General features: G+C 41.3%; 12 protein-coding genes across 32 annotated transcripts in view; 7 read left to right on the top strand and 5 right to left on the bottom strand.

The window, feature by feature from the left end:
- UBN2 (ubinuclein 2) overlaps positions 1-31,013 on the bottom strand; it is a 77,590-nt gene extending 46,577 nt beyond the window's left edge. For both annotated transcript variants that reach the window (XM_042973365.1, XM_042973360.1), the window contains exons 1-4: positions 30,358-31,013; positions 24,140-24,232; positions 3,753-3,854; positions 1-50 (exon numbers count right to left, since the gene is read on the bottom strand). The exon at positions 1-50 is cut by the window's left edge and continues 88 nt beyond it. In XM_042973365.1, coding sequence (XP_042829299.1) covers positions 1-50; positions 3,753-3,854; positions 24,140-24,232; positions 30,358-30,828 — 716 coding nt within the window. In that variant the 5' untranslated portion in view covers positions 30,829-31,013. The remainder of the gene's footprint in view (positions 51-3,752; positions 3,855-24,139; positions 24,233-30,357) is intronic.
- A 19,107-nt stretch (positions 31,014-50,120) lies between these two features.
- Positions 50,121-98,464, bottom strand: TTC26 (tetratricopeptide repeat domain 26). 5 transcript variants are annotated; one of them, XR_006213105.1, is made up of 19 exons: positions 97,081-97,405; positions 96,780-96,917; positions 93,844-93,936; positions 90,221-90,335; positions 87,726-87,775; positions 83,894-84,039; positions 82,817-82,988; positions 75,199-75,273; positions 70,538-70,640; positions 69,234-69,289; positions 67,865-67,918; positions 66,894-66,957; positions 65,094-65,182; positions 64,796-64,879; positions 62,534-62,603; positions 60,760-60,866; positions 55,065-55,198; positions 52,230-52,419; positions 50,121-51,230 (listed from the first exon to the last, which is right to left on the bottom strand). XR_006213105.1 is itself a non-coding variant. In XM_007082632.2 (18 exons), exons 1-18 carry the CDS (start codon positions 97,423-97,425, stop codon positions 52,308-52,310), a joined length of 1,665 nt encoding a protein of 554 aa, XP_007082694.1. In that variant the 5' UTR covers positions 97,426-98,464; the 3' UTR covers positions 50,121-52,307. The 5 variants fall into 5 exon arrangements, 3 of the variants coding, with proteins under 3 accessions (XP_007082694.1, XP_042829265.1, XP_042829279.1); XM_007082632.2 differs by lacking the exon at positions 97,081-97,405 and adding an exon at positions 97,423-98,464 and having other exon boundaries at positions 50,121-52,419; XM_042973331.1 differs by having other exon boundaries at positions 50,121-52,419.
- A 16,603-nt stretch (positions 98,465-115,067) lies between these two features.
- On the top strand, positions 115,068-177,536 carry ZC3HAV1 (zinc finger CCCH-type containing, antiviral 1). 5 transcript variants are annotated; one of them, XM_042973294.1, is made up of 13 exons: positions 115,068-115,470; positions 132,485-132,620; positions 137,650-137,902; positions 141,795-142,931; positions 143,377-143,475; positions 146,797-146,920; positions 149,975-150,149; positions 153,206-153,326; positions 157,969-158,071; positions 160,816-160,897; positions 161,660-161,790; positions 163,066-163,199; positions 173,617-177,536. In XM_042973294.1, exons 1-13 carry the CDS (start codon positions 115,163-115,165, stop codon positions 173,880-173,882), a joined length of 3,069 nt encoding a protein of 1,022 aa, XP_042829228.1. In that variant the 5' UTR covers positions 115,068-115,162; the 3' UTR covers positions 173,883-177,536. The 5 variants fall into 5 exon arrangements, with proteins under 5 accessions (XP_042829228.1, XP_042829233.1, XP_042829234.1 ...); XM_042973299.1 differs by lacking the exon at positions 173,617-177,536 and adding an exon at positions 166,752-166,986; XM_042973300.1 differs by lacking the exon at positions 115,068-115,470 and adding an exon at positions 129,638-130,080.
- Positions 177,537-184,442: 6,906 nt separating this feature from the next.
- ZC3HAV1L (zinc finger CCCH-type containing, antiviral 1 like) lies at positions 184,443-194,119 on the top strand. Its single transcript, XM_042973315.1, has 4 exons — positions 184,443-184,810; positions 185,695-185,830; positions 190,403-190,661; positions 192,426-194,119. The coding sequence occupies exons 1-4, from the start codon at positions 184,443-184,445 to the stop codon at positions 192,557-192,559; spliced, it is 897 nt and encodes a 298-aa protein (XP_042829249.1). The 3' UTR covers positions 192,560-194,119.
- A 33,592-nt stretch (positions 194,120-227,711) lies between these two features.
- On the top strand, positions 227,712-364,095 carry KIAA1549 (KIAA1549 ortholog). Of its 4 annotated transcripts, none has more exons than XM_042973289.1 (21): positions 227,712-227,782; positions 231,819-231,972; positions 270,953-273,637; positions 278,060-278,148; positions 279,247-279,424; positions 280,941-281,071; positions 283,450-283,633; positions 284,868-284,927; positions 286,355-286,503; positions 296,163-296,340; positions 299,319-299,503; positions 306,889-307,085; positions 308,794-308,909; positions 317,289-317,494; positions 319,014-319,237; positions 320,199-320,352; positions 325,704-326,021; positions 336,858-336,904; positions 343,430-343,587; positions 355,525-355,670; positions 358,359-364,095. In XM_042973289.1, exons 2-21 carry the CDS (start codon positions 231,954-231,956, stop codon positions 358,611-358,613), a joined length of 5,679 nt encoding a protein of 1,892 aa, XP_042829223.1. In that variant the 5' UTR covers positions 227,712-227,782; positions 231,819-231,953; the 3' UTR covers positions 358,614-364,095. The 4 variants fall into 4 exon arrangements, 2 of the variants coding, with proteins under 2 accessions (XP_042829223.1, XP_042829219.1); XR_006213053.1 differs by lacking the exon at positions 231,819-231,972 and having other exon boundaries at positions 227,718-227,782; positions 358,359-358,683; positions 359,099-364,095; XR_006213050.1 differs by lacking the exon at positions 231,819-231,972 and having other exon boundaries at positions 227,718-227,782; positions 358,359-358,929; positions 359,099-364,095.
- A 17,593-nt stretch (positions 364,096-381,688) lies between these two features.
- Positions 381,689-388,006, bottom strand: TMEM213 (transmembrane protein 213). Its single transcript, XM_007082634.3, has 3 exons — positions 387,748-388,006; positions 384,127-384,198; positions 381,689-383,278 (listed from the first exon to the last, which is right to left on the bottom strand). Exons 1-3 carry the CDS (start codon positions 387,827-387,829, stop codon positions 383,109-383,111), a joined length of 324 nt encoding a protein of 107 aa, XP_007082696.1. The 5' UTR covers positions 387,830-388,006; the 3' UTR covers positions 381,689-383,108.
- A 2,301-nt stretch (positions 388,007-390,307) lies between these two features.
- On the top strand, positions 390,308-482,509 carry ATP6V0A4 (ATPase H+ transporting V0 subunit a4). The gene is made up of 22 exons (XM_042973280.1): positions 390,308-390,464; positions 409,549-409,643; positions 413,074-413,207; positions 414,300-414,378; positions 414,676-414,770; positions 421,931-422,056; positions 422,510-422,604; positions 423,939-424,065; positions 429,006-429,088; positions 430,242-430,335; positions 432,886-433,098; positions 436,578-436,728; positions 437,575-437,714; positions 439,060-439,217; positions 442,269-442,362; positions 446,635-446,753; positions 448,383-448,599; positions 451,651-451,752; positions 473,379-473,507; positions 477,154-477,271; positions 480,444-480,615; positions 482,110-482,509. Exons 1-22 carry the CDS (start codon positions 390,427-390,429, stop codon positions 482,201-482,203), a joined length of 2,673 nt encoding a protein of 890 aa, XP_042829214.1. The 5' UTR covers positions 390,308-390,426; the 3' UTR covers positions 482,204-482,509.
- Positions 482,510-504,848: 22,339 nt separating this feature from the next.
- SVOPL (SVOP like) lies at positions 504,849-567,648 on the top strand. 3 transcript variants are annotated; one of them, XM_042977426.1, is made up of 14 exons: positions 504,849-504,931; positions 505,095-505,193; positions 513,874-513,945; positions 514,911-515,035; positions 517,839-517,902; positions 520,317-520,442; positions 522,901-523,029; positions 533,529-533,602; positions 543,731-543,936; positions 544,564-544,675; positions 545,406-545,487; positions 553,375-553,464; positions 566,734-566,847; positions 567,308-567,648. In XM_042977426.1, the coding sequence occupies exons 2-14, from the start codon at positions 505,107-505,109 to the stop codon at positions 567,317-567,319; spliced, it is 1,293 nt and encodes a 430-aa protein (XP_042833360.1). In that variant the 5' UTR covers positions 504,849-504,931; positions 505,095-505,106; the 3' UTR covers positions 567,320-567,648. The 3 variants fall into 3 exon arrangements, with proteins under 3 accessions (XP_042833360.1, XP_042833361.1, XP_042833362.1); XM_042977427.1 differs by lacking the exon at positions 504,849-504,931 and having other exon boundaries at positions 504,994-505,193; positions 514,911-514,981; XM_042977428.1 differs by lacking the exons at positions 504,849-504,931; positions 505,095-505,193 and adding an exon at positions 511,616-511,662.
- Positions 567,649-582,494: 14,846 nt separating this feature from the next.
- On the bottom strand, positions 582,495-704,814 carry TRIM24 (tripartite motif containing 24). 2 transcript variants are annotated; one of them, XM_042973254.1, is made up of 19 exons: positions 704,109-704,814; positions 644,589-644,707; positions 636,259-636,406; positions 633,150-633,282; positions 626,898-627,014; positions 623,789-623,903; positions 621,472-621,618; positions 613,248-613,365; positions 610,326-610,594; positions 605,150-605,323; positions 595,643-595,816; positions 593,068-593,203; positions 591,230-591,302; positions 589,976-590,144; positions 587,353-587,681; positions 585,897-586,029; positions 584,581-584,655; positions 583,785-583,934; positions 582,495-583,298 (listed from the first exon to the last, which is right to left on the bottom strand). In XM_042973254.1, the coding sequence occupies exons 1-19, from the start codon at positions 704,470-704,472 to the stop codon at positions 583,089-583,091; spliced, it is 3,153 nt and encodes a 1,050-aa protein (XP_042829188.1). In that variant the 5' UTR covers positions 704,473-704,814; the 3' UTR covers positions 582,495-583,088. The 2 variants fall into 2 exon arrangements, with proteins under 2 accessions (XP_042829188.1, XP_042829195.1); XM_042973261.1 differs by having other exon boundaries at positions 610,428-610,594.
- A 238-nt stretch (positions 704,815-705,052) lies between these two features.
- CREB3L2 (cAMP responsive element binding protein 3 like 2) lies at positions 705,053-1,130,652 on the top strand. 6 transcript variants are annotated; one of them, XM_042973220.1, is made up of 16 exons: positions 705,053-705,260; positions 742,924-742,954; positions 823,318-823,530; positions 904,502-904,603; positions 928,266-928,358; positions 1,084,467-1,084,683; positions 1,099,859-1,100,034; positions 1,101,499-1,101,586; positions 1,106,269-1,106,453; positions 1,108,709-1,108,855; positions 1,110,062-1,110,120; positions 1,111,452-1,111,520; positions 1,123,650-1,123,749; positions 1,124,025-1,124,151; positions 1,125,570-1,125,786; positions 1,127,397-1,130,652. In XM_042973220.1, exons 6-16 carry the CDS (start codon positions 1,084,554-1,084,556, stop codon positions 1,127,470-1,127,472), a joined length of 1,374 nt encoding a protein of 457 aa, XP_042829154.1. In that variant the 5' UTR covers positions 705,053-705,260; positions 742,924-742,954; positions 823,318-823,530; positions 904,502-904,603; positions 928,266-928,358; positions 1,084,467-1,084,553; the 3' UTR covers positions 1,127,473-1,130,652. The 6 variants fall into 6 exon arrangements, with proteins under 6 accessions (XP_042829154.1, XP_042829150.1, XP_007082700.2 ...); XM_042973216.1 differs by lacking the exon at positions 705,053-705,260 and adding an exon at positions 739,105-739,208; XM_007082638.3 differs by lacking the exons at positions 705,053-705,260; positions 742,924-742,954; positions 823,318-823,530; positions 904,502-904,603; positions 928,266-928,358 and adding an exon at positions 1,013,871-1,014,379.
- Positions 920,460-1,011,539, bottom strand: AKR1D1 (aldo-keto reductase family 1 member D1). Its single transcript, XM_015537712.2, has 10 exons — positions 1,011,470-1,011,539; positions 962,389-962,564; positions 951,347-951,514; positions 948,003-948,119; positions 942,271-942,348; positions 937,365-937,487; positions 932,799-932,908; positions 931,436-931,601; positions 922,609-922,691; positions 920,460-920,542 (listed from the first exon to the last, which is right to left on the bottom strand). Exons 2-10 carry the CDS (start codon positions 962,479-962,481, stop codon positions 920,500-920,502), a joined length of 981 nt encoding a protein of 326 aa, XP_015393198.1. The 5' UTR covers positions 962,482-962,564; positions 1,011,470-1,011,539; the 3' UTR covers positions 920,460-920,499.
- On the top strand, positions 960,098-960,432 carry LOC102948911 (probable protein BRICK1). Its single transcript, XM_042973251.1, has one exon. It carries the CDS (start codon positions 960,098-960,100, stop codon positions 960,320-960,322), a length of 225 nt encoding a protein of 74 aa, XP_042829185.1. The 3' UTR covers positions 960,323-960,432.
- Positions 1,130,653-1,152,587: the final 21,935 nt, after the last annotated feature.

The following is a 1,152,587-nucleotide window of genomic DNA, read 5'->3' as shown; positions in this document are numbered from 1 at the left end:
TAAAAGCCTCCATATTTTGTTGTTAGAGAAGCAGGAACTAATTCGTCATACTATATTTAAAATAAAATGTTTCAGATATATCCCATTATTAATTCTACAAATACATCAAACAAATCCAATCACTATGTCAGCATCCTTCCTTACATCCTAACTACAAAACTGACTGCAATGAGGATGTTTGTGGAATAAATTTAGAAAAAGTTAGTATCTAGGATAAAAATGAGCCCAGAGTACTCAGTATATATAAAGAAAGGAAATTCTGGAATAATGAAGCAAATCCTCAGTATATCCATCATCTGCTGAGAAAAATTTAAGGATCACTGCTACTATTCTTAATGACAAATTTTTTTTTCAAACCTTTATTTATTTTTTAGGTGATCTCTATGCCCATCGTGGGGCTCGAACTCGCCCCCAGAGATCAAGAGTCATCTGCTCTACTGACTGAGCCAGGCAGGTGCCCCAAAGACAAATGATTCTGATGAGAAATTGAAACAAGTTAAAACAGATGACTAAACATACAGAAAAGGAATAAATTTCATTTCCTACCATATCAGTATATAATTTTATTCATAAGATTATAAATAACAAAGTTATTTCTTATGTCTTAGCTGTAAGCTTTTAAATGAAGAAAATTGTTTAAAAGTTTAAAACATAAAATAACATACGTGTTTAAAAACGCAACAGAAAAATAACTGCCCAGTTCAGTAAGCATACACTGTAATGAGCCAGGTACTTTGCCTGGATCAAGAGCAAATTGTCTAAGTTAGATAGAAGGTCTGACCTAAAATAACACTTAAGCTGATGTCCTCTAAGCTTGGATTTTTAAAGTTTATCATTTCTCACCTGATGAAAATGGACAAAAGCAAACATTAAATGAGGGTCAATCTTAACCAAATGTTGGGAGTCCATAGTGGCTGAGAAAAAAGGAGCGAGTTACTTATCTAATAGAAGCAAGATACCTGCTACCTGAGGTCCCCAGAACTCTACTTTATAGGTTCTTCATATTTTATATTTTTAAGAAAGGCAGATTTTAAGCAGATCCTTTGCACTGGACAAGGAATATAGGGAATGTACTAGTTACTGTAAGAACATTGAGGCTACATGCAAAAGTTTTTGCTTTTAACCTGTATCCTTTTAAATTAAATGGTAAATAGAAAAAGAATTTCCAGTTTAATCATACTGAGTCAAAAAAAGGAAAGAATCCCTTTCCTGTTGCTGCAGTTGACGGGCTACTATAAAGATCTATGGCTAAGACCTTCGGAAAGGGTCCGGTACTATCTGTAAGCAAAGGAGTGAAGAGAAAGAATTAGAAGTGAAAAGACTTTGTAGTAATTATTTTGGAAATGTGTAACTGTGACAAACATTACTTTTTGCTTACACTGCTTTATAATTTACAATGCTTCTTCATATAAATTATTTCACTTGGCCCCCCTGATACCTTTGTGAGGCAAAAAAGGCATTTTATAAGTGAAAACCAAATTTAGAGAGGATAAGAACCCCCAGAGTAATTTTATAAGCTTATGGTAGAGGCTCTGGCTGTATCCCAAACCATCCACTACATCATGCAGTGGGAAACACATTCATCACCACGTTACATAGCAACATGGGTGTGTTCAACATCGGTCTGCTGCAGTGTTTCCTAAGCTCTCCCTATCGGAACACTCTCCAGGAGAACAAGCTCTTTATGCATATTTAATTTAGCCGTCCAAGTAGAATGTGTTAAGAGGCAATGGAACGCTGAACTTGAGAATCAGAAGGCCTGGATTTAGATCCTTTGCCAATGATTAGCAATTGTGACCCAGAGGAAATCACTTAACATGGATATCTTGGGGTTGTCGAACAGTGACAACATCACTTACTTCACAACGTTCTAGTGAAATTTACAAGAGACAAACTAAATAAAAGTGTTATTCATGCCTGGTATTATTATTTATTAATAAATAAAGAAAAACATTTTCTTTCAGTCTTCACAAAACGTGGCAGCATAAGTGAGACTAAAAATAATCTTTAAAAGCATTTATTTTCAGGTATTTATAAGTGGTACATTATTCTGAAAATTAATTAGAACCAGATTATTTTCACTATCAAATAATTACAAACAGTGAAAGCTTACAATCAATGAAAAGAACAGAAAATCATTTGGTTGGATAATAATTGTCTTATGTCTGAATTATCTCATAAGAACCCAATAAGCTGTAAGAATAACAATACAAAATTATTTTGCGAGTCAATAAACAACCTGTAATCTAGTTCAATTTCCTCTTACTAAACAGGAACCTACCTTGTCCTCTAAATGTCAGCAACTAATAAAATAATTTTTGTTCAACAACTTTTACATACAAAACTTACCCTTATTTATTAAGGCAGTACTTTTCAAATTTTTTTCACCACAACCCAAGTGGGAAATATGTTACACATCAAATCCCAGTGTGTACACACACACATAAAAAAAACTCACATAATCTACTATGATTCACTATGATAGCTCCTATTCTATTCTACTTCACTTTTGTTAAAAATGCTGGCCACACTCTCTAAAGTGATATGTAATCCAATTATGGGTTGCAAAAGTCAGTATGAAAAACACCATATCCAAATATTCTGACTGTAGCAGAGAAAACTGAGCAATGCTAAAAGATTTGTCTAGAAATCTTTAGAAACCGAGTTGAGGCTAGAATCTAGGAATTTTGACTTGTATCTCAAATCAAGGTCAAGACTTTTAAAAACATCCCATGCCCTAATCTACAAAAAGGTTTGTCAACCTTTTTGGTAACAAGAAGGCTTCTCTACTCCAAAGGGCATTGTCAATATTTTACTCCTATAGAACAGGCTGCCTGGTATGGTAAACCAGTTTATGTCAGAACACTGAAACAACTCAGGGTATCCAGTATGCCTCCTGCTGGAAGTTCTATGATTCTCCTACCACTATATGCCTTATCATCATCTATACAACCAAGCACTGTAGTAACAGGAAAAAGAAATACTAATTTGTGGGTAGTACTACAATGTTTACCTTGGTGTCCCTTTCTGTGTATTGTAAGTAATCACTGAACAATGCAGAGGATGCCATAAGTCCAGGGTTTGTTTAGATTTCTCCAGTGCACTGAGAAGAATGTAAGAACATACACCTTACCTACCCCCAAACACAATATGCCTGCATTTGTTTGCTATGTGATCAATGGATTGTTATAGTCCTTAAATGCTCTCCTAAATTCCTCTTCATTTTATAAAAGAAAGAAGATTCCAGGGAAAAAGCTGTAGGGCTTGGAACAAAACAGATAGGGTTTGATAAAGGCTGGCATTCAATCACCACCACTGTACTAAGGCTTGGCAGTAATAAAAAATGAAGCACATTTTAAAGTTGTCTGCCAGATTAACTTCAACCCAGCAGCTCCAATCTTCAAGTTCATATGGGTCTTATCTGGAAGCCATTTGAAATTACACCTGCCCAAGTCTGGGAATATCAATACAAATTCAAGATGTAAATACCCTTAATGAATAAACCCCACTGCTAGAAATTTATCCTGTACATACATTTGCACTAATTATCTTACATAGTTATTCAAGTACACAAAGATAAACGTACACAGATGCTCAGCTGCTCGTAAGCACATAAAAAAGTAGAAACAATTTAGATGGACGTCAATAGGGGATTAGTTAGTAAAAACAAATACTGAACTATTTTAGTAACTTTATCCTTGACTTCTATCCCAAACAAAGAATTGCTGCTATATTAAAGATACATTACTCACAGCCTCTGAGTTATCAATAAATGGGTCTGTCTCATCATAGCCAAAGCCTATATCAATTAAATCTTGTAGCCGATCCTTCCGGTGTTTACGGGGTTTCCCACCCTGCAAAGAACAGATACGTTAGACTGATATCAGTACTCATGCGGTTTCCATAAACTTTAAAAGTACCTATCAGAAGAACTCTAAATAATTTCTGTAGATAATCCCCCCTCCAAGAAGTTGAATTGAAATCCCCCCACCCTTTGAATATAAGTTGTGCTGAAGGACTTGCTCCCAAAGAATAGAGTATGAAAGTGAGGAGACTAATTATAGTGAAAACCTGGCCAACATGACCTCGGCCAGGTGATCAAGTTCAACATCAACACGGTAAGTCATGTTGATAGCATGTACTCTTGATACGATATGATAAAAAATGGCACCTTTGTGGTCTTCTCTCAAAAGCCTATAATCCGAGCTATAGGTTCATCATGAGAAAAACAACAAACAAACTAAACCATGTCCCATTAAGGGATATTCTACAAATAACTAACCAGGATTCCTCAAACTATGAAGATAATTAAAAACAAGGGAAAATCTGAAAAACTGTCAGAGTTTAGATGAGTCTAAAGAGATGTAATGACTAAATGTGATGTAGTATCCTGTATGGGATCCAGGAACTAAAAAAGGGCACTAGGGTAAAACTAGTAAAATCTGAATAAAATGTGGAGTTTAATTAATAGTAATATACCAAAGTAGGTTTGTTAGCTGTAACAAATCTACTGTATAGATATCATCATTCATAATATGTCATAGGAGAGAGTGGGTGAGAAGTATATGGGAAGCCTCTATTATCTCTGCAACTTTTCTGTAAATCCAAACTATTCTTAAAATTATTTTTGTAAACACCACAGGATTATACACATCAGACATACAAGAAAATGAAACATGAGTGCATGCAAAAACCGGTGAGTGTGAATAAGGACTGAAGGCTAGTTAATTGTAGTGTGCCAATGTCAATCTTCTAGTCTTGATAACTCCAGTTATGTAAGATATTACCACTGGGAGAAACTGGGTGATTGGTACAAGGGACCTCTCTGTATTGTGTGTGCAACTTCATGTGAGTCTACAATCTCTTCAAATAAAAAGTATTTTAGGGACACCTGGCTGGCTCAGTCAGCAGAGTGAATGACTCTTGTTTGTTTGGGTTTTTTTGTTGTTGTTTTATTTGAGAGAGTAAGGGACAGAAGATCTGAAGCTAGCTCTGTCCTGACAACAGTGAGCCTGATGTGGGCTTTAACTCAAGAACCACGAGATCATGACCTGAGCCCAAGTCGGTTGCTCAACCAGCTGAGGCACCCAGGAGCCCAGAGCGTACGACTCTTGATCTCTGGATTCTGAGTTCGAGCCCTACGTTAGGTATAGAGATTACTTAAATAAACAAACAAACAAAAAAAGAAAACAAAAAAAAAATTTTTTTCTTAAAAGAAAAAAAATGTTTTTTTAAAGTAAAACAACAATGGGGCGCCTGGGTGGCGCAGTCGGTTAAGCGTCCGACTTCAGCCAGGTCACGATCTCGCGGTCCGTGAGTTCGAGCCCCGCGTCAGGCTCTGGGCTGATGGCTCGGAGCCTGGAGCCTGTTTCCGATTCTGTGTCTCCCTCTCTCTCTGCCCCTCCCCCGTTCATGCTCTGTCTCTCTCTGTCCCAAAAAAAATAAAATAAAATAAAAAAAAAATAAAGTAAAACAACAACAAAATAAAAAGAACCAGTTAGTATACATTCCATTATTCATGTCATACTTTCAGGAGGTTTTAAATGGTTGATTACAGTTATAAAGAAAACATTCTACGTCAGGTATAAATGGTACATGTACGGTAAATGGTATAGATAAGCTCGTTTTAAGGAGTTTAAGTGGACAGGAAACCTAATACTATTGTGGCACTGCTGAAACAAGTGTTTAGTCTCCAAAACTCATTTTAGATATTCAACCATACTCACTCAAATTTAACTACTCTAAGTATCATCCTAACACCTCCATGACCCCTGATTTTTTTACTGAAGTGGGTCATGAGTGAGAAGATGCTCAGAAAGAGGAGAGAAAACACTAAGTGGTAAGGATTCTGCCTAACATGCTACCACTGAGCCAGAGTAAGTCCAGCAGAAAGCATGGGATGCAAGACGTAAATCTCTTATTCGGTTTCAATTCTCAGTGAATAGCTCTCAATGGAAAGTGTGATTCTAACAGTGAAAGATGGATAAGTTTTGTGAAACACTGCCCTTAAACAAAAGCAAACTGCTCTATCTTATTTCCATGCAAAGAAATAATCTATTCCAGTGATTCAGGGAAAAAATGGTTATGCTGGACTTGCTGAGAAGTCACCAACGTGGTGACATCCTTTTCTAAGTAATTTGTAAAAGTAATCCTGATTCAATGTTATATTTTTATTACATCCAGATGTTAAAAAACCTAACCCCCATAAGCTGTAACTTCATTGTATGCTTTTCGGTGACCAAGACAGCCCTGTTACTATACCACTACCGCCAAGAAAGTCATTATAGTGTGAGATAAAGTAGCAGTTCCCGTATTTTTAGATTTTTACAATTAGGTAAATTTTAAAAACAATTTTGGAGACCAACACAAGGTGGCAACCCTTCTCCCCCCCCCCACCCCCAAATAGAGCCATTAAAGGGCATAATCTCAGAACAACAAAAATCCTTCTCAAGAAATACTAGTTCGCAGGGGCGCCTGGGTGGCTCAGTCAGTTCAGCGTCCAACTGCGGCTCAGGTCATGATCTCACAGTTTGTGGGTTCAAGCCCCACATCAGGTTTTGTGCTGACACCTCAGAGCCTGGAGCCTGCTTCAGATTCTGTGTCTCCCTCTCACTCTGCCCCTTCCTTGCTGGCTCTCTCTCTCTCAAAAATAAATAAAACCATTTAAATTTTTTTTAAAAAAGAAAAAAAAAGGAAATACTAGTTGGCAACATTAAACATATACATACATAACACACACACACACACACACATATACACATACACACATATACACAGCATGTGTGTGCTTATATACAACACATGTAATAAATTGTTCTTATTTTTTTCCATTTGTCAGGTCTGCAAACTGGGACCCTTACAACTAGTTTATAGAACTACAGTTAGAAGCAGAAGTTAAAAAAAAAAAAAAAAGACAAACAGAAGGAGGTATTTCTAGGATAGTTACATACATGCAATTAAGCATGAGAGACTATTTTACCCAAAAACCAGACAGAACTCGAAAGAGAATATAAAAACGCACAGATACATGAAAACTAATATAAAAATATAGTATATTTTTATACTATATAAAAAATATAAAAACAAATGAATATTAACCCTGTTACATATTAAATATATTTAAAGTTATGAGAGTTAACAACATAATAAAGGCCATATATGATAAACCTACAGTTAACATCATATTCAGTGGGAAAATATGGAGACCTTTACCCTAAGGTCAGGAACAAGACAAGGAAGTTCACGCTCACCACTTTTACTCAACATAGTACTGGAAGTCCTAGCCACAGCAATCAGAGAAGAAAAAGGAATAAAAAGCATCCAAATCAGTAAGAAGTAAAACTTTCACTATCTGTAGATGGTATGACACCACATATAGAAAACCCCAAAGACTCCACCAAAAAACAACTAGACCTGATAAACGAATTCAGTAAGGTCTCAGGATACAAAATCAACTTATAGAAATACACTGCATTTCTATACACTAATAATGAAGCAGCATAAAGAGAAATTAAGAAAACAATCTCATTTACAATTGCATCAAAAATAATAAAATACCAAAGAATAAACTTAACCAAGGAGGTAAAAGACCCATACTCTGGAAACTATAAAACACTGATGAAAGACACTGAAGATGACACAAATGAAAAGATACGCCTTGCTCATGGACTAGAAGAACAAATATTGTTAAAATGTCCATACTACCCAAAGCAATCTACAGATTTAATACAATTCCTTTCAAAATACCAAAAATATGTTTCACAGAACTACAGTAAACAATCCTAAAATTTGCATGGAACCACAAAAGACTCTGAATGGCCAAAGCAATCTTGAGAAAGAAAAAGCTGGAGGTATCACAATCCCAGATTTCAAGTTATACTACAAAGCTGTACTGATCAAAACAGTATGGTACTGGCACAAAAACAGACACATAGATCACTGGAATAGGATACAAAGCCCAGGAAAAAATCTCACAATTATGTGACCAATAATCTTCAACAAAGGAGGCAAGAATATGCAGTGGGAAAAAGTCTCTTCAACAAATGATACTGGGAAAACTGGACAGCAATATGAAAAGAATAAAGCCAGACCACTTTCTTACACCATACACAAAAATAAACTCTAAATGGATCACAGACCTAAATGTGAGAGCTGAAATCTCAAAATCCTAGAAGACAGCACAGGCAGTAGGTCTCTGACATTTTCCATAGTAGCATTTTTCTAGGTATGTCTTCTGAGACAAGGGCAACAAAAGCAAAGATAAAATACTGGGACTACATCAAAATTAAAAGCTTCTGCACAGCCAAGGAAACAATCAACAAAACAAAACAAAAAAAACAACCTACTGAATGGGAGAAGATATTGGTAAATGAAATTATACAACTCGACACCATAAATAAATAAATAAATAAATAAATAAATAAATAAATAAATAAATAAAACAATAAATAAATAAAACAAATAATCCAATTAAAAAATAGGCAGATGACACAAACAGACATTTCTCCAAAGAAAACATCAAGATGGCCAACAGACACGTGAAAAGATGCTCAACATCACTCATCATCAGGGAAATGCATATCAAAACCACAATGAGATATCACCTCACACCTGTCAGGATGGCTAAAATCAAAAACACAAGAAACAACAAGTGTTGGCGAGGGTGTGGAGAGAAAAGAACCCTTGTGCACTATCGGTGGGAATGCAAACTGGTACAGCCACTGTGGAAAAGAGTATGGGGGCTACTCAAAAAATTAAAAGTAGAATTACCATATGACCCAGCAATTCCACTACTGGGTATTTACCTAAAGAACATGAAAACATTAATTCAAAAAGATTTATGCACCCCTATGCCTACTGCAGCATTATTTACAATAGCCAAATTATGGAAGCAGTCCAAGTGTCCATTGACAGATGAATGGATAAAGAAGATGTAGAGTGTGTGTGTGTGTGTGTGTGTGTGTGTACATACATACATATGCTGGGATATTATTCACCCATAAAAAAGAATGAAATCTTGCCATTTTCAACCACGTGGATGAATCTAGAGAGTATAATGCTAAGTAAAATAAGTCAGAGAAAAACAAATACCATATGATTTCACTCATATGTGGAATTTAAGAAACAAAACAAATGAACAAAGGGAAAAAAAGAGACAAACCAAAAAACAGACTCTTAACTTTACAGAACAAACTGATAGTTACCAGAGGGAAGGAGGGTGGGGGGGATGGGTGAAATAGGTGAAGGGGATTAAGAGTCCACTTATCTTGATGAGCACTGAGTAATATATAGAATTGTTGAATCACTATATTGTACTCCAGAAACTGATATAACACCATATGTTAACTATACTGGAATTAAAATTTAAAAATTAAGTTAAAAATAAAGTTATGGGAGTTAAAATCGACATACCAGGAATGTAAGAATAAACATAAATCAACAACAATGTTCAGAAACCTATCCTAGTAGGTAAGAATTTAACATGAGAAAGGCGGCATTACAACTCAACAGAGAGTAATTAATAAATCAAATAAATGGAATTAAAGATACTACTTTCATCTATCAAATTATAAACTGGCAAAATGGAGAAGAAACAGGACCACTCAAGCACTGCTGGTAACAGTATACCATGAAACTCTTCTGGAAAGCAATCTAAAAGCATCTGCCAAGAATTCTGCCATCCTCTTGTGTTTCTTCTTTTTGTTTCTTTATTTTCCAAACTTTCTATAAAGTATTAATGTCATAATGGAAATACAGTAAAATAATTTTTAAAACTCTTTACCTTATTTGACCTGATAATTCTATGTAAGCTTATTTCAAACCACTACTTAGATTCAAGAATATCTGTTAAGAACTTATGCCATAGAAAGTAACACGCTAGAGTGCCTGGCTGCTCCATAGGAAGGGTATACGGCTCTTGATCTTGAGGTCATGAGTTCGAGCCTCATGCTTTAAGTTGTACAGACTACTTAAAATAAATAAATATTTTTTTTGAAAAAGAAAGTAATATGGTAAATGTCAGAAAGAATTTAAAAAATTTTTTTAATTGTAAAAAATTACATAGTATACTGTTACCAGCGGTGCAGAGCCCAATGCAGGGCTCAAATCCAAGAACCAGGGCTCAAATTCATTAACCAGGAGATCGTTACCTGAGCCAAAATCCACAGTCAGATGCTTAACCAACTGAACCACCCAGGTACCCTCAGAAAGAATTTAAATTAAGTAGTAAAAATCCTGTCCTGAACAATCTTAAAACAAGACAATCTACTCAAAAATTAACTGAGTACCTTCCAAGTGCCAGCCTTCGTGGATTTTATAGTACTGTAGACAGGAGAAAGATTACACAAATTACAGTAATGATACACAGTAGAAAGGAAAATATAGGTGGTACCAGACTTTTCTAACCGCGGTCTTAATCAAGGCTTTCTGTAGATATTTATGCCCGGACAACATGAGTAGAAGGATCAGAACAGGAAGTGACTAGACAAGATTAGTGCTGAACAAAATCACTCCTGTTGTGGTGGGGGATGAGCAAAGATAGGGAGATGGGTTAGGAAGGGAAGAAATGCAGAGATGTGCAAGAAACTCCTAAGTTACTGGGGGCATAAAATATATATTTAAGCAGCAAACATGATGATGACGACGACCAAGATGATGATGGCTACCACCCGCTGAGTGCTAACTTTGCACCAGCGCCTCTTCTAAGTGTAACCATCTATTATTTCACATTTGACAAATGGGAAAAGCTAAAGCTTGGAAAGGGCAAATAACTTGGCTAAGATCACACAGAAAGTAATTGAGCTAATCTTCAAAGTCATGACTATCTGGCTCCAAAGTGCCATTCCATTAAAAGTTCTATAAGAGAAGTTATAGAATCTCTGGGGTCATTTTCCTACTTGGAGACCCCTTAAAACTCAATACCAGAAACTGAAACCAGTGTCCCCACTGTCAGCCACCTCCAAATTAGCTCCTTCCACTTGAACATTCCCATTTTATTCATCCTGTTTTTCTGCCTTAAAACTTCAGTGAGCTAAAATTAAAAAGACTCATGATACCAAATGTTAACAAGGATGTGGGGCTACTAAAACTCTCCTACACGGCTGGTGCGAAATGAAGACCCATTCTGCAAAACAGTTGACAGTTTCTTATAAGCTTAAACGTACACTTCACATATGACCTAACAATCCCACTCTTCGTATTTACTCAAGAAAAATGGAAATGTATGTTCACCCAAAAAGCTGTATGCCAACGTTCAGAACATCTTTATTCATAGCAGCCAAGAACTATGGCTTACTATGCAGCAACACAAGGGAAGGAACCGCTGACAACATGTAACCCATGGATGAATTTCAAAAGCATCATGCTAAGTCAGAGGGGCCAGACACAAAAGACTTTAAGATTCCCAGAAACCACAGAAACGCTAGAAACCACAAAATAAAAACAAATAAAAAACTTATACTGACATGAAGTAGGTCTGAGAATACCAGGGACCAGGAATGAAGGGAGAGGATTATCTATGGAGAGGTAAGAGGGAACTTTCTGGGTTCTGGGGAGAACAATTTAAATGAATGAATTGTAGGTACTTACCTTTCAGAAGTGCTGATTTTTAGAACTCCTCATTATTCTTTCTACTTCAACTCTCTCCCCACAAACCTTTGTTCATGTGGTTTTTCACATCTGCAATTTCCTTTTTATTCCACCTGCCATTGCTATAATCTCGGCCACTATTTTTCACTTAAATGTGGTGAATGCCTTAATTAGCCTCTCTTCCCTCATTTATCTTAGTTTATCCTGCATTATACCATCCAATTAATACTTCTAAAATATCATTTCGTATCATTCCTCTGTTCAAAATGCTTCAGAAGCATCCTATTATAAAATAAATCCAAAACCCTTAATAAGGCATTAAAGGCATTTAAACTACCTTTCCAACTTTTTCTTACAATTTTCCAACTTGAACACTCTGATTCATTCAACCTATCTATCCACTCTCCTCCTAAACACACTGAAGTTCATCTTTCTTCTGCCTTCCCCTTATTGGGAATAATCTCTTACTCCTCTCTGAATTTCCTCACCCTTCCCAGCTAATAAGTTTTAAACCCTTCCTCCTTCATGCTTTCTACTTAAAATCAAAATGATCTTTTTCTACTCTCCTAACATTTTTTATCTAAGGACAGCTAGCTAACTGCCTCTAAGATTTACCTAGGGAAAAACTAAAAAAACAAATAGGTTCTGTTGGAATGGGCATGATTACACATAACTTCTGCATAACTAGCACAAATAACTTCTGCATAACTAGAAAGATCTAGGAACATTTTAGTCTAATCAAGCTGATCAGGAGTTACCACAGGAAGACATAACTGCTATAACTTGTACAAAGGATGTACAGGTGTAAGTTCTTCACCAACCATCCTATCAATCATAGCATCATAACAATAATAAAGGTATAAATTACATATACTGTGACACATCCATTCAATGCTAATGGTCATTTAAAAAATTTTTTTAATGTTTATTTATTTTTGAGAGACAGAGAGCAGGAGCAGGGGAGGGGCAGAGAGACAGGGAGACACAGAATCTGAAGCAGGTTCCAGGCTCTGAGCTGTCAGCACAGAGCCCAACGCGGGGCTCAAACCCACAAACTATAAGATAGTGACCTGAGCCGAAGTTGGACACTTAACTGACTGAGCCATCCAGATGCCCCACTAACAGCCATTTTAAAACCATGTGGTAGAGGAATATTTAATAGTACGGAAGGCTATAAAAGTAGTTTACCAAATGCTATGTATAGTTCAGGCTAGTCATAGAAAAGACAGTATTCACTAAGCATTTGAAAGTGTTCAGCTTAGGGGTGACTGGGTGGCTCAGTCGGTTAAGCGGCCGACTTCGGCTCAGGTCATGATCTTGCGGTCCGTGAGCTCAAGCCCCACGTCGGGCTCTGTGTTGACGGCTCAGAGCCTGGAGCCTGTTTCAGATTCTGTGTCTCCCTCTCTCTGACCCTCCCCCGTTCATGCTCTGTCTCTCTCTGTCTCAAAAATAAATAAACGTTAAAAAAAAAAAAATTAAAAAAGGAAGTGTTCAGCCTAAACTGGTAATTGTGGAGATGACATTAAAATAACAAGATCTTGTTTTCTTGCTTTTTTTAAAAATAAGATCTTTTTTAATTCTCAAACAGTAGGATCTCATTTATGAAAAACACAACAATATATGTCCATAAATATATGTAAAAAGCTCAAAGAATCACAACAAGCAGATAACCATGTTTGCTACAATGGAGAGGGGATACAATTGGAGACAGTCGTGAAGGAAGATTTTGACTTAATATGTAACGTTTGAATTTTTCCCCCTTTGGTAGGAACTAGAAAACCTGCTGGATGAATTCTCAAAGAGTTGTAACACTGTGAATTTGTTCGTAATAACAGGAATGTATTCATATGCTACTTAGACGATTAAAAATAATTTTCTTAAGTGCAAGAGAGTACATCTGTAAGCAGACAAGCATTTTTAAAAGCCCTGAAAGGGCTACACATCCAACTACTAACAGTGGTTATGCTTGGTAGTGGGATTATAGATGATTAAGTGATTTTTACTTTCTTCCCTTTTTTATCTGTATTTATGTATTCTTTTACACTGAACAAAATCTTTTGAAATATGTAAATGCTTACATAAACACATCTCTAGAACAAGAAACTCAAACAGTGATTATCTCGGGCGGGGGGGGCGGGGGGGGAACTGGTTAGCTAGGAGTTAGGAGTAGGAGGGAGATTTACTTTACATCATATTCCCTTCATATCTTTTGAGTTTTTGTCAAGTACATGTACTACCTATTCAAGAATTTCTTCATCTGGCCCACCAAATGTTCAATACCATTTGGGTTTTCACTCCTTACATGGTTCTGCTTCCTAGTCCCACTTCGGGGAAAGAGCTTTGGACAACCTGTATTAGACACCGCGGTGCCCAAGTAGCTCTTTCTCAAATCCCTCCCCGATAGCCAGGATTTTAATAGTCTCTCCTCTACCTATCAATGGCCTTCTGCCAAAGCATTTACAGTCAGGCACATCCCAGCTCCTTCCTTCATCACAGAGGCCACCAGAGTACAGTTTTCTGGCCTCAATTCCCTTTTCCTCATCTCCTGGTCTTCCTGGAAACAATTCTCTCTTGGCTTGCCCTCCGCCTCACCTCCTCTTTTCCATTCTCCACCCTCTAGTTCTCTGGCTCCCCAGTTACGCTCAAGTCCAGTGATATGCAAATGGTATAAACTGGAACCAAATACTAGACAATTCACAAATATTAGAATTTCACCTAATTCTAAGGAAATCAAGATACATTGGCAAAGGATTATATTATAGGGTCTTCCTGAATAGGCCTGTTTTGAACTGGTCTCTTTTCCAGCAGCCTTAGAAAGGATCCTCCCTGCAGTAGAATCAAAGTCTTATTTGATAAATTTTCCAGACCTTAGCCATTGTTAATGTTACACAGTTTACACAATACATGCATCCTATAAAAACACAAAACTTATTTTCCAAATTAAAAAAAATAATCTTGAGTTTTGCTACATCTAAAATGAAGAATCCCCTTTGAATCTATTCCCCTAGATCACTAGTTTACTATGACTCAGAAGAAAATGACTTACTGAATCATTAGTACCTGTTTAACCTGATAATCAGTATTTCAAGCCAATGCTGTCTGATTACACTATAACACTAAGCTGGAAAACAAACAAACAAAATGTTCTTAGTACAGGATCCCACCCCGGTCACCTCCCTGCCAATTAACTCCAGGTAATAAGAAACCTAACTAATAAGCAACATTCATTGATCACCTATGGAAGACAGAGGAAGCATGACAGTGAATGCTAAGACTGCAGTCTTTTTTTAATGTTTATTTATTTATTTATTTTGAGAGAGAAGGGGAGAGAGAATATACCACTGAGTGAGGGGCAGAGAGGGAGGGAGGGGGAGGAAAATGGGGTGGGGGAGAGGGAAAGAGAGAGAAAGAGAGAGCGAGAGAGACAGAAAGAGAGAATCCCAAGCAAGTTTGTACCGCCAGCAGAATCTGACATGGGGCTCAAACTTACAAACTGAGATCACTGAGCTGTGAGAAACTGAGCTGAAATCAAGAGCCAGACACTTAACCAACTGAGCCACCCAGGTGCAATCTTATAACTGAGAAGAATGTAACTCCTGATCACCAAGCTTCTCTATTTGTCCCAGCCTGGTCACAACCTTATCATTCTCCACTTCCACTGATTTCCTTAACCCGCCCATAGAAAAGAGTAGAAATGTAAGTCAGTGGAAAGACACCCAAGAGCTGACTTAACAGCACAGATATAACGTACACAGATTTCTTGAATCGGCACTTAGGATATTGGGCCTTCCTTCCAAATACCCTAAAACTGCTCATTCTCAATTGTTCCTAATGGTTTCAGGAAGCTGAAGAGAATTTGTTTAGCTCAAAGAGGTCAAGGAACTGAAAAGGCATGTCATGACAAGTGATTCCAATTGGTAACTCCAATAAAGAAAACTATTATTTAAGAATTCTTCCTTGCCCCTCAACACGTCTCTGGAGGCAAGGGAAACAAAAGCAAAAATGAACTACTGGGATCTCATCAAAATACAAAGCTTCTGCACAGCGAAGGAAACAATCAGCAAAACTAAAAGGCAACCGACAGAATGGCAGAAGATATTTGCAAATGACATATCAGATAAAGCGTTAGTATCCAACATCTATAAAGAACTTATCAAACTCAACATCCAAAAAACAAATAATCCAGGGAAGAAATGGGCAAAAGACATGAATAGACACTTCTCCAAGGAAGACATCCAGGTGGCCAACCGACACATGAAAAAATGCTCAACATCACTCATCATCAGGGAAATACAAATCAGAACCCCAATGAGACACCACCTCACACCTGTCAGAATGGCTAACATTAACAACTAAGGCAACGACAGATGTTGGCGAGGATGCAGAGAAAGAGGATCTCTTTTGCATTGTTGGTGGGAATGCAAGCTGGTGCAGCCACTCTGGAAAACAGTATGGAAGTTCCTCAAAAAACTAAAAATAGAACTACCCTCCGACCCAGCAATTGCACTACTAGGCATTTATCCACGGGATACAAGCGTGCTGTTTCGAAGGGACACGTGCACCCCCATGTTTATAGCAGCACTATCAACAATAGCCAAAGTATGGAAAGAGCCCAAATGTCCATCGATGGATGAATGGATAAAGAAGATGTGGTTTATATATACAATGGAGTATTACTCGGCAATCAAAAGAATGAAATCATGCCATTTGCAACTACGTGGATGGAACTGGAGGGTATTATGCTAAGTGAAATTAGTCAGAGAAAGACAAAAATCATATGATTTCACTCTTATGAGGACTTTAAGAGACAAAACAGATGAACATAAGGGAAGGGAAACAAAAATAGTATAAAAACAGGGAAGGGGACAAAACAGAAGAGACTCATAGATATGGAGAACAAACTGAGAGTTACTGGAGGGGTTGTGGGAGGGGGGATGGGCTAAATGGGTTAAGGGGCATTAAGGAATCTACTCCTGAAATCATTGTTGCACCAGATGCCAACTAATTTGGATGTAAATTTTAAAAAATGAAAAAAAAAATTTTTTTTAAGAATTCTTTCTTGCCCTATATTTAAGAATCTCCCAACCTCAGTCTGTTTTAAAAGGTTGTTATTTTATGTTTTTATTACATATGTAGTACCATATATTGTTGGTCTATAGAACCTAAATTTCTGGTACTTGTGCTTCACAAAAAGAATTTATTTTGTGGTAGTACAGCAGATTTATCCAAACTGCTTTACCCAACCCTACCATGTTGATCTTTAGGGACCAGACCTAACAGAAGGCCAAAACAGAGGAAAAACAGCCAAGGAAGTTCCCAAGGAAGCTGTAACCCCTCATAAAGTGTCGAAGATTATCAAATAATATGAGTCACTGATAAAATTCTTAAACCTCCCAGAAAGAGTGCATAAATGTTTTCTAACATCCACTTGTGTCCGTCTCATATTTGAGGCCACTTTTTAAGCAATCCATAATTATTTTAAATAATTATGCTTAAAAAAAGCATATTTCCTTTCCACTCAATTGAGTAGTATTTACTAAGAAGTCACTCATTGGAAATTATACAGTTATTCCAAATATTGCCATTCTCTTCTTGCAGCATTATTTATAATAACCAAGTTATGGAAATAACCTAAGTGTCCACTGATACATACATGGATAAAGAAGATATGGTGTGTGTGTGTGTGTGTGTGTGTGTGTGTGTATACACACACACACACACACACACACACACACACACACACACACACAATGGAATATTACTCAGCCATAAAAAATGAAATCTTGCCAGCTGGGACAACATGGATGGAGCTAGAGAGTATAACGCTAAGGGAAGTAAGACAGAGAAAGACATGATTTCACTCAGATGTCGAATTTAAGAAACAAAACAAATGAACAAAGGAAAAAAGAGACAAACCAACAAACAAGCCTCTTAACAACAGAGAACAAATAGATGGTTACCAAAGGGGAGATAGGTAGGGGGATGTGTGAAATAGATGAAGGGGATTAAGAGTACACTTATCATGGGGTGCCTGGGTGGCTCAGTCAGTTGAGCGTTTGACTCTTGATTTTGGCTCAAGTCATGATCCCAGGGTCATGGGATCAAGCCCCACATCGGGCTCTGCCCACAGACCACATGCAGAGCCTGCTTGGGATTCTCCCTCTCGGCCCCTCACCTGCTCACGTTCTCTCTCAAAATAAATAAACTTTAAAAAAAAAAAAAAGAGTACACTTACCACGATGAGCACTGAGGAATATATGTAACTGTTGAATCACTATATTGTACACCTAAAACTAATATAATACTATAAGTTAACTATACTGTAATTAAAATAAAATTTAGAAAAAAAGATGTTGCCATTCTTTAAAACATATCAGGGCAAAATCAATTTTAAAAAGCTTGTATACAAAAAGAAAATCAAGACTTTATAAATATACTTTTTTATTAAAAACAGTATTAACTCCATTTGATCAACTGATTTTATTTTTCAATTGCTTTATTTATAAGATTGCTGAAAACTACTTTCCTACCATCAAATCTACCCTTATCCTCTCTTTTAAAATAAATATGAAGCTATCAGGGCTCCGAGAGTCCAAAATCACACAGAGTTAAATATCAAATGTGGCATTCAAAATCTATATGGTAAAGTAAGTGAATTTTAAAGTCATAATGTGACTTCGGAAATGCTAATAAATGTTTGGCTGAATACATGTCTTCCTATTCAGAGAGTCATTCAGATTCAAAGAGCTGAGCAGCTGAGCCCCTGCAAGGTACCAGATATTATGCTAAGCACTTCCATTTAGATTATTGAAATTATATCCGATTCTAGGATACCATGATCTTTCAAGATGGCTAGGGTAACAGAGTGAGAAAAACCACTAAAAGAAATCTTCCAACCACCGCAGGTTTTCCTATGCCCTCGAAGGCTCAGAGAACAAGTCTATACCCATCAAAGCGAACCTCATTCACTGATGTAGAGTGTATACAGCCTCAGAAAAAGCATACACAATCTAGAAACCATCTAAAAACTGAGTTGGAAATTCAGGATATTCAGGAAACTAGGACATCTAGCCTAAACATTTGGAGCCTTAAAATTGAGAATGAGGAAAGGAACACAAACCTCTTTAAATTGTATCCTGCTTTCTTCCTATAGTAACCAACAAGAAAAATTTGGAACCTATGGAGAAGTATCAAAGGTTGGACTTAGCTATTTAATAAGATTTATATACAACAACCAATTTAGTATGCTCTAAGTAAAATGAAGCACTGAACAGTTACATTCCTCTTTTCCCAAGAAAACATGTAGCAATTAATGCTGAACATTCATTGTTACATTACCTAAAAGGTAACAGGACACAGGCAATAAAAAGAGGACAGAATAGAGGGAAAAAACAAACCATTTGATACAGGGTACTATGTTTACAATTTCATAAGTCCTATAATTTCCATTAGTGCTTTTCAACTACTAAAATTGTCTCCATCCCTTCCCCCAAGCAACTGCTGCAAGACAAAGGACACATCCTGAACTCCACATTCTCCCTCCTTTTCCCTCAAGTGGCAGCCAGCTCCACTTCACACAGCTCCTTTCCAGCACAAGGAACCGCCACACACACGCACTCCAGACCACAAGAAGCCCATAAACTTGCCTCAGCCCTCCACCACACCACTCAATTTGTCACTAACGTTGCTTATAGACCCAGCCACCACTCAATGCATCTTATTATTCCCCCGTATCATGGAAACCCCCAACTGAGTTTAACTTGCTCCGTTCTCTGAAACTTCCTACAAATGCATTCTCCTCCACAACGGAAATGGCAGGCCCTCCCACCTGTATCACCAACCACCCAGCTCACAGAAGACAAGGGGCAGATGTGAAAGTACATGGACTGATAAGTTAAATAAATCAGAAAAAAAGAAAGAGTGAAGCAAGTATACCAAGTCTCCAACTAGGGCCTGAGAGCTGGATACGGCCCACAGATGTATTGTTTAGTCTAGTAGGTGTTTTAACTAGAAGCCAATATTTAAGAAATATTAGAGGAAAATCCAGACTTCAGCCTTCTTTTGAGAAACGTAAAGATGTGACAACCATAAGCCCAAGTCCCCGCAAAGTAAGAAGGGCTACAGCTGACAGGAGCTGTCCCCTATTTCAGACAACCCCCCACCTTTACTGTTCACGTGGCCTGCTTCGCTGGTGGATCAGTGGGCATCTGAATTTGCTACAGGATACTAAAGGAACTATTGGACAGTAAACTACAGTCAATAAAGATCTTCAGTGATTAAGAGTGACCTTTTGCGAGAGCCTAGCACCGTACAACATATCTCCTCCCAGGTCACTTTGGCCCGATGATTTTCTTAAAGGGTTCCAAATACTTTGTTGCGGTCTTTACGAAGACTGTAATAACTAACTGTCTGTAAATGGTGATTGACCGTTTGGAGAATGACCAAAGATAAAGGCCATTTGGAACAGAATGCCTGAGCTAAAAGATCAAAATCAGTGGGGCAGTCAAATAATAGAGGTTAAAAATCCCATGCATGTTTATATCAAAAAGAATTTATGACATGTACAATGAGACGGAGCAGTTCTCCACGAGACTGACATGTTTAAATAGTATTTCCTATTTAGATAGCACCTTAAATATTTCCAACATTAAAAATCTATTTTTTCATCTGACGCTGACAAAACCCCTGTGCTATAAATATAAAGTTGGCTACACAGATCTTGTTTTCCCCTGACAGATACCAAAGCATAAAAAAGCCAAGAGGCTTCACTAAGGTCGGCTAGTTAACATGGTAAAGATAGGATGAGAATCCAGCTGTGTTAACTCACAATCCTGTGCTCCTTCCGCTTCTTACCCACTCGATATCCTACGATGGGCAGAAAAGTTATTCCAGGGATTACAGACAAATGTGGTTTGACAGGAGACTGGAAGAATCCATTCAATGACTCTGCACCAAGGTCTCCAAAATTCCTTCCAGTTGCAAGAGCGGAACTGGCCTTTCTACTCACTTTCAGATCCCCAGAGTCATTCAATTCCACAGGCTCTGCTTGGTACTCGATTTGTGTGTCTATGTCTTGTCTTCCCAATTATTCTGAAAGTTTCTCCAAGAGAAAGCAACTATCATGCCCCTTTGTATGTCCAACGTAAATCCTCAAGTACTTTATCATTTATACACAAAATTTAACAAAAAAAGTGCATCTCTCGTTCTAAAAAGCAGAGAGCTAGAAGTAACCTTAAGTGATTTTCAGAAATAATGACAAGGACATCTAAATTATATGAAGGAAACAAAAGTTAGAAGGTAGCTAGTTTCATGTTTTATAAACCTCCAAATTAAGTCCTCGTTTTATCACCAAAAAAAATTTTTTAAGGAAATTAAAAAAAAAAACAAAGGAAATGTAACCTTGGTGGGTTAACATTTTGCAATATTTTACATATACTATTTAAGGCTTTTTACTTGAAATATAAATATACATATAACATATGCATAAATATAAATATACATACAGACATCCCAATTTGCTACCTCTCAACACCAAAAAAATCTTTGCTGTTTATTTTTTTAAATTTTTTGTTAATGTTTATCTTATTTTTGAGAGAGACAGAACATGAGCAGGGCAGGGACAGAGAAAGAGGGAGACATGGAATCCAAAGCAGGCGCCAGGCTCTGAGCTGTCAGCACAGAGTCCAACTCAGGGCTCAAACCCACAGCCGTGAGATAATGACCTGAGCCAAAATCAGACGCTAAACCGACTGAACCTCCCAGGTGCCCCAAATCTTTGCTGTTTAAAAGTGATCTTTTGTGACAGCCCGGGGCCTAGAGGTGGATAAAGTATCTTCTCCCATCACTTTCAACCTGACGATTTTCTTAATTAAAAGGGTCCAAATAATTTGTTAAAACATACATATTTAATACCCGTAATACTCATGGCACATAAAGGCCTCATAGGGTAGGACATTTTAAATCTCTACTTAGAAAGGAAATACGAGGGGTGCCTAGGTGGTGCAGTTGGTTAAGCATCCAACTCTTGATCTCAGCCCAGGTCGTGATCTCGCAGTTCGTGGGTTCAAGCCCCGCACTGGGCTCTGCGCTAATGGTGTAGATCCTGCTTGCGATTCTGTCTCTCCCTCTCTCTGCCCCTCCCCTGCTTGTGCTCTCTCTCTCTCAAAATAAATAAATAAACTAAAAAAGAAAAAAAAATTTAAAGAAAGGAAATAAGAGAGTAAGTAGCCACAATAAAAATCTAGAGAAGAAATATAACCCATTAATTTGAATTATAACAAGAGTAATATTTTATCCCTGCATAATTACAGCGCCTGGATACAACCCAGTTATTTGGAACTCGATTTTACACATCAACCACCTTCTTCAGAATATTGGTTTTTCCATGGCAAGTACTATCCAAGAGCTCCCCAATAAGATTTAATGCTAACTCTGAGGCAGTACATCATACACTGAGTCACAATACTTATAGGATCATATGCTAGGAATTCTTCCATTTGCAAAGGGCAATTCTAATTCTTAGTTCTATAACCTATGGAAAAAATAGGCACTCCAATGTAGTATTAGAGGAATGGAAACTGGCAACTTAGAAACTGGTAATTTGGTTAATATATACCCAAACTAAATAAATAAATGCATATATCTTTTGACCTAAAAATTCCACTTCTAGGAATCTGCCCAACAGATAAACTTGCAACTCTGTGAAATACCACGCGACTAAGTAATTTACTGTAGCACTATTTACAACAGCAAACTTTTGGAAACAATTTAAATCATTTGGGGACTGGTTAAATAAACTGTGATATGTCCATACAATGGAATACCATGCAACCCTGAAAGAGAGAGAGGGAGGGAGGGAGGGAGGGGGAGGGAGAGAGGGAGAGAGAGAAGAAAGTTCTCTTTGTATTGATATGAATAAATCTCCAAGTTAGAGTAAATGAAAAAAACAAAGAACAGAAGGACCCCCAAAAGCATTATGCGCCTCTGGGAGGTGAGATTATGTGGGTGAACAAAAGAATGAAAGATTTTTCACTCTACACTTTTTGAGTTCTGAACCATGTAAATATATTGTCTGGTTAAAACATTAAATTTAACCAATGTATCAACTTGCATAAAAAAGCCATAGGGGGCGCCTGGGTGGCTCATCAGTAGAGCATCTGACTCCTGATTTTGGTTCAGGTCATGATCCCAGGAAGGTGGGATCAAGCCCAGCAGGGAGCCTGCTTAGGATTCATTCATTCTCCCATTCTCTCTCTCTGTCTCTCTCTCCCCCTATGCCCCTCTCGTGTGCTAGCACGCTCTCTCACAAAAAAAAAAAAAATCGTTGGGGCACCCGGCTGGCTCAGTCAGTAAACCATGGGACTCTTGATCTCAGGGTCATGAATTCAAGTCCCACTTTGGGTACAGAGATTACTTAAAAAATCAAGCCATAGTACGTCAGAATATATAACGAGAACACCATATTTTAATTAAACACTACAGTTTACATAACGACTTTTGCTATTCTTTCCATCAAAACGCCCACCAGTCCATCCCCAAATTATTATATAATTACAGAATATAAAGCCAGAAGGAGCTTCAAAGAGTCTTCAAAAAAAGAAAACTGTGGCCCACAAAGGTTAAATAATCTCACCAAAGGACAATTTGTAGGTGGCAAAGTAGGGCCTACAACCTGATCCACATCCCAAAGCATTCTCATACATTTCCCTCACCCCAAATACATTCTTCATTAGCACAAGGAGCCAACTAGTGTCAACCAAGATCCTAGTTGAATCTGGATAACATGAATGACAGGGCTAGCACCACCTGACCTCCTATCTCTGTGAGACAGTTTTCAGTGCTTACAGGGGAACCCGAAAGGGGTCTTGCTTTTCATGGGTTATGTTTTAGCAAAGTGCCATGAAGTCAAGTCATAGGATAAACATCAGGAGTGAGGAGGGGAGAGGGCTTTCCTACAAACCCAGTTACTAGAAAACTTGAGGAAAATGTTAAGCAACTTCACAATCAGGTCATTAGAATTTATTTTTACATTAAAACCAATACCAATCTATTCATGGCACAGAATTTAAAATGTACATGAATGTTTAAGGTAAACAAGAGACTTTCAAAGAAATTTCATGCTGCTTCTGATTGATTCTGATCCCCAGGGCCTACAAGTACACACATTCATTCTCTTAAAGTCTAAAGAGGCATGAAAACTGGAGACATACTACACCAAGGGAATTAAAGTGGTCTTTTCAATGGCAGTGGAAAGACAAAGGATCAGAGCTGGACACACATGGATATGTAGCTTAGTTCCTGCCACTGTGTGATCTTGAGCTCAGAGCCTCAGTTTCTTCATGTGTAAAACGCACTCAGTATTACTTAGTATGTGGTGTTATTATAAGGATGGGAGAAAATGTAAGTTAAGCAAGGTACCTGGACTCTATAAGGAGTGCAATTTATAAGAGCAAAATAAGGTTTGCAGTGGGTATTATAAGCCCTCCCAACCAGTCACAGGTGGAAAAAAGGCCAACAGGGTAAAATGACCTAGTGAAGAGTATATTGTACTCACATATTTCATTTCAAACTTCTTAGCCAACATTTCCACTTCTTGCCTCTCTTGCTGCTCGTCATTAAATGGGTCTTCTGTGTGAATGGGCTTCTTCTGATTCAAAGAAAATGGGAAAAGAAATAAAAGTATTAGTACTGCTTCAACCAGAGGCAAATACATCCTTAAATTTAATAATGAGAGTCAAAATTTCCAAATATTAACAAATGAGTTAGAAGCATTAAAAGTAACCAGAAAGAGGGGCGCCTGGGTGGCTCAGTCGGTTAAGCGTCCAACTTCGGCTCAGGTCATGATCTCACAGTCCGTGAGTTCGAGCCCTGCGTCGGGCTCTGTGCTGACTGCTCAGAGCCTGGAGCCTGTTTCAGATTCTGTGTCTCCCTCTCTCTCTGCCCCTCCCCTGTTCATGCTCTGTCTCTCTCTGTCTCAAAAATAAATAAACGTTAAAAAAAAAAATGCTAAAAAAGTAACCAGAAAGAAATGTTCATCTGTAGCAAAATAACACTTCAGTTTTAATGGATTCTTACACATTCTCAAGTTTTTCGGTGAACAGCTCAACAATTCAACTTGTCTCCTCCTACAGAATGATCTATGGCCACCATGTCCAAAATAAAAAGGCCAAAAATCCCCCAAGAAAATTAGATAAAAACAAAAATCCCACTTATAACTCTAGTTTGAGATCTTCCCAACAAAGATAACTGCTTTGGTCAGGAAATGCTTCTCAAAGGATCACCTGGTTATTCATCAGTGTCCCCGCTGATTTATCTGCCCTGAGCTGTCACTAGAGTATCTGTAGCTGCTACAGCCTTCTGCTGAGGCCGGGCATCAACACCTCTACCTACATCACCTACTTTTGTTGGTTTAATTTTTTTTAACGTTTATTTATTTTTGAGAGAGACAGAGCGGGAGCATGGGGAGGGGCAGAGAGAGGGGGAGACACAGAATCCAAAGCAGGCTCCAGGCTCTGAGCTGTCAGCACAGAGCCCGACGTGGGGCTCGAACCCACGAACCGCGAGATCATGACCTGAGCCGAAGTCCGACGCTCCACCAACTGAGCCACCCAGGTGCCCCAACATCACCTACTTGTTATCAATGGGTAGTCATTCAGGGAATACATACTACCTTCAAACAAAGCTAGAAAAGTGAAGTAGCTGCGAATAGATTACATTACCATGGCTTCCTTCTAGCAGGGGAGAATCAAAGTTTATTATAATACATGGTTTTTAAAAAACCACACAAACAGCTCGGATCCCTCATTTGCCATCCATTTACCGAAACAAACAAAAACATAAATCACATCCTTTACTCAGGTTTACTATTTTAGCAGGCACATTTCATATATATAGTTTTTCAGCACAAAAAAGGGGAAACAAGGAGCTGCATATGCATCAAAATTCTACTTGTACCCAATTATGAACAACTGACTAGAAAGTTAATTTTTTAAAAAAGGAAGGCTAGGTATTTTTACTGAGGTAGTATTTTCAGGAATTAAAGATAAAGTATATTACAAGTGAAATATTGGATACAGATTCAGCTGAATCTGAAGAAAAAAATTCAGAAGGGACAAAGGTTTGCACACTTTGGAACAGAGATATTTCATCCTGGGTATAAAGGCTGAGGTTTGGTCAGTCTAAAAACATGACAGAAAAATATGAACAGAATTCATACAAAACAATTCATCAGACCTAGGGTATAAGAATAAAAGGATGCTCTTAAAGCTTAAAGAAGTAATCTTAGAATCAACTTGTAAAATTATCTACTGTAATTAAGTAATATATTTACAGAATCCTTTACCCCAGTAGGAGTTACCTGTGCAAAAAATACATATGACCTGAAAGGAATAATTAAACCAGCAGGAAGAGACTGATAATGAAATAAGAAATATGAAGCATGTCCAGGATATAGCCCTAACCTGAGCCTAAGGACAGAGAGCAACCACCATGACTGCCATTATGACCTTATGCTTCAAGTCACTGTGAAGTCTAAACACTAGGTCTTCCTGTTGGTCTGACCCGTTTTATATGTGAAATATAAACACACGGACATATATTTTTAATAAGAATCACCTTATGTGCCATTTTATAAGATTTTGTGTAGACTTCATAGAGACATCAAAAATAAATCTCTTACTCTTGACAGTCTGTAAAAATAAATTTAAGAAAACTGACTCACTCTCCTTTCACAGTTAAGAAATCAACCCCTACCCACAATCAAGGCTCTAAGTAAGCTTTATGGTTTTCCGATGGAAAAAAAGACTTGAAAATCAGTAAATATCAAAATTATGAGCTACCCACAGGCATGAACATTATAATAATTTTGTCCTTTGATGTTAACTCATTAACACCATTTTCGGATCTTTCACGTTACCGAAAATATGCACTATGACAATGGGATACCATAGAATTCTGTAAAAGTATAACCATATTAACACCATAATCATTTTTTTCCTTTTTTAAGTTTATCATTTTGAGAGAGGGAGGGGGAGAGGGGGAGAGAGGGAGAGAGGGAGAGAGAGAGGGAGGGGGGAGAGAGAGAGAGAGAGAGAGAGAGAGAGCGCGCATGGGGTGGGGGGTGGGGCAGAAAGGGGGGGGGAGAGGGAGGGAGGGGGAGGGAGGGAGCCAGAGGGGGAAGGAGGGAGAGGGAGAGAGAGAGAGAGAGAGAGACACCTAAGCAGGCTCCACCTGTCAGCACTGACCCAATGTGGGGCTCGAACCCCACCAACCGTGAGATCATGACCCAACCAGAAATCAAGAGTCGGACGCTTGACCAACTAGCCACCCAGGCACCCCTTTTTCTTTTTATACTATGTGTTCAATTAATCACATTCACAAATGGATGCTCTAGTTAACTGATTCCCTCGTTTACTAAAAGTTAAACAAAAATTACTTGCATAGCAATTACTGCCAGAACTTATATCTAAACTGTACTATTTCCCTTTAGCCAGAAATGGTGAACACATTCATCTCTGAGGATAGAGACAATTGCCATGCCTCAGTCATCATCCCGAACCACCTCAATCAGGGCTTAGCAGTCCACAGAGATAACAAGGTAAGGGTTTAGCTAACCTGCGTCCTTATAACCTAACAAGAAGGGATTTTGTTTTTCATATTTTGCCAACATACACTCATTTAACTGCGCTTTGTCTCATTAATAAAAAATAATATGCAAAAATTCTGTTTGCATTCGGTTAATCAGGGTTTTACTATTCATTTTGTATCTATGAAGGGGAATGATTTATTTATTTATTTATTTTTTTAACGTTTATTTATTTTTGAGACAGAGAGAGACAGAGCATGAACGGGGGAGGGGCAGAGAGAGAGGGAGACACAGAATCGGAAGCAGGCTCCGGGCTCTGAGCCATCAGCCCAGAGCCCGAGGCGGGGCTCGAACTCACGGACCGCAAGATCGTGACCTGAGTTGAAGTCGGACGCTTAACCGACTGAGCCACCCAGGCGCCCCAGAAGGGGAATGATTTAAATGTATCCCGATAAAGATGGTATTCACATGCGACACAGATTTATACCTACACCTATTAACTAAAATCTTATTCAGTGATAGATGGCTATTTCAAAATTTAGAATCTTTTTTCTTTTAATTTTACACAATGTCTTTTCCTTGCCTTTCTACTCAAACTCTGCTACACAGTAAGTTTTTCAATTACAAAAACTCAACATTAAAACTATTTTGAAAAGATTATAACATCCTTAAAAATAACTGGACTCTCCCTGAGGGAAGAAAAACCAAGTTTGGGAATCACTGCTTTGCAGATCAATTCTGTTGGTTTCATTTTGCTTTTTTTGTTGGTTTCTATTGCTAGGATTTCCTTTCATGGAAATATGACAACCTCATTTAAAGAAATGTTTCCTACAATTCCTTTAAAAATATGTTCATTGGGAGTTATCATAGGTAAATCTGGCAAATCTTGGTTGCAAAGGTGCATTGTATAAACCATGGGGGTTTTTTTGTTCCGAATACAACAAATGATACTTGGCTGAATATACAAGAAAAAGTGACCAATATATCCCAAAATTGAGAGCATAAACAGAAAAACTAATCTGAATTATTCATCTTTCTCCTATTACATGAAACTAGTAGTTCTGATATTATCAGGTTAACAAACAAGGTAGGGGGTCAAAATTAACTTTTTTTGGTCGTAATTAAAAGATAAATATCTACTATTACTTTGTCATGGAATGAATATCATAGCATTAAGAGGATCAGAACAAATCCCTATTTCTACTATAACTCTCATTTTAGTTCATTTTGGCAGGATCCTCTAAATTTTTTTAAACTATACAATTTTAAGAAGTTTTGTTTTATTAACAAATGGTACTAGTATGGAAAGAAATACTAATAAAATTACATACAAGCACTTTGCATTTGCGTCCTCATTTGCAAAGTGGGGACAATGGTTCCTACCTCAAGGAGCTCTGCTGGACTGATTCCATAAGCCATACACCTTACTCAGACCTGTGTCTAGCACGCACATAGGAAGAATTCAGTAAATATTAGCTACCATAATGTATTTTTACCCAAATATGATGCTTTTCATCTGTAATGTATGAAGTAGATTAGGGAGTCAAACAGCAAACTTACTTAGATGAGAAGATCAAATACAATTTACTTGAAAAATGCTCCAATCCAGTATTTTCAAAATTATTTTGGAAAAAAGAAACACCAAATTTATAAAAAGGAGGGGTACTAAAGTGAGTCTGAAGGATAAAATGTTATGTGGACATGGCCAATATAATCTCTACCCTTGCCAATTCATTTAGGTTGCAAACATTTAAAATGATTTGACCTAGGGGCACCTGTGTGGCTCAGTCAGTTAAGCGTCTGACTTCAGTTCAGGTCATGATCTCGTGGCTCATGAGTTCAAGCCCCGTGTTGGGCTCTGTGCTGACAGCTCAGAGCCTGGAGCCTGCTTCAGATTCTGTGTCTCCCTCTCTCTGCCCCTTCTTCCCCTGCTCATGCTCTGTTTCTCTTTCTCTCTCAAAAATAAACATGAAAATAATAATAATAAAGTGATTTGACCACACAACAATATTTACAAATAATGATCAAAAGATTCATTGGCCTTAAAATAAACAAAATCAAGTGACATTAATATATTTTTAAACTAAAGAGTCATTCATCTCAACTATAAAGATAGTTGAGAACAAAAACAAAACAAATGACTTCTTGAGTCCATTAGATCTGTACTGAAACAAACCTAATAAAGAGCATAACCTCTAAATGACAGAGGAAATTGTTCTTACTGCTTTTACTCTATCATTTCCCTTTCTAGTTTACTTCTAAAGACCACCAAAACCTGCAATAAAGATTACAATTAGCAACAAACCTCTCTCCTATCTTCGTTGTTCACCAGTTCCATCAAAGGCATACCTATGGATTTTCAACAGTTTCTAAAAATTCAAAGCTAAGATGTTTTTCATTGTTCTCCAAAAATCACCATGGCCAATACACCATCCTCCAACGCGGACCTATAAACTAATGATAAACACTGAAATAAAAGTATGATGGTAGGCGCCAAAGACACCTTCCCATTCAATTACACTAAGAACAAACTATACAGAAAACAAAGCTAAATAGGTTTACCAATAGCAACATGAGAGAGGAAAGTAAGTAACCAAATAACCCACTTCTTCATTCCTAGAGCGGAATCCTTAGTCTGAAATTTTTCAGATTACTTTCAAATCTCCTTCAATTAAGAGAAATACCCAACGTTCGCAAGCACACCTCAGAGCCAAACATAAGAGTGAAGAGGCCGATGTCGAGGGGTTACACTATCTCTGGGCTTCCGACCGGGGGGCGTGTCCCCCAAGGTTTTCTCTTCCTTTCTACCGGAATGACTGCTGGAGCTCCACAAGGAAAACCCAACCACGTAACTTGCAGAGCTCCCAGATTTTGTATGGGGAGCAGAAAGGAACATAAATTCTGAGGTCCCGAAAGCTGCAGAGGAAAACCGGCTCCGAGCGGCATTCGGAGCAGGCGAGCGAGGGGGGGGGTCGGCGGAGCCGGGTGGGAGCCTTGGCCAACCCTGGGGAGCAGGGGAAAGCAGCACCGACCACTCGTCCACCCTCTCGGCCCCTGCCCCCGCCAGCCCACCCTCCCAGGCGACCCGAGACGCGCAAAGTGGGCGTCGGAAGGTGCCAACCACTGGGAGAGGCGGACGCGTCCTGAGACTCCCAGGGTCTGGGGGGTGAGGGAGGAATCTTCTGTACCCGTTGTTCTCCGCACAGCAGCAGCTCCGGGTAACTGAACTCCACGCAGCTCTCGTCGGTGGGATCCTTGAGCACCAGCTCCAGGCGCACCGTCTCCCTCGGCGGCCTCTGCTGCGGCTCGGCCCGGGAAGCCGTCTCCCGCGGCGGGGGCGGCTGCAAGTGCAGCTGAGGGAGCGGCGGCGGCGGCGGCTCGGGCCGCGGGGGCTCGCGCTGCAGCGACATGGGCGGCTCGGCGCGGCTGACCTCGCGCTGGGGGAGCGGCTTCTCCCGCGGCGGGGGCTGCACGTCCGACCGGGGGGCAGCCTCCCGCGGGGTCGGCTGCTCCGCCCGGGCCGGCTCGCGGTATGGCTGCGGCTCCAGCCGGGGGGGCTCGCGAGGGTACTCGGGCTCGCGTTCGGCCCCCGGGTAGTCGGCCTCGCGCCGCCTCACCGGTGACAGGCTAATAAACGCTACTCTGCGTGGCTCCGCCATCCCCACTGTTCTGGCCCTGTGCCTTCGCTCGAGCCGGCGCTCGGTTCTACGCCGAGTTGTTTGCCTGCCCGCCCTTCCTTTTGCTTTCCGTCGCTTTTCTTCCCTCCACCACCCTCAGTCGTCTCTGCCGACGCCACCGTGAGTGCGGACCGTGCCCCCTTCCCAGCCACTATGTTCTGATGGGCTCCACCGCCATCGCCAGGGTCGCCGCAGCCGCCATGTTGGATACCCCACATAAATAGAAGCAGGCCGCTGAGCGGGCGCATGCGCAGATAGGAGACGCTCGCGTCCACCGTCGTGGCTGCGGCTCAGTTTTCCTCTTTTCCTCCCAACAGTCTGGAGTCCAGACAGGTCAGCGGAAGTGACGTAGTGGCAGGGCCGGTTTCCTTGGAAACGGAGACGCCGTCTGCGCCCTTCCTAAAAGGGAGGGGTCTGGGGTTTCCCCAGCTTCCCGTTTGCACCCGGAAACCGGAGGCGCGCGTGGGGCTCAGCAAAGAGCCAGCGTCGGGATGCGCTTGGGACTGACCTAATCATGGCGCTGGGTCCCGTCCGGCCCATTCCTCCGGCACTCGGCTCTAATGAGCTGGGGTTGTCAAGATGGTTACTCGAGGCGGAGACGGAGAAAGGGTTGAGGGACGCGAGGACCAGCTGCGGTGCCTGCCTGCCCGGCGCCCCGCTGCCCGAAATACCGAGGGAAGAAAGGAAACGGCTAACTCCAGCCGGACTCGCCCTGCGGCTTCCCTCCGCAGAGCGCAACACTGACTCCCACAGGCCTACCTCTCCTCGACCGACTGCTGTCGCCCGGCCACGGTGGGGGTTGTGTGTGGCACGGTCGTAAAATGAGCAGTAACGTTTTGCAGTTGGGTAAATGAACAGTTCTGGGCTCGTCCACAAAGTCTAAACTGTTGAAATTAATAGAAAACTTCTCAGGAGGATTTGGTGGTATTTTAGAGAACGTACTCTCTGCAAGTGAAATGCTGAATGACCCATTTCGGGGTGGAGGGGAGCCTTGTTTGGGAACGCCTTGTAGGCACTCGTGTGATGAACTAATTGGAATCCAGATTTAAAAGGAGGAGAGTTACTGTCCATTTTAATCCACGAACCAGAAAGCAAATTTGAGGCCCTCCCCCCTCCAAATCCTGAAGAGAATTCACGCCTTCTGTTAAATCCATTAACCGGATTAACAATGTTACCACGAACTCGCGACCGTTTGATTGAGTCAGTATGACGTCTTAGACACTCAGTTTTTTCCTACAGAGTAAGTTGTATGGTAACTCCTATCCAGTAGCCTCCACAGCTTAGCTCAGACAGCAAACTGGCGGTCTCTGGGCTGAATCGTTCTGCAGGCGTGTGACTCGTCCAACGTAATCTTCCAACTTCTAACGCACTGAGTGTTTTTCTAACTTCTCACAACTCCCAGTGAGAAATAGATTCTACACTGAAACCCAGTATACGCACAGATGCATAGCTGAAATACAGGTTTCACAGAACTTACCTTATCGTGTAAAATAAAGAACAAAATTCATACCGCATAAATATGTTTTATAATACAATGTACAAACCAATCCATATAAATAGCGCAGAAGATTTTATTTAATGCTGTGGAAATCCTTGCCTGTTCATGGGTTTCGGTCCACAATGCATGAGGGTAATGCTGCACGTTTATCTCGTCTACCATTGAGCCTGATCTGTAACTTTATTTTTCAAATGAGTCAAAACTGAATTTCTTAGTTCATATACATAGGCATTGTGAATAGTAATGTGAATCCACTTTCTTTGCGGTAAATTCTTTCATCTTAATCCAACATAATGATTAATTTCATGTATGGCAATCATTTTTCTGTGTAAATGAGGTACTAATCCCCAATAATTTATTCTCATAGACATCAACTTTAATAAAATTATTTAAGGTTTTGAAGACCAATTGAATCTTCTATACATTTGTTTTCATTTAATATTTCAAGTTATCTTCTGTTTTTAGTAGTTTTCAATAATTTTTATATCTTTATGGTTTCCTGATTAATAAACTTTTTTTTTTAACGTTTTTTTATTTTTGAGACAGAGAGAGACAGAGCATGAATGGGGGAGGGGCAGAGAGAGAGGGCAGACACAGAATCCGAAGCAGGCTCCAGGCTCTGAGCCATCAGCCCAGAGCCTGACGTGGGGCTCAAACTCACTGAGCGCGAGATTGTGACCTGAGCTGAAGTCGAACACTTAACCGACTGAGCCACCCAGGCGCCCCTATGGTTTCCTGATTGTATTTGTTGTCCCATCACTTGCAATTCCATTATAAATTGTATAGTTTTTTTTTTTAGTGACTTAAATGCTATTTCCTAGTTGTGAATATATTTTTCTCCATACAGACAATAACTCCTCTATAAAATTGTCTTGCTACACATATCTGGCATAAAAGTATTATATAATTTGCAATATTAGTACTCTCATCTAGTTGGACTGTTACTGCATAAGAATCATTGATTCTTCTCAAGGTTCTGTGATAATTGAGTTGATATTGTGTTATTTCCAGGAAGTATAGCTTTGAACTTATCAGCTTGTTTGCCACCAAAAACATATGCACCAACATATTGGATGAAGCAGCTTTTTAGCACTTAGCACTAAACCATTTTTCTTTTGCCACAGCTAAACACAAAGATTGTGTTCCTCATTAATATTTGTGAAGCAACTGATAATTGTGCCAATAACTTTATGCCCTTTTCCTTAAGAACATCTTTTTGGGGCTTATTGACAAGTTGATCATGCTGTATTTTCAAATGTCCTTTTACTTTTGAAATATTATTAAGCTTTCTTTGCAGGAAATGTATTATCTTTTCTTCTTTGAAATGTAAAGTCTGTTTTCTGATTATTAGAATAACGTATTTTTCTCAATATTGCACATCCAAATCTAACAGCTAAACTTGAACATGGGGGCGCCTGGGTGTCTCCGTCGACTGAGCCTCCGACTCCTGATTTTGGCTTGGGTCTGGATCTCAGGATTCGTCAGATTGAGCCCTGTGTCAACCTCTGTGCTAAGAGCACTGAGCCTGCTTGGAATTCTCTCTCTCCTCTCTCTCTCTCTCCCTCTCTCTCTCTCTCTCTCTGCCCCTCCCCTGCTCTTGCTCACTCTCAAAGCAAATAAATAAGCTTTTTAAATAAATAAATAAATAAATAAATAAATATTTAAAAAAATTTTTAAAATAAACGAACACAATTTTTGTATTTTTCTTTCTTACTTTTTTTTTTCTTTTTTGAGAGAGAGAGGGTGAAAGTGAGCGAGGGGAAGAGAGAGAGAGAGGGAAAGAGAGAGTCCCACAAGGGGCAGAGAGAGAGAGAAAGAGAAGTGGGGCCCACCCGAAGTGGGGCTCGAGCTCATCAACCGTGAGATCACGCCTGAGCCAAGGTCAGATGCTTAACTGACTGGGCCACCCAGGTGCCTCTATATTTCTCACATTATTATTTCTTCTAATAACAAAGAAACTTCTTTGAGAACAACTGATACCAACTCGATTAATAAATAGTACAAATTCACGATATGTATCTCACACACACACACATATACGTGATGACACCCCTTGCTCCAAAAACAGACTTTAAGTTCTTCATTGGCACTCAATTGAAAATTCTGGTTTTTCTATCAGCAAGTAAAATTTCTCCTGTACTTCACTGCATAAATCACAGGCTGTGATAGGTAAAATTAGGCTCTACACTGTTATCTGTACAACAAATTAACCCAGGAATTCCAATGAGGTAACTGTTTATCTACCAGCTTCCCCTCCTGCACTCCAGCCTTGAATAATCCAGGATTAGTGTGGCCACTGGAACTTTCGATTCAATTAAGTGCTGCTGTAGCCTAGTTCATTTTTTAAAAATGCTGCTTGTGACCCTCAAAATTGATTTCACAGTCTTCTAACTGGTTGCGATCACCGGCTTGAAACCGATAGCCACCTTAGCAACCACCTTATTAGAACCTGAATAGATGAGGAAAATTTAATTTTCTTACTTTTGGGGTGTTTTAGGGGCAGAGCATGGGTACCGATGCATTTCCTTGGGAATTTGGGAAATCCTAAATACTCTTGTTCAGTAGTAAGGGCCTTTGAGGAGGCCAGGAAGAGGTCAAAGTCAATTCCTCTTTTTTTTTTTTTTTAATGCTTATTTATTTTTGAGAGAGAGAACTCAAACAGCAGAAGAGCAGAGATAGAGAGGGAGATAAGGAACCCCAAGCAGTCTCCGCAGTTTCAGCACAGAGCCCATCGTGGGGCTCAAACTCAAGAACCGCGAGATCATGACCTGAACTGAAATCAAGAGTCAGATGCTTAACTGACTGAGCCACCCAGGTGCCCCAAATTCAATTCCTCTTGAATGCAAAGTTAGAATACCTTTGTCTAAGATTTTAGATTATCTAAGATATCTAAGATATTAGTGTTATTGAACTGTAATGCTATGAGATCAGGCGTTACGTTTTTGTCGTATATAAAATATCCTGTGAGATCAAGCTAATCATATCCTTTTCATGCAAAATTACTGTCCACCACATCTTTAGCACGGCAATGTAATAATTTTACAAACTCTCAAATCTCGTGTTGAGGATTAAAGTTCAATCCAAGGTGTGGTGTTCTTGCACCTGTGGAGAAGTGTACTTATAGAAAAGGGACACACCAACCCCACTCTTTGGTGCTTCAAATTTAGTGGTATATCCTACAGGCAGAGCGGCAGGACTGTCCCCAAGTTCCTGTCTCCCACCTTCCCCAAAATGAATGAGGTAAGATGGTTGCCTTTTGGTGCTGAACAATAGGAAATACCTTAATTGGCAATAACAGCGACAATCGACAGCAAAAGGTAGAATGGACCATAGTTCAACGTTACGGTAATCCTTCCTGTGTTGGTTCTGCCTGAGGAACACCCATTTGAATCAAGACCAGAATGTTTTGGGAAGATCCAAGTGAAGAATATCACAGAGAAAGAAAAGCAAGTGTAAGTGTATGAAGGGAGTGAACTTGGTGGGTTGGGAGAAAGGTCAGAGTGGCTGAGAGCACAGTGAGCAAGGTGGGGAGAGATGTAAGAGATAAATCTGAGAGCGATTTAAGAGTCAGCTTACACAATGGTGTAAGGAGTTGGGATTTTATTATAAATGAAACAAGAGTCATCGGAAAATTTTAAGTAAAAAAAGTAACATGATCTTAGAAGAAAAGCATTTCTGGGTCCCTGGGTGGCTCAGTCAGTTTAACGTCGGACTCCTGATTCCGGCTCAGGTTGTGATTTTACGGTTCATGAGATCAAACCCCATATCGGGCTCTGTGCTGACAGCGTGGAGCCTGCTTGGGATTCTCTCTCTCTCCCTCTCTCTCTCTCTCTCTCTTCCCCTCTCTGGCTCACTCTCTCTCTCTCTCTCTCTCTCTCTCTCAAATAATAAATAAACATTTTTAAAAGAAGGAGAAAAGCATTTCAAGAAAGTGGGTAGTCAACTCGCTGTTGAATGCTACCAAGTCTAGTAAGATGAGGGCAGGGAGATGATTCCCTGGCTTGACAAAATGGAGATTTTTGGTAACCTCGAGGCTTTGTTTTCTTCAATTCAGACAACGTTGAATTAATCCTACTTGGTTTATGGCACATTATTATCATTGGTCTATTCAAGACCCTTGTCAACCTCTCCTTCCCTCCCTCTCTGAAATTTCACCTTAATATCATTCCTCATCTCCAATGACAGAAATTATGAAGTTTAACTCTTTGTTTGTACGTGACTTTGTAATATGTGATTTTATATGCATATATTTTTAGTAGTAAGTTTATTATGTTACATATCTCATTCTGTTTCTTTTTCACTCAACATATTTTTAAGATCCACCCACGTTGCTGTGTGTAATCATACACCAGTTTATAACTTTTTTTTTAAATGTATACTAATTTTTTGACAGAGAGAGAGAGCACGAGCAGGGGAGGGGCAGAGAGAGAGAGGGACACCCCGAATCTGAAGCAGGCTCCAGGTGCCGAGCTGTCGGCACAGAGCCCGACGCGGGGCTTGAACCCATGAACCACAAGATCATGACCTGAGCTGAAGTTGGACGCTTAACCGACTGAGCCACCCAGGCGCCCCTATAACTTTTGAGTACTCTGCAGTAGCATGTTTCGCCTATTTTCTTAGCGATGAAGCCTCGAATTATCTCCTGCTTCCCCACCACCACCACAGTGCAACTATGAACACACTCATTCATATGCCCTTTGGATGTGTGTGAAAATGTGTTTTGGGGACGTATGCTCGGGTGAGAACCGTTGAGTCCTAGGACACACGTTTGCATTGAGGAACTGCTCTCCAGGATGGTAGCACAAGTGCATGAGGGTTCCCATATCACTTCAGCCCTCCACTCCACCACCACCACCACCGAATCCAGTTTAATTCTTGCCAGTCCTTATTATTCCAACTTGCATTTCTCTGATGACTAAGGGAGATGAGCATTGCTTCAGAGAACCTGTTGGTCTTTTAAGTTTTCTCTTCGGCAGACTGCCTGTTCATAATCATTTTCCACTTTTCCATTTGTGCATTTTCCATTTCCTGTCTTTCTCTTGTTGAATATACAATAATTTCAAATCAGTGAGGAAATAATGGATTATTCAATAAATAGATTAAGACAACTGGATGTAAAAAAAAAAAATTTAAAAGGGGTGCCTGGGTGGCTCAGTCAGTTAAGCATCCGACTTCTGCTCAGGTCATGCATGATCTCACAGTTTGTGGGTTCGAGCCCCACGTTGGGCTCTGTCCTGACAGCTCAGAGCCTGGAGCCTGCTTTGGATTCTGTGTCTCCTATCTCTGCCCCTCCCCCACCCATGCTCTGTCTCTGTCTCTCAAAAATAAATAAATGTAAAAAAAATGTTTGTTTGTTTTTTAAAGACAACTGGGTAGCTGTCCACACAGGAATAAAATTGTATCTTATGCCGTATGAAAGGCTACATTTCTACTGACTCAAATTTTAAATGTAAAAACAGAAATAAAAACTTCAGAAGAAATCAACTGAGATAAAAAAAAATAATCTCACACTGGGGAAGCCCTTTCCAAGTCTGGTTGATAATTTCAACCATTTAAAATAAATTGCTACATGACAAAAAAGCAGGACTAGTCAAAAACAAATGACAAAATTGAAACAATTTTGCAACACATTTCACAAAGCGTGACTGTCTCTAATCTATAAAAAACTCTCACAGATCAAGGAGCACCAACAATAATAAGCAAATAGAAAAGTGAAGAAAGATATGAACAGATAGTTCACAGGAAAGGAAATACAAACAACTTTTCCACAAATGTAGTCTGTTCAACCTGACTCAACTGTAGAATCAAAGAATACGTGCACTTTGAATTTAATAAATTGCCCTCCATAGGAAGTATCCGTTTATATTCCACTAGCAATGCATGAGGGTTTCTATTTCCCAATACCCTTGGCAATATAACTTTTTGATCTTTGCCAAGCTGAGATATTTATTTAAGTGATTTTCGTGTACCTTTCTCTTATGATGACATGATCCATACAATGGAATTTTATGCAATCTTCTAAAAATCTCATCACTAAGGTCTATTCTTAAGTGAAAAAAGCAATAGGCGGAACAACCTTCAATATGCTACCATTTGTGTAAAAAGAGGAAGAACACTGTGTTCTTTCTGGGAGAAATGATGTATTATGTATATATATATAAAATATCTCTGGATGTATATTCACAAAACTAAAAAGCGATCTGGGGAGAGACACTGCACAGCCAGTTGTAGAAACAGAAGAGGTTTATATCGGTTGGAGGCAGTCTAGCTGTGCCTGTTTTGATTTGAAGCCACCTCTGGTAACTAAACATTTGCATCTTTTTTTTTTTTTAATTTAGGAATTCTAAACATACAAGAAAATGCATACTTGCACGTTTTTTTATATTTTATTCATTGAGACAGAGCGAGCACGAGTGGGGGAGGGGCAGGGAGAGAAGGACAGAGAGCAAATCCCAAGCTGGCTCTGCACTCGGAGCTCGAACTCAAGAACTGTGAGATCGTGACCCAAGCCAAAATCAAGAGTAGTTGGACGCTTAACCGGTGGAGCAGCCCAGGCGCCCCAGAGCTTTTCCTTTTGTAGACAGCCCTTTACCCTAGTACTCACTCCAGATAGGTAAGATCTCCTTCACCCCAGAAAGGTCCTTCGTGTCCTTTGCCGCTCAGTATCCTCCCAAAAGTAAGCCCCATTCACATTTCTATCTAGCATATATTACTTTTGTCTGTTCTTGAACATTACACAGAATCACACAGTATGTACTTAATAACACAGTATATACATATATGTGTGTGTGTGTGTGTGTGTGTGTGTGTGTGTTACGCCTGGCTTCTTTCCATCAACATGATGGTTTCGAAATTCATCCGTGGCATATTACCAGTAGTTTATTCTTTTTTCTTGTTGTGTAGCATTTCAGTTATGAATATACCACAATTTGTTTATACAGTGGATGTATTTTTTAATTTTTTTAATGTTTTTATTTTATTCTTGAGAGAGAGAGAGAGAGAGAGAGACGCAGTGAGAGCGGGGGAGGGGCACAGAGAGACGGAGACAGAATCTGAAGCAGGGTCCAGGCTCTGATCTGTCAGCGCAGAGCCCGAGGTGGGGCTTGAACTCACAGACTGCGAGATCATGACCTGAGCCGAAGTCGGATGCCCAACCAACTGAGCCACCCAGGCACCCCAGTATACAGTGTATGTATTAATGGATATTCTGAATGTTTATTCAGCTTTAATGCTTATAAAGTGTAATAATTTCCTGTTTTCTAATTTTAATGGAAAAGTTATGGAATGCACATGGAACAGCTCCCTTGAGCAGAAACTGTTTTGTTGCAAATTGTGCTATGAGTAACGAAATACTAAACTAATAGTAGATTCAGTCTTGAGCAGGTTCATGAGGTTGTACCCATGGGGCAAGGGTATGGGAATTTCACACTGCAGAAGCACGAGGACCGGAAGATTCTGTGTGAAAGTCAGATGCTTGAGTTGGAAAACGCTACGAGTGTTATTTGGCATAGCTGGGCCAACGTTTTTCAGTTCTTCCTCGAATGTGCGGATGGTACATGGACATTCAGACAAGGGAGAAATCAAAAAGTTTGGAATAGTTAGGGAAATGTTATGGAGGAAACGCACTTACGGATGATGAGGTGGTGGATAAATACAATAAGGGAAAGCATGGTGATGGCCTTTGAGATGGACTGCAGTGACCCAGGGGGATGGAATGGGCGGCCATGCCCCACCAAGTGGGCTAATAGTAGATTATTCAGAACCGAATAATATGAGAACTTCTGTTTTCAAGTGTCATAAAGGAAATCAGCATAAGTGGGTTGAACACACAGAGCAGTTTATAAAGCAGATGCAAGAATATCTCCCAGAAGCAAAGGGAAGGAATTGCAATCAGTCCCCAAGAAGATGGAACCAGAATTAGGGATAGAAAACCTGCGGGACGCCAGACAATATTCCTTCTGTCTCCTTTCTGCGTCTCTTTCCGATCTATTTCATTCTGCGTTCCTTTCTCTGTGACTAGCTTTCTCTGCTCCCCAAGTTACAGGATTAAAAATATGGCCTTGTTATACTTCCTCCAGTTTTTCTTTACATCATCTTTGTTGGAGCGACCGGCCCAGACGAAGACAGGAAAATTTTACACTCTACCAAAATTGTGGAGAAGGTTCTCTGACTCGCCTGGGTCAGGTGCTCACCCCCAGATCAAACAACTGTGAAGAAGCATGGCTACCAGGAACTTGGGATCAGGTGGATGGGGATGGGGGTGAGGGACAGGGCACTGTTCCAAGAAAGGGTAAGGGGCCTCTCAGGAATCCACTAGATGTCCACCGCACGAGACGGCAGAAAGTGTGGATGACTCTGTGGTAAAATCATTGTGAATCACGGTGATGATTTATCCTAGAACAGAAAACACATCACGTATAACAAAACTAATTCCAGAGATGACAAAAAATCCAGACCAGTTGCTATGGAAGAAATCAAGAATGTTGCCAAAGAACAAAGAAAGACTAGGACCATCCAGTTTCACAGAAAAATTCCACCAGGCATTTATAGAACAATAGGTTTACTGTTATGTAAAGTGGTACAGTATAGACAATAGGGGAAAAGCCTACAGCTTCTTTTCATGACTCAAGGAAAACACTGATTCCACTTCTGACGAAGACTGAATTCATAAAAGAATAAACATTAAAAACCAATGCAGAGGAGTGCCTGGCTGGCTCAGTCGGTACAGCGTGTGACGCTTGATCTTGGAGTCGTGAGTTCAAGTCCCACGTTGGGGATAGAGTGTACTTAATAACTAAATACATATATCTTAAATATGTTTAAATATGCTGGTGGAGACCGGAATCAGAATAACCTGCGTGCACAGCGATTCAGCACCGTCTGTGAGAATACTTGTGTATGCTCTCTTTAACCAAGTGTTTCCACTTGTATGAATTTATCCAAGAGCTGTAACATTTTGTATGTGTGTGCTCCTCCCCATCCCTCACCTTGATTCATTAGCTAAAGGTTAATCTATTCGTTTTTCAGCCAACCAACCCCTTCACTTACTTATTAGTTGTACCATTTTTCTGGTTTTAAATGAATTAATTTCAGAGTTTACTAGTTTTTCTTGCAGAGTCCTTATGTTATTTCAATGTTCTTTTTATTACTTCATTTAGTTTATTTATTTATTTATTTATTTATTACGTAGGCTCCACACCCAATGGGGGGCTTGAACTCATGACTGGGAGATGAAGAGTCGCATTTCTACTGAGGGAGCCAGCCAGACACCCCCCACTTTTTATTACTTCTTGGTAAGTTGCTTAGGTCACTTGTTTTTATTTTTTTCTGTTTTTATTAATATATTAATATATACTAATTTCTGTTTTCTGTTTTTATTAATATAAAAATCAAAGGCCTTCACCTGTCCTCTGAACTTTATCTCCAATCCAGTTCGAATACAACTTGGCTTTTCTCTTTTACCCTAAAATTAAGAGAGGGTTTTTGTCTAAGTTTTTATTTGCAATTTGTTTGTTTTGTTGTTGGTGGTGGTGGTGGTTTATTTTTATTTATTTTTGATTTTTTAATGTTTATTTTTAAGAGAGAGAGAGAGAGAGCAAGGGAAGGACAGTGAGAGAGGGAGACACAGAATCTGAAGCAGGCTCCAGGCTCTGAGCTGTCAGCGCAGAGCCCCACGCGGGGCTGGAATCCACGAACCATGAAATTATGACCTGAGCCCAAATTGGACACTCAACCGACTGAGCCACCCAGGGGCCTCTGGTTGGTTGTTTAAGTGGCTTTTTATTTTCTTTTTTTGATGTTTAGGTGGCAGAGCTCTTAGTTTTGTAGGTAACTTCTACTTATGACATTGTGATTTGAAAACCTCCGCATTGCTTTTAGTTATTTATTTAAAGGTTTATTTTTGAGAGAGAGAGAGGGAAGGAGAGAACAAGTGGGGGGAAGGGCAGAGGGAGAGGGAGACAGAGGATCCAGGGCGGGCTCTGTGCTGAGAGCAGAGAGCCTGCCACGGGGCTCGAACTCACGAACTGTGAGATCATGTCCTGAGATGAAGTTGGGCACTTAACAGACTGAGCCACCCAGGCGCCCCACATTGGTTTTATTTTTGAGACTCTTGGTTACTAACTAACTTACCTCTGTGACTTTGGCACAAGCAATTTCAGCATTCTGTGCCTTGGTCTGCAAAAGGGGAATAATACACATACTTTAAAAGTTGTGGGGATTAAATTGAGTTAATATGTGTGAAGTGCTTAGATGTGTAGCTGGGGCATAGTAAGCACTTATATAAATGTTTGATGTTGTTTGCTTTGTGGCCTAATTTACTGACAGCTTTATTGAATGTTCTATGGGTTCTTGAAAAGGAAGTCAGTCTCTTTTCAAGGCATAAGCTACATTAACAATATATTCCTTATTAGTTGTCATGCGTAAGTTACCTATAGGCTTTTACTTACATTTGTTTCATTTCAACCATTGTGAACTGTAAGCTTTTATTACTACTGTCCTTATAACTCTTATCATTTTTATTTTTTGATGCCATTTCTTTCGTTTCAGATTCATAACTGTTATATCTTCACTGAGAAATGGGCCTTTTATCATTCAAATTGTGTTTCTTTGACTTGCTTAATGATCTTGACCTGGATTCAACCCTGTTTGGTTGTGACACCTGCTCCCTTTTATTTGCATTTGCCCAATTATACTATTACCCATATTTTTATTACCACTACTTATGTGTAAACAGCAGAGTTAGGTTTTGCTTTGGGATCTAATCTGCCAATCTTCTTCTTGTAATAGGTGAGTGGAGTCCATTAGCATTTTTGACATGAGAGGTATGTTTGTGCATAGATCTGACACATTATTTTATGTCGTGCTTTCTTCTTTAAACCTCTTTAAGAATCCCCCTTGAACTAATCTCTTTGCTTTGTTTTGTGTATGTTACCGCATTGGTAATTTGGAAGGTTTATGTTTTTGTTCTAATAGGATAATGTTATAGCGCACTTAATCCTCAATTTCTTTTGGACATTGTCTGTAATTCCATTCTATGACCAATGATGAAATTTAGGACTTTCTTTTTTTGTTTTTAAGATTGAATTTTTAAGTAATCTCCATACCCAACATGGGGCTCTAACTCACAACCCTGAGATCAAGAGTTGCATAAAGCAGAAGAAGAAAAAAGAATCACACACTGTACCGACTGAGCCAGCCAGATACCTCAGTATTTTCTCTTCTTTTAATTTGGTATTGCAAGATATACTTATATACTATTTGATTTATTACCTTTAATGATACCTTAAAGATGATATCTCTGAACTACCACTATTTTCTACCTTTCTGTAAGAGTGAAATATTTGGTTATGGTTTTCATGTACATATTACCAAATTTTCTGGTGATATTTTTGTTTAGCACTTGACTTCCTTCTTCCTTCCTTTTCTCTTGTATTAATTTTCTATAGACCCTTAGTTGTGTTGTCCATTTGTTTGTGTGAGTTGCTCATCTTTGAGGAAGCTGAGGCTTCCTGGACCAGCCGCTTTGGTGAATATGCATATCCGGGGACCCCACGGCCACGTGCCCACCTGGCAGGTACTAAGCTTATGACTCAGGGGTCTGCATTTACTCTTCTCCACCTCTTTGGTGAGTAGCTGTGGAGCCGTTCACAATGTTGCCTTCTCTGCTACAGGGCAAAGTGCTTCCTGCAAATATGGCTTGTCTCTGCAATTCTTTGGTTTGCCGGCCTCCTCTGTTTATCAGAACTAAATTGAAGACTTTTTTTTTTTTATGTTTATTTTGCGAGAGAGAGAGAGAGAGAGAGAGCACAAGCAGGGAAGGGGCAGAGATAGAGGGAGAGAGAATACCAAGCAAGCTCTGAGCTGTTAACAGAGCCTAGTGTGGGGCTTGATCACGCAATTTGACTTGTGACATCATGACCTGAGCTGAGATCAATAGTCGGATGCCTAACTGCCTGAGCTACCAGGGTGCCCCCCCTGTTTTTCCCTCTCATTTTATTTATTTAAGTAATCTCTACACCCAACGTGGGGCTCGAACTCACGACCCCGAGATCAAGAGTTGCATGCTCTTCAGACTCAGCCGGCCAGCCACCCCTCTTTTTTTTTTCATTTATTGTAGTGCAATGAAATATGAAGACAGGTTTTTCTCACGCACAACCCCATACACAGACACGTTCCAACCCTCCTGCTCCTAATACTGTTGGATCAGATTTTGGTTGAATCAGTGTTCAGTGCTTACAGTTTTATGAGCTATAAACGCTTGTTACAGCTGAACCATGAAGTACATTATGATTACTTTTCCTTTCTTGCACATTTTAATAATCATCTCATTTGCTTGGTTTTCTTTAGAGCTTCTCTAATACTCTCTTCTCATAGGTTAATAAATGAGGCATCCTATTTAATCTTGAATGAGTCTCTCTTGGAGCCTCTGACCCGCTCCAGTCTGTTCTGGTTGATCTCTGGGACTGTGCACAGCTGTCTAGAAGTATGTCCCCCATCATTATCCTGGGCCTTCCCCTCACCCGCTCTTAACTTGGAGCCCCCACTTCTCAGATGGTATGTCACCTTTTTCCTTAGTTTGTTCCCATATTCTTGGTCTAGCACATAATTCAGGAGAAAATTTTATGTTATATACATGTCTGAAAAGATATCTGTTCTATTACATATTTGAGTAACAATTTCTAGGCGGAAATAACTTTTCCTCAGAATTCTTATGGCATTGCAGCATTGTGTTATAGCTTCCAGAGTTGCTGTTGAGAAGTCCAACGCCATTTATCGATCGTATTTTTGATGGATTGTCTGCAACTTGTGTCCACCTTCCCCCACACGAGATGCTTTCGTTCTCTTTGTTGTCATCAATGTCGCTGTAATTTTCCTTTTTTGTTTCTCTGCCACCCTGGACAAATGCCTGGGTCAAATCCCAGCCTCTGAATAGTGGTCGTGACCAAAGAGAGTGAGCATAAACTTAAACCTGGGATTCTCTATGAAAAATAGTTTGTATTGTACAAAAAAAACCCCATCAATCTATCTCTCTGGTGCTTGTTACGTGACCGTATATATTTGCCAAAACTCATAGAACTGTATGAGTTCATATATTTGTATTTCATGATTTTCTCAGTCCTTTCCCAAAAGGGACCTATGGCCTTCTTCTCAGATGACAGGACACTAAGGAATACCCAGCTCTTCTGAGGACTGTGAGACACAGGGTCCTAGAATGTATCACGACCCCGTTGCTGGAGTGCAGACCCCAGCCAATGAATATAGTCCTGGCCAAAGTCTATCTTACTTTGGGTCCACTGGTCCACAGACCCACCTAGTGGTCATTTTCCCTCCTTTAATATATAATTAGGATCCACACACTTGGTAACTACAGAAACTCCAATAACGGGTCCTCAGCCTTTAAGGCACAGTGGAGTGTGAATTATTTTGTGTCAGATCAGGTGGCAAAACATTATGCTTTTTATGTAATGACATGATAGCACTGGCGAGAGAATACAAGTCACATTAGCAGATTACCCAGTCACTGCGGCAATCGCAACTCACAGGAGAGCAAAGGCCAAAAAAATTAGAAAATTTAAAACGGTATTTCATCACAGCAGAATTTCCTCGGCTTCAACCAAGTACGTGTCAGGACATCTGGGTGGCTGAGTCGATTAAAAGGCGGACTCGATTTCGGTTCAGGTCATGATCTCAGGGTCAGTGAGACGGGGCCCCACGTCAGGCTCTGCGCTGACAGCATGGAGCCTGCTTGGGATTCTGTCTCTCCCTCCCTCTCTCTCTGCCCCTCCCCTGCTCGCGCTCTGTCTCTCTCTCTCTCAAAAATAAACATTAATTTAAAAAAACTTTAAAAAAATATAAAGAGGCAGATAATACATATTTTAGGCTTTGCAGACCAAGAGGCCAAATTGAGAATATTATGTAGCTACTTATGTGATAAGAGGGAAAACAAATTTCCTGAAATTTCTTATTGATAAAATTAAAAATATAATAATGGTAACTGACTCCATTTTTTTTTTTTTTGATAGAGGTCTACTAATGAGAAGAATGGATTCTTGGAAAGTGGGAGAACCAGACACTATGGATCTCCTGGCATGGCACAGTAGGAAGTACACAATAGCACCTGCCACCTAAGCAGCGTAAAATGATCCAGCTTGAATCTACTCAGTTGTTAGATCTATCCGTTTAAAGGCACTTCGAGTGATATGGGAACAAGTTCAATAATCCTAGGAGGAGGAAATCAACCAAATTCAGAATGTAGGATGTCCCAGCACACAAATAACCCAATGTTCTCCTGAATCGATGGCTTGGGGAAAATTGGGGAGGGGATGTCTTTTAAACAAATATATGTAAGGGTTTTAACAGCTGCCTGCGATGCTGGATTTAGTTTTTATCCTAATTCTAGAAAACTACTGTGGGGACAATGGGGAATTTGAATAAGGATTGGGTATTAGATGATACAAAGGTATTATTAATTTTGTAGGAATTATTAATTTTGTTAGGTATAAACTGAAGGTCTCTTCATTTTTTCTTCTTTAGTTTAAAATGTTTATTATTCTACTGGCCTTTTTCTTAAAAAAATTTTTTTTAACGTTTATTTATTCTTGAGGGAGAGAGAGACAGAGAGTGAGTGGGGGAGGGGCAGAGAGAGAGGGAGACACAGAATCCGAGCTGTCAGCTCAGAGCCCGACGAGGGGCTTGAACTCTGAACTCATGAGCGCCGTGAGATCATGATCTGAGCTGAAGTCAGACGCTTAACTGACTGAGCCACCGAGGCACCTCATGGCCTTTTTCTGATAATACAAGTAACATGTGCTCCTTGTAGAAAAGAATAGAAAATATAGAAAGACAGTAAGAACATGAAGTACAGTTATCTAATTCCATCATTTGAAAATAATCATTGTTTACATTTAGGAGTATTTGTTTTGTTTTACCTCAGGTACTCAGGATCAGGTTGGTCATATTTTCAGTTCAAGACATACGCTCATTGTTGTTCCTCTTTTATTGAACTATTTCTAATTTGTCTTTAATAGTATATGTATAATTTGTTTTTATAAGTCATAAACTCCTGTGGCTCGCCATCTAACACGAAGACTAGAGCCAGGACAAAAATACGCTGTGTGTGTGGTATCTTCTCTCCCCAGCCCCTGTCTCCCCACCCCTGGTAACCACCATCCTGCCCTCCTTGTTCATCTTTCTCCCGCCTCCCTTTTAATTGTGTATTGATATTTGAGTTGTCTTTACTTTGTAACAAGCCACTTCAGTGTCCCCGTTCTCCGGTCGGAGGGTATTATTGGGCTGTTTCCAGGTGTTTCCCGGGGACAGTGTGCGAGGATCATTCTTGAGCATATCTCCTGTTACACATGTATGGGGGGTATCTCCTGGACAGGTGCCTAGGAGTTTCATGGTGCGAAACTACAAGTTTACAAATAAGGCCGTACTGTTTTTCATAGAACCAATTGTATGAAAATAGACAAACTGAAACAAAGTTGAGACTAACCATCTGTAAGTATTTCTCACGTCTCCTTTTATGCTTCATCTGACACAATTGTTTACTTATTCTCTATTCTTATTCTCATATTCTCATATTCTCTTATTCTCATTTTTACACAAGTTTCAGCTTAAGATTCACTTGCTCCATGTAGCCTTTTCTATTTAACCTGCTCCACAGTGTTTCCCTGTCGAATCTCCTCCTATCATTTCACTGTTTTTACAGTACCTTGTAATTATTCTTTAGGTCACTGTTACCCACATTTCATCCCAACATACACTTGTAATTTTATTTTATTATTATTCTTTTAAATTTTAAGTAGGCTCCATGCCCAACATGGTGCTTCAACTCACAACCACGAGATGAAGAGTCGCATACTCTACTGATTGAGCCAGTCAAGGCACTCCCACTTGTAATTTTAAAAACTTGAATAACATGTCTCAGCTCCACCATATTAATAACCACTCCTCAGTCAAAAACTGGCAAAGGAGAGTATAATTATGTTTATAGAGGAAATTAAAAATAGAAGGGCAAGTGTAATTATTTAATTGTACATAATAGGACTGACTCGTACATGTGTAGGAAAGCAATAAGATTCCCTTGACATTTCATTAAGCAGAGAGTTAATGTGTTAAGTTATAGCACAGAAAACCTAATTCAGGACCCCACGAACGATCAGAAATCACCGAGAACCCGGTTTTTTCTTCCCATTAGGGAGTTCATTCACACAGATGAACCGTGAATTTTGTATCTGATTATATTTCACCCTTTGCTTCGGTTGGTAGGAAGCTTGAAGGTGAACTTCTGGCCCATCTTTCGTAACTCTGGTAGGTACTTTTGTGTTCGAACCTTTACTCTGGGCTTCTTTTACTCTTAAGTGCCTTCTATTTGTATTTTGTCACATGTATTTTGGTAACTTATCCCAATCTTTTCTGGGACACAGCGGGGTAAGGAAGTGACCAAATAAATACACGAATTCACGAATGAAGGTACGAAAACGAGGATGCATAAAATGTATGCACAGTTCATGCAGTGGGGTCACCGAGTTCATGCCCTAGATCCGAGCTCCGTACCGTGTGTGGCCCCGGGAGGCGCGGCCTGAGCGGTGGGCCTGCCGCGGCTGCTGCCTCCCTTCCCTTTCCCCCAACCGCCGACACGGTCCCTAGTTGAACGTGGCATCTAGATTGCACTTAAAGGGTGTCTGATGCAACAGAAAGCACGGATTTGACCGTGTAGCACACACTCCATATGCACCCAGAGGCTGGTTGTGTTCATCTAGTGTTTCGTTGTCCTGCCTCACGTTCTTCACGTGTCCAGAGTGAAGGTAGGTGACAGGCACGGATTCTCTGACAGCGTCTCTAAACAGGCAGAGTACCGTTTGAACATTACCATCAAAAACCTACCGACCTCAGAAGTATTTTGTAGGATGAAGGAGAGACACGACTATTTATCCGAGTCAAATGGAGAGAGTCCTAGGTATAGGAACTAATAAACCGCGAATTCAGTTTTATCACTAGGAAGCAGGCATAACTACTGAGAGAGAGCACTGCCCACTCGCTCTCGACTTTCTGAGTGTGCCAAGCCTTAAGGGAGAGCCGTCCCCCGGCTTCCACGTCCTGGGACGTACGCTGCACGTCTGCACACACGGGAAGCCTGAGCACCGTGCTGGCTGCTGGGTTTCAGGACCCATCCCCAGTGCTTCTCCCAAGTGAGGCAGGAGGTGTCCATTTGCAAGGGATACAAGCGTTCCCATTGCCTCGTTTCCTCTCACACTTTGCTCCTACTGACACCAAAAATCACACGCTATTGTGTTCGGTGCTACATACTTCTGTTAGCCTGGGTTCCGTAAGGGTCAGGACGCCACACTGTTTATCCTTGCCTCCCCAGCCCCGAGTATATGCTCGGCACACAACAAGACAATAATTAGATGGGAACCAGAATTCTATGAGGTCAGGTCTCACAGGTCCTTTGCTCTACCAGCTACGATATGTTTAATTCTCAGTAAACAAGTACTTGAGAGCTTTCTGAGTGTGAAGTGTCGGCCTGTGCACTGGCCGTAACACTTCTGCCATGAGCTGTGATTCAGCAGAGCCAAACCTAAAACGACTAAGCACGAACCACAGCGTTGGTGGACAGGGATTCTTAAAAATATGTACCTTCCTTTCTCGTAAAGAGTTAACTGTGACGCCCCAAACTGTGTTTTTTCCCTCTGCTCTGGGGTCAGGAAAGGAGGGAAGGCACAGGACATACCCAGGACCTGCATTCGCTACACTCGACAGACCACCATAGTAAGACCAAATAACAAACTTTAATTTGAATATATTACAGTAGAATATCATCGTTCTTTTGAAGTACAAAAATAGTTAAAAATGTTTTCCATTTGCAAGTAATATTTGCTACCGACTAGAAAAGGTGCATCGACGCTCTGAACTGTACCCATGACACCACATTCCTAAGCCTGCACCTTCTTCTCTCCTGTATCATCAATCACATGTAAGAAAAGCAGCCATGCAACAGGACTCTGCAATCTTGAGACCCCGCCAAGACATTCCAGAAGGATCCTTAATAACAATTGGATGGTATCTCTCTAAAACTAGCCTTTATGCTTTTTTGGCTCAATTCTATAGATTAAAAACTTTTTTAAAAAACTAGTTTAAAATTCCAGGAATTGCTATTTTTGGAGTATCAGCTTTCCCCCCAAAACAGGAAAATGACAGGGACGAGCTAGAGCGTTAAATTCAACAAAAGCTCATTTAGAAGTAAATCACCACCAGTGGAAAAGCTTACCGAGTACAGGAGATCTGACGATAATGGAAATTAACCGGAAGACAAATTCCATTGCCAAAAGCCATTGAGGAGTTCCGTCTTTTCCCACTATTATGTTTGCTCATATTTCAAGTGAGCTTAAGTAAGAATCACAAGGTAATTCTAAAAATCATATTGGGTTCTGCCCAGATCTGATCCACCTTAGATGCTGAGAACCAACTACTGAAAAAGGACGAACGACAACATGAGAACACAGAAGCTTTGGCATATGAAAAATGATAAAATTTTGTTTTCTAAAATGCAGTTATTCGGGCCACTTTAGTTTGACTTGTGCTCCGAACTGATTAGATCTGGGTGTAAGATCAAAGACAGGAACTGAAAGAACCCCTTGCAAGTGTCCGGATGGCCAAGGCTACCCGCAGTCGCTGGTCTTCTCCTGCCGCGTTCCCGGCTCCATTTTCTAGGACTCCCTCAGCCACCGCCGTGCTGGGGGTGCGGGGACAACGGGCGCAGTGCCTGTGGGACTTCTCTAAGCTGTCTGCACTGCTTCAGGGAGTTAGGACGCTCTTTCAGTTCTCATGCGGGGAGGGGTGGCTCTGCACTTTCTACACCTGTAACGCTGGGTGCCTTAAGCTAACAGAAACAAAATACATGGTGTAGAAACAAAGGTAATCTGCTACATCAAAACATGTATGTGTATTTTCTGAAAATCAGTTGTGAGTCTAAAAGTGCTCAGTGATAGGTTTACGTTGCAAGAGCTCAGAAACCCGGGGCTGGAATAGGACTTAGGACAGAGTCCAGCTATTAGGAAGTCCCTCAAAGGGCTCTGCACAACCTGTGTTTATTATCATTATATTAATAAATGGCCCCACTGCATACATATAGCCTTTGTAGCCCTACATTCAAAACTGATGTCTATTCAGCAAAACATATGAAAAAGATCCTTAACCTGTTTTGTTCCCTAAAATATAATGGAGCAGTGACTAATGAGATTTGCATACTATTTCCTGAATACCTTTAAATGTACCATACAGATTTTTTTCATAGTATGCACCTTTTAAACAGCTGTAATACTCCTGTTTCTTTGATGAAAAATAACATGTTATTTATCATCAAAACTACTGAAAGAGTAATCCCCGAAGTCCATTATCTATTAATGACTGGACAGTTTGATAAAGGATCTTACTGCCACTCTTAGAATCATGTTGCTATTTCTAACCTCTGCTCTCCTAAGACTCAGAAATGCATTACAAAATTCTTTATGGAATGCCCCAGCGACATGGGATGATGTACAGATGACTAAAATGAAGAGGACAGAATGACGGTGGCTCTTGGGCATTAAAGGCATTTGTTATTGGAGCGATGGGAAAATGCCATGGAATGCTAACATTAAAAAAAAATTATGCCATTCTCCTTAAAGTCAGTTATTACATAAGAGTTCTCTGAGTATTTTTGGAAGAAAGGCACCAGACAAATCCAAAGTCTTATTGCTAGTCGGATCACACAGGGGCCGGAGCACGGACTATGGTGCTTAGTTCAGCCAGGAGGCTAGGTCTAAGCGAGTCAAGTCACTGATCTTGAGGCTCAAAGAGCAAGGAAGGAAATGTCAAAAAATAGAGCCCTGCATCTTACATTAAACTTGAGGAATTCTCCTCAATTTCCAATTTTACAGCAAAGCGGTGACCAGTTCCCCAGGACTCTGGAGCTATTTTAGATAGGCACTCTGTTTTCTTTGGCCCATTTCTTCATGATCCGGATGATGTACTCCACTTGGGTATTCCCTGTGCTTCTCAGTAAATGGAGTACTTCTCGAAGGGTCTCTCTGGGGGAAAGATTTGAAGGGACAAAGAGTTTCAATAAGCATGTAAATTAACAGATCTAATCAACTCATACTTGTTCTTCGCTCCTTCCAGTAAGGCATTTTTGGTAACAGACTATTTCACTGTGTATTCACAAACCAGTTATGGACTTCCAAGCCTTCTATTTTTTTTTAATGTCTATTTATTCATTTTGGGGGGAGAGAGAATGAGAGAGAGAGAGAGAGAGAGAGAGAGAGAGAGAGAGAGAGAGAATGTGTGCGAGCAGGGGAGGGGCAGAGAGAAAGGAGAGAGAGAATCCCAAGCAGGCTCTGCACTGTCAGCACAGAAGCCCAACATGGGGCTCGATCCCACAAACCATGAGATCATGACCTGAGCCAAAATCAAGAGCTAGACGCTTACCTGACTGAGCCACCCAGGCGACCCCAAGCCTTCTATTTTTATGGTAGAATACTAAAATGGAAATTCTATGAAATCCTTTTCACCAACCCAAGTTTTCCTGTTTACTTATACTATCCATACACAGGCTATTAATCTTTCTGGCCTAACATGATGTAAGTATTCCTATTTCTATGCCTATTCTGCATGACCAAGTAGAACGAGGGTTGGGTTCAAAGAATTAGGTTCAAATTCTAGCTCCATACTAACAAGTTGCTTCTCTGAGTCCAAGACCTCTCTCTCTCTCTTTTTTAAGACTTTATTTTATTTATTTTAATTCAAGTTAGTTAAAATACAGTGTAGTCTTGGCTTCAGGAGTAGAACCCAGTGATTCATCTCTTACACATGACACCAGTGCTCATCCCAAAGATTTTATTTTTAATGTTTGTTTGTTTGTTTATTTAATTTTGTTAATGTTTTATTCTTGAGAGAGAGACAGCGCAAGCAGGGGAAGAGCAGAGAGAGAGGGAGACACAGAATCCGAAGCAGGCTCCAGGCTCTGAGCTGTCAGCACAGAGCCCGACGCAGGGCTCAAATTCACAAACTGAGAGATCATGACCTGAGCTGAAGTAAGCCACTTAACCCACTGAGCCACCCGGGCGCCCCAATGTTTATTTATTTTTGAGAGAGACAGCGAGAGAGCATGAACAGGGGAGGGGCAGACAGAGAGGGAGACAGAGGATCTGAAATAGGTTCTGTGCTGACAGCTGACAGCAATGCAGGGCTCAAACTCATGAGACAGGAGATCGTGACGTGAGCTGAAGTTAGAAGCTTAACTGACTGAGCCACCCAGGTGCCCCCAAGTTCTCTTTTGTTTGAGGTGGTAATCACCTTAAACTGGGTGTCACCACCATATTTGTAAAATTTTATAAAGCCAGAGTAATGGATGATTTCTTCAAGAAAATTAATATATTAGGGTCGCCTTGGTGGCTCAGTCGGTTAAGTGTCCAACTCTTGCTTTTGACTCAGGTCATCATCTCGCAGTTCATGGGATTGAGCCCCATGTCAGGCTCTGCACTGACAGCACAGAGCCAGCTTGGGATCCTCTCTTTCCCTCTCTCTCTGCCCCTCCCCCTCATGCCTCTTCCTCTCTCTCAAAATAAATAAATAAACTTTAAAAAAAATTTTAAAGAAAATTAATATATTAATAAATATGGAAGAGAAGAAAATTCAGGGCCAAGATTTGGCAAATACCCAGTGTTTATGTTTCAAGTAATTTAATTTTAATTAAAATTAAAACTCATGTTTTATGTAATGCATACTAAAACTTCCCTGTTACCTTATCAAATGTATAGGTGACTCTGCCTATGGATCCTCTTCCCTAAGATTTCACTCATATTTTCTATTTCTGTTTTTTATTTCAGGCATCTTCTTTCACCTAATCAAATTCTTTTTTCTTTTTAAGTTCATTTATTTATTTTGAGACAGAAAGGGAGGGGGGGCAGAGAGAGGAAGAGCCAGAATCTCAATCACATGGGCTTTGAACTCATGAACCGTGATATCATGACCTGAGCTGAAATCAAGAGTCCCATGCTTAATTGACTGAGCCACCCAGGCACCCCATCCTAATAAATTTCTTTAAGCCAGTATTTAGGAATGGAATCAGATACAAGGAAGAAAGTAATTTTTGATATATTATATACTTATAAAATAACCACATCTATTTATACACCAGTAACAAATACATTCCACAAAGTTATTTTTAGAAAACTGAATTTAGTTTTAAGTATTTTAATTTTTGTTATAAATGGAGCTGTATGTTACTTAATTCTATGTAATCTACTGTCTCAGTTATTTCCTGAAATATAGGGAGACAAAAAAAAAAAATTATCAACCATACCCACTCCATTCCTAAATCTTTGAAGCCCAAAGTAAGTGCACAAGAAAAAGCTAACAGCCAAAGAAAAGAGTAGAAGAGATAGAAAGAGACTTTTTTAATGAAAATGACAATTCATTTGGAGCCAAATATATATCTTACTCTTACATTTGAAAGCTATAGTATACTCAATGTCCCCAGTAAAAATGATTTGGAACATAAAAAATTTCTGGAGAGAAAACATCAGATAGACATATAAAACATCTTAATCTTCTATTCATCATTATAAAACATCATTATCGTTTTGGGTTTTCAGAAGATGTAATACAAGAAAATAATTCTTTTCCCTTACAAACACCAAAAGAATAGAGGTAGTGTCTCTTTTGGATTACTTACTTGGGTTCTCGTCCAGCTAAGATCATCTGGAAAATGCCCACACAGGCTCCCCTCTTGCCTTCCCAATATTCAGGGTTAGGATCCAGCCTCTCTAAGACATCAAAAGCTTTGGCTGAATAGTAGAACTGGCCCATCTGATTAAAAGAAAGTATTGTGATAATACTTGTAATCTAAAGATTGCACTGAATGAAACGAAATGTAAAGACAGCGTGAAACAGAACTATATAAAAAATGGTTAGTGATGACATTTTCAGCTAGCAAATTAGATAAATTTCAATTCCTTACTAAAACTAAAGAAGGAAAATCACAATTTGAGTACGTGGTTCAATTTATATCAGTTTTCAAAAACGTAACATTTTTCCTACATATAGTCAAGTTATGCTGTAATCAACACATCTGTCATTTCTTCTAATTATACTGTACTCTTTTTTTCAAGCTTACTTATTTGAGAGACACAGAGATAGCAAAAGTGGGGGAGGGGCAGAGAGAGAGGGAGAGAGAGAGAATCCCAAGCAGGCTCCGCGCTGTCAGGTTTCCTCAACACATTCTGTAGGTGACTACTATCATTCATTTTACGTTAATTTGATCATGTTCAACACAAGAGAACATGACTTTTCCTGACCTTGTTCCTAAATTCTTAAAATGCCGAGATGGATACTGACTACTACTCTAAACATCAAATCTTCTAAACACTTAATTCATTTTGACAGAACTCTTTCCCAAATATACTACACATTTCCTCTGCCATGTAGAGCATTCCAAATACTATTAAACTGTGCTTAGGTGAGTTTTCTTGACTGGCAGCCAAAAACATATAGCATTGCCATTTTGTTGAAGTCTTCAACTTGCTGGGCAATCCTCCTCGTTCAGTGTGGTTTAGTTACCTCTCCACTCCCATAAAGTGCTATTCTAAACCTTTGCTAATTTCCTTAAGATCTCTACTGCAGTCTTAGCATTTGTCTATCCTTCAAGGAAAACACAACCTTCCTCCCTTCAGCTCAAATTATGCTCGTACTCGCATTCATCCTTCCCTCGTTTCTGTACATTTCACAGAAAGAAGTGTTCTTATTCCTTTTCAAGTTTAGTCCTTCTTCCTATGTGCTCTTCAAAAAATTATTTTTGGAGAAATAACATAGATATAGAATGGTGCCTGAAACATTAATGTACAATTTAATGCATAAAACATGAACACAAGAGTAATCCCTGCTCAGGTCAAGAAACAAGACATTGACAGCTATTTAGCCCTGTGTCACTGCCAGACCACAGCCCTCTCCTTCCCTCCAGAAGCAACTGCTATGCCAACTCTTATGGTCATCAGTTCTTTGACTTTTTTTATACTTATGTATATACCTTTAGACAATACAATTAAACTTTTGTCTTTCAAGACTTTATCTTTATGAATATCATAAATATTCTTCTGTGTCTTGCCTATGTTAAGATGCATCTATATGGCTGGATATAGCTCTAGTCGGTTCATCTTTAAAAATTACTTATTTTGAGGGGCGCCTGGGTGGCGCAGTCGGTTAAGCGTCCGACTTCAGCCAGGTCACGATCTCGCGGTCCGTGAGTTCGAGCCCCGCGTCAGGCTCTGGGCTGATGGCTCGGAGCCTGGAGCCTGTTTCCGATTCTGTGTCTCCCTCTCTCTCTGCCCCTCCCCCGCTCATGCTCTGTCTCTCTCTGTCCCAAAAATAAATAAAAAACGTTGAAAAAAAAATTAAAAAAAAAATTACTTATTTTGAAATAATTCTAGATTTATAGGATGTTTTGGAGATAGTACAAAGAGGTCCCATATACCTTTTTCTTTTCTTTTCTTAAAGATTTTATTTTTAAGTAATCTCTACACCCAACATAGGAATCAAACTCACACTCCCAAGATCAAAGAGACATGCTCTAGCAATTGAGCCAGCCAGGTACTCTAAAACTTCGGGGGTTTTTTTGGTTTGTTTTTTTTGTTTTTTGGTCCCAGGTACCTTTCACCCAAATTCCCCAGTTACAGCTTACTATAGTGCAGTATCACAGTATCTAAAACCAGGAAATTGACATTGCTACAATGTGGGTGTATAGTTCTGTCATTTCATCAAATCTGTAGATTCACGTAACTATCAAGATACAGAACGATTCCATCATCACAAATCTGTCCTACCCTTTTATAGACATGCACACTCCTCTCCCTGTTGATCATCCTTAACTCCCAGCAATCACTAATTTGTTCTACATCTCTATACTTTTCATTTCATGCATGTTATGTATATGAAATCAAGCAGTATGGGACTCTTTTGAGATTAGCTTTTTTCACTCAGCATAATGTCGTTCTTATTCCTTATTAATCCAAGTTATTTTGGCACAGTACAGGGAGTATAGTCAATGGTTCATAATAGCATTGTATGGTGGTAGATAGTAGCTACACTTGTGAGCACAGTATAACATGTAGAGTTGTTGAATCACTGTGTTGTACACCTGAAACTAATGTAACATTATATGTCAACTATACTTCAATTAAAAAAAAAATCCAAGTTACTATGTATATCAGTAGTTGGTTCCTATTACATAACCTTGAAAAAGCAGGAGGCACCTCCACCCAAAGTTTGGTTTGGATGTTGAGAGTGATGATGCCATACACACACCAAGAGAGCATGGAAAGATTTCTTACTTAAATAATTGAGATCTCTGGGAGGAGTAGGGCAGGCCTCTTAAGAGAGAGCAAGAGAACAAATCTCTTAAGAGATTTTTATTGTGGTTGGGGCTGGGGCTGGGATGAGGGTTCCTGAGCACCAGCAGGGGCTCATGTGGTCTGAATCACCTGGTGGCACCAGAGAAGGGAGTACCTAGCTTTTCTTATCATTTTGTCCAGATGTGGGGCACAAGGGGAAGAAGGAAGGGTGAAGCTTAAAAGGTGTCAGCAGTCAAACATCAAGAAAGGCAGTCAGGACTGTCATCACCATTCCTGTTTATTAATAAGCAGTAGTCCATGCCAAACCGGTTTGTTTAACCATTCACTACTGAAGCACATTTGGATTATTTCCAGTTTTTGGTTATTATAAATCAAGCTGCTATTGACATTGGGAATAGGTATTTGTATGGATACAGGTTTCATTTCTGAGACAAATGCCCAGGAGTGTGATTGCTGAGTCATATGGTAAGCATGTGTTTGTTAAACAAATTTCTTAATTCACAGTATATATTTTTTCTGTCCTTTTACTTTCAACCTACCTATATCACTATATTTGAAATGAGTTTCTTGTAAAAAGTACATAGTTGGGTCTTGGTTTCTTATCCACTCTGTCAACATCTCTCTTTTAATTGGTATATTTAGACCATTTACATTTAATGTGATTGACATGTTAGAAGACTTAATTCTGCCATTTTTTTCCCCTATTTGCCCTTTCTATTTTTCCTGGACAAGGACATCTCATACATGTCTCTGTAGTTTGCAGCTGGAGAAAGACATGATTGTGCAATTAGCACAGAGGGAGGACAAAACAGCCTGGGCTTAACCTCTCCAGTCTCCTCCTATACGTATCTATTTCTTGCTTTTTCTATATTGTAGTAAATCTTAGCCATGAGTGTAACTTTGAATCCTCTGAACCCTTCCAGTGACTCACCAAACTAGTGGGTGGTCATGGGACCACTGTGACAGTAGGTAAGACTGAACTGGTTTTTAAGGTCCTTCTCTTCTTTTTAAGGTCATTAACTCCATCTTCCTCTCATCTCCGTAGGGCCTTCTTCCATCAGAAATGCCCCCATTCTCTTGAATCTCTAACCTCCCTGTCCAACAGCTCCTCTGCCTAACGATACTTTAACTCCCTACTCTAAAAACGAACAAACAGGGGCGCCTGGGTGGCTCAGTCGGTTAAGTGTCCGACTTCAACTCAGGTCACGATCTTGCGGTCCGTGGGTTCGTGCCCCGCGTCAGGCTCTGGGCTGATGGCTCAGAGCCTGGAGCCTGCTTCTGATTCTGTGTCTCCCTCTCTCTCTGCCCCTCCCCCATTCATGCTCTGTCTCTCTCTGTCTCAAAAATAAATAAACATTAAAAAATAAAAAATAAACAAGCAAACAAACAAAAACAACCTCTCCCTCCACCTGCAAAAATACTCCCCGCCCCACGTCCTTAACCATGGTTTTCCTTTTAAGTTAGCGTCATGTTTCCCCCCCTTATCCTCAGCATCCATTTCTTTGTGGTCTACGCTCACTGTGTCAGCTTTATAATCTCATTCTCTTCTCTACCCACTATTGTTTTCTCAAGTCTCATGCAGTTCCAACAGGTTGCAGATTTGTCATGCTCCTCCCTAGGCTTTCGATAAAACTGAAACAAGAAAAAGAGGAATGAAAAGCCCTCCCCCCCCCCCCCCGGTTCTTTTCTTTCCTTTATATCCATCAGCATCCTCTGTCTCTTACACTGATTCTTCTATTTCTATGCCTTAAACACTGGTGTCCGTGTGGTTCCTCACCCCATTGGCTGGTTAACCTCACTGTCGCCCACACTCTCCTGCTACTGCTGCCGCCGCCACCACCACCACCACCGCCGCCAACTACTGTTAACTTCTACAACTGTATCTCTAATCCCGACCTCTTACAGGAACACCTGAGCTCCAGGCTCGCCATAATAATTTCCCACAGGTAACATCTCTAGCTGGAGCCCCAAACACACTTCAGATTTAACACATCTACAACTGAACTAAATTCCCGTCTGAATGTTTTCTTTCCCTCTGGTTCCCCTAACTCGCTTAATGTCATTGCCATCTACTAAGTCATGTTAAACATTTTCAAGTTTCCTATGTTTTACAACCTTTTCCATTGGTAGTGACTCACTTTATTTTTGTAATGATTCACTTTGAAATGAGCTGTTATTAATTTAACACTAGTCTAGTGTTACCTAAATATTCCCCAATAGGAACCTCCAGAATGTGAGGTTAATTTGTTAAAAAACTTCTAATCTATAGGATAAGGCCCCAAAGTCCTCCCTCCTTCTCCCTGCCTTTCCAGGTACCCCCCCCCCCACCCCCCGCCCACACACACACATAGCTAGTCTTTTATGAAACCTGATTGCTTCTTATTCTCTTTTCTGGTTCCTTTGTCTCTCCAGTCCACTATTTGCCCCTAAGTATTCCCTAAGGTTTGGTTTGCAACTCTCTTCTCACTTTACTTCCTTACCTAGGTAATCCTGTTTATCAGGGCTTCAATTACTATTGAAATGGTGCTGATTTCTCCAAATCTACGTCTCCAGATATCAGAGGACATTTTTCCTGATCTTCAGAATTAACTTTCCAACTCCCACATGATTATCTCTACCTGGATGATATCTAAAGATTCAGAGTCTTTAGAAATCTAAAACAACCTCTCTAAATCATTGTTTCATATACATTTCATATTTCACTTATATGCATACATATTTGATATGTATATAAAATCGTGAAATGCTGTCTATCTCTGAATTCATATGTTCATAAAAGGGATGACATTTCTTTTTTTTTTTAACATTTTATTTTTAAGTCTTCTCTACACCCAATGTGGGGCTTGAACTCACAACCCTGAGATCAAGAGTTGCATGCTCCTCTGACTGAGCCAGCCAGGAGCCCCAGGGATGACATTTCTGACATGGCCATTTAATCTCTAGGACACCCTGCCCTAATATTTGGCCAGTGTAGCACTGTGTGACTGACCTTCAGTTTTCCCTTTAGGTGTCACTGGGACTCACCTTGTAGCAGTCATTAGCAATGAGCTGTAAGAGGCTAAAGGACTCGCCAGAAGTTTCCATCTTGAGATACAGTTCCCAGGCTAGTCTTGGTTTCTTATTCATTATATCTACAAAAAAAAAAAAAAAAGTTGGGGCATTTATTTATTTATTTGTTAGAGAGAGAAAGAGAGAGAGAAAGAGCATGCAAGCAGGGGAGAGAGAGAAAGAGAGAAAAAAAATCCTAAGCAGACTCCACGCTCAACACAGATCCTGACATGGGGCTGATCCCATGACCCTGAGATCATGACCTGAGCCCAAATCAAGAGTTGGACACTCAACTGGCTGAGCCACCCAGGCGCCCCAGAGTTTTGCCTTTTAAATGTGCAGGAAATACAATTCCGCATCTTGCTATTCTTTGGATTTGGTTCTATGTTCCAAACAGACAAAGGAATGGTAAACAGCCCTTATGTAGAAAGCTTGCAAGGTCATCATTAAGCTGGTTCTCCATCAGAACTCTACCATACGTAAGATATTTAAGTTAGGATTCACAGAATTATGTCTTTTTAGATTGGGTTGATTTCCAGTAGTTCCCACTTTGCTCATCTGCTCAAAAGTCACGTATCATTCATTAAATCCTTCTCATACAGTTTCAGCCTCACTGAGAACATGTGATTGCTGAAATTTTTCTGTGACTTCAAAAACTCTGTGAACATTTTAAATCTGAGTGAAAAAAAAGGAGCAAGGAAAGATAATGAATAGGGGATGACAGACAGACAAAGGTTGTAGGCTACATAGTATTTTAAAAAATTATCGTTTGTGGGATTGAGCCCATGCTGTAGGCACGGACCCCGTTTTAGATTCTTTCTCCCTTTCTCTCTGCCCCTCCCCAGCTCATGCACGTATACACTCTCTCAAAATAAATAAACTTTAAAAACAGATTAAAAAATATGTTTCCGACACATTACCACTTTTCAGGCCTTCATCATAATGAAAAGGTAAAATTAGCCTACTTAACACAGAATACTGTAAACTGAGATTCTGGAAACTTGAACAGGGCTGAAGGAAGAACTTGACACCTTTCAGGACTATTCATGGAGGTCAATGTTGTATGGTAGAACCAACTACAGGGTAAATGTACATAATACGTGTACATGGCCACCCTAACTGAGTAGCATTAATGATGCTTAATTTCAGTGTTTACTCATTCTACAAAAAAAATTAGAAATGTTCACTGTAGGGGTGCCTGGGTGGCTGAGTCGGTTGAGCATCCGACTCATGATTTCAGCTCAGGTCATGATCCTGGGGTCGTGGGATTGAGCTCCATGTCAGGCTCTATGCTGGGCATGAAGCCAGCTTGGGATTCTCTCTCTCTCTCTCTCTCTCTCTCTCTCTCTCTCTCTCTCTCTCTCCATTTGCCCCTCTCCCTGGCTTTCTCTCTTTAAAATAAAAAAAATAAAACAAGGGGCACCTGGGTGGCTCAGTCAGTTGAGCGTCCAACTCTTGATTTTGGCTCAGGTCATGATCTCATGGTCATGATCTCACGATCAAGTCCTGCATCCGCCTCTGCACTGACAGCCTGGAGCCTGCCTGGGATTCTCAGTCTCCCCTCTCTCTTTGTCCCTCCCCTGCTTGTGCTCTTTTTCTCTCTCTCTCTCAAAATAAATAAATAAAATGAAAAAAAAAAAAACCTTAAAAATAAATAAATAAATAAATGTTCACTATAATTTCTATCCAGGAGATTATGCAACAGAGAAGAAAAAGAGGATTCCTCTGTAACATTTAAAAGATGACTCACAGCACCGAGCTAACCAACTGAGGTAAATGTAGTCATTTTTCATCTTCTCACTTTGGATTAAAAGGAAAACCTGTAAGAAGAGGAAAGAAAAGGAATAAACATGAAGATATTTTTGCAATAAAAGTACCTATATGGGCTTGCCTTAGGTTAACACTTAGTGGTAGCCTTACAGACGATCAAATGCTATCCAGACTGCTAAGTAAAGGACAAAACAGGGTGATGTTGACATACTTCTCTCAGTTATTGATCTCACAAGCTGGCAAAAGGCTGGTAAGGATATTTAAGATTTGAACAGAATAACTAACAACTGCATAATACACATTTGTTTAAGAACACCTGACCGTATTACTGGGTAGTAAAACAAGTCTCAACAAATTTTGAAGGACTGGTGTCTTACAGACCACATTATATAGCCACAATACAATTAAGTTAGAAATCAAAATAAAAAGCTTGGGAAAGATAATACACGTATTTGAAAATCATGAAACGCATTTTTTTTTTCATTTTTTAAAAATTTACATCCAAATTAGGATATAGTGCAACAATGATTTCAGGAATAGATTCCTTAATGCCCCTTACCCATTTAGCCCATCCCCCCTCCTACAACCCCTCCGGTAACCCTCAGTTTGTTCTCCATATCTATGGGTCTCTTCTGTTTTGTCCCCCTCCCTGTTTTTATATTATTTTTGTTTCCCTTCCCTTATGTTCATCTGTTTTGTCTCTTAAAGTGCTCATATGAGTGAAGTCATATGATTTTTGTCTTTGTCTGACTGACTAATTTCACTTAGCATAATACCCTCCAGTTCCATCCACGTAGTTGCAAATGGCAAGATTTCTTTCTTTTTGATTGCCAAGTAATACTCCATTGTATATATACCACATCTTCTTTATCCATTCATCCATCGATGGACATTTGGGCTCTTTCCATACTTTGGCTATTGTGGATAGTGCTGCTATAAACATGGGGGTGCATGTGTCCCTTCAAAACAGCACACCTGTATCCCATGGATAAGTGCCTAGTAGTGCAATTGCTAGGTCGTAGGGTAGTTATATTTTTAATTTTTTGAGGAACCTCCATACTGTTTTCCAGAGTGGCTGCACCAGCTTGCATTCCCAATGAAACACATTTTAAATAAAATTTCACAAAGAAGGGGCGCCTGGGTGGCTCAGTCGGTTGAGCGTCTGACTTCGGCTCAGGGCACGATCTCATGGTTTGTGAGTTTGAGCCCCGCATCGGGCTCTGTGTTGACAGCTCAGAGCCTGGAGCCTGCTTCGGATCCTGTGTTTCCCTCTCTCTCTGCCCCTCCCCTACTCATGCTCTGTCTCTCTCTCTCTCTCTCTCTCTCTCTCTCTCAAAAATAAGTAAAGACATTAAAAAAAAATTTCACAAAGAAGACATCATAATGGAAGTTAGGAAAGAATTCGAATTTGAATAATAATAAGTGGAACAATTTGCTAAATAATAACAAAACTGAATTGAATAATTCAACTGAATTGCTTTGAATGATTCAGACAAATTAATCTACAGGGTTAGAAGTCAAAATAGTGGTTAGCCTCCGGGGAAAGAGACGGACTCAAACAAGTAGATGAAGGGATTTCTATGGGGCTAGGGTAATAGTGTTTCGTGATCTGAGTACTGATTATCTGGATATGTTCGCTTTAAAAATTCATCAAGCTGTATACTTTGATTTGATCTGTACAATTTTCTCACTGTATGTTATGCTTTCATAAATGCTATCAAAAAAAGGAAAACAGTACATAGTTACAAAATCTATGTCTATTCATATTTTACTTTTTAATATAACCTAAGAACAAAAGAACTTTTCATAATCCTTTGCCCTTGAACATTGTTTCAGTGACAAAAAGATAACAATGTTTTTATTTTTATCATTTATTTTCAAGTTTTTACTTAAATTCCAGATAGCTAACATATTGTGCAATAGTGATTTTGGAAGCAGAATTTAGTGATTCATCACTTCCATCCAACACCCAGTGCTTACCATGTGCCCTCCTTAATAGCCATCAGGCATTTAGCCCATCCCTGCCTACCTCCCCTCCAGCAACCCTCAGTTTGTGGTCTATAGTTAAGAGTCTGTTTTATGGTTTGCTTCTCTCTCTCTCTTTTTTTTTTTTTTTTTTTTTTCCCCTATGTTTATCCGTTTTGTTTCACTCTGGAAAACAGTATGGAGGTTCCTCAAAAAGTTAAAGCAGACAGTGTTTATAAATAGAAATCATTCAAACGCATCAAAAGCAGATACCCACCTCTTCACCCTCGCTGGTATTGCCTGTTGCAGCTTTGGCTTGGGCATAATTAAAGTTAAAGATGTCATCATTGTAGAAGTAACTCTGGAAAACATCCCAAGAATAGGTCACATTGAGTATTAACATACAAAATATAAAAACATCAGTTATACCAGATAAACTCAAAGATCATTTTAAGGCACGGGCTGACACCACCAACATCACCATTGTAAAAGGGCCATCTCTACGAGTATCTTATCTCTGACACATTATATATAGTATTTTGTATACAAACTCATCTAGAAAATTCTATACTGACCTTAAATGAGTTGAGGTAAATCAAGACATCATCAAATTGCTTAAGCAGAAAGAAACAGGAAGCCATGCACTGCCTCCCGGGTATTGTATCTGAAATGGAATGGGAAAAGGAACCAGGTATATTCATGAAACTGCAAGTTCTCTTTAGCTGAGATTTGAGTCACTTTATAATTCAGAGATAGGAATGTATTCCAAGACCTCTTTCTAGATTCTGAGATTGTAGATTCTGTTCAGTGGACAAAACCCCAGCATAATGGAGGTCACACAGTACTTGAGGGTGACCAATGATCTCTCTTGGGCCTAACTCACAGACTCCAGAATGAACACACGCCCTGCAGGCTACGGTATTCCTCGTATGTTTTCCCACGTCTTTGAGTCTCTCACCCGTTCCAACACGTGCACACTCAACTAATGTGGCTTAGTCTTCACCATCACTTGTCTATAAGACAACCTAGCACTTCCAGATCAAATGGAGAAATAATTTGCCATGGAACCAGCTGGTCCTGATCCTGAACAACTTTCTGTCTGATATCAGATTCCTGTTTGAGATAGTAGAGAAGTAGTGTGACCCCCACCCTTGACACTGGGACTCCTATTCATTCTTGCTCTGTTTAATTTTCCCCCCACAGCACTTATCACAGTCAGATACACCATGTGATCTACTTAATTATTGTGTTTATTGTCTGTCCCACTGGACTGTATGCTCCACAAGGATGGAGGACTTGTTGGTTTTATTTCCTGCTACATCCCCAGCACCTCAATAAAGTTTCTTATATAAATGAATGAAATGAGGAAAGGAAATATTATTCAATAAATGGTCGTGGTGAAACATTTGAAAGAAAATGAATATTCAGGGGTGACAAAAATATTTAACAACCAGTTCACTACGAACACTGTCCACCAGAAAAGATGCTGGCCTTAGACAACTGGTGCAAACAGCCGTACCAGCTCCCACTGGCCAACTCACAGCCCTTCTGATAGCCCTTTCTCAAATCTTACACTCAATCTTGACCAATGAAATCAATACTTAAATTAAGAAAATAAAGCAACAAAACTACTAGTGGGAAATATAAGTGAATATTATATAACTATGGGGGTACGGAAGCATTTTCTAACCTACATACCCATGTATAATATCATCATAAAGAGGTAAACTTAATTGAATAAGATTTAAATATTTTTATATGTGAAAAAATACCACAGGCAAAATTGAAAGGCAAATGACCCGCCAGAAAAAATACCTATGACATGATAAAAGTTGAATGCTTAGAAAGCCCTTGAAAAATCCAGAGAAGTTAACATTTCAAATCAAAACCAGAATCAGGGTGCCTGCGTGGCTCGTTGGTTAAGCGTCCCAACTCTTGACTTCAGCTCGGGTAATGATCTGTTTGTGGGTTTGAACCCTGCATCAGGCTCTGTGCTAACAGCATGGAGCCTGCTTGGGATTCTCTCTCCCTCTCTCTCTGCCCCTCCCCTGCTCACACTCTCCCTCTCTGAGTCAAAATAAATAAAAAATAAACATTAAAAAGAAACAGAATCGAATTTTAAGAACTCTTATGAACTAAAGATTACATTTATTCTCCTCTATTTATATATTCTCTCATCCCACTTTAGTTGAGATGTTGAGAAGAGCTAACCCAATACTCCATCCTGTGTCTCTCCCACAGGACTTCCTACTTTATACTTTTCTTTCAAGCCTGACAGACGTATCTCCGGACAGAGACTCAAACTTCACCAGTCAATATATGAACCAACTCCAACAATTACAAATCATGTGAATGAGTACAGATTTCAGACATACCACACTCACTCGCTGACCCTCCCACCAGCTGGAAGAACTGCTGGGCAATTTTCATATGGTCCCTCTGAAAAACAAAGCAGAGCTGAGAGAGCTGATATAAGCCGAAAATATTTCATTTGTATTATACGTTATGCTTTTAAAATATTTGCCAGGATTTAATATATACCCTTCTTTCAAATCCTCTCCCAAACAAACTAATTCTTATTAGCATAAGCAACTAGAGAATCATAACCTGAAACTGAATTGAAACCAACCCAGGGTCAGATAAAAAAGAGAAAAAAATCTAATTCCCAAATTGTATCCTGAAAGTACCTTCATTGAATGAACTCATTCATTTAGTCATTCATTCACACAATGAACAGATATTTATTGCTCCTTTATCATATATCAGCCCTTGTGGTAGGAGCCATAGTTATAACAAGGAGTATTAAATACACTCATTCATTGATTCAGTGACTATTTAATGCCTATTGTAGAGGGAGCCAGAGATAAAAAGATTTATTTATATCTATTTTGTTCCAAAAAGAATGTAATGTGCCATATTCGTATGAATAAGTACTTAATTTTGGGCAGTGCTTATAAAAAGTCTTTGCCAAAGCAACAATTATCCCCATTTTACAGATGCCAAGATTACAGCTCAGAGGTGTGCAAGGTTAATGCAACTCACTGAAAGTAAGAATGAAGATGTGCGATGATTTGCAGTTGTTATTAGGTATAAACACACTGCTTAAAAATGGGGCTTTTAAAAGATGAAGCAACAATTCTTAGGCTGAAAGATTTCTTTTTTTGGTCTTTAAATAACATAGAATTCTTTTTACAATGGATTCTACGTTGGGGGATATGGAGGAACGAAAGGAACTGCAAATGAGCCTAATCGTAAGCTTATTGCTGGCTGAACTTGAACGTTCACTTTGATCTTTTCCACAACAGTGTAACTGCAGACTGTACATTACCAGTGATTTCCTACTTACCGAACCCATTTCCTGGCCAAGAGCTGCATTGACCACTCCTTTGAGGATATACTCCTGGCAACATGGAATAACACTAATTACTGTTAAGAGAATGTGTAACTATGAGATGTCTTCCAAATTAATTTCAACTTAATACTCTCAATATATTATCAAAAGTTACCCAGAGTCACTTTTCTCTTTTCCATCCTTGGCTTGAATGAAAGAATTAGGAGACTTTGATTTGGTTTTCAGGAAAGTGTCCATATAACAGAATTCACCATATTTGTAAATTCTCAATCTTAAGCAGAAAAACTCAGTGGAAACTTTAAGTTTTATTTGAACTCAATGGAAAAAATTAACAATAAAATATTTATGTAATAATTTTTATCACCTTATTAGCCCCTGCCATTGTTCATAACAACAACATACACATTAGTTTCTCTTTTCAATAATACAATAACTTTGTTTTCATAATAATCTTTTTCCTCAAAAAACAAAAAAGTATCCTGTAATTTCCATTTGTAAGGTATTCTCTCTTTTGGAGTCCTGAGACCTCACCTTCATCCCTTTCAGACATGGTTCTTTTCTTTAATAGACACCTTTTTTAGCAGCTTTATCAATTTTTTATGTAGGTACTATTTTTATTTAAGAGGGCTCATAAAAAGAACACAAAAGATGCCAAAGCTTTTATTTTTTTATTTGAGAGAGAGAGAGAGAGAGAGCGAGCATGAGTGGGGTGGAGGGGCAAAGAGAGAGAGAGAATCCTAAGCAGGCTCCACACTCAGCATGGAGCCCAATGTGGGACTCAACACAATGACCTTGGGATCATAACCTGAGTTGAAATAAAGAGTTGGAAGCTCAACCAGCTAAGCCACCCAGGCATCCCAATGCTGAAGCTTTTAATACACTTGAGAACTATACCTGCTTGGATTTCATAGGGTCTAGAAACATTTTCAGTCTTTCATTCAATAAGTACAATGTCTACAACATACTTGTGTACATAGTGTTGGAAATCCAAATAGACAATGGTCCCTGACTGCAAAGAGCTAACAATCTAGTAGGGGAAAGACAAATTACAAACAATTATACTAGTGAGATAAGTTTCTTTCTATACCTTGCTGTTAGTTCCATTGTAATCCTAGATTTAGGTTTTTTCACACCTCAACCCTTTTGAGGAAATGACCACATATAAGGGAGTTTAAAAACATAAAAAATCCAGAATATTCATTCTCATATCAAAAGTCTCACAGGACATTCCTAGATCAATATATATGGTCTTCCCTGAGCTTCTACAAGCAGGGATCTTCTCTAATATGCCTTCTTGCTACCTTTCTGAAATTCTGCTTTCAACAGAAGTTGGTTAGTAAAATGGTAACACATTTTCAATTACCTGAGGAGTAGTAGGTTCCAGATCCTTAATTAAGTTATAAGCTTCTTGAACATCATCTGAAATACAAGAAATAAGTAGCTATACTAGTCTATATTCCAGCAAACTCTTCTGAAATAGTCCCAAAAACATACGGTCCTTCAGTACTCAAACGTTCATGGGAAGTATGAGTTGTTTTATCTGTCTTCTAACTCTCCATCAAGTTCAATGTGGAGTAATTATCTTAAGGATAACCAAAATATCTTAGGAGACCCATAAGCCATGAAGCACCTAAAAAAGGGTTCAAGCTAAGAATATGGACTATTATATACCAATGGCATTGTAATTATACAAGAAAAACAACCGATTTTTTAAAAGAGAATATATATTAAGTTATATTAAGTATGTACGAGTGAAATGACATGAAGTCTGGGATTTGCTGTAGGGGGAGTATGGATGAAAAAATAACGGCAATATCTTGAAGACTGTTGAAGCTGGAATGAATACTTGGCTGTTCGTTTTGGGCATTTATACTATTTACTTTTGCTTAGTTTGAAATTTTTTATAATAAAAATTAATTTATAAAACACATACGATATTTAATTCCTGTCCAAAAGCCTACTTCATTGAGCTTATATATCAGATAGAACTGTTGACACGTTCATGTTCTTATTTTAATAAACACTTACATTTTCCTCGATGAGGAATATGTTGTCTGGTTGGTTTCTACCATGCACCTAAAAAGGCCCACACTGTTAGTCCGAGGTCCTTGACACAGCGCCACCACCAATGCATGGTAGCTCCTATCCTGCACTCATCACTGTTAGGTAAAAGACTGCTTTAGGCATGTGTCTACAATTTTAACCTTACTTAAGGGCAGTCAATGTCCATTCTCTTTGAATCATAATATTTCTCATAAGAAGCTGCAGGTAGAAAGAAACAGAAAGCAGACAACTAGACTAAATAAAAAATAGTTAATGACAAAGACTCAAGAAAACGTGGATGTACACTATACACAGGGGAACACTAGAAAAATAACTGTAAGGAAGAGGAAGGAAAAACGATGGAAAAACTGAAATAGATGGGTAGAGAACAAAAGACAGAAAAATAAAAGGAAGAAAGAAAAACAGAATGAGGGAGAAGGTTGGAGGCAAGAGAAAAGGTACGACAACAAATAAGCACCAATAAATTTGTTCTATCCTATGAACCTGCCGCAAATACATTTTTGGAAGTATTTTGGATTTTAAAAGTTAAGCAACTAGCTCAATCAGAGATTAAATGTTCTACCGTATCTCGTTGTAAGCAAGACCAAGACAAATTTTTCTTACCTTGACGAAGGTAGTAAATCACTAAGTTTAACCGAGCTTCAGGAATGACATCAACCAGGGGAGGCAAAACCTGCAAAGCCCCTTCACCTCCTCGGAAAACAACCTAACGACAGAAAAAGTCCATTATTATGGCAATAAGCATGAATGCACTTACTGGGGAAATGTGTAAGGAGCTGCCACTTATAACTCAGTTATTCTTTGAAAAGATGAATATATTTTTGAAGCTCTCAGTATACACACGACTTTGACCTTTTTGAAAAAAGCCATTATCTAAATTATAATAAGTGTAAGCAACAGAATAAAGGCATACGCCTATTGCATACGTTTCCTTTTCATAAGAACTACAGAAAACTCTTAAAGTATCCAATAGTCAATAATAAAACATTTTCTAGACAAATATTCTATATCAAAAACTCCAGGAAGGAATTTATATAACCTTTTTGAGCCTTTTTCTTCATTATAAGGATTGAATGAGATCAAGAGGGGTAAATGTGTGGTACATAGTAGGTAACATTTAATGAATTGCATAAATAGTAGCGCCTACTGTTTGTCTGGGATTGTAGTAAGCACTGGCGTTGCAGCAAGAACAAGTCACTTCCTTGTCATTATAACACAGCTACACTCAAGTGGGGAGAGAGCCTCAAACAGCAAACACATAAGAATAGTGTCATATGCTAATGACAACGGCTAAAACAAAAATACTATCTGAGAGAGCAGTTTTATGCACTGTAGTTTACCCAGAGCCTAGCACAGTGTCTGGCACATAGCAAGCTGTTTCATAAATAACTACACAGAGATCGAGGCCATCAGGCATGAGCTACCCAATCTCTGCTTTCTACCTCAAAAATATCCATTTGGTTTCTTTCTTGATTCTTCCTTATCTGAGATGTTCCCTTCTTTTGCCAAGATTAATTCTTTCATCTAGTTTCTTGATTTCATGACTTCAAAAAAATTAATTCTAGTACAGTTAACATCAGGTGTACAATATGGTGATTCAACTATTCTATACATTACTCAGTGCTCATCATGACAAGTGTACTCTTAATCCCCTTCACATGTTTCAACCATCCCCCCACTCATCTCCCCTCTGGTAATCAGCTATTTGTTCTCTACAGTCAAGAGTCTGTTTTTTGGTTGGTCTCTTTTTTTCTTTGTTCATTTGTTTTATTTCTTAAATTCCACATATGACTGAAATCATACGGTGTCTTTCTCAGACTTATTTCATTTGACTTCATACACTCTAGCTCCATCCATGTACCCCAAATGGCAAGATTTCACTCTTTTTATGGCTGAGTAATATTCCATTGTGTGTCTGTGGATTTGCTGTAGGGGGAGCAAAAGAATGAAACTGGACCATTTTCTTACACCAAAAGTAAACTCAAATGGATTAAGAACCTAAATATGACACCTGAAACCATAAACATCCTAAAAGAGAGCACAGGAAGTAGTTTCTCACATTGGCCATAGTAGCATTTTTCTAGATATGTCTTCTGTAGTAAGGGCAACAAAAGCACACAAATATATATGTATTCATTCACCTATTGATTGACACTTGGAGTGCTTCCATAATTTGGCTATTATAAATAATTCTGCAATAAATATAGGGGTACATATATAATTTTGAATATTTTCATGTTTTTCGTGTTCTTTGAGTAAACACCCAGTGGAATCCAGTGGAATTCTGGATCACATGGTAAATCTATTTTTAATTTTTCGAGGAATCCCCATACTCTTTTCCACAGTGCACCAATTTCATTCCCATTAACAGTGCACACGGGTTCCTTTTTCTCCACATTCTCACCAACACTTGTTACTTCCTGTGTTTTTTATTTTAGCCATTCTAGCAGGTGTGAGGTGATATCTCATTGTGGTTTTGATTTGCATTTTCCTGATGATGAATGATGTTAAGCATCTTCTCATGTCTGTTGGCAATTTGGATGTCTTCTTTGGAGAAATGTCTGTTCATGTCTTCTGCCCATTTTTTAATTATCGGATTGGTTTTTTTGGTGTTGAGTTGTGTAAGTGGTTTTTTTTTTTGTTTTTTGTTTTGTTTTGTTTTGTTTTTGAGAGAGAGAGAAAGAACACGAGTGGAGTAGGTGCAGAAAGAGACAGAGAAAGAATTCCAAGCAGGCTATGTGCTGTCGAACAGAGCCCCATGTGGGGCTCAAACTCACTAACTGTGACATCATGACCTGAGCCGAGATCAAGAGGCAGATGCTTAACCGAATGAGCCACCCAAACGCCCCAAGTTGTATAAGTTTTTTATACATTTTGGATACTGACCCCTTATCAGATGTCATTTGCAAATATCTTTTCCCACTCTGCAGGTTGTTTTTGTGTTTTGTTGATTGTTTCCTTGGCTGGGCAGAACTTTTAATTTTGATGTTAGTCCTAACTGGTTTTTTTTTTTTTTTTTTTTTTTTTTTTGCTTTTGTTGCCCTTACCACAGAAGACATATCTAGAAAAATGCTACTATGGCCAATGTGAGAAATTACTGCCTGTGCTCTCTTTTAGGATGTTTATGGTTTCAGGTGTCATATTTATGTTCTTAATCCATTTGAGTTTACTTTTGGTGTAAGAAAATGGTCCAGTTTCATTCTTTTGCATGTAGCTGTCTGATTCACCCAACACCATTCGTTGAAAAGACTGTCTTTTTCCCATTTCATATTCCTGCCTCCTTTGTTGAAGACTCATTGATCATATAATTGTGGGTTTATTTCTGGCCCTTCTATTCTGTTCCATTGATCTGTGTCTACTTTTATGCCAATACCATACTATTTTGATTACTACATCTTTGCAGTATATCTTGAAATCTGGGTTTGTGATATCTCCAGTTTTGTTCCTCTTTTTCAAGATTACTTTGGCCATTCAGGATCTCTTACGGTTCCATACAAATTTTAGGATTGTTTGCTCTGGTTCTGTGACAAATGCTGTTGGTATTCTGAAAGGGATTGCATTAAATGTATAGGTTGCTCCGGGTAGTATGGGGCATTTTAACATTTGTTCTCCCAATCCAGGGATCTCAGGATGTTTTAGTCAACCTGGATCTTGTTTCTCTATTAATTATTCTATCTTCATTACTCCTGGTCCTACTTCTCAACTTTAAACATGCACAAGAGTTTTTGCTCTCTTGAAAAATCTTCCTCCCTCTGGATAGTGCCCTATTTTTTTCCTTTCTTTCAGTACCACAGTTCAAAAGTGTGTGGCTTTACTGCTTCAACTTTATTATCCTCTTACTCCTTAACCTCCTGCTTTCAGCACACTAGTAAACTTACTCTCACAAGTCACAAATTAACTCCTTTAACCAAATTCAATGGACTCTTCTGCCCAATGATGCTTCTGCAGTTTGGACTGATGGCCATAGCATGATCACAAAAACATGATTTACTAAATGTGTACTAAGTGCTAGATATTGTGCAAAGCATCTTACACACGTTACGTCATTTGGTCCTCACAAGAAAATACGGTAGGCACTGTAATTTCCCCTGTGGAACACCTGAGAACACTGAGTCTCAACAATGCTAAGTGACTCACCCAAAGGTCCAAAGCTAGTACATGGAATAGGCTGATTTTGACCTCAAGTCTGACCGCAAAAGCCAATGCTCATAACAACCATTTATATTCTGTAGTAATTTTAGACTTTGTTTTAAATTATAAAAGTATTATATGTTCAAAGGGGGAAAACTTATATATTACAAACGGAAAATTTCTGTATTCTCATTTCTCTCTTTAATCCCACTCTCAGAAGAGAGTCCCTATTTACTAGCTGACATAATCCTTCCAGTCATATATACATATGGTGCTTCCTTACTCTGGCTGCACATTATATCCATCTGGGAAGCTTTTAAGAAAAGCTCCTTAAATACAGATGCTTTCAAAATAATATAAAAACAGGGAGGAGGACAAAACATAAGAGACTCCTAAATATGGAGAACAAACAGAGGGTTACTGGAGGGATTGTGGGGGGGATGGGCTAAATGGGTAAGGGGCACTAAGGAATCTATTCCTGAAATCATTGTTGTACTATATGCTAACTAACTTGGATGTAAATTTAAAAAATAAATTAAATTTTGGGCGTCTGGGTGGCTCAGTCGGTTAAGCGTCCGACTTCAGCTCAGGTCATGATCTCACACTCCGTGAGTTTGAGCCTTGCGTCGGGCTCTGTGCTGACAGCTCAGAGCCTGGAGCCTGCTTCAGAGTCTGTGTCTCCCCCTCTCTCTGCCCCTCCCCTGCTCATGCTCTGTCTCTCTCTGTCTCAAAAATAAATTTAAAAACATTAAAAAATTAAAAACAAAAACAAACAAACAAAAAAAAACAAAGATGGACTCGAGTTTGACTTTCGCCAGAAAATCCTTCCAATCATTGTAATCCACAAGGATAGATGTTCCTTGGTCTTGGCCAACAAAATGAACCCTTGGACTTATACTGCCTTGCACTTCTTTCTAAATGTTATATATGTCTTACTGCCCTCCCAGTAAGGGTTTCCTTGAGGAGAGGACCTCATATCTAAAACTTATGTTCTCTCTCCCATAGCAAGGAGGAGTTCACTCGGAGTAGAGAAGTATTTGCTGCAATATCTCCCTTCACGTATCCTTCTAACTGCTTTGATATACCAAAGTAGGATTAAGACTCAATTCAGTCACGATGATAGTGCTATTCACCAGATTGTGCCTGATGAGTTCTTTAGCAAATTCAAAGGAAGAAGAAGCGTTGTCCATCAAGCTTTTGAGTTCTGCCTGAAATTGAAAAAGGAAAGGCTTAGGAAAACGCAAGTATACAGTCCTTACACCACATATTTTTACAACGTTTTATAGTTTACAAGGAATTTAACACACTATTTCATTTGTTTCTCAGGACTCTGAGAGTCAGTGTGATTATTATCCTCATTTTACAGATGAGAACATCAAGGCTTATAAACATTACATGACTTGAACCTTCCAATAAGCAGCAAGTTTGAAACTGGTCAACCCAAGCCTGAAGACTTCTACTTTGCAGAGCCAAAGGTGATAAAGGAGCTAAGTTTTTCACAACTGAGGTTGATTCTTCAATGTGATCATTCCACCTATACCCTGAACTCTCATAGTACCTCCTTCCTGCTGAACTGGCCTTTACTTACATACCATAATTAAAATACCTTCTCCTATTATTTATTAGACCTATCAGATCTCTTCTGTATTCTCTCACCCTTTTAGCTCCCCATAGAACAAATGGTCAACCATTTCTAGCATTCTCACTAACACCCTCGATTCCCTTAGCCCTTCCTCAGCTTTCTGTTGTTCCTGACTTGCCAATCCATAATTTTGAGTAATCTTCCTCTCCTCCTTTTTCTACTTCCATCAGTAGGTAGCTAACCTTTTCAGGATAAAATAATTAAATTTTTAAAAATTTTATTTTAGAGACAGAGAGAGAGCAAGCAGGGGAGAGGGGCAGAGGGCTGAGGAGGGAGAGGGAAGGAGGGAGGGATGGAGAGGGGGAGAGACAGAGAGAGAGAGAGAGAGAGAGAGAGAGAGAGAGAGAGAGAGAGAGAGAATATCTTAAGCAGGCTCCATGCTAAGCGCAGAGCCTGATGTGGGGCTCGATCCCCTGACCCTGGGATCATGATCAGAGCCGAAATCAACAGACGCTCAACCAACCGAGCCACCCAGGCTCCCCACTATTTAAATTCTCGATTGTTCTCACTAACCACTACAAACTTGCTCTACTTGATCTCATATGGGATTGTGCATCTACCTCAGCAACACTTTTATTAATCCCTTCTTTTGTCCATAGCAGCAATTCTAAAGTGTTTGGTAATATTAGGTTAGATCAGCAATTTTCAAGCTTTTTGATCTCAAGATCTTTTTTATAGTCTTAAAAATTATTAAGGATCCTAAAGAGCTTTTGTTTACATGGGTTATAGCCCACATCAATAGCGCACACTACAATATACATTGTATTAGAAATTAAAACAGAAATTTTAAATTATTCAATTAATCAAAAATAATAATAAAACCACTATATATTAACATAAATATATTTCATTAAGAAAACTGCATTTAGGGGCGCCTGGATGGCTCAGTCAGTTGAGCGTCCGACTTTGGCTAAGGTCATGATCTTACGGTTCGTGAGTTTTGAGTCCCACGTAGGGCTCTATGCTGACAGCTCAGAGCCGGAAGCCTCCGTTGGATTCTGTGTCTCTCCCTTTCTCTCCTCATTCATGCTCTTTCTCTCTCAAAAATAAATAAACATTTTTAAAAATCGCATGTAGGGGTGCCTGGGTGGTTCAGCCAGCTTAGTGTCGAATTCTAGGTTTCGGCTCAGGTCATGATCTTGCAATTTTGTGAGTTCAACCCCGATGTGGGGCTCTGTGCTGGCAGCACAGAGCCTTCTTGGAATACTCTCTCTCTGCCCCTTCCCCCACTCACGCTGTCTCTGTCTCTCTCAAAATAAATAAATAAACTTAAAAAAAATCCTTGCATTTACCACTGCAAAAATTTAGTGAGAAGAGTAGTACTGTTCCATAAATTTTTGCAAATCTCTTTCATGTCAGGCTTAAAAGAGGACAGCTAGCTTGGCATGTCTGTATCTGCATTGGATCTATTTTGAAATCACGTCGTCTCTGGAAAACTTCAGTGCACACTTGAGCAAATGAAAGTGAAAAAAGAAAATCTTTTAGTAAGATGAGGATAGTTCTGATTCAGGCAGGACCAGCCAGAACTCAGGGGAAGGCAAGTGAGATGCCTAGGGCACAAGATTTAAAACAGTACTCACTGGGGTGCCTGGGTGACTCAGTTCGTTGAGCATCTGACTTGGGCTCCGGTCATGATCTCACAGCTCTGTGAGTTTGAGCCCCGCATCGGGCTCTGTGCTGACGGCTCGGAGCCTGGAGCCTGCTTCGGATTCTGTGTCTCCCTCTCTCTCTGCCCCTAACCCACTTGCATTCTGTCTCTGTCTCTCTCAAAAATAAATAAACATTTAAAAAATTAAAAAAAAAAATAAAGCAGCACTCACTGCACAAGCAAAGATGTCTAACACCATTAGTCATCAGAGAAATGCCAATCAAAACCACAATGAGATTCCACTTCACATCCAACAGGATGGCTAGCATAAAAAAGGCAGATAATAACTGTTGGCAAGGATATAGAGAAACTGAAACTCCTACATACGGCTGGTGTGAATGTAAACTTGTACAGTTACTTTGTAAAACAGTCTGGCAGTCCCCTTAATTAAATAGAGAGTTCCATATAACCCAGCAATTCCTCTTCTAGGCATGTACCCAAGACAAGTGGAAACAGGTCCAAAACATGTCCAAAAACACGTACACAAATGCTCATAACAGCATTATTCATAATAGGAAGCGGAAACAACCCAAATGTCTATCAGCTGATGAATGGAAAAATAAAATGAAATATATCCACACAATAGAATATTATTTGCTCATAAAAACAAATGAAATAGTAATACATGCTACAGCATGATGAACTTTATAAACGTTATACTAAATAAAAGAAGATAATCATAAAAGTTCACATGTGGGCGCCTAGATGGCTGGTTGGCTGAGCATCCAACTCTTGACTTTGGCTCTGGTCACGATCCCAGGGTCATGGGATCGGGCCCCATGTCAGGCTCTGGGCTGAGTGTGGAGTCTGCTTAAGACTCTCATTCTCTCTCTCCCCTCCCCCGCTCTCTCAAATTAAAAAATTTTTTAAATTTTTAATAAATTAAAAGAGGAAATATTCTGCATGAAATGTATCTTTTTACATTCAAATTTTCTGTGCCCTTATATTTGAAACATATATTAGGGTTTTGTCTTTTAAATCTAATTTGCCAATCTTTGTCTTTTAATTGAGAAATTAAACCTTTTAAATATAACGTATTATAATATAATTAGGGGCGCCTGACTGGTTCAGTCAGTGGGCATGCAACTCTTGGTCTTGGGGTCATGAGTTCGAGCCCCACTTAAAAAACATAGAATCTTTGGGGCACCTGGGTGGCTCAGTCAGTTGAGCATCCGACTTCAGGTTAGGTCAAGATCTCACAGTTCATGGGTTCGAGCCCCATGTTGGGCTCTGCACTGACCACGTGAGGCCTGCTTAGAATTCTCTCTCTGCCTCTCTCTCTGCCCCTCCCCTGCTCATGTTCTCACTCTCTCTCTCAAAATAAATAAATAAACATTAAAAAAAATCTTTAAAAAAATAAAATATATATATATAATTATAGATCATTTAAATTTGAAAAAGGCAAAACAATGAGGTTTTTAGAAGATAATACCAGAGAATATGATCTTGAGCCAGGAAGTCCTCTTAAACAAAATAGAGAAAGCACCAAACATAAAGAAAAAGATAGTTTTGACAATGTTTCTGCCTACAAAATCCTTGATAAATGTTAATATTTACTGAGAGTTTGCCATGTACATCAAGTTAGGGACTTTACGTACATCGTATCGCTTAATCTTCACAGCAGGCTATAATAAGTCAGTCTATTACTTTCCTTACTTTGCAGGAGGTTAAGTAGTTCACCGAAGGCCGCACAGCTGTCACCCGGGAGTAGAATTTGGGTCTATCTGATTTCAAAGCTCCTGTTCTTAACCACTACCCTGGAAGCCTTCCCAGTTTGGGGGGCGGATTTTTTTTAAGTCTTTATCCTCTGAGGGGTGCCTGGGTGGCTCAGTTGGTTGAGCGGCCACCTTTGGCTCGGGTCATGATCTCCTGGTTCGCGGGTTTGAGCCCCTCGTTGGGCTCTGTGCTGACAGCTGAGAGCCTGGAGCCTGCTTCAGATTCTGTGTCTCCCTCTCTCTCTGCCCCTCCCCTGCTCATGTTCTGTCTCTCTCTCTCTCTGTCTCTGTCTCTCTCTCTCTCTCTCAAAAATAAACATTAAAAAAAATTTTTTTAAAGCCTTTATCCTCTGAAACTAGCATTCTCCTTCCTTCCCCCAGCATCTTATATTCACTACTTCTATTGCTTCATCATCTAATTGTCATCCTTCTGTCATATCCTTTATGACAAATTCCAGTCCAAGCAATTACTCACCCACTCCTCAACTCCTTGTTGTCTAGATCCAACCCCCAATGATAATGATATGCTAATCATCAGAGTAGGGAACTGTAGGAAATCCTAGTTATGGTACCCAATGGCTTTTTCTCAATCTTCATCTTTACTGACCTCTTTTGAACCTCCCCCTTCTTTGAACACAATTCTCCCTTAATTTCTAAGTCATACTTTAAGTTTCTCATTCAACCAATATACTGAGTTGACACCAACTTTATGTGTGCTTTGTGCCAGGTACAGGGATGCGAACGTCAAAATAAAGTTTCAAACCTAAATAAACTTGTCTAGATTAAAGACAATTAGGCAACTACCAAATAGTACACATGATATTTTATATATTATATATATACAATCACATAAAAGAGCTAAGAAATTTCATCTAAAATTGCAGTTAACTCTATGGGTTTTAGAGTCAGATAAACAAGGGTTTGAGAGCTGAATTCATCACTTGTTGTAAAATTTTGGGCAAGTTATTCAAAATACTTTCAAAATTAAGTGAGTCATTATAGATTACGTCATGCTTACTAGAGAAGAGCAGAATGCTACTGGTGTTTGTAGAGAGCCTGAGCCATATAAGGTTGAACCCATTATCCAAATTACTAGAGGAATGCCTTATTTTTAAATGGTTTGATAAAATTATAAGTAAACACAAACAGCTAAAGTTCCCCCTGCCAAAGCTTGTCAGGGTACATTTGACATAGTCATCTACTGCTGGAAACATTATAAAATTAGTATGTAAGCTGCACAGACACAATTTCAGATGAAAAAGAATGCCTTTTAGAGACCTGAGATGCAGCTTGGTGCCCTGGCTTGGGTAATGCCAGACCTACAGAATATTGGTTAACCACGCTACCCATACGAGACTACGGAAAGAGCATGGGCAGACAAAATGTAAACATTTAACAGACTGGGAAACATTGGAAAAGTCCCCAAGATTAACTCAAGGTAGAAAAGCGAGAATACATTTTGTTTATTTGTTCTTACTAAAGGCTATAAACCCGAAAGAGATCAAACTGCAAACCAGGTGACTATTAAACTGCTAATGCTGGAAACCAGCCAGTTAGGCAGACTGCAGGGACTATTTGGTTGAAATGAGCATACCCAAGAACGTATTTTACATGACATATAAATGGACTGTTCAGTGGCAAACTAAGCAGATGAAGTGGCGGGCATCTGTGTTGCCACAACAGACCACCCTTCACCAACATAAACCACAAATAGTACTCCTCCCCTCCCCCACGATTACGAAACACTGTTTCACCCATTAGTCGAATCTGCTGTCAGCTAAAGCGTGTCAATAACGTTCCTCGTGGTTGCAGTTTCACTGAATTTTGCTTGGATACAGTCAGTTCGCTGGTTTCAGTTCCTTTCCCTCCTCCCCCAGTGGCACAATGCCAGCTGGAACAGTTTTTTGGGCAAGGGTGGGATTTTGTAATTTTGACACATGCACAAATTTTACATTTGAAATTTGGTGGCTTCTGACATCAACTAAAATAGTGGTTGAGGAAGTAATTTCCAAGCATGGCCTCCGTCATACAGTTAACCTAAAAATAACCTGTATAGGGGCACGTGACTGGCTGTGGAATGTGTGACTCTTGATCTCAGGGTTTTAAGTTCGGGCCCCATGTTGTATGTAGAGATTACTTTAAAAAAAATAAAATCTTAAAAAAAACCCTTATATATTATGTAAATAAATAAATAAATCTCTGTTAATAGATATAGTATAGAATATACCCTCTCCCTCTCTATATGTGTGCATGCATGAGTGTGTGTGTGTGTGTGTGTGTGTGTGTGTGTGTGTAGAGTGTTAAATAAAAGGGAGTCCCATGTATGGCCTCCTATGTACTCTCAGTTTCCTTTACAAAGAAAGCTATAACAGGGGTGCCTGGGTGGCTCAGTCAGTTGAGCATCTGACTTCAGCTCAGGTCATGATCTCACACCTCATGGGTTTGAGCCCTGCATCAGGCTCTGTGCTGACATCTCAGAGCCTGAAGCCTGCTTCAGAGTGTCTCCCTCTCTCTCTCTCTGCCCCTCCCAGCTTACCCTCTGTCTGTCTCTCTCTCAAAAATAAATAAACATTAAAAATTTTGAAAAAAAAAAGATGCTATAACAGATTTTATCCACAGGATAAGGGAAAATAAGTAATATATACCGAGCATTTTGCATAGTGCCTTTAAGTAACTCAATTTCTAAATTTCTTTTTTTTATTAAAAAAATTTTTTTAAATTAATTTATCTATTTTGAGAGAGGCAAAGAGAGTGTGAGTGGCAGAGGGGCAAAGAAAGAGGGAGAATCCCAAGCAGGGTCTGCACTGTCAGTGGAGAGGCCATGCAGCACTCGAACTCATGAAACCGTGAGATCATTACCTAAGCCAAAATTAAGAGGTGGAGGCTCAACCGACTGAGCCACCCAGGAGCCCCTAATGTTTTGTTTTGTTTTGTTTTGTTTTGTTTTGTTTTTAAGTAAGCTTCATTCCCAACGTGGGGCTTGAACTCATGACCCGGAGATTAAGAGTCACATTCTTTACCGACTGAGCCAGCCAGGTGCCCACAATTTCTAAGTATTTATAAAATGCTTACCAGTATTGCCTCTTGGGATGACCCTACAAGAGATGCTGAATTGTACCAAGTAGAATAAGGCATTCCAAGAAATGAGAATGTTATATGCAAAGCTCTGAGAGCAGCAGAGTGTGGTGTATGGAACAATGTCGGTGTCTAAACTGGAGAGGACAAGGCTAGAGGCAGGGAAATTATTGAAAGATGATAAGAGAGATGACGAGTGCCCAGACTAGAGCAGTGGCAGAGGAGAAGAGATAGATCAAAGAGATATCCAGGATGCAGAACTGATAGGGAGTGGTAGACAATTAGATGGGGGAGGAAGAAAAAGACTGATGGAAATCCTAGGTTTGTGATGTGATTTCCATGCTGGCGATAATGAACCACACAGCCACAAATCTATTTTAGAGGAAGAAGCAGAAGTGTTTGGTGTTGACATATTTAAGTTAATGTAAAGCATCTAGGTAAAGATCATCTGCAATATAGTAGACATTCAGAATTCAGAAGTCAACATTTTTTTAGAATACCTAATCAATATAAATACTTATATAATTGGTTCTTATAGAATCACCCTGGCAAAGACAAAGGGATATTAATCACGAGTTAACAGATTATAACAGAGTTTTATGACTGACCCAGAAAGTATAGGGCTAGTCAAACTGGAATTAAGTAAATTAAAAACAAATTTCCATCACTACCTCAGCTGCTTTGCCGTTGTAAAGGCGAAAATGATTACAGGCCTTAAGATTGAGTGCGATGGTGCTTTCAGGGATTTGCTGAAGGTAAACTGCCAGAACTTCCTGAGACACATCATAGTAATCCAGCTTGTAGTAACACAGGGCCACATACACATTGAGGGCAAGGTATTCCCTATTAGGTGAAAGGAATAAGGGTTAACAGTTGAAGTCTACTTCAGAGAAATGTTGTCAAACGACAAAGACTTTTTTAATGGTAAAAAATGGACAGCCAGGCAGAGAAAACCTGAATTTGCCTTTCGAAGAAAGAAACCAAGATACCATCAGTGTGATATTTTTCTTTTGTACTGTAATATTTGGGCGTTTTAAGTAGAATGAAAGATGACAACGAAAGGAGAAAGGGAAACATTCAACTCCTACTCGTTCATGTTAAAAAAAAATGAAACTAACGTACTGGGCAAAAACTAAATGAGCACATGCGGTACAGGGGACTGACACACAAGAAGCAGACTCGATGAGGGAGGGGGAAATGGCTGGGGTGCAGGTAAAACAAAAGGAGAGACGGCAGGTGGGTGAGACATTTGGGAAAGTGAGAGAGAGACCACATGGTCAGTGATCAAAGTTGGAATGTTAATTCTCGGGAATGGTTTATTTCTAATTTTGTCAAAACGTTACCTACGATGTAATACAATGCTGAAATGATACATTTAGACCATGCATTTTCAACAGGAGTTAAGAATTCTTCTGAAAAAATGGAAAATCGTACTCATTTAAGTATAAAGCATAGATATACGTTTGAGATGTAAATGGACACACGGTATATCTGTGGTTTTAATATTTCATGAGAAGGTGGCTGGGGAAAAGAAGTCCAAAAAGGCTCTCTGGAAGGGTGATAACGAAATGAAGGTGGAGAAATCCTGATCTGGAGAATAAGGAGTTCTTAATGTGGCCAGATTATTAGCCAAACACATTTGAACCCATGGTGATAATAGATCGAAACCATACTGGGTCCTCAGCCAAACTGTTTCCAGGAAAAAAAAGAACAAAATGAGATTCTGAGTAGAATAAAAGGGCACAGACCTGTTATCTAGCAGTATTCGCTTATAAATATCAATAGCTTCTTGGTAGTGAGATCGCATATAGTGGATTGAGGCCAAACTGAGTTGATCTTCTGTGATATCCTGAAGATTCTGATGAAAGTTCATCAACTTCTTCTCATCATTAAACTAAAATTGTCAGAGGAAAAAACACATGAAAAGATTCATATTAGAGAACAGTTAATCAATACCTATGGTACAGAGATTTTAACTCCTCCTTCAGCCACCTTGTCTCTCTGTTCTCCCTATTTCTCTTCAGTTCCTTATCTTCTCTTCTGTCTCCTTCAGAGAAAGAATGAAAACAGCCTCTGGAGGCATAGACTTGACAACGGAAAACCTTTAAGTCACAGCTAATAACCACCTTCTTCCTTCTTCTTCCTATTTCTTTCTCCCTTTTCTTTTTTTCTATGTCTTTTTATTGCTTTCATTTGCTGTTTATAAGAGAGACATTTTAAAATATAAAGACACATGGGGAGCCTGAGTCAGGCTCAGTCAGTTAAGCATACAACTTTGGCTTAGGTCATGATCTCTTGGTTTGTGGGTTCGAGCCCCTCATCAGGCTCTGTGCTGACAGCTCAGAGCCTGGAACCTGCTTCAAATTCTGTGTCTCCCCCTTTCTCTGCCCCTCCCCTACTTGCACTCTGTCTCTCTCTCTATCAAAAATAAATAAACATTAAAAATGTTTTTAAAACATAAAGACACAGTAAGATAGAAAGTTTAAAAGTATGTCAAGAGATATAATAGACAAATACTATACAAAAAAGAGCCAGTGTAGATATACAAATATGACAAAGTAGACTTTACGTGAAGAGGAATTTCTAGAGATAAAGAGAGGCATTTCATAATGATGTTTTAATCCACTAGATGGATATAAGAATTCTAAATTTGTATGCACTTAATGATACAGTCTGGAAAACATGTAAAGCAAAAACTGAAAGAACTAAACAGAGAGATAGATAATTACAGTGTGATGTTTTTAAATGCACCAATTATTTTCATATATTGCCCATGGGTGATGTGTAAAATAATTTAGCAATATCAATGAAAATCTTTAAAGTTGTTCAAATTCAATTAACTCAATAAGCTCATTTCTAGGATGTTCAGAATAACATTTTTGTAATTAAAATTAAAACAATCTAAATGGAAAAATAAATAAAACAATCTAAATGGGACTGATTCCTTGATTTCTCTTTGTGCTGCTTCATTTTTGGTGTACAGAAATGCAACAGATTTCTATACATTAATTTTTGTTTCCTGCGACTTAACTGAATTCATGTATCAGTTCTAGCAATTTTTGGGTGGAATCTTTTAGGTTTTTTTTTTTTTAACCAAGTTTTCTATATAGAATATCATGTCATCTGCAAATAGTGAAAGTTTTACTTCTTCTTTGCCAATATGAATGCCTTTTATTGCTTTTTGTTGTCTAATTGCTGAAGCTAGGACTTCCAGTACTATGTTAAATAACAGTGGTAAGAGTGGACATCCCTGTCTTATTCCTGACCTTAGAAGAAAAGCTCTGTTTTTCCTTGTTGAGAATGACATTAGTTGTGGATTTCTCATACATGGCCTTTATTATGTTGTGATATGTTCCTTCTAACCCTACTTTGTTGAGGGTTTTTATCATGAACGGATGATGAACTTTATCAAATGCTTCTACTGTATCTATTGAAATGATCAAAAGGCTCTTATCCTTTGTTTCATTAATGTGGTGTATCACATTGGTTGATTTGCAACTACCGAACCACACTTGCAGCCCAGGAATAAATCCCACTTGATTGTGCTGAGTGATTCTTTAAATGTACTGTTGGATTAGGTTTGCTAGTATTTTTTTTTTTAATTTTTTAATGTTTATTTATTTTTGAAAGACAGAGAGACAGAGCATGAATGGGGGATGGACAGAGAAAGGAGGGCACAGAATCTGAAGCAGGCTCTAGGCTCTGAGCTGTCAGCACAGAGCCCGACGTGGGACTCGAACTCACGAGCCACGAGATCAAGACCCGAGCCGAAGTCAGACACTTAATGGACTAAGCCACCCATGTGCCCCTGTTTGCTAGTATTTTATTCAGAAATCTTATATCCATGTTCATCAGGGATATTGGCCTGTGGTTGCCTTTTGTAGTGGAATCTTTATCTGGCTTTGGTATCAGGGTATGCTGTTCTCATACAATTAACAACACAAGAAACAACAGGTGCTGGTGAGCATATTAACAAAGGGGGACCCTCTTACATTGTTCTTGGGAATGCAAACTGGTGCAGCCACTTTGAATACAGTATGGAAATTCCTCAAAAAGTTAAAAATAGAACTATCCTACAATCCAGCAATTGCACTACTAGGTATTTACCCAAAGAATACAAAAATACTAATTCAAAGGGATACATGCACCTTGATGTGTATAGCAGCACTATCTACAACGGCCAAATTATGGAAAGAACCCAAATGCCCACTGACTAATGAATGGATAAAGAAAATATGGTATATATTTACAATGGAATATTATTTAGCCATAAAAAAGAATGGAATCTTGCCATTTGCAATGATGTGGATGGAGGTAGAGAATATTATCCTGAGCAAAATAAGTCAGTCAAAGAAAGACAAATACCATATGATTTCACTTATATGTGGAACTTCAGAAACAAAACAAACGAGCATAGAAAAGACAGAGAGGGGCAAACAAAGAAACAGATCCTTAATGATGGTTACCAGATGGGAGGTGGATGGGGGAATAGGTTAAATAGGTGATGGGGATTAAGGAGTTCACTTGTGAGGATCATGGGGTATGGAATGTATTAAAAATTTTTAAATAAATAAATACATAAATATGATCTAAAAGTCAAATAACTACGAATTGTTAAAAAAATTATTATGATACATGATACAATGAAATGTTTTTTATAAAAAACATTTTAAAAAGTCACAGTCTTAAAGACTATTTGTGCCTCAAGGATATGCTCATAGTATAAAGATAAGTAGAAAAAAAAGAAGAATATAAAAATATATATTCAACATGAGTCTCACTCTTGCAAAACAAAGAAATGCATATATAAATATGCATACAAAAAATAATTATCTTAAAAGGAGATATAATATACCAAAAGATTGAAATGTAGTTAGCTTTAAATATGGTAGATGTTATTTCCTTTTTCAATTTTTGTTTACTTACATTTTATCTAATGGAATTAATGTGTAACTTCTTTAATATGGAAAATTATTTGAAAAAAAATTTTATGATGATGACCAAAATTATTGCTATAAGGTAATTTTGAAAAGTGTGTATGTATTTCTAGAAATTAAGACAAGGTGTCTTTGAATGTGCTTCCAAGAGACAATAGGAGACAGTAGAAAGAAACTAATCTTGAATGACTGCTACTTAAGAAGAACTAAGATCTAACATCTCTTAATAAATTAGTAGGGTAAAGAACATTAAGGGGAAGAAAATCTTATAAAATTAACACCTATATTCTATTTGTTCTACAAATTCATTAACAAGCATTTCTAGTTAATTATCTTTCATCAGGGGCACCTGGATGGCTCAGTCAGAGGACTTTGGCTCAGGTCACGGTCTCAAGGTTTGTAATTTTGACCCCTGCATCCGGCTTCGTGCTGACAGTGCAGAGCCTGCTTGGGATTCTCTCTCTCTCTCTCTCTCTCTCTCTCTCTGCCACTCTCCACTTGCACACGCTTGCATGCTCTCTCTCTCTCTCTCTCAAAATAAATAAAACTTAAAAAAAATTTTTAAATTATCTTTCACCATTGTTTTTAATAAGAAAGAAAAAATATTTTAAAAACAAAAAGTGTGAAACAAGAACATAAATACCTTATGAGCCAAGTGGAAGAGGAGGCGATTTTGAAGTCGGCTTTTTGGAGCTAGAAAAAAAAGTTCAAGCTACTTATTAATTGTCAATGGCACTTAGTCCCCTGCAAGAATAACATGAGACAGGGGCGTCTGGGTGGCTCAGTCCGTTAAGTGTCCAACTTCAGCTCAGGTCATGATCTCACAGTTTGTGAGTTCGAGCCTCACAGCGGGCTCTGTGCTGACAGCTCGGAGCCTGGAACCTGCATCAGATTCTGTGTCTCCCTCTCTCTCTGCCCCTTCCCTGCTCACACTCTGTCTCTCTCTGCCTCAAAAATAAACGTTAAAAAATTAAAACAAAAAAACAAACCATGAGACAAAGATAAAACTTCCCAAATCCTACACACGTGATCATGATATGTCTCTACTATGATATATATTATTTTAGCCTGTTCTCTACTTACAGTAGCAGGAACAGCATCAAGAACCGGGAAAACAACATTGTAAGGTTCTATTATTCCCCAGCACTTGTTCTACTGGATTCTATGATGGTGACCCACAGCACAGCACACACAATTCTGGTAGCAGCCACCGCCGTGCTGTCCACACACTGATCAAACACTGGAAACAAACAGCTATGTTTATCTCATGTCATGTAGGAATCCACTCTCATTCAGTTGTGCTTCCCAGTATTCATTGTCAAGTCCTTCTGAAATCTCTTTTTCCACAATTATACAGCCATAGTTTCTTAAATACTAGCCCGATCTCTACTCCATAGATCTAGCATGATAATCTGCCACCCTGAAACAGCCAACCAAGAGAAAACGTTAACATCTTTCGAGTTCCAAGTCTCCTCTGCACTGTTGGAGAATTTTCCTAATCCTAGATACCTAACCCCGTATCTCTTTACAGGAAAAAAAATTATACTTCAATGTATTAAAAAAAAAATTTAGGGGCACCTGGGTGGCTCGGTCGGTTAAGTGTCTGACTTCGGCTCAGGTCATGATCTCACCGTCTGTGAGTTCGAGCCCCGGGTCGGGCTCTGTGCTGACAGCTCAGAGCCTGGAGCCTGTTTCAGATTCTGTGTCTCCCTCTCTCTATGCCCCTCCCCTGTTCATGCTTGTCTCTCTCTGTCTCAAAATAAATAAACGTTAAAAAAAAAAAAATTTATACAGAAAGAAGGATAGCTACCTTGATCACTTTCTATGTGTCTAATACTGTTCTCACAGATAAAATCTAGAAACATGAGATAAAATAAGTGACTTAAAGGCCCTATAACAAAATTAAGAAAAACTACATTAGTACACGGGAAACAGTTTGGGTACAAATCAAGAAAGGCTTCAAGTTCCACAGTGTCCATGAATTTGAGCTGGAATTGCTCCTAAATATGTATATATCAGTTAATTCTCTAAGAATTCTACCCTGGGAATTTGTTATTCTTCCCTAACAAATTTCATAACAAATGTTCCTTTCCCCCCTTTCTCTACATTTCTTTGAATTTAATTTGATTCAGGGCACCTGGGTGGCTCAGTCGGTTGAGCATCCGACTTCCGCTCAGGTCATGATCTCACGGTTCGTGAGTTCGAGCCCCACATCAGGCTCTCTGCTCTCAGCGCAGAGCCTGCTTCAGATCCTCTGTCCTCCCCGCTCTCTGCCCCTTCCCCGCTCACGCTCTCTTTCTCAAACATAAAATAATAAAACACTCAATTTAATTTGATTCATACTGTCATTATTCTTCATCTTTCCACCCCTGATTCTCTTTGCCCAATTCTTATTTGCAAGTTGATGCCCAGTTCTTGTTAGACGGCTGTCAGGACAGGTCAAGCAAATGAAAATAAGTCTGGATTCTTTAAGCGGAAATTACTTGGCTTCTCATTGAGAAACAGGGAAAATAGCTATAAAACCCACATCCATAAGGGCTTAAACAACTACACCAATTCCTACAATAACATGAACATCCTACCATAGTGGGGCTTAAGAAAGATAACTTGCTCTTTGCTTCTCTCATCCTTTTTTTTCAGCCTCTGGGGAGGTGGGGGAGAGGAAGCACCACGGAGATTAACTCTCTCTTTAAAAGTAAAATTGCTAAGGTTCAATATTCTTTGAAGAATAAAGCTATTTTTTAGTTTTCTTTTTCTTAATTATTATTTATTTTTTTATTTTAGTTAGTTAGTTTTTAGTTTGATCATGGTACTTGGTTTTTCCTCAGTAAAAAATGAATTGGGGCTCGTGGGTGGCCCAATCCATTAAGCGTCTGACTCTTGATTTCTGCTCAGGTCATGGTCTCACGGTTCATGAGTTTGAGCCCCGTGTTTGCCTCTGCGATGATAGTGCAGAGCCTGCTTGGGATTCTCTCTTTCCCTCTCTCTCTACCCCTCCCCCGCTCACAAGCACATGCTCGCTCTCTCAAAATAAATTAAAAAAAAGAAAAAGAAAAAGGAATTAAATAAGTTTTAAAATCTCCAAAATAACTCTTACCATTAGTGATGAATACTAGATATTAAAAGGGGCCATTTTACCTTTAAATCCAGCTGCTTCAGCTTGTTTATACATTCCAAGAAAAAAGTAGGTACAGGCTAGGTTCACCCAGACTTCAGGATTGCAGTTTTCCTCTTTTGTTGCACTTTCATATTCCTGAAATATACATTAAGCAGGGATCTCATTTCAGCCGTAAAGCAATCGATGAGCCATTCTTTTGTAAGGAATAGGATTTCTTACTGAGACTGGGCAACTTCACATTTAGGGAATCCTATATGCTTCTCAACTGTTCTGTACCTTCAAGGTTACATACTGAAGCTATAGCTCAATCCTACCCACGTGGGCTGTTGTGCACACAATCTTAAACTGGTTTTTCCCCCGTGTTAACACTGATCCATGAGCTAACAAACTGCAAAATTTAAAGTAACTAAAATATTTTATTTTTGCTAACTTAAAAAAAAATGGGTACATGGGTGGCTCAGTTGGTTAAGGGTCCAATTCTTGATTTCAGCTCAGGACATGAGCCCATGGTTCGTGAGTTCAAGCCCTGAGTTGGGCTCTGGGCTGAGAGGGTGGAGCCTGCTTGGGATTCTCTGTTTCCCCCTCTCTCCCCACTTGTCTCTCTCTCTCTCTCTCTCTCTCTCTCTCTCTCTCTCAAAATAAATAAATAAACTTTAAACATAAAAGCTACCTTATAAGAAATATATAGGTTTGGTTAACTTAAAATCTGATAATCTTAATATACTATAAATATTGTTTCGTTCTAATTGTTTTCTGGGTTAGTTTATTTGGCTTTACATTCTATTTCTTTTAAGAGTTTATTTTATTATTATATTTTTAATTTTTTTTTTTAACATTTATTTATTTTTGAGACAGAGAAAGACAGAGCATGAACGGGGGAGGGTCAGAGAGAGGGAGACACAGAATCTGAAACAGGCTCCAGGCTCTGAGCCGTCAGCACAGAGCCCGACGTGGGGCTCGAACCCACGGACAGTGAGATCGTGACCTGAGCCAAAGTCGGACGCTTAGCCGACTGAGCCACCCAGGCGCCCCTTATTATTATTTTTTTTTTTTTTAATTTTTTTTTTCAACATTTTTTATTTATTTTTGGGACAGAGAGAGACAGAGCATGAACGGGGGAGGGGCAGAGAGAGAGGGAGACACAGAATCGGAAACAGGCTCCAGGCTCCGAGCCATCAGCCCAGAGCCTGACGCGGGGCTCGAACTCACGGACCGCGAGATCGTGACCTGGCTGAAGTCGGACGCTTAACCGACTGCGCCACCCAGGCACCCCTATATTTTTAAGTAGACTCCCCGCCTAACACGGGGCTCGAACTCACAACCCTGAGATCCAAGAGTCCTATGCTCTACTGACTGAGCCAGCCAGGTGGCCCCATTTGGCTTTACATTTTATTTTATTTTATTTTTTTTGACATTTATTTATTGATTTTGAGAGAGAGAGAGAGCATGCACACATGCAAGCTCAAACAGGGGAGGAACAGAGAGAGAGAGAGAATCTAAAGCAGGCTCTGAGCTGTTAGCTCAGGGCAGAGCCTGACACAGTGCTTGATCTCACAAGCCTGACATCATGACCTGAGCTGAAATCAAGAGTCAGATGCTTAATCGACTGAGACACCCAGGTGCCCCCTGGCTTTATATTTGAAAAAGGTATTTTTTTCCTGCCAAGTGCACCTTCTGAGATTTACGTTGTCAACCACATTTTCCATATACCCTATTTACCAGTCTTTACCAGATTCCTTTTTTTCTTTTTCTTACTACATATGGGCTACTCTCTTTTCCCTATACCTTTTTTTTTTTTTTAACGTTTATTTATTTTTGAGACAGAGAGAGACACAGCATGAACGTGTCATGAACACAGCATGAACTCTGAGCCGTCAGCCCAGAGCCCGACGCGGGGCTCGAACTCGCGGACCGCGAGATCGTGACCTGAGCTGAAGTCGGACGCTTAACCGACTGAGCCACCCAGGCGCCCCATCTTTTCCCTATACCTTTCAAAAATACCATCAGCCTCTATTGTCTTTTTCATATCTTCCCTTTGCCCTAATTGATTTTGTTGTTGTTGCTGTTTTTAATGTTTATTTTTGAGAGAGACAGACTGTGAGTGGAAGAGGGGCATAGAGAGAGGGAGACACAGAATCTGAAGCAAGCTCCAGGCTCTGAGCTGTGTCAGCACTGAGCCTAATATGAGGCTCAAATTCACAAACTGTGAGATCATGAGCTGAGCCGAAGTAAGACACTTAACCAACGGAGCCACCCAGGCACCCCAGTTTTTGTTGTTTTAAAGTTTATTTATTTATTTTGACAGAGAGAGCATGTGCGAGCAGGGGAGGGACAAAGAAAGAGGGAAGCAGAATACCAAGCAGGCTCCGTCAATGCAGAGCCTGATGTGGGGCTTGAACTCATGAAACGTGACATCATGACCTGAGCCAAAATGGAGTCCTCTGCTCAACTGAATGAGCCACCCAGGCGCCCCTGTTGTTTTTGTTCATCATCTTACCTCATTACCTGACCTTGGACACTTTCATTCTGGTTATGCAGGTTTTAAAATAACCTTAGATTACATTTTGGGGGTAAGAATATGTGGTAAGTATTTAAACAATTTCATTTATGATTTAAAAACTGTTTGACTAATGGCATCTAAAATTTTATCTAGATTCATAATCCTATAGATTGCTCATTAGATAGTACTGTTTAGGGGCGCCTGGGTGGCTCAGTCGGTTAAGCGGCCGACTTCGGCTCAGGTCATGATCTCGCGGTCCGTGAGTTCGAGCCCCACGTCAGGCTCTGTGCTGACAGCTCAGAGCCTGGAGCCTGTTTCGGATTCTGTGTCTCCCTCTCTCTGACCCTCCCCTGTGCATGCTCTGTCTCTCTCTGTCTCAAAAATAAATAAACGTTAAAAAAAAAAAATTTTAGGTAGGTACTGTTTACAATGACAAAGAAAAACAACTTTCAAAACTGCACTTGCAGAAATATAAAGGTAATATAATCTTTCCTATCTAAAATGGACCAAGAAAAATAAAAATGAACTTTTGAGGAAAGCATCATGGAAATTTTATCAAAAGGGTTTTTTCTTCTCCTGAAGCTTTCCTTAAGAAATACTAAGTGAGATTTGAAGAATCTCACTAGTATATATGCAAAATCAAAGAGCAAACAAGATATATATGTGTGTGTATATATATATGTATATAAGTATATACGCTTGAACACATATAAAAGATTTATGAAGCAATACATCAAACAAAAGCCAATAGTTGCCTCTGTTAACAAAGAAATAGAATTGGGAAAGGGAGATAGGATGACTTTTTTCTTTTTCTTTTGTTCCCTTCTGTATTGTTTGGATTTTACTAAGAGCATGAACTATTGTACTACAGAGCTTAATAACTTTTTCAAAACCCTTCTGTTACAATTTTTAAAAATTGTTTTAAGTTTTATTTATTTATTTTGAGAGAGAGAGAGAGAGCATGAGCAGGGGAGGGGCAGAGAGAGGGACAGAGAGAGAATCTGCACTGACAGTGCAGAGCCCGATATGGGGCTTGAACTCACCAACCGTGAGATCATGACCTGAGCTGAAATCAGGAGTCAATGCCCAACTGACTGAGCCACCCAGGCGCTCCATACCTTTTTTTTTTTTTTTTTTACTAACCTCCAAAGCTCTCTTGTAGTCACCCAGGTGAAAAGCACAGTATCCAATCCACAAATTAGTGTCCTCTTCTTGTTCCCCAACATGCCGTTTGAACTTCAGGTTAAAATTTCATTTAAAAAAAAACAGAAAAACAGAACAAACAAACAAGAAACATGAAAAGCTTTGAATAAACCCTCTGTTTAAAAAAACTGCTATGTTAAGCTACGGATGAACAATAGGAAATTGAAAGTAACAGAAGCAAGACAATAACATTTAATTAAGTCTATATACCTAAGGAACTCAGCACAATTACCTTCTAATTGTCACAGAGAATGTATCTGTATATTTCTTAAATGATGTAATAGCTATCAGAATCTAAATTTTATTTATTTTGTGAGGCATCATCAAAAGGCTGGAACAATTATTGTTACATAGCAACTGAAACAGGCTATACTGAAACAACATATATAGCCACATGATCTTCCCAATTCTTTTCAAGGTTAGGAATTAAACGAATTTTAATGTTTGACTTCTATATTATCCAAGAAAACTATAACACAGATAGATTATTTCTTAGATATTCACAAGATGAAAATTTCTCGTTCACTTAATATTTCCAGTTGAAAGAAATGCATAATTTCAAATATTTCACGTTCATTTTTCTTTTTCTTTTTTTAAAATGTTTGTTTGTTTGTTTGTTTGTTTATTTATTTATTTATTTATTTTGGGGAGTGAGAGAGAGAGAGCACATGCAAGGGAAGGGCAGAGAGAGAGGGAGACAGAGAATCCCAAGCAGAATCCCAATATGTCTGGGACATATTAAGGAACACAAGAATTACATGAAGTATCTAACGCCAAATAACTGAAAGTTAGAGATTAAGCAATGAACTCAAGGCTACCAGAGCCAGAGAAGGTAGCAGCAGGGACTGTCACAGCCCACTGACTCCAACGCCTGTGTTCTCACCCTCCGTGCTCTATGCATTCAAACTCACACTTCAAGCCTATCCCATTAGTGCACACATATATCTTTGATAGGTTATGACCTTCTGCTGAGAACGAATCAGTAAATCGTTCTGTAACCCTTGAACAGGTTTACCATGACCTGTGAGAATTAAGGATATTCAGAAGCCTGGCTTCATTTCTGTCCATTGTGAGAAAATATATGTGAATTCCCCAGGCAACAAAGTCCTGTTTTCGAGGAAATGAATGAGGCTTTTGAAGGAGGAATCTGAACTCCTATGGTTAGGTGAGAGTTTTCCATTCTACACGCTGATAAACCAAAAACATGGATAAAAAAAACTAAATAGGGAGCCGACACATATCTGCAGATCACTGCTACAGAATATTGGGTGCCTTGACTGTGACAAGATGAAGACATCCAATGATACTTTCTGGTCTGGGTAAGAACTTACTCCTATAGTTAATTCCATACGTTAGAAATCTTCTTTTCGCAAAATGCTGTGGATTTGAGTACAGTGCCTTAAGTCTGAAGACATTCTTATTTGAAGTCTTCCTGAATTTGCCCCAGGAATTACCGGGAGCCAAAGGAAAGCTCATGAGACTTCCTCACCGCAAACCATGGCAGTTCCCATTCCCATACCTCATGGCACTTGACAGGCCACCTAAGAATGTAAGCACAGAGCAGAGTCTCCCTGACAACCTGAAAGTAGTGCAAGATTACACAGTAAGGGAAATGTGGTTGTTGTCTAAAAAGAGAGAAGAGAAATAGAGACCGACAAAAATTAGACATATACCTACCACTTAGTCCACTGACTTACAGAGCTAGAAGGTCCTTCCAAGTCAACTTCCCCACTTTAATGATGAGAAAGCTGACACCAAAAAAGTCAAACAACATGCTCAATATCAGAGCTAGTAAGAAACATAGAACCACACGTGGAAGATTGAGAAATACATAAAGCTCACTAAAACAATCATTGTTGATAGATTATAAGTAAGATAGCTGGAGTAGTAATTCGGAGAAATGACTGGCAAAACACAACTGGGCTATGCCGTCAAAACTCTTCAACTCTTCACTGTTTGGTGTGCTCCTTCATTCTCCTACAACATGTGATTCCCACAAAGCAGTTTCTCAAGGTGTAGTGTCCTTGGATCATCTACGTCAGAAGCACTTGGGCTACGTGACAAAAATGCAGGTTCCTGAACAGCACCATATTGTAAAGAATCAGAAGCCCTGGGGTGCCTGGGTGGCTTAATCGGTGAAGCATCCGACTCTTGATTCAGCTCATGACCTCACGGTTCATAAGATGGAGCCCCACGATGGGCTCTGTGTGGAGCATGGTGCCTGCTTGGGATTCTCTGTCTCCCCCCCCCCCACCCCCGCTCCTCCTCTGCTCTCTCTCAAAAATAAGTAAATAAACATTAAAAAAAAAAAAGAAAGAACCATAACCCCTAAGGCAGGAGTCGAGGAATGTATGTTTTAATAAGTACCCTAAGTGATTCTGACGCATATTAGAAGCTGAGAAGTACTGCCATAAAGATTTGAAATATTTTCTGAAGATAGGGTATTCTAGGCAACAAGCATGAAGCACCATAGTATTATTCAAATGATTCAAATTTTATAAGATATAAGAGGAGGAACAAATCATAAATTGGTCAGGGGTTGGGATAAACAATGTGTGAACTGATACTGTATCCAATGTCCCTCCAGAGTTTTAGCTGAATTCACCATCAGTGGGACTAGACATAATTAAAAGCGTCCCTCAAGAAGTAAGCCGATCTTGTTAGTTCATCTTTAATCAGGTTTATCATTAACACGGAATCTGGAACCTGTGCCAGACTCGATTTATAGGAAGCCCCCCCCCCAAAAAAGCATCCACCTGTTCCAACAGCACAACGTTGGAATGCAACCAGCGTTCACCCAAGCATTCATCCATATTCTGGTATTCACCTCCTAAGAAGCAATCTTCTTAGGACATTACCTCCAATAGGGACATTACCTCCAATAGGGTAATAGCTCCAGTGAAATCTCTTTGTGAAAGTAGCTCCTCTAGTTTTGGAATCTTCCTACCTTTCTTCTTTCTCTTGTCAGCGTGCGGTAGGTCCCCGCCTACAGCAGGCTTGGCCCTTGAAAGCATCTGTGAAAGAAGCAACAAAGACAGCTGTATGATCCAATTCCGATGGTCAGATTTAAACTCAGAGTAACAGCTCCAGGATTTGCATGTCAAGTCCTTAACAACCAACCCCAGGGAAGCCCATTCAAACTCTTTGTAACAACTATTTTACTAAAAGGGCCATCACCCTGTACTTGGGCTGAACCCAACAGCTACTACATGTTATCTTCTTTATCAATTCATTAGAGCGGGGTAGGAGATGCTTTGGCGCAGCTTCTCTCATCTCAGTCTTCCCTTGGTCTGCTTTCCATCCCACGCGCAGCCTAGACGTGAAGTGGAGAAGCGGGAGGGAAGAAAGCATCGAGGTGTTTACAGTCGCATCCTCGTCTCCCGTGAGAACGTGGGTAGGGCAGGGAGATCATCCTCCGCTGACACTCCTAGACTTAACCCAAAGTGCGTTGAGAACCTCCGATCTCCAGGTCTAGGATCCACTCAAAGTTCTCCTCCCTCATTGTTCAGAGCCACTAACCATCTTGGGAGTTGGTTCGGTGAGCCTCTTCCCCAGACGGACAGAAAAGGCCCAGCCTTAGCGCCTCTCTGCATCCACACCGCTGGCTCCGTCTCCACGGCAACCCCGCGGGGGTGGGGTCTGGTTCGCCGCGCAGAAAAGCTCCCAGGGGAACCCGTGCCCTCCGCGTTTTGGTTCCGCTCCCTGCTGCCGCTGCAGGAGGAGAAGTTCTCCCCTCAGGAGGAGAGGCAGGGTTTGCTGTGCTGGGAGTGAACGTTTGTGTCTCTACTTAGGGCTTGATTTTAAGAACAGGCGGATTAGAATGGTATTCTTTTTCCAATATAAGTTTCCTGGGAAAGTCATTTTCAAGGACCACTTCCGATTTGGACCGTGTTGGGTTCCATAGCAACCCCCGGCGCTGACTGGCACGTGATCTGCGGCCTCCGGTCTCCGGGAAGCTTCGAAAAAAATCGCTGAACCGAGGAAGTTGGCGTTTACAGGCGGGAGTTCACCAAAATAGTTTATTATTTACATAGATAAACATAATCCGTAACTGTAATAAATGTATGTTGGTTGGACGACTTAATTTATCTACTTTACTCCTGACCCGAATTAATCTGGCTGCATGCGTCGGGTGAAATCCCCGCGTTGTGGAATTTAGAGCTGGAAGCAATCTTAAAGGACATCCAGTGCAACCTTTGTAACCAAACCAGACATTTCGTCCGCTCGATGGGCGGCAAGCCAATAACAACCGACACGGAGCTTCCGCAGTCGAAGAAAGGCTATTTATTGCTGTGGCGCCACCCAGAAGCGGGAGCGAATGCTCAAAAGTCCCAAACTCCACCGTGCTTTACAAGCAGGGTTTTAAAAGGGTGAAAATTCAGGGTAAGGATCCCAGGGCCTTGGATCATGCTGATTGATTAGGGATTAGGTCATCTATGACATTTCCTTTCTTGATCATCTTATCCCTTCTGGCGTCTCCGTCTGGTTTCGGTGCGATGGTAGTGAGGTGGTCGTTCTGCCTCAGGGGCCTGGTCGTTCTGCTTCTAGGGGCCTGGAACTGCAAAACGCTCCGGGCAGATTGCATTGGTGAGGTCATCTCTAGAGTACAAAGGCAAAGGTTCTACATTCTGTAACTATCGCTAAGCTAAAAAAAAAAAAAAAAATTCCCTTGGGAACATGACACACTGTGTTTGTTATCTCAGGCAGAACAGCATCCCACAGACTTGGGGCGGCAACTTTCTATTATTTCCTGAGGCATTTTTACAGGTTTCTTTTACAGTAACTAAGGACTACGGGACTCTGGTCAGAGGCAGCTGGGAGCAGTATGTCTAAATTGTAGGGTCTGTGAGGGCTTGCATCCCCAGTTTCCTACTGAGAATTAGCCAACTAAGAAACTAACATCTGGAGTATTCCCAAGTGTGTAGGTAGTTGTGGCATAGTTGAATTACATTACATACAACTGTAGATAACCAGCCCTGTAGAGACTCATGTATACCATAAGATCATAGAGGCAGCTATGGTTTCCTAGATTCTTTTGCATCCTGCTCATGCTCCAGCCCCTGCCTCCCACCACCTGTTACTTGGAGAATAAGTAAATGATCACATACCTTAATTCACGGATACATACACTTTTATGTACACACAAGTATCCTTATATTCAGACACAGGAACATAGACTTAAGAAATGCGAAAATTCACCACCACTATACTTGTAATTCTTTTGGTTCCAAATATTAGAAATATCTCTACTTTTGGTTGAGTTTAAAACAATCATTTTCAGGGGCGCCTGGGTGGCTCAGTTGGTTAAGCATCCGACTTCAGCTCAGGTCATGATCTCACAGTCCATGAGTTTGAGCCCCGTGTTGGGCTCTGTGCTGACTGCTTAGAGCCTGGAGCCTGCTTCGGATTCTGTGTCTCCCTCTCTCTCTGCCCCTCCCCTGCTCATGCTCTGTCTCAAAAACAAATAAAAACATTCAAAAAGAACCAATTATTTTCAGCTCTTCTTTACAGAAGTCTGCATACTTTTGTAATTGTCTTGTAGCAGGATTCTTGCACAGAGAGTCGTGACATCAGGCTTTTCTTTCCAGGAAGCAACTTTATTCCTGCTGGCACAACTTCGTTGAGTTCATACCCAAAGAAGTGAGCCCCGAACACCACGTGGCTTGGTTTTTTATATATTTTTTACTTTTTGTTTCCCATATATGGTAACACACAAACGTGCAGTCTGATTAAGTGGTTTCATGTTACAAGGTCGTGAAGGATGTCACGTATGCGTATATCCAGTTTGCCTTGAGTTTTTTCTTTTTTTTTTTTTTTTTAGGGAGGGGACCCTACCACAGTCTTATTGCAAGAGCATCCAAATATTAAACTCATCCTTTTATTTATTATTTAATTCTTTTTTTTAATTTTAGAGCAAGCAGCACAGGGGAGCATAGAGAGAGAATTTTTAACAGATTCCACTTTTCAGCACAGAACCCAACATGGGGTTCGATCCCATGACCCATGACCTGAGCTGAAATCAAGAGTTGGATGCTCAACTGACTGAGCCACCCACGTGCTCCTAAATTCATACTTTTAAAAAATGTTTGAGACAGAGAGAGACAGAGCATGAGCAGGGGAGGGGCAGAGAGAGAGGGAGACACAGAATCCGAAGCAGGCTCCAGGCTCTGAGCTGTCAGCACAGAGCCCGACGTGGGGCTCCCACTCAGGAACTGCGAGATCATGACCTGAGCAGAAGTCGGAGGCTGAACCGACTGAGCCACCCGGGCGCCCCTGTTCACTGACTTTTAGTACAAGCATCCCCTGCTTTTCAAAAGTTCACGTTTTGCCACTTCACTTTTATGAAAACCCTACATTGGTACCTGTTTTTGCTAACCAAAAGAAATCTGAAGAGGGTTTTCACTTTTATAAAGAAAAGCAAAAAAAGAGCGTGCCACATTTGTTCCACAACAAGCAGGGCAGCATGCACCGGTGCAGCAAAAGTGGCACCACCAAGCTCCTTTACCCGGAACCACGCTCGGCATCTCAGCATCAAGCCACCTGAGCTTCGAATTGTGTCTGTGATCATCTGTGCTTTATCTCAATTTATTTTGTGCTTCTGTTAGCAAGATGTGTCCTAAGGGATCAGAAAAGCCTCAGAGAGGTGATTATTTGGATCTGGGAGCACTCAACAGTTTTCCTGCACACATTAACAGTAGGGGGCGCCTGGCTGGCTCAGTCAGAAGAGCATGCCTGTGACTCTTGACCTCAGGGTCGTGAGTTCAAGCCCCACGTGGGGTGTGAAAATTACTGAAATAAAGAAAACTTAAAAAAATAATTAATTAATTAACAGTAATTGCTTCTTTGCTTTAAGATGTTTTAGCTTCGGAAAAGTTTCATAGGAACACTCTACGTTCAGATGGCAGGGGAAAGCTGTGTTCACAGAATTGTGCATCTATCACCATTATCAAGTTCCAGAATGCTTTCATCATCCCCAAAAGGAACCCCATATCCATCAGCAGTCATTCATCATTGCCCTCCTCACCTTAGCCTCTGGCAACCACTAATATATATATTTTTTTAGCTTTTATTTAAAACATTAAATAAGAGGGGGGAGGGCAAAGAGAGGTGGGGACAGAGGATCTGAAGCAGGCTCTGTGCTGACAGCAAACGTGGGGCTCGAACTCTTGAACCACGAGGTCATGGCCCGAGCGGAAGTCGGAACCTCAAAACAACTGAGCCACCCAGGAGCCCCTATTCTATTTTCTGTCTCTACGGATTAGCCCATTCTGGACATTTCATGTAAATGAAATTGTACAAATAGAGCTCCACACACCATATTTCTAAATATTGAAAAATCTTAAATCAATTTAGCAAACTGTTAGCTAAAATGTTTTATCCTCCTATCTTGACAGATACAGAAGGAAGTCAGATTCCAATTTAGAATTCTCAGACTTCCCAGAATTCTGTTGCCGGAGGGGGCAGTGTGGAGAGAGCCAGCCCCGGGTGCCAGCCCATGCCCTTCTCTCAACCCAGGCTCCATCCTACGCCGAGGGGCTTTGTGCATGTGTGTGGACACCCAGCCCACCAATGCAAACAGTAGTCACCCACTTTCCCGACAGCTGTCACTCCCTGACAGACCTAAAGGCAGGATAGGCTCAGGGAAGAGACCTCTGCAGGTATGGAGACAAGTTTGGGGTTGTATGGGCAGGGAATTCAGAGTCCTGGGCACCACAGCAGGGTGAGGATGGCTGCAAGGAGTCTGAAGAGGGCTCCAGAGCGCCTGGGTAGCTCTGTCAGTTAAGCGTCCGATTCTCGACTTTGACTCTGGTCACGATCTCCCAGTTCGTAGTTTCGAGCCCTACATGGGGCTCTGTGCTGGCTGTGTGGAGCCTGCTTGGGATTCTCTCCGCCCCTACCCCGCTCACATGCTCTGTTTCTCTCTCAAAAAAATAAATAAACTTTTAGAAAAATAAATAAATAAACTTAAACAAAACAAACTTTGGCTCCACGGCCTCCTCACCCCTGGTGCAGTCAGAGCCCAGAGTCCAGAGCAGGGCTTCCCTCAGGAGGGTCTAAGGATAGTGTTGCCAATGGTATAAGCAATCCTGAAGATCTTGCCAAATCTATCGAAATAGCCTCTGATTTCCAGCAGTTTGGGATACTTCTTTAAGCATCTAAATCCCCATAGTGGCTGTTTGGGCTGTAGCTTTAATGATGAAGGGCAGAACATGGCATTCTGGGTGTACTTGAGAAGAAGCTATTATTCCCAACTACAGCTGAATCGAGGGTGTTGTGAAACAGATCGCCACATAAACACACAAAAGCTAGGTGCATGCGTAAGAGGCAAAGCTGGAACTGGCAACTTTATCGTAGTTGCATTAGAACAGCAGTTTCTGAGAGATTAGAAAAAATAATCCACACTGTGATGACGGTTGTATGACTGTGCAAATTTACTAAAAATCACTGAATTGTACACTTAAAACAGGTGAATTTTATGATCTGTAAATTGCATCCTGTTAGATCTGTGTTTTTTGGGTTTTTGGTCTGTTTTTTAAAATAATTCAGACCTGGGGCGCCTGGGTGGCTCAATCAGTTAGCGTCCGACTTCAGCTCAGGTCATGATCTCACGGTTCACGAGTTGGAGCCCCTGGTCGGGCTCTGGAGCCTGCTTCAGGTTCTGTGTCTCCCTCTCTCTTCACCCTCTCCTGCTTGCACTCCATCTCTCTCTCTCTCTGAAAAATAAATAAACATTAAAGAAAAATTGGGGTGCCTGGGTGGCTCAGTTGGTTGAACGTCTGACTTCGGCTCAGGCCACGATCTCAAGGTTTGTGACTTCAAGCCCTACATCAGGCTCTGTGCTGACAGCTGGGAGCCTGGAGCCTGCTTTGGATTCTGTGTCTCCCTCTCTCTCTGCCCCTCCCTCACTCATGCTCTGTCTCTCTGTCTCTAAAAAATAAATGAAAATTTAAAAAAAATTAAAGAAAAATTAAAAAGAGAATGTTTTAAAAACCAAATTTTACACACACATACACCAAAAAAACCCCAAATTCTAGGAGTTCCTGCCTGGCTCAGTCAGTAGAGCATGTGACTCTTAATTTCGGGGTTGTGAGTTTGAGTCCCATGTTGGGTGTTGAGATTACTTTAAGATATTTAAAAAAAATTTTTTTTATTCCACTCCCTGCACTAAATTATACGGGCTCATGGGGAAAGAACCTTTTTTTTGACTGTTCTAAGCAAGAGAAAGTTGACTCCAGGATTATGCATTTGAATACATACTCTTCAAAGAAATATGCTTTTCAATTATTTTAAAATAACTTGATTTTTCTTATTACAAAAATGCTCCCTACTCACCATGGAAATTTTGGAACATATTGAGAATTAAAAAGAAGAAAATTTAAATTAGCTATAAATACATACCCAAGAAATGACACCTATTAACATTTTGTTTTCTTATAAATGATTTAGGGATGCTTGACTGGCTCAGAGGGTACAGTGTGTGAATCTTGATTTCAGGGTCATGAGTTTAAGCCCCGCATTGGACATAGAGCCTACTTTAAAAAAAATGAAAAAAAAAAAGTGATTCAACCAGTACTAAAAGATAATATAGTCATGGCTGAACTACTAATAAATTGAAGAACTAGATGACAGAAAATCTATAGGTAATCATTGTTGAAATTAAGTGATGAGCATGTGTGTATTTACCTTTATATTTTTGTACGGGAAATCTCCATAATCACTCTGCGATAAGCATGAAGACTGCTTGAGATTCTCTCTCTCTCTCTCTCTCTCTCTCTCTCTTTCTCTCTCTGCCCCTTTCCCCAGCTCACACTGTATCCCTCTCTCCCTCTCTAAACTAAAAAAAAAAAAAAAAAAAGCATTTAAAAATAAAAATTAAAAAGAAAATTTCCATAATCTAAATTTTAAAAGAGACATCTATTTGAAAATCCCCAAATTCTTCTGTATGGCCAAATTTTCTTTTTTTGAGAGAGAGAGCTAGAGCATGCGCGCGCGCGCACACACACACACACACACACACACCCAAGTCGGGGCGGGGGGGGAGAGAGAGAGAGAGAGAGAGAGAGAGAGAGAGAGGAGAGAATCTTAAGCAGGTTCCATGCCCAGCGAGGAGCCTGACTCAGGGCTTGATCTCATGACTGTGAGATCATGACCTGAGCCGAAATCGAAAGTCAGATGCTTAACCCACTGAGCCACCCAGGTGCCTCAGTATGGCCAAAGTTTTAACTGGAATGAGTTAAAGACATGGGAGTCAATATTTATTTCAACATACAAGGTAACGTGCATTTATACCTGTTAAAACTAAGAGGCGTTTTCTATGTGAGAAAATAGAGAAACAGATTTCAACCTCCGATTGCTTATGTAATTATTTGGTGGCGAGATAACTGGAAAATTAGAAAGCAACATAAACATAATATAATAATGTAAACAGGAAAGATACCAGGCATTGCAATCCAGTGAGCCCTGAAAGAAGGAACTCCCTATGTCAGCCAGCTGCTGAAATGCAGGATCGTGAACTGAAGTTGACACAAGATTGTGTGCTTTTGACTCAGCAGGGCCTGGATTTAAACTCTATCTCCCCTGCTTCTTACCTGTGTGAACTTGAGCAGGCTACTTAACCTCTATGTATTTTAGTTTTTTCCCCTCTGTAAATAAAGGAAATAAAATCTACCTCACGGATTTGCTTAAGATTTATTGAGATCATTTACAAGCAAGAGGCAGGGTAACATAGTGGGTTAAGTGTGGAGCCTGAGGAGAACTGCCTGGGCTCAGTTCTTGGCTCTCTCACTTGCTTTAGTGTTGTGACCTGGGCAGGTGATTTAACATCTTTTTTTTTTTTTTTAATGTTTATTTACTTTTGAAAGAGAGAGAATGTGGGGGAGGGGCAGAGAGACAGGGAGACACGGAATCTGAAACAGGCTCCAGGCTCTGATCTGTCAGCACAGAGCCCGACGTGGGGCTCGAACTCACGAACCGTGAGATCATGACCTGAGGTGAAGTCAGATGCTTAACCCACTGAGCCACCGGGGCGCCCCTATGATTTAGTGGTTTTTTTATTATATTCCCAAAATTGTACATCACCATTATCTAATTTTAGAACATTTTAGTCACCCCAAAAAGAAATCTGTACCCATTAACAGTCACTCTCCATTCCCCTTTTTCCCCTAGCCCCTGGCAACCACTAATCTATTTTCTATCTGTATGGATTTGCCGAGTCTGAACATTTCATATAAATGGAATCATGCGGTATGTAACCCTTTATGTTTGGCTTCTTTCACTTAGCATGTTTCATATTTTTTAAAATCTGTTTTTATTTTTTTATTTTTATTTGTATTAAACTCTACACCCAATGTGGGACTCGGACTTGAGACCCTGAGATCAAGAGTGGCGGGCTCTATGACTGAGCCAGCCAGGCACCCCTTTCACTTAGCATGATTTCACAGCTCATCTGTGTTGTCGTATGTATTAGTACTTCATCCGTTTTAGTGGCTGAATAATATTTCATTGTATGGACATGCCACATTTGTTTAAGCCTTCATGTTATTTCAAGCACATAACACATCGTAAACGCTTAGAGCCTGGTGGTCTCATCACCCAGTGCCTTGGGGTTCACGGCACAGCCTCAATCATGTTGCAACCCAGGTGGAAACAGTCGTCGAGGAGGAAGCCCAAGCCATGAAAGGCCACCCAGATAATGCCCGGTGCTGGGTTTCTCTCTGCCTGCCATGGCCAGAACTGCCTTGACCTAATGTACACAGGTCTCAGAAATCTCAGGGTCCTTGTTCTCTGTCCAGCCTTACCCAAACCCGATAACCTGCTCTATTTCCCAGTCCCTCTCATCTGCTCTCTTCACTTAATCCATTCTTTCAGTCTTCCTCTGGACTTGATTACCTACCCGATTTCCCTAAACAGTCACATTATTTTGTGTTTTGGACTTTTGTCACTTTGTGTGTGTGGGTATATTATATTAATTATCCATTGCTTCCTAACAACTTACCCCCAAACTTAACAGCTTTACAATAGATACTTTTTTTTTTAATGTTTTCTAAGGTTTATTTATTTTTAAGACACAGAGAGAGAGAGAGAGACGGAGACAGAGACAGAGCATGAGCAGGGGAGGTGCAGAGAGAGAGGGAGACACAGAATCCAAAGCAGGCTCCAGACTCTGATCTGTCAGCACAGAGCCCGATGAAGGGCTTGAACCCACAGACCTCGAACCCACAGACCTCGAGATCATGACCCGAGCCAAACTCAGATGCTTAACTGAATGAGCCACCCAGGCACCCCTACAATCAATATCCTTATCACACGTGGTTTCTGCTGAGCAGCTCAGCTGGGTGGTTCTAGCTCAGAGTTTTTCCTGAGGTTAAATTCAAATTGTCTGCTGGACCGTAGTCGCCTAACATCTTGACGGGAGCTGAAGGATCCCATTCCAAGTGACCCACCCACTGGCCTGGCAAGTTAGTGCTGGTTGTTGGTGGGAGGCCCTTGTCCCCTGCCACAGGGATCTCTCCATAGAGCTGCTCGATTGTCCACACAAAGTCACAGCTGGCTTTCCCAGAGGGAGTGATGGAAGAGAGAGCAAGGAGGAAGTCACACAGTTTTTTTATGATGTACCCTTGGAATTCACAGGCTCATTTCTTTAATATCCTGTTGAGAAACACAGATCTCTCCTATTTGGTGTGGGAGGGGTTGACATACAGGTGCAAACACCAGAAAGCGAGACTCACTGGGAGTCAGCCTGCTACATCACGCCACCGTCACCAAATCAGCCCCACCCTTAGGTCACTCCTACCTGTTGCCTCCGCTTTCAGACTAGTGCTACCAGGTGAAGGTTGGCAGCCTGAAGTTCCTCATTTGAACACCACCAAAGCAAAGTCTGTAAATTCGTCCTCGCGGAGGAGAGTGGCCCTTCTCACTCCACCAATACCTGCAGCCCCATCCTTTCCCAGCTCAGTCAAATGAGGGCAATCCCCTCGGCTTGTTCCCCGCCTTTGCCCTCCCCTGTCTGGCTGCCTGACTCCTCCCCCACCTGACTTCCCACACCTCCTGGGGAACATCTGTTTGCCGTGGACTTTGGACACTCCATCTGACTCACCCCTCTGATGTTTATGGACTTTTAATTTCTATGACTTAGCATAGCTGGCTTGTTGCTGCCCTGGGCTTCCCTCTCTGACTGGTGGTTCAGCTGACTCCTGTAGCCTGCTACCAGGCCAGTTTGCCCCAGCAACTGCAGCTCTGCGCTCTACCCAGATTTATTTCTTCCAAATGTTCACATTTGCCCATCTTCTGCTGGGCACTGCCCATCAGCACATTTGCTGATCTTCTAGTAAAACAGCAGCAATAAATGAGCAAGCAAACAAAAAAATCTCTCTCTGGCTACCTGAACAATTTCTCACGCTTCCCTCCCCCTTTCCCGCCACCTCCCCACTCGTCTCCTCTCGTCCCCTTTCCTTGTTAGTCCTCTAAAATGAGCCATCTGGGGCGCCTGGGTGGCTCACTCGGTTGAGCGTCCGACTTCAGCTCAGGTCATGATCTCACACTCCGTGGGTTCGAGCCCCGCGTCGGGCTCTGTGCTGACAGCTCAGAGCCTGTAGCCTGTTTCGGATTCTGTGTCTCCCTCTGTCTCTGCCCCTCCCCCGCTCATGCTCTGTCTCTCTCTGCCTCAAAAATAAATAAAAACAGTAAAAAAAAAAAAATTTAAAATGAGCCATCTATTCTGATTTCCAACCTTCCCGTTCGGAGAAAACTCTTCTATCAAGCATATGGGAGAATTCATTGACATAGGAGCCGTCTGTGGGATACAAGAGTTAGCATCCTGGCAAGGCCCGAGGGGTAGAGCAACATTGCTTCCAAGTGCCTCCTAGAAGCCTGCGAAGGCGACGGCCCGTGAAGAGTGATATTGAGATGCCGGAATTTTTGTGGCATACAGTAGATGAAAGGATTAAAAGATTCAGAAAAGTGGGCATGGTAGAATAGATACATTATGTTAGGCCAGCAGAAGATCCACCAGAGGACTGGGCTCAGAGAACAGCCCAGCAGAATCCCATTTATCACCGATGAGGCGGGACACTAGCATCACTGAGATAGTTCTGTGGTGCTTTCCCCATAGGACATACCTGATGGGAGGAAAGGCTGTCCTAGGACTTCACTCACCCATAGCAACGGGGACGAGAGGACCCTGATGCCGTAGACCCTGGATGATGGCCCTTAACTGCAAAAGCCAGGGGTTTGTAAGTTCAGAGTGCCAGCCAGCAGCCCCGACCTGTGGAAAGCTTCAGAGATTTTGAACAGAACAGAATTTCCCAACGAGGGAAGTAGATGGGTAGCCAGCAAAGTACTGTTTCCTGTGTATAATCTAAAAAAAGAATAAGGATTAATGAGCAGGACAATGAGAGAGACAGTGACCCCAATAAAAGTGCACAATTCCTTACCTGGTTTCCATTCCTGAACCAGTGTTCTGACACAGAACCCAGTGACTGAAGAGGTGGCCAGGTCCCCAGGGAGAAGGACCTAAACACCCAGGGCACCTGGGTGGCTCAGTTGGTTAAAACGTCCAATTGCAGCTCAGGTCATGATCTTGCCAGTTAGTGAGTTCGAGCCCCGTGTTGAGTTCTGTGCTGACAGCTCAGAGCCTGGAGCCTGCTTCGGATTCTGTGTCTCCCTCTCTGTCTGCCCCTCCCCTGGTCGTTTTCTCTCTCTCTCTCTCTCTCAAAAACATTTAAAAAAAATTTTAAAAACCCACTATGGCGAGAAGGAACTGTAATAGTGGCTCCAATCCTTCCCCAAAGAGATCTACAACATTTATGTGGATGACAGCACTGGGGAAAGGGAATGTGAGAGAGTGGAGGAACCATGCAGTATCCTCCAAATTGAAAAAGCACTTTGAGACCAAAAACCAAAGCAGGTACCTCCATACAGTTTACGCAGAATTTTATTCAGGGTACCTTGCTGACAGGGGGGATCAGGCTGGTGACGATCAGAGGCTGAGCAGCTCTTCTCCACAAAGTTCAGATTTAGTTGATGGATTTTATAAAGAGAGGGATGTGAGGGTGAGCAGAGCAGTAAAATCAAAGTGTATACATTAACGTGACTAATACCTACCAGTAATTATCCTCCTGGCGTCTCCTGTGCTTCAGGAGGGGGCAACTATGTTGTCCGTGTTTATACCTCTATTAGTGAGCTGGGGACCATGACAGATCTCCCAGTGCTCTCCTTGCAGGATATGATCACAGAATATATGCATCATTCTTTAGGGGGGCGGGAACAAGCAGTGCTGGAGAGGCCTTTGAGCTCGCATAGTAAAGATGGTGGGCCAAAGGGGCACCTGGGTGGTTCAGTCGGTTGAGCGTCCGATTTCAGTTCAGGTCATGATCTCCCAATTCATGAGATCGAGCCCTGCACTGGGCTCCGCACTGACGGTGTAAAGCCTGCTTGGGGTTCTCTCTCTCTCCCTCTTTCTCTCTGTCCCTCCCCGGCTCTCTCAAAAATAAACATTAAAAAAAAAAAAAAAAAAAAAAAAGATGGCAAGCCAAAGATAGAGTCACTCTGGCCAACATTCGTACAGGAGATACCCAGACATTTGGGTGACTGTAGTGTAGAAGGTCAGAGGTCAATTGATACCCCGAGATGTGAAGGCCCCCCTGTTAGAATGGGAGCAAATGGATTCCTGAAAAGAGTCCAACTTATGATGAGTCCTCTGGGTCCATGGACTCACTGGTTGTCATTTCCTTCATCCCCAAATGTGCAGTTGGGATTGACATTCTTGGAAGTTGGGCTCACATTACCTCCTTGTCCTGTTGCATGAGAATTATCACAGTAGGGAAGGCCAAGCAGAGCGGCTAAAACCACACCTCACCCACCCCCTTCCCCAGGCCAATATAGTAACCACAAAATAGCATTGCATTCCAGGGGTGACGGGGGGGGGGTGTCAGAGATTAGTGCCACTCTTAAATATTGAAAAGATGAAGAAATGTTGTCGCTGTCATATGTCTGTTTCACTTGTCAGTGTTGGTCCTGCAGCAATGGGATGGACCCTAGAGAATGACTAGGGACTATTGCAAGGAGGTACTCCTGGTCAATACCAGTTGTGCCAGATGTAGTGTCTTAGCTGGAACAGAGCCATGCAGCCTGAGGCGCATGGTTTGTGGCCACTGATTTGGCAAATGCATTCTTTCTATCCCATTCAACAAAAAAGGGTCAGAAATAGTTCGTATCCCCACAGAATGGAGAGCAAGTATTTCCTGTTTTGCCACGAGGTTGTGTTCACTCTTCAGTCCTCCGTTGTGATATCGTCTGAAGAGAACCAGAACGTTTGGACATCCCACAAACATCCCGTTGACCCATTACACGGATGATACCGTACTGCTCAGGCAGGAGGAGGAAAAGGCGGAGACTGTGCTAGAGGTTTGGTATGACGTACCCACTCCAGAGAGTGGGAGATAAGTCCTACAACGATTTGTGACCTGCCACTTCACCAAAGATTCTGGGGGACCGATGATCCAGCAGCATGCTGGGACATCTCCTCCCCCCAGAAAGACGCCTTGCTACATCTCCTATCCCTTCCTGGAAAAAACGAAACGCAAAGCCTGTTAGGAATCTTTGGGTTCTTGAGAAGACACATTTCATACCTAAGAACAGTCCTGCTGCCCACGTACTGGGTTACGTGGAAAGCTGTTGGCTTTGAGTGGGCCCAGAGCAGGAAGGAGCTCTGCAGTAGGTCCAGGCTGTGATACAAACAGCCCTTCTGTTCAGATTATATAATCGAGCAGAGCCTACAGTGTTGGAGGTGTCGGTGATGGAATAAGTGTGGCATTGGCGGCACATCCCAGTAGAATCACAATGTAGACCCCTGGGATTACGGAACAAGTTCCTACCCACTGCGGTGAAGAGTTACACTCCTTCTAAAAAGCAGCTCCTAGCTTGCTACCGGGCCCCGGTAGAGAAAACAAATGATCATGGGTTCAGAATGGGCCATCACAAGCTAGGTCCTATCGGACACATCGACAGGTCAGGCAGGCCTAACATTAGAGCCATCCTAAGATGAAACCGGTCCATCTGATACGGAGCACAACCAAGACCAGAAGGTACAGACAAGCTGCATGAATACACAGCCCACGTCTCCATGTCATTCATTAGGTTACATTGGTGTCCCAGCCCTAGCTTACTCCTAGGACCATACGAGGGGGCCCCACAATAACCAGCTAAAGGAGGAAGGAAAAAGCCCAAGTTGGGGTTGTGAATGAGTCATCCCAGTAGGCAGTACAAGCTGAAAATGGAGGGTGGCTATAGTCTTGAAAAGCAGTGGTGAAGGGAAATCTCTGCAGTGCTCCCATAATAAGTGCAGAGCATTTATTTGAGATGCTCAAATAAATTTTTTTTATATTCATTTTTTTAAGAAAGAGAGAGAGAGAGAGCGCGCGCACACACACATACACACGTTTGAACGGGGGAGAGGCAGAGAGGGAGAGAAAGAGAAAGAGAGAATCCCAAACAGGCTCCATGCTGTCAGTGTGGAGCTGGATGCAGGGCTGGACATGGGGCTCAAACTCAAGAATCGTGAGATCATGAGCTGAGCCAAAATCAAGAGTGGGACAGTTAAGGTACTGAACCACCCCGGGGTCCCTTTGGTGGAGGGCTATGATAAGGGCTAGTTGTGGCCTTGCAACCAACTGCAGTGACAGGGGCTAGAGGTCATTCCATTAATTTTCCTCTTCTAAGTTTCCTTACAGGAAGAAGAGTGGCCCACGAAGCCCTGAAGGAGCCGTCCCCTGAATACGGATGGACAAATAGATCCATGTGGCACACAGGGTGACTGTAGTGGACAAGCGTGTGTCAGTCAGACCCCCTTCAAGGCAGGGCTTGCTGCCCAACAGCTAGAAGATGTGTGGAGCTGATAGCCTCCAGCTTTAGCCCCTTCAGGATCTGCTCCAGTGTTTGAGCCCGAGTCACGTACTTGTCCAGTGGCCCCTGGCCACGACTGAGCAGGGCGGCGGTACAAGGGCTTGGGCTTTTCTGCCCAATGTTAGCATGATAGGGAAAAATAGGATAAAATAGGCAGAGAGGGAAAAATTAGGGCCTGAGTTTCCTGGGGCGGGGGGGGGGGGGACACATATTTTGCAACAATGTTGGGAGTGTCTGACCACAGCAAACCCCTCTGGGCATAAGGTTCCTATTAAGAATGTAACAGATACCACACCTACCCTCCCTGGGGTTTCCCTCAGGAATTTGACAAAAAGACCTGACTAAAAATAAGTAGACCAAAGAGGTATGACCCACAAGGAATGATATGGCCATAGGCCACCCCTCATACAGTGGAAACGAGCCAATCAGGAACGGACAACCCAGCACCTAGAGTTGTCAAGCCAATAAGGGTAAAACCTGAGAAGACACAAGAGGGGAGGGAAAGGGGGGGGGGGGACCAGAACCTTATAAAACAAGGACCCTTGCCTATAGTCCTGGGCATTCACTTTCGAATGTCTCCTCTGTGCAAAGAGAGCTTTCACACTCTTCTTACTGTCTAATCTGATACTCTAATAAACTTCTGCCGGCTGCTCATTTGTGTCCATCTCTTCATTCTCTGAAGCGGCGAGACAATGATTCCCGGGTATTGAGGTAAAACAAAATCCTGCAACATTTCACTCCTGCTCCCCATCGGGCTGGCAAACTTTGTCAGATCCGTATCATTGTCTGACAGCTGCCATAGCCCTAGTCTGCGCCTTCCCTTGACTTTCTCCAGTGCTACACCCCAGGGAATCGTCTGAACATCTCAACTCCTTATCAGGGGAATGCAACCTGTGACAGCACGAATTTCAAAATTTCCCCAAATGTCTGCCTCTTCCCTTCCCACTTTCCCTTATAATTGTTTTTCATGAATTTGAATTTTAGAATGAGAATTTTAGACCTCTATTCCCAACATTTTAGCCAGACTGTACTCTTCCTCCTCCATTCTCCTATATACCCATCGCAGCATTTAGCCACCGATTCCCTTATGTTTTAATATTTTTTTCATGTCTTCTCAAATACAAGCTTCTTGGGGGCAGGGACCAGTTTTTAGTTTTTTGTTTTTTAACTTTTGCATGTTCAGAGCGACTAACTAATGTAAGGGTCACATGGAAAATGCTATGTTGAATTTGACAATGAAAACCCTGTCCTGGGAACCTGTTAGAACACAAATAAGGCCAAGTGGATCGAAGACAATTATGGAAGTGATAGGTAGAGGGAACAAGCCAGATGATCCTGTGTAGGCCCCATGTTTGGCTGCCTTTTATGCCAAAGAACTCTACTCCTGAGAGACATAGTTCATCCACCATGAATTACCAAACTGAGAATTTCTGTTGATCATTTGAAGAATGCCCCCTCTCTCAAAAATAAATATTAAAAAAAATTTTTTTTTTAATGTATAGGATTCAGTTGTAAACTTAAATTCTTCAAAACGGGGGTGTCTACGTGGCTCAGAGGAGCATGTGATTTTGATCTCGGGTCATGAGGTCTATCCCCACCTTGGTTGCAGAGATTACATACATACATACACACAAGTTTTAAAAGAAGAAGAAAGAGTGTGAGTAGGGGAAGGGCAGAGAGAGAGGGAGACACAGAATCCAAAGCAGGGCTTTGGGCAAATCCAGGGCCGTCAGCAGAGCCCGACACAGGGCTCAAACTCGCAAACTGGGAGATCATGACCTGAGCCGAAGTCGGATGCTTCACCGACTGAGCCACCCAGGTGCCCATGAATTCTATAAATTTTTTTAAAAAGGTTTATTTCCTATCTGATCAATGACCCCCCCCTTTTTTTTTTTAACTTGGGAGTGTTGGATGGAAAACCTTTTTCTTCTTCCAACTTGGATAGGGTTGGATATGGTGGTTGGGGGTCTGCAAATTAACTGACAATAGACAGATTAACAGGGGGAAAGACAAGGTTTATTTTCACATTGGGAGGTGGGGGGAGCTCCCAGTAATGGAAAAGTCCTGGAATAGCTGAAGTTTATCTATCTCAATTTAACAAAAGAGTTTATTTAGAGCTTCAATGGGAGAATAAGGAAGGTTCTATTGGGCTTTCTGATGCTAATGGATGGGCAGTCTGTCTTCCCTGGGCGGCTGAATTAGCAGGAAGCTCCCTTGGAAGGGGGTTAATGGCAGCTGTATCTGAAGGAGGCTCTGCTTTGAGATTGAGAATTTCAGGCAAAAATTCCTTCTGCATCTTCTGTAGCCCGAATGTTTTCACTTTAAGACAATCTTTATACCGACTCTGGGGGTCCAAGAGGGTCTCCACAAGGGATAAGGCCTTGTCCAAACGCACAAAGAGAGGAACCCATCTGAAATTTTAGGATATGTCTAAGCATGCCTCTCTGTGACCACTTGCCCTTGAGAATTAAGTGGTACCTGGGACACCCCAGTTACCGATCACAGGCAGGCAAAACAGTGGCAAGAAGGGGGGGGGGGTTCTTCAAAAAGCTCTTGCGAAGACGAAAAAGAGCGAGAGCAATAATCGCTGTTCTTTAAGAGGGCATGGTGTTGGGGGAGAAAGTGCACATCGGTCCTGGCCAGGTGGACCGCGATCTGGGGCGTGGGGCCAGATCTGGAGAACCTCGGGTACATCCAGGTTCCAGCTTAATGGTTGTGTCTACTCAAGTTACTTACTTCCTGAAGTACAGAATTAGGATAATAGCATCTAATCCTTGGAGTTGTTGAGAAGATTCACCAAGAGCGGAGGCCGGGCACCCAGCTTCGGGCGAGCGCTCGCTAGGGTCGGTTCTTTTCCCGGAATGGGTGGGGTGAACAGAGAACTCCTCCAGGGGGCTCCTAAGACTCGCGTCATTCGCCACTCGGGCTGGCTTATAAAAAACTCCACCGGGGCCCCAGATCATTTTTAGTTTCAATTCTTTCGGAAGAAGCCTCGCTGTGCCCAGCTGGGGAACGTCACCCTGGCGGAGCCAAGAACCCAGCGAAGGGGTCCGGCGGTTGCGGAAGTCGCCGGCAGACCCGCACGCGCCGTTCGGTTTCTTTCCCTTCGGCTGCCGTCGCGGTTCACTTTCAGTCCGGCACGGGGATCGGGTCGGGGAGTTCCGGCCTCCCGACCCAGGGCCGAGCGGGAAAACGAAACCGCTGGGCTCAGCTAACGGCGGCGAGGAGCGCGCGCTCGCTGGTCCCGGGCGCGCCCAGCGCAGCACCGCCCGCTCCCGCCCCCGCCCCCGGGGCTCCTATAAGTTTCGATTCTCCCCGGAGCAGCGTCCCGCGCCGCGGCCGGCCAGCGCAGCGCGCCATGGCGGACCCGGAGGTGTGCTGCTTCATCACCAAAATCCTGTGCGCCCACGGGGGCCGCATGGCCCTGGACGCGCTGCTCGAAAAGATCGCGCTCACCGAGGCGCAGCTCCGCGAAGTGCTGGAGGCGGCTGGGCCCGACCGATTCGTGTTGCTGGAGACCGGCGACAGGGCCAGGGTCACCGGCTTCGTGGTGGCCACCACCCGAGCCCGGGTCTGCCGTCGCAAGTACTGCCAGAGACCGTGCGAAGACCTGCACCTCTGCAAACTCAACCTGCTGGGTCGATGCCGCTATTCGCAGTCGGAGAGGTGAGTGCACGGAGAAGGGGCGGCTTCCCCAGGCCCGGGTCTGGGAGCACCGTCGGGGGCCCGCTGCTCCGCCACGGGCGCGGGCGTCGTACCCGACCGCCTCAGCCTCCGGCGTCCCGCCTCTCTGCTCCCCTGGGAGAGCCCCTGCCCCGCCCGTGCTTCTGCTGGTGGCGGTTCTCCTCCGTCCAGCGCCTCCAGATCTTTTCTGGAATTTGGCCAACCCGATATCGCTCCGGGGAAGACTGCGGGGATACAGTATTTTGGGGCGAGCCTGGGTCTAGAACTTTTGGAGGCAGGTTTGAGAACGAAGGAAAACGCCCCCACTGTCTGGAATCTTGAGTCTTTCCCTCGGCGCTGTCTTCCTCCCTAGGCGTGTTGCACCCTCCGCAGCGGGATCCGTCTCCACCGCAGCGAGCTGGCCCTTTCGCTTGGGCGTCCATTCCTTGCCGCCTCCGCGCCCCTCATTATCACTTTTCTGATCTCCGAACCTAGTACGCACCGCCTGCCCTGAAAGGGCCTCCTCAAGGTTCCTCGATGTTGCAGTGTCCTCTCCCAGTGCTCCTGCCCCAACGTCTTCCTGATGGCCCAAACTGGTGACCGCCCATTCTTGGGACCACTTTGAAATAGTGCGGCTTTTCCTTCAGGCAGCTGCTTCTGGGTTTCCCCTTGTTCGTTTTTTTGGCCTCCTAAATCTAGTGTGCCCCGAATTTGGGTTAAGCCTTTTGACCTGTCTTCCCAGTGTCTCCCTAAAAGAGCTCACTCCCTAGGGTTCAGCTGTCACATATCCAAAGATGGCTCCCATTTGTACACGGGCTGACCCTGCCTTCCTGCTTCATCTGGGTTCTTCCTCTCATCTGTACCTGAATATGCTGCCAATCAGTCACTCTCCTCTTCTTTCCTCCAGGAAAGAACTCCCTCTTCACCTTTCTCAATACCTTAATCACCAAGCCTTTCTCTTGGTCCCCTTCCTGCCCAGTTCCATCCCATCCCACTTCTTGTTGACCGTCTGTTCAATTAGTGAACGATTGTCTCCGACCATAGTCTTTCTCCCGGTGTTTTGTCTCCCTGTGCACTTATGCTCAATTTTTCTTGATGTAGTAGTACTTTTCACCCTTGGCTCCTTCTTAAAAACTTTTAAGTGATGTCTTGGTGTGCAAAATGGTGGCCATCAATCTTTTGATCTTGTGATTTTGAGGAAAAAATTTTAGATTACTAACCCCCAATATATGTGTTGTAAAAGCATACAAAATACAGGTGTTTTAAATGGGTGAGGTCAATGAGATAGTTTTTTTTTTTTTAAAGTTTGTTTGGGACAAAATGGTAAACAATTTTAAAAAGTGCTGAATGTGCTCCGTTATTAAAAAAAAAATTATTGAATATGTTGTGAGACACCAATTTGAAAGTATGTTTTTAAGTTGGAGGTACATCATAAATGAGTGTAGAGGGAGTTCTAAGTCACAGTAACCCAGGAAATCTGGGAGGAGGAAAGGAGGGTGGAGGGTAGAAGATAGAAAGGGATAGAATGTTCTAGCACTCTACTGAATAACGCGGAGTTGTAAGGCCTCGTTACCTTTTTATTTTATTTTATTTATTTTTGGTTCTTTCCTGTTCTGTTACTAAAAATTCTTCAATTAGCATTGGCTTTTAGTTTTAAATACGTATTTCTCTTTTAATTGATTACTCTGGATATTTTCAAAATATATATACTAGAGAAAAGAGAATAGTGAACTGCCATGTGCCCATCATTTCAATTCAGCAGTCTTCACAATATGGCCAATCTTATTTCATTTATTTCCTCCTCTCCATCCCTGTCCCCGGCTCCAACATGTTATGTGTTTTGTAAATTCTTTAGTATCTCTAAAGGATAAGGACTCTATTTTATTCACATAACCTCAGTACAACAATTATAATTTTTTACAGTTACAATTTTAATATAATTTAATATCCAGTTGGCATTCAAATTTCCCTGATTATCTTATAATAGGACTTGAATCTTCAGGAAAAAACCTATAAAGACATAATCCATAATTGTTTAAAAATGTTGCATATCCAGTATGTTTAGAAACTTTCAATTTTTTTTTAACGTTTGTTTATTTTTGAGACAGAGTGAGACAGAGCGTGAACGGGGGAGGGTCAGAGAGAGAGGGAGACACAGAATCTGAAACAGGCTCCAGGCTCTGAGCGGTCAGCACAGAGCCCGTCGCGGGGCTCGAACTCACGGACCGTGAGATCGTCACCTGAGCCGAAGTCGGACGCTTAACCTTAACCGACTGAGCCACCCAGGCGCCCCATAGAAACTTTCAATTTCTTACACACAATATGTTTAAAAACTTTAGTGTTTTTTTTTTAAGGAACTTTAGATTTTTGTTTTATGAATATTATTCTGGTATTTGTGTGGGGTGTGTGTGTGTGTGTGTGTGTGTGTGTGTGTGTTGTGTGTGTGGTTTGAAACATCAAAACCATTTTAAACCATAAGTTTAAACTTATTAGTGAAGTGATGAATTTTTACTTTATTGGTAAAGTATTGGTCTAGTTTATTTATTGGTCTAGTTGTATTTTTTTTTTCCTTTTTCATCACTTTTGAATAGGAGAATTACAAATTTTTAATCCATTAAAGTGCATTGTGTCTTCATAATAGGGCTCTTGGGAGTATTTTTTTTTTTTTTTTGACTCAAAACCTCGAAAATATGTTTTTTCCCCCAAGTATGTTTTTTTTTTATATATTTAAAAAAAATTTTTTTTAACGTTTTTTTATTTATTTTTGAGACAGAGAGAGACAGAGCATGAACGGGGGAGAGGCAGAGAGAAAGGGAGACACAGAATCGGAAGCAGGCTCCAGGCTCTGAGCCATCAGCCCAGAGCCCGACGCGGGGCTCGAACTCACAGACCGTGAGATCGTGACCTGAGCTGAAGTCGGACGCTTAACCGACTGAGCCACCCAGGCGCCCCTCCCCAAGTGTGTTTTAAAACTATTCCCCCTTCTTAGAAAATTAATAAAATCATCTAAAACTTGACATGTGGAAGTCTAAAGGATTTTTCCTTGTGGATTACAGGTTAATGGGATCTGTTGACCAATTGATACTCATATTGAACTTAACCATTACCTTTCTCTGCCTGAGGGCAGTTTGCATTTTGCTGGACTTAGTAAATTTCCTTTATATTTCCTTATATAAAAATTCTTTTATATTCATGGATAGGATTTCTCCTATCTATCTTGCAGTTCTAGTCTTTCTCTTATATTGCTTTTAGCAGTACATGTTAGTCAACAAGGGCTTGCTTCACTGTTGGGTGTTTATTTGTTTTGGTGCATCAGTTTAGATATTTCTATTTTGCTTTACTGAAATACATGCCCACACATGGAGCTCTAATCCCAGGTCTGTCGCAAACAATAACTACCATTCATTGAACAAATAGCTATCAAGCATTATGATAAGCACTTTGGAGATGGTATCCAAGAGAGTCTTTGCTATAGCTCTCGAGATAGGTGTTATAAATCCCATCTTAATATAAAGAAACTCAGGCCCAGACCTCTTCAGAAATTTACCGAAGGTCGCATAGCAGGTAGCTGGCAGTTACTGTGGAATCCAGATCACTGCATGGTTTCTTAACTAGCCACTTGTGTTGTGAAGTAGCTGTATGAAGTACGACCTTTCATTAATTCAAGTTTTTTTGTTTTTTGTTTTTCAAGCATGACTGTTTAACTGTGTAAAGCAGGCTGCCTGAGCGTTTTCAACTAGCTTTGTGGTTTTTTGCCAATGTGGGTGTTTCCTCTGGGCTCTTTCCTGTTTGTATGCCTTTCCCGTTTGGTTAATTGTAACTTTGGGTGGGGTGGGTAGATGGGAAGAGGTTTAATTGACTATTTAATAAATTGAAAAAAAACGCCCAAATTGCAAAGAATAATGTGACGAGCATCAGAGTATGTATATACTCTCAATATGTAATATAACAAAAGTTCTATAAAAGAAAGTACTATATAATAAGATTACAACTCATCTCTCAGAATAAATATTTACGTTTTTTCATTTTTGCTTATCTTTTAAAGGAAAATAAAAACCATAACAAGCCTAAAACTACTTTCTATTTCCTAGTCTCATTCCCTCCAATCTTCAGAAGCAACATCAGTTAGGATTATGGTGTGTGTTCTGCCCCCCCATGCTTTTATAATTTCCTCCCGCATACATTTGTGTGTGTGTGTGTGTGTGTGTGTGTATGTGTGTGTGTACATATATGTACACACACACATACACACACACACACACACAAAATGTAGTGTTGTTTTGTATTTTTTTAAAGATTTTATTTTATTTATTAAATTTTTTTAATGTTTATTTTTGTAGGAGAGAGACAGAGCGTGAGCGGGGGAGGGGCAGAGAGAGAGGGAGACACAAGAATTTGAAGCAGGCTCCAGGCTCTGGGCTGTCAGCACAAAGCCTGATGGGGGCTCCAACTCACGGGCCATGAGATCATGACCTGAGCTGAAGTCAGACACTTAACCAACTGAGCTACCCAGGTGCCCCTAAAGATTTTATTTTTAAGTAATCTCTATACCCAACATGGGACTCGAACTTACAACTCCAAGATAGGTTGACTGAGTTAGCCCAGCGCCCCATGTTTTATGTATTTAGAATTTTTACTCTGTGTTACTTTTTTGGGGATCTATTCATGTTGATACATAAGGATCCAATTTATTCATTTTAACAGCTGTATAGTATTTCATATGATTTATAGCACAGTTCAGTGCCTACTGCTCCAATAATGGGCATCTGGGATATTTCCAATTTTTTTTTTTGCTGTAACAAACCATGCTGTCAAGAATATACATGTCTCTGGTGCTTTTCCAGAGTGGGTCATTACGAAGTGGAATTGCTGTGTTGAGTGCTGAATGGTTGCAGTTTCAACTTTTCTAGATTCTGACAAATATTTTCATGTTTGAGAGTCCCAGTGTCCCCATCTTATGGCCAGCTGGCACTTCGTATTATCAGACTTTTTACATTTATGCCAATTAAAAGGGCATAAGTTGTTTACTTTTAAAGTAATTTTCTCTCTGAAGTTTTTATTATGTGGTATTTGAGTCTTATGAAAATATATAAAGCATACAATGAGTTACCTGTGTACCCATGAATCAACTTCAGAAATACAATACTGCTGTTATCCCTCCCCCCGAATTCTCTTTCTTGATCATCTCCCCCATCTTATACGTGATAACTAGAGATAAATAAACTGTTCTTTTTTCCTCCTCAGCTTTATGGAGGTAGCATGGACTAATAAACATTGTTTATATTTAAGATATTACAATGTGGTATTTTGTTTTTGTTTTTGTTTTTTTTTAAGTAATTTGTATACCCAAGTGAGGCTTGAACTCCTGACCCCAAGATCGAGTCTGAGCTAGCTAGGCACCCCACCATGTGATATTTTGATATATGTATACATTATGAAATAATTCCCCTCAGTCAAGCTAATTAAGCTATCTATCTCCTCATCAATTTTCCCTCTTTTTTTTTTTAATGATGAAAACACTTCTGATCAACTTTCTTAGCAAATTTTGAGAATACATTCTTGTTATCTACAGGCACCATGGTGTCCCTTAGAGCTCCAGAATTTGTTCATCTTATAACTGAAAATTTGTATCCTTTGACCGGATCCCCTTACCAACCCCACTCCCCACTCCAGTCCCTGGCAACCACCATTTGACCTTGTGTGGGTGTGACTTTTTAGATTCTACGTATAAGAGATCATACAGTTATTTGTGTTTGGCTTATTTCACTTAGCATACTGTCTTTTAGGTTTATCCATGTGGGATTTCCTTCTTTTGAATCATGCATATTCCTTGGCATATCTGTATATCTGTGTCCGCATCCGTGTGCCATATTTTCTTTATCCATTCATCGGTTGATGGACATTTAAGTTGTTTCCGTATCTTGGCTACTGTGAATAATGCTACACTGAACATGGTAGTGCCGGTATCTCTTTGAGATACTGATTTCATTTTTGGGGGGATATATATATCGAGAAGAGGTAGTTCAATTTTTAGCTTTTTGAGGAGTCTCTGTACTTTCTGTAGTGGCTGTACCAATTTGCAATCATACTGATACAGGTCTGCGTTTGATTTTTATTTTTTCCATACATTTACTGTTTTTTAAATATATGTGTGCATTTCTTTTTTTGAATTAAAAACTTATTTTAGAGAGAGAGAGTGAGAGCGAGTAGGGGAGAGGGGCGTGGAGCCCAATGTGGGGCTCGATCCCACAACCATGAGATGATGACCAGAGCTGAAATGGAAGAGTCGGATACTCAGCCGACTGAGCCACCCAGGCGCCTCTAGTGTGTCTTTCTAAGCAATATTTCGTATCGTTTTGCCTGGTTTCAAGCCTATAAATGATATCAATACTAGGTGTGCAAATACTGGATTTAATTTGCTTTTGTGTGCACAACATGATGATTCTGAGACTCACCCCTAATGTGCAGAGCCCTGTTTATGTTTCTGTACCGTCTGGAGACCTGGACAAGATGGACTTCTGCCCTGGGGCCTCTGCTTTACAACCCTAGTTCTGGCCCTCTTTTAGTTGTGTCCCTGCTCACTCTTTGAGGAGTCCATGAGGCCATCTAGAACCTCTAGTCCCCACTTTCATTCTAGACCATGCTCTGGGTTTCTGGGACCCTGGAATTCCCGAACCCACAGCCACAGCCTGGATGGCTTCTTCCCCAGGTCTTCCTACATGCGGCTGGCATGTCTGTTGCCTCCGATGATGGCTCCAGCAGTGTGGGACACAGCCGGGGGTGAGAAGAGAGAAGTGGTAGGCCAGAGTCGCAAGCCAGGGCCGACTGTCTTCATCCTCCTCTATCCTATTCTATCTATATCCTATATATCCCTTCTATATCCATTCTTCTATATCCTTCTATATCCACCAGAGAACTTGGTGGAGTCTGAGAATTCTCCCTTCGAACTTGGCTTTCCAGCTCATTATGAAAGTATGTTATTGAGACAGGAAGACGGAACGTATTTTATTGAACCACTTCGGAGCTTGATTGTTTACTTTTCAACATTTGGGCACTTGCTGCATGGACCTCCATTTTGCCCCGAGTCCCCTGCTTGAGTTCTTTCAAATGCAGAGCTTTCTTTTGTAGGAAATGTGTGTACTTTATATGTCAATGTTTTCCTATTATCAAAATATAGATTGTCTTTGATTTTTTTGCTGTTACAAACCCTGATGCGTTGAATTTTATGGGATGTCTCTCCGTGTGTACCAAGAGTTCCCTAGATGTCTAGTAGTAGAACTTCCACGTTTATCTTTAGTTCTATGAGATGGTACCAACTTGTCTTCCGAGTGTGTATACAAGGTTTTACTACCACTGGGAGAACATGAGCATTCCCTTGCTTCATATCCTCGCCGTTTGACAATCATCAGCCTTTTTTTGCGGGGCGGGGAACAGATAAAGAGGTACAATAGCTTTTATTGCTTTGCCAGGCAAAGGAGGCGGCAGCAGGCTATGGCCTTCCAAAACCTGCAAGCCTGGCTGGAGGAGACGTCGTCAGCCTTTTAAAATTTGTGCCAATACAAGTAATGTGAAAACTTACCTCATCGTGGTTTTAACTCATTACATATTTCTGGGTCTCCAGCCGCTCTAAGACCTAATGCTCAAATTTACGTTTCCCTTCCTTGGCGCCTAATTCTTAGCAGTTGCTTCTTATTTCCATCTTTCATTTTTCTTTTGCATTTTATTGGTCTTATTTTTTGCTTGTAATGGTCTTTATTTTTTTTACCATTTTCAAGTGTTACAGTTCACACTTACCTTGATGAGCACTGAGTAATGTTAGAATCGCTGAACCGCTATAACATCCACCTGAAACGAATATAACGCTGTGTATTAACTATGCTGGAATTAAAATAAAAAAAAAGAATGACCTTCAAACTGGGGGAAAAAAAGCGTACAGTTCAATGGCAATAAGTACATTCATGATGTTGTACACCCATTACGGCTATCTAGTTCCAGAACATTTTCCTCACCCCAAACAGGAACCCTATACCCATCTGTAGTCACCCTGTCTTCCCCTCTCCCCGGCCCCCGGCAACCTCTAATCTGTCTCTGTGGATTTGCCTGTTCTGGATATTTCTTACAAATGGAATCTTACGGTATTTGTCCCACTGTGTCTGGCTTCTTTCACTTAGCACAATGTTTGTTTCAAAGGTTTGCCTTTTACTTTTGCATGTTACCTGTCATATGTGTGGCGTATTTACCGAGGAGTCTTTCTGGAAGTTCCTTCTGTTACCAGTTGTCCTCAGTCCGTGGAGTCTCGCGGTTAGGCTGATGGCCATAGAGACTGCTGTTTTCTGTGACATCAGGGCCCAGAGGGGTGTGGGGCCCGTAGGAATCATTTGGGAATTTGTATCCTCTTTTCACATTTGTTTCATGTTTATTTTCATTTGGCCGAATCTGACTTTCGATTTCTGCAGCTTTCTGCAGAAATTCAGCTAAGAAACATAACGACATTATAGGCGGCCCTATGAATCTTGGTAAAATGTTGAATAAGTGACAGAGAAGCATCTGATAACAATAGATTTTCTACTTTTTACATAGTATAGAGATAGCAGCATTAAATGGTGAAACTAAATACAGATTTGTTTTCCTCCCATAAAAGGGTTCTCATTTGCTTACTGGTCCTGACCATATTTACCTCCAAACGGGTATCTCTGATCTCTACCTAAAGGCTACTCTGCAATTGGCAAGGCTCCAGGTGGGGGTGGAAAAGGAGTGAAGGAATCCAGAAGGACCTAGGATTTCAGGCCCAGGGAGAAATCATTTCAAACAAGCGGGAACAGAGGAGCTGGACTCAGGTTTCGAGGAGAGAATGGAGACCCGTTTCACTGTCTTTTGGGCTCTGCCACACTTCAGAAAGATGTTCATCCATTTCAGACCAACTCTGAGCATCAGGTTAACAAGTCACCTAGGGGAGTAATTTCCAAACATTTTTTTTTTTAATTTTTTTTTTTTAACGTTGTATTTATTTTTGAGACAGAGAGAGACAGAGCATGAACGGGGGAGGGGCAGAGAGAGAGGGAGACACAGAATCGGAAGCAGGCTCCAGGCTCCGAGCCATCAGCCCAGAGCCTGACGCGGGGCTCGAACTCACGGACTGCGAGATCGTGACCTGAGCCGAAGTCGGCCGCCCAACCGACTGAGCCACCCAGGCGCCCCTCCAAACATTTTGATTCCTGACTCCTGTCAATAGAGAACATTTTGAGCATGGACTCCTATTATAAATATGTTTACTTAAAAAATCACATAACTAACGTGTAACTTCGTAGTTTGTATATTAAATATTTACTCACTTTTTTATCTTTTTAAAAAAATATTTTTTGGGGGGGGTGGGCGGGGCAGAGAGAGTGAGAGAGAGAATCCCAAGAGGCCCTGCCCTGTCAGCACGGAGTCCGGTGCGAGGCTTGATCTCACAAAATAGGAGATCATGACCTGAGCGGAAATCAAGAATCGGACACTTAACCGGCCGAGCCACCCATGTGCCCCTCACTTTTTTATCTTTTAAAAGAACTTTAAAATCAACTTTATTGAGGTGTGATTCACATACAGTAAAATGCACCCATTTAAAGTATCCAGGTTGCGCGGCGCCCGGGTGGCTCAGTCGGTTGAGCGTCCGACTTCCGGCTCAGGTCATGATCTCACGGTTGGTGAGTTTGAGTTTCACGAACCCCGCGTTGGGCTCTGTGCTGACAGCTTGGAGCCTGGAACCTGCTTCGGATTCTGTGTCTCCCAGTCTCTCTGTCTCTCTCTCTCTGTCTCTCTCTGTCCCTCCCCTGCTCATGCTCTGTCTCTCTCTCCCCAAAATAAATAAAAACATTAAAAAAAAAAGTATCCAGGGTGCAGAGTCTTGATAAACGGATATATCCCCGTGTAACCCTCGCCACGATCAAGGTGTAGAAAATTTCTATTAGGCCTAAGGCTATCTTGTGCACCTTCTGAGTTAACTGGTCCATCTTCCCCTACTCCTCCACATCTTATAGCCCAGGCAATATTTTTTTTTACTTTTTTAGGTAAGAAATACATGTAAAGAGTTGTAACATTTTTTTCCTGTACCCTGAGTTTATCAGCCTTGGGTAGCCCCTGGTGGATAGTAGGTACCCAGCTTTGGAGCAGTACTTCTCAGACTTTGATATATATCTGAATCACTTGGGGAGGGCTTACGAAAATGCAGATTTCCCTGTCACACATCAGACATTCTGGTTCAGAGGGGTGGGCTGGGCCCGGGGATCTGCATCTTCCCCAACATCCTACGGATTGTTTTGCAGGGGTCCGTGAATCACAGTTTCAGAAACAGCACCGATCTGCTTCCTGGTAGATTGCAAAAACGAGGTTTCATGTGGCTTCGGCATTTGAGGGCATAAAAGAGAAATGAGATGGATTCTTTAGCGCAGGCTGAACACAAGTTGAAAAAAGTATTGCTTTTCTTCGGGGTTAGGGCGACCCATCTGTTACTTTTCTGTGATAGAACCACACAAGACCTACAGGAAGCCTGGGGCATTCTTGCCCCCTCCATCAGCATATATTTATGGAGCACATGCTTTGTGTGGCAAAGAGTAGGCTATTCTAGAGGCTTCTGCCCCTTCCTCTCTCGCGAAAGGAACCCTCAAACCACCGTTAAATAGTGTATTACTTTTTCCCTCTAGTTTAACATTCCTCTTAATTTCCAAAGGGATTTATGTTGGGAAGTATGGCAGGGGAAGGAGAAGGGGTATGTGTGAGGAGAGGAGTCTTGTGGGTCACTTTCTCTAATTGTGAACATTCTGGTGACACCACCACCACCTCTCAACGCTTTACCCTTCCTATGCTTTTTCTCAGCCCTGATGTGGACTTAGGGTGACGGGTCCCAACCTTTGCAGTACATTGGAATCACTTGAGGAATCTTTAAAAAAAATACTGATGCCCAGGGCGCCTGGGTGGCTGAGTCGTGAAGCATCTGACTTCGGCTCAGGTCATGATCTCACTGTTCCGTGAGCTCGTGTCCCACTTCAGGTGAGCCCTGCCTCTCTCTCTCTCTCTCTCTCTCCCTCCCCCTCCTTCTCTCCCTCCCTTTCTCCCTCTCTGCCCCTCGCTCACTTGCGCCCTCTGTCTCAAAAAAAAAAAAAAAAATACAGATGCCCTGCTCCTACCCCTGCACATCCTGATTTAATTGGTATGGAGTATGGCTTGGGCACTGGCATTTATTAGAAGTCACTAGGTGATTCTAATAGGCAGTGCTAAGGGTGCTGGAGTCTGGGGCATTGTCTGCAATAACAGAGACGATTTGGGGGTGCCTCACCCTTGGTACAATAGACTACACCCAGATCCTCAGCACCCTCCCCAACCCCTCCCATCCTCTGTGGGCCCCCATCCTCCTATCACCCTCCGCTGCCCAGAGTCTTGCAGCCAACCAGGTGCATTCCTGTCCCCAGGCCGAGGCCTGCAGCTGGTACCCCTTGAGCTCACCCTGTGGCAGCAGTCAGTTGACCTTCTCTTCTTTGCACCTTGTGTGTTCCGGGTAGTACAGTTGTGGTTAAGGCCGGTTCTTGTCTTCAGCTCCATGCTTTCTCTTCCCCCACACCGTCCCTTATCCTGTTCCTGCGCTTTCTATTCGTCTGCTCTGATTCTCCCCCGCCATCTTACTAGGGCTTCCAGATTCACTGAGCCATCCCTACCTCTAGTCACATGGCAACTTAACCTTGAACATCAGCTGTACAAACAGAGCGAACAGGAGTCTCATGGCTTTGAAATAGTACTTCATTAGGGCTTTTATGGGTGGGTGACATTTTCTTCTTAAATCAGCGTTCTCTAGATTTTATCTTTCACACATCCTGGTTCCTTTTTCACCTGGTTTACATCACGATGAGCTATTTCCTGTTTTCTGTGCAAATCAACTATATCTTTGTTTTTTATCAGCCCCTCCCCACAAGGTGTTGGGGAGCTGAGGGGGCTAGTGGGAGAAGGGAAGGGGTATTTGGAGACACATCACTGTCAAAAAACAAGACTCCCTTAGGTTGGTATGTTTTTCCCGTTGGTTTGGTTGTTGAGTCCAGGGCCGGCTCTGTGTTTACCAGCTCGCTAAGCGTCAGAGCTTGGAGGTGACCGTCTAATTCAGGAACCTCCCTTAGATTCTGATCTGACTAGTCCGACTAACAATTCTCAGTTGTGACTGCACAGTACCATCACCTGCCACCCCTTGTCAAATTAAATCAGGCTCTGAGGGTTTGGCTTAGGTATTTCTGAACACTCCCTGGTTGATGATTGTGCGTAGCCAGGGATGAGAGGCACTCCGCCGCCCAGACCTCATCTGAGGTGCGGGGGAGGATTTATTGCCAGGGTTAAAATAACATTTTGTTCTGCGGCTGGAAGGGAAAAGTGAAAAAAGGTCATTTGTTTGTAGGCTTTGGCCCGAGATCCCTGAAGCGGAGACCATTCTGCCTCTTTCAAGGCCATCTTTGCCCTTTTTACAAAAAGTTATCATCTCCCACCCCAACTCACGCTGTTTGAAGTTTATCTGCTCCAAGTACAGGCAGAATTGTGCCAACACTTGCTTTCCCTCTGAGCACTTCATAATGGTTTGCGGGAGAGCTCGTCTCTGTGCTGGGAGGTGGGGACTCTCTGAGGCCGTGCCCCCGCCTTCTGCAGGCCCCCCTGTCCTTTGTAGAAGGTAGCTGGAGCCTCTACTGGCAAGTGTCCCCAGCCAGCCAGCAGCAGCAAGCGGCTTTAGTACCTGGGCACTTGTTAGACATGCGCAGACCTATGGAGCACAACCTTGGGGTGGGGCCCAGCAACCTGTGTTCTAACAAACCTTCTAAAAAATTTTTTTTAATGTTTACTTACTTATTTTTGAGAGAGAGAAAGAGAGAGGGAATGTAAGCGAGGGAGGGGCAGAGAGAGAAGGAGACAGAGAATCTGAAGTAGGCTCCAAAGCTCCCAGCTGTCAGTACAGAGCCCGACGTGGGGCTTGAACTTGCGAACCACGAGATCATGACCTGAGCTGAAGTCTGACGCTTAACCGACTGAGCCACCCAGGCTCCCCCTCTAACAAACCATCTAGATGACTGACCAGCGCTAAGAGTTTGAGACTCAACCAGTAGGTCTGGGATGGGACCTGAGAATTTGCATTTCTGACAACCTTCCAGTGACGCTGGTCGAGGGACCTCACTTTGAGAACCACTGGCTTAGAGAACCCGAGGAAGCCATGGCAGATTTTCACTCTTTTTCCCCACTTAAGCCTCCTGGTCAACATTATGGCCCTGGAGCTGGGGCAGAGTGGTCAGCACAAAGTGGGAAGGAAGGTTCTGCCACTTGAAACCTAAAACATGACCTCCATCCGGCTCTAAATGCAACCGGTTTGGCTGAAATTGTCTCCTCAATGCAAGTTGTAAGAAATAGTTTCTATCGTTTCTTGTGTCCTTCCTACATGCAATGTCCTTAATGTGATTTCTGTGCATTCTCTCTCCTTCTACTCCACTCTTGATTTTCCATTTAATAGTGGGGAATAGCAGTTTAAATAAGCCAGAATGACTTTCCTTTCCTTTCCTTTCTTTCTTTTTTTTTTTTTCCCCTTTTGGGTTTGTAAAAGTTTCAATCTGTTTTTGTTTTTACCAGATTAGGTTTTTTGTTTGTTTGTTTGTTTTTTTAGATTGGGGTTCCTTTTTTGGAGTTACCTTTGATTTCCCATTTTATCCAGCCTCAGTCTCCCAAAGTAAAAAGTAAACCACTACCTCATAGGATTATTGCGGTGACTATATTAAATAACAGAGGCAGAGTTGCCGTCCCTCAGTAAACGTGCAATAAACCTTGGGTTTTGTACTCTTGGGCTTAACTCCCAAACAGGTGAGCTTGAACCGCCCCACCCCTGAGGCTGACCCAACAGGCTGAAATTAGGGCAAAGAGAAAGCCCCTGAGGAGTTGGGAGACATCTAGGGAATGTGGGGAAATGGAGTAGGGCCTCCCATGGAGGAGCCTGCAGGTCAGAGAGGCTGGACGTAGATGTTGCAGACTGAAGCTGGGTGGCAGGTGAGTGTCATGAGTCTGGAGGAATGAGCAGTTTGCCTGAGGGTAGAGAGAAATGAGGAGTGAAACTGAGCCTTCCTTCAGGCCCCAGCCAGGACCCGGCCCCGGGCAGCTGGGGCTCTTCAGGCAGGAGTGTCGTGGGTGAGCTCGAAAAAGCCTACTGACTCCGGGTTTCAGGCAGACTCATTGGGCTGCCTGGTGGTCTTGAGTTATTTAGAGGAACTGTTGACTTTGGGGACCTTGGAAGTGCCCCACTCCTCCTCAGCTAGGACAGGTTAGACCAAGGCTGCCTCTCGGAGCTCTGTCCTCTACCATGACCCTTATTTAGCCATACAAAGGGGGACATAGTCTTGGCACGGTGTGCAGGCTATCTGGGTTGGAGCTGAGAGGAAAGTGAAGATTCTAAATTCCTTTCAAGTAACAGTTGTCAGGTATCTCTGAGACAGACCAGCGGAACCTTCTAGCTGTGGGGTGTTTGTTTCAACCGAGGTCATTTTCAGCTCCCTCCCACGAGGGTCGTTAATGAGAATGGCCTGTAGAATGAGAAGCCTTATACTTAATGAGTCTCACATTCATCTGGTAATGGTGGGGCTTTCGGCCTGGGCTGGAGGCTGGGCCCTCCCAGCCACAGATTCCGTTCAGATTCCCCCCCTCCCATGGGGGTGGGAGCAGTGATAAGGTGAAGTCTCAGCCCAGTTGCTGAGGGCTTAGGCTGGCCTTAGCCCAGGTGCTGAGGGCTGGGAGAAGTTATCTGAAACCATAGAGCCCCCAAACAAGCTGAGAGAGCCGATGTCAGCTTTATCAAGAGGCGCCAGAGACCTAGAAGGGCCTGCCTGAGAAAATGGCTAGGATAGAGACTGTCACCAGAGCCTGACGAGCTGCGCTGGACTTCTCGAAGAAGCAAAGTGCGTGGGAGGGCTGGTTGGGTTTTAAGAGCTCAGATGGTAGCAGACACAAATCGTTGATGCCGTGATTTCTGTGATTTTTTTTTTCTTTTTTTTTTAGGAGGTTCCATAGCTAGATCTGAAGGCAGTTCGAGAGAGTTTCAGAAATGCCTTACACACAGACAGCAGCATTTGAATAAGTGACTTTTTAAAGTGATCTCTACACCCAATGTGGGGCTCATTCATACTCACAACCCTGAGATTAAGAGTCGCATGCTCTACTCACCCTGGACTTTTATTCTTTAAGATTTTTTTAAGTTTATTTATTTTTGAGAGGCAGAGAGAGCAGGGTAAGGGCAGAGAGAGAGGGAGAGAGAGAATCCCGAGCACATTCCTTGCTAAGTGAGGAGCCCAATATGGGGCTTGAACCCACAAACCATGAGCTCATGACCTGAGCTAAAATCAAGAGTCAAGTATTAAAATTGTGAAAGGCAGGTTGGAAGGGTCTGATCATAAAACAATTCAGCAACAACCACCTTAAAGTTCTTGGTAAAAAGGGAAAAAATGCAAAGCTATTTGAAATAAACAAGGCTGATAAAGATTAATTTTTAAAAATACAACGATCCATTATAAATCTGTAGGTCAGTAACCATTCTCCACTAGGTAAACAGTTAAAGGAGATGAACAGACAGGGAGGAAGGAAAGAAAGGAGTAAGTAAGGAAATATAAGCATCAAGACAACATTTGGGAATATTCAGCCTTGTTAATAAAGTGCAAATTAAAAGCCTAAGTCTATTTCATGCCTACTGAAGTAGCAAAAGTGATAAAACTCCTTGTTAATGTGCTTGCAGGGAAATAGACAAAGCCACAGATTGCTGGTAGGTTTCCTGGAGAGCAGTAGATCAAAAGGAAACACAAGCTGCCAAGAAAATTATTGTGTCTTTTGAGGCAATACTCCCAAAGGAGTAAATCCCAGGAAAATAACGTAGAAGATGGAAGGTTATTTGTACAAAGGTAATTGTAGCCAGGTAGCTGTTTTTATAGTGAAAACCTGGCCATTACCTAACCGCCTGACAATTTGATAATGGTTGTGCCAACTAGAAAATATTAACCTCCCGTCATATTAGTAACTATCAATACCATAAATCTGAGGGCTTTGGCAACAGTTACTGGTAGTGTATTTAAGTTAAAAGTGGAATGAGTTTGTTATGTGGACACTTGATAACTGTCAAATTATGTTTGTCTAATGAAAACAACATTGCTGTCAGGGTTTTTCAATGCTCTAGATCAGTGCTTCTTGGGCTTTAATGTCATTAAGTCGTTTGGGGACGCCGTTGAAAGGCAGATTTTGATTCATTATAACTGGGGCGGGGCCAGAAATTCTGAATTTCTGACAGGCTCCCAGGCGATGGTGACGCTGATTCTCCCGCTGCACTTCTAACACCGGCGACCTAAGTCTCTGCCATCCATATGGTAGCCACTAGTCACGTGTGGCTGTTCAAATTTAAATTAATTAAAATAAAGTAAAATAGAAAATTTAGTTCCTGAGTCTCACTAGCTATGTTTCAAGTTCTCAGTGGCCGTATTTGGAAAGCTCAGGTTCTAGAACAGTTCCATCATCATGAATGTGTTCTCTTGGGCGGTGTGGACGTAGATCATCAGTGCCTTAGAGTGAAGGGGATTTCTGCCTCTTCTTCTGTAGAGTCGTTTGACACCTACAGCTAAGAGCTTCTTCCATTACTTTGCAGTCACACAAATCACAAAGGTATGCATCGGTATATAAGACATGAGAAGTAAAGCGATGAATAATTGTGTACCATTAAAATATTTGAGAAATGGAACCTTTTTTCCTGTTGACTTTTTTTAAAAGTTTATTTATTTATTTTTGGGAGAGAGGCAGAGAGAGACGAAATCAAGAGTCTGAAGCTTAACTGATGGAGCCACCCAGGTGCCCCATCCATTTATATTTTTAAAGTGTATTCTTTAGGCAGGATTAGTAACCAAGGGATGTGGACATTGATAACTGAAAGTTCCCTGGATGATCTGTTTTTCTTAACTTCTGTGAAGGGGAGACACTAACAATTATTGTTTTCTTTCAGGAATCTGTGCAAATATTCTCACGAGGTTCTCTCGGAAGAGAACTTCAAGGTCCTGAAAAATCATGAGCTCTCTGGACTGAACAAAGAGGAATTAGCAGTGCTCCTCGTCCAAAGTGACCCCTTTTTTATGCCGGAGGTGAGTTATGATTCCTTCGTTTCAGCAGCAGAGAGAATATTGGCAGTGTTGTGTCATGGATGTGTTGAAACACAATGACTCAAAGTTCCCACCAGGCTCTACAGATGGCAGTCAACAGGCGGCTATTGCTGAGTGACCCAAAGATTCCAGAAATTTCCTTCCTATGCGAAGTGATCTGAAGATGCGGTAGTAAGAATAGTTGACGCTTTACATCTAGATAGCTTCCTGGAAGGAGGCGGGCTTTGAATCGAGGTTTTGGAAGATGACAGGGTATATTGGTTGAGGGTACAGGCAGCACTTCTGTACCAGAGACCTCAAAATGTACTGATCCAGATAAAATAGAATTTTTGAAACTTATTTATTTAGAGAGAGAGCAGGGGAGGGGCGGAGAGAAAGGGAGAGAGAGAATCCCAAGCAGGTTCCGAGCTGTCAGCACAGAGCCTGATGCAGGACTCGAATGCAAGAACTGTGAGATCATGACCTGAGCCAAAATCAAATGTAGGACACTCAACAGAACGAGCCACCCAGGCGCCCTACAAATAAAATGTAATTTTATTTCTCTCTCACTTGATAGTCTAGATCCAAGGTTATCAAACTATGGCCCATGGGGTAAATATGGCCTGCTACCTGGTTTTATAAATAAAGTTTTATTGGAAATAGCCACACTCATTCATTTGCATATTGTCCATTCCTGCTTTCTTAACGCAATAGTAAGCTGAGTAGTTGCAACAGAGACCAAATGGCTTGCAAAGCCTAAAACATTTCCCATCCGGTCCTTTACAGAAAAAGTTTGCTGATTTTTCGTCTTGCCTAGATGTAGGTAGGCAGGTAGCCAGTGGAGGGGTCGGGCAGCTGGATTCCACAATGTCATTTAGCGACTCGGGCCGGTAGGTAAACCTCTCTTTTCTTTCAACACGTGGCTTCCATCTCCAGGTACAGTGAGGCTGTTCTTATTGTTACCATTTTCCTACCAGCAGGGATGTAAAGAGGAAATAAGTGGAAGTCAGTTTCCTTTTTAGAAGACCTGGACATTGTATACAGCACATCTGCTCCCATCTTATTGGCCAGAGCTTATCACATGGTCACACTTAGCTGAAAGGAAGGCTGGGAAATGTAGTTTCTGGATAGGTAACCATGTGTGCATCTAAAACTTGGAAGCTTCTGTTACCAGAAGAAAGAGAGGGACAATGGCAGATAGTTAATGGCAGTCTCATCCATGTAGGAATATTGACTTGAAAATTGGAGGATGGTGTTTAATGAATGGTACCTGGCCTGAGAAGAGTCCTCGAGCAGAGATGTTACCCTCACCCCTCACGCTGGAAGAGAAGCACAGAACAATAATGAAAGGACCCATGTAGAGTGGATGGAAGGGGTGGAGATAAGATAAGCAAGATTGGAATGCAGATGTGCTTTTATATAAGACAAGATAGCTATTAGGGTCCTTTGGAAGGTTAAACTTTTTTTTTAAATGTTTATTTATTTTTGAGAGAGAGAGAATACGAGTGCAGGGGAGGGGAAGAGAGAGAGAGGGAGACACAGAATCCGAAGCAGGCTCCAGGCTCTGAGCTGTCAGCATAGAGCCCTACATGGGGCTCGAACTCACAAACTCTGACATCATGACCTGAGTCCAAGTCAGGCACTTAACAACTGAGCCACCCAGGTGCCCCATGAAGGTTAAGCATTTTTGGATTCTAAGTTCATGTGTTTCCCTAAGGGAAGAAAAAGCTTATGACAAGAGGGGTGATTTTGAGTTGACCACTGAGCTCAAGAAAGATAGGAATGCAAAGCACTCTATAAAAATGTTTGGGGAGCGGGATGAGGGGAGGAAAATATTCCCCATTTTCTCTCCCTGCCACATGCATTCTTTCACCCGGATACTTGGATTTGTCTCTCTCTCCGTTTCCAGGAGCCCAAGGTTTAGAGATCTTGTCTTGAGATATCTATGGTCTTTGGCCTACGTGTCAGCCCAGCCCCCCAAGGCTACCAGCGTGGGGAATGTACCTTATACACCAACCTCATTAAAGGTCCCATTGATGAACAGGGGCATCCCTCCCTTTTCCTTTCATGTGATGGAACAATGAATGAAGGCTTGTTAGGATGCTTGAGAAGAGCATTGACTCATGGTCCACCCTTAGTCTCGTGTTAAAGTTGGGGGTTTGGGAAGGTCTCTCAGTAGATCTGATCTCTGCTTCAGTTCTCCCAAAGTCACCAAGGACTTTTTATATCAAGTCCTTGGAGAATAAGGGCAGTGGCACCTCTTCCATTCTCTAGGGAGGAGGCCAACAATTAAGAACCTACTAGAAGGTGGGGTTGCTGAGAGATCCCAGAAGAGCCCATTGACAAAAGCACTATGAAAGTCCTCCTAGAAGAATGCTTTTGTCATCGTTTATCACACAGTCCAGAGAAGGAGGCACGGACACCTTTCCCTTTTAAGAGTTTAGTACCCATGATTAGTGGGCTGGGAGGCTCACGGCTAAGGAAGTTAATTGCCATTTGCCATTCGTCAGGGCTGAGATTGCAGACGGAGAGACTGCCCTGTTTCCGGACTAGATGTCTGAGGGGCTGGGTCCTATAGTGGAAAATCGATGAGAGCCTTGGTAGCATGAGTGTGTATTCGAAAATGTTGGGCAAGAGAGTCCCTACCGGAGTGTTCTAGTGTGGGTGAGTAGGGTGGAATATTGTCATAGGGGTCCAGCAGGAAGGAATCAGCTAGAGTTCAGCTAGTGCAAGGAATAGTTGGTCAACAATGGTCCTTCCATGTCTCTCAAAGTCCTGACTCTGCCACCAACTACTTGTGTGATCTCGGACAAGGCATTTAATCCTCCTGGGTCTTGCTTCATTTGCTGTTTTGCTAACATTTAGGCGCTCCTGCAAGTGGTAGGCACTGAGTTAAATCTTGGAGGCAGCAATGGACAAGACACACTCCTGTCCTAAAAACCTTAAAATATTCACACTTTGTCACTTTGCCTTGACCTGTGAGAACATGAAAGCATCCGGCAAACCTGACTTCCTGATATATAAGCTTGTAAAATTACAATGTACTTATGAAAGGAAGACATGTTGTCATTTGTTCTGGCCTAATAAAGGCAGGAGCATTCTTAACTTACTCATTAGGACCGTCATAGGATTGTTAGCCAAAGTGGCATTTGTGAAGTTGCTGATTGTTTTTCTGCCCAAGCCTCAAGGACACTGGTTCTCAAGCTTTAGTGAGCGTCGGAATTGCCTGGAGGGTTTGTTAAGCCAGAGTGCTGGCCCCACCTCCGGTGACTCTGACCGAAGATATGGGGAAGTGTCTGAGGATTTGCATGTAAGTTTCCAGGTGGAATTAATGCTGCCCATCCAGGGACCACACCTGGAGCACAGATGGTGTAGAGTCTGGAATCTGGATCATAGGCTCTATAGCAGTGATACCTGTTTGAATCAGGTCTCCAAAGTTGTCTGTGTACTTAAATTGTTGGCTAGAGTCTGAATCTCATGTCTCTGTGCCCAGATAAATCAGTCAACCAATGAGGTGGTTTGCTCAGTCTCTTGGAACCATTGATAAATGTTTTCATCTTTAGGGTTCTTTATGTAATGATTCAAACATCTGTAGCCCATTTTATATTTTGCACGGCACATTTGCATATTTGATTATTTAATCTGCTCAACATCTTGGGTTAGGTGGACAGAGCAAGTATTTTCCTCCTTCACAGCAAAGGAAACAGGCTGGGGAGTAAGTAATTCAGGTGAAATCACTTAGCCGGTTGTAGGGCTGCGGACTTTTTTTTTTTTTTAATTTTTTTTTTTTTTTAACATTTATTTATTTTTGAGACAGAGACAGAGACAGAGCATGAACGGGGGAGGGTCAGAGAGAGAGGGAGACACAGAATCGGAAACAGGCTCCAGGCTCCGAGCCATCAGCCCAGAGCCTGACGCGGGGCTCGAACTCACAGACCGCGAGATCGTGACCTGGCTGAAGTCGGACGCTTAACCGACTGCGCCACCCAGGCGCCCCGGGCTGCGGACTTTTAAATCCGTGTCTTGCAGTCCTGCATCATATAGTCTGGCCCCCATGACAGTATTTCAGTAAGAAGCACTTATGCCCTCTTTTCAGTAGGAACTACATGTCTGCAGAGCTAGATGTGCAGATATTTCTACTTACATAGAAATATAGGGGCACCTGGGTGGCTCAGTCGGTTGAGCGCCCAACTTTGGCCCAGGTCGCCATCTTGCTGGTTCACAAATTCAAGCCCCATGTGGGGCTCTGTGCTGGCAGCTCAGAGCCTGGAGCCTGCTTCAGAATCTGTGTCTCCCCCCCTCTCTCTATCTCTTCCCAGCTCATTTCTAACTCTCAAAGAAAAAAAAAAAAGAAATATAAAAATTACCTTCTTTACTTGCCCTTTTGAGGAACTTTGCCACATTCTACCTAGTAGAGACAACAGTTGTAAGACTCACGTGTCTTTTTGATTTTTTAATTTATTTCTTTTGAGAGAGAGAGAGAAAGAGAGCGAGCGTGTACGTGAGTGGGGGAGGGGCAGAGAGAGAGAGGGAGAGAGAGAATCCCAAGCAAGTTCTGAGCTGCCAGCGCAGAGCCCGACATGGGGCACAGAGTCATGGACAGTTGAGATCATGACCTGACCCGAAATCAAGAGTCGGACGCTTAACCAGCTGAACCCCCTAGGTGCCCCAGATCCACGTGTCTTTTTAACTGCAGACAAGACTTGATAGCCTTCCTCTTTGGGGTTCCTTTGTGACGGAGGGCTCCCTTTGGGTCCTGTTTGGTCCTACCTGTGGCCGGCCATCTTATTTTGATTCTTCAAAAAGGTTATTAAATTCATGTTTCTTTTCGTTAGTTTGCAGGCCTCTTCTACCCCAAATAAATCATCAGTAGAATACAACTCATCATAGATTGTGGAAGACGCGTGCATTTTCTCCTTTGTTGTATGCCTGCTTGCTTCCAACATTTTTGCATACTTAGGCTTTTCTTCATGAATGTGTGGCAGATGAGGCAAGGTGTTATCATCTCAGGCTCTTGTTTCTCTCTCTGCAGATATGCAAAAATTATAAGGGAGAGGGTCGAAAAGTTATTTGTGACCAGCATCCATCATGCGAAAGACTCCACATCTGCGAGCACTTTACCCGAGGGATTTGCGGTTATGCCAACTGCCTCAGGTCCCATAACCTGATGGATAGGAGGGTGCTGGCCATCATGAGGGAGCACGGGCTGAGCCCCAGCGTGGTTCAGAACATCCAGGATATCTGCAACAGCAAGCACGGCCGAAAGAAACACCCCAGGGGCAAAGGTAAATGCTTTTCTACTTTGCCATTTGCAGAAGAAACGGAAATAAGCAGAAATCACAAGGAAAGTGTAACCTTACCTATAATCATTTCTATCTCCCCGTGTAAGACTGTTTTCCCTTTCAGGACTTGTCTACATGTATACATAATTTTTGCATAATTATAATCATAGCATATGTGCAATTTTGCAATTTGATTTTCATGCTAACCACTATCCACCTACCACCCCCCCCTCCTGATTTGTTAAAATGTTTATTGTTTTTCTAAAAGCTAATTGGTGGGGCGCCTGGGTGGCTCAGTTGGTGAAGTGTCTGACTCTTGGTTTCAGCTCATGATCTCATGGTACGTGAGTTTGAGCCCTGCATTGGCCTCTGAGGCTTAGGATTCTCTGTCTCTCTTTCTCTCTGCCCCTCCCCTGCTCCCGCTGTCTTTCTCTCTCTCTCTCTCTCTCTCTCTCTCTCTCTCTCTCTCTCTCTCTCACAGAATAAATAAACTTTAAAAAAGGAGTTTTAAAAGCTAATTGATGAAGCTTTTTTTTTAAGGGAGGAAGACAAATTTTTTTGTTAGTTTCACCACTTGTTAACATTTTGTCCCCAAAATATTCCGTGACAATTATTCTATCCCTTTGTCTCGATATATCAACGCTGACACACACATATAACATTTTTGTGGTTAGAGCATTTGAGGTATGCAGTCATCAGGAGCCTTCACACCTAAATATATCAGCACACACTTCCTCAAAACCGGGCCACTCTACTGTCTTCCATAACAACAATACAATTAATGCAGGAAATCTAGCATTAATGCAAAACTATATGCAATTTAATTACAGTCCTCAGTACTATTTCTGGAAAAATGTATTTATTTTTAGTTTTTATTTTTGTTATTTTTTTCTTCAATGTTTATTTATTTGAGAGAGAGAGCGAGCGAGAGCGAGTGGGGGAGCAGCAGAGAGAGGGAGACAGAAAAATCCCAAGCAGGCTCCATGATCTGTGAGCACAGAGCCTGACTTGGGCTCTATCTCACGACTTCGAGACCCTGATCTGAGCCAGTATCAAGAGTCGGATGCTTAAGCAACTGAGCCACCCAGGCGCCTCCCGCCCAGACCATTTTTTTTTTTTTTAATTTTTTTTTAACATTTATTTTATTTTTGAGACAGAGAGACAGAGCATGAACGGGGGAGGGTCAGAGAGAGGGAGACACAGAATCTGAAACAGGCTCCAGGCTCTGAGCTGTCAGCACAGAGCCTGACGCGGGGCTTGAACTCACGGACCGAGAGATCATGACCTGAGCCGAAGTCGGCCGCCCAACCGACTGAGCCACCCAGGCGCCCCCCGCCCAGATCATTTTTAAGTGTTCAGTGGCATTGAGTACATTCGCATTGTTTTGCAGCCGATCTCTAAAACTCCCTTCAGCCTGCTTCCGATTCTGTGTCTCCCTCTCTCTCTGCCCCTCCCCCGTTCATGCTCTGTCTCTCTCTGTCTCAAAAATAAATAAACGTTAAAAAAAAAAATTAAAAAAAAAAAAAAGGGGCGCCTGGGTGGCTCAGTCGGTTAAGCGTCCGACTTCAGCTCAGGTCACGATCTCGCAGTCCGCGAGTTCGAGCCCCGCGTCGGGCTCTGGGCTGATGGCTCAGAGCCTGGAGCCTGCTTCCGATTCTGTGTCTCCCTCTCTCTCTGCCCCTCCCCCGTTCATGCTCTGTCTCTCTCTGTCTCAAAAATAAATAAACGTTAAAAAAAAATTTTTTTTATAAAACTCCCTTCATCTTGCAGAACTGAAACTCTATACCTATGAAACAAACACCTCATTCCCTCTTCCCGCCCCCCAGCCCCTGGCAACCCCCATTCTACTTTCTGTTTCAATGAATAGGACGACTCTGGGTACCAAATATAAGTAGAATCACACAGGAATTGTCTTTTTGTGACACTGGCTTATTTCACTTTGCATAGTAGTCCACCGTATGTATGCCTCAGTTTGTGTATCCGTTCATCCATGGCTGGGTCCTTGAGTTGCTTCCACCGTTAGCTGTTGTGAATAATGCTGCTGTGAAATACGGGTGCACAGATGCCTGCTTGAGACCTGGCTTTCCATTCTTTTGGGTAGGCAGCTGGGTGTGGAGAATTACCATCACGGTAATTCTATGTTTAATTGTGTGAAGAACCGTCATCCCATTTTCCATAGCAGCCGCGCCGATTTTCTCTTGCCAGCAGCAATACACGAGGGGTCCAGTTTCCCTACCTCCTCACCAATACCTGAATACTTGTTATTCTCTGTTTTTAGGTTATTAGCCATTCCGACGGGTGGGAAGTGGTCAGTTCCATTCCTTTCTTTTTTGAGATTTTTAAAATGTTTAATCTTACTTTAAGAGAAAGAGCATGTGCGTGTGAGTGGGAGAGGGGCAGAGAGAGGGAGAGAGAGAATCCCAAGAAGGCTCTGTGCCATCAACGCAGAGCCCAACACAGGGCTTGAACCCGCGAACCTGTGAGATCATGACCTGAGCCAAAATTAAGAGTCGGATGCTTAACCGACTGAGCCAGCCAGGTGCCCCCATCAGTTCTGTTTCTTGAGCATTTTCACATTGTCTGATGATATTAACACTTGCAATTTTTTTATGCCTTGGTGAAATGGCTGTGAAAGACATGAATTTTATAAAACAAATAGAATACATAATTCTAAGATTCTATGATACGTAATAAACAATAACACCTCCTTATTCGAGAAATGCTTTATAATCAACGAGGTATTTTCACCCAAAATATCTCCTTATTGTTCCTGACAGCAAAGCTATAAAGAAAGGCAGGAATATTATTAGCCTTAATTGGTAAGGAGACCGAGGCTCAAACATTTTAGATGACTTTTATTGCAAGCAGTCTTAAATCGTTTTTACTATGAGTAAATAAAAGTGATGCGTTCAAGGCCTCACGCTGCTAGACAGGGGCGCAGAGGTTAGGTGTTCTGGCCCCACATCTGGTGTTTTTTCTCCCACATCACAGCGCTCTCTGAACAGGGGAACGCTTGGAAGGATGTTTCCTGGTGTAGTTTCCCAGTATAAATTCAGTGTGTGCGAGAGAGATCTTTATTATCCGCCCCGGTTAATTTACTTAATTAACTATTTTGTTGGCAGGAGAAGGCTGTTTGCTTTTACTATTCCTGCTGCCCTCTGAAATTTGAAGAAAAGGACCTCTTCCTCCCCTTCCTCCCCCCACAGTAGCTCATATATCACACTCATGCACACACAACACACCATGCACATACGTGCATACCACACACAAGCACACGTACGATCACATCATACACACATACTCCATACGACACCTATCACACATGCACGCCTTCCCGAGGGACACAGCTCACACACCAGTTATTTTCTTTAAATGTTTCTTTTTTTAAAGTTTTTATTTATTTATTTTGAGAGGGAGAGGGAGAGAGAGAATCCCAAGCGGGCAAAAGCTCTGGAAAATTTTGTGAATCCTTAATTTGTTGGGGAACCTTCATCACAATATGGGCAAAATCTAAATGAGTTGAAAATCCTCCCTGACTTGAACTAGTTGGTCTCTCCGTCCGCCATAGCGGTTGACTGTTGGCTTGAACCAGAGCATAGTGGACAGCCCCACCTGTGAGTGTGGGGGCTTAGGGCTCATATCTGAGTCTCAAGAGAGAAGTCGAGAAGAGCCAGGTTCACTCTGACTCTTATCTGAGACCATGGGGTGGTATTTCTTACTAGCACAAGAGCAGATTCCTTCGTCCTCTTGACAAGCTGCTCCAGATTTTTACACACCAGATTGGGACAAGTAATTTGATAGAGCTTGGGTAGCAAACTCGGAAAAGCTGAGGAAGAACCGTAGCAAGAGCCTAATCCTGTTAATGCTAATTTTCCTTGTGTTTTTCTTTTCCTAGCTCCTTGCTCCCATCGTAGAGATGTGGCATACAGAGGGAGAAGCAAGAGCAGAGAACGATCGTTTCAGGGCGGTCCAGAATTTCTCCCACCTGCTTCCGCTTCTACTCAGAAGTCCAGCACCCCCAGTTCAGATCAGATCGGCCACAGGCCTCCCCTGGATGACATGCCCGTAGGGGAGCTGGCCCACAAGTTCATGCATTTGGGAAGTCAAGATTGCCCTCAGCCTTCCCCGGTCTCGCCTAAGGTTGATAATCTTGGAGGATCAGGTCAAATGGAAAGAAGCCAGCGGTTTTCAGAGAATGGCGGTCCAGAGGATCTCTTTTTCGGGAATCAAGGCAGCACTTCCCTCCCTTCTGACCCAATGCCAGCTTCCAACCGGAGGGGCCCTGCGTCCTGGCTGAATGACAAAGGCACCGGGAGAGGGAGTTTGTTTGCCCAGAGTCGGGCTGCCCCTGGCTCCCCTCTGGCTTCTCCACAGACACCTGAAACCACAACCACCAGAAAGAGCGCGGGGATGCTTTCCACAGATGGCACGAATGCCGAGGGCAGAAGCGGGAATCAGAATGTCCAGTATTTCTCGCTTTTCAATAATAATGTTGATGGCGCGGCCCCAGATGGAGCTTCCACAAGTTCTCTAAATTACAAAACCACAACCAGCGGACAGAGAGAAAAATCGTTACCTAGGAATCAGGACACTGGAACTACTCACGGTGGTCTCCAGACCACTGGCAAAATTACAGATGGCGCCGATCCAGCAGCGGCCTCTGTGAACAGTAACCACAGTGAGAAGACAGTTTGGCCTGGTAAATCCATCCACAGCACAGCAAATGGCTCTAGTCAAGTTGCGGACGAAACCACTGATGTAAATAAGACTGGTGCCTCTGGTTTTGGCTTCACATTGACCTGCAGAGGGGATAAAAACGTGTTGTACTTCAGAAGTCTGGGTCTGGGAGCCCAAGGCCTGCCAACTCCTCAGGAGACCCCTGCCCCCACACAAGTCAGCACTCTGCCCAAGGTGCCACCTTCTACATCCTTCTCAAGCAACAGAGCTGCAGCCTATGCAACCCATGGTCCGAACCCTGCCCAGATCTCTGCTGGCCCTGCCGGTGACCTTGTAGGTCCAAGCTGTGATCTGTGTAAGTCACTGAAGGACAAAGGGGGCCCCATGACTTGTGTCTGCAGCAGGCCGGTGGCTTCTCTTTGGATGTTCCCCAGTAGATACTAAGGGACGTAGAGTCGGAAGGTTAGGTGAAGGGGTGTTACTGCTGAGGAGACTGACATGAAGGTTGAAGGACCAACCAGTTGTATCGTGTGGAATAAGCCGCCTCATTTACTGAGAACAGGACTAGGTTGGCCCTGGTTTATTTTTGGTTATTTTTAAGCATCACTCTCACATGACCCAAATGTTCATGTTGGCTTTTATGGAGGGGCTGCCTAGGCTCTCATGAGCAACACGTGAATCTAGAATTTTCTCGAACATGGTCCCAGTTACAGATACTCTTTCCCATTGTGAGGTCAGGTGTCTTGATTTTGGGTTTAAACACTGAGATCGGCATACGTGCATTCTCTTTTGTTTTATAGATTCTGCATCTGACGTTGAGAATACCAGCTCTTCCAGGATGGATGACTGTGGCCCACAGGAAATTTGTCTTGACCATCTGTGTAAAGGTTGTCACCTTGGTGAGTTACTTAAAGACTTTCTAGAAGCAGAAGCTTTATTAGTAGTAATACGGCCAACATTTACTGAGCTTTTAGTGTATGTTAGGTGCATGGTCAACATATACCTGATGATGGTCCATCATCTTTGAACTTCACGTCAGCCCTAATAGTAGGTTCTGTTGTTAACCCATTTTACAGATGTGGCAACTAGAGGCACAGAGAGGTTAAAACCTCACATACGTAACTAGCCAAGTTGGGTTTTGACCCTAAACTGCCCAGCCAGCCTGGGTTCTCCACCCCTGCATGGTAGACTTTTTCCTTTTGTAATTTGGCCTTAGGTAAAATATTCTAGTTAGTCAGACCCATGTTGTCATCTACTAAAAGCAAACAAACAAAAAACAAATCCCCAGAAATAAAGGTCTCCCGGCCGACGCATTTTCACAGCTCATGTCCTGCCATTGAGGCGTTGTCTCTCTTCTGGGCCGTGGGCTCGTCACAGTTGATCCTCACACATGGCCTGAGTCTGCATGCCACAGACTGTGTGCCCTCCAGCCAAGGAGCCATACCCGGTCACTGTGCCCTCCCACCAGGCTTCCCATGGAACAGTGCCTGGGACAATTGGCTGTCCTCTCAGCGTCCTACCACTTTCTCCTTTTCATGGCTCAGCCCCAGATGTGTGCATCACACTGGATCTCCTCTGCTTGACCCCTGAGTGGTCTTAGACTCACTGACCTGTGTCGGAAAAGGAAGATGCTGCCCTGTGTTCTCAAAATCAAGTTTTTAATTTTTTTCTTCATTTTTAATTAATTGCGGAAAAATACACATAACACAGATTTTGCTATCCTAATCATTTTTTTTAAGTTTATTTATTTATTTTGAGAGAGAGAGAGAGAAGGAGAGAGAGAGAGAGAGAGAGAGAGGGAATCCCGAGCAGGTGCCTAGCTGTCATCGCAGAGCCCAACGTGGGGCTTGATCTCGCGAACCATGAAATCATGACCTGAGCCGAGATCAAGAGTCACGTTTAACTCACTGGACCTCCCAGGTGCCCCATCCTAATCATGTTTAAGTGTGCAGTTCAGGAGTGTTAGAGTCACATTGTTATGCCACCAAAATCCAGGACTCTTGTTCCTCTTGCAAAAGTGAACCTTTAATACCGTCTGAACAGCAACGCTTCATTCCCCTGCTGCCTCCAGTCCCTCCAGTCCCTGGCACTTTCGCTCCCTTTCGCTTTTTTGGGGGGGGGTATACACCCAGGAGTGGAATCACTGGATATTATGGTAATTCTGTGTTTCTTTAAAAACTTGTTTTGTCAGGGCGCCTGGGTGACTAAGTCGGTTGAGCATCTGACTCCGGCTCAGGTCATGATCTCAAGGTTCATGAGATAGAGCCCCGCATCGGGCTCCGTGCTTATAGCTCAGAGCCTGGAGCCTGCTTCAGATTCTGTGTCTCCCTCTCTCTCTGCCCCTCCCCTGCTCATACTCCGTCTCTTTCTCTCTCTCTCAAAAATAAATAGACATTAAAAAAATTGTTTGGGCAATTCTGTGTTTGATGTTTAGAGAAACTGCCACACCATTTTCCACAGCAGCTGCACGATTTTACATTTTTACTAGCAGTGTGCGAGGGTTTGAGTTCCTCGTGTCCTCGCCAACGCTTGCTTTTTGTTTTGAGTTGGTTTGGTTTTAGAGCAGCCATTCTAAGGAGTGTGAGTTTCGGACTTGATGAATGGTTATATACTTTTCAATCAGCCAGACCATAGTCATTGCCACTCTGGGTTTTCCTGGGATGTCGAAACCTGCCTCTTTTGGTTTCAAAGTAATCACACATCTTTTGAGCCTTTCAAAATGATGTAAACATGACATACTAAAAACTGAAGGACAGAACTGTTTTTTGTATTCCTGTATTAATGGGCTTATGACGTTAATTAAAAAAAATTTTTTTAATGTTTTTATTTATTTTTGAGACAGAGAGAGACAGAGCATGAGCAGGGGAGGGGCAGAGAGAAAGGGAAACACAGAATCTGAAGCAGGCTCCAGGCTCTGAGCTGTCAGCACAGAGCCCGACGCGGGGCTCGAACTCACGGAGTGTGAGATCATGACCTGAGCTGAAGTCAATCGCTCAACCGACTGAGCCACCCAGGCGCCCCCTTATGATGTTAATTTATCATTCAGTAAACATTCATTTTGTAGCGGTGTATTGAGTGTGTACCCCTATGCCAGTCACGCAAAGGGGGCGTAAGCTAAACAATGATGCACGCTTTTCTTCAGTGAGTTTGTAATTAAGGTGGGCATCCAAACATCCACAAATGAGAAAATGTCATTAAATAAGTACATAAATCATGTAAGTACCAACTGGATACTGAGTACTGGCTAAGGGAATATAAAATACAAATCAGATGAGAATAGAATTGCACGGGGCGCCTGCATGGCTCAGTCAGTTTAGCATCCGACTTCAGCTCAGATCATGATCTTGTGGTTGGTGGGTTCGAGCCCCCATCGGGCTCTGTGCTAACAGTTCAGAGCCTGGAGTCTGCTTTGGATTCTGTGTCTCCGTCTTTGCCCCTCCCCTGCTCGCGCTCTGTCCAGTTATCTCTTTCAAAAATAAATAAGCATTAAAAAAAATTTAAAAGAAAGAATAGAGTTGAGTGAGGGAATTTTTCTGGAAGAGCTGAATCTTAGGCCGGGGCTTCAAGGAAATACAGTTGCTGATGGCTAGAGAGCGATTTGTTTCCACATACCCCTTGGGGGTGCAGAGAGGGTAACAATAAACTTATAATGACCTCAGATTTCCATGTGGATAAAGTGCTCTTTGAGGAGAGGGGAATTTTCCTTTCCTTTCCTTTCCTTTCCTTTCCTTTCCTTTCCTTTCCTTTCCTTTCCTTTCCTATCTTTTTTCTTTTCTTTCTTTTTAACATTTGTTTTTGAGAGAGACAGACAGACAGTGCGATCGGGGGAGGGGCAGAGAGAGAGGGAGACACAGAATCCGAAGCAGGCTCCAAGCTCTGAGCTGTCAGCACAGAGCCTGATGGGGGGTTCAAGTCCATGAACCATGAGATCATGATCTGAGTTGAAGACGGACACTTAACCGACTGAGCCACCCAGGCACCCCGGAAGTTTTGTTTTTTGATGAGTCTCTATTGGTAATAAGGGAACTTGAACAAACGGATATGGGGCAGTGTGGGCCGGAACCGGAATGGGCAAAGGCGTAGCCTGGAAATGTGTTAGCATGCAAGCCTGGCAGGGTGGGAAAGGCAGCCCTCAATGGGGAACGTCAGCAATGAACTTGGTTGAATTGTTAGAACGCCCACTCACCAGATCCTCAGACCCCCTCTCTCTGTCTTTGTAGCAAGCTGCAACAAAGTTCACTTCCACCTGCCTTACCGGTGGCAGATATTACTTGCAAACACCTGGATGGACCTCCAGCCCATGGAGAACATTGAGAAGGCCTATTGTGACCCCCAGATCCGCAGGTAAGTTGGTGGCCAGACTCTGGCCTCTGAGGTCCACAGTGCCATCAAAGGGAAGCATAGTGCTAGGCTTACGGTGAGAAGGAAAAACCATTTTCCTTCAGAATCCCCTTCAAGTTTGAGATAACTCTTGAAATTAAAATGGCAAATGCCTGCCGAGTTCATGAAGAAAAACGCGAGCTGGGTAGATTTAAGGTCACGAAGAGCCTGGCTAATTAATACTAGGGATTCTGGGACTATTTGCAAACTCATGTGATTTAATTTTTTTTTTAACGTTTCTATTTATTTTTGAGAGAGAGAGAGAGAGAGACAGAGCGAAACCCGGGGTGGGGGTGGGGGGCTGGGGGGACGGACAGAGAGAGAGGGAGACCCAGAATTTGAAGGAGACTCCAGGCTCCGAGCTGTCCGCGCAGAGCCTGCTGACATGGGGCTCTAGCTCACAAACCAGGAGATCATGACCTGAGCCGAAGTCAGATGCTTAACTGACCGAACCACCCAGGTGTCCCAACAAATTTATATGATTTAAACAGTGACACAGTTATTATCAGTATGTCCTGCAGAAAAACACAACACAGAGGTCAGCTTGTGTTACTGTCAGCTCATGATAGGACTATGGAAAGTACAGTGATTGTAGCTCAAAATTAGCCTTTGGCTCAATGTCATAGTTGTAGAACGCGATTTGAGTAATTTCATACAGTTCTAGGGCTCATTTTGTTGTCTGCTTTAGCATTTTATACCTTCCTTTGTGTTTGCTAGTTTCTCAATCCTGGAGGTATCTAAGAGGATAACTTACCTGTTTTTGCCAGGGGTGAATTGGGTGATACCATACATGACCGTATTTATAAAGTGCCTCCTAGCTTTCTAAAGGAAATTCTTTTTTTCTTCCCTACTCCCTATGCTGTATTTTTCATCCCTGTGATTTACTTTATAACTGAAAGTTTGTATCTCTTACTTCCCTTTATCCCCCCACTCCCTCCCCTCTGCAATCACCAATTTGTTTTCTGTGTTTATGATTCTGTTAACAACAACTCCTCCTCCTCCTCTGTCCTTCCTGTTATAAGGGAATTCTTTTTTTTTTTTTTTTAGGTTATTTATTTTTGACAGAGAGAGAGACAGACAGAGCATGAGCAGGGGAGGGGCAGAGACAGAGAAGGAGACACAGAATCTGAAACAGGCTCTAGGCTTTGAGCTGTCAGCACAGAGCCCGACGCGGGGCTCGAACTCACAGACCACGAGATCATGACCTGAGCTGAAGTCGGATGCTCAACCGACTGAGCCACCCAGGCGCCCCTATAAGGGAATTCTCTGGGGGGAAATTGCAAACATGTCATCTGTATAGTGAATTTTTGGTGGAGATTCTGTGTTGCTGCATTTTGCCACTAGAGGGTAGCATCAGCTACTTACTTGTTTCTAGGTGTGTTTTTCCCCCCTAGGAAAATCTGCCTCTGGCTTTCTCAACCTTAGCACTCTTGACTTTTGGGGCTAGAAAATTATTTACTTTTGGGGGGCTGTTTAGCAGCATTCTTGGCCTTTATCCACTAGATTTTTATTGTTATAACCAAAAAAGTCTTTCAATATTGCTAAATGTCTCCATTCCTCATTGGGAACCACTGATGTAGGAGGTGTTTCTTAGAGCAGTAATTTTCACACTTGTTGGTCTCGGGTCCCCTCTACAGTCTTAAACTATATTGAGAATCCCACAGAACCTCTCTTTATGTGAATTGTACCTGTCGGTATTTACCATATTAAAAATCAAAACGGAGAAAAATTCAATTTTTATGGATTCATTGAAAAATAATACAAACTCATTACATGGTAACATAAATACCATATTTTTATATAACTATGTTTATATAAGTATATATTATCATATGTAGTAACTATTTATGTATAAATAGTAGGTGTTTTCCAAAACAAAGCAAAAAAATTCATCTAGAAAATGCCATTGTTTTATATTTTTGCAAATCTCTTTAATTTGCTGTAGAATCACACATCGTGTAGCCTCTGGGAAAACTCCACTGTGCACCTGTGAGAATATGAAAGTAAAAAAGGCAAATAATGTCTTAGTATTATTATGAAAATAACTTTGACTTTCCTGGCTTCCTGAAAAGGTCTTGGACCACATTATGTAACTATTTAAATAGTATTACTTGAGGGGCGCCTGGGTGGCTTGGTCAGTTAAGCGTCCGACTTCGGCTCAGGTCATGATCTCACGGTCCGTGAGTTCGAGCCCTGCGTCGGGCTCTGTGCTGACCGCTCAGAGCCTGGAGCCTGCTTCGGATTCTGTGTCTCCCTCTCTCTGACCCTCCCCGGTTCATGCTCTGTCTCTCTCTCTGTCTCAAAAATAAAAAAACGTTAAAAAAAAAAATTTAGAAAAAAAATAGTATTACTTGAAAAAACTGACCTACCATGAGTTGCTAATATTAAGCCAATCAGTAGTTTTGTGGGCACAGTTTTATATTTATTTTTAATTTTCTTCCTTTCAGATTTGTGTTTAAATTCTAGTTAGTTAACGTACAGTGCAATATTGGTTTCAGGAGTAGAATTGAGTGATTTGTCACTTACATACAACACCCCGTGCTCATCATAACAAGTGCCCTCCTTCGTCCCCATTCCCCATCTAGCCCATCCCCCACCCACCTTCCTCCATCAACCTTCAAGTTTGTTCTCTGTCATTAGGAGTCCCTGATGGTTTGTTTCCCCTCTCTTTTTTACCCCCTGATGACCACAGGTGACCATGTGGTCGTCTGTTTTGTTTCTTAAATTTCACATATAAGTAAAATCATATAGTGTTTGTCTTTCTCTGATTGGCTTATTTTGCTTAGCATAATACACTCTGGCACTACCCATGTCGTTGCAAATGGTGAGATTTCATTCGTCTTGAGGGCTGAGTAATATTCCATTGTGTATTTATATATATATGCATAGATATACTATATCCGTATCCACTCATCAGTTGATGGACACCCGGGCTCTTTCCGTAGTTTGGCTGTTGTTGGTAATGCTGCTATAAACATCGGGGTGGTATTTTGTTAACTTTAAACTCCTCCCCTTCAGCTTTTCTATCGGAAATAAAAACATCAACTTCCAGATGATGGTTTGTAATTGTAATCCTATCCGGCGTATCTCCACACCTTCATCTGTCACAGTGCTGACCAATTTTGTCTTTGCCACAAAATGGATTTGGTACTGGAGGAGCAAATCCGACAGATGGGTTCAGTATGGGGAGAAGGTGAGTACCGTTCCTCCTTGTGGAGGCTCTTGTTTAAACTCGGCCACTTCAGGAAAAAATATTAATAAAACGTCTGACACCTACATGGTTACCCATGGCACATGGGTGTAGTTGAACTAGTGCGTTTTCACGTTATACACCACTGTATTGGTGTATTTTGTAGCAAACATATACTCCGGGATTGTGTTTATCAACAGCAACAGCTATTAATTATTTTCTTTTTTTAAAGCTTATTTATTTGAGAGAGAGAGTGAGGCGGAGGGGTAGAGAGAGAGGGAGAGAGAGAGGATCCCAAGCAGGCTCCATGCTGTCAGCGCAGAACCCGACGGGGGGCTGGAATCCACCAACCGTGAGATCACCACCTTGTCCAAAATCAGGAGTCAGACACTTAACAGACGGAGCCACCCAGGTGCCCCTCCTGCAATTGAATTTTTAATATGAGTTGGGGCAACTGCGATTTCTGGGTTAGGAGCCCCCCTAGTAGAAAGGGAGACAACAGCAGCTTTTGTCAACCCAGGGCAGGTGCATATGCTTTGACTGTGAACTCTCCGGAATGTAGACTTGATATCCTTTTAAGGAAGTTCAAGTGCTTAACCAAGACTTGGCCCTACATAGATGGTAGACAGGGAGAGGAAGTGATGTTGGGCAGGATGATGATTGAATGGACGGGCAGCTGGGCAGCAATGGTGCAGGACAGAGTGACAGCTGGAGGGCGGGGCCTGGTTGTCACGGGGTTTGCATCAGGCGGATCCGGACCCAAGGAGATGTTTACCAGCTGGTGTACCTGTGACAGCTGGTGTAGAGGGGCAGGGAGCCTATGGCCCGAGAGAACCACCCGAGGCAAAGACACGCCTTAGCTCTAGATCAAGGCAGTAATGTAGGCACAGGACAAAAGCCAAGACCTGGCTACTGAACATGAGATACACATTCAAGTCTTTTGGGAGAAAAAAAAATAATCAAAGACCCTACCATGCATTCATTCATTCATTCACTTAATCAGAACTGGAGTACAGTGTGAGGGAAGGGCCTGAAGGAGAACCAAGTGTGAAGCTTGAGAGGCTGTCCAAATGCTCAGACACTGAAATTGCCTCGGTGTGTCCAGTAGGACAGCCACTAGCCCCTTGTGGCTGTTTAATTTTAAACTTCAGTTAATTGAATTTGAACAAAACGAATTATTCAATTCCACGGTAACAATAGTCACATTTAAGTGCTCTACGACCACTTGTAGCTAGCAGCTATCACAGGGGAAAACACAGAGAACATGTCCAGTGAAATGTTCCAGAACGTTCCAGTGGACAATGCTGATCTAGACGTGAGAGTCTTGCTGGTTAAAATCAGGTCCACAGACCAACAACATTGGCACCGTGGGAGCTCTTTGAAATGCAGAATTAAAACACAGTTCCCAGAATTTTATTTTGCATTTTATTTTTTTTTTTATTTTTTATTTTTTATTTTTTATTTTTTTAAACGTTTATTTATTTTTGAGACAGAGAGAGACAGAGCATGAACGGGGAGGGTCAGAGAGAGAGGGAGACACAGAATCTGAAACAGGCTCCAGGCTCTGAGCGGTCAGCACAGAGCCCGACGCGGGGTTCGAACCCACATACCGCGAAATCGTGACCTGAGCCGAAGTCAGACGCTCAACTGACTGAGCCACCCAGGCGCCCCTTTATTCTGCATTTTAAAACAATTCCTGGGTGATTCACATACAAATTAGAGTTTGAAAGGCCCTGGCCTAGAGTAAATTCCTTCCAGCCTAGAATGGGGTCCTGCAGAGATATAGGACTTCAGCTGTCAGAATGGGAGATGAGGACAGAGATTCGCATTGGCAAACCAGTGTCCCCAGAGGTGACAGACCTACCTTGCTGCTCCCTGTGTTCACAGGCGTTTGCCCAAGTCACTGCTCTTTGGGGTCGTAGGAAGGCATGTGATTTACCCGGGCCGTCATCTACCTAATCTTGGATACCTCATTTCTTACTGCCCGCCAAGGATGGTAGTCTCTTTTACAATGATCCTGACAGATCATGTCCCAGCAGCTGTTGCAACAAACATCTTCACGGGGTGGCTTAATTGTTGGATGCTGTGGGGCACCTGGGTGGCTCAGTCGGTTGAGCGTCAGACTCCGGCTCAGGTCATGATCTCACGGCTTGTGAGTTCGAGCCCCGCGTCGGGCTCTATGTTGACAACTCGGAGCCTGCTTCGGATTCTGTGTCCCTCTCTCTCTCTGCCCCTCCCTTGCTTATGCTCTGTCTCTCTCTGTCTCTCTCTCTCAAGAATAAATAAAAAACATTTTAAAAAAATTAAAAAAGATTGTTGGATAATGCGGTTGAGAAAGTTCTTCTAAAGTTAGCCTCCTTAGCCTCCTTGTCGCTTCCACCCGTTTGTCCTGGTGCTACCTCCTGAACCACATTCTAGTTTATTCCAGCTTTACACCGTGTACAGGTGTTGGGACCCAGCTTTCCTGCCCTTACCATACTCCTCTCCAGGCTAAAGAGACCTAGTTCAAGACATCTTCCTTGAAGGCTTTCATTGTGGCCCCCTCGCCTTATATCCGGCAGGCATCTTCACTGGGGAAGGAGTAGGGGTATGTGTAGCTGAAAGCCTCAGAATCCAGAGTGTCATTAAAGGGACCAGTAGCCCCTCCCCATCATAGGCTGCCAGCAGGAACTTGCTGTCATTAACTCCTCCAGTTTAGATCATGATGAACAAGTGTCTCCTTGCCATTAAATATTGGGAACCCCTCCTATTCGGGCTTACGTGCAGTCTGCCCTGGTCTGCCAGCCCTGCGTTGGGTGGGGACAGTGGAATGGTGGCCTAGCTTGTCTCCTCACTAGAATCCACACGCTTCCCTTTACCCATCCATTCTGATGTCTAGACCCTTCACGTAGGCCTTGAGACGTGGCCCCAGCCTGGCAACCTTTACAGCCTGGTTTGGGAGGCAAGCTGCATTCCTGTTTAAGTCCCGTGGCTAAAATACAATTGTGTAAGGTACAGTGGCAGAGGTTTCTTAAAAGCCTACCCTCGAGTGTCTTTACCTTTTTTTTTTTTTCAATCAGGTCGACAAACAGCAAGCTGCAAACGTCGACTCTTCGTACCTGGAGTCTTTCTTTCTGTGCTCTCCGAGGGGAATTGTGCCATTTCAGGCGGGTTCACAGAGCTACGAGCTGAGTTTTATGGGTAAGACTCTGCGTTTGGCAGTGACCCCTACTGTTGGAATCTGGCACGCGGTGTGCACGTGGGAATGGGAGCAGAGTGTATATACACGCTGAACACAGCATCAGGGTTCCTTTTTAGCAAGGCACGCGGGATGGTGGTGTGGAAGCCAGTGGAGACCTGTGCTGGAGAGACTTGGCTCTCTGTGTAACCCTGGGAACAGCACCTGGCCTGTCTGGGCCACAGCTCCCTCATCTGTAAAATGCGGGCATTGGACTAAATGGACGGGCTGTTTCCCAGGCCGAGGCAAAAGTTCAGGTGCTGATGACTACAGTAGAGACTTTGGACCCATTGGTGCCTTCAGAATTGTAAAACCTCCCTGTTCCTTCTGGGCTTCATCATCTAGGTTAGTGGCTTTATCCATCACTTTTCCTTTTTCTTATCTTTTCTTTTTTTTTACATTTTTCTTAACGTTTATTCATTTTTGAGAGACAGAGGCAGCGTGAGTAGGGGAGGGGCAAAGAGAGAGGGTGACACGGCATCTGAAGCAGGCTCCAGGCTCTGAGCTGTCAGCACACAGCCCGACGTAAGGCTCGAACCCATGAACCTGAGATCATGACCTGAGCTGAAGTCGGGTTCTTAACCGACTGAGCCACCCAGGTGCCCCTATCCATCCCTTTTTCTAGAGACTTTGCCTTCTGCCATGTTTGTTTGAGCCGCCATGGGAAGGCTTTCAGTTTAGTTTCTACCAATCTGTTGTGTTTAGTAAGAAATCAGGGCAGGAACTGCCCTCCCTCTAAATGTACTGTCCTTTCAGCTGCACCCCTGGGACGCTCCCTGTATATGGTTGGGTAGTTGCCCTTTCAGGATCAGCCCTACAGGTGCTTTGAAAGAGGTAAAGAAGACTTTCTCGCGTCCTTGACATTCCAGGTGGTACCTCACATTTGGGCCCTGTACCAATTGTTGTGTATTAAGCCTCCAAAAAACATTATACCAGCTACTGTATTTTGGAAAGCAATCTGGTTATACATATCAAGAGATATTAAAATACGATTGCCTTTTCATGGTCTCAGGAATCTTTTTAAGGAAATAATTCAGAAGGGGGAAAAAAAAGGCTATGAACATGACGATGTTTATTAAAGCCTATTTGATATGCCATAGTAGAGGAACAGCCTGTAGGGTGGTCGGATAGTGATTAAAACAGGGTATTGAATTTCATTGGAGTATTGGTTAAAATTATGATTATGAAAACCATGCAGTAAAGTCAAAATTTGATATTGTTAAGTGAAAAAGGCAACCTCCCAAGTTTATGTTTGTACTTTTCCTCTTTAGATGTATTTCAAATGTTTATTTATTTTTGAGAGAGAGAGAGAAAGAGAGAGAGAGCGCTATTGTGTGAGTGGGGGAGGGGCAGCGATAGAGGGAGACAGACAGTCCCAAGTAGGCTCTGTGCTGACATGGGGCTCGAACTCAAACCGTCAGATCATGACCTGAGCCAAAATCAAGAGTCAGTTGCTTGACTGATTGAGCCATCCAGGTGCCTCTAGATGTTGTATTTCAAATCAAGGTTTTTTTGTTTTGTTTTGTTTTTAATTTTTTAAAAATTTTATTTGAGGGGCACCTGGGTTGTTCAGTCGATTAAACATCCGACTTCGGCTCAGGTCATGATCTCGCGGTCTGTTCGAGCCCCGCATTGGGCCCTGTGCTGACAGCTCAGAGCCTGGATTCTACTTCAGATTCTGTATCTCCCTCTCTCTTCCCCTCCTCTGGTCGTGCTCTATCTCTGTCTCTCAAAAGTAAATAAACATATAAAAAAATTTTTAAATTTTATTTGAGAGAGAGAAAACAGGAGTTAGGGAGGGGTATAGGAGAAAGAGGGGGAAAGAGAGAGACAGAATTCCAAGCAGGGATCCTGATCCAGGCTCCAAAGATACTCCATCAGAGGCCTCTTTATATTTTGTACTTTTTTTTTTTTTTTTTCTGAGAGAGAGAGCCTGGGAGCAGGGGCTGTGGGGGGAAGGGACAGAGACGGGGAGAGACAGAGAGAGAGAGAGAGAGAGAGACAAAGAGAGAAAATCTTAAGCAGGCTCCATGTGCAGCATAGAGCCCGAGGCGGGTCTCGATCCCATGACCCTGGGATCATGATTTGAGCCAAAATCAAGAGTTGGACGCTTGGGGCTCCTGGGTGGCTTAGTAGGTTGAGCGTCCAATTTCAGCTCAGTTCATGATCTTGCAGTTCGTGAGATTGAGCCCGTGTCAGGCTCTGTGCTGACAGCTCAGAGCCTGGAGCCTGCTTCCAATTCTGTGTCTCCCTCTCTCTCTCTGCCCCTCCCCTACTCACGCTCTGTCTCTGTCTCTCAAACATGAATAAACGTTAAAAAAAATTAAAAAAAAAAAGACAAGAGTTGGATGCTCAACCGACTGAGCCACCCAGGTGCCCCTCAAATCAAAAGTTTTTTTAAAAGAATTAATATGCATGGTAAGTGCAACAGTGTGCACACATGACCAAAACCAGAGGGCAATAGGAAGGAATAGAAATCTCTTCCGTTGGATGGTGAAATTAAGAATGACTTAAATCAAAAAAAATTTTATTCTTTGGGTACTATTCTATTGTTTTGGCAATTTAAATGGGTGTTGGACAGAGAAGAACCAATAATGGACCTGGTTCCCGAATCTGGAGAAAGGTGACCAGCAGTTCTCGTTCACTTGGTTCATAGAAACTAGTTCGGAGCCATTTGCGGTATTCCAGGGTCTTTTTTTTCCTGTTTCTGATATTGTCATTCATGAATCTAGTATTGGAACGCCACCCATGTCGCTAGGCACCGTTCTAGGTGCTGACATACCAGGCAGTTTCTGAAAGTGATACCAGCTCTGGGGAAAAAGAAGCAGTGTGAAGAAGCAGCCAGAGAACTGGAGGAGTCCTAGGAGAGCATCTTGTTTGTATCCCAGGAGGAAATTTTGGAAGGAAGGGAGCACCTGTGCCCATGGGAAGGAGGGCCCCCAAGAGAGGGAGGAGCTGGCGCTAAGACCGTAAATTGCAGATGAGCTGGAGGTTTCAAAGGGCGGCGGGAAGGTTGGGAGCAGGGCTGTGGCATGATCTCATTTGATCTTTTTATCGTTTATGTTTGTTTCACTTTACACCAACTCTACTGAAGCAGAATTGCTACAATGGGGTGCATCCGTGTTAAGCGTGCAGTTGGATGCGTGCTGACCGATGGCGTGCAGCTGCTATCCTGATCAGGATCTAGAGCTTTCCAGTCATCGATCCAAAAAGTGCCCTCATGCTCCTTTGCAGTCACTCTTCCCACCCCCATTTGCTGTCTCTATAGTTCTGTCCATCCTAGAACGTCACAGAAGTAGAATCTTGTGGTGTTTTCTGCACGTGGCTGACTCCCTTCACTCAGAATGTTGTTTCGATTCACCTGTGCGGTTGCACGTGCAGTGGTTCTTCCCTTTTCAGTGCTGAGTAATATTTCATTGTAAGGCTGTACCTTGGTTGGTTTACCCATTCATCTGTTAATGGGCAGTTTGGTTATTTTCACATTTTGGTTATTATAATGATGCTACTAAGAACATTCAAATGCAAGTCTTCGTGTGAGTGTAAGTTTTCATTTCTCTTGGGTGAGTATGAAGGAGTGGGATTGCTAGGTCACATAGGCACCAGGTGTTTAACTTTATAGGAAACTGCCCAACAGTCTTCCAAAGTGGCTGTGCCATTTTATACTTTCACTAGCAATGTAAGTTGATTTACTTTTTTTTTTTCAAGTTTATTTGTTTGTTTTGAGAGAGAGAGCGTGGGAGGGGCAGAGAGAGAGAGGGAGAGAGAGGATCCCAAGCAGTCTTTGCATCAGCAGCGCAGACACCCAATGCGGGGCTCGAACCCATGAAATGGGAGATCACGACCTGAGCTGAAATCAGGAGTTGCACACCACTGATGTGCCCCGGGTGATGATTTACTTACAAAAAAAAAACCAAAAAACCAAAAAACCCTTTCTTTAACATTTGTTAATTTTTGAGAGAAAGAGACAGAGTACAAGCTGAAGAGGGGCAGAGAGAGAGGGAGACGCAGAATCGGTAGCAGGCTCCAGGCTCTGAGCTGTCAGCACAGAGCCCAATGCGGGGCTCAAACCCACGAGCTGTGAGATCATGACGTGAGCTAAGGGCGGACGCTTAACCAGCTGAGCCACCCAGGCGCCCTGATGATTTGCTTTTTAAAGAGCTCACTCTGGCTGCAACTTGGACCTGGGTCTACAACATGCATGAATTAAAAATGACATTTCACACTTGATCTAGAAAAATCCTTCAAGATCTAGCTACCACATTCCACCCCATAATTATTGATGCCTGGTCTAGGGTAGCTTATATGGATGATGTGCTGTTATCTGGCTGCCCATGTCCTCCCCTTTACTGTCTGACTTCAATTTAGAGATTAGATTAATTGCTGACTGCTCATCTCATCACCTCTTTGTTTTCTGGGTCTTACAAGAGGGCAGTGAAGGATACAGCTTTTTAATCACGAGAAACTTCCATCCAAAAGGATTTTCTCTTATACATGTCACAGTTCAGTGGTGAAGATCTGCTGTATTCCTAGCCTATGAAAAATAACAAGAAACGTTTTCTAGAACTAATTCTCGGTTCTTGTTTGTTTTCTTTTTTCTGTCTAAAGGGATGATTCAAACAAACGTAGCTTCCAAGACCCAAAAGAATGTTGTCAGAAGGCCAAAATTCGTGTCTTACGAGGATGTGGAACAGATTAAAAGGGGGTTCAAGTAAGTGTTCAGAAGCACTGCCTGCTGGCGGATGCTGTAGGTGTTCACCCGCCGATCTCCCCAATCTACTCCTGCATCTGTTTTCTTGAAATCTTCCTGCTTGCATAACACTGCAGTTTCCTTTTGCATCCTCTATGCTTGTGAAGCGGTACAGGGTGGCTGAAAGGGTAGGCGAGCAGGAAATCTGTCTCTTCCTCTGACTCACAGGGGACTTGGCGGGAGCCTCAGCTACCCGGGTCTCAGCCTCTTCACTGTGCACGGCAGGATCGAAGGGGTGTGCCTAGAAATAACCAGATGCACCATTAGAGGGGCTTGTGTTCCTGTGGGTTCTTCTGCATATCTTTTGTTTTGTTGAGTGGATTTGTAGAGGGTAGGCAGCTGAGGAAGAAATGGGCAAAGAGAGGGAAGCGTTAGTTGCCTGGGCAAGGAGATTTGGACATGATACAGTTGATTGAAGGGGATTGTTTGGAGGAAATTTTGCTGTGGAGGATCCTGTGTCGCTCTCCTCTGTGTGCTCATGAAACTCCGTAAAATCTACATTGTTCATGAAGGGTTTTGGGGTTGGGGTTTCCCCCCACCCTCCCGGGTGATACGTGGTTATGTGAAACAGATTTCAAGGTGGGTGTCAAATCAAGCATGACTTTTTCACAGTTGATTTATTTCAGTTTTTATCAAAACAAGGTGTGTGTGTTGCATTTTGTTGTTTTTATTAAAAAAATTTTTTTTAATGTTTATTTTTGAAAGAGACAGAGACAGAGTGCAAGTGTGGGAGGGGCGGAGAGAGAGGGAGACAGAGAATCCGAAGCAGGCTCCAGGCTCTGAGCTGTCAGCACAGAGCCTGATGTGGGGCTCGAACCTGTGAACCGCGAGATCATGACCTGATCCGAAGTTGGATGCTCAACCGACTAAACCACCCAGGCGCCCCTTGTTGTTGGTTTTTAAGAAACTAAGCGATTCGTCCTTAGAGAATTTCCCACATTCAGAATGTATCAAATTGAATGCCTGTGGGGTCATCTGATAAGAAATTTCTATGAGCTCATGGCTTGTTCAAGATTTAGAGGCTTGATTAGATCAAGGTTCCATTGTTGGTTAATGGTACAATTTAACTGCTACTTTGTACTTCCTGTCACATCACAGTAGGAGGCACATAATGTCTAGTTGTCCTCCTTAAAATTTGTTTAATGTTTATTTATTTATTTTAAGAGAGAGAGCAAGAGAGCCGCGGGAGAGGCGGAAACAGAGAGGGAGACAGAGAATCCCAAGCAGGTTCTGTGCCGTCAGCACAGAGCCTGACATAGGGCTTGAACTCAGGAACGGTGAGATCGTGACCTGAGCTGAAGTCCGACCGTTAACCGACTGAGCCACTGAGGCACCCGTAGTTGTCCTATTTTTAGTGACGAAGACGAGACAGGGTTGTGTTCATTCCAGTCTGACCTCTCTGTAACAACTTCTCACTGTTCCTCCTCTGTACTCTCCTCTGTTCCTCCTCTGTTCCTCCTCTGTTCTCTCACTCGATGGTTACAGTTGCTCCTGCTGGTCACCGTTTCAATCCTTTATTTCATCAGCAGTTATGAAATGGTGGTTTTCTAATCCTGTCAATTCTGCAATTACTAGCTGTGTACTGTCTGCCAGGAAGAGTTTTCCTCAGTTTCTACAGGAAAGACAGCAGGATTCTTTTCCTGGTGCTTCTCGTCTACTCCAGTGTTTATAGTTTCTCAAAGACACTGTAAGACATCTTAATGTTCGCTCGCATATTAGATCCTTTGAAGGTTGAGCAGGAATATAAAAAGGAAGGAATGCTTTTACATCTTGAATCAGTGGGAAAATAACATTAAATTAATTTACCACATTACGGATAATGACTGCATTTAAAAAGCTTTTTTTTATTATTATTTTTTAATGTTTATTTATTTTTGAGACAGAGAGCATGAATGGAGGAGGGTCAGAGAGAGAAGGAGACACAGAATCTGAAACAGGCTCCAGGCTCTGAGCTGTCAGCACAGAGCCTGATGCGGGGCTCAAACTCACGAACTGCGAGACCATGACCTGAGCCGAAGTCGGCCGCTTAACCAACTAAGCCACCCAGGCGCCCCTAAAACGCGTTTTTTTTTTTTAACATTTATTTATTTTTATTTTTTTTTTAACGTTCTATTTATTTTTGAGACAGAGAGAGACAGAGCATGAACGGGGGAGGGGCAGAGAGAGAGGGAGACACAGAATCGGAAGCAGGCTCCAGGCTCCGAGCCATCCATCAGCCCAGAGCCCGACGCGGGGCTCGAACTCACGGACCGCGAGATCGTGACCTGAGTCGAAGTCGGACGCCCAACTGACTGAGCCACCCAGGCGCCCCAACATTTATTTATTTTTGAGAGAGAGACAGAGACAGAGACAGAGTGTGAGCGGGACAGAGAGAGAAGGAGACACAGAATCTGAAATAGGCTCCAGGCTCCGAGCTGTCAGCACAGAGCTCGATGCGGGGCCTGAACTCATGAACTGTGAGATCATGACCTGAGCTAAAGTCAGATTCTCAACCAACTGAGTCACCCAGGTGCCCTGGATAATAACTGCATTTTAAAAGAGCCTAATTACTAGTACAACTATATCAGGAATGCACAGGAAGGTAATCCAAAATAAAATACAAAGAAAATATTCTCTGGGAAACCTTGGCTTAGTGACTGGAATTTTGGGACAGAACTCGGGCCTATGGAACAGGGAGCCAAGTGAATTCTTTCTCTTACTTGTAGGCATCAGCCGGCGCAGACCCTGTCAGAGCCGTTAACCTCGACATTGTTCCCTCAGCAGGAGTTTGGCTCGAATGGATATGAGGTACTGGTTTTTGCTTTTTGGTGTATCAATTGTTTAGAAATGTGGGAAGGGGCTTAGCTGTAGATCTGTGTGTTTGGATGAGAAAACGGTTGGCTTCTATGAAATTCATGGATCAAGATTCAAAGGCCTCCAAATGGTAATGGTGTTACTTTCCCAGAGAACAGCCACCCCCTCCAGGTCACCTTGCTGCCCTGCCATACCCGATCCCTTTGGGTCGCGTCCTTGCGAGAACCCTCTGACCTATTAGGATCTCTGCTTCATGGATGACAAAAGCGGGAAGTCAGAGAGTGAAAGTGCCTCGTCTGTTAGTGGGACTTAAAAAGCAGGTTTCTGGGGGAGGGTACAAACTGCCTCAGCTCGTCACCTACCCTGGTTGGGGCAGTACTCCTTCTATACCGTTCCGCGTCCACGTCACGCTCCAGATTTGAGTGCAGACCTCTTACACACCTTCAGTGCCTCTGTCCCTGCTCTAGCTTATGGCCCTCCCAGGTCACTGCACCAAGTCCGACACCTCCAGGGGGCGTCCCTTTGCCTTTAAGCATCGTGCGTTGCCAGCCATCAGTCAGCCTGCTCCGATGGGCCCAGTGCCAGCGAGTTCGTGACTAGAATGAACTGCCAGATGTGGAAACCCTAAGCCAGCTTATCCCACCTGCTGCTGGGGGCCTGGCAAGGATACCCCATGGCATCATGGGCCACGTGTGTGGACATATCGTGCTCTAAATGTCTCGTGTTTCACGTTTACATGGTTTTTAATTTTCTCAGCTGTTAGAGATCAATCAGCAGACTCTGGAATATGACACAATAAGCGAGCGTTTTAAAGCTTCCATGAAAAATTTCAAGATTGAAAACATAAAGAAGATCAAGAATACAAAGCTCTTGAATGCTTTTGAAAGGTTGGTGGCCACACGATCAGGGTTTTTCTTTGTTTTTTGTTTTTCTTTTTGTTTCAACGTGAAGTTTGAAAGGATTAGTTACAAGCTGTACTTTAAAACCAGTTCACTGGTTTGTTTTATTTTACTTTATTTATTTATTTTTTTAATATTTATTTATTTCTGACACAGAGACAGAGCATGAGTGGGGGAAGGACAGAGAGAGAGGGAGACACAGAATCAGAAGCAGGCTCCAGGCTCTGAGCCATCAGCACAGAGCTCGATGCGGGGCTTGAGCTCACGAACTGCGAGATTGTGACCTGAGCCGAAGTCGGACGCTCAACCGACTGAGCCACCCAGGCGCCCCATGGTTTATTTTATAGTGAAGAGTGTCTTCAGGGTCTAGTTCGTTTTTTCATTTAAAAAATTTTTGTTTTTTAATGTTTATATTTGAGAGAGAGACAGAGCTAGCAGGGGAGGGGCAGAGAAAGAGGGAGAATCAGAATCTGAAGGAGGCTCCAGGCTCAGAGCTGTCAGCACAGAGCCCGACACGGGGCTCGAGCTCATGTGAAATGGTGACCCGAGCCGAAGTCGGACACTTAACCCACTGAACCAGCCAGGCGCCCCTCATTTTCTTTTTTTTTTTAATGTTTATTCACTTTTGGGAGAGACAGCATGAGCAGGGGAGCAGCAGACACAGAACTCAAAGCAGACTCCATGCTCTAAGCTGCCAGCACAGAGCCCGACGTGGGGCTCAAACTCACCAACCATGAGATCGTGACCTGAGCTCAAGTCGGACGCTTAACTGACTGAGCCACCCAGGCACCCCTGGTTTTTTCATTGTGTAAACTCGAACTTCTCTCTTTCGGCTTCACTTTTATGATTCTTTGATTTCATGGGTCTGTCATTTATTTTTATTTAAAAAAAATTTTTTTTTAACGTTTATTTATTTTTGAGACAGAGAGAGACAGAGCATGAACGGGGGAGGGTCAGAGAGAGAGAGGGAGACACAGAATCCGAAACAGGCTCCAGGCTCTGAGCTGTCAGCACAGAGCCCGACGCGGGGCTCGAACTCACGGACCGCGAGATCATGACCTGAGCCGAAGTCGGACGCTCAACCGATTGAGCCACCCAGGCGCCCCAGATGTGTCTGTCATTTATAAGTTTTCATAAATTTACTTTTTTGTAGCTGGAACAAGAAAATTTTAAGGCAATTCGACTTTGGTTTGGGATTAAAGTCATTAACTGGAGTGGGGAGAGGAATGCTCTGGGCGTTAAGTCTCACATTTCCTTCATTAGGAAGAAAATGAAGATGAACAACAAAAGGGAAAACATCCTGTTTTGTGCCACAAGCCGCGCCCATGTGGAGTCTATCTGTGCGAATAATTTTGACTGGATCTTACATGGGACTGATGAAAACAAATATGGAAGAGGTTTGTGCTAGAATAGAGACGCCTCACTAGTAGAATCGTATCTCAGGCTCTATTATGAGGTATATGCCATGAATTTGTCCTCGCCAGCACGTGTAGGCTTTTGCATGCATGGAGAATTAAGCTCTTGTTAATCTTTTGTTTTTCTTTTTGAGAAAGAGAGAGAGAATGAGTGGTGGAGTGGGGGGAGAGAGAGAGGGAGACACAGAATCCGAAGCAGGTTCCAGGCTCCGAGCTGTCAGCACGGAGCCTGTCGCAGGGCTTGAACTCACAAGCCGTGAGATCATGACCTGAGCTGAAATCAGACACGTAACTGACGGAGCCACCCATGTGCCCCTCATGTTAATCTTAAATGCCCAAATTAGAGTGGTACATTGACCTGGGACGTGATTGCTGTACCATAGTCCTGCTCCTTCCTGTCTTGGGTTTTTTTGCAGGGTGGAAGGACCGAAGAGTTTCAGACATGCTTGCAAAGGATTCTGCCTGTCGGCTACATTGTCTGCCATTACTTCCATTCTAGCTATGGCTCTTCCTGACTTGTGTCCAACCCTGTGAAGCCACTAGAAGTAGCCTTCCATTGCCACTGATAGGTTCTAATCGTGGGAGGAGAGGCCTCTCTCTGTCTCAGGCCATGCTGGGTCACCTGGGGACTAAAGTAGTGTGGGTCTGCCCACACACACAGTGTCTTTTTCAGCTCCTTCTTTCTGTTCCTAAATTCTCCCATATAATCCTTTTCTTTCTTTCTTTCTTTCTTTCTTTCTTTCTTTCTTTCTTTCTTTCTTTCTTTCTTAGAACTTCAGAAGTTCAGGGGCACCTGGATGGCTCTCAGTTAAGCATCCAGCTCTTGATCTCAGTTCAGGTCTTGATCTCAGGGTTGTGAGTTGAAGCCCCACGTTAGGCTCCATACTGAGCATGAAGCCTACTTAAAAAAAAAAAACAAACTCAAAAGTTTAATTTTATTTAAATTATGAGCTACTTTTTAAAAATGTTTATTCATTTATTTTTGAGAGAGAGAGAGCAGGGAAGGGGCACAGAAAGAGGGAGAGAATCCCAAGCAGGCTCCATGCTGTCAGCTCAGAGCCCGATGTGGGGCTTGATCTCGTGAACCGTGAGATCATGACCTGAGCGGAAATCGAGTTGGATACTTAACCAACTGAGCCACCCAGGCGCCCCTGAGCTACTTTTTACTTGACTTAATTTCTCTCTCTCTCTCTCTTTCTTTTTTTTGAATCTAGTTGACACACAATGTTACTTTCAAGTGTAGTACAGCTTGGTGATTTGATACGTTTATTCCTTATGCTATGTTCACAAGTGTAGCTGTCATCTGTCCCGTTATATCCCTGTTACGGTATCATTGACTGTATTCCTTAAGTTGTGCTTTTCATTCTTGTAATTTACTCATTCCATAACTGGAGGCCTGTATCCCTCTCCCCTCCACTCATTTTGCTCAATCAACCCTCCTATCCCCTCCCCTCTGGCAACCATTGGTTTGTTCTCTTTATTTATAGGTCTGATTCTGATTTTTGATTGTTTATTCTTTCTTTTTTTATATTCCATTTATGTGTGGAATCATATGGTCTTTGTCTTTCTCAGTCTGACTTATTTCACTTAACATAATAACCTCTAGATCCATCCATGTTATCTCAGATGGCATGATCTCTTCCTTTTTTATGGCTGTGTAATATCCCATTGTGCGTACATGTATTTAGGTATGGGTATATATGTGTGTATGTATATTTGGCACATTTTCCTTATCCATTCATCTGTTGATGGACACTTAGGTTGCTTCAATATCTTGGCTGTTGTAAATAGTGCTGCAGTAAACATAGGGGTGCATATATCTTTTCAAGTTAGTGTTTTTGTTTTCTCTGGGTAAATACCCAATAGTGGTATTATTGGATCCTGTGGTATTTCTGGTTTTAACTTTTTGAGGAACTTCCATACTGTTTTCCACAGTGGCCGTTCCGGTCTATCTGTACTGGTTTATCCACCAACAGTACACAAGCATACCTTTTTTCCAGATCCTTGTCACTGCTTGTTGTTTCTTATCTTTTTAATTTAGCCATTCTGACAGGGGTGAGGTGATATCTCATTGTGGTTTTGATTTGCATTTGTGCGAATCAAATCTGATTCTCGTTTGCATTTGATTCGCATTAGTGATGTTGAGCATCTTTTCATGCGTCTATTGGCCATGTGTATGTCTTCTTTAGGAAAATGTCTATTCAGGTCCTTTGCCCATTTTTTAATCAGGTTATTTTTTGGTGTTGGGTTGTATCAGCCATGTGATTCTTAAAACAAACAAACACAAAGAATCACTCATCTTAAGGAAACAATTAATAGTGTATCAATTCTCAAAAGGGGCTCAACTCCTACAACTAAGATTAAATTCACACACACTCCAAAAGGTAAGAAGCCAGTCAGTCAGCCAACAATTTTTTTTAAGTTTATTTATTTTGAGAGAGAAAGAGAGAGAGAGAGAGAGAGAGAGGGAGAGTGAGTGCAAGCAGGGGAGGGGCAGAGAGAGGGAGAGAGATTCCCAAGCAGGCTCCACGCTGTCATTGCAGAGCCCGGTGCAAGGCTCCATGTCACGAACTATGAGATCACGACCTGAGCTGCCATCAAGAGTCAGATGTTTAGGGGCGCCTGGGTGACTCAGGTGGTTAGCGTCTGACTTCGGCTCAGGTCATGATCTCACGGCTCGTGGGTTCGAGGCCCGCGTCAGGCTCTGTGCTGACAGCTCAGAGCCTGGAACCTGCTTCAGATTCTGTGTCTCCCTCTCCCTCTGCCCCTCCTCCGTTCATGCTGTGTCTCCCTCTACAATAGATAAACATTAAAAAGAAATGTAAAAAGAGTCAGATGTTCAACTGAGCCATCCAGGCGCTCCAGTCAGCCAGCAAATATTTTTGAGTGCCTTCTGTACACTAGATAGTGGGGACATAGATGTGAACTAACTAGATATGGCCGCCCCCCAAATTACTTCACATAATTAATTAAGTGATTGCAAATGTGCAGCTACTATAGAGGAAGTGAACGGGTCCTATGGACACCTGCCCCGGCTGGAGAAGTGTTCCCAGGGAACGGCCCAGGAGGGTTTACCTGCATTAGAGACTCAGCGTGAAAAGTGAGGGATGAGTGGTGTAAGATACGGCCCCACGGGAAAGAATTGAAACCTGACTCTAAGGGCATGGGAAGCTCACGAAGGGTTTTAAGCCAATGACTGGATGGGAATTTCATGTTTATGAAGTTTAAATGCATCAGTAAAACTTACCTAGAAATGGGATGACTCTCTTGAGATAATGTTTCTCTTATGGGATGACTATCTTGAGCGAGATAATGTTTCTCTTATATTAGAACTCAAAGGAATATATATCCTAGAAAATGGAAATCGAGTATATACGTGTTCTTAGGTTTTTGACCCTGATAGTGACATACATGGGCGTGTAGTCTGGTTTTCCTATTTTGTAAATGGCAGGGCACTGAAACCCTCTGAAGTGCATCTTGATAGTTTGATAGTGTTACTCACGTGCTATCACTTTTCCTTTAACTTGGCAAAAGAGGAGCGTTCTCGAGAGCCAAGAAAAAACCCTGTGGGTGGTGTGGAAGAAAGAGACAAGAATGGGGTCTGCAGTTCTCACAGATGGGCCAGGGGTCCGTCCAGGAGCTGTGCCCATGTTTCCCATGCTACCCTCCGTTGAGAAGGTATTGATGCTTCTACTTGGCCTGCCTCCTGTTACACCGAGTTAGGAGGTGTTTTTGTTTTGCTTGTATCTATCTATCTATCTATCTATCTATCTATCTATCTATCTCTCTTTAAAGTTTATTTATTTATTTTGAGAGAGAGAGAGAGAGAGCACGAGTGGGGGAAGGTAGAGAAAGAGGGAGACAATATCCCAAGTAGCCTCCACACTGTCAGCGCAAAGCCCAGCGCGGGGCTTGAACCCACGAACTGTGAGATCATGACCTGAGCCGAAACCAAAACTCTGAACGCTCAACCAAGTGAGCCGCCCAGGCGCCCCTGTATTTATTTTTAATGTCAACATTCCACTTGCGTCACCTGTGATGGTACCAGTCCTGTCTAGATAGACGGGTTTGAACCACTGGGCCCGTAATCTTAAAAAATTCAGACAGTTGTCCTAAAAGAGGCCCAGTGGTAGATGTCAGAGATGTTGTTCCTCTCTGAGGGAAAGTAAAGCCCCCGCCTTGTGCATGTGTGAAACCACTCCCTTAGGCTGTTATCTGTATGATTTCGTATGTGACTATGTTAAGGGGAGCAGTCTGGACTGAGGATAAGAACAACAGTTAGGTAGGGGCACCTCAGCGGCTCAGTTGGTTCGGTGTCCTACTTTGGCTCAGGTCATGATCTCATGGTTCATGAGTTTGAGCCCCGCGTCAGGCTCTGTGCTGACAGCTCGGAGCCTGGAGCCTGCTTCGGATTCTGTGTCTCCCCCTCTCTCTGCCCCTCCACTGCTCAGGCTCTGCCCCTCTCCCTCAAAAATAAATAAACATTTAAAAATTCAAGAAAAATAAAGAACAATTGTTAGGTAAAAGCCACTCAACTTCACAGTCAGAGGAGATGATTAAAAACTCAGACTTGGATAAAGAAATAGAAGCAACATGAAATTAGAAGAAACGGCACATGTCTGGGGGGTAGCTAAGCAAAGAGGGACGTGTCCTGGTTATAAACTGGATTCAAGAGGCCAGATGGGAGGCCCTTAAGGCCAGGGAACATATTTGGGATCAAGGGTGCTGGGGGCATCAGAACATATCTAAAATCTCCCAGGATTCTGCAACCCAGGTTCCTCCCAGTGCTAAATGGTTGGAAAGAAAGAAACAAAAATGTTATTTTTGAAGGTAATGTGAGTGTCTTTACGTAGAAAACCTGAAAGGGACCCGCAGAGAATTGGGATGTTGGCGTTCTACACAGGAAATGGGACACGGGTCCCTCTGCCACGGGGCTCCTCTCTGTCATCCCTGACAGGCCCCGCCCAGGATCCCTGAATAACCGAGTTGGAGCCAACTTGACCCGTTTTGACTCCCAGCCTAGAAGAGGGTTCCTTTCCCCGGTCTTACTCAGAGTTCTTTCTAGTTAACAGAGTCCATTATTTTTTTGCAGTGCGTATCCAGATCCTATTTTGGTAATCAAAAGCTGACCGTGATTCTTCCTTTCTCCTTATAGATGTCTTCCAAAGATTCTTCTCTCTGAGGCCGAGAACGTGTCTGGCTAAAATAAAAGTGGTTAGATATAAAGAATGGTAAAAAGAAAAACAAAAAAGCACAATATTATCCCATTATATCAGTTACACTGAGAGTGAGAAAAAAAAGATAAAGTAGATTACAGGAAGACAGCATATTGTAAAGTCTAAGTAGGACCTCCAGGATAAACAAAAGCTAGCTAGGCAAAAAACAAGGCAAAACGAAACAAAAAAGTTGGGAGAAGAGTGTTTATGAAGACCAGACATTGACAAAGGCCGGGGAGGCTGTGGGTCCGGTGTGAGTGACAAAAGATGTGGCCGGTGAGGTCGGTGTCTGATCCTGGAAGACCTTGCAAGCCATGCTAAGGGGAGGGATTTGTCTCCGGAGGGCAACCGGAAACCGCTGCTGGCTTTGGGAAGCAAGTGCCAGGGCCTGGCTGCAGTGTAAGAAAGGAAGCGGGTCCAAGTCTAAAGGTGTTGTTAAGAGTCCAGGTCAGGGGCGCCTGGGTGGCTCAGTCGGTCGAGCGTCTGACTTGGGCTCAGGTCATGATCTTGGCGCTTCACGGGTTCCAGGCTCAGAGCCTGGAGCTGCCGATTCCGTGTCTGCCTCTCTTTCTGCCCCTCCCCTGCTCGCACTCTCTCTCCATCTCTCAAAAATAAATAAACATTAAACAATTTAAAAAAAAAAAAGGGTCCAGGGCAAAAGTAGTGTGGCCGAGATCCATTTGGAGGCAGAAGGGATCAAGAGGATGTTGGGGTTCAGGGAATCTATCACGTGTAAGAGGTATTTGCAAGAAGGGTTGGATCACTGAATGAAGCAAAGGTACTTCCAGATTATATAAGTATGATTTTTATTTTTATTTTTCTGTATTTTTAAAATGTGTATTTATTTGGCAGAGAGAGAGAGAGAGAGAGAGAGTGACTGGGGGAGGGGCAGAGAGCGAGGGGGATAGAGGATTTGAAGCAGGGCTCAAACTCACCAACCCGGAGATCATGACCTGAGCCAAAGTCAGATGCGCAACTGACTGAGTCACCCAAGTGCCCCTATAAATGTGATTCTTAAAAACTGATGATTCATTTTATTTTTTAAAAATGTTTATTTATTTTGAGAGAGAATGTGAGCATGCAGGCAAGTGAGCAGGGGAGGGGCAGAGATAGAGGGAGAGAGAGGATCCTAAGGCTCCTTGCTGTCAGCTCAGAGCTTCTCAGTTGGTTGAGTGTCGGACTTCTACTCAGGTCATGATCTCACGGTTCGTGAGTTCGGGCCCCGCGTCGGGATCTGTGCTGACAGCTCAGAGCCTGGAGCTGGCTTCGGATTCTGTGTCTCCGGCTCTTTCTGCCCCTCCTCCACTTACTCTCTCTCTCTCTCTCAAAAATAAACATTAAAAAAAAAAAAAGAAAAATAGCTGAATAATCAAATCAGGACTCAGACTTTATTACAAAATAGACCAAAATTAATTTAACAAGTATAAAAGTAACTCAGTGCCCTTAAAACAGGCACAACTATCTCGGAATGTTGCAAATAATTTCATGGCTTTATCAAGCACTACAGATGCACACTGAAGACAAATACGGATGAAAATTTGGTTTATTGTTTTTATTCCATTTGCTTTAAGTCAAATACATTTTTACCAGTAACTCCGTATTATTTATTTGACTTGACACCTTTTACATGGATAACTTAGAGTTCAGTTATCTGGAAATGTTCGCTTTCTGAAAGAAGGACTTGGAATTGGAAAGAGTGAATAACTGTGTTACGAGCAGCCCAAGTTGTTGTCATAAAATTCCTATAGTGAAGCTTGTGTATGTTTACTCTTGGGAGCTTCTCAGAATCATTTAGTTTTATTTCAAAACAGTGTCTTGTTTTGTCTTTTTTTTTTTTCTCAGCCCAGCAAGCATGGAGTGGGAGTAAAGAGATGTTAGAGGTGGGCAGCGAGAAGAAAGTTAACAGTTTTAAGTGGAGAATGAGAGGGGAAATGATCCACAAGACACAAACACAACTTTAACATTTGTTTTTCATGCTGCGGGTAGACCATTAGTGTCGGGGTAAATGGCTCTGTCCCCCTTAGTAACTCAACAGGGCATCCCTGTGTTGTAACACCCTATATATTGGGATTAATATATTCATCTGACGCATCAAGAAAAGACAGGGCACAATGAGTTGTTCTTTTTTTTTAAATTTTTTTTTTTGTGTGTGTGAAAACGAGCACTTGTGGGGGAGGGAAAGTGAGATTGGGGGAGGGGCAGAGAGAGAGGGAGACATCCGACAGTTGAGAGCTCAATGCAGGGCTCTTGAGCTGACTGCATTGGACACTTACCTGACTGAGCCACCCAGGCACCCCAAGGTGTTCTATTTTTTAAATCCGAGAAACGTGTCTGTTTTAGAGAGATTTCCTTACAAAAAAGCTTAAGTTGTTTAGAAGTTCCAGAAACTGATGTGTGAGGAATGGTTCTTTGCAGACTCATGTATAATGATGCACAGAGATGGGTAGTGTGATACAGAGTTTGCAGTGGGTGTCCATCGAGTCAGAAATAATACAAATAAAGAACGCACAGCCTCTGTATACCCCAGGTTGTTTGCAGAAGGGCTAACTAACACAGTAGTACAGATGCGTACTTGGCCATCTGGGAAAACTAAGGAGCTGGAACTAGCTGGGAAGGTGGGGGAGGGTCGCTGGCAATGACAGAGGTGGAGTGTGTGGCCCAGTAGAATTGTTGGGGGATGATGAGTTTTGTTTGTGTTTTTGGTCATTTTCCAATTACCTACTGGCCTACTTTATGAAATTATTAAAAGATCTGGGTGGACACTGTCTTGAATATAAGCTTGTTTTGGGTATATGTCAGTTAAAAAACAAAGGCAGGGCGCCTGGGTGGCTCGGCCACGTGTCTGACTCTTGATTTTGACTCAGGTCATGATCTCAGGATTTGTGGGATTGAGCCCCGCATCAGGCTCTGCACGATTCTGTCTCCCTACCTCCCGTTGAATACACTTTCTCTCTCTCTCTCTCAAAATAAATAAACTTAAAAAAATGAAAAAAAAAAAAAAAGAAAGGCAAAAATACACCAGGAAACAAAGATATGAAAAAGCAGTTCAGAGAATATGGAATACACCAATAAACATACGGAAAGATGCTTGATGTCACTCGGATTAAGGGAAATGCGTATTAAATTCAGATTTTTTTTTTTGTGTGTGTGTGCTTTGTATTGGCAAAAATTAAAAGGATAATTGATATCCAATGCTGGCAAAGTTGTGGAGAAATCGGACTTTATCCATTGCTATTAAAATTTTTAGGCTGCTTTTGGAGGGCAGTCTGTAATATCTGTCAAAATTTAATATGCTCTATCCTTTGACTCAGCCATTATAGTTTTACAGTCTGTTCTACAGAAAGACTTATACAGGCTACCAAAGGTGTATTTACTAGGATATTTTAAAAGCATTTATTGAGAAGTGTCTTGGTAATAACAAAAAAGTGAAAACAACCTATATTTTAATCAGTACAGAAGTAGTTAAATTATGATACATCCATACAATGGAATTCTGTGCAGTCTCTGAAAAGAATAAGGTAGGGTGAGGTGAAGTGACAACAAAATTTCTAGGGCTAAAGTGGAAAAAAATACAGAGCAGTTCATACTGTATAATCCCATTAATGAGCAAATAAAAGAACATCAAACTGTGCCAGAGTAAATGTGTTATATGTGTATGTAAATACACAGAAACAGATGAGAGAATCCCCTCCAAGCTGGTAACTGTGTTTGGGAAGGAGAGCGGGGCCAGAAATGGTAGGTCAGTGATAGTGTTGAACATCATTTACCCAGAATAGCCAGTATCTGACCTATTCAGGATGAGCAATATTTCTGGAGTTCAAACATCTAAAATTATAAAAAATCAGTAATAAAAAATAAATAGTATAAATGAAAAAGTAGTAAATAGTTGTTACCATAAATACAGTGAATTCATTTTACTTACTAACTTTTGCGTAGAAAATCAGAATTTGCAAATATACACATTTCTGTTAAAAAGAGAAAAGTATTTGGCAATGACAAAAATTAAAATAGGAAATTTTGTTTATTTTTTAAGTTTATTTATTTTGAGAGAGAGAGAGAGCGCGCGCATGCACAAGCAAGGGAGGGGAAAAGAGAAGGAGAGACAATCCCAAGCAGGCTCAGTGCCATCAGCGCAGGGCTCGAACTCACAAACCGGGAGAGCATGAGCATGACCTGAGCCAAGATCAAGCGTAGGACGCTTAACCGACTGCGCCACCCAGACACCCCTAAAAATAGGAAATTTTAAACTTTTATTTTTCTTTAAGAGAGGGAGCACAAGCAGTGGAGAGGGGCAGAGGGAGAGAAACAGAGAGAGAATCTCAAGCAGGCTTCACACCCGGTGCAGAGCCTGATGCAGGGCCTGATCCCACCAGGACCCTGGGATCATGACCTGAGCCAAAGCCAAGAGTTGGACGCTCAACCAACTGAGCACGCAGGCACCCCTAAAATAGGAGATTTTGTCAGGAAATTGCTGTTGGTCTGCTGAGTATAGAAACCTCAGTGGTGTCAAGGTTGTTTTACAGTTGAGGACAATAGATCAACTATTTTGAAAAGCTCTGCCAGGGTTTGTGCTCTACCTTTCCCTTCCACATTTTCTAGGACCTTCCCATCAGTAGTAAATGAGCTTTGTTCCTTAAAATGTATGCAATATGGGGGGCATGCGTCCGGCTGTGCACTGGGTGTGGAATCTGCTTGAGATTCTCTCTTTCCCTCTCTCTCTCTTTCTCTCTCTCTGCTCCCCCCACCCCCACTCTTGGGCTTGCTCTCTCTCTCTAAAAAAAAAAAAAAAATGTACACAATTTAAAAAGGCCTCTGATGGAGTATCTTTGGTTCATCATTTACAGTTCAACTCCTCCTGCATGATTTGCAGGAGTTGGGCTGCTGTGACCTCACCGCTTGGTTACTGTAGCCTGTGGCTCACACCATCACTGGGAGCCCCAGCACAGTGGCAAATGTTTTGGTAATTCCACTAGGGCTATATACGGCACTGAAATTTACTTGCATGATAGACTTTTGTACAAAGGAAGTACAAAGGAAGTTTATAAGTATCTATAACGTGTTGCTGACACGTGGGTAGTTAACACCCATCATCCGATAACACCATGGGATACATAATCTTACAAACTACATGCCTTCTTTTATGATAATTTGTACCCTTTTTCTTTTTCTTTTTCTATTTCTAGGAAATTACTTCAGAAAAGATGCCATCTATTCCCATAAAAATTGCCGGTATGATACCAAAAACATCGTGATGTTTGTAGCTCGAGTCCTGGTTGGAGATTTTACTCAAGGAGCTGTGGGAAGCATAAGCCCTCCTCCACCACCATATGACAGCTATGTGGATTCAAGGTTGAATCCTTCCGTGTTTGTCATCTTCGAGAAAGATCAGATTTACCCAGAATATGTGATTGAATATACTGAACTAGACAAAGCCTGCGTGATTAGTTAGAAATGATGACTACAGCGTCATAAAGGAGGCCATAACCATTCTGTTCACTACAGAGCCAAATTGCCCCAGATAGTAAACTTGTACATTTCCTCATGTAGTTATCAAATTGCCTTAGATCAATGGTTCCCCAATTTTGTTAACACATTTGAATCATCTGGGAAGCCTTCTAGCAATCCCAATGTTCAGACTGCATCCCATTCCAACTAAAACACTGTTTCTGCTGCGAGAGCTGGGCAATGGTACTTCTGTCTCCCAAGGATTCAAATGCGTCCTAAAGTTTGGGAACCACTGTCTTAGACGTAGCTGGGAACGACTGACTCCTAAAACTGCTGTCACTGCTATAAGTTTCTCTCCCGGCTACTCTTCGTTTATTGTACGCAATGGCTTTGTTTTGGTTGAATTGCAAGAAAATTAACTTGGGCAATTTGAGAGGAATCTAAAAACGCCTTTTGATGTAAGGATGTAAGACAGTACTGCCTTTGGATGGAAGACTGGAAAGTTGGAGGGGGAGGCGTATTTTTTGGAAAATGCTGGGGAGGGGGGAAGAAAAGGTAACTTAAATGGTATTACAGCTGTAGCTGCAGTATTGCACCTTCGTAGTAAATCTGAGTTGGGGCATATATTTCTTTATCTCTGCGTTTATTTAGGGGACTCCATCCAGGTTGACTCTCTGGAATGCAATAAAAAGAGCCACAAAGTATGGCTCAGAGAGAAGCAACCAACTGGAGTTTACTGCCCAATTTTGGGCTTTTTATATATATGATTATAGAGAAGGTTTTTCAGGTTGGACTTTCATGAAGTAGTTGTATTTTGGGGGGATATGAGTCACGGTAACCAGATTCACACAAATATTACTGATAAACCTGAGTGCTATTTGTAGTCGTTCGGTGTAGCAGATGAGACTCACCAAGGAATTAGGAGCCGGGCCATCCCTACTGGAGGGTGGGCCCCTTAAGGAGGCGAGATGTGTTTCCTGGTGAGCGCGGAATCAGAACAAAGAAAACAACGCCTCAAACAGGCCTTGCACCTGCAAGGGGCTTCTTTTTTCTACATATAACGGATTGTTTGCAAGTGTAAGTACAGTTTTAAAGCAGTTGAGGGTCCTAGACCAAGAGTTCCTTCCTTATAACGAATCAGGTTTTTCCTTCCAGTTTTCCCTTTCAACATTGTGTAACATTCATTCGCCAAAGTTTCCTGTTACAATTCCTTCTAGCAGACAGGTTATAAAAGTTAATTAACATTAGAGTTGATTTTGTATTAGTCAGATGGTAGATCAGTACAGACATCTGCACAACCCCTTGGTTTCAAGGACTCCACCAGTAACATGTATAGAGATTTTTTTAGGGCAGGGTTATTTTCTGGGAGGCTTGCCACAAATAATTACTCTAATGCACTTTTGGGTTTTTTTCCCTTGAATGGTAGCTCCTGTTTGGAGTTTTCATTTCCTGCTCTTGGTTCTCACATTTTCAGAGATGCAGTTTGTCCAACTCTGATTGCCCAGTAGACCTCTTTGCTTGGATATTTCACAGGCACCTCTAAGGCAGTGTGTCCCAGGTGGAATTCTCTACCTGCCTTCCTCAAACGATCCATTTTCTCCCTCAGTGTTCTATAGTCAGAAGTCATTCTTGACTTCTTCCTCTCCTTCTCCCAAGCTGTTCCCAAGTCCAATTTTACTTCTGAAATATTTCTTTGTCCCCTTCTGAGATACTGTTTACTTAGTAGTAACAATGGCCATATTTAAAAATTTTTTCCTTAATCTTTAAAAACACAGATCCGATCATGCTTTTGGAGTAAAGTTCACAATCCTTATTATGGCCCCACATGATTATGATTTCTCCCTTCCCTGCCCTCTGATATTTATTTTCTTCCACACAAGCCACACTGGCTTCCCTTCTTCTTTGGTTCCCCTTTCCTCCTAGCTCAGTGGTTCTCAATTGGGACTCCTGCCTTTTTCGTTTTTGTTTTTGTTTTTTTATGACAAATACATTGTAACATCTGTTTCATTATCCTCAAAATGCAGTTCAATGGTCATATACTCTACCTACACATAATTGCCGAAATAAATTTAAAATTAGTTAACATTAACATAAAAGGGAAATAAAAAGCACATTACTTGGGCACAACTATGTTAGAAGACCTAGTCAGATGTTTATACCTAATGTGTAAATTTAAAAGAAGGTAGAAAATCAAAACTGATTTTATACAAAGAAGTATAAGAAAATGAAAAAGCAGGGAAAGGAGTGGACCTTAGAATAAAAACTAGTGATGCATAACTTGTTTGCATATGATAGTACTTATAAGAGAAATATCGAAATAGAATGTTAATTGAAATAAACATATTATGCAAGGAAATCTACAGATTGTCGAGATGGAGAAAATGAGGAAATACAGTATTTTTTGCAGACGAGCTGTAGGTTATACAAGAATGTCTAGCGAGACATTCAAAATTCGTATAGGGTGCACTGTAGTAGTTTCTTACTGTGAGGAACTGTCCAGAATATTGTAAGATGTTCCGCCTACTTGGCTCTCATGTACTCGATGCCAATAGCACCCTCTCTTCCCCTCCACTTATGGTGGCAACTATAAACCCTAGCAGATCTTTTCACCCTTTTCAGAGCAATAACATTTTGTCACATCTCCTTTGTTGGCCTGAGAGGAATCGTAGGGAATACAGTCTACTTACACACATGGATTTCTTTAAGAACCAATTTAATGCCCCAACTCTATTATAATGGAGAAATAGAAGGAAAGAAATTTGTAATGACAATAAAATGAGTTTCAATATGTAAATGCTCAGGCACGACTATTCTATACGACATCATGAAGTAGATACTTACCCCTACTTACAATGAATGGGTTGGAGTTTCAGAGTTGTCCAGAGGCTACTTCCTATAAAGAAGTACTGGGAAATGAAAGATTTAGAGGTATGTGTGAGCGTAGGATGAAAACAAGTGTTAGGGTAAGTCGTAACAGACCATATATCTTATCTGTAAGAAACAGAGCGAAATTACCTTAACTGAAATAAGGATAACGGACTGCCTAAGAGGAAAAAATGAATGATATTCTCTCAGGCGCGCTGTAGGTCCTACATAAATGTCCAGTAGGACGTTAAAAAGTCGTATAGGATACCGAATAATTCTTCTTTGTGTGGGACTAACCCATCTACTGCAGACATGCGTTCTCCCTGGCTGCATCTACTCAATGCCAGGAATAGTTCCCAATAATTATGAAACCAACAACCTATCAATTTCTAAAATCCCACCGTGAGAACCACTGACTTAGTTCATGTCTTAGTATCCTCAGATCAGTTTACTATTCCCTCCATAAGGAGTCTTCTACATTAGATGAGATGCTTGCTTCCCAAACCCCCGGGTTTTAAAAGTCTTTGTGCCTTTCTTTGTTCATTTTTAGCATCTGTCCACCTTGCAGTTATCTACTTTCTGTATTAGAATGTAAGCTCCTTGAGGGCCGAGTCAACCCGTCTTATTTACTGTGCCATACCTGATACTTGCCTGAATGCTTGATTGGCTGATACCTCGGATGCCTTTTGTTGAATAAAGTAAGCTCAACTATTTATATTTCAGTAGTTCAGTTGTATTTCTTCTTCTTCAAGCTTAATTCTAGACTATCCAATAAAGAGAAATATTAATTTTGCTCTGCTGCCTGAATTTGCTATATTTATTTCTAGGTATCTCCAAAAATATAATCAGCTGCACACACTAAGTTATTCGATGGAGGATAGATGTTTGTCCCTTCTCGCTTTTTCGTTCCAGGACTTGATGACCAGGGAGCTGTCAGGATAATGCCAAAGAAAGGCAGGTGGTGGTGATGGACAAGCCCACAGTTGGTTGGCACATCTTCTGTCTAGGGGCTTAGAGAAAGAGGCGGAAACTGCGAATATACTTTTCTTGGTCTCAGGGGAGGGAACAGAGCCTGGCTGAACCCAAAAGTTAAAAATATAAATGGTTATTGGCAGAATTGTCTTATCAGTCCCTCCTTTAAAAGCTCTTCTCCACCCATTCTTTTTTTTTTTTTTTTTAAGTTTATTATTTTGAGGGGGGAAGGGGCAGAGAGATAGAATCCCAATCAGGCTGTTAGCACAGACCCTGACGCAGGGCTTGATCTGACGAACCGTGAGATCATGACCTGGGCTGAAATCAAGAGTCAGGTGCTTAACCGACTGAGCCACCCAGGTGCCCCCTCCACTCATTCTTTTTTGATTACAAAGGTTGGATGGAAAGAAAGAGGAAGAAAATCCCTATATGGCAGCAGAAATATTTTATTAAAAAAAATTTTTTTTAATGTTTATTTATTTTTGAGAGAGGGAGAGAGCATGAGCGGGGGAGGGCAGGGGGTGGGGGGAGACACAGACTCTGAAGCAGGCTTCAGGCTCTGAGCTGTCAGCATGGAGCCCAACATGGGGCTTGAACCCATGAACTGTGAGAACCTGAGCTGAAGTCAGACGCCTAACCGACTGAGCCACCAGAAATTTGATTAAAGTGAAGGGAAACCCATTTGATTTGTATCCCAAGGTAAATGAAACAATGTGTAGCCAACCCATTGCTGTCAAAGCACCCACATTCAAATGCACAAAAATACTAGCAAAACCAAGCATGGGCAGATTTGGTCTTTTCTAGTTAGTTATTTATTTGCTTTGTCATAGAAGGCTCCCCGTTTTTCAGAAATGATTATTTGAGAAGATGTTATTTAAAGTCTTAATTTTTGGTCCTGCATTTGGGAAAAGGTGCCGTTATTTGATTTCTGTGGTGGAACTCAGTCCAGCATTTGGTGGGAGGAGAGCTAGGGAGCAAGCAGTTCAGAGTCCTGCCTTGGCTACCGTAAAGATAAATTACCATAAAGGGCCAGCGATGCTCAATGCTAAAGGCGCAGAGAGCCACCGGGACCATGTTGAAGGACGTGGCTGGGAAGGAGCAGGGAATAACAGGCAGTTTTTCATTGAGAAGGTTCTAACAGTGATATTAGTGCATGCCCTTGGAGTGACTTGTTCAAAAATCTGTGCTAGACAAGTGTGCCTGGAGCGGGCAGCCGTTTGAGAACAAGCTTCAGAATCTGGGTTGGAGGACGTATCACCTTACAAGGAACCACCTGAATCCTAGAAAGTTAAATCCTAAAATACCACCTGAATCTCAACCCTCTGTGTTTCTCTTTTCCATTCTCTGGTCAGTCTTCTTGTCCTCTTCAGCCATTTCCTGATGTCTCTCCCTTTGTGCCCCAAAACTCTACATTCCCCAATAGTCTGCTCTGGGATCTTTGTTTTGTTTTTTGTTTTTTTTTTTTTTTCCTTTACACTCTTCCCCATGAATCTCATTTATTCCCATACTTTAGTTATCACACGACTTCTGATTCCAGAATCCATACCTTTGCTGAGGAGTAAAATAACTTACCCAGAGTCTCACAGTTAGTGAGTAACAGACCAGCCTTCCGAACCCCTGGAGTCTAGCTCCAGAACCCACATGTTAACCACTCTGCTAGGCTTCCTCTCTAAGGAACAGTCCCTACCCTTCCCTTTGACGTCCCACCTCTCTCCCCCTTCAACCATTCATTGTGGACAACATAGCCAACACTCCTAGCCTTAGATCCTCATAATCTCTTTTTCTCTAACATCTTCACACTTCAGGCATCAATGTCCATCGCCCTCCTGCCGCTAGTCAGAATTGCTCTTCTGAGATTGTAAACTTTTTAAAAAGTATTTATTTTTGAGAGAGCGAGCAGGGTAAGGCAGAGAGAGAGGGAGTGAGAGAGACTCCCAAGCAGGCATGATCATCGTGGAGTTGAAGTTGGAGCTCGAACTCCCCAACTGTTGAGATCACGACCTGAGCTGAAACCAAGAGTCGGATGCTTAACTGACTGAGCCATCCAGGCGCCCCTGACGTTGTAAACTTGTATAACCTACCTCTGCTATGGCCTTTAGCTCTCTTGCTCTCACGTTCCCTACACACATGCTGCCCCTTCTGGTCTTTACTTCCTTTCTTATCCAGCTCTGAGCCCCTTCAGCACCTGGCCACTCCTTCGGCGAATACATTCAGTCACCTAGAACCTTTGACTTTATGTCCCATCCATTTGGCAAACCTAGCAATGTTCGTCAAATTCTGTTTCTATAAACATTGAGTAGTTTCATTTTTATTTACTTATTTTTAATATTGAGTACTTTTAGAGAGAATTGCAGAGCTGTTTGGATTAACACCACTACGTACACCTGGTATTCAACTTTGGCAAAGCCCTCTCACGGCCCACCTGCCCTCTCGGCCCTCGTTCCCCCAACCCCACAGGACAGCTTTGTTAGACCTTCGCTAGCCTCCTCACGTGACGACTCCCCCCCTCCACACATTCTCAGTCTTATACTTAACAACACAAATGGCTATTAGACTTTTTCTCCTTCATCTTAAGCCTACAAACTTGTCTTTTTATATACTCATCCTTGCTTCTTTTCCTCTTGTTCTATGGTTTTTCTTCTTCCGTCTGAGGTTAATTCTTCCCATGTCCTGTCCTCTCCCACTGCCTTATGAAAATCACCCACTGAATTATTCTTCTCAGCCAAATTTCAACGTTCCCTTCTTATTGGCTCTGTTCACTTGGCATAGAACTACGCTTGCCTCTCCTATAATAAAACGCCTCCCTCCATCTTACGTCTTCCTCTAATTATTATTTTATCACTACCTTATTTTTTCAGATAACTTATTTTAAAAAGTTGGACTTTCCCATGGGGCACCTGGGTGGCTCGGTTGAGTGTCGACTCTTGGTTTCAGCTCAGGTCAAGATCCCAGAGGTGTGGGATAGAGCCCCACTTGGGATTCTCTCTCTCCCTCTGCCCCTCTCCCCCACTCAGGTTCTTTCTCTAAAATAAAAGACAAAAAGTTGGATTTTCTCATTTTTCTTTTTATTCTTAGCCTACAGAATTCTGCCTTTTCTCATTATACCTCTGGAATAAACTTGCCTAGTTTATCAACACTCTCATAGGGAAACTCCCTGCAGCATTTTATAATGCTGACCACCTCCTCCTTGAAACTTTCTCCTCTGTGTCCATGAATGAATCTCATTTTTCTCTAGGCTCCCTTTATCGGTTTCTATCTTAGGCTGGCTTCCTCGGAAGAAAATAGAAAAGGATTGTATGCAAGGAGATTATTTGGGAGGTGATTCCAAGAAACACTGGTAGAGAAGTGGGGAGGTGAGTCAGGGAAAGGAAGGCAATATAGGGCATGTTAATGAGCAGGTTACAGCCGTGGGCAACTGGGGCTCAATGCCACTGACAAACCTTTGGGAAATTATGGAATATACACTTTGAAATTGTTCCACCTGAGGAACAATGCCCTGGGATATTTAGCCACTATCTGGTAGGAAAAACTCTTCCTTTATCCTCTTAGGTTCAATTTCTGGAGTGTGAATTTAACTGACAACAGACAGATTAACAGGAGAGAAAGGCGGGGGGGACGTTCATCACGCGCATATGGAAACAAAGGGACTCCCTAAACCGTTAAAGATTACGGTTTATGTACCTAAATTAATAGGGGAGAGGGAGAGGGGAGAAAAGCCTTTTGTGGGAAGAACGAATGGTTTCCAGAGGAACAAACGAGATATGGAAGTTTGTGATAATGTTTGTTTATGCAGGTGCCAGTGATCTCTGTTTTATTTTATTTTATTTTATTTTATTTTATTTTTCCTCATGGCCATGAAACTTGCCCAGAGAGAGGATCTATGGCAGCCTCACTTCCAGCAGTTTCTGCCTTTGGTGAAATAAGGGAAGCTCCAAGAAGGCTTCTTTCTACATCTGCTGAATCTCAAATTGTCTTTAGTTTAAAATAACCTTCCTACCAACTCTGGGGGTCTGAGTGGGCCCCCACCTCACTCATTCCCTAACATCACCAGTCGAGGGTTCTTCCTGGAGTGTTGATGCCTTGGCAATTCCAGCCTGCCTCAACGGCCGGCAAGCTTGCTCCTTCTGGAGGACAAAGACCTTATGCAGACAGTCCAGGTGCAGATGTAGTCAAAAGACCTAGGCGAGGCAGGAAGGAAAGGCTACTTCCGCTTTCCTTAGGATTTTTCTCTTCCTCCCCTTGCCTCTCTAATGTCGCTATAATAGAAGGCTCTATCCTTCCATGCTTGCTTTACACACTTTCCATTTTGCGGAGAGAGCTTATCGACTCTCGCCGTTTCAATTACCTAATAATCTGATGTCGCTCAAGTCTATATCCCCCGCATCTTTTGGAAACTCTAGACCTGTGCCTACAATACAACTGCCTACTGAGCCGCTTACCTTGGTTTGTCCACTGCAATCCCAACACAATGAAAACTGAAGTTATGGTCCCTCAAATCCTCTTCGGTTATTCCTTATCTTGCCCTGCTCTTCTAGAAATCCATTCTTCTCACGCCTACCAGGGATCTTTCTGAAACACCTCTCCTAAGTATGGCCAGGCCCTGTTTTTTAAGTTTACAGACAGAGCAATGAACAGGACAAAGCCTACTTTGTCCTGTCCAACAGATTGCCTACTTTCGCCTGCTTGAATTCTACAAATACAGAAATAAGAAGAGACACGATCAGTGGTAAGTTCCGCGTGGAGAGGTCAAGAAAGGTCTTGCTGAAGACGTGTCATTTAATCTCAGATGAAAGGCAGAAAGGATACATCTAGAGCAGGAGAAACATTCTGCGCGGAGGGATCCTGCCACTTCCAGCTGAAATTCCTTTAATCGCTTCCCAACGTCTTCAGGATAGAAGTCCAAATTTCTAAGCATGGCAGAGAAGGTCTGGCCTCTTGCCAGTCAGTCACCTTCCTCTTATGTTCTTTACATTACATGCCATCAACTCGTTTAATCCCCACAACCACCCTGTAAGAGAGCTGGTTGAGTTCCTCCGTTAGGTCTTAGGTGTCTCTGTTTTCTGTCACAGCATGAGCGGTGGCTCAAAAGCTGTTCATTAAATGAGCAAGCTGTTGGGCAGAAAGGATAGCTGCTTCCATTTATTCATTTTTAATTTACATCCAAGTTGGTTAGCATATAGTGCGATAATGTTTCCCAGAGTAGATTCCAATGATTCATCCCCTGTGTATAACACCCAGTGCTCATCCCAACAAGTGTCCTCCTTAATGCCCCTTACCCATTTAGCCCATCTCCCCTCCCCCCCCCCCCACAGCCCCTCCAGCAACCCTCAGTTTGTTCTCTGTATTTAAGAGTCTCTTATGTTGGGGCACCTGGGTGGCTCAGTGGGTTGAGCATCCGACTTCAGCTCAGGTCATGATATCGCGATTCGTGAGCCCGAGCCCCGTGTTGGGCTCTGTGCTAACAGCTCCCGGCCTAGAGCCTGTTTCAGATTCTGTGTCTTCCTCTCTCTCTGCGCCTTCCCTGCTTGCACTGTCTCTGTCTCAAAAATAAATAAACATTAAAAAAAAAAAAGTCTTATGTTGTGTCCCCCTCCCTGTTTTTATATTCTTTTTGCTTCCCTTCCCTTATGTTCATCTGTTGTGTATGTTAAATTCCTCATATGAACGCAGTCTTATGATTTGTCTTTCTCTAACTCATTTTGCTTAGCATAATCCCCTCCAGTTCCATCCACATAGTTGCAAATGGCAAGACTTCATTCTTTTTGATTGCCGAGTAATACTCCACTGTATATATAAACCATATCTTCTTTATCCATTCATCTGTCGATGGACATCTGAGCTCTTTCCATACTTTGGCTAATGTTGATAGTGCTGCTATAAACGTTGAGGTGCATGTGCCCCTTTGAAACAGCATACCTGTATCCCTTGCATATACACCTAGTAGTGCAATTGCTGGGTGCTAGGGTAGTTCTCTTTTTAACTTTTTGAGGAACCTCCATACCATTTTCCACAGCGGTTGCACCAGCTAGCATTCCCACCAGCAATGCAAAAGAGATCTTCTCTTTGCGCATCCTCGCCAACAAGGATAGCTGCTTCGTAGACGTACAGGTCTAGACTGGTGTGGTCCAACGACAATAAAGTGAGCCCCACATGTAATTTAAAATTTGCTCGGAGCTACATCAGAAAAGTCAAAGAAACAGATGAAACTGTAAGAACATTTTTATTTCAATATCATCAAGTGAACACGACTGAGAAAGTTCTCAATGAGATATTTTGCATCCCAAAACCTTTGCAATCCAGGGCGTGTATCTCACACTTCCATCACCTCTCGGTTCCAACCGGTCACGTTTCAAGGCCTCGACAGCCACATGCCCACATGTCGCTGGTGGCTCCCTCGGAGTCCTTCCCCCGGCAACCCCCTAAGGGCCCTCGTACCTCATTACCCGTTTTATCTTTGCAGCCCTCATGGGCACCTCGGATCCTCTCATTTGCTCGCGGGTCACGCCTCCCCCCACCACCCACGTCCCTCTAGGCGAGGCCTCCCTTTGACCGGCGCTCGGTGAACGCGGTGGCGCCCGCGGGTGGCCCGCAGGCCCCCGCCCCCGCCTCTGCCGCCGCGGCGCGCCCTGCCCCCCACCCCCCGCCCGGCCCCGGGAGCTCGGGCCCGAGTCGTGGACGTGACTGGGAGGAGTCTGCCCGCCTCGGGTTTCCGTGCTCGGCCGCGGCCATGGCGGAGCCCACGGTGTGCTCCTTCCTCACCAAGGTGCTGTGCGCCAACGGCGGCCGCATGTTCCTGCGGGACCTGCGCGGCCACGTGGAGCTCTCGGAGGCCCGGCTCCGGGACGTGCTGCGCCAGGCCGGGCCCGACCGCTTCCTGCTGCAGGAGGTGGAGATGAGGGAGGGCCTCTGGGACGCCGAGGCCGAGGCGGCGGCCGGCGCGGGCGGCGCGGGCGGCGGCCCCTGCGCCTGGCGGGTGGTGGCCGTGTCCTCCGCGCGCCTCTGCGCCCGCTACCAGCGCGGCGAGTGCCAGGCCTGCGACCAGCTGCACCTCTGCCGCCGCCACATGCTGGGCAAGTGCCCGAACCGCGACTGCTGGTGAGGCGGGCGGCGGGGGAGCGGGGCCCCGGGGGAAGGAGAAAAGGGATCGCTCGTTCGGGGGGTGCACCCCGCCCCGCCGTCGGAGGGCGGAAGGGAAGGCCCGGGAAGGGGCCCCCGCGGCGTCCTCGGGGGTGGGGGAGGGGGCTCCCCTGCGCTTCCAGCTCCGGCGCGGAGCGAGGCCCGAAGTCGTCCCGATCGGTCGGGATTTCTTCACCGCTGCTCGCCCCCCGGAGTCCAGCCCCTGCCCGCGGAAACCGCGGCGCGGCCGCGGGAAACCCGGACTGGGACTTTTGAGTTCGTTTACTCCGGTGGTCCTGCTGGGGGGCTTTTGCGGACCTGTGAGGTCCTCGGACCCTTTATCGAGAGTGCCCTTCCTTTCTTTGCACGTAACCTCAAAGTTTTACCCAAGTGAGTCGGTGCTCACCGGGTTTAGAAAGCCCGATCTAGAATGACCCCCAGGAAACCGAGGGCGGTGTTTTGAGGCCTCTGGTCATCCTTGGTTCACTCAGGCTCCCCAAAGCGGGGTCGGGGGCACACTTCATTCCCAACGTCGGGGGACTGTGGGGGGGTGGTGGGCAGCTGTTCGGGGTGGAGAAGTACGGTCAGTCACCTTCCGGCCAACAACAGAAGGCATCAAGGCAGGTGACTGGGGCAGGGGGTGCCTTTGGCTGGCGTTCAGGCATCCCGATTTAAAATGCAAGTGACCTTGGGAGGAGAGTGGCTTCCACTCGGCTTTTTTATTATTAGCGCTGGCTTTATTAGCTGTGGTATCTTTGGGTTCAGGGAAAATTGTTTAACTTCACACGTGAGTCAAAGGCCAGAACTTTGGCGGACTGGCCCCTTCACCTGGGCCTCTGATCCAGAGCTCTGTGTTCTCCTAGGTCTACCTGTACCCTTTCCCATGATATCCACACACCCGTCAACATCCAAGTTCTGAAAAACCATGGGCTTTTTGGCCTCAATGAGGCCCAGCTTCGGATCCTGCTTTTACAGAATGACCCCTGCCTTTTACCAGAGGTGAGTTACCAAGAATTCACCCTCATACTGAATGCACGATGAAGGAGATCGAGAACATCAAAAGTCACCTTGCAGAGGTCAGGTGTGTGGGTGGAGGTTATGGTGCAGTGCTGACCTTTATGCAGTCTCTGTGATTTTAGGCTTTGATCCACAAGGAGTGATGGACGCGTGTGGTAAAGAAATAATGAAAATGGCTACTAGTTTATTTTATTTTTATTTTTTTGAGAGAGATAGAGAGCAAGTGGGGGAGGGGCAGAGGCAGAGACAGAGACAGAGAGTCCCAAGCAGGCTCTGTGCTGTTTGAGAGATCTCAAACTCACGAACTCAGAGATCATGAAACCAGGAGTTGGAGGCTCCAACTAAGCCACCCAGGCGCTCTTAGCCACTAGTTTTTTGATTGCTTACTGAAGGCTAAGTCATTCACATATCTTAGCTCATTAATAACCTGTCCCGGTTTTACAGGTGAGGAAACTGAGACTCAGCTACATTAACTTGCTCAAGGTCACATAGTACATAGCAGATTTGAATTTACGTCTGTCTCTGAAGCCTGTGTTTTGTGAATTGCCTGTTCATGCTTTTGCCTATTTTTCTGTTGAGGCATCTGTTTTCCCTTTAATTGATAAGGTGTCTTTTTTTTAAAGTTTATTTATTGGGGGGGTTGTATAAGTGGAGGAGAGGCAGAGAGAGAGAGAGGGAGAGAGAGAGGATCCCAAGCAGGCTCCATGCTTTCAGTGCAGAGCCCAACTTGGGGCTCGAACTCCCGAAACTATGAGATCATGACCTGAGCTGAATCACGAGTCAGACATTTAACCGACTGAACCACCCAGGCGCCCCTATTAGATGTCTGTAATGATACAGGTCCCTTTTGTGGTCACGTTTGTTGAAAGTATCCTCCCCCATTTACTTTCTTGGGGCTTTAGATACCAATTTTAATTGCTTGGAGATGATTTAGTTCCAAATGTTTAACCAGTGCCCATTAGAACTGCTGTCATGGTGAAATTAGCGTATTTGTATCTGTTTAGCTATACACAAAGACTTTTTGAAAACAAAACAGTTGGAATCCCCAAAGAAAATATTACAAGAGCCCACCAGTGAAAAGTAGAATTTTCTACTCTAGCACTGATGCTGTCGTAGACATTCAAGTTGCCAGAAGAGGGGTGGGGTGGGAAGAAGGGGGGATGTTGGGAAACCGGAGGGTCGTTTGTGAGTGTGGTGCCCCGTTAATGCTAAGGTAGTTCAGGGTCAAGAAGGGAAGGAAGTCACAGGCTGGAGGTATGAGCTGGAGCCTTTGGTGAGATGGCAAAGGCCGCCCTCAAGGCAGTAGAATCTGTAGGAGTCAGCCTTAGCCACGGGGTTTATCCTTGGCATCCACATCTCCTTTCTCACTTCTTTGGGCTTTGAAGCCAGACTTGATCAGTCATGGTTATAAGCCAGATACATTCCAACGATGTTGCCAAAAGGACCCGGAGCCACAGCTGGAGCAGGTTATTGGCAGGAAGGGAGAAGAGAATGGCAGTAACGGGGGTCCAGTCCAGTCCTTCCTCTCTGACAGAGAAGGGGTGGCGACACTTCTAGTTACCTTTTAGTTAAAAAAAATTTTTTTTTTAATGTTTATTTATTTTTGAGAGAGAGAGAGGGAGACACAGAATCCGAAGCGGGCTCCAGGCTCTGAGCTGTCAGCACAGAGCCCGACGCGGGGCTCGAACCCACGAGCTGTGAGATCATGACCTGAGCTGAAGTCGGATTCTCAACCTACTGAGCCACCCAGGCGCCCCAACCTTTTAGTTTTTACGATATCGTTTGACTTACAGATGTTTAACGTTGTTACATTGTTGAACTTATTGAGCCCGTTTCGTTATGGCTTGCGCCTGCTCTCCTGGGTCCAGCCTCGTCTTGTCATACCCGACTACCGCAGTGTTTTGTGAGCAGCCAGTGGGCTGGCTGCACTTGGGACAGGAGCCCACCCCTGGTCCTGTCACCCAGCACTGGAGGTGTGTATCCTGTGACACGCAGCATGGCGGGGACCACGGAGGAATCAGGAATGGTGCCCCACATCTCTTGTATGGAAATGGCTCTGACCCCTTTCCACCACTCTCCTAAAGACACAGTACACAGGAACAGATACATCACACAATAAAAAGACGATAGGGACAAACATTGTGATCTTATGGTTATAATGATAAATATATTTGGTCTTCATCCCCATTCCCGACATAGAGCTCCTAAAACCCTTGGAATTTCCTACATGATGAGAGCTCTAAAGGTGTCTGTTGTTAAGTGATTTTTGGAAAGCCCTTTGGTAACCTAAGGATGGGAGCTGGTTGTCAGGAGAACAACTTTTTTTTTTTCCCCCAACACTTTTTTTTAACTTTATTTATTTATTTTGAGAGAGAGAGAGAGAGAGAGAGAGAGAGACTGTGTGAACAGAGGAGGAGCAGAGAGGGAGAGGGAGAGAGAGGTTCCCAAGAAGGCTCTGTGCTGTCAGCGCGGAGCTCAACCCCATGAACTGTGACATCATGACCTGAGCCGAGACCAAGAGTCGAACGCTTAACCACCTGAGCCCCCTAGGCGCCCCGAGAGTTGTAACTTTTATCCCCTCCCCCTCACTCTTCCACCCCCTGGGAGGGCAGAGGGGCCTAGGGATGGAGTTCATTTACCAGTGGCCCATGATGTAATCGATCATGCCTGTGTTAGGAAATTTCCATAAAAACCCAAAAGGACAGACCTCCAGACAGCGTGCAGGGTGGTGAGCACACGGAGGTGCTGGGAGAGTGAGGCCCCAGGAGAGGGTATGGAAGCTCCACACCTTTTCTCCCCTCACCTCTCCACATGCGGCTCTTCTACCTGTGTGTTCCCGGGTTATATCATTTTATAATAAAGTGGTCATCTGACTCCTGTGAGCTGTTCTGACACATTAACTGGAGGAGGAGGTGGTGATGACCTTTATAGCAGTTCAGGCAGCAACAGATGGACATTTGAGGTGGGGCAGCCTCGTGGGACTGAGCCCTTAACCTGTGGGATCTGCCGCTACGTCCAGGTAGACAGTATTCGGGTGGAGTTAAAATCTGTGGGACATCTGGTCATTGTCCTCTGAGAATTACTTGGTGGTGTTGAAAGAAACACACATTGGAAATACATACAATGTGATACTAATACATTTGAAAACTTCAATGAAATGGACACATTTCTAGAAAAAAATATGACTCATCAAAATGGTTTCAGGGTGCCTGGGTGGCTCCATCGGTTGAGCGTCTGACTCTTGATTTCCACTCAGGTCATGATCTCACTGTTCGTGGGTTCAAGCCCTGCCTCAGGCTCTGCACTGACAGTGTGGAGCCTGCTTGGGACTCTCTGTCTCTTTCCCTCTCTCTCTCTGCCCCTCTCCTGATCACTTTCTTTCCCTCAAAAATAATAAACAGGGCGCCTGGGCGGCTCAGTTGGTTAAGCGTCCGACTTCAGCTCAGGTCGTGATCTTGTGGTTCATGAGTTCAAGTCCCACGTTGGGCTCTGTGCTGACAGCTCGGAGCCTAGAGCCTGCTTCGAATCCTGTGTCTCCCTCTCTCTCTCACACTCTATCTCCCTCTCAAAAATAAATAAACATTAAACTAATAATAATAAATAAACATTAAAAAAAACTGTTTTAAGAAAATACAGAAAGCCAGAATAGTGTTTATTTTTGAACAACAAAAGCATTAAGATAAAAAATTTAGGGGTGTCTGAGTGGCTCAGTCAGTTAAGTGACTGTTGATTTTGGCTCAGGTCGTGATCTCAGTTTGTGAGATCGAGCTCCGAGTTGGGCCCTGTGCAGCACAGAGCCTACTTGGGATTCATTCTCTCCCTCTCTCTGTGCCCCCCCCCAAATAAATAAATAAATATTTTTAAAGAAAAGAAAAAATTTAAAATCGCACGGAACCACAGTATTAGTTAAAAAGTCTTCTACAAGAAAACATGAGGCTTGGGGCGCCTAGGTGGCTCAGTCAGGCGGCCGACTTCGGCTCAGGTCATGATCTCGCGGTCCGTGAGTTCGAGCCCCGTGTCAGGCTCTGTGCTGACAGCTCAGAGCCTGGAGCCTGTTTCAGATTCTGTGTCTCCCTCTCTCTGACCCTCCCCTGTTCATGCTCTGTCTCTCCCTGTCTCAAAAAGAAATAGAAACGTTAAAAAAATTTTTTTAAGAAAACATGAGGCTCATACAGTTTTATTGTTGAGCTCTATCAAATCTTTAAGGAATGGATTATTTTTCTTTTGAGGCTAGGTGTAGGATCTCTTTTTCTTGATCTCCTCTACATCCCTGAACCAATGTCATACTGTTCAGTTCGTTTATATTTTGACATATGTTGGCCCAAGTCTCTGCTGATCACACTTCTTTTACAGAAATGTTTTCTCAGGGTGCCTGGCTGGCTCAGTCAGTGGAGCGTGTGACTCTTGGTCTCGGGGTTGTGCGTTCGAGCCCCACGTTGGGTGTAGAAATGACTTAAAACTAAAATCGTAAAAATAAATTTTTTTTTCTTTCGTCAATTGCCGTAAATGACAGTGCAAACAAACGTGTCAAGCGTCGCTTCATTTCTGTGCCAGGTGTGTTTGCTGTACAACAAAGGGGAAGCGCTGCATGGCTACTGCAACATGAAGGAGAAGTGCAACAAGTTTCACGTATGCAAGTCCTTTGTCAGAGGGGAGTGCAGACTTCAGAAATGCAAACGGTCCCATCAGCTCATTCATGCCGCAGCCCTGAAGCTGCTGCAGGACCAAGGACTGAGTGTCCCAAGTGTCGTTAATTTTCAGATAATCTCTACCTACAAGCATATGAAGCTGCACAAGGTGCTTGAAAGTCAAGGTGAGAATATCAGAGGGAGAACACTACCGACACATAGTTTTGACCAGAAAGTGAGTCTGGGGGGGATAGCACCTCACATTGTAAGTTTTGCTCTATCCTCGGGGAAACCGGACCACCAATATTTTCTGATGTTTTCTGATGGAGAACTATGGTTCTTCTTTTTTTTTTTTTAAATTTTTTCTTAAACTTTACTTATTTGTTTTGAGAGAGACAGAGAATGCACATGCAGGGGAGAGGCAGAGAGAGAGAATCCCAAGCATGCGCTGTCAGCACAGAGCCCGATGCGGGGCTCGAAGTCACTAAACCTTGAGATCATGACCTGAGCTGAAACCAAGAATTGGACGCTTAACCGTCTGAGCCACCCAGGTGCCCCTAGAACTGTGGTTCTAACTAAAGGAAGGAAGGGATAGAGTTTAGTTTCTGTGCCGCCGGCTAATAACATCTGCCCAAGGGTTCGAGCAGTGTACCTCCTCGCTAAGCTGGGGGCCAGGAAGTAGGTACAACTGTCCTCACAGCTTTGTTAGGAAGAAAGAGGAAGGAGGTGGGCCAGTGGCCTAGAAAGGGAAGGAAAACACAGGAATGGATTTCTTTATTAAATTTGAATTCAAGTGTTTTCTTTTTCTTTCTTTACTTTTACTGAGGTAGTAAACATACAACGTTGTATTAGTTTCAGAGGTACGTATTTCGATATTTGTATACACAGCAGAAATGATCGCAGTTAAGTGTAGGTAACATCTGTCATCATACATAGTTACAAAGTTTGTTTTCCCGTGATGAGAACTTTTAAGAAAGTATGTTCTTTTTTAGTTATTAAGAAATTTTAACCATATTACAGAAAAATTTAGGAAGTAGAGAGTAGAGATATAAATTGCATGATTCCACTCACTCCATCCACAATGATTGTTACCATTTATTTTGCAGGGCTGTCCCTCCTGTTACTATACAAATTCCAGTCTAGTTGTGGTCGAAGTGTGCATTAGTATCTTAAATTTTCACTTTATCAAGAATCATAAATATTTTCCCATGTTGCTGCATAGTCTACCATTAAAAAATGGGTCTACAAAGTGTGGTTTGGTATACTTTTAATTACAATGCATTCAGGTTACTTATTCTATTCGATTTGTTTATAGCTGGAAATCAGTTTCAGTGGGTGGTGGGCTTAGGAGAATTGCTGAATTTGGGAAAACCAAACCAGCAAAGTCAGAGTCTCCAAACTATTGATACAGAGTTCTGTTTTGTCTTCCTTCTTCTTTTGAAATGTTTATTTATTTTTGAGAGAGAGAGGTGGGGGGGGAGGGGCAGAAAGAGAGGGGAACAGAGGATCTGAAATGGGCTCCATGCTGACGGCTGCTTAGCAGACTGGGCCACCCAGGTGCTTCTTGATACGGAGTTTTCTTCTGTTGGGATGGTCGTGGCTGACTTCCTGAGTGGGTGGTTTGAAGGTAGTGTTGGAGGCTGTCTAGGGAAGCCTGAATGATGGCGGGGATCTTCTAGGCCAGGTACAGGGTCTGTCATCACCCTCATCTGGTCTTGTTTAGTGGGTCTCTCCTAACTATGAACTTGTGTGTGTGTGTGTGTGTGTGTGTGTGTGTGTGTGTGTGTGTGTGAAATAAATCTAGAAAACACAAACTCTCCAAATCCAGAGCAGTGTTGGGACTTTTGGCTGGGATCTGATCTGCTGGGCCGATGCTCCCAACACAAAACGAAATGGAGAGCGATAAAAGAGGTGTCCCGGGAAAGCTCATCTCTTCGTCTTCTTTTTAGGGAATTCAGCTTCTGCTGAGTGTTCACAGGGCCTTGAGGAGCCAGGAGTACACGTAGCCAGCGCTCCAGAGGCCAGCCCTCTGGTGCCCGGCCCCGCTCAGTCAGCCAAGAAACCACATGCAGGTAAACCTTAAAGGACGTCAGTGAAAGAAGAAGCGTGTCCAACTAGAAGGTCTGAAAACAAAGCTTCTGTTGAGCTTAATTTGTAAGCTCATTCATTTCATCATTTTCCAGTCACGGTCGTAGTAGTACCTACCTCACAAGTTGTTGTAAAATCAAAGAGGACGGTGGTCGGGGATGTGGTTGGACGCTGAGCAGGCAGAGAGGATAGGACGTGAGTATGGTTGGGGTCGGTCCAGCGTGCACCGTGAAGATGGCCCATCCTGCCCGAAGTCCCCAAGAGCTTTCCCCAGGCCGGCGGGAGCTCCAAAAGGAGTAGGTTCTGCTGACTTGCTCTGTGACCCACCCAGGGTTTTTCCTATGCGCCCATATACACAGTTTACATAGTGGTAGTTCTAGAATACGTACGCTTTGTACTCTTGTTTTTTCTTAAAGTTTCATAGGCACCTTTCCCTATTCGCATTTTATCACGTATAATCATTTGAATGCACGGATACACTAACAGATGATCGCTTACTTCACTATTTCCCTTATTCTGGGATATTTCAATTCTTTCTCACAAATTTTGAATAGGACTCTTAAAATCCTTACCACACTGAATTTTTAAATTTCTTCTTTTGCTTAGGCTTGTAGGTGCTAAAGGATACCGTCTTTTTGGTTTGCGTTTCTTTAAGTGTATGCAAGTGAGTATTTTCCTGTGTGTGTTTTCTGTATGTCTTATATGGTGCATTTCGTGTTTGCCCTTCAGTTCCTGGGGCCCTCCTCTGTGCTGATATGGCATGGCTTTCGATGAGGTTCCTCGATTTTCACGAGAGGATATCACTTGTACCTGCTCATATGATACCCGCCTCTGTGGATCCGTCCTCAGCCAGTACCATAGCTTTATAACTTTTGAGTGCTCACCAAAGATTTCTACCTCACTCTATCCACTCTCCGTTTTTTATTAAATTTCTTTGCCAAAGCTCCATTGCTGCCGTTTAAACAGTATGTTGTTCCTCTGTGCCTCGAAGTCGTATCCATTCTTTCTGTGGATCAGGAGAGACCATCAGAAACCTATATACCTCACCCATTTCACGTTGCCTTTATCTCCCTTCTCCACCCCGCCCAGCTCCCTTCATCCAGTTAAGCTCAGATGTTTGGTTCTTTGTTTTCATTGAGGGGTACGGAGAAGCAGCATCATGAGATCTTTTTCTGGGTTTCCTGTTGTGATATCCCCAAATGTCAGTGTGTAAAGTTTTGTTTGTTTGTTTTTAAGTTTAACTTTCCTGCGATAACACATTTGAGAAATAGGGACAAGGGTAGTGAGTTTTTCGTAAAGCTGCATTAATTTAGTTTAGAAGCATGTTTTATCATGAAATGCTGTCTTCTCTATTGGGGAAGGTGTGCAGAAACATCCTTTTCAGAGTGAGAAATTGCTGTGTTTTCTCCTCATGGACAATGAGAGTCACGCGGTTAATCTTTTCACTTTGGTTGTCCACAGCAGTATTTCTGAAAGCCCTTCTGTTCTGCGTACCTTGTTTCCTTTTTCCTAGTTCTGATTTTTCCTGGTGCTATTTTTTTACAAAATTATTTTTACATTTTATTATTATTATTTACATCTTATCCTTTTACTATGTGTATTTTTGCTATAAGCCATCTAAAATTCTTTTTTAATTTTTCATTAAATTTTTTTAGCCATCTTAAATTCTTAATGGAAAGTGTAGGGTATAAATGTATATCCTGTCTATTAAGAGACTTGGTGGACTTTTACAGTATTGTGTTTTTTTTTTATACATCTTCTAATTATGCTTTTATGTGCAGTTATTAGCCCTCTGTAATCTCTGTTACAATATTTTATGTATAGTGAATACATAGGGAATGTATAATATTCCCTTTAAAGCTTAGTTCTGTTAGTATTCATTCTGTAAAGATATTTTATATAATTATACTTGACCCTCATTTCCAGCTCATGATTCAGCTGTTGGAAAGTTACTACGGGAGAATTGGAGATGATTTTTCTTTGGTCATTTATCAGGGCGTATGAGGGAAGGTGCACATCCATAGACCCCACAAATTCAACATAACCTAGGTTAAATATTAACTTTCCTATAGACTCGTCCATTCTTTGGTTTCTTTATTTTTGGAGTATCAACAGACTACCAACTTAAAGCAAAACCCTACAAATTGTCCTCATACTCGTCTTTCTCCTGGTTCCTTATGTCAGACTGGTTACCCAGTGTTGGAGATTAGTTTCCCTTCAGAGCTCTCAAGTTTTTGTCCTCCTCTGCCCCTTTCTTTCCATCCCCTACACACAGCCTTGTTTCTAATCCTCATCAGCTCTTGCTCTTATGCCACAGATCTAGGACTCCTTGGTTTTCCGGTTCTGTCTTGTGAGAGTATTTTTATAGAAGGTGTGAGGTAGCCCCCTGCTTTCCTTCAGTGATGGCAGCCCCATTTTAATTTTTCATACAATAGGCTTTTGTGGATTTCATTGGTCTCCTTACCACCTTCTACCCACCCCACCATCCCCAAGCCTTCCACCCTGTGCCCAGTTGGGCTTTTGAAATGCAGATCTAATCACATGCTATCTTTTGCCATAACCTTCATTGGTCCCCACAATGCAAGGTAGGAGTCATAAACTCAAATGCCTTCTTGGATGAGACAGATGACCTAAATGGATGATGTGAGCTGGCTGTAAGAGAAATGGGGGGAGAGAGGACGTGTCGTAGCAAGTTGCCCATCTGAGGGGGCACCTGCCTCTCATACCCATGTGGGCGAGCAGACCCAGGCTGTCATGTTGTCCAACTAGTCGAAAGAAGCCAGATCCAGATTTTATGATACATTTTCAGGTTTTTAAATATTGGCCTTTGACTGAGTTTTGAAAATGCAGACCAATATTGTGTGTACTGACCTACTTGTAATTTTTGGAATGTGCCATTTTATTTTATGACTCTCTGTTTGTAAAGGATGTTCCTGTTAAGTGCCAATCCTTCCCTCTTCCTGCCTTGAAACCTGGCAAAACCAGATTCTTTAAAATGCTAGTTAGTCTTTCCTGACCCCAAGAGAGGCCGTTCTCTTAGCATTCTCAAAGTTCTCAGAGTAGTACTTGCTTTGCCAGGCTTTCTGCTTTAACTCCCGAGCTTTGAGCCAAAACAAAACCGTAATTTCTTCTTTTTGGACACTTCGCAGTGAAGAAGTATTTTTTGTCATGTAATGAATCAAACTCTGTGTTTGAATCCATGGAATCAGTATGATACTGGTCTTCATTGTTCTTTTTTGCCCCCACATATATATTTTTAATTTTCAAAAAGTCTTTTTTCCCCTAAGGAATGTGTTATTTAAGGTAAACATCTTTTTGGTGCTTCATTTGGAATCATCAAGGCCTAAAATGAACTGTTTAAGACTTATGCTTATGACACTAATTCCTCCCATCAAGGAATTAAGTCGCTTCCTTACTGATGGGTTCCTTGATTTCTCTCGTGATAATTTGTTCTTGGTTTTATCTAGGCCTTATATATCCCTTATTACATTAATTTTTTCTTGGCTAAATACATCTGTATTGCTACTCAGTATGGGAATCTCTGTCATTAGAATGCTATTAATTTTTTAAATGTTTGTCTTTTGTTGAATTATCTTTGTTCTACCAGTGTTAGGTGGCCTTTTTGTTTCTTCCAAATGTAAAACCATAGCTGCAAAAAAGACATGTTTGTCTTTTCTTGTGTATTTCTGTTTTGCTTTGTGTTAAATAAAATTGTGTTAAAATATAAATTCTGATGTTTCTTCATTACATATGAAGTTTATTGTTGGCTTTAAACAAATGTTCTCTATTTAATAAGGGAAAAAACATTTATTGTTGGAAGCTTTTAGTAAGAATTGGTATCTTTGTATAATCATATAATTTTTATCATTTAACCACCTAACATGATTATGTTACTGGTTTTACTATATTAAAACCTCCTTAAATTCTGAGTAACTCTGTTATGACATATGTTCTTCTAATGTATTTCTTTTCACTATTTGGTAATTTTTGTTATAATTATATACATCTATACATTCATAAATAAAATTGATTTATATTTTATATGTGTATGCAATTTCCTTTTTATTTTTATTGCTATATGCTCAAAGTATGTTTATTCTAAGCACTGTTTTGAGTTTTGTACATTGATTCGGAATGTCATTATTATTTAAAAGAATTTTTTCCCAGCTTTATTGGGATATTATTGACATATAACACTGTATAAGTTTAAGGTGTATGAGATGATGATTTGATACATGTATATAATTGTGAAATGATTACCACACTAAGGTTAGTTAACACATCCATCACCTCCTATTCATTATTATTTGTAAAATAACGTATTACTCTATCATTGAATTTCTCTATTCTTATTTAGGAATATTTTTCCAAGAGATTTATTGGAAAATAAAGTATTATATCATTGTAGAAATTTGGGAGAATACAGGAATGTATTCAGAAGGAAGTAATAATCACTCATAATACCATTGTGTAGTGCTGTTCTAAGTTCTTTAGATATACTACCCTGTTTAATGATCAAAACACAGATGAGTTAAATCAGTACTGCCCTGACCCAGGCAAGAGAGGACCCTGCCTTGGGCCTCTGCTTTAAAAGGTTTTCTCTGCTTATGACTTACACCACCCAGGCCCCACGGAAATGCTTCTCCACATCTCTTATCCTACGTCCTCAACACAAAACATGATTGCTTGTGAACTCTGTGCAGGTCTGTGGGCTGAACCACTGTCATCATTGGAAACAGATACAGTTTCAGACTTTGTGGAGGGTTTCTGTGGTGGAAACGTGTGGGAAGCAAAAACGAATCAACCTGTCAAGGCCTGCCTTTTGGATTGCCTGGATATTATAGGTCCTTGCCTTTTGGATTGCCTGGATACTGTAGATCCTTGCACAATCAGTGGTTTCCAGTATCCATTTCCCTTCCTCTTTGTCTTCTGATCAGTAGCTCTGGGCATACCTGCAGTTGTGTGGTATTTACTGCAAGTACACATGGCAGCTGGGGCACATTTTTGCACTATTAGCCAATTCACATTACTCTTCAATATTTATAGCAGAAGTTTTCCATGTGGCATGCGAGAGGCAGGATTCAATTTCTTCCATTAGCAAGTACATGCACATTGAAGGTGGTAATGAATATATGGTTTTATGTCTTGTTTTTTACAGAAATATTCTTGATTTACTTAAATTTTCAAAAAGTTCGGGGTGCCTGGGTGGCTCAGTTGGTTGAACGTCGAACTCTTGGTTTCGGCTCAGGTCATGATCTGATGGTTTGTGGGATTGCGTAACGCGCTGTTGGGCTCCAGGCTGACAGCGTGGAGCCTGCTTGGGTTTCTCTCTCTCCCCCCTTCTCTCTTTCTCTCCCTCCCTCCTCCACATGTACGCTCTCAAAATAAATAAGTAAGCTTTTAAGAAATTAAAAAAAATATTCTTGATTTACTTAAATTTTCAAAAAATTAAATGTGGAGTTGCACTTCAGTTCAGGATGTGGGAAGTCACAAGAAGAATCAGATAACCTACAAAATCGTAACTTTTCTCAAGCTTGGTCATAAGTCAAGAGTAAGAGACTGGTCATAAGTCTCAGCAAAACTAAAAGGCACCCGACGGAATGGGAGAAGATATTTGAAAGCGACATATCAGATAAAGGGTTAGTATCCAAAATCTATAAAGAACTTATCAAACTCAACACCTAAAAAACAAATAATCCAGGGGCGCCTGGGTGGCTCGGTTGGTTAAGCGGCCGACTTCGGCTCAGGTCATGATCTCACGGCCCGTGAGTTCGAGCCCCGCGTCGGGCTCTGTGCTGACCGCTCAGAGCCCGGAGCTTGTTTCAGATTCTGTGTCTCCCCCTCTCTCTCTGCCCCTCCCCTGTTCATGCTCTGTCTCTCTCTGTCTCAAAAATAAATAAACATTAAAAAAAATTAAAAACAAAAACAAATAATCCAGTGAAGAAATGGGCAAAAGACATGAATAGACACTTCTCCAAAGACGACATCCAGATGGCCAACCGACACATGAAAAAATGCTCAACACCACTCATCATCTGGGAAATACAAATCCAAACCACAATGAGATACGACCTCACACCAGTCAGAACGGCTAAAATTAACAACTCAAGCAACAACAGATGTTGGTGAGGATGTAGAGAAAGAGGATCTCTTTTGCACTGCCGGTAGGAATGCAAACTGGTGCAGCCACTCTGGAAAACAGTATGGAGGGTTCTCAAAAAATTAAAAATAGAACTACCCTATGACCCAGCAATTGCACTGCTAGTTATTTATCCAAGGGACACAGGTATGCTGTTTCCAAGGGGCACACACACCCCCATGTTTTTACCAGCACTATCGACAATAGCCAAAGTATGAAAAGAGCCCAGATGTCCATCGATACATGCGTGGATAAAGAAGATGTGGTATATATATATATATATATATATATATATATAATGGAGTATTACTCGGCAATCAAAAAGCATGAAATCTTGCCATTTGCAACTACGTGGATGGCACTAGAGGGTATTATGCTAAGCGAAATGAGTTGGAGAAAGACATCATATGACTTCACTCTTGAGGACTTTAAGTTACAAAACAGATGAACATAAGGGAAGGGAAGCAAAAATAATATAAAACAGGGAGGGGGACAAAACATAAGAGACTCTTAAATATAGAGAACAAACAGAGGGTTACTGGAGGGGTTGAGGGAGGGGGGATGGGCTAAATGGGTAAGGGGCATTAAGCAATCTATTCCTAAAATCATTGTTGCACCATGTGCTAACCAACTTGGATGTAAATTAAAAAATAAATAAATTATTAATTAAAAAGAGAGTAGTCATAAGTCAAGTTCTGAAATCCAAAGAGTGACAAGGTTGTGTATGGAAAGACATGACATAAAAATGATTTCAGCTTTGACAGAGCATGGGGGAGAGGTGGCATCCTTACACATGGGTAGGATGAAACCAGGTATAATTTTAATGAATTCTTAAAGGCCAAATATGGGCTAACCGGTCAATTTGTAACAGGTAATAGAATAAAACACCAAGAAAGTTATGCAGGGAAAACTAAAACAAATAGACCGCAATGATTACTAGCTGATCTCCTCCCAACACAGACTTTCATAGATGAGACTGTCTCTATAGTATAGCAGTGCTTACGAACATAGCAAAAGATGAAAAGAAATTATAATATCCAGTTGGGCAAGGAGCCTGAGGGCAGAAGTTCTGTACTGCTGGAGGAATGGTATATTGGAGAGCAAGTTGGCAATATTGTAAAAGGTCTTAAAAATACACATGCTTTGAGGTGCCTGGGTGGCTCAGTCGGTTGAGCGTCTGATTTCGGCTCAGGTCATGATCTCGTGGCTCGTGATTTCGAGCCCCGCGTCGGGCTCTGTGCTGACAGCTCGGAGCCTGGGGCCTGCTTCCGATTCTGTGTCTCCCCCTCTCTCTGCCCCTAACCCACTCTCATTCTGTCTCTGTCTCTCTCAAAAATAAATAAAAACATTTAAAAAATTAAAAAAAAATACACATGCTCTTTGATCAAATAATTCCAGTTTGAGAAATATATCATATGATAATAAAAGATGTATACAGGAATTTACTTACAAAGTTGTTTATATTTGTTAGGTTCCTGGCAAGAAGGAGATGGTACACTTAAAATGGATAAATGGAGAGACAATTTAATGAAGGACTCTCTATGAAGAGGTAGGCAGGGTCAAGGGAAACCCACAAAGGTGGGTGGCATAACTTGGGCTAGCAGTGGTGGGGGCACCATACCACCCTAAGCATGAAGGCACAAAGGGAAGGAGCTGTTCCAAGAACCCGGCAGGAGTAGTCATAGGACAGAACCTCTCACCAGATGCATTCTAGTTCTTATGCTTGAGGACACGGCCAACTAGTAGTGTTTTCAGGGTGGGAGCTGGGGGAATAAACACCCTTGGTTCCTTTTCCATGATCAGATTTCTTGCTGGTGTTATCCACCCCCACCCCCTCCCACACTGGCCAGATGCATCGGAAGCCAGAGAGGGAGGAAGCCCAATGAGGCAGTCTTGCAAAGTCTTGCTTCTCGAAGCAAACAGCATGGTGGAGAAGGGTGGAGGGTGGATCGTGGGCCAATAGAAATACCTAGCACGATGTCTGAGGCAGCATTACGTATGAAGGAAACCACCTAATTGTCCAACATTAGGGAGTGTGCTGAACAACTTATGATAGGTTAGTATTTTGGAATACAATGCCTCCATTAAAAATGATGGGAGTTTGGGGAGTATTACCTATTAAGGTAAAAAGACGTTCATAATATAGTGTTTAGTGCAACAAAATTTTGTGTACAGCCCGATCCTAACTTTTTATCAGCATGATAATGTGGGTATGTATGTGCACACATTTATGCATTTAAATGCTTGGGAGAGCATAGAGTCTAATGTTAACAATGCTTCTTCTGGTTAAGTGAGACTATAGATAATTTTAATATTCATAAACTTGATTCCCTGTATCTCCTACCTTTTCTACAATGTGTAATAAAAAATTAAAGTTCTTTTTAGAAAAATGAGAGCTATGTCATGATCCCATTTTAATTCTGTGAGCTAAGTAGGTGCTATTCTTAACACTGACAAGGAAAATTCCTTAAAGATTCCATTAGAAGCCAGTTTCATTTTTTGAATCTAGTTACAAAATTCTTAAAATTCCAGCAAAGTACGGAACAATAATAATTATCATGGTATATTATTACTGCCAATAACACTACTGAGGGACCCAATTTTTTAACTTCTTTTCATACAACACGATGAGGTAGGTATTCTACTAACATTTCCATTTTTAGGTGAGGAAACCAAGGCTCGGAAAAGTCACGGCCAAAGTTACACGGTTATCTAATGAATGGTAAACCAGTATTTAAAATCAGGTCTGTCTTCATCTAAACCCAGTGTTCCAAACTATACCATGGCTAAGTAGAACTTATCTCCAGAAATACAAGACTAGCAGATCATGAAACTCCGAATATATTCATCGTGTCAACAGGATGAATACTGAACATCAGAAGATTACTTTGTGGGTATTGCAAAGTCATTGTATAATATTTTTAAAAACTCTCAGAAGCTGGGAACAGGTACTTCATTAACTTGGTGTCTGTGTCTTTAAAAACAAGAAAAATCACATTAATCAGAAATTGACCAGTCACTATCATAGTTACTTAGCATGCTTTGAGAGATTATTGTCAATGCTTCAACCTGGCAGAAAGGGGTCAGAAGGAAAAAGATCAAAACATTACTATAGTATTAAAAAAAAACAAACAAACAGGGACACCTGGGTGGCTCGGCGGTTAAGTGTCTGACTTTGGCTCAGGTCACGATCTCACAGTTGGTGAGTTCGAGCCCTGAGCCCCGTGTCAGGCTCTGTGCTGACAGCTCGGAGCCTGGAGCCTGCTTTGGATTTTGTGTCTCCCTCTCTCTTTGCCCCTCCCCTGCTCTCTCTCTCTCTCAAAAATAAATATTAAAAAAATGTAAAAACATCACTGTAGTAGTCTGATGGAAATTCATTCATTCATTCATTCATTCATTTACTGAGACCCTATTTTGTGCTGGACCCTGTACCAGGCATTGACCAAATAGTGGCCATGGGTACTACTAACTAACACTAACACTGACGTAAAGCTTGCCAATGTGCTACGCTCTTTTCTAAGAGTTTTATGTATACCGATTCATTTAATCTTCATACAGCTTCGTGAGGGAGTTATTACTATTATTGTTCCATTCTCTAGGTGAGGACACCGAGGCACAAAGGGGCTAATGTGTCATAGCTAACAAGTAGTGGAGATGTAACACAAATACAGAGAGTCCTGGCCCGAGTCTGAGCAATCAGCCATCGTGTAAAAACTCCTCTCTTAACAAGAAGTAATAGTGTCCGTCCTCAGGGAGATTACGGTTTAGCGGCAAAATAGACATGAAACCGAATGCAGAATGAAGTATGCAGTTGCGAGCAGTAGGTGCTCAGGAATAAGAGGCTAAGGGAAATGGCTTCTTAGATGGGAATGGAGCAGTCAGGGAGGGCCGGCATGAGGAGGAGTGCTTCGAATCAATGGTGGGTGAAGGACAAGGGGCTGTGGGAGAGGAGCAGGTGCTGGGGCCACCAGAGGACCGTCCTCCCAGGCTGGACTTCTCGTGCAGGAGTCTGAGAACCTTTGCAGGGCTTGCTGAGCAATGGACTTTGTTTGAAGCGTGAAGGGGAGTTTTCAAAGTTTTGTATCTATATTTATGAAGTGTTTGTCTTCACGATAGCTGTTTTATCGGCAGATGTCTTATTTTTTGCTCACCTGGTGGCAAATCTGTGCTGTACATGGGAGTCCCTCAGACATCTATGGTCACAGGAGATGGTGGCTGCATTCGATTCTGGTCTGAATCTCAGGCAGACAAGCCCATCACACCCAAACCCCGAAGTTCAAGTTGATGCTCAGAAGATTAGAGGGTGCTATGGGGTGGTACGAGGTAGTTATGATTATTCCCATTTTACAAATGAGAAAACTCTGGTGTAGAAAGTTGTGTCTGTGGGGCGCCTGGGTGGCATCTGACCCTTGGTTTCAGCTCAGGTCACCATCTCACAGTTTGTGAGTTCGAGCCCTGCATCAGGCTCTCTGCTGATAGCGTGGAACCTGCTTGGGATTCTCTGTCTCCCTCTCTCTCTCTGCCCCTCCCCTGCTCATGCTCTGTCTGTCTCTGTCCCTCTCAAAAACAAATAAACGTTTAAAAAAAAAATAGTGTGTTGAATCCATGAAGCCATTAAAAAAAATTTTTTTTTAAACATTAAAAATTGAGCTCCTTGGTTACACTAGCCACACTTAAAGGGCTCCAGAGCCATTTGTGGCTAGTGGCTTCTTCACTGGATGGCACAGATTTATGGAACACTTCCAATGTCCCAGAAACTTTCCATCTTGTAGACAGCGCCGGTCTAGAAATTTCTTAACTCGCCTTTTTAAAGGGCAGAGGAGTTCCACACACAGTTGTTCGTGGGCAGATAATTTTACTCAGCTTCTCACAATCCAATGCTCTTCATCCAGAGCCTATAAAATTCAAATTTTGTAAGCATATTTTATTGTTTGGAGATTGTCATTTCCTAAAGGGCAGAGATCGTGTTTTTCCTCTTTTTCTGTGAAGGGTCTTGGTTCACTAAATTTAATAAATGTTTGCTGCAGCCAATGACCATAGCCTACTGAATTCTGTGTACAACCAAGGTAATGTCATATCTGAAGTGACCTTTTATATTTTTCATGCAGTCTCCATTGGTGTTTCATAGTGTAGAGTAGAGGAATCTGGCATTTCTGGACGTCCTTTGAGGTCGGAGAAGTTCTCTGTCAGTGTATCCCTTCTGGCCTGGGCACCAAAGAATTGGGGACACTCATGCTCCCCTTAGGGTAGTTTGCTGAGTTAACCTAATTGATTAATTAGGTGAATTGTTCATTGGAGTGCAGGGAGGCATGAGGTGAGGGAAGAGGCTGGCTTGGAAACTTGTACTTCTACTTATTCATTCAACAAGCATGAGTTGAGCCCTAAAACCTGCCATGCACTGCACTAGACACTAGGGAATAAATAGTTGCGAATGAGAAGGTCTCTGCCCTTGAAGGACTCAGAGACACATGGAGTCTTATCCTGTGTGGTCAGTGCCATGACACGGGCATCACGGGGACTTATGGCAGCCCAGAGGAAGGGCAACAAAGCCAGCTCTGGCAGATCAAGGAAGGCTTTCTGGAGAAGCGATGCTCTGCCCACAATTCCAAGAAGTTCAAGAGCAGAGATCTCTCCTAGCAAGGGTGTCCATTGAGGGCTTTGAGGGAAGAAGGGGTTTTCTAGAGAATCAGGGTCATCAGGACAGATACATAGTTAGTATGGGCTTGGTTTATTTACTCATGTAATTGGTCGAACTCACGACAAGACGGAAGAATAAGAGACTGAGCTAGACGACTATCATTTTTCTCATTCTGAATTTGAGCCAGAGCCCCTGAGTTTGAGAACACAGTCATATGTGAGTTGGAGTTAGTAGAATGCCAGAGAATGAGGGTGATTCTAAAAACAGCTTTCACCAACTGTTGCCGTGATTCTAATGTGGATTTTTGGCATGCCTCAGGGAGCTGCTGGGTGTGGGGCTATAGTGGGAAATGACCATGGAGAGTGTGGGCAGAGGACTTAGCCAGTTGGTCAGTGGCAGCTTGTGTGTTGGGGGGGAAGGATTTTAGGGGAAACTGCAACAGACAGAGAGGCAAGGTCAGGATTGTGCTTCAAGAACATTCTCACTTGCCATGATGGCTACTAAACTGTGCAAGAGGGACAGACATTTCCAGCCCATTCCATCCAGGACAAGGATCCTGGTTTTAAACATTATACTTATGGTCATGGGTGCTTTGACAATGTCACTCCCTCCAAAGGCTTCCTTCCCTTTTGATAGGCAGGAAGTCCTTGTAATGACAAGTATCCTACACTTTCTGCAAGTTCACACTAGGCCATTTCGCTTTTGTAAAAGACTTATATTAGTACCTGTTTTTGCTAATGAAAGAAATCCAAAGAACATTTTCACTTTTATGAAAATAGTTGTTATTGTACTAATGTATGTCTTTCCAACTTTCAGAAAGTGGGATATACTCTCCACTTTGTGCTATTTCTATTTAAGAAAGGTTCCATAGGAGCGCCCTACTTTTGAATAGCGGGGGAAACCTATCTTTAGTTTAGATCATGGCAGGTCTAAACTCTTTGCTTGCTACAAGCTCATCAGATCCTATTTGCTCTTTTGTCCCCAAATTCCTTCTAAATAGCTTTTCTTCCAGATAGGGAAGTGGCCCCTGCCCACATTCTGCTAATTTCTACTGTCTTGCCTTGCCTTTCTACTTTTCTCTCCTCTGTAATCCCCTCTCTCCTGCTCTCTCCCTTTTTAAGATTGATTTATTTATTTTGAGAGAGAGAACACATGGGAGTGGGGAGAGGGCAGAGAGAGAGGAAGAGAGAGAATCCTAAGCAGGCTCCATGCTGTCAAGGTGGAGCCCATCTTAGGGCTCAATCCCATGAACCCTGAGATCATGACCTGAGCCAAAACCAAAAGTTGGATGCTTAACTGACTGAGCCACCCAGGTGCCCCATCTCTCTTTTTTTTTTAAACAAATGTTATCCGTTGTTCCCATCGCTCAAGACCCAACTTAAGCCCCATGCCGTCTGTGACCCCTTTCCTACCTACTGTAGCTCATGCCGATCTTTTCCTTTTTTTTGGATTTTCACATTTATTTACTTATTTATTAAAAAACTTTTTAAAAAAATATTTATTCATTTTTGCGAGAGAGAGAGAGCACAAGAAGAGGAGGGGCAGAGAGAGAGGGAGACACAGAATCCGAAGCAGGCTCCAGGCTCTGAGCTGTCAGCACAGAGCCTGACGTGGGGCTCGAACCCACGAGCTGTAAGATCATGACCTGAGCGAATGTCGGATGCTCAACCGACTGAGCCACCCAGGTGCCCCTGGATTTTCACATTTAAAGTTCAAATTCTGTCACCCAAAATTGCGACTTGTGGTGTTGAAGAGTGAGAAACACTTTAGAGACCACGTAAAGCCTCCATCTTGGCCCATGATCATCTTCTCTTGGAGGAAGACATTCCAAACAGTTTTATCGACAAGACAAATGGAACAACAACATCGAAGGGTAAAATGCTCATAATCCCTCATCTTACTACAGCAATCTTAAGTATTGCACAATTCCTTTCCAGTCATATATATTGTTTTATATTAGCCCATAAACCATTTTATATTTAGGTTTTATTCCCCCATTTAACGTTATAACCCCAACATGCTGTATGTTTTTCTACATTTATTGAGAGAGGAGCATGCATTCCCTCCTTACTGTAATATGATTTCATTAAGCCCTTCTGCTGATACATTGGGCACTGGATCTGCCTTTTCAAAAGAAGTGCGTGTTCCTCTTGGTTCCATCTCCTCTAAGCTCTGAGACTGTACTCGGTGATCCCTCCCTTGCACTTCTTTATTCCCTCACTGTCTTCAGACACCTTCCCTCCTGTCTCCCGGGGATACTCAGTCTTATCTGTCCTAAAATATGTCTCAGCTCTGCTGTGTACCCTTCTCTGTGGCCGCCATTATTTCCCAAGCAGCTCATTCTTTTACCCTAGTTGTTTGCCCCTCTCCCCCACCATTTTAATGGCAAGTCTCTTTTTCATGACCACATCATCAGGTCCAAAGAGATTTTTCTCAGTCCTTGTTGTTTCTGACACGGACCATTCCCTTCTGAAACTTTCCCCCAGGCCTTTCCCTCAGAGTCTTTCTCTGACTTTTTTCATTCCTTTTCAGCTTTTCCATAATGAAGCTCTCTCTCGGGGGCCTGTCCTCGGCCCTCTTCTTTTCTTCTCGCCTGTCTTCCCAGACACAGCCATTCACTCGAACATCTGTAGCTAATAGCTCTGTGCAAATGATTTCCGTATCTGTATTTTGAGCCCTACCTGCCTTATCTCCCAAGCCTCAGCTCACCCTCACTGCCCACTGCTTGTGTTAACGTTGCTCCCTGGGTGTTGGCCGGCCTCCACAGCCAACCGCTCAGCCTCCCATGATCTTTCCCCCTAATCCAGCCTGTCCAACTGACTTCCCTTCATCTCTCCTTACGTATGTAGCCTTAGAGTCTCTGAATCGTCCGTCTTTTATTCTTTTCTTTCTTTATATTTCATCAGTGGATTTAGCATCCAGAATATGTCTCATCTGTTTTCTAATTGCCATTCAAACCCACAAAGTTTTTTTCTTTTAATTTTGAGAGAGAGAGAGCAGGGGAGGGGCAGAGAGACAGAGAGAGAGAGAATCCCAAGCAGGCTCCACACTGTCAGCACAGAGCCCGATGTGGGGTTTGAACCATGAAACTGTGAGATCATGGCCTGAGCCCAAACCAAGAGTCAGGTGCTTAACCAAATGAACCACCCAGGCACCCCTACGTGAAGATTTCTTACATAGGACACAAAAAAAGGAGTAAATAAAAATTGGACTTCATCAAATTTAAAAACTTCTTCTTTTTGACAGATACTGTTAAGAGAATTAAAAGATAGGTTATGGACTAGGAGGAAATATTTTCAAAATACTAATCCACAAAAGGATTTGTATGCAGGATTTATAACAGTACTTACAACTTGGTAATAAGACAAATGTTCCAATTATAAAATGAGTAAAAGATTTGGGGCACCTGGATGGCTCAGTTGGCTGAGCATCTGACTGTTGATTTCAGCTCATGTCATGATCTCTTGGTTCATGGGACCGAGTCTGCCCTTCCCTCCCCTCTTAAAATAAATTAATAGACATTAAAAATTTTTTTTTAAAAATGAGTGACAGATTTGAAGAATTTCTTCACCAAAAAAGAAACATCAATGGCAAATAAGCACATGAAAAGGTGCTCAGGGTTGTTAGTCATTAGGAAAATGCAAATTATGACCACAAGGAGATATCACTCCATACGCTACCACATTAAACGGACTGACCAAAGCCAAGTGCTGACAAGGATCTGCAACGACTGGAACTCTCATACATTGCTGGTGAGAATGTAAACTATACCCACTCTGGAAGACAATTGGGCAGTTTCTTCTAAAGTTAAATATACAATTATTACATAACCTAGGAGTTCAATTCCTAGATATGTGCCCAAGACAAATGAAAACATATGTTCACATGAAGACCTGGAAATAAACACTGATAGCAGCTGAATTCATACAAGCCAAAAACAAACAAACAAACAAACAAACAAGCACCCAAAAACAAACAAAAAACAAAAAAGCAGGGGCTGCCTGGGTGGCTCAGTTGGTTAAGCAACCGACTTGGGCTCCAGTCATGATCTCGCAGTTCATGAGTTCAAGCCCCATGTTAGGCTCTGTGCTGACAGCTCAGAGCCTGGAGCCTGCTTCCGATTCTGTGTCTCCCTCTCTCTCTGCCCCTCCCCTGCTCACGCTCTGTCTCTCTCTCTCTCAAAAATAAATAAACATTAAGAAAACAGTTTAAAAACAAAAACAAACCAAAAAAAAAAAAAAAAAAAAAAACTCCAAGCAAAACAACCCCCTGAAACGATAAACTGAAAACAACCAAAATGTCCATCAAATGGTGAATGGATAAACAAATTGTGGTACAACCATTATGGAATACTCATTAGCAATAGAAAGGAACCAATACATGTAACAAGGTAGATGAATCTCAGAGACGTTATGATAAGTAAAAGAAACCAGACACCAAGTCTACTGTATCATTTCTTGTATATGAAATTCTGGGAAAGGCAAAGCTCTAGAAGCAGAAATTAGATCAATGGTTTTCAGGGATTGGGATAGAGTTGGGGTAAACTGCAAGCAGGCATAAGGGAAAATTTTAGGGTAACAGAAATGTTCTATGTCTTGAACATGGTGGTGGCTATAGGAGTTCACAAATTTTCCAAAACTAATTAAAGTGTAAACTTTAAAAAAGGTGAATTTTACCCGATTAAATTACTGAATTTACCTATCTGAATTAAGCCTAACTAAAAAACGATAACAACAACATCAAAAACTGAAGGAAAATAAAAGGAAAAAGAAAGAAAGAAAGAAAGAAGATAAGAAAGAAATGAAGGAAGGAAGGAAGAAGGAAAGAAAGAAAGAAAGAAAGAAAGAAAGAAAGAAAAAGAAAAAAGGGATAAGCAAAAGTGTATTATATATAGAATTTTCTACACCAGATGGTGAGCTGATTTTAAATTTTGATAGATAAGGCCAAATTGTCCTCCAAAATGGCTCTACCAATTTATACCCCCACCAGTAGAATTTGAGAATGCCTATTTCCCCCACGCTATGGCACAAATGGATATAATCAATTTTTTAAAAGTTCTGTCCATTTGATGGTGAAAAATGTTATGATCCTGAAACTTCAGGCATGCACAGTTAAGACCTTGTCCTAATTGGTCTCTCCACTCTCTCCTCTCTCCAAATCATCTTATATATTGTTAATAGAGTGATTCTTCTTGTGCCTAGTTCTAATAATATCTCACGAAAATTATTAACGATACCCCATGGCCTACAAAATTATGTCCAGACCCTTTAGCCAGATATTTGCGTCCTTGCTCTACCCCAGCTCCTTTCTCTCTTCTCTATTCCTGTCTTCTCATTTTTAGCAGAGAGATTGGTTCAAACCTCTAACTCAATGGTTCTTATTCCCGTTTCCTTCCAGATTTTGGGGGTATCGTTGACACATAACATTGTACAAGTTTAAGGGATACAATGTGATGGTTTGATACACTTATATATTATTAGGCAAGGTAGGCATAATCAAGCCAGGCATCATATAAGAAAGGTTGAGGTTTGAGAGTAGCTTTTCCCTGAGATAAGAAACTTTTATGTGACAGAGCAGAGCTTAGAACTCAGCTGTTCTGATTCCCAGTCCAGGACTTTCAGTGCTATCCCCTACTGCCTTCCAGTCATTTCCAACATTTTGGGTAGTCAGTCTGTCCTCATTTCTATCCTACTCCTAAGAATTAAGGGGCACAGTTTCAAAATACAACTGGAGGCTTACATAGCATTCATTGAAATACCAGTAAGTTATATGCCAAGGAAGCAACCTATTAAATATTACTACCCTCCTCCCTTGATGAACATATCTTCATGATGACCTTGTAGGCTAGATTCAAAGGGAGAATTCCCAGACTCCTGGAGATCCTGAGCAGGAATATGGCAGCCAAGTTGCCATACAAATATGGAACTTGTTCCACCCTCTCTTCCCATTCCTGGTTCTTGGCTTCATTCCCTTAGGTTTCACATGTTCATCTCACCCTACCTGCTGCCTGAACCCTACCCTACCCCTGGCTGCTACTTGGGACTAGACATACCTTGGCCCACCCTTTGAGAATAAGAGGCCATACGGGCCTTGGAAGTGAGCATGGGGCCAAGTAGGAAGGGAATTCTGGGGTCCTAGGTACCCAAGCATGGGGGAAAGTGGGCTCCTTGTCGGGTATTCCTTTGGCTTCTCCGACTTCTTGTCCTATGGGGGAGAGGTGCAGTTGGAGGAGGCCCAGAGTGGGCTTTCTGGAAACTGAGGCCCATTGTGCTTAGGTCTAAGGGTGGTACTGATCCTAACTCTCACCCTCCCCAAACCAGACAGCAAACCTTTTGAGAACCCAGGCTAATTTTCCCTCCTCCCCTAGAGATTATATTTTCCTGGAAAACAGGAGATGAGAATTCCAGTTTGGGCTCAGCCCTAGGTCAGTAAACTCATCTCCCTGGTTTGTTTCTTTATCTATACAATGAGAATTGTAGGAGCCAATCTCTAAAATCACTATTTTTATCATTTATTTAAAATAATGTTTATTTATTTTTGAGAGAGAGAGAGAGAGAGAGAGAGAGAGAGAGAGCACACAAGCGGGTAAGGGGCAGAGAAAGAGACAGGAATACACAGAACCTGAAGCTGACTCCAGGCTCTGAGCCATCAGCACAGAGCCTGACGTGTGGATTGAACCCATGAACCATGAGGTCATGACCTGAGCTGAACTCACGTAACCCACTGAGCCACCCAGGTGCCCCTGTTTTTATCTTTTATTTTTATTTATTTATTTTTTAACGTTTATTTATTTTTGAGACAGAGAGTGACAGAGCATGGACGGGGAGGGTCAGAGAGAGAGGGAGACACAGAACCGGAAGCTGGCTCCAGGCTCCGAGCCATCAGCCCAGAGCCCGACGCGGGGCTCCAACTCACGGACTGCGAGATCGTGACCTGAGCCGAAGTCGGATGCTTAACCGACTGAGCCACCCAGGCACCCCTGTTTTTATCTTTTATATCTCCCTACAGCACTAGTAGTTCATAGTAGGTGCTCAGAAGTGTTTGCTGGATTTATTTTTTGCATAATTTGGTATGAATGCCCTAAGGCCTTAAGGTCTTCTCTTCTCAGACACAAGTGTGTATGGCTGTGTGTGTTTACACGTGTAGGGGCATGTATGTGCTTCTACTGTGTACCAGTCTGTTTTGGACTTCCAAGTCGCACAATCTGCTAGCTGGATGGTTAGAGCCCAGGAGATATTTTCTTAGACACTCAGGCAGAATGCTCTAAATCCTAACAGGGTAACATTCAGTATTATGCCTTCAGAGCGTGGAAACTAGGAGACTTTCTATTGGGACTTGGTGACATTGAGCCATTTCTGTTATCTCAGATTTGCAGTTTTTATTTCCCACTGATGTCAATCCCTTTTTAATGGCTGGGCAAATATTTTATTTTCTTTGAATTGGCTGAGAATGGAGAGGGAGCCTACTTTCCCTGACACCCTGGTTCTAACGTAGGTGGGAGCTGACCGGAGGTTGGGGCCAAGTCCGAAAGGTTGAACTCTTCGCTGGACGGGTGGATATTCTGGCTCAAGTAAAACGGGGGTTTACTGGTGCTCTGGGAATTCTTAAGCAGGATGACACCATCTTCGAACTTCATATTAATTTGGTTCCAGAGGCAAAGCATACATTCATAACAGAAGATAATACGACGGGACAAGACAATTTAATCATCTCAGGGGGCACCTAGTTGGCTCAGTTGGTTAAGTGTCTGACTCTTGATTTCGGCTCAGGTCAGGATCCCAGAGTTGTGGGATCGAGCCCTGCATTGGGCTCTGCACTGACAGCGTGGAACCTGCTTCGGATTCTCCCCTTCTTCTTCTGTCCCTCTCCCCGACTTGTTCTCTCTCTCTCAAAATAAATAGATAAACATTAAATGATATATTTAAAAAAAGATTCTCTCTCTAAAAAAAAAAAATCCTCTCAAGTCAGTGGTTTGTAGTCAAATGACACTTTATACAATGAGTTCAATGGATGAAGACAGGCATGAATAAGAGGTCACAGATCTAGGGCCATCGTATCCAGGCGTCAGACTTGCCTGAACAGGCAATGTTTCTTCTTCTCCTTCTTCTTCTTTAAAAATGTTTATTTATTTTTGAAAGAGAGAGAGAGTGCAAGCAGGGGAGGGGCAGAGAGAGAGGGAGACACAGAATCCGAAGCAGGCTCCAGGCTCTGAGCTGTCAGCACAGAGCCCAACATGAGTTCACCCACGAAATGTGAGATCATGACCTGAGCCGAAGTGGGATTCTTAACCGACTGAGCCGCCTAGGTGCCCTGGCAATGTTTCCACAGAGGTACTCCTGGAGATTATGGGCTGATGGTAAGGTATGGAGCCGGTGGGGAATCAGAGGAGAACATGGGACTGTTTGTGATGGGGTGGCATGGTAAAGTAGAAAACAAATTAGGAACGTCAACAAAAGCGGTCTTTAACCTTTATTCTCAATTATCTTCCTTGAAACTAACACGGAAGGTACTTACAGAAGGGTGCCTCAGACTCATTCAGAGGAAGGGCTATTACTGATTCTCCAGTAATCTCACCAGGGAGCACATTGCCCAGCAGGGTTGGAGCTGGGAACCCGACTGGAGAGCAAGCCGGACCCTTTTGTCAATGGAGATGATTCACATTTTCCACTTAACCATCATAGTTTCCCGGGCAATTAGATAGTGCCCCCAGCTTACACCTTTCATCCCCTGCCTAGTGCAAGCATCCTAACAGGACGCAACGAACCCAAACTGCCAATTCCACGTTCCAAGACCTCTACACCACCAGGTGTGTTCAGTTAGATGCCCGGCACGTAGCAGGTACTCGACAAACGTTAACTCCCTTCCTCGCTTTCCTCGCGTTCCCTCCATCGTCAAACTCTGACTCTCCCGACGTTCATCCCCTGACATCTCTCCATTGCCTAAGAGGGCTGCTTTCCCTAAGAGGGCCTGGACGTGCGCAGTTCTCTCCAGCTCCGCGGCAATTCGGTTCAGCAGGCGCCTTCCGAAGACCTACTACGCGCGGGGTTGGCGAGCCTCCCGGGCCCAGAGCGTCCGGTGGCTCCTTAACGACCCAGACCGGAGGCAGAACCTCTAGAGGGAGAAAGGACGGGTAGAGCTGTGCGTGCGCTCTTCTCACCTCCAATACTGCACGTGGGGCTCTTGCGAAGGGAGCCCGACCTTCCCTCCGCTTTGTCCCCTCTGCAGCCCCGAAGGCTGTCCTACGAACGCCGGCGTCCCACTCACACCTGCTGCCCCGCACTGGACGGAGCAGAGCGAAGCCAGGCGCCAGAGGAGGAGCGAGAGGCCCGCCGCCCTCCGGGCTTGCCAGGTTTTCCGGCCCTGACCCCTCCTCGCCGGCCTGCCTCCCTCCCTCCCGGCGCCCCCGGGGGCGGAACGCGCGGGGCCACCCGGGCCGCGGGCCCCGGTGTTCGGGGCGGGGCGGCCGGGCCCAGGCCTCCCGCGCTCCCCCCGCGCCTCCTCCCGGGAGGCGGGTCCTGGGGGAGACCCGGCACCGGCCCCGCGCGGCGCGGCCCCGGCGCGCCCCAGCCCCGCGCCCGCCGCCCGGCCGCCCCGCAGGCAGGCGCCCGGCCGGCCGGGAGGTGGTGCTCGCCTCCCCGCGCCCGGGCCCGCGCGTTGCCGAGCAGCGGCTCGGAGGCTCCGAAGGGGGCGGAGCGGCGAGGCCGGCGTGCGGCTGGCGGCCCCTGTCCGCGGTTCCGGCCCCCGGCCCGCCCCCGCCTCGCCGGCCTCCCTCCGCGCCGGTGCGCGGCGCCCCGTCCCAGCCGCAGCCGCAGCGGCCGCCCCTCCCGGGCCCGAGAGCGCCGAGCCGCGAGGCCGGGCCGGGGCGCCGGCCGGGACTGCCGGGGGCGCGGCGCCGACGCCGAGGCGCGGCCATGGAGGGGAAGACCCGCGCCGGGGTCGCGCTGGTCCCGGGGCCGAGCGGCCGCGGGCCTTCCGCCCGCCGCGCCCGCCGCCTCCGCCGCCGCCCGGGGCTGCTGCTCCCCGGCCTCTGGCTGCTGCTGCTGGCCCGGCCGGTCTCCTGCGCCCCAGGTAAGCACCGCCGAGACCCTCGGGCCGCGACCCTGCCTTTTTTTATTGCTGTTATTTTCAAAATCGTGCTTTCCCCGCCCACCCTCTTTTATTCTCCACCGCTCCCTAGCCCTCCTTTCTTGAGATGCTTTTTCCATTCTTCTTGGGCCCAGCAAATAAAAGGCACGGCGAAAATAAAAGGAAAAAAGCGAACGGATTCTGGCCAGTCTTGCCAAAGGTCTGCAAAGCTCTCCTGGTATCCACGAAGCCGGAGGCGGGTCTGTGGCTTCTCCAAATGTGCCTTTATTTTCTCTGCAAAATGCAGGCACTGAAATTGTATTTGTGCATGTTTCTATCAGTGTGGTATATCAAATGTTTGGGAATACTTTATTGTAGGGGCGAAGGGGCCCATTCGGGGTGTGTGCTTTGAGACGGCATTGCCTTAGTCCGAGTAGCCCGGCGTCCCCCAGATGCAGGCAGGCTGGCGGTGTCCCCCAGTGCACCAGGACACAAAGAACATTCAAAGAAAATCTCTTGGAAAGCGCCCTGGCCATGGATCTTTCCAGGGAAATAGCTATTGCTCTTACTTCTGCAAATGCATCAGTACAATAGAGTGTGAAAATATTGTGATTCTTAAGTGTCAGGGCATGAAAGGAGTAAGGGTTGTTTTATAATAGATGCAGTTTACTGACTCTTCGGCAGCATGGTATTAAAAGGCGTCATTTATGAAGGAGCATGTGGGCGGGTTTTGTTGTTGAAATGATTTAATTCATATTGCTTGTCTGAAATGTTTATTTGTCCACCCCGAGCACACACACAGGATGGTCTGGAAACCATCTCTGAGCTGACACGCTCCAAGCTGGTGATTGGCCCGGCACACACACTCGACCACTTTGGGGGCAGAAAAGAAAAGGTGGAATGAGCAGCTCTGGGTGGAGGGCTTCTGCACGGTGAGCACAAGCAGAGCCACGGAATCTCCTCCGAATCCTCCCTTCTCATGGGAGCAGGGCCAAAGGACTGCCAAATGGCTTTGGAAGGAAATGGAACACATTTGAAGGTGTCCCTTGGACATCACTGTCGGAATTATAACCAGTGCCACATGAGGGATGGTGCAATAGAAACACAGGCAGGGACTTCAGGGATCATAGAATGGAACCACTCCCCTTACTACAGAGGAGACTGATACAGAGAATTGGCTTGGTCAAGGTCACTGGCTAGTTAGTGCAAACTCATTACTTTTCCATTTCTCCCCTACTGCCCCATGACCTCTAGGCTTATAGACACCTGAGGCCTCCACAAAGGTTCCCCACAGCTGGAGGGGGGGGCGGTAACCCTGCTTCAGGGAGCCACACCAGAGCATGGGCGACAGAACGGGTCTCTTGAAGGCAGTATACAGAGAGTGCAAGCAATTCGCCTACCCTAGCCCGTCAGTTCTCATTAGTGCCTTCTGCCTATTCAGAGGAGAGGAGACTCCGGGCTTTCTGTGGGAAGATAATAATCATGAAGAGTGCCCTTGGCTTTAGTCGGCAAAGAAAGCCCATCTGATACCTGGCACACTAATCGTTTCCATTTACGCAGTGCGTCCTCTGTGCCAGATGCTGCATTTTGTAGACATGATCCAATCATGTCTTGAGTTCGGCACGATTATACCCATTTTACAGATGAGGAAGCTAAGACTTCAGGAGTTTAGGTTTGTTTGATTCCACACTCTCTGCATTTAACTTCTGCACAGCTTCCCTGTGTGAGCGTGGCCATCGGGATGTACTTGTAGATGGGGTGGAGAGTAGAAGTAATTCTTTTGCTAAGTTTAAAGTATCTAGCTGTTTGCATTGTCCCTCTGTAACTTGTCTTTAGAAGTCATTCCTGTTTCCCATCAACCCCCAATGCAAACGTTCAAGTTGGAGATGTGAAATTCATTATATTTCGGTGCTGGAGCCGACTTCACTGAAGTGGAGACTTCATCCTTTCGCTGATTTGTGTACCGGGCTCCTCGGGTTTGCATGGCTGCTTCTAGGCCAGGTGATAGAATCTCAATGCTAGAAGTGGAGGACATGGCGTCTGTCCTCAAGGATCCAGTTGGAAACCCAAAGCGAGTGCAGATCCCTGCGCGGACTTGTTGGCGGGCAGGAAGGCGTGGGCCATCCTTAGAGAAGACCTATCTTAAAGGTGGCCCCTGACCCCCTTGTTGAAGGCTGTGAGAAGCCACAGCGGTGGAGGCCTGGGCATGGCGAGTGCTGGTTGAATCCTGGGAAGAGGTTGCGTTTCACTTGTTTGGCCCACGTCTCCTCTGTGCCACTAGGACCCTCTGGCTCCTCGTCCTGAGTGTTGTCTTTTCACCATCAGAGTGGGGATGGGGGGAGGCTTTGCTGAACCCTGCTGTGGTGGTTCTCTTTCTAAAGAGCGTTGTTCAGAAAGTGGCACGTCTTAATCCTGCGTGGGATTTCCTGGGTTAGGCAGCAGTCTCGCTCGTGTGGCCGGCTGAAAACCATCTCCTTCGGCAGTCTTCTCATTAACCTCTGTTAAATGGAGTCCACCTTTCAGTCTATATTTAAATTCCTGTGTTTTATTGATTTCTTGCCTACTTCGGTTTCATTCAGCATTTTGAGTGTGCCCTTTTTTTTGTTTGTTTAAACATTTATAAGTTTGGTCTTGACTGTTCACTGTTGTGGAAACAACTTGTAGTACTTTGGACTTGCTTTTGAATGTATTTTTTAGGCAATCCCACGTCCACAATATAAAAAGAAAGAATTGTGCTCCATTTCCTCATCTTATTCGGGGATAAGTCCTTAAAATAATAGTTACTGTGAATGTGATAATTTTGCTGAGAATTTGGAAATTACTAGAAGGTACAGAAAACAGATACTCATAATCCCACAACCCATAGATAACACTAAATAGTTTTTTTGTTGCTGTTCACCTTAAAAAAGTGAAATGAAATATTTGCACAAATACATTTACTACTTTTTTCGCTCATTATTTAATTTAAGCATTTTCCTATTCATTAAATATTGTTTGAAAACATGGTGTTCCATCCTAATAATTTCCTTAATTATTCTTTTATATTTCCAGCTTTTTTGGCTGTTATAAATAATGCTATGATGAATAGATATGTAGATAAGGCTTTGTCTGTATGTGTGTGTGTGTGTGTGTGTGTGTGTGTGTGTGTGTGTGTGTGTGTGTTTGGCATACATTTCTAGAAGGGGAGTTAGAATGTGATTTAAATCTAAGACCTACCAGGCTGAATCTTTGCATGTTTTGTTTAGGGTGCTCGGTGCACCTACTAGGTGCTCCATACGTGGTTGTTGAATGAATCAACTATTTCTGTAACGCTGTAACACTGAAATCCTAAAAATTTATGCAGTTGCCTCTCTTCATCATCTCCAGCTTTGGGTATTATTTTTAAAACTTTTTTAAATTTTATTTTTTAAAATTTACATCCAAATTAGTTAGCATACAGTGCAACAATGATTTCAGGAGTAGATTTCTTAATGCCCCTTACCCATTTAGCCCCTCCCCCTCCCCCCACCCACCCCTCCAGCAACCCTCAGTTTGTTCTCCATATTTGAGTCTCTTCTGTTTTGTCCCCCTCCCTGTTTTTATATTATTTTTGTTTCCCTTCCCTTATGTTCATCTTAAAGTCCTCGTATGAGTGAAGTCATAGGATTTTTGTCTTTCTCTGACTAATTTCACTTAGCATAATACCCTCCGGTTCCATCCACGTAGTTGCAAATGGCAAGATTTCATTCTTTTTGATTGCCGAGCAATACTCCACTGTATATATATACCACATCTTCTTTCTTCATTCATCCGTCGATGGGCTTTTGGGCTCTTTCCATACTTTGGCTATTGTTGATAGTGCTGCTATAAACATTGGGTGCACGTGTCCCTCCGAAACAGCACACCTGTATCCCATGGATAAATGCCTAGTAGTGCAATTGCTGGGTCGTAGGGTAGTTCTATTTTTAGTTTTTTGAGGAACCTCCATACTGTTTTCCAGAGTGGCTGCACCAGCTTGCATTCCCATTTTTTTAAAACTTTTGTAAAATAAATTTGTAATTCCTTGCTTAAATTTTTTTATTAGTTCTGGGTTGGGTATTTTTTTGTATATTTTGTATTTGTATTCTGTGAATTTTCTGTGTTTTTGATCACTTATGTGTTGGGTATATTTACATCTTTATGAAGGATAAGGACCACTTTCCTCTCATTTGTTGTACTTTCCCCTTTCTAACGCATTTTCTTTTAAATTTTTCATAATTTAGAAATGCGGAAGTTGTGATTATTTTGATTAGCAAAATCTGATTTTCTTTTTCTAACTTTTTTCATTGCATTTATTCTCATGGCTTGTTAAATTTTTATCTTAATGTACTTATTTTATTAGTCATTTTGAGGCGAGCATTTGTTGTACTTTTTGAGCAATTTAGTATCCTACAAAGACTTTAAATGTTTCACAGGTGTGATCCCTGGCCCTCCCGCATCAACATCGCTAAGGGATGTGGGGCTGCTTGTTAAGAATTTAGATTTCTGGGGCTCACCCTGGACGTATCTATATTAGAATCTTCGGTGGTGGTGCCTGGGAATCTTCATTTTTAACAAGTTTATAGCTGAGTTTTAGGCGCTTTAACTTTGGAACCACTGATCCAGATAATGTAATCCCAGAAGCTTAAAACTAATAGCGTTTGGGGGGTACACCACTTAATATCTTGCAATTGTCTTTTCATGATTAGAACGATTGACTGAAAATTGTGATGTTGAAATTGTTTTTTGTTCAGTCTTGTTCGCTTGGTTTTCTTTGGGATGGGAGTCCAAGGGCATAGAGGACTTCGTTTTAAATTCTCAGTCCTGGCCACTTGGGAACAGCTGCTACCTTCTTTGTCAGGAAATGCCTCGCTTAATCCTGAAAACAGAACCCAGCCAGGGAGTTGTTAAAATTCGCTGGGGACCTGGGAGTCACAGGTTGTCTATCAGTGCCCTGGGTGCTAGAGGCAGCTAGTTACCGCAATTACAATTATGATTAGGTTGATTTTCTCATATAGGAAGATGCTGCCGTAACTGGTCTAATTTGTTTCCAAGTTGCGACCACCCACCTTCCATCAGCGGCTCACGTGATTTCTCTTCCACGTGCTCCGGCAGCATGATTTGTTGGAAGGCACGTTGAACTGTGAGTTAGCAGACCCGAGTGTGGAGTGTGCTCTTTTCTGCTGATAACTTGCTTTGTGACCGTGGACAAGTTACCTCGTCCTGGGTTTCTTCATCATTGTAAGGAGAGGTCACTGAGATTGTCTCTAAATTCCCTTTTAGTTCTTATATTTCAAGTCCACATGTTGGATACCTTGGAATGAGCTGGTTACAGACAGCGACAGTCCTGTGAATGTTTGGTGTCGTGAATGTTGGCGAATGTTTGTGTCACTCTCTCCCTGTCCTGTCGTTCTAGCCCAGTGACTTGCTCAAGGCAGTTCATTCCATTCTTCTTTTTTAAAAAAAATCCTCGGGGCGCCTGGGTGGCTCAGTCAGTTGAGTGTCTGACTTCGGCTCAGGTCATGATCTCGTGGTTCATGGGTTCAAGCCCCACGTTGGGCTCTGTGCTGACAGCTCAGAGCGTGGAGCCTGCTTTGGATTCTGTATCTCTCTCTCTGCCTCTCCCTCGCACGCGCGCTCTCTCTCTCTTTCTCACAAATAAAAATAAAACATTAAAAAAATTTTTTTTTAAAATCCTCTAACCACCTGCATCCCCACCCCTGGGACACATACTTTGCTCTCTCATGGTCTTTTTCTTTGTCTCTTCCTTTTCTCCATCTTCAGTGATAATGCTTCAGGTGTGCTAGTGCTGTGGCTTAGCGCTTTAGGCATCGCTTCTCCTCATTAGTGAAAATCTAACCTTGCCACTCACTGTGAACGTGTGGTCCACAGGCCAGTACCGTCACCATCTGGTAGCTTGTTAGAAATGCAGAATCTTGGGGCGCCTGGGTGGCTCACTTGGTTAAGCATCCAATTCTTGATTTCAGCTCAGGTCATGCTGTCATGGTTCGTGGGTTTGAGCCCCTCATAGGGCTCTGTGCTGACAGAGTGGATGGAGGCTGCTTGGGTTTTCCTCGTACTCCCTCTCTCTCTCTCTGCCCCTCCCATGCGTTCACATGCTCGCTCTCTCTCAAAATAAATAAAATTAAAAAAATAAAAAGAAATGCGGAAAGAATCTCAGGTCCCACCCCAAACCTTCTGAGTCAGAATCTGGATTTTCACAAGATCCTTAGGCGATTTCGTATATACACTTGAAGTTGGGGAAGCTCAGGGCTAAGAGGTAATGCCTCCTGTTCCAACCATCTGGGAGTAAGTGGTGTTAGATCACTGGCGCCTGAGTCAGCCCAGACTGCTCTGGAGCCAATCCAGATTTTCAGAGACCTTGAGATACACCTGCCTTAGGGATTGAATCTATGTGCATAGTGTGTAAGAGCCCTATTGCATTTGACCAGGGAACTTTAGCACAAAACGGTTCACTAGACCTGCCCTGATTTATAACCCATTCGTTTATTACGGACATTTGGCTGGGAGTGAAAATACTGAAATACTACCATACCAGTCCGTAAATAGCTGCTATACTGAGCATCTCCAACCCTTCAAGTGCCTGGGGCCTCCATGCCCTCCCTCAGGCACTCAGGATTTGTAGACATTGAGGGTCAGCGCCGAAGGGCTTTCCAACCCCAGGGTGCACTTTGTGGTGACAGACCAGCAGCCTGCAGAGGACCATCTTCCACTTTGGGGTGGGGAGGGGTTGCTGTGTGCGTTCAAGGAGTGAAATAAGGCGGAAAGTTAGGGGAAGGTAAAAGGGGGGGTGGAAAGGTAGGGGCTTCTTGTGCAGTTAGGAAATAGGAGTAATGAGACACTCTGTGGGGCTAAAGGAGGTGATGGAAAGGGGGCAGTGAGGGCGGGAGGGAGAAATGGGGGGGCTACTCTGGAGACAGACATTGGGGAGGGGATAGCTCTGTGGAGAGAGGTGGACAAGATGATCTTTTGGGAGGATGGCAAGCAGGGGTGGGATTCGGGGGCTTGAGAAAACACAACTGGTTTGTAGAGGAGCCTGGCAAGAGGTGAAGGCACTAATTGCCAGGCAGTGGCGGGGGTCTGGGGAAGTCGGAAGGCCGGTTTTGGTAGCAGGCTGGGTGAGTGCCCTCTGCTTGCTGCTTTAGCAGCCCTGGGTGGCCCAGAGCCTTGGCGACGGTGTCCCAGGGTTGTCTCCTGGCATGTCTTGGCTCGAGGTGGGCCTCAGGAGCCCCCCACCTCCTGGTGATCGGCAGAGTCATTTAGAAGTGGTTTTTGCTTCTTTGTTCTCCTGTCTCCTGTTTGGGCCTGTGGAAGGAACCCTTCATCCCTATCGTTTTGGGTGCTAGGATTAACTTTGGAGCCAGACAGCCTGAAGGGCTGCGTTAAAATGCTGGGTAAATACCTCTGGGGAGCTTTCAAAGGGGGAAAGCCTCAAACACACAAAACAAACCATCTGCTGAAGCCAGCTTTGAGGGGAACTTGGGCAAAGCCCAGGAGACAGGTGTGAACGGGTGGTGAGAAGGTGCTAGGCCTTTGCTGCTCCAGGTGTGGTCCAGAGACAAGCAGCATCAGCAGCCCCTGGGAGCTTGTTAGACAGGAAGTCTCTGGCCCCACCCCAGGTCTACCGAATGTACCTGTTACCAGCATCTCGCAGGGATTTGTACGCACAGTAAGGGCTGAGAAGCTCCGGCCTCAGCCGTTTCTCATTGAGGTTGGGTGCATTTCAGACATTTTTAGTTGTTACCTGATTACTGAGGAGTCTTTAACTTGCAAACAGCCCCGATTTTATTTTATTTTATTTATTTTATTTTATTTTATTTTATTTTATTTTATTTTATTTTATTTTATTTTATTTTATTATTTTACTTTACTTCTTTACTTTACTTTACTTTACTTTACTTTATTTTTATTAAAAAATTTTTTTTAATGTTTTTATTTATTTTTGAAGGAGAGAGACACCGAGCATGAGCAGGGGAGGAGCAGAGAGAGAGAGAGGGAGACCTAGAATTTGAAGCGACTCCAGGCTCTGAGCTGTGAGCACAGAACCCGAAGCGGGGCTCCAACCCACGAACCATGAGATCATGACCTGAACCGAAGTCGGACGCTTAACCGACTGAGCCACCCAGGCGCCCCGAAACAGCCCCGATTTTAAAGTTGCTTGGGAAAACTGAGGCAGGGAGCTGTAGCACGTTCAGAGCTGAGCTGGTGTCTGGCTGGACGTGCACGTCACAGAGCTGGTCCTGCTCCGTGTCTCCCCACGGGCCCTGAGCGTACTCGGAAGCCTTTTGCCTGGCCCTTAATTTCTCTGTGCTGATAGCAAGGGTCAGGGAGGGAGGCTGCCGAGGATTACAAAAGCACGTGGAGGTGGCTGAAGCAAACAGGTGTCAAAGCTGACGTGGAGGTGGCAGCAACCCGAGCGTCTGTCAAGAGGTGAACGGATTAACAAAATATGGCTTATCCTTACAATGGAATTATTCCTTCTTAAAAAAGAAGGGAATTCGGACACATGCTGCAACACGGATGGGCCTTAGGGAGATAACGCCAGTCACAGGAAGACAAAAACTGTAGGGTTCCATTTCCGTGAGGTGCCCAGAGTTGTCAGAGTCGTGGAGACAGAAAGTAGGACGGTGGTTGCCAGGGGCTGAGGGGAGGGGGGCAAAGGGGAGTTAGTGTTTCACGGGCTCCGCGAGATGAAAAGTGTTCTGGAGACCGGTCGCACGACGGTGTGAACATACGTAACATTACCGAATCGTACACTTAGAAGTGGGTGGTTAATGCTTTTTTTTTTTTTTAAACCACAATTATTAAAAAAAGAAAAGACCACCCAAGGTGAGACTGGGTGAGGACTAGCTGGTTGGGTGGGGGGTCTGGGGGCAGGGCAGGAGCACGCAGCAGGTGTTCACCGTGGGGACGGGTGGGCCGAGGTGACAGGCTGGGGTGAAAGGGCTTCTGCAGACCATCAGCGGCCACATCTGGATTGGGGCAGGGGGACGTGTCAGTGTCTGGTGGCCAGGAGAGGGCTCATAGCCCTTGCACTTGGCTTACGGCACCGGCTGGGATCTCAGGCCTCTCTGCCTCAGGCCTGCTTCGCTTCACCCTTTACCTCCCCTCTCACCCTTTATCTCTCCCCTCACCTCACCTGTCCCCTCACCTTTACCTCTCCCCTCACCCCTCATCCCACCCATCACCCCTCACCTCACCCTTTACCTCTCCCCTCACCCATCACCCCACCTCACCCTTTACTTCTCCCCTCACCCCCCCACCTCACCCATCACCCTTCACCTCACCCACCACCCCTCACCTCACCCTTTTCCTCTCCCCTCACCCCTCACCCCACCAATCACCACTCACCTCACCCTTTACCTCTCCCCTCACCTGTCACCCCTCACCTCACCCTTTACCTCTCCCCTCACCCATCACCCCTCACCCCACCTCACCCTTTACTTCTCCCCTCACCCCCCCACCTCACCCATCACCCATCACCTCACCCTTTACCTTCCCCTCACCCGTTGCCCCTCACCTCACCCTTTACCTCTCCCCTCACCCACCACCCCTCACCTCACCCTTTTCCTCTCCCCTCACCCCTCACCCCACCAATCACCACTCACCTCACCCTTTACCTCTCCCCTCACCTGTCACCCCTCACCTCACCCTTTACCTCTCCCCTCTCCCCTCACCCCTCACCCCTCTCCTCACCCTTTACTTCTCCCCTCACCCCCCCACCTCACCCATCACCCTTCACCTCACCCTTTACCTTCCCCTCACCCGTTGCCCCTCACCTCACCCTTTACCTCTCCCCTCACCCACCACCCCTCACCTCACCCTTTTCCTCTCCCCTCACCCCTCACCCCACCAATCACTGCTCACCTCACTCTTTACCTCTCCCCTCACCTGTCACCCCTCACCTCACCCTTTACCTCTCCCCTCACCCATCACCCCTCACCCCACCTCACCCTTTACTTCTCCCCTCACCCCCCCACCTCACCCATCACCCTTCACCTCACCCTTTACCTTCCCCTCACCCGTTGCCCCTCACCTCACCCTTTACCTCTCCCCTCACCCACCACCCCTCACCTCACCCTTTTCCTCTCCCCTCACCCCTCACCCCACCAATCACCACTCACCTCACCCTTTACCTCTCCCCTCACCTGTCACCCCTCACCTCACCCTTTACCTCTCCCCTCTCCCCTCACCCATCACCCCTCTCCTCACCCTTTACTTCTCCCCTCACCCCCCCACCTCACCCATCACCCTTCACCTCACCCTTTACCTTCCCCTCACCCGTTGCCCCTCACCTCACCCTTTACCTCTCCCCTCACCCACCACCCCTCACCTCACCCTTTTCCTCTCCCCTCACCCATCACTCCTCACCTCACCCGTCACTCCTCACCTCACCCACCACCCCTCACCTCACCCTTTACCTTCCCCTCACCTGTTGCCCCTCACCTCACCCTTTACCTCTCCCCTCACCCGTCACCCCTCACCTCACCCTTTTCCTCTCCCCTCACCCGTCACTCCTCACCTCACCCGTCACTCCTCACCTCACCCACCACCCCTCACCTCACCCACCACCCCTCACCTCACCCTTTACCTTCCCCTCACCCGTCACCCCTCACCTCACCCTTTACCTCTCCCCTCACCCATCACCCCTCTCCTCACCCATTGCCCCTTCCCTCACCCATCACCCCTCTCCTCACCCTTTACCTCTCCTCTCACCTCACCCTTTACCTCTCCCCTCACCCATCACCCCTCACCTCACCTCACCTCACCTCACCCTTTACCTCTCCCCTCACCCGTCGCCCCTCACCTCACCCTTTACCTCTCCCCTCACCCATCACCCCTCCCCTCACCCATCACCCCTCACCTCACCTCACCCTTTACCTCTCCCCTCACCCATCACCCCACCTCACCCTTTACCTCTCCCCTCACCCATCACCCCTCTCCTCACCCTTTACCTTCCCCTCACCTGTTGCCCCTCACCTCACCCTTTACCTCTCCCCTCACCCGTCACCCCTCACCTCACCCTTTACCTCTCCCCTCACCCACCACCCCTCACCTCACCCTTTTCCTCTCCCCTCACCCGTCACTCCTCACCTCACCCGTCACTCCTCACCTCACCCGTCACTCCTCACCTCACCCACCACCCCTCACCTCACCCACCACCCCTCACCTCACCCTTTACCTTCCCCTCACCCGTCACCCCTCACCTCACCCTTTACCTCTCCCCTCACCCATCACCCCTCTCCTCACCCATTGCCCCTTCCCTCACCCATCACCCCTCTCCTCACCCTTTACCTCTCCTCTCACCTCTCCCTTTACCTCTCCCCTCACCCATCACCCCTCTCCTCACCCTTTACCTCTCCCCTCACCCATCACCCCTCACCTCACCTCACCTCACCCTTTACCTCTCCCCTCACCCGTCGCCCCTCACCTCACCCTTTACCTCTCCCCTCACCCATCACCCCTCACCTCACCTCACCCTTTACCTCTCCCCTCACCCATCACCCCTCACCTCACCTCACCTCACCCTTTACCTCTCCCCTCACCCATCACCCCACCTCACCCTTTACCTCTCCCCTCACCCATCACCCCTCTCCTCACCCTTTACCTTCCCCTCACCTGTTGCCCCTCACCTCACCCTTTACCTCTCCCCTCACCCGTCACCCCTCACCTCACCCTTTACCTCTCCCCTCACCCACCACCCCTCACCTCACCCTTTTCCTCTCCCCTCACCCGTCACTCCTCACCTCACCCGTCACTCCTCACCTCACCCGTCACTCCTCACCTCACCCACCACCCCTCACCTCACCCACCACCCCTCACCTCACCCTTTACCTTCCCCTCACCCGTTGCCCCTCACCTCACCCTTTACCTCTCCCCTCACCCATCACCCCTCTCCTCACCCTTTACCTCTCCTCTCACCTCTCCCTTTACCTCTCCCTTTACCTCTCCCTTCATCTCATCTCACGGCACCATCTGTGTATTATTGAATGTTTTTCTCCTGGGCAACTGTTTGATGGAGGATGGGTTCGGGGACTGGACTGGGGGTATAGGGTTGGAGTTTTCGACTTGGGCCTAAATAGAGGCTGAATAGAGCCTTAGGACTTTGTAAAATCAGATTCTTCTTCCTAGTCCTTGGAATGAGGCATTTATTTATTTTCAAGTATTTTATTCATTTTTGAGGGAGAGAATTCCAGCAGGGCAGGGGCAGAGAGAGGGGGGTACAGAGGATCCAAAGCAGGCTCTGTGCTGACAGCAGACAGCCCGATGCAGGGCTTGAACTCACGAACCGTGAGATCATGACCTGAGTCGAAGTTGGACGCTCAGCTGACTGAGCCACCCAGGCGCCCCTGGAAATGGGGCTTTTAAATATTTGTATGCATTTTCAGGATTATAGTAGCTTTGTTGGTTTTTTTTCCCGATTATAAAAATATTATGTGTTCATGGCAATAATGTGTATGTACTGTTCCCTCTGCCTAGAACATTCTTATCTCTGATATTATCTGCATGGTTTACTGCATCCCTTCAGGTCTGCTCAGGTCTCATGCGGTCAGGGAGGCTTTCTCTAACTAAGTTTTAAAAATTCAGTAACCTCCTTCATAATTCCTTGCTCCTGATTCTGCTTTATTTTTCTCCGTGGTGCTTATCCACACGTTGCATATGTCTGTTTATTCGCTGTCTCCATCCACTAGACCGCAGGCTTCATCAGGGCAGACTTTACCTGTGTCCCTCTGTGTGGTTTGCTCATTCACTCTTCAACCCTTTCTTGAGTGACTGGCCACTGTGGCGGGTCCTGGGGATACATCGGGTTGACTGTATGCTGTGTGACTCCGTGATAAGCACAGGAAGGAATAGAGAGCAGGGAGAGGGCTTGGGAGTGAGGAATTGAAGTTTTAATCTGGGTGGTTAGGGAGGCCTCATTGAGAAGGTGAGTCTATTAGTTCGCTAGAGTGTGCCGTAACAAAATGCCACCAACTGAGTGGCTTAAACAACAGTTTATTGGCACATGGTTCTCTGAGGGCTACAAGTCCCAGATCTAGGTCGGCAAGACCATGTTCCCTCCGAAGGCGCTCAGGGAGGGCGTTTCCAGGCATGTCCCCTATTCCTTGGCTTGTGGCCGTAAGCCTCTGATCCTCACGTGGCCTTCTCCCTGTGTGCTTGCCTGTGTTCAGATTTCTCCTTTTTACAGGGACAGTTCCATTGGATTAGGGGCCATCCTCCTCTTCCACTATGACCTCATCTTAACTAATCACATAAGGTCACATTCTGAGGTATTGGGGGTGGGGACTTCAACATAGGAATTTGGGGAGGACTCAGTTCACCCACGATGATGACATTTGATCAAAGATTTGAAGGAGGTAAGCGCATGGGCCAAGCAGGTATTTAGGGAAACTGTTCCCAGCAGACGAAGTGGCCAGCGTAAAGGCGGGAGTATGCCTGGTGTTGGGGGATGGGGAGGAGGCCCAGATGCTCAAAGGTGAGTAGGTGGGGGCGGGGATCAGCAGGTGCTCAGGTGGGTGCTGGGGGTAGAGGAAGTGGGCGCTGGGATGGAGCTTCGTGGGCCCTCGCGAGGGCTTGGGCATTACTCCAGGTGAGGTGGGAAGCGGCGGGAGGGTTTTGAGCAGAGGAGCGATATGATGAAGCTTCAGATGTAAAGTCGATTGCACATTAAATGGATTCAGATGGTACAAAAAGATGTACGTTGGAAAGTGAAAATCACTAAGAGATAACCATTATGACATTTTGGTGGTTTTCCTCTCAGACTTCTTTTTCACACGTACAGGCACATACACATACACGCAAAGTAACGGTATCATCCTCGCCATGTTGTTTGCTAACTTGCTATTTTGCACTTCACACTTTATCATCGAATCTTTACGTTGTTAGGAAATGTAGATCCACATTATGATTTTGTTTGACGCTGTGGATGTTCTATACTTTATTTAGCCCGTTCTCCGTTCGTGGGTAATTCCGTGGCTTTCAGCTTTTGCTGTGATAAAAGACACTGCTGTGAGCATCTTTGTATATCTGCCTTTACGTACTTTTCTAATTATTTGCTTATAGGATGGATACATTCCCAGAGATAGAATTGCTGGACCAGGCAGTATTCGTATATTAACATTTGATACATATTGCCAAATTGCTCTCTAGAAAAGTTGAAGCAAGCTACCTTCTCTCTAGCAATGATTCAGAGTACGGGTTTTGCTTCTACGACCTCCATCATACAGGCTATTACGAATCTTTATTATCTTTGCCCGACTCCTTTACAGTTGCATTTCTTTGATTGCTAATTGGCATTGGGGACTGTCAGCTGAGGCCCCCTTTGCACTCCTTTTTCTGCTTCTATCCTGCAGAAATCTCAGCGCTGACCTGGGAATGATGAACAATACCCAACCATTAGAGAGTGCTAGCCATGTGCCAAACATCGTGCTAGGCACAGTGTATCTTTTTTTAATCTAGACACTATCTCCGGGAGGTAGGTGCTGTTATGATCTCCATTTTACAGATGAGAAGGTAAAGATCAGAGAGGTTCACTAATTTGTTCAAGGTCACACAGCTAGTGAGAGCCTTCCTACCCCTGAGGTGGGGATGTGCACCCCAACCAGGGTTTCCTTCGCTCTGGGTCCACGCTAGAGAATGACTCTACCATTAAAACGTCTACTCAGAGGTTTTGCTTGCTTGGTGGAGTGAACTCTTTGGATGGAGCGTTGCAGTCGGGGTCACCTGTGGCCCCTGCCCGTGACAGAAGCCCTAGCTGTGCGGGCATGCCTAAGGCCCCCCACAGTGATAGAAACGAGGCTGGACCCAAAAGTCAAAGGCACAGACAAGGCTTTATTGCGACTACAGCTTCAGCCGAAGGGAGACACAGCGTTAACTTAGAGTAGGGGAGGCGCTGCTTGGATGGAGACCGTTCCCTTCCCCTGATTGGTTGGAAGGGCCTTGTCCTGATTGGTCGATATTAGTAGGCAACGGAGGCAGCTTATTGGTGCTTTTTGGAGCCGGGTCCTCTAGTTCAAGCGCGACGTGTGTGTGAGGTTGGCCTTCTGCTCCGTAAGAGAGGTGTGTTTAACAGCCAGCAGAAAGCGCCCCAGGTGCTTGATGTTTTTGACTCGGGTCTTGTTCCCTTGGTCCCTGACAGCCTCACATAGAAGGTGCTCACCATATTGGTTACTCGGAATGAAGGAAGAGGCTTTTGAAAGTTACAGTGGTGCGTGGAAGTGTCGTTTTGTTTGATCCCAGCAGATTACAAATGAGAAAGTTTAAAAATAAAAAGTTTCAGAAAGTTAATATTATGAGCCTAGCCTGTATTCCCTGACTTCCAGCCCAGAGAATAATATTTTTCTTAACACCAAGTGACATTTTTGTACTCCATTTCCTCTCTCGCGTTCTGGATCGGATCCTTGTGGGTTTGATAATATTTCTACTTTGTTTCGACTACACTTTTTTTCTGTGGTTTGTTTCTGACAGCAGAGCGTGTGGTTGTAATACATTCTCTTTGCTAGTAAATCGGTGTCGACCACTGGTTTAAAATCAATTTCTCATTAACTTTGAAATTTCGGTGGGAGTAAGTTGATGCCTTAAAAGAAATAGCTTGCTCAAAACTCAACCGGTGCACCTCACTGTCCTGCTTCCATTGTTTTATATGCCCAAGGCCTTTCTAGTTCTTCACAAAATACAGCGTATTAAAACCTGGAGTTCTTGCCTGGATCTGGTGTTAAAGTTTAACCTTCTAAATAATATCAAGAAATCTTAGGCCTGAAGCTGTCCTATTTTTTTTTTTTCATCACAGTTTATATTGATTTTACTCATTGACAAGCTTCAAGTTCCTCTTCTCCCTCTTTGCAATTCAGGATTCACTTCTTCCTGAGAGGAAAACCACATGTAGAATATGTATTCTGTCAGGATTAGCTGGTCGTGCTGCGGAAACAACCCCCAAATCTCAGCAGATTTCAACGTGTGGCTTCAGACTCCACCATGCTGTTACTTCCCTTTATCTCTTTCCTGTACCTTTTGCATTTTGTGTAGTTCTGGAAATTTCTCCATTCCATCTTTGTCTTGGAGTTTCCAGTGCCAGAATGCATGCCTGGAGGTAGACCCGGTTATATGGAGGTCCCATTCATCATACATGTGTGCAATTGCCAGCTGACATTTTCTGAGCTCTCACCACCCTGTGCTAGATGTTGGGGTACTAAAATAAATATGGCAGTCAGTCATGACCCTCAAGGAACTCAGTCAAGTAGGAGAGATGGTCCTATACATAAATAACTATACAACAGCATGGTCACTGCTGTAATAGAGGATGCAATGATGATACAAAGGAAGCAATAAGGATCAAGGAACTGTGTGGGATATTTTGTTTTTAAGGTGGGATATAAGATTGGAGCATTCTTTTAGGGCTAAAGAGGAGCATTGTTCAGTCATCTCTTGCTGCGTAACAATCACCCCCAAACTGAATGGCTTGAAACAATAATGATCTATTATTTCTCATGATTCTGTGGGTCAGGAATTTGGACAAGGCTCAGATGGGTGATTCTTCTCCCTGTAGCCATTAATTGGGCTGTTGGTGGTTCGTACCGGGATTGGGCTGCAAGGTTTAAGAGGGTTTCACTCATGTGTCCAGTTTCTTGGTGCTCCATATGCCCTCCCTCTCTCTTCTCATGTGACTGTCTTGGGCTTTCTCAAAGCATAGTGGCCTCAGGGAAGTAGGACTTCATATTTGGCGGCAGCCTTCCAGGAGGGATGAAGCAGAAGCTGCCAGTTCTCTTAAGATCCTCAGCTTGAAAGTTACCCAAAGAAGCCAGACTGTTGACGATAGCCAAAGTCTGGGAAGAGCCCAAAGAAGCCAGGCTGTCGACAATAGCCAAAGTCTGGAAACACCCTGAATGTCCATCAACAGATGAATGGATAAAGATGTGGCATATACATACACTGGAATATCACTCGGTGATCAAAAGGAATGAAATCTTGCCATTTGCTACAACGTGGATGGAGCTAGAATGTATTATGTGAGCAAAATAAGTCAGTTAGAAAGAAATATATGATTTCACTCATATGTGGAATTTGAGAAACTTAACAGATGATCATAGGGGAAGGGAAGAAAAAATAAGATCAAAACAGAGAAGGGGACAAACTATAAGAGACTCTTAAATACAGAGAACAGACTGAAGGTTGCTGGTGGGGTGTTGGGTGGGGGGATGGGCTAAATGGGTGATGGGCATTAAGGAGGGTACTTGTTGGGATGAGCGCTGGGTATTATATGTAAGTGATGAATCACTAAGTTCTATTCCTGAAATGATTATTACACTATATGTTAAATAACTTGGATTTAAATAAAAATAAAAAAATTAAAAAGAAGCAGCCACAGTGTTGACTCTTTTGCATATCGTTGGTCAGAACAACTCACAAGACCAGCCCAGACTCAAGGGGCAGGAGGGAATAGGAACTACGCATTGATGGATGGAATAGCATACACTTATGAATTGATGGTGGTCACCTTTGGAGATTACTACAAGCCCAAAATGGTTGAAAATGAAGAGGAAATGGAAAGGTACCATTACTGGAGCGAGTTCTCAGAGTGGACAGAAATAAATGATAACAATAGGCATGATAACAGCTAAGTAATATTTAATGTACATTTCCCATATGCCGGGCATTCTTGTAGGTGCTCAACATGTATTAATTGTGTTAATTTATTTAATTCTGACAAACAATGATTAACTCCCTTTCACAGATGAAGAAGTCAGCAGCATCCAAGGAGGTAAGTAACTTGCCTCAGGTCACACAGCTAGTAACGGGGTGGGGGGGGTGGGAGGAGGGATTCAGACTCCTTGGGCAGGAAAGATGGCGCCTCTTCTATGGAGGCAGGTGGGAGGGAAAGAGTGGTGGGTGCTGGTGAGGCTGGGAGGATCATGCTGTTGAGGAAGTTAATGCCCGATGGTCTCTTTTTTCTTTTTGATGGTGCTGTGATTATCATTTAAGTGTGACTTAAATGGAGCACACTTTGGGCTCCATGAAAAAGTTGTCTGATTGTAGTATCTGTGCATCACGACAGAAGGAGGAGAGCAGGAAACTCTGAAGGGATTGTTGAGTGGTTAAGGGCCTACGCAGGTGAGGACCACTTGTGTGCCGCAGCACACTCCCTTGGCCCTGTGGGGGTTTCTGTGGCAGGTAGAGAAGGTACACTGTGGGGCTGATCCCAGAGTGGCTCTGTGAACCCATGATAAAAGTCTCCTAGATCCATTTTCTGTCCAGCTGCTGGGACTGCCTCAGTCTCCCGAGAATTCCCCAGTGCTCTCAGCAGCATTTCCATCATAGACTTGAAGAGTGTCACGCGACTCCCTGCGACCTTACAGATGTTCTTTGCTCTTTCATTGGGTGCCTATTCAAAGTCCCCTTCAAGTGCCAAACGTCGAGTCTTGAGCCTGCTCCTAGGACAACTTAGAATGGGATTTTACCTGTGCTCCCGGAGGAGACTCCACTGTGTTTTGGTGGAGGACAGGATGTGGGGATTGATTGCCACCTGGATCAGAGCCAAGGGCAGACGGCTCCTGCTCTTCAGGCTGTACTGCTGGCCTGCGAGGGGCCCGTCTGTCCACAGAACTTCACGGAGAGAGGTTATGATGAACTTCCGGAAGAGACTGCACTTTGTGTCCCATCCACCTTTTTGCCCATATCGTGGGATCTGTAGTGCTCCTGCAATTTCCCAGTGTTTATCATTCACGTTCTTAGAGATTTTGATTCATAAGAGTACATCTTCCGAATAGCTTGATCTCTTTGGAAAATCCAGAAGGCACCTCCACATGTCTGTCGAGTCCTGCTGTGCCTTAGAAAGCGTTTCTTGAGAAAAGCACACTCAATATGGAAGGAACAGCTTTACCCCAGAAGGTTCCAGATAAACTGTGAGGTGCCTGCCATTGCACCTTGGGCTCCAGCCTGGGGTGTCTGGGAGGTTCAGCCCCTTGCTGGTGTTGGAAACATTTTAGTATGTATTTTTTGACATATCACGCTATCTGATAAGCCATAGGGCTCCAGGAGACAAATTCTGTTTCTCCTGGACCCCAGTGGCCCAGTAAGCCTTCGACCAGTTGGAGTGGGGACATCACTCTAATTCCTGCTTTGATTTGTCTCTCTTGGATTAAGTTCTGTGGTGTAAGCTGAATCCTCTAACGCGACCAGATCTTATCCATGTCAGGGGATCAGCAGTCTTCTTGGCCTCTGCCCTGTAGTCCTGAGAACTGACCTGAAACCATGCGGCCATGGCATTTGCTATTGAACATGGGTAGTCCTCAAAGCTAGTGTTTAAAGAAGGGTCATATCTGATTTAGAGGCACGGTTCCCTGCAGTTGCTCTGTGATCATTACAAGTGAGGGTGGCTCATGCCCTTTGACACAGCAGGTCAGCTCCTAGGAATTTAACTGACTTACGACTCTTTGATGGTAAAATTTACATAACTCTGTAAATACATTTGTTAATGGATCCTCTAATCGAGAAAAATTAATGTCTAACAACATAAATTTCAATCTTATTTTGCAACCAAACTTTCAAGACCTATTTCATGCTAAAATAACTGATAGCCAATGTGCAAACAATCATAACAATGATTATATTTTCTCCATTTACAAGATATGGGTTTTAACTGCAGGCTTTTTATGGGAAATAAATGTAAAGACCTTTGACCCTGTGCTTTTTGGGCCTCTCCACCATGATCCCTCCCTTTCCCTTTTCCCCCATAGTGTAAATCCCATTAGAATCATCTTTTTATTCCATGATGCCCAACACAGTGTCTTGTACTAGTAAGTGAGTGAGTGAATGAATGGGTGCATGGTACTTTTTCTAGTTGTTCATGGTCATGATTTGTGGTATTCTTTTAGTTTTTTTTTTTTTTAATTTTTAAATGTTTATTTTTGAGAGAGAGACAGAGTGTGAACAGGGGAGGGGACAGACACACACACACACACACACACACACACACACACACACACACACAGAATCTGAAGCAGGCTCCAGGCTCCGAGTTGTCAGCACAGAGCCCAACACAGGGCTCGAATCCACAAACCGTGAGATCATGACCTGAGCCGAAGTCGGACGCTCAACCAACTGAGCCACCCAGCCACCCCAGAAGTACAGTTTTAAATGACAGTCCCAGGTGAAGTTGTCATCATGGGAAGTATGTGACAGATTGTAAAATACTTCCTGAGTTAGAGAACTTTACAGCTGGGAAGTTATATAAATAATCACATGTATATGTCAATTTCTACTTCTGTGGCCTTGACAAGATGCCCCAGGGCCTGCATCTTCAGGATCCAGACTGTAGGAGTGGTGACTGTTCCTTCAGGGCACAGCCAGCAGGATGAGTTTTAGTCTTTTTATTATTCTGTCAAGATTCAAATCTGGGGGAGAGAGCCCGCGGCTTAGGATTGGTGCCCATTCCTTGGCCAGGAGAGAATGGGCATCTTGGGCAACCGATGTTCCTAGATCATAAACCATGGTGGAGGCAGCGTTCCCCAAGGCAAGACTGGGGGAGGCTGAAACCAACGTCCGCTCCCATGTTCTGCATGTGTGAGGCCTGCAGGTGCCAATGTGCAAAACCATAATCAGAGATAAACATGCATGGATATTCAGAGGAAAACACTCATGCAAAGATGAGAAAAGGCAGAAATATGCATTAATAGACATTTTCACAAATACAAAATATGCAGACACATCAGTATATCAAGAAGCATTGTGTGTACAAGTTTCCAGGTTAATAGCAGTATGTACTGAGATGCACATATAGATATATATACATGGAAAATACATGTATAAGTACAGACACACTTTCATGTAGATGCCCATGGTGAAGTGCATGGGTGCTTGGAGAGAAAGTGAGCAGCAGAAGAAAGACCGAATAGTAGAAGGTGGATAAAGGAGAGAGAGTAGAGGGGCAATGCAAATAAAGAGGAGACGGCAAATGATATGGGGGGTGAGTTGGGTTGAGGGTTATGTGCTTTAACAAAGTAGCTGGTATGGTCAAGGTTTAGAAATTGACTTCGGATTTCTGCAGTATTCTTTGTAAGCCTCTTGGCTCGTGTCCTCGTTAGTGTGTTCACTAAGTTCATTTGATCAGAAGGGCAATGTGATGCCCCAGATGGCAGTCTTCCTGTTCCGTCTTCATTTTCTGCGGTCTGCCTGTGTTAATGGCCTCTTCCCCCTTTCCTGCCTCTCCTCCTACCACACTGTCCTGGCCATATGGTCATTCCCCATAAGGGGAACCATGTTGAGTTCTTTTGTGCATCTGTGCCTTTTTTACATGCTGTTTCTATGCTGTTCCTTCTGCTTGGAGTGCTCTTTCTTGTCCTTTGCCTGATTTTACTCTTCCCTCAAAAATCGCAGGACAGATATCACATCCTCCAGGAAGCCTTCCAGGAATACCAGAATGGTTTAGACACCTTTCCTCTATGTGCATCCCTATTATAGCACTGGCTACTCTGTGCTATAGTTGTTTTTAACTAGATTGGAAACTTCGGGAGGGTAGAGATGTGTGTTTATATCACCATCTAGCACCGTATCTGGCTGTCAATAAACGTGTTAAATCATTAAATGGATGATTGAAATTATGATTCTATGAAAGAATGAACGATTGTGTAAATAATCAAATGAACTAGGATAAATAATGATTTGGTGAGTTTGGTAACCTGAACTTCATAAAGCTGGGCTTCCCCCCCCCCCCTTTTTAAATATAATTTATTGTCAAATTGGCTAACATACAGCGTGTACAATGCGCTCTTGGTTTTGAGGGTAGATTCCCATGATTCATCGCTTATATACAACACCCAGTGCTCATCCCAACAAGTGCCTTCCTCAGTGCCAAGCTGGGCTTTTATTTTTTACTGCCTCTTACCTGTTTCCTCCTTCTGAAACAGAATTCAGAACTCCTTTTCATACCCCCACTACTTTCTGGAAGATCTTAATCAGTCACCTCCATGTGGTTGAACCTCAAAACTACATCTTAACTTGAATCCCTGGAGATGATTGTCATTTAAAACAGTAGGGGCTCCTGCATGACTCAGTCGGTTAAGCATCTGATCTCCGATTAGGTCATGATCTCATGGTTTGTGAGTTTGAGCCCCGCTTGGGGTGAGCTCAAGCCCCCCTTCAGCTCCATGCTGACCAGACGGAGCGTGTGTGGGATTCTTTCTCTCTCCCTCTTTTCCCCACTCTCTCCTCTCTCTCTGCCCCTCACTCACTTGCACCCTCCTAAATCAATCAATCAATCAATCAATCAATCAATCTCAATAGCATCTGAGTCTGAGTTCCTGGCAATGTTGATTCCTTCTGTGCTGGGGTAAGAAAGGTTTGTCTCTGGTGGCAAATAATACTCATTTATATGTACTTTGTAGAGTATGGAAATATATTTAGAAGAAAATAAGCATCTTTATTTCTAGCATCTAACTATTTTGTGAAGAGTTTGTTATGTATTTTTCCAGGCTTCTAGGAAATGTACATACTTGTATATATAATAGATTTGAATTTTTTTTTCATAAAATGGGATCATGCTATCTATATACTTTTGCATCTTATAATTCTTATTTTCTGGCAAACATTTCTCATACTATTACATATATTTTTTTAAATATTTGTTTTGAGAGGCAGAGCATGAGCGGGGGTGGGGAGAGAGAGAGAGAGAGAGAGAGAGAGAGAGAGAGAGAGAAAGAGAAAGAGATACGGAATCTGACGCAGGCTCCAGGCTCTGAGCTGTCAGCACAGAGCCTGATGTGGGGCTCGAACTCATGAACTGCAAGACCATGACCTGAGCTGAAATCGGACGCTCAACCGATTGAGCCACCCAGGCGCCCCACTATTACGTATTCTTTAAAATGTTTTTTTGTGGAATGCATAGTATTCCTTTGTAGGGCAGAATTTTTCAAGTCATCCTTTAATTGTTTGGTATCTATTGCTCCCTATTCTTGCCATTATATATGATGCTATGATGAACCACTTTGTACATAGATGTTTGAACTTCTAGTTATTTCCTTTAGGATGGGTTTATAGAAGGAGAATAACTGGGTCAAAAAGGATAGACTTTAAAACAAAAAAAAACCCTGTGTGTGTGTGTGTAAACCAGAATGCATTCCAGAGTAACTATTTCGAAATAATGCTGTGTTGGGATTTGCAAAATAGATTTATGGTTTGTATAGTTGAGCTGTTTTCCAGAAAGAGAGAATCTGGCCAGGGCTGATGTTTTTCCCAGCCCTGCTGTCTGGTTATGTACTGTTCCATCTCTCCTTCTGGACAGGTGTTTACCCAGAAGGAGGTCTCTACCCTATGCACATCTTTAAAGATTCAGAGCCCAGGAGACAGAGGGTGTGTGGCTTTGGGAATCTCGGCCACACTGCGGATGTGGGGACGTTGTTTCCTGGGCACTGGTGGTATGATCTGGAGGTGAGAGGATGGGGGCTGGAGAACTGGGCTCTTTTCTGGGCCTCCCCTCTGCTGTTACCCAGCGTTGCCCCTCCTTTGTGCTGCAGCCGTTTTCCTTGTTTCTGTACTGCCTGTCGTACCAGTGGCTGATAGATCGATTGGCTGTTGCGGTAAATACACATGACACAAGATTTACCGTTTAAACCATTTTTAAGTGCACCATGGATTGGCGCTAAGTACATTCACGTTGTGCAGCCATCTCCAGAATTGATCATCTTGTACTGCAGCTCCTGTAGGGATTTATTTTTAATTCTGAGCAACTCGGGTCAGGGACAGTGTCTCCAGATCCCAGAAATCGGGTGCCGTCTGTGGCACATAGTAGGAGCCTGTCAGTGTTTATATAAGAGAAGGTAGAGCCACCTGAGGGCACTTCAGAGGAGGCCATGTGTGCAGGGACTTCATCGGAGTCCTGGCTTTACCCCGTTTGGGGTCTTTCCTGTTGATCTGTGTCGCAGCGTAGGCCCCTCTAAAGGCTCTGTGACTGTGCTGTGACAGAATTAAACTGCACAAATGCAGGACACCTGGTTGGCTCAGTCAGTGGAGCATGTGACTCTGGGTCTTAGGGGTGTGAGTTTGAGCTCCAAGTTAGGTGTGTAGAGAGTACTTAAAAAAAAAAATCTTAGGGGTGCCTGAGTGGCTCAGTCCAGCTCTTAGGTCATGATCTTGTGGTTTGTGAGTTCGAGCCGTGCATCCGGCTCTGCACTGACAGACCAGAACCTACTTGGGATTCTCTGTCTCTCTTTCTACCTCTCTCCCTCTCTCCCTCTCCTTCCCTCCTTCTCTCTCTCTCTCTCTCTCTCTGCCCCTCCCTGGCTCACATACTGTCTGTCTCTCTTAGAATAAGTAAATTAACTTTATAAAAAAATTAAATCTTAAGAAAAACCTGTACAAATGCCCTCTGCTTCCTCTTCTTTTAGCACTGTCATTTGCCCGTATTAGTAACTAATTTTTATTATTGTCAGTCTAAGTTTTTGTGTATCCGTCTTGTTTCCCTGCTTCGATTATTAGCTCCTTGCCAGCATAAAGCTTTGACATAGTAATATTACTGCCGATTACTAGTGTGCTATGTCATTGAACCTAAGATGCCATCAACCGTGTGATGATGGACCATTTATTTTTCTTTACCTCTGAGAAAGAAAAATCATGAGTCGAAAGCACTGCCACTTAAGCCAGGAGACACTGTTGGTTGTTAAATGCAACCTAATTTCAGGTATCTTAGAATGTGAAAAAAATGCACCTTTGAATGGACGAATCACAGTAAGTGTGAAATGAGAACTTGTTCCGTTGTTTTGTTTCATTGTGCGTATTTGTATCATGTGGATGATAGATGAGAATGTTTATACCTATTACAGGAAATAGCTTTAAAATTTTATTACGTGAAAATTCGTAATTAAATTTCCATTGACTCTCTTCTGGAGAATATGGATCACATAACTTGCCCTTTTGAATTTAGCTCTATGTTCTTTCCTAGGGTGGCTGCCCTCATTTTGTTTTGCTTGTTTTTCTTTCATATTTTTGTTTTTCACTGTAGATTATTCAGCTTGTTCATTGTGGGTCTTTTTTCCTTTTTTTCTTTGGCAGTGTTTTCCTGTAGGAAGGGTGACACATTTGGTTACCTGGGTGGCACAGTTGGTTGCGTGTCTGACTTTGGCTTGGGTCATGACTTCGGCTTAGGTCATGATGTCACAGTTCGTGAGTTTGAGCCCCGCATTGGGCTTTGCACTGATGGCACAGAATCTGCTTTGGATTCTCTGTCTCCCTCTCTTTCTGCCCCTTCCCCACTCGTGTGCACGTGCTTGCTTGCTTTCTCTTAAAAATAAGCATTAAAAAAAAAAAGGCCTCATAGAACCTTCTAGAATATTTTTTCAGGATCCAAAAAAATCTTAAAAGTATCACAAAGTGACAAAACTGATAAGAGCAAGTGTTAGTGTCTTTAATGCCAAGTGCAGATTTCAGTGGCTGAAAAATAAATTTTTAGATGAGAGTATGAATATTTTGCTAAAGTGGCCCATTAGGTGATTATTATATTAGCAGCTGGTTGGATCTTCAGGTCCTGGAAATTCACATCAACAGTTCATAGTTCCTGCTGCTTAACTATGGGTGACCTTCATGAACACCACTTGATGTATAGAGTCCTTAATTTATTCCTGGGAACTACTTTTTTTTTTTTTTTTTAATTTTACTGCTGAGAAAAGCAGGAACAAGAAAGCATGTTTGTTTTTAATGTGCCCTCAGACCAGTGTTCACTTAAGCTTCTTCTAGATTATTAAAACACCTGCCTTAGCTTGATTTCTTTTATGTGCCTAATCTTGTTTATGCCTAGAACTCTGAATTCTTATTTTTCTAGGCCGTATTATTATTATTAAAAAGATTTTTTTAAATGTTTATTACTGCGAGAGAAAGAGAGAGAGAGAGAGACAGAGACAGAGCACAAGTGGGGGATGGGGAGAGAGAGAAGGAGACAGAGAATCCAAAGCAGGCTCCAGGCTCTGAGCTGTCAGCACAGAGCCCCACGCGGGGCTGGAGCCCACAAACTGCGAGACCATGACCTGAGCCGAAGACAGGATGCTTAACTGATTGAGTCACCCAGGCACCCCTTCTAGGCCATATTATTAATAATTATATGAATAACTGACATGTGGTTTGAAAGCTTGCCACGGTTTTGTTCAGTGGCTCTTGACCTTGTACACATTAAATCACCTGGGAAAATGTAAAATTCCAGCCTATATCCAGACAAGTTAGTTTAGGATCTCAGTGGAGCCCAGGCATCAGTATTGCAGCCATGCATTATCTCCTTTAATCTAACAAACCTGTGAGGCATGTGTTCTTTTCCTCCTTTTATAGATGGAAACACTATAGGTAGGATTGGTGAACTCAGCATTAGTGGAGACTCAAACCTAGTTTGTCTGATTCTAGATACTGTTCTTTCCATATGTATTAGTTATTCATTGGTGCCAAACTGTTTCACTGAAACAAAGCAGTTATATTCTGCAGTATTTATAAAGGTAGCTCACATCACTTCATGAACACTTTCAAAGTCCTGGCCATTGTTCGGGCTTCTAGACTACTCTCTTCTTTGGTAATTTGCTCTTCAGGATGTATTGAATTTACCTTGGTTCCGGAGTATTCACCAAATTGGCATTTTATTAACACAGATGGTCCTGAATGATCCTGGAGGAACGACTTGTTCAGTCGTTGGTGCTTCAGATCAGTTGTTGGAGAAAGCCGTGTTATTGTCTAACAAGTGGATTTACAGCGTGAGCCAGTGCAGTTCTGTTCATTGGGGAGTGGCTCCCAGAACTCCAGGGATGGACATAAACAGTCCCTGGGGCCAGCCACGTGAGTGTAAACCTATCAAAGAGGACATGCAGAGAAGAGATTGCTAACGGTGCATTTCAGGAAATGCCCAAGGAAGGAAAGGGAAAGGAAAAGGAGAAATAGCTGGGGCAGCGACAGGATTAAGGACAAAATGTTCTAGGGACAAAAAGCCTCTGATGTTTGAAAGAGAGAAGATGTTAAGGATGGGGTGAGACGGAGCCATGGGCGGAGGGAAGGTCCCGTGAGTCTGGCTTCTGTGATGCCACATTTGGGTTCAGGTTACTCACGAAGATGTGTTGGTGGGGCAGGGAGAGGCGCATTTGACCTTGGGGAGGAAGGAGTGTTGGGGAGGTAACTGTGGTGACAGAGATGGGCCAGGGTGAGGGTGAAGGTGGTGGAGACATCATATGGTGCTGATAATGTAGCAGAGCAGGGGAGACGATCTGATCAGAGGGTGTGGGTTCAGCCCTGGGGAAGGGTGGAGGGAGGAGGGAGCCCGAGGAGTGGAGAGGGCAGGGATCACAGGGCTGGTGGGTTTGCCTCTGGCTTCAGCATTGCGATAAGGGAAGGTGAGAAGCAAGCACTGGAAAGTAATTTGGAAGTGATTATTCTTGTGCTAAATAGTCTTTAGGTGATAAGAGTCCCCTAAGGTATTTACATATAATTCAGATTCCAGAGCTGGTTTCCATACAGATTTTTAAAGAATTCATCTCATCACACAAATTACAGCTCACAAAGCATATTCTCTTCTGGAAGACTACTAAGGCTAGAAGGAAGATTATAGGCAACCTTTCCCTTTTTGAATAGCTTAGCTAAGTGGCTTAAACTAACTGACCAGCTTAGTTGGGAGTGTTGGATGGATCTGTTAGAAGTGTTTTAAGGGTTTTGCAAATTTGATAGAAATACAATTTTTGAAATTTTCTTTGTCTCTACACCTTTTACTTGTAGCTTAAAGTGTTATATATTGTTTATTATATATTATAGATATATAAAAGTACTCTTAAGTATATAGCTTGATGAATTTGCCCAGACTGAATACAGCTGTATAACAACACTGAGGTCAAGAAATAGAACATTACCTGCCCTTCAGAAGTGCTTCCGCCCCCCAGGCCTCTGCCTCTTCTAGTCTCAGATCCCTCTTTTTTGAAAAAATGTTAATTTTTGTGTGTGAGAGAGAGATATCGAGAGGGGGGAGGGAGGGCAGAGAGAGAGGGAGACAGAGAATACCAAGCAGGCTCTCTGTCAGTACAGAGCCCGATGTGGGGCTTGAGCTCATGAACCGTGAGATCGTAACCTGAGCCGAAACCAATTGTCAGATGCTTAACCGACTGAGTCGCCTCTCAAACCCCTCCTAGCAAGGTTGTCCTCTTCCTGACTTCTAACAGCTAAAGTATTAAATTGATGTGTGTAATTATGTCAGATACCAATTTGAATGCGATGGAGACCACCAAAGTATTAGCCCATGTTGCCGGGTAACTTGTTTTTGTGCTGATCTTAAAGTGGCTTCGGCCATCTTCTTGACAATGTGGCATTATTTAGGAGGATTACGGCTTGGCACAGTCTGTTGACCTCAGATCTGCTCACTGGTCTCTTGAACTTGCACAGGCTGCCCCCATTCCTACGCTGGGGGCTGGCTCAGATGTGTTTGCTTAGTATGTGTGACACATCCGTGGGGCACTGGGAGCCTGGTGTGTTATAGGCAGTTCTGGGGTTTGTCCAGGGTCCTCAGTGCCCCTGGGCCTCATCATTCATTCCAGGGAACACAAGTGATTATTAGGTAACTTTAAGATCTCTCAATATTTTTATCATTTTTAAATTTTTTAAATAAAAAATAATTTTGGTATAGTTAACATACAGTGTTATATTAGTTTCAGGTGTACAATATAATGATTCACCAATCCTATACATTATACAGTGCTCGCCAGGATAAGTAGACTCTTAATCTTTCACCTGTTTCAACCATCCCTACACCCACCTCCCCTTGGGTCGCCATCAGTTTGTTCTCTGTAGTTGAGTCTGTTTTTTGGTTTCTTTTTTTTCTTCATTTGTTTCTTAAATTCCACACATAAGTGGCATCATATGGCATTTGTTTTTCTCTGACTTATTTCACTGAGCATTATAGCCTCTAGATCTGTTCATGTTGTTGCAGATGGCAAGAGTTCTTCCTTTTTTATGACTGAGTAATACTCCCGTGTGTGTGTGTGTGTGTGTGTGTGTGTGTGTGTGTGTGTGCGCGCGCGCACCTATCACTTCTTCTTTATCCCATTCATCTATCAGTGGACGCCTGGGTTGCTTCCATAATTTGGCTATTGGGAACAATGCTGCAGTAAACATAGGGGTGCCTATATCTTTTCAAATTAGTGTTTGCATATTTTTCAGGTAAATACCCAGTAGTGGAGTTTCTGGATCATATGGTAGTTCTATTTTTAATGTTTTGAGGAACCTCCATACTGTTTTCCACAGTGGCTGTCCCAGTTTGCATTTTCACCAACTGTGCACGAGGGAGGAACTCTCCAGTCTTGAGGCCAACATTTCCTGGTATTCCCGTTTTGAATTTTAGCCTGAAGAAGTTGGTTTCATTGGCCTGCAGACTTATTTATTTGTTTATTTTACAGTTTATTTATTTTGAGAATGAGAGTGAGAGTGGGGGAGGGTCAGGGAGAGGGAGAGAGGGAGAGAGAATCCCAAACAGGCTCTGCACTGTCAGCGCAGAGTTGGATGCAGGGCTTGAACTCGTGAATCGTGAAATCATGACCGGAGCCAAAGTTGTATGCTTAACCGACGGAGCCACCCAGGTGCCCCGTATTTATTTTTAAAAGTTGGAAGCATTGCCAACATTATCTTGAGGTAACAGAACCCCCAGCCTCACCAAGCCCACTTTTATGAATGGTGGCACCATGCTGAGAATGTGTCTTTGTGGCTCCTTGTGCTTGATCTCAACACCCCTTATTTTGTGAGATTCACTCCTTGTCTTTCTCCCTGGCTTCCTTCCGTAGCCATTTGTGTTTAAGAGCCTTCTGAGGCTGCAAAGTGAGGAGTTCAGGAAACGTTGCAACGTTTCGTAAGTTTGATTTAGGGTTTTCTCCATACAGAGCAAGTTAATTATTTTTCAGGAAATATGTATTTAAATCACGGATCACAAATTTCCGGCCAGAATCGGCAGGCATGGTATTATTGTATTTTGTTACTTTAAAGTTGTTCTTAATCTTTTATTGAATAGGTCATACTTTCACGTGGTTCGAAATTCAAAAGGCAGAGGTCACAAACTCAGATGTCTGTAGGCAGGAATCAGGCAGGTAATAAATAAATGAAGCAGGCTCATCACAGGACAATAAGGGATGGTGGGGTCTGTGGAGAAGTGCCCCTTTAGGCATTAACATTTGAAAAACTATGTGCAAATGTTGGTAAGAGTCAGAAAGTGATTGCCTGGGAGTTAGGAACTGGGGATGTGGGATTGACTAGAAAGTGCCTGAGAGAACTTTCTGGGCTGATGGAAATGTTCTGTGTCTTGTCTTGGGTGGTGGCAACACGATATGTACTTTCATCGGATAAACTTCATCTAATTAACAAAAGGCACAAACTACAAATAGAAAGTGTCTCTCCTGGCCCCCCTGTTACCTGGCCACCCAGTGCCAGTCCTTGAAGGGTATCAGTATCTTCCGTATTCTTCCAGAGATTAATGCAAATACAAACAAGAGCGTGTGTGTGCTTGTGTGTATCCCTTTCCCCAAACGACTTTCCATGTACACTGTTCTGTCCCTTGCTGTTTTCATTTAATGACACATCTTAGAGATCATTTTATGCTAATATGTAAGGAGCTTCTTCATATTCTGTTGTATATATTGCACTTCTGGAAGAATTTTTAGACTAACTTGAAACTGGATGTTTGAGGTCAGGTGTGCACTTTCTGGGTCACCCAAAGCCCCCCCATCCCCTGAGCGCGCCCCCCCCCCCCCCCCCCCCCCCCCCCCGCTGCTTTGTGATAATATGTTCTCCCTGCTCGGCCCGAAAGACAAATGCCTTTGTTCTGTAAGTTTAGCCGTTTTTCAGTTCTGATCTAAGTCTCGCTTGTGCTACGAAGGCCTTCCTCGAGCGCATCTCACCGTATTTTTGGAAATTCCATTGCTCTTGCAAACACACTTCATCGTCTTGCCACCCCCAGAATTTTCAAGTTCTTCTTGGCTATCTTTTTTTTAATGTTTCTGTGGCACCATTTATTTCATTTATTGGGTATGTAGTAGATACTGAGTAAATACTGACCCAGTGAGACTAGATTATTTGACCTTTATCAACATGGAGTTGGTTGGCCTTCTGAATTGTAGTTAAGACGTTAGGTGAGTCCTACAGGTGTGCATTAGCTTCCTGTGTGATGAGATAGCAGGATGGGCTTGTCTCCAGGTGGGGCAGGAGAAAGGAGGAGAACTTTTACTTATTTTTAAAAACACCTATTTTGTATATAAAAATCAAGAAGAAGTTTTGCAATAGGTAATGTACGGGTTGACCCTGACACCCTCACTCGGTCTGTATGACAGAGGGTTTCATGTCACATATGGAGCATAAAGCATCCTGAGGGACAGACAGGGAGCCTGGGGCATGGGGGCGTTGGCAGTGAGTCTGTTCCGTTTGCCGTCTTTCAGTGGCTTGGGTTGGATGGAGGTGGATGGATGCTCTTGTGAGCAGATTTCCGAATTATATATAAACAAATTTTCGCTAGTAGACAGGTGGCTTCAAATGGTTTTGCTGAGGGGGTAGAGACTCGTGGCATGTAGTCTAACTGTGCAAACAGGTAAGTGGGGACAGCCGAGCCTGTGCTCTTCCTGCTCCTGGGTGTGCCTTTCAGCCTCTTTACTGTTAAGGACAGTGGCAGCATCTGTGTGGTCTCCTGGGGCTGCCGAAACCAAGTACCCCACACTGGCTTCAAACAACAGAAACGTATCATCTCACTGTTTTGGAGGCAGGAAGTCTGTATCAAGGTGTCCGCGGGGCCCTGCGTCCTCCGAAGGATTTTTGTGTGCTTCTTCCAGCTTCTGGCATTTGCCGGCGATTATTGGCCTTCCTGGGCTTGAAGATGCATGACTCCAGCTGCATGACTGTCTTTTCCCTGGTCATCACCTTATTTTTCCATCAGAGCATGTCTGTGTCTCAATTTCCCCTTTCTTTAAGGACACCACTCTCATGACCTCCCTGTAACTTCATTACCTCTGTAAAGAACCTCTTTGCAAAGACGGTCATGTCCTGAGGTAGCGGGGGTGAGAACTTCAACAGATCTTTTTGGGGAGTCACAGTTCCACCCGCAGGAGTATTTTATCAGATGTGGTAAGAAACTGGCCCCTGAATATTGATATTGAATAATGTCATTTATCACATATTTACATCCTTCTTAAATTTTTTTAAAATATATTTTTTTTTAATTTTTGAGAGATAGAGACAGAGCACTAACAGGAGAGAGAGAGGGAGATGCAGAATCCGAAGCAGGCTCCAGGCTCTGAGCTGTCAGCACTGAGCCTGACACAGGGCTCAAACCCATGAACCATGAGATCATGATCTGAACCAAGGTCGGATGCTTAACCAGTTGAGCCACCCAGACATCCCTACATCCTTCTTTTCTTTTCTTTTCTTTTCTTTCTTTTTTATTAAACAAACAAAAAAATTAATGTTTATATTTGAGAGAGAGAGTAAGTGAGAGAGAGAGACAGAGAAAGAGGGAGACACAGGATCCGAAGCAGCCTCCAGGCTCTAAACTGTCAGCACAGAGCTGACGCAGGACTCGAACCCATGAGCCTTGAGATCATGACCTGAGCCGAAGTTGGACGCTTAACCGACCAAGCCACCCAGGCGCTCCTACATCCTTCTTTTAAAATGTAGTTTGCATATGATTTGTAAGACTCCTAATATTAAAACATTAGGCTTTGTGTACAGTTTTTAAAAGAATGAAAGTATGTTAGTGGAGGTGTGCTTGGGAATTTTTTGATGGAGTGTGTGACCCGCCAGTTTGCAGACCACCGCCCGGGCTGTCTGTCCAGAGGGTTCAGGCGCATGAGCACCTGGCAGCCGGCAAACCCGTGTATAGATCCCTGTTCCACATCCTACAAACAGGTGGCCCTTACGGATTCCTTAACCTACCTTTAGTTTCTTCGTTTGCAGAATGGGTTCTTGGGGAAGTTAAGTGATATAATGTCTTAAAGGTGCTTAGCACAAAACTTGGCCTATAGTAGGCAGTCAGTGAATGGTAGCTATCGCTGATGTTAATAAATGGATTTTTGTTGCTTTCGATTTCATCTCAGGGAAATTGGTCAGCACTGCGACCACAAATTACACAAGAAACACAATGGATAAACAATGATTCTGTACTAACAGACTTAAAAACAATGAGATCATGTAGAAGGAAGTGGGAAAGTGTACTTTGATTCCCTCCTACTTGGTGTGAACATGTTGATAAATAAAATCCAAGGGAATGTACTGTTGTGGTTTTCCTATACCAGTTGGCCGAGGGCGGCTTGGGGTTGTTCACCTGTCCTCTTCCGCTCTTCTCCCCAGGCTGCCCCGGTGGAGATTCATACATGTCAGTGGTGCTCAGCTGGGTAGTGTCACCTGCAGGGGCATTTGTCCTTGTCATTGTTAGATTGGTGGGGACATTACAGACAGCGGGTGGGTCAGGGATTCCAAACACCTGGGGACCTCTAGATGCCCCTGCATAAGACTGCTGTAAGTCCTTTATTTTTTTTTAAAGTTCTTTTGGTCTGTGAGAGACTTTTCTTCCTGTCTCTGTAGCCAAGTGAAAGAGGCAGTGATTGTATCATGACAGTAGAGTGGTTTAAAATTCTCACTGAGGAAAAAAAAAATTCTCACTGAGGATGCCCTGTATTCTTTTTTAAATAGTGTCAGTAATCAGGACTCTTTTTTCTCTTAGAGGCCACTGATTCCTCTAGAGAAATCAACCAAGGCTTATATACAAGCAGAAAAAAATTTTTTTTAAAGAACAAATTATTACCAGTGTTTAAAAGCAGAGAATAATGAGCCCCACTCAGTAAATTTAACAATGAATATAATATATTATTTGGTTTCATAGTCTTATGTGAAACCAGCTGAGGAAAGGGAGGAGACAAGAGGCAGATGAGAACACAAGGGCTGGGGAGACGTGGGGGAGGGACAGTGGGGGGAGGGAGGTCGGTAAGAGATGGGGGAACCGGTTTAAAAACTACCAAAACTTGCCAAGCTTGCTGTTGATCCATACTGGAGATACATTTCACAATTGCCACTCGTATAAAAAAATTTACAATTTTATTTAAAAACTGGTTTGTCTTAAAGGATGATTTAAGAAGAAAGAAGAAACCATATTAATAATCAGGTTTTATTTTTTATTTATTAAACACTTCTTTAATGTTTTATTTATTTTTGAGAGAGCATGATTGGGAGGGGGGAGAGGGACAGAGAGAGAGGACAGAAGATCCGAAGCAGGCTTTGTGCTGACGGCCGCAAGCCCCTCGTGGGGCTCGAACCCACAAACTGCGAGCTGACGTCCGACGCTCGCTCGACTGAGCCACCCAGGTGCCCCAAGGATCTGGTTTTAAAGTGAAGGTGGTCAGAAACCAATCACAGTTTTGGGTGAGAAGGCAAATTTAAATACGTAACACCGATAGATGAAGTACAAACATAGAAAACCAAAAAGTCTCTTCAAGCTCAAAAGCAAGATAACCATCTCTGTGGACCACAAGTGGCACAGAACTGCAAATAGTTAGAGGGCCGAGGTCAGCTTCTGCCTGGTGGAGGGGCTTGACTTAGCAAATGCAACTGAGAGCTAACACAGCAGATTCTAGCAGCTCAGAGGGAGTACCCAGACGGCAGCTGTCAGCATGTAGTAAGGAGGTGATTAACACCTTCCTTTTGAGAAGCTCCGGGGAACTGGTGGGAACTGGCAAGAACTGGTGGGAAGGACAGGGGTGGTGGGTGCTAAGGCACTGATTTCCCCAGTCCCATCCTCTTGGAGAGTTTGGGGAAATGCCTGGAAAGCCACATTTTTTAAAATGTTTATTTTTGAGAGAGAGACAGAGAGAGTGGGTGAGTGAGGGAGAAGAGAGAGGGGGACAGAGGATCTGAAGTGGGCTCCGTGCTGACAGCAGGGAGCTTGCTGTGGGGCTTGAACTCACAAACTGCAAGATGGTGCCCTGAGCCGAAGTCGGTACGCTCAACTGACTGAGCCACCCAGGTGCCCTGAAATCCACATTTTATTTAATTAAAAAAAAATTTTTTTTTTAACGTTTATTTATTTTTGAGACAGAGAGAGACAGAGCATGAACGGGGGAGGGTCAGAGAGAGGGAGACACAGAATCTGAAACAGGCTCCAGGCTCTGAGCTGTCAGCACAGAGCCCGACGCAGGGCTCGAACCCACAGACAGTGAGATCGTGACCTGAGCCGAAGTCGGAGGCTTAGCCGACTGAGCCACCCAGGCGCCCCTGAAATCCACATTTTAAAAAGATCTTCAGGTGATTCTGAGAGCAGGATCATTCTGAGAAACACTGAGCTGATAGGAAAGTCAGCTTTAGTATAGCAGGCTTACCAAAGTTAAATTGGCATAAGGATGTTTAATTTGGAGTGTTTGTATTTGAGCCCTTGAATTGATTGCTTTAAAAGATTATAGTAAAATACACGTAACCTAAAATTACCATTTTAATTAAAGCGTGCGATTCAGTGGCATTAAAGATATTCACTGTGTTAGGCAACCCTCACTTCTATTTCCATTGCTCCCCTCCCCCACCCCTGGTAGCCACTAATCTGCTGTTTCTGTGGGTTTGCTGATTCTAAATATCTCATGCAAGTGGAATCATACAATATGTGTGTGTGTGGGGGGGGGGCTGCTTTCACTTAGCATAATGTTTTCAAGGTTCATCTGTGTTGAATGTATGACTACTTCTATTTGTTATTTATGGCTGAATAATACTGCCTTGTATGGATGTACCATATTTTGTCTGTTCATCAGTTGATGGGTATTTGAGTCGTTTCCACTGATTGGCTGTTGTTAACGGTGCTGCTGTGAGCATTCCTGTACAATTTTTTGGGTTTTTTTTGTTGTTTAAAAAAATTTTTTTTTAATGTTTACTCATCTTTGAGAGGGAGAGACAGAGTGTGAGCAGGTAAGGGGCACAGAGAGAGGAAGACACAGAATCCGAAGCAAGCTCCAGGCTCTGAGCTGTCAGCACAGAACTGGATGTGGGGCTCGAACCCACAAACTGTGAGATCATGACCTGAGCTGAAGTCGGACGCTTAACCGACTGAGCCACCCAGGCGCCCCCAAGTTTTTGTTTTTTAAACACCTGTCTTCATTTCTCTTGGGTTTACTTTTTTTTTTAACTTTTTTTTAATGTTTATTTTTGAGAGAGAGAGAGAGAGAGAGAGGAGAGAGAGAGAGACAGAGGATGAGTGGGGAGGGTGGAGAGAGAGGGAGACCCAGAATCCAAAGCAGGCTCCAGGCTCTGAGCTGTCAGTACAGAGCCCAATGCGGGGCTCGAACTCACAGACTGTGAGATCATGACCTGAGTAGAAGTTGGACATTTAACCGACTGAGCCACCCGGGTGCCCCTACCTTTTTTTTTATGTTTATTTTTATTTTTGAGACAGACACAGAGCGTGAGCAGGGGGGAGAGAGAGAGAGAGAGAGAGAGAGAGAGAGACAGACAGACAGAGGGAGGAAGAGGGAGATACAGAATCCGAAGCAGCCTCCAGGCTCTGAGCTGTCAGCACAGAACCCGACTCAGGGCTCAAACTCGCAGACCATGAGATCAAGATCGGACGCTTAACCAGCTGAGCCACCCAGGCGCCCCAGTTCTCCTGGGTTTACCCCTAAGTGTGGAATTATTGGGTCATAGGGTAATTCCGTGTTTAACTTGTTGAGGAACTGCAAAACTGTTTCCACAGCGGATGCCGCAGCAGTGTATGAAGATTCCAATTACTCCACATGCTTTCCAACACTTGTTTTTGGTCTCTTTAGAAAAGTATGGCTCTCCTAATGGGTGTGAATTGGTATCTCGTTGTGGTTTCTCTAATGACTGATGACACTGAACATCTTTTCATGTGCTTCTTGGCAATTACATCGCTTTTAAGTTAAAATTTATTCAGATGGGTGTTGTTTCCTTAATGCAGGGTAGTCATTTTGTATGTTGTGATCGAAGCTGCAGACAGACCAGGGTCCTCGTCCTGACTGTCTTGCCAGGCTTGGGACCAGCTGGAGTTCTGGGCGCCTCCCTTCCTGTACCTTCCAGTAGGGCTTTGTGAGAATTGAGGTTTACAGGCAAGGTATCCAGGAACAGAGGGAGCACTCTGGAGCCATTGTGATCACCGTTTTCATGAAGAATGAGGAGCTCTCTGATTATGTCCCTGCTTTTCTTGTGGGTCTAAAAGCATTCCTTAGCAATTGAAGATAGACAACCTGGAGAACACATTTTAGTTGCCCACCTGCTGTGTGAGACCCCAGGTTGCTGGGGGTCGCAGGTCCTTTGGTCCTTTTATTCCTGCCTGAGTTTTCCTGCTGCGGGCCCCACCTCCCATTTGTCCTTGCAGGTGAGGCAGCGAATGCGTTACTGGCCCAGTGCCCAGGAAAGCTCATCACTGGGAAAGTTCCCAACCCTTTCCCGGATCGCCTCTTTGGGCCTCCTCACGGGCCTAAGCATCCTTTGCCAGGTACACTGTCTTTCCGTGGCAGCACCCACAAGCGGTCCTGATGCACAGTTGGCCCTAGAAGCTAGTTTCATACCCCTCTGGATATAGTGTCCGACATGTTATTCTTACTGTATCACTTGTTTATTTCCTTAGGTATGTATTTATGTATTATGTTTATTTATTAGAGAGTGCGCATGTGAGCAGGAAAGGACAGAGAGGGAGAGAGAGAATCCCAAGCAGGCTCTGCACTGTCAACTCAGAGCCTGATGTGGGGCTCAATTCCGCGATCCTGGGATCACGACCTGAGCTGAAACCGAGAGTTGGATGCTCAACTGATTGAGCCCAAGTTTGATAAGCCTGTGTTGGGATGCAATGAGCATAGTTTTCAACCTGGGAAGCCATTTTTAATATGTAGAATTCTTGTTTGCCATGTAATTAGAAAGATTTTTGTGCATAGCTATTCAAGAATAAAAATGATAATCTAGAAATGTTCCTTGAAAACCCTTAGGTGCAGTTTAAGATCTGCCTCCCCACAGAGGCGATGTGATGCTGTGGAGAGACAAAGGGGTTTAAAAAAAAATTTTTTTTTAACGTTTTATTTATTTTTGAGACAGGGAGAGACAGAGCATGAACAGAGGAGGGTCAGAAAGAGGGAGACACAGAATCTGAAACAGGCTCCAGGCTGTCAGCACAGAGCCCGACGCAGGGTTCGAACTCATGGACCGCGAGATCATGACCAGAGCCGAAGTCGGCCGCTTAACCGACTGAGCCACCCAGGCGCCCCTAGAGCAAGGGGTTTTGACGGCAGAGAGATCACCCAGCATGGAGGGGTGGTTGTCGCGGACATAATCCTGTAGGCTCAGCTGACCATTGCAACTTTTCTTATTGCAATAGAATACACACAACATAAAGTTTACCATTTTAATAACTTTTAAGTATACAGCTCAGTGGCAACCATTGCAACATTTGAAACATTTCTGTATTCAGGGAGTTCAGCCTCCCTCATCACCATCCCTGGAGGTCACACCTGATGGCAGGGCACCCCCACTTCCCTCCCCTACCACTTGGGCCAGGCAGGCATGTTCAGTGAGCTGCAGGCTCCCTGCCCCAGGGGGACATGCAGGGTGGCCTGGGAGGCTTGGCTATTAATAGAGACTTTCTCAGGGTCATTAAATGATTCCGCAGAAGGTATTAACTAATCTCCAGTGTTGGAGGCGGGGAGGATTCTTGCTTTTGTCCACAGAGGTATTAAACTGTTTATTAACTTCTTGACGTATAGGACAGGGAAGAAAAAGATTAAATTCTTTTTTGCTGTTTTCTAGAAGCTCCTGCTAAGGGGTATGGAAAAAAGTGAAATTGAAGCTGTTTGACCATCATGTTTTAAGGTTATTTTAGTACTTTGTTCATGTCTCCTTTGGGAAGGGACTAAAATAAAAGTACCACTTTGGAGATATTCTGACGTTTTATTTCCTCCTCCATATTTCTCTTCATTTCCAAGATTTCCTTTATTTTTTATTCACTACCTTTTAGGAACTTTGAACTTCAGAGAGTGACAGACAGACATAAGGCTTTATTCTTTTATGTGCAGAGTTAGTAATTTATCTGTAATCTTTCTAAAGAACAGTACAGAATTCAACATCTTCGCATTGAATTCTTAATCAGGTGACTTAAGAAATGTTCTCAAACGCACACAAATATGTTGTTATGTAATTATGTTACTGCTTCAGACACCAAATAATTATTATTCTTTCTGCGAATATATCTCGGAAGTGTTAGGAATATCTTTTAATTAACAGAGGCTTGAAAACCTTCCAACCTCCCTAATAGATGTAAGCAATAATCATCTTGACTGTTTAATCATTAGGTGAAAAGTTGATGAAGAGTCTTACCATGGATAGAACAGACTGTCACCACCTAAAAGCCCTGATAAATTTTAGTGTCCCTCATTGTGGGACAGCCAGATATCAGGCACGTCCTGATGTGATGCAATGGGAAATATGAAAGACCACCTAGAAAGTATTCTTGCTAAAAATATTGATCCTGAATGTAATGAAGCCTCTCGATGTAATGACCAGTTTATAGAAAATTTGAGGGTTAGAAGAACATGCTAAATGACACCATGAGACTCTAGTCAGCCAAATATGGACTATGGGCTGGCTACAGGGACAAATGACCTTTTTCTTTAATAAGTAAATTGCGAGAACTTAAAAAAAAAAATAAAAAAGGAGGAGGAAACTAGTATAGAGTAAAAGAGACTTAGGAGACATATCACCCAAAGCAGGGTGTGTACCTGGTTTGGATCTTGATTTGAAAAAGGCAGTTGTACAAAAGTATTTTGAGGCCATCAAGGAAAACTAAGTGTGGAATGGGTAATTAGATGATATTAGGAATTATTTTTAATTTTGTTGGCTGTGATAATGATTATGGTTATGGTTTTTTAAAGTCCTTATCAGAGATACCAAAGTATTTATTGGTGAAATGAGTTGTATCTGGGATTTGCTTTACTGTCACTAAAAAAAGAGTGAGCATGGCCAAAAGTTAGCGTTGAAGCCTGGTAATGGGTTCTAGTCTTTCAGTTTTTTTTGGGTATTTCTGAAAATTTCATCATAAAGAGTTCAAAATGCTGAAATTGGTTTGCTGCTGGCATTTAGACACTTCAAATAGCAAAAACAAATATAGAACGCTGCATACTGGTAAAGCCTCAATTTTGGAAAATTGCCTTTTGGCTTATCTACATATTTGGTCTGGTTAGTTTCTCGGCAAATTAGTATTTACATTAACTTCATGTTATTCCTCATCCTGGAGTCCCACGGAGCCCTCAAATAGACTAAGAGAAGTCGTAATTATAGATACTTAGAGAGTTAATGCTATGGATAATTGCTAATCAGTAAGCTCTTCATACCAATAAGCAGGCAGAAGAGGGGGTTTGGGAAAGATTGTCAGTGACTAGAAATAAATTAAGTAAGGATGAGAATAATTTGTGTGCTTGACTGAATTGCATTGTAGAAAAGTGTATGTAAATAGCGCTCTATTTGGTGTGATTGCTAACGGTGGCCCCTTCTGATTGCTGCCCCTTAAATGAACCAGAGTATGGGAGTTGAACTTTGTTTCTCTCTCTCTTCCTTGATGGGGGTCATTTGACCCCCATGATCATCTTTCCGCCAATAATCACCAAATCTTTATCCTCAGCCCAAATTGCTCTTTGGAGCACTAGAATCACATCTCTGCCCACCTGGGGTTGGCTTTGTGCCTTCTGCGCCAGCCTCGCCCGGAGCCGGGCTCCCCTTGTGCTGTGCGCACCAGCTCTCCTGTGCTCAGCTGTGCACACCGGGCTCTCCTCTGTGCTGTGCACACCGGCTATTTTCACATTTGTCTTTCAATCTTTCCTGCTTCAGGCTTTTGCATGCACCATCCGCTCTGCCTGGAGTGATTTAATCTCCTATGCTTTTTCTCCTGGCTCCTTGTCTTCTAGGTGTTGGCTCAGACACAGCCTCCTCGGAGTCAACTTTCCTGACCTTCGTCCATCATTCTGGGTCACCAGCACTTTGCTTGTTCCTTAGTGGCCTCCTTAGACCTTTCTTTCTTGCTAGGGTGCTAAGCCAGGAAGGTTGAGGACACAGACTCTTATCTTAAGTGGTGGTGATGAGGATGAAGAGATCTGAGAGTTAACCGGAAGACCGGGACTGAGGGTGGGTGTTAACTGGCCCCGATGGCGGATCAGGGTTTTCTTAGGGGCCAGTTTGGTATTCAGGTGGAGTTGTCTATAGTGGGCAGTTGAATCTGTGACTCAGAAATCACCTCGGACTTCTTCTTCTCTCTTCCCTCATGCATCCCGCCAGCTGCCAAGTTTTATCATGTTTTACCTTTGTGCGGTCTCTCTGAGTTGTAACTTCTTTCCATTCCTGTGTGATCATGCTCTGCTTACTGTCACCCCGTTGGCTGTGTACCTGAGCTGTGTACCTGATGGATCACTGGTTCCTGCTTCTTTCCACTCTGCAGTGTGATTTTTCTGCAGTGTAACTGAGAAAAGGGCCACTTTGCTCAAAATACCCACTGGATCCCCATTGTCCACACGGACTTTCTCACATTCCTCAGCCAACTTTTCTAGCATTCTCTCCAACCAGTTGGAGCCACTACTGTTTGTTACGCAAACACATCCCACATTGTCCAGACATGGAGCCTTTGTCTATGTGGCTGCTTCCAGCCGCAATGGCTCCCCTCTGTCTTTTAAACCTCTTGCTCCCCTTATGATATAAAAGCTTAATTTAGAGCTGAATTAAGGAATTGAGCCTGTAGCATAAGAGCATAAGCTCTTTACTGTTCGTTGGAATTGGACCCACCCAGTGAGGCGGGGATGTCTCCTGGTCACTTAGTTATGGGCTTGTGCATTTGTGTGGAAACTAATGTCTGCTGGCCCCTGTGTTTGGGAGGGAAAGTGCCTCCTCATGCTGAGTCATGGATGTCGTGTGCCACTCCAGGCCTGAGTGTAACCAGAGACGGGAGATTATCTTGAGGCTGACGGTGTCCTTTTCCCTGTTGTTATGGGACTGTGTTTTGAATTAAATTATTTTAGAAACAGATGGCTGACTGAGAATTTTTCGCCTTTGTTCTCAGTGAGCTGAGAGAGTTTGGTTCGGTTTGTTTTTGTTACTTCAAGTGCTGACAGTCTTGCTTTTGCAGGTTGGTAAAAGAGGACTGCGTTTCATTTCGGAAAGAATAAGACAAAGCAACACGACATCTTCCAATAAATACTCTGTCCCATGCTTTGAATCAAGCTGACGTTTCAATACCCTTGTCTGCTCAGATGAGAAAATCATGCCAAGAATTAGGGAGTCCCTAAATCCCAACCTGAAGCCTATAGAGTGGCCCCCCCTTATTCACGAGGTATGCGTTCCAAGACCCATTTCTGTGGATGCCTGCAATGGTGGATAGTACCAAACCCTATATATGCTGTGTTTATTCTTATCAGACATACCTTTGGTAAAGCTTAATTTATAAACGAGCACAGTAAGAGATTGACAACAAGGACTAATAACAAAATAGAACAATTTTAACAATATGCTCTAATAGAAGGTGAATCTGCTCTGTCTCTCAAAATATCTTACTATACTGTATTCACTCTGCTTGTGTTGGTATGTGATGACAAAATGCCTACATGACAAGGTGAAGTGAAGTGAATGGTGTCACGTTAGGCCGCTGTTGACCTTCTGACCATATGTCAGAAGGAGAATCATGTGCTTCTGGACTGTAGCTAATGGAAGTTGTGGAGGCAAACTACGGATAAGGGATGGGGCACTAGAACTACTGATGTTTTAGCTGTAATAGTATGAAACTTTTTTTTAATGTTTATTTTTGAGACACAGAGTGGGGGAGGGGCAGAGAGAGAGGGAGGCACAGAATCCGAAGCAGGCTCCAGGCTCTGAGCTGTGAGCAGAGCCCGATGTGGGGCTTGAACCCTTGGACCACGAGATCATGACCTGAGCTGAAGTGGGCTGCTTAACTGACTGAGTTACCCAGCCTCCCCAATAGTATGAATTTTTAAAAAAGCTTTGTGGTACCTTTATTTAGTCTTGCGTGCAGTTGTTGTTTTCTGAAGTTACTCACTAGCTCTCTTCGTGTTTTAGTGAAGTCTTAATTGTTATCTGTGTCCCCATCTCCTAGAGGAGGAAGTGGAAGATATGACTAATTATAGGGGATTTCTCCAGGGAAGTGAGCAAGTTTGAGATAGAATGGGACCCGCTTCTTTCTCTGTGGAATCTTCTGGAGCTTTTGGCCCTATTGTCTCCTTCTCTGACGGGGATCATATTATACCAGTGTTGAAGGGCCGTGCTTTTTATTGGCTAAAACCAACCCCCCCCCCCCACCCCCCACCACTGATGTAGTGGCCATTTATCATTTTGGGAAGCTGCCTTTTCCCTTTTCAGGAAGTCTTTCATTGTGTGAGGGTCAGAGGACTGTAGGGTTGATGGGCAATGTGGCATGTGATTTAGGCATGGACGGTGGGACCCTCCCAGCTAGACTTTGAATTTTGCAGAAGTTTTGCCACGAAGTAGAAGAGTTGGGCAGGGGAGGGTGGTGGCCGTCCATTGGCAGCTGTGCCCGCAGAGTTCCAGCGTGTGTCGTCAGTGGACGCTGTCTGTGGCAGGCTTCTCTGCTGCCCGGTCGCACTTGGCTTTGTGTCTCTTCTGAAATCGAGCCCCTTGTCCATTCTGTGGGCCCTCTGGTATTCTTCCATTGATTTCCCCTCCTGCTTATGTGGCCAGAATTGTTTCCGTTGCAAACAACAGAAAACCCCGACGGAGAAAACCTATAGCGTGAGCACAGGGTCATATTTCAGGCCTGCACATAGAGAGTCAACACTTGAATGCTCGTTTTTCAGGTAGTGATTTTCAGGAACTCTATATCTTATTAGCTGAAGAAGGAACTGAGACCCAGGAATGTGAACTGAGTTACTCAAAGTCGGCAGTTAATTGGAGCACCTGGGTGGTTCAGTTGGCTGAGCTTCCGACTTTGGCTCAGGTCATGATCTCACGGTTCATGAGTTCGAGCCCTGTGTTGGGCTCGCTGCTGTTGGCACAAAGCCCACTTGAGATCCTCTGTCTCCTTCTCTCTGCCACTCCCCCACTTGTGCTCTCTCAAAAATAAATACCAAAAAAAAAAAAAAAGTTGGCAATTAACTGTGGTAGACAAGGGTAGGGCCCAAAGCCTGTAGGCTCCTGTTTCCGGTAATCCCTACTCCATCCTAGTGCCTCTTGTTAGAGTTGGGAATGAAAGGTGTTGTCTTAGTCACTTGGGCTGTTAAAACGAAATGTCACAGACTTCAGGGCATAAACAACAGACCTTTATTTTCTTATGGTTCTGGAGGCCGCAAGTCCAAGATCGAGGTGCCAGCAGGGGTGGTCTCTGGTGAGGCCTCTATCTGCTTCCAGATGGTGCCTTCCTGCTGTGTTCTTACGTGGCCGTTTCTCTGTGCCAGTGCTCCAGGAGAGTGAGCTCTGGTGTCTCCCCCTCTTCTTACGAGGAGGCCCTGTTGGATCAGGGCCCGACTTGTATGACCTCATTTAACCATGTCTCCCTCTGGAAAGGCCCTGTCTCCAAATACAGCCTCACTGGGGGGTTAGACCTTCAACATACGGATTTTTATGGTGGGGTGGGTGATGTAATTTAGTCCACAACAGATGTGCACTATGGGAATATAGGCATTTTAATGTTGCCTGTGACTTAATAAAAGTTGAACAACAAAAGATGTCACAGGAAGATTTCTAAAAGAAATTTTACATAGTCTGAGATCTTCAAACACTGGGGCTATGCCGTTGGGTACTGCATTCACTCTGAGGTTGATACTTTTCTTTGCAGAGTGCTCATCAGCCATTGTTCTTTGGGTAAGGCCCCACATCCAAATGTAGGCTGAAAGGCTGATTTGGGAACAGCATGGGACACGGAGAACCTCCTTTCTGTTTTAGACTGTGGCTCCTTGGTAGAACCTGGCCATGTTGTTTATGTCTGTAGGCAGCCCTACTCCCCGCTCCGTGTCGACTTCACACATTCTCCAGTGTGCTCTGCCCCGTCCTTCCTCTGACCAGAATTCCCTCCTGTTCTCACCAGCATGTGTGCACAGAGGCCCTGTCTCTGCACTCCCCTTCTCAGTCTGTCCTCCAATTGAGGATCAAAGGCCAGTTCCCCTCTGGTTGCCATTTCTTCTTCCTCCTCTCCCACCTGGGTTCCTCACTTATCCACTGCATCTTCCATCTCTTTCTCTCTTCTGGATTGTTCCATTGGTATTGCTCTAGCCCAGTACCTTTCAAAGAAAAGTCCCTGTACTTGCAGTAGAATTACCCATGGCGTTGGTTCAAAACGTTGATTCTGAAATAAGAACAGCAACAGACACAAGCACACCCCAATTCCTAAGCCCCCGCCCCATCTACTGAATGACAACCTGAATTTAGCTTTTATTTTCACACAATCCTAGACATATAACAAAGTTAAAAAATTAATACACAGAGTTCCCATAGACCTTTAATTAGCTTTCCCTAATGTTAGAATCTTAGATCATCTTAGAGTTATCCAAGTGAAGAAATTAACCCTGGTACAATTCTGTTAACTCGACTACAGACTTTACAGGATTTCACCAGTTTTCTCCCTTCTGTTTTGGAATCCAATCCAGAATCCCAAATTGCATTTGGTTGTCACATCTCCTTAGTCTTCTCTAGTCTATGACTGTTCCTCAGTCTTTCCTTGTCTTTTACGACTTCGAGGTCTTTGAAGAGTCAGGTCTTTAATAGAATGCCTTTGGGTTTGTCTGATGCTTTCTCTTGATTGGGTGACATTTTGCATTTTTAGAAGCCTGCATCTTTATTGAGCTCCTCGGTGATTCATACCTATTATCTGAGAACCAGACACCTTTCCCTGGACCCTTCTGGTTGTCGTCTTGTTCCTCTCCTGCCCTGTACAGCTAAACCTCCCCCAAAAGTTGCTGCACATATTCCCCATTACATCACCTGTCAGTCACTTTTCAACCCACGGCAACCTGACTTCTGCCACCACAAGGCTAAAGAGACCTATTGTCACATCTAGGAGGTGCTTCCCAGCTTTCCTTTTCTTGACCTCTCTGGGTCATCCAGACCCCTTCCTGACTCCTAAACTCTTTTTCTGTTTGCTTGTCATCTCATATTCCTGGTTCTCCCTGCTTCTCAGATTTCTCCTTCTTACTTTTGCAGGTTTATCTCTGGGCTCACATATCTGTTTGCAAACTTGATATCTCCATGTGGATTTCTCTAAAAAAAAAAAAAAAAAATCTCAGGCTAGTGCTCTCACACTTTCACGGGCACACGAATCACTTGGAATCTTGTTGAAAGCAGTTTGTGACCTAGTAGTGTCTTGATGGGCCAGAGAGGTTGTATTTCTGAAACACCCCGGCTGATGCTGATGGTCTTCTGGTCCCACTGAGTAGCAGAGTTCTGAAAAGACGACTCTGATGTGAGCCACTGTCTTCTCAAGCTTCAACTGCTGTGACCATATAACCAGTCTCTCCACATCTCCTCTTGCCTCCTTTTAACCTGTTCTTCATACTACAGCAGGAGGGATTTTTAACCACCATTCTGATCATGTCATGCGTCTAAATGCCTTCAGTGCTCCCATTGAAACGCAATCCTCCCATTGTGTTTACTAAATTGTTATCTGCAACATCATGGCTTCCAAGCCTTGAATGTTCTGATCCCCTAACTCCCTTTAACCTTGTCTTTGGGCACTTTTTCCTTCCTTCCTTCCTTCCTTCCTTCCTTCCTTCCTTCCTTCCTTCCTTCCTTCCTTCTCTCCCTCCCTCCCTCCCTCCCTCCTTCCCTCCCTCCCTCTCAGACATACTGGTCTTCTCTGTGTTCTTCAGTGGGCTGCATTACCAGTTCTGTCCCCACCCGCCCCACCCCACTGGACCCTGTACAGATCCCACATCCTCTGCCCAGATGGTACTGTGCAATGAGCTGGCCTGCAAACTCTTGTCTTCCATCCAAGATGAGATAAGGAACTCAGACCAGAGCATAAATTGACCACTTGCAGAACATGCTTTCTGGTTCAGCTGACATATTTTTGTAGCACGACCTACTCTCTGAAGAATCAATGCATTGAGTTGTATCCTGGCTCAAGCACCTTATTTCATCACAGGCCAGTAACGCAAAGTGCAACTGCTTTGAGTGGCATCGGTCTGGGATACTCTTGTCCATGCTCACATTATGTACATGTGTACACACACACACACACACACACACACACACACACACACTCACTTGCATGCACACACTTTACACCTCCAGGCACACGTGGCTTTAAGTGAGAAAGGCAAAACTTTAAAACCTTTGTATGACAATATAAGACTATTGTTATGGCTTTTGATGTAGGGAACAATTTCTAAAACCTTCTGTCTTAAGACCAATGCACGTGAGTCTCAAACAGTAACAGAAAAGATTGGTAAATTTGACCATATTAAAATTGAGAACTTCTGTTCATCAAAAGGTCACATAAAGAGAATCAGTCAACAAGCCACAAACTGGGAGAAGTTATAACTGACAGTATTATGTATTCAGAATGTATTAAAAATGCCTGAGAAGGGGGCACCTGGGTGGCTCTGTTGGTTAAGCATCTGACTTCGGCTCAGGTCATGATCTCATCGTTCGTGGATTCAAGACCTGCTCCAGGCTTTGGATTCTGTGTCTCCCTCTCTCTCTGCCCCTCCCCTGCTTGTGCTCTGTCTCTGTCTTTCGAAAATAAATACAACGTTAAAAAAAAAAAAAAGGAAAAGACAGGCAACCCAATAGCAAAATGGGCAGTAGAATTGAAAAGACACTAGAAGAGGCAACACCAATGTCTGTTGTAATCAGGGAAATGCAAATTAAAACCTTAAAACCTTTCACATCAGCCAGATTAGTAAAAACATGAATGGCCAGGAATGTTTAAGTATGAGTAAGAATTTGCAGGATCAAGAGTGGGATTATAAATTGATTCAACTGCTTTGAAAGATTATTTGGCATCATTTAGTAAAGTTTCAGATGAACATCTCCTCTGACCCAGTAGTTCTATTCTTGTGCGTGCATATGTACACAACACATCAACACCCATACACATACACATGCGTGTGCACATGCATATACATTCTCAAAAGGCAAGTGCACACGTACAAGCATACCTATTCACACACATACATGTACACACACGTACTCACATGAACATCTATACTTTAGGTATACATTTGTGTACCAAACGATGGGTAAGAAAATTCATATCAGAATTGTTTGTAGGGGCGCCTGGGTGGCTCAGTTGGTTGAGCATCTGACTCTTGATTTTTGGCTCAGGTCATGATCTCAAGTTTTATGAGTTCAAGCTCCACACTGAGGTCTGCGCTGACAGCATGGAGCCTGCTTGGGATATTCTCTCTCTCTCTCTCTCTCTCTCTCTCTCTCTCTCTCTCTCTCTCTCTTTCTCTCTTTCTCTCTTTCTCTCTTTCTCTTTCTTTCTCTTTCTCTCAGCCTCCCCCGTGTATACACACACACACACTCTCTCTCTCTCAAATAAACTTAAAAAAAAGTTTGTAATAACAAAATTGACAGTGGTCCAGCTGTACATCAACAATACATGGTTAAATTTTAGTATGTCCGTACAATGGAATTCGTGTTGAAGTGAGAATAATAACTACATGCGAAAAAAGTACACTTGGATGAATCTAAAAAAATATGCAGTGAAAAATAAGTTGTAGCAGAATACATACAATATAACACCATTTTGATAAAGTTTGAAAACGCTCAAAGCTGGAGAATATATTCTATTTACGGATACACACATGTGAAAAGACTAGAAAGAAAAGCAAGGCTGTGAGAAAGGCAGAGTTCAAGAGTGACTCAGTGGAAGGGAAGGGGTTGGGAGGGATCCCTAGGGGATGCCAGAGGGAAAGGGTAATCTTTTTTCTTAAACTAGGTGATGGGATCTCAAGTCTTCTTTGTACTATTACCTGTATACCTGGCAAATATGTTTTTATAAGTAGTATTTCTTATCTACCTGATAATTTGATTAAAAAAAACAAAACAAAACAAAACAGGACCAGTTGGAGGAGAGAGTAATCTGGCAGAAGGTATTCGTGTACCTGAGTACCTGAGAAAGAAAGCGAAGAAAGATCCTGTTTTCTAAACTACGGAGAAGAGTGGGAAGGGGGAAGGATGATTTTAATAATGGCACTAAAATCATCATTAGGACAACCTGGGGACTACAAGAAGAATAAAAGTTGCTAAATATTGACCAAATTGGTTAGTGGTTAGATGATCTGCTTTTCTTGTTAAACTCTTGGAAACTCCAGGGGGCTCTCGTCTGGTAGTAGGCTGAATGTCTACACAGAGTTGAGATGACTCCTCACGTTTTGAAAACTTCCCAGTTTCACACAGAAGCAGAAGTTATCGATCCCAAGTGTTTGGATTAAAGCTCTTCAGAGATTTTTGTCACTGGGTTTCCCAGGCTAGCCCTCAGAGGGTGTTTTGTTTTCGTAACACCCTTGCCTGTACCTGAGAGCTGTCCCCAGGTGGACGGTGGCTCCTCACAGCTCCAAAGGCAGGCCTCTGCATGGGTTTCAGCAGCACAGAATTTAGCCTGTGCTTTCGGCTCCTTTCCAGTATAATAGAAGTTAGCGTGTTTTCCAGTGTCATTTCCTCACTAGTAATTGTAATTAAACGGACTGATTTGACTGAATGTGCTGTGGCAGTTGAGGAGTATTCAGTCACTGAGAATTTATGAACCTGCCTTTCTAGGCTGCCGTACGGCCCGGGTGCTATTTTAAGCAAGTCAGCTTAAACTCTGAGCCTCCTTTGCAACATGATCGGATTGGCTAAGGTCTTAACGATCCATTCAGGTTAGAAAGTCCATGACTTCATGATCGACTATCATATTTGGGAGATGATTTCCAGATAGAACAATGTGATTAAAAAGAAAAAACATGGGGCGCCTGGGTGGCGCAGTCGGTTGAGCATCCGACTTCAGCCAGGTCATGATCTCGCGGTCCGTGAGTTCGAGCCCCGCGTCAGGCTCTGGGCTGATGGCTCGGGGCCTGGAGCCTGTTTCCAATTCTGTGTCTCCCTCTCTCTCTGACCCTCCCCCGTTCATGCTCTGTCTCTCTCTGTCCCAAAAATAAATAAAAAAAAAAACGTTGAAAAAAAAAAAAAAAGAAAAAACAAAAAACCCACCAAATTATCTTGCTTGTGTAAGACCATCAAGTTCCTAGAGATGGGCATCTCCCTCATGGATTTCTACAAAAGTTTTTTAAGAGCTTCATAAATATGTTTTTTCAAAAGATTTTGTATTTTCAAAGAGCAGTTTTAGGTTCACTGAACAGGAAAATTGAGCAGAAGGTGTAATTTCCCATATGTCCCCTGTCCCCACACATGCATAGCCTCCCCCGTTATCAGCGTCCCCACCGAATGACACCTTTGTTACAATTCATGAACCTACATTGACAAATCATTTGTCACAGTCCAGAGTTTACCTTAGGGTTCGCTCTTGCTGTTGTGCATTCTGTGGGTTTGCCTTGTGAATTAAAAGAAAATTTTTTTAATGCTTATTTTTGAGAGAGAGAGCAGGAGAGGGGCAGAGATAGAGGGAGACACAGAATCCGAAGTAGGCTCCAGGCTCCGATCCGTCAGCACAGAGCCCGATGTGGGGCTCGAACCCATGAACTAGGAGATCATGACTTGAGCCGAAGTGAGAGACTTACCTGACTGAGCCATCCAGGCGCCCCTGCCTTGTGAATTTTTAAGCACCATGACTCAGCACTGGCACTAGGGCAGTCCCTACTCTTGTTACCTACAGCACGGTGAGATCCCAGCCCAGGTTGAGTGAGGCACAAGGTAGGCACCTAGTAGGTATGTGTTGTGTGGTCTCCATGGCAGAAGGTGTCTCGACACCGGCTGTTCAGTGTGGTTGCAGACCTGGCACCACCTGAGAGCCACACGGAAGCTCAGCGTCCGCCCCAGCCCGCATCTTAACGCTGGATGGTGCCCGCATCTTAACAAGACCCCCACGTCATTTGGGTGCGTGACGAGTGAGGAGCACTGGTGTCTCCCCAGCCCCTTCCTTTCTCTCTGTCATCACAGAGACAGCCTTGCACTCTGGTGAACTAACGCTTTAGAGCTTGAAAATTGATCTCCGGGGCTTGAAATTCGAGTCTGTGAAGACTTTTCTGCTGGGAGAGCCTCGCTTGGGTTTTCTAACCTCTTCCTGAATTAACCATAGAAGTAATTCCCGTGGCATTTCAGCTGCTGTCTCTTTCAGAGCCGGCTTCTCCTCTCCTGGGGCTTGGCCAAAAAGAAGAGAGCTTGGCACACGTCACATTTCTTAGAAGTGTTTGTTCCTCTTTTTTACTATCTGGTGAATTTTTCATCTTTTTGACCGCTTTGCTTTCCCTCTTCTGTGTCCTTTGTAAGTAGAGTTGATGGAATTCTAATTTACATCGGATACTTGGGCTCATAAATTAGCCACAAAATGTTGTTTTTCTTCACTTTTTTTTTTTTAAAGTTTTTTATTTTGAGAAAGAGGGAGAGAGCACACATACAAGCAGGGGAGGGACAGAAAGAGAAAGGGAGAGAAGGAGAGAATCTCAAGCGGGCTCTGTGCTGAAAGCAAAGAGCCTGACTCAGGGCTCTGTCTCGTGAACTGTGAGATCATGACCTGAACTGAAATCAAGAGTCAGGTGCTCAACTCACCGAGACACGCAGGCACCCCTTTTTGTTACTGTTTTATCCTCGCTAGTGTATTTTCAAACATGTTTCTGATTCATTTTAAAAGGGATCTTGCTGTCTATTCAGATCTTATATTTCAAAATAAATCATAGCAGAGTTTTAAAGCACATAAAATGGTCTGTCCTTAGAAAAACCTTAATATCTATGTGCTTCGTAGTTGGATAGAATGTTGATTTTATTCCTTCTTAGATTTATAACCATTTAACCTTTATTGTGGAAAAGTAACAGCCTCTACTTACTTCAACAGAGTTGTGGGAAGTACCAGGATTACTTTTACCCATGCTTGGAATAGGATAGGTAAATAGTAAAAGTGCATAGACAAGAAATCCTAGAGCCAGGTTGTAACGAAGACAACAAATGCCTAACAGTATTGAAATCTCTAATATTATTTTTTATTGTATGATTTATTATTTTTTATTGTTTATTTATTAAAATTTTTTTTAACATTTATTTTTTGAGAGAGAGCACGAGTGGGGAAGGAGCAGAGAGAGAGGGAGACACAGAATCTGAAGCTCTGAGCCATAAGCACAGAGCCCGACTCGGGGCTTGAATCCATGAACCGTGAGATCATGACCCGAGCTGAAGTCGGACGCTCAACCAGCTGAGCCACCCAGGAGCCCCTAATAAACGATAGTCTCATTTTTTAATTTTATTTTATTTTATTTTATTTTATTTTATTTTATTTTATTTTAATTTAATTTTAATTTTTTTAAATATGAAATTTATTGTCAAACTGGTTTCCATACAACACCCAGTGCTCATCCCAAAAGGTGCCCTCCTCAATACCTATCACCCACCCTCCTCTCCCTCTCACCCCCCATCAACCCTCAGCTTGTTCTCAGTTTTTAAGAGTCTCTTATGCTTTGGCTCTCTCCCTCTCTAACCTCTTTTTTTTGTTTTTCTTCCCCTCCCCCATGGACTTCTGTTAAGTTTCTCAGGATCCACCTAAGAGTGAAAACATATGGTATCTTTCTCTGTATGACTTATTTCGTTTAGCATAACACTCTCCAGTTCCATCCACGTTGCTACAAAGGGCCATATTTCATTCTTTCTCATTGCCACGTAGTACTCCATTGTGTATATAAACCACAATTTCTTTATCCATTTGTCAGTTGATGGACATTTAGGCTCTTTCCATAATTAGGCTATTGTTGAGAGTGCTGAATAGTCACATTTTTAAAAGTCACATTACATAGAAAGGAGTGTGACCCTTTAAGCAGCTTATATCTGGTGTACGTTTGTGACATTCACATGCTGGTGGAGCCAGCTAGAAATATTTTATCTAAATAAATAGATGACTAAATATCATTTACTAATTTTAGTGACTACGCACAAAATCTGTTCACAGAATTTTGTCTTAGTCTTGATTTCCATTTCTGCCGATGAGTCACAGATATCTCTGAATGCCCTCTCTCAGCTTCTGTGTGATTGTAATAAACTATTTTAATTCTGTAGTACATGTTTTTTAACCTCACAAATTACATAGTAGTAGTGTTGTCCATTTATACCACCAGTATTTGTTTAGATTTAGCCATATCTTTATCATTTATTTATCCTCTGTTCTTTCTTCTCAGATCTTCCGTCTGGGATAATTACCTTTCCCCTGGAAGTATATCCTTGTTTAGGGAGGTTCCTCTACTGAAGGTCTTCTGTTGGTATTACCACTTTTGGTTTATCTGAAAATGTCCCTAATTTAACAAATAGAAAGTAGTAGTTATTCAAATCTAAGATGTTGGATATTTTCTCTTTGCACTTTCAAGATTTTCCTCATTATCACTTGGCTCCTAGTTCTCTGAAGGGGTTACCTGATGGTGTAATTGCCAGTATTTTTCTCTGGTTCATTTACAGTTTCTCTCTGTCTTTGGTGTTCTGTGGTGTCATCATGTGTGTAGGTGTGAATTTTTACAAAATTCAGCTGACTTGGAATTTCTTGGTTTTCTTGAATTGAAGGATTCATGTCTCTTGCTAATTTTGGACAGTTTTTAGCACTGTTTTTTCAAATACTGTCTCGACCCATCTCCCTCTATTATTTCTTTTAAAAACTTGGATCAAATGTATGTTGGACTGTGTCATTCTATCTTCCATACTTCTTAACTTCTCTTTTTTATATTTCTCACCTTTCTGTTTCTCTGTACTCCCTTGTGCATAGTTTTCAGATCTATCTTCCAGTTCACTAAATCTCTCTTTAGCTATATCTAAATTGCTATGTAAAAAAAAAAAAAATTAATGTTTATTTACTTTGGAGAGAGAGAGTGTGAGTGGGGAGTGGAAGAGAGAGAGAGTGAAAGAGAGGGAGGGAGGGAGAGAGAGAGAGAGAGAGAGCGAGCCCAAAGCAGGCTCTGTGCTGACAGCACAATGCGGGGCTCAGAATCACAAACTGTGAGATTGTGACCTGAGCCAAAGTCAGATACTCAACCAACTAGGCCACCCAGGGGCCCCTCTAAATTGCTATTTTGTATATTGCATATTGACTTTCAAAATTTTAACTATTAAAATTTTTAAATTTGTTTAATCTCTATACCCAGCGTGGGGCTTGAACTCTCGACCCTGAGATCAGGAGTTGCATGCTCCTCTGACTCAGTCAGCCGGTGTCTCTTTGTTTTTTCATTTCTAAGTATTCTTTTAATTATTTTTCAAATCTTTCTGGCCATTTTTACAGTCTCTTGCTCCTTACTCATGTTTTCAGTCTCCTCTTTACTATTTTAAGTGGATTAAACATACTTTAAAAAACGTATCCCACATTCCAGTATCTAAAGTCTTTACAGCTCCAACACTATTTCTGTGGGCTTCTCTTGACCTTTTTTCATAGTACCTTATTTCTATACATGTTTTGTAATTTTAAATGTAGCACTCATATTTATTGGAACTCTAGCTGCACGAATACTTTGATGCCTGCTCTGTGAGTGTTCTTCTAGAGATGATTTATGTTAACCTCTGATAGGCGTTGGAGAGTCATGATTCTAAACATACAATTTTTAGGACCACGCAAGTAATAAAGATTCCAAAGTTGGGAGGACATTTTATAAAATATCTACATAAAGTCAAGGTTGAGACAGATATTTTTTCTTACTGTTCTCGGAGAGGTGGCTGTTTTTCTTCCTAATTCACTCTTGCCCGGAGAGTATGGTCCTTCTCAGGTCTCACCTTTTTGGAGATGGTCTTCGTTTGTGTTTTTTACCTGTTCAGACCCAACACTCGTCCCTTATTCCCCCGTGTTCTAAGTGTCCCTCTATCTGAGGCTCTCTGGTCCAGTGTCCCTCTCTCCAGTGACTGCAGTGCTTGATGACTACTCCAGCTCCTCCTTTGTTCCTGTGTATGGCACACGTCCCTTATCGCCTTGCAGGCTCATCTAGTCACGTAAAAAGATGTTTTCGGACATTTAGTAAGCATAATTCAGCGTTATGATGTGAGAAGACATCGAGATCTCCAGTCTGCCCTAGTGCCAGGAATAGAACAGAAACAATTTACTTCAAGAAATAAAATAAAAAGGTCAAGTTCAAGATTGTCTCTAAACGATTCACACACTCACGTTCTGATAGACTGTTTGGACAAGCAAGAGGAGGGTCTTGTTATGGGTCATGATAGCTGCTCAGTCCTCAGCCTGTGCTTCAGTGGACATACCATGTGCTCTTGGCCTTCATTAGGGGCCTGGGCCAGTACATATCCTGCCTCTCTGTATCCAAATTATAGGTGGAGACACCTCAGCTACGTCCATGATCAAGACAGCTGTCACAAGGGTAAAGAATACGAAAGTTTTGAGAGGAAGATAGGATGTTGTGGGCACATAACAGAACTTGGTTCTCAGACACCCTTCCTTCCTTCCTTCCTTCCTTCCTTCCTGCCTGCCTGCCTGCCTGCCTGCATTCATTCATTTAGCACACATGTATTGAGCTCTGACTATATGTCAGTCACTGTGCTAGGCACTGGGAAGGCAGATCAACTGTCCTTGTCTTCAGGAAGCTCGCAGTGTAATGAGCAGACCGTTAATTTCATTGAGGCCTGCTAAGGGATACGACAGGTAGGAAGCCTTGGGAGAGGCACTCACTCCACTTTAGAGCATTGAAGGAGGAGGCGGTATCTGTGTTGCATCTGCAGGGCCAGTAGGAATAATCCCGGTGGAGAGCCGGGGAAGGGTATCCCAGGCAGAGGGACAAGAATGTGCAGAATCCCTAAGCCAGAGGGAGTTTGGATGGGCCAGAGCGTAGTCAGGAAGGTGTGAGAGTGGAACAGGGAATGATGGGAGCCGAGCCTGGGGGGAGTCTGGGGCCTTGGTGTGGGTGGCCCTAAACTAGGATCTTTTGAACTCTCTTACCTGTGTAGAGAGTGATGCTTTCAGGGTTCTCGTGTTCATTTCTCTTGAGAGCCGGCTCTTGTGGAAGCGAAGGAATGTGGGCTTGGAATTCAAGGCAGGCTTCTCTTGAGGTTCTCACTCCACCTCTGTCTGGGTGATCATGTAATTGATTTAGTTACTTTCTCTCATCTCTCTTTCTTGTGTGATAAATGAGACAGAATGGACCACACAGCCTCCTAAGACCTCCTCCATTTCCGGTATTCTGTGGTGTCGTTTGAAAGTAAGAGAAAAAATGGCAGGATCTGCTTCCACACAAGCTGAGGTGAAGGTGGTGCTCACATTGATGAATATTTGTGGATATTACCCTGACGGTTGTTCTGGCAATTTCTGGCTCCCAATTAGCTGTTTTACTTCCAACTGTGAATTGCACATATTCGTAGTCGAGTGGATATTTGTTCAATGAATAAATTCTTACATCTGAAACAAAGCGTTAGCAGTATGGCTTTGATTGCAACTAACCCAGCTTTTATTCTCTCTGTAGATGAGCTCTTTCTGGAACAGCACAACCTCTCTCTATCCTCCGTGGAGCTCACGATGAAGAAAAGCACCGTGCACAGCACTGCACATGTGGCCTTAACAGAAACTGCTCCAGGGTCCCAGCAAAGCCCTTCTCTCCAGGTCACGTCATCTCCATCTGCCACTATTTTTGATACAGTCTTTTTAAACCCAGGAACACTGACCCAAAGTATGGCAGATCACAGCATCCTTGTGGCCAATTATGTGTCGATGACGAGCAGTGAGGTGGTCAGAGATGATGATGAAATGGATAACTTTTTGCCGGAAACTCCCTGGGCCACTTCGCGCGTGGTTTCTCCGCTCCAGCATCTCCCGGTCAGCCCGCCAGTGCTGACTCCCTCTTTGCCCATTATTTCTTTCCAGGATGAGCAAATGACGTCAGCCTGGCAAAACACAGTGCCACAGCCAACAACGTATGCCGAAGCCGCCAGTCATTTCAGTGCTTTTTGGTCAGCCTTTTCCACTTCTGAGGGCATACTGCCGCGTCCCAGTAGGAATTTGGTGCTTTATCCTACTGACACTTACGGGCACTCAGCAAGCAGGACTTTGCCGGAGATCGCGGCTTCAGGAACAGAGGATGGAGAAACCCTTCCTTCTGGCTCTCTGGCCGCACAGCCTCCCCTGTCAGGCAGTGGCATCCCTCCACAGGCTTTTCCCTCCTGGGACGAGGTCTCCCCACCTCCGGAGGATGTTCTGGCCACAGGCACGGACAGATACCCCGACATGCCCACGGCTCTGAGTCGCAGTCTAGAAGAAACCATCTTCCCCAGAACAGACCCCGCTGCAAGTCTGGCACAGACAGCCCTTGCCTGTGGCCGCGGCCGTACAAAGTCGGCTTTGTTCTCATCTCTCGCGCTTGTGTCCTTTTCTACTCGGCCAGCGGATGTTTCTCATAACCCCTTTCTTCCCGGCAGCGCCAGGGAAGCGTCAGGGTTGCCTGGCGAGTCAGGGGTCCCGAGGCCCGTGGACGACACTCACGTCCCGAGCCCGGCGGCTTCGTTCAGGCCGTACACGTGGTGCGTGTCCTGCGCCGTGGCGTCTCCTCGGCACGTTGCGTCGCCTCGGCACGTTGCGTCAGCGAGCGTGGTGGAGAAAGACGTCGGATCAGGGGATGGTGCCCTGACGGTGACCACGCTGGGAGTGAGCAGCCTCTCTCCGCCGAGCAGCAGCGTAGCGGACTTCCCTGAATTTGAAGACGATCCCCAGGAATTTAATACGCTTTTCCCCTTGCGACCGGTCATTCCGCTTTCTTCTCTATCCGCGGGCGTCTCAGGAGCCAGCGTCGGTCTTTCGGCCGACGTGGGTACGGGGAGCGTTGGGACCACTCAAGCGGATCCTTCCCGCGGCCGCCTCTCTGTGCCACTGTCACCCGATACTGCCACTCTGGGCTCCTCCTCTGTCCCCGAAAGCCCAGGAACGCCGTCCGGCGTGACAGCCGTGTTTCCCTCGCTCCTCGGCAGCGTGCTCCCTGACTCGGGCACAGCAAACCCAAACACGCCGTCGCCCGCTAGCGCAGACCAAGGTCCTTTTATGTCTTCTACTCTGGGATCGTCAGTAGAGCCTTCACTCTCCCTCGACTGGGAGCCCGGCAGCTCTTCCCAACATGCCACCGGCCTCGGTCTGGATTCCGCATCCAGTTTTTTCTCAACTCCACCCCTGGAACCCAGCAGTTGGGTGTCCCCATCTTCAGAAACACTTGCCTCTCCGTCTTCAGGGACATCGAGTGATGCGTCGGCCTTCATTGCTCAGGCGTTTTCTTCCTTGGTTGAGACACTCCCGTTGTCCGACTCTGTCGATTTGGAGGCCCCTCCGCTTTCCGTTCCTAATCCCACGAGCTCTGAATTTTCGCATCTCTGGCCAAGTTCAGACCTCCTTTCAAATACATTCACTTTTCTTCCTGGTTACTCTGAAATGCCCCTACTCTCCAGCTTCCCTTCGGGTTCTCTCAAGGTCTCTGAGGCGTCCACGGTTTCGCTGACCGGTCCCGAAGCTCATTTTACCTCAGCCCTCACTGAAACTACCTCCTATCTTGAGTGGTCACTCATTGCCCATGAATCGGCGGTCACCACCCTGGCGCCCTCCAGTTCTGAGCCCACCCTCGACATTTTGACTGTTGGGACTCACTCCGCATCACCTCTGACTGCTTCTCGTACAACCCCCGTTGTCGTGGAGTCTTCCCTCTTTCCAACCCCGCTACCTTCCGGCGACGGTGTCAGTGCTTCGGACGGTCACACGTCGGTCTTCCCCTCTTTCTCCAAAGTCATTCCCGGCACTACGCTCCCGGTCACCGATGTGTACCTGTCGTCAGCCTCCTCATTTGTTTCTGAGGCGAGCCCCTCACCTCTTCCAACAGAGCCAGTCCCCGTGGGCCCGTCGTTCACACCCACAGACTTGCCAGTGCTCGCCTCCACTGATCCGAGCACCCCCACCGCCGGTGCTGCCCCTGGGGATACCGTGGACGGCAGCACCCTGAGCAGCAGAACCGCGAGTCGGAATCCCCACGAGAGCAGCTCTGTGCACCCCCCACCATCCCTTCATCCCGTGCCCACCTCCACTTCTGAAGCAGCGGTTCATAGTCCAGCACTGGTCACCACCAAGCCGCCGTATGTGTGTGATATTACGGTTCCCGATGCCTATCTGATCACAACCGGTAAGGCCCTGTTTCAAGTCACTTCTCTTGGTCGGGGCGATCTCTCTTCGGTGCTTGGATGGAATGTTCCAAGACACGGCATCCTGGGAAAGAGCACGGGCTTCGGGCCCGGAGAGCTCTTGGGTAGTAGCCCTCACTCCTTTGCCCTTCTCCTGTGAGTTCTCTGGACACTTAACGAGTCTCTCTACACCTCGGTTTCCTCCACTATTAAACGAGGATGATCATGGCACGTACTGCATTGGGTTATTAAAGATTTAAATGCATCACTGCATATAAAATACTTAACCTAGCGTTTGGCACGTAAGAAACACCCACAGAGTACTGCATGTTCGTTAATAGTAGCAGTAAGAAAAATAAAAGATTTAAACGACCATAGAAACATCTGCTAGGATCTTTGTCTTTGGAACTCATAACCCAGTGCACGCGTAGTTGGTGTCGTGAAAACAAAAACCTTCAGGTGTGGGTCGAACAGTTAGTTGGGCAAATGTGTAAGGGCAGCCGCTGTAATTTCTTCCTCATTTATTATTCTCTTCCTTAAGGGGGCCGCTGTGCTCTTACATGTTCCTGGAAATGTCATTTGGATCCTGAGAATCCAAGAATGAAACAGAGAGTGGCCCCGTGTCCGCTGATCTCGGTCCACAGACTTTTATCTCTGCCCCTTGTCCACAGCCTGAGTGATTAGCTTCAAGCAGACGCTTCCCCCGCATCTGCCCCACTGCTGTAGTCGCACGAAATCGTAGAGAACAGGGAAAGGTGGGGTGAGGAAGGAGGAGATCACGTCAGTGAGGTGAACCATGTATCCTCTGCTCATCATGGCGGAGACCCCATCCTCTGAGATGGTGGGAGCAGCTGAAGCCTGTGCTCTCCTAACTCCCTCCCTCTCCCAAACAAGGAAGTATTTGTGAATTCACGTGACAAATAATTATTGAGCACTCAGCATGCATGAGGTGTCTTTAGAAGGTTTAAGGGTTATCTAGATGAATGACGTGGTTCTGACCTTCAAGGAGCTTAGATTCTAGCAGGGTGAACACGAGCCGTGTTTTCTTGGTGGCTGTGATAAGAATGGTTGAAGCTGTTCAAGAAGAGTTCTAGAAGGGTGGCCCTGGGATGATGAGGGATGGGTTTGGAAGGATGTGAATTGGACTGACATACTCAAGAAGGCTGTCGTCTGGAGATGGAAGAAAGTGTCCTCATGGTGGAGGGTGTGAGCACAGGTGGAGAGGTCAGACAGCCCAAGGAGGTTCAGCTTGGCTGGTAATTAGGCTGTGCAGTGGGAGGAGGAGGTAATTATGCTAGGAAATGAGGTTGGGGCAGGTGATAAACGTTCATCTAGGGGATAACAGTAGTCCTGATGAGAGAGAAGAGTTTCTTATAGACATGATACTTTTTCTGCCTTTCTACAAAACTATTTCATATGGTCCGCTACAAGAAGCTCATTGAAAGAGCTACTGAAAGCTTCTTTATTTCTTGAATTCCATGACATTTATTGATACTTAGAGTTGCAGTGTGTCCTTTCAAATTAAAAAAAAAAAATTGTTTTCAATGTTTATTTTTTGAGAGACAGAGCATGAGGGGAGGAGGGGGAGAGAGAGAGAGGGAGACGTACAGTCCGAAGCAGGCTCCAGGCTCCGAGCTGTCATCACAGAGTCCGGCACAGGGCTCGAACTCATAAACTGTGAGATCGCGACCTGAACCGAAGTCAGACACTTAACTGACTGAGCCACCCAGGCGACCCTCAAATTTTTCTACAAATAATGAGAAATCATTTTAGAAGTATCTCTTAAGGATATCATATATAGCATGGATTAACTTTCATATAGGACATACAGTTAATGGATTTGGCATCCTTTGTTAGGGATTGTATATTTTTTAATAGCCTTTGGGGTAAACTTGACCCACTGTAAATGTACACATCAGCAGTTTTAGTAAATGTGTAGAGTTGTGCATAGGTACCCAGGCTGTTGCATTATGGGTTTTTTGCTATGTTGTATTAAAAAAATTTTTTTTAATGTTTGTTTATTTTTAAGAGAGCACGAGTGGGGAGGGGCAGAGAGAGAAGGAGACACAGAATCGGAAGCAGGCTCCAAGCTCTGAGCTGTCATCACAGAACCAGAGGCGGGGCTCGAACTGGAGGGGCTCGAACTCACGAGTTATGAGCTCATGATCTGAGCCAAAGTCAGACGCTCAATCGACTGAGCCACCCAGGCGCCCCTGCATTGTATTTTTAAATGGAAACAAATGCTATCTTTGACCCATAAGAAGGATCACTTCGTGTAGAATCCTCATTTAGATTTGGCCTTGGTTTCTTTTAGGTAATTACTTAAAAGAGAGAGAGGGTTGGGGTGAGTACTTGTCCTCTCAAAGGGTTCTTTTTATGGAGTTCTGTAGTAAAAGTAAGAACACTCTGTCGATCCTTAGTGGACTCTCGGGAGAGTACTTGACTGGATGTATCTTCTTCTTTTTTATTTTTTTATTTTTTTGAGTTTATTTATTTTGAAAGAGAGAGAAAGCAAGGGAGGGGCAGACAGAGATGGAGAGAGAGAATCCCAAGCAGGCTCTGTGTTGTCAGTACAGATGAGGGGCTTGAGCTCAGGAACTGGGAGATCATGACCTGAGCTGAAACCAAGAGCCTGGGACTTAACCGACTGTGCGACTCAGGTGCCCCCGACGGCATGTATCTTTTAAGGGGTGAGGCTGTGCTTCCCACTCAGGACCTGTCAGACCCTGGCCGCCCCTTTTGCCTCTCTTGGCCTAAATTATATCTTTGGAGAAACTGTGAGATATATGTTGCCAATGATCCTTTTCCCCCAAAGACTCCTACACGTATAACCTGATGTTACAGTTTTAGGTCTTACCCAGATTAACCAGAGAAGGTGGAGTTGATCATGGTGGGCCGTGTGGACTATTCAGAGTAATATTTGGATGGTTCTCCCGAGTGATACCTTTATTTATTTAAAAAAATTTTTTTGTTTAATGTTTTTATTTATTTTTGAGACAGAGAGAGACAGAGCATGAGCAGGGGAGGGGCAAAGAGAGAGGGACACACAGAATCCAAGGCAGGCTTCAGGATCTGAGCTGTCAGCACAGAGCCCGACATGGGGCTCGAACTCACAGACTGTGAGACCATGACCTGGGCTGAAGTCGACTGCTTAACTGACGGAGCCACCCAAGTGTCCCCCCGAGTGATACCTTTAGATGGGGCTATGTACGATGTGTGCTTCCTCGTGTCCTCTTTTGGGTTTATCTGTCACTGATTTTCCATTCTGTCTCTACATTCCCCAAGTTCAGCTTTTCAGATCTTTCCTCCCTCCTTCCCTCTCTCCATTCCTCCGTGCCTCCGTCCCTCCCTTCCTTCCTTCTTCCTTTCATTTGCTTTTTTCCTTCCTACTCATTTTTGTCTTTGCCTTTAAAATCAGTGTTGCAGTCTAGTCCTCCTGGAGCCCATGCAGGCCAGGCCAAGCTGGTCATTGGTGTCACTCAGCAAGGCAGTCAGGGGGTCTGGATTTGTTCTCCTGGTCTCATGAACTCTCCTTTTTCCTATCAAAAGTTACTGATCAGTAGAGAAAACAATCAAATGTAACTTAAACGCTTGGGTTTTTTCAAAGAATGAAAGATACAGCATGATTCTGTCTCTAGTTTTAAAAACTTAGACTAGGGAAGAGGGAAACTGAATCATAATTTCAAATGTATTTAGATTCTGCATTATGAGAAGTTAATGGAAGAGGAAAGAAAAAATGGGGAAGAGAAGGGGGAGCAGGACATGTTTCCAAACCCCGAGAAAGAGGCTTACTTATTACAGATTTTAAAATAGAATTTCTTAGATGTGAAAGGAGAGTTAAATATAGCTAGACTGTGTTATAAGAAATATTTTACTTCCTACATAAAATTTTAATACATGGGAATTGTGAACATCTTTTCCCCCATTACTAGTGAAAGCCCTTCACTTCCCGTGTTGAAAAGCTGGGGTAGGAGACCTCGTTTTATAGTGGAAGAGGTCATCTAGTTTTGTTGAGTAACATCTTAAGGCCTTTTAAAATATTCCTGCTGAGCGTTTTTAAAACTTGGTGTTTTACCATTAGGGACATAGCCAAGAGAAAAACCTACTATTTGCCCAGTCGACAATGAGAACTCTGTGTTCTTTGTTCTCTGGCGGGGCCCCAGCCACTGATCCCTGGTCTCAGCCCCTGGGGCAGAGACAGTCGAGGGTTTTCTTAGTGTGGTGAGCACGGTTTACCTGGTAGCCTCAAGATCCACTGCTGTTCCTCTGTTCTTCCTAGTCTGGGCCTTATTTTAAAAAATGGTTCTGGGCCCTGCTGTCGCAGTTTGGCACAGCATGGGCTCTGCCTTGGGGACCAGAAGTGTGATGCTCACAGTATTCATAATGAAACTGATGTGCATTTGGTGGTCGGCTTTGCCTTGCAGTGCTGGCCCGGAGAGCCGTGCAGGAGTACATCATTACGTCCATCAAAGAGGTGTTGAGGATCCACTTCAACCGTGCTGTGGAGCTCAAGGTGGGTCCCTGTGGCCCTGGAGCCCAGGTTAACGGCACCTCTCCGTCCTAGCACGCGCTTTCCTCTCCCCCCTCCTCCTGTTGGTGAACACTTGCTCCTGCTTTGGCTAGCCATTCAAATGTCACTTTATCGGGGAAGCCGTGATCTCATGTGAGGCCAGGTGTAGTCCACTGGAGAGATGTGTTGGCAGAATTGGAGGAAAAAGTCTCTAAGACCAGAGATGGGGATGATGATGTGATACTTTTGCGCCCCTCGATTTACGTAAAAGGACTTGGATTAGAATTTGAATTAGATGTTAAAATGAGCGCATATGCATATATCTGTACACTCAGTGAGATAGATGTAGATCTCCGTACGTTTTACAGTGGCCCCCGTGCTCATACCTCCTGTCCTGTGGTGAGGTCAGAGAGCCACGCTGCAGACCTGCACCATCCTGAACAGAGCCACGAGCCACACGTGGTTCCCGAGCACGTGACATTTGGGCTTGTCTGAATCGAGATGCGCTGTCAGTCCAAAATTTACACAGGATTTCAAAGACGAGTGAAGAAAGAAACGTAAACTATCTCACCAGTGATTTTTTAGGTTGACCACATGTTGAAATGTCATTTCAGATATATTGGGTGAAGTAAAATTCATTTCACCTGTTCTTTTTATGTTGTTTAATGTGGCTACTAGAAATTTCAAAGCTGAGTTTGTGGCTCATGGATGTCTTTTGGCTAGCACTGCTCAACAGAATAAGGGCTCCTTTATATGTGGATTAAATGCGACAACTTTGAAGTTCACCTTGTAAAATACAACCTGGAATTCTCCATAACTCATTATTCAGTTCATATTGTTGGGTGCTCTTCTTTTTTGCTGTCTTTGCTCTTATAATTAATTTTATGCTGTTTTTGAGAAGGTCGGCGGGTCTGTAAAAGGGAAAACTAAAATAAAATTTTGATGATCTTTGCAGCCCTCCCCCTTCATTTAAAGCTCCCCATTTACTTTTCACCTTACTTACTCTGTTATTTTTCTACTCTGTACAACTTCCTTTAATTTTGAGTTACAGTACTCTCAAATTTGATAATTATTGTCTTTTGTATTTTTAAATTTTCATAGGTTTATGAACTGTTCGCTGACTTCACTTTCCTGGTAACATCTGGGCCTTTTGTTTACACGGCGATATCAGTCATAAATGTACTTATAAACAGTAAACTTGTACGTGACCAAACTCCTTTAATCTTGGCTGTGAAACCTTCCTTCCTTGTGCCAGAGTCCAGGTTCCAAGTGCACACGGGTGAGAAAACTGAGCATAGTTGTTTTGATTTGTCAATAAAATGTCACTGTATTTTTTATGTTTTTCAAATATTGGGGGAGGACTTAAAAAAATTTCTTTAAAATTATGGGGGTGGGAGGGAGGGGGAAGTGGGTGATGGGCATTGAGGAGGGCACCTGTTGGGATGAGCACTGGGTGTTGTATGGAAACCAGTTTGACAATAAATTTCATATTAAAAAAAATAAAATAAAAAAAACACGTTGTAATTATGGAAAATTTCCAGCAGATGTGAAAGTACACAGAATAGTTGAATGAGCCCCCCATGTATTCCTCATATGGCTTCAGCAAATTTCAACTCCTAAGTCAGTCTTGTTACATCTATGTGCCCTCCTCTCACATTATTTTGAAATGGCACCATGTCATCTCCCTCATAAAGCCCATGCTTCTAAGAGACAAAGACCTTTAAAAAAAAAATTCATGGGGCGCCTGGGTCGCTCAGTCAGTTAAGCATCTGACTTCGGCTCAGGTTATGATCTCGTGGTTCATGGGTTCAAGCCCTGCATCGGGCTCTGTACTGACAGCTCAGAGCCTGGAGCCTGCTTCGGATTCTGTGTCTCCCTCTGTCTCTGCTCCTCTCCCACGCACGCTTTGTCTCTCTCTCTCTCTTTCAAAAATAAACATTAAAAAATTAAAAAAAAAATAAAAGTCATTATATTTTTACGTAAGCTCCATGCCCAGTGTGGGGCTTGAACTCACAACCCTGAGATCAAGAGTTGTGTGCTCTACCGACTGAGCCATCCAGGCGCCCTAAGAGATGAGGACTATTAATACACGCCACACACATCTGCACTTGAAAAATTATCGATGTGTTCCCAGTTTTGTTTCATCTATCCCCACAGTGTTTTTTTGGAGGAGTTGAGTGTTTTAAAGTAATACCACATATCCTGTCATTTCACCTGTAACTATGTAAGATTTCACATTTCATATTTGGAATGTTTTGGTCAGTTGAATCTTTTGATGCTGATTGTTTTTCCATTAAAAAAATTTTTTTTTAATGTTTTATTCATTTTTGAGACAGAGAGAGACAGAGCATGAACGGGGGAGGGTCAGAGAGAGAGGGAGACACAGAATCTGAAACAGGCTCCAGGCTCTGAGCTGTCAGCACAGAGCCTGACGCAGGGCTCGAACTCACGGACCGCGAGATCATGACCTGAGCCGAATTTGGATGCTCAACCGACTGAGCCACCCACGCGCCCCTGTTTTTCCATTTTAAAATGATACGAGCCACCTTCACATCGTGTGTGTATATATATATATATATATATATATATATATATATATATATATATATATATGCTTGGTGCAGAGGCAGCCCTCTTAGGTTTCCGTGCTACCATACCCATCAGTGATACCTCTTAGTACTTCATCCCGTGCTATGGATGTGTTAGTTGAGCTAGATAGTATTTTTCCCATCCTCATTCGTCAATACTAAAGCAACGCCTGGTTCGTGGGCCTGTGATTGCTTTCCTTCTCTCAGTACTTCAGTTTGTGCCTCAGAGTGTGGATACTGGCTTGTGCAGCTTCACCCAGCGCATCGAGAAAGGCCTGATGATAGCTCTTTCAGAAGTGAGCAAACACCACCAGGGGACGCATAACCTCACTGTGCAGGTGAGAATAGCGCGGGATGCAGAACAAGGTGCTTTGTCCTTGGAAGACGAACTAGCTTCACATGTTTCGTTTAGGCCATAATGCACTCTTCCTCATTTCCTCTCTTAGAAGAGGTTCTGTTCACATGAATCAAGGTTGATCTCTTTCCAGGGCCCTGAGTTCACATGGCGTGAGTAGGGTAGGCATATTTGAAGATTATAGAGTAACAGGATAACTAGGGAGCTCAAATGTGGCGAGCTAGAGAGAGATGAGCATATGCCAGAAATTCTAGAATGTTCTAAGAAGGAATGGTATCAACCTAAATGCCTAAATACACTAGCATTTCACGTTGTGGAATACCATGAAATGTAGCATTTCACTCTAAAAACAGAGAATATAGCCACGAATTAAAGAACAGGCTTTGGGGACGCCTGGGTGGCTCAGTCAGTTAAGCAGCCGACATCGGCTCAGGTCATGATCTCATGGTCCTTGAGTTTGAGCCGTGTATTGGGCTCTGTGCTGACAGCTCAGAGCCTGGAGCCTGCTTTGGATTCTGTGTCTCCCTCTTTCTCTGCCCCTCACCAGCTCACACTGTCTCTCTCTCTCTCTCTCTCTCAAAAATAAATAAATGTTAAAAAAAAAAACCCAACAAAACAGGCTTTGTATGTATTGTATGGAAACTGCTTATGTTTTTATATTTCTTTGATATTTTTCTCCACATTCTTTTTTCTCTCTTTCTATGGCTTACACATTTTTTACAGGTTATTTATTTATTTTGAGAGAGAGAATGTGTGTAAGAGAGAGAGATTGAAAGAGAGAGGGAATCTCAAGTAGGCTCCACACTGTCAGTGCAGAGCCTGATGCAGGGCTCGAACTCACGAATTGTGAGATCATGACCTGAGCCAAAGTTGGACGCTTAACCGACTGAGCCACCAAAGCCCCTCTACAATTTATATTAAATAGATTTTGGTGTACCTGGATCCACCTTTCATATTTCTTATTTTTTCTTCTATGGTCCATCTCTTTTGAAAATTCCCTATTTTTACAGATTTTCTAAACTTTGTCCCCCGAAGTCATTAATTTCATCTTCAGCTGCATCCATCATGTTTTTCAGTCCCTCTGCTGAATTTTCTTTCAGCTGTCCTTTGTTGTTGTTGTTGTTCTTTGCTCCTTTTTCTTTGTGGCTTCTCCTGCAAAGATGCAGGATTACCTTGAATGAAGATGCCCTATCACCTGGAAAAGTCTCTGAGGAGATTACTGAGAATTTGCTAGAAGTTGCCTTCTGGTTCCCAAGTTGTCTCTGTTTTCTCTGCAGCTGTTGTTCTGTGTTGATCTTGTTCCTTCGCGTTCATGCTCCTAGTTTACTGTAAATATTTGGAGACCGTGGGTTGGTCGCCGTTAGAAGTGAAGAAGCAGGTTGTTGATTTTGGCCGCTCTCCCCTTCAGCTGTGGTGTCTGTGTCTGTATCCGCCCTGTCTCCTGCTGGGAGAATTCGCTGGAGCACCGGGTCGGGCAGAGTATGCCACTGCAGGTGGTGGGACAGACTGGGACCCCCGCCTCCCTGTAGGATAAGGATTCCTGGGGATGGAGTGCTTCGGTGTAATTTTCACCGCAGCTCTGCTGCTTTTTTCCTTTTGTTTCCTTCTCTGTCTCTTGTGTGCATTGGGGTTATCGCAGTCTCGCTCCACCTTCTTGTTAGGGTCCAAACCCACAGTCTTTAAGCTTGCTCTGACGGGAAGATCCTTTCTGCCCAGGGAGCGGTTTTTTGGGCCGGTCAGGGTGAAGATGTGGCTGCCGCCAGCTCCTGTGTGTTGGCCTGTGTGTGGCAGTTAGAAAGGAAAGAAGAGGGAGAAAGTCAACTCGACTTCTTGGCACACGGGCTTTGATTAATTGTCCTGATTGTCTCCTCTGGTGACCGTTGCTGCAGAGCTCTCCCGGGGCAGCCAGCTCTTGGCTCCTGGGCTCCAGGCCTGTGTGTGGTTTGGGTCTCAGTTCCCTCAGTTCTGGCTTCTATCATGATGATCCCATCCTCTCTCCATCTTCCAGGAATTTGACAGAATCTCTGATTTTCTTTCATTCTCAGCCCTGTTGTGGGTTTACTCCCCTTTGTTCAGCTCTATTGTTATTTCACTGGGGATTTGGGGTGGGAGGGAGCGGGAGGGACTATAAATACTTGTGTTCAGTGCACCACTCAATGTAAAAAACATTTTCAGTAAACAGAATTTTAAGTATCGCAGACGGGAACCAGGTGGTGAAGCCAGTTCGTTCCTTTGAAACGTTACCTCCTTCAAAAAAAAAAAAAAAAAAATCAACGAGAGAAATGGTGAGGGAGAAATCACAGGCTTTTAGCTGAATGTTTTGCTTCCTTTTGGAAGCTCATCCCACCTTCCTTCTTTCAGGTCTTGAATGTCACCATGGGTGCTTCCAGGCCCGCTCCTCGGCGGGGCCCGGTGAATATCGTCTTTGCGGTCAGAGGCGCGCAGGGGTTTTTGAATGGGACGGAAGTGAGCCAGCTGCTCAGGAACTTGAGCGTGGTGGAGTTCAGTTTCTACCTGGGATACCCAGTGCTCCAGATTGCTGAACGTGAGTACTGCCGTTGCCTGAATCCCTGGGGAAGTGACCACGGATATTTTCATTGCTGGACCTCTTCTTTTCACTTGAAATACTTGGCTGAAATCCAGACTATAAATCAGCTAAAATTGGAGCTTCTCAGAGTCAAGGCAGGGTCCCCAGAGCCCTCCTCACCCCCAGGCCTGGGTGTAGTATTGTCTTTTGAGAGTAACCTGGGCTGTTAAAGATGAGGACAGTTCTGGAAAAGGTGAAGCCCAGAGGCACAGAGAGCAGACCTATGGTTGCCAGGGGTGATGGGTGGGAGGAAAGCTAGACAGCAAGAGAGTAGCAGAAGGCAGTTTTGGCGGGGGGCGGGGCTGATGTGCCTGTTCTGTTCTTTATGGTGGCGGTGGTTATGCAAGTTTGTGCGTTTGTCCAAAGCCATAAAACTGTATCCTAAAAAAGAGTAAAATTTACTGCGTGTACATGTAAAACTGAAAAAAAAAAAAAAAAAGGAATAATAAGCAACACCAAACAATACCTTTCTTCCTGGCTGAAGCAGTTAGGTTCACGGTGCAAATGGAGTGGGGGTGGGGGTGGGGAAAACGTTTACTTCAAAAAAACAGCAGATTCCAGAGTTGAAGTCAGGCAAAAAAAAAAAAAACCACATCAAATTCTTTTTCAAAATGGAACAGCCAAATGGTCTAAGGACCTTTCTGTGTTTTAGTGTGCTGTTAATTAAATTAGAAAGAGTAACTTATCAAATGCAGGAGCAGGCAGGGAGAGAATTGTTCTTTACAAATAGCACCTTTCAGTTCTGTGCAGTGCAGGTAGGGATAAAATAATAAGTATGTGGGACAGCCGGGGTGCCCTGGGACTATCCCAGGCAAGCCAGGACATAGGGACCCTGAGTCATTGCTGGGAAAGCCTAGGACCCTGGGGAACACAGTGTGAAAAACCATTGCTCTGGAACTATGAGATTTCAAGGGGACCTTGTGGGCGGGCTCTCTCTCTGAAGCACTGTCCACAGGGTCACTCAAACAAGTCTTCTATTTTTTTCTCTGTGTCTTTCTCCTGGAGACTCTCATGCTCAGAAACTGCATATTGTCTGTGCCTTCACACCAGTCTGGGATCTTGTTCTTCCATATTTTGTGCTCGGTAGTATAGGAAAGTGAGTGTGCTGTGACTTACCGGGTACTCCCTAGACTTACCTTTCTGATGGTTGCAAACCTGCTTTTTACAGATTTCCCTCCTTTTCTTTTTATAGCCTTCCAGTACCCACAGCTCAACTTATCCCAGCTGCTGAAGTCCTCTTGGGTGAGAACAGGTATATTTAACTTACATAATGTTTTGGAAACTGTAAGAATAAAAAAGTCTGTGCGGGCGTATTGAGCACGATACTGCCTTTCTTGTTTCCGAGTCCTAAATTCAGGGCATAATGTACCTTAAATTCCTGGCAAAGAATGAATGAGAAAGGAATTCGGATTCAGCTGTGGGAATGCGCCCCACTGAGTTATGGCACAAAAAGAACTGGCTTTCTTTAAAATCCATACGTCAGGTCCGGGGGAACGTCTATCAAGAATTGACTGTCTTCTGATCCAGAACAGGATGAGGTTCCAAAGCAAGGATTTCTTTTTTTCTAAAAAGCCTTATTTATTTGGTTGTAGGAGGATGAAAGCTTGGTGAGCAAGTAAGAAGCTTTTTTGTTTTGTTTTTGGTTTTTTTTGTTTTTTTTTAAGAAGCTTTTTTAAAAGTTGTGTGGGCCTGGGTCAGATATTTATAGCTGTGGCATTGCAGATAAAGGCTTTCTAACTGGGTAATCAAAGTGTAAGAGGTAGTTACACCCTCACTGTGCGCCCAGCATGTGAGCGGCACAGTAAGGAACTGGAAGCATGTACAGTGGTCATGGTCACAACTTACGGGTTCTCGATACCTGCAGACCCTCCTCGCTTCACATACAACAGCCCATGTAAAGCCTCTACCTCTTTGATAGTACAGTGGCACCATTTTCCAGATACTTTCCTTTTTATTTTCCTTTTTTAGAGAGACAGAGAGCAAGAGACACATAGAGTCTGAAGCAGTCTCCAGGCTCTGAGCTGTCGGCACAGAGCCCAACGCAGGGCTCGAACCCACGAACTGTGACATCATGACCTGAGCTGAAGTCAGACATTTAACGGACTGAGCCACCCAGGCGTCCCTCCAGATAATTTTCAAAGCACTTAAGGGACTTGTCTGTGGTCCTGTCTCAGAGCAGATTTGAGCCAGTTCTGGTTGAAAAGCACAAGCCTTTTTCTCCTGTAATACGCCGACCAGCCCGTTATCTGTTCGATAATCTTGTTTATGGCAGATGGTTTAAGGCAGGCACCCTTCTCTCTTGGGTCAGTTTACGAGTCTAAGTCTTGAGTCAAGATAACATATGAACTCAGACCATTTCCAGAAGTTTTGAAATAAGTGCAAATAAAATGTTTGGTCTTGTGTGGGAGTTCTTAGCTCCAAAGCTCTTCCACTGCTGAGTTCCTGGGACTTCTGGCCACCAGTTTGTGTAGCGCTTGGAGCTGTAAATGAGACCTCTGAGCAGCCCTTCCTGGCTCCCCGTGACCCTGTCCACGTTCCCTTTTTCTCCTCTTAGTGTGTCCTCCCTAGGGACTGGCACTCTATAGCAATCCTATGTTAACATCTCCTGCGCACGCACCCATGTTTCCTCCGCTGCTAACTTGTTTTGGCGCCTGCATGTGTTTTGTTTTGTAAATGTAGTTCTCCTGGGCGTGGTGGAGAAGCAGCTCCAGAATGAAGTGTTTCAGGCTGAGATGGAACGCAAACTGGCGCAGCTGCTCAGCGAGGTGTCCACCCGGAGGCGGATGTGGAGAAGGGCCACCATCGCTGCCGGGAACAGCATCGTGCAGGTACTCTGAGAAGGCCAGGGGAGGAGGGGAGGAGGGGAGGAGGGGGGAGGCACTCGTCTAAAAACACGCTGTATTTTCATGCAAATGGAAAGTGCCTGTGAGAAAATTCTCATTTAGACTGGTGGCAGTATCAGGTAGCGGCTGAACGTGGGAGCATTTCAGTTCAACTAGCGTCTAGACAAATAGACCCCGTGGGGAGCAGAGGAAAGGAAGTGTGTCACTGGGTTGCCCTGACATCAGGTGACCTTATTTGCAGAGTAGTTTTTTAATTACCAAAAATGTCCATTTTATGCAGTGGAAGTATTATTAATAGCATCCTCGCTGTAAATCATCCAGTTGGAAGAGACCTTAAGCCATCGGAGAGAGGAGAATTTCGTGCCCTCTCTGCAGGCGCTTCATCCTTCCTGCCTCCTGTCAACCGTGGTTGTTTCGTATTACCCAGTGGTCTTCACTTTTTTTTTTAATTGAAGCAAAATTGATATATACCATTATATTAGTTTCAGGGGTGCAAGATAATGATTGGATATTTGCATACACTCCATCGTGACCGCCACAGTAAGTCTAGGTACCTGCCATCTGTCACCATACGTCTCATTTCGTAAACTAGCAGAAAGGTTATGAATGACAGAACCGAAAAATGATCTGTGAAGAAATTCACATGCTCACAGAGAGTCGGAGGTTCGGGCTGTAATTTATTCCCATCTCAATGTGAATTATGTTATTTTTGGATTTTTTTTTTTTTTTCTTTTTCGACTGCTGACTTACAGAGCTAGCAAACTGGGATATTTAGAGCCGTGGCATTGCAGAGACAGGAAAGTGGGATGAGACCCAGAAGTGCAGGGGCAGAGAGGTGGGTGGTTTGGAGGCAACAGAGAGGAAGGGGCACAGCTGCACCTGGGGTGGGGGATGACGGGGTGGGGGGGTGCCTTGAGCTGACATCATTGTTCTGTCACCCTCTTAGCAAGTTTTGCCCATAAGCACAGTTCTTGATTCCCTTCCCCAGAGTAGTTCCCTTGTCAGGTGCAGTAGAGTATAGAGAAATTTTTAAAAACTAATAAAAAATTGAGAGTAATATTAAATAAGCAGAAAATAAAAAATTAAAATGACATGTAAAAAGCCTTGCCCTATTTAGCAGCCCTGGCTTCATAGAGCTCAAGGTCTTGGTGGAGGTTAATTTATGCACATAAGCAGTTATAGAGCACCGTTGTAGACTCTGGGTCTGAAGTTCTCTCTTGTCCAGCAAGAGAGCCGATGGAGGATTAAAATGCGAGAGAGGCCAATGTCCGGGAGGAGACAAGAGCCCAGAGTAAGGGTCTTTGCTCCGTTTTTATTAGGATCAGAAGGCTTATTAAGCGTGATGGACGTGCACAAAGAGACAATGAAACCGTGAATATTAACTCATGGGTATGAGGGAAAAGGGGTTTTTGAAGATAGGCAGTGTTAGCGGTTTTGGTCAATATAAAACAAAATCCTGGTGCTGGGCAGATGGTTGTTTACTGCGGGCATGAGGCACCAAGGTGTGTTTATCTAGCTAGCCTAGGGGACAAGGGGAACAGAGCATGCCACCTCAGGGTCAACATGGCACCTTTCTTTTGCTAATGGCACCTTTCTTTTGCTACTTAGCTCTGCTCTGGGCAACTTAGCCCTGCTGAGGTCTGTAGCCCCGCTTACCTATTTTGGTCTTTCCTTGCTGTGAAAGCAGCTTTCTGCTGTTGTACTAAGTTGGGGGGCGTTTCCTCCCTGAATACCTAATCTTGTTTACCTGATTTTGGACGCTTTCATCCTGAGGCTTCCTATTCCTATATGCCCTGTTAACCCATAGGTGCAAGCTCAGGGAATTCCTAAGCTTATTCCCCTGCAGAGCACCACAAAGCTGCATAATGAGGTGCTACTTTCATTGTGCAAGTTCCCTAAGGTAGGAATATGAGATTTGTGGGAGCCAAGCCACATGGCCAGTGGTGCCATCTGATGGATTACGTAGAGGCCTGCCCGACATCTCGTCCCCCTTAGAGTGACACAGTGTGAAGATGTGTGGACAAGGGTTCATCTACAGAGGTGCAGGGCTCTTCATCAAAATATAATCTGCAAAAGTGAAAGTATTAAAACTACCTAAATGTCCTGCAGTTGGAGAACGAGTAAATAAATTACAGTGAATCTTCTTATGTTGGAATGTTATGTAGCCAGTGTCATTTTTTAAAAATTATTGAGTGATATAGAGAAATGCTCAAGTGAAGAGAGACTACCAAAGAATGTCTGTACTCTCATCCAAATATTAATATAAAACCTATGCAAAAAAATGGCAATATGCCAGAATGTTGGCAGTGATTTTCTTTGGTTGGTTGAATTTCAGGTGATTTTCATTTTGTTCTTTATACTTTTTGTGTGGTTTTCAAAATTTCACAGTGAGCATATAATTTGTAGAGTAAACATGTGATTTGAATCAGAAAATAATTTAAAAAATGAAATTGAAAATGTTGCCCCAAATGATGGCCACGTTGTACTATGGTTGTATGGATTCCAGATATGAATCTGATAAATCATCTAGAAAGGGTGCTAGAATTAGAGTCTACTGATCATTGCTTTCAGACTGAATAAGCTTGTACAATCTTTAATTATGTACCCAAGTAGATGGGTACCTGGTTTCTGCAAGAAAAACCCATTTCCGAAATGTATCAGAACTTTTCAGTGTAATAAACAGGCATGCAGGTATTGACACAGGTGGATATAATCTCCTTGCTTTTCAGTAGCCCTTTGATAGTCTTCCACTCTAAAGGCTAATAAAAATTAATCACTACAGCCCAGTTCGGGGGAGGAGGTGGTGGTTAGGGAATAGAAGCGGTCAGGGAATTAGCCTCGAAATAGCAAACAAAGGGGAGGATAGATGAGCCCTTCTCAGGATGGAGAGGTATAAAGAACAGATTCTTCAGGGATGAGAGTTTGGACCTGTGTTGTTAAGGAGCTTATAAATAATCTGAAAGAAGGCATTCACAGTGAAATCATGAAATGGTTGATTTGCCAGAAGTTTCCGGTGATGAGGGAGGAGTCTAGCAGCCAAGTCCAGAACACGGGGCAGCATTACAATTCTGCACACGTGGCTGGCCAAGTAGCAGCTGCATTTTGCCAGTTGCAAACGTAGAGACCAAACATTCAAGTTATCTGTCTAAAATAGAGGGCTTGGACTCATTGTTGGCATTTCCCCAGAACATCAGTCGTGCAGTTTGCTGGAGTCTCAAGGGGCAGCGAAATTGTTGCATATTATTAAGAGAAACAGCAACAAAATAGAAAGGTATATTTGTATACAGCTGACATAGGAGGTACACAGATTCCGAAGTCCTAATGTGAAAGGACTACCTTTAACACCTGAGAGATAGCAATTTTGGGACAAAGTACTGTTTGACCTAGGAGATTGTGAATATAAGCATGGCTTTCTAGCTTGATTGAGATATAATTGACATATGACACTGTATAGGTTTAAAGTGTATCACGTCATGACTTCATGTATGTATATACTGCAAAATGATTACCACAGTAAAATTAGTTGACACATTCATTACTCACATAGTTCCCTTTTTTGTGTATCTGGTGAGAATTTTTAAGATCTACACTCTGAGCAACTTTCAAGTATATAATACAGTATTGTTAATTAGGGTCACTATGCTGTGCGTTGGACCCCTGGAACTTATTTATCTTGTCGCTGAAAGTTTGTACCCTTTGTCCACCATCACCCATTTCTCCCACCCCCTGCCCCTGGCAACTACCACCTACTGTCTGTTCTTGTGAATCTGGCTTTTTTAGATTCCACATATAAGTGAGATCATACAGTATTTGTCTTTCTCTGTCTGACTTATTTTGCTTTGCATAATGCCCTCGTGGTCCATCCATGTTGTTGCAAATGACAGGATTTCCTTCTTTCTTATCACTGAATAATGTTCCATTTGTGTGTGTGTGTGTGTGTGTGTGTGACATCACATCTTTATTCATCCAGAGGCGGACACTTAGGTCGCTTCCATGTCTTGGCCATTGTAAATAATGCTGCAGTGAACAGGGGTGTTCAGATATCTTTTCAAGATTTTGTGGATTTCACTTCCTTTGGCTATGTATCTGGAAGTGGGAGACCTGGATCATATGGTAGTTCCATTTTAATTTTTTTGAGGAACCTCCCTACTGTTTTCCACAGTGGCTGCACCATTGTACATTCCCACCAACCATGCATAAGGGTCCCCTTTCCTCTACTTCCTGATCAGCACTCATCTATTATCTTTCCGATAATATTCTAACAGGTGTGAGGTGATACCTCATTGTGGTTATGATTTGCATTTCTCTGATGATTAGTGATGTTTACCTTTTCATATAATTGTTGGCCATATGTATATCTGTTTTGGAAAAATGTCTATTCAGATCTAATGCCCATTTTTTTTAAATTTTATTTTTTACTTTTATTTTTTTGGAATTTACATCCAAATTAGTTAGCATATAGTGCAACAATGATTTCAGGAGTAGATTCCTTAATGCCCCTTACCCATTTAACCCATCCCCCCTCCCACAACCCCTCCAGCAACCCTCAGTTTGTTCTCCATATTCATGAGTCTCTTCTGTTTTGTCCCCCTCCCTGTTTTTATATTATTTTTGTTTCCCTTCCCTTATGTTCATCTGTTTTGTCTCTGAAAGTCCTCATATGAGTGAAGTCATATGATTTTTGTCTTTCTCTGACTAATTTCACTTAGCATAATCCCCTCCAGTTCCATCCTCCAGTTGCAAATGGCAAGATTTCATTCTTTTTGATTGCCGAGTAATACTCCATTGTATGTATGTACATACATACATACATACATACACACACATCTTCTTTTTCCATTCATCCATCGATGGACATTTGGGCTCTTTCCATACTTGACTATTGTTGATAGTGCTGCTATAAACATGGGGGTGCATGTGTCCCTTCGAAACAGCACACCTGTATCCTGTGGATAAATGCCTAGTAGTGCAGTTGCCGGGTCGTAGGGTAGTTCTATTTTTAGTTTTTTGAGGAACCTCCATACTGTTTTCCACAGTGGCAGTACCAGCTTGCTTTCCCACCAACAATGCAAAAGAGATCCTCTTTCTCCGCATCCTTGCCAATGTCTCTTGTTGCCTGAGTTGTTAATGTTAGCCACTCTGACAGGTGTGAGGTGGTATCTCATTGTGGTTCTGATTTGTATGTCCCTGATGATGAGTGACGTTGAGCATTTTTTCATGTGTCAGTTGGTCATCTGGATGTCTTCCTTGGAGAAGTGTCTATTCATGTCTTTTGCCCATTTCTTCACTGGATTATTTGTTTTTTGAGTATTGAGTTTGATAAGTTCATTATAGATTTTGGATACTAACCCTTTATCTGATATGTCATTTGCAAATATCTTCTCCCATTCTGTTGGTTGCCTTTTAGTTTTGCTGATTGTTTCCTCCGCAGTACAGAAGCTTTTTATTTTGATGAGGTCCCAGTAGTTCATTTTTGCTTTTGTTTCCCTTGCCTCTGGAGATGTATTGAGTAAGAAGTTGCTGTGGCCAAGATCAAAGAGGTTTTTGCCTGCTCTCTCCTCGAGGATTTTGATGGCTTCCTGTTTTACATTTAGGTCTTTCATCCACTTTGAGTTAATTTTTGTGTATGGTGTAAGAAAGTGGTCCAGTTTCATTCTTCTGCATGTTGCTATCGAGTTTTCCCAGCACCATTTGCTGAGGAGGCTGTCTTTATTCCATTGGATATTCTTTCCTGCTTTGTCAAAGATTAGTTGGCCATACGTTTGTGTGTCCATTTCTGGGTTCTCTATTCTGTTTCGTTGATCTGAGTGTCTGTTCTTGTGCCATAATGCCCATTTTTAAATCAGAGTTTTTTTGTGTTTTTTGCTACTGAGTTGTTTGAGTTCCTTATATATTTTGGTTTTTAACCCCTTATCAAATATTTGATTTGTGCATAATTTCTTCCATTCTGTAGGTTGCCTTTTCATTTTGTTGAATCTTTTTTTCCTTTTTTGCTGTGCAGAAGTTTTTAAGTTTGATATAGTCTGCTTGTATATTTTTTGCTTTGTAGCTTGTGCTTTCAGCGTTATATCCAGAAAATCATTGCCAAGAACAGTGTCAAGGAGCCTTGCCCTTATGTTTTATTCTAGGAGTTTTGTGGTTTCAGGTCTTACATTTAAATCTTTCCATTGGAGTTAATTTTTGTGAGGGGCCCACTTTCATTCTTTTGGATGTGAATATACAGTTTTCCCAGCACCATTTATTGAAAAGACCATCTCTTCCCCATTGAGTATTCTTGGCTCCTTTGTCACCATGGTCCTCTGTGGTTCCATATGAATTTTAGGATTGTTTTCTGTTTCTAAATGCCGCTGGAATTTTGACGGCAATAGATGGCACCTATAGATGGCTTTGGATAATATGGATGTTTTAACAATGTTAATTATTCCAATCCACGAACACAGGATATCTTTCTATTTATTTGTGTCTTTAGTTTCTTTGATCAGCATCTTATATTTTCAGTGCACAGATCTTTTTTTTTTAATTTTTCAGTGTTTATTTTATTTTTGAAAGAGAGCAAGAGACCACAAGCAGGGGAAGGGCATAGAGAGGGGGACAGAGGAGCCAAAGCAAGCTCTGTGCTGACAGCAGAGGAGCCTGATGTGGGGCTCGAACTTATGAACCATGAGATCGTGATCTGAGCTGAAGTTGGGTGCTTAACTGAGTGAGCCACCCAGGTGCCCCTCAGTGTACAGATTTTCTAATTCCTTGGTTCAGTTTATTCCTTAGTATTTTATTATTTTTGATGCTGTTGTGAATGGGATTGTTTTATTTATTGTTTTTTCGGATACTTTATTGTTGATGCATAAAAACATAACAGATTTTCATGTGTTAATTTTGTATCCTGTAACTTTACTGCATTCATTTATTCTAATAGTTTTTTTTTTTTTTTTGGTGGAGTCTTGAGGGTTTTCTATATATAATATCATGTCATCTGTAAGTAGTGATAGATTTTACTTCTTTCTTTCTGATTTGGATGCCTTTTATTTCTTTTTCTTGCCTAATTGCACTGGCTAGGACTTCCAGTACTGTGTTGAATAGGAATAGTGGGAGTAGGCACTCTTGTTTCTGATCTTATAGGAAAAACTTTCAACCTTATACCACTGAGTATGTTAGCTGTGGGTTTGTCATATATGGCCTGTAGTATGTTGAGGTATTTCCTTCTACACTTAATTTGTTGAGAGTTTTTATCATTAATGGATATTGAGTTTTGTCATATACTTTACTTACATCTTTTGAGATGATCATATGATTTTTATCTTTCATTTTTTTATGTGATATATCACACTTACTGATTTGCATATGTTGAACCATCCTTGTTTCTCAAGGATGAATCCCACTTGATCACAGTACATGATCTTTTAAAAAAAAATTTTTTTTTAATGTTTGTTTATTTTTGAGAGAGAGACAGAGGCAGAGCATGAGCCTGAGCATGAGCAGGGGAGGGGCAGAGAGAGAGAGGGAGACACAGAATCTGAAGCAGACTCCAGGCTCCAAGCTGTCAGCACAGAGCCTGATGTGGGGCTCAAACTCATGAAATGTGAGATAATGACCTGAGCCAAAATCAGTCTCTTAACTGACTGAGCCACCCAGGTGCCCTGGTGCATTATCTTTTTAATGTGCTGTTGCATTTGGTTTGCTAGAAATATATTTTGTTGAGAATTTTTACATCTAATTCATCAGAGATAGTGGCCTGTAGTTTCCTTTCTTTTTCTTTCTTTCTTTCTTTCTTTCTTTCTTTCTTTCTTTCTTTCTTTCTTTCTTTCTTTCTTTCTTTCTTTCGTAGTACCCTTATTGGAGTTTGGTATCAGGGTATTATTGGTCTCATAAAATGAGTTTGGGAATGTTCCCTTCTCTTTATTGTTTTGGAAAATGTTGAGAAGGATTAGCATTAATACTTCAAATGTTTGGTAGGATTCGTCAGTGAAACCATCTGGTCCTGGGCTTTTTTTGTTGGGAAGTTTTTGATTACCGATTCAATCTTCTCAGTCCTTATTGGTCTGTTCACATTTTCTATTTCTTTGTGATTCCGTCTCAGTAGGTCATGTGTGTTTATCCATTGCTTCTGAGTTATCCAATTTGTTGGTGTATAATTTATGGTATTCTCTTATGATCCTTTGTATTTCTATTATCTGTTACAGTGTCTCCTATTTTATTTATAACTTTCATTTAAGTCCTTTTTTTTGTTAGTCTCACTGAAGATTTGTCAATTTTGTCTTTTTAGAGCCAACTCGTAGATTTGTTCATTTTTCCTATTCTCTGTTTTATTTATTTCTGTTCTAAACTTTATTATTTTCTACCTTCTGCTAACCTTGGGCTTAGGTCTTGTCTTTTTCCTTCCTTCCTTCCTTCCCTCCTTCCTTCCAGTTCCTTGAGGTGTAAAGCTAATTTTTATTTGAGATCTTTCTTTTTTCTTGATGTATGCGCTTATAGCTATAAACTTTCCTCTTAAACTGCTTTTGCTGTATCCCATAAGTTTGTGGTATGTTGTGTTTCTTTCATTTGTCTCAAGATACTTTTTAAATTTCCCTTTTGATTTTTTCTTTGGTCTATTGGTGTTTTCAGGAGTGTGCTGTTTAATTTCCCTGTATTTGTGAAATTTCCAGCTTTTCTCCTATTATTGATTAGTTTCATACCATTGGGGTCAGAATAGATGCTTGATATCACTTCTGTCTTCTTGAATTTGTTGAGACTTGTTTTGTGGCCCAACATATGGTATCCTAGAAAATGTTCCATGTGTGCTTGAGAAGAATGTGTATGCACTTCTATTGATACTGGATGGAATGCTCTGTAAATGTCTGTTAGGTTCCTTTAGTCTATAGTGTTGCTCAAATCTGCTGTTTCCTTATGATTCTCTGTCTGGATGATCTATCTATCACTGAGAGTGGGATGTTAAAGAACTTGTGAGATTTATCATCCTGAGAGCAGTGGTTCTCAAGTGAGGGTGATTTTGCTGCCCCTGTCCCCTGCCATGTAGGGTACATTTGGCAATGTCTGGTGACATTTTTGTTTGTCACAACTAGTGTGGGAGGGTATGGTTACTGGTAGTGGCATCTAGTGAGTGGAGGACAGTGATGATGCTGAATATCCTGCAATACTTGGGATAGCCCCCCACTGAACCAAAATGGCAGTAGAGAAGATTGAGAAACCTCGTACCAAAAAAAGAGAGAATCCTGATAAGATTCAAGATGAGATTGGATAGAACCAGTGATAGTTTCTGGGAACCAGGGGTGTACCTAACGGTTACGATTCATGTGGGGAGGACATTAGTGTTCTCTTATGATGTGCTGGAGCTGTTTGGTAGCAATTCTAGACTGCCTGGACTTGGCAGCCTTGTGTTCTCTGTATCCAACTTGCCTATGTGTCTCAGAGCAGACTCTGAGCAAGATGAAGCACATTTGTTATTCCGTACAGAGTAACTTTCGTTTTAACCGTCCACCTTCCCATCAAGACAGCCTCGTGGGGATTGTGGGATCCAGAATGGTGTAACGAGCTCAGTATGAGGACTGGAATGAATCCTGAATACCACAGTCAAGATGGAGTGCCCTGAGAAAGGGCATCTGGAAACATGAGCTTTGAAAATGCTAATGGTTTCTGTTATCTTTCAGATGGTAAACGTGTCAAGGCTAGAGGGAGATGACAATCCCGTGCAGCTCATCTACTTTGTGGAGGATCAAGATGGAGAAAGACTCAGTGCAGTCAAGTCTTCAGATCTGATTAACAAGATAGATATCCAGAGAGCAGCCATTATCTTGGGTTACCGAATTCAAGGTGCTGTTGCCCAACGTAAGTGCATGAGGCATAGACCCTAAGTATTGTCAAGTATTGTCAAGCTGTGCTGTGGTCAAAAGCCAGTCTGTTTTCTGACAACGAAATCTGAATTTAAAGCATTCTTATGTGCACAGAGTAGATTTCTGTCTTAAACCCTTATTACAGGACGCTCGAATAAGATGTCAGTTGTGAAAATTCACTCGACAAGTCCTTCTTTGTTTATTTTGTTGATTTAGCCTTCACTGCTGTTTTTCTTACCTGGCATTTTGTATCCCAAGTGTTAGAGTGAGTTCTCGTAGCTTAAGTTAACTGTAATATTTTTTCCCCTGCTTCTGTACTATTTTTCTTTTGAAAATTTTGTCTTCGGTAAAATAACTTGCTTTCTCTGTATTTATTCCAAAATCTTGTCTGTCGTATTTTGAACGTTGGTGGGGACAGTTAGTCACACAGGAAGCTGGGAGGTGCCCTCTGCATTTACTGGCTTCCTTCTGAGTTTTTTAACACAAAGAAGTCCTTGATCCGTCCCCTTTTCATTGCTATTTCTCTCCCTCCCCATCCTCACAGTACTTCACAATTTAGAAAGAGGTATTTTGATATTTCTGTATTATTGTTGGAAGATACTTGGCCCCCTGGCAGTGATTGCTCTCGGTGCCTTATTTTTCAGCTCCCAGATTTTGGGTATTTAAAATGAAGGAGAAGGAGGGGCGTGGAAGAGCGTATTTCTCTAAATGTTCCCTTATGAATCAGGCTGCTATTTTAATGTGGATGTTCTTGCATTATGAGCCAGAGAGCAATCCTTGTAGGGAGCTTGGTGATATTTTCTCCCAAGAGTAAGGGGATAAGTAAGTGTTGAGAAGTAATTGAGCATCAGAGACTCTTGAAAAGGTCTTTGTAGGGAACACAGAGGAGGCAAAGGCACTTTTGAAAAATGACAGCTTCACGGTTATCCTTGATAATGGAAGATTCTTTGTGAAATCTGTACTTGTCCCTGGAAACTAAGCAGGACGAGGACTCCCGGGCACACTTTGCCTGATTCATAGATGACAGTGGAGAGAGTTTAAGCAAATAGCTGTTGGTGGTTTGTGTTTGTGTATTTCAGATATGGTCGCATGTTAGTATGTTCTGTTTCAGAGCAGTGAGAAAAAAAATAAACAAAGCTCTTAGTTTTCTTCATCTAGGACGTTTTGTATTTTATTTTATTTTATTTTATTTTATTTTATTTTATTTTATTTTATTATTTTATTATTTTATTTATTTTATTTTATTTTATTTTATGAAAAATAATTTAAGTTTATTTATCCATCCTGAGAGAGAGAGAGAGAGAGAGAGAGAGAGAGAGATGCAGGCAGGCAGGCAGAGAGAGAATCTCAAGCAGGCTCTGTGCTCACAGCATTCCAGCTAAGCACTTCACTTTTGAAAAAAGATCGATCGCGATATGGTACGGGCACCTTTCCCACTACTTCCATTTGCTCTTTGCACATCTCTTTCCTCAGTTTCTTGCTAAAATCCACAGGGTAAGGATCCTAGGATTGGAAGCCTCAGCCAACGTCAGGCCCTAGGGCAGCCATAGACCCTGGTATCAGGGCCTCATTTGGTGAATCCGTGCCTCCCCCACGGTGTTACTAGGTGAGATCCAAGGAGAGGATCCACTTGTCCCAGCTCCTCGGTTTGATTCTGTCACTCTTTCCGTATGGTCAGTTGTTTTCATGCAAAATGAGTCACATATATAGACTATATTCAGGTCAAATTCAAAAATAAGATTAACACTTTGTCCTCTTTTTCACTTCTCGCATAGCCTGTGCTCTGTCATTTGTGCTTTCTGCATAGTGCGTGTGCTTCAGAGGGCTCGCTCCCTTCCCTTGTCACCCTCTCAGGGCCTAAACCCACACTTAAGCCGGCACCGGGAATGTTTGTGTTGTTACATCTTTGAGCAGAAACATTCTGATCCCATAGCACATGTTAACCATTATAGGATATGAAAAAAGCGTAAGACTTAGCCCGTGCCTGTGGAGACTGAAATGTATTGCAAGAGACAAGACTTAGAGTCATGACCATATTAATGAGTGGAGTGGCGCCGTATGTCAAGATAACACATTTATGTAATAAAATGCATTTTAAAATATAGTAAGGTACCGTTTGCAAGGCCACAGTAACCAGAGTAAAATAACTTAGAAAGGGAGGAAACTAGTATTGTCATGGAGAGCTCTTTAGGAAGTGATCACAACGGATGAGGAGGTTGGGCAGAGGGGAGGGGGACATTTGGGTTTGGGTTGTCGGGTGATTGGAACCTGAGCTTTGAGTGGAGCTGAGACCTTTGAGAGGATGGGTGCAGAATGAAGAGGTCAAGGGCCCTGGATCAGGAGACAAGGTTAGGGAAAGGAGCTGGTGAAGGAATTGAAGGCAGAGGGGTTGAAGCCTATCCCTCCAAGATCACGTCAGATGGGAGGCTTGGCAGTGGTTGGGGTGGTCAGGAGGGTGGGGAGTGGCAGATTTGGAATAAGTAAGTGGGATTTCACATAATTTAGAAATTGACATCTGGTACCTCAAATCTTGCTTTAGGGGTTTAGAGGGAGAAGCAGGTGAGGAAGTTAACGCGATGCTCACAGATTACTTGTTGGGGTTTCTGGTTTTTAGTATGGAAGCGTTCCTAGAGTGAGGTTACAGTGGAGCTGGTGGGACACACTGGAAGTCAGGAGACCTGGAATTAACCTAGCTCTGCCATCAGATGAGCCATGTTCCTTTAGACACGTCACCTATGTCACCGTGGTCGCTAATGCATTGAGGACGTAACAGTCTGTGTTGTGTTTGTTTACTGAGTCATGTTTCTAGCCATCAGGAGATCACAGCCTCCAACTACTTGTTTTGACCTGAAACGACGAGGACTCTCCAGGTTTCTCACAGAAGAAGGCATGTTCTTCGTGTTCCTCACAGAAGGGCTGTCCAGTAAACGAGTGCAGAAGAATTAGCGAATGACCTGTCTTCTTTGTCTGCAGCCTTGGACAGAGTGAAGAGGCCGTCCCCAGAGTCCCAGAGCAGCAACCTCTGGGTCATTGTCGGTGTGGTCATTCCAGTGCTCGTGGTGACGGTGATCGTCATCATCCTCTACTGGAAACTCTGCCGCACGGACAAGTTGGACTTCCAGCCTGACACGGTGGCCAACATCCAGCAGCGTCAGAAGGTAAGGGGCGTAATTGCCCCGTGTTCACATAGGCCGTCTTATGGGCTAGGGTAGGCTGAGTTCAGGCTCTTGATACTGAAAGACAGGAGAGGGAGCTAGTAGGGACATTTTGTGGCTTTAACGGTGGTATCCCTTTGCCTCATATTTGCTTACTGGAACCCCGTTTCTTCTTAGAATTAAATATGTGCCAAGAAGATGAAGCTGTATCAAGGCTTAGGAATGTTATAAGCTCCCAGGTTGTGTGATTTTATTTATGAGATGATTAAAGATCACATCCATTTTTGTATGAATTCTGATCTATTTTAACCCTGGATAGCTTCAGAGAACAGGAGCTAAGGGAGGGTTTCTCAGATCTGTATCTCAATTTCGTTCATACACGGCCTCACTAGACAGTTTATTTTCCATGCACCATATTGGAAGTCCACTATCCACTTTGATTAAGATCATGTAATCATTAAAAAATGATACTGCATGCCTTAAACATTTTAAATATACAAGTGGGTTCTTATTTGCCAATCTTTTGATATACTCTGAATCTTTTTTTCTTTTATATTTTATTTTTGGGATTGTTGGTTTACTGAGAAGATTCTGTGTGGTTTTTCTTGTAAGAAATAACACCTCTAATGCATCAGCTGCTGTTTCCAGCTTGGGTTTCTTTAGAGAAGAGCAAGCAACCTGAGTGCAGAATTCTCTAGATTATTTTTTTCAACACCCACTCCAAGTCTGCCATCTTTTAGAGTTAATTCACCTACCCCTAATTTGACAGCAGTGTTTTTAAAACATCTTTTTCATGTCATTCCAAAGCACTCAATTTAGTTTTTATAATAATAGCAGTTCTCACATTTATGTTTGAGTGGTTCCTGCAATGTTTGTCACATAGCAGTTTCAGAGCAAAGATATTGACTCTTAGTAAGTGTCTAGTTTTGGTTGATCTTTTCTGAGCAAAAACATGCCAAATACCCAAGAAGAAGTCAGTAGCTGCACACGTCTAGCCCACCGTGCCAATTAGCCATTGCCAAGGGAATGGAAAATGGTAGTCCATCTACTGTGTTTATGAATGTACACCCTCTGTGCGTCTCACACATTTAGAGGGCTCATTTGACTCTAGAAGTTTGATTTAAAAAAGCAAGCAAGAGGCAGAACAAGAAGAAATAAAGGGCTGCCTGTTAGCCTTTGAAATTTATTCTGTTTGGCTGTAAGAAACGCTGCCCATGACAAACCTATACCTATTGAAAGAAAAAAAATAAGTATTTTTTTCTTATGAATTAACTAAAATGCAAAGCCGTGACTAAGTTAGAAGCTTATGATTATCAAATGTATTGGAAGCGTTTTAAATTTTTTTTTTTAACATTTATTTATTTTTGAGACAGAGAGAGAGAGAGCATGAACAGGGTAGGGCCAGAGAAAGAGGGAGACACAGAATCTGAAACAGGCTCCAGGCTCTGAGCTGTCAGCACAGAGCCCGACGCGGGGCTCGAACCCACGGACCGCGAGATCGTGACCTGAGCCGAAGTCGGACGCTTAACCGACTGAGCCACCCAGGCGCACAAATGTATTGGAAGCATTTTATACACTAAGGTTCTATTTATTACCTGTCTTCATTTATTATTTACATAGTGTGCTAAGGTTGTTTTGTTGTTAGGCGAGGTAGTGGCATGGAAAAAACCTGGAAAAAATGCTTGATGTGCTGAATCATTCATTGCGTGAATTTCATTGTACTAAGATCAACAGTAGGTTTGGAAATGTTTTTGTTCCGGTGAAAGAGTAATGTTACAGAGAGATTTACCAAGTATAGATGGTTATGTCGTCAGGTCTTTCATGTTCCATGTTGCCCAACATAAACACTCCCCATGGAAGCCCATCTGTCATCTGTTCCTTCATTCAACTGTCAGAGGACAACATCCCTTGAGTTCAAAACAGGATATTCCCCAAGTTTTCTCCTTCTCCTACTTTTACTTCTGAAATATTTTCGTGCCCCAGATGTTGCTATAAATCAAATGGACAGAGTTTCAAATAGAACCTCCAGCCCTCGGAGTTGCCCTTTACGGCATGTTTGTAGGAAGGTCTCCTGCATGAAGGGGACCCCTGAGGGAGTGTCTTCTGACACTGGAAGGGGGGCCAAAGCCCCGTGACATTTCAGAAGCGTGGTCTTTGTTTTGCTGGCATAGGAACCCACTATATAGGTCTTGTCTCGTGTTTATGATAGGAAAAGGATGATCTGTGTTTAGTTTAGAAACAAATATCTCTACTTTACAACTGTTTCTTCTAAGATTTACGTGGCAGTAGTGAGGGGCCTCTAGCCCATCCCTTGGGACAGTTTGAAAAGATGCCAGCTTCCCCTGTGACGTCAAGAGTTCTTTCTCCTTCTTGTGCTCACCCTGTCCCCCCCCCCCTCCGATGTTGCTGCACTGCTACTCCCCTAGATCCCCCGAGCAAATCTCAGAGCTACAAACATCTGGAAACAATAAATGTGCTGACCAAGAGTCCACACCCACTACCCCTTGTAATGAGCAGGAAACCTCTTCAGATTGGGAGTGGATTCGTTTTGACATATGATAAGTGGGAGAGACCATTCTGTTACATTTGGAGACAGGGTCCTTTTTTATTTCCACTAATTAAAAAAAACAAACCTAACCCATATCTTTCTTTTTTCTGTAGTCTCTTTAATGTGTAGCCCAAAGCCATCACTTTTTACTGGTATCAGAAAAACTGCAGCTTGGACCCACCTCGCCCTGTTTGAGGCTCTATTTAAAGACATGGATGGCATTGGCTAGATGCTGCTGATCCCACGGAAGCTTGTTCCTTCTGATGGGGTAGTCCATACTCTGTTGTTGGCGTGGGACCATGGTTCCTGACCTGTGGGCACTGTGGGCAGCCAGAGGGAGCTGCTTCAGTCACTGCTTATCCGTTCACCCAACACCCAGCCTTTGCTCTGAGCCAAGCAGGGCCAGGCTGGGTCACAAGCCCAGATGACATGCAATCCCTGCCTTCGAGGCCTTTAGTAAGAGAGGACAAGTGACCCAGACACTGACACATTGCAGCCTAAGTCTGTCCAGGCTGCCACGGAAGCAGGGAGGAGGGGCAGCTACCCCATTGGGCAGTGGGCTGCCTCTGCCCTCTGGGAAGGGGTGATGCTGGGGCTGAAGCTCAGAGGTTGAAGAGATGAACCAGATGAAGTGGGCTCAGGTGGAGGGAATGGTCCATCTGTCAGGAACGATGGAGAAAAGGTTTATGGAAGGGCACAGGAAAAACTGAGGGGACGGTAGGCAAGAGCCAGGCTGGGAGGGGTTGTAGGACAGATCAGGGGTTGGCAGTGGTGCTGTAGGTAGTGAGGAGCCAGTGATGGATTTTCAGCAGGGAGAGCAGCTTGAACATATTCATGCCGGGAACGACCACTGTGGAAGGCTGTGTGGACAGCTGATGGAAGAGAGAAGCTTCATGGGCATTTCTTCCATCTCAGCCAAATTCCTCTCATCTCCTGCGGTTGCTCTTTGATTCTCTGCAAGGACCCCGTAGCACCTAGTTTGTGGGGAGTTCAGTTCCCCCGCTGTCACTTGGCTGCTACCTCCAAGACTGCAGGGTGACCAGAGGTCCCAGGGCTGCAGCAGGGACAGACGGTGGTAACGTCTCCTTGTCTTCGCCTTCTGAATGGAATCAGCATGGCGACCGTGGTGACTTTTCACAGATCACATCCACCAAATAAGAAATGCATAGACAGTGCTGCGGTCTGCGAGACTGCAAATTTTTATTCAGGCACGTTTGGGGTTTGCTCTGTGGTTTCTATTGTCATCTTAACTGCTCCTTCCCAGGGGTTCAGGCTAACTGGAGAACTGGGGATTCGCTCCGTCTTGTTCCACCCAGGTCGTATTATATTTATGGCTCATGCATTTTAAAATTCATCAGGCATCTTTCCTATTCTTTGGCTGACCTGCTTTACCAGCCCTCTCTGACTCGTCGGCGACGTATTCCAGTGGGGCACGGACAATGGGGACTGCCCCCTCTGTGACATATTAAAGAGGGATGGAACAAAAGAGAGCCATCTTTCCTCAGAAATAATGGGTCCTTAGAGAAATACTGAAGGCCCTAATTAATTGTGGCTCTTCTTTTATAAAATACTGATTGAAGCTTATTCTGCATGGGGAAGCCGGAGACACAATACAGCCAGACTTAACTCTAGATTTTTTGTTTGTTTGTTTGTTTTTAAGAAATGGAAAAACTAGAAAAAAAGCATTCTGGAAAGTAGGGATAAAACAAAAGGAGCTAATTGCATAAGTGGGCAAGGTTTCCTCTAATTTCTTCCTTTTGTGTGTTCTAAGGTAGCTTTTGTTTTGTGCAGAAGCACAGGTTAGTTGCCAAATTTCTATTGTTGAAGGTGGTGACTCACCCTGCCTGTAAGTAGTGCAAGATCTAATGGATATATTCGAAGACGTTGGTGGGAATCAACAGTGAGCCGGCAGGGCCTTTCCTTGGTTCCCCACAAGATCCAGTAAGTTTGGAGCCCCAAATGACTTTTTAAAATTCATTTAGTGGGCGCCTGGGTGGCTCAGTCGGCTGAGCGTCCGACTTCAGCTCAGGTCATGATCTCGCGGTCTGTGGGTTCGAGCCCCGCGTCGGGCTCTGTGCTGACAGCTCAGAGCCTGGAGCCTGTTTCGGATTCTGTGTCTCCCTCTCTCTCTGACCCTCCCTGTTCATGCTCTGTCTCTCTCTGTCTCAAAAATAAATACACGTTAAAAAAATTAAAAAAAAAAAATAAAAAAAAAATAAAATTCATTTAGTTATCAAATATTTATGGAGGGTCTACCCTGTCATATCTTGGTGCTGAATTAGAAAATTTTGTATCTAACTTTATAGCTTTTATCTGACACCTGAGAACACTTAGCAATTTCTGTTAACTGCTTGACATTTCATCAGCCAATAGCAACAGCGATGTTGTCAATTGCACCTGGATGGTACTTAGACATTTATGAAGCATTTTGACATATACATGTGCTTGTTTCTTGCACGAACTCTGAGAGTTTGTCAGGGTAGGTGACCAGTATTAATCCCTAGACTTGGGGTACACAGACTGGACCACAGAGGCAGTGCCGTTTGTATTTTTTCCTTTATTCACTTTGGAGACCTTTACTTGGAGGAGGCAGTCTGTGGCTCCTTCAGTTTTTCTAAAGCTGACCGTCTACCTTGCAAAAGTGATTGTTTCCTGGTCATTAGAGGCATTTACTTTCTTACTGGGAAGTACACTAAAGAAGATTTTACCAAGATTTACTAAATGGTGTTGATGGGGTTGACTCAGTGACTATTGATTATAGCCGTGATTCTTCCATTTAGAGGCAGTTTGTTTATGGAACTAACAGGAGGTGTGGCAGGGGTAAAAAGCAAGGGAAGGACTCTTACGACAGGAGGTAGGAAAGGGGAACCAGAGTGATGCCCAGACCACAGGCACACTCACGAACAGCCCCCGTCTGTGGTGGAGTAGTCCGCTCTGGTCACACGGGATCATTAATTTAGAAAACAGAGCCTCACCGGGTCTTTGCCTCTTGTTTCCAAGCAACAGCTTTGTAAACTACATTTATAGTAAGTTTTGTCCCCCTCTGCTGGAATAAGTCATTATTACCGACTACTTCCTTTCTAGTCACAGATTGTAGACTTTTAGTGCTAAAAAGACCTTCGAGATCACAGATGTAAGCCTTTGGTGTTGTCACTCGTTTGGCATGAAGTTAGCACAAATATGACAAAACCTTTTGCTCCTACACATAGCCCATTGTCTAAAATAACTCCTTAGGTTGTTTTGGCCTTTGTCTTTGACTGATGGACTCTCTTTAGGAATACAGCCTCGCCAAGGGCTTTGGTGTGCATGTGGCTTTCCTCCCAAGGAGACCCGTGGGGCAATTATTGAAACGCAGTTTAGTTTCCTATACTCTTCAAGTTCCAATTAATGACACATAATGCCTCCCCCCGACCCCCGACACTTTCAGTGTCACCGCAAAGGGTGCCTCACCTTTATTGCCCACATTTCTATATACTTTTGAGCTCTTTTCCTGTGTTAGCGCAGCCCTGGGAGCTGAGGCGTGGACTCCGTCATGGCAGGTCCACGGGGTGTTGGCTGTGGGTTTGGTGTTGCCACCACGTACCTAAGGTAGGACTTCCGCATCCACCAATGTGAGAGCTGGGCTTTTTCAAAGACCTCTTTCTCCTTTCTCTTTGTGCCCGCATTACTTATTTTGGCCACTCCTTTCTAGAACTTCTCTATCCCCTTGCCTTCTATTACATTAGACTTCACAAATTCTTTTATTTCTTTGAAAGTCACCTATTTATTTCCCTCGCCTCTTCCTCTGAGCCCCAAACTATTAGATGTTACCCAGCATTTTGTCCACAGACTCTGTTTCCATCTTTAAAAATATCTCAGGACCCCTTCACGTCATCTTCTGTACAGATGCTCTCCAAGTCCTATCTCCAGCCTGAAATCTCCCCCAAGCTGTCATCGTCCATGTCCAGTGACACCAAGCTCTTCTCCTTTGGAGCGTTGCCTGCTATCCCAATCTGAAGCGTGTCTGAAGTGAAACTTGTCTTTTTATCTCCTCAGGTTAGCATTCTTTCGTGACGAATGTGCCTTCCACTGTTCAGGATGCCTGCCTATAAGTCATTCAAGTTATCACTGGCTGCTTTCCCTCCTTTGCCTCTTGCGTCTATATTTGGCTTCCAGATCCTTCTGCCTCGTCTTTAGAATTGTTCATTACTTCCCAATTGGTCTCTTTGTGTCCTGTCTGCTTGGATTTTGGAAATCTGCCTCTTTAGAAATGCTTAGTGGTTTTCTGCTCTAGAAACTGGCACTTGGTGTTAGGCAGCCTTCTCTCTGTCCCCACATTCTGACCCTTCTAGGGCAGCTGATGTGCTCTCTTCCCAGCTTTCAGGTGTTCTCTGGCCCCTGACACAATCTTAGGACATTCTCTGTGTAGCTGCCCTTTTGCATTTATTTCCAAGTTCTTCCTGTCCTGCGAATCCCGGCCTCAGTCTCCATTTCTCGATAAAGAATATCTCGCCCGTGCCACTGTCTCCATCTAATCCACTGCATAGCACATGATCATGCTACTGTGATGGTGGCCAGGTATTGTCTTGCAGTGTCTTTTGTATTATGGTCTAGATATTTGGTCCCATAATCTTCTTTCATCTTTCGCAAGTATCTGTCTTTTCTGCCAACTCTAGGTATAAACAGCCCTGTGCGCACTGTTGATGTTTTAGAGATGCTTGTTCAGTTAGATTGGTGGGGTGGCAAGCACGATCTCGGGTCGGAAGTTGGCACTCACAGTCTTGCCGGCCCTCACAATCCCCTTTTACAGTCCCCGGACTTCAGATTGACTCTCTCGCTTGGGTGTGTCTGTGTGTTTTAGTTGCAGATCCCTAGCGTGAAGGGCTTTGATTTCGCGAAGCAGCATCTGGGTCAGCACAATAAAGACGACATACTGATTATTCATGAGCCAGCACCACTGCCGGGACCTGTCAAGGATCACACCACACCCTCTGAAAACGGAGATGTGCCCAGCCCCAAGGCAAAGATCGCTTCCAAGAACGTCCGTCACCGAGGAAGGTTCTTATTGGGCTTTCTGTATTGTTCTCTATCTCAGAGCATGTTTCCGTTTTCAGTTTGTCGGTTTCCAGTGTCAAAAGAGCTGATGGTGAGTATTCCCTGGGTCTGGAACCCCAGGAGACTGGCGCCAGCTTGCCCAAAGTTAACGAACCCAAGGGCTCTTGATCCACTCCGGTGGACTGCCATAGGAGGCCAGGCGCTTTTCTCAAGTATTTAGCGTTATAAATCGCTGCCTCTTGTGGTTTAGTGGTCCCCCTGAGACTTGGTGAGGTATTGACTAGCTCAAGTGTGTGTATTCTGGGGTGGGTCATTCTAGGCCCTCAGGACATGATATCAGAAGTCCTAGATAAAACATGCCTGACACATAATACACACTCAGTCCATATTGGTTTTGCCCTTGACATTATGCCAGAGGCTGGCTATGACTTGGTAGCTTTGTCTGCAGGTGACTTTCATCACATCCTCCTTTCTTCGCCTGTCTTTTCGCCAGCCGTCTCTGTTGTCTCTCTCGTTAGCGTGTTTCCATGGGCTCCGCACCACCTCCCCCCTGCCCAGCTCCCCATTCCCAGTGTATTTCCATTCTTCCTATCAAAGCAAAGTGCACGGAGGACTGCCTGTTAACACGCCGCCTGGAAGTCCCCCTTTCACCCTCTGATCCTGTGAGAAGGGCTGGAGCTTGGTCAAAGATCAGGATCAGGTTTTATGCAGTTGACTGTAGAACTCAGCCTGGTCACGCCACGGTATGGAAGCTTCAAATTATCAGCCCTCCTTGAAGCTTTGAACTCCAAATCTTGATCTCCTGCTAAGAGGGGGAGAAAAATGTGTGATCATACCAACACTTGAAACGATGTCACAATTTCTGACTTATCAGAAAACCTACCCCGGGGGTTCTGGCCTAGTTTTAAGAATTTAATGGATGTTACAACGTGATCTTTACAAAAGAAAGCGAATTATGTAGAGAGATGTTACTTGCTTAATTATCTTGCAGGCTAAGAATAAATCAAATCATTAAAGATCGTCAAAAACGTTAGTATAATTTTGCCAAGTTTTTTTTTCCCCCTCCCTTGGTAGTACCATTCTAAACATTAGTCACATTAGACCATTTCAGTGGTCTGTGGTTAAGGTAGTATTTCAGCATCCCTTAGGGACACACAGAGAAGGGCTACTAACTGCTTAAGGGTTTTCATTAGCCTGGTGCAGCCTGGGTTCTCTGACATCCTTGCTCTTTATATGTAGAATCAAATCTCAGGAGTGATTGTTGCTTTTGTGTTATAAGTGTTGGCTTCTGCCGAAGCTGTGGGGTTCTTTGGGGTGTCTTCAGGACCACCCTGGGTTCCTAGGAATTCTGTAGTCTCAGTTGACCTGGAACCGGGCCTTAACCCCAGATCTTCTGATACAGTCTCTGCTGGACCCAGACTGCCAGGCCAGGGCCCTGGTAGCCGAGGGACCATCCTCCAGTGTGGCACTTAGTTTCCTGGTATTTGCTGAAACACAGCCTGCTGAGCCATATAAGCCCTGTTATACTGTCTTCACGAGGGGACTGTGTGCTGTGAGTGTGTGTTCCTTGTAGATGATTTTTTGGACGGTCTCATTTCTGTCTGTTTTGCCTCGAAGGCTGCCTTCCACACCTAAGTTAATGTGACCTTCCCCTCCCCTCCCCTCCCTTTCTTTCTTTTTCCTAATGCTTGTGTTTGTTTTGTGTCTGTAGAGTTTCTCCATCAGATGCTGACTCTACCGTAAGTGAGGAGTCCAGTGAGAGGGATGCAGGAGACAAGACGCCAGGAACGGCGAACGATGGCCAGCCCCACAGAGCCCCACAGAGCGGTCAGTGATTCTTCCCATTCTCCACGTTAACTGTAGTAATTAGGAGATTCCAGTAGAATAAGGTTTTATGCTATTTCACATGCTAAACATTTAACAAAAAAATCTGCAGTGGAATATTTGTTATCCATATGGTGAGTTTCTCAGCATCGACCGTCACTGTCTGATGTGGTACTGGTGTCTGGATGGAGGCGAGGGACTGTGCTAGAGGTTAGGGATTCACTCAAGTACGTTTGGAAGTTCATAGCCATGTTCCATTCTAGTGGAGAGTCCTAGTGGTTTGCCTCCCCCAAGAACAAGGAGGAAATCAAACTACAACCAGACTCGCAAACACTACCTCCAGGATTTAGTGACCTTCTTAGGATCCAGTTCCAGTATTTCCCAGCTGCCACTGCCAGAAAGTCGTTTATGTATCATGGGTCCAAATGCATTATATTTGGTTCTGTTCCTAGATCATTCTTCCTATAGGTCATTCGGTGCAATCGGGTGGCGTAGCATATTTGAATCTGTAGTCTGTGGTTGTTTAGGCCAGGTATGAAATGAACTTCGTGTCCGTCCCAAAGACATGAACGTGGAGCTCTTGCTCCGTGACAAAACTAAGCCCACAGGTCTAACCAGACTTAGGAGCATTTTTTGGTGTGATGGCAAGGTAGCTTGGCTTTAGTTTAAGAGATTCTGTTAAGTAAATGTGCTAGTACAGCTGTTGTATTTGCTGGAGTTTTATTTATATTTCAGGGCCGTTTCAGTAATGCAAAGAAAATTGGGATGCCCCAGGATACTGTTTTTAATAGTAATTTTTATACTTCAACATTTGCTGTCATAAATTTCTTTGTTTCAAAATGCAGTACCGAGTGAACCATATTCTATAAATGAACAGATTCTAGATGGAAGCTAGAGGGCCTGATCTATCATTGTCATGCTGGTGACCTTGCAAGTCCCTTAGCCTTTGGAGCTTCTGTAGGACTAAACTAGCTCATTTTTGAGATTCCTTCCAGCTCTTTTTTGATGTTAAAGAAAACTCCCTTAGAATAAAGGAAGAGTTTTTTCTTTGGATCCAGTTTCACAGAATTGTAAAAGTTATTTAAGCACCATGGTAACAGGTGCCCTGTTTCAGACAGACAGAACTAAAATCTAATTTTGATTCTGGGAAGGAAATGTTTGAGAGGGAAAAAGAAAAAAAAAGAATCAGTTCTGGAGTTTCTCAGTTTCTGTTCATTGCTTATCTGAGAAAATCTTGCTTTTAGTTCCTGCATTTAACTCCTTACTAACAGTATTAAAACCAGTATCTTCTGTGTGGCTAACAAAAATCAAATATCACTATCAACACATACTCAAAATCCAACTAGTAAGCATGTCAGGTGTGGGACTGAGTTGTCCGCGGAAGGAGGCAAGTACACTAGATGTTGTGAGTTCTGGAAGCTAAGATGTCACCATTATGATTTGAAGAGACGCCACAATCTGTACGTTATTTTCATATTTTAGAAAGATGATTTTCTCACTACAAATATCACTTCGCTTGAAAGATCTTGTTTACTTCTTTAAAGCTACCATGAAGGTATTTTTTTGCTTGCATAGAACTTAAATACCCTACAGAAAAGATTGGGAGTTTTAAAAAAAAATTTATTTATTTTTAAATTTACATCCAAGTTAGCATGTAGTGCAACAGTGATTTCAGGAGTAGATTCCTTAATGCCCCTTACCCATTTACCCCATTCCCCCTCCCACAGCCTCTCCAGCAACTGTCAGTTTGTTCTCTGTATTTAAGAGTCTCTTATGTTTTGTCCCCCTCCCTGTTTTTATATTCTTTTTGCTTCCCTTCCCTTATGTTCGTCTGTTTTGTAATTTTTTTTTTTTAACGTTTATTTATTTTTGAGACAGAGAGAGACAGAGCATGAACAGGGGAGGGGCAGAGAGAGAGGGAGACACAGAATCAGAAGCAGGCTCCAGGCTCTGAGCCATCAGCCCAGAGCCCGACGCGGGGCTCGAACTCACGGACCGTGAGATCGTGACCTGAGCTGAAGTCGGACGCTTAACCGACTGAGCCACCCAGGCGCCCCAACGTCTGTTTTGTAGCTTAAATTCCTCATATGAGTGAAGTCATGTGATATCTGTCTTCCTCTGACTAATTTCGCTTCGCATAATGCACTCTAGTTCCATCCATGTTGTGGCAAATGGCAAGATTTCATTCTTTTTGATTGCTGAGTAATACTCCATTGTGTGTGTGTATATACACACCACATCTTCTTTATCCATTCATCCATCGATGGACGTTTGGGCTCTTTCCATACTTTGGCTATTGTTGATAGTGCTGCTATAAACATGGGGGTGCGTGTGCCCCTTGGAAACAGCATACCTGTGTCCCTTGGATAAATAACTAGCAGTGCAATTGCTGGGTTGTAGGGTAGTTCTATTTTTAATTTTTTTGAGGACCCTCCATACTGTTTTCCAGAGTGGCTGCACCAGTTAGCATTCCCAAGGATTGTGAGTTTTTAATCATAGCTTTTGAATTATTTTGTGATTCATGTAAAAGTCCTTCTTTTGTGACAAGTCATAGTTGCCTGAGAACCACTTGGGTCCCTCCTCCATGTTGCCCTGGGACCAGTGTTCTGTCTTAACACAGCAGATGCCCTGGCCTCTAGGTCCTTTCTGACTCGTTGGTAAGACTTGAGATGGATGTCACAAGTCCTCTGACCCACACTGCAATGGTGGCTGAGAAAAGAGCATCATTGATTTTGGTCTATTAGAGGTTGTGCTTTATCCCCTGGCCAGCTGACTATTTTTGGAAGGTGGGTAGACCATGATGCATATATATGACCGTCTATGGACCCTTAGGAGGTTACTTAGATGTCATTGTGTTCAGTTACTGTGGTTTTAGAGTAAGTCACATTGTTACCACGGGTTCCCTTTAGCAGAGCTGTGAAGAGAGAGATGAGCTAGGGAGACGATGTACCTTCCTCGTGTGAAGGCAACGGCATTCAGCCTGGTACTGTGCCACCATTGTGGTATTCTTGCCTAATGTTGTGTCCCTCCTCCTCTGTCATTGGGAATCCACTGAGTAGGTAAGGACTGCGAAACATGTGCGTGCAAGGATGTGATTTAAAAAAAAATTTTTTTTTTAATGTTTATTTCTGAGACAGAGAGAGAGCCTGAGTCAGGGAGGGGCGGAGAGAGAGGGAGACACAGAATCTGAAACAGGCTCCAGGCTCTGAGCTGTCAGCACAGAGCCTGATGCGGGGCTCAAACTCACAGACTGAGAGATCATGACCTGAGCTGAAGTCGGACGCTCAACCGACTGAGCCACCCAGGCGCCCCAAGGATGTGATTTTTAAGTAGTTGGCACTTCGTTCATGAGAATTCCACAAGTTCTGAATTGTAGAATGGACTTCTAGAAGTTTCAGTTGGAGCTAAGCCGATACCTCCTTTGGCGTTGCTACGGAGTTTGCAAAGCAAATGAATAATTTGGGGGAGATTGCAGGGCAACTGTTTTGACTGCCTATCACATCAAAGTTTGTCAAGGAATTGTGGAGCACTCATTCATAGAATGACTAAATTCACAGATTAGAATTCTTTTCATTGAAGCAGATTCCCAGATGCCTTTCTGGGGTAAAATTTTATAAACTTAGTTGAAGTGACTGGTTGGTTAGTCCTGCATTCAGCATATCTGTGCTTAGTGCCTGTGGCGGGTGAGGTGCTAGAATGGGAGGAAGAGGAAGACAGAAATGTGATCCCTGCCTCCCAGGACACTAATGGGGGCCACGGGCCTTAGCGATAGTGTACTTTGTATTCACCTGCAGATAATGAAATTAATATTCTTTAAAAATGTTTTATAGCTTCACCATTTCAGCACTTCCTATAGTCCTTTCCCCTGTCATCCTGCTTTGTCTACATTATCCTATACTCTAATTTCTATCATTACAGTTTTTTTGGTTTTCTATTTGAATATAAATGGATTTTAATCCAAAATCTCCTATTACCTTAAGGTATATTCATGCAGATTAATCTCTGTGTATCCGCTTGTACCTTCCATTGGTCATTATTGTCCATGCAGTTTTTATTTGTACAATATATAGCAAACATAAAAATAACCAAGTTATGGGTGGCTCAGTTGGTTAAACATCTAACTTCGGTTCAGGTCATGATGTCACAGTTCATGAGTCTGAGCCCCACATCGAGCTCAACACTGATGGTTTGGAGCCTCCTTGGGGTTCTCTCTCTTTCCCTCTCTCTCTAACCCTCCCCACCCCTCCCCCAAATAAATACACTTAAAAAAGTATATCCCCGTTACAGATATATACACATACATATATTGTCTGGTTGCAGTTGGTGAATTGTGCCAAACCGTGACCACAGCTGGGGACTGGAAGAGGGCACCGACAGGAGCTAGGCATAGGCTTGCAGCTCGGAGGTACCCAGGCAGGAAGACAGCGCGGAAGTCAGGGAATGGTGATCTTCTTTTGTCATCTGTGTGCCCCGGTCTGTTAACCCTTCTGGAGGAAAGCGTCTCATCTTTAAGTGTCAGTAGCTTAAAGGGTTCCCCTTTATGACATTTGCTGTTACTGTGAAAGTTTGGGTTAGCAAGGCTAGCCTGTCTGGCGGAGCTAATTACCCCCTTTTAGGCTTTGTGCCTGCAATTTGAGTAGCTGCCACAGAATGAATGGTGGTGCCGGCTGTGCTTGTGTTGCACAAATAGGCTCCCTCTGGGCCCAGGGCAGGGAAGGAAAGCCCGAGAATAGCCCGAATCCAGATAACGATGCTCCCTTGCTAGAGAGGCGTCATTCATTCACAGTTCTATAAATCATTTCTAATCGTGTGGGATATAATTCAAATTGAGAGGAAATACAAAGACATACACACCACTGATGTGCGTGCATTAAAACAGATTCCACATGCTCTCGCTCCTTCTTGTGACCTCTTGGTCGTGTATTGTAAAGCACTGTCCAGAGTGTTCAGGGGACAACTGTGGCTTAGCAGAGGGAGTGTATCTAAGTACCTCTATCAAGCTCTTCCCATCTCTTCATCCCTTCTGCATCTCTCTCTTTGCCTTTTGAAAAGTAAAGTTTATTGGGATTATATCTACTACCAAAGTCATATGCATTAGAGAAAATCCCCACTAGAGAAAATGCAAGAAATTGGAGAAAATCACCCATTCTACTAAGATCCGGTCTCTGTTTTCTTTTTAATTTTTTTTAACACTTATTCATTTTTGAGAGACAGAGACAGAGTGTGAGTGAGGGAGGGGCAGAGAGAGAGAGGAAGACACACAATCTGAACCAGGCTCCAGGCTCCGAGCTGTCAGCACAGAGCCAGACACGGGGCTCGAACTCATGAACCATGAGACCATGACCAAGCTTAAGTTGGACACTTAACCGACTGAGCCACCGGGGCACCCCTCTCTTTTGAAGTTCTGGTTACTTTTCTGAAAAGTTCAATGTTGGGGCACCTGGGTGGCTCAGTCCGTTGAGTGTCCCAACTTCAGCTCAGGTCATGATCTCACGGTCCCTGAGTTCGAGCCCCACGTCGGGCTCTGTGCTGTCAGTTCAGAGCCTGGAGCCTGCTTCGGATTCTGTGTCTCCCTCTCTCTCTGCCCCTCCCCCACTCATGCTCTATCAAAAAAAATGAATAAACGTTAAAAAAAATTTTTAAAGTTCAATGTAGTAAGATATGCATGCCATGTAGTGTCCCCCTTTTTTAAGGGTACCACTCCTGTTTTTTTAAGTGGGAAAAATTCCCTCTCGGCAGCAACTTTTTCTTTTTGTGGCTCTTCAACTTCGTTTTCTTTGTGTGTCAGAACTGAAAGACTAGATGTGTTTATTATTTTAATTTTTTTTCTTTTGCCGTGAGAATTCTTTTTTATTTTTATTAAAAATTTTTTTTTAATGTTTTATTTATTTTTGAGATAGAGACAGAGCGTGAGCAGGGGAGGGGCAGAGAGAGAGAGCGAGACACAATCCGAAGCAGGCTCTAGGCTCTGAGCTGTCAGCACAGAGCCCAGCGCGGGGCTTGAACTCACAAACCATGAGATCATGACCTGAGCCGAAGTCGGACACTTAACTGACTGAGCCACCCAGGCGCCCCTTTATTTTTATTTTTTAAAATTTACATCCAAGTTAGCATATATCGTAATAATGATTTCAGGAATAGATTCCAGTGATTCATCCTGTATGTATAAAAGCCAGTGCTCATCCCAACAAGTATCTTCCTTAATGCCCCTTACCCATTTAGCCCATCCCTCCACCCACAATCCCTCCAGCAACCTTCAGTTCTCTATATTTAAGAATCTCTTATGTTTTGTCCCCCTCCCTGTTCTTATATTAGTTTTGCTTCCCTTTTGTTCATTTGTTTTGTATCTTAAATTCCTCATATGAGTGAAGTCATATGATATTTGTCTTTCTGTGACTAATTTGGTTAGCATAATACCCTCTAGTTCATCCACGTAGTTACAAATGGCAAAATTTCATTTTTTTCTTTTGTTTATTGATTTATTTTTGAGAGAGAGACAGAGAGAGTGAGTCGGGGGGTGCAGAGAGAGAGGGAAAGAGAGAATCCCAAGCAGGCTCTGCACTGTCAGCACAGGGCCCATTGTGGGGCTTGAACTCACAAACCATGAGATCATGACCTGAGCCCAAACCAAGAGTCAGATGGCTTAACCAATTGAGCCACCCAGGCACCACAGGATTTCATTCTTTTTGGTTGCCGAGTAATACTCCATTGTGTATGTATACCACATCTTCTTTATCTATTCATCCGTTGATGGACATTTGGGCTCTTTCCATACTTTGGCTGTTGTTGATAGTGCTGCGATAAACATTGGGATGCCTGTGCCCCTTTGAAACAGCCTATCTATCTGTATCCCTTGGATAAATACCTAGTAATGCAATTGCTGGGTCGTAGGGTAGTTCTATTTTTAACATTTTGAGGAACCTCCATACTGTTTTCTAGAGTGGCTGCACCAGCTTGCATTCCCACCAACAATGCAAAAGAGATCCTCTTTCTCCGCATCCTTGCCAACATCTGTTGTTGACTGAGTTGTTAATGTTAGCCGTTCTGACAGGTGTGAGGTGGTATCTCATTGTGGTTCTGACTTGTATTTCCCTGATGATGAGTGATGTTGAGCATTTTTTCATGTGTCGGTTGGATGTCGTCTTTGGAGAAGTGTCTATTCATGTCTTTTGCCCATTTCTTCACTGGATTATTTGTTTTTTGAGTATTGAGTTTGATAAGTTCTTTATAGATTTTGGAAACTAACTCTTTACCTGATGTGTCATTTGCAAATATCTTCTCCCATTCTGTCGGTTGCCTTTTAGTTTTGCTGATTGTTTCCTTCGCAGTGCAGAAGCTTTTTATTTTGATGAGGTCCCAGTAGTTCATTTTTGCTTTTGTTTCCCTTGCCTCTGAGGGAGGGAGTGTTGAGTAAGAAGTTGCTGCCGCCAAGGTCAAAGAGATTTTTGCCTGCTTTCTTCTCTAGGATTTTGATGGCTTCCTTTCTTATGTTTAGGTCTTTCATCCATTTTGAGTTTATTTTTGTGTATGGTGTAAGAAAGTGGTCCAGGTTCATTCTTCTGCATGTCGCTGTCCAGTTTTCCCAGCACCACTTGCTAAAGAGACTGTCTTTATCCCATTGGATATTCTTTCTTGCTTTGTCAAAGATTAGTTGGCCATATGTTTGTGTGTCCATTTCTGGGTTCTCTATTCTGTTCCACTGGGCAGAGTGTCTTTTCTTGTGCCAGTACCATACTGTCTTGATGGTTATAACTTTGTAATGTATTTTGAAGTCCAGGATTGTGATTCCTCCAGCTTTGGTTTTCTTTTGCAGGATTGTTTTGGCTTTTCAGGGTCTTTTCTGGTACCATACAAATTTTAGGATTGTTTGTTCTAGCTCTGTGAAGAATGCTGGTGTTATTTTGATAGGGATTGCACTGAATATGTAGATTGCTTTGTGTAATACCAACATTTTGACAATATTTGTTCTTCCAGTCCAGGAGCATGGAATGTTTTTCCAATTTTTTGTGTGTCGTCTTCAATTTCTTTCATAACTTTTCTGTAATTTTCCAGATGTGTTCATTGTTAACCAGCACATACCTGCATGTCCACTGTTCCCTATTCTCTTGTTTTTCTATCAGTATAATTGCCCTGGTGGCTAAATTTTTATCATTCCAACTGATAGCGGAAGTTCAGAGCTGCTTTCAGTGTTCCTCTAAAAGTTGTGCAAGTTGCTTAGTGACTGACTAAGCAGCTCCTGTCCTCTCTCTTTCCGTCCTGAAGACTTTGAGATGCCGTTAGACGAAACATGGCAAGTTTTGACACCATGCAGCGTCACGATTGATTATTTGCTGTTTCTTTGGGATGGCTTTATTTATGCTTTTGCTTTTCCTTCTGCTCCAGGGCCACCGCCGCCCAGTTCAGGGAACGAGCAGCACTCGTCAGCCTCCATCTTTGAGCACGTGGACAGGCTCTCCCGGTCCTCAGAGGCCAGCCGGCGGGTTCCCAGTAAGATACAGCTGATCGCCATGCAGCCGATACCAGGACCTCCAGTTCAGCACACCGTACTGGCCGACCGGGTGGCAGAAACCAACAAAATTAACAAAGAGGTATTTGCTCATATTGAAAAGTACATTTATATTAAAAAAAAAAAAAAAACAAAAAAAACCACATTCTGATTTGGTCAGTGCTTACCAACAAGTGAAAATTGCAGTGTTGAAGGTCGGAGCTGCTAAGAAGTATGCTTAATTTTAAGTTTTATGCTCCGCTTTTTTAGATCAGATACCATTCAAGGACCCCGTTTCGCACACTGGCCGTTGTGCAGAGAGTTCACGTGGCAAACATGAGACTGCTATCCTTCAAGAGTCCTGTTTTGGCCCTTGGCTGATGTTGAGGAACTTACATGTCAGAAAGGCTCCTGTCATTCCCAGAACAGAGTGGTTCACTGTGCCCAGACCGTTTTTGCAAATGTTATGACTTACTCGAACATCTCTTTTGCTTCTGGGACTCTGGGATTTTGGTACACGCTAGACAGAGGGTGCCTGTTGGACCAGCCCCCAGTACCGATCCTGGGCACTGCATCTCTGATGGGCTTCCTTGGTGGACAGCATCTCACATGTGTTGTCACAACTCATTGCTGGAGGAATTAAGCATATTTAGTGTGACTCCCCTGGGAAAGGCCTCTTAGAAGCTTGTGCTTTATTTCCTCCAGATTTCACCCCACATACCCTGTGCTTATTTTAATTTGCGTCCTTTTGCTGTATTAAATGGGACTAAATGCTAAGTCCTATCGGTTTTCCTAATGAACCTTTGAATTGGGGGGTGATCCCAGATAGATCCGCTCTGATCCCAAGGATCTAGGAAGGCGTAGTAAAATCGTCTTCCAGTGAATCCTGGAAGAGTGAGTTGGTAAGATTTGGGGAAGCAGAAGGCCAGGCCAAGGCACTGTTACCTTGAACTTGAAAGGTTTGACCTGGCCTGAGCCATTTAGGACTGCACATAGCTTCATGCTGTGCATTTCCTGCCTCTAACAAATACCTGCTACTGTTGTGAGTTCTGCCAGGATGAAGTCATAAGCAATTGGTGTGGCGGAAACCCCCTGCCCACTTTAAAGGTGATCCTTGAAGTAGATCATCTTACCGAAGTCCCATCAAGAGTTCCTAGAGTTTTCCCTCTCTAGCCCTCATTGGCTTCTTGCTAAGAATGTGACAAGAACGTGTGTCCCGGGTTTAGGATGGTGTGTGTTGTCTCTTCTCACCGAGTCCTGGCCCTGCTCAGCCCCAGTCCTAACCTAGAGCTGTCTGCACGCCTCTGTACCTGCTACGGGTAAATCCTCCCTAAAGTGGATTTTCCATCTGGTGGAAAGAAAGAAGGGAATGTGCTCACCAGGCCTGTGGCCTCACAACTTGATAGCATACATCTTTTTTTTTTTTTTTTTTTACTCTCTTTTTAAAATGTAGTGCTTGATACATAGGTATGTATGCCCCCATGTGGGAGTGCCTGTCCCTTTGGGCCTGGACACGGGTCTGGGGAAAAGAAAGGCCTTCCCTAAGATGCTGTCTCAGCGTGGGTGGCAGGAACCTTCGGGAACATTCCATGTGACTCATTTCTCTCCCCTCGGCCACGCAGATCCAGACGGCCCTGCGGCACAAGTCCGAGATCGAGCACCATCGGAACAAGATCCGGCTCCGCGCCAAGCGCCGTGGCCACTACGAGTTCCCGGTGGTGGACGACCTGTCCTCGGGCGACACGCGTGAGCGGCACCGTGTATACCGCAGGGCGCAGATGCAGATTGACAAGATCCTGGACCCCACGGCCAGCGTGCCCTCAGTGTTCATAGAGCCCAGGAAGAGGTGGGCGTCCGCAGAGGGGGCAGGGGCACCCCCCAAGGGTTGCCTGTGGAGGCGCCGTCGGCCTTGCTCCTGCTGGGCCTCTTCTCATGCTCCCGCCTGCTCCTCCAGGGGCCTCAGAACCCCGGCCCTGGCTTTATTCTGCCTCCCTGAATTCACCTAGTTGGATATGGCAGGCACCTTCTCTTTCTCAGATGGCTGTGCTCGAGTCTCTCTCACTGGGGAATGTCCCTCCTCTCCCATCCCACCCTCACCTCCAGTACCTTCACCTCCTTCGCGTGGGCACCCGTCCGTGTCAGGTGCAGGTGCATTTCTTTTCCCATAGCTGCCCTCCGAGTCTTGGTCTCTTGGCCTTCCGGACCCCTGCCCCTAAGGCACGTGTGTGTGCTATAATCGCTGCTCTGGTTGGTCTTGCTGTGCCCAACACCTGTAACTGCTTTGGTTCCCTGCCGCATGGAACCTGCCCTGTAACAGGAGGCGCCCTGCCTCCCCATTCCGGCTGCTACTTTCCACCATCCAGCAGTGTAGACAGAACTGTCTCTCCCTTAGATGGGCCTGCTGTTGCCCGCCATACATTCATCTGCTTCGCATTTCTCCCCACATCCCTCCCCTTCTACAGATCCTACTTGCTCTTCAAGACCTAGTTCAGGTGCTGTATAGCCAGCCATGATACTGGTAGCTCACACTGATCTTGCCCTTCTCTGAAAGTCCGGAAAAAGTCACGGTTATATATTACCTTATATTACTCTCTGTTGTTGCGTGCATTTAATATGCTCAGGTAGACTGTGGCTTCCTCATAGCAGAGACTATGTCTTACATATTTGTATCCTATGGGGTGTTCACCACAGTGGCCACCATATCCCAGATGCTTGGAAAATACTTTGTGTTTAGTGGATAAGCTACTGGCAGGAAGGATTATTTCCTATGAAGATAACCTCCTTTCTGCCCCCACCCCCTCCCGCAGCTCCAGGATAAAACGATCTCCTAAACCACGCCGAAAACACCAGGTCAACGGCTGTCCCGGAGATGCTGAGAAGGACAGACTCATCACCACAGACAGCGATGGCACTTACAAGAGGCCCCCCGGTGTCCACAACTCTGCCTACATTGGTTGCCCAGTACGTAACGCTGACTCTAGCTCCTGGAGCCGGGGTGGGGTGGCTCTTCGGAGAGTGACCGCTAGTGGCTGCTGCCCTGTGTGCTGTTGCTGCTGATGACTGACACTCAGGGCCATGAGACAATGTGGAGTGAGGGAACTGGTAGGCTGCTCCTTTGAGAGGAGACTTGAGTCACAGAGCCCAGGAGGCTGCGAAGTGAGCCCTCTGGAAACGTAACCCCGTGTTTGTCCTTTCTGTACACAAGCCCTGTTCTCTTATGCTTCAGGATGGGTACTCCTGGAAGTTAACTGGAAAACAATTTTTTCTTCCTTCCCCCGGTCATAGAATTGTTTGGGTTTCTTGGTGATAGGAGGGGTATTTAGGGTTTTGTCTATCCCTTCTCTTCCTAGAGTGCAAGAAGGTATTGTGTGTGTGTGTGTGTGTGTGTGTGTGTGTGTGTGTGTGTAATTTTAATGGAACAAAGAGCTTAATGGAAATTAAGAAATACGGAATTAAACTTTTTTTTCTTCCAACGGAAAGGGGCACACACAGAATTGCTTGAAGTGTTAAAGGCAGACATTGAGAGCATTAAGGCGCACATACACAGACCTCATTGAGTAGGGAAGAAAGTGCCAGCCTCCCCAAAGGTCTGTGACACAAAGACAACCCAAGACGGAGGGAGAGCCAGATGTGGCTGACTTCCAGCAGTGCGGGAAGGACACCGGTAGCCTTGGGCCGGGGTGCAAACCTGGCTCATTGCACAAGACCCCTTCCTCCTTCCGGAGATGCGCTTACAGAGGCATCCTTGTTTAGAGAGACATTAGCAAAAAAAAAAAAAAAAAGATAATAATAAAAATAAAAAAAACCAAAAAAACCCAAAAAAAACCCCCACATCTTGGAGAAGGGGCTTGTGATGCGCATGATCACTTTGGACAGAATTTATGCAACCAGCCATTGCCTCCTAAATTAGACAAATAACTACCCTGGAAAGATATGAAGACTAATGGAGATAGGGCAAACACCACACTGACGTTAGGGCTAGATAGCATCGAATCATGATCATCCGAAAGAACCAGACTTTTCCTTGGCAACTGACTGTATTTCTGGTGTTTTAAAGACTGGCCGTGCCTGTTTGTGAGGATTGGTGCAATCCCAGGGGGTCTGTGGATGAATTCCTGAGACGGGGGAGCCCGGGCTGGCAATTCATACAGCAGGTGGCGCTCTTGTAGTGTTCTTGTGCTGTGGACAGGTGGCTGTCTGGGCTTCACCTGGAAAAGACTGTCCCCTGGGCTCCCCAGGATGGTCACTTGAACTTTTGCTTTTGTCTCACCGGAGACTTGCAGGCCTGATGGGGACTTGCAGGCCTGATGCGTGAAACCGATAAATAGAAGAGGTGGCGGTGGGGGGGGGGGGGCGCATTCCTTCTTACCCCTTGACTTCCCGAGCCAGCCAGGGCTCATCTTTCAGAGGAAATCCGCAGCCCCATCCCGTCTTTTTTTAAGTAGCCCTGAGTCCCGTCATCTGTTGCCATGAAGTCTTTTGTCGTCTTCTTGCTCTCTCCATTTGTCTTCATCAGTGATCCGAAATCAGGCCTCCTTCAGGGTGACCGGATCATCCTTGTACTTCCTGCTCTTTTTCTTAGTGGAAAGCAGAGACCCCTCCTTCAGCTGGTGGAAAGCAGCCCTTCCCTGGAGAGCTCCGCCTCAGTCAGCCAGCTTCATTTTTTTCAGAGATTCCTTAAAATGAAATTTTTCTTACGTGGGCTTTTCCCATTCCATAAAAATTCTGAAACACACGCTTTCAAAGATAATCCCCCCCCCCACTTTTTTTTTGAACTCATTTTTTCTTAGGTAGTATTTCATCTTGAAGATTATACTACTCATGTGTTTTTTCTTAAATTTTATACTCTACCTTCAAAATGTCTTCTCGTTATGAGCTCTTTTCTCCTAGGGTGAAAGGAATATTCCTAGATTTCTTGGCAACTGGGGTTACCGTTATAATTCAGGCCTCAGCATGGTATGGCCCTCAGGCCAAATCCAGCCAGCCACTTGTTTTTGTAACGTTTTATTGGAACACTGTTGTGCCCTTGCACCATTCATCTGTGTGTTCTCTATGGCTGCTCTTGCTGCAGTGTTAGAGTTAAATAACAGAGCAGCAAAGTCTCTGTGACTCACAGAGCCTAAGATAATTGCTGTCTGGCCCTTTACGGAAAAGGTTTGTCTACCCCTGATACAATTTATCATCCAAGCCTGGCACTTGGGAGAGTGAAAAGAGTCTCTATTAATGATTATACTGGGACAGCAGGCGTACCCTGACATTGTCCTGGGCCAGCCAGGGTGTCTGATCACTCTCTTAGAATTCCTACGGAAGACTGCAAAATGGGCACCAGAGTACATCCTGTCTGATGACTGAAGGTAAAAACTTCCTATGTATTTCTGAGGAATGACGGGCGAATGTGTACCTGTCCGAAGGAAAACACACTGACTAATAACGAAATTATCAGGCTGAGATTCAAGAGAGTGGAATTCAAATTCCAGCAGGGATCCTGGGTAAATCTTCCTTTCCACACACCACGGTTCCCCCTGTATTATTGACTACCACCTCTATGTGAAACACCCTACAGGTGTCGAGATACAGAAAAATGAAGATCTCTTGTTGGCCTGCAAGTTGCTGGCAGTGTAGCCTGCAAAATGAGGAGACCGGAAGAAGAAAGAACGGAAAGCTCTAACGTCATGGCTCCGTAGCTCTTTGCCTTCTTGGCAAGATTCATGAGTCCCTCCTTCACAGCATACTTTTTGCTGTAAAAGTTAAACCGTTGGAATCTCTGTTCAGGCTTGCAGTTTTTTGTGTGGCCACATGCTCGCTTCCTTGCCACACAACGCTATAAAGCAGGATTCACCCGAGTAAGTTTGAAGATCTCATAGACTTTACTCAACAGCTCTTGAATCCCACAGCATCAGACGCGGAGAGTGGAAAGGAGCTCCGAGGAGCTGTACAAAATGGAAGGGGGCAGAAAAGGAAGTTTTCTAACAAAGAGCGAATTGTTTCAGGCAAGGTCACCTTTCTCTGGGGGAAGGGGGGCGGTGGTCTATCACGCCTGTTACCTCACTAGTGCAGATCAGGAATTTCCAGATTGACTGGTTAAAGGTCACATTCCTGGAAGAGGCTGAAAATGCAGTGAAGTCTTGGTTTGCTCCTGGGGGGGCAGCGACTCCATTTTGGGCCTGTTGTTTCTTTCTTGCCTTCTTTCATTTAAACAACAGGTAACTAGTCACTTACTGGAACCACCACCAGGAGCATCACTTCTGTCTTTGGAGAGACCCTTTCACTCGCCAGTGGGATGTGTTTATAGACACCCTTTTCCTTTGTTCCACCATGAACTGTTAGTCTGGTGACGCACTACTGACCACAGTCTTCCCTTTCTGCTCTTCAAGAAATCCAAGAATGGGAGAGGGGCCTGCATGTGGACCTTTTATCCACCTCGTAAGGAAAGGAACACAGAGTTCTTCTAGCGCTCGTCATACGTCAGAGAACCCCTTGGGACCCCGAATCCTTACTTACAATTCCTTGAGGACAGCTCTCACTTACTGGAACCTTTCCTGGGATAGCCCAGTTTTAGAGAAAGACACCGAGGTGTCACGTACACAGCAGTGGGACCAACCCCCTGCTGTTGGGAGGGGAAGGGCCCCGGATCCATCTCAAGAGCCAGCCACTGCTCAACGGCAGTTGTTTCTGTCGGAGGAGTAAGGGCCGGGTGATGCCACAGCTTCAGGTTCTGCCAAGAGAATCCACAAATCTGAGTGTTAATATTAAATCTTCAGGTTTTAAAAAATATTAGCTCTTTATTTTTTTAAGACTGCACAGGCCAAGCAAAACAGGTCTGAGGGCCGTTTGTGGTTTGCCAGTCTGTAGTGTGGTTTTCTGTCTGGAGTTAAGCAGTGACTGCCCTTAAATGTTTGATGCTGGCATGAGTAATAATGGATCATCTGTTGGACAGGACAGAGGCTTTTTTTAAGAAGTTTTTTTTTTTAATAATTATTTTTGAGAGAGAGAGAGAGGGAGAGAGAGAGAGATCCAGCAGGGAAGGGGCAGAGAGAGAGGGAGACACAGAATCTGAAGCAGGCTCCAGGCTCTAGGCTCTGAGCTGTCGGCATAGAGTCTGATGTGGGGCTCAAGCCCACTTACTGCGAGATCATGACCTGAGCTGAAGTCAGACACTCAACCAACTGAGCCACCCAGGTGCCCTTCTTTCCCCCCCCCCCCCTCTTTTTAATATTTATTTTTGAGAGAGCACAACCCTGGGATCATGACCTAAACCAACATCAAGAGTCAGGTGCTTAACTGACTGAGCCAGCCAGGTGCCCCTGTATAGAATAATATTTAAACCTTTCTTGATGACTCACGTTATCCAGAGATAGTTCCATTTAAAGACATGTGGTTTCTGGGGGCACCTGGGTGGCTCAGTCGATTAAGCGTCCGACTCTTAATTTTGGCTCTCGTCGTGATCTCATGGGTTTATGAGTTCAGGCTCCACATCGGGCTCTGCACTGACAGTCAGAGCTTCTTGGGATTCTCTCTCTCTCCCTTTCTCTCTGACCCTCCCTACACCTCTCAAAATAAATAAATACACTTAAAAAAATTAAAAATTAAAACGTGGTTTCTAAATACTCTTTGTTTACTATAACAAGTAGTTATAATAAGTATTAAATTTTTAAGTTTGTTTGAGAGAGTGCACACGTGTATGTGTGTGTGCGTGGGGGAGGGGCAGAGAGAGACTCCCACACGGGCTCCGTGATGAACACAGAGCCCCACGTGGAGCTCTGCCTCAAGACCACGAACGAGATCATGACCTGAGCCGATATCAGGAGGCAGACACTTAACAGACTGAGCTACGCAGGCACCTCAGTGTCAACATTTTTTATACACACAGGTGTAATATGGTGGTGACTTTGAACTCTCTTGAGGGTGTGTAGGGCTACTTTTTCTTATTGTAGTCAATAGACTGCTTTAGACTTCGGTATCTATGAAAAGTTGACTAGGTAGTTTAGTAACTAAGACTCTGAGACATCATTTTTGGCTGCTTAGGGACATTTAATGAAAACACATACTTGCAGGTATTGAAGTGCATTTCAGCTCGTTGGTTGAATTTTGCTGGACAAGTGATTTTTGAATATCTTCACTTTTTCCTTTCATCCTGATTCAGGCTCTGCCTGCCACCACCACCCGTTAGCCGCCATTTAAAAAATTCTTACGGTGACCTTTTCCTCACTGTCAGTGAAAATTGTTAAATCCCATTTTGGCCCTGTGGTTTTCACGTCACCGCATAAGCTCACATCTGATCCTTGTTCCCTTTGCTCTTTGTCTTGCCCTAGTCTGATCCCGATCTCCCGGCCGATGTACAGACGCCGTCCTCTGCTGAGCTGGGGAGGTATCCGGGCCTGCCCTTCCCAGCCTCCCAGTACATCCCGCCTCAGCCGTCCATCGAGGAGGCGCGCCAGACCATGCACTCCCTCCTGGATGACGCTTTTGCCCTCGTGGCCCCCAGCAGCCAGCCTGCCAGTGCTGCAGTCACAGGCCCCGGGGTCCCAGCTGTCCTGCCTGTGAACAGCACCCCTTCCCGGGACGAGAGGCGAGCCACCCAGTGGGGGTCCTTCTACAGCCCTGCTCAGACAGCCAGCAACCCCTGTAGCGTAAGTCCTGGCCTTCTAGAATTCTCGTGTGGGTCATATGTTGGAATTTTGTGGCCTTCCTCCCTCAGTTTCAGAATCACTGCGATGATACTAATTGTATTTGATAAGAATTAAAGCTTGGCTGAGGGGTCTCGGTTTTCGTTTTATTCTCCTAAGTTAATTCTTAAAAAAAAATTTTTTTAATGTTTGTTTATTTTGGAGAGAGAGAGAGAGAGACAGAGTGTGAGCAGGGCAGGGGCAGAGAGAGAGGGAGACACAGAATCTGAAGCAGGCTCCAGGCTCTGAGTTGTCAGCACAGAGCCCGACGTGGGGCTTGAACCCACGAACGGTGAGATCATGACCTGAGCCGAAGCCAGACCGACTGAGCCACCCAGGCGCCCCTCTCCTAAGTTAATTCTTAATGTGGGAAGTATCCTTTTATGTTTTTATGCAACACTGGTATTTTATGGGAGTCTCTTCCTGGGTTCCATTCAGTGTCCTGAAATGGAGGTGGGGTAACTGTCAAAGCATATTCTCGTTGATGTCTTTATAAAAGGTGCATTTTAGAACATACCAGGTAATTAGGCTTCTTGGAGGGCCCCCGGGGACTGGAGTGGTCCTTGAGGCTCTGGGATTGTAGGCAGCTAGCCCACAGGCAGGCAAGGACAACCGTTTCAAATATCAGGTTTCCATCTTGGGGCTTGACATTTCAGCATTTCATCTGCCTTTGTCATCCTTTTTTTTTTTTTTTTTTTTTTTTTTGTATGCCATCAATCCTTTCAAATGTGGCTTCTCAAAATATGGGGAAGAAGTAAAACTGAAAGATGTGACATTAATATTTTTTCCGCTAATTTTAGATCGGGTGATTGGACTAAAGCATTCGACTCTGGAGGGAAGTTAATTAGTCACAATTTGAATTTCTCAAGGAGTGTTTATACTGGGTCCTCTGATTTCATTACCCATATTAAGGTAAAATTGGGTGGTAATGAACATATGTTAAAGGCATCTTTATCTCTGAAATTGGTTTGAATGTTCACAGTACGCCGTTAGTAATAGATTATTTTCTTCAATACCTGCTACCACGCGGCGGGGGGCGGGGCGGAATACCATTCCATCTTGTTATTGTTTTCAATGTTACAACTGTAACTATTAAATACTTCATAATTATAACTAGTAGTTTATAATCTTTCTTTAAGGAAATGGATGATGCACAACAAACTCGCTGATAAAGTGAATGTGGCTTCAGCTGCTGTTTGAGCTTTTTTCATTTGTTTATTCCTTCAGGTAGATTTGTGGAGCACAAATCTGTGCTGTGTTGGGGTGTTCTGCTAGGTGTCGGGATAAAGCAGTTGCACAGCGCACAACTCCAGCTTCTGCATGATGGCAGGGGGTATGTGGGCAGTTGAGGCAGTAATTCTAACACAGCATGGCAGGTCCCTTGGCAGGGGGAGAGTACCTCCAGGGAGCCCTTGCCTGAGCTGTGAGGTGTTCAGAAGGATTTTCCAGATAAAATGTGATCTAAGTAGAAGACTGAAGATTAATTAGTGGTTGTAGTAGGGAAGCATGGCGGAGACAGAAGTAAGTGTCCAGTACAAACTTTTTCTGGACAAGATGAAGGAACAAGGTTGGATTACTTTGCTTCCAGAAACACCTAAAATAATGGAAAAGGAAAGATTTTCACAACCCTGGGCATTAGGCAGCAAAGGAGGGATTGCTGAGAAATGAGCTGAGCTCTACACATGTCCCAGTTTATATCTTTTTTTTTAATGTTTATTTATTTTTGAGAGAGAAAGAGAGAGAGACAGCATGAGTAGGAGAGGGGCAGAGAGAGAGGGAGACACAGAATCCGAAGCAGGCTCCAGGCTCTGAGCTGTCAGCACAACCCATGAACGGTGAGATCATGACCTGAGCTGAAGTCTGGACACTTAGCTGACTGAGCCACCCAGGTGCCCCTGTCCCAATTTATATCTTGAGAGAGTTTCTGGTTGCAGTGCAGGGAGGGAGACCTCAGGCAGAGCACAGTAGTCTCTCTGAGTTGAGAAAGAGTTGGAGGCAGGGGAGGAAAAGGTAGCTACATTTCACAATAGAGAGTACAAGAAAGCAGAGAGAGAATTCTAGAGATCTGCAAAGAGTCTTCATCTGAGTACTCATCAGTTTAAGGGTATGATGAAACTATCTAAGACTAGGGAAAGAACTGCCTAAAAAATTAAAGGGAATAGTCCTCAGAGCTCACACAGATGTAGAAATAAGTTCCTATTATATGATGAATTGTGTGCCCCCAAATCCATATGTTGAAGCCTAAAACCCCACGTGGCTATATTGGAGCTGGGGTCTTTAAAAAGGTGATTAGCTTTAAATGAGGTCATAAGTGGGGGGTGCCTGGGTGGCTCAGTCACTTAAGTGTCCAACTTCGGCTCAGGTCGTGATCTCACGGTACGTGAGTTCGAGCCCCGCGTCAGGCTCTGTGCTGATAGCTTGGAGCCTGGAACCTGCTTCGGATTCCCCTCTCTGCCCCTCCCCCTCTCTGTCCCTCCCCTGCTCCTGCTCTCTTTCTCTCTCTCAAAAATAAACATAAAAAATATATAAACGATGTCAGAAGTTGGAACCCTGATCTGATAGAATTGGTGCTCTCATGAGAAGAGGAAGAAACACCAGAGTGCTCTCTGTCATGTGGGAACACAGCAAGAAGGTGAGCTGTCTGTGAGGCAGAAAGAGAGCTCTCATCATAAACCCTGCTGGAACCTTGATCTTGGACTTTGTAGCCTACAGACCTATGAGAAAATAAATTTCTTTTGTTTAAGCCACCCAATCTGTGGTATTTTCTTGCAACAGCCCAAGCTGTTCCTTTCTTTCTAGAGTGGAAAGCTGCATAATTCATGGAGCACCAGTTAGATTACTCAGAAGGAGCATTGGTTTGCCTCCGTAGTGGGGCAAAATGAACCCCAGATTAAAGCTTCCCTAGTTCTACCTAACAAAGCATAAACACAATACCTGAACCTGAACAGAGCCCCAGAATATTTATAGGGAAACAAAAGTATATAACATCCAACAAGGTAAAATTAATAATGTTTAAAATCCAAAACTAACCAGTTAAGCAAATAGGCAAGAAAATGACACAGAACCAGTAGACAAGGATTTTAAAAGAATAATTATAATGAAGTTCCATGTGTTTAAGAAGCTGGAGGACAGATTGAATGTATTAGAGGCATTGAGGACATGAAAGGATGCACATCAATTTAGAGATGAAAACTATAACGTCTGAGATAAAATATATACTTATGGGATTAGTGGCAGATCAGATATTAAGAAAAGATTAATGATTTTAAATACATAGTAATAAAAAATAAGCCAACATGCAACAGAGTAAGTAGACTGAAAAAATGAATAGAGCATTGATGACCTGAGGACAACTTCAAGTGGACTAATATACATGTAATTGGAGGTCTCAGAAGAAAAGAAGGAGAGTTAGAAAAAATAATTAAATAATGGCCAAAAGTTTTTCAAATTTGATGGAAACTATGAATCTGCAGATCTACAAAAATTGATGACCCCCTGTGCACAAGAAACACAAAGAAAACTGTGCCAAAAAATATAATGAAATTGCTTAAATTAAGTGATAAAGATTTAAAAATCAGAGAAAGAGGACACATTGTATGCAGTGGAACAAAGGTAAGGATGACAACATTATTCTCATTGTCCAGAAGACAGTGAGACAAATCTTTAAAGAACGAAAGGAAAAAACTGTCAACCTAGCACTCTCTATCCACTGAAAATATCTTTCAAAAACCTTTCACACATGTAAAAGCTGAAAGAATGTATCACTGGCAGGCTTGCATTACAAGAAATGTCATAGAAAATTCTTTTTTTTTTTAAATATTTATTATTGAGAGACAGAGCATGAGCATGGGAGGGGCAGAGAGAGAGGAGGCACAGAATCTGAAGCAGGCTCCAGGCTCTGAGCTGCGAGTACAGAGCCCGATGCGGGGCTCAAACTCAAAAACCATGAGATTGTGACTTGAGCTGAAGTTGACGCCTAACCGACTGAGCCACCGAGGTGCCCCTGTCATAGAAACTTCTTTAGGCAGAAGTAATATGATACCAGATAAAGATCTGGATCTACATAGATGAGTGAAAAACACTAGAAGTGTAAATATGTGGGTAATTTAAAAAAATTCTGTATTATTTAAATCTTTTGAAAAGATAATTGGCTGTTGAAAGAACAAGGATAACAGTGTTTTGTAGGGTTTATAACATATATAGAAGTAAAATGTGTGAAAACGCAAAAAGCACAAAGGCTAAAAGAGGAGAAATTGAAGTGCACTGGTTTGATGTTCTTATACCATACACGAAGTGGAATGATAGTATGTGAAGGTAGACTGATAAGTGAAATATATAGAACATAAACTCTATAGCAACCACTAAAAACAAAATAACAAAATAATAGCTAAAAACCAACAAAAGAGTAAAAATGGAATGATAAAAAGTACTCAGTCCTAAAGAAAGCAGGAAGAGAGGAAAAAGGGGAACAAAGAACAGATGGGAAAAACAGAAAACTGATACCAAGATGGTAGATTTAAATCTAGCCCTATCTATAATCACATTAAATGTGAATGGTCTAAATATTCCTGTTATGTGACAGAGATTGTCAGATAGGCTAAAACATAAGAACCAATTGTCTGTTGCCTACAAGATACGTACATCAGATATAAAGCCATAAATAGGTTAAAAATATGGAGAAAGAAAAATGTATGGAGAAAGATATACCATGTTAACACCAATCCCAAGAAACTGGAGTGGCTATATTAATAATCACCAAAATCATATCATAGTGAAGAACATTACACAGAGGATCATTTCAAGATAATACATTGGTCAGTTCATCAAGAAAACCTAAAATCCTAAATGTTTACGTGCCTAGTAATAGAGCATCAAAATACATGAAGCAAAAACTGGGAGAACTGCATGCAGAAATAAAGGAAGCCGCAGTTATAGGCAGAGACTTCAACACTTCTCTTTCAATAATTGATAGAATGAGTATACAGAAAATCATTAAGGTAGAGAAGACTTGAACAATTCTTAAATTAATACTTACTATCAGCTTGAACTAATTGACGTTTATAAAATGCTCTACCCAAGAAGAATAAAAAGAGTATACATTTTCAAGAGTACATGGGTGATGGGGACTTAAAAGTGCACTTATCATTATGAGTACCGAGTAATTTATAGAGTTTTTGAATCACTTTATTGCAGACCTGAAATTAATACAACACTGTATGTTAACTACACTGGAATTGAAATTTAAGAGGAGTACATGGACCATTTACTAAGATTATAGACTGTATCCTGGGCCCTAAGTCTAATCTCAATAAATTGAACGAGATTCATATTATCAAATGATCCCGTAAGAAATGGGAATGTTTTTGAACACAGATGTCACCAAAAAAGAAGTACAGAAAATAAGCAGACAAATACAAAGAATCAGCAGATGGAGAGATGTTCAGTTTCATTAGTCATTAGTGAAATGCAGTAAATCATAATGAGATGCCCCTATACACTTGTTAGGATATGAACAAGTGGAGCTCTTATAAACTATTGTTAGGAATGTAAACCAAGAAAAACCACTTTGAAAAACAGTTTGGCAGTCTCTTAAAAAATTAAACCTATACCTAACTTATGACCCAGGCATTGTATTCTGAAATATTTACTGAAGAGAAATGAAAGCATATGTCCAGGCAAAGACTTGTACGTTGTGACAACTTTATTTGTCATAGACTCAAACTGGAATCAACTCAAATGCACATCAACAGGTGAAGAGATAAACAAATTGTACCATATTTATGTAGTGGAATACTACTCGTTAATAAAAAGGATTGAGTTATTTATATGTATGACAAAATGGTAGGGAAAGAAGCCACCCTCTTGACAACAAGAAAGTGCATATTGTATAATTCCGTTTATATATAATTCTAGAAAATACAAACTGTTGTGACAGCAGGTCAGTGGTTGCCTAAGGAGGGGGTGGGTTTAGGAAAGGGTGTGGGACAGAGGGATTACAGAGGGTCACCAGGAAACTTGGGTGGTGATGGATATGTTCATTATCTTGTTGGGCATGGTTTGCAGGTACAAACAGACGGCAGAATTGATCAATTCATATACATAAATATGTGCAGTTCATTGTATATCAATTATAATGAAATAAACCTGTTTATATTTTTGCCCCCAAATGTTCTTAACAATGAAATCAGTTTTGGGTGACTAATAGCTAGAAGTAAGAGTGGTGAGACATGAGGCAGAAGAGAGAAAGCAAGAAGCTGATGGGATAGAGCCTAGACCTTATCCTGAGGGTAGTGGTGGGCACTGAAGAGTTTTGAGCAGGCTAAAGACATGATTTGGTGTGCCTCTTTGACAGATTGCTCTCATTTTAGACTGGAGAATGGTTTGTTAGAGGGCAAGACCAGAAGCAGGGAAACTTTTTTTTTTTTTTTTTTAACATTTATTTATTTCTGAGAGACAGAAACAGAGCATGAGCGAGGGAGGGACAGAGAGGGAGACAGAAGTCAAAGCAGGCTCCAGGCTGTCAGCACAGGGCTCGACACAGGACTCGAACCCACGAACTAGGAGATCATGACCTGAGCTGAAGTTGGATGCTTAACCAGCTGAGCCACCCAGATGCCCCAGCAGGGAGACATTAAGGGCAAGACGCCGAAGGGCGCGGACAGGGAGTTGGGGTCAGTTAAACATGCTGCATTGTTATAGATTGTTCCTCTCGAGTCCTCTGCCTTACCTTGATTGGAGCCACCATCGTCTCTTACCGTCATTGCAGGAGCTTCCTAATAGTCCCTCTGCCCCTGGTCTTGAATGGAGGATGTCAGGGTGGTGGCTGATATGTAAAATGCCATATACTGGTGTTGAGCAGGCTGGGGAGCTGGGAGGCTGACATAGGAGATGCCTCCTACGGAGGACAGGAGGACCTGGCCAGAGAGGGAAACCTGCGGGAGCTGCTTGACTTAGTCTGGAGTTTTCCAAAGGAAGAGTTCTCATCTCACTTCCTGACATGACCTGGTTCACTGCTGCCATCTATCTGTTACTTCTCTCTCCTCCTAATGCTTTTTGAATTGTTCTGCGAAGAAATTCATGGCCGTCTTAATTTCCCCTTTCCTGATAACAGATGGATGTACCCTACGTGCCAGGAAGCGTAAATAATTCTGGGCACTCAGCCAGTCTTTCTGAATCATTCCCCCTCCCCCCCTCCCCAAATAACCAGTGACCGTTTTATCTTCAGATTCAGTTCTTTCATTCACTTCAGGGAAACTTTCTTTTGTATCTGAAAAATAATTTTCTTACTCTAATTATTGAAGTCAAAGATACCAATTATCTTCGTGTTGGCTCATCTTTGTTTTTTGTACCTATCCTTTTATCTCTAATTGCCTTAGCTACTTTGTCCTGGTTTCTCTGCCTTCATTATAATTATCATGGGCCTTTTCTGTGTGGCATCGATTTGATTTTAAGCCATATCTGTTATTTCCCCTGCTAGTTGATTTCTTAGAGTCATAATGGCTTTGTTTTGGTCCTCAAATCATTTCCACACATAATTTGGTACCAAATTGCTTCAGTTCTTTGGTTCCTCATTTCCATTCGTTCTGTTGTTGTATCATCTCATCTTTGAACTTAAAAAAAAGAATTGAGGGATGCCTGGGTGGCTCAGTCAGTTAAGCACTGGATTCTTTATTTCAGCTCAGGTCATGATCTCACAGTTGTGAGACTGAGCCCCACTTCGGGCTCTGTGCTGGGTGTGGAACCTGTTTGAGATGCTCTCTCCCTCTCTCTGTCTCTGCGCTTTCCCCACTTGCACTCTGGCGCGCTCTTTCTCTCTCTCTCTCTCTCTCTCTCTCTCTCTCTCTCAAAAAGAAAAAAGAAAAGAATTGCTATTCTTACTATATGAGTCATTATTCAGCCATAGTCCTTTTTCTTTCCTGGTCACTACTTTCCTCCATTTATAGCATGAATCTGTTCCTTTCTTTGCTTGTTTGGTTTCTGCTGATGAATTTTAGCAATAATTTTTTTACTGATTTGGGTTATTACTTTTATTATTTGTTCGTTGTTGATAGGTGTTGGAGATGAACAATTCTGTGATAGTGCCTTAATCTACGATCTTAATCAAGATCTCAACTCCATAGTAAGATTTTCGTAAACACTGTTACTGAGTGGTTTTCTCATCATGGACCTTTGATGTTACCCTTATGTATTTTGATGATGATAGCAGTTTGATATAGTAGAAAACCAGAATCACAGCTGTGTCTGTGCATACCTAATATAATTTTATCAAGTTTATAAATTGGTCGTAAATTACTGTTTGTTCCCAGGAGGAACCTGATTACCCCTTATTTCCTTCTGACTGCAGTAAAAACTATAAGAATGTGGATTTCAAAGTGTCTTCAGTTACCACAGGGATGGACCTTTGTTTACCATCTGATGACATTTTTACTCTTTCTGTGTTGCTGGTGGAAGGGTATTAGTTATGCATTGGTGCGGAGGCCACTTGATAGGTGTATTTCTGCTTTCCTGAGTAAAGTTCACCTCCCTGGAACAGTCTTCTAAGGACCGAGTGTGGATGCCTGAACCAGGACATTTTACGACTCATCCCAGATTCCACCAACCATTTAATGTGCCTTCTTGCTCTATTGGCCTGTTTCATACTGAATAGAAAGAAGGGATGCATTAAAATGGGAGTTTTATTTGATGTCGCTTGTTGAAACCATAAAATTCTATTTCATCCCCCAAAGATTTATACAGGTGTGACCCACTTAAACACCTGTCATTATGTCTGTGATTTAAAAAAAAAAGTTAATGTTTGTTTATTTTTGAGAGAGAGAGAGACAGAGCACGAGCACGGGAGGGGCAGAGAGAGAGGGAGACACAGAATCGGAAGCAGGCTCCAGGCTCTGAGCTGTCAGCGCAGAGCCCGATGCAGGTCTTGAACCCACAAACTGTGAGATCGTGACCTGAGCTGAAGTTGGACTCTTAACCAACTGAGCCACTCAGGGGCCCCTGTGATTTTTTTTTGTAAACCTTTCATCGGGGCATGCAGCCTCTGGACAAAGCACTTTCTTTTTCTGATTATAATAGAGTTGAAATGCCTGGTGCCACGATAGCAAAACATGTGAAGAGTGGACAGCTATTTTTTTACTGTTTGTCTTTTAGTTTATTACTTACTGGACCTCCTGAAATGCTGATACATAAACTTCCATCTTTTTTTGTTTTGTTTTATTTTGCATATGAATGTGTTTAAAAAACTCAAACTCTGCTGAGAAGCAGAAGGGCTGCTGGGAATAATCTTTATCTGGTCTCAGATTTCCCTTTAATTATTTGGAGAAGGAACTGAAACTCCTTTTCCTTCTATTCTGGCTATTTTACATCAGTTGGGGAACTCTGCAAGGTTCTAATCCCCCTCCCTCTGCCAAGGGGATGGGAACAGAAAGGTTCAAAAGGTGAAGTAATTTGAGCACAGTTTCGGACGTGATAATCCCATCAAACTGTATGAGGTGTAGGGTTCATTCTATTCTTCTTGGCACCAGGAAATAGGCCCAGGGAAGTCGAGTAGCTTTGTCAGCCTGTTTGACTCCAAAGCCTCTCCTTTTCTTCACAAAGTAGAGATTAATTCAAGGGGGGAAATCTGGTTGGCAACCATGGGCAGTGTAGTGTAGTGGTTAAAAGCATGGTCTTTTATTATTAAGCCTGGACTTACTAGGAGGAAATTACTTAAATTCCTTGTGAGTTGATTTCATCTATAAAATAGAGGTAGTGAGCCCTTCGTTACTGTTACTGGGGTCTGAGTTAGTGCTCATAGCACTTACCACAAAATAATAATTCATGAAATGGCAGATTTAAAAAAAAAAAAAAAAAAAAGATCTAAAGTGGGGACAGGTCCAGAAGCAAGGCTGACTTAGTAACTTGGAACACTAGAACCTGGACAACCAGTTGGTTCAGACTGACTGAACTTGGATGGACTCTGTCCAGAGTTATTGTTCTGCTGAAATATCTGGTTCCAAAATAACAATTCACAGTTGTTGAAAGAACCGTTGGAAGAGGAGTACAACGTATGATAGGGACAGGGTGTGTTGATTTCATGAGGAATGCAACAGATACACGTTTATTTAAATCTGATGCCATATTGACATTGATTTAGCCAAAGAATACTTGGTTAGCGGAGATTAGCTCAAGTAAGAAGAGTTGATTGAAGGCTCTGGGGCCCTGGATGGAACACAAGGACAGAGTATGGCTGGGCTCTTTGGAACAGGAAAACTATCAGAAACTGAAAGTGTGCACCTCATCTTTGAGAGTCTCTCTAATTTCTGGTTCTCTTTGTATTTTTTCTTTTTTCACATTGTTCCACAACATGGTGCAGCATTCACATACTTTACTTTTGTGAGTGTATTTGAATTGCTACTGGACACCCACTGGTTCTGGGAATGATCATGCCCACGTTGATGGGGGCATTTGTACTAAGTGTGGCCATCAAGGCTGACCTTTTTAGAAGATACAGATTTGTAGAGAATGAGCTTGTAGGGAAGAGGAGCTGCAGAAAGGCTATCTGTTATTCTTTTATAAAAGAAAGAAAGGTCTAGAAAATAGTTGTGTGTGTGTGTGTGTGTTTTTTTAAAGCGTGGTAGCCCAGTTCCCCAAGCTGAAACTTCTGGTATTATTTGATGGCAGAATGCCTCAGTGCCATGCCAGCTTTTTATGAGAAAATAATTCTCCTGAAAGTTGATCCCGCAAACCTAAACTTGTAAGTTTGCTGTTGTCACTTTCTAATAAGCGTTGCACGTTAATCTTCATTTCCTTTTGCTTTTCTTCCAGAGATACGAAGACTATGGAATGACTCCCCCATCAGGCCCATTGCCGAGGTAAAGTTTTTGGGAGAAAATACATTAGGACTTCCTCACATCGACTGTTTTTTTTTTACAGATTTTGTAAACTCGTTTCTTTTAGCTCATATGAGCAGATGCAAACCTCTGGGTTGTGTGTTCTCTTGAGTTAACCTGAAGAGGAGAAAAAAGGTGGAATTTTAAGTTCTGCTCCCAGTAAAGACAGGCTAGATTGTTTGTTCAGGGCATCTGGAAAAGCCAGACAAGATTTTAAAATAAAACAAAATAAAACCCAGATAGCTAACAGGGCAATGGGATGGTATGGGGCCAAGATCCAGGGAGTCCAGAGAAAGGAACCCTGCCTTTTGGGTGAACTTTCTCCCTGGGGTGCCTGCTAATCCCGGAGGAGGTGACTGAGAACCTGAGCAAGACTTTGGGCAGACCCCTGGGCCTTGGAGTCTTGAAAATTTGACATAGTGAAAGTTGTGGGATAAAGCCAGGCTTTGCGGGGACTTTGATGCCTTAAATGAATCAAAATACATTTGAAAAGAAAAATGGCTGAATACCAGTGATCTAAGCATCCGTCTCAATGTAAAAAAAAAAAAAAAAAAAAAAAGGTCTAATTAAACCTAAAGGAAGTAGAAGGAAAGAAATAATAAAAATAAGAATAGAAATTAATGAAATAGAAAACAAATACCATAATAGAGAAGATCGACAAGGCTAAAAGTTACTTCTTTGAAAACAAATGAAATTGATAAATCTCTGAAGAGCTTGATCAAGTAAGCTGTGTAACATTATCAATAAGAGGAATGGAAAAGGACATATTAATCCAGATCTTTCAAAAATTAAAAAGATTTTGATAGATTTTTAAAAGACAGATTTTTAAAAGATTTTATAGGAATTAAGAAGATTTTCTGAACCTTTTTGTTAATAAATTTAAAATGGAAAAATTCCTGGAAAGAGAATATCTGAATTGACATATAACTATTAAAGAAATTGAAATCATTACCAAAATCCTGCTCACAAAGAAAACTTTGGCTTTAATGGTGGATTCTACTAAAGATACTGAAGGAAGAAAATGCGCCAGTGTTCTACAAATTCTTTTAAAGAATATAAAAACAGAGAATACTCCCCACCTCATTCTTTTTATTTCATTATTATTTTTAATGTTTATTTAATTTTGAGACAGAGAGACAGAACGTGAGAGATGGAGGAGCAGAGAGAGAAGGAGACACAGAATCCAAAGCAGGCTCCGGGCTCTGAGCTGTCAGCGCAGAGCCCGACGCAGGGCTCAGACTCACGGACTGCGAGATGATGACCTGAGCCAAAGTCAGATGCTTAACTGATTGAGCCACCCAGGTGCCCCCCGCAACCCCCAACCTCATTCTTCCTCTATCAAGGAGGAGACAAGGACAAGGACGTTGTAAGAAAGAAAACATTACGGGCCAATTTTACTTGTGAACATAACACAGGTGCAGAAACTTAAATATTAGCAAAGATATCCAGTATTGTATATGGAAGGATGTCATATCACAGCCAAATTAGATTTATTCCAACAATGAAAGGGTAATTTAACATTTAAAAAACAAAATCAACCAATCTAGGGGTGCCTGGGTGGCTCAGTCGAGCATCTGACTCTTGATCTCTGCTCAGGTCTTGATCTCAGGGGATCTCAGGGTTGTGAATTCAGGCCCCACATTGGGCTCCACACAGGGCATGGGACCTACTTAAAAATAATAATAATAATAATAATAATAATAATAATAATAATAATAATAAAATAAAAAATCAATGTAATTCACTGTTTTGAGAATAAAGGAGGGAAATCTTATTCCACTAAATATAGCATTTGATAAAATTCAACATCCATTCATGGTAAAAATCTTAGCAAACAAAGAATAGAATTGAACTTGTCTAATCTGGTTATAGTTATCTCAGCAAAGATTATATTACCTCTATTCAACTTTGTCTCGGGGTTCTTGATAGTGTAATAAAGCAAAGAAAGAAAGAGAGAGAGAGAGTGAGGGAGGGAAGAAGGGAAGGGAAGGAAGAGATTAAGGAATTCTAGGAAAGAAATAATACTGTTATTATTCTCAAATGATATAATTTTTTTTAGTAGAAATACCTAAAATGTCAACACATAAATTGTTAGAATTAAGAGAATTTAGCAAGATAGATAAATTACAAAGTAGCTGGATATAAGATCAGTATACAAAAAATCTCTTTTATTTCTGTTTATGAGCATCAGACAAAATAAAAACTTTTACACAGACTACATAAAATAGCATTCAGAAACATAAAATATCTCAGTATTCATCTCACCAAAAATAGTCAAGCCCTCTAAAGAAAATGTTCATGGATTGGGTAACTCAGTATATTAAAAATATCAGTCTTCCCTAAGTGATCTACAGATTCATTGTGATCCCATTTAAAATCCTAGTCATTTTTTTTTTTTTAACGTTTATTTATTTTTGAGACAGAGAGAGACAGAGCATGAACAGGGGAGGGTCAGAGAGAGGGAGACACAGAATCTGAAACAGGCTCCAGGCTCTGAGCTGTCAGCGCAGGGCTCGAACTCACGGACCTCGAGATCATGACCTGAGCCGAAGTCGGCCGCTTAACCGACTGAGCCACCCAGGCACCCCTTGTTGTTTTTTTCAAAAAAAAAAAAAAAAAAAAAAAAATGTGGAAACTGACAAGCTGATTTTAAAACTTCTGTAGAAATGTGAAGGGCCAACAATATTCAAGACACTTTGAGGAAAAAGAACAGGGTATGAGGAATAATCTGAAAGTTGTAAATTGCTGTAAGGTAATTCAGACAGTGTTGTATTGCTATAAAGCTAGACAAATAGACCAAAGGAACAGAATAGAGAATCCATAAGCAGACTCACACATGAGTGGACAAATGATTTATTACAAAGCGGGAATTGCAGAAAACCAGAGTTAATTGCAGAAATCATAATCAACTGTTCTTTTTTATTTGGTTTATTTTGTGAGAGAGTGTACACACAGGTGCACGTGAGTCGGGGAGGGGCAGAGAGAGAGAGAGAGAGAGAGAGAGAGAGAGAATTCCAAGTAGTTTCTGTGCTGATAGCATGGAGACTGATGTAGGGCTCAAACTCAGAAACTGTGGGATCATGACCTGAACCAAAAGCAAGAGTCAGATGCTTAACCATCTGAGCCACCCAGGCACCTGTCGACTCTTCTTTCAATCACCAGAAGTCACACAGAAGTAGGAATGTTATCTGGTTTCCTCATTTTTTTCTGTCTTTTGTTTGTCCTCATTTTCAGAGGGGCTTGTTTTATTTTTCCCCAACCCAGGCACTGCTTTGTGGTCCACAAGCAACAGAGATAAAGGGAGCATGTGAAGATTAGGTGACCCAGGGCAGAAGTTAACGATGGGGGCCATGTGATCTGGTTTGCCCAGTTCAGTTCAGTTTACACCTCTTTTTCTGGCATAGATACTAGTAACTTCCACTCTGAAAAGTGTTCTGGTTTGGATGACCAATTTTACAGTTACATTAAAGGGTTCTGGGGGATTTGGATCACACGGAACTATCCGAACACACAATTTAGGATAAAAACGACGTAAACGTAGGCGGGAGGAGGATAATTGGGCAAAGTAGAAATAAGGAAAGGGCAAGAGCTAGTTCTTCGGTGGATGGTCAAGAGGGTCAGGAGATGAGGAGATTATGCGAACTCCAACATCCAGATGTTGAAGGAAAAGTGTGCCTTTTAGATCTGTAAGGTCAGAGATACCAGACATCTCTCTCTCAGGTCAATCTAAAACAGTTGCAGTTATCTAAAGAGAGCAATACATAAATAGCCTTGGGTTTCAATTTATGAGATATGCTCTGGAAATAACGCTACAGAATAGAGGCAAAGTCAGTCTGTGCTCTCATCAAACTAGTTTGATCTGTTAATTCCTGGTTGACTGTCATTTGCAAAGCACCGTAATTAAACTATCATGCTTTTTCATTCTTGAATTTCTTTAGAAGAGTGGTTCTTAAGGTGGGATTCTCAGACCCGTGATGGTCCTTGAGACCCTTTTGTGGGGGGGGGGGGGAGGGCTGCCTGTGAAGTCCAAACCGTGGTTCATAATACTAAAACATTATTTGATCTTTTTAATTGTTGATGATTACACCGAGGCACAAAAGCAGCGGTGGATGAAACTGCATGACCCTTATTATGAATCAGTGGCACCACACGGCCCAAGTGATCATTGTATTCTTCACCACTGTGCAATCACAACGTTTTCAGAACGCCGGTGTTTTGGTTATGCAGTATGTTCTTGATGAAGTAGTAAAAATTATTCTTTTTTTTTTTTTTAAACCTAAACCCTTGAGTCTTTAATCGTCTGTAGGACAAAGGAGGAAAGACTCATAAAGCGCTTTGCAGAGAACGGAATTGTGAAGGAGGAGCACTTGTTCCGTTGTGGGAGTTAAGAACTCATCTGAACTGCTGCCATGTTTTTTGTTTGAGGAGACCATCAGATGACATTGTTATTCAGACTCGGGTTGTTTGGCAGCCACTGTCTTGAAAGTAAAGGAAGAGAGCCTGTCACGTCAAGAAAAATAGCGGGCAGGATTTGTTGCCAGTGATAAAATTGAGCCTTCAAGTGAAAATTTGAATTTTGGAAACTTGTCTGCCACTAGGTGCTTGACAGCTTCCTAGTGCTTAAAGGATTTTTTTCTGATGAGCTCAGTGGTGATACTAATGAATGTGATTTTTGGTACTCTGAAATGAAATGTGTCAATATCTGGAAAGTCTACATAAAGCATGGCACTGATATTTTCCAAATGACTCATGTCAAAATCTCAGGGCGCCTGGGTGGCTCAGTCGGTCAAACATCGGACGTCGGCTCAGGTCATGATCTCATGGTTCGTGGGTTCGAGCTCTGTGTTGGGCCCTGTGCTGACAGCTCAGAGCCTGGAGCCTGCTTCGGATGGTGTCTCCCTCTCTCTGCTCTTCCCCTGCTCATGCTCTGCCTCTGTCTCTCTCTCTGAAAAAACAAACAAACATTGAAAAAATTAAAAAAAGAAAACAAAGAAAGTCATGCATGGGTCCATTCAAAGTGCAAACTAGTAGTGGGTTTGAATATATCTGAGTATGAAAAGTTAATTGATACTCTTCAGATTGTATATTGCCACTAACCCTTGAGGAAACTTTGCTGAGTTCTGGTATGTCAAAGAAGAATATCTGTCTGAAATATTATTTGAATATTATCTGAAAAGCCTATTAAGATCTTCCTTATCCAAAAAAATGAAAATAAAAAAATAAAATCTTCCTATCCAACTATGTATTTATGTGAAGTCAGATCATCTTCTTTAAATAACTTACAGGGACTGTGTTGCTCAGTCAGTTAAGCATCCGACTCTTGATTTTGGCTCAGGACACAATCTCAGTATTCGTGAGATTGAGCCCTGCATCAGGCTCTGCATTGACCACGTAGAGCCTGCTTGGGATTCTCTTTCTCCCTCTCTCTCCACCCCTCACCTGCTCGTGTGCACACACTCTTTCTCTCTCAAAATAAATACATTTAAAAAAATAACTTACAGCAACTGACTGAATACAAGGTATATGAGAATCCAGATATCTTCTATTAAGGAAATTTGAAAAAAAGTAAAACTACTTTTTTGGGGGGAATGGGTTAGAAAATATCATTGACTACTTGAGAAAATGTTAACATGTAAGATGCTTATTAATATTGTTACTTAAAAATTTTTTTAAAGTGTTTTATTTATTTTTGAGACAGAGACAGAGCGTGAGCAGGGGAGAGAGAGGGAGACACAGAATCCAAAGCAGGCTTCAGGCTCCGAGCTGTCAGCACAGAGCCCGACGTGGGGCTCGAACTCACCACGAGATAATGACTTGAGCTGAAGCCGGACGTTCAACCGAATGGGCCACCCAGGCACCTCAATATTGTTATTTTTAAATGAATTTTGAAAATAGTTATTTTAAAAAGTTTTAGTTTTAATTCTGAATGCAATAAATATCTCTCCACATAAACACAAATTCTCAGGAGTCCCTTAATAGTTTTTGAGTGGAAAGGGGTCCGAAGACTAAAAAGTTTGAGAACCCCCGCTTTAGAGCACTGGTTTTCAGCCTTAATGAATAGCAGGGTCATCAGTGGAGCTTTAAAAACTGCTCTGTCTGGGTTTCACCTCTAGAGATTCTGTTTTCATTAGTCTGGGGTGCAGCACGGCCATCGGGGTTTTTGAAAGCTCTCCAGGGGATACTCATGTGCAGCCAAGACTGGGAGCCAGCGCTTTAATCCAAGGCTGGAGACGCGCAGGCCCTGGAACTTGACCTGCACCTGCTTTTGGTCTGTAAACGAGGGCATGTCTTCTTCAGTCATCCGGCATCGGCTCTATTCCAGGCACCGTACTTAGTACCGAAGATATGTCAGGGAGCAAACAGGAAACATTTCTGTGTTGTGGGAGAGGAGATGAGGCTACACCAATAGATAGGCCTTCTTTTTCTGTAGCACGGAAGGTGGAGTTAATAAAATGCCAGAGTCAGGGTCCAGTGCGGTTCTGATGCTTGGGCTTGCTTTGCCTTCAGACCAGGTTTTGGCCCCGGTTTGCTGCCGTCTTCGGAGCTGGTGCCTTCTGAGTCCCAGCAGACACAGGCATCGGCTGACGCCCCGTTCGCTGCCCGAGGGATCTACCCCGAGGAGATGCCATCGGTGGCCCGGCCACGGCCTGTCGGGGGCACCACAGGTACATGTGGCTGTTTAGCTTGCGTTTCTGAACTAGAGAACATCTGCTTTCTGGCTATTCCGGCAGAGTGCCTTTCAGACTTCCCAGGGTACCGCTGTCCCCGTGTCCGTCACCTCCTCCACTAGTCTGTGCTCCCTGGGATCCCGGTAGAGGTGCAGGCAGGGGAGGGGGGAAGAGAGAGTGGCGGAGATCCCAAGACTGATGTCCTCCGATTTGTTCCTGTGTCAGTGTCTCAGAACATCCTTTCACGTGGAGTGCACAGCACATCTCCGCCAGGGAAAGTGTTTCTTAATGCTTACGGTAAACTGAAAGATCTGTTTCTGAGCACTTGGTATGGCTTTAAGACAAGTGTCGTTTTCTAAAAAGGCACTTTTCCAGCCTGTGATAAACAACTCCAAATGTTGCTGGACAGTAACCTAGGGAGATTTTTGTTTCATTTGGTTCTCGTGACGAGGGACACTGCTCATAGGTGACAGTCAAGTCCAACATGGCTGAGCTGAGTCTCACATGTCATGTGGCTGGTTGGCCCTGGCGGTTTACCCAGAATTAAAAATTGCTGTTTCATGTCACGGAACTGCGTCTCATGAATAGTTGATACTACAAATACCATAGTTGTGAATGTTGTTCATTGTTCCTCAAGCGTCTGTGGAGTTTAAGATTTTTTTTTTTTGTACAGCTCAGCATGCTTTGAAAAGTCTTCGAAGTTCGTTATATCCATCAGACTGTTTTACTCAAAGTCACTTTTATTTTCATTCCTTCACCTTCCTGTTTGACGGTTTAATAAGAAATTGAAGCTTTAAAAAGAGGAGCTATTACATGTTTGCTTATCTTTTACAGTTTTCTAACTTTCTGGACAATATATACCTTTATAATGTCAACAAGGGACTAGTTTAAGCCTTTTCGAAACTTGTAATAATTGGTGGATAGTGATCCTTTATGGTTTCCTAGGCATTTATTATAGGTTGCATTGTCTATCAGTCAACAACAAAAATATCTCTGGATATCCCACAGGATTTCCCATACTTTACAGGTGCTGTACTTGCAGTGAGTTTTCTTTCTCCTGTTAATTACTGCTTATTTGAACATGGGTGGATATTACATATCCCAAACAAAATTCAGACAGCTTCATCTTTAATCTAGAAGAATAGAGAAATGGTACATATGAAATATTTGAAGAGGAAGTTATTTTCTAATAATTTCTAATAAGAGATTAAGTTGTAAAAAAATGTATAATAGAAAATATTAAGATATACTGGAAGAGTTACCTTTTGACTATTTAAAATAATCGAATATGTATATGTCTAAAAATTACTAGAAGCAAAGGAAAATAGAATCCAGGGAAGTATTCAGCAGGTATGCCCATGAGGTATTTTTATGAGAGGATGATTCAAAGAAATTGATAAGTGGGCAGACTTCAGAGCCTAAATGGACAAAGGACAGGAAGGATGAATTCACAGAAGGAATATGTGTGTGGGGTGTATATCACAGGAAAGTAAACATGAAAGATGCCCAGTTTTGAACATGACTGAAGAAATGCACTTTAAAACCGTGGGGAGACACCATTTCAGTCGTGAAACTGTTTTCATAATAACGTAGCAGGACAACATTAACGTCCACTTTCTTCTTCTGTACAGTGGAGGTAATGTGGCTGTTGTGTGGATTACAGAAGATAACAGGTGCAAAGTGCTCAAAATAGTGCCTGACGTGTTGCAAACTTTCAGTGAATATCAGCTGCAATTATTATTAGTATATTTCCAGTGGTGGTGTAAATCACTAAACATTGGGAAAGCAGCTGGGCAGTATGACTTACTAAGCTTTGCATTTGCTAATTCTACTTTTGAGAATCTAGGATCTTCCTCCCCAAAGAAATCCAAATATTGGGGAAAAACGAGTGCAAAGGTGTTTATCAGCACATTATTCATAATAGAGAATTGTGAGCCCTCTAAATGCCTAGTAATGAGGGGATCAGTGCATAAATTGTGCAGCTGTTTATTATTAATTAATTTCATTTTAGTTTTTTTTTTTAAATCCCAGTATACTTAGCATGCAGTGTTATATTAGTTTCAGGCATACAATATAGTGATTCAACATTTCTATACGTTACTCAAGTCTTCATCAAGAAAAGTATACTCTTTTTTAAAAATTTTTTTTAAATGTTTATTTATTTTTGACAGAGAGAGAGACAGAGCATGAGTGGGGGAGGGGCAGAGAGAGAGGAAGACAGAATCTGAAGCAGGCTCCAGGCTGTGAATGGTCAGCACAGAGCCCGACGCGGGGCTCAAACTCACAGCCTGCGAGACTGTGACCTGAGTCGAAGTCGGATGCTCAACCGACTGAGCCACCCAGGCGCCCCAGATACTCTTTTTTATTAAGTTTATTTTGAAAGCGTGTGCACATGCATGTGCTCATAAGTGGGGGAGGGGCAGACAGAGAGGGAGAGAGAGAGAATCCCAAGCAGGCTCTGCGCTGTCAGCGCAGAGCCCCCCCCATGTGGGTCTCGAACTCACAAACCGTGAGATTATGACCTGTGCCAAGATCAAGAGTTGGACTCTTAACTGACTGAGCCACCCAGGCGCCCCAAGATAAGTGTCCTCTTAATACCCCTCACCCTTCCCCCCAACCCCCTCCCTTCTGGTAACCATCTGTTCTCTATAGTTAAGAGTCTGTTTTTTTGGTTTATCTCTTTTTTTTTTCTTTGTACGTTTGTTTTGCTTCTTAAATTCCACATGAGTTAAGTGATACGGTATTTGTCTTTATCTGACTGACTTGTTTCACTTAGCAGTGTACCCTCTAGCTCCATCCATGTTGTTGCAGGTGACAAGATTTCATTCTTTTTATGGCTGAGTAATATTCCATTGTATATATACACCACCTCTTCTTCATCCATTCGTCTATTGATGGACACTCGGGTTGTTTTCACAATTTGGCTATTGTAAGTAATGCTGCTATAAACATAGGGGTGCATATATGTTTTCAAAATAGTGTTTTCATGTTGTTTGGGTAAATACTCAGTAGTGTATTTCTCTTTTTAGATCACACGGTAATTCTATTTTTAATTTTTTGAGGAATCTCCATACCGTCTTCCACAGTGGCTGCACTAGTTTACGTTCCCACCAGCAGTGCACAAGAGTTTCTTTTTCTCCACATCCTCACCAACACTTGTTTTTTGTGTTTTTGATTTTAGCCATTCTGACAGATATGAGGTGCTATTTCCTTGTGGTTTTGATTTGCATTTCCCTGATGATGAGATGTCTGTTGGCAATCTGGATGTCTTCTTTGGAGAAATGTCTGTTCATGTCTTCTGCCATTTTTGACCTGCATTATTTGTTTGTTTGTTTTGGTGTGGAGTTGTGTCAGTTCTTTATATATTTTGGATACTAACCCTTTAGTGTTATGTCATTTGCAAATATCTTTCTCCATTCTGTAGGTTGCCTTTTTGTTTTGCTGATTGTTTCCTTTGCTGTGCAAAAACTTTTTATTTTTATTTTATTTTATTTTATTATTTTTTAAGTTTATTTATTTTGAGAGAGGGAGAGACGGGGGTGGGGTGGGAAGGAGCAAAGAGAGAGGGAAAGAGAGGGAATTCCAAGCAGGCTCAGCACTGTCAGCGCAGAGCCTGACATAGGGCTCAAACTCATGAACTGTGAGATCATGACCTAGCCAAAATCAAGAGTGGGATGCTTAACTGACTGAGCCACCCAGGTGCCCCCAAAAGCTTTTTATTTTGATGTAGTCCCATTAGTTTATTTTTGCTTTTTTGCCCTTGCCTCAGGAGACATAGCTGGAAAAATGTTGCTGTGGCCGATGTCAGGGACCTTACTGCCTGTGCTCTCATCTAGGATGTTAAAGGTTTTAGGTCTCACATTTAGGTCTTTAATCCATTTTGAGTTTATTTTTGTGTATAGAAAGTGGTCCAGTTTTATTTTTTCGCATGTAGCTGTCCAGTTTTCCCAACATAATTCGTTGAAGAGACTTTTTCCCATTGCATATCCTTGCTTCCTTTGTTAAAGATTAATTGACCATATAATTGTGGGTTTATTTCTGGGCTCTCTGTTCTGTACCATTGATCTGTGTCTGTTTTTGTGCCAGTACCATACTGTTTTTATTACCACAGCTTTTTAGTATATGTTAAAATCTGGGATTATGATACCTCCAGTTGGTTTTTTTTTTCTTTGTCAAGATTGCTTTGGCTATTTGGGGTCTTGTGTGGTTCCATACCAATTTTAAGATTATTTGTTTTAGTTATGTTGAAAAATGTTTTTGATGTTTGTTTAGTTTTGAGAGAATGCAAGCAGGGGAGGGGCAGAAAGAGAGTGGGACAGAGGATGTCAAGCAGGCTCTGCACTGAGAGCAAGGAGCCTGATGTGGGGCTCAAATCCATGACCTGTGAGATCATGACTTGAGCCAAAGTTGGACACTTAACCAACTGAGCCTCCCAGGCACCCCTATATTGCTGTTGATAGTATGGACATTTTAACAGTATTCTCCTAATCCAGGAGCATGGAATATCTTTCCATTTGTTTGTGTCATCAGTTTCTTCCATCAATGTTTATGGTTTTCAGAATGTAAATCATTCACCACTGTATTAAGTTTATTCCTAGGTGTCTTATTCATTTCGGTGCAGTAGTAAATGGGATTTTTTTCAAACTTCTCTTTCTGTTACTTCATTATTAGTGTATGGAAGTGCACTAGACTTTTGTGTATTGATTTTGTATCCTGTGACCTTACTGAATTCATTTATCAGTTACAGTAGTTTTTTGGTGGAGCCTTTAGAGTTTTCTGTGTTTAGTAGGTGTCTGCAGATAGTCAAAGTTTTACTTCTTTCTAACTGATTTGGATGCCTTTTATTTCTTTTTGTTGTCTGATTGCTGTAGCTAGGACTTCCAGTACAGTGTCGAATAAAAGTGATGAGAGGGGAGCCTGGGTGGCTCAGTTGGTTGAGCGTCCGACTCTTGATTTCAGCTCAGGTCATGATCTCCCCGGTTTGTGGGTTCAAGCCCCCTGTTGGGCTCTGCAGTGACAGCAGGGAGTCTGCTTGGCATTCTTTCTCTCTTTCCCTCTCTCTATCTGTGCCCTGCCTCCATTCCCTCTCCCTGTCTCTCAAAATAAATAAATAAACTAAAAAAAAAAAGTGGTGAAAGTCAGCGTTCTTGTCTTGTTCTTCCTGATCTTAGGGGAAAATCTCTCAGTTTTCCACCATTGAGTGTGATGTTAGCTGTGGGTTTTCAAAATGGCCTTTATTATGTTGAGGTATTTTCCTTCTAGACCTAGTTTGTTGAGGGTTCTTAGCATGAATGGATGTTTTACTTTGTCACATGCTTTTTCTGCATCTGTTGAAATGATCATATTGTTCTTATCCTTTCTCTTGTTGATGTGATATATCACGTTGATTGATTTGGGAATATTGAATTACCTTTGCATCCCAGGAATAAATCCCACTTGACTGTGGCAAATGAGTTTGGTTTTTTTTTTTTTTTTAATTAATTATTTATTTATTTATTTTTGGGACAGAGAGAGACAGAGCATGAACGGGGGAGGGGCAGAGAGAAAGGGAGACACAGAATCAGAAACAGGCTCCAGGCTCTGAGCCATCAGCCCAGAGCCTGACGCGGGGCTCGAACTCACGGACCGCGAGATCGTGACCTGGCTGAAGTCGCACGCTTAACCGACTGCGCCACCCAGGCGCCCCGGCAAATGAGTTTTTTAATGTGTTGTTGGATTTGGTTTGCTAATATTTTGTTGAGGATTTTGTATTTATGTTCATCTGAGATATTGGCCTGTAGTTTTCTCTTTTTGTGTTGTCTTTATCAGGGTAATGCTAACCTCACAGAATGAGTTTGGAAGCTTTCCTTCCTGTTTTTTGGAATACTTTGAGAAGAATAAGTATTCTTTAAATGTTTGGTAGAATTAATCTGTGAAGCCATTTTTTCATAGACTTTTGTTTGTTGGGAGCTTTTTGATTACTGACTTGATTTTATTACTGGTAATCAGTGTGCTCAAATTTTCTATTTCTTCCTGATTCAGTTTTGGGAGGTTATTTGTTTCTAAGAATTTATCCATTTCTCCTAGGTTATCCAATTTGTTGGCATATACTTTTTCGTAATCTCTTAGAATCCTTTGTATTTCTGTGGTGTTGGTGTTATTTCTCCTCTTTTGTGTCTGATTTTGTTTATTTGAGTCCTTTTTTTTCTTTTTGATGAATCTGGTTTAAAGGCTTATCAATTTTGTTTGCGTTTTGAAAGAACCAGCTCCTGTTTTTCATTGATCTGTTCTGTTATCTTCTTAGTTTCTATTTCATTTATTTTTGCTCTAATATTTATTATTTTCTTCCTTTCATTGGTTTTGGGTTCTATTTGTTCTTTTTCTGGCTCCTTTAAGTGTAAGCTTAGGGTATTTATTTGAGATTTTTCTTGCTTCTAGAGGTAGGCCTATATTGCAATAGGCTTCTCTCTTAGATCAGCTTTTGCTGCATCCCAAAGATAATAGGCCATTGTGGTTGTTTTTCTTTTTTTCATTTATCTCCCTGTGTTTTTTGATTTCCTCTTTGATTTCTTGGTTGACCCATTCATTGTTTAGCAACATGTAATTTAACCTCGATGTATTTGTGGTCTTTCCATATTTTTTCTTGTTGTTGATTTCTTGTTTCATGGTATTGTGGTCAGAAAAGATGCATGGTATGACTTAAGTCTTTTTGAATTTGTTGAGACTTGTTGGTTTTGTGGCCTAACCTGTGATCTATTCTGGAGAATGTTCTTTGTGCACTTCAAAAGAATTTAACCTTCGTGTATTTGTGGTCTTTCCATATTTTTTTCTTGTGGTTGATTTCTAGTTTCATGGTATTGTGGTCAGAAAAGATGCATGGTATGGCTTCATTCTTTCTGAGTTTGTTGAGACTTGTTTTGTGGCCTAACCTGTGATCTAGTCTGGAAAATGTTCCTTGTGCACTTGAAAAACATGTGTATTCTGTTTTGGGATAGAATGTTCTGATGTATGTTAAATCCAAGTGGTCTAATGTGTTATTCAAAGCCACTGTGTCCTTGTTGATTTTCTCTTTGGATGATCTATCCAACAATGTAAGTGGTATGTTTAAATTCCCTACTGTTATTGTATTACTATTGATACTTCCTATATGTTTGTTAATAGCTGCTTCCTGTATTTGGGTGCTTCTATGTTGGGTGCATAAATATTTGTAATTGTTATATCTTCTTGTTGGATTGTTCCCTTTATGACTATGTAGTGTCCTTCGTTGTTTCTTGTTACAGTCTTTGTTTTAAAGTCTATTTTGTCTGATATAAGTATTGCTACCCCAGCTTTCTTTTCACTTCCATTTGCATGATAAATATTTTTTCATATCTTCACTTTCAGTCTGCATGTGTCTTTAGGTCTGAAATGAGTCTCTTGTAGGCACCTTATAGATGGGTCTTGCTTTTTTATCCATTCTGTCACCCTGCATCTTTTGATTGGTGTATTTAGTCCATTTACGTTCAAAATAATTATTGATAGCTTTGTACTTACTGTCATTTTGTCACTTGTTTTACAGTATTTTTGTAGTTCTTTTCTGTTTTCGTCTTCTCTTACTCTCTTATCTTGTGGTTTACTGGTTTAATTTAGTGATATGCTTGAATTCCTTTCTCTTTATTTTTTCATATTTATTACTGGTTTTTCCTTGTGGCTACCATTAGGTTTATATAGAATGTCTTATGCATGGGGCGCCTGGGTGGCTCAGTCGGTTAAGCGTCCGACTTCAGCTCAGGTCACAATCTCGCGGTGCGTGGGTTCGAGCCCCGCGTCGGGCTCTGGGCTGATGGCTCGGAGCCTGGAGCCTGCTTCCAATTCTGTGTCTCCCTCTCCCTCTGCCCCTCCCCCGTTCATGCTCTGTCTCTCTCTGTCCCAAAGATGAATAAACCTTAAAAAAAAAAAAAAAATTAAAAAAAAAAAAAAAGAAAAGAATGTCTTATGCATATTGCAGTCTATATTAAGTTGATCGTCACTTGAAGTTGAACCCATTTAGTTGAATGCACTAAATTTTTACTCCTCTCCCTCCCGTGTTTTAGGTATATGGTGTCATATTTTCCATCCTTTTATTTTGTAAATCTCTTCACTGATTTTTATGGTTATGCTTAATTGTAGAGCTTTTGTGCTTCCTATTTTTCTTATTCGTGCTTATGTTCTCTTGTTTCCACTCAAAGATCCCCTTTAACATTTCTTGTAGGGCTAGTTTAGCGGTGGTGAATTTCTTTAACTTTTGTTTGTCTGGGAAACTCTTTGTCTCTCCTTCTATTCTGAATGATAACCTTGCTAGATAGAGTGTTTCTCGGTTGCAGGTTTTGTTTTTGTTTTCCTTTCAGCATTTTGAATATATCATGCCACTCTCTTCTGGCCTGCAAAGTTTCTGTTGAAAAGTCCACTGATAGCCTTATGGGGTTTCCCTTGTATGTAACTGTTTTCCTTTCTCTTGCTGTTTTTAAAACTCTCTTTTTATCACTACTTTGTGCCATTTTAATTACTATGTGTTTTGTTGTGGTCCTCCTTGGGTTGATTTTGTGGAGGGCTTTCCATGCCTCCAGGATCTGGATTTTTATTTCCTTCCTCAGATTTGGGAGGCTTTCAGCTATTATTTCTTCAAATAAATTTCTGGCCCATTTTCTCTCTCTCCTCCTTCTGGGATCCTTCTAGTGCAAATCTTGTTGTACTTGATTGTATTGCTGAGTTCCCTTAATCTATTCTCATTTTTTATCCTGTGGAGTTTTTTGTTCGCTTTTTTTTTTGTTTTTGTTTTTTTTTAAGAAGACCTGGCTAGCTACATGCCAGGAAACCGATTCCCTTTATTAAAATAAAATTAGAAATATTAAGGACTATGCCTTCTGACTTGTATTTTTACAACAAAGATGGTGTAACATATTAAGAGAGATCAATACATCTGCAGAGGCAAAGAAAGCTTTACCAAAACATGAACCACTAAGAAAGAAAAACTAGACATATGTGGCACAGCATGTTGAAAATGGTTAGGATTTAAAAGAAATTAAAAAAAAAAAAAGAGTGGAACCTTTCAGGGTTCCTGGCACACTGCCACACTTAGGGCCCTCTTTGGATGGACTCCTGCCAAGGGCATTTTGGAGGGGGTGTGTCTGCAGGAGAATGCAGGAATAGGGTGCCTGGTATTAGCAAGGTTTCTCAGTTCTGCCCTGGGAGGAACCTGGAGCCACTTTGGAGAGGTGCTAAGGGTGGGTGGGAGGGGGTAGGTCCACAGAAGAGTGCAGGGGTGCAGGGCACTGTTAGCGAGCTCGGTGGAGAGTATTTGTGCTGCACTGGTTCCCGCAGGTGTCACCTATATAGGCTGAGGGGCAGGGCAGGGAAGTGACACCTCTATATCCCAGGCGTTTTTCAAACTGCTGCTTCTATGCTGTATCTAAGTGAAGCTGTTTGTTGTCTTGTCTCTTTAAGGGTGGAGACTCAGTTTCCTCTTGCCCTCTGACTACCAGAATTGAGTCTGCTTGTTTTTAAAGTTTCAGGTGTTCAACCCCACTGATTGTAAGAATTCATGAAGTTAAGCTCCTCTGGTTTTTCAAAGCCAAACGATAAGGGGGTTTGTCTTCCCAGTTCGAGTCCCCTGTGCCTGGGGTGCCTGGGGTGCCTGGTGTGGGGTCTGCTTCTCACCCTTTTCTATACTTGAAGTGACCCTCCCTCCTGAGGACAATCTGGAGGGTCCGTTTGGTTCCTGACCATGCCTCTGCCCTCCCTACCCTTTTGGATATGGCCTCTTCACTATGTTTAGTTGTGGACAGTCTGTTCTGCCAGACTTCAGGTCGTTTTCTGGGTTATTTACACTGATGTGGGTGTTATCTCGGTGTCAGTGTGGGACGAGGTGAGCCTCAGATCCTTCTATTTCGCCACCTTCTCTGGAAGTCCCCAAGTGTGTAGCTATTTAACATGAAGAGCTCAAAAAGGAATCAGAAAAAGAGGATTTAAGATTTCCCAATTGCCTCTTATGTTTATGGTACTTGACCTATTTTATCTCTTTCAATTCTGAAAATAACATCATGAAGTGGGTGTTTTTTCCCCATGTGAGAAAAGAGGCATCAGGGCTCAGTGGGAGTGGTAGCCGGCTGCCCAAGGTCACAGGGCTGTCACTGCCAGGGCTGGAATGCAAACCCAGGCTTCCTGGGCGTGATGCCCCACTTGAATCATGGGGAAAGCCCGTGCCGTATTGTTGAGTAAACAAAGCAAGATACAGAATTGTGTCTGAATTATGATTTTGACTACCATTGCACTTTTAACACAAAGGTATGCTTTTCTGTCTGTGCACTTGTGTGCACCTTGGTAAATGCTGGGGAACAGCGTGCTACATTTTTGTTCTTTGCAGGATTTGCTCAACCAGTATCTGTTGAGCAAACCGTACTGATGGTCCTAATAATTTTATTTTTTTAAGTTTGTTTATTTATTTTGGGAGAGGCAGTGCAAGCGGAGAAGGGGCAGAGAGAGAGGCAGAGACAGAATCCCAAGGAGGCTCTGCACTGGAGTGCAGCGTGGGGCTCGAACTCACAAACTGCAAGATCATGACCTGAGCTGAAGTGGGATACTTAACTGACTGAGCCTACCAGGTGCCCTGGTCCTGATAATTTTAATCAATTTTATGAAACTTCAGTAATTGGCAAGAGCTCTTCTGGGTACATTGCTCTGACAGGAGCCTAGCAGGTTTTTTTCTGACCTTTAGCATTTAGTTATTACACATCCAAATGAAACTGTGGCATTCCTTTGTTTAAAAACATGTATTTGGTTCATGGAGGCTGTTACTTTGACAGCTAGAGTAGGAGAAGGCTGGAAGAAGGAGAGGGCCCCCTTCCCTACCTCTGAAATCTCTGAACCTCGTAGGGCCAGTCTGCACAGCATAGACGGAATTGATGATCCTGGGAGCATTTGGGAACAAGTATTTGATTTCCCAGAGCTTAAAGGTCACTTTTTTTGTCTCCCTTAATCTATGGAGTAGGGATATATCCATATGCCATAAGTTGATGGAGTAGGAAAATATGTCATTTACAGCCTGGCCTTCATAGCTCCCCGAGGCCACAGCTTGTCTACGTGTAGAGAATGAGCTGTAGAGAGACTCCTGGCTTTGCCATCAGCATAGCTCCCTGAAGAGGCTGGGTGGGTGGCTTTAAAATTTTAATTATGACATGCCTAAGTTGTGGAAACAGTGTAAATATAGTGAACATAAATGTACGTAAACATTCTGAAATCAAAGAAATACACACCCTGCCTTTTAAGAACAAATACATACTGGGGCGCCTGGGTGGCGCAGTCGGTTAAGCGTCCGACTTCAGCCAGGTCACGATCTCGCGGTCCGTGAGTTCGAGCCCCGCGTCGGGCTCTGGGCTGATGGCTCAGAGCCTGGAGCCTGTTTCCGATTCTGTGTCTCCCTCTCTCTCTGCCCCTCCCCCGTTCATGCTCTGTCTCTCTCTGTCCCAAAAATAAATAAAAAACGTTGAAAAAAAAAAAAATTAAAGAACAAATACATACTGTATTTTCTCTCCTCGTGAGTCTCAGAAACACGAGCACACAGGAGCCAGGTTTCAGCTTTCTCCAAAACCTTTCCCTTCTTTCTTTGGAATCAATAAGATCATCCTTCTTTATAACCTCTTGGAAATGAGTGGAAAGGCCCTCTGCTATAGCCTTTATTCCCCGTCCTCTGATGTCTATATAGGAACATAAGAACATCACTGTTAGGCACCGTATTAAACGGAAGTAAGAGGAACCAAGAAATCCACAGTCCGTTTTTCCTAGGAAGTATCATCCTCTGGAGATGGAATTGGGGCCCTGTTTGAACAACACTTGTATCCCTTGTCCGTAAGGAAGATCTATAGTCAAAACCCAAGCGTCTTGCCAGGCGACTTCGCTTCTCAACAAGTGTTGACCCAAGTGCCCGCTCTGTTCCTTCAGGCTCCCAGATTCAGCACCTGACACAGGTGGGGATTGCAAGCAGAATTGGAGCCCAGCCAGTGGAAATCCCACCGAGCAGAGGCGGCCAGTATGGGGGACCAGGCTGGCCTTCCTACGGGGAGGATGAAGCGGGCCGAAGAGAGGCTGTGAGTATCTTGTGTGTGGGTCATCACGGAATAATCACTTAATTTAGCTGCTTCTGCCTCTGCTTTGAGGATCACTCTTTAAAACCTACATACATAAAAGTTGTAACTAACTCCCTCACTTTTTTCTCCATAAGTGTATTTTTGCCTGCAGTTTTTAGATCATAAATTCCCACCCACCGAGAGGGGGAGAGTACTGGCATTGAACTTTTCAAAAGTGTATCATCTTTCTTGAGGCAGATTTTAGACTTAAAGTAGTGAATTTTTGAAAATAACCTTGCAGAAAAAGTAATAAAAGTGATGTTCGTTACATTAAAATCTGGGCAGAGACCTATAGGTAACAGCTACTTTGAAAATTTTTCCAATTTTTTTATATTGTGGTAAAACACGCATAATATAAAATTTACCATCTTAACCCTTCCCAGTTCCCAGCTCAGTGGTTTCAAATACATTCATGATGTTGCACAACCATCACCCCCATCCGTCTCCTTGGCATTTTTCATCTTGTAAAATGGGAAGTGTGTGCTCATTAGACACTAAGTGCCCTTTGCCTCTCCCCCAGCTACAGGCAACCACAATTCTGCTTTCTGTCTCACTGATTTTAACTTTCAAGTAGAGAATGTGAACCTGTAGGTGACTAAAATCTGGACTTGATCTTTGGTGTTACTGTTGTATACACGTGTATGATCTCACATGCCTACTTGCTCACCATTTGTGCTTTGTGGTGGGCTAATCAACGTCATATCCATTCTGACCCCCACGAGATGCTTCTGCCGTAGTCTCACAGGTTAGAGCATTCCAAGGCATAGGGTTTCTTTTATTTTTTTTTTTATTTTTTTATTTTTTATTTTTTCAACGTTTTTTATTTATTTTTGGGACAGAGAGAGACAGAGCATGAACGGGGGAGGGGCAGAGAGAGAGGGAGACACAGAATCGGAAGCAGGCTCCAGGCTCCGAGCCATCAGCCCAGAGCCTGACGCGGGGCTCGAACTCACGGACCGCGAGATCGTGACCTGGCTGAAGTCGGACGCTTAACCGACTGCGCCACCCAGGCACCCCGCATAGGGTTTCTTTTAGAGGCTTCTCCTTGCTTTGGTTGCTCCTTTGTAGGAATGGAGTCAATACGGGCACAGGTAATTTCCACAAATGATTTCCTTCATTTTTCTCAAGACTTTTACATGCATTTATGTGTCTTTCCAGCAGATACACTAAATTCTTTTCATGGCCAGATGGTTCTACTATTCAGAGAAAGAAAATTAACTCCAGAATGTAATTTTCCCCTATCAGATATGCTCTTATACTTAGAATCTCAGGTGTCTACTTGACATTTGCTCACACTTTTCTTTTTCTGCCTTCGTTGTGCCCAGCTTATTTTTTTACTGTGCTTTGTGTTTTCCTATCAGATCTAGCGTTCACTTTATACTGCCTCTTTTATCACTATTTGGAAACGTGAAATGTAGGAATATTCTAGAGCTTGAACGCCATGTTTACCATTAGGCTAATTTTTAGCATAAGTGAAACCACAGATTTAGTACTTATATGTACATCCAAAGAGAGATTTTTCACTGAAAAAATATGAAAAAAAATCACTGAAAAGTAATAATTCTGGTCAAATGAATGCCAGATTAATTTATATTATGTAAATATAGGCAAAACTCGTGTGTTACAGTACAGATAACTATTTTAAAATGTTTATTTTTTAGAGAGAGAGAGAGAGAGCGTGTAGGGAGGGGCAGAGAGAGAGGGAAACAGAGAATCCCAAGCAGGCTCTGTGCTCTTAGTGCAAAGCCTGACATGGGGCTTGATCCCATGAATCCTGAGATCATTATCTGAGCCAAAATCAACAGTTGGACGCTCAACCGACTGAGCCACCCAGGTACCCCAGTGCAGATAACTTTTTTTTTTTTAATGTTTATTTATTTTTGAGAGACTGAGAGAACAGAGCATGAGCAGGGGAGGGGCAGAGAGAGAGGGAAACACAGAATCCAAAGCAGGCTCCAGGCTCTGAGCTGTCAGCACAAAGCCCGACGGGGGGCTCGAACTCATAGACCACGAGATCATGACCTGTGCTGAAGTCAGACACTTAAACCGACTGAGCCACCCAGGTACCCCAGTGCAGATAACTTTTTAAAGAAAAAGGTCTGCAGAACAGTCAATAGACACACATGAATAAAATGGAAAACGATTTTGTGATCTTGTGCATGTTCTGTGGTCTCAGCATGTGTCACAGGCACACCCTCCCAAAGCTCCAGGCCCAGAGCGGAGGCAGTTCTTGTCATTTGCTCTGCAGGGACTTGCTCACCTCTTCCAGCTCTCAGATGCCCTCATTTGACCTTTCACCTCCTCAGGGAAGGGACCCCAGCTCTCTAGGTCCCTTCCTGTTCTCCCAGTGGACCACTGACCTCCACACATAGAGGCCCAGAGACTTGGCCAACCTCATCATTCCTTCTGTCTGCTTTTAAGCAAGTATTTATTAGGCATCTGTGAAGTCCAAGGGTTTCTTTATTGTACTGCTCCCCCTCCAGCACTTCTTCCACAGTCTGTCCAGCCCACCTTGAGGCCTTGTTGGAGAGCCAGGGTGGGTGGGCAGTGGTCAGAAGTCGTCCTGGGAGTACACCTACCACCAGCGAATTTGACTTTCCCTGCTGTTCTTACATGGGAAATACAGTAACGTTTGCCATGTTCTTTCAGACGCACATGCTTGGCCATCAGGAGTATTCTTCCTCACCGCTGTTCCAGGTGCCAAGGACTTCAGGCAGGGAGCCCTCCGCTCCTCCTGGGAACCTCCCACACAGGGGGCTGCAGGGCGCGGGGCTGGCTTACGCCACCAGCTCCACAGAAGACCTCCAGCCCGGCCACTCCTCGGCTTCTCTCATCAAAGCGATCCGCGAGGAGCTCCTCCGGCTTTCCCAGAAACAGACCGCCGTGCAGAACTTCCACAGCTGATCGGCCTCGCCTTGCAGATTTGCCAAGTATCTGCTTCCCGTGGAAGCAAGACTAAATGGAAATCAACTGAGTGGGTGTTTGTAAGAGGATGTGCATCTCCTGGGCTAGGCGCCCATGTAAGGGAGCAAGTTGCAATTTTAGAAGATGCCATAAGTCACATGACAGCTCATGATGCTTTTAATCGGTTGGCAATTTTTTGACCACTTGGGTTGCAGTCGAAATTTACGTACTTTTGGCCAAAAGCCAGCAGCACTTCATGAAGACAAACCATAAGACTAAGCTAACAAAAATCACTAAATTAGTCTCCTTTTTAAAGGTAAAGGATGAAAATTGTGTAGATGGTTTAGGGATTATTGGAATCCAGCGTTTCTGTGGGAAGATGTGATTCAGACTGGTTTGTATGATGAACTTGCTGCTTTGTTTTTTGAGAAAAGAGATTTGAAGACATTTTATTAACAGCTTGATTTTCCTCTTTTTCTCCATAGGAACTTATTTTAATAGTCGTATTAACAACAAAAATACTAAGACTGTTGGGGAATTTACAAAGCTACTAGTGAGAAACCAAATGATAGATTGTAGAGCCTGATGATTCCAAAAGAAGCCATCATCTGCATTTTTCCTTCTACTTCTGGTGCTACAGCTCCGAGGGCCCCCTTCACCTTTATGTCTGTGAAATGCAAACTTTGGCTTTTTCAGTGGAAGAGTATGTTGAGGATTTCATTTTGTCCTAGGGAGGAGAAAACAAACAAACAAACCTCCCAGCGCGGGGAGGGGAAACGTTACTATTTATTTGGTTATTCAAAATACATATCGAAGTTTAGATTTACATTCTTAAGTGTATTTGCTGTTTAATCAATTGGGCGCATGTGACTGTCAATAGCATCCCATCTCAGCGCATGCCATCAGTAAGGCCAGTGCTAGAGGAGGCGGCTTTCAGGAGGTCATAACTAATCCTTGCACTTAGCTGATGAGTTGCTCGCAAATCACATTTGAATGAGAAATCTCCCACGAGCAAAAATTGTCTATGAAAACTCCTAGGGCCAACAGATTGTTATGCACGAGTGCATTTCTAGTAATCACGTTCTCTGTGTTCAAGACCTGGAAATGAAATGGAGTTCGGTCCAGCCTCTCTGTAATAAATCAAGAAATGTAAAGAGGAGCTTTGAGGACCACAAGGGAAAGGAGGGAGTTGCTCCCAGTTTCTGATTTTATTGTGCACGACCGCTGAGTGACTGTTAAAACCATCTTACGTCCTTGGGGCCTGACAGAGGGTATCGCCTCTCTTGAGATTCACTCTTGAAGTAAACATTTCCCTACTTCCCAGATTAGAGGAAGGATCATAATAATAAGGGCCGTTCTGCTTTCTGGTACTTGAGTGAAGTTCAGAAGAAAAACAGATAACTGATTTCCACTCTGAATCCTTTTTTATTAGATCAACTATTACTTGTAACTAACCACAAATCAACAGGCAGAATTCAGGACTCTGAGGAATCGAAATCTGCATCAAGTCTTAAGAACCCTGCAACAGCTGAAATAGGTTTCCAAAATGTAATCACTGGGGGCCAGAATCATGTTTCAGCGCTTCCTCATTGAAGTCTGTCAGATGGTCTTAACGATACAGGGCATCTCGCTTCTGGGAAGTTAAATGTAGCCATTTCATCCCTGCCCCTCTGGAAGAGAAGGGGCGCAGGAGAGGAAGTCTCTCGAGGATGTTAAAGGAACGGAGACCCCTTTTCAGGCAGCCCTCAAAGGCTCCAAGGAGTGTGGGAGAGAAGACCCCCCTCTGGGCTTGATTTCTTACCTCTCAGTCTTGGTCACATACCAGACTCTCCCCAAAATGGAGGAGTACTTTGCATGTCATTCAGAAATACCAGGTTTCCTGATACCCAAGCAGAATTTTATTTGGGACACCTTACAGTGAGTTCAGACTGTGTGACAGCAAGTGGAATAAACACAGGCTCCCTTCTGTTCTGCTCAGTGTTGTGTTTGTACCCAGTGTACTAAGAATCGTTACCTCCTGCGTCCATCACAGAACCAGATGTCTGTTCTCCAGGGAGCTGCAGTAGGGGATCTTGATGCCTTTCAGATGAGCATGAAAGGATTCTACCTGTATTGTTGTGCTTAGAATTGATACACTTTTAAGCAAATGTCAAGACCAAAGATAACATGTGATAACCGGCAGGGTGTGGTGTGGTGTGAGCAGGCCTGTGGGATCACAACGTTCGTGAGTTGGTCGTAAACCACACTTGGTCTGCACTTGTGTTCTCTGAACACCTGCAGCAGTCTACCTGTCACAGAACTCAGGACAGACTAACTGTTGTGGGGAGCACCACACCCAAATGGATCTCCGGACGCTCAGTTAACGTGATCTACTTAAAAGAAAGGTCCTCATGTCGATCGTGGGTGGCCTTGGAGTTCTAAAACGAAAAGTTAAATTTTGTGTCTCTTCTTCCTTAGTTTGAAAGTTCTAGTGGTAATAATGCAAGCTATGAAGTTGAGTTACAGTTTTAGAGAGAGTTGGAGAAATGATCGTTTTCAGAGACTACTCTGTCACCAACTTGCTGTGTCAGGTCCATTCCTGAGCCTCATTCTCCTCATCAGCTGAACGAGAACAGACCTCCCCTGCCCACCTCCCAGAATTTCTTGTTTTGAGATTCACATGTGCTCCTATGTGCAAACAGCCTTTGAGGAGGGAGCACAAAGCTTGGTGAAATGTAAGATGTTATCTGTATGATTGCACTGGAATTGGACAGTCTGATACACTGTCATCTACCAGTGAATGAATTCACGTGGAGGTAACCAGAGCAAAACTAAGGTCTCCGTGTGTCTCTTCTGCTCTCCCGATTTGCTTTAAATTCGCTTCAGTTGCCATTAATTTCAAAACAGTGTTTATCAAACATCTTTCTGCTCATGATTTTTTGCTGTTTGTAGCACCAAAAAAGTCACCATGAGCCCTGTGTTCTGAGATCTTAGAGTCTAAGGCAGATAGCACAGATGGGTATAAAAGACAGAAGAAGATACAGATACATAATGTGGTGTGAACGTCAGAAAGATTCATTGAAAATACACCGGTGCGTTGGGTACTCACTCAGGAGAAGGGAAGTTGCACTTTGGAAACCACGGGGTTCTGGGGAGAAGCCCACTTGAGAAGCTACTGTAATGAAGACGGGGGAGCTGGTGAGATGGCAAGGAAAGAGCTGGGAGTAGGCCTGAGGAAGGACGTAGAAAGTGGGCGAAGCTGTCATTGAACATGAACTTGATCTGCTGCAGTATGAGGACAGGATCCCTAACCGCACTCTGTAAGGAGTTTTAATAAAACAAGAGGAGGAAATGGGACTGTGAGAACGGGTTTGCAGTAGTACAGCAAGAAAATGGCCAGGTCCGCGAAGAAGGTCTGCTCAGCAAGAGATCCAGTCTGGAGGAGGGAAGAGAAAGGTACCAAGAACTGCTGGAGGAACCAATTATAAAGTATGAAAATATTGCAAGAATTCCACCAAGGTTTATGGCGTAGAGCCGATCTCAGTGGTCAGCCCTAACACCACATTAAATCCTTTGTGGAGCAGAGTAGGTTATAAATAAATCCATTCCACTTCTTTGTAGCTACCTACACAATTTTTCTCCAGATTTTATTTAATTTCAGAATATGGTTTGATTTTGGTGGCATATGACTTTTGAGCAGCAGACTAAGCGGGTTTTGCCAACCGGACTTTTCAGGGCGTGAGGCCTGTGATGCAAAGCACAGGTGAGAGGGGCACCTGAAGGCTTTGGGCCGAAACAGGTAATGCTGTGCTTCTTGAGCCTCCCATTTAACTGTGTACAGGGTCAGTGTTGACTGTATTCGCACTTCTTAGTGCTCCAGTGGCCGAACCGGTCACTCGGACACCGATTTGCTTTTGCAGTAATTCACACGTTAATCATTACATGAACTTCCCGTCCCCTTTCCTACTGGATTCTTAGACATGAATGAATTTGCTGGTTGAAAGGAAAGCTGGTTGAGGTTCTGGGCAGGGGAGAAGGGGGCTTCCAGTCTTAAGTACCACACTGACCTCTGCTCGAGGTGAGTTGCAGCCATTCCATTTCTACCTCCAAAGCCAGTCTCCAGAGCCTGCTTATCCACATTTGTCCCGGCGGGAGGGTGAGGGGGTCTGCTTCTGTACCTGCACACTGACCATTTGATCACAAAATGCATTTTTATGGGATGGTAACTTGAACTTCATTCTGACATTTAATCCAACACATTAATGGATATTCTTGTAACAGGTGAGAGGGGTTTCTAAGAGCAACTGCTGTAACATACTCATAAAATGTAACAGGCTCACACTTACTACCTAATGAATAAGGGGTGTGTATATTTCAGGTTTCTTTTGATATTTTTGGAGGCAACTTTCAGTGCTTAGGACTCCTCTCTCTAATATTACAAAGACTTGAAAACTGAAACCTCACGGTACGATCCTAATTCCATGCTTGTGTGTGTTAACAGTACATTTGAGAATTTATCTTAAGAACACACAGCAGCATTGAAATTTAGGAAAAGCATTTTAAATGCCTTTGGAAACATGAAACAAAGTTAGGAACCCGCAAGCAAGTGAGAGAAGGAATGAATGTCTTAAACTGAGGTGGTCTAGTCCAAATTAGTTTCCCACAGGGTAGTTATGCAGGCTCCTTGCTTTGCCTTTCTTCCTCTGGGTTGCTCTGCCCTGGGGCCACTTCACATTTAAAGAAAGAGTGAATAGTAGAAGGGACAGAGATTTGAGTCGCTTGGTCCCTGATTCCACCAGAACTTTCTGGACAACTTGGAGCGTCGTGAAGGGTCTCATGCCCCTGATTCAAGTATTCATGACTTGACAACCTAAGTGTGCAAGTTAGGAAGAGCACAGGGCCAAGTTCAAGCCAGACACCCTGTGCTGTTCCTCTTGTTCATGGGGGGAAAGAAGGAGGCTTTCACCGATTAACGCACTTGCTCTAAGCACCAGAGGGCTCATTTCAGGAAGGGGTATACACTCTGCTTAGCCCTCCTCCAGAGCATCTTCGAAGGAGCATGGAGATTGGGCTCATTACCCTTGCAGGAAAGGAGGCTCAGCAGAGCCATTCTGGGATACCTGCTTGTCTCCTCCTACTTTGTCAAGGTCCACGTTCCTCTGACTCTTCCTGCACTCTCCTTCCTGGATTGTGAGTGATAATGTACGAAAATACGCAGAGTCAATTGAGGCCACTTGTGGCATCAATACTGCAACTTGAACTTGACAATCATGGTTTGCTGGTCTCAAACGGGCACTTAAATGTCAGTGTGGGTATATGATTTAGTAATCGAACCTTCCCTTCTATTTGTCAGTTATGTTTCTACCCTTCAATTAGCTGCACTGTTTTCTAATGTGCTGTAGAGTTTTTGAAATAATTTATGCAAGTGTTTGGTTTCCATGTTTACAATTTATACTGCTTTCCTAGCATTTTAAATGGAAATGTCAATAAATGCTATGAATTGGTGTCAAGTGATATTTTTCTGTTTCTTTCCTTTGTAACGTGATCATTTTTCTCATTTGTGAAATGTGATGGTTGAAGGAGATGATCTTTTTCTCTAATTTTTGTGGCCCTGGCGAGAACACCTACGACTTTGATTTTCTGAGGAATTAAGTGGAAAGGAGTCTCGTCAGCCTGTGGAATTCGCAGAATTGTTTTCACTCCCCTGGGTTGGTGCCACCCCCTTCTGCTCACTGTGTTTTGCACTAATCAAATTGATGCTTGCAGATTCATTTAGGAATTAAAAGATTAGGACTCTACAATCTAGAAAGGTAAATGAGAAGATCAAAGTCTGCACAATCTTGAAAGGTAATAGGGTCAACCTGGAGTTGTTTATGAAACCCAAGACAACGCCTGGAAACGGAGGAAAGCCAAGGGAACAAAATGCCGTAGAACATAACAAGGAGATGAAATGTGGAAGCCTGGATGGGATCCTGGAGCAGCGAGAACAAAACAAATGACATTAGAGGAAAAAAAAAAAAAAAAAAACCAGTGGAACCCAAATAAAGTCCCTAGGCTAGTCAGCGGTATTGTGCAAAGGTTAATTTTGTTGGTTTTGCTAACTTTACTAGGATTACTAAAACTTCTCTTAATGTCAGTAAAGGACATGCAGAAACACTATTTTTACAGCTTCTCTCGAAATCTAAAATAATTTAAAAATTTTAAAACAAGTTTGGTGCAGATCAAGCCCCTAGACCCGTGCAGAGGCTCGCGTGAGCCTTCCATGGGCACCCACAGCCCAGCAACTGCCGTGCTCCTCTGGGTGGCCAGCTCTTGCTGAAGTCGGAACCGTGGTTAGCAGCTGCAAGTCGTGGGTGAAAATAAACCTTCATGAAGGAAAAGTCGCAGGAGCAACCACAAGGAGAGTTTGGACCTAAAAAATCAGAAAAAAATAGACCACTATGAAAGAGACCTTCAAGTATGTTTTAAATGATTAAGAGGTTTAATGTTAAAGAGAAAACAAAAGCCTAGTAAGCAACAGAATAGGATATTATGAAAGTTGAAGCACATTCAACAAAACCAAATATTAATCCTTGAAGGAAAAATAAAGGAAATTTAGAGCATACACATGCACACACAAGGGCCAGATACTCTGGTGTTTTTGACATAGCTGAAGAAGCAGTCGTTGTGGTAGTTTTGATTAATAGATCCTTATGTTTTAGTAAACACAGCTTTAGATTAAAAACAAAAAATAAAATACAGGGTAGACCAACTGGCACACCTCGTTCCCCTAAGGCATTTTAGATGTTCTGCATGCAAATCGCTTCAAAACTATAGAAGAACAAGGAGTTGCCAGAAGTAGCTAAGGCTTACAAGAAAGGTCGGGCTGGTCCCATGCCCAGACCTTGAACACCGAGTTGACATGAATATGAATTTAAACTGTAATTGGCATTTCTTTTCCCTCTGTCTCCTCTTCCATATTATACCTGCCAAGCGTAGCTTAAGGTAAAAAGAAAACGAGAAACTGTAGCATTCCCAAGAGAGAGCCTTTGGTCCAGTGTCTGAGATAGTCAAACTAACGAAATGTTTTTATTGTTGTTGGACCACCTGCTATTTGTTTAGTAACTTTTTTCCTCTAAAGATCTCCTGAACGTTCCTTGCTACACCCTCATGAGGAATAAATGAGGCTGGTGTAGGCTTGATTTTTCCTGTGTTGAGGACTTGGAAAAATTACAGCCCCACGTCCAGGTAACCCACATTTGTGTAGTTGAATGATTTTTTTGCTGTACTCTTGCCAAAGGATAGCATACAGAAGCGTAAAATAGAACATGTCTAGAAAACTTACTGTGAACTTGCTTTAGAGTGGCTGTGTCATGGATGGTTTATACCAGTGTCTTGAAAATTCAGTAGTGTAAATACTTAGGTGTTGATTCTGCGAAATGATGATATGCCTTAAATCAGTGGTTTTCTTTCAGCATCTTAAAGTTCTGAGGTTGTTCTTTAAAAAAAATTTTTTTAACATTTATTTACTTTTGAGAGAGAGAGAGAGAGAGAAGAGAGCACAAGCCAGGGAGTGACATGGAGAGAGGGAGACACAGAATCCAAAGCAGGCTCCAGGCTCTAAGCTGTCAGCGCAGAACCCGATGCGGGGCTTGAACTCACAAACTGTGAGATCATGACCTGAGCTGAAGTTGGATGCTTAATCAACTGAGCTGCCAAGGCACCCCAAAATTCTGAGATCGTTCTAAAGGAGACAGTACAAAGAGTTAAAAGAGAAAGAGAATGGCTTAAAAGCTGAAATGGGGTTGCTGATTTCAGTACAAATGAATGTTGGTCTTTTTTTTCCCCAATAGTAGTTGTGCACTGTGGTTGCTTTTTTTAAAAAAAAATTTTTTTTTAACATTTATTTATTTTTCAGACAGAGAGAGACAGAGCATGAATGGGGGAGGGTCAGAGAGAGGGAGACACAGAATCTGAAACAGGCTCCAGGCTCTGAGCTGTCAGCACAGAGCCCGACGTGGGGCTCGAACTCACGGACCGTGAGATCATGACCTGAGCCGAAGCTGGCCGCTCAACCGACTGAGCCACCCAGGCGCCCTTGTGGTTGCTTTTAAAGAGCAGCAAGAATGGTCTACTTTGAGCAGAATCTAGAAGAAGCTATTCCGCCTTAGATCGTCCTAAAGTGTAAGAGACAGGAGTCCTCACTGCCTGGGTTTGAAGTCCAAGAGCCCGTATGTTTTTAGATTGCTTTACATTTCTCCAATACTGTTATTTCTGGATTTCTTGTGAGACCAGTTTTATACACAGATTAGGAATACAGTTGTTTTTTTTTTAAAGAGGACATAACCAAATTTTAAATCACAACATCCTATTACTGTATGTAGCCCTTTAGCCCTAACCTTTTTTGTTCTACCTTTTCTGGTCAAGATGCAGATTAGCAAAAAAAGAAGGAAACAAAAACAACTCCACCATCAGAAATACTGCAGTCAAGATTTTAGTAAATTTTGGTCTTTAAAAAAAAATAGCCAATTTCATCTCGTTTGGTGACTGGGACTGATTTGCTTTCTAGTTGCTATTACAATAAGCTGTTGATTTGGATTCCAAAGCATGGGGTGGGGAGAGGGCGAAAGGATTAGAATTGGTGCTGGGGGTGATCTGGAAAGCAGCACAGGGAGATGTGTCTGAGGGTCTTCAAGCAGTAGTTTTCTAACTGCTGGAGGAAAATGGCACCATGACCTCGAGAGGCCCAACTAGGGCCTAATTCTGCACACCAGTGGGGGGCACTGCTCGACGGGTCCCCTGACACAATACGTGGAATTTTGTAGGGGTTTTGTGCCTGGTGTTTGTAGCTCTCTTGGAGGACTTCGTGGGTAGCAGAAAGCATTATTCTGGTCCAGAAAGCGATATTCTGTTTCTGGCCCTTGGCCTTAATGCTAGTAATTTACAGACTTCAGCCCACAAACGGCTTTTGGGGGACCCTTGTGAAAAGTGTGTGCTTTGATGTCTTTTCCTTGACAGTGGGCTTCTCTTTAACTGGTGAATTTAGGCATACACATCAACTCTGCACAATGCATTTCCTGCTCTGGTTGGCCCTTCATCTATCTCTACCCCCTGCCACTTACATACCCATTGACCACACGGAGAATGAAGCAGGAATAGTGCCTCAGCTCTATCTGCAGGGTCCGTGACCTGAGGTTTCTGACACACTTCTCTGTGCCTCAACCCTTTTCCAGATAACTAAAGCTTCACCTCCTGAGGTTACTGGCCCCTGGACCTCAGAAATTAGAGTTTGTATGGTCTTCACATCAATGGGTTCAGAGTGACTTACTAAATTTTATATTCTTCAAAATTTAGAAGGATGATATTGTGATGGGTGGCAGTCAGAAACACAGGCCAAAAAATAAACAAAAATATCATTTATTCCTACTAAGTTTAAAGCCCTACTTCTAGGATTAAAATGTGTGTGTGTGTGTGTGTGTGTGTGTGTGTGTGTGTGTATCCCATATATATATGGAATATGGCCTAACAGGACTTAATAGGAAAAGAGTTGAGGATGTTAATGGGCATGTTAGGAGTGCTGGGGATACTTGAAAGACCAACCCAGCCTCAGACACTTCAAATAAAAATATATTGACCCAATGAGGGGATATAAGAATTTCCACCTCCCCAGCTGGTTACTTGAAGAATATAGGTGCCAAATTTGGAAAGGGATGTTTATGAATTGGATGGAGAGACTGGGAGAAGAGGAGCCAGAATGGCAAGATTAGAATCCATGTCATTTGAGGAAGAGTTGAAGAACTTAGGTGTTTTGCATGAGCAGGGAAGGCTTTGTAGGAAGCAAAGCTGTCTTCAAATATCCGAAGAGTTGTCTTGAGAAGGGAGATTGATTTGCTTTACGGTATCTTGGAAGACAGAAGTAATACCTCGTAGTAAGTCTTGGCCCAGTCAAAAGAATTGAACAATTAATAGGTCAATACAGAAAAACCATTCTCTAGAAGTCCTTCCCATTGGCCTCTGGTGAGGACCTGTTTGCCATGGCACTGAGCTTATCCATCATGTGGCCTCCAGCAGAAGGGTGGCATGTCTGGGCCCTGAGACCTTCCAGCTCACCCAGTCCTTTTCTAAGACTTTCATGAATTGATAAGGTAGAAGGTGAGGATATGGACCCCTGGAGGAGAGATGGTGCTATGGAGGAGGGACTGACCAAAACCAGCTCAGGCTTTCCCCAGAGTTAGTACAATGGGGAAATACTCCATCCCCCACACCACTGGGGGGGGGGGGGGCAGAATATTGTTTTGTATGTCTGGGAAAAATAACTATGAATAAGGTTTAATGGCTTATAAATACCCTTCTGCAGTTAGAACTTGGCATATCACTTGTGTATAAAAGCAATCTCAGCTCCAGTGTTAAGAATGTCATGGAACAGCAAATACGTTCACTGCACTGGACTAGTGTGTATGGAAATACGACCGGCACATGAATGCATCATGAGGACCTTGACAGGAGCAGTCTGTGTGGAGTCCTGGAGAAAGAAGCTAGGTTGGAGGGGGAATGAAGGAAGACTAGGAGATGGGAATGGAGAGACAAGTGAATTTAGACAGTTCTTTTCAGATATTTTGCTGAGAAGGGATGCAGAGAAATGGGGTGGTTACTGAAAGGTAGGGATGTAGGGTAAATGACATACAAGTTGCCAAATAAAATACAGGGAAACCAATTAAGTTGAATTTCAGATAAACACGGGATACTTTTTTTAGTTTAGGTATGTCCTAAATATTGCATGGACACACATACGAAAATATTGTTGCTTATCTGACATTCAAATTTAGATGTGTATTTTTATTTGCTAACTGGAAACCTTAAAATGACAGGTACCAGATGTGTTGCATGCTTATGGGGATGATCCACGGAATTGGGGGAAGTTGTTACTGTTAATGCAGAAGACAGAGAAGAAAAGTGAGAGATGCTGGGATTCAGAGCATAGTGGGGAGATTAGCCTTCGGAAGAGCAGGGATATTATTCCATTGTGCAAAGGAGAGAAAACAGAGCAGAAAACAGATTCAGGCCAGTGAATTTTTGATTCTGAAAAAAAAAAATTCCAAGTGAATATGCTACCATTTCCTTCAATTTGTAAGCTCAGGGATTGTTTTTAGTAGGTAGCAAAAACATTATTTGATTTCTCATTAAGTTGTCTAACCTTGTGCTTGTTTAAAGATGAACTCCGGTTCATTTTACGTGGCTGGTAAGATATATTCAGGTTGTTAGTGTCTGTTATTTGGGGTAACATAATGAATGAGTGACATAGTAGTATTTATTATTTTAAATTTGTGAAGGTGTGTTTTATGGTCCAGAATGTAGTCTATTTTTGGTGAATATTACATGTAGGCTTGAGAAGAATGTATCATCTGCTGTTGTTGGATGGAGTAGTCTATATATGTCAATTAAATCCAGTTGATTGATGGTGGTGTTCAGTTCAACTGTGTCCTTACCGATTTTCTGCCTGCTGGGTCTGTCAGTTACCGATAGAGGGGTGTTGAAGACTCCAACTGTAATAGTGGATTCATCTGTTTCTTCTTGTGGTTCTATCAGTATTTGCCTCACACATTGTGTTGCTCTATTGCTAAGAGTTTACACATTATGGATTGTTAATGTCTTCTTGGAAAATTTGCCCCTTTATCATTCTGTAATACTCCTCTTTATCTCTGATCAGTTTTCTTGCTCTGAAGTCTGCTCTTAGTGTAGCTACTGTAGCTTTCTTTTGACTAGTGTTAGTATGGTATATTTTTCTCCATCTCTTTAATTTTATCTATGTCTTTATATTTACAGTGCGTTTCTTGTAGACAATATATAGCTGGGTCTTATTTTTTTAATCCATTCTTATAGTCTCTGTCTTTTATTTGGTGTATTTAGACCATTCACATTTAAAGTGATTATTACTCTATTTTTTACTATTTTCATCTACTGACCTTGTTCCTTGTCTTTGTTTTCTTGTCTTCCCTTCTTTTTCTGCCTCCTCTGTTTTTTTGAGCATTTTATATCATGCCATTTCTCTCTTAGCATATCAATTTTTACTATTTTAAGCAGTTGTCCTAGAATTAGCAATATACATTTATGACTAATACAAGTCCATCTGCAGATGACACTGTACTGCTTTACAAGTAGCGTAAGGACCTTACAACAGAGTTCCGAGTTCCTTACATGTTGGACTAAAACTTGGAAGACATGGTGTATCTAATTCACAAACACATACACACACTTGCCATTAAGATACACACATTTCCTCATCATGTTGCTCAAGATTAGTATGCATTTACTCAAACAGTCTTCAACATTTAGATGAAATTTCTTCCAGGCTCTTTCCTATGCCTTTTCTTTTACCTAGTACAGGGACATAATGTATATATATAATGTTTTATCCTGTTTTCCTTCTTTATTTTTTAAGAAAAAGTTTTAATGTTTATTTATTTTTGAGAGAGAGAGAGCATGAGCAGGGGACGGCCAGAGAGAAAGGGAGACACAGAGCCCAAAGCAGTGCTCCAGGCTCTGTGCTGATAGCTCAGAGCCTGATGCAGGGCTCCAACCCATGAACCATGAGATCATGACCTGAGCTGAAGTCAGATGCTTAACCGACTGAGCCACCCAGGTGCCCCCTGTTTTCCTTCTTTAGCATTATCATAAACGTTATCTTGTGTCATTAAAGATTCATTTTTGTCCATGATTTTCTGTCTAGATAGACATATTTTCCCCAAATTCTTGTATAATTTATTATTTGTTTATCTTACAGCTTCCATGTATCCGAGTTCATTTCTTTACTAAAAACATTTTTTTTTTTCCTCTTTGGCAACTCAGTTACACTTGGTTCTTTTAAAATTTTTGTGGTTGTCACTCCCGGTTCCTTTAAAATTTCTTTTTCTTTAAAAATATTTTTTTTAATGTTTATTTTTGAGAGAGAGAGAAAGAGAGAGAGAGAGAGAGAGAGAGAGAGAGAGAGAGAACATGGGTGGGGGATGGGCAGAGAGAAAGGGAGACACAGAACCTGGAGCAGGCTCCAGGCTCTGAGCTGTCACTGCAGGGCCTGACATGGGCTCAAACCTACAAACTGTGAGATCATGATCTGAGCCAAAGTCAGATGCTCAACCAACTGAGCCACCCAGGTGCCCCTCCTTTAACATTTCAATAAAGGAATTGCTGATTTGTTCATCATTATTGTCTAAATATGATGTACATAATTCTGGATGTGGATGTTGGAGATCAGGGTATCAGCTTGGTAGGGTGAGTGCCCTCCCTCTGCCGAGTTACAGAATCCTCATTGTATCCTCACATGGTGGAAGGGGCTAGATATTTTTTTCTGCATAATGTTTTTTTTCTATGGATCTACCACAATTTGTCCATTTCTCTAGTGTTGATGTTTGGTTGTTTCTGATGTTTTGCTATTATAAATAATGATGGGCTAAATACCTTTTGTGTATAAGTTGTCTGATTTTCAGATTACTTCCTTGGAATAAATTCCTAGAAGTAAAATTACTGAGGTGAATGATCTGAGTAGATTTAAAGGGACTCCTTTGTATTTTCAATTATTTTTCAGAACTCCTGGGTCAGTTTAGATCCCCAGTGTCCACCTTGAGAATACATGCCATTGTCCTCAGAAACCAACATTGAGAAAACAAAACTATATTTATATTTATTTTTTTATAGAGACTTTTAAAAAATATTTGTTTATTTATTTTGAGGGAGAGAGAAAGACAGCGTGAGTGGGGGAAAATCAAAGAGAGAGAATCCCAAGCAGGCCCTGTCTTATCAGCAAGGAGCTGGATACGGGGCTTGATCCCATGAACCACAAGATCATGACCTGAGCTGAAATCAAGAGTCAAATGCTTACCTGACTGAGCCACCCAGGTATCCCTTTATTTATATTTTTAATATTTTATAATTTGACCAACAAGAAAGTTTCCACATAGTTCTCATGGTTATCATTTTACATCTATCTAATATCCCACAGTGTTATCTTACCTTTACACTGTTCTTTGTTAGCAGTCTTTTTCCAATATGTTACATTATCTAACATAGTAAATTATTAGAAGCAACTATTTTCCAGACTGTTTTCTAGTCTTGTTTTCTTTGAATTATTTTCTGTCAGGCAAATTATCAGCAATAAGTCATAAGTTCTGAACATTTTTATTATGTATGGATTTTAAAGGGCTCTCTCACGGCGTGATGAACATCATTTCCTGGAGGTCACTGAGCAAGGACACATCCTTCTTGAAGTGTGGGAAAGTGTGGGAAAGTGTGGGAAAGTGTGTGTGTGTGTGTGTGTGTGTGTGTGTGTGTGAGAGAGAGAGAGAGAGAGAGAGAGAGAGAGAGAGAGAGGAGAGGGAAGGGGGGAGGGAAGAGGAGAGAGAAGGGAAAGATGGGAGGGGAGGGGAGGAGGAGAGAGATGGAAACCATTGGCCTCTAAGGTCTCATCTAACTCTGATTTTGTGACTTAGTATATCGTCTCAGTATCCAAGGCAGTCTTGCTGATGAGGGTTTGAAGAACTCCATTGTGACTTTGGCCAACTCACATTATCTCCTTGGGTTTCATTGAAACCCATAGATGCACATAAAGATAATTTATGTAAATCACATTAAATGCTAAGTTAAATATCTCTGGGTAAAAAAAAAAAAAAAAAAATGTTGTCACCCTTAGACCATCATGGAAATCTGATTTGCCTTACATGCAAATTCCTTCCACCCCACAGATTTTGTCCACCTGGCTCCTTGCTACTCCCTACCTGCCCCCCACCCCCCAGCTTAGGGTTCTTCAAAGGGAATTACCCTTGGGAAACTGGAGGTGAGAGGTTTGTTTGCTCCTGTTGAGCTGGCTGCCTTCCACATGGCTTTATCCAGGATGGCTTGGAAAGCTGACATCTCTGAATGCAAATTGGAGATGATGGGAGACAGTGGGAGGTTCATTGTATCCTGGAGAATTGAACTCTTGCAATAGTATGTGTCAAGCCTGTGAAAATTAGTTTAAAGTACTAAAAATAACTTTTAAAAATTCCACTGTAGTATTTTATAGAATAACACTGCACCTTGGGGCACCTGGCTGGCTCAGTCAGTAGAGCAGGAGACTCCATCTTGAGGTTGAGTTTGTTCAAGCCCCACGTTGGGTGTAGAGATGACTTAAAAATAAAATCTTTAGAGGTGCCTGAGTGACTCAGTCAGTTAAGTGTCTGACTTCAGCTCAGGTCATGATCTCACGGTTTGCGAGTCTGAGCCCCGCACCAGGCTCTCTGCTGTCAGCACAGAACCTGCTTTGGATCCTCTGTTCCCCCCTCTCTCTCTGCCCCTCCCCCAGTTGTTCATTCTCTCTCTCTCTCTCTCTCAAAAATAAATAGACATTAATAAAAATAATAAAATCTTTAAGACAAAACAAAACAGTGCACCAAAATATCCTCCACATAAGCCTCATAGGTCATGGTGTCTGAAGTTTTCTCAGCATCTTAACACAAAAACTGGGGTGGTGTTTAACCTCATAATCTGCTCATTGTTCCGCAGACTTGGAGAAGTGACCTGCCTCGTGTACATCTTCATTCATTTCTGAGAAAAACACATGGTGGTCTCACTCAGTACCAAAAAAGCCAACTGCCGATTGCTCTCCTGAACAAAACAGTTTCTTCACATTCTCCCAAACTTGGCATGATCCTGGTACATCTGAGGGCAAGAAGACCGTGCTGGAGCCCAGAATCTGATAACAGGACCGTACATTTTATTTTTAACCAGCCAGAATGCATACTTGCCTAGAATTTTATTTACAGCCAACTTTTAAAAATCTCACATTGAAAGCAAAATGCTAAATCAGATACAAATCAATAACAATTCTGTCTTCAGATTCAAAACAAAATTGAATTCAGTAAATCGAATTCAATATCTAACAGTGGGAACGCTGTGCATGTTATTTTGGGAGAAGGCGTGGACATGATTGATGTCTATCATGAACAGGCAGATAGAAATAGTAAAAAGTCGATTTCAATTTCTGAGGCAATTGAATGAAATACCTACGTGTGGATTTAAAAAGCATGTATCCCATACTACTTAAATTAAGAATGTGTTTCTTCTGTGACCCAGCATTACTGCATCTGGCAATATTTCCCAAGGAAATACATTCACAGGCACATAAAGAGAGCATGTGGGGATTTTCATGGTGGAGCAGTGTGGAAGGGGGGCTTGAGCCCATCAGGAGTGCATATCTGAGGGAAGGGAGAAGTGAACCGTGGTGCCTTACACAGTAGAATTCCGTGTGGCAGCTAGAGGCTTGGGACATATGGACATAGTGTAGATAGATCTTAAAAACATTACTACTGAGTGAGCAAAGAGGCAGGATGAGATCTAGGTAAGGTAGGTTCAAAATACCTGAACTTATAATCGTTCACTTTTTATGAGAGCATAGATAGGGATTCATGTGGTTGCCTTCTGGAATGGGAGCAGAAAACTGAGAGAGGATTGGGGGATGAAAGCGAATAAAGGATAAAAATGCATGGGACCTTCCAGAGGCCAATGACGACAGAATGGCAACAATATCCTGCACAGACACCCAGAAAAGTGGAGGAAAGTACAAGGTATGAGTGAATAAAACTTCACGTGGAGGAAGGCTGGGTCTCACACTGGGAATATGGCATACACTTTCCCAAAATAAGTAAAAAAAAAAAAAAAAAAAAAAAAGATGAGTTCTGTTCTCTGTTCTCTTAAGTATAAATGCATACTTATAATTTTAATTTATTCAGCCATCCCAAGAATGGATTTAGTGAGCTAATTGGGCATTAAAGTTTGATGCTAGTGCATGTGATGCAGAAGGTGTCCATCCATTAGTTGGTCTTCTCTAAGTTGGTTTTTCAAAAAATACACTCTTCCCATTCATCCTTTTCTCTCCCACTAACTACTGATCTGTTCCCTGTCGACGTAGTTTTGCCTTTTCCAGAATGTCATATGGTTGGAATCAAATGGCAAGGAGCCCTCTCAGATTGGCTTCTTTCCCTTACTAATATGCATTTAAGGTTCTCCCGTGTCTTGTCACAGCTCGGTAGCTTATAAATCAGTTTTCAAAAGAATATTTGATCTGAGTATCTTCAGAGTATAATTAAGTATTCTCTGTGCTTAATATATTGCTTATAACAATATGAAATTTGTATCAGACAAGCCTGTAATTGAAGCCAAGTGTTACACCTTACCTGTCATTTTTTCCCCCCTCTTAGGTTTTGGTGGCCCCTAGGACACCTCTCTGCAAATTAAAAAAGGTGCCCATTCCTCAAGAAAAACTGTGTAAGTGCAATGAACAACATGAGCTACCCTGAAAGGGCTTTCCAGATGCCAATGGGCAGCAGCCTTGCTGCCTTCAATTGCCCTCCTGCTCATGTGTACCCCGGACTCCAGGGTGCCCTGTGTTGGCTTCTCAAGCGCTCCATGTTCCTTCCATGCTGCCATGTAGAGTCAGGCAAGGGACTCTGGCTCACCAGTGTCAAGGGACAGGTAGGTGAGGGAAGCAAGCTCTGAGCCCCCAGAGAAGGGCTGGGACAAGGCGTGGGCATGCACGTGAGCTCTGCAAGTATGTTCACAGCCGTGTGTACAGTGAAGGCTGATTAGAGGAATTTACCAGAAGGAGACTTCCTGCTGCCCCAGGGCTTGTACAAGAAGCCTGAAATGGTACATTCTCCACCCACTGCTGCCACCAGCTCTCACATAGGGTAAGTCTGGATGGAATGGTGACTTTGTGGGGTGCACGGGATGTGTGTGACCCTGGGGCTGGCATCCGTCACCTCAAGTAGCATCTCCCAAGGAGAGTCTCCACCCTCTTGACCTGTTCTTGGGCAAGTAGTGTGTGGTGTGGGGGAGAGAGCCATGATGGGGCCCAGGGAGGGGCAGGAAGGCCATCTGGACGTCCTGTGGTAGAGGGTGAATCACTGCACACTCCCATGGCTTGAAGCTCCCTGGGTACTGCATCTTGTCTATTTACCTACTTGCTTACAGTTCTGTGGTCTGTACTTTGCAAGCCTTTGAAAGCACAAGGCTGCCCTTGGTTTCCAGTTGAAACTACCCTTTTCAAAAACTCCTGCTCTGCATTAGTTTGCTGGGGTTGCTATAACAAAGGACCACAAACTGGGTGGCCCAGACCAACAGAGATGTGTTGCCTTACTGCTCAGAGCCTGAAAGTCTGAGATCAACATGTCAACAGTGCTGGCTCTTTCTCTCCGAGGGGGAGAATATGTTCTAGGCCTCTCCCCTAGTGTCTGGTAGTTTGCTGGGGATCTTTGGGATTCCTTGGCTTGTGGACGCGTCACCCTGATCTCTGCCTTCAGCACGTGTTGTTCTCCCTGTGTGCAGATCTGTGTCCAAGTCTCCCTTTTACATAAAAAACCCGCTGCATTAGGGGCCCGCCCTATTCTCGTGTGACCTCCTCTTAAGCCATTATACCGGCAACGACCGTATTTCCGAATAAGTTCACATTCTGCAGTCCTGGGGGCTTCAACGTAAGAAACTGCAGAGGATACAGTTCAGCCCATAATACTCCGTCCTTCCCAGTAGTTTCCTTCATTTGACCCAGTAACAGGAATCTGTCAGGTGAAAACGTCTCCTTGAGGGTACGAAGAATGGGACAAAGTTTTCAACAAAGAGTCACTATGGAAATAAATGAGGACCACTTGAGGAGCCAAAGCTATTCATTCCGAGCTTGCTCTAGCGACGGGGCCGGCCACTGTCACTTCCATTTGGCAGACAGGCAGGCAGGGGAGGGGGAAAGCTTTATCGTGAAGAGCGGGGAGGCCCTGCATCTTCCATGCGCCCTGATTGTAGGCTGTTGGCATGGATCAGCCGTAGGTGGGCTAAGGAGTGGGGTATCTGTGTGCCTGGTTAAAGGGGCACATTTGGCTTTCCCTGGATGGTCCTACGTTGGAAACGGGGGCGAAAATTAAATCACCGAAGCTATCTGTTACTAACCAAATCCTGGCTGTTTGGGCCAGTTGCTGTGGAGGGGTTTGGCTTCCTGGCCTGGGTGCTGCAGGTAGTAGTTGGACTTCCTAGACCAAATTGACTTCCTGGACAGGTAACGGGTTGGCTGCCCGGACTCGTTGCTGCAGATTGTGAGCCAAAGTTCCGTTCTTATGTATGATCTGGCCCCTGGTCCATTTGTCTCTCATCGCAGAATTAACTTGTTGGGCAGACCTGCCAGTTACTCGCTTCCACAAATGACTTAAGCATGTCTTATTATAAACTTATGGAGACAATAATTTAAATGTTTCCCAATCTTGAGGACTTTCCCAAGTTTTCCCAAGAGCCTCCTCCCCTGTAACGGCTTTACTCCGGTTGTTAGCACAGGCCACGTTCTTGGGTCTCCTGTGATTGGCTAAATCATCAGATGTTTACTAAAGCATGTGCTGCACACATAGGCCTTGGGTGGATGGACCCCTGCCTTCAGAGGGACCAGTGAGAAAGACAAGCAGGTAGATAGTATAGTCCAACCTGCTCTGTTGTCAAAGGTAAAAAAAAGTCAGACGCTGAAGTGGCGAAGGACAGATTTTAATTGTAATATACTCTTACTCTAGGGAAGAGGGTCTAGCGGGAACACAACTTCAATTATACAGAGGTGATTGGGTGTGTTAGGGGGAATGAGGGGGTAGGGAGAGGGGTGAGCCGGGGCTCAGTAGAGTTGGAGTGAGAAATTACAAGAGTCAGGTCAGTGTAAATGCCGATTAGGCCAGCTGTGACTGCCCGCTGTCAGTCGTCCAAGTTAGGATTCTGTCCTCCCAGAGGCTGGGGAGACAGAGGCCCTGTCCTTCCCGATGATTACGTTATAAAGGATAGCTTTCAGGTCCCGGTTGTTGCGGATAGATAGATGGATAGATAGACAGATATGTAGGTGCAGAAATAGACATCTACATCTCAAAGGGACAGAGGCAGAATTCACAATTGTGAGCCCGTTTTAGTAAATGCTCTAAGAAAGGGTGATCAGGTGCCTATTGTCAGACTTTGGTTAGAACAAAGAGTTAAATCTTTTGTCAGTCTGGAGCTTTCTCAGGCAAGCATTTGGTGAGGTTGGGTCATCCTAGGGATGTGACCTTGAGCTGTTAGAATCTGTTGGTGTTTAAGTCTCTGAATATGTGGGGAGAAGGTGGACCTATCAGAAGAGGGAAGGAGAAGGGGAGGAGCAAGGTTGAGGTTTATGGGGCCTAACATGTATACAATTAAAAGACCCTCTTAAAAAAATACAGAATTAGGAATACAAAATTAGGTAGTTGGGGGGAGGGGGGGGGAGCGGAGCAGGCAGTGAGGTGACCTGAGCTGTAAGCTTCTCTTGGTTTGTGAGAAATCTACCTCTTGGGAAGGGTGTCTTTTGGGCCCTGTGAATGTCAAGAGCAACACTGGTGAGGATAGAAAGGCCTGGCATGTTTAAGAACTGAAATCACTCAGAACTGGGTGTGGGTGAAGGATTTGTAAGACATTAAGCTAGAGAAATGCCCGGGGGTTCCAATTACAGAAGGCCTTAGGGGTCATCCTAAAAGTATGGATTTTACTCGGTCAGCTGTGGGAGTCACAGGGGCATTTCAGGCAGAGGAGTGCCTTGATCATTTACTTACGTATTAGAAAGAATGATTATTCTGGAAGGAAGTCTGGAGGATGCGCTCGACCAGGTAAGGCTGGAAGGAGACGCCAGGTACAGGTTGGCTACAAGGCACTCCTACCACACGCCAAGGAAGACCTATGTAGTCAGTCACAGCACATTATGTGTACGTGACCTTAGAACAGATGCCAGGGTGCCGACAGAGAAAGCTGCTTTCCATCAAAAACATTTCTAGGGGCACCTGGGTGGCTCAGTCGGTTTAACGTCCGACTCTTGATTTCAGCTCGGGTCATGAGCTCGCGCTTTGTGAGTTCTAGCCCTGCATCAGGCCCTGTGCTGACAGTGCAGAGCCTGCTTGGGATTCCCTCTCTCCCCTCTCTCTCTCTCTGCCCCTGCCCTGCTCATGCTCTCTCTCTCTCTCTCTCAAAATAAACTTAAAAAAAAAATTAAAAAACAAACATTTCTAGATTATTGTTTCTCTAAGTTTAAAGGTAAATTTATATGCATTTTTATGGAAAAGAGGCCCAGGCCAGCCTCAGGCTTGTTGATGAGTTTTGCATGCATAGTATCACATTTTATTTTTAATAAAAAATTATATATTTTTTTGTCCTTAGGTATCATACATATAAAACAGAATCGATTTTCAGATGATGATTTTTAAAAGTCAGATAATTATACCACACCTTAATGTTTAATATTCTACCTCTATGCCTTACACTTTGGTACAGAAAATGCCTTGAGCAGTGTGGGCTCTGTATCACACAGCCTGTGACAGTGCTGAGGGCGACATCATTTACTAAAAGCAAAAATCTTAAACGAAAACTGCTAGGCAAGTCCTGCTGCTTTATACCAGGGAGTTCTTAGATCCCTGGAAGGGGGTACTTGGTTTTCCCCTCCAGGTTTTCCTTTTTAATTTATTGACAAATCTTTGCTTTGATAGAATAAAGAGATTCCATGCTGAGAGGGAAGATCTGAGATAAAGCATGTGGAAAGCATAACCGTCAAATTATATAACTGTCTTTCTCATCTCAAAGGGAAGAGGGATTATTTGCATTTGGTCTGTCCTTCCTCTTGTACAGATGAAAGAAGGGCAATTGATTCACAACACGCCTAACTCTGAATTCGGCAGTGGCGGCCACATTCACCTGAATTCGCTTGAACGTAGTCTAAGAACTTACAAGTTGTCCAGATTGGAGGGGATGTCAGGCACCGACCGGTGTTCTGGCTTTCTGCCTATTAAAGCAGCAAATGAAATCTTACCGTGGGGGTCTGGTATAGACGGGGTAAGAGCCATGCTGCTCTGGTTGCAGGGACGGGCCTTATGCCCGCCTCCTTCCGTGCGGCCCTCCAGGCTTTTCCCCTGAGTTAGTAAACACTGATGTCCATTTCCTACATTTTCCACTTAGAAAACTGACACTCTGAGAGTACGTGGGCTCAGTTGGTTGAGCATCCATCCAACTTTTGATTTCCGCCTGGGTCATATGATTTCCTGGTTTGTGAGTTCGAGCCCTGTGTCGGGCTGGAGCCTGCTTCGGATTCTGTATCTCCCTCTCTCTCTGCCCCTCCCCAACTCATGCTCTATCTGTCTCTGTCTCTCAAAAATAAATAAATGTTAAAAAATTAAGGGACGCCTGGGTGGCTCAGCCGGTTAAGCGGCCGACTTCAGTTCAGGTCATGATCTCGCAGTCCGTGAGTTCGAGCCCCGCGTCGGGCTCTGTGCTGACAGCTCAGAGCCTGGAGCCTGTTTCAGATTCTGTGTCTCCCTCTCTCTCTCTGACCCTCCCCCGTTCATGCTCTGTCTCTCTCTGTCTCAAAAATAAATAAACGTTAAAAAAAAATGCTTGCAGATGTTAAATCAAAGGGTGGGACTTCCCGAGTTTTTCCATCTCTAAGGAATTCAACCATCACAGATTGTGGAAACCCTTTCCTCCGCTGTCTAAAAAAGTGGATCATGCTCGTGTATGTTCATACTGTTGCGTCGTGCCGACACTTCTGTGCACGTTGTTTATTTAACATGTAGGAACAGTAAATCCACCCATTTTATCGATTAAACAACTGAGATTCTGAAACTACCTGGCTCTTGAGAAAACAGCAGACTGAGGCCAGGCAATTGTTTCAGTGCCCCTTGTCAGGGAGATGTACTGAGATTTTCTTTTTTTAAATGCTTAGTTTTGAGAGCCAGCACAAGCGGGGGAGGGGCAGAGAGAGGGTGACAGAGGATCCGAAATAGGCTCTGTGCTGACAGCAGAGAGCCTGATGCAGGGCTCGAACTCACACACTGTGAGATCATGACCTGAGCTGAAATCAAGAGTCGGACACTTAACCCATTGAGCCACCCAGGTGGCCTGTATTGAGATTTAAAAAAAATTTTTTTAAATGTTTATTTATTTTGAGAGAGACAGAGCATGAGTGGGGGAGGGCCAGATAGAGAGGGAGACAGAATCTGAAGCAGGCTCCAGGCTCTGAGCTGTCAGCTCAACTGACTGGGCCACCCAGGCGACAACCCCCCCCCACCCCCCCCCCCCCCCCGCATCGAGATTTTCTAAAAGAACAGCCAAGCAGCTTTGAATCACCTGCCGCCTCCAGAAGATGCTTCTTCCTGCTTCAGAAGCCTCTCCCTTTTCTGTATTGTTATTTCGTTTGTCCAATCTAAATACATACTCCCTCCCAAAGGGCAGAAATCGGCTCCCAAAGAGAGAGTCGTTTTGTCCTTTCTTCCTTCTGGTGAACCCACCCTCCTCTCCTCCTGACCCCACTGGAAATGTTCACGATGACCAGCAGCATCCTCATGCAGGATGAACAGAGACCAAACCAAGTGGCTTTTTTAGAGACTGGCTATTTTCAACCATTTATAGAGAAATGGAAGTGCTGTATGCGGAGCGATAAGCGTAAGTTCATCTAGGGCAAGGACTCATTCGTTCATCCATTCATTCATCGAACAAATGTTACGAAGAGCATTCTGTCCCCAGGAGCGAGAGGAAGTAGCACGGACTGTGTCTTCACGAGGGCTGCACTTCAGGGCGGAGCAGATGCGCCCCAAAAAGCACCAGCTCCAGGTCCCCCATGGCCGTCGGGGAAGGGAGTTCCAATCCTCCAATCTGGAGGCGGAGTTGGAAGGCAGACCCGGAGGCGAGGGCCTGGCAGCAGAGAAGTGGAAGATGTGGGGCTGAAGACTGGGCCATTGGAGCCCCGCGGCGCCCTGGCCCTGGATGTGCAGGGAGACAGGCCTGGGAAGGTGGTCGGACTCCCTCGAGGAGCCGAGGGCCAGACTGAAGTTCTTGTTAGGCGTTACTGAAGGTCATGCTCACAGCTGCCCCGGGAGTGGCCAGTGGGGAGGCAGGTTCCTGCCGGCGGTGAGAACTACACGGGATGTGTCTGTGACAACGTAGGGGCGATGTAGGAAGGCCAGAACTGGGGTGCCGGCGGGGAGAGTGGGGCGGGATGGCCCTGGCAGATACCTTGAAGAAGGGACAAGAGCTGGAGAAGCAAGGCACATGGGGGTGAGGACAGAGAGTGGGTCAATGGCGACGCTTCCGTTTTGAACTGCGACAGTGGCGCCCGTGACTGAAGCGAGGGATGGAAGACAATGACCTTTTTGGTGAGAAGGCTCTGAGTTTAGCTCCGAATGCATGGACAAGAGTCTAGGTCGCATGTTTCTTGTGCTTCCAGAAGGAAGCAGCGGTTACAAGAGAAGCAGTCCCCGTAGACCGAGAAAGGAGACTGTCAGTGCTCAGAAGGCACGACCGCCTTGTGAATTTAGGTGTGAAGCGGCACTGGCCTTCCTTCCTTGGATCCCCCTTTCCATCTTTCTCCCCTTTCAAGAGCAACCGAAGCACAAAGGTGACAGATGACCGTTACATGGCAGAAACCACATCGGCAACCACACTCCCCTCCCGCTGTTACCCACCCAATGGTGGCCACGGCCATTCTTGGGGCTGCGGCTCTAAGCCTCATGCTTGCAAATCCTTGGGCTCCTCCGGAGTGAGCTTCATCAGTTTATCCACACAGAGCAGGATGAGGGTGAGGAACCACAGGCTCCAGCCAACCGCGGCCGCGATCCAGCCGTATTCATCCACTCCAGTGTGGCAGCACCGGGCTGCCTGCGGGCAGAAGTCCACATCTAGTGGGGAAGAGAGGGCAAGAACAACGGGGTGCATCACACCAGCCCACCCAGCTCTTCTCCAACGTCCGCAAGAACAGGCAAGGAGGAAGAATATGGTAGCTAACCTTTCCAAAGCGTGTGCATGCGCTGTTGCTACGTGCTTCACACACGTTCCCTTATTTATTCCTGCCAGAGTGATGGATACAGTTAGTGTTCCCATTCTACATGAACAAGCTGAGGCTGTGACTCACCCAAGATGGCAGAACAAGAGCTCCAACCCAAGTCTGTAGGAGTCCAAAGCCACGTGCTTCACCTCTCTGTGTTATTGCCCGTTACCCTCCTTCATAAGTGCCCGTAAGTAAACACATTCGGTCATTCAGTGAGGGCAGCATAAAGGGAGCCAGATATAGCATAAAGCAAAACTTTCTAGTAATTGGACGTGTGTGACAGCGGTTGGTGCTTTATGAAGTACGGGCCTTCTTGCCATTGGGAATATTCAAGTGGGGGATGGACAGAAATAAGCAAAAGGTACAAAACCAAGCTCCTGCAGAGGATAGAGGCGGATTTTCATGGCTTTTTCCTCTTCTAAGTTTCTAAGGCCTCTTTGGCTGCTGTCCTGTGGATGGGTCATTAAAGCCACCTATACTAAATATCATGAGCTTAGATCGAGGCCAAGGCTGAGATAGCTTTTTATATGTGCTATGCATGCAGTTCTGGAGGCCATGAACAAACCACACCGGTGCACAGAAAGGCCAGGCAGGGACTCAGCCAGTGGACACCAAACAGCAGAAAGCAAGGAGGCTTAAGATTCCCTCCCAGGTCCAGGGCCACCTCTGCAGTTAGGGCAGTTGCCAGGAGAAACTTACTGGGACACTGCTCCAGGGTTCCGGGGTCTGGGTGGTGGGTGGTCAAGGTTGCGTTGATGCTGTTCCTTGCTTCTGGAAGAAAAGATAGAAGATGGTCTCAGGTGGTAGGAAAAGTCATTCCCAGGTATAGAGTTTGGAATCTGTTTTGTGAATCAGTAGTGATACTATGAGATCATTATAGACGTTCCACTCTAGGTACGTTACGACTTCATGCAACAAAGCCAACTCTCTGTTATGGACTGAACTGTCTCCTCTCCCATGAAGTTCATTGAAGTCCTAACCCACAGGAGTGACTGTATTTGAAAAAAGCGCCTTTAAAGAGGCAGTCAAGGTTAAACAGAGTCATATGGGTGGGTCCTCATCCAATATGACTGGTGTCCTTGTGGGAAGAGGAAGACACATCAGGGAGGCACCTGCACAGAGAAAAGACCTAGTGAGGTCACAGAAGATGGTCATCTGCAAACCAAGGAGAGGGGACTCAGGAGCAAACAAACCTGGTGGTGACACCTGAAGTCTTCAGAACTGTCAGAGAATAGATTTCACTTGTGGAAGCCACCTAGTCTGTGGCATGTTGTTATGACAGCAAATGAATACACTCCCCTTTTCCTTTCACCGTTATCATTCAGAGATGCTTTATCTGCATATCTCATTGACTCATTCCTTCACACCTCATATCCTCCAAATCTCATCTCTTCAGTGGCCAAGGGCCTGTTGTGTACAGCTTTCCAAACACTGTTTTAGCTGTTTTCTATACAAAGAGCTACATCCATAAGTGGTTTTTCTAGTATATATTAAAACAATCACTTAAAAATCTAGAATGTCGTTCCATAATTCTTCAATTCCCTTTAAAAACTTGAGCAAATGTTGAAACCTGACTTTGATTCTGTACTTCTGATGATTATGTTGGTATTACTCAGGCAGATGGTTATCACAAAAATGAAACCCTGTACAAACAAGTCCACAGGTTGCTAGAATATGCAGCCTTTAGAATTGGCTCTTGTTTAATAAGTAAGGAGCACAAAGATAAAAAGAGCTCTAGCAGGAATTCTCAAAGTTCTATCATTTTGGGGGTGAGGTGGGGCTATGGACATGAACATAAAGATCCCAAGCCAGGAAAGCCATTGTCCATGTTCCCTCTCAAACTGACAATGAGCAGATGGATGATCTAAGTCCATTTTGTCCAATATGGCAGTGACTTGCGGCTATAAAAAATTCAGCTTCCTGGTCATATTGGCCACATTCAAAGTGCTCAGTTACCACAATGGATCACCACATTCCAACATACTACCATATTGGAAGCACAGCCTGGATCTGGAACATTTCTGTAGAGGCCACTTTTAGGCAATGGGCTTGAACCCTGGAAACTTGAGGACGACAAAAGGGCCCACAGTGACCACGGAGCTGAATGCCAACAGGCTGATCAAGTGACCCACCTTGAAATAGCCATAGGCCCCAACTGACCAATTATAACCAGGCACAGTTCCTAAGATTACCAAAAAAGAGGAAAAATTCCATACATTCCCCACACTCCTCTGTTCTGCCCTATAACTACAGCCCCTCACCACCACCGTGTGGCAGACAGTATCTCCTTTGCTGTCCTGCCTGCTGCTCCCTTGCAAAACTTCTATCTCATTTGTTCCACCTTGGGTGAATTCTTTCACTGCCTGTACTGCTGGCCCCCACCCAGCAACTTGCATCATCAAAAAAATGTTTATTAGATAGTGTTAATCTAGGTAGATCAAAACCAAGAGATCAATTTTAAAGATTTTTTTCTGGACGTTATATTGATGTTCTGCTTCCTTGAGGATGCCAAAAACAAAAAGCAAAAACACAAAAAAACGTGTGGCTTGGAAACTTTCAAGGCCCCACTGACTCCAGGTCAGCGTGTCCTTCAGAGAAGCTTGTTGTCACGTAGCAGGACAAGTCAGGAGGAAACTTCTTGTTTAGCCAAAGCCATGAAATTGCTGCCCACTAATTTTATGCCACCCACCCACCCAGGCCACTCCAATGTCCTGCCTAAAGTCTAGTAATTACTTTGATGCAATCTGATTGTTACTGTAAATTATTTACAACTAAATGACTTAGAACTCAGTCTTTATTTGTTTTGGAGAGATTGATTCAACATTTAATTTCCCTTTTAACCCAGATGATTTCCTTGGCCTTGACTTTCATCTCCCCTCTGCCCTAGAATGGAAGTGGTCTACATCTAGAGCAAGTGAGTGGAAAAAACCTACTTAATCAGATGCTGGTATTAGGTTAAACCATTTGAAATTGCCATTTCAATAAGTCAAAAAATTGCTCAATATCAGTAATTTTATATGGTTCAAACTGAATAGCTTAGTTATTAATTTCTAACAATTTAAATCTCATCCTCCTCCCTTATAAGCACAGCTGGTCAGGGACTGGTCCTAGGTGGGGTCACTTCCAAAGTACAGGGTGCTGGGAGGACCCAACAATTCAGTGTAGTTAGATTTGTCAAGTTTTTTGAGAGCCTATCATAAGCAAGTCTCTGTGAAGGTAAATAAAACGAGTAAAACAGTCTTACTTGGGGAGGGGTATTGGAAAATAAAACAAATATGCTAACAGTCATTGAATGTTTACCATGTGCTAATTTATTGAAAGTTCTTTACCTGCAGTACTCTCATTTCTTCTTTATGACAACCCTATATATAAGCACTGCAATTATCCCCATGGTATAAGAGAGAGAACTGGGGCACAGAGAGGTTATGTAATTTGCTAAAGTTCACACAGCTGGTAAGTTGTGGAAGCCAGAATTAAGTTGAGGTTGAGTGGCTAGAGCTCACACTCCGAATCTTCAAAGAAGAGGTGGTGAGGCTGAGAGAGACAGATACTGCCCTGAGGGGGACGTTGACGGGTTGGCTTTGGGAGGGGGAAATCTCAAGGAGCTGTGGAGCAAGATCAAAGCTGGAGGGCAAAGCCAGGAGCTTAAGAGTGTAAGGGAGGTCTCTCTGCATGAGTTGCAGAGCCCAGCCTGAGAAAGCAAGAGAGGGGCTGCCACTCAACCCCTCCAGCCTCTGTGATAAGACAAGACAATAACTCAACATCTCCCTCCCGCCAGAGAAGGTAGGAGAATGGTAGGCAGCCTTTGGCAGCTTTCATACCTTAAGGTTTTGTGAAAGTTGCAGAGGAAGTGCAGGATCAAGGGAAGGAGGGAGGACCTTAGGTGAGGATCAGGAGTACAAAGAGGGGATTGCAAACCACAATAGCCAGGGGCACTGAGAAGGAGCCATTGAGAAACAGCAACCAAAAAAATTTTAAGACAGTTTGGTCCCTTGCTGGGAGAGACTGTCAGTACATTGCTTTCTCCTCTTTGTGGCAAAGGCCAATTGAGATGGTTGCTCCTGTCCTAGCTAAGGAGTTGATTATTTGATCATGGTCTTAGGTAAACGTAAGACACCCCCAGCCCAACCCACCACCTTCTGCCTAATCCTTTAGATGAAAAAGAACTGTTTGCTCTTTCCTTTGTGCAGGACCAACCCTAGCCAAGGAATCCTCCTCCCTCCTTCCCTCCCTTCCACCCTCCCTCCTTCCTTCCCTCCCTTCTTCCCTCCTCTCCCTCCCCCTTCCCAGGGTGGCCAAGAATAAAGTTCACAGTTCTACCTGCCAAGCAAGCCAAGTGGAAGGAGGCAAAGACCAGGCTGAGGGCCAGAGTGGCCCAGGGTGCAGGGGTGAGGTGCTTCATGCTGAGAGGAAGGCGTCTGTCTGCACTATCTCCACAGAGGAGTGCTGCGTACCATGGGTCCTGTATGCACCGTGTCCGCAGGAGCTTGAAAGCAGTGTTGTCAGAGGTGAATTTCTGCTCTGTGTTTGGGGGAAAAGAGAGGGGGTGGAGCAAAAGAAACCAGCTGTCACTCCTTGCTCTTACCTCTCTAGAAAGGAAGCTGAACTGTGTTGGCTGGGGAGGGGTGGGGGTGAGGTGGGGGGAGGAAGGGAGGGGCGATTTATGCAATTCTTCCTTGAGTTCACATTTTATCCCTACTGATAAAAAAGAGGACAGGAGAGAAGTTTTGTGCTCTCCTGGTTCCTTGAAATTGAGCTGGCTGCCTCTTCCATTTGAGGTGGAGCACTGGATTCCTTCTTCTCTTTAGTCCAGTTTTTACTGAAACCTACTGTGTGCACCACACTATGCTAAAGTCTGGGACACCTGCCCTCAAAGTGCTTTTATTACAAACACACCTCTTTGAAACACAGTAATGTTTCAGGAATGACTCCAGAAGGACAAAGTACTTTGGTTCTTAGCAACAAGAAGCCACATTTACTGATAGGATGCTTCATGAAAAACATGGCATTGGCATTGGGCCTTAAAGGATGAATGGAATTTTGACAGGCAAAGAGAAGAGGAGGGCACTGTAGGCAGGAGGAACAGAGGAGTAAAGGTCCAGAGAGGAGAGGTGCTCGAGAGTCCACTGTGGCTAGAGTGCAGATAGGGGAGGAGACCAGAGGAAGGTGAGGTGGGTATGTGAATGGATAGCCATGAGGCTAGCAGATTGGAGTGCCAGGCTGGGGAGTTTGAAAGAATCAGTAGGCAAAAACAGGCTTTGTAAAGATTTTGAACCAAGTAATAACATTGATTGAATACCCACCATTTATATGAAAGGCATCATTCTAGGTATTTGGGATTCAATACCTGGGATTCAATGATGCCTGGCATGATCCTACTCTTGATCCTACTCATGGGCCAGCAGTGAGACCAAGTAGTAAAGAAAGACTTGTGATGCTGTATGGTAAGACTCCAATGTAGTATCCTCGGCAGTTGTGGAAATACACAAGAGAGAGTGGTTAAATCTGCCTGAGAGGTATGGGGAAGCATTCACAGGGGAGGTGACATTTGGGCTGGGTATTAAAGTTTGCATTCACAGATGGGAGCGGATGGCCTTTCAAATAAAAGGAATAGCACGCACAAGGGCAAGAGAATTGTCTGTGTGCATGCAGGCCTGCCATGTATAGATATATGCACTATTTTCTTGTACAAAAATTGGTTCAGTCAAGAGAGTGAGAGAGAAAGTCTAGCTCATTCAAAGCTATGCGGAAGGACATGTAAGCCATGTGTAAGCTCAGAGGAAAGGTGTCTTTGTATTGGACTGTGTATTGGAATACATCAGCTCAGAGGAGGCATTGTTTTCTAATTTGCCCTAAGGTACAAACTTTAGTGGTGGCCCTGTATTCTTGGGCTTGAGAGCTGGGGGCGGAAGTGCTTTAAGAAGGCTAACCTGCAGGTACACAAATCTAATTTAGACCTACCACTTGGTTGAACATTCAGTTATTGAGTAGTAGCCCCTATGTGCTGGGCCTTTGGTGTGGCAGAGGGATCTGAAGTGGGTAAGGCAACACAGCTCCTGTCTTCAAGGAGTTCAGGGTCCAGTAAGGGAGATGGACAAACAAACGATGACAACACAATGAAATAAGTATGGTGAGGAAGTCTCTACAAAGAATGGGAAAATCGTGGAGGAGAGTTGGGGATGAGGGGACTCAGTGAACATTTCAAAATAAAGATGGCATTCTGACCTGAAACTTGAAAGCTGTGTAGTCCGCTAGGTACCGGAGAAGGGAACAGTGTGTGCAGGACCTCCGAGACATGAACGAACGTATGCCCCTTGTCCGGGGAGTAATTACCATCTTGGAAGCATGGGGTGGGGTCACAATGTGTTTGGTTTGACTAAGTGCACACTGTAAATGGTCTTGAATGCCAGACGAAGCAAACTGGACTCTGTCTTAAAACTGGGGCACCTTGTAGGGAACTTGTACATGTGGATACCATTATATTTCAGAAACATGGAGGACAATCCACCAAGGGCAGGCCTGGATTCAGAAGATCCTCTCAGAAGCTGTTGCAAAAATCCCAGCCAGATGGGGTGTCTGGCTGGCTCAGTTGGTAAAGCATGGAGCTCGTGATCTCGGCATCTTGAGTTTCAGCCCCGTGTTGAGTGTAGAGCTTACTTAAAAAAAAAAAAAAAAAAAGAAAATCCCAGCCAGAGATGGAAAGAGCCCTGAATTTAAAAGTTGTACTAAGGATAGAGAAGAGGGGAACAGAGTCAAGAGGCATCTAGCTGGCTAATTCAACAGAAGGGAACCCGAGGAGTGGCATCTTGAGTGAAGACACGGTTTCCAGCTGGGGTTCCTGGGTGGCCATGAGGCCAGCCTCGGGTGGAATTCTAGCCTGGCTCTTCTTGACCAAGTGGCCCTGGCAAGTTACTTTATACATCCAAGCCTCAGGTTCTTTATCTGAGAAGGAAGAGGTTCTATCTCATGACTTGCTTTGATGACTTAATGAAGTAATCCATGCGAAGTGCTTCACACAGTGCTGCTGGCCGAAGGCAGTAAGTACTCAGTGAATGTTAACTACCCTTTTGACGGAAGGGTCCTTGCACTTAGAAAATATGGGACAAAGGCAGTTTTAGGGGAAAAAATAATGTTATTTATGTATTGGCTTATTTATATCCTGCCTTGGTCTAAAAAGGGCTTAAGGAAGCTTACATAGGATTAATTAAACTAGATAAAATAAATTTGAAATGAGTGGGAAGAAATGAGGCGAAGAGAAAGTTAGGGTAGGAAATATATAAATGAGTTTAGAGCGCAAAATGGCATGCATGTTTTCTAAGCTTTGTGGTGGTCAGTGGGAAGAGGGTAACATGGTCACGTGGATGATTCATGGGCTCGCAAGATGAAAAAAAAACCAAAACAGCGTGAATACAACAGTTCCTGATACCAGACTAGAGAGACATTTTCTCCTTGGGTTCTCACAGAGATGACATTCCTTAATGGGACGGACACTCTTCTCGACATTTTCCTCACGGTAAACCCCACACTGAGCTTCATAGACGAGGGCTGATTTATCCAGTGGGCCCTAGAGATGACAGCAATGTGTGGGGTCAACGAGATTTTCAAGGATCTCAAAAATGTTGGAGACCTTCACGAAAAGAGGTTCTCAGCCAAAATATGAACAACAACAACAGCAGCCTGTGCATTCGAGAAGAAAAGATTTTTTTCTCAAAAGCAAATTTTATATAATTCGTTTTAAATATGGAAACAGAAACAATTGAGTGTAGGAGGTTGGGTGCATGTTCATATGTTTGATGTGAGCGGGGCGTGTCCCTCCAAAATGATGACAGCCTGGGACATGGAAAGCCCGGCCTAGGGTGGTAGTGACAGTGGTTTGAGTGACACCCCTGATCTAAGCTGACAGCATCGTATCAAATTGTGCCAATGAAAATAATTCTGGATCTAGTAGATGGAGAGGGCAAGAACAGTTATCTGTCCCCTCTCTCCTTTTTAACCCACTGTTGTTTGACTGGGGACTGTTTTAGATGTTTCGAGTCAATTGAAAGAGAAACATTCTCTTAGCAGATGAAAGGATTTTATTATCCTAAAATAGGAAGGGCTTGACTGGTGTCTGCTAACTCATTAATTCCCAGAGGAAGGGCTGCATAGCAACTATTTTCAGAAATGTCAACACTATTAGCTGTTTTTTTGTTTTTGTTTTTGTTTTTAAAAAAAGAACAGGTCTGTAATAACTCCATGCAGCTGGTTGCCTCACCTAGCAACTTCTCCCATACATTTTATATCAGGTTTGCTTTGGAGAGCGTATGGGGAAGTTGATTGCTTAAAGCTAGACGTTCTGCAGGAACTTCCTCACATTTTTTTTTTTTTTTTAATAGTTAAGATAGGTGTTTGCTTACACATACTTTTAAAAAAGTCCAGGCTAAAATATTTGTGGCCAGGCTCCATGGTGGTGATTGGGATGGAATTGGCCAGAGGGGTGGGGATTCCATGGCCCTCAGTGCCTCCGATTTTATCTGCTTTCCCTGATAACATTGCATGTAAAAAAAGAGAAGAAGGGGGCACAGTGTTCCCTGTGCCAAAAGACTGAAACCCAGCATTCTGTGGGCTGGAATGGCCTCCTATGGGTAGGATATTTTATGTTAAGGAAGCTTCCCTTGTGATTCTGATAGGCCCCTTTCCCATCCCTTCCATCTCTGGGAAGAGACTACTGTCTTTGAATTTGGGGCTTTGAACTGAGCCTGGGTGGCTCAGTTGGTTGGGTGTTGGGCGTCCGACTTCGGCTCAGATCATGATCTCACGGTTTGTGGGTTCAAGCCCCTAGTCGGGCTCTGTGCTGACAGCTTGGAACCTGCTTGAGATTCTGTGTCTCCCTCTCTCTCTGTCCCTCCCCTGCTCGCACACTGTCTGTCTCTCTCTCTCTCTCTCTCTCTCTCTCTCTCAAAAATAAATAAACGTTAAAAAATTTTAAATGAACTTGGGGCTTTCATTTCCAATTAACCTGTCCTAAAGAGAATCTTGGCCCCAAATACAACTATGCCTGCTATATTCTAACTTGTGACCAGAGATAGGTCCATAGCTCTTCCTGCAGAGGGCTTTGTCCAAATGTGTTTTCACAAAATAATTGCCAATCTCCAGCTGCTCACAGGACTGAAACATGTAGTTTCACCTGAGCAGGATCTAGTTAACCACACTCACTGCTGTTCCGTTATGGCTCTATAATTTGGAGAGATTGAGGAGTACACTTTTAAGAAAAATGAAGTCCAATCTGGAGATCATGCCATAGAGTTGATCAAAGTAACAAGGTGAACAAGGTCTAGAGCCCTCCATTTGGAACCATTTCTGAACAGTTCCCAGGATAATTCATTCATCTGCAGTAATGCTTCTGTTTGTACCAGACAGAAGTGGGGTTAACAGAAGGATGGGATTTCCTCTTGGCTAAAGCCATCTTCCATGTGGGTCCTGGATCTCATCCCCTCCCTGCCCCCATTTTCTTGGATTGCCCTGCAATCTGTGAACATACTTTGATGATTTCTATGTTTTGCTATTCATTAACAACCATCGTATGGCCATTTTTTTGGTAAATATTTGGCAGTGATTGAAAAGAATGTGTCATGTAGTTGTGGGGTTCAGTGTTCCGTGTAAGTCCATCACATCAGGAGTGCTAATTGTGTGGTTCACATCTCCTGTATTTTTCCTGTTTTTAAAAGTCTGGTCTGCTTATTCAGTTGAGTACTGAGACAGATGATTGTGGGTTTCTCTCTTTGCTTTGTAGTTTTGTCTGTTTTTGTACTAAATATTGGAGGCTGTAATTAGGCCTCATGCAAATATAGAATTGACACCCCAGTGAACTGAACCTTCCTTAAAAAGTCATTTTGAAATACCCCTCTCTATCCCTAGTAATTGTGCCATCAAGTTTACTTTGTCTGATGTTACTATACCACCTTTCTTTTGCTTAGTTTTGCATGCTGAATCTTTTCCCATCATGTCTTTGAGTTTTTCTAAATTCTTATTATGTCTTAGAAGTATACCTTATAAAAACATAGTGTAGGACTTAAAAAAAAAAACAACCCAGTCTTACAATCTTCGTCTTTAATTTGGCCGCTTAATCTGTTTACCTTGGCATGTGTTTACTGATCAGTTTAGATTTGAAGTTCTGTCTTACAAGTGCTCTTTGGTTTTCCCATCTGTTTTATATCTCTTTTCTCTTTTTGCTCACCACTTTTGGGTTGAGTCTTTTATTCCCTTTTTTTAGAGATTACTACATGTATTCTTGTCTTTATCAAAGTCTAATATTAATTGATACTTTTACCATCTTCCCAAATAATGGGAAGAGCTTGGAACTTTAATTCTACCTGTTCATTCCTGATTGTTCTATCATTACAGTCATGTATTTTAACTATATACATATCTTTTTAACTTGGTAACTCATTATTACTTTTTTTTTTTTTTTACATTTATTTATTTTTGAGAGACAGAGACAGAGCACAAGTTGGGGAGAGACAGGGAGAGAAGGAGACACAGAATCCGAAGGAGACTCTAGGCTCTGAGCCATCAGCACAGAGCCTGACGTGGGGCCCGAACTCACAAACTGTGAGATCATGACCTAAGCTGAAGCTTAACCCCTGAGCCACCCAGGCGCCCCTCATTATTACTTTTTTATTCAGTGAATGTTTACTTAAATTTATCCACATATTTACCAATTTATTGTTCCTTGATTCATTTCTGCATGTCTGGTCTTCCATTTATGATGCTTCTTAAGTATTCCCGCAGTGGAGTGACTAATGCTGTCAGTTTTTGTTCGTCACGATATGTTCTCATCTTCCTTTATTCTTGAAAGTTATTTTCACTGAATGTAGAATTCTAGGTTGACAGATATTTTCTTTCAGTGCTTTAAAAATATGATTCTATTTTTTTTGACTCCCACTGTTTATGTTGAGAACTGTCCATCTAACTGCCCTCCCTTATAAGTAATTTGTCTCTTTTATCTTTGGTTGTTTGTAAAATTCTTGTGTTGTCTTTGGTTTTCAGAAATTTTATTACAGTGTGTTCAAGTATGGATTTCTTTTTAATTGTCTGGCTTGACGTTTGTAGACAAGTGAATATGGAGTTTGAGGTCTTTCATCAGTGCTGAGATGTCGGCCATCAAATACTACCGTCCCATTCTTTTCTCTCCACTGCAGACTCTAATTCTCTTACTATTTCCTTTATTCTCTATCCTTTTGTTTTCATGGGCTTTATTCTGAATATTTTCTTCAGCCCTATATATTTTTTAAAATTTTTAACGTATTCATGTTTGACAGAGACAGAGTGGGAGCAGGGAGGGGCAGAGAGAGAGGGAGACACAGAATCCGAAGCAGGCTCCAGGCTCTGAGCTGTCAGCACAGAGCCCAACGTGGGGCTTGAACCCATGAACTGTGAGATTGTGACCTGGTTGGATGATCAACCAACTGAGCCACCTATCTTTTATTAGAACTCTTATCATCTGTGTCTAATTTATTTTTATAACTACCCATTGGGTTCTTTTTTTTAACGTTTTATTTATTTTTGGGACAGAGAGAGAGCATGAACGGGGAGGGGCAGAGAGAGAGGGAGACACAGAATCAGAAGCAGGCTCCAGGCTCTGAGCCATCAGCCCAGAGCACGACGCGGGGCTCGAACCCACGGACCGCGAGATCGTGACCCGAGCTGAAGTCGGAGGCTTAACCGACTGAGCCACCCACGTGCCCCTTCCCATTGGGTTCTTAATTTCAGTTATTTTAGTTTTAGAATTTCCATTTTGTCCACTATGAAATAACTTTTTGTTATACAGTCTCATTTTTCATGTTTGTGAACAGAGTGACCATAATTTTTAAAAATCTGTTTTATAACTTTAATATTTGTTCACCCCCATTGATCTGTTTCTTTTGTCTATTATTTCTGCTGGTTTTCATCCATGTTGCTGTGTTTCCTTATGTACCTGGTTATTTTTATTGTGTGCACAATTGCAATTACACATATTGTAAAAATAAGTAGGATGAGTCATGGGGTTTTTTGTTTGTTGTTGTTGTTTGTTGTTTTTTTGTTTTTTGTTTTGGTTGGGTTGCCTCAGTCAGGTACTTGGGGCCAACAACATTGTGTTACCATATGTCTAGTCTCTGATATTGGGCTATTTGTAGCTAAGTTGTAGACTTTGTAAGGGTTAATTTATTTTAGTCACCTTTCTTTCTATGTGAGGCTCATTGGAAATTTTTTTTCCCCAGGGAAATAGAGATGAGCATAAAAATGTATATCCAAGATTCTCTACCTCAACATTATAATATTTGTGAAAATGTAAGCCTAGAAGCACCTTATAGCGGAATAAAAGATAGCTTCTATCTGTTAAAAAATTTTTTTTTAACATTTATTTACTTTTGAGAGGCAGAGTGTGAGCAAGTGAGGGGAAGAGAGAGAGGGAGACACAGGATCTGAAGCAGGCTCCAGGCTCTGAGCTGTCAGCCCAGAGCCTGACGCAGAGCTTGAACCCATGAACCATGAGATCATGACCTGAGCCAAAGTCAGATGCTTGACCGACTGAGCTACCCAGGTGCCCAAAGATAGCTTTTAAAATGATGTTTTAGAATGATATATTTTTTTCCTTTGATATTTAATGATTTGGAAAAACACTTGCTATATAATACAAAGCAGAAAGAGCAGGATGTGAAACTATATATTCAGTGGGATTCCAGCTATTTATTACACATGCATAGGCAAAGAAAAAGCTTGGGAAGCATCCTATCAAGATGTCAGCAGTAGCCATATCTAGAATTAACACTTTGAGACAATTTTTATTTTCTTCTTTACACTTTTATGGGTCTTTCAAATTTTCTGCAGTGAACACATATTACTCTTATAATCAGGCAATAAAATCAAATTAATGCATTTTATTTAATTATTCATTTATTTTAAAGATTTTATTTTTAAGTAATCTCTACCACCTATGTGGGGGCTTGAACTCACAACCTTAAGATCGAGAGTTGCATGCTCTACCGACTGAGCCAGTCAGGTGTCCCTCAAATTAATGTATTTTAAAAAAGGATATTCCACAGGAAAGCAATACAGTCACAACAGAGCAGATAGACTACATTTAACAGTACCTATCTGGTTGTGTGGGAAAATTTTCAACGTCAGGAAATCCTTGGTTGCATTAAAGAAAAATCTTAATCAAATTTCAAGTTGTATTGGGGCACCTGGGTGGCTCAGTCCATTAAGTGTCCGACTTCAGCTCAGGTCATGATCTCAGTCTGTGAGTTTGAGCCCCATATCGGGCTCTGTGCTGACAGCTCAGAGCCTGGAGTCTGCTTTGGATTCTGTGTCCCCCTCTTTCTCTCTGCCCCTCCCTTGCTCATGCTCTGTCTCTCTCTCTGTCAAAAATAAGTAAACATTAAAAAAAAAATTAAAAAAAACCCCATAGACTCTCAATGTTGGAAAGGGATCTAGAAGCCGTCTGGCCCAATCCTTAACCTAGTAAGGATCCTCTCCTGCAATGAAAGGAGAAGTTAGAGAGTTTGGTATGGCTGCATTTGACTTCTCCTGGCTCTCAAGGTTGTGACTTGGACTTCTGCTAAAATGCCTCAAGTAGCAGGCTTCTTACCAATTGTTAAGGCAGCCAGTTCCACTGTGGGATAGCTCTACCTGTTAGAAAAGTTAGTGAGTAACTAGCGTCAAACAGGTAAGGGCATTTTAAGGTGAAGTTAATGAACAGTAGGAGGGCAGGTCCTGTTCAGCTCTGCAGCCCTATGAGTGGCTATTTCTGGCTCCTTCATTCCCAGCCTTACCATTTGTACAAAATATTTCTGTTGGCACAACACTGCGTGCGGTCAGATCCATTTTGTGTTTAATAAACAGAGATGTGTGTTCTCAAAGAGTAATTTTAAGCTAAGGTTTTGGGGAAATAAACTACACGTTTGTAGTAAACACTCAGCTAGTTTTTCTTTTCCAGTTTGTCCATGTGAAAAGTAAAAAGGACCAGAGAGCCGAGTCAGAGATTGTTGGCCTTCCTTCCCGGTATCCAGCTTCTTCTCTCCGGCCGTGTCTTCTGGTCTCTTCTGTAACCTTCCTTCACCATCTGTCTCTTGTCCAGGCTGCCTGTGGCTTGGACAACCAGCCCTGAGTCAGGAGTCCTGGGTTCCCTTTTCACGTTGTCACCCTCTGTGTGACCTTGGGGGAAGTCATGTAACCTTGGTGATGATGCTTCCCAAGAGATGTGGTGGGGGTTCTCTGGGAGGGAGTCACTTGGGGAAAAATCCAGGGAAATGTTGCCTTCAATCCTCTGTGAGAAAATCTTTGTCTGGGGTCCCCAGGACTCTCCAGAGGGGATAAACTGGTTCTGCTACATATAGTACCTGATACAAAGGGATGTTATGTCCTTTGAGAAACAAACAGGAAAGCTGTGAAGAGACCATGAGAATCAGGAGCACATATTCTGCGTCAGGCTCTGCCACTAATTTGCTGCAGGACTTAGGCACATCCCTTCACCCCCTGGGGTCGTTTACTCAACCCTAAAGCAAGGGGATTGGACTAGAGGATCTCAAAGTTTTCCTCCAGGGGTACAATTCTGTGACTCTGCTCAACACAGTATATTAAATGGAGAAGAAACTAGAGGTGGGAATTGTGCTGAAAAGAGCCTCACCAGTGGATTTGGGGGAAAGTATTATTACAGAAAAATAACTGGGGAGGCTCCCGAGTGACAAATTTGGAGATCTGATGGGTAAAACGCATCCATGACAAACGTTGAGGCGTTCTCTTCTCTTCATAATGAAATTTTATTTTCCTATATCTCACTTCCAGTCAGTCAAAAAGGACGCGGGAGGGTTCCATGATGGAGGGTCTTCTCCTAAGGAATGAGACTCAGCCTTGTGCTGAGGGGAAGGAGGTGAGATGAGATGGAGGGGAGAAGAGAGTGTGCCAGTCAGTGAGAGACGTTGGAGGGCTCTTTCTTTTTTAGGGCATGATCTGGGGGACAGAAAGGTGTAGACCATCCGTGAGGACCCACCTGATGTTGGATGTGCGCCATTGTTCCCTCTGACACTCACTGGAGGGAGTCCACGGCCAGGAGGGAAAGGGAATGTACGTGGCAGGAGATGATTCTGGTTTCAGCACAGAGAACACTGACTTCAGTGTGCTGATGACGTGAATCTTGGATATTACTGTCAACAAATTGCATTTGTGTGTGTGTGTGTGTGTGTGTGTGTGTGTGTGAGTTGAATGTCATTCCCTCTCTTTTTAGCAACCTCAAGCCATTCTCTGTCTCTAGTACTTTGTCTCCATTAACGCATACTGTGAAGGTTTGTGGGTGGCCAGTGCCTGGCCAGTGGTGGGAACTGCTAGGTAAGTGGATGTTAAAATCAATTATGTGAAGGAAGGTCATCTGGCCGGAATTCACTTCAGAAAAATCAGACGCTGTGGAGAATCAGGTTGTTACTTCTGCAGCTACAATTTTATTTTTGGATTAAATTCCTTGCAAGCATTTTAGCTTGCTCTCCACTTACCCCTTTTCATTTTTTAAATTATAATGATCTCCTGAAAGTTGATCCTGTACCGCTGAACATGTGGTCGTGCACAGTATCTTCCTAATCCCCGGTAGAGGGATACAGGGACAAAGGGGGCCCTTTGTTTAAAGGAATGTCCACTTTGAAGAGATGTACAGGGAGTGCTCGCCTCTTTAGCTGGTCAAGAGCCACCTTATAGAATGTCCTCGGGCACAAAAGTGCCTCGCCTGAGACCTGCCCAGACAAGTGTAAAGTGGCCCAAACTGGCATTGTGCCCCAGACTTGTCTAAAGAACAGGAGTAGTGGTACGAAACCGCTAAATGTCCAAAACAGTACTCTTACAGGTGGCCTTAGGGGACTGATTCTGTTCTAAGGGGGTTGTTTCCCTCAAGACCTCGTGCCAACTGTAAGTGTCATTTTCCTTTAAAGCATTGGGTTGAGAGGTGCCTGGGTTCCTCAGTTGGTTAAGTATCCTATTCTCGATCAGGGCTGAAGTCATGATCTCACGGTTCGTGAGTTTCAGCCCCGTGTGGGGATCTGCACTTGGAGTGCGGAGGCTGCTTGGGATTCTCTCTCTCCCTCTCTCTCCGTGCCTCCCCTGCTGGCCCTCTCTCTCAAAGTAAATAAATAAACTTAAAAAAGGAAATAAAATCTTTAAGTGAATAAATGAGGAAGGATGCTTTCAGGCCAGTGAGTGGTCAGGACTCAGTCTTTGGCTCTTTTCTGCCCGTCACCGGAAACCCTCTTGAGGCTCATCACTGTGAAGGGCTCTCCTCTCCCCTTTTCTCTCCTTCCTCCACTGTTGAGATCACAGGAGAGAATCTGGGAAGTTTACTTTGGTCCTAGACCACCTGGACTGTGGGTGCTCGCACTTGAATCGTTCCGACCTTGCATGAGTCAGCGATGCTATGAAATCCTGCGTGTAAGATACCGAGCTCAGTCGGGACACTTGCAGAGAGATGTAAAAGATACCTTTATGGGATTCAAGGTGATTGTGCCACAAGCACCTAAAAGATAAGGAAAAGTAGAAGTTGCCAGTTTCTACACGTGCTGGGCCCCTAGAGCTCACAGAATTGTCTTGGATTATTAACTGTGTCTTCCTTGAAAAAAATAGAGGAAATCTTCCCACGAGGCTAATTTTCTCCTCAGTTCCTTCCCTGCTCCCTCCTTCCTTTTCACAGCCTGGTATTTTGGAAGAGTTGTCGGTATTGTCTTTCTTCACTGGCCAGTGACTTCCCAGTTCCCCAGTCTCTGAATTCTGCCTCCTTCATGCCCCTGAAGGAGGTCCATCAGTGTCACCAGGCACCTCCAGATGCTTCTCAGCTCTCCTGTTGTGTGAGCCCTCCACACAACACTTCTTGAGACACTTGAGAAGTGAGACACTTCTTGAGACACTTCAAGAAGTGTCTCAAGACACTTCTCTCGAATTCTCTTTCTTCGGACTGTTCTCCTCGATCTCCGTTCCTGGTCCGTCTCCTCTGTCCTGCCTTGGAACCTTTCAGGTCTCCCACACTCAGGCCTGATTTCATTGCTTCCCCCTTGTCACAGACCGAATTGTGTCCTCCACCCGCCCCCCCCCCCCCATTCATATGTTGAAGTCCTAACCCCGCACTTCAGAATGTGACCTTATTTGGAAATAGGGTCTTTGTAGAGGTAATTAGTTAAGATGAAGTCATACTCTTACTGGAGTAGTGTGGGCCCCTGCCCCCAACCAACATGTCCGTATTAAAAGGGGAGATTTGGACACAGACACACACACACATGTGAAGATGAAGTCAGATCCCAGAGGCTTCTGTAGCTAAGGAACCCCAGAGATGGCCAGTGAATCACCAGCAGCCAGATCAGAGGCATAGAACAGATTCTTCCCCATAGTCTCAGAAGGAATCATAACGCCCCACCCCTATCACCTTGATCTTCGACATCCACCTCCAGGACTCCTAGACGATGAGTTCTGTTGTTTACGCTACCCAGTTTGTGGTGTCCCCTGTCGAGGCAGTTCTAGTGAGCTGATAAACCCCAGGCCAGTGGCGGACCAATGTGTTGGTCTAGAAGCCTCTTCACTCTTAAACATTATTGAGAACCCCAAAGAGCTTTGGCTTATGTGGATCCTATCTACTAATATTTCCCACACTAGGCATTAAAACTGAGAAATTTAAAAATGCTTGTGTGTGAACTCATTTAAATTCATATGAACCTGTTTATTATGTTAGTATAAACACCTCGTTTTATGAAAGTACTGTATTTTCCAAAACAGTTTCGTGAAGAGTAGCACTGATTGCTTTCTTTTGCAAATCTCTTTAATGTGTGACCAATAGAAGACAGCTGGGTGTCTTTTGCATATCTATTTTTACATTCAGCTCATTGCTCTATGTTTTTTTTTTTTTTTTTTGAAATATACGATGAAAATCTGGTCTCACGTAACTAAGTAGTTTTTAGAAAGGGAAAAAAAATTTTTTTTAATTTTATTTAAATTCAAGTTAGTTACCATATAGTGTAATAACTAACACTACTACAGTAGTAGAATTCACTACTAATTCTAGAGTAGAATTTAGTGATTCATCCCAGGAAAAATGTTTTACTAGACTTTTCAGTAGTTGTGGACATTTTTCTTCGATACTATAGGCCTTTTAAAAAATTTTTGTTAATGTTTATTTATTTTTGAGAGAGAGAGACAGAGTGTGAGCAAGGGAAAGGCAGAGAGCGAGAGAGGGAGACACAGAATCCGAAGGAGGCTCCAGGCTCTGAGCTGTCAGCACAGAGCCCCACGCAGGTCTGGAACCCAGGAACTATGAGATCATGACCTGAGCAGAAGTCAGACGCTTAACTGACTGAGCCACCCACGTGCCCCAACAAGTAGTACTTTTTAAAAGCTTAGTTGCAGTGTGGACTCTGAAACCAAATCAATGACCTTTTCATTAAAATCCCTTGGTTAAGCATGTACTTTTCAGTGGATCATTTGCCCAAGCATGACTTTATAACATCATGCATTGGGCATTTGGGAAATAATGGTTCATTGAGTTTTGCAGATCTCCCAAATGCTGTCCCATTTCATTATACAATAACTTTTAAAACTCACATTTATAAATATCCCCACAGAAATATCCTCATCAGAAAAGTTGTTAGCATTGAGAAGCTGTCACGTTCATGTGGGCGCATAAAAGTTTTCCAAAATGTTAATTGTTATTTGAGAGTTAGAATTTCATCACTGGCAACAAACAATGTCAGTTGTTTTCCTTTGAAGTGACAGAATCATTTGGATCATTTCTGAGAAAATGCCTGCCAAATGCCTATGTCTGAATAACCACAGTGTGTCAGCTGTTCTTTTCAAGTAAGAATGGTGTTCTGTCAAAATAGCTAATTCAGCTGGCAAGTCAAACCATCACTCTTCTTACTTCGTTATGCCACAAACGGGCTTTATGTGTGCTTTCTGTTTTGTCACACGGGGTATTAACGATGAAATGATATTTCGTCTTTTGCCTGGGCCACAGTGCTGGTCTCAGAACTGCTCTGTCTGCTGCGAGGATTGCCTCTCCTTGCGTCCACTCTGCAGTTAGTAACGTGTTTTCTGGGGCGCCTGGGTGGCTCAGTCAGTTAAGCATCAGACTCTTGATTTCAGCTCGGGTTGTGATCTCCTGGATTGTGGGTTCAAGCCCCTTGTCAGGCTCTGCAGGCAGCTCAGAGTCTGCTTGGGATTCTCTCTCTCCCTCTGCCCCTTCTTCGCTCTCTCAAGATAAATAACATTAAAAAAATAAATATGTTTTCCAAGTTGTGCCATTTACCCCTACCCTACCTGCTTCAGAGCCGTCAAGGGCCCCAGATGCTCTTGTGATAAAGGCACAGTCCTTAATACAGCCTGCAGATCATGTCCTCATCCTGCCCGCTTTCTCCCCACCCCCTCATTCTCTCTGCCCTGTGTATACTGCCTTCTTTCCCCAAGAAGGAGTCAGGTTACACGACTTAGAGAGCTGTGTTCTCTCCTTCAGTGTACCCATCTTAGTTCTGACACATTTGTCCCCGTGGTTGTTTAATAATTTGATTACTGAGACTAGACTGTCTCAGCTCTGGGGCCACACTACCTGGTTTCAAGTCCCCTCTCTACCACTTGCTAGTGAGCAACCTTGAATGTGTTACCCATCTCGGATTGCTAATCTGCAAACCAGACAAACAATAACAACGAGGGTTTTAATAATACCTATTTCTTAGGGTTTTGTCTTAAATTTGCCCGTAGTGGGCATCATCTGTTTGCCATTGATATTGGGATTATTACTTTTGCCTGCCCTGCTAGAGTTTACCACAACAGGCACTGTTTTGCCCAATTCGTGCCTTAAGTGCCTAGTGCCTTGCCTGGCACTTCATAGTTGCTCAGTCAATATTTTTGAGATTATTTTATTTTATTGTCGTTTTAATTAAATGTTTGATTTTCTTCAAATTAGCTGATGGATACAAACTGTAAAAATCAAGTCGTACAAAGGGTTTGAAAGAGCAGTGCTCAAATCTCCTCCCTCTCCATTCCATCTGCAGCCTTGTTCTTACTCTTGACTAATTTTGTCCTTTTGTGGTTACTTTCAAAATCTCCAGGGGCGCCTGGGTGGCTCAGTCGGTTGAGCGACCGCCTTCAGCTCAGGTCATGATCTCACGGTTCATGGGTTCGAGGGTTCGAGCCCCACATCAGGTTCTGTGCTGACAGCTCAGAGCCTGGAGCCTGCTTTGGATTCTGTGTCACCCTCTCTCTCTGCACCTCCCCTGCTCATGCTCTGTCTCTCTGTGTCTCAAAAATAATATAAACATTAAAAAAAATTTTTTTTAAATCTCCAAATAATATGCTCACACTGCTCTTCTCAGTTTATTGGCGTTTGACATTATCTTTTGAATTGAATACTTGTTTCTTTTTGGTCTCTCCCATCTCCACTAAAACGTAAGCTCCATAAAAGCCATGACTTTGGGGCGCTTGGGTGGCTCAGTCAGTTGAGTGTCTGAATTCAGCTCACCTCATGACCTCACAGCTCGTGGGTTCGAGCCCCGTTTTGGGCTCTGTGCTGACAGCTAGGAGCCTGGAGCCTGCTTCGGATTCTGTGCCTCCCTCTTTGCCCCAACCCACTCGCATTCTGTCTCTGTCTCTCTCAGAAATACATAAACATTAAAATAATAATAATAAAAAAAAAAAGCAGCGACTTGGTTGTGTTTCCTGCTGTGTCTGCAGAGCCTAAAACAGGGCCTGACGCACTGGGGGTGCCCCATAAATAAGCCCTGGATGAGTAAGCATCAAGACATGCTTCATGAGCATCTGTAGATGCTTACTGTTGTGCTGGCCTCTGAGAGGCACTCAGCGAGCACCAGTAATGCTCCATGGAAATGAAATCGGTGCCGTTTCTATCCTTACTCTCGTAACTGTTACCTTCCCTCTCTTCTTTTGTCTGATCAGTCTCCAGGTCCAGGTCCATTTTATTACTTACACAGCTGTGAATATGAGGCCCGCTCAAGTTGACATTTTGTTTTGTAACATTGCATCACCGAGGGCTTAAAGTTTCCCCTCAAAGCAGTTTCTTGTACTGTTTTTGTCTTTACGGTCCATAATCTGTGATCTGCTCTCCAGAAATCCATAAAGCTCTGAAAACAAAGATGTTTTTATGCACGTGGCAGCACAGTCTGACCTGATTTAACGTGAGGCATGTGTAATTTTTATTGATTCTTCATAGTGAGGATGTATATATTTAAGTACAGAAAGATTAACATGCTTTGATTACAGCGTGCTGCCCCCAGGGCCCATGTGGTGTTATATAACATATAGTATATACCTGGCTTAACTTTCTAAAATAGACGACATTCTGAAATCCAAAAGCCTTCTGGCCCCAAAGTTGAAGACCTGTAATATATGAGCTTTATGTGTTCGTTATGGAAATATCAGGGAATAAAGAAAAGGACAAAACACATAAATCTAAATCCAAATTCTATCCACCATGATGATCTCAGTATAGTTCCTTCCACATCTTTCCTGTATTGATTATACATGTTGAAGAAAGTTCAATGATACTGTTTCATAAAATACTTTTTATCAACAGCGTTCCAAGAACCTGTTTCCTTGTCTGTAGAATGCTTTTCATGCTATTTTAATAGCTGCACTATATTCTATCACAGAGATGTGTCAGAGTTCGCTTAACCGTCTTGTTCTTTTACTTCTTCCTCAAAGCGGCCCCTGAAGAGGGTTCTGCAAAATCTCCAGGGTTCTGTGCACCAGTTTGAAAACCACCAATCTGGCTTAGGATCCTTTTCCAGTGAAGGAACTGAGTCAGTCCAGACTCAGTGAAGGAACTGAGTCTCCTGACGGGTAGCCGCCTTCCCTGGGGCCACTCAACCCCCCCGGGCTACTTTGATTTAGAACACACATCTCCAGAGATTTGTCTCTGTCCTCTCTCCACTATATAACGCCAGCTAAGCACAATTCTTTGCTCTTTCTGAAATCTTTTTTTTTTTTAACCTTTTATTTTGAAATAATTACAGATTTTACAGAAAGTTGCAAATAGTACAGGGAGGTCTTGTGTGCCCTTCAAGCAGTTTTCCCCATTGGTTATTTACATGGGGAAATTGACAATGATAGAAAGCTTGTATATGGTTCTGTGTCATTTTATCACATGTATAGATTCACATCTCCAGCACCATAGTCAAGCTGTAGAACTGTTCTGTCACCATGAAGATTTTCCTCATGTTGCTCCCTCATAGACACACACATACACCACCACCATGACCATTCCTAATGCCTAACAACCAGTAATTTCTTCTCCATCTCTATAATTTTTGTCATTTAGAGAATGTTGTCTAACTGGAATCATATAGTGCATGACTTTTTCAGATTGGTTTTTTTTTTTTTTTTTCACTTAATCACCTTGAGATCTATCCAGGTTGTTGTGTTTATCAATAGTTATTGCTTTTAGTGATGAGTGGTATTCTCAGGTATGAATATACCATAAGCAGGATATTTTGGTTGTTTCCAGTTCTGGGCTATTACAAATGAAACTGCTATGATTGATGTATAGCTTTTTTAGGGGTGAACGTAAGTTCCATTCTCTGGGATAAATAGCATGAGTGTGATTGCTGGGTCCTAAGGAGAGTGCATATTTAGTTTTTTTTAAAAAGCTGCCAAACAGGGGCTCCTGGGTGGCTCAGTCGGTTAACCATCTGACTTTGGCTCAGGTCATGATCTTGTGCCTTGTGGGTTTGAGCCCCGTGTCAGGCTCTGTGCTGGCAGCTCAGAGCCTGGAGCCTGTTTCAGATTCTGTCTCCCTCTCCCTCTGCCTCTCCCAATCTCATGCTCTGTCTCAGTGTCGCAAAAATAAGTAAACACTAAAAACAAATATTTTTTTTAAAAACTGCCAAACAGTTTTCCAGAGTGTACCATTTTACATTTCCACTGGCAATACATGACACATCCAGTCTGTCCACATTTTTGCCAGTGTTTGGAATTGTCACTATTTATTATTTGTCATTGTTCTGATAGGTATATACTGATATTTCATGGTGGTTTTAATTTGTATTTCCCTAATGGCTAATAATGTTGAACGTCTCTTCCTGTGCTTAGTGGCCATCTGTACATCTTTTTAGGTAAAATGTCGTATGGCTTTGGCCCATTTTTCCAATTGGATTGTTTGATATTTTGTTGAAGTTTGAAAACCTGATAAATTCTAGGTATGAGTCCTTTATCAGATACGTGATTTGCGTATATTTTCTCCCAGTCTTGAGCTTGTCTTTTTATCCTTTTTTCTAGAATCTTTTGCACAGCAAATTTTTGAATTAATTTTTTTTTTACTTCTCTTGTGGATAGCAATTTATGTGTCTTATTATAGGAACTCTTCACCAAACCCTCGGTTCTGAAAATGCTCTACTATGTTTCTGCTCAAAATTTTCTAGTTTTACATTTGAAATTTATCCCTGATCCATTTTGGGTTAATTTTTGTCAAGGGCGTGAAGGTTGTTAGGTCTTCGTTCCATTTTTGGCCTGTGGATGTCCATTTGCTCTAGCACCATTTGCTGAGAAGGTGATCTTTCCTCTACTGAAATGCTTTCCACTTTTGTCAAAAATCAGTTGGCCTGACTTGTGTTGGTCTATTTCTGGATTCTCTATTTTCTTGCATTCACCTATTTGTCTGTCTTTCCCCCGGCACCACAATCTTGATTAGTGTAGCTGTATGGTAAGTCTTGAAATTAACTAGAGTGGTTTCTCCTACTTTATTTTTCTATTCATTATACCTCTGCTGATAAGACCCTGGCTGGGAGGAGAGGAATGCCTGGTTACTGGTCCCCACATGGCCTCAATGAGGGGGTGGCCTCATTGCCAATGGCAATTGGGAAAGTTCCCATTAGATCTCCTCTGACATCACCCAGTGAGGTTAACAAAGGGTGTCTTATTACCACAGGGTGAGTCTGGGAGTTCAGACTCCGCACTTGGTCTTCTCTGACACGATACTGGAGGGTGTCGCTTTGGTACACGTGGGGGAAGGTAGAAGACTGGGCTCTCCCCACTTGGGCTTTGCTGACATGGGTGGGCATAGAATCACAGTTTTTTCTGTGGTGTTTGGCTGGATTAGAGTGATTACTATCTGAAAGTCTTCTTTCTTACTAGGCTGCCTCTTTCCTGATGCCTTGGCTAGAGAGAGCAGGCTGTATTGGGGATTTTTTTTCTATCTGCCTACCTTGCTGGCTTCTGCAGCACCATGCCTAGAACATAACAGGCAAAAGAAACCCCAGAGAACTTGCCTCTGTCATTCCTCACACCCTGAGGTTCCTAGAAGGTCTGTCTTCTCTCTACCTTTCAGAGTCTTCTAATATTTCTTGTACGTATAATGTTCCGGGTTTTCAGTTTTAGTTATTGGGAAGAAAAAATATTTCCACTCCATCTTTCCAGAAGCAGAATCAAAGTAATTTTTCAAAAATGTCAATCAGTTGGGGTGGCTGGGTAGCTCCGTTGGTTAAATGGCTGACTTGATTTCGGCCGAGGTCACGATTTTACGGTTCATGAGTTCGAGCCCACATTGGGCTGTACGCTCGCATACAGATCCTCTGTCTCCCTCTCTCTGCCCCTCCCACGCACATGCACTTGCACGTGCGCTCTCTCTCTCTCGCACTCTCTCTCTCAAAAAGAAATAAATGTTAAAAAAAAATTTTTTTTTAATGTGAATCAGTTAAGTAATGTCATTTCTCTGCTTCACAATTTCCAAGGGCTTCCCGGTATGATTGTAAAAAATAAAATATATATAAATCATAATCAAAATATATAAAATCAAAATTTCCTAATCATAATCAAAATATATAAAATCACAAGTTCCTAAAAAAAGCGAAAGAACAAAATCCAAATTTCCTATCGGCCCATCAGAACTTCCGTGGCTCCCTGTTTCCACTCTGATGTGCTTTATACTCCCTCTCCCCACCCCTCTCATGCCCCAGCCACATTGGCCTCCTTTCTGTTTCTTGAATGTGTTGCGCCTTCTTGGACTATGAAACAATATCACGCGTAGTTGTCAACAGGGACTCTGGTGTTAGATGACCTGTCCCGAGTGACTGTGTGACCTTGGGCCACTTTCTTGGCCTTTTTGCGCCTCTGTTTCCTCATATGTGACTTGAGAATAAGAATACTGTCGGCCTCCTAGGGTTATTGAAACGATTAAATAGATTGGCCCATGTGATGTAATTTGAGGTACTCTAAAGTGCAGGAACGATACCCAGCGCAGAGGAAGCATTCAGCTGTGGGGATGAAGTTACCTACACCTCCCTGCTCTTGAATGGCTGTTTCTGTTGCCTGGAATACCTCCTGCCCGCCCCCCCCCCCAACTCCCACCCCCCCCAACCCCACTTTTTTTTGCAAGACTGACTCATTTAAATCTTCCACGCCTCAGCCTAAATGGCCTTATCTGCTTATGTAAAGTAGTCTCTCTTCCTTTCTCTAAAGCCTATCTTTCTATAATAGCACTTTTTATAATCTGTGATATCTGGCTAACTTATTACTCGTTTACTGTTCGTCTCTTGCCCCGTGGACAAGAAGCTTGGTGAGGGCAAGCACTCTTGTCTCTTACTCACTGCCCTACCCCCACCCCGCCCCCCACCCCCAGCCCCGAACAGAAGGAGCCACATAGTAGACTCTTAATAAAGATTTATTGAATGGATGCAAGAATTCAGGTCATTTATGGTTACACACCTATTACACATAATGCTGCAATAGACATTATTGTGGTTAAATTTCCGTATACAACTTCCAAATTTTTTCGTAGGATGAACTTCCTAGAGTGGGGTTGCTGGGTCAAAGGATATACACATGGCCTTTCAGACAGATTGTATTAATTTATTGTCCTGCCAGTGTCCTGTGAGTGTGTTGTCCTTCTGCATTTTCCACTTAGGGCTTTAGGAGGGAAAAAAAGAAGCAAACCTTGAAATGCATTCTCCCTCCTCTCCTTCTCCATTCAAAATAATTAATATTCTGTTATACTTTGCAGATGAGGATACTGGGAACCTGGGGTTAAATAAGCTTCCCCAGGGTCAATGGCAGAGCTGGGATCGTGGCTCGGGTCGTTTGGTTGTAAACTCTGGTCTTAACCATCAAGGTGTGCTTTTCGTCTATATTTTTCCTCAGTGATTCCTGGGCACTGGGACATTTGAGGACGTCTGCACCACCCACTGACCGGGGGACCCAGCAAACCCCACCTGGGCTGAAGAGCAGAATGGGAGGTAGGCAGCGGAAGGGGCATGAGGAGGGAGGCACCAGTCGAGGCAGGGGCTCCTCTTGCCTCGAGTTCATTTGGCAAGAGAGACGGAATCAGTGTCGGTCATTCTCTTTGCAGTTGCCAGTTCTAATCCTTCTCCTCTGCTTTGTGGGTCCTGAGTTCAGCCTTGAGAAGTCTGACCAGGTGAGGCTGGGCTCGAGTGATTCTGCCATGTTGGGGTGGGTGGCTCTGGCCAACCTCTGTGTCTGAAGAAACCCGAGCATTGCTTTTCCTACAGGCCTCGTTACAGGCCACCTGCTCCCCCCAGGGGCCCTGGCCTCCACTCCCCCAGGTTCAAGCTGCCCCTTCTCAGCTGATCTTCCCAAACTGCCTGCATTCACCCTGCTGCCTCCCAAGGTAAAGTTAGATTTTCCACCCTGTGTTCTCAAAAGCAATAGTTCTAATTTGATGACGCACAAGCATCACCTGAGGCGCTTACTAAAAAGACCTCAGACAACCTGGGCCATTTGAATATTGACGGGATATTTGATTACTGTTGAATTACTGTTGAATTTTAAGTGTGACCATGGTATTACATATGTGTGTATTATATATGTAATATATATGAATATGTATCTTTTAGGTTACATATGTATTATATATATATTATATTATTATATAGTATATAATATATGTATATGAAAATGTATCTTTTAGGTTACATATGTATTATGTATATTATATTATATATAATATATATTATAATATATATAATATAATATATGTTAATGAAAATGTATCTTTTAGGTTACATATGTATTATATATAATATATAATACATAATATATAATATATAATATATATTATATATAATATAATATATGTATATGAAAATGTATCTTTTAGAGATACATACTGAAATATTTTGAAAGAAGAAATATGTGTGGGATTAGCTTCAACGTAGCCTGGGGTGGGTAGGAGAAGTGGGTGAAAGAACTGATGATACAAAATTCACCAGTTGATGCTGAGCAGTGTGAATATGGGGGTGCCTTATATTGGTCTCTGTACTTTTGCGGTTGCTTTAATTTTTCCACTCTAAAAAGTAACAACAGCAACAAAACACCCTTCTTATTCTAGGGTACATGTGCCACTCACCCCAGGTGGGTGCATGAAGGGATCTGCACCCCCCCCCACCCCCCAGGAAAGCTGCTTTGCCAAGCTCATTATTGTGAACGAAGGTGGCCACTGCAGAGGACCCCCAACCAGGAGACGCGGTGTAATTGCTTTACTCCTCTGCTCCTCGGCCCCCTCCACCAAATAAGTTGATCAGGACAGTAATTCTCGGTCAAAGGGTAAATAGTCATGTCTGGCCCTGTCTCTTTACCTGGGCCACACTGGAAGCCGATCTTAGCTATTGAGTGTTTATCTGTCTGTTCTCTGTTGCAAGTGAAGTGTTTTTGAAGATAGTTGTTGATAAGATAGTGGGCATGATTTGTTTTTCATGTCCCAAAAGATTTCATTTTACAGTGACAAGAAGGAGTGTTTGATGTGCTTAGTAGATGCACTGGAAGGTTGTCTCTAGGGCCCTTCTAAGTCCTCTAGAAACCTTTCCCAAAACTCTGCCCACCGAGGGGTGAGTTACTTTTCTTACAGGAGAAAGTCACTGCTTCCACTGCTGGGGCTCCAAGGTCGTGGCCCTGGGCTCAGGTGGCTGGGGGAGGGAGGGGGTTTGAGCAGGGCTGGCCGGTGAGGCAGGTTCTCCTCACTCCCAGGCAGGTGTTGATACAACAGAGCTGCCTCTGGGCTCTGTAGGCACCTAGGGAGGAGAAGCACCGGGAGGGGCTCTTTGCCTTAGGGAAGCTACCCAAGGAATCCTGGTCCCAGGCCTGTCACTCACAGGCCCTGACCAAACACAGCTGCCTCTGGGGGATCCCTGCTAGGGGGGTTGGGCCGAGGGAGTACCAGAGAGCTGTAGCCCCCGCCCTGCTGCGGATCCCTGTCTAGAGCCTGCTGGGACAAAGCCGGGGTAAGAAGGCCCTTTACACTGTGTTCTTGGTCTGCTTGATGCTAATGTCTTGTGTCTCTCTTCTACGGAAACATTCCTTTATTTATCAGAGAGGGTAGTATGAAAAGTTTTGAGTCATCTTTTGTCAAAAGGCAAAAAATGCAGCATCAGGCGATGCATTCTGGAGGGAGGGATGATGTTTGGTCTCTAGTCAATAAATTGGGCAATAACTTTTGAGAACCTGCTTTGTGGCTGAGCTATACTGGTGATAGAATGGAAAACATGACATAGTTCTCACCTCATGGAAGTTACTGGTTAGTGGGCAACACAAACGTGAAACAAGTAGTTGCCGATGATTTATCTTCTGGGAGTACTGGTTTCACGTGGTGGTGGTGGTCTGAAAGGGCTTAGGGTAGAAGAGGATCTTTGCACTGAGGCTCCAATGACAGGATTGTGTTGGGTGCATGGAAACCAGGGGGACTTGGGGAGGAAGAAAGTGAGGTTCCAAATCTAGGGGAATGCATGGACAAAGGTCCTGAGGTAGGAGGGAGCTCCGGGAGACATTGTGTGTCCAGAGAGCAGTGTGAAGGGCAATGAAGCTGGAGGGGAAGGCAAAGGCCAGATATACAGCCTTTTTGTTGGCCAAATCAAGGGTTTTAGACTTGATTCTATGAGAAATAGAGATAAAAGAATAATTAAAGCAGAGAAGGGATAACCCCAGTGTCTGTCAAACAGCAGCTACTGTATATATTATAAAATGAAATGAGAAAAAGGGGCCCATTCTGGAGGTGTGATAGTTATTCCAGAAGGTTGGTCTTTGGGGAAATTGATTTGGCTTGGCAGTGTTAGAGCAGTCCAGAGGGCCTTTGATGGGAGTGGGTTCTACATGAATACCCTTTTTCCATACAGAGGACATACATACAGATTTATTTCATTCTGGCTGACTGCACAGGGTTCTGTGAGTCAGCTTAATCACTGTCCTGTTGATGGATATCTGGTTTAGATCCATTTATTATAATTATGATATACAATGTTATCAGGAACATCGTTGTGCATACATTTTCCCATACATCTTCAAGTTTGTCCAGATGAATAGCAGTGAAAATCCTGGGTCATGGATATGAGTGCTATAAAATTTGATAGACACTGACAAATTGCTCTCTGAAAAAAACTGTCCAAATGTACACTTCCAAGACTAAAGTACAGTGTATGAAGATGCCTGCTCTCTCATACCGTCCACAACATGGGTCTTTACTCATATTTTTTAATCTCTTGCCAGTCCGATAGGTGGTGAAAAGTGCTATCTTGTTTTTGTTTATATTTTTAGAATTAAGAGTCATTCCTGTTGGATTTTTTTCCCCTGTCGGATATTAATATAATGCAACTAAAGCCAGTTTTCATCCTAAGGCTTCTATACTCTTATTCCCTCCGATGTCTTTGTCTCCTGCAGACCAAGGCTGTGTCAAGATGGCGTCCGTGTTTCGCAGTGAGGAGATGTGTTTGTCCCAGCTGTTTCTCCAGGTGGAGGCTGCATATTGCTGTGTGGCTGAGCTTGGGGAGCTTGGACTGGTTCAGTTCAAAGATGTAGGTGCCACATTCTTGGGAGACCAGAGGAAGGTGGGGTGGGTGTAGACATCTCTTTCACACCAACTTCTTGGTAGTGAACTAAGTTCAGGGAGTAGAGCCCTGAGCTGGGATAGATGGAGTTCCACGTGGTTCTAGTTGTTCTGGCTAAGGTTTGTGATAACGTTGAGAAGTGACTTGCAAACATGTTCTCCTTTCCTCTAGATGTATCTCTTCTATAGGAATGTTTTGAGGCTCTAATGCAGTCACTACATGTTAGATGGCATTATACTTTATTTCCTACATAGTACCTTCAAAGAATTAGAGCTCTCCAATGGGCATGTGGACTACCAAACCTTGTTCCGAAGACAGAAACCAATTGTTCCTAACTAGCTGGTCTGAGGACAAAGTGCACAGTCTCCCTAGAGTGACATTCTAGGGCTAGACAGTCTTGAGTGTGATGTTGGGGTATCATTTCTCAGAGGTGGTTTGGATCCTTACCAAGCTTTTTTGAACAACGTTCTTTACTCCTTTACTTCCTCACCAAGATCACAATCAAAACTAAGCTCCTGCAGGGAAGGATCTTGTCTTGTTCTGTGTGTTCTTAGTTTCTAGTACAGGACCTCACGTGAGGCAGTTCCTTAATAACATTTGTTGGGTTGAGCTGAGGGTCACCATCACTAGGACACTGAATTTTTGTTGATGATTGTGATAACATTGCATGGAGCTATGCAATTTCAAGATCCTGTCGTATTCATGACTCCACTGAGGATTTCAAGGCTCATTTGGATGTAAATCCAACTAAAAGCAAGGAAACCTTAACTGTGGGAGGACTTTCTAAGTGTAGGAAGACCAGAGCTGAGGCATTTGGGAGATTGCGTATAAGAACATCAAGGTGTGTTTTGCCTGTAACTTACCTGTCTCATGCATGAAAGTATCTATTCCGAAGATGGTTCCGGCAACCTTCCCCAGAATTAATAATAATACTAATACTAATAATACTACTACTACTAATAATAATAATTCCCCAGCATTAATAATAATAATAACCAAAGGGAATACATTGGCATCTGTTGCTACTAATGTGTGGCTTCTGGTTTCCCCCCACTCTAGTTAAATGTGAATGTGAACAGCTTCCAAAGAAAATTTGTGAATGAAGTCAGAAGGTGTGAGTCGCTGGAGAGAATTCTTCGTAAGCCAGTTTTCTGTTTACTGTCTAAGTGTCACCTGGTTGGGAGGTAAATGGTTTGCAGAACTAGATTATAACAAACATGTACCTGTTTGTATACTTTTTGAGGTGATTCTAGAGACAGAGTGGGGAAATTAGGGTTGGGCTGCTGGTGCCATGGCAGTCCTGGGGGGCAAGGGGCGGGGGTGGCGGGGAACTCAGGTAGCTGGGCTGGCTGAAAGGTACCTGTCTGCTTGGGCCCACTTCTTAGGTGAGAAAACACAATCACCTTGGGCTCTCTCGTGGGGTTTCATCCCACAGGTTTTCTGGAAGATGAGATGCAAAATGAGATCGCAGTTCAATTGCCAGAGAAAGCCCCACCAACCCCTCTCCCACGGGAAATGATTACCCTGGAGGTAGGTTCTTTTCTACTTTGCTAAAGACAGTCACGAAGCCTGTCTCCTGAGGAGCTCAAAAAAACCACTCACGGATCTTTACCCAGTTGCAGAAGGTGTAGGGGCGGATTTATGTGACTGTCTACTTTTCAGTATTAATCCCCCAAGAAAATCCCACTGTAAAATTTTTATTTTCATTTTAAATGTTTATTTACTTTGAGAGAGAGAGTGGGTGTGTGCATGTGAGCTGGGGAAGGACAGAGGAGAGGGAGAGACAGAATGCCAAGCAGGCTGCATGCTGTCAGTGCAGAGCCCCAGATGGGGCTCAATCCTGCCAACCATGAGATCATGACCTGAGCTGAAACCAAGAGTTGGAAGCTTAACCCACTGAGCCACCCAGGCACCCCACCCCCACTGTACAATTTTTAGAGTCACTTCTGATCATGGGGAGAGCTCTTTTTTTCTCCTACTGCAGCCCGAATGGAGCTCACCCCACTTTGAGAAGTGGTTTCATTGATGGACATAAATTCTCTCTCTCTTTTTTAATGTTGTATCTATCTATCTATCTATCTATCTATCTATCTATCTATCTATCTATCTATTTGAGAGATATAATTTTTATTGAGTATTCCCTAGGTCCAAAATACTGCTCAAAACATATTGTATGTTTTACATGTAATTGTAATTGGTCAATGATTGTCCCTATTTACAGGTCAAATATTTGAATCAGATGTCAAGTAACATTTCTGTCATCATAGAGTTAATAAATGAAGGAGCCAGGAACTTATCCCATTGGTAGTCAGAACCCATATACTTTTTGTGGGGGAGATACATTTTATTTTGAAATAATTACAAATTTATAAAAAAATTGAAAGAATAGGCCAGGAAACTCCTGTGTATACTTGTCTCAAATACCTTAACCGTTAATATTTTGCATATTTTTTCTCTCTTATTTTCTCTTTCACTCCCTTTTGCTCTCTTTTTCTTTTTCTTCTCCTTATACACACTACACACAGATAAATGTGCATACAAGTTTTTTCTAAACTATTTGAGAGTAAGCTGTAGATACGTCCTTAACCCCTAAATACTTTAGAGTACTTTTCATGAGAACAAGGACATCCTTTTGCATAAACACACTACAGTGATCAAAATCAATACATTAACATTGAGACAATACTATTATATATCTCATTTACAGACCTTGTTCAAATGTGACCAACTGTCTCAACAATGTCATTTACAGAAAATTTGACAAATTTTATAGTCTGTCTATTCTCCTCTCCAGTCTAGTATCATGCATTGTATTTAATTGTTATTGCACTTTATTCTTATCTCTCTGCCACAAGTCCTCAGTCTTACTGTCTTACTCAACCATAAAAATTTTGAGAAGTCTTAACCATTTACTAGAGTGTCCCTCAACTTGGGTTTACCTGATTTTCTATGCTTATGATTAGATTCAACTTTTGCATTTCTGCCGGGAATACCACACAGTGATACTACATCCTTCTCAGTGCATTATGTAAGTTGGCACATGATATCCATTTGTCCCAGAATTGGTGACATTAAATTTGATCTCTTGGTTAAGGTTGTATTCATCAGATTGCACTCATGTAAAGTTAATATTTTCCCATTGTTCACTTAAATATTTTGTGTGGGGATACTTGGAGGCTATGGAAATACTCTGTTCTATGATCCATTGATGATTTTTTTTTTTTACTTTATATTTCTTTTTGTTTTAAATAATTTGTTTATTTTTTAATTTACATCCAAGTTAGTTAGCATGTAGTGCAATAATGATTTCAGGAGTAGATTCCTTAATGCCCCTTAACCCATTTGGCCCATCCCCCCTCCCACAATCCCTCCAGCAAGCTTCTGTTCTCTATATTTAAGAGTCTCTTATGTTTTGTTCCCCTCCCTGTTTTTATATTATTTTTGCTTCTCTTCCCTTATGTTCATCTGTTTTGTATCTTAAAGTGTCATATGAGTGAAGTCATATGATATTTGTCTTTCTCTGACTGACTAATTTCACTTAGCATAATACCCTCTAGTTCCATCCAGGTAGTTGCAAATGTAATGTTTTATTTATTTTTGAGAGACCGCAAGCAGGGGAGGAGGAGAAAGAGGGGGACAGAGGATTGGAAGTGGGCCCAGCTCTGAAAGCAGTGAACCTGATGTGGGGCTTGAACTCACCAACTGCAAGATCATGACCTGAGCCAAAGTCGGACGCTTAACTGACTGAGCCACCCAGGACACAAAGTTCTTAGAAGCAGTGAAGTCTTGTCTATATGATGCTACTGAACAAGACTTTTGCTGGCACAATGGGATCTTCTTTTTCTTGTCTTGTCTTCCTTCTTTTCTTAACTATTGTCACTGTACTATACATTATAGCCTAAGGATTTATTTATCTTTTAGCTGGAAGACCACCTTCACCCATTTCACACCCTGAAGCCCCCATAACCACCAATCTGTTCTCTGTATCTATGAGTTCAACTTTTTGTTTTTTTTTCTTTTCTTTTCTTTTGTTTCTTTCTTTTTTTTTTAAGTTTCCCTATTTAAGTGAGATCATAAAGTATTTGTCTTTCTCTGCCTGATTTATCTTACTTAGTATACCCTCAAGGTCCATCCATGCCATTGTTATGGCAGGATTTCCTTCTTATTATGGCTGAGTAATATTTCCCTGTGCACATATACGCCATCTTTATACGTTCATCTGTTGATGAACAGTTAGGTTGTCTTCACTCTTGTAAATGATGCTGCAATGAACACGGGACTGCAGGCATCTTTTCGAGACAGTGATTTTGTTTCCTTCGGATAAATACCCAGAAGTGAAATTGCTGGATTCAATGTGTTGTTAACTAATCATCTTTCTGGTGGGAAATGACTCATGCTTTGTATCTACTCTAGACTGAGGCCTCTCCTCGATTGGCTTCTGGGATCAGCTGTGCCTCAGCCAGCTGTTTTCTTTAGCCAAGGACATTATAACTGAGGGGACTACCCCTTTCTTTCCCTCTCTCCTTCCTTTTATAAAACTTTGAGTGCCCACCATGCACGAGGTAGCTTAGAGAGAAACAAAACATGGCCATGTCCATTAGGAGCTTCTAGAGCAGATGGTGGTGAAAGGAGGGAGGGGTGAGGCAGTGAGAAAGAATGTCAAAAGGTAGGCAGAGCCAGATCCTGGAAGGCCCTGTAGATATTGATTTAAAAAATTGGATATTTTATGCTAAGAAAAGGAAGGGCCCATTAAAGGAGGCAGGAAGGTAGGGGAGCTTCACTGAGCTGAGCCTTATCTCTGGCTGGGTTTGTTTGTTTTCTTTAAAGATAATGTAAAATTCTTGAAATTTTTGAAGCCTTTAGTAGTATAAATAAAGATACTCTAACAGAGATACGAGCCTGGCAACTCCCCTGGAAAATATTTTGGATCTGGCCATACTAAAGCCTGGATATTTTGGAAGGTATTGAGTTGGTTATACGTTTCAGATAGTACTTAAAAAAAAACAAAAATCATTGCCTCCAAAGGAGGTAGGCATTGGCCCACTGGTTGGTTTTGAAACTCTACACTTTCATACATTTATACTGGTAACCAGTTAGATTACAGTCCAATGTGTACCAACAGCCCTTCCTCAGTATTTTCCTCCTGGGTATTATTTGTTGTAAAGATGAAATTAGAATGGCATGAGCTTATACATAACAATATTTGTCTAACCATTGACCAAGGGAACAGACTGATTCAACGGTCTGGCAGTTAGTTGAGTGTTCCTCCAGCATTCCTATGAAGGGGAATCCTTCAAGATTGTGCAAGAGTACACAAGTGGCTTTGGGCCCTTGACTTGCAAATTTTCTAAAGAGGCTTTCATAACAATCCTAGAGGAAATATTAATTCAGAAAAAAAATCTACCCACAAATCCACAAATCTCAGCAGAAACAGCCATAACTTCTCAGTTTTTAGGTTTTATCCTTATCAGCTATATTTTTATGTAACCCCATGTCCATTGTTTACGTTATAATTTTCTACTTTTTGCATTTAACTATCACTTTGTAAACTATGTTTTAAATAATGGGCTGTTGTCCAAAATATTTTTAAAGGCAGAATTATTTTAAGAAAGGTTTTTTTTTTTTTTTAATGTTTATTACTTATTAAGAGAGAGAGAGAGAGAGAGAGAGAGAGAGAGAGACACGGAGTGTGAGTGGGGAGAGTTAGAGAGGAAGACACAGAATCTGAAGCAGGCTCCAGGCTCTGAGCTGTGAGCACAGAGCCTGATACGGGGCTCAAACTCATGAACCGCGAGATCATGATCCGAGCCGAAGTTGGATGCCCAAGTGACTGAGCCACCCAGGTGCCCCAGCACTATTTTTTTTTTTAATATATGAAATTTACTGTCAAATTGGTTTCCATAAAACACCCAGTGCTCATCCCAAAAGGTGCCCTCCTCAATGCCCATCACTTACCCTTCCCTCCCTCCCCCCCCATCAACCCTCAGTTTGTTCTCAGTTTTTAAGAGTCTCTTATGCTTTGGTTCTCTCCCACACTAACCTCATTTTTTTTTCCTTCCCCTCCCCCATGGGTTTCTGTTAAGTTTCTCAGGATCCACATAAGAGTGAAAACATATGGTATCTGTCTTTCTCTGTATGGCTTATTTCACTTAGCATCACACTCTCCAGTTCCATCCACGTTGCTACAAAGGGCCATATTTCATTCTTTCTCATTGCCACGTAGTATTCCATTGTGTATATAAACCACAATTTCTTTATCCATTCATCAGTTGATGGACATTTAGGCTCTTTCCATAATTTGGCTATTGTTGAGAGTGCTGCTATAAACATTGGGGTACAAGTGCCCCTATGCATCAATACTCCTGTATCCCTTGGGTAAATTCCTAGCAGACCCCAGCACTATTTTTAATAGAATCATTGAGCATATAGAGCAAATGGTTAAGAAGCGGTTAAGAAAAAACTTCGTTTTCTCCCCCAACTTTCTGCCACTATAGTTAGTGTTCAAAATTTAGGGTAGTGATTATCACTGGGTGATGTGCATGTGGGGCCCATGGTGGAGTTCTCTCTGCAACGTGTATGAAATTTTCCATCATAAAAAATACTAAAAATTCAATTTTTTTCTGATATTAACATGCTTTTTTTGGGAGGGAGGGGAACTAACATTTGCAGGAATATTTTTGTTTTATTGTTTATTTTCTAATAATTAGAAAATTTATTAGACCTTTGGTAAAGGTGTCTCTTAGGTAGATTAAAAAAATATCTAGCATGATCTTCTCCGTCTTTTAACAGGTGACCTTAATCCACTTTCATCTATTATGGTTGTTGATTCACTGACCATTGTTTTTGTTAAATGTTGAATTGATACAGTAGAATTTTTAGAAACTGTGTGTAAGGTATAAAGAATAATGATACAGTAAACACTGAGTGCCATCACTCTGAATGAGATAGAGGTGACCACAGTGATGGTGTTAAAGCCCTCTGTGTGCCCTCCCCTCCCCCCTCTCCCTTCCACTCTCCTCTGCACTCCTCCCCCCTTGGAGATAATCACTGTCCTGAATTTTGTATTTTTCTTTTCTTTGTTTCTGTAGAGTTTTATCGCATATTTAGTCTTCTAAATAGCATGTGATTTAGCTTTGCACATTTTAGTTTTATGTAAATGAAATCATGTTTATTCTTTTGCAACTTTCTGTTTTCTTACATCGTTTTATTTTTAAGACACCATATTGTTTCATGTTTCTGAAATTAATTCATTTTCACTGCTGGGTAGTGTTTCTTGTATTGAATGTACCACACTTTATCCATTCTATTGTTGTTGGACATTTGAATAAGTGAGAAATGAGCTTTCATATGTGTGTGTGTGTGTGTATTTTTTTTTTTTTTTAGAGAGTCAGGGAGAGGGGCAGAGGGAGAGAGAGAGAGAGAGAGACAGAGAATCTTAAGCAGGCTCCATGGTCAGTGCAGAGCCTGATGTGTGGCTCGATCCTACCACTCTGGGATCATGACCTGGGCTGAAATCAAGTTGGGCCCTTAACCAGCTGAGTCAACCAGGCACCCTGAGCTTTCAAATTTTTTAATTATTTGCCAAATCTTAGTAGTGCATTCACAAATTGTGCCCAACAGAGAGATCCTCACCTATTACATTTTGAATTTCAATACCTATATTTTACATTTCCAAGATTTCTTGTTTTTAAAGTTTATTTATTTTGAGACAGAGAGAGTGAGCACAAGCTGGGGAGGGGCAGAGAGAGTGGGAGAGAGAGACTCTCTCCCCCACTGACAGTGTGGACCTGTCAGAACAGAGCCCGACTCAGGGCTTGAACCCATGAACTGTGAAATCATGACCTGAACCGAAATCAAGAGTTGGATGTTTAACTGACTCAGCCACCCAGGCACCCCACATGTCCAATGGTTCCCCTTTTATATTTACCTGTTTTTTCATTTTAGGACATGCTTATTTAATAATTTAGTGGTGTGTGTGTAGGGGTGTGTGTGTGTGTGTGTGTGTGCGTGTGTGTGTGTGTGTGTGTGTACGTGGTGCTCTTTGAGCATTCTTAAAAAAAACCTTAAACTCTTTTTCAGACTATTCCATAAAAATAATTGCACCCAGTGTGAGTTTGTGTTCTGACTGTTGATTTTGTTGGTGATTTTTCTTATCGTAAGATTTCTTCTTGAGACTTACTCATTTTGTATGCTCATTTTGGAAGGAAGATTGTTTCTTAGTTTTTGATTTTGTCTTCTTGCCTATCGTGCTCCCGTTTCTCTATGTAGCCTTTTTCTCTTGCTCGTACCTGGTTCTCCAGACTCCAACCCAGAACTAGCGATTCCTCTTCTTGTATTTTATCAGTACAGTGTGTTTGAGGCGGAAGGAATTCTCAACATGTAAATTCACTTTAGCTTCCCTTTTAAGTGTTTGAAATGGGGGAGAGACACATACTTTGCTGAAATGCCTTGGCTTCCCGAAGCTAATTTCCATCCCCCCAAAGTGTTTTCTAATCCTCCCCATTTGGTGAAAACGGATCTAGCTTGTAGCTCTGCGGTCATACTGTGTTGCACTGAATGGGCCACTCAACTCCAGGCTACCTTATGATGCACTGAATTCTTTTTGATATTTAGTTATTTGTAGTGGTGAAGGTAGGGCAAATGTCATAGGACTTTCTGCCTGCTTTACCTTCTTTTTCCATTCTGCATAGACTCTTCTAGAAAAACTGGAAGGAGAATTACAGGAAGCCAACCAGAACCAGCAGGCTTTAAAGAAAAGCTTCCTAGAACTGACCGAACTCAAACATCTCCTGAAGAAAACCCAGGACTTCTTTGAGGTTGTTATCTGGGGATTGATTATTTATTAAAGGGAACTTTCCCCCAGGGCCTCAAGTTTCCATTTTGAAAACTGACTGGTTTTGGAATATGCATAAATCACTGTGTTTCTGTCCCATGGCTAGGTCATTAGTGAGGGGGAGGGTATTCTGGGTGAAACATGTTGCCGTTGTGAACTAAAGGCAGAAATATCATGGCGCTCATTAAAAAGTACGTGCCCTAAACACGCAGAACAAAGTCAGAACAAAGCATGAGATTGGACAGGTTTGGGCTTTAGGTAGTAAAAGACTGGGGAAGGTTTTGATCTGGCAAGGAGCACTCCACTTTTTGAATTCTACTAACTCTTTGTGGGAAATTAAAGTTTCATTAAACATGGGCAAACCCTTGAGACGCAGGGAGATTTTAAGGTAGTCCAAATGCATGTAAAAGAAAATAAATGGTTCTTTGACTTTCAGACCGAAACCAGCCTAGCTGATGATTTCTTTACGGAGGATACCTCTGGCCTCCTGGAATTGAGAGCTACGCCTGCATATGTGACCGGAAAGCTGGGGTTAGTGTCTCTCTGCTCTGAAAGTTACAAGTAGATGGGTTTCTGGTCCACAGCTCGGTGCCTGGTTGGTGTTGGATTTCCCTGAGTGTTTGAGTGAGTGAATGAATGAATGAATGAATGAACTAGCCCCTGGAATGATGACTATTTCAATAAATATAAGGCCTCCACACAGTAATAAACCCCAGAGTAACCTTTTCAGATTGGTGGAGTGATAACTTGGAGTTAGTGGTGAAACTAACATGCTGGAGCCTGAAGAGTACAATGTTTGTGTTGTCCCCACACGCAAGGGCAAGACTATGGCAAGAATTGTTTAGATGGGTTTTCGCAACTGTTCCCTGCTTCCTTATCTTTGGAATACTGCTTTGATAATAAAATAGATTTGGAGTTTGACATCTGAAGTGCAATTAGAAATGAGGTAATTATGTGAGCAGCTCATCCATAAGGAGCAGCAATGTGATATGATGATACCCACCAAAATGTGTGGTGATTCAAAATGGAGGGATTTCATTCAGTGTCCAAGTCAAATTGATGAATCCGTATAGAAAATATTTGATCAGAAGGTAATATGGGGTCAGCGTAGGTTTAAACTAATAGATCGCCGAAAGTAACCATTTTGAAATGAGTATAAAGTTTCTGTCAGAAATTATCTAGACACCTGGATGGTTTTAAAAGTAGAGATGAATGGAAATTAGTATGTATGTTACACTTCTATTTTTTAAATTAAAGTTTATTTATTTAGAGAGAGAGAGGAGAGAGAGAACGGGTAGGGGAGGGGGGCAGAGAGAGAGAGGGAGAGGGGGGGAGAGAGAGAGAGAGAGAGAGTGCGCATGAGTGAGCACATCCTAAGCAAGCACCACATTCAGCACGGAGCCTGATCTGGGGCTCTGTCTCACCACCGGAGGGGCAGGACCTGAGCAGAAATCAAGAGTCAGAGGCTTAACTCACTGAGCCACCCAGGCGCCCTGTATATTTCATTCTTAGTACATTATTTGTAAAAATACCCAGAGCCCATTGTTGAGCAGTTGGGATAGTTCCTTTCTTTAGTTCTGATGCCATAACAAATGGTCTAGTGTATTTCTAATCGCAATTAAGTGAATACGTAGTATCGGGGTGATTAGGGAAACCTCAACACGTGAGAGGAAACACGACTTGGTGGGGTTGGGGCTCTGATGCAGGGTGGCCTCCCTACGCCTGCCACCAAGGGCCGAGTCGTTGCCTCCTGCTCAGGGCGAAGCGGGCCTGTGTCTCCTGGTGGCACATCCTCACGTCCTACGGGGCCTTCTCCCTGCCTCCCGCTCTCCGTGCTTCAGCAGTGCCTCTGTCTGACTGCCCAGGTTCACGGCCGGTGTGATCAACAGGGAGAGGATGGCTTCCTTTGAGAGGCTGCTGTGGAGAGTCTGCCGAGGGAACATCTACCTGAAGTTCAGTGAGATGGACGTGACTCTGGAGGATCCCGTCACGGTGGGTGTCCCAGGCTACAGAGAGCTCTCTCCTCGGCTTCCTGGGGCCTTGGGTCTGCGGGGTGGGGGTGGGGCTTCTCTGAAACAGTGAGTCTGTAGTTCTTTGAAGCTAATATCTGCTTCCTTTCTTTTCTCTGCCCCCCCCCCTTTTTTTCCTCGTTTCTTTTATTTTTAAAATTTTAAATCCAAGTTAGTTAACATATAGTGTAGTAATGGTTTCAGGAGTAGAATTTAACGACTGATCACTTACATGTTAATACCCAGTGCTCATCCCAACAAGTGCCCTCCTTAATGCCCATCACCCATTTAGCCCATCTCCCTGCCCAGGTCCCCTCCAGCTACCCTCAGTTTGTTCTCTGTATTTCAGAGTCTCTTCTGGTTTGCTCCCCTCTCTGTTTTTATATTATTTTCCCTTCCTTTCCCCTATGTTCATCTGTTTTGTTTCTTAAATTCCACATATGAGTGAAATCATATATTTGTCTTTCTCTGACTTATTTTGCTTAGCATAATACAGTTACTTCCATTCACATTGTTGCGAATGGCAAGATTCCATTCTTTTGATCACCGAGTAATATTCTATTGTATATATATTCATGGTATATTTTATTAAAAACTTTTTTTTTAATTAATTGATTATTTTTTACATTTATTCTTTTTTGAGAGACAGAGCACGAGCAGGGGAGGGGCAGAGACAGAGAGAGAGACACAGAATCCGAAGCAGGCTCCAGGCTCCGAGCTGTCAGCACAGAGCCTGACACAGAGCTTGAACTCACAAACTGCGAGATCATGACCTGAGCTGAAGTCAGATGCTTAACCAGCTGAGGCGCCTCTATTTTTAAAATTTTTTAACGTGTATTTATTTTTTTTTAACATTTCTTTCTTTCTTTTTTATATTTATTTTTTAGTTTACATCCAAGTTAGTTAGCATATAGTGCAACAATGATTTCAGGAGTAGATTCCTTAATGCCCCTTAACCCATTTAGTGCATCCTCCCTCCCACAACCCCCTAGCAACCCTCTGTTTGTTCTCTAAATTTAAGAGTCTCTTGTGTTTTGTTCCCCTCCCTGTTTTTATATTATTTTTGCTTCTCTTCCCTTATGTTCATCTGTTTTGTCCCATGAAACCCTCATATGAGTGAAGTCATATGATATTTGTCTTTCTCTGACTAATACTTTCACTTAGCATAATACCCTCCAGTTCCATCCTTGTGGTTGCAAATGGCAAGATTTCATTCTTTTTGATTGCCAAGTAATACTCCATTGTATATGTATATACCACATCTTCTTTATCCATCCATCTGTTGATGGACATTTGGGCTCTTTCCATACTTTGGCTATTGTTGATAGTGCTTCTATAAACATGGAGGTGCATGTGTCCCTTCAAAACAGCACACCTGTATCCCTTGGATAAATACCTAGTAGTGCAATTACTGGGTCGTAGGGTAGTTCTATTTTAAATTTTTTGAGGAAGCTCCATTCTGTTTTCCAGAGTGGCTGCACCAGCTTGCATTCCCACCAACAGTGCAAAAGAGATCCTCTTTCTCCACGTCCTCGCCAACATCTGTTGTTGCCTGAGTTGTTAATGTTAGCCATTCTGACAGGTGTGAGGTGATATCTCATTGTGGCTTTGATTTGTATCTCCCTGATGATGAGTGATGTTGAGCATTTTTTCATGTGTCGGTTGGCCATCTGGATGTTGTCTTTGGAGAAGTGTCTATTCATGTCTTGCCCATTTCTTCACTGGATTATTTGTTTTTTAGGTGTTGAGTTTGATAAATTCTTTATAGATTTTGGATACTAACCCTTCATCTGATATGTTGTTTGTAAATATCTTCTCCTAGTCTGTTGGTTGCCTTTGAGTTTTGCTGATTGTTTCCTTCACTGTGCAGGAGCTTTCTATTCTGATGAGGCCCCAATAGTTCATTTCTGCTTTTGTTTTCCTTGCCTCTGGAGGCCTGTTGAGTAAGAAGTTGCTGCGGCCAAGGTCGAAGAGGTTGTTGCCTGCTTCCTCCTCTAGGATTTTGATGGCTTCCTGTCTTACATTGAGGTCTTTCATCCATTTTGAGTTTATTTTTGTGTCTGGTGTAAGAAAGTGGTCCAGGTTCATTCTTCTGCATGTCGCTGTCCAGTTTTCCCAGCACCACTTGCTGAAGAGACTGTCTTTATCCCATTGGATATTCTTTCCTGCTTTGTCAAAGATTAGTTGGCCATACGTTCGTGGGTCCATTTCTGGGTTCTCTATTCTTTTCCATTGGTCTGAGTGTCTGTTTTTGTGCCAGTATCTGCCCCCTTTTCTAAAAAAAAAAAAAAACCTACAAAAGTTCAGTTCAAGGTCTGATTGTTGGTAACACCTCCAAGACACAGCTCTACCAGTTCCTGGAAGTTTAGCTAAGAACTGAGTTCAGTCAGTGCAATCCGAGCTTCAGTGTGCACAGGCACATGAGTGACCCTGGTACCTAGTTAAATGCAGATTCTGATACAGTGGGGTGGGGGTGGGGCCTCAGATTCTGCCCTGTTTTTTTTTTAGAGGGTTTATTTTATTTTTTTTTTAAGTTTATTTATTTATTTTGAGGGCGAGGTGCAAGCGGAGGAGGGGCAGAGAGAGACAAGGAGGGAGAGAATCCGAAGCAGGCTCCGCACTGTCACTGAGGAGCCGTGAATTGTGAGATCGTGACCTGAGCCAAGATCAAGAGTCAGATGCTTAACTGACTGAGCCACCCAGGTGCCCCCAGATTCTGCATTTTTAACAAGCATACTGATAATGGTAGTCAGTGGACGGGATGCTTCAAAGAAGGATGCTGAGAGGGCTCTTCGCGGAGTGCCACGCACTTCCTGCTGTTAATTCCGTACGGTTTACTTCCTCTGCCCTTCCAGTTAGTATTTAAATTCCCTTACTTAAAAAAAAATTGTTTTAATGTTTATTTTTGAGAGAGAGAGAGAGACAGAGCATGGTCAAGGGAGGGGCGGAGAGAGGGAGACACGGAACGTGAACCAGGCTCCAGGCTCTGAGCTGTCAGTGTAGAGCCAGGCATGGAGCTCGAACCCGTAGACTGTGAGAGCATGACCTGAGTTGAAGTCCAGTACTTAACCAACTGAGCCACCCAGGCGCCCCTAAGTCGCCTTACTTTTTAATTCCAAGTTGGGCTTATTTCTGAGTGTCATCATCTTTTCCAGGATAGAGGGGGAAAAAAATTAACTTGGGTTTTATTTCATGGAAAACAATTTCATAGTTAAATGAAATTTAAAATAGGAAGGAAGCTTACTTGTCTCTAGTGCTATTTTTCTCTTGTTCATAAGCCATAGGCAGGTCGTAGTAATAAACATGGGATCATTTTTTTGGCTTTCTCTTGATCTGAGCTAATACAAAATTCCTCTATATCACTATGTGTCCCTTATAGATATTATTTCAAAAATTGACTTTAAATCATCACTTTGACCACCATGTTTTGGCATGTAATAGTCATGGTGGTAGAGACAGTATTTATAAAGTCAGCATCTGGAAAAGGATGACCTTAGCCTGTTAACATTGAAGGTCACTGAGCAGATCAGATGAGATCAGAGCAGATTCCTGGTTCTGGTGGATTAAGGGACAAGTGGAATTGAAGGGTTCAGAAAAGGACCAGTGTTTCTTGGACAAAGGAAACTTTGGAAATAACGTAAACCAAGTAGCTCCCCAAATCTTAAATACCCCTCACCTGCTGCCAAAGAGACGATTCAATTTATCTTCTTTTTAATTGATGCCTAGGTTTTCCAGTGAGTTGATGTGACATTAACTATCTATTTATGGACTTTATTTCCTGTGTTTCTCCAGAATATAGACACTATGATGAACATCTTCGTGCATGTGGATTATTTTCTTTTGAATTATTTCCATGATATAAATTCAAGGAAATAGGGTTGCTGGTTTAAAGGGTATGGGCATTTTCATGACACTTGATGGGTCCTGACAAATGACTTTTCAGTGGGGCCATACCTGATTCCAGTGCCCTGAATGGTGTGTGGTTATAACTTTTCCAACAATGGATTTCATAATTTTACCTTTACCCCCATCCACCCCGAGCTAAATAAGAGCAAAATAGCTCATTTCTTTGCTTGAACATTTTCATATATATTTGTGAAATATGTATTTTCTCTTTCTTGTGAACTGTCAAACTTGAACTTTCGATTTGCATTTTAATCAGTGTTCTTATGGTCATACAGTGAGTCAAAAATTAGACATGGCTTTATCTTTGTTAAACATCGAACACCCACTCACCCCTGAAATATAGAAGTTGTGTATGAGTTGGGGCACCTAGGTGGCTCAGTTGGTTAATCATTCGACTTTGGCCTAGGTCATGATCTCGCCGTTCCCGAGTTTGAGCCCCGTGTTGGGTTCTGTGCTGACAGCTTGGAGCCTGGAGCCTGTTTCAGATTCTCTGTCTCCCTTCCCCCACTCATGCTCTGTCTCAGTTTCTCTCTCAAAAATAAATAAACATTAAAAGTTGTGTGTGAGTTAACTTTAGCGAGCTAGGTCAGCTATTTTCATTTTAAGCTTTATAATATCCTGGTTCCTGTCTTCTGCATGGTTTCTTGTTTATCAACCTGTCTCTTAAGTGTGGGGTTAGAGCTGAAAACAGGCCCAGCTGTAGTCCAGCTAGTGTAGCCAGTTGTTGGTTGTTATTTTAAGGCTGTTTTGACCTGTTTCAGGGGCCTTGCCTTCAACCATAAGGAATAACGAATTAGATTAACTGGGAGAGGGTGAAGTTTTCTTCTTTCTTTCTTTCTTTCTTTCTTTCTTTCTTTCTTTCTTTCATTTGGATGCTTAGCCGACTGAACCACCCAGGTGCCCCAAATTTATAATTTTTTTAAATATGAAAACAAGATTTTACATTTCTGTTAATTATAACCACAAAGAAAACATTATATATATATATAAATATAATTCTGATTTTTGATTTTCCAGAAAGAAGAAATTAAAAAGAATATTTTCATCATATTTTATCAAGGAGAGCAACTCAGGCAGAAAATCAAGAAGATCTGTGACGGGTAAGAGACTGTTCATGGCTCTTTCATCAGGGATTGGGTCATGATTAGGTGAAGAGGGATGGGAGACAGAGTACTCTTGACTGGGCCTTCTTTGAGATCCCTTAGGATTTTAGAACAACTTTCTGACATTTGACCAGATAATGTTAAACATGAGACTGATTTTTATGGGGCACCTGGGTAGCTCAGTCAGTTAAGCGTCTGACTTCGGCTCAGGTCATGATCTTGTGGTGAGTTCGAGCCCTGCGTTGGTCTCTGTGCTGACAGCTCAGAGCCTGAAGCCTGCTTTGGATTCTGGTCTCCCTTTCTATCTGTCCCTCCTCCACTCGCATTCTCTCTCTCTCTCTCTCTCTCTCTCTCTCTCTCTCTCTCTCAAAAAAAAACCAACATTAAACAAATTAAAAACAATTTTTTTTAATGTTTATTTATTTTTGAGACAGAGACAGAGCATGAAGGGGGAGGGTCAGAGAGACAGGGAGACACAGAATCTGAAGCAGGCTCCAGGCTGAGCTGTCGGCACAGAGCCCGACAGGGGGCTCGATCTCACAGACTGTGAGAGCATGACCTGAGCCGGAAGTCGGAAGCTCAACTGACTGAGCCACCCGGGCGCCCCTAAATTTTTTAAAATGCAAATAATTTTTAAGAGCTGTGGGACTAGGAGCAGAGAGGACTTGAATCAGCAAAACTCAAGGTAACTAAAAGTAGACATTGTAATCAAGTAAGTGTATTCCCTCTCACACCCTTTATCAGCCACTAATGAGTAGGCAAACTGCATGCTGAACTGTTTCTGATTTTACAGAATCGTTTTATTCCAGCAGAAATTATTCAGTAGGGAAGGACGTTATTGCATTAATATATTCTGGGGAGAAGAAGAGACAAGTCACGCTGTGGTCTTATTTACATAACAGCCCACAGTTTCTTTGGTTTAAACGAAGCTCATTCATATAATAGAACCATAGCTTTAATTCAAATAGTGCGAGCGATGCGTTGGGAACCCTTAGAACTGGGATTCGCTTTCCGAGTGCCAAAGAGACAGTTATTCTAGAAAAGGATGGTCATCCAACCGAAGCCAGTGATGGCTAGCAGAAGAGGACATGCGGAATGTTTTTCCGCAGTAACCCCCCGCCTTGTGACCTTTGGAATGTATGAAACACAGGTTTCGAGCCATCATATATCCCTGCCCGGAGCCTGCAGCGGAACGCAGAGAGATGCTGGCCGGCATCAACGTGAAGCTGGAAGATTTAATCACCGTGAGTGAGGCGTTGAGGCGCGTGACCTACCTCCCCCACTTCCAGAGAAGTCCTGTGTCCCAGGGCCCTCGCTTCCAGCCTGGCTGGAATGGTAGCTGTGCTCGCCCAGCTACCACTGCAGGAGATTTCGTAATCAGAAAGCAGAGTTCACGGGGGTGCAGGGGGTGATTGGGGATGTCAGTACTGCTCTTCCTGGGCTGAGAACTGACCGCAGCCCCAGTCGGCTTTTGGGTGGCCAGCCCAGTCTGATATTATCGCCGAGGCCACATCTATGGTACAGCTAACTAGCCAATTCAGTTGACCAACCAGTCCGACTGATTCTTTTTCCATGGACTCACACACTTCTTTGAGCTGACCAATTACTTCTGTAAAAACAGTGAGTGAGTCCTGTTTCACCGAGGGCACACACCTCAAATTCAGATCCTTTTGTAAAGTTAGTCGTCCCCCAGGGTGACACTCAGCACTTCTGTGATTAGAACACTTGCTTCAGTAAACTTTCAAAGTAGTCTCTGAATGCTGCTGGGCCTACGTCAGGTTGTTTATTGTAGATGAGTGCGTTCCACCGGAACTTTCTGTGGACATGTCGTCTGACTTGCAATGCCGTGGCCATGAGCTCCACGTAACCACGGAGCACTTGACACGTGGCTAGGGCAGCTGAGGAACTGAATGTTTTTTTCACTTTTTTAAAATTTGTTTTTTAAATTTTTTAACATGTATTCATTTTTTTTCCTTTTTTTTAAATTTTCTTTTTTCTTTTTTAAAATTTACATCCAAATTAGCTAGCATACAGTGCAACAATGATTTCAGGAGTAGATCCCTTAGTGCCCTTACCCATTTAGCCCATCTCCCCTCCCATGCCCCCTCTAGTAACCCTCTGATGTTCTCCATATTCATGAGTCTCTTCTGTTTTGTCTCCCTCCCTGTTTTTATATTATTTTTGTTTCCCTTCCCTTATGTTCATCTCTTTTGTTTCTTAAAGTCCTCATGTGAGTGAAGGCATAGGATTTTTGTCTTTCTCTGACTGACCAGGAACTGAATATTTATTTTCAATTCATTTTAATTAAGTTTAAAATTTTAATGGCCGCATGTGTCTGCCATGTTGGTTGTTAGCACAGTTCTGGATCCACCGTGAGTATCTTCAGGAATTAGGTGTGCGAGTGTGTGTGTGTTTCAGAGCTCTTAGGGTAACAAACATCTTTGCCTTCCCAGAAAAATCTTTGCTTAATTTCTTTAATCCCTTCTCCTCCTTCTTTCTCACTTGTCAAAGAGACTGTGCTTCCCTAAAGCAATTACCCTTGAACTCCTTTCCCTGAACGCTCCCTACTAGATTTTAGGAAAACCTCATGGGGAAAAGAAGTTATGCCAAACTTACGCTCCTGGGGAGCCACCTGAGAATGTTGCTGAGAGGGGTACTCTCTTGTAGCCCTGAACAAAAATGAATCCCATTAAATAAATAAACTCTGTGGGCAAAATTGTCCATTCCCTCCTTCATTAATTCACTTGTCATTTATTGAAGGCATTAGGTACGAAAAGCATTTTGATAGATGTATTAATTTCCTCGGGCTGCTATAACAAATTACCACAAACTGGGTGGCTTAAAACAACAGAAATTTATTCTCTCATGGTTCTGGAGGCTGTAAATCTGAGATCTAGGTGCCAGCAGGGCCGTGCTTCCTCTGAAGGCTCTAGGAAGGGGTCCTTTTCTGTGTTGCCCCCACCTCCAAACTCCTGGGTTGAAAACCTAATGCCCAAGGCGACGGTATTAGGAGGTGGGGCTTTTGGGAAGTGATTGGGTCATGAGGAGGGGGCCCCCGTGAATGGGATTAGTGCCCTTATGAAGGAGGCCCCGGAGAGCTCGCTTGCCCCTCCTACCATGTGAGGATAGCCCAGAAGAGGATCCTCACCTGACCGTGATGGTGAGTGCGTTGATCTCAGACCGCCAGCTTCCAGGACTGCAAACGATAAGTTTTTGTTGTTTGTAAGCCACCCTCTATGGTATTGTATTATAGCAGCCCGAAGAGACATAGACATCTCCCTAGCCCCTGGTCGTTGTCTGCAATCTTTGGTGTTCCTTGGTTTGTAGATGCCTCACTCCAGTCTCTGCCTGAATCGCACAGGGCATTCTTCCCTGTGTGCCTAGATGTCCAAATCCCTTATAAGGACACCAGTCATATTAGTTAGGGCCCACCCCACTCCAGTATGACCTTAACTTAATTCCATTTGCAAAGACCTTGTTTCCAAATAAGGTCACATTCATAGGTACCAGAGGTTAGGACTCAGCCTGTCTTTTTTGGAGACACAATTCAACGTATGACAATAGTACTGTAAAGAATTTAGAAGAAAGGAAGATACAGTCTTTGCCCAAGGGTTTTAACCTCTACAAGGGAAGATACTCTGCTCATGAGGGTTGAGGGCGGGTAAGGGCCACAGGGCGGGGGAGGGAGCCCAGAGCGGAAGAAGCCTTTATGACTGACGAGCTTCCATTTTGCCTCATTGCTGCGGGGCTCCCTGTGAGTGTTCCTTGCTTCTCTGTGTGTCTGTCTCGCCCAGGTCATCACACAGACAGAGTCTCACCGTCAGCGCCTCCTCCAAGAAGCAGCTGCCAACTGGCACTCCTGGGTCATTAAAGTGCAGAAGATGAAAGCTATTTACCACATCCTGAACATGTGCAACATTGACGTCACCCAGCAGTGCGTCATTGCTGAAATCTGGTTCCCGGTGGCAGACACCGGGCGCATCAAGAGGGCATTAGAGCAAGGCATGGTGAGTGGCGATGGAGCAGGGGAGGGGGAGGAGGAGTCGCGTCCAGCCTCCGCAGCCCCTCTGTCAGGCGCTAAGGTTGTCATCCTCCTAAGTCACACGAACTTCATAAGTGACTTGCTGGTGACAAGTGGCAAGTCTCCTTCATCTTTGTGTCTTCAGTTCTTTTTCATTTCTTTAATTTTTAATGTTTATGTATTTCTGAGAGAGAGAGAGAGCGAGCACGTGCACACAGGTGGGGGAGGGGCAGACAGAGAGAGAGAGAGGGAGGGGGCCGAGGATCTGAAGCAGGCTCTGTGCTGTCCGCAGAGAGCCCGATGCGGGGCTCGAACTCACGAACTGCGAGATCACGACCTGAGCCGAAGTTGGACGCGTAACTGACTGAGCCACCCAGGCGCCCCTGTATCTTCAGTTCTTAATCTCGTGCTGGGCATGTATCAGAAAATTCCTTTTCTTCTCGATGTTTGACAGATATCCACCATCTCTCTGATTTACTGCAAGCGCATGTTGAGCACTGATGTGCTGGTCACTCTGCTAGATGAGACTGTAGGTCCCGCGTGCGGTGTGACCGTAGGTATGTCCGTTCCCTCATGAAGGTCACCGTCTGGCCGGAAAGACAAACAGCCAGACCCCTGTGCTCACTCTGTGCCCACAGCTATGCTCTGCACTCTGTACCTTGGTTAATCTTACAGCCTTCGTCGTTCACCTCTCCAGATGGTCACTGTGCGCCAGGAACAGATCCAGGGCTATGCAGGCAGAACGAAGCCCTGGTCTGACAGACTTTCTAGAAAGGAAGACAGATAGTAGGCATGTCCATAACTAATGTGATTTCAGGTGGTGATGGTGGTGAGCAGGAGGGCGGCAGATGGTGGAGGATGGGGTGGGGAGAGACGGGCTTTGTTCTGATCACCTGTTCACCCCGTTGGTGAAGAAAGGAAACTCTGCCCTAAATGGTACAAGATGGCCAAACACACAACACTGGCCATCGGACACATGAAGCTGGCAGCGGTTGATTAGTCACATATGCTTATAGCCCAGGGCAGGAGGACACCACTCCCCACACAGGGCCGCATGGAGGTTGTACTTGGGGCTTGCACTTGGGGGCACAATGAGCCAGCCGGGCTATGGGAGGCAGCCTCCCACAAGAGGAGGGGGTCTGGTTTCCATGGGAGGACGTGAGTAGCTTGTTAGAATACCTTTCTGGGGTGGCAGGGGGGTGAAGCCCATTGGGTCGAAGACTGGGTAGTGTGCAAATGGTCTGGCCTATGGGAGAGCTAGCTGGGTGGGGAGCCCTTCCCCCTCCATGGGAGGCAAATCTGATGAAAACAGAGGAACTCGTGGCTTGGACTTTGGGGCCCTGTGAGACTCAAAGACATCAAGGTGACACCTGGAATTTTAGGTCTTACAATACTGTGATAGGGCTGTTGCCCTCAGAAGCCCCCTCTGAGCGGGTGGCTTGGAGCAGGAGCAGGTGACAGGATAGGAGGGAGAACTTTCAAGCTGAAGGATCTGGAAGTAAAGGCCTTGACATGGAATTGGCCTAGGAGGCAGGAGCTATCTTTATCCCCTTTGTACATATGAGGAAACTGAGTCACACAAAGTACAAGTAACCTGACTGTGATCCTGAAGCCAGAAGGCTGGATTTAAATGTCCCCATATGGTAGTCCAACAACTGCTCAAATGGGGCACCTAAAAAGAGCATTTCACCCAGCTTGGGAAGGGCAGGGGTGCTCCCTGGAGGAAGTGATGCCTGAGCTGAACCATGGAAGGGTCATCAGTGAGCAGGTGGATGGAGGTGGGGAGGAGCGTGGAGTGCAGGCCCACCTGGCTGGAGTGAAGGTGTGGCAAGTTTCAAGAATGGGAAGAAGGTCAGGGAGAGGCTGCAGGGCAGGTCCTGAAGGACTTAACAGTGGTATAAGGGATCTGATTTTATGCCCATGCTAGAGCGGCACAATCCAGGTTGCATTTTAGAAACATTTCCGTGCGATATGGACAAGACAGCAGGGCCACCGGGGAGGTGTCCTGACGCACGTATGTGAACTAGACAGGGTCATCCTGTAATCACAGAGGGGCCAAACTTCTACAAGTCTGCTTCGGACTGTTTCTTCAGTGTCTTCAGCCCTCTGAAATAACAAGTCTTTCCCAGATAGGAGTAGAAAGCTCTACGTGGGTAGGAGGTGAGGAGAGAAGTGTAATAGGCTAACTTTTGTTGTCAGCATCACAAACAAGCAAAATATACTTACTCTATGCCACTTGTTATGTCAGCTGCTGGGGCACATGTTAAGAAAAATGAAGCACCATAATTCTTGCCCTTAGGGAGATCATAATCTCACACATGAAAAGATATATCACAAGAGAGTAAAGAACTCCACCGCTTGCGGTGGGACCTAGGGGAAGTTACTTAACCTCTCTGGACCTTTGTTCCCTCATCTGTCAAGTGGGGCTGGATAGGAAGGTGATACGGACCTCATGGCATTTTAGGAGGATTGATGGGCAGTCATTTAGCCAGTGCTAAGTCCCACTGAGTATGCAGACTTTGGACTGACCGAAAGGTTCCTGGGGAGTGAGCCTGGGGAACGGTTCATACCTGGGTAAGTGAAGAAGAGAGATGGCTGGTGTAAAGTCACCTGGTTTCTGTGCAGAAGTAGTGGGGGTGAAGGTGTGAAGGGAGTAATCGTCAATATTGGAGGGAAGTCTTGATGACCAAATGGAAGAATTTTGATTCCATTCTTTAGGTAATAGGAAGCCTTTGAAGATTTTTGAGTAGGGGAGTAACATGACGGAAGCAGTATTTGTTTTATTTTATGAAAGAAGGATTGCACCATCTGGCGCATAGGCTAAATGGGGAGGCTCAGGGCTAGGCTAGTGGTTATGGGAGCAAGAAAGAGAAGGACTTTAAAGGGACAATCAGCAGGATTTGGTGATCGATTGATTGAACCAGGAGAAGAGACGCGTCTGATGATTCCCAAGGTTCAGGGATCTGGAGAACGGAGTCCGCTGAAGGAGCAGGGAGGCCAAGAGAGAACCTGGCTTTGGGGCAAGTTGATGAGTTTGATCTTAGGCTCCTGGATATTGTGGGGTTGCTGAGACATGAGAGTTTGAAAGCCCAGACAGGAAATTAAAACAGAATCGAAACTGGGGAGGGAGTAGGACCATTTGGAAGAAAAGGGCAGAATCAAGAAAGTGGGTTAACTCTTGAGGGTGTGAGTAGAGAGAAAGGAAGAGGAGAGGACCCAGAACTGGGCATAACAGGTGAATTGGCAGGAGCAGGAGAATGGAAATGGCCAGAACTCCACTCTCTTGATGACTCTCCTGTAAGATAAATTAGATATTAGGAAGGTATTTTACAGAGTGGTCATGGGTGTCAGAGAGGTCAAGAAATTGTCCCAAGTTCACCTATAAGGGATGGCAGGAATTGGACATCCGTGTGCTGACATTCTTCCTTACGTTTTTGTCAAATTTTTTTTTTTGTTTTTTTGTAGGAACTAAGTGGCTCCTCCATGGTCCCCATCCTGACTGCAGTGCAGTCTAAAACATCTCCTCCCACATTTAACAGGACCAATAAATTCACAGCTGGCTTCCAGAATATTGTAGATGCATATGGTGTGGGCAGTTACCGGGAAATAAACCCAGGTAAAGTGTCTGATGCATTGTATAATGGGGCAACTTGAAAATGAAAACTGGTTAAGATTTACCCCTTGGGTGGCCTAGGAGGTGAACTGCTTAAAACTGGATCATTCCTAAAATTTTGTTTGGCTTCCTAATGCCCTGCATTGGTTGCCTAAATGGTGATTAGTGAAAGATTTGTTCTTTGTCAAGATTTCACCTGTTCTCCCTTGAACCATCGCCTTATTAGGCAGGCAAATTCAGTTCTTGTTTCCTTAACGATTCAGTGGGGTCATCTCTCAACATTTTCACAGAGCTGTAGCTGTTTTGTGGGTGAGATGGGAACACACAGCTGGCTTCCAGGACTTGGAGTCAGAAGACTGGATTCTAAGTGACATAAGCTGTGTGATATTGGTAGTCTGGTTTGTGAAATAAAAAGGGTAGACCAGGTGCCCTTCAGCCACGTTGTCTATAGTGCTCTTTTTCTCCAAGCAGAGTCCTAATCTTGTGACCTGTAATGCAGCGACCCCATAGGCTGGGTATCCTGTGAGTAGAGGTGTGTGATACATGTGGAGTATACGAAACACTCAGAGATGGGAAACTGGTTTTAAGACCCGATACATTTTGTGATCTTGGGCAAGTCACCAAACTGCTTCAAAACTCAGGTCATCTGTAAACAGGGACTTATAATGCTTACTTATTGATAAGCTGATGTGTGTGCGAGCTCAGCAAATGTTGGGGATGGGGAGGGAAGACAGAATCAGAAAGATACGAGGGAACCAGCTTGTGGGTCACGGATCATGTTAGACAGATCTTTGATGGAGCCACTGGCTGTCGGAAGGACTCAGGCTGTTGTGGGTCTCCCCTCTATAGCTCCCTATACCATCATCACATTCCCCTTCCTCTTCGCTGTGATGTTTGGAGACTGTGGTCATGGGATTATCATGCTCCTGGCAGCCCTTTGGATGGTCCTTAATGAGAGACGCTTGCTCTCCCAGAAGACCAACAACGAGGTGGGTGTCCATCGAATATCTTGCCTCAGTTCTCCGAGGTTATAAGTAGAATATGAAAAATGTGTATGTTGTTTTCACCAAAGAAACAAACCTGTCTTATGAAAAGCAAAGGATAGAAAGTAAAAAGGGGCCAAAATTCAGCCTAGAAATTCCTGTCCAAAGGTCAGTGCTTTGGATGGTATGGTGCAATTTCTTTCAGCATTTTTGTTTTTTGTACATTGCTTGACAAGGCATTGATCTCTATTTTTAAGTTTTTTCCCTCCTAACATGAATTTTTTTCTTTGATTATAAAAAATCAATATATGTTTATTTTTAAAATTGGGAAAATACAACAATTTAACTACCTAGAGAAAATTACAACTAATGTTTTTATCTATCTTCCTGGTTTTTTCCTGGGCTTATACACAAATTTTTCAACATTTTTAAAAATAGGGATCACATATTGCATATTAATTTCTGGCCTTTTTTTTTCACTTAAAATATCACAAATAGTTTTTCTCATGGCAGAGCCCTTCTCCCACAATCAGTCCATGATCAGTGTTCTTATGAGCTCTGTGTTCACTGGAATACATTTTGTAAGCTGGAAACATGCCTTTAGCTGTGTTCTGAATTTTAAGAATATCTGCAAACTTTTATTACAAGTTGTCTTAACTAGAGCTAGTTCAGTGATGTCACAGCAGCTTAATCATAAGCGAGGTTAGTGGGAAACTCCACCTCTGGCCAATATAGTTTTGTGTGACCAACACTGTAACAGCCGTAGCTTCCTAGAATAAAGAATTGAAATCTCAGAGCTACACTTTGGCAGGTCTGTGAATGATTGACACCCATCATCCAGTATTATATAAAGCACTTGACTCTTCTTAGTGGACGTGCTTAGACAAGACTTGATTTTATGACAGAATGAGTGGAGCTTTGACTTGCCATGAAATTTAGCTGCCATATGCATCCAGCTCGGAGCTTGTCTCCTAGAAGTACTTGAAAGAGTGACTGCACACTTTCATGTCCCTCCATAACGTGTGAGGCCTCAGCCTCCGCTTCAGTTATGTTTTCTAACCAGTGATGACTTAAAGATTATGAGGCTTATATGGTTTTTCTTCCACAGTAACAACCACCGGTCTAGGACTTTTCTGACTGATGCCTGTAGGCTCGGGGAAATCATGGTGTGTGTGCTCTCTTTGGATCACTTTGATGTTGCCCCGTGCTGTGGCCCCTCTGTGTGGGGCCTGTGTGCCTTGCCGTGGATGTTCCACTGGTGCTGGAGACATTCCATAACACATTCCCCCCCACCCCGGGGCTCTGGTGCCAAGCCCCCTGACGGCCATCTTCTCTGTCTCCCTGAGACCAGATCTGGAACACCTTCTTCCACGGACGCTATCTGATCCTCCTTATGGGCATCTTCTCCATCTACACGGGCTTGATTTACAATGACTGCTTCTCCAAGTCTTTCAACATCTTTGGCTCTTCTTGGAGTGTCCGACCGATGTTCAGAAATGGCACGTGGAAGTAAGTTTACAGACAGAGGTGGGTCACTTGCTTGGCTGCCCAGGTGGCTTCAGGGGCACTTTTCATGGTCAAGAAGTCTATGCCTGGCTCTGCTCAGAGGCGTGCCCACAAATTCAATGAATGATTCCATTTTATTTACCAAGTGAGCAACCTCCAACCAGTCCCTCCGTAACTGTGCTGGTCATTCTATTGTGTGGAGATAGTTTGTAACATTTCAATTAAGTATATATCATGGTGTCCGTAGCATGTGCCAACACTACTGTGAAAACAAATAGTGAAGTAGGTACAAACTGGGCATCTTGGTGTCAGTCACAGAAGCTAAGTTCCCCGGAGGAGAAGGTTGCATTTGAAGCAGACCTAGTTCCAGCAGGGGACTGGACGCAGTGAGCACTTAGGACAGAAGCCTGATGTGGTGTTGAATTATATAAATCACTGGTTTCCAGTGCTCGAGGCCCCAGACTCACCTGAAGGGCATTTTCTTTGATGGTTCAGAGTGACTCCATTCAATGTCAAAAGCAAAGGAGGGGGTGGCTAGTTTTCATAAGCAGCTCTCTGTGTTTGTCTTTTGGGTGATGGAGTGAGGAGGGCAGGTAGGATAGAGTAGCTGGCGAGGAGTGGCTGCGTGGGTGGCTGTGTCATGGGGGGGTCAATGCATCCCCCCTAGTTTCTTTGCTGGTCCAGCTTCCTTGCAGTAGAGGACAGGACTATTAAACAATAAGGAAGGGAAGGAAGGAAGGGAAGGGAAGAAGGAAAGGAAGAAGGAACAGAAGAAGGAAGGAAGGAAATGAAGGATAGGACATTTTCCAGAATCCAGATGGCTATATTGACAAGTGCTTTTGTTTTTGTACTTGCTTTACAATTAAGTACCCTGAAGAGATGCCTAGGAGAACAATGCTTTCATAAATTTAAAGACAAATTACTTGGTTCTGCTCTTTACATGTAAACTCGTAAGCATAGCGATGGACTTTGAAGCATGTTAAATCAGCAGAATTTCACCAAACTACCTACATGAAATCTCATTTACCCAGGAGCATGATTGGGAAAGGTCTGAGTCACTTGGCTTTTTGTCATTCTGCAAATGTGGGCTCAAGTACTCTTTCATGCACCTGTGAATGGAATGACCCCTGCCCCAATTCAAGGCTCTCGGAGGCCAAGCCCAGTCTGAGGGACACTCAGCCACATGCCAGGCATCACTTGTATGAAGTGGGACCTTATTAACAGGGAGACAAAAGAAAATTGCAGTCATCCATCAGAGTGGCAAAGGACACAGCAAGCTGGTTTTGGTCACCAGTCACAAGCTAGGTCTTGAGCTTGCTTTCCCTGAGAATTGACTAGGGGCACTGTCACAACGTTCTTCAGCCAAGGACCACCAGAAGCATTCCTGGCATCACCCAGAACTGAATTTACTAACTCAGGGAGGTGGTGTACCAGTGGGGGAGCATGGGCATCTCAGCAAGAGGACGTAGGGAAAGGGCCTACAGGGTCTGGCTTCTAGGAGGATGAGGGCAATGTTTGGTCATTTTTGTGGTTCAGGCATTGCCCTTATTTTGATAGGTCCATATTTTAATATCAGATATGATGTGGATCGGTCTTGTTTTTGTCTGGATCCACCAAGGTCAGAGGGTGGCTTTGTCTGATGTTGGTGTTCTGTGAACTTGTTTATGTCAACAGCAGAGATCATGCCTTAGCTGTGGGTGCCTGTTCCCTCTTATCGGGAGTGGCTTTGTCCGCACACAAACAAACCTCTTCTAGTTCAGTGTAACCGTATGCACTGAGCCATGCATTAGGATCTGTGTCTGAGATGGCCAGTGAGGCCATCTGTTCCCACTGTGTCCTGAGGGTCTGGTCATTGAGATCAGGCTTCCTGATCCCCCCTGTTGCTCTCTAACACCTTCAAGCACCTCAGTTGTAGGAGGGAGGGGGTATATTTCTAGGTAGCCAACCAAAGTTGCCAGCACTCTTTTCTTCATCATTTCAGTATTCCTTCTTGGCCCTTCTATAGATGTGTGCTCTGTTAAACAAACAAACAAACAAACATCCCTAATATTCTCATCCCCTTGGGGCTTGCAGAGATAGTAAGAAATTCCTACCCACTGACGTTCATACTTCTGGGCAAAATTGGGACACTGATTTAAAGACATTCAATGATTTAAACAAACCTACAGTTAAAAAGTTATGAGTAATTTGGGAAAATTTGAGCAATGATTGCATGTTTGATGATTTTAAGTGATTGCTGGTAATTTTTAAGGTATGATACTAGACTGTGTTAATTTTCTTTAAGTCTGTATCATTTAAATACATACTAAAATATGTGTGGATAAAAGTAGCGGTCTGTTAATCAGAAATGATTCATTTGGTAGGAGGCAGCACTGGGTAGAGGGTCAGATGGAAAAGACTGGCCATGTATTGACAACTGGGAAATGGGTAGCTATATGGAAGTTTAATATATTATGCTCTCTACTGTTGTGTAGTTTTGAAATTTTCTGTTCTAAAATTTCTTTGTTGCACATAAAATAAAAACTAAGAAGATTTAAAAAACTTATCTGAGCAAAAAAAAAAAAAAAATAAAGACATTCAATGGACTGCAACTTTTGAGAGCTAAGTTCCATGAAGATTGGGGTCTGTGGGTGAAAGCCAAATTATACCTCCAGATGAGCCCATGTGTACGCAGGGATGATTTCCCAGGCTTGTCCCCGGGCTGAGATTTCTTTCTTATATGCTCCTCATCCCTGACCGACTTTTTTTCTGACGTAGTATAACTGCTTTTCTTTACAATACTCCACCAGGCTGAGAGCCTTTGGAGACTCAGACTGTGAGCGTCTTGGGGCCAGATGGTAATGTGCATAGTCTCAGCACCTAGGACAATACTTCGCACATAGCAGGTATTCATTACCCACTCATGGAATGATTGAATGAGCCAAATGATGAGTTGCACCAACAGTGAGGCTTTGATTGGCTTACAAGTTCATCACCAAAGGCACTATAGTGTTTTTTTTTCTACCTCTGGTTAATCATTGGTTTTGTTTTTATTTTTCCTTTCCCCCTCTCTAGTGCACACGTAATGGAAACAAATCCATATTTACAGCTGGACCCAGCCATTCCAGGAGTGTACTCTGGAAATCCATACCCATTTGGGATTGATCCGGTAATAATGTCTTCTTGGGTTAGATATTTATTACGTAAAATGTCTTGCTGAGGAGATCTCTATGTAGAGGGGAGGAAAGTGCCAGAACCTTTGAAATCAACAAACTTACACACTGAGATAGAATTACATATACGGGAGGTTTTGTGGCAATGTGTAGGACTCAAGTAAATGTCCTACCTGTACCCTTTACCTAGCCCCTGGGTCATTTTCCATATAGTTGCTCAAACATCTGCTTCCTTCTACAATAATTTATACCCCTGGTGGTTAATGATTGCTTCTTTAAAAGGCCCTTGGTTGCCTGGAAAGTATGCATGTTAGAGAAGTTATTAGCATCCGGATCAAGTTCCTTACCTTGGCATTTTCTTGTAGTGAGTAACATCTCCCTTATCCTAGCAAAGTATGGATTTGCTCTTAGCTTTGCTTAATTTTACCGCCTAGAATTGACACAAGTTTTTTTTTTTTTAAAAATGGTACGAGTTAACTTTTGTGTTCGTTATATCTATCTCAACTGGATTTGAGCCAAGAGAAACAAAGGTGCTTCCTTGCACAGCCTTTCAGATCTAAAGGGATTTCCAGAAGGCTCACATGCCTATTGGCTTATACGGGATGGCCCAACACATAACTGCCACTAGGTGGCAGCCTTGTGCTCCGAATGAGCTTGACCGAGGTAGACCGAAACTTGGCAAATGTTGTCAATAAATGTTTCTTCTAAGCTCTTTTTGTGGGAGAGATCCTGAGACATTAGTTTTAGTTGCTGCCATTTGAGAGTAAACAGTACGGGCCCTAAAACTGTACTCTCCGATCTTTTGGGGTGTCTCCTCCTCGGTTAGCCTGAGTCCTCCCATTGCTTGCCTGTCTCCCCTCCCTTACAAAGGCAGAAGACATCACCCGGGATTTGTTTATACTTGGCCACTCAGGGACACTCGTATTCTAAATTTTATCACACGAGGTAAAGTCCTTGAAAGTTGAGCTGTAAGCCGCAAAGTGCTGAAAACAAACGCAAGTTGATATTTTTGTGGCTTGAAAGGCTTTTTCTGTGGTCCGAGGAATTTCATGATTAGCCCGCGGGCTGCGGAGGAGGACAGACAGAGGGTCTGGTTGACCTTCCTTTGCTTTGAATGTCTTTGCTGCCACTGTCCTCTTTTCACCTTCCCAGCCCACCCCTGAATCATCAGCATATCCTGTCTGCCCGGGTCTGCTCCTCAAAGGCCAGTGTAGCCCAGAACCCACGGAGCCAGAGTATCTACTCTGGCAATTTTATCATTTTCCCGATAGACAAGAAAGGAAAAATGTGAGGGGTAGAGGAGAAGTGCGATGTTGAGAAGAATTAACTTTTTCCCTAGTAACATTTATGTTTTTGAACATTCCTGGTCTTTTTGTGAAAAAATAAGAGTTATATGAGATTAAAAATCCACAAAATAGTATAAACTAGAAAAGAAAGAGTCTCCTTCCCTATCTCTGCTGTTCTGGCAATTCTGTTCCCCAGAGATACCCCCTTTAACAGAACGTTTCTGTGCCTGTGTTAGACCCTATATATATTAATGAAGGGTTGGATTTTTACATAATGTAAATTTCTACAGCAGCATTTATTGACCATGTGCAGCCTTTTTTTGTGAATCAAATCATAAGATATTTGGTTATCAGAGCTGACAGGTCTTTCTAAAATTTTTTTAACGTTTATTTATTTTTGAGACAGAGAGAGACAGAGCATGAACGGGGGAGGGTCACAGAGAGAGGGAGACACAGAATCCGAAACAGGCTCCAGGCTCTGAGCTGTCCGCACAGAGCCCGACGCGGGGCTCAAACTCACGGACCGCAAGATCGTGACCTGAGCTGAAGTCAGACGCTTAACCAACCAAGCCACCCAGGCGCCCCTATCTAAAAGTGTTTGTAGAGGGGCTCCTACGTGGCTCAGTTGGTGGAGCGTCAGAACCTTGATTTTGATTCAGGTCATGATCTGAGCCCTGTGTGGGGCTCTGTGCTGACGGCACGGAGGCTGCTTGGTTTTCTCTCTCTCCCTTTCCCTCTGTCTCTCTCTCTCACCAAAAAAAAAAAAAAGAAAAGAAAAAGCGTATGTATTTTTAAATAAATGAACGTAACACAATGGTTAAAAGCCTATGCTTTTGGCTCAGATAGCTGTGTATAAATCTTGCCTTTTCTATTTCCTCACTATGTGGTTTTGAGCAAGTTAATACCTCTGTGTCTCTGTTTCCTCATCTGCAAAATGGATATAACAGCAGCCCTCACTCACTGGGTTGCTCAGAAGATTAAATGATTTTTATGTGTCAAACACCTGGAACAGAGTCTGGAAAATAAGTAGGTCAAATACCCTATTTGCTATAGTATTATTTCTTCCTAGGTGTGTAGAGAACTTAATCGCCCCGAGATTGAGATAAATTTCCCTTCTCTGTAAAATGCGAATATTTACATCTATCTCGTGGGGTTTTTGTTAGAATTAAATGAGATAGTACATTTAAAGAGATTAGTTTGTGCCTGGTACTTAATTTATAGTTCATCAGATTTGACTGGGCCTAAACCGTGCTGGGGACCCTGCCCTAACCGGGTTCCGTGATCCCGTAGGGCTGGCCAAGCAGGCGGGCAAAGGGAAAGAGCAGAGGGCACGGGGCAAGCCTGGTGCAGCTTAAATGCCAAGGCAGATGGCGAAGGGAGAGGAGACGTCTCTGGTGTCTGGGCACCTGTTACTGGAGACCCTTTGCCTACCTTGCCAGCAGCCCCCTTAGTGATGGTCCAGCTGGCAGCTGCTCAGGACATTGTAAAGGACGTGTCGGTGAGGTGTGGTTCCTGCCTGCTTGTGTGCCTGGGGTGGGTGCAGGGTGACCTTGCATTGAGGCCGTGCCTAGCAGAGCTTCGAGCTCTTACCCAAAGCAAAGTAGTTTGGAGGAGGAAGTCATGTTAGGTGGGAAGATGTGGCTTTGTTACCTTTGAGATGTGGTATAGAGAACCCTTAAGACATATGTATAAGCTTTTTAAAAAATTTTTACATTTATTTTTTTTAGAGAGAGAGTGAGCAGGTGCGTGAGCGCACAAGTGGAGGAGGGGCAGAGAGGGAGAGGGAGACACAGAATCCGAAGCAGGTTCCAGGCTCTGAGCTTTCGGCACAGAGCCCAACACAGGGCTCGAACCCACGAACCATGAGATCATGACCTGAGCCGAAGTAGGATGCTTAAGCACCTGAGCCACCCAGGTGCCCCACCCTTAAGACATAGCTAGCAGGCAGTTTGGGATGTGTCTAAGGGCTGAGAGGTAAGAGCAAAGACTGAACCATTTACATAGGGGTGGGAGTGGAGACCATGGGGATATTGGAGATGTCTTTGGGGAAGAAGAATGCCAATGAGTGGGGCCATTAACTAGCATGGGACCCTACCCAGCCCCCTGGCCACTCTGAGTGCTTGCTCTGTGTGTCAGTCTTGGTGGGAGGGCCGGGACACATGCCCCTCACTTTTCAAGCCTGGCAGTTCTGCTTAAAACAGGGACTGCGTAGGGGCGCCTGGGTGGCTCAGTTGGTTGAGCGTCCGGCTTCGGCTCAGGTCATGATCTCGCGGTTTGTGAGTTCGAGCCCCGTGTCGGGCTCTGTGCTGACAGCTCAGAGCCTGGAGCCTGCTTCCGATTCTGTGTCTCCCTCTCTCTCTGCCCCTGCCCCCAATCATGCTCTGTCTTGCTCCCTGTCAAAAATAAACAAACATTCAAAAAAATTAAATTAAAAAAAACAAACAAAACAGGGACTGTGTGGAAGGCAGGGAGCATGTCTTGCCCATAGTGCTAACAAATATTGACTCTAAGTGTGGTTTCTTGCGATGGGCCCTGGAAAATGCTTTGTGACGTGAAGCATTTTAGAAATGCCAAGTCAAAGGTGGTATTCTCAAGAAGGGATTGGAAAAATTCTTGGGCCGGAGCTCTACGTCACTACCAAGTGGAAGTGAGGCCAGTTTGAGATCTCTCCACGATGTTTCAGAATGTCTTTTCCCTTAGAACAGAGGAGAAATCGTGTAGGATTTTTTTTCTTCTAGCCACGTAATATCTTCCTAATGGCACTAATAATTCTGCCAAACTTGTCATTAGAATCGCATTTAAAAGGGGTTTGGTCCCCTTCCTTTCCTGAACCTAAAATGTCCGCATTGAACTGGATCAGAATGTGAAAATATGGATGGTCCCCAGAGTGACTTCCTCAGGAGGAATCCTGCTATTTCCCCCGATGCCGGGAGAACTTCTCGACTCTGATCTCACGTATTCCTTGTCATGTCTCCCATCCAGATTTGGAACTTGGCTTCAAACAAACTAACGTTTTTGAACTCCTACAAGATGAAGATGTCAGTTATCCTGGGAATTGTCCAGATGGTTTTCGGTGTTGTTCTCAGCCTTTTCAATCATGTGTGAGTTTCACGATGAACTTTCTGCCTGTTGATCTGACCGCGTCATTGATGAGCGGTGACTGAGCCGCTACATTGGTCCTGCGTCTCCTTGTGCGAGGGTTTCTTCCTTGCCACGGGGAGAGCTTCGCCGCGTCTCTTGGCTTGAGCCAGGACGGGCAGGTTTGGCAGAAATGGGACCTCTGTCTCTCCCGAGCTGGGTCACTGAAATATGAGTGACCTTTCATCTCAGGCATATTTGAGGGTTCAGAAAAACCTATGGCAAGCGCATAGCATCTTCTGTCCCCCAACCTGAAAAACTTGGGGTCACCGCTATATCCAGGATTAGCTCCCACCAGTGGGCAAATGGAGACATAAGTGCATTTGGGCCACCATGCCCTCAGAGTCCTAGAATCCTGATGTAGTGTCTTCCAAATGGCTGTACCCTCTCTCTCCCTTGGACTGTTAATGTTGTCTTATCTTTCCTTTCCTTCTATCAACCTGCCTCTCTAAACGTCTGAAACCTATTCTCTAAGGATGTAAATGTACGAAAACATGGAAACTAGTCAATTACACATTGATTCTTAAGCTTCCACCCCAAAGTGACACATACCCCTTCCATTCCCACTGGCCAGAGCCAGTCCCGTGGTGACCACCGACCTGAAAGCTCACAGAAGTACAGTTCTGCTTGAAAAGTAAGATCTATTTAGTGAGCAAACTAGTCACGACTAGTGACTAGGGACCCCTGGTACTCCTGCTTACCTGAAAGGGCCGTGGGGATTAAATGGGAGGTAATCCCAGAATGTATTTTCTGGAGCAGATTATCATTGGTATCACTGCATGTCATGCAGGCCCCTGTCTAGTAGTCATGTTTTGTTGCGGGATCTCCCCTTTCCCTCAGATAACTCTTAGAATTAGCAACGGGGCTGGGGGCCCTTTCTGACATTTTAACTTGGTGGCCCCCAACTCAGCCTTCTGAGCCTCTCTCTGTATCTTAGAGCAGGAGTTGGCAAACTTTCTCTGTAAAGGGCCAGAGGGTAGATACTTTAAGCTTTGCAGGCTCGATGGCCTTTGTCACAGCTACTCAGTCCTGGCATTGTAGCATGAAAGCTGCCATAGACAATTTGTAAATGGAATGTGACTGTGTTCTGATAAAACTTTATCAATGAACCCTGAAATTTGAATTACGTATAATTTTCATGTGTCATAAACTAGTCTTCTCCTTCTTCTGATTTTTTTGGCCAAGCGTTTAAAAATATAAAACCTATTTTTATTTAACTTTGGGCTGTTTAAAAACAGGTGATGGGCTCAGTTTGGCTTGTGAACCTTAGCTTGCCGACCCCTGTCTTAGGAGAAGCTCTTCCTAGTCGCTCCTCAAGGGCACACTCTTTGTGCCCTTGAATGTGTTCGTATAAGCTAGATGTGCAGGTCAAACTGTGGCCGGATCCCCAGCTCTCCCTACAGGCATGCCCTTTGCTTCCGATGCTACCTTCCAGACTCTGGCTCTCTTGAATCCTTCCTTTCTCTTCTTCTCCATCCATGCATAACTGCTGCTTGCCAGGAGAGTGGATGCGGGGGGGGGGGGGGGGGGGGGGGGGGGGAAGAACATTTCGTGCTTTGGGGGAGAATAATGGGTGCGTTTCCCACCCCCAGATACTTCGGAAGAACTCTCAACATCGTTCTGCAGTTTATTCCTGAGATGATTTTCATCCTGTGTCTGTTTGGATACTTGGTCTTCATGATCATTTTCAAGTGGTGCCACTTTGATGTGCATATGTCCTGGCACGCCCCAAGCATCCTCATCCACTTCATCAACATGTTTCTGTTTAACTATGACGACCCTTCCAACGCACCCCTGTACAGACATCAGGTATCTGTGGCGTTTCCTTCTTTTATGCGCTGGGGCGGGGGTGGGGGGGTGGGGGGAGGGTGTCATGTCTGTGTCATGCTCCCAAGTGTCGCAGAGTGTAGTCATTTGCAAGACTGCGCCAGGTTAGCACCCCGCCGGGGTTGTTAGGTCCTTTCAGTTTCCGAAGGTGTTTATTAGACTTGGATGAGTGCACAGGTGCTGGGGGCGGTATGCCACTGCTGCTCTGCCGGCTCCTGTTGGGGTGAGGCCCGACGTGGCTATTGCTGTGCAGTTGAAAATCGGCTTGTGCGTCGTCTATGAAGAAAGGAAAAAAAAAACCAGTCCTTCAGATGGGTTGGCCTGAAACCACACATGGTCTGCATAGCACCTTAAAATGTCGTCATCTTTGATTCTAAACATAAGCTGAGGTGTACGAGAAAGAAACTGGCAAGAGACCAGAAGAGGAGTCCCTCTGTTGACATGGGCAGGGGGCCCCTGGAAAACTAGAATCCAAATCCCCGCTCTTCCTGCTCAGAGCTTCCATGGCTAGTTAGAGATGACTTCTCTCTCTCTGGCTCTCTTTTTCTTTTGATTCTTCTTCCGGGGACAGCACCTCCCAACACCTGGACCGTGTGGCCGTTCTGACTTCTTCCGCTTCTGGCACTTCATTATCAACTTAGCAATTCAGCCTCATTGTCGACTTAACGTTTTGTTTTTTTTTTTAAAAAAAGCATAAATGTTCCATGGGAGCTGGATATAAAAACAACTCAGTGAGTAACTCTTGGTTAACGCAAATAGTTTTCCTCTGGCCTCTCTCCGTGATGATACCCTGTGAAGGTAGATTTTCGTTCAGGGAGGCTGTGCTTACGTAAGTTGTGATTGCCCTGTAGCAAGTACCAGGGCTGTTTGCCCAGTGCCAGGGGACCCTCTGTTGCTCGTGTAACTTACCCGTGGTTGCTCACCCTGCATGTCTGCATTAAACACATGCTCCGCTCCTCCCGTGCACGGCCTCATGAGTTTGATTCCTAGGTGTGGCCCCCTCCTCTGTGGGAGCAGCAAACAGTAAGAAGAGAAAATGCTTTGTGACAGGGCATTTTTTAATGCAAAATAAGGAATAATTTTGTTTTTAATTTTTAAAGTTTATTTATTTATTTTGAGAGAGAGAGAGCGTGAGTGAGCTAGGGGCAGAGGGCAGAGAGAGAGAGACGGAGAGACAATTCCAAGTAGGTTCCGTGCTGTCAACGCACAGCCTGACGTGGGGCTCGATCTCACGAATGGTAAGATCATGACTTGAGCCAGGATCACGAGTCGGACGCTTAACCGACTGAGCCACCCAGGCACCCTGAAAAATCAGGCAGGATTTGAGATGATAGTGAAAGAAGACACATACCTCTGAAAGCTCTCTTGAGGTATCCCTACTTTACTATGGTAGCACGTTTTGTTATACATCAATGAATGGTTGTATGAACCACCCATAGATTGTAAGCACTAAGTAGATATATTTGGAAGGTTCATTGACTCAACACTGGAGTCCGAATGAAAGTTTACTTGTATTTCCCAAACAAGTCTTCCCTTTGAGACAAAGGACTCAGACTCATCAATTATTTCATGTGCTAACTCCTTCCCTAGAGACTAAAGTCCTCACCTGGTCTGGCATATACACTGAACATTGCACAGTGAGTGACTTTTCCAGCTTTTTTCCCATTCAAAACCCTTACTGGGAGTTGGCTGGTTTCCCCATGCCCTAGTATGAAGATGAATTATCCTGACATAGTTTCAGGTTTCCATGACGTCATTTTGGGGTCATGCAGCTGGAAGAGACGATGTCACTTGATAAATTCAGCCCCTTCCCGACACTGCCCTGGCCGACTTGGTGCCCTGTCTGGATATCAAAGGACAAGAGCAACAGATAAATATAAATATCTGGTTGCTGTGTACATCACGAGGTGGGAAAGCCTCACATAAAGATGGACAAACTGCAGGGAGGTAGCTTTGTGTGCAGGGAGTCAGAGCTGGCAAGCACAGTGTGTGTTTCTGTGGCTTCCCTCCCTCTCCTGAGCCTTCCAGAGTGGAGAAGCATAGAAGATTGGGCAGATAAGATGTTCCCACCGTTAGCAGGGCAAATCTTGTTACAACTGGGCTAAAAATCATCCCCTGGCGTTCAGTGAGAACTTGGCCAGAACAGTTGAAGAAAAGGGAAGGCTCAAGGAACGTTTTTCCTTTCCTCCAAGCACCCAGTGTCCATTCCTTTCCAATAGCTCTGGCCAAGCCTCCCTGGGCTGCCTGGTTCTTTTGACAGCTCTAGGTCACTCCTCAAAACTGGTGACTAGAAGGTGTATCACTAGACAGGTGGGGGCACGAGGGCGTGATAGGAAGCGTGTAGCAGGATGATAAGGGGGGATCACTCCCGAGTTTCAGCGGAAGCATAAAGACTATGGGTGCCTCATCCCAGAGGGAACCGTGAGGGAGACAGCCGGGGAGAGTTCAACATGGCTACCCCAGAGCCCCATGTCAGGTGACTCACCCACAGCGAGAGTGTGCTGGTCAGGGGAGAGCGTAAGGAAGCTTTCTTTTTTTATTTTGAAAGAGCAAGAGAGCTCAGATAATTATCTAGCACTGGAAAGATAAAATTACTAATTGAGATAAATGCTTGTGACTTAAAGTGACCCAAGGACTTCTGGCTACAACAGAGTGACCAGTGAAGTCATGGGGCCTGTCACACTTTTCATGCAGGGCCAGGGGCTATTCCCACGGGGCAAGGGATACATAAAGCTGCCCTTATTATGTGCCTCATGAATACTTCTTGTTCACATATGGTATGGGTAGATAGCAAGGGGGTACTCGGTAAAGAATAAGAGAGTGGGTTTCCAGTGACTACCCTGGATTGACACAGGGCACCGCTGGTCTGAAATAGGAGTACTCCAAGATGTAAAAGTGAGTGGATTCATTGAAATGCTTTAGATCTCTTAAAATAGGTACAACGAAAATGATCCATGTTTACCATTTTTATCATATGAAGTATGTTGTGTGATCACCTTAAAATGACAGGATCTTACCATTTTAATCTTACAGCAAGAAGTCCAAAGTTTCTTTGTTATCATGGCTTTGATTTCTGTGCCTTGGATGCTTCTGATTAAGCCGTTTATTCTTAGAGCCAATCATCAAAAATCCCTGGTAAGAGCCGTTCATTTAAATTCACTCACTGTGGGTAAGAACGTGGGCTCCTTGAAAATAGAAGTCTGGGCTTTAGACAGATTGCTGGGCTTCCCGAGACCCGAAGGACCTAAAGAAACTTCCCCCCCACCCCCCACGGCATGTTTCCTTCTACAGAGCTCCACATTTACCTGGGGTCTTATTTTATTTTATTTTATTTTATTTTATTTTATTTTATTTTATTTTATTTTATTTTATTTTATTTTATTTTTTAAATATGAAATTCATTGTCATATTGGTTTCCATACAACACCCAGTGCTCATCCCAACAGGTGCCCTCCTCAATGCCTATCACCCACTTCCCCCTCCCTCCCACCCCCCACCAACCCTCAGTTTATTCTCAGTTTTTTCTCAGTTTTTGAGAGTCTCTTATGGTTTGCCTCCCTCCCTCTCTAACTTTGTCCCCCCCTTATCCTCCCCCATGGTCTTCTGTTAAGTTTCTCAGGATCCACATAAGAGTGAAAACATATGGTATCTTTCTCTGTATGACTTATTTCACTTAGCATAACACTCTCCAGTTCCATCCACATTGCTACAAAAGGCCATATTTCATCCTTTCCCATTGGGGGGTCTTATTTTAGAATAATGTTCTACTAAGGGCAAGCATGTTTAAATCTTATATTTTGCAAACTTTGCTCAGGGTGTGTGTGTGTATGTGTGTGTGCATCCGTGTATGTGTGTGTATGCACGTGTGTGTGCGCCAAGTCTACGGGTAGTTAAATACTTACAACAGTCTGAACACGGTTGTTTCATTAGTTGGAAATAAAAGTACTTTACTACAGTTTTAGTTTATTAATGAATATTGAAAGTTGTTTTTACTAGATTTTAAAGTTGTGAGGTTTCACTGTTCATCTATCATGTCATAGATTGTTTGAGTGAAGTGCAGTTGTAAACACATACAAGTAAGCCAGCTTCTGTTTATTTGTGATTTTTCCCCATTGCCAAACACCAATTTCAGTCCATTTCCTCCTTTTGTCTGAACTGCTTCTGAGCCCCAGATTTACTCAGGGAGCGAAGAAGAGTTTACTGTCAGTTTAAATCAAATGGGATTTGGGAAGATTGACCTCCTAGGGCACGTCAAAGTCTAGAAATCCACACGAGCGCTGTTTCAGATTATCACTCTCTGCTTTCTCTATCTACATCAGTACAAAAGAGTAAGTGGGACTTGCTGAGATTACATATGTTTTAAGTTGTTGTAAATATTTTCAGATAAATTCCCCCCCAATATCTGTTGGGTATTGACCTGGCTGAGTTCTGGACCTGGAGATGATGAGACTGGAGTTCCAGAGGTTCGTCCCTAGGTGGCGCCCTCTCTCTACATCACCTGCTTCTCTCCCTATTGTGTCCTGCCCGCCTCGTTTAGTTATGAAATTGTCTGATAAATACAATTTATATGGGAGATAAATAAATAGAAAGGCGAAGCAAAGAAGAATACTTGTTTATTGTTTAGTCCATTTGTAAGAGACCCAGATGGTAAAGCGTGGCTGAGGTGGAAGGCTGTCTAGAGGTGACCAAGCATTTCAAAGGAAGGTGGCAAATAGCTCTTTATAGACATAGATGCAACTCTCTTTTCTACCTGTCCATAAATTTAATGAGCTTAAGTCCATGAGTCCCACCTGAGTCCCCAGACTCTAAAACAATAGCTTCCCTTGCTCTTTGCTCCGCAAAAAGTGTAAACAGTTGCTGATCTCAACCTGGTTGATTTCTCTCTTTACCCCATGGTAACTTATACAATAGGGAAGGAAATATAGAGGGTTTTCTTAGTCTGCCATCTTGGATGATACCCCCTAAACCAACTCTGGGTAGTAGGAGCTCCCTAAGACTGCATGGAGGGCTGTCTCCTTGGGATTCCTTGGAATGCATAGCTGTTGATCGGTTTTATAGGCTGCTGATAAGGGTCTTGGTGATCCTTTTTCATGTTTCGTTAGAAATATTTCTACCACCTTCATCCAAGAGATGATCCCACCAGGGCATTATTTGCCCCCCATCCAGTTCCCTCCGTGAAACCTTAAGGAGGCCCAGTATATTGAGATTATAAACATGCTTGTTCTGATGGGCCTCAGGGGTATGAGCAGAAGTCCCATGTATTTAGGCTCCTCTATACGCTATAACCTGGGGCCCCTGCAGAAACTGATTTGGAAACCTCTGCACTAGAGGGTCACCGAGTAGTATTCCATTGTGTACATATATGTATATACACCACATTTTCTTTCTTTTTTTTTTTTTTAACGTTTATTTATTTGAGACAGGGAGAGACAGCATGAATGGGGGAGGGTCAGAGAAAGAGGGAGACACAGAATTTGAAGCAGGCTCCAGGCTCTGAGCTGTCAGCACAGAGCCTGATGCGGGGCTTGAACTCAACGGACCGCGAGATCATGACCTGACCGAAGTCAGATGCTTAACCGACTGAGCCACCCAGGCGCCCCTACACCACATTTTCTTAACCCATTCATCAGTTGATGGACATTTGGGCTCTTTCCATAAATTGGCTATTGTTGATAGTGCCGCTATAAACATTGGGGTGCATGTGCACCTTCAAATCAGCATTCCTGTATCCTTTGGATAAATTCCAAGTAGTGCAATTTCTCGGTTGTAGGGTAATTCTATTTTGAATTTTTTGAGGAACCTCCGCACTTTTCCAGAGTGGCTGAACCAGTTTAGTTTACATTGGCTTTTGTTTCCATAAATTGGCTATTGTTGATAGTGCCACTATAAACATTGGGGTGCATGTGCACCTTCAAATCAGCATTCCTGTATCCTTTGGATAAATTCCAAGTAGTGCAATTTCTCGGTTGTAGGGTAATTCTATTTTGAATTTTTTGAGGAACCTCCGCACTTTTCCAGAGTGGCTGAACCAGTTTAGTTTACATTCCCACCAACAGCGCAAGAGGGTTCCTCTTTTTCCACATCCTCGCCAACATCTGTTGTTTTTCTGAGTTGTTAACTTTAGCCAGTCTGACCTGCGTGAGGTGGTATCTCAATGTGGTTTTGATTTGTATTTCCCTGGTGATGAGTGATGTTGAGTATCTTTTCATGTGTCTGTTTGCCATTTGGATGTCTCCTTTGGAGAAATGTCTATTCATGTCTTCTGCCCATTTCTTCACTGGATTATTTGTTTTTTGGGTGTTGAATTTGATAAGTTCTTTATAGATTTTGTATACTAACCCTTTATCTGATTAAGTCATTTGCAAATATCTTCTCCCATCCCATTGGTTGCCTTTTAGTTTTGTTGATCGTTTCCTTTGTTGTGCAGAAGCTCTTTATCTTGATGAGGTCTCAGTAGTTCATTTTTGCTTTTGTTTCCCTTGCCTTCAGAGACGTGTCAAGTAAGAAGTTGCTGTGGCCAAGGTCAAAGAGGTTACTGCCTGTTTTCTCCTGTAGGATTTTGATGGTTTCCTGCCTCACATTTAGGTCTTTCATCCGTTTTGCATTTATTTTTGTGTATGGTATGAGAAGGCGGTCTAGTTTCATTTTTCTGCATGGTTACTGTCCAGTTCTTCCAGCATCATTTGCTAAAGAGACTGTCTTTTTTTCCTATTGGATACCCTTTCCTGCTTTCTCAATGATTAGTTGGCCATATATTTGTGGGTCCATTTCTCGGTTCTCTATTCGATTCCATTGATCTACGTGTCTGTTTTTGTGCCAATAGCATACTGTCTTGATTACAGCTTTGTAATACATCTTTAAAAAAATTTTTTTTAACGTTTATTTATTTTTTGAGAGAGGCAGACAGAATGCAAGTGTGTTAGGGACAGAGAGAGAGGGAGACACAGAATGCGAAGCACGCTCCAGGCTCTGAGCTGTCAGCACAGAGCCCAACACGGGGCTCGAACTCACGACCTATGAGATCATGACCTGAGCTGAAGTCAGACGCTCAACCGACTGAGCCACCCAGGTGCCCTGAAATACATCTTGAAGTCTGGAATTGTGATGCCTCCAGCTTTGGTTTCTTTTTCAACATTACTTTGGCTAGTCAGGGACTTTTGTGGTTCTGTACAAATTTTAGAATTTTTTGTTCTTTTTCTGAGAAGAATTCTGGTGCTATTTTAATGGCATTGCATTGAATGTGTAGATTGCTTTGGGTGATATTGACATTTTAACAATGTTTGTTCTTCCAATCCATAAGCATGGAATGTTTTTCCATTTCTTTGTGTCTTCTTCAATTTCTTTCATAAGTTTTCTTTAGTTTTCGGCATATAGATCTTTTACCTCGTTGGTTATGTTTATTCCTAGGTATTTTCTGGGTTTTGGTACAATTGTAAATAGGATCGATTCCTTGATTTCTCTTTCTGTGGCTTCGTTATTGGTGTATAGAAATGCAGCCGATATCTGTACATTGATTTTATATCCTGCAACTTTGCTGAATTCTTCTATCAGTTGTAGCAATTTTTTGGGTGGAGTTTTTTGGGTTTTCCTTGTAGAGTATCATGTCATCTGTGAAGAGTGAAAGTTTGACTTCTTCTTTGCCAATTTGGATGCCTTTGATTTCCTTTTGTTGCCTGACTGCTGAGGCTAGCACTTCCAACACTATGTTAAACAACAGCAGTGAGACTGGACCACTGTCATGTTCCTCATCTTAGGGGGAAAGCTCTCAGTTTTCCCCATTGAGAATATTAGCTGTGGGCCTTTCATATATGGCTTTTATAATGTTAAGGTATGTTCCTTCTCTCCCGACTTTCTTGAGGGTTTTTATTAAGGATGCTGTATTTTGTCAAATGCTTCTTCTGCATCTGTTGACAGGATCATGTGTTTCTTCTCCTTTCTTCTATAAATGTGACGTATCACATTGATTGATTTGCAAATATTGAACCAGCCCTGCAGCCCAGGAATGAATCCCATTTGATCATGGTGAATAATTCTTTTAATTTACTGTTGAATTAGATTTGCTAGTATCTTGTTGAGAATTTTTGCATCCATGTTCATCAGGGATATTAGCTTGTAATTCTCCTCTTTAGTGGGGTTTTTGTCTGGTTTGGGAATCAAGGTAATGCTGACTATGTCATAGAATGAGTCTGGAAGCTTTCCTTCAGTTTCTATTTTTTGGAACAGCTTGAGAAGAATAGATATTAACTCTGCTTTAACTGTATGGCAGAATTCCCCTCAGAAGCCATCTGGCCCAGGACTCTTATTTGTTGGGAGATTTTTTTATAATCAATTCAATTTCTTTGCTGTTTATGGGTCAAATTTTCTATTTCTTCTCTTTCAGTTTTGGTAGTGTGTATGTATCTAGGAATTTGTCTATTTCTTCCAGATTGTCCAGTTTGTTGGCATATAATTTTTCATAGTGTTCTGTAATAATTGTTTGTATTTCTGTGGTATTGGCTGTGATCTGTCCTCTTTTATATGTGATTTTATCTATTTGGGTCCTCGTTCTTTTCTTTTTGAGAAGTCTGGCTAGGGGTTTATCAATTTTGTTTATTTTTTTAATTTCATTTTTTATTTTTTAAAGTTTACATCCAAATTAGTTAGCATATAGTGCAACAATGATTTCAGGAGTAGATTCCTTAGTGCCCCTTACCCTTTTAGCCCATCTCCCCTCCCATGCCCCCTCTAGTAACCCTCTGATGTTCTCCATATTTATGAGTCTCTTCTGTTTTGTCCCCCTCCCTGTTTTTATATTATTTTTGTTTCCCTTCCCTTATGTTCATCTGTTGTCTCTCTTAAAGTCCTCATATGAAGTTATATGATTCTTGTCTGACTAATTTCACTTAGCATAATCCCCTCCAGTTCTATCCATGTAGTTGCAGATGGCAAGATTTCATTCTTTTTGATTGCTGAGTAATACTCTGTTGTACATATACCACATCTTCTTTATCCATCCATCCACCGATGGACATTTGGGCTCTTGCCATACTTTGGCTGTTGTTGACAGTGGTGCTATAAACTTCGGGGTGCATGTGTCCCTTCGAAACAGCACACCTGTATCCCATGGATAAACGCCTAGTAGTGCAGTTGCTGGGTCGTAGGGTAGTTCTATTGTTAGTTTTTTGAGGAACCTCCATACTGTTTTCCAGAGTGGCTGCACCAGCTTGCATTCCCATGAATTTTGTTTATTCTTTAAAAAAAAAAAAACAACCCAGCTCGTAGATTCATTGATCTGTTCTACTGTTTTTTTGTTTGTTTTTTTTTTTGGATTCTATATCGTTTATTTCTGCTATCATCTTTATTATTTCCCTTCTTCTGCTTCCTTTGGGCTTTCTTTGCTGCTGCCTTTCTAGCTCCTTTAGGTGTAAGGTTAAGTTGTGTATTTGGGACCTTTCTTGCTTCTTAAGATAGGCGTGAATTGCAATGTATTTTCCTCTTAGGACTGCCTTTGCTGCATCCCAAATGGTTTGGACTATTGTGTTTTTATTTTAATTTGCTTCCATATATTTTAAAATTTCTTCTTTAATTTCCTGGTTTACCTGTTAATTCTTTAGTAGGATGTTCTTTAGCCTACATGTATTTGGGAGCTTTCCAAATTTTTTCTTGTGGTTGATTTCAAGTTTCATAGCATTATAATCTGAAAATATGCATGGTATGATCTCAATCCTTTTATAATTATTGAAGGCTGCTTTGTGACCCAGTATGTGATTTATTTTGGATAATGTTGCATATGCAATCAAAAAGTGTGTATTCTGCTGCTTTTGGATGAAAAGTTCTGAATATATCTGTTAATGTGTCATTAACATCTGGTCCAGTGTGTCATTGACCGCTGTTGTTTCCTTATTGATCTGCTGCCTAGATGATCTGTCCATTGTTATAAGTGGAGTGTTAAAGTCCCCTACAATCATGGTATTATTATCTATACATGTGTTTATGTTTGTGATTAATTGATTTATATATTTGGGTGTTTCACATTGGGGACATAAACATTTATAATTGCTAGCTCTTCTTGATGGATAGACCCCTTAATTATGATGTAATACACTTCTTTATCTCTTGTTACAGTCTTTGTTTTAAAATCTAGTTTGTCTGATGTAAGTATAACTACTCTGGCTTTCTTGTGCCATCCAGTAACCTGATAGATGGTTCTCCATCCTGTCACTTTCAATCTGCAGGTGTTCTCAGGTCTAAAATGACTCTCTTGTAGGCAGTATATAGATGGATCTTTTTTTTTTTTTCATCTATTCTGATACCCTGTGTCTTTTGACTGGGGCATTTAGTTCATTTACACTCAGAGTGATTATTGAAAGATAAGGATTTAGTGTCATTGTTTTATCTGTAGGTTTCATGTTTGTGGTGATGTCTCTGGTCCTTTGTAGTCTTTGTTGCTTTCCACTCACAAAGTCCCCCTTAGGATCTTCTGCAGGGCTGGTTTAGTGGTCATGAACACCTTCAGTTTTTGTTTTTCTGGGAAAGCAAAGCCTTTATCCCTCCTTCTATTCTGAATGACAGCCTTGATGGATAAAGGATTCTTGGCTGCATATTTTTCCTCTGCAGCCCATTGAATATGTCCTGCCGCTCCCTGCTTGCCTGCCAAATTTCAGTGGACAGGTATCCTGCCATCCTTATGTGTCAACCCTTGTAGGTTGAAGCCTGTTCGTCCCTAACTGCTTTCAGAATTCTCTCGTTATCTTTGTATTTTGCTAGTTTCACTATGATATGTTGTGGTGTTGACCTGTTTTTGTTGACTTAAGGGATTGTTCTGTGCCTTTTGTACTTGGATGTCTGTTTTCCTCTCCAGATTAGGGAATTTCTCAGCTAATTTGTTCAAATAAGCTTTCTGGCCCATTCTACCTTCTTCTTCTGGAACTCGTATAATATGGATATTATTTCATGTCATGGAATCACTTAGGTCTCTAATTCTCCCCTCGTGTTCTAATAATTTCCTTTCCCTCTTTTTTTTTCAGCTTTGTCATTTTCCATAACTTTATCTTTTATTTCACCTGTTCTCTCCTCTGCTTCTTCCATCCTCACTGTCACTGTATCTAGTTTAGCTTGCATCCCATTTATAACATTTCTTAATTCACTGTGACTATTTCTTAAGTCTTTGATCTCTGCAGCAATAGATTCTCTGCTGTCTTATACGCTTTTTTTTTTCAAGCTCAGCTATTAGTCTTATGACTCTTCTTGTAAATTCTTGTTCAGATATATTGTTTATATCTGTTTGAAGCAATTCTCTGGCTGTCATTCCTTCCTGGATTTTCTTTTGAGGAGAATTCTTCTGTTTTGTCATTTTGGCTAGGTTTCTGTCTTTTACGTGTTTTAATAGCTTGTTATGTGCCCTGCACTGCAAGTACTACTATATTTAAAAGGAGCCATACACTGTCCAGGGCCCGGCACTTCAGGAGATGTTTCTGGAGTGTGCTGCGTGCACTCTCTGGTTGTGTATTTGGCTGTTCTGTCCCACTAGTCAGTCCTCTGCAGAGCTCCTCCTTACTCATCGTGGTGGAGTGTTGGGACTTTCCACCAGGTGTGCTTTGATTCGTTCGTTGAAGTAACCCTGGAAAAAAGGAAAGGGCTGGGAACCTGATCCCATACAAAGAGAAAAATGAAAGGGGTGAAGAAGAAAAAAAAAGACCAAGCAGAGAATCAAAGAAACGATAAGGTTAATCCAGAGAGAGAGAAAGGAAAAGAAAGGAGATCTAGAAAAGGTGTAAAAGAATAGAGTAGAAATGCCTGATGAAACAAACAAAACCGAAAAAACATATATATAGAGAGAATAAGGATTGACCAAAAATCAAATCAGAAGCCATGAGCCGGATTCCAAAAGAAAAAACAAGGTAGAAAGAAAAAAAAGAGAGAGAAGAGAAGAGAAGAGAAGAGAAGAGAAGAGAAGAGAAGAGAGAGAGAAACAGACTAACATACAAAACTGCAGGACAGTTGTCTGTTGGTGCCTAGACCAGTGGCTGTGCTGGTCTAGAGGAGAGACTGGTTTTATCAGTGTCAGTCCCGCTCAGGTAGGTAAGCAGTTGCCAGGAGGGGTGGGGTTTGGTATAAGTGGGTTCTGCCTCCACTGGGGGCTGTGTGCTGCTCTCTGAAGCCCCACCATGTAGGTGATGGGGAGAAAAATGGTGACACCCCAATCTTCCCTCCCCTGACTAGGTGTCCCAGACCACACTGTTCAAGCAGCCTTCACAGGGTAGCACAGGCAGGCAGCTTGCCCTGCTCCACAGTCTCCCTCGCCTCCTAGGTGCTCGGCTGGGACTCAAAACCCAATGTCTTAAAGGGTCCTGCACTGTGTGGACCCTATTCTAGTGTAGCACCCCTCCACCCTGCCCTGTAAAGGCCTGTGACTGGTGCCTGCAGGGTCTTTTGTCCTTGGGGGAGGCAATAAACCCTCTTCCCACAGTAGTCGAGGAAGGAGACTGTTCTCTCCCAGTGTGCCCCTGAGATCACTACTGCCCCCCAAGGATGGCCCCCCTCCCCCCGAGACACGTGCACACTGCCACTCAGGTCCAGAGAAAGTTGTCCCTTTTGGAAACTCTGATCTTCAGCTCCTGAGGCTGTTTGCAAATAGAAATGGACACTCTCTATATTTCTTGTTCCCCAGTCCATGGTCTGGAGAGGTTTTTCTCTTGTACTAACACAACATCCCAGTACCACAGCCTCTCTATCTTTCTCCTTTGTCTCTCCGCATAGGGGGTTCCCTCCCCTCAATGCCTACATTGTTTTATCTCCCCCAATTCCGATACACACACCTCTGTCCTGCCAAGCTGTCTCCCTCAACCTGTGGATATCCCTCTGCCACTCTGCAGGTTGATTTCCTGGGTGTTTCAAGTGTTCTGACCTCAATACAGCTGTGTTTGAAGGACTAGGGAAATCCCAGTCTCCGTACTTCTCCGCCATTTTAACTCCTCTCCTACTTATTTCTGGTCATTTAAGTTTTACTGCTTCCTCACCTATTCAGATCCCATCTATTTCCTTTTGCTGTCTGATTGTTGTGGCTAGGACTTCCAGTAATATGTTGAATAAAAGTGTCAAGAGTTTACATCCTTGTCTTGTTCCTGATCTTGGGGTGGGGGAAAGCTCTCAGTTTTTCACCATAGAGTGTGATGTTAACTGTGGATTTTTCATATATAGCTTTTATTATGTTGAGGTGTGTTCCCTCTAAACCTACATTGTTGTGGGTTTTTAAAATCATGAGTGGATGTTGTACTGTGTCAAATTTTTTAATGTATCTATTGAAATGATCGTACGATTTTTATTCTTTCTCTTGCTGATGTGATGTATAACATTGATATTTCTTCCTGCTTCAGTTTTGGTAGGCTATATATTTCTAAGAATTTATCTGTTTATTTTAGGTTGTTCAGTTTGGTGGCATTTACTCTTTTATACTATTATAATTCTTTGTATTTTGGTGCTGTTGGTTATTATTTCTCCTTTTTCATTTCTGATTTTGAGTCCCCTTCCTTCCTTCCTTCCTTCCTTCCTTCCTTCCTTCCTTCCTTCCTCCCTCCCTCCCTCCCCCCCCTCCCTCCCTCCCTCCCTCCCTTCTTTCCTTCCTTCCTTCCTTCCTTCCTTCCTTCCTTCCTTCCTTCCTTCCTTTCTGATGAGTCTAGCTAAAGGTTTATCAATTTTTGTTGATCTTTTCAGAGAACCAGCTCCTGGTTTCATTGATCTGTTCTCTTGTTTTTTGTTTTTGTTTTTTAAGTTTCTGTTCTGTTTATTTCTGCTCTAATCTTTATTATTTCCTTCCTTCTAATAGTTTGGGTTTTGTTTTTTGTTCTTTGTCTAGCTCCTTTAGGTGTAAGTTTAGGTTGCTTGATAGTTTTCTTGTTTTTTGATGTAGGCCTGTATTGCTATAAACTTCTCTCTTTTTTTAATGTTTTATTTATTCTTGAGAGAGAGCGAGAGAGAGAGAGAGAGAGCGCATGAGCAAGGGAGGGGCAGAGCGAGAAAAGGACACAGAATCTGAAGCTGACTCCAGGCTCTGAGCTGGTAGCACAGAGCTGGATGCAGGGCTTGAACTCACGAGCTGTGAGATTATGACCTGAGCCGAAGTCAGACAGACACTCAACTGACTGAGCCACCCAGGCGCCCCTAAACTTCTCTCTTAGAACAGCTTTTGCTGCATCCCAAAGATCTTGGATCATTTGTCTTTTCATTTTCATTTTAATTTGTCTACATGTGTTTTTTGATTTCCCCTTTGATTTCGTGGTTGCCCCATTCATTGTTGAGTAGCCTGTTAATTAACCTCCATGTATTTGTGTTCCTTCCAGATTTTTTTCTTGTGGTTTATTTCTAGTTTTATAGCCTTATTGTTGGAAAAGATGTATGCTATAACTTTAGTGTTTTTGAATTTGTTAACACTTGTTTTCTAGCCTAACAGGTGATCTGTTCTGGAGAGCGTTCCATGTATACTTGAAAATAATGTGGATTTTGCTGTTTGAGAAAGGAATGTTCTGAATATATTTGTTAAAGCCATCTGGCCCAATGTGTCATCTAAAGCCAGTGTTATGGGGGCATCTGGGTGGCTCAGTTGGTTCAGCATTCACCTCAGGTCATGATTTCATGGTTTGTGGGATTGAGCCCCACCTTGGGCTCTGCCTTGAGAGTGTGGAGCCTGCTTGGGATTTTCTCTCTCGCCCTCTGTCTCTCTTTGTCCCATGCCTCCTCTCACTGCTTTCTATGTCTCTCTTAAAATAAATAAATACACTTTTTAAAAAAAGTCTATTTTGAGGGGTGTCTGGGTGGCTCAGTCAGTTGAATGTCAGACTTCAGCTCAGGTTATGATCTCCTGGTTCATCAGTTTGAGCACCACATCAGCCTCTCTGCTGTCAGCATGGAGACTGCTTCAGATCCTCCTTCCCCTCCTCTGCACCTTCCTCGCTTGCACTCTCTTTCAAAAATAAACATGCATGGAGTTCCTGTCACCGAACTTGCTTGCACCACGCAAACGCCCAACGCGGTGGATCCATCCCTCTGATGGGCCTGCCTCCCTCCCGGTGCTGCAGGGCCCCTCCCACAGGGGACCACAGACAGCAAAGCTAGCTAAGTCTTCCCCTCTAACCCCTGTGCACCTTGCAGATCCATCCTGTCTAATATGACCTTGGCCAGATCCCATTGAAGCAGCACCACAAGCCTGGCAGTGTGCAAGCAGCCCAGACGGGGCCACACCACTCCACAGTGAGTCCTGGCCCTGGGAGAGGGGAAGATAAGGTACACACCAGTCTGACTGTGGCCCCAGCGGTGGGCTGGGGGCAGACATCGGGTCTGACTGTGGCCCCACCCACCAACACAAGTTTCTCCAAATAGCACAGGGGAAGTGCCCTGCAGTTTGGAGCTACCGCAGGGACTACCCAAAATGATGAAATGGAAGAATTCTCCTCAAAAGAAACTCCAGGAAGTAGCGACAGCTAGCAAATTGATCAAAACCGATTTAAGCAATATAACGGAACAAGCATTTAGAATAATAGTCATAAAAGTAATTGTTGGGCTTGAAAAAAAGAATAGAGGACAGCAGAGAATCTATTGCTACAGAGATCAAGGGACTAATAAATAGTCATGAGGAACTAAAAAATGCTATAAATGAGGTGCAAAATAAAATGGAGGCGGCCATAGCACAGAGTGAAGAGGCAGAGGAGAGAATATGTGAATTAGAAGATAAAATTATGGAAAAAGAGGAAGCTGAGAAAAAGAGAGATAAAAAAAAATCCAGGAGTATGAGGGGAGAATTAGAGAACTAAGTGATGCAATCAAACGGAACAATATCTGTATCATAGGAATTCCAGAAGAAGAAGAGAGAGACAAAGGGGCTGAAGGTGTACTTCAACAAATCATAGCTGAGAACTTCCCTGATCTGGGGAAGGAAACAGGCATTGAAATCCAATAGACACAGAGAACTCCCTTCAGATGTAACTTGAATCTATCCTCTGCATGACATATCATAGTGAAACTGGCAAAATACAAGGATAAAGAGAGAATTCTGAAAGCAGCTAGGGATAAACAGGCCCTAACTTACACAGATAGACACATAAGGGTAGTAGCAGACCTATCTACTGAAACTTGGCAGGCCAGAAAGGAATGGCAGGAAATCTTCAATGTCATGAACAGAAAAAAAATATGCATCCAAGAATCCTTTATCCAGCAAGTCTGTCATTTAGAATAGAAGGAGAGATAAAGGTCTTCCCAAACAAACAAAAACTGAAGGAATTCGTCACCACTAAACCACCCCTACAAGAGATCCTAAGGGGGACTCTGTGAGTGAAATGTTGCAAGGACCACAAAGTACTAGAGACATCACTACAAGCATGAAACCTATGGCCATCACAATGACTCTAAATACATATCTTTCAATAATAACACTGAATGTACATGGACTAAATGCTCCAACCAAAAGACAGGGTATCATTATGGATAAAAAAAGAAGACCCATCTATTTTCTGTCTACAAGAGACCCATTTTAGACCTGAGGACACCTTCAGATTGAAAGTGAGGGGATGGAGAACTATCAGTCATGCTACTGGAAGTCAAAAGAAAGCTGGAGTAGCCATACTTATAGCAGACAAACTAGACTTTAAATTAAAGGCTGTAACAAGAGATGAAGAAGGGCATTATATAATAATTAAAGGGTCTATCTATCAGGAAGAGCTAACAAATATAAATGTCTATGCACTGAATGCTGCAGCCCCCAAATATATAAAACAATTTATCACAAACATAAGCAACCTTATTGATAAGAATGTGGTAATTGCAGGGGACTTTAATACCCCACTTACAACAATGGATAGATCATTTAGACACAGGATCAAAAAAGAAACAAGGGCCCTGAATGATACATTGGATCAGATGGACTTGACAGATATATTTAGAACTCTGCATCCCAAAGCAACAGAATATGCTTTCTTCTCCAGTGCACATGGAACATTCTCAAAGATGGATCACATACTGGGTCACAAAACAGCCCTTCATAAGTATACAAGAATTGAGATCATACCATGCACACTTTCAGACCACAATGCTATGAAGCTTGAAATCAACCACAGGAAAAAGTCTGGAAAACCTCCAAAGGCATGGAGGCTAAAGAACACCCTACTAAAGAATGAATGGGTCAACCAGGCAATTAGGGAAGAAATTAAAAAATATGTAGAAACAAACGAAAATGAAAATACAACAATCCAAGTGCTTTGGGATGCAGCGAAGTCCTGAGAGAATACATTGTAATCCAGGCTTATCTCAACAAACAAGAAAAATCCCAAATACAAAATCTAATACACCAAAAGGAACTAGAAGCAGACCAGGAAAGGCACCCCAAACCCAGCAGAAGAAGAGAAATAATAGAGATCAGAGCAGAAATAAACAATATAGAATGTAAAAAAACTGTAGAGCAGATCAATGAAACCATGAGTTGGTTTTTTGAAAAAATAAATAAAATTGATAAACCTCTAGCCAGGCTTCTCAAAAAGAAAAGGGAGATGACCCAAATAGATCAAATCATGAATGAAATGAAATTATTACAACCAGTCCCTCAGAAACACAAGCAATTATCAGGGAATACTATGAAAAATTATATGCCAACAAACTGGACAACCTGGAAGAAATGGACAAATTCCTAAGCACCCACACACTTCCAAAACTCAAACAGGAAGAAATAGAAAATTTGAACAGACCCATAACCAGAGAAGAAATTGAATCAGTTATCAAAAATCTCCCGACAAATAAGAGTCCAGGACCAGATGGCTTCCGTGGAGAATTCTACCAGACATTTAAAGCAGAGATAATACCTATCCTTCTCAAGCTGTTCCAAAAAATAGAAAGGGAAGGAAAACTTCCAGGCTCATTCTATGAAGCCAGCACTACTTTGATTCCCAAACCAGACAGAGACCCAGCAAAAAAAGAGAACAACAGGCCAATATCCCTGATGAATATGGATGCAAAACTTCTCAACAAGATATGAGCAAATTGAATTCAACAGCATATAGAAGAATTATTCACCATGATCAAGTGGGATTCATTCCTGGGCTGCAGGGCTGGTTCAACATTCGCAAATCAATCAACATGATACATCACATTAATAAAAGAAAGAAAAGAACCATATGATCCTGTCAATCAATGCATAAAAAGCATTTGACAAAATTCAGCATTCTTTCATAATAAAAACCCTCAAGAAAGTTGGGATAGAAGGAACATACTTAAACATCATAAAAGCCATTTATGAAAAGCCCACAGCTAATATCATCATCAACGGGGAAAAACTGAGAGCTTTCCCCCTGAGATCAGGAACACAGCAGGGATGTCCACTCTCACCGCTGTTGTTTAACATAGTGTTGGAAGTTCTAGCGTCAGCAATCAGACAACAAAAGGAAATCAAAGACATCAAAATTGGCAAAGATGAAGTCAAGCTTTCACTTTTTGCAGATGACATGATATTATACATGGAAAACCCGGTAGACTCCACCAAAAGTCTGCTAGACCTGATACATGAATTCAGCAAAGTCGCAGGATACAAAATCAATGTACGGAAATCAGTTGCATTCTATACACTAGTAATGAAGCAATAGAAAAACAAATAAAGAAACTGATCCCATTCTCAACTGCACCAAGAATCATAAAATACCTAGGAATAAACCTAGCCAAAGATGTAAAAGATCTGTATGCTGAAAACTATAGAAAGCTTATGAAGGAAATTGAAGAAGATACAAAGAAATGGAAAAACATTCCGTGCTCATGGATTGGAAGAATAAATATTGTTAAAATGTCAATACTACCCAAAGCAATCTACACATTCAGTGCCATCCCAATCAAAATTGCACCAGCATTCTTCTCGAAGCTCGAAGAAGCAATCCTAAAATTTGTATGGAACCACAAAAGACTCCGAATAGCCAAAGTAATTTTGAAGAAGAAGACCAAAGCAGGAGGCATCACAATCCCAGACTTTAGCCTCTACTACAAAGCTGTAATCACCAAAACAGCATGGTATTGGCACAAAAACAGACACACAGACCAATGGAATAGAATAGAGACTCCAGAAGTGGACCCACAAACGTATGGCCAACTAATCTTTGACACAGCAGGAAAGAATATCCAATGGAAAAAAGACAGTCTCTTTAACAAATGGTGATGGGAGAACTGGACAGCAACATGTGGAAGAATGAAAGTAGACCACTTTCTTACACCATTCACAAAAATAAACTCAAAATGGATAAAGGACCTGAACGTGAGACAAGAAACCATCAAGACCCTAGAGGAGAAAGCAGGAAAAAACCTCTCTGACCTCAGCTGGAGCAATTTCTTACTTGACACATCCCCAATAGTTCATTGGGACCTCATGAAGATAAAAATCTTCTGCACTGCAAAGGAAACAATCAGCAAAACTAAAAGGCAACCGAAGGAATGGGAAAAGATATTTGCAAATGACATATCGGACAAATGGCTAGTATCCAAAATCTATAAAGAACTCACCAAACTCCATGCCCAAAAAACCAATAATCCATGAAGAAATGGGCAGAAGACATGAATAGACACTTCTCTAAAGAAGACATCCAGATGGCCAACAGGCACTTGAAAATATGCTCAACGTCACTCCTCATCAGGGAAATACAAATCAAAACCACACTGAAATATCACCTCACGCCAGTCAGAGTGGCTAAAATGAACAAATCAGGAGGCTGTAGATGCTGGAGAGGATGTGGAGAAATGGGAACCCTGTTGTGCTGCTGGTGGGAATGCAAACTGGTGCAGCCGCTCTGGAAAACAGTGTGGAGGTTCCTCAAAAAATTAAAAATAGATCTACCCTATGACCCAGCAGTAGCACTGCCAGGAATTTCCCCTAGGGATACAGGAGTGCTGATGCATAGGGGCACTTGCACCCCAATGTTTATAGCAGCACTTTCAACAATAGCCACATTATGGAAAGAGCCTAAATGTCCATCAACTGATGAATGGATAAAGAATTGTGGTTTATATACACAATGGAATATTACTTGGCAGTGAGAACGAATGAAATATGGCCTTTTGTAGCAATGTGGATGGAACTGGAGAGTGTTATGTTAAGTGAAATAAGTCATATAGATTAAGACAGATACCATATGTTTTCACTCTTATGTGGATCCTGAGAAATTTAACAGAAGACCATGGGGGAGGGGAAGGGGGAAAAAAGTTAGAGAGGGAGGGAGGCAAACCATAAGAGACTCTTAAATACTGAGAATCAACTGAGGGTTGATGGGGGGTGCAAGGGAGGGGAATGTGGGTGATGGGCATTGAAGAGGGCACCTGTTGGGATGAGCACTGGGTGTTGTATGGAAACCAATTTGACAATGAATTTCATAATAAAAAAATAAACATAAGCCTATTTTGTTTAATATAAGTATTGTTACCTTGGGTTTCTTTTCACTTCCATTTGCGTGATAAATATTTTTCACTCTTCACTTTCAATCTGCATGTGGCTTTAGGTCTGAAGTCGGTCTCTTCTAGGCAGCATGGAGATGGGTCTTGTTTTTTTATCCATTCTGTCACCTTATATCTCTTGATTGGAGTGTTTATAGTCCATTTACATTCAATGTAATTATTGATAGGTATGTACTTATTGCCATTTTGTTAGTTGTTTTGTGGTTGTTTTTGTAATTCTCTGTTCCTTTCTTCTCTTGCTCTCTTCTCTCACAATTTGGTGGGTTTCTTTAGTGATATAATTGGATTCCCCTTTCTTTATATTTTGCATATGTGTTACCAGTTTTTGGTGCGTGGTTACCCTTACATTTATATATAACATCTTATGTATATAGCAGTCCATATGAAATTGATGGTCACTTAAGTTTGAATCCATTCATAAAGCACTAAACTTTTACTCTTCTCCGTTCCTCATGTTTTAGTTATGTGGTGTCTTACTTTACCTCCTTTTACTTAGTGAACATCTTGACTCGTTTTTATAGATGTACTTAATTTTACTGCTTTTATGCTTCTTTTCTTACTCTTTATTACAATCTTTCATTTCTACTCAAAGAGCCCCTTTTAACATTTTTGTAGGGCTGTTTGAGTAGTGGTGAATGTCTTTAACTTTCATTTGTCTGGGAAACTTTTTATCTCTTCTATTCTGAATGATAGACTTGCTGGACAGAGTATTCTTGGTTGCAGGTTTTTTTTCTTTCAGCACTTTGAATATATCATGTCACTCCCTTCTGGCCTGCAAAGTTTATTCTAAAAAGTCCACTGATAGCCCTATGGGGTTTCCCTTGTATATAACTGTTTTTTTCTCTTGCTTCTTTTAAAATTCTCTCTTGATCACTACTGTTTGCCATTTTAATTACCATTTGTGATGTGAACCTCCTTGGGTTGATTTTGTTGGGGGATCTCTGTGCCTTCTGGATCTGGATTCCTGTTTCCTTCCCCAGATTCAGGAAGTTTTCAGCTATTATATCTTCAAGTAAAATTTCTGCCTCCATTTTTTTTTTCTTTCTTCTTCTTTTGGGACCCTTACAATGCAAATGTTATTACATTCGATGGTGTCATTGAGTTCCCTTAATCTATTCTCATTTATTATTATTATTCTTTTTTCTTTCTTTTTTCTGCTTGATTGCTTCCCATCACTCTGTCCTCCAGGTCATTGATCCATTCTTATGCTTCCACTAGCCTACTATGTATTCCTTCTAGTGTATTTTTAATCTCAGTGATTGAGTTATTCATCTCTGATTGGTTCTTTTTCATGTTTTCTGTTTCCTTGTTGAGAGTCTCACTGAGGTCCTCCACTCTTTTCCCAAGTCCAGTGGGTATCTTTATGACCATTACTTTAAATTCTCTATCAGTCGTATTACTTATCTCTGTTTTGCTTAGCTCTCTTGATGTTATTTTGTTCTATTTCATTTGGGACATATTATTCTGTCTCCTCGTTTTGTCTCACTCTCTGTGTCTATGTGTTAGGAATGTCAGCCATGTCTTCTGCTCTTGAAAGTAGTGCAATGTCCCCTGTTCTCTAGGATCTTGTGCTTCAGGGATGTTTCCTATGTGTATTGTGTTTGCCCTACTTTTGTGGCTGAGCTGTGTCCTTCTTCAGTCCAGTCATCTGCAATGACTCTCTTTACCTGTTGTGGGCAGGGTTTGGTCCCTGTGGCCAGTCTGGGACCACCTTGGGCTTGAGGTGGTTCACACCAGGCATTTGCCAGAGATGCAGTGGCACTGAACTTCAGGACACTTTCCCTGTGTTGTCCCTTGGAAGCTTTTGTTGGTGGGCAGGGCCTGCAGTTAGGCCCGATATCTGCCCCCAGCCCACTGCTGGGGCCACACTTGAACAGGTTTGTGTGATTATCTCCCCCTTTACCCAGGGCAAGAATCACTTTGGGATGGTGCTGGCCTCTGTGGGGGCTGCTTGCACACTGCCATGCTTGTGGTGCTGCTTTAGATGGACTTCTGCCAGGGGTGGGTTGGAGTTGTGGTCCGCAGAAAAGCATGCAGAGGCATTGGTGGGTGGGGTTGCTGTTAACAAGGTAGATGGAGAGTGTTCGCTGGCTGCACTGGTTCCTGCAGGTGCCTGTCTACCTAGGCTAGGGGATGGGGGAGAGAAATGGCTCTGCCAGCTTTTTGTTCATGGAGAAGTCTCTTAAAGGTCTCTGCCCCTCCAGCACAAGTTCTGAGTTTAATAAGTAAATCTCCTTCCCTTTTATCCCTATTTTTCAAACTGCGGCTTCTCTGTTGTATCTCAGCAGGTCTGTTTGTTATGCTGTTTCTTTCAGGGTGGGGACTCAGTTTGCTGTCACCTCCTGACTTTCCTTGGGCAGAGCCTGCTGAGTTTTACAGTTCTAGGTGTCAAGCCCCGCTGATTATAAGAACTTGTTACGTTATGCCCCTCTGTTTTTCAGAGCCGAATGATATGAGGATTTGTCCTCCCAGTGTGGGTCCCCCAGGCGTGGGGTGCCTGGTGTGGGGTCTGCTCCTCTCCCTTCTCCATGCCTGTGTGTCCCTCCCTGTAGACAGTATCATAGGTCAGTTTGTTTCCCAACCTCATCTTTGTCCTTCCTACCTTTTTCTGATGCGGCCTCTTCTCTACTTTTAGCTGTGGAGGGTCTGTTGTTCTGCCAGTCTTTGGGTTGTTTTCTGGGTTCTTTACACTGATGTGGGTGTTATTTAGGAGTGTCCATGGGATGAGGTGAGCTTAGGACCCTCCTATTCTGCCATCTTCCCTGAACATCCTCGACCTGTTTCTAGTTTTAGTGACTACAGATAATCTGTAAATATCCTTGTGCATATCTTTGGGCACATGTGTTTTTAGAAAGTTGTCAGTAACTAAATTTAAAATTGAGTTGTGCATTTTATTTCGCTGGGCACTCTGCTCAAACATTGTGGGGTATTTAGTAAAGTGGGGGAAGATGGGCAGTAGGATTCACAAAGTCCAGTATCATGTTTCTATAAAATTATTCATCTTCATTTTAATCAATTCTAGGATAATGACCAGAAAGGGCTAGAGTTTAGGGATGGATATGTTTAGGAGTCTGTTGGCTTGATTTATAACTCTTAAATATTTAAATATATGGCATATGGACTTCCATTTTTACCTTTGCCCATGGCTCTGTAAATAGTAAGTGCAGAACCACTAAAGAAAGAAAGGCAAAGACATCTTAATGCCTAATTTGCAATACCCCCCTCCCCCCATGAAATCATTCTAGGAAACACTTTGGACATGGGACATTAAGTTTCACAGTGACTTGAAAGAGATCTTCTATTCAGACCTAGGGATAAAACTAGGCCAAATTATATGCTAATTATACCTAGATTTTCTTTCTTTGAATTTTTTTTCTTAGCTATTTTTATAAAGTGATGTTTTTATTTTTAAAACTTATGTTAGTATTGAAAAAGTCATTGTCTTAGTCCTTTTGGGCTGCTATAACAAAGTACCACAGACTGGGTAGCTTATAAACAACAAATTTATTGTTCAGTGCTGGAGGCTGTGAAGTCCAAGATGAAAGGCTGCAGCATATTCACTGTGGTGAGAACCTCCCCCCCCCCCCCACCTTCCTGGTTCTTAGCCACATTCTCACTGTGTCCTGACACAGTGGAAGGGGTGAGAGTTGTGTAGGGACTCCTTTCTAACGGCACTAGTCTCGTTCATGAGGGCTCCATCCTCGTGACCTAAGTACCTCCCAAGGGCCTCACCTTTGACTACTATCATCTGTGGGGTTTAGGATTTCAACATATGAATTAGGGAGGGGATACAAAATATTCAGACCATAGCAGTCACTAATCTCTCCTAATTTTGCCTATAGAAATCTGGCTGTTCAGGTCAGTCACAAGATTATGTCAAAGGTACCAATGGACAATTTTATGACAATGCATATTATTTTTTAACAATAAAAGGTACTCTTGTACGTGCACTGGTTTACTGTAAAGACGGATTAATTTGGCACATTCTGGAGCACCATGGAGAAGAGGGCATACTCAGGAATCGGATTGCCTGAGTTTGAGTCCTAGCTCTGCCACTAACTAGCCTTACAAGCTGTATGATCTTGAGTACATTTCTTAACCTTCCTGTGCTGTCGTCTCCTTCTCAGTAGAGTAAGGTGATAATTGTGTGTATCTGAAAACATTGTTACAAAGGCTAAACGAAGTGATATAGAGAGAGTTTAGAACAGTGTCTGGTACATAGTTAATATTTGGCAACAGCCTTTATTTTATGTAGAATTGTTGTAATTCTAGTTCTAAGGGTGAATTTAGTGCTTCACTTCCTTCCTTGCTGACAGCTGCAGGCATCCATGATCCAAGAAGATGCCACCGAGGACATTGAAGGTGACAACTCCAGTCCTTCCATGAGCACAGGTCAGAGGGCTTCTGCAGGTGGCCACGGGGCTCAGGATGACCATGAAGAAGAGGTATGTGGGATTCAACACCCAACAAAGATTTCCCAGTTTGTACAGATTCTAGATGTGGGATCTCACCAAGGGTGATGGTCAAATGTTTAACAGCCAGTAAGTAGGGCATGGGCACCAGCTCACCTGAAAGCACTTAGGCAGTAGATCTGGGAGGGTCAGGGAGACCCTGCTGGTGGCAGTCCTGTAGTTGCAAAGTCAAGGGAAGTTGGGGTGGTCCCAAAGGAGGGGGAGTGCATATAGGATCAGAACAACAGCTACTCACCAGCCAATCTAGGAGTGTTTTAATATTTTAACCCAGTTACTGCTGTATCTGTGAGTGTGGGGTGAATATCAGCCTTCAGATTTACTGAAAGAGAAGGTCCTCAGTGCTAGTCGGTCCTCCTTTTTTTTTTTTTTTTTAAAGTGTATTCATTTATTTTGAGAGTGAGCGAGCAAGTGTGAGTTGTGGGAGAGGGTCAGAGAAAGTGGAAGAGAGAGAATCCCAGGCAGGTTCCACGCTGTCAGTACAGAGGCTGAGGAGGGGCTCAATCCCACAAACTGTGAGATCATGATCTGAGCCGAAATCAAAGAGTCAGACGCTTAACCAACTGAGTTGCCCAGGCGCCCTGCTAGTGAGGCCTCCTTGACTCAGAATTGTACCCCTGGGAGTCAGCTATGTTTATTATGAGGTGCCCAGTCAGTACCCCTCACACCATGAGAGCAGAGCCCAAATCTAGCCCGACTGAAGAAGTAAAAGGGAGGCTGTTAATTCTCAGCCCGCCTCCCCAGCAGAAGCACGCCCAGCTGCTGTCCCCTCTTTGTTCTCCTGTCTCAACCCAACCCTGGCTCTGCTGAGACTTTGCTGACCTATCTTTGTAACGTTATCTGCCTCTCCTGTGAATTCAGGAATTGCTTTGTTCCCTCCTCCCTCCCTGCGCCTTTCTGTCCAAGAGCAGCCACTCCCCCTCAGGAATGTGCCACATTTTCCCAGCTGAAGGCAGGTGGCTGTTTTTATATTACCACCGAAGTATCCCATAAGCCTGAACGGGCTGGGGACTTTAACTGGAGCTCTGTTCTAATCCTGGAGTGGGGACGGGGTTCCTGTGAAGCCTGAGAGATGCTATAAGAAGTTCCATTTGTGGTGTTAATTACTTTAAAAAAAAATTCATTTAAACTAATGGATAGTCAATTAGAAATAATGAAAAATCTGGATCAAGTTTTTCCGACAAGATTCCAGGAACAGAAAGTAACCCATATTAGTGGCTATTAATATTACTAAGCCTGCCAGACCTGCGGGGATGTTTTAGAATCCAGCCCACACATCGTTGACTCATCCAGTCCCAGCCCGTCCAGTACAACCTCTCTCGTCTGTTCTTCCCATGCCCTCAATATTTACCCTCTCGGTGTTCATCTTCTGCCTCTGCCATGTACTGGCTGCCCTTGTCTGGGCAACTTGAGGCTCCATTTGTAGGTCCCTTCCCCCAAGTACAATCATGTGTGGATCGTCCATTGCCAAGCATATATTCAGGTTTGGCTCTTTTGTCCCCTCAAGGTCCTCTCTGACCTCTGTCTACACCAGGTGTTGGCCAAACTCTGGGTCAAGTTCTGCAGACTGCCAAGTCTGCCCAAGACTTCCGACACTAGCCACAGGTTTGGGGGCCCCCAGGACCACCCTCTCTTCAGACCAGTCAGTTACAAATTCAGGGTCCCCTCAGATTCCCTCAGGGTTGGTGATTTATAGAACGACTTACAGAATTCAATGAAGTTTAACCCTTACTTACAGTTAGGCTTTTACTGTAGCTCAAATATACAGATCAGAAGCAGCCGGAGGAAGAGGCGCGTAGACAGAATCTGACGCTGGGAGGGTTCCAAATCCCAGAATTCTGTGTCCTTAGAGAGACGTTAGTCTCCGGGCCTCAACATGTGGCACTGTGCACACAGCATTGCCAGCCCAGGAAGCTCACCGGAGCTCCAGCATCCAAAGCTTTATTGGGGTTTCATTACGTAGGTGTGCAACTCAGTGGTTGTGCTCACTCTCCAACTCCATCCTCTCCCTGGAGGCTGGGCTGGTAACACATGGCTCCAAGTCTGAACCCTCCAACCACAGGAACCATCCGATGTGGTCCCAGGGGCTCACCGTGAAGAACACAAACAGTTCTTTCAGGTGGGAGACGTCAGGAGTTTAGAGGTTGCCTCCCTGGAGCCAGGACAAAGCCAGCCCTCTCCTTGGGTGGGGTTCATTCTTCACCACTCATTCCTCCATTCCCTTTCCTCTCTCCCCTCTCTGCCCTTCCTTGCCCTTCACCTCCTCCCAGCTGTTTTCATTGTTGAGTCAGAGGCATTGATTCCTGTCTCCTCTCCAGAGCTCCTGACATGGTTGACTGCACCCTCCATGCCTTCCTCGGTATTTCTCTATCCTTGGCCGCAGCCCTGTGACTCCTTCTGGGACTCTGACCTCTTCTTTCCATCATCCATGTCTTTCTTTCTCACCTCCAGATGAACTTTTCCCAGGCTGGGAGCTCTGTGATCTTTCCCTCGTGTGTCTTCCTGGTCCCCTTACCTCCCACAGGTGAGTCCTACGTGTTCACTTCCAGCCCGGACTGTTCTTCTGAACCTGTTCTTCCTCTGTCACTGTGTGCTGAGAGATTCTACTTGTGTGGCCAGCTGTCACCTGAGACACAACACACCTGAACCTATCACTAATGTCCTTCTCCAATTTATCCATTTCTGTCAATGCCATTCTTTTAGCCCCTCGGACTCAAGACCCTCAGAGCCCTGTATGACCCTGGCCCTTGCTGGGTCAGAGGCCCTTTTTCTGCATTCCCACAGTACTGCTGAGTCTTGATTATTGCACTTTTCCATGCACCCTGTCCCCACCACGCTGCGAGCCACACGAGGGCCAGGATGGTGCCAATCACACTGTTCCCCCGACAGCATCAGAGTGCGTGAAGGGAACAGCATGCTCTTGCTGTGTGTGTGCTGTTTCTTCCCCTTCATCTCTAGATTAGTGAGCTAGTCAACAAACAGGCTTTTTTGCTTATAAGGCTCTGCCTTTGCTAGTCCATTTTGCCACCAGATTAATCATCCCCCCAAGACTTCTTTATTCCCCGTCCCCACCCCGGCCTCTTTTCATTCAGATGCTGTTTATGGTTCCTCATTGACTCCAACTTATTTTCCCAACTCTGTTCTTTACTGAAACTTCAGCACCTGGGGGCTCCTTTCTAGTCCTCACCAAACAAGCACCTACTTCCAGCCAAATTGTTTCCCGCCCAGAACTTGCCTTCCTGATGTTCCCAAGCACCCACCTTTTCCTTACCGGGAGTCATTTTCTTCACCAGGAATGATCTTGCTTATCTTTTACTTCCAGATGCCTCCCCAGCCTTCCCGGCCCAGCACAGACCTCACCTCCTGTGACACCTTACCGACCGGTCTCTCTTCTTCTTTGAACTTCTTTCAGCTACTTCTGGCAAATGTTCCTGCACACACACTGTACCCTACTTTGCGCTGCTAACTCTCTCTCTACGAGCATATTAATATTTGTTTTCCCCTAGTTCGACTGGAAGTGCCTTAAGAGCGGAGCACATGTTTTATTCATCGGTGTATCATTAGTAAGACCTTTCATGGAGGAAATACTTAATGAAATAGAATAAAAAATTCTCTCTTTCAGTTCAACTTTGGAGACATCTTTGTGCATCAAGCCATCCACACGATCGAGTACTGCCTGGGCTGCATTTCAAACACAGCCTCTTACCTCCGGCTCTGGGCCCTCAGCCTGGCTCACGCACGTGAGTGAGCTGCCCTCGGGGTCACGATCAGATCTCCCCTGGGAAACAGAAGCAAAGTGCTTGTTTGGAGAAGTGCCTTCTCTGGGTTATTTATGGCATGTTTGCCCAAAGAATGGTTGGTTTTTCTTAGGAAGAAGTGACTTTTTCTGTAGGTCTGACTTTATGTTACTGGAGTAGTTAGCTAGCCTCTGTGTCAGTTTCCTGTTGCTGCTATAACAAATTGCCCCCGTTTAGCAGCTTAAAACAAATGCAAATGTACTGTCTTACAGTTCTGGAGTTGTAGAACCAAGATGTCAGCAGGGCTGGGTTCTTTCTAGAAGCTCTAGGGGGTAATCCATTTCCCTGCCATTTCTATTTTTAGAGGATGCCTGCATTTCTTGGCCCTTGGGCTCATCAGTCTGATTCCTGCTTCATTCATCATGTCTCTATTTTCTCTGGCTCTGACTCCTTTGCTTTCTTCTTCTAAGGACCATGTGGTTACCTTGGGCCTACCTGGATAATCCAGGATGATCTCCTTATCTCAGCACCCCTTCGCTTTAATCCTGTTTGCTTAATCCATTCCTTTTTTTTTTTTTTTTAAGTTTATTTATTTATTTAGAGAAAGAGAGGGCACATAAGAGCATGAGTTGAGGTGGGGGGGCAGAGAGAGGGGGAGAGAGGATCCCAAGCAGTCTCCACGCTGTCAGTGCAGAGCCCAACTTGGGGCTCGAACTCATGAACTGTCAGATCATGACCTGAGCCGAAATCAAGAGTCAGGTGCTTAACTGGCTGAGACATCCAAGTGCCCCCTGCTTAATCCATTCTTAATCCCTTTTTGCCATATAGCTTTTTCTTAAGATTAGAACATGGCCATCTTTGGGGGGTTCACTTTGAGAGAAGGCCTGCCTTGATTGTGAGCATTGGTGGGAAGTAGGCCAGTTGGCTGACCCTTGAGCTGCACCCACCCCGCCCCACCAGAGGTACTCACCACCTCACAGGGTCATGCTAAGCCCAATTTTGGTCATGATTCCATCCCAAAGGGGTTACTTAAGTCTGGAATCCTAACTCATCAAGTTACTTTGTAAGATCCTTCTTGATCCCTGCCTGATTCTCCAGTCTTGTCCCTTGGTATTGCCCTCAATGCCCCACCAGTCCCTGGTACCCACCCATTTCATAGGCAGTGGCCACCAGGACCTGCACTGAGGCTCCTGAGGCTGCCACATGCTCTGGGCCCCTCTGTGTTGGCCCTGCAGCCCCCTTTCCTGAAATCTTCCTTTCTTCCTTAGCTTTCTCCTCACCTGATTTCTAATTCCTCCTTCAGAGCTCACTCAAACGGCACCTCCCCTGGGAATCTTCCTCCCTGATCTCCAGTCTGGCAGGTGCCCTTTCCCTGGGTTCTGGGAGTGCCCCCTCCTAACACTGATTGCAGTTCAGTCCTGATTGGCCTGTGTCCCTACTGGACTGCGAGCTCCTGAAAGGCATCGACCCTGATTTCCACCCCTGCATTCCCAGTCCTGAGCACAATGTGTGGAACAGAGAGATCAGGCCAAAGTATATGCTAGATGGGTAGAAACCAAAGCAAGGAAAGTGAGCCTGCTTCTTGATTTTTAGCAGAAATGCAAGTACTCACTGTTAGCCTTCGCGGCTTGGGCTGTGTTCATTTCCTTACATCAACTCCCACACATACACTTTACCTGTGTGCACACAGGTGCTTGGATGCATACATCCACAAGCACCTGCCTGTGTTTGCTTGTGCATTGACATGCACTCATGTGAGGTGGTTTCCCAGGGCCCTGAAGTGGATCTCTGAGCTTTGTGTGGTCAAGTGGTGTTTGATGTCAGCCTTTAGCTCTGATCCCAGATGCGGTTTGGAAGCATCACGTCACAAGAGGGCTGAGCCCAGATGGGACAGGAGGGTGCTCTCTGACCAGTCCATGCCCATCGAAGATGCAATTTGACATCAGAAAATCCATATGGCTTGTAGCTGCCTGGCACGGTCTACCCGTTGGATCTTTCTAGAACTCCCTGAGACATATAGTTCCCATGGAATATCTTCAACTCATGCTAACAAACTTGCTTGAAGAGGTGGTTTGGCAGAAAACAGATGCTGATTTAAGTCCTAGTTTCTCTTCTGCCACTTTTAGTTCAGTAACTCAGGCAAGCAGGCTAACCTGTGTGTGCCTTGGCTTTCCTGTGTGGTTCCGGTAGTGAGCCTGCTGTGTCAGTCAACCGAGGCTAGAATGTGTTGCAGTCACTACCAGCCCCGGATCTCAGCAGCTTAAACAATGGAAATGTACTTACTCTATCACATCTGTTCATCAGTGCCATGCTGAGACCTAAGTTGAGGGAGGCTGTATTTGGATACATGCTTCAAAAATCACCCAGATGGGGGTACAAGGAGGAGGTGAGAGTGAAACACTGGAAATTAACACACTTTCCCATTGTGTTACTCCAGCAGAAAGCCAGGGCTGGGGGACAGGGCACAGCACAGGTGCAGATACTCCCCCTTGTGCCCTCACATGTCTCTCTTCTCATCGTGTTCAAATAAATATCCACTTGCAAGTGACAGGTCTTTATCTCTCTGGGCCATGCCACTTTGACCTTTTGGCTGGGTGACCTCCAGTCTCAACCCAACAATGTAATGGTAGTATCTCCCCGAAAGGGAGAGTGTGAGCAAGCTTTCTGGTGTCTCTTCTTATAAAGGCACTAATCCCATCATGAAGGCCCCACCTTTATGACCTCATCAACCCTTAATCACCTCCCAATGGCCCCTTCTCCAAATACCCTCACTTTGGTGGGTAGGGATTCAACATAGGAATTGGAGGGTGGGCGGGACACAAACATGCAGTCCATATCAAATCATATTCTACGCATTCTGTTGTGTTTCGCTTCTCTGGTGTAACATTTTGTTGCTCAGATTTATTCATGTTGCTGCTGGTAGCTGTAGTTTGCTCACTTTCACTGGTGAATACTGTGCCTCCGTATGTTTGTTGTCATGACAGAAACTCCTCTATTGTGAGCACTGCCCTAGACAGTCTCATACAGGTGCCCCAGGGCACATGTGCCTGAGTTTTCTAGCTGAAGAGCACAGTGTTGGGATTCTAGGGTGTGCAGACCCAGGTATATGGCATGAAAAAACCCTGCACTTGCTACATAAACTCTGTGGTTGAGAAGGTTTCTCTTGCTCTTACAGAATTGTCTGAAGTGCTCTGGACCATGGTGATGAACATTGGCCTTCGCGTGCGAGGCTGGGGAGGACTCATTGGAGTCTTTATCATTTTTGCCATATTTGCTGTTCTGACGGTAGCCATCCTTCTGATCATGGAGGGTCTCTCTGCGTTCCTGCATGCCCTGCGACTACACTGGTGAGCGTGGCTGCACTGGGGAGGCTCTGTGTGCTCTAGAGAGAGATGATGGGCCATAGGACCAGCCAGCTGAGGTCACATCCTGACCCAGTTTGAGTCACCTGTTAGCCAACAGGTTGGCTATTACATGGCAATATTACATGATGAGGTGTGTGTATGTGTGTGCCTATGTGTATGTGTATACACATATGATGGCTGCCCTAGGATTAATGTTAGTTCCCATTTACTCATTCTCTTTTATTTTTATTATTACTTTTTAAATGTTTATTTATTTTTGAGAGAGAGAGAGAGTAGAGGAGGGGCAGAGAGAGAGAGAGGGATAGAGGGTCCAAAGCAGGCTCTGTGCTGACAGCAGAGAGCCTGATTCAAACTCACGAACTGTGGGATCATGACTAGAGCCAAAGTTAGATGCTTCACTGACTGAGCCACCCAGGCGCCCCTTACTTGTTCTCTTTTAAGAGTTCGTTTGTTATATCACAACTAGCTTCAAGATAAGGAACACTTCAAGTATTGGGAAGATGACAGATCTGAGATAGTCTCACAGCGGCATACTTAGTGAATCTGGGACATTAGGCCCTTGGTGCTGAGTGCAGGAACTATACCAGAAGTACAGGCTACTAACCTCTACAAAGTGGGAACAGAAGAAGGGTACCTGGAAGGAGGAAGGCACTCACAGGAGGCCCTTGACATCCGCAGATGTGTCCGGAGATTATGAGCCCTCACTAGGCTTACAAATATGAAAACATTTGTTGAAGCTCCTGTTTTTCTAACAAGTCATAGGTTGGCCAAGAATTTTGAGTGTGTGCTCATACCCTTAAACTGCAGAGACTGTCTTTAGCTCTCACCGATGCTTTCTACCTCCCTCTGTGCGCGCTGTTCATAAAGAAAAGTTTTTACATACTCCGTGTATGGAGTGGAGGGAATCACAGCGCCCCTGCCTCAGGTTATGACATCGGCTCTCCCCATGTCCTTAAGGAAATGAACCCTGTAACATAATCAAGCATGAATGATCATGCATGATGTCTGCGATGTAAATTACAAGAACGTTAAGTCAGGGTCCTGGGTATTGTGAAATAGCATAAGCCCCGTGGTTAAGATGAGGATGGAGAAGAAAAACCACGTGGAACCTCGTGAAGCATTCTCTCATCACTAGCTCGTGAGACAAGACTTCACAGCGAATTCTTCCCTGCTTGTGGGAGCCGTGGTGGGGGTCGGGTGGCTCTGCCATCGTCTGAGCGGCTGGTGGCAGGGGCCTGGAGGAAGTGGGGTGGGATAGGAAAGGAAAAGTGTGACTGGGAGGCAAGAGAAGGATTTTTATAAGCCTCAGAGGATCCCTGTAGTGGCCACCAACGTGAGTGTCTTCCCTGGCACACCTTCCTGACCCTGTGCTTGATTTTACAAATGCCCCGCTTCTTCCCTTCCCGGCCAGCCTCTAGCTTACATGTTTTTATCTCGCTTTTTTTTTTTTTTTTTTGCCACCCCTCCCCCCCCAAGGGTGGAGTTCCAGAACAAGTTCTATGTCGGGGCTGGTTACAAGTTTTCTCCTTTCTCCTTTAAATACATCCTGGAAGGGACATCGGAGGAATAGCGGCAGGTCCCGTGGCTGCCGCATCTTCTGCCTCAGTCTCTGTGCCTGTGAAAGAAGTTCAGCTTTGTCTTCAATGTCGGCCTGTGCTAGGCGGTCAATGGATGATTGTTCTTAGCTATCTGGAGACAGGAAGCCATGTATATTTTACTTATAAGCCTTGGAATTTGATACGACTTAACCATGTCACAGAGGAACCGACCTCATGTGGGGTCGTCATTGTCAAAAACTAAAATGACTGAGAAATGGGGAGTGCTACACTGATGTTTTCCTGCAATATTGTAAGTATTATATGCAAGAAAATAAACTTCTGGGCCATTTCCTTGTTCTTTAAGATGTCTTTGTCCAAAATTATTCTGTAATATTTAGTATTGATAGTTACAGGCCAAAGCTCAACAATAGAGTTACACAAACTAATTTAAGAGGATTATGTTTATTTTATTCTTTCATTTCCTGGTTCCTCAGACGTGTTTTTTCCTTGGCTGGGGCTAAGCTTTATAAGATTAGGAACTTTCTCATGAATCTCCACTCCAGGTGGGAAAGAAAGGGTAATGTTCCCTGGACGGATGGCTGGCCCCATGTGGCTCTGTTGTTAAACCCTGTGGAATGAAGTGTGGCAACATATCATCAGCGACTGTTTGCTGGATGCACATTGTGCTGCAGGAACTGGAGAAAGAGATTTGAAGACTCGAGAAAGTTCTGGAAAACAGCCTGCCAGACAGGAGTCTGCCAGACAGGTCTTCCCTGATACTCTCTGGGTCTGTCAGCCCTGAAGTCATTTCTAAGCCTCCTGGATTGTCAAACTCTTAAGAGCCAGTTTTGTAGAGGAAGATATGTGTCATCAACTACTTAGATAACTATTTAGTTATCCAGGTTAATCATAATCTTCATGGTAACTAGACCAGTGGAATTAAGCATTGTTACCATTGGTACAGTGCTTTACAGTTTTCAAGGCACTTTTAAAAAAAATGGTTTTAATGTTTATTTATTTTTGAGAGAGAGAGAGAGAGAGAGAGAGAGAGAGGAAGGGGCAGAGAAAGAGACACACACAGAATCTGAAGCAGGCTCCAGGCTCTGAGCTGTCAGCACAGAGCAGGATGTGAGGCTTGAACTCATAAATCGTGAGATCGTGGCCTGAGACAAAAGTCAGACACTTAACCAACTGAACCATCTAGGCGCCCCTCATTTTTTTTTAAGTAAACTCCACCTCCAACGTGAGACTTACACTCACAACCCCAAGATCCAGAGTCGCATGCTCTTATGACTGAGCCAGCCAGGTGCCTCAAGGCACTTTCTACATAGCATCTAGTTCTTAAGATTTCAGAGTATTTGACCAAATCCAAAATTGCCTTTTGGACATATCTCTGGGTTCTTCAGCTCCCTCCTGCCCTGCTTGATAGTGGGGTTGATGGGTGCGCATGGAAGTGTCATGGCTCAGACCCGAGGAAGGTTCCATGTCACCTTCTGTATCAGTGTCATGACTTGTCTAGCACAACTTAAGGCACAATTAGCTGCTAGAAAATTTTCAGAGATTAAAGCAGGTTGAGCCTAAGAATGATAGTTGACATCTTTGACTTCCAATTCTGATACTTTATCATGTGTGTCCCCAGGCAGGAGACCCAGTTGTTCTGCTCATTGCCAAAATGGGGATTAGTGATCTCCATTCTCTGGGTTGTGGAAAGGAAGTGTAAAGCATGGGGCATGGACCTGCTACTTATCTGGTAACATTGCCTAAAGGAAAGAACAGACAAAAGCCGTATGTAAATGTTAGTTTAAATCCATAAAAGCCAAGGTCACTGGATAATTTCAAGTTCCTCAGGACATCACTGCCCTTCTCAACAACTATCTAAAAATATGCTACGTGTACATGGATCACCAGGCTTTGCCTCTTTACTTCTAAGCAGTGATGGCTGTGAGAAAAGGTTTGGAAGGACAAAGCTTCCTTCTGCCCCTCACCTAGAGCCCTGCTTTTCCAGAAGTTCCCATGGCCTCCCTGAAAACTGTTATTTTCCTCCAAGACTTGGCAGCCTTCTTTAATCTCAATGAGAGACATAATTTCCCCTTTAAAAAAGGATTGGGTGAAGGGCTACAGAAAAGGGGGTGTAACCTGGATGTCACTCACTTGCCCACACCACAAGGTTGCTCCTTAAAGAATTCCACTCACAGAACTGAGCCAAAAGAGGAGGAGAAGACCAGGGGGCCGGGCTTCTTAGGCAGGTAAGTCCAGAAGCCCCTCCTGGGGCCACCAATGGTCTAACTGCTGCGTGACACTTGGCTGTGTTAAGAGTGAGCAAAAGAGCCTGAAACTGGAAAGCTTTCCAAGGACTATACAGAGGTAAGAAACTCCGACGGGCAGCATAGATCTGGATGTACTTTTCCTGCTTTGGAGTGGGGGTTGGGGAGGTAGGAGTTTGACCATTTGTACTTGACTGAAGGCACATGGAATATGAAAAGTTCCCTCTTCATACTGATGATATTGCAAAATCAATTACATCATACACACATACAAGCACGTTCAGTTTTAAAAAGCTCTGACATGGCTCAATTATTTCTGGCTAAAAAATTCAGTATAGCAAAATGCAATGGAATAAAAAGTCCATCAGTGCCCTGGAATTTATTTTAATGAAGCTTGAATGCCACGTGAGCCTTTTGACTTTCAGAGTAGACCCTCAGCGTGTCAGTTCTTACAGATATTTTGTTTGTTTATTTATTTATTTAAAGGTTTTATTTTTTAAGTAAAATAAAGTCCCAACATGGGGCTCAACATCACAACCCTGAGATCAAGAGTCATAAGCTCCTGAAGTGAGCCAGGCAGGCACCACTTTTACAGATTTTTTGAAGCTAGGTCATGGGTTACTTTCCCATTGTAGTTTTTAAGGAGCTGATGGTAAGGGGTGGGAAACATTCTTCACCATGTTATTCCTTCTCTTCTTGAGTTGGTCCAACTGATTATCCCTCCTCTTCCTAGGTTAGAATGGATTCAGAATGATTTAGGGAAACAATAAAAGATGCCAACTCAGCTTTTCCAACACTCCATTTCAGACTTGAGATTACAAGTTCTGTCTGTAATGTACCTCATATCTATCTCTATGGAACATTCTGTCCCCTTTTTTAGGAAAACTTTTCCTTATGAAACTTGGCTGAAACCCTAGAGAATACAAGGAGAATATCTGTGATCTATTAAATTTGAGTTAATGTTGGGTGTCCTCTTAATAACGTGTACTGTAAGCCCATTTATAGCATGCAGATGTGAATGCCCAAATCCTGATAATCTGTCTACACCGGGGAACTCCCCTCCCCACCACCCAACATGGCACCCAACACCCAACACCCAAATAGTCAATCTATTTCAGAAAACAAGTAATTTCTTTTCCCATTTGGGTGGTTTTTCATCTGAGGCCAAGGTGTTTTAATGTTAGTGGAATATTAAGCAGTAAATGCTTTTGCACACATTTGATAACTCTGAAAATACTTAAGAACTTATGCTGTGTGTATTTGATTTGTGATTATGGAGAAATTTTAGACATTTAGTTGATACCCTTATTCAGGGATAAGAAATAGTACTCCCATGGGTGCTTAGGTTGCAGCGGGCACTGTGCCATATTATACAAACCTCATCACATCTGATCCTTGTAACAAACTGAAGAGGAAGCTTCTCAGTTAAGAATTATACACAACTGGCTGGTCTGAGTGCAGTGGTGTTTACCATCCATTGATCACGGCCATCTACATATTTCTTTGTTCCTTCTTCCCTCCCACTGCTACACTCAGCTAGACTAAAAATAAAATAATTGCACACAACTTCAAGGAACAGAGACTAGAAATAACAGTGTCTTCAACAGAGAGCGCTTAATTTTTTTCCCATGTAGATGTCTGGAGGTAAGTGGTCCACAGCCATAGGAGAGGTTTCCAGGCTCTTTCTAGCTTATGCTCTGCCAGACTTGGCCCGAAGTTTCCATATTTCCATCTTCACATTTGCATCATGACCCAAGATGCCTGATGAAGCACCAGCCATCATGCAGGGGGGAGGGGCAGAAGGGCCTTCATCTGCCTCTCGGTGACCACTTTCTTCAGCGAGGTGCAAGGGAGGACCTTATTGGGAAGACAGCAAGCTACTTCTCCCACAAGTAGCTGGGTATTATTTCCATTTTCAGAGAAGGAAACTGAGGAAGAAGAAACAGAATCCATTCAATCTCAGTCTCACCGTGGCTACTGATTGCCTTCCTTTTCCTCCCTCCCTTTCTCCCTCCTTTCCTCCTCTAATTCTTCTTCCCTTCTTCCTTCCCTCCTCCTTCCTTCTTTCTGTCCTTTCTTCCTTCTTATGTTAATTTAGTAGGTATAAAATGATACCTAAGGATTTTTTTGTGACTGCCATTTTGTCAGTTACTATAGAAGGTGAACAATTTTCCAGTTTTGCTTCCAGTTTTTATATATTCTTGTGAATTGCTTGTTCATGTAATTTGCCCATCAATCTATTAGAATCTAATGTTTTTCTTGTAATTTGTGGTTTATATGTACTACCGACATTTATTTGTTGAGTGCATAGACATGTGCATGCACACACACGCACACACACACATTTGCAAATGGCTTTTCTTATTTTAATTTTTGAAATTGTGGTAAAATATCTATAACATAACACTGACCATTATACCAATTTTAAAGTGACCCATTCAGTGGCATTTAGTTGTATAATTTACAATGTTGGGCAAACACCGCTACCATGAAAGAGGGCTTCCTGTGCCAGGCCACCTTGGGCACTTCCAGCCAGTTAGTGATTTGATCATGTCTGGGTCAAGTGCCTACTGCTGACCCGATAGGTCATGGCCGGTGATGGGGGGCAGTGGGGGCAGTGGTCAGGCCTGCCTAGGACAGTGGCCTAGTGAACACCGGAAGCAAGATGTCAACTATACATTGGTTCACTTTTGCAGAAAGAATTTTTGTGGTACAAGAACTAGCCTTTCTAAAAATTCAAACAAATTAGATAAGCATAAAGAAGGAAGAATGGGGAAAAAACCCTAACTTCTCCCTGCCCTAGGTAATTCTTTTCTTACCCTTGTCCTCATGGCTGGCTCCTGCTTCTCCTTCAGGCCTCCACTTAGAATTGCTTGCAGAAGCCTCCCCAGGTCTGAGGACTCATTAAGCAGGGGCCCCCCTTTGTGTGCCAGAGCAACCTCCACTTAACCCTGGGACCCACTCTTCCGCCTGAATCTGTTCCTTTGTTCGCCAGAGACCCTTTCATTATATTGTATGCTCTAGTACATAGTAGTACTCCACAAATACTTACTGAAAGACAAAAAGTTTCAGACAACATCTCTCCTGAAATCTCCATGCAGGTACCTATTTAAGTGAAATATTATAAATTGGGATCAATATGTACATACCCATACGTTGTGAATACGTCTGCATTATAGACACACATCTTGGAAAATGCTTTCAGCACAAAATGGCCTTTCACTAAGAGCTTTTAAATGGTATTCTGTTTAGCCACTTCTCCACTGGTGGGCATTGAGGGTGTATCCAATTCTTTTGTTGTTGTGAAAACAACAGAGTGGTGACCTTCCTTGTATGTATCTTTGTCTACCTTTCGACTACTCCATTAGGATGAATCCTAGGAATGAAATTGCTTAGTCAATATTCTTTCATCTCTGCCTAATTGCCTTGTGCAAAGGTAGCAGTGGACATTCCCAGTGATAATTTGAGTGCCTATTTCCCTTTCGTGGTGTAGAATCAATTTTTAAGACTTTGGCAAACCTGATAAAGGAAAATGGTAACTCTTTTTAATTTGAAGGCATGATAACTACTTAGGTTGAACATAATTTCATTTGTCAGCACTGTATGTTTTCTTTTGTGTTTGTCCCTCATGGCTTGGCCCCTCCATTGTTTCCTTCCTGACCTCCACGAGCCTTTGTTAAACATGTATGTTGCAGATAGTCTGTGCTTTGTCTGCATGTATTGAACTTTATAATTTCTGTATTGAGGTAGAAAGTGCATATGGCAACAAATCAAGTTGCCGGATGAGTTTATAACAGAAATAAACAATCTCCTGACTTGATTTTCCCCATCCCCAGAGAAATTTCTTTTGTCTTGTTTTTTGTTTTTTAAGTTTTTCTGGTAATTATCTTTATAGTTAGAACAACATAATTGTATTTTATTTCTTAGTTTATCAACTGAAGGCAGTCTCAATCCATTATTCACTATAAAAGATGATGGTTTATGTCATGATTTCCTCTTTGCCATTCTCCTAATATTTTATAGGTATCCTTTTAAAAAACCAATCGCAACTGTTTTTCATGTTACTAAAAAGTCTACATCAATATAAAATTATTTGTTTTATTTTTAGAGAGAGAGCATGAGCCAGGGAGAGGGGCGGGGGGGGGGAGGGGAAGAGAGAGAGAGAATGAAACTTAAGCAGGCTCCATGCTTAGCATGCAGCCCGATGCGGGGCTTGATCTCATGACCATTAGGTCATGACCTGAACCAATATCAAGAGTCAGGTGCATAACCACCTGAGCCACCCAGGCGCCCCCCTCAATATAATTTTAGATGCTATGTATTATCAGTTTAACCATTTCCTCTCTACTACTTTCACTACGTAGGTTGTTTCCTATTTGTTATTGTTAAAATAGACTTGGATAAAAAAGTGTTTAGATAAACTTCTTTGTATAGAGAGCATTTTCCATATTTGAGATATTTCCTTGGAACAAATGACAAGAACTGGGATTACCCGTTCAGATGAAACTAGTTTCTAAAGCTTTTGACCCATTGCCAAATTGACACGAACTGTTCGAAGGGCATGGAATGATGGATTTCAGATGGGGGCTACGTAGGGCTCACAGTAACGATCACCTGGAAAAGATGTTCAAGCCTCCCATGCCGCTGGTTGAGAGTCACTGGTAAGGAAGGAGGAATAGGGGCTTTGAGGTAGTGGTGTGTTTAATAAAAAGATTGGGTTGAAGAGGGGGGTGGTGCCTAGATTTGTAGTGTTTGCCGATCTCTCTGGTGTAAATAGTCTCACCATGGCTGGTTTTGAATTACCAACATGATGTTACTGAATACAGAGTTGGGAAGAGATGTATACAGTCCGCCCTCGGAAGCTGGTGGGAGCTCCTCCAGCAGCACGGACACGCTCTAATGCCTGGCATGCACAAGGTGTAGGTTTATATGGATGCATTTTTTCATTCCGGTTCACCCGCATCCCAAGCTCTCCTTCCTTTGCCCCGAAGATAGTCACTGTCATGGAATTTTCATATATCTACGTAAAATATAAAATGTATACCATCTGGGGGTACATATTTTCACGTTAGGTAAGTTATTGTTCTTGTTTTTTTCCTTTTATTTTTAGTTACTCTATTGGCTGTTTTTGCGATTACTAATAGTATACTAAGAGCTCCGGTTCTCATGCTTTTTTGGGTGGGCTGCCGCCCCATCCATCCAACTTTCCTCACTGACTTCATCTCTCTTTTTTTAAGGATAATTTTAGTCATTGTTGAGGGTATTAACATTTTCATTCAGTTCTGAAACCACAATCAAGTCCATGTAGTTTTTCAAATGCTGACTCTAAACCTGAAAATGAATGAACAAACTTTTTTTTTTTTTTTGACCATATACATATTGCTCACTTTAGGACCAAGTGTTATATGCAAAGATTTTATGTTTTGAAGTCCAATGTCATGACCACAAGGAATTCTCTTTTCTTTTTCTCATCGGTGGCCTAAAATCACGCTACATTTTAGTTTCATTTATATGATAGAAACAAAATGAGTCTCCCTTTCAATCAAGAAAAATATGAAATCATATGGGGTGCCTGGCTGGCTTAGTAGACTGTGAAACTCTTGATCTCAGGGTTGTAAGTTTGAGCCCCCCATTGGGTGTAGAGATTACTTAAAAATAAAATCTTATTAAAAAAACCAATTTGTTTAATTTATATCCAAGATAGTTAGCATATAGTGCAACAGTGATTTCAGGAGTAGATTCCTTAATGCCCCTTACCCATTTAGCCCATCACCGCCCCCCACAACCCTTCCAGTAACCTTCTGTTTGTTCTCCATATTTAAGAGTCTCTTGTGTTTTGTTCCCCTCCCTGTTTTTATATGATTTTTGCTTCCCTTCCCTTATGTTCATCTGTTTCGTATCTTAAATTCGTCATATGAGTGAAGTCATATATTTGTCTTTCTCTAATTTCACTTAGCATAATACCCTCCAGTTCCATCCATGTAGATGCAAATGGCAAGATTTTATTCTTTTTGATTGCCGAGTAATACTCCATTACACACACACACACACACACACACACACCCCACATCTTTTTTATCCATGCATCCATTGATGGACATTTGGGCTCTTTTCATACTTTGGCTATTGTCAATAGCACTGCTGTAAACATGGGGGTGCATGTGCCCCTTCAAAAGAGCACACCTGTATCCCTTGGGTAAATACCTAGTAGTGCAATTGCTGGGTTGTAGGGTAGTTCTATTTTTAATTTTTTGGAGGAACCTCCATACTGTTTTCCAGAGTGGCTGCACCAGTTTGCATTCCCACCAGCAGTGCAAGAGATATCCTCTTTCTCTACATCCTCGCCAACATGTCATTACCTGAGTTGTTAATGTTAGCCATTCTGACAGGTGTGAGGTGGTTTTGATTTGTATTTCCCTGATGATGCGTGATGTTGAGCATTTTTTCATGTGTTAGTTGGCCATCAGGATGTCTTCTTTGGAGAAGTGTCTATTGATGTCTTTTGCCCATTTCTTCACTGGATTATTTGTTTTTTGGGTGTTGAGTTTGATAAATTCTTTATAGATTTTGGGTACTAACCCTTTATCTGATATGTCATTTGCAAATATCTTCTCCTAGTCTGTCGGTTGCCTTTTAGTTTTGCTGATTATTTCCTTTGCTGAGCAGAAGATTTTTATTTTTATGAGGTCCCAAGAGTTCATTTTTGCTTTTGTTTTCCTTGCCTCTAGAGACATGTTGAGTTAGAGGTTGCTGTGGATGAGGTCAAAGAGGTTTTTGCCTGCTTTCTCCTCTAGGGTTTTGATTTCCTGTCTTACATTTAGGTCTTTCATCTGTTTTGAGTTTATTTTTGTGTATGGTGTAAGAAAGTGTTCCAGGTTCATTTTTCTGGATGTCGCTGTCCAGTTTTCCCAGCACCACTTGCTGAAGAGACCGTCTTTATTCCATTGGATATTCTTTCCTGCTTTGCCAAAGATTAGTTGGCCATACATTTGTGGGTCCATTGCTGAGTTCTCTGTTCCATTCCATTGGTCTGAGTGTCTGTTTTGGTGCTAGTACCATAGTGTCTTGATGATTACAGCTTTGTAATACGTCTTGAAGTCCGGGATTGTGATGCCTCCAGCTTCAGTCTCCCTTTTCAAGATTGCTTTGGCTATTTGGGGTCTTTTCTGGTTCCATAAAAATTTTAGGATTGTTTTTTTGTAGCTCTGTGAAGAATGCTGGTGTTATTTGGATAGGGATTGCATTGAATAGGTAGATTGCTTTGGGTAGTATCAACATTTTAACAATGTTTATTCTTCCAATCCAAGAGCATGGAATGTTTTTCCATTTTTTCGTGTCTTCTTCAATTTCTTTCATAAGCTTTCTCTAGTTGTCAGTCTGTATATTTTCCACATCTTGGTTATGTTTATTCCTATATATTTTATGGTTTTTGGTGCAATTGTAAATGGGATATATTCCTTGTTTGTCTTTCTGTTGCTTCATTATTGATGTATAGGAATGCAACCAATTTATGTGCATTGATTTTATATCCTTCAACTTTGCTAAATTCATGGATCAGTTGTAGCAGTTTTTTGGGGGAATATTTTGGGTTTTTCATATAGAGTATGATGTCATCTGCGAAGAGTAAAAGTTTGACTTCCTCCTGGCCAACTTGGATGCCTTTTATTCATTTGTGTTGTCTGATTGCTGAGGCTAAGACTTCCAATACTATGTTGAATAATAGTGGCGAGAGTGGACATCCCTGTCTTGTTCCTGACCTTAGGGGGAAAGCTCTCAGTTTTTCCCCATTGAGGATGATAATTAGTGGTGGGTCTTTCATGTATGGCTTTTATGATCTCGAGGTATGATCCTTCTATCCCTACTTTCTTTAGGGTTTTTATCAAGAAAGGATGCTGTATTTTGTCAAATGCTTTCTCTGCATCTATTGAGAGGATCATGTGGTTCTGGCCCTTTCTTTTATTAATGTGATGTATCACGTTGATTGACTTGTGGATAGTGAACCAGCTCTATATCCCAGGTATAAATCCCACTTACAATGGTGAATAATGCTTTTAATGTATTGTTGGATCCCGTTGGCTAGTGTCTTGTTGAGGATTTTTGCATCCACGTTCATCAGGGAAATTGGTCTGTAGTTCTCCTTTTTAGTGGGGTCTTTGTCTGGTTTTGGAATCAAGGTAATGCTGGTTTCATAGAATGAGTTTGGAAGTTTTCCTTCCATTTCTATTTTTTGGAACAGCTTCAAAAGAATAGGTGTTAACTCTTCTTTAAATGTTTGGTAGAATTCCCCTGGAAAGCCATCTGGCCCTGGACTCTGTTTTTTTTGCGAGATTTTTGATGACTAATTCAATTTCTTTACTGGTTGTGGGTCTGTTCAAATTGTCTATTTCTTCCTATTTCAGTTTTGGTAGTTTATATGTCTAGGAATTTGTCCATTTCTTCCAGATTTTCCATTTTATTGGCCTATAATTTCTTATAATATTCTCTTATTATTGTTTTTATTTCTGCTGTGTTGGTTGTGATCTCTCCTTTTTCATTCTTGATTTTATTTATTTGGGTCCTTTCCTTTTTCTTTTTGATTACACTGGCTAGAGGTTTATCAATTTTGTTAATTCTTTCAAAGAACCAGCTCCTGGTTTCATTGATCTGTTCTGTTTTGTTTTATTTTGATAGCATTGATTTCTGCTCTCATCTTTATTATTTCCTGTCTTTGTCTTATGCTGGTTTGAGGTTTTATTTGCTGTTCTTTTTCCAGCTCTTTGAGGTGTATTCAGCTCTCAGGTTGTGTATTTGAGAACTTTCTTCCTTTTTTAGGAAGGCCAGGATTGCTATATACTTCCCTCTTATGACCGCCTTTGCTGAGTCCCAGAGATTTGGGGCTGTGGTGTTATCATTTTCATTGGCTTCCATGTGCTTTTTAATTTCCTCTTTAACTTCTTGCTTAGCCCATTCATTTTTTAGTAGGATATTGTTTAGTCTCCAAGTATTTGTTATCATTCCAAAATTTTTCTTGTGGTTGATTTTGAGTTTCATAGCGTTGTGGTCTGAAAATATGCACAGTATGATCTCGACCTTTTTGTACTTGCTAAGGGCTGATTTGTGTCCCAGTATGGGATCTATTCTGGATAATGTTCCATGTACACTCGAGAAGAATGTATATTCAGCTGCTTTAGGATGAAATGTTCTGAATATATCTGTTAAGTCCATCTGGTCCAGTGTGTCATTCAAAGCCATTGTTCCCTTTGTTTAGACAACCTGTCCATTGTTGTAAGTGGGATGTTAATCCCCTACTATTATGGTATTATTATCAATGAGTTTCTTGATGTTTGTGATTAACTGATTTATATATTTGGGCGCTTCATGTTTAGAGCATAAATGTTTACAATTGTTAGGTCTACTTAGTGGATAGATCCCTTAATTATAACGTAATGCCCTTCTTCATCTCTTTTTACAAACTTTATTTTAAAATCTAGATTGTCTGATATAAGTATGGCTACTCTGGCTTTCTTTTGGTGACCATTAGGATGATAGATGGTTCTCCATCTCCTTATTTTCATTCTAAAGGTGACTTTAGGTCTAAAATGGGTCTCTTATAAACAGCATATAGATGGATCTTGTTTTCTTACCCATTCTGTTACCCTATGTCTTTTTATTGGAGCGTTTAGACCATTGATGTTTAGAGTGAGTACTGAAGGATAGGAATTTATTGCCATTATGTTGCCTATAGAGTTGGAGTTTCTAGTGGTGTTCTCTGGTCCTTTCTAGTCTTGTTGCTTTTGGTCTTTTTTTTTTTTTTTTTTTTTTTTTTTTGGTCTTTTCTCCCCTTAGAGAGTCCCCCTTAAAATTTCTTGCAGGGCTGGTTTAGTGGTCATAAACTCCTTTAATTTTTGTTTGTCTGGGAAACTCTTTATCTCTCCTTCTATTTTGAATGACAGCCTTACTGGATAAAGAATTCTCAACTGCATATTTTTCTGATTCAGCACATTGAATATATCCTTTCCGGCCTCCCAAGAAAAGGCCACTCCTTTCTGGCCTCCCAAGTTTCTGTGGATAGGTTTGCTGCAAACCTGATCTGTCTTCCCTTATAGGTTAGGGACTTTTTTCCCCCTTACTGCTTTCATGATTCTTTCCTTGCCTGAGTATTTTGTGAATTTGACTATGATATGCCTTGTTGATGGTTGGTTTTTGTTGAATCTAATGGGAGTTCTCTGTGCTTCCTGGATTTTGATGTCTGTGTCTTTCCCCAGGGTAGGAAAATTTTCTGCCATGATTTGCTCACATAAATTTTCTACCTCTTTTTCTCTCTCATAATCTTCTGGGACCCCTAAGATTCTGATGTTATTCCTTTTTAATGAGTCACTGAGTTCTGTAATTCTTATTTCATGCTCTTTTGCCTTAGTTTCCCTCTTTTTTTCTGCTTCATTATTCTCCATAAGTTTGTCCTGTATATTACTCATTTGCTGCTCTGCCTCATCCATCCTTGCTGCCAACATCCATTTGAGATTGCAGCTCAGTTATAGCATTTTTCATTTCATCCTGACTAGCTTTTACTTCTTTTATCTCTGCAAAAAGGGATTCTAATCTATTTTCAACCCCAGCTAGTATTCTTAATATCATGATTCTAAATTCTGGTTCAGACATCTTGTTGTATCTGTGTTGATTAAGTCCCTGGCTGTCATTTCTTCCTGTTCTTTCTTTTTGGGTGAATTCCTTTGTTTTGTCATTTTGAAGGAAGAAAAGGAATTAATAAAGTGAAAAAAATAAAAATTAAAAATTAAAAACAACACAAAGAAATCAAAGAAAGGATGCTAGATCCTAGGTGCGTTTTGGTCTGGTTGTTGGAAGAGGCTTGGTAGATTAGAGAAAGAAAGGAAAGATAAGAAAAGAAAAACACAAAATGTTTGAAAATTTGAAAAATGAATACAATAAAATAGAATAAGATGAAATGATGAAAGTTGAATAGAATTTTAAAAATTGTACAAAAAAGTAAAAAATAGAGTAGAGAAAAATAAAGAACAGTCTTGTAATAAAAATGGAAGATAATAAATTTTTTCTTTCTGTATTCAAGAATAAGAAAAGAAAAAGAAAAAAAAAACTGAAAAAAAGACCAGTGAACAGAATGAAATAGGAAATTACCTCCGATTTCCCATAGAAGTCAAGCAATGAAGCACTTAATCCTCCGTAAACTAAGCAGGTGGAGAGACTTGCATTGTCAAGAGCACTGTTGGCCCGGTTGGGCAGGGTTTACTGTAACAGCTCCACCTCCACTAGATGGCGCTGGTTAGCTTTTGGAGTGGATTGCTGTGGCGTATCTAGGTGTGTAGGCACATGCATGGGGCGGGGCGGGTGAAATGGCATCACCCAGGTACCCAGTCTGTAGTATCGGAACTCTGTGCTCTCCCCCACTGGCAATCAATCACCCCGCCTTTGTCTCCCGCTTCCGTCCACTCCCTGCTTCTACGCTGTCGGTGACCAAGCCGCCAGGCTGCCAGGTGGCACCTGCCTCCTGAGTTTTATCTCAGATGCGGCTGTGTTTCCCGACCCCTCCCTTCTGAGGGACTGTAGCTTTGATCGGCTCAGATCCTCTGGGGGAGGGTCTCCTGAGCAATGGCCTGGTGCCAGCCACACCCAGGAACGTTCACAGGACTGCCCTGCTGCCGATGCCCAGAGACTGCGGCTGGGTGCCATCCCACCCCCAGAAAAAGCTCATGCCATTGTGTAGCTGCAGCGCTTCAGGGATTATGGAGCATCACAACACACACCGGGTGCCAGTCTTCACCCTCAATGTCCTTATTCCAGCACCAGCGAATGTGGCTCTTCTCCAGGGTCTGCTGGGACCTTAGCCTGTGGGGAGGCTGCACAGCTTCTTTCAAATGTCCTCCCAACACAGGGAGTGTGACCTGAGGACCCCTCGGACCTTGCTCTCTACTCCTGGGAATTCACCCTTCCCACCAGAGCTGTGCCAGGTATGGAGCTGCAGAGTTTCACACTCTGTGTCTCCCAGTGTATAGAGTCTTAATGGAATTTAAACCCTCTCCTTTCTCCCTTTTTGGTTCAGACCTACGTGGCTGTTTCCACTTCTCCTTTTTTCTTTCCAGCTTCTTTTGGTGGGACGGGGTGGGGGTGGGGTGCTTTTTCCGTACTCTCCCCCCTTCTCTTTGAGCAAAAACCGCTCCCTGCCCTTGCAGCTTCTCTCCCCGCCCCCCTCACCTCTCTGCACCAGGTACCTGCCAAGTTCTGTGGTTCAGGTGGTGTAGATTGTTGTGTTAAGCCTCAAATTTGTTTTCTAGGTGTGCAAGATGGTTTAGTGTTGATCTGGTTGCATTTTAGGGGCGAGAGGCACACAAAAAAGCTTCTGGGCTATTCTGCCGTCTTGGCCCCTCCCCAAAAATAAAATCTTGAAAAAAGAATGAAATCACGGATGTGAATCTCCCTTACTGGGATCAGTTTTCATTCACGAAAGCTGTGAAGTAATTATCTTGGACCTAATACCTTTTTCCAGGTCCTCCATGATGAATCGCTTCTCTTTGCTGATAAGAAAATGGAGGAATGTAGGATATTTATGACCCCCGGAATGATCTAACCAGGTTAAAGCATATGAATTAAAACTTGCTCTGCTCAGTAAAAAACAGATTTCCTGTGTGTCTTTTCTTGCCACTCACTACGAAAAGGAGAATTGCTAGAGGTTGTTTTATTACTCTTCTAAAACATAAGCCTTTGTGATGGTTAAAATTGTAAAACATGTTTTGATTGCTATGAGAAGTCGTAAAACTTGACTCGTAGGAGAGATTAAGTGTTGATTGAAGATTGAAGATTGAGCTTATTGTTAAGCATTTTATTTGTAACTGAACTTAAAATGAACTTACTGGGATTTAAAAGATTATTTTCCCACCCAACTAAATGGTTTTATTCTCTAAGACTATAAATGGCCTGAATCACTTTTGATTTTTAAGTCCGCTGCTATGATTTGCATTACTGTTTTTTAGAAAAAAAATGATGTGATTTGCATGCAATAAAACTTACCATTTTAAAGCATATAATTTAGTGAATTTTAGTACAGTCACAAGGTTGTACAATCATCACCACTATGCCATTCTCATGGAATGGTCTTGTTTTCAAATTTTGATTAAGTTAAATCTGTTACTTGTTCATCTTCCAAATTGTAAGTGTGTTAGTCATAGCCAATTTTTGATGTGTATAGAAGTCCTTTTTATAATCAAAAGAAGGGGATTTTTCTGCTAACTACTTCATTATAAAAGTTACCAGATAAAGAGCACTTCTCCAAAGGGTGTTTGGACAAAGTCTGGAAAGGGAGCGGTAGTTCCAGAACAGTCTGTCTGAATGATTTTCAGGCTCTTACATGGGCTGAGAGGCCAATTATTTTTTACTTTTTCCACTGTGGGAAAGTAACAGCTTTTTGAACTTTTCAGGGGCGATGTTTTCCTTTGAGAAAGAGGATTTCATGGACTTACTTCTGAGCATTATTGATCTCTCTCTCATCTGGGAATATTTGTGTCTCTGTGACAGCATTTTAGGAAAATAAATAATAGCTACATTACAGTATAGTTGTTTTGATGTGTATCTTTGGTGTCCCCAACTAGAATAAGGACTCCTTAGGGCAGAGAACATATCAGACCTTCTTTCACCGTCTTTACAGGAGTCCATGTAATACAAGATACAGAGCTGGCCTTTAGCCAACTTAAATGACCTTGATGTGTGGCTACAAACTGGTTTGTGGCTAGTTCTTTATGCTGGGGAAAAAATACCTTGGTTTGAGTTCTGATCCTGCTATTTACTAGTGGTCTGACATTGGAAAAGTTATTTTAAAATCTTAGAACTTCACTTTTTGAACTATTTATTTCGAAAAATATTACACATCTTCAAAGGCAGATATTAAATGAACCCCAATGAACCAATCACCCTCCTTCAATAATTTTCCACATACGGCCATTCTTTATTCTTCTATATGCCCATCTACTTCTTATGCACCCTCTCCCACCCTACTATTGAATTATTTTAAAACAAATCCCAGCCATCACATCATTTTGTCCCTAAATATTTAGTATACATATCCCTACGATGTAAGGATTCTTTTTTTCTGCCATAGCCGTAAGATCATTGTCCCACCTAATGGCGTCATCAGAAATTCCTTGATATCATCCAACTTTCATGCTTGTTGACATTGCCCTGATTTTCCTCTCATCGCTTTTTCCTCTCATTCTCTTGGTTGTTGCTGTTTTATAGTCAGTTTATTTGACTGAGGATCCAGATAAGATCAACTCATTTATTTGGTTGATTTGTCACTTTTGTTTTAGTCTACAATTTCCCCTTTCCTCTTTTTAGCTTGCCATTTCTTCATTGAAGAAGTTAGGTCACTTATCTTATACAACTTCCCACATACTGGATTTTGTTTTATTGCATCCACATGGTATGGTCTAATGAGCTTCTTCTTCATCTCCTGCATAAACTGGTAGAGGTAGAGGCTTGATCAGATTCTGGTTCAATTTCTTCTTAGGAGAGTACATCACAGGTGATGTTGTACACTTCCGTCCTATTGCATCTCATCAGGACCACGTGATATCTGACTGTCTCTCAGCAGCATTAAGATTTTTCTGTTTTTTTTTAAGTGTATTTATTTATTTTATGTGTGTGAAAGAGAGAGAGCTGGGGGAAGGGGGAGGCAGAGAGGGAAGAGAGAGAATCACGGAACCCAATACAGGGCTCCATCTCATGAACAGTGACATCATGACCTAAGTGGAAATCAAGAGTCCAATGCTTAACCAACAGAGACACCCAGGCACCCCAGCATTAAGATTTTTCCATGGCTACGGGTGTTATCAGTCTTATCTATCTCTTATCCATCTTTTCATCAGCCTTTCACCTAGTAATTTATCAGCCACTGGTAATCATGCCTAGATCCATGATTTCACTGAGTTGTAAAATCATAACTTAATTCCATTCATCCTTTTTTTTTCTGCATGTATTAGGTAAAATTAAAAAAAAACAATTTTCTTTAACAAACTGTTTGGTTCTCTTGAAGTACAAACAACTTACACAAGAAAGACAAGACATTTACTAGTTTTCAGAATAATGAGTTGGTTTCTTAGTATCAAAGGTGATCTGTGAGATTTTCATTTTAGTGTTGCTGTGAACAATGGATTTTGATATCTTTGATGTGTTTCAATTCTTTGCAGTCATTATTCTTCTTGATGCTTAAATTGTCCCATCTTTGGCCCTTGGGAGCCTTTTCAAGTTGAATCTTGTAATCTTTTGTCACAGCCCCAGGAGTGTTTGATACCTTCCTTGCTGTCTGGTATGACAAGATGTTCCAGGCTCAATTTACACATTTCCTGTCCCAGATCCAGAATTAGCCATTTATCTAAGGCGCCAGGGTTTCTTTTAATGGGAAATAGGAAAGAAAACAATCTGGGCTCTAGGAGTGCTTATTAGTCATCTTTTCCAGGCTCTTCCAGTGGATAATATTAGGAGATATATATATATGTATACAAAATACATAGTGAATTCATATTGGTATTTCCAATTTAAAGTTAGGATTATAAGGTTTTTATATAACTTCTTTAATTTTTGTATCTTTTACACCAAAAGTCTTGGTTCCTAATAATATAATTACTACTTGCTTTCTCCTACAATACATACTAGTATCCAAATAAGGATACCAGTATTATTAGTAACAATCTAATTACTGAGAACAGGTTAGGATTTCCATGTATCCCTCAAGGGATGTAGAGTTAAATTACCATGTCTTAAAGTCATTTGGAAAAGATTTCATTAAGTTGATAGTGAGCTTTCTTTGTTTTATTTTTCTTTTGATTTTTAGAGTTAAGAATCCTTTGGGCTAAATACATAAAGGGGGAGGGGGCTGACAAACAGAAGTGCTCCTGGGTTTCCAGCAGAATGAAATGAAAATGTTGCATAGAAAGCACACTATAAACCACAAGATCTATGGGAATGTAAAGCTCTGCCTACTGTGATTATTGTCCTGTGGCAAAGGCCATCTTCACTCCCAGTTAGAGGATGCTATTGTCCAAGTTGTTCAGAGCTCCTCTGGCCCCTGACTCAGGGTTGATTACTAGCCACTGGGGCCCAATAGTCTCCTTTGGCCATTTGACCTCTCCATGTCTCAGGCTTCTCATTTGGGGAGAAGTTAGAATACCTACCTCATAGATTTTCTGTGTAGATTAAAGGCAAATGTGTACTCTATTACATATTTTTCTTCTTCCCTCTCCTGCTTCCATCAGGGAAGCTGTGTGGGAAATTTAGACCATTTAGAACATGGCAACCAAGCAGACAGAGCCGGTCACCATCATTAGCCTCCAGAAGCTGAGCCTGGAGACCCCAGAGCCACAGCCAAAAGGTAAGAGGATCACGGAAGTCTCATATCCTGAAGCTGCTGCTTAAACCCCCCCCCCCCGCCATCCCACCCCGTATTTACTAGTTTTTATAAAAATGGACTGGTTTCTCAATATCTTCCTCCTCATTATTAGTGGCAATCCTCCACATACGTTCTCTTTTCACAGAGGCTATTTCTCTCACTCTGCCCTTCCTTGTTAGAGTCAAAGACATTCACCGTGGAAGACGCCGTGGAGACCATTGGATTTGGACGATTCCACATTGCTTTGTTTCTGATCATGGGCAGCACTGGGGTAAGTGCTCCTTGGAGATCATTTGAGTCTCCAAAGCTAATACATTATTGGACACATAGAATTTTCACTGACCTCCAGGTCTGGAGTGTCCATTCAGGGAAGGGAGTGATGGGGAACAGGAATCCTGGGAGGTGGTTAATTCAAAAATAATTTTCATTATTTTGGTTTGGTCATGAGCAAATAAATTTCTCTGTCTTTATGTTCTGGGAATTCAATATTCATTTTTTTTAAATGTTTATTTTTGAGAGAGAGAGGGAGAGAGAGAGAGAGCGTGAGCAGGGGAGAGGCAGAGAGAGAGAGAGGGAGACACGGGACGGAAGCAGGCTCCAGGCTCTGAGCTGTCTGCACAGAGCCTGATGCGGGGCCTGAACCCACAAACTGTGAGATCATGACCTGAGCCGAAGTCAGACGCTCAACCGACTGAGCCACTCAGGTGCCCCTTTTCAGTATTCACTTTTATTTATTTATTTTAAATGTTTATTTATTTTAAGAGAGAGCGGGTGTGTTTGTACTTGTGCGTGCATGCGTGCATGCAAGCGCCAGCTGGGGAGGCGCAGAGAGAGAGGGAGGGAGAGAGAGAGAGAATCCCAAGTAGGCTCTGTGCTGTCAGCCCAGAGCTGGGCTCAAACTCACGAATCATGAGATCATGACACGAGCCGAAACCAAAAGTGGGATGCTTAACTGACTGAGCCACCCAGGTGCCCCTCAATATTCATTTTTTTAAATGCTTTAAATCACTTCCTTCGCTGTGAAGAGAGGAGAAAACTAATATTGTTCTAAGGAAAATTAGACACATGGTCCTCACATATTTTGTGCATAAGAATCCCATGGGACACCTGTTGTAATTACAGATTTCCAGAACATTTAAGCGGCACTAATGCAGGTTTGCTATTTACTGTCAGCTGTTATGAGGAAAGAAGAGAGACGTCTCAGCCCCAGGGCTTTTGCTGACAGTGAAACCACTACAGACAAAGCTACTACTCCTTCTTTTTTTGTAGGTGCAGTGAGAATATGTCAGGAATATGATAATAACACCGAGATGGAATGGAAAATCTGAGGGAGGTGGTCCACATGACAGTGGCTTAAGGTGGGAGATAAAGATAGCCAAGAGACCAGTGAATAAATAATAGCCCTGACCCTCACTCTCTGCTAAGTGGTTTGAGAAAAATGTGGCACTTGACATGTCTGAGGCATCACTCCAAAGCCCCACACTCCCAGGAGACAACTAGGTAAGGAAGGAGAGAAAGGCAAGACACATCCTGGCCCTACTTTTATGATAACCAACAATACAATTTAGAGCATGTCTTCATCTATAAAGTAATATCTCACCTAGGGTCCAGAATGTTAAGATTCCATATTTCAAGGCATGAATGGGTATGAATGGCCAGGGTTTTATCCTAACTCTCCTCTACTTTCAACCAGAATATTTCTACTTCTGTTTTTCATATTTGGTTTCCAGTATGGTTTCACTACATGGTCCTCTTGGCTTAAACACTACTAAACTCTCTGCATCTTTTACCTTCAAATATGGCAAGAACCCTGTCTTTTCTTCCATAGCAGTAAGTGAAAAGGATATGCAGAATGTTTTTACCTTTCCAAATCAAACCATCTGTACAAAGAGACTGCATTTTTATTGGTTATTATTTGTATTGGAAGGATGGTACTTGGGGGGATGGTGCCTGGGTGGCTCAGTCAGTTAAGCATCTGACCCTTGATTTTGGCTTCGGTCATGATCTCATGGATTGTGAGTTCGAGCCCTGTGTCAGGCTTTGGGCTGACAGTGCAAAGCCAGCTTGGGATTCTCTCTCTCCCTCTCTCTCTGCCCTCCTCTGCTCATTCTTTCTCTCAAAATAAAAATAAACTTAAAAAAAAAAGAAAGATGGGGGCACCTGGGTGGCTCAGTTGGTTGAGCATCCATCTTCGGCTCGGGTCTCATCTCACGGTTTGTGAGTTCTAGCCCCGTGTGGGGCTCTTTGCTGACAACTCAGAGCCTAGAGCCCGCTTTGGATTCTGTATCTCCCTCTCTCTCTCTGCCCCTCCCCCACTCACACTCTGTGTGTGTGTCTCTCCCTCAAAAAATAAATAAACATTTAAAACAAGAAAGATGATGCTATTGTACTCCCTTCCCGAAGGATAGTTACCACCTCTATATAACTAATCCCTGATGTCCAGATCCAGATCCACATCTGTGGAGATTGTATGTCTATTGCCTATTTATACTTGATGTTGTTGTGAAATAGCTTCTGGTTTTCTTTAAGTGTTTTGTAAGTTGCTTCAGTTCTTCCCAATGCATCAAGATAGGAAGGGCTGTTTACCAGGTCTCTTCCTCCCTCCTTCCCCCCTCCCCCCCCCAAAACTGTTTAATTGGGTGTTGTAACCAAATCACTCCCCTGTTTTTAGGATGGGGCTGCTTTGGATGGATCTTTTCATCAGAATAGGTGTGCTGACAACGACGGGCATGGCTCCTCCAGGCCATGGTCTGTTAAAGTTCTTGGTCAGAGGCAGCGGGAGCAATAGTTGGGTTTCAGGGCCTCACACGACCAGGGTATATGTAATAGCATCACAGCAGCAGCACAGCCTCAGTCTGTGACCAGGCTTCCTGCATCCCGGTGTCCTCTGAGGTCTTCTAAGATCTTTTTCTTTTCTTTTTTTTAATGTTTATTTTTGAGAGAGAGACAGAGCACAAGTGGGAAGGGGCAGAGAGAGAGGGAGACACAGAATTGGAAGCAGGCTCCAGGTTCTGAGCTGTCAGCACAGAGCCTGACATGGGACTTGAACCCATGGACTGTGAGATCATGACCTGAGCCGAAGTCAGATGCACTACCGACGGGGACACCCAGGAGCCTTTAGATCTTCTTATGCAGTGCTGCTCCTTGATGCCCCCTTCCCTAGGTCCTCGCTGGTCCCTCTCCCCTAAGCCTCCTGTATCAGAGTGAGGCAAAGCTTTATCCCTTATTGACTTACTTTCTCCTAAGACCATTTAGAAGGGTGGAGTCCTGATTAATGTTGACCCAACTGCTCTATATTACTGAGAGATGTATAATAAACCAAACATCCATCAGAGGTTGTCATGCCATCTCTTATTTATTATACTTTTTGGGCTAAGACATACCCACTATCTGAACTCTAAGCATGACTGTAATACTCTCCAAGAAGAGACAAGCCTTTACAATACCTTTCCAATTCCCATGTAATAGCTAACACCGTTATACTTCGTTCATCCCAGACCTTCACGTTATAAATATGCAAATAGATCATAATACATAATCCACATTACTATCAACTCTTCCCTAGCATCTGCTTCTTCCTTTCCCTGGGAGATAAACTCACTCCATAATGGATTGCAAGAAATAAACAAAGGATGATGCCCAAACTTCCTATTGAAAGAAATATTTAGTAGCACAGCGTACCCTAAGTCTGCTGAATAGACACTCTTTCCTGATGATGAGCTCATTGTTCTGTACATGCTGCTTTACTCTCTTCTAGTTTTCATGAAGCCTGCCTTCTATCTCAGCTTCTTGAGTTCAGAGACTAGTTCACAAATCCATCTGCAAAGGCTATGCCTTGAGACTTTCACAGTCGTGAGTGTGAAGCAGCAAAGCTAGGTTGATGTAGATGCTGGTGATTAGCTAGATTCTTCCACTAGCTAAGTGGCTGCCCCCTCCCCACCCCAACACCCTCATAGTGCTGCCATGCAAATGCATAGATTAGCAACATCACAAAGAGATACGTGTCATAAATCTGTGGGAACCCTCTCAAATTGTTCAAACCATAGCTATTACATCCATGGAAGCCAGAGTTCTACTATACTTCTTTATCCAACTAGAAGGGCCGAGTGAGTTCACAATAGATGCTCCCTAAATGGGGGAAGGGGACGGAGGAGGTTAGGATTAGAAGGATGGGTAGACAGGCACACATGGGCAGAACTGATGAGAAACCAGACAGAATACTAAGAATGTAAGAATACTAAGACATGGAATTCTCTCTCCTTCTTTAAGGTTGCCGAGGCCATGGAGATCATGTTAATAGCAGTCGTGTCTCCTGTCATCCGCTGTGAATGGCAGCTGGAGAATTGGCAGGTGGCATTAGTGACCACGGTGAGTGCCTGCTTTGAATGAACCAACTGAGAACCTAGGATTTCTGTTCCCCTTCCCCCATCCTACAGGGCTGAGAACCAGAGGCTCCCTCCCTGCTTGGTGTGTTGGCTTCCAAAGCTCATGGGTTGTCAGGGTCAAACTACCATTTTAGGTCTTTCTCTGTTTTTTTTTTTTTTTTTTCTCTCTTTTCCTGTAGGGAGCACAACCTTGAACTACTTATTTTCTAGCCTCTAGCAAGAGGTTAGACAAGACAAATGCAAATCAGAGAGAGTAGCCCTTAAGTCATGGATTAGTTATGGTTTGAGTCAGACTGCAAATTAGTTGAACCGTAGTCACTTAGGCAATCATCAGATCACCCTCACTGCAGTGAACTGTATTATGCATTCAACTTTCCTCAAAGATGATTATGAATAGCCTTATGAATTGCACCCCAAGGTTTGCTACAGAGGGAATTAAGGATATTATATATCATTCTTTCAAAAGATATTTATTAAGTGCCAATTGATTGCCAGCAGGCTGTGTGCAGGCATGAGTGTTGGAGGGAGTGCAGGCAGTTCCGTGTTGCTTGAATAGAAAGTCAGGAAGAGAGCGCAGTATGAGACAAGGCTGCAGAGACAGGTGGGGACCAGAAGCATCTTGGAGTCCGTGCATGGACTCCATTCTGGAGACTACTGTAGGCTCCCGTGCCCCAACTTGCATCAGCATGTGCAAATTCTCCAAGCAAAAAATAGTTGGCCTATATGATAGTTTTTCAAATTACTGTTTTATGTAACAGGAATCAATTTCACCCAAACACATCATTGGCTTCATAGTTGTCATGTGTTTCTCATTAAATGGATATTAAAGTATACTTCCCATCATGCACAGCTCTGGTAAATCTATTTCTTTTTTTTTTAATCTTGAAAGAGGTTCTTCATGCTTAAAAATGTTGGAGGCCACACTGTGGATGACAGGGAGCCATTCATGGGCTTTAAGGAGGGACACACACGGTCAGCTTTCCAAAAGCTCTGAGGAGATAAGGTTGGACGGTAGATAAGTTAGTGGTGGTAAAGCAGCAGAGTGAGTGGAGGTGAGGAAGCGTGTTCTGGAAGTATTTGAGAGGTCACATCAGCCAAGGAGGCAAAAGAAACACAAGGTGAGAAGTGGAGAATTGACTTACTTGGGTATTGAAGCTGGTTTTCATGAAGGCAGGACTTAAGAGAGAACTCTGATGAGCCAGGTGCCAAGATTCTCACTGAAATGGGAGTGTCAAGGGCAGGTGGGTGGTGATGGGTACAGGATACAGAGTCACATGGCAGAGTTCTTGAAAGAGGGTGAGGCTCTGTAAGAGAGTAAGAGTTATGGCCTGAAATTGGCCATGGAGAATGCTGGAAGTTATCCCCATCCCCCTCGCCTTCTGCGGGTTATGGGCAGAGAGCAGCCTTCGCTGCAGAAGACTTCTGGGGAAGGGCTGTCCCCTCCTCACACTGGGGAATTCTTGACCTGGGAATTCTCATCTGTGTTGGGAACCAGGAACCTCCTTCTCACCTCGGGGACTGATCTGAGTTCTCTCAGATGACATATAATGTCCACCCAGTTGTGTTTCTCTCTTTGTCATGGAGGCCTCAGTCCCAGCAGCACATGTACAGATGTGCTTATTTTCTTACATCCATTTCCCTCTTTAAAGTTTCTTTTTAAATTTTGTTGCACTTGTTCCTTTTTTTTTTTTTTTAAAGTTCTAGTACTTTGGGGGCATGTGGGTGGCTCAGTTGGTTGAACATCTGGCTCTTGGTTTCAGCTCAGTTCTGATCTCAGGATTTGGGTGATCAAGCCCTGTGTCAGGCTCTGTGCTGCCATTGAGGAGCCTGCTTGGAATTCTCTCTCTCCCTCTCTCTCTCTCTGCGCTCCCCTCCCCCCGCCAATTACATGCTCTGTCTCTCTCAAAATAAATAAACTTAAAAAAATTTATAGTACTTTTTTAGTCTGGAAAACCTCCAAAAGCATGGAGGTTAAAGAATACCCTACTAAAGAATGAATGGGTCAACCAGGCGATTAGAGAAGAAATTAAAAAATATATGGAAACAAATGAAAATGAAAATACAACAATCCAAATGCTTTGGGATGCAGTGAAGGCAGTTCTAAGAGGAAACTACATTGCAATCCAGGCCTATCTCAAGAAACAAGAAAAATCCCAAATACAAAATCTAACAGCACACCTACAGAAACTAGAAGCAGAACAGCAAAGACATCCCAAACCCAGAATGAGAGAAATAATAAAGATCAGAGCACAAATAAACAATCTAGGATCTGAAAAAAAAACAGTAGAGCAGATCAATGAAACCAAGAGTTGGTTTTTTGAAAAAATAAACAAAATTGATAAACCTCTGGCTAGTCTTCTCAAAAAGAAAAGGGAGATGACCCAAATAGGTCAAATCATGAATGAAAATGGAATTATTATAACCAATACCACAGAAATACAAGCAGTTATCAGGGAATATGATGGAAAATTATATGCCAAAAAACTGGACAACCTGGAAGAAATGGACAAATTCCTAAGCACCCACACACTTCCAAAACTCAAACAGGAAGAAATAGAAAATTTAAACAGACCCATACGTAGTGAAGAAATTGAATCAGTTATCAAAAATCCCCCAACAAATAAGAGTCCAGGACCAGATGGCTTCCCTGGAGAATTCTACCAGACATTTAAAGCAGAGATAATACCTATCCTTCTCAAGCTGTTCCAAAAAATAGAAAGGGAAGGAAAACTTCCAGGCTCATTCTATGAAGCCAGCATTACTTTGATTCCCAGACCAGACAGAGACTCAGCAAAAAAAGAGAACAACAGGCCAATATCCCTGATGAATATGGATGCAAAACTTCTCAACAAGATACGAGCAAACCAAATTCAACAGCATATAAAAAGAATTATTCATCATGATCAAGTGGGATTCATTCCTGGGCTGCAGGGCTAGTTCAACATTCACAAATCAATCAATGTGATACATCACATTAATAAAAGAAAAGAACCATATGATCCTGTCAATCAATGCAGAAAAAGCATTTGACAAAATTCAGCATTCTTTCCTAATAAAAACCCTCGAGAAAGTTGGGATAGAAGGAACATACTTAAACATCGTAAAAGCCATTTATGAAAAGCCCACACCTAATATCATCGTCAACGGGGAAAAACTGAGAGCTTTCCCCCTGAGATCAGAAACACTACAGGGATGTCCACTCTCACCGCTGTTGTTTAACATAGTGTTGGAAGTTCTAGCATCAGCAATCAGACAGCAAAAGGAAATCAAAGGCATCAAAATTGGCAAAGATGAAGTCAAGCTTTCGCTTTTTGCAGATGACATGATATTATACATGGAAAACCCGATAGACTCCACCAAAAGTCTGCTAGAGCTGATACATGAATTCAGCAAAGTCGCAGGATACAAAATCAATGTACAGAAATCAGTTGCATTCTATACACTAGTAATGAAGCAACAGAAAGACAAATACAGAAACGGATCCCATTCTCAATTGCACCAAGAATCATAAAATACCTAGGAATAAACCTAGCCAAAGATGTAAAAGATCTGTATGCTGAAAACTATAGAAAGCTTATGAAGGAAATTGAAGAAGATACAAAGAAATGGAAAAACATTCCGTGCTCATGGATTGGAAGAATAAATATTGTTAAAATGTCAATACCACCCAAAGCAATCTACACATTCAGTGCCATCCCAATCAAAGTTGCACCAGCATTCTTCTCGAAGCTCAAAGAAGCAATCCTAAAATTTGTATGGAAACACAAAAGACTCCGAATAGCCAAAGTAATATTGGAGAAGAAAACCGAAGCGGGAGGCATCACAATCCCAGACTTTAGCCTCTACTACAAAGCTGTAATCACCAAGACAGCATGGTATTGGCACAAAAACAGACACATAGATCAACGGAATAGCATAGAGACTCCAGAATTGGACCCACAAAAGTATGGCCAACTAATCTTTGACAAAGCAGGAAAGAATATCCAATGGAAAAAAGACAGTCTCTTTAACAAATGGTGATGGGAGAACTGGACAGCAACATGAAGAAGGTTGAAACTAGACCACTTTCTCACACCATTCACAAAAATAAGCTCAAAATGGATGAAGGACCTGAATGTGAGACAGGAAACCATCAAGACTCTAGAGGAGAAAGCAGGAAAAAACCTCTCTGACCTCAGCCGTAGCAATTTCTTGCTTGACACATCCCCAAAGGCAAGGGAATTAAAAGCAATTTCTTACTTGGCACATCCCCAATAGTTCATTGGGACCTCATGAACATAAAAATTTTCTGCAGTGCAAAGGAAACAATCAGCAAAACTAAAAGGCAACCGAAGGAATGGGAAAAGATATTTGCAAATGACATATCGGACAAAGGGCTAGTATCTAAAATCTGTAAAGAACTCACCAAACTCCACACCCAAAAAACAAATAATCCATGAAGAAATGGGCAGAAGACATGAATAGACACTTCTCTAAAGAAGACATCCAGATGGCCAACAGGCACTTGAAAAGATGCTCAACATCACTCCTCATCAGGGAAATACAAATCAAAAACACACTGAGATACCACCTCACGCCAGTCAGAGTGGCTAAAATGAACAAATCAGGAGACTATAGATGCTGGCGAGGATGTGGAGAAATGGGAACCCTGTTGCACTGCTGGTGGGAATGCAAACTGGTGCAGCCGCTCTGGAAAACAGTGTGGAGGTTCCTCAAAAAATTAAAAATAGATCTACCCTATGACCCAGCAGTAGCACTGCTAGGAATTTCCCCAAGGGATACAGGAGTACTGATGCATAGGGGCACTTGTACCCCAATGTTTATAGCAGCACTTTCAACAATAGCCAAATTATGGAAAGAGCCTAAATGTCCATCAACTGATGAATGCATAAAGAAACTGTGGTTTATATACACAATGGAATACTAGTTGGCAATGAGAAAGAATGAAATATAGCCTTTTGTAGCAACGTGGATGGAACTGGTGACTATTATGCTAAGTGAAATAAGTCAGGCAGAGAACGACAGATACCTTATGTTTTCACTCTTATGTAGATCCTGAGAAACTTAACAGAAGACCGGGGGGAGATGAAGGGGGGAAAAAGTTACAGAGAGGGAAGGAGGCAAACCATAAGAGACTCTTAAATACTGAGAATAAACTGAGGGCTGATGGGGAGTGGGAGAGAGGGGAAGGTGGGTGATGGGCATTGAGGAGGGCCCCTGCTGGGAGGAGCCCTGGGTGTTATATGGAAACCAATTTGACCATATATATATATATATATATATATAAAATTTTCTATTACATTTTTTAAAGTTTATTTATTTATTTTGAGAGAGAGAGAGAGACCGAGTGAGAGAGTACCAGCAGGGAAGGGGCAGAGAGAGAGGGAGAGAGACAGAATCCCAAGCAGTTTCCACCAACCGTGAGATCATGACCTGAGCTGAAGTCAAGAGTCAACCGCTTAACTGACTGAGCCACCCAGGCACCCCCGAAGTTCTACTATTTTTAGAAAAGGGAAGGGGTATAAATAAAAATAGCTGAAGACCTTACCTGGGCTTGTAATTAAGTGGCTCAGCCATTTTTCATTTTCTTCTATGTACAAAAGTTAGTTGCAATTTTGAGAGCATTGCTTGTCGATCCTGGACCCGTAGAGTGACTGTTGTAAGGTTTCGTGTAATGATAGCTGCACACGCCCTGGCTGGTTTTGTGGCCACACACGTCTTGATTCCCGAGGATGCTGGGAGGTCCAGCTGCGGTGTTTGCGTCTGTCACCTCATGAAACTATATTATATGGTTCACTTTTGACACTTACAACCGACATTTCATTGGTTGGGTTTATGTTGTTCTCGGTGGCATCTAAGGAGGCTCCCTAACATCAGCAGTAACACGACTTCCTTGTTAGGTGGGTCCCCTCTCCAAGAACTGTCCTCTAGGGAATTCAAGTCACCCCTGATGAGACCATTTCTTACTCAGAGTTCCTGGCCGACTACCATTCTTTAGTGTCTGTCATCCTGGCTGTGAGCCCCATCCACCGTGGGCAACTGTGCTCTGGGCTCACTGACCACAGCCTTGCTTACAAGGAGGGGCCCAGACTGATTCAGCCAAGTAGCCACATGTTCACCATCTCCCAGGCTTCCCTTTCCCCAACCCCAACACCACCTTCTGGTCAGCCTGGCCCGAGAAGTTAATTGTAAAACCTTGAGGAAGGTGGATGAATTACGGTTCCTCGTGTTTTGTGACTGAAGAAACAAAACTTCATGGGGTGTGTGAAACAGAAATAGAAGAGTCATTTCTATGCTAGAAATAAGGGCCTGCAGAAAAGGCAGACCCCTTGGAAGAGAGCGGGAAGAGGCAGGGAGAAAGAGAGAGAGTTTTGTGTCTTCAAGCCTCTGTGTGCTTTTCCAACAGGATCAGCGTTCACAAGCTTTGGGGTTCACACAGGCTTTGAGTCAAGGTTTGTGCTCCAGATATGCTTAATAATAAAAAACTCAGCCTTAGGAAAGTCATTTCTTTACCCTGAATGGAAAGAAAACAGGAAAGAAAAAAAAAGACAACTGCCACTGATGGGAGCGAACAGAGGAAACTTTAAATTTAATCTTATTTGACTCTTTCCTTCACCTTTATTAAATAGTTAATTAAATTTAATCTGGTTGCAACTTAGATGCAACATAGCACCTCAATGAACAAAAATGTTTTAAATCCAAAGAGCCACTTTCCTCTCTGCCCTGGGTGGTTTGTGTATGACTTCCTTTTATTCAAGTCTGGTCAAGTCTTCTTCCCTCTTGGAGGGAGTTTGATAACTCCATGATAGAAACTGCTTAATTTCAGGGATACCCAAATTTTGAGATTCACCAACTGATATGATTTTTTTTGTAGTTTTCACACCCAGCACAGAGCCCAATGCAGGACTTGAACTCAGGATCTGAGATCAGGACCTGAGCCGAGATCAAGAGTTGATGCTTAACTGACTAAGCCACCAGGCACCCCACTGACATGATTTTTTTCTTAAGTTTGCAAAAAATTAATTTTTTTTTTAATTTTTGAGAGAGAGGGGGGAGGCAGAGAGAGGGAGGGAGGGAATCCCAAATAGGCTCCACACTGTCAGCGCGGAGCCTGATGTGGGGCTTGAACTCATGAACTATGAGATCATGACCTGAGCTGAAATCAAGAGTCAGATACTTAACCAACTGAGCCACCCATGTGCCCCTGATATAATTATTTTTTAACTGGTATAATTTTTTTTTAACTGAGTGGCTGACATAGGGTTGACATTAATACACACACACACGCACATATACACACACACACATATTTGATAATTGATAATTAAGGTCATTAGACAATGAGAAAGAGGTAAAAAATCTTGCTATCAGCTATCATCTTTCAAAAAAAAAAAGTGCACATTGGGGTGCCTGGGTGGCTCAGTTGGTTGAGTGTCCGACTTCAGCTCAGGTCATGATCTCACAGTCCATGAGTTCGAGCCCCGTGTCAGGCTCTGTGCTGACTGCTCAGAGCCTGGAGCCTGTTTCAGATTCTGTGTCTCCTCCTCTCTCTGCCCCTCCCATGCTCATGCTCTATCTCTCTCTGTCTCTCAATAATAAATAAATGTTAAGAAAAAAAAATTTAAAAGAAAAAGTGCACATTAATACCAACAATCAGAAAGAAAATATTCCAGAATAAAAAGTCTTGGCATTTAGAAAGCACTGACTTCTTCCCTCCCCCCCCCAGCCCCCCCTTCTATCCTGGAAAGTACAGTGCACAGAGGAAAAACATGGCTTTGTATTCAAGAATAGATATGGGTTGTTGTTTTCTTTTTTAATATAGTTCCCAGTGGAAGAAATGTGTTTGAGTCTTCCTTAAGATGAGTAGGGAAGGGAGAAAGAAAGAAAGCAAAGCAGGCAGAGAGAAACAGCTCTCTTATTGAAAATGTCTTAGAAATGCAAGCTAACACCTTCCCTTTGATTACCCTAGAGGCAATCAGTCCGAGATCTTACTAGGAAGGAAAGCTAGTGAAGCCTGGAACTGCTTGAAAGAAGAAAAATAAGTAGCCTAAAGGCACAGACATCAGATCACAGCTCAGGCTGAGTTAAAATGCTGGTAATCATATCTAGCTTCTTGAATTTTATCAGTGTAGGACAAGCCATTGTGAGAGCAAGTGAGGAAAAGAAATAGATTTGTATTAGTTTTGAAGAGTGTTTCTAAATGATTCTTTTGGTGTTTGTTTAAAGTTTCTGTTTACCTGTGAGAACACAAAGGAAAATTGCTTCTAGAAGTCTCAACTTACGTGTGGAATAAGGCAGGTCGTGAATGACTGGAGTTTTTTTTTTTTAATTCTTAAAATGGAAATTCACGATGATACATCTGAGTAGAATGAGGCCAGTGCCATCATCTTGGATCAGAGGGGAAGCAGTGACCTGTTCCTTCGACTCCTGTTTCCACCTGGAGGCAGTGTCTCCAGGGGACACTGGAGCCAAGGGGAGACGTCAGCCTCTGGAGCCCTGAACATGTTAACCAGAGACAGGAAAGTTTTGTGAACACACATTCTTCACTTTCCTTTACCTTCACACGCTTCCAGTCGACTTTTCGTTAAAATGGAGGAATGGGAAACGGAGTAAGCAGCATATTAGCCTGCCCACAGGATAATTTTTTCTCACTCCACCTCCAGATGGTGTTTTTTGGCTACATGGTATTCAGCATCGTCTTTGGCCTTCTGGCTGACAGATATGGCCGCTGGAAGGTAGGTTGGCCTTGAAGAAGGATTTGTAATTCTCTTTTATGTTTTCCTTTGTGATGATGCCACCACTGCTTCTCTCTCTCTTTTTTAAAAAAATATTTATTTTGGGAAAGAGAGAGAGTGTGTGTGTGTGGGGGGGGGGGCAGAGAGAGAGGGAGAGAGAATCCCAAGCTCAAACTCACAAACTGTGAAATCATGATCTGAGCTGAAACCAAGAGTTGGATGAACCACCCAGGTGCCCCTGATCATTTTCATTCCAGAAATCTAGCCTGTTTGGATCACCAGAGAACCACAGAGATTTATGCACAGACATTGTCACGGCTAATTGTAATAGTGAGAAAACCTCAGCATTAAACTATAGGGGACGGGTTTATGCATTGTATTATGTATTCTAGTCCTTCTTTCCATTGGAATATTTTGCAGCCATTAAAAATATTTTTTCCCTTTCAAACAGGGAAAATAGAATAAAAACATGTTAACAGTATTTTCTTTCGGTTGGGGAGTCAAGCAAGTCAAGCAAGATTTAAATATTTTGTTTTTCTCTTTTTCTTCCATATTCTCTACTGTGAATTTGTACTATTCTTAAAGTACGAAGAAAAAAAGAAAAAGCAATTACTGAAAATTTTCTCCTCATGCCCATTCCAAGACCATGCTTCACGGTGCTCTAGCGAGGGCAATTTTTTGCACCCTGATTTACAAGTTTAGGCTCCTGTCACCTGTCAGGGTGGAGGCAGTTGGGCGGTTTTGACACATGGTGTAAATTTGGAACGCCTGGGCTTTCAGGCACTACAGTGGCACTGTTTGTGTCGCTTGAAGATCCGGAGAGATTGGTGATCTGCCTGTGCATTAGCTCCTCAGAGAAGCAAGCGTCCGGATGGAAATTATGAAATCACCTTCGGAAGTTAAATTTTCTCCTGTGCCTTCCTTTGACGCAGGCCCCATTAATAAGTCTCCTTTTGTTGCTTTAGATTTTGTTCATCTCGTTCCTGTGGGGAGCCTACTTCTCCTTGCTGACCTCTTTCTCTCCCTCGTACATCTGGTTTGTCTTCCTGCGGACAATGGTGGGCTGTGGTGTGTCTGGCCATGCACAAGGGTAAAGACTTCAGCTGGGGGGTGCTTGACAGGAGGATGTGTACACCCCCAGATACTTACACACACTCTGTGGTCAATGGGTCAATAGCATCAATAAGTTGCAGATGGATAAGACCCCACTTGGGCTAATTTTTCAGCGAATGACTGGTTGATTGATTGATTGATTGATTGAAGTGATGGCTGCTAAGAGCTATTTGCTCATTAAATGACGTTTGTTTGATGGTGAGGCCAGCAGAGTGCACTAGATTGAACGTGTGTCAACTTTTCCGTCCCTAAGGCTGATCTTTATCTTGTTAGACGAAATGCTAGGCAGAAGTGCCGTATGAGGTAGGAAACAAACGCAATCTATTCATTTCTTGAGGATTTGTTGCAAGAGTTTAGTTTGATCAGAAGCCCCTTTCACATTTAGGAGTCACTGTGTGTGTGTGTGTGTGTGTGTGTGTGTGTGTGTGTGTGTGTGTGTGTGTGTGTGTTTCAATGTTTATTTATTTTTGAGAGAGAGACAGAGTGCAAGTGGGGAGTGCAGAGAGAGAGAGAGAGAAGGAAACACAGAATCCAAAGCAGGCTCCAGGCTCCGAGCTGTCAGCACAGAGCTCGACACAGGGCTTGAACTCACCAACCTTGAGATCATGACCGGAGCCGAAGTTGGATGCTTAACCGACTGAGCCACCCAGGCACCCCTAGGAGTCACTGTTTTAAAGTGCCCTTGCCCTGTGACGACGGAAGACTGTGTCTAAGTGCATTTGCAAAGCAGAGGGGGAATGCTGAACCAGATTGTGGCTGCTTGTCCTCATCTGCCCCGGGATAAGTGCGTGGTGTCTTCTGGGCCTGGGGGTGGGAAAGGTGTTCCATTGAATGTTCAGCAACTTGGAGCCTCCCTTAAATTAACAGGGCCCCTCAGGCTACTCTCTCCTGGGTGCCTTGGAGCAAGTTACCCTTAGAATATATTAGGAGATATCAAAGCACCTAATTATTACCTTAATGTGTTGAGGAAAGACTATTCTTCCCTGGGGCATAAATTAAGCCCCACTCTGAGCTTTGGAGCCCTACAGGAGTAGAAGTGAGCTGGAATTTTAAAACATCCCTCAGGAAGGAGCAATAAAGCTACCAAGAAAGCCCAAACCCTGGTTAATAACCGCAACAGAGAAGGGCAATTAGAAAACTGACGGAATATGATTCTCTTTATTTGTCTATACACAAAATTAATATGTACTTTATTAGAAACCAGTGCTTTGACTGTCATCATTTGTTGTGGCAACTATTTACTTCCTTTCAGGTGTATTTTAATTTCCCAAGTGTGTTTAAGAAAAGGGAATCAGGCTTGGCAAAACATTTTGCCAACTTTGCGGCATGGCGGGGGGAGGGGAGTGGTGGTGCAAAAAAAAATGAGGCTTATCTCTCTTAAATGGTAGAAGGCTTAAAATAATTTTGGGAATAAACATGTCAACAGAGGAGCAGCTGTAAGTTTCTTCTCGTTCTCTTATGTGGATATTGGCCCTGTTAGCAATTATACAGCAAAACATAATTGTTGAGGAGAAACTTCTGTTTTCCTTTACACGCTCACACTCAGTACTTCTGACATCTGCACTTCCGACACTAAGTGTGTGGGTTATTTACACACCAACCAGTTTTTCAACACCAGCCGGCTGGTATACAGTTCGATTCAATTCTGACCCTAAGTGGATCTGAACCTAACCCTACAAGTGTAGGGCTCAGTCCCACGAGGCTGTCACCCATCTCAGACACCAATCACAAGTAGTAGGTCCCCAGGTTCTCCACAATTTCTGTCCAACTTGCTACAAATTGGAAGTTGCCACAAATTGTTCTTCGGACGCACTAATTTGGTAGAGAAGCTCGCAGAACCCCGGAAAACAGTTTACTTACTATTGCAGTTTTATTACAAAGGAGATTTTAGAAGAAACAGATGAACAGCCAGATGAAGAGATGGACACAGGGCAAGGTCTGGAGGGGTCCTGAGAGCGGAGCTTCTGTCTCTGTGGAGTTTCTGGCACACCCACCCACCCGGCCCAGCCCATAGATGTGTTCACCCACCTGGCAGCTCTCTGAACCTTGCGTGTTAGGGATTTTTATGGAGGCTTCGTTCGGGAGTCATGACTGATTATCAGCTCATTTTCCACCCCCTCCTCTCTCTCCAGAGGATGGGGGACAGGGCTGAAAGATCCAAGGTTCTAATCACGGCTTGGTCTTTTATGACCGGCCCCCATTCAGGAGCTCACCAAGAGCCATCTCATTAGAACATATGATGCTCCTTTGGATCAGGGAATTCCAAGGATTCTCAGTGTTCTGTGTCAGAAACCAGAGTCAAAGACCAAATATTAGCAGGAACTGGGAGCTATATATATGCATACACACACACACACACACACACACACATATATGTATATACGTATATATATATATACACATATATATGTATATATATATACACACATGTGTGTATATGTATATATACACATGCGTGTGTGTATATATATATATATGTGTGTGTGTGTATATATATGTATGTGTGTGTGTATATATATATATATATATATATATATGTGCCATTGCTCTGTGACTGAAGACTAAGTGCATTTGCAAAGCAGAGAGAGACCACTGAAAGAGATTGTTATATATGTATAACAATATATGGTTACATATTATGTATAAAAATATACTTCTTGCCACTTCATAATGGTGAAGTCTACATTTTCACCTCTGTGACAAGAAAAGTTATGATTTTTTTAAAGTTATTTGCTTTGATAAAAACAAAATTATTTTGTTTCACCTCCCTTCCTGTTTAGGCTAATCATAAAGACTGAATTTTTGCCTACAAAATATCGAGGCTATATGCTCCCCTTGTCTCAGGTAAGGTAAAATAGGAAATCTACTCGGTCTTTGGTCTTCGGATCCTAAAGGATACGATGTACATGGTTTTTCTTCTGGCCAATCGATTGTTGATTATTTGATCAGCACACTGCCGATTTCTTGGTTTGAACTGGTGAGCACTGGGAATGTTTGATGCTGGAGGTCCTATTCTGAGGTGCTCTGAGCCCTGGCTTCAGGGGAATGAGAGAAGCCCAGGAATGCATTTGGGATGGACTTCCTCTTCCCACTGAGTGGGAGCGGGGGGGGGGGGGGGGCGGGGGGGGGGAGGACACAGCTATCCCTTTTTGGGCATCCCATCTGCTCTCCAGGGTTAGTGGTAGCTACCAGGCTTTCTTCCGATCTTGGTTAAACTGAATGCACACACTTTTGATACTTAGCATTTGGATTTTACACTTAACGTTATTTAATGGGCTAGTCCTGCTCAAGCTTATCTGTGGACATTTTCTCTTTCGCCTGCCATTCATTCATCGGCATGCTTGCTGGTTAGGTCTTCTCCTTGCTTGTCTTACTTTCCTGCTCTCCTTGGGTCATCTAATTAATTCCAGTGTTTTTAGCTATCTATATTTGTAAACGCCAAAAATCTTTATCTACAACCAAGAGCATGTCCTTGAACTTCAGATGCAGGTAGCCAACAGACTACTTGACAGTCACTTGACTATCATATAGGCTCCACAAATATAATATGGATAGATTTCACCTCTTCATGTTCCCCTGAAACCTCTTATTTCCATGTTCCCACTGTATCAGGGACGCAAACTCAAGAACCAACACCGACCCTTCCTGTCCCATCACCCCCGCCCGTTCAATCTGTCACCAAGCCCTGCTGATTCATTCCTTATTGATGGGCCCTCAGCTGCATTGTCCTATCAGCAGACCCTGTCACCTTTACCTCTAATATCTGTGCCGAATCTTCATCTTTTAAATTTTTTGCCATGTTGCTACTAAAATCCTTTACAGTGCCGCATCACCTGTGATCTGGTCCACTGCAACAGCTTACCCCTGGTCTTGTTTGTTGCCTCTTCAGAAAGTTCATCCCTCAGCACTCAAGTCACACTCCCGGACATTTCTCTCTCTCTTTCTCTCTCTCTCTCTTTTTTTTTTTTTTCATAGTCCTTAGCACTTTCTGAAATACTCTTGTTTATGTTTTATAATAGAAGTCTTTCGTGATAAAATAATCATCCCTTAATTAGTCTCCCCCAAAGGGCCTTTTTTTTTTTTTTTTTTTTTTTTTTTTTTTTTTTTTTTTTTTTAATATCGTCTTCTCTCCACCTCTGTGAGGTGGAGTTGGGTTGTCATTTAGTCTCTATCTTCCAGCGGGGAGATAATGCTCGGGCTAATACTTGGAATTGTTCTAATTCCCAAACCCATGGAGCCTGGCCATAATTGGCTGCCATGTTATTTGTTGATGTGAAATTATCTTCAAGATACATTTTTCAGTACAAAAAGCAATATTTATACTCTGATGCCATTTGTGAAAAAAGAGAAGAGCAAGATATATCCTTATTAGCTTGTATATGCTTAGAACAACTTTGGAAGGACACACAGGAAATTGGTGATATTGATTCCTTCTGAGAAAAGAACTGAACAACAGGGAACTCAGAGAGGAAGAGAATATTTTCAGCATTTTCCTTTGTGCCTTTTGAGTTATGAACCAGTAAATCTATTATTTATTCAACAGGGAAAGCAATATCACTGTCTCAGGTTTTTAAAACTTTGGCGACATTGCTGACCCCCTGTCTAGTGAGCCTTCTATTTATAGACAAGCAAACTGAGCCATGTTGAAGTGAAGCGATGTTCCGAGTTCATCCAGGTCATAGAGGTCGTGCTGGGATTAGAACCTGGGCCTCAGCTCCTCAAAGACCCTTTCCCCCCTCTCCTCCTCTCCCCCTCTCTCCTCTCATACTGAAATGCTTGACAGAGAGGCTCCTGGGAGAGGTGGTGTTGAGCACACTCAATAGGAGGAATTTTAAAGATTTTATTTTCAAGTAATCTCTACACCCAACTTGGGACTTGAACTTACAACCCTGAGATCAAGAGTCGTATGCTTTACTGACTGAACCAGCCAGGCACCCTGATGGGAAGACTATTAATCTTCCATTCTCTCCCCAGGTTTTCTTTTCTTTTCTTTTCTTTTCTTTTCTTTTCTTTTCTTTTCTCTTTTCTTTTCTCTTTTCCTTACCCTTATTCATTTTTGAGAGACAGAGAGAAACAAACTGCTAGTTGGGGAGGGGCAGAGAGAGAGGGAGACACAGAATCCGAAGCAGGCTCCAGGCTCTGAGCTGTCGGCACAGAGCCCCACGTGGGGCTCGAACTCATGACCCATAAGATCGTGACCTGAACTGAAGTCGGATGCTTCACCGACTGAGCCACTCAGGTGCCCCTTCTCTCCCCAGGTTTTCTGGCTGGCTGGCTCCCTGCTTATCATCGGCCTGGCCTCTGTGGTCATCCCCACCATCGGGTGGCGGTGGCTCATCCGCATCGCCTCTATTCCTGGCATTATCCTCATCTTGGCCTTCAAGGTGAGGACGCTCACAGCCTCCCTCTGGTCCTCCCCTCCAGCTGGGCCAGTGTCCCCACAAGTACCTACCTCATACCTGCATCTTCCCTTTGCTCAAAACTGTCTCAGTCCACTTCATCCCTCCCCTCCTGTATCCTGCCTTATGATTGTTCATTACTGAACGTTTCGTCTGACAACTCCTCCCTATTTGGGCTGACCCCTCTCTAAGCTTTAGAGCAGGTAGTTGGATGCCTTGTACGCATTCTCAGGCCACTGCAGACCAGCTGGTTTGTCCTTCTGCTCTCCCACTAATGTGCAGAATCGCCATCTTCCTTAGGTTCCGTTGAATTATGTTCATTGTTCAAAGTCGGGGTTGGCCACTCAGTGGAACTGGGATGTATTTTATGTGTTTGTCACCTAACACTGTGGAATCAAAGAGTTTCAAATTTCAGAAGGGTGCTCGAAGGGCATTTGTTTCATACCCCAGCCCAAAGTACACATCCTGTCTCTGCCAGAATACTTGCAGCTTTGCTGGAATACTTCAAGTTTGGGGCATTTTAATTTTAATTAATTAATTTATTTATTTTGAGAGAGAGAGAGAGAGAACACTTGAAGGGTAGGGGGCAGAGAGAGAGGGAAACACAGAATCTGAGACAGGCTCCAGGCTCTGAGCTGTCAGCGCAGAGCCCGATGCTGGGCTTCAACTCACAAACTGTAAGATCATGACCTGAACTGAAGTGGGACACTTATCACCTGAGCCACCCTGAGAAGTTTTAGACTTTAGACTTTATAGACTCCTTCAGTATGTTCCAACTGCAGTCAGTCCCAGTTCTTAGGAAGTTCTTTGTTCTCTTGAGAGGACCCCTTCCTCCCTTATGAATTTACCTGCGGTCTTAGCACTTCTCTGTGAAAAACCAGAGGAATGTTGTCTACATGGTATTCTTCCAAATACTTAAAAACTAGCCTAACCAAAGCTTTCCTTCTCTGAATTAAACAGTACCATTACCTTCAACTCTTTCCCATGACACCTGCTCCCAGATCCCTGTCCATTTTTTTTTTCTGGATGAGCCGGGTGGTCAGGGTGCTCTCTGCACTGAACTGTGACTTGATGTCCTCCAAAGACCTGCAGGTGCCTGGGCCCAAGGGTTTCGTGGGCTTGGTGCTTCCCGTGAGCAGCCCATCTGCCTTGCTTGGTGTAGGCCGACTGTGCTGCTTCTTAGCCAACTGCCTCCCACAGCTGGGTACTGCTGGGCTTAGGATCAACTACAACCCAAGGTCTGTCCTATGTGAGTTGTTTCCAAATCTAGACACCTGAAAACTATAATTGGACAATTTATATGGTTTTTTAAAAAAATTTTCTTTAATGTTTATTTACTCTTGAAAGAGACAGAGACAGAGCATGAGCAGGGGAGGAGCAGAGAGAGAGGGAGACACAGAATCTGAAGCAGGCTCCATAGATGTGAATGAATGTAAAAGCTGGTAGTACCAGTGAGACTCGGTAGGCGCCATAACAGCTTTCCTTCTGTGAGTGTGCAGGGGAGAGAGTGGTTTGTTCCAGTGGAGTGGTGCTCTTGAATTTGGCCTTGTGGGATGGAACGGCCTGCATTGGGATCCCCGGACAGTGGGGAAAGGGCATTTTGGCAGGACTGCTGCGTCAGCCCAGTCATGAAGGCATGAAATGCGGGACACGTTTGGGGGAGAGCAGGCAGGCTGGGATGAGGGGTCCTGGGAAGCTGGCTCATGGCTCCATGGAGCCTGGGTGGGAGGGAACACAGAAAAGGCCAGGAAAGCAGTCAGAATAATCCTGGTGGGCGATGAGGAGGAGCTGCCCTGCCCACTGGCCCCTGGCCACCAGGTGGGGAGCAGGGTGCTGCTGCGGGAGGTGCTTTTCTCAGGAAGAACCAGCTGGCCTTGACTGGTTGCGAGGCATGAGGGGCAGGAAGTGGTCCAAGGTGATTTTCAAGGTCCCACCTTCCATAGAGGCCTGTACCGTTTTCTGGGTGTCGTGTTCAAGACATTCAACAATCAGTGGGGTTGAGGGTCTGGCCAGTCAGGAGCAATTCTTCCACCTCATGGGTGCTAGAGGTCCCTGCTGTAGTCATGCTGTGGTGTGTTGCATGTGGGAGGTCGCAGGGCTACTGGGGAGAGGCTGGGGTGACAGAGAAGTGGAGGCCCTGGGGCAGCAGTTATTTCCCAAACGGATGTAAGAATTTACTTGTGTTAACAAGTAGGTTGAGCTGAATTGCTGCAAATCTGTACTGACCCGCTGTCATCAAGATGGAACTCCAATAAGGAGAAGATGACCTTATTTGTTCTGGAACCACTTGGAATGCACAGGATGCCTGCCTGCTGTTGGTGTGGCTTTGTGCTTGCTAATCTTCCATCTGGAAACTGGGGCGGCATGACGTATGCAGCAGTAATAGCCGAACCCCCGGGGTCCCAGCAGTTGCAACTCTGATGTTCTTTCCTTCTGCACCCAGTTTATTCCTGAGTCTGCTCGCTTCAATGTCTCCACTGGGAACACTCAGGCTGCCTTGGCCACACTGGAGCACATCGCCAAGATGAACCGCTCTGTCATGCCAGAGGGGAGGCTGGTGGAGCCCATCCTGGTAAGTTCCCAGCCGGGAGGTCTCTTTCCCCCACCAGCCACCTCCTCGGGGAAGGGTGGAGGGGAGGGGACCTTCACTCTGGAGCCCTGCCCTGGAGGGAAGAGAAAAGAGCAGAGTAGACTGGGACTAAATCCAGCTCCACTCAGAGACCGGTGGCCCTGGAAAGTTCCCTGCCTTCGTTTTCCTCAACAATGAAATGGGAATAGTAACATCTACCTTGTGGAGCTAGTCACATGATTTGGCATCATTGTTTATATCGGTGAGAGATTGTTTTATAATTTCATTTTCTTGTGCTGGCCTTATAAATGATATAAAATGGTATAAATAGTAAGTGGTCTCAAACTTATAAACCTCATTAAATGATTTGTAGTGCTTTTTAATTTATTTTTTATTTTTTAAAATGTTTATTTATTTTTGATAGAGAAGGAGGAGAGGGGCAGAGAGAGAGGGCAGAGAGAATCCCAAGCAGCCTCCACACTGCCAGCACAGAGCTTGACGCGGGGCTTGAACTCATGAACTGTGAGATTGTGACCTGAGCCATTGCCAGGAGTCAGATGCTTAACCAACGGAGCCACCCAGGCACCCCTTTTTAAAATGATTTTTTATTTTTATTATTTTTTTAAACGTTTATTTATTTTTGAGACAGAGAGAGACAGAGCATGAACGGGAGAGGGTCAGAGAGAGAGGGAGACACAGAATCCAAAACAGGCTCCGGGCTCTGAGCCATCAGCACAGAGCCTGACGCAGGGCCCGAACTCAACGAACCGCGAGATCATGACCTGAGCTGAAGTCAGACGCTTAACTGACTGAGCCACCCAGGCACCCCTAAATGATTTTTTAAAACACAGTTTGGCATTTACAGTCTAATGTTTTCAGGACTCTCAAGGTTAATTTGAAATCATTTCTCACACCAGTGCTGACCACCCACCCGTAGGCAGGCCAATCATAAGCTCTGGGAAGTTTGACCAATGGCACCTCCCTCACCTGTCCAGCCAACTTGGAGTGCTTGGTGAAACTTGCCTCGAAAGTAGTTTATGCCTAATATTTTTTTTGAGGTGAGGGGTGGGGGATAATGATGGGGTGTTATGGGGAGTTTTTAAAAGTATGATTCAATTTATGTAAAGGTCACAGTCTACTTTTGTTTAAGACTTTTGGTTGAGTCAATTTTGGTAACATATATATTTTAGAAAATTGTCCAGCTCATCTAAGTTTTCAAATTTATTGATGTAAAATCCCACTGTTCCCAGTGTTCTCTGATGAGTTTCAAAAATCTATGTATGTCCCCTCTTTCATTTTAATACTGTTTATTTGTGGCTTCTCTCTTTTTTCTTGGTCCTCTTACTAGAGGTTTGTATAGTAACTTCAAAGAACAAGGGTTTTTTGTTTTTGGTGTTGTTGTTATTCTCTTTATTGATTTTTTTGGCGGCCTCATTAATTTCTATTCTTTGTTTTCTTCTTTAGCTTTTTATGTTTTTCTAGCTTCTTGAGTTCAGTACTTAGCTCATTTGTTGTCAGTCTTTTTGATTTTTAATGAAGCATTTAGCTACATTTGGCAAGTTTTGTTAGAGAGTAATTTTATTTTTATTTCTATTTCGTAACTGCTATGAACTTCTCTTTAACCAGTGTGTTATCTGTTAACACTCTTTTGTGTTCTTTGTTTCTAATTTAATTGCATTTTGGTCAGAAGATGTTATCAATTGTTTGGAATTTTGGAGACTTTTCTTTTGTTCTCTACATAGTGACTTTTCATTGATGTTCTATATGTGCCTCAAAAGAGCGTGTGTTCTCATTGTATGTATTTTGTTATACGTTGTTAATTGTGCCATATAAATATCTGACACTTGTGCTAGATTTTGCTTAGCTGAGCTAACAGTTTGCCAATAACGTGATGGCTTTGTTCATTTCTCCTTATAAGCCTGACAGTTTACTTCATGTAATTTGAGAATATCTTGGTGCTTCCTAGCATATGATTGACTTAATCTTATGGATAGATTTTATTATGATGTCACTTCTTTATACCGCTTTGGGCCTTACATTTTATTTTTGCTCATATTAGTGTATTGAAACTAGCTTAGGTTAGCATTTTTGCTGATGGATCTTTTTTCCAGACTTCATTTTTAACTTTTCTGTGTTACTTTGCTTTAAAATTGTTTCTTCTAATTATATAGCTGATCTTTTTTTTTTTTTCACTCAATCTGGTATTCTGTGTCTTTTAGCAGTGAATTTGATTCAGTTACATCTATTGTGATTACTCACATATTTGGACTTCTGTCATTTTATTTTATATTTCCTCTTGACCATATATTTCCTTTTCTCCTTTCCTACCTTTTACTAGAGTGATTCAGTTTGATTTTCTCCCACTGTGCTTCCTTCTACTGGCTTATAATTTATTCATTCTATTCCTTTTATTATAGAGGTAGCCCTTAAATATTGAAAATGTGCTCCCACAATACCTATGTTTTTTAGTATCTTTATTTGCCATCTGAACAATACAAGGACCTTGAAAATATTAATTCTGATCTGCCCCAGTCTCATCTTCCAAATTATTTTTGTCTGATGTTTTGGTTTCCTGTTGTTTATAAGTTTTCCTAAATTAGACATTACTTTCTAAGCAGGTATCTATTTAGGTTTATTAATGTTTTTACTACTCTCTTTTTCAGTGGTTTCAGACTTAATTTTTGCACCTACATTCTTGTATCCTTCTTCTTCTTATTTGGTTAATTTGGTTTCATACTTATTATTTAAATGTTGGATCTATCTGGGTTTAACTGAATATGAGAAACATGGTACAGGTCTAGCTTTGTCATATCCAAATGGCTAACCATTTGCACTCATATATTTTTATCAAATAATTCATCCTTTGTATATTTGAATCTATTTTTGAATTCTCTATTGTGTTCTAATGATAGATTTGTAGATTCAAGTATATATGGGGACTTATTATGTAATAAAGAGGGCATTTCATGTTGTTCGGAAGAGGATAGAGATTAATTGTTGGTTCAATGTGATGCTTTTAATAACAGTATTTTTTTGTATTACTAGGGTAAGTCCCCCTTGTCAAAATTCTTCTTCAGAATTTTCCAAATTATTTTCTGAGTACTATTTTTCTAGAACAGCTTTGAAGTCACTTTATTAAGATCTTCTCCTAATTTCCCTCCAAAATCTAGGAGAGTTTAATTGGGATGGTGTTGGGGCACCTGGGTGGCTCAGTCAGTTAAACGTCTGACTTCAGCTCAGGTCATGATCCCGCGGTTTGTGAGTTCAAACCCTGTGTCAGACTCTGTGCTGACAGCCCAGAGCCTGGAGCCTGCTTCGGATTCTGTGTCTCCCTCTCTCTCTTTGCCCCTCCCCTCTTCCCGCTCTGTCCCTCGTTCTCTCAAAAATAAATAAACATTTTTTAAAAGTTTAATTGGCATGGTGTTGAAATTATTAGTTAATACGTAAAGAGAATTGATACCTTTATGGTATTAAAAATTCTTGTTTTGATAAAAGTATATGTTCCCACTATTCAAGTCTTTTTATATTCCTCAGCAACATTAAAAAACAAAAAACAAAATAGAAAAGACTCTTACCAGAAGACTGAATTTCCTGAGGGGAAAGTTCTCATATGTTTTTTATCTCTATTCTTTGTTCTCTTTATTTTTATTTTTATTTATTATTTATTATTTTTTTTTGAGAGAGAGAGAGAGAGAGAGAGCGAGCGAGCGCACATGCACATGAGCAAGGGTAAGGCAGAGAAAGTGTGAGAGAGAATCTCAAGCAGGCTCTGTGCTGGGCACAGAGCCTGATGCAGGGCTGGATCTCACAACCCTGAGATCATGACCTGAGCTGAAATCAAGAGTTGGACCCTTAACCAACTGAGACACCCAGGCACCCTTTTTTCTCTTTACACACACACACACACACACACACACACACACACACATACACACACACACACATTTTTTATTTGATACTTAGAGAAAATCCCTATGAGGTAGGCAAATATTATTACTTTTATTTGTCAAATTAAGAAACTGACCTCAGAAGGGGGACCTGAGTGGCTCAGTTGGTTGGGTGGCTGACTGGCTCAGGTAGTGATTTCACAGCTCGTGAGTTCCAGCCCTGTGTCAGGCTCTGTGCTGATGGCTTGGAGCCTGGAGCCTTCTTCAGATTCTGTGTCTCTCTCTCTGCCCCTCCCTGCTCAAACTCTGTCTCTCTCCCTCTTTCAAAAATAAATAAACTTTAAAAAAAAAAGAAACTGACCTCAGAAAAGAAAAGTGAAGAATCCAAGATTCTAAGGTGAGCATAGTTGGCTCTTGAACAACACAAGGGTTAGGGGCACTGTGGAGTTAAAAATCTATGGGTAACTTTTGACTCCTCAGAAACTTTACTAATAGCCTGTTATTGACCAGAGGACTTACTGATAACATAACCAGTTGATTAACATAGATTTTGTATGTAATATGTATTATATACTGTGTTCTTTCAATAAAGTAAGCTAGAGAAAATAAAATGTAATTAAGAAAATCATAAGGAAGAGATGGAGTGCCTGGGTGGCTCAGTTAGTTGAGTGTCCAACTCTTGAATTCCCCTCAGGTCATGATTCCCAGAGTTGTGGGATCGAGCCCCGCATCAGTCTCTGCACTGAGCATGGAACCTGCTTGAAATTCTCTTTTTCCCTCTGCTCTCTCCCCTGCTGTCTCTCTAAAAAAAAAAAAAAAAGTCATAAGGAAACATTTATACATACATTTATACACACATTTATAGTACTGTGCTGTATTTATTAAAAACAAATCCACATTTAAGTGGGCCTGTGTGGTTCAGATCCACATTGTTCAAGCGTCAACTGTAATCTTTTTTTTTTTCCAGGCAAGGCTTTTTAAAAGTTTTAATTCTAGTATAATTAATGTACAGTGTTGTGTTACTTTTAGATATACAGTATAGTGACTCAACAATTTTATACATTGCTCGTTTCTCATCATGATAAGTGCACTCTTAATTTCCTTCACCTATTTCACCCATCTCCCCACAAACCTCCCCTCTGGTAACCATCAGTTCTCTATAATTAAAAATCCATTATTTTGTCTCTTTTTGTCTTTGTTAATTTGTTTTGTTTCTTAAATGCCACATATGAGTGAAGTCATGTGATACTGTCTTTCTCTGACTTGTTCCTCTATACCCTCTAGATGTACCCGTGTCATTGCAAATGGGAAGATTCACTCTTTTTGATGGCTGAGTATTATTCCACTGTACTTATACACCACCTTTTCCTTATCCATTCATCTATGGATGGACACTTGGGTTGCTTCTATAATTTGGCTTTTGTAAACAATGCAACAGTAAACATAAGGGTGCACATATCTTTTCAAATTAGCGTTTTGGTATTCTTTGCGTAAAGACCTAGTGATGTGATTGCTGGATCATGTGGTAATTCTATTTTTAATTTTTTGAGGAATCTTAATACTGTTTTCTATAGTGACTGCACCAGTTTGCATTCCCACTAACAGTGCGAGAGGGTTCGCTTTTCTCCATATTCTCACCAACACTTGTTGTTTCTTGTAGTTTTTAAAAAATGTTTATTTTGAGAGAGAGAGTGAGTGCCTGCACATTTGTGAGTGGGGAAGGGGCAGAGAGATAGGGAGAGAGAGAGAGAGAGAGAGAGAGAGAGAGAGAGAGAATCCCAAGATACAGAGCTTGATCCAAAGACTGTGAGATCATGACCTGAGCTGAAACCAAGAGTTGGACACTTAACACTGAGCCACCCAGGCTCACAAGAAACACTCTGTTTCTTGTGTTTTTGATGTTACTCAAAATTAACTATAGTGAGGATATATCTCATTGTGGTTTTGATTTGCATTTCCCTGATGGTGAGTGATGTTGAGCATCTTTTCTTGTGTCTGTTGGCCATCTGGATGTCTTCTTTGAAGAAATGTCTGTTCATGTATTCTGTTGTTTTTTAAATTGGATTTTTTAGGTTTTTTTTTTTTTTTTTGGTGTTGAGTTGCATAAATGGTTCATGTATTTTGGATACTAACACCTTATTGGATATGTCATTTGTGAATATCTTCTCCCATTCAGTAGGTTGTCTTTTAGTTTTGTTGATTGTTTCCTTCGCTGTGCAGTTGTTTTGTATTTTGATGAGGTCCCAAAGTTTGTATTTGCTTTTGTTTCCCTTGCCTCAGAAGACATGTCTTGAAAAATGCTGCTATGTCACCGTCAGAGAAATTATTGCCTGTGCTCTCTTCTAGGACTTTTATGGTTTCAGGTCTCACAGTTAGGTCTTTAATCCATTTTGAGCTTATTTTTGTATATGGTGTAAGAAAGTAGTCCAGTTTCATTGTTTTGTATGTAGCTGTTCATTTTTCCCAGCAGCATTTGTTGAAGAGACTGCCTTTTTCCCATTGCATACTCTTGCCTCCTTTGTTGAAGATTAATTGGAACATACAATTGTGAGTTTATTTCTGGGCTCTCTATTCTGTTTCATTGATCTTTGTGTCTGTTTTTGTGCCGGCAACATACTGTTTTGATTACTATAGCTTTGTAGAACATCTTGAAATCTGGGATTGTGATGCCTCTGGTTTTGTTCCTCCTTTTCAAGATTGGTTTGACTGTTCAGGAGTTTCTTGTGGTCCCATACAAATTTTAGTATTATTTGTTCTAGTTCTTTGAAAAACGTTGTCGATATTTTGGTAGGGATTGTAGTAAATCTGTAGATTGCTTTTGGTAATATGGACATTTTCACAATATTTTTTCTCCAGATGCATGAGCATGGAATATTTTTCCATTTGTGTGTGTCATCATTTTGAAGCATAAAGTTCAGTGGCATTAAGTACATTCAGGATTTTGTCGTCATCCTGAACAGATACTCTATGAGGTGATAACTCCTCACGCCTATCTACCCCAAACTTCTGGTAACTTCTGCTTTCTGATTCTAGGAATTTGCCTATTCTCTATTTCATATAAGGGGAATTATACAATATTGTGTCTGGCATATTTCACATTGCGGCCTGAAACAGGTGTTCATTAATGTTCATCTCGCTGTGGGGTTTCCTTTGACTCATTGTAAGCCTCTGCACAACCAAGAATGATCGGCTGCCAATCCCATTGGTTCTTCTAAAACGGTGGCTTTTACTCTAGTCTCTTTCTTTCACACAGCTACCTCCTTGCCCCATGCTCCGTGATTTCATCTAGCACAACACTGTCAGACAAATTGTCTTTAAACGTCAATACCACCCCTGCTGCTCAGGAGCCTTCAGTGCCTCCCACCTCCGCCCCTCACAGTCCCTGACTATGAGTGAAGTCCAGAATCCTCATCCCAGCATTTAAGGCTTCCTGTGACCTTTATCAATCAGCCTTTGCATCCTTAGATCCATGGCTAAGCGCAGACTTGAATAGGAGGAGGAAAGACAGAATACAAGGATGCTGGACATATGACAGAGCAAAAGGCATCACCAGAGAGGTGGGGAATGACACAAAGCAGGGACACCAGTGATATGGAGAAAAGTTGTGGGTTCTTACCAGGGCTGGCATGGCGGTTGGAGAGCCTATTCTTTTGTTTTTTACTCTCCCAGCTTTATTGAGATGTAATTGTATAAGCTTAAGGTGCACAGTGTATTGATTTGGTACGCTTATATATCTCAAAATGTTAGCTGCCATAGAGTTAGTGAACACTTCTGTCATATCACGTAATTACCCTTTGTTTTTTTTGTGGTAAGAGCATGTAAGAGCTACTCTCTTAACAAGTGTCAAATATATTACACAGTATTGTTACTGTACTAAATTACTAAATTGGAGAGACTCAATTCCCATAACAACTACGCTCCCTCCTCCACCCCTCTCTGGTCTCCATCTTCTCTCCACATTCCATATCTTCCCCACCCCTGCCTCTTACATCCTTCTCCTTTTTCCCTCTTCCTTTTCCTCTTCCTCCTGCTTTCCTTCTCTCGCCTTCAGCGTGCAGCTTCCATCCACATGCCCATCAGAGGTTCTTGTCCATCTCCGCCATTGTCTCTTGTGCGAGGCCCCCGGATACAGAGCTACAAGTCATTGACCCTGCCTTCAAGTCTCTTACACTCTGCTTGGTGAGATGAGGCTCACACAGCAAAGAATCACCCACAGAACAGTCAGATGTTAGAACCAGGTGAGTGGCATAGGCAACATCGTATAGGATTGGAGCAGAGAGGTGACCAGGAGCCAGGGCAGTCGAGCCCCCTTGAGGGGATCGCTGTGGCAAAAGTCAAACCCTGAAAGGAGAGGCAGCCTCAGGGGACGAAAGAGGAGGAATGGTGTGAGTCAAGACCAGAGGCAGGAATGTGCAGTGGATTTGGTCACGCCAGCTGTCATTAGAATGCCATGCGGAGGAGGCTGGACGAGATGATATGGGCAGACCAGCCTGTGCAGCTTCACGGCACAGACACGGAGATGAAAAGCTCCGGGCACTGGCTAAGGAAGAGCCACACCACAGATGAGATGAGTGAGTCCACCAATTTGGCTTGTAGTCAAAGGTTCATGGCCAAATAATTTATGTGAATGCAACTTGTAATTCATTATGATTCACTGCAGACTCAGCATTCTGAATCTCCGGTTACACTCGGGAAGTTGAGGGGACCATAGTCACACATAAACTCAAGGGGGCATGTCAGAAAGGTAGATGGGCAAGAGTCAGGACTAGTACTTAGAAGACCTGGAGAGCAGGCTGGCTCTGCTGCCCACCAGCTCTGTGACCCGGGGCAAGTCACTTACCCTTTCTGGGCCACATTTTCTGTATTGGAAAAATGGAAGGCTAGGACTAGTTCAGAGGTTTTCCAATGATAAGTAGCCAGAGCCCCAACATGTAAAGCAGATGAAAGAGGACTGTCAGTCGCTCCCCTGTTTCCACAGTGACCTCTAGGAGCTGAGCCTAAAAGTCACTGGAACAGCAGTGTCCCTGGCTGGCTCTTGATCTAGGGGTTGTAAGCTGGAACCCCATGGTGGGCATGGAGATTACTTTTTTAAAAAGTCCCTGGAGCAAGCTCCTCCAAACTGGAACTTTCTGTGACAACAAAATCCAGGATGCCTGGTTTACTGCTGGTCTCGCCAGAGGGGACCTGTAATTTCAGGTCTATTCGTGAGAAAAGAATAGTTGGTTTTCAACAGAGCACGCTTTGAAGCATTCCTAGCTTTATTTATTTATTTTTTTAAATATGAAATTTATTGTCAAATTGGTTTCCATACAACACCCAGTGCTCATCCCAACAGTCACCCTCCTCAATACCCATAACCCACCCTCCCCTCCCTTCCACCCTCCATCAACCCTCAGTTTGTTCTCAGTTTTTAAGAGTCTCTTATGATTTGGCTCCCTCCCTCTCTAACTTTTCTTTCCCTTCCCCTCCCCCATGGGTTTCTGTTAAGTTTCTCAGGATCCACATAGGAGTGAAAACATATGGTATCTTTCTCTGTAAGACTTATTTCACTTAGCATAACACTCTCCTAGCTTTAAATAACAATCCACCACTGCCCAATCATATATAACCCATCTTTGTTTATTTTTATTCAAAATATTTAATTAGCACTGACTATGGATAAGACTTCTGCGAATCACCCTAAAGACACAAAAAGAAATCAGACATTCTATCCTTTTTCGACATGTATGCCAGTTTTTCCTTACACAATTCTCTTGCTATGAAAAATAATGCTATTTTTCATTTCACTATGAAGTTTAAAAGAATCTTCCACCAGGGGTACCTGAGTGGCTCTGCGGGTTTAGCGTTTGACTCTTGGTTTCTGCTCAGGTCATGATCTCAGAGTTTCGTGAGTTCAAGACCCATGTAAGGCTCTGCACTGACAGCATGGAGCCTGCTTGGGATTCTCTCTTTCTCTCTCTCTCTCTCTGCCCCTCTCCTGCTCGCTCTCCACTCTCTCAAAATAAACAAACATATAAAAAAAGAATCTCCAATCAGCTTTACAATTATACTTTTCGTGTATCCTATTTTCCATGCTCAGCTCCACCATTCACCGGCACTGGTGAGAAGAGGAAGAGAAAAAGGGTTAGAGTCTTCAATTCAATGGGTTGGTCCTTGCCAGTGATAATAAAAAGCACGCAGAGGTGCCTGGGTGGCTCAGTTCACTAAGTGTCTGACTTCAGCTTGGGTCACGATCTCACCATTCATGAGTTTGAGCCCCACAGCAGGCTCTGTGCTGACAGCTCAGAGCGTGGAGCCTGCTTTGGATTCTATGTCTCCCTCTCTCTCTACCCCTCCCCCACTGTGCTCTGTTGCTCTCTCTCTCTCTCAAAAATAAATAAACATTTGTAGAAGTTCAAAAAGAACTTTAAAAAAGCATGCAAAGACTGGCTGAGATGAACGTGCAGAAGCAATGATCTGTGGGTCTGGTGAGTGCACTCCTGGGAGTTGAGTGGTTCTCTCGCTCCACCACATTCCCAAGCTGTTCTTATTTTCTGTTCTCCAAAATGCTAGAGAAAGCTTTGCCAGTCCTTAAGCCACTAAATCTAATCTCTCTGTCCCTTTTCACTACCCCAGGAAAAAAGAGGAAGATTTGCAGACCTATTGGATGCTAAATATTTACGGACCACATTACAGATCTGGGTCATATGGTAAGAGTGTAATTATTTCAAAATGACTTCTCAATAAACACAAAGCTGACTTAAGTAAATCCACTCTGTGCCACTGGACAGAAAAACCACAGGCTGACTCCAGCAATGTCTTATCTTTCCACCACCACCACCAACAAACCAATAAGTAAATGAACCAATTTTTTTTTAAAGGAGAAAGAAATTGTCCATGACCAGTGTTTTATTTTTCATATGAGCTCACGTTCTAAACTTTTGTAGTCTGGGTTTTTTCCTCACCACATGATGGAAAGGGATCCTTTGGAGTCACCAATAATCAAATTCAATGGAATAGGCTATGGCAGTTTTCTTTGTACTTCACATCTCTGTAGCCATAACCTTGGGTCCAGAAAGATTTTCTAAACAAGATACAAAAAGTGCTACTACATTAACTTAGAAGCTCTGTGCCGTGAGATATGAACAATCTGAAAAGTAGGTCACCAACTGGGTGAAAAAATTTCTAAAATATGTACCAAATAAATCCATATACATATTATAAATATCTCAAAAATTACAAGACTGGACAAGAAAAAGATATACAACCCAGTAGAGAAATGTTACCCTCTATCGCAACAAGAGACTTGAATAGGCATTTGACCAAAATTGTATTAAATAAACATATGAAAATATGCTCAACCTGAAAGTCACCAGGGAAATGCAAATTAAAACCAATGACACTGTTACATATCCACTGGAATGGCTAAAATTGAACAGATTGACTACACCAAGTGTTAGGAAGAATATAAAGTGGAGTCACACGCTGTTGACTGAAGTTCAAGTTAAAACCACTTTGGGCAACCGTCTAGAGGTATTTATCACAGTTGAAAATATGCACAGCCTACAGCTCGGTAAGTCCACACATATGTTTCCACCTAGCGGAAATGCATACATATGTTTACCACAATATATTTTTACATGAATGTCCATAGCATTATTTTATTTGTCACAGCCCCAAACTCTAAACAGCCCACAATTCCATTAACAGTATAATGGATAAATAGTGTTACATTCATAAACTGGAAAACTATGCAGTAATGGAAAGGAGATAACTAGTTATCTCCATTCAACATCGCTGAATCTTACAAATGTCATAACGAGCAAAAGAAGCCAGACACACAGGTACGTATTATGCAATTCCATTTATATAAATAGAGAAAGCAGACAAAACTAATCTATAGTGTTTCAATCCAGAAAAGTGGTTGTCTGTCTATCTGCTTTTCCCGGATGTAATAATTGTTAATAGGTTCGTATGTCACCTCCTAAGATGTTAAGTTTTAAAATATTCTTAATATTTGGAAATTGAACTCAAGCTACTTGAATAACAAGGGAGAGTATTATAATTACTTGTGGGGTGTTTTTTGATATTTCATTGTGAGAATTTGCAAATGCACACAAAAGTACAGGATACTGTGATGACCTGAAACTGACCCGTCACCCAGATCTGACAGTCATTGATAGTCACTCATTATTGCTTCAGCTGTTTTCCTGTGCTGACATATTTTCAAGAAAGCCCAGGCTTCATGACATTTCAACCCCAGATACTTTAAGACTCTCAATTACTTGAGGGCCTTTTCTTAGATGACTCCAATTCTACAATCAACCGATGACAGAGATGAACAGTCATCTGATTAAGATCAGCCAATACCCAGAACATTTGTGATTTCCCCTGGTTTTCCCTATATGTGTCTTTTACAGCTGACTTTTGCAACAATTTCTGTAAAACTGAGAGGAGCAAAAGGGGAGTTTCTGAGAGGCTGATACTATTCCTTTTCCTGACTTTGATACATGAACTTTTATATAACTCTATATCTCAACAAAAATATTAATTAAAGAATAGACAGAATAAAGACAGGAAGAAAACATAAAGCAAAAGCAAAACCCTTCTGTTCTCCTCTCATGGCCTGCTAAAGACACTTGGGGATAGGCAGGATTCTAAAGATGAACCCCAAGATTACCAGCTTCCATTGATTTAATCACACACTAATTTGGGTGCTCATGTGAAAGGACTGCATAGATGTAAATAAGGTTATGGGCCTTAAAATAGGGAGAGTATCCTGAATTAAGCAAGTGAGCCCAATCCAATCACTTGAGTTTTATTTATTTATTTATTTTTAAAATTTATATCCAAGTTAGTTAGCATTTAGTGGAATAATGATTTCAGGACTAGAATCCAGTGATTCATCCCCTGCATATAACACCCAGTGCTCTACCCAACAAATGTCCTCCTTAATGCCCCTTGCCCATTTAGCCCACCCCCGACCCCCAACCCCTCTAGCAACCCTCAGTGTGTTCTCTATAGTTAAGAGTCTCTTATGTTTTGTCCCCCTCCATTGTATTATTTTTGCTTTCCTTATGTTCATCTGTTTTATATCTTAAATTGCACATATAGGTGAAGTCATATGATACGTGTCTTTTCTCTGACTAATTTCGCTTAGCACAATACCCTCTAGTTCAATCCATGTTGTTGCAAATGGCAAATGGCAAGATTTCATTCTTTTCGATTGTTGAGTAATATTCCAGTGTGTGTGTGTGTGTGTGTGTGTGTGTATGACATCTTTATTCATCCGTTGATGAACATTTGGGCTCTTTCCATACTTTAGCTATTGTTGATAGCACTGCTATAAACATTAGAATGTGTGTGCCCCTTTGAAACAGCACACCTGTATCATTTGGATAAATACCTAGTAGTGCAATTCCTGGGTCACAGGGTAGTTCTATTTTTAATTTTTTGAGGAACCTCCATACTGTTTTCCAGAGTGGCTGTACCAGTTTGCATTCCCACCAGCAGTGTAAAAGGGTTCCTATTTTTCTGCATCTTCGCCAATATCTCTTGCTGCCTGAGTTGTTAATTTTAGCCATTCTGACTGGTGTGAGGTGGTATTGCATTGTGGTTTTTATTTTATTTCCCTGATAATGAGTGATGTTGAGCATTTTTTCATGTGTCTATTTGCCATCTGGATGTCTTCTTTGGAAAATGTCGACTGATGTCTTTTGCCTATTTCTTCACTGGATTGTTTGTGTTTTGGGTGTTGAGTTTGATAAGCTCTTTATAGATTTTGGATACTAACCCTTTATCTAATATACCATTTGCAAATATCTTCTCCTAGTCTGTTGGTTGCCTTTTAGTTTTACTGATTGTTTCCTTCACTGTACAGAGCTTTTTATCTTGATGAAGTCTCTATAGCTTATTTTTGCTTTTGTTTCCCTTGCCTCTGAAGACACGTTGAGTAAGAAGTTGCTGCGGCTGAGGTCAAAATTGCTGTGGCTGAAGCCTGCTTTCTCCTCTAGGATATTGATGGCTTCCCATCTTACAGTTAGGTCTTTCATCTGTTTTGAGTTTATTTTTGTGTGTGGTGTAAGAAAGTGGTCCATGTTCAATCTTCTGCATGTCACTGTCCAATTTTCCCAGCCTCATTTGCTGAAGAGACTGTCTTTATTCCGTTGGATATTCTTTCCTGCTTTGTCAAAGATTAGTTGGCCATATGTTTGTGGGTCCATTTCTGGGTTCTCTATTCTGTTCCATTGGTCTGAGTGTCTGTTTTTGTTCCAGTACCATACTGCCTTGATGATTACAGCTTTCTTTCTTTCTTTTTTTTTTTAACGTTAATTTATTTTTGAGACAGAGAGAGGACAGAGTATGAACGGGGGAGGGTCAGAGAGAGGGAGACACAGAATCGGAAGCAGGCTCCAGGCTCTGAGCTGTTAGCACAGAGCCCGATGCGGGGCTCGAACCCACAGACCGCGAGATCATGACCTGAGCCGAAGTCGGCCGCTTAACCGACTGAGCTACCCAGGCGCCCCGATGATTACAGCTTTCTAATACATCTTAAAGTCTGGAATTGTGATGCCTCCAGTTTCAGTTTTCTTTTTCAGGATTGCTTTGGCTATTTAGGATCTTTTCTGGTTCCATGCAAATTTTGGACTTGTTTGTTCTAGTACTGTGAAAGATGATGGTGTTATTTTGATAGGATTGCATTGAATATGTAGATTGCTTTGGGTAGTATCAGCATTTTAACAACATTTGTTCTTCTAATCCATGAGCACGGAATGTTTTCCATTTTTTTGTGTGTCTTCTTCAATTTCTTTCATAAGCTTTCTATAGTTTTCAGTGTATAGATTTTTCACCTCTTTGGTTAGGTTTGTTCCTAGGTATTTTATTGGTTTTGGTGCAATTGTAAATGGGATCGATTCCTTGATTTCCCTTTCTTCTACATTATGGGTGCATTGAAATGCAAGTGATTTCTGTGCATTGATTTTTATATCCTTCAACTTTGCTGAATTCATAGATCAGTTCTAGCAGTTTTATTGTGGAATCTTTTGTTTTCCATATAGAGCATCATGTTGTCTGCAAAGACTAAAAGTTTGACATCCTCCTTGGCTGATTTGGATGCCTTTTATTCCTTTGTGTTGTCTGATTGCTGAGGCTAAGACTTCCAATACTATGTTGAATAACAGTGGTGAGAGTAGACATCCCTGTCGTAATCCTGACCATAGTGGAAAAGCTCTCAGTTTTTCCCCATTGAGGATGATATTAGCAGTGGATCTTTCGTATATGAGTTTTATGATCTTGAGGAATGTTCCTTATATCCCTACTTTCTTGAGGGTTTTTAATCAAGAAAGGATGCTGTATTTTGTCAAATGCTTTCTCTGCATCTATTGAGAGGATCATGTGGTTCTGGCCCTTTCTTTTATTAATGTGATGTATCACGTTGATTGATTTGTGGATAGTGAACCAGCTCTGCCTCCCAGGTATAAATCCCACTTACAATAGTGAATAATGCTTTTAATGTATTGTTGGATCCGGTTGGCTAGTATCTTGTTGAGGATTTTTGCATCCATGTTCATCAGAGAAATTGGTCTGTAGTTCTTTATAGTGGGGTCTTTGTCTGGTTTTGGAATCAAGGTAATGCTGGCCTCATAGAATGAGTTTGGAAATTTTCCTTCCATTTCTATTTTTGGGAACAACTTGAAAAGAATAGGTGTTAACTCTTCTTTAAATATTTGATAGAATTCCCCTGGAAGGCCATCCAGCCCCAGACTCTTGTTTTTTGGGAGATTTTGAATTACTAATTCAGTTTCTTTAGTGGTTATGGGTCTGTTCAAATTTTCTATTTCTTCCTATTTCAGTTTTGGTAGTTTATATGTTTCTAGATATTTGTGCATTTTTTCCAGGTTGCCTAGTTTATTGGCATATAGTTGCTCATGATATTCTCTTATTATTGTTTGTATTTCTGTAGTGTTGATTGTGAGCTTTCCTCTTTCATTCTTGATTTTATTTATTTGGGTCCTTTCCTTTTTCTTTTTGATCACACTGGCTAGGGGTTTATCAATTTTGTTAATTCTTTCAAAGAACCAGCTCCTAGTTTCATTGATCTGTTCTACTTGTTTTTTGGTTTCCATAGCATTGATTTCCTTGCTATTCTTTATTATTCCCTGTCTCCTCTGGTTTTGGGTTTTATTTGCTGTTCTTTTGCCAGTTTTTAAGGTATAAGATTAGGTTGGGCATCTGAGACCTTTCTTCCTTCCTTCGGAAGGCCAGGATTGCTATATACTTCCCTCTTATGACCGCCTTTGCTGTGTTCCAGAGGTTTTTGACTGTAGTAGTATCATTTTCATTGGCTTCCATGTGCTTTTTAATTTCCTATTTAACTTCTTGGTTAGACCATTCATTCTTTAGTAGGATGTTCTCTAATCTCCAAGTATTTGTTGTCTTTCCAAATTTTTTCTTGTGGTTGATTTTGAGTTTCATAGCATTGTGGTCTGAAAATATGTACAGTGTGATCTCAATCTTTTTGTACTTATTGAGGGCTGATTTGTGTTCCAGTATGTGATCTATTCTGGAGAATGTTCCATGTGCACTTGAGAAGAATGTATATTCAGCTGCTTTAGGATGAAATGTTCTGAATATATCTGTTAAGTCCATCTGGTCCAGTGTGTCATTCAAAGCCATTGTTTCTTGTTGATTTTCTGCTTAGATGATCTGTCCATTGCTGTAAGTGGCGAGTTGAAGTCCCCTACTATTATGGTATTGTTGCCAATTCTTTATATTTGTAAATAATTGATTTCTGTTTTTGGGTGTTTCACATTGGGGGCATAAATATTTACAATTTTTAGATCTTCTTGGTGGATAGACCCCTTAATTATGAAATAATGTCCTTCGTCTCTTGTTACAGTCTTTATTTTAAAATATAAATTGTCTGATATAAGTATGGCTACTCTGGCTTTCTTTTGGTGACCATTAGCATAATAGATATTTCTCCATACCCTTACTTTCGGTATGAAGTCATCTTTAGGTCTAAAATGGGTCTCTTGTAAACAAGATATAGATGGATCTTGTTTTCTTATTGATTCTGTTACCTTATGTCTTTTGATTGGAGCATTTAGTCCATTGACATTTAGAATGAGTACTGAAAGATATGAATTTACTGCCATTGTGTTGACTGTAGAGTTGGAGTTTCTGGTCATGTTCTCTGGTCCTTTCTAGTCTTTGTTGCTTTTGGTCTTTTTTGTTTCACTTCATCTTTTCTCCTCTCAAAGAGTTCTCCTTAAAATTTCTTGGAGTGCTGGTGTAGTGGTCATGGACTCCTTTAGTTTTTATTTATGTGGGAAATTATGCCTCTATTTTGAATGACAGCCTTGCTGGATAAATAATTCTTGGCTGCATATTTTTTGATTCAGCACATTTAATATATCCTGCCACTCCTTTCTGGCCTGCCAAGTTTCTGTGGATAGGTCTGCTGTGAATCTGATCTGTCTTCCTGATAGGTTGACTTTTTTCCCCCTTACTGCTTTCATGATTCTTTCCTTGCCTGAATATTTTGTGAATTTGACTGTGATATGCCTTGTTGGTGGTAGGTTTTTGTTGAATCTAATGGGAGTTCTCTGTGCATCCTGGATTTTGATGTCTGTGCCTTTCCTCAGTTTAGGAAAGTTTTCCACTATGATTTGCTCACATAAATCTTCTACCCCTTTTTCTCTCTCTTCACCTTCTGGGACTCCTATGATTTGGTTATTCCTTTTTAATGAGTTACTGAGTTCTCTAATTCTTATATCATGCCCTTTTGCCTTAGTTTCCCTCTTTTTTTCTGCTTCATTGTTCTGCATAATTTTGTCTTTTGTATCACTGATTCACTGCTCTGCTTCATCCATCCTTGCTACTATGGCATCCATTCGAGATTGCATCTCAGTTATAGCATTTTTCGTCCTGACTAGATTTTACCTCTTTTATCTCTGCAGAAAGGGATTCTATGCTTTTTTTTCAACCCCAGCTAGTATTCTTATTATTGTGGTTCTAAATTCTAGTTCAGACATCTTAGATATATCTGTGTTGATTAAATCCCTGGCTGTTATTTCTTCCTGTTCTTTCTTTTGGGGTGAATTCCTTCATTTCATTATTTTGGAGGAAAAAAAGAATTAATAAAATTAAAATTAAAAAATTAAAAACAACACAAAAAATCAAATAAAGGAAGCTAGATCCTAGGTGTGTTTTGGTCTGGAGTTGAAAGAAGCTTGATAGAATAGAGAAAAAGGGGAAACAAGAAAGAAAGAAAAAGAAAAAATTTTAAACTTTAAAAAAATGTATAGAATAAAATAGAATAAAATGGAGAAAGTAAAATAGAATTAAAAATTACCAAAAAATGTAAAAAAAAGTAAAAAATTTTTTATAAAAACAGAAAATAAAAATATTTTTTCTCTTTCTGTATCCAAGAATAAGAAAAGAGAAAAACAATGAATAGATGGATCAGTGAACAGAATGAAATCTGAATGAAATTACATCCAGTTTCTACTAGAATCACTTTATAGTCTGTAAACTAAGCAGGTGAAGAGACTTGTGGTCATCCTCTAGGGCTTGGTTGCTGCATTTGAACAGGGCTTGGTGTAAGAGCTCCGTACTCTACTAGGTGGCACTGCTTAGCTTATTGCCGTGGATTGGTGTGGTGTGTGTGTACATGTATGCACAGGTGTAGGAGAGGTGAAAATGGCATCACACAGTGACCCAGTCTGTAGCATCAGAACTCTGCCCTACTCAACCAGCCATCAGGCACCCCTCCTTTATCTCCAGCTTCCATCCACTTCCTGCTTCTCCACTGTCCGCGACCAAGCTGTCAGCCTGCCAGGTGGCACTGCTTCCTAAATTTTACCCCAGATGGGGCTTTGTTTCCAAACCTCTCACTTTTGAGGGCCCTGCAGTTTGGGCCCGCCCTGACTCTCTGGGGGAGGGTCTTGCTGAGCAATGGCCAGGTGCCAGCTTGACTCTGTGAACACTTGTGCAACTGCAACACTGCAGAGACCCAGAGACTTTTCTGCACCTGAAAAAGTTTGCATGGCTGTGTAGCATCAGTGGTTCAGGGACTATGGCAAATCACAGCACACAACTGGCACCAGGTTTCACCACATTCTGTTGTCCTTGTTCCAACACCAGCAAAAGTGGCTGTTCTCCAGGGTCTACTAGGACCTTTTCCTGTGGGGAGGCTGCACATCCTCTACCAAATGTCCTCTCAGCAGGGGAACTGCCTCTCCCTGTGTGGCCCAAGGACCCTTTGGACCTTGCTACCAGTTCCTGGGGATTTGCCCTTCCCATCAGAGCACTGCCACGTATTGGGCTGAGGACTTTCCAGTGCTGCTCTGCCCTATTTATAGAGTCCTAATGGTATTGAAACCCTCTCCTTTCTCTTTTATCCCTTTCTTGTTCAGACCCTTCTGGGTGTTTCCACTCTTTCTTTTTCTCTCCATCTGCTTTTTGGGGGGAGTGCTTTTCCTATACCTCCCCGCATCTCTGTACTCTCTCCACAAACTAAATCAGCTCCCAACCCTCCATGGCTTCTTTCTTCCCCCAGTTCACCTCTCTGCACTGTGTATCTGCCAAATTCTGTGGCCCAAGTTATGCAGATTGTTGTGTTAATCCTCAGATCAATTTTCTAGGTGTGCAAAATGGTTTGTTGCTGATCTAGTTGCATTTCAGGGACAAGAGAAGCAGAGAACTTCCATGCTGCTCCGCCATCTTGGCCCTGCCCCCTCCCCCAATTAGATGCTTTAAAAATCACAAATGCCTGCTTTGTAATTCTAAGAAAAGGAATTGTTTTGAAATTTTCTGGAACACCCTACGTATTCTTAAGGAGAATGAAACAAAAACAAAATGAAACAAAGTACGTAGAGTATGACATCAAAATGGAAGACTCCAGTCACTTGGGTTTTTAAGAATAGAGTGATTTTTCCAGTTGGAATCAAAGATGGAGCAGAGAAGAAAGCAAGAGGTGAGGTGGGTGATTCCAGGGCCTGAGAAGGAATGGGTCCACACTCACTGACTGAAGACAAGCAATGAAGGAAGCCTGCAGAAGCTGAGAGCAACTGGTCAATAGCAGCAAAGGAGGGGCACCTGGGTGGCTCAGTCAGTTAAGTGTCCAACTTCAGCTCAGGTCATGATCTCACAGTTCGTCAGTTTGAGCCCCACATAGGTTTCTGTGCTGACAGCTCAGAGCATGGAGCCTGCTTTGGATTCTGTGTCTCCCTCTCTCTCTCTACCCCTTCCCCGTTCATGCTCTCTCTCTCTCTCTCTCTCTGTCTGTCTGTCTCAAAAATAAATAAACATTTAAAAAGAATAAAAACAAATAGCAGCAAGCAAATGGAGAGGAGTTTTCCAGCCCCATGGAGAAAATTCTGCCTAGAATCTGGAAAGATTCTTCCCCCCACACCTAGAAAGGAATGCAGCCCTGCCTACACTTTGATTTCTGTCTCCTGAGGCTCTGAGCAGAGAAATCAGTCAGACCCATACAACTTCTGGCTTACAGGACTGATGGAATAAATGTGTGTTGTTTTAAACAAGCAGTTTTGTGCTTCAAACTCCCTCACTGACTGTGGGGTCCTCCGGGATCTGGTTCTAGGCTGTGTTTGCAAATCCATTTCCCACTCCAGTTCCCCTGCACACTTCCCCCAGGCTCCATGAGATAGGTGAGACTTGCCTTCCATGCTCTTCCCACCCAGTGCCTCCTGTCCTGACTGCTAGAAGAGGGCGGGGGTGGGGGGCTTCTATCCCCTTCTCTCTACTTCTGGTGGCACTGCCCCTCCTTCAGGCTGGTGGCAGCCGTTCTAATGACTGGCTTCTCTCACTTCCAGGCTGGGAATTTCTTTCGCCTACTATGGAGTCATTCTGGCCAGTGCCGAGCTGCTGGAGCGGGACTTGGTCTGTGGCTCGCGGTCTGAGTCTGAGGTGGTGGTGACTGTAGGAGACACAGAAGGGAGCCAGAGTCCCTGCCACTGCCACATGTTTGCCCCCTCTGACTACCAAACCATGATTATCAGCACCATTGGGGAAATTGCTCGTAAGTGTCTACCTCTGTGTATTGGGTCCCTCTCTGTGGCTCCTGCCTGGTAGAGCTGAACAAGTCCCCACATCTTGCTGACATGTCTCCAGTGCAGATTGGTATAGGGAAAAGTCTGGAGGAGTAGAGCTTTGAATTACTGTATTATATCAATTCTAGGATGCGTGTTTTCCTCCATGTTTTGACATCTCTGAAAGTGAGATGTGTCTTACAGTGGCATGTTAGATTTCAATTTGCAGCACTGGTTTTGTTTCAGTAGACATAAAATAATGGTACTTAAAAACCAACAGAACCTTGAATTTGATGAAAAACAGTATAAACCATTTAAAATATAGATCTAGCAGGGTTTCAATTAGTGATTGACCTACATGTTGTAATAAGAATCTTGGGCATAAAATATCCTTTATATATATGCCATTGCTTTTCATTCTTGGACCTATGAGGAAAAAACATATTGAAGGGGAATCCTGAATTTGATGATCATGTTACTGGGTTTTGGCTGGAACACACATGAGGTTTGGATGAAGTTGCCTCTTTCTTAAATGACAGTGAGGAATCCTTGCCAATGTTGGTAAATGCATCTTGCTTTCAAGATTTCAGAAGTTGTTATTGTCATTTGCTTTCTAGTGAATCCTTTCAATATCCTGGGCATTAATTTCCTGGGAAGACGGCTGAGTCTTTCTATCACCATGGGATGTACAGCCTTATTCTTCCTTCTTCTCAACATTTGCACATCAAGGTATTTTCTCTCTGGTTGCTTCAGAACAATCTAGTTTTGTGCAGTGGTTTTAAGTTGGAGTTTCTTGACCCATAGTGTTCATTGGGGGAAAGAACCTTTCATGAGCAGAGTAGTGAATAGGCTGCTGGTCTTACTGGAATGGCCTTTCTGTTCCATGCCACCCCCACTTCCCTCTTCCACAGACCCAGCCCTCTATCAGCTATTCCAGGGTATAGGTGCTAGTGCTGGTGCAATCATTGCACCCACCAGGATACTTAGGATCTTTATGCAAAGCTTCCTGGAATCTCAGGACTGTAATTGTTTACCAAATTTCCCGGACCATTATTAAGATAGTTCAGGGAAACAGGTAATATACCTGTGGCATAAAAATTTATTTCACTATTAATTTGCAATCCTTAAATGTCCTCAATTATAGTATGTGTCGTTCTGTGAACTGCATTGGTTTTGGAGGGTGGTGGCAGAAGATGTGCTAATCTGGGATTGGGGGGCAAGCTGGAATTGCCCACTTTGGGGAGGGGGGGACAGGAAGTTGGGTTAAAGGTTGGAGTCAGGCATTTACTTGAGGACCCCACAATCAGGCCAGTTGAGAAGCAGCACCTCCTGGGACTTGGTTATCTGTAGGCGTGTGTTAACACCTGTAATGCTCAGTTATGTAATGTGAGCACTTGTCAGGGCCATGGAAGGCCCTCCATACTGCCTTTCCTAACTTCTCTGGCATCTTGTTTCCTAGTGCTGGCCTGATTGGCTTCCTGTTCATGCTGAGGGCTTTGGTGGCAGCCAACTTCAACACCATCTACATTTACACTGCTGAGGTCAGTTGTTGGGAGGGGCTTGGGTACACCAAGGCATGCAAGGTGAGCTACTCAGGGTCTCTGTCCACAGACAATGCATCCTAGCTTCTTTTGACTTTGAATGATTTTCTAAAAATACCTCCTAAAAATGATAGCAGGAGGTTTATTTGATAGCTTCCTCTGATCCATAAAGTCTAGTGCAAGCCAGTCTCTAAGAAGAAATTTAAGACCTGACTTTCTTGTGACACATGTAAAAAACAACTTATTGTCCTAGCACTATGCTATTTTTCATCCATCTGTTACTTGCAACATGTAGCTTAAGTTTGAATAAAATAGAAATAGCTTAAACTTGAATATGATATTCTTTATGAATTTATTAAATTAATACATCTATTTTATGCAAGGTACTACCTAAAGAAGCTTGAGAATTTCCTCATAAACACCCATACTGAAGAGCTAGTATTCCTAGAAATAAACAATATCTGAACAGGAAATTCAACCGTATTTTAACTGGTGTTGTCCTTCATTAAGCTAGAGAAAATTGCACTATAGGAACTGGTAAAGCTGTGCTCATTTTCTTTTCTGTCTTTCCAAGTTTTTATTTAAATTCCAGTTAGTTAACATACAGTGTAAAAATAGTTTCAGGTGTATAATATAGTGATTCAACACCTCCATACATCACCCATTGTTCATCCCAACAAGTGCACTCCTTAATCCCTATCATCTATTTCACCCATCGCCCCCTCCACCTCCCATCTGTAACCATCAATTTGTTCTCTATAGTTAAGAGTCTATTTTTTGGTTTGCCTCTCTCTCTTTGCTCGTTTGCTCTGTTAAATTCTATGTAAGAGTGAAATCATACAGTATTTGTTTTTCTGATGGACTTATTTCACTTAAGCATAATACTCTGTAGCTCCATCCATGTCGTTGCAAATGACAAGATTTCAGTCTTTTCTATGGCTGAGTAATATCCCATTGTGTGTGTGTGTGTATGTATATATATATATATATATATATATATATATATATATATATATATTTATATTTATATATATATATACACACCATATCTTCTTTATCTCCTTCAGTCAGTGGACATTTGGGTTTTTTCCATAACTTGGCTACTGTTGATAGCACTGCTATAAACATTGGGGTGCATGTGCCCCTTTAAATCAATATTTTTGTATTCTATGAATAAGTACCTAGTAGTGCAATTGCTGGATCATAGGGAAGTTCTATTTTTAACTTTTTGAGGAACTTCCATATTGTTTTCTACAGTGGCTACCTCAGTTTGCTGGGTTTTGGCTTCATTTCTTGTTCTTTTTCTAGTTCCTTTAGGTGTAAGTTTAGGTTGTTTGAGATTTTTCTTGCTTTCTGATGTAGCCCTGTATTGCTATATACTTCTCTCCAACGACCACTTTACTGCATCCCAAAGACTTTGGACCATTGTGTTTTTATATTCATCTGGTGTCATGTATTTTTGTTTTTTCTTTGATTTCCTTGTGGACCCATTCATTCTTTAGTAGCATGTTGTTTAATTTCTGTGTATTTATGGTGTTTCCAAATTTCTTCTTCCAGTTTCATGGTGTTGTGATCATAAAATTTGCATGTTAAGATCTCAGTCTTTTTGTATTGTTGAGGCCTGATTTGTGACCAGTATGTGATCTCTTCTGGAGAATGATCCGTGCGCACTTGAAAAGAATGTGTATTGTGCTGCTCTAGGATGAAATATTTGAATCTGGTCTAGTGTGTCATTCAAAGCCATTGTTTCCTTGTTGATTTTCTGCTTAGGTGATCTGTCCATTCATGTAAGTGTGGTACTGAAGTCTGCTACTATTATTGGGTTATTATCAACGTGCTCCTTGATATTTGTTATTGTTTTATATATTTGGGTGCCTCCACTTTTGTGGGCATAAATATTTACAACTGTTAGATCTTCTTGTTGGATTGTCCCCTTTTTTATGATATAGTGCCCTTCATCTCTTGTTATAGTCTTTGGTTTAAAATCTAGTTAGTGTGAAATAAATATTGCTACTCCATCTTTCTTTTGATATCCATTTGTATGATAAATGTTTACCCCTCACTTTGAATCCGCAGGTATCTTGAGGTCTAAAATGAGTCTCTTATAGGAGGTTTATAGATGGGTCTAGTTTTTTTTTTTTTATCCATTCTGACACCATATGTATTTTTTTAAAAGTTTATTTGTTTTTGAGGGAGACCAAGACAGTATGAGTAGGGAAGGGTCAGAGAGAGAGGAGACAGAGAATCCCAGGCAGGCTGTGTGCTGCCAGCACAGAACTCAAGAAACCTGAACTCAAGAAACCATGAGATCATGACCTGATCCAAAACCAAGAGTCACAAGCTTAACCAACTGAGCCACCTAGGCACCACTGACACCCTGTGTCTTTTGATTAGAGTCTTTAGTCCATTTACATTCAGCGGAATTGTTGATATGCATTTAGTGCCATTTTATTACTTGTATTATGGTTGTTTCTGGAGTTTTCTCTGTTCCTGTCTTGCTTTGTCACTTTTGGTCTCTCCTTTTCACTCAAATAGTCCCCTTTAATATTTCTTTCAGGGCTGGTTTAGTGGACACAAAGTCCTTTAGTTTTTGTTTGTCTGGGAAACTCTTTATCTCTCTTTCTATTCTGAATGATAGCCTTGCTGGATAATGTATTCTTGGCAGCAAATTTTTCCATTCAGCACTTTGAATATATCATGCTTCTCCCTTCTGGCTTGCCAGGTTTCTATGGAGAGATCTGCAGCTAGCTTTATGGGTCTTTCATTGTAAGTTAGGAACTTCTTTTGTCTTGCTGCTTTTTAGGATTTTTTCTTTAACACTCTATTTTGCAAATTTAACTGCAATATGTCTTGGTATTGGCCTGCTTTTGTTGATTTTTTTTCACATCTGACAGATACATAGTGTGTTTTATTGAAAGAAACTAAAACCTCAAAATGTTCTCTGAAACAAATTGGTTAATCAGTCCCCACCTTTTTGCTTCTTCATGATCAGGAATCCTGCTGTTAATAAAGCTTCTATCTTCTTATGACTGCCTTCATGTTCCTTTTCATCAGGTTTTTTCCTTTCCTGTCTAAACAAAGAATGAATGTGTATATAGTCTTGATGGGAGAGAGTCAAAGTCAGGATTTTGTCCCATGGCCAAGAGGAAGCTCCAAGATATTGTCTCCAAGGTCGTATGTCATCTAAAATCATGGACATGTAATAATAAAAATGATGATATTGTTGGCTAACATTTATTAAAGTCCTATTATAGTTGGTAAATTAATGTGCCTCTTTCTTTCTTTTTAGCCTTAGTTATCCCTTTACTTACAAATGCACCTAAGAAATGTTTATTGAATCACCTTAGATAGATGTTTGATTAGATTCATTCATTTATTGATACCTTCTCCCCATATGTTGGGGGTACAGCAGTGAACATAAGATATCCCTATTCTCAAAAAACTTAGATTCTAGTGGGGTGGGGGACAGACAATACGCAAATCTACTTGTCAGGTAATAAGTGCCGTAAGGAAAAAAAAACAAAAAGAGGGAAAAAACAATAGTGATAGAAGCAGAGTAGGAAGCATTATTTAAAAAGTTTATAAGGGTGGTCAGATAGAGGAGAATTACAAATTTTTGTTTTGACGTTTTGGAATTGTTAAAGTTTCCTTTTTCTCATAGAATAAATTCAGATAATCTAAATCCCTTTAGGGCAGCAATTCCAGAATTTGGACTCTAACTTGTTAAAGCTCTCTTGACATGCATTTGCACACCTTCAGAGATGTACCTGGAGAAGGCAAATAATCTAAAGAAGCATGAGCATATGACTCTAGAGGTTACTTTGCCCTTAACTTGTAAAACAACATTTGTAGCCAGTCTAATGTCAATCAGCAAAGGTTGACAGATGATTCATCCGTGTTCGTACCATTGTTGGTCCCTGTTATTGTTTTTCTCCTCACATTTTATTTATTTATTTATTTATTTATTTATTATTTTAAAAATTTATTGCCAAGTTAGCATATGATGCAACAATGATTTCAGGAATAGATTCCTTAATGCCCCTTACCCATTTAGCCCATCCCCCCTCCTACAACCCCTCCAGCAACCCTCTGTTCTCTATCTTTAAGAATCTCTTATGTTTTGTCCTTCTCTCTGTTTTTATATTATTTTTGTTTCCCTTCCCATATGTTCATCTGTTTTGTCTCTTAAAGTCCTCATATGAGTGAAGACATATGATATTTGTCTTTCTCTAATTTCACTTAGCATAATACCCTCCGGTTCCATCCACGTAGTTGCAAATGGCAAGATTTCATTCTTTTTGATTGCCGAGTAATACTCCATTGTATATATATACCACATCTTCTTTATCCATTCATCCATGGCTGGACATTTGGGCTCTTTCCATACTTTGGCTATTGTTGATAGTGCTGCTATAAACATGGGGGTGCATGTGTCCCTTCAAAACAGCACACCTGTATCCCGTGGATAAATGCCTACTAGTGCAATTGCTGGGCCGTAGGGTATTTTTTAATTTTTTGAGGAACCTCTATACTGTTTTCCAGAGTGGCTACATCATTTTGCATTCCCACCAGCAGTGTAAAAGAGATCCTCTTTCTCTACATCCTTGCCAACATCTGTTGTTGCCTGAGTTGTTAGTGTTATCCATTCTGACAGGTATGAGGTGACATCTCATTGTGGTTTTGATTAGTATTTCCCTGATGATGAGTGATGTTGAGCATTTTTTCACGTGTTGGTTGGCCATCTGGATGTCTTCTTTGGAGAAGTGTCTATTCATGTCTTTTGTCCATTTCTTCACTGGATTATTTGTTTTTTGGGTGTTGAACTTGATAAGTTCTTTATAGATTTTGGACTAACTCTTTATCTGATATGTCGTTTGCAAATATCTTCTCCCATTCTGTCAGTTGCCTTTTAGTTTTACTGATTGTTTCCTTTGCTGTGCAGAAGCTTTTTATCATGATGAGGTCCCAATAGTTCATTTTTGCTTTTGTTTCCCTTGCCTCGGGAGATGTGTTGAGTAAGAAGTTGCTGCAATGTGTTTGTTGATTTTGACAGGAGTTCTCTGTGCCTCCTGGGTCTGGATGTCTTTTTCCTTCCTCAGGTGAGGGAAGTTTTCAGCTATTTCCTCAAATAAATTTTCAGTCTCTTGTTCTCTCTTCTTCTGGGACTCCTATACTAGGAATGTTATTATGTTTGATGGAGTCACTGAGTTCACTAAGTCTATCTTGTGTTTCATAATTCTTCTTTCTGTCCATTTTGTTCAACTTCATTATTTTCAATTTTTTCTTCTGTGTCACTTACTCCTTCCTCTGCTTTTTCCATCCTTGAGTTCTTGCATCCAGTCGGTTCCCAGTATCAATTATGGCATTTTTCATCTCTGATTCTTCTTTAATTCTTGTATCTCTGTGGTAATGGCCTCCCTTAAGTCTTCCATTCTTTTCTCAAGCCCAGTGACTATCCTTAGAATCATTGCTAAATTCTTCATCAGGCATGTTACCTATATCTGTTTCACTTAGATATCTGGCCATGACCTTATCTTATTGTTTCATTTGGGATAAATTCCTCCATCTTGGCATTTTTGTCCAAATCTCTGCCTTCCTCTGTGCATTAGAAAGGCCTGTTATCCTTCCTGTTGTTCAGAGTAATGGCTTTGTGAAGAAGAGGTCATATGGTGTCCAGGCCTGGTGCTTCAGTAAGTGAGTGACTCTGGTGTTTGTTGTGTGCACTCTGCTGTTGTGTTTGGGTTGCTCTGTCCCTCAGGCCAGTCATCTGGAGAGGCTCTGCTTGCCTGGAGAGGCTCTGCTTGCCTGCTATGGGCAGTGTTTGGAGCTTTGCCAGAATGTGATGAGTTTAACTAGCTGTGCTCTGGTCTGCTTGTTAAATGAGACCTGATGCTGCTTCACTAGAACTGAAGCCTTGAAAAACTCCATGGTTGGGAGATGTGGTGTGGATGGGGATTTGTGCTAGTCTTCTGGGGAGGACCCTGCCACCCTAGGACCGAGGTACACTTACCCAAGGAGGGCAGTACAGGCAGAGTGCAGGGGGAAGCTATGTTCATTTTCATCTCAGGAAATGCAAAAGTCTGTTTGTTCAGATTATAGATATGGCATGTCAAAACCATTAAAGCCACAGTGAAGAATACTCTTTTCTCCCCATACAGATAAAAATAGGAAACTGGCGTATTTGATATGAGTAATACAGTGTGTTTCTAAAGTTATATTTGAAATATTCAACTTAACGTATTTTGGGGCAAATTGATTTAAAAGGTCATTTCTGAGTAATCTTTGTGATACTTGTTGTCTAAAAAAATCAAAGGTATATACCTGAAGATGATTATCTTCTATTATCCCACCCAGAATTGTCAAAACATGTAAAAAAGACTTTATTTTCATTGCTCTGATATCGTCACCATGTATCTGAATCCATTATTTTTAGTCATTTTCAGCCTCATTTTCCAGAAAAAGAAAAAAGCTTCCAAAAAAGGCACTCAACTCCTAGACCTTCTCTTACAAAAACGGTGGTTTCAGCTAGGCCAGAAAGCTTCTTGATTTTGTATTTGACAGATGCTACTTAACAAAATGTGACTGAGGAAAGGGGCTATGTGCTTTGCTTTAGTGAATGAAATAAAAACTACTGGTATTGTATAGCTTTGAGAGAAAATTCTTGAGTTTTGAAAAACCATTCTTAGATTAAGTATTCTCCCTATAATGTGTTAAATACCATTTGCTTACTTTTGCCAGTTCCTATAAGAATTTGGAATTAATAAAGTCCAGATTAATGAAGTTTTATTATAAATGTAATAAAGTTGCATCAAAAAAGTAGATTATGCCATAAGATTCTTTTTTTCTTTTAAGTATGTTCCATGCCAAACATGGGGCTTGAACTCAGATCCCTGAGATTAAGAGTTGTGTGCTCTACTCATTGAGCCAGCCAGGGGCCCCAGGACATAAAATTCTGCAACAAGAATGTGATGAATGGTATAGCATGTACCTGGCACACTGGTCAAGTCTTTTCACTGTATCTGTATTAAAGGTTTCACTGAATCATTATTTGGGGAGGATTTTCTTTCCCTTCAGTAGAACCACTTTATTTTTTATTTATTTATTAAAACAATTTTTTTTAATGTTTGACAGAGAGATAGAGCATGAGTGGGGGAGGGGCAGAGAGAGAGGTAGACACAGAATCCGAAACAGGCTCCAGGCTCTGAGCTGTCAGCACAGAGCCTGATGTGGGGCTCGAACTCACAGACCACGAGATCATGGCCTGAGTGAAGTTGGACATTTAACCGACTGAGCCACCCCAGCACCCCATTAGTAGAACCACTTTATACATTTATAGCTTTAAAATGGAAACCTTCTGTTTGATTCCAAAGCTTACCTTTTTGAAATTATACTTGGAATATTCAATTAAACATATTTTGGAATTTGGTCATTTAAAGGATAATTGCTGAGTGTTTATCATTTCTCTAATATTTAAGAATGCAAAGTTGTATGCCTGAGAACACACATGTCCTGTATCTCATATCCTATATATCTGTATAGAATATCTGGTATTTGAGGGGCATCTGGGTGGCTCAGTCAGTTAAGTGTCCAACTCTTTAATTTTGGCTCAGGTCATGATCTCACCATTGTGAGATCAGGCCCCACAATGGGTTCCATACTGAGTGTGGAGTCTCCTTAAGATTCTCTCTCCCTCTCTCTCTCTGCCTCTCCTTTGCTCATGAGCACATGCTTTCTCTCAAAACAAAACAAAAAACAAAAAAAGAAAGAAAAGAAAAAAAAAAGTCTTGTATTTGATATATACCAAAGCTTGGCAAGGGGAGGAAGGGAAGGGGACTTGGGAAGGAAAAAGTCCAAGCAAACTGATGCTTCTTATGCTCCTCCCTCCAGGTCTATCCCACAACGATGCGCGCTTTGGGGATGGGGACCAGCGGCTCCCTGTGTCGCATTGGTGCAATGGTGGCACCATTTATATCCCAGGTACAGTCCAGGAGTTTTTGTAGGGGGGCGGGGGAAGAAGTCTAAAGTAGATGGGGAAAGATGCATTCCACGTCCTTTCAAGTTAAGGGTTTAATCAGGGATTTCTGTTTACTTAATGATTTTTCTTGAGTTGCTGTTTTCCCATTGTTTGGTGAATATGGGTTAGGGAGAGAGGCTAACTAAAAGCTTCCAGGCTTGTAGCTGGTCAATAAACTGTATTTCATCTCATGCAGGGTTTGAATTTTGTGGGGCATTGTTGTGGGAAGATAGAAAAGAAATGGAGGATGCAAGGAGCTTGAGCAGTTGAATGACAGTTGGTTTGAGCCCTGACCCTATTCTGGGGCACAACTGAAAAACAGACTATAGAAGTGCCCGGAGGCATTTGTGGGCAGCATAAGTCTAGTGCTAGGGCAAACCTAGTGCAGACTGGGATAAAAATCCAAAGGTGGCCTGGAATCATGGATGGACCCTTGTTTGAGGAAGGATATAGGCAGATATGGTGCTACACATGATAATGTTTCTTCAGAGGGCTAAACAGCTGGCTCATCTGCACTGGTCCTTCTCTTTTGGCCACAGAAATGGAAATCCACCCAAGCTGACTGCAGCAAAAAGACAGGAGTGAGGCTAGGCCCTGGGAGAGTCTGATCCAGGCAGCGGTGGTAACAGGGACTCAGGCCCTCTCCTCCTCATGTCTGTCTGGGCCCATAGTCACTCCTTTGCCTTTCTGAGCATTCAGGATTTACCCCACTCTCCCTGAAGACCAGTACTATGCTTGCCTGTGTACAAGGCCATCCCATGAATCTCAAACGTAGACCCTTAGATCCAGCCACCAGAAGACACTGATGCACTCTCTCTGCATCCATAGAAAGGGACTGTCACTAGTCATGTCTGGTCAGATGTTCATACTTGAGCTAAATCAGTTGTGACCAGGAGTCAAGGTTACCTACAAATGCAGCTGGGGGAAATGCAGTTTTCAAAGAAAGGAGGTTGTTGCGGGCTGAACAGTCTGTCTCATGTATTTGCTATAAAATTGTTTGTGTGTTTTTAGCTATTTTGGGAGTGCTTTTTCCACTCATCTTAAGGAAAAATGAGGGCAGCTTTTGTCTAGTGATTTTCAAAGTTCTGTTATACTGACGACTTCACAATTTTCAGAAAAGAACATAGTGGTGAAACACAGAAGTAAATTATTAATCCTGTTTCTGGATGATCAGGCCAAGGTATAGTTTATTTTCCAAGCTTTCATTAGAAATTGAGACTGTTTTTCAACCACTTGAAAGAGGTTTTCTGGGTATTTGTGGGTATTTACCCTAGAGACCACATGGCTTTTAGTGGTTTTGTGGACCAGGAAAGATTGCCTACTGGGACTGAGTCTTCTGGGGCCATAAGGCTCTGGTCTGCTTAGTGTCCTGCAGCCAGAGGGTCACAACTTTTTATAGTTAAGTCACTCGTCTCTATATCTGCCCCCCCTCATTTGTAAAATAAAGATCAATGATAGCACCTACCACATAGATTTGTTCTGAGCATCAAATGAGATTAACACATGGAAAGCACTATGACACATAGTAAATAATTAATGCTGCCTAATAGTAACAATGATCACTAATAAGGCCAAAATGCTAAATATTCAAACAAATGTTTCTCAATCACAAAAGTACTTTTAAGTCCGGTATTTCAATCACGATACAATTGGAATGTTTTGCTTTCTTAACAGATCTGGAATGGGAAGTTAGAATCCACTCCTAGGATATGTGCCTGCATTTGGGGTGGGGTGAGCTGCTTCCAGTGAGGTCTTCGTGTCGCTCTAATGAGCTCATAATCTGTCAGCCTTCCCTTGGACGTGGTTCTCAAACTTCAGTGTGTGTCAGAATTACGAGTAACTCGGTAACAAGAAGGTTGCTAGATTCCGGCCAGAGATAGATGCTGGTCTGTGGGACCACTACAGTAGTTGTAACAAGTCCCCAGAGCAAAGCTGATGGGATTGGTCTGTGGACCGCCTGCTGAGAAGCACGGCCATCAACAGGGAAAATACCAACCAGGAGACAAGCTTTCCTTGCACTTAATTCTTCCTCTTCCCCCTTCCCTTTCCACTCCCCTCACTCTTGCCTCCTCCTCTTCCTCCTCCTGTTGCTCCTCACTTAGGAACCTCTTGTAATGACCCACTCAACAAGCTGACTCCAAAATAATTGTCTGCAAATTCTAGAAACAGTTTGGCAGCTGGCAAAAAAAAAAGGATTCAACTAGCTACCATCTATATCTGACTGAACAGAATTGAGACTTATTTTATTCCAACTCAACACCCCATCACCACTTACTACACACTTGGCTCTGTGCCTGGCATTGTTCTAGTTTTATTTAGTTGTAGCAGTAAATAAGTCAGACAAGTTTCCAGTGGTGGGGCTGGAGCTGGCCTGCCCTGGCTTGTGAAAGTGAACTGTTTAGTTTTCAGGAAATTTTACAAGCTGGTTGTGGTCACGGTGGACCTTGAAATTACCCTTGGTGGTAATGTAGTATGGAAATTAGCATATGGTAGCCATGGGACTTTTCCAGGGAAAGCCTACTGTTAACGCTTGGCAGAACACCCACCCCAAGATTCTTGCTCTCAAGAGGCTTCCTTTCAAGTTGGGAATTTACAAATATGAAATAATTATGATAATTTCAGATGATATAAGTGCTGTGGAGGTAATTTGATAATCGAAGGGGTGGCAGGCAAAACCTCTCGGGGAAGGTGACAATGGAGTTGAAACCTGGAATATGAGAAGTTGACAACTTACAAAGAGAAATAGCATTTCAAGTAGGATGCCTGGTGGTGCAAGGGCCTGGAGATGCGGCTGAGACTGGGGTGTTCCAGGAACAGAAAATAGCTGTGCTGAGTTAAGGGGAGAGATGTACAGGGAGAGAAAGTGCCTGACAGGCATATTGAGGAGTTGGGATTTTTTTCTGAGGAGTAGTGGGAAATAATCTAAGGGTTTTAAGCAGGGAGGTGACATGATGAATTTTGCGTTAGGTTGAGTTGAGTTGATTTTTGTGTATGATTTAAGATAGCGGTCTAGGGGCACCTGCTTGGGATCCTGTCTCTCCCTGTTTCTCTGCCCCTCCCCTGTTCACCCAGGTGTTCTCTCTCTGAAAATAAATAAATAAACATTAAAGATTTTGGCTTAGGTATCAGGGTAATGCCAGCCTTGTAAAATGAGTTTGGAAGTGTTCCCTCTTATATGTTTTGAAGGAATTTGAGAAGGATTGGTATTGATTCTTTAAATGTTTGGCAGAATTTACCAGTGTAGCCAATGGTCTTAGACTTGGGTTTGTTGGGAATTTTTTGATTACTGATTTAATCTCCTTACTAGTAATTTACCTGTTCAGATTTTCTTTTTTTTTTTTAAGGTTTATTTATTTATATTCAGAAAGAGAGAGCATGAGCAGGAGAGGGGCAGAGAGGATTCCAAGCAGGCTCCATGTTGTCAGCACAGAGACTAATATGAGGCTTGATCTCATGAACCGTGACATCATGACCTCAGCTGAAATGAAGAGTCAGGTGCTTAACTGACTCAGCCACCCAGGCACACCCACATTTTCTATTTCTTCATGATTCAGTCTTAGTAGATGGTATATTTCTGGGAATCTTTCCATTTCTTCTAAGTTGTCCAATTTGTTGATATAATTGTTCATAATAGTCTGTTATGATCCTTTGTATTTCTGTGGCATTAGTTGTGACATTTCCTCTTTCATTTCTGATTTGAGTCCTCTCTCTTCTTGGTGAGTCTAGCTGAAGGATTGTCTTTATTTTTTTATATTTTTTTATTTTTTTTTTACCAAAATAGCTCTTAGTTTTATTGATCTTTTCTATTGTCTCTTTAGTGTCCATTTATTTCCACTTTGATCATTGTTATTTCCTACATTCTATTTTTTTTTAATGTGTATTTATTTTTGAGAGAGAGAGACAGAGAGACAGAGTGAGAGTGGGGAGAAGCAGAGAGAGAGGGACACAGAGCCTGAAGCAGGTTCTAGGCTCTGAGCTTAGCACAGAGCCCAATATGGGGCTCGAACTCACGAACTGCGAGATCATGACCTGAGCCAAAGTCAGACACTTAACTGACTGAGCCCCAATTTCCTACCTTTTATTAACTTTAGGCTTCATTTGTTCTTTTTTTAGGTCCTTGTGGTATAAAGTTAAGTTTTTTAGTTGAGATCTTTCTTATTTCCTGAAATAGGCTTTATCACTATGAACTTCCCTCTTAGAATGGCTTTTTATGTATCCATAAGTTTTAGTATGTTGCATTTCTATTTTCATTTATCTCACGGTATTTTTTTATTTCTCCTTTGATTTCTTCTTTGACTCCTTGGCTGTTCAGTAACATGTTGTTCCATTTCAACATAATTGTGAATTTTCCAGTTTCTTCTTGTAATTAATTTCTAGTTTCATACTAATGGGGCAAAGGGTACTTGATAGGAGTTTAGTCTTCTTAAATTTATTAAGACTTGTTTTGTGGTCTAACACATTTATTATCTATCCTGGAGAACATTCCATGTATCCTTGAGAAAAAGGTGTATTCTGTTGCTTTTGGATGGAATCTGTATATATGTTGAGTCCATCTGGTCTAACATGTCATTTAAGACCAATGTTTCCTTATTGATTTTCTGGTTGGACAATCTATCCATCGATCAAAGTGTGGTATTAAAGTCTCGTATTATTGCTACTTATTTCTCCCTTTGGTGTGTTAGTATTTGCTTTGTATATTTAGGTGCCTCTCTGTTGGGTACATAAATATAAGTGCTATGTCATTTTTGTTGAATTGATCCCATTATCATTTTGTATTGCCTTTCTTTGTCTTTCACAGTCTTTGTCTTAAAGGCTATTTTGTCTGATAAAATATAGGTACCGCAGCTTTCTTTTTGTTTCTATTTGCATGGAATATAATTTTGCATTCCTTTGCTTTGAGTCGGTTTGCATTTTTACATCTGAAGTAAGTCTCTTATACACAACATTGAGATGGGTCTTGTTTTTGTAGCCATGCAGCCATTCTGTGCCTTCTGATTAAAGACTTTAGTCCTACATTTAAAGTAATTATTGATACATATGCACTTACTACCATTTTGTTCATTGTTTTCTGGCTTTGTTCTTCTTCTTCTCTTGCTTTCCCTTTGTGACTTGATCATTTTCTGTAGAGGTTTGCTTGGATTCTTAATCTTTTGTGTATCTACTCTAGGTTATTGCTTTGTGGTAACCACGAGGCTTATGTAAGACCTTGTATGGATACAACAGTCTATTTTAAGTTGATGACAGTTTAAGTTTGAACTCATTTGTAGGCATCCATTTTTTTACTTACCCATTTTATGTTTTTGATGTCACACTTAACATCTTTTTATTTTGAGTATCCATTCACAGATTAGTGGAGGGGTTTTTTTGTTTTGTTTTTTTGCTACTTTATGGGGTGGGGCAGAGGGAAAGTGTGAAGCTGGTACTGCTTCTCTCGAGAGTGGTGTAGTCAGCCCCTAAATGTATGTTGAAGTGGAAGTCTGCCCCTCAGGCCACACCTTGAAGATAAATGAATCGGCCTCTTTACAGAAAGACTGGTTGTGTGTTTGCCGTGTTTCAATCGGCCGTGCCTGCGCTGTGCTCTGGGTGGGGTCAGAGGGCAGGCAGCCAGCTGGCAACTGTTTCTGTCTGTTGCGGTCTTATGGGACCAATGAATAGAAGTTCTGCTGGCCACCAGAACCAGATGACCAAGGGGTGCCCCTGGGTGGCAGCCACCAAAACTGGGGCAGACATATGTTTAAGCTCCTTTCCGGGAGATGCTGGTGACCTGGAGTGAGCCAGAGGGAGAAGATGGCACTCACCCTCTGAAGGGTCTGGAGAGGATTACAGTTGGCCCCTAAATGTGTATGTAGTTAGACACCTGACCACAGGCTACAGCTATGAAGATCAGCTAATTGGCCTCTTTTCCAGAAATCCAGACAGACAGAGTTTCTGTGTGCTGGCTTTCCACTGCTGTGTCCTGTGGTGTAGCTGGTTACAGTACAGGAACTGTTTGCTTGTTATATTCCTGTGGACCCATAAACTTCAGCCCTGCTGGCCATCGGAGACAGGTGATCAGATGTCTCCTGGGCAGTAGCCACAAAAACTAGGGCACCAGACATGTGCACGAGCTCCTTCCTTGGAGATACCAGAGATCTGGAGCAAGGCCGAGGGAGGATGTAAAGCTGGCAACTGCTGGCCTCCATATTTGGAGAATATTTCAGTAAATTCCTCGTTGTGGTTCAAGTAGATGCTTGCCTATCAGGGTGATGCTTTAAGAGAAGAAAATAGGCCTCTTTCACAAAAAGACTGGATGTGTTTCAGTGTGTTGCCTTTGTACCCTGGGTGGGGGTGTGGGAGGGTGGCAGTTGGTGGGGGAGGGAGAGCGGGGATGGGTGGGAGGGAGGGGTAGGTAGCCAGGTGAGTTCATGTGAGCCCTTTAAGAACTGTTTCTCAGATTGATGTGGCTGTGTGGATCTCATGGATACAAGCCCATTCATTGGCTTTCAAAGCTAGATGTTGTGGGGACTCATCTCTCAGGCACAGGTCTTAAAAGTTGGGGTGCCAGATGTGGGATTCAAACCCTTAGGTCCTCAGGGAGAAGCTTGGAGTTCTAAGTTCCCTCCTGATTGTGGTGGCTGCACCAGGGGTGGGGTTTATGGCAAGATTGTGTCTCAGCCTCTCCTACTGTTTTGATGTGGATTTTTTTCTTGTTTACCTTACGCTTAGGAGTTGCTCGGCTAGTTTCTGTGTTTCTTTCAGAGGAAATGGTTTCCCATTTAGCTGTAGATTCAGTCTGTCCACAGAGGAGTTGCTTTCAGGATCCTCCTATGTTGCCATCTTGAATGGGAACTTTTTAGGTTGATAACAACATACATTTTGTAGTCTGCTTTTTGTATGCAATAATACATTGCAGACATTTTTTTTCATATGAATAAAAGTCAAGCTCTCTGTTGATGCTGAAAAATAGACCCTTGTATGCATATTCCAAAAGTAAATTTCCAATTACTTTATCGGTTCTATATTGTTAAAGGTCTAGACTATTGGATATTTTTCTATTATAAATAACAGTAATGAGCGTCCTCGTGCTTGCATTTTTATCTAACTTTGGGATTATCTCTTTAGGATAAATTCCGAGGAATTGGAGTGGTAAGTAGGTCAAGGGGTCTGCTCATTTTCCATTTTGACACATTGTGCTAAAACTCTCCTTTGGAATGTTGCACTGGTGAGTAAGGTCTTGCTGCTTCACAGATTTGCCAACTGGGTTTGTCAGTCTTTGTCATATTTGCTAGTCTCACTGGCAATAAATGATCTTTGTTATTATATTTAGCATTTCTTTGACGAGTAATGAAACTGAATATTCTTTGCGCATTTTAATTGGGTATTTTATCTTTTTTAGCTTGTCCATTCAGGGTCCTTCCCATTTTCCAATTCAGTTTTAAATCCTTCATACATGGAGGATTTTAACCATTTTTCCGGCATATTGTAAATATTTGTCCCAATTTTCCATTTGTTTTTCATTCTTATTTATGTTCTCCTTGCTTTGTACAGAAACTGTAAGTTCACAGACAAATTTATTAGTATTTTCTTTACAACTTCTGTGTTCTGTGATTAGGATTGTGAAAATACACATCTCCTTGCCCGTACTCTGTGGACTTCTCATTTTGGGGGAGAGGATTCATAAGCATTTTATTGAAGTATAGCATGCATATAAAAGTGTTTAAAAGCATCCCTGGTTCCGATCGAGAAATCCCTGACTTGTCCTCTCCCAGGCCATTGGGATACAGCAGTAGGAGGCCTAATGCAGCAAACAGCTTTATGATTCCCTAGATGGAAGGCCAGTGGTCCCTACACACTTGATTTAATAACCTATTTTTTACTCCTGGATTAGAAATGTCTATTTGCTTACCTTTCCACAATTTCTTGGTCTATTTCTAGCCTAACTATTTTAGTCCATTAATCTGTCTGGTTTCGTCATTGTCATATTCTTATTAGTTGAATATTTATAGTACATTTTCAAAACTGGCTGCCTAGGCCCCACCTAATTGTTCTTTTTTCTCAGATAAGCCTCAGAATCATTTAATTACAATGTGCCTCCCTTGCCTGTCCAAATCCTATTAAGATTTTAATGATTAATTCATTAAATGTATCCATTAATTTAGGAAAAAATGGACTTTTCTTCCCCCTTGGTATTATCTTCCTAAGAGCAGAGTTTGTGTCAATTTGTTCAATGTTTGTTCTATGCTGTTCCTTGCTGACATGTTAGTGTTTCTTCAAAGAGCTCCTGCATATCTTGTTAAATTTATTCTTAGGCATTTTAAGGCTTTTCATTGTTATTGTGAATAGATTATTTGCTTTCATTATAAATTCTAGTCTTGCATTCTAAGTTATTTGTATTTGGAAAAGCTGTTGATTTGCAAACAGCCAGCTCACTGAATGCATTCAAGATGGTTTTTCATTCGAGCCTCTTGAATTTTTCAAATTTATAATCGCATCTGTATTGTGATTCTAGTCTATCCCTCCAGATGGAATGCTTCCAGTCAACATTTATTTAAAAATTTTTTTAAAAAGGTTTATTTATAATTGAGAGACAGAGCACAAGCGGAAGAGGGTCAGAGAGAGAGGGAGACAAAATCTGAAGCAAGCTCCAGGCTCTGAGCTAACAGCACAGAGCCTGATGCAGGGCTCAAACTCATATGCTGTGGGATCATGACCTGAGCTGAAGTTGGATGCTTAACCGACTGAGCCATCCAGATGCCCCTCAAGTCACATTTAATGTACTTACGATTCCATAGCTTACAAAAGGTAAACTCACCCCCATTCACTTTCTTTCCTTCTCTTTCCAGCCAAACTACTTGAATGGGTTCCTTTCCTACACTGTCCTCACTTCCTTTCCCCACTCATTCCCTTGCCCCCAAACCTGCTGCAGCCATCCCTACTCCACCAAAATGATTCTTGATGGTGTCTCTGATGATGACCATGTCTCTAAATTCAAACCTTGTTTTAATCTCCCATCACACTTGACTTCTCCCTCACTGTAAACACTGATGGCTACCTCTTCCCTTGGCATCCATCACCTGGCACACTTTGGGTTTTCTCCTGGATCTCCAGCTGTTCCTTCTCAACTTGTGATTGATCTTCCTCTGCTTTTTCTCTATTGTTAAGGATTCTTGGTGCTCAGTTTTAGACCCTCATCTTTTTATAATCTATCTCCATGTAGGTGGTTTCACCAATTTTTATGATTTTAGTTACCAGTCATTTGCTCATGAATCCCAACTTTGTATCTCTGGACTAGGTCTTTCTTCTGAACTCCGGATTCATGAATGTAATCACCTCCTGGGCATTTCCACTCAAATGTCTCAAAATCATACTCAGGATATCTTTCCCAAACACATTCCTCTTACACAGTCCCCATCAGTGAATGTTGTCACTTTCCAACCTGGTCTTCACTCCCTTCACCCTCCCCAGCTATTCAGTCCCCAACCATGTGGATTTAGCCTCCTAGTAGATCCTGCATAATTCACCTTCCCTCCTTTTTCACCACCTGCACCACTCTGGTTCAAACTACCCTCACCTCACTGGGCTGCCAAGAGAGCATCCGGACTATTCTGCAAGCTCTTACTCTCCTTCAACTTCCTCTCCTCCCTGTATCCATGTTGATCTGTGTTCTTTTGTTTATAATCCTTTATTGTCTTGCCCTTCCTCTTAGACGAAGACCCAGATCCTCAACTTGGTTTACAAGACTCCACCACTAAGGCTCCCAACCTTGTGCTCATACCCATTTACCTAGCTGTAAGCAATCTGGTGTTTGTAGTTGATTACCACAGTTACCGCCTTCCGGGATTCTCTCACTTGCTATTCCCATGGACTGGAAACTTCTCCCTTTCTACCCTGTCTCCACTTCCAGTAAGCTAGGATTCTCTGCTCAGAAAAGCCCTCCCTGATGCCTTAAATTAAGTCTGGTCTCTCTGCTGTGAGCTTTTATGACCCCTTGAAATTTTCCTTCAGATTATCAGATTATAATTGCTGATTTGTTTTGCCAGGCTATTCAAAATCGCTCTCTTCCAACACTTTAAGCCCTGTGAGGACAATATGGGCTTGTTTTACTATCTTTTGTATTTCTAGCTCCTCCAGTACCTGGCATGTAGTAGGCATCAAAACATTTTTTGAGGGGCACACCTCGGTGGCTTAGTTGGTTGAGCATCCTACTCTCAGCTCAGGTCATGATCTCATGTCATGATCTCACGGTTCGTGGGTTGGAGCCCTGCATCGGGTGCTGTGCTGGCAGCTCAGAGCCTGGAGACTGCTTCCAATTCTGTGTCTCCCTCTCTCTGCCTGTCCCCACTTGCACTCTGTCAAAAAAGAATACAAGTTAAAAAATTGTTTTTGAATGTTTTAATATAGAAAATGCATTTATTTTTTATTATTTAAGTAATCTCTATACCCAACATGGGGTTTGAACTCATGACCCCAGTATCAAGAGTCACATGCTCCTCTGACCCAGCCAGGTGCTCCTGAATTTATTTTTTATATTGATTTTGTATCCAACTATTTTACTGAAATAATTTCAGTCTTTGGGAAAGCTGATGCTAACAGAGAATTCAATGTGCAAGAGACTTGGGGAACACCTGGCAGGGCAAATGAGGGAGGGAGCAGGAGTGGGTGGGGAGAACTTTCACACCGTGGTGCAGGGGATAGCAGCGAGGGTCCACTTAGCCAGTGTTTTGTTAGTGAACCCCTAGGTTTTATTTACTGGTACTTATTTACAATTTTTGAATCAATACACTTGAGAGGGCAGTTGGGGTTTTGTGTGTATGTATTTTTTTTTTGTTAGGTTTTATAGTCATTGTCTTCCTGGTTTCATTAAAAAAAAAAGGAAATTGGAAGAATAGAAGGGAAGGGGTGATGGGCTACCAGCAGTTATCAAATGTTGTAACTTGTCTATGTACATCTGTGTGAGTATATATGTACCTAGGCTCATATATAAACACACATACACAAACCCTCCATCTATCTACACATATATCTACATATTGCAAAATTTTAAATTTTTATGTAGTCAATTTACCAAGTATTTTCACTTCTAGAGTTAAAGTTTTGTATCATGTTTATTGGCCTTCATCATTCATGCATTATTTCTAAAAATATTTCCAATATACTACCGTAAGTTTAACAGTTTTCAGTGTTTTCATCTAAAACATTAAATTCTTTGATCTTTTCACAATTTATTTCTGCTTAAGGCCTGAGGTAAGAATTCAGCTTTAAAAATCAACAAAACAATGGCTAGCTAGTTGTTCCCAGGGCCACTAATCATCCTTTTGTCTGGCTATTCTCAGTTGATTTACCGTGACTCCATTGTTGGAAACCCCCACTTCCATACTGGATTCTATTTTGGCACCAGTATCACACTGCTCATGGTTAGAACGTTATTACCACTTAGGCTGGTGACTTCCCTCAGATTCTCTCACTTGCATTTGTTCTCAGAAATTTCCAGATTTTCCTTGCATGTTAATTCTTTCCAATAAACCTTAGGGTCAATTTTTTTCCCCTAAATTGACTTAAAAAAAAAAATCCTACTGGAATTTGGATTGAGAATCCATTAGAATTACAGATGACTTTGAGAAGTATACTTTCACAATTTTCTAAGAACTAGATTTACTCAATTTTACATATTTTTTAGTTACAATTTTCTTCATATACGTCCTACACATTTCTTATTTATTCCTATTTTTTTATTTTTTGTCCCTATTGTGTCTCACACATTTAATATTCTTTGTTGTTTTTATTTTTGAGATTTGACCCATGGATTAGAAGTGGAGATTTTGCTGTTATATTTCTGTTATTTCAGTTTGACACTCTTTTAGTCAGAACACATTCTAGGATTTTAAATCTTTTAGGTTCATTTTATGCCGCAGAACATGGTCTATCTTAGTGAATGTTGCAGGGGCAGTAGAAAAGAATATGTACTTTGCTGCTGTTGGGTAAGGTGTCCTGTAAATGTCAGTTAGACCCTGTTGGTTGATGGTGTCATGAAGTTCTTCTATAGCCTCCATTTTCTGCCTAGTTCTATCAATTGTTGAGGGAGGACAGTCTTGAAGTTTCCAACTGTATGTGGATCTATCTAGATCTCCATTCAGTTTTTACTGAATATATTTTGAAGCTTTTTGGTACGTAAACCTTCCAAATTGTTTCCTCATTGACTAAACCTTTTATCACTGTGTAATGTCCCTCTTTGTTCCTGTTCTGGGCTGGATTTTAGAAGTAGAGATGAATAGATCTTTCTTTTTGATACAGTACATCAAAGGGGGGCCTGGAAATCCAGGAATTGTAACAGAGAACAGAGAATTCTCAATTGAGGATTGTAACAGAATTCTCAAATTATTTTTATAATCAGGCATTAGGGTTCTTGGTTACAAACAAGAGAAACTGACTTTAGGCAGAAAGGAACTTACTGGAAGACTATCCACTCACATCTACTAGGTGGCTAGAGCCCTGTTAGGAAGCCCAGCACGGTTTCTCTGTAGGGAAGCTAAAAACAAAACAAAACAAACCCCCCCCAAACCCAAAATGCAGTTGCCTCTGGTCCTAGCTAGGAGAGCAGTTAGGTTTTGCAACTTCAGGCAGCTCTGGGTTAATGGATGTAGGAAATGGTAATGTGTGAACTAGCTAGTAACACAGCATGATCTCAGCCAAAGGTTGTGTACAAATTGGTAGAAATTCATTCCGAATGTGGAAAAATGAACACCAGTTTTGATTGTCACACCTGAAACATCATGAACATAGATAGACATGTCATCTTTCCAGACACTACAGATTACATCTCCAAAACCTTTTTCCCTAATTCATCCTGTCAGAACTGAAGGGGGCAAGTGGATGTTTGGCAGAGGGAGTTCTGCATAAAATGAACTAGAGGTTGAAAAAACTAAACTGGTATGAGAGTGTGGGAAAACCAGATCTTTTTACCTTCCCTAGGTACTGGTTTGCTCTGGAGATGCCGGAGGAGTGGGTGCAGAGAGGTCTGACCTGGCCAGTACATGCTTATGTCAGTCCCCACTCACAGAATCACACAAAATGCCTGCAGTAGCTGGGCCCAAATAAATAACTCACCTGAGGCGTCGGGAAGGCACAATTTATAGAATGGCTGCAAAAGACATTCTTTCATGTCTGTGGAGAGATGATTTCCCCTTTGACATAAAAAAAATCAGCTGACAAGTGACTGGGACACAATAAATGGAGTCATTCCTTGTGACTTGCAGGTTCTTATGAGCGCATCCTTCCTGGGGGCCCTGTGTCTTTTCTCATCAGTCTGCATTGTATGTGCCATTTCTGCCTTTACTCTCCCCATTGAGACCAAAGGACGAGCTCTACAGGTAAGTGATGCAGAAATCTCTTAGGTATTCTCAGCTACCACCTTTTGACCAAAGGACATGACCTTGGAGCATGGAAATTCTTTGAAGTAGACATGACATCCAGGTGTGTACTAACACAATGGTGTTGAGTAAAAAGCCTGAGTATCCAGTTGGCTTGCATGTAACTTTGAGCAGCACTGAAGCTAGAGTAACCAATTATTCACTCCAAACTTTGCTAAACTCTTCAAAGACGATAGTGTGGTGTGATTTTCCCTGAATAATGTCTGTATTCCACTAAAATAACAACTATAAAACTACCATTGCCATTACCAGGTACACAAAGGTAAATGTGAGGCTCTTAATTCATTGTAAGTTTATTAAGAAATCATCTATTACTAGTTTCTAGTGTCTGACAGCTGAGGATGAATGGAGAAGCCTTTTTATTAAATGTATTGATCTACTAAATCACTTCTTATTCCAGCAAATTAAATGAAGACCTGCGAACCAATGTCTACCGGAGAAGAAAAATGCATTTTGTGTTTACAAAGAGCTGTGGCACAGTTTTAAAGACCTGGTTTAATTTCTGTATGCTACTTGGTAATTAAGAAACTGATTACGTATTTCTGAAAAATAAGGCACATGAGAATGAGGTGGGTTAATTTTATATTCCTGTCTTTTTTGGGAGACTACAGAGAACTTTTGTAAAAATATACTTCAAAGATGGGAAGGGTAGGTCTATGGGAGATGGGCAGGGGGAAGTAAAGTTTCTCAGAGAAAGCGCATATATACTTGATATTCTCCCATGAGGCTTGTAGCAAAAGTTGGACTGAAATTTTGTAGCTAAGGCATGAACTTGGGGTTGTATCATTAAGCCTTTCACAACAGTCACCAACTTCACGGCAAAAACGAGCATTTAAATTGCCTCCGTGTTGATGAAAGTTGCTTATTTATAAAATATGCTTAAATGAGTATGAGTCTTGTATATAATTAGGAAGAAGCTGGGAATACACTATTTTTTTCCCATTCTATTTGTATTCTAATTTCATTACTTTATGGGAGAATCTTTGATTCCCATGATGAGATTTAAAAAAATGAAAGTGCAGCAAGCTCTCTGACATCATGTCACCATTTGCCCTTTGTTAAGCAACTGCTTTCACGCAGGACATCACACCTGTGCATATCACTTTAGTAGGTTAGGTATGGTGTGGAAAGAAAACACCGAAGGCTTTTACATTTAGATTCTTTGATTGCTATTCAGGCTTATTGTGGACACCTCTAAAACTGGGGACCCTATGGCTTGGCTCATCAATTCCTCCTATCCCCCCTCTGCAGGGGAAAAAAGAACTCACTGCAACTAGAATCAAGTATCACTGTATTACCAAACTATGACAGGGTTTATACCCCTGCTTCCATAAGGGTGCAAGTCACCCCTATTTGAACAAGAGGCACAAATAGCTTAAAGTCAGGAAACTTTTCCTGTCAAGGGCCAGACAGTATTTAAGACTCTGTGAGCTAAACATGGTCTCTCTCACACACCCCGAACACTCCACTAGCCTTAAAAAATGCAAAGGGGTGCCTGGGTGGTTCAGTCGGTTAAATGTCCAACTCAATTTCAGCTCAGGTCATGATCTCACAGTTCGTGAGTTCGAGCCCCACACTGGGCTCTGCACTGACGGTGTGGATCCTGCTTGGGATTGTCTCTCCCTCCCTCTCTCTGCCCCCTCCCGTTAGCTCTTGCTCTCTCAGAAATAAATAAAAAACATTTAAGTAATGTTTAAAAATGTAAAAAGCATTGCTAGCTCTCAGACTATTGAAAAGATGGCCATAGGTTAAATTTGGCTAACAGGTCATAGCTGAAATAAATTTTTAGGCCCAAGAGGAATCAGCTCCTGCCCAGGGTGCCTAATCAGCAAACTGAAATTTAGATAACTTTCATGTCCCTGTAAATGTTCCACTTGGCCAGAAATAGTGTGTTCAGTCAGCTGGCACCAAGCCAACTGTGGCCGCTTACTTTCTTCCTTATCTTTTAATCCTATAAAAGTTTCCTGCCTTCTGGCCCAGGTTGCAGGTCTCTGGGCTCTTGGGAGTGGACATTGCCTGCTTCATAAAGCATCAGATAAGGTTTGTTTGAATCACCTATGTTGTCTTCTTAAATCATTTTTTTAAACATATTTTTTAATGTTTATTTATTTTTGAAGGAGAGAGAGACAGAGTGTGAGCGGGGGAGGGGCAGAGAGAGAGGGAGACACAGAATCTGAAGCAGGCTCCAGGCTCTGAGCTGTCAGCACAGAGCTCAATGCAGGGCTCAAACCCACAGACCATCAGATCATGACCTGAGCCAAAGTTGGAAGCTTAATTGACTGAGGCACCCAGGTGCCCCTCTTCTTTAATCATTTTTAACTGATTTTGGCAATGAGGATAATCTGAAGCTGACTGCCAATGGCTTGTGGGACAATGAAACACACAGGCAAGGAACCTGATAAACACTTTTGAGTTCTCTGTTATTCTAGTCAAAACCAAAGGCTGTGGATGAGTCACTCCAGGCTTTGAGTGCAACTCTCTGATCTAAACAAACTATAGGTTTAAAAATATATATTTATATATGATGATATATAAAAATATGTATATATTAAAATATAGTTCCCAGAAAGGTTCCAGACAATTATAGTGGGAATCTGCAAAGAGAGGCAGCAGTTAGGGAACTCCTAAAGCTTGGAGGTATATCCATTGCATAAACTTCTGGGAGATGTGGGGAAATAAGAAATTTGACCTCTTCTAACCAATGGCACAACACAATGGAAATAGGCACAAGTTGGACTATTAAAAGCCACTGCTAATAAGAATCTTGGAAGCCAAAGGTGCAAAGTTGGTAGGTGGGGAATTGAGCAAAGATGTTAGATTGAAGTGGCCAGTGTGCCCAGACTCCATGCAAGGACATATTGGTCACAGAACAAACACTAGGTCACTTAGCAACCTCAAGAAAAAAAAACTCTGTGTCACAAGGTACATAGAAAACACCACAAAATCCTAACCTTCCAGTACATCCCTCTTAGGTATTAATTTGGCTCAGAGAAACCCAAGGCTTAAAGGAATAAGATGTTCAAGTCTCAGAGAACTGAGTGCTTTACCTTCCAGCCCACCTACTTAATGTCTAAGAAGTGTGGTCCTGGAAGCTCAATCTACTGACTAGAAGTGCACTTGAAGGGTTCCCTTATCAACAACCAGGATGGGATACCTATTTTAATTGGTATGTAGAAGTCTCCAAAATTCCAAAATACATTAACTGATTCAGTACAAAAGGCTAATGAGAAGTTAAACAGACACAAGAGTTACCTAAAAGACTCTAAGACCACGGGACATCTACAACCCCTTCAATCTTCCTTTACCTGAGTACTCAGTCTACTAATTCATTACCTGAATTGCCTTTCCACTCTGAAGAGACCACTGGGCCATAAACAAGTGTCCTTGACTTTGGTGGCCTTAAAACTGCAACAGTTCCAAAGCCAGAAACCTAAGACAACAGCTGGGCCTCCCCTGTTGCACCCATCCTGGGGGGTCCATTAAAGCACAGAACCACAGATTGGTGCAATCAACTGTGACACTGGAAAAAAGATTGTTCTTGAAGATTTTATCAAATCTGAATGCCTCCTTATCTACTCAAAGGAGGGACCTCTGCCCCACACCCCCCCTCCCTCCAGGCTAGGGTTGATGGGACCCTGAGGGCTTCTCTTGTAAATCACTATCAGTTATTCCCTTAAACAGCCAAGGGGAAGCTAAAATTAATGGAAACACTTACAAAGTGAGATCCTTGGAAAATTGGCTGAAGCTGGTGAAGAGTGAGTCTTCTGGGGTGGTTCAATATTGCCAGGGCAAAATCTGAATGAATGTTTATTTGTGCTCATTGAAACTTGACAAAGTAATTCAAAGACCTTTTTAAAATGGAACTCCATGGTACTGATGAGGGAGCATAAGGTAGGCTGAAGGCCAAGTACAAGCTATCCTCTCCCCTTCCCCCCCCTCCCCCACCCCAGGTGGGATATGTGTGAAATTCCTTGGACATTCCCGGCTACCCCAAACTAGAAAGGGAGAAAATAACCAAACGGTTAAACTGGTAGGAGTCTCCACCAGTTTACAAGAAAAAGGCAATCCTAGGAACTCCCTACTGTCTTAATGTTAATGCCTTGCTAGGGGGACAAACCATCTTAGCTTGATAATAGCTAGGCCTCCAGTAATCTGTGAGTCTTGAGCATATTAGTCTCCTTGGAAACTTACCTTTTGACTTTATCGCCCCCAAGTCCATAGTGTATAACTAGTCATTCTACACAGCTCTTTCTGTCCATGGGTCCTGTCCCTGTGCCTTAATAAAATCACCTTTTTGCATCAAAGATGTCTTCAAGAATTCTTTCTTCACTGTCAGCTCCAAACCCCACCATCATCCCAAAACCTCATCAGTACCCTATGGTCAGAAGTTGGCCAAATAATGGGGTGCCTGGATGGCTTAGTTGGTTAAGCATTGTACTGATGATTTTGACTCAGGTCATGATCTTGGTTGTGAGATAGGGCTCCAAAGACAAACAGCTCTAAATCAAGAACACAGGAATCTTCTGATTTCTCTTAGTTGGAGATAATCTCCCAGATACAAAAGAGCAAATTGAAGATAAAGTAGTTGGATAGGTAGGTCAGCCCCTTCCTTAATAGCACTCAGGGTGCAACCCAACTCTTTGAGGAATTATAAACAACTATCTTTGTGTTACAAACTGAGTCTTTACAAGAACAGAAAAAGGCCACCCCTCCTTTTTACCAATTCCCAAACCTCCTCTATTCATCTCAAAAGTCTTGATTCTGTAAAAATTCTGGTTTTAGGCAACAAAGATTCTCTTAGAGGAACTTGCATTCTTTCTGTGCCTTTGAGATGTAAATGTCCTAACCCGTCTTTTCTAGGAAACATCTAGGGCCACCTCTTTGGAATGCAATCCTCAGGGAGGCAATTCTTACTTTAAGTCTATTTAGAAATTAGGTAAGTGAAAAATCTTTTAAGTCTTCTCCAGAAATACTAGTAAAAAGTTTGAGCCATCTGATCAGGTAAATTTATTCTATCTGCTAGAAAGACAATTTGGATCCAATTATTTATAAATTAGTGGGGATGTTTGCATCTGTATGTTTATATATGTGTACATATATGTGCATATACATACATGTCTAAAAATGTTATAGATGTGATTTTTTTCTACCTTCAGAGGGCAGTGCCAAAATTAATTTGCAAAGAGCTTTAAGTTGCTTAAAAACAAGTGTTTATATAAATCAAATATACTCTCTGAAATACAGAAACTAACCCAAATGTTTTTCAAGTTCAAGCGAACTAGGATAATCTTTTTTTTTTTTTTTTTTTTTAAATTTTTTTTCAACATTTATTTATTTTTGGGACAGAGAGAGACAGAGCATGAACGGGGGAGGGGCAGAGAGAGAGGGAGACACAGAATCGGAAACAGGCTCCAGGCTCTGAGCCATCAGCCCAGAGCCTGACGCGGGGCTCGAACTCACGGACCGCGAGATCATGACCTGGCTGAAGTCGGACGCCCAACCGACTGCGCCACCCAGGCGCCCCTCTTTTTTTTTTTTTTAAAAAAGCTAATTTCGTTGTCTTAATTAAAACAGACAAGTCTTTAGAGTTACCAGTATTAAATATAATATAGACATAGGACTTGTATTCTATCTAGTTTACTCAAAGTCAAATAAGCTCATGTTTTCTGTTAGAGAATTTGTCAGCAAGAAAGATAAGGTGATGGTTAGCTGTTCAATGTCTCATGAGTAATCTAAAGAACAAGTACATCAACTGATGAGGGAGCATAAGGCAAGCTGAGAGCAAAGCAGAAGCTGGAATATCCCCACCTCCCACCCTGCCCTGGTGGGATATGTGTGATAATCCTCAGGCACTCCTGGCTGTCCAGGGAAAGGGGAAGCAAACACACAGGACAGGAGTCTCCATCAGTTTACGAATGGCTTAGTAAATTACAAGAAAAAGGCAATCTTATCAATAGCCTGATCTCCAGAAACCTATGGACTCAGTTTCCTAGAGCCCTAATATCACTTTCCCCTCCATAGTGATGTGGGGAACAAAGGCAAGAAGGAAATGGAAAGTAAAATTTCTTTATAACTTGCAACCCAGTGACAAATATTTGAGGCAGGCTGAGAAGAACATTTCTCTGGCAACTCCCTACTGTCTTAATGTTAATGCTTTGCTAGGGAGAAAAACCACCTTAGCTTGAAAATAGCTAAGCCTCAGTTATCCTGTAAGGCTTCTTTAGCATATGAAACTCCCTTTGGAAACTTCCCCTTGGCTTATGCTCCCTCATCATTAACTAGATAGAAAAGTTTACAAATAAACTTTTCAACAATAATTATGGTTTATGGTATGTCTCCTTAAGCATTGTTTCCAGGGGCACCTGAGTGGCTCAGTTGGTTAAGTATCTGACTTTGGCTCAGGTCATGATCTCAGGGTTCATGGGCTTGAATGCGTCAGGCTCTGTGCTGACAGCTCAGAGCCTGGAGCCTGCTTTGGCTTCTGTGACTCCCTCTCTCCCTGCCCCTCCCCGACTCTCTCAAAAATAAACATTAAAAAAATTAAAAAAAAAATTGTTTCCAAAATTTTTCTGTGACAGGAAACTTTAAAGTTATACTGAGGTAAATTAAATGGTGGATATTCACTGAATATCTAGATCATTTACAAGTAAGATAAAATACTGAGACCTTAACTACCGAACAGAGGTTTATCCACATATGGCTTCCTTTTACAAGCGAAATAAAACTATTTGGGTCTGTTAAACATGTTTTGTGCCACACTGAAAAATTTTCTGTGAGGAATATACTTCTAGAGATTATAGAATGTATCTACACATTTGACAATCCACAAAGTGCTAGCGTAAGAGTCCACAAATGCTTACTGTTGAACAATTAATGACTCTGAGGGTGTTAATAATTCTAAACCATATATATGAATAAAGGAAACATCTCTGCATAAGAGTAAGATGTATTTGGGGTAAGAAAAGGCATCAGATATGAAGATGTGTTTTCACTAAAGGAAAAAGTATAACAATTTGTTCAAAGGGAAACAATGAATTGTGCCAGAATGAGAGGAAAAAAAGGGCAAAATCTGAATGAATGTTTAAAAAGTTTTTGAAGGGTTGTGGAAAAGGAAGTTTCTGTGTGGTTAAGCTAAGACTGGAATGGATTTCTTTGAAAAATGAGTTTTAATATAAAAAATACACTGGTACAAAATTAGAATTTGGTTTTCCGTTAAAAAGAGTTTTCTTAGATTGTGGGTCTGCTCTTAGTATAAATAAAATATTTGCTTTCTAGGTATGTGGTAGAGTCTCCTCCCTAAAGAAAGAGACCTCAGGATAAGGGAAGCCACCTGGCTAGTGTGCATCCATGACTTCCCTCACGAGCCTGTAACATGAGGCCACCCAACCAAACTGTATGCGTATACATTACCCATACATGGGAGACAAAGAAGTAGAAAAATGTGTAAAAGCCTACGCCACGTGACATTCCAGGCTGTTTTTCGGGTACAAACCCAACTGAGCACGTGTGGGCACACATAAAGTGGCTTCCCGGAAAGAAAAGCCTCGGTGTCACTACTCTTTGTGTGAGAAACCTGCTCCAGGTGGATTACTTACCAGAATTTGTATCTTACCAAAATAACTTACTGTGTTTCATGTTGTCTTTAGCAGGTCTTCAATTATTTAACCCAGTCTTCTCAATACCAAAAGAGCTAAGGTTTTTAAAGTTTTTTCCTTTAGAGAGAGCACATACACACATGTGAGCCGGGGTTGGGAGGCAGAGGGAGAGGGAGAGAGAATCTCAAGCAGGCTCCAGGCTCAGCCTGGAGCCTGACATGGGGCTGGATCCCACAACCCTGGGATCACAACCTGAGCTGAAATCAAGAGTTGGGCGCTCAACCAACTGAGGCACCCGGGTGCGCCTAAAAGAGCTCAGGTTTTTAAAAAAGAACTATGCAAATTTCTGTATTTGCCTTTGAAGTCACTTTGGTTAATGGTTATCTTTGACAAAATTCCCTCAAATTCTAAACAAAGTCTTTTTGACTTTGAACTGATACCTTCTAAAGAAACATGTTAAATTACAGAGAAAGCACTGTCAAGTCATGTTTAAACTTCTTAGGCTCTCTGTATATGTTGTCAATGTAAATGTTCCAGAAATTACATTAAATTCCTGAAAATCTGATATGTACTGGTATGTTATTAGTCACAATTCCAGTTATTAAACTCTTCTATCACAGAAATACCATTTGCTGATCAATTCCATTATAATGAATAATCATTACATCTTTAACCATGGGCATTTTCAAGTCTTCCATCATTAACAGAGTGTTGTGGTTTCACTCTGGTATTTTTGCAAAAGTGAGATTCACAGAAAGGGCCCTACCAAGTACTCTTGACCACAGACACTGCCACCAAATTTTAAAGTGTTAAACCCTGGGTACATATCTGTTCCCAAATATGGAAGGTTCCATCTGGCATCTGGCCCTATGTAAACACTGGAGACTCAAAATCAAATTGACTAGGAAGAGAAGCAGACAGTGAGATCAGGTATTTCCTCCCATGACAACACAGCAAGAATGATTCCTCCTTCCCTCTCTCCATCATTGTCCTAATTGCTATACCATGAAGGGCTTTATGATTCTTTTGTTCACCTTATGCTTTGCCCTGGCCTGCAAAGAAGATACTATTACACACATATCTCAGGTCATTACAAAGGATGATAATCAAACCTCCTATCAACTTGACTACTGGATCTCCTATGCTGCTGGATATTCTGTAGTTTTTTATACTTGTCACAAACTTCTCCCTGATGTCCAATGCCCCAGTTTCTCTGAATAAAGTGTACTGGATAAACACTTCTGGAGAAACAAACAATTACGTGAACTACATAAGCAGGCCAACTGGCTTAAAGAAATATCCCTCTCTGAGAATTTCTTTTTCATATATATTTTTTAATTTTGAGAGAGAGCATGCATGCAAGCAGGGATGGGGCAGAGAGAAGAGAGAGAATCCCAAGCAAGCTGTGCGCCGTGAGCAGAGCCCAATGTGGGGTTCAATCACGACTTGAGCAGAAAGCATTTTTTTAAAATTTTTATTTATTTTTTAGAGAGAGGGAGACAAAATGTGAGCAGGGGAGGAACAGAGAGAGAGAGGGCACAGAATCCAAAGCAGGCTCCAGGCTCTGAGCCGTCAGCACAGAGCCCGACATGGGGCTCGAACTCACGAACCATGAGATCATAACCTGAGCCGAAGTCGGACGCTCAACTGACTGAGCCACCCAGGCACCCCAGAAAGCATTTTTTTGATTTCTATTTGGGTTGAGACATAGTGATGAGGGATAGAAGCAGAAGAATGTTCACCATTAGTGCAGAAGACTAACTGATAGCCTGCTGCATGGTTTTGAGAAGGATCAAATATGTACTGGTTGCTACCTTCTTAAAGGGTCTTATGTCTGCCTGCACATCTCACCCATAGTTAATACTGATCGGGATGATAAACACCAGAAAAATCTTGTGAAAGCGGTTTTACAAGTAGAAAATCAGAGACATTTATGATGTAATACTCCCTGCATGTTCCCTCCCCCTTGAGCACAAAGCGCATAACCCCAGCTTCATACAGCAAAAGAGCAGCCTTTTGTGCCCACGTGTCCTGTCCCTGTGCCATAACAAAGCACCTTTTTTCACCAAAAACGTCTCAAGAATTCTTTCTGGACCGTTTGCTCACCACCCCACATCAATAGGAACCCTGACCCAGGAGCATTCTCCAAACCACAGGCATTATTTTGACACTAAGAATGTGTCTCCTTAATATGCTGCATTCTCTCAGAAGTTTTAAATGCATGTGGGCAACCACTGACTAGCTATCAGATCATCTGTCCAACTGGAAAACAAAAGAGAATGGAAGTACATAACCAGCCCCAAGAAGATGTGCCAGACATCTTTTGTGAATACTACACTGACAGCTCAAGAGCCAATGATAACTGAGTCACGTTATTTTTGATCAAATATTTTTCATCAAACTTCTTGGTCAAGAGGATGATCAAAAGTGGGGTAGGAGGACTACTGAAAGAAATTTCTAGGTCCAAGATGGAACCACTCTGCCCAGGGTGCCGCAGCAGCAAACCAAAACTTAAATAACTTCCATGTCCCTGTAAATGTCCCACTTGGCCAGAAACACAATATACTCAGTCAACCAATCCCCAAATGCCAAGCCAACTCTGGACTCTACACTTACCTTCCTTGTCCCTTATTCTTTATCCTATGAAAGCTTCTGCCTTCCACCTCATTTTGTAGTTCTCTTGACCCTTGAGAATGGAGACTGCCCACTTCATAAAGTGTTTGTTTGAACCACCTAAATTGCTTTCTTTAATCATTTTTAAAAGTTTGCAAGCCCACCTTCGTCTAGTTATCAAAAATTTTAGGCCCAAATATTTTTGATGTAAAGACATCTAGGCTACACGTGTAAGGTTAGCTCAAAAACCTACCACCAATCACAACTGAAAGTCCTGAAGCTGATGTTAGCAGCAATTTATAATTAACACCAAAGGACAGTAGTGGTTCACAACCACAGCCAACTATGACACAGCTGATGATCAAGCACCTTCCTAAGAATTTCAGGAACTCTCAGTACCCCTGGAGGTATCAAAGCTTCAGGAACATTACAATGCTGCCCACACTGTCTAGTACCCAGGCTTCCTAGAAGACACTAAATTAGTCAACAGCAAATTTTATTAACATGATTTTAATTGAATACAAAATTTGAGAAATCCTTCATAAACTCATGTGTACTGCTTACCCTCCTTACTAGTATTAGTCATTAGTAGAAATGGAAGTCAACAAGTATCAAGTCACTTACCTGTAATGAGTTTTTTGGTTTCACAACTCGCTAAAAGGTAATCAGTCACGTAACTGCAATCTCTGTACAAAGAATATTTTACTTGATGCGATACGATAGGGGTTGAATTTGTTTGAACCTAATAGTTGTTGTTGTTGTTGTTTTTTAAAGATTTTAAGTAATCTCAACACCCAACATGGGGCTCAAACTCACAGCCTCGAGATCAAGAGTCTGCTGCATGCTCCACAGACTAAGCCAGCCAGGCGCCTGAACCTAATAGTTTTACATATAGAAGAGAATGTGATTTGAGTCTCTTTACGCATAGTCTACAATGGCAAAAAATCATTCCGTAACATGAATGCCAAAACCTTTAGACTTTCTGTACGTTGGGCTTTCTTAACATACACCCTCCTCATCAATAAATCCCTAAAATCAATTGGATTAGAGAACCAGCATTATTGTCAAAACATGGTGCCACTTCTTGTTGCCATTCTTCCTCTTTGCTCTTTAAGAACACTTGATTTTCTTTGGAAAAATGCCACTTCTCAGGTCCACACATTCCCATTCCGAGGATGAGAAGCGCTTAACCCTGATTGATCTGTATATTCTATTCCCTCCCCGTAAACAATAGCTGTGCTTTAATCATCAATAATGGAAAGATTCCTGGGGCACCTGGGTGACTCAGTTGGTTGAGCGTCTGAATTCACCTCAGGTCATGGTCTCACGGTGAGTTCGAGTCCCACATTGGGCTCTGTGCTGACAGCTCAGGGCCTGGAGCCTACTTTGGATTCTGTGTCTCCCTCTCTCTCTCTGCTCCTCCCCTGCTCATACTCTGTCTCTCTCTCAAAAATAAATAAAGATTAAAAAAAATAAATAAATAATGGAAAGATTCCTGACTGGATTTTCTGGCTCACTTGTCTTAGGTTTAAAAGGCACTAGAGAGCATGGGTAAGGAATTCACTCCAGTATCCTGATAAATGGCAGAGTACATTAAAGTTGCCTGTTTTCCACATCACATTTGAAAATATGGGAAAGACAATTTTACAGAATGTTTAACTTGTAATTTTTAGGTAAGGGCTTTTTTTTAGGACTCAAATTAGGACTTAATTATTCTACTTAAAAACTCAAGAATCAGATAGAAGTTTATTCCTCTACCCCTACCAAAAAGTAAGTTCTATTTAATATCCAATAGAGTTTTAAAAACAGTTGTAATTTTAGAGACTCAAAACTTGTTTACAGGTGAAATTAACCTAGGTAAACTTTCAAAGTGACCCATCAAAGTCCCCACTCTGTCTTCCCTTCCTCTTCCAACAGGCTTTAGATAAGAATTTTTCATGGCATCTTTGGTTTTCCTACTTTGAGGGGAGTGAGAATCAGTGATTAAAGTTCCCATACCCTTCCTGTTTGTAAAATTACTTTTTGCTTATTTTTTAAGGCTGGTGAAATGCATGTGTCAGAATTTTTTAAAAAGTTGTCCTATTATTTATAGACTAGTGGCTCATCCCTACATGTATCAGTTTTTTTTTTTTTTAATTTTTTTTTTTAACGTTTATTTATTTTTGAGACAGAGAGAGACAGAGGATGAACAGGGGAGGGGCAGAGAGAGAGGGAGACACAGAATCTGAAACAGGCTCCAGGCTCTGAGCTGTCAGCACAGAGCCCGACGCGGGGCTTGAACTCACGGACCGCGAGATCGTGACCTGAGCCGAAGTCGGACGCTTAACTGACCGAGCCACCCAGGCGCCCCTACATGGATCAGTTTTATAGAGGAACACACAAAGGTAGTAATGAAGCGAGACTCAAACTAGGTAAAATTCTACTGAATGACATATAGTAATTTTTCTATTAAAATTCCTTGTGGTAAAACATTCACAGTAAAAATCCATCGAAGCTAATTTTTATTAAAAAAATCAAAGCACCAGATGCCCCCCGCCCCAAATTAAAAAAAAAACGAAGACCAAACAACAACAAAGACTATTGCCTCAGATGTGCTTCACAAAAAGCAAATCTTTGTGAGGAAAGAAATCAGTGGTCTGATTGGCTAGCATTTTTCTCACTCAAGAACATGAACTACCACCATGTGAATTATGACTTACTAAATACACACCCAAGAGGAAAGGGAAATATATGTAAAAAGATATCAATTGTTAATTTACATGAGGTTATAAAATATTTTAAAAACTATGTACATGTTATTTAAAAGGAGGACCTCTGTAAGAAACTAGATGGTTGAACTCATTGTCATGTCCATAATAATACCAATCAGATCACTCAATTTCTCTCATTCATAACAGAAAATAAGCACATCTTCTATTTACATCTAAAAACATTTTGCTCATAGGTAGCAACTTTAGGGATTCACGTTAATTTATGGATCAGGTTTCACCAAAGGAGGAATTCTTCCTTTCAGTGTCTAACTAGTCTGTCCATGGAACCCAAATTTACAAGTTAAGCACTGTCACAACATAGGAATTTGAAATGCAAATTCATAAGTGGAGCAATCAGCTGAACTCACCCTTTTGATTGTGGAGCGAATCTTCCTGAAAGCATTGCTAAATTATACTGCATTTATATTATGGTGTAGGTGTAAAACATGGTGCCTATTCTTTAGCTTGGAAAAGCAAGTGAAACTACCAAGGGAAGAGGACATTTTCCTTTTAGCACATCCAGCATCCTACCCCTCCATCCAGAAAGGACAAGTGAGGCCTGTTAATTCAAAGGGCAAAATAACTGCATTGCCTGATGCTCATGTACAAATGTATTCTATATATGTTAGAATTGCCTTATGCCAAAAAGATCAGATGCTTGATGCATGGGAAAGGTCTTGATGAGCCGGACTTCGGTAAATCCCAGCTCCCACAAGATTTGTTCATTCACAAGCCTTGGCCAAAGGTGTGGTCATGTGATCACATTAGAGGGTCTTGTAGCTAAGACACTGGGCACTGGTTCTAAATTCAGAGGGAAATCACCTGGAGTTTTTGATCAGAGGTAAACACTGTAGTGTTTTAAGTTTAGGTCAAGGCTGCTTGAATCACACTGAACTTTTGGGAGATGGCTCTCTAAATGAGCACAGTTATTTAGGCTCACCTTATACCTTACTTCTATTAGAATTTCAGGACTATTTTGCTGGGATCCACCTGGGCACACAGGCCCTTGTTAATTTAAGGTCACAGAACTTTAATCGTAAAGAGCATTACAAAAAGGCTGTTTGGAGAGACAAACACCTAGTTTTAATGTAATTTATATTATGTATGACTACAGGAAAGATGGTTCTTAATTGCCTTTCAATCAGCAAAAAAAATGGTAAAGGTGAATACTGTTGTTAAAAGATTAATATGACTGAATGTAACAGTGCAAGTTTTGGGCACATTAGTAGAAATTCTAGCTCAGATGCTAGAATTTAAGAAATTATATATATTTTTTCCCTTAAGAGCTACTTCTCTTTGTGATCCTCCTCAAAATTTGTCTGTATTGCTCTGTTTTACCTCAGGAAACAAGTATGGAAGAACAAACAGTCAAGAACAGTATTCTAAGTGCCAACAATAAACTTATTTGCAAAACCTCCGGAGTTGCTGTGCTAAAAATGCTGGAGGAAAAAAAAAAAAACAAAAAAAAAAACCCAAAAAAACACAGCAAAAAACCAGACAATTAAAAGGTATATGCACTGTTATCAAAATTTGTTCAGCCTTTAGAGAATAAATGTCAAATGCATTTTCACAACAATACAACAACTATTCTGAAACACACATTTGGAGAAGTGATTAAGACTTTGTAAGTGACATATTATGGACAAGACCTATCTTGAGAAGCTAATGTAACTAAATTATTTTCTCATATTTTATCTTTAGCAACACGTGAAAACCCAATGAATTAGCCACAGAATATTTTCAAATTGTCCATTTTAAGAAGTATTGCCTTGTGGAAAAAGCAAGTCCTCTAGGTCCAATCCGTGGGAGATGATACCATTCACAGCCTAAGATTCTTTCAGTTCAGCTATATTTTTATTCTGTCAGCCCAAAGAGAAAGATTTCCTCAATTAATGTTTTATAAAGGTTACTTTGAAAAAATTCATGTGTAAATATTTTGTCAAAGGTTAGAAGAGAAATACTGTGCCATTTGCCAGTCTATCTTAACTTAGTTTCCTTCTTTGACGCTGAACAAGCAAAAGGAATAAATGGATTATCAGTTCAACTAGTCAGGTCTGGCCCATTAGGAATATGCTTGCTCTCAGAAGATTAGTCTTCTGTATCTCTATCAGGAGAATGAAAATGAAATTCAGAATGAAGTCAGACATAAGATTCAATTTGAGGTTCTGACTTTTTAAAAATAGGAAATATAAGCTTCAGAAAACATTACATTTTCCTTATAGTTCCCTCGAACTGCCCGCTCCTAAATTCCACAACACATTTTATTCCAAATTATAAAGATGAAAACCACCAAACTAGTCCCTTTCGGCGGAACTTCTATTTAATGCTCAATAGGGTATACGTTGAAAAAGCCTCACATCAAATATGGCGCACACTGCGGTATTTCATGTCCAGGGTAGTTCCACTAACAGCCGTACTGCTAACAACGAGTCTTGTTATAAAAGGATCACCTGCACAGTTAAAAAGCAAACAACAAACTACACAGAGACACACAGCAAACCAAACATGTGTACACTTACTTCCTCAGTGGAAGAAGTTATATTTAGAAATGTACGAAAAATGGCTTTGAACACCTGCTATACCAAACACTTCTACAGACAAGAAAAAAAAACAAAACAAAAATCAAACATTTGTTTTCCTGCTTTTTCTTTAATACAGTTGCCATCTTACATTATATACTGTTAGGTGCCTTCTTAATCGCATCTAATCTACTTTTTCGTTGCACCAGTCAGCATCCTAGGATAGAACTCTTATTACCACTCATGTTCACGGAGTACTGTTCGTAAGTACTAATTCATGGTTGGGCCATAATTAATGGATAGTGGTATTTTCTAAAAATGGATTAACGCACACATCCAAACCACATTAAATTTCCACTTAAGAGTTCATACATAGTCTATTTCCTTTCTATAGTTGCTATCACTCCAAATTATAGTTTTGAAATCCAAGAAGTGGGAAGAACGTCTTTTTGTTGTTGATGCTTCTTTCTTCTTTCCTTCCTTGCTCCCTCACTTTCATTCCTTTCCTTCTTTTTCTTTCTTTCTTAATAAGAAGATTAAAAGAAATGGTTTATTAGGGAAATCAAAATCTAGTAAACATCAAAAACTTACAGATCAGAGTGGTCACAAACTCATTTTGTAATGATGTTAAAATTACTGACAAAATGTTTTTTAAAAACAAAAACAAAAAAATCTAAAAACCAGCACACGCCAATGGTGTTGCTTTATTTAAGCAACTGGCGTTCCTCTATGCTTTTGAGGCGTTTCTTCCGGGGCTGTACAAAGTCATCATCTGAGTCATCACTAAATTTATTATCTTCTGATTCATTCCTGAATTCTAGTTTAGGAAACTTTTTTTCTGGATAAAGGTTCTTTAGAAGTTCTTCAAAATAGCTTTCAAGTTTTATACCAGCATTGGCTACTTCTGAATCAGGCTGTTGGATAAAAATAAAAACATGAATTAAAAACAAACATCAATATTTTAACAGTCAACAGTCAATAAAATAAGTAAATTTCTCACATTTTTGTTCCCTTTTAACTCAAGTTTTGGAAAAGTATTTATGCATCATCAATGATGTAAAGTAAAATAATAGCCTGGGGCTAGACAAAGTCTAGAGAAGGTCAGATAAGAAGTAAATAAAAGGCTTAGACTCATCTGGATTATTCTATAAGGGAGTGGTAACTACTTATTTTCTAAATTGTTTTCAACTTGTCAGCTATAATTTGCATTTCCACTTACCATATAATAAACCTTGGATAGTAATGTGGACAAAGTTTTCCTAATTACCTTTCATTCTCTGACAAACTTGAACTTTCAGAAATTTATACTATCATTGGTAGATACTCATCTCTTTTGTTGATGAAGTGTTTGATTTAATATTACTTTCGCATTGCTATTGTTTTTTGTTTTTTCCTCTTACCTCATTGAATTCGGCACAGTTTTGAAAGATCAATCTAAAATCAGCTACAAAATCTTCTGGCTTTGTATACATGGAATAATCTTCTTGTAGTCTCTTCTTGATGGTTGACAAGTCCATTGGATTTTTAATTATTCTATAATAATCAGGCACCTTTCAAAATAAATGAGATGCTGTAATAAAAATGACTAAATTCTACCTGTCCTAAATTAATTCTACAAGAGGAACCTTTTACAAGCAATAGTACACACACCCACACCCACGCACGCACATATCCCTTCCTGTCTTGTTAAAGTCCACTTAGTACTTGCAATCTGGGTCTGTATAAATCAAAATATGTACAAAGAATTTTGGGGGTCTTTATCTCAAATGAACAGTTTCTTCCCAACAGCTTAGGATATAGGACTAAGCCTCTTGAGAAACAACAGAAATCAGTCCGGAGGGGTGCCTGGCTGGGTCAGTTGGGAGAACATGCAACTCTTGATCTCAGGGTGATAAGTTCGAGCCCCATGTTGGGTGTAGAGATTACTTTAAAAAAATAAAATCTTAAAAAAAAAAATCATTCCAGAGAATAGTAGGTAAGATGTATGAGACGAGAATATATGAGAAATGAATACAAGTTTTGGACCAGTTTGTGAACATTAAAGTGTATTCAAGATCAAAGCATTCTGTTTGTATTAATAAAACTATAAGATATGCATCAGATATAGGAAACTGACTATACATTCTCATAAATCAAGTTTCAAAAAAAAAAATCACCCTACTGTGTAAAAATGCACAAAATGATATTAATACTTACAGTTAGAGGAACTGGATCTTGAAAAGCCAGGCTCATTTCATGGCAATAAAGAAATAAAAGTAGGCGTTCACACTTCTAAGCAAAAAAATAAAATTAAAAAATGTAATAAAATAATGAAATCACAACTTATTTTTAACAACGTCATGGGTTTCAAAATACTAGAATAAAAATTAAAGCCAGATAAATACAGGAAAAACATTGATAGAATTTTCATCTCTTCAGTCATTTACTGAACTATATACTGTTTAATAGTTTGGGGTGTATGTGATATAGGAGAGTCCTTCTTACAATTATAGGAACAACAAGTGTCATGAGCAACCTATTTGAACCTCTTTAAAAATAAGTTTCCACTTAACTCTCCAAATTGTATATTGGATTATTATAATTATTTTACATTTTATTTTATATTATTTATTTATTTACTTATTTTTTTAAATACAATTTGTTGTCAAATTGGCTAACATACAGTGTGTACGGTATGTTCTTGGTTTTGGGGGTAGATTCCCATGATTCATTGCTTACACACAACACTGTATATTGGATTATAATTAATAATCAACAAGAAGAGCATATGTATGTAATAGATCCAGAGGTGGAACCTTTCCTATGGTGTGTCCAGTCCCAAGGCTGCCTGTCTGAATGCAGAAGGTCCCATCGGCTAGTTTTCCCTGCGTAGGGGTTTATCCCAGTAAACACAGTGTCGTGCTGGTAGTGTGTGTTTGGGCCCCTTCTTGCACAGTAACTTTCATATTGATTGTTTTACTTAATAATTTAGCAAAGGAACTTCTTTAGCACTAAAGAAGTGTTGATGTAGTAGCTTTTAATGTTAATTACAGTTAACTATATTAGGTGGCTTTGAGTTATAAACCCAGTACCACTGGGTAAAAGAAGGGAATTATTTCCAGAAAGAATACGAAAACCCGTCTGTGGTGCCAATTCTCAACACATTAGGAAGAAAACTTATCTATAGTAAAAATAAAACAAAACAAATTTACTGAAGGTACACTAAATTTAAAACTCTGGACCACATAGAGGATACATGTTTTACCTTGTTCAAGTACAGTCTTTTAAGCTTCTAAAAAAATGTATAGACAGTACTGTGATTTTTTTTTTTTCATTTTAACCAGGAAAAGTCATAGGTTGTATCACTTAAGATTCTTACGCTCTTGTGAAAAAACTAAAGAAAAAAGAGGTCAGCATAAAATTTTGAATATACACTTCTTTGACGAAAGGCACACCTGCATTACAATAAGCCATCTAAACAAAAAAACTGTTTAGCTAACAGTCTAGGTTAGAAATGTTTAAAAAAAACTTACCCTTTTATCTATTGGTGTTAATTTAACAAGGCCTTCACTTTTCTTTTTCTCTGAGTTGTGACTGGGAGCATCACAATCATATTCAACTTCTGGTTTAGATAAGTCCCGGCAGAAAGTACAAATCCACTCTCCACTGTTGGGGGATAGAGTATTTCTGAATTCCTTTTCTTTTTTTTTTAAGTTTATTTTTATTTATTTTGAGAGAGATATAGAGAGCAAGCAGGGGAGGGACAGAGAGAGAGGGAGAAAATACCAAGCAAGCTTTGTGCTATCAATGCAGAGCCTGATGCAGGGCTTGAACTCAGGAACTATGAGGTCATGACCTGAGCCAAAATCAAGAGTCAGATGCTTAACTGACTGAGCCACCCGGGAGCCCCAGGAATTTCTGAATTCCTAATGCATCATTTCTCCCATCACCATCTCACTTTCCCACATCCTCCATACCATCTATGATACAGATTTATTTATTTGGCATGAATTTTTATCACTGAGAATTTACTGCATATCTACTATGTACACAGCACCACGCTGAGAGAGCTTAAGAGCAGAAATATAATACAAGGGCCTAAGTGGTAAATGTTAGGCAAGGAGGTATGAAACACTTACATGAAAGAAACACTTAAAAAAATAAACACACACATTAATTTATGGCTGATGTGAGGCACAACTGTTATTTTCCCCAAAATGATTCATGGAAAAGAAATGTTCTTGGTACTATTCTTGCAACTTTATTATTTAAAAAAAATTTTTTTAATGTTTACTTTTGAGAGAGAGAGACAGAGACAACGAGAGAGCAAGCGAGAGCGAAAGAGAGCAAGAGAGAGTGAGTGACCAGGGGAGGAGCAGAGAGAGAGGGAGACACAGACTCTGAAGCAGGCTCCAGGCTCTGAGCTGTCAGCACAGAGCCCAACGAGGGACTCGAACCCACGAACTGTGAGATCATGCATGACCTGAGCCGAAGTGGGATGCTTAACCGACTGAGCCACCCAGGCGCCCCCATTCTTTCAACTTTAAATGTGGAATTAAATTTTGAAAAGTACAGTGTTCCAAGAACTAAAGAGATCAACGCAGTGGCCGCTCTTCCCCATCATCATCAGCAGGAGCAGCATCTCAGAGTTGGTTGGAAAGGGTACTTGAGATATTTGTAAATGATACAGCTCAATGCTTGGCAAAAACATGCAGTAACTGTGGCCATTGCTATGCGTAAGGATCACCGTTTTCTAGGGTAACCATCTGTAGTAATTCAAAGGACCGTTTTTTTTCCCTTCTTCTTTACAGAGTAGATTTTTGAGAGAAGCGCACGAAATGGGAAGCAGAGTATCAAAGCCCCTATGCTGAAGAATCCATTCGTGTGAAGTGGGTTTTCACTGAAGTTTTTTACAAAGTTACAACGAGCATCAATTAATTATTATTTCTAGTGAAAGAATGTGGGAAAGGGAAGTAAGTACCATCTTACCTTGGAAAATTTGCCAAGGTGGGCACATGACAAGAAAGATGAAACACTTTGGGACACTTCTCACAGCACAGGAGCTCCCCTCCATTCTGACAAACTGCACACCAGTCCTCATTGGGGTCGTCCTCTTTCCTGGTCTCTCCGACATGAACAGGTGACTTCTGGGAGGCATCCGGCCACTCCGACTTTCCATTGGAGGAATTTTCCTGGTGAAGTCCAGGTTGATCTCCTGTGCTATCAGGAGCATCTGACCTTAGCACAGACTCCTCAGAGGTAGAGCTCTGACTACTATTTAAGAGCAGGGAGGTGAGTATGCTCCTTGGATAGTTGGTCTGCAATGGAAAGAAGTTAAGAGTATGTGTTTATTTCTCAAAATTGGCATTCTTCATTAGCACTGCTGCAATTCGGGACAGTAGACTGCTCTCTCATAGGCACCTGGTTACTTCAAAAGAGCCTGTGAATATGTATGAGAACAGAAGAGGTTTACTCTAATAGAGTCCCCAAAGGTAAAGAGGACCTGAATCTCTACCAAAAACTATCATCAAAATAGAAGATCAGCAGGGGTGCCTGAGCAGCTCGGTTGCTTAAGTGTCAGACTCAAGGTTTAGTTCATGAGATCAAGCCCCACGTTGGGCTCTGGGCTAACAGTGCAGATCCTGCTTGGGATTTTCTCTCTCCCTCTCTTTCTGCCCCTCCGCTGCTCTTTCTCTCTCTCTCTCAAAATAAATAAATATTAAAAAAATTATATCCAGACTCAAAATATGTCTACTGTTGGTTTTTCATTCATAGAAAAGTATTGTGCTTTAATTCTTATAATTAATTTCACTTCTGCAAGAGCTATTAATAACTTTAAGATGAATCTAAATTTTATGTTGGGGCCTGGGACGGTAAAATTTTTAATAACAAAATCTATGATTTCCTTTAAACTTTTAATATTTAAAGTAATAAATGCAAATTTAGTTAAAAGCATCATTACATAATCTCATTCTTCAGAGGCAATTATTTTTAAATTATTTAGCTTTTCTTTTGCTATTTATTTTTAAATAATTTGCTTGTATTGTAATTTCTCAGATTTTCAATTTTAAACATATTTTCAGTCTTAAACGTGGGTATGTATATTCTTTATGATGGAAGATTAGATTTTTCCTTCCTGCCTCTCTACCCACTCCTTACACACATACACACCACTCATGCCACTTTCTTAACGCTTTATGAAGTAAGTATGTATGTATGTATTTATTTGGTACCAGTATAACTTTATGGCCAACATCTATTCCAATTGGTCAGTATCATTGCTGCACTGGTTAAGTGTCCTGAAAAATCAATTTCTGGTTAAATTCATGTTCAGGTTATATCCTGATTATATCTAGTTTTTAGTTAAATTTGTATAATACAGGTGTTTGTTTATACCACTGTACGTATAAATATTGTTCATCACATAACCACAGAATGTACTATGACTACACTTCCTTTTTTTGTCTTTTTGTTTTTACTGTGATTCAATTCTTCCTTCCTTCCTTCCTTCTTTCCTCTCTCTCCCTCTCCCACCCTTTTCTTTCATCTGCTTACTTTTCTAAATACTATATCTCTAAGTCATTCTCACAGCCTCCAGTAGGGTTATAAAATTCTTCCCAATACTGCCGAACATTTTTTTTTTTTTGCTCTTACATATATCCCTACGGAGTCTCCCATCCTCCCTGCTACAGGATGCACCAGGGGAGCTGTTGTACTGGGAAGTACTCTTTGTCTCTCTTCTGGGATCTTATGCCTCCTTTCTTGGTTCATTCCATTTTTGATGAAGCATACTTTCAATTATCTTCTGGAGAATGAGTACATGAGAATTAAAATTTCTCAAACCTTGCATTTATGTCTAAAAATCTTTAATCTTTATGCATGATTGAGAATCTGCCTGGGTGTAGAGTTCTGGCTATGAAATACTTTTGCTCACAATTTTGGTATTTCTCTTTTGTTTCAGATTCAAACATCCATTTTGAGGACTCACTGCCATTAGGTCTGATCCTTTGCGTAAGGTGTTTTTTCTATCTAGAAGCTTCTAGAATCCTGGTATCCTGAAATTGATGATAATATGAGTCCTGGTTTCATTTAATGTTCTGTTATTTGGGCCCTTTCAATTCAGATGTGCATGCTTTTCAGTTACAGTAAATTTCCTTGTTTTTTTTTTTTTTTTTTTTTTTTCCAATTGCCTTCCATGTGTTTTACTCAAATGCCCAACCCCAAATGCCCCTGATTTTTCGAACTCTTCTCCCTATTTTCCATCCATCTTTTTCTTTTAATTTACTGAGAGAGGTCCTCAAACTTTTCAACCTTTAAGTTGACTATTTCCCTGTTTTTAAACATAACATTTTTTTAAAGTTGATTTATTTATTTTGAGAGAGCATGAGTGGGGGAGGGGCAGAGACAGAGAATCCCAACCAGTCGCCAGGCTCAGCACAGAGCCCAACATGGGGCTCAATCCCACGAACCATGAGATTATGAGTGAGCCAAAACCAAGGGTCAGACGCTTAAGTGACTGAACCACCCAGGCGCCCCTCAACATAACATTTTTAACCTCCTATCTGCTAGTTACAAGTTTCTTTCATCCTATCCCCCAAATTGATATAATTACATTTTGAGGCCTAGATTCTTCATCGGATTCTTGTTTCACTATGACCACAGGAAAATCATAATTTTCAGGCGGTCCACTGTTTTCCTGTTTTATTCGGATTGGCTCCAACATGACCACCGGGACTTTGTGTGTGGAATCAGCTCCTGCTGGTTTGCTGGAAGAGCCAGAGCTGTAAGAGAGAGAGAGAGAAAAAACAAAAACATCAAAGAATGCTACCTGAAGTGTCTCAAAACAAAGCATAGCGATAGCTTTTAGAAGTAATTCTGTATAACTTCACAGCAACGGTCACTATGTTCCATTATCACAATCCATGATAAATGACAGTGAGATGCAACCGCTGCCTGCACACAGATGCCTGCACACAGCTTCCTGTATAAAAAACCTTTTACATACTAACCTATGTCATTAGTCGCACTATACTTCTGGAAAGATATTTGAAAAGATTTAAATAAAACCCGACTCATAAGAAAACAGACTTGAATACTCTGAGGCTCTTCAATTGGGCAGTCAGATTTTAATATCTTAGAACTATCTTTCCCACTTCCTTCTCTAGTCAGTGACAAAGAGCACTCTGGGCCCACATTAACGATTTACTGTCACAAAGTGTGAAGACAATTAACTAGAGATATAAACTGTTGGTGTTTGGCTATTTTAAAAAATGTACTGGGACAAAAACCCTTTACGGATACCCACAATGTTCTCATGGGATTAAAGGCAACATTTTTCTCTTGAGAGAATGTATCTTCCATATGATTAGCAAATAAGAACTGGGTTCACTAGGAGAAATCTGTAAGCATAAATAGATGAGCAAAGCAGTAAGCTGGGAGAGAATTTCAACAACTATGAATTTATTTATTTTAAAGCAGACCTAATGTTTGGGCATTAAAAAAGTCAGAGAACATTGAAGTTAGTATAAAGTTATTGTTTCTTTTCCCCCTAAGTTTGTATTTGTACATATCCTATATAGTGCAGTCTGTTATACCTACTTCGTTTCAATTTCTTCCTTGCTATTAGGCTCAAGACAAACATATCATCCCCCCCAATTTTTGTATCTCTAAAGACACAATTATACTTTATTTACTTAACCCATTAATTAGTTTGTTAAATTATAACAATCATTGAAATTTTAATTTAAAAGTTAAAAATAAAGGAAGTCGTTCAAGATGTATTGAGTACCAAGAACATGTTGAGCCCTGGCAAGATAAATCTAATCAGAGATTTTATACACTAGAGGATAAGGTTAAGTCAGTTTACCTTCCTCGGCTCCCAACACTGGAGGCACTAGGTGAACGTATTGGTGGGTGAACACTAGTCATAGTAACAGGTCCTGGAGAAGAGGAAATCATTCACGTTCATAACATGAGTTAATGATTATGTGTGTCATTTCCTACTGAATATGCTCACTTAGCACTGGAACAAAATGGAATTATATAAAACAATAACCAGTTGTTGGACTCCCAGCCAAGTCTAACCCGGTTAGACTAGCGGAATTAAACCTCAGTACTCCTGGCATTTTGGGCCAGATAATTCTTTGTAGGGGATCTCCGTGCACTGTGGATATTTAGCAGTATCTCTGGCCTCTACTAGTTATTAGATACCAGTAGTATCTCTCCACATTTCCCACCCAGGGGTGTGACGATCAAAAATGTCTCCAGGGCCGCCTGGGTGGCTCAGGTGGTTAAGCATCTGACTTTGGCTCAGGTCATGATCTCATGGTTCATGAGTTGGAGCCCCACATAGGATTTTCTACTGTCAGCACGGAGCCCACTTTGGATCCTCTGTCCCCCTCTCTGCCCCTCCTCCACTTGTTCTCTCTCTCTCCCCCTCTCTCTCAAAAACAAAAAACAAAAAACAAAAACAAACAAAACAAACCTTAAAAAAAAAAAAAAAAAAAAGTCTCCAAAAAGAGTCAAATGTAAAGCAGGGCAAAATCTCAGTGAGGACGCTAGTACTAGTGAAAGCTACAGACGACAACGAAAAGCAGTAGGTGCTGATGTAAAAGCAGTCCAAGACAGAAAGCCACACAGAGACCAATCAATGGAGACACCGAAACAACTATTCTACTAGGCAACGCATTAAGATACTTTGTCCAATGCCTAGCATACATTCAGTTATGCGTAAATGTTAGTCTTAGTAATATTGCCAAAATGGTATCCAGAAATGTTCTGTCAAGTTATACTCCCGCCAGCTATGTATCAGAGTACTTCTCTTATCACATTCTTAGCAATGAGTATTTTCACTATTTAAGTCTTTGCTAATTTAACAGAAATTATATCTTATTTTGATATTTATAATGACTACTAGTGACATTGAAACCCCCCAAGTTACTGGCTATTTGTATTTCCTCTTTAGGGAATTATCTAGTCAAGTCCTTTGGCAATTCTGAGTATTTTCCTTAATCATTTATACAAACTTGTTATATAATTAAACAGTTTCTATGCCATATTTGTCAACAGTGTTCTTCCATTTTGTTTGTATGTGTTTTAAATAAGCATCTCCTTTTAAACTGTGTAACTGTCTTATGTTTGTGTGACTGGTGAACCTTCAGAAATTCTCCTCTCTCCATATTTTGTTCTAAGGCACCTATTTTGCCAACCTCTGTGAGTAGTATTAGGTAGTATTAGGTGAACAGGATTAGGGAGAGTGCTTCTCTCTTAAAGGAAATGAGTAGGTATGTTAAAAATTCTTAAACATCAATTACACGCACGCACACACACACACACACACACACACACACACACACCCCACCAAAGAAGAGACTGACACTGATAAATTTTGACCCTAGGCAACTTACATCCAAAAAGATACCATATCACAGGAAAACTTATCAAAAAGAGTAAGTATAATACTAATTTCCTCCTAGGAATGCTCTAATGCCTATAAGTTTTATTGAAATTAAAAAGGTACAGAGGTTTAAACTTTGCTTCCCACCTTGAAAGTAGACTAAATTTAAACAGTGCCCAAAACTCAGACTCATTTTAATCATCCGAGAAAAGGGTGAAGGGCAGAGGTGAGGGATGAGGGTAATTACTAGTAAAAAAAAAAAAAAAAAAAAGGGAAAACACCCCAAAGTCAAAGGAAGCTCACTTTACCTGCAAGGCCTGGAGATGGCACGGATGAGTTTGGTGACTGGACGGTTCTGTTTGAGGGCGGTCTTGGCTGGCCATGATCTATACTGGTATCTTTCCTCACAATATTGTCCAGCATAATAGTACTTGAACAGTCAATCTTATAAGAAACGAAATTATTTCACCAAATCCCGACTTTGCAAGTTAAAAGCTACTTTAAATTTAAAAGAAAACTTTAATAGTTTAATTCCTATCAAGTAATGAAGTATATAAATATCATATTTAAGAAGTTCTGATGTATATTTTCCCTATAAACAATCTTGAAAAAAGCTTTTATTCATCTTAATGGTCCATCTTAGTAAATATACTGAAGACATACTATTTCAGAAGCTATGAGGAAAGAGAAAGGAGTATCATGTATCATTCACACCCTTAAAAACTCAAACAAAAAAATATATAACTTATTTAAAAATAACAAAAAGTACCCCCCCCCCAAAAAAAAAAATAGCGCAGTTTTACATTTTTGCAAGTTTCTTTAGTGTCTGGCTTAATTAAGAGCCAAAAGGATTCTTTTATGTGCATAAGAACATAAGCACATTGTGATGTGTGGTTCTGAAGAATATGAAGAAAATCTGGCCTTACACAGGAAGGACCTTGTGTAGTATCCTCTGAAAGGGTGGTCACTGATTCACACTGCTGAGAACTCGTCTCTGGTATGCACTACGTAGATGAAATAAGCCCACACATAGCATATTTCTAGAACACTAATCTCACCTAAGTACATTACTATTATTTCATAGGGGAAAATGGGTCCTTTAAAGATTCTTGCTTTAATGTAACAGGTATACAGGTAACACTTCTTTTCCAACTGATCACTCAGCTAAAATAATGCTACACTTCTACTAAATAAGACTTTAATTCTTTATTTTATTTTTAATGTAATTTATTGTCAAATTGGCTTATATACAACACCCAGTGCTCATCCCAACCAGTGCTCTCCTCAATGCCCATCACCCATTTTCCCTCCCATGCCGTAACCCCTGTCCACCCTCAGTTTGTTCTCTGTATTTAAGAGTCTCTTGTGGTTTGCCTCCATCCCCCTCTGTTTCTATTTCCTCCCTCCCTTCTCCCATGGTCTTCTGTTAAGTGCCAAGTAGTATTCCATGGTATATATAAACCACATCTTCTTTATGGAAAGACTTTAATTCTTTAGATGCAAATACTTTTCATGCTTAAATAGACCATTTATTTCTCAAAAATGTCTTTGTGATTAAAATCAAGTTCAATTCTCTAACATAGTTCCAGCCTTTCTGAACTAGGATTCTATAAGAGACTTAATTCCTACTGTCCTAGGGCACAGATTGTTTATGATGAATCTACTTTTCCTTCTCCATCTAGAATGGTGCTACTTATGAACCATCTTTGGGGGGACTGAGAAAACGGTCACTCAAATCAGCTTCTTTATTCTATGGTTCAGCTGAAGAATTTCAGTTGAGCAAGGCTGGTAGACAAAGGTTCACCTGTATCTGAGGACTGCAGAGAAAAGGCCAGAAGGATGATTTGTGCTTTCTGTGGGTCCTCTTCAGGGGAGGGGGAAAGTACACAGGGTCATTTATGTTTAATAACCTTTTGGCAATACCTTGGCCAATACTTTTCAGAGTGTAAAATGTACTGGAATGTGAGTGGATCTATTGAATCTTAACATAAGGAAAGTTATTTACACTGTGAGTTAATCCTAAAAGCTAAAGTAAAATTATAGGAATGAGACAAAATTAGTTTTCCCATATATTACCTACGAATGAAAAATACATGTCCTTTACCCATTTAAAGTATATGCAATTATTTAAAAAAATGAAATAACTCTGGTAAGGTTAATGATGCAACTAAATAATTGATCTCAGTAACCTGAAAAACCAACTAAATAATGAAAATAAAAAATTTATTTTACCATCTGACCAGATGTTTCTTAAAAGTTTTAATGTTTGTGTCACAATTCTATAACCTTGTAGGATAAGGAAAGGTAAAACAAGTATCAACTTATATGGAGATCTATCTATAGGATATTTTACTTTCTGCCTTTGGAAAAGATTTTTTAGAAAGTCATATTGGTAAAGTTAGTGAGTAAATGTATTTAATTTAAATATAAAATAAACCAGAGCTAATCTTGCACTGGCCAGTATAATCTGGGAGAAAATGTTTTCATTTCCATTGTTAAACTTGTCTCTATCTCTTCTGATGTTTTAAATCCCAGCCTCCCCAGCCCGCCGTATCCTTATTCTAATACAGCACATTCCAACATTCACCTTTCCAGTACCTCTTTCCCAGGTCCTTACTTCCCAGCTTTCCCAGCTTAGATTCCAGAGTCCATCACTATAATCATTAATTTATAACATGTTTAACATCAGTGCCATGAAAGATGTCCTCTATATACGTTTAAGGGCTTATCTTTTTATTTTTCCTGCTGTTTTATTTCTAAAGAAGAAAAATAATTTCTAAAACCCAACACACAACCTATCATCTGACTAACTCAAGCCTTTTACCAGGTAAATTCACTTGAAATTTTCGAAACATTCTTAGTATAAATGTTATGTATACTTACATCTGGAAGAGAAGGAAGATTATAAGAGCCTCCCACTGGTGAGCTCAAATCAATCATAGGTGAGCCGAAAGACTTTGCATCATATCCTGCTGCACTCGTAATGGTAGGACTAGAAGGAGTAGAGGATGTGCTGCTGGCGGTTGATGGGGCAGCCTGCCCGCTGCTGATCTGCCACTGTAGTAGCAACAAAGGAGGAAGGGGGTCTATTAGCAGGCCAAAGCATAACATGTCCTACTAATCTCTGTTCCTTTGTTACAAAACAAAGTAGAAGACACATTCTGCTATCTGAATTCAACTATAATTTGAATGGAAAGCAAGGAGGGACAGGTATGTATAATTTTCATTAATCCTGTCCAAAAATAAAAAATAAAAAGCAGATATATATCTATATATCTATATCTATATCTATATCTATATCTATATCTATATCTATATCACCAGAAAACAGTTGGCATGTATCAGAAAACCACAACATCCAATCCTGAAAAGCTAACACATAGGGGGTGGGCGGGAACATAAGCACATAGCAACTTCAAGGTAAAGATGGAGGGCTAAAAAGATATATTTTCTTCTGTCCCCACCTGAGACACTTGAAACTAAATAACAGTTTGCACATATTGCAGAACCCCTAAGAGCTTGGAAATTAAAAGCATGAGAGGTAAAGCTGGGGCTGAAAACAGGATGATCTGCTGAGAGTTTGTTTGAGAAGCACTGAGGCTCATGTTCCTTTCCCACTTTACTGTAGTTACCCCAAGATAATACAGACTTCCTGCATTTCCACAGATGAAGGCTGGAAGTTTATTCTCTAAAATAGAGAAAACTGTGTTTTTGGATTGAAGGGCACCAGGTTCACCTGAAGGCAGAGACGTACTGCCCTGAAAATGAAGATTATGAAGCCACACTGACACTGAATGCTGAGCTTCCCTCCCCCACCCCCAACTCTGCCACTGGCCCCCACCAATCTGCTTACCCAAGCTGGCTTCAAGGTGCAGCCAGGCCCTGAATTTTAGGCAGAGGACAGAAAGACGCTTTGGGAACTGGACCAGTCTAAGAAGTACAACTTAAAGATTGTGATACTAAGAATTCTCCCAATAAATCTACCTCGTAGCCTTAAAACTAGAGTGAAACCTCAAACATCAAACATTAGCTCTAGACCCAGGCTTGCGGGATTTTTTTTTAACACTCATTTCTTATATACGAATAGGTAATTAAACATAAACAACTGAGGAAACTCTTATCATTTATGTTAAAGGCTGAGATAAACACACTAACTAAGATAATACCAAAATACTAGGAATGAGAAGAGATGAACCATGCTGCTCTCCACAATTTACTTCAAAGCCTATGAAAAAATAAGACTTGACTGATATATGGAAGAATAAATGGCTATATGATTAGTAAGTGAGAAGGCAAATGGAACAATTAGTCCCCAACACAACTCTTGAAGCTGTTGTGTTTGAAAATTTTTGTAATAAAATATAGGGGAAAAGGAAAGCAACTGAGGTATCTCAGGACTATACAAGGGGGAAAATATCCCCAAATACAACAATATATGGACTACATTATACAGAGTGATAGTGTGACAGGCATTCCAATTTTGAAAAATCTAATTTGTATTCCTCACTGAAAACACTGTATAAAGAAACCTGTGAATGTCATCTTTACCACCTACCTACCCCTCACGTCCATCCATCTCTCCCTGTGCCCTCTGCCAACGTCCCTCCTCCAGAATAATCATAGTTATGGACGATGTATATCTTTCCAGGGTTTATTTTTTTAAAAAACCCCTCCCCACCCCCCACCCCCCACCCAACCAGAAAAATGAGATAATACCCTACAAAAATTCTAGGGTTTTTTTCCATATAACATCATCTATAGATTACTGCATTTTCTCAATTGCGGAACATATTCCCCTGTGCAAGTGTACTATAATTTGTTAATTTAATCTGTTGATTAAATTTATTATCTATATTATCTCCTAGTTTATTCATTTATTCATTCATGTTTAGATTTTTGACCAGGAAACATTTTAAATATGTATATTTTTAATGTTTATTTTTGAGACAGAGACAGAGTGTGAGCGGGGTAGGGGCAGAGAGACACACACAGAATTTGAAGCAGGCTCCAGGCTCTGAGCTGTCAGTACAGAGCCCTATGTGGGGCTCGAACTCACAATCAAGGAGATCATGCCCCCGAGGCGAAGTCAGAAGCTCAACCAATTGAGACACCCAGGCGCCTGGGACCAGGAAACATTTTTTTTTTCCAATATATGAAATTTATTGTCAAATTGGTTTCCATACAACACCCAGTGCTCATCCTAAAAGGTGCCCTCCTCAATACCCATCACCCACCCTCTCCTCCCTCCCACTGCCCATCAACCCTCAGTTTGTTCTCAGTTTTTAAGAGTCTCTTATGCCTTTGGCTCACTCCCTCTCTAACCTCTTTTTTTTTTTCCTTCCCCTCCCCCATGGGTTTCTGTTAAGTTTCTCAGGATCCACATAAGAGTGAAAACATATGGTATCTGTCTTTCTCTGTATGGCTTATTTCACATAGCATAACACTCTCCAGTTCCATCCATGTTGCTACAAAGAGCCATATTTCATTCTTTCTCATTGCCACATAGTATTCCATTGTGTATATAAACCACATCTTCTTTATCCATTCGTCAGTTGATGGACATTTAGGCTCTTTCCATAATTTGGCTATTGTTGAGAGTGCTGCTATAAACATTGGGGTACAAGTGCCCCTATGCATCAGTACTCCTGTATCCCTTGGGTAAATTCCTAGCAGTGCTCCTGCTGGGTCATAGGGTAGGTCTATTTTTAATTTTTTGAGGAACCTCCACACTGTTTTCCAGAGCAGCTGCACCAGTTTGCATTCCCACCAGCAGTGCAAGAGGGTTCCTGTTTCTCCACATCCTCTCCAGCATCTATAGTCTCCTGATTTGTTCATTTTGGCCACTCTGACTGGCGTGAGATCTGAGTGTGGTTTTGATTTGTATTTCCCTGATGAGGAGCGACGTTGAGCATCTTTTCATGTGCCTGTTGGCCATCCGGATGTCTTCTTTAGAGAAGTATCTATTCATGTTTTCTGCCCATTTCTTCATGGATTGTTTTTCGGGTGTGGAGTTTGGCGAGCTCTTTATAGATTTTGGATACTAGCCCTTTGTATGATATGTCATTTGCAAATACCTTTTCCCATTCTGTTGGTTGCCTTTTAGTTTTGGTGATTGTTTCCTTTGCTGTGCAGAAGCTTTTTATCTTCATAAGGTCCCAGTGGTTCATTTTTGCTTTTAATTCCCTTGCCTTTGGGGATGTGTCAAGTAAGAAATTGCTACGGCTGAGGTCAGAGAGGTCTTTTCCTGCTTTCTCCTCTAGGATTTTGATGGTTTCCTGTCTCACATTCAGGTCCTTTATCCATTTTGAGTTTATTTTTGTGAACGGTGTGAGAAAGTGGTCTAGTTTCAACCTTCTGCATGTTGCTGTCCAGTTCTCCCAGAACCATTTGTTAAAGAGACTGTCTTTTTTCCATTGGATATTCTTTCCTGCTTTGTCAAAGATTAGTTGGCCACACGTTTGTGGCTCTAGTTCTGGGGTTTCTATTCTATTCCATTGGTCTATGTGTCTGTTTTTGTGCCAATAACATGCTGTCTTGATGATGACAGCTTTGTAGTAGAGGCTAAAGTCTGGGATTGTGATGCCTCCTGCTTTGGTCTTCTTCAAAATTACTTTGGCTATTCGGGGCCTTTTGTGGTTCCACATGCATTTTAGGATTGCTTGTTCTAGCTTTGAGAAGAATGCTGGTGCAATTTTGATTGATATTGCATTGAATATGTAGATAGCTTTGGGTAGTATTGACATTTTGACAATATTTATTCTTCCAACCCATGAGCATGGAATGTTTTTCCATTTCTTTATGTCTTCTTCAATTTCCTTCATAAGCTTTCTATAGTTTTCAGCATACAGATCTTTTACATCTTTGGTTAGATTTATTCCTAGGTATTTTATGCTTCTTGGTGCAACTGTGAATGGGATCAGTTTCTTTATTTGTCTTTCTGTTGCTTCATTATTAGTGTATAAGAATGCAACTGATTTCTGTACATTGATTTTGTATCCTGCGACTTTGCTGAATTCATGTATCAGTTCTAGCAGACTTTTGGTGGAGTCTATCGGGTTTTCCATGTATAATATCATGTCATCTGCAAAAAGTGAAAGCTTGACTTCATCTTTGCCAATTTTGATGCCTTTGATTTCCTTTTGTTGTCTGATTGCTGATGCTAGAACTTCCAACACTATGTTAAACAACAGCGGTGAGAGTGGACATCCCTGTCGTGTTCCTGATCTTAGGGAAAAAGCTCTCAGTTTTTCCCCATTGAGGATGATGTTAGCTGTGGGGTTTTCATAAATGGCTTTTATGATGTTTAAGTATGTTCCTTCTATCCCGACTTTCTCGAGGGTTTTTATTAAAAAGGATGCTGAATTTTGTCAAAGGCCTTTTCTGCATCGATTGACAGGATCATACGGTTCTTTTCTTTTCTTTTCTTTTATTAATGTGATGTATCATGTTGATTGATTTGTGAATGTTGAACCAGCCCTGCATCCCAGGGATGAATCCCGCTTGATCATGGTGAATAATTTTTTTTATATGCTGTTGAATTCGATTTGCTAGTATCCTGTTGAGAATTTTTGCATCCACATTCATCAGGGATATTGGCCTGTAGTTCTCTTTTTTTACTGGGTCTCTGTCTGGTTTAGGAATCAAAGTAATACTGGCTTCATTGAATGAGTCTGGAAGTTTTCCTTCCCTTTCTATTTTTTGGAATGGCTTGAGAAGGATAGGTATTATCTCTGCTTTAAACGTCTGGTAGAACTCCCCTGGGAAGCCATCTGGTCCTGGACTCTTATTTGTTGGGAGATTTTTGATAACTGATTCAATTTCCTCGCTGCTTATGGGTCTGTTCAAGCTTTCTATTTCCTCCTGATTGAGTTTTGGAAGTGTGTGGTTGTTTAGGAATTTGTCCATTTCTTCCAAGTTTTCCAGTTTGTTGGCATATAATTTATCATAGTATTCCCTGATAATTGCTTGTATTTCTGAGGGATTGGTTGTAATAATTCCATTTTCATTCATGATTTTATCTATTTGGGTCATCTCCCTTTTCTTTTTGAGTAGCCTGGCTAGAGGTTTATATCAATTTTGTTTTTTTTTTTCAAAAAACCAACTCTTGGTTTCGTTGATCTGCTCTACCGTTTTTTTTAGATTCTATATTGTTTATTTCTGCTCTGATCTTTATTATTTCTCTTCTTCTGCTGGATTTAGGATGTCTTTGCTGTTCTGCTTCTATTTCCTTTAGGTGTGCTGTTAGATTTTGTATTTGGGATTTTTCTTGTTTCTTGAGATAGGCCTGGATTGCAATGTATTTTCCTCTCAGGACTGCCTTCGCTGCCTCCCAAAGCGTCTGGATTGTTGTATTTTCATTTTCGTTTGTTTCATATATTTTTTAATTTCTTCTCTAATTGCCTGGTTGACCCACTCATTCTTTAGTAGGGTATTCTTTAACCTCCATGCTTTTGGAGGTTTTCCAGACTTTTTCCTGTGGTTGATTTCAAGGTTCATAGCATTGTGGTCTGAAAGTATGCATGGTATGATTTCAATTATTGTATACTTATGAAGGGCTGTTTTGTGACCTAGTATGTGATCTATCTTGGAGAATGTTCCATGTGTACTCGAGAAGAAAGTATATTCTGTTGCTTTGGGGTGCAGAGTTCTAAATATATCTGTCAAGTCTATCTGATCCAATGTATCATTAAGGGCCCTTGTTTCTTTATTGACCGTGTTGTCTAGATGATCTATCCATTTCTGTAAGTGGAGTGTTAAAGTCCCCTGCAATTACCACATTCTTATCAATAAGCTTGCTTATGTTTGTGAGTAATTGTTTTATATATTTGGGGGCTCCCGTATTTGATGCATAGACATTTATAATTGTTAGCTCTTCCTGATGGATAGACCCTGTAATTATTATATAATACCCTTCTTCATCTCTTGTTACGGCCTTTAATTTAAAGTCTAGTTTGTCTGATATAAGTATGGCTACTCCAGCTTTCTTTTGACTTCCAGTGGCATGATAAATAATTCTCCATCCCCTCACTCTCAATCTGAAGGTGTCCTCAGGTCTAAAATGAGTCTCTTGTAGACAGCAAATAGATGGGTCTTGTTTTTTTTTTTACCCATTCTGATACCCTATGTCTTTTGGTTGGCGCATTTAGTCCATTTACATTCAGTGTTATAGAAAGATATGGGTTTAGAGTCATTGTGATGTCCATAGGTTTCATGCTTGTAGCGATGTCTCTGGTACTTTGTCTCACAGGATCCCCCTTAGGATCTTTTGTAGGGCTGGTTTAGTGGTGACGAATTCCTTCAGTTTTTGTTTATTTGGGAAGACCTTTATCTCTCCTTCTATTCTGAATGACAGACTTGCTGGATAAAGGATTCTTGGCTGCATATTTTTTCTGTTCATCACATTGAAGATCTGCCATTCCTTTCTGGCCTGCCAAGTTTCAGTAGGGAGATCAGTCACGAGTCTTATAGGTCTCCCTTTATATGTTAGAGCACGTTTATCTCTAGCTGCTTTCAGAATTTTCTCTTTATCCTTGTATTTTGCCAGTTTCACTATGATATGTTGTGCAGAAGATCAATTCAAGTTACATCTGAAGGGAGTTCACTGTGCCTCTTGGATTTCAATGCCTTTTTCCTTCCCCAGATCCGGGAAGTTCTCAGCTATTATTTCTTCAAGTACACCTTCAGCACCTTTCCCTCTCTCTTCCTCCTCTGGAATACCAATAATGCGTAGATTATTTCTCTTTAGTGCATCACTTAGTTCTCTAATTTTCCCCTCATACTCCTGGATTTTTTTATCTCTCTTTTTCTCAGCAGCTTCTTCTTTTTCCATAATTTTATCTCCTAGTTCACCGATTCTCTCCTCTGCCTCTTCAATCCGAGCTGTGGTCGTCTCCATTTTATTTTGCAGCTCATTTATAGCATTTTTTAGCTCCTCCAGGCTGTTCCTTAGTCCCTTGATCTCTGTAGCAATAGAGTCTCTGCTGTCCTCTATACTGTTTTCAAGCCCAGCGATTAATTTTACGACTATTATTCTAAATTCACTTTCCGTTATATTGTTTAAATCGTTTTTGATCAGTTCGTTAGCTGTTGCTATTTCCTGGAGATTCTTTTTGAGGGGAATTCTTCCATTTTGTCATTTTGGATAGTCCCTGGAATGGTGCGGGACTGCAGGGCACTTCCCCTGTGCTGTCTTGAATAACTTGCGTTGGTGGGTGGGGCCACAGTCAGACCTGATGTCTGCCCCCAGCCCACTGCTGGGGCCACAGTCATACTGGTGTGTACCTCCTCTTCCCCTCTCCTAGGGGCAGGATTCACTATGGGGTGGCGTGGCCCATCTGGGCTACTTGCACACTGCCAGGCTTGTGGTGCTGGGGGTCTGGCGTATTAGCTGGGGTGGGTAGGCAAGGTGCACAGGGCGGGAGGGGCAGGCTCAGTTTGCTTTTCCTTTGGTGATCCGATTCAGGAGGGGCCCTGCAGCATCGGGAGTGAGTCAGACCCGCTGCTGGAGGGACGGATCCACAGAAGCACAGACTTGGGTGTTTGTGCAGTGCAAGCAAGTTCCCTGACAGGAACTGCTTCCCTTTGGGATTTTGGCTGGGGGATGGGCAAGGGAGATGGCATTGGCGAGCGCCTTTGTTCCCCGCCAAGCTGAGCTCTGTCATCTGGGGTTCAACAACTCTCCCTCCTGTTGTCCTCCAGCCCTCCTGCTCTCCGAGCAGAGCTGTTAGCTTATAACCTTCCAGATGTTAAGTCCTGCTTGCTGTCAGAACACACTCCGTCCGGCCCCTCTGCTTTTGCAAGCCAGACTTGGGGGCTCTGCTTTGCCGGTGGGCTGCCCCTGGCTCCCTCCCGCTGGTCCGTGTAGCACACACTGCCTCTCCACCTTTCCTACCCTCTTCCGTGGGCCTCTTGTCTGCACTTGGCTCCAGAGAATCCGTTCTGCTAGTCTTCTGGTGGTTTCCTGGGTTATTTAGGCAGGTGTAGGTGGAATCTAAGTGATCAGCAGGAGGTGGTGAGCCCAGCGTCCTCCTACAGCATCATCTTCCCTAACCTCTTCTCCAGGAAACATTTTAAAAACATCCTTAGAGTGTATATCTACACATTAAAAATGACAACTGGAGAAGAGGGGCAGGGCGCCTGGTAGCTCAGTTGGTTAAGTGTCCGACTTCGGCTCAGGTCATGATCTCATGGTTCGTGGGTCAAGCCCCACATCAGGGTCTGTGCTGACAGCTCAGAGCCTGGATCCTGCTTCAGATTCTGTGTCTCCCTCTCTCTCTGCCCCTCCCCTCCTTGCTCTCTGTCCATCTCTCTTTCAAGAATAAAAAAACATTAAAAAAAAATTAAAAAAAAAAAACAACTGGGGAAGAGGGAAGGTACACGTTTGTGCACACAGAATGTGCTAGGTGCTTCTGTACACATTAGCAGTCTCAGCACAACTCTGCAAGGGATTCAATATATAGCTGGGGCAAATGACATTTAAAAGATCAAACTTGCACAAGGTCACAAAACTCTTAGGAAAGTAAACAGGACTTAAGGCTACAATGCAGCTTGGGTCCTTTTCACCTCTCTCTACCAATGAAGCAGAGAAAGAAATGACTTATTTAAAAGCGTTTTTATTAAAATATTATGAAAATTCTGTGCTATTAAAGCAAAGCTAAACTAATTATAACCACACACAAACACACAGCACATGTACTTTTTGAATAGAATTTTCACATCATTTGATTAAACGAATGTCAGAGAATTATAGAAACCACATCATATTCCTTATTTTGGTCTTGGCAAAAATATGAAACTGAAATCAGCCTACAAGTATTAAGCTGGAAACAGTGTTGACACAACTGCTTGAAGACAGAGAACTTTGATAAATATAACAAAAGAGTGTCTTATCTAGAAAATATTTTTACCTGAAGACCTTAAGAATATAAATATTAAATCCTATTGGATTTAATATAGAACCTTAAAACATTCAATTTCATCAGATGTATAGGTACTCCATATTAAAACTATCAGTTACTTTCTAAGTCTCCTTCAAACAATTTAAAGATTTCTCTTTTGCAGAATATAACCTGTATTTGTTAGAATTCTTCTGTCTTAGTAAATGTAATGAACTCAGCTAAAAGCTGCACCTATGAGTATTGCCAAAAGTCATACCTACGACTCGCTGATTATTCTGGGCCTTTAATCCAACTTAAGTGGATTTCTCTTGTTAATTATAAATCAGGACCCATTCTCTTAGCTTTGTCTCTATGTCTGTAATAAACTTGGTAACTCACATTTATTAAAAACAAAAAAAACTTGCTCTTCATAACCATTGCTTTATTTATAAATTCAACATGATCTGAAAGCAGAGAAGCAGAACAAGAAGCTGAAGAGAGTAAATATATATACCTGTTTTATAGCTTGTTGAGCCAAAAAAGCCATCTGTAGCGGGTTGGGCTTTATTGCTTGTCGCGGCATGTTCTGGTTCGGTGGGTATCTCAGCTGTTGAGGATGTGGAGGAAGAACTGGTCCATTGGGTTTGGGGCTGTGATTTTGGAAATTTATCAAACGTGGAGGGGGTTGCTGGAAAAAAGAAATTAAACCATTTTAGTGACGGTCATCTCCTGAAAGACAAATTACAGAGAAGTCTGTAACTTTCAAAGAAAGACAGCAACTCTGTCACAGACGAACAACTTATTAATACTACAACAAGGGTGTGGGGGAAGGAGGCAGCCTTCCAGAATGTGTAAAGCTATGTGAAAAGGGGTTTCATTAGGAAAGAGCCGTGGGACAGGGGTTTCCAACTTTAAGTAGGTTATAATAGGACTGGATGTAGGCCATGTTAGGAAGTAGGGAAAATTTGTGTTAAGTATCCTTCTAAGTCCCTGATTTGCCCTCTTCAGACATCCTAAAATAATATGGTGGTTGAATACTAATCGCTAACATTTACTGAGCAGTCGTTACATGCCAGGCACTGCTTTCAGAGATTTCTATGAGAGAACTCATTTAATCTTCACAACACTCTTATGAGGTAGGGACTCTTTATTTTACAGAAAAGGAAATCAGGGTATAGAGAATTTAAATAACCTATCCAAGATTAACAAAGTTAGTAAAAGATGAAGCTGGAACTTGAACTTAAGCACTCTAGCTCCAAACTCTTAACTGACAAATCATGAATAGTGAAAACTGTTAATATTTGAAAACTGGGACACCTGGGTGGCTCAGTCAGTTAAGGGTCCAACTTTGGCTCAGGTCATGATCTCACGTTTTGTGGGTGCAAGCCCCGTGTCTGGCTCTGTGCTGACCGCTCAGAGCCTAGAGCCTGCTTCAGATTCTATGTCCCTCTCTCTCTCTCTCTCTCTCTCTCTCTCTCTCTCTCTCTCTCTGTCTCCCTGCCCCTCCCTTGCTCACACTCTGTCTCTCTCTAAAATAAACATTAAAAAAAAAAAAAAAAGGAATTAGTGAGTTTTAGATCTGAGGTCAAACCATATGCCATGCATTGTGATTACCATTTTACATGTGTTACTTCATTATGTCATTTGTAAAATGAGGACACTGAACATTAGAAAGCTTACGTAGCTTGAAAAAGGTCACATGGCTAGTGAAAGGTGGTGCTAGAGCTTTGATCCAAATCTAGTCTGCCTCATCATTACCAAAATGCGTTCTGGTATTTAGCTGGGGGTTGATTAAGGTACAGATGAGAGGATGAAATTTCCCTAAAAGAAAATAGATTTCAAGTGGAAACCCTCCAAGGACAACACTAGTTGGTTACAGGACAGGGCAAGGGCTGGGAAGACAAGCCTACTTTGTGCATAAATGCTAGCCTTGGAAATTGAGATCTGTGTTCTAGAAAAAGGTAACCTTATATGCCAGTCTTTGTTTCATCATGAACCAATCCTACAGTTGGCAACTTATTGCGAAGCAAATACTTATTTTTTAGGCGCTCTAAACTGTGAAGGAAGACAGCTATAAAGTGTAGCCCTGCCTTCTTTTTTAGCTTTTACTCTCTCATTTTTTTGAATTTACTCTCCTTGCATGGGTAAACTGCTTCTCTCTCCCCTGTCTTACAAATGAGTTGGCACTGGGTTCACCCTCAGTAACTCTCAAGAGTAGCCAGCAATTACACACCCAAGAAAAACAGATTTAGATACTGTTTCAACACCAAGGGAAATTCTGTGGGTGAAGAAGAGAAAAATATTAGAGAAAATATCAGAACTGTACAGAAGCATACGCCTGAAGCCATAGCAATTCTTTCTAATTCTTAAAGTTTTGTAGGGGCGCCTGGGTGGCTCAGTCGGTTAAGCGGCTGACTTCGGCTCAGGTCATGATCTCGTGGTCTGTGAGTTCGAGCCCCGTGTCGGGCTCTGTGCTGGCAGCTCAGAGCCTGGAGCCTGTTTCAGATTCTGTGTCTCCCTCTCTCTCTGCCCCTCCCCTGTTCATGCTCTGTCTCTGTCTCAAAAATAAATAAACGTTAAAAAAAAATTAAAAAAAAAAAAGTTTTGTGACTTGAAGGGTTTTATCTCAGAGAATCGCAAACAAAAAACAGTTGGGCGATTACAGTGGAAATAGTACAAAACTTCTAAATTTATCTAAGAGATAATTTTTTATAAAGTGGAAAAGCACCTAAAATGGTCCTTAAGGAGAATAAAGGTAATCCTCGAAGTCCTTTGCTGCCCTACTCTCACAGTCCCAGCAAGAATGAGGTTTATATATTGATACAGTCAAGAAATGACACTTGATGTCAGAGTAATGTACCCTGTGAGAAATCAGTGTGGGAATGGATGTCGACCCTACCATCAAGGAGCTCACAGTTTGGTAAGACGTGAGGGGTTTTTCCCCCCTCTCCTAAACAGTTACAGTTGACTGCATTAGACAGGGAAGGCAACTTTGAAGAATAAGATTAGGAACTAGTTCTGAGCATAAAAGAAAAAGCAAAACCAGTGGTACTTTAATTAAATGGAATCACCTAATTTGCAAGAAAGATACAGATGGAAAAAACAGAACAGAGAAATAATTGAGCACTTTAGCAAACTAACGTATAATCATCGTTACCCTCATCTGCACTCTAAGTACCTTCATTATTATAGGGTTTGACTGTATTCTAGGTCAGTAGTTCCCAACTGTGCATAACCATGAAGGATAGCAGATGTCCTTCTAACTCTTCAGGAAAATGAATGTTTACATATGAATGAGAGCATCTCCACAGCAATAAATCTGACTCAGGAGTAAGAGCCATTGCTGTGAATTATGTATTCAATAACATACGTGACCACACTCAACAAACTGTGATCTGTCCACTGGAGTATAATAAGATATACTGTATATTGCTAAATAAACAGAGATACACAGTCTATCAAGTTTGTACCACTTGGTCATAAAAGTGTGTATCCTATGTCTGTATCACCCAACTCTTTAACCACACAGATTATGTGGTTAATATTCAGAGGAAGAAGAAATAAGGAACTCTCATGCAAGCAATTTTTTAGGAGTAGTCCTTCAAATTTACCTGGGTCCTACAGACAGATGCAGAGTACCATCTGAACATGTCCACAAAGCCAGAGGCACACACGCACCTCCTCTTAGGCAGACATTTCCCTACGCTTTACATGTAAATAAACTGGTAGAAAATGAAGTCTACAGCTGAGCAGGGCAAGCTTATGGAGGAGGAGAAACTGAGGACTGAAAAATATATGAGTATTTGACAGAGAACACATAAAAATGAGGGGTGAAAAGACAGAAAAACAACAGTGTGTGAGGTAATGACCAAAAGATACGAAGGTTATCTTATTTCTAAGTGGGAAAATTAGGTCACATAATAGAGATTGTGCATTATATAGATTATACAGCAGTAAATCCTAGAGAGGAAAAATAAGATCAAATGCAAATTTGAGATACGTAGGCTAAATAAAGGCTCAGAGGTCACTTCTGTTTTGTCGCTGCTTAAATAATGAGTGACCAAGTCACACAGTATCTACTAACTGCTCAGTTCCTCACTTCTTAGTGAAAAGATAATTAACACAAATAATGGATTTATCCTTTTTTTTTTTGCTTTAATAAACTATTAAATAAAAATCACTTTTCTATCTCCCACTTAAGATAAATATTAATCATGCAAATGCTTAGCACTAAGCGCTCAACCCTCTTCTCTTCACATTTATCTTTAGAAATATTTTGGTACTCTTTGAAGTCTACCTGCAATATGTCGCTCTGCAGAGATAATGACAAAATTACTCAGTTTTCTTAAAATTCCAACTCTACCAGTTGAAACTCTTGGTATCTACAGTGCACAACTCTCTTCTCACAGAGCACTCACCAAAGACTTCTTAAATTCTTTGTTAATTACTTCTGTGAACATGTGGGTTAAAGTAAAGTTCTAGAGGAATAATCAATTTGGCATATTAAGTTAGGCATTTTAATATACCCCTGGATTTGACAAGCCTTCTTAATCAAATTATTAGAAAGCCATAAACCTCAAATAAATCAACTCAGGCCTTCACAGAAGCAATTTAACAAAATCACGATCTACATATGCCTACAACTTTCTTCAGGGTTGAAATAAGAGCCCTATGAAGACCACTTCTATGTTTTGCAAAATTGCTACAAAAAAATTATCATGCCATTTAAAATTGCTTTTTCATGAAGAACCACATTATATATTCCTCTTAGTGCTTGTAAAATACTAGTAAAAAGTTTTTTCTCTGATTAACTGGCATTTTTCCTTTTTACCAAATAATATAGATATTATGCCTGTTTCTCATTTTCTTGGGTTGAGAAAAAATTCTGAGCTAAGTCTTGTTCTCAAGTAGTTCTTCACACTTTGATACTTATTAAACCATGTTCTACTTCATTTGTGTCATTACTGTTTCATTACTTCAAATGCTTCTCAGAAATAGGAAGAGTACATATTAATAAATGTAACTGTCAATAACAATTTGTATGATTTGATTAGACCTTATATTCCTTAGTAAACTTATTACGTATGCCCAGATCTAACTTGAGCAGGACGGTTAAACTACTTAACAGAGTGCATAAACTTCTTATCTTGAAAAACTGACTTAAAAGTAAATGGAATACTTCATATCTAGTAAGAATAAGAATGGTTCATGGAGTATCTGCTCAGAAATAAAGTTTGAAAAAGGTAGTTTTCTAAGGAACCATTCCACCCCAGTTTTCTATTTGACCCTAGTTTCTAGGATGCAGTGTGGTTTTTCTAAAACACTGCATCCCCACAAAGAACAGAAAACTGAAGTATTAGTCATTCTGAAGCACTAATACAGGAATTATGAGTTACAGATTTACAAATTTCCTCATCAGTCATAGGCATGGGTTATTTAGGAATGCAATCATTTATCCTGTTATAATTTGAAGAGTAGATGAAAACAGATGTACCAGCTAAATAAACCATTAATTCCTTTTTGAGAAGGACTAAAAACTAGAAGCTAAATCAAGGATACTTAATGTGATAAATTTTTAACAATTCATAGATGTAAATCACAAATGACAGATGTCTTGGTTATTTTAAGAGATGTTGAATACAATTGTACTATCATTATCTAAGTTAGGACAGGCCTGCTTCCAAATTTACCTGATGAGAGATGGAAGGTTGCTGGATGGGCCCCTGCATTCTAGGGTTTGGTAAACCCACAGGTGCTGGCCTCCGTTGCACCTGTTGCCTCTGAGCCATTACCTGTTGCTGCATATGCTGGAGTCGTAATTGAGCTAGGCTGATCTGTGTTGGAAACTTGGATAACTGGTTTGAAGATAAACCACCTGGTGGCTGTGAATTCTGTTCCACGACAGGATTCTGCTTAGGCATTTGTGGCTGACTCTCTTTATCTTCAATTACTAAAGAACCTAATTAAAGAGAAAAAGTTAAGTTCTAAAGTTTTTCTGAAAGTGAAATAGCATATTTCATAAGGCTCTTTTTGCTGAACTTCAAATTGCCAAGAAACTTTTTCATCTCAGGAACGCTTTACACTCTTAGAAATCAAAGGTCACAAAGAGCTTTTGTTTACGTAAGTTCTATCTATCAAATTTTCACATTTTAGAAACTATTAAAAACATTTTTTAGTTATTAACTCATTTAAAAATAACAAGCCCACAGTAACACATTTTTATGAAAAAATAACTTCACAAAAATTAATGAAGATTTACATTGTTTTAAGTTTTAAAAATCTTCACATGTCTGGCCTAAGAGCTGAACTCTCCAATTTGTTTCTGTATTGTCTGTCATTATATGTTGTTTGGGTTGAAATTTATGAAGAAAATCCAGCCACACATAGACATGTAGTTGGGAAAAGTCCCATAAAGGAGTCTCATACAATATTTTGAGAACTGCTCTTGTATATCAAAATAAAACAAGTCAATCTGACATTGGTTCTAAAAATCCCACAATGTATTTGATTCTTTAGAATGAACAATTTGTAATCTCTCAAGTTCCTTATACCTTCACGGCTCATACTACGTCAGCTCTCTGACAGAGAATACTGTGGCTCACAACTACACTTTTAGAATTTAAAGGTGCCTCTAGTAGGTCTGATTACAGCATAAGGCAAAGCTTGACTTCTTCAACAGACTCAATTTCTGATTTATTAAGCATAAACATCCTAAAAAAATATGGTCATCATTCATTAAATACTCACTGCATGTTAGGTAATGTGATAGTAGGTCTATGTATATTCTTGATAAAGTCCTTTTTATAGATAAGGGATCTAAGGCTCAGAGAGATTGAGTAAATTACCCAAACTCACCGAGACATTAATTGAATGTTGACATAGATCAATATTTTCCCTATGTAGTCTTCTAGAAGACATTTCTCAGAAGCCACGGATAACACCAAGTCTGGGAAACTTGAATCCTTCTTAGAATATTTAAAATGTAAATCTCATTGTAAATGGTAATTTACACAGCTGTAAGTGATGGCTCTGACAAGTCTTACCGTAAAGGATATTGTTTAACCTTATTATAGGAATTTCACAAATAGGAGATGCTGTTTTTATTTTGTTTTTGCTGATGCAGACATACCTAAAACTATATACATTTATGTATATAGTTACACATTTTACTTATGTCTACATCACGAGGTTTATGCTGTAAGTTATATGCTTGTAATTACATGTATTTCTATACTTGTGTAGATATATAACTTGTGATTCATAACTTCTGTATAGCTGAATCTGTGGTGGTTTGGTGAGGTAGGTAAGAGATAGTTACTTAGAAACACACTTTGTATTAAGATGCTTTTTAGTAAGACAGGTCAGAGTGTGTGTGATTCCAGCTGCCTGCTACCTATCAATAAATACATTGCTGCATGCACTTCAAAACTGAGCTACAGGGGTTAACTTATCACTATCCTTTTTGTTCTTTTATATGGATGCGATCTGTGTAAGCTTATTGCTTCCTTTCTTGATGTGTTAAGAGAGCACTGGCTCTCTCCAGCCATTTCTTCCTTTCCTACCTAGAATCGAGCTGAGGGTATGAGAGACCAAACATCTTTGATGATTTTGAAACATAGTCTGTGAGCCCAAAAAACTGTCATCAAAGGGAATATACTGATGGCTGATGAAGAATGTACAGGGAATTCTTAAATTTCTGTTTCTATAGTTTCCATGTGAGAAATTAAGAAGAAAGGCAAAAAGTGAAGACTTTTTCTACTATTTGAGTTCCTAATCTTACCAAAATGACAGTCTCCCTCTGTGATAATTTGGTGGGCTCTAATACTAAAAACTGGGGCACTTTTCTCTGTGCATGTTACGTTTCAATTAGGAAATTTAAAAATACAGTTATTTCAGGGCGCCTGGGTGGCTCAGTGAGTTGAGCGACTGACTTCGGTTCAGGTCATGATCTCACAGCTCATGAGTTCGAGCCCCGTGTCGGGCTCTGTGCTGACAGCTCGGAGCCTGGAGCCTGCTTCGGCTTCTGTGTCTCCCTCTCTCTCTCTGCCCCTCCCCCCTCGCGTTCTGTCTCTGTCTCTCTCAAAAATAAATAAACATTAAAAAACAACGTAAAAAAAATATACAGTTATTATATAAAAGGTGGAATAAAAGATGAGAAGTCTTCCCTAGCAAGATCAAGCAAATGAACCTTTAGGTGCTCCATGACTGGGTATAAGAAGTAAACCAATATGAGAAATACTATTTTAACAGAACACATTCCACATAACAAAAATCCTGTATCAATGGCAGTTATGAGTCAAAAGTTTTATTACCCCATTGTGATAAATCTATAGTTAACAGTAAAAGCAATATTCTATGGAAAAAAGAACTTCTAAATTCCCAAGTCTAGACATCCTGTGAGTCAATATTAAGGATGTTTCATATTATCCATTTATTTACATATGTGTATTTATACTCAGGCATGTGTTACACAGATACACACGTTAATAAAATACTGGCAAAAATTCCATGTCTTTAAAATAAGGTAATAAAAACACTTTGATAGCATTATCATAATCATTAAGAGCTCCAGAAACAAATGGCACTTTGAGGAAACGGACATAATGGCCTACCTAAATTGATAATATTTTGAGCCCAGAAACTAGGATCACAGTGAAACTGGATGGTATTGTTGGTCACTGGGGAAGCATCACACCTTGCTCGAAGGAGGTGCCGTAACCGGTATGTAATCTAGGAGAAAGGAGAGACAACTAAACATCAGTATCTTTCATCAGGCAAATAATTTATTAAGTTCCCAGGGAATACACAAAAAAAGTCATTTCTGGTATGTATGCTGATACAAAACAGCTAATCATATAGAAGCTATAAAATATGGATACACAACATGGTTTTCTTTTTAAAACGTTAAGTTTTGAGGTATAATTTAGTTACCTATACTGTTGAATACAAAACTGAAAAGTATCTTCAAGTGATACGTTAAAGTGAGTTTTTTCGAATTAATAAAAGGTTAGAGAAGCACCAACTAAATATCTGTAAAATAAACCTTAACATATTTTGCTCTTTTATTATACTTATGCTTTTAAAGAAAGTTTCAGGATTTGGATTAAGGGGCTAATGAGTTATGGAAAATACAGATTAATCTCTGCTCAGGAGATATAAGTACAGCTCACATCTAGGCTGCTAGTGGGATGGCTCCCCTTGCTCCTATGTTTTGAATCTCATGTCATTATACCACACCACCCACCTCCTTCCACCCTGTAGTCCTCCGTGAACACTTGGACCTTCTCTCTCAGCCCTTGAAGAATTTAGCTCCTGGCTCACTATTACCATCTCCAACATTACTCATCATAATTCTTAATGATTTTAATATCCAACCAGCTGATCCTTCTTTCTAGCTCACTTCCTCTGGTGCCCAGGTACCCATTATCCTATAAACCTTAAAGGCCCTATAAGCCTTTGCTCTTATAATTTTTCCATGTCCTTCAATCTCACATTACCATTATCCTTACCCAGCTTAAACCCCAGGGTCAAGCACCATAATCATCTCCTTGCATATACCCTCAATACCTGTTTTTCTCACATACTCCATCAAATATACTCCCATCTCTCTCCTCAACCTTTGTCACCAAACAAAACAAAACAAGCAACCCTGGTTAAGTCCAGCTTTTGCCTAAATATAGCTGGACTAATAAAGGGAATGATCACTTCAAACACATGACAATTTACTTCCGGTTATGCCCCTAAGGGTGACTGGCTAGCATGTGACATTCTTCTGGTACTTCCCTACTCTCCTAAGTAACTGTTCAACTTTTCTTCTCAAATCTCTAGCACCCTTCCTCCCCCATTGTCAATCTCAGTTGATGATTTTGCTTACAATTTTACTGAGAAAGCAGGAACAATCAGGGACCTTCTACAAATTCCCACCACTTGTGAGTATTAGTGCTCCCTCCAGTTGCAATGCTTCTAGAGCAGTCCTTCCACTTGTGCAACAGCACCCAACCCTTCTTGCCTACTCACAGACACTGCTCAGCAACTTTCTTCCCTCTCCTGTATCACCTAGGCTTCCCTTTTACTGGATCACTCCCATCGACAGAGAAATGTTTTAACTTTTCCCAGCTAAAAACAAAACTCTTGGCTCTTTTTCTCTTGCCATCACTGCCCCATTTTCCTGCTTTTTACAGCAAACTCTTAAAAAACTCATCTATTTTTACTGTGCCCTGTTCCTCTCCTCCCATTCTTTTCTGAAACCACTCCTTCACTTGGCTTTCAGCATACTATACCCTCATGGTTTTATCTTTATTTTACCAGCTGCTACTTTTGGGGGCCACTGAGAACAGGTTTGGGCTCCAACGCACCATCGAAGCCTCTACTGTTGGTTCTTTCAACTGAGCCCCAGGGCTCAGTCTTTCAACTGCTCTCATTTCTCCTCTACCCACAGTTTCAGTGATCTCATATGGTCTCATAGTTTAAATGACTTCTTAATTTATATCTCAAGTCTAGATCTCTCTTTTGAACTTGCATTTCCAACTAGTTACTCAACATCTCCACCTGGTTGTCTAATAGGCACCTCAAATTTAATCTGCTTAAAAGGGAATTTGTGATCTTTCTACACAAGTCTACTTGTCCTATAATCTTAGCCTTGTCCATTACTGTCAACACTATTTTTCCTACAGCTTAGTCCTTGGTTCCTTTCTTTTTCTCATGCCCTACATTCAACCTGTTAGCAAAATCCTACTGGTTCTAGCCTTAAGATATGGATAACCCTACCCATTTTCCCATCAACTCTATTATTTATTATTATTATTATTATTATTTTAGTTTATTTATTTTGAGAGGGAGAGACAAGAGGAGAGGCGAGGCAGAAAGAAAGAGAGAGAGAGAGAGACAGAGAGAATATGAATCCTAAGCAGACTCCACACTGTCAGTGCAGAATCGGATGCGGGGCTCAAACCCAAGAACCGTGAGATAATGACCTGAGCTGAAATCAAGAGTCGGATGCTTAAGTGACTGAGCCATCCAGGCACCCCTCTCATCACCTCTATTAATTCTCCTGCTATCACTTTGCAAAAGTTATCTTACTGCAGTAAGTAAGGCTCTAACTGGTCTCCCTTATATCTCCCTTGCCCTCAACTACCTATAGTCTGCTCTCAATAGCTACAGTGATTGTTAAAATATAAATCATATTCTGTCTTCCTTCTCAAGTCCCTCTCTCCAGCAGTTCCTCATCTGAGATTAAAAACCAAAGTCCTCATAATGAACTACAAGGCTTGTGCTATCTGACTGCACTGCTTCTCTGACCTTACTCATACTACTTTCTGATCCTTCACTCTGTTCCAGCCCCTCACGCCTCTTTGTGTCCATATCACAAAAACCACCACCTCCATCTTTGTATCTGCTGTGTGCTTCGCCAGAACAGACTTCCCCCAAATATCTGCAGGAATTGCTTCTTCACTTTTCTTTAGTATTTGCTCAAATATCACCCTCTTTAAATAGACCAACTTATCTTACACTACCACCTGCACTCCAGTGTTTCCAGACTCCCTTCCTTAATTTAATATTCTCTAGAGCACTTAATATATACCAGGTAATAGTTATATATTTTACTTATTTTGGTGCTGTCTCTCTCCACTAAATGTGACTCTTAAAGGGCAAAGATTTTATTTTGTTCTCTGTTCTCCCAGGGCTTAGAATGCTGCCTGATATATATAGCAGGTATTCAGTAAATAATTGTTGAATACATAATTTGCTTTAGTTGCTAAATTATTTTCAATAGCTCTAATAAATTGTGAGTAAAAAACCATCAAACTATTTTGGGACTAAGTAGAATACATGGCACAGTGTGTAGCTAACAGCACTCAACACAATGCTCTTCTCCCTAAGTTTTTGTCTTAATTTTTTGTGTCCTCTAACAGTTCTCACCGTAAAAGATGTTCCTACAAAGCCGACCAAAACAATCATTCCAAGAACTTTCCTTTGTAAATATACTCCTGTTTTATCATTTCCACAAATTTGTTCATTTTGAAATAATTTTTAAATTGTAGAAAAGTGAAAAGAACCCTTCACCCAGATTTCCCAACGGCTGCTGTATTAACACACTTCTTCCAGTGCCTCCCCAACTGCTTCTGCACATACACTATTGCTACTAGTCTTTTTCTGAACCTTTGACAGCAAGTTGCAGACATGAGGTTCTGTCTACCCTAAACACTCTGGCGAGTGCACCTTAAAACAAAGATCGTCTAACATAAAGAGCAAATTCCAAATTCCGAAACCAAGTCTGACAACACTGCCATCCAATCCAAAGACCTCATTCAAATGTCAACTCTGCCCACAGTGTCGCTTGCTAGGATACTGTCAAGGAATGCAGGTTGCATTTGGATGCCATGTCCCTTCAGTTCCTTAGGCTTTCCCTGTCATTTATGTCCTTGATGGCTTTAAAGAGTTCAAGAACTTATATTCTAGAAGAGCGCCTTCAACCTGGGTCTGAGTGCAGTTCCTCTTGATCAGACTTAGTAAAAGCATCCTTGTCAGGAATCCCACACTAATGATAATATAATGTGCACTTCTTAGCACATGAGATCAGGAAGCTCAGGATGGCAGCCTGTCCCACCACAAGTGCTGATACGAATCTTCGTCGCCTGACAATTTTGCTCCCCAGTTTCCCCACCTTGAATTCACTCGATTTCCCCCTTTGTAAACACTTAGTATTTTGCAAAGAGGTATTGTAGCATTACACTGAAATCCTGTTCTATCAATTCTCTACCCAGCAGATTAGCATACACTGATGACTCCTTCTTAATTACCACTACGACAGTGACCATATGTACTATCCTTTCTACATTTATTGATTCACACTGTGACATAAAATTTTCTTTATCATTTAGATAAAATGGTTAAATCAGAAATGCGAACACTTTCTTAAAAGAAAATCAGCTCTAATAAAAGGGAACTGTGAGGTCAATACTTGGATATACTTTTTTCTCCCCTTGAGATACTATGCTGTAGATGAGAAGCCAGAAGACGCAATTTATTTACAACTCAGATAGCTAGTATCTATTTACTATTAATTTGTACCAAGGTCTAAAAGTAGTATCAAACTTGGCCAAACTCTGTTCCTTAAGTAACATTTTTTCCTGATGTATTTTACTGTCATTCAATGTAAAATACAAGAGCTCTTTCACTGTCAAATTATTTTATTACCCATCTAAAATGTAAACCTTGTCAAAACTCCTGACGCATGTTTTAGTTATTTCTGAGAAGTGATAAGGCATGACTGGTATAGAGGGTAATGGTTCATTAAATATACACACTTGTTAATCTCTTCAGATGTATCTGAACTTAAATGAACTCAGGTTTTACACTGAAACCTTAGCTACTGTTCAAAAAGCAACAGACAAAACATTTTTTTTAAATATGAAAGGTATCAAAACAGCTTTCAAGATAGCAATACTATATACTGTCTCCTTTCTAATGAAGTTAAAATAAACTTAAAGAAGAAATTTAGTATTTGATTTTCCAATCCTATAAAAATGAACAGGTGGTTTTGTCTATACTTAGAGCTTCTGAAAGAAGACATTATCTTGTACCTGATTTTTTTTACCATCAATCTTTCGTTGAATTCCTATGCATCAAGCACTGAGTAACACAAAATTCCTACTTTAAGAAGTATAGAGTCTAATGAGATTCATAGAAACATATGCAAATATAATAGCAGATAAAAATCAGTAATAGTATGATGGACATATGCACAAAGGGTGTGTAAACACAAGAAAGAGAAACCCAATCCAGTCTTGGTCATGAAAGGCTGACAAGTGGAAAGGAAGACCAATCTAATCTGAAGTAGGTAGTCTTTAAAAAGATGGACATTATTCAGGAGCAAGAAGAGGCAGGAAAGGGTACCAGTACTCAGGCAAGAAAGAATCATATCCTGTGAGCACCAAAGATTAGAAATAAGGAGATGGCAATGAGGCATTCAGGAATACACAAAGAAGGTCACTGAAGATTAATTAGATGGGAGAAGGGAAAAAAGGAGAAAAGAATTCCTTTTTACTACTTATAACTTAATAGTTTCCTAATTGCTAGTATTATAGAAATATTTACAGAGAGTAAAAAGAATGATCGTGTTTTACTCTCCTGGCCTTTCTTCTGTCAACGTTGCTTGCCTTCCTTCTAAATAATAAAGGATAAATTCAGTGTTAGCAGGTTGACAGAAGAGTTCTGAGGAAATACTGTGAAACTGTTTCAAAATATATTTAATACTAGACTTCTGGAAAGATTTTGCTCTTCCATTGATTTTTGTCTTTTCTTGACCACAGTTCCTATAGCAAAAAGTGAACTAAGAATTGCAAGCCAAGCTTGAAATTTCAGGCCTGCAAGGCATTTCTTCTTATTTTTTTAAGCACATGAAAGCCATCATTTAAAGGATAACTTGAGTAAACACGGCTACATGTACCATGCAGAAAAACTATGAGGAACGGAGTTATAGTATATAGTAATTTTCAAATTTTTTGAGGTTGGAGATCCTTATAAGTGTTTACAAATAAGTATAAGCCTCAGCTCAGTGTGCATTGCAGGCCAATTATTTTATTAGCTACATACATTTGCGACTCAAGGGCCACTTGGGTTCCACAGACTTTTAAAAATCAGAAAAGAAATGATTTGGCGAATCTAGTAATACTGGTTCCTTGTAATTTGCTGTACCCATTTTCTCCTATATAATGTCAACAACATTCTTCCTTTCTCCTATGTCACGAGATCATTGTGCTGAGTAAGTAATCCCATCTGTTTTTATTGTTTTCTCTTATTATAATTGCAAATAAAATCATAAAATAAAATCAGAGAAATTTTTAGACAGAGATTTACTAAGTATCTGACTGTATGAATAATATGCTTTCTTACACAATACCGTAATATTCAATATCCATAACTTTTCACTCATAATTGAAAAAAGAATTGTCTCATTTTCTATTTTTATTCTCTTTCTGTTGGACATTCAGAAAAATATACAGGAAAACAGAAAAGATACGTACTATCTAGAAGCTATTTTTCAAAAGACCAATAAAGCAATTGGAAGAAAGAAAGAAAAAAAGAAAGAAGTCAAGAAAAAATGTATCATTGAAATATTAAGAAAGAAAAAAAGTCCAAGAGTTGAATACGATTCATGATTAGGAATAGTTTTAGAAATAGTTATAAATCAATTTTTTTTAACAAGTCTTCAACTCAATATTTGAACCTAGTTTATAAAAGTTTATCCAGAAGTACATTTCCTTATTTCAAAACGGTCAGAGAAAAATTTTGCTACTTGACTCTAAGAACAGGTGAACAGAAAACTGATTTGGATGTCCTAATTTGATTTCAAAGGGTAACTCTCTGAGTAATCTTTTTGTTTTAAAAAAAAAAAAATTTTTTTTATGTTTATTCATTTCCTGTGAGAGATAGAGTGCAAGCGGGGGAGCGGCACAGAGACAGGCTCTAGGCTCCGAGCTGTTGGCACAAAGCCCCACATGGGGCTCGAACTCACCAAAATGGGAGATCGTGACTTGAGCTGAAGTTGGACGCTTAACTGACTGCACCACCCAGGTGCCCCGAATATATTTTTTAAGTGTCTTTTTAATTTTTTTTATGTTTTATTTTTTCTTATTTTTGAGAGAGAGAGAGACAGAGTACGAGTGGGGGAGAGAGAGTTAGAGACAGAGGGAGACAAACAATCTGAAGCAGGCTCCAGGCTCTGAGCTGTCAGCACAGAGCCTGACGGGGGCCTTGAACCCACAAACTGTGAGACGGCGACTTGAGCTCAAGTTGTAGATGCTTAATTCACTGAGCCACCCAGGCGCCCCATTTTTTTTAATGTTTATTTATTTTTGAGAGAGAGAAACAGAGAGTGCGTGCACAGGGGAGAGACAGAGGGAGGGGGAGAGAGGATCCAAAGTGGGCTCTGTGCTGATGGCAACAAGTCCAATGCAAGGCTTGAACTCATGAACCTCAAGATTATGACCTGAGCCCAAGTCAGATGCTCAACCTACTGAGCCACCCATGCTCCCCATTGTGAAATCTTTAATAAAATGAAGGTAAGGCAGCAATTTTTAAGAATGCAGACCAGTGGCACCAGCATCTCCTGGGAGCTTGTAAGAAATACAGAATCTAGCTCTACTCCACAACCATTAATCCAGAATCCTCAGGTGATTACTAGTGTGCAGTGATGAAATATTTTCAGTAGCAAGGTTCTAGACTACTACCACAATTGTTCATCATGACACAGCCACTTTTCTTTACCAAATGGGGTTGAGACATCCAGCACCGTTTATGGCCGCCAGAGTGATCAATGTGCTGCCGACAAGAGGAACACAGCTTCTAAGCTCAGTGTCCAAGACGGAATTCTGGTTGATACCTCTGTGTGACCTTACAAATGTCACTTAACTTTGTGCCTTCATCATCCATACAAAAAAGATGGATAGGTATACCTATCTTATAAAAATGATGCCTAAGCTTAAGTGAACTATTACATAGAAAATTCTTAGAATTAGCGCCTGGCACACTATAGGTGAGCAGGAAATATTTATTATTATCATTACTGTTAGTGTTAAGTTCGACTGCCACTGAGAGAAAACCTGGCAAAGAACCAGACAGGAAGGACAGTGGTGGATTAGAATACACCTAAACCATGGCAGTTAAATATACTTTTCAAAACCAAAATATTTTGATCACTTAAAATTAGAGATAGGTAAGGGTACTTAAGTACAAATAGACTAATGAACATTTCTGAATTTTAAGTATTCCAGTGACGCCCATCATTTCTCTGCTTTTTGATGGTATGTTCCATGCCATACTTAGCTATCTTACCAGTCGTTTGCTATAAAGTAATGCTGTGCTGCTGCCACTGGAAACTGCCCATTTAGAAAAATGCATGACATGTTCCAATTGTTTAGAAAGTCCAGCCACTTCCTGTTGTTGTTGCATAAGTTTCATGCGATGGTCCTTTGCAAGGCTCTGAAAAGAAGAAAATTCAAAATTAGTCCCGCATATAACATATTTTAATGGTCATTTTCAGATTACCAAATTAGAATAACTGTCACCTCTGAGAAGCCAAGTGATAGAAACTTGAATTTTCATAAGAAATATTCTTAGTGTTTTTCCTCTTAGTATAAAAGGATCAGTCTCGCTGCCACAAAAACTGTGCCCCCAACAACGCAGCTTCTGCTGTTGCCACCACCGTCTCTGCACCCTTTACCCTCCACACCAGGCCCTTGGTCTAGTTTTACATACTCTGGAATTTAGGTTGGTGTTCATGCATCTTCCAATATTCAAAAAGGGGCGAAAACCATGGATTGGCTATGATACAGTCAGTCAATGCCTATTAAATTCAACACTCATAAATAAAACTCAATACTTATAAATAAAATTCAATACCCAAAATTAAAACTCAATACCCACAAATACAATACAATAAAAATAAAAAACAATCTAATAAAGTTATCAGATCATATGTTGTGCAATCACATGATTTCACGTTTTAGGCATTCTAGTCCTGATTGCAACCAGTTTTGTGCCCAGTCACACCATGTGGTAGACAACACTTAAACTTTTTGTGTGTGTTGTTTTTTGAGAGAGAGACAGAGGTGGGCAGGGGGAGAGGGGGAGAGAGAGGGAGAGAGGGACGAAGGGTGCACACACACAAGGGAGGGGCAGAGAGACAGAAAGAATCCCAAGCAGACTCCATGTGCAGCACAGAGCTGATGTAGGGCTCGATCTCACAAACCGGGACATCATGACCTGAGTGGAAATCAAGAGGTGGACCCTTAACTGACTGAGCCACCCAGGCACTACTTTATCTTCATTTTTTGAAAAACTCTCCAAGAGATTCTGATTTACAGCGGAGTCTGGCAAGAGCCACAGCCATGCACGCACTAGTAATTTCTGAGAAAGCCAATCTAAGTGATGCTTGATTTTAAACAGAGCTTGGAAAATGTTTTAAATTCTTTAAGTGTTTCTTATAAAAAAAAAAAAAAAAAAAAAAAGAGGGGTGCCTGGGTGGTTCAGTCAGTTGAGCATCTGACTTCAGCTCCCGTCATGATCTCACGGTTCCTGAGTTTGAGCCCTGCAAGGGGCTCTAGGCTGACAGCTCGGAGCCTGGGCTGTGTCTCCTCTCCACCCCTCCCTCGCTCACACTCTGTCTTTCTCTCAAAAATAAACAAACATTAAAAAATTAAAAAAAAAAAAAAAGAAATCACAGAATCTTGAAAAAATACTATAAATGAGGTCTCCTGGACAGAATACTTCTTCACTAAATAAGACAAGTCTTTAGTCTTTGTTTCCTGTATGGATGATGAACCATGGGAATGACCATGCTTTCCCAGGAGGGCAGGACTCTCTGAGAAAGACCTTACAATTTTGTCAACTACAAAATAAAGAGGTTAAACCAAATTATTCTAGGAGTTTTTATTTTTTTTAAATCCTTAAACATCAGAATTCTTGCATTCTCTTCTCATTCTAAATTGCTTCTTTACTGTGAATTCTTTTTGCACCATTAAAAGAATACTAAAATACCATGCAATTAATATTATGTTACTATACCATGGAGAAGTTGTAATCTATTATTATCTGGAGGCAAACACTGACTTTGGATCTAGACCTTCATGAGTATAAAAAAACTCAGAAAGAGCCCAATATTTTTCTCACCGTCATGAGAAACAACTATCCTAAGTGCCCTGGGTATCCCTCCCTACATACTACTTTTACAGAGGATTAAGACTAAAATGTTGAGAGTGGAAGGCATATCCTTTTACTTAATTTCTCATAGGGTTAAACCTTTATGTTTGAAAACAAAATATAGCTTAGTTATCTTTCTAAATCTTTTTTGCTCGAGTGCACCCTTTTGGTGGCCCCAAGTTGTCACTTGAATGAATCTAAAATGATTAATCTCTTCAACATTTACAAAGCTCCTTCAAGCAAGGCACTGTGCTTTGTGCTATCGAGGAAACACTAAGCCATAAACTGTCAGCTACAATGTAGAATATGGTAAAAGAAAACTTAGGAATGGAGACGCAATATTATTCAATCATAAATGGATGAAAAAGTCTGTGATTTCAAAGTCACAAATACATGAGAAACTACTATATTAAATCGCTACAAACATACTGTCCCATCAACAGTAACTTACCTCAAGCTGATGCAGTAGGGCTTTTCCTTTTTTATTTATTTCTACCATCAATGTAAATATAGCAACTTTAATATCCTGCTCCACCTGCTTTTGATTTTGATTTACTTCAATTATCCTGAAAATTAAATGAAAGGGGGAAAAATCTAAACTCTAAGGCAGAAGATTTGTTTTATAATATTTAAAATTGATTTTCTAATGTCTAAATTAGGCCAAAATGTTTTCAACTCTTAAAAGCTCAGCTGTTTCTAAGGATCCTTCAGTGTAAATTGACTTTCTCGAAGATGACATAGCAGAAATGTAATTCTTCTGAAAAACACAGTCACTTAATTCAATCTTAAAATCAAAATGTATAAAATTGCAAGAGAACGAACACATTTTAAGAAAATATGACTTGGAAAGATCATGATGAAAATCATTCAAGAAAATCAATACTTGATCTAAAAGGGTAGACCAAAAAAAGGTTTATGAGCAAGAAAACCAGGACTCCAAACATGTTCGATTGTATCCACTCTAACTACCAAGTAGGAAAGTGTAAGCATGTCATTCTTAGTGATCTGAACTGCTGCAGTATTCATTATGCCCGCACAGAAGCAAAGAGAACAGTAGAGAGCTACTGTAAGAACACATCTGTCTTCAAATAAGCAGCTCAATACCACTTTATGTTTCATCAGCTATCATGTACAGTTTTTCCCTTCGTTAGAGAAGACGGGAAGGCCATTGTCATGGAGATCGAGATAGACAGATAAGAAATACACCGCATCATACCAGAATATCTTACAAAAGCAGAAGAGAATAACGGGACACCCACTAAACATTTTGAGAGAAATTGGAAGTTTGATTTCTCCAGTCTGCTTCTCCAATAGTTACCCTCCAAGACTTAAAACCAATAGGGCAGAGATTTTATTTTCCGTTGCAACTTAAGATAATCACTTGACACCAATATTGGCTATGAAAATCAAGAAACCCAGATAGATATGGGAAGAAAACAACCCTCTGAAACAAAACAAAACAAAAACTAATTTAGAATTCACATCTTCATGATGGTTAAACAGGATGAAAAAAGGACAGGCCGTGCCATTGTCTGCACACACGTGAAAACGAATTAAAACCAAAGTAAGTCCGTGCTGTAAATGTAATCCTTTCATGACAGTCTATTCAGATATGAGCAATTAGCACCTAATCCAAAGATTCTTTAATTCTTACAATTCAAAACCCCAAATCCTTTCATGCTATAATGTATGATGTTGTAAAAACAGCATAAGGAAGCCGCTAACAGAAAGGTAAAAGAACAAATTTGGAGAATTCACACTATCTGGTTTGAAGACTAACTATAAAAAGCTACAGTCATGAAGAAAGTGGGGTACTGTCAAAAAAGAAAAATACAATGGAACAGAATACAGAGTTTAGAAAGAACCTTACACATACATGGTCAACCGATTCCCTACAAAGGTGACAAGGCAATTAAATAACAATAATTTAGTCTTTTAAACAAATGGTGTTGGAACAAATGGACATCCATAGGTTACAAAAAAGTGAACTTTGATCCACAGCTCATACCATATACATAATGAAAGAGTAAGAAGAAAGACTAAATTTCATCAAGGGTGGAGCTTTCACATAAAATTAGTTACTTTACAATTGCTACCATTTGCCACTTACACAGTAGAATCACCTGTAACTATCTCCATCATTCTGTGAATATCCCTTACAAATTTTCAACTACTCAGATAAACTTTTAAGCCCACCACTTTATTTGGCAAAAATAGTATGGTTAGAATATGGTAAATGAAACAGTATTTGGTTAATATAGTTGTTATGTAAAAGAGAAAGGTAAAATGCAATGAGAGCTGATTAAGGAAGACTAACAAAAACAAAAGACACACGATAGAACTGTTATTATCACAAAGAATAAAAATGGTCATAGGGGCGCCTGGGTGGCTCCGTCGGTTGAGCGTCTGGCTTCAGCTCAGGTCATGATCTCGCGGTTCGTGGGTTCGAGCCCCACGTGGGGCTCTGTGCTGACAGCTCAGAGCCTGGAGCCTGCTTTCGATTCTGTGTCTCCCTCTCTCTCTCTGCCCCTCCCCACTCATGCTCTGTCTTTCTCAGCCTCTCAAAAATAAAGAAATGTAAAAAAAAAAAAAAATTAAAAAAGGATGGTCATAGTAATTACTGAAAAAGGTTAATGACAAAAATAACACATTATAATGATTGGTCTTAAGGAAGATAAACCACAAGACTTTCTCTTAATGAATCCCCTGTGAGGCCTCTCTTACTCAGGCTCTTTTTAAAAAGGATTTCTTGATTTATTTGGACAGTGATATGTTACTTTTGTATGCAAAACAACAAAAGAAGGGAAAATGGGATTTCATAGCTGTTGTAAAGGTTGTACTATGTCAGTGCGGGTTCCAAACAGGATGAAAAAAGGGGGGTAAGCTAAACAAACTCACTCTTCCATGTGGAGGTGAGTGGTTTGCTCCCCTAATCACTGACTTGTGAGATGTGAGACTTTGGACAGTTGAGGATTCCTCCTTCGGAAAACAAAAAGCGTAACAGGTAATATGTAGAAACCGTGCAAGTATTGTTATCTGATAAGAAATTAAAGGTGCGTGAAACCGTTTAACAATCCCTGCCTCCTGGTGTCCTAAGACCTCCACCCTATTGTAGTTAAAAGGTGACAGCCCAGAGAAGGCATCTCAAAGTTGACCAATGCTTAAAAAAGCAGTTATGTATGTATAATAAAGTGTTAAAATATTTTATAATAGTGGCAAAAAGTAGTTGATTTTGTTTTTAAATCCTGGCATTTCTTTAAAATTTGAAACATCAGATAATTATAAATTATCAATACCTGCCAGATAAATGATCCATTACTCAGTGCAATTTATTACCATAACAGTTTTGAAATTTCATGGCTGAAAAGAATGCTTTCCAGTTGAGTTTCCAGAAACCCAAAGTTTCTAGAAAAGTCTTACAAACTACGTTATTAGAGGCATCTGACAGCTTACTTAGATCTACTTCACCATGAGCTAAGTAAAATACCTGTTCTAAAAGAGAGTATTCTTAATATGTTATATAAATATGATTTATCATAACACCACAAATGTAAATTTACCTGTTTTGGATCTGATTTCCTGTGAATTTTATATATTTTGTTTTTTCCATCAGTTTTGTGATTAGTGTATCTATGATCACTTTCTGATTCTGAAAAGCTTCTTCTATAAATTGGTATCTGAAAAGACAAGTAAACAAGCCAATTATTTCATGCTAATAAATAAAAAATGAGGAAAAGCATCCCCCCAAAAGCTAAGATAAAGAGAGTTTAAAAGATATAAATAATACTAAATATATCCCTGGAAGGCAGGTTTTCTGCACTCTCCAAAGTGTCTCTAAGAAAAGGAGGAATCTTTACAGATATTACTCATGGATACTCTAAATTATTTTGGAAATTTGGGGAAGATACGTATCTATCACTCATAGTTTAAGAGGCTTAAAGAACTCACCTGGCAGACCTGGCAAAAAGTAACCACAGATATTTAAGTAGATTTCCTTACTACTTTGTAATTTCCTAATTGTTAAAAGTTTGATGCTGTAAATATTTTGATGATCACTTTTTTTTAACGTTTGAGAGCACATGCGCACGTGTGCACGCGCACACACACACAAACACACACACACATATAGAGAAAGAGAGAGGAAGAGAAAGGATCCCAAGCAGACTCCATACTGTCAGTGCAGAGCCCGACACAAAGCTCGATCTCATGAACTGTGAGATCATGACCTGAGCCAAAATCAAGAGTTGGATGGTTAACCGACTGAGCCACCAGGCACCGCTTGAAGATTACTTTTGAACATTAGGTAGTTGTGTCATAAAGGTCACAAATATATGCCTTTGGGGAAAATGGTGGGATGAGGAAAAACTCTTGATGCTATGCCTTGCATGTAACAAAGCTTCAAGCAACATAAAATACAGCACTTTAAAAACGTTAACTTGTAAATGGACATGATAATCTCTGACAAAGTACGTATGATGACTCAAGAGTAGCTCCAGGGACACAGTAATATAGAAGACAACCAGTTTTATTAATTTTTCGTAAAATGCATAAAACACAGTATTTTACATAATGTGATTTAAAAGTGCAAGCGTACTTAAATCAGTATTATAGTGTTGCCAGCATTAGAAAAAAAGGGGAACATAGTTAATATTAATTCTGTTGGATTTTCTCTGTATAGAATGCGGTCTTTGAGACCCTAGTAATGTGTAATGTTAGATGAAATGGTCAAAATGTTTGTTATCTGGTTCTTAAACTCAATTTTAAAACTTTCAATATTCTGTTATGATGTTTTCTGGTTCATTTTACAGAAAACCTTTCTCAGGTTTAGGAAATTTCCTTTTATTCTTAGTTTGCGAAGTCTTTATATCATAGGTGCATATTTTTGACAGAATGTTTCTCCTGTCTCTATTGAAATGATTACGTAATTTTTCCTTTATTCTTTTAATATGAATTACATAACTGATTTTCAAATGTTACATGAACTCTGTATGCCTAAAACAAGGCCAACTTGGTTGTAATTATATTGTCCAAAAATCACATTACTACTGGATTTGGTTTCCTATTTCTTAGAATTTTCACATTCATTTCATGGGTGAGACCAGTCCGTGATTTTCTATTTTTATTCCTCATAAAACAAGTTGGAGAGAATTCATCCTTTTATTGTCCTCTGGATGAGATTGTGTGTATTTAAAAGGTGTTATTTTTATCTATTTTGTTGATTCATCAATGAAGTCATCTGGGCCTGTAGTTTCCCTTGTGAGAAAGTTAAAAATTATGGATATAAATCTAAGGGCTATTCTGATTTTCTATCTTACCTTGTGCTAGCTTTGGTAAGCTGTATTTTCTTTTCTTTTTTTATTTATTTTTTGAGATAGAGTGAGTGAGCAGGGGAGGGGCAGACAGAAAGAGAGACAGAGAATCCCAAGCAGGCCCAGCGCAGTCTCACAAACTGTGAGATCATGACCGAGGCTGAAATCAAGTTGGATGCTTAACTGAGCCACCCAGGCGCCCCTGGGAAGCTGTATTTTCTAAGAATTATCCTATTTCATGCAAAAATTTCCAAACCCATTGACAGATAATCATCTCATAATTTTGAATGCCTTTAGAAAATGTTGTGATGCCCCCTTTTCACTCCTGGCATTGGTTTTTTGGGCCTGCTCTCTAAATCACTCATTAAAGGAATTTGTCAATTTACTAATATTTTGAAAGATTTGATTTTTGGCTTTACTTACTTCATTAATGTCTGTACTTATCCTCATCGTGTCCTTTTCCTCACTTAGTTTAGGCTTAATTTACTAATTTTCTGAACTTGAGATGTTTAGTGTATTTTTTTATCTACCTAATATATACATTTAATGATATCTATTTCCCTTTTATCATGGCCTTAACAGTGTATTTCAAGGATATTATTTCCACGATCATTCAGATAAAAATATTTTCCTATATCCATTGGGATTTCTTCTTTGATGTTTTATTTAAATTTAGTTCGAACTGTTTATTTTGAAACAATTTCAGTTAAATCTGCAATGGTACAGAGACCTCCTATACCTTTACACGGCTTAGTTTTTCAAGTATTAATTCATCATAGCTCTTTAATGCCTTAATAATCAGAATGCATTTCTTAGGAGTAAGGATATTGCTATGTAACCAGAGTGTGATGATTAAATATAAAACTGACACTGGGGTGCCTGGGTGGCTCAGTGGGTTAAGCATCCAACCTCGACTCAGGTCGTGATCTCATCGTTTTTGGGTTCGAGCTCCGCATTGGGTTCTGTGCTGACAGCTCGGAGCCTGGAGCCTGCTTCCAATACTGTGTCTCTGTCTCTCTCTGTCCCATCCCACTTACGCTGTCTCTCAAAAATAGGGAGTGAAAAAAAAAAAAATTAAAAAAAAAAAAAAAAGAAAACTGACGTTAAGGTAATACTCTTATCTAAACTACAGACCATATTCCAATAATGCCATTTGTTTCAATAATGTCCTCTAAGGGGGGCCTGGTGGCTCAGTAGGTTAAGCGTACCATGATCAGCTCAAGTCATGATCTCACAGTTTGTGGGCTAGAGCTCCACATGGAGCTGGGTGTTGGCAGAGCCTGCTTGGGATTCTCTCTCCCTCTCTCTCTGCCCTCCCCCTACTCACAGTCTCTCTTTCTCTCTCAAAATAAGTTAAAAATAATGTCCTCTAAATAATTTTTCCCCTTCTAGTCCAGGATACAGCACAGGATCATGCATCACTGCATTTCATTTTCATATGAATTTCATTTCTTCATTTTCAAATATATGGAGATTTTTATCATCTATCATTATTTTCTACATTAACAGCATTGAGTTTTTACACAAAAACTTTTTATGATTTTAACCCTCTGAAATTTAAGATTGCCCTGACATATGGTCAATTAAATGTTTTCTTTTTATGTTTATAAAGAATGTGTATTATTGGGTGCAGTGTTTCTTAATGTCCACAAGGTCATTTGCTATTTAGGTTATTTGAATCTTACAAAAATATACTGTTCTAATTTGCTTGTCAATTATTGAGAAAAGTATGTTGAAATTTCCCACTCTAGATATGTCTATATGTTCTGTCATTTTTTGTTATGCATTTTAAAGCTATGGGCATATAGATTTAGAACTGCTACATCTTTTAAATGAAGAGAGCCTTTTATCATATAAAGTTTCCCTCTGTATCTCAAACAATACACTTTCACATAACAGCATGCCTTTGGTTAATGTTTGTATAACGCATCTTTTCCCATCATTCTTTCTATATACTTAGGCTTTAGTTGCTTCTTGTCTAAAAAGCAAATAGCAGATTTTCAATTTTTTTATTAAGCTTGCAATCTTTTAATTTGGGACATTTTATCCATTTACATTTATTATAATTACAAATCTATTTATAGATTTACACTTACCAAGTCCTTATTAAATCCCCTCTGTTCTTTGTTTTTCTTCTTTGGCCTGTCTTTAGCCTAATTATTCCATTTCCCCTCTATGTTACTTTGATAATCAGATACACTTCTATATTCTTTTAGTGATTACTCTAGACATTTCAAAATGCAGATCTGGAGTTATCTAATACTGATTTATATTTTTTTACCATCTTCCTAAACTGTACATAAGCCTTAGAACACAGACTCCATATCCCCCTAACATGTCTGTTGTGTACTATACAGAACACACATGACATATACCAGTAAGACATTTTTATTGTTTCATAAATTGATATTTATTTAGATTTACTCGTACTTCCAATTTTAAATGATTTTCACTCCGTCATGCATTGACCACCATTTCTCTTTTGCCTAAGGTATACTTTAGTGAGGGTTTACTGGGGATATATTATCCCAGTTTATTTGGTCTGAAATGTCTTTCATTAATCTTCATTTTAAAGAATATGTTCACTGGCTATATAATTTTAGCTCTGTAATTATTTTCTTTTTGTACTTAAAAACATACTGCCTTTTTTTTTTTTTTTTTAAGCAGCCTCCTGGGCATTTATAGGGCTTCCTAAATATGGGCTAGATATCTTTCTTCAGTATTACCACATTCCAAACCATTGTATTCTGTCCTTACATGTTGTTTTTCCTTCTCATTCCTCTCTCTTCTCTACTTATGGGACCCCAGTTGCACCCTGTATTACTTCTTCTCTACTTTCCATCCTGGGTATTTTCTTACTTTTCTTCTAGTTCATCAATTCTCATTTCCTGCTATGTCAAATCTGTTATAGCCTCTAAGAGTTAATTTCAGTTATGGTAATTTTTAGTTCTGGATTTCCCATCTCATTCTTTTTTATAGTTTTCAGTTCTCTACTCAAAATTTCCATTTTGTCCCCGATCTTCAATATGGTAAGATATAGCCTTAAGGGTCTTTTTATCTTATTTGTTGTATCTGGTAGGTTTTGTTCACATTGTCTCATCACCTAGCATACGTGATTACTTCTAATTATGTGTTGGACCATTTTGCAAAATTCATTACTGCATCAACTTGAGGCATAGGATGATGTTTTCTCTCTTCAGGGAGCATTTACATTTGAATCTACCAGGCACCCTGGGGCACCAGCAATAGGATTTCAATTTATTCCAACTTTGGGTAATGAAAAAATTTGATGCTGAGGCTTCAGTCCCAGTCAGGAACTATTTACTAGCTAGTTCATCTTTACTATGATAGCATAGACTTTCAGGGTTCCAAATTAAGGCAAGGAGAAACCTTCAAGCCCTCTAACCCCTGAACTCCAATTGCTGTCCTTCCAGCCCTGTGGCCTATTAAAAGTGCTCCTTGATTTCCTGGTAAAATGCCATGAAGGGTAAAAACGCTCCTCTCATTCCCTGTCCCCCTCCAACCTGGTCCAGTAAATCTTTACTACTAAGACTTTTTATCAATGACTTCTGTATTTTACCCAGGTTTTCTAGTTTCCTCCCTGGTATGGTTTGGTCCAAATTGCCTAGCCTGCCATTATTGGGAGCCTAGACATTTTTTTTTTCTTTTCTTTTCCTTGTTTTCGTTTTATTTAAATTCCAGTTAGATAACAATACAGTATAATATTAGTTTCAGGTGTATAATTTAAGGATTCAACACTTACACACAATATTTGAAGCTCATAAGTGCTCTCCTCAATCCCTATCACCTTTTCAACCCCACCCCACCTCCCCTCTGGTAACCACCAGTTTTTGAGCCTTGACCATTTTAACCAATTTTATCTGTACTAATCAGAATCTTACTATTTAAATAAATTAGTGGTTGCTAACTGAAATGCCTATGGACATCAGATTTAGAAATAATCTTCAGTAGGAACTATGATGAATTGTTAAAGGCGTGCCTCATTCTACACAACACTAAAGTGAATTCCATCCAAATGCTAATCAAAGTGTACGAGGCCCATGCTATAACAGGTTCTGTTCTCTCAAAAACCCAAAGATGTAGATTTTTTTTTTTAAATGTAAAATCTTATTTTACAATGCTGGAAATTAATTCCATTTAGTTTTAAATAGTGTGTAAGCCAGTGGTTCTCAACTCAGGGTGATTTTGTTCTGTAGAGCATTTGGCAACATCTGGAGACATTTCTGGTCCTCACAACCAGAAGGATGCCACTGGCATCTATTGAATACAGGTCAAAGATGCCGCTGAACACCATACAAAGAACCAGACAGGACCCCCACAAGTATCTGTAGTGACCAAGTTGAAAAATCCTGGAACAGGCCAACATACTGTTGGCTGAACAAAACTTCATTTGCCGACTGCCATCTGGCTGGGGTGCCAGCAGCCCTCCACTCCTCATAAAGCTTACCATACATGTGTGCACATAATTAAAGATGACAGTACCTATGCTCTTTATGTTCTAATAACTGGCAGTCCCGGCATGTCAGTTTGTCACATGTTTCACAGTAAAGCTTCAGCTGCTCCTTCTTATGAAAAGGACAAAACACTGGCCGCTGACTGGTCACACCTACTGCCTCTGTACAAACAACAGGAGGCAAAAAGAAGAAAATTAACATAAGTGAATACTACATAATTATTAGATTGTTCATTTACATTTCAATCCGTTGAAATATAAAAGAGCTATAAGCAGTTTCACTGACACCATCACTACTACTAGGTTTGTGGTACAGGGACACATGGTAGCGTGGTGAGCACAGCATAATGTGCAGACTTGTCCACTCACTATGTTGTACACCTGAAATTAACTTGACGTTGTGTGTCAACTAGACTTCAATTAACATCAAGAAAAAAGACACAGAATGTTAGGTATTCTCAGCATTTTAGAAGGAAAAGATAAATAAGCTTTTCATTCCAGAACTTCAAACTAACTCAGGAGAAAAATAAAGTATGTAGCTTAAAATGTGCTTTATGGAATTTTTTAAAAAGTCTTAAGAAAATAAGCAGATAAGTGACTGTGACCCAACTCGATGTTTTCCACTCCAATATGGCAGAAGACTGTTTTAAATGGAATTCAGAAAATCTAATAAAAATGTATAAAGAACATGATTAAAAAAGTTATTTACCCACTTTTGCAAAAATCCTTAGAGGGTACCCACTAACACAGAAATAATCATAACGTTTTCACTATATACTGTAGTCCTCCATGTAACTTAATAGTTATCCAGAGTGAGGATAATATTGAGCAATGCTTATGTATAATGTTAAATTTAAAAAAAATCAGAATACAAATAAGTATAATAATTGACTCAACAGTAAGCAGTTATTTCACTAATAATTAAGGGTAAAATCCAACTTCTAGAAATAACCACTTCTAGAAATAACCACTATTAATAACCTAGTATGTGTTCTTATGGTTGTTTTTCTTTGTATATAACTACATACACTAGCAGGTATTTTGTTTTACAATATTGTCTACAGTAAGTACAGAGCTTCTGACTTAGATAATTAGAACATGTCATTCATTTATAGATTTCCTTTACTTATTGGAGAATTTAGATCCTGACTCAGTCATCTTCCTAGTCCTCAGGGTCACCATCACTCTGGATGAGTTAGAAGTTTACACAGATTGCCACATAAAAACAAGGCTCTCAGACTTTCTCATCTCCAGAGACCTGTACTCCATTTTAGCTCCTTACATCATGGACCCACCCTAAACTTTGGATTGTGCTTAATTGGTTCATTTCTCTAATCACAGATTCAAACATACACTCTAATAACGTCTACTTTTTAACCTTCCGGTTTTTAGTTAACCGCTCTCACTGTGCCTCCGTGATCTCTAGTTTCAACAATTTCTTTCATCCTATCAACTGACAGTACTATCAACTTCATCTCCTTTATAGAGTTAAAAAAAAAAAATCCTTCATTTCAATAAATGCCATTATTTGAACCCCTTCCTCTACTGAACTTCCAGAACACCTGTCCAGCTAAACCCCAATCCTAGAGAAGTTCAATTCTTCTCTATCTATACCAATCCCCACACTGCTGAAGCCTGATGGAGGAAGTTTTAAGGCCTATACATCAAATGTAACCTCAATGCTACCAAACAATCTCTGTTTCTGAAGTTGGAGCTCTCTTCCAACTAGAGTTCTTTCAAATATCCCTCACATTCCTTACCTTTAAATCCTATTTCCTCTCCTTTGTTTTTCAGTAGATGGCTGAATTCACAGAAAAAGAAGTCTGTCTAGCAGTAATCTGTTCAACGTGTCTGAACCTGTACCTGGCCTCTTTTGCCTTTTCCTCATCAGTACCTTCAGAAATCATACTCCCTTTTCCTGTGTCACCAGAATCCTAGCTTCATCTCGTTCTTCCTCCTCTTCTTGCATCTTACTCTCCAGGTACATCCAACAGTCTCCCTCTGTAAATGTGCACCTGTACTTCAGTTTTCCCCACCCTCCTCCTTCTATTCGTTTGTCAAGCCCTAGATGTGGCCTCCAACCTAAATCTCCAAATCTGAGTCTGATGCTCCTTTGATGCGCTCCCGTGGAACTTATGAGACCAAACTATGATTGCTAATTTGTTCTAGTCTTCATCATACTAATAACTCTTGTGGGGGTAAAAGTGTCTGTTTTATTTACTTTTTCATCTCTAATACCCAGCAAAATTCCTGGAATATAGAATAGACATATGAACACTGGTTGACTTGAATTAAAAGCAATAAACTAATTTTTAAACAAAAATATATTAATGAGCCATAAAAATTAATGAAGTTCTGATAAATGCCACAACATGGATAAACCCTGAAAATATTGTGGCGAGTGAAATAAGCCAGACACCAAAGGACAACTACTGTATGATCTTACTTGCAGAAATAAGCAAATTTGTAGAGGCAGATAGTAGATTAGGGGTTAGCAAGGGCGGAGGTAAGAGGAGAATGAGCATTATTACTTATTGGGCACCGTTTCTTTCTGGGATGATGAAAAAACTGTGGAAACAGACAGTGGTGATGGTTGCCTAACACTGTAAATGCAATTAATGCGACTGAATTGTACTTGTAAAAGTGGTTTGAATGGCAAGTTTTAAGTTACATATATTTTAGTACAATAAAATATTAGTAATCTTTATAAGCGATACAATAAAAACTGAGAAGCCATAAATTACATAAAAAGCAGAGCTTCTTCAGTTATCTACATATCAAATATCACAAAACCGGTTTACCACAACAATATCAGAGGGAAAAGAGTTGTAAAACTTTTGTTAAGCCCACCTCTTGTCACACCTTAGAAATAAGTGATGAGAGAAGTTTAAAAAGCAACTTTTTTTCATTTGCTGTACATTCGCACCAAATTAAGCCATTTATAGGAAGAGGAGGGTTTATATTTGTCATTTATATATGTCTTCAAATTTCAATTACAATATACACCTCCTTTTTTTAAACAAAAAAAAAGAAAAAAACAGGAGTCTATTACAAGTGTATGAAAACAAAGTCAGTACAGGAAGGAAGATAAGGGTGGGAAGGATAGAGAAAAAGAGGTTAAAAGAACTAATTCATTACCTGGAGATACTTCCTCCTTCTGTCTCACAGTGTGGTCTTTTGTGAACTTCACTCTTTGATGAGCTCTGATGCATGTCTTGCAGAGCCACTCAACACACTCTACACAAAACCCATTAGCTTCTGCATTGTCCTCACAGCTTGTACACACCTAGTAAGAGAAACATGTCATGTCAATTTTTAAGAAAAATGAAAAGGTGGTCAAACAACTCATCATATAAAAATGATATACCAACCATACTTGGTCTCTATCGGTTATCTTAAGAGTGCTTATAAATTTAAATTTATAAACTTATGAAGCGGATATATAATACTGTCCTTCATTCAATATACAAATATTCCAGGCACTGTGCTAAGTGCTGAGGATAGAACAATGCGGAAAAGCAAACACGGTTCCTGCCCTATGATCCTGAGTGTCCTAGATGAGAGTGTGGGTTCATATCCCAGTTCCCCACTCGTCAGCTGAGTAGTCTTGGGCAGGTTACTTAGAATGCTCTCTAAAATGAAGTTAATAACAGATTTTATTGAGTCGTGGTGAAGACTAAATGTGAAGCACACAAACATTACTGTAAGGCTCACACCAATACACAATTACACACTGAGAAGTGCCATAAAGTATGAGAAGTTATAAGAGCATTATGATAGGGGAAACGATCTCATTTTAGTGGGGCTGGGGTACTGCAGAAAGTGAGAGATTACCCAGGCAAGGCTTTCTCTAAGGAGATCATATTAACATTAAGGTATGGAAGTTGAGTCATCAGTTATTAATGAAAAACCTTCTAGGCAGAGAGAAGAGCATGTACAATAGCCTCCAGGCAAAAGGAGCACAGCAGGTTCAAAGAACTGGCACAAAGTAGGATCAAGGGGAAAGACTGGCAAGAGAAGAAGTGAGGGGCAAGGCAGGCAGGGGTCAGATCAAGCAGGATCCTATGACAATTTTGGTCCTTGTCTGATGAAGTCTCCTAAAAGCTTTTAAGTAAGTGACATGGCCAGATTTGCAATTTTAAAAATCACTGTCACTGCAATATAGAGGATAGATTAGAAAAGGGGGAAGTGTTTCCTGCAGAGACAAGTAAGAGGGTTTTTTCAGTGTTTTAGGTGAGAGTGGGTGGAAGTGGGAATAAATGAGGGAGATTGGGAGTGAAACTGACTGGTTCATAAGATGCACTGGATACGGGAGGTGAAGAAGGGAAAGCTTTGTTTCCAGCTTGTGTAACTGTACATGGTGTCACTATTCTCTGGGAACAGTTATTAAAGTTATAGAGAAGCAGTCCTTATGTTATCTTCTGTGATGGGGAAAAGAAATTCCGCCCCCTTCCCCCTCAGTTAGTGCTTTACCTTAGCTAAATTCCAAATACGTGGATAACATTTTCATTCATCGAACCTGTCTTTTCTTCAGCTCTTATCTTTAACCTTTCTAACATCATTAAAGCCCCTGGCTCCTACTTCCTAGAAACCATTTGGATTCCTTGGTATCTCCAGATCCTCTTATCTCCCTGATGCCCTCTGGATATAACCCTCCACTCTTCCTCCTCCCTCTGTAGATTTTTGTTAGAATCGGGAATTGTCTCATCCTTACTGCCTTAGCTTCAATTATGACGTCTTTAAAGATATAACCTAAAATTTAACCTCTAGGCTGCACTATGCTACAAAAAAGAATGAGGACAGGGCCGCCTGGGTGGCTCAGTCGGTTAACCGTCCAACTTCAGCTCAGGTCCTAATCTCACAGTTCGTGGGTTCGAGCCCTGCGTCGGGCTCTGTGCTGATAGCTCAAAGCCTGAAGTCTGCTTCAGATTCTGTCTCCCCTTCTCTCTCTGCCCCTCCCATGCTCATGCTCTGTCTCTCTCTCAATAATAAATAAAGGTTAAAAAAAAAAAAAGAATGAGAGATCTCAGTATATGAAGTAAAATAAAAAAGCAAAGTAGAAAAGTAAATCATGCTAGTGCTTATATAAGAAAGATGGGGATGGGTGAAATGACATTTGCTAATATTTTTTAAACATAAAATTACTTAAAATTACATATGAAATAATATTTTAAACAGAAGAATAAAGGAAATTAAATGGCTACCTATAGGGTAGATTAAACAGTGAGAGTCTAAATTTCTCTCAATATACTGTATTTAATACATTAAATTAAATACATTAAATGCCTGGGGCACCTGGGTGGCTCAGTTGGTTGAGAGTCCAACTTCGGCTCAGGTCATGATCTTGCAGTTCATGAGTTTGAGCCCCACCATCAGGCTTTGTGCTGACAGCTTGGAGCCTGGAGCCTCCTTCAGATTTTGGGTCTCCCTCTCTCTACGCCTCTTCCCCAATCATGCTCTGTCACTCTCTCCCTCTCTCTCTCTCTCAAAAATAAATAAATGTTAAAAAAAATTAAATGCCTAAAAATCAAAAGCAAATTAAACTATCAAGTGGGTGGCTTAACCACACAAAGAATTACTTATTTCAAGTAAACTTTAAAATATTACACTGTATGGTAACTCATGTTTAAATAAAAAAAGAAAGTATGATTTGATTGACCATCGCCAGTGCATACATGTAGTAATTGCTGTGTTCCTTGCTTTCTATTTTGACGGAAACAACTCTATAATTTCTACTTTCAGCACCATCTCTATTCTTCTATACTCTTACTCTGCAAACTGTATTTATGCTTTATGAGCTGGGTCCACATTGGATTCTAACGAGATGGTGCTGGAGGGAGACTGCAGTGCCAGAGGAAGAAGTACTTGATCATCTTAGCTGTCTTTTTATTTGCTTGCATTCTCCGTGAACATCAGACCCATCAATACTGCCTCACCCTGGCAGCAGCCGTTCCCTCCCCCAGCAGCCCTTAGCACCAGACTACAGTTTTTCCAGTCCTCATGGAACCAGCTTTGGAGATACTGACACCGTAGGCCGACGCCTGCTCCTCTGAGGTCTGCAATCCCAAGGCTGAGACGCCAACATGAAACATCGCCTCTTCAGAGGTCTGAACTGACGTTCCACAAGACCCTTCCTCTAACTTTGACTAGTTTCTCCTTTTTCCCTCAGCCGCTTCCTTATGGTTGCTATCTCTAGGATACTTTAAGTATTTCTTTTTTTTTTTTTTTTTTTTTTTAACATTTTTTATTTATTTTTGGGACAGAGAGAGACAGAGCATGAACGGGGGAGGGGCAGAGAGAGAGGGAGACACAGAATCGGAAACAGGCTCCAGGCTCCGAGCCATCAGCCCAGAGCCTGACGCGGGGCTCGAACTCACGGACCGCGAGATCGTGACCTGGCTGAAGTCGGACGCTTAACCGACTGCGCCACCCAGGCGCCCCTAAGTATTTCTTATTTACCTTTCAGTAAACAAGTTTATATCTAGTTAATTTTCAGGATTAAGATGGTTTCTGATTTTACCAAAACTGATACAGTATACCCTATAATATAATGTATAACATATATATTTGGAGAAAATAAATGATTTTGTCACTGTAATTAAGAACCAAGATTTCCAATACTGGATAAATGAGATAAATGTAAAATCAAAAAAGTAAAACCTACAAATCTAAATTGGACTTTACAAAAAAGTCCAATTTAGATTTGTAGGTTTTACTTTTTTGATTTTACATTTATCTCATCTTTTTTTTTTTCCTAGACAGTTGCTCCTTGTATATTTTCAAATACTAGGCACCCATTACCTCATAAGGAAGCACACTTTATTTTTGGAGAGTGCACTACTGAGCCAGATGAAATGCCTCCTCTTCTTAAGGTCTTCCAGATACAAGAATCTCAGAGATAGACGTTATGTCCTCCCTCAGTAACTTCTCATGAGCCTCAAATCAGGCTGTTTGCTTAGCAGTGGAATACATTCATATTTGGTAATCACAGACTTTACTCCCTCCGCTGAATGTGAATTTTCAGCAGATCCACGACTCTCCTGATAAATAAGCAGTCTTCTTGGTGCTGTTCACATGACCCTTCCATGGCAGTGAGGGTAGGGAAGGGAAACAGGGAGTCTTCTGTGACCCTCAACAGGGTCAAAGTAGAACCTCAAAGAATGGCTGCACTAGAGATGATCCTGACTCTGGTTATCCTAAGGGACAGCCCAGAAGCCAAGGCTACAACCATTATTTCTCATATACTCTGCATGACACCAGGTTAAACTACTAGCCAGCTCTGCAGAAAACTAACAGCAACAAAAACGTCACAGTTGGACATTTGGTATCATAAAGAACAAATACTTGTACACCAAATTTTTATATTATTATCTACCGGTTTGGGTATCAAGGGGATGAAGATTTAGTTTTTTTGATGTAGAGAACAGACACTTGCTGTTTGAACTCTTGAAGTTATTTCTCACATTTTTGCTCCAGAAATTTGTTCGTTTGGTAAGTATATTCTGACCACTAGGCTAAGCTTTTCTGTTAAAAAATTTGCACCTATGACTTTTCTAAAATCTCAGCCTTCTTAAAAATGCTAGTTTCCTTACTAAGGTTTACAGTTTTCTATCATCTAATACTCACTTTGTATTCTGTTTATCCTTTTCCCTGTCACTTAATAAACATTTCAGAAACTCTAACACGGTTCTTTCCAAAATTCCATGTGTTTGAAGATCCTTTGACTGTGCCCCAGGAGATACTATGTGGCCTAAATTCAAAACCAAGCCAGATGGACTTGTTTATTCTTTTTTACTGACATATAATTAACACAGTTATATTAGCTTCAGGTGTACAATTTTAGGATTCAATAATTCTATATATCCCTCAGTGCTCAACACTGTAAGTGTAGTCACTTCTCTTTTTTAAAGTGAATACCCCTAGCACCCATACTGTGGTCTCCAGATACCATGTGTGACTAAAAGAAACCAAAGATCCTAACAAAATCTCGTCAAAACACAAAGTAGGGAAGACAGCAAGGACTACTGCGATTCTATCAGAATGACTCAGGAATCAATGTGAGGCTCCTATTGGCAAGATGGCACAATTTGATCATCAATTAAGAACAACTAACTACTACAACACCTTTTATATTAAAAATCCATGAGTTCATAAAGATACAAACACACCACTCATTAGTTATCTCTGAAGAACGCTAAGAAACTAAGTCACTATTCTAAAAATTAGCAACTAAAGGAAATGAACCAAGTACTTAACCTACCTTTGCTATGTATGTAACCAAAGAATAAATGAAGGAAGGCTTCTGTTTCTCTTCCAGATAAGAAATATAGGGGAATGACAGAATGAGAATGTCACAATTTTTCAAAGCCCTAATTTAATATGAAATCATGGCTGTGATCATTAATGGTCATTGACGTTAGAAAAAAGACAGATAAAACTCATATGCCTCCTGATTGAAGTACACACAGACATATGGATGAAAGTATTCTTATGCCCCCTAACCCAAAAGGACCTGAAATGAAATTAGCTTCTACCTATTTACTGTCAGTATACACAAAATACAGGAAACAGAGAAGCATGTTAAATGACTTTATGAAGATGGTCAGCAAAATGTAGAATAAGGCTAACTCCACAGGACTAACACCCAGTTTATCTAACAAATATGTTTAAAGGGAGGAAAAAGAAAACTAGTGAAGTAAAGGGGTATTTTGAGATTAATTAAAAGATAGATTTGAGACAAATCAACCAAATGCACTGTGTAGGCCTTAATGGATCCTTATAGAAACAAACCACTGTTTAAAAAAAGAAACCATAAGAATTAGAGACACATATCACTGGATGTTTGATGATATTAAGGTTTAACTGTAAAATTTTTTACATGTGAAATTAATATGCTGGTTAGGTTAATAAAAAATTATTTTTCCAAAGAAGTACTGAAAGATTTATGGATTAGATGATATAATGCCTGGGATTACCCTCAACATAATATAGTATGTGGAAGGGTGTCAGGATAAACATAAAACAAGAGTTGATGGCTACTAAGCTAGGTATGTGTACATGGGAGTTTGTTAAGTGAAACTGTCCCTTCTCTTGGTAATGCTTAAAATTATCTGTAACAAACATTTTTTAAGCTTTATCTTTGTTCAGCTATGAACTATCCTCAGAGCTCCAGTTTGACCACAGATGACATCACCTTAGTCTCAGAGGCAAACTCAATCACATTCAAAACCAATCCTCTATCTACTTCCCTTACCTCTTAATCTCTGTGAAAAGCACCACCATCTTGGCAGTGAGGTCCCTCTCACCTCCACATCCAATCAGGTACATCAAACCTTGTGTGAGCTGTAACTTATCCCCTTCCTTCTCGTATTGCCACTAGGCTAGCTCAGCTCTCAATACCTTTTGCCTAGGCCTTTCTACCTCCAATTCATCCCACATTATTACCTCTCTAGTCTTCATTCCCAAAATATCCCTAACAAGTACCCTATTCCTGAACCAGGTTTAACACTCTCCTAGCCTCACTTACCTACACTGAAGAGGTCAATTTGAACTCTATTTCTAGTTTAACTGATTATAACTTCTTCCTATTATGTTTCTGTGACCAAAATAGGGTCAATAAACTTACTAAAAACTAATTGATATACAGAGGAAAAAAGCAGCCTCTTAGATTTGTCCTTTAGATTAGAATCCCTTCAGTTCTCATCTCTTATCATCGTCAATTCATATCAGATCATTACTCCATCCTGTTGATTATTTATGCTGCTTTGCTTTTGAATTTTCTGGATTGAGCATGCACATGTACTACTAGAGTTCAAGTGATATGACTAACAAAGTTTATGTAGTATAAATATAATCATATATGAAAGTGAATGACACTCTAGAAGACAAAAAAATCAGTAGTATTCACAGGGAAACTTTCAGAAGAGCTAAGTAATTGACACTGTAGTTCACATAAATAACTACATTTCTATTTTTTAAAACCGGTTTCACAACAATTGGCAAATTTATTCTCTGCATTAAGCCCTGGTTTGGCCTTTGATGAACTGTGGATACTTTATTATTATTATTTTTTACTTTTTTTTTTTTTAAACATTTATTTATTTTTGAGAGAGATAGAGGCTGAGCGTGAGCTAGAGAGGGGCAGAGAGAGGGGGAGACACAGAATCTGGAGCAGGCTCCAGGCTCCACAGAGCCCGCTGTGGGGCTCGAATTCACGAACTATGAGATCATGACCTGAGTTGAAGTCAGACGCCACCCAGGTGCCCCTGAACTGTGGACACTTTTGAAACAAAAGGGGTATTTTTGTTAGTAACAGATGTATTTAAGATGAGCCCTAAATTCCCACAGTTCCCCCAAGAAACCAACGAGAAAAGCTGAAAGTGAAAAGTACAGAAACTTAGCTATGTGATTAGTAAAGTATCTTAAAGATAACTTTTTAGATTTTTACATTTTAGATTAATAATCATTTTCTTCTCATAGATTCAATTCCTTCACAGATCTAGTGCTCTAAATTAAAGGAACTGCCTAGAGAAATCATCAATCAATCCTAATTCAAAAGTAGACTAATATGCTACGCTTAGTGTACACTACAGAATCAATCCCAGCTCACCTCCACTAGAGCCACTACAGTTCATCTTCCAGGGACTGGACATCTAGATAGATCTAAGGGGCCAATAGAAATGTTCTACATGTGGGATATGGAAGTGGGGAAAAGAGAAAAACACCAGTGGGCCTCTAAGTGCAATACCCGGACAATGTTACCAAATGAGGCTTTCAAAGAAATACCATGCAGAAAAGAAAGTTTTCTTAAAATGTGAAACCATACTAATCAAAGACATGCAATTTTTCATATGTATCATTATAGAGTTCATCATTAAAACAGAAAAAAAAACGGGTCTTAAAATTTAGAAAATCTGTCAATATATAGTAAAATTGCAAAAAAAAATGAAATACATAGAGTAAAATTACAAAAAAATGAAATACTATCAAATACAGAATAATGGTTTCCTCTGAAGGGAAAGGGAAGGTGGGGGTACAAGCAAGGCTTCTGTATTGGCACTGTTTTAATCCTTAAGATGAATTACTCATTATTCTTTATATTCCTTTTAAAATATTACATAATTTGATAGACATAATGGTCAAAAGGGGGTCAGACACCTTTTATTTTAGCGTCCTTCAGTAACTTAGGCTGCTTCATTAAGAGAAGGCAATATAGGGGCGTCTGGGTGGCTCAGTCAGCTAGGCGTCCGAATTCAGCTCAGGTCATGATCTCGCAGTTCATTCGTTCAAGCCCCGCGCTGGGCCCTGTGCTGACAGCTCGGAGCCTGGAGCCTGCTTTGATTTTGTGTCTCCCTCTCTCTCTGCCCCTAACCACTTGCATTCTGTCTCTCTCTCAAAAAATAAACAAACATTAAAAAAAAAAAAAAAAAAAAGAGGAGGCAAAACATTTTAAGGCTTAATACACTTACCTGATTAGACTTTTCTACTGTACTGCTGGGAACCTCAGTAGTGTCCTTCACAAAAAAATTATCTATGATGTGTCTCTCTGCACATTCTTGGCTGCAAACTGGACATCGAATGACTCCAACTGGGAAAGACAAAATTGCGTTCTAAGTTTTTTTGGTTTGTACAGCATAATGATTTGACTGTATTTACATGCAAAATGATCACTGCGATAAGTTCAGTTAACATCTGTCACCATGCAGAGTTACAAAAGTTTTTGTGAGAAGAATTTTCAAAACACTCTCCAAGCTACTTTCACATATGCAATACAGTACTGTTAACTACAGTCACCATGCTATATATTACATCCCTATGACTTATTCCTTTTATGAATGGGAACTTGTACCTTTTGACCCCTTTCATTCATTCCACCCACCCATGATCCCCTACATCTCAGGCAACCACCAATCTGCTCTCTATATCCATGAGCTCTCATTCTAAGTTTTAATACAAAAATACAAAGCACTTAAATGAGCACATCTCACTTAAACTGTAACTGGTTTCTTTTACAATGTCCACTCTCTTCAAACTCATACCTGTCACTACTTAACACAAAGCAATTCAGTTTATATACATATATGGATTATAAGTATGCGTGTGTGCACCATAAATAAAGTAGGTGTGGGATATACCTAATAATGACTAAAACTTCATTATTCTAAATGAGATCCCCCCCCCCTCCAATAAGCATCCCTATGGGCTGCTCTTTTTATCGTTTAGCAACTTCTCCTAGCAGTGGTTTTCAAATATACATGTGTAGAACCACAGGGGAGATGTTTAAAAGAAAAGAGTTCTAGGGGAAACTGAGTGGCTCTGTCAGTTGAGTGCCAGACTCTTAATTTTGGCTGAGGTCATGATCTCACAATGTGTGGGACTGAGCCCCGAGTGGGGCTCATGCTGAGAGCACAGAGTCTGCTTGGTATTCTCTCTCTGCCCCTCCCTCGTTCACACTCTCTCTCCCTGAATGAATGAATGAATGAATGAATGAATACAGAGTTCTGATTTTCTCTGGACCTATTGAACCAGGATTTCTGAAAGGGGAGCACAAAGATACTTGTTTTGCTTAAAATCTCCATGGGAAATTATTAAGAAACACTATTTAGTTTCCTTTAACAAGTGCAAACAGTGTTCCTTTGGGGGAGGAGAGAAATCATCTTCCATAGTACTTGGTAAATCAATAAATAATTATGAATTGATTAAGATCTAAATTTTTGACTAAAATTTTAAAAATCTAACATTCATTTGATGCTGTAATTTGTACCAAGGAGACTGCAATAATGTTCCCGGGTACATTTTTTTGGAAAATGAAATGCATATGAATGAATACAAAGCAACCCAAAGGCCATTTTCATTTGTATACACAAGCACTATTTTTTTTAATTAAAAAGAACCTATTTTACTTTACAATAGCAACAAAAATATACTAACTACTCAGAAATAATTGTTTTAAATATATAAGGTCATTGTGGAGAAAAATGGTAAGCTAAATTTAGAAACCTTTAAAAATACCTAAGAAAAATCATGTTCGTGATGGTAAAGATACTAATTCTCTCCAAACATCTATACATTCAATGCAGTTTTAATAATCCCAATAGGAATTTCAATAGAATTTTGATAAGCTGGGAGACATTGTCTACCAAATAACAAGACTTACTCTAAAGCTATAGTAAATAAAATGGTGTGAAATTTATGTAAGGATAAAAAAATGGAAAAGAATACACATAAAAGGGTCACATATAAGTACATTTTATACATGACAGATGTGGCACTAGAAATCAATGGGAAAAGGGATGAACTTTTCATGGTGCTATAGTTCTCTAACATGGGAGGGGGATGAATTAGATCACTACTCAGTTAAAAACAATAATTCTTTTAAAAGATTAAGAACTTTAAAACTTTCGCAAGGAAATGTAAGAAAACATCTCTGTAACCTTAGGGCAGGAATAAAATTCTCAATCAAGAAACAAAAAGCAAGAGATTAAGGGAAATATTAATGAATTCAATTTCACTCAAGAACTACAGCTAGTCTAAAGATACACCCAACACGTGCTGACAAAGAATAATAAAAATCCACAAATTAGGTGACCGTGCATTTCTAAAAAGAGAAAGACTGAGTAAACATATTTTTCCTTATTCCTCCAGATAAGTACACCTAAAAACTCTAGGCCTTCTATATGAAACAATCGTAAGAACACTGAAAGGTAGAGAGAAGGCGGCAGACTAGCTACAGATCTCAGAACCCAAGGAACGACAGAGATAAGTTCACTGAATTTTCTTTTAGCCCCATGTATTCCAAAGTGGATGTTCATGAAGTCACCATCCTAGGAACATCAACAGGTGTAAACAAAAAAAAACTATCCCACAGTACCCTTCTGTGGAAGGACGGTCCAGGAAAGGGGGAGCCTACCAAGACCCAACTTTTAGACAATAACTGCTCTACTCCAGCCAAACACCACAGATAAAACTGTGCTCCCTTTCCCACCAGCACAGGTCCAGTGGGAAGCCTAGACTTCCACTAGCAGAAATCAAGTACCCCTACTACACACTGCTGTGTGTGTCAGAGAAGCCTGGTGGGGACCTGGGGCTTTCATCCTTACTGGGCACTAATGGAGCTTTCATCCTGCAGTGTCAGTGGAGACCACATGAAGAGCCTGATTTTACACTTCCAGGACATAATGAGGTACTCCTCTATCTCTACACTGGGATGGAGTTAGAAAAGGCCTATTGGGGGGCGCCTGGGTGGCTCAGTTGGTTGGGCGACCAACTTCGGCTCAGGTCATGACCTCACAGTTTGCGAGTTCGAGCCCTGCATCGGGCTCTGTGCTGACAGCTCAGAGCCTGGAGCCTATTTCAGATTCTGTTGTCTCCCCTTCTCTCTGCCCCTCCCCTGCTCACGCTCTGTGTCTCTCTCTCAATAATAAATAAACGTTAAAAAAAATTAAAAAGAAAAGAAAAAAGAAAAGGCCTATTGGACATTCAGAACTTTTACCACTGCCTACCAGTAACCTCCTGTCCCTCTGTCCCCACTCCTTAAATGTGTCAATAAAGAACACATGAGCAGCAGTTAATAGACATCCATTTGCCCTATCAACCAGGGAGGTATCAAGAAGTACCAAGAGACTTCCACATCATCTACTGGTAAGGAGGAGGCCCTCCTCTTCCAGATGTCAAGGGAGGCAGAGTAAGGAACACAGACTTCAATTTCTACCTCATAAGAGGCAGAAAATAATAAATATAAGGGCAGAGACCAATGGAATTGAAAACTGAAAAGTCATTGAAAGAAAAAGCTGGTTATTTGAAAAGGCCAATAAAATTAACAAACTTTCACCAAGACTGAAGATGACAAAGGAGAAGATATAATTTAGCAAACATAAAGAATGAAAAAGGGAGTATCACTACAGACCACATGGACATCTAAAAGGTAACAGAGGAATACTAACACTAGTCAGAGAAATTTAATGATGTAAGTGAAACAAACTCCTCAAAGAGTGCAACCTACTATAACTTACCCAATATGAAATAATTTCAGTAGCACCCTAACTATTTGGAAATTGGCTCTAAACAAACGAAAGTACTTAGGTGTAAACCAAACAAAACATGTATTGGACTTATATGCTGAAAACTACAAAACTCTAAGGAGAGAAATCAAAGAAGATCTAGATAAATGGAGAGACATAAAGTGTTCATGGACAGGGATAATCAGTGTAATAAAGATGTCAATTCTTTTTAATGTGAGCTGTGGGTTTAACACAATTCCTAATATGCTGGCAACATTTTATTTGTAGATGCAGACAAGATTAGTTTAAAATTTATATAGAAAGGCAAATGTACAATAATAGCTAAATCAATATTGGAAACAAGAATAGAGGAACTGTTCTATCCAATTTCAAGACTGTAATCAAGAATGTCTGTTACTGACTAAAGGATAGACACCGATGAATAAAACAGAACAGAGAACTGAAATAGATCCACACCAGTAGGGTCAACTCATTTTTGACAAATGCGTAAAAGCATCTTAATGCTGAAGGTACAAAATGCTGATGAGAGATATACTGTGTTCACAGACTGGAGGACTCATTTCAGTAAAGATGTTGATTCTCCCCAAATTGATCTACAGATCAATATACTCCTATCAAAATCCTAAGCAAGATTTTTTTAGAAGTATAGACAAGGTTAATCCAAGATTTATGTGGATAAGGAAAAGAACTAAAATAGCTAAAGCAGTTTTGAAAAAAAGAAAGTGAGAGGAACCACTAACCAATTTTAAGACTTATATAGATAGAGTAGTTGAGACAGGGTGGTATTGGCAGGATAGACACATAGATGAAAGGAACAGAATAGAGCATCCAGAAATACACCCACACAAGCCCAACTGATTTTTGACAAAAGTGTGAAAATAATTCAGTGGAAGGAAATACTTTTCAACAAATTACACTGGAGTAACTGGGTATTCATAGGCAAGAAATTGAGCCTCAACCTAAACTTTACATTTTATATAAGATTAACTCAAAGTGGATCAGATTTTAATACCAAACATAAATCTATAAAAACTTTAGAAGTGAACAGGAGAAAATCTTAAGGGCGTAGCACTTGAAGAGTTCTTAGACATATCAACAACACAACCCATCACTAAAGAACATGGATGAATTTGATTTCATCAAAATTAAAAACTTCGCTCTGTGAAATACTTGTGAAGATGGAAAAAAAAAAAAACACTACACAATGGGCGAAAATATTTGCAAACCAGAGGTCTGACAAAGGATACATATCTATAATATATAAACAACTCTCAAAACTCAATAAAGGAACAAACATCCCAATTAGAAAATAAGTTAAACACATGAAGAGATATTTCACCAGTGGGGATATATACATGTCAAATAAGCACACGATAGGATGTTTCACGTCACCAGCCATCAGGTAAATACAAATTAAGATTATGACAAGATACTAATACATAGGTATTATCGCTATTTTTTATTTTGGATCTCTCATACATTCCCAGCGGGAATGTATAATGGTACAGTCACTCTGTAAAATAGTTTGGCAGTTTCTTAAAAATTAGGCATAACATTAATCATATGAATTGACAATCTCACTCCTGGACATTTATTTGGTGTTCTCCTTGTATGTACTGCTTTATATTCCTAAAGATGAATAAACAGAGATCAGTAAATCTTGTTAACCTGATCAAGGTCACAGAGCAGTGGAGCTATGATCTAAATTCATTGCTGACTGACCCAAGCCCAGGCTCTGTACTACTACACTTTACAAAAATATTTTAGAAAACATGGGTTAATAGATCACATCATTTTGACAGATAAGATATTAGTCCATGAATTAAGAATCCTATTTGGCTCTCTTTTCCTCCCTGGCTGCTTGAAGCTCAGCTGCCATCATGAACAACATAGTAACTATCCAGACCAGGAAGTTCATGACCAACTCGTTACGTCAGCAGAAACACATGGTCACTGATTTTCTTCACCTCAGAAACCCAACAGTACCTAAGCCAGAAATTCGGAGAAAACTAGCCAAAGTGTACAAGACCAAGGAGATGTCTTCTTTGTATTTAGATTCAGAATCCACTTGCTGGTGGCAAGACAATTGGCTTTGGTATGATTTGTGATTCCTTGGATTATGCAAAGAAAAATGAATCCAAACATAGATGTGCAAGGCATGTCCTAAACGAGAAGAAAAAGATGTCAAGAACACTGTGAAAAAACTCAAGAACAGAAAGAAGAAAGTCAAGGGGACTGCAAAAGCCAATGTTGGTGCTGACAAAAAGAAGGGGTAAAGATCCTGCAGTGACTTGATCTGTGGTGATCATGCAGATTTTTCATGAGAGGATTAATAAACTAAAAACTTTAAAAAAATAATCTCATTTGTGTAAGGTGCTGAATTTGACCTAAATCAATTTAAAATCCAAATAAATGCTAACTTAACAGTATCTTTTTAACCATAGAGTTAATGGGGAAATTTAATTTAAAAAAATTTTTTTAATGTTTATTTTTGAGAGAGACAGAGTGCAAGTTGGGGAGGGGCAGAGAGAGGGAGACACAGAATCCAAAGCAGTCTCCAGGCTCTGAGCTATCAGCACAGAGCCCGACATGGGGCTCGGACCCACAAACGGTGAGATCATGACCTGAACCTAAGTCGGACGCTTACCCAACTGAACCACCCAGGAGCCCCTAATTTTTGTTAAGATTTTATTTTATTTTTTTAAAGTAATCTGTACATCCAATGTGGGGCTCAAACTCACAACCCCAAGATCAAGAGTCCCATGCTCTACCAACTGAGCCAGCCAGGTGTCCCAGAAAATGTAATTTCTATTTGACCAAGTGTGAGTACATTTATAGTTCCTCTGCATATATTGGTAGAGATTAGCATCCAGAATATATCCTTCCAGAAACTGGAGGGATTAAAATCTGATTAACTAAAGAAAAATAATTCTCTAAGAAGTGTTGAGATTTTTACTTTTATCACTCATCACTAGGAGTGTTTAATGGCCATGGTTGTTTCTTTTTGTTATTTAATTAGGTTGAAAAAACATTTTTTAATGTTTATTTACTTTTCAGAGAGAGACAGAGAGAGCGAGTGAGCAAGCAGGGGAAGGGCAGAGAGAGAAAGACACAGAATCTGAAGCAGGCTCCAGGCTCTGAGCTGTCAGTCCAGAGCCCAATGCAGGGCTTGAACTCAAGAACTGTGAGATCATGACCTGAGCCAAAACTGGACACTTAACCGACTGAGCCACCCAGGCGCCCCTAGGTTAAAAATCTTTTAAGTGGTATGTACCTTCCAGTAAGTCTGTTTTCTAACGTTACCTTTGATGACGCCTGCAACCCCACCTACCTTCCTGTACAAATAATCCCATCTTGTTCTAATTCTTCCCCCCTCCCCCACATTTATCCTTTTATTTATTTATGTTTATTGTCTAGCAATCCCAAATAGAACATAAATCCCACGAGGGCAGATTTTAGTCTGTTTAGTTCACTGGTATTCCAAGACAATTAAAAATGTACCTGGCACAGCGCTCAATAAATGTTTGGTGAATGATGAATAAACTCCCTTAGTAATATATATACCTTATGATTCACAATTCCAACATTGAGAAACTCTTATACTGTAGCATCAGGAGACATGCTCAAGAATGTTCATCACAGCATTTTTCATAAAAAGCCATAACTGGAAACAGTCCAAATGTCCATCAACAGTAGAAATAAAATCCTAAGGTATATTTAATAAACTACTTCATAGCAATGAAATCAATGTACTTGTGTTATCAACATGACTAAATCCCCAAAATTATTTTGAGTAAAGAAAGGAAGTCCTAGCAGAATATATACACCATTTAAGTTCAAAAACCCAAATAAAATATTTTATGTAAAGTATACCTAGCTGATGAACTATAAAGAAAAGCATTTATTTAAATATGTTAATTCACTCACTAGAGCTGCGTTGCTCTGAGGGTTATTAGTCCCCTAGTGACTAGTCTAGAGTTAGAAGAGAGCTCTGACAAAAGCCAGCAGATCTCTGACTGGGTCTGAGGTCTCATTTGCACCATCCATCTCCTTGACTTGGGTGCTAATGATTAGCACACAAGTCTGGACAATGGCTAGGCCTAGCAAAGAGGAAAGAAGCAGCACTTCCTCTCTAGTACTAACTTCAACCCATCTACTGTTCCTGAACTAGACTCCTTCCTAGGCCTAGGAAGATGGATGGATGGTGCAAATGAGACCTCAGACCCAGTCAGAGATCTGCTGGCATTTGTCAGAGCTCTCTTCTACCTCTAGGCTAGTCAGTAGGGGACTAATAACCCTCAGAGCAGCCCAGCTCTAGTGAGTGAATTAATTAAGTACAATCCCCATTTTGCAGATCAAAAAACTCATCACCATCACTTGTCCATGGTCATACTACTACTAAGCAGCAAATCTGGGATTTCAATCCTGCCTAATGACACATCTTCTATACATTCTACATGGAACATATTTAAATAAAAAAGATAAAATATGAACCTTAAAACCATATACACCTAGGTTATTCCTTTTCATTGATTTCTCTATAACCCCTAAATCTTTCGAGCCTGTATTTCCTCTTCTGAAAAACAACAGTAAATGATCATCATGATAATGGTTACCATATTGAGAGCTTACTGTGTGCCAGTTATCATGCTAAATGTTTCACATTCGTTAGAACAAATTTGAGGCAGGATTTTTATAAGGATTATACGAATAAATGTATAAAAAAAGCCTAACAATGTCAGGCTAGTACCTGGTAAACCTGTGCATTATGAACTTTGTGCCTTCCAATTAAAATTAGGCTAACGGTTGACTCCTGAAAGGACCAGCATGAACTTATCTACCTGATTCCCTCAAAGTATGATCTACTAACATTACAAATGAATTTGGAGTCACAGATGCACTTCTACCTAGATGTAACAAAATGTTGGTGTATCTTAAATTTGTGTCTCTTCTCAAACTTCATTCCAAGTCTAAGATTTGTCAACATAAGAAAAATCAGACACTGCAGTTAATACACTAAATAACTGAATGTTTGTATGAAGAAAGTGATTTTTTTGACACACTATCCTGGGAAGGCCGAGAATACTCTGGAGACATAACTCTCATTTTTGAAAAGGGAAAAGCTGAAATACAAAAGGAAAGTAGGGAGTCAACTTTAATTAAAGAGAAACAGTAAAGCAAATGGATCTCACAAATGCTATAAACTGCTTCTGTTAGCTGATAGCAAAGGTAAGAAGACTACAGAGTATGTGGTGGGAAGTAGCTAAACAAGGAAACCACTATTTATTGAAACAAGTAACACTTCAGTATTCTATTTTTCTGCATGTTATTTTTATTTTATGTTTGTTTATTTTTGAGAGAGAGAGACAGAGTGAGAGTCGGGGTGGGAGACAGGGTGGGCAGGGCGACAGAGAGAGGGAGACACAGAATCAGAAGCAGGCTCCAGGCTCTGAGCTGTCAGCACAGAGCCTGACATGGGGCTGGAACACACAAACCATAAGATCATGACCTGAGCCAAAGTCAGATGTCTAAATGACTGAGCCACCCGGGTGCCCCTATTTTTCTGCATTTTATTTTATATTTTAAAAAAATTTTTTAATGTTTAGTTTGAGAGAGAGAGAGAGAGAGAGAGAGAGAGAGAGAGAGACAGAGTGTGAGCAGGGGAGGCGCAGAGAGAGAGAGAGGGAGACGCAGAATCCGAAGCAGGCTCTAGTCTCTGAGCTGTGAGCACAGAGCCCGATGCAGGGCTTGACCTCACAAGCAGTGAGATCATGACCTGAGCCGCAGTCAGACGCTTAACTCACTGAGGCACCCAGGCACCCCTATTTTCTGCATTTTAAAGGAAAAGGACTTATGGAGTTATAAATTCATTACCCATCTAAATGTAAGTTTCTGTGTTGGTGAAGTGAAATCATGAAACATGTTTAGACAACTGTAAGGTCACATGACTGATGTAGGAAATTAATGACACATTATAAATTATACACTTATAAAAGCAAATGGACTTAAAATGAACTTACTAGGATTTGGTTTTACTCTTTTTTCTACAAATTAAATGTTTACAGCTTTTTGTGAAGTCTTAGTTTCTAAACCTAAGCATAATGCACAGCTTATGCTTTGACATTAAGTGCCAGGAATGACTGGCAACTCTTTGACTACTCATCTCCACAAGAAAGACATATGTGGATTTAAAGACTCTTATTAAATGCTGTGGATCACAGACCCAAGTGAGTTCAATGATAGGACCATGAGATGGATCACAACCAGTCAGGAAACTATATTCCAACATCCAGGGGACTTTTTTAAAAACTAGAGGATCTACACTGTGCAAAATAATGCTCTGTCCATGGTCCCATCAATACCAGGATGGCTTCCTCTTTAAAGATACATACATGTGTATATAACAAAAGACCTAATTAACATTTTTTAATGTTTATTTATTTTTGAGAGAGACAGCATGAGTGGGAGAGGGGCAGAGAGAGCAGTATAGACAGACTCCAAAGCAGGCTCCAGGTTCTGAGGTGTCAGCACAGAACCTGACACAGGGCTTAAACTTGTGAATTGTGAGATCATGACCTGAGCTGAATGAAGTCAGTTGCTTAACTGACTGAGCCACCCAGGTGCCCCTCAGAAGACTTAATTAAATACTACCTATAAGAAACCCAATTAAATACAAACACAGGTTAAAAAAAAATAAAAGAATGCAAACAGATACACAGTCAACAATAAGCCTATAAAAACCTGGTCAATTTTATAATGATATCAGACAGAGGAGACAACAGAACAAGAACTTTTACCAGATATAAATTGGGACAATGTATAAAGATAAAGGGGTCAATTCCTTACAAAGATATATAATCCTAAATGGAAATGCACTTAACAGAGCTTCATAACACAATGTAAAATTGGTACAGCTGAGAAGAGAACAAAGTGGTAATCATCAAGACAGCATGGTATTGGCACAAAAACAGACACATAGACCAATGGAATAGACTCCAGAATTGGACCCACAAAAGTATGGCCAACTACTCTTTGACAAAGCAGGAAAGAATACCCAATGGAAAAAAGACCGTCTCTTTAACAAATGGTGCTGGGAAAACTGGACAGCAACATGCAGAAGAATGAACCTAGACCACTGTCTTACACCATTTGCAAAAATAAACTCAACATGCATGAAGGACCTAAATGTGAGACAGAAAACCATCAAAATCCTAGAGGAGAAAGCAGGACAAAACGTCTCTGACCTCAGCCGCAGCAATTTCTTACTTGACACATCCCCAAAGGCAAGGGAATTAAAAGCAAAAATGAACTATTGGGACCTCATGAAGATAAAAAGCTTCTGCACTGCAAAGGAAACAATCAACAAAACTAAAAGGCAACCAACAGAATGGGAAAAGGTATTTGCAAATGACATATCATACAAAGGGCTAGTATCCAAAATCTATAAAGAACTCACCAAACTCCACACCCAAAAAACAAATAATCCAGTGAAGAAGTGGGCAGAAGACATGAATAGACACTTCTCTAAAGAAGACATCCAGAGGGCCAACAGGTACATGAAAGGATGCTCAACGTCGCTCCTCATCAGGGAAATACAAATCAAAACCACACTGAGATACCACCTCACACCTGTCAGAGTGGCTAAAATGAACAAATCAGGAGGCTACAGATGCTGGCAAGGATGTGGAGAAATGGGAAACCTCTTGCACTGTTGGTGGGAATGCAAACTGGTGCAGCCTCTCTGGAAAACAGTGTGGAGGTTCCTCAAAAAATCAAAAATAGATCTACCCTATGACCCAGCAATAGCACTGCCAGGAATTTCCCGTAGGGATACAGGAGTGCTGATGCATAGGGGCACTTGTATCCCAATGTTTATAGCAGTACTTTCAACAATAGCCAAATTATGGAAAGAGCCTAAATGTCCATCAACTGATGAATGGATAAAGAAACTGTGGTTTATATACACAATGGAATACTACTTGGCAATGAGAAAGAATGAAATATGGCCTTTTGTAGCAACGTGGATGGAAATGGAGAGTGTTATGCTAAGTGAAATAAGTCCTACAGAGAAGGACAGATACCATATGTGTTCACTCTTATGTGGATCCTGAGAAACTTAACAGAAGACCATGGGGGAGGGGAAGGGAAAAAAAAAAAGAGAGAGAGAGAGAGAGGGAGAGAGCCAAAGCATAAGAGACTCTTAAAAACTGAGAATAAACTGAGGGCTGATGAGGGTGGGTGATGGGCATTGAGGAGGGCACCTGTTGGGAGGAGCACTGGGTGTTGTATGGAAACCAATTTGACAATAAATTTCATATTAAAAAAAAAAAGAATTTCACCAAAATAAGAACGTTTTGCTTTCCAAAAAAAAAAAAAAGAGAGAGAGAGAGAGAACAAATCCATATAACAGATTTTAACTTTTCTCTTAGTAATCAATAGAGTAGAATATAAAAGTAAGTAATGATATAAAAGACTTGAACAAAAGAATCAAATAACTTGCTGCAATAGATGTTTAAAGAATACCCAAAGTTAGGGGTACTGGAGTGACTCAGTTAAGCATGTGACTTCAGCTAAGGTCATGATCTTGCAGCCTGTGATTTCGAGCTCTGCGTCAGGCTCTGTGCTGACAGCTCAGAGCCTGGAGCCTGCTTTGGATTCTGTGTCTCCTTCTCTCTCTGCCCCTCCCCACTCATGCTCTGTCTCTCAAAAAAGAAAAAAACGTTAAAAAAAAAAATACCCAAAGTTAGCAGAATACATATTCTTTAAGTGTGCATAGAATATTTACCAAGATATACCATATGCTGGGCAACAAAACAAGTATGAATAAATTAAAAGAACTAAAAACACACAAAATATGTTCCATGACCACAATGAGATAAACTTAGAAATTAGAAACAGGAAGAAATGGAAAACTCCCACATATGTGGAAATTGAAGAAAGGCATAAAAAAAAATCAATGATCTAGGAAGCTTCCACATCAAGAAGCTGGAAAAAGAATTGCAAATTAATCCCAAGGAAAGTAGAAGGAAGGAAATAATGAGCAGAAACTACTTAATAAAAACAAAGAAAATGAGAATAAAGAGGGGAAAAAAGGAATGTAACCGAAGCCAGTTCAGGAGGGGGGTAGGGTGACTGTTAAAATTAATACTTTAGCTAGACTAATCAAAAAATTATTAATGAAAAAATTAGAAATAAAAATAGAGGTCATTCTACAGATTTTGTGGACCTTATAAAAACTAGTATGGGAATATTTTGATCAGCATGATTAAATGTATTGATTCTTTGAAAGACACAATTCTCAAAATCTTCAAAAAAACAGAAAACCTGGGTGGCTCACTCAGTTAAGCATCTGATTCTTGATTTCAGTTCAGGTCATGATCTCACAGTTCATGAGATCGAGCACCATGCTAGACTCCATACTGACAGTGAGGCACCTACTTGGGATTCTCTCTCTCCCCCATTCTCTCTTTGTCCCTCCCCTGCCTGCACACACTGTCTCTGTCTCAAAATAAACTTAAAAAAAAAAAAAAAAGAAGAAGAAGAAGAAAACGTGAATAGCCCTTTATCGATTAAAGAAACTCAATTTGTATTTAAAAGCCTTCTCACCAAGAAAAGTGAAGATGTAGAAGGAACTGGTGGTGAATTCCCTCAAACATTTAAATATAATACCAACTTTTCTAAACAACTCTTAGAAGACAGAAAAGGAAGGGACACTTCTCATGTCATTTTATAAAATCAATAATGCCCTGATACTAGAATCAGATGCAATCATTACAAGGACAGAAAAGTACAGATCAATACCTCTCACAAAGATGAACAAAAACCATTAACAAAATATCAGATGGTCAAATGCAGAAAAAGATACAAAGGAAACTACAAAAATGCAAGGTTGGTTGAGCTTTCAAATAAAGTAATTCACTACATTAATAAAAAAAAGGAGAAAAGCCATATGACCATCCTTGAAAAATTCAACACCCATGCAAGATAAACTTTCAACACCCTAGGAATAGAAGGAACCTTCCTCAACCTAATAAAATCCATGTGTGAAAATCTTACACCTAACTTAGTTAATGATGAAATACTAAATGCTTTCTGGTGTGACTGGGAAGAAAGCAAGGATTTCCATTCACAACTTCTATTCCAAGCTATTTTAGTTCATATAAAGAGGCAAGATAAACATAAAAGGTTAACATATTGGAAAGGGAGAAGTAAAACTGATGTCACAGGAAACATAATCGCCTATGTAAACAATTGTAAAGCATACGTACATACACACACAAAAGCCACATGAAATAGTTACCAATACTTTAACAAGTTATGTGCAAGAACTGTATAATAAAAACTAAGAAACAAAAATTAAAGATGACCCTTAAAAGAGATATTAAACATGTTCCTGGATTGGAACACTCAACATGGTTAGGTTTTTCCTTCTTCCCCAAACTAAGCTAAAGATTCATTGCAATCCCAATTAAAATCCCAGCAGACTTTTTTGTAGAAACTGACAAACATGCTAAAATTTATGTGAAAATGCAAAGGACCAAGAATAGCAACAACAAGTTGAAAAATTAACAAATTCGGAAGACTTATGCTATCTGATTTCAAGACTTACTATAGAGCTACAGTAATCAAGACAGGATGGTATTTATATAAGGAAAGAAATACAAACAAACAGAACAGACTCAGGAAATAGACTTATACGTATAAAATATAAAACAAGTATTTAATCGTTGTTGCAAAAAGGATGGATTGAAAGCAAATATAACTAAGAATTTTATAGAAGTGAAGTGATAAATCCTACAAAGAGAAAAATCTGAAAAGCAAAAGAAAAAAGATCAACAAAAGTAAGACTGATCACCTACTTCTCATGAGCAACAATGGAAATCAGAGGACAGTGGAAAGACATCTTCCAAGTGATAAAATACAATAACTGCCTAGCCAGACCTCTAAACCCAGTAGAATTATCTTTAAAGATCAATTGAGATGTACTACTTGAAAGTTCAACAACTTTATAATATATGATCTGGCCAGTCAACCTCAATATACTATTCTATAAGCAAATCTGACATTATTTTCTTCCTGATGTGATGCGATCTAAACACTATAGCATCTTCTATGAAGTATTATTACCCAACAAGGTTCAACCTGAATTTAATCACCTAAAACTTCCAGTTGAGAGGAATGACTTAAAGAGCCTATGAGGAAACATCACAGAAACCCAGAATGCAAAATACTTTACAATCCAACTGACTTGTTCTCTCCACCAAGTCCAAATCATAGAAACAGGAATAGGAGAAGCAACTATTCTAGATTAAGAAAGATTTAAGAAAGAAAATACCAAATGTAGCTAATCCTTGACTGGATTCTGGTTTGAACAATACAACTGTAAAGGACATTTTGAGAACAAGATGTGAAAATGTGTACTAACCTTAGAATATTAGAAAATAATAGCTACTTTAGTTACCCACAATAATGATATGGGATTATTAAGGTGACTGTTGTTATTTCTGGGAGATGCAAGTGAAGGTATTTAAGGATCAAATGCCAAATCTATGATTTACTTTAAAAAAGCAGTAAAAGTGGCAACAAAGGATGTCAAAAACAATTGCAGCTTCAGGAGTTGGTCTCTCCACCAAAACAAACATTAAGCTAGAAAAAACAACAACAACAACAAAACAAAACAAACTATCAGAATCCACAATTTCAAAACTCTGGAGCTTATTCACACATTTATAGCAACCAGAGAAGTGCTTAATGGAGAGTCTGCTGACCTTTGGTAAAAAGAGTTGCTTGGGTGCACCACCCACAATGCCTCCTTCCTTTATCCTGTTGCAATGTGGGGAGAGCAGCCTACATTCCTCAAATGGCTGGTGGTTCCAGGGTGGACAGCAAGGATCTTGTGATGGAAAATTCTGGAGTTTTGTGATTTGAGTAGTATGAGGTTTCTGCAGGCTATAGCAGCTTCTTTGGTAGCATCTATCAGAAAATCTACAGAGGTTCGGGGCACCTGGGTGGCTCAGTAGGTTGAGCGTCCGACTTCAGCTCAGGTCATGATCTCGAGGTCTGTGAGTTTGAGCCCTGCATCAGGCTCTGTGCTGACAGCTCGGAGCCTGCTTTGGATTCTTTGTCTCCCTCTCTCTCGGCCCCTCCCCTGCTCGTGCTCTGTCTCTCTCTCTCTCTCTCTCTGTCAAAAATAAATAAACATTAAAAAAAAAAAAATCTACAGAGGTTGGGGTGCCTGGATGGCTCAGTTGGTTAAGCATCCAACTCTTGATTTCAGCTCAGGTCATGATCTCATGGTTTGTAAGTTCGTGCCCCATGTGGGGCTCTGCACTGACAGTGTGGAGCCTGCTTGGGATTCTCTCTGCCCCTTGCCCACTAGTGCTCACTCACTCTCTCTCTCTCTCTCTCTCTCAAAATAAACAAATAAATAAACTTTAAAAAAAATCTAAAGAGGCATAGACACTAAAAAAAAAATCCACATATTAAAAATATTCTCTAAGATGTCACAGGCTGAGTACCAAGATTACGGGTCAATACACATAAGAAAGGCTTTGCAAAAACAGTTTAGAAAAGTCATTATACAAATAGGCCACTGAAGACCTCAACAAGCAATAAAATCAAATCCTGAAGAGGAGAAGAACCTGATTTCCAGAGTTATCATAAGATACTACTCAAAATGTCCAGTTTTCAACAAAAAATTACAAAGCATTCAAAGAAACCAGGAAAGATAATTCATTCATAAGAAACAGGAATTTGGCAGAACTGGCAGATTTGAAAAGGCAGAAAGAAAAAGAAAAGAACCAGCAAAAGAAATAAGTCAGCAAACCTGAAGGTAAGTCAGCTGAAATTATGCAGACTAAGAAGTAGAGTAAAAAGATGATGAAGAAAATTGAATAGAACCTGAGGGACCTGTGGGATAATTTGAAAAAATAACAGTTGAAAACCTCCTAAATTTGATGAAAGACCTGAATCTATATACTTAAGAAGGGGAGTGGGGTGGAGGGAGGGGAAGGAGTAGAGATTGGGACACTTCAAACAAATTAAACACAAAGGGATTTAATTATGGTAACTCTGGAATTCTAATTGTCTCACTCCTCATAGACTGCTGATTTTTGCTTGTTGATGGAGGTAATATCCCATTTGAGACTTTTCCAAACTATTTTGCAAAGTATGTATGTATTCTTTGTTGAGTGTACTCACTGAAGTTTCTGTTCCATGCTGTCTGGTGGCCAGTCAGTAACCTGAAAAAGATTTCCTTAAATATCTGGCTCCAAAAGGGGAAGGAGATACCATCACTTTAAATTGCAGCAAACATCAATGTCCAGTCCTCAGGTATCTGTCAAACCAATGAAAATACACAACCCCAAATTTTTGGAGCCCTCTGCCAAAGGGCACCAGCCTCTCCCTTCATCAAGCACTCTCCTGCTTCTTTTAAGAGTCTGTCCAAGGTCCAGAGTCTGAAATAGCAGATTCTAGTCATTTTCTCCAGTCTATTGGTTGTTTCAGTGAAGAGACTGACCCCTACCAAGTCCCACTCTGTGATTATGCATGATTGTCACTTTGACTTAATCAGAATGTAAAACTACTGTACATCAAATAGCACTATTAGGGTGAAAAGACAACACACAGGGAGAAAAATATTTGCAAATCACATCTAATAAGGTTTTAATATCTAGAATCTATAAAGAATCCCTACAACTCAACAAAAATTCAGAACCAGGCAAAGGACTTAAATAGACATATCTCCAAAAAAGATACACCAACAGCAAACAAGCATATGAAATATTCTCATCATTAATCATTAGGGAAATGTAAAAAACAACAGTAAGATACCACTTCAAACTCCTAAGAATGGCTATTATCCAAGCGGGGATGGAGGGGGGGTGGGGGGGGAGGAGAAAACAAGGAATATAAGAGTTGTGCAGAGGATGTGGAGAAATTAGACCCTCACACATGGCTAAAGGGATACAGCAGATCAAATGGTACAGCCAATGCAGAAAACAGTTTAGTGATTCCTCAAAGAGTTAACCACAGAATATACCATATGATCTAGCATTTCCACTCCTACTAGATACATGCTCCACAGAACTGAAAACAAGACCCATACATCATACAGCAGCATTATTCACAACAGGGAAATTGTGTCTGTGTCCATCATAGATGAATGAATAAATAAAATGTGCTGTATCTATAAAATAGAGTATTATTCAGTCATTAAAAGGAATGAAATTCTGATACATGCTACAACATTGATAATCCTTGAAAATACTAAACGAAATAAAGCAGACAAAAAAAGGACAAATGCTATATAATTCTACTTATATGAGGTATCTATAAGGCAAATTCAGAAGGACAGAAAGTGAAAGAGAGGTTACAAGGAGCAGGGAGGAGGAAACGAGTTATTGTTTAGTGAGTACAGAATGTCTATTTAGGATGAGGAAAAATGTTCTGGAAATAGTGGTGATGGTTACACAACATTATATTTGTACTTAATGCCATGAAATTTTATGCCTAAAAATGGTTACATTGGTAAATTATACATCATGTATATTTTACCACAATTTAAAAAATATTCAAAGCGTTGGTAAGGCATAGTAAACCCAAATGAATTACAAGAAAATCAATTGAACTGTCATACTTTCTCAAGTGAAACAGAAAACCTGAAAAGTCTTATTATAGATAAAACTTTAAGAAAACTGATTCAAAAGTCAAAAATCTTCCCACAAAGAAAAGCACAAAGCACTGATTACTATTATATATTCGAGAAAGAAAGAATTCCAATCTTACACAAATTCTTTCAGAGAACTGAAAAGGGTGGCACTCTCCATCTTATAAAGCTCACATAACTCTACAGGAAACCTCGTAAGAGTAGAATAAAAAAAGGAAAATCACAAATGAGCAAAAGGAAGATGGTAGTGGAGCAGGAGGACCCTGGGCTCACCTCAACCCATGAATACAACTAGGTAACCATCAAATCATCCTGAATAACCTAGAAATTGACCTGAAACTGACAGAACAAACTCTACAACTAAAGGTGCGAGAAGAGGCCATGATGCAGAAGGTAGGAAGGGCTGAGATGTAGTTTAGGGGAGAAATAGATCATGGCTGCTGTGGAGAGGAGGGAGCTGTGGTCACAAATAAAGGTGAGAGAGAGACAGAGAGAGAAGCACACAGGGGAATACAAATGAGAACATTTCTGCCAAACCACTGGCTTAGAAAACAAGGATGGAGTTTCATGAGTTTTTGCGACCAGTGGGGCTTAAAGCCTGGAGTTTTAAAGGTCAGCAGGCTTGGCTGTGATAGAGCGCCAATGGCACTTCACTGCTTCTGGAGAGAAGACAGGCAAACAGCCTAGAAGCATACAGTATGGAAACAGCAATCTATCTGAAGAGTGCCTGGGGCACAGAGTGGGCAGATTTAATTCACTCTTTTCAGAGAGCATCCCTGAAAGGCAGTGTACAGAGACACCTTTCAGGGAGCAAAGGAGCTGGATGGTGCTATTTCCCTCCCCCATCTGTCAGCAGAAACACAGAGCCACCTGTGGGGAAACAGCACAGTACCAACAATGGGTGCCTAACTCGTTTACACCAAGCACCACTCCCCTGCACTCTTGTGGAAGTGCCCTTCTCAGTCATACCTGATTTAGTCCCAAAGCACAGAACCAGCACAGACCCTGGCCGACATCACTTCTCCTGACCAGAGAGTTTTGCAGGGTCTCAGTTCAGGTGGAGGTAGTGAAAGTCTCATTTCACAAGCAGACCAAAGCACACCTAGTTAAAACTTGCCACACTCAGACCAGGAACCAAACACTGACCATAGCAGGCCCAAACACTGACCAATGGGCCTGAAGGATAGAGCAGCCACAACACAACAGCAGAGTGCATGCAGCACACACCAGAGACACTCCCTGAAGCACCAGATCCTGGGCACTACATGATCTCTTCTTCATAAGGCCATTACTTTAAGGACCAGAAGACATAACTGACCTTTTCTAACACAGAGAAGGAGGTAGAGACTTAGACAAAGTATGAAGACAGAGGAATTTATCCCAAATGAAAGAACAAGATAAAGCCAAAGGCAGAGATCTAAGTGAAATAGATATAAGTAACATGCCCAATGGAGAATTTAAAGCAATGATCCTAAGGATACTCACTGGGGTTGAGAAAGAATGGAAGACATCAATGAGAACCTTACAACAGAGATAAAACAGTTACAAAAGAATTAGAGATGAAGAGTGTAATAAATGAGATTAGAAACACACTTGATGCAATGAACAGTAGGCTGGAAGAAGAAGCAGAGGAATTAATTAATAGCCTCGGAAACAAAGCAATGGAAATTAATCAAGCTAAGCAAAAGAGAGAATTATGGAACACAAGAATGGACTTAGGGAACTCTGTGACTCCATCAAATTTAATAACACTCTTCTTATAGGAGTCCCAGAAGAAGAGAGAAAAAAGGAGGCAGAAAATGTATTTGAAGAAATAAAATTTATTTGGAGGAGAGGAGAAAAGAATCGACTAAAATATGAACAATCATCAACTTAATACAGAAAGCTATCGCAGAAGAGGTTATATACAAACCTAATGGCAATCATATATCAAAACCTACTAATAAACGTGCAAAAAAAAATGCCAAATTTATTACTAAAGAAAATCAGCAAAACACAAAAGACAAGAAAGATCAGAGAAAATTTCCAGAAACCACTAAACAAGTAATAAAATGACACTAAATCCATAGGTATCAATAATTACTTGAATGTCAATGTACTAAACACTCCAATCAAAACACACAGAGTGACAGAGTGGATAAAACAAACAAACAAACATAAGACCCATCTACATACTACCTACAAGAGGTTCATTTTAGACCTAAAGACACCTGCAGATTGAAAGTGAGGGGATGGGGAAACATTTATCATGCAAATTAGTGTCAAAAGAAAGCCAGAGTAGCAATATTTATATTGGACAAACTAGAGTTTAAAACAAAGACTCTAACAAGAGACAAAGAAGGGCACTATATAATAATAAAGGGAACAATCCAACAAGACGGTGTAACAAATATTTATGCACCCAACATGGGACACCCAAATATATAAAATAACAAACATCAAAGAATTCACTAATTATACAGCAATAATAGGGCACTTTAACACCCCACCTACATCAATGGACATATCGTCTAAACAGAAAACAAGTAAGGAAACCGTGGCTTTTAATGAATGACACACTGGGCCAGATGGACTTAACAGATATATTTAGAACATTCTATCCTAAAACAGCAGAATACACGTTTTTTTCCCAGGTGCACGTGGGACATTCTCCAAACAGATCACATCTTACGTCAGAAAACAGGCCTCAAGAAACACACAAGACTGGATCCTGCTTGTTCACCTACCTCCTTAGTACCTGTCTGTTTCTAGCAAGGATTCTTTGGGCTGGTGTCTCCCTTCTCCACCTCCCCATACAACAATGACCACTTCTCAGCCCTTAAAGATCTGGGGGTCCCTCAGCGATGAATGAGGGTTCCTGTTACTCCACATCCTCGCCAGCATTTGATGTTGTCAGTGTCCCAGATTTTGGACATTCTAACAGGAATCCTGGGAAGATGGCGATGTAGGAGGATGCTGGGTTCACCGCGCGTCCTGCTGATCACTTAGATTCCACCTACACCTGCCTAAATAACCCAGAAAACCGCCAGAAGACTAGCAGAACGGAGTCTCCAGAGCCAAGTGCAGGCGAGAGACCCACGGAAGAGGGTAGGAAGGGCAGCAAGGCAGTGTGCGCTCCACGGACTGGCGGGAGGGAGCCAGGGCGGAAGGGCGGCCCGCCAGCCAAGCAGAGCCCCCAAGTCTGGCTTGCAAAAGTGGAGGGGCCAGACGGAGTGTGTTCCGACAGCAAGTGGGACTTGACATCTAGAAGGTTATAAGCTAACAGCTCTGCTCGGAGAACGGGAGGGCTGGAGGACAACGGGAGGGCTGGAGGACAACGGGAGGGAGAGTTGTTGAGCCCCTGACGACAGAGCTCAGCTTGGCGGGGAACAAAGGCGCTCACCAGCGCCATCTCCCTCGCCCATCCCCCAGACAAAATCCCAAAGGGAACTGGTTCCTGCCAAGGAACTTGCTTGCACCGTGCAAACACCCAACGCTGGGGATCCATCCCTCCAGCAGGTCTGACTCCCTCCCGGTGCCTCAGGGCCCCTCCCAAAGCGGATCTCCGAAGGAAAAGCGAACTGAGCCTGCCCCTCCCGCCCCCGTGCACCTTGCTGATCCACCCCAGCTAATACGCCAGATCCCCAGCACCACAAGCCTGGCAGTGTACAAGTAGCCCAGATGGGCCACGCCACCCCACGGTGAATCCCGCCCCTAGGAGAGGGGAAGAGAAGGCACACACCAGTCTGACTGTGGCCCCAGCGGTGGGCTGGGGGCAGACATCAGGTCTGATGCGGCCCCACCCACCAACGCAAGTTATTCAAGACAGCACAGGGGAAGTGCCCCGCAGTCCCGCACCATTCCAGGGACTATCCAAAATGACCAAACGGAAGAATTCCCCTCAGAAAAACGTCCAGGAAATCACAACAGCTAACGAACTGATCAAAAATGATTTAAAAAAAATAACAGAAAGTGAATTTAGAATAATAGTCATAAAATTAATCGCTGGGCTTGAAAACAGAATCTCTTGCTACAGAGATCAAGGGACTAAGGAACAGCCAGGAGGAGCTAAAAAATGCTATCAGTGAGTTGCAAAATAAAATGGAGAAAACAATGGCTCACACTGAAGAGGCAGAGGAGAGAATAGGTGAACTAGAAGATAAAATTATGGAAAAAGAAGAAGCTGCTGAGAAAAAGAGAGATAAAAAAATCCAGGAGTATGAGGGGAAAATTAGAGAACTAAGTGATGCACTAAAGAGAAATAATCTACGCATTATTGGTATTCCAGAGGAGGAAGAGAGAGGGAAAGGTGCTGAAGGTGTACTTGAAGAAATAATAGCTGAGAACTTCCCGGATCTGGGGAAGGAAAAAGGCATTGAAATCCAAGAGGCACAGTGAACTCCCTTCAGATGTAACTTGAATTGATCTTCTGCACAACATATCATAGTGAAACTGGCAAAATACAAGGATAAAGAGAAAATTCTGAAAGCAGCTAGAGATAAACGTGCTCTAACATATAAAGGGAGACCTATAAGACTCGTGACTGATCTCCCTACTGAAACTTGGCAGGCCAGAAAGGAATGGCAGATCTTCAATGTGATGAACAGAAAAAATATGCAGCCAAGAATCCTTTATCCAGCAAGTCTGTCATTCAGAATAGAAGGAGAGATAAAGGTCTTCCCAAATAAACAAAAACTGAAGGAATTCGTCACCACTAAACCAGCCCTACAAAAGATCCTAAGGGGGATCCTGTGAGACAAAGTACCAGAGACATCGCTACAAGCATGAAACCTATGGACATCACAATGACTCTAAACCCATATCTTTCTATAACACTGAATGTAAATGGACTAAATGCGCCAACCAAAAGACATAGGGTATCAGAATGGGTAAAAAAAAAAACAAGACCCATCTATTTGCTGTCTACAAGAGACTCATTTTAGACCTGAGGACACCTTCAGATTGAGAGTGAGGGGATGGAGAATTATTTATCATGCCACTGGAAGTCAAAAGAAAGCTGGAGTAGCCATACTTATATCAGACAAACTAGACTTTAAATTAAAGGCCGTAACAAGAGATGAAGAAGGGTATTATATAATAATTACAGGGTCTATCCATCAGGAAGAGCTAACAATTATAAATGTCTATGCATCAAATACGGGAGCCCCCAAATATATAAAACAATTACTCACAAACATAAGCAAGCTTATTGATAAGAATGTGGTAATTGCAGGGGACTTTAACACTCCACTTACAGAAATGGATAGATCATCTAGACAACACGGTCAATAAAGAAACAAGGGCCCTTAATGATACATTGGATCAGATAGACTTGACAGATATATTTAGAACTCTGCACCCCAAAGCAACAGAATATACTTTCTTCTCGAGTACACATGGAACATTCTCCAAGATAGATCACATACTAGGTCACAAAACAGCCCTTCATAAGTATACAATAATTGAAATCATACCATGCATACTTTCAGACCACAATGCTATGAACCTTGAAATCAACCACAGGAAAAAGTCTGGAAAACCTCCAAAAGCATGGAGGTTAAAGAATACCCTACTAAAGAATGAGTGGGTCAACCAGGCAATTAGAGAAGAAATTAAAAAATATATGAAACAAACGAAAATGAAAATACAACAATCCAGACGCTTTGGGAGGCAGCGAAGGCAGTCCTGAGAGGAAAATACATTGCAATCCAGGCCTATCTCAAGAAACAAGAAAAATCCCAAATACAAAATCTAACAGCACACCTAAAGGAAATAGAAGCAGAACAGCAAAGACATCCTAAATCCAGCAGAAGAAGAGAAATAATAAAGATCAGAGCAGAAATAAACAATATAGAATCTAAAAAAACGGTAGAGCAGATCAACGAAACCAAGAGTTGGTTTTTTGAAAAAAAAAACAAAATTGATATAAACCTCTAGCCAGGCTACTCAAAAAGAAAAGGGAGATGACCCAAATAGATAAAATCATGAATGAAAATGGAATTATTACAACCAATCCCTCAGAGATACAAGCAATTATCAGGGAATACTATGAAAAATTATATGCCAACAAACTGGACAACCTGGAAGAAATGGACAAATTCCTAAACACCCACACTCTTCCAAAACTCAATCAGGAGGAAATAGCTTGAACAGACCCATAACCAGCGAAGAAATTCAATCAGTCATCAAAAATCTCCCAACAAATAAGAGTCCAGGACCAGATGGCTTCCCAGGGGAGTTCTACCAGACGTTTAAAGCAGAGATAATACCTATCCTTCTCAAGCTATTCCAAGAAATAGAAAGGGAAGGAAAACTTCCAGACTCATTCTATGAAGCCAGTATTACTTTGATTCCTAAACCAGACAGAGACCCAGTAAAAAAAGAGAACTACAGGCCAATATCCCTGATGAATATGGATGCAAAAATTCTCAATAAGATACTAGCAAATCGAATTCAATAGCATATAAAAAGAATTATTCACCGTGATCAAGTGGGATTCATTCCTGGGCTGCAGGGCTGGTTCAACATTTGCAAATCAATCAATGTGATACATCACATTAATAAAAGAAAAGAACCATATGATCCTGTCAATCGATGCAGAAAAGGCCTTTGACAAAATTCAGCAACCTTTCTTAATAAAAACCCTCGAGAAAGTTGGGATAGAAGGAACATACTTAAACATCATAAAAGCCATTTATGAAAACCCCACAGCTAACATCATCCTCAATGGGGAAAAACTGAGAGCTTTTTCCCTAAGATCAGGAACACGACAGGGATGTCCACTCTCACCGCTGTTGTTTAACATAGTGTTGGAAGTTCTAGCATCAGCAATCAGACAACAAAAGGAAATCAAAGGCATCAAAATTGGCAAAGAGGAAGTCAAGCTTTCACTTTTTGCAGATGACATGATATTATACATGGAAAACCCGATAGACTCCACCAAAAGTCTGCTGGAACTGATACATGAATTCAGCAAAGTCGCAGGATACAAAATCAATGTACAGAAATCAGTTACATTCTTATACACTAACAATGAAGCAACAGAAAGACAAATAAAGAAACTGATCCCATTCACAATTGCACCAAGAATCATAAAATACCTAGGAATAAATCTAACCAAAGATGTAAAAGATCTGTATGCTGAAAACTATAGAAAGCTTATGAAGGAAATTGAAGAAGACATAAAGAAATGGAAAAACATTCCATGCTCATGGGTTGGAAGCATAAATACTGTCAAAATGTCAATACTACCCAAAGCTATCTACACATTCAATGCAATCCCAAGCAAAATTGCACCAGCATTCTTCTCGAAGCTAGAACAAGCAATCCTGAAATTCATATGGAACCACAAAAGGCCCCGAATAGCCCAAGTAATTTTGAAGAAGAAGACCAAAGCAGGAGGCATCACAATCCCAGACTTTAGCCTCTACTACAAAGCTGTCATCATCAAGACAGCATGGTATTGGCACAAAAACAGACACATAGACCAATGGAATAGAATAGAAACCCCAGAACTAGAGCCACAAACGCATGGCCAACTAATCTTTGACAAGCAGGAAAGAACATCCAATGGAAAAAAGACAGTCTCTTTAACAAATGGTGCTGGGAGAACTGGACGGCAACATGCAGAAGGTTGAAACTAGACCACTTTCTCACACCATTCACAAAAATAAACTCAAAATGGATAAAGGACCTGAATGCAAGACAGGAAACCATCAAGACCCTAGAGGAGAAAGCAGGAAAAGACCTCTCTGACCTCAGCCGTAGCAATCTCTTACTTGACACATCCCCAAAGGCAAGGGAATTAAAAGCAAAAATGAACCACTGGGACCTTATGAAGATAAAAAGCTTCTGCACAGCAAAGGAAACAACCAACAAAACTTAAAGGCAACCAACGGAATGGGAAAAGATATTTGCAAATGACATATCGGACAAAGGGCTAGTATCCAAAATCTATAAAGAACTCACCAAACTCCGTGCCCAGAAAACAAATAATCCATGAAGAAATGGGCAGAAGACATGAATAGACACTTCTCTAAAGAAGACATCCAGATGGCCAACAGGCACTTGAAAAGATGCTCAGTGTAACTCCTCATCAGGGAAATACAAATCAAAACCACACTCAGATATCACCTCACGCCAGTCACAGTGGCTAAAATGAACAAATCAGGAGACTATAGATGCTGGAGAGGATGTAGAGAAAGGGGAACCCTCTTGCACTGTTGGTGGGAATGCAAATTGGTGCAGCCGCTCTGGAAAACAGTGTGGAGGTTCCTCAAAAAATTAAAAATAGACCTACCCTATGACCCAGCAATAGCACTGCCAGGAATTTACCCAAGGGATACAGGAGTACTGATGCATAGGGGCACTTGTACCCCAATGTTTATAGCAGCACTCTCAACAATAGCCAAATTATGGAAAGAGCCTAAATGTCCATCAACTGATGAATGGATAAAGAAATTGTGGTTTATATACACAATGGAGTACTACGTGGCAATAAGAATGAAATATGGCCCTTTGTAGCAACATGGATGGAACTGGAGAGTGTGATGCTAAGTGAAATAAGCCATACAGAGAAAGACAGATACCACATGTTTTCACTCTTACGTGGATCCTGAGAAACTTAATAGAAACCCATGGGGGAGGGGAAGGAAAAAAAAAAAAAAAAAAAGAGGTTAGAGTGGGAGAGAGCCAAAGCATAAGAGACTCTTAAAAACTGAGAACAAACTGAGGGTTGATGGGGGGTGGGAGGGAGGGGAGGGTGGGTGATGGGTATTAAGGAGGGCACCTTTTGGGATGAGCACTGGGTGTTGTATGGAAACCAATTTGACAATAAACTTCATATATTGAAAAGAAAAACAAACAACCTAAAAAGAAGTACACAAGACTGAAGTCATACCGTGCACCTTTTCTGGCCACAATACTATGAAACTGCAAGTCAACTACAAGAAAAAAATCTGCAAAGACCACAAACGCATGGACATTAAACAACATGTCAAAAAAAAAAAAAAATACATGGAAATGAATGAAAATGAAAACACAATGGTCTAAAATCTTTGGGATGCAGCAAAAGTGGTCCTAAAAGGGAAGTATAGGGCAATACAAGTGTACCTCAAGAAGAAAGAAAAATCTCAAACCACTGAACCTTACATCTTAAAGGAACTAGAATAAGAACAACAAATGAAGCCTAAAGTCAGCAGATGGAAGGCTATAATAAAGATTAAAGCAGAAATAAATAACAGAAACTAAAAAACAATAGAACAGGTCAAGGATACCCACAGCTGGTTCTTTGAAAAAACTGATTAAATTGATCAACCTCTAGCCAGACTTATGAAAAAGAAGAGAAAGGACCCAAATAAATAATATCACAAATGAAAGAAGAGAAGTAATAACCAACAGCACAGAAATACAAACAATTATAAGAGAATATTATGAAAAATTATATGCCAACAAACTCAACAACATAGAAAAAATGGATCAATTCCCAGAAACATACATTAGCAAAAGTGAAACAGGAAGAAAGAGGAAACCTGAACAGACAGATAACCACCAAAAATTTAATCAAAAATCTAAAAACTCCCAAAAAATAAAAACTCCAGGATCAGATAGTTTCACAGGTGAATTCTACCAAACATTTAAAAAGTTAACACCTACTCTTCTCAACCTATTCCAAAAAACAGAAAAAGAAGTAGAAAAGGAACATCAGTCTACATAACCCATAACCATAGAAACAAAAATCACAAAATATAGGCAAACCAAATTCTGCAACATGTAAAAAGGATAAAATACCATCACTAAATAGTCCTCTGACCTAGAAATGCAAGATTATTTTATGAGAAAATCAATTCTTAGAATCCACCACCCAATAGATAAAAGGGAAAAATTAGATACTAGATACATAAAAGGTGTCTGACTTTTTAAAAAATCTATTCAAGATTAAAAAAAAAAAAAAGAAGGCCTAAAATTAAGGCTTAATATTATGTGCTGCCTCAATTCTAGTAAACTTGGAACATCCTTGAAAACTCATAAAGATAAGGCCCCCTACCCAAACGTGTCTCCTGTATCACAGGGACCAGGAACAATTCCTGCTTATCCTTGAATAGTGGGTTTCAATTCCCTGCCAGCTTGCAGAATTATTCAAACAAGCCAATCACATCCTCCCTGGGGAACCAGCAGACACCCCAATTTTCTAACAGTATACATACAGCCTGTCTCCCATAGTACCTGGCTTTTCACCCTGCCCTCAAGTACAATGCTGTGTGGCCTTGCAAGGTCTGCAGTGTCTTCCCCCAAAGCTGTGAGTATATGTGACTAATAAACTGCTGTCAATCTCTTCTGTCCAGTGTTGTATGGTGAGCCATTCGTATAACCTTAGGGCAGGAATCTCTCACACCAGTAAGGTGAATAGTATGCTATTAAAAGAATATATTATACGTTGTATATATTAAAACAGCACCTATAATTTTATAGAAGATATAACATACTAGAGATTTTAGGCAACACAGTAAAGCAAGAAAGAGGAAATGTTTAAGGATTAGAAATGCAAGAAAAAATGTTGTTATTCACAGATGATATGATTACATGTAGATGATACGACTATAAATGTTGAAAAGCCCAACACGCTAAAGAAAATTACTTGCACTATTAAGATTCAACAAAGCTACTTTAAAGAAAAACTTTAAAGAAAAACTACACATTTGTAGTTTTATTTACCAGGAACAAAAAGGTAAAAATGAAGTTAAAACAGAATGCCATTTATAAGAGCATCAAAAACTATCAAGTTCCCAGGAAAAGTCCTAAGAGAGTATGTGCAAATTTCCCATGGGAATAATTATACTTGTTTAATAAGTCACTAAAGAAAACATAATAAGAGATCGCATAGCTGTGAATTAGAAAACTCACTATTACAAACATACAAATTCTACCGAAATTAATCTAACAATTTCCCACAATCCTATCAGGTTCTTTGTGGAATTTGAAAATGGATTCCAAAATTTATGGGATAACTCAAACAGCTAAAAATAATCAAAAGACACTTCTGAAGAGTAATAACAAGTGGTGGCCAGAGTTTACGTAAGGACCTGTTTTACCAGTTATCAAAATCTATGGTAAAGACACAGTGATTAAGAGAGAGTGGCACTGGTTCAGGGAGTGATAAATAAACGAACAGAGGAAAACTGGCTGAGAAATAGATCAAGTGCTGAGAAACAAACTCACTCATACATAAATACCCAATAACTGATAAGGATAGCAGTGTATTAGGAAAAGAATGGTATTTTCAGTAATGGTGTTAGGACAGCTAGTAAAAGATGAAGGTTGATTTCAACCTCTTGGTGTACACACACACACACACACACACATCTATCAAATGCAGTTGAAACAAAAATTTAAAGGTAAAGGGCAAAACTATAGAGCTTTTGAAAGAGAACAGAGAAAGATAATTTCGTTACTTTAGGGTATGAAAAGATTCTTGAAGCTAATGCACTAACCACATAGTATGATTCATAAATTTAACTAATTCAAAGACTATAAAAAAAAAGAACAGAACGAGATAAGATACCTACGATATTAAAGAACTCCTATTAAAATGAAAGTAAAGCACTTCATGATAGCTGAAATCCAAATGGTCAATATGCATATGAAAGATGCTCAACCTAACTGGTACTTGGCAAAAGCATATGAGATTCAAAGACATTAACAAGAAACTCAGCCCATCAGACTGATAAATAAAAAGATGAATAACACCAAATGTTGTGAGCATCCCCAGCTTAGTCAACAGGAATGCATGTTAACTGCTGATAGGTATAGGAGAGTTGAGTTGAAGATTTTAGTTTTCAGTCCAAAATTCAGTACTCATATACATGAACAGCAGGATACATCAACAAGAATGTTAATAGCTGCACTATTTTTAAAAGCCAAAAGCAAGCAATATTTCAAATACCCAGCAACAAGAAAAATTGACATATTTGTACAATGTACTATTGTACAGTATTAAAAATCAATGAACTATAGCTATATGCAGTAACATGGATGATCCCTTGATCCCTTCAGTTAAATGAAAACACCAAGAAATCAAATGAAACATACCCAGTATTATTCCTTTTACATTAAGTCCCCAAAGAGGCAGGACTAAATTATATTATTTACCATAGGTAAGTGAGAGAATTAACATAGTTATTGGACAAATGGTTATCATCTATGGAGAGGGAAGCGGTGATGAAAAAGAAACACACAAGGAACTTCTGGGGTACTGGCAATATTCATTTCTTGACCTAGGTGGTGGTGGTTACAAGTGTTCACTTAAACTGTTAACTGTATATGTATTTCCTTCATAAATTTTACAAAATTTGAAGGTCCTAGTTTTTGAGGAGGAAAACACTCTTCAACAAAACTGAGAAAGCAAGAACAGATAGGAAGTAGCTACAATGACACTAAGAAGTAAAAAACGGCCTGAACTAAGAAGGTAACAAAAAGGGAACAGATTTCTGACAAAGGTAGAAAGGAGAAGTGACAGAATTTGTTTAGGACAGTTGCTTTACAAAATCAAGGATTAAGTTTTAACTTTTGCTTAGTACTTTTATTTTTTTAAATTATTTTTTAATGTTTATTTATTTTTGAAGGAGAAAGAGACAGAGTGTTAGCAGGGAAGGGGCAAGAGAGAGGGAGACACAGAATCTGAAGTAGGCTGCAGGCTCTGAGCTATCAGCACAGAGCCCGATGCGGGGCTCAAACCCACAAACCGTAAGATCATGACCTGAGCCACCAAGGCGCCCCATTGCTTAGTACTTTTAAACCTATGTTGATTACATAGGAAAAGACAGCATACAAATAATGAATTTCTCCACAGTTAAACATTAAACAGGCTGAGATTTACCAAAATACTACCACTTATGATTTTAAGAAATTTTTTCTACCTTCAAAATAATTTTCTCTAATATTAGTCAACATACTTCACAGTTTTCTTTTTTAATTTTACTAATACACATACTTTCTTTTTAAATTGTAGTATTATTAGAGTTGTCACAAAACCAGCAGTCCCTTGTCCCACTATAAATGGAAGATGGTGCTATACTAAATATTTCCCTCTTCATCCTAACATTTCTATTAGTGTTCTATGAAATCAAACCATTTATGAACATCTAATATTCACAACAGTCACAGAGCATATTACAATTATATTTCCTTTCTCAATTGTGTTGTTAGTAATGAATAACTCCTGCATTTTTTTAATTTGCTATGTTTCATAGTAATCACTAAATTTTTCTGTTGGAAAAAAATTTCAAACAGAACTGCAAATCCCTTTCAATATGTTCAACTATATCAAGTAATCTATGAAGTTTACTTTTGTTCCTTCAGATGTATCCTTCTCGAAATCTGAAGTCATTCCTCCAGCTCCAATCTTTCCCAAGCCTGTTGCAAGATGCCATCCTGGGACTTTTCTTTCATCATTATCCTGGGAATTCTTTTGCCTAATGACATGAACATAATTACCTATTTGCTTTATGCCGCATGAAATCTAAATAGTTTCAAAGTAATCATACCAATATAACCACTAAAAATAGGCCACTTAATGAAAATACAAGGTTTTTTGTGTTTAGAATAGAGCATATCTAAAGATGCACAATTAATATTGTGATTTAAAATCAGATGAAAACATTCTTCACTGTTAGTAAAACTAACCTGGTTAGTTTTACCTGTTGAATACATGTAATGTTCATTTGTTTCAGATAGGGCTTTTCTTTTGGACAGGGCGGTGAGAAGGGTTAATACTTTAGTTTTTACTTGTTATATAACACATTTATATTGTTCCAAAATCAATAGTGCAATACAAGTGACATTTACAAGTCTAGTTTTCATCCCTAATCCCTTCCCTGTTGTCTCTTGCCTCCCTCAGTAGCCATTTTTAGTTTTTTATTACTCCTTTTTAGAATATATGCATTATGTTCTTATTTTTTTGTTACTGAGATATTGTTGCTTTGAGGCCCTTATAGTGGACAGAGCTAAGAAACACCCACACACGCACAATATCACCCCGTGTTCCACAAAAACTGGCACTTAATACATACTTTTCTGCACCATTCTATTTTTTACTCAATAGTACATCTTGGAGCCAACAGACACATGAAAAGATGCTCAACATTGCTCATCATCAGGAAAATACCAATCAAGTATAAGAGACACCACCTCACCCTGGTCAGAGTGGCTAAAATAACTCAGGAAACAGCAGATGTTGGTGAGGATGTAGAGAAACGGGAACCCTCTTACACTGTTGGTGGGGATGTAAACTGGTGCAGCTGCTCTGGAAAACAGTGTGGAGGTTCCTCAAAAAATTTAATTAAAAATTTAACTAAAAATAGACCCAGCAACAGCACTACTAGGAATTTATCCAAAGGATACAGGGGTGCTGATTCATAGGAGCACATGCACCCCAGTGTTTATAGCAGCACTATCAACAATAGCCAAATTATGGAAAGAGCCCAAATGTGCATCAACTGATGAATGAATAAAGATGATATGGTTTATACATACAATGGAATACTACTTGGCAATGAGAAAGAATGAAATCTTGCCATTTGCAACAACGTTGATGGAAATGGAGGGTATTATGCTAAGTGAAGTAAGTCAGTCAGAGAAAGACTTATGTTTTCACTCATATGTGGAATTTGTGAAACTTAAGACCACGGGGGAAGGGAAAGGGGAAAAAATAGTTTCAAGCAGAGAGGGAGGCAAACCATAAGAGACTCTTAAATACAGAAAAATGAGGGTTCATGGCGGGTGGGGGACAGGGGAGAGGGAAAAATGGGTGATGGGCACTGAGGAGGGCACTTGTTGGGATGAGCACTGGGTGTTGTATGTAAGTGATGAATCATGGGAATCTACTCCCGAAGCCAAGAGCACACTATATACATTGTACGTTAGCTAACTTGACAATAAATTATATTAAAAAAGAAATAGTACATCTTGGAATTCACACCTTAGCAGTCTATAGAGAACTTCCTCATCCTCCTTCTCCATCTGTACAGTAATACACCATAGATTATTCTCCTAATTATCTATTGCTAGTCATTCCAATCCTTCATTATTGCGAGCAATGCTGCAACAAGCCTGTATATACCTCATTTTACACTTTCGTAATTCTATCTTCAGGATATATTTCTAAAAGTGAAGATTGCTGGGTCAATAAGGAATGCATTTATAATCTACCTAGATGTTGCCAAATTCCATTCCACCAGAGTTTTAACATTCTACCTCCCCACTGACAATATTGCTGAATGCCTTACTTTCCCCACAGTTTCACGCAGAAAGTATAATGCCAAACTTACTTTTTTGGTTTGTTTTTGCAATTCTGGTAGGTGAAAATAGGGCTTTTCATCATAGTTTTAATTTGTAGTTCTCCTACAACCTTTTCTATGAGGTTGTGATTTTTTTTCCTTCATAATTTTTAGAAACAATTTTTTTATTGGGAGGATAAGCACTCTGGATAGAAGTTGGGAATATTTCTCTTAGTTTACCATTTGCCTTTTGCTTATGGCGTTTATTATACTGTACTTGTTTTCTAATTCAAATGTTCAAATTTGTCAAATTTTCCCTCGTGGTTTCCAGACTTGAGAGGATGGTTGGGAAAATTTCCCCCATTCCCAGGAATCCATTGTTTTCTTCCAGTATTTCATTTTCTACATCTTAAACCTCTGATAAAATTGGAATTTATCCTGGTACTCTGCAGAGTTGGATCAAATATTATTTTTCCAGATGACTAAGCAATTGTCTCAGTAACAGTCATTAAAAGTATTTTTCTCCCAGTGACTTGAAATACCACTTTTATCATATACTAAATTTTCATATACCTGAAGTCTGCTTTTGGATTTTCTCTCATGCTCCTTACATCTGTCTACTCACGCACCAGTACTGTGCTATTTTCATTATATACCCTTTATATACTTTAATATATCATCCTTATTAAAAACAAGGAATACTTTGCATTTGGCTTAACTCTGCTTCTAAGCTTTTCACAAGTGTTTGTTTTCATCATATGGATTATACACAGGTTAGATTTCCTGACACTACTTAAATTCTTACAATTACAGTGGAATCTTCTCTTCCATTATATAGTCTAACTGCTTACTGTTTATATATGTGAAGGCTACTGATGTGTCTAGGATTTCATATCCTGCAACTTTATTCTACCCTTGATTTTACAGGTAAAGACTCTGAAGTTTCTCCCATTAAAATGCTGGCTTTCGAGATAAACTAAATTTGATTTAAAAAAATTCTTTTTCAAGTTTTTTGTTTTTTTTTTTTTTTTTTTTTTTTTGAGAGAGGGAGAGAGACAGTTCAAGTGGGGAAGGAGCAAATAGAGGAGGAGACAGATCCAAAGCAGGCTCCAGATTATGAGCTGTCAGCACAGAGCCTGATGTGGAGCTTGGAACTGTGAGATCATGTTCTGAGCTGAAGTCAGCTGTTTAACCAAGCCACCCAGGTGCCCCTATATTTGATTTTTTTAAGTATCTATCAATTCTTATTTTATTATTTGTAACATGAAGGAGAGCTGAATTTTGCCAAATGATTTTTTTTTTTTTAAACTATGGAGACAATCATATGATTTTTCTCCTTGGCTCTAACATCCAAATACCAACTCCTACATTCCTAGAACAAATCTTTGTCGAGATGAAACTGGTTAAAATGCTTCTCTCTTCTGGGGCGCCTGGGTGGCTCAGTTGGTTGGGAGTCCGACTTCAGCTCAGGTCATGATCTTGCAGTTTGTGAGTTCAAGCCCCATGTTGGACTCTGTGCTGACAGCTCAGAGCCTCGAGCCTGCTTTGGATTCTGTGTCTCCCTCCATCTCTCTCTCTCTGCCCCTCCCCTGCTCATGCTCCTTCTCTCTCTCTCTCTCTCTCAAAAATACATTTAAAAGAAACATTTAAAAAAATGCTTCTCTCTTCTGATGTCAATTGGGATAAATTGTTCTCCTATAAAATCCTTTTCACCAATAATTTTCAAATCTATTTGCATAATTTTCATAAAGTTATCTTCATGAATATTTAAACTTCATGTTTTGATGCTTCTTTTCCCACTTAAAGTTTCTTCTCCTTTTCAAAAATTTAGTTGGCTGGCAAGTTGTCTATCTGACAAGCAAAAAAAAATTTCAAAGAACCAAATTTTGATGTATCAGTTCTATTATTCCATTATCTAAAACTATTACTTTTATCAGTATTACATCTTTCCTTCTCCATTCTTTTCATTTATTTTGTTGCTTTCTACCTTTTTGAGTATTTCATGTATTTTTGTTTTCATTGATGTAAGCACTCAACACTAAGAATTTTCTTACAGTAATTGCTTTGGCTCTAACACAGAGGTTGGCAATATGGTCCATGAACCACATCTGGCCTTCCACCTCTTTTCCATCCCTCTAAACCCTAGCTGTAACCTACTGACTCTGATGTGTCATGTCATGAAACCTAGCAATTTTGTTTGCATTTTCACTTTAAGCCAAGAGTTGTTTGGCAGTGTGTTATTTGATAGTTTCTAGGTAGAGGCAGTTTTTGACTTTTTTAAAAACTGGATTTTAGTAAAAAAAAAAAAAAAAAAAAAAAAAAAAGCTATATATTTTGGACAGAAATTTGAAGTTTTCTTCATATGTCAACAAATACAGTAGTTCCCCCCCCCCCATTCCTTATCCATGGGGGATATGTTCCAAGACTCCCACTGGATTCCTAAAACAATGGACAGTACTGAACCCCCTATGTTTTTTATTATACATACATACCTATGATAAAATTTGGCTTATAAATTAGACACTAAGAGATTAACAATAGCTAATAATAAAATAGAACAATTACAACAATATAATAAATGTTATGTGATTGTGGTCTCTCTCCAAGTATCTTATTGTACTGTACTCACCTTTCTTCTGATGATGTGAGATGATAAAATGCCTACGTGAGGAAATGAAGTGAGGTGAATGAGGCAGGCACTGTGCCACAGTGTTAGGCTACCACTGACCTTCTGACAATATGTCAAAAGGTGGGTCATCTGCTTGTGGATGCACTGGATTGTGGGTAACTGAAACCATGGAAAGCCAAAGCGCATATGAAGGGGAATTACCACAATCATTTTTAATCAGAGTTTTGTATGCATTTGCAAAGAAGGCACATGTAATAGGAGGCAACCATGACACTCATTTATAACTTTAATGGCCTTATAAAAATTTTGTCTGCTTGATCTATCTACAATTAAAAGAGATTTTAAGTCTTCTATTATTAATATGTTTCTAATTCTTATGGACTCTTCTGAAATCTTGTAAAAATCAACTTGTCATTAATTATCTGTGTATCTAACAATCCATCTTCATTGAGACCTGGAGCTCGTAGCCCTGTAATGTGTCCCACCTCTTGAATGATTTCTGGCCCGAGTTCTACCTTGTGCAACATCACAATAGTGACCTCTGTTTCCTTTTTATTTGATTTGCATGGTACATCTTTGCCTAACTTCTTAGTTTTAACATTTCCGAGTCTTTTGGTTTTGTGGTTATATGCATAGAAGACAGAAGTGGATTTTGCTATGTTAGTTAACCTGAAAAATTTTTTTCTCTTAAGAAACCAATTAAGCCCAATGACTGATATGGTTTCAATTCTCTTAGAGAAAATATATAAATTATTTGACTGTGCGTGTTTTGTTTTTTCTCCTTTAAGTTTCCTTTGACATCTAAAGAGGTTTGAGTGTGTATCCTAATGGTTATCTTTGTGCCTTTATAATAACCTTAGTCCTCTCTTTATTAGCTTCTATTGATTCCCTAGTATGAGCAATATTGAAATTAGCTCTTTTTTCCCCTTCTATCATCTCTGTACTACATCCCCCAGCATCTATTTAAAGTAATAATATTCTTTGATGCACTGGTGAATTTCTATAAGACAAAACCAATGAACCTATTAAACCACTTCTTCGTTGTCTGAAATTTAGTATGTAATAGCTTCCTCAGGAAAGATTCATGTGAACTATATTCTGTAAGTTCTTTAATAACTGCATTGGATCTTCATTGTCAAAGCACATAACAAATACATGCTACTTTTTCACTCCCTATCCCCATCACTGAATTAAGTTCTACAGTTACGTGTAAGAATTCCCTGCAGAGGACGCAGGGAAGATGGCAGAGTAGAAGGACCCTAAGTTCGCCTCGCTCCACAGATACAACTAGCCAACACTCACATCAGCATAAATAACCCAGAAGACAACATGAAGACTGACACAACAAACTCCGTAACTAAAGGTAGAAAAAAGGCCACGTCAAAAAAGGTAAGAAGGGCGAAGACATGGTTTGGGAGTGAAATGGACCGTGGCCAACCCTGTAGGGAGGATGCTGTGGCATGGAAAAGGGCAAAAAATAGACTATCACACCAAGGAGCCCGCACTCGGAAAATGTATCCCTGTATTTGACTTCGAAAGTGACAGGGACTGAGTCTCATGAGTTCTTACAACCAGAAGGACTTAAAGCCTGGAAATTTAAATATTGGTGATGGTCTCTGCTCTAGAAGAGTCCAGAGGGTGTTAAAAAGTGGATTTCCTGCATTTAAAAAGACAGCACAACAAAGAGCCAGCACTGATATGGTGTGGAAGCAGCAGTTTGAAAAACACCAGGGGAAGATGGAAGGGAGAATATTTATTCATCTCAGAGCATGGCCTGGAGAAGTGGGGACTCGGGGGAGACCCTTCCAGGAACAAAGGAGCTGGCAGGTGCCACTTATCTCACCCACACCCAAACATAAACACGTGGCCACCTGCAGGAACCTGCAGGGCACCAACACTTGCTACCTAAGTTGCTTACACCAAGTCATCTCTCCCACCCCTGAACCTTGGTAGATCTGCTCTTCACAGTGATGCTTGCCTCTGTCCTGGGCCTGCAGGCCACCTCCCCCCCACAAAACTGCTGCCAATTTCACCAACACCTTGTCTCCTGACCTGAGCATTTTGCCAGACCTCAGTTCCCGTAGCAGCAAGTCTCATTTCCCAAGCAGAGCAGTGCACACCAGTGCACACTTATTAAAACATGTCCCACTCAGCCAGGGACCAAAGACTGCCCACAACAGGCAAAGAGAGCCTCTGCAGACAATTGAATTGAATTAAAAATCAACCGAGACTCAACAGGAGGACATATACAACTCACAAAGGAGACACTGTCTGAAGTGCAAGGTCCTGGGGAACAGGGCACACTGCAGTACAGGGCGCCAGAGGACGTCTTCTTCAAAAAGCCATTACTTTCCAGAGCAGATGACACAGCTGACATTCCTAACACATAGTAACAGATATACAGAGTTAGATAAAATGATGAGACAGAGGAAAATGTCTCAAATGGAAAGACAAAACCATAGCAAGGGACCGAAGTAAAATGGATATAAGTACTATGCCAGATACAGAATTTAAGTAATGATCATAAAGACACCCACTGGACTCTGAAAAGAAGACATCAGCAACACCCTAAACAAAGGGGCAAAAAAAAAAAATGTATATGAGATGAAGAACACAAAAAAGGAAATTAAAAGTTCATGGATGAAATGAATATGAAGTTAGAGGAATCAGAGGAACAAATTAATGACCTAGAAGACAGAGTAATGGAAATTAATCAAGCTGAGCAAAAGAAAGAAGAATTATGGAACACAAGAACAGATTTAGGGAAATCTGTGACTCCATTTAACATAACAGCATTCCTACCATAGGAGTTCTAGAGGAAGAGGAGAGAGAAAAGGAGGCAGAAAATTTATTTGAAGAAATAATAGCTGCAAACTTCCTTAATCAGGGAAAGGAAATAGACATCTATATCCAGAAGACACAGAAAACGCCCATGAAAACCAACAACAGCAGGCCAACACCAAGACGTATGGTAATTGAATTTGCAAAATACAGTGACAGAGAAAAATCTTAAAAGCAGCAAGACAAAAGAAGGACTTAACTTACAAGAAAAGACCCATAAGGCTAGCTGGGGATTTCTCAACAGAAACTTGGCAAGCCAGAAGGGAGTGGCATGGTATATACAAAGTGCTGAATGGGAAAATTCTGCAGCCAAGAACATTCTATGCAGCAAGGCTATCATTCAGAAGAGAAGGAGAGATAAAGCATTTGTCAGACAAACAAAAACTAAGAGTTTGTGACCACGAAAGCAGCCCTGCAAGAAATATTAAAGAGGACTCTGTGAGTGGAAAGGAAAAGACCAAAAGTGACAGTATGAAAGCAGGAAACACAAAAGCAGGAACAATGAATATTTCTGTAAAAATCAGTCAAGGAACTCACACCAAAAAAAGGGCATAAAATATAGTAACATATACCTAAATCATCAGGGGGAGAGGAGAAAAGAATGGGCTCAAATTTGAAGGACCATCAACATAAATTAGAGAACGCAATTTGCAGAAGAGGTTATATACAAACCTAATGGCAACCATGTATCAAAATCCACTAATAAACATGAGAAGAATAAAGGGAAAAAAAAATGACAAATAGGTGCTTGGGTGGTTCAGTAGGTTAAGCAACTGACTCTTGATTTTGGTTCAGGTAATAATCTCACAGTTTTGAGATTGAGCCCTGTATGGGGCTCTGTTGGCTTAAGATTCTCTCTTTCTCCTGTTTAATATTCTGTCTCTCCCTTGCCTTCTGCTCCTCCCCCACTCATGTGTTCTTTTGGGGGGTGGGGTGGGGTGGAGGATGTCAAATACATCACTAAAGAAAATTAGCAAAACACAAAAGAGACAAGAAAGGCTCAGAGAAAATCTCCAGAAACAACTACAGAACGAGTAATCACATGACACTATAAATTCATATTTATCAATAATTACATTGAATGTCAATGGACTAAACACTCCAATCAAAACACACAGGGTGACAGAGTGGATTAAAAAAAAAAAAAGACCCATCTACATACTACCTATAAGAGGCTCATTTTGGACCTAAAGACACCTGCAGATTGAAAGTGAGGGGATGGGGAAACATTTATCATGGAAATGAGTGTCAAAAGAAAGCCAGAGTAGCAATACTTATATTGGACAAACTAGACTAAAACAAAGACTCTAACAAGAGACAAAGAAGGGCACTATGTAATAATACAGGGAACAATCCAACAAGACGGTGTAACAAATATTTATGCACCCAACATGGAACCCCCAAATATATAAAACTAGTAACAAACATCAAAGAATTCACTGATAATAATACAACAAGAGTAGGGCACTTTAACACCCCACCTACATCAATGGACACATCGTCTAAACAGAAAACAAATAAGGAAGCAGTGGCTTTTAATGACACACTGGGTCAGATGGACTAAACATATATTTAGAACATTCTATCCTAAACGGCAGAACCCAACAGCAGAATACACATTTTTTTCCCAGGTGCACATGGGACTTTCTCCAGAACAGATCACATCTTAGGTCAGAAAACAGGCCTCAAGAAATACACAAGACTGAAGTCATACCATGCACCTTTTCTGGCCACAATACTATCAAACTGGAATCAACCACAAGAAAAAAATCCGCAAAGACCACAAATACATGGATGTTAAACAACATGCTACTAAACAATGAATGGGTCTACCAGGAAATCAAAGAAAAAAAAATACATGGAAATGAATATAAATGAAAACACACAATGGTCCAAAATCTTTAGGATGCAGCGAAAGTGGTCCTAAAAGGGAAGTATACAGCAATACTGGTGGTACCTTAAGAACCAAGAAAAATCTCAAACAACCTAACCTTACATCTAAAGGGACTAGAACAAGAACAACAAATGAAGCCTATGGTCAGCAGAAGGAAGGGTATAATAAAGATTAAAGCAGAAATAACAAAAACTAAAATAACAATAGAAAAGATCAATGATGCCAAGAGCTGGTTCTTTGAAAAAATTGATCAACCTCTAGCCAGACTTATGAAAAAGAAATGACCCAAATAAATAATATCACAAATGAAAGAAGTAACAACCAATAGCACAGAAATGCAAACAATTATGAGAATATTATGAAAACTTATATGCCAACAAACTGGACAACCTGAAAGAAATGGATTAATTCCTAGAAACATAAATTACCAAAAGTGAAACAGAAAGAAATAGAATACTTGAACAAACTGGTAAGTACCAAAAAAGTTTATCAGTGATCAAAAAACTCCCAACAAACCAAAGTCCAGGACCAGATGGCTTTGCAGGTGATTTCTGCCCATCATTTAAAGAGTTAGTACATATTCTTCTCCAACTATTCCAAAAAATAGAAGAGGATGGAAAACTTTGAAATTATTCTATGAAGACAGCATTATCCTGATAGTAAAACCAGATAAAGACACTACACAAAAAAGAGAACTACAGGGCAGTATCTATGATGGATATAAATGCAAAAATCCTCAACAAAATATTAGCAGAGTCCAACAATACTTGAAAATCATTCACCTCAATCGAGATTTATTCCTAGATGCAAGGACGATTCAATATTTGCAAAATCAGTCAACATGATACATCACATCACTAGGAGAAAGGATAAAAACCATATAATCATTTTAATAGATGCAAAAAAAAGCATTTGACAAAGTACAACATCCATTCATGATAAAAACCCTCAACAAACTAAGTCTAGAGGGAATATACCTCAACATAATAAAAGCCATATAGGAAAAACTATTATCAGCCTCAATGGGGAAAAACTTTTCCTCTATGATGAGGAACAAGACAGGGATGTCCACTCTCACCACTGTTATTTAACAGAGTACTGGAAGTTCTAGCCTCAGCAATCCGACAACAAAAAGGAATGCAAGTTGGTGAGGAAGAAGTCAAACTTTCACTATTTGCAGATGACCTGATACTGTATTGAGAAAACCTGTAAGAATCCACCAAAAAAACTACTAGAACTGAGAAATGAAATCAATGAAGTTACAGGATACAAATCTAATATAGAGAAATTTGTTGCATTTCTACACACTAATAATGAAGCAGAAGTGAAATTAAGAAAACAATCCCATTTACAACTGCACCAAAAGCAATACCTAGGAATAAACTTAACCAATGAGGTGAAAGACCAGTACTCTGAAAACTATAAAACACTGATGAAAGAAACTGATTATGACACAAAGAAATGGGAAGACATTCTATGCTCATGGATTGGAAGAATACATACTGGTAAATACCCATACTATCAAAAGCAATCTAGAGACTTAATGCAATCCCTATCAAAAAAAAAAAAAAAAAATGAGCATAACAATTAAAAAATTTGTATGGAATCAGAAAAGACCCTCAACAGCCAAAGCAATCCTTAAAAAGTAATAACTGGAGGTATCACAATTCCAGACTGCAAGTTATATTACAAAGCTATAGTCATCAAAACAGTATGGTCCTGGCACAAAAACAGACACATAGATCCATGGAACAGAAGAAAACAGCCAGAAATAAACCCACATCTGTATGGCCAATTAATCTTCAACAAAACAGGAATGAATATCCAATAGAAAAAGACAGTCTTTCCAACAAATGGTGCTGGGAAAAGTAGATAGTTACTTGCAAAAGAATGAATCTGGCCCACTTTGTTATACCATACACAAAAAAAAACTCAAAATGAATTTAAGACTTAAATGAGAGACCTGAAACCATAAAAATCCTACAAGAGGGCACAGGCAAGAATTTTTCTGACCTAGGCAGCACTTTTCTAGATATGTCTCCTGAGGTAAGGGAAACAAAAGCAAAAATAAACTATTAGAACTAGATCAAAATAAAAAGCTTCTGCACAGCAAAGGGATCAACAAAACTGAAAGGCAACCTATGGAATGGGAGAAGATATTTGTAAATGACATATCTAATATAGGGTTAGTATCCAAAATAAAGAACTTATAAAACTCAATGCCTAAAAACCAAATAATCAGTTTAAAAACAGGCACACAACATGAACAGACATTTTTCCAAAGAAGACCTACATACAGCCAACAGACATGTGAAGATGTTCAACATCACTTATCATTAGGAAAATGCAAATCAAACCCACAATGAGATATCACTTCATATATGTCAGAATAGCTAAAATAAAAAACACAAGTGTTGTCAAGAAAAAGGAACACTCATGCTCTGTTGGTGGGAATGAGACCTGGGGCAGCCACTGTAGAACACAGTATGGAGTTTCCTGGAAAATTTAAAAATCGAATTACCCTATGATCTAGTAGTTCTACTGGATATTTACCCAAAGAATACAAAAACACTGATTTGAAAAGATACATGCAACCCTATGTTTATTGCAGCATTATTTACAATAGCCAAATTATGGAAGCAGCCCAGGTATCCATCGGCAGATGAATGAATAAAGAAGTAGCACACATGTGCACGCGCGCGCACACACACACACACACACACACACACACACACACACACACAGGAATATTATTTATCCATAAAAAAGAATGAATTCTTGCCATGTGCAACAACATGGATGAATCTGGAGAGTATAATGCTAAGTGAAAGCAGTCAAAGACAAATACCATATGCTGTCACTCATGTGAAATTTAAAAAATAAAACAAGAAAAAAAGAGACAAACCAAAAAACAGACTCTTAACTATAGAGATCAACTCATGGTTACCAGAAGGGAGGTTGCTGAGGGATGGGTAAAACAGGGGATGGGGATTAAAGAGTATACTTATCATGATCAACAATGAGTAACATATAGAAATGTTGAATCACTTACTATATTGTACACCTGAAACTAACATAACATAGTATGTAAACTGTACTGGAATTAAAATAAAAAGTTTATTTTTTTGAGACATAACATGTCGCATGTGAGCAACATGGGAGGTGGGAGAGGGAGACAGAATTCTAAGTAGGCCTCATGCCCAGTGTACTCCTCAGGATTTGATCTCATGAAATCTCATGACCATGAGATCATGATCTGAACCAAAATGAAGAGTCCGATGCTTAAGTAAGCCATCCAGGCACCCCTCAAAAATGTAATTTAAAAAACAAAAAGAATTTCCTGCAGAACATCTTGCCTATTGTTTTCCGGCCAAAAGATTTCTTGACAGTAAAGACTCAACAGTATGGTATTGATGTAAAATCAAATTGACTGATGGAACAGTGAGCCCAAAAATAAATCAAGACATGCATGAATAACCGATACTTGACCATGACAGCACAGTAAAAGATTGCTTTTTCAACAGCAGTGGTGGAATAATTAAATATCCACATGTAAAACGAACTTGGATCCATACCTTATATCACATATAAACATGAAGTCAAAATGGACCAAAGATGTAAATGTAAAACTTAAAACTATGAAACTTCAAGGGTAAAACATTTATGTTAGATAAAGTTTTCTTGATACAAGGGGCTCCTCAGAGAAACAACCAAGCTGGTATAGAAAAAGTACAGGATGAAGCGAGAAACTCTTTGGTTTGCCAGAACGTAAGACGTGCTCAAAAACCGATAGGGGCATGTCAAAGGGTAAGATTTCAACTTGAAGGGGTTTCTACTGCCCAAATTCAAACAGTTTGGTTATCAAAATAAATAATGAAAGGAAAGGTTTATAGCGTATTAACTTAAAAAATTTCACAAGCCACAGTGATGAGTAAATGGAAAAGGAAAATCTCATCCATACAGAATATCAACTAGTAAGCAGAGGATGAGAGAAAAATCACCATTCTGCAACATCACAGCAGTAACTGATGAAGGCAAGAAATCATTCGTGGATGCTCATCTATGGTTTTTTAGAAACAGAACACTCACACTGACCCCAAAGTATCTCACAGGAGGTTACTTGTTAATTACAAAGGGGGAAAAAGATATTTGTAAAGTGGAGAAATCTGGCCGTTTAAAGTAGTGATCTAAGCCAAACACGATTAATAATGAGACAGAATGGTTTCCTAATGTAAAGCACTGAAGAACCTATCACTTTAGCCAAAATGATGCATTAGGCTGGATACAGTAAGGAGAGAGAAATCAAACATTAAGTTTGAAAAAAAAGAAGTTTGACATAAGTAATTACTAACTACACCAAGGAACTGGGATAACAGGACTGGATAGTAAGAAGTTGAGACAATGCTAGGGCACCTGGGTGGCTCAGTCAGTTAAGCATCAGACGTGAGCTCAGGTCATGATCTCACGGTTCGTGGGTTTGAGCCCCGCATCAGGCTTCAGATTCTGTCTTTCCCTCTCTCTCTGCCCCTCCCGCACTTTATCTCTCTCTCTCAAAAATAAATATACAATTTAAAAAAGTTTTTTAATAAAAAAAATTTTTAAAAGAAGTTGAGACAAGGCTAAAAATATAATTATTAGAGCAGATATAATAAATATATGATATATAATAGCCACTACCTCTAAGGCTAGGACAGATTGTGAGAAAAGATACAGCCATTGCTCACTTTGGTGCTGCATCAGTGGGATTTGTTGGAAATTCACCCTCTGGAACTTGTTCACAAATCTTCTTACTCTATGGTACATACTGGCAATCTGTGTCCTGGATTTCTCCCACCACCAAATGAAAAAAAAAAAAAAAGCTGTTGTGAAGGACATTATAACAACTGACAAAATTTAATATAGATTATCAGATAATGTTGTTGTATTAATGTCAAATTTCCTGAATCTGGTAATTATACTGTGGTTATACGAGATTATCCTTGCATATATCAAAACTCATCAACTTGTAGATTTTAAATTTGTGCAGCTTACTGTATGTTAATCTTATCTCAGTAAAACTAAAAACACTTAAAGAGACTATACTTCAGAGACACATAGACATGTTTGGAGCTCAAGGGTCATGTCTACAACTTACTCCCATATAAGTAAAAAAAAAAATTAAATTAAAAAATAACCCTAAGTATACCAAAGCGAGAAATAAGGAAAATGCAGCAAAATTCAGCATCCTTAGGAAGGGCTCATAGGGCTTAATGCTAAGTTCTCACATGTGGGCTTTATGCTGAAACATCAGTTGGCTGGATATGTGTCTCAATTCAATTTTTTTTCTGTGAAAACCTTAGAAATCTTTACTCCAGGTTCTTCTGGAGTCAAGTCCAATGATAATCTGACATTCTTTCCATTGTAAGTGATGCACTCTTTTTGTGCAGATGCCCAAAGTATTATTTTCTTTTTCTTTCAGAGCCCTACAACAAGTTTCAATTGATGGCTGTTGTCTCCATTTTCCTAGGCACTTGAACCTTTTCAATACAAATGTTCATCTTTGTTTTAACAATATTTTGTTTTTGTTTTGTTTCTTTGTTCAAGTAGTCTTCAGGTACTATTATTAATGTTCATATATTTATGTGCGTATGTATGTAAAATCTTTTCACTTTATGAATTTCTTATGATCTCTTTACTTGATTTGTAAAATCATTTATTTCTTTTATGGTACTTTCTGGAGTGTTTAGTCATTCAAGAATTTTCTGGTTCATCTTCATTTCTGAAATCTTTCTAATTCATTCCTCATTCTGTCAATTTTTCTTTTCATGACCTCCTACAGAATAGGAGCTCATTTCTAAACTTTTCTAAATCTAATTTATACTGTTTTTTTCATAGCATAGTTTTATTTTCCCAGCTCATTTTATAGAAGTAGGTTTCATTATCTCTCTGCTTTAAGACCAAGGTATACTGCTATCTTCACTTCTTTAGATCTGTTAATTCAGAGGACTTCTGTCATCTTTTTTTCTTATACTACCTTTCAATCATATAAAACTATAGTACTTTCTATAGACCAATTTACAGTAGCATGTGTTTTCTTATACTTTTAAAGTTTCGTAGGTAGGATTCATAAACAAATGGTACCTTAGTGTAAACACTTCCCTAATACTTTGAGATTTGCCTTCTCGAATGCCCCCTCCCACATGTATCTGAGGCTTTTCTCTTCTTTGCCCCCAAATTCCTACCCTGGTCAACTTGTGTTTATTTGCAGCAGTTTCTTCTCAGTGTGGGGCTCTGTTCTTTCACTGACTATTTCCAAGAATCTCAGGAACCAGGCTGTCCCAGCTCCCTTGCACTTTCCAGTGGCAAACTGTATCTCATTTCAGACCCTATTAACAATTTGTGGACCACACTTTGAGTAGCACTAAACTGAGATACTCTCTTCTTCAGAGAAATGCTGGGTGGCTTTCTAAGAAGGCAGACAGGTACCACTATAAATGTATATGATGTCTAGCAGCAAGTGGACCTCAACATGATCTGCAATCCTACTACGTTTTACTGGAAAATTCAATCCTCTCTGAGGGCACACAGACAAACCTTCTATTTATTCCTGCCTTCTCTCCTGTTCATAACAAAACATCTCTCCTTCTATCCAAAGTCATCAATCTCTCCACCTATGCCTTGGATTAATCCTATCCTGCCTTGTCAAAACCCTCACACACTCACTTAGAAATCTCTTTGGTACATCCAATAGCTCACTTGATTGAACTCTTCTACTTTCATATAAACATGCTTAAAGCCTTTCCTATTTACAAAAAAAAAGCAATAAACAAGAAACCCTTAACTCCATTTGTTTCCTCCCCAAGTATTGCCTTATCCCTTTAAACTTCTCTACAGAGTTGTCTAAACTTTCCATCTATATCTCTTTACTTCCCATCCACTGTATAACCCACCCCAATATGGTTTCCCCTTCTACTTCACCAAAATATGCTTTTGCACGACTGCCATATTTCTAACGCTAAAAATGTTCTTGGCCTCTCTTACCTGATCTTGCAGAAATATGACACTATGAAACACCACTGCTTTGTTAATTCTTTCTTTCCTTGGCTTCCATGACACTACATATTTCTGGTTTTCTCCTACCTCTTTCTCAGTCTCCTTTGTATATTTCCATCCTTATCTAGTAGCCATTACATACCTGACTTCCTGAAGACTTGTCCTAGGTGATCTCCTCACTTTCATCTCCAGAGGAGAAGGGAAAAGAGCAAAGGAAGGACAACAGGAGACCAAAAAGGATGGGTCAGAGAAGTGGGAGGAAACCTTAATACCAAAAGATGGGTGGGAAAGTGAGCTGAGAAGATTAGTAAAATCAAGTTAAGGCACATGACACACAAGTATAGAAGACTGATGAAGACTGGAAGAAACATAAATCAACATGCACCAGTACAAAGAGACAGACACTAGGAATCTCATGTGCTATAGGTTCTCTTCCTGGTTATCCTTAATGCTTAATATAGACAGCCAATAGAGCCCAGAAAGAGTATTCATTCACAATCAAGGTAAAATAAAGACCTTCTGGTAGTTATGAATCCTAATTACTATACATGACATTTTTCTTTTAAATTTATTGTATCATGACAAGAGTACCTATGGACTATGTATATTAGAAGAAATCAGAACAAATTTCTTTGAGGAACAGTGTATTTTTACAACTTAGAAGAGATATGAAAACCATTTTGAAAGAAGAGATAAACATGGAAAAATACTGAGGCAATTCAGCTGATAGTTATATTCACATGTTGTTTTAAACAAATATTTGAACATGAACCCTACATATATTATGTACATATAGTATAGCACTAGTAGATCTTGTACACAATAAATCACATGAACATAAAACAATTTTTAAATACACAATTTTACTTATTTGTTTCTGAAAGTGAAAGAGAGAGCACAAACACATGAGTGGGGGAGAGGCAGAGAGAGAGGGAGACAGAGAATCCCAAGCAGGCTCCATGCTGTCAGTGCACAGCCTGACTCAGGGCTCAAATCCACAAACCCTGAGATCATGACCTGAGCTGAAATCAAGAGTTGAATGCTTAACTGACTGAGCCACCCAGGTGCCCAAAACATTAAAAAAAAAAACGTTTTTTAATGTTTATTTATTTTAGAGAGAGAAAGTGTACATGTGCACGTGCAGGGGAGGGGCAGAGAGAGAGGGAGACAGACTCCAGACTCTGAGGCGAACCCACATACTGAGAGATAATGACCTGAGCCAAAGTCGTAAGCTTAACCAACTAAGCCACCCAGGCGCCCGCCACCCCCTCAGAAAAAAACATTTTTAAAGAATAAAATCAGGGTCAAATATTTTTAAATGTCTTGCTAATCATGATAGCTATGAAGCTATTATCCTCTCATTGTCCAAGATGTGATATACACTTAAGGCATAGTTCATCGTTAATATAGAGGATGTCCATCAATTTCAGAGTCTTCTTGGTAACTTTGAAACTTTTAGGTCTAATTGTTAGATATGGTTAGAAAATTACTTATGTTCATCTCACAGTAAGACTAATTAAGGTCCTATAAAATATCAGCTGTCACTATAATGCTGTTATACTTACAAATTAATATTATTTTTCATCAGAGCTAAAAATGAGACTTCAAAGATTCAAATAATTTAGGGCTGGTGGAAAATCACAAATCCATCAACTCCATACACCTGGTAAAATGGAAAACAAAATGGAACAGCAACAATTACAGCTTTCTACAAAATACAGATCTCCTGGCCAGCTAATCCACCACTGACTGACTGCATATTCAGGTGCCAGGAAATGACAAGTATCTATCCCTCTATGTAACACTAAGTCATCAAAGGTGAGAAACCCTGAGGAACCTTCTGTATTTTCCTTAACTGGGGAAGAGCCAAGCTATCAGCATCCAACCTTGATTACAGACTTAAAATGTAACACTCTAGGCTATTAATATTGGCACTGGGGATCACTTTTTATGGCTATAGCACATGTGCCCTACATGCTACAACTTAGGAATTTCTCCAGGCTGCTGAAACTGAGGGGTTTTTATGAAAGTCCATATGGGACTTTCCTAGTAACTGAGATTACAGGATTTTATGTCAGGGTCCTGATAATGGCCTACCATGATCATCAATTTTTGACAGTCATTTTGGTTAAAAACAAAGGTTATAATCCATAAGCCAAGTTCTCCCAAAACATGTAAATTGTATAATTTGTGTATGTGCACTAGGGGTAGAATGAGGGGACACAACAGGGTCTGCAGTATAGAAATCCTATCAGTTCCAGGGTAGCTGTGTACAGTTTGATAGACTGCACAGCACAAGGGACTTCTCAACTTAAGAGAGCTCTTATGTCTAATTAATGCAAAGGTACCTTTTGGCCTGCAGCAGCCCTGATTCCTTCCCTCAGGATACTTTGTATACTTTATGTGAAATGTAGCCATTTAACAGGCTTATTCATGTGACCATGACAATCTACTTATCAAGTACTTTAAAGGTTAATTTATGCATAGAAGTTCTAATGTTTTCCCTCAACTCAATAAATTATATGTTACCTCATAATGTGACACACATCCCATTTTAGAGACTACTGGTCTAGAATGTACTTGCAAATGCAGGAGTCAATTTGAGAAAGGGGTCAAGGTTATAGGGAGAAATGCAAGACTTGTGCAACTAGGTTGATAATTTGGTGACATCTCTAAGAAAAATTAAAAAGACAAAAAAATCTAGAGATGTAAGAACCAAAGTTAGCAAATTACTCACATCTAGGTTTATTTAAAAGGTGCAATGCAATTTAAAAATGGTAATTTGGGGTACCTGGATGGCTCAGTCAGTTAAGCATCCTGCTCTTGATTTTGGTTCAGGTCATAATCTCACAGTCATGAGACTGAGCCCGGCATTGGGCTCCGGGCTAAGCATGGACCCTGCTTGGGATTTTCTCTCTCCCTCTCTTTGCCCCTCCACCACTTGCACATGTACACGCTCTCTCAAAAATAAACATTTTTTCTAATGGTATTTTGGGGCACCTGGGTGGTTCAGTTGTTAAGCATCCCACTTCAGCTCAGGTTATGATCTCAAGGTTCCTGAGTTCGAGCCTGGCATTGGGCTCTCTGCAGTCAGCACAGAGCCCACTTTGACCAGCCCTCTGTCCCCCTTTCTGTCCCTCCCCTACTCACACTCTCTCTCAAAAATAAACATAAAAAAAAAGTAAAAAATGGTATTTTGACATCCACTTTCCACCAGGACAGAGTAACCAATACCAAGACAAGTTTGCCTGCTAGGAAAAAATGTATGTAACTGGGAAGAATATAGGAAGCAACTGTCTTCAGGCATTAGACAATAAGCAAGTAAAGACTGTGATCCCTGAAAAAAAGGAAATTCAGGAGGTGAGCCTCGAAAATGTCTTGATTCTCTGCCTGGAGACTCTTTACCAACCACAGTACAGGGAGCTAGAGTCTAAGTAGAACACAGCTAAGAGCCAGAGGAGAATGTGGGGCTGTGGAACAAATTAAACACTGGAGGAAGAGAGCTGCAAAAAGTAAGGATGCCAGGAGTCTCTGTAGGGTTTCTCCCAAGTCCTTGGCTGAAGGCTACCAGGCATGTGCACAACAAGACTTTGGGAAACTTACCAGAGAGTAGTTGCTAAGGGATTGAGAAAAGCAAAGATACTATACTAGAGACCCAACAAGATCAAAGAGAAAACCAATTTTTAAAAAGTAGTCTTAACTCAGCCATACTAATAATTGCTTAAAATGTAAATGGTCAAATTAAAAGCAAAAATTTACAGGTTGGATTAAGAAAAAAAAAAAAAAAAAAGACACAGCTATATACTATCTACAAGAGACATAATTTAAATATAAAGGTTAAAAGTAAAAGAATGGGAAAATATACTACGCAAATAGAGATTAAAAAACTGGTGCAACTGTATTAATATAAGACAATGCAAACTTCACCAAAAAGTAGTGTGAGATAACATTTCAGTGTTAAAAAAGGGCAAGCCATTCATCAGTAAGATAAAGATTCAAAATACCTGTAGCAAAAACTAACCAGGATTAAAGGAATAAAAAGATAAATCAACAATTATGAGATTTTAACATTCTTCTCTCCATAACTGATGATCAAGTAGACAACAAAAAACCACGCCCAATACAAATATAGATTTTTACAACACTATCAACCAACTTGACCTAACTGACATTTACTGAACACTACACCCAACAACTGTAGATAGAATTTAAGTTCTTTTCAAATACTCATGGAACATTCACCAAGACAGAGAATACGTTAGGACATAAAAGGTCTCAATAACTTCAAAAGATTTAAGTCTTAACAGAGAATTTTTTTTTTTTACTACAATGGAATAAGCTACCCAGAAAATCCCATTTACCTTTAAATTAACACATTTTTCTTTTTTTTTTTTAGCACATTTATTTTTGAGAGAAGGAGACAGAACACAAGTAGGGGAGGGGCAGAGAGAGAGGGAGACACAAAATCCCAAGCAGGGTCCAATCTCTGACCTGTCAGGTCCTGATATGTAGGACCCAAACTGAACCCAAACCAAAGAACCGAGAGATCATGACCTGGGCCTAGGTCGGATGCTTAACCAACTGAGCCACCCAGGAGCCCCAAATTAATACATTTCTAAGCAACCCATCAGTCACAGAAGAAATCACAAGAGAAATTAAAAAAAATGTTTTTAATGTTTATTTTGAGAGAGACACAGTGCAAGCAGGGGAAGACAGAGAGACCCACAGAATCTTAAACAGGCTCCAGGCTCAAAGCTGTCAGCAAAGAGCCCCACGCCGGGCTCAAACTCACAAACCACGACATCATGACCTGAGCTGAAGTCGGACGCTCAACCAACTGAGCCACCCAGGGGCCCCCACAAGAGACATTTTAAAATATTTTAATAGAATGTTAATAAAAACACAATGCAAACTTTGTTTGAGGTGGCTAACACATAGAAAATAATGCCTTTAAAGCAGAGACAAACAAGAAATAAAATTAAAGCCAAAAGTTAGGTGATAAGCCCTTAGTGAATAGCAAGCAAGAAAAAGAGTAAATATTACTAATAGAAGCAAAATAGGAGACAGCACTCAGCCTCTGAAAACATTAAAATGATAAGGGAATACTGTGACCAAATATATGCCAAAAATGTAGCAATTAGATGAAACAGAAAATTTTCTTCAATTTACCAAAATGGATTCATGAAGAAATATAAAATCTGAATAGCCCTGTATCAAAGACACTGAATTCCTAATCAAAAACCTTCTCATGAAGAAAACTCCAAGCCCATATGGATTCACTGAATTCTGTCAAATATTTAAATACTAATTTTACAAAACCTCTTTCAGAAAATGAGATGGAACACTTTATACATTGAGGTCAGTATTACCTTGATACCCAAATCAGATAAAGATACAAGAAAGCTTCCTCACCAACATAAAAATGTCCTTAAAATATTAGCAAACCAAATCCAGAAGTACACCAAAAGGATAATACATCATGACCAAGCAGTGCATATCCCAACAATACAAGATATGTTTAACATCTGAAAATCAACATAATTCACCACATTAACAGAAAAAAGAAAACCCACACTATCATTTTGATACAGAAAATTCAATTGACAAAATTCATCATCCACTCATGATTAAAATCCTCAGCACTCTAGGAACAGAAGGAATCTTCTGAATTTTGATAATGAGTATCTGTAAAAAGCTAATAGATCTAACATATTAATTGTGAACAACTAATGTTATCCTCCTAAGATCAGGAATAAGGCAAGGATGTTATCTCTCATTTAACAGTGAAATTAAACTTCTATTCAATATTGCAATAAGGGAAGAAAATGACCAATTATTAGGAATGGAAAGAAAGAAGTAAAACTATCTACCTGTAAACAAAGGCAGTCTACACAGAAAATCTTAAGGAATTTACAAAGAAACTACTAGATTTAATTGAAGTTAGCTAGATAATGGGATACAATCAATATACAAAAGTCAATTATATTTCGACTAGCAACCATTAGAAATAATATTAAAAAAAATTTTTTTTAATGTTTATTTTTTGAGAGAGGACAGAGAACGTGAGCAGCCGAGGGGTAGAGAGAGAGGAAGACAGAGGATCTGAAGTGGGCTCTGTGCACAAAGAGCCTGACTCGGGGCTCAAACCCACATGCCATGAAATCATGACCTGAGCTTAACTGACTGACCCACCCAGGCACCCCTAGAAATGATATTTTCAAAAACATCATTATCATTAAACAACATTATCATAAAATTTTTTGGAATAACCTTCACAAATATTGTGCAAGCCTACTATGAGACAATAGTACTCAGAGAAACTAAAGATCTAAATAAATGGGAGATAAAACACGTTTATAGATAGGAACTGTCAATATTGTTAGATCATTCTCCCCAAAGTAGTATCTGGACTTAATGCAATTCTAATCAAAATCATAGCAGGCTTTCATGTAGAAATTAACAAGCTGCCTCTAAAATTTATGAAGAAATGCAAATTACTTCAAAGAGCCAAACAATTTTGAAAAGGAACAAAACTGCCCAATTCCAAATTTGCTTTGAAAGCTACAGTAATAATCAGGGTGCCTGAGTGGCTCAGTCCGTTAAGCGTTCGACTTCAGCTCAGGTCACGATCTCATGGTTTGTGAGTTCGGGCCTCATCAGGTTCTGTGCTGATGGCTTGGAGCCTGGAGACTGCTTCAGATTCTTTGTCTCCCTCTCTCTCTGCCCCTCCCCTGCTCACGATCTGTCTCTCTCTGTCTCAAAAATAAACATTAAAAAAAAATTTTAAAGCTACAGTAATAAAAAAAACACTGTTAGTACCGAATGGATAGATCAATAGAACAGAAAAGAATATAGAAATAGAACCATACTATGTTCAACTGATTTTTTACAAAAATGCCCAAGTGACATACTGGGAAAAGTACTCTTTTCAGTAAATGGTGCTTTAACATATGGTTGAAAACATGAACCTCAACCCTTACCTCATACAAAAATTGCTCAAAATAGATTATAGCTCTAAATATAAAAACTAAAACTACCGAAAGACGGGATAAAATCTTAGTAAATTTAGGGTAGGCACAGAAGTATTAGAACACAAAAATCACTAATCATAAAAGAAAAAAATTGATAAATCATACTTAAATCAAAATTTCAAACTTCAGCTCTTCAAAAGATACCATTAAGAAAATGAACAGGCAAGCTATAGGCGTGAAAGAAAATACGTACAATACACATATTTAACAAAGGACCAGGATACAGAATAAAGAATAGTTTTCTGGGGCACCTGAGTGGCTCAGTCAGTTAAGTGTTTGACTCTTGATTCTGGCTCAGGTCATGATCTCAGGGTCATAAGATCAAGCCTTGCATTGGGCTCAGTGCTGAGCATAGAGCCTGCTTGAGAACGTCTCTCCCCTCCTCTCTGTCCATCACCCCAACCTCCCCCCACACTCCCCTCCAGGAAAAAATAAACATTAAACAAAGAATATATACTTTCCAATAATATATCCAATTACCTAATTTTAAAAATCTGCAAAAGACAAACTGAAATTTTACCAAAAAGTTGTAATAATCAATAAGCATAGGAAAGATGCTCATCATTATTCATTGGGGAAATGAAAATTAAAACCATGAGACAACCCTTCGCACATACTAAAATGACTAAAATTAAAGACTAACAACACTCAAATTGGCAACGATGTGAACCAACTGGAACTCTTATACGTTGCTGGAGGGAATGCAAAACAGTACAACCAGTGTAAATATACGTTTACGATGCAAACAAGAAATTCCAATTATAAGTATTTACCCAAGGAAATGAAAACATATCCACATAAAGACTTGTCTACAGATATTTATAACAATTTTATTCATAATAGCCCCAAATTGAAACCAATAGTATAATTTCCATTAATAGGTGAATATTGAATATAATATTGTATAACAAAACTGGTGGACAATATGGATCAGTGTTAAATACTATTAATTCTTTGTCATTGTATCTTGTACTCACAAGGTGATTTATACTTCTCTCACCAAGAACCCAAAGAAACCAGATCCCAGAATTGACAGTTACATATCTCTTAGACCACCTATTAGAAAAGAAGCCTAGGAAAACTGATGGATTCTTTTATTTTACTCTCCTTGGTCAAATAATGTGATCCCTTTCAAAAGTATGCTCAGTATTCTTGTAAAAATAGCTTAGAGTTTGCTACGCTTGCTGACTACATCACCACCACAAAATATCACACCATGTTGTAACATCTCTCCAGGATTAGTTTGTCTTCTGACTTCATGTACCTGTAATGTACCTAAAGAAAAACTGTTTTCTAAGCTCTTCCCTCTTTCCTGGATATAACTGCACACTAAGAAAATGACAGTCACACCTGAGGTAGTCATCCAACTTTAGCATGTGGCCACTCATCCTCATTCCTTCCAACTGGCAGCCTTACAAAAGGCCAGTTTTGACCCATGTTCTCAACGGCGGCTTGGTAGCTAGTTTAATTGTGTCTGAACATTTATAAATTATAATACTTTTTGTTGTTATAAATTAGCTTTATTTCTTTTTCATAAAAAATATCTTAGGATTTATTTTCCATGAATCTCATTTAGGATAACGGGGAGCACCAAAAAGTATTTAATAGAAAAATTAGGTCTGATAATGTTGAAACCTATCACTCTATACCTTGAACTTTAGTCTTAATTTCCTTAAGAATCCTCTTATGATCAATTTTATTTCAGAATATAAACTGCTTGAGCTAAAGAAGCACTAGGGTTTAATATTATACTCTAGAATTCTAAAACTATGCCAAATTGGGCACTCTGGGGGGATGGGCCTAGAAATCTAAATTTTTAATGTAAATTTTTAACCAGTGAGGGGCGCCTGGGTGGCTCAGTGGGTTGACCTTCCAACTTTGGCCTACGTCATGATCTTGTGGTTCATGAGTTCAAGCCACACATTAAGGCTAGATGCTGTTGGCGCTTCAGATCCTCCACCCCTCTTTCTGCCCCTTCCCCACTTGCATTCTCTCAAAAATAAATAAAACATTTAAAATTTTATTTAAAAAAGTAAAAAATAAAATTGTCCTCAGCGATTCTAGTAGAGCTAAAATTTGAAAACCACTATCTAAATCTAAAAGGGAAGAGTTTAACTGCAACATAATTGTGGCCTCAACAAAACTTGTTTTATTTGGCCTACACAATGGGCTTGTGTGCAACATATATTTTATTCACTTGCCAATATCTAATACGAGCGAAAGGTTACACAAAAATCCAGGCTTCAGACTTCTCATTAAAATATATACATAAATGTCCTTCAATACTGGCCCTGCCCTCTCTTACATGACCATCCGCTGAGGCTGAGTTTGTTCACCTTCTCTTTCGCTCTCCACCGTTCCCTATTATTTTACCCAGATACCTGGCTTAGCTCCTGTACGTATTACAGTTTGACCCTCAAGACTGTACCGACACGTTCATTAGGAGAATGAAGAACAGAGATGATCAAATGAACCCTATTTATTTAGTTATGAAACGTACTGGCTAAAGTTTTACTTCAGCTAGTATTAAAATAAGTTTGCAGTGAGAAAGAAAGGGAGAACATAAGTCATTAAGATTCAGGATAGACAGTATTTTTAATTTACTGAAGATAACCATCTCTTTTTTTAGAGTGTATTTAAAAGTGTCATTTGATAGAGACTTTTTCTTTCTTGGTATAAAAACAGAAACATTACCTTCCAATCTTAAATGCTTTCTTGAACTATTGCTTACAAACACCAAGATAAAATATATTTAGAGATTAGAATTAAAAAGAACATTTTAAGAAATCTGGAATTGCAAATTTGTCTCAGAGTTGATTTTCAGAGCTTGTCTTATCCATGTTCTCATTCATTCTGACCTAAATGTCACTGCCAGGCACATGATAAATCTTAATTCTAGAATTATGCAAAATTCAGATCCTGACTACTAGCCTGTTTAACCGCTTAAAATATAAATAAAAGAAACTATAAGATGTATCTAAAAATGAAGACTTAAGTTTCACCTGTACTAAATTTCCAACAGGTGAGCCACATCAGAGAAAACAAGTGTGAAAGATCTCAGACTTTTGCAAGCTAGCTTACCAGGGTAGAAGACACAAAGACTCAGGGGTGAGAGATAAGGGGCAGTTTGTTAGTTACAATAACTTAAGGCAAAGCACCAACACTTTTGCACTGGTTCCCAGAACCCCAGTTCCCACCAGGCAAGGCGAAAATGGCCAGCTGACACCTGCACAGGCAATGGGTTGTGTTACACAAGAGGAAACCTAAGCTTAGAGAACACCAGTCTTTTATCACAGGCAATAAGCACGCCTGCCTTTTACCCCAGTAGACATTTATTATACTGGACCATACGCATGCCTGCCTGCTCTTTGCTCTGATGGAAGACACTATCTCTATCTTCCAAGGCTGTTCCTGATACAAACATCTTTTAAAAAACAGAAACAAAGGGCAGTCAGTACCTTCCCGGCGAGACCGGCAGAAACTTAGAGACCCGTGGAAAATTGTCTCCCTCAACTGGATACTGTTCCTAACATATATTCAAATGAGGAGTCTAAGACTACAATTTATGGGATCAATTTCATATACCCCTTGACCGGCTCAATTACTTAATCACCAATTTATCTCAAATTAAATCAACTAGAGCCTCTAAAAAGGAAGTATATATTAAAAAGGAATGACTCCCCTTTTCCAGTTACTTTCTATTTTTAAAAAGAAGATGCTCCAATATTTGCAATATTAAAATTTAAAATCCTCAAGCATTCCACTAGAAATGATTACTATGCTCACTTTAACTAAGTTTAAATGTTTCAAACCTGTTAACGCTAGCAATAGGAACTACCTGTCAAAAGTCTCATTATACAGTAACAAACACCACAAAGAGAACAGTAACTTCAACATTTCCAGCTGCTGTCTACAAAATACGAGAAAATTCTGCACCCCAAATCACTCTGTTCTATTTCTCCTTACCCTTTACCGTCTCAAAATAAAATCTTCGAATGAGAAAGACAACAAAATACCGTCTCTTTGGGTTCCTTTGTCCCTAGCTGAAGGTAGAAAATCGGGGACTCGTTAAGGTAAAGAACCTGAAACATGCAAGATAGAAAATAGACGGCATCCGATCTGTAATCAATCACCGGACAAAGTCCCCATCACTTCATCTTCATCCCTCCCTTCCCCCCTCCAGCTCAAATAACGTGAGTATATAGGGGATGATTAGGATCATATGGACCCGGACAAAGCTCCGGGGAGGCAGAGGGTAGCAGTTAACTAGATGCAGTCGGCAAAGAATCCGAGATACACGCTACAGCCGACTCCAACGGAGGTTTTCAAAAGTGCGGGTCGCACGGGCCACCCAACCCTGGAGGAGAATGCTGAGCAGCAGGAGGAGCAGCGGCGGCGCCGCCAAGTCCTCAGCGCCCGTGGAAGTTGCTCGCGGGGCGCGCGGCACGCCGCAGAGCGCGCGGGCCCTCCATGTCACCGCCGCCAACACAGACCCTCCTCCTCGCCCCTCCCCCGCCGCGCACCCCGGGCGGCGGCGACATGACAGCGGGTCGCGCCGCACAAGGGCGCTCGCCTCCCGGAGCCCCTCCCCAGGCTCCCCGGCGTCCCCGGCCGGCTCTCACCTTGGGTGGCGAACGGCGAGGAGCCGCTGACCGGCGAGCCGGGGGCGGGGACGGGCGGCGGGGTCTCGGCCGAGCCCAGCATGGGCGCGGGCAGCATGAGGTAGCGCTGGGGCGCGGGTAGGCAGCGCTGGCAGAAGGAGTGCAGGCAGGGCAGCAGCTTGGGCGCCCGGCTCTGGATGTTCTGGTGGCACACGGCGCAAGTGTCCAACAGGTTGAGCCGGGCCGCCTCGCCTCCGCGCTCCGAGTCGGGGCCCTGCCGACTCTCGGCCTCATTCTCCCCGCTTGGCGCCGCCGAGGGCCCCCCGGCGGCCGCCGCCGAAGCCGCCGCGGCCGCCGTCGCCGCCTTCTCCACAGCCACCTCCATTGTCCTGCCCCCGCCGCCGCCGCTGCCGGGGAAGGGGGAGCGCGGTCTCCGCCGGCCGCCGCCCCCGACGACCTCCTCCTCCTCCTCCTCACAGGCCGTTCGGGTGACCCGCGGGAGAGGGAGGGAAAGCGGGCCGGGCCGAGGAAGCCTCCTCAGGCCCCGGGGATCCGCCTCCCGGGTGGCGCGGCCGGAAGAAGGGGATCTGTCAGCGGGAACCGTTCCTCGCACCGGGAAGGCTGCGCCCCGTCCGCTTCGCCAACCGCCGCGGCGCTCGTCGAAACCGCCCAGCCCGCCCTCGTCTCCCCGCCTTTCTCTCTGGGCCCCTGGCCCATCTCAGGCCCCGCCCCCGCCCTCCCTCTCCCAGCAACTGAGGCGACAGCGAGGAAGGCGCCGCCCAATAGCCGCAGCGCCTGTCCGGGGGGCGGGGCCTGCCCAAGCCCGCGAGGCTCCGACGGCCTCGGCGGGAGGCTGGGAGGTGGGAGGGCGCTTGCCCAGCCCCGCCCCCCGAGCTCCTAGAGCCGCGGCTTCTGATTGGGCCTTTGTGTGTGTTTCGCTCCCCTGAAAAGATTAAGGGATCGTTTGTGAAAGACAGACCGACTAATTCGGTCCGCCTGTGATAGCTCCTCCTATGGGGCGGAGCTCCACCGTGTGTACTCAACGCCGTTAATTAAGTAACTGCTTCGGAGGAAACTCTCGTTTTACTGCTGAAGACGGGGGTCCTGTGGGAGGAGTAAATATGGTGGGAGGGTCAAAGGATGACGAAGTACAGATTGTGAGGAGCTAACAAGGTAAGAATTTTACAAAAGCAGAAATGTTGTGTAAAAAAGATATGAGGAGGCAGCATGGATTTGCCACCTGAATTTACTCTTCTCTATGATGAATGATGGAGCCTGAAGAATAAGGGGGTGGGGGGGAGGTTCTCTTGCAAGTCAGAAATTTTTTTTAAGGATTTCGCCAGTGAAAACGATGAAAGGTGAAATCAATTTTCAAAGTAAGTGATTTGCTTTTCAAATGAATAAAAATGGTTCTTCAAGGACTTAATATATAAAGATGGTCTAAAAATGTCTTTATTGTATACGGTTGGCACCAACTCAAAAAATAAAAATAAATGTCCGTACTGACGTCCAAATAACGCCTTCAATATTTTTTCCATTCTGACCCCCAAAACACAGGCTTACGTCAGAAGGTACACACGTTTTCCCTCAAAATATAGCCAAGCTTCCGGGCACCTGGCTGGCTCAATGCATAGAGCATGCGGCCCTTGATCTCAGGGTTGTGAGTTCAAGCGCCATGTTGGGCGTGGGACATAATAAAAAAATGACCAAGCTTTTAAGGAACTGGAACTATAGAAACGGAGTGAGGAGAACAAAACTTCTGCACACACATGTAAAAAGATTGTATGGAAGTGTAAATGGAGTAGTGTTGGACCTTTGAGGAAAGTGGGATGGGGTCAGAAAAGGCCTTGTTAAAACTGAAACGATCCCGGGGCGCCTGGGTGGCTCAGTCGGTTAAGCGTCCGACTTCGGCTCAGGTCCTGATCTCGCGGCTCGTGAGTTCGAGCCCCGCCGTCCGGCTCTGTGCTGACAGCCCAGAGCCTGGAGCCTGTTTCAGATTCTACGTCTCCCTCTCTCTCTGTGCCTCCCCTATTCATGCTCTGTCTTTCTCTGTCTCAAAATAAATAAACGTTAAAAACAAAAAATTTAAAAACCGAAATGATCCTGGAAGAACAAATGGCAGCGAGAGAGGGCAGGCTCTAGGCGTCCTGGCCCTCCCTTACCTTTCCCAAGTTATCCCCCTCCTACCAGCCTCCTTTCCAAACAGATCGTGAATCCAATCACTATAGGCCTCCAAGAGTGAAGTTCTCCTTCTTAATGGCTTTCAAGAGCTCACTATTTGTTTTGTATGGTGGTAGTTTCTTAAACCTTAGTTTGCATCAGAATCACCTGGCAAGCTTACTTAAAAGCTGGTGCTTGGGCTCATCCCCATATTCAATTTTAAAAGCCTCTGGTGGTTGTGATTAAAGCTCCCTGCGCTCTCACACTTTATGCTCTAGCAATTTTCATACCTCCTGCTTTGCACATTCTGTTCCCTTTGTTTTAGAATGCTTTTCCCTCAAAGTTCAGGCTTACCTAGTGTCCCCCTAAATGACCCCATGTGAAGTTCATCACTCTTTCCCCCGTACTCGTTCTGTACTCCATCTTTTGGTAGCTGCACCCTGAAGATCTTCATATACTAGGAAAGCAAATTATAAATTAATGACTTCATATGCTAATAATTCATTACAGAGATGGTAAACGGGATTCAAGCAGACTAAAGACAAGCGCCTTTTATTCCCTTGGATGATGGTAGTGAAGGAAAGAAAAAGCAGTATATCCTGGAGGCTTGTTTTTGGAGAATTCCATGCAATTTGATAACAATCCACAGTTTAGTTTCTCAAATCATCATGGATAATCAGTTCTACAGAAAATTATCTTCCATATTCTTAGGCTTCCTAGTCTCATATACTTAAAACAATCATATGTTTTACTTTGTTCAAATATATATGGCTTCTGGTTTTATTAAATTCCAGAAAGCAAATTTATTGTTTTAGGGGTTTTTTGATCATGCGATTTTCTTATCTAGATATTGTCGTCTCAAGTGTGTTGCAAAAATAGTTCCCAGAGATTCATACTATGATAGCTGATTTGTCCTTAATTACAGCTCTCATGTATCTCCCTCTCTTATTCTATAATGTCTACGACTCCCGAATTCATCCAAGGCTCTCCATATTTTCATCCCTATCTGATCTCCCTGCCTGATCCTACTGCTTTCCCACATCCATTCTATGCTTCACCCTAATTGGATGGCTTGCCATTGTCTAACTGTACCCACATCACCTCTACATCCCTCTGAGAGAGGGGGTAATATTTGTCTATGCTGGAATAGAAGGCAGTCTGCAAGGACAGCAAGAGCATTCGATGCTAGTGAGTATTTCTCAGGGCCACCTCTCACGTGGTAGTAATGGATGGAAATTCTAGATCTTCCAGGAAAGTGTAACGAAACCATTTTTGTTTAGAGCTCTTAGAAATTATAATACATGTCTACGCAAGGAACGTGTGAGATAACCCCTTTAATGCAATCTTATATCTTTAGAGAAAAGATAAGGAAAAGATTCATACCTTCAGAAGTAGCTGAGAGATTTGGGTAACTTTCAACCTCATTGTTAGAGCAAGGAGAATGCAGTGTGCAGGGGTCAAAGACTGTCTTGTTATCTCAGTGGCTTCCTCAGATATGCCCACAGTCAAGAACCGATGGAAGCAAGGCACATTCTGTGGACTCCATCATGAAGCGATGTCCCGGGACCCAGTATCTCTCTCACATATGCCATGGCCCTATTAGATCCTTGGATCTTCAAACTGGCCCTAGATAGAAAGGAGAGTGAATACTGTATTGATGGTTTTAAAACCCCAAATGATGACCAAAACCAAAATGGAAACAGAACCTAAAATAACTGAGAATATAACTAGATTAAGTTGTCAGCCCTCAGGAAGATAAAAAGTTAAGTTATTAAAAAAAAAAAAAAGTATATATACTACTTGGGGTACAGTAAAGGATTAAGTCAGTGAACATGGGTTATTCAAACCCTGCATGGTCCAGACAAAGCACCAGTCTTTAACTCGCTATTGGGAGATGACCTCTGAACCTTTGCCCTACTTGATAAGAGGATTGCTATATGCCTGAGGCTTTGGCCTCACACCCATCAGTGACCAGATAGTTTACTCTATGACTTATGGCTCACACAGTTTTTTGTATACCTGAGGCTCTGTGCCACAGTGTCAGTCCGTCCTCTGGAAGGCAGGAGACTGTGTAGCTAAGGTCAGTTACCTGAGGACTTACTCCATGCTCTGTGACTGACCCCTAATTGGATCCTGGATACCTAGGCTTGGGTGAATTTCCTGCACTGGCAACACTTTGCACATGTTGTTATGCATTGTTGCTAGAGGAATAAGCGTCTTGGTGGGCCTCCACTGGCCAAGAACTGGAAGCTCTCTCCTGGTTTCTCCTGGGTTTTGCCTACGTGCCTTTTTCCTTTGCTGATTTTAATCTGTATCCTTTTGCCGTAATGAATTGTAACTGGGATATAGAAGCTTTTTCTGAATCTTATGAATCCTTCTGGAAAATCATTGAAACTGAGGGTGGTCTTGGGATAGCCAATACAAAGGGCATGCCATTTTTCCTACTAGTAATTCTACTTGTAATTCCTTGAGGCTAAGGAACATCTCTTCCATATTCCTTTAATACCGCACAAACTGCATGGAAGCAAAAAACCTAAAGCTTGCTTCCTCCTGCTTTATTCCTTTAATCCTTTGCTTCATTCTAAGTATTTGCTTCAATTACAGCTCATTTCCCCAATTATCTATCTTCTATCTATCTATCTATCTATCTATCTATCATTTTTGCTTCTTGTGAGCCATTTGCTGAAGAGAAAAGTCCAGGAGAGATCATTGCAATGATTTCCCTTTTCCCTCATCACCTCCCCTATACAGTCATTCTTTTCTTCTAGGTAAACATTTTTAGAAGATGAAGTGTGGAGGGAAAGAAGTCACGAAAGGGCCGGAGAGTGACAGGAGAAGGGGCATATTTATTGCCTTGTCTGAAGGACAGGAATAATGAAGAGAGTTGTAAACTGAATATTGACTCATGAGGCTTTATGCACAACAATTTTTATGGACGGTTGGAGCCAAGTCAACTTAAGTATTGGGAGCAATACCTGTACAGACTGTTCTGGGAATATCCAAAGGCAGAGAGAATCCCCTCAGTGCTGTGGAAGCACTTTTATTGGGCTTTATTATGAGAGGAGGTACAGAGGAGAGAAAGCAGAAGCAATGGAAAACCTGAGGATCAAGAGTAAGTCCATCAGGAGACTAAGAAGAAGAAGAAAAAAAAGAGGATGAGAACAGTGAAGATAATAAGGGACCAAGTGAAAGCACACAAATGGAAGAAAAGGAAAAAGGAATAATGCTTGCAGATAACATAACAGGAGAAGAAAAGGTGGGGTAGCTAGGAGCTAGAAGGAGAAGGAGGAGTTTCATGACACTCTGTGATGAAGGAGGTGAGTGAGAAACGAGTAGATGAACCAAAGTGGAACTTTGAAAGGACTCTGAAAATGGTGACATGGTTTATGTTGAGACATAACTTGTAAAAATTTATCCAGTCCCAACTCAACATAAAACACAGCCAGAGCAGAAGCCATTTCTACTTTCCAAGAGATATTTCACTTGATAGTAGAATTCCTTGTACACATTTGTGCTTTTGAAAAGTGTCATTCTTTCAGGGTTCCCCCCCCCAACATTTATGCTACATGAAACAAATATTCATTTGTTTTATAGCTTCTGTTTGTTTTCATGATGGTGATATATATCAAGCACTACTTTTAGCTATGCCTGCTCTTCTGTTCTATAACTTGTTCTTAATTTAGCCCAAAGATGCCTGACATAGCCTCCCTGAACTCCATGTACAGAGTTTATTGCTACTGGGGAGCATGTTTTCAGAATCTATGTAAACATGTTCTATACGTAAACACCCACACATATATAATTTGACATAGCTAGAATCACAATAGCACAATTTTAGTACTTTTTTGAAATTAATGCTGGGAACTGAATTGTGTCCTCCTTCAAATTCACATGTTGAAACCCCAATCCTATATGTAACTGTATTTGAAGATGGGGTCTTTAGGAGTTAATTAAGATTAAATGAGGTCATAAGAGTAGAGACCTAGTCTGATAGGATTGGTGTCATTATAAGAGTAGGGAGAGAGATGAGAATACACTCTTTCTCCCCCTAGCCCTCAAACCCCCTCACTCTTCTCTCTCCTAAAGCACATGCACCAGGGAAAGGCCATGTGAAGACCTAGAAAGATGGCCATCTGTAAGCCAGGAAGAGAGCTTTCACCAGAAACTGAATTGGCTACAGCCTTGACCTTGGACTTCCTACCTCTTGAAATATGGGAAGTAAGTTTCTGCTGTTGAAACCCTCCAGTCTCTGTGGCATTTTGTTACAGCAACTCAAGAAGACTAAAACACCCAACAATACATGTAGATACCTATAGATTTATGAAATCACTTTTAATGATTGCTTATGATTCTATTATAACAAAATTTATGCTTAAAAAACTATATTGACAGACATTTAAACCTATATTAATCAAGTTATGGGCTAAGCTGGTTTGATAATTCCAGTGGCTCAAACCATATCAAGTTTATTTTTCTTTTACATAACACATCCCAGTGTGGGTCCACAGCTCTGTTTCGCAATCATACAAGGCAACAGTGCCTTCTAGCTTGTCATTCTGTCATCCCTTAAAATGTTGTCTTTGGTGACAAGGCCAGATGGGGCCATAAGCACTATGTTTTCACTTGAGAAGAGAGAGGAATTGGCAATTTACATCAAGTAACACAAACGTTGGGCATTAACTTCCACTCACATTATGTTGTCACAGGGCCACACCAAGCTTCAAGGTAAGCTGGAAACTGTCCTTGTCAGTGGCGTAGTCATGAATCCTAAAACTCAGCAGAAGTGGACATTCTGTTAGTAAAGGGATAAGGGAACATTGGATGGGGCAGATGGGGGCAGAAATTAGTAATCTCATATACAATTACTTTCAGCATTTCACTTATCTCTGTGACCTTACATTGAATTTCTAGAAGTGAAATTCTTAGAACAAGGGTTGCACAATTAATATTTTTATATTTATTGCCACACTACACTTCAGAAAGAATTTAATTACACTCCCCCCAATGTTGTATGTAAATATGAATTTCCCTACCTCTTTGCCATTATTCTACTTAATCTTTGCTAATCTGAATACTTAAAGAAGGTAACTCAGTATTGATTTTATTTTCATTTCTTTGATTAATGCTGGGACAGAACATATCTTCGTATATTTAGGGACATTTGTATCTTTTTTCATTTGTGATTATCTGATCATGGCCTTGGCCTCTTGTTCCATTGGGTACTCATCTTTTTTTTTTTTGAAAAAATTTTTAATGTTTATTCATTTTTGAGAGACAGAGAGAACAGAGTGTGAGCTGGGGAGGGGCAGAGAGAGGGAGACAGAATCCAAAGCAGGCTCCAGGCCCTGAGCTGTCAACACAGAGCCCGACATTGGGCTTGAACTCACTGACCTGAAGATAATGACCTGAGCTGAAGTCAGATTCTTAACCGACTGAGCCACCCAGGCACACCTCATCTTTTTTCTTATTCATGTGAAAGGGATTGTTGTTTTTTACACACCGTATCTTGCAAAAGATTTTTTTCTATGTGTCATTGGTCTTTTAATCTTACACATTTCTTTTTCTGCTAGGCAAAACTGTTAACTTTTTATGTAGTCAAATTTATCATTTTTTTGTTTTCTGGCTTTCAGTTTTGTAGCATATTCAGAAATGCCTTTCATCAAGAGATTATACAAGTATTCACTCATATTACCTTCTAAGAAATACATTTTCTTTTCTGTTTTTTAAAGTTTATTTGTTTATTTTGAGAGAAAAAGAGAAAGAACGAGTTGGGGAAGGGTAAAGAGAGGGAGAGAGAGAATCCCAAGAAGGCTCCTCATTGTCAGCACAGAGCCCCATGTGGGGCTCCATCCAAAGAAACCATAAGATCATAACCTGAGCTGAGATCGAAAGTTGTACACTTAACCAACTGAGCCACCCAGGCGCCCCCTAAGAAATACATTTTAATTTTCACTGTGTGGCTTACCACCTACTTATTGCAGATGGTTGTTCCCTTTTCTACATCTTACTGATATTTCAGGCAGAGGGAAGTGGAACTGTACATTCTGCACTCTTCCAAAGAATATTCCCAGAAGCCCTATCCCTTTTACTTCCCTCTCGTTGGCCAGAACTGTGTCGAATAGCCACTCAAATCTCAAGGCACCTTGGAAATATTGTCTTTTATGTGAGCACATATTTATCGAGAATAGAATGGACTTCCATTATAAGGAAGGGGAGATTGTTGGGGATTTGGTAAGAAACGTATGTGTGTGCATGTCTGGATGTCTGTGTGTGCGTGTGTGTGTCCATATGCACTCACACTCACGTGCATGCACACTTATCTATGCAGTGGATATGTGTGAGGAGGAATAAGAAGAAGATGGTTTTAGTTTCCTCTTAGGAGGAAAACCAAAAATTATAAATAAGAGTAAAGATTTCCTTTTTACTGTATAATGATTTTCCTTTTACTGTGTAATGTTTTACAACTTTTGAATTTTGTACCTCATACATATTATTTATTAGAAAAATATTTTAATAAGAAATTAAACTTCCTTTAAAAAAAGAAATACATTTTAATAGGTAACATATTTGTATGTTTTTCTTTCTTTTCCAATTTTTATTTAAATTCTAGTTAGTTAACATACAGTGCAATTTTGGATTCAGGAATAGAATTCAGTGATTCATCACTTACATACAACAGCCAGTGTTCATCATAACAAGTGCCTTCTTAATACCCATCACTTATCTAGCCCATCCCCCACCCACCTCCCTCCATCTACCCTCAGTTTGTTCTCTATCTTTAAGAGTCTTTTATGGTTTGTTTCCCTCTCTATTTTTTCCCCTTCCATATGTCCATCTCTTTTGTTTCTTAAATTCCACATATGAGTAAAATCATACGGTATTTGTCTTTCTCTGACTAACTTATTTTGCTTAGCATAATACCCTCTGGTTCCATCCACATCATTGCAAATGGCAAGATTCATTCTTTTTGATAGCTGAATAACATTCCATTGTGTGTGTGTGTGTGTGTGTGTGTCTGTACATATATATATGTATATGTACATATGTATATACATACACATATATACACACATATATACATATGTATATATACATAATATACATATATACAGTTGATGCATATATACACATATGTATATGTATATATACACATATACATATACATATGTGTGTGTGTGTGTGTGTGTGTATACACACACACACACGCCACATCTTCTTTATTCATTTATTGATGGATATTTGGGCTCTCTCCGTGGTTTGGCTATTGTTGATAATGCCTCTATAAACATTGGGGTGTATGTGCCCCTTCGAATCAGTATTTTTGTATCCTTTGGGTAAACACCTAGTAGTGCAATTGCTGGATTGTAGGGTAGATCTATTTTTAACTTTTTGAGGAACCTCCATACTGTTTTCCAAAGTAGCTGCACCAGTTTGTATTCCCACCAGCAGTGCAAGAGGGTTCCCCTTTCTCTGCCTCCTCGCCAACACCTGTTGTTTCTTGTGTTGTTAATTTTAGCCATTCTGACAGGTGTGGGGTGGTATCTCATCATGGTTTTGATTTGTATTTCCCTGATGATGAGCGATGTTGAGCATCTTTCCATGCATTATATGGTTTAAAAATAAAAATATAAAACTACACAGTGAAAATTCTTGCTGCTACCTCCGTTCTCTTTGATTCCATTCACCACCTGACCCTCCTCTGGCAAATCCACTGTAAACTGATGAGAGCAAAAAAGGAAAATAATATATTAGTATTGTTTTTTTAAATAATTTTGATCTCCTAGATCCCATGAAAGGGCATCAGAAACTTTTGGGAGCTCTCATACCACATTCAAAAACCACGGAGCCAACCCATTACTAGCAAGTAGAAGACTTCATAAAAGCTAGCTGAACAGATTCATTTATTAAATAATTACATACTTCCTGATTTATAATTTTTACAGCCCTTCCCACATGACTTTTTCACAGTATTATTTCTTTTTGAAATAAGTTATTATGGAAGTTTGGAAAAAAGATTGTTATACTCCCAGGGTGCCTGGGTGGCTCAGTTGGTTAAGCGTCTGAGTGTTCACTGCATCTCAGGTCATGATTTCACAGTTTGTGGGTTAAAGCCCCTCATAGGGCTCTGCGCTGGCAGCATGGAGCCTGCTTGGGATTCTTTCTCCCTCTCTCTGCCTGTACCCCACTCTCTCTCTCTCCTTGAAAATAAATAAACAACAAAAAAAGACTAATATACTTCCACATATACCCTACTCCACTTTGACACTCGTCCTCACGGTCCCCATGGTAGTAGTTTGTTGTACATACTTCCAGACCCTTTTTTCTGTATGTGTGTATTCATACATGTGTGTATTGGGAGCTTCAGGTTTGTCACACACACACACACACACACACACACACACACACAAACACATGTAAATAAGATTGTGCTATATGTACTGTTTCTGTAACTTGCTCTTTTTACTTTATAGTCTGAAGATCATTTCATATTTTTACACATAAATGTATTTCATTCTTTTCAACAACCACGTAATATAGCAACAGCTCTGTGACATGAACGTTTGTTATTTAGAAAGAGAAGGGAAAAGAGAACCAAATTTATTCTTATTTCCATATGGAGGACGAGTGGTACCCACTACATTCATTAAGTGGTTCGTCCATTTCTTCCTAATTTGAAATGCTACCTATCGCTGATACCAGATTTCCATATACGCATGGGTCTGCTTCAGATACTATTTCATTGATTGATTTGTCTATTCCTGAATAGTTTTTAAAAAATGTTTATTTTTGAGACAGAGAGAGAGGGAGGGACAGAGAGAAAATCCCAAGTGGGCTCTGTACTGTCAGCTGTGGGGCTCAATGTCATGAATGGACGCTTAACTTATATCTCTATAATATGTATTGCTATTTAAGAGAGTAAGTCCACCTTTCCTTTGATTTGATTTGCAAATTATTTAGACTGTTCTTGTATGTTTACTACTACATATATATTTTTTCCCACAAGAAAACAAAGTATCTTTATTACCTTCCACGATATATTTAGTTTTGCTTCTCAGAAGAAATTTAATAGGAATATAAATACGTTTTTTTATATAATATATATTCTAGTCAAGGTGTATAATGTAAACTTCAAGCAATCAGGGAAATGCCACATCACTATCCATATACATTTTACAATCAGGTTATCAAGTTCTATAAAAAATGTAATTGTGATTTTTTAATGAAATTTTGTATTTTGAATAGGAAATACATGGGTCTGATGCAAAATTCAGAGTGTATAAGAGTATATGTGTGCACACAGGAAAGCAGTCAAAGCAGATAGCACATAGATGCTAATGGCTAGTAGAAAAGTGCTTTATGATCCTTATGTTCTTAGTCTATGTCACAAGCATTAATTCTGTCTTTGGTTTGTACCCTATTTTTCTCTTATTTTTATTATAGTTAATGGTATATATAATTGTATCTCTCTCCCCAACAGAAATGTGAACTTCCCAGGGAGGGTGTTTATTTTCACTTCTCTTTGCAGTCTAGCACCAAGAATACAGCCCAAGGTTCTGGGATACCATTAAGGAGAGAGAAAAATTTGATTTTGATATATAGGAAGGTGAACTATATTAAGGCTGGGATCCAGCAGGAGTAGACACTGAAAGCTAAAAACAATCATCATCTAAAATATATAAACAAGGGCGCCTGGGTGATTCAGTCTGTTAAGCGTCTGATTTCAGCTCAGGTCATGATCTCGTGGTCTGTGAGTTCGAGCCCTGCATAGGGCTCTGTGCTGCCAGCTCAGAGCCTGAAGCCTGCTTTGGATTCTGTGTCTCCTCTCTCTGCCCTTCCCTCACTCACACACACTCTCTCTCTGTCAAAAGTAAATAAACATTAAAAAAAATCATAATAAAATAAAATATATAAACACATCTGCCTGCTAGGAGAGACTTGATATACATTGAGGCAAACCATCCCTGAGTTCCAAGGAAACCTTCAAAATTTTCTTTTAGTTGTGCAAATGCAAAGTAAAGAGCTTTTTGGAACGCAGCTGTGGTCTAGGAGCTAAAGTGCTCTTCATAATTCTATGACATTTGTCTTCATACTGCAAAGAATTGTGTATCTGAATACCATGTTTCCTTTAGATTCTCATTTAGAAATATTTGCTTCCTGGATTCCAATTGTCCTATGTAATTACTTCTGCATATTCTTGGGCCATATCTGTAGTTATACTATGCGTACTATTAGTTACCCACAGGAAATCAAAAAGACCCTAAAGACTGCTGAAATAATATGCAAGCCTGGTCATCCCTTCAAGCTGTAGGAAAATTGATCAGGGCACTATGCTGATCTTGGGGCTATTTTGATATAGACTGGACTGTTGATAGCACATGGTTTTATTCAAGATGGAATCCTGGACTCCAATAACACCACTGATATTGAGTTACTGTATTCTTATATACCTAGCATACTGAAAACACATGAAATATTTCTTGAGTAGATTAAATAAAGTATGTTTAGAGGGATAAAAAAGCAAGACCACATCTGTGGCTGAGGATGGGGATTCCTTTGAATGTAATATGATTTCTAGTCTGCTGGGAAAAAATCTATCCAGGGAGAAGAAATCAGAACATTTGAAATAGGAATGTAGATAAAGGGAAGCTGAATTCTCCTCTGAACTGCAAATAATTTAATGTCTACACTCCAGGCGTCGGTTACGAGAGCTGGATTGTTGTGTTGTGCTGGTTCTCAGCTGGCAAAAACTGATTGCCAAGTTTTTGAGAATCTTGCAAGTTGGTTGTTAGACTGTTTAGAAGCTTAAAATTGGCCCTGGTGGGAGTATTTACACTATGGAAATCTACCAGATAGAAGCAAACATCGAAATGGGCTTCCCTACCCCTAAAGAGCCAGTTGTTAAACATCTACTGGCACGTTACTGATTCCAAGTAAAAGAGACGGACTCAAAGTACACTGGCCACACATCCCTCCTTTGCCTGGGACAATCTCATTGTACTGCAATTTTCCTGATGTAAGTGTTAATAACTCCCCTTTAACTGCTGGAAGTTTCTAGTGTGCACAATAAATATTTGGTGATTCTAGCTGAAGGGAACTCCTCTTATGTAGCAGTAAGCTGACCCTGCAGTCTGGCTTGTGTCCGGGCTTTGTGACTCCTAGTATAAGACGCTAGTTGGGACCTGGTGTATAAGTTTGAGAAACACCAAATACAACTCTCCTCTTGTTTAACAACTTTAATTCATTCCCTTAAACACTGTTGCTAATTCAGTTACATTTTAAAAATTTTAAGTTATTTATTTATTTATTTATTTATTTATTTATTTTTATTTTAGAGAGAGAGAAAGAGAGAGCACGTGTGAGTAGGGGATAGGGGCAGAGAGAGAGAAGGAGGATCCCAAGCAGGCTCCACGCTCAGCTCAGAGCCAGATGTGGGGCTTGACCCCACGACCCTGAGATGAAATCAAGAGTCGGATGCTCAACCAGCGGAGCCACCCAGGACCCCCTAATTTTCATTAATTTTAATGGAAAAAAAATTATGTCTTAAGTCCCAGCCCAAGATCCTATATAATTTTTGCAGAAACATGTACAACTAAATACTACAAACAAATTTGCGTAGGTAATAAACAATTTGGAAAAAAAGAACATGATTTGTATGTCAAGCATAATGTAACGAAGGTTTAGCGTACTTGCCAAAAGATGAATTAAAACCCTGGTGTTAGGTTGAGGCAGAGGAAGCAAGGGAATCTAAGGACTTTCTGCCAGATATTCAAGATCAGAGTGAGGTGCACTTGATAATAATTTTCTCTTTCTTGAGACAACAGCTAGAAACAGCTTCTTTTGTGGTCACAATCAATTTCCCAGAATATATGACTGATTCAGAATTTTTCTTCATCTTCTCATAATTTGCAAAAATTCTATACCCAATGCGGTGAGCTCTCCTTTAAAAATATTCAAAGCATTTGATTCTTTCTCCCTTTTTATTCTGCTTATCACACCCACCTTTTTTCAATGGTTAGGTTTCTCATTCTTTTGTTCATCTTTCTGTACCATTTCATTTCCACCAATAAATTTGAACACTTTGGAGGCTCATACTGCTTTGTACTCGAGATGCTCTTAAAGATAAAGTTATAAGACAAAACAACCCTTTAGGACAAAATGAAGACCAAACAGAAAAGCACTTCAAAACAGACTGAAGAATCCCTCTCACTTAATGCACATGAAAAACATACACAAGTCTTACACAGTACACAATTCAGATCTGTTCCACATGGTACTCTTTAACTAGAAATTGTTGTGTCAAGTGAATTGGTGAGTGGGTCTTTGTTTGAGACGATAATGTCAAAATACTGCTGCTTATAGATATTTGCCTAATGTGTTTGTGTGAAAATATGCCATACTAGAAAAATGGGTTGTTGGAAAAGTGGCATTATGGCTACTGTGGTGAAAAGGTGTATGGACACTATGGGCCAAGATGATAAATACAAAAAATGTAGCCTGATGTGTTGAAATCCCGTTCTGAAATCTTTAAGCATTTAGGAAAGTCTTGTTAAATGTTCCAGTCAAGTCTTGGCTATCACCACTAGGAATGGAAGGGAATGTGCATGCCCACGCTTAAAAGGGAAAAACAAGAGAGAAGGAGACTACTTAGAAAACAAGGGAACTAGACATCCCAAAATCTTTTAAAGAGAAGACAGAATGGGTCATATATAAAGGAGTAAGAGTCAGATGGAATCGAACTCCTCAGCAGCCACACAGGAAGCTGGAAGACAACGAGGAAAAGCCTTTAGACTTATACCAAGTCTGAAATTTTTTCTAGATATTCACTTGAATTTTAAAAAAGATAACAGTTCATTGCTTTATGATTATATATATTCCTAATCCCCTCACAAGCCTGAAAAGTAATCTCATAGCATAACGTCTCTGACCTGTTTTTAATGTTACAGTCATAGTAAAGTGTTGCCTGTTACAGACTTTATGACTGGATGCCCTAGAAAGTTGAGATCTGCCCCCTTTCATACTTGCCTTTCAAGGAGAATTCATTCTCCTTTTCAGAACTCCAATGTCACTTATTTTGTATTATGATGAATTATCTCCTCATTAGATTGTGAGGGTCAGAAGCTCAGCTTAATCATCTTACCACACCTACTTGTCTAGCAAAGGACCTTGAACATGGTAGGTGCTCGAGAGTTAAGAGTTGAATGCTCCTACACCTGGCGTAATTTTTTATCTTGGAAACCTGTTTAAAAACTTTTCTGTTATTTCAGACTTCCTCCCAATACCACTCCTACCTTACAGAAAAAAGAGAAAAATTTCTCTCAAAACCATGATTTCCTACTGTTTGTTGCATAGGAAAAAAAAATTCATGTTGAAATCCTGATATCCAATCACACTTTGTCCCCTGATGATATTTTCCTTCTTTCACATTAAATATCAATCTTTAAGAGAAATAACTATTTATTATATTCAATTCATTATTCATCGCTCATAAATATTTAAATTGAATCACTCCAGATGAGATTCGGTAATAAAATATTCAATTTGAAATGTTGCTTTCTATTGGAATAGTTGATTTCAGTACTTTTTAGAGCTTCAAGTGAACTTTTTCCCTAAATCGTACAATGAATGAATCCAGTTTGACCCTCACCTGGTGAGCACCGATTGCTTGGAAATGAAATGGTATATCCATTTAGCTTTTCTTTTCTTTTTTGTTTTTTTAAAGAATTGTTTATTTTGAGAGAGAGAGAGAGAGAGAGAGCACAAGCAAGGGAGGGGCAGAGAGAGAGGGAGAGAGAGAATCTGAAGCTGGCTCCACACTGTCAGCACAGAGCCCATTGTGGGGTTCGAACTCACAAACCATGAGATCATGACCTGAGCCGAAGTTAAGAGTTGGACCCTTAACCAACTGAGCCACCCAGGCACCCCTCCATTTAGCTTTTCTAGACCAAATGACCAAAAAGTGCTATCTGCCATTTTTTTAAATAAAAGCATATACTATAATAGTATGAGTGCATTAGTGGGAATATAAATCAGTTCAAGTTGAAATATATAGCAAAATTCTTAATTGCATTTATACATTTGATCCCCAAATTCTACTCTTAAGGCTTTATTTTATGGAAAAGTATGCATAATTTCAAATAATAGTATATGTGCAGTTTTTAAAAATCATAGCAGTAGTGGTGTGCCTGGGTGGCTCAGTTGGCTAAGTGTCCCACTTCAACTCAGGTCATGATCTTGCACTTCACGAGTTTGAGCCCCATGTTGTTCTCTGCCGACAGCTCAGAGCCTGGAGCTTGCTTCAGATTCTGAGTCTCAGTCTCTTTCTGCCCCACCCTCACCCTGCTCCCTGCCTCCATGCTCTGTCTCTCTCAAAAATAAATAACATTTGGGGCACCTGGGTGGCTCAGTCGGTTGAGCGGCCGACTTCGGCTCAGGTCATGATCTCGCGGTCTGTGGGTTCGAGCCCCGCGTCGGGCTGTGTGCTGACAGCTCGGAGCCTCGAGCCTGTTTCGGATTCTGTGTCTCCCTCTCTCTCTGCCCCTCCCGTGTTCGTGCTCTGTCTCTCTCTGTCTCAAAAATAAATAAACGTTAAAAAAAATTTAAAAAATAAATAAATAAATAAACATTAAAAAATAAAGATAAAAATAAAAACCATAGCAGTACTTATGGTAGCCAAAAAAGTAGAAATAACCCATAAACCAGTACTAAGTTTGCTTAAATAAATTGTATTATAATCCTGTAATGAAATGCTGTGTAGTCTTTAAAGATTCTTTTGTCAATACGTGAAAAACTCAGTTTCAAAAGACAGAAAGAAAAAGAGGAAGGAGGAAAGAAGGAAGGAAAGACCTGGAAGTCTATACACCAGAGGTCTATATTTCAGTGGTCTTTTCCTGGGTGAAAGTACAGGTGATTTTTATTTTCTTCTAGGCGTTTTTCTGCTTTTCCAAAATTTTAGACACTAATAGTTTTTTTTTAAGTTTATTTTTTATATTTTGAGAGACAAAATGAGAGAGAGAGAGAGAGTGCATGCAAGCAGGGAGGGGCAGAAAGAGAGGGGGACAGAGATCTGAAGCGGGCTCTGCGTTGACAGCAAAGAGCCCCATGTGGGTCTTGAACTCAGAAACTCCGAGATCATGACCTGGGCCAAAGTTGGACGCATAACCAACTAAGCCACCCAGGCACCCCCACCCCCTTTTTGTTTACATTGGACCACAGGGTGCCTGGCTGGCTCAGTTGGAAGAGCATGTGACTCTTGATCTCAGGGTCATGAGGTCAGGCCCCACATGGGGTGTAGTCATTACTTAAATAAATAAAATTTTAAAAAATCAAGCAACAGATTTTCATAAATAAAAATTCAATACAATCAAGAGCATACCTTAATGTAAACTGTGGGCTTTGGGTGATAATGCTATGTCATTGTAGGTTCATCAGTTGTAACAAATGTACCACTCTGGTAGGGAATGTTGATAGTAGGGGAACCTATGCATATGTGAAAGTAGGGGGCACATGGGAAATCTCTGTACCTCCCACCCAATTTTGCTGTGAACTTAAGACTGCTCTAAAAATGAAAGTTTATTAGAATAAATAAAAACAGGTGTGTCTCAGTGGCTCAGTTGGTTAAGCATCCAACTCTTGATTTTGGCTCAGGTCATGATCTCATGGTTCATGGGATCAAGACCTGATACGGGTTCTGTGCTGGCAGTGTGGAACTTACTTGGGATTCTGTCTCTCCCTCTCTCCCTCTGCCCCTCCCCTGCTCACAAGCAAGCGTGCTCTCTCTCTCAAAATAAATAAATAAAACATTTACAAATAAATAAGTAAGTAAAAATAAACAAACAGGAAATAACAGGGGATGAAGTCAAAGCATTAGTACTGGCGTTGGGTAAACTAATGGATTCGGTAATCTCCCAATTTCGTTAACAATCTCTATCCTGCTTCTCTCTTCTTACTCTCAAAATTACATCTTCTTTCAAACATTGGAACCATGCATAATTATAAGTTTATATTTTATATAGCTCTTTAAATAATTTATGAAACATCTTATTATTTGAGAGAAATAAAATTGTCTTAAATTTGAGAAAAAGTGATTTAAAGTAGAATTTGGTTGTATGTAAAAATTAAACCACCTTCTGGGAAGTATCTAGCATTTCTGAGAAAATGTTTTAAGCAATTTTCTGATACACTTTGATTAGGTTGTTTAAGCCAGGAGTCCTCACAGAGATGACTGATCTCAGATTTGGAGCAGGAAATGTATAAAATGATCCTAGAACCTCTTGTCCTAACCGAAAAGCAAAGAAACTATGAAAGACTACTGTGGTCACATCACAAGGATACAAAAACCAACTTGAAGAGGCTCGCATTGACCAAAGTGATAATTTGAACATTAAAAAGAAGAGTAATACGGGGCACCTGGGTGGCTCAGTCGGTTGAGCGTCCGACTTCGCTCAGGTCATGATCTTACAGTCTGTGGATTCGAGCCCTGCATTGGGCTCTGTGCTGACAGCTCAGAGCCTGGAGCCTGCTTCAGATTCTGTGTCTCCCTCTCTCTCTGCTCCTCCCCCACTCACTCTCTGTCTTTCTCTGTCTCTCAAAGATGAATAAATGTTTAAAAAAAAAAATTTTTTTATATAAATAAATAAATAAATAAATAAATAAAAAGAAGAGTAATAACCACAACGAATTCTCATCATGGGTAAAAATTCAAGCACTCATAAATAGTCAACATTAAACCACATTGATCATCTTTGGAAGATGCCAGAGAAGCAACTCATTTGCCCACTAACAAAAGCTATCCTACCTCTCCATAAGAACTGTACCTCAGGGAAATCTTGTAGGAAAATTATTCCTTATAGAGGAATTCTAGATTATAAATATAGAAGAATTAATAAAATTCCAACATCACTACACATCCCTTAACGAAATAGCACATCTAGGAATGACCATCAATGGCTGTGAAAATCATTAGGTGAAAAGTTGGTGGGAAGCTTAAAATGAAGGGGTCAGACCAACAGCACCAGAAACCAAAGATCAATCTTGACATCACAAAAAGAGAGCATTAAGTATATTACACTCCTCCAGATGTAATAGAGAGTATATATTACCACCAATAAAGTATTAAAAAAACTTTTAATGTTTATTTATTTTTAAGAGAGAGAGTGCGAACAAGGGAGGGGCAGAGAGAGAGAGAGGGAGATACAGAGTCTGAAGCAGGCTCCAGGCTCCAGGCTCTGAGCTGTCATCACAGAGCCCGACACGGGGCTCAAGCTCACAAACCATGAGATCATGACCTGGGCTGAAGTTGGACACTTAACCGACTGAGCCACCAAAGCGCCCCTAAACTATTTTTGTAAAAAAAATTCATATATGAGTACGATCAAGCCCCTATATCTAACTACCACTTTATGGGGAATTCAGAGAATTGAAGAACATTGTGGGGTGGAGGGGAAAAGGAGATGTGACTGGCAAAATTCAGAAAATGGGAAATTCTATACAAACACAAATAACCTGGGTTCTTCAACACCAGCAACAAAATGACCGAGAAAGAGACAGGGAGACTATAGGTTTAACAAGACCTAAGAAATTTATCAACGGTGAGCAATGGGAAGGCCTTGTTTGTATCCTACAGAACAAAACAATTATAAAAACCAAAAGTTTATGAGATGATAGAGGAAGTTTGAACACTGGGTGGGTATTATATTATTCAATGATATTAAGGAAGTATTGTAAATGTTTCTTAGTGATGTTAAAGTGGGGGGGAGAGAGAAGAGATCTTAGAAATACAAACTCAAGTTTCTGTAGGAGTAGAAAATTTCCCTCTATTTCCTTAGGTTCTTCAGTTGGATCTGCAAAATAAACTGACAATAGACAGATAAACAGAACAAAAGGCACATGAATGTATTTGATTAAAATTTTGCACTTTTGAATGAGAGGGCTTCACAGAGAAGAGAAAACCCCAGAGGAAATGGAGGCATTTATACGATTCTGGTAAAAGAGGATAGGTTAAAAGAGAAGTGACAAGGCAAAGCAAAGAGACTTGGAGCTTCAAGAGGTAGAAAATTGTAGCAGGGCAGGTGTATGAGGGAACTACTGGTAAATAGGGCCTAGTTAGCAAGGTTTGTTTGCGTAGACTCTTTCTTGGTGCCCTCTCCTCTCGAGTCCTAAGATTGTTATTCTCTTCCTGGTATGAAAGAGGGAAAACGAGATTTATGGTGTTTTCAGGAAGATAGGGGGGGGCAGAAAGCTCATCCTGTGTCTGCTTTTACTCCATTGCCTTCAGCTCAAAATAATCATTATGCCAAAAGTGGCATATTGTGGGTGGCATATTCTGATCTCCTGCATATCCACTGGTGAAATCTGGAATTCACTTTATTTTTTGTTAAATGTTTATTTCTTTATTTTGAGAGAGAGGGAGAGAGAGCATGCATGGGGGAGGGGCAAAAGGAGAGAGAGGCAGAGAATCCCAAGCAGGCTCCATGCTGTCAGTGCAGAGCCTGATACAGGGCTGAACCCTGTGAACCCTGAGTTCATGACCTGAGCTGAAATCGAGTTGGCATTTAACTGACTGAGCCACCCAGGCGCCCCTGGAATTCACTTCAAAATAATCCAGTTTGATAGATAGAAAATAAATAAATAAATAAAAATCAATACAGTTTGGGAAGGGGAGTATACAGGAGTATATATAAATGAGCTGGGTTATGCGTCGATACCCTTTGAATCAAGGTGACAGGTACCAGGTAATTACACAAACTCTCTTATTCTGTACAATGAAATGTTTTAAAGTAGAGAGTCTTTCTAAATATTAAATTTTCCCATACAGTTTTGTGGAGAATAACTTGCACATGAGAAGCATAACTTGTGCCTAGACATTTTCCTTCCACTTCGACTAAAAATGTTATCTAGCTACCTATTCTTGTTCAAAGAAGTGTCTATGAAAGAAATCTATGAACTGCCTTTCTTCAAATTCCCTTGAACAAGATAGAAACTAACTTTGACCATGCTGGCAATGAATTGTTGCCTTGGCAATCATTTGAACAACCCTGAGAGATAGGTAAAGTATTAGCTTGACCATTTTTTAGATAAGGAAACTGAGATTCAGAAAAGTTGACTTCCCCAGGGAGAATGAATTCTACTTGAATAATTGGAAGAATGCCTAGTAGAATCCAGGTAATGTAATACTTAGGTGAGTGGTGTTCCTTCTGTATCAACTGCTTCCCCCTACCCTCCCTTCTGTATAAGGCAGAGGAAGGTGTCCATGATTTCAGTCCCCAGAAACCAGAGTCTCTGAACTGTCCTATGTTAGACTCTCTTTTTCTTACCTTGATGCTGTGCATCTGACTTGAGTTACACCCAGTGAAAGAACAATCTTCCTCTTACTCATTGTGGGGCATTCTGGTATATGGTTGTTGTGGTATCGCATATTGTAGTATCACATTACTAGAGCTTTAGTGTGGGTGAGATCACTTCATGCAGGAGAGGCTGTTCTAAGGTCACTCAGTGCTATTCATTTAGGGGAAAATAAATCTTTCAGACAGGAGGTAAAGTGAATATAAAAAACTGTGGTTTGCAAAATATGACATTTCTTCTTTGCCAGACCTCTGATCTTTCTTGAACTCTATGTTTATTTCCTTTGTGTAAGACATTTAGAAAATTTCAATCTGTTTCAACTCTATCTGAGGCTAACCAGAAAAGGCTTTGGTCTACCCTTGCCCCAGAAGGTTAACATGGAAGCAGGGTAATTTTGTCAGGATTAGGGTAATTTTAAGTAAAGTCATATGTAAGTTACAACCTAGGAGCACCTGTGTGGCTCAGTCAGTTGAGGTGTTTTTGTTTTGTTTTTTAATGTTTTATTTGTTTTTTGAGAGAGAGAAAGAGACAGAGACAGACAGAGAGATGGAGACAGAGTGCAAGCAGGGGAGGGGCAGAGAGAGAGGGAGACACAGAATCCAAAGCAGGCTCCAGGCACTGAGCTGTCAGCACAGAGCCCCAGTGCCAGGCTCATACTCACCAACCCTAAGACCATGACCTAAGCCAAAGTCAGATGCTTAACCGACTGAGCCATCTTGGTGCCCTACAGTCAGTCAATTGAGTCCTGACTCTTGATTTCAGCTTGGGTCATAATCCCAGGGTTGTAGAATCAAGCCCCCTGTTGGGCTCTGTGCTGTGCATGGAGCCTGCTTAAGATTCTCTTTCTCCCTCTCTGTCCCTCTACCCATCTTCCCTGCTTGCGCTCTTTCTCTAAAAAGAAGAAGAAGAAGAAGAAGAAGAAGAAGAAGAAGAAGAAGAAGAAGAAGAAGAAGAAGAAGAAGAAGAAACATTACAACTCAAGAGGAAGTTGACACATCATTTAAATTAGCAGCATCAAATTCATTAAGTAGCATATAGGAGAATGAGATAAGTGGATTGTGAGTAGATTTTCTCCATGAACTCTATTCTAACTTGTTAAGACTAAGATATGTCATTATTGTAGAAATAACAATAAAAGAACTTTCAGTCCACCAACGAATATTTATTTTCTATTGAAGTCTGACATATGATATCTTATTAGTTTCAGGTGTGCATCATAGTGATTGGATAGCTTTATACATTTTCAAATGATCCCCACAAGAAGCCTGGTTACCACACGGCACCATACAAAGTTATTACAGTATTTTTGACTCTATTTCCTATGTAACAAATATTTATTGTTGCTGGTATCATGTAGGTCAGCACTCTGAAACTAGATCTCTAGAAACTGAAGGGAAACAGAAGCACAGTAATAGACTCGTTCGATGTACAAAAGAAAAGGCCAAGAAAGAGTGAGCTTCAGCGAGAAATTGAAAACCACTTCTGCACAAAGCAACCAGATTCTCTTCCAAATTTTAGCACAGTAATTCTGACAAGAGCCTGTTAGACACTGGCAAGTTTGAAGCTGAAGCAATGGGAGAATTAAAACAACTTGGAAGACCTTCAAACGGAGTTAATCAGCAGTTGAAAAGATTAAGCAATTGAGACAAGGAGAGAGAGGAGAGGGGTGGTATAAGAGCCGTAAATCCTCATTTATCACTGCTGAAGTCAATAAGTAATGTCTAAAATTGATCAATGACAAAACAATGGTATAATGGAAATACTAATAGCCACCCTGTATTAAGTATTCATGTGCCAAGCTTAGTCCTAAGTTCTTGACACATAATAATTCACTTACTCTCAATAAGGCTATGAGCTAGAAATTATTATATCTCCTTAAGCATGTTATTTAAATCAAGAAAGGTAGGTAGTAAGAGAAAGAACTAACAGTTAAAATGTGGTTCCCTCTGGAAATGAAACTAAAAGGTAGAGAAGGGTGGGGCAAGGTTCAAGTGTTTCTCATTAAAACTTTTCTGACGAAGGGTTGATGGAGGGGTGGGGGCGAGGGGAAAATGATGGGCATTGAGGAGGGCACTTGTTGGGGTGAGCACTGGGTGTTGTATGCATGCGATGAATCACAGGAATCTACCCCCCAAAACCAAGAGCACACTGTATACACTGTATGTTAGCCAACTTGACAGTAAATTGTATTTAAAAAAACCCTAAAAACAAAAACCAAAAGCTTTTCTGTACCAGGGGCACCTGGCTGACTCAGTTCATAGAGCATGTGACTCTTGATCTCAGGGTTGTGAGTTCAAGTCCCACGTGGGTTTTAAGGCTTACTTTAAAAAAAAAAAAAAAAACCCAAACCCCCAGCTTTTTAAAAATTACCCCAGTAGTACATTTTCTTGAAAAAATGTGAACATTTCAGATAAGGCTGAAGGCTAAAATCTGCTATGAATGCCCACCACCAGCTACAGTAACTATTTTAGCAGTTTGGTGTGTACTTTTCTAAATATTTTCTTCTGTGTTTACGTATTTACATATGAACTCGTGAAAGTGTATGGTATTGTTCTTTGTATACCTGATTCCATATATGATATGTATATATTCATACGTATTTTATGGATTGATTGCATCCCCCCAAAAAGATAAGTTGAACTCCTAGGGGTGCCTGGGTGTCTCAGTCAGCTGAGCATCTGACCCTTGATTTCTGCTCAGGTCATGATCTCCTGGTTTGCGAGTTCGAGCCCACTGTGGGGCTCCATAATGACAGCGCTGAAGCCTGCTTGGGATTCTCTCTCTCCTCCTCTGCCCCTCCCACCCTCAAAATAAATTAATTAATTTAAAAAAAAAAAGATAAATTCAACTCCTAGCTCCCAGTACCTCAGAATGTGAACTTATTTGGAAATAGGATCTTTATAGGTAGGTAATCACAGTCGTTAGGGTGTATCCTAATCCAATATGACTGGTGTCCCTAATAAAAAGGGAAATTTGGACATAGAGACAGATACATACAGAGGGGAAGTGATGTGAAGAGTCAGAGAGGATGTCACGTGAAGACGGAGGGTAGGAGTCATGCTGCCATAGGCAAAAGAACACCTGGGCCACCAAAAGCTGGGGAGAGTATTCCTCTAGGAAGAGAAAGGATTCCCTTATAGTTTTCAAAAGGAGCATGGCTCTGCTGACTCTGATTTTGAAATTTTAGCCCACAGAACCATGAGACAATACCTTTCTGCTATTTTAAGCCACCCAGTTTGTTGTGAAACTGATACACCACTCTGTGTGTCTTTAGGTTTCCTGCTTTTTTACACGCCCCGCCCCCCCGTCCAAAAATAGGTTGGAGATCTATCCAATGGGGGTATTTTTGAGTATGAAGGAGAACAAGTATAAACTGAGACTATCCTGGGTAAACTGGGATGAATGTCACCTAGTATATATAAAACTACCTACTATTTATCTATCTAGTTATTTATTAAATTATTATTTTCTTCCACGATTTTAGTTAAATTCAAGTAAGTTAACATATAGGATATAGTGTAGTATTGTTTTCATGAGTAGAATTTAGTGATTCATCACTTACATAAAACACCCAGTGCTCCTCCCAACAAGTGCCCTCCTTAATGCCCATCACCCATTTAGCCCATCGCCCCCCACCCCCTGCCCACCTCCCCTGCAGCAACCCTCAGTTTGTTCTCTATAGTTAAGAGTCTCTCATGGATTTCCTCCCTCTCTGTTTTTATCTTATTTTATTTTTCTTTCCCTTCCCCTATGTTCATCTGTTTTGTTTCTTAAATTCCACATGAGTGAAGTCACATGATATTTGTCTTTCTCCAACTGACTTATTTCGCTCAGCATAATACACTCTAGTTCCATCCACATCATTGCAAATGGCAAGAGTCATTCTTTTTGATTACTGAGTAATATTCCATTGTATGTATATACCACATCGTCTTTATCCATTCATCAGTCTATGGACATTTGGACTCTTTCCATAATTTGGTTATTGTTGGTAGTGTTGCTATAAACACTGGGGTGCATGTGCCACTTTGAATCAGTGTTTTTGTATCCTTTGGATAAATAACTAGTAGTGAAATTGCTGGGTTGTAGGGTGGTTCTATGTTTAATTTTGTGAGGAAACTTAATACTGTTTTCCAGAGTAGCTGCAGCAGTTTGCATTCCCACCAACAGTGTAAGAGGGTTCCCCTTTCTCTGTATCCTCACCAAACATCTGTTGTTGTTTGAGTTGTTAATTTTAGCCATTCTGACAGGTATGAGGTGGTATCTCATTGTGGTTTTGATTTCTATTTCCCTGATGATGAGTGATATTCAGCTTTTTTCCCTATGTCTGTTAGCCATTTGTATGTCTTCTTTGGAGAAATGTCTGTACATGTCATCTGCCCATTTCTTAACTGGATTATTTATTTTTTGGGTGTTGACTTTGATAAGTTCTTTCTGTATTTGGGATACTAGGCCTTTATCTGATGTGTTATTTATAAATATCTCCTCCCATTCCGTAGGTTGTCTTTTTAGTTTTGTTGATTGTTTCCTTGGTTGTGCAGAAGCTTTTTATCTTGATGAAGTCCCAATAGTTCAGTTTTGCTTTTGTTTCCCTTGCCTCTGGAGATGTGTCTAGTAAGAAGTTGCTCTAGGGGTGCTTGGGTGGCTCACTTGGGTGAGTGTCTGACTTCAGCTCAGGTCATGATTTCCCAGCCCGTGGGTTCAAGCCCCGTGTCAGGCTCTGTGCTGACAGCTCAGAGCCTGGAGCTTAATTCAGATTCTGTGTCTCTCTCTCAAAAATAAACATTTAAAAAAATGAAAAAAAAAAAAAAAAAAAGGAGTTGCTCCAGCCAAGGTCAAAGAGGTTGCTGCCTGTGTTCATCTCTAGGATTTTAATGGTTTCCTGTCTCACATTTAGGTCTTTCATCCATTTTGAATTTGTTTTTGTGCGTGGCATAAGAAAGTCACCCAGTTTCACTCTTCTGTATATTGCTGCCCAGTTTTCCTAATACCATTTGTTGCAGAGACTGTCTTTTTCCATTGGATATTTTTTCCTGCTTTTTTGCAGATTAGTTCGCCATATAGTTGTGGGTCCATTTCTGGCTTCTCTATTCTGTTCTTTTGATCTGTGTGTCTGTTTCTGTGCCAGTACCATATTGTCATGATGATTACAGCTTTGTAATACAGCTTGAAGTTTGAAATTGTTATATTTCGCACTTCGCTTTTCTTTCTCAACATTACATTGGCTATTTGGGGTCTTTTCTGGTTCAAAACCACCTCCTTTTTAAAAGCTGAGTAATATTGCATAATCTAGCTATGGTTTATTTGGTCATTCTTCATCCGGTGGACAAGTTACTTGCTTCTAACGCTTCATTGTAAAAATGATGCAATGTAGGGGCACCTGGGTGGCTCAGTTGGTTAAGCAGCCGACTTCGGCTCAGGTCATGATCTTGCGGTTCGCAAATTTGAGCCCCACGTCAGGCTGACAGTTCAGAGCCTGGAGCCTGCTTCAGATTCTGTGTTTCTGTCTCTCTCTGCCCCTCCCCTGCTCACGCTCTGTCTCTCTCTCAAAAATAAATTTTTAAAAAATTAAAAAAATAAATAAATAAAAATGATGCAATGTTGCCTTTTTATGGGCTTTCCTGCATATGTGTGTTAACCCTTCTCTAGCATGGATACATAGAAGTGGAACTACTGGGTCTTAAGGTAGATGGATTTTCAAATTGCCCTCAAAGTTGTTTGACCAGTTTAGTTTTTACTAGCAATGTGGGAGAACATCCATTTTCCTATAACTTCACCAAACCTGATATGGCTATATGGTCAACTTTGTTCTTTTTCTTTTTAAAATTTTTTAAAATGTTTATTTATTTTTGAGAGAGAGAGACACGGCGTGAGTGGGGAAGGGGCAGAGAGGAGACACAGAATCTGAAGCCTAGGCTCCAGGCTGTGAGCTGTCAGTACAGAGCCAGACATGGGGCTCAAACTCACAAACCACGAGATCATGACTGGAGCCAAAGTCAGACCCTTAACCAACTGAGCCACCCAGGTGCCCCCATATGGTCAACTTTGTAATGTTTCAACATTTATTTCCCTGATTACCACTGTGGTTTATCTTCTCATATGTTTATTGACTATTTGTATTTTGTCTCCTATGAATTGTTTGTTCATACCATTTGCTTATTTTCTATTAAGTTGTTTGTCTTTTTCCTTTTGATATAAAGGAATATATATATTCTGTGAACATATTTATATATATACACATATATGAATTTATATATTCTAGCTTATAAACTTTTGTTGGTTATATACAGTGCAAATATTTTCTATCAGTCTATCAATTTCTTTAACTTTGTTTATGGTATTATTTTTTATTGTCCAGAAATTTAAAAATTTCGGTGTAGTCCAATTTATCATTATATCACCTTTTTGTCCTTAGATTTTTGTATCTTAGTTAAGAAGAACATCTTTCTTACTTTAAGGCTATCAACAAATTATTCTGTATATTTCCTCCATTATTTTTATCATTTTGGTTCCTATTTGATTTTTCAACTGTGAGACTGCATTACATTAATACAGATTTTAAACTTATACACATACAAGTTAAAAAAAAAAATAGGGTTTTGAACTAGTCAGAAAGATGTGGGCTGCAACCAAATTCCACAACTTTCCAGTCACATGACCATGGGTAGATGAGATAAGCTCATTGGGGTTTTGAAAAATGAATGAAATAAGTATATATGGAAGGAGTTCAATAAATGTTATCACTATTTTTTATTAAAGCTAATCAGTGATGGTTTCGCAACATTGTGAATGTACTTATTGTCCCTGAATTGTATACTTAAAAATGAATGAAATGGTAAATCTTATGTGTGTTTTACCACATTACCAAAATTAACTCAAAGTTAATCAAAGACTATGTATTTAGATATGACTTTTAAAAAGAAAATTGAGTGATTTTAAAAAGAGAAAATAGCATGTGATCTTAGCATTTGAAAGCCTGTGATAATGAATATTTGGAAAGAGAAAAGGAGGGAAAATGTGTAAATATTTAATGAGAACCAACTGATACAAAATTTTAACTAGCTTAAAGAAAATCTTATCAATAGTAAATGGCTTTGGAGAGAAAGATCATTTAAAAATAATATCAATATTAAATTCCACAGCTTACTTTAGGGCCATTATGACAAGAGTTTTTAGTCTTCATTAGATAAAAAGCTAATGGAAGACAACTGGACCCTTCCTTATCTTACAACTTACAGAAAAAATCAACTCAAAATGGATTAAAGACTTAAACATAAAACTCCTAAGAGAAAACACAGAGAAAACACTTCTTGACAACTGTGACCACGATTTCTGGATATGCCACCAATAGCACAGGCAACAAAAGCAAAAACAAATTAAGTAGAATGACATAAAAAAAAAAAGATTCTGCATGGCCAAGGAAACTACACAAAGAAAAAGAAACTTACAGAACAGGAGAAAATATGTGCAAACCATATATCTGGTAAAGGATTAATATCCAAAATATAGCAAAACAAAACAAAATAATTTTTTAAGTGGACAAAGGAATTGAATAGATATTCCTCTGAAGAAGACATACAGATAGCCAAACATTCTCACATCTCTAATTATCAGGGAAATGCAAATCAAAACCACAATGAGATAGATATTACCTATCTCATCTTGGGATGACTGTTATCAAAAATAAAAAAGATAACAGGTGTTTTTGCGAATGTGGAGAAAAGGGAATCCTTGTACAATGTTGGTAGGAATGTCAGTGGGTGCACCCTCTATGGAAAAGAGTTTAGAATTTCCTCATAACAAAACAAAAACAAAAACCAGTGATGGAAGATAGACCCAGTTGCACTCTATACTGGCTATAGGAGCACACGATAGTATTTGAAGGTATGTATAGCAGAACCCTTAGGGAAAAGGCCTCACATTGAAAGGGGCAACAAAGCCTGGTTTGGCAACAAAGCTGCCAATATGGAAGAGCAGAGACTTTCCTCCATTAGAATTCCTTCTACATAAAGAAGTTTCATTTGCAAAAGATTACACAAAAAGATTTATGATCCTGAAAACAACAACAACAAAACCACAGTAAGGTATCCAAGGCACTTAATTTAACAAGAATAATGAAAAGAGGAAAATAGGATAAAACATAGCCAGATGGACATTTCTTTCTTTCTTTCTTTCTTTCTTTCTTTCTTTCTTTCTTTCTTTCTTTCTTTCTTTCTTCTTTCTTCCTTCCTTCCTTCCTTCCTTCCTTCTTTCCTTCCTCCCTCCCTCCCTCCCTCCCTCCCTCTCTTTCTTTCTTTCTTTCTTTCTTTCTTTCTTAAGGATTTAAATATAATTTGTTGTCAAATTACCTAACATACAGTGTATACAGTGTGCTCTTGGCTTCAGGAGTAGATTCCCATGATTCATCACTTACATACAACACCTAGTGCTCAAGAAAAATCCCAAATACAGAACCTAACCTCACACCTAAAGGAACTAGAAGCAGAGCAGCAAAGAAACCCCAAAGCCAGCAGAAGAAGAGAAATAATAAAGATTAGAGCAGAAATAAACAATATAGAATCCAAAAACAAACAAACAAAACCAGTAGAACAGATCAATGAATCTAAGAGCTAGCTTTTTGAAAGAATAAACAAAATTGATAAACCCTTGGAAAGGAGAGAGAATCCAAATAGATAAAATCATGAATGAAAGAGGAGAGATCACAACCAACACCACAGAAATACAATTATTAGAGAATACTATGAAAAATTATATACCAACAAACTGGACAATATGGAAGAAATGGACAAATTCCTGGATACCCACACACTACCAAAACTCAAAAGGGAAGAAATAGAAAATTTGAACAGACCCATAACCAGTGAAGAAATTGAATTGGTTACCAAAAATCTCCCAACAAATAAGAGTCCTGGGCCAGATGGCTTCCCAGAGGGACTCTACCAGACATTTAAAGCGCAGTTAATACCTATTCTTCTCAAGCTGTTCCAAAAAATAGAAACAGAAGGAAAGCTTCCAGACTCATTCTATGAAGCATTACCTTGATTCCCAAACTAGACAAAGACCCCACTAAAAAGGAGAATTACAGGCCAATATCCCTGATGAACATGAATGCAAAACTTCTCAACAAGATACTAGCAAATTGAATTCAACAGTATATTAAAAGAATTATTCACCATGATCAAGTGGGATCCATTCCTGGGCTGTAGGGCTGGTTCAATATTCACAAGTCAATCAATGTGATATATCACATTAATAAAAGAAAGCATGAGAACCATATGATCCTGTCCATAGATGCAGAAAAAACATTTGACAAAATACAGCATCCGTTCTTAATAAAAACCCTCAAGAAAGTCAGGCTAGAAGGAACATACCTTAACCTCATAAAAGCCGTATATGAAAGGCCCAGCTAATATCTCCTCAATGGGAAAACTGAGAGCTTTCCTCCTGAGATCAGGAACACAACAGGGATGTTCACTCTCACCACTGTTGTTTAACATAGGGTTGGAAGTCCTAGCCTCAGCAATCAGACAACAAGATGAGGTAAAAGGCATCCAAATTGGCAAAGAAGAAGTCAAACTTTCACTTTTCACAGATGATGTGATACTCTACATGGAAAACCTGAAAGACTCCACCAGTTGGACATTTCTAAGTATTTCAGGTCCATGAACATTCCAGAAACACCCTAAGTTAAAGACATTATAATGATAAATAATAAAATTCATTCACTTTGAAGTTTTTTTTCCTCCAACCTCTATGAAGACTCTGAAAAACCATCAAGGGTTTTTGACCATATAACAAGGTAAAATTTAAGTTTTAAGTTATGTTTGATTTGGAGCTTCAGCTTCCCACATTTTGACTTGAAAAATAGACTTACCACAAAGAAAAGCATACCTTTTGTATTGAGAATGATTGAAGGATTTAAAAATATTCATCTGAAGTAGTAATACAGAATGAAACACTAGAATAACTAAATGTAATACACCCCCCCCCACACACACACACATACACAAAATAGGATATTATTCAACCATAAAAAAAGAAAGAAATCTTGCCATTTGTGACAACATGGAGGAATTTTGAGGGCATTATCCTAAGTGAGTTAATCAGACAGAGAAAGACAAATACCATACGATCTTACTTGTATGTAAAATCTAAACAAACAAACTGGAAAACAAAACTAAGGTCATAGGTATGGAGAACAGATTTGTGGCTGCCAGAGGTGGGGGGTGGGGGGTAAGTGGTGGGTGAAATGGGTGAAGAGGGTCAAAAGTTAAAAAAATAAGTCATGGGTCTGTAGTGTGCTATACGGTGACTATAGTTAATAATGTTGTATTGCATATTTGAAAGATGTTAACAGAGTAGATCTTAAAAGTTGTCATTATAAGAAAAAAAATTTGTAGCTATCTATGGTGGTGGTTGTTAACTAAACTTATTGTGGTGATCACTTTGCAATATACACAAATGTCAAATAAAAAATTGTCAAATAAGAAAGAACTGACTTAAAAAGAGATGTCCGCTGGTCAGGTGACAAAAGGTACACAAAAAGATGTCCAGGCACTGTTAATAGAATGAATTTAGAACTAACTCCCTATCCCCAGGATCATGGGATCAAGCCCAACATTGGGCTCCTCAATGACTGTGGAGCCTGCTTGAGATTCTCTCACTCTTCCTCTGCCCCTCTCCCTGGCTCACACTCTTTCTCTTTAAAAAAATAAAAAAAAAATACTGCATTTGATATTTAACTTAGAGTATGAAAGAAAGGGTTGCTCTTTGTTGAAGCAATTAGATGACTAAACTATTAAAATTAAGAGTTATTTTATGCACCCAAAAGCCTCGAAATATTGAGCAGTTATAAAGTTTTTATAGCTGATGAATAATTAGTGAGGGCTTTATTTCAGTAAGAAATTTTAAAAAATGGCTAACTCTTTTCATTTGTAGCTCTGAAGGAATGCAGAGTACAGAGCATATAATTTATTATACATAATAATCTTATGGACAGCTGGGAAACACAAAACTCATCTAAAAGGGATTGCATTTTTATTCACGTACATGCAATTTACTCAAGAGTGGATTATTTTTTAATTGTATGTGTTTGAAGGAATTTCATTATATCAAAAGAGATGAAACAATAACATATGCCTCGCTCGGCAAGCTTCTAAAAAATACAGCAGACAATAAGATACTGCATTGTCGGCTTACCAGTTCTTTTTTTTTAATGCCCCACAACCATCTGTCCCATATTTTCTAGGACAGACCTGGTTTCAATATCCTTTACAATCATCTCCATAAACTTGTACAACTCTCTGGGAATTCAAATATTTTGAATATTTTGGCAAGTGGGAAATGAATAAATCAAGTTAGTATCCATTAAAACAAAGCATACGTATAACAACAACAAGAAAAGGCAGGAAGTCACAAGTGACAGAGAATGACAGGCTTAAGAAACACCTTGATTGTTTACAGGAGCTCATGCATGCCTGTTAAGTATCTACATATGGTATCATCATAGATCGAGGGGCTATGGCGAATGAGCACAGATCCTATTCAGCACCCCAAATCTCAGGACACACTTTCTCAAATAAACATGGCTCCACCTCTGTTAGTTGCTCCATTTCCGCCCATCTGTTCTGGTTAATTGCTTTTCCTTCCTCATTGTAATTTCCAGTGTCTGGACAGGCTTATCCTGTTTCCTCCGGATGGTGTTTTTGTTTGTAGTCAGTTCCTGACTCTTCTTCCTGTTCCCTTTTATTCACTCTCGTTTCACCTCTCATGGGCACTGTAGACTACTTACACAGAACATGCTAAGCATGATTCCAACAACCATCCTGACATTTTGGTATGATGGCTGGAATATTCTGGTACTTGACTTTAATATCATAGTTGTTTTTGTACCATTACACACACACACACCCCGCCGCCCCCCCCCAAACCCCTACCTTCAGGAAATTGAGAAGAACACGATGGATGGGAGGAGTGGCTAAATGCTTTAAACATATTATGGTACTTAGGTTGTGTGGCTATATACAGACAACAACCGACGAAATTCTTCTTAAAAAGCTATAATACAGGAGAGAGCATTTAGTTCTGTGTTGGTGTTGGGGCGATAGGGTAGGTAGGGTATATTTCTTTGAAATGCCAGCTCTAAAGCTGTGAACTAGAAGAGAAGGAATCAAAGCTGGAGGAGGTCGTTAGCAAAAATCCAATTCACTCACAGGAAAAGGGGGACTCATTTATAGCTATGGGGATGAATGGGAGGAATCACCATAAAAGATCAAGTCCAAATAGGGGATGTTGAAAGACAATTCTCCAAGAGTTTCTGCATTTCTGTACAACCTGCAACGAGGTCACTGATTGCCTTTTGTTCTGAACTGTGTTTTCAGTGATGTTTATTTAGCAATCTACCTTGGAAGATAGAGATAGTGTCCCCTTCAGAGCAAAGGACAAGTTCACTTGTTGTCTAGTGTAGTAAAAATAATGTTTGCTACTAGAGCAAAGGACACATGTGCTTACAATCTTATAGTGCGTTGTAAAAAAAAAAAAAAAAAGTTCTTATTTCCTAATCTCAAGGCATTTTTCCTATAAAAGAACCTACTGCATGCACAGGTGTAAACTGACCCTTGTGTCACTCTATGGGAATTGGAACATGGGGAAATGGTACAAAAATGCTATTATTGTGGCTACTGCACTAGCCATAAGTAGTAAGCTGTCCTTCATTTCCTATCCAGGAGTCTCATATCTTATACCAGCATCCATGAAACTGTGGCTAGCTAGATATCATGTAGGGTAGAATCTCAGATCCTTTAAAGTTCTTGACAGGAACTCAAGCCTAAGTATTAAGATTATGTGGGCATCTGATCCAAGGGAATTGAGGTGTGGGATGGAAATGCCAGATATGAAGCCAGAGGATTTCAGAGTTTTCATTGCCAGCCAAAGAAGAACAGTCCTTAAGTCCAATCCCTCATGGAATGGAACCACGAGACTCTAGGCAAGTGCCAGTTTTCTAACTGGAAATTGACAGTGGCATGTGGTCTTATGGTAACTATGTTGAGAAATCCTAGGTACCCAAGAAATCTGGGTAAGAAGGGGTCAGGTAGCTTTTCAGGCTCCCTCATGGAGAATTCATGGGTGTCGCTGTTGTACAGTGCCATAGAAATTCTTGGTATTTCAGTTTGCGGATCCTTCTGATTTATAGCTAAAGACTCTACATGAGTCCTCCATGGTTTCATAGGAGGAGAGTGGAGCAAACTGTAGATTGTTGAGTGCTCATTTTGAATAGCAAGTATGAAACAAGAGCTTATCATCGGACACTAGAGTGGGAGTTGGCAAACTTTTTCTTAAAGGGCCAGATAGTAAATATTTTAGTCTTTGTGAGCCATATGATCTCTGTAGTGCGAATAGAATTCTGCTATTGTAGAGCAGAAGCAGTCATAAACAATACCACTGGGCGTGGCTATATTCTAACACAACTTCACTTGCAGAAATAGAGAGCCGCTGGATTCAGGCTGTGGGTAATAGTTTAACGACTCTTACACTGGAGGACTGTTATATATAGGATGACCTCATTATTGTGTGACCTTAGTAGTGGCTCAGGACCCTGAGTTCAGAAGCGCCCTACACTTGGTATGATGCCCTGCTGTCACTGTCTGAAAATTCTTAATAAGTTTTAAACAAGGGTCTTCATATTTTCATTTTGCAGCGAGCCCAAAGATTATGTTACTGGTACTGGTTATATACAATCTTTTTGCTATCATATCACTATAGCCTGAACAAAATCAAATGAATCTGAAATTTGGAATGTACAATGATGAAATGAGGTCAGATGTAAGATATCAGATGTGTGCCAGAGGTGTCTTAGAGATAAAATGTTTCCCAGTGCGGAAGCAAGTAAAGTAAGAACATGTCTCTTCTCCTATCAATAATAATGGCATATATAAAGAAGGGATGGGTCTGTTTGAAGAATGGCTATTTAGTGATCCATTAGGCAATATAAGAATTCAATGTACATTAGGAGTCTGTTACTGAAACATCAAGCCTAATGCCAACAGGTACGAAAAACATACCACTTCTTGCCCTGATTCTAAGTGACGTAATTTCACTTATGATAGTTTCCTCACACATTTCTCTCTAAGAATTCAGCCTTGAGCTGGTCAGAATAGCCAGTCCTTTTGCTAGTTAAATTTCTCATTGTAGTTAAATACACTGGTACTGTTGTTCCCATTTCTGTGTCACTTTAGTGAGCCTTGAACTTTGAGCAACTGGCAAAATTAATTCAAATGAAGACCCACCATGGAAGTGATGACTGCAGCAAGGCAAATAGCATCTTGACAAGCCAGCTGCTAGTTCATATCTTCTTCTTCACCACATACCTTCTTTCAGTTTTCACAGTGGTCTTTATCCAGGCCCTGAGAGTCCATTAAAAACATTCACACAGACAAGTACTATGATTGACTCTTGATCTGGTGATAGTTTGAAAGAAGGGATAGATGGAGATCGACTGGTGGAGTGGGGTGACAAGGGAAAGTAAGAAGAGAAGTGAGAAAGAGATGATCAAAAACATTCCATTATATATATATATATATATATATATATATATATATATATATATTTATATATATATAAGATCCCTTTCTACTCAGCCAAGTGATTGAGGGTAGAATTACCTCTCATGGACCCTCATCTCACCAAATGATCAGTGGGAAGGCAGAATGGAAGATAATCTTTTTCATATGTGGTGGGTTTGCCCAAGGACAGTTAAGAGTTAGAACAGCACATTTTAATTATGAGGAATGTTTGCTTAAGGATATTTGATTACTATTAAATACATTCCATAAGATCATTGTTTAACTTTAAAAAGAAAGTTTGCTTTCAGTTTTAATAGTTGTAAAATGCTGCTAAAGAAATCAGAAAAATCTACTCAAATCCAAGCTTGGGTAAATGAGATATGGAAAGATAAGATACAAGAAAGACATACCATAAATGAAAACACATTTGCAATTTGTGTGTCTTTTTTTTTTTAGAATATAGGATGACTTTTGTAAAAAATCAAAAATTCAAAGGCAATTTAAAATTAAGGTATAAAAACCAAATGGTGATTTATAAGCAGTGATATAGCATAGAGTGAAAGGAGCTATAAATATCTAGAACAAAATAGTTGGTAATGATATTTATGTAAAGCAACTTTCAATACATGCTTTTTTATTACTAAAAAATGTTTTATAGTAGAAGGGTCTAAAAATTGCATATTGATTACCTACACTGTGTAAAGGACTCTTTTAGAGAAATTAGAGCATCCATATTATTTTGTGACATAGTCTTTCCCTCAATCTTGGAATCTAGTTGAAGGAGAAAATGCACACATAAAAACGTAATGAATTTTATAGAATCCTAGACAAATAAAAGTCATTAAAAACCAGTGTGGATGAAATTTTCTTTCTTAAAATATTTTTATGCAAATAAAACTAAATGTAAACAAATTTGAGAAAAATACAAGAAACTGCCTGAAAAGAAAAACTTTTCTTCTACCCTCTTATTTTTGGAACCCTGCAAATTAAGTTAACAAAAGACAGATTAATAGGTCTAAAGGTCCGCAATTTTTATTAATATTTACATGCACAGGAGTTCACAGGAAAGAAATGAAACTCAAAGAAGTGGTCAGACTCAGCAACTCATATACCCTTTTGACAAAAGAAAGAGGTCTTGGGCTTCAAGGGATGACAAGTGGTGGGAAAAGGACTAGTAAATGAATGGTGGAATTAATGGAATATAAGGACTATTTAGTAAGGTCTGTTGATGCAAACCCATCGTGATATTTACTTCCTGTCTTCAATACTAAGAGTCTTCTAGGTGAAGGTTGGGGCCAACCCTCCCTCCCTCAAAGAGAAATTTATGTACTGCTTTCAGGCAGATAAGGGGAAGGTGGAGAACTCTTCCTGCACCTGTTGATTCTCACTTGCCCTCAGTTCAAAATAATCCTCAGGGCAAAGCAGCTTTTATTTTGAGGTGACTCCTTCAGATCAAGACAGCCCATGCTAATGGCCATGTTTAATATTGTGATAGGAATATGGAGAGGACAGATTGCTCTCTGGGCTTCCTAGATACAGAAGACTTCCTTGGGAAGCCATGACGAATTCTATCTCTACTATTACAAAATTGTGAAATAACTTAAATGTTTTTACTGATTACAAAATAATACATGCTGCTCTAAATGGAAAATGAGGAAAATTTAGAAAGAACAACTCCATCATCCAGAAGATACCATCACTATGAACATTTCCCCACATTACTTTCTTTTTTTAAGTTATTTATTTTTGAGAGAGAGAGAGAGAGAGAGACAGATCACAAACGGGGGAGGGGCAGAGAGAGGGAGACACAGAATCTGAAGCAGGCTCCAGGCTCAGAGCTGTCAGCACAGAGCCTGACATGGGGATTGAATCCATGAACTGCCAGATCATGACTAGAGCCGAAGTCAGATGCTTAACTGACAGAACCACCTAGGCACCCCTCCCATGCTACGTTATGACCATTTTTAAAAGTGTATTAAAGAACATGTAGCTGGGACAGCAAAAAAACAAAACAAAGCAAAACAAAACAAAAACCACTCCTGTTAAAAGTCAAGTCAAATTAGTAAGTATTGGAACATGGAATGGAGAAGGCTACTAAAGCTCGGTCCAGTCTGTGCTTCTTCATGACAAAAAAAAAAAAATGCATAAAATTCATTAATTGTCAAGTCCCTGTTTTAAATAATTGCTGAGAGGAGATTGGCAATTTCTTCTACTCTTTGTTAGAAATGTCTCGTTTATATTTTAAACAGCTTTATTCAGATATAATTCACACACTATACAATTGACCCATGTAAAATATACCAATTCAGTGGTTTTTAGTGCATTTATAGAGTTGTGGAGCCATCACCACAGTCTATAGGTATAGAGCAGTTTTACGAAGCAAAAAAGAAACCTGGTATGTTGGAACAGCCATCAGCCGTTTGCTCCCAATCCTACCAGACCTATGCAGTTACGAATCCACTTTTTGTCTCTCCGGGCTTGTCTATTCTGGACCTTTCATATAAATGGAATTATACATTACATGGTCTCTTATGATGGACTTTTTTTACTTAGCATGATGTTTTCAAAGTTCACCCATATTGTAGCTGTACTTCTTTTCTTCTTATTGATGAATGATATTCCATTGTATGGATGTACCATATTTTCCTTATCCTTTCATCAACTAATACGAATTTGGGTGGTTTTCATTTTTTTTTGGCTATTAAGAATCATGCTGATATGAATACTTGTGGATAAGTTTTTGTGTGAACATATATTTTTCATTTCTCTTGTAGATACCTAAGAGTGAAATTGCTGGGTCATGTGGTAAGTCTGTGTATCTCTCATTTTTGTTATAGCCATCCTAGTGGATATGTACGGTTTGATTTGCACTTCCCTGATAGGTAATGATGCTGAGCATCTTTTCAGGTGCTTATTGACCATTTGTATATGTCCTTTGGAAAAAAATGTCTCTAAGATATTTTGCCTATCTTTAATTAGATTGTCTTTTTTATTATTGAGTCATGAAAGTTTTCTTATATATTCTGGATACAAGGTCTTATCTCATATATGATTTACAAATATATTTTCCCATTCTGTGAGTTATCTTTTCCCTTTCTTGATGTGTCCATTGTAACACAAATATTTTTAGTTTTTTTTAAATTTTTTTAATGTTTTTATTTATTTTTGAAGGAGAGACAGAGCATGAGCAGGGGAGGAGCAGAGAGAGAGGGAAACATAGAATTTGAAGCAGGCTCCAGGCTCTAAGCTGTCAGCACAGAGCCTGATGCCGGGCTCGAACTCATGAACTGTGAGATCATGACCTGAGCTGAAGTCGGTCGCTTAACCGACTGAGCCACCCAAGCGCCCCGCAAATATTTTTACATTTAGTTTAAAAAAAAAATTTTACCTATTTTGTTGTTGTTGCTGCTGGAAATTTTGGTGTCATATCTAAAAAGGCTTTGCCAAATCCAAGATCACAAAAATTTATCCCTAGGTTTTCTTCTAACAGTTTTATACTTTTAGCTCTTATATTTAGGCTAACAATCAAGACAGTGTGGTACTGACATAAGGATAGACACGTAGATAAATGGAACGGAACTGAGACTCCAGAAATCAATTTGTAAATTGATGATCAGTTAATTTTCAAAAAGGGTATTAAAATAATCCATTTAGAAAACATAGATTTTTCAATAAATGGTGCTGGGACAACTAGACATTCACACACACTAGAATGAACTTGAACTTCTTTCTCATACCATATAAAAAACTAACACAAAATGAATTATACGCTATTAAAAAATCTTCTATTTTTGTATATGGAAGTGTGTTACAATCCCTTATCATAGACACATTTTTACAACAATAAGTAGAAAGTATACATTTTTGCTACAATAAGTAAAGAGCTTTTTATATAAACCTTTGTTTCACATTTATTCTAATTATTTCTTTGAGGTATATTTCTCAAAATAGGATTGTTGGGTGAAGCAATTTATTTGTTTTTAATACATATTGATAAATTACTAAATCAATTTCAGTGATTGCATAATAGGTTCAATCATTTATCATAATGCATTTACTTGATTAGTTCCCTACACAGCATTTCCTAATACACAATAAATACTAAAGAAATATTTATTGATGAAAAAATGAATTCCACTCCTGTGGAACATTTTAGTTGCTTCCAATTTTTCCCTATGTTTTATAAATAGTACTGAAATGCATATTCTTGCGCATTAATCTTTTTGACACCTCTCTTTTTTTTTTTTTTTTAAGGATAGATTTCTAGCACTGGAATTTTTTTGTAAAAGAGCACATGAGTCTCTTCCTATGTAATCCTTTCTGAATGAGTTCTATTTTAACTAAAGAATTCTGGAGAAGTTAGGTTTAATATTTTTCCTTTTTTCTCCAAATTATAAGCTTTTGGATTTATCAACTTTATTGTTACCTTAATTTTTTTATTCTTAATTTTATTCTTTTTATTTTTGATCCTTTTGACCTGCTTTAGGTTTGCTTTTGCTATTTTTTTCTGATATTTCAGTTATATGTAGCTCTTAAACTTTTATTTACATTTGCCTTAAAAGAAGTGACCTAAATATATCAAAGATTTACTCTTAGTAGTGAGTCCTATAAGAAAAGAGAATGGTTAAACAGCCATCATCATCATCCTTAGATTAGAAAAGAGAAAAAAAGAATGTTTAGATAAAGATCATCTGAATAATAATTGATAGTCAACTTATTGGATGAATATTTAGTTTCTCAGAAGATATGTTTAATTCCATTAGGTTTATTAGACTTAGTTAAACCTAATTTCTTCCTAGAAGATTTATAGAATAGATCTGGCCCGGACAGCTTTGGGAAATTTTTTCTTCATCTTTTTACACTAATAACAAAGTAGCAGAAAGAGAAATTAAGAAAACAATCCCATTTGCAGTTGCATTAACAAGAGTAAGATACCTAGAAATAAACTTAACTAAGGAGGAAGAAGACCTCTACTCTGAAAACTATAAGACATTGATTGAAGAGATTAAAGACAACAAAAACAAATGGAAAGATATACCATGCTCATGGATTGAAAGAATTAATAATCTTAAAATGTCCATGCTACTCAAAGCAATTTAAAGACTCAATGCAATTCCTATTAAAAATACCAATAGTATTTTTCACAGAACTAGAACAAACAATCCTAAAATTTTGTATAGCACCACAAAAGACCCTGAATAGCCCAAGCAATCTTGAGGAAGAACAAAGCTGGACTTACTGTTTTTTTTCTATCTTCCCAATGAAATTACTCAAAAGAGGAAAAAAATTCTACATGTAACCAAGCAGAAGAAGTCACCTTATAAGAAAATCCATCAGACTGGACTGAGATTTTTCAAGTAACATTTGAAAACATAAAAAATTTCAGAAAATTATTTCCTTTCTGCTCAGTAATTATTTATTGTAAAAGCAATAGGAAGACATACTCTTATGTGGAAGTCCTCTGGAAAGGTCCTCTAGAACCTTTCCTAAAGAAACAAGCAACATAAGCCCAAACATGTTGTAGAATTCACATTCTAAGGGAATGCTATTCTATGCTGTAGGGAAATAAAATTAAATTTTATATATATTATATATTATATATATATAATATATATTATATATATAATATATAATTATATATAATATATAATATATATATTTGTTTATATTTATTATATAAATAATTTAAAATAATTATGAGTTCTTGGCAGAGAACTCCTGTAATAAAAGATAGATTAACAAGAAAAAAAGTGAATAGAAGTTTAATAACATATATACTTTACACGATTGATACCCAAAAAAACTGAATAACTCCCCAAGAAGGCCCCAAGACACTACCTTAAATACAATCTCCAAATAAAAACAAAAGAAAGGTGTTGGGGAAGGCTGGAGGACAGTTCTAGGAAGTTATGAGAAAGGTTGGCTGTGGGGATTTAAGTAGTTCCTTCCCTATTCACAACATTCTTTTGTGATTTAGAGTAGACTTCCTCCTCCTAGGAGAGTGGGAAACACTTACAAATGGAGATTTCATTTATAAATGTATGTCTCCTTTACAAAAGAGTAACTTCTACTCTCTTTTCAGAGTTCCTCTGTGCCTGCATTTTCTCAAAATATTCAGCTCAAAATAATCCTTATGCCAAAGAAGCACATTTTGGAGTGGCTTATCTTGCTACTATTCAATACAAACCAACTAAATGACATAACCCCAAAATTGGGTGAAGAATCAAAAAGAAAAACGACAGCACATGAATGAGGAAACAGTTATAGGAAATGAGGGGCTGTGTGTAATTAAGGCACTTATCTATAGAACTGGTCTAAATAACTATGAAACAGAAAGTCTTATGATTTTGAAAGAAATGTAAAATGGATGAGGCAGGGATTCTCATAGGTTTCGTCTACTGTTGTAGGCTAAAAACATAGTAAATGCCCAGTAACATTTGTTGAATCAATGAAAAAATGCTACACTGTATGGTGTAATGGTATCTTATTATAATGAACTGGAAAAAAATTTCAAAGCATACTAGCCAAGAAAATAGGAGTGATAAGCATATGTGTATTACTTTTATTATAGATAATTGATAGAGTATTTTCTGTAGTTGGTTCATTGAAGTGGGCTTTTTCCTTCAACAGTGGGGAAGAGTTGTCTCCCCTGATAAAAGATTAGGAGGCACCTGGGTGGCTTAGTCACTTGAGCATCCAACTCTTGATTTCAGCTCAGGTCATGATCCCAGGGTTATGGGATCAAGCCCCATCAGTGCTTGATCTCTGCTTGAGGTTCTCTCTCTCTCCCTCTGCCTTTTCCCCCTGATTGCGCGTGCTCTCTCTCTCTCTAAAATAAAATTTTTAAAAAGATAAAAGAGATTAGAATTCTGGTATTAAAAAAATTTCCAGCCTCATCCATATATGCCCAAATGCCCCAATTTCTTAACTCAGGATCTACCTCATTCCCCATCAATGCCCTTGATGAGTGGAAAGATCCAGAGGTATAATTTTTTTTTAAATTTTTTTAACGTTTATTTATTTTTGAGACAGGGAGAGATAGCATGAACGGGGGAGGGTCAGAGAGAGAGGGAAACACAGAATCTGAAACAGGCCCCAGGCTCTGAGCTGTCAGCACAGAGCCTGACGCGGGGCTCGAACTCACAGACTGCAAGATCATGACCTGAGCCGAAGTCGGATGCTTAACCGACTGAGCCACCCAGGCGCCCCCCAGAGGTGTAATTATTATAGTTAGATCCTGGCCTTGGTCCTTTGGGAGTGACTTCTGAAGGAGAAGAAGAACTCCTCAAAGCTGTCTTGGAGGCGTTTTAGTTCTCTGTATGTGTTCTTTGTTGCCGATACATAGCTTTTCATTTCTCTATTTTCTGGCATCAAAAGATGCCAAGCGACTAGCTGTGTCAGCACTGAGCCTGCTTCGGATCCTCTGTCCTCTCTCTCTCTGCTTCTTCCCCCATCATGCTCTCTCTGCCATAAAAACAAATAAAAACATTAAAAAAACAAAGATGCCAAGAGACTCCACTATCTTTATGATCATTATTGTCATCATAATGACTTAAGTACCCAAGCCACTAGATTTCCCAATACCTTCCCCTTCACCTGGAATCATCTTGTTACAAGATAAACCTGAACATATTAAGATTTTTAAACACTGTATTTAACAAAATTGATTAGAAGCCAGCAATTCCAAAGCAGAGGTAGTTAATAGCTCTCCACCCACAGGCAGCAGAGGAAAGACTCAGATAGAGAAAGTGTGGAAGTAAAGAAAGGAAATTGTTTGATTGGTCATGGCTTAAAGCCTACTTGACTGTTTGTGATTGGTTGGCCTTAGTGTTTTGATTTCACAGCGTTAAGGTATTTACGGGTTTAGATTTTGATTTGCTTATGAAGGCCGGTATGGCATTAGAACCACCTCAGTCTAATGTCTTTCTTGTTCAATTAACCCCAAACTTCCACTGATGATAATTTGAGTCATTTTGATACCATAGCATGCAATGAATTACTTGGGGTTTATGCCTGCCACCCCCCACTCTTTTCCATGATAGGGGTGGGACTAGGGGGGAAGCACAGGAGACATTTAGGGTGAGTCACAATCAGCCTGGTCCTAAAAGTGAGCGTCTCCTTAAGTTTTATGCTCCTGGTGCTCCATTCTAGTCCTGGCCCTGCCTCCAACACCGCAGCAAGAAGGTTATCCTTAAATACACAAGTGAATGTCATCTGGAATTCTATTTTGAGGTTATGTTTTGTGGGGTCACTCCCAGCACCAATTAATTCTGTCACTCAGAGTCCCAGGAGGAAACAGATGTCACAGTCAAATTAGGATAATTTGAGAAGGATTTATAAATGGACTCCGCAAATGTGAGGACAAAGTAGAGAGAAACCACAACACCCTGGGAGTCCATTGAGACCTAACCCTGGTGAAGGGAGGGAGTGGTTACTAGGACCTAAAGATAGTCAGGGAGAGTGGAGTGGAGAGGACACCTGACAGGATCTTGAGCTCTGATCAGGTTTTTAGTGACCTTGTGGGGAGGGGCCCACGGCAATAAATGCTCTGACCACTTGTTCTATGTACTGATTTACTGGCAGTTTCCCCACTGGCTGCTCGGTATTGCTCAGCTTCCTGAAGCAGGTGTAGAAAGGGGAAGAGTAGGTGAGCACTGGCAGCTAACTCTATAAGAAGTAAAAAAAAAAAACAAAAAAACAACGAAGTGACATAAGGAACAGTGGGGTTGTTATATTCGTATCAAATAAAGTTTATAACTCACAAAAAGCCCCACATAACCTTCGTGAACACTTTTTTTTGCATCTAATAACATAGCTACAAAACTATGAAAACACATAGTTGCAAGAAATCTAAGGAGAATTCACAGATGGCATATAGTGAGAAGCTTTAATGTTTGGTTTAGAAAAATAAAGTGGGAGGGCTTGATGCAATAGTAACAAGAAAAGCTGAGAAACTTCTCTCTGATCAACTCTAAAACTGGAAAACATATCCCAGAACAGGAGTTGGAGATATCCATAGAAGAGATACAATAAAAATGTAATCACATGTATAAACTGAAATCCAGGCATTGGTCTGGAGAAGTTATGGTATTGCAGTTTTAAATTGAGATATTTTTAAATTAGGATTCATGTAACAGGTAAACTCCAGGTAACAGAAAAATCCCAAAACAACACTGACTTAAAATTAAGGTTATATTTTTCTTTCTTTTTCTTTGTTTGAGTACAGTTGACACACAACATTACATAAGTTTCAGGGATACAACATAGTGATTTGACATGATGCTTTGCTCACCACAGTGGAGCCACCATCTGTCACCATACAATGCCATTGTGACATCATTGACTGTATTCCGTATGCTGTATCTTTTATTTCCATGATGTGTTCATTCCAATACTGGAAACTTGTATCTCCCTCTTCCCTTCACCAGTTCTGCCCATCCCATCACCCTTGTTCCGTCTGGCAACCATCCATTTGTTCTCTGTATGTAGTGGCCTGATTTTGCTTCTGATTGTTTTTTTCATTTGTTTTAAAAAAATTTTTTTTTAACGTTTATTTATTTTTGAGACAGAGAGAGACAGAGCATGAATGGGGGAGGGTCAGAGAGAGGGAGACACAGAATCTGAAACAGGCTCCAGGCTCTTAGCTGTTAGCACAGAGCCCTACGCGGGGCTCGAACTCACGGACTGTGAGATCATGACCTGAGCCGAAGTCGGCCGCTTAACTGACTCATTTGTTTTTTAGATTCCACGTATGAAATCATATGGCATTTGGCTCTCTCAGTCTGACTTGTTTCCCTGAGCATGATACTCTCTAGGTCCATCCATGTTGTCACAAATGGAAGACCTCATACTTTTTCATGGCTATGTAATATTCCAGTGTGTGTGTGTGTGTGTGTGTGTGTGTGTGTGTGTGTGTGTGTATCACATCTTTGTGTATGTGTGTGTGTATTTAAATTCCAGTTAGTTAACATACAGTGTAATTCTGTCTCCCTCTCTCTCTGCCCCTCTGCCACTTGCCCTCTGTCTCTCTCTCTAAAATATAAATATTAAAAAATTAAAAAAATAATTTTTAATCCCATTTTCAGGTGTACAATTTAGCGATTCAACATTTATATGCAACACCTGGTTCTCATCACAACAAATCCCCTCCTTAATCCTCATTACTTATTTCACCCATCCCTCCACCCACCTCCCCTCTGGTAATCATCATTTTGTTTTGTTCTCTATAGTCAAGAATCTGTTTCTTGGTTTGTCTCTCTCTTTTTTCCTCTATGATCATTTGCTTTGTTTCTTAAATTCCACATATGAGTGAACTCATATGGTATTGGTCATTCTCTGACTTATTTTGCTTAGCATAATACTCTAGCTCCATTCATGTCATTGCAATGGCAAGATTTCATTCTTTTTGATGGCTGAGTAATAATCTATTGTATGTATGCCACATCTTCTTTATCCACTCATCAGTGGATGGACATTTGGGCTCTTTCCATAATTTGGCTATTGCAGATAACGCTAGTATAAATATCCAGGTGCATGTATCCTTTTGAATTAGGATTTTTGTATCCTTTGGGTAAATACCTGGTAATGCAATTGCTGGGGAGTAGGGTGGTTCTATTTTTAACTTTGTGAGGAACCTCCATGCTGTTTTCTAGAGTGGCTGCACCAGTTTGCATTCTCACCAACAGTGTAACAGATTTCCCCTTTCTCTACATCCTCACCAACACCTGTTATTTACTATGTTGTTAATTTTAGTCATTCTGACTGGTGTGAAGTGATATATCTTTGATTTGTATTTCCCTGATGATGGTGATGTTGAGCGTCTTTTCATGTGTGTGTGGGCATCTGTATGTCTTCTTTGGAAAAATGTCTATTTGTGGCGTGTCCATTTTGTTAAAGTAGGCTCCATGCCCAGTGTGGAGACCAACGTGGGGCTCAAACTCACAACCCTGAGATCCAGACCTGAGCTGAGATCAAGAGTCAGATGCTCAACCAACTGAGGCACCCAGGCACGCCTCTTCTGTCCATTTTTAGACTGGATTATTTGTATTTAAGATGATGAGTTTTAGGGGCACCTGGATGGCTCAGTCAGTTAAGCATCTGACTTTGGCTCAGGTCATGATCTCATGGTTTGTGAGTTCAAGCTCCGTGTCGGGCTCTGTGCTGACAGCTCAGAGACTGGAGCCTGCTTCAAATTCTGTCTCCCTCTCTCTCTGTCCCTCTGCCACTTGCCCTCTCTCTCTCTCTAAAATATAAATATTAAAAAATTTAAAAAATAAAAGGTGGTGAGTTTTATAAGTTCTTTATATATTGGATACTAACTCTGTATCAGATACATCATTTGTAAATATCTTCTCCTGTTCCATAGGTCGCCTTTTAGTTTTGCTGATTGTTTCCTTTGCTGTGCAGAAGGTTTTTATTTTGATGAAGTCCCAATAGTTTATTTTTGCTTTTGTTTCCCTTGCCTCTGGGGTTATATCTAGTAAGATGTTGCTATGGTCAATGTCAAAGAGGTAGCTATCAGTGTACTCCTCTAGGATTTTGATGGTTTCCAGCCTCACATTTAGGTCTTTCATCCATTTTGAATTTATTTTTGTGTATCGTATAAGAAAATGGTCCAGTTTCATTCTTTTGCATGTAGCTGCCCAGTTTTCCCAAAACCTTTTATTGAAGGGACTATCTTTTTTTCTGTTGTAAAGTTTTTACTGCTTTGTTGTAGATAAATTGATTATATAGTTGTGGGTCCATTTCTGGGATATCTGTTATGTTCTATTGAAGCATGTGTCTATTTTTGTACCAGTACCATACTGTCTTTTTTTTTTAAAGTTTTGTTTATTTATTTATTTTGACAGAGAGAGAGAGAGAGGAGGAGGAGGAGCAGAGAGACAGGGAGAGAGAGAGAGAATCCCAAGCAGTCTCCATACTGCCATTGTGGAGCCCCAAATGAGGCTTGCCCCCATGAACCTTGAGATCATGCCCTGAGTTGAAATCAAGAATCCGATGCTTAACCGATTGAGCTGCCCAGGGCCTCAATACCATACTGTCTTCATCTTTGCTTTTCTTTTTCAAGGTTACTTTGACTATTTGGGGTCTTTTGTGCTTCCATACAAATTTAAAGATTGTTCTAGCTCTGTGAAAACTTCTGGTGATATTTTGACAGGAATTGCATTAAATGTGTAGATTGCTTTGGATAATATAGACATTTTAACAATATTTGTTTTTCCAATCCATGAACATGGAATGTTATTCTATTTCTTTGTTTCTTTAATCAGTATTTTAAAGTTTTCAGAGGACAAATTTTTTACCTCTTCGGTTTCTTTCATCAGTATTTTAAAGATTTCAGAGGACAAATCTTTTACCTCTTTGGCTAGGGTTATTCCTAGGTATGTTATAGTTTTTGGTGCAATTGTAAGTGTGGTTAATTCCTTGATTTCTCTTTGTGCTGCTTCATTATTGGTACATAGAAATGCAACAGATTTCTGTACATTAATTTTATATCCTGCCACTTCACTGAATTTGGGTGTCAGTTCTAGCAATTTTTTGGTGGAGTCTTTTGGATTTTCTATATAATATCATGTCATCTGCAAATAGTGAATTTGACTTTTTCCTTGCTGATTTGGATGGCTTTTATTTCTTTTTATTGTTATGATCGCTGAAGCTAGGACTTCCAATCCTATGTTAAATAATAGCAGTGAAGTGGACATCCCTGTCGTGTTCCTGTCCATAGAGGAAAAGGTCTCAATTTTTCCCCATTAAGGATCATACTAGCTGTGGGTTTTTCATATATGGACTTTATGATGTTGAGGTATGTTCCCACTATCCCTGCTGCACTGAGAGGGTTTTTATTAAGAATGGTGATGGGTATTGAGGAGAGCACCTGTTGGGATGAGCACTGGGTGTTGTATGGAAACCAATTTGACAATAAATTTCACAATAAATAAATATAAATAAATTAAATAAATAAATAAATAAATAACATCTTTAAATTCCAGTTAGTTAACATATGGTGTAATATTAGTTTCAGGTGTACAAATAAATTAAAATAAAAAATCCCAGATAAAAAAAAAGTATGTTGTACTTTGTCAAATGCTTTTCTGCATCTATTGAGAGGACCATATGATTCTTATCCTTTCTTTTATTAATATGGTGTATCACGTTGATTGATTTGCAAATATTGAACCACCCTTGCAGCCCTGGAATAAATCCCACCTGATCGTGATGAATAATTCTTTTAACGATGTTCATAAATTTTTGAAGTGTTCCTGCTACTGGCCCAACCACTGATCCCAGGCTTGACCCATTTTCTATCTTCAAAAATGTCTTTTATTTCTATTATTTAAGTTCTTTGACTTTTCTCTCACTGAAAAAGAAATGAAGGACATTGTGGCCTTAAATAAAAACGTCCACTTTGTGAAAATGCTCATGTGAGTTCAGTGGGACCATCTATCAAGTACTGATCAGTGGTTTGGATTGTCCGAGGTTCATATAAATCACAAGGGTAGAAGCGCCTGGTTGGCTGAGTCAGTGAAGCCACCGACACTTAGTGTGGCTCAGGTCATGATCTCACGGTTCGTGGGATTGGGTCCCGCATCGGACTCCACACTGACTCTGGAGCCCGCTTGGGATTCTCTCTCCCTCTCTCTCTGCCCCTCCCCAGCTTGTGTGCATGCTCTCTTTCTCTAAAAAAAACAAAAACAAAAACAATAACAACAAAAAAAAAAAAAAGAAAAAGAAAAAGAAAAAAAGGAAAAGGAAAAAAAAACAAATCAAGGATAAAGGCCAGTTTTTCCACATTGAGGCTGCTATTAGTTGTAGGCTTTTCTCATGGCCTTTATTATGTTGAGGTATGTTCCCTCTATTCCTACTTTTTGAGTGTTTCTTTCATGAATGGATGTTAAATTCTGACAAATGCTTTTTCTCCATCTACTGAAAGGGTCATATGGTTTTTATCCTTTCTTTTATTAATGTGATATATCATGTTGATTGATTTGCAAATATTGAACCACACTTGCAGCCCAAGAATAAATCCCACTTGATCATGGCAAATAATTCTTTTAAGGTACTATTGGATTTGATTTGCTAGTATTTTATTGAGAATTTTTGCATCCATGTTCATTAGGGATGCTGGCCTGCAGTTGTGCGCGCGCGTGTGTGTGTGTGTGTGTGTGTGGTTTTTTGGTTTTTTTTTTTTTTAGTGGACTCTTTATCTGGTTTTGCAATCAGAGTAATGCTGGCCTCATAGAATGAATTTGGAAGTTTTCCTTCCATTTCTGTTTTTTGGAATTGTTTGAGAAGAAGAGGTATTAACTCTTCTTTAAATATTTTGTAGAATTCCCCTGTGAAGCCATCTGGCCCTGGACTTTTGTTTGTTGGGAGATTTTTGATTACTGATTCAATTTCTTTGCTGTTGAGAAATCTCCAGCTAAATTATGGGTCTTCCCTTATAGATTAGGGACTTCTTTTGTCTTGCTTCTTTTAAGATATTTTTCTTTATCACTACATTTTACAAATTTAATTACAATATGTCTTGGTATTGGCTTGCTGTGGTTGATTTTGATTGGTGTTCTCTGTGCCTCCTGGATGTAGATGTCTGTTCCCTTCCCCAGATCAAGGAAGTTTTCAGTTATTATTTCTTCAAATAAATTTTCTTCCCCCTTTTCTCTCTCTTCTTCTAGGACTCCTATAATATGAATGTTATTACATTTGGTGGAGTCACCGAGTTTCCTAGTCTATCTTCATGTTCCATAATTCTTTTTTCTCTCTTTTGTTCGACTTAATTATTTACCATTATTTTGTCCTCTATATAACTTATTCATTCCTCTGCTTCTTCCAGTCTTGCATCCATTGCATCAAGTCTGTTTCCAATTTTAGTAATTGTATTTTTCATTTTGACTGTCTCTTTAACTCTTTTATCTCTATAGTATGGGCCTCCCTGAAGTCTTCCCTTCTTTTCTCAAACCCAGTGAGTATCCTTAGATTATTGCTTTAAAATCTCCATCAGACATTTTTCACTTACATCTCTGGCCATGACCTTATCTTGTTCTTTCGTTTGGGATGAATTCCTCCATCCTGGCATTTTGTATATGTCTCTGTGTGTTATAAAATCCTGTTATGTTTCCTGCTCCTGATAGTAATGGCTTTATGAAGCAGATGTCATAAAGTGTCCAGGGTCTGGCACATCAGGGAGTGTCTCTGATATGTGCTGTGTGCAGTCTGCTGTTGTGTTTTAGCTGCTCTATCCCTCAGGCCAGTCATCTGCAGAAGCATTCCTTGCCTGTAGTGTTTGGTCCTTGGCCAGAATGTATATCACTACATCTTGATCAATTTGTCTATCAGTGGACATTTATGTTGCTACTAAATCTTGGCTATTATAAATAACACTGCAATAAACAGAGGTGCACATATTTCAACTGGTGTTTTCATTTTATTTGAGTAAATACCAAGTAGTAGAATTGTTGGATTATATAGTATTACATTTTGAATTTTTGAGGAGCTTACATACTGTTTTCCATAGTAGCTGTACCAAGTTTATATATATATATCATTATCCAAAGGAAGACAGTCTAATGCTGGTACAGCGGCTCTACATAAAACCTTGTGGAATCCAAGTTACTTCCATCTTTCTGCCCCACTGTATCTAAATGGTGGCTTTAAACTCATGGTCAAGGAAATGGAGGCTGCCAATCCATTCATATTCTGGGCAGCAGGATAGAAGAAGAGAGGAAGAATGGACAAAGCAGAACTGTTAATTATATTTTAAGGAAAGCTTTTGTGAGTTGCCATGCAATACTTCTGCTTAAATCCCAGTAGCTAAAACTTAGCCACATTGCCAACATCTAGTTGGGGGGGGGGAGGGGAAACAAGAAAAATGCACAGTTCTTTTTCATGTTCTAGTTGGTTATTTGACCAGGTGAAAATCTGAAGAAAAGAACATGAGAGCAGATACTGAAAGACAAACTGCTCTCAGTCTCAGCCATAGCTGGCATGCTTCCTGGGACACAGTGGAGCCTCACTTGGAAAGAAATGTTGATGTTTTTTATGGGTGCATAGACACAAAAAGTTCAAAATGAGAAATTTGGAGTTATATATTCAAGTTCCATTTTCAATTTGACCCATCAACTTGGAAAAGCACGTGGTTAAGATAGTCTAAGACCAAGCCTACATTCTCTTTTTCTCTTGTTGAAGTGACCGTCCCTCACATAGTAACATCAGATAATGTATGTGAGAGTGATTATGCAGTGGGTAACCCAGCTAAAGACTGAGTGTTTTGTTTTTGTTCCTCTTCTTTATTGGGATTGTGCCAGAAACCACTTTGGACTCACTGGAGAGAACCTCTTTTAACTATCAGTGAGCCTTCCTTATCATTTGCCTGAACAATAAGACATAATTTTATTTGAAATAAGAATAACTCATGGCTCCAGTTTACTAGTCAAGAAACCAGTGATTCTTAAGCTTATGTGTGCATAAGAATCAGCCAGAACCCTTGTTAAAATTTCTTTTTCCTGGTCTCCGCTGCCCAGACATTCTTATTCTATAGATATGGGATTAGACCTGGAATCTACATTTTAGCAAGTTTTCAGATAAGTTTGATGTATATGTTTAGAATAGCACTATCCAACAGAAATGTGTTATGAGCTATATGTAATTTAAAATTTTCTAGTATTCACTTAAAAAAAAGTGAAAAGAACTTGGTAAAATGAACTCTGATGATACATATAATTTAACCCATTATATTAAAAAAATTACCATTTCAACATACAATCAATATAAAAATTATTATCAGATATTTTACATTTTTTTGGTGCAAAGTCCTCAGGGTCCAGTGTGTATTTTACACTATGGTACACCTCACTTTGGACCTGCCACATTTCAAATGCTTGGTCACCATATCTGGCCATGGTTATTGTATTGGATAGGGCAGGTTTAGAGGATTAGACAGTACTAGATTAAAACCACAGACGTCAGGGGCGCCTGGGTGACTCGGTCGGTTGAGTGTCCGACTTCGGCTCAGGTCATGATCTCGCGGTCCAAGCCCCACGTCGGGCTCTGTGCTGACAGCTCAGAGCCTGGAGCCTGTTTCAGGTTCTGTGTCTCTCTCTCTCTCTGACCCTCCCCCGTTCATGCTCTGTCTCTCTCTGTCTCAAAAATGAATAAACGTTAAAAAAAAAATTTTAAAACCACAGACGTCAGAGACTGCATTTCACTCATAGTAGAGCCTAGCATAATGCCCAGAATATAGGAAGTGTTCAAGAAATTCTGGTTGGTTGGTTAATCATGTTAAAGTTTGGGCTGTAATTACATGAAGCCATGTGCTGTGACTGTGGCTTGGAAAGGAGCTCCAGGGTTTTCTGGGGCGTTCAGAAATCTGCAAGGGGCAGTTAATAGATAATCTTTAGTTTTCTATTCAGAATAACTTCAAAGGCTGATGGGAGAAGAAATTATCTTCAAAGGCTTTAAGAGAGAAAAACAGAACAAGTTAGTAAAACTGGTTGCTAGGACAACCTTCTCAGGATTCAAAGAGGAGAGTCATACATTGTAGACCTGAGCTTAGTACGACTATGATCTCTTCTTTTGTAATATACTCTCCATTTGCTTGGCTCTAAGAAAGAACAAATTTTAAATGGCTATTTAAGAGTATAATTTGGAACCAGAGGGCCATGTAGCTCTAAAAGCGTGTAAGTGCTACACCTGTCAGAAAGGCTAACATTAACAACTCAGGCAACAACAGATGTTGGCAAGGATGAGGAGAAAGAGGATCTCATTTACATTGTTGGTGGGAATGCAAGCTGGTGCAGCCACTCTGGAAAACAGTACGGAGGTTCCTCAAAAAAATAAAAATAGAACTACCCTACAGCCCAACAATTGCACTACTAGGCATTTATTCATGGAATACAGGTGTTTCTAGGGGGCACATGCACCCCTGTGTTTATAGCAGCACTATCAACAATAGCCAAAGTATGGGAAGAGTCCAAATGGCCATGAATGGATAAAGAAGATGTGGTATATATATATATATACAATGGAGTATTACTCGGCAATCAAAAAGAATGAAATCTTGTCATTTGCAACTACGTGGATGGAACTGGAGGGTATTATGCTTAGTGAAATTAATCAGTCAGAGAAAGACAAAAATCATATGAATTCACTCATATGAGGAATTTAAGAGACAAAACAGATGAACATAAGAGAAGGGAAACAAAATAATATAAAAACAGGGAGGGGGACAAAACAGAAGAGACTCATAAATATGGAGAACAAACTGAGGGTTACTGGAGGAGTTGTGGGAGGAGGGATGTGCTAAATGGATAAGGGGCATTAAGGAATCTACTCCTGAAATCATTGTTGCACTATATGCTAACTAATTTGGATGTAATTTTTTTTTCCAATATGAAGTTTATTGTCAAATTGGCTTCCATACAACACCCAGTGCTCATCCCAAAAGGTGCCCTCCTCAATACCCATCACCCACCTTCCCCTCCCTCCCACCCCCCATCAACCCTCAGTTTGTTCTCAGTTTTTTTTTAATTTTTAATTAAAAAACATTTTTTTTAACATTTATTTATTTTTGAAACAGAGAGAGACAGAGCATGAACGGGGAAGGGTCAGAGACAGAGGGAGGCACAGATTCTGAAACAGGTTCCAGGCTCTGAGCAGTCAGCACAGAGCCAACGCGGGGCTCGAACTCAAAGACCGCGGGATCGTGACCTGAGCCGAAGTCAGACGCTTAACTGACTGAGCCACCCAGGCGTCCCTGTTCTCAGTTTTTAAGAATCTCTTATGCTTTGGCTCTCTCCCACTCTAACCTCTTTTTTTTTTCCTTCCCCTCCCCCATGGGTTTCTGTTAAGTTTCTCAGGATCCACATAAGAGTGAAACCATATGGTATCTGTCTTTCTCTGTATGGCTTATTTCACTTAGCATCACACTCTCCAGTTCCATCCATGTTGCTACAAAGGGCCATATTTCATTCTTTCTCATTGCCACGTAGTACTCCATTGTGGATATAAATCACTATTTCTTTATCCATTCATCAGTTGATGGACATTTAGGCTCTTTCCATAACTTGGCTATTGTTGAGAGTGCTGCTATAAACATTGGGGTCCAAGTGCCCCTATGTATCAGTACTCCTGTATCCCTTGGGTAAATTCCTAGCAGTGCTACTGCTGGGTCATAGGGTAGATCTATTTTTAATTTTCTGAGGAACCTCCACACTGTTTTCCAGAGTGGCTGCACCAATTTGCATTCCTACCAAGAGGGTTCCCCTTTCTCCACATCCTCTCCAGCATCTATAGTCTCCTGATTTGTTCATTTTGGCCACTCTGACTGGCGTGAGGTGATATCTGAGTGTGGTTTTGATTTGTATTTCCCTGATGAGGAGCGACGTTGAGCATCTTTTCATGTGCCTGTTGGCCATCTGGATGTCTTCTTTAGAGAAGTGTCTATTCATGTTTTCTGCCCATTTCTTCACTGGGTTATTTGTTTTTTGGGTGTGGAGTTTGGTGAGCTCTTTATAGATTTTGGATACTAGCCCTTTGTCCGATATGTCATTTGCAAATATCTTTTCCCATTCCGTCAGTTGCCTTTTAGTTTTGTTGATTGTTTCCTTTGCTGTGCAGAAGCTTTTTATCTTCATGAAGTCCCAGTAGTTCATTTTTGCTTTTAATTCCCTTGCCTTTGGGGATGTGTCAAGTAAGAGATTGCTACGGCTGAGGTCAGAGAGGTCTTTTCCTGCTTTCTCCTCTAGGGTTTTGATGGTTTCCTGTCTCACATTCAGGTCCTTTATCCACTTTGAGTTTATTTTTGTGAATGGTGTGAGAAAATGGTCTAGTTTCAACCTTCTGCATGTTGCTGTCCAGTTCTCCCAGCACCATTTGTTAAAGAGACTGTCTTTTTTCCATTGGATGTTCTTTCCTGCTTTGTCAAAGATTAGTTGGCCATACGTTTGTGGATCTGGTTCTGGGGTTTCTATTCTATTCCATTGGTCTATGTGTCTGTTTTTGTGCCAATACCATGCTGTCTTGATGATTACAGCCTTGTAGTAGAGGCTAAAGTCTGGGATTGTGATGCCTCCTGCTTTGGTCTTCTTCTTCAAAATTACTTTGGCTATTCGGGGCCTTTTGTGGTTCCATATGCATTTTAGGATTGCTTGTTCTAGTTTCGAGAAGAATGTTGGTGTAATTTTGCTTGGGATTGCATTTAATGTGTAGATAGCTTTGGGTAGTATTGACATTTTGACAATATTTATTCTTCCAACCCATGAGCATGGAATGTTTTTCCATTTCTTTATGTCTTCTTCAATTTCCTTCATAAGCTTTCTATAGTTTTCAGCATACAGATCTTTTACATCTTTGGTTAGATTTATTCCTAGGTATTTTATGCTTCTTGGTGCAATTGTGAATGGGATCAGTTTCTTTATTTGTCTTTTTGTTGCTTCGTTATTAGTGTATAAGAATGTAACTGATTTCTGTACATTGATTTTGTATCCTGCAACTTTGCTGAATTCATGTATCAGTTCTAGCAGACTTCTGGTGGAGTCTATCGGATTTTCCATGTATAATATCATGTCATCTGCAAAAAGTGAAAGCTTGACTTCATCTTTGCCAATTTTGATGCCTTTGATTTCCTTTTGTTGTCTGATTGCTGATGCTAGCACTTCCAACACTATGTTAAACAACAGTGGTGAGAGTGGACATCCCTGTCGTGTTCCTGATCTCAGGGAAAAAGCTCTCAGTTTTTCCCCATTGAGGATGATGTTAGCTGTGGGCTTTTCATAAATGGCTTTCATGATGTTTAAGTATGTTCCTTCTATCCCGACTTTCTCGAGGGTTTTTATTAAGAAAGGTTGCTGAATTTGTCAAAGGCCTTTTCTGCATCGATTGACAGGATCCTATGGTTCTTATCTTTTCTTTTATTAATGTGATGTATCACATTGATTGATTTGCGAATGTTGAACCAGCCCTGCATCCCAGGAATGAATCCCACTTGATCATGGTGAATAATTCTTTTTATATGCTGTTGAATTCGATTTGCTAGTATCTTATTGAGAATTTTTGCATCCATATTCATCAGGGATATTGGCCTGTAGTTCTCTGGATGTAAATTTAAAAAAATAAAAAATTAAATTAAAACAGAAAAAATAAAAAAATTAAAAAATAAAAGTGTGTAAGTGCAAGCAGCAAGAATATGGTCTGAATGTTGTTTGGAAAGGGCCACCTGAAGTGAGGCACAATCACTTATAAGACTCCTGTTAAACTATTGGAATGTGCAGTTCAAGAAGAACTTTTAACTCCCAGCTGCAGACAGATCTCACTCATGGGAACCAAGAATGGGGGTCAAAGAAGTTTTTTTCCTTGGGCCTGGACTATCATTAGATTAAGCAGTTTAAGTTTGTCAAGAACGTAATTATTGGTACTTAAGAGATTTTATTTTATACTTATACAGATATTAGTTGGTAATTAATCTTTAAAAAAAACCTTTATGTTTATTTTATATTTGAGAGAGAGAGAGAGACAGAGCATGAGTGGGGGGTGGGGGGTGGGGCAGAGAGACAGAGACAGAATCTGAAGCAGGTTCCAGGCTCCAAGTTGTGAGCTGTCAGCACAGAGCCTGACATGGGGCTTGAACCCACAAGCTGTAAATCAGGACCTGAGCTGAAGTCGGGGCTTAACTGACTGAGCCTCCCAGGTGCCTCTAATTGAGAATGAATCTTTAAGTTTTTTAATAAATTCTAAATAGCAAACTTTTGTTGAACAATTACTGTATTTGTGGCACTCTGCTAAAGGTTTTCCATGTTTTTAATTCCCAGGGAAAAACATTTTGATCTACATGTTACAGATTTTTTAAAAAAATGAAATTTAGAGATATAAATAACTTGTTCAAGAATTTCTTCTGTAGGAACAGTGTAACTAAGAATCACTTTTATATTGTACTTTGCATTTTTAGAAAAGATTGCGAATATTTTTCCTCATCGTAGCCTTAATTAAGTGGCAAAATTCAAATTTATAACATGATGGTGGGGTGCCTGAGTGGCTCAGTCTGTTAAGTGTCCAACTCTTGAATGTGGCTCAGGTCATGATCCCAGCATTGTGGGATTGAGCCCCACGTTGGGCTCTGTGCTAAGCGTGGACCCTGCTTAAGATTTTCTCTCTTTCTCTCTTTCTCTTTCTCTGCCCCTCCCCCAATCATGCTCTCTCTCTAAAATTAAAAAAAAGAGAAGAGAAAGAAACATGGTGGTAAATGCATAGGGCCTTTAAAGATCTAAAGATAACAATGGTAGCTTCATGTAATGAAAGTGACATTTGAGGCACAAATTGCCCTAATGATATTAGGAGAAATTGAAATAAGTAGACATTGAAGGCAAATGCAGTGACTAGAAATAAGCTGTCAGAATCCCAGCAGGAGGGAATAGAAAGGCATTTCTACACTAACAAAGGAAGGCAGTGATGGTAATCTTTGGTAACTAGTCTTACTTATCTGATCTCTTTTATTTCCTATAGGCTTTCTATTCTAGGAGAATAATGACTGACTCTTCTACTCCATTCGTTGCCACCTTGGCATTAAATACTGATTCTTTTCCAGCTGGATATGCCTTCCTTGAACTCTGTTGAGAAGGAATAACTGGGCAAAGAACAGACTGATTTTACTCCCTTTTCCTAAACATGAAAGTAATTGACTCATTTTATAAGATAGTGCAGAAAACATTCAGAATTCAGGGAGGTAGATAAAAGTCACAAGGATTTTTCAAAAGAATACTTTTTAACCTAATATTAAGCCACAAACAGAAGTTACCTGTACTTGTTCCACAACTCTCTTTGGTAAGGGCTTGTTTTTATTTTTTAATTAAAAAAGTCTAATAGTGAAGACAACTTTCATTACCTCTCCTGCCCCCACACCCCTGCTCCCTTTGAAGGAAAGACAGGTAAATAGTCAAATTACATATTTAAGACACTGCATACTCTGACTACCTTTGTTGGATTAATGACAGTGATACCCTTTGTGATAGTCAGCTATTCCTGCCATAGTGAAAGGGAATGGAAAGTCCAGAAATTTGGGTATTTGCAGGATTGGAAGCCCCAATCTGCAGTATAAAATTCAGAGAACCTTTGTGTGACCAATGCCAATAAAAATTTGTCCTCTTGGCAAGGATTAAATCAACAGGGTGACATCACATCATATCCCTTCCTAAAACCTTTTAATGGATTAAGTTAAAGGCAAGTAAATCCTTTTAGTTAGACAAATGGCCTGGAATGGTAGTTGGTGTGTGTGTGGGGGGGGGGAGCAGGGAGTAAGGGTAGGGATATTAAGAGTGTGGTTCTCCCAGTGGAGCTTGATAAACTTAAGAATGCTCACTTAAGCCCAGCAAAATCATGGGACAAGAAAGCCGAAAAATATAGAAAACCCCAAAAAGTACAGCTAGAAGTATGGGATGGGATTATTTGGTTTTTTGTTTTTGTTTTTGTTTTTGTTTTCATTTAATTGGAACCAAATAGCTAAGAAATTGACTAGAGCTGGTGCCAAAAGATCCACCATCTTAGACTAAAAGATAAGATTGATCAAGTTATAAAATTGTACTTAGCCTCCAACCTTCTATCAGCAGGAAACAGGTTAAGAAAGCAACTTAGTCTCCAAGGAAGTCATATTCTCCAATGATCTTTTCAAATATAGCTGAGGAGCAAAATAGAAAATGAAGGAAATTCTAAAGGGTGGAACCAAGGGTCACAGTAAACCATAGACTATAGAACCTTCTCATGGAGATACTTGATTCTAAAATGGACCAGTGTGCTTAGTGTATCTCCTGCTCATTCCCTTTTTAAATGGGAATATTTTGTGTGTATCCTGTACCTGTTCACCATTGTATATTGTGTTTATAAGTGAGAGGCATTTTATACTTTTAACTCACAAGTGTGATGAATTAGATTATTATTCATCAAATAATTGTTCTTCTCCACCTTTCCCTTGTGGGAGTGTATATTTTCCTGTCCCAATGACTTTGAACAAGGCCTTGCTTTGTGACTTGTGAACGTGTGAACATGTGACTTGCTTTGGCCAATGGAATGTAAATGTATGTAATACATGTAAAGGCTTAAAATGTGCATTTGGCTTGTGCTCCTCTGCTCCTATAAACTCACAGAATGAGCTTGTCTCTTGGACCAAGAAAATGTGGAGACACCTGGAACAGAACCGAGTGAAACTTGAGTGAAAACAGAAATGTTTGTTGCTTTAAGCCACTGAGTGTAGGAGTGATTTGTTACACATCATTATTACATTAATAGGTGACTAATTCACCAATTCTTTAGATGAAGAGAAGCTACATCTGGATATGATGTAGAGAAGCCAGATATCATTATAGATATAGGGTCTATCATGATTTGAGCTTGATAATATAATTAGATGAGACTTTTGGGTTGCTAATTTGGGGATGTGGTCAATGTGCTAGAGGAAGAGAGAATTAAGTACTTAGTATACAATGGTAGTCACAAGTGCTATTTGCTCCATGTTGTTTCCTCCCTTCCAGGCATGGAGTATAATTGTATTTTCTGGCCCCTTGTGATTGTGTGGGGTCAAGTAATTAGTACTGACAAATGAATTGTGAGCATGTAATTGCTAATACGAGAACCTTAAGAGCTTTCTTTTCATTTTTGCACAGGGATTGGTATTCCATGTAATGGCTGCTCTATTGGCCTGTGTCCTGAGTGAGGACATTGTTGACATCAAGCAGAGCCTACAAACACTCAATGGAAGTGTAGATAAATATCAATGATTGCTGTGTTAAGTTCACTAGAATTCTGTAGTGGTGTGGGGGTGGTAAAATCATCTTTCCCATCTATTTTTGGATTAAGTGTCTGGATGTGGGATAGATGGGTTGATATTTTCCTAATATACTCAAACTGGTTTTATGACAGCCTATTCACATTCTGCTTGTTCAGTGCCCATGCTCTATTTGTTACTAAATTTTGAATATCATCCTTGTGGCTGGCCAAAAATAATGGAAAGTGCACAGTGCACTAGTCATTTAAATTTTTTTTTAATTCTTGGATTACATTGTTGGTATAGAACCCCAAGAGAAGGCACATGATCTCACATTACCATAATACAAAGTAGAGTAGATAAAACCTGGGCTGAGACTAAGTAAGCTCTACCCTAAAAGCCTATCAAATCAGGAATATTTGATGTGAAGATTCAAATCCAAGTGTTTCCCTATCCCTTTGGAAAACAGTACTGGGAGAAAACATACTTTTCATGCCCAAGTTAAACAGTTCTGGGACTCAATACCCTTTCTGTCCCCAAGCTGAACGGTTCTAGGATAAGGAATACACTCATCTCTTTGCTAACTAATGCTGAAGACAAATAAGAACAACTTAGCCGCTTGCTCCAGGACATACCTTATGAATCAACAAATAAGTATTTCTTAAGATTGAAATATGCAAATCAAGTCTCCCTTGCCTCACTGTACTCACCAGTCCAAAGTTATGCAATAAACTATGCCCAGTCCTCAACAGTTCCCCATCTTGTAAGACCTACATTACACATCACCCAAGTCAGGCACTAAAATCCTAGAAATAGAATTCTGAGACACTGTTGAGATTTTGGCAAGGTCATGTTCTGCCTCATTGCAGTAAGTCTAATAAAATTATTTCCCCTCGATCCAGTAGGGTTTTCTGACAGTTTTTTTAAGGAGTCAACGGACCAAACTGCTTTCGTAAGTGCAAAGTTTCACTAGCATGCGTGAGTATGACGAAATTCTTTTATCAGGGCTAGTGTTAAATATTATTATATGGGGAAATCTTTGCTTATTTGAGAGGGAAAAGTTTGAACACATTTCAAGTTTTAAGTATTCCATCTATCTAATGTGGACCTAAAATTAGGGTCTAGCATCATGTGCTGCCTTGAAATCTAGTGAAATCAGGAGGGCTTTTCACGGACAAAGTGCAAGTTCCTCCAGTCCATTCTGCTCTCAAGGTTAAGGTCGTCTAGCTGAACAACCCTCCTTATCAGAGGGACTGGGTATAATTCCTGCATATCCCCGAGTAGTGGGCTTTAGTTTCCTGACAGTGAGTGGAATTATTCAGAGAAGCCAATCACATCCTTCCACAAGGGAGGCATGTCACCCTCTTGATACCACAAATCCCGGCTTCCTCAGCATCTGGTTGTTCACTGTTCCCAAGTACAAGCCCCATTTGTTCCCTGGTGTGTCTTCCTTCTCCATGCTGTGATTACATGACATTAGGAAACTGCTGTCAATTTCACCTATCCAGGGGCAGGAGTTATGTCTTCAGCCATCTTCATGATCCTGGGGGCAGGAATCTCTCCCTCACCAACTGGGTGAAGAGGATGTGATTAATACGTCAACATTAATTGTGTTCCTACAATGTGTCAAGCAGTATGTCAGCTGTGAGGTCACCATAGTGAACAAAACAGACTTACTCTGCCTTCACAGACCTGATAGATCTGTAAGACAGACACTAAACAAATAGTTGCACAATAATATATAATTAAAATTGTGCTAAATACTATGAAAGAAAACATAAGGGTGCTTTTGGGAATTGTTTATGTCTTTTGAGCGTTTACCTGTTGGGTTCTTAGTGTTTGTCATGTTGATTTATTTGAGCTAATAGTATAGTTAAGATATAAACCTTTGTCAAATTTCTTGTATGCAGTTTTCTTTGTTTGCAACGTAATTTTTATATTTTAAAATGTAGATGATTTTACTTTTCTGTTGTCAAATTGGTCAATCTTTTTCCTCCTGATTGTTTTTTGTTGCCTTTACTCTTAGAGTTCTTCCCTTCCGGAAATTTGGTGACTATGTATTTATTTAATTTTGTATGTAAGTATTTTTTATTTGAAAAGAAATACATGCATATACGTCATGCAAGAAAAATGTCAAATAATACCAAAGAGCATAGAATGAAAAGTAAGGTTCCTTCCCAACCCAGATCTCCAGACACATCAATGGGTCTCAAGTACTCTTTTAGAATTTTCTATGCACATATGGGCACATACCTTTTAAGTAATGCTAGCTTATTACAAACTGTCTTCTGCCCTTGTTTCTTTTACTTAATGATATACTTAGGACATTTCTAGATTAGGTATGTATGTATACTTGTAGTCCATTTTTAAAAATAGATGCAGTTTTCCACTGAACATCTCAGAATGAACGACTATGCTTCAGTCTATGTTACATATAAGGCTACAGGGAACAGTTTTATAAATATGTCTTTGTATATGTATGTAAGAACATAAATGGTTAAATTTTCAAAACCTAGTTTGCTGGTTGAAGCAGTTGTTTATTAAGAACCCTCTCTATATTAAGAAAATCAGTACTTCGCCAAATAATGTCATAATTATTGCTTCCTGGTTTGTCATTAAAGTTCTTTTGTGTTACTTTGGCCGTACTGAAAATATAAGTGTTTATATAGTCAAATTTAATCAGTCTTTTCCTTTATAGTGTCTGGGATTTGTATCTTGTGTAGATATATATCAAGATTAATTAATTTTTTTTCTACTACTTTTAGGATTTCATTTTTACATTTAAAGTTTTGATTCATGTAAAGCTTATTTTGGCTAAAAGAATGAGATAAGGAGCCAAGTTAATTTTTTTTCCAGATGGCTTCTCAGCATCTCAACACCATTTATTACAAATCAATTTTACCCTACTATTTGATATGTTGCCTTTATCCTATACTAAATTCCCACATACATTTAGATCTATTTCTATAGCTTATATTTTGTTCTATTGATCTGTTTGTTTATTCATGCATTGGGACCAAATCTTTTAAATTGCTGTTCTTTATAAAACATCCTATACATTACTTTCTATTCCATCTGGAATCAATTTTGGTAATGATGTCATGTGAGACTCTAAATGCCAAATAAAGTCACGCTGCAGACAGAAAGAAAGAAAGTTAAATAAAATGGAGGCAGTGGGTATATATCTCTCAGCTTGTCTGTAAAATTAGTGCGTGAAAGGTGGGAAAGAGAAAGAATAGCTTGTGACTGTAGCATTTTTGTCATTTTATTGTGAAAAATATATTATGATATTTATTATTATTAACAATATGGTAAATGAATATTTTTACAATATGGTCATTTTGATCACTTTTTCTGTCCCTATAGTCCTTTGAAATTGTTAATACTAAATTTTGCTATCTGAATAAATTATGGAAGACTATCCTTTTATTGCACTACACTACCCTTCTCCCTTTATACTTTTGCCTTTCCTGTTTTTATGATTTTTGTTTAAAAAAAAGATTTAAATGCAAGACAAAATGTTTGAATTTTGCCACAGAGCTCCAAAGAGAAGCAGTACCATGATATAACAAAAATACGTGGAGCTGAGCCCAGAATATTTGACCAATAGATTCAACTCGGCTATAATTATAAGCATTAGCTTCCTTTTAGTGAAGTACAAAATGAACTAGAGCTCTAAAGTAAACAGAAGCATTAAGCCTTGGTAGAGGTTTAAAAGTCAGACTACAAAAGAGATCGAATCCTCAATGGGATGGTATTAGGAGATGTTGGTGAGGTGATTAGGTCATGAGGGTGCACTCCCGTGAATGAGATTAGTGCCTTTATAAAAGAGACCACAGAGAGCAATATTGTTCCTTTTGTCCTGTGAAGACACAATAAGAAGACAGTCATCTGCAGGGGACTCTCAGCAGACACCAAATCTGCCAGTGCCATGACTGCTTTCCCAGGCTCCTCAACTGTAAGAAGTAAATGTTAAAGCCATTGTATGACATTTCCACTGTAACAGCCCGAGCAGACTAAGGGAGAGATGTGGCTGAAACCCCCTTGGAGGCTGGGTGCAGGGATGCAAGAGCATCTGCCTCCGGGGTTCCCAGACAGGCCAGGTTTGGCCACTCACAGCTGACAAAATCCAAAGGCAGAGAGACTAGCGGTGGTGACACAAGACGGGAATTCATCTCAGTGAGCCATCATCTGGAAGACAGCGGACTAGCATCTCAAAGACTGTCTCCAAAATGCCAGAAATACTTCCAAGTGTATATAAGGAAAATGTGGGGCAAAAGTTGGTGAGTGTGTGCAGGTGGGCAGTGAAGATCAAGTCGATTATTGTCTTGGGGTCTGACGTGCGGGGTCTTGCAGACTCAGGGCTGTCCTTGTTGCTTAAGAGAGTAGTTTCAGTTACCATTGCAGGATGTTTCGCCCACAGGGTCTTTTGCCTGAGTTAAGAGGCGAGCTAGAAAGAAGAACCCAGCTAGAAAGAAGAACCCAGCTAGAAAGTCTGAGGTCCACATGTAGGCAGCTGAAGTCCTCTTTCACCAAGACTTCAGTATGAAGACTCTTGTTGCCTGATATAGCTGATCAGTTCTCTTTAAATTATCCGAGGAAAAGTGAAGAAGATTCACAGAGCTGAAATACAATTTCAAGAAATGCTCTATTCTTGCTACTCATTTTCTATCAGATGGAGAATGAAACAAAATTCTTTTGAGTGTTTTTTTTTTTTTAACTGTTTCAAGTTTAAAAAGCTCTTCATCCAAATTATACTAGACGTTTGCCTGACTTTTTTTTTCATGTTATAGTATTATCGGGTATGTTTTTTTGTTTCACGTTTTAATCTGACCAGAATTAACTTTTGATTATAGTGTTATGAGGTGAGAGAGAGAGATCAAACTTTGTTACTCCAATAGAAAGACATTGTCCCCAACTGTAGATCGAATAATTTATCTTTTCTCCATTTATTTGAGCTGTCACCATTTATCACCCAATTATCATATACATGAGTATTTACATATGCATGGATATGTATCTACTCATTTATATACTCAGTTATCATACAAAGGAGGCTGTTTCTGGATTTTCACTGTGTTGCCATAACACAACTATACATTTCTGTGCCTGTATGATACTGTGTTAGCCACAGCACCTTTGACCTAAGTTTTCAGAAGTTATTGTCTTGTGCCTATTTCTTTCACATGGGATTTGCCCAGCTTCTTTCAGCTGTAGGCTTATGTCTTTTGCCAAACTTGGGAAGTTTTTGACGGCTATTTCTTTGGCTATTTTTTCAGCCCCTCATTATCTCTCTTTTTCTGGGGATCCATCAGGTAGATCTTTTGTTACTGGCCCATAAGTCCCTCAGGCTCTGTTAATCCCCCCCTCCTGGTCTTTTTTCTTTTTTCTTTTTTTTTCTGTTGCTCAGTAAGTAAATTCTATGAGCTGGTCTTCTGATTCTGTCTTCTGTCATTTCCCCTCTTCTACTGAGCCCACTCACTGAGTTTTCATGTCAGTCATTGCATTTTTTAGTTTTAGAATTTCCTTTTTTATTTTTGTAATTTCCATTTTTTAAAACCTATTTCTTTGTTGATATTTTCTATTGTGTGTGTGTGTGTCTTTTGTTTTTTGTTGTTTTTTTTTCCATGAAAATTTGTAATTGCCTCTAGGAGCATTTTTTATTATGGCTGCTTTAAAATCTTTGTCAGATAATTCCAATATTTGATTCATCTCAGTATTGGCAGTTGATTGTCTTTTCTCATCCAATTTGTGATTTTCCTGGTTCTTGGTATGATGAATGCTTTCTGTTGCATCCCAGGCATTTGGGGTATTGTTAGGAGGCTCTGAAGCCTATTTAAATCTTATATTTTAGCAGGCAATTAAGATGCAGGTCTTGGCTTACTTTTGTGGGCTGTGGTTCCAATGATAATTTAATTTCTAGAGCTCTTACAATGCTATTCTAGTCTGCTTAGTTCACCTGAGGCTGCTGGGGCTCCTGTTGTACCCACTGGTACCTCCTGCTGGGGCCGAATACCCTTCTCTGGTCCTGGTGCTTCTAGGTGGTCAGGAGAGACACCAGCTGGCCCCCAGAGGGAGAACAGTCCCTGGGCTGTCTGGTGCTGGCAGGATCTCCCTCAGGCCCTGCTGGTGCCTTGTACGGGGGTGAGAGGTGCCTCCCTGGGCATGCCAGTGCTTCTAGCCTGGAGGTGGAGGATGCTGGGGGCCCATAGAAGGGAGAGTGTTTTCCTACTTCTGCTCTCTGGGCTGCTGGCTTTTGGTAGGTTTCCCGCCTGATCTCTATTGGTGCCTAGGGCAAGGAAGAGCCTACCTCATTTACCTCATGCTCCAGGGGTAGAGGGGAGGCAAAAGTACCCCTACCCGTCTTAGTTTTTACTGGGACTCTTCAACCAAAAGACAGATCGGGGTGGCAGGGTGGCTCAGTGGGTGAAGTGTCCAGCTCTTGGTTTCAGCTCAGGTCATGATTTCATGGTTTGTAGGATGGAGCCCTGCGTCAGGCTCCACGCTGACAGTGCGGAGCCTGCTTGGGATTCTCTCTCTCCCTCTCTCTCTCTGCCCCTCTCTGCCCTGCACTCTCTGTCTCTCTCAAATAAATAAACATTAAAAAAAAGGATTAACCAGAGAAAAATGGCTTATTAACACATGTATTGCACATCAAGGTGGGAAAAACCTAAACCAAAAGTGAGTTAAAATGGCAGTTAAGAATTTCAGCTTCTATAGCATCTTCAACAAAGCATACATTTGTAGAGAAGGGATACATTTGTAGCATACATACATTTGAAAGCATACATTTGTAGAGAAAGGGGAGCAGCTGTAGTGTTCCAAGGGTGACAAGCTGTGGAAAGGTAAACCTATGGGAGGAAACTAGTGGAGTAAGGTTTGTTTGCAGATTCTTCTGGTTCATCTCTGGGCTGACAGGAGTCTGTCTTCAGTGAAAGAATTAAATCTCCTTTAGGCAGAAAAAGGGGAGCCTTCACTGCCTTTGCTGCTTTTTTAGAGCCTTCAGTTCCAAATAATTTTTATGTCAAAAATGTATATTGTGCAGTGACATATTGCAGCTTCCTTCAGGGGTACAGGGGTTGTGAAATACACACTCGGGTTGTCTTCTGCCCAAAGTGGGGGAGCAGGGAGGTGCTGGACTGCTTTGCCGTCTCCCTGACAGCCAGCTGCTGCCAGGTGGTCTTGAACGATGGGCAAGATCCCTGCCAAGTGTCTGCTAGGCTGCCCCTTCTCAGATGCTTGGGCCACAGGGAGTGACACAGGTAGACTGAGAGACCTTATGACAAAAAGCTGTCTAGTTCTTTGCCCTTATTCCTATCTCTGTTCTTACTAGGACCTGTACCCCTGCCTTACTGTAGGTCCCCCTTGTAAAGGTCAAGGAGTTAATGTTTTATTTGGAGTCTTCTGGCATAAGAGATAACATCTAAGGAGTGTCTAGGTGAGGTCTCGTGAATGTTTTTCAAGACCAATGACTCCAAATACCTGGATGCCGAGACCACTGGCTCCAGGGCACAAGTGAGTTATGGAGCACTCATCCTTGTACCACCAGTTCTTGGATGACTGGGAGGACACGTGCACCAGACCAGAATTGCGAATAAAAATCCCAGACCCCAAGCAAGGGGTCTCCTATCCCTGCAGTTTCCCAGATGCTCCATTTGTATCTCTCAGTGTATCTATACATATCGTCAATAAAACTCTGCATTCACCTTCTGCTGGCTCACATTTGATTTACATCTTTCGTGAAGCCAACGACCCTCTCAACTCATCCCATGGGATCCCCTCCAGGTCCTTGGACCTGGCCTGCCTGCATCAGAAGCATGGTATTCTTAGGGGTTCTTTTTGGTCAATGCCTGTTGGCAATTCCAGATTGTGGTTTCTTCCCTGTGCTCAGTTTGAGATGTATGGAAGACAATCAGAAAACTCAGGGAACTCATGGCCTTGTGGTTCTTTCAGTTCTGAGGTCTGTCGGTAGTTTGCCTTCTTTTCTTCATCTTTCAGAATCCACACTAACAGACTTGACCAAGCTCTGCATGGCTTCCAGCAGACTAAAGCCTTGTCCTTGGGACCACACAGCCTACCCCCACCCCCACCCCCCTTAAGTTCCAGCCTGGAAAAGCTCAAGGCTGCCAAAAGAATGCACTGTTTTTCCTAGCCAAATCCTGGTGATAGGAACCTGTTTTTCCTCTCCATAGAGCATTTGCCTTAGAAAACTCACTATTATAAATTTTTTCTCTGTCTCTTTGTGATGTATATGTACCTTCTACAATGCAGCAATTTCTTTCTCAAGGACTTGGGAGAAATTATTTTGTTTTATTTCTTGAAATGTAATCATCGAAAAGGGTAGGGCCAGTTAGCAGAGTGAGATGTCCTAATCACACCCCTTGACATCCTTCAGGACTTTTTCTTTGGTGTGTACATGGTTTTTGAGGGTGAGGAATACAGGAAGGCTCCCTGGGCAGGTCTGGATTGGGGTCCCTCATGAGGTTCCCGTCAGACAATGGCTGGAGTTGGGACAAGCAGAGGGCTAGAGCAGCTGGGGACTGGCCAGGCAACCCTCTCACTTCCGGTTGTCTTGGGGGTCTGAGTCTGTGATCTCTCCCTGGGGCTGGTCTTGGCCCCAAGACAGTTGGACTCTTTACATGGCATCTGCAGGCTTCAAGGACAAGTATTCCAGGGACCAGGGCAGAGGCCACAATGCCTTTTCTGATCTAGCCTTGAAAGTCAAGTGGCATCCCTTCCATCAAATTCTAAATATAATGTTACAAATGTTCCAAGTGAGTCACACATCTGCCCAGACTCAGGGGGAGGAAAAGCAGACCCATTTCATAATGGGAAGTGTGTCAAGGTCACATTGTAGATGAGTCTGAGGAATGGGAGATAATGCTGTGACCATTTTTGGGAAATGCAATTTGCCACAATTATCTACTTTTCAAGCATTCTGATTTAATATGCTATAGTCTTTTCTATCTACAAATAGAAATGATTCTTTGCCCCTACATTTTCTATGGGAACTTCAGATTCCCTCCCTTTTTTGTGAGAGTTTACAAAATGGTAGGCATTTCTCCAGGGCCTATAAAGCTAGGAGAAATAGGCTTTATAAACACTGCTAGATATCTTTGAGTCTGAGACCTTTTTTTTATCCAATTCATACTGTGGGCGATGGCCAGAGCACCTTTATTATTAGTTCTCCATTCAAACCCAGGGACTCCAGCCTCCTGAATTTTGTTTCCATTTTAAAAATAAAGCAATAAAAATTGGTAGTGAGATACAAAAATTAATAACATTAATTTTCCTGTCCTTGAAAGTAATTACATGCTCACTGAAGAAAGTTGAGAAAATAGAGATAAGTTAAAAAGAAGAAAATAAAATCAGTGGGACTGAGTTTGAACTTCAAAAAACCTTAATTAAGAATCACAATTTCTTGATAACAGAAAGCATCTTCCCCCCTCTGTAAGGCTATTTAGGGAAAGACAATAATATGCAAAGGTGAGGGGTTTTGTTTTGTTTTGTTTTTAAGATTTTAAAAATCCGCACCTTCTCCTGCCTTTAATTATCCAGAGAATATCAACAAAGGGAGATGAAGATATTTCCCCCCACAGAGATAAATCACAAGTCCAAGTCTGGATGACTTTCAGGGACTCCTAAGTAGTCTGAGCCTACCTGGAAGGGTGTTAGCATGGAAAATGAGGAAAACGTAGTTTGTGAAGCAGCTCTACTTTGTAGGGAGCTGAATGTTGAGATGCTTGAATTTTTTCCCCCTTCTTAACTGGGTTTGCTTTACGTCTGATGAGATGGACAGACGCCGAGGCTACAGGGCACAGCTGTTGGATCCTCACATAGGATGGAAATCCTGTCTTTGCCCATCTCCTTCTGTTTGTGCCGTTCCCCGGACTCCTTTTATTTTTTAAACTTGGCACTGCAGTTAGTTTTCTCTTCCAGTACTTACTTCTAGACTCAGGTTTAAATTTTTGGCAAGCATATTTTTTTTCCAAATCATTTTAGTGTCGTCTGTGACAGAGCTAAATTTATACTGTATGTAATCTCCGTATTTTGACTGACGCAATTTTCTTCATTGATTTTAACACCCAATAGCACAAATTTATAAACAGTCTTTGTACAGTTACTTCTTACCCAGAGATGCAGTAGAATCCTGAGGATACAAGATTTGAGGCCTTCAGAGATTAAAGAACTTTTCCCCAAATAATTTTCTACTACAATACTCAACTCCATCTACAAATATAACCACTATTGACTTTGGGGTCTATATTTTTTCAATCATTTATTTTTCTGCAATGTTCTTTTTAGATATAAATGGGATTATGTCAAAAATACTACTTTGTAACCTGCACTTTTCCATGTTTTTCAAGTCCATATATATAGACTTCTATAATTTTTAATGGCTCAATAGTAATCCATTATGAGAGTTGATTATGTCATTAATCAACTTACTATCAGACGTTTTGGTAATGTCCAGTTTCTCCCTTTTAGCAAAAATAATGAGAGGAACATATTTTTTAAAAAAGTTTTTACACAGGGATGCCTGGGTAGCTCAGTTGGTTAAACGTCCAACTTTGGCTCTGGTCATGATTTCACGGTTCGTGAGTTCGAGCCTCACGCTAGGCTCTGTGCTGACAGCTCAGAGCCTGGAGCCTGCTTCAGATTCTGTCTCCATCTCTCTCTGTCCCTCCCCCACTCACTCTCTTTCTCTCTCTCTCTCAAAAATAAATAAATATTTTTTTAAATAAAGGTTTTGCACAGCCATTAGGCTTTCCTAAAATAATGTAGAATTTCTGGGTCAAAGCACATGCAAAAATTTAAATTTAAATTTGATTTGTATTGCCAAATGGCCGTCTAAAAAGCTTACAATCTTTGATTTCTCCCATTGGGTTCCCCATGTGTCAACATTATTGCATATTAGTTAAAAAAACAAAAAACAAAAGACTTGTGAATTTGATAGAGAAAAAGGCACCCCAAATAAAATCCAGTTCTTACAGGGTTACAGGAACTTGCAAGGTTCTGTGTCTTGCATGTTCAAACAGTCTTGCATGTCTATGTCTACCTCTTCCATTCCATCTTATACCCTTTGCCACCCTGCTCACTGTGCACCAGCTCTTTCCCACTTTAGGGCCTCCCACATCTTTGCTTCTTCTACATTGAATGTTGAACGCTCCTGTCCCATCTTTGAAGTCTCAGTTTTACATTCCTCTGATCTCTTTAAGTTCGATGGGAAGGATGGATTGGATGGGGGTTAATCTTCATCTATTATAGCAAGGAATCAATAAAGTGTAATTAAAAGTAAATCAAGAAATTTGGCTCCTGTCTGCTCCACATGGACTGCCTTTTCCAAAAGTCTAGTCTGAGTCCACCCTGTAGACTCGGGATTCTGAAAAGTTGCAAGAGAGGACAAGCCCCAAAGCACATGTGCTTTCCAAATCTCTGCTTGCATCCTATTGGTAATGGCCCATTGACCAACCACCAACATGGCCAAGCCTAGATTCAAGGATGGAAATATAGCCTCTACCTCTCAGTGGGAAGACCCCCAAAGTCGTATTGCAAAGAAGAGTGAAAACAGGGATCTGAGAACTTATCGTGGCTGATTTGCAAAACATTTTGCCAACATTGCCATTTTGTAAACAATCTCACACACTACTTTCCTCCCTCTCCTCTTCTTCCTTTTATCCTCCTTGCCTTTCTCTTCTTCCTTTCCCTCCTTCTTTCATTTGCTTCTGGGTATTTCTTTTTAAAATTAAGAGCTTAGAGGGGCACTTGGGTGGCTCAGTCGGTTGGGTGTCTGGCCTCGGCTCAGGTCATGATCTCGCAGTTTGTGGGTTCAAGCCCTGCATCGGGCTCTGTACTGACAGCTCAGAGTCTGGAGCCTGCTTTGGATTCTGTGTCTCATTCTCTCTCTGCCCCTCCCCCACTTGTGCTCTGTCTCTCACTGTCTCTCAAAAATAAATAAACATAAAAAAAATAAAAAAAAATAAAATTAAGAGTTAGAAAGTTTTGTCTTAATGTGAAATAGTCAGGAGTAGTTTGTCCATTCCCTGTTGGTAGGAATTATGGGAAACACTTATTAGAGCTACTTGAAACAAAACATCAGAAGTTCTTTAGGAGACTGAAAGACTATCATAAATTTACAGAGCCGCCCCTTCTGCCATTTCTGTCTGTTTGGTGGCTAAAATTAAACTTCGAGTAGGGTTGAAGTTGAAGTGGTCACTTTCTGTGAAGACCTCAGATACTCGTTTAAATTATGAGAGTAACAAAGGGGTAACCATCAAGCAACACTGATCTTTAACTAGAAAACATAAAAATTTCCATTATGACTTGTTCTGAAGTCATCATTCACAACATTAGTAGGTTCTGGTGGGTTATGTTATGGATATATTTGCCTAGGAAGTTTTCCATTTTGATGTAGTCAGCTATTTCTAAATTAGCATTTCTTAAAACATATTCAGGTCAAAACTAAATATACAATCTTTTTTTGTTGCTTTTGGTAAAAGTCAGTAAGTCTTGGAAAGTCCATATAGAACACTCCCCATTTGAAGATTCATGAGTCTTCTTTAATATTCCACATTAAATTTTGAGATGTCTTGGTATAAATATACCTATTTAACTCTGCTTAACTCAGTGTCTCCCGGACTTATCTGACCATGGAAATCTTTATTTTTCAAGTCACACTTGACAATATTTTTCAGAATACAATTTAGCATTTACTTCCATAAAAGAATGGCCCTTAGACACACAGTATTCCTTCTGCAATGATTGAGAATAGAGACTTAATAATGTCATTACTTATCTGAGGATTGACATCTTTAGAAATATTAGTCATCAGAGTTTGGAACACCTACAAATGAAGAAAAGAATATCTTAATCAGTGTACTGCTTGACAAGAAGTACTTATTTAATGGGGTATTACCATATCCTTTACTAACAAACCAAATAAAGATGTAAAGGAACCAGGTCTTATTGATGAAGCATGGGAAAATAAAATTTCCCCTGAACTAAAAGAGAAAAACGTATCTGATTCTTGTTCTCTTCTAAAAATATTTTTTCTCCATGGAGTTGGAAAAATGAAAGAACTAAAGATTTGGAAATAAATGAATTGATATTCTAGAAACCTAGGTCCCTTAAAGCAGATATCCTCATGGCTCATGAGGGTGAGCTCTTTTCATTTAGAATCCCATCCTGTCACATACCAGAAAAGGAATTCTAATCTGGAAAAGTGTAACTGTATGCATTATGTAGTTCATTGCCATATGCTACTTGGGTGATACCATGATTGAATGGGGTTGGTTCATCAGAGTTAGATAGTCTGCAGCATAACAGCAGCTTCTAACATGTTCTTTGGGGATGAAATTGAAGGAGGAAGATGGGACAGTCATGGGAGACTTTAGTTCATCCAAAGAGGCTTTCTTCAAGGGAGAAGATGAGGAGGGGCCAGGGTAGCAGGCAATAGGTAGCTCTCATAAGATAAGATAAAAAGTAAATAAGATAAAAAGTAAATTAAAAAAATAAGAACAATTTTTATCCATTTAAGGAGAGACTTAAAAATTTATTTTCTAGTGGTTCAGGTAATGAATTCATTCTTCTTGGCCTTGTGTACTTTTTGCAGTCTTTGGATATTAATTGTCTTCCAGATCCTTCTTTTTGTTTATTCTCTTACGACATTTAGATTCATGACTTCAGTGACTATATTCTGAACTACTTATTGTATCAGCAAGAGCTGTTGGCATATTCCTCCTCCAGTATATGAATGATGTCAAAACAAACATCAATTTTTAATTTCCTTAGCATATTTAATATACATTGATTGCCAAGTATGGGACCCATCAATTTTAGATGATGTATTTCTCATAGAATGACTGAATGGTTCATGATGTGAACATCATTCTATAGTAAAGCTACACAGTCACTGCAGAAGTCTTATTGTTCTAATAGTTGTCTCCTTTGGCCACTTCTATGTGTGTGTGTGTGTGTGTGTGTGTGTGTGTGTTTGTGTGAAATGAAGTCCTGTTGATAATAAAAGGATATTGTTCCTCTGAGTCCTTCCTTATTTGCAGAATACTAAGAACTATTTCAAATTCTCTACAACTGTTCAGGAAATCTCCAGGGGGTGCCTAGTGTGTACTGTGAATGCAGTCATCCAAGGTGCCATTTCCTGCAATATGTCCTCAGAGACAGATTCTCTGAGTTCTAATATGGTACCCTCCATTTGGTATTCTCTTTCTTTGCTTTCTAGCTGCTGTGGTGATATTCCCTGTTGGTGTTTCTTAATTCAAAACTTAGACTCTTCTGGCTCATTGTTCACATAAAAGTTATGTTCTACACTCCAATATGTTTACAGTACTGAATAGGAGTGTTGTCAGTTAAAGATGGTCTCACATTTCTTTGTTTCTCTTCCCAATGAGTGCTAGAGTCTAATTCTCTTACCCTTGAATCTCGGTCGGCTCTGGTAGTGAGTTGCTAGACCAATAAACGTGGCAGAAAGGACATTCTGGGATTTCTGAGTGTACATAAGAAGTTTTGCAATTCCCCAGTGGACATCTTGAAATAATTACTCTGAGGTAAGCCCGCTACTGCAGAAGTCCATCCTAACTGTAACTACCATGCTTTGTGATAGCCCAAGCCAGTCATATGAAGAGGTTCATGGAAAGAGATATTGCTATGCCCCTATTGTCCCATCCATACCAGCCCAGTCACTAGACATGAATGAAGAAGCCATCCTGGTCACTCATCTCTAGCAGACATAACATGAAGAGGAACTGAGGAATCAACTGAGTCAAAACAGAAGCCCCAGACATGTGACCCCATCCCAACTCTCCCTGGCCATTTGAGTCCCCTATTGACTCAGTTACTGTGGGGCAGAGGCAGGCTATTCCCACTTGCTCTGTTCGATTCCCGATCTACAACATCACGAGCATGATAAAAATGATTGTTGCTGTATGTCACTAAGTTTTGGGCAGTTTATTTCTATCTTGGTCCATTCAGTCTGCTCAAACAAAATGCCATAAAATGGGTGGGTGGGTGGGTGGATTATGAACAATGGAAATTTCTTCCTCGCAATTCTGGAAACTGGGAAGTCCAAGATCATAGCGTGAGCAGATTTAGTGTCTGGTGAGAGCCCACTTCCTGGCTCATACACAGCATCTTTTCAATGTAACCACACATGGTGGAAGCGGGAAAAGGAGCTTCCTCTGTCTTTTATAAAGGCGCTATTCCCATACATGAGGGAACTAAATCTCATGACAAGTACCTCTCAAAGGCCTAACTTCCTGATACCATCACCCTGAGGGTTAGAATTTCAACACGTAAATTTTGGGGGAGACACAAACATTCAATCTATAGCAGTCACACAGCAAAAGATGACTGGAACAGGGAGAACATTCGCTTGCCTCCACTTATGCCATCTGATGTTACCAGGGTAATAAGCAGGTTCCCTGTACTCTCATTGCTGTTTAAAGATTTTAGGGGAAACAGCTGTCCCCTGACCTCTGGCATGAGTCCCTGGACGGAAGACCAAGAGAAATTTGAGAAGGTATGAGCAGCACACATCCTGTTATATTCAAAATTGTTCAACTAGAAAATCAACCTAAATAATGAGAACAAGGAACAGAAACTCTAAAGAGAAAAAAAAAATCACTTACAAAGAAATGGGAATTAGAATGTCATCAGACTTTTCAGCACCACCATTGAAAGCTTAAGGAAAATAGAATAGCTACAAAATTCTGAAGGAAAATAATTTTCAATCTAGAATTTTACTAGAAACTATCAGAATATCAAAATTTTCTATTGAAATAGAAAAAAAAGTATCTCCTATGTCAACTTTTCTAAGAAAGTACTGAAAGATGCTCTTTAAACACCAAGGAAAAACCAAGATGCAAGAGTCAGGGCAGAAGAGGCAAGGGGAAGTCTTAAGATTCTAGCTATGATGCACACCTAAACAATGCCAATCTAGATTTGAGCTCTAGCTCTGGGCTTTAAAAAAAAAGGGGGGGGGTGCTGGTTAACCACATAAAAAATGTACTGAACGTATTTTACAGAACTATAGGAAATTTTAAGAAGATTTTGACAAAGAAAATTAGCAAATTAATTCCAGATGAAATAGAAAATTGTAGAAGACAGAAAATAAACTTTTAATATACCTCTGACTCACCAGGGAGCAGCATACATATAGTCACAGTCATAAGAGGGAAAAAATGAAAATGGGGATAAAAATTATAAAGGGAGGGTCCTTGGGTGGGTCAGTCAGTTGGTTAAGCATCTGACTTCGGCTCAGGTCATGATCTCACGGTTGGTGAGTTTGAGTCCTGCATCTGGTGAGCTTGTGCCCCACTTCTGCTTCCATTGAGCCTGGCCTCACATTGGGTGAGCTGGAGACCCGCTTCTGGTGAGGTCGAGCCCCACTTCAGGTGAGCCCCACTTCTCTGTCTCTCCCTCTCTCTCTCTGCCCCTCGTTCACTTGCACCCTCTCCCTCTAAAAAAAAAAAAATTATAAAGGAAGGAGGTGGAGGAGGAAAGGGAAGTTGGAAGTGAGTTAAATCTTTATTAAAATATAAGGTCATAGATATTGCTTTAAATGGATAACACAAGAGGTGATATGTCTTTTGTTTAGAAATATGGACATAAATATCAGAAGAAACAGTCAATTGAGTTGAAAGCTTGTTCTATGGAATGGGATGAAGGGAGGAAAACAGAGGGGAACAAGGAAATGCTGAGTTATATATAAACCTTTTAGTAACATTTGAATTTTTAAATTACTTACATGTAATACTTTTATAAATGTGAAAAAATATTTGCCCTAGACCCATGTCTAGATATTAAAAATAAGATAAGAGGTTCTTTTTTTTATGTTTATTTGTTTATTTTGAGAGAGAGAGAGAGAGAGAGAGTGCATGCAAGCAAGGGGAGGGGCAGAGAGTGAGAGAGAATTCCAAGTAGGCTCTGCACTGTCAGTTTGGAGCCTAATGTGGGGCTCAACAGGGGGCTCAGTCTCACAAACCAAAAGATCATGACCTGAGCTGAAATCAAGAATCAGACACTTAACTAACTGAGCCATCCAGGCACCCCCAGATTAGAGGTTTTTAGGAATGAAAATATATACTTTTTTTCTCTCATTAGAAAAGTAGTACGTTTGTTAACAAAATAAAAAATGCAAAAATGCTCAATGAAGAAAATGATTATCATACAGAGATGATCACTATTAATGTCTCATTGTATTCTCTGATATTTTCTGTCTATGTAACATTTAAGGAACCAATTTATTGAATAGGATGAATCTCTTGGAGTCAAAATCCTGCCTATACTATGTTGAGACCTTTTATTTCCTCTGTCCCTTAGTAATACCATGAAAGGCCCTATAACTTTCCTTTCAATTTCAGTTATTAAATTAATTCTAGTGCCAGTAGAAACTTTCATATCATCTTATCATCATTTAAAACAGTATCTTCTTCAGCCTGATTTGGTTTGAGGCTTCAGGCTTTGGTTTGAGGGATGTAGAGAGTGGAGGCAGCATGATCCTCTTTCCCTCTTTTTCTCCTTCCATATTTCAGTACTTTTTCCTCCCCCATTGGCATTGGGAGGAACTCAGGGGAAAGCACACAGGGCAGGGTGTCCAACTGGGTGTGGATTGCAGTGCTTTTTCTCTTCACTTCACTGTACCTTAGTCAACAGCTGACAGCAGAACGCTTGGCTCTCCTGTGGCCAAAAAAAAAAAAAAAAAAAAATCCTACATGCTTTATATACTGGTATTTTGAGCTAGAACATTTACATTACCTTTTAAAAATTGCATATCCAGGGCAAGAGCCTGGGTGGCTCAGTCAGTTGAGTGTCCGACTTCAGCTCAGGTCATAATCTCACGGCTCGTGAGGTTGAGCCCTGCATGTGGGTCTGTGATGACAGCTCAGAGCCAGGAGGCTGCTTCAGATTCTGTCTCCATCTGTCTCTGCCCCTCCCCCACTCGTGCACACACACGCGCGCGCGCACACACACACACACACACACACACTCTCAAATATAAATAAACATGAAAAAAAATTTAATTGAATATCCAAGAAAATATAAACACCTTTTGCAATTTGATGTACTATATCATTCATTTAAAAAATACAGAACCAAACATTTCTTTAACAATGAAATACATTAAATCATTCCTTTTTTCCTCCATGGACTCTTATTGTCATTCTATGCCTGAATAGAAACAACAATATCCATGGAATTTAGAGTAATGTAATATATTTTCTCTGTAAAGCCTTTTATTGATACTTATTACATATACATAGTCTTTTTTTTCCCCAAAAACTTTGGACAATTTGGCTCTGAATGTTAAAAAAATTTCTCCTTGGGGTGCATGAGTGGCTCAGTCCATTGAGCTTCTCTGACTGTCGATTTCGGTTCAGGTCATGATCTCATGGTTTGTCAGATTGAATGCTGCTTCGGGCTCTGTGCTGACAGGGCAAAGCCTGTTTGGGATTCTCTCTCTCTCTCCCTCTCTTTCTGCCCCTCCCCTGCTCATGTGCATACACACTCTCTCTCAAAACAAATAAATAAACATCTAAAAAAATTTCTTCTTGATTGGGTTATTTCAACAACCGTAAATTCACAATTAATCAAAGCAACACAAATATTTTACATTTTGATGAATAATAATGAAATATAAAAAATAAAATATTAATGGGAAGGCATCTCTTAATATGATGGATGGTGCTTCTTCCCCAATTACTTCATTTATCAATTGCTACTTATTGCTAGAATGAGAGAAGTTTCGGCATGCACCCTATTCCTATTTTTCATCTTTCTGGAAATAAACACTGAGAAAATGTGATTACATACATATGTAGATGAAATGGAAGGAGTTTTGTTATAGCAATGCCAATCAACTCTTTGGATGCTTTCTGAGTTGTTTTTGAAAAATCATATAGTTATCTTTGCTGAAAATTATTTTTGATAAGGTATCAGCTGGCAAGTCAATTAAATCTCCAATTTTGTTAACGAATAACGAATAATTTTGTTAACGAATAAGAAATCATCTGACTTGCAAAAAGATTGATCTACTTATTGAAGGCATTTATTCCATTACTAGAAAGCTTATCAAAAACACCTTCTTGAGAGTTATCAGTGACTACCTATCTCATGTTACTAACTTAGAGATGCTTAGCTTTGCTGAGTTAAAAGGAAGGGAAACTATGGTAAAAATAAGCCTATAATACTGAAAAATGTGCATTTAAGGATTTTTTTCCTCATAGGCTGTTAATAAATCCAGGTCAAATTAAATAATTTTTTGGTTGTCTAAAATGGTTTCCTTCTACAAAATGAATCTACTGCTGGACACTTGAAAATTATATTACTATCTATAATAAACATTCATATACCGATCACGGATTTAATAATTATTAATTTTTGGCCACATTTGCTTAATTTTTTAAGTATTTTATGGTAAAATAGAGACATCAAATTATTTCTCCTCCGTGTATTTCATTAGATGTCTCTAAAAATAGAACATTTCCTGCATAATCACAATAACACTGTCACGCCTACAAACTAACAATAACTTCTTAATATATTATAGATAGTGCACAGAGTCCTATCGTGAGTTGATGCCCATATTAAACAATACACCATTGCCTTCACTATTTCTTACTGCATTGTCTTTGTTCTCAGCGTCCTCTGTCTGGGAAATGACACATTCGACAAAATCATAGTTGGAGGAAGGAAAAGGCAAGGTCATTAAACAAATATCGAAGTTATTCCTAGCATTCTGTTTTGCAATATATCTGATGTCAAAGTACAGGGGAAGGAAAAATCTCTTCCTCTACCCATCGTGGGTCCTCCAGCTGGTGCCCTGTACATTGGACTGACAAAGAGAAAAACACACAGAAGTTTGTACACAAGTGTGTCACATATGTAAAACATGGGAGTCCCTGTTTGGTTATAACTTCAGTTTATATTGCTTCTTAGCAAAGGAACAATCAATGTCTACAGAAGTGACAAGAACAAAAGAAAAGGGCCTTGAGTCTCTGAGGACAAACTGTGAAGGCAAATATATGGGAGACTAAGAGTAGATTAAAGCTTGTTAGTAAAGTTTGTTAGGTAGATTCCTCTGGGGCCTCTTCTAGATTGATAAGGGTCTAAAGCTGTCTCCTGGGATTAACTTATATCTTTCCTGCTAGATGGGGATGGGGGATGGGGCCACACATTTGTAAATGTATATCCTGCTTTTATTTAAATGAGGGAAGGCAGAGTGGTTTTCTTTTTTTTTTTAATATGTGAAATTTATTGTCAAATTGGTTTCCATACAACACCCAGTGCTCATCCCAACAGATGCCCTCCTCAATACCAATCACCCACCCTCCCCTACCTCCCACCCCCCATCAGCCCTCAGTTTGTTCTCAGTTTTTAAGAGTCTCTTATGCTTTGGCTCTCTCCCACTCTAACCTCTTTTTTTTTTTCTTTTCCTTCCCCTCCCCCATGGGTTTCTGTTAAGTTTCTCAGGATCCACATAAGAGTGAACACATATGGTATCTGTCCTTCTCTGTATGGCTTATTTCACTTAGCATCACACTCTCCAGTTCCATCCACGTTGCTACAAAGGGCCATATTTCATTCTTTCTCATTGCCACGTAGTACTCCATTGTGGATATAAACCACTATTTCTTTATCCATTCATCAGTTGATGGACATTTAGGCTCTTTCCATAATTTGGCTATTGTTGAGAGTGCTGCTATAAACATTGGGGTACAAGTGCCCCTATGCATCAGTACTCCCGTATCCCTTGGGTAAATTCCTAGCAGTGCTATTGCTGGGTCATGGGGTAGGTCTATTTTTAATTTTCTGAGGAACCTCCACACTGTTTTCCAGAGCGGCTGCACCAGTTTGCATTCCCACCAACAGTGCAAGAGGGTTCCCCTTTCTCCACATCCTCTCTAACATCTATAGTCTCCTGATTTGTTCATTTTGGCCACTCTGACTGGCGTGAGGTGATATCTGAGTGTGGTTTTGATTTGTATTTCCCTGATGAGGAGCGACGTTGAGCATCTTTTCATGTGCCTGTTGGCCATAGGGATGTCTTCTTTACAGAAGTGTCTATTTATGTTTTCTGCCCATTTCTTCACTGGATTATTTGTTTTTCGGGTGTGGAGTTTGGTGAGCTCTTTATAGATTTTGGATACTAGCCCTTTGTCCGATATGTCATTTGCAAATATCTTTTCCCATTCCGTCAGTTGCCTTTTAGTTTTGTTGATTGTTTCCTTTGCTGTGCAGAAGCTTTTTATCTTCACAAGGTCCCAGTAGTTCATTTTTGCTTTTAATTCCCTTGCCTTTGGGGATGTGTCAAGTAAGAGATTGCTACGGCTGAGGTCAGAGAGGTCTTTTCCTGCTTTCTCCTCTAGGGTTTTGATGGTTTCCTGTCTCACATTCCGGTCCTTTATCCACTTTGAGTTTATTTTTGTGAATGGTGTGAGAAAGTGGTCTAGTTTCAACCTTCTGCATGTTGCTGTCCAGTTCTCCCAGCACCATTTGTTAAAGAGACTGTCTTTTTTCCATTGGATGTTCTTTCTTGCTTTGTCAAAGATTAGTTGGCCATACTTTTGTGGCTCTAGTTCTAGGGTTTCTATTCTATACCATTGGTCTATGTGTCTGTTTTTGTGCCAATACCATGCAGTCTTGATGATTACAGCCTTGTAGTAGAGGCTAAAGTCTGGGATTGTGATGCCTCCTGCTTTGGTCTTCTTCTTCAAAATTACTTTGGCTATTCGGGGCCTTTTGTGGTTCCATATGCATTTTAGGATTGCTTGTTCTAGTTTCGAGAAGAATGCTGGTGCAGTTTTGCTTGGGATTGCATTGAATGTGTAGATAGCTTTGGGTAGTATTGACATTTTGACAATATTTATTCTTCCAACCCATGAGCACGGAATGTTTTTCCATTTCATTATATCTTCTTCAATTTTCTTCATAGGCTTTCTATAGTTTTCAGCATACCGATCTTTTACATCTTTGGTTAGATTTATTCCTAGGTATTTTATGCTTCTTGGTGCAATTGTGAATGGGATCAGTTTCTGTATTTGTCTTTCTGTTGCTTCATTATTAGTGTATAAGAATGCAACTGATTTCTGTACATTGATTTTGTATCCTGCAACTTTGCTGAATTCATATCAGTTCTAGCAGACTTCTGGTGGAGTCTATCAGATTTTCCATGTATAATATCATGTCATCTGCAAAAAGTGAAAGCTTGACTTCATCTTTGCCAATTTTGATGCCTTTGATTTCCTTTTGTTGTCTGATTGCTGATGCTAGCACTTCCAACACTATGTTAAACAACAGCAGTGAAAGTGGACATCCCTGTCGTGTTCCTGATCTCAGGGAAAAAGCTCTCAGTTTTCCCCCATTGAGGATGATGTTAGCTGTGGGCTTTTCATAAATGGCTTTCATGATGTTTAAGTATGTTCCTTCTATCCTGACTTTCTCGAGGGTTTTTATTAAGAAAGATGCTGAATTTTGTCAAATGCTTTTTCTGCATCAATTGACAGGATCGTATGGTTCTTATCTTTTCTTTTATTAATGTGATGTATCACATTGATTGATTTGCGAATGTTGAACCAGCCCTGCATCCCAGGAATGAATCCCACTTGATCATGGTGAATAATTCTTTTTATATGCTGTTGAATTCGATTTGCTAGTATCTTATTGAGAATTTTTGCATCCATATTCATCAGGGATGTTGCCCTGTAGTTCTCTTTTTTTACTGGGTCTCTGTCTGGTTTAGGAATCAAAGTAATACTGGCTTCATAGAATGAGCCTGAAAGTTTTCCTTCCCCTTTGATTTTTTGGAATAGCTTGACAAGGATACGTATTATCTCTGCTTTAAACGTCTGGTAGAACTCCCCTGGGAAGCCATCTGGTCCTGGACTCTTATTTGTTGGGAGATTTTTGATAACTGATTCAATTTCTTCGCTGGTTATGGGTCTGTTCAAGCTTTCTATTTCCTCTTAATTGAGTTTTAGAAGTGTGTGGATGTTTAGGAATTTGTCCATTTCTTCCAGGCTGTCCAGTTTGTTGGCATATAGTTTTTCATAGTATTCTCTGATAATTGCTTGTATCTCTGAGGGATTGGTTGTAATAATTCCATTTTCATTCATGATTTTATCTATTTGGGTCATCTCCCTTTTCTTTTTGAGAAGCCTGGCTAGAGGTTTATCATTTTGTTTATTTTTTCAAAAACAACTCTTGGTTTCATTGATCTACTCTAGTTTTTTTAGATTCTATATTGTTTATTTCTGTTCTAATCTTTATTATTTCTTTTCTTCTGCTGGGTTTAGGGTGTCTTTGCTATTCTGCTTCTATTTCCTTTAGGTGTGCTGTTAGATTTTGTATTTGGGATTTTTCTTGTTTCTTGAGATAGGCCTGGATTGCAATGTATTTTCCTCTCAGGACTGCCTTTGCTGCATCCCAAAGCGTTTGGGTTGTTGTATTTTCATTTTCGTTTGTTTCCATATATTTTTAAATATCTTCCCTAATTGCCTGGTTGACCCATTCATTCTTTAGTAGGGTGTTCTCTAACCTCCATGCCTTTGGAGGTTTTCCAGACTTTTTCCTGTGGTTGATTTCAAGCTTCATAGCATTGTGGTCTGAAAGTATGCATGGTATGATCTTAATTCTTGTATACTTATGAAGGGCTGTTTTGTGACCCAGTATGTGATCTATCTTGGAGAATGTTCCATGTGCACTCAAGAAGAAAATATATTCTGTTGCTTTGGGATGCAGAGTTCAAAATATATCTGTCAAGTCCATCTGATCCAATGTATCATTCAGGGCCCTTGTTTCTTTATTGACCGTGTGTCTAGATAATCTATCCATTTCTGTAAGTGGGGTGTTAAAGTCCCCTGCAATTACCACATTCTTATCAGTGAGATTACTTATGTTTGTGAGTAATTGTTTTATATATTTGGGGGCTCCTGTATTTGATGCATAGACATTTATAATTGTTAGCTCTTCCTGATGGATAGACCCTGTAATTATTGTATAATGCCCTTCTTCATCTCTTGTTACAGCCTTTAATTTAAAGTCTAGTTTGTCTGATATAAGTATGGCTACTCCAGCTCTCTTTTGACTTCCAATAACATGATAAATAGTTCTCCATCCCCTCACTTTCAATCTGAAGGTGTCCTCAGGTCTAAAATGTCTCTTGTAGACAGCAAATAGATGGGTCTTGTTTTTTTTTTTTTTTATCCATTCTGATACCCTATGTCTTTTGGTTGGTGCTTTTAATTCATTTACGTTCAGTGTTATTATAGAAAGATATGGGTTTAGAGTCATTGTCATGTCTGTAGGTTTCATGCTTGTAGCGGTGTCTCTGGTACTTTGTCTCACAGGATCCCCTTAGGATCTCTTGTAGGCCTGGTTTAGTGGTGATGAATTCCTTCAGTTTTTGTTTGTTTGGGAAGACCTTTATCTCTCCTTCTATTATAAATGACAGATTTGCTGGATAGAGGATTCTCAGCTGGATAGAGGATTTTTTTTTTCTGTTCATCACATTGAAGATTTCCTGCCATTCCTTTCTGGCCTACCAAGTTTCAGTAGAGAGATCCATCACGTGTCTTACTGGTCTCCCTTTATATGTTAGAGCACGTTTATCCCTAGCTGCTTTCAGAATTTTCTCTTTATCCTTGTATTTTGCCAGTTTCACTATGATATGTCATACAGAAGATCGATTCAAGTTACGTCTGAAGGGAGTTCTCTGTGCCTCTTGGATTTCAATGCCTTTTTCCTTCCCCAGATCAGGGAAGTTCTCAGCTATTATTTCTTCACGTACACCTTCAGCACCTTTCCCTCTCTCTTCCTCCTCTGGAATACCAATTATGCATAGACTATTTCTCTTTAGTGCATCACTTAGTTCTCTAATTTTCCCCTCATACTCCTGGATTTTTTTATCTCTCTTTTTCTCAGCAGCTTCTTCTTTTTCCATAATTTTATCTTCTAGTTCACCTATTCTCTCCTCTGCCTCTTCAATCTGAGCTGTGGTCATTTCCATTTTATTTTGCAGCTCATTTATAGCATTTTTTAGCTCCTCCTGGCTTTTCCTTAGTCCCTTGATCTCTGTAGCAATAGATTCTCTGCTCTCCTCTATACTGTTTTCAAGCCCAGCGATTAATTTTATGACTATTATTCTACATTCACTTTCTGTTATATTGTTTAAATCCTTTTTGATCAGTTCGTTAGCTGTTGTTATTTCCTGGAGATTCTTTTGAGGGGAATTCTTCTGTTTTGTCATTTTGGATAGTCCCTAGAGTGGTGCGGGACTGCAGGGCACTTCCCCTGTGCTGTCTTGAATAACTTGCATTGGTGGGCGGGGCTGCAGTCAGACCTGATGTCTGCCCCCAGCCCACCGCTGGGGCCACAGTCAGACTGGTGTGTGCCTTCTCTTCCCCTCTCCTAGGGGCGGGATTCACTGTGGGGTGGCATGGCCCATCTGGACTACTTGCACACTGCCAGGCTTGTGGTGCTGGGGATCTGGCGTATTAGCTGGGGTGGATCAGCAAGGTGCACAGGAGTGGGAGGGGCAGTCTCAGTTCATTTTTCCTTTGGTGATCCAATTCGGGAGGGGCCCTGCAGCACCGGGAGTTAGTCAGACCCGCTACTGGAGGGACGGATCTGCAGAAGCACAGCCTTGGGTGTTTGCGCAGTGCAAGCAAGTTCCCTGACAGGAACTGGTTCCCTTTGGGATTTTGGCTGGGGGATGGGCAAGGGAGATGGCGCTGGCGAGCGCCTTTGTTCCCCGCCAAGCTGAGCTCTGTCATCTGGAGCTCAACAACTCTCCCTCCCGTTGTCCTCCAGCCCTCCCGTTCTCCGAGCAGAGCTGTTAGCTTATAACCTTCCAGATGTTAAGTCCCACTTGCTGTCCGAACACACTCCATCCAGCCCCTCCGCTTTTGCCAGCCAGACTTGGGGGCTCTGCTTTGACGGTGGGCTGCCCCTCCACCCCAGCTCCCTCCTGCCGGTCCTTGTAGCGCGCACCGCCTCTGAGCCCTCCGACCCTCTTCCGTATGCCTCTCGTCTACATTTGGCTTCGGAGAATCCGTTCTGCTAGTCTTCTGGCAGTTTTGTGGGTTATTTAGGCAGGTGTGGGTGGAATCTAAGTGATCAGCAGGACTCGGTGAGCCCAGCGTCCTCCTACACCGCCATCTTCCTCCCAGAGTGCCTTTCTTACATTTACTACTTCTTAATTGCCTTTAGCTCAAAATAATTCTTAAGTCAAGGAGGTGTATTTTCAGGAGGCATGTTCTGGTGTCTTCAAAAGCATCCCAACATGGGTCAAAAAAAAACCCATTTCTAACATCATTTTTCTGCCTTACCAGATATATCTATAAGACCAGAAAAGATTTGAAGCCCTACCATGGATTCATCATGCCATTATTTGTTTATTTTTTAACATTTTTTATTTTTGAGAGAAGGCGTGCGAGCACATGAGGGTGGGAAAGAAGCAGAGAGAGAGTAGGATAGAGGATCCAAAGTGGGATCTGTGCTGACCATGGATGTGGGGCTCGAATTCAGGAACCACAAGAACATGATCTGAGCCAAAGCTGGACGCCTAACCAAATGAGCCAGCCAGGTGCCCCCATCATGCCTTTATTTAAGGAGGCTATACCTACACCAGTATTACAAATTGTGCTTTTGCTAGGTGTTCCATAGGTTTCTAAGCTGCAGCATATTACACCAGCGTGAGATTCAGGTAAGCCTTTCTTTTTGTAAAGTTGGAGAAGGCAGATGGTGAAAAGGAAAGCAGACTGACCTTGCCTGTGGGTGCTTTCTCAGGTATATAGCAGTTTTAGGAAGTAGTACCCAGGGAAACTGAGGATTTGGAGGCCAATTCTGTAGGAGTTTACTAAATGCTCAACAATATATTTGTCTCCTCTAAAGATGAGTTCTGTAGGAAGGTAACTGCCAATGTCTGTTGGGACTACCAAATGTCTGCCTGCTTTAGGTTGATGTTTCTCCTTTATGATGTGTGTGAATCACCATTTGTAAGGCAGAAAGCCACACACACTTGTGGCTCCCTCATAATTCTGGAAAGTAGTTTTGTATGAGCTATCACCTCCTTTCAGTATTTGTGTGTGTGTGTGTGTGTGTGTGTGTGTGTAAATATACCTGATAGAAAAAACAAACAAACAAACAAACAAAACACATAGTTTCATCTAGGTGGTCTCTTCACAGACCCAAAGCCCTGTCAATTTCCAGAATGCATGTTTCCTATTTACAATGTTTATTTTCTACATTCCAGTTGTTACATTCACTGTAACACATATATTTTTCACGATAAAATTAATTTTGGCAACATTTCAGTTAAACTCTTTCTAATTTGAAATACTTGATTCATACCTTGCCACTATAATTTTTCATGTCATTTTTAAGATGGAAACTTATCCATTCCTCTCCAAATTATTGGCCTCATTAAATTGTAGAAATATCTTTAAAATATCATACGAATCTTTCTCAATAAGTCATGAAATTTAGCCTCAAAATCATACATTTAGGATGAAACCAAGAAATTATACTGTATTGGAGCTAAGAACAGGTACTGTGAGAGACAGATGTTTATTTAAATACCGCGTCCACCACTAAATAGCTCTGTGAATGCAGGTAAGTGATATGACCTTTTTGAATATTAGTTTCATCCATAGTGTGTAGTTTCAGCCATAGTGTGTAGCTAACCACACACATTAGTTTCAGCCATAGTGTGTAGCCAATCACACATACATCACTTGTTTGTTTGGAGGGTCAAATGAGTACTTAGCCTGTAAAGTGCCTAGCACTGTACCTGATGAATACTAAGCACTCTTTTTAGATGGTAGATAATAATTATATAACATTGCAGATTCTTGCTCTACCCTACTTTATCTCACTAATAAAATGGTTAAGAACAGGTCATTTCATGACATTCTTGGATCTCTTTTTACTATTTGTTTCCAGTAATAGGAACTCCCTGTTGAATGAAGTTGTACAGCATAAAATTAAATCTGTTAATATCTGAATACTTTTGCCAGAATAAAAGTGTGTTTCTAACAGGTTTTCAGTAGACATTCACATTCTTAGTTGTGGAAACGGATTGTGTTCTTTCCATCGTGATAGCAGAGTCATTCTAGAACTTAATTCTCTTCATTTCTGTTCTATTCTCATTCTGCTATGCTTCAATATCTTTCAGAATGGACAAGATGAAATACTTACCATAAAGGCAGTGCATTAAAAAATAAAGTTGCAAAGACCCAAAGAGAAAAGTAGGGTGAATTGTCCTTCCTGCCCGTGGCTACCATTTCATCTTACAGCTCTGTTTTCACAGATATTTTCCTAAAATACCAATTTGACCACTTTCCTGTTTTAAAGCCTTTGATGACCCTTCTGTGCCTGCAGGAGAAAGTCAACTCCCTGGGAAGACTCCAAGGCCTTTCACATGCCAACCTTCTTTTTCAGACTCTACCCAACATCCGAGGTACTGCTTCCGAGAATTCTGGACCTCATGAAAGTATACGTATTCAAAATTGGGGATTGGCACCCGACTTAATATGCCCAACCCTCCTGCTTTTCAGGCATCAGATCCCTTTCTGTCTATCCTGAGATTCTCTCAGCCTTTAGGTAATTTGATACATGATTGTGTAAGATGTGAAGGAGACAAACCTATTTCAGAATCTGACCTGAGCATGAAAACTTTCTCCTGAAATTTAGACCTATCATTGCCTCTCTTTCTAATTACTAAATCTGAAGATGCTTACATAGTTTTCTTGCAATTAATCTTTTATTATCCCTATATCTAATAAAAGGGAAGTGATGAAGGTGAATGGGACAGATATGTGAAGTTTTTCTGGTTTGGTAAATAAAAAATTGAATCTTACAGATTTAGGAAACATACCCTCAAATGTCTTTGCCCTCTCATGGAGCCTGTGCATTTGCTCATGCAGTAGTATTTTCCTGGAAAGACTTCTCCCCTCTTTTCCTGTAGAAACCCTGACAATCTTTCAAATCCTATTCAAGTATAATCTCTTTCACAATAATATCTTGATAATAGTCATCTTCTACCTGTGTGCAATTAATCACAACTTCTTCTGTTTTCTCATAGTATTTTGATGATACCTCTGTTATATAGCACATAACTTGTGGAATTCACTTTCTAGCTCTGTTCTCATCCATTGCACTAAACAGGAGCTTCTTGAGGGCAAGGACAGAGTTTTTTTTCATCTCTATCCCTAAGAGAATTGTTTTTCAGTGCAAGCCAATGGGCAACAATGGAGGTTGTGAAGAGGTTACTTATAGAGGCTGTGGAAGAAAACTGCACACTTAGCTCATGTTACATTGTCTGACACTTAAGAAGGATATGTCAGGAAAGTACACAAAGCCATATTGTGCATGTGCCAAGGCTGTTCACTGGATGAACTGCTAAAGCAAGAAAGCCAGGTTTATCCAGAGATGAGCTATAATCTGTACTATAACATCAGCTATGGAACAAATAACCTTCAGCCATCTGCAACCACTGGGACAGCCTGGCCTACCCATATCTCTCCCCAAGAGCTCACTGATCCCCAGAAGAGAGCTCAGAGTCTAGGCAAATGACTGTATGAGGCAGAAAGAGACAGTGAAGACTTCGCAGACAGAGTGGATTCCTTTCTCCCTGGACTCTGCCAACATTTGCATCTGTGAGATCGGGTGTGTGGTCACTCTTTTGCTCAAAGAACTGGGATAGTTTGCAGTGCTTGGCAGAATGATTGCTTTATTCTAAGCATTACCACTGGACACACCTGCTTATAAGTCCTCTCTCGTCACTATCACATTCATTTTTCTAACCCTTCATAATATAAATTTGTGTACCACAGGAGAATTTTTTTTCTAATACTGGAGGAAAGAAAATGAAACATACCTGTTGTGTGTTAAGGTTCTCCAGAGAAATAGAAACAATAGGATGTGTATACATGAGAGAGAGATTTATTATAAGGAATTGGCTCACATGATTATGGAGGCTGGCAAGTCCAACTGCAGTGTGGGCCAGCAGCCCAGAGGTTGAAAAGAGCTGACGGTACAGTTCTGGTCTGAAGGAATTCTGCTGAAGAATTCCCTCTTCCTTGGAAAGGCTGGCCTTATTTGCTTTATTTAGGCCTTCAACTGATTGGATGAGGTCCATCCACATTATGGAGAATAAGATACCTCCTCAAAGTTCATTGATTTAAATGTTAATCTCATCCAAAAGTACCCTCCAAGTTGACATAAAATTGATCACCCCATGCTGAGTACTTATGTGAAAGACCCCTCTAGACTTTTTGTCATTTCATTTGATTTTCTTGACAACACTATGAAATATGTATTTTACTCTCATTTCATCAGTGAGAAATGGAGGCTTACATGGCTTAACTCTCTTACTAAAGAAATAACTACAAGTGTATTGTAGGCTCCATTTATCTGCTTAAAGGTCTGTATTTTCCCCCACAGTGATAATAAGTACAATATATTTTAAGAAATCTTACTATCCTGACACTTTTTACTGTAGGAAAAATATCCTCATTCTTTCATTTTTTGTGGGGAGGAGGGCATTCCCTGTTCTTTGTTTTTTCTCTCTAGAAACCAGGTTGTGGGAAGCAGCAGATATGCAGTCTCCCAGCCTCACCATTATATACTGGATTAAATATTGGGACTATTGTGTTATTTAGCTGGTAATTATCCTAAAGTGGCATATAAGATAGAACGCTTTGTGGGCAATCCTTTCTTTTCTGCTTGGGTAGGATTCACTGAGCAATTATCCAAAGGAGTGAGGTCCACAAGCTAGAGATGGGGCAAGTCCTGGAAATCACAGCAATTAGGTATAATCTACATTTCACGTGAATCCATTGTATAATTGCTTGGTTAAACCTTGGCCTTTAGTTTTATATAAAATCTTCCATTACCTTGGGGTGCCTGGGTGGCTCAGTGAACTGTTTGAGTTCAGTTCAGGTCATGATCTCATGGTCTGTGGGTTGGAGCCTCGCCCTGGGCTCTGTGCTGACAGCTCAGAGCCTGGAGCCTGCTTAGGACTCTGTGTCTCCCTATCTCTCTGCCCCTCCACTCCCTTGCTCATGTGTTGTTTTTTCTCCCCCTCTCAAAAATAAATAAATGTAAAAAAAAAAAAACCTTCATTACCTTTAGTTTGTTGTAAGCTATTTAGGCCAATGCCGTGTATTCCAAATGGATCAGTGTTAGAACTACAGCTGCTTGATATTGGCAGCTCAAACTAATGAAAGATTGCCAAGGAGAGGGTAAATCTCAGAGGCTGAGTAGACGTTCATAGCATAATTACACCAAACCACATTGAGGATCAACTTTCACTACCCTATTTGGAAGGTTTTCATTTTCTTTTAAAAAGATGGAAGCTTTCTTATATCTTTTATATTACTACACACCTGTTTCACTGTAGCTTGGGAAATAAAAATCCTACCTTTCTGTTCTCATATCATATTGTTGGTCTCAAAAAAATGATCAATGATAGACTTCCAGGGAAGATGACAGAATAGGAGAATCTTAAGCTCATCTCATCCCATGTATACACCTAGATAACACATACATCAGTATAAATACCCCAGAAAATGACCTGAAGACTGGTAGAACAGACTCCACAGCTAAATGTAGAGATGAAGCCATATTGAAGAGGGTAGGAAGGGTGGAGACAAGGTTGGGAACTAAATGGACATGCAGGGGTGTCCATGGGAGGAAAGGATGTTGGGGGCACAGGGAGGGGAAAGAAACACACTGACTTTGAAAACCAGAAGGGTGTAATTTTGTGAGTTGTTACAATTGGTGGGATGTAACACTTGGAAATTTAAAACTCAGTGGTATCAGTTTTGGGAACCAGAGGGTGATAAGAAACTGAATCCCTGCCTTAAAGAGACAACATAATAAACAGTCCTGCTGAGATACAGTATAGAAGCAGCAGTTTGAAAAATACCTGGAGTATGCTGGAGGGAGATTTGTTTGCTAATCTCAGCAAGTGCTGGAGGGGAAGAGATCACTGGAAGACTTCTCCATGAACAAAGATGCTGGTGGGCATCATTTCCCGTCCCACCCTCCAGCCTAGGTAGGGGACAACTATGGGAAATAGGACAGTGCCAGTAGGCAATATTTGCTCCCTAACTTGCTAACAGTATGCGCCACTCACACATTCTCCTTTAGATGCATCTCCTCCAGCCAAGCCTCAACTCCAGGTCTCCTCCCACAGCAGACTATGTAAACCTTGCAAACACCATGAATTCTGTCCCCATACTCTTCTGTGGATCCATCCCCTACAACATGCATCCTTGTCAGGAGTGTTGGGTGGCTGCAGGCCCCATCTTGCAGCAGACTGGCCCAGACCTTGCTGTCACCATACACCTCACCCCATGTCCTCCTGTGTACACAGCTCCTCTAACACATCCTTGGCTGGATCCCATCCAAAGTGGTGTGACAAGCCTGGCAGGGTGTAAGAAGCCCCAACAGGGTCTTGCACCACTCCAAAGTCATTCTTGCCCCGGGGACATAGAAGATATCCACACACACCAGTGGCCCCAGCCACTGTGACTGTGGCCCCAGCAGTGGGCTGAGGGCAGACATCTCATCTGACTGTAGGCACCGGCCACCAATGAAACATTTTCAGGGGACAACACAGGGAAGGTGCGATGCAGTTTGGTGTTACTGCAACTCTGGAAAATGCCTGGTCTAGCCCACCTCAAGACCAAGGTAGCTCCAAACTGGCCCACTAACAACACAGGAACCAAACTGTCCACAACAGGCAAAGACAGCCATCACAGATGAATAGACTGAAGGCAAAAATGGCTTAGCTGCAGCAGTAGGGTGCATGCAACACACATAGGAGGCACCCTTGAAGTGCCAGGTACTGATGAACAGAGGACGTTAGGCACTACAGGACCTCTTCTTCATAAGGGCACTACTTTTAAGAGTGCAATATGTAGCTGACTTTCCTAACACATAGAAACAGACACAGAGAGTTAGACAAAATGAGGAGACAGAGGAATATGTCTCAGATGAAAGAATAGGACAAAAATCACAGTGAGAGAGCTAAACAAAATGGAGATAAGTAATATGCCTGGTAGAGAACTTAAAGTGATGGTCATAGAGATGCTCACTAGATTTGAGAAGTGAGTAGAGGACATCAGTGAGACACTAAACAAAGATAGAAGACATAAAGAGTTAATCAGAGGTGAAGAACTCAACCACTGCAATTAAAAATAAACAAGAGGGAATAAATAGCACACTAGAATAAGCAGAACAATCAATGACCTGGAGGAGAAAGTAATGAAAAATATCAAGATGAACAGAAGAGGAAAACATAATAATAATAAATGAAAACAGACTTAGGGAACTCAGCAACACCACCAAGCGTGATAACATTCACATTACAGGGAGTGAGCCCAAGGAGGTCCACATCAAGATACATAGTCATTAAAATGACAAAAAGCAATGATAAAGAGAATGTTAAAAGCAGCAAGTAGAAAGAAAACGGTTACATAAAAAGGAAACCTCATAAGGCTACCAGCAAATTTTTCAGTAGAAACTTTGCAGGCCTGAAGGGAGTGGTATGATATAAGTGCTGAAAGGGAAAGATCTGCAGCCAAGAATACTCTATCCAGCAAGGCTGTCATTTAAAATAGAAGGAGAGATAAAGAATTTCCCCAAACAAAATTTAAAGGAATTCATCACAACCAAACCAGCCCTACAAGAAATGCTAAAGATGACACTTTGAGTGGAATGGAAAGATTACAATAAGTAAGAGTAAGAAATGAAGGAAACACAAAGGCAGTAAAATTAAGTATATCTGTAAAAATGGTCAATAATAACTTGTCTCTGCCTTGTAATTTCCCAGGACTCATAGGAATAATAGCATAGACAGCAATAATTTCTACCTCAAATGTGGCTTTTAACTTGTCTATTTTCTTCTTCCTTATACAATTCTGACTGCTAAGCATAGCCTTATAGTCATTTTTAATTCGTGTCATTAGAATATCATTAGATTTGTGAAAACAAAGTCATGCATAGACATAAGAAATTTGCATCATCATTCCAATGTCTTTTAAATACCTAAAAATGTTCTCTTATCAGATGAAATGACATGGAAAATCATTCAGAATGGAATAAAATATTAGACTAGGTTAGTTGAATCCAAGCAAGTTTACATTAGCAATGTTAGTGAAAGCTACAGACAAATCTGACCTTGTGATTAGGTAATGTAAGTAAGTGAATCTTGGGGCCAGGGCTGTAGATTACCCCATCCAAATGACATATGTCTAAGTGTCTGTTGACTTAGATGGGGTGTCTGGGTAGCTCAGTTGGTTGGGTGTCTGACTCTTGATTTTGGCTTAGGTCATGATCCTAGGGTCATGGGATTGATTTCCGTGTCAGGCTCCATACTCAGCATGGAGTCTGCTTAAGATTCTCTCTTTCCCCCTCTGCCCTTCACCCTGACATGTTTGTATGCAGTCTCTCTCTCTCTCTCTCTCTAAAAAATAAAAATTAAATTAAAAAAAGTTTCTGTTGATTTAGAGACTGTAGGAAGGAATTCAAAATGCAATCTAGAATGTGGGCAAATTTGCCCAATATTTGCAGCTTTGCATCTCCTGTTCCAATTAAATATCTGGTTGATATACAATCTCAGCCAGGCATGATGATAATACCAATGGTATATCTCATTAGTGTGTACAGAGTTGCCCATTTATATTTAGAATTAAATACAGAGGGAGTAAAGTAAATTAAACCAGTACTATCAATATTTTTGTTTTAAGTTTAGAAACTATCTGTACATATGCAGCATTATTTATTTGGTATTTTAGAGAGTAATTTGGTATACTAGCCTTGGGATTACACTTTAAAATGTGTAAATGAAAAAAAAAAGAGAGAGAGACAAACCAGAAAACTCTATAGTTAAGAGTTAAAAACTATAACTTATAGTTTAACTATATAGTTTGTTCTCTGTTAACTATAGAGAACAAACATGATTGCTGGAGGGGAGGTGGGTGGGGGGATGGGTGAAATAGCTGATAGGGATTAAGGAGGGCACTTGTTGTGATGAGCACTGAATGTTGTATGTAAGTGATGAAGCACTAAATTCTACACCTGAAACTAGTATTACATTGTATGTTAACTAAATGGAACTTAAATAAAAACTTGAAGAAAAAAAAAGAAAGAATAAAGAAACTGTGTTAAATGAGCAATTTCTTAGTATATTTAATATAACTTAAAGATTCACATTTCAAATATATAAAAATTTACAATATTGAATTTATAGATTATAGGTATGCTTTGAAAGCTTGTTTTTATTAGATGCTTAAAACACTTAAAATGGAAATGGAATATATTGAATGTATGAAAACAGCTTAAATGATTACAATATTAACTAAGTACTTAAAAAATCCTTAATTGTTGAACTTTGTGGATTTATAAATAGTATAATAAGGTTTAAAAACTTAAGTCTATGAAAGAGGTAAGTTTTGAATTTGCAAATGTAATAAAAAAAATACTGAACTAAAAGCCAAATTGACCCCTGGAATAATTTTTTCACAAAAAGCTACCTTCAAAGACTTCAAAGCTACCTTCATACTGACTTTTTATTAAAGATATTAGTCTCATCTTTTCATAGAACACAGTTTCCCTAACATGTTGTTAGGATGATGAACATTAAGATTATCTTTTTCTCACTCCTTTATTTTGAAACCTGACCTTTGGCTTCCTTCAAAATCTCTATTTCTGGGCTTTGGGTATGAACATGGCTATTTAAGTCACATACTCACCCTTTTAATACTAAAAATAATACAAAAGCAATGGGAGAATAAAACCAACCCTGCAAATTCCATTTTTAGTGAAACTCTGAGACATAAAAAATCTGCATACTCCAAAATACAAGTAAAGCTTTCAAAATCAATTGAGTTTGGCAGTAGCCTCAGGAAAGAAAATGAAGAAGTGGAATGAATTTCAAAACAGCCCAGTGGGGGCAGACCTTAGAATGTTCCAGCAATAACAGTGTCTTGATGCTGAGAGGACTGCTCAGAAGTACAAATACTGCAAACTTCTTTAGTAATGAGTGAAACAGCTGGGGGCAATAGGCCTGTTGGTAGAAGGCTTCCTGGAACCAGGTTCATTAGGGAGCAGAACAACTGAGAGTCAATAGCCACCATATTTATATGAAGCAATGGTCTCTGAGGTGACAGTGGAATGGTGAATTGGGTTATCAATAATCGACACAGTAAGTTATTGGGGTGGCATCTTCAAGGTAACATGGCAGGAAAGCATGTAAACCAAAGATTTTATATCCAATCATATTATTTTTCAAACCTAAAAGAAGATGGTTTAACATGCAATACTTCAAGAAATACTATGGCTGTCGAATTTTCTTAGGGAAACTTACAGAGGATAAATTTTAACCATCCAACGTGATTGAGGAAAAAGTAAAAAATGAACTTGCAAGGAACATTGAATATATTCAACTCTAGAACTGAAGCTAAAAGAAATATGAAGGGTAGAATTATAGATAAGAATGTAAATAGTATACACCCTGAAAATACAGTTATAAAAAAATAGGTGGGGAAGGGAATGGGGTAGAATAAATTCTGAGGTAGAGTAAGTTCAGTAATTACCTTATATACGTTCACTAGGAGTCAGTGCATATATTGGGACACCTTGGTGGCTAGTTGGCTAAACGTCCGACTTTGGCTCAGGTCATGATCTCGTGGTCCATGGGTTCAAGCCCCGTGTTGGACTCTGTGCTGACAGCTCAGAGCCTGAAGCCTGCTTCGGATTGTGTGTGTGTCTCTCTCTCTCTGACCCTCCCCCACTCACTCTCTGTCTCTCTCTCTCTTTCAAAATAAATAACATTAAAAAAAAAAGTTAGAAATCAGGACATATAATTTAAGACTGACAAATCAAATAATATAATTATAAGCATTTTAAATAGCAGATATGCTAAAAAGATAACATTGACTAGTATTGGAAGTAGAGAAGAGATGGGAAGGAAAAAAGAAAAAAAACAGCAGTAAGTCATTATTTCTCATTTTAGTACACTAATTGAACAAGAAAAAGCAATTATGATGTATACTCAAAACTAAAAGGATAAGATAAATGTTTAAAGTGAGAATATAAATAGGTGGTCAACTTCATTACTTATGAGAGAAATGCAAATTTAAATCATTATGCAATGCAACTACATACTCACAAGAATGGTTAAAATGAACAAGGCAATGCCTATTTTAGGCAATACCTAAAATTGGTGAGGCTGGAGAGTGATTAGAACTCTCATCATTGTTGGTGGGAATGTAAACTGGCACAGCCACTTTGGCAAAACCTGCAGTATATACTAATGTGCACAGAAGCACCTCTGTGATTTAGCATTTGCACTCTTGGATACATATACCCAAGAGAAATGCATGGTCTGCTCCCCAGATGAAACCTATAAGGATGTTTATAGCAGCACGATTCAAGACCAGACCTGGAAACTACTCAAACATTCATGACCCATAGAACGGTTATATGGCATATTCTCTTCAACACCAAACTACACAGCAACTAGAATGAACAACTTACAAGTAGACACGACAATGACAAATCTTATAGGGATAAGTTTGAGCCAAGGAAGTCCCACATAAAAAAGTACAAACTGTATTTTTCTATTTATATGAAATATAAAATAAGATTAAAGGGATAATCTTGACAGAGTGGTAACTGCAAAAAGACAAATCAAGGACTCCTGGGGTGTCGCTCATGTTTGATTCTTGATAATTAAACGGGAGTGTGTTCACTTGAAAGTTCATCAGGCTTAGGATTTTGTACTTTTCCGGGTATGTATGTTACACTTCATTAACAAATATAACAACAAAATAGAAGGAATTTAATGCAGTAAATTGACTATGCAGGTGATAGAGGAGTTAAAAAACTCATCAAACTCTGGCAACTCAGAGATCAGCAGCAACATAAAGCAACTACCCCTCCAAAGCTGGAGGAACAAAGGTGACGTTTTTGGAGTCCAGTTATGAACTTCAGTCCCCTTCCTGTGTCTGGCCAGCTGAGTCCAGTTTTATCAGGAATCCTATCAGGTCAGTTCAGTAAGACTCCCCTCACCCTTGATATCTGATCAAATTCCTCATGCCTCACCCTTGATATCTAAGTCCTTGGTCTGACTTTAGCAAAAATCCTGTTAGTCCAGTTGAACAAGAATTCCCCCTACTCTTGATTCTAATCAAGTTCCTTTTAGTACTTTTCCATTCACTGACCCCTTCACTCTGCTTGTTGGCTCTAAATGTCCAGCTATCTTTGCTGTATTTGGAGTTGAGCTCAGTTTTTTACTGAAGTCTCTCTCCCCTACTGCAGTAGCTTGAATAAAATGTGTCCTGCTATTTTATACACATGTCTGGTGTATAGTTTTCTATACTATACTCTATGGACGGGGGTCTTCCTATAAAAGTAGAAACTGTAGCAGCCATGTTTGGAGACCCAGAAGAAATGAAGCCATGGCCAGAGCTGCCTGCAGTAGGTAGAGAGAGCTGTAGAAGAGGAACAAAAATCTTTCTCCTACCTATCTTAGGTCTTCCAGCTGTGCTCCCTCACCTTTTTAAGGATTTTATTTTTAAGTAATCTGTACACCCAACATGGGGCTTGAATTTGCAACTCCAAGATCAAGAGTCGCATGCTCTACAGACTTAGCCAGCAAGGCATCCCCAGTTGGGGCCTCTTAAATTAGACTGGCCAGGGGTGCCTGGGTGGCTCAGTTGGTTAAGCATCTGACTTTGGCTCAGGTCATGATCTCACAATTTGTGCCTTGTTTTAGGCTTTTCTTGTGTTTGCTGGTTTCTAATGGCCTTTAGCTCAACACAACTCATATGCCAAAGAGTCAGCATGTCTGGACTTCTCTGCTGCTGCTCTGGGCATATAGGTCTGCCTGCCTGTGCCCTAGTTGTGGACTGGGGGCTGGAACGGCCTGGGGCTTTAGTATGTTTGCTGCTACAGGCCAATCTGACTTTGTGGTCCTCAGATTGTGAAGGAGTGTGATTGCTGCTGCTGTTAACAGATTGGACCATCTGCTGGTGCCCGATTGTAGAGCAGGGGCTGGCATGGTTGGGACTTTGTTACTATTGGTCTGGGATGAGTGGACGACCCACCAGTATCTAGATGCTGGAGTAGGGGATGGGGCTCCCCACTAGGTCTCTGTTGGGCTTTGCCTTTCCTGGTCCTTTGGAGCTCTTTTGGGACAACACCCATTGGTGCTCCTGGGTTTTAGGTCTCTCTGATACTTAGTCTGGGGTATATATGAGATTAAAACAACAACACAGTGAATTTACTGTGTTGTCATTCCTCAAGTCCTGAGGTCCTCCTTGATGAGGTTTTAGGGTGATGGTGGGGTTCATGGGGTTCAGAGCTGATGGCCAAGGAAGAATTCTTGAAGATGTCTTTGGTGCAAAAAAAGGTGATTTATTAAAGCAGGGACAGGACCCATGGGCAGGAAGAGTTGCACTGCAAGTGTGGGGGGTGACAGTTTTATGGAGTCTGGGGAGATAAAATCAAGAGGGAGTTTCCAAAGAGACTTTCACATGCTAAAGACTTACTGAAGGCCTAGCTATTATCAAGCTAAGATTGTTTTTCCCTCTAGCAAAACATTAACAGTAAGACTGTAGGGAGTTCTCTGGTGCCTGGGTGGCTCAGTTGGTTAAGCCACTGACTTCAGTTTAACCATTTGTTTCCTTTGTCCCCAGACAGCCAGGAGTGTCTGAGGAATGTCACATACACCCTACCTGGGTGTGGGGTGGGGTGTGGGGTGTGTGGTGTGTGTGTGTTAGCTTGTATTTTGCCCTCAGCCTGTCCCATGCTCTGCTCCCTCATCACTCCTTATCTGGTCTACCTTCTACAAAGTTTTCAGTGTTTTTATCATTGTATAATTTCTAGGTAATTAGATGTATTTAAAGAAGAGCAAAAGTGAATCTCTACCATTTTGTTCTGGAACCAGAAACACAATTCTTATTTTGAACTGTTATGCCCAGAATTCGTGATCCCCAAAGACCACCAGGGAGCCGAGTCCGATGCAAAAGCAAAAGAGCCTTTATTCGAGCTAGCTCGAGCTCAATCCCCTACCTGCACCGATGCAGCGGTGAGATACCAGGGAGAGAGAGCGAGTTTCAAAAGCACAAAGGTTTTATTGGGGCCTAGGGGCAGTTGGTGAGGTAATGGCTGTGGCCTCAGCCGATTGGCTGGGGAAGGGTCGGAGTCCTGTTACGCAGGTCACTGGGCATATTTTGATCAGGAAGTTTGAACGGGTGAGCGGGAGGTTACTCAAGGGGAGGAGGCGTGGTCTAGGTGAAGGACACAGAACAAGATGGAGTTGGCCGGCGTAGGCCCGCCCTTTCATTCCCCCCTTGTCATGTAGCTTACGGACCCAATCATGGGACCGGCTGCATTTATAGTGACAAGGGGAACAGAGTTTGGAGGTTTACGCAAAGTTCTGGGAACCAAGTGTCCCTGGGGTGGCTCTGGGAGGTCTGATTAAATATTGTCCCCAAGCTGGTGTCTGTGATCTGCCAGGTGATGTTTTGGGGGGCATGGGGACTCCCGGCAGCATGAGCAATGACATGCAGAGTTAACAGAGTTACCAATATTAGGTGGGTGAGCTTGAGTGGGTTGTGTTGGTCCCGACTGACGGCTCATTGCTTGACAAAGTCCTTCCGGGTCGAGGAGGGGTCCGCTGGCCGAACGTGGGTGTGATGGACCCAGGTCGCGATGCCGTCTACTTTGAGAGCAGTGGGGGTTGTCAGAACCACGATGTAGGGTCCTTTCCAGAACGGCTCAAGGGTCTCTCGGTGGTGCCTCTAGACATAGACCCAGTCTCCCGGCCTGTACTGATGAGGTGTCAGGGTCGGGCCAGCCTCGCAGATGACATGGAGGCACGGCCAAATGTCCTCATGCGCCCTCTGGAGCCCTCTCAAGGAAAGAAAAAGTTCTTGATCTTTAAACTCAGCAATAAGTTCAGCTCAAAGGCTGGGAATAACAGGGGGTGGCCTGCCAAACATGATCTCGTAGGGAGTAAAATCCAGAGTGTAAGCAGTGTTTCTAACCCGGTAAAGGGCGTACGGTAGGAGAGTCACCCAGTCCCCGCCAGTCTCCATGGTTAATTTGGTAAGGGTCTCTTTTAGGGTTCTATTCATTCTTTCTACCTGTCCTGAGCTCTGGGGCCTATAAGCACAATGTAATTTCCAGTTTGCCCCCACCACCTTGGCTACTGCATGTGTTACCTGTGAGATAAAAGCTGGTCCACTGTCTGATCCTACCATGGCAGGAAAACCATACCTGGGTAAGATGTCTTCTAGTAGTTTCTTAGCCACCGTTTGAGCCGTTTCATGCTTGGTTGGGTATGCCTCCACCCAGCCAGAGAAAGTGTCTGTAAATACTAAAAGATATTTATAACCATACTTTCCTGGTTTGACTTCAGTGAAGTCGACTTCCCATTGGGCTCCCAGTCTGGTGCCTCTGAGCCTGGTTCCTTTTTTATTTGATGTGGTTCTCGCGTTGGTGAGTTGGCAGGTCTTGCAGGCAGATACAACTTGCTCTATTTTGGTGTCCTGTTGGTGGATCTTGATTCTGGCATGTCGGATTAAGTCTTTTAATTTTCGGGCCCCCATGTGAGTAGACCGATGCATGTGCTCTAATATTGAGACTCTGAGCCGGTCTGGCAGCACGAGCTCCTTGTTAGGTGTATACCACCATCCCTTTATCTCCTGGGCCATGGGGAGTTTCTTGATCCGCTGTAACTCCTCCTGGGAGTATTTGGGCTGGTCTGGTAAAACTGGGTCTCCCGGGTCCGGTAGTTGTATGGTCATGGTGGGGACTGAAGTAAGGGCTACTGCCTTGGCTGCCTGGTCAGCCTTTCGATTACCTCTAGCTACTGGGTTATTAGCTTTTTGGTGCCCTTGGCAGTGGATAATGGCTAGCTTGGCAGGAAGCCATAAGACCGTAAGCAGGTTAAGTGTCTCCTGCTTATTTTTTATAGTCCGTCTTTCTGCCATCAGTAACCCCCTCTCCTGATAGATTGCCCCATGAATATGAGCTGTGGCAAATGCATAACGGCTGTCTGTGTAGATGTTAAGCCGTTTTCCAGCTCCCAGCATCAGCGCCTTGGTGAGGGCTATGAGCTCTGCTCGCTGGGCTGACGTTCCGGAGGGTAGAGCCTCCTCCGCCCATACGGTGTCCATTTCGGTGACCACCGCTGCACCCGCATACCTGTGTCCATCTCGCACAAAGCTGCTGCCATCAGTGAACCAAGTAGCCTCGGCATCGGGGAGGGGCCGGCCGGTCAGGTCCGTCTGGAATCCATGTACTTGTTCCAGGATTCCCACACAGTCATGTAGTGGAGCACCCAGGTCCTCGTGTAGTGCCTCGTCAAAGATGGTTGGTGAATTTTTAAATCCCTGAGGTAGCCATGTCCAGGTGAGATGCCCACTGTAGCCCTCCTTCGGATCATGCCACTCGAAGGTGAACAAGGGTTGGCTCTGGGGTGCCAGCGGCAGACTGAAGAAGGCATCCTTTAAATCTAGTACAGTATACCAGACCCTGGAGGGCGCCAAGGAGCTCAAGAGAGTATATGGGTTGGGAACAGTTGGGTGTATGTCTGCGACCCTCTTATTTACTTCCCGAAGGTCTTGTACCGGTCGGTAGTCATTTGTGTGAGGCTTTTTGACCGGCAGTAGGCGGGGTGTTCCAGGCAGACTGACAAGGAACTAGTACCCCTAGGCTTCGTAGTCTCTGGATGTGTGGCTGGATCCCTTTCCGGGCCTCCTGAGACATGGGGTATTGTTTGATCCTTACCGGACTCTCTCCTGGCTTGAGCTCTACCAGGACCGGGGTCCTGTGAGCGGCTAGTCCTATCCCCCCCGTCTCTGCCCAAACCGCGGGGAATTCTTGAAGCCATCTGTCTATATTATCCTCTCTCGGGAGCACCTCCTAGTGGAGGCGGTATTCATCCTCCAGTTTCATGGTCAGGACCTGGATGGGGTGGCCCTTGCCATCTGTGACCTGAGGCCCCCCCCTTGTCTGAAAGTTATCTGAGCTCCAATCTTGGTCAGTAAGTCCCATCCTAACAGCGGGTAGGGGCATTCTGGTATTACCATAAAGGAGTGGGATACCCGGCCCATTCCCAAATCTACTGTTCTTCAGGTAGTCCATGAATGCTGGCTCATACCAGTTGCCCCTTGTACCCAGGGCTTCTTGCTGGCTAGTTTTCCTTGTGGGGTGTGGAGGACCGAATGTTGTGCTCCAGTGTCGACAAGGAAGTCAACAGGGGTCCCCTCCACTTTAAGAGTTACCCTGGGTTCGGGGAGAGGGTCTGAACCCCGACTCCCCTAATCACTTAGTTCGTCTAGCTCTAGGACTTTTACTCGATCAGTCTTGCTTCCCTTCCCACCTGCCCTTTTTGGACAATCTCGGGCCCAATGTCCTATCTCCTTGCAGTATGTGCACTAATCCTTCTGCAGCCTCTGCTTCCCCCCCCCTTCGTGGTTCCTTAACCTTTTCTTGCGTCGTCTGCCAGCTGCTGGAGACGGCGGTCTCGTTCCTCGGGGGAGTCAGCAGTGGTAGCTAGTAGTATTCTGGCCAGGTCTCGAGTCTGCTTACTGCTGGTAGCCACCATGGCACGAGCCTGCTTGTCCTCAGGAGACTCCCGGTTATTATATACCTTTTCGGCTACCACCAGTAAGTCCTGCAGACTTTTTTTCTCCTAGTCTATCTATTTTCTATAATTTTCTCCTAATGTCTATGGCTGATTGGTTTACAAAGGCCATGATAACAGCTGCCTTGCTTTCCGGAGCCTCTGGATCCATGGGGGTATAGGTACGGAATGCCTCCATGATCCGTTGTAAAAAGGCAGCCATCTTTTCCCTGTTGTACATTTCCTACCTTGGCCAAATTGGTTGGCTTTCTAGCAGCCATTCGGAGACCCCCCATTGGAGTCTGGCGGTAGACCCGGAGCCTCTCCTTACCTTCTGCCATGTTGAAATCCCACTGGGGCCGAGTTAAGGGGAAGGAAGCATCTATCTGAGCCTGGTTGGTGGTGGGATTCCCGTCTGCGCCCGGAACTAGTTTTCGGGCCCCATTGAGGATTCTTTCTCTTTCTTCAGTCGTGAACAGGACCTGCAAAAGCCGCTGGCAATCGTCCCACGTGGGCTGATGGGTAAAAAGAACAGAGTCTAATAAATCAATAAGCCCTGCCGGTTTCTCAGAAAACTTAGGATTCTGAGCTTTCCAATTGTAGAGGTCACTAGTGGCGAAAGGCCAATAGTGATGGGGCTGATTCCCCTCCGCGTCTGGGGGTCCAGTGGCTCGCAGGGGCAGAATAGTGGAGTCGGTGGCGGAGGCGGATTGCTCCCTCTGAGCCCTTTGTCTGGTAAAGGGCGGACTTCCCACTGGAACGTTTCCACCTCCCGCTCTCGGAACAGCGTCTGCCTCCCCCGGAGGGGGAGGATGATGTTCTTCCGGCATCCTAGAGGGGTTATACGGGGGAGGGAAATTAATTCTTCTTCAGTACCACCCTGTAAGACAGGGTAGAGGGGTGCTGAAGGCTGGATAAGACTTTTCTTGTTTTCCTTCTTTGTCCCCTGCAAAGCAAGAATGGGTTTGGCTCCGGAGGGAGCGGGGCTAGGAAGGCCTTAAGCCAAGAGGGTGGGTAGAGGGGTAGTCTGAGTCTGTCCCATAACGTCTGTCCAATAAGTCCACAGAACAAAACAGAGAAACAAAAACAGACAAACAGAGGGCCCCTAGAAAGTCTTCCAACTCCATGGAAGCAAAACTGAAAGCTAGCTTAGACTTTTGAGGGGATTCCACGTCCCTCCAAAACAGATGAGGGGATTCCACGTCCCTCCAGAAGGGAGAATCGGAACGTCTTCCGAAACTCCCAGCCCGTGGTCCTCCTGTGTGTCCACTTAGACCACGTCGGGCACTACCAGAATTCCAGAAATGAACTCACACAGAAAAGACAGAACAAACAGACAGACACTAACCGTGGCCAGTCAGGCTCTCCGGGTCGGGGGTCCCTTGGGGGTCTTGGGGATCCCGGATGAGCCCCCAAATGTTATGCCCAGAATTCGTGATCCCCAAAGACTACCAGGGAGCCGAGTCCGATGCAAAAGCAAAAGAGCCTTTATTCGAGCTAGCTCGAGCTCAATCCCCTACCTGCACCGATTCAGTGGTGAGATACCAGGGAGAGAGAGTGAGTTTCAAAAGCACAAAGGTTTTATTGGGGCCTAGGGGCAGTTGGTGAGGTAATGGCTGTGGCCTCAGCTGATTGGCTGGGGAAGGGTCGTGGCCTCGGCCGATTGGCTGGGGAATGGTTGGAGTCCTGTTACGCAGGTCGCTGGGCGTGTTTTGATGAGGAAGTTTGAACAGGTGAGCGGGAAGTTACTCAAGGGGAGGAGGCGTGGTCTAGGTGAAGGACACAGAACAAGATGGAGTTGGCCGGCATAGGCCCGCCCTTTCAGAACATATATGGAAGTATTTTAAACATTAGATCAAATCCAGCAATATATAAATTATATGTTAGGTATAATCCCAAGAATGTAGTGTTGTTAAAAAAAATTTTTTTTTATTACGTTTCTTTATTTTTGAGAGGCAGAAAGAAACAGAGTGCGAGTAGGAGAGGGGCAGAGAGAGAGGGAGACACAGAAACCGAAGCAGGTTCCAGGCTCTGAGCTGTCCACACAAAGCCCAATGAGGGGCCCGAATTCACTTACCGTGAGATGGACGCTCAACCGCTCAACTGACTGAGCCACCCAGACGCCCCAGTGTTGTTTTAATGTTAGAAAATCAACTGATGTAATTCGCCTGCTAATAAATTCAAAGAGAAAAATCACAATCTTATCAATACAGACAGATTTGCTAAAATGTAACAATCCTTCAGTATACAAATAATTATCAAACTAGAATTTACTTATCCTGAAAAAACTCTATTAAAGAACCTAAAACAGTCGTATTTAATAAATACTGAAAAATTTCCCATCGAAGTCAAGACAAAACAAAGAGGCATACACTCAGTACTTTTATTAAATACTGACAGTTCTAGTCAGCAAAATGGGCAAGACAAAGAAGTAAGAGGCATAGGGATAAGAGATTAAGATAGAATATTATTCCTTGGAGGGGCGCCTGGGTGGCTCAGTCGGTTAAGCGTCTGACTTCGGCTCAGGTCATGATCTCGCGGTCCGTGAGTTCGAGCCCCATGTCCAGCTCTGTGCTGACCACTCAGACCCTGGAGCCTGTTTCGGATTCTGTGTCTCCCTCTCTCTCTGACCCTCCCCCATTCATGCTCTGTCTCTCTCTGTCTCAAAAATAAATAAACATTAAAAAATTAAAAAAAAAAAGAATATTATTCCTTGGAGACCATCTAATTGTATATATGGAAGTTTTTAAATCTACAAAGAAAATGTTAGGACTATTAATAGAATTTATCAATATTGCTGAATACAAAATCAATATCTAAAAATTAAGTATATTTCTGTATAATAAGAGAAATCAGAAAACAAATTTTGAAAAAGGATACCTTGTCATATAAAAGCATCACAATATATGATGAGCCTGGGAAAATAATCTAACAAAAGATGTGCAAGAACTCCATGGGTATGATTATAAAATTTTTTTGAAGGATTGAAGGACATTAAAGAAACCTATTTGAATGAAGTTATGTGTCATGTTCATGATTTAAAATACTTAATAATGCAAGACTATACTTTCAGGGATCATTCCGATAGTTTGTAAAATACTTAATATTGCAAAAAGTTCAATTTTTCCCAAATTGATCTGTAAATTCAATGTAATGAGTGTATATATTGACAGTATAAACATGGAAGGGATATGAACAGCTAGGGTTATTTTGAAGAAGAACTAAAATTGGAAGTCTTATTCTGTCATCAGATATCATTACTTATTAAAAAATTATGGTCATTGTGATAAGGTGGTGTTACTCCAATGGTAGAGAACTTGAAAAATGAGATAGAATTGAAAACACAGAAGCAAGAGTGCCTGGGTGGCTCAGTTGGTTAAGCATCCGACTTTGGCTCAGGTCATGATCTCACAGTTCGTGTGCCCGATCCCCACATTGGGCTCTGTGCTGATAACTCAGAGCCTGGAGCCTGCTTAGGATTCTGTGTCTCCCTCTCTCTCTGCCTCTCCCCCACTCGCACTCTGTCTCTGTCTTACTCTTTCTCAAAAATAAACATAAAAAAAAAAAATAAACAAACCCAGAAGCAGATTCCTGCATATATAAACACTTGATTTATGAGAAACTTGGCACTGCAGAATTGGTCTGTTAAATAAATAGTACTGAAACAATTGGATATCCATAAAAAAATGAAATAAAATTGAATCCCTACATGGCACCATACCAAAATTTAATTGTAGGAGGATTATCGACCCAAATTTGACAAGCAAAACTGGAAAGCTTTTAGAAGGTAATGTAAAAGCAAATCTTCATGATCTCAGCATTGGGAAAGTTTTCTTAAACAGGAAACACTGACCATTAATGTTAAAATTGATAAATTAAGCTACATTAAAATGAAGACCTTCTGATAATCAAAAACACTATAAAGACAGTAAAAAGAAAAAAAAAAGACAGAGAATTAGATAAAATATTTGAAGACTTATAACTGGCAAAAGAACTGTACCTTGAAGGTATAATGGCCTCCTATGAATTAACAAGGAAAAAACAAGTTAATTAAAAATGGGTTCATATTTGGACAATTCCTTTACAAAAAAGAAATGCAAATGATCAATGAACACATGAAAAGATGTCATCTCATTATTAGAAAAACACAAGTTAAAACCACAGAGAGATATTGTTGTATATACACTAGATTGCAAACAGAAAATCTGGCAATAATATGTTGACTGAGAAAGTGGACCAATTAGAACCTTCATACACTATTGATGAGAATGTAATTTCAAATAACCACTTTGGAAAACCGATTTGCATTGCCTAGTCAAGTTTAAGGTGCACATATCCATTGACTCAGCAATTTCACTCTTCCATATATACCCTAGAGAAGTGTGTGCACATGTGTACTAGTATACATAAATAACAATGTTCATAATGGTAGAGAACATAATGGCCTGTAAACTGGAAACAACCCGAATGCTTATTCATTGTATACTCATACAATGAAAGTGAATTACAGCCACAGGAAATGTGGTGAATCTTATAAACATAATGCTGAGCAAAAGAAGCAAGACACTATTGAATACAAAGAGACTGTTTCCATTTAAGTAAAGTACAAAATCAGTTAACACTAAACTATGGATGTTGGGATGGTTACTGTGGTAGGCATAATAATGTCCCCTTCCCCCAAAGGTGTTCACAATCTAATCTCAGGATCTGTGAATATGTTACTTTATATGGAAAAGGGACTATGCAGAAGTTATTAAGATTATAGACCTTGAAACGGATGAAATGACCCTGAATTATTCTGGTGGACTCAGTGTAATCACAAGTGTCCTTTACAGCAAGAATTAAGAGTGAGAGAAGATGTGACATGGAAGAAGGGTCGGAGAGACACTACATTACTTATTTTGAAGATGGAGAAAGGGAGCCACAGCCAAGGAATTTGGGTAGCTTCTAGAAGCTGAAAAAACACACACACACACACACACACACACAAGGAAATGAATTCTCCCTTAGAAACTCCAGAAAGAAACACAGCCCTGCTGACACCTTGATTTTAGCCTGGCAAGACTGGTGTTGAACTTATAACTTACAGAATGCTAAAATAATAAATGTGTATCGTTTCAAGCTCCCAAGTTTGAACAGTAGTAATAGGAAACAAATGCAGGTATATACGTGGTAAAATTATAAATAAAGATAAGAAAATGGCTGCCATAAGTCATGATAGAGATCACTTCTGAGAGGGTTGTTGAAAGGGTGATGTGAGTAGGAAAGGGCCCATGGAAGATGAGGTGGGGGTGCTGGCAATGTTGTCTTTCTTAACCTGAGTTGTTAGTTGCCTGGGACTTTGCTTTCTAACTATTCTTTATACTTTATACATTTATATCTTGTGCCCTTTTACATCTTTGGGTTATGCATCACTTTTTTTTCTTTTCTTTTCTTTTTTTTTTTTTTGGAAAGGCAAAAATAGTTCTCTACCTTCACAGGTAAGAGATAAGCTTCTTTTAAAAAGAAAATGATTTCTGATATGGAAAATATTGAGGACACTTCCCAGGGGAAAACTGAGAAGCCAGACATTATTATCATTCTCTACGCTTCTAGGGAAAAGGGTAAGTGAAGGCCATCAATCAGTTTACCCAAATGGGCTTCTAGGCTTCTTGGATATCCATTGCTGCTCAGTGTTTCTTGTTCTGTAAGCCCTCTAGCTAGTATTTCAGCATATATAGGGTTGATGCCGCCATCTGGCTAAACAGAGCTCAGAACGGTCCCATTCCCACTTCTTTAAAAAAGGTTTTGGCTGGTCCTTGTGATTGCAACCCATTTTCACTTTAAACAGATTCCAGTTTGTGAGATGCTTAGTTTACATAATGGTCTGCATCAGTAGTTAAAATTCACTCATTCATTCCAATAATCTTTTCTTTGGTATCCTCTGGGTTCCAGGTACCATGCTAAGCTCTGGGATATAGAGACAAATAAATAATAGTACTTTGCTCATGGGAATTCTTTAGCCATAGGGAAAGGTGTAAATAGATAAATGTCCATGTGAAAATTACCCCATGAGCAAGATGCTATGGGGACACAGGAAGAAGTGACTAATGTTTCCAGGGAGATTAAGAAAGCCTTCCTGTAGGAGATAAACGGAGCTAAAAATCAGTGTGGGTTGAGTAAGAAGACTTAGTAGGGAAGAAGTTGTCTCAGGCAAAGGGAGAGCTTGTGACAAATCAGTGATGTAAGAAGGATCATGGCCTATTCAGGGACCTGCTTTAATTCTGTTGGCCAGATGGGACTGAAAGAACTGGAGGAGACCACAGAATACAGGTACAGAGTCTGGGCATCATGTTAGAAATCAAGGTGTCAGTGACAAAACACTAGCCACTAGGGCATACTGGTTAGAAGGAAAAGCTGGGAGCATATGATCAGAATCTAAAGTCAACAGTAGGGATGTTGCCAAGCAAATATATATAAATATTAGAGTCATATAACCAGTTAGACACAGAGCCTTTTCCTCAGTGGTGATTTTCTAGCTATTTATGTAGCTCCCTTTACTCTTCCTTAGTTTATTCACTCAATAAATATTTTTTTTTATTTTTTTTATTTTTTTATTTTTTTTTTATTTTTGGGACAGAGAGAGACAGAGCATGAACGGGGGAGGGGCAGAGAGAGAGGGAGACACAGAATCGGAAACAGGCTCCAGGCTCCGAGCCATCAGCCCAGAGCCTGACGCGGGGCTCGAACTCACGGACCGCGAGATCGTGACCTGGCTGAAGTCGGACGCTCAACTGACTGCGCCACCCAGGCGCCCCCACTCAATAAATATTGATGGAATGCTTTGTATACATTAGGCAGTAGGCAGTGGGTATACAGTGGTGAATGAAGCATTGAAAGTATACTACGGGACCTCGCTATTCATTTTGTACAGCTGTGGGAGTTGCCACTCAGCAGAAAAAGCTAGTGATGGGTTTGAGCCCTGAGGATGGGATAGGTGTGCCACATCAGCTACTTCTCTGGTCCAGACCATACCATTTCTTGCTTGACTGCTATTCTCTCTGCTTCTCCTCTTGTCTGGCCCCCTAACAAGAGTAATTTTTTTTTTCCAGCCATTGAGTTAAGCCCCATTATTTCTCTGCTCAAAACCCTCTTTACAGTGCTCTCAGAAGGTCTTACATAAATTTAGAACCCCCTCACTTTTCTGACTTCATCAGTCACTTTGCTTCAGTGGTTAGCAACTTTCTAGGGGCAGATCAGATCCCATTATTTTCCTGCTTGCAGTTTTTGATCACTTACTATAACATACTATGAGTCAGCTTGGGCTGCCATAACAAAGTACCATAGACTGGGTGGCTGAAATGTATTTTCAGCAGAAATTTTATTTCTCACCATTCTGGAGGCTAGAATTTCCAGATCAAGGTGCTAGTTGATTCAGTTCCTGGTCAAAGCCCTCTTCCTGGCTTGCAGATAGCTGCTTTCTTGCGAAGTCTTCACATGGTCTTTCCTCTGTAGAGTGGAGAGGAAGAGGGAGAGATCTCTTTCTGGTCTTAGAAGACCATCAGTTCTATTGGATTATGGTCCCACCCTTAGACCTCATTTACCCTTACTTACCTTTAATGACTCTAGCTCCAAATACAGTCACATTGACGATTAGAGTTTTGACATATGAATTTGGAGGGGGACACAATTTAGTCCCTAGCATGTGCAGAATAAAATCGAGCCTTGAAGCCTGGGAGCCTTGCACTATCTGGTTCCTGCTTGCATCTCCAATCCTATATCTTATCTCTCCCTCACTGTTATACAGGGCTATAACACTAGGTATACTGGAGAAATTCATGGCACACTCTAGAACTGTCACCAAGAAGACACTGTACCTGCATTTATTCAATTCAGATCTTCCTCTTAAGGAGTCCACTCACAGTGATAACATCTGATGCCTCCAATCACACTCTAAGGCCAACCTGTCCTCAGACACAGTCTGAATCTGTTATGGCATGGTGGTGCTTTCTGTCCTTGGCAGTCATTCCTGCTAAATGTACAAGTAAGCCAGTGAATGCCTGGCCAACAGAAGGGTCTCCCGGGAATGACAAATAATTTCAACAGTGCCCTATATTCCAGTAGGGATTACGTATCAAGAGCCATAAAAATACTCATGCACTCTGACCCACTTTGGTAATTCCACAACTGGAGTTTTGTCTCAGAGGAGTGATTTAAAATAAGAAATAGAGCTATATGTATGAAGATGTTGATAGCACATAATTTGAAACTGCCAAAAATGAAAGAGTGTTAAACTATAAATACCCTAATTTTAAGGAATAGAGAAATGCATATAAATTACAAAATATTAATATGTTGGAATATTTTAGTTATTAGAAACATGACTGTCATGAAATGCCTGGAAAACACTTTTGAAACAAGTTTAGGTAAATAAAAAAAAATAGAGCTCAAAATTAACCTACATTATAATTCAACTGTATATACATTCAAAATGACAATAATTGGTACTAGCTGCAATTTCTTGAGTGTTTCTTTACTAGATGCTATTCTAAGCACCTTACCTCATCTTTTATCCTTCCAAAAATCTTTCAAAATAAACATTATTGTCTCTAAAAAACAAATAAGAGGCTCAGAGAACTGAGTTTAATTTAATAAGCAAGTAGGAGAATAGATTTTGAATCCTGATTTGTTTGACTTAAAATCATATGCATTCCCTTCCCTAAGGGTACTTTTCCAAATTTGGAAAGGACAAACAAGGAAAAAACAAGAACATGAAGAATCTCATTGTCACATAAAGGTAGCATGATTAAAAGACAAAATTTTATTTTTATATTTCATTATATTTTTATTACATTTTGAAATTTACTTAATTCTTTTTGTAAAAGGAACCCAATATGCAGTCTGGGTCCTCACTCAAAATAGTAAGAGTGATATGTACGAATTGCCTGAAACATGCCAGGTTCAATGCGTGTTCTCCTCAGCTCCATTTACATTTGAATTCACATAACAACCAGTGACCAAGAGTAATAAGTTGTAGGCATTATTGTAGGAGTACAAGCCTTCTTCTGAAGACAAACCAGACTATAGCTCTAAGTTCTGTCAGGCAAGCTTTCAACAGAGACATTCTCTGAGGATTTTTTTCTACATATCAAGCCAGAAGAAGGAAGGATTACTCACTCCTCTTCAGACCAACAGAAGAGGGCTTCAGCAGGATTATTTGGAAACATTAGGGGTCTCTACAAGAACAGGAAAAGGATATTTCCCTCCTCTGCTGGATGACTAATGAGCTGCAAAAACTCCTGGACCCATCTTAGTGAGGCCTGGTGTACAGATTTGCGAGGAAGTTCTTAGGAGAGCTTGGTATGTGTGCCCTGGAATCTGGGAGCATCCATGAACCTAGAAACTGGTGCTTCTTTCTCTACTGGAGAACAGAAGGCAATGGGGAGCTGCCTACATATCTACCATCGTGCACTGCAAGTTTACATCTGTTTTCCTTAGGTTAAATGGACATCAAAGAACGCTAACTGGATTCTTGGTGATCTTATAAGTAGCCTGTCCCAGAGGGATGCCTGCTAAGGTGAAGGGACCCTGTGAGTCCCACCACTATGGGCAATTCCTGAGGGGGAGTGACATTATAAGAGTATAGGCAGACGGCATGTTGCCCATGTCAGGGTCTGAGCAGAGCCTCTTAAAGAATTCATGAATGCTGGCATCCCCAGAGCAAGAAAATCAAGGGAGAACATGTCAGAAGCCAAAATACCTTCTACAACCCAGCCTTGAAAGTCATATGTCATCATTTATACAATATCCTTATAAAAGTCAGCTGTATTTTATGTGGTAGGGGATTGCACATGTGTGTGAATACCAGGAGATGAGAATCATTGAAGGGAGAGATAGTGTTAAGACAGAGCTAAAATCCAAAGAGGAGAGAGGCTTTGAATAGGACATATGATTGAACATGTAATTTAGACTTTTTAATACCCTAAAGTGAGTATACATATGAAAATGGACTTACAACTGGAAAAACTATGGGAATAATTGCAACTTGTGTTAGGTCATTTTCTAAGACTAGAAGTAGTAGCACTTTGACATTTGCCTCCTGAATATGTGTGGAATCTCCCCCAGGTATCACAGTAACTTTATCTAACATATAAACGACCTGGTCATGCTCATGGTAATGGTATAATATTTGCTACTAAGTTATGCAATTACAGTGTTTCTAGGCTTCATATGGGATGAGGCTACAGTCTTCTAAAGTTCAGCACCAGTAAATAAAAAGAGAAAATGGAACTCCTCTTGTCTGGATTGGGACCTCTCTATTATGTGATGATTGCCCGGATGTGCAGCGTGGGGTATTCAGGACAAGAAGGCCTTATGAGCCCTGAGAACTAGTTTTAAAAAATAAATAATTAAAGGGAGGACCATCCCAAGGCCAAGAGTTAGCAGCAAAGTAGGAAGTTAAGAATTCAGTTGGCTAAGCCTATTGTAGGTTGTCACCTGTAGGCTAGATGATTCCTTAGCTCCTAGCTTGTGCATGTGGTTATATTTCCTTTGGAATCTTGATCCTCTTTTCTGCAAGCCTCAGGAACATGTGCACTCCAAGGAAATAGGCTTTTACATTATTAAACACTTAACATCACTAACCAAAGAAGAAAGCAGGGATATTTGCCTTACATTTGTGTAACTACAGGAAATACATTAGCAAATATATTTGGCTCCACCTCAGAGGTGAGTCAAGATTCGACATTTCTCATGTTTCTTGGGCTCCCATTCTATGTAAGCTACTATTTTCCTTCAAGGAATTCTTGGATAGGTCCTGCAGCTTCCCTTTTGGTCTTCAGAGTCCAACTGGCAGAAATCCGGAAGGGCCCTTTTAAAACACATCCAGGCCAAGTCACCACTTTGCTCAAAAACCTCCAATGGACTTCCTTCTTCCTTAGTAAAATTTTATCTTTAAAGTACCATTATTTGATCCAGAAATCCATATACCCAAAAGATTTGAAAGTAAAAACTTAAATATTTATACATCCATGTTAATAGCAGCCTTATTCACAATAGCCAGAAAGTGGAAGCAACCAAGTAACCTTTGGCGTATGAATGGGTAAACAAAATGTGCAATACACATATAACAAAAATAGTATTCAGCCTTAAAAAAAAGGGAAATCCAAAGAAAAGGGGGGGGGGGGAAGGGTGGTGCCTGGGTGGCTCAATCAGTTAAGTGTCCAAGTCTTGATTTTGACTCAGGTCATGATCTCATGGTTTGTGAGATCAAACCTCTCTGATGGGCTCTATGCTGACAGTGCAGAGCCTGCTTGGGATTCTCTCTCTCCCTCTCTCCCTGCCGCTCCCTTGCTCATGCACACACACACTGTCTCAAAATAAAAAAATAAACGTAAAAGAAAAGAAGGGAAATTCTGACATATGCTATAGCATGTATAGACTTTTAAGACATTATGCTAGGTGAAATTAACTAGTCAAAAAAGGAAAATAAATAACCATTCTCTAGCCAGAAAACAAAGTTCCTTCTTACCAAGTACCTCACTACATAAGCCTCTATCAACAGCTTCCAAGAAGCCAATGGTTTGAAGATAATATTTTGTTAACATGTGACTTGTATGGTTGCAATGTCTCCCCAATGTTCAGGAATATGTAAAACTTGGAAATTGGGCAGAAAGCTGTTTGCATGATATTTTAATGTATGACAAACCCACTGAAGGGTCCTCAGGCTCTTAGAATATAATGCAGGTTGACTTGGAAACTCTTTTTATAATTCTATCAAATTATAGGTTAACTTATAGAAAACTGATGAGGTGAAATATTATTCTTTGTGTTCACAGAAAAGATTACCCTACAGGTTTGGGTTCATTGCCTTGTAGTTCATTAATCAATTTTGTTTCCAATTTGACAATTTTGTGTTTAGAATTCCTTCTTTCACTTACTAATCCACTTTCTCATATTCTCCCAGAACCTGCATTGTTACCCAGCTGGTTTCCTCATTAATGAATTGATTAAAACATTGATATGGGTTTATTATTTATATAAAAGTGTGTTTATAGCATCTTTTTCTAATACATAAATGTTTATTCATATTTCTTCAAAGATCTATCTTAGATTTCTTTAGGCATAGCTTTTTATTATATATCACAAAAGGGAAATATAAGTGAAAGCAATGAGTTAAGAAGTTTCCAGATCCTCCTTCTAGTCACAGGATAACTCTTCTAATACACTTTCCAGCTCAGAGACATCAATGTTTGTGTTTTTCCACAGGTAATGATGATGTAACATTTTGTTTTTTCTAATGTTACTTATTTGTTTTGAGAGAGAGTAAGAGCGAGAGCATGGAGAGAGGGGCAGAGAGAGAAGGTGAGAGAGAATCCCAAGCAGGCTCCATGCTGATGTGGGGCTCAAACCCATGAACTGTGAGATCATGACCTGAGCCAAAATCAAGGGTCAGATGCTTAACTGACTGAGTCACCCAGTCCCCCCACCACTTTAAAAAAATTTTTTTTGTATGTGTGTGACAGTGGTGATGTAACATTTTTTAATACTATGGTCCTGAATTCAGTCATCTTCAAAATACTGCAATTCGGCAAGTTTTGATGCTTGCATTTTTTTCGTTTTGCTTGTGATCAGTAATTCTTCTTCAAGTAGTTTAGTAATGAAATATAATACAGCTTTATCTACAAGATCTTTTCTTAGGTCCTATAAAACATTACATTATTGCTTTGCTAGACAATGTGGAATTGTCATTTTGTTTATTTCTCCAAGGAAAGTATTTACTTTGTTACCATTGAATTTATGTCTTCCTCTTTCATTTTTGTGCATTTCTCCATATACATTAACTTTGTGTATCTAATAGCTTTATTGGGGATTAATTAACATACACAAACCCCCATATGTTTAAGTTGTATAATCTGGAAAGATTTGACCATATGTATACCCATGAAACCATCACCAGAATCAAGATAATGAGTGTAGGGGCACCTGGGTGGCTTAGTCAGTAAAGAATCTCACTATTGACTTTGGCTCGGGTCATCATCTCATGGTTGGTGGAATGGAGCCCTGCATTGGGCTCTACATTGACAGCATGGAGTCCACTTGGGATTCTCTCTCCCCCTCTCTCTCTGCCCCTACCCTGTCTATGCTCTCTCTCTCTCTCTCTTAAAATAAATAAACTTAAAAAAAAAAAGATAATGAATGTATTCATCACCCCCCAAAGTTTCTGTGATGTGTTTATCACATTTTGAGCATTATATTTTGACACTAATATGAAGAAGCTTTCAATGTAAATTGTAAATAAATAATGAGTAAACTGTAAAAGAAATTTCCTAACTACAGTCTTAAAGAGGGAAGAAGGATCTTGTATTAGTTTCCTTGTTGCTGCTGTAACAAATTACCACTAACTTAGTGGCTTAAAACAACAGAACTTATTTTCTTACATTCTGGAAGTCAGAGGTTCAAAATCAGTTTCACCAACCTAAAGTCAAGGTGTTGGCAGAGCTGTTGGAGCCTCTAAAGGGAGAATCTCTTTCCTTGCCTTTGCCAGCTTCTAGTGACTACCTATATTCTTTGACTTGTGGCCCTTTCCTCTCCACGGCAAGCTCTGTTCTACCATCATGTCACTTTCTCTCTGACTCTGACTCTCCTGCTTCCTTCTTAGAATGATAACTTTGATTATGTTGGACCTACACTGATAATTCAGGATAATCTTCCTAACTCAAGATCTTGAACTCAATCACATCTGCTAAGTCCTTTTTTTGTTGTAAGATAATGTTCACAGGTTCTGGGGATTAGTATGTGGAAATATTTGGGGGGAGGGTGCATTATTCAGTTTACCACAGATCTCAAGGAGTTAGTTGAGTCCATCTGTATCCCCTACTGCCCATTCTGCATGTAGGAACACTTCCTCAACATTCTACTGGCCAGACTTCTATTGGGCTTATGGGAACCCTAAAAAGTCTCCAAGAGTACAAGAGGCAAAGCTTTTCTGTCCTAGTAGGGATGCTCCAGTTGGTGACTAGTTCTGGAGGTATAGATGTTGACAGCAAGAAGTTTCTTCCCCAATGGAAGACTCAACGCTACTTCTGGGTAAAGCTGGTAACGTGTATCCTTGTAGTGATATTTCTCTTGGCATGCTCCATGATCACTCCACTAACTCTCTTTTCCCTTCTTCTTCATCCACTTCTCTCTATCCCCCTCATCACCTGTGAGTCCTGTAGGGTGCTGCCCACTCATTCTTTGTTCTCAAGATAAAAGTTCCTTGCACATTTTTTCTTTCTTAATAGCTCTCAGGAAGAGCCTAAATCTTTAGCATGAAAAATACACTTCCTTTTCCGTAAGGGCAGGGAAGTGAAACGAAGGGCAGGGAAGATTCTAGCAATTTGTATAATCCATCCAAGAGAAGAAGAGAGGTTTCCCTTCCATCCTGGAGAACGGTTCTGAATGATTCTATTAAAGAAAACAAAAAAGCAAAGCAAATATTTTGCATACTTAAAAACAATGGAACAATTATAAGTGCAGTCTTGAAAACTCACACAGGAGGGAACATAATGAAAGATGTTTTCTGGTGACTCTTAAATCATGTTAAAAATAGAAGTGCAGAGGGGGAAATTCTACTGGTATGTTTCTAACATTTGAATAGCATCAGATCAGGATGAGCCCCAACTTTATTTCCAGTGTTCTGGTCCTACATATCCAACACCTTATGGAAATTTCCACTTGTATTCATTGTAAGGGTTAATTCTTTTTTTCTTTTTTCTTTTTTCCTTTTTTTTTTTTCTGGAGGGATGCAGCTTCCACCCCACTCTCCTATCTTTGGAGTGTCTCCTTGAAAGCATAATAAGCTTCATGAGAGGCCCTTATCTTTGGGATTTATAATGCAAGATCAGGGCCTTGTGATACTTGGAGCTGTGAAAACCTACCTCCAAAATTGATTCAGAAAACTCTCAGGAGGGAAAAGGAGACAATCACAGGTACATCCATTTATCTCCTAAGGAGGTAAGAGACTTTTTCATTGTTCTTTCTTCTTCTGTGCTGTATAAAATTATGTAATTTTCAAACTAGACTATAGTCATGAAAATTATACTCATTTTCATGTTACCTTCTATGTGCATAATTCTGATCATGCTTACTCAGTAATAAATTGCTTCTCTGTCTCTTGTATCTTGATACTGTTAAAGTAAAAAGATTGGGTCCAGGTGGAGTCACTCATGCTAAGCCCCATGTCAGCAAACCAAAACTTAACTAAGTTTCTATACTGGCTTTCCCGGAAATGGAAGGCCCAGATCAACCAATCAGCGTGTGCCTGCTCCACACAAGTTACCTGACCAGGCTCCAAGCCTTCCCTTGGCTTCATATGAGGGGAGTAACTCTGCTTTAGTCAATCAGCAAACTCCCAGTGCAATTTCCTTGTTCCTGTTCACTTTGATCTGTAAAAATCTCTGTGTTTAGCTCTCCAGAGCCCCTTTCTATTTGCTAGGTTGAAAGCTATTCAACTCATGAATGCTGAATAAAGCCAATACAATCTTTAAAATTTAGTCAGTAGAATTATGTTCTTTAACAGTATAGAGAGCTGTTTGTTGGTAGGTGTTGAGGAGGAAATTTTTTTTCTCTATTCTTTCAGGTTCTGGTTCTTTTGGCTGATGTATACATTAAGTTGACATAAGACAGATTGATAGGAGAAAAACAAATTTAATTATGTATATATGGGAGCTGCCTAAGAAGATAAGATCCATAGGCAGTTAGGCAATTGAGGCTTACCGACCAGCCATTCTGAGCTAAGGAGAAAGGGGTAGGAGTCTGTGGCTCCAAAGGGGAGGAAGACAGCTCACAGGAAGATGGGAAGAACAAATGTTTGATAAACAAATGCTTGCCATGCCATGTACAGACAATGGGACACAGACAAGAGTTTGGTCTCCAGGCCTGCTGAGCTTCCCCCAGCTTTCCACACCAGCCCCATATTCTTTGTAGTTATCTCTGGTAATAGCTCTCTTCCTGGACGAGGCCGTTTATCTAAATTCTTTTAAGCAGTTAAGGGGGAGGTAAAGCTCTTTCTAATTCTCTTGGGCCTTGATTGACTTCAACTCAAAGTCATCCACATGCCAAAGTGGCACATTTTGGTGTAGCTCATTCTGAACCCCTCCATGGGATTGTTCAATTTCCTCAAAGAGTGTTGTCGAACATTTCAAACTCAATGTGCTCAAACCAGAATTTACCAATTTCCCACTTCCTCCACCCCAAACTTCCTCTTACTCAGACTTCCTCTTAGGCTTAAAAATAACACAGTCTGATAGAGGTTTTAAAAGACTTCCTGAATCACCTCACACTGCAGCCAGCGGTCTTTCCGTGCTTTCTTCCTCTTCCTCCATCACCTCTTCTCCTTTCTCTTCCTTCTATTTCTTCTTAATGAAGTAAATTAGCCTGACTGTTCTGCTTGTAAAAATGCCATGTACCTATTGTGACAAATTCAAACAGAATAGACAAATTTTTTTTAAGTAAAAGTTGAGTGAAATCTCCTGGGTAAAATTTTTGATACATTTTGCTGGTATTTTGGTACATACAGAGAAGGTTCCCAGAGTATAAATCTACTTGCTTTACTCCTTGAATTGAAGCCCTTTAACACCTTTTCATTTCTCTTTGGATAAAATTCACACCCTCTACACTGAGCTCTTGCCCTTCATTACTTCTCTATTCTGTTCTCTTGCAAGACACCCGGTGCCCCATTGCCCCCACCCAGCTAAGACTTCCCCATAGTTACTCACACACTCTGCATCTGCCTCAGTCCTTCTAATACCCAGCCTTCCCTGTGGACTGAGAACTAGGAGGGTAGGCAGAGAGTCTTGCTTGCCTTGGAATCCCAGCACCTAGCCCACAGTGAGGTACATAAGAGGCACAATCAATATTTTTGAATCAGTGCATGAGAGAGCTTTTTTTTTTCTAGATAACCCATTCAACAGACATTTAAGTGTCAACTGGATGGCAGATTATATCCTGTTATTATCAAGATAAAAGATCCGTAAGTCAAGGCTCTCCTCCTCAAGGTTTTCAGAATGTCCTGCTGGTCTTTTAGACAGAAATGTCTCTAAACTAGAGAATGACGGTTCTTTTTTTTTTCTTTTTTCAAAAAAAATTTTTTTACATTTATTTATTTTTGGGAGAGAGAGAGAGAGCAAGGAGGGGCAGAGGAGGGGCAGAGAGAGAGGGAGACACAGAATCTGTAGTAGACTCCAAGCTCTGAGCTGTCAGCACAGAGCCTGATGCGGGGCTCAAATCCATGAACCATGAGATCATGACCTGAGCTGAAGTTGGATGCTTAACCAACTGAGCCACCCAGGAGCCCCAAGAGTGAATGACAGTTCCATGGGCTGTGTCAGCTTGATACCAATACCCTTTAAAGATATCACCTGTAGCTGTAATTCTGGGATTCTAAACACTCTTATGATCTGTTATTTTGTCTACTATCCATTTCAAGATAAATTAGTGCAACAAGGCTATCCTCCCAATTCTTTTTTATTGTGGTAAAATATATATAACATACCCCCTGTAACCATTTTAAGTGTACAATTTAGTGGCATTAATTACATTCTCAATGTTGTGCAACCACCACCACCATCTATTTCCAAAACTTTTTCATCAGCGCAAACAGAAACTCTGCATCCATTAAGCAAGAACTCCCTACTCTCCTTCCCTTCAGCCCCTGGTAACCTCTAATCTACTTTCTATCTTTGTGAATTTCCCTGTTCTAGCAATTTCACATAAGTGGAATCATACAATAAATATTGTATGTCCTTTGCTGTCTGGCTTATTTCAATCAGCATAATGTTTTCAAGGTTGCAATGAGCCTTTTTATTTTCATTTTTACTCTTTCTTTTTTTTTAATATGGGGGGAAATGTTTAATATGGGGGAAAATGCTACCTGTTTAGAAATAAATCAGAGAAACAATGTTTTCTATTTTTATTTTTGCTTGAATATCTTTCATAACAAGGAATAAATGCTTATAAACCCTACTCATTTTTTCTCCTCCTTCCTTTGGAGAAAATGTAACATTTTCGCACATTTATGGTATATTTTTTCTTCAGGGGCCTTAATCTATCCCCCATTCCCACTTCACAATTTTTCCCTGCTCCTGTGGATGTTTGCTGACACTAACCAGAGTAATAAGGGTTCTTAACCATAGGCTGATGGAACAGGTGTCATTATTCATTAGGTATCCTGTTTCTTTTCCCCAAATCTAGGAATAGAATATATTGAAGTTGGGGCTGAGAGAAAATTTTGGATTGTCTGCTGCTCATTGCCCTCTAGTTGCATTTCATGTTCAGTCATAATTTTTCTATCAGTGGCCAAAGCCAAGATTGTGACCATCTCTTCAGGTTCTTCAGTTCTTTCTAAGTGTTTTATTATCAGCTTTCTTAAGCATGGCCACAGCTGGCTGGCACAGAAATGACTAAGATCCTTCCTGCTCTTTCTTCTTAGCCGGCTGGCATTGGCCTCTGCCTTAACTCTTTATCTCTTTTGGCAAAACCAACAAAATAAAAATAGTGATAGTTGTGTAGGAGAGGAAAAATAATTTCTTCTGTACTCTTCATTATTTTTGACTGAGATCTTCCCATCCTGTACTAAAGGATGGATTAGCAGGAGAAAAACAAACACACTTAGTAACATATATACAGTAAAACCTTGGTTTGCAAGCATAATTCATCCCAGAAACATGCTTATAATCCAAAGCACTTGTGTATCAAAGTGTATTTTCCCATAAGAAATAATGGAAACTCAGATGATTTGTTCCACAACCCACAAATATTAATGTAAAAATGATTACAACACTGTAATATAATACAAAATCATAAGGAAAATACAAAACATAAAGAAAAATAAACAAATTAACCTGCACTTGCCTTTGAAAACCTTCGTGGCCAGTGTGAGGGAAACAAGAGAGAGGAGGGTTACTATGAAGGAGGATGTTCACTATCACTAACAGAATCACTGCTACCTATTGGCTCGATGGAATCTTTTTCTTTTCCTGCAACTTTAGCAAGGAACCTATCCAATGACCCTTGTTTTTGCCTCCTTTTGAGGATTTTGCAGAAATGTGTCATTGCATTTTCATTAAACAGATTCATAGCTCGCATTGCTACAGTCTTATTCAGGTGGTGTTTTGTACAAAATTTTGCACTGTTTCCCACATTTTACACATCTCCCTAATCTCATTTGAAGTGAGGGATCCCTCTGCATTTTCCTCTCCTCTTCTGCAGACGAGACTGCAGATGATAGGCAGATGTAGACTTCTTATAAAATCTTGCAATTTCCACTACTTGTGTACCTCATTCATACTTCTCGATAATTTCCTTCTTAACTTCCACTGTAATCATCTCCTTCTTCTTACCACCTTTCTTTTCAACCTTTTCTACAAACCTTTTGCTTTATTTTACTTCATTGTATATGCTCGTATCAATGTTGACTACAGTATAGTATTAATAAACTCTTATCATATACTGTATTTAATGTAACTGGCAATAAGGCAGCAGAAGAAGAGGTCTCTATCTGTAGGCAGCCTGACATACAATGAAGCAAACAAAGCATTTTAAGCTTTCTCTTGTATGGAAAAGCAAAGGACTATCCATAGGTGCTTTGAAGTGACAAAAAATACACAAGTGCCAGTTCTGGACACCTTCCAATGTTCTGAAAAATCACTGATTTCTGCCAAACACCGTGGCCTAAGACCAAGCATCTGAGCATAGGAGATGATCACCCACAATCCTGCAGAGAGAGAGAGAGTGAGAGAGGGAGAGAGAGAGAGAGAAAGAAAGAGAAAGAAAGAGAACCATTCTTTCATTTGTGATCATGTGATGTTCGGCATCACATGTACTACTCGTATTTCAAGACAATTGCTTGCTTATTAAGTTAAAATTTATTAGAAATATTTCTTTGTCTTGCAGAACACTCACAGAACAAATTAATCACAATCCAAGGTTTTACTGTACTTCACATATACATGGGAAATAGCTAGGAAAACTGATTAAGAGTTCCCACAATTGGCCAAGCCACCTCCTTAAATACCATCTTCAGCTGAAGACAAAAGGAAGATGTTGGGGGGGGGGGGCAATCTAGTTATGAGAAATTTCCAGGAAAGCACAGTGAAAAAAGACTAAGGTTTGTTGTGCAGATTTAAGTGGGTGCCTCCTCCATTGACAAGATTCTCTTGTGATTTAGAATCATCCTTCTCTTCTTGGTACAGAGAGACATGTACAAGGAGAGATTTCCTTTATATTACCTTTTGGGTAAATTTTACTATTTTTTGATTCTCCTCTGTCTGCCTTTTCTCAAAAATAATCAGTTCAAAAAATCCATATGCCTAAGAGGCATATTTTGGGGTGACATATTCTGCTACCCTTCATTTGGCTTTATAATGTTTTACATTTTCAGTGTGATTTCCTATGAAGTTGGGGAGGAACAATATTTCCATCTACCCTTTCAGGTTCTGTAGCTAGGGCACAGGGGTGAACAAGCACCTGCCTCTGGAGATCCCAAACAGACCAGGTTCAGCCACTGCCACTGACAAAATCCAAAGGCAGAGAAATGATGGGTGGTGAATCAAGGAATTTATTTCAGGGAGGCCAACAATGAGAAGACAACAGACTAGTGTTTCAAAGACTATTTCCAAAGTACTGAAAATACGTCAAGACTTATATAAGAAAGGGGCGCCTGGGTGGCTCAATTGGTTAAGCGGCCGACTTCGGCTCAGGTCATGATCTCGCGGTCTGTGAGTTCAAGCCCCGTGTCGGGCTCTGTGCTGACAGCTCAGAGCCTGGAGCCTGTTTCCGATTCTGTGTCTCCCTCTCTCTCTGACCCTCCCCCGTTCATGCTCTGTCTCTCTCTGTCTCAAAAATAAATAAAAACGTTAAAAAAAAAAAAAGACATATAAGAAAAAATATAGCAAAGGTGAGTGTGTTCATGCAGGTGGGCAGTGAAAGTCAAATAGATCATGGTCTTTGAGTCGATCATGGGCAGGGTCTTGCCGGCTCAGGGAAATCCTTAGGCTTTAGGGGGTAGTTTCAGTTGCTGTGGTTGGGGGAGGGGTGCTTTGCCCTCAGGGTCTTCTGCCTAGTCCAAGAGAGGAGCTGGAAAGAAGACCACAACTAGAAAGTCTGGGGTCAAGGGGTGCCTGGATGGCTCATTCGGTTGGGCGTCCGACTTCAGCTCAGGTCACGATCTCACGGTCCAGGAGTTCGAGCCCCGCGTGGGGCTCTGGGCTGATGGCTCAGAGCCTGGAGCCTGCTTCAGATTCTGTGATTCCCTCTCTCTCTGCCCCTCCCCCGTTCATGCTCTGTCTCTCTCTGTCTCAAAAATAAATAAACGTTAAAAAAAATTAAAAAAAAAGTCTGGGGTCGAAATGATGGCAGTGAAAGTCCTCTTTCAGTTCTGTGATTACTCTAAGAATTAAACTGACATTAAACAGGACAGATTAAACAGGATAAAAAACCAATTAAAAATTTTTATTAAATTTACTTATTTATTCTGAGGGAGACAGAGAAAAGTGTGAGTGGGGGACGAGGCAGAGAGAAAGGGAGAATCTCAAGCAGTCTTCCCACTGTCAGCACAGAGCCTGATGTGGTGGGGCTCAAACTCAAGAAACTGTGAGATCATGACCCAGGCCAAAATCAAGAGTTGGGTGCTCAGCCAACTGAGCCACCCAGGCATCCCAAAAACTCAATTTTAATCATATACATACACACTGGAGCTCCACAAAGATAAGCCACCACCAAAGGTGGCCAGGTGATGGAGACTTATATACATACCATCCTGAACTAAGAAAAGGGATATAAGTTTGGGGCTTGTAGGTGGGGGGGGGGGGGGAGGAAATTCACAGGAAGGTGAGAGAAGAAAATGTATGGTAAAGGAAGTATGCCCTGTCAGGTAGCTAAGTCTCAAAGGTGAAAAACTTATTTCTGCTAATACCTTTCTTCCTGGTACCCAGAGAAAGACACCTTTACAAATGGAGATTCCCTTTATAAATGGAGATTTCCTTTACAAATATAAACTCCCCCTACAAAAGGTAACTTCTCTGTTTTCAGAGCTTCTCCAGTGTCTGCTTTTTTTTTTTTTTCCTCAAAATATTTAACTCAAAATAATCCTTATGACAAAGAAGCACATTTTGGGGTGGCATACTCTGGTACTCTTTGATATGCATCTATTTTCTCCTGAAAACAATCTTACAAAGGAGGCAGGGTTGGGTTTATCTTTCTCTCTTTACAATGAAGAGATTTAAAATATAGAAAATCTAGGTTGATCTGCACCAATGCACGCAGCTAGTAAGTGGCAGACCAAAAACTGTGACTATGATTTGTGATTGGCTTTGAAGGCCCTGTCTCAGTTAGACAAAGAGACCACTCAATAAATATTTGTTGAATGAATGAATGATATGCTTGCGTTTGCTCTTGCCTGACTGACCATGCTGCTGGCAGGCTCTACAAAAAGCCAGCTGTTTCTTAGAGTAAGCAGAGCTTTCCCACCCTGACTTCCTTCCCAGGGTCTTAGTAATGCTGTAATTCAGACACACTTTTAGATGAATAGCAAGCAGCAGAATATCCTTTCATTTACCTTTCCAAGCAGCAGAATATCCTTCATTTATAAAAATTCTCAGAAAATTGTTATAGGAGAATAACATGTGAGGAAGTGGAGGTCTTGGTTCACGATTCATTCATGAAACACTTGTAATTAAGAGCATATACCCGACACATTAGACTAGGAAGGAGGAGAAGGGCTAAGGGAGTTGAGTGTGGGCCAAAAGGAGAAAATATTTTCACAATTAAATGGAAGAAGGCTACTCATGGATCTATGGTAACAGCAGAATTATGAACTGAAGAGTATGATAAACTTTGCACCTGAGATCCACAAAGAAAAAAACATCTTCTATATTTCTTTCCCTCTTATCCCCCATGCAATAACGGAAGGGAAAACAAAAAACAAAAAAACCTAAGCCCAGCTAAAAAGATGTTGTTTTTGAATTTCACTTTTATTTTGTAAGTAGCATCCTTTTGGAGAAGTGCAGTCTCTGAAGAGAGAATTCCTTACAGAGCTGCAGTCCTAAAATGCAAGCCATTTCTGCCAGTTGCTGGCAGATCTCTTCTGCCACCTGGGGAGTTGCTCTCAATTGTATTGACTTTCTGTGACCTTCTTTTATCATGCAAACCAAGGCAGTCTAATTGACTGAGCTGGGTCCTCCCCAGTCCCCAGCAGATGGTCATTACTCATAGCAAGTGAATGGTAGGATTACTGTTGGGCTCTGGCTCTCCCTACCTTGAACCAGTAAACAGGTTCAAGGTCCCAAGCTTAGACCGATATTTGCAATGGCTGATATTCTGTCATTCTTTCTGGAATGGATTTCTATTTTGAAAGCTTTACATTTTCCAAATCACAGGTGAAGACTGATCCAAAATATTATATACGACTTGGTCTAAATTCTTAAATCATTTACATGTAGCAGTAAGGACAAAATGGTATTTCAACATTAGTCATGAAAGAAAACAGAAAACAAACTTCAAAAAATCCTTATTTTGAAAGCTTTTATGAAAAACCATTTTTAATACAGATAACATGTTTGCAAATGCTAAGATACTGGAAAAAAAAGGGAAAACAGAAATCCCAAGGGGAAAAAAAATCTGTTTTAGAATCACAACACCCAGAGACAAGATACATAACCCTTGGTTGGATTATATTTCTTTCCAATTTCTTATCTTTACACTTGTACTTTTACTAAATTAGAACTCACTAAATATTCACTTTTTATTTTTGCTTTATTTCACGGCATATTATGAATCATTAGCATGTTTCATATTACTAACAACTTCACTGAGCTGTTTTCGAGTACTACTTTATGGTTTGTCAGGTGGATAGGCCATTAAAAATATGAAGTTATTAAGTATTAAAAGAAACTTTCCCACAGACAATGTACTGATACAGTAGGCTTTTATTCAGCGTTTCATGAATTGGACTGCATCTAATCTAGCAGATAGAAAGGAGCCACAAGAGCTGCACAAGGCAAGAGATTTTTTTTTAAAGTTTATTTATTTTGAGAGAGAGAGAGAACATGAATGTGAATGGGGGAGGGTCAGAGAGAGAGGTAGACAGAGAGTACCCACCAGGCTCCATGCGCAGTGCAGAGCCTGATGCAGGGTTTCACATCACAACCATGAGGTCTTGACCTGATCTGAAATCAAGAGTGCTCAATGGACTGAGCCACCCAGGTGTGCCGGCAAGAGCTTTTTATAGCCTCGAATGAACAGGAATGAGGGATACTTCTGGATACTGTTAAGGACATTTTTTTCTTAAATATTTATTTATTTTTGAGACAGAGAGAGAGAGACAGAGCACAAGTGGGGGAGTGGTAGGGAGAAAGGGAGACACAGAATCCAAAGCAGGCTCCAGGCTCTGAGCTGTCAGCACAGAGCCTGACACGAGGCTCAAACTCACCAGCTCTGAGATCATGACCTGAACGGGAGCGACCTGAGTCGGACGCTTAACTGACTACACCTGGATACCGTTAAGGACTTTACTTGGAGTTTGATGATGGTACATGTTAATTTGGTCTAACTTCAACTAAACACTTATGGCTTTGGTTTTCATTCTTTTATTAATTTTTTAAAAAATGGATATAAGTACTGTGAGAAGAAAGGGAGATAATTCATTTTCAGAAATACCAAATAAAAGCTGTGCTGTCTATTTAACAATAGGTTTACAACCTATTGGAAATATTATAACCGCCCACTCCCCCCCCACACACACACACAGTGGAGTCCTAAACCCTTAGACACTTCACTTCCTGGTTCTTCTTCCCCTCTCCATTTCGTGGGCTTATTTTCCACAGGCTTTACAATGAGTATGTACCAAGGAACTGAAGTCTCTACATCACCTCAAAGAATGTACATTTGTTCCATTCAGACTACTTGTTGCCTTACATGAGCATAGGAGACTTCCAGGTAAGGCTGTAACGTCCCGTAGTACTCAGTCAATGAGGAATCAGGGGAGGGACTTAATGCTAGGAGATAAATTGCCTGCTGTGACTGCCCCGTGTGCTAGTCCATGAGGCACAGGCTCTTGCAAGAACGTTGATTAGAGCCTCACTTCACTGTGCTCTGAGTCTGCATGTCCCTCTTTTGATTGGGGCAGTGGGATTATTTCTCACAACTACAGAGAACCATATCTCTGTATGGTTCCTTTTGGTCCCTGTCTTTGTATCCATTACTCAGAATTAACCAATGCCAACCTTTTGTCATTTGTCTCCAAAAATTTTAATGAAAGAAATGGGTTTTTACAGAGATAGTTGAGTTCTACTTTATTTTCCCCCACATTTCCTCATCACAAATCTGATGTAGAGTCAATCCATGTTTTTACACTTTCTGTAGATATATAGTTTATGATTTAAAAATTATATAATTGTTGGGAAACCTGGGTGGCCCAGTTGGCCGAGCTTCTGACTTCAGCTCAGGTGATGATCCCATGGTTCGGGCCCCACATTGGGCTCACTGCTGTCAGCTTGTCAGCACAGACCCTGCTTCGGATCCGCTGTCCCCTCTCTGCCACTCCCCCACTTGTGGTCTCTCAAAAATAAATAAATATTTTAAAAATTATATAATTGTATCATACTATGTATATGATTCTGCAACCTGCATCTCTTACTCAGCATTATCTTTTGAAATCTACTGATAGCACATAGATTGTTTCATTGAAATGAATGAAACAATACTAGTAGTATACTAGTCTACTCTATAAATATGCACAATCTATATATCCATCTTCCAACTGATAGAAAATAAGTTGCTTTAAAATTGTTTTCCTTGTTACGAATAATAGAGCATATTTAAGTCTCCTAGTATGCATGTGCTAGAGATAGTACAAAAGTGAAATTCCTAGGTCATCGGGCATCCTAATATCAATTTAAAAATTATTACTACAGTAATTTCAAAAACAGGTCCTAGCACTTTGTAAGTTTCCTGTTCTTCCCATCCTTGTAAACATTTATTATAAGACTTTTTAATTTTTGTCAATCTGATAGATAAAAAATATCTCTGTATGTTTCATTTTGCACATCCTGGATTACCAACAAGGTTGAAGATCGTTCTATATGTTTGTCTTAAAAAAAGTACAGAACTTATAATGTGATTGTGTCTTTTTTGTTTTCATTGATTTGTTCTTATTATATTTTGAATACTAATGCTTTATGGCTTATCTTAAAACAGGGCTTATGACATTAATTTTGTTTGGAAGTTTCAATCTTGATGTACCAAAATTTATACATTTTTTTCTTTATGATCTATCTCTGTTTTTTATTTTATTTATTGATCGATTGACTGATTGAGAGAGAGAGAGAGTGGGAGACAGGGCAGAACGTGACAAAGGGAGAGAATCCCAAGCAGGCTCCACACTGTCAGCACCTGACACAGCACTTGAACTCAGGAACCTTGAGATCATGACCTGAGTCAAAATCAAGATTTGGACGCTTAACCAACTGAGCCACCCTGGTTCCTTATGATCTTTGGTTTTTTGTTTTGTTTTGCTTTTAACTTTTTAAATGTTTATTTATTTACTTTTGAGAGAAAGAGAGCACGCAAGCAAGAGAGAGACAGAGAGAGAGGGAGACACAGAATCCAAAACAGGCTCCAGACTCTGAGCTGTCAGCATAGAGCCCGACGCAGGGCTCAAACTCACAAACTGAGATCATGACCTGAACTGAGATCAGACACTTAACCAACTGAGCCACCAAGCACCCCCATTTTTTTTAATGTTTATTTTATTTTTGAGAGACAGAGAGAGAGAGAGAGAGAGAGAGAGAGAGAGAGAGAGAGAGACTGAGCACAAGCAGGACAGGGGCAGAGAGGGAGGGAGGCACAGAATCTCAGGCAGGCTCCAGGCTCTGAGCTGTCAGAACAGAGTTGGACACGGGGCTCGAACTTACAAACCACTAGATCATGACCTGAGCTGAAGTTGGACGCTTAACTGGCTGAGCCACACAGGTGCCCTCTCTGTTTTTTAAAACTGTATTTTGTTGTTAAGAAATTCTTTATTACTCCAAAGATATAAACATATTCTCCTATGTTTTCTTCTGAAATTATTAATTACTTTTACAATTAAGGCCATAATTCTTTTGGAGTTTTTATCCTCCCGCTGATATGAAAGGAAAATATTTTAATGTTTCCCATTTGGCAATCCAGTTGACGCAGGATCGTTTGTTGACACGTCCACTATTTTTCTTGTTATTGTATTGATATCTCTTTAGCATATAAAGGCCTCATATATGATTGGTCTTTTATATATTTTATATATTTATTGGTCCCTATATCATACTATGCTTATTTATATGACTCTATAGTAGCCCACATTTTAGTTTCCAGGATTATTTCAGACTCTTATTCTTGTATATGATTTACAAAACCATTGATATTGCCTTCTATTCCTACTTTGCTGAGCTTTTATCGTGAATGAATATTGAGTTTTACTGAGTGCTTTCATCTCAAACTATTGAAAAGATTATATTGACTTCTTCATTTTTAAATCTAACATGGTAAACTATATTGATAGTTTTATGTTGACCATCCTTGCATTGATGATACTTTACCCGAATCTGATACATTGTTTTATACATACACACACCATATTTATATTATACATACAGTCAGTTCTCATTATTCATGGTAGTTATGGCCTACATAGTTGGTATAGACACTGAATAAGTGAATATTGAATCATTCCTAGAGGAACTACAGTTAGGTTCCTGCAGGACTCTGGACACATTTTAGTCAACCCATCAATATATAATCTTGTTTTATATGTATTTTTGTCTAAAGACACCTTATTTAATATATATTATTGATTCATTAGTGCTGAATACATGGCCAAATAAAGATTATCTAGCATACCAATTTTTCTTGTATGGCACATCACAATCTTTTGTGCCAACAGAGCTAGATAGTACTTTAGCACTAGGCTTGGGGATCATTTTAAGCATCAAAATCACCAACAAAGATTACAGAAATGTGAAAAATGTGACACTAAGATGACAAAAAGTATATTGGTTTACTGCAAAAGAGCTAAAGCAGAAGGCAGAATATTGCCATGCTTAACTTCACCTGAGAACCTGTGAGACATACAACTCAAATTTTTTGCAACTCTGTGCATTTCTGTGAATGATCATGAAAGCACTTTGAGTATTGATTTTGGGATTACAAATAGATTTTGACAAGTAGGTGGATTCATAACTATGGAATCTGCAAATAATGTAGATTGAATATAGTATAGAATTTGATGTTATTTATTTATTTATTTATTTATTTATTTATTTAATGTTTATTCATTTTTGAGAGAGAGACAGAGCACAAGCAGGGGAGGGACACAGAGAGAGGGAGGCACAGAATCCAAAGTAGGCTTCAGGCTCTGAGCTGTCAGCACAGAGTCCCATGTGGGGCTTGAACTCAGGAGCTGCAAGATCATGACCTGAGCTGGAGTCAGATGCTTAACTGACTGAGACACCCAGGTGTCCCTGATTTTCTTTTCAAATCATTATGTATGTATTTTTTTTGTCTAAAAATATGTATGAAATTATCTTTTTTTTTTCCCTTGTAGTTGAATTCTACCACACTATGAACGAATTTGGTCAATTTTTAGAAGTATTTCATTATAGGCTAAAAATAATAACTAAGTACAATAACTACCCCTAAACTGGATACTCTTAGGGGAAAAAATGTTATAAAGGATATTATTAGGTCAACTGACAAAATTTGAATATAGACAGTTGATTAGAGTATCAATATAAGAATTTATAAAGTTGGTAACTGTATGGTAGTAATATGTAGAATATTCCTAAGTTTAGGCAATACATATTGAGGTATTTAAGGGTTAATGACCACAATGTGTGTAATTACCTTCAAATGATTTAGGAAAAAATTTACACACACCTATACACAGAAAATGATCAAAGAAATGGGTAAAATATAAATAGTAGGTGAATCTGAGTAAAGGCTATATACATGTTCTTTGAAATATTTCTATTTTTTCATATTTAACTTCTGTATATTTAAAATTATTTCCAAATAAAAAGTTTTAAAAAGTGTTTTAGGATTCTCAAAAATAATGTGCATTTTCTATTGTTCCGGTGCAGTATTTTATATGTATTAGATTGAATCTTCTTAGCTTTGTCATTCACATCCAAACCCTTAATAACAGTCCTCTTGGTGTGCTTCATCCATCAGATTCAGAGAATTACAAAACAAAAAACAAAAAAAAAAAACGGGGCATCTGGGTGGGTCAGTTGGTTGAGCATCTGACTTCGCTTCAGGTCATGATCTCACAGCTCAGCTCCTGGGTTCGAGCCCCACATCAGGCTCTGTGCTGACAGCTCAGAGCCTGGACCCTGCTTGGGATTCTGTGTCTTCCTCTCTCTTTGCTCTTCCCCCACTCATGCTCTGTCTCTCTCTCTGTCTGTCTCTCTCTCTCAACAATAAATACATGTTAAAAAAAAAGGAACCCCAATAGCTTTGCATTGTTTGAGTTCCTAGTTAGGTTTTGCTTTATACATTTTGAAAATATATTGCTGATAAGGGAGTGTGGGGCAAGCTGAGGGCAAAACACAGGCTGGTACACCGCCTCCCACCCCCCTGGTGGAATATGTGTGATATTCCTTGGACACTCCTGGCTACCCAAGACCAAAGGAAAGGGCTTTAACGGCTTGCCATGGTAATGTGGGAAACTAAGGCAAATGAAAAATTAAATTCCCTTACTGCCCTAAATTCCCATTGACAAATCCTTGAAACTGGCAGAGTGACCCCCTCCAGGAGCTCAGCTGCCAGGATGATGACACCTTGCTACAGGCAAAAGAGAATCTTAGCCTAACATTATCCCAACCTTGAGAATCCTATAGTCTACTTCCTTTATCTCAACTGCCCTAAGATACATGCTGGCAATCACACTCCAAGCTTATGGCCCCATGATATACATCTGAAGGGTCTCATGACTGAGGTTGTATTAAATGGTAATAAATGGTATTTCTCTAGCAACAGCTAGCCCTTCAAGGTTCTAGAAAACTTGCTTCCAAAATTCCTTAGAGACTTACTCTATCCCAGACTCCTTACCAACCTGAGGGTATATAATGAGTTACCCGTCATGACCCCATGCAGCTTCCTGCCCCTGGGTCATGTCCCCATGCTTCAATAAAGTCATCTTTTTTACACCAAAGATATCTTCAAGAATTATTTCTTGGCTGTTGGCTTTGGATCACCCCATCATCACCCCAGAACTTCATCATTGCTAAGAACATCATTATTTTTCTCTTTATTGTCAACTTTTATGTAATTTCACCTACTATAAAAACAAAAAACAAGTAACACCCATTGGCCAAATCTGCAATAAGTTGTATAGCAAAGTAAGTAATGATAACAGTACATCATAACTTAAGGAATAAAGAATCCATGAGTCCATGCTCATATAAATAAATAATCAAATAAATAAGAGAGAAGGGCAAGGTCATCTTCACATTGGAATGTCAACTAATAAATGTAGTTGACTAGAAAATGGTCATTTGGCAGCCACCACAGAATTATTTTAGGGAAAAATCATTAAAACTAAAGTGAATGGGTGAGTTTGATGACAAACAGGACATTGACATAATCTCAAAGAATCTCTCTATAAGTACATATTAATTACAAAGAGAAAATAGTAACTTCTTAGTGGAGAGACAGAGACCATCTTGACCATGTGATCACATTAAATTCATTAGGAATGGGATAAATCAATATTTTGCCATCTAAATCATGAAACATCTCCAATTTATACTTGGATAGGCATATCCATTCCATGATATTTTCCCCTGGGTTATGCCCATAAATCCATAGATTCCTGGTTTGTTTACCATAAGCAAGCCAACCAACCAGATTCATCCTGTTAAAAGCATTCCAAAGATAAGGCTTTCTCTGTTAACAAATACCTTTAACTCTTTTTCTAGGAGGTATTCATTAGCATTTTCACAAGGAGATTAGGCCTAGACATCTGCCTTATTTCTGCCCCCACCCTCTTTTCCCATAATAAAAGGAGAGGAAAAAACCTGCTTCACCCTTTTTTGCCATAGACAATACAAATACGTACACGTATTCTCCTCTATGATTTCACTGCTGGTGTCCCTCATTGAATAGAAATCCTTGGTCTTGATATAATTGTGTTCATCAATAGTTGGCTCTATGGTTTGTATTTCTGAACTGTTTAGGAAATTGCTCCCCAGCTCAGGTTGCAATGATATTCTCCTTTATATTCTTCTCTCAACTTTGTTGGATAATGTTTCTAAATCTTCCTGTCAGAGTTGGAGCAGCCCTCCCGATCTAGCTTCCTGCACGCGGCCCTGGTCCAGCTCTCCGTGCACAGGATGTGGGCTATGCTGTCCTTCCTGAGCAGGTGTTCTCCCTCTAGGCCCAGCATTTAAAGTTCTACTGGCTCCAAGAACTCTGTGAGCCATTTTGGTTCAGCGTCCTCGTGCTCTTAGACTTCAAGTTCACTCTCTTTTTGGCACTTTAGGTTTTTGCCTTTAACTTGGCTATGCTTTTCCCCTCTCCCTATTTTTTTTTTTTTTAAGAAAAATTGTTGCAGCCTTTCTACATATGCAGTCTTGGTGATAGGCAATCTTTCCAGGTAAACCTTGCCTTCTATATTGATTAAGCAGTTATAATTTTTTTTACCTTGTAACATCATAGGAAAGAAAACAGATACCTCCTGGGGTAAAGAAACTGGGGGAGAATAACAGAAATATCTTAGGAATTTTATCAATGTGATTTGTGATGTGACTTTTCCTCAATGGATCTCCCCCAATATTCAGGAAAATGTTCTCTTTTCTTCAGCATCTTTCACCAATTGCCTGAACTTGGATTTGGGTAAGAACAGAAGCTCTTCATAGAATTCATTCAGGTTACAATTTGAGGTTCACATTCCACTTTTTAAAAATTTAAGTTTATTTATTTATTTTGAGAGAGGTTGGGGAGTGGCAGAGAGACAGGAGAGAGAGAATCCCAAGCAGGCTCCACACTGTCAGCTCAGAGCCGATGCCAGGCTTGAACTCACGAACTGTGAGCTCATGACCTGAGCTGAAATGAAGACTTGGATGCCTAACTGAGTGAGCCATGCAGGTGCCCCCCACTTCTTTTAGTAGCTGTGTGACCTTGGACAAATTACGTAACTTCTCAGAGCCTCAGTTTCCTTATCTCTCCCATCAGGGTATGCACCACACAGATTTTGGGGTTAAATGAAGGTCATGGACATGTCCTTCTCCCCCCTCACCCCCTAGCTGAGGAAAAGCAGAAGAGTCGGATGGAAAAATTTCAGGGAGGGTCTGATTTGTTACTAACTTGCATTGCAGTATTGTCGGACCCAACCTACCAGTTTCGCCATATAAAAACCAGTCGCTAAGATTCTTTCCAAATTAAAAAGTCCATGAGTTAAGGTTTTATCATTGTATTTAAAAGACTGACAAGTCTCCTGTGTAGTTCATTTTTTATTCGCCAATATTTATATTCATAAGTTTACTGAAATGAGAGAAGGGATTTGCTTTACGAGTTAAATATCTCACAAGGTAGCGTATAAGTTCTCTGCCTTATCCCTATACACAGGTATGTTGCAAGAGGTATGTCAAGTAATTTGCTCCTCAAATTAGGAATTGAAGTGATAAGTACAATGGAAGGGGAAAAGAAAGCCAGGAGGGGGGATCAGAAATGCTGAAGAGTTGTTTGGGTGAGCACGGAGGCATTGACTAAAGTCTGCTTTTACTTTGTTTGGAAGTTTATTTCAACATTTAGTCCCTAAAAAACAACATTGGGACTAATTAATATCTTCTGGTTTTAATTTGCCCAATTTGATGATCACGTGAGAGTCCTGGTAACCAGCAGAAACCAGTTTTTCTTTCTAGCTCCAAATGACAAAGAACCGAGTGAGATAGAATGGATGAGTCTCTGTCTGTGTGTATTTTTACTCTTTTACAAGGTCATCGATCTTCAATGAGATTCGCTTTCCTACAAGCAATCTAAATTGATCCATGGTTATTGGGAAATAACAGACTATTCTTAAATAACTGTGAACAGGAGGTTCAAAAGTAGCTCCTGTTGGAAACAGTTGCAGAATGTTCAAGAAATATGCACATGCACACACACAAAGAGGCCTCTCCCAGCAATGGAGGAGCAGTCAGACCACATCACTGCAGAAGGCCATCGATCATATTTATTACACTGCAGACAGCAGCGATTTTAAGTGAGGCTGGGTTTCCCGAATGAATTCCAATAATTCAAGTTATGATTCCTAAACTGTGTCTCAGACTAATTCAATATTACTTGTGTGCCCCCCCAAAAAAGTTTAAATCATTAGTCTTTATAATATGGGTCAAAGAACTGGATTTTATTACCTTAATCATTAATAAAGACATTACAAACCATTTGGTGATTCTTAAAAAATAAAAGAATGAGAGAAATTGCACAAACCGTAGGAACTGCATCCTGATGGCATAAACGATCAAGTGCTTTTTGTTTATTTGTTTGACATCAGAAACAGATATACTTTGGAGTATACTTCAAACACTGAAGAACACATTTTTTTTTCAAGTTTTTCCTTTTTTTTTCAAAATGGAAATGATTTATTGCTTTGTGGGTTATAAAAGTAACTCATGGTCATGAAAAAGAAAAGAATACAGGTATATTGGAGGGAGGTGGGTGGGGGATGGGCTAGATGGGTGATGTGGTTAAAGAAGGCACTTGTGTTTGGCACTGGGTCACTAAATTCTACTTGTGAAACCAATATTACTCTGTATGTTAACTAAGTAGAATTTAAATAAAAATTTGTAAGAAAAAAATTTTTAAAAAAAGGATACAAGATACATAAAGTCAAATTTTCCCCAGATAACACTTTTTTTGGATTTTTAATACACAGCTTTTTGCCCATCCATCCATCTAGCCATTCATCCATCCATCCATCCATTGATGAATCTTTCCATATTGAAAAATAGAGAGGTAGGAGAAGGCGGGACAGAGGGGGGTCCTGTTCCCATGGAGTGGAAGATTTATACTTTTCATGTAACCAGGGCACTTCTCAGGATCCCCTGTGAGCAAAGAAAGGCAGCCCCCACTGTGGGGTGTTCAGAGCTGTGTGCTGGGAGTTTGGGTTTCCATGTCCTCTTTTCAGTCTGGTTTTTAACTAATGCGCGACCTCATTATAAAATGTATGTTCTATGCATGTTATTACACCTTCAGTTAGATACTGCTCCATAACTGTGTTTTGAGAAAACAATCAATTCTTTTAAAAAATATTTTATTTTGAGTAAGCTCAACACCCAACATGGGGCTTGAACTCACTGTCCCTGAGATCAAGAGTCATATGCTCTATGAACCAGCCAGGCACCTTGGGATCATTAATTTTCTTAAATAATTTTTTAATTTAAAAAATATTTATTTATTTATTTATTTATTTATTTAAGTAATCTCTGACCCAACATGGGGTTTGAACTCACAACCTCAAGATCAAGAGTCACACGCTCTTCTGACTGAGCCAGCCAGGCCCTCATTAATTTTTAACGAAAGTTGATTTTTATTTACAGGATTGTCCAACTGGTGGGTGCTCTGAAATATTCTAACCAATTAAAGGAAAAAAACCCTCATAATGACCACTCAATTAGCCTCCTTCAAGCTCAGCTTAAAACACTTGATGTTTTTGAGGAATAGAGGTGAAACATGCTTCTGTGGGTTCTGAGAAAATGCTTCAAAAAATTGATCATGTCCTGTCATTGATAAGATGATAATGGCATTAGGATTACTAACACAGACAAGAGTTTGGGAGTGGTTGTCTATGCAGGCTGAATTTCAAAGATGTGGTTTTCAGGAATACAGGGGGTTTTGTACAGAGCTGAATGAACCTTCCACAGTCTAAAAGCCCATCTTTGGGAAACAAATATCTGGTTGCCATGGAGACACTCAAGGTGGATGAAGGATGGATTAATCAAAATACAGTAAATCCTTTTTACGAGCTTCCTAAGAAATCTAGTGTGATGTGAACCCTCTGGTCTGTCTTCTCCTGTTCTTCCCTCCATCACACAGGAAATCCACTATGGACGTAAAATGACACACATTTATTGTACTGAGTTCTATGTACATACTAGTGAATGACACCCTCTCCTGCTTGAAAGGCATCGCCATACAAGCACAAGTGCTTCTCAAACATTTATGTTTTAAAATAGTTTTTGAAATTTAAGGAAAAAAATGTATCTTATTCTCTCTACAACAAAAAGAAAAGAGACTGGTTAGAAACAGCCTCTGAAAATTGTGACTATTTATTAACTGAGCTGTGTTCTCTGGGAAATAAAGAATATGAAATAATTTGTATTGAGATAGAAGCAGCATCCACCTTGAGTAAAAAAAGACCCCTGATCTGATCATTTCAACCATTAAATCTAGTTCAAAGCAAGTTACCTTAATCTAAATATTAAATAAATAAATGAATGAATGTGAATAAATTATTAAGCTGAATAAATGAAGTGAATAAATTAATTAAGTGGCTATTCCCTTCCTTCCCAACAAACTGACAGGTCAAATTAATCAAAATAGTTAATCCAGTTGTGGGAGACATTTCTAGGAGCCTGCAGTAAATCATTCTTGGGCAGCCAATTCGATTTTAACCCCTGGTCTTGAATAGCCACTGCATCAAGTTGATTGGATGAGCTATAGCACATAGAATCAAGCCGATGTAAGTAGAATTTGGACACCCTCCAAGAACAGAAAAAGGCTCACAGGGAGGATGTCAGTTACTGCAGGCACGGGGCCTACAGGAAGTCCAGAGGGACCCAATAGAGTGCACAGGCAGGGAGGTTTTCCACATCAGCACTCTGGGTCTGAGACTCTGTGCGTTCTCCCAGACTGAAAGGCGGACAAAGGGATGCAAACTGCAAAGGAATTTAGCAAAGGGCGAAACCGTGATTCTCAGCTGGGGACGATTTAGTCATGACTGGGGGGTAGGGAGGGCTGGGAGCGAGGACTACTGGCATCTAGTGAGTAGAAGCCAGAGACGCTGCTGAACATCCTCCAGTGCACGGGACAGCCTCCTGGGGGGCGGAAAAAGTCAGTAGTGCTGAAGTTAAGAATCCTGCAGCAGAAGAAATAGTTAACAGATTCTAAGTAGCACTTGAGAAGGAGCACCGATTCATGGATTTACAAGGGCAGAAGAGCAGGGCTGAACTGAGCAATAAAGTAATCAGCTCTGGCTTGGAATTTGAGGACCTGGAACGCGAGCTAAGCCTTGCTGTTTATTATTACCTATAACATGTCAGCCTCCTTGAGGCCCATTTATTTCATCTGTTAAATGGTTACAGTAATATCGACCTATCTTCTAGCACTGAGTGAGATAGGAGATGTGAAAGCACGGAATAACAGTCAGTGTTCAAGAAATAATGACTGGAAACAAACAAGCCCGTTTATCTTATCTTTATTTTTTTTTAATTATTATTATTTATTTTACTTTTTTATTTTTTTTTTTTAGTTTATTTTGACAGAGACAGAGAGAGCACAAGTGGGGGAGGGGCAGAGAGAGAGGCAGAGAGAGAATCCCAAGCAGGCTCTGCACTGGCAGCGTGGGGCTTGAACCCAAAAACCATGAGATCATGACCTGAGCCGAAATCAAGAGACGGATGCTCAACTGACTGAGCCACCCAGGTGTCCTTATTATTCTTTATTTTAATTTTAATTTCATTTAATTTAATTTTGAGGCAAGATGAGTCAGTTTTGACCAATGGTGACAAAAGGACAAAAATATTTAAAAGTCATTACTTACTTTGGATCTTAATGTTTTGTAGGGGAGGAAAAAGTTTTCTTCAACCCTTTTAGGGTCCCTGGCTAGGTCTGAAAATTAAACTGACCTAAAACAGATTAACAGGAGAAACACATATACGTTTCATTGAATTTTTACATGTACATGGGAGCCTTCACAAGAGAATAAAGACCCAAAGCAGTGACCAGAGTAGGGAGCTTTAAACCTCTCAAAGAAATAATGAATCTATGAAGAACTGACAAGACAGAGAGGTTTGGGCTAGGGGTGGTCAATGGTGAAGAAGTAACTAGGAAGATAAGGGTTAGTTTAACAAGGTTTATTTATCAGATTTCTCAGCCCCCAGTTCCGTCTCTAGTGATAAAAATGTCTCCCTCCTTCTGGTACTGGGAGGGGACCTTTCACATAGGAGATTTATGACCTGTTTCAGGGAAAATGGGGGGAGAGGGGGAGGTCACATTGACCTTCTTGCTTCTGCTGCTTTCTCAGACTCCTTCAGTGTAAGATATCCAATATGACAAGGTGCCATATTTGGGGGTGGCATGTCTTGAACCCTAGCAGCATGAAATACCTTTTTTTTTTTTTTTTTAACTTAGAGGCTGCTGGGTGTGAGGCTGCAACATGGTAGGAGGCTGTATTTCTTTGCACTAGGAAAAAGAAAGATGGGGAACATACGTGTGGAGGGCCAGTGAGAAAGCTAGACGGGAGCACGGGGTGTGCGGATTTACCAGGATCTCAAAAAAGATGATTTGCTGTGGAGGTGCGTTGTAACCCTCTCCTCTGTCTCACCACAAAATCATCTGCGAAGTCTTCTTTCCTCCTTTGTGATTTGCGGGTTAGAATTTGGTTTTTTGGTTTTGGTTTTTTTGTTTGTTTGCTTTGTTTTTTGATACAACAAGGGCTGAATCCTGCTTCAGTGTGAATATACAGGGCTGTCACTAGTCCATGTTAAGAAAAATTATCCCGGGGCACCTAGGTGGCTCAGTGGGTTGGGTGGTGGACTTTGGCTCAGGTCATGATCTCACAGCTTGTGAGTTCGAGCCCCCCATCAGGCTCTGTGCCGACAGCTCAGCGCCTGGATCCTGTTTCGGATTCTCTGTCTCCCTCTCTCTCTGCCCCTCCCCAACTCATGCTCTGTCTGTCTCTCTCTCTCTCTGTCTGTCTCTGTCTCTGTCTCTGTCTCTCTCAAATAAACATTAAAACCATTAAAAAAATAAGAAATATTAAAAAAAAGAAAAATTATCCCAAACTTGGAAATAAGTCAAAAGGTGATTAATGTCATGCTACGAACATTTTCAAACAAGCCCACCTAAGGATCATCTGACTCTGGGAACTTAAGCTTGTTCATACAATTCATTATCACCCAGAGATTTTATAATTCTGAATGCTGATTTGGGACCAAGATTTTTTTTGGTTGTTTAGTAGGAAGGATAAACCCAAAGGTTATGGGTTTTTTTACCCTGTAAGATTTTAACCACTGTATACCTTTGTCTAAATGAGTAATTTTATTTCAGCATGACTTTTCTCCACATTTATTGTAAAAACCCCAGTTTCTTAAATTCTCCATTGAACTGTTTTTGTCATCCTGCTAGTTCCTTTATTAATAGGTTTAATATACTTGATATGGACTTATTATCTATTTATACAAAAATTATGTTTTTAACATTTTGAGAGTGTGCTTTGGTACCCATATGCAGCCTTTGTGTGAATTAGGAAAAAAGTGTCCCTTCCTTGAATACAGTTAGTTTTCTTTTCCTCCAGTACAATTTTTGAAAGATAGTATATTATTTATGTTTTAATAATAAAATTAACAGCAAGCCTGAGGTCATTCTACATAAATTCTACAAATTAAATTATTGAACACACAATAAAGGAAGTACACATTTTTAATCATAAAAATAACTCACTAGAATACTTAAGAAATGAGTAGGATTTAATCATTAGTGATAAAATAGTTTTATGTCTTACTTTCACAGAGATAAAATTCTTTATGACAGTTTCACTGCCTATTGGCTTTAGAGTCTTGTTTTCTAAAGAAATGAACAGTTTTTCTCATGACATTGTATACCTTTAATAAATTTTATTTTCACAAAGCGATAAAATTGTCCATTGGCAATTGCTACTACAAGGTGAAATTTATCCTGGGAGCTATAGAACATTATTGGGAATGTGTCACGTAAATCATTGTTGCAAATACGTTGTGATACTTCAACTGGAGTATTCTAAAGTGGAGATTTTAGAAATCACCTTAGGATTTTAGTTCCCTATGCATGGAATCCCCATCACTATCATTTCCCGTACTTTTCTGCCAGGCAATATCACCTATTAGTCAATAGCTCCCGTTCATTGCAATTTTTTTGAGTTACCCATGCCATCTGTAACACTGAGAGGCCACTATATTCTTTCAGCATTTTAAGACTTTCCTTTGAAGACGATAGTGTTATAGCTGGTTTTAAAAAAAAGAAAATTGAATTTAGAATCGAATTTTGTTTTTTTTGCTTTGTTTTAAATTTTTTTAATGTTTATTTATTTCTGAGACAGAGAGAGACAGAGCATGAGTGGAGAAGGGGCAGAGAGAGACACACAAGAATCAGAAGCAGGCTCCAGGCTCTGAGCTGTCAGCACAGAGCCCGATGTGGGGCTCGAACTCACAAACCATGAGATCATGACCTGAGCTGAAGTTGGTCGCTTAACCGACTGAGCCACCCAGAAGCCCCTAGAATTGAGTTTTGGATGGTAGATGGGATTCTAAGTTGAGTCAACACTTTCTACTCCTTTTTTGGTACTGCCTCTACTGGGAGACTTGCCGTCAATGTCAAGAGATTCTGCCATTTGTTCAGGATCAATATATTTTTCATAAACGCGATTGCTCTGACTTCAAAAAATGTATAATTCCTTTGATGTTTTCAAGTATATTGTGTATAGTGATTTTTTTTTCCTGTGTCATTTTGCATTTAACATCAATTTTTACCCAGGCTATTATGCCACATTGGTACTGAGCAAATAAGTGTAAAACTGGTTATTTTCAAGACCAACGTCTACTTGTGTTGCAGAAATATGTAACAATTAATGTCACAGAATTTCTAACAGAGCATGGCCTTCTTCCCTGAAGTGAGATTCTAGTGTTGTGATAGCTTCAGCTTGACTTTCTTCTCATTTTTTCAAAAATGGCTTCAAATTTCTCTTTCCTAAAATTATTTTCAATAATGTTCAACACAGATGACAAAAAAGGTTTTGCACATTTTATATCAGGTTTAAACAAAACAAGGAATATAGTATGTTTTATAAATTTTTATTTTTAGGATTTGCTGCTGCGATCCCTTATGTTTTCCATGTGTATTTGTGGTGTTGTCATGTCCCCTAGTCATTTGAATTATTTTATCTAGATTGTAGTTTTTGTTACACCTGTCAGAATGGCTAACATTAACAACTCAGGCAACAACAGATGTTGGTGAGGATGCGGAGAAAGAGGATCTCTTTTGCACTGTTGGTGGGAATGCAAACTGGTGCAGCCACTCTGGAAAACAGTATGGAGGTTCCCCAAAAAACTAAAAATAGAACTACCCTACAACCCAGCAATTGCACTATTAGGTATTTATCCAAGTGATACAGGTATGCTGTTTTGAAGGGACACATGCACCCCCATGTTTATAGCAGCACTATCCACAATAGCCAAAGTATGGAAAGAGCTCAAATGTCCATCGATGGATGAATGGATAAAGAAGATGTGGTGTGTGTATATATATATATAATGGAGTATTACTCGGCAATCAAAAAGAATGAAATCTTGCCATTTGCAACTACGTGGATAGAACTGGAGGGCATTATGCTAAGTGAAATTAGTCAGAGAAAGACAAATATATGACTTCACTCATATGAGGACTTTAAGAGACAAAACAGATGAACATAAGGAAGGGAAACAAAAATAATATAAAAACAGGGAGGGGGACAAGGCATAAGAGACTCATAAATATGGAGAACAAACAGAGGGTTACTGGAGGGGGTGTGGGAGGAGGGATGGGCTAAATGGGTAAGGGGCATTAAGGAACCTACTCCTGAAATCATTGTTGCACTATAGGCTAACTAATTTCGATGTAAATTTAAAAAATAAAATTAAAAAAAAACAAAAAAAAATAGATTGTAGTTTTTGTATACCTTGTGCCGAGAATTGATATTATCTATGTCAACATAACTTAACTGTTTTTCTCCAAGAAATTCTCTCTCAGGAAAATAAGATTGCAACCCAATAAATAACTAACTTTATCATGTGCTTCAGGAAATTCTGCAAACTGATTTATCAAGGCAAACAGTTGCTTCATTGTGGCAAACAGCTAGTCTTATCAAAAAAACTGTGTGCTCACCTGCACAAACACCTTGCTTATCAGCACAAGAGTTTGCTTATCCAGACTTGTTTTAAGACCCACTGTGTCCACCAATCCTGAAGTACTACATCACAAACTTTGGCCAATCTTCACCTATTCCCTGCCTTGAAGGACTTGCCTTAAGTTACCTGAGCCCAGACCCTAAAGCTTTCCTCTACTGAGACACTAAGACTCTGTTAAGATGGCGCTCTCCCTTGCTGCCTTAAGCCTAACACACTTGACTTTGCTTGACCAACAGGTTATTCTGGAAGTTTTTGTAGGTAGTCAGCAATCAACATAAGTAAGAGTACATATAGTCTTTTCTACTCACGTCATTACTGAATAAATGCCCACAAAATATTCACCTACAGACATGTTTGCCTTTTTGGAATTTGAAAATCTGGTAGTAATTACTATCTCTTCTACATAGATTATATTAGAAGTTGTATCTAAAGGGGTACCTTTAGAGAAAGGGGTACCTGGGTGGCTCAATCGGTTAAGTGTCTGACTTTGGCTCAAGTGTCTGTTTTCAGCTCAGAAGATGATCTCACACTTGTGGGATCGAGTCCCACATCAGGCTCTATGCTGACAGCTCAGAGCCTGGAGCCTGCTTCAGATTCTGTGTCTCCCTCTCTCTCGGCCCCTCCCCCGCTCATGCTCTGTCGCTCTCTCTTTCAAAAATAAATAAACATTACAAAAAAGTTTAAATAGGTGAGAAATATTTAGCACTTCTTACCTAACCAAATAACATGTGTGTGCTGCTGAGGCTTGTATTCTAAGAAAATGTTCTACCTTCAATGTTATTATTTGTTATGGTTCCTACCAGATGACGAAAATTCCATTATTATGCTGATAAAGTTCTTGGATGATCTGAATACTAGCATTGCTGCACAAAAGATGAATCCTCTCCCTGTCATGAAAATGGACCTGAAGCTCTTGCCCCTCCCAAAGCCCAACCTAAAGCAAAAGCTTTGAAGGCCAAGAAAGTGGTGCTGAAAGGCATCCAGTCACACATGAAAAAAAGAAGATCCTCAAGTCACCTACCTTCCAACTACCCAAGACACTGCATCTTTGAATGCAGCCCAAATATCCTCAAAGAGCACCCCCAGGAGAAGCAAGGTTGACCGGTATGCCATCATCAAGCACTGTCAAGTTCCACCCCGCCCCCTGACCCCCGACTCCTGAGTCAGCCATGAATAAAATAGAAAACAACAGGGGCGCCTGGGTGGCTCAGTCAGTTGAGTGTCCGACTCCGGCTCAGGTCATGATCTTGCGGTCCATGAGTTCGAGCCCCGCGTCGGGCTCTGTGCTGACAGCTCAGAGCCTGGAGCCTGCTTCAGATTCTGTGTCCCCCTCTCTCTCTGCCCCTCCCCTGCTCATGCTCTCTCTCTGTCAAAAATAAAATAAACATTAAAAAAAATTTTTTAAAAATAGAAAACAACAATACACTTGTGTCTATTGTGGACATCAAGACCAACAAGCACCAGATCAAATACGTTGTGAAGACAATCTATGACATTGATGTGGCCAAGGTCAACACCCTGATCAGGCCCAATGGAGAGAAGAAGGTATACGTTCGACTGGCTCCTGACAACGATGCTCTGGGTTTTGCCAACAAAATTGAGCATCTGAAATTCAAACTGAATTCAAACTGGATTCAAACTGAATCCAGTTGGCTAAATCAAAATATAAGTTTTCACCATAAAAAAAAAGAATCAACTCTATTGTGTTTAACAATGGCACATGATATTTGATCTTACTTTCCAATAGTTTGTTTTGTACTATTAATAATATAGCTATATGTTAGAATCAGAGGTCAATTTTAAATGCTTAACACTATTGTTATGCATTTAATTTTCTTCATGTTTACTAAAAGCATGTGATAAGTGCTGCCAATCTTTGTACTATTGTCAATCTCCAGTTGATTCTTTTCTTCTCCCAAAGACAAAATACAAAGTCTTTTGAAGTAAAAAGTTTTAGCACTTTTTTTTTGTCATTTGGAAGAATTTGTGTGTAATGTTCCTCAAAACTTGTTATCTACAACGTGAGGTGGATAATTATCAACTAGTCCTCTGAATATTGAAGTTATATGGATGTGTACTTGCATTCATACAAAATACATTAAGTTTAATGGGGCCTTTGGGTTTTTTCCTCTTCTAGTTTAAGTGGAAATTCATTTCTTATGATTGTCACAGAGATAGAAGGTAAATTCATATCCTGCCCAATCAGTGACATTTCAATCCTACATTCTTCTGTCACTATTAACTCTGGGTCTTTTCCTTCTTTCCTCCTGCATCTCATCTATTTTCTCCAAAAATTTGTTCAATTGCACAAATAAATTTCTTTCATTTTCTCTAATGTATTTCTATTTTCTTATTCTTGGTGATTAAGAAAATATTTTTGACATCTGGGAAGAAGTTATGAGTAGTTTAATATTTTATCTTAGAATGTGAAATATTAAAGAATAATACATTTGGGGAAAATATGACCTTATAGTAGAGAAACCTGGAAGACTACCTCAACTGAGTGATGGATGTTAACATCCCAGTAATGAGACATCAGCATCATGTGCCTCTTGACATGATATACTGAGAAGGGCTCCACATCACTTCTCTGGTAATCTTACAAAAAATCATAACCTAAATTTATCATGAGGAGATATCAGGTAACCTTGCATGTCATTTCCGAAGACCAATTTTGTGACATCAGCTGTGTGTCTTACAATTCAATTCAATCATGACACTAACTGCCTGCAGTTAGCATAGATCCCATAGGGTGAAGGGGCTCAGTCCCATGAGACTGTCACCACTTCATATACCAGCTGCAATTCATGGGTGTCCCCAAACGAACTTGTCTGGTCAACCAGAGATTTGGAGTTTCCCACAACCTTCCCGCAAATTTGATCATTCTCTAGAATGGCTCATGGAGCTCAGGAAAGTGCTGTACTTAACAATTACAGTTTTATATAAAGGATACAACTCAGAAGAACCAAGTGGGAGACATGTATGGGGCACGTATTGGGTGGATGGGGTAGGAGGAATGCGGAGCTTCCATGCCCTCTCTAGTGCCAGTGTCCTGGCACATTGATGGGTTCACCAACCCAGAAGCTCCCAGAACCTTGTTATTCAAAAGATTTTTGCCAAGGCTTCATTATGTAGGCATGAGTAATTAAATCATTGGCTATTGGTGATAAAACTCAATCCCCAGACCCTGTCCTCTCCACAGGGGCTGAAAGTTCTAACCCTCTAATCACATGGTTAGTTTTAGATTTTGGTTTTATTTTTGTTTTTGTTCTTTCCTTTGATAACAAGACCCATTCCGGGTTGAGTAACCACATTAACATAACAAAGACATTGCTACTACTCAGGAAATCCAAGGGTTTTAGGAGCTCAGTGGCAGGAACTAGGGACAAAGGCCAAATGTATTTTTTTATTACAACACAACCCCAAATTATAGGACATTCCACCAAGTAAATGGCTCGTGATCTTCAAAATTGTCAAAGTCATGGGAAGGGGGGAACACAACAAAACAAAGCAAAACAAAACTATTCTGTATTGAAAGAGACTCAGGAGTCATGACAACCAAATGCAATGTGGGACCCTGGTTTTGATCTTTTTTTTTCTGGATCAGGAAAACACATTAGTAAGATGATTGGTAACATTTGAATAAGGTCTTTGATTAGTTAATAGTACTATATCAATGTTAGTTTTATGTTTTTGATCATTTATGATGGTTATGTAAGATGTTAATATTAGGGAAAAGTGGTGAAGTGTATATAGAAAAGTTTTATACCACTTAAATAGTATAAATGCCATTTATTTAAAAATAAAAATAAATTTTAAATAATATCCTTATTATACACTCTAAATTTTAATAGCAGTTATTTTTATACTGATGAATTTCTGTAACAGACACTTTCTATAAAATATACACTGGATAATGATTTAGAGACTTCTAATTTATGTGTATGAAATACTGTTTTGTGAATTTTTAGTGGCAAATGAGTATTAGTTATTATACAATGATTTATATCATAATGAAAGAACTTAGACACTGTTGAGAAAACAAAATTCAACTGAGTAAATTTAAAAATCTTATTGGTTTTATTCAATGATTTACAAATTGAGCAGCATTCCATTTAGCAGATAGAAAGAAGTTCCCAGGAGCTGTAGAAAATGGAAGACTTATAGACAAGAGAAGGCAGGACAAGAAAGTTACCAGCAAAGAATGGATTGTTTCAGGCAAGGTCACCTTCCTTTAGGGGACAGTAGGGATCTATCATATGGGTTACCTCAATAGTGCTGACCAGGAAATTCCAGACTGACTGGTTAAGATTACATTCCTGGGAGAGGCTGAAACTACAGTTAGGTTAGGTGATGTGGGCCTTGGCACAAGTGACTCTATTTGGGGCCTTTCCCTAATGTTAACATCTTGTGTTTTCTTTTTTGAAACAAGATCTAAATTAGAAACTCAACAATGCCTTTCTAGTATAAAAAGCAATTAGCTGATGTTATGAACTACAATATGAATTGTCAACTTTAGTCAATGCCCTAGCACAAGTATGGATTTGAGTTTTGAATTTGATGATATTTCCCAATCAATATATTGGTTGGTAAAGTATATTAAAACTGTAACAATCAATTCAAACAATTTTATCCTTAAAATTTTTTTTTTCAGGCCTGCATTACAAACAGCAAATAATCAAAGATCAAAGAAATGTCCTTTGATAATCAATTATAATCATTTCACCTGAATATTCTATTTCTGCCATGGCAAATTTAAGCCATCACTTTCAAGGTATTGTTTTTCAACCAGTGGGTCTAATGCAATTTTTCAATCACCAAGTCCATGTAGTTTTCCTCAAGGGCAAACTGGTCCTTTAAATTAATTTTCCAGTAGCCCTGGGACAGTAGATTTTCCAGAGAGCTCTTTGGTGAGGCAACTGGGTTTAGGGATAGACTAGGCTGGGAGGTTGAGGTGTGGTCTTTGAGGATGCATGGCTATGACACGAAAGCTTATTGGGAAGTGTTGGGGACAGAGGTTAAAGATTAATGCGACTGGAAAACCTGTAACCTCTCTTCAGAGCAGCTTGGAGTGGTTTATGGCAGGGATTTCCACTGACAACAGCCAGAGGCCTCCCATCTCCTAGTGCAAAAATGTCTCAAATGGGCTTTCTCTTCCTCACACTCGGGAATTACACTCTGGATTCAAGGTCCCCTGGGTTACAACTTTTCACAAGTGACACACTTCCTCCCAGCATGGCCTATGTTCTCGGGCAGCTGCTGAAAGTGGGAGCCTGGGCTGGGAAACCAGGCCATTCAATAAGTTCTGTTTCTAAGGGGCGGACGCTATTCCTCGCAAAAACTAATGTGAAATATCCACACTCAGATATTTCAGATTGAGCATGAGGGAGTCATGAGGAAAGTGTACCCTAACATCAGAACTACAAAGGGAATCATTCCAAACTGAAAACAACATAAATATCCATCCTAAATAGAATATAGAAACTGAGGTATATTTGTATACGTTGAAGGACCAGATATTAATGAAAATGAATGAACTTCAGACAGAGGCAAATTTAAGATTAAGACAGCATCACAAGATTATTCAGTAAATAGCATTGAGAAGACTCTTTTTAAAGGATTGTAATCCAGGGGATGCCTGGGTGGCTCAGTCTGTTAGGCTTCTGACTTCAGCTCAGGTCATGATCTCGCAGTTCATGGGTTCGAGCTCCACGTCAGGCCCTGTGCTGACCGCTCAGAGCCTGGAGCCTGCTTGGGATTCAGTGTCTCCCTCTCTCTCTGCCCCGCTCTCACTCATGCTCGCTCTCTCTCTCTCTCAAAAATAAACATTAAAAAAATTTTTAATAAAAAATTATCATCCATATGTCTAATAAAATTCCATGTTACACACTCTGAAGTCCAAGATACTGAAAGAAGACACAGTCATCACCTTAACTACCTTTATTTTGACCTCAGTCTGTACTTTCTAACTAATTAAGTTCTTTCTAGCTCATGTCTCAACTCACAAAAGACCCTTTGGGCAAAGCATCCGTGATGGGAACCGAATCCACCCTCTCATGTGATAAGGATAGCCCAGAGCCTCAAGTCCCTGCGTGACTGACCCCAAGATAATGACTGACCTGACCTGTACTGCCCACCTGCACATACCCGCTAACCTTTGCTCCACATTCTCCTTACACAAACCTAGAAGTATTTTCAGCACTTTGGAGACAGTCTTTGAGACACTAGTCTGCTGTCTTCCCTGTGTTGGCCTCTAGGAAATAAAATCCTTTCTTGTTTCAAAACTGCTTGTCTCTCTGCCTTTGGATTTTGTTGGCACTGAGGGGCCAAACCTGGTCTGTTTGGGACCCCCGGAGCCACGTGCTCAGGCACCCCTGCGCCCTGGCCACACTGAAACATAGATTAAGCAACAACTGAAGGGAAAAAGCAAAGACACCCAGGACTATAAGTAAAAGACTTTGGTTCTCTTTCTGGATGTTCCACTTAAGGGACAAGTGGCAATTGGTAGATCACTTAATCTCCCCAAGGCTTTGTTTCTCTCTCTGTCAAATGGGGTCAATAATACAATAATTTTCATGAGAATCACCGGGACTGTGGAATGAACGGTTAGACAAATACCTGCAAAGGATTTCACTCATATTGGCATTTTCTATCTCAAGGCCACTTTAAAGATTGGAAAAACAAAAGACCTCTTTTCAGAAAGTTAATACAAACAGACCATTTATAATTACTGGCCAGTAGAGCATGACTTACCACATTTTCCAGATTCCGAACTGAGAGGTCAGAAATGGTTTCTGGGGCATTCCTGCAACATGGCCAGCCCCCACAGATATGCTACCAGATTAACATGTCTCCCTTGTCAGGAGGAAAACCACAGACCCAAAATGAAGTCCCTTATGCTAGGCCATGTCACCAAACTAGGGCTTAATACCTAACCCAATTACAGTTTCAACCTCCCTCAGAAATGTAGTTTTAACTGGTCAGTCAGGAATTTTCTGGTCAGCACCAATAAAGTAATCTGTAACTCAGGCTCTCTCTATCCCCCAAAGCAAGATGAGGCAATCCACTGGGTAAGACCCTTCTGTCCCCGCAGCAAAGACCTGGTGCAAAATAATGCTTTTTGTTTGTTCATTTGTTTATGGCTTCCTTGTTCTGTCTTTAAAACCTTTCTGTAGCCCTTTCTGTAGCCCTTTGGAGCTCCCCTCTACTTACTGTATGGGATCTTGCCCAAGTCAAAAATTGCGAACATAATAAGGGCTGCTATTAAACCAAGAGCTGGAACTAGCTGGCTGATGTGTCCCGCACCAGGCTGGTAGCCACTATAGGCTGTTGGATCCACCTGTGGGACTGCAGCCTGGATTTGGGACTGGGCATGCCCTTTGGTCTCCTCTCGGAAGCAGGGACCATCGATGCATTGGTTATGTGTGACTCCTGACAAAAGATGCAAAAAGTTCCTTAGGTATCCTGGTACAGGTGAGCACAATTTTCTCAGGGAATATATGTTCAGGCATGGACTTGGGTCATCCATTTTTTTTTCTCTTATCTTTTTACTCTACTAGTTAAATGTAAAGCCCTAGGCATGATTTCGGTGGGCTTTTAACACTGATTTAAATAAGTAGAAGAGGGGTGCCTGGGTGGCTCAGTCACTTTAGTGTTCGACTTTGGCTCAAGTCATGATCTCATGGCTCGTGGGTTCAAGCCCCACATCGGGCTCTGAGTTGACAGCATGGAGCCTGCTTAGGATTCTCTCTCTCCCCCTCTCTCTTCCCCTCCCCCACTTGCATGCACATTCTCTGTCTCAAAAATAAATACACTTAAAAAGAAGTAAGTAGAAGAAAGGTTAAATTTTCTTTCTTTAAAGCCATGAAGGCACAGGAGGAGGATTAAGATCCAGGGCAGTTGATGGGGAGGGCAGAGTGTTGGGGACCAATGGGAAAGCAGATGAGAAACCTGGGTGCCTACTTAGTTCTATAGCCCACTCAGGGTGACCTGGGACTTGTCACCACATCTCTCTGCACCTGTTTCCTCATCAGCAAGCTCCTTTCCAACCTAAACATCCTATGGTTGAAAGCAAGGTAATTAATAGCAATTTTTGTCCCCTTAAACTTTATTCTAAACATATTTTAACAATTCACTGTTTTAGTTAGAATTTTAAAATGCTTACCATGGGTGCAGCTTGTGTGTTCCTCGGGTGTGGTCCTCGTTCCCCTTTTGTGAAGTGGTTGAGGGGCGCTCAACCAGGAAAAGCCCCACAAAGGAGAAGAGTAGTGGTCATATTAATTTGAAAGTGACAAGCGGTCGCAGGAGGTCATTGAGAGGACATGACCACCGGGTGACCTGTGAGCTGGACCCAGGGAATCAGAGGCTCTTCCCTGTCCCCTGTCCTTGGAGTGTGGAAGCCATTTTCAAGGACTTAAGTCGCGGTAAGAGAGCAAGATATTCCTGAGGCCTGGTCTGACCCTGTGACTGAGCCCCGTTAAGGCCCCGTTAAGGTGGGTATGGAGCTCTACTCTTGCGGTGCCCAAGACAAGCCTCACAAGTGGGTTCCCTTGGGGTGCTCTGCCTCTTAGGTCTCTCACTGTGCTCTGTGTGCAGGGCCAGTTTGTGGACCAATAGAGGACAGGGCAGTTGTGAGGTATCATCCAAAATTAAGAGGCATGTAACATGAAGTAAGCTAGTGTGATACTGGGATTTAGAATAAGAAATATATATTTGATCTTTGTCCCCATTTCTGCCAGAAAACGCCCCAAACCCTAGGATTTTCTAGATGAGCTCTATAAAGGTGTCTTTGTTATGTTAATGAGGCATCTCTGGGAAAGCTCCCAGGTCACCCAGGGCTGGGGGCTGGTTGCCAGGGGAACCAACCACGTGATCAGAGGGTTGGCTCTTTCAACCCAATCACCTGACTTCTGGGGAGGGGAGAGGGGCTAGAGATTACGTTTGGTTACCAATGGACGGTAACTTAATCAATCAAGCTTATGTAAGGAAGCCTCCACAAAAACCCGAAAGCATGGGGTTCAGAGAACTTCCGGTTTGGTGAACACACGGAATTAGGGGAGATTGGTGCACTCTGAGGGCGTGGAAGCTCTGTCCCCTTTCTGCATATCGTGTGCTATGCATCTCTTTCATCTGGCTGTTCCTACTTTATATCCTTTTATAATAAACCGATAATCTAGTAAGTAAACTGCTTTCCTGAGTTCCTGGAGCCACTCTGGCACATTAATCGACCCCAAAAGAGCAGGTCATTGGAACGAACCTCTGATCGATATCCTGTCTGTCAGAAGCACAGGTGACAGCCTGGACTTGCAATTGGCATCTGAAGTGGAGGGCGGGGGCTCATAGGGCAGAGTCCTTAACCTGTGGGATCTGAAGCCAACTCCAGGTATGTAGTGTCGGAATCGAGTTGAATTATAGGACACCTAGTTGGTGCTAGATAATTGCTAGGTGGCATAGAAACCTCCCTCCACCTCTCCTCAAAACACACACGCGCACACACACACACACACACACAGGAATTGCGAGCAGAAGCATTAACTAGTTAACAGGTATTGAGAATGACACAGGTTGTCACCGAGACAGATTGATGGGAACAACCCATATAAAGGACTCACTTGTCCCGTTGAAAACACTGCCTATTAAGAAGCTTTGTCCCACAAGAGGTGTGCTGGAGAGAGTGCCTTGTAACTCCAGACTGGGCTTCCTCAGATTACATGCATATCTGCCTATGGCATCCTGACTACTCCCGACTCATTTTCTTTAGTCTTGCAACATCCTACTCCCCATTCGTTTAATGTACAGAGAGAAACTGGTGTGTGGACACAGGCATAGTGTGTCCTCCCCCCTTTTCCCTTTTCGTTTTAACTAAATGCCCAATGGTATGCTTTTACGATATGGAGATGTGTAGGAAAACACCTGACACTAAAACCAAAATACCCCCAATGCCCTGCTTTGTCCATTAGCGGTATCTCACTTAACATTCCCCTTTGTATTCCAATGAGTTATTATGTAATCACTGTTTATCAAAACAATGCTAGCAACAATCCTTGACAACCCAGTTTGATTGGAAAATTTAAATATTTTTTATTGATCACTATAAAACCAAGGACAATGTTATTAATGTCTTTTGGTATTTAGCGGCGATATGCCAAGGAATCTGCCTTTAAAGGAGGGAAAGATTGGGGCGCCTGGATGGCTCCGTTGATTAAGTGTCCGACTTCCACTCACGGTTCATGAGATGGACCCCCGTGTCAGGCTCTGTGCGGACAGCTTAGAGCCTGCTTCAGATTCTCTGTCTGTCTGTCTGTCTGTGTGTCTCTGTCCCTCCCCTACTCATATTCTCTCTCTCTCTCTCTCAAAAATAGATAAATAAATAAACATTTAAAGGAGGGAAAGATTGGGGCGCCTGGATGGCTCCGTTGATTAAGTGTCCGACTTCCACTCACGGTTCATGAGATGGACCCCCGTGTCAGGCTCTGTGCAGACAACTTAGAGCCTGCTTCAGATTCTCTGTCTGTCTGTGTGTCTCTGTCCCTCCCCTACTCATATTCTCTCTCTCTCTCTCTCTCAAAAATAGATAAATAAATAAACATTTAAAGGAGGGAAAGATTACTGTAAAAGAAAGGGACCCTGCGTACATATCTCTTTAGGTCAATGTGGTGTTAATTAAACATCCTGTCTAAAAAAATTCTTGTATAAAAACAATTAAAATGTGAATTGATGGTATTAAACCTAAATTTTCCTTAAGGTTGTTTTGTTAGCTGTTTCAAGAAAGATGTCAATTTTTGTGGTTTGATATTTGAATGGAAAGAATACCCAATTCATCTTATTCAGTTAATCCCTAACAGATGCCTGATTGCCGCCCTGTCGCATCCAAAATCTTTCACCTGAGGCCCCTTCAAAGCAACAAATCTAAGAAGAAATAAATAACTTTTGTGTGTTAGTTACAAATCCAATCTGTGACTGCATAGCTACTGGGTCAAATTCAGTGCATCTGATTTGCTGATTTTCTGATTTTGACCTGGATTTGCCAATTTTTAGGAGCTAAATCCCTGAAAATTTTGGCATCAAAGATGTGTGGTATTCCCACATGCAGTGGTTCGGTCCAGAAGTACAATCCATTTTCATGAATCATCTTAGATGTAGTTTTGAAGTTGAAATTTATGTGTTTATTTATGTAATTATGAGAAAAAAATATGAGAAAAAAAGGTTGAGAAAAAAATGGCAATTTATCCTTAAAGTCTGGTCTAAAATTTTTGTTCAAAACACATATGAAGCACAATTAAATTATTCTGAAGCAAGATTTTTAAAAAGCAAGGTTTTCTTTTGGTACAATTAGTCTCTATTAATTACCCTTCCATTCTATGTTTAGAATGGAAAGGTGGGCGTCATTACCCAAGTGCGGACGAAGTAACCGTAACAGGAGACCTAAAAAGGCGGGGGTGGGGGGTGGATTTGCCTTAGCCTTTTTGGGTTTTGTAACTATGCTGACCAGACCCTCATGAACCTTGGTGGTGTCTCTGAGGAATAAATATTCTGTCGCTCTGAAGACATTTCTAAGGTGGATGAAGCATGACCTAGTCATCACACAATGGATTCCTTTTGTGAACACTAGGCACAAAACACTCCATGCTCAAATGAATGCCTTGTACTATTTACTCCCATTTAAATTTTGAAAGGCTGAGAAATTCACTCTCCAGCATGTATGACTCACCCACTAACCAAAATAGCATGATGCACGTGCTGGTTCCAGCCAAGGTCTTTCCATTCATCTTCAGGGAAGCTCTCAGAAACAGTCTGCCTTTGGGATTTTTCTCTGTGTATTTGTTTAACAATCATTAAAGCAGGTATTTTGGACACTGTATTTTGCTGTTTCCTCTTTCTCTTTCACCTCTTCCTTTTCCTTCTTCTTCCTCCTCTTCCTTTCCCTCAGACGTTTCCAGTTCAATCGCGTTGCTGCATTTAGTGCAATCTAAGACTATCTAGCCATGAAATGATGGGAAGAACATTATTCTAAAATTTAGAAGCCCTGGGTTGGTCCTGTTTTTTAAGTATCTGTATCTGAATTGGAAGTCGGGTTTTCTGATTTCACACCCAGTACTCTTTCAGTTACACTATTATTTCTTCTATGTTTATGCTGGGATCTTTGTGTCATTTGCACATCAAACCCAATAGGCAATTACTAAGTACTAAGTGGGGTTCTCACTTGGAGGAACTAAGTTAGCCCAATGGAGTGGACAATTTCTGGGACAGATGGGTTCAGGCATATCCAGAAGAGGTATTTCCTGAAACAGTTATGTTACTAAGAAAAGCTTAGTTTGGCTTCAGAGAAGCAGGGACTTCTGTGGGGAAGTCTGCAAGAAAAGAGAAAGAAACTTTAGAATAAACAGCATGATTAGCTGGGAAGGTATTGTGGACAGAATGGTATCCCCCTAAAAGATATGTTCAACTCCTAAACCTGGTACCTTTGAATGTCATCTTATTTGGAAATAGAGCCTGCAGGTGTAAACACTCTAAAATGAGGTCATACTGAATTAGGGTGGGCCCAGTTCAGTGACTGGGGTCCTTATAATGAGAGGGAAATTTAGACATAGATACACATGGAGAGAATGCCATGTACTGATGAAGACAGAGATTGGCATTACAAGCCAAGGAGTGTGGGCAAGTACCAGAAACTAGTAAGAGGCAAGGAAGGATCCTTCTTTAGAGCCTGGCTGACACCTTGATTTAGTTAATAGCCTCCTTGTCTGTGAGACAATACATGTCTATTGTTTTAAGCTACCCGGTTTGCTATACTTAGTTATAGCACCTAGGGGACTAGTACAGAGAGTTAGAGTAGAATGAAAAAAAGCCATGGAAAGGGTTGAATTAGGTGATTCAGAACTGCGGAGGAATGAAGCTTTGTATCATGTTTATATTTGGATCTGTTACATATGTTTCTTTCCTTTTTTCTAGCTTTATTGAGATAAAATTGCATATGACCTTGTATAAGTTTAAGGTGTACAACATAATGATTTGATATATGTATATATTGCGCAATGATTACCATAGTAAGGTTAACACATCCATCACCTCACATAGTTATCATTTTGTGTGTGTGTTGAGAACTTTCTTTCTTTCTTTCTTTCTTTCTTTTTAACATTTTATTTATTTTTGTTAACACATCCATCACCTCACATAGTTATCATTTTGTGTGTTGAGATCTTTCTTTCTTTCTTTCTTTCTTTCTTTTTAACGTTTTATTTATTTTTGAGACAGGGAGAGACAGAGCATGAACAGGGGAGGGTCAGAGAGAGGGAGACACAGAATCTGAAACAGGCTCCAGGTTCTGAGCTGTCAGCACAGAGCCCGACGCAGAGCTCGAACTCACAGACCGCGAGGTCATGACCTGAGCCAAAGTCGGCCGTTTAACCGACTGAGCCACCCAGGCACCCCGAGAACTTTAAAGGTCTGTTCTCTTAGCAACTTTCAAGCATACAAAACAGTATTGTTAAAAAACAAAACAAAAAACACCAGTATTCATAACTATAGTTACCACACTGTATGTTAGATTTCCAGAACTTCTTCATCTGTAACTGGAAATTTATACCCTTTGACTACCAACACCCATTTCTCCCACCCCCTTTCCCCGCCCTAAATACATTTCTTTACTGACTTATATTGTCCAAACCACCTACATCAGGGATCTGGGATTTTCTATAGCAAGAAAATCTTCCTTTTCAATAACTATCAGTAAACATAGGAAGCCAATTTTGTATCTGAGGAAATAAGAGCATGCAAATATGAACCTTTAAAAAGTACTTTTTTATCATTCAATTTTTAAATCTTTTAATGAAACATTGTCATTCTCAGTTTTATTTCTGCTCTATCCCTAATTTTCATTCTATTTTTTCCTTTTTTTTTTAATATATGAAATTTATTGTCAAATTGGTTTCCATACAACACCCAGTGCTCATCCCAAAAGGTGCCCTCCTCAATACCCATCACCCACCCTCCCCTCCCTCCCACCCCCCATCAACCCTCAGTTTGTTCTCAGTTTTTAACAGTCTCTTATGCTTTGGCTGTCTCCCACTCTAACCTCTTTTTTTTTTTTTTCTTCCCCTCCCCCATGGGTTTCTGTTAAGTTTCTCAGGATCCACATAAGAGTGAAAACATGTGGTATCTGTCTTTCTCTGTATGGCTTATTTCACTTAGCATCACACTCTCCAGTTCCATCCACGTTGCTACAAAAGGCCATATTTCATTCTTTCTCATTGCCATGTAGTATTCCATTGTGTATATAAACCACAATTTCTTTATCCATTCATCAGTTGATGGACATTTAGGCTCTTTCCATAATTTGGCTATTGTTGAGAGTGCCGCTATAAACATTGGGGTACAAGTGCCCCTATGCATCAGCACTCCTGTATCCCTTGGGTAAATTCCTAGCAGTGCTATTGCTGGGTCATAGGGTAGGTCTATTTTTAATTTTCTGAGGAACCTCCACACTGCTTTCCAGAGCGGCTGCACCAATTTGCATTCCCACCAACAGTGCAAGAGGGTTCCCGTTTCTCCACATCCTCTCCAGCATCTATAGTCTCCTGATTTGTTCATTTTGGCCACTCTGACTGGCGTGAGATCTGAGTGTGGTTTTGATTTGTATTTCCCTGAGGAGGAGCGACGTTGAACATCTTTTCATGTGCCTGTTGGCCATCCGGATGTCTTCTTTAGAGAAGTGTCTATTCATGTTTTCTGCCCATTTCTTCACTGGGTTATTTGTTTTTCGGGTGTGGAGTTTGATGAGCTCTTTATAGATTTTGGATACTAGCCCTTTGTCCGATATGTCATTTGCAAATATCTTTTCCCATTCTGTTGGTTGCCTTTTAGTTTTGTTGGTTGTTTCCTTTGCTGTGCAGAAGCTTTTTATCTTCATAAGGTCCCAGTACTTCACTTTTGCTTTTAATTCCCTTGCCTTTGGGGATGTGTCGAGTAAGAGATTGCTACGGCTGAGGTCAGAGAGGTCTTTTCCTGCTTTCTCCTCTAGGGTTTTGATGGTTTCCTGTCTCACATTCAGGTCCTTTATCCATTTTGAGTTTATTTTTGTGAATGGTGTGAGAAAGTGGTCTAGTTTCAACCTTCTGCATGTTGCTGTCCAGTTCTCCCAGCACCATTTGTTAAAGAGACTGTCTTTTTTCCATTGGATGTTCTTTCCTGCTTTGTCAAAGATTAGTTGGCCATACGTCTGTGGGTCTAGTTCTGGGGTTTCTATTCTATTCCATTGGTCTATGTGTCTGTTTTTGTGCCAATACCGTGCTGTCTTGATGATTACAGCTTTGTAGTAGAGGCTAAAGTCTGGGATTGTGATGCCTCCTGCTTTGGTCTTCTTCTTCAAAATTACTTTGGCTATTCGGGGCCTTTTGTGGTTTCATATGAATTTTAGGATGGCTTGTTCTAGTTTCGAGAAGAATGCTGGTGCAATTTTGCTTGGGATTGCATTGAATGTGTAGATAGCTTTGGGTAGTATTGACATTTTGACAATATTTATTCTTCCAATCCATGAGCAGGGAATGTCTTTCCATTTCTTTGTATCTTCTTCAATTACCTTCATAAGCTTTCTATAGTTTTCAGCATACAGATCTTTTACATCTTTGGTTAGATTTATTCCTAGGTATTTTATGCTTCTTGGTGCAATTGTGAATGGGATCAGTTTCTTTATTTGTCTTTCTGTTGCTTCATTGTTAGTATATAAGAATGCAACTGATTTCTGTACATTGATTTTGTATCCTGCAACTTTGCTGAATTCATGTATCAGTTCTAGCAGACTTTTGGTGGAGTCTATCGGATTTTCCATGTATAATATCATGTCATCTGCAAAAAGCAAAAGCTTGACTTCATCTTTGACAATTTTGATGCCTTTGATTTCCTTTTGTTGTCTGATTGCTGATGCTAGAACTTCCAACACTATGTTAAACAACAGCGGTGAGAGTGGACATCCCTGTCGTGTTCCTGATCTCAGGGAAAAAGCTCTCAGTTTTTCCCCATTGAGGATGATGTTAGCTGTGGGCTTTTCATAAATGGCTTTTTTGATCTTTAAGTATGTTCCTTCTATCCCGACTTTCTCAAGGGTTTTTATTAAGAAAGGGTGCTGGATTTTGTCAAAGGCCTTTTCTGCATCGATTGACAGGATCATATCGTTCTTCTCTTTTTTTTTTATTAATGTGATGTATCACGTTGATTGATTTGTGAATGTTGAACCAGCCCTGCATCCCAGAAATGAATCCCACTTGATCATGGTGAATAATTCTTTTTATATGCCGTTGAATTCGATTTGCTAGTATCTTATTGAGAATTTTTGCATCCATATTCATCAGGGATATTGGCCTGTAGTTCTCTTTTTTTACTGGGTCTCTGTCTGGTTTAGGAATCAAAGTAATACTGGCTTCATAGAATGAGTCTGGAAGTTTTCCTTCCCTTTCTATTTCTTGGAATAGCTTGAGAAGGATAGGTATTATCTCTGCTTTAAACGTCTGGTAGAACTCCCCTGGGAAGCCATCTGGTCCTGGACTGTTATTTGTTGGGAGATTTTTGATAACCAATTCAATTTCTTCGCTGGTTATGTGTCTGTTCAAGCTTTCTATTTCCTCCTGATTGAGTTTTAGAAGAGTGTGGGTGTTTAGGAATTTGTCCATTTCTTCCAGGTTGTCCAATTTGTTGGCATATAATTTTTCATAGTATTGCCTGATAATTGTTTGTATCTCTGAGGGATTGGTTGAAATGATTCCATTTTCATTCATGATTTTATCTATTTGGGTCATCTCCCTTTTCTTTTTGAGAAGCCTGGCTAGAGGTTTGTCAATTTTGTTTATTTTTTCAAAAAACCAACTCTTGGTTTCGTTGATCTGCTCTACAGTTTTTTTAGATTCTATATTATTTCTGCTCTGATCTTTATTATTTCTCTTCTTCTGCTGGGTTTAGGCTGCCTTTGCTGTTTTGCTTCTATTTCCTTTAGGTGTGCTGTTACATTTTGTATTTGGGATTTTTCTTGTTTCTTGAGATAGGCCTGGATTGCGATGTATTTTCCTCTCAGGACTGCTTTCGCTGCGTCCCAAAGCGTTTGGATTGTTGTATTTTCATTTTCGTTTGTTTCCATATATTTTTTAATTTCTTCTCTAATTGCCTGGTTGACCCATTCATTCGTTAGTAGGGTGTTCTTTAACCTCCATGCTTTTGGAGGTTTTCCAGACTTTTTCCTGTGGTTGATTTCAAGCTTCATAGCATTGTGGTCTGAAAGTATGCATGGTATAATTTCAATTCTTGTAAACTTATGAAGGGCTGTTTTGTGACCCAGTATATGATCTATCTTGGAGAATGTTCCATGTGCACTCGAGAAGAAAGTATATTCTGTTGCTTTGGGATGCAGAGTTCTAAATATATCTGTCAAGTCCATCTGATCCAATGTATCATTCAGGGCCCTTGTTTCTTTATTGACCATGTGTCTAGATGATCTATCCATTTCTGTAAGTGGGGTGTTAAAGTCCCCTGCAATTACCACATTCTTATCAATAAGGTTGCTTATGTTTATGAGCAATTGTTTTATATATTTGGGGGCTCCGGTATTCAGCGCATAGACATTTATAATTGTTAGCTCTTCCTGATGGATAGACCGTGTAATTATTATATAATGCCCTTCTTCATCTCTTGTTACAGCCTTTAATTTAAAGTCTAGTTTGTCTGATATAAGTATGGCTACTCCAGCTTTCTTTTGGCTTCCAGTAGCATGATAAATAGTTCTCCATCCCCTCACTCTCAATCTAAAGGTGTCCTCAGATCTAAAGTGAGTCTCTTGTAGACAGCAAATAGATGGGTCTTGTTTTTTTATCCATTCTGATACCTTATATCTTTTGGTTGGCGCATTTAATCCATTTACATTCAGTGTTATTATAGAAAGATACGGGTTTAGAGTCATTGTGATGTCTGTATGCTTGTAGTGATGTCTCTGGTACTTTGTCTCACAGGATCCCCCTTAGGATCTCTTGTAGGGCTGGTTTAGTGGTGACAAATTCCTTCAGTTTTTGTTTGTTTGGGAAGACCTTTATCTCTCCTTCTATTCTGAATGACAGACTTGCTGGATAAAGGATTCTCGGCTGCATATTTTTTCTGTTTAGCACACTGAAGATACCGTGCCAATCCTTTCTGGCCTGCGAAGTTTCAAAAGAGAGATCAGTCACGAGTCTTATAGGTCTCCCTTTATATGTGAGGGCACGTTTATCCCTTGCTGCTTTCAGAATTTTCTCTTTATCCTTGTATTTTGCCAGTTTCACTATGATCTGTCGTGCAGAAGATCGATTCAAGTTACATCTGAAGGGAGTTCTCTGTGCCTCTTGGATTTCAATGCCTTTTTCCTTCCCCAGTTCAGGGAAGTTCTCAGCTATAATTTGTTCAAGTACCCCTTCAGCACCTTTCCCTCTCTCTTCCTCCTCTGGGATACCAATTATGCGTATATTATTTCTTTTTAGTGTATCACTTAGTTCTCTAATTTTCCCCTCATACTCCTGGATTTTTTTATCTCTCTCTCAGCTTCCTCTTTTTCCATAACTTTATCTTCTAGTTCACCTATTCTCTCCTCTGCCTCTTCAATCCGAGCTGTCGTCATTTCCATTTTGTTTTGCATTTCGTTTAAAGCGCTTTTCAGCTCCTCGTGACTGTTCCTTAGTCCCTTGATCTCTGTAGCAAGAGATTCTCTGCTGTCCTGTATACTGTTTTCAAGCCCAGCGATTAATTTTATGACTATTATTCTAAATTCACTTTCTGTTATATTATTTAAATCCTTTTTGATCAGTTCATTAGCTGTTGTTATTTCCTGGAGATTTTTCTGAGGGGAATTCTTCCGTTTGGTCATTTTGGATAGTCCCTGGAGTGGTGAGGACCTGCAGGGCACTTCCCCTGTGCTGTGGTGTATAACTGGAGTTGGTGGGCGGGGCCGCAGTCCAACCTGATGTCTGCCCCCAGCCCACTGCTGAGGCCACAGTCAGACTGGTGTGTGCCTTCTCTTCCCCTCTCCTAGGGGTGGGATTCACTGTGGGGTGGCGTGGCCATCTGGGCTACTTGCACACTGCCAGGCTTGTGGCGCTGGGGATCTGGCGTATTAGCTGGGGTGGGTAGGCAAGGTGCACGGGGGGTGGAGGGGCAGGCTTAGCTCGCTTCTCCTTAGGTGATCCACTTCAGGAGGGGCCCTGTGGCAGCGGGAGGGAGTCAGATCCGCTGCTGGAGGTTTGGCTCTGCAGAAGCACAGAGTTGGGTGTTTGCACGGAGCGAGCAAGTTCCCTGACAGGAACTGGTTTCCTTTGGGATTTTGTCTGGGGGATGGGCGGGGGAGATGGCGCTGGTGAGTGCCTTTGTTCCCCGCCAAGCTGAGCTCTGTCGTCCGGGGGCTCAGCAACTCTCCCTCCCTTTGTCCTCCAGCCTTCCCGCTTTCTGAGCAGAGCTGTTAACTTATGACCTCCCAGACGCTAAGTCGTGCTTGCTGTCGGAACACAGTCCCTCCGGCCCCTCCGCTTTTGCCAGCCAGACTCAGGGGCTCTGCTTGGCCGGTGGGCCGCCCCTCCGCCCCGGCTCCCTCCCGCCAGTCCGTGGAGCGCGCACGGCCTCGCCACCCTTCCTACCTTTTTCCGTGGGCCTCTTGTCTGCGCTTGGCTCCGGAGACTCCGTTCTGCTAATCCTCTGGCGGTTTTCTGGGTTATTTAGGCAGGTGTAGGTGGAATCTAAGTGATCAGCAGGACGCGCAGTGAGCCCAGCGTCCTCCTACGCCGCCATCTTCCCTCTCCCCCTAATTTTCATTCTTTAGAGGAAGGCATTTTCAACTCATTAGACTGTTGTTTAGTATTTTTTCCACATTTTAAAATAACAGGGAATAATGCTATTTCTTGACTTAGGATTTGGAGGTGTTATTTACTGACCTCCTATTGTGGAAGAGCCCTTGGAACCCTTACACCTTTTTACCCCACATGTCTTCTTTATCCCAAATAATATTGTTTAGTTTCCAAACTCTTTGTCAGAAGAATGGATCTTCTCTTGGGGCACCTGGGTGGCTCAGTCGGTTGAGTGTCCAACTTCAGCTCAGTTCATGATCTCATGGTTCATGAGTTGGATCCCCCCACATTGGGATTGCTGCTGTCATTTTGGGGTCTGCTTCAGATCCTCTGTCCCCTCTCTCTCTGCACCTCCCCTGCTCTCTCTCTCTCTCTCTCTCTCAAAAAGAAACATTAAAAAAAAAAAGAATAGATCTCTCAATATAGTCACACACATAAAAGTCAATGAGAAAAAAGTAACTAGATCAAAAAAGGGCCAAAGGACATGGGAAGTGATTTCACAGAAAAGAAATATAAATACAAAAATAGTTAAAGGCAAATTAATGCTGCATATACCATTTTCACTTCTCAGATCATCAAAAATCTAAAAGTTATAATGCATGCTGTTGGCAAAGCTGTGGGGAAACAAGCACTTTCAGATATTCTTGGTGTGATTGAAAATGCTAAAATCTCTATGCAGGGCAATTTGGCAATGTCTATCAACATCACAACTGCATTTATTCTCTGACCTGGAACTCCTACTCATAAGAATATATCCTGGAGATATAGATAGTGAGAAATATATAAAATTACTCTTATGTAAAGGAATATTGAAAGGACATGTGAGAAACTAATAAAAATAGTTATGGGGGCATCTGGGTGGCTCAGTCTGTTAAGTTGCCAACTTCAGCTCAGGTCATGATCTCACATTCATGGATTCGAGCCCCACATCGGGCTCTGCGCTAATAGCTCAGAGCCTGGAGCCTGCTTCGGATTCTGTCTCCCTCTCTGACCCTCTCCCACTTGCATTCTGTCCGTCTCTCTCACAAAATAAATAAACATAATAAAAAAAATTTTTTAAAAATAGTTACTTTTGTGAAGGGGTGGACAGGTGGATGAATTCATGTGCTTTTTTTTTGGAATCATATGAATGTGCTATCTATTATAATTCATAAAAATACAATACAAATGCAGAGCTTATCCTTTAAAATAAAACGATAAATATCAGTTAGCTTATCAGCCTTTCTCTTTCTCTTGCCCTTGGTCTGTCTCCAACCATCCATCCATCCATCCATCCATCCACCCACCCATTCATCCATTTGTCTGTACATCCAGTTGGAGACCTGGCAGGTGTTTCTCCTGAATCTGCCATTTTCCCCCCTCCTTTTCCATTCTGCATGACTTATTTTCTAGCTTGTCTCATATTTATTTTAGATCTCCTCCTCCTCACTTTCATAATTTTCATGGTCTCTCTTCTGGGCTGGATTCTCCATTTATGAAGCCCTAAGTCTTATTTTCTGTAGTATTCACTGTTTAGATGGATTTTTCTAGTCACTTCAAGATTTGGCATGTAAAAATAGTTTATTTTTTAATTTTAATTTATTACTATTATTAATTTAAAGTTTATTTGTTTTTTTGAGAGAGATAGAGAGTAAGGGGGAGAGAGGCAGAGAAGGAAACAGAGAATCCCAAGCAGGCTCCATGCTGTCAGTGTAAGGACTAATGTGGGGCTCGAACTCACCAACTGTGAGATCATGACCTGAGCTGAAATCAAGACTCAGATGCTCAACCAACTGAGCCACCCAGGTGCCCCTATTATTATTATTACATTTTTACTATTATTATTATTTTTTTTAAGTAGACATCATGCCCAGCATGGAGCCCAATGTGGGACGTGAATTCATGACCCTGAGATCAAGACCTGAACTGAGACCCAAAGTCGTCTGGCTGTCCAACCGATTGAGCCACTCAGGCAACCAGAGTTGCTGTTTTTATAATACCTTTATACTTAATAGTGTTTATACTACCTTTATACTTAATAGTTTTTGGTGCCAGTGGGTTGCAGATCATTTCTCCTAAGAATTTCTGAAGTCATTGCTTCATTATTTTCTGGCTTTCGGTGTTCCTATTCAAGTCTAGTGCCATCGTGATTACTGATCTTTTGTATTTGAGATTTTTTTCCCTTTCTCTGGAAGCTTTAGGATCTTCCTTTTATCCTTGGTATTCTGAAATGTCATGACAATGATCCTTTGTGTGATTTTTTTCAAATCCCTCCCCCCAATTCATTGTGCAGTTTTCTAGGAGGTCCCTTTCAAGCTAGAAACTTACTCTCCTTAGTTGGAAGAAAACTTGCTGTTACTTAACATATCACATATGTTAATGTAACATATCACTTCCTCATGTTAAAACTTGGTTTCCTTTCTCTGGAATTCTTATTATTTGACTTACCTGCTAGGTTGATCATTCAATATTTTTTGTTTGTTCTGTTTTTCGTCTCTATCTTTTGCTCTATCTTAGGGGAGATTTCCTTGGCATTACATTTCAATCTTTCTGTTGAAATATTATTTCCACTATCATATATATATATTCAATATACATATATATTCTATATATATTTATATATTTATATAATATATATTTAAATATATATATTTTCTAAAGGGTTTTGGAAAATGTGTTTATTTATTTTTGAGAGAGAGAGAATAATCAAGGGAGGGGCAGAGAGAGAGGGAGACACAGAATCCAAAGCAGGTTCCAGGCTCTGAACTGTCATCACAGAGCCTGATGTGGGGCTGAAACCCACAAACCGTGGCATCATGACCTGAGCTGAAGTCGTACACTTAACTGACTGAGCCAGCCAGGTGCCCCTCCACTATCATATTTTTGATTTCCAAGATTTTCTGAATGTTTCTTTTTATACCATCTGGGACCGAAAAGGGTTAGCAGCTGGTCTGTTACTTATCCAACCTTCCTTAGGAATGCCAGAGGAGAGGGGGGAAAAAATGACCATGTCAGATCTTCTTGTGAACAAGCTGATGAGATGGTATCGACAAGCAGAAAGAGTGATCGTTTCTAGAATGCTTTTTGCCAGGATGTACCTGGCCTGGCTAGGTTGCTTTTGGTAAGAAAATTTGGAATATGTGCATATCTGGGGGCATAGCCTGCTTGAAAATGTCAGCGTCTGTTATGAAATTGTCAGCATACAAGAAAGAGATTTGTGTGTGTGTGAATAAAAAACAGCTTTTTGTGTGTGTAACTGATGCTTTGTATATACAACTTGGAAATGTATATGTTAAATCTGGGTGGAGCATGTGCTAAAGGGGGAAGAAGGACCGGGGACCTGCATTGGCCATTTCAAAGTCTACACTTTCTGAAAAGGGAACTGTGTTTCTATTACTGCTCTAACCAATTACCTCAAACGTCTGTCTTAAAACAATATATATTTACATCTTACAGTCCTGGAGGTCAGAAGTCTGACAAGGGTCTGACTGGGCTAAAATCAAGGAGTCAGCAAGGCTGTGTTCCTTTCTGGAGGCTCTAGGTAATAATCTGTTTTCTTGCTTTTTCTAGCTTCTTCTAAAGGTTGCCCCCCCCCCCCCCTTCCTTGGCTGTGGTCCTTTTCCATCTTCAAAGACACATAGATGTCTCATTCACTTATTAGGACCCTTCTGATTACATTGGTCCTACCCAAATAATCCAGGTTTATTAATACCCTATTAGTTTTCCCTTATCATGTAACACAACACATGCACAGGTTCTGTGGATTAGGAAGTAGGTGTCCTTGGGGGGCCATTATTCTGTTGCTACAGGGCCATATTTCTAGTCAATATTAGGTGCTTGGGAAGTAGAGCAGAAAAGTGATGTGTAGAATATTAGTTTCCTGGGGCGCCTGGGTGGCTCAGTCGGTTGAGTGTCGGACCGGCTCGGGTCGTGATCTCATGGTTTGTGAGCCCAAGCCCCACGTGGGGCTCTGTGCTGACAGCTCGGAGCCTGGAGCCTGCTTTGGATTCTGTGTCTCCTTCTCTCTCTGCCCATCCCCCACCTGTGCTTTGTCTCTGTCTCTCAAAAATAAATAAATAAATGTAAAAAAAAAAAAAAAAGGAAGAATATTAGTTTCCCTTACTCTCTACTACCCTTGGCTATGCTTGTTGTCCTGAGTCCAGATTTCAAAGCAACATCTCCAGAGAGTAAATTTCCTATCTTTTGCCAGCACAGAGGAGGGATGACGTCCTACATTTATGTGTATGTTGCGGGGTCAGGGACATGTAGAGACCCAAATACTTTTTCACTTTCATCTATTCAAAATATTTAAAGTTTTTCTTGAGACTTCCTATTTGTTATTTAGGGGTGTGCTGTTTAATGTCTAAATATTTGGGGAATTTGCAGCTACTTTTCATTATTGATTTCTAGTTTAATTTCATTGTGATCTGAGAGCATACTTTGAGTGATTTCTATTTTAAATTTGTTGAAGTGTGTTTTATGGCCCAGAATTCAGTCATTATTGGTGAATATTCCATGTGAGCTTGAGAAAAATGTGTCATCTGCTGTTGTTGGATGAAGTCTATAAATGTCAATTAGGTCCAGTTGATTGATGGTGCCATTCACTTCAACCACATTCTCATTGATTTTCTGTCAATTCCTGATAAAGGTGTGAAGTCTTCAACTGTGACAGTGGATTTGTCTATTTCTCATTGTAGCCCTATCAGGTTTTGATTCACATATTTTGATGCTTTATTGTTAGATACATACGCATAAAGGATTGCCGTCTCTTCTTGGGGAACTGACCCCTTTGTCATTAGGTAATGCCTTTCCTTAACCCTGATGATTTCTCTTATTCTAAAATCTGCTTTGTCTGAAATGAATATAGCTATTCCAGCTTTATTTTGATTGGTGTTAGCAAGGTGTATCTTTTCCTTTCCTTTTAATCTCTTTGTGTCTCTATATTTGAAGTGGGTTCTTGTACACAACAACATATGGTTGGGTCTGATTTTTTTTTTTAATCTACTCTGTCCATCTCTGTCTTTTAATTGGTATATTTAGACTATTCACATTTAAAGTAGTTATTGAAGGGACGCCTGGGTGGCTCAGTCGGTTAAGCGTCCAACTTAGGTCATGATCTCGTGGTCCGTGAGTTCGAGCCCCGCGTCGGGCTCTGTGCTGACAGCTCAGAGCCTGGAGCCTATTTCAGATTCTGTGTCTCCCTCTCTCTCTGACCCTCCCCCGTTCATGCTCTGTCTCTCTCTGTCTCAAAATCTCCCTCCCCCGTTCATGCTCTGTCTCTCTCTGTCTCAAAAATAAACGTTAAAAAAATTTTTTAAGTTGTTATTGAAATAGTTGGATTAATATCTACCATATTTATAACTGTTTTGTAGTTATTGTACTTTCTCTTTGTTTCTTTTTGTCTTCCTCTCTTTTTCTGTCTTCTCTGGTTTTAATCGATCATTTTATGATTCCATTTTCTCTCCTTTCTTAGTAAATCAATTATACTTCTTTGCAAAACATTTTTGGGGGTTGCCTTGGAGTTTAACACTATACATTTACAAATAATCTAAGTCCACTTTCAGATAACTCTATACCACTTCATAAGTGATATATGTACCACTTTCTGCCTCCTCTCTCTTATAACATTGATGTTATTCTTTTCACTTTTCCGTACACTATTATCACCTAATACATTGTTGCTGTTATTGTTTTATTTATTTATTTTTAAAAAGTGGTTATTATTTATTTATTTTTTAAAGTTTATTTATTTCTTTTGAGAGAGAGCTCGAGAGGGGAAGGTGCAGAGAGAGAGAGAGAGGGACAGCATAGAGAGAGAATCCCAAGCATGCTCTGTGCAATGTGGAGCCTGATGCGGGGCTTGAACTCATAAATTGTGAGATCATGACCTGAGCCAAAGTCAGACGCTTAACCAACTGAACCACCCAGGTGTCCCTGTTGCTTAGTGATCCATCAGATCATTAAGAGTAAGAAAAAGAAGGTTTTGTTTTCTCTTCATGTATTCCTTCTCTACTGTTCTTCCTTTCTTTATGAAAATCTGAGTTTATGACAGAAATAATACTCCTTTCCTGTGAAGAACTCGTTTCAACATGTTTTGAAAGGCAGGTCTACAGGCAACAAATTATCTGTTTTTGTTTGTCTGAGAAAAGTATTTCTTCTTCACTTTTGAAAGATAATTTTGCTGGACATGGAACTGTAGGCTGTTTTTGTTGCTGTTGTTGTTCTTTCAACACTTTAAATATTTCTTTTTTTAAAATTTTATTTATTTATTTTGAGAGAGAGAGAGAGAGAGAGAGAGAGAGAGAGAGAGAGAGAGAGTGCAAGTGAGGAAGGGGCAGAGAGAGAGAGGGAGAGGAAGAATACCAAGCAGGCTCCTCACCACCAGTGCAGAGCCCAATGTGGGGCTTGAACTCACGAACTGTGAGATCATGACCTGAGCTGAAGTCAGATACTTAACCAACTAAGCCACCCAGGTGCCCCTTAAATATTTCATTCTACTCTCTTCTCACCTGCATGATTTCTTTATTTTTTTTATTTTTTAATATATGAAATTTACTGTCAAATTGGTTTCCATACAACACCCAGTGCTCATCCCAAAAGGTGTCCTCCTCAGTACCCATAACCCACCCTGCCCTCCCTCCCACCCCCCATCAACCCTCAGTTTGTTCTCAGTTTTTAACAATCTCTTATGCTTTGGCTCTCTCCCACTCTAACCTCTTTTTTTTTTTTTTCCTTCCCCTCCCCCATGGGTTTCTGTTAAGTTTCTCAGGATCCACATAAGAGTGAACACATATGGTATCTGTCTTTCTCTGTATGGCTTATTTCACTTAGCATCACACTCTCCAGTTCCATCCACGTTGCTACAAAAGGCCATATTTCATTTTTTCTCATTGCCACGTAGTATTCCATTGTGTATATAAACCACAATTTCTTTATCCATTCATCAGTTGATGGACATTTAGGCTCTTTCCATAATTTGGCTATTGTTGAGAGTGCCGCTATAAACATTGGGGTACAAGTGCCCCTATGCATCAGTACTCCTGTATCCCTTGGATAAATTCCTAGCAGTGCTATTGCTGGGTCATAGGGTAGGTCTATTTTTAATTTTCTGAGGAACCTCCACACTGCTTTCCAGAGCGGCTGCACCAATTTGCATTCCCACCAACAGTGCAAGAGGGTTCCCGTTTCTCCACATCCTCTCCAGCATCTATAGTCTCCTGATTTGTTCATTTTGGCCACTCTGACTGGCGTGAGGTGAGATCTGAGTGTGGTTTTGATTTGTATTTCCCTGAGGAGGAGCGACGTTGAACATCTTTTCATGTGCCTGTTGGCCATCCGGATGTCTTCTTTAGAGAAGTGTCTATTCATGTTTTCTGCCCATTTCTTCACTGGGTTATTTGTTTTTCTGGTGTGGAGTTTGATGAGCTCTTTATAGATTTTGGATACTAGCCCTTTGTCCGATATGTCATTTGCAAATATCTTTTCCCATTCCTTGGTTGCCTTTTAGTTTTGTTGGTTGTTTCCTTTGCTGTGCAGAAGCTTTTTATCTTCATAAGGTCCGAGTAGTTCATTTTTGCTTTTAATTCCCTTGCCTTTGGGGATGTGTCGAGTAAGAGATTGCTATGGCTGAGGTCAGAGAGGTCTTTTCCTGCTTTCTCCTCTAGGGTTTTGATGGTTTCCTGTCTCACATTCAGGTCCTTTATCCATTTTGAGTTTATTTTTGTGAATGGTGTGAGAAAGTGGTCTAGTTTCAACCTTCTACATGTTGCTGTCCAGTTCTCCCAGCACCATTTGTTAAAGAGACTGTCTTTTTTCCATTGGATGTTCTTTCCTGCTTTGTCAAAGATTAGTTGGCCATACGTTTGTGGGTCTAGTTCTGGGGTTTCTATTCTATTCCATTGGTCTATGTGTCTGTTTTTATGCCAATACCATGCTGTCTTGATGATTACAGCTTTGTAGTAGAGGCTAAAGTCTGGGATTGTGATGCCTCCTGCTTTGGTCTTCTTCTTCAAAATTACTTTGGCTATTCGGGGCCTTTTGTGGTTCCATATGAATTTTAGGATGGCTTGTTCTAGTTTCGAGAAGAATGCTGGTGCAATTTTGATTGGGATTGCATTGAATGTGTAGATTGCTTTGGGTAGTATTGACATTTTGACAATATTTATTCTTCCAATCCATGAGCATCACCTGCATGATTTCTGGGGAGAAGTTGATCTACTTCTAATCCTTATTTCCTTATAGGTAAAAATTTTTTTTTCTGGTTCCTTTCAAGATTTTTTTTTTCTTTGTCTTGTTTTCTGTTGTTTAAATGATATGCCTCAGTGTAGATTTTGGGTATTTATCCTGTTTTGTGTTCACTGAAATTTCTGGATCTGTGGTTTGGTAACTGTCATTAAAAAAAAAAATTCAGACATTATTACTTCAAATATTTCTTCTACTCTTTTCTTTCTTCTTCTGGTATTTCCATTTTGCATATGCTTCACCTTTTGTAATTGTTCTTCATGTCTTGCATTTTCTGTCCTATTTTTTTCCCCCCATTTTTTTCTCTTTGCATTTTTAGTTTTGGAAGTTTGTGTTGACCTCTTCAAGTTTACTTTCTTTGGCTTGGCTATGTCCAACCAGCGAGTTCATCAAAGGCAATCTTCATTTCTCTTACAGTTTAAAAAAAAAAATTCTAACATGACTTTTGGATTTATTTTTAGAGGTTCCATTTCTCTGCTTACATTATCCTTCCTGTATGTAGTTCACTTTTTCCATTACAGCATACAAGTCATAATTATTTTAAATTTCTGCCTAGTTATTACAAAATATCTACCATATCTAAGTCTGGTTCCATTTCTTGCTTTGTCTCATTAGACTGTGTATTTTTTTGCCTTTAGCATGCCTTGTAATTTTTTGTTGAATACTGGACATGAAGTACTGGGTAATAAGAACTGAGATAAATGGGTTTTTAGTGTGAGGTTTTATATTTATCTGGCTAGGAGTTAGGATGTGTTTAATGCCTGCTGTCACTGTAGGTGTCAGGGACTTCAATTTTCTCTAGTGTCCTTGTTTCTGTCTACTTTGTGTTCGGGCTTCCCTAGAAACTCCTTCTTAAGTAGAGGCTGCTTTTTGTAGCTCCGTCATTTGTAATTCACTATTGTTACACTGGAATTGTGTTGAGATGGTGGTAAAGTATTGTAGAAGGGAAGTACTCCATAATCTTATTATTGAATCTCAGGGTTTTTTTTTTTAATTTTATAAAGACAGAATGAATCTGAGTGGGGGAGATGTGCAGTGGGGAGAGAGAGAGGATCTTAAGCAGGTTCCACGCTCAGCATGGAGCCCATTGTGGGGCTTGATCTCACAACCCTGGGATCATGGCTTGAGCCAAAATCAAGAGTTAGACACTCAACCAACTGAGCTATCCAGGCACCCCAAATCTCAGTTTTTAAAAATGGGACTGTGTCCCTGGATTCTAACCTTCAGACTTTTTTTTTTTTTTCTTTCGCCTCCTTTCATGTGAGACAGGAATGCTAGAGGGAGATGTTTTATCTAACTGCCCTCTCCCTAAGTCAGATTAGGCTCTGGTCAAGTACTTGCTCTGAGGGCAGGCTTTTTTATGGAGAACATAACTCTCTGTGTGCAGGCTGGGAGGTTTTTCTATGATTTTCATCATGAGAACCTGATGGGACTCAGAAATAAACTCATAAAAGTATCAGGGGTCATCCTAGGACTGGGCCCCAAGGACTTCATAACTCTCATGCTAGTCCTTGTTCAAAAGTCAATAACATTTTAAGTGTTCTTACAGTCTTCATCTCCAGTAACTTCTGCTGTATGTAATTTGTGACCCATCTGTCTCACCATTTTTAGAGTTGGAATTTGCCCTGTGACCTCTATTTTGTGATGGTTCGCACAAGAATTACTGATTTTGTACAGTCTTTGTCTTGTTCTGAGGATGGGAGTGATGACTTCAAGCTCTTTACATATTGGAACGGAAACCAGACAGGCTTGTATCTGTTTTTTTTTGTTTTTTTTTTTTTTAAGACCTAAAATCTTCCTATCAATTTCCTTTTGAGGTCACCATTTGCAGGGCTTGGGCCCAGAGAGCATCTATGGGTGATTTTCCAAGACTCTACTATTCACAAGTAGCTCAAAGTAGGAGTTTAGGGCTCTTTCCATCTCCAGGTGGGTCTCTGCCAGATAGTAGGTGTCTCCCAGGTGGCTCTGAGCCATGGTTGCATTGCAGCTTGCAACCGAGGCAAACTCCACACATAGTAGCTTGCTATGTAGGCTCCTACTTCACTTCGGGCTCTCTTGTTTTCCCCAACTACTTTTATTTGTTTATTAATTTAAAAACATTGTTTTCCCCAAACTACTTTTAATACAGACTTTCAACTAATCCTCCTGTTTTTAGACACACCTAAAAGTGGCGGGGGAGGGGGGGGGTCTTGTGCCACAAATCCCTGGGACTTTCTGGGCCTCAGCATTGTGATTCAGCTTGCTTATTAGCTTCTTCTCCATTTCCATATACCCACGTGCATTCCTTTCTGGCACTTTGATTTTGGTGCTCTTTGGTTGGTAAGCCAATTAGCAATCTTTGATCTTCATTCCATTTCCAAAAGTTTGGTTAGCACCCCATCACCTTTCCTATTCTCCTTGCCCTTTTGAGTTTATGACTCATACTACTTTACTGTTACTTTCAATGAAGTTTCTGGATGATCAGAGGCAAACACGTATTCAATTTACGTATTCAGTTGGAAATGTTTTTCCCTTATCTAGTGTCAAAGGAAAAAAATGATTCATGGTACATGTGTTGAAAGATAAACTGAGGCATACTGAATTTTTTTTTTTTTTTAATATATGAAATTTACTGTCAAATTGGTTTCCATACAACACCCAGTGCTCATCCCAAAAGGTGCCCTCCTCAATACCCATCACCCACCCTGCCCTCCCTCCCACCCCCCATCAACCCTCAGTTTGTTCTCAGTTTTTAACAGTCTCTAATGCTTTGGCTCTCTCCCACTCTAACCTCTTTTTTTTTTTTTTTTCCTTCTCCTCCCCCATGGGTTTCTGTTATGTTTCTCAGGATCCACATAAGAGTGAAACCATATGGTATCTGTCTGTCTCTGTATGGCTTATTTCACTTAGCATCACACTCTCCAGTTCCATCCATGTTGCTACAAAAGGCCATATTTCATTTTTTCTCATTGCCACGTAGTATTCCATTGTGTATATAAACCACAATTTCTTTATCCATTCATCAGTTGATGGACATTTAGGCTCTTTCCATAATTTGGCTATTGTTGAGAGTGCCGCTATAAACATTGGGGTACAAGTGCCCCTATGCATCAGTACTCCTGTATCCCTTGGATAAATTCCTAGCAGTGCTATTGCTGGGTCATAGGGTAGGTCTATTTTTAATTTTCTGAGGAACCTCCACACTGCTTTCCAGAGCGGCTGCACCAATTTGCATTCCCACCAACAGTGCAAGAGGGTTCCCGTTTCTCCACATCCTCTCCAGCATCTATAGTCTCCTGATTTGTTCATTTTGGCCACTCTGACTGGCGTGAGGTGAGATCTGAGTGTGGTTTTGATTTGTATTTCCCTGAGGAGGAGCGACGTTGAACATCTTTTCATGTGCCTGTTGGCCATCCGGATGTCTTCTTTAGAGAAGTGTCTATTCATGTTTTCTGCCCATTTCTTCACTGGGTTATTTGTTTTTCTGGTGTGGAGTTTGATGAGCTCTTTATAGATTTTGGATACTAGCCCTTTGTCCGATGTGTCATTTGCAAATATCTTTTCCCATTCCGTTGGTTGCCTTTTAGTTTTGTTGGTTGTTTCCTTTGCTGTGCAGAAGCTTTTTTTCTTCATAAGGTCCCAGTAATTCACTTTTGCTTTTAATTCCCTTGCCTTTGGGGATGTGCCGAGTAAGAGATTGCTACGGCTGAGGTCAGAGAGGTCTTTTCCTGCTTTCTCCTCTAAGGTTTTGATGGTTTCCTGTCTCACATTCAGGTCCTTTATCCATTTTGAGTTTATTTTTGTGAATGGTGTGAGAAAGTGGTCTAGTTTCAGCCTTCTGCATGTTGCTGTCCAGTTCTCCCAGCACCATTTGTTAAAGAGACTGTCTTTTTTCCATTGGATGTTCTTTCCTGCTTTGTCAAAGATGAGTTGGCCATACGTTTGTGGGTCTAGTTCTGGGGTTTCTATTCTATTCCATTGGTCTATGTGTCTGTTTTTATGCCAATAGCATGCTGTCTTGATGATGACAGCTTTGTAGTAGAGGCTAAAGTCTGGGATTGTGATGCCTCCTGCTTTGGGCTTCTTCTTCAAAATTACTTTGGCTATTCGGGGCCTTTTGTGGTTCCATATGAATTTTAGGATTGCTTGTTCTAGTTTCGAGAAGAATGCTGGTGCAATTTTGATTGGGATTGCATTGAATGTGTAGATAGCTTTGGGTAGTATTGACATTTTGACAATATTTATTCTTCCAATCCATGAGCAGGGAATGTCTTTCCATTTCTTTATATCTTCTTCAATTACCTGCATAAGCTTTCTATAGTTTTCAGCATACAGATCTTTTACATCTTTGGTTAGATTTATTCCTAGGTATTTTATGCTTCTTGGTGCAGTTGTGAATGGGATCAGTTTCTTCATTTGTCTTTCTGTTGCTTCATTTTTAGTGTATAAGAATGCAACTGATTTCTGCACATTGATTTTGTATCCTGCAACTTTGCTGAATTCATGTATCAGTTCTAGCAGACTTTTGGTGGAGTCTATCAGATTTTCCATGTATAATATCATGTCATCTGCAAAAAGCGAAAGCTTGACTTCATCTTTGCCAATTTTGATGCCTTTGATTTCCTTTTGTTGTCTGATTGCTGATGCTAGAACTTCCAGCACTATATTAAACAGCAGCGGTGACAGTGGGCATCCCTGTCGTGTTCCTGATCTCAGGGAAAAAGCTCTCAGTTTTTCCCCATTGAGGATGATGTTAGCTGTGGGCTTTTCATAAATGGCCTTTATGATCTTTAAGTATGTTCCTTCTATCCCGACTTTCTCAAGGGTTTTTATTAAGAAAGGGTGCTGGATTTTGTCAAAGGCCTTTTCTGCATCGATTGACAGGATCATATGGTTCTTCTCTTTTTTTTTGTTAATGTGATGTATCACGTTGATCGATTTGCGAATGTTGAACCAGCCCTGCATCCCAGGAATGAATCCCACTTGATCATGGTGAATAATTCTTTTTATATGCTGTTGAATTCGATTTGCTAGTATCTTATTAAGAATTTTTGCATCCATATTCATCAGGGATATTGGCCTGTAGTTCTCTTTTTTTACTGGGTCTCTGTCTGGTTTAGGAATCAAAGTAATACTGGCTTCATAGAATGAGTCTGGAAGTTTTCCTTCCCTTTCTATTTCTTGGAATAGCTTGAGAAGGATAGGTATTATCTCTGCTTTAAATGTCTGGTAGAACTCCCCTGGGAAGCCATCTGGTCCTGGACTCTTATTTGTTGGGAGATTTTTGATAACCGATTCAATTTCTTCACTGGTTATGGGTCTGTTCAAGCTTTCTATTTCCTCCTGATTGAGTTTTGGAAGAGTGTGGGTGTTTAGAAATTTGTCCATTTCTTCCAGGTTGTCCAATTTGCTGGCATATAATTTTTCATAGTATTCCCTGATAATTGTTTGTATCTCTGAGGGATTGGTTGAAATGATTCCATTTTCATTCATGATTTTATCTATTTGGGTCATCTCCCTTTTCTTTTTGAGAAGCCTGGCTAGAGGTTTGTCAATTTTGTTTATTTTTTCAAAAAACCAACTCTTGGTTTCGTTGATCTGCTCTACAGTTTTTTTAGATTCTATATTGTTTATTTCTGCTCTGATCTTTATTATTTCTCTTCTTCTGCTGGGTTTAGGCTGCCTTTGCTGTTCTGCTTCTATTTCCTTTAGGTGTGCTGTTAGATTTTGTATTTGGGATTTTTCTTGTTTCTTGAGATAGGCCTGGATTGCAATGTATTTTCCTCTCAGGACTGCCTTCGCTGCCTCCCAAAGCGTCTGGATTGTTGTATTTTCATTTTTGTTTGTTTCCATATATGTTTTAATTTCTTCTCTAATTGCCTGGTTGACCCACTCATTCGTTAGTAGGGTGTTCTTTAACCTCCATGCTTTTGGAGGTTTTCCAGACTTTTTCCTGTGGTTGATTTCAAGCTTCATAGCATTGTGGTCTGAAAGTATGCATGGTATAATTTCAATTCTTGTAAACTTATGAAGGGCTGTTTTGTGACCCAGTATATGATCTATCTTGGAGAATGTTCCATGTGCACTCGAGAAGAAAGTATATTCTGTTGCTTTGGGATGCAGAGTTCTAAATATATCTGTCAAGTCCATCTGATCCAATGTATCATTCAGGGCCCTTGTTTCTTTATTGACTGTGTGTCTAGATGATCTATCCATTTCTGTAAGTGGGGTGTTAAAGTCCCCTGCAATGACCACATTCTTATCAATAAGGTTGCTTATGTTTATGAGTAATTGTTTTATATATCTGGGGGCTCGGGTATTTGGCGCATAGACATTTATAATAGTTAGCTCTTCCTGGTGGATAGACCCTGTGATTATTATATAATGCCCTTCTTCATCTCTTGTTACAGCCTTTAATTTAAAGTCTAGTTTGTCTGATATAAGTATGGCTACTCCAGCTTTCTTTTGGCTTCCAGGAGCATGATAAATAGTTCTCCATCCCCTCACTCTCAATCTAAAGGTGTCCTCAGATCTAAAATGAGTCTCTTGTAGACAGCAAATAGAAGGGTCTTGTTTTTTTATCCATTCTGATACCCTATGTCTTTTAGTTGGCGCATTTAATCCATTTACATTCAGTGTTATTATAGAAAGATATGGGTTTAGAGTCATTGTGATGTCTGTATGTTTTATGCTTGTAGTGATGTCTCTGGTACTTTGTCTCACAGGATCCCCCTTAGGATCTCTTGTAGGGCTGGTTTCGTGGTGACGAATTCCTTCAGTTTTTGTTTGTTTGGGAAGACCTTTATCTCTCCTTCTATTCTAAATGACAGACTTGCTGGATAAAGGATTCTCGGCTGCATATTTTTTCTGTTTAGCACACTGTAGATATCGTGCCAAGCCTTTCTGGCCTGCCAAGTTTCAAAGGAGAGATCAGTCACGAGTCTTATAGGTCTCCCTTTATATGTGAGGGCACGTTTATCCCTTGCTGCTTTCAGAATTTTCTCTTTATCCTTGTATTTTGCCAGTTTCACTATGATATGTCGTGCAGAAGATCGATTCAAGTTACGTCTGAAGGGAGTTCTCTGTGCCTCTTGGATTTCAATGCCTTTTTCCTTCCCCAGTTCAGGGAAGTTCTCAGCTATAATTTGTTCAAGTACCCCTTCAGCACCCTTCCCTCTCTCTTCCTCCTCTGGGATACCAATTATGCGTATATTATTTTTTTTTAGTGTATCACTTAGTTCTCTAATTTTCCCCTCATACTCCTGGATTTTTTTATCTCTCTTTCTTTCAGCTTCCTCTTTCTCCATAACTTTATCTTCTAGTTCACCTATTCTCTCCTCTGCCTCTTCAAGCCGAGCCATCGTGGATTCCATTTTGTTTTGCAATTCGTTTAAAGCGTTTTTCAAATCCTCGTGACTGTTCCTTAGTCCCTCGATCTTTGTGGCAAGAGATTCTCTGCTGTCCTGTATACTGTTTTCAAGCCCAGCGATTAATTTTATGACTATTATTCTAAATTCACTTTCTGTTATATTATTTAAATCCTTTTTGATCAGTTCATTAGCTGTTGTTATTTCCTGGAGATTCTTCTGAGGGGAATTCTTCCGTTTGGTCATTTTGGAGAGTCCCTGGCGTGGTGAGGACCTGCAGGGCACTTCCCCTGTGCTGTGGTGTATAACTGGAGTTAGTGGGCGGGGCCGCAGTCCGACCCGATGTCTGCCCCCAGCCCACTGCTGGGGCCACAGTCAGACTGGTGTGTGCCTTCTCTTCCCCTCTCCTAGGGGCGGGATTCACTGTGGGGTGGCGTGTCCCGTCTGGGCTACTTGCACACTGCCAGGCTTGTGTTGCTGGGGATCTGGCGTATTAGCTGGGGTGGGTAGGCAAGGTGCACGGGGGGTGGAGGGGCAGGCTTAGCTCGCTTCTCCTTAGGTGATCCACTTCAGGAGGGGCCCTGTGGCAGCGGGAGGGAGTCAGATCCGCTGCCGGAGGTTTGGCTCCGCAGAAGCACAGAGTTGGGTGTTTGCGCGGAGCGAGCAAGTTCCCTGGCAGGAACTGGTTCCCTTTGGGATTTTGGCTGGGGGATGGGCGGGGGAGATGGCGCTGGTGAGTGCCTTTGTTCCCCGCCAAGCTGAGCTCTGCCGTCCGGGGGCTCAGCAGCTCTCCCTCCCTTTGTCCTCCAGCCTTCCCGCTCTCGGAACAGAGCTGTTAACTTATGACCTCCCAGACGCTAAGTCGTGCTTGCTGTCGGAACACAGTCCGTCCGGCCCCTCCGCTTTTGCCAGCCCGACTCGGGGGCTCTGCTTGGCCGGCGAGCCGCCCCTCCGCCCCAGCTCCCTCCCGCCAGTCCGTGGAGCGCGCACGGCCTCGCCGCCCTTCCTACCCTCTTCCGTGGGCCTCTGGTCTGCGCTTGACTCCGGAGACTCCCTTCTGCTAATCCTCTGGCGGTTTTCTGGGTTCTTTAGGCAGGTGTAGGTGGAATCTAAGTGATCGGCAGGACGCGCTGTGAGCCCCGCGTCCTCCTACGCCGCCATCTTCCTAGCAATCTCCATACTGAATTTTTTACAGTTTATCTGGACAAAAATCAATCAGGTTCAGGCAATCCGAAAACCATTAGTTGTCAGGAGTATTCCAACAAGAGGAGCTAGGGAAAAGCTTTATATAGGGAAGAGTTGGAAGCAAAGACATAATCTCACCGACTATAGCTTAAGTGTTTATTTTATTTGGAAAATGCTAGTTGGCAATTTGTGACTGGTTGTCCTTAAGTTTTGATTTCTTAACCTTCAGGCATTTTAGGCCTATGTTTTGGTTTGCTTATTGTTGGAGTGTGGATAACGTACACTGTATCTTTGGCCCTCTGTCTTCTTCATGCTTGTGCAATGACTTCCCTAGGAGCTACAAGTTCCAGGCCCCATGGAGGTTAATGAATGTCCCGACCAGAATGTGCGAAGGCTTGTTCTGATCTTCCCTAGAGCCGTGTGCTGAAGGCTTCACTTTATTTTTTTTTAAGTTTATTTATTTATTTTGAGAGAGAGAGAAAGAGAGCAAACATGGGAGAGGCACAGAGAGAATTCCCATCAGACTCCATGCCATGAGCACGGAGCCCAATGCAGGACTCGAACTCATAAACTGTGAGATCATGACCAGAGCCGAAATCAAGCGTCGGGCAATTAATCCACTGAGCCACCCAGGAAACCCTGAAGGCTCCACTTTAGATAACTAGTAGAGTTGGTTGGTACACAGAAGGCCCCACTTTAGGTAACTAGTAAAGATAACTGGCACACAGGTAGTGTCACTTTAGATAACTACCTGTGACCTCACCACAAGCTCCTCCTTCTATAAAAGCGGTGGCTTGAAGTCTGGACTGGGTAGGAAGCATGCTGGAGAATAGCTGTGTAACTGTGGATTGTCTGTCTTCCCAATCTCCCAGTCAGTAAGTTACCCTGAAAAAAACTTGGTTGTAAGTGGTATGGAGTGGCTTGCTTCCTCTGTCAGTCTTAAAGAGCTTTCTCAGTCTGGAAGATAAATTACTGACCCTCTTTTGCCTTCTAACACTTATGTAAGCTACGAAGCCATAACAGCTGTAACTGAACTAATGTGAGTTCACTCCTTGGCAAGTTATAGATAGTAACTACTCTAGGTGGAATTGTCACACACAAAAACTTTATTTGCAGCAAATAAGGAGATAACGGGGAATAACTTCCAAAGCCATGACTCCTTGAACGAGGGTAAATGTGTTCCTTTTATTTAGGGTTAGGATGAATATTTAGACAAGGGGAGCCTTGTCATTGTATGTAGAGGTGGGCATAAGGTGGTGCATGCACCTTAAGGAAACATGCCTATAGTACAGTGTATGTTATGGTAATGAAGCTTGTGCTCCTCTTTGGGCAGGGATTTTAGGATTACAATGAGGTAAAGGTAACTATTGGTCACTCCCTGGTCCATTTGCATAGGCCTGAGCTGGAATTTGAACTCAAAGTGGTCTGGGCTGCCAGAGCTTTTCATCAGGACAATCCTCATTGCTTGAGGGGTAGTTTGGGTTTTCATCACAGGATGATATGACTGTTGAGAGTTTTGCCTGAATTAAGAGATAAGCTGGAGGGACGAGTTTAAGGAAAAATGTGGGACAAAGGTCAGTGGGCAGAAGCAGGTTGATAGTAAAGTTCAAGTCTTGGGGTCTAACTGGTGACGAAATTACTTCAGTCTAATGGCCTCCTTGTTAACTTCATGTAGCACTTGTTACAGACGCTGAGGTAGATTTTATTCAGGACTATCTTGATAGGTACTATCATGGGGTTTTGCAGTAGGAAGAGAGTTTGGCTCAGCTCTGGATACAACCAGGAAAAATGGGGTTTTATAGACAAGAAAAAGGATGGGATGAGGGGGGTCTGTAGATTGAAAATTACTAACAGGATAATTCACCCCTAAACTAACCTAACAGGATTCTTACTGAAGGCAGGCTAGGGTGATAAGATAGTCACATGGGGGTTGACAGGGAATGAAGAATTTGATCAGATTCAGAGAGTGATTAGAGATCAAGAGTGGGGGATTCTGCCTGAACTGACTTTACAGGATTCTTCCTAGAATTAGGCAATTCAAAAACAGACAAATAAGTCTAAAGTCAGGAGGTATAGTTGAACAGAGGGTTCAGAGAAGCCTCACTAGAGTTCTGTCAGGGAAGGAATTTTTGTCTCACCCCCCCTTTTTCCCCCTCCCCCTCATCCTTCTCCTCCTCCTCCTTCTCTCCTCCCCCTCTTCCTCCCCCTCCCCCCTCCTTCTCCTCCTTCTCCTCCTTCTCCTCCTTGATTATCACCAGAAAGTAAATATATTAGGCAACTCTTTCTCATTTAGACTGTACTGCCAACTCAGCATTTCAGATTTTATCAAACTTCTTATTAAATATAACTTATATCTATCATTATTATCAGTCTAAGAGAATTGAGGCTAATACTTTGTGATTTCTGCAGACCTCTGTCATTATCTGGTGTTTTCTGAAGCCTAAAGCTCTCCTTTTATAATATATCTGATGGTTGTGTGTGAGGGAAGCAGGAGAGTTTTCAGGTAAAGGTGTCTCTGTTATTAGGTGTTAGAAGAGGGGCTAAGGAACCTCATAAATTCTTCAATAGAAAGCTGCAGGCTGAGTCCCTGCTGCCTTTGTTTGAAATTTAAAACTATTCCCCAGGTATGTGTGAGCATTGCTCTCTGTTCACAACCCCTCCCCCATAACATGGTGATCTCTCCAATCCATTATCTGTTTGCTTTTGATAGAAGTGTGTGTGTGTGTGTGTGTGTGTGTGTGTGTGTGTGTGTTATTACTTTGATTTTGCTTCTGCTCTGTTTGTTCTGATTTCTTTGGTTACTGCCTGCTTTTCTTTTACCTTTATCTTCTCTTTATTTTATCTATTTTATTCCAGCTGCTGCGTGTTTTGTTGTATTATTTCTCTTATGAAAGTCTGTTACAGTTTACTAAAGGCAAGCAATGTTTTGCTTTACCTTAACTAAGAATAAACTGCATATATTTTATTAAGAAATATTATGCTTTATGAAGGAACTCTATTGGAGATAGAGTTGCATGAGATTTTCACAAGAGTCTTTGTTATCTTGCTCTTCTATTGCTTGTAATACTGTGTTACTTTTGTTTCTAATGCTACATTAATTTGTTTTTCATCCTATGCTTTTATTTGTTTATTTTTGTTGAAATTATCTGGATTCTTTTTCGGGGGGAGAGGAAGTGCTAGTGGCTTAAGGCTTGTTTGACCAGAGAGTCATCCGGAGGCAATATTAGAAAAAGCTTGGCACTGAAATTTTTGCTTTTAGGTTTCCATTCACTTGGGAGCTCTCCTCTCTCTAAAAGTAGAGGTGAGATTATTATAAGGAGCCCCTCCACTGTGTCTTCTATAGGAGTAGTACCCTTTCAGTATTTCTTAGTTCCCTTTGTAGATGCAAATTATCAGTTCAAATCATCTAAGCAAAGAAAAAAAGACCTCTTCAAGTCTAATCTGAGAAGAAAATCTCCTTGGGAGTGAAGTCCCAGATCAGAGAACAAAGGAAGAATAGACCAGAGGCTTATTTACCTTTCATTGCTTCGGGGATTCAGAGGCCAGCAAGCATACAGATGCAAAAGGAAGCTTAGGGCCAGACATTCTTTTTCGACTCTTTCTTTCTTTTGTGAGGTGCAATAGGCAGACCTGCCCTGAGGCAAGGGAGCTAAGGAGTTTCTAAACCTGGGCTGAGGGCAATGAGATGCTAGTACTGCAAAGGCTTTTGTTACTGATTAAGGTCAAGGGGATGGTAAAATATAGAATGCAGAGAGGAATCTCATGGGAACGCAGTCTACGAAAGTGGGGTTTGGGAAAATGACAGCAGTTTTCCCTCCTGGGAGGATTAACAGGGTGGAGAGATCTTTTCCTTAGGATTTCTGACTAATGAAACTTGGAGAGGATTCGGAGAGGATCTGTCCCCCACATCCCACCTCCTCTTGAGAGTCTTGGGCTATATTGAGAGGAGGGTGTTGTTTATAAGACAAAAGAGCTCTGTAGTGATGCCCAGGACTTAAAAAGATGTCCTTCCTAAAGGCAGGTGATGAGGCTCATCTTCTGTAATGACTGAGATACTTGTGTTCCTTTAAGTCAGATTGAGAAATAGAAAACAATATCCCTGAAAAGTCGCCAGGAGAAAAATGAGCATGTGTGATTAGATCATCTTTACATTTACTTTAAAGGGGTGAAGGAGTTCGGGACAGGTCTTCCCAAAATATGCCACTTTGTGAAAGGTTATTTTGAAACAAAAACAATAAAAACCCAGCAGATTCAGGAAAAGCTCTTTACCTCTCCCTTATATGCCTAAATTTACATTGGAAAGCAGGGTCTCTACTAGTAAGAGAGCTATTACCAGGTGTTCTTTTTTACCTAAGAAACTTATCTGTGTAACAGGGTAATTGTTGTTTCTAAACATCTCATCTCCTTCCTATTAATGGATCGTCCTCCCCTTTGTATCCCCAGACCCCTACACCTTTTCATAAACTTTATTTTGCCTGCCTTTTGAATCTTTCATGTGTAGGTGGATTACCCATAATAGGTAATTAAGATTTTGTTTGATTTTTTTCCTGTGAATCTGTCTCAGGTCAATTTAATTTTTAAAACAGCCAGAAGAACCTTGAAAGGTCGGAGGAAAATTTTTCCTCCCCAACACTAATATGTTGTGTCGTAGTTAGTTTTATTCTTTTCTTAGGAATGATTGCTTAACATCTGAAGATCCCTAACTGAGAAAACACATTCTGGGTGGCAGGTGTTTGAAATTTTCAAAAGCCACATTTCAGAGGGGTTATGTTAAGGCTTCTGCCATTTTCATCTTATATCTCAGGGACTTTGTTAATTAGCATAATGAATTTAGAAAGGATTTCTCAATGGTGAAATGAGTTTCAATTTATGTGGATTGGGAAAAAAATGTTTTATGGATAATCTTGCCCTTGTATGAAAGAGGTTAAAAAAATTAATTAAGCCAGACAGTTTATATACCTTGGATTGTCTCTCCCTGCTTGAGACACTATAATGTGTTCAAGCTATAATGGGAGGACTTTTGGCTCTGACTTGAGAATTAACTCAGGCCTGCCCCAAAGCTGGAACATTGTACTTCCTGCCTCTAATGCCTGTAGAGTGCAGTTGGAGCGTTTTAAGGCCAGAAAGTTAAGACTTCATCAGGCTCACTGAAGTGGTTATAGGACTGTTTGTGGTCCTGATTATTAAATATTTATTCATGTGTCAGAATGAGATCTGAGATTGCTTTCATTATAACATACTGTCTGGAAGTGAGGACTCTGTATTTGTCACCTGCCTGTAATTATTAGAAGCCATGTGTGTCTATCAAAAAGCAACTAATCACTGTACATGACCAAACTGGCTTCGGCATTTGCTATGCTGTGAATAATAAATTCCTTTTATTGTGACCTAGAGTCTCATAGTTTCTATCAGCATCCATGAAAAGGTAAAAGTTATAACTTCTCAACTTGTAAGTAGGATAAGATCTTAGATTCTTTACAATTACTGATAGTCAATACAACCCAATTTAGGGTTACAGAGGTGAAACAGCACTGCAGCTCCTTTGTTATATAGCTCATGGTGGTTGGCCACAAATGCGTGCAAGTAACCAGATGAATATCTATTACATTTGCATTTGTTTTAAAGATAATTTCTTCATTCTCAGATTATTCATTCATAGCACCAACTAGAATTTAAATATATGAATCAGATTCTTGGAATCTGGTAGAATTAGGAGATAAAGAACAAAATCCAGAGAAGATCTAATAAAATAATAATTATAATGACCGTCAAGGGGAGGGGTTCAGTGGCTGGCATAAGAATTGACATAAGACAGAGTGACAGGAGAAAAAAAACTTAAGTACATATGTATGCATAAGAGCCACACAAAGATATGAGACTTCAAAAGTGACCAGAAGGTTGATACTTTTATACCATCCTTAGCTAAGGAAAGGGATAAGAGTTTGGGGCTGGAAGTTCATAGGAAGGTGAAAGAAGGGAATGTCTGGTAAACAAAGTTTACCCTGTCATATAGTTCAGTCTCTCAGGTGAAAAAAAGTATTTCTGGCAGAAGCTCTTTTTCTGGTGCAAGTTCTCTTTCAAATGGAAGTTTCCTCTATTAATGTAGATTACCCCCACAAATGGGAAAAATGTATATATTTGGGGTAATTAACGGGGAGGTAACAGCTTTTTCTGAGTCATGCTGAATTTTGATTGCCTTTAGCTCAAAAATAATCCACTTGCCAAAGTGGCATATTTTGAGGTGGCATCTTCTGAACCCCTTCAACAGTAATAATAGCTTTACCCTTATTGCAAAATTAAGTCTACCTCTCAGTGTATACAAAAATACATTCTCCATGTGTTGAAGAAACAGACATCAACAATTTAAAAAAATCATACAAGAGACTGGTAGTATTTTAATAATCTTGGGGGCAGGGACGCCTTCTAAAAGGTGATACAAAACCTAGAATGAAAAAGGAAAAAAACCCGCAAGATTGAGAGACTTAATTAGATAAAAGCAAAACACTGAGGTATGACAAAAGATATCAGGGAAAATGTTAAAAAGCATCAATCTGGCAGAAAATAGTTGCAATGTGTAAAAAATATTGAAAAATAATTAATTACTTGTAATTGCACTAATTAAATGATGACAGAGATGATGGTTCTTAATCACTTGGAGGGCGTGTCTATCTGCCATCTATTTCAATATCAATTTTTCCTCACTTAATGGCATAATTTGAATATATTTCCATATTATTAAGTATGCTTCTAGAACATAATTGTTAACAGCCCAGCAGAATTCCACTGTGCTGTGTGACATATAGAAGTTGCAGCTACTGCAACAGCATTGCTCTGGAGGAGACTAAGTCGAACACCTTCTTTTTTTCTTTATTTTTTTAATGTATGTTTATTTTTGAGAGAAAGAGTGCAAGCAGGGGAGGGGCAGAGAGAGAAGAAGACACAGAATCTGAAGCAAGCTCCAGGCTCTGAGCTGTCAGCACAGAGCCCAACACTGGGCTTGAACTCATGAACCGCGAGATCATGACCTGAACTGAAGTCGATGCTTAACCAATTGAGCCACTCAGCGCCCCTGAACTCTTTCATCAGGGACGCTCCTCCATCCTTCTGCCAGTCAGTGACACACACAACCTCCTTTAGGTAAATGCTGGACATACATTTATAAAGTGGGGCCAAATTTTAGCCTGCATGGTGTCCCAGTGTCTCATGTTCTAGTACTGCCTATCTCTCATGGTTCAGATTCATCAAAACCGTTCTTTTTCTTCCTTTTAAGCAGAAGGTGAAAAAACATGCTATAGCATGAAACCAGTAAATGTGTGAAAACTCCATGACTATTTTTTTCCAATTATAAGCAGCTTTCTCAATAAATACAGATATCATCCCTCTTGTCAATAGATATTTTCATAAAATAACAGGAAACTGAGTTTCACATATAATCAAATATAATAGCTCCTTTCTTCTGATACTGCAAATAATACTTTAATTCAGAGAGATCTCAGGTAAGAATCCTTTTAAGAGTATTTATGTATTTTTATTTATAGATTTTGAAAATGTTTTTTTTCTATTACAGCAAACATGGTACAATTTGTCTAGTGAGAATGAATTACAATCTCGTTTGGGAAGTTGAAATGAGTTTTTTCGAAATATTAAAAGCTTTACATTTGACATGTTATGTTCATGTAGCAAGTTAAATAAAAACAGTGAGATTGCTTTAATGAAATTAGACTGTATTCTAAAGTACAATATTTTAATGTTTTTATGTTTATGATACAGTAATAAATTCTCCTGATTAAAGTAAACTCTCCTGATTAAAAGGTAGAAAATGCATAAATGTGGAAAAAAGAGAAAAAATCCATTCAAAATCTCACAACTGTTAATATTTACTGTATTTCTTACAAGTCATTTTCTAAGCAGAGATCCCTCTCCTTTATCCTTCATGAATATTATTACGTATACAATGCAAATTCATTTTTCATGTGACATAACATAATACATTTTTAACTGAACCTTAATTCTATGAGAAGGATCTTTCATCCAGATAATGCACATTTGAGATACAACCCCTCTACCTAACAGCCAGAAAGAACACCATGCTGAAATAGATGTGTCCATAAGTGAGTCTCTATTCTGTACAGAACCTTTTTGGAATTTAGGGAAGATACTTGGATAACATTACCCATTTCAACTCTCTTCCCATTGGGAAAGAGAATGGCTTTTGGCAGCTCAGCTAGTGATATATTGCCAACCACCAGAGGCAATGCCTGACAATTAACTTAGAAAATCTCATTGCTTTTAACTGACAGAAAAGGAAAGGGATAGTTTCCAATTTATAAATATTTGGTTTATTATTACATGGTAGACAGTTAACACATTTTCTGAAAAGATACTATTTATGTCAAATGTATGCTTCCAGTAGGTTGGCAAACAGACATCTTCTGCCTACAGATCAGTGATAGTTATAACAGATATCCCTTAGGTACAGGCAGCTCTGAGGGTCATTGTACCTACAACCATTTCAAGCATTGAACTGGGCGTTTACATTTGTTCTTAACCTTGGTCCGGAGAGGAGACACTCACTCCATTATGCATTTCCTTTCAATGAAGTCTAGCCTCCCTAAAGAAAGCCTGCTGTGGAAGGCGTGGTCTTCTCAAACATCACTTGCAAAGACTGTTTTATGTAGAGGAAATAAGTAATGCACAGAAAATAAAATTAATGCAACTGACCCAAGGTATTTTATCTATCTCTGACAGGAATTCCCATCCTAGAAGTAGAAACCCTGACTGTATAAAGAATGAAAAGCACACAGTACAACCATTTCAAAGCAAAACCCCCAGTGTGCACAAAACACTGCTTTGGATAAAAGATGGCAGCTGCAGAGCTGGAATGGTGGCTGGTTGCCATGGTTACCAAGGCTCTGATTCAGCCACCATATGCCACCTGGTGTTCTCAGCCTGAAAAAGCAGGTCTGTAGTGTCCTAGATTGGAGATGGAGCTATGAGGGCCATAGTTCTTGAGAGAAACAGTACTGGCCTGGTGTTTGTGTTATTTTACCCATTGACAGAAGGTTAGAGGGCCACAGAATTAACATTTAAGGCAGGGGTTCGGTTGGGGAAAACACACACACACCCTTAAAAAAACATCATTGTCTCATGGAAACACTGCTATCTGTTCATTCATTCTCAAAGATCAATCTTTGTCCTCTTTTCAGAGCAAATTTGCTACCCAAATCTGCTAGGTCATACACTATTGCAATAGCAACAAACTCAAAATGTTGGGTACAATGATTGCCAAATATTAGATCATACCAATTCTCGGGGATCCAGAATTTTGAATACCCTTATCTCCTTCTAAATGTGCTGTATGGCAAAGAATAGCTGTTTGACTTTATTTTAATGTTGAATTGTGTCCAAATGTTATTTATATGGGACATGTAATTGTATATACTCATTATTTTATATACTATATTTTGGTATATAAATTACAATACATTAATTATTACATAAAAATATGTAATTTTTATATTCCACAGTGGAAGATAGAGATTCTGGGCACTTGTCTTGGGATTCCTTGAGGATATTCACAGCCATTAGGTTGCTGTTATGCAACAGTAAGAAAATAATACAGTGTACTATACAATGACAATATATTCAGCTCTTAGTGTAAGTTTTGGGGATTTCATGTTTGATTTTTGTATTTGTGATAAAGACACCAAATAGATTTAGATTTTGCTAGTGATTCAACTTTGAAATAAATATTTCAGGTTACCTTTCATAACAATTTTGAGAGTATTAAAGTGATTACTGATTTCACATGAACAATTTGAGCATTCAAAATTATATGTTATTTTGCTGTCATTTTTACCTTTGCCGAGGAAGGAATTATCAATAAACAAGGTGGTTAAAACATAAGAAAAAATAACTTATATCCTGTATTATGTCAAGATTATTAATACTCTGTAATTAAAAACAAAAGAAATTTGATCCAGGGATTGCTATAACATTTAGTATCTTTTAAAATTTTGGTGTTCATCTAAACTGCCTCACTGTTTTAATTAATTGACTTTATAATAAGTAAATATTATAAATTTGAATTGGTAAACTCCATTATGTCAGTTGAAAATAGCTTTTATTTCTCTTAAAAATTGGTTTTCCAAATACAATTTTTTCCCCAAAATGGAATGTCTCTAAGGACAAGTCTGAAAAATCACTAGAATTGATCATGTCAGGGCCACAGTCAGAAACTTTCTTGAGGAGAATTAATTCAGTCTCAGTAGACAAACCAGTTGAGGGAACTTCAGGGAATTTGGCTTCTATTCTGGTCCAGATAGAAGTACCAGTCATTCTAATCCCCACAAGAAAGGCCATTAGTAGTCACTCCCCTTTTCCTCCCAAATCTCCCAACCGTAGGCAACCACTAACCTATTTTCTGTTTTTATGGATTTGTCTATTTGGTACATTTCCTATAAATGAAATTACATAATAAATGGTCTTTAGTGCCTAGATTATTCACACAGTTTCCCATGTCCATGTTCTAACATGAATCAATACTTCCTTCTTTTTATGGTTGTATAATATTCCATTGTGTGGATAGACTGCATTTGTTATCCAGTCATCGGTTGATGGATACTTAGGTTGTGTAATGGTCAATTGTGTGAGGTTTCTCTGTGGAAGAAAAATTCTGCCTGTTATGGCAGCCTTAGTTCCTAGCCTGTCCTTCCTTACAGTCTCCCCAATGGTTTTGTATTTTCCCAGCCAGCCCCATCACTGAGTAAGCCCATTGCTTGCCACAAATCTCTTCATAAACATACATTTATATGTACTGGTTGTTTCTCTGGTGGAATTGTGACTTATACAGATTTTACTCCACTTTTTGGCTATTATAATGGTTTCTATGAGTTTTTCTGTGGACACATGTTTTCATTTCTCTTGTGTATACAACTAGGAAGAGAATTCTGGGTCATATAGTAAGTCTATGTTTGACATTTTTGTTTATTTTTTTAGAAGTCTTAGTAGATTTTATTGATTAATTGATTTTTAATTTATATCCAAGTTGGTTAGCATATAGTGCAATAATGATTACAAGAGTAGATTCCAGTGATTCATCCCCTATGTATAACACCCAGTGCTCATCTCAACAAGTGTCTTCCTTAATGCCCCTTACCCATTTAGCCCATCCCCCCACAGCCCCTCCAGCGACCCTCAATTTGTTCTTGGTATTTAAGAGTCTCTTATGTTTTGTCCCCCTCCCTGTTTTTATATTCTTTTTCTTCCCTTCCCTTATGTTCATCTGTTTTGTACCTTAAATTCCACATATGAGCAAAGTCATATTATATTTGTCTTTCTCTGACTGACATTTCACTTAGCATAATACCCTCTAGTTCTATCCACGTTGTTGCAAATGTCAAGATTTCATTCTTTTTGATTGCTGAGTAATACTCCATTGTATATTTATACCTTATCTTTATACATTCATCTGTCGATGGACATTTGGGCTCTTTCCATATTTGGCTATAGTTAATAGAGCTGCCGTAAATATTGGAATGCATGTACCCCTTCGAATCAGCATTTTTGTATCCATTGGATAAATGCCTAGTTGTACAGCTGTTCAATTGTAGGGTAGTTCTATTTTTAATTTTTTGAGGTAACTCCATACTGTTTTCTGGAGTGGCTGCACCAGTTTGCATTCCCACCAACAGTGCAAAAGGGTTCCCCTTTTTCCACATCCTCACTAACATCTGTTGTTTCCTTAGTTGTTAACCATTCTGACAGGTGTGAGGTGATATGTCATTGTGGTTTTGATTTGTATTTTTCTGATGATGAATGATGTTGATGGTGTAAGAAAGTGTTCCAGTTTCATTCTTCTGCATGTCGCTGTCTAGTTTTCCCAGCACCATTTTCTGAAGAGATTGTCTTTTTTTCCATTGGATACTCTTTCCAGCTTTGTCAAAGATTAGTTGGCCATACATTTGTAGGTCTACTTCTGGGTTCTCTCTTCTGTTCCATTAGTCTGAGTGTCTGTTTTTGTGTCAGTACTATACTGTCTTGATGATTACAGCTTTATAGTAGAGGCTAAAGTCTGGGATTGTGATGCCTCCAGGTTTGGTTTTCTTTTTCAATATTACTTTGGCTATTTGGGGCCTTTTCTGGTTCCATACAAATTTTATGATTGTTTTTTCTAGCTCTGTGAAGAATGCTGGTGTTGTTTTCATAGGGATTGCATTGCATGTGTAGATTGCTTTGGGTAGTATATACATTTGAGCATGGAATGTCTTTCCATTTCTTTGTGTCTTCTTCAATTTATTTTGTGCGTTGTCTATAGTTTTCAGTGTACGGATCTTTAAAAAAATTTTTTTTAGTATATTTATTTTTGAGACAGAGAGAGACAGAGCACGAGCAGGGGAGGGGCAGAGAGAGAGGGAGACATAGAATCTGAAGCAGGCTCCAGGCTCTGAGCTGTCAGCACAGAGCCCAGTGTGGGGCTTGAACTTGCAAATTGTGAGATCATGACCTGAGGTGAAGTTGGCAGCTTAGCTGACTGACCCACCCAGGCACTCCCAGTGTACATATCTTTTACCTCTTTGGCTAGGTTTATTCCTAGGTATCTTATAGTTTTTGGTGCAATTATAAATGGGATCACTTCCTTGATTTCTCTTTCTTCTGCTTCATTATCAGTGTACAGAAATGCAACCGTTTTCTACAAGTTGATTTTATATCCTGCAAGTTTGCTGGATTCATGTATCAGTTCTAGCAGTTTTTTTGTGGTATCTTTTGGGTTTTCCATGTAGAGTATCACGTCATCTGCAAAGAGTGGAAGTTCTTTACCAATTCATGTACGTTTTATTTCTTTTTATTGTCTGATTGCTGAGGCTAAGACTTCCAGTACTGTGTTGGACAACCGTGGTCAGAGTGGACATCCCTGTCATGTTCCTCACCTTAGCAGGAAAGCTCTCAGTTTTTCCCCATTGAGGATGATGTTAGCTGTGGGTCTTTCATATATGGCCTTCGTGATGTTGAAGGATGTTCCTTCTATCCTACTTTCTTGAGGGCTTTAACAAGCATTCTGCAAATGCTTTGTCAAATGCTTTTCCTGCATTGATTCAGAGAATCATATGGTTCTTATCCTTTCTTTTATTAATGTTATGTATCATGTTGATTGATTTCTGAATATTGAACCAGCCCTACAGCCTAGGAATGAATCTCACTTGATCATGGTGAATAATTTTTTTTAATATACTGTTGAATTTGATTTGCTAGTATCTTAATGAGAATTTTTGCATCAAAGTTAATCAGGGATATTGGCCTGTAATTCTCCTTTTTAGTGGGGTCTTTGTCTAGTTTGGGAATCAAGGTAATTCTGGCTTTATAGAATGAGTTTAGAAGTTTTCCTTCCATTTCTAGTTTTTGGAACAGTTTGAGGAGAATAGGTATTAACTCTTATTTAAATGTTTGGTAGTATTCCCCTGGGAAGCCATCTGGCCCAGGACTCTTTTTTTGTTGGGAGATTTTGATAACTTATTGAATTTATTTGCTGGCTATGGGCTTGTTCAAATTTTCTATTTCTTCCTGTTTCAGTTTTTGGTAGTGTGTGGGTTTCTAGGAATTTGTCCATTTCTTCCAGATCGCCCAGTTTATTGGCATATAATTTTTCATAATATTCTTATAATTGTTTGTATTTCTGTGGTGTTGGTTGTGATCTCTCCTCTTTCTTTTGTGATTTTATCTATTTGGGTCCTTTCTCTTTTTGATAAGTCTGGCTTGGGGTTTATCGATTTTGTTTGTTCTTTCAAAAAAACCAGCTTTTAGTTTCATTGATCTGTTCTACTGGTGTTTTTGTTTGTTTGTTTCTGTATCATTTATTTCTGCTCTAATCTTTATTATTTCACTTCTCCTGGCTTTAGGCTTTATTTACTGCTCCTTTTCTAGTTCCTTTAGTTGTAAGTTTAGGTTGTGTAGTTGGGACCTTTCTGGCTTCTTGAGATAGGCCTGAATTGCAATATACTTACCTCTCAAGACTGCCTTTGTAGCATCCCAGAGACTTTGGACTGTTGTGTTTTCATTTTCATTTGCTTCCATGTAGTTTTTTATTTCTACCTTAATTTCCTGGCTAACCCATTCATTCTTTAGTAGGATGTTCTTTAACCTCCATATATTCGAGGGTTTTCCAAATTTTTTCTTGTGACTGAATGCAAGTTTCATAGTGTTGTGATCTGAAAATATGCATGGTATGATCTCAATATTTTTGTACCTGTTGAGGGCTGATTTGTGACTCAGTATGTGATCTATTTTGGAGAATGTTCCATGTGCATTTGAGCAGAATGTGTATTGTACTGCTTTAGGGTGAAATGTTCTGAATATATCTATTAAGTCCATCTGGTCCAGTGTGTCATTCAAAGCCGTTGTTTCCTTGTTGATTTTCTGCTTAGATGATCTGTCCATTGCTACAAGTGAGGTATTAAAGTCTTTTATTATGTTATTATTATTAAAGAGTTTCTTTATGTTTGTGATTAGTTGGTTTATGTATTTGGGTGTCCCAAGTTGGAGGCATAAGTATTTATAATTATTAGATCTTGGTGGATAGACCCCTTAATTATGATATAATGTCCTTACTCATCTCTTGTTACAGTCTTTGTTTTAAAATCTAATTTGTCCGTTGGAAAAAAAAAATAAAATAAAATCTAATTTGTCTGATATAAAAATGACTACTCCAGCTTTCTTTTGACCTCCTTTGGCATGACAGATGGTTCTTCATACCCTCACTTTCAATCTGCAGGTGACTCTAGGTCTAAAATGAGTCTCTTGGAGGCAGCATATAGATGGATCTATTTTTTTTAATCCATTCTGAAATCCAGTGTCTTTTGATTGGAGTACTTAGTCCATTTATATTCAAAGTGATTATTGAAAGATAAGAATTTAGAGCCATTGTGTTACCTGTAGATTTGGTGTTTCTGGTGATATTATCTGGTCCTTGGTAGTCTTTGTTGCTTTGGTCTTCTTCTTTTTTTTTTTTCTTTCCCCTCCATTCAGAGTCCCCTTAAAATCTCTTGTAGAGATGGTTTAGTGGTCATGAACTCCTTTAGTTTTTGTTTGTCTGGAAAAGCCTTTATCTCTCCTTCTATTCTGAATGACAGCCTTGCTGGATAAAGGATTCTTGGCTGCATTTTTTTCCTATTCAACACTTTGAATATTTCCTGCCACCCCCTTCTGGCCTGCTAAGTTTCAGTGGACAGGTCAGGTACTAACCTTATGTGTCTACCCTTGTAGGTTATGGACCTTTTGTCCCTAGCTGCTTTCAGAATTCTCTCTTTATATTTTGCAAGTTACAGTATGACATATTGTGGTGTTGGCCTGTTTTTTGTTGATTTTTGAAGGGAGTTCTCTGTGCCTCTTGGACTTGTATGCCTTTTTCCTTCCCCAGATTAGGGAAATTCTTAGCTATAATTTGTTCAAATAACCCTTCTGCCCCTTTTCCAGCTCTTCTTCTAGGACTCCTATGATATGGATTATTTCGTTTTATGGACTCAGTCACTTCTCTAAGTTTCCCCTTATGATCTAGTAATTTCCTTTCCCTCTTTTTTTCTGCTTCATTATTTTCCATAATTTTACCTTCTATTTCACCTATTCTCTCCTCTGCTTCTTTCATCCTCATAGTCACTCTATCCGGTTTGTTTTGCATCTCAGCTATAGCATTTTAAAATTCATCCTGACTGGTTCTTAGGTTTTTGATCTTTGCAGCAAGGGTTTCTCTTGTGTTTTCTATGCTTTTTTCAAGCCCAGCTATTAGTCTTATGACTGTTATTCTAAATTTTTGTTCAGATATATTGCTTATATCTGTTTTGAGAAGGCCCTGCCTGTGATTTCTCCTTGACCTTTCTTTTGGGGAGAATTCCTTCATCTTGTCATTTTGGCTAAATTTATGTCTTTTGTGTGTTTTAAAAGCTTATTATGTTTCCTACACCTGAGACTACTGCTATATTAAAATGGGGTCATACATGGTCCAGTGTCTGGCACTTCAGGAAGTGTTTTTGGTGTATACTGTGTTCACTCTGCTGTTGCATTTTAGCTGCTCTTTCCCACTGGTCAGTTCTCTGCAGAGTTCCTCCCTGCTTGCAGTGATGGAGTGTTTGGACCTTTAACCAGATGTGCTTGGATTTGTTTGTTGAAGTAACCCTGGGGGAAAAAAGCGGGGGCAGGGGAGGAAACTGATCCCAAAAAAGGAAAAGGAAAGAGAACAAAACAACCAGAGAATAATATATGTATGTATATGTATATGTATACACACACACACACACACACACACACACACACACACACATGCTCTGATTCCAAAGAAAAAGAAAAGAAGAAAAAGAAAAAAAAAAAAAGAAGAAAGAAAAGAAAAAAGAATAAAAAATCCTGATAAAAAAAGAGAGAGAGAGAGTTTGAGAGAAAAGAAACAAAAGAGAACAAAAAAGAAACTATGAGTCTGATTCAAAAAGAAGAAAAGAGAGGGCACTAGGTGGCTGTGTTGGTTAAGCATCCAACTCTTGGTTTTGGCTCAGGTTATGATCTCACAGTTTGTGAGTTCGAGCCCTGCACTGTCAGTGCACAGACTGCTTGGGATTTTCTCTCTCTGCCCTTCCCCTGCTTGTGCTCTATCTTTCTCAAAATAAATAAGCATTAAAAAAAAGAAAGAAAAAAGAAGAAGGAAGAAAAAGAGAAAAAAAACAGCTGTTTGTTGGTACATGGGGTTGCTGGCTGTGCTGATCCGGAGGAGAGGCCAGCTGCATTGGCTCAGAGTCAGTCCTGCCCCAGTAAATAAGCAGTTGTCTGGCACGGAGGGGCAGGGTTTGGTGTAAGAGGGTCTTGCCTCCATGGGGGGGCCACTGTGTTGTTCTTCGAAGTCCCACAGTGTTGGTGTTGGGGGGAAATGGCACCGCCCCAATCTCTTGTCCCCAGACAATGAATCTCAACCCCGTTGTTCAGGCAGCCCTTACAGAATAGTGAAGGCAGTCAGCTCACCTTGTGCCACAACTCTCCTGCATTTTTTCTTTGGTGTGCAGCTGGTACTCAAAGCCTAAACTCTTACAGGACTTGGCATGACATGGATCCACTCTTCTCCTCTGGAGTACAGCCTCTTCACCCTGCTGATGCAAGGCCTTTCATTGGCATTTGCAGAGTCTTTTATCCTTGGGGAGGCAATAAGCCCTCTTCCAAAAGTGTTCCAGGAAGGGGACTGTTTTCTCCCAGTGCACCCTGGAGATCTCTATACCATGCTATGCACTCCATGGCCGGCTCCCTCCCCGACAGGAGCATGTGCCACAACTCTGCTCTGGAGAAGTCATCCATTTCCAAAACCTCCAGAGTTTGAGCTCCAAAAGATGCTGGCAAAAAAGAACTGGGACACTCAGTACTTCTCACACTGCAATCTGTGGTCCAGAGAGGTTTTTCTCTTGTGCTAACTTGATGCTGCACTTTCAAAACTCTCTCTCTTTCTCTCCCTTTTGTCCTCCCACAGAAAGGGTTCCCTCCCCTCCATAGCACCACATATTTTTCCCCTCTCTCAGTTTACTTCCACACACCTTGTACCTGCCAAGCTATCTCCCTCCAACCGTGGAAGTCCTTCTGCTACTTTGCAGATCAATTTCCTGGGTGTTCCAAGTAATCTGACATCAATACAGCCATGTTTGAGGGATAAGGAAAGCCCAGGGTCCCCCTACTTCTCCCCCATCTTAACTTCTCCCTTCTACAAAATTTTAATTATCACTAGCAGTGTATGAGGGTTCTAATTTCTCCACATCCTCATCAACCCTTGTTATTTTTGATCTTTTGGAGGATAGCCCTTTTAGTGGGTATAAAGGGATATGCCATGGTTTTGATTTGCATTTCCCTGATGACTATTGATGTAGAGAATCTTTTCATGAACTTACTGGCAATTTGTATATCTTTTTTGGAGAAATGTTTATTCAGATAATTTACCCATTACAAATTGGAATATTTGTCTTTTTTATTACTGAGCTGTGATAGTTCTTTCCATATTCTAAATATAAGCCCCTTATCAGATATGATTTGCAAAGTTTTCCTCCCATTCTGTGGGTTATCTTTTCACTTTCTTGATGGTGTCATTTGAAGCACAATAGTTTTTAATTCTGATGACGTCCAACTTATTGATCTTTTATTGCTTGTGCTTTAGGTTTCATATATAAAAAACCACTGCCTCTCCTCATGGGCTGTCCTGTGGATTTTGGACCTGTACAGCCAGTCCCCACAATCCAAGCCAACCTCTTAATACAAGGTAATGAAGATTTATGCCTGTGTTTTTTTACTATGTGTTTAATAGACTTTGCTCTTACATTTAGGTCTTTGATCCAATTTGAATTAATTTTTGTGGATGGTGTGAGGTAGGGGTCCAGATTCATTCTTCTGCATGTGAATATTCAATTGTCTTAGCACTGTATTGAAAACACATTTTCCAGCATTGAATTGTCTTGACATCTTGTAGAAAATCAATTGGCCATTGATATGTAGGTTTCTTTCTCAATTCCCAATTCTATCCCATTGATTTGCTTGCCTATCTTTATGCCAGTATTACACTCGTCTTGATTATTGTAGCTTTGCTGTAAGTTTTGAAATCAGGAATTATGAGCCCTCTAACTTTGTTCTTCTTTTCCAAGATTATTTTTGCTGTTCTTTGTCCTTTGCATTTCCATATGAATTTTAAAGTCAGCTTGTTAATTTCAAAGAAACTACCATAAGATTTCTTAACGGATATTTACTGAGTCTCCATGCATTTGAACTTTCCTGAGTCTGTTTAACACCTCTGGGAATGTATTTTGAGAGCAAAACATGAATAATATAGATAAACTGACAGTTTTTGCCTTACATGGCTCTGAAATGAACAAATTTCATTAACCACAGTTGAGCTAGCACCAGCACCCCTAACAACATGGCCCAAATTTCAGTTACCACAATATACTAACTGTGAATGGTTGCATAAAATACAAACTTCATTGCTAGTTCTTCAGCCCACAAAGAACTATATAGATAACAGATGAGCATCATAATCAGTAACTGATCATTATCAGTCAGTCAGTGATGGGTCATTGTGCGTGTGTTTTCTCATCACACACAGCCAGAAAAGCATGTCATCGTATTGCCTCCTTGCTTCCCAGTGATAAACCCATGCAACATTTTACAAAATTGGAAAATTAAAATAGGGAGCTGGCCAACAAATATGAGTGTAGAAAATAAACAAACAACCAAGCAAAGAGTGATAACATGAAGTTTGAATCATACATAAATGGAGATATAGAAGAGATCACCGACCATGGGAATGTTGCCACCGTCACCATACAAGAGCTTCTAGACATTCAGCTGGAGGTTCTTAGTGAAGGCAAATTTATTGACATAAATCTGGAAAGTGGTTGTAAGGAAAAGGCTGAAGATATCCCAGAAGTGGCATTAGCAAATATATTCCCATTGAAGGAACTCTGAGAGATACCTCATGATGTTGAAACCACAAAGAATAGAATGTTGGGATCTGATACAAACTGGAAAAGGAATATGACAATTTTACAAAGTATAGAAAAGATGTTTGCTTTGTATAAGTTAGGTGTGAAAACTGTTGGTTAATAAGTTAGGTAAGACCTGTTCAAACTACCCTTGATAAGTTTTTCACAAAGAAATGAAACACTTTAATTCTAAAAGTTTCTAAAATCTTAAATTATAGTGTAGTAAGCAAATATTAGTTTTTTACCTTTCATTGTACATTTATAATCAAGAGTAAGATAATTTTCAGTGTCTTGACAAAAATTACAAACATCACGGTCAGTTGTAATTTTTTTGTTGGTTATTAGGATTGCTATGCAGTTTCAGCTTTCATGGTCTATTTTCTAAAGTTCCACATGCAAAGGGAGGATTGTTTATAATTGATATAATGTTGTTTACTGGTATGAATTTTTTATCTTACTGAAAATAATTTAAAATTACCATTGCTTTTCTACATTAAACCAACCTTCTCTTTTGTGCCTGGCTGATAGAAGTTGCTTAATTTTACATATAGATAAATATTTTTTCCCCTGAATACCTTATATTATTATGTTTATATTTGTTTATATTTCCTTCTGGATATAACATTTACTTTATTGGTAAAATAAATGCTTTAAAATTTCCAGTTTTTAAACAATTTTGTGTGTTCTGCTCACTTGTGTACAATTTAGAAATAGTTTGACTCTGAATTCTTTTTTTCTGCTCACTCTGAAAGAAAAGCAATTACCTATCACCTTCTGATAATTGAAAATTCAAGATATTCAAAGATTTAAAAATACTGTTATGTATAAAAAGATAATTTAGAATGATGTCTAGATATAAAGCAGTCAAAAATCAATGACTTTTCTTTATAATAATATCCTGGTTAGAAATGGAAATTAAGAAAAAATTTACAGTCACAACACATCCATAAATTACTCAAGAATAAATTAAGCAAGAAAGGTGAGACACGTATCTGAGAAAAACTACACAGTTTCATGAAGGACAAAAAACAAGAGGTGATCACAGAGATATACCATGTTTCTTGATGGAAAAATTTCATATAATAAAACTGCTGATGTTTGTCCTCTATAAATAATATATATATTTCATGCAATCCCAAACAGAATAATGACCAAGAAATTGTTGAAAAAGAATAATAGTGAGGGGGGACCTAACATACTAAAATACATTGTGAGGCAACAGTAATTAGTAGATTTGCTGTAGGAATAAACAAATAGGTCAGAGGAATACAGAGGAACCCAGAAACAGACTCATGTACATATGGAAGTTAAATATATGATAAATGAGGCATTTAAAATCAGGGAGGAAGGGGGACACCTGGCTGGCTCAGTTGGTTAAGCATCTGACTTCGGCTCAGGTCACGATCTCACAGGTCATCAGTTCGAGCCCCACATCTGGTTCTGTGCTGACAGCTTAGAGCCTGGAGCCTGCTTCAGATTCTCTCTCTCTCTCTCTCTCTCTCTCTCTCTGTTCCTCACCTGCCAGCACTGTCTCTCTCTCTCTCTCTCTCAAAAATAAACATTAAAAAAATAATAAAATAAAATGAGGGAGGAATGGATGGCTCCTTGGATAAATGACATTGAGACAACTGGATCCCCATTTAAAAAAATAATAATTGTATTACATAGCAAGTACAAAAATATTGAGATGAAATAAAGATCTAAATGTAAAAACAAAAGATCCAACTAGAAATGATTAAAAAATAGAGGTAATTTCATAATCTTAGGATAGGATAAAAAAGTCAGAATATCGAAAGGAAAATACTGATAGTCTTGACTGTATAACATTTTATTATATATATTATTACTTTTTAAATTTTTTTAAGAGAGAGGACATGAGAAGGGGAGAGGGGCAGGGGCAAAGAGAGAGAGAGAGAGAGAGAGAGAGAGAGAGAGAGAGAGAATCTTAACTAGTCATGTCTCTAGCTAGTTTGTATGGCCAAGTTGTATAATCTTAAGTTCTTCACTTTCCTTCTCCTTTCTGTGGTATACATAACATGAAATTCATCATTTTAACCATTTTTTCTATGTGCCATTCAGTGGCATTAAGTAAAGTCTCATTGTTGTGCAACCATGGCCACTATCCATCTCCAAAACTTCTTCATCTTTCCACACTGAACTCCATACCCATTAAGCATGAACTCCCCAGTCCCCAGCTCCTCTCCAGCCCCTGGCAGCCACCAGTCTGCTTTCTGTTTCTGTGAATTTGACTACTCTGGGAACCTTCTATAAGTGGGACCATATAGTATTTGTCTTTTGTGACTGGCTTATTTTACTTCGCATAATGTCCTCAAGGTTCATCCAAGCTGTAGTTCTTCTGTACTGGTTAGTCTATAGAGGTGTATGTTGGTGTCCCTTTTGGATATGTGGCTGGCACCTGCTGTGTATGATTAACTACAAAAATAAGAAAGATAATAATACTCACATCAAGATATCTAAGGTGCCTTTTTCCTCTTAGAGCTTTGGGGACAATGTAGACTTTTCAGTCTAACATGAGTGCTTTGCATACATTTGTAAAAACTTTAGCTGTAAATAAGTTTTCATTATTATTGATTATTGAAGGTATTTCTGGGCAGGAAAACAAAATCCATTAAGTTTTTGTATCAGCCTGTAGTTCATTTGGCAGGAGACAACTTCAATTCAACCAGAATATTTATTTATAAATGATGATTAAAATGTATATCAAAACTTGAAAAAATAAAATTTATTTGTGAATGTTCAAATGGTTCTTTAGATAGGTTTCAGTTCTTGCTTCCAGCTTCAGTTTTTTAGGGGGTTATAAAAATTATGAACAAGGCAAGATTCTGTCAGTAATTGAATAAGGTTTTTCTTCCCTTCCAGAATCTAGATTAAATAATTGTCATTCTATTGATTATGAAGTTTTAATCCCTGTTTGGTACAAGCTAGTAAGAGTCAAAACATTTTATTCACCAGTTTTAAGATTAATAATGAGTTTTTTTAGGGATTGTGGATTCTCTTCAATAATTTTGTTGGACTTCACAGAGAAGTTGGGAAAATCCTTTATTTTCATAGCATCACAACTTCATCTATAACTTTGAAGGCACAATATATGTTATTAAGTATAGATGTTAATTCTTAAACCTCTGGTAATGTGGCATGCTTGGGTATCAGATAACTATCTGAAGGGAAGTGTTTATGAATAGTGAAAGAGGTTTAGCATCGTTAGAAATTGTCAGAGATTGAGGGTTGCTGTAATATCTGTTGTGAAAGGAAAAGACCTATTTTGGATCTGGTTTCCAAGAGAGGGCTTTTGAGATCTTCATCTATAACAACCAACTTTTGTATCCTTCCAGCAGAGAAGATTAAAAAGCATCTAGTTATCTCTTTCCATGAGTACTAATTATCTGTCATCCTATCAAATTTAACTTGGCCAAAATAGACATCATTATCACTTAAAGGCGTTTCATCCTTTAATCTGCTAATTGATGACCATTCTATAGTTTTTGTAAAGAGAGAAGGGCAAATTCAAATGATGTTTAGTGACCAATGTGTTGAACTTTATCTTAAATTTTAAAAAGTTCAACTGGGTACATTTTAAAGGTTTTATTGGCTTTATTCAACTAGTCATGAATCAGGCAGCATCCAACCTAGCAGATGGAAAGAAGCTCAAGTAGCTGCACAACATAAAAAACTTTTATAGGCAGAAGAAAATGGGAACCGGGAAGTTGTCTGAGGCAAAAAAAAGGGGATTGATTGTAGAAAGGTTACTTTCCTTCAAGGCAAGGCAGGGGTCTATGGGGCAGATTACCTAACTAGGGCTAATCACGTGATTCCTGATTGACAGGTTTAAGATTTAATTTCTGAGAGAACTGGAACTGTAATTAAGTCTTGGGTCAGTGAGGTGAGGCTTGGCATCAGGGACTCCACTTTGGGCCTGTTGTCTTGTTTTTAACATTTACCCAGAAATTTTCTGGGTATTCAAAGATAATTCAATAATTGATTTAATATTAAAGTGTTACAAGTAAGGATTTGAATATTACAATTTATGCTGACATATTAAGTCTGGATGACTTATAGCATTGTAAGGATGCCTCTTGTAAAGAACTACCTATTATAATTTAATTTAGTTTGACAAATAATTTCAATATTTTATAATCTTATATGAATTAGCTTGTTTGACCGTTACAATCAGTAGAGGAAATTTAGAAAACCCAAATTCATTGGCTTTTTTTTTTATTAGAAAATAAATCCAAGAAAATATGCTCAATAACTTTATACTGGTAAAATCAGAGAAAAGATAAGTATTTCTGAGCCAAAAGTATTAAGCCAGTCTAATTTATCCAAGGAATCATCTTGATTATTATAGGAAACTTTTCCCTGTTAAATTAATATTTAATATCCCTATTAATATTAAAATTAAGTTGTTTAAAAATAATTTTTGCTTTTGACATGTTTCCAAGTCACCAACTAGTTAGCTGTGAAACTCACAGTTAAACTTTTTTAAAAACATTTTTCTGCTACCACTTTATGAAAACATTTGTTTCTTAGACTCCGTTCACTTAAAGCATAAAAAAGAAAAAAAAATCCCTGGAAATCTTTGAGTTTCTCTCGACAGCTATATTAATATTTGATATGTTAATATTGTTTCTATTGGGTAATTATAATAAGAACTTGCTCCATTAAATTTTAATACATCTTATAATTGGATTTATTTTTCTTAGAGGTAGGTAAGATATGTGTTTGCTTGAAAAAAATGAAATGGATAAAACGGGAGATTTTATCAACTCTCGTGCACGTTAGAGTCGCAATGGTGATAAAGTAGCAAAATGAAAACAGATGGTGGTAGTTACAAGAATATTGATCCGTTAAAGAAACAAAGACACATGATTATATATCAGCAGGACCCTCGGGGAAAAATTATTTTTGAAATCTAAGTAATTTTATGAGTTTCTTGTGAATATAGCAGCGTAATCTTTCCGTTTTTCACTCTCTGTGTCCCTTAAAATAATGACAATCTCTTTAGTGTCTCCTGTAGGACGACACCAAAACCAAAGGGTCCAGATAATTGCAGCACGGATGACAGCCCTTCCTATGGCTGCAGAGCCACTGCTATGCTTCTGCTGAGCCACCATTTAGCCCACAGCTGTACCTTGACAAGAGGAGACAGAGAGCCTCAGGCCTCATCAGAATCTGGGAGGAGATGAGAACCTGCCTTTTTGCAGCCTCCTTGGTAGATAGAGAAGTGAGTGAGAAGTGGCTTTATAACAGTTCCTCACAAACCTCCTGTGTGCTCATGTTTGGGGAGGATCCCGGATGTTTGGCCAAGACTCGGATCACCTGTGGTTCAAGCTTGGTCTATGTGGCCTATGTGGATCCACGCAAGATCATTAGGTATCCGCACAGGGCTGCTCTTTGACATCACACAGTAAAAAATCAGCCTTCAGGGACTTACTCTGAGGGATATATAGAGCGTTCCAAAGGGATCTACCATCAGGTTGGAATGCAGTTTTCCTGCTCAAATAGCTTGGAAATAAGAGGTGGAAATCGATGGTGCTAATAGTTAAGTGCAGCTGTGACACCGGTGATAAGGGCAGTCCTTCTCAGGCCACAACAGCTCTGAAGAATGCTCCTGGAATTACGGATGTTGGCTGTGCATTCGGAGCCCCTAGTGCTTTGGAGCCCCTGGTGATTTGGTTCTTCCTCCAGGACTCCCAGTCACCCAAGGCCAGTGTAGGCAAAGCCCTGTTGCTGTTTTCCTTGCAGTTGTCTGGTATAATCTGTGGGCTGTTCTTGTTTCCTAGCCTTCTAGAGTGGGTCCTGGTGTTTACTTTTCCTTTCAGAGGCTCCTTGCCCAGATGGCCAGTGGAGTTGGCAAGAAGAGATGTGGTTTATGGTTTCAATGGTGACTGTCCCCATATTCGACTTCTTTGCCTCTCCCAGGGAGATGTTAGGGGGATCGTATGAGTTTGTGCATGACATGGTCATGTATGGGAAGAAACATCTCTTCCTCTACACAGCTTAGATTCTCTAGCTGGGGCATGTAAGCTGGACTGACAAAAGACAGATTAACGAGAGGAAAATGAGCAAAAGTTTGTTCAGGTGTATCTGCATAATAGAGATGAGTAACAAAGGCTGGGTTAGAATTTTGGCTTTACGTTACTTCTTTGCAAAGGAACAACACATTTTTGGAGAAGAGACAAGGCAAAGGAAAAGAATCTTGAGTCTCTGGGAGCAGCAAACTGTGGAATGGCAAATGTATGGGAGGCGAATGGAAGGTAAGAGCTGGTTAGTCAGGTATTACATGGAATCCTCTGTTGCCATCTCCAGGCTGACAAGGGTCCAAAGTTGTCTTCAGCGATTAACTTTTGTCTTTCTTGGTAGAGAGGGAGGACACCTTTGTACATTTATGTGCCCCTTTTAGGCAAATGAAGGAGAGCAGAGAATTTTCCTTGGGTCTGTTTCTTCTCAATTGCTTTAGCTCAAAATAATGCTTAGCCAAAATGGCATATTTGGGGCACAAATTCTGGTGTCCTTCACTCATGATACACTGGCCCTTATACAGCCATGGGACCCCGGTAATCTTGAATATGTCTTCCTGTTTCCTCTGTCTATTGTCACTTGTCCTCTCTTGCAATACTCCATAGCTTTATCCTGGAGTAAATGCCAGAATCGGCTCTGTGCTTTTCTTTTTAAAAATCCTGTCTATTGTGTGGTTCTTTGAAGTTACCCCAGGCTGTGATCTGTTTCTGTCTCCAGTCTCAATATTGTGTTACAACCTGGCCTCTTCTGGAATGGCATTCACTTTGATTAGAAAGAAGTGGGTTTCTGCCTGAAGAACAAACATAGCTGTTGGAAGCCCCTCAGAACCATGCGTATGGAGGGAACAGCTCTTAGGGAATGTGAGGTCATGGGAACTTCTATTTTTTCCCAATTGATTCTAGGTTTGAAGCGTATCTGAAATTGTTATTTTTACTGCAGCTGCTCCATGTAAGTACTTTGGATGTTTTCTACTCTTAGTTCTTTGTCAGTCCAATTACCTCTGTTTTCAATCCTTAAGGGTTTTTCATTCACTGATGGTACCCTGTCTTTATTCTAGAGATGCTATGGATTTGGTCTGTTTAACTGGCTCTATGCTTAGTTACTTCAAGAAATTTGGGGCAGGAAGGAAATGAGATTACTGGCTTAATCTAATCTTTCAGATTACTTCTATTTTTTTTAATAGCGGTCTGTTATATATCAGAGCAAATTTCTCTTGACTCACCCTATGGAAATAATTTATAGTTTCTGTTTCCTGCATTAACTTACTTTCATTGCCACTCATTTGCCTGTATGCTTTAAACGCGAACAGTAAAGGCATGAAGCCCGTTACCAGTTTAATGGTCCGAGAAAAGGTACAATGCAAAAGAAAAGACTTAGATGAATTATAAAGCATGGTTTGTTTACTTTAAGCACTATAAAAAATGAGCCTAAGTGGATTTACACTTTTAATTTACACACAACAAGCTGAAATTACGGCATTAGGAATAAGCACATGTTACTATCTAGCAAGAAAGACTCTTGTGTTAGCAGGGCTCCTCAACCTTGGCACTGCTGACATTTTAGCCTAAGTGACTCTTTGTGGTGGGTGCTGTCAGCATCCTTAGGCTCCACCTACTAAATAGTTGCCACCTCCCCTTACCTCCTACTAATTGTGACAACGAAAAATGTCTCCAGACATTGCCAGATGTTCCCTAGGGGAAGCTGGGAGGAAACTGTCTCCAGTTATGAGCCGTGGTATTAAAAGAAAGAACCACTACTCAAAATAGCTTTTCTAATACTAGATGCTAAAAATGTGTAACACCGGATTGGATGTCCATTATATCCAACTCAATACTTTAAAATAGAATGTGTCTTGTCACAATCCCATGAAATATTTAAAACGTTGATTGATGATGTCTGAGCTCAGCATGGTTAAAAGTGGAATATAAAAGCTAGGGGGGGAAAGCTCTAACACTAGAAATTAAAATAAGACAGGAACTTGTGTAAACAGCGATAAATCAAAGAGGAAAGCAAAACCAAACTTCAGAAGGCTAAAAAAATAACAAAGCTGATTTATCAAATCTTAACTAAAGCAGTGCTCAGAGTAAAATTCATTATATATAAAGCTTATATTACTAACCAAGATAACTTTAAAAAATAAACAAAAACCAATGAAATAGATATTCGACCTAGGAAGTAGAAGTCTATGGACAAGATAAGAAAAAAAAGACAAGAGATCAGTAATAGAAAACAAGGTATTAATGAATTAGAAAACAGAAACACAGCAGAACTAATCAATGAACTTTCTTTTCCTTTGGGAAATTTTCTCTAAGTGAAATCCAGAAGAAAGCAAAAATAACTTGATAAATCACTAATTAGTTAATAGTAAAAAACAAAAACATAGACATACAAAATAAGAATGGTAAGGGGAAAGTGAGCACGGATTTCAGAGAAGTAATGGGATTGGAAGAGGCCAAGGTCCTAAGGGCAGAGAGTTTAGGGACTTTTGTTTTGTTTACTGATGCACCTCCAGTACCTAGGATAGAGGTCAGTAGAGTGGCACACAAAAACGTTTATTGACTAAATGAACAAATACATTTATGTTTGCTAAATTATATAACACTGCTAAATTTTGAGAAGATGAATTTGCAAAGTTGATCCTAGAAGAAGTAGAAAATGTGCAGGCTTCCTATAGACAGAGATGAAATTCTCAGGTAAATTAATGCCAACACTTGAGGAACAAATAATTTTTTTTTACTTTAATTTTTAAAGTTGTATTTTAATTCCAGTTGGTTAATGCGCAGTGTTATCTTAGTTTCATGTGTACAGTATAGTGATTGAACAATTTTATATATCAACCAGTGCTCATCACAAGTGCATTCCTTAATCCTCATCATCTTTTTCACTCATCCCCTCACCCACCTCCCCTCTGGTAACCATCAGTCTGTTCTCTACAGTTAAGAGTCTGTTTCTTGGTTTGTGTCTCTCTCTCTCTCTCTTTTTTTTCCCTTTGCTCTTTTATTTCTTAAATTCCACATATGAATGAAATCATATGGTATTTGTCTTCCTCAGGCTTACTTATTTCATGTATATCTCACTGTATTTTTGATTGGTATTTCCCTGATGATAAGTGATATTGAGCATCTTTTCATGTTTCTGTTAGCCATCTGTATGTCTTCTTTGGAAAAATTTCAAATCATGTCTTCTGCTCATTTCTTTTTTTTTTTAATGTTTATTATTTATTATTGAGAGAGAGACAGAGAGACAGAGCACAAGCAAGGGAGGGTTAGAGAGAGAGGGAGACACAGAATCTGAAGCAAGCTCCAGGCTCTGAGCTGCCAGCACAAAGCCCGATGCGGGGCTTGAACCCATGAACCGCAAGATCATGACCCGAGCTGAAGTAGGATGCTTAACTGACTGATCCACCCAGGTTCCCCTCTTCTGCCCACTTCCTAACTGGATTATTTATTTTTTGGGTGTTGAGTTTGGTAAGTTACTTATAGATTTTGGATACTAACCTTTTGGCAGATATGTCATTTGCAAATATCTTCTCCCATTTTGTTGGTTGCCTTTTAGTTTTTTTGGATGTTTCCTTTGCTGTGCATTAGCTTTTTATTTTGATGAGGTGTCAATAGTTCATTTTTGCTTTTGTTTCCCTTGCCTCCAGAGACACGTCTAGTAAGAGGTTGCTGTGGCCTATATCAAGGGGTTACTGCCTTTAACCTTAAACCTTGATGGTTTCCTGTTTCAAGTGCAGGTCTTTCATTCATTTTGAATTTACTTTTATGTATGGTGTAAGAAAGTGGTCCAGTTTGATTCTTCTGTATGTTGCTGTCCAGGTTTTCCAACACCATTTGTTGAAGAGACTGTCTTTTTTCCACTGGATATTCTTTCCTGTTTTGATAGATTAGTTGACCATGCAATGTGGATCCTTTTCTGGGTTTTCTATTCTGTTCCATTGATCTATATATCTGTTTTTGTGCCGGTACTATACTGCCTTGATCACTACAGCTTTGTAATATAGCTCTTGAAGTCTGGAATCGTTATGCCTCCAGCTTTGCTTTGCTTTTTCAAAACTGCTTTGGCTATTCAGTATCTTTTGTAGTTCCATACAAATTTTAGGAATGTTTGTTCTAGCTCTATGAAAAATGCTAATGGTATTTTGATAGGGATTGCATTGAATGTGTAGATTGCTTTGGGTGATATAGGCATTTCAACAATATTTGTTCTTCTACTCCATTAGCATGGAACGTTTTTCCATTTCTTTGTGTCTTCCTCAATTTCTTTTATCAGTGTTTTACAGCTTTTAGAATGTAGATCTTTTACCTCTTTGGTTAGGTTTATTCCTAGGTATCATAGTTTTTGGTGAAATTCTAAATGGGATCGATTCCTTGATTTCCCTTTGTGCTGCTTCACTATTGATGTATAGAAATGCAACAGATATCTGTGTTGATTTTGTGTCCTGCAACTTTACTTAATTTGTGTATCAGTTCTAGCAATTTTTTGGTGGAGTCTTTTGGTTTTCTGTATAGTGCATCATGTCATCTGCAAATAGTGAAAATTTGACTTCTTCCTTGCTGATTTGGATGCCTTTTATTTCCTTTTGCTGACTGCTGAGGCTAGGCCTTCCAGTACTATGTTAAATAACAATGGTAAGAGTTGACATCGGGGTGCCTGGGTGGCTCAGTTGGTTAAGTGCCCGACTTTGGTTCAGGTCATGATCTCACAGTTCGTGGGTTCGAGCCCCGCATCATGCTCTGTACTGACAGCTGGGAGCCGGGAGCCTGCTTCTGATTCTTGTCTCCCTCTCTCTCTGCCCCTCCCCTGCTCATGCTCTGTCTCCCAAAAATAAATAAATGTAAAAAAAAAAAAATTAGTGGACATCCCTGTCTTGTTCCTGACCATAGAGGAAAAGTTCTCAATTTTTCCCCATTGAGGATGATGTTAGCTGTGGATTTTTCATATATGGCCTTCATGATGTTGAGGTATGTTCCCTCTAACCCTACTTTGTTGAGAGTTTTTATCAAGAATGGATGCTATACTTTGTCAAAAGCTTTTTCCGCATCTATTGAGAGGAACATATGGTTGTTTTATTACTGTGGTGTACCACATTGATTGATTTGCAAATATTGAACCACCCTTATAGCCCAGAAATAAATCCCACTTGATCATGGTGAGTGATTCTTTTAGTTTACTGTTGTATTCAATTTACCAGATCTTGTTGAGAATTTTTGTATCCAATTGCATCAGGGATAATGGCCTGCGGTTCTCTTTATTAGTGGAGTCTTTGTCTGGTTTTGGAATCAGGGTAATACTGGCTTTATAGAATGAGTTTGGCAGTATTACATCCATTTCTATATTTGGAAATATTTGAGAAGAAGAGGTATTAACTCTTCTTTCAATGTTTGGTAGAATTGCTCTGTGAAACCATCTGGCCCCGGACTTCTGTGTATTGGGCAATTTGTGATTACTGATTCAATTTCTTGGCTGGTTATTGATCTGTTCATGTTTTCTGTTTCTTCCTGTTTCAATTTTGGTAGTTTGTATGTTTCTAGGAATTTATCTATTTCTTCCAGGTTATCCAATTTGTTGTCAAATAGCTTTTCATAATATTCTCTTATAATTGTTTGTACTTCTGTGGGTTTGGTGGTTATTTCTCCTCTCTCATTTGCAATTTTATTTATTTGGGTCCTTTCTCTTTTCTTTTTGATAAGTCTTACTAGTAAGAAGTTTATCAATTTTATTAATTTTTTCAAGGAACCAGCTTTTAGTTTCATTGATCAGTTCTACTGTTTTGTTGTTGCTGCTGGTTCTATCACTTATTTCTGCTCTAATCTTTATTATTTGCCTCTTCTACTGACTTTAGGCTTCATTTGTTGTTCTTTTTCTATCTCTTTTAGGTATAAGTTTAGATCGTTTATTTGAGATTTTTCTTGCCTCTTGAGGTAGGCCTGTATTGCTGTATAATTCCCTCTTAGTAGAGTTTTTGCTGCATCCTAAGAGTTTGGGATTGTTGTGTTTGCATTTTCATTTGTTTCCATGTATTTTTTTTTAATAACTTGATTTTCTGGTTGACCTATTCATGTTCTTTAACCTCCCTCTTGACTGAGGAATGGTGTATTTGTTTGCCAGGGCTGCTATAACGAAGTGCCACAAACCAAGTGGCTTAAACAACAGAAATATATCATCTCACAGTTCTGGAGGCCAGAAGCCTGAGATCAAGGTGTCACCAGGGTTAGTTCCTTCTAAGGGCTGTGAGGGAGAATCTGTTACACACCTCTCTGCTACCTTCAGGTGGTTTGCTGGAAAGGTTTAGGGTTCTTTTACTTGTAAAAGCATCACCCTGATCTCTGCCTTGATCTGTACATAGTCTTTTCCCTGTATGTTGTCTGTGTCCAAATTTTCCTTTTTTATAAGGCACCAGTCATACTGGATTAGGGGCCACCCTACTCTATTATGACCATATTGTAACAAATTACATACGCAATGACACTATTTCCAAATAAGGTCACATTCTGAGGTGCTAGGGACTATGACTTTAAGGTTTGAATTTTGAGGGGAGGAGTGGGGATGAAATTCATCCCAAAATAGATGGGAAGCTTGAGAGGGATGAGAGCATAGGAAGAGGTGACATATGCAGAAACTCATATCAGACTGTCACTCTTTCCTGACCTTCCTGTTTTAAGTCTCCAACTCTTTCCCCCCATCTCTGTTATAACTAAGATAGGGTTCCACTCTTCTAATCTTAAGACATATTTTTTCCTCCTGAAAAATGGCAGGACTCTTTCTCAATGCCTTTATTTTAAAAATGGTTTGTTAGGTATGGTCCCTCCTCCACACCAGACTCCCAAAATATTTTGAAGAAGTTTGATATCAGGCAACAGGGCTTAAGTTTCTGTTCTTGCACTGATACCCCTATTTCTTCCTTCTTCGCAGTGCTAAATGTCCAGTAAGAACTTAATCAAAGGTTTTTTGGTTTTTTTTAACTGAATTGAATTCAGATAATTTTTCCCCTTCCCTGCCTTTAGGAACAAAATGGAGATTCATGAGGTACAATAAATCATCACATTTTATAATTTCTTGTAAACAAAATACTTTCCAGAAGACAGCATTATATTAGAATCAGTGGAAACAGTGAGTATAGATCAAATTTTCTTGATAATTTCTCAGAAATGTATGTTTTCAGGTCACTGAAGATTATCTGTAAGCAATTGGTCTTGAAAGACATAATTTTTGAAGCACTCTCTTGGCTTGTGAGAGTGACTTAATATGAATGAAAAGAAAGACATCGCTCTAGTTGAATTGAAAATCAGTACATCTCTATTGCAGAATTCCAATAATCTTCTCACTCAAATATTGAAAATTTACATATAGTATAATTAATAGTGTACTTTTGAACTTGCTAGTTTCTTGAAATTCAGTTATTCCAATAACACTTTCAAAGTACTAAGTATAATAATTTTTTATAGTTTATTTATTTTGAGAGAGAAAGAGAGCACGAGTGGGGTAGGGGCAGAGAAACGGAGGGAGAATTCCAATCAGGCTCCATGCTGTAAGCGCAGAGGCCGATGTGGGGCTCGAAGCCACAAACTGTGAGATCATGACCCAAACTGAGATCCAGAATCAGATGCTTAACTGACTGAGCCACCCAGTCACTCCTAAGTACAAAAATTTTATAAAGCCCCTTTTAAACTTTAATTTAATTTAATTTAAAGGTTTTATTTTCAAGTAATCTCTACACCCAATGTGGGACTTGAACTCACAACCCTGAGATCAAGAGTCACACACTGCACTGATTGAGCCATCCGGGCACTCCTAAAGTGTCCTTTTTGAATGTCTTCTTTTAAAATAATCATCTTCGGATTATTTTATGATTCAGGATTTTATTTGTGTATGTTGGTTGTCTCAAGCCACTTCACATAATGATGTTTATAGGATGAGTAGAGCAAGAGTAATAGGCAGTGTAAGTATGGATCACTAGTTATGTTCACATACAAGCCCTTGAAAGCATGCAAGAGAGAACAAGCAATTATCAGTCCCTCAAACTGGGTAAAAGCTAAACTAACCCCCATTGGGTGGAAACAAACAACTAAATCATTGTGTCTTTGGTGACCACTGTGCTGTTTAATTAGCCCTATTTTAAGACTTTTCTACACTTAGCCCTTTCTCTTTATACAAGGTGTAGCAAATCACTTCCTTGTTAATAATGCATGTGTGGATCTTATCTTGGCAGTGTCTATATTACAGTCAGTGTTCCAAATCATCAAGGTCATTGCCAGCACTGGCTTGTGCCAGCTCTCCACCCTCTTTGTTGTCCTGTTAACTGCTAAAGTAAGGAGTTCAGACTTAATGGCAGTAATCAGATTCATGGGTTTCTTATCATATATTGCCTCTGAAATCTCTCCTAAAGCCTAATGTCTTTCTGTCAGGAACCCAGAAGACCTTGATCTAATAAAATATTAGCTTATGGTTTCCAAACAATTATCTCAACATATTTAAACATCTTTTTCTTTACATACCTAAGTCAAAGTTATTTATCCTGCACAAAACTTGAGAGTGTTAACATCAACACATCACTTAAGGATAGTAAAACCTTTTCATTTCTACATCTAAGGCTCTGGCGTGCATGGGAAGGAAAAATCCATTCAAGGGCACTCTGAAGTCAGTATTCCTCATGAAATGGGTATTCGGGATGATCACACCACCTGTCAAAACAATTCCCCAAAGAAAAAGTTCACTGTAAACGTTGCACAGCTGTGTGTTACTAGCATCCCTTGACAGTTCACAGACCCCTCCCTCTCTCCTTAATTCATTCCTTCTCTGTTCTCACCCAGTCTCTTATTTTCCCTTGAGCCATCATCTTTTACTGAAGCCCAGGATAGCATTCTGGGTTGGGTGTGTGTGTGTGTGTGTGTGTGTGTGTGTGTGTGTGTATGTGTGCATGCGAGCGCGCCTGCCCATGGGTTCTTGTGCCCCTTCTTAACTCCTTCCTCCCCTCTGCTGTTCTGACACAGGCTGCCTTCTATTCCAGTGATCTACATAAACATTTCTCCTCAAAATTCTATTACCCATCAGTGTCATTCTCTTCTCAGAGGTTTTACCTGCCCTTCTCACTAGACCTCCTGAGAATCAAAAGTCTGAGATCTAGTAAAGTGATCAGTGAAGTAAATTTCTATGATAATGAATGTATCTCTTAAATAACAATGACAGAACAGTCAGTAAAAAAAGACTGGAATGTGTATATGCCTGCCATGACCATGTCTAAGATTCAATTCTCTGTTTCTCTGCAAGCATTATGAGCTTCATTTTTTTATTTTACCCTTTTTTAAGTAGGCTTCATGCCTAGCATGGATCCCAACATGGGGCTCGAAATCATGACTGTGAGAACAAGACCTGAGCTGAGGTCAAAAGTCAGATACTTAACCGACTAAGCCACCTAGGTGCCCCAAGTACTGTGAGCTTTAAATTAAAATATTAATGTCAATGTCAAATCAAAGACCAACTGGATGAAAAACAGAAGAATCATGGCCTAGCATCCCTAAATTGTACATTTTTATGATCAGTGAAACCTGACGTTTGTTTCTCTTTGCTGATTTTTCTAGTTATTTCCTGATGAGTTATTTTCCCAGTGTAGCTGGAATTAGATATTAAATATGTCAAATGTCAAACTAAATAATGTCACCAACTGTAAAAAAAAAAAAAAATCAGTACAATGGATTGACTATCTCTTACTGTCTTTTCTTAATTTAATGATATTTATTCAATACAAATAGTTTATCTTCAACAGCTATTAATTAACCCATAAGTATTTGTTAGGTCTATGTTTGTGTTTACTATTTTATTCCCAAGGCTAGGTGGTACCTTTTGATGTTGAATAATGTTTTACCCTGGAAAATTCACATTAGGAGGCTGTTGTATTAATTCAGAAATTGATTAAAAAATGTGATATTAGCATAGTTAGTGTACTTTCTGACTCACAAAAAGTAGTAGGACCAATAAGATAAGTGTTCAAACTATATGAACTATCTTAATGAGCATTTTCTAAATGCTCACTTAGATTACAGATTACTATTGAGGAATACTAATGAATAAAGGAAAAAAATGTGTATATATAAACATATGTGTGTATATATATGTGTATATATATATATATATGTATATACATACACTATATATGTATGAACTATATTGTTTTGTTATTTTAAAGGCCCTATACTATTTAGAAAATAAAGGGCTACTTCAGTTGACTAGCTGAATTTAGCAACATTTTGAAGGAGTGTAAGGATTTTGCTTGTGGGAATCAGCTAATAGGTGGACTTAGAAGCTCCAAATCTCATAGGCAGCCATTTAGCTAAAACTCTAGGTTTTTAGTTTCTTACATGGTATTCTTTCTACTATACTATTCTGTCTCTTTCTTTTTTGTCGATAAGTTTGCTCTACGTTATGTATCACTTGATATTTAGGAAAAAATAAATAGGTTTGAATATTTGTGTTGCTGTTGTCTTAACATATATACACTTGATGACTTAATTCTCTTCAAGATATTTAGCCTGCTATGCCTTAACCTAAGTCATGGGATGTCATAAATGCCAGAAATCTTATAAGTAAAACTATAGATTTGTAGGAAGTTCCTAGAGCGAATGTAATTTACCCAGACCTGTTTAATATTCAGAACATGCTGCCCACTGGCCTTTACCCTTGTGATTTCTATAGACCCAGAACAATGTAAAATCACTGGGCAGTACTTGATGGGTGGTCTCCCTGAACTCACATGAGCATCTCCACGAAGCGGACATTTTTATTCAAGGCCTCGATGGCCTTCATTTCTTCTTCAGTGAGAGAAAAGTCAAAGATCTGAAATAACAGAAATAAAAGATATTTTTGAAGATAGAAAATGGGTCAAGCCTGGGATCAGGGAGTGGGGCCAGCCATGGGAGCTCTTCAAAAATTTATGAACATCTTTAAAAGAATTATTCACCATGATCAAGTGGGATTTATTCCTGGGCTGCAAGGGTGGTTGCAAATCAATCAATGTGATACACCACATTAATAAAAGAAAGGGTATGAATCACATGATCCTCTCAATAGACGCAGAAAAAGCATTTGACAAAGTACAACATCCATTCATGATAAAAACCCTCAACAAAGTAGGCTTAGAGGGAACATAGCTCAACATCATAAAAGCCATATACAAAAAACCACAGCTAATATCATCCTCAAAGGGGAAAAATTGAGAGCTTTTCCCCTATAGTCAGACAAGGGTGTCCACTCTCACCACTGTTATTTGACATAGTACTGGGAGTCCTAGCCTCAGCAATAAGACAATGAAAAGAAACAGAAATCATCCAAATTAGCAGGGAAAGAGTCAAACTTTGACTCTTTACAGATGACATGATACTCTATATAGAAAACCAAAAAATTCTTCCCCAAAACTGCTAGCATCGATATGTGAATTTAGTAAAGTCACAGGATTCAAAATCAATGTACAGAAATCTGTTGCATCTCTAAATACCAACAACAGAGCAGCACAAAAAGAAATCAAGGAACCAATCCCATTTATAAGTGCACCCCAAACCATAAGATACCTAGGAATAAACCTACCCAAAGAGGTAAAAGATCTGTACTCTGAACACTATAAAACACTGATGAAAGAAATGGATGAAGACACAAAGAAATGGAAAAACATTCCATGTCAATGGATTAAAAGAATAAATATTGTTAAAATCCCTACATCACCCAAAGCAATCTACACATTCAATGCAATTCCCACCAAAATACCATCGGCATTTTTTCATAGAACTAGAACAAACATTCCTAAAATTTGTATGGAACCACAAAAGACCCTGAAATAGACAAAGCAATTTTGAAAAAGAAAAGCAGAGCTGGAGTCATCACAATTCCAGACTTTAAGAGCTACATTACAGGGGCGCCTGGGTGACTCAGCCAGTTAAGCTTCTGACTCTTGGTTTCAGCTCAGATCATGATCTCGCAGTTCATGGGTTCAAGCCCTGTGTCAGGCTCTGAGCTGACAGCGTGGAGCCTGCTTGGGATCTTCTCTCTCTCTGACCCTTCCGCGCGCGCGCTCTCTCTCTCTCTCTCTCTCTCAAAATAAAAAACTTAAAAAAAAAAAAAGCTATATTACAAAGCTGTAGTGATCAAGACAGTATAGTACTGTCATAAAAGCAGACATATAGGTCAATGGAATAGAATAGAAAACCCAGAAAGGACCCACACTATAGGGCAACTAATCTGACAAAATAGAAAATAATATCCAATAGAAAAAAGACAGTCTTTTCGACAAACAGTATTGGGAAAACTGGACCACTTGACATGGCACACAAAAGTAAATTCAGAATGGATGAAAGACCTACATGTGAGACAGGAAACCATCAAAATCCTGAAGGAGAACACAGGCGTAAACCCATTGACACTGGCTGTAGTAACTTCTTACTAGACATGTCTCTAGAGGCAAGGGAAACAAAAGCAAAAGTAAACTATAGGGGCCTCATCACAATAAAAAGCTTCTGCACAGCAAAGGAAACAATCAACAAAACTAAAAGGCAGCTGACAGAATGGGAGAAGATATTTGCAAACGACCTATCTGATCAACAGTTAGTATCCACAATCAGTAAAGAACTTATTGAACTCAACACCCCCAAAAAACTAGTTATCCACTTAAGAAATGGGCAGAAGACACGATCTGACATTTTTTCCAAAGAAGACATACAGATGGCTAACGGGTACATGAAAAGATGCTCAACATCACTCATCACCAGGGAAATGCAAATCAAAACCACAGTGAGCTATTTCCTCACACCTGTCAGAATGACTAAAATTAACAACGTGGGAAACAACAGATGTTGGTGAGAATGAGAAGAAAGGGGAACCCTCTTGCACTGTCGGGGGGAGTGCAAACTGGTGCAGCCATTCCGGAAAACAGTATGGAGGTTCCTCAAAAAGTTAAAAATAGAACTATCTTATGACCCAGAAATTGCAGTACTAGGTATTTATACAAAGGATAAAAACATACTGATTTAAAGGGGCACACGCACCTTGATGTTTATAGCAGTGTTATTAATAAACAGCCAAAAAACCTCCAAAAAACAAAAAAACCTAAAAAAACAAAAACAACAGCCAAATTATGGAAAGAGCCTAAACGTCTGTCAACTGATGAATGAAAAAAGAAAATGTGAGATATGTATAATGGAATATTACTCAGCCATCAAAAAGAATGAAATCTTGCCATTTGCAATGACATGGATGGAGCTATAGGGTATTATGGTAAGTGAAATAAGTCAGTCAGAGAAAGACCTATACCATATTATGTCACTCACATGTGACATTTAAGAAAGAAAACAGCAAAACAGATGAACCTGGGGGCCGGGGGGGGGGGGGAAGAAAATCAGGAAACAGACTCTTAACTATAGAGAACAAACTGAGGGTTGATCGACGGAGGTGTGGGGGGGATGGACTAGATGAGTGATGGGGATTAAGGAGGGCACTTGGGATACACACTGGGTGTTGTATGTAAGTGAGGAATCCCTAAATCCTACTTCTGAAACCAATATTACACTGTATGGTAACTAACTAGAATGTAAATTTAAAAACCGATACAAAGATTGTTAATTTGTTTCTTTCACTTCTGTCAGGTGTTTCAGTTCTTCACTTCTGTTGAAACTCTGTTATTTAGTGACAAACACATAAAAGATTTTTTTTAAGGCTTTTTTTTTTCTTTTGTGTGTGTGTGTGTGTGTGTGTGTGTGTGGTTTTTTGTTGTTGTTTTTGGGGTTTTTTTTTTTGAGAGCAGGGGAGGGCAGAGAGAGAAAATCCCAAGCAGGCTCTGTGACGTCAGCACAGAGCCCAGTAAGGGACTCAATCTCATGAACTGTGAGATCATGACCTGAGCCGAAATCAAGAGTGGAACACTTAACCAACTGAGCCCCCCAGGCACCCCAAAAGACTTTTATGTCAGACAGAAATTTATGACTGTCTGCAAATGAGGAAGAAGTTGGGCTGGTGCTGGGGGGCCACACCCAACATGGGATTCTATTCTTTGTCTTAGAAATACCCCTGATGGAGCCATCGTGAGGGACATTCCAAATGCTCTGCAACAACACGTGTTTAGGACACCTCTTAAAATTCCATGAGTGAAGAATTTTTTATTGTTTCTGGATATTATGCTGAACTTCCTATTCTGGACTATGGCCTCCGTGCTGTGTTTTAAAAAATATTCCCTAGTCTCTAAATTTGCTTATGTACTTTTTAACTTTTAATTAAAAAAAAATAAGTTTATTTATTTTTTGGAGAGAGAGCATATGTGGGCATAAGCGGGGGAGGGGCAAGAGCGAGGGAGACAGAAATCTAAGCAGGCTCCCTCACTGTCAGCACAGAGCCTGACTTAAGGCTCTAACTCACAGACCATGAGATCAACCAAGAGTCAGACACTTGACCAACTGAGTCCCCCAGGCGCCCGCATGCTGCCATTCTTTTTTTTTTTTTTTTTAATTTTTTAAAATTTACATCCGAATTAGTTAGCCCATGCTGCCATTCTTTTTTTTTTTTTTTTTAATTTTTTAAAATTTACATCCGAATTAGTTAGCCCATGCTGCCATTCTTAAAGACCATGCTTCAGAGTTTTAGGAGTAAGTCTCCCAACAGCACTTGGTGACAGCTGCAAAATAATCTCATTTTCCTTCAGGAAGTGTTCCTCTTCACGGATGGGTTTCTGTACCTCAGGCCTAGAGTCTGTCCGATAAACTCCAGGGTGCTGGGCGCATCTCTTCCCCCTCCGGGTTGCTCACCTGAACTTTTACTCTGATTTGTTTTGGGGTGCCTGGGTGGCTCAGTTAGTTGAGTGTCAGACTTCGGCTCAGGTCATGATCTCACGGCTGGCAGGTTCGAGCCCAGCGTCCAGCTCTACGCTGACAGCTCAGAACCTGGAACCTGCTTCGGATTCATTGTCTCCCTCTCTCTCTCTGCCCCTCCTCTGCTCATGCTCTGTCTCTCTCTCTCTCTCTCTCAAAAATAAGTAAACGTTTAAGAAATTTTAATTTGCTTTGTTTTAGACTCAATCATTTCTCTCATCATTTTTAAATGTCATCCTCTACCTTTTAAATATATTACATTTTCATTGTTTTATTTTAGCTTGCACACTTTATGCTCTGGTTTTATAATTGTTCTTTATTTACATTTCAATATTTAACTTTAGCTTATTTACCTTTTTAACATTTGTTTTGATTATAATTATCTTCTACTTATTGTTTTATCTCGCTATCCCTTAACTTTTATTTTAGTAATTTACATTTATAAGTTTTAATTATATAATACATAAATATATGCTTTTTTGTAAAAATTAAAACACCAAAGAAGCATATGAACATGTATGAAATAAATGGAAGGTCTCCTTCTTACCTACCACCCCAGTCCTATTCTTCATCCCAGACATTTCTTCCAAACATTCAACACACTAAGAGCAAAATGCAATTGTATCATATCTTTTTGCAGACTAATGCAACTTTCTTTCATTCATATAATATGTCTTGGTTATCTATTCTGTCAAAATACATAGATTGACTTTGTACATAGATTGTAACTACTGCATTCGTTATAGATATAACCTGATTTACCTAATCATTTCCCCGATGGATTACTTCCCAGTGCTCTTTTCAGGGAATGCTTTTCTTTGATTATTTATCATCCAAGTATTGAGTTTATGAGATTGTGTAAGGAATCACAACTTTGCATAACATAGAAACGGTCATGACTGGACCAATCACTTATAAAATAAATCCTTACTCAAACTTCCTTTTTGCTTAACATTAGGCCCATTTTTTAAGTGTTGGTGAGTCATTTTCTGACTCCAGTGAATATGTAACGTAAAGCGAAGTCACAAATCTTGCCAAAGATGCAGGATTTCATGAAGTCATTGAAAGCGATCTTGGAGGTTTGCTCTAACTACAGGCAAAGTCTTTCAAATAGGAATTTAATGCAGTTAAAAACTACATTGGTAGATATATCAAAAGAATGATCTGAAAGAAAAAGCCAAAGGATTAATGATCTCCTTCATATGAAGCTCTGTGAAATTTTACCAGAATTATTCTCTTTATGATCACTTAGCAAAAACCTTTGTGAAGAATGTGAAGAATGTCACATTCTGTTATCATGTAATTTTGTCAAGCATATTTTAAAAAATCGATCCCGATTCACTCAGTTTGTTCTAACATTTAGTACACATATGCAGTTGTAATGTAAATTTTGTTGAATATAAAATAACTAAAATTACTTTCATAATTTTCAGTTTTAATTTTAAGGTAAACTTCCAAATTCCTCCTCCCTCCATTATTTCAATGCAATGTTTTTCTTTAGTTCATGTGGATTGATTTGCATTTTTTTTCATGGCACAAATTATCCTGTTATTCACTTTTTCAGGATCTCATATTATAAAACTGAGTGCCTGATATTCCTACCACCTCCATCTGCTTCTCTGATGGCATAGGTTTCAAGAAGAAGAAACTGTTAATTGTAAGTATAAATGTTGAAAGATCTACTAGGACAAGGACAGAAAAATGATTGTTGGATCTGGCAATGAGGAGGTCACTGGTGACCTTGACAAGCTGTTTCAATGGAATGGTCAGGTGAAAGCTTGGTTTCAATGTGTTTAAGGGAGACTGGGGGAAAGGGACTTGGAGGCTGTGATAATAGAATTCTCTTTTAAGGGGTTTGCTGTAAACAGGAAGAAAGAAAAGGATAATATGTGGAGAGGAAAGTGAGTCTAGATTGGATTTTACCTTTTAAGATTGAGGTCACAGCATGTTTGTATATTGATGGGAGTTATGCAGTAGAGAGATAATGCAGGAGAGAGAGGGGGATGTTTGGGGGGTATGGAGGAGCTATTAGGTGTTAGTGTAACTGCAGTTTCCAGGGAGTAACAGTGGGAATTGGTTGCTGAAATATATGGGGCAAGATCATTGTGGGAGAGGAGATTAAAGAACTATAAGGCAGGGTTATTGGAAGGACCATCCCTATGTATGTTGAATTCATGAAGAATTGTGATGCAAGGAGTGTTGGAGAGAAGGAAAGTGAATCAAGAGATAAAACCTTCAAGGAATGGGGATCAGTGGATGATGGTAACAGGCTGGATAGTGGGTGGTATAATTTGATTTTTTGTTGTTTCAATGTTAAAAATATCCTGCTTTTTTATTTTCTTCATTGTCACCCTTAATTTTATATAGTTTTTAAGTTTATGGTTTTACTTAATTTTTATTACACAATTTTTTATTTCTATGACTTTTTCTTCTTTTATTGTAAATATATTTAAGTTTTCCTTTACCCTTTATGTTTTGTGGATATTTCCTATTCTTATACAATATTTTTTAAAGCTTATTTTACCTCAGTTTCTTCTAACATTTAGTACACATATGCAATTATAATGTAAATTTTATTGAATGCAAAATAACTAAAATTACTTTCATAATTTTAAGTTTAGAAGGGAATAATTTTCTATTTTGTCAAATAATGGTTTTAACACCCAGCAAAATTTGTGGTGGTAGGGCAAGTCTAAACCCTGTAGAGTGGAAATTGGCTGTGAATTCAGCTGTCATTTTCTTTGTAAATTTGTATCTCTTTCATGTTTTCTTGTGGTATGTGAACCTCTGAACTCCAATCCCTTATTATCTGGGCTATGGAAATATATGGGATATAGCAGAATTAGTTGCAATAAAAATTTTAAGGAGAATGACAGTTCTTTCAGTACAAAATAGTAATTCACAAAATGATATAAACTCCAAAGGTTTTAACCTTCCATTGCACAGACTACTAGTAACTACTCTCAATCTCTGAACAGTAAAATTTTGAATCCATGAAAACATTTGTTTCAGGTGCATTAAAACTTGTTTGAATTTTTGATAAACCAATACATTAGCCATGCAGATATCCTATTGTTTTAAGATGGCTGAAAACAGTGTCAACCTCTTTTAGTAAGAAGTACTTTGGTAAGTGCTAAAATACTGTGAGTAGTAGTATAACTGTTTATCATTCTTTGCCCTTCTTGCTAGTAACAGAATCCCCTTTTTCCTTTTATGAACTTCTCTTCTGTCATCTCGTAGGGCTGTTTGTCACATGAACCCATTTCCAGTACAGGATGTAGTCCAAGGGGGCAATCAAAGTGTCTTATTCACTGGATACAGTGATTAATATGGCAGAGGCTCATGGCCCACAAAGGGACAATCAGGGATAGAGACCCTCACAGAAGCCTTTACCTATGATCATGTTCACTGAATATGAGTAATAGATTAGCCGGGAGATGTCAGGGACTGTTTGTGCTGCCACGTGGAGACAGAGAAGGTAAGGGGTGGGGGGAGTACAGAGGAACGGAGAGAACTCAGTCCTTTTATAAATCATTTGCATACCTGTGCCCAGTCATGTCTGATGTATCCATGGAATTTACAGTTCTGTGACCCAATAAATCATGTCTCTCTTTCTTTGGTAAGTTTGAGTTGCATTCTGTCATGGGGTAGCAAAAGATCTCTGAAGATAAATTGTCTAATATCATGAATATCTTCCCATGGAAGTATTTATATTTCCACTCTATTATTTAAAAATGGCGATATATTTCATTATACAAATATATTATAATTTGTTTTGTAAGATTCTACTGGAGATTGTCTCCAGGTTTTAAAAATGATAAATCATGCAATAGTAAACATCCATGTTTGTATGCATGTATGTGTAAATATAGGATCGAGATTGTTGGGCCAAATGGATATGTGGGTTTGAATTTTGATGGCTATGGATAAGTGACATCCTGCTTCTCCAAATCTTAAGCCAATTAATGTTTCTAACAGGAGTATATGCAAGTATATGCAATATGTTTTCCCACATATTCGATATTCTGATTATTTTCCTATCTGAGGGGATAAATACTATCTCATTTTCCTCTTTAATTATGAACAAGACAAAAGCAGCTCACTTTCTTAAGTTATTAACTAATGAGTAATTACTTTTGCATGGTACTTTTCTATGGCTGTATTTACCTAGCAGTTTAGTCTTGAGTAGTAGGCAAGGTAATCTAATCACTCATTTGTCTAGTGGCCTCTTTTCTCGCCTGTAAGTCACCGTGTTGATCATGGAGTATTTACAGAGGAAATAAAGGCAAGTGACATTCATGAAGTCTAATGATCTTCTTCAATGATTTCCATGTTTGTTCCTCACTTCTACCAGAGCCATTAAGAAGGTGGAAAGTTTACTATTAGGAATTTCAAGTTCTATACCTTCTATTGATCCTGTGCTGGTGGAGAAGTGAGTAGGTAAGAGTCAATAGGTAAGGAAACAAAAGAGTAAGGGAGCTAGGTAATGTACAAGCAGCATGGAAACCCTCGAAGTACTAGGGACTCTCTCAAACTCAGCTACAGTTAAATTCAGACCTAGAGAGTGTGGATTGGGGAGCAGGTGTAAAAGAAAATGTGAAGGCATTACAATTAATTAAATTAACAGAAAGTTCTCTAAAACAAAGCAAAACAAAAAAAGCAAAACAAAAAAAACCCAAACCCCAAAACAAAAATGCCTTCTAGGTTTTACATGTACTGAAGCAGTTCTCTTACTTGAAAGTTTTCTTTGATCCTTTCAGGGTTAAAGCTTTTAGGAATAACAACCACTCCTCTCTGGATGTTGAAACGCAAAACAACTTGAGCTGCTGTCTTCTTGTATTTTTTCCCCAGTGAGTTTAGAAGTTCATCCTTTAACAAAGGTGGGGATGATACATTCACCCTTGAAAAAAATCAAAACATGCATCATATTTAGCTCGAGTCATCACAACAGATGGTTAGTCCATCGCCCTCCTCCTCCGTCTCCCTATCCACCTGTTCACCTACCAGGATACTTCGGGTCACCTATAGCCAACTTCTTGGAGTGCAGAGCACTCAGTGAAGAGTTGCTCTTTTTTTTTAATTTTTAAAATTTATTTTGGGAGAGAGAGGGTGAGCAGGGTGAGGGGCAGAGGGAGAGGGGGAGAGAGAGAGAGAGAGAGAGAGAGAGAGAGAGAGAGAGAGAGAGAATAGCAAGCAGGCTCCATACCACCAGTGTGGAGCCTGAGGCAGAGCACAAGCTCACAAACTGTGAGATCATGACCTGAGCCAAAGTCAAGAGTTGGAGACTTAATCACTGAGCCACCCAGGCACCCCGAAGCATTGCTTTTATCAGGAAAAGATAAAGAGGTAAATTTATAGAGCTGTGTCTTTCAGAGGGTAAATAGTGCTTCTTGGGTGGGTCTTACGGAGATAACTGGGTTAGAAGCAGCTACACAGGGGAAGGCTCTGTTGGAGCAAACAGAGGCACAACTCTCGGAGTCATCTTCGAGTAGAAAAATTTCTACTTAAGTGTGTTGAACACATCACACACAGCACAAGTGCTGCCACTGAACACAGAGCTCAAACAATTCTCTGCGGTGCCTGGGTGGCTCAGTCTGGTAAGCGTCTGACTTTGGCTCAGGTCATGATCGTATGGTTTGTGGGTTCGAGCCCTGCATCAGGCTCTGTGCTGAGAGCTGGGAGCCTGGAGCCTGCTTCAGATTTGGCCCCTCCTCTGCTTGTGTGCTCTGGCACCGTGTTCTCTCTCTGTGTCAAAAATAAACATTTTAAAAAAAGAAAAAAGAAAAAAATCAAAAATTTCAGGATCTGGTCACGGAGAATCTTTGTCAAATAATACCTAAACTAACATTTATGGAGCATTTCCTATGTTTCAGGCACTGCTAGGCAATTTTACACATACAGTAGAATCAATTCTTACCCCACCTTTGTGAGGGAGGTTATTAGCTCCAATTTGTACACACAGAGAATGGCTCAAAGAGGGTTAAGTTACTTTCTTAACATCACAGAGCCAAATAGTCATGTCATTCAAGTAACTCACATTAGTCTCACATTCTACACCAAAAGAAACACTCCTGAGCAGACATAGAGCCTTACTTACCAGCTTGGATTCCTTGAGGTCCCCAAAGGGCTATATGCGACAATGACGATGTCATGTTGTTGGCAAAATTTCAAGAGTTTGGGCTGGGTAAAATACGGATGGCACTCAACCTACATGGTTGCAGTGGAGGGCAGAGCACAAAATCAAAGCCTTGTAGTGAATCCAGTTTTACACAGTTTTAAAAAGTTCTTCAATAAAACCCATCTAAAAGCATCATGGATAACGAGGCAAATGCTGAATATTGTTCTTAACAAGGAAGTTTACGTTATGGTGAGATTACTTACAACGTGGTTAGTGGGGTCACCACCTGTGGATTAACTCTAAAATAAACGGGGAGCGAATTCAATTTCATGTCGCTATCATAGTGTAAAGCTTTAACGGAACAGACTTAATTATTTATAGTGACCATTCCAGCAAATACAATTTTCTAGGACAACAATACAGTCTCAAGGTTCAGATTAGAGTCTCGATACGGAGCAGCGACGTGTTGCCGAAGCCTTTTCTCTGTAGCTATCGAGCATCTAAGAACATTTTCACAAGAGGTAGAGCATGCGTAAAATGAAATTTGAAGATGTATTTTGTCCTCTTGGCCGAGAGTTCCTTACACCACCCAGTGCAGGCCTACATCCGTCTTCACTGTCTCGTTGGCAAGAGTCCCGCACTGAAAATGTTTGTGTCACAAAGTCCTTCGCAAAGTTTCTTTTAACCCCTCTGGTAACTTTGGGCCTATGCTTTTCTTTCCTTTTTAAATTAAAATCAACCAAGCCTGAATTAAAATAGTTGTAGTATTTAATTATTATTTTCACTGTCTGGTTTGAGTTCTAGAAGGCACAAGGACCCGCTCGCTACCTATGAATTTGCAAAGATAAAACTGGGCCTCTTAGTGGTGGGTCTTATTCCCATTCCCATTTGATATACTTTTTTTTTTTTTTTCCCTGACATAATCTTGTTCCCTTACCCTAAGAAACACTTGTGGGTTTTCTCTCCTTTGGAACATTTCTTAAACAATTCTAAAAAGTAACACAGAAACTAAAATAAGGCAGGAATCGCACTCAGTGTTTCCTTCCAACATCACTCGCTGCTTTTTCATTTCCAGTTGCATCTGTTATTGGTAGGCCAGTCTCCCCAAAATATGTACTTCATCATGTCACTCACTGCTTAGAAACTAAGTATGAATTCCTTCATTTCATGCCTACCGGCTCACTCCAAACACAGCAGTTTGGTCTCCCCACAAGGACTCCTTTCTAATCAGATTGCAGTGCTGTGACCTGTCTCTGGCCTATTAATGTAGAAGCAGGTATGTGTATACCTGTATGTAAATATGTGTGTGTATGTTTATATATACATTGAATGGTTTTATAACCTACTCTTTGAAAAAGGATTTCATATGGTTTGTGGCAAAAGATATACATAATAAGGCAATTAGAGTTAGAAACAGAACAAATAGGTATGTGCATATTGAGTCTATGACTGAACTGAATCTGTGAACGGCAATTTGGGATGATACAGAGTTGCACTAAGTAACATCCGAGAAACATCTACTCAACAAAAACTTGAGAGTTAATATATACACTCAAATAACATAACATAACCTAATTTAATATAAATGTTTGCATAGACAGTTCTTCTTTTAAAAATTTTCAATGTTTATTTTTGAGAGAGAGAGACAGAGGGACAGAGACAGAGAGAGAGTGCAAGTGGGTGAGGGGCAGAGAGAGGGAATCCGAAGCAGGCTCCAGGCTCTAAGCTGTCAGCACAGAGCCCGACGTGGGGCTCGAACACACGAACCGTGAGATCATGACTTGAGCTGAAGTCGGATGCTTAACTGATTGAGCCACCCAAGCACCCCTGCATAGATAGTTCTTAGGTAAAAATCCTGGGGCATATCACTAACGGGACACCCAGTGAGGGAAATGTGGGGGTGGGAGTGGATAAGCTATTAAGATCCATGTGCATACGAACACAGAGAACCATATTCCTTTTTTTTTCAGAGCACTTATCTCAGTTTCTAACTATCAATAACTTTTGTGATTGTTTGATGTCTGTTCCACACTAGAGAGCTAGTGCCCCGAGAGGAAGGGCTGTATCTGTCTTTGGTCACTTATGCATGCCTGGAACCTAGCAAAGTGCGTGGCATAAGGCCAATGCTCGATGGCTGTTGAATGAATGGAAATGGTACCTATACAGACAGACAGGACCAAGCCAGAATCTTAGAATTACTGGTGCTGCAGACTTTACAGAAGGGCTCCATCAGCGCTGCAGCTTGGTGGGGTCATTTGAGGCCAGCAGATGATCCTTGTTGTGTCTGCTGGCACTGGAGGCCGAGTTTAAGGTGAAGGGCAGTGACGGTGTCTGATGTCACAGGGCCTTGATGCCAGCGTTGCCCTGGAACTTCGTCATTTCTAAGGAGAAGGATGACTAAGCACACTTGCTTCCTTCTTTGCCAGGGACTGGTTATGGCCCTTTGTGGATGGGCCACTGGAGATGTGGTCTTTACTTTTTCTTGTTGACTATGTAAAACTGATGTCACTTCTCAGTGTCTTGACATGTCTGGGACTTTTTTTTCAACACTATTTGGTAGTGTGGGACCTGAGATAGCAAAATCTCACAAGGTGAAGTTAAGCTGGACAGAAGCTGTGAAGGAAGATGTTAACCTCATCCTCTGTCTTTCTGTAAAAAAACTATGTTGAATTTTCCTTTCATTAATTAAGTCACTCAAAAAATATTTATTGCTTCCTAAGTCAGACGTCTGTGATTTAGGCATAGTGAGTAGGGTTAGGAAAAAAATGAAGAATTTGGAGATCTTTCCTTTCTCCCCCTCCCTCTCCTTCATTTGTTAGAATTGGGTGTATAAAAATTAAAAGACCTGAGCTAAGGTCTAATTCAAAGGTCTCCTTTGAATTAGGCTAGGAAAACACTGCATGACAAATTGCCCACCAGGAAGACTTTCAGAGAGACTAAGCCAGGGATGGAACCTGGGAGACACATGTCTTTGTGTCAACACAGACATCTTGGACAGTACTAGGGAAGTTTGGAATGCTCAGATTCTGAGAATTAGTAGAGAGCAAGGTCATATTCTACGTGACTTTGTTCATAAAGTCCACGGAAAAATAGACAAATCTGCAAATTATACTTTAAATTTCTTCTAATGGGAAAGTTAATTTTTAAATAGGTGAATTTTGACTTATGCAAGGTCTCCAGGTATGTGTCCCTCATAGATAAAATGTGTCCGCTCTGTATGAGGCCCACAGTATGCTCATCGTGATCTTGAACTGAAAGCTGCTCTTTTTTGTGTCTCTGGAGTAGAGGGGATCCTGCTCAATGCACAGGGTAATGGCTGGCCGGCCAGTAGACCTTCACTTTGATCTGTGCTATCTCTATAGGGTTGATATACTCTGCCTTCAGACACCATGAAACACATGAATAGGCTATGATCTTCCAACATGCTCTTTGTCATGAGGAGACACACTGTCAAATTCCTCATTTTTCATTCTGAGGTCAAAAACCGCCATCTTTCTTTATATATTTGTAAGAAGAAATGTGTGTGTCATTTCAGCCTTTTAGTTATCTAATTTTTTAAATAACAGAGGTTCCTACTGTTCCTAGTGCCTCTTTTCTTTTTCATTGTTTTTTAAATGTTTTATTTTTGAGACAGAATCCAAAGCTGCAAGCCCATGTGGGGCTCGAACTCACAAACGGTGAGATCACGACCTGAGCCGAAGTCAGACACTCAACCACCTGAGCCACCCAGGCTCCCCATTTCACGCTTTATAACAAAATACTGTTTTTGAGGGTGCAGGAAGATGTGCTGGTGAGGGGTAGGAATTAGGGATATGATTCCCCTTTTCTATTACATTTAAAAACGTAATTATCCATTTTTGTTTGCTCTTTTTTTCCTAATTTTAGAGTTTAACATTTTATACTGTTCAATGTGTCAGTTTCTTTTATAATTTTCTCATGGCTACATTTTCTATATATAGCTCCAGAAAACTAAAAATGTTTTGTAGTATTCACAAATGACTTCCTCTTTCTTCTTTAACAGCTGATCAAAGAGATACTAGGAGTATGACATGAGGCAAAGATCTAGATTTGTTTCTACAGAACTAGCCCTTCCCCCCACACTATTTATTGACAAATTCGTCCCTTAGCCATTAGTTTGCATTATGTTTTTTTTTTTTTACATTATGTTTTTATTACACTTGGGGCTTGTTTATTTCTTATTTTCTACTCATTTGTATGTTGGTTCTGTACAAATCTTACATTATTTTAAAATACTCTGTATATATTAATATCTGGCAGATCTAGCTCGCCCTCATTATTTTTCTTCAAAAAATCGTTTGGGTTACCTTTGCCTGGATTTGAACTTTAAAATCTTTTCGTAAGAGACACATAGTGAGAGAAGTCAAAAGATTTGCTCAGAGTCCTCTGATGAGATATATGTAGAGTGATCACAAGATTTCTGACTCCTAGATCAGGGTTCTTGCTGTTAAGTAAACATTGGAATCTCCCTCTACCCCTCACACACACCCCAATTCCTCACCTCCCACCGATCCTGTCAAACTATACCTGGTTGCTGACTGGCTTATGTTTGAGTCCTGGTTTGTTCAAGATGAGTTCCAGCTGCCTGCGGTTAAAATTGGATACTCCAAGGGATTTCACCAAGCCAGCATCTTTGCAAGCTTCCAAAGCCTGTTGAATAAAGGCCAATGGGTCAACAAAAAAGCCTCAAAACAAACGAGATGTCTATGAGGGTGACTATGAATTCTTTAAGAATGAAAGTCCCGGGGCACCTGGGTGGCTCAGTCGGTTAAGCGTACGACTTCGGCTCAGGTCATGATCTCGCGGTCCGTGAGTTTGAGCCCCACGTCGGGCTCTGTGCTGACAGCTCAGAGCCTGGAGCCTGTTTCAGATTCTGTGTCTCCCTCTCTCTCTGACCCTCCCCCGTTCATGCTCTGTCTCTCTCTGTCTCAAAAATAAATAAAAACGTTAAAAAAAAAAAATTTAAGAATGAAAGTCCCTGGGTATGGTAAAAGGCGTGTGTGAAGAAAAAAAAAAAAAGTGGGACAGACAGACAGGAATTGTTTGGGAAATATTGTACACCATATCTTCCCCCTTGCATTTTCACAATGTATACCAGTGCATTAAGAATGATCTTATTTCTTGAAAGCTGTTGAGGTTTGCTTTGTGGCTTGGGACCTGATCCATTTTTATAAATGTCTGGTGTGTGTGAAAATGTATATTCTCCTATTATTATATATATATCTTTTTCTCCTCTTGCTCTGTGTGTGTCTCTGTCTCATACGTATATGTATATATAGACACACACACAGACACATACACATATCTTATATAAAATTAGGTCTAGTTTTTCCTGGCTTCTCAATAACTTAAAGGAATATGTTAGAAATCTCCCACCATATTAGAAGAGTTTATCAATGTCTTCTTATAGTTTATCAACCTTTGCTTTATATATTTTGAAGATATTTTAAATGGTACATATGTGTTTAAAACTGGTATATCTTCTTGGTAAATGAATCTTTTATCATTATGCTATTTGCCATTTCCTATAAATTTTGGAATCAGCTTTTCCATTTCTTTTGGGATTTTGACTGGGATTGCATTGAATCTATCGACCAGTTTGGGGAAAATTAACATCTTAATATAGTCAATCTTTTTTTTATCTTTTTAAAAAATGTTTATTTTTCAGAGAGAGCATGAGTCGGGGAGGGCCACAGAGAAAAGGGGAATAGAAGATCCAAAGCTGGCTCTGTGCTGACAGCAGAGAGAGCAGAGAGCCTGATGCAGGGCTTGAACTCACTAACTGTGAGATCATGACCTGAGCCGAAGTCAGATGCTCAGCCAACTGTGCCACCCAGACATCCTTATGGTCAGTCCTTCTATCAAAGAACATGATATATCTCTCAACTTATTTAAAATATTAAACATTTCTCTCAGTAGTGGGCCTGGCTGTCTCAGTTGGTAGAGCATGTGACTCATGATCTTGAGGTTGTAAGTTCAAGCCCCACTTTGGGTATAGAGATGATTTATAAAAAAGCTGCTCAGTAATGCATTGTAGTTTTTACTGTGTAAGTCTTGCACTGATTTTGTTAAATTTATCTCTAAATACTTAATATTTTTATATTCACTTAATTATTAAATACTTCATAATTAAATTTTTAAAAACTTAATTTCCACTTGAACATTGCTAACATACATATATTGATACAGATTTTATTTTTTGTCCTACAGATTATTTACATGTATGCTTCTTAGTTTCAAAATATTTGATGAGTTTTCAGATATATTTTTGTTATTGACTTCAAATTTAATTCCGATTTTATCAGACAGCCTACTTTGCATAAAGAATATTATTAAGTGTATTGAGATTTGTTTTATGTCTCAGACAATGGACTATTTTGCTAAATGTTCCATGTGCACTTGAAAAATAGCATTTTGTTATATTTTGGTGAAGTACTTTATAATTGTCAATTAGGTTAAGCTGGTTGATAATATTTAAATCTCCTCTAATCTATAGATTTTCTGTGTACTTACTATCTCAATTATTGAGAGAGAGGTTTTGAAATCTTTGACTATAATTGTAGATTATTCTCTTTCTCTTTTCAGTTCTCTTAGTTTATGCGTCATGTATTTTGGAGTTCTGTTATTAGGTGCATAGATGTTTAGGATTGATCCTTTCATTATTATAAAACAAAATTTTTTAAATGTTTATTTATTTTTGACAGAGAGACAGAGAGAGACACAGAGGGAGTGGGGGAGGGGCAGAGAGAGATGGAGACACAGAATCTGAAGCAAGTTTCAGGTTCTGAGCTGTTAGCACAGAGCCCAACGCAGGGTTCAAACCCACGAACCGTGAGATCATGACCTTCTTTGTGAGCTGAAGTCAGGCGCTTAACCAACTGAGCCACCCAGGCACCCTATTAAACTAACTTCTTTATCCCTGGTAATAATTTTTGCTCTGTAATCTTTGTTGATATTAAAATAACTACTCTAGCTTTCTTTTGATTACCATCAGCTGAGTATGTCTTTTTCTACCCTTTTCATTTTTTTTCTTAACCTTTTATTTCCAACCTATTTGTGTCTTTTCATTTAAAATGGGTTTCTTAGGGGTGCCTGGGTGGCTCAGTCAGTTAGGTATCTGACTCTTGATTTCAACTCAGGTCATGATCTCACAATCATGGGATCCAGCACCCCTTTGGATTCTGTGCTCAGCCTGGTGCCTGCTTAGGATCATCTCTCTCTTCCTCTGCCTCTCTCCCTCACTGCCCCCCCTTTCTGTCTCAAAAGATAAATAAAATGGGTTTCTTATATATAATATGTACTGGAGTTTTGCTTTTTATCCATTCTGACAACCTCTACCTTGTAACTGAGTTGTTTGGACTATTTACATAGATTGTGATTATTAATACAACTGAGTTTAAATCTCCCATCTTGCTCTTTGCTTTCTACTTTTTCCCATCCATTCATTTTCCCTCTTCTTTCCCTGTCTTCGCCTCAGTTTATTTTTTTTGTTCCAATTTTTTTTTTCTTTATTGGCTTGTTTGCGATAGTCTGGAGATTTGAACATTTTCTCTTAATATTTGATATTCTGAAATTTCACTGTAATGTATCTTCTCTTTTTCTCTTCGGTAATCCATGCTCTTTATCTCTTTTTATTTCTTCAAATATTACCTCTTTTTTTTTTTCTTCTTTCTTTATTTTTCTGAGACTCTTATTGTGTGGAAATTCAAATTGTATCCTTTATACCTCTTATCTTTTCTTTCATATTTAAAAATTTTTCTTGTCCTTTTCTTCTTCATGTTGGGGATTTCCTTATTCTGATATTTCAATCTGATCATGGTTTTTTTTGCTTGTTTTTTTAAAAAATGTATTCTTGTTCTTGTTTCATATTGCTAACATCTTTTCCTATCCCCTTGAATGAATATATACATATACATATACATATACATATACATATACATATACATATACATATACATATATATATACATATATATATACATATACATATATATATGTGTATATATATATATATATATATGTATATATATATATAATTTGGCTAATTTAAAGTTCTTGGTCCTTTTCTCTGTGTATGTTGGGATTTCTAATTGAGATCTGTTGCTTTTTTGTGAAATAAATGCCTTGTAATTTGGGGCTATGAACACATTTTTTCCTGGGAATACTGGCTACGCTATTAGGCAGTCCCTTGGAGGGGAATACCAGGCTCTAAAACTAGTCATCTACAGTAAGGTCAGGAAAGAGTATATGGTCTCCTAGGTGGAGAGCCCCAGACACCAGAAAACCCAATCAATGCTTCCTCACTCCTCAGAACAACTCTACAATTCAGATCTTCAGCTCTTACCTATGGGGGGAAATCTATTGGAAAGAGATACTGGTTAGAGTATAATTTCTCAGCCTTTGGGGTTTGGAATGGGAGAGCCAGGGAGACAACTACCAGGGGTCAGATAGTAACTTATGTTTTTCTCAGCTTCTCACAAGTGCAGGATTTCAGTACTACTCTGATTTGATTCCTGAAGACACCTGAACATGAATCTTAAGTTTCTGCACATATGGAGCAGACAATATTTGTCCCAAGGCTATAGCAGGAGAGAAGAGAGAACAAAAAGAACTTGAAGGTCCTCTGCTATGTAATCCTACTAGTGTTTGTTGGGCTGCCTTCTACTCTAGGTAAAAGCTGCCATATTACCTCATAAACAAACCAGTTCAAAATATCGGCATTCCTCCCCCCCCTCCCGGCCAAGAATCCATACCGATTTTCTAATTACTTTCCCCTAGTTTTCCTACTCTCATGATCTTGCGGAAGGAGCCAACAGCTTGCTGAGAAATGGAACCAGAATTATTTTTCAGTTTTTCATGTATCATTTTAACTTTGTTTCTTTTAAACATCATATTACTGATTTTTATAAATTCAATTTGAGAAACTTAAAAAACTTGTGAATTTATCTCATGTGTACATTTTCATTTACAGTCACATTAGAACTTATTTCCTTTACTTTCTTTTTCCTTCTACACTTCTCTCTTCCTTCTATGGCATTCTTCTTTTCCATCAAAACAAAATCAAGAATTTTTCAGTGCACATATCTTTGCTTATGGTTAAAATGCCTGGTTTTTAATTTTTTTTCAATGTTTTTATGTTTGAGAGACAGAGAATGAGTGGGGGAGGGGCAGAGACAGAGAGAGAGACACACACAGAATCTGAAGCAGGCTCCAGGCACCATGCCCGATGTTGGGCTCAAACTCACAAACTGTGAGATCATGACCTGAGCTAAAGTCAGACACTTAACCAACTGAGCCACCCAGGGGCCCCCAAAATCCCTGTTCTTTTACTTTCCATTGGAAGCAAAGGCGGTATCTCTCCATAAACTGAATAGAAATAGTCAGATCACAGTTTAAAAATGTATTTTGAGATAAGAGGCCCATTTGAACTTACCTCCCAAGTGGCACACAGATTTGACTTGTGATATAACCATTTGCCATTCTCATCTTTAGGATAGAAATCATCTCCAGGCTACAGAAAAATAACAAGCATAACTTATTTTACTTATATCTGGGAATTAAAATTATGGAATTTGAGGAATTCCAGGAATACCCTGGCCCTGGGAAAGAAATTCAATTCTAATTCTTTTTATACTTATATATTATAAATATGACCCATTAGTCTCATTATCTCACCCTGGTATTCATTTTCCTTTATTTATTGACAGATTATTATTGTTCTTAAACCATGGATTTTTGCCTGTCTCTTTTTTTAGATGTTTTTATTTTTGAGAGAAAGAGAGAGCAGGTGCATGTGCATGAATGGGGGAGGGGCAGAGAGAGAAGGGGACAGAGGATCTGAAACAGGCTCTATGCTGATAGCAGAGAGCCAGATACAGGGCTCAAACCCATGAACTGTGAGATCATGACCTGAGCTGAAGTTGGACACTTAACCAACTGAGCCACCCAGGTGCCCCATGAAAATCTCTCTTAATAACAAAATTACTCATAAATAAGGAGAAGAAGCTGAGAATTAGGACTTTCAGGCTTACTGTTTTGACCTAACCCTAACCCTTGCCAAAGTTGAGAACACCAAATTTCTTACTCCGATAAGAAGCCAAAGGTCATCATTAAGGGTGAGAGGAAATTCTTTATCTAAGAAAAGTGTAGCTAATGGATGGAATGCCTCCTAAGAGTAAGGGAAAATTCAGCATGTTACTTCTCAGTTCTGAATAACCTGCCCAGTGGTTCTCTTCTTTCCCTTTCTGGGACCTCCAGGAGTTTAGCATCTGTTTTCTACCTCACAAATTATCTCAGTATCAAACCCAGTTTTGGGGTGATCCCTTCCCAACAAAGGCCATTGTTTTTCAGATTTCTTCTTTTTCACGACATCTAAAAATGGGACACATCTGTTGTGGGCTTGGAAGTGGGATTGAGAGAAATAAAAGATGATTTCTAGGCTCCTTGGCTGGCTGGTGGTGATCATATCCTGAGGTTAGGCTAGCAATCAAGGGTTTTGTTGTGGATATTTTGTGTTTGACATGTCAATTAGATTTGAGTGGATATTTGAGGAGGCAATTAAACAGAGAGAAGTTGGCTGCAGACTAATTTGGGAGTCCTCAGCATATAAAGTGTTATTTAATCCATGAGACTGATCACCTTTAAAGAAAATGTGGCTCAGTAAGACAATATTAAGGATAGAGTACTGGGCATAATGACATTTGGAGGTTGGCAGAGAAGAAGCTATCAAAGCATCTTAAGAGGGTAATATAGAGCCATGAGCTGAAAATGTTTAAAGAAAAAGGTAGTAGTCACCTGTGTTGAAAGTGATCAAATAATATGGGGACAAAGTGTCTTTTGGATTTGGATGACAGCATGGAAGTCTATAGACCTTGCTAATAGGAATTCTTTTGTTGAAAACCAAGCAATTGGACAAAATCCATTATATTCTTAAATATTTAAAATATTTTTCCTTCTGTTAGCTCACCTGAATGAAACCTCCCCCTGGCAATAACATTTTCTCCGTTTGTGTTTTGTAGTGAAGACCATGTCTTCTCAGTTCCTCCTGTCTCACTGAGAATAGGAAAAGGGCTCCTTTCTCCTTGATGCCCCATAATCACTCATGTTAATGACCCTTTCTATCTCTGATTTCTAAGCTCTTTGACCTTTTCAACACTGATGACCCACATTTTCATTTCAGTCTCTCTATTTCTTTTTTTCTCTCTCTCTCTCTCTCTCTATTTCTTAGAGCCTTTTGCATTTCCTAATTTTACTTCTGTTCTGAAATGGCTTTATGCCTCCATTGCGAACTCTGTCAAATAATATTTACTTCCCCAGGTTTTAATTAAGCCCTTATCAAGCCTGCACCCATGTTAAATATTTCTATGATGCCTCCCTGAAGCTTCTACTGTGTCTACCTTACTAATCCATTAATCCAGATAAACCCTTTGTCTTTGTCGTCTACTCCTCCTTACTGTAAGGCATTACTGGAAAAATAATTCAACCCTCTAAAAACCTGTGCTCTTGACTTTCATTCCAATTCAGCAGTAACTTCATTCATCTTTTTAAAACATCTTATCATGAGTTTTTGTATTGTGCTGTTGTTAATTTGACATTTAAAAAAATAACATCGTGCTAAAATATTTTAGCAAGAAAGATTTCTTGTTAAAAAATGATGAGATTGAAAAATCATGTGATATTTTGGTTTCAAAGATTGATTCCCCCCCAAAAAAAGATTGGTTTCTCAATTATAGTTTGATTTAGGAGGTAATGTCATTATACTGTGTCATTTCTAACTGTTAAAAAGTTTTACCTTCTCTCTGTATCTTTGAGCCTTGATCCCATCTAAGAATAGGAATACAAATTCTCTATTTACTTTGCCAAAAAGATTTTATAAATCATTGGTCAGCCAGAGAGAAGTAAATTTCATTTTCTCACTTTTAGATACAGGCTCTTTCCAAATATTTAAGACTTAGCTTAGAAGTCTGCCATTTGAACAAGAGTAAAGTTAGTTGTGTGAGGATGAGGGCTGAGGTTATAACTTCCAGGAGCCTGAAATTTAAAAAAATCACTGTAGTCCACAGGGTGTTGGGATTGTTAGGTTTGCGAGGACAAGGCAGGGGCAGTGTCACGTAGGGGAACAAGTATGAAGTTGGCATCAGGGGACTGACCATCTAATCCCTGTTCTAATGGCCTTTATTTTCTTTATCATTATCTTTTTTTTCTCTCTAATGGGCTTTAAACCTGAGTTAGTTAGTTCCTTGTTTGGGGCCTCGACTTTCTTTTCTGTGAAATGAGGTTATTGGGATATCTTATAACTAAGTTTCTTTTCCACACGAACATTTCAGAATATTATCTTTCATTTATTATCAAGAAAATGTCAGACATTGTGCCAGTAATTTCACACATATAATTTTAATGACTCCTCACAACACTTGTGGAGTTACTATTGTCACCATTTTACTGATAATGAAATTGAAGTTTAGAAAGAAATAAAGAAAAAGAAAGAAAGAAAGAAAGAAAGAAAGAAAGAAAGAAAGAAAGAAAAAGATAAAGATCAAAGTGACTACTACTAGTAAGTAATAAAGCTGACAGTCAATCCCTCTTCTGTGTGACTCCAAAGTCCATACAGACATTTCCACTATACCATGAACAGGTGATATGGAAAGAGATCAGGTAATAACTTGACCAAGTCATCTGCCTTGTCTGTCACACAGCTGAGATTCAAACTCGGCAGCCCATGCTCCTTACCACTATGCTAAGTGACCTCTAATTAATGAGTTCAGTAGAAATCTATTATTTCCCCATACCTATGCTATCTTCTCTGGAGGAGTTCATTCCATATTGTTTGGGTGGGCTGACTCAGCTCTCATTCTTAACCATAGATGTCAATCAGTCACTCATTTGGCCCTTAGATCAAAGATTAGTCAGTAATGGGTAAATGGCCCAAGCAAGGCCACTCAGTATTTCTCCATGAGGTTTAATGTGTGGTTTCTCTTTCTCTGAATTCTCCAGTTGTGTTGGCGATGTAGGCTTGGTATGTCAATGGTCATTCTTTCATCACATAGAGAGGGATTTTTGAGAGTGAAGCCAACTAAAACATAGAGATAGAGCCATATACATAGTTTGAACTTCTGGAACCAGCTGTGCCTGAACTAGGTATCCCTTGGAATTTTTAGCTCCCTTTTTAGCTAACACAAATTTGAGTTGGATTTCTGCCATTTGTAACAGGAGCTCTGACTAATACAAAGATGTTGCGGTATGGCAAGTAATGGGCCATAAATGTGAAATTGGCTAGGTCAATATGGAAGTCTCCCACCTTCAGCCAAGAATTGGCAATCCTTGCTCTGCAATAGCATGGAATCTGTTAAATTGTTGCCTTGTTGTGCTTGAGTTTCAGACAAATGCACCTACTAAGGCTGGAGCTTTAGGGGACTTAGTAGAAAAACACTGGGTATTAGAATTTACTGGCCATTTTTGCAAGCTTCAGGTAGTTCTTGAAGAAAGATGTGTTTGTTGCTACTGGGCTTGTAAGATGAGGGGTAAGATGATATTTTGCTAAAATTAGTACTTTCTGCTTCTGGATGTCACCTGAGATGACAGAAGTTGAGATCTGAGCCTTCTGGAGATAGAAAAGTTAGTGCCAACCAAGGCAAGAAGGTAAGAATCCTAGAGGTAAGTAATATTGGACTCTGGGAGAATTCTGGTTCTCAGTGTCCCTCTGAAGGCAAGATCACAGATGCCCTACTGGACAAAGGTGTACCATCCAATGAGATGCAGATTGGGTGAAAGGAACACATTAGCTGTGCCTGCCTATTTTAATATTTATTTATTTTCGAGAGACAGAGAGAGACAGAGCACAAGCAAAGGAGGGGCAGAGAGAGAATGAGACATAGAATCTGAAGCAGGTTCCAGGCTCTGAGCTGTCAGCACAGAGCCCAACGCGGGGCTCGAACCCACAAACGGTGAGATCATGACCTGAGCCAAAGACGGACACTTAACTGACTGAGCCACCCAGGCGCCCCTGTGCCTGCCTATTTTATATTTTTCCAAACCAGATGGAGGTCAGTAAGCTGAAGATGGGGCTGATGAATAAAATCAGGAAGTTCTTTACTAAGAGACAGAAACCATAGACCACAAATTAGATAATAAGAAATGTGATCCTAAAAGATCTCTAGTTTTAATTGTTCATTCATACTGGACTGAATGTGAATTTACTGAAAGCCTATCAACATTTTAAGGGATATTGTCTCATCTGTGAACTCTCAACCTGACCAATAAAAGCCTGTGATTACCAAGGCCATTGTGAAGCCTCCAAACCTGCATCAATATGAAGCATGATGCAAAACGGTAATCCTCTCCAAAGTCCATCTTGGATGTGACCACAGAGGAGAACCAACAAGCAAAGTGTTTCCCGAGAACAGAATAGGAAACAGAACAAAGTGTTTCCAGGTTGGCTGCATAAAGGAATTCTGGCCACTGTAATAGCAGAGTCTTTGTTCTTCCTGATGAACAACAGGATCTGATTTACCTTCGGGACAAATGGCCAATTTTGTTTTTCAGGCTCCCCTGCCCTCAATGAAATTTTAAAGCAGTGACTGCTCTTTAGCAGTGCGTATACAGTGTGTTGTTGTTGGTTACATGAACAAGTCCATAGGTGGAGAAAGTTCAAAGAAGGAGTGAATTTGAAATAAAGGAATAGATACCACATAGGTACCCTGACCTTGGCTCTGGCTCCAAAAACCTGACTATTCTTTATTTTTTTGTGGAGGGGGTGGAGGGTAAGTTTTCAGCTACAGATATTATTTTGCATTATGTTATTCAGGGCCATTTTCATGACTGTGTGAACAGTAAGAAGGGTGTGTCTGAATGCCAGGTGACTACAGGTGGAGTACAGTGAGGGGACCACATGTCGGTTTGATGGAGAGAGTTTTAACTACAGCTGTGAAGACAAGATATAATAGCAAGTGCATTAGACTATGAATCAAGAGACTTGGGATCCAGGCCTGAGTCTGTTACATAAAATCTTTGTGAGCATTTGTTTGGGTTGGTCAGTCCTGTCTGACGTACAGTAACAAAACACCTTGACACTCTGTGGTGCTGAGTAAAGAAGAGGCTTCGTGTGAACAGCTGCTGGCTCATCGCTGCCAAAGGGCAGAGAACTAATCTTTAGGCATCTGAACTCACCTTTAAAGCCATGGGTATTTCAATGATGTAAAGATCCACATAATCTAGCTGGAGGATGTTAAGCGTCCTCTCCAGGGTTGGACGGACCATCTCGGGGTCATGCCTTGTAGCCCACAGCTGAAAGAATAAAAAGGTGATAGTTAGCTAACATCCACACTTTTTTTTTTTTTTACAGTAACGCAGCCCTTTATCCAAAGCACTCCTATCCGTTATTTACTTATTTCATTTTATAAAAATACGTTTATGCTGAGGTGTCATCTGGGTAGAGGAGGAGTTCATATAACTCTTGACGCCTGGAGTATACTCTATCCAGATAGAGTACCAGAGACTTGAAGATCCATCTGAACCACAGAGGACATAGTTTGGTGACAAAGTCTTGCCCTGCTCCCTGCTAACTTCTGAATTGACCCTCAGCAATGTCACTTTTCCTCAGTGTGTAGAAACGGAACATGTATCTGACTAGCTGTTTGGGCTAAGTGCTTTATTTTCATGACACTCTGATAAAAGGTGTGCTTTAGCTGAGCAAGAGATACGATTGCGAGAGTGACTTCACTGGATCTTTCACATTGTGACAGACGGTGTGGATGCTGGTGAAACTTTTATTAATAATTAATTAATTTAGAGAGATAGCATGCATGGGAGGGGGGGAGGAGCAGAGAGAGAGGAGGGAGAGAGAATCCCAAGCAGGTTCCACACTGTCAGTGCAGCCTGGTCCAACTTGGGGCTGGATCTCATGAACAGTGAGATCAGGATCTGAGCCAAAATCAAGAGTCACATGCTTACCAGACTGAGCCACCCAGGTACCCCAAAACTTTATTGCAACTATTTAGATTTCCTTTTTCTGCTCCTTTGTTCTCATTTGGTTGTACTTAGACCCCAGGGAAATTCTGGCAATTCCTACTAAGAAATTACTGACTATCTGGCTACACTGATAAGATCACCAAAATGGTAGTATTGGAGACCCTGCCTCGTCCCCTAATAAAAGTCAATAATTAGACAGCCAGCTGCAGATGAAAAGGGAGAGAACTTGATCAAACAGTACCAACTTCCAGATAAAAGATGAATAAAATCTGGGGATCTAATGTAAAGCATAGTGATTGTAGTTCATACTACTATATTATATACTTGAAAGTTGCTAAGAGTATAGATCTTAAATGTTCTCACCACAGAAAGGACATGGCAATTAAGTGATATGACGGAGGTATTAGCTAATACTACAGTGATAATGACTTTGCAATACATAAGTGTATCAAATCAATATACACCTTAAGTTTACAAAATGTTATATGTCAATTATATCTCAATAAAGCTGGGGAAAAATGAAATAAACTTAACAAAAGAAATTAAAAAAGAAAATGAAATTACTCAATCTCTAAACTATTAGGTAATGAAAGATTAAGACTTAGGTTATCAAACTGGAGCATGTGTACCCTTGAGGTCTATAAAACATAGGGTGCTGAGGGGTCCTCAGAGCCTTGGGATAAATCAATACTTCTTGGAGCATCAAATTTGTTCAAAGTGTTTTGGGGAATTTTTTTTTTAATTTCTATACCCTTATTGTCACAAGTAAGGGCAAGCAAAATTGGTAACATTTGATTTTTCTCTACTTTGGACAATAATTTTTTTCTTGCCTTAAGTGCATAAAGAAGAGAAAACAATGTGGAAAGAATAGTGGGAAAATGTGTTTTTGTCATTACTCTGTTATTGCTTCCATCCCATCTAACTGAATATTCTGTTTTATACATTTTAATTTATTTTTATTCAATAAACACACATAGTCCTAGCTCTGTGCCAGGTACTGTTTAAGCGCTTTGTAAATGTTAACTCACAGCAACTTTATGAAATAGACGGCTAAGAAGAAAAGTTTTTTGGTTTATTTTTCTTGGTGGTAACTTGTAACCTCATTTTTACACTGAAACAAAAAGAAACAAATAAGAAAATATTATGGGGGGAAATGCAAAAGTCTAAAAACAAATTTAGGATAAGACACAAATCTTCAAAAATATTTCTGCCTTTGGGCAGGTTGCTTTGGCCCAAGTTCTCAGGATATGAGTTCAAGATTATCCTTCCCCCAAAATATTTTGTGAGCACCAGGTTAAGGTTTGATGTTTACTCCAATGAGATACTGTGTAATAGTAAAATCTTAAGGATTCAAAATTGTAAAGCTATAATAAAGTGAAAAGCTTCAGGCTGATATTTTGGGACAGTGACTATATGTAGCTCCTTGGACTCATAATCCATAAGTGGCAGGGGATTTGGGGAACCAAAACTCCCAGAGAGCTTGGCAAGGAGCCTGAGTGGGGAGCTGGGGAATGGCTGAAATCAGAAACATCATCTTGTTTTCGTATAGAACACTCAGGAGAATTGTATTACACAATCTCCAAAGTTGTACAGCTTTATTCCTGCAAAGCTGCCTGAAAATATACATCCTGTATTTCCACTGGCTTTCATTTTAATCACGATGCTTTATCTTTTGGATTGCCCTTCGGTGGATAGTGATTTCTAATATTGGAAATTTCAAAGGCTCGAAAGGTAGTGGTGACGTAAACAAAATGTCATATATCCACACAATAGAGTATTATTTGGCCATAAAAAAGAAATGAAATTCTCATTTGATCTTAGCCAAAAGCCTGAGAAGTGATAGAAATGAAATTCTCATACATGCTATGAACAAACCTAGAAAATGTTACACTCAGTGAAAGAAGCTAGACACAAAACGCCGCATAGCATGTGATTCAATTTATATGAAATGTCCCGAATAGGAAAACTATAAAGACAGAAAGTAGATCACTGGTTTCCAGGGACTGGAAGGAGAGGAGAAAATGGGGGACGACTACTGGTGGGTATGGGTTTCTTTTGGAGTGATGAAAATATTCTGGAATTAGGTAGTATAGATGGTTATGCAACTTTGTAAATACACTAAAAGCATTTATTTAACTTATTTATAAACTTGATGGTACATGAATTCTTGCTCAGTAAACAAATTAGTGATCTACGGACAAATAGGCATACACAAAAGCAAAAGAAGGCTGCCCTTTTAAAGAAAGGTTTGGCAAATGATTATTTAATATGAACCACCTCCCCCCTTCCCTCCACTCCCCAGTTTTTCTGCTCTGTAGATTTGGCTCTTCCCATATTGTCTTAAATCATGCCCATGTATGAAGAAGGAGCTTTGCCTAACCTTCAGGGGGCTAATTAGTCAGTCCCGAACTTCCAGGCAAGAGTGAGCAATTTGGGAGTGGAGAACTCACTCCTCTTGTTGAGCCCAACACTCTTCAACAGGGAAAAGTGACACCAGACCAACTATTAATAGAAGGAATTGGAGGGTGAAGAGAAGATCTCACCTTTCCACAGTAGAAAATATCCTCCCTCTGCACCTTTCCTTCTGCTATCTTCTCCCTGATGGCCTCCCCTACTTCATGCTCATTCTGATAGATGTAGGCCCCGTCAATGTGCCGGTACCCTGTGTCAATGGCAATCTTCACTGACTTCTCACAGGTTCCCTTAGGAGTCTGAAAGGACAAGGAGGTTGGAGTGGGGAAAAAGAGCAATGGATCTTTTCTTTAATCATTCTTGATCAGAACACTGTACACATGGACATTATTTTACAACAAAAATGACAAAATTCCCAATTAAATGCTGTTGTTATTGGAAGATGGTGTCTGGAGGCTGAGGAAACTGACCTCACAGGGAGCTTCCTTCCCACCCTCATTGGGGTACTCCCTTAATCCCAAGTCTCCCCTAGCTTTGTGCCCTCAGAAATGTAATTGAGCAGTTTTACCAGTGACAAGAGATTTCATGATAGCTATGTTATAAGAGGCCACAAGTTCACTAAAGAAGGCTCAATTACAAATCAAAGTTTTGGGTAAACAAACTGAGAATATATCAACAGAATGGAATATCACTCAATAATAAAAAGAAATGAAGTACTGATACAGCAACATGGGTAAATATCAAAACAATTATACTAAGTGAAATAAGCCAGACAAAAAATAAACACATTATGATTGCATTTATATAAAATGCCAGCACATGAAAACTAATGTATAGTTCAGGTACAGATTGGTGATTATCTGGGGTGGGGAATAGCAGGGGCAGGCAAGGGTGGCAGGGAGGGATTACAAAAGAACACAAGGAAACTTTTGTGGTGATGTATATATTCACCATCTTGATTGTAGTCATGGATTCATGGGTGTATGCATGAGTCAAACTCATCAAATTATGTACTTTAAATACGTAGAGTTTATTGTATGTCAATTATTCCTCAAGACGGCTGGGAAAAAGACAGTTTGGGTGGTGTGCTATAAAAAAAGGATATATTTTTATCAAATTTGGTAGCCAAACCTTTGTTCATTTTATTAACCTGCATGAAGCATAAGAATAAGAATATCCTCTCCCCTGAATATTGACAAAGCAGAAGACCTGACAAACTCCTGACACTGGAAGTATAAGTCATCCATCTTTCAGATTGCACATAAATCACTGTTCTTTAGTTATGGTGGCATTTTAATTTTTTCTATGTTTTATTTATTTTTGAGAGAGAAAGAGTGCATGCACACAGGCACATGAGTGAGAAGGAGAGGGGCAGAGAGGGAGACACGGAATCCAAAACAGGCTCCAGGCTCTGGAGCTGTCAGCACAGAGCCTGACGTGGGGCTTGAACTCATGAACCGCGAGATCATGACCTGAGCCAAAGTTGGAGCTTGACTGACTGAGCCACCCAGATGCCCCAAGTTATGGTGACATTTTAAATATACGTGAGTGTGTCTCATTTTAGTTCAATTTTTTCTTAGGAGAAATGGAATCCTTGATGGATATTTCCATCAAGACAATCATCTAGTCTCATTGAATACAATTTTCAAATCATTTTTTAGGTTATGTGTGGAGGAGAGGTTTAATCATATCTGTAGATTTGAATTGACCTCATATTCAAATGGCGATCATTCCGATCTTCACAAATGTTGAGAACTACTTGTCCTTGCTTCTATATCGTCAGTGTTCTAACCAAATGCTTGACAAATCTCAACAGACCTGTGAATTCTGGCCCACAGAATTCGATTTATTAAGAATGAGTGACACAAGAAATATCTTGTATTTCTAGTGACTTTATAGTCCTGCACCGGAAATAAAAAGCACTGGAAGTATAAATTGTATTTTCTTTCCCTACGTCAGTTGAAAGCCATCACTACTGAGAGGATAAGAAGACACAATAAATGAACAAATTGGCTACACAGATGGTATTAGAAAATGAGATTCATAGTCACAAATATCAAATAGCTGGGAAAAGAGACACACATTCCAGGAATATGAGAAATACTTCTTTGGCTAATTAATTGGCAACATGATTAATAAGGCTTGAATATAAATTGAGGCAGGAAAAACCCACCCACAAAACACTGTGCAAAATGAGATGTTATGGATGACAGCAAGTGTGACAACAAAAAGTACACTGGAAGAGGAGAATCCTGGGCTAGAATCCAGAAATGTAAGGGAAAAAATAAAAAATACTTCCATTATCAGGTATATGCATAGTATGAAAGAATAAAGTTTAATATGAGATGGTAAATATAATCTCAGAAATAGCACTGAGATTTTGTGGCTGGAACTGATAAATGTAAGAGTAGAACCAAAATAGATTTACTATAAGGGGGAAAAAAACCCCAAACAATACATATTAAAGTATAAACTTATGTTTTCAAAGATCAACAGGGGTTGAACAGGAGGAACATTTAGGATGAAGAAAATGAGAATGATGAGGACTCAGTTAGGAGTGTGGTACTGACCGTTAGCCTGAAGTATATACAAATGATGCTTTATTTCATAAAGACACAGTACAGAAGCAAGTTATAGTAGTGAGAGTCTTCAGTTATCCAGCTACCATTAAAGTGCCTTTTCTAAAAGCTGAATATCTGGTGTGGGAAATCAAATAGCTATATCCTGAGTTAGGAGATTATAGGGAACACAGTGCAAAGCAGAACTCTGCTTTCTGGCCTTGCTGAAAACAGTGGGCTGGTCGATATTCAGTTAATGTATATCTAGAGGTTGGGTCCTGACCGTGCTCATAAATTCCTTAGACCATGTTATCTATGGAATATCTTATCTTGTTCTCCACTCTGCTTTCTGCATCTGCTCTTTTGTAGTCTTGGGAATGCCTTGTTTTTCTGCATGCTTTCCCTACGCTTTCTATACGTTCTTACTGGCCCACTGATGTATTGCACAACGTTTCCCTGAATGTATGCTTCATAAATACAGGAGCTTGAGAACAGCTTGGAGAGAGTTCCCTTAGCCTCCCTCTCACCTCTCTTGACTTGTGAAGTCTTGAGTAATTCTTTCTGTCATCCTCAGCTTTGCTGGAGAAAGCTGAAAGCCAAACTCACAATCTGGTACAATCTTTGCTTGCTAAAAATATTGTCCTTCAGGTGGCAGAAGCAGCAATGAGGTGAGTTACTATTTTAGACTCAATTCTAGTCAATATGGAGGAACTAGTTGGAAATGTGGATGTGAGAAAAATGCTTGTTTATAATTCTTAAGTGTAGCATAAGAGAACTGTATGTACATTCTGACAGATTCCTTAGGAAAATTCACTTTAGGGAAAACTCAGGTCGAATAGAATACCATATTTGGAGACTCAAATAAATGATATGATAGGAGAAATCTAAAATGTAAAATTTTGACTCCACAATTAAGGACGATAACAGTGAAATAAAGAATTCTATTTCCTAAAGTGGCCAATAGCACCATTCTTCCACTTAAGAAAGGAGAGTCCTATAAGGATGCGGAGCCATCCACCAAGATGTAACATATACCCTAGGTCAACATCCATAATATGATGTTGTGTCCCCAATAAGCAGAATACATGATTCTGAAAACACAGTAGGAGTGATTCAGCTTAGCATTATTTCCTTTGACTTACTTAGACAATGTGGACTTCTCATCTCTGAATTTTAGGCTCAGTGGATCCTAGTTCCCAGGGCAACCCAGCCTCCTTATTTCAAGATTCAGCATTTAAGAAAAATGCCATACTGGCAGGGGTAAGTGACCTTATCACAGGAGGAGGTAGGGCTCCGTCACTGTTACACGATGAGCCAGGGAGGAAAATGTCAGGCAGCTAGGCCATCCAGTAACATATCCCTTCCCAAATTTGATAGTTAATCGATAAGACCAGTGGCCATGATCTAAGTTGACCAGGGACTCAGACAACTCAGAGGTGAGAATCTGGGTTATAATATCTCATCAGCCACCAAGACCAGAAGATATGTTAGTTAAGGATGTGAAACATCTAGAATGGGTAGTCCAGGAAGGAGAGAAGTTGCAACTTGAAGTCTGCTTTAGTGGCAGGAGCTGTTTCATCCTGCCAACCTACCTCTTTTAAAACTTTTCCAGGAGAGAGACCAAACACAAGTCTAGAAGAGCTCAGGGGTGAACTTAGCCTACAAAGCCAGTAGGTTCAGCTGGCGCCGGGGGTAGACTGTAGTGGCTGTTATGGGGAACCACAGGACAGAAGAACTCATTTGCTCCGCTGCCAGCGGTGCTGGCTGCCAGTTATTCACCTCTGATTCCCACTATGGATAATACAGGGTGTAACAGCCTGGCTCTCTCACCTCAACTTAGTACAACTTTGTAGCACATTCTATAGCTCCCTGTGGGACTAATCCCAGTTGTGACTGGATCACAGTGTGACTCTCCCCCCTTGCACAGACCTGCTTCTCTCACTCCCCTTACAGGTCTGATTCCCGAGAGCACTCCCCACTAAGCCCCCTGCATGCACATCTCCTTCTCAGAGGCTGTTCTCCAGGGTGCCCAGCCTAAGACATTAGGGTACATAAGGATTTCTTAAGCTACAGAGAGTACTAATGATACATGAAGAGTGATAAATATGACCACATTAAAATCGAGAAACTCTGCTCATCAAGACACCATTAAAAGCAAATGGGAAGTGATATTTTCATATAGATGTAACCGACAAAGGACTTATATCCAGATATTTTACAAATCCAGTATCAATCAGAGAAGACAAATCCAATAAATAAAAACACATAGAAGGCACAGCCACTTTGCAAAAGATATCAAAATGTTTCATAAAAATATGAAAAAATGGCCAATTTCATCTAGAGTAAAGGAAATGGAAATTAAACCACAATGAGAGATTATTCCACACTTATTAGAACTACATATATTAAAAAGACACCAAATATTGGTGAGAATGTCAAGCAGGGGTACCCTCATATGTTGCTGGAGGGAGTGCAAATGATATAAATACCTTGGAAATTATCTACACTGGCATCATGCTCTTCCAGCTCAAGGCAGAATGGACTTGATGTTTCAGTCTGTTCCTTGGTCCTCAACAAGGGCTTGGACTTTACCTCTCCTTTACATCTCCCAGATGCAAAGCCTTTGGCTCACTCTCCAGACTGTGAAAACTTCTTGCAACTATAGAAATCTCAACCAGGGCCACCCAGGAAGGAATACTGGATCACTGAGACCCCCAATCTACTTCCTAGACCACTCCTTCCCCATAACTTGATGATTCTTGATCTACCTCATAACTAGATTTGCTCATCGCTACTTTATCTTTGAACAAGTATTCTCTCTCTTAAAGCACTTCATCCTTTCCTTACATTTTAGTTATAGGTGGGTTTTTTTTTTTTTCTGTCCTCAGTCACTCCATTTACAGATCTCTTGTTGCTAGACCATTGTTTCAATCCCTGTGTCACCTAGGAAAATGCCTTGCATATGGAAGTCACACAATAAATATTCATTGAACTGACTTATTGTGTATTTTCCAAAATATTTACCATTCATCCTGGATTTGTGTCATTTGCACATCTGGTAACATTGTTGAGTTTTACTTGAATATTTGGATAAATATTGGCTATTAATTCCATGGGCTGATGTTCATAAAAACAGAATTAATTTATATCAAAACTGAAAAAAAAAGAGTTTAAGACGCAAACTCTCACTATGAGACCTTCCCAGGTGGAGCTGTAGGGAAATCTGTCGGGAGGCTGTTCTAGACTATTTCATCCATGTATGAAAGCGTACTGGGACGCTTTCAAAAGGAAAAGTCACGTGGATAATTTATTTGCACGTTTTAGTCTTCATTAGTGATCATCAGGTGGGGTCATGCACAGAGAGCCTGGTGCTACTAAATGTTGGTTCTATCTCAAATTCCCTGAATCCACAGGCATGGGAAACCTTTACAAGAATTTGGGCACCTTAGGAGAAAAAAAATCTAAGTCAGGAGAAGCTGGGCTGGGGCCCCTCACACAGCTTCATAGTATTGTCCCTTCAAGTTGCTTTCCCAGTTCCTATCTCTACATATTCTAGTGGAATCTATACAGGGCAGAGGTCAGGGGAGACAGTGTTAGCAGTCCTTACTTTAGCTTTCCATGTCTGCTCCCACCCATCTCCCCCCGAAGACATGCCTACATCTTTCCCTGGCACCCTCCTGCCCTAACTTCTGTGTTAAGAGTGAACAGGATTCTAGGGAAGAAAAGATGCTGACTGACTTGACCACATACACAGAACACATATGAATTTCAGCTAGAGTTACCTCAGCCTGCCATTCGCCTTCTACTTCTTATAGAATAAAGGGTTTGAAAAGAATCTCAGGCATGCCAAGTAGAGAAGGCTAGATTTTGGCATCCAACTTTGCCTTTAGGACTAAGACTGATTCTGAAGGTAAATGTAATTGGGAACTTTTATTTCAGGGTGGCTGACTTGGGCACAGGTCGTTCCAGCCTCTGCCTCACCAGTCCTGGGAAGATGATCAGGGAATTATCAGTCGCATAGCTTGGAACAGGAAGCCATGACTCTGCTTTATGTGAGATACTCCATTCTTCCCATTCCTCATCTCCTCCTGCAGCCCCAACAAACCTTCCACACAAATGTGGTGTATTTTTCTTCACATTAGAGTTTCTGATTTCGTGAGATCTGCCACGAACTCCATCTATTACTTTACAACTGGTAATATTTCTGATCACAACTGTAGTTGCTGCATGCATGGTCTTCATTTCTTAGTATCCTTCTTAAGTTGTGTTGAGTTGTATCAAGTGAGTAATCAGTGCATGTCTTATTTTCTGAAGTGAAATATAACTCTTTTTGGGGAAATGACACACAACTGCTTTTGAATGTCCATAACCTATAGCAGTTAATATTACTAGACACATAGTGGGTACTTAATTGTACTTATTGTAGGCACAGCACTCTCAGCTCCACTAAGTTTCAGGAGAGAGAGAGAGAGAGAGAGAGAGAGAGAGAGAGAGAGAAAGAGAGAGAGAGAGAGAGAGAGAGTGAGGGAGAGAAAGAGATCCATCCTATATACACACACGTACATACTCACGCACATCCTATATACTTTCAGGATTCCTAAATACTTTCATAAATAGAAATAGACAAAGCAAGTCATAGAGGGGTGTCTGGGTGGCTAAGTCAGTTAAACATCCCACTCTTGATTTTGGCTCAGGTTATTATCTCATGGTTTGTGAGATTGAACCCTGCACTGGGTTCTGGGCTGACAGCATGGAGCCTGCTTGGGATTCTCTCTCTCTCTCTCTCTCTCTCTCTCTCTCTCTCTGCCCCTCTCCTTCTTGTGCGCTCTCTCTCTCTCTCTCAAAATAAATAAATAAACATTGTTTTCTAAAAAGAAAGTCATAGTTAGGAATATGCAGTTTCATTGATATAAGATATGTTCTTAAGAGGCAATATAATATAGGGATTAGAACATAGAATCTGGACCCAAAGTATGTTGGTTAAAATCCAAGCTCTGTTCCCTAGCATTGTAAGTTTGGGGCAATTTTTTCTCTCTATATACCTCAGTTTTATCATCTGTAAATGGGGTTAAATGGTGTATCTTTTGTAAAGTTTTGAATATTAGAAAACGCATGTGCTGTAAGGCACTTAAAATAGTTCACGTGTTAAGTGATCAGAAAGCATTAACTGTTATTATTGTATTCATTTATATCGCCATACCCTCTGATGCTCACAAACGTAGATGTCCCCTTTTACAAACACACTCATTAATTTGAAAGCATCAGCCAAATACCCATTACATACTAGATAATATTCTGGAAATACAGAGCTGAACAAGACATTCTCTCTTTCATAATGAATTTCACAATCTTGTGGGGAAGATTGCAGAGAAACCGTGATTACAATATAGTGTGATAAGGGCTACAATAGAGTCAAGTAAAAGGGGCTATGTGGACACACAAGAGGGCTAAGTTGTGGTGGCTGGGAGATGGGGTTCTGAGGGGTAGCATCCTTGACCTGAGTCTTGAAGGTTCAGTAGAGGTTTAGCCGGCTAGCTGAACAAACCAGAAGAAAGGGTATTCCAGATAGAGGACAGCATGTTCACAGGCACAGAGATGGGAGAGTTGTTCGAGGAATTCAGGTAGTTATGTGTTGCACAGAGAGGGAGAGAGGTGGAAGATGGTGGTAGATTCTGCTGGATAGACGGGTCTTGACTGAACCGTAAAAGCTCAGTGTGCAAGGTAAGGAATGTGGATTCTACCCTATAATGGATAGGGAGCCATTGAAATCATTAAGCAGAGGAGTGATGTGATCATATTTGGGTCTGAAGAAGATCCTGACAACCCCAGTTTGAATAATTGGAGGGGACAAAATTGGAAGAATAGCCTAACAAATGAAGAACCCAAACCAAGCAGTGACAAAGGAGACCAAGAGGAAGGTGTCAAGTGAACAAATATTTCTGAGATAAATTCAACAGCAATCATTTGGAAGAAATGTGGACAAAGAGAGAAACAAGGATAGAGGGCAGAATGAAGGAATGTACTCAGATTTCTGGCTTGGGTGGCTCAGAGTGGTAGTGTTATTTCCTAGGAGTGGAAGTATTTGGAGGGGAAGGTAGAAATGGATAGTGTAGTTTTGTTATATTGAGTTAGAGGTGTTTATGAAAGATGGAATACATACTTAACTGTACAACACAATTATCCAAGGAGCTTGTTAAATGCAAATATTCAGCCTCTACCCTTAAAGAACCAGATTCGGTAGGTCAGAGGTGAGGACTAAGGATTAGCATTTCTTAAAAAAAAAAAAAAAAAAAAAAAAATTCGGCTCCTCCTTAGCCGGCAGCCATGGCGGGTCAAGAGGATCTGGTGCAGCGGGAGATTGACCAAGACTGGGCGAACCGGGAGTACATTGAGGTCATCACCAGCAGCATCAAGAAAATGGCGGACTTTCTCAACTCGTTTATGTCTTGTCGTTCAAGACTTGCAACACTAAACGAGAAATTGACAGCCCTCGAACGGAGAATAGAGTACATTGAAGCACGGGTGACAAAAGGTGAGACCCGCACCTAGAACTGTGCCATGCTACTGCTGGGAAGTTGCTTTACAGAACACAGGCCTACGTGGGAAAGACCCCAGCAGCCTCAGCTCCTTCCTCTCTCCTTAAAGAGTAACAGGGCTTATTCTTTTCTTTTTTCAAAAGCGTGGCCTTTGGGCTCTGCCGTGTACATTGGTGTGTGATGTGGCATGTGGGAAGAAGTCCAGGGGAACTCTGGGAAACAACATTAGGCATTTTACCTTTTAAAGTAACATTTTGTAGAACTGTTTGTCAACGTATTTGAGGCGTGCAGAGCCAGACGCCTGGGACTCTTTGTTAAGGTCCTCCCCACCTCCTTCTCTCTCTCTCTCTCTCTCTCTCTCTCTCTCTCTCTCTCTCTCACACACACACACACACACGCAAGGCATACACACACTTTCCTTACAGCTCTCATTGCCTCTGCATTGGTTCTATAAACAGTCTTTGTCTCCTTTCCACCTTTGGTGGGGGGTGGGAGGCAGTCCTGTCTGAGACACTTATGCCCAGGCAAGGTAGCCACAAGAGAATGTTGTTGGTAACCCACCAGTTTCTTGTCCTTTTGGGGAGGTCAAGGTTAGGCCCCCACTTGGCTTGAAGGGGCATTTTCAGAATTTTCTGTCACTTGGGGTGTCTTTGCCTCTCATATTTCCCTAATAAACTCCTCAACTTAAAAAAAAAATTCCCAAGTGGTTCTGATGTAGCGAGTCCAGGCTATATGAGTATATGTATAACAAAGAACAAAACAAAACAAAACACAAAACAAAAAAACAAAAACCAGGAAATAAAATTTCAGGAGTCTCTGCATATATGTGATCGGAGCCAAGATTATGAACGAGGTCATATATAGACAATGGGCAAATTGAGAAGAGGAAGGGGCCAATGACTAAGACTGTTATAATTGTTTCAACAGTGATTTTCCTTTATATTACCAAAATCAGTGGAACTGGGCAATTGCAGCGGATACAAGTATTAACTCCTCTTGGTACGTGTAGTTTATTTTTCTTTTTCTGCCTTCCATTCCCCATGCTGCCCCCAGAGTTATCTTCCAAAAGCACTGATCTCGTGGTGCTTTTCCTCTGTTTCTAAACTTCACATAATTCCTCCTTTTATACAGTGAAGTTTCAACTCCTTGGCATAGTATGCAAGGTCCTTTATAATCTAGTCTCAACCTGCATTTCCAGAGCCAGATGCCGTTGTCTCCACCGTTAATTCTATGTGCCAGCCACTACGGGCTTGGCCTCTGCCGGACACATCATATATCTTTGTGCCTCTATACTTCCTCTTCTGCCTAAGATGTGCTGCCTCAGCTCTGTCTCTCTGCCTCTTAACTCACAGTTAGCTTTACAGAGGTAATTCATACGTGATCACACAAATCCAGTGGCATTTCTACACATACCACTGGTTCATTCTGGTAATCAGCATTAAATTTGAATTGCAATGAAGAAAGCAGAAATATTTTTCTCATAAGTAAAAACTGTGTTTTAATGGAAGCCTACTCAATCTTGAAGGTCAAATTTAACTATTTTTATGTGTTTTCAGAGAGATACTGTTTATAGTTCTGGGGTAGAATTTACTCTTATCGTCATTATTCTATAATTAACTATTAAAGAGTCAGCCTCCTCTATTTGATTTTTAATTCCTAGGCAGCACAGACACCATTCTCTTCATATTTGAAACTTCTATAGCCTAGTGCTTCATACATGGCAGGTTTTCACTAAATGCTTGTTAGACTGAACTAGAAATCCTCAAATACAAGTTTTAAAAACCCCATAAGTAATAAACTCAGAAATATCACGTGCCTCAGTCCAGTCTACTAGTCGAAATTTAGCTAAATTTCAGCCAAAGAAGCAGAAAAGTCCCATTTTCTAATTCAAGATAATTTTAAATTATAAACTGATATAATTTTAACCTCCGGGTCATTACTCAGGACACCAAGTAGTACTCCTTGGAGGTGACTTTCATTATTATAAAAAGGAAATCAATGAGCTCCATTCAAAACAAATGAAAGATTATGCTCCAGGGAAGTTTCAAAACAATGAAAATAAAAAAGAGAGAGATTTACCAGTTTAGGTTCTGAGTAGGTGCCAAGACCGATGATAGGAATGCTGTTTCCATCACTTAGGGGTATACGGTGATTTGCAGCACTGAGGTTCATCCTGGAGAGAGTCTGGGTTTCACGTTTTTCAGAGTAATTCTGGACACTACTGGGAAAGTCTTTTTGTAAGGATATTTTAGGGCCTATTTAATGAAAGAAAGGAGAGTCAGAGGGAGGAGCAGTGGGAGGGAAGAGAGATTAGCAGATCTATTTCTCAACCTTTTTTTTTTTTCCCCAGGTTGTTTTGAAAATCTGGAGATTGTCCTTTGAACTTTATCAGAGGCATGTAAATAACATAACCCATTGAGAGCTAATGCTTACTTCTCTACAAAGAAAAGAGGGAAAAGCCAAAAAGAAACAAGTCTGGTTGGCTTCTGCCAGTTAGGATGGTTTTGTGGGCAAGTGACAGGCCTGTCTCAAATTCTCCTAAACTATAAAAGACATTTATTGGTTTATATTTCTGAAAGCTTCAACATTAGGGCTAGCTTCAGGTGAGACTACAGCAGTTTCCCAGGACTTGCCTGGAAATTCTGATGCAGCAGGACTTGGAAGGGTTTTAAGATTGTATCACCTAGTTAAGTTTGGGAAACAGTGGGCCAGAGGAACAACTGGTCTTTTAACCAGTCTATCTCTCTGTCTCTTCATTCTCTCAGTCTCTCCTTATTGTTAAAAGATGGTGGCCCGTCCTTGGAGTGACGTGGTTCCAGAGACAGAGTCAACAAAAGAGAGATTTTTACTTATGCCGTCACTCACACAGTAACCTAGAAAAGGTCTTTTTGGTCTCCACTACCTTTCTTGCTTCATGGAACTATCACTAAACTAATCATGATGGTCAAAGGACATAAAAGATTGATCACCCTCAGATAATTAGAAGCCATTTCTTTCTTTTTTTTTTTTTTAATTTATTTATTTCTTTTGAGAGAGAGAGAGAGAGAGAGGGAGAGAGAGAGAGAGAGACAGGGGAGGGGTAGAGAGAAAGGGAGAGAGAGAATCCCAAGCAGGCTCCATGCTGTCAGTGCAGAGCCTGATCCCATGAACTGTGACATCATGACCTGAGCTGAAATCAAGAGTGGGACGCTTAACCTACTGAGCCACCCAGGTGCCCCAGAAGTAATTTCTGAATGTGGAGCTGGAGTTAATCTCACCTGGGCAGAATCTGGAGATTGTTAAGAAAAAGGAAAGAAATAGCAGTTAGGGAAGCAACTAACAAATGTTTATTATAGTCTTCCTCCAAAGGATTGTGCTGTGTATAAAATGTGAGCCTTGGGGGTTTCGAAGATAACTAACTGTGTTCAGGCTGGTAAAAGTATGCTGAAGTTTGCCTGTAACTCATTTGCCCTCTCTCCTGGACTTCCTTTCTTGCTTACATACACATGATCAGCCAGTGAATTTCAAGTAGGTTGGGGCAGCATGGAACACGGGCAATATTGGTCTTCAGTATCATTGGTAAATTGATCCAACAAATACTTATTGTACACCTTTGAGTGCTAAGACGTTGGTTTGCATATGTTGCTCTATATTTATTATTACTGACTTTTTTGGTCTTTAGCCCAATGAACACTTTGGATATTTAAATTCATGATTTTCATCTAATTTGGGATGTTTGGGGGCATTAGTTTTTCAAACATTCTTTTAGTTTCTTCTTCTCCTCTCCTTCGGGGCCTCCTGTTGTGTATATGTTGGTACACTTGATGGTATCTCATAGGTGTCTTGAGCTTGGTTTATTTATTTTTGTCATTCTTTTCTCTTTTTTCTTCTTAAACTAGATGATCTCAATGGGTCTATCTTCAGGTACCCTGACTCTTCTGCCTGCTCAAATCTATAGTTGAAACCATTGAGTTATTTTTCATTTCAATTATTGTGTTTTTAATCTCTAGAATTTGTTTGGTTCATTTTTACGATTTCTATTTCTTTACTGATGTTCTCTACATGGTGAAAGGTTGTTCTCCTGGATCCTTTGGTTCTTTCCCCATGATTTTCTTTTGCTCTTTAAGCATATCTAAGAGAATTGAGTTAATGTCTTTGTCTAGTAAGTCCAATGCTCTGTGTCCTCATGGACACTCACAATTCCTTTTTTTTCCCCTGTGAGCTAGCCATATTTTCTTGTTCTTTGCATGTTCTGTAATTTTTTTGTTGAAAATTGGGTGTGTTGAATATCACAATGTGACAGTTCTGGAAATCAGGTACTTCCCCCTCCTCTGGTTCATTGGTGCTGTTTGCTTATGAGTTGTTAATGCTTGCTTATTTACTAACTTCTCTGAACGATTTTTGTTGAGTCCCTACCATTTGTTATGTGAAAGGTGTGTTCAACTAATTTAGCAGTCATGGTCACTTGGTGTTTTGACAGAGTTTTCTTCACTGCTCGGAGCAAAAAACCAAAAAATTCTGTCTTTGTAGGTTGGCTCCTTTGGGGCATGACTTCAATGCTTACCCATGCTGCTTATGATGCTGCCATAGCCTTTGTTTCCAGCTTGCACAGAGCCTGAAGGCCAGTCAGAGGTGAAAACTGAGGGTCTTGTCAGGCCTCTTTGACCATACGCTCAGCCTGACAGTATGTGTGGCCTTCTTGATTAACCAGCCCTGCAACTCCCTACCCTCACATATCTCCTTTCCCAACTTCTTCTTTGCCAGGATTTTCAGTCTATTGGTTGTCCCAACTAACCCTAGGCTTCCACAGCCAAAACTTCTGTGCTTAAATGCATGCAGCAAAAACTTGAGCAGCCATCTTTGCCCTAGGAATGCTTTGAGTTAGGAAAAATAAAGGCAAGCCTTTGTGTGTTCCTTCAGGGAGCCACCGGACAGTCTGGGACCACAGTGATGATTCTTTGAGAATAACAGCTCCATTGCGCTCTGTGGCACCAGCATCCTGCATCAAGAGTGTGGGCACAGTCCTCATGGCTGCCATGGATCAGATGTGGGGGATGGTGGGCAGGCCATTTAAACCACACAGTCCTCTCTCTTACTGCAAAAGCAGCCCCTGCTTTCTTCACTAAGCTTTCCCCTGGTTGTTTCAAGTTCTTGACTGGACTCCAGACTTCTGCAAAAAATGAGACTGTTTTTGCCAACTGATTCGTTGTTTTTATAAAAGCACAGAGACCTGGAATCCCCTACTCTGCTACTTTCCTCTTTTCTTTTAAAAAAAAAATGTTTATTTATCTTTGAGAGAGAGAAGGCAAATGGAGCAAGGGGTCCGGAAGATCCAAATCTGTGGTGACAGCAGAGAGCCCAATGCGGGACTTGAGCTCACAAATCATGAGACCATGACCTGAGTTGAAGTTAGATGTTCAACTAACTGAGCCACCCAGATGCCCCACCTCTTTTCATTTAAAAAAAAATATATATTTTTATTTGTTTTGTGATTGGGTTATTTCTATTGACTTATATTCAACTTTTTCCTCTTGTCTTCTTTCCTCCATTCTGCTACTGAGTGCATACAGTAAGTCCTTTGTTCTTTTTTTCTTAGACTTTATTTTTAGGGGAGTTTTAGGTCATAGCAAGTTGAGCAGTGTGTAAGAGAGTTCCCATCCCCTGCCCTCACACATGCCCTGACTTCCCCCACTATCGACATCCCCCCACCAGAGTGGTACATTTGTTACAACCGATGAACCTGTTTTAACTATTACTATCCACCAAAGTCCATAGTTTGCATTAAGGTCACTGTTCACATGGTATTTTCTATGGATTTTGGAAGATGTTATAATGCCATGTATCTACCACACTAGTATCGCCCAGAATAGTTTGCCCTAAAGTTCCTGTCTTCTCCTTATTTATCCCTCTCTCCCTCCTAATCCCTGGCAACCACTCATCTTTTTACTGTCTCCAAAGTTTTGTCTTTTTTCAGAATATCGTATAGGTAGATTCATACAGATTTTCAAATTGGCTTCTTTCACTTAGTAAAATGCACATAATGTTGCTCTATGCCTTTCCATGGCTTGGTAGCTCTTTTTTTTTTTTTTTTTTAGTGGTGAATTATAGTCCATTGTCTGGATGTACCATAGTTCTCTCTGTCTGCACCCTGCTGTCCACTTTCTGATTGGTGGGGCAGTGGTGGGGGGGTGGGGGGAGAGGTGCTGAGAGACCCCAATAGTACATGAGTTCTGCTCTTCTTTCTCCATCTGCTACTGTTTCTTTTTCAGACTCCTGAAATAACCTTCTTATACATATATTTCATGTTTTATAGTGGTATTCACTGGGAGAGGCATCCTACCCGGAACTAGAACCCTCACATATTTCTTAAAATAATTTTAAGTTTTTTACACATATTGACTAAATTGAGGTGAATTTAAATTTTAGATTGCTTTTTTGTGTGAGAAATTTCTGAAGTTAGTCTTTATATATTGATATTTTCAAAATAAATTGACCTGACATAAAACAATTCTTATTTTTATTCAATAAAAGACTTATGTATGAATTATTACTCTCTTTGCTGATATAAATTCACAAATAATTTTAATTATGACAATAATGAGATTATTTTTGAGTATTTACTATGCGCTTTTATGTATTGTCTCATTTAATTTTCACAACATAGCTTCTTATTAGAGCTAACGTAAGTGATTGCTACTTTTTCTCTAATAGCAACTCTAACCATGCTCTGTTCCTTCTGCCTCCTAGTTAAAAATTATTACAATACCCCAATCACAGTATTTCTCCTGCTTGATGAAGGTACACATACACACAAATACCTGCATCCTCAAACCTTCCCCCAAATCACCTAGCATAAGCCCGATTTTCTATTACAAGCCCTTTTCTCTCTCTCCCTCTTTTAAAATTTCTTTTCTTTTCTTTTTTAAACTTTATTTATTTTGAGAGAGACAGAGACAGCATAAGTGGGGGAGGGTCAGAGAGAGGGAGAGAGAGAATCCCAAGCAGGCTCCCTGCTGCCAACACAGAGCCTGATGCCGGGCTCGAACCTACAAAGCCCTGAGATCATGACCTGAGCCAAAATCAAGAGTTGGACACTCAACCGACTGAACCAACCAGGCACCCCCAAATTTTTTCTTTTTTAATGTTTATTTATTTTTGAGAGAGAGAGAGTGCAAGCAGGGGAGGGGCAGAGAGAGAGGGAGACACAGAATCTGAAGCAGGCTCCAGGCTCTAAGCTGTCAGCACAGAGCCCGATGCAGGGCTGGAACTGAGCCGAAGTCAGCTTAAAGGACTGAGCCACCCAGGCACCCCTCTCTCTCCCTCTTAACAAGGCATCTCATGCCTCCCCACAGACTGCAGTCTTCTTGCTGCAGAAAGCTTATAAAACTAACTTCATTTGTTTACAGGTAAGTCCTTACTACTGGTCATTTAGATAAATTTTTAAATAGTCTTCCAAATCTTTTTTGTAACTTAAAACCTCAGAGCTTTGCTAAGCTAAATAATTGAATTTCAATAAATACCTGGATAATTTTCTAAACAGGACAAAATACTACAACATTAAGTATTACAAATAGGTTTATCTACTATTGACTTTGTATTACAGAGAAAAGATATTTGGATGTGTTAGTGCTACACTGGAAAATTGAAAAAGGCAATGCTTCTAGAAATTATAAAATATATTCACAAACTTGCAAATCTAAAGAATAATGGTATAACAGGCAGTTTCCTACTGTTTCTTACTTTTCACTAGAAATAAGGTTTCTAAGGATTAAGGAGTCTAATTAATATATGTAATTAAAGCTACTAGAAATAATAAGGGCAACATCTCTGTATCCCAGGAAAGTAGGTTATGTTTCCAGTAAGGGAAGATCTGAGAAATGCATATAACACTTTTTTTGTGTGGAGGGAAAAGAAAAAAATATTGTCCTAAGTGAGGCTGGTTGTTTATAGAGGAAAAACATAGGACAAAATTGTAATGCTAAAAAAAAGAGTCGTAGAAGGCTTGCGGAAAAAGGAATCCTAGGAAAATAATTTTAGGTATAATCAAGCTAAGATTAAAATAAATTTAATGAAAGATGAGCTTTAATGTAAAAAGTACACTGATGGAGCTTGTTTTGTTTTTCTTCTATTAAACCAAAATTTTCTTAGATAACAGGTCTGTTCTTAATAAGAAATTATAAACAAAGTTTCTTTACTGTTAGTGTAATCTGTCTGAGAAAGAAAGATTCTGTTTTTGTCTTTATCGCATTTTGGCTATTCAGAAAAACTAAATTCTTATTCAAGGAAAGCTAAGGTTTTTGCAGGTACAATCTACATTTGTTCTTGAAACCTTTTTGTTACTTTGGTTAAATAGATAATTATTCTTTTGCAAGTTTTTGTGATCCTATTTTAACCAAATGGTCCAGACCTCCTTATATTTTTGACAAAATTCCAAAAATTGAATTCTAAATGAAGTCTTTTTTACCTGGAATATTGTAGAGGACTTGTTAAAGTCATTAGGCTTATTTGCTGTGTAAATTACATGGGAAGCATTGCCAAATTAAGTAATACTAAGCCTTCTTTATATTGTATTTGCAAGACTGTGGCACATGTGGATGAAGTCCACATTCTGCTTCTGCAAAAATAGCCCCTCATTGCCAGACTTTTGCCATCCAGATGTCCTTGTAACATGGCAACAGTCTGCTCTTGAATAAGAAATTAAGATGATTAAACAATGGCTGTAAATTAAAGAACAGTGGGGGCTGTGGGAAACCCAAGATAGCTGCTTGGGTCTTCCTGGCTCCCTGACAAACCCCATTTTTTAGTTTTTGCATTCCTTCACCTACAACAGTGCATTTCAAATGACACAGGTTATAAACAGACATTGATGGGGAGACTTTTTTAATATTGCAAGAACAGTCTACCAGCAATGTCTGACCTGTCAGACAGGTCCTAATCTTGGAATCCTACATTCCACAATTCTGGAAAAGCTGTTTTTGTTCCCAGAAGCCTTAGATCTCCTCCCTCTGGACCTTTTGAACACCTTACAGCTGGACTACAACTGCCACTTAGTGTGTGTTATCAAGATGTTCTTGTTGTTTGTATGTTTTCTGGATGGATTGAAGCTTTTCCCTGCTGCAAGGTTGATGTTCTCATGGAGGCAAAAAAAAAAAAAAAAAAAAAAAAAAACCTGTTAGAGAATGTGTTTCCCATTTGGGATTCACCTTCCATGATCTCCAGTGATCAAGGCGCCCCCTTCACTAGGCAAATCATACGAACCGTAACAAAAGCTTGCAAACCTCTTGGAATTCTATCAGTATACAACCTTCTGCTGATCCCTTGTTGTCTTGTGCTAGTATGACCAGCTACTGTTAAGTCTCTAATGTCTTATGCTCAAGCCTGTGATCAACATGTAAAAAAAAGCCTTTCCAGATCACAATTCAAAGTCGGTCACAGTCTAGAGCTTGGTGGCTGGGTATTTCAGAAATGTCATCAGGGGAAGACAGCCCTAGAGCCCCAATGGAAGGGACTTTATCAAGTGCTCCTGACCACTGACACTGCTGTGAAACTAGAAGGTATTGAGCCTGGGGTACACGTCTCATGACTGAAAAAGTCTCCATCTCACACTTGGTCCTGTACAGGTGCTGGAGACCTCCAAATCTAACTGACAGGAAAGAAAAGGAGTGGACATAGAGGTAGACTGCTTCTGCCCAAGATGATGGAACAAGGCTTCATGCTTTAAACATGAAGGCCTTTCTCCTTTTTCTTTCCTTTACTCTGGCATTGGCCTATAAAGATAACACCCTCACCTTCTCTCCCAGGTCATTACTAATAGATGCTGACTTTTAGAATTTAGAAAAACCTATTATTTCAGGTTAGGAGAAGAATCTAATTGTGCCCCTAACTTTTCAAAAGCAAAATAAGAGATCTCATTCGTCAACTCCCCTCCCTGAATCTACACCGTTGAGCTAGAAAGGACCTAACAGGAGGTGTTCATGATTTAGGATTCACTCCTTTGGCAAGTCCCTACATCCCTGGTTAGGGATAAATATAATTAAGGCTATAATCAACAACATCTCTTTATGTCTTGAAATTATGGAAGAATCTGCTGCTAAGGCAATAATAGTCTGAAAAAGATCCTTAGACTCTCTGGCCAAACTTGTTCTGGGTAATCAGATAGCCCCTGATTATCCTTTAGCCGAGCAAGGAGATGTCTGTACAACAACTAACACCTTTTGCAGTACACGGATAAATACTTCACAACATGTGGAATTAGAAACCACTTAGCTACTTACATTGTCCAGGACCCTACAGGGACATTCAAATTTTTCCCCAGGATGGTTTAACTTTATATTTTATGATACTTTTAGTTGACTTCCTTTGGGGCTTGGAGCTCTTTTGTGTTTGGGTTTCTAAGTCATAGTATTAGTCATTATCCTAACGTGTATCTTTATTGTTATATTTAAACTGTTTGTAATATATATTTCCCCATGTTGTGCTGCAATTCAAAATGTCAAAGATTGTTCAGAGACTTAAAAGTACTCATCAGCCCTACACTTTGACAACAGAAAATGACACTTCAATTGATGTAGCCTAAAGTCCCTTTCCCTAAAAGGTTTCCTTGCCACTCAAATGTGGTCCAGGCTTAAAGATATATGAGGACAAGAGACTTCCCACTCTGAGGTACATTATGGACCCAGAGCAGGTACTAACCACTCTGGCAACACAATGGGGCCAACACCAAAGGACTGACCATTGATGCTGTCTTATTAAGAAAGATCTTGATCAAAGGGAGAAAATGTAAAAAGAGATTTCAACATGGAACAAGCAAGTCTCGCTAAAAGAATCTCTTTTAAAATAGGGTCAGGAGCACATAGTGAAGAAGAAGTAATGCATGGCTTTATCAGAGGAACCATGAACTGTTTGCCAACCACAAGCTCTCAATCTGGAATTAACTCCTCCCTCACCATGACACCTGAATTATTCCTATTCTTCACCTTGAAAGGAGCCAACACAATTTGACAAATTTCAATCTATTTGCATATTAATTCAACCAATCCCAGTTGACCCAGTTTTAATTCTCATTTTGCATAACGGACCTGACTGAGAACTACTCTTGTAAACTTTCACTTTTATAAACCTGCCCTCTCTTTGTTTTCTTCAGAACAAATTTAGGTTTCAACCTGAATCTGTGTTTCCTGAATTGCAATTCTAATTGCCCAAATAAATGCCTGTCTGCTTAAATTTTTAGTGCATTCTTTCTTGGTTCACACCTTTTTGCCGGAGATTTCATGAGAGATTTTTAGAAAGAGAAGATGATGATGGCAATGTAGTGTTTGAATCTCTCCAAATGTCCTCAGACTAGAGACAGAGAGCAAGTGGGGGAAAAAGAAAAAAGACAACAGATAACTTCAATAAAATGGTGACAAAGGAACCTCCACAAACCCTAGAACACCAGTAGGTGGGGCTTTATGCCTCCCCAAAATAGGATCATGTGTAACTCAGATTTAGTTTATGTAAAAGTTGTGCGTGGAACAGATGGAGAAGTTGTGCTGTCCAGAGAGTGTCCTCAGAACACAGAAAGGCCTCCAAAAATCTTGAGTCATCAAAGAGAACACCTACATCTGAGTGGAAGCCTCAGAAAGCAAATCTGAAAATAATCACTGAAACTGAGAAACAGGATCCAATGCGTGGGTAAATAGAAAAAGCCTATAAGTACTCCCTAAGGGCTGCAGGACAATTAGCATGTCTTGAGGCAGTATAAGTCTTTGAGGACTCCAGAAATATCCAGGAAAAACTCACCTGAATAAAGACAAAAACATATTTTGAGGAAAAGACTTCAGGCAGTAGAGTAAAATACTGAGAACAAGGGAGAAAAATGTTTAGCTCCTGGTGGGATGGACCAAAAGAAAGCAGCTCTCAGAACTGGAGAAATGGCTTCATGTAGAGATCATACTTTTGGATTCTTGATGGTAACAACAGAGGCACCCCCCAGCAGAGAAGTTAGGAAAACTATTCTGGCTTAATCCCACCCTCTACATAAACACCAAGAATCCTTCTCAGACCAAAAATACGAGAAAACACATCTTACTTAAATATGCACAACAGAAAAGGATATCACTCAAACCCCATGTAGAGATGTCAAAAGAAAACAAGACGAAAATGAAAGGCATAATATTAACATATACAAAAATCACACTAGAAAAGAAAATGTGATCACTCAGTATTTGAAAACTGTAAACCAATATTACCAAATGAGCTAAAATAAATGAAAACTACAACTTTCTACCCTAAGGTATTTTATATGTTTAAATACTCATAACAAAAATGTATGTTTTTTTTTCTATCTCTGGACGAATTGATTATAAAAACCATACAGAAAAATATCCAAGTAAGAATAGCCAAGAACAGTAATGAGGGGAACTAGTCTTAAAAGTTTTAAAAAAAGTGAACTTAAAAATATGGAAGAAAACTCTCCTATGTTCAAAATCCAAAGATAATAATAATAAAAATATGTGTACACATACACATTTAGGACATTAAATCAGATTAATATTCCTAATTAATGAACAGTTTTTAAAAACTGGAGAAGAGTAGCCACACAATAAGTTACTTAAAAAGTTGAGGGGCACCTGGGTGGCTCAGTTAAGCATCCGACCTCGGCTCAGGTCATGATCTCACAGTTCATGGGTTTGAGCCCCACATTGAACTCTGTGTGGACAGCTCGGAGCCTGGAGCCTGCTTTGGATTCTGTGTCTCCCTCTCTCTCTGCCCCTCCCCTGCTCATGCTTTGTCTTTCAAAAATAAATAAACATTAAAACAAATTTTTTTTACTTGAATGTTCACATTAAAATAAGTTAAAATGGCCCTTAAACATGTTAAGAGTTGTTTGACCTCTCTCATAATAAGAGAAATGAATTAAAATGAAATATATATCAGACTGTAAAAAATTTTACCTTATTGGAGAGGCTATGGGAAAGCAAGGACTTTCATGGTTTGATGATAGGAATACAAGAGGGTACACCCTTATGGAGGGAAAATTGGCACTATAGAGTAAAATCAAATATGCGCTTATTCATTGATCCAGAAATCCCTACTCTAGGAATCTATCCATAAATACATTGGCAAAAGCATAAAATTATGTGTGTATTCACTGTATAAATTATTCATATTTGCAAAACACTATAACAGAATCCGATAGAACCTCTTTGCAAGGACTATCTTGCTGGCCCTAGAGCTGAGTGTCTGATAGTCTATTCCTCAGTTTTATTAAGCCAGCTACTTCTGGCTGATACTTAGACTATGACTTGTGTGGACATGAGCCTATTGCCATACTTTCCCTGCCAATAAATGTGATCTTTGTAGCAAGAGATATTGTTGCTTGGTAAATAATTGCAATAGACCAAGTATTCTGCAAATCTTCACCTTATGGAAGAAGTGATATGAGCAAGGAAGGCAAATCTGTGCCAAATGTCCATTTCATGGTCAGTTTTGATATCTGGAAGTATGAGTCTTCCTAATTTTTTCTTTTCCTAGATTGTTTTGGCTATTCACTGTCTCTTGTAATTTCATATGCATGTGGTGTCCATTTGTATCATTTGTTGAAAAGACTTTCCTTTGGCTATTGATTTGCCTTTGTTCCTTTGTCAAAGATCAGCTGACCATGTCTATGCAGGTATATTTATGGGCTATATATTCTGTTATACTGATCTATTGTCTCATCAGTATCACACAGTTTACCCATAGATTAATTAATTATCCATAGATTTTGTTTTTTCATTCTCAAGTTGGTTAATATACAGTGTAGTCTTAGCTTCAGGAGTAGAACCCAGTGATTCATCACTTCATGTAACACCCAGTGCTCGTCCCAACAAGTGCCCTTCTTAATGTCCATCACCCATTTACCTCACACCCCTCATCAACTCACAGTTTGTTCTCTGTATTTAAGTCTCTTATGTTTTGCCTCCCTCTCTGTTTTTATCTTATTTTTCCTTCCCTTCCTCTAATTCATCTGTTAAGTTTCTCAAATTCCACATACAAGTGAAGTCTTATGATATCTGTCTTTCTCTACTTATTTCACTTAGCATCCATGTTCCATCCATGTTGTTGCAAATGGCAAGATTTTCATTCTTTTTCATCACTGAGTAGTATTCCACTGTGTGTGTGTATGTATATACATATACATATACATATGCCACATCTTCTTAATCCATTTATCAGTTAATGGACATTTGGGCTCTTTTCATAATTTGGCTATTGTTAATAGTGCTGCTATAAACATTGGGGTGCATATGTCCCTTTGAATCAGCATTTTTGTATCTTTTGGATAAATTCCTAATAGTGCAATTGCTGGATCAAAACGTGGTTCTATTTTTAATTTTTTGAGGAACCTCCACACTGTTTTCCAGAGTGGCTGCACCAGTTTGCATTCCTACCAACAGTGCAAGAGGTTCTCCTTTCTCCACATCCTTACCAACATCTGTTTTTTCCTGAGCTGTTAATTTTAGCCACTCTGACTGGTGTGAGGTGGTATCTCGTTGTGGTTTTGATTTGTATTTCCCTGATGATGAGCGATGTTGAGCATCTTTTCATGTTTCTGTTTGCCATCTGGATGTCTTCTTTGGAAAAGTGTCTATTCAAGTCTTCTGCCCATTTCTTCACTGGATTATTTATTTTTTGGGTGTTGAGTTTGTTAAGAATTAACTCTGCCTTTGATTTTTAAAATATATAGGTAGTTTATAAGATCAGACAAAAATTGTAATGTGAATTAGTAAAATTTTATAAACACTTAGAAATGTGCAGGTTAAGTGGCTACAACTTTTTCAATTAACAGACGATTTGTAGAGCAGTTTTATGTTCACAGGAAAATGAGCATAAAGTACAGATCTCCCATGTACCTCCTTAAGCCTCTGCCCCCAGTTTTCCCAATGCAATTTGTTACAATTGAGCCAATATTAATACATTATTATTAACTAAAGTCATAGTTTACATTAGGGTTCACTCTGAGTTGTATATTCTATGGATTTTGACCAATGCATGATGACATGTATTCACCATTGCAGTATCCAACAGATTAGTTCCACTGCCCTAAAAATCCTCTGTGCTCCAACTATATTCATACCCCCTTTCACTCTCTGTGTGAACTTCTAGTAACCACTCATCTTTTATTGACTTTTTTTTACTGTTGCTATAGGTTTTCCATTTCCAAAATTCTATATTGTTGGAATCATACAGAACGTAGGCTTTTCCAATTGACTTTGTTAGCTGTGGGGAATGAGTTTAGGTAAAATTAGGTAAGGCAGGACAAAGGCCTCAGTACAGGTAAAGTGGGAGGATAGGACAAAGGTATAGGAGGTAAACAAGATTAGGTATTCAGGGCAGAAATGCCCCCTACCTTAGTACAATAGCAGAATGCTGCTTTCACAGGAAGGAAGGACCAGGTAAACAGGGCTATAGACTGCTCTGGGGCAAAGTTGCCCAGAGAGGAGCTAACTAGCAAAAGAAAGGTGCCTTGTTGACCCTGAGGTAGCATGCTCTGTCTGTCTTGTCCCCTAGACTGCTTTAGGTAAACAGAGGAGGGACCTCATGTCTGCTGTAAACAACCTTCTGCCCAGGGCGCCAGGTTTTGTTTTGTATTGACCCAAACCCCTAACACAGCATATCTTCAAAACCCCCTTTGCCTCACGCCCATGAGTTAATGTTTATGATTTCATTGTCTCTTTGTGCACGTCCATCACCATGTTTTTAAGCCTTCTAATCCTAATAAAAACAGAACAAGGACCCTAACTCTGGGCTCTTATCTCCTCCTGGACATTAGCCTCTCTCACATTTTCAATCCTGCGCCCCTCTCTCTTGCTGGACAAGAGAGAACGTCAGACCCAGAGTCTACAATAGTTAGCAATATGCGTATGTGTTTGTGGCCTGATGGCTCATTTCTTTTTATCATTGGATAATTTGCCACTGTATGGATATACCAGTTTGTTTATCCATTCCATTTAAAAATTTTTTTTAATGTTTATTTTATTTTTGAGAGAGAGAGAGCATGAGCTGGGAAGCGGCAGAGAGAGAGGGAGACACAGAATCTGAAGCAGGCTCCAGGCTCTGAGCTGTCAGCACAGAGCCTGTCATGGGGCTCCAACCCACGAACTGTGAGATCATGACCTGAGCCGAAGTCAGATGTTTAACAGACTGAGCCACCCAGGTACCCCTATCCATTCCCTAATTGAAGGGCATCTTGGTTGCTTCTAATAGTAACTAAGAATAAAGGTATTATAAACATTCATGTGCAGGTTTTTGTGTGGCTATAAGCCTTGTCAGCATTTAGTGTGAAGTGTTTTGTATTTTAGTCATTCTGACATATGTAATGGTATCTCATTGTTATTTTAATTTGAAATTCCCTAATGACATATGATGTTGGGCACCTTTTTATATGTTTATGTGCCATCGGTGAACCTTCTTTGGTGAGGTGTCTGTTCAGATATTTTGCCCAGTTTTCTTTTTCTTTTTCTTTTAAAATGTTTAAAGTTTATTTATTTTTGAGAGAGAGAGCATGAGCAGGGGAGATGCAGAGATGGAGGGAAATACAGAATCTGAAGCAGGCTCTAGGCTTTGAGCTGTCATCACAGAGCCAGACGTGGGGCCGGAACTCACAAACCATGAGATCAAGACCTGAACTGAAGTGAGAAGTTTAACCAACTGAGCCACCCAGGTGCCCTGATTTCCCCCAGTTTTAAATCGGGTTGTTTGTTTTTTTTATTGGCACATTTGAGTTCTTTGTATTATTTTGGATTGGATACCAATTCTTTATAAGATATGCATGGTGCAAATATTTTCTCCCAGTCTGTGGCTTATATTTTCTTTCTCTTAACCATGTCTTTCTTACAGCAGAAGTTTTTAAATTTTCATGAAGGCCCCTTAATGCATGTTTTTATTCGTGGGTCATACTTCTGGTATTGTATGAAGAAACCCATTGCCAAACTCAGAGCCACCTAGGTTTTCTCCTATGCTATAGCCTAGAAATTTTATAGTTTTGCAGTTACATTTAGGTCCATAATCCATTTTGAGTTCATTTTTGTGAGCAGTATAAGAAAGGTTATCTCTTTCTTTCTTTCTTTCTTTCTTTCTTTCTTTCTTTCTTTCTTTCTTTCTTTCTTTCTTCATACCTACCTACCCACCCACGCACTCACCTACCTACCTACCTACCTACATACATAGCTTTCTAGTTGTTCCAGAACAATCTGTTGGCAAAAAAGCTTTTTTTTTTTTTTAATTTTTAACATTTATTCAGTTTTGAGAGACAGAGAGGGACAGACTGTGAGTGGGGGAGACACAGAGAGAGAGAGAGAGGGAGACAGAATATGGAAGCAGGCTCCAGGCTCCAAGCTGTCAGCATAGAGCCTGATGCGGGGCTCAAGCTCACTAACCACGAGTTCATGGCCTGAGCCAAAGTCAGACACTTAACCGACTGAGCCACCCAGGCATGCCAAAAAGAAATTCCTTGTTGATTTCGCGTTCCTTTGTCAAAGGTCAGAGTAGATCAATAATTCCATTGATCTATTTGTTTATTCTTTTGTCAGTACCTCCCTGTCATGATTACTACAGCTTTAGAGTAACTTTTGAAATCAGATAGTATCAGTCCTCTAACTCTGTTCTTCTCTTTCAATATTATGTTGGCTATTCCAGATCTTTCTTCTTTGTTCTTCTTCAATATTGTGTTGGCTATGCTGAGTCTTTTGTCTTTTCATATAAATTTTAGAATTAGTTTGTTCATATCCACAAACTAACTTGCTGGGATTTTGACTAGAATTATGTTGAATCTATAGGTCAAGTTGGTAAGAATGGACACCTTGACAATACTGAGTCTTCCTATCTGTGTAAATGGAATACTCTTCATTTATTTAGATCTTTTATTTCATTCATCAGTTTTGTAATTTTCCTCGTATAGATCTTGTACATATTATTTATTATTTTTGCACATATCCATATTTATGTATTTTATTTTTTACATGCTAATGAAAACATTACCATGTTTTAAAAATTAAATTCCAAGTATTCACTGCTGGTATATAAGAAAGCACTTGATGTCCGTGTATTAATTTTCTAGCCTACAACCTTGCCATAATTGGTTATTAGTTCCAGGAGATTTTTATTTCATTCTTTGAGATTTTCTACATAGACATTTATGTCATTTGCAAACAAAGAAAGTTTATTTCTTCCTTCACAATATGTATATCTTTTATTACCTTTTCTTGCCTTGTTATATTAGTTAGGACGACTTCCAGTAAGATGTTGAATAGGACTGATAAGAGAAGACCTCCTTGCCTTGTTCCAGATTTAATTAGGAAAACATCTAGTTTCTCACCATTAAATATTTGTTAGCTATAGGTTTGTGTAGACTTTTTTTTTTTTTTAATCAAGTTGAGGGATTTCTTCTACTCCTAGCTTGCTGAGGGTTTTTACCATGAATGGGTGTTGTAAATGCCTTTACTGAATCTATTATACATTTTCCTTTTTAGCCTGTTTATGTGATAGATTACATTAATTAATCTTTGAATATTGAACAAGTTTTGTATACCTGGAATAAAGCTCACATGGTCATGGTGTATAGTTTTTTACACATTATTGGTTTCAAACTGCTAATATTTCGTTTAGGATTTTTGCATTAAAATTTGTGACATATATTGATCTGTAGTTTTCCTTTCTTGGAATGTCTTTGGTTTGGGAGTTAAGGTAATGCTGACCTCATTGAATGTGTTAGAAACTATTCACTCTGCTTCTGCTTTCTATAAGAGATTGTAGAGAATTGGTACAATTTCTTCATTAAATATTTGGTAGAATTTGCCACTGAAATCATCTGGGTCTAGGGCATCTAATCCCATGGCATCAGTAATGATGGTCTCTCTTTAATTTGGCAATTTGTCTCTTCTCTCTTTTTTGTCTGAGTAAACCTGGCTAGGGGGTTATCACTTTCATTGATTTTTTTTTTTTTTTTTAAAGAATCGGCATTTGGTTTCATTGATTTTCTCTATTGATTTCCTATTTTCAATTTCATTGATTTCTGCTGTCATTTTTATTGTATCTTTTAGTGTATTTATTTTCAATTTAATTTGCTCTTTATTCTCTAGTTTCCTAATGTAGAAGCTTAGATTTTGATTTTAGATCTTCCTTCTTTTCTAACATATGTGTTCAGTGCTCTAAATTTCCCTCAAAGCACTGCTCTTACTGTATCCCACAAATTTTGATAAGCTGTATTTTCATTTTCATTTATTTCAAGATATCTAAAAATTTCTTTTGAGATTTCTTTGATCCATGTGTTATTTCAAGTGTATTGTTTAATCTCCAAGTATCTGAGAGGTTTTCAATTACCTTTCTATTATTAGTTTCTAGTTTTTTTTCTAGTTTCTAATTCCATTGTAGTCTGAGAGCATATTTTGTGTAATTTTTATGTATTTAAGATTATTAAGGGTGCGGGGTGCCTGGGTGGCTCAGTCGGTTAAGCATCCAACTCTTGATTTCGGCTCAGATCATAATCACACAATTCGGGAGATCAAGCCCCATGCCTGGCTCTGCACTGACAGTGCAGAGCCTGCTTAGAATTCTCTCTCCCTCTTTCTCTGCCCCTTCCCTGCTTGTACACTCCCCCCGCCCCTCAAAATAAAGGGAAAAAATTATTATTAAGGTGTGTTTTGTGGCCCAGATGTGATCTCTCATGGTGAATATTCCATATAAGCTTGAAAAGTATGTGCATTTTTCTGTTTTTGGATGACATATTCTATAGATGTTAATTAGATCCAGGTGGCTGATGGTTCTGTCAGCTCAGTTATATCCTTACTGATGGTCTGCCTTCTTCTCATTTTTGACAGAGGGGTGTTGAATTCTCCAAATATAATAGTGGATTCATCTATTTCTCCTTGAAGTTCTATCAGTTGCGCATCATGTATTTTGTGGCTTTTTTTAAAAAAACATTAGTCTAACTGTTGTCGGGTACACATACATAAGGAATTAAATTTTCTTGGAGAATCAGCCTTTCTACCATTATGAAATGCCTCCCTTTGCTCTGAAGTCTGCTTTGTCTGAAATCAATATAACTACTCTCACTTTCTTTTAATTTATGTCAGCTGCTATGTACCTCTATTCCTTTATTTTAATCTGTCTTTAAAATATATATATATATTTTTAATCTGTCTTTAATCTGTATTTATATAACCATTTATAAAGTGGCTCTTGTAGACAACGTATAGTTGTGTCTTGTGTGTGTGTATCTACTGTTAGAGTCTCTATCTTTTATTTATTCATTTATGTATTTATTTATTTATTATTAAATTCCACTTGTGTATTTAAACCACTATAGTTCGATTAATATCTGCCATATTTGTTACTATTTTCTGTTTGTTGTTCTTGTTCTTTGTTGGTTCTTTTTAAAATCTTCATTTATTTTTCTGCCTATTATGATTTTCATAGAGCATTTTATATAATTTCATTTTCTCTCTTTTATTAACTTGTCAAAATTCTCCTTTTTAAAAACTTTTTTATTGGTTACCTCTCATTTTGCAGTATAAATTAATCACTAATTCAAGTCCTCTGTCAAATAACACTATACCACTTTAGGAGCAGTGAAAATATCTTATAACAAAGTATTTCCAATTCCACCCTTTCAATCTTATAATATTGCTGCCATTCAGTTCACTTGTCTATAAGCCCTAATCACCAAATACATTGTTGCTGTTATTATTTTGAACAGTGATCAAGAAGAATAAGAAAAATATCTTCTTTTACCTTCATTTATTCCTTCTCCACTTTTCTTTCTTACCTTATGTAGATCTGAATTTCTGACCTATATCATTTTTTTCTGGAGAATTATTTTATTTTATTTTCTTATTTAAAAATTTTTGTTATCTGAGTGTAGTTCACACAGTGTTACGTTAGTTTCAGGTGTACATCATAGTGATTCAACATCTCTATATGTTATGCTTTAAGAATTTCTTTTAACTTTTCTTTTGAAATAGGTCTACTGGTAACAAATCTGATCAATTTTTGTTTGTCTGAGAAAGTCTTTAATTTTTCTTTATTTTTGAAGGACAGTTTCTCAGGGTACATAATTCTAGGTTGGTGGTTTTTTCTTTCAATGCTTTAACATCTCACTCCACTCTTTTCTTGCTTATATGATTCCTGAAGAGAAGTCCAGGGTAATTGTTATCCTTGCCTCTCTATAAGTAAAGTTTCCCTCTTTCCCATGCCCTGTGGCTTCTTTTAAGACTTTCTGTTTGTCTTTGATATTCTGCAGTTGAAATATGATATTCCTAAATATAGTACTTTTCTCTGAGCTTCCTAGATCTGTGCTTTGTTGTCTGTCATTACTTTGGGAAATTCTCAGTCATTGTTGCTTCGAGTACTTCTGTTTCTTATCTCTTCTCCATCTGGTATTTTCTTCCCACATGTGTTCTACTTCTTGTAAATTGTCCCATAGTTCTTGGATATTCTGTTCTTTCTTTCACTTTGCATTTTAGTTTGGGAAGTTTTGAGTGACATTTCATCATGCTTACTGATTTTTTTCTTTGCCTGTGTCCAATCTATTGATGACCCCATGAAAGGCATTCTTCATTTCTGTTACAGTGTTTTTGAGTTCCAACATTTCCTTTGATTCCTTTTTAGGGTTTCCGTATGTTGTGACTTGGCTAAATTAACATGTGTTAAATAGAGCCTCCAGGTGTTAAATGGTGAGCCATAGTTCAACAGAAGAATGCAAGGGAAAGTGAAATAGAGTTTATTACTCACAGTTCCTAGAGGAGGAACATAGCATGCCTTGAGGGGCTACACAGGGAAGTCAAGGCAGACTACAGGCAGAGCAGTGCAGGACCTGGGGCATATGCCTTTATTAAAGTCAGTGGGTGAAGTGCTTTGTGATTCCTAGGCTAAGACTAGATTCGTCAGTTCAAACCCCCCAAAAGTGAGGTTTTGGCAAGCTTCACAGGGGCCTTATCTAAGAGGCACACAGAGCAGGTCCTGGGAAGCGGAAAGAATGCTCATTACCAGAGTGATTGGGAGGTCATATCAGGAGCTTACATTTACTTGTGACTCTGAGGCTTGTTATCTAGGGCATGTGCTTGCAGTAGTGGCTAGTATCAGTTCAACACCCCTGTGGGCCATCTGACCACACAAAATAGATGGCGAGGCAGCAATATCATGGAGTAGCTTAGTTAAACTCTCAACACTGTCTCTCTGCTTACATTATTGATCTGTTCTTCATCTTTGCATTTTTAGAGTGCTTAGCATTAACTATGGTTAATTAACCATAGTTGTTTTAAATTCCTGGTTTGATGATTCCCATATCTCTGCCATATCTGAGTCGGGTTCTGATGCTTGCTCTGTCCCTTTAAAGTGTGTTTTTTGTCTTCAGCATGCCTATGTAATTATTTGTTGACAGTTGGACATGATATACTGGGCTAAGTGAATGGAATAAATAGGCTTTTAGAGTGAGATTTTAGGTTTATCTGATGAGGGGTTACAGTATATTTGCTGTTGGTTGTACCTGTAGATGTCAGATGATAAAATTTCCCTGGTGTCTGATTTTTGTCTTGCCTGCTGTTTTTTGGGGTTCCCTAGATATTTCTTCTTAAATAAAGTCTGAGACTTGTGGTTCTTTCTGTTGTAATCCAATTATTATACAGAACACTATTGATGTGGTAAGGTACAGGGGACGGGAAGTGGTCTTTAGTCCTATGATTAGGTCTTGGTCTTAGTAAGCCTGTGCCCCTGGGCTATGACCTTTACAAGTACTTCTCAATCTCCCCCACCCACCTTTAGGTAGAACAGAAGGCTAGATGGGGCTAGAGTTGTATTTCCCTTCCCCAAGGTCAGTTATGCTCTGGCACAATGACTTCTTTTGAAGCCAAGGCTTACTAAGATGACCATGATACTTTCCCCCTCTCTCTGCGAGAAGCATGGGAAGATTTTTTGCTGATCTTCACTGTGAGAACTTGGTTGAGTTCCCGGACGTTGGGCTCACAAACACGTGGGGTCTCTCCTAAGACTTCTCCTGCTCTAAGTTTTTCATTCTCAAAATTGTCCACAGTGAGCCTGTAGCAATTTATTAGTTACAGTTCAGGTTTCCCTACCCCAGGACTGGTTCCTGTATAAAGTTTTTACTCTAATAATTTGTGGTTGTCTATATCTGCCTGTGTCCTCAGTTTGGGGTTTGCCTATTACCTCAGTTCTCTGATGGATCTAAGAAGAGATTGATTTTCAATGTGTTCAGTTTTTTCTTGTGTGGATGGGAATGATGACTTCTAGGCTTCTTACATCCTGGACTGGAAACCAGAAGTTTCTACCATTTTTACTATGGTGGAGCATTCTGTAAAGTTCATCTTGAATAGGTGAAAAAGTCTTCCTCATGAACTAGGTTACATGAGGTAACATGAACCAGGTAACATGAATAAGAATATTTGTGAGAGTATATACATAATAGGAAAAAACCCCATGAATGACCAAATGTATTGGTAGGAGGATAAATGATTTGTGGTATGTTCACACAATGGAACAGTATACTTCAGTGAAAATGAGAGAACAATAGCTACACAGAACAACATGCACAAATCTCATAATAGAATACTGAGTGACAAAAGAGTTCTAGAAAACAACAGATAGTAGCATACCTTTTCTGTGAAGTTCAGAAGCCATCAGAACTAAAATGTATATTGCTTGGCACAGATATGCTATATTTAATTGATTATAAGATGCAAGCTGAGGAAAGATTTTTGAAAGAGAAACTCTAGAATGAAAAACTAGAAATGAGTAAAAATAATTCCCTCTGGTGGAGATGGTGATAGTTTGGAGTCCTGGTGAAAGGCTTTAGAGTAGAAGCAAATCTGTGAGTATATATATTTTTTACATAATTTACACCTTAAAAGTATGTATTTTTCATGTTAAAAAAAACTAAATCATAAAAGGAATAATGGAAGCCTTAAAATAAAAAAAAAAAGGAAACAAATGAACCTAACTGTATGTCTATTTGATAACATAATCTCAGAGATAAAAGAATTATTCCAAGTGACTTTTGAACACAGAACTCTGTACATCTTTTTAAAAAAATTTTTTAGTTCTGTCTCTCTCTGTCTCAAAAATAAATAAACATTTAAAAAAAAAAAAGGCGCCTGGGTGGCTCAGTCGGTTAAGCGGCCGACTTCGGCTCGGGTCACGATCTCGCGGTCCGTGAGTTTGAGCCCCGTGTCAGGCTCTGTGCTGACAGCTCAGAGCCTGGAGCCTGTTTCAGATTCTGTGTCTCCCTCTCTCTGACCCTCCCCTGTTCATGCTCTGTCTCTCTCTGTCTCAAAAATAAATAAACATTTAAAAATTTTTTTTTAAGTTTATTTATCTATTTTTGGGGGGAGGGGCAGAGAGAGAGAGGGAGAGAGAGAATCCTAAGCAGCTTCCATGCTCAGTGGGGCTTGATCCCACAACCATGAGATCATGACCTGAGCCAAAATCAAGAGCCAGCTGCTTAAGTGACTGAGTCACCCAGGTGCCCCTAGAACTCTGTACATTTTTGGTGAGACATAGATTAAGGATAAAAAAAAAGAATGATATTGAAAGTGAGGGAACTGCAGATAAACCTTACTCCTTTGTCAATGGTTTTATTTTTAGTAGTAATATCGGTTATAATTTTGAAAATATTTTATGTTTATTTTAAGGTAAAGCAAGATTTTCAGTGTTGGAGAGGGATGAATAAATAATCATATTAAATCTGAGTTGGATATACCAATATAAATTCAAGTTTAAAATATTTGCATATATTCTGCATATTGAAAGGATCTCAAAGCAATGACATTCTAGCAGTGGGACACCTAGAGCTCAGATATGGATATCTACATACTTTTCCCCACTCTAGGGAATTAGGGGTCTTCAGAAATATGGTTGAATATGGACTGGAGTGGGAAAGAACAAGGTCATTTCTGGATATGCCAAAGAGAAGGAAGCATCAAAAGGATGACATCAAAAGGACAGAAGTCAGTTTGCAGGAGCTGCCACTGGTAAAATTTGGGACAATTTTATTATCAAAAATATTGGTGGTTATGTAAACTTTAAATAAATACAACTTCACGAATCCAAAGTTACTTAAAAAAAAAAAAAGCAGGAAAAAAGTCACAGAGGACCACTGCAGACAATTGTTAAACAAGATATAATAGAAATTGGCAGTTAAAGAAAAATAATTAAACTTTCCTTCTGCTTTTGGGAAGGAACAGTCATCTCCACTTGGTGAGAGATGACCCTTATTTACTGAAGAATGTAGGCATGTCATGTAAGAATTACAATATCAGCATTTTGCAACTTCCATTAAATAATTAATTTAGGTGAATATCACAGTGGTTGTGAAACCTCTACTTCCAAGTATATTGGGCAACAAGATTACTGTGGCAAAATAAAAAATTTTTTTTAAGTTTATTTATCTATTTTTGGGGGGAGGGGCAGAGAGAGAGAGGGAGAGAGAGAATCCTAAGCAGCTTCCATGCTCAGTGGGGCTTGATCCCACAACCATGAGATCATGACCTGAGCCAAAATCAAGAGCCAGCTGCTTAAGTGACTGAGTCACCCAGGTGCCCCTAGAACTCTGTACATTTTTGGTGAGACATAGATTAAGGATAAAAAAAAAGAATGATATTGAAAGTGAGGGAACTGCAGATAAACCTTACTCCTTTGTCAATGGTTTTATTTTTAGTAGTAATATCGGTGGCAAAATATTACCCCAGAGAGAAAAATATATCTTTATATCAGTGTGAGCTAGCAACTACCATCTTAATGAAATAATAAAATTTGACATATACTAAGAATACCACCACTTGTCATTATTTGCTTAATGATACGATTGTGAGTAACTCATTATCACTCTTTTGGGCACTTTTGCCCAGTATTTTTAACTTGGATCTAACAAGCCTCAGGACTCACTTTCCAATGTACATAATTTTAAATTACCATGAAAAACAAGCATATAAATCTCAAATATGAGTGATTCTTTAAGGCGACTGGTCTTGTCTCTTCATAAAGCCAATGCCATGAAAGAAGAAAAGATAGGAAAAATATTCTGGATTAAAAGAGACTAAAAAAAAATCAGTAATAAATCACTAATAAATATAATGTGTCAATCTTGATTGGATCCCAACTTAAAAAAGAAAAGAAAGAGGACGTAAGATCGCAGAGGAATAGGGGGCCTTAAGCTTGCCTCATCCGTTGAACATAGCTATATAAATATCCAATCATTCCAAACACCCAAGAAATTGATCTCAGGACTGAGAGGTATAAGAATGGCCACACTGTGGAAGGTAGGAGTTTCAGAGAATTGATCTGGAGGAGAAAAGAATTGTGGGGAGGGATCCCTGATCATGGAGAGAGGAGTTAGAAAGACAGAGATAGAGTGAAAGCAGCGTGCAGAGGATTACACAAGAAAAACTCTCTCCCAAAACCATTGGCTGGGAAAAGGAAAGGGGCTGACTATCACAAGTTTTTGTAAGCAGTGGAGCTCAAAGTCTGAAGTTTTAGAAGTCTGTGCTATTGCCAGGGTTGTACCTGGCAGGCTTAGCTGTGTTCCTATGGAGAAGGAGGGTGGAGGCCTAGAATGGGCAGCGTGGTCTGAAGATCCATTGGGTCACACGGGGAGAAATAGTTCCCCCTCTTGGAGTGCATTTGGGAGTGGTAGCATGGCCTATCTGGAGACAAAAGAGCCAGCAGAAGCCAACGTGCTGCCCTGTTCACTAACAGAGAAACAGAGACACTTGCTGAGGGCTGCAAACCTTGGTGTCAGCTTTTTGTTGCTTTTTGCCATAAACTCTGAACTGCTACATGGTTATAGGGCTGCTTTTCTGGGAAAAACTGGAACTGGCCATAGAGTGCTGAGACCCTTCCCCAGAGGACCAGTGTGGGTCTGTGCCTCACACATCCCTGAAATTTGGAGTTTTGAAACCCAGTCATTTGCCTGAGATAAAACACAGGAGTGCTATGCCACCTGGCAGGCAAATGGCTCAGACTCAGGGTGAAGGCAGGGATCTGACAGAAGCTGGGGACACAAGAGGGGAGGTTGTTTGCTCTTCTGTGAGGGCTTCCTGAAGAGTGGTGGGTGCACACTCCCTCTGCTCTTGGGAGGAGAGAGTGGGGTGACACCTCTGCTCATCAGCACTGACTGACTTCAGTGAGAAACAAAGTGCCCCTCAGTGGAGGCTGGAGGTACTTACACCAAGCACTACCCCCCTCTGCCCTGCATCTCCACTAGGGCAAGTCCACCTAAGAATCAGTGCAGCAGGCCCTTCCCCAGAAGACCATCACAAACCCCTCATGTACAACAAGTCTAATGATCATAGAGTGCTGGAAAGCTTCAGCTCCAGAGGAAATAGGATCTAGCTTCTTTTAACAAGAAGATCAAAACACACCTGGTTAAAACTTGCCACACAGTGCACAATGTCCAAACAGTGCCCAAACCCCCCACCCCAACTGCAGGCAGGCAAGGAGAAACTCTGCAGAGGACTTACCCGGGATAGGAGCAGCCAAAACACAAAGCAGAATGCACACTCTGAAACACCTCCTGAAGCACCAGGCCCAAAGAGTATAGGATCTCTTCTTATATAGCCATTACTTCCAGGAGCAGGAATATAATAGGCTTTTCTAACAATCATACAAAAAACAGTGACTTAGACAAAATGATAAGACAGAGTAATTCACCCCAAAAGAAAGAACAGGAAGAAGTAACAGCCAGGGAGTTAATTAACACAGATGTAAATAAGATGCCTGAACCAGAAAAATAACAATCATAAGGATACTAGCTAGGCTTGAGAAAAGCATGGAAGATGCTAAAGAATCCCTTACTATAGAGATAAAAGAACTAAAAACTAGTCAGTCTGAAATAAAAAATTCTATAACCAAGATGCAAAGCCAACTGGATGCAATGACAATGAGGATGGACAAGGTAGAGGAATGAATCCATGATATAAAAGACAGAATTATGGAAAATAATGAAGCTGAAAAGAAGAGGGAAAGAAAAGTATTATATCATGAATTTAGACTTAGGGAACTAAGCAACTCCAAGCATAAAAATATTTATAACATAGAAGTCCCAGAAGAAGAGAGACAAAAAGAGGCAAGTTTATCTGAGCAAATTATAGCTGAAAACTTCCCTAATCTGAGGAAGAAAACAGACATTGAAGTCCAGGAAGCACAGATAACCCCCATTAAATTGAACAAATGCCAGCCATCACCAAGCCATATTATAGTCAAATCCCAAAATACAAAGATAAGGAAAGAATCCTGAAAGCAATAGAAGGACAAAAATCCTTGAGTTACAAGAGAAGACAAATCAGGTTCACAGCAGATCTGTATACAGAATCTTGGCAAGCCAGAGGGAAGGGCAGGATATATTCAATATGCTGAATGGGAAACATATGTAGCCAAGAATACTTTATCCAGCAAGCCTGTCATTCAGAATAGAAGGAGAGATAAAGGGTTTCCCAGACAAACAAAAACTAAAGGAGTTTATGACCACTAAACCAGCCCTGCAGAAATATTAAAGGGGACTCTTTGAGTGCAGAAAAAAGATCAAAAGCAACAAAGACTAGAAAGGGACAGAAAACATCACCAAAAAACACCAACTCTACAGGTAACACAATGGCACTAAATTCATTCTATCAATGGTCACTCTGAATGTAAATGGACTAACTGCTCCAATCAAAAGACATAGGGTATGAGAATGGATGAAACAACAAGATCCATCTATATGCTGCCTACAAGAGACTCATTTTAGACTTAAAGACACCTGCAGATTGAAAGTTAGGGGATGGAGAACCATCTATCATGCTAATGAATGTCAAAAGAAAGCCGATGAACCATACTTATCATAGACAAACTAAATTTTAAACCAAAGACTGTAACAAGAGATGAACAAGGGCATCACATCATACTTAAGGGGTCTGTCCATCAAGAAGATCTAACACTTTTAGGGGCATGTAGGTGACTTAGTTAAGCATCCGACTCTTGGTTTGGACTCAGTTCATGATCTCACAGTTCGTGAGTTGGAGCCCTGCATTGGTATTTCTTTCTCCCTCTCTCTTTCTCTCTGCTCCTCCCAGGCTTTCTCTCTCTCTCTCTCCCCTCTCTCAATAAATAAATAAAAAAACAAACAAACAAACAAAAAATTAACAATTATAGATATTTATGCCTCCAACTTGGAAGTACCCAAATATATAAATCAATTAATAAAAAACATAAAGAAACTCATTGATAATAATACAATATTAGTATGGGACTTTAACACCCCACTTACATCAATGGGCAGATCGTCTAAGCAGAAAATCAAAAAGGAAACAATGGCTTTGAATGACACACTGGGCCAGATGGATTTAACAGATATATTAAGAACATTCCATCCTCAAGCATCAGAATATACATGCTTTTCAAGTGCACATGGGAGATTCTCCAGAATAAATCATATACTAGATTACAATCAGGCCTCAACAAGTTCAGAAAGATTCAGAGTATATCATGCATCTTTTCTGACCACAATGCTATGAAACTGGAAGTCAACCATAAGAATAAATTCAGAAAGACCACAGATACATGGAGGTTAAAGACCATGCTACTAAAGAATGAATAGGTCAACCAGGAAATCAGAGAAAACATTTAAAAAGTACATGAAAAGAAATGAAAATAAAAATACCGCAGCCCAAAACCTTTGGGATGCAGCAAAAGTGGCCATAAGAGGGAGGTATATAGATACAGGCTTACCTCAAGAAGCAAGAAAAGTCTCAAACAAGCTAATCTTACACCTAAAGGAGCTAGAAAAAGAAATACAAATGAAGCCTAAAGCCAGCAGAAGGGAAATAATAAAGATTAGAGCAGAAATAAACAATATAGAAACAAATGAAAAACCAGTAAAGCAGATCACTGAAACCAGGAACAGGTTCTTTGAAAAAATTAATAAAGTTGATTAACTACCTAGTCAAATTTATCAAAAAGAAATGAGAGAGTACCCAAATAAATAAAATCACAAATGAGAGAGGAAAAATAACCAACACTAGAGAAGTACAAACAATTGTAAGAGAATATTATGAAAAACTATACGCTAACAAATCAGACAGCCAGGAAGAAATGGATAAATTCCTAGAAACATATAAACTACCAAGACTGAAACAGGAAGAAAAAACTTGAACAGACTGATAACCAGCAAAGCAATTGAATCAGTAATATAAATTCTCCCATCAAACAAAAGACCAGGGCCAGATGGCTTCACAGGGGAATTCTACCAAACACTTAGAGTTTAATACTTCTTTTTCTCAAATCATTTTAAAAAACAGAAATGGAAGGAAAACTTCCAAACTTATTCTATGAGGCCAGAATTACACTTATTCTAAAACCAGATAAAGACTCCATTCAAAAAGAAAACTGCAGGCCAATATCCCTGATGAACATAAATGCAAAAGTTCTCAGCAAAAAACTAACACATTGAATCCAACACTACATTAAAAGAATCATTCACCATGATCAAGTGATTTTATTTGGGGCTGCAAGGGGGGATCAATGTTAGCAAATCAATCAATGTGATACACCACATTAATAAAAAAAAAAGGATAAGAACCATATGATCCTCCCAATAATACAGAAAAAAACATTTGACAAAGTATAATACCCATTCATGATAAAAATCCTCAACAAAGTAGGGTTACCGGGAACATACCTTAACATCATAAAGGCCACATACGAAAACCTCATAGCTAATATCCTCAGTGGGCAAAAATTGAGAGCTTTTCCTCTAAGGTCAGAAACAAGTCAGGGATTTCCACTCTCACCATTGTTATTTAACATAGTACTGGAAGTGCTAGCCTCAGCAATCAGACAACAAAAGAAATAAAAGGCATACAAATCAGCAAGGAAGAAGTCAAATTTTGACTATCTGCAGATGACATGATACTCTATATAGAAAACCAAAAGACTCCGCCTAAAAATTGCTAGAACTGATACACAAATTCAGTAAAGTCAAAGGATACAAAATCAATATACAGAAACCTGTTGCATTTCTTTTTTTTTTAATATGAAATTTATTGTCAAATTGGTTTCCATACAACACCCAGTGCTCCTCCCAACAGGTGCCCTCCTCAATGCCCATCACACAGCCTCCCCTCCCTCCCACTCCCCATCAGCCCTCAGTTTATAAGAGTCTCAGTTTTTAAGAGTCTTATGGTTTGGCTCCCTCCCTCTCTAACTTTTTTTCCCCCCTTTCCCTCCCCCATGGTCTTGTGTTAAGTTTCTCAGGATCCACATAAGAGTGAAAACATATGGTATCTGTCTTTCTCTGCCTGACTTATTTCACTTAGCATAACACTCTCCAGTTCCAACCACATTGCTACAAAAGGCCATATTTTATTCTTTCTCATTGCCAAGTAGTATTCCATTGCATATATAAACCACAATTTCTTTATCCATTCATCAGTTGATGAACACATAGGCTCTTTCCATAATTTGGCCAATAAACATTGGGGTACAAGTGCCCCTATGCATCAGCACTCCTGTATCCCTTTGGTAAATTCCTAGCAGTGCTATTGCTGGGTCATTGGATAGATCTATTTTTAATTTTTTGAGGAACCTCCATACTGTTTTCCAGAGTGGCTGCACCAGTTTGCATTCCCACCAACAATGCAAGAGGGTTCCCATTTCTCCACATCCTACAGTCTCCTGATTTGTTCATTTTAGCCACTCTGACTGGCGTGAGATCTGAGTGTGGTTTTGATTTCTATTTCCCTGATGAGGAGTGACGTTGAGCATCTTTTCATGTGCCTGTCGGCCATCTGGATGTTTTCTTTAGAGAAGTGTCTATACATGTCTTCTGCCCATTTCTTCATGGATTATTTGTTTTTCGGGTGTAGAGTTTGGTGAGTTCTTTATAGATTTTGGATACTAGCCCTTTGTATGATATGTCATTTGCAAATATCTTTTCCCATTCCATCGGTTGCCTTTTAGTTTTGTTGATTGTTTCCTTTGCAGTGCAGAAGCTTTTTATCTTCAGGAGGTCCCAATAGTTCATTTTGCTTTTAATTCCCTTGCTTTGGAGATGTGTCAGGTAAGAAATTGCTGCGGCTGAGGTCAGAGAGGTTTTTTCCTGCTTTCTCCTCTAGTGTCTTGATGGTTTCCTGTCTCACATTCAGGTCCTTTATCCATTTCGAGTTTATTTTTGTGAATGGTGTAAGAAAGTGGTCTAGTTTAATTCCTCTGCATGTTGCTGTCCAGTTCTCCCAGAACCATTTGTTAAAGAGACTGTCTTTTTTCCATTGGATGTTCTTTCCTGCTGTGTCAAAGATTAGTGGGGCATACTTTTGTGGGTCCACTTCTGGAGTCTCTATTCTATTACATTGTTCTCTGTGTCTGTTTTTGTGCCAATACCATGCTGTCTTGATGATTACAGTTTTGTAGTAGAGGCTAAAGTCTGGGATTGTGATGCCTCCCACTTTGGTCTTCTTCTTCAATATTACTTTGGCTATTCGGGGTCTTTTGTGGTTACATAGAAATTTTAGGATTGCTTGTTCTAGCTTCGAGAAGAATGCTGGTGCAATTTTGACTAGGATTGCATTGAATGTGTAGATTGCTTTGGGTAGTATTGACATTTTAACAATATTTATTCTTTCAATCCATGAGCACAGAATGTTTTTCCATTTCTTTGTATCTTCTTCAATTTCCTTCATAAGCTTTCTATAGTTTTCAACATACAGATCTTTTACATCTTTGGTTAGGTTTATTCCTAGGTATTTTATGCTTCTTGGTGCAATTGTGAATGGGATCAGTTTCCTTATTTCTCTTTCTTTTGCTTTATTATTGGTGTATAAAAATGCAACTGATTTCTGTACATTGATTTTGTATCCTGCGACTTTGCTGAATTCATGTATCAGTTCTAGCAGACTTTTGGTGGAGTCTGTCGGGTTTTCCATGTATAATATCATGTCATCTGCAAAAAGTGAAAGCTTGACTTCCTCTTTGCTAATTTTGATGCCTTTGATTTCCTTTTGTTGCCTGATTGCTGATGCTAGAACTTCCAACACTATGTTAAACAATAGCGGTGAGAGTGGACATCCCTGTCGTGCTCCTGATCTCAGGGGGAAAGCTCTCAGTTTTTCCCCATTGAGGATGATATTAGCTGTGGCCTTTTCATAAATGGCTTTTATGATGTTTAAGTATGTTCCTTCTATCCTGACTTTCTTGAGGGTTTTTATTAAGAAAGGTTGCTGAATTTTGTCAAATGCTTTTTCTGCATCGACTGATAGGATCATATGGTTCTTATCTTTTCTTTTATTAATGTGATGTATCACATTGATTGATTTGTAAATGTTGAACCAGCTCTGCAGACCAGGAATGAATCCCACTTGACTATGATGAATAATTCTTTTTATATGCCGTTGAATTCGATTTGCTAGTATCTTGTTGAGAAGTTTTGCATCCATATTCATCAGGGATATTGGCCTGTAGTTCTCTTTTTTTGCTGGGTCTCTGTCTGGTTTAGGAATCAAAGTAATGCTAGCTTCATAGAATGAGTCTGGAAGTTTTCCTTCCCCTTCTATTTTTTGGAACAGCTTGAGAAGGATGGGTATTATCTCTGCTTTAAATGTCTGGTAGAATTCCCCAGGGAAGCCATCTGGTCCTGGACTCTTAATTGTTGGGAGGTTTTTGATAAATGATTCAATTTCTTCCCTGGTTATGAGTCTGTTCAAGTTTTCTATTTCTTCCTGTTTGAGTTTTGGAAGTGTGTGGGTGCTTAGGAATTTGCCCATTTCTTCCAGGTTGTCCAGTTTGTTGGCATATAATTTTTCATAGTGTTCCCTGATAACTGCTTGTATGCTGAGGAATTGGTTGTAATAATTCCATTTTCATTCATGATTTTATCTATTTGGGTCATCTCCCTTTTCTTTTTGAGAAGCCTGGCTAGAGGTTTATTATGTTAATTTTTTCAAAAAACCAACCCTTGGTTTCATTGATCTGCTCTACAGTTTTTTAGATTCTATATTGTCCATTTCTTCTCTGATCTTTAGTATTTCACTTCTTCTGCTGGGTTTGGGGTGTCTTTGCTGTTCTGCTTCTAGTTCCTTTAGGTGTGCTGTTAGATTTTGTATTTGGGATTTTTCTTGTTTCTTGAGATAGGCCTGGATTGCAATATATTTTCCTCTCAGGACTGCCTTTGCTGCATCCCAAAGCATTTGGATTGTTGTATTTTCATTTTCATTTGTTTCTACATTTTTTTAAAATTTCTTCTCTAATTGCCTGTTTGACCCATTCATTCTTTAGCAGGGTGTTCTTTAACCTCCATGCTTTTGGAGGTTTTCCAGACTTTTTCCTGTGGTTGATTTCAAGTTTCATAGCATTGTGGTCTGAAAGTGTGCATGGTATGATTTCAATTCTTTTATAATTATGAAGGGCTGTTTTGTGACCCAGTCAGTATGTGATCTATCTTGGAGAATGTTCCACGTGCACTTGAGAAGAAAGTATATTCTGTTGCTTTGGGATGCAGAGTTCTAAATATATCTGTCAAGTCCACTTGATCCAATGTATCACTCAGGGCCCTTGTTTCTTTATTGATCCTGTGTCTACATGATCTCTTCATTGTTGTAAGTGGGGTATTAAAGTCCCCTGCAATTACCACATTCTTATCAATAAGGTTGCTTATGTTTGTGAGTAATTGTTTTACATATTTGGGGGCTCCCGTATTCGGCACATAGACATTTATAATCGTTAGCTCTTCCTGATGGATAGACCCTGTAATTATTATATAATGCCCTTCTTTATCTCTTGTTACAGCCTTTAATTTAAAGTCTAGTTTGTCTGATACAAGTATGGCTACTCCAGCTTTCTTTTGACTTCCAGTAGCATGATTGATCACCATCCCCTCACTTTCAATCTGAAGGTGTCCTCAGGTCTAAAATGAGTCTCTTGCAGACAGCAAATAGATGGGTCTATACACCAATAATGAAGCAGCACACAGAGAAATCAAGGAATCAATCCCATTTATAATTGCACCAAAATCCCTAAGATACCTCAGAATTAACCCAACCAAAGAGGTAAAAGATCTATATTTTGAAAACTGTAAAACAATGAGAGAAATTAAAGATAACACATAGAAATGGGAAAAAACATTCCATCACCTGGATTGGAAGAAGGAATATTGTTAAAATGTCTATACTCCTCAAAACAATCCACACATTCAATGCAATTCCTATCAAAATACCACTATCATGGGGCGCCTGGGTGGCTCAGTTGTTAGGCATCCGACTTCAGCTCAAGTCATGATCTCGCGGTTCATGAGTTCGAGCCCCATGTCAGGCTCTGTGCTGACAGCATGGAGCCTACAGCCTACAGGTTTGCATTCTGTGTCTCCCTCTCTCTCTGCCCCTCCCCCACTCACACTCTGTCTCTGTCTCTCAAAAATAAATAAAAATGTTTAAAAAATTAAAAAAAATCAAAATACCACCAGCATATTTCACAGACCTAAGACCTGCTTTATATTGAAGGACAAAAGACCCAAAATAGCCAAAGCAATCTTGAAAAATAAAATAAAAGCTGGAGACATCACAATTCCAGACTTCAAGTTATATTACAAAGCTGAGGTAATCAGGACAGTATGGTACTGGCACAAAAACAGACATATAGATCAATGGAACAGAATAGAAAACCCAGAGATGAATCCACAATTCTATGGTCAACTAATGTTTGACAAAGCAGGAAAGAATATCCAATGGAAAAATGACAGTTTCTTTAACAAATGGTATTGGGGAAACTGGGCAGCAACATGTAAAAGAATGAAACAGGACCATTTCTTACACTATACACAAAAATAAATTTAAAATGGATTTAAGATATCGGTGTGAGACAGGAAACCATTAAAATCCTAGAGGAGAACATAAGCAGCAACCTCTTTGACCTCAGTCGAAACAACTTCCTTTTTTTTTCTTCTATTTATTTTTTAATTTACATCCAAGTTAGTGAGCATATAGTGCAATAATGATTTCAGGAGTACAATCTGGTGACTCATCCCCCACATATAACAACTAGTGCTCATCCCAACAAGTGCCCTTCTGTCCCTTGCCCATTTAGCCCATTCTCCCACCCGCAACCGCTACAGCAATCCTCAGTTTATTCTCTGTATTCAAGAGTCTCTTACAATTTGTCCCCCTCCCTGTTTTTGTACTCTTTTTTGCTTCCCTTCCCTTGTGTTCATCTGTTTTGTATCTTAAATTCCCCATATGAGTGAAGTCATATGATATTTGTCTTTCTCTGACTAATTTCGCTTAGCATAATACCCTCCAGTTCCATCCACGTAGTCGCAAATGGCAAGATTTTATTCTTTGTGATCCCTGAGTAATATTCCATTGTATTTATATACCACCATATCCATTCATCTATCGATGGACATTTGGGCTCTTTCCACACTTTGGCTATTGTTGATAGTGCTGCTATAAACATGGGGGTGCATGTGCCCCTTCGAAACAGCATACCTGTATCCCCTGGATATATACCTAATAGTGCAATTGTTGGGCCATAGGGTAGTTCTATTTTTAATTTTTTGAGGAGCCTCCATACTGTTTTCCAGAGTTAGCCAGAGCAACTTCTTACTTGACGTGTCTCCAGAGGCAAGGGAAGCAAAAGGGAAAATGAACTATTGGGACTTCAAGATTAAAAGCTTCTTCACAGCAAAGGAAACAATCATCAAAACCGAAAGGCAGCCTATGGGATGGGAGAAGATATTTTCAAATGACATATCTGATAAAAGGATTAGTATGCAAACTTTATAAAGAATTTACGTAACTCCCAAAAAACAAATAATCCAGTGAAGAAATGGGCAGAAGACATGAATAGACACTTCTCTAAAGAAGACATCCAGATGGCCAACAGGCACATGAAAAGATGCTCAATGTCACTCATCATCAGAGAAATGCAAATCAAAACCACAATGAGATACCACCTCACACCTGTCAGAGTGGCTAAAATTAACAACTCAGTTAACAACAAAGGTTGGCGAGGATGCAGAGAAATGTGAACCCTTTTGCACTGTTGGTGAGAATGCAAACTGGTGCAGCCACTCTGGAAAACATGACAGAGGTTCCTCAAAAAGTTAAAAATAGAACTGCCCTGTGATTTAGCAATTGCACTACTAGGTGTTTATCCAAAAGATACAAAAATACAGATTTGAAGGGGTACATGCATCCCAATGTTTACAGCAACATTATCAACAATAGCCAAACTATGGAAAGAGCCCAAATTTCCACCAACTGATGAATGGATAAAGAATATGTGGTGTGTGTATACACACACACACACACACAGGAATATTACCCAGCCATCAAAAAGAATGAAATCTTGCCATTTGCAATGATGTGGATAGAGCTAGTGTGTATTATGCTAAGCGAAGTAAATTATAAAAAAGGCAAATATCATATGATTTTACTCATATATGGAATTTAGGAAACAAAACAGATGACCATATGGGATGGGAAAAAAAAGAGGGAAGGAAGCAAACCATAAGAGCCTCTTTTTAAAAAAAGTTTTATTTATTCCTTTTAAGAGAGAGAGAGAGAGGGAAGAGCAGAGAGAGGGAGAGACAGAATCCCAAGCAGCTCTCCATGTGCAGAGCTGATGCAGGGCTCAAACTCATGAGCCATGAGATCATGACCTGAGCCAGGATCAGGGGTTGGATGCTTAATGGATTAAGCCACCCTGTGGCCCACCATAAAAAAAACTCTTCATGATAGAGAACAAACTGAGGGTTGATGGAGGGAGGTGGGTGGGGGGATAGGTTAAATGGGTGATGGGCATTAAGGAGGGTACTTGTTAGGATCAGCACTGGGTGTTATATGTAAGTGATGAATCACTAAATTCAACTCCTAAAAACAATATTACATTATATGTTAACTAACTAGAATTTAAATAAAAATTTGAAAATAAAAAAAAGAAGTCAGCTTCAAAAAAAAAAAAAAAACTACAAAAGATAGGGACAGCTGCAAACAGTTGAATATTAATTGGATATTTAGGAATTATTGTTAATTTTCTTAGATGGCAATGCAGTTACACTGGTTTGTGGCAGTTGAAAAAGAAACTTCTGTGTAAAAAAATGATTTTTAAATTCGTGTTAACAATTCATAAAATTGACATAACTCTAATATATAAATAAATTTTTTATTCAAAAGAGAAATATAGCATTTCACATTATTTCTCTCAGGAATCACTGTCTTTCCTTGTCTAACATCCAGTGTCTAAAACTGTTTCCATATATTTTGTCTGGATTGTTAGTTTGTTTCAGGAAGGAGGTTAAATATAGTCTCTGTTACTCCATCTTGGCCAGAAGCAGAAGTCCAAGCAGTGATGGTACAAATAAAAACAGATGTTCTATTTTGGAAAGCAAGCTGATAAGATCTACAAAAATGAAAACTGCAGATATTCACTGGAAAATGCTCCTCTCCTCTTCTGGGGACATAGTCCATAGATAAGCTATACAAATATATATGTACGAGTATATATATACACATATATATCACATAATGCATGTGTTATATACATAGCACATAATGTATGCTATGTATAATAATTGTTACGTATGATAAATAGCAGTAATAATAACAAAACACCACAAAATAAAAACTAGACATAAGAGAATGTTCATAAATAGTGGAATAGTTGGATGCAGTTTACTACAGGGAATATTATTCAGTCATTAAGGTAGATAAATGGAAACCTTACCAAATGACCCGGAGGGATTTCTCCATGGCGTTGTTAAGCAAGGATAGTAAGGGAGAAGTTGTATAATACAATCCCATCTTTTCAGAGAAAAAAAGACCCCATATATACATGTGTGCATATATGAGCATGTGTGTGGGGGGGAGGTATGCATGTGTTTATATTGTATTTGGATAAGTGAGCATGAATTTGAATAAAGAAATATACACAGCAGATTATTAATAAGGATACCTGAAAGACAAGAGAAGATGATGTTAGTGAGTGAGGAGAAAAAAAAAAGAAGGAAAAGATGTATTTTCTTAAAAAGTATAAAATTTTATCACACAAGCTAAACCAAATCTCTAGATCAATGAGATCATGGCAATAATTTAAGTTAATTAATTTACCCAATGCCTTGACTATTTTAAAGTTTTAAAATTTAATTTTTATACAATGTTACATTAATAGAGGCATGGAATATACACAAGACTCAAATAAGATTTCAGAGATGAAAACTACAATGTCTCAGATGAAGAATTCACTGGATGAAATTAATAGTGGATTCGAAATTTCATAACAAAAAGTCAACTTGAAGCAATAAACGTAGAAACTATTGAACATGAAACACAGGGGTAAAAAAGGAATTTTAAAAATAAAAAGAACACCAGTGAGCTATGGGACATCAACCTAATATATGGGAATTGGATTCCTTTAAACTAAAAATCAATAACTACAAGATACCCAGAAAATTCCAACATGTTTGGAAATGAAGAAACACTTTCTAAGTAACCCAAGGGTCAAGAAAGTTTATAATGGATGTTAGAAGGTATTTTAGCTCAACAATGAATACAAAACATACCAAAATATATAAGGTGCAGCTAAAGCAATATTAAGAGGGGAATGTATAGCTTTAATACATTTATTAAAAAGAAGAAAGATTTCAAATTAATGATGCAGGCTTCTATTCAAGAAGGAGAGTCTTTCAGTACTTGAGAAATTGGATGTCTGTATGAAAAAAAAATCAACCTTGATCTCTAACTCACGTCATATCAAAAATCTATTTTCAGATGACTTATAGACCTAAATGTGGAAGGTAAAATTATAAAGCTTTTAGGAAAAATAGGAGAATGATTTCATTACCTAGGAGTAAGCAAAGATTTCATAGGACACAAAAAGCAGTAACCCTAAATAAAAAATTTACAAAATAAACTTAATTGAAATTTAAAACTTTCACTCACCACAAGTCACCATTAAGTAAATGGAAAGGGAAACCACACACTGGGAGAAAATGGTCACATTACTTGTTACAATGCATGTATTTGACAAAGGACTTATATGCAGAATATAAGAAGAACTCCTATATATTAAGTATAAGAAAGACAAACATCCCAATTAAAAATGGACAAAATAACTTGAAAAGAGACTTCATAAAGAAATATATACAGATGGTCAATAAACGTATAAAATGGTGTGCAGCATCATTAATCACGGGGGAAACAGAAATGAAAGCCACCAGTGCGCACCCTCCAGAACAAATACAATTAAAAAGATTGTCAGTGGCAGGTATAAGTGAATCTGTGGAACAAGTAAAACTCTCATATTGCTGATAAGAGTATAAAATGGTAAATCACTTTGCAAAACTGTTTGAAAGTTTCTAATAAAGCTGAACATGCATATTTCTCTTGGAGAGAAATATGCATACATCTTCACAAAATAGCTTCTACAAGAACGGTTATAGAACCCTACTTCATAGTAGCCCTAAATAGGAAACAATGCCAAATTCCATCTATAGGTGAATGGATAAACAAAGAGCGTCATATACATACGATGGACTATTACTCAGCAATAAAAAAGAACAGAGTATAGATACAATTCATCACCACTATTTGTGGATTCTGTCACTGAGAATTTTCCTATTTGCTAAAATGTATGTGAAAGCCTAAAATCAATATGGCACTCATGGTCATTCATGGACACACATAGAGTCGTGAAAACTCTGAATTGCCTGGCATGCATGTTTCCAGTGAGGATGAATAATGCCATGTTCTGTCTATTTCAGCCCTCATACTGTAAACATGCCTTATTGTTGTGGTCTATTCTGTGTTTTTTCAAATTTTTGATGGCGATTTCACTGTTCAAAATGGCCCAAGTGTAGTGCTGTAGTACTAAGCATTTCTAAGTGCAAGAAGGCTGTGCTGTGCCTTACAGAGAAAATACATATGTTGGATAAGCTTCTTTCAGGCATTGTAGTTCATGCAGTGCTCTTGGCAGTGAGTTCCACGCTAATGAATCAACAATATATATTAAATAAGGCATCTTTAAACAGAAATACACACAAAACAGGATTTGCTTTGATTTTGCTTGTTTACATGTATTAATCAGTTGATATATGTTTATATATATTGGTATGTTTGTTTATATGTGTTGATGAGGTGATGAAATTGTTATGACTGAAACTCACAGGAACCTACTCCTATATTTCCCCTAGAAACAATGACCTAGTATTTGCTAATTCAATGTTTGTGTAAAATTTAGAGAACACCATTACTAGTAATTGACTACATGCAACAGCATGGTTGAAACTCATAGACACTGTGAACCACGCACAAAAGGGGATGTACTGTAGGATTCCATTTATATGATCCCTAAGAACAGCAAATCTAATGGAGGTTGGAAAAATGATGAAGGGGAAGTACCCATTGGAAGTAGCATAAGGACACTCTTCGGGTTGATGGAAATGTTTATACCTTGACCAGGGAGGTACAAATTAAGATAGAACATGAGAATTGGTTCTAAGTAATGACTTCTCAGCTTTTCCAACCTATCACTTCAGGTTTGCCAGCTGCAATGTTCTACAGCCACAAGGTGGCAGTGTTGTAGAAGCGACCAAGATTCTGGCTGAAATTTAAGTTCCTGTTCTTTCTAGTTCAGATCTTTAGTTTCAGGTTGTCTTCCACCCTCCTTTAAGTAATCTACAACCTCACTTGTGACACAGTATGAACAATATCCTAGGGTGAGGACCCTGCATTGGTCACCGGCAAAACTGTGGCATGGCAAAGTACATACTTGAAGCCTGTGTCCCTTCCCTGGTCCTTCGTGCCACTTCAACTCCCTACTCCCTCCTAAGTTCCACTCCTGGATCCCCATCTCCAGTCCTTGGGCACCTGGTGCTCTTAGGCTGTCAAATTCAACAACTTGAGACTAATCTTCCATACTGGGAGAAGGTCACTTATAGGACCTTACAAAACAGAAAAGTATATTATCCCATGTCATGTAATTGATGTTTCTAGCAGTAAAATTTGGAAACGGAGTAAATGCTTGTGAGTTGGGGAATAAAAAGTGCTTCAGTTTGTTAAAAACAGGACAAAATGGAGTTGTTTATGCTAAGCCCCACATCACCAAACCAAAAGTCAACTTGATTACACTTTCAGCACTCCCAGAAATGGAATCTTAAACCAGTCAATCAGGAATCACCTGATAAGCACTAGTTAGGTCATTCGTCTGGGATAGACCTCTGCCATCTCCCAAAGGATAGTAACGTTGCATAACTAACCTGCTTTTTTGCCACATGCAACTTCTTTGCTCCTGCTCCCTTTTGCCTATGAAAGTCTTTTATTTTGTACAGCTTCTTGGAGTTCCTTTTCTATTTGCCAGATTGGATGCTGCCTGATTTAATCACATTTTGTTCAAATAAACTCTTAAAATGCTTAATATGACTCATTTTATCTTTTAATGGTCCTTTTTCAGTCAGTCATTAACAAGACTGTACTAGATCTATATTGGAGGACTTGGTGGCGGGGGGGGGGGTCAAGTCTATTATTAAGTGAGAAAAGCAAAATGCAGGGAAGTGTGCATAATACAACAATGACCAAGCACCCCATATGTGTATTTGTATAGAATTATATAGACATAAAGAAAAGTCTGGAAGGGTACATACCAGTGTTAACACTGTTTACTTGGGATGGGATGGGGATACCAGGAAAACAGTTCAAAAAGAGCTTCACTCTAAAGGATTCAGGTTAACAACAGTATGGATAATATTTTAATTCCATTTACTTAAGTTGCATTTTCTGTATGTATTCTATGTTTAAATAAATCTAGTTTTTCCTGAAAATGTTCTGCCTTTTATATTATGCCAAGAACTTGCTCATGCTAAAATTATAAAAGTATTTTATCGCTGTTTCCTCTGAACAGTTTAATTTTGTTTTATACTTGTGTCCTTAGTCCATCAGAAATTTATTTCCATAGAAGTCGTAAGGTAGGAGTTTAATAAAATTTTATTTTCAAACAGCCAGTTGACTGAGAAAATATCCTCTAACATTCGAAAAAGAGCTGTAGTGTATTGGCAGGCTCAGGCTCAGTGGCAAAGCAGTGAGAGTATGGCTTCAGAATGTGATTGTGATGCTGCCTTGTGGCACTGGAAGGGTGGGGAATCAAGATTGGGGACAGCAATGGTAGAACAGGGCCAGTGATGTGTGATTACAGCAGCTCATGCCTGTGCAACTCCTCTTGTTCACTGTGGCTCCTGCCATCCCTGATCTTGCCAAGATGGGAAGAGGTTACAGATTTTCTATTAGATTTTCAAAGGGTATCCTGCTCTCTAGGCTTTCATAGTGCCCTGTCTCAGAAACTGAGAGACAGAGACATGTTTCCTTGGCTTCAGGTAGAGTGGCCCCATCTATGACCCACTTCAGGGGCTGTTCTCTATCGGCAAGCAGTCAAATCTGTAGTCAAGGGCCTTGTGATTTCCAGTCCTTTCCAGCTTACTGTCTACCCAGGGCACACTTCTCAGAGGTTAGAAGCAGTAATCTTCACCTCCTCCTTTCATTGGATTCTTTATCTTAGTGCTCAGAGTTCTCATTACCATTTATTTTAGAGTCCCTCAGAACTAACAGGACTCCCAAGCCTACCTTGTAACCCTCAATCTCCCAGGGAGAGACTGTAGATTCTCCCAGGCACTTGCTCTCCTCTCTGCTCTACATGCAAGAAAGAAAAATGAATGTGAAATATAAAGACATCATTTCTGGTTAAGTAATGATAATTGAAAAATTTCTCAGAGCTGGGAATTTTCTTTGTTATACTGAAGACAGAACAAGAAGAATTAAAAGAAGGAATGTCAAGTAATATTAAAGGTTGGATTCCATTCCAAACTAGAATCAAAGGATAGAACATGTTAAAGTAGAAAGAAAACTCTCAAAGAACGGTAGAAAGCCGAGTGTAATAGAACAAAATAGGTGAGTCTTCAGAATCTATTAAAACAATGATGAGACAAGATAGGTGGGATCACATGGTTGGTTATAATAAAAGGGACAACTGGTCAAGAGGAATGATAAATTCCCAAGAAATGCAAATCTGATCGTGTCATCACAAATGGTTCAATACAGAAGGCAAGAGGTCTGGACCTGGAGAACGTGGTGTTTGCTGGGAGCTCTTGAATGGGCATGTACAAAGAGAAGATAGAAGAGGAGTAGAAGGGCACGGCATACACCTTGAATAATAGTGACAGGGAAGCTAAATTCTAAGTGTAATAAAGTCTGCTTTGTTGTTTTTTTTTTTTAAGGTTATGGTGGTTTTACCAAAGAATCAAAGACATATTTTAGGGACATTAATAAACAAAGGGATGTGCTTGCACTAGGAACTCAAAGGGTAATGTTGATTGATGGTGGCTTGATATTTGTGTTATGGGTTGAATTATGCTCACCCAAAATATATGTTAAAGTCCTTCCTAACCACCAGTACTTTATAATGAGACCCAATTTGGAAATATGATCATTGCAGATCTAATTAATTAAGGTAAGTTCATACTACAGTAGTGTGGGCATTTAATTCAATATGATTAGTGTTCTTAAAAGACGAGAGACACACACAGGTAGGAGAATTCCACGTGAAGACACAGACACATGACTGGAGGGTGCCATGTGATGATGGGGACAAGGATCAGAAAGATACAGCTGCAAGCCAAGGACTATCAAGGTTGGACATCCACCACCTAGAACTAAGAGGAGGCAAGGAAGGATTCTGTCTAGACTGCCCAAAGAAGGATGGCCCTACTAACACCTTGATTTTAGACCTTTGGTTTCTAGAACTATGAGACAATTAATTTATGTTGCTTTAAGCCACTTGGTTTGTGATACTTTGTTATGGCAACACTGGGAGACTAAAAGAATTAGGCATCTTTTTGTGATGGAATCCTTTCTTGCCTGTCCCTCCCCTTCACATGGTTTTCATTGTTGATAGGGGAGACCTTTGTAAGCCAGCTGCTGTCCAGTCTCACACTTGTTCTCTTAGACACGATTTCACTTGGGAAGACCAAGTTTTCAAAGCTTGTGTTAGGTACCAGTGTCTGGGTATGACTCTAGAGATGTTTTTGCTCATTATTCTGCACACCTTTTTCATGTGGGCTTAGGCAGATTTTTTTCTCTCAGCAAGAAAGGCAACAGGCTTGCCACTGAACTCTTTCTCCAATTCATGGGAAATAGAGGAAAGATCATAGTTTAGGACAGAGAACTCAAGATAATCATATCTTTCTATCACCAACTTCAATTTCCTTAGGTGCTGTGATATTCATCTACTGGCTAAGGCTTGAGGTCAAAGGTAATTTCCAACTTCAGGAAAGCTTGAGAAATGACAGACTGGAACACATCTGACTATGTCATTGGATTCTACATCTTCGTACTTGACTGAATATGGCCTTTTAATCCCCTAACCATTAGTCTAGGAAAAGTGTGAGTGGCAAGATTCCACATCTTTTTTTTGAGAAAGTTTTATACCTGGAAAATATGGACACATTATGTCTGGAATTCAACAGGTACTTGGCAAATTCTTATGGATAAGCTGAAGAAATTATAGGACATGAAAAGAGAAAAATCAATAGGTTAATATTTATTGAATACTCAGATTGAAAGCATGTGGAAACATTGGGCTATGCCATCTTGAAAGGAGGGTTTTATTTTCATGATGTGGAAATCTGTCAAGTGCCCAATTCTGGATATAATTAGTCTTAATAATTAGGATGAAGGTATAGAAAACATGTAGTGCAAATTTGTAAATAGATCAGCAAATAGAAATATAGCAAATAATACCACAAAAAATCAGGAAGATATCATGTTGGCTTATGTACTTGATTTTTTTAATGTTTACTATTTTGAGAAAGAGTGAGAGAGAGCGAGAGCATGCATGAGCAGGGGAGGGGCAGAGAGAGAGAGAGAGGGAGAGAGAATCCCAAGCAGGCTCCATGCTGTCAGCACAGAGCCCAACGTGGGGCTTGATACCCCAGTGGTGACCTGAGCCGAAATCAACAGTTGGATGCTTAACTGACTAAGCCACCCAGGTGCCCTGTACTTGATTTTGGCTTTGGGAAAATATGACTTCCAGTTATTCAGGTGCCATTTATCTATCACAGGAGGTTCTGATTCAAGATGGCAATGTAGGGCAATCCCGAACTCATGTCCTCTCACAGACCCACTGAATTTACATATAGAATAATTTCTTCTGAAACAAACCCCAAACTAGTGAGTGACTCCTTTTTTTAATTTAATTAACTGTATTTTAATCTTCCTTTTCTTTTTTTATTGTTTTAATTTTATTTAAATCCAAGTTAGTTAATATATAGTGTGATAATGGTTTCAGGAGTAGAATTTAGTGATTCATCACTTACATATAACAGCCAGTACTCATCCCAACAAGTACCCTCCTTAATGCCCATCACCCATTTAGATCATCCCCCCACCTAAATCCCCCCCAGAAACCCTTAGTTTTTTCTCTATATTTAAGAGTCTCTTATGGTTTGTTTCCCTATTTTTATTTTATTTTTCCTTCCTCCCCGCCCCCACGTTCATCTGCTTTGTTTCTTAAATTCCACGTATGCGTGAAATCGTATGATATTTATCTTTCTCTGGCTGACTTACCTCACTTAGCATAATACACTCTAGTTCCATCCACATTGTTGAAAATGGCAAAATTTCATTCTTTTTGATTGTTGAGTAATATTCCATGTGTATATATACCACATCTTCTTTATTCATCAGTTGATGGACATTTGGACTCTTTCCATATGTTGGCTATTGTAGATAATGCTGCTATAAACACTGCGGTGCATATGCCCTTTAGATCAGTATTTTTGTATCCTTTGGATAAATACCTAGTAGTGTAATTGCTTGGCCATAGGACAGCTCTATTTTTAATTTTTTGAGGAACCTCCATACTGTTTTCCAGAGTGGCTGCATCAGTTTGCATTCCCACCTAGCTGAGTGACTCCTATACATTAGGCAAATGAGAAAAAAACCTACATCAAAATGGGTAGAAGAGCAGTAAATGGCTACATTCAGAAATAAGAAAATCTCAACTAAACAACCTAACTTTATACCTCAAGGAATAAGAAAAAGAATAAAGGAAGCCAAAAGTTAGTAGAAGAAAGGAAATAACAAAGATCACAGTGGAAATAAATGAAATGGAGATTAAAAAAAACAATAAAAGGGGTGCCTGGGTGGTTCAGTTGGGTAAGCATCTGACTTCAGCTCAGGTCATGAACTCACTGCTCATGAGATCGAGCCTCACATCAGGCTCTGTGCTGACAGCTCATAGCCTGGAGCCTGCCTCAGATTCTGTCTATGTCTGTCTGCCACTCCCCTGCCCATGCTCGCTTTCTCTCTCTCTCTCTGATATAAATAAACATAAAAAATTTTTTAAAAACAATAGAAAAAAATCAATAAATCTAAGAGCTATATTTTTAAAGAAAAAAATAAACTGGAATGCCTGGGTGGCTCAGTTGGTTAAGCATCTGACTCTTGACTTTGGCTAAGGTGATGATCTCACAGTTTGTGAGTTCGAGCCCCACATCAGGATCCATGCTGACAGCATGGAGTCTGCTTGGGATTCTCTCTCTCTGCCTCCCTCCCCACCTCTCTCAAAATAAATAAATAAACTTCAAATTAAAAAAAAAAACGTGACAAGCCTTTACCTAGACTCACCAAGAAAGAGAAAACTCAAATAAATACAATCAGAGATTAAAGAGGAAATGTTACAACTGATATCACAGGAATACAAAGGATCATAAGAGACTGCTGTGAACAGTTATATGCCAACAAATTGGAAAATCTAGAAGAAATGGATAAGTTCATAGAAACATACAACCTACCAAGACTGAATCATGAAGAAAGAGAAAATGTGAACAAATTACTAGTAAAGCAATTGAATCAGTTATCAAAAACCTCCCAACAAACAAAAGTCCAGGACCAGATGGCTTCATTGCTGAATTCTACCAAACATTTAAAGAAAAATTAATACCAACTCTTCCCAGGCTTTTCCAAAAGAATAGAAGAGGAGGGAATACTTACAAACTCATTTTATGAAGCCAGCATTACCTTGATTCCAAAACCAGATAAGGACACAACAACAACAACAACAACAACAACAACAACAACAAAGAAAGAAAAAAAAGAGAAAGAAAGAGAAAAAAAAAAGAAAAGAAAATTACATCCCTAATAAATGTATATGCAAAACTCTTCTACAAAATATTAGCAAGCCAAATCCAACGATACATTAAAAAGATGATACACCATAATCAGGTGGAATTTATTCCAGGGATGCAAGGATGGTTCAATATCCACAAATTAATGTGATATGTCACATTAACAAAATGAAGGATAAAAATCTTATGATCATCTCAGTAGATGCAGAAAGAGCATTTGCTAAAATTCAACATCCATTTAATAAAAACCCTCCACAAAGTAGGTATAAAGGGAACATATCTCAACATAATAAAGTCTGTATATGACAAACCCACAGCCAACATCATACTCAATGGGGAAAAGCTGAAAGATTTTCCTCTATGATCAGGAACAAGACAAGGAAGTCCATTCTTACCACTTTTATCCAAATTGTACTGGAAGTCCTAGCCAGAACAATTAGGCAAGAAAAAGAAATAAAAGGCATCCAGATAAGAAAGGAAGAAGTAAAACTGTCACCATTTTTAGGTGAAACAATATTATATATAGAAGACCCTAAAGACTTCACCAAAAAACTGTTAGAACTAATAAAAAAATTCAATATAGTTGCAGGATACAAAAATCCACATACAAAAATCTGTTGCATTTTTATACACTAATAATGAACTATCAGAAAGAGAAATTTAAAAAACAATTCCATTTGCAATTGCATCAAATGGGATTAACTACCTAGGAATAAATTTAACCAAGGAGGTGAAAGACCTGTAACTGAAAACTATAAGACACTGATGAAAGAAATTAATGAAAATACAAATAAATGGAAAGATATTTCTTGTTTCATGATTGGGAGAATTAATATTGTTAAAATGTCCACATTATCCAAAGTAGTCTACAGATTCAGTGTAATCCCTGTCAAAATTCTAATGACACTTTTCACAGAAACAGAACAAACAATCCCAGTACAGACAAAGCAATTTTGAGAAAGCAGAACAACCTGGAGGCATCATGCTTCCCAATTTCAAACTGTCTTACAAAACTATAGTAATCAAAAGAGTATGGGTATTGGCATATAAACAGACAGATAGATCAATGCAACGAGATAGAGATCCCAGAAAGAAATCCATGCATATATAGTCAATTAATTTATAACAAAGGAACCAAGAATATACAAAGGGAAATGACAGTCTCTTGGATAAATGATGATATGAAAACTGGGCAGCCACATGCAAAAGAATGAAACAAAACCACAATTTTTTTTAATGTTTATTTTTGCACACTAGAGAGAGAGCGAGGGAGGGGCACAGAGAGAGGGAGACACAGAATCCAAAGCAGGCTCCAGGCTCTGAGCTGTCAGCACAAAGGCCGACACGGGGCTCAAACTCGTGAACGGTGAGATCATGACCTGAGCCAAAGTTGGACGCTTAACCGACTGAACCACCCAGGCGCCCCAAAACAAAACCACTATCTTAAACCATACCCAAGAATGAACTCAAAAGGGAATAAAAACTTGAATGTAAGACCTGAAACCTGAAAAATCCTAGAAGAAAACAAAGGTGGTAAGCTCCTTGACATTGGTATTGGCAATAATTTTTTGGATTTGACACCAAAAGCAAAGGCAATGAAGGCAAAAGTAATAACTAAGTGGCGCTATATCACACCAAAAAGCTTCTGTGCAGCAAAGGAAACCATCCTCAGAATGAAAAGGCAACCTACCAAATGGCATTAAATATTTGCAAATCATATATCTGATATGGGGTTAATATCCAAAATATATCAAGAACTCATATAACTCAACAGCATAACAACAAATAATCCAACTAAACAATGGGCAGAGGATCTGAATAGAGATCTTTCCAAAGACATACAGATGGTCAGCAGTTACATAAAAATGTGTTCGACATCACTAATCATCAGGGAAAATAAAGAAGGGCAAATAAAAACCACTATAAGATATCACCTCACACATGTTAGAATGGCTATTAGAAAAAAGATAAGAAACAGTAAGTGTTGGTGAGGCTGTGCAGAAAAGGGAACCCCTGTGTAGTGTTGGTGGGAATGTAAATTGGTGCAGCCAATGTGGAAAACAGTATGGAGGTTCCTCAAAAAATTAAAAATACACCTATCATATGGCCCAGCAATTCCACTTCTGGGTATTCATCTGAAGGAAATAAAACCACGAACTAGAAAAGATATCTGCAGCCCCATGATCATTGCAGCATTATGTACAATAGCAAGACACAAAAGCAACCTAAGTGTCCATCAGTGAATGAATGGATTTAGAAAATGTGGTATAAATACACAATGGAATATTATTCATCCATTAAAAAGAAGGAAATCTTGCCATTTCCAGCAACATGGATGGACTTTGAGGGCGTTAAGTGAAGTCAGTAAGGAAGAAAGACAAATCCTGTATGATCTCACTTATATGTGAGATATAAAAACAAAAACAAAAAAAAAAAACCTGAATGTACAGATACAGAGAACAGATTGGAGATGGGGGGTGGGGCATAATGGGTGAAGTGGGTCAAAAGGTATAAATTCCCTGGTTATAAAATAAAGAAGTCCAGAGAATATAATGTGCATCATGTTGACTATAACTACACATTGTGATGATCTTTTTGTAATATATGCAAATACCAAGTCATTATGTTGTGTACCTGAAACTCATGAATTAATGTAATGTTTTATGTCAATTCTATCCCCCCCCCCAAAAAAAACAAAGAAAGAAAAGAAAAAGACACAGGAGTAACTGCTGCTACTTTTTAAGGATGCCAGAGAAACTGGGGGGAGGAAGGGGGAAGTCAACTCAATTGCTAAATCCCAAGAATGAGAGGGAAAGAGACAGACACAAAACCCAAGTGCAGAACAAGAAATATAAGGAAACATGAAACAAGGAGGGCTGGGAAAAAATCACCATTAGGGACTGTGACATTATTTTTGGAGTACAGGTAAATTTCATCAAACCTTTAGGGTACCAATTATTATATTACTTATTTCATGAAGAAAAACATAGTGGCTTAAAAACAACATATGTGTATTACCTCTCGTGTCCGTGGGTCTGGAATCTGCAGCTTAGCCCAGTCCTCTGGCTCAGAGTCTCTCATAATGCTGTAGTCATCTCTGGGTTCAACCTGGGGGAGGAACTGCTCCCAAAGTCACTCGCATGGTTATTAGCAGGATGTGGTTGCTCAAGGGTTATGGGACTCAGAGATTCAGTTCCTTGCTGGCTACCGGCTGGACGCCTCCCTCGGTTCCTTGCCATGTGGGCTTCTCCACTGGGCAGCTCCCAGCATGGCAGCTGGCTTTCCTTGGAGTAAGCTGGCAAGAGAGGAAGAGAGTACAAAGCAAGTGGGCAGTCAGAATCTCTCTTGGAAGCCATTACTTTTGCCATATTCTATTTGTTTCAAGGAAGTCCAGCCCACACTCAAGGGCAGGGAATTACACAAGGATATAAATACCAAGAAGCAGAATAATCGGAGCCAAGAAGCTGCCTACTACATGGGGCATAACCAGAGGCTGATTCTGTCACAAGCAGCAATATTTGACAGATAAATATTTGTATTCCACCATTAAGGAGGATGTACATGTTTCCTTCTTACTCATGTTGAGTGGTATGCTAAGAGGATGTGGGGAAGGAGGTAGCAGATTTAAAAATGAGAATTGGGGCACCTGGGTGGCTCAGTTGGTTAAGCGTCCGACTTCACTCAGGTCATGATCTCACAGTTCGTGAATTCGAGCCCCGCGTTGGACTCTGTGCTGACAGCTTGGAGCCTGGAGCCTGCTTCAGATTCTGTGTCTCCCTCTCTCTGCCCCTCACCTGCTCACACTCTGTCGCTCTCTGTCTCTCAAACATAAATAAACATTAAAAAACTTTTTTTTAATGACTCAAGGACGAAGGGAAAAACGAGAAAACTATTACACAAAGAAGGTGTATGCCCATAAACTAGAATTTCTATTCAAGTATTAAAATATTCTCAAAAGTCCCAGGAGACAGGACCGGACAAATGGAATAGTTTACATGACAATCTGCTGCTTAAAGACAACACAGAGTTCCAAGACCTTTGACTGACCCCACTCACCAAGAAATGCTTGCAAAGGAGAGGAGGAAGTACTCCCTAATACCTGAATGTGCTATTGTGAGAAACTTCTAGAGACACTTCGCAGACCTCTTCATATTTAAAATGAAAAAACCAATTAAAAATACCAAAAACAAAATGAACAAACTATCTTTTCAATGACTTTGTTTCCTTAAAAGGAGGAGTCTAAAAAGAGGAAGAAAAATCACAGTGTTGGGAGAAAATACTAGAATAGGCTCTCTCTTCCCTAATCTAGGCAGGTTGGTGATCTGGACCCTGCCCATCTCTCAGGCCTCCTCTCTCATCAGTCACTGAGGAAAATCTTGCTGCAGAAACTGGCTTCTCTGTCAGCAAAATACCATCTCCTCCTCAAACCTCCTTTCCTTCAGGTCTGTGCTCAAATGTCACTTTCCCAGAAAGAGCCCTGACGGCTATCTAAAATAGCATCGAACTGCCCCATCCTCTTACCTTGCTTTTATTTTTCTTTGTAGCAGTTACTACTTTCTGAAATTATATTATGGCTTTATTTTTTTTTATATGTTTGTTTTGTTTTGTTTGCCTGACTCTTCCACAGAGATAAAAGGCTCTATGAATTCCAGGTCTTTAGCTCCTTCATCTTCAGGGCCTGGAGAAGCAAGCCATTGGCTCTTATCAATAGTCTGCAGGGTGAATTGAAAGCAAAAAATAAGTGAAGCCCCTAAAAACAACATGTCAGGAGAAGAGCATAGCAGAAAGGGGGCTGAAAATGTGAACAGGCGATGACAATTTGCTAGAACTTCGCTAATACAAACTCGTGCACAATGGGGAATATTTATGTTTGTGTATAATATGTAACTCATTTTTTAAACAATCCAGACTCAAATGACCTAATCTATATTAAGAAAATATTTAAGACCGTATATAGATATTTAAGACAGCATATGAAATACTTAAGACAATATATAAATCGGCCCACACAGCAGCTCTCTTTTTCCAGGAGCGCGCGCTAACTTCTCGGTAGTCTAAGCGAAGGTACTGAGTTCGCCCTCCCTCTTTTGTAAAATGTATTCTTGTCGCTATTTGATTGGCTGTTCCTCCTAGGCCCCCATTTGTCATTGGCTACAATGCCAGTCCATCACTCCCGGATTCAAGCACTCCATTGGCCCGCTGCCTTAGAGAGCTGTGGCTGGTTGCGCCCTGGCAGAAGGAGTTCCCCGGTGACGTCAAAGGCGGTCCCCGCCCACATTCCAAAGTCTGGGCAGAGACTTCCCGCTGCCCAGCCTTAAAGGCGGGACAGGGCGGAAAGCCCGACTTCTGATTGGGTAGAGCGGACGAAGTGAGTATCCGACTGGTCACTGCCCTAGGTGGAGGTGGAGTCAGAGCTGGATTCTGGAGCCCAACTGAGAAGCTCTGGGGAGTCTCAAAGTTTGTGTCTGGAGCAGTAGTGGAAAGTGGGCTTACTGCGAAGGGATTTTCTTAGGATGAGAGCTGATCTCCTGCCTTTATTTTGGATGCGCGCCCAGCTTTAACCCCTTCAGCCTTCAGCCAGATACCTGGGCAGCCTGTCTCTCCCCGACGATTCTCAAATTTCCGAGGACATAGGACGGGAACCCTTGGCAGTTCTCTCTCAGGCAGAGAACGTTTTCCGTTCCAAGTGCATAAGCCACACGCGCCCAGGCGCACACACGCACACACGCACACACCCCCTGCGGAGCCGGACCTCACCCTCTGCGGCGGCCCTGCCCGCTCCCCTCCTGCCCTCAGCATCCTCGGCCCAGCGTCCCTCGGACCAGCATGGAGGTGCTGGAGAGCGGGGAGCAGAGCGTCCTGCAGTGGGACCGCAAGCTGAGCGAGCTGTCAGAGCCTGGGGAAACCGAGGCTCTCATGTACCACACGGTGAGGACTCGGCGGGGTGGGGAAGGGGCGCCTTGCAAGGGGGAGGTGTGGTCATCAAAGGAACAGCTGGGGACGGGGACCTGGGAAGGAAGTATCTGGGAAGAGGCAGGTATGCCCAGAGTGAAGAGATCTAAGGAGAGGTGTGGTTTTTCTGTCTGAACAGATAGACGCGGGCAGCTGTCCCTTTTAAAGTTTTAATAATAGTAATGACAGTTTGTATTTCTTTAGCAATTTGTACCCCCCCCCCCCCGAGCCTTTTTCACATCTGTAATGTCATTTGCTCTCGCTGGAAGAACTGTAAAGCAGAAGGGGGAGGTACTGGAGAATAATATGCCACTGTTTAGTTTGCTATTAATTTTGTGGGAAGGTTTTTAAAAACACTAAACAAAGAGGCATTTTCTTTATTTCGCTGTCATATTCTCTCTTTCTTTACTTTCTTGGTTATATTCCTGTAAGTACGTGTGTGTGTGTGTGTGTGTGTGTGTGTGTGTGTGTGTTGGAAAGGCCCCTTTGACTTTAGGAGGGAGACTACTTTATTTGGTTTCTTGAACTGTACAGCCAAGAAGTCTGCTTCCTCTCTCTTCAGAGGAAAGATCAGCAGAGTCTGGAAAATCTGAGGCAGCTGCGTATTTCAAAAAAGCTTTGGAGAAGGTGGGACAGCTCACCAGTTCTTTGTTCAGCCTTATGCCTCCAAGACCCCTTTTGGGGATCGAAATGTCACAGAACACTGCACATTTTCTGAAAGTTTCCATTTCAAATCTTTGGTTCTTAAATTTGCAAAATGAAATTTGTTTTCCCACAGCCAGCAATGTTAATATGATTTTATGTGAGATCCCTTTGGGGTTTTTTTTTTGTGTTTTTTAAATGCAGAAGTTTGTAATAGAGAGAGAGAGGCAGAGAGACAACACTAATGAGAAAATGAGAAGCTTGCCTGTCTCCCCTTCATGATTTCTTTTAAGGGGGTCGGTGCCAGGATATTTGAAACTTTTGCAAAATGGCCTCAGGCTCCACCTCCTTGGCCTTTGCCTCTGGCTGACGTTATTTTGGGAAAAGGGATGAGGGCCTCCCTGTGATTCCCACCAAAGCGTTTGTGGTGGGGCAGTGGCGGAGAATGGCTTGTTGAAAAAAATGCAGAGTGCCGGGCTGAGAAGGAGAGGCAGTTCATGCTGGGGCAAAAGCCAGATGTGTAGCGTGATCTGGGTTTTGCTCACTGAGCCTTTTTTCCCCCTGAGGAGACCACGTGGGTTGCCTTTGGCTCGGTGGCCCAGATGTGCTTCCTGTTGTCAGTGCAGAACTTACAGCACATTGGCCTTCGAGTATCTTCTGATAATTGGGTGCTCCAGGTGTTAGCCATTTGCAGAGAGGCAGTTCTTGCCTTTTGTTTTAACACATACTGTGAGCATGTCTCATCCAGCGGCTGTAATGCCACAGTTTTGGGGTTGTCTTTCAGCTGGTGGGATGAATTATGTCCAGGCGTATGCGTTCCCTTTCAGCCCGTGACTTGCATTTGTGAGATCACAGGCCAGGATTTGAAATGCTACCTGTGACTTGACATGAACTCCAGACGGGACAGTTTGGACCGGCTCTAATTAAGATCTTTATGCACAGTTTCAGGGGTAGAGACCTTAACATTCCTTTTGGTATTAAGGGCTCAGCTTTTCTATGTCACGGTGATGAAGCAGTGATGTGTGATTATTTTTCTTCCAATTTTATTTTATTTTATTTATTAATTTTTCTAGTTTTATTTATTCTTTTAACGACTTTTAGCTCTAATACTTAGGGATGTATGTCTCTTCTGGGCAGCTCACTCATACAAAATGCCACTCATCATTGCTACAAGTCCTTGCCCCTGTGTGTATGAATTAGTGTTGAAAGAGGTATTGGATTTAGTAGCACAGATGACTGGATTATATTCCTTCTAAACTAAGGGGAGTTTGGCAGAGATTTGAAAATAGATAACTTTCCCATCTGTTTCTTAAACTCTGTTGGGTATCCAGTTGCAGAACTGGTTATTATTACTGTTCGTCCAAAATGTGGAATGGCCTGACCTCCAGGTCTAAATAGGGATTTAGTTCCCACACGCATGATTGCTAATGCCCTGTTTTAGCAAACCTGTCACCTACCCGATTTTAAAAACATAGAAGGTTCACATTGCTTGAGGCTGGAGTGGTTAACGTCTCTGGCGCCTTCTGTGAGCCATCAGGGAGCAATGTTTTTCTCATTTGGTTATTGTAAAGAAGACTTCTTGGCTCAGAAGGACAAAGGCTTGGAGGGCGACAGGTTCAAAGTCTACAAAGTAATGAAGTGCACGGATAGACCGAATATGGACTTGCTCATTCAATCCTGAGTTGTTACAGCTTTGGGCTTCCTCTTGAAGCGTAAAAAATTGTTCCCTTACAGATGACAAAATATTATTTTGGGCCAGTCACTAGTGCTTTTATGAACACTGTTTCTTCAAGAGTGTGTACAGGCTAAACGTGGGCTCAGAAAAGGTGGATCTAAAAAACGAGAAGTATGTCTCTTACGGTTTGAAATCATTGTGAGAAAACTTGTTCCTTTCCCCCAAAACCTGCCTGGGTGTTGGGCATTTCTAATACGTATGTTGTGTTCCTCTAAGATTCTGTACAAATTACATTTCTGGAAATTCACTGTGGGATGTTGTAATTCAAAGAGCAAAACAGGCTGTAAACTTTATATTATATATATACAGTTTAAATTCAGAAGGATGCTCAAGAAATAGATTATTGTTTCTGGCAAGGGGACCTGGGGACTGGAGGTCAAGGGAGGGAACAGGGGAGAGGGGGTTACTTACATACTATCCCTTTTGTACTGTTCTAATTTTTACCTCCTGAGTGTATTTAGAAAATGAAGAACTAAAGCTTACAGGCACCATGTAAAACTGGACTAGAGGTAATTTTAGCCTGAGTCTCCATAGGGGCAGAGGGGATCTGGTGCTCCATTAAAGCTCAACACCTCTCAAGTCAGTGGAGGCCTTGGGTAAAGAGAGGAGGCAGGAATGCTTGGTGGAAAGGGGCTCTCAGGGTGGAGGATTAATAGTGGGTTTGGGTGTGATAAATTTTATGATCTTGGTACCTTTCTTATATCTCGGTTTAACAATCTGGAAAATAGGGATTTTTTTTTCAATTTTTGCAATGATTTTAATCTTTGTAAAAAATTATACGATGGGAACTACGAAGTCTTGGCAAAGATAATGACAGATGTTCTGCTTGTTTTCAATGCAATTCACGTAAATCCAGTACTTTGTAAGGTTCTTCAGTGGTTATGCACTAAAATTTTGTATCTCGTTGGTTCTTAAAATAAAACGACTGATTCCAGACAGTGGGAGGTAGAGAGTTAAGGGAATGTTCAACCTGCCTGGTGTCCGGATGTGAAGGCCATCTGGCTTCCTCTTCTATCCCTGAGTGCCGGGATGGAGTTGGCTGATCTCACAGGCTGGTGGTTTCCCCTTCCTCCTAGCTGGCCCAGCAACTGATGTGGCTCCAATGGGATATTGGAGCTTTGGGGCTGATGTTCCACCTTGGAGATAACTCCTATTGTTGGCCTGTGGCCAGGTCCTGAGGGGGAACCTGGGTCCCTGTGGCTTGAGAATATCATTCATTACTTATCACCTGATCTCCACAAACTGAATGATAACCGGTGAGTTCACGTAGAATTGCAAAGCAAACATACTTTGTCTTCAAGGCCCTCACTTCACCATTCTTTACCTTTGTTTTCAGGTTTTCCTCCCTTCTTAGACCCCAAGGACTCACTGTAATGGTGTTCTCTTTCTAACCCCTCCTCTTAAATTTTGCTCTCATGAAAGATTTGATGAACTTACACTAAAAATTTAAATATTAGTAAGGCATAACATATGACCCCCTAAATGGGTGTTTACAATTACTTCAGCTCAAAAGGGTGAATCTGTAAATGGAGAACTTAAAGCAATATCCAGGTTGTACAGGAGGAATATTTGGGGAATAGAGGGAACTTTCACTATTCTTCCACTGTTCCATATATATGGCCCTTATTCATAGGGCAACCAGGTACATGTGTTGCTAATTTATCTACAATTTAACGGATTTTCATTGGCTTGGTGAAATTTCTTTGACCCATTATATTATTGTCTCTGAAATTGTTCTCATAGTGATAAAACAGGTTGGGGATGGGGAATTCAGGCACAGCCCTGAAGGATGAGACGGTGAGGCTGAGTTTTGTACTTGCCCTCTTTCTTTAATTTTTTTTTTAACACTTATTTATTTTTGAGAGACAGAGCATGAGCAGGGGAGGGGCAGAGAGAGAGGGAGACACAGAATCCAAAGCAGGCTCCAGGCTCCAGGCTCCAAGCTGTCGGCACAGAGCCCAACGTGGGGCTCAAATCCACAAACCGCGAGTCGATGACCTGAGCCCAAATCGGACACTCAACCCACTGAGCCACCCCATGTACTTGCCCTCTTTCTTGAAAGACCCCTGAGTAATAGTATTCTATGGAAGCAGGGAGGTCTGATGTGAATTTGCTCTTACAAGAGATACGAGATATTGTATGTAGATTAATAATTGATTAATAATTATAAAGTTTGCAGCTGTAACTAACTGAAAACTGATTCCGATTGCTTATACAATAAGTAAATTATTATGTCATGTTGTAAGAGTCCTAGAAGTATGGCTCCTTGTTTGGCTCATTTGGCAACTCCTTGGTATCATTGTGGTCCTAAGTGCCATCCATCTATGTGCAGATTTCACCTTCAGGTTGGATGCAACCAGGAAGCAACTCATTCCCATATGAGTTTTGGGTGTTCGATTCAAAATGACAAATGTCCAAAGGAAAAAGAGAGGTTGTATCTTCCTGTGTCCCTTTTTAGGATGGAAGAAACTTTTTTCAGAAGCCTATCAGCTGATTTTACTTTGAGTTTCGTTGGCAAGGATTGGGTCACTTGACCATCGTAAAACCAATGGCTGGAAAGGGATTTACATGGTTGGCTCAGATCAGTCATTTGGGGATTGAGAAGCGATTGGAGGCTCAATCAGCATGACCATTGTAGTGATCCTTAGGAAAATAGTCTGAGTTGGCAGTCCTTTCTTTAGTGGGTTTGTTTGACCAATGGCTGTTTTCCTCACAGAGGTGGGCTAGCAAATGGAACATGTTTTAAAATCTACAATAATTAGCCTTGGGGATAAAATATCGAACCAAGTACTGTGCCGCTTGCAAAGCTCTAAGGATGTTATTTAGCTGTGCTAATAGCACCCAATGAAGGAAGACCATAGAGACAGGAATAGCCTCTCCAAAATACACACAAAGGATATCTGGGAGAGTGTGCCGCTGTGTCCCAACTCACTAACTAGAATTAACTATATTATCTGAACTGTCTGCATCAGGGTCAAATATCAGGACTGGAGGTAACTAAGTCCATGATCATGCTTATCATGCAAGACAAGAATGACTTGTTTCATTCGAGGGCCACACAACCTCTGATCAGCAGGTGGAAAGCCGAATGTCAGCGTTCAAAGAAGCTGTATTCTCAGTTGTTTATAGCTATTCAAATATTGACAAGCCCATGTGTGCCTGTTGGCATCTTGAACTGCCTGCCTCAGTCTGGCATGGCTCAGACCTGTCTGCTGACTGACTTGGGGCAAATGGCCCTAGGCCTTGGTTGGGCCCTTAGTAGGGTTTTGGGCCTACTGTTGTAGGATGTCTGAATTGTCCAAGTGAGTGCTTTTATGAATGAAGGGAGTGTTCATGTTCCCTGCCCCTGCAGAGTCAGGATTGAAAGAAAATGATGAGACCCATGATCTTTGGGTCACCCTTGAACCTATTCCTCTTCCTCCCTGCTCATCACATGCTCTTCATCTCTTCCAAATAAAGTTCTAAGTGACCTCAATTTTCCCTGAATCGAATCACATAGGTCATCTGTAAGACGCATAGGAGGCAATGGCCTGTATTGTCTACAGAGAATCTGAGGCCTTGAGCACTGAAGAGATTTTCTCAGCTGAAATACAAGCTCCTTGAGGACAGGGGACATGACTTTGGCTCTGCTGTCGTCCCATGATGCTTAGCCAAGTGCAGGATGCTCAGAGATACATAATTAAGTGGAGTGAGGCAGTCTTAGAGAAATGATAAGCTTGGTGGCCTTGACCTCTTTTGTTAATATATTTTTAAAACTCTGAATTCGTGTAAATGCTTCTGCAAACCTGAAAAGTTAGTGGAAAGCAACATGGGTCATTTGGCATCAATAACTTTTCTTGCATAGTTTAGGGAACAAGGTGGGAGTGTGGATGGCTGTCTAACAGTCCCAGTTTCCACTAGAGTGGCATTGCAGGCAGCATTGTGGAAAGGGTGGGCTTTTGAGCCAGGCAGATTTGGTGTCAAGGGCCATTGGTTCTCTAGTGACCTTCCACAAGTTACCTCACCTCTTTGGGTCACGGTTTCTTCCCATGTCACTGCCTGGCCCTGATAGATAGGCTTTTCCACTCTCTCCCCTAATCTGGGGAAGAGAGGTCCTCACCTCAGGAGTCTGACATCATTCGGGAAGCATGGGGGCCTGTAATTATTCTCTCTCACACATCTTCATTTCCTGTCCTTCTACCTTCTGCTGTAAACATACGTCTCTGCTGTTGCTCCTTCGTGCTCATTTTTTTCTCCCTTGTTTACTGCCAGGTTTTCTCAAACAAGTGGGCAATAGCTACAGTCTCCATTTCCTTACTTTCTGCTTACTTCCGCACCCTGTCTGTTCTGGTTCCTACTGTTGCTAGAAGATCGTCCAACTTCTGTCTAGCTGCTAAATCCAGTCTGTTCTCTGTCCTTACCTGCTAGGCCTCATGGAAGTAACTTGGCAGCATTGACCACAAGGTCATCTCCTAACTCATTCTTGCTTTTGGCTTCCGTGACGGTCTAGTGGGCTTAGCTTTTCCTTCTTCCCTGGCTTCCTTACTACTTGTTAAATGTGAGCAGTTGGTACCTTCTTTCTGTACGCTCTCCTGGGCTCCTCTGTCACCTTCAATACAGCTGGTTCTCAGATTTTCATATCTATTACTTGTCTCTTGATGGAAAGTGGGAGCTCTTTGATATAACCCAAGATTCTTCCGGGCCCTCATTGGCTACGGAAGAGCTGTGGCTGGGTAATCCTTGAATCTTCATGATGCATTACTCTAAGAGTTGGGGACACTTTGAACCCCCTTAGTACTACATCCCATTTATCTCAGGGAATCTTTACTGACTCAGCTCTCCTGCGTATAGATGCATGAGAAGCTCACAGGTCATTACTGGGACACAGTTGTTTCTAGAGTCAGTGTCACCCATCACATGGAGGCTGTGTTTTGGGTGGGCTCGTGCTTATTCTTCAGATTGGGAAACACTTTGTGGTGTTCTGGGGTGGTATGTCTGATTTTTTCTAGGACTGTGTGGAAGGTCAGTGCAAAAATCAGACATAACCTCTTAGAATCATGTACCATGTATTCCTCTGTTGTGTATAACTGCTGTCAATCTCAGTTACAATTGCCTCATGTTGAACTGTCTGCCTTTGAACTGCTGTATTGTGGAGTAATTTATTTATATAGATTTTGCTGACATTACTGAAAAGCTTTGAGGTGTTATTTATTTATTTATTTATTTATTTATCTTTTTTAAAGAGTTGAGATGGGGTACTCTGAGCCACCCAAATTTCTATGCCTGCTTCTTGTTAAAAGTATAGACAGTGTCTCTTGGAAGAGAGTTCTTCCTTGGCTCATAAGGCATCTTGTGTGAATTCATTTTGTAACAAGTTTACTTGACATTCTGGGTCTCAGTTTATCCAGCTGTAAAATGCTGCATTTGTATCGCGTGGTCCCAGAGAGTTTTTTTAAACCCCGTAGTTCTATGCTGGATATCATGCTCCTACCCTTGCAAGGCTCTCAGCTTTAAAAAATGATTTAAAACACCAGTAAGTAGATTTAGTTGATTCCTTGTATAATTGGGGCAGCTAATTGGCAGATGTCATGCTGCATTTTGTAGCCTCTGTTTTCTGACTTAAAATCTTGCTTCAGTAAATCCCAGACAAAATAAAGAATGGAAAAACAGAGAGGCACAGAGGTAGGAAACATTTTTTTAACATCAGAAAAAAAAATCTTCTTCAGACTTCTTGGCAAATAAGAGGAGTCTGGAGGGAAAAAAATCCATAAACAGTTTCCTAGTTGTCTGAGTGGAAAATCCTGGTTTTTAACATTTCATATCTTGGAAATGTCTGAATAGTTTTTGTTTAAAGGGAAATTCCTTTTGGCTGAGAAAGAGCCTGCAGGATTCAAACTGATAGGGTGATGTTTTTAGAAAACTTGGAGGAAATAAGGATTTGTGATGAAAATGCTTTCTCACTGGCCAATTGTGTTAAGCAGAAATTTAAATCCAAGGTTACCAATCATAACATTGTAAAGGTTCAAACATTAACTCCTTCCTTCCCATGGCTTCCTGTCCACGCATCCTGGGGAAACATCTCTCACAGTCGGTCCTTCCTCCAATTTGAGGAACTTAATGAACTGCTTTTCTAAACCTGTGCGTGTTCGAGGCAGGAGGATATTACATTTGTGACCTTGTGGCCCTCCCAGTAGAGTGGGAAGGAAGATGTATAAACAAGTCATTAAATATCTGGTGTACATTTTGCGTTAGAGCTGCATTCAAAGTATTTCTGGAGTGCAGAGAACACGAAGAGCTTGGGAACACCTCACAGAGCAGGTGAGATTTACAGTGGGTCCTGACGTATAAAACAGGAGTTCTTTAGGCAGTGGGAACAGCAAGTATAGAGTAGGAATGTGCAAAATGTCATGGTTGATTCTAGGAATCCCAAGTAGTTTTATGTACTTTGAGAGTAGGTGCCCTGCAGAGAGTGTTGGGGTATATGACAAGATCATAAAAGCTCTACATGCCTGCTTAACCATTTGGCCTTTCTTTTGTGGGCAGGAAGGTAGGAGGCTGTTAGGGCTTTGAACAAGAGAGGGGCAGGAGCAGAAGTATGTTGTCGAAAGGAAACCCTAGTGGTTACGAAGGATGGATTGGAGGGTAGAATTAATGGTGGTGAGATGATCTGTGGCTGCCTATTTCAGCCGTGAGGTCGAACAAGACACCGTGAGGGCCTTGGACCCGACCGGGACGAGCACATGAATGCAAGCAAGGGCTGGGAGCCAGACCGGGAGACATGGGGACCGTGAGGGACCGTGAGGGGGATATGGGAGACCTCCTGTTTTCTGAAGTGGCAGACTGAGTTGGCGGGGCTTCCAGTGACCTGGAAAGGGGATATTTAGTGGAGGAACGCGTTCGGTGGGGAAAATAATGAGTTCCCTTTCAAACATTGATTCTAATGTGTCCATGGAACATTCGGAAAAGGCCTTTGGGAACTTGGATTTAGAGTTCTGGAGAAAAGTCTGGACTGAAGGTGTAGACTTGGATGTTGCAAGTCTAGTGGGGATCACTGAGGCCAATAGCCCACAGAAGCTGGTCCAGGGAGGTCAAATGAGAGTGACAAGTAAGAGAAAAGCTAAGGATGGAGCCCTGGGGGCCCTAGAAGGGTTGGCCAGGGAAGAGGAATCTGCAGATGGAACTCAGAAAGAGCCGATAGGAAAATGTGGAGAAAATCCAGGAAAATCCCATCACAGGATCCAAGAGAAGAGAGAATTGCTACAGAGTGGTTAAGATAAATAAAGACTGAGCGTGCACTGCAGCTGACTCCAAGGACTGTGTGCATGGCAGCTGAGCGCAGTGCCTGTGTCTCAGGGCCATGGCGGCCTCCCTGTGGTCTGAGCCCGTGGCATGCTCTGTGGCATTGTGCTTAGCGGGTAGGGGCCTGGTTTCCAGGCAGGAGTGGAAGACAGACGGACAGCACCTAGGAGTAAATATGCACAGTGGGTAATGTACACAAGGCTGCCTCTTTCTTTCCTTTGTTTTTACAGAAGCCTAAAACAATCCTTAAAATTGGCCTTGGAGACTGTCACAGTGCCCATGCACTTTTATGAAGGTACTTTCTTCATTCTTTTCTCCAGGCTGAGTCCATCTGTCCCTGGATGTCCTTCTGGCTGGCAACCAGGAGTTTATGCGTGTGTCCCTTTGTGCATGTGTCATTTATGGCCTTGGAGCATGCAGAAGGCTGGTCTCTGGACTCTTAATACCTGTGTAAGAGTGTTGGGATTTACCAAATGCCTGTAAGATGTGAGGCTTTGCTTTATTTCTTCTGACTCGTCCCACGAAGGAAGTATAGGGTAGACCCCACTGATTGCCAAAGATGGGTTTGATTACAGATAACATCAACTCTGTTCAACAAGCAGAGAACCTAATTGGCCCCATTTTTGTATGATATGATAGTAGGCGAGGACAAATGGTTTTGCTATAAGAACATGAGCCTGAGGGTTTGCCAGTGGAAGGAACGGTAAAATAAATGATGCAGCTTCAAAGAAAATGTGCAGCTACAAGCAGTTCCTGGGTTTCGGGACCTACACAGGGGACTCTTGTGGGACAGCCTGCAGCCACCTCCCTGCCCCCTCCATGCCCCCTGCATGTCCCCTGCGTGCTGCGGCTGACTTCTACCTTTGTTCTCTGCTGTGCTTGTGTAGCCCTCAGCCTCCTGGGAGATGAGCAACAGGCATGGGAGGAGGAGCTGGGCAGCCAGGACTGAGGGCCCACAGGAGGGCGAGAAGAGGAGGGGATGGGGAGGAGGGACAATTCCACTTCCCCCAGGGAGGAAGCAGGTGGCCCTTCTCAGCCCTGAGCAGAGCAGACACCTGTGAGGAAGCTTAGGAACCACCCCAAGTTTCAGCTGCACTGTGGGTTGAGTGGTCTCTTGGCTGCCTAGGTTGTTTCCTAGTCATCTTGTTTGCTGGCTTCTTATCCCATTCTTTCAGTAACAGAATGTCCTGTGAAGAACCTACGTTACAAACGTAAAAACAGTAGACTTAAGGGGCCTGGGTGGCTCAGTGAGTTAAGCATCCAACTCTTGATTTCTGCTCAGGTCACGATCTCAAAGGTTCAAGAATTCAAGCCCCAAGCGGGGCTCTACGCTGCCTGTGCAGCACCTGCTTGGGATATTCTGTCTCCCTCTCTCTTTGCCCCTCCCCTACGAATGGGTACGCTCTCTCTCGCTCTCTCTCTCAAAATAAAGAAATACACTTGAAACAAAATAGACTTAATTTTTTAAAATAGTTTTAGGTTCACAGTAAAATTGAGCAGCATGTATGACGAGTTCCCGCGCACCCCCTACCCTCCCGGCACTGTGCACAACCTCTACCACGGTGTCCGCATCCCGCTGCTACGAAGTTTGGAATGGGGAGTCAAGATTCATCAGCTGGGGTTACCTGAGGCAGCTTTTGATTTTAACTTTTTTTTTTTTTTAATTAGTCACAGAGAGGCTTTCTTTTTAGTCCAAGAAGCTAAATAGCTCACAAGAGCCTTAAATAGGTGTGTGTGTCCGGTGAGGGGGGGGGGGGGCAGTTTTTTGTTTTATTTTAATAAAAACTTCAATTTAGGAGCAGCCGTAGAGATTTCAGCAGAATTTCGGTTAAGATATGGTATGTCCCCTTCCCCAACCTTCCATTTACAAGTGGCATAGGCACTCCTTTCCTTTGGAAAGGAGTTGGGATCGAGGGGGGAAATACCATGTTTTTTCATGACCAAAGCACCCTAATCCCATCTCTGTAGCTATGACTTTTAACTTCCTACCCCGAGATGGTATTCGGCTCTGAGGCCCTGCCAGGAGTTGTTTTTCTGGTTCTGCTCTGGATTTGCAAGTTTTCTTTCCAGGGCTCTCTGCAGCCCATGACCCACATTTGGAAGCAGCTGGAAGGCCTGGCGCCCTGGGCTGAGGCAGAGGAGGCCAGGACCCAGCCCAGGTGCCGACAAAGCTGCCCCCCACTGCTTGGGCTCCAGGACATCATGTTCTGACTGAAGGTGCCCACCACCCCCAGCCCTTGTCACCGTGGACGTTTTCGTGTGTGATGAGAAAGACGAGCAGAAAAATAGCAGCCAGAAAGCCATTTGGTGTTTCAGCTGTGTTTACATAGTAGGAACATGAGGTAGGTCGAAACCCAGCGTTTCCTTTTGATTTAAATGCACACTGATAGGAGGCAACTGAAATTCAGCCTGGCCCAGCTAAGAGGTGGGGTGGCTGGGTCGGTATGTGCAGCTTTCTTATTCCTGCCCTTCCTGGGTCTGGTGTGGGACTCTGAACATCCCATTGTCCGCTGATGGCTCAACAACTCAGCAGGGGGGGCAGTAGAAAAAGCAGAGATATGGAGTCAGCACAGACTTCATAAACCTTTTCACCAACAAGCAATTATGTGTTCAGTGCTTCCAAGCCTTGTTGGCATGGCACTCGTAGACCATGATGTTCTCTGCCGGGTGCACCAGAGCAGTGGGTGAGGCCGATCACGGCCCAGGGCCTCTGTCAGCTCCAGCCTCTGCTTGAGGCACTCCTTCGGCCCACTCGTTGTGCTGAGCACAACATAGGTAGTCAATAAAATACTTGCTGACTGGGGACACCCGGATGGCTCGGTCGGTTAAGCATCCGACTTCGGCTCCGGTCATGATCTCGCGGTTCGTGAGTTCGAGCCCCGCGTCGGGCTCTGTGCTGACAGCTCAGAGCCTGGAGCCTGCTTCAGATTCTGCGTCTCCCTCTCTCTCTGCCCCTCCTCTGCTCTCTCTGTCTCTCAACAGTAAGCAAATGTTAAAAAAAAAAATACGTGCTGATTGGGGCTCACAGTGTGGTGCTAGCGTTCCCTACCCTGGGTACCCTTCTGAGGCTGTTTCACAAGGCCACGAAAGAGGATGAGTGCCATGATGTGACCAAAGTGTCTCTGTGGGTGGTGCATGGGCCCTGCTTAGGAGATAATAGGGTCCTGCGCTCCAGTTTTTTTTTTGTTTTGTTTTGTTTTTTTACTCCAGTAATTTCAGGGATGCATAGGAAGAAACCCCTTGCTGAATTCTAAACTTCAGGGGAAAAAAATTAGTAGACAGAATAAAGCCTCTTGGAGGTGACCTAATTGTTTTATTTATTTATTTATTTATTTACTCCAGGTCTGTTGAGATACAATTAACATATAACAGTCTTGTATAAGTTTAAAGTGTACAGCATAATGATTTGATATGTGTATATGTTGCAAAGTGATCACCACGATAAGTTTAATTCACACCTATCACCTCACCTAGTTACGGATTCTTTTCCCTGTGATGAGAACTTTTAAGCTCTGCTCTCTTAGCAACTTTTAAATATATCATACAATGTTGTTAACTATGGTCCTTATGTTGTACGTTACATCCCCAGAACTTAATTTATCTTATAACTGGAAGTAATAAGACCACCTTCACCCTAATGTGGCCTGATTGTGGCCAGACATTTAGGGGGAAGGAAACCTTAAAGTTTTTTGTTGTTGTTGTTTTGGTTTTTTTGTTGTTTTGTTTTTTTAGTTGCTACCTGACTATTTTTAGGCTGAACTCCTGGCCTTGATTTGCATGACTAAATTCACACTTCAGTTTTTCAGGCACCTGCTTCTGCAGAACTGAACTTCTTTGGAGGTTTTGAGGAGTGGGTTGGTAGCAGGTGTTAACATTCTTCAAGTCACAGGAAGGAAGGCAAGAGAGAGCTGGCCCATTCCCTGTCCCTGCCACCCCGTGAAACAACTGTCTGTGACAACATTGAGATCATTTACATTGCTTTTCTAATACGAAAAACGTTTCTGGGGCTGACTGTGACATACTGAGGAATCCATTAGCGCGAGAGTGGACGAGAACAGTAAGCATGGCATAGGGCAGCCCCGTGGGGCCCTACCGTGGCATCAGGGAGAAGTCTGGAGGGCTCTGCTTGTCCCCTGGGCCTTCCCAGCAGAGCGACTTTGAATGCTGTTGATAAGTTGTAGCAACTGGCATTGAAGCCACAGGCTGTCTTTCTGACCCATGGCCTGACTGCATTCAGCCTTTGACCTTCCAAAGTAGTTGATGTAAGGAGAGTTGAGCGAGAGAACCTTCCCTGAGTCTACCTTCTTGGGAAGCAGGTTCTAAGTGGGTCTTCTCTGCCTTCCTTTGATTTGGACCAGCCAGCCTCCTATCCAACAGAAGTTCCCCAGAGATTGTGCCATGTGAATGGACCCACTCCCATAATGCCTTGTTATTATTTTGGCAATATCAGTAGGGCTTTGGGAGAGAGCCGCTAGAAACCTGTGCCCTCTCTGGAACCTCCACCCTCTCTGGAAGTCATACATTTTTATTTTCAACAACAACAACAACAACAAATTGCTGGTCATGGGGCTAAATGCCAATGAGAGAAAATCCTTAGCTCTAGAAGTTAACAAACTTGAAGGAGTCACCTGATGGTTCTTCTCCAAGGAGCCGCATTACGGCGAAGCAGCTGGCAGATGGGGAGACTGGTTAGCCCTTCACTGGTTTTTCGTGAAATGCAGACAAGTTTCATGACAAGTTTGTTCTTTGGTGTTTTCCAACCAAAAGAAAAATATCCTGGTAGATAGATTTTATTTTTCCTCATTGCCCTTTGAGAAACTATTACCTGTGCCAAATTGGCTTCTAGGAAAAAAAAAAAAACCAGGAACAAAAGTTTCAGGATTGGAACCATGTATGTCACTTGTCTTCAGAATACACGAATTTAACCATGTGATGCTCTACTTAGCTTTACGAAGCAAGAGGTCCTGAGCTAGGCTCTCCAGGGCTGGTGTCATGGCTGAACAGTGCCAGCGGGTACCGGGATGGTCTCTCCTATTCAGCCTGCCATTTTTCGCGGGTAGACCTTTGCCCTCATGGGCATTGCCTCGTGACCGCAAGATGACTGTGTCACCTCCAGCGTAACATCGGCCTCCCTGACGGGAAGAAAGTGAGAGGGCAGAGCAGAAGGGGGTAGTACCTATATTAGAAAAAGCCAAGATCTGCTCTGGAGTACCAGCGGAATCCCTGTTAGGTTTCCCTGGCCATCCCTCACTGCTAGAGAGGGTCCAGGAAGGTGAGTGGTTTAGCCGGATCCCTGGCTACTCCAAACGAGATTGGCGTGTCTGATGGTGAGGAGGGAGGGCAGGATGGGTATTGAGTGGCCAAGCAGCAGCGTCTGCCTTATTACAAAATAACTTCTGCCCCAAATTTGTAGGATCCTAGATCTCCTAGGGACCCTCGATGTTGCTGAGCGCAACCCCTTCACGACACAGATGAGGGAACTGCTTTATTTCCTTCTACTTCTGCTCAGTATGCCAGAAACCCCAGTTGTGCTTTCGGCGCTCCTGGTCTGAGCTGCTCACCCCCGATGCGTAAACTGTGCCCAGAATGTGAATGGGCTGTGAAGTCCCTTTCACCAGGGAAGAGAGCGGCAGAGACACAGGCGGTTTGCATTTGGGAATCAAAAGGTCTGATTATGCTTTCTCAGGAAAAGCAGCTGGCCAGCAGAAATTACTGGGTGCCTCGGAGGACGGAACCTGGAATTTGGCCTCCTGGAATGATCACAAGAAAATAGAAACCTCAGCCCTGCCGTGAGGAGCAAAGCCTAGCAAGGCCGCCAGAACAATCACATGTGTGAGACAGAGCAGAGACTCGGGCGAACAACGAAGGAAATCCATGGCAGACCGAGCAGCCAGGCCAGAAAGGCAGCTTGGAGGAATTGGCTCTGAGCAGGGATTTGTAAAGGTCTATTATTTGGTGGAGAGCAATGATGTATCAAAACAGTGGTTTCAGAGTGAGCAGCTTTGCCTGGCTGGAGCCATTTAATAATGCAAGCCTGAAGCCTGGTGTGTGTTCTCTAGAAGCGCGGCCTGGAGGTGATGCTGTTTATGGATTCCTTGCAGAGGGAGTGTGTGAAGTTAGCCAGATTTATTGGAACGTGTCTAAAAGACCACTAGCCCTGCACCAGCTTTCCCTTTGAGCTTTCCATTCCAATTCTCTTCTTCCCTCCCCCCATGTCTGAGGACTGCCTGGTGGCCCTGACATTTCATTTCTGCCCTTACTTCTCCTGTGCCCGGAATGTGAGGGGGCTGTGAAGAGGCCCACTTCTTTGGGGGCCCAGCCAGTCTCCTTAGTGCTGGACCCGTGTGCCTGGTAGTGCTCTGGAGGGCGTTCTCCACCCTTACCTCAGGGCTATTTGGCCGAAGAGGCAAAAATGAGGGGACCGGCGTCTCAGGCTCTTATGCCCAAGGTGGAACAGGTGGACGGTGTTTGGCATGGAGAGTGCTAGGTGTCTTGGCTCGGGCTGCCGTCACAAAATACTATATAGACTGTGTGGCTCAAACAATGGACGTTTGTTTCTTTGTTTCAGTTTGGAGGCTGAGAAGTCCAAGATCAAGGGATCAGCAAATTCTGCCCCGTGAGGGCCCTCTTCCTGGCTTTCTTTACATTGTGTCCTCACAGGCTGGAGACAGAGCTCTGGCGTCTCTTCCTCAAAGAGCATTAATCCCATCATGGGGATCCCACGCTTACGACCTCATCTAGCCCGAATGACCCCCCAAAGGCCCTGCCTCCAAATATCATCACATTGGGGTTAGGACATCAGCATAGGGATTTTGGGGTGACGCATTCAGTCCATATCACTGGGGGTTCACTGGAGTTTCATGAGGCTCCCAAATGACAACTGGTGGTGAACAGGCCATTGTGCTTCCTGCCAGAAGAAGCCTGTGAGGGGTGAACCCCTGTGGAGTGCAGTTGTTAAGCTGGGTCCATGACTCCAATGGGTCTGGGAACCTCCTGGAATGGTCTCCAGGATATGGAGGTGCAGTGCAAGTGTGCATTTTTTATCACATTTTCTAAAGTTGTTTTTGACCCCGGAAATGTCAAGAGCTAGTTTCCTGGAGATTATACTTCTAAAGTGGAGGCTGGGAGGGATCAGGTCTGTGCACAGCGGTGCCCACCGCCAGCATCCTGTAGGCATGGCCCAGAACCGCTGCCGTGCTGCTGTCCATCCCCCAGAATGTTCCAGGGAAGCCCTGCTCCCTCTTGCTGCTGCTGTATGCTAATCAGACCCTGACCGCTGACAGGTGACCTTACCTCCCCAAGCACTAAGGGGAGCTTCACCTGCAATCAGCACTTTGTCTCTGAAACCTAACCTTTTTGTCTTCTTGGAAACAAAGTCCACCCCCTCAACTTTTTTGGGTTTTTTGGAGGATTCATTACAAAACGAGCAGTTTACATCATATGCAAAAACCAAATCTTACTTATTAAAGACATTTCATAGTACTCTCAAGATAATGACTCAAAGCAGACAAAAGTTGAAGCTGTCTTTTCTGACCATAAATGGAGGGCTCTGGCTCATGTACTCGTTCATAACATCCAGTGCTGAAGCCAGCTTGCCCTTAAGTTTTTCTCGTCTGCTTCCTGGTCCTCCCACATCACGACTTCTCTCCATCCATGTTGAATTTTATTTGACCTAATAGTATATGTTTCCTTTAAGCCACTGAAATCACTTTTGAAATGTGGTAAACATAAGACATTTTAAAAGCGCAGACCTTCCTAGAATCTGGGTTTAGCCTAGGGCTGGCTCCCTGCTGACCTGGGCACAGTCCCTGAAAGAGTGGAGACCTTTTCCTGGGTTCCATTTCCCCTTTCCCCACCCAGGCCTCCTCTTCTTGTCTCCTTCCTGTCCCTCTTTTTCCATTCTTGTGTCCTTTGCTCTCCTCCTTTCTTCTTCTCACCTAGTCCCTTCCCTTCTTCTCTTGACTGTGCTCTGACTCTGCCACAGTTTTTAGAGCTTTGCTCAGTCCTGACAGCGCGAGGACCTGAGCTCAGAGTTTGGAATCTGTTATTAGATTCTTCTGCCTCGTTGCAAGGACTTGTGGGCCTCAGCTGATGATGGCATTCTGGAGGTGGTCACAATAATGCTATGCATCATTAAGGGTCTTTGCGGGGTGGGGGGGCTTGGAAACTGCAGAATTGACTTTCCAAATGTATGGATCGGCTAGGGATTCAGAAGGGTTCACATTGTGGAGTAGCAGGGCTAATGTATAAAGAGCAGGAGTAGCTTACAGGAAGAGTTAGTCACTCTTACGTAGCAATGAGGAATTGTTTTGGTAAGCAGTGGAAAACTTCTTCCCTGTTTTGCCTTTCTTGTCTCCCTCCCCCACACTTGAAATACTGGGGACTTCTAGCCTGTAGCTCTACCAGTTCTGGAGCAAACATTGATGAGCCAGTTATGTATTTTAGGAGCCTGGTCCACTGGTTGGGAATCTGGATCTAGGTTTGCTATTTACAGGTGTCTGTGATGCATGGGGGAAGCCCTGGGCACCGGCAAACCTTCCCACCCTTTCCCCAGTTGTGTTTGTCCAGGCCTAGGGGTGTGGCCCACCAGATCGAGACCTTAACTAGGCCTCTGATCACCTCTGTGGCTGATCCCAACCCCTAGTTGCTTCAGGCCGGATGAACACCTTGGAACTGTGAAGCTCCAGCTGTGACCATCCCATGGCCTAGAGCAATGGTTTTGGATCTTGGCTACGTGTGATAATTACCTGACTGCCTAAAAAATATTGATGTGTGGGTGCCAGCCCAAGAGATTCTGGTCCAGTTGGTTCTTGGGTGAGGCTTGGGCAGCAGGAAATTTTAATAGCTTCCCTAGTGATTCCAAAACGAAATAAGGGTTGAGAATTGTAGCTTCTACAATTGTAGCTTCGCTACTCCAAGTGTGTCCATGGACTGATAGTATGAGCCCCGTGGGGGAGTTTGTCCCTGATCACAGTCTCAGCTCCTACTCCAGACTTTTTGGATGATAATCAGCTCCTCAGCTGATTCCCATGTGCATTAACATTTGAGAACCCCTGGCAAGGTGTCCTGCTGCCCTTCCTGTCAGGCTGATGGACCCCAACCCTGCCACAGTGCACCAAGTGCTGATGCCAGGTCAAGCTAGATAGAGCCCAAGAAACTGACTTGGCCCCCCCGTGAAGCCCTTGGGGGTCAGCCCTACAGGGCAGCAATCCTGTTCTGAAATTAAGGTCCAGTGGGACGGGCTGCAACCCATGCTTTGGGATATCTTGGCCTGATGGCTTGAGCTCATGGCACTTTGCCTAGTCTACCCTGGCAGAGTTTGCCCTGTCCTAACCCTGGGGTAGAAGTAGGAGAGTAAAACTAAAAAGCTGAAGTTTCCCGATAATAAAGAAAGCATGCTAGAGCTGGGATGACTGGATCAGAGATGATGGGTGCACAGCACCTGTGGTGCCCTTGCCCCCTCCTCACCTGCAGCAGACATCTGCTTTTGGGCCCTCCTCTTCTCCCTTCTGAGCTCACACTTGACCCTAGCCCTTCTTAATAGGGCATTCCAGGCAGACGCTGCCAGTTCCTCAGATGTTGCACTTAAGACACAACTATTTTGACTTTCCTTCTTCCCAGAGTAGCATCAGTTACTACTCGTGACTCTTCAGTTTTGGCACATGACTTCTGAGCTCTCAGTAACCTCCTACTAGCACCTTTCCCCTCATTTTTCTGCTCTCTCTAGGCCCTCACAGGCACTTGGTCAAATGAATGCACGTGTCTCTGAGATTGTCATCCATGTCTCCATTTCCACACATCTTTCTCGAGCAGTGCTCTGCGCCCAGCATCGCAATGGGCCACGATTTGGGGAAGCACAGACTCGTGGGGATCCAGCCCCTGCCTCAGGTGTTATCACCTCTGCTGCCCTCCTCGAACAGCCTCATCTCCTGTCATTCCTCATCATTTAGTGGGAATAGCAGTGGATTGGGTCATTCGGCTTCCTGCTCCCCAGTGTCAAAGCCTGACCAATGTCCTACTACATTCTTTGCCTATTCCCTGCCATTCGAAAACAATGTGACCTGACTTACTAACCTTCATATAGCATCAGGGCTGACCATTAGCTCCTTCCTGGACCATCAGCCTTCATGTTGAGTTGATCACATTTTATTTGCTTTGTCCTGACTGCTTTTCAAGCTCATCTTTTCCATTGCTCAGTCTGTTTTAAGAGAGCTTGTTCTATCTGACCTTGATTGCAGTTTTTCTGTAAAGTGTTTTTGGATTACAAAAATGTGGCTAGAAGTCAGGTAATTACATTCTGGGTTCGTGGAGCTCAGTAGTCTCTGACTTAATTTTATTTATCTTGGCCTCATTTGCTTCATTTGTAAAGTGGAATGATAATACCCATTGATCTCACGGGGTTGGTATGAGGATTAAATGATATTTTTTTTATGTGGAATCAATTTAGAAAATGTTAAGAGTGCTCCCTGATTCTAAAGTATTAAGTGCAAATTAAAAGGCACTGCGGGATACTGCTTCTACATTTCTTAAACAACAAGGTTTATTGGTGTTGCTGCATATGATTGATTTTCTGTCTATCTGTTTGTTGTCTTCAACATGAAATTAATATCCAGGCTTTTCTGAAATTGCTGCTAGTTATTTGATTAGACGCCTTGTGGGTTATACCAAGATTCTTCTCATAACCACTATTTGTCATTCCTTTTTCTGAACTCCTGTAAGTATTATGTGTCCCCAAGAGGTTTGTTTTTAAGTTTATTTATTGATTTTGAGAGAGCAAGAGAGGGAGAGAATCCCAAGAAGGCTCTGAACTGTCAGTGCACAGCTCGATGGGGGCTCAAACTCAGGAACCCCAAGATTGGGACCTGAGCTAAAATCAAGAGTCAGTCGCTTAATGGACCGAGTCGCTCAGGTGCCCCTGTCTTCATAGTTTTATCTTGAAATTGTTGCATTGTTGCATAACTACCGCATGTGTGTGTTCTGGGTCTTCAAGCAGAACAGGGGTTGTTGCCGTTTCAATAGCTGCTACCACCAAGGCATTCTCCTTCTGGATTGTCTGCACTGAGAAACGTAGGCAAAGTTTATTGCTAATTTTCTTCTTTTTGCTAGATTTTGAGAAACCCTGAAACTCTATAGCCTTCTGCTGTAGATAGGAGGCAGTGTAAGGAGGAGAAGGAAACTGGCAAGGATAGAGGGAGGCAGCTGGGCAGGGGTGATGCACCAGGGTGTAAGCCAGCTCAGGAAGTGTCTTTAGACCCAAATTCTCTCAGCACACCCCCCACCACCCACTGCTGCCTTGGTTCTAAGGGAATAAAGGCAAATCTTTCCAACCCCCACCTCTGCATCTTTTGCCCTTTGTGTTTGTTGTGTGTGTTGGTGTGCGCATATAGGAAAGCTGAGTACTGCAAGCTGCATAGCTTGTAGAATTCTTTTGTCTCCACCCTCTGGCATGTCCCACTCCTACTGGTCAGGGCTCATGGGAAGTGACGCATTCTTGCCTATCCCATTACCTACATATTGGAATTACCTGGGGAGATTTTTTTAAAAATATAGATGCCTGAGCCCCACTCAAGACAGAATCAGATTTTTTTTGAAGGTAGGGCATAGGAGTTTTTTAAATAGTCCCCAGATCAGATTTGTATTTACACTGAGGTCTGCAATTTATAACACAAATTAAATGGGGTGATGAATGAAGAGATTGGTGCATAGATTTGTGGTAAGGCAAGAACAATAAAACATTAATGGTAGAATCTAGGTGGTATGTATGTAGTGTTCATTACAGAATTCTTTCAACTCTGCTCTGATTGACATTTTTCAAATTAGAATGTTGAAGAAAAAAAAGAAAAACCTCCCACACTTCTCCAGATGATTAATTTGGGGCCGATGCCACCTAAGGCCTGATGTTTGAGATGGGTGGAGAGAGACTGCATATGTTCTGTGGAAAAGAGTGTTGGGTCAGCAGGTGTGAGCACAGGCCTGGTGCCTGATGGCCATTGTATATTTAGGAAAGGGACCCTAAGAAACCCCCAGAGAGAAAAGAGGTGAGAGCAAACTCCTGGCTGATAAAATATCCATGTTGAACCCAAACTTGATTAATTGAAATTCTGAGTGCCATTAATTCACATATTAGCAGAGGAAAAAAAAAATAGGTGTTTTTGAAAGATGCTACTTCTTTTATAGGAACATCTGGTTCTTCAATGTGGGAGCAGAATCTTGGAGCTGAGAAGCATTGAGGGTCATCTGGTCCAGCCTCCCACTCGGTGTCTTTCTCAATGGCCTGAACTGAATTGCATTTGATTTGTGCAGCTGGACAGAGTGATTCTAAGGTCACTGTTTTGGGGATGAAATCACTTTTAATTCTAGCAAATGGATATGGCTCAGAACCGTTTTCCTAAGAGAAAAATAAAAGCTGTTTTGTGCAAGGCTTGATTGCCCCTCTCTTTCCTGCTAGTTTACAATTGGGCGTTGAGGCAACAGAGAGGAACAGTGCCTCAAGGAGAGTGTGCTGTGTGGTGCCTGTGTTTTACTTCCCACTGAGTCATGGGTCCCGGTCCTCCCAGAAATGTGCAGAATGAAGTCTCTTTCTCACTTTCCTGCTCCCCAAACTTCGTGCTGCTTCTAAGGAGTACCGAAGCAAAGGCCCTTCTGTCCTGCCTGTGGGGCTGGGGAGCAAACAACAAAGACCCTTTAAGGGAGGGAGATGGGGCATGAGTCCTGCAGATGTGAGGTTACAGTGTGTCCGCCAGCCCCTTGGGAGCTGCAGCCAGCGTGTTGCAGAGGCCAAAGTATGGGACTCATTTGTGGGTTCCCGAAAAGAAATACCCTGCCGATTATGAGTCACTCTCAGCCTCCTTTCCCAGAGCCTCTGGGGCTCACAGAGAACTCAGACAGTCTGTTCTCCGGGACTTTTTGAAGTTTTGATATGGATTAAACTCCTTCCCAGTCTGTCTACACAACTAATGGCGTTGTTGAGCTTGATCTGTAACTTCTCTTTCAGTTTCCACACCTATAAAATACAGAGAAATATTAGTCTCCAAGCCCTTTCAGCTTTTATAGTATCTATTTTTTCTAATGCTTTACGGTTTATAAAATACATTCATATGCCTTATCTCCTTTGAGTCAGACAATCTTCTAAAAGGGTTTGAGAATCTCAGGGCGCGATGCCCGAATGTCGTCTCCTCTCCCTCTGTAACCTTTCCTTGAGCAACTTCTGTTGTTGTTTCAATTACCATCTACATTATGATAGGCCTGTAATTTCTGTGGTTAGCCTGGATCTCTCTCTAAGACCTGATTATCCAGTTGCTAGCTTGTCTGTCCATTGGGCCATTCTTCAACACTGAATCTGTGCTCCTTCTCTCCCCCAGGCTCTACCTAAAACCTATGCCTTATCTTGGTGAAGGGTGTAGTCACTCATCCACTTGGGCAGGCCAGATACCTACGAGCCCCCTGACATCCTCTCCCTAAACCCTCATATTCAGTCTGTCACTGAGTCTCCTACGGACGTTTCCTCCTAAGTGTCTTGACTCCATTCCCTTCTTCCCATCTCCTTGGCTGCCTCATTAGGGCAAAGCTACCCCCATCTGTTACCAGGACTATTGTAGTAAGCTATTAACCACTCTCCCCACATCTATTTTGTCTTCTTCCCATGATCTCCAAATTTAGGAGAAATGTTTTGAAACACAAATCTGACTAGGTCACTGTCATTCCTTAAACTTATAAATGGCTTTATATTGCTGTTATGATTAAAAAAGAAATCCTAACAAGGCCCAGATCTCCCTCTGTGGCTTTTTGTCTATATAGCTTTGCCCTAGCCATCTGTGCTCCAGCCCTAAAAATCCATTCCCTTTTGTAAGGTTTTAAAATATATTTCTTTCTGCCACAGGGCCTTTACACATACTTTTCCCTCTGTCTGGAGCACTCTTATCCTCTCCCCTTTGCCCACCTAACTGCTGCTTATCCGTTAGATTGAGCTTGAGCCTTATGACTCTCCCTGCTCTTGGAGATCTGGCTGCCTTTTTTCCAGGGGCATTATAACATTTTATATTCTCTGTTCATTATTTTGACTGATGGACATCTTCTCACCCATTAGTGTAAGTTCCAGTAGAGCAAGGATCTGTTTGTGTCTTATCACCATTGTATCCCAGTACTGAGCACACAGCAATATTTGTTCAGTGGATGAACCCAATGGAGTAGATAGGACAGGTCTTTTTATTTGCTTTTTTTTTCTTTTACACAAGGGGATTGTTTTTTTTTTTTTTTAAGAGGCAGATGCTTGACATTTTACTTTTCTTTCCAATTATTTCTATTTCTATTATTTCTTTGCTTTTATTTATGATATTATAATATGGATATTTCTGCTTCACATCAGTTCCTTCTGCTATCATTTCTCATTCCCCACCGATTCCTGCTTGGCCCCAGCAGAGTCAGTGATGTGCAATCATTGGTCTGGAAATGCTCTTCAGAACATACACTGGCAACTCATAAAATGCTTTCAGATCACTAGTAATCTTGTGAAAACCTGCATAATTAACTACTGGAGAATGTAACTGTGAATATGGATGGGAGAGTTATTAATCAGAAGCCTGTATGGAAAATTAAACAATGAAAGTGAATTTCTTTATTTTTTTAATTTTTTAAACATTTATTTATTATTAAGAGACAGAGAGAGACAGAGCATGAGCAGGGGAGGGACAGAGAGAGAGGGAGACACAGAATGTGCAGCAGGCTCCAGGCTCTGAGCCATCAGCCCAGAGCCCGACGCGGGGCTGGAACCCACAAACCAGGAGATCATGACCTGAGCCCAAGTTGGATGCCTAACCGACTGAGCCACCCAGGCACCCTGACAATGAAAGTGAGTTTCTAAGGGGAGGGTTTTGAGATTGAATTATAAAGCCCCGGCTGACTGAGACCCCCTCTTGCCTTTCTCACTTTTTGCCTACGTGACGTTAGGAAACGTAACCTGTCCCTTACGATGTCCCAGATTTAACATACTGAGTCTCTGGACATAATAATGTATCTGGTGCCAGATGGTCCCATGCTTCTGCTTTCCTGCCTATACGGCACCTCCTGTTACCTTTGGCTGCTTACTCCGTCCGAGGAACACAGTAGACTAACTTGCCCTAGCAATGTGTTCTTCTGGCTTTCAGGGGCCACGTGCATCCCCAGTGTGTCCAAAGAGAATGGGCACCTGTGGCTCACTGTCTAGAAAACTGTGTTTTGTGTTCCTTGCTGTGGTACTAAGCTGATTTTGTAAAAGCTTATCGACTTTGAGCACACACCCACTGTGAGCTTGTGCAATTCAGAGAACACCCAGTGTCGCTAGCCCTGAGGACCCAAGTCTTCTACACAAGGCAAAAAATGGGAGTAGGGCTGTCTCTGACTAAGTCCATCATTAGCTGAGGAATTTCAAATCATGTTAGTCTTTCATACGAGGCTATTTCTTCAATTTTCTGGAAGGTGTGTGTGTGTATGCACACACATGGGCACGTTTTCTCATATATAGATAATTCTTGCAGGGGCCCAAAAGCCTCTATCCCTGTGTTGGCAACTGGGGACTCTACCAAAGGTAACAGGAGAACTTTGTTACCAGGGTATCCATATGGGAATTTGCTAGTGTGGAAATACTTCCTGTGTTGGTTGACATACAATGTATTTATTGAATGTATTCAATGTTACAGATCATACCTTGGTGTTTAATTCCCTTAGATAAATACTGAATTCATAATCAGAAATCTGCCCTTATTATAGATTCATTCTTTTACTTTTTTTTTAAATCAAGAGTAACCGTTAGTGGCGCCTGGGTGGCTCAGTCAGTTAAGCGTCCGACTCTCGATTTTGGCTCAGGTCATGATCTCGCAGTTCGTGAGATCAAGCCCTGCGTTGGGTTCTGCACTGACCACGTAGAGCCTGCTTGGGATTCTCTCTCTCCCTTTCTCTGTCTTCCCCTCACCTATTCTTTCTCTCTCTCAAAAATAAATAAACAAATAGATGTGTGTGTGTATATATATGTATTTATAATGGGGGTGAGGGAGAAGGAAAAGCGGGTGATGGGCAGGAAGGAGGGCACCTGTTGGGATGAGCACTGGGTGTTGTATGGAAACCAATTTGACAATAAATTATATTTAATATAAAAAAAAAGGACTGAGAACAAACTAAGGGTAGATGGGGGCTGGGGGAGAGGGGAAAGTGGGTGATGGGCAGGGAGGAGGGCACTTGTTGGGATGAGCCCTGGGTGTTGTATGGAAACCAATTTGACAATAAATTACATCTAAAAAATAACTAAAACAAAAAATTAATAAAATGAAGAAAAGCATGTATATAAAGAAGAACTTATTATTGTTTATTACAAAAAGGATATTACCCCATTACAGAAACTAAAAAATAAAAAAGACATCTCTCAGAAACTGATTATATCTCCCCAAAACTGGTGTAGATTTCTGTTGCATTAGCATTCAGACATTCTTCTGTCAATATTTGTTTTATATATATATATTTATATATAGTTATATTATATATAATTAATACTTTAATAATATTTAATAATATATATTATATATAATTAATATTTTTCATTTAACTTTTATGTCATACTCTCTTACATCCAGTGATAGACGTTTCTCTTATGTTAATACTTACCTATTACTTTTTTTTCATTCCAGTCTAATTAACATACAGTGTTACATTAGTTTCAGGTGTACAAGACAGTGATTCAGCAGTTCTTTACGTTACTCAGTGCTCATCATGGTGAACACTCTTAATTCCCTTCACCTATTTCACCTATCCGCCTACCCACCTCCCTTCTGGCAACCACCAGTTTGTTCCCTTTATTCATTATCTATCACTTCTTTTTTCTTTTAAGTTTATTTATGTATTTTGAGAGAGAGAGTGAGAGAGCACGAGCAGGGGAGGGGCAGAGAGAGAGAGAATCCCAAGCCGGCTCCTCACCGTCAGCACAGAGCCCGATGCAGGGCTCAAACTCACGAACTGCGAGATTGTGACCTAAGCCGAAAGCAAGAGTCCGTTGCTTAACTGACTGAGCCACCCAGTGCCCCACAATCACTTTTTAATGCCTGTGTAGTATTCATTGTATGTTTTGTATTTCTCAATTAATATTCAAGTGTTACAATTTTGGTGTTTCCCCCTCATTTTCCCCCCTCTTTTAAATCTGTTTGCATAATTTTTAATTAGTAATCTCGGACAGTGGAGAAGAGCCAGAATAGTCGTTATAAACATGCCAGTGCTTTTTGTGACTGTGCAGAGAAGTCCGTGATTAAGGTCGGAAGAACCTAGGATACGATGGTTTGTAACGGGAAAGGGGACCCAGGGTATTCTGACTGCAAGGCGTCAGGCCTTGAGTTCTGCATGCACTCACGTGTCACAGCATTGCCCCAGAGGGAGCGGCCTCGCCCTGTGTAACAACTTCCAAGTCTTCTACCACTCTTTTTTTTTTTTTTTTTTAAATATAGAACTCAAATTCTGGAAATACACGGGCAACTGTAGGCTCTGTGTAGACTTCATTGTTTTCTTTGAAATCTGTGTGTGTTTCAAATATTCCTGCTAACTGAATTGAGAGATTACGTTCCTACTGATGATGTTGGAAGCATGTCACATTCTAGGCTTTTACAAAATATGGCTATTCCCAAGTGTTTCACACTGAGGCACACAGTTTGAAAGTAAGTGCTGTGTATAGGTGGATGTGCTCCATATAACAGGTCTTCTGTAAGTTGGAGAAATCTGTTCTTAGAACAAGGCACATGCTGTTGGTTCCAGACATTCTTGCTGGAGGATACAAAAGTGGTGTTTAACGGCTGCTGGCCCCACGCCCACTCTCCAGCCCCAAGGAATGTGCTGTGTCTGGGCCGCGCTCGGCATCAGGGCCGTTATTGTGGGGAGGGGAGAAGCCAGCCCTCCAGGTCCTTGGCCTGAGCGGCCTGAGCGTTTCCTGCCAGAAGAAGGGGTCTGTTTTGACTTCGGGTTTCCCACCTAGCCCCCTGCCCCTGCTCCGTGAACTGCCCTGTTTGCAGAAGGAGGCTCGGTTTTCTTTCCCACAACTGCTGTTTCTTCGCTGCAAGTACTTTACCCTGAACGTAAAGTTAAAAACAGCGTTTGTAGGAAGCTTTGTTTGGTAGAGGGGCGTCACCCTGTTCTCCCATTACAGATGTGACATACGGACCCATTCCAATATCTGTGTGTTTTGGCATATGCCATGTTTCTGAAATTGCTTCTCTGTGTTTTGCATAGGAGGGAGAGAGGAAAAAAATTCTAAGACAAAATAGTCGGCCTGTCCTCCGGGATTCTTTTTCAGCAGTTTAAGTGGGGGTAGTGTCACTTTGTCCCTTCTCGTATGCATAACGTAATAGTAACTTTTGTGAACTATCCCCTTTACCTCTCATAATCAACCCCTTGGGTTGGGTATGATTTCGGACCCCCTTTTACAGGGGAGGAAACTGAGGTTGGAAGAGGTTTAGGAACTTGTTTTGCTCATCGGTGGTAGATGGTGTCTCTGCAAGGGTAGCCTGAATCCAGGGCTGGATGCGCCCGTAATCCCCATACAGTAGTACCTTCAGCATCAGTGGGAGGAACTTGTCGGGTAAATGGAATTGTCCTGAGGCTTATGGAAGTTTGGCTTCTTAGGTTGGGGCTAATTTGTACTTTTCCCCCTACCCTTTATTTATTTATTTATTTATTTTCTAAATTTTTTTTCTTAATGTTTATTTATTTTTGAGAGAGAGAGAGACAGAGTGCAAGCAGAGGAGGGGGAGAGAGAGAGGGAGACACAGAGTCCGACGCAGGCTCCAGGCTCTAAGCTGTCAGCACAGAGCTTGACGCGGGGCTCGAACTCTCGAACCGCGAGATCGTGACCTGAGCCGAAGCCTGATCCTTAACCGACTGAGCCACCCAGGCGCCCCTTTTATTTTACTTTTTAAGTTTATTTATCTTGAGAGAGAGACAGAGAGAGCAAGCAGGGGAGGAGCAGAGAGAGAGGGAGGGAGAGAATCCCAAGCAGGCTCTGGGCTGTCGGTGCAGAGCCCGCTTCGGGGCTCCATCTCATGAGCCGGATGCTTAACCTTAACCAACTGAGCCACCCAGGTGCCCCTCCCTACACTTTTTTATTTTGAAAAACTTCAGGCCTGAGAAAAGTTGTAAAAATAGTACAAGGGAGACCTATATCCTTCAACTAAATTCACCAGTTGTGAACATTTTACTATATTAGCTTGTGTTTCTTTGTGTGTGTTGTGTTGTGTTGCTCACCCTTTAACAGTTAGTTGAGCCGTTAGCACATTTCGTCCTAAGTACTTTAGCAGGTGTCTTTGAAGAACAAAGACACACTCCTGAACAACTTCATAGGGACTCAAAAAACAATTGAAAGTCAGTGCCCTGCTCTTTTCTAATATACCCATGCTCAAATTGCCCTGGTTGTGCCCCAAATGCCTTTTATGGCTGGATTCTTTTCTTATCCAGTGTCTGATGAAAGGGCAAACATGGCTTTTACGATTTGTAATTCTCATACTAGGAACAGTTTGCTTTGGCCCAACTCGGAAGCCCAGGGCTTGTGCTACAGTTCCAGAGTTTCTGTCCCTTCTGACGAAGCAGCCACACACACGCATGTCCTTACTTGACACGTGTTGTCCTACTGGGCACCACGTCTTCGTTCTTCCTCCTTCCTTCTCTCTCTTCAACTCTATTTCTTAAGTTCTTTCTTCTCCTTACTTTCTCTTTTTCCTTCCTCATTTTTTTTTCCCTTCCTCTCCTTTCTCCCTCCTCTCCTCCTCCTCCCCGTACAAGACTCGTTCTTACGCACTGTAGTGATTCCGTGCTTCAGCCTGGAAATTGGTGGTGTGGCAGGGGGGAGCTGCCAAACTGGATTCGATTAACAGGTTGAGACAGCGATCAGGCGATGGGGTTAAGGAGGTGTATGGGGGCGGGGTGCTGACCTAGCTGTGGACCCTGTTGCTGGAGGCCGGGGTGGCACTGCATGAGGCTAAGAGGATGGATGGATGTAAGAGTGGCCAGCTCTAGTCCAGGAAGGTATCAGCCCTGGAACCTAGGGAAGGGACGGGGTGCACCAGGATAGAGTGAAAATGGCACTAGGGCATAATAGGAAGACTATGACTTTGAAGCCAAGCACGCAGGTTAAGATACTGACTGGCTGTATGATTTTGGTAAGATTATTTAACTTTTGTGTTTGTTGGTTTGTTTATATTTGAGTATAGTTGAATTATTTAACTTTATTTATTTATTTATTTATTTATTTATTTATTTTTACATTTATTTATTTTTGAGAGGCAGAGAGAGAGCACAGTAGCTGTTAGGTGTTTACATGGTGTTGCCACAAATGGGTGGAGGTCTGCAGTGAAGGGAATTGCAGGTAGGCGGTGGCTGTAAGTTCGTGCAGGTGGCCAGCGTGGGGCTGATCTGTCAGTGGATGAAGGTCCTTTGGAAAGGAGTTCGGGCAGGTCTCCTGTTGCTGGGAACTGGCAGGCAGGGAATGGTGATCAGAAGCCAAACTCTGGTTGGAAGCCATGGCATTGGGGATCTGGGAGAGAATCCGAATGCCGGAGCCAAACTGCCCTATCAGGTTCAAGCGAATAGCGGGGTGACTTGGTGCTGAGCCTTGCGGGGCAGCACCTGTGGGACAGCACCTGTTTGAGAATAGCATTAGGGAAAAGCCAGGGGCAGGAAGTGCAGCCACTCTGGGAGGAGAACCGGGACCCAAACCAAGTCTGGCATCTATTCTGTCTGAGATTTGCTGTGGGCGTGATGGCATTATTATATTGAAGAGACTCTTTTCCTGGCCTTTGGCCTGAAGTTAGATAAATTGTCACTAGGTATATGAAGCTTCCTTGATTACGAGTTCAGAGCCCCAAATTGCTGGGATGACCTACATTCATTCCCTTCTGACTTAGCTGATTTGCCATAACAAAAGACATAGATTGGATGGCTTGAACAACAGAAACTCATTTCTCTCATTTGGGCTGGGAGGAGGGGAGGGCAGACAAAGAGAGAGAGGGAGGGAGAGGGAAAGGGAGGAGAAGACAGAAAGGGTGGGGGATGCCGGGGGAGAAAGGGAAAGAAAGAGGCAGAGAGAGAGAGAAAGATCAAAGAGGAGAGAGGAAGAGAGGGAGGGAAAGAGAGATCGAGAGGGAGAGAGAGCCTGCTTACAAGCAAGTACCAGTGAGCAGCTCTCTGGTCTCCTTATCAGGGCACTAATCCCATCAGGGGAACTACACCCTCTCGACCTCATCTTAACCCAATTGCTTCCCAAAGGCCCCACCTCCGAATACCACCCCACTGTGAGTTGGGGCTTCAACATACGAATTTTAGGGGGATTCAGGTATTCAGTCCATAGTACCCTCTTTGCATGCCCCCGTTCCCAGACACTTAGAGTCTGGATGTTGGGAGGGGCATTGCTTCAAGGAGAGTGCTACTCACATGTAGAATCTGGAAGCAGGAAACTGATCCAGGACCACACTTCTTGTAGCTTGTTAATAAAAACCTTTTGCAGGGAAACTCTAATTGACTCTCATATTACACTGGTTCTTCCCTTTTGTGTCCAATTGGGTTTTTTTTTTAGTTTCCTAATTTTTATTATTTTTCACTCTAGAGGCATGAAACTGAGGCGAAATGCGCGAAATCTCCACATTGCACTTTCTGCAGTTAGATGTGAGACATTCTCAGGGCACCTGGGTGGCTCTGTTGGTTAAGTGTCCGACTTCAGCTCGGGTCGTGATCTCACGGTTCGGGAGTTCGAGCCCCATGTCAGGCTCTGTGCTGACAGGTCAATATTATTTCCGGTTCTTTGTTGACTAAATTTGCTTTTGTTTTTACCTATTTTCTGGAAGAGCATTACATTACAAGCTAAGCTTAATAGGACATGGTTTTCTGTGTTTTTTAAAAAGTATTTAAACAAGATCTACAATGAAAGTAACATGTATTTTCCAAGTTTTAGGTAATATGCATTAGGATATGACTTAAGAAGATGCAGTTAGCCCTATGTTTTCACTTTCTGGAAGAATTTCATGGCTATCCCTTTCTGTGGTCTGTGTCTTTGGCTTCTTTGCCTTGGTTGGCTGGCACCCTTCCCACCCCCGAGCTCCCAAAGTCCCCAATCCCATCAGTGAATGTCACGTCCCTTCCCTGGAGAGCAGTGGTTCTCCACATCTGCTCCACGGACAGCAACAACATCTGACAACTGGTTAGAAATGCATATTTCTGGGCCCCACCCCAGACCTCCTGAATTAGAAACTCCAGGGGTGAGCCCCTGGCATCTGGGTCTTAATCGACCCACCAGGTGATTCTGATACATGCTTGCAGTGGACTGAATGTTTACGTCTGCCCAAAATTCGCATGTGAGAATCCTAACTCCCAATGTGGTGTTTGGAGGTGGGGCCTTTGGGAGGTGAATATGATTTAGCACCTGTAAGAGACCCCAGAGAGAGCCCTAGCCCCTTCTGCCTCATAAGGACACGGTGAGGAGTTGCAGTCTCTGAGGAAGGGGGCTCTCACCAGGCACTGAATCTGCTGGCTCCCTGATCTTGGACTTCTTAGCCTCTGGAATGCGAGAAATAAATTTCTGTTGTTTCTAAGCTGGCCAGCCTGCAGTATTTTGTTACAGTGACCCGAAGGAACTAAGTGCAGAATTCCTGCCCTGGGCTAGACGGCTAGATTCGGTGGACCTATCTCCCAGTTGCTGCTTTTGGCATAGATAACAGAACTTTATTTTGTTCCTCTTCAGATGTAGAATCAGACAGGGTGAGGTGGGGTGAGACTTGAGAGGTCATTCTGGTTCCTTCACTTTACCACAGAAGAGAGCTTGTGACCTGGGCCAAAACTCTGCAGACAGGTGCATCCTTCAGATGGGACCCTGGGCTTCCTGTTCTGGGCTCTTTGCTCCTGGCACAGGCCATGTTCCTTCTCTAAAGATAGTTTAGTCAGTGCTCTCTGAGAGCATGATTCTTTGTAAAGTGGCCTGAGGAAATAATTCTGAAAGAACCAGTCAGATTGGCCTAATCACTTGTGGGCTCTCTTAATATTAAAAAAAAATTTTTTTTAATGTTTATTTATTTTTGAGAGAGACAATGAGTGAGCGAGTGAGCAGGGGAGGGGCAGAGAGAGAAGGAGACACAGAATCCGAAGCAGACTCCAGGCTCTGAGCCATCAGCACAGAGCCCGACTCGGGGCTTGAACTCGTGAACCGCGAGATCATGACCTGAGCCAGAGTCAGATGCTTAACTGACTGAGCCACCTAGGCACCCCTCTCTGAATATTTTAATATGAATAATAGTCTAATATTTCATGGGTGGAGTCTAAAACTTCAGAATCAAGTAGCTTCTGTCATTGATTTTGTTTAATTATTCTACAGGAAAAAACCCAAATGCTTATACTAGCAGAATTCAACGTTTCTCTGTCTTTTATGGCTATTGTTCACCTATAATGAATGTAAATGTATCTGTGTGCTCTGTGTGTATGATGTGTGTTGAGAGAGGAGGAGGAGAACGAGAAACTTCTATTTATAGGGAAATGGCAAGTTATCTGCAGAGGGTGTGCTTGGGGGAGTCAGCAATGGTCGGACCTATTGGGGGGCACCGTCCACAGCAGCGTCCCCTGACCTGACTCTGGTTTTGGAGACAGTTGCATTTCCAGTGTCTTTACATAGGCAGTCAGCTCACCTATCTCTTTTCCCCTGTTGGATAATCTCTGTAGCAGAACTGGATTTTACTCACTACTGGTTTCTGAATCTCTATAATCTGAAAGAAAGCATAGCATTGGAAAAATCTGGAAGCAGTCAGGGCACCTGGGTGGCTCAGTCAGTTAAGCATCTGACTTCGGCTGTCAGGTCATGATCTTGTGGTTCTTGAGTTCGACCCCTGCGTTGGACTCTGTACTGACAGCTCCGAGCCTGGAGCCTGCTTCAGGTTCTGTGTCTCCCCCTCTATCTGCCCCTCCCCTGCTCATGCTCTGTCTCTCTCCCTCCCTCTCAATAATAAACATTATAAAAAAAAAGAAGAAGAAGAAGAATTTGGAAGCAGTCAGTTTATGCAGACAATTCAGAGTCTGACTGGTTTGCATATCTCAGCTGCCCCCCTCTTCCCCCTCTACTCGAATGATCTGGTTTTTCTGGATGTCTTAGAATTCTTGTATTTGTTGAGTCCATAGCCTCAGGTGCTCCCATGTCTGCTCCAAGTGCATGGGAAGAATAAACACCTGAGAAAAATGTGCCCCTGTCAAAATACAGGATGGACTTGGTTGTGACAAGTGCCTTGGGAGTCCGGGTATACAGACTGGCCGGGAGATTAAGTGAGGGGTTTCTTTAACATGGTAAACTTAAAGGGAATCAGGGGACATTTAGACTTTCTAGGGATTTGTTTCAGCTGAAAGCAGATTGTGATAAATTCTTAACTTAGGTGCTGCCGTCCTTTGTTCATATTTATTTTTTTCTTTCTTTCTTCTACAGAGCAGAATAGGCTAAAAGAACAAAATAAAACAAACAAACAAAAAAACTACCCACCAGAACTAAGAGGGGAATGGCCATTTCTATTTTAAGGTTATAAAAACAAACCTAGTAACACCTGCACATAAGGACCCCTGGGTCAGAAATTTAGAGAGGAGGATTCCAAAGGATCCAGGGAAAAAATTAGGTGAGCTCTACGACCAAGGAGTCTACTATAAATTTAGCTGATGAAGTTAGAAGAATATTTAAATCCAACCTATGAAAATATATGAACAATGAAACAATGAATCCAGAAGATAGAAGGATTGGTGTTAATTGGAGAACAAGTATAAACGTCTCGTGGACTGTTAGAAACCAGTAGAAAGATTACCAAAATGAAGCATTGTCACAGGAAAACTAGAGAGAAGTGTAGATTTTTGAAAAGTACAGATTTTTGAAAAGTGAAAAGCTTGACATTAATTTCTGGGAAACATCTGTGGCTGATTATGACACAGCTCCTTTGTGAATAGGAAGAGAGCAGCGCTGGCCTGGCCACAGCATGGTTTGCTAAGAGGCAGTCAACAGAATGTAGATTCTGGCTTAAAATCAAAGGAGAGAGGAGTCGTAGTTTATCTGTTCACCGTTCTTATCAGCAAGTCAGAAGATGACATAGGCCATGTGCTTATCCAGGCTTTTGTTGCGGTAGAAGGTTCTGGACCAGGAAGGGGAGGAAAAGAAGGGACAGAGAGGAGGAAAGGAAGGAAGGAAGGAAGGAAGGGGAGATGGAGGGCTCAAGATCCAAGGGACTCAAAGCTGTCAGAATCCAAGTCCAAAATCACCCCGCGAGTGGGACATGCAGGCCAGCGTGTGTGATGGCAGTGGTGAGTGTGGAAGGGTGGGAATCCATTATTGAATGAATATTCACGGAGCACTTACTCTGCGTCAGGAGCACTTACTCTGTGTCAGGTATTGCATTCTGGGTTGGGGCGGAGGGAATGCTGCAGGGAATCAAGCAGACAAGGGCCCGGCCCTCAGGGGGCTGCCGTGCTAGTGAGGGAGGTAGGAGGCAACCACATCTGGAATTTCTCGGGAGGTGATGGTGTTATGGGGAAGAAAACAGGTGGGGTGGCTCATTTACCTGGAGTGGTCAGGGAAGGACCCTCTGATATTTGCAGCATTTGAGACCGAAGGCAGTGAGGGTGAAGGAGCGCTCAACCCAGGGAAGGTGGGGAAAGTGGTTCCCCAAGGTGTGTGTTGGGTCTGGGGCAGCCTTGAGGAGGCCAGGGGTGCCCGGAGCAGAGTGAGCAAGGGGAAGCAGGGGGGAATTGATGCTGGAAGAAGATGCAGGCTGGAAAGCAGACAAAGGAGAGCCCGGAACCTGCTGTTCATCCAAGTGAGTGACACGATCGGAGACTCAATGCTCAAGAGTCCTTTATGACAGTCTTCAAATAAGTTCCAAAGTCCAGACCATAACCATCCAAGTTCCGGAGGAGGCAGCTTTTAGTTCCCGCGTATGGCAGCCTAGCACTTAAGCTGCCTAGCAGTGCTGTGTGCTGCACCATAAGGTCTTTATCTTCAGAAGTGCTGGACGGGCAGTGTCCCTGCATTGAGCCAGGTTTTACATTTAAAAGCCTCCAATGCCCCTTTTGATGCGAACATACTGCAGCTTCCCCCTGGAGAACAAGAGTCTCCTGACTTTGGCCCTGACTTTCAGCGGGATGGCACATGGGGAAGCAGAAGGGGGAGGTGGTGATGAGTGGGGTTAACGGGAAGGAGAAATGGAGGGCTGGAGACAGGTTCACGGAGACACGGTGTTGGGCGGGGGGGGGGGGGAGCAGTTGGAGTCCATAGGAATGTGCCCAGAAAAGTAAGGGAGTCTGGCCTCGGGGGATGGGCAGCTGGCCTTGGGGGCCTCAGGAGGGTGTCATCCTAAGATCAAGCAACAGAGATCTGGACATTGTGCTGGCGGGTCAGCCCTGGGGGATCTTTCAGGAAATGGTGAAGGACGAGAATTTCCAGGGACATCAGGTAGAGATAGCAATCAAGGTGACAATCCAAAATCTCTGAGGTGTGCCCCTGGGCAAGATAAGAAAAAGCTTTCCTTCTCCAGGGACCAACTTACTAGAGAAAAAGTCTAGACCCCTGGTGTAGAAATGGGGAGGGGAAGGAGTGACTGAAACACCACAGCCACAGTTGAGGCCTAGCAGCCGGGTTCACAGAAGTATCTGGATGTCCTGGTACCACAAAGGTGGAAAGGAAGGACCTCTTCCAGAGAGGGCAAAGTCGGAAAAGGCCGAGAGACCCCCAGCTCTAGGACCCTTGGATGTAGGGAGTGACAACTGACCCAATCAGACAGAATCCGACTCCGCTTTGCTTTGACCAAAAAATGGTGGCGTTCTTTCCCCAGTTTTGATTCACCGGACTTAACGTACTTCCCCCCATAATTATATGCTGGCCAGATCTCAGGGACACTGGGCAGATTAATTTAAATCAAGACAATTAAGGGCAGTTGAAATTTTTAAATTCTCTTCTCTCTGTTCTGGTTTATAAATAATTTGGAAGAAGGAAATGAATTTCATGAAGAGCATAAAGCTTACATTTGAAAATGTAAGTTTCGGGGTGCCTGGGTGGCTCAAATGGTTAAGCAGCTCAGAGCCTGGAGTCTGCTTCAGATTCTGTGACTCCCTCTCTCGCTGCCCCTCTCCTGCTCACGCTCTTTCTCTTTCTCTCAAAAATGAATAAACATTAAAAATAAAAAAGAAAATGTAAGTTTCTTACAGAAACAGGTTTACTTTTTAAGGCTACTTTTCTCCTTTAAATAAAAGTCAAATAATAGTTTACTTTTAAGTTCAAAATAATTGATGAATAAGATTATATTTCTTTGTTAGTTTAAATAAAACCCATGTTTGACTTTAGTAGTGGTTGTGTTATGGCAAAACTGCTCACAAATATGCACACTTAGCCGGTTGTGTTCCTGTGAATTTCAGATGGTTCCCCTTCCTGATGTCTTGGTGTATGCTTTGGGTTCAGAGATAATTGGTCCAGTGATGTCTTTTATTAGGTAATTGGATAATAAGCTAATTCTAATGATCTTATATTTTTGCTGCTTTCTATCTCTCTGTAAGTCGCAGAAAGGCTTTGGTCAAAGTCCATAAAGTTTGGCAGTATTGCATGTCACAGCTACACCTTTTTCTCTCTCTCCCCCTATATGTGTGTGTGTGTGTGTGTGTGTGTGTGTGTGTGTGTGTGTGTGTCTATATATAAATATTTTTATTTTTGCATTTATTTATAGTCACTCTGTTTTAAGCCTGCATTGTCATGAGATGTCTACGTTATGAGCTCAGCACTTACTATTTCATAGAGGTTGTGTTACATAATGGAAAATTCATGAGCTGTGAAATCACACAGCTGGTAGCTTAAATCCTAGCTCCAGCCCAGTCACACCCTGTGACCGTGGCAAGTTACTTAACTTCTCTGAGCCTTGGTTTACTGCTCTATAAAATGGGTCTACATACTCTCCTAATGGGGTGGTTGTGACCATTCACGTATAAGCAGAAGTTACTGCTGTTGTGTTGTTTTGTTAGAGGACTACAATGGGGATTCAAAGTAATGGGAATTATGAAAATTAGGACCTGGAACACGGACGGGTTGACTTTTGAGAAGGGCAAGGGAATGGAAGTGAGTTACTGAGGTATTTTATCATCCCATTTTCTGCTGCATTGGTAAGCCCAGTAATAAAGTTACTTTAAATTTTCTAAATACAGTTCTCACTTCCCTCGTGGAGTGGTAAAGGATGAAGTTTATCTAGGATAGTTTTATTTGGTCTTGAAACTTTTATTTTACACCATGATTTACACTCACCTCATTTGTGGAATATTTGGGAAATCATTGGTCTGGTTTCTCATCTTCAAGGAGTTGAATGCCATTTGAACACGTGAGTATCTCTTTCAGAAAGTTTTTGGGAATGGTGTATGAGTTTTTGCTGAATTACGTATTAGTGACTTCAAGCATACACCCATTTATTTAGCTCAGGGTTCTGTGGACCAACAATTTAGACTTGGCTCATGTAGGTTGTTCCTCTGATGATCTCAGCTGGGCTCACTCATGAATCTGTGGTCTGTTGCTGGTCAGCTAGCTGCTTCTGAGGGTGGCTGGAGATCAGCTAGAGCAAAAGAGGAAGGGAATGGTGGGGATATGGGGTCTTGGTTCTCTCATCCTCCAATAGGCCAGCCCTGGTGTATTCACATGGCAGCCCATTTACATGAGGTAGATTGGGAGGGTCAGACACTCTTAGGGCAAGTTGTGCCCAGCTTCAGAACTTGGACAGTGTCACTTCCACCACAATCTATTGGCCAAAACGACTCAAAACATCATTACAGGGGCACCTGGGTGGCTCAGTCTGTTGCGTGTCCGACTTTGGTTCAGGTATGATCTCGTGGTTTGTGCATCCAAGCCCTGCATTGGGCTCGCTGCTGTCAGTGCAAAGCCTGCTTCAGCTCCTCTTTTCCCCACCCCCCCACCCTGTCCCTCCCCCCATCCCACTCTCTCTCTCTCAAAAATAAATAAAACATTTTTTTAAAAAGGTCATTCCAGAATCAATGAGCAGAGAAACAGAGACCACCTCTTAATGAGAGGAACCACACAATATGGAAAACATTTTTGCAACCCTCCCAGATGAGGACTCTATGCTCTATGATCCTCATTGGCAGTTCTGGTTCCTTGGAGTCAACAGATTCTTTCTCTTCTGCTTTAATTTCCATCCTTTTTTTGTTTTGTTTTTGTCATTTGATACTTTCAAGACTGAAAAGAGATGCTTACGTTATCACTTCCCTTCTATTTCGGCCAGAGCTCAGGTTTGTAAAGTGCTGGCACCTGAGATTGACCCTGGTCCCATAGGCCCTTCCTTGGATTTCCTCCCTGACCAGATCCCCTCACCCAGATCTAGGCAGTGGGCAGGCAGAGTAGGGACAGGTCAGCTGGATGACCTGGCTGGACGCTGCTCAAGGGGCCCTGGCTCAAGAGCAGTTTCTTCATTGTCCTCTGTTGCAGAAGGTCTGACATGCGAAAAGGAGCAAGAGCCTCCCCACTTAATTGGTTGGATCTCTTGGAGCATTTAGACATTGCATTGTAGCAAAGGCTAGGCAAATAAGGTAGTTCCTTAAATAAAGTTGTTTTGAACTCTTTTTAATCCATCAGATGATCTCAAGTGGCTAGGTTTGTTTTAAGTAGCTAAAGATTTATTTTCTGATTATTTTGAGGGAGTAGAAATTCTAATCATCTTCCACAGACCCCAGAGATCTTAGTGGTTTGTCTCTAAATCCGAAACTTAATGGGATCTTTGTTTTAAAAATATGAATGTTCTTCTAACTTGTTTTAGACTATAAAGTCTGTTAGTCGTAGCCTTGGCCTGTATGCCTTGGGTAACGTAAATTTTCTGAATTGTCTTCTGGTCTATAAATTCTAAACTCAACTATATTGCCACTGACTCCAGGGAATTGCACAATCAAGGAAGAAAGAAGGGCCCAGGAGCTGCCTGCTTCTCAGTGACCTTGGAAGTTTGGCACAGTGATGACCTGTATTTAGGAGAAAACTGGGAAGTGATTGGTTCGGTTTATAGCTCCTTAAGATGTCAGTGGGTCAGGCCTGCTGCAGAGCATGCCAGACATGATGCTTTCACCTTCCACGAGGAGATGCTGTATGATGATCATTATTCTACCCTATATTAGAGCAAAAATTAGTAAGAGCTCATCTGAAATGTTTTTACTTGTGAATCAGTTATTACCTTGACAAGGGAAAGAGGTAAAGGTCATTGCATTTGCCATTCTTCTTTTATACCCAGCCGTCTTTCTCCAGGCATGTTCAGGAGAACTCAGGAAGCAGGTAAACTGAACGGAGGGAGTAGGAATTCTTTAGGTTATCAGCATATTCTTCACTTTCTAAAAATAAAGAAAAATGTACTGTCTTCTCTTGAGTTTAAGGCTTCTTGATTAGTTGAGGGAATGGCCTGGTTGTTTACCTGCCTGGCAGGAGGTAGTCAGGGCTGAACTGAAATTTTGGTGGGAAGGGTGACTATAGAGTGGTTGACTGTAGAGTGACAGTCAGGATGTGGTGCAGAAGGGCAGAGAAAGCAAAGGGCTGTGGCTTTCATCAGTTTATCAAACATTTATTTGGCTTCTGCCATGATGAGGCACTGGGTTAGATCCTGGGGTAACTTCCTTGAAGAGCAGGAGATAGGTGTAAAAAAAATGCACAGAGTAAGTGATAAATTCAGTAGAAGGAGCACACATAAGGGCTCTGGGTGCACATTGGGTGCACAGCGACCTGACTCCCTGGGTGAGTAGGAAGAGGCTGGGTTATGTGTCGGGAAGGGGGGGGGGGAGGTGGAATTCTGGCTGCCACACCTGGTGCGCAAAGGCAGGGAGGAGTAACGGTCCTTGCATGTTTGGGGAAATCTATGTCCTTGTGTTTGGCTGGATCAGAGCAGGGGCCCTGTGAGTGCACAGGCAGGGAGAAAGGGAAGACAAACATTCTGAGAATTTTAATGCCCATCAGGGGGAAATTGGATGAAATTCACACACAGCTGGTTTTAGAAAGGCCTCTATTTTACAAAATGAAACCGGTTCTTCTCTAAAAGCAGCTCTTCAACAGCTTGGTTAATTGAATTTTGCCACTTTTCCTGCAAGTGGCAGATCCCTTTTCCTAGAAAAGGGTGACTAGGTTCATCTAGCCCCGGGTCATGTTTCACCTGCTTGAACGGTCAAGCGAAGCATTGTGCTGTATGTACTGATCATAACATTTAGAACCTGGATGGTGAAATACAAATTAAAATAACTTTGGTCATTGTTATTTGGTGCTGTTTCAGTATGGCATTTCTGGGCTCTGGCTTCTCGAAAACTACTCAGCATGGCATGCTAATGGATTGTCAGGCCCCAAAGATGGCAAGCACAGAGTGAAATGACAGTCGGAAAGGGGCTGAGACAGGCTGGAGAGCTTTTGTGAATATGGGGGAACCTAGTTTTGATTTGATGTTTTACAATTGAAAGTGTTCAATTATATCAAAATTGTGTGCTTCTAGTTATATCTTCTTCACGTCACACAATTACTGCTTTTTTATTTCATTTCCACTTACTTCCAAGGAGGAAGCAACTGTTTCTAAATGATTTTAAGGCCTTTTTAGGTTTTTTTAATTAAAAAAAATTTTTTTTTTCCTGACTTGAAGTTTTACATTCCTGGGGAGAATTCACTGTTCTCCAAACATGTGGCATCTACCAGCACTTGGTGACAGCAAAATCTGAGTCCTGGAATCAAGTGCTTGAGTTAGTGTGTTTTTGAAGCACCGGATTAAGAATGATTTTCAGCAGACTGAAAGGTACCCAATGAGAGAAGATAAATTTTACTTGGAATAAGAAAGACTAAGACTCGAGCGGTCTCATAGAAGCTCCCTGTGGGGCTTTGAGAAATGGTTTCATCTGTCTGAGCTTCAATTGTCATTTCCTTGTGGTATGTGTCTCTTTGAGTTTTGTCTGTAACATTTCAGTTCTTTTTTTTTCTTCTAGAGAGAGAGAGCGCACACAAGAGAGGGAGAGGGAGAGAGAGAGAGAGAGAGAGGGAGGGAGAGAGAGAGAATCTTAAGCAGGCTCTATGCTCAGCATTGAGCCTGATGCAGGGTTTGATCCCACAACCCTGGAATTACGACCTAAGCTGAAATCAAGGTTTGGGTGCGCTGGGGCACCTGGGTGTCTCAGTCGATTAAGGGTCCAACTCTTGCCTTTGGCTCAGGTCATGACCTCACTGTTTGTGAGTTCGAACCCCACATCAGGCTCTGTGCTGACAGTGTGGAGCCTGCTTCAGATTCTCTCTCTCCCTCTCTCTCTGCCCCTCCCTTGTTTGTGCTCTCTCTCTCTCTTTCTCAAAATAAATAACTCTTTTTCTTAAAAAAGAAAAGAGAGTTGGATGCTCAATCGACCCACCCAGGTGTCCCCAGTTCATTTTCTGAAAATCGGAGTCTGACATCGCACATTTACATTTTAAAAGTCTGGGTTTCAGGGGTGTCTCCTACATTATTTTCTGGATCTCTCTCTTTTCTTTTTCAAATGATTTCCTAATTAGAACAAAATTTTAATCACAAATTATAAGAGAAAGTACCCAGGTGCTCTCATATATTTTTAGGTTCTGTAAGAATTTTGGACCCTGATGTTCATGTTGGCTTGAGGTGACAGTCCAGAGAAAGGAATCCTAAAATTGCCACTGTCACACTTATCCTGTGGCTCTTAGCAAACTAGCATGTGACTTGCTTCTATACATAAGGATCTTGCTGCTTGCTTCCTAAAGGAAATGTCTGAAACACCTCCTTTTTTATTTATTTATTTATTTATTTAATGTTTTTATTTATTTTTGAGAGAGAGAGAGAGAGATGGAACAGGAGCAGGGGAGGGGCAGAGAGAGAGGGAGACACAGAATCTGAAGCAGGCTCCAGGCTCCGAACTGTCAGCACAGAGCCCGACACAGGCTCAAACTCGTGAACTGCGAGATCATGACCTGAGCTGAAGTCAGACGCTCAACCGACTGAGTCACCCAGGCGCCCCTGGAACCCTGCTTTTCCTGTTGGATGGCTTCCTCCTCAACGAAAATGGAAAGTGAGCGAGGGTTTCTAATGATGGAGTGGTTGTGTATGTACTAACCACTTACAAAAGGCTCATCTGGTAAGGATTACAGGTCAAGGGGCGCCTGGGTGGCTCGGTCGGTTGAGCCTCCGACTTCGGCTCAGGTCATGATCTCACGGTTTGTGAGTTCGAGCCCCGCATCGGGCTCTGTGCTGTCAGCTGGGAGCCTGCATCCTGCTTTGGATTCTGTGTCTCCTTCTCTCTCTGTCCCTCCCCCACTTGTGCTCTGTCTCTCTCTGTCTCTCAAAAATAAATAAATGTAAAAAAAAAAAAAAAAAGAATTACAGGTCAAGAAAGTTACTGGTTTACCATGGCCTTCCTTTATTTACCTCCGAATGTAGGGTGAAGAGGTGGGGGACTGGGGTCTCTGTCAGTGGCTGTCAGAGGAATGCTGTTACTGTAGAGTTTATTTGGTATCCAAGAAGAACCCAGGCTCTCCATGTGACGATCAGGGTGGAGAATCTCCTGCAGACGGTGGCTCAGTGCAGTTTTAAAGCAGGGACACGCAGAGCAGGGTTTCCTGAGTCTGGGTTCTTTGTGACTCAGGTTGTGGAATGACTAAGTATGCCTGTGCTCAGGCAATGTCTGCAGTTTTCTTTCTACCCCTCTGAAGGTTGAGCAATGGTCCGGGTTTGCCTGGGACTGAAGAGTTTTCCAAGACTCAGGATTTGCAGCGCTAAAATCAGGGAAGTCTGGGGCAGACTGGGGCAGTTGGTCGCTCTCCCTCCGGCCCCCCTGCCGGTCTCTCTCTGTTTTGCTTCCTCTCACTGCTACACAAAACAGCGAGCAGCCCTAACACTTTGCGCAGCATTCCAGATGAACTTTACACGTGACCGACCTAGGGAACTGGGCAACACAGAACGACCTGTTTTTTAAATAGAAGTGCTCCTTAAGTAGTTCAGACTTAAGGATGACTGACTGTCTGTATAGTGGGTGACACCACCCTGCAGTGTCCTGATGATTTCTTTGCATTGCTTTTCCTTTGGCTGAGCGTTTTTGAAAATTGAAGCGTGGGGCCACTGCAGGCCCCACGCACGGGGAGCATACAGGCACCTCTGAGGTGACCCCTCCCCGTTCCACTCCTACTTCCCCTGGGTGCTACTGGTTGTCCCCACCTGGAGAGCAGGTGCAGTTGTGAGTGGTGGATGGGGTCCCTGGGATTAGCTTGCTAGTCTTTTTTCTTTTTTTTCTTCAGGAAAATGATATACAATTCAAGCAAATTAAGTAAACACTGAAATCCTCTACCTTTGTCCCCAGAAGTTGTCCAAGGCTACAGACCATTTCCCAGTTTGGGTTGTCATTTTAGCCATCCCTCGTGCGTGAGCAGAACGCATACAAACCTGTATCCCAAGATCAAAGGGCAGAATTCTGATTATGCTCCTGGAACTTCAGAATCCCAGACAGAAGCCCGTGCAGGGGCCCTCTTGAGATTTTGATCTTCTTTCCATTAAGAGTGACTGGATTTTTTCTTCCTGTGATTCATCAAGAAAGTTCCATTTATCCTTCCATGTTTGCTGCTGCTCACAAACCCCTCCTTCTTTTTCCGTCCTGGTGAAGTTACATGCCTGTGTGATGTTACCGGGCTGCGTGAAAATCCAGGATCATCCTGGGCGTCAGGCAGTTGCCTAGAAACCAACATGAAAACAGGATTAGGTAAAGCATTTTTTCTATATTACAGCTGCTTTCTGATTAAGACATGATGTTACAAATAGCTCAGTATGTATACCCCTTTACAGCCTTAAAACACATATAAGTGAAAAAAGAATTTTTCAACAGAGACAAAATGATTTTTCCATAGTCACATTTCAAGGTGCTCACCACCAACCCCAATCTCCTCTCCTCCGCAACCCCACTCGCCCCTCCCTTTCAGGAGGGTCACGTGTTGGGGATCCTTGGCCCTGTTAGAAGAACATTAACATAAACCAACAGCAAGTCTGAGACACTATTATTCTTCCATCAGTCCCTCAACCTCAGCCAGGCTGGCGTGTGTATAGAGAAGTCAGAAGGCTTTGCAGTAATTTAGTTATGAAGAAGGAATGTGTTGTGTTGGGTAGCAATGAATCAGCTAAGTGATAAGCACGTTTTTACCAGAACATCATGAAGGGCTAATCCCACTTTAAAATTGACTGCAGTGAGTGAGAACTAAATCTCTAACCCTGGACCCTCCTGTGTCTCAGGAAATTAGTTGGGATGGGGTCAAGGGACACAGAGGAATGTCTACTGAAAAGACTTATTAAGTAATTGACATATTCCCAAACTCCTGGAAAAAGATAGATAGGTAAATGATGACTGCTGGCTTGGGGTCAAAGGAGAAAAAGGAATCAAGAAAACCCAAGAGTCAGTAAGTTAGCAAATATTTATTGAGCTCCTCCTATCTGCCAGTTGGCCCTTCTAGGTGTGGTGGGGGTGGGGTGGGGTGAGGTGGCTGTGAACAATGAGCCACACAGATGATATATTCTAGGGAGGGGGCAGGGGTCGGGCAATAAAAGCTGGAACAGATAAATAAATAAGATAATCGAACATAATGGGAAATACCATGAAGATGATAAAATAGGGGGACTATGGGGTTGGAGGCACAGGCCCTGCCTTTATGGACTGACATTTGAGGTGAAGGACTGAGACTCTGAGGGCCTTGGAACAATGTCATATCAGCAATGGGGAAGTAGGGCAGGAGGCTGAGTATACGGTAGGGATAGAAATCAAAACATGAAGAGAACCTTCAACGTTGTTGGACGGTAAGTCCTATCTGTATTAGGAAGATCATTTTCAAATTTCTCAGAAGAGTGAATCAGATTAACATCACCAGTTCTCCAGATGGTTTTAATTACGTTTGCAAGTGTTGCCCAATGTTGGATTAGTCATAGAATTGACAGGAAGGACTTTTGTACTTTTCTCACTGATATTAATGGTGGGAATCATTTTGCATTTAAACTTTCATTTTTTTTTTAATTAAAAAATTTTTTTAAAGTTTATTTATTTTTGAGAGAGGAGAGACAGAGTGCAAGCGAGGGAGGGTCAGAGAGAGAGAAGAAGACAGAATGTGAAGGAGGCTCCAGGCTCTGCGCTGTCAGCACAGAGCCCAATGTGGGGCTTGAATTCACAAATCGTGAGATCATGACCTGAACCAAAGTCTGATGCTTAGCTGACTGAGCCACCCAGGTGCCCCTAAATTTTAATTTTTAATCTATGGAGATAGCATTAGTAAAGTTGGAGAAATAAGAACAAATCTGTAATTCTGCTAACCTGGAGGCACTATTATCTACTTTGTATATTCCCTCCCAGTCTTTTTCATGATTTTGATAGAATATGTGATTTTAGAGAGTTAATATGTAGCTCTTTAAATGCATAGCACACATTTTCCCATACTTCCTCAAATTTATATTCTGTGCTTACAAATTTTAATGAATAAATATAGTCCCTTCTCGTTTGGGGGGTAGTTATGTCCTGTAAAGTTGCTGTGAACACTGAATCAACAAGTGTTAAATCACTGCTCCTAGGGGAAATATAGGATTAGGTTCCTATGAGCCTCTGGTCACAATATTTTCATTTCTCTGTTAATACATAACCTTGTTTTTTGTGTGTTTCTGTATAAAGACACCTTATTTAATATATTTTTAAAATTCATTAGCATTGAACTCATGCTGGCAGCCCTGTAACTCATCCCTGAACAACGAAGCTTACCTAACACACATTTTTTTCATAAGGCACTTCACGGCTTTCTTGTGCTTAGAAACACTAGCCAGCACTCAGCCCCGCCCTTGGGTGCCATTTGAAACAGCAAAATCACTCACCCAGAGCACAAAAATGTGAAAAATGTGCCACTAAATAGACCATGTAAAGGACACTTGCTTACAGTATGAGATCTGGAACAAGAAGGCAGAGCTTGAAGCCCTGCTGAGACTGTGCACTGAGGATACTCAAAATGTTGCTACTCTGAGTGTATCTGGGAATGACTGAAAGCACCACAAGTATGGATTTGGGGTTACAAATAAATTTTGGCAAGTAGGCGAGTCAACAAATAGGGAATCTGCCTAGAATGAGGATTGGCTGTGTATGCTATTGTGCTGATTGGCTGTGCCATGAATAACTGAGCCATAAATGACTCACTGTGGAAGGTCCCAACACACTGCTCTGGTGTTTGTGAAGCCTTTATAATCCTTCCTCACCCCTCACCCCAAACAAACCAAATCCTGGAAAAAGCACTACTAGGGAGTACGCTCAGAAGCTTGGGGTGGGAAACAGCCCTCCAAGCCTCAGTAGGGGATAAGGGAAATCATTCTACCTTCCATTTATGAGGGCTGTCGCCATTTGCAAAGTTCTTTGATGTGACCTATGTAATTTGATCTTTACAATGACCCAGTGAGGGAGATGGAATTGTTCCTTTCATTTTCCCAAAAAAGGCAAATGTGAGTTGATGGTAAGCATACCTGGCCTTACCTATCTTTTTGAAATGACTATCAGTGTTTCACCCTTAGCAGAGGTCCAGAGAGCGAGTCTTGGTCTTTTCTGTGACCACTTCTTTCCTGGTGAGAGTAGATCTCCCCAATGGAAAACACAGTGCCTGTCATACGGCTCCCAAATGCGTGACAACATCCACCCACGTTTTCACCATAGGGGAGTCAAGGGGCGTGATGGAAAGAATATGGTTTTCACAGTCAGAGGAACTGATTTTGATTTCCTGGCTCTGCCCCTTCCTCAGCTGTGCAACTCTGGCCAAGTTGCAGAACCCCTCTGAGCTTGCATTTTTTCATTGGTAAAATGGGGATAATGATACCACTTAACTCATATGTTTGTTGTGAAGCTTTAATGAAATAATACATTTAGCCAGTTTCCCATTATTCCTCTGATGATGAGAATTATGTTGACAAGGAAATAGATCCTGAGAGAAGATCAGTAAGTAATCTTGACAGTGACCTTTCCTTCCTGGCATCTCTGCCTGGATGGAGATTACCACCTTCAACAGCACCATTATTAAATAAACAGCGTACATTGGCTTCTGCATCAGTAAATGTCTGAGCTCACATCATTATTTAGTTTTAACCTTCTGTAACACATTACTTTCCCCTAGTATAAGAAATATAAATGTTTCAGAGTAAACATTAATGAAGTCTACCTTAGGTTTTTTGCCCTAATCTTGACGGGGATATTGACAAGCTTGATGTATGTGTTGGCTTTGAATGAAGTGATGGAAGGGGCTTGCTAATATCTCACACCCAGACCAAATAAATGGTGTGGGAAGAGGTTAGTGCAACACAGGCACCCATTCCATTGATGGGAAGAGTGAAATATACAGAAGTGACTTGCACAGTAAGATCCCCAAACTAGATAAAGCGTTCCCAAGCAGCCAACCTTTGAGTCAACTTTACTAGGGCTGGGGTGGGGGGGCGGGGAACGTATAAAGAGATTCCCTTTGTTCTGATAATTTTATACTTACGTGAGAATATGTGGGTCCTTAAGAAAATGTTTTGAGACCTAGTTTACACTGATACAGTACAGGTGTATGTTCTGGCATTATTGTTTTAACTTCTGTATGACATTAGCAGAAGAGGAACCCCAACTGCTCGAGTACTCTCATAGGGTCACCGTAAAGTTCACAATGGTGGGGCTGATTGGGTCAGCAATCTGAATGTGAAACTCCAGGTCCAAGTGGCTCTTTCTTTCTGAACTTTGATAGCAGGTATCTCCCTGAGAGAAAACATTTGTTTTTGCTGGCTTAGCCTTTGAGATTACCCTGAAACCAGTGATCTTTGGATCCTGATGTGAGCTATTGACTCATTTCTCAACTACATAGAGGGGTGCCTTCATGTATAACGTGTTTAGGAATTTTCCCATTCTTCTGTGAATGTCCCACGACATTTCTGATGACTCATATACGGCCATGGGTAATCCTGGGACAGAGTAACAAAGCTGACACGGGCAATTTCCAGGGATCATGCTGGTTTTCATTATCATCACTAGAAGTCATGTGAATGGCCATTTCCTCATCCTGTTGTGCAGGTCACAAAACAAAGACAAAATACATTTGATACACCTTCTAGGAGCTGGCACTCTAAGACAAATACATTGATGGTAAGTGGTCGGCTTATTTTCATGAAGTTATTTTTCAATAATATGCTAATATTGATGCCTGTGGATTCAATAGGAAAATTCAAGCTAAGGAATTCTTGTGTTGAGCCCAGCGCACATTTGAATAGTCAAGAGAACCCTCTTAGAGGTAATATTTACCTCCACTGATTCATGTTGGCCCAAGGCAATTCGGTATTCTGTTTTCTTCTGTTATTGGCCATGGGCATCTATAAGTAGCACTTGTAGACCCTGAAATCCTATTACATTTGTTTTTTTCTAATTTTATAGTGTATATTTATATGAGACAAGCTGCAGGTAAGGTTTGGTCACAACTGTGCTGCTTTTCTGGCTACTAACAAGATGAAGCTTAGGCATTAGCCGAGAAAAATAGATTAACCGTGAATCAAGTTTTGGCATAATGTAGTACCAGGCTCAGTCGTGGACTACTGAGCATGTTTTAGGCAGTCCTAGTGGGCCTTGAGCTGCATGACATTATTTCTGTATCTCCAGAATTCAGCACAGTTGCCTGATACAATGAACTCTTAATATGTCGTAGCTGAGTTAAAGCTGAAGAGGTCAGAGAAAAGGGTGAGACATAGGAACAAAGAGACCTAAAGATGATGATTGACCCAGAAGTGTTATCTTGTGAGATCCCCAGTATGAGGCTTAGGAGAGGAATTGTTGAAGTCGTATGGGGAGGTGCCTGGTTCATCCATGGAGCCAGAAACCAGAAGGGGACAACCTGGGAGGGGTGCTGCAGAGTGGAAGGGCCCCAGGGCTGGTTAAGGTGCCAACTTAAGTGCAAGTGGGGCCAGAGGGAAACTGGCACAGTTGTAAACCTCCTGCTAAGACAGGGCCAGGGAGGGAAGCAGCTGTGGAGATGAATATTCCAGAAGCTACACCAGCCAGCCCAGGATGTGACTAGCCTTCAGTTAACTTAGAGCAAGAAATAAGTCCTAAGTAAATGTGTCTACTTCTTTTATTTCAAAAATCCCTTCTCTTTCTTCCTCATGGTTTTCTTGTAAAAGTTTCTCTAAAAGAAAAAAGTCAGCTTCATCTTGGCCAGGAAAAAGAGACTTATCCAAACCCAGATCTGTGGTCTGACAGGCTAGGTATGAAGTCATAGCCGCCATCTTGGCCTGACTTTCCAAAAGGAGGCAAAGCATCAGGTTCAAGAGCTAGGAGTGGAGCAGTTTGGACAAGTAAGGGGCAAGGCCACACTCTTCAGTTTGAGGCTGACTAGAAGGCTCACAGATTCTCCAGGCCCCACATTTGTCCTTAGGATTCACTTTTCCTGCACACAATCATCTTCAAAAATGTGTACAAGAAGAGCATGGGTGACGGAGTGGACAGACACAAGGCCAATCAGTGGGTGTAGTAGTTTTCTTTTGCTACGTAACAAATTACTACCAACTTACTGGCTTACACCAACATGTATTTTGCATATGGTTTCCTTAAGTTGGGAGTCTGGGCCCAATTTAGCTGCGTCCCCTCAGGGTCTTACCAACCTATAGTCCAGTGTGAATTGGGGCTGCAGTTTCCTCTAAGCATGGGATCTTTTTTTGGGCTTATGTGGTTGTTGGCAAAATTCAGTTTCTTGCATCTGTGGGCAGGCCTCTTGACTGCCTGCTTCTCCCAGACCAGCAGGAGAATCTTTTTCTGACTTCTAGAACTTCTTTGAAAGGGCTTCCCTGATTAGACCAGACCCATTCAGGATAATCTCTCTTTTGATGAACTTAAAATCAGTTGAATTGGGACCTTAGTTATATCTGCAAAATTGCTTTTCATCATGACGTAGCCTGGCTCTCATAGGAGTGCCATCATATTCCCAGGTCATACAGGCCACACTCAAGGGAAGGTGTTCTTACAGGGTGCATACACCAGGGAGCAGGAATCTTGGGATCGTCTTAGAATTCAGCCACCCACGGTGGGTGAGAGAGAGTGAGTGGCCATTGTTAGTCTGTTCTCTCCATGTAGCAGACCATAATTTGGGAAGGGGGAATGGGGTTGGAGAGCAAGGATCGAAGGTCTTTGGGTATTTTTGGCTGGTGGCCCTAATTCATGAGAGAACAGAAACTACCACTAAATACAATCTAAGGATAAGAGCTTAATTACAGTGGCTCAGGGTGGAAATTCTGATTTATAATGGTGTTATTGTTGGGGCCATGGTTGGGAGACGTTCCAGGGCCCACCCTAGTGGTGAAAAAAGGAACTCATTTCCAGCGTTTGCATTTCAGTTGCACACAGACTACCCCCTTGAAGCTGTTTTTGAAAACAAACCCCTCACGTTCACTTGCAGGTAGCTGTGCTTTTTGGAGAAAGGCCCAGTTGTGGGGCCTGATTGCCCTCACTGTGGAGGACAAAATTGAAGAGATTTCTGTGCATTTAACATTTAAAGTGCCAGCGGGGAGGGGTACCTGGGTGGCTCGGTTGGTTAAGCGTCCCATTTCAGCTCCGGTTGTGATCTCGTGGCTCATGAGTTCCAGCCCCGCGTTGGGCTCTGTGCTACAGCTCAGAGCCTGGAGCCTGCTTCGGATTCTGTGTCTCCCTCTCTCTCTGCCCCTCTTCCCACTAGCGCTTTGTCTCTCACTCTCTCCTTCAAAAATAAACATTCAAAAAATTAAATAAAGTGCCAGTGGGGAAAACACCCAATGCTGTGAGTTGGGGTATTGTTGTCCTACAGAGCCTGTTAAGCCCGGGTCTCCCAATGGGTTATTTTTTTTTTATATATATCAGGAATGAAATATAGAAAATCTGCCTTCTGGGCAGAAAATGCTGTCCTCTAGTCAGCTCTCCTCACTGTTCTTTGTTCCCTGAGGGCTATTTAATCTAGGTTTCGCTTAATTCAATTAAATGGAGTCTGTTTTTGAAAAACAAATGCTTTCTCCCCATTATAAACCCTTGGGTTTGGGGGCACCTGGGTGGCTCAGTTGGTTGAACATCTGACTCTTGGTTTCACCTCAGGTCATGATCCCAGGGTCGTGGGATTGAGCCCCATGTCAGGCTCTTGCACTGAGCCTGGAGCCTGCTTGGGATTCTCTCTCTCTCTCCTTCTGCCCCCCTCATCCCCCTCGTGCGTGCTCTTTCTCAAATAAAAAAATAAAAAATAAAATAAACTCCTAGATTTTCAGCATAGAAAATATAAATAGGAATTAAAAAACACATCTGTTATACTATGTGACTAGTTACACATCTGTTACCAAGCAGAAATTTGTCAACATTTTGTCAGATCTCTCTCCATACATTATAGCATTTGTAGATAATTCTCCATAATTGAAAAATAAAGGGAATTCAGTTTTGGTAATGTGTTTTCTTTTTGATATGTATTTTCCTCATTTTAATGTATTCACAAACAGCTTTCTACAATAGCATTTTATTTATTTATTTATTTATTTATTTATTTATTTATTTATTTATTTTTACAATAACATTTTAAATATCTACTTACTTATGTCCCTGCTTACCTTAGTATATTGAAATAACCTCATGTGGACTGTTTTACATTTTGGATGTATGATAAATACCAAGTCAGGGTTATCCACCTTTGATCAATAAATCTTTCTTAGTATTTAAAAAAAATTTGTTTTAATGTTTTATTTTTACTTTTGAGACAGAGAGACAGACAGACAGAGTACGAGCAGGGGAGGGGCAGAGAGAAAAGGAGGCACAGAATCCGAAGCAGGCTCCAGGCTCTGAGCTGTCAGCACAGAGCCCCACATGGGGCTCAAACTCAAGAACTCATGCACTCAGCTCATGACCTGAGCAGAAGTCGGACACTTAACTGAGCCACCCAGGTGCCCCAGTAATTCCTTCTTAGTGGTCGCAATCCTGCTGTGTTTCCCAGTGCTTGCTTCACTTATCTGTGTGTTAGGTGCTGTCCTGTCATTGATAGAGTGCCTGCTGCTTGCAAAGGCAAAACTTGTGCTTTATGTTTACTTTTCCCCTAGTCCATCCCCACGGTTACTTGTAAAGTTTTTAAATACCTCTTTTGTGAGCGAGAAGCCCTCATAAACAAACCACTTTGTTGAGACTGGCGTATTAGCCCTGGCACGATTTACTAATTTTACTGCACGTTGCAGACATCACGAGTCCGTGAGGTGCCCCAGTGGCACCTTCGTTCCACACACAGACTCTGTGTGCAGCTTTGTGAGCGGCTGTTTTTCTTTCCCTTTCCCTTTCCCTTTCCCTTATAAACGGGCTGCTGGTGGCAAAAAATCTGTTTAAACAAAGGTGAGGAAAGGATCAGACTTCAAAGGTTAGAGATTTAGCCTATTAGAAAAACTGAGCTTTGCAAATGTTGAGAGTGTTAGGATTCATGGGGAAAGGGGCCCTCAGATATTAGTGGGTAGTGAGGCCATGGAGGGAGAACAATCCAATGACCCAGACAGCCATCAAGGGAACGTTTTGACATAGGGCTGCATTTCCCATGAATCATGAAAACAGACCCACGGAAGAACCGGAAGTAACATAAACATTCTTTGTCATCCAGCTGGGTCTACATCAGAAGTTCCCTTCTTTGGTTTTTAGAAATACATGGTAGATTTTTGGTTGTCCTCATGCTGGGGAGTGAGAACCTACTAGTATTTAGCATCCGGGGGCCCTGTAATATGCAGGACAATTTCAATCTCTGAAGAATCTTTTTACCTGGAATACCAACATGGTCTGGTTGAGAACTTCTCACCACTTCAGAATGTTTGGTTTCTTCTAAGGAGCAGAGCAGAAAACATGATACTCTGGCCATGGATTTTTCTGGGGCTTCCTAGAAATTGTCTATTCCTTTCTTTCTTCCTCATTTCCCGTAGTGGTTCAGTACAGCTAGGCTGCAAGGATATTGGTCTAGGGGCCAGGAGAGAACAGTACAACACTTTTTAGGTTGGGTATTTCTCTCCGTCTATACTTGGCCTGCAAAAGTTGAGTCATTTTTTCTGGTAGAATCCTGTCTGGTTGTTTGTGTCCTGGGCCAGCTGTTGAAAGGCAGAAATTAGCCAAGTGCCGTCCAGCTGTTAGCTCAGTCATCCTTAGGGGTACGAATTCTTTGCCAAAAGAGCCTCAGGAAAGGCCAGAGGGAAGGAGTTGCAGGGAACAGTGACTCAGGCTTAAGATTTGTTTTCAGGCTATTTTATTCCCCTTGGTGAGGAGAAATGGAGGCCGCCTACATCATAACTGCTCTCAGAATGTTAGAGCTGCAGGGGGCCCGGGAGACCAGCTGGTTTTACTCTTTTATTTTGTATTCTAAGAAAAGAGACCCAGAGAGGTTAAATGACTTGCCTGAAGTCACGGAGCTGGATTGTGAGAGAGCTACATCTACATCAAGACCTATTTAATTCCAGGGGCGCCTGGGTGGCTCAGTCGGTTAAGCGTCCGACTTCGGCTCAGGTCATGATCTCACAGTCCGTGAGTTTGAGCCCCACGTCGGGCTCTGTGCTGACAGCTCAGAGCCTGGAGCCTGCTTCAGATTCTGTGTCTCCCTCTCTCTCTGACCCTCCCCCGTTATGCTCTGTCTCTCTCTGTCTCAAAAATAAATAAAACATTAAAAAAAAAGACCTATTTAATTCCAAATAGAGCATTCCTCCTACTACACCAGCAGCTGCCCTTTTGACTTCTTATTTTATTTATTAATGAAACTTTGCTGACTTTCTTTCCAAAACATTCCCCACCCTCATTAAAGCATTGCATCACTATTGCATTCAAACCTGTTGTCATTTCTGAGACCATTGGCTACAGTGCGGAGCGAAAAAGCACCGCTAATGACCAGAGAGCAAATGTTCCCTACTTGTGACTCAGTAAGCAAGTATCCACCGCTGTTGAATAATGAAAAACACTGGAGAAGCATTGCTCTACATTCTCTCTTGGGAGAAAAATGCTCAATTAAGCTGTTTAAGCTTTTACATGTGAAGTTTGCACGTCGTTTCCCAGAGGGACTGCAAAATATCTTTAGTTTGCTTACTCTCCTAACAACTCCAAGATCGCTACATTCCATTCACGGTCTTTCTTAGAAAGAGAATGCTAGCTGTCTTTTTTTCACCTTCATTAGACATTCTCCAAGTCTCCCAAGGTCAAATGAAAAGAAAGGGCAGGGTCGTAGCTATATGACAGGGAATATCAGTCTGGTGGCCACAGCACTAGACGGATGCCTTTTGAAGCACCTGGACTCTACTTCTAGAAGAAGACTTGAAAACCTGTAAATATCCATCTTGGGGAATCTTTGGCTGGCTGCTGTTTACAATCAGGCCAGGTATCTTTGAGCCTCTCCAGGACAATTTTTCACAACCAAGTTGCCCTAGTCTTCTCACTTTCTGCTAGCTCTGTCATGGATTCTCAGTTGCCCACTGGGGATGATCTCTTTCTTCTCACTGGCTTATTTTGGGTTTTCTGGGTCTTTTTTGTCAGGTGTACCACCAAGTGAGCCCTAGATAATCCAGTTTGGCTGTGACCAGTTCTCTTTCAAAAGTTTGAGGAGTTTCCATGAAAATTATAATTGCTGGATAAAATGAAAAGGCTCGAAAAAACATGGATGTAATCAGAGTGATGACCTATGGAGGAATATCAGGGTTTTAGATTAGAGATATGGGTCTGGTTTTCAAAAGGGGAAGAGGAAGATTTATCAATTAGGAATTGACGAACTAAACACTGAGCCTCTTGGTAAGCGAATGAACAAACTAGAGTCTAGTATGAGATCACAAGGAATCAGTGAGCCTCACAATCTTTTATCGTGTTAATAGGCTGATAGATCAGAGAAATGCTTAATAATTTGTCCCCCTTTCAGCAAAGTTTGTAGCAATGATAACAATAAAACAGCTAGCATTTATTGAGCCCTTATTAGTGACAGAAACTGCTCTAAGTGAATAAACGTCATGTTTTGCTTCTTTGGAGGGTGTACCTGAGCATCTCTTAGCTTTAGCTTCTTCATTTAAAATAATGGAGTTTGCCTTTCCAATCTCTCTCTGGTCTCACCAGTTAGCAGAGAGGTAACTGGTGGTTCTTCACTCCTCACTGTGCCAAGATTTCTGTCCTGACCAATCTGTCAAGCTCCTGGATTTAACAGCATTCGGAGATAGAAGGGGGTTCATGACCTCAGCTGGTTGAGTTTCATAAAGAGGAAGGGTCATGGAAGGGCAGACATCCAGCAGGTGCCATGCTCCCAATATTTGCACTTGTTAACTGGCAGGTCAAGAGGAGGGAAGAAATAACTATCTATGTGGGTGACTTTCATGTTCATAGCCCATTAATGGTTCTCGCCCAGTTTTTATTTACGATATTATATCCAGATCAGGCTATGAATTCATTTTATCTTCTGACAAGTGTGAAAGGCAGATTGCAGTTTTCCTAGTTTCAGATGGGGTAGAAAGCATGAGTGATTTGCTCAAGGTTACTGCTAAAAATTACAGAGCTGATCTAGAACATACGTGTTCAGACTCATGATGCCAGTGGATGGAACACTCCTTCAGAGGGTTAGGAGCCTCCGGTACATTTCAGCAGGCCAGCATGCCAGGGAGGTGAAACATACATGTGAGATCTGACAGAGCAAAAGTCTAAGTGGCTTTAAGCCAGAACCTGCCTGGATCTCTCAGTTTGGCAACCTATGGAATTCTTGTTGCTCTTATCTGGGGGTGAAGGGGTACCAGCTGGCAGTGAGTCACTCCCTGTGCATTTGGACAACAAGGCAGATAGTACCTTGTACTCTTGAAGCCCTTTCTCTTTTCCCTAGCATAGCACTTTAGAGATGAGATGATCTTGGTAATCTGACGGCATATCTGGCTCATAAATAAATAGGGCTCAAGGGAGTATGCCAATTTTTTTTTCCCTGAAACTTTTATGGCTCCTTTAATTTTTCACACCTGACATCCTTGACATTGGCTCTTGAGATAGAATTGTCCCATTGTGAAACATAGGTCCTCTTCAAAGAATTCCATGAAGGAAGTCTGTGGGACTCTTCAGTCATTCGTTTGGTGATCCTATGACAGTCTCCATCTCTCTGGTCACAGAATCAATGGTGTAAAGATTTCATATATTGTCCCAAATCTCAGTTTTCTCAAATTAAAATGACCAGGTATTTCTTCAAGCATCATCAGTCTATGATCTGGAGCCTGTTACCACAGTCAGAAGCTTTTCTAGAATGGCAAAAATACCAGAGTTTGGTTGTTTTAAGGTAGGACTCAAGAGAATACAAACAAAAGGGGCACCTGGGTGGCTCAGTCGGTTAAGCATCCGACTTCAGCTCAGGTCATGATCTCGTGGTTCATGGGTTCGAGCCCTGCATCGGGCTCTGTGCTAACAGCTCGGAGCCTGGAGCCTGCTTCGGATTCTGTGTCTCCCTCTCTGCCCCTCTCCTGCTTACACACACACTCTCTCTCTCTCTCTCTCTCTCTTTCTCTGAAAAATAAATAAACATTAAAAAAAATACAAACAATGAATATCCTAGTTTATGCCTTCTTTGAAGTTAGAGGCCCCGAGGGAATGCCCTGGGTGTTTCCTGGTAAAGACTGGAAGGTGTGTGATGGGGAGAGAGATAAAGTCGTTTTCTGTTTATTTTTTTAATGTTTTTATTTATTTTTGAGACAGAGAGAGACAGAGCATGAACGGGGGAGGGGCAGAGAGAGAGGGAGACACAGAATCGGAAGCAGGCTCCAGGCTCTGAGCCATCAGCCCCAGAGCCTGACGCAGGGCTCGAACTCACGGACTGCTAGATCGTGACCTGAGCTGAAGTCGGACGCCTAACTGACTGAGCCACCCAGGCGCCCCATTTGTTTTCTGTTTAGAGTGGAAAGCACCTGAGAAGAGAAGGAGGTTTTATGTGTAGAGGAGGCGGGAGGCACAGTCAGAAGAGACTGTCCAAAACAAGCCTCCCAGCTAGCTTATATCATAAGAGCATAAAAGGGTAAAACTACAAATTAAAAGTCAAGCACAGAAGGAGGGGCATCAACAAGGGTTATAAAACACCAGTTAGGAGGAAACTCTTCAGGCAGTTTGGGAGATGGTGAATAAGAAATTTACATTTACTTTGCCTCTGTGGGGAATTTAGACTCGGATTGAATTATGTTGGGGATTTTAAGTGTGGGCCGGTTAAAAGCACACCTGTTGGCTTTGGCATGTGGTATACATCTGGCAGAAAGCCCTGCTGGGTTTATGGGGCGCCTGAGTGGCTCAGTCGGTTAGGCGTCCGACTTCAGCTCAGGTTATGATCTCACACTCTGTGAGTTCGAGCCCCACGTCAGGCTCTGTGCTGACTGCTCACAGCCTGGAGCCTGCTTAACATTCTGTGTCTCCCTCTCTCTCTGCCCCTCCCCTGCTCATGCTCTGTCTCAAAAATAAATAAAAACATTAAAAAAAAAAAAAAAAGAAAGAAAGCCCTGCTGGGTCTCTAGTGCTCCCACGGGCGACATGGAGGCAGAGTCTGGACTGCGGGACTGGGCAAGTCAAGACCACCCGTGGACTCTGTGGCTCCAGCGCTGATGGAGAGAACAGAATGGCAAGTGCTGGACTGCCTCCACCTGGGATGGTTGGCTTGACCATGATTTTGAAGAGCTTTTATTTGTGGGGGAGATTCACCTGTCTGTTGTAGCAGAAGGAAGATACAAGAGAAGGACTCCAGGGGATGGTTTGAGTTTCTTAATCAAAGAGGACTACTCCATGTGATATGGATTATATGTAATTTCTGGGATAGCTCTGACTGCTCTAGAAGGACCCTAAGAATTTCCTCTCACAACATGAGGAGATATCCTAATCTCAAACTCAAATCACAATTCAAAAAGCATCTGAGAATTAGGAATCTTGTTGCTGGGTTCTCTGTATTGGTGACAGGGACGCAGCATGAGACGCTGAAAGTAAACGGGAATGGAACTGGAAACCAGGAATCCCACCCTTTCCTCCATAGTCCCCAGGCCAACCTTCTACATTATTCTTGATCTTGTCCAGATCAGATACAATGATGATGTGGAAGTGTTTTGTCATGCGTAAAGCACTAAGCGTTCAACATGGCTTATTTTTATTATTATTATGTTTTCTTAGTTTTATTCCTGTAGGAACTCATCCGATCCTGTTAAGCCATAGAAGAGAGGCCTTCCTCCAGGCTAAGGCTAGTTTGGGTTTGTAGTATCTGGATGTTCTAAGAAATACATTTTGGGGCATTTGCTACTATATATATGAATGAACCAAGAAGTAGGCAGATTGGATTTCTTTGTGTCATTTAACTCTGAGTCTCTGAGCTCCCCTGTGCCAGCAGGAGCCACCCACAGGGTGTTTCTCCCTTTATCTCATTAATTGATTTGTTTGCGTAAAATGAAATAATGATTTTTTCACCTCCAATGTTAAGCAAGAAGCCCCGCTGTAGACCATTCAAGATTGGATTGCATTTGGAGAAAATGCACCATTACTTGCTTTAATGGTGAAAAATCATGCAGTTTAAAAGGGATTAGTATTTGGTGCATCTCCCTGGAAACAAATATCACATAAAAATTCATGTTTACATAATAAATAAATTAGGGGTGACTCTTTTTAGAAAAAATAGAATATACCCTACCAATGAATTTATAATAGGCTTCCTTTATACAAGCATCCCCAAAGCCTTTACAATTTGACTAACCCTATTTCACATGCTTTTATTTTTTTACAGAGAAAGGCACATCCGGATACTACAAACCAATGATTGTTTGCAGGAATAGGGCTCTTGAGAAACAATTTCTGCTACTGCTTGTAAAATTTCAGTAAAGCATCTACCAAAAATACAACCCTCTCCCCACCAACCCCCGTCCCCCCAAACTGCTTGTTTAATGGGGAATTCTAAAGCTCAACTCCAGATTTCTTTATCGTACCTAAAATTGGTACTGGAAAAAATTGAGAGACCTTGAAATTTCACTGTATTAGGGTTTGACTTATGAGCCATTTTGTTTTTCCTTGTGATTTTTGACAGAATAGTCTTTTCCTCTCCTGCTAGGCCATTTTCTGGGTGGTTTGTGCCCAGGGCACATTTGCAGGGCAAGATCCACTCAGGTCTAAGGAGCAGCCTCCTTGAAGATGGCCCCTGGGAGAGTGGAGAGGGGAGGACACCTCTTCCTTCCCCTCCCTCCTCTCCCCCGCCTCCCTCCTCCCTCTGCCTCCTCCCTCCTCCCTCCCTCTCTTCCTGTCCAATACTGGCCAACTATACTGGCCAACTATGTGTTTTGCTAGAGGGAAACCTTGGTTTCTAAGGTAAATTTGAGGCGTGCCCTCAAAATTATTTCTTTGCATTTCTTTGAGGTTTTGGGAGTTGTCAGCCTTCCCCTACCACGTCCCATACATGTGGGGCTCCAAGTCTTTGAAGCATTCTGTGCTCTGGGCAAGGCTTCTAGCTACAATTTTTTCACTAAAAACCCTCCTTCCCCTGCCTGAGAGCCAGCCTTCAGCCAGATGCGGGCAGCAAAGGCAGCCCCATTCCAGGCAGTAGGCTTGGAAAATAGCATCTTTGTTAGGGGCATATACTGGAGCCCAGGGCAGGCCTTGGGCCCCTGCCTCTTGGCAGGGAGCTAGCCGGTGCTGCTATCCCATGGTTACCTCCTATACCTCCCCAGCTTCACTGCCCTAGGCAGGGTAACGGCAGGGTAACAGGGGCAGACCCAAGAAGCAGAAAGAGGGCCTTTTCTTAAGTTGAAAAGCTTTTGCCTTTTGTATTGCCTGCAGCATTTTAGAAAATTATAGGGTATTAGAGTTGAATAGGTTGATAGCAATGACCTGTAACTATTTGTGTGTTGTATGTAGTATTATCTCTGCTGGTGGTTTTTAACTGGAAATCCGTGGAATCCTCCTCTCCTGTTCTTGGACAGGCTCAAGGAGGTGGGGAACCACCAGGAGTCTGTGCTTGTGGGCATGTTTCTGTAGGAAGCTTTCATTAGATTCCCAAAAGAGTCCAAAGATCGGAAAAGGTGGGAAACTACTGATTCAGTCCAAAATCTAGTTATTTGCTCTCCCCACCCCCAACACACAGACACGCACACACGCACAGACAGACACACACACAGGCACACACACACACACACACACACACACACACACACACAGAGTGAAACAAGGAAACTGAATCTAGAAGAGATGATATGCCAGCCAGAGAAGTCCAGGGCTGGGGCTGGCATTCCTCAGCCTGAGCACAGGAGATGCCTGTCGGCCCCACCTCTGGAGGGCAAAACTGCTTTGAACATGCTCTCTGAGCACATCTTCCAGTAAGGGCACAGGACATCCACTTCAGGTAGCTCCTATTGTCCCTCAGGACCGTCATCTCTCTATAAGATGACCCTGACTCATCTTTCTGTACATCTCGGCCAATGCAGCGCGTTGCTCAGAGTAAACACTCACTATATCTGTTGAAAGAGAGAAAACCTAGTGGTGAGCTATACAAGGAAGTCAGCTCAGTAGCTTTATGTGACCAGTTATTCAAGCTCAAGAATTAGGAGTCCTGGGGCCCCTGGGTGGCTCAGTTGATTTCAGTTCAGGTCATGATCTCGCAGCTCATGAGTTGAAGCCCCACGTCAGGCTCTGCACGGGCAGCATGAAACCTGCTTAGGATTCTGCCTCCCTCTCTTTCTGTCCCTCCCCTGTTTGCTATGTCTCTCTCTCTCTCAAAATAAATAAAAAATGAACTTGAAAAGAATTATGAATCCATTATTCTCCTACTCCCTTTTCCTCACCCCCATGACCTCAGTTCTTGGGGCGGTTGTTAGCAGCGGGAGGCAGCCCAGATTGTAAACCACTCTTTCCTTGCATGTCCCTTTGACAACTGGCCAATGATCTACAAATACAATGTCGGTGCTTCAGCAATGTGGTGATTTTTTTTTTAATAAAGTAAGTAATTTATGTAAGGTTAAAAATTTCTCTTAATTTATCTGATTTGTAAACATGGATAATGTTTTAAAAATTTTGATAGCAATTATTTATAATTATAGGGAGGCCTAGGTTTTCATTGAGATGTGTTTACTGTTTGGCTGGGATATTGTAGAATGACAATAAATTGAGACAAGAGACAGTTGTTGAGTGCATATGACCTGTGGTCTGTACTAGGCTCAGGGGGGCTGGGTAAAAATGTTTCCATCTTGGTTATGAAGTTTATAAGGCCTAAAAGGTAAAGGATTTAAGTCACTTGGCAATGAGAGAAACATCAAAGAAGAGTAAAAATGTGTCAAATTAAGAGATACTTATTCCAAAAGGCTGAAGTTGGTCAGAGAAGCAAAAAAGTCTATTGAAGCTATGTCTGTCTAGGATGACTGTAGAAGAAACAGATGTGTTCTTTTTTAAAAGGTAGTTTCCTAATGCATAGGAAGATGAAAAGATATTCTAGAAAGAGCACTGTGGGAAGCCAGTGTACAAGTACAAAATGCCAACATTTTATTGTTTTAATTTTGATAATTTTTTTTTTCCTAAAGAGCTTTTTAAAAAATTGACTGCTATGCCAGGGAAGTGTTGGGTGTATCACATGCATTATTTAACTCAATCCTCATGACAGGAAGCTGGTACTGTTGTTATACTTACTTTACAGGGGTTGCAAACTGAAATTTAGAGAACTGAAGTCATCTTGCTCAGGCCCATACGTCTGTGAGCCAGAATTCAAATCCAGAGCTGGCTCTAAAGCCATATTGCCCAATGCCGTAAGGAAACGATGAGAGTTGGAATGAAGGCATCACGGGTCAGAATGAAGGCAGACAAGACTACGGGATGGCTGGGGCCAGGCTGGAGGACATTTAGTGCCGGGTCTTAGATAATGAGGAGATGAAACCTTGACCCAGGTTCTTAAAGTAAGCTGCCAAGGGTCTTCACTGAAGTGGGTGAGGAACATTCCTGTCCTGAGGCAGGGGTTCAACCCTTTCAAGGAGGTTTCTTCCAAGTCATAGATTCTGTGATGGGACCAGGAACCCTCTGGCAGGACTGGGCCCTAAGGGTAAGTACATGCCTTCATCATCGTTACTGCTAGTGTCCCACGGAAGTGATGCCGGGAGCCACCCCATCTAACAACCCCGTGGCATGTTTCCACACTGAATGTGGAAGACTGTGTTTGTGGTGGAGGAGTGGATGGGCTGTTGGTGAAATCTATGTCAATGTTTTTTCAACTCCAGCCCCCACTACATGTTAGCTTTGGAGGCAGACTTAAATGCGGCAGCGTTCTATAGTCGAAAGTGCACGCGCTTCAGAACCCGCAACCCCAACCCTGGGCAATGTACCTAACTGCCCTGAGTCCCCATTTTCTCATTTGTGAAAGAGCACATGTCTGACTTATAGGACAACACCTTGCTCACTTTCCGAAAGTCTAATATGTGAAGGGCTTCACCACCAGATGACCTGGCACCTGCTGGTCCTGTCAGCTGCACCATCAGTGATCGTCAGCAGGGTCATGGTTTCATACTTGATGGAACTTGTCCATGCAGTTGGATCTGAACCTCAAACACTTCTTTCCTGGAAGAAACACTATGGGGAAAGTTCCATCAGTTTGAAATAAGAGGGGGCCCCCTTTCGTGGCTCCATCGGTTAAGCGGCAAACCCTTGAATTTGACTCAGGTCATGATCTCACGGTCATGAGATCAAGCCCTATGTCGGGCTCTGTGCTGAGTACAGAGCCTGCTTGGGATTTTCTCTCCCTCTCCCTCTGCCCCTCCTCCACTCATGTACAGACACTGTCTCAAAATGAAGAAATAAACATTTTTTTTTTTTTTAAAAAGGACCTTAGTTCAAGGTCTAGCTCAAGCAGATGACTGAGGTCTTGTGAGCATTGATTGATTGGAATGCTATGAAAGTGACTTGTAACCCCAGAAAGCTTGACTGGACTATTAGAATAGTGAAATGCTATTATGCCTTGTCTTTGAAAAAAATTCAACTCAAAATTTTAAAACTCTTGGATTCACATGCATAGTCCTTTGCTAAAGTATTAGCAAGATCCAAGAAGGCTCCCTCTTTGAGGAGGGTCACTTTGCCTCTTTGGTTTTTGGTCTCTGAGACCCTCTCTTACTGGCTGCCATTAATGGTGGGCTGATTCTGGCCTTTTTCTTGCACTGGCACTGGGATGTCAGCCTGTCTGCTGAGTGCCTGAGCCCACAGCTGCCCACAGCTGGAGCTGATTTGCTGGGCTGACTCACAGCATCTGGTTGAGACCAGTCGGGACGGTATCTTTCTCCATCACAAGTGTCCACCCTGGGACTTACTCAGTGCTCACCGCCTTGCCAAGTTCCTAGGTGTGGGTGGAGCTTAGGTACCGTCGGTCTCTCCTTCTGAGGGGGTTCTTTTTCCAGAGAGGAGGTGATCATAACACATTTGGGAACAACTGCGAGTTCTTCGGGACTGCCTGTCATTTAGAGCTACGTTGTTTGGCAACGTGATAATTACTATGAAACCCAAAGTAGAGGGAGTTGGGGGATGGTTGGCAGAGTTAGAGAAGGTTTATTATTGGTTATCTGGGGGATGTTCATGAAAACATTCATTAGTGCTGCTCAGGAGAAAGAAAACGGTGGCAGCCGAGTAGCCCAACCTGGCAGCTTCCCTGGGAAAGCCCTGCAATCAAAAAGAGCCTTGCCTCAGGGTAGAGCAGGATTACAGAAGGTCAGCAGGGTCAGCACAGCTGGCCAGAGTAGACATTGCCGCTCAGGGGACAGAAACGTGGCTTGGAAATGCAGGGACTGTGAGTCCGGCTCTTGTGTTTGCCGTTTAAGTTTGTGTTATTTATTTCTCTTTTTGTTACCTTAATTTTGGTCTTGAAAGGAACTCTGTCAGATATGTGAAGAATATTCACCAGCAGGCAACCAGTAAATTTGTCCTTGGAGACCTGCTCAGGGAGGCAGACCCTGACTTCAGGTTATCTTATAGTCTGGAAACCTGGGTCCTAATCTTAGTTTTGCAGGTGTTGTGTTCCTTGTATGCAAAGCGTGGTCAGGAAAGGCCCAGGCCTTTGGTATTTTCTTATTTACTATTTTGTATCCCCACTATCTATTTAAGGTTTAACACATGGTAGCTGCAAAATCCATGAATCTTCCTCTAACTTGGGCATATCTCAACCTCTAGGGACATTGTAAGCTTCTAGGGAACTAATTGTAAAGTGGAGCTTGTGGGAGGGGGGTGGGGGAGGTGAGAGCAGATGAGGTCGACCTTCAGGAGTTGAAAAACTAAAGCATTAGAAGCACAGGCAGTGGTGGTGGATTTAATATGGATGCTTTTGAACAACTCAAAATCTCTAAAGGTGGGTCACAGGATTTGTATTTTGTTTTTAATTTCCTGTCATGTTGAAGAATGTTTATTACAGTATCGCATATAAAAATAAAATATTTAGGAGTGCCTAGGTGTCTCAGTTGGTTAAGCATCCAACTCTTGATTTTGACTCAGGTCACGATCTCAGGGTCATGAGATTGAACCCCGTGTAGGCTCCATGCTGGGTGTGGAACCTGCTTCAGATTCTCTGTGTCCCTCACAGAGCTAGAGCAAACAATTCTATAATTTGTATGGAACCAGAAAAGACCCTAAATAGCCAAAGTAATGTTGAAAAAGAAAACCAAAGCTAGAGGCATCACAATTCAGGACTTCAAGCTGTATTACAAAGCTGTAATCATCAAGACAGTATGGTACTGACACAAAAACAGACACTTAGATCAATGGAACAGAATAGAGAACACAGAAAATGGACCTGCAAACATATGGTCAATTAATCTTGGATAAAGGAAAGAGTATCCAATGGAAAAAAGACAGTTTCTTTAGCAAATGGTACTGGGAGAACTGGACAGCAACATGCAGAAGAATGAAACTGGACCACTTTCTTACACCATACACAAAAATAAACTCAAAATGGATGAAAGACTAAATGTAAGACAAGAAGCCATCAAAATCCTAGAGGAGAAAACAGGCAACAACCTCTTTGATCTCGGCCACAGCAATTTCTTACCTGACACATCTCCGAAGGCAAGGGAAATAAAAGCAAAAATGAACTATTGTGAGCTCATCAAGATAAAAAGCTTCTGCATAGCAAATGAAACAATCAGCAAAACTAAAAGGCATCCTATGGAATGGGAGACGTATTTGCAAATGGCATATCTAATCAAGGGTTATTATCCAAAATCTATAAAGAACTTATCAGACTCAACACCCAAAAAACAACCCAGTGAAGAAATGAGCAGAAGACATGAATAGACATTTTTCTAAAGAAGACATCCAGATGGTTAACTGACACATGAAAAGATGCTCAACATCACTCATCATCAGAGAAATACTAAAGAAACCACAATAACTTACCACCTCACACCTGTCAGAATAGCTAAAATTAACAACTCGGGAAACAACAGATGTTGGCAAGAATGCGGAGGAAGGGGAACACTTTTGCACTGTTGGTGGGAATGGAAACTGGTGCAGCCCCTCTGAAGAACAGTATGGAGGTGCCTCAAAAAATTACAAATGGAGCTACTCTAGGAGCCAGCAATTGCACTTCTAGGTATTTATCCAAAGGATACGAAAATGCTGATTCGAAGGGGCCTATGCACCCCAATGTTTATAGCAGTGCTATCAACAATAGCTGAATCATGGAAAGAGCTCAAATGTCCATTGACTGATGAATGGGTAAGAAGATATGGTATATATATATATATATATATATATATATATATATATGGAATAAAATATATATGGAATAAAATGGAATATTACTCAGCCATAAAAAAGAATTAAATCTTGCCATTTGTAACAACATGGATGGAGTATTATGCTTAAGCGAAATAAGTCAGAGAAAAACAAAAGTACCATATGATTTCACTCATATATGGAATTTAACAAAACGAATGAGCAAAAAGCAAAAGAGAGAGAAAGAGTGGCAAACCAAGAAAGAGACTCTTAACTATAGAGAACAAACTGATGGTTACAGATGGGAGGTGGGCGGGGGCAATTGGTGAAATAGGTGATAGGGATTAAGAAATGTCCATTGACTTATGATAAAGAAGATGTGGTGTATATATAAATATACAGTGAATTATTACTCAGCGGTCAAAATGAATGAAATCTTGCCATTTGCCAAGAAACAAAACAGATGAACATAGGGGAAAGGAAGGAAAAATAAGATAAAAACAGAGAGAGAGACGGACCATAAGAGACTCCTAAATACAGAGAACAAACAGGGTTGCTGGAATGGTGTTGGGTGGGGGGGATGGGCTACGTGGGTGATGGGGGTTAAGGAGGACGCTTGTTAGAATGAGCACTGGGTGTTGTATGTAAGCGATAAATCATTGGCTTCTACTCCTGAAACAAATGCTAACTTTAATTTAAATAAGTAAATTATGTGAAATAAATCGATAAATTAAAAAAAATACCATGAAGAAAAGCAAGTTTATATAATACATAATTCAAGAACAGCTTATATACAGTTACCGAAAAGTGAAATGCAATACAAAAGTGTATAGAACCAATTGTCAGGAATAAAATATTTAGTCCTCACAGGAAAAAAAAAAAAGAGAGTTCTCTTTCCCTGTCCCCCTGTTCCTCCCTCCACCCTGCTTGGGCACGTGTGCTCTCTCTCAAAATAAATAAATAAAATCTTTACATATCTTCTTCTCAAGAAGAAATAGATAAATGCAATGGGATGCACAATCCGGAAGTACAGGTGAATGCATCAGTGCTACCTGTATAAATATTAATAAATCTGAAAAATATTCTTGGAGACAATAAAGTTGCAGAAAGACATATGAGGTATGGCACTATTTATTTAAAGTTTAAAAGGTTCATTTGTACATAATCGAAGCATATATATGTAGTAAGAATGTAAAGACCTGAATAGGGATGATAAGCAAGTTCAGGGTAGCAGTAACTTTAGGAGGGATGAAGAGAAATGGTTGGGGGCTTCAGTAAGTCCCTTCATGTATATTTGTTTAAAAAGAAAGAGTCAAAAAAAAAAAAGAGTTAAGAAAAACAGGTTGTAGCAGCAAACATGGAAAAGTTAAGATTTTCTTCCCATAAGAATGAATACATAATCATTCATGGTACTATTTTCTATAATTTTTCCGAGTGTTTAAAATATTTCATTATAAAATGACAAAAACAAAACTCTCCTGGTAATTGGGATGCAGGCAGTCGGCCTTTAGGAATTCTTGCCTAGATGCTTCTAAGAACTACTCGTTCTAAATGTGTTTGTGTGCAGAGAACTCTCCCCCAAGCACTTCTCTTATTCTTATAGATGACCGATGCCGATCCGCCTGTGCCCAAAGTCCTGATGAGATGCAGCCAGTTCTCCTGTTGATGATGTTGGTGAAATCCACCAACCTAACTCTACTTTGAGGACCTAGCCTACAAGGGCCTCTTCCCTGTTGTCTCTTTCTCACCTTTATTAAAGGAGATGTTCTGTCCTACAAGCTCCATAATCTTAGAGCTCTAACCTCCTGCCTTCCTGTCCCCAAGCTGCATTCATTTCAGAACACCTTTACTGACAATTCAGTGGTAGAATTTAGTATCCGTGGGGATCCCAAGAGTTTTCATTGCCTACCCTAAGCATCGCCATTTGCAATCAGTTCTCCTATTGTTGTATCTGCTTTTGTAACTTCCTTTCTATACCAGAAGCGTCCCTAAAATTTAATCAGTAAGTGGCTCAGGGAATGTGAAGAAGGGAGAAGTGGCTCTAGCAGCAGGTGCTATGATGAACTTTGAAATTTAACTTAATTTTGTTATTATTTTTAAAGTTTATTTTAAAGATTTTCTTTTTTAACGTTTATTTTTGAGAGAGAGAGAGAGAAAGAGAGAGAGAGCATACCCGCACGTGAGCAGGGGAGGGGCAGAAAGAGAGGGAGACAGAATCTGAAGCAGGCTCTGTGCTGTCAGCGCAAAGCCCAGTGTAGGGCTCTAACCCATAAACTGTGAGATCGTGACCTGAGCTGAAGTCTGATGATCAACGACTGAGCCACCCAGGTGTCCCAAATCTATTTGGTTTATTTTGAGAGAGAGAGAGAGAGAGAGAGGCAGGGAGAGAGGAAGAGAGAGAAGCCCAAGTAGGCTCCGTGCTGTCAGCTCAGCGGATTCCGACGCAGGACTCGATCCCACAACTGTGAGATCATGACCCGAGCCAAAATCCAACAGTCAGACACTTAGCTGACTGAGCCACCCAGGCACCCCCAATTTTGTTATTATTATTTTTAATGTAGTCTGTAGTGGTAGTTCTAAACCAAGGATGGTTCTCCCCACTCCTGACAGGGACATTTGACAGTGTCTGAAGACCTTTCCAGTTTTTGAAACTAGGGGGGCACTACTACCATTCATTGGGTAGAGGCTAGGGATGCTGCTAAACACCCAGTAATGCACAGAAAAGCCCCACCCCCATAATAAAGAATTATCCAGTCCAAAATGTCAGTAGTGCCAAGATTGAAAAAAACCCCGGAATATCCCCTATCAATGAGGGAGAGTGGCTGGGGCTGCAGCTCCGTTAGAGTGGGGACCGTGGAACAAGGGACGTAGGAGTCCCTGTGAGTATGTGTATAGACCATTCCTGTATCATCTTCACGGCATGCTGTGGGTTAGGGAGTCAGTGGTGTTGAACATGGAGGATGAGAAGAGGTTAAGGAAAAACTGGAGAGGAACACAGAGTCCGGGTGGTTGGAGAGAGCAGAAGGAAGCTGCCTCTGATGTCTTTGAACTTGGCACCTTGCTATAAATAGCACCCTCGTGCTATAGAAATAGAGGATATAGTGTATTTTAAAATATTTTCCATGAAAAATGAGGTAGGTAGTTACGGTGTTAGCCCCCAGTGAGTGGTGCTGTCCTTCGCCCACACTTGTTTCTGTTGTGATTTTGCCATTCCTCTTGTCGAGAGGTGGAGTCTGTTTTTCCATCCCATGTGTCTGAGCTGGCCTCAACACTTGCCTTGACCAAAAGAATGTGGAGGGAGTGATGATGTGTGACTGCTGAGGCCATTCAGGTTTGGTTTTCTCCCCGTTAGGACACCACTGCCCTCATGGGAGGGATCTCGGCCTGACACAGTCACTGAGGAAAGGGTCCGGCCATTCGACTGGCCTGGCCCTGTGTCGCTCCCAGCCAACCTTCCAGCACAGTGGACTCAGATGAAACCAGCTTGTCTGCCCAGCCAACCCATGGAATAGTGAGGAATAATAAAGTGTACTTATGTTAAGCCACTGAACTTTGGGCTAGTTTGCTACACAGCAAGAGATAACTGGACACTGTATATAAATGGCTTCATTTGAAGCAGCAGATGATAGATTTGCCTTAGGATGTTGTGTACCTGTCAGATCACGGTTCAGAGAAACTGAGTTCTTCCTCCTTTGTGTCTCGTAGCACTTCTCAGAACTTCTGGATGAGTTTTCCCAGAACGTCTTGGGTCAGCTCCTTAATGACCCTTTCCTCTCTGAGAAGAGTGTGTCGATGGAGGTGGAACCGTCCCCAACATCCCCGGCGCCTCTCATCCAGGCTGAGCACAGCTACTCCCTGTGTGAGGAGCCTCGGGCCCAGTCACCGTTCACCCACGTTGCCACCGGTGACAGCTTCAATGACGGTAAACTCAGGGCAGGGGAAATACTGGGACCACGGGACCTTTGACTCGGAGCTCCTTGGGGGTGTGGAGTGTGCGTTACGCTATTGTCAGCACTCACGTTAACCGCATACCTACTCCACAGAAAGCCTGGGGCTTGGGCTGTGGGGAAATGCAGAGTCACGGGATGCTTTCCCCACCCCCGGCCGTGTGCTCTGGGAACTTGCTATAAGGAATGCCAGTAGTTGCTTTCTTTGACCCCAGGGACTGGGCAGCAGAACATCCTTTTGCAAATCAAGGTTGGCCTGTTTGGTTGGTAATTCCGGTAACTCCAATGGCTTAAGGGATCGTGTCATTTTTTTCTGAGAAAGAATTTTTATGACCGCTCTTCTCCACACAAGCTTCTTGGGCCTCCTCTTAACCCATATTCAGCATGTTCCCTTGACCACTTGTATACGAGATCTTGGCGAGCATTCCTAGGTCACCTAGCATTCCTGGTGACCCTTTCATGCCCATCATCAATGCCAACAGTATGGTATTTGTTGAAGATCTAGTTTTCTTGGCTTTAGAGTGTTAAGCTGTTTGACCATGTGTCTGTAAAGTGACTTTCTTCCAGATCTGAATTCCTTTATTACATATTATCAGTGCCTTAAATTGTAGCTATTGATTCACCTGGCAGTTCTTGAGTTCACATGCTAGACACTGGAGGAAATAGACATAAAAAATGAGCACATTGTTCTCATAGAACCTACCACGTGGGGAACATTAGAAATGTATACAACTGACTATAAAAATGGAGAATATATGCTAAGGGTGGTGGTTAAGGTTATGTCCTCCGCAGTCAGACCTCAGTTTAAGTTCTATTTCAGTGACTACTTGTGGGCCAACTACTTAACTTCCTCATGTGTAAAAGTAGGATAAAAACAGCATCTATTTCATGTCTTGTAAAGATTAAACATCAGAATATACGCCAGTGCCTAACCCAGGATATCATTCTTAGCTGCTGATACTAAGGATATTGTTCTCAGCCGCTGTTGCAATCATTCTTATTTCAAACCAGGAACTGTAAGAGGATGGCAGGGCTTTAGGTGATCAGGAAAGTTTGGGGGAGGATTTCTTAACTTCCCAAGCTATGACCTACAATGAAATGTGATATTGGGTTTCTAGCCATCAATATTCACTTTTGTTCATATTCATTCCCTATTGCAAAATTTCAGATAGTCCTCCATTGTTCTATAGAATGAAGCTGACCTCACAGCATAGCTTTCAAAGCCCTTTGTGGGCTGATCCTACCTCCTTTCCCCACCTTGTCCCATCTCTCCCTGTCTGTGTGCCTCTGGCACTGACTTTTCCACTCCACAACTTTTCTTACACTGTTTTCTTTATTCTGGGTTCCCATTACCTTTGTCAGCCCCACCAGTCAAATTCCCACCTACCCATCAAGACCCAACTCAGTGTCATCCGGTGCCAGACTCTCCCATCTGGAAGCTGTCGCCCATTATGTTTTCACAGCACTGCTTCTGTGTGTTTATTTGTTTTGGTTTTGCCGTTTGTCTAGAGACTATTACATGTGTCCTTATATTCCAGCCATTATTTATTTTTCTATTCTCTTCTCTGTTTTGAGCTGGTTTGTGAGCAAGTATGATTGTGTGTTCCTGGTGACTAGACTGTGCTTGGCACTTTGATGGTATCTGATAAACAGTTATTTCACTGAGTTAATTGTACAGTAAGTGGTTAAGGGAGAAGGTATAGAAAAGACTGAAGCACATTCCTAACCTCTGGTGACAGCATCAGGGAAGACACCTGCTCTGCTGTCCCCTACACTGCTTGCTCTCTGACTATGCACATACACTGGGCTGCATGCATTTGATCAGGTTGTGTTTCTTGGCCTTTCGCAGCTGTCTTGTACAGGGGCAAACACAGTGCCAAGTAGGAGTAGATATTTTATAAATGCTTTATGATTCACTCTTAAAATTCACTTCATAGCGATTTATTGAGTACCTACCTTGTACTTAACCTGCGAGGCACTGTTTTAAGCATTGAGGGTAAAAAGTGAACACAATTACAAAGGTCTCTGCCTTCATGGAGTTTACATTCTAGGAGGTAGGGGTGACGGAAAATAAGAAAAAGAAAAAAGTAAAATATATGGCTTATTCGATGGTGATCAGTGATATACAGAAAAAGAAATCAGAAAAATGGATAGGGACTTGCTGAAGGACGTGGGCGGGCATCTTAGTCTATTCAGGCTGCTGTAACAAAAATATTACATGGCTTATAAACAACAGAAAATACTTTCTTATGGTTCTAGAGCCTGGAAGTCCCAGATTAGGGTGCCGGCATGGGTGGATGAGAGCCCTCTCCAGTTGCCGACTTCCTGTTGTATGCTTACATGACAGAAGGGACGAGGGAGCACTGACGGGTCTCTTATTAATAAGGGCCCTGTTTCCATTCACAAGGGCTCCACCCTCATATGACATAAGCACTTCCCTAAGGCCCCTCTCCTGATAACATCACATTGGGCATTAGGATTTCAACATGAGAATTTGGGGGGACACAAGCATTCCCACCATAATGGGGGATGAGGAATTGAAATCCTAAATAGGATAGACCAAGAAGGACCAAATTTGAAGGTAAATTTTGAGTAAAGGTCAGCAGATGAGGAAAAGAACTAGCTGTCTCAGGAAGATGCTTCTAGGCAGAGGAAACATCAAGTGCAGAGGGCAGAGGCTGTGTGGCTGGAGTGATAACAATAGGGCCACCTTGTATTATATTTAGATGATTATATAATTGTGGAGTGGTCAGCCATTCTGCAGCCTTGCTGTTCTAGAACATGCAGATTAGAGAAGGCCTAAATAATCTAGGCGGACCCACTTGCCCCTTCAATTCCACGTATGTTTGCGGAACACCTGCTGTGGGTCAGACGCTGTCCTCGATAATTGCAATACACAATAGTGAAACTTAGATCCTGCCTACAAGTAGCTCAGACTCTAGTGAAAATGCCATGTACCCCAATACTTGACCAGGCAGAATGGAAATGTCCCAAGAGGAAATTAAACTGTAGAAGTTCAGAGCAGAGAGGGCACACCCAGAGAAGATCATAGGAAATGTACCATGAATGAGACAGAGTTTATTTGGGCCTTGAAGCATTGAGTAGAGTTGGAACAGTGGCTGGAGGGAAGCAGACGGAGGCCCGAGGGCTGGGACATTGATTCTTCTAAAACAAGGTCTCTAGTGAAATGGTTGCAAATAAGTACGTTTCCAAAGGTGCTGTCTCTTTCTCTTCCATGATGAAACGATTTCTTTGTATTTTAATTGCAATCAATATAAATGCAACCCAGGGGAACTCAGGGGTGCCATTGATGCTAATAGTTGAGTGTTAGGGAAAAAGAAGCAATGAATCTCTTCTGGGAAGGCTTTCTTATCATTAGACCAAAGCACACTCCATTCAGTTCCCTCACCTCGTGCCTTCCTCTATGTATAGATCCTGTGCTGCTATAGGCTTTGCTAGTAATTTGCTGAGAACAGGTGTAGTGGGTCAGATATAGCTTGCAAAGGGCTTCTGATCCACCGTTCATGTTCAAATATCGGGATTTCTCTGAGTTAAACCCACCTTCCTATGCCAGCAAAAGCACTTGTACAAGTAGGGGGTAATGAACAAGGAGGGTAACCATTTGGGTGGTGTGAAATCAAAGTTAGCGTACATGAGTAGATGGGGCACTTTCCCCGGAAAGCTTTGTCTACATCTTAGCATCCAATATTTTTCTGAGTTTGGTGTAGACAGACAGATGTTTGGGAACAGAATTATTTTATTCATTTGAAACCCCGTTTGCATCCACCTTGAGGGGGGATCAGCCCCAAGGATCCTTCTTGCAGCACGTGTTCTGCCCAACAGAGCCCCTTCCTGTTGGAAAAGGGTGGTAGTTCTTTAGGAAGTGTGTAAGAAGGCGGCATTTAAAAATTGCTGTTCACATTAAATTTAATATTCTTTTTCTCTCGCTTTGGGAAAACAGCTTAAGCAAAAGTAGGAGTCCTTGTTTCTAGTGATGGATAGCCAGTTGTTTCATTATACTTGGGAAAGCCAGTGATTCAGATCTCCTTGTCCAATTTTACTTAGATTAAGTGGAATTCCTCTGTAGTTGCTGCTAAGCCTAAAAGAAGATGATGAACAATTGGAGTAGACCGTCTCCTACTTTATTAGGATTTTTCTCTGTCTATCCTCTCTTCCTCTCTCTCCCACTTCTTTCTTTTCCTTTGTCCTTCCTTGTTCTCTCCCTGCTGTTTCTTCTCCCCCACGCTCCCTCCTTAAACCCCAGACCAGTGACATAGGGCATATTAGGTGCTCTTATCCTCTTAACTTTTCATGGACCTGGATGGACTGTAGACCCCTAAAATGATATACAACATTTTGGGCTGTCCACATTTGTCATTTTTTTCTGCTGAGAACATCTATAACTTTTTTTTAGATCCTCAAGAGTCTGTGACTGCCACCCTCGCAGCACCCCTCCTCCCCCTCCCCATTCCCCCCCCCCCCCCCCCCGCAAAGAGAGGTTGAGAAACACTGGTCTAAGATTACATAGGAGTCATCTATCTTCAGGACTGAATATGACTGTAGACTTCTTTCTCTGAAACACTAGAGCTAAAAAACTCATGTGGCCTCAGCAACCACAGGATCCAGACGTCAGAGTGTGGGCTCAGCCTTCAAAACCACCAGAAAGATATTCTGCCCCCAGCTCATTCATTTCTCCCCATGATTAAGGCTGTTAACCAGATGCCAGGCAGGGTTTTCTGTTCTACAAAAACAGAGAGAGAGAGAGAGAGAGAGAGAGAGAGAGAGAGAGAAGGTTATAAAAAGATAAGCAGAAACATCCAAGTAAAATGTCTGTGGATATTTCTATACGGGGATTGAGGGAAAAAAGCTTATATTTGAATGACCAAGTCCTGTGCCTCACCACATGGAAGGTATCTTCACGAGTTATTCTATTTTAGTCATGTTCCTTTGTAATTAACTCGGGAAGCTATGTATTCATTTGCTTTGTTCTTTAATTTCAGTCTTCTTCCTGAAGAAGAAGCTTAGTAGAGCCGGAGTAAAGCTGTTCAGGGCAATCTAGACAAGGGCACTACCCTTCCAGACGATAGAGGAACAAAATTAGAACCTACGTAAAATATCAACGGATTCAGCATAAAATACACTAGTATAGGAGTGATCTAATACAATATTTACACCACGCACAAGCCAAGGTAACTTTATTTTGGGTGGAATAAGGGATTGCAACTGTGGCCGTTCCAGGTTCTACAGGGGCTGGGACTAGGAACATAAATAATAATTATCTTCCTTCTGATTAAGCCAGCTGGGCTTTTAGTGCTAGCAGAGGCGAAGGATGGCTAGGTAAGCTGGCTTAGTACGGATACCCTAAATTTACGGCGCTGTTTTCCCAGGTGGGAATGAAAACAATAGTCTGCGAGCTAAAGATGAGCAGTGCTGCTGGTAAATGGGAAGCCTGGTGGAAGCCAAGACTCAGGGTTTGGGGAGAAACAGATATTTAGGAAAGTGGGGTGGTGTTTGGGGGAAGGTTTGAAGACGAAACTAATGTCTCATGGCTGATGATGCCAGAGCACGGACAGCGGGCCTAGACATGGATCATTAATGCAGGGAGAGAAGGAAAGGCATATAACATGCATGGCAAAGAAATCATGGATTTTGAAATAATTAGATGAAGCCCAGAGCAGGATTGACACACGGTCCAGTAGGTGAAGTAGAGGGGAGAGAGGAGTCATAGGTGACTTGGGTTTCCAGTCGGCAGTGTTGCAGATATCTTGATGTTGAAATGCTCCAAGGAGGTGAGACCTGAAAGTCACAGAAAGACCACGAACAGCTGTATCTTTATCACATTTACTTTGAGCTAGAAACAAGAGCGTCAGTCAGTCAGAGCCACCATCATAGAGGGTGTAGATTCAAGGGTAGAAAAGGAAGACTTGTCGCTCATCTCCCCACAGAGAGTAACTGGGTCCTCTGATGTGGGTGGGCTGGAGACTCAGAGGTGGTGGGGCTGCTCTCTCTGAGTCTGATGCCTGAGCTCATGGTATATGTCCTTTGGCTATTCGTCACCTTTTTGGGTATTGCCTTTACTTTCTTTGTCTAACAGGCAAGGAGGACAATGATGCCCCCCGCAACCTTTAAATTTTTTTTTGAATATTTATTTACTATTTTTGAGAGACAGAGAGAGAAGAGACAGAGACAGAGAGAGAGAGAGAGAGAGAGAGAGAGAGAGCATGAGCAGGGGAGAGGCAGAGAGAAGGAGACACAGAATCCAAAGCAGGCTCCAGGCTCCGAGGTGTTGGCACAGAACCCGATGCGGGGCTCAAACTTGCAAACTGTGAGATAATGACCTGAGCCGAAGGCCAACCCTCAACCAACTAAGGCGTCCAGGCACCCCACAGAGGTCCTTCTAATACATGAAAACATTTAGAACAGTGCCTGGCACGTTTTGGCTATTGTTCGTTGGTCTTAAACTGGGAATCTTTACCTCAGGAACACTGGATTCAAATTTTATATAAACCCAGGTGAGAATATAGCAAGAACCAGTGTTGCTTTTGCAGTAGCTAATTATGGGCTCAAAACACGTTAAGGGAATAATAATCACTTTTGGCTAGAGACCCATTTAATCATTGATCTGTTGTAAAGCAATATCCTAGAGTTGCAAGGAGAGCAGCCTGTGAATCCCAGGTCTGATGCACACCTGCTAGGTAACTTTAGGTGAGTTATTTGATCCCTTAGCTTCCTTGTCTATAAAATGTGGGTAGTAGTAAGTAGTGCATGCCTTACCTGGTTACTCTTAAGATTAACATATGTAAAGCTCTTACAACAACATTAGCATATAGTAAACACCCACAGTTAAGTGTTTGCTATTTTTACTCTTTTCAACACCTCATCATGTCACTCATGACTGACGGTTATTTCAGGGTTAAGGCTGTCACGGAGGGGACCGTGGGCAGACAGGCCACCAACTTTCATTCAAACATGTGGCGGGCTGTATATAGTTTCACGTGATTCTGAAGGCACCTGGGTGGCTCAGTCGGTTAAGCGTCCGACTTCGGCTCAAGTCATGATCTCACCATCATGAGTTCCAGCCCCGTGTCGGGCTCTGTGCTGACAGCTTAGAGCCTGGAGCCTGCTTCCAATTCTGTCTCTCTCTCTCTCTCTCTCTCTCTCTCTCTCTCTCTCTGCCCCTCTCCCACTCACGCTCTGGGTCTTTCTCAAAAATAAACAACCATTAACATGATTCTGACACACTTGACTCAATTCTTGCCTTTCTTCCAGCCTCCAGAACCCAGCCTTAGCATTTTCTCCTTTAAGAGATTTTTACATCAAAAAGCAGTCAAGATTTGCCAGCTCCTTTGAAAAATTTTGAAGAGCAAGCACAGTTATCAAATGCCGAAAGATTTAGATGAGGTGTACTTTAATTTACAAAAATTTCCTTTTCAATGTTAGTCATGTCATATCAATAGCAAATGGATATATATGTGCATGTATCATATAAGTGGGATTTGCCCCACGTGATTTCTCTTTTTAAGAATATATATGCGGGGCACCTGGGTGGCTTGGTCAGTTAAGCGTCCGACTTCGGCTCAGGTCATGATCTCACGGCCCATGAGTTCGAGCCCCACGTCGGGCTCTGTGCTGACCGCTCAGAGCCTGCAGCCTGTTTCAGATTCTGTGTCTCCCTCTCTCTCTGCCCCTCTCCTGTTCATGCTCTGTCTCTCTCTGTCTCAAAAATAAATAAACGTTGAAAAAAAAAAAAAAAAAGAATATATATGCATACGTATTATATATACATATGTGTATATCTTTTTTCTCCCCCTCCCCAAGGAATCAACATCTAATCAATACTGTAATTTCTGCAGTATATATGGAAGTGATTGAGGATGTACACTGTAGTGTTGCCTCTGTGTTGGCTCTGATGTAGTGTCTTTTCTGGCCCCTCCATGTACCCTGCTGTGGGTACTCATAGAGTCTGGCCCCATTTCCCATGGCAGTTCCGTTTTGTCCTTGGATGGGAAGGACTTGCTCACCACCAGCAGACAGTGGCTTATTTTTATTTTCTGGCTGATAGCTAAGTGGTGATGCTGAGGAATCATGCCAGTTGAGTTTGACCTTTGACAGGAAGCCATTTAAATAAAGTCAGATGATATGGGGGCCAATGGTCTTATTCCCCACAGTATGCACTACTGACCTTATTGGGTGATTTTTCCTTGTGAAATGAAACTTAAAAGGTGTGTAAACACCATTTAGGAAAAAAAAATTTTTCCCTCAATATCTGAGCTTCAGGTTTTAGAAATTAAAGGGTGTCAAGTGTACTGACTTTTGTTTTTGTAGTTTAGCCAATAACTCAAACATCTAAGGATAATTCCAGTTCTAAGCCATGGTGGCTCTACTGATATTTTTGACCAGAAAATAAAACCATAAAAATAAGGTAATGTGGAAAATTGTAATACATGTTCTATTCACGCCCTTTCACTCTATCCTTTATTAACCTTCTACCTTATAGGTTACATTTGTCATTTTGTTTTCTCTGATTTGATACTTATTTCCGATGAGGAACAGAGTATAAGCCCAAACTTGGTAGTTTAGGATGAAAACTCTTTTCTCTGATGTCAACTACCACTGGACTGCTATTCTCACCACACTTCTTACTGGCTGACTTTCTTCATATGAAGTCATTTATTTTATGATGTAACCGGTAAATCTAATCAGTCAATCTACAAACGTATTGATATGGTCACAAGTGATGGTTTAGAGGATTTATTATGGCAAGTAGGTGCAGCTATTTTGTTGCAATAGGTTCTGATATAATGGATTTAATTTCTTGCATATACATTCAGCTATATCGTATCAGCCAGCTATACTGCTGCATAACAAGAACCATTAGCTTTAAGAACAGTCACTTATTATAGCTCATATGTCTATGCCTTGGCTGGAGGCTGGGTACTTTGGGTGGGGGACAGTTGAGTGATTTTGCTAGTTTCAGCCAGATTCACTCACATATTTAAGGCTGAGTGTTGGCTGATCTTGGTCAGTCTCATTTGGGGGGCAAACTCTGTTTCACATGTCTGCCCCCCTTCTTCTGGGGTCAGTAGATTGTTCTGGCACATCCTTTTCATTAAGATGGCAGTAGTACAAGTGTGTAAATACAGTTGTGCAAGTGCATTTCAAGACTCTACTCACATTAGGAAGCTAACATCCCTTTGGCCAAAGCAAGTCATATGGCCAGTCCAAGGTGGGGATTAGTCCACAGTGGGAAGGTACTGCAAAATTACATGGCAGTGGAGGGGTGAGTGAAGAGTTGAAGCCAATTATGCAATTTATAACATATATGAAAATACTCTTTGACCCTTGTTGAGTCAAGGGACTCTGAATAGGCCCCTTGAGCCACTTGGGCTTCTATCTAATAGTTATCATCGCAAGGCATAAAGTTGAACATGTAGAAACAGGCCATGTCAATGCATGATTATCCAGGCACAGGATATTCCAGTACAGAAAATTTAGAAATAGTATATAATCTAAAGAAATAAAACATCCATTCACGTTCTGAATTATTCTCCAGAGAGAATTTTACTATTTTGACACATTTCCTTTCAGTCTTTTTTTTTCTGTCAATTTCTTCATTAATAGTATATAAATTTGTATGCAGATTTTTTAAAATATTCTATAATAAGTCTTTCTTTGCCTTGTCATTAAAAAGTTTATATGTGTAATATTACTGGCCACATAAATGTTCCACGTATAGTTGCATCATAATTCGTTCACCTTGCCCTTGTTCTTTACTGTTTTGGTTATTTTCAGTGTTCTGTGATTATAAATAATGCTACAATAATCAGATCTGTGCACAGGACTTTATTTACATTTTTAGTTGTTTCTTTAATGGAAAGACTCCAGGTCAGGATGCAGAGACCAGGTTCTGCCACTGATTTGCTGTGTGATCTAGACCTGTGTGTCAGTTTCCTCATTATAAAATGATATATCTGAGCTTGATGGCCTTAAACTTCTTTCCAACTCAAAAACCATCCGTAAGTTAGAATAATAAATTTCTTGTCAATACTACCCAAAGCAACCTACATATTCAGTGCAATCCCTATCAAAATAACACCAGCATTCTTCACAGAGCTAGAACAAATAATCCTAAAATTTGTATGGAACCACAAAAGACCCCAAATAGCCAAAGCTATTGGAATCTTGAAAAAGAAAACCAAAGCAGGAGGTATCACAATCCCGGACTTCAAGCTATACTACAAAGCTGTAATCATCAAGACAGTATGGTACTGGCACAAGAACAGACACTCAGATCAATGGAACAGAATAGAGAACCCAGAAATGGACCCACAAACATATGGCCAACTAATCTTTGACAAAGCAAGAAAGAATATCCAATGGAATAAAGACAGTCTTTTCAGCAAGTGGTGCTGGGAAAACTGGACAGCGACATGCAGAAGAATGAACCTGGACCACTTTCTTACACCACACACAAAAATAAACTCAAAATGGATGAAAGACCTCAATGTAAGACAGGAAGACATCAAAATCCTCGAGGAGAAAGCAGGCAAAAACCTCTTTGATCTTGGCCGCAGCAACTTCTTACTCAACACATCTCCAGAGGCAAGGGAAACAAAAGCAAAAATGAACTATTGGAACCTCATCAAAATAAAAAGCTTCTGCACAGCGAAGGAAACAATCAGCAAAACTAAAAGGTAACCGACAGAACGGGAGAAGATATTTGCAGACGACATATCAGAATAAAGGGTTAGTATCCAAAGTCTATAAAGAACTTATCAAACTTAACAAATAAAACTCAAAAAACAAATAATCCAGGGAAGAAATGGGCAAAAGACATGAATAGACACTTCTCCAAGGAAGACATCCAGATGGCCAACCGACACATGAAAAAATGCTCAACATCACTCATCATCAGGGAAATACAAATCAAAACCACAATGAGAGATACCACCTCACACCTGTCAGAATGGCTAACATTAACAACTCAGGCAACGACAGATGTCGGTGAGGATGCAGAGAGAGGATCTCTTTTGCCTTGTTGGTGGGAATGCAAGCTGGTGCAGCCACTCTGGAAAACAGTATGGCGTTTCCTCAAAAAACTAAAGATAGAACTACCCTAGGACCCAGCAATTGCACTACTAGGCATTTATCCATGGGATACAGGTGTGCCGTTTCGAAGGGACACATTCACTCCCATGTTTATAGCAGCACTATCAACAATAGCCAAAGTACGGAAAGAGCCCAAATGTTCATCGATGGATGAATGGATAAAGAAGATGTGGTGTGTGTGTATATATATACATACATATATATATATACACATATGTATATACATATATATACACATATATATATGTGTATATATATGTATATGTATACATGTGTGTGTATATATATATGTATATATATACACACACATATATATATGATGTATATGTATATATACGATGTATATATACACATATATATGTATATGTATATATATGTGTGTGTGTGTATATATATATGTATATATATACACACACACACATATATATATGATGTATATGTATATATACGATGTGTATATATATGTGTTTATGTGTATATATATGTATATGTACGTGTGTATATACCCCCTCCAGTAACCCTCAGTTTGTTCTCCATATTTATGAGTCTCTTCTGTTTTGTTCCCCTCCCTGGTTTTATATTGTTTTTGTTTCCCTTCCCTTACGTTCATCTGTTTTGTCTCTTAAGGTCCTCATATGAGTGAAGTCATAAGATTTTTGTCTTTCTCTGACTACTTTCACTTAGCATAATACCCTCCAGTTCCATCCATGTGGTTGCAAATGGCAAGTTTTCATTCTTTTTGATTGCCGAGTAATATTCCATTGTGTGTGTATGTGTATACACACACACACACACACACATATATACATGTATACATATATATATACACACACACACATGGGCTAAATGGGTCAGAGGCACTAAGGAATCTACTCCTGAAATCTTAGTTGCACTATATGCTAACTAATTTGGATGTAAATTTTAAAAAGTAAAATTAAAAAATAAATAATTTTGGGGAAAAAAAGAATAATAAATTTCTTTTTTTTTCAATTTTTTTTTACGTTTATTTATTTTTGAGACAGAGAGAGACAGAGCATGAACGGGGGAGGGGCAGAGAGAGAGGGAGACACAGAATCGGAAGCAGGCTCCAGGCTCCAAGCCCACAGCCCAGAGTGGGGCTCGAACCCACAGACCGCGAGATCGTGACCTGAGCTGAAGTCAGACGCTCAACCGACTGAGCCACCCAGGCGCCCCAGTAAATTTCTTTATTGAAGTGGAAGCATGAAGGCAACGCCAGTGTTTTGTCCTCAACAAAGCTCGTGGGAAGAGAGGCAGCTTCCTTGGGCTTCTCACTTGAAAGAGTGTCTTTGAGAGAGGAGGTTTTGCTTCCTAGTTCAAGTATCATTGTTCATCCTGCAGTCTCTATTCCTGACACAGCAATGATTTTAGATAGATAGATAGATAGATAGATAGATAGATAGATAGATAGATAGACAAAATTTTTAAAAAGGGGTGTAGGACACTGAGCGTTAAAAATATCAACATCAACTGGGGTGCCTTGGTGGCTCAGGCGGCTGACTGTCCGACTCCTGATTTCATCTCAGGCCATGATCTCTCATTTCATGAATTCTAGACCCACGTTGGGCTCTGTGCAGAGCCTTCTTGGGATTCTGTCTTTCCCTCTCGCTCTGCCTTCCCCTACTTGTGCACACTCTCTCTCTCTCAAAATAAATAAACAAACATTTTAAAAAATATATCAACTCTCTTGGGTTGCCTGGATGGCTCATTCGGTTGAGCGTCCAACTCTTGATTTCAGCTCAGGTCATGATCCCAGGATCATGAGATTGAGCCCTGCATCAGACTCTGCACTGAGTATGGACCCTGCTTAAGATTCTCTTTCTCCCTCTGCCTCTCTCCCCTGCTCACACTCTCTCTCACTCTCTCTCTCAAAAATAATATAAAATAAAATAAAAATATTTTAAAAAGAATATCAACTACCCTGACCTATGTTATGAATGCATGTGCTTTGAGGATGGCTTAGTTACACTGGAAGAACCGATTGTGTTACCTGTCTTCAGTTTGTCTTATAGTTTTGTTTTTACTTTTGCCTTTTCTTTTTTTGCCTTGTGAATTACGCTTCACCACATAGTGGTCGTAAGTGCATGGGGGTGGGTCTGGTCTTATCTTACAATTCCCTGTGCGACCTTTTCTCAGGGATGTCTCCTTACTGTTAATTTTAACATACACTGAGGCTGTATTTTATCTTACTATCTCTCTTCCAGTCTCTCTGCCAGGGATAAATACTGCTTAGTGTGGACAGGCTGTAAGTGTTGACTTCACAAAGCAAAGGCAGCCATATGCCATTCCTGAATAGAGAAAGTGTGATCTGTGCACTCTGTCTCTCCAACTCTTCCCCAAATCTGTCCTGAGTGTGTCTTCCTTGCTGGTGACAGAAGTTTCTAGTTCTTAAGCTCATTTTGGGAGAGGCATTAGAATCTTCTTTTGGCTCTTCATCCAGTTGCTTCTCTAAGTTGAGCCGGGCGCCCATCTGGCCAGCAGAATTCTGTGTCAAGTACAGTGTGGTCTCTCTCCTCTGGCCGCCATCAAAAGGCCCTTTGTTTCCTGCCCCTCCCCCTTCAGCCAGGATGTGGTGCGTACCCTGTGAATGATGGAAATTCTCCCATCACACCATCGCACTCAACAGCTTTATAGAACTAGTTCCAAAAGCAAAATGTCTTCAACCAACAGAAGTCTTGCCCATCTTTCCTTTGCCTCAGGAAATAAATCAGGGCTGAGCTAGTCAATGAAGTCAATTATAAATTGGATTGCAGAGGGGGAGATCATTTTCCTTTGTAAATGTGAACCTAACTTTTTCTTGAGTTTCAAGGAAGTTGCTTATGGAATACAGTTTTAATAATTATAACCTTTAGTTTTTGCTTCTATGCCTGCTCTTTCCCCGCCTCTACCAGTTCTGAATGATCTTCGCGTACCTTCTCTTAAGAAAACTTGAGTCCTAATGGGAACGACTTTGCTCTTTGGTATAGTAATGGTTCACTCAGCATGTGGTGTGTGTGTGTGTGTGTGTGTTTAAACCTTTTCATAAAGCAAGGAATGTATCTTTGCTTCATTTTAGCCTCATTTTAATAAAAATTGTATCAGCTAAGGAATGCTGACTTTGGGAATCTCTGACTTGTTTTTTCTTGTTCTGAACCTGTTTGCAGTCTCCTTGTCTTTTCTCTTCCTAACTATTCCCTCCTTTTCCATGAATGTGCTCAGTTAGTAGTGCTGAAGTAATTTGGTAAGGAATAGGTGGACATTAAGTGTCTAGAAGAATGGGCATTAAGGGACAAGGTGCTTCTGTCTGTTCTTAATGCTTTGTTGCAATCCCCGGGCCTGTGATAACCATGAAAGCCAGTAGCAAGCCAAGATCCAGCCCTTTTCTCTAGATATTTGATCCATTGCAGCAAAGGCAGATGTTTATTATAAACCCTGAAGTTTTGCAGAGGGCTAAGTAAAGTTCTGGAATTCTAGGTCGGGCTTAAGGTATGAGTGGGGTCATAGGGAAACAGAAGGACAAAAACAGGGAGTGAGAAGAAAAGAAAGGAAAAATCACTGTTCACTGAGAGCAGAATAGAGCCCACCTGTCCGTGGTCCCCAGACGTCTCTCCTGAGACTGTGGTTTCAAACCATTCGTTTAATTTTAAATGTACTTCTATATTTTTGAATATATGACACATTCACTTAGTTTGAGAAAACAAATAGTGTAAAACATCACACGTGGAGATTCTTCCTCCCATCTTGTTCCCCATCCATCCAGTCTCCTTGCTGCCCTGACCAGGAAGGTGGGTGTCTTTCTTTTCCGTGTATCCTTGTCGTTTATTTCGGCAAACTTACACTCAAGCGAATGCAGGTATAGATTCTTACTTTGCCATTCATTTCTTTATCCATTTCTCTCCCCTCTCGCATCCTCACTTTTATTTCCTCCTATTCTGCCCTTTATTGTTGGAACTGTGTTTTGAGGAGCAAGCTCAGTAGTCGTTTGTTTTACTTATGTATGATACCCTGGACAAATTCATACATGTGCTTATCTTTTTCCCATAGATGAAGTGGAAAGTGAGAAATGGTATCTGTCTACAGATTTTCCATCCACAACCATCAAGACAGAGCCGATTACAGAGGAGCCGCCCCCGGGACTTGTTCCCTCTGTCACTCTGACCATCACGGCCATCTCCACCCCTTTTGAAAAGGAGGAACCCCTCCTGGAACCGAATACTGGGGTATACTCAATTTTCTTTTATACACACACACTGGATCAAAAGATACGGATGCTCATTCTCCAATAAGGCATTTAACCTTTTTAGAGCTAGTGGCTGTATATGCTTAAGGATATATAATTGCGTATGTACGTATGTATATATCAATACCTATTGGGGTCAGCGTTTGTTATACCACTTCCTTTGAAGACATTGTTCAGAAAAAGTGGTAGCGAGTCTGATTTCATTTTTCCGATGATTGCTGTTACAAAATTAAAAAAAAAAATAGATGGATATCTATAGTTTAAAAAAAAAAAAACTCTTCAGTTTTAAGCCAGGGGAAAGAGAGGGGTTAAATGATGATGCATGCTTGCATGTGGTGGCTAACTGGAATGTTGGTTCCTGTGTAACATTTTACTTTCCTAGTGCAATGCAGAGTTGCCCTGACCCAGTTCAGGGATCTCCAACCTACCAACGTTTATCGTATTACCCACGGAAAACATAAAAAATTGGGAATTTCTTCCTGGTTCAATTCCATGCCTACAGGAAGTAGAATTTAGTTTGCTCTACCTTCTCTCCAGATATTTCTGGTATCTAGTAATAGACCAGAATCATACTCACACATCTTCTTCCAGATGTTGGAAGCCAGCCCTACCTTTCCTAAAGTTCAAAGCCAAGGGTTATAAACAGTGACTCCACTGATGTTCTTTAAGTCAGATGTCCTCTGAGCAAGGTGTAATATCTACCTATACCTGTTCAGGAAGAGGTCACACAGAAGAGTAGAGGCGCCATATTTGTTCTTAGTGTTCTTGACAACCCATCGTGGAAAAGATGAGGGACTGTGAACAGGACACCTCTACAATGCCCTCTAGAATTCCTTTCTCACTCGCTGCCTGGATCTGTTCATTGCACTGGGCTTCTAGAGCGTGTCCAAGTCTCCCTGCTCCTCGAGATGTTGGTTCAGTTGATGTTTTAGTATGTAACTCAGAAAGGTCAGGGTCATGGCCCTGCTCCACTCATGGGCCAGAGACCTTTTCTCTTTTCCGTACTGTTTCATGGTTAGATGTCGTCAACCATGAGGAAGCCTGGAGGGGAATGGATGCAGCTTGGTTCATGTACTTCCTGCCATAGGACAAACTGGTGGAGGCCTGTGGCCCTTTACAAATTCTCCAGACTGCTGCATGATAAAATGCCTTTATGTTACCATAAAAACAATAGAAGGAAGCATTGATGAATTCGCCCTGGTTTTTTAATTTTGGAATTCTGAGTGTTCCGTGAGCTGTAGTGCCAGATTTGGCAGTGAGAGAAAGGTTAAGAACAAAGCCTCCTCCCTGTCAAAGAAGGAGCCTGTGCTCAGCCAGGTTGCTGCCAGCTCCGAGAAGCAGGGCTGCCTGGAGGGCGACACACAGATGACAAATAGCTAGCTTCCCTGGTGATCCTACGAGGTTGTTGCCGGTTTTTAAAAACTGTTTGAAATTCTCCCTTCAGGTTGATTCCTCCTGCCAGACCATTATTCCTAAGATTAAGCTGGAGCCTCATGAAGTGGATCAGTTCCTCAACTTCTCTCCTAAAGAAGGTCTGTCTACCCTCCCTGCCTCCCTTCGGGGCTACTAGACGTCAGAGCACAGTCGAAAGAGAAAGGGAATGTGGGAGAAAGTGCTGGGATTAATTTGTACCGCAGGGATAGCTTGGTTTCTGAAACAGCTCTGTGCTTTAAAACCCTGATTCTCGGGGCACCTGGGTGGCTCAGTCGGTTGAGCGACCGACTTCGGCTCAGGTCATGATCTCACAGTTTGTGAGTTTGAGCCCCGCGTCGGGCTCTGTGCTGACAGCTCAGAGCCTGGAGCCTGCTTCGGATTCTGTATCTCCCTCTCTCTCTGCCCCTCCCCCACTCATGCTCTGTCTCTTTCTGCCTCAGAAATAAATAAACATTAAATATATATATGTATATGTATTTACATATTTATATTTATATATTATATTTATATATATTTACATATATATTTACAAATATATTTACAAAATATATTTACATATATTTATATATATGTGTATATATATGTATATATATTATATATATGTGTGTATATTTATATACATATATATAAAACATTGATTCTAAATACAAACTTGGAAAGCTACAATTTAATTTCCCATATATGTATGTACTTGAACCTTTTACCTGTGTGTATATGCTTGAATCTTTTATGCTGAATCTTTTCATTTAGTTTCACTCCTAGCAAGGGTGTTTTTTCAAAACCTTTATAGTCAGCTATGAACTTGGGGTGCTGATGACCAACGCAATTGCTGCCCTTTTGGGTGTGAGCGTGTGAATCAAACCCAATTCTCTGTGCTGCCTCAGTGATCAGTAGAGGCAAATAAACAAATATCTGCAAAGGCACCTTGCCTGTTTACAACAACTTGAGTTTAAACCCTTTGTAAAGTGAATTCACAATTTGTCTGATCATTCAGTGTTTTCAAATGTTGACTTTAGGGGCACCTGAGTGGCTCAGTAGGTTAAACGTCCGACTCTTGATTTCGGCTCAGGTCATGATTGGTTCATGGGTTCAAGCCCTGCATCAGGCTCTGCACTGACAGTATGGAGCCTGCTTGGGATTCTCTCTTCCCCTTCTCTTTGCCCCTACCCTGCTCACTCTCTCTCTCAAAATAAATACAATTAAAAACATTTTTTTAATAAAAAATAAATGTTGACTTTAAGTGACAATAGTTGCAAAGAGCCTCTTCCCTATTTCTAAATTAGTTCCTGCATCTCACTGGGCGTCTTGCCATCCATTTGGAACAGAATAAGGTCAGACTTGAAGTTGTCATACTTTTCAGTTTTTCTTTCTCTGTGTCGGTTTCTTTCTGACTTCTCTGTCTTGTTCTCATCTGAAGCCCATAGTGAGGAATTCCAAACACTGACCCACAAGTGTCATAGAGTAGAAGGGAGCTTTTTTGCCTTTTTTATTGAGCTACTCCTGCATGGGTCCCGCGTTTCTTCCATCTGTGCCTTCGGACCTGCCGTCATCTTCCTTCTTATTTATATCTTCGGCACATAGTTAGAAGGACAGATCATTAGTGTGATCCACAAATAAGAAATTCTTATCTGCATTTGCCATAGAAAAGGCCTCTGTGTTACAGTGTGTACTTAACGTGTGGGTGTTACATGTGAACATTTCTCATAAAGGCACCAGCATTTCATTGCACTGGAGACTAACTCAGGGTTTTATCTGCGACAGTTTAATCAGGGTTGGCATTTGCCTTTATTGTCAGTAAGAAATGATTGCATTCTTAAAATTCGTAATATCGACTAGAATCCCTATAGAGACAATGTTTCTTTCCACTGGGTGTTTCCATTAGCACCATTCAGCTTTATATCCTGTTCTAAAGTATTTCTTTTCATTCTCACGAAAGCTAGCAAATGCATCTTGCTCTTTTAGTTTATGTTGCAATATGCTTCAGAAAGTGTCCTCACTATAACAATGAATCCTGGAGTGACTTCAGAATCTGAGATCACTGGAGGAGAAAGGTTTCAAGAGTAAAGTAAGTGGCAGGCAGTCCTTCCTCATTATCCTAGATTAAACAGAGAGAGGGAAATTCGATATCCTTGTATGCAGTGGAGTTTCGAGGCAAAGTAGCTTGCTGTCCCCAGACCTTGCAAGTAATCTGAGACCGGCATTTCAAATGATATTTAGAAATCTGATATCAGGGCCCCGATAGCCAGGTCAGTGGCTCTTAATAAGTAAGAAAGAGGGGATTCACGTTTCCTTCACTTTCCATGTCATGCCGTTTCCCTTTTGTGTGGGGTACCTTCTGCTTGGAAAGGAGAAAAGGATTAGAATAATTTGGACTGTGCTTAAGTGAAAAGGACGAGAACTTGGCTAGTTCTCCAGAATGTAACAGCACAGGGTGGCAGACAGTGGGAACCCCTAATGGGTTTTGCTCCTGGGTTTGGGGATTTTTTTTTACATTGCTGAAAGATAAACTGAGGCATATTTAAAAAAATTTAGGAGTTTATTTGGACAAAAATGTATTCAAATCGGCAGTGCCCAACCAGAAACGGTTAGGAGAGTTCCACCAATGGGAGCTCAGGGAGAGACTTTTATAATTTGCAGAAGCAAAGCAATTATTGATTGGCTGTAGTCTGAAGCCTGGTTGGCTGTTTGTGAATTGCTTGTCCTTAGGTTTCAATTTGGTAACCTTGATGCATCTACAAGCACAGACTTTAGGTTTGCTCACCTAGGCCACAGCGTTAAAGCCATCTCAGTCTAATGGCCTCCTTGTTTAAGTCATCCGACACGTTGGTTAACTCTCTCAGGACTCCTTCCTAGGTGGGCACACATTTCAGACACCTGCAAATGTTGGCAGGGGTGTTGGCATTAGAGATATCTGGATTACTTTAGAACATTCTTTAGCTTGGGGCGCGTGGGTGGCTCAGTCAGTTAAACATCCGACTTCGGCTCAGGTCATGATCTTGCAGTCAGTGAATTCAAACCCCACATTGGGAACTGCTTTCAATTCTGTGTCTCCCCTCTCTCTCTCTCTCTCTGCCCCACCCCTGCTCACGCTCTGTCTCTGTCTCTCTCAAAAATAAATAAACATTGAAAAAAATTTTTTTAAAAAAGAACATTCTTTAGCTTTAAGAATACCCATAGGCATTAAAAACCCATGGAGCTCTTTGGCAAGACTTTGGCAGAGAAAAAGGGAAGCAGCTAGTGAAAGGTAGTACGTTAGAAAAAGAGAAAAACAAGGTCATAGTTAGAGAGAGAGAGGGGTGCCTGGGTGGCTCAGTTGGCTAAGTGTCCAACTTCGGCTCAGGTCATGATCTCCCAGTTCATGGGTTCGAGTTCCCCAACGGGCTCAGTGCTGATGGTGTGCATCCTGCGTAGGACTCTGTCTCTCTCTCTTTCTCTCTGTCTCTTTCTGCTCCTCCCCTGCTCGCACTCCTGCTCTTTCTCTCAAAAATAAATAAACATTTACCAAAACATAAATAAATAATTAAAAATAAATTTTAAAAATAGAGACTAAGACAGAGAAGAAAGAAATGCGTGACGCGAGGAGCAGGGAGGGTGGCAGGAGGAGTGGCCGAGAGGGACACTCCCTGTTACCTGGGATATTCAGGTATTTTCAGAGAGAGAGCCACCTGGTCCTTGCTTGTCACCTCCAAAGGCAGCTGTGGGTGGAATCGATTTTCTTATATCAGTTGTGCCTTACAAGGCCCTTCCCACTGATAGCACCTCGGCAGTCTCTAGTTATGGGAGAAAAGAGGCTAAGGCCTTTCCGCGGCCCCAAGCTGTTCTCTGGCCCAGCTGAGGTGCTAAGGGCTCTGTTGTCCTGGGGGCCCCGGAGGGGCACGGGGTGAAAGGCTTACCCAGGGTTATGTCCCTCGGCTTGATAACAGTGGCTGGCTCTCAAGGGATTTCAGCATAGTGACAATGTCCACGGGTCAGAAAAAGGAGAGTTCCTTTGTCAAAAAGGTTGAACTCAGAGTGGATTGTTCCCTCGGGAGCCCCTCGCTGCTGCCCTGCAGGTGTGTGCGTGATAACACCGACTGAGGCTCCCAGGCTCCCGCAGCCAGCGTGTCTGCGACTCCCTGAGGAGAGGCGAGGGGTGGACTTTCAGATGCTAGGGGACTGTGGGGCAGAAAGATCCCCACCACACGTTTATTTTCCAGCTCCCACCTATCTATCTGTCGACGGATGGATTTCAAATTCTCTGAAGGAAGAATGGCTGGCCCTGCCTGGCACATTCCTTCAGAAACATGAGCTTTTATCAATCAAAGCAGCCACTGGAAACCCTCCGGGGCCCCAAGTTTTGCTAATTTTTTTTTAAAGATTCTTTTTTAAGTACCTGATACATTAACTTGGTTTACACGTCAAGCTATATACATGATAGGAAGTGATACAGTGACAAGTTATGCCAGTGCTCTGTCTACCCTAATTTCCTGCTGCCCCCCCGCCCCCCCGCCGAGGTCATAATTTTATTAGTTTCTTATATGTTTTCCAGTTTCTCGATGCAGAGACAAGCAAATATGATGTACTCCCCTTCTCTCCTTTTTCACACAAAAGGAGGGCTGCTTGATTTCCCCCCTCCCCCCTAGCAGTATATGTTGGAGATCTTTCCACATCAGCACCTGCAGAATCCTCAGCCTTCGGTCCAGCTGCCCCGAGTCGGGCTGAATGGATGTACAGACGTGGAACCACCCCCAGGTCCTGCTTCTTTGCTGTCTGATGGATGCAATCGCTTTCTTTTCTTCAGCCTCCGTGGAACACCTGCACTTACCTCCCACGCCCCCCAGCAGCCACAGCAGTGACTCGGAGGGCAGCCTGAGCCCCAACCCCCGCCTGCACCCCTTCGGCCTGCCCCAGACCCACAGCCCCGCCAGAGCCACGGCCCGGGCCCCCTCCGCCCTGTCCAGCTCTCCTCTCCTCACAGCGCCTCACGTGAGTACTCTGGCGTCACTGGACGCGAACGCTTCCCCCGCGGTCACTTGGAGCTTCACTGGGAGGGGGTGCCCTTGAAGGCCGCTTGATTTTTGTTCTTGGAAGGAAGTTGTTGGTTTAATTCGCTAAGACAGGGCGATAACCGTCGTACAGCCCTTTCTGAAGACCTGCCCGTCACCCGGCCACGCTAACACAAATTCTCTTCCTCTCCCTGTGCGTATCCAGTTACCACTCATGTGCTTAGTTTACGCAGCTACAAGCACAGGGGATAAAAACGTGGTGTTGCCTTCCTCCTCCAAATCATGTCGCAGATATTTACCATCACTTTAGATGATCCTGCGGCCTGCGAGAGAACATATTTTTCAAATAAACCATGTCTGATGAACTTAAAAGTTTGTCGGCGATCAAACGTGTTAACGTCTAAAGCTCAAAAACAGAGCTTAACGCTTTTTGTGTGCGGTACAAGTCTCTCTCTTTTTTTAATGTTTATTTTTTCATTTTGAGAGAGAGAGTGTGTGTGCATGAGCTGGGGAGGGGCAGAAAGAGAGAGGGAGGGAGGGGGTTAGAGAGAGAGAGAGGGAGAGAGAGAATCCCAAGCAGACTCCATGCTTGGCATGGAGCCCGACGCAGGGCTTGAACCCATGAACTGTGAGATCACGACCTGAGCCAAAATCAAGAGTCGGAGGCTCAACAGACTGAGCCACTATGTGGCACACACACCAGGCGCCCCTGTGTGGCACAGTTCTTACTCCAGAGACTCAGGTTAGAAAGCGTGACTCATCATTCATCCCTGAAGTATATAAGGGCACCTTTTCCCCAATAAAAATAGGGCTAGGTATTAACTTTTTACTATTCTGAAGAGTGCACTGATGTCTATGAAATCTGAAAAATTATAAACTTACAATCAACCTTATGAAATTTATATCGCATTGAATTTATATCACAGAGCAAATTTGAATGGGATGAGATATTCGAGATTCTGTAAGAACCATCTATCAATTAACATAATTTTGAAAATTTAAGTTCAGTGTGTCCCAGAAAGTTCTGGATCTGTGGCCACATTCATTTCTCTCACCATTACCAAGGACAGGGGAATTAACTTTCCCCACTCTGTCTTTACCAGCTCTAAGTAAACTCCTCACCCCTTTGGAACTAGAATGGTTTTCATCCTGTATACCTGTTTGCCCTCGTCCAATCAATCCAGTCTGCACATTTTTGGAGGAAATCCTCCTGGGGTCACACCCCCATAGCCTGTTGTGTTTCTTGTGTTAGCTCTTGGTATCAGGCCCTAATATGTCTACTCTGTACTAGGTGCCTTGACCCTTTGCTGCTTCAAGAACTTCTGATCCATTCCAGAATAGCATCTTCAATCACTTTTCAAAATACTGCCTTTTGCTTGGAATGCCCTCCCCTCTCTGTGTAAATCATCCCCTTCCTTTCAGAAGGCACGATTCAAGTCTCGTGTCGTACCCAGAGGCTTTCCCCATCACACAAACTCATAGAAGCGTCTCTCTCCCCGGGTTTTGCGTGCACCTTGAGCTGCTATCACAGCGTAACATTTAATTGCCCTCACCCTTTCTTGGATCAATTCAGTCTCAGTGTCGAGCACAAGCTCCTGCTTGAGAGACCCAGTTTGTGTTGAGCGTTCCATGACATGGAACGTGGGGCTCACACGCAGTCGGCACTCAGCTCGTTTGACCGGTCAGAAACACATCATCCTCTTAGGGGCTAAATGAGATGAGCGACAGTCCTCATTTTCACTGATGGTGGACGATCTGGGGCTCCACTGAAGCCAGAGACTTCCGCGGGATGTGGCTGCAGGTGCGTTTCTGGCCCCTTAGCTGTCAGCGGGGGACAGGAAGCGACCCCCGGCGCAAGGAGAGCATCTTGCAAAACTGCATTTTCAGGAGAACAACAACACTCTTTCACAGACAGAGCTCCAGGTGTATCCGCCATCACCGCAAGGCCACGAAATCTTGCGAGATGCGAGAAACGAACCCTGTAATTTTCCTTCTGACGTCTTCGCCAGTGGGGTACTTTCTGGGAACGGGTGGGTGGTCTCCTTTGAGTGGTAACCCTTGGGTTGCAACAGGTCATACTACAGTGCCTTCAGCATCTTTGCCCCCACTACAAATGCTCGTCTCTCCCCCGAAGCGCACGGACATCTTTTTCTCTCAGACGTTTGCGTGTTTCTTCAGCGTGCTCAGCTGTTGTGCTTTGACCCTCTTCTGCCCGCCCCCCCTTGAACTTCACAGAAACTTCAAGGATCAGGCCCACTCGTCCTGACAGAAGAGGAGAAGAGGACCCTGATCGCCGAGGGCTATCCCATCCCCACCAAATTGCCTCTAACAAAATCAGAGGAGAAGGCTCTGAAGAAAATCCGGAGGAAAATCAAGAACAAGGTGAGCCCTTCAAATCTAAGTGCTGCTTCTTTTTTAAGTGTATTTATTTATTTGAGGGGGGGGAGGCAGAGAGAGAGGGAGAGAGAATCGCTCCCTCAAACCACACACCGCGAGATCACGGCGTGAGCCAAAGTCAAGAGTGGGAAGATTAAGCAACTAAGCCACCCAGGCGCCCCAAATCTAAGTGCTTCTATGAGCAGAGACTGTGACCAGAAGTGAGCCTGCATGCCGCTACTCCCCTCTTCCCAGTGGCCACCGAGGGCCCGTCCCATGGAGGGGGACAAGACTCGGCTTGGCTTTCCCCTCGGTGGGGAGCGGGAACACAGCCACCACTCACCCCTGTGTTCTTCCAGCCCCTCCACTCATCCTCTGGGTCAGTGGATCCGAAATTGGGTGTGTGGACTCCTGGGTGCCCTGGGTGATCCATTCAGGGGTGAGAGGAAGATACTAGAACTCTCATTAATTTTTTTTTATCTCAGCCTTTCAAGTTTCTGTTTTATGATGTGCACAATATTTCGGTCTCGTAGGCATGTATATAATTTATATTAAACATAAATACATTATGGGTATTTGTTTATTTTCTTTCTTTACTCGGTTTTTGATTAAAAAAATTCTGCAGTCCACTGTTCTGCAGTCTCCTATCCCTCTGCCCCCTATAGTGCAAATCGGGGCTGGTGACGCCCAGGGGCATGACTAGGGCACAAGCAGGGCAGGAGGGAGGAGGCAAAGAAAGGAAGAAAGAAAGTTTGGTTATGGCTCTTGGTCCATGTGCAAAACCAGTAGGGGGTTATGTATGAGCAAGCCCAACCCTCTTAGTTTCGGTGTTACAGCCAAGCCAGCTGAGGCTCACGGCGTTGAAATCATTTATCCAGGATCCTACAGATGATCTGTGACCCACGTGTTCTGTTCAGGCCCGCCATGCTTCCCACTCGGGACCTAGTTTGGGGAGAACACGGGCTGGTTGAAACCAGGGTGGTCAGAAGAGGTGATTCACAGATGAGCCAGCAGGTTAAATAGATGAAGAGTGGCTACAACAGTGAGCAGGACTCTGGTGATTTCTGCACTAACAGACTCCTGTCTTCCATTTACACATAACTGATTAACTCCGGTGATGTCTGCACTAACAGATCTCTCTCTTCCATTTACACATAATTGATTTATCGGTATAGCAGGAAGTGAATCCTTTTTTCTCCCCTTATATCTCAGATTTCTGCCCAGGAAAGTAGGAGAAAGAAGAAAGAATACATGGACAGCTTGGAGAAAAAGTAAGCCTCCTGTGAAACTGGGTGTGTTTATTGGGTAACATACATGGGGAGCCGGGAGTGTGCAAAGCATCGGGTTTTTCATGAGAAGCGAAGTTCGTCCTGGCCACCGTTAAAGCCCACTGGTTTATCAGCTATGGTTTGCCTGCCACCTAGTGGTTTTTAGAGGGCAAGCTTTTTAAGTTTGGCTGGAAGTAAAAAGTACCCTCAGTCTTAGTAGGCATTTGTATTACACCGTTCTAACCAAAGTTCCTTAAGTCCTTGAAGGCTTCCTTGCCAACAAGTGTAAATATTAACATACGCTCACGTTTCTGGAACTCTCCACGGAGGAGAAGCACTGTTTCAGCAGGAAGGGGCAGTGCTAATTAATCAGTTCTTTTGGCCACTTCCCTCACACCTTAGGGAAACACACAGGCAGTGCGGTAGGTCGGGCTGGCGTTCTTTATTTTCCGTCCACTATAATTCATGCTACGGGCTAGTGACTTCTCACAAAAACGTCTGAAGGCGTCTTTTGTTCTTCCGAATGGCTCCAAATATCAGGAGGGCTCTTAGGAAAATGGCAACTTTGTATTAGGCTTAGATATAGGCTTGAAACACAACTTTGTATTAGCCTTAAAACAGTTCTCCAGCTGACCAACAGGTATCATTTTAAGATGGAAATGAGGCCGCTGATCCAGAAAGGAATCTTCCCTTGTGTCTGGGGAAAGGAGTGGATCCTTGGCTGGTTCTTGAAGTTCCTACCGAAAGTTAGTGTTTCTACGTCCTGGTTTAAGTATTGGTAGTTTGGCATTAAGCAGTTCCCGTTCTGGTCCAGTATTTTCTGTAGGCATCCAGGGTCAAGATGGTCTTTATTGCCTCTTTGGGGGATGCCTATGCTCCTGCGCCTGGATTCCTTGTATTGGCGCACTGGGTTTTCATCCTCTCCCCTCACCCTGTCCCGAACGCCTTGGCTTCCCGTCAGTCCTCCCGGCCGAGGTTACAGCCAGCAGCATCCAGCCCTTGTAGGATGAGGGAGAAGTGTAACAGGTGTCAAGAGTAATCGGGATGAGGTGAGAGCAGCCAAGGCTAGAACACACCAGAAGGAGTTTACATTTTGTACCATCCTGTTTGTTTTCCATTACTGAGGCACTTGTTTCTCTGTGTGTGTGTCTCTCTTTTCTCTTTAGTCTTACCCTTCTTCCCAACTCAGGCTGGCCAGACTCCCTCCCTCACCTCTCTCGAGTAGCTGATTCCCACACCTCCTTCTCTGAGCCCCACCTGCCTCCACCCTGGCTCCTGGCCTCGCATTTGCTCTAGTGATACAGCTAGTTGTCTTCTTTCTCTTTCCTCTGTAGGGTGGAGTCTTGCTCCACTGAGAACTTGGAGCTTCGGAAGAAGGTGGAGGTTCTGGAGAACACCAACAGGTGAGTGTCGCTGAAGTAAGGAGCTATTCAAATGGCCTAATGGCAGGGGGGGCGGAAAGAGGGGCAGAGCAGGAAGGAAGTGGAGGAGATCCCATTGAAGGTACAGTCATGCCCAGGTGTCTGGGACGGCCATACTCCGCCCACCTGTTCCCGCCACACACGTGCATTGCACACTCACATACACACGCACGCGCGTTCTTTACTTTTCCTAACATATACGGGATTGATGGAGATGCCAGTTCTGACAGGGGTTCTGATGAGGGGCGTAAGGAGGAGGCTTGGAGGAGAATAAAGTTGGATAAGTTTGATTCTTCTAAAAATGACGCTAAACGTTAGAGGTGGCCAGAGAGGGACTGGCCGCTTCGTCATCACTCAGCCTTAGTAACAAATGGTGTTTATTAGTGAAAAGAAGAGAGAAGACCAAGTTTGTGTTTTAAATTACCGCTTATAAAAATTCATTCATTCATTACATTTCAAACCCATTTTATTTTATTCTTATTTTTTTTTAAAGTGAGTAGCTTTGTTTTTTTTTAAGTTTTCTAATTTATTTTGAGAGAGAACACACGCATGCACTGGGGAGGGGCAGAAAGAGAGGGAGAGAGAGAATCCCAAGCAGGCTCAGCACAGAGCACAGAGCCTGACCTGGGGCTCCATCTCATGAACCGTGAGATTGTGACCTGAGCCAAAATCGAGTTGGAGGCTCAACCAACTGAGCCACCCAGGTGCCGCACCCTCAAAGCCACTTAAAAAAGTAATAGACAGAATGAGTTAACGTGTTCTTCTAGCGCTCTCTTGCCAGGTATTCTTTTCAGTGCGTCACAGATACTAACTCATTTTATCTTCCAACAGCCCTGTGAGGTGGTCCTATTAATATCCCCACTATATAGAGGAGATCACTGAGACTCAGAATGGTTAGGTCACTTGCCTAAGGTCACACAGTAAATGGGAGAGCTGTATTTAACTGCAGTACGTCTGGTTCTGGAGCCTCAATATAGGAGAAGCATATGCAAGAGAAAGGGGTTGAGGGCTAGGGTTAGGGTTGGGGAGTTTAATCCAGAATGCATGTTTGCGTGTGTGCACAGTGCCTATTCAGGCTTTAAAAATTAAAGTGTTCATTAGTGAGGGCATCCTATGGTTGTTACAAACAATACAAGCAGAGAAAAGTAGACTTTGAGGTGAGAAAAATATTACTTAATCATTTTAAGGCTGAGTATAAATGCCTGATAACGATTTTGCGGTTGTTAAGGGATCATGGAATATCTATTAGCACGTCATTGGATGATAACATTAAATATGGCTCCCATCTTCATGGTTTGACGCGCGAACAGCAGGCTTATTTGCTCGGAAGTTAAAACCACCGTCATTGGGAACATTGGACATTGTAACCCCACTGGGCTGTCCTCTCCAAGTCTGGGAACGTGTGCTCAAATAGCAGATCAAGGGCGGTCACCTCAAATGCTCTGTAGACAGATGGCAGAAGTAAGTAAATGTCACCAGCTCCGTGTGCTATTGTCTTGATTCCCTTGAGGCAAAGGAGAGGGTTTTCAGTGCCACTTTAGGATTCTGGTTTCATGGTTGCCTTTGGCCATTAGTCTTCTGAGGCTCCACCCCTCCTTATCTCCACCTTCACCCCTGCCACAGCGGATCTCTGGCTCCTGGACCCCCACCAGAGTCCGTATCTATCTTGTTAGCATCCTGAACAGATAATGTTCCCATGCCCGCCCTAGCACTTGCTGCTGCAGAAGCCCCGTGTTCATGAGTGGGACAAATCCACGCCATGAACTGGTGAGAAGGGAAAGAGGAACTGATCCAAGATCACCTTGGAGTTCTGTCCAGGTGCCTTCTGGTCTACGGGCTCCGTGTGCCAGGTCTTCTCACAACCACAAGGGGGCAGCAAAGGTGCACTCTGGGCTGTGCTGGGGAGCAGGGTGCTTCTGAGAAGGGCTCCATTGCCCCCCCTTTCCTGGGAAATGCCTCCCCTCCCCTCTCCAGGCTGACCCTGCTGTATCATATTTTTTAAACTTAAAAAACCCACACCCACAGGTGATATATTCCCAATGTAGAAAAAATCAGAAACTACAGTTAAAAAAGCAGAAAATTGCAATCATTTCACCCAGAGATATGTTTATATTTTGTGATAGTTTATATTTATGTATTTATACCTATATGCATCCTATCTTGTTAAGAAACTTTTCCCATTTAACAGAATACACTGGATACATTTTCATATCAGGAAATATATTTCTACAGAATCCTTATTTCTGTCAGATTTTGGTAAAGAGCCGTCACATGAGGAACATTGACATAGGGCACATCTGATTCTGTGCAACAACAATCTGTGTTTTCAATGATTTTTATCTTTTTAAATAATGGCGATTGTAATCTGGTATTATTATAGAATATGGGTTATGGGATCATATGGCATATTTGAGCTTACGGTCAACATATCTCATGTTCTTCAAGTGATGAGAGTCCGTGATGATTTTCCTCTTCTTTACTAACTGTGTGGAAATTTCTTCCAGTTATTTATTGGGATCCTCACTGAAAAAAAGCAACCTACCTCATGATATTGGTGCCCTTCTCCGTCCCTCGACTGCCCTATGTGTGTTCTCCCTCTTCAAAACTTACTTCTCCTGGTGGACAACCCTTCTTTTATGGTGGTCATGGCTGACACTTGACTAATATATAGTCTTCCCACAGATCATCTTTTTAAAGAATTTTTTTAAACATTTATTTATTTTTGAGAGAGACAGAGCGCAAGCGGTGAAGGGGCCCAGAGAGAGGGAGACACAGAATCTGAAGCAGGCTCCAGGCCCTGAGCTGTCAGCACAGAACCCAACGCGGGGCTGGAACTCACGAACCATGAGATCATGACCTGAGCCCCCAAGTCAGATGCTTAACCGACTGGGCCACCCAGGTGCCCCTTCCCACGGATTATCTTACAGGTTTTAGCCTGAGAGGTCAAGAAATAAAGATAGTGTTGCCCTGGTTGAGACAGGGAAGGTGGGTCCGCGTTCCCTCCAGCTTCTTCCCCCTTCTCTTTCTGTTCCCTGCCAAGGGCCTGACCTTGCTCAGAGGACACTGCACCAATCACATGGACTATAAGGTAAACCCTGCCAATCTCCTGCCCTACACCAGTCATAAGGCGCTGGTGTTTTGGGCATGTGATAAAGGGAGACTTTTGGTCCCTTTGCTCCTGTAACACTGCCTAAGTGACCCAGTGTTTGAACTAAGTACAGGGCTGGGCCTAATGAACACACACCTGTGTTTGTGTTCCTGGCCATGCTTCTTGCATTATTATCCTTTGGAGGGTGCTGGTCGGAGGGAAACGGCTCTCCGTGAACAGGATCCTGGGTCGCTAGAGTCGGGCGGGAGACCTTGGGCGCCATTGTCTCATACGGCAGGACATGGCGGGAAAAGTGACAGGATGTTTCCTCCTTGACCAGCTTAAAGGAAGATTATCTTTACAGTTTACCACTTCTGTGTTATACCCCACAAGGGACTTTTCCACCTCTCTAGATAAAAATGAGTGCCCAGATCAGGAGTCAGTCCTGAATCTTTCCCTTTATACTGGACTCAGCCGCAGCCACCTAGCATATTGTTGGTTTCTCGATGTAGAGACCCTTTTATCGGAGCTCGGGAAACCCGAAGAGCATGAAGACAGGAGAGAAAATGAAGACGTGCTCTTAAGGCTTCTGCAGCCTTACCTGGGAGGCTCTCGGAGCAGAGCCAAGCAGTGTGAAAGCACCTTCACACCTGCTCTGCTGAGGTGATCCACTAATTGCATGCCATCAGGAAACGTGTGAGATGAGAGAGAGAGAGAGAGAGAGAGAGAGAGAGAGAGAGGTTTCCCAGGGGGCCCGTCTTCCTGTGCTCAGTCAGGAAATACATTTTCACTTGCAGAGCGCGGATGAAGCCCGTGTGGGGGGGCTGCCGGGGGATCGTGCTGGCTGTCCTGTGCTCACGATCCACCCTTCTAAGCCGCAGGCTCTCTGGATGGCCCTGCCCGGGTCCCATTCCAGAGAAATCCCGCGCCGGTGACACACGCATACCGCCCAGCCCGGCAGTTTTAGGTGTTGGCGGTTCAGTTTGCTCCTCTCAATTCTGTATTTGGCTCTGTTGCCTCTGGAGGGCTGTGAGCCACCGGCCCTCTCCTCTGCCTTCATGTGTGGGGCCGTGGGAACTTAGAGTCGAACTGCACGTTAGCGGAGACCGTCTAATGTGACTCGTAGTCACGTCATTTTACAGAAAGGGAGACTGAAGCCCAGTGAGGTTCAGGTCATTCAAACGTCTAGAGGTAGAAGGGGGTGGGGCGGGCAGACTAGACCTCAGCCATTTAATTTTTAGATTAGTCCCCACCTTGATTTTTCTTGTGCTGCACCCCTTTCCAGGACCAGTGCCTTTCCTAGTGCAGGGCTACCTTCAACCTAAAGAAGAGGGCCTTGCTTTGGACCTGTGGTTTTGAGGAGTCCACTCTGGCTCACCTCTAGCCACACGTCTCTCCGTTGGAAGAGTAGTCAGCAGGGCCAGGATGATGCTTCCACGGGGAGCTCTCACCCTGCCCCTTCAGACCCTACCCTGGTACCTAGGATTCTGGAATTCCCTGCCCAAGGGCCTTGGCCCATCTCCAGGGCCTGTGTGGGTCTCTACCCAAAGTCTGTTCTCTGAAGGGTAGACCGGGCCACCCCCGCAGCTGATGGAGTGTGTAAGGAGTTTGAACCTTGGCCGGTGTCTGCCTGAAATCCTCCATGGCCTGTGAGGTCCTCTTAGCTATCATCGTCTCCATCCAACTCCACTTTGGCTTGTTCTTTTTTTTTTTTAATGGTCATTTATTTTTGAGAGAGAGAGAGAGAGTGAGCAAGGGAGGAGCAGAGAGAGAGGGAGACCCATGAACCGGGAGATCATGACCTAAGCCAAAGTCAGACGCTTAACTGACTGAGCCGCCCAGGTGCCCCTCTCATTCTTTGAACTATCTACAGTTCCTGGTAGAGGTCTTTCCCATTAAGTACACTGGGCTTTCCTGGTGTTCTGCCTCTCCTCGTGTGTTTACTTAGCCCACACAGCCGTACCTGTTTGCACCACACGCTGTTACCCTCTTCCCCTGGTTCGCCTGTTCTCTGTCCACGGACCGTGACAGCAGATCCCGCCCACTCCCCTACACAGAGAGGCCAGCGGAGTACTGGTGAATGGCACCACTTACCCTCTGCAGATCTTGATCTTGCTGTAATTCCCTGTCATTTCTCCGTTGTCTGTAACTTCTGGCTGTGAAGAGTATAAGCCTTCTTTTCAGGTGAAAATCTTTCAAACTTCAACAGATCATTGGGTACTAGACAGAGTTCCCCAGAGAGACTGGAAGGGCGTTTTAGTACAATTTTGTGGTAAAATTAGCCATTCCGCAGCCCCAGAAAACATTCTAGAGCTCTCTTGTTCTTGTTCCTGGGCAAGTAGGTAATAGAATGTTTCAGAAATGTCCTCTGATCCCTGCAAAACAAACGCTTTGTGATACAGCAGTTGCACAGAAAGAGGAAGGAGAAATTCATCCTTGTCCCCGTCCCCCTATTTAGGCCATAGCCCCATGAACAACTCTCAAAGCCTAAGTAAGAGATCATAAAGACCTAGGTATTCAAAGTTTAGGGTTTTAGCACCCTGTGACTGTCATTGGTTTATACATGTTACACTTCAGTATGTGAAAGTCGTGGAGGTGCTTCATGAGTCTCCTTGTATACACCACCTTCCCACCTTCACCCCAGGACTTTGAGGTAAATGTTTTAGCTTTTGGACACCTTCCTCCTAATCCTCCGAAATTTAGAGACATTAGCTCTCAAAGACTGGGGTGGGGGTGAGACAGGGAGGGATTCAGGTGAGACTTTTGTTCAGAAGGACATCATGAAGTCCTCTGATATCCCCCCATATATAATTATTTTGCGTCTGTGCACACACACAAGATAATTATGTATGGCTGAGTATAGATGTGTGTGAATTATATACGTGTGGCTATATCACTGCCCTTAGGCTTGCTTTTTAATTGTGACCATTGTGCGTTGTAGGTAGCGACCCAGACCCCCCACAGGAACATAATACGTCACATGCATAACTAATAGGAATGCTTCACAAAGGAATGCGTATTTACTCTGTGTGATGTCCTCTAATACCGTGTGTTCTGTTTGACTGTTTCCTTAAAAAACGCGGCAGTGGCAACCCAAGTGTTTTCACAACCCACTCATGGCTCATGATTTGGGACTGGGAAAATACTACGCTGTTAGTTCTATAAGGATGTGAAAAAACTGCTTGTATCTCTATAGGCTTATCCAGAGAGCGGTGTATATGCACACACGTATGTGTGCACACACGCACACACCGTAGCCCAATTGGTTCCGTTCCTCAGTAAGACGTGTTATGAGATACGATGGAAAGTATGTCTGCTCTCGAGAGGTCCTGGTTTGGAGCTTCTGGCCCAGGAAGGTTTTGGGAGCCACCAGTTGATTGTTTTTCCTGGGTTCTGGCTTCTCACGCCAGTGAGAAACTAGGTCCCTGAATGTTCAGAGCGTCACGTGCAATAACTGTGTGACCGTACTCTCTCTCCTTCTTGCCCTGTCGCTCAAAAATAAAGGAAACTGTAGAATACAAAATTAAATGAAATACAAAGAAAACACATGAGGCCATTGATGTATTTCCCTTATTATAAGATTATGTCTTGCACTCCTGGCCATTTTTTAATGTTTTGCCCAGTTTCCCTTGATATGCCTCCCAAGATACAGGGTGATACTTTATTTTGGGCAAGGCTGGCAGCTGCCTTCGACTGCTCTCTTGCAAAGAACTGTATGAGGACAGCCACTCAGTTTCTTTTTACGTCTCACCACAGGACAGAATCCACATTTTCAATCAAGAGTTGGACACTCCCAATTTAACAAGTGAAAAATCTCTTGGCCCAGATAAATGTTTGCTAAGAGTACTCTGTTCTCTAAATTGAGACCTTGCTCCCCAAAGCCTGAGAATTCATTAAGCCATAATTAGCCCCGGTCACTGATGATTTAAAATACAGTAATAAAGGAAAAGTTTATGCTGAGCTTTGAATGCACTGTTGGGTCTGTCCTGTGGTTAGGTTTTTAGAGCTTTAGCTTTAAAATATTTCTTCCGTTTCATCTGCTGGCTGCCTTTTCTTCAGCCGAAGCAGGCTAACAGCTGTCATCCACGCTCCCCGTCCTATGGGCCGTGGCATCTGTCCCCGTGGCATGAGGGAGAATCCCACATCATCTCAGACTAATATTTCAGTTTGGAGACACCACGCTTCCCTGTAAAGAGGGCAGGCTTCATCTGTCATCAGCGGAAAGGGACAGCAAGCACTCTGTAAAGGTGTATTTGCTTCAAGAAATCCAGAGTGTTCCAGGAGGTGGGGGTTCTCTCGTCATTTTGGTAGCCGATTACATCAAAGGCATTGACTCTGATTAGCCGCCTAAACCCAGGACTGGAATAACTTGGTTAAAGGTATGCAGCAGTGGCACCAAGATCTAAACTCAGCCAATCCCCTGTGTGAGCGCAGACGTACCAGCTGAGCAATCCTAAAGCCATCTCATCAGCTCTTTCGGTGTCTCACAGAGGGACACGTCTTGCAGTTTCCGTTTTCCTAAACAAAGCCCAGACATGACTTCCAGACACCTGATGTAGGGCAAAAATCACCCTTCATCCTTTTATCTATCACTTGGCACTTTATCTTTGGTCTATCTGGTGGAGATGTGCCAGGAAATGTTGATTTGCCCTTATTGTTTCTTTGGTAGCAATATCACGAAACTTTGTTAGTATGTATCTCATTGCCATCCGACTGATTTTTCCTGTGGCTCTTCCATCTGTGGCTTGGCCCCGGCTGATAGTAAACTTTTCTTATCTAACAGTGGACGGTGGACATTATCTCTTCATTGGGCTGTTGTTGATACGAGGTTAATGTCACTGGGTGTGAGAAAAATCTCCTTAACCAAGAAGTATTTTGGTTACAGATTTTGTTAGGTAATAAACCAGGGTACCCATGTTGCAGTGCATTGGAAGGTACCTGAACTACAGCACCAGGTTTTAGTTTACATATTAGGTCTTCAGCTTAACAAGTTACATGTCTTTCGGACAATTATTTTGTATCTCCGGATGTGGAGTTCCTAGAACTCAATCAGTGGGTGCTCAGTCACTGTTAATTTCCTTTCCTTATGACAACAAAAATGAGTATTTCTGTCAAATATAAATGAATTCCCCAGACTTGACTGGATCATGAAATCTGTTTAGATTTGGGGATGGATGGGCTAGCTAAATCTCTTTCCTTGGGTGAAATCACTCAGAGTTGCTGATGGATGGGCTTCCGAGTGTGATCATTTCTACCATTTGGTTCAGTTCACCTCCACTAATCCACATAGGAGAAGCAGCAGCAAAGAGCACATTATCAATCACTGTTGCTTTCCACCAAAATTTCAAGCTAAGGAAAAAGAATCTATGTCAAAACTACATGTTTATTCCTCTTAAAGAGTTAGATTATAAACTGTTAGAAGTCAGGGACCATCAAACAACTATTTTCATTTGCAATGGACTCAATATAATTATCATGAGTTTGGAGACGATCTGCTGCTGAGTGCCAAGGAAAATGCCATATACACCTGGAAAACCTGAAGCCTTGCCTGCTCACCCAGCCAGACTTAAATGACCCTTCTTCCAAACTTGTAGCACTTTGCCTGTAGCTGGGGGCCGCTTAGCTTGAGGCTAAGACATTCTACCATTGGCGTTTAGGTATGTCTGATCTGTTAGAGCTCTGTTTTTAGGGGGCGCAACAGAGCCTCCTGGGAGGCTCTTCATTCATCCCAGGGAAATGGTACCAGGCCTAGCGATCTCAACCAGAAATTTGAAGAGAGGAATGATTCCGAGTAATTTGCTGCATTGGTTTTCTTGGTGTTTCATGCTCCAAGGACTGGGCAAAGAGCAGGAAATGGGCAGGAAGGGAGTGTGGGATGGTTGTGGGTGAATAGGGATGGTTGGGAAAAGATGGAAATGGTTTCACTTTAAAATCATCTCGACACTTGGGAAATGGGTCTGGGGACATCTAGAGTGCTGCTGTCTAAAGCCCGGATGGACAAAGGCACAGAGCACAGCTGAACGTGAGCCCCTTCGGCTGCCAGCTCAGGCAGCAGATGGGCCCCATGGGAGTTGAAATACCCCCTCCCCCTCCCCCACGGAGCGGCAGCCACCACTTTAAGACGTGGCTCTTGGGCAGCGAGCCAGGAAGCCAGGAGGCCCCTTTCCATAGTTGAGTAGGCAACAGAAACATTAATCCGGGACCCCAGGAAGAGGCCAGAATATGAGAGAAAGGGGTTTGTGCTGTCCGGGCAAATACAGGTCTTGTTTGTGGGCTCACCTATATATATCCTGCCCCAGGAATCCCAAAATCCAGCACGGAGAGCCCAGTGAGGGCTTTGGGGTCGGCAGCACAGATGGTGGCCAATAAAATGTAAACCCCCACCAGCCACCTGTCATTCTCTGCGAGAATGAATGCTCACCCAGCAAGTTGGTGCATAGCAGTCCACTTAGCGCCCAGCTTGGGAACAGCAGCTTTGCTAGTGGGTAAGAGTAGAGTGCTCTGGGCGCCGGGGTGGCTCAGTCGGTTAAGCATCTGACACTTGAGTTCGGTTCAGGTCACAGTCTCGTAGTTTGTGAGTTCAAGCCCTGCGTGGGGCTCTGCGCTGACAGCGTGGAACCTGCTTGGGATTCTCTGTCTCCCTCTATCTCTGCCCCTCCCCAACCCTTCTGTCTCTCAAAATAAATAAGTTTAAAAATGAAAATAATAATAATAAAAGAATGGAGTGCTCTTAGGGAGTGCGGGGATAAGAGAACAAATTTGACAAGGAAAAAAACTTGTTGCATCATATGATCATTTAGTTGTAAATTCTTATTTTTTTCCCCTTTCTTTCTCAGCTTCGTTGAGGTATAATTGGCAAAAACGTTAGATAGTTAAAGTGTACATGATGAGTAGATATATGCACGCATTGTGGAATATTCCTCACATCAAGTTAATTAACACATCCATCACCTCACATATTTACCTTTTTTTTTGTTTTTAATTTTTTATTGAGTGCATTTAAGTTCAACTCTCTTAATGAATTTCAATGAGCCAATACAGTGTTATAGACAATAGTCATCACGTTATAGGTTAGATTCTCAGACCTTCTTCATCTTAGAGCTGAAAGTTTGTATCCTTTTACCAGCCTCTCCCCAATTCCCCCAACCTCCAGCTGTTGGCAACTAGTTTTCTACTGTTTCTAAGTTCAACTTTAAAAAAAAATTTTTTTTTCTCTTTTAAGCTTCCAAGTATAAGTCATACCACGTGGAATTTTTCTTTCTCTGGTTTATTTCACTTAGTGTAATGTTCTCCAGGTTCATCATCCATACAGTCACAAATGACAGTCTCTCTTTAAGTAGGATTTAAAATAACCATACTATCAGTATTTATAAGCTTTGAGTAACATACAGAACACTTTTATTATTTTTTTTATTTTTTAATGTTTATTTGTTTTTGAGAGACAGAGAGACAGAGCCTGAGCAGGGGAGGGGCAGAGAGAGAGGGAGACACAGAATGCGAAGCGGGCTCCAGGCTCTGAGCTGTCAGCACAGAGCTTCACGTGGGGCTCGAACCCACGAGCCGAGAGATCATGACCTGAGCCAAAGCCGGACACTTAACCAGCTGAGCTACCCAGGCACCCCAAATCCGCCCCCATTCGTAGCCATCTAGCTGCTGAAGGCCATATCATCCCATGGCCAACCTGTCCCTGCTTGGCTTAAACCCCAGGAGAACCCGTTTCCTTGGCACTTGTCAGGGTAAATGTTGCAAACTCTAGAACCCCGGCTTGTCCTTCGAGTACTTGAAAGCTATTCAGGAGACAGACAGACCGTGGTGGGAAGCAAGTTCTCTGGGAGAGCCCAGAATTCTGCAAATGAGAGATTTGCTGACGTTTCCCAGTGAACTTGTCTGGCCTTCTGATGTGATATCATGGCCTGCATTTTCTTTTTTTTTTTTGAAAATTTCTAAGGCTCAAAAAAAAGCATCTGCTTATACAATCTTCGCACTTGGCCACATGCATTGGGCTTGGGGAAGGGGGTGCGGCCAGGAGGGGCTTCAAGATCTCTGCTGCTCGCACACACTCATCCCAGGGGCTCTGATTCAGGAGGCAGTGCTGTCAGATCCTTTTCTGTGGCTCACACTGTTCAAAATTCATGAAGAATTTCACCATCTGCTCTTTCTGTGACCTGATGTCACACAGACCAGAATACAGTATTCTCATCCCAAACCCTTCCCTTTTAAGGGTGTGCACACTTGTCCAATTTTAGGGAGAGAACTCTTTTTTTGCTCCTGCCGCCTGTCTCCTCCTGCAGAAGGATCAGAGTCTGTATGGGAGGATGGTTTCCGAGATCCCTGGCTCTGAGCGTGGGTCCAGTTGAGCAGGCCTCTTTGCTCCGTCGTATTTTGGCTTCGTTTCTGACTCTAGAGGTGCCATGAGCCTTCAAGAACCACGGCTTGAGGTGCCTCTGGCCGTTGCCTCCCTGCCATTCCTGGTTTTCCTCTTTCTCCTCAAATTTGCTAAGTGACCGCTGCTCGCTGATGCCGCTGCCATTTCCCATGGCGGCCACCACCCCCGGCCACTCCTTCAGTTGTTCTCTGTTGGGCATTTTCCTCTTCTCTTTGCCTTTTCTCCTTCCTTACGTCTTCCTCACTGTTTCTTCTCTCATGGGTAAATAATTGTCCTTGTATCACCAGCACCCGCCCCGCAAAATGTTCTTTTGGCTCATTTTTTTGTCAGTGGCTGACAGACAAGGCCTGGCATGTCAGGGGTAACTTGGGGCAATTCACCTCTGACTCAGAGCAGCACAAGACGCGGATGGGCTGTTCAAGCGGGCTCCTCCCCGGCCCTGGGAAGCTCTACAGCACTGGTTCTGGAAGGCACCGGTGTCCGCATCTTCCTCCGAATGAAACTTTGCCTCGGTGCTGGGTGCACATTCGGGCACGAGGCTTCAGCAGCTTCCCCAGAGCATGGGGGAAGAGGTCACCTGAAAGCACCCCCTTCTGTCCCAGACTCCCCTCATGGCTTTGATTTGTTGCATTTGCAGAACTCTCCTGCAGCAACTACAGAAGCTTCAGACGTTGGTGATGGGCAAGGTTTCGCGCACCTGCAAGTTGGCGGGCACGCAGACCGGCACGTGCCTCATGGTGAGCTTCCCAAAGAGACGGCGCCCTAGGCGCCCCAGCCCACCCCCATCTCCAGTGTCCCCCCAGCTTGCCCAGTCCAGGTGCGGTGGGAGGAACCACGCGGCTCGCTCAGACGCAGTTGCTTTGCCGCGATGTGACAGCGGGTGAGCTGATGGTGCATTCCGGTGGCCTCATGAAGGGGAGTCCGTCTCCCCAGACTTCCCAGGTGGTGCAGGGCTCAAGGTTTGCCCTGTGGACCTTGGAGCTGACAGGCCCTGCGTCCTCTCCCCCTGCAGGTGGTTGTGCTCTGCTTTGCTGTTGCATTCGGGAGCTTCTTTCAGGGCTACGGACCCTATCCGTCTGCCACCAAGATGGCTCTGCCCAGCCCGCACTCCAGGCAGGAGCCCTATACAGCCTCTGTCGGTAAGACAGCACTCAGCAACTCGTGAAGGATCTCGTTTCATGTCTCTGGGGTTTTTTGAAAGTTCGCCTTTCTGAAGCGAGTCTTATGAGAAAGTCTAACTTTTAAAAAGTGGCAGAAGTGTAGCTTCTCCATTGAAGGGAGGGAAGAGAGACATGGGGGTATGGTGCCCGGGCCGCTGGGTCTCCCCTCGTGTCCCTCACCTGCTGGGCTGAGGCACCGCTGGGGATTCTCTAGAGCCTGATAGAGCACAGTTTGCAAACTCTTTTGCTATAGACCACGTTCCCTGGCAAATTCTTGAGGTCTCCTTTTCGCGCTCTGAGAAAGGGGTGGGATGTGGATTTGGTGGGGGTGGGTGGGGAATAGACTGGGGGGAGCAGTAAGCTTCCCGTGACATTTTAAAGGAACTCCTGTGTTTCTCCTTCCATTCAGGGGAAATGTATGTTACCACAGTAAGAATCCCAGAAATGAATCAGTCTGTCTTACAAAACATCATGGCCAAGACTGAGAGAATTTAGAGACCTGGGTGTTAGAGGAGTGTGTGGTAACCTCACCCAGATCACTGATCCCTTTTAAGTACGTAGGAAATAACAGCGGTCTCTGGGGATCATGATATATACACCAGTACACATGCATATACACTAATAAGAGCAAATGTGGATGGAATTGGAGGTGCTGGATTTGGGGGAGGCACAGTTCTGCAGTTCTGAAAGGGCTCTGGTCGTCACCAGGTAGTTGTATCTCCGCCAGGTGTATGACAGAAACACTGGCATTTCAACCAGATAATTTCAGTGACCTCCTGGGAAGTTCTTTTTTCCCTAAGGGAATGTATCTGTAAATTTAAATGGAAGCCAATGGGAGCAGAGTTTCTGTGTTGCAGAGAATTGCTACAGAGCCCTCTAGCAAGGCAGCCGTCCTATAAAACAAAGAAACGGTCTCCATGATTTGATTTATGACTCTGGCTTTGTGCCTCCTCTCCGGTTTCTAAATGAAAACGCAGCTTTCTGCCCTGGTACCTTCTCTCCGTGCAAGACCGACTCATTGGAAATGTTTCTTATTTTAGCTGCTCTGGACATCCCCAAGTATTTGACTCCCATTCTTCATGAATTGTTTCCCCCAGATGGTTATGGGTGGGCAAGGAGGGGAGTTTTATTTTCAAAGCAGTGGGGGTGGAAGTTTGCTTCATGTTTATTTGCTTTCCTTTTGTTCTTCCAGCACTGTATAATTGGTATAATTTTTCAATGCGCAAAACTCTGAAACCCTGAAGCCTTTGTGGAAAGCCAGCTCCAGCTGGCACCCTCAGTTCTGGGCAACAAGAACCCACAAATTGGAATCTGCTCCCAGCCCTGGGCAGTGAGTGAGGGGATGTGGTAAACCCTGCAGTCTTTCCCTAACACCTGTTCCTTTGCTCTGTCCTCAGTGAGATCCAGGAACCTGCTCATCTATGAGGAACATTCTCCCCTGGAGGAGCCGTCCGGCCCAGCCTCGGCTGGGGAACTTGGGCCTTGGGACAGAGGCTCCTCCCTGCTCAGGGCATCAGGGTTGGATCCCAGGCCTGAAGTGGATCTTCCCCATTTCATTCTGTCAAATGAGAGCAGCCTGGAGAAATCCGTGCTATTGGAGTTACAGCAGCACTTGTGAGTCAAGCACACGCAGGTGCACGGATGATGGGTTGTGAGTCAGCAACCTGGAATGTGGGGTGTAGACATTGCGTAGGCATGGCGCAGCCCCTGGGCTCCTTCGGGACCTATTTCCAGGACCCAGGACTCTGGAGAGTTTACTACTTGTCAATAGCTGCCCTTCGCAGAGACTGGGGATGCGGCCTAGGATGAGCCGCCCCTGTGTCTGCTCTATCACTGGGGAACCCGAGGTGGTGGCTCCCAGAGGTGACTTCCTTCTGCCTCCCCTCAAAGCCTCATAAACACACTTAGAGCCCGCCCTTAGCAGCGTGCTTGCCACACGAATGCAGCCTTAGGACACCTCCCCTACCTTCCAGCTACAGACACATATGTCAGGCTGTGTGTCAATATATAGTTTTATGATTTGTAAGTAAAAGCATATATGAATTATAATTATATATTTATATCGAGGGACATCGTTTGAGAGGCACTGAGCATATATACCTGATTCCATATTGAAAATAACGTATGGGGCTCCAATTCTCCGTGAGTTGTTTCTTTTCGATAGTGGTGGAGAACAGCCTTTTTGGAAACACAAAGGCATACAGGATGGCCAGATGTTGTTATGCTGGGGTGGGCTCCTGAAAATGCCAGACGGTGCAGGAAGGAGGGTCTGCGTGCACACTCCTGGGCCTGCCTGGTGTGAGTGGTGACCTTGTTGCCCTGACCCCTGTGCTTCCCAGAAAGTGTGCTCTTCCAATGCTAATGCTCCCACTTGAAGATTCTATTTCAAATTCCTCGGCTTTTTTTCACCCTAAAGCAGTGGGGCAAGGTTCATAATTATGTGGACTTTCATGTGTTTACATTGTACATGCATATTTAACATTTACTAGCACTTACTATTTTAAGTACTATGCAAATGTGATATATAAATCCTTTTAAATACTTTAAGAGGCGAGGCATTATTATTATTTCCATTCCAGAGACATTTGTGGGGGAGCCACTGGGAGCTGTAGAGGACTCAGCTGCTTGATCATGTGCATATGCATGACACAAGTCTTCTCCCCTCTTGGCTCAACTGTTCAGGGACCCACCGAAACCTCACTTCTTCTGGGATCTCTCCCTGATACCAAAAGCCCCGTAGCCCTCCGCTGAATGCCTAGAGACTTTCTACACTTTAATAGCATTTATTTTCTATTATGTGTTGAGTGTTATTTCAGGGTAGCTTTTTCTCTTGAATTTATCTCAACTATTAGCATTGTAGACCAGGAGTCAGACTTTATCCTTTAATTCTCTTCTTTCCGGAGTCTAGCATAGGGGACACCACCCAATAAATACATGACCTTAAAGCAATTTATGACAAATCAGCATCACACCACCGTGTTTATCCTTTGGGTTGGGACATCTCCTATTAGGCGGTGATAAAGGTAAGAATGGGAACAAGTGCACGGGCTGGTAGCTGGAAAGTTTGGGAACAGAGGATTGTCATTAGGTGGGAAAAGAGTAAGAACACGCTTGGGCCAGCCCACAAAGTCAGTCATGGAATGACTGTATGATCCTCCCAAGCATGAGAATCATAGTTGTCCGTTGGTGGCTCAGACTCTTTTCTCCTTTCGGTATCTTCACAGGGTCAGCACCAAACTGGAGGGGAACGAGACACTAAAAGTTGTAGAACTCGACAGAAGAGTGAACGCCACCTTCTGAAGAGGCCGTCTCCACCTCCCTCTTTCTCTTCGCTCTCCTTTTACGTCTCCCAACCCCCCTTGTCAGGAGCTTTTCCTTTTTGCTTTTGATCTGGATGAAGACACGGGCGAGCGGTCGTGGCTTTGGATGGGAGGACAGCTTGGGATTTCCACCTGCGGTGAGAGAGCGCCTCCCTCTCCCTCCCCCTTGAAGAACGGAGCCCGGCATCCCTCCCTCCCTCTTGCTTGCTGCCATAGGAAATTATTTTAGGTCCAGGGCTGGGACGAGCAGACTTGTTTCCACCAAGAGTGCCAAAAAGAGACTGCCTCTTTCTCACTGTGGGGCGTGAAGAAGAGATGACGCTTGTTCTTTTGAGACCGCACACTCTAGCCACAGAAATACCAGGATGCCTGTTGGGATCTGGCAAAGCACTGACTGATGTCCTGCCTTCCTCAGCCTCGGCTGCCGGAGCGTCCACCCCCAAGAGCCTCAGAGGTGCCGGGGCCTTCAGTGAGCACCCCTGCCACTCTGCCCCGACCGAGCCCTGGCAGATCGTCCTCCCCGCGCCGGAGCGAGGATGCCCCCACCCCCACCCCACCCCCCTTCTCAGGCCGCAAGTGCAATGCCTGAAGGAATCAGGCTCCTCTACTCCAGGCAAACCTGCCCCGTCTTGTTGCTTGTAGGACTTCCCCACATACCCATAGGTCTGCCTCCCCAGCTTCTCCTCCCCGTTTGTAAATAGTATTTATTAGCTCACTGAGGCTTCCCGCTGGCAACCACACTGAAGAGATCTGACGCCTCCCTCCAAACGGCCAAAGTCTCCTGTTGGCCCGTGGAGCTCGGAGGGTACCCGAAGCTCTGGGATCCCAATCCCCCAGATGGTGGCTTCTATTTGTTTTCATCTTCTTCTTCTACGTCAACCCCCTCCCCTTCCTCCTCCTCTCCCATCTTCCCCTTCCTCCTCGTCCTCCTCCTTCTTCAACCCAAGGCCTATCGTTGTACTTGGGAAATCCCCGGAAGCTTGGGTCGTCCCACGGAATGAAGTCACAGGGAAAGACGGAGCAACACCTTGCTCGGGTCGGTGGCTCTGTGGCCACGTGCTTTCCCTGCCCTGTTCCTGTGGCAGAAGGGAATCCCCGTCCCCGACATCAGGCGTCGCGGACAACCTTGCTGGCTTGCCTCTCCGCACCTGCGCCCAGCCCCCTCCTCCCCACCTGCCCTGACACTTCTGCTGTACCCTCCCTTCTGCCCCAACACAGAGGGTGGGCCTGAGGCCTGGGGCTGGAGTACGTGACCTTAGTTTCCACAGTCTTACCTTTTATAGTCAGGTTTGGCTACTTTGCAGCTCACCCAAAGAGATACCACCTAATCCCCCAACCTACTTTTATTTTTATTTTTTTTTTAATGATTAAAAGTAACTTTTGTAGTTTAAAATTTTCTTTCCTCTTTCATACAGATAAGAAATGGAAATTGCCTTTTTATTGTATAATGTAGAAGATTCCCCATAAGTGTTTTCCCCTAGCTTGTGAAAGATTTCGTATAAGGAATGTGCTTACCTTTTGTATTTTATTTTTAGTATTAGCTGCAGGGCCTTTAGCTTTACCTCTGGTCTCTCTCTCTCTTTTGTCGACACTGTCACTGGAACCTGCACTTACGAGGGATTAAGCCCACACCTGGGCCTTTCGTTCCATGTCAGATGCAGGATTTGGTGTCATTAGCTTTTGCCATCATACCTCATGAGCAGATCCCTGCTTGGTCTGCCGAGGTACATCTGGAGCTCCCCGTGAGTGATTCCTCTCTCTGTGCTGTGGTGGAGAGAGTTCCAGACTGGGAGATGCCAACTGTGTCTCTTCAGCTGTGTGTGGAAGCCGGATCAGGGCTGCTGTCTGCAGTCTCACAGCCCCTCACGTTGGCCAGAGAGCATAGGCCGTCAGAGTTGTGCGGGGAGAGGGGCTGCTAACATGCCCCTGCCCCTGCTTCTCTCCTCTCCCTTCCCTCCTTCCCTTCTGCTCTAGATTTTCCTGGGCCTGGCTGGTGTCGGGTAGGGCCACGGGCTGCTGTGGTTCATCCCTTTAAAACGCCGTGTAATTATCAGGCACAGGTAGCCCGTGGGGGCCTGAGGAGGTCAAAAAGAATTAACTCCAATAGTATTTGGCCGATGAGAAAGGAGGGGTTTTTGCATTTGAGGGCAGAAGTGTGAGAATGGGTCAGCATACTCACCTGCTGCCATGGAACCAGATCCAGGTTTTGAAGGCTCCAGGGGTAGCCAGGGTAGAAAACCCTGTTCTTCTGAATGAGGCGGGAGCCGGGAAAGGCCGGTAGACTTCCAGTCTCTCCCTTAGTACCTTGAGGATTTTATTTTGGCCCCTACCTGCCTTTGCTTGTTGTCCCCTTCTCCAGACCTCCAAACAGCAGGGTGTTCTCTCTGGGACGCTGTTCTTCCAGAACTGAGTCTGTATCTAGAGACCTGAGACATCAGCTTGGGAGCTCAAATGGCCATAGTAAGGGGGTTCCACGTCCTCCTGCTGTTTTGAGAAAAGCCTCTGCCCTTCGCTCCCAATGTGGGCAAGTAAAGGGAACAAAATAGTCGTCCCTTGGGGAGGATCCCAGGGCGTGGAGAAGACACAGAAGGGCCGAAGGATACCCAAGAATTCACAGATGTGTGCTCGTTTTCTGTCCCAGGGTTAAGCCCAGACCTCAGTGGATTTGTTTCCCCAGATGCAGCGGTCCACTAGTCCAGGCAGTAATATCTGGTTAGCCTGCCGATGTCAAGCAGTGGCAGACGTCGGCTTCCAAACTTCAGTTTTGAACACTGTGACACTGTTGGCGTAATCATAAACCATAAATAATAAATATGTTACTCATAAATACATTAATTCTACTCTTCATCGTGAAAGCAGGGTTTCCTCTTTCCTTTCTTTGATTACCCTGGTGAAGGAGATGTCTTGCAAACATTCAGAGAACAAGCAGTTTTTCACTGGGTGAGACCTGAGTAACGCCCCCCCCCCCCCCCCACTTGGCCCTTTCCACACAGCTCTTGACTTTGTGCTCAGAAACGGATGCTGGAAATGAAAGGCCTCAGTGCCAGTTTAAGAAGGAATTCCCATGAAGTGTCAGGACCCTGGAGCCTCGGCCACATAAAAGAGAGTATTATGTCAAAAATCTGATAGCTGAACTAGGCTGTTCCTTTTGCGTGGGGGGTGGGGGGGTGGGGGTGAACTTTGACACTGGTGTAGGCAAAATTAGATAACCTTTTTTGGCTAATGGAGATGATTTTGACTTGGAGAGCTCATTCGTCGATTGTGAAAGCAGCTTTTGGCTCAACTTACTTATAAAGCGCCTGTAATTACCATGGTGTTTTTCTTCCCAAATCTCTCAGCTTAGCCTGAATGCCAAAAGAGGGCGGTGACCCTCACGTGCCGGTAGAGCAGGCGTGTCGAATTGATTCATCTTTCCGCGGACGTTGAGGCCGTGTCCAGGATTTTGGTCGCGTGCGTTCTGTGAAAATTTTTCGGCACTTCATGGCTCCTTTCTTCCATGTCCCCAGACCGGGCAAAACCACAGGGAGAGAGTCCGAGGCCTCTTGGGGCCAGCTCTCTTGCACAAACACATCATCAAATGGGGTGTGTCCGTGAACGCAGTGCACAAATGGAGCCATCCCGCTCTTTGCTGAGGAAAGGGGCCACCCTCGCCGGCCTTGGTGACATGGGGAGACTGGAGATGGAGGAGAAGGCTGTGAGCCACCCCCTTGTCTGCATGAGTCATTCCTTTGGTTCCCTTGAATCCGGTCTTTGCAATCCCTTTATTAAAGACGCCGGCTCTTCCCGCTTGGGGTGGTGCTGGTAGGACCGAGAAGCCTTTAGCAGGTAGTGCTCTAGTGGGAGCCGTTTCATTGGACTGCTTTGCAGCTGAGACAACTAGGAGACGCGTGATGGCAGGAGCGCCTCCGGGAGGACAGTCACCGGAGAGAGTGGGAGGCTGTGAAGGAGCCAGAGACCCGGTTCAGGTTTCCCATTCAGTCGGTCAGTCAGTCACTCCCAGGACTTTGGAGTCTTAACTGAGGCCAAGTGCCGTCTGGAGCTGGGGAATGTTGGAGAGGAAGGGCGCCAAGGCACTTGACTCAATCAGTAGCTACTCGAAAGACAAAAGCACCGGGTCTCTCCCTCCCTCCCTCTTTCTGACACACACACAGGTTCCGGCCTGGTCTCAAACACTGGTTTGTGCCTTAAATGTGCCTTATGTATAGGCTCCAGGATGACCGAGGACTCCTTTGTCCCTGGGAGACCTTACGGATAGCCTTATCGTGTTAGAGTGAAGGGAGTGTGGGGGAAAACCTTTTTCCAGAGGCTCAAAAATGGTTTCCTAGAGGTGCGCCATGATCGGATGCGCACATCCGGAGAAAAGAAATGGGGTTTTATCTGTCAGGAAAATCCCATTTTGTAGAGCTGCGATCACATCAAAAAACGGCCAGCCTGGATTAAACTTCTTATAAATGCTCACAGCAGAACATTTTCTCAGGGCCAAGGAACCTGGCCCATTGGAGGATGAACGCTCCATCTCTCTGTGGCCAAAGAGCCCACACTTAGCACGGGAAAAATCTAGGTATTGTCTTATTTTGTCATTTGGGGCCACATAATTCAGGAATGCTTTGTTTTTGTCTTCGTTTTGAGAACGAGGGGAAATAGTATTTCTTGAGCACTTTTTAAGTACTGGCTGAGTACTGTGCTCAACAAATTTTGGCTTTAATTTTCTAGATGGAGAAAATGGGGCAACCAGTAACTATGAGAGAGATGAACAGCTAAGTGATACGGGAAGTACAGTCCGTGGATTCGGTGGGGCAGGCTCCTTTCTGTGAACATTGAAGGTTCTCTGGGCAGGAACCACGGTGTCCGCTCCCTGCACCGGACCCACTGTGCGATGTTCTGCTCTTTGCCTCACGCTGGAGATATCCACCAAATGTGTATCTGCTGTCTTGTTCATCCAGGCTTCTGTGAATTCCAGCTAGCAGGCTCTGCATCCTGGGAAAGAAAATCCCCGGGGGTTTTAGCTCCATTCCTCTGCCCTGTCCTTTGCTCACTAGCTAGGTGAGAACATGAACTTTTTGCAGCATGGACCCAGGGCCTACACTCCTAGAACCTCTCCCTTGCCGATAAAACGTTTTCTGAGTCTGTGGAAAACACCAGCACTCCTTGACAAATCATGAGGGACCCTACCAAAACAACGCTGAGCAGACCCTAGACTATAATCAACCATGAGCTTCAATGTCTATGCTGATAGGCTGGACTTCACCTCTCTTTTGTAATAGTTCTATAGACCAGCAGTGTTTAAGTCTAAATATATTGTGAGTCTGTTATCTGTCATATTGTGCTGGGTTTTTTTATGGCTTTTTATTCTTCATCATAGCTAAGTGAATACCACAAATAAAAACGCTTTGTAGGATACTTGTAGTTAGTTTGGGAAAAAAAAAATGAAATTGTTATGCTTTTGTATTTCCATTTCTTGCGAATAAAAATATTTTTTCTTAAATAGTAACACGTTGTCTAGTCTTTAAAATCCTGGTAATCTTGTCTTAAAAGCATTTTGCTTTTCTGATGAGCATGACTTCGGATGTGTGCGCCTAACCATCCTTTTCTGATTATCTAGTTGAACTGACAGAAGAGCCTCAAACCGGCAGTTTGTATGTGATCTAGTACTGAAATCCAAGCCTCCGTTGGAGGAATATTGAGAAATGTAATTGTTTTTTCAATCAGTCACAGGAAGAAAAACTGCATTCCCTAGGGATTTTTGCCGCCTGACTGCGATTTTCGTTGTCTCCTACAACTATTCGCTAATGAGATTTCAGAGTTCTTTGGAGTGGATTCTGCCTTCGCCATCTCGGGATGCTGGAGAATGATGGTCTGGGCTCGAGCCAGGAGAGATGGCTTCTCCTTCAGATGGACAGTTGCAGAGGACGCCTCACACAGTGTCGTGCTCCAGAAACTGATGAAATGGTTGATAAAGGTCAATGCACTCAAGCAGAATAATGATCGTTCCATTGCAATTCCAGCATTCAAATTTAATTTTCTCCACCCAGAGAGAGTGAGGCTTCATTTGGCCTCAAAAAGAGTACCCAGGATGTTAAGAGATGAAGGCCATGGACTGGGCTTACCTAAAAAACACTTTTTTTTTTTTTTTTTTTAAGCAGCATGCCCATCCCTGCTTTGGTCTCCAGGGTGTATTAGTCTCCTGTCTCCTTTCCCCTCAGAGCACCTTGACCTTCTCTTCTGATCCTACACAAGGGGCCTTTCCCTGTGAAAGCTTTTTAGTAACTAACAAGAAAGGGAATAAAGGACCAGATGCTGCATTACTGATGGGACTGGGAGGTGGGAGGGCGGTCAGTTTTGCCCTGAGTTACAGGAATTGAGAGGCTTGAGTAGGGAGGCAGCCGGCTGTGAGTGGTAGAGGCTAGATGCTGATTGCCCCTTGCACTGCATGAACAAATGTGTATTCTGGGGTCTCTTCTTCTTAGTCCAAGAGATAAACCTTTGTCCATCTCAAAAATTGTATCAAAAACTTTTTAGGGATCCCCTTTATATAAGCACTTGTGCTATACCTAAAGCTCTTTCACGTGCCATCTAATGTACTTGGAGATCATCCATGAGGAAAGTGAAGTCAGTATTGACCTGTTGTTCAGTTGAGGAAATGGGGGTTGTGGAGACGTGAATGGCCCTACGTTAAGTTACAGAGCGAGTGCAGAGCAGAATCACAAAGCAGCCGTCCTGATTTCTGTTCCAGTCCCAGTCCCATTAGCCACGTCTCATCTGGGCAGGTGACACTCTAGCTAAGTCATCCATGACCCCTCCAGTGGGATCGCTTTCAAGGTGCACCTCCATATTCTTTTCCCTAGAATTCTCAGAACTAAGACTTAGCTCAGATACATCTATTATATCTATAGATCTAGATCTATATTCTATAGATCTATATATATAGATCTATATAAATATATTTATATAGATCTATATATAGGCATATATAGGTATATATATCTACCTATATCTATATATATATAGATATCTATCTATCTATATATATATATCTATATAGATCTATATATATAGGTATATATAGGCATATATATAGATCTAGATCTATAGATATAAAAGGTGTATATATCTATTCCCCAAAGGCTCCTGGCTTTACAGAGAAGGGGGGAGGGGGAGGAAGATGGCTCATCTGATTTTTTTACAAAATAATCCAAAGCCCCATTTGAGAGGCTGGTTACCCTTGACCCCCTCATTATTTGATGAGCTTGGGCAGGTGGCACAAGTTGACCTTGTCTTCCGGCGGGCCCAGCTGCTGCTGCAGCTTCTGGCAACTTTAAAGAAGAGTCCTGCCCCCTGCGGAGCGGGGTGTTCTCCTCCTCCCTCTGTGCTGTTGTTTTTAGACGGAGGAACAAAAATAACCATTGAGGAATACCGTGAAAGCTGCCAGAAAGGCTGTTGTGCTGTTCTCCCAGAGTCTGTTTCAAAATGTTTCATGTTTCTTAAGTGAAAAGTATTTGGGGACTGGGGCTGCCAGAGTGTTCATGAGTAATGTCCTCCCCAGTATTCCTGCTAAAGTCGCTGGTAAGCTGGGTTTCCTGATGCGTGCCTGAGAGGTTTGTGTGCTTGGGCTGGCTCAAAGAAAAACCCTTCCCCAGGAAAAAATGTAAATACACAACCACCCACATGCTTGGAGACCACGAGGACAGAAAAGGTGCCCTCAATCCCCAAGACGCTTCCTTTCTCGACTGAGTTGTCATTTAAATGCTTTCCACGGTTGATACAGCTTTTTATCATGGTTTGAGATGGTTTAAATTGTAAATAAAGGCAGCAAAGAAAATACAGTTGAAATGGTATGTGCAATATTACACACATAATTCCATAGAATGCCCCACCCCAGGGCCAGTACTTGACTGGGGGTATAAGTTGAACTAGGTTGGGTACTATAGGGAAAGTCAGATAGGGACCACATTATGGCATAACAGGGATAAGAAAGAAGTAGATAGAATGCTATTGGAGCCAATGGCAAAATTTTCCTGCAATACAATGAAATTTAAAAATATTGCGGTTATATTGTACGTACCTAAAAACTTAAGGTACTAAAAAGCTCTTATGGAAAAGTAGCAGTCCATTTTTCTGTCTTTTCTATCCACCAGTCCTACTTCTTGAAAGTAACCAATTTCAATTTTTTTCATATTTACCTCTATAGTTCCAAATAATGGGTTTATGCTGTTAATACTTGGTATATCCATTTTAGAAATTTACCATTAGTTATTCTTACGGTTGTAAGAATTTTACCACCTCCAACACACACACACGTGCATTTCTCTCCCTATTTTCTTTCCATTTGGTCTCTCTGTCATGCTATCAGCCTCCCTCAAAGGTCTGATTGGCCACTGGCCATCATTGTACAATGGTGAATTATTCTAAATTTGAGAGTTAGGGGTAGGGGATATTCGTTTCCCTTTAGCCTAGTGTTCTTCAAACTGAGGGTCGAGGGGTTGGGAAATCAATTTAGTGTGTTTTGACCAACTAACAATTTAAAAAAGAAACGGAATGGAATAGAACAGAATGAGATGTGTTGGAATGGAATGAGATGGAATGGAATTGCACAGAGTAAAGTAGAAAATATAAGCATCCAGTGGAGGTTAACACTCTTTCATGTAACTTTAATTTCCATTGTGTGTGTGTACATGTGAATATTGTTCTGATCACAAAAATTATACCTTTCTGAGGGTCACGATAAAAACGTTTTAAATTCTCAAAAAAAAAAGCATGAATAATAACCTCACTTTTAAAGAATTAAAGAATTCTCTGTAAGGAGATAAGGTGACAAGTTAGGCTTTTTTTGTTACGGTTCCCAAAGGGTAGCATATGAATATCTGGCACCATTCAAGCCTCTCAAGAGGGGAACATTTCAGTCCTGATTGTAACTGTGCGCGGGGACCCTGGGATCAGCGTGGGGAACAGCACCAGGGAGAGTCAAATTATTCGGTACATAGTTTAGTGAATCCTGTTTTGGCCCCATGCTTCACTTCTGCTTTCTTCTGTCTCTGGTGGCTTAAGCTGTGTTTTATTTGGATCATCTCAAAGAACCTCCAAGAATTTTCTAGATGACTCAGCACTTGCTGTCACCCCACCATTGCCTGATTGGTGTAGTAAAGGGCTAGCACCAAGGATTAACAATGAGTGAGTCGTCCTCTCCCCTGCCCCAACTCCATCTCCCTCTGCCATGGCTAAGCCTTTCGTGGTCTCTCATTGCTGTTTTCAGTGCTCTACAAGTGCCTGAGTTTTTGCACAAACAGAGGCAAAATAGCTCTGCGTGTCTACAAGAATAAATGTCATTAATAATTAAGAGCTAGAACTTTTGGCACAATTTTTGAAACAGTTTTCATGCTGGGATCAAAAATATATTCGAAGCTGAACAGATCCTGCCTTAAGTGGGGGGAGAAGTTCATATGGCAAAGAGTGGACCAGGACTGCATGGCATTTCACACATCCTTGTAAGCTTTATTCCCTTTTCCTTTCTTGGATACCTGATTGCAGCAGCTTTGCAGGCAGAACTAAGAGGTAAAGTGGGTGGCAGCAGATAGCAGATCACTTGGTGATGGAATACCTATTTTTAGGGCCCAAACCTTACCTTTCCGAGAATAGGTTCAGGAAGCGCTGGCTTTGCAATATATCTAAAAGTTGCTGTTGTACATTAGGATGTGACTGTCAGGAAGTGAGTGCACTTAGAACCCGCTTCCGGTCAAAGGAAGCAAGAGTCCACTCTACCCTAGTCGATTCACATGTGTAGTATTTCAGGCAGTTCTGGCTATACGTTTTAAAAGCATGTTTCATAAACCTTCTTAGGTACTGACAATTTTTTATCAGAATTGTTATATCCGTGTATTCTTTTTTTTTACATTTATTTATTCTTGAGAGACAGAGTGAGACAGTGCATGAGTGGGGGAGGGGCAGAGAGGGAAGGAGACACAGAATGCGAAGCAGGCTCCAGGCTCTGAGCTGTCAGCACAGAGCCCGCCATGGGGCTCGAACCCACGAACTGGGAGATCATGACCTGAGCTGAAGTCGGACGCTCAACCGACTGAGCCACCCAGGCGCCCCATGTATCTGTTCATTCTTGCATCCGCAATATATGTGTTCCTGCTTCCCGGTACTAATATCAATGCTTGACTTTTTTTTTTTTCAATTTTAATTTTCGCCAGTCTGATGGGTATAAAAATGGCATGTTGTGGTTGCTATTGTTTAAAGTAGAATACGTTGTATTTTTTTTCAAGCGCGCTATTTTAATTCTTTTCCTGCACATTTGACTTAAACATTTGAAATTAGTCAGTATGTTTACTTTTCTCTTGAACAACCTACAGACCTTGGCATGCCTTAATTCTGAGCAGCTCTTCTGTTTTCATGCAATTTCTGTGCAATATTTTAGTTGTAAAGTCAATCTTCATTATTCACAGATAGCTTGTTTGTGAATTCGCCTACTTGTCAAAATTTATCTGTAATCCCAAAATCAATGCTCACAGCACTTTAATGGTAATTCATGGACTTACACAGGACAGCAAAAAAAAAAAAAAAAAAAAAAATCTGAGTTGCCCGATGTACCTGTTCCCAGTGAAGGTCAAACAAGGTGATATTCTGCCTTTTTGTTTCAACTCTCATATTGTCAACAACTTTTGTGTTTTTGTTGGTGATCTTGCTGTTTAAATGCCCCCACAAGCATGTGCTGAAGTTCTGTCTAGCGTTCCTAACTCAAAAAGCAGTGATGTGCCGTATGGAGAGAGTATGTATCATATAAGCTTCATTCAGGCATGAGTTATAGTACTGTTGGCCGTAAGTTCAATGATGATAAATCAACAATACAGTATATCCAGAAAAGGAAGAGGAAATCCTGATCTGGATGTGAGGCTACTCTGAAAAGTGCTAAAGTAACCTCTGTAATGAATGATGATGCTATTGAAAAGATGGAAAAGCAGCTAAGTTTCTGGATTTATGAGATGAGGGTTCATTAAAAAAAAGCATAGTGGGCAGCATTGTTATGAAGTTGAAAGTCAAAGAAATTTATGGTCACATTAACTATAGTCGGGATAATGTTCAACCCTTTTCAGCTAGTGCTGGTTGGTTCACACATTTCAAAAAGCAATAAGGTGTGGAAATGTTAAGCTTGCAGGAGAGGCAGGTGCTATAGATCAGGAGGCTACAGAAGAATTTTTAAAATACCTGCTAAATGTTTCCCAGGAAAAGGGGTATGTGAGGGTCTTGTCTTTAATTTGTCTGTAATTATCTTTTATTCTTCCTAATCCTTAAAAGATAGTTTTGCTGGGTATACAATTTTATTTTTTACTGAGCTATAATTGGCATACAGCACTGTGTAAGTTTAAGGTGTACAATATATTATTTTGATATGTTTATATATTATGATTTTCATAATAGTTAACACCTCTGTCATGTCACATAATTACCACTTGTTTTGATAATTTTAGATTGTCAGTTATCCTCTCTCAATATCTTGATTCCACCATCTTTAGGGTTCCAATTTTGCTACTGAGAAATCAGTTTTTTTAGTTCTTGATTATATGAAGGCAATCTAGCTTTTTCTTCTGGCTGATTTATGATCTTTTCTTTGTCTAATAATAAACTTGATGTATTTATGGATCATACCTGAGATTCATTGTGTTCCCTTAATCTGAGGATTGGTGTATTTCATCACTTTCAGAAATTCTCTGCCATTATCTTTTCAAGTATTTCCTCTTCCCTTTTGCCTCTATTAACTCCTAAAGGAATTCTGACTGTTCTTTTTTTTTTTTTTAATTTAAATTAGTTAACATCTAGTGTAGTATTGGTTTCAGGAGTAGAATTTAGTGATTCATCATTTACATATATCATCCAATGCTCATCCCAGCAAGTGCTCCCCTTAATGGCCATCACCCATGTAGGCAACCCTCCCTGCCCCCACAACAACCCTCAATTTGTTCTCTGTACTTAAGAGTCTCTTATGGTTTGCCTCCCTCTCTGTTTTTTGTTTGTTTGTTTGTTTGTTTGTTTTTGGGAGGGGGATGGGCAGAGAGAAAGGGAGACAGAGGATCTGACAGCTCAGAACCCTTTGCAGGGTTCAAATTCACAAACTGCGAGATCATGACCTGAGTCGAAGTCGGATGCTTAACTGACTGAGCCACCCAGGTGCAACGTGCTTCCCTCTCTGTTTTTTTATCTCATTTTATTTTTCCTTCCTTTCCCCTATGCTCATCTGTTTTGTTTCTTAAATTCCACATATTAGTGACATCATATATTTGTCTTTCTCTGGATGGCTTATTTCACTTAGTTCCATCCATGTTGAAGCAAATGGCAAGATTTCATTCTTTTTGATTGCCAAGTAGTATTCCAGTGTGTGTGTGTGTGTGTGTGTGTGTGTGTATATACCACATCTTCTTTATCCACTCATCACTTGATGGACATTTGGGCTCTTTCCATAATTTTGCTATTTGTGATAGTGCTGCTATAAACATTGGGTGTATGTGCCCCTTTGAATCAGCATTTTTGTATCTTTTGGGTAAATACCTACTAGTGCAATTGCCAGGTCGTTGGGTAGCTCTACTTGTAATTTTTAGGGGAACATCCATACTGTTCTCCAGAGTGGCTACACCACTTTGCATTCCCACCAGCAGTGCAAAAGTGTTTCCCTTTCTCCCCATTCTTGCCAACATCTATTGTTTCCTGAGTTGTTAATTTTAGCTATTCTTTTATTTTTGAAAAAAAATTTTAACATTTATTCATTTTTGAGAGACAGAATGTGAGTGGGGAAGGTGCAGAGAGAGATGGAGACACAGAATCTGAAGCAGGCTCCAGGCTCTGAGCTGTCAGCACAGAGCCTGATGCAGGGCTCAAACTCATGAACCGCTAGATCATGACCTGAGGTTGGATGCTTAACCCACTGAGCCACCCAGGCACCCCAATTTTAGCTATTCTGGCGTGAAGTGGTATCTCATTGTGGTTTTCATTTGTATTTCCCTGGTGATGAGTGATGTTGAGCATTTTTTCATGTGTCTGTTGGCCATCTGGATGTCTTCTTTTGAAAACTGTCTATTCATGTCTTTTGTCCATTTCTTCACTGGATTATTTGTTTCTTGGGTGTTGAGTTTGATAAGTTCTTTATAGATTTTGGATACTACCCCTTATCTAGTAAGTCATTCACAAATATGTTCTCTAACTCTTCTTATTCCAGATCTTGTTTTTTCTGCAATGTCTCTTAACTCTCATATTTGTCTTTCTGTGGACTGTCATTTCAGATCTATTTTTCAAGTTAATAGGTCTCCTTATAATAGTGTCTCATCTTCTGTGTCATAGGTTGAGTTCTCTTGAAACAGATACTGTAACTGAATTTGGGGTATAGGCTGTTTATTAGAGATCAAAACCTATGAAAGGAGAGAACAAAGCAGAACTAGATGGAGGAATAAGGCAAACAGCAAAGGAGTCCTAACAAAGCCTTGGCTAATCCGTGAGGGAGCTCTGTCCCATCATAGTCATCCTGCAGTGGGTTAAAACTGTCAGGGTCTTTGTATACCTCATCACTCAGTCACTGGATACAGGCTACTCCAGTGACCTTGGGAAAAGCAGCTGTTAGCACCTGAGACAAACTCTGAAGAAGCTGACCACTGGAGGCTGTCTGATGACATTTTTTGCAGTTGGATAAGTCCTTCCTTGAAGGGGAATCTTGGCACATTTGTGAGTCTACCACATGTTTAATCTGGCTGTTGCATTTCTATTTTTAATTATTATTTTTCCTGAAACTCCATTTGTTTTATTTTTGTTTTTGTTTTGGAAAATGATTAGTTGTTTTGATTGTCATTTGCTCTTATATCACATGTTCAATATCTTCTTTTATTTTTAAACATATTAAACATAATTATTTTATATTCTGTTTTTATATTTCTCAGATCTGAATTTTTTGCAGGATGATTCTGCTGTTTGTTTTTTGTGGTCTCTTTCTCATGGTATTTTGCCTCTTTATGGCTTTTGTGATTTGATTATGAACTCAACTTTTTTGAAACTTCATCAATGGACATTCTTTGAGACTTAAGTTTAAACTGTGTCCCTCTAAAGAAAATCTGCTTTTGTTTCACAGGTGTCATGATTCTACCTACCTGACATTAATACTTTGAGCTCTCAGTTTGTATTCATATAATTAGCTGTGTTCATATGTTTAGTATGAATTCTCACCCCAAATTGGCACAAATATAATCAGAAATTTCCTGAGAATGCTTTTTTTATTTCACTTTTTCCACTCCTATCACCTTCTTCTCCTTCTTCCTCCTCTTCTCCTCCTCCTCCTTCTCCTTTTCTTCCTCCTCTTCCTCCTCCTCCTCCTTCTTTGGATACTTTTTTCTTATTTCATCTTTTCCTCTCCTACCACCTTTTTCCTCTTCCTCTTCCCCTCCTCCTTTTCTTCTTCTTCTTCTTCTTCTTCTTCTTCTTCTCCCTCTCCTTCTCCTCCTCCTCCCTCTTCTTCCTTTTCACTTTCTTCTTCTTCTTCTCCTCCTCCTCCTCCTCCTCCTCCTCTTCTTCCTCTTCCTCCTCCACCCTCTCCTCCTGCTTCTTCTTCTTTTCTCCTCCACTGCCACTACTGTTGCTTTTCCTTCACCTCCTCCCCCTTCTCTCCTTTTCCTCCTCTTTCTTGTCTTCCACTTACTTTATTGTATTTTGTTGCTCACCAAGGATCCACATTGCACTCAACCCTACCGACTTCCTCTGTGATGTTGGTTTTTTCCCTAGATCTTCCACTGTGGATGCAATACATTGGGATCTTGGCTATGTGTGGGTCTTCAGTCCAACTTATCACCCTGTTTAGGCTTTATCTTCTATCCTCCAACTCCATAGTCCATTAATCATCCACTCCTAGTTAACAAGGGGTCAGCTTAATGAGTGAATCAGACATTTATTTTGTAAATGTTTTCTATATTTTATCCAGGATTATAGGTGGCCCACACCAAGGGAAATGTCTTTGGACAGCTAGTCCACTTTATTGCCAAGAATGAAGGTAATTAGCTGTGTAGCCTTGGAAATCTGTCAAATATTTTAGTCCTCAGTTTTGCCATCTTTAAAATGCAAGAAAAACACTGGTTGAAAAATGAGGCCGTTCCAGCCATAACATCCTATAATCCTAAATATATGAGTTCTTCATTATATGACAGATTTGTTCTCAAAGGGTTAAATTAGAACCCATAAACAGAGGTGAAAAAGAGGAAATGTTTAGCCTGGTTTAAGGAATTATACATGAATTAATTGGTTCTATAATGGGATTCTGCCCAAGAGATATACCTACTATCTTACAGTTACTTAAGGCATAGATCCTGGAGCCAGACATGCAGAGTTCAAAGCACTAACTCTGCAGTGCACTATCTTTATTATCCTGGGAAAATCTCAAGCTCTTTGCTTCAGTTCCTTTGTGGGAACTGAAAATGAGATTTAAAATATTACCTACCTTTCAGGTTATTGTGAATATAGTGAGTTAATACAAGTAATATGTTAGTAATTATTACACAGTATTCATTGCATATGTTAGCTATAACTATTATTGTGTATGTAAGATTTCTAGATAGAGATTCCTCATTGTATAGAACTGTACCTATAATTTTAAACCTTCTACAAATTATCACGTATGCCACAAAAGTTTCTTTAATGACTCTATCCATCCCAGAAATCTCTCCTGTCTGGAAACTGCTATAACCACCATTGGTTCTGCTGCAAGGGTGTTGGAAAACCATGCTACTTTATTAGATACTAACATTCACATCATGTCAAGTGCCCAGATTGTTGCACCCAGGAGAAAGCAACAAGCTTCCAGATCAATGTTTCTCAAACCTGCCTATCCATAAGAATTACTTGGGAAGTTTTTCTCAAAATGCCGATGACTGGGTTCCATTCCAATAGAATGAGAATAATTTGATCTGGGGTGAAGTTCAGTGATCAGTATTTATTACATGCTTCCATTGAGACACTCATTCTTTAAAACATGTAAACATTCTTGTCTAGCTTAATGGCTATCCATGTACAAAAGAATGCACAGGCAGGGAAGAGGAAAGAATTTTTTTGTTGGTTTTTGTTTTTTTAATTTTGTTGACATTTATTCATTATTGAGAGACAGAGAAAGACAGAGCATGAGCATGGCAGGGGCAGAGAGAGGGGGGAGACACAGAATCAGAAGCAGGCTCTAGTCTCTGAGCTGTCTGCACAGAGCCTGATGCGGGGCTCAAACTCACAAACCATGAGATCATGACCTGAGCCAAAGTCAGACGCTCAACTGACTGAGCCACCCAGGAACCTCTGTTTTTGTTGTTTTCATGGAAAAAAAAATGAGTAGTTGAATGGATGGGTAAGTGGCACAAGTCAAGCACCAGGAAATGAAAATAGGCATGTGAAATTGTGGGTGGAGCAGAAAATGAGAGAAACCAGTAAGTGAACCAGAGGTTCAAAGAATTCCTCAAAACCATTGTAACATTTCCCCAGCATTTTCTCAAGCTTTATGTTAAATTAATGCCCTGGAAGATTTGAGGGATATGATGAGTGTAGATTTCACTCCCTGACATTTCTGCTTTTTGCACAGGCAACTCAAACCACTAAAGTAACTGGCCAAACATTGGAGCTTGGTGGACAGTCCATACAGGATGATTCCTGAAATCAGGAACCTGAGGGACAGTCCAGATGGCCATACCCGATGGGATTATCTCCAAACCAGAAAGCTGCAAAGGAGGCCTGCAATCTTCTGAGGTACCTTGGGCAACCAACTGGACCATCTCGGAGCAGAGGCTGAAGAAGTTTCCTGGCTGGGAAGAAAGCTGCCTTTTCCTGCTTTCTCTGGCAAGAGCTTCCAGCATCAGAGGGGCATTTAGTGTTCCCTTCTTGACCAGCCTTTTTGCTGCAAGCCCACTGGAGAGAGAAATGATACCCTCATTACCTTTCACTTCTTGACTATCCACTTCTATTTGAGCGGCCCAACAGCTTGATTGCACTGTTGTTGAGGATTACTATAGGCTGGCTGGCACAGGCAGGCAAAGAAACATTACTAGCCATTTAAGAGATATTTGAAAAAGGAAGTTCAGCCTGAATAATCAGATTAAGTACTTTCTATGGAAGAACTGAAGACGATGTTAATAAAAATGAAATGAGAGCTCTTCAGGATAGTTGCTTAAAGAACAAATTAGAGTTTCTGGAATCAAAAGAAATTCTGAATTTAAAAATTCATTAGAGACATACAAACTGTTTATTTTCTTTTGCTTTGTCCCCTGACACTCCCATGGACGTTCCCACAAAATAGTAATCGTTGGCCAATATCTTTATCCTTTTCAAACTCGAAAAGCATTTCTTATTCATTTCCCTATTTCTGTTTTTTTGGTGGTCTTTATTACTTGCACTGAACTCTTTTAATGTCTCCATATCTTCTTCTAAAGAGGGAGGACAATTTAACCAGCCCAGTGGAGCTACCGTGTTCAATGTGATTATATGTCTCTACAGAAAGGCAGAAGCTCCCACCTCATCAACTGTTGGAGTAACACTCTAAAAAAGTCAGCATTCACAGATTCAAAGCAAATGACCCAAGTCCATTTGGCACCTCCCGGGTTGTGAGGAACAAACACATCCTTTTTGCTTGAGTTACAACTTTCAGCATAATGCGTCCTTCCCTCTTCCTTTCTATTTCCTTCCGTCTCAAAGAACTTATCCAGAGTGGTTTTAATAGTATCATTTCTGTTATTGTTATTTAATGTTTATTGAGTAATGGAGCAGGAAACCCATCAGGGAACTCTTGGACTTTAGTCATCCATTAGCTTTGATGAAGTGATCTTTTGGAAATAGTTCAATGTTCAGATTGGCAAACATGCTCATGAAATTACTTTATGAGACAAAAAAAAAAACATCGAAAGGATCCATATCTGCTCCTCAGAGAAAGGGAACACACTGGTGTCTTTAAGAAGTTTCTGTAGTGTTCTTGGTGCCATTTCCCATTCTTCCCCGATGATGATAACTAAGGGAAGAATAAGAGAGAGGGAGAAATAAGAGAGAGGGAGAAATGGGGTGGGGGGAGAGATGTGAGAGAAAAACAGAATGATTGAGTAGTAAGGGTGTCATTCAGGCTGCTGTAGGACGACAAAATGTATGACACGATGGCAATCTACCTCAGCTCTCCAGTTTCTACTTCATTCACAGGTCTTGGATTCTTGAGGTGGGAAAGAATCTTAGAGAATATCTATTTCAACTCTTTCATTTTATAAATAAGAGAACTAATTATAAACAGAAGTTTGGTGACTTGCCCGAGGCCACACAACTACTTGGTGATAAAGGTAGAACAGACAGGGCGAGGCTGTCTCATCCAGCATCATTTCCATGACAAAGTCCTGAGATGGTGCTTTGACTATGAAAGGTATGGTTGTAGGTTTTCCCGGATTTGCCCTATTTAATTTAACTTATTTTTTTAAAAGAGGGCACACACCCTACTTTCTCTTTTTAAATTTTTTTTAATGTTTATCTCTGAGAGGGAGAGAGAGAGAGAACGCGCGCGCGAGCGCTCGAGCTGGGAAGGAACAGAGAGAGAGGGAGACACAGACTCTGAAGCAGGGTCCAGGCTCTGAGCTGTCAGCACAGAGCCCTATGCGGGGCTCAAACTGACATACAGCGACATCATGACCTGAGGTGGAGTTGGACATGCTTAACCGACCAAGCCACCCAGGCGCCCCAGACTTACCCTATTTTAAATCTGGTTTCCACTTTCTAGCTAAGGATTTTAGTTGAATGAAAGTCAGGAAGTGTGAGTGCTCAGGTGTCCTGGTCTGAACACAGTGGTAAATGGACCAGTACCTGTAGTGCGTCAAACAGAATCGAACCCATTTCCTGGGCAAAGTGGTAAGAATATCTTCTTTAACCCAGTGATCAACTGGTACAGATTCCAAAGCAGTAGATACTCAGGAAACCTGCATCAGTTCAGCAGCCTCTGAAGCAAGGAAACAATTGGTCAATTATAATTGGTGTCGGTGTAGTTTTATGGGTGTAGGGAGAAGTCACAGAACCAAAGGACTTACTGCCCTCAAGTGACTGACAGGCAGACAGAGATAGATAGGAAACAAATGCTTTCTTGGGTATTAAGTAGATGCTGAGGGAGGGGTCGTGTAATGTTCTTCAACTGATTCTAAGGACTTAGAGCTTCTGTTATTTCTCTTCCAAACTAAAAATTTTGCTTTGATTTATGTAGTTATCTAAAAAATTAATATAGTATATGCCAACTCTGCAAGACCTAGACTATCCTCTCAATACTAAAAGACCTGTGAATTCAAAAGCCCCATTACACTGATCACTTAGTAGCACTATTTTGCAACCGTGGGCCAAGGAGCAAAGAACAGAGTTGGAATTATTATGTAAATGATGCCTTGGTGCTAAGTAAGGCCAAATGGCCTCAGGACAGGCTGTATGAGCAAAAGTTTCACAGTAATTGCAATATAGAAATAAGCCCCGAGAGCTGAATATGCTCAAAGCACCCATCTCAAAAGAACTTGCTCTGGAGCAAACAGGGCCATATTTTTGTTGAAGGTGGTGATTCGCTTTGAGGAAAACAACGTTATCCATCATATATTGATACTGTGATTTTTGAATCCTTGGGTTGTGCGCTTTTGTATTATATTTGTTTATTGAGTGACGGATTTGGGGCTTATTGTTACGTAACTGATGTAAGGACTCGAGGCATTGTTTTGTAAAACAATTAAGATGATAATTGAAGGAAGGTAAATGAACCTGTAGAAGTCTGTAAGAATCTTTTTTTCCTCTGAGAGAGTTCAGGATATGAGTGACGCTTGAGAAACAGTCGTCGAAACTATCAGTCGGATAAAAAGTTCAAATAAATGTAGTAGGAAGTGTCTTCAAGTCCCTTGGACAGCAGAAGCAATGGTGGACTGAGAAGGTTAAATTACTGCAATTCAGTTAACGACCTGACTCACTTGCAACAAACGGGGAGATGCGAATGTTCTCGTGTGCCGCCCCGACCGACCGGTGGGTTGCACTGCCTGCGTTTTGCTAATTGCACTCCTCACCCAAGAGGGACTGTGAATAACAATGACGAAAGCCATCCTCTGAACACTCCGTTCGTGCCGCAAGTTCTGATCCTAAGAGCTGGAGCATTTGTCCTCAGGGGACTTTTCCCACTCCAATCAGTATCATCTCAGAGTGGCAGAAAGTGGAAAACTCTAGTAATTCCACCCTGCGATCCTGCATTATCTTTGATTAATGAAGAGCAAAGAGCAAAGGCTCCAACCTACCGAAATCTGGCGCAGGGCTGGGCGCGGTCGGTAGTTTAGAGGGCTCCGTCGGGAAGTCGGTTCCTGCCTCGCCTTGCCCTGCCATTGCCCCCACCTGACTTCTGTTCGTTTGGACCCGTCTTCTTAGGAGAATTTATTCTTCTCGCTCATGGTCTGAGACTTAAAGTCAGACAAACTTCAATAATTTGTGGCCTCAGCATGAATTCATTTTTTATCCCCCCTCCCCCAAACATGGCTTTTTTTTTAACCTTTGTTTCAGAGGCTTTCCACAAGTTTGTTTTTAATTTTTATTGTGGCAAAAATGTATAATATAACATTCACCAGCTTAATCTATCTCCTTTCTTTTTCTTTCAGAAGCAGCTCCTTTGGGCCAATATTTTCAAATAATTTTGTTAATGATGTTTATATTTGAGAAAGAGACAGTGTGCGAGCAGAGGAGAGGCAGAGAGAGAGAGAGAGAGAGATGGAGACAGAATATGAAGCAGACTCTAAGCTCTGAGTTATCAGCACAGAGCCCGACGCGGGCTCAAGCCTAGCTGTGAGATCATGACCTGAGCCAAAGTCAGACGCGCTCAGCCAACTGAGCCAGCCAGGTGCCCCTGGGTCAGTTTTTTTTTTTTTTTTAAATGTTTATTTATTTATTTTTGAGAGAGACAGAGAACACAAGCAAGGGAGGGGCAGAGCGAGAGGGAGACACAGAATCTGAAGCAGGTGTCAGGCTCCAAGCCATTAGCTCAGAGCCCAATGCGGGCTCGAACCCACGAGGCCATGACCTGAGCCGAAGTCGGACACTCAACCGACTGAGCCACGCTGGTGCCCCTGGGCTTAATCTTTCTAAGCGTACAGCTCCAGAGTGGTAAGTATATTCACACTGTTGTGCAAGCAACCTCTAGAACTCTTTCATCTTGCAAAACAGATACTTTGTCCCCCGTTGAACAACAGCTTTTCATTTCTTGCCACACGCAGCCTCTGGCAATCGCCAGTCTACTTTCTGTTTCTGTGAATTTGAGTACACTAGGGTATGTCATGTAAGTCAAATTGTACACTATTTGTCATTTTGTAACGGGCTTATTTTGCTTCGCAGCATGTCCTGAAGGTTCATCTGTGTTGTGGCATGTGTCCGAATGCCCTTCCTTTTTAAGGCTGAATACTATTCCATTGTATGGACGGACCACATTTTGTTTACCTATTCATCCATCAGTGGACATGTAGGTGCTTCTACCTGTTAGCGCTTGTGAATGTTGTCTCGGCTATGAACGTGGGTCTGCAGGTCTTGCCTTCAGTTCTTCCGGATATATACCAGAAGTGGAATCGCTGGGTCATATGATGATTTTATTTTTAATTTTTTGAGGAACCGCCACACTATTTTCCACCGTGTCTGCACCATTTTTTTCTCCCAGCAACAGTGGACCTGTGTTCCAATTCGTCCACATTCTCACCAGTTCTTATTATTTCCTGGCATTTTGTTTTGCTTTGTTTGGCTTTTTTGATAGTAGCCATCCTAATGGGTGTGAGGTAATATCTCATTGTGGTTTTGATTTGCATTTCCCTAACGATTAGGGACGTTGAGTGGATTTTCATATGCTTGTTGGCTATTTACATATCAGTCTGTCAATTTTTTACCCTTGTCGCTTGTAGTTTGGTGTCGTGTCTAGAAAATCCAACGTCATGAAGCTTTCTCTCTCTGTTTTCGTCTAAGAATTTAATAGTTTTTTGCCTTGTGTTTCAATATTTGATCCATTGGAGTTCATTTCTGTGTCAGGTGTAAAGTGAATATTACAAATTGAATGTGTTCTCCCCGAGTTCATACACTGAAGCCCTAACCACCAATGGGATGGTGTTAGGAGGTGAGACTTTTGAAAGGCAATTGGGTTTACATGAGGTCATAAGGATAGAGCCCTCGTGATTGGATTCGTGCCCTCCATCTAAGAAGCAAAGACACCACAGCTGCTTCTCTCCACCATGTGAGAATACAGATAGAAGGAGGCTGTCTGCAAGCCAGAAGAAGGGCGCTCATCAAGAACTGAATGGCCAGCACCTTGATCTTGGATTTCCCAGCTTCCAGTACTATGAGAAATAAATGTCTGTTATGTCATCCCCTCTATGATATTTTGTTCTAGCAACTTGAGCTGACTACGGGAGTACAGGTCCAAATTCATTCTTTTTTGCATATGGATGTCCTATTTTCCCAATACCACTTATTTAAAAGACTATCCTTTCTCCATCAAATGATATTAGCACCCTTGCTGAAAGTCATTTGACCATATATATGTAAGTTTATTTCTGAGCTCTTTTTTTCTATTCTGTTGTCTCTGTGTCTGCCTCGACACCAGTATTTCACAGTTTTGGTTACTGTAGCTCTATAATAAGTTTTGAAATCAGGAAGCGTGAGACCTCCAACTTTGTTCTTCTCTTTCAAGATTATTTTGGCTATTCAGGGTCCTTTGGGAATCTAAAATGTTTTAAGATGGGCTTTTCTATTTCAGCAAAAAAAAAAAAATGCCTTTGGATTTTGATAGGGATTTCATTAAATCTGTAGATTGCTTTGGGTAGTATTGATATCTTAATAATACTAAGTCTTTTAATTCATGAACACTAGATCTATCTTTCCATTTATTTGTGTCTTCTGTAATTTCTTTCAGCAACATTTTGTAGTTTTCAGTATACAGGTCTTTCCCCTCCTTGGTTAAGTTTATTGCTAAGTAGTATTTTATGCTTTCTGATGCTATTATTAATGGAATTGTTTTCTTTTTTTCTGATTGTTAGTGTATGGAAACAACTGATTTTTGCATGCTGATTTTGTATCATAAAATTTTGCTGAATTCCTTTATTAATTCTGAGTGTGTGTGTGTGTGTGTGTGTGTAATCCAGGATTTTCTACACAGAAGATAATGTTGTCTGTGAACAGAGATAATTTTACTTCTTCTTTTTCAATTTGGACACCTTTTATTTCTTTTTCTTGCTTATTGCTCTGGTTAGGACGTGGCCATCTTTGTCTTGTCCTGATCTTAAAGGAAAAACTTTCAGACTTTGACTAATAAGTGTAATGTTGGCCATGGGGTTTTTACATGTGACTTTTACCACACTGAGGTAGTTTCCTTCTACGTCTAGTTTGTTAAGTGTTTTTTTTTCTTACCATGACAAAGTGTTGGATTTTATCAAATGACTTTTCTACATCAAATCAATAACCATTTGGTTATGTGTTTTTAAAATTTCTTTATTCTGTTATTATGATGTGTTACATTGATTGATTTTCATATGTTGTACCATTCTTGCATTCTGGGAATAAATCCCATTTGGTCATGGAGTATAATTCTTTCAATGTGTTGAATTCTCTTTGCTAGTGTTTTGTTGAGAATTTTGTATCAATATTCATCAGGAGTATTGCTCTGTAGTTTTCTTATCTGGTGTCTTGTGTCTTGTCTGGTTTGGGGCTCAGGATAATGCTGGCCTTGTAGGATAAGTTTGCAAGTATTTCCTCCTCTTCAGCTTTTTGGAAGAGTTTGAGGAGGTTTGGTATTCTTCTATAAATGTTTAGTAGAATTTACCAGTGAAGCCATTTGGTCCTGGGCTTTTCCTTGTTTGAGGGTATTCTGATTACCAATGTAACTTCATTGGTAGATAGGTCAGCTCAGATTTTCTATTTCTTTGTGATTGTGTCTTTTTAAACATGACCATTATTTTTTTATTTGAACTCTCCCTTGCATAATTCATGTTTGATTAATCAGGCACTTGGTATGCTAGATATGGAAGTTTTGAGCATGATATATAGTTAAGACTATGTTAAATTTACTAGGTTCTTTGTGTTATTAGAGTCTGCCTAGAATTTCTGGAACTAATTGTTGGATTCAGCCTTGATTCTACCATTTCCCTCATTCTCTATAATTAATCCATTAAATACCTTTGGTTCTATCTCAGTAATGTCTCTCAAATATTTCAGCAATATGTATTCCTCTCCCTAGCCACTGCCTTAGTTCAAGCCCTTGGTATTGCTTGCATGGATTATTTCAATAACCTCCTAATTTGTTTTTCTGCTTCTTCCTGTTCAGCTTTGTCCTCCACGCTTTGATAGCTTTCTGAAACTTATATTTAATCATACCATCTTCCATGCCTAGAAACAACCCGTGATTTTTATTTGCCTATTTCACAAAGTTCAAAATACTCAGAATAGAATAGAAGGACTTCTTAAAGTCTGTAACTTGCCTCCTTTACCTCTACTTCTCCCTTGCTCCTTCACTCCAAGTCTTTGCCATAGCAAAGTATTTGGTATTCTATAGCATAGTTCCTTCATTTTTCTGCGCTTTTGCAATGTGTTGTTTTGGATGGTGAAATTCCGCTCAAACCTTTAGAAACAAGGCAAAAGCCACTTCTTCCCTGGGACTCCTCAGATACAAATTATTAAATCTTCCGAGGTCATGTTCTAAGGTACTTGGAATCTAGTAGAACATAAGCACTTAGGTCAATGTGTCTTATAATTATTATATTATTGCTTACCCCGTAAGACTCTGATCCCAGAAGAATCGTACATTCCTTAACTTTAATACAGTGCCTAACATTGTCCAGTACACGGTAGTACAGAGTAGCTACTTAATAAAAGCTTATTTAATGAAGAATTGTTTATTCTGGGGGATGAATAATGTTAAAGAAGGCCTGAACTGTACTCCTTCACTAACTATGTACATGGCCTTCAGTGAATCATTCAACATTTCTAGGTGTTAGTTTCTTCACTTGTGAGATGCAAGGTGGGAACAGATAATCTCTCAAATCCTTCCCAACCCAGACATTGTATCATTGCATGCTTTATTGGTACAAAAGCCAA

Source organism: Panthera tigris, chromosome A2 (assembly GCF_018350195.1).
Source record: "Panthera tigris isolate Pti1 chromosome A2, P.tigris_Pti1_mat1.1, whole genome shotgun sequence".
Classification (NCBI taxonomy): Eukaryota; Metazoa; Chordata; class Mammalia; order Carnivora; family Felidae; genus Panthera; species Panthera tigris.
The sequence above is the reverse complement of the archived record's forward strand: the minus strand, read 5'-3'. Positions and strand labels throughout refer to the sequence as shown.

What these genes read in the sequence shown, in the direction of transcription:
- ZC3HAV1 (XM_042973294.1), top strand. Translation starts at nt 115,163, where the DNA reads ATGGCGGACCCGGAGGTGTGCTGCTTCATCACCAAAATCCTGTGCGCC. An exon ending in CGCTATTCGCAGTCGGAGAG is followed by an intron (nt 115,471 to 132,484) that starts GTGAGTGCACGG and finishes GTTTTCTTTCAG; the next exon opens with GAATCTGTGCAAATATTCTC. An exon ending in GAAACACCCCAGGGGCAAAG is followed by an intron (nt 137,903 to 141,794) that starts GTAAATGCTTTT and finishes TTCTTTTCCTAG; the next exon opens with CTCCTTGCTCCCATCGTAGA.
- ZC3HAV1L (XM_042973315.1), top strand. Translation starts at nt 184,443, where the DNA reads ATGGCGGAGCCCACGGTGTGCTCCTTCCTCACCAAGGTGCTGTGCGCC. An exon ending in TGCCCGAACCGCGACTGCTG is followed by an intron (nt 184,811 to 185,694) that starts GTGAGGCGGGCG and finishes GTGTTCTCCTAG; the next exon opens with GTCTACCTGTACCCTTTCCC. An exon ending in ACCCCTGCCTTTTACCAGAG is followed by an intron (nt 185,831 to 190,402) that starts GTGAGTTACCAA and finishes TTTCTGTGCCAG; the next exon opens with GTGTGTTTGCTGTACAACAA.
- AKR1D1 (XM_015537712.2), bottom strand. Translation starts at nt 962,481, where the DNA reads ATGAACCTCAGTGCTGCAAATCACCGTATACCCCTAAGTGATGGAAAC. An exon ending in CCTACTCAGAACCTAAACTG is followed by an intron (nt 951,515 to 962,388) that starts GTAAATCTCTCT and finishes TTGTCCTTTCAG; the next exon opens with ACTCCTAAGGGAACCTGTGA. An exon ending in AAATACCCATGGCTTTAAAG is followed by an intron (nt 942,349 to 948,002) that starts GTGAGTTCAGAT and finishes ATTTTTCTGTAG; the next exon opens with CCTGGAGATGATTTCTATCC.
- LOC102948911 (XM_042973251.1), top strand. Translation starts at nt 960,098, where the DNA reads ATGGCGGGTCAAGAGGATCTGGTGCAGCGGGAGATTGACCAAGACTGG.
- TRIM24 (XM_042973254.1), bottom strand. Translation starts at nt 704,472, where the DNA reads ATGGAGGTGGCTGTGGAGAAGGCGGCGACGGCGGCCGCGGCGGCTTCG. An exon ending in TTAGAACATAAAGAGCATAG is followed by an intron (nt 627,015 to 633,149) that starts GTACTGTCATCT and finishes TTGTCTTTTCAG; the next exon opens with ATACCAATTTATAGAAGAAG. An exon ending in AAGATCCAGTTCCTCTAACT is followed by an intron (nt 583,935 to 584,580) that starts GTAAGTATTAAT and finishes TTATTTTGAAAG; the next exon opens with GTGCCTGATTATTATAGAAT.
- KIAA1549 (XM_042973285.1), top strand. Translation starts at nt 227,752, where the DNA reads ATGATGACATTTGATCAAAGATTTGAAGGAG. An exon ending in CCGGGAACAGCATCGTGCAG is followed by an intron (nt 286,504 to 296,162) that starts GTACTCTGAGAA and finishes GTTATCTTTCAG; the next exon opens with ATGGTAAACGTGTCAAGGCT. An exon ending in CAGCCAGCAACCCCTGTAGC is followed by an intron (nt 326,022 to 336,857) that starts GTAAGTCCTGGC and finishes CTTTTCTTCCAG; the next exon opens with AGATACGAAGACTATGGAAT.
- TTC26 (XM_042973331.1), bottom strand. Translation starts at nt 97,254, where the DNA reads ATGCTTTCTTCCCTCCCGCTTCTCCACTTCACGTCTAGGCTGCGCGTG. An exon ending in GGGTTCAGCCCAAGTACAGG is followed by an intron (nt 96,918 to 97,080) that starts GTGATGGCCCTT and finishes CTTCTTTCACAG; the next exon opens with ATGCTTTCAAGGGCCAAGCC. An exon ending in TGGAACCTACTACTCCTCAG is followed by an intron (nt 67,919 to 69,233) that starts GTAATTGAAAAT and finishes CCATGTTGCCAG; the next exon opens with GAGTATATCCTCAAAGGAGT.
- TMEM213 (XM_007082634.3), bottom strand. Translation starts at nt 387,829, where the DNA reads ATGAAGCACCTCACCCCTGCACCCTGGGCCACTCTGGCCCTCAGCCTG. An exon ending in CCACTTGGCTTGCTTGGCAG is followed by an intron (nt 384,199 to 387,747) that starts GTAGAACTGTGA and finishes CTTTTCTTCCAG; the next exon opens with AAGCAAGGAACAGCATCAAC. An exon ending in AACCCTGGAGCAGTGTCCCA is followed by an intron (nt 383,279 to 384,126) that starts GTAAGTTTCTCC and finishes CTTCCCCACTAG; the next exon opens with ATGTGGACTTCTGCCCGCAG.
- SVOPL (XM_042977426.1), top strand. Translation starts at nt 505,107, where the DNA reads ATGGAGATCATGTTAATAGCAGTCGTGTCTCCTGTCATCCGCTGTGAA. An exon ending in GTGTCTGGCCATGCACAAGG is followed by an intron (nt 515,036 to 517,838) that starts GTAAAGACTTCA and finishes CTTCCTGTTTAG; the next exon opens with GCTAATCATAAAGACTGAAT. An exon ending in TGGCACCATTTATATCCCAG is followed by an intron (nt 553,465 to 566,733) that starts GTACAGTCCAGG and finishes TGTGACTTGCAG; the next exon opens with GTTCTTATGAGCGCATCCTT.
- ATP6V0A4 (XM_042973280.1), top strand. Translation starts at nt 390,427, where the DNA reads ATGCGAAGTGCTTCACACAGTGCTGCTGGCCGAAGGCA. An exon ending in TTACCGGGAAATAAACCCAG is followed by an intron (nt 436,729 to 437,574) that starts GTAAAGTGTCTG and finishes TCCCCTCTATAG; the next exon opens with CTCCCTATACCATCATCACA. An exon ending in AGGATGACCATGAAGAAGAG is followed by an intron (nt 473,508 to 477,153) that starts GTATGTGGGATT and finishes TCTCTCTTTCAG; the next exon opens with TTCAACTTTGGAGACATCTT.
- CREB3L2 (XM_007082638.3), top strand. Translation starts at nt 1,014,278, where the DNA reads ATGGAGGTGCTGGAGAGCGGGGAGCAGAGCGTCCTGCAGTGGGACCGC. An exon ending in GTTCTGGAGAACACCAACAG is followed by an intron (nt 1,111,521 to 1,123,649) that starts GTGAGTGTCGCT and finishes TTGCATTTGCAG; the next exon opens with AACTCTCCTGCAGCAACTAC. An exon ending in AGACCGGCACGTGCCTCATG is followed by an intron (nt 1,123,750 to 1,124,024) that starts GTGAGCTTCCCA and finishes CTCCCCCTGCAG; the next exon opens with GTGGTTGTGCTCTGCTTTGC.